The 1,153,433-nt window shown below is 34.9% G+C and overlaps 1 protein-coding gene, 2 long non-coding RNA genes and 1 pseudogene across 8 annotated transcripts; 2 read left to right on the forward strand and 2 right to left on the reverse strand.

The window, feature by feature from the left end:
* Positions 1 to 70,114: 70,114 nt before the first annotated feature.
* Positions 70,115 to 856,908, reverse strand: MDGA2 (MAM domain containing glycosylphosphatidylinositol anchor 2). 3 transcript variants are annotated; one of them, XR_013386160.1, is made up of 18 exons: positions 856,615 to 856,908; positions 521,424 to 521,563; positions 441,023 to 441,197; positions 374,423 to 374,619; positions 343,156 to 343,288; positions 321,918 to 322,187; positions 281,261 to 281,590; positions 254,168 to 254,461; positions 189,808 to 190,077; positions 163,375 to 163,523; positions 123,785 to 123,962; positions 119,135 to 119,155; positions 108,753 to 108,908; positions 108,110 to 108,268; positions 92,319 to 92,449; positions 80,297 to 80,402; positions 76,910 to 77,438; positions 70,115 to 76,634 (listed from the first exon to the last, which is right to left on the reverse strand). XR_013386160.1 is itself a non-coding variant. In XM_077909189.1 (17 exons), the coding sequence occupies exons 1-17, from the start codon at positions 856,892 to 856,894 to the stop codon at positions 77,350 to 77,352; spliced, it is 3,078 nt and encodes a 1,025-aa protein (XP_077765315.1). In that variant the 5' UTR covers positions 856,895 to 856,908; the 3' UTR covers positions 70,115 to 77,349. The 3 variants fall into 3 exon arrangements, 1 of the variants encoding a protein (XP_077765315.1); XR_013386159.1 differs by having other exon boundaries at positions 70,115 to 76,665; XM_077909189.1 differs by having other exon boundaries at positions 70,115 to 77,438.
* On the forward strand, positions 521,100 to 550,392 carry LOC144320530 (uncharacterized). Of its 4 annotated transcripts, none has more exons than XR_013386163.1 (5): positions 521,100 to 521,215; positions 521,379 to 521,454; positions 522,585 to 522,749; positions 547,297 to 547,354; positions 549,645 to 550,392. It is a non-coding gene; the product is annotated as an uncharacterized LOC144320530 (long non-coding RNA). The 4 variants fall into 4 exon arrangements; XR_013386161.1 differs by lacking the exon at positions 549,645 to 550,392 and adding an exon at positions 547,762 to 548,045; XR_013386162.1 differs by lacking the exon at positions 549,645 to 550,392 and adding an exon at positions 547,762 to 548,045 and having other exon boundaries at positions 522,647 to 522,749.
* Positions 856,909 to 878,321: 21,413 nt separating the features above from the next.
* LOC144320532 (uncharacterized) lies at positions 878,322 to 909,889 on the forward strand. Its single transcript, XR_013386165.1, has 7 exons — positions 878,322 to 878,466; positions 882,741 to 882,900; positions 885,129 to 885,301; positions 889,560 to 889,661; positions 891,994 to 892,196; positions 904,912 to 904,974; positions 909,731 to 909,889. It is a non-coding gene; the product is annotated as an uncharacterized LOC144320532 (long non-coding RNA).
* A 13,675-nt stretch (positions 909,890 to 923,564) lies between these two features.
* On the reverse strand, positions 923,565 to 925,462 carry LOC144320533 (pyruvate kinase PKM pseudogene; annotated as a pseudogene).
* Positions 925,463 to 1,153,433: the final 227,971 nt, after the last annotated feature.

The raw sequence follows: 1,153,433 nt of genomic DNA on the forward strand, positions 1-1,153,433 counted from the left end.
TGAAGATGAGATTAAAATAGGAAATATCAAAGTTTGCCTTTGATTTATGATTAATACTTTTGTAAATAGTATGGAGAATAATTTATCCAAATTCTATAGAAATCTAGGGAAAATAACTTGATGCCAAAATTTTTAATCTTTCTATTACTGTGCGGCCAGTCACATAACATGATAGATTCCTCAAATAGGATGTGTGCAATGAAGCAAGCCAATGTTCTGCTTCCTAGAATAGCTGCTACTATTATTTGTAGTTCTCTCTTTCTCTCTCTCTCTCTCTCTTACACACACACACACTCACACAGAGGATATAGCTTACTAAGTGTGATATAACACTTTAGGGGCATAGAAGAAAAAAAGGATACTTTGCTGTTCTTTATTTTTTAAAACCATGTATCATGCATTCAATTTAAAACCTAATAGAATACTTCTTTCTTCATTTGATGTAATCAAACCCCTATATTTGAAAGATTTTTTTTAAGATTTTATTGATTTATTCATGAGAAACACAGAGTGAGAGAGAGAGAGAGAGAGAGAGGCAGAGACACAGGCTGAGGGAGAAGCAGGCTCCATGCAGGGAGCCTGACGTGGGACTCCATCCCCGGTCTCCAGGATCACGCCCTGGGCTGAAGGCAGCGCTAAACCGCTGAGCCACCCGGGCTGCCCAATCTGAAAGATTTAAATGCTGTTAATGCATTGTTAGTATCTGAGATATTTTATAAACATAAATTTATATATATTCTGGAGTGGTACAAGAGAATAGCAAATGAGAACTAATAAATTCCTAAGTTTAAGATCTCAAGAATTATATGAGGTGTTTAAGTTAGCTCATATTAACAAGAGAAATAGAAATAGGAACAAAACATTTAGAAAAATAAATTTATTTAAATTAGACATAAAATGACTTGTTATATAATTAATAATTTTTCAATGGCTTCTATGGCACAAAAAACATTGGTTTCTCGTGAAATAAATAGTAAGGTACGTTGAAAAAGCTATAATCTCATTAAAAGAAAACCACTGAATATTAAATACCAACTACATGCCAGTGTCCTTGAGGACAAACATTAAACACTTAGAAAACATAGATTATTTATGGTTATAAATAGCATCTGTAATGCCACTTCTTCATTTCATCTCTTAAACCATACCATCTCTTTTTAAATTTTTTTTAAGATTTTATTTATTTATTCATAAGAGACACAGAGAGAGAAAGAGATCAAGAGGCAGAGACACAGGCAGAGGGAGAAGCAGGCTCCATACAGGGAGCCTGACGTGGGACTCGACCCCAGGTCTCCAGAATCAGGCCCTGGACTGAAGGCGGCACTAAACCACTGAGCCACCCAGGCTGCCTACCATACCACCTCTTAATTGATGATCCTATTTTCATGATTTAGTGTACTCATCTATTTTATGATTTGTTTTTCATGGCAATGTTCTGAGAAAAAATTCTAAAATATTAGAAAGTTGATACAGTCCTTTCTATGAAAATGTCTTTCTATCCTCCTAGAGTGGAAGAAGGACAAAGTGAAAGATTAGTAGTAGGTCAGTGTTAATGTCAAGGAGGGAAGCAACCAGTGCACTGCCAGCATGTTGATGCTCTGATTCACAAATCTTCCAAAATGGAATTTACTTTTTCCTCTGTTACAGGAAAACACCTATCTGTTGAATCAATCAATTAATGAATATAACTCTTAGTACTTAGTGCCTAGGATGCTCCAAGGACTCAGCAAGTATTAGCTCTTCACTGATTAGTTATAAAAGTACAGTCATCTCAGATGTCTGTATTAACCTGCTAGGTTTTTTATTTGTTTTAAGCCAAAGTTTATAAACTTAGCCTCACTAAATGTTGCCATTCCATATCCGTGGTTTCATCTATAAAGTGTTTTTAAAATTAGTAAATTTTTTATGGGATGTCTATAGTTTTACTTTTTCTTAAAAATTAGAAGACTCATGGGATATATGTTCTCATAACTACATGTGGATTTAGTTTTGCTACAGTCCTCACTCCCTATTGACCTATTTTCATTCAACTTACCAGTACAATCCTAAAGGCATTTTAGGTTGTGGTTCTTAAAGCTTTATAAAGGTAAACTATTTACTCAGGTGATTTTGCCTGAGATAGCCTAACACCAATCTTTTGTACAAGAAAATATTCAAATTATAATTATTTTTAAATATGCATTCTGAATCCCAGTCTTATTCCCAATAAATGGACAGCAAAACAATTGTAATTTTACTAGTGAATGACTGCTTAGTCATTCTTTCAATTTCTTTCAAATCTATAGAATTTTGTAGTTAAAAACCATTTTCCTGTACATCTTTCTCTAAATGAACAGATGATAATGTGTCTGGATCATTTTTTAATATTCTGTGATGTTTGGCATGGTGCCTTGCACAGAGTAAATATGCAGTAAATATTTGTTACGTAATATGTGAAAGAAATGACCCATTCCCTGGTTTGCAATAGCAGAATATTTTAGGGTTAGATAACAGGCTTTATTTATTTCCTGAAGCACTTACCACGTTTTTAAGTTTCTTTCGCATCATTACCAGTAGAACAAAGTAACATTTCCAAATGGTTGAAAAAAAGATTGTACAGATATGATTTGCTGATAAGTACATCCATTTTTCTAGTTTTTAAACAGTAAATTTTCATTGTAAAACACGTTAAAGAAAAAATGTAATTCTAAAAGTTGCTTTGAAGAGTTATATAGAAATCTGATACCTGGGGTTAATTGGCTAGTTAAAGCACATTTTCAAGTGTGCCAGCTTTCAATGTCTTGAAAAGCCAATTACATCTAACATAAATGTATCAACTCTAGGCTGATAGAAGGGGATCACTTTTGGGAAGGATTAAAAGCTGTTGGAGGGGATCCCTGGGTGGCGCAGCGGTTTGGCACCTGCCTTTGGAGGGTGCGATCCTGGAGGCCGGGGATCGAATCCCATGTCGGGCTCCCGGTGCATGGAGCCTGCTTCTCCCTCTGCCTGTGTCTCTGCCTCTCTCTCTCTCTCTCTGTGTGTGACTATCATAAATTAAAAAAAAATAAAATAAAAGTTGTTTGAACGAGTACTTCAAGAAAACAAGGAAAGAGTCATTTGAATAGAAGTCCCAGAACTAATCTCTATCCTTAACTTTCCTACTTACAAATGGGTTGTAATGTAAATATCTTTGCCTTTTAAGTTCTTTATTTTACTACAAATATCCCAAATGGTTGAAACTAAATTTCATGAAAAACAGAAGACCATGCAAGTACTGTTGCTTACTTTGTCAAAGATTAAGTATTTGGAAATTTAGTCAGTTTTGTTCTTAATCTTAGCTGTATGATAGAATCACCTGGGGAGACTAACAAAAAAGAAAAAAAAATGGAATGTCTGATTCCCATTCATGGAGATGCAGATCTGAGATGTATGGTGGGCATGGGAATTTTCTCTGTTTCAGATTATTTGAGTGTGCAGTCAATTAAAAAAAAAAAACAAACACTGTTCTAGGCCATGATTTTCAAAATTCCATTAATATCCTGGTATTTCTTTTCTCACTTGCAGGTGAAAACAAAAGATGCTTTCTTTGCTGCAGATTCCATGGAATAGAAGATACGTAGTTTTACAGCAAGAACGACCCAGGTAAAGATTGTCTTAAACCTAATGTTAGCAACGTCTGATTCTATTTATACTTTCTTGATTGCCTCATTTCTTTTAACCACTTGAGAGACAGAGGAAAAGAGAGGCAGAGGTCTTTAATCCTGCCACTTCTAAATACCCCTGGTTCTATATCTTGAGTCTAGCTACAGCCTTTGGTCTCATATGTTATCATTTTTCCCCATACAAAACAAGCACATCAGCAAAAAAGCAAACATTCTTTCTTTCTTGCTCTAAACATTGCATTGCTGAACTTCAACAGCTTGTGTCACAATTGTCCCTATGTCTAACCATGAATATGCCTTTTACAAGCTTCTGTTGAATTTGTTGAAGAAGAAAATTTTTATTCTACCCTTGAAGTCTCCTCTAGCTGGTCTAAGAATTAAATCAACATGAGTCAGACTAACAGGAGAAAAAAAGCAAAGTTGAACTTGTTCAACCAAAGTTTACATGCACATGGGAGTCCAATAATTAAATTGAAACCCAAAGAAATGACCAATTTTCCATAGTCTTTTTTAGGCAGAGATAATGAATCTGTGAGGAACTGGCAGGACAAAGAAAACCTATGTTTGGTAGCTTCAATTAATAAGGGATTCTAAACAGAATTTGGGCTGGAGTGGTAAATAAGTGAAAAGTTACAAGGTTTGTTTATACAGCCTTCTCAGTTTTACATTTCCCATCTCTGATAATAAGGCTATTTCTTTATCTCCTGGTACCAGAAGACTTCCTTTCACAGGTAAGATTTTATAACCTGCTTCCAAGGGGACAGAGGAGGATCTCAGTGTCCTTCTTGCACAGACTGTATCTTAATAACTTTAATTTAAAATAATCAACATACCAAAGTGGCACCTTCTGGGTGAGCACTGCCCTTGGTCCCTATTAATTGAAAACACTTTAAGTACTGCAAGACTCTCTTTCTCAATGAGAACTAGGAGTCCCTGAATGATTACATACAATACAAATTCTCAAACAAATCCAGTACATTTCATCCTCATGACTGGTGCCCCTCAGGAGAGCCCCGATAGCATGATTAACACCCCCATGACCAATTTTCAGATTTTAACAATATTTCACACAAGTTGAACTATCCCTTTGTGTCAAGATGACAGCACCCTATTTTAATTTTGAAACTCACTTTCATCCGGAAGAATGGAGTCCAATAAGGTTATTCAGGCTGAAGTGAGGCTCACTCTAGAGCAGTGATTTTCTAAGGGAGATCCCCAACCGATACATCAGGATCATCAGAGAACTTGCTAGAGGCTCTAATTCTCAGACCTAAACACACCACACACTCATTGAATCAGAATCTCTGGGAGTGTGGCCCAGCAATCTCTATATGTTAACAAGCCCTCTAGATGATCCTGGTACTATTTTAGGAGTACTATTCTTAGGGGAAGATGGTTTCCTGGCACTTAGAATAAATTAAATCCAACCCATGTCAGAGTAAGGGAAAAGATTCAGGTGAATATTCATTTGTGCCCTTGATATTTTCAAGCAGTTGTGAAGTCTAAAAAGGAAACATTTACCCAAGGCAAGGGAAATCAAGTTAATAAAACAGTGTTTACAGGGTTAAGTCGCACTTTGCTATAGTTCGAGGAAGTATTTAATGGTGTTGCACAGAAAGTAACATGGCATTCATGTTTTTGTACCATAGAAGGATTCTTAAGAGGTTAAGACCAACATGGAATTTAATCTTTCTGTCAAGAGGAAGATATAATGCAACTCTATCAGAACTCACAAGAAGCTGGCCAAGGGCACAAACATGTCCAAGAGAGACAGAGAACAGAATAGCACAGTGTTAACTTAGTAGATAACATTTCCAGGAAATAAATCACTGAGAGAAGGCATTTTCAGAGTGCCCAGGTGGAAAGAGATACTATGAATTCCATGAAACTAAAAACATAGAAAACTCAAGCTCAAGAAATGTAGTCAACAAAGACCTTTTTTATGTCCATCCCCCTGCCCATCCCCCACCCCCAATCTCTAGTGGTTCCTTCCTTTGTGTATAGTTATGGAAACAGTCTAAAATTTGAGTTTGACAAAGGACTGTATATTTCTTGCTGAAAGGATGGAATTAAATATTGTAAGATAATTAGTCACACCTATCCACTAGTTGTGTCTGTCCATTGAGAGAAAGGGACAGAACCATTGTGCAATGGTGAGTATAAGCCTCCATGTGTGGCAATTATGTCAGTGTAGTTATTAAAAGTCTCATATAGAAGAAGGCTGGTCTTTTCAACAGAGTAGATGTGAAGAGCAACTGCTTCTAGCAGCAGAAGTTCAGGAGGAATTTCAGCCCTCACCCTGCCTCCTATCATGTCAGAATCAGACATGTGTCATACATCTGGGATGGTTGGACATCTAATTAGTGCTGCAACTCTGCAACACTTACAATCAACGTGTGAGTGTACTCTTCATTTTTGATGCCCTATTCCAGTAGGAGATGAGGTACTTCTTTAAAGCTACTTTCAAAGTTTTCTGATTTTCCATTTGTATTTTATGTTGGATATTTACAGCCTTAAATGTCTCCTTCTTAGGGCTTCTTCTCTAGGGCTATCAGAGGAAGCTATAATATTTATACTCATTTTTGTCACCATAGTGACTGACTGTCATAGCTACTTTATCTCCCAATATTTTGCCCACCATGTATATGCTATCTCAGGCCCCACTGGCGATAATTTGAGTCATAATGGTCTCAATATGTGGCATGGTATACAAATATGCCATTATCTCTCAGATAGGAAGCTACTGATGTGCTTTTCAGAGAAGGATCCCAGAATCTCCTTCTGAGAGGTTGTCCTGGGGCCATTCTTGCTCCCTACCACTGCATCAGTCAGAGCCCTGGCAGAAGTTCTGTGGACTTGATGCAATATTCATAAATTTAATAAACTCACTCACCTACCAATCTTTTGCAAAAGATTGTGCCAAACCCAAGTAGAAGCTAGGAGACAGACAGCTGGTTGATGCAGTCCATTGATGATTCTGAGTCACAAAGTGGAGGGTAAATCTGAAGAAGAAAGTGGATATCCAGCACACCTACTATCTAAGCTCTAAACATAGTATTTGATTTCAATTTTCTTCCTTGATAATAAAATCATAACAATGTTCATTATAAAACATCTAATACAGATGCTGACATCCGCTTGTTCTTTCTCATCCAAGTACAGAAAGCAACATAGCAGTCCTGATACTGCTATCTTTAGAGAGAGCAGCTTGTCAAATTGGTCCTTGGCGTTGGTCTAGAAACTTAGCTAGCAAAAACTTTCTCACAGCCAAAAATTTTGCTAAATGATGAGAATGGCTCATTGTGCCTAACCTAAGCAATGCAATTTATGCAGAGCTATGCTGTTTTCTTTTCTTTTCTTTTCTCTTTCTTTTCTTTTTTTCTTTTCTTCTTTCCTTCCTCCCTCCCTCCCTCCCTCCCTCCCTCCCTCCCTCCCTCCCTCCCTTCCTTCCTTCCTTCCTTCCTTCCTTCCTTCCTTCCTTCCTTCCTTCCTTCTTTTCTTTCTTTCTTTCTTTCTTTCTTTCTTCTTTCTTTCTTTCTTTCTTTCTTCTTTCTTTCTTTCTTTCTTTCTTTCTTTCTTTCTTTCTTTCTTTTCTTTTTTCTTTCTTTCTTTCTTCTTTCTTTTTCTTTTTTAGAGGGGTGGGGGAGGTACTGAAGAAGAGGAAGAAAGAAAATCTTAAATAGACTCCATGCCTAGTCCTCGGCCTGATGTGGGGCTTCATCTGACAACCCTGAGATCATGACCTGAGCTGAAATCAAGAGTCTAATACTTAACCAGGGGAACCACCCAGGCACCCCTGAGTATTTGCCTTCTTTCTGGGAGACTGGAGTTTCAGTGTTTATGATCAATCATGTGACCAACTCCCAATACAATTCCTGGAATACTAGACCCAAGAGAGCCTCCTTTGTAGACAACACTATATATATGTTATCACAACTAATTGATGGAGGAATTAAGCTCACCCTGTGGGACTCCTCTGGGAGAGGACTCTTGTATGCTTGTGCTTCATTTCCTCTGGACTTTACCCCATGCATCTTTTCCCTTTGCTGATTTAGCTGGGAATCCTGTCCCTATACTAAACCACAGTCATGAATAGTGTATATATACTATTCACACACATACTATCCTGTAAGTATATATATAGTATCCTGTAAGTCCTCCAAGTGAAATACTGAACTTGAGGGTGGTCTTAGGGACCCCCAACACAATACTAAATGCTAATTTTAGAAAAGCATCAATAGAAATTGTACTCATTCATTCATTCATTCATTCATTTAAAACTTTTGAGTGACTTCTGTAGGATAGGCATTCTGTGTATTTAGAAAATGTCTTTAAAAGTTAAGCAATTTTCTAAATGTATAGTTCAGCTATTTTAACAAAGTTAAATGTCATTTTCAAATAGACATAAAACTTCTTTGCTTTATATTACCACTATTCTTTTTCCTTTAGAGATTTTTGTTTATTTATTCATGAGAGACACACAGAGAAAGGCAGAGACATAGGCAGAGGTGGAAGTAGGCTCCCTGGGGGAAGCCTAACGTGGAACTCTATCCTAGGAACTGGGATCACTACCTGAGACAAGGGCAGACGCTCAACCACTGAGCCATCTAAGTGTCCCTCTACTGACACTATTTTATACTGCTATCCCAAACAATCAAACAATGTAAAAAATAATAAAGTGTCTGAATAAAATGCCATGGTCTATCAATAGCATTACTTCTCTGGAGGATACAGAGCATGAGATCAGAGCAACATTTTTCTTGTACTGAAATTTCTCTAAGTGCTGAAACAAATATTAGGAAACAAATATTGCACATGCACATAGTGCACATGCTTTCTGATCAAATAATGGTAATCTTTGTGATTCTAAATCTAAACCTATTTTGGTTTATGATTAACAAATTTGAGAGATAACTTTATCTAGCTTATGTGTAAGATCTATGAATGTATGCTTATTAAAAATTGAACTCAGATAACCTTACTTCTTGTTCATGATTACCAAATGTCCTACTTAATTTTTTCTCCCTTTAACTCATTTGAAATATTTTATATATTGACTGAACAACCTGAAGTATCAACTTTAGATTTTGAGATTTTGGTTTAATTTCAGCCACATCTATCTAACATAATAGAAATCTGAGGAATCCCAATGCTTTTTAATCAACATTTCATGCATATTTTAAAAGTCTATAATTGGGAGTTTTCCACCTCTTATGACAACAATATGAACAAAAGACATTTTTAGAGTAAGACAGCAAAAATACAACAATGAACTAAATTAAGTGTAATCTCTTAAGACTAAAAGGTGTCTTACAATTATTTTTCTATACTATGAATCTGAAAACTAAATAGTTTTATTCATAGAAAAGAAACAGATGTTAGATACATAAAAATATATCTATTTAAAAGGTATAGCATTTTGGGAATGGGTATATTTCTTTATAACTGACCACAAATGTCAGTGGTATTTTGTATTAAAACAGATCAGTTGTTGACCTTCAAGAAGAAGTGATTTTTATGAAAGACAAAGCCTATGTAGTCATAGTAAAATATGGTGACTATTGGCCATTTTATTTATAGATAGTGATTCTAGGGACAGAAAGAGAAAATTGGCTTAAAGATCTTTACATCACAATAAAAGGAACCAAGTTCAATGGTGATACCTATATGAGAGAGTTATATATATTTTTTCCCAACAAGATTACTGGTCTTTCATCTTTTATCCCTTTTATCTTTAGAAATAATAATACATTTTGGCGGAGAAAAAAACAACAACATTTGTGGAAGAAATTACTTTTCACTGTAGAGTAAGAACAGTGATAATTTACAATGAAAACATTGGGGAAAGAAGAGAAAGAGATGTTAAGGTCATGGTAGTTTATTCACATTTAGTTTACCATTTTTCAATAATATCATTTCTCCTGAGATAACATTTAAAGCAAAATAGTGGAAACTTCCTTTTAAAAAATTATATTTAATTACTGTCAGTTAAGAAAAAACGATCTGTAATGTAGGAGTAGTAGAAAGAATTCATGCAGAGGAAATCAAAAGATATTTCACTATCCATATGGGGAATATAACCCAATGGATTAGGTCTAGCTGTGACCACAGATGTTTTCTAGCTGGAAGCATATGGTTAGTTTTAACTTAGAACATACATAAAACAGCTTCCCTTTCAAAAACCTCAGCAGTGATCTCATTTTTACTTTCAGAGTAGTTTTTAGAAGTAACGTGAATCTAAAATGTATAGCAGCACATATATATAAAACTAAATGAAAAATTGCTGCCTCTTTATCTAGAAGAGGAAAGATATGCATTGTACTGTAGCTATCTTTTGATAAGAATACCTACAACTTAATTTGATGACTTGATTCATGTACTAAAATATCAAAACAAATCAACTCAATCATCCAAGGAAAACTGTTGGTAAACTTTCTATATACTTTTTTGAGATACATTTGTTGAAATTAGAATGAATATTTTCTAGGAAAATAAATATAAAACTAGCTACCTTGGTTTAGAAATGGCTATCTGGTTGATTATTGAATAAAAATTTGAGTGTCTGTAACTAAACTAGGCCAAAATTTTTTATCAGAGTCTATCTTATTTTCTTGTGAATCACTTTGCTTTTATAATAAATACAATCAAATTTTAGATTTATCACAGCTTTTTCTTGGATTACTTCTTTCTTAATATAGAATTCAATGAGTCACTTGCTTAGGTAGAAAGAAAATCAATACTCTAAATAAACTCATTTTTTTCCACAGAAATTCCCAAGAGAAATTATTCTATGATCCGATAAATTTCTTATTGAAGAAATACATTCTATTACCTAGTCCAAATATGCACTTAGTCATTTTACCCCATATACCTAATTACATTGCAACTCTGTCTTAACAGTGTAAATCATTTTCTTTCCTCTTTGTAGAGCAGAATTTTAAGTGTTCCTGCATTGCAATTTTTATGTATTCTTCCCATTAAGATAAAAAAAATATTAAGGTAAAGATTTCCTCTACAACCAAAAATTATAAAAATCAACACATAAAGATATCCGTGATTTGCAGCTTTATCACAATCTAAGAGATAATCTTTAAATCAATTATTTTTTAAAAAGATTTTATTTATTTATTTGAAAGAGAGAGTGTATTCTAGAGAGCATGAGCAGGGAAAGGGAGAAATAGACTTCCTGCTGAGTAGGGAGCCTGATGCAGCTGAATCTCAGGACCCTGAGATCATAACCTGAGCCAAAGGCAGCCGCTTAACCAACTGAGCCACCCAGGCACCCCTAAATCAAATCTTAATGAGAATGTTTTGTCATCTCTATTGAGTCTGCGAGCTTCTGAAAACATTGTCACTGAGAGAACTGTCAGCTACATGAATCAGGTAACTGTTATTTTGACAAAGCAAAGGACCACTAACCTGCATAAACAAAAATCTAGTTAGTTAGAAGTGATAATACTTCTCCAGCAAGATTCAGAGTAGAAAACTCCTTGTCCAGCTTACAAGGTCATTATCATTTTCCTCTTGACACATTTAACCAGAGAGTTTACCAGACTTCCATATGATGAGCTATTGTTACAACTTTGGTTATGGTTTTTCACAATGCACATGCTTAGCAAACATCTGGTTGTAATTTTGTTTCCCTTGTAGAGATCCTTAAAAGTAAAGGAATAATCTGGCAAGGCTATGTTAAGTTTTTGTCCACTTGGCTTTTATACTTAGCAGCAAAATCGAATATATTTTAAGAATAAAAAATCAGTCTATCAGATTTAATTTAGCAAGTCAATTGGCACAAAGCCCATTTACTTCCAAATGTATTAGTAAAATCAATACACTGTAAACTGAACATGTAAAGACTAGATGTGCAAGTATCACAGGAAAGTACTAAAACCTTGCTAGGTCATATCTGAAATAGCAGATGGCTTCCTATTTTATGACTTTCGATGCATTCATTTTTTCAACAGATATAGAACCTGTGTTGGGAAGCCAGATGACTCAGCAGTTTAGCACTTGCCTTTGGCCCAGGGTGTGATCCTGGAGTCCCAGGAATGAGTCCCACATCAGGCTCCCTGAGTGGAGCCTGCTTCTCCCTCTGCCTGTGTCTCTGCCTCTCTCTCTCTCTCTCTCTCTCTCTCACACACACACACACAACACATTTTCTTCATCCATTCATCTGTTGATGGATGCCTCAGTTGTTTCCATATCTTGGCTATTGTGAATAATGCTACAATGAATTTGGGGGTGCAGATATCTTTTCAATATCATGGTTTCATTTCCTTTTGATATACCCAGAAGTGGAATTGCTGGATCATATGGTAGTTTCCTTTCTTTTTTTCTTTTTTTTGGTATTGAGTTGTAGGAGTACTTTATGTGTTTTGAATATTAATCCCTTATCTGATACACAGTTTGCAAAAATTTTCTCCCATTCTATAAATTGTCTTTCCATTGTGTTGTTTTTGTCTGTCCAGAAACTTTTTAGTTTGATGTAGCTCCACTTGTCTAGTTTGCTTTTATTGTTTGCACTTTGGGTTTATATTTAAAAATCATTGTCAAGGCCAATGTCAAGGAATTTCTTCTGTAAGCTTTGTTGTAGGAGTGCTATTGTATTGGGTCTTATGTTTAAATTTCTAATCCATTTTAAGTAATTTGTGTGAGTGGTACAAGATAGGGGTCCAATTTCACTTTTTTAAAAGTAATTATCCAGTTTTCCCACATTTGTTGGAAAGATCATCCTTTCCCTATTGAGTGTTCTTAGCTCCCTCAAAAAAAAAAAAAAAAAAAAGAAAAGAAAAGAAGTCATAACAGGTATTAACAAAAAACAGTTACAGTAAGAATTTTTTTAACTGATTTATGCTCTCAGGCAGTGAGAAGAGTTTGGAAGATAAGAATCAGAAAATACTTTCTAGAAAAATTTCTATTTCTCCTGAATCATAAAAGATGTAGGAGAAATTGCTATGTAAAATGGCACAGGTAGCAATGTTATAATTTTTGTCTGAAGCCAAAACAGGTGGCCAGGAAAAGCTATTAGATGATTCTCCAGAGAGAGTGGACCGTGAGTCTCACCCTTAACATCCGTGTTCTCCCCTCAATAAAGGAGTGGGTGATTATTTTGACATCTCTGAAATCATAGAATATCTTAAAATCAATAATACTTCATATATTTTTTTGGCAGCATGTTGTCTTCCTTATCAGAGATATATATTACTAAAGAATCTTATAATCAGTGGCTCTTCAAGTCCAATGAAATATGGTTAATGAAGGATTTGTGGAAGGAAAACTAGGAAAATCTGCCTCCACATCCTACTCCCTAACCCCCCTACTCCCAGATATTCACAGGGATATCTTATTTCTCTTTTTATCTCTATTGAGAGAGGGACTTTAAAGAGACCATTGAAATGACTGCTATGTTTTCTTTGAGCATAGCAGATTCATAGAAGTAGGGTCTGATTCCAACTTAACAGGAGATAAACAAGCCTGATAGCTGCATTGAAAACAAACTGAGTGTGGTACACATCTCAGAGTATTCCCTATTGATTCAAGTCTTGATCCACATGCTAGCACAAGGTCATCATCTCAAGTCCCATCCAAGAGGCTGCCTGAGGGTCATGATGGAATCAGGGAATGACTAGTACTCCAGAGTAGAGGACAGGAAAGATAAAAATGGAAAAAGAAGTTAGATAGGCAGGTTAAGCCCAAACTGTGAAAATCCTTGAATTTTACAGTTAAAAATCAGGTATTGATTCTCTAGTCTTTAGGGAACCAGCCTAGTGAGAAAAAAATAATATGACCTGATCTCTGTTTTTGAAAAGTTAATTTGCAACAGCATGAAGGGATAAGAGTAGTGTGAATCTGAAAGCAGCAAATAAAGCAGTGATTATTTAAAAACCATTTCAGTATTTAAGGCAGGAAATGATGAGAATGTGGAATACAGCTAGTGGTAAGAGAAGGTTCTTAGCAACATATTAGAAGTGAATCAGATAGAATTTGGAGTTAACCCGGTATATACTTGGGGATCCTCAACATATACAATGAGGTTAAATTAACATAAATTGATATGATAGGGAAAAGCATGTAGTTCTAGAAAAGAATGTAGGATAGGCTATGAGAATCGAGAACAGAAATAGAGTAGAACTGAAATAGAATGGAGAATGTTGATTATGTTTAAGAAGAAAAAGAATCAAAAGCAACGTAAAATAGAGAAATATTAATTGGGGCAAAAAGTAAAAAAAAAAAAAAAAAAAAAACAGAAGAGAGAAGTATCATATCAGTCCTTCTATTTAGATCCATAATTTTATTGCCAGACCAGTTTTTTATAATGTAGTTGTCAATAATAATACTTAAAATCACTATAACTTTTTGATAACTAGAATCGTGCTCAGTGAACACACACATACATATTTACTACAACTATGTTTTTAATCAATTCTATATAGACAGCCAATTGCATTGACTTTGTATTTAGCATGATGTTTCTAACAGCCTGGGATATGTTGTTTTATCTAGTCAGTCTATTTAATAAGCAGTTCAGTCCTTAAAGATTTGCACAGCTAAGAATCAGAAGCAGGTATCTTTTGTAAGAGGAGATAGTATTTTTCCTCTGGACAGAGCAATTACCTGTGGTTGCCTATCACTTTTCTCCCATTCCCCTTATTTTAGACGTATATTTTATTGACTGCATCCACAGCAGTAGAAAAATAACTCCAGTTATTCCATTTCTTTGAGGACAATACTGCATATGGTCAAGGATAATAAGAATCTTATCTTGAGATACACCATACATGAAGGCATGTAGGCTTGCAAGCATGTGCACATGTGCACACACACCCATGCACACAGAATATTTTCTACTGATACTGAGTAATACCACTTACCACCAATATTAACAGCCATTTTCCTGGCTAAATGAAGGACTGAATGAGTTCAGAATCTTAGACTATCTTGTATGCTTTTGTAGGTTGTGTACTTTACAATTTTAGAAGCTAGCATTCACTTCATAGCCCATGTGAACAGTATTTTCTAGAATTTGGAAGTGCATATCCTGTGGAGCATAAGGATTCACCTGTTAATGTATCCAGGGAGAAACAACTACAGAGAGTGAAAGAAAGCCATGATAATCTCGTTTCAATTGGATCCAGCTGTGCTGGAAAGTAGTTCCAACTTTGGACTGCCCGATGGTTTATATGTTCACATTCCTGTGTCTCATTAGCTTAAGCTAATTTGGACTTGTGCTATTGAAATTGAGAGTCCTGAATCTTTGCTGCATCAGAAAATAATTTATTAAGACAATATATTCACCAAATATTTATTGAATGCTTCTTGTGTGTAAGACTCTGTTCTTGGTAGTGGTTATAGAGCAATGAGCAAAATTCAAAAGCCCTGACCTCATTGAGATCATTTTAGTGGGTGTATTTTTCCTAGAACATCAAGAAAAAGAAGTTGGCAAACAAGTTGCAGGGGTAGTTTCATAATTGAGGCTAAAAAGTGGGAATTCAAACATTGTCTAGATTGATATTAAACAAATGGTGGAAGTGTGCTACTGGGCCAAACTATTTTGGATGTCAGGAGGTAACATAGAATGATGACAATCAAATTCTTTGGGAAAATCAGGAAATGAACTGTTTTAGACAAGGTTAACCTGTGAGCTTTTTCACTTAAGGTGATATCCCCTTTAAATGGAATGATTTTACAAAACTCAATGACATATATTTTTTGAACTGTTGTGATATCAACAACTTCCATTTTCCAATTTAAATTGATATAATTTTGCAACCATGCATATTCTTATCTTGGTTTGCATATCATGTGTGCCTATCAGCTGTAGGATTTGTATTTTTTTTTAAAGGATGTTTCAATGATATCTGAATGCCCAGATGTTTAAATTTGAATTAGATAATAAATACTTTAATGAAAAAATGTTTTCTGAGACATGCAATTCATTTAATATTTGCTGCATTTTTTCATGTAGATATCACTTTGCTGGAAATATAAAATTGCTTAAGAATGTAGTAGCTCATCAATTATGTATCTTATACAAATTTTTCACTGTCTTATGAGAAGCATAATAGAATTTAACTAATAGTAAAAACATACAGTGTCTTATCAAAAAATCTGCTAGCTTTCCCTCTAATTTTCATGTATTAATATGCTGATAATTTACCATTTCATATCTTTTTTATGCTACAGTTAATTTTATTAAGCAGTAAAAATACTTTTTTTGGTCAAGAAAAAAAATCTATCATGTATTTTGTGAATTTCTAAGTATCATGACCACTTTGTTGTAAGGAAAATTTTAAACATCTTATACAACTATGTTATATATATGGTGATAAGATTATTTCTGAGTTTCATTCTCTAAGGAACATAGTCAAGTAAATGGATTTTCTATTAATGAAAGAGATCTGCCTAGAATCATGTAATTAGTGAGCTGTAAATTTATATAAGATACATTTAAGCCATCTTCTTTTACTGATGAAGTTACTGACTTAGCTTGAAATAAACTGGAGTTTTGATAATCTGAACTAAAGTTCAAATCCAATTCAAGTTTTGTAACCTTTATGTGACTACAAGTGACAAAGTCTTGTTCTAGATGAAACCCCTATGCTATGACATTGAAGCTTAGCAGGATAAGTGAGGGAATTCTAGCAAATGTGATTAGTTATTATAGAGTTTTTGACAGTCTTATACAATATCATAATGTTTTTGGTTAGAAATGTTATTCCATGCCACTGAACTATATGAAATATTAGCCTATGTTAATCATCTTGTGGTCAAGTTTCACTAAGTAATTCTACAAACACTTTTCTAATCCTGGAGAAGCCTCATCTGTCAGACTTCATTCATTCATTCATTCATTCATTCATTCATTCACATATCAGGAAACTAGTTTACCAGGTAAGTAGAAATGACTAAGACATGCATTCTGATCTCATTGCATAGGAAAAAGAATAGATGTAAATAAATAACTAAAAAATAGTGATAATGCATAGGGTATCTTTAAGAAAATTAAATTGGCACACCTCAAAAGAAGACAGTCATGTACAAGGCTAACTGCCAAGGTTCATATGCTTTATTTTCACTATGTCCAGTGTAGAGCAGGGTGCCATAACAGCAACATTTCCTCATCTACACTGGTGGAAATAACAGCACTGTTTTCCCTAAAGATACCACCTTTGGGAAATGAAAGGCCTTTTCTTCTTTTAGAATAAGGGCAAGTTTCTGATTTACTGGTTCCTCAGTACTAAGACCTTGCCATCTTGGATGATAGGTTTTCAACATATAAATTTTGGAGGGATGCAAACATTGAGACCATAGCATTTTGCCGCTGGCCCCAAAATCTATGCCCTTCTCACATGCCATCAGCTCAAAAGTCTAAGACAAAAGTCTCATCTAAATATCATCTAAATTAGATATAGATGAGACTCTAGCTGTAAACCTGTGAAATAAAACATATCATATATGTCCAAAGCAAGTGGTAGATAGGCATAGAATAGATATTTCCATTTCAAAAAGGGAGAGATAGAAAAGAAAAAAGGAACAACAGGCCCAAGGTAAATCCAAAACCAAGCAGAGCAAATAACAATAAATCCCACTCCTCTTCAGCTGCTAGCCCTACCTTCTGGACCCACAGGGGCTATAGTCATACCTCTGGACACACTGGAACAAGAGTCAAGTTCCCAAAGCTCCAGAGACCCCATCTGCATAACTTTGCTGGGAGCAGCCCATGCTACAAATCTCCCTAGCTGGATTGCACTTTGATGCCTACAGATGGTTCTAGGTTGTGGGGACACAACCTCACTCCATAGTCCCTGACCGTGGCTCTGCTCATATTACCCTAGTGAAGAATCTGCCGCTGGCACTCCTGAAGCAGCCCTCTGCCTGGGTTGCATGCCCAACACTCAAGGCTGCTCCACCCTTCAAAATCTAGGTGGAAAAACAAAAATCTAGGTAGAGCTAGCCACGCTACTGGTCTTTGCTGGATGTAGCAAAAGCTGCATCATGGCTCACTGACGTGATCAAGGAGCATGGTACCACCTGCAAATTGGCCAGGCAGCAGTGACCCCTCCTTTGACATCTTTCTGCCCTACTCTTGGCCTGTGATGGAAAAGGCAGTTCTGAGGATCTCCTAAATCTCTGTGGGGTCATCCCATTATCTTCATGAATAGTTCCTAGATTCTTTTGAAATGGATAGTTTGAAAGTTTTCCAAATTTTAGAGTTTTGCTTCTTAAAAAAATATTATTGAAGTTTAGTTGATAACAATGTTATATTAGTTTCAGGTGTGCAACATAGTGATTCAACCCTGCTTCATTTTTTATTAGTAATTCTCTTTTTAAATCTTTTCTCTCTTGGGGCGCCTGGGTGGCTTAGTGGATGAGTGTCTCCCTTTGACTCAGGTGGTGATTCCAGGGTCTTGGGACTGAGTTCCGAATAGGGCTCCCTGCAGGGAGCCTGGTTGTCCCTCTGCCTATTTTTCTGCCTCTCTCTCTGTGTCTCTTATGAATAAATAGATTAAATCTTTAAAAAAATAAATCTTTTCTCTCTTCTCACATCTTACTGTGACTAGTCAGGAGGACATGGGTTGCTACTTTAACATTTTGTTTACATATTTTCTCAGACAAATATCCAATTTCATTGCTCACAAGTACTTCCACAAAACATTTGGACATGAACACAATTCAGCCAAGCTCTTTGCCACTTTCTATTAAAAATTGTCTTTCCTCCAGTTTCCAATAACATGTTCCTCCTTTATGTCTGAGACTTCATGCAAATGGCCTTTGCTGTCCACATTTCTATCAACATTCTGTACACGACCACTTAGGTATCCTCTGGGAAGACTGAGGCTTTCTCTTCAGCTCTCCTCTTCTCCTAAGCTCTCGTTAGAATTGCTTTTAGTGGTTCATTCACAGCAATGTAGTGTTTTTATAGCACGTACTTCCAAACTCTCCCAACGTCTACCCCTTCCTCACTTCCAAAATTACTTCCACATTTTAGGAATTTGTTATTACAGTACCCCTACTTCTCAGTACCAATTTTCTGTCTTAGTTAATTTGACTCTTATAACAAAATACCTCACATTGGCTCTGAAATTTATTTCTTACAGTCTAGAGACTGGAAGTCCAAAATCCAGGTGCCAGCATGGTGAGGTATGGACCCTCTTTCCCATTGCAGATTTCTGGTTGTATCCTCATATGGTAGAAGGGATAAACTAGCTCTCTTTTATGAGGCATTAAGCCTACTCTGGATAGGTGCTTTGCCCCCATGACCTAAAATCTGCCCATTGACCCTATCTTCCAATGTGATCATTTCTAATTAGTCATTATATTTTCAATGTATTAATTGGGGAGGGAGGCATAAGCATTCAGACATAGCAGGCCTTGTAGTACCTTGCCCCTGAAGAGAATGATTTATGTTTTAAATCAATCAAATTGTCACAAATAGAAAAGGAGATGACAATATAACCTGGAAAATTCTAATATTAAAAAATGAGTGACCTGACATCATTTACCCATTCAATAAATTAGTATTCATCCACTAAGTACCACTTAGAAGGAAGAAAACAGTGAGCAAAAGTAGAAATGATACCCTCCCTCACAAGTCTTAGAACTTGTTTTATAAATGAACTAACGGTGGACACTGTGTATTGGCCTCTAACTTATTTCCTCACTGCAGGCTGAGACCCATTAACCCAAAAGCCCACTGGCTCCAAACTCTAACTTTTGCACATTAGAGGAAAACTGCTTCTCTACCCACAGAACACTTCTGACACCATATGTGTGTGATTTTCAATCAGTTTTCCAACTCTCCAGACACAAACTGGGTATCCTACAATTTAATTTAATTCTGACAATAATTACCTGGAGTTAGCATAGACCTCACAGGTTAAGGGCTCAGCCCCATAAGACTGCCCCCATTTCAGACATAAGTCACAAGGCCCAGGTTGTTGTCTGTACTTCTAACCAACCAGTTGTAAACTGAGAGTTTTCATAACCCTCTCCTAAGATTTGACAATTGCTATAATAGCTCCCAGAAGTCAGGGAAGCACTACTTATGTTTACTAGTTTATTATAAAGATTATTAGAAAAGATACAAATAAACAGCCAGAAAAGAGGTACATGGGGCAAGATTTGGCAGGGTTTCAAGCTCAGTAGCTTCTGAATGGAGTTAGGATGTGTCACCCTCTAGGCACATGGATATCTTCATCAATCCAGAAGTTCTTCAAACTCCATAGTTTAGGAAACTTTATGGAGGCTTCATCACATAGGCATTATCAAGTATTAGCTCACTTTGCAATTTCTCACCCTTTCCTGGAGTTTAATGGTTGAGGCTGAAAGTTCTAAGCTTTTAATCATGATTTGGTCTTGCTGGTAACCAGCCCCCATCCTGAAGCTACCCAGGTGTCCATGTAGAGTTTCTTCATTAGAACAAAAGATACTCCTATCACCCAGGAAATGCCAAGGGATTTAGGCACTCAATGTAAGATGCTCCTACCATCTCTCATCACTCAGAAGATTACAAGGGTTTTTGGAACTTAGTGTAAGAAACTGGGGTCAAAGACTCAATGGTAGTAGAACAAAAGGTGCTTCTAATATCCATACCACTCAGGCAATTATGGGTTTTTTTAAGAACTGTGTCAGAAACCAGATCCAGAGAACAAATCTGTATTTATTATCTCACAACATCCAATTATTTTTTTTTAAATAGCCTGAACTAAGCAGGTACTTTCTTAACTATTTAGACCCTCTGGATTTTATATATTCCACAAAACATCAACTAACATCTGCTGACCAATGATGAATTAGAAGAGCCCTGTGGTTATAAGGCCCTTTTGGAGGTACTGCCCTTCTGAGCAATCTGACTGAGACCCCTCCACCCCCATTCTGCTGAGTAACATCACTTAGGGGTGCAGATCTTCTCTCCTATTCTCCTCTCTCCCAGGAGTTTCCTTGCACTCCTCCCCTTCTGAGTAAAGACCCCTGTACCCTAGCTTCTGGACAGACTCTTGTGAGGGACTTTCCCTTTGACCTCCCCCACATACAAACTTGTCAAAGCATCATCACCCAGTAAAGCTTCTATGTGCTACTGCCATCTCATGGTCATCTTTTTCCTTGATGAGCCTTTCAAATCTCTATAATCCCTTACTTACACAACGTAATGGGAGAGAATCAGATAAAAGTTTTGCCTACTCTTCACCAAAAGAATTAATGGCATAAATTTATTCTGTTTTAAGATTCTCACCTTCTCAGAACCTGCCAGAAAAAGAAATAAAGTGAAATTACTGATTTGATGGTTTTTATTACATGTATCTCTGTACTTACTTCCTGCTTCAATATTTGTATCTACTTCTTAAATTGAAAATTATAAATCCCTCCAAAACAGGGGTGTAGCTCTTCCTCTCCTTTCTGTAGCTTTCCTTTATTGAATAATTATGTATTAAAGCTATTAAATGAGGCAATGAAAAGAAGGCACCTATGACCATTTGGGCTAGGGGAGGTTGTGAGAAGAGCCACGGTGATTCTAGCACAGTGTCACAGAGTAAATGGGGTAAGAAGAATGTGGTGGGCCTGGCCTGTTATATCAGAGCCCAGGAAATGTAAGAGGACACCTCAGCAGAGAGATGACATATTGTGGGTTATCAGAGCTGAGCAGGGTTAGCAGAGGATCCCAGCTGAGATGCCTACAAGGAAATATCAGAGCCCAAACAGGGTGAGGAAGATGCTCTCACACAGTAGTGATGTCCTAGAGTCTAAGTAGAGTGAGAAGAGCATCTGTGAGGTGGAAGGTGGGAAGTGTAAAGGCAGACATGAGAAATTGGTTTCATGGGGGGATTTGTCAGATATGTAAATATGTTAAAGAAGATGGGAGCCTGATTTCTCACTGTCAGAAAAAGGAGTTATAAATATTGAAAAGGGATGGGGAGAATGAACCCTGTGTCGCTGGATAAGAATAGGTGGTATTATATTTGTATTAATTTGCTATGGCTGCCATTTTAAAAATATCTCAGACTGGGAGACTTAAAAAACAAAAACTAATTTTCTCGCAGTTCTGGAAACTAAGTCCAAGATCAAGGTGTCAACGATTTGTTAACACTAGACTTTCCACTCCGTGACTTGAACATAGAAAGATTTCTCTGTGTCTTCACAGGATCTTTCCTTTGTGCACACACATCTCTGGTGTCTCTCAGTGTGTCCACATTTCCTGTTTTTATAAGTAGTCAGATTGGATGAAGACTCACCCTAATAGCCTCATTTTACCTTAATTATCTTTAAATATGATTAAATTCTGAGGTACTGAGGGTTAGGTCTTCATATGCATTTGGGGAGGAGAGAATTCAGCCCATAACAATATTGAATAATTCTGATGCATGTATGTGTACAGACATGAAAGTAGGTATGAACATACATATACATATGAGTCCTAATTCTGTTCACTGAAAGGGTTTGATATGGTGAAAGTGCTTGGATTTTTTCCTTCTTGAGGGAAGTAGTTTGCTTTTTTTGTTATGCTGTTTAGTGAGTAGAGAAAGTTTCCCGATGTGATAAAACAAGGCTGTGTTTGCCTGAGAGCTTTTCTGGGAAAATAGAACAACTGAATAGAACTCACATGATGAGATGTATTTTGAAATTTTTCTATGATTTATTCAAATACAAGGACGATTAAATAAATGCATCATATTGATTTGATAAAAATTGTTTTGCTACCATGTATATGGATGCCACTCAAGATTTATAAACAAAATACTTGATTTTGTGACGTGATGTGAATATTCTCTAAGTTAGTGCTATATGTGCAAGTGCAAAATACTTTAGAATACAGACTTAAATGCTTATGAAGACCAGTGAATACAGACAATGAGTGAAGCAAAAGGCTATAAGACAAGGAATAGTATCTTGCATTGCAGCAAGATAGAAAGTATGTGTATTGCCCAATGCATATAATTTTAAATCCTAGAAAAAACTATTCTACCAAAATACTGATGTATTTCAGAATCAGGCCATGCTCTCTGATAAGTTAATGTCAAAGATTTTCTACTTGTTTTCATTATACATGGACTCTTAAACAATGAGGAGTTAGGGACGCTGATTAGTCAAAAATCCATATACAACTTTGGAAACCCCCAAACTTAACCACTGATAGCCTCTGCTGACTGGAAGGAAGCCTTACCATAACATCAACAGTTGTTAAACACATGTCTTATATGTTATATGTATTAAATATGGTAGTCTTACAAAAACGTAAGGTAGAGAAAAGAAAATGTTATTCAGAAAATCATAAGGAAGAGAAAATTACTGCATGTATTTAAAAAGACGATATAAGTAGAACTGTACAGTTCAAGCCCATGTTGTTCAAGTCAACTGTAATGATTTAGTAAGTATGTACTAAATATTAAAGTTATGCTATACTAGACAACAAAGAAAGATCAAGATATAAGTTAAAGGCATGTTCTTAAAAACATGGAAGTTTTTTTCAAACTTTATGTTTATATCACCCATAAGTCCATTTTTTCCCTTTACATAATGATAATTACACATTTAAATGCATTTTAAATATTCTCAACATCTATAAATTACCTTGTATTTCTGCCGAACATATGTGTTAGTTTTATAAATGCTTCAAAATAAAAAAGTGCCATATTTGCATGTAAGAGAAGCTTCTTTTCTTTTTTAAATCATCCATTGGGATTACAAACATTTTATCACTACAGGCTAGCATCCTATATGGGATGTACTAAATGATTCCAATTTAGCATAGATCAAATTATATTTTCATTCCTTTAGGAAATAAACCACTTTCATTTAAATTTTTTTCTCTTTTCAAAGATATCAGCCACAATGATCAAAAAACACTGCTAGTATTTATATCCTGTGGGATTTTATTACTATATATCTAACCAATATAGAAAAGACTAATTTTTTTTTTTTTAGGAAAGATTTATATCCAGAGTCAACTACTTTAAGAGGTGCAATACAATTATAACTACTTTTGTCTTACAACGTCTCTTTTGAATATGTGTCCTATCTCTTGGGAAATTTTTTTTTCAAATGTAAGTATTCACATAAAAAGAATTATTGATTCATTCAGTGTCCAATCTACTATCGCATAACTGCATTTTGTGAAAACTATTGTGTTAAATTTTTAAGCTGTTCCTGCCAATCTAAAAGTAACAAAATGTACCACGAAACAATGACCAATATGGAATCGGTGGTAGGAATTTAAACCTTGGTTTATTCATGGTCCTTCTGGAAAGTTGATCATTTAATTGCCATATGGGGATGAAGAAGTTCAATAATTATCAAAATAATTATCAACAATAGCAGTTTACTCAGGAGAATATAGAAACATTAGGCTGATATAATGCATGTGACTTTCCTCTTTAAATGGAGTTAGTCCAAAAATAAATAAATAAAATAAATAGGAGTTCTTATTTTGTGCAAAAAAAATCAGATCTGACACATATTAGTAATTAAGCTGTTAGAAACCCTTAGCTTTCCTGTTTTTTTGTAAGCATGTGTAGACATTTGCAATGAGTGAGATACTTTTTAAAAAAATATTTTATTTATTTATTTGATAAAGAGAGAAAGAAAGCACAAACAAGGAGAATGGCAGAGAGAGAGAGAAGCAGGCTCTCCACTGAGCAGGGTGCCCGATATGGAGTGTCACGCAATCCCAGGGTCCTGAGATCATGACCTGAGCCAAAGACAGTTACTTAACTGACTGAGACACCCAAGGGCCCCATGAATGAGATACTTTATCATTCTAATCTCCTGGTTTTACTTGACCTTCTTTCATTTTTTAATGTTATTATTTCTCTTTCATGATTTCTTTCACATTTCTTACTCATTTAGTGAGATTCTAAAAAAGATGATTGAAATAGGTGGTGTGGTGTGGTGTGTGTGTGTGTGTGTGTGTGTGTGTGTGTGTAACAGAGAGAGGGTGAGAAAGAGAGAGAGAGCCTGCATGCATGCATGGTGGGCGGATAACAGGAGCATTCAGGGTGGCTTGCAAATATTTCATTGGAACATTACAATGTTTCACTATGCATAGTTTTTTTTTTTTCTCTCCAGGATTCTTAAGTTTTTCCAGAGATGAATCCTGTAATGTGTTATCTAAAGAGTTACATATTTAACTACTTTGTTGCTGGGAACTGAGCCAAAGACAGGACTGGAGGGAAGAGATCACTGCTATTCTTAGGGTAAAATACCTCAACATCTCATGCTCCGAAGTCTCAGCCTCAATTTTTCCTGAAGTGGGAGTTTGATGGTTTCTATCTGCACAGAATTACAGAGAAACTGGAAATCTAATTGTTCCTTATAATGTCTTAAACCATCTTCCCCAGTTTTCAGCTCTGCTCTCTCCCCGATCTACTTTAGCTCCTTATGCTTGGATTTCTGAGTCAGTTTCTAGAGAGTGAAGCAGTTGGCCATTCAGGGGCTTCTCTTCTGTACTTGCTTGCCCCTCACTGTTCTTTGCTCTGTTGTGTCAATCATTCTATCTCCCCTCTGCTTTCCATCTTCTCTCTCTATGTATAGAGACATGAGAGGCACAGAGAGAGAGAGAGGCAGAGACCCAGGTAGAGGGAGAAGCAGGCTCCATGCAGGGAGCCTGATTTGGGACTCGATTCTGTCCCTGGGCCAAAGGCAGCACTAAACCGCTCAGCCCCCAAGGGCCGCCCTAAAATGCAGCTTCCTATTGACAATCTCCTGAAGAGAAATTCCATTTAACCAATAATTTCAATAAATGTACATTAAATATGCATTTACTTCTGAATGGCTTTTTTTGCTTTTTGTTTGTCAATGGGGTGTGTGACATAGCAGAGTCAAAATTCTTGGGTGAGTTTATCAAATTCCATTAATTAATTTACATTAAAATATTATAGAAAATGTTAAATGTATAACAAAGAAAAAAATATCATATTAAGCCCTATGAACAAATCACCTAACTTCAGTAATTGTCAACTTATGCCAATCTTACTTGCACATCCTGATCTATTTCCTCATACTTCATACAACTCCACCTGTAAATATCTCAATATGTAATTCCTAGTTCTTAAAATTAATATGATTTCATTATGTTTTTCATGGCTACCAAAATAAATAATTTCAACAAATATCCTGTTAGTGTTCGAATTTCCAAATATCTCACATATGTCATTTTACTGAAAGTTTGTTCATTTGAATCATGGTCCATGTAAAGTACATAGAGTTAAGTCTTTCTTTAATCTGTCATTACCCCCTCTACTTTCTTTCTTGAAGATTATTTGATGAAAAAACTTGTTTTTTTGTTCGGCATATTTTTCAACATGTCTGGATTCTGTTGATTGAATCCCATGGTGTTATTTAATAGATTTTCCTGTCTCTACATTTTCTATAAATTGGAACATTGGCAAGATTACTTCATAGGCAGTGATGTGTTCTTCCATCGAGTAGCACATGATGTCAGGTTGAATATAATTTATATTTTTTTAATAATTAAGGTTAAAAATCAATTAATCATTTTTGAAAGATTTCTTATGGAAGTGGGGAATGATTATTTTCCATGTGTTTAATTGTCTAAAAACACCAACTCTGCCTTTTCAGAGGAATTGTCATCCTTTTCAGCATAGCAGCATGAAAAAAACAGTATGTTGCACTTGCATAAACTAATTTCAATTTGTGAGTTCAAGAAAAATATCTTTTCAAGTGTATAGAAATTATATTTTCATTTCAGAATACTCAATGTACTATGAATGAACCTATGCAATTTTGCAGAGATGCACAAGTGGATTAGACTTTTATTCACACTAGATTTTTAATACCAATTTTCACTAGCAGAACTCCAAAGGACTGAAAATATATGTAAAAATTTGAATTTCTCTTCAAGTTTTATTTATAACTATCTTTGAAGTCCAAAATCAGGAAATACAGAAAGAGTTAAATGCACTATTGTTATAGAGTTTCAAAAATACTAGACAAATGGTAGAATGTTTTTAATAATATATATTTCTTTTAAAATTACCCATGAGCTTGCTAAGTGTCTTAATGTATGCAGTGGAGCATTTGGATTTGCAGGTAGTATGTACTACCATTTGGCTTGAAAAGGGGAATTCATAACAAATTGCTTCCTCAGAATGCTACTGTGAACACTCTTAAATAAAAAACAGATTTCTACTAAGAATTCCATAATAGAGTTTCACATAAAACAAAAGTTTTCATTGAAACAAAAAAAGCAATACTTGTTCTACAAATGTGGTACCTTAAAATGTATGGAAATGTTTTGGAGTTTTATATACTTACACTATTTTAATAGCATATTACCCACAAATATGTATTTATTTCATTTTCTCTATGAATCTTGAAAATCTAAAAGGTATTACATTGCTCTCTAGAGGCAAAGTTAAAAGAAAAACTTAATAAATGTTGTCTCTTAGAGACATACCTCACTCCCACATATACCAAGGAAATAAAAAAAGACCTGGACAGGTAGCTTAATAAGCCAAATCACTACTTGATAAACATACCATATAATATACTTCAAGTGTTGCTAGAAGATTATTCTTAGTGAGTCCCTCCCTGGTATTCCTAATTTATAACTACAACCCTACCACCATTCCATCTCCCATTGAGATTCCACATTCTTCTTTCTCTGTTCTTTTGTTTTGTTTTGTTTCTCAGGAGTATTTATCATTTTATGAGCTGCTAAATTATTTATTTCTTTAACATCTTCAATCTCCATCTTCTCTCACTAAAGTGTAAGCTCTTTTGGACAGGAATTTTTTATTTACTTTCTTTTTAATTGATATATACACTGAAAACAAAACAATGCCAGGTTCTTAGTGACATTCAATAAATATAAATGAATGAATTACTTCAATAAACAGAAGTTAGAACAATTCATGGTAAGTCATTTTATTTTACTTTCTGCTCCTTGATAATGCATGAATAAAGTGTTAAAAATAATTGTTTCATGCTTATAACTTACTAAGTAATGATAATCATGTGTGTGTGTGTGTGTGTGTGTGTGTGTGTGTGTATATAAAAATGGGCCCAGCATCAAACATTTTTTTTAAGATTTGCATTCATTCTTGAGAGACAGAGACAAAGAGGCAAAGCCCATAGGCAAAGTGAGAAGCAGACTCCCTGCAGGGAGCCCAATATGATACTCTATCCCAGGACTCCAGGAGTGGGCCCTGAGGTGAAGGCAGAAGCTCAACCGCTGAGCCACCCAGGTATCCCAAACACTTTCTTTACAAAAGAAGACATTAGCTCTCTGGTAGAACTTTAAGAAATGTACATTAAGTAAAACTAAATTTCAAATATTTGATTTACAAAGATTAAAAGGACTCATAACATCCAGTATTGAAAGAGGTTTTGTAAAATGGCCACTTTAATAGTCTATTAACTAATGCTTATTGACATATTTTGGGAGGAAAAAACAAAAATATTAATGAAAATTTTCAATATGAATATCCAGCTACCCAGCAACTTTACACGCAAAATTTTATGCTAAAAAAGCAACAGAACATGAGTACAGAGACATATGTTCAAACATGTATAGTAAGCATGATTTCTAACAGGGGGGCTTATTTGTTAAAATGTTTTTTTGTTTTTAAGATTTTATTTATTTATTCGAGAAACAGATAGAGAGGCAGAGACACAGGCAGAGGGAGAAGCAGGCTCTATGCTGGAAGCTTTACATGAGACTCGATCCCGGGTCCCCAAGATCACGTGCTGAAGGCGGCACTAAACCCTTGAGCCACCCGGGCTGTCCTAAAATGTTATTTTTAAAATACATTATATTAGAGTGAAATACTTTAAAATGTTCAAAAGTCAAACATAAATTTATTTTATGTTTAAAATAAATTAGAGTGAAATACTTTAAAATGTTCATTCATTATTTATTATTAGGGGGGAGCAGATTACACATATATACACTATTCTTAGTATAAAAGGCACTGAGAATCACTGCTTTGTACAATCCAGAAGCACAATTTACATACAATATAATGTGAAAGGCATCCTGGGGCACTTCAGTGGTCCAGGCTCCCTGGGTTCTTTATTTCCTATCCTTTGTCTCCACATCTGAGTTGCATAAACTTAAATTATTTTTACTTCATGGGGTTGATGTGGAGATCAAATGAGCTAATTCAAGCAAATGGACACCAAATCTTGTATTTGACATTCATCTGTATAAGAGTTAAGTATTATTTTTATTGCAAGTCCCATGTAAATTGTAAGCCCCACGTAAAGTCTGTTTTACTCTCTACTGTATCCCTGCATATAATTGGTTTATAAGAATATTTTTTGGATGATTTTTAATTAAAAAGTTAATCTCAGTATTAATGTTAATATATATTTAGAGAAGAAATTCTGAAAGACATATGTCAAAATGTTAACAGTGGTTATCACTATATATGTAATTTAACTTTTTCTCCATACTCACACTTTATGAAGTTTTTTTTTTTATTTCAACATATATAAAATGTACAATAAAACTGTGAGATAACACAAAATAACCTTAGCACACACATACCCTTTAGCCCAAGCAATTCCATTCATAGATGTTTACCCAAACAAATGGGAACAAATGTTCTAAAAAAATCTGAAAAAACAATGTTTATAGCAATCTTATTCCCAAAAGGCAAAAACTGGAAGAGGCCCAGCTGTGCATCAATAAGAGAATGAAAAAACACATTGTGGCACAGCATCTATACAATGAAATCCTACTCAGTGATAAAAAGGAATGAACTACTGCTACCTGCAACAACATAGATAGATCTTTTTATCTATTTATCAATCAACTAGTTATCTAGCTATCATCATTTATCTATCAGCTGTGCCAAACAAGTTACACATACATTTATCTTGGTATAATATTCTTTGTGTCAAGATTTATAGCAAAAGACAGTGGTGAAAAAAATGAAAACAATGATTTTTTTATGGAAAGCAGGGTAGGGTTTTACTAAGCAAGGTTTTAAGAGGGAATTTTCTAGAGTTATGGTGAAGTTCTATGTCTCGATGGGTTTCTATATTACCGCAGTGTATGAATTTTTTAATGCATGCATACAACAAAAGTACACCTAAGATTTATACTTTTCATGTTATGTAAATGTGATCTCACAAGAAAAATCTGTAAGCAAATATTGAATACAAGTTGATATTCATGCTTAAATATTTAGCAGAAAGTACACTAATGAATAAAAGGATGAATAGATACACGGTAGATTTTTGAAAAAACAAATACAGTAAAATATTAGTGATAGAACCTTGGTAGGATAAATGGATATTCTTAAATCATTTCAATCTCATATGTTTGAAAAATGTCACCATAATATAATGTTGAATATATATGTAGAGTAAATTCATAAGAAAGAGAAATGTAGATCCCATTTTTTTTTTTTTCAATGTGGGGCTGAACTCACATCTGGCTATCAAGACCTAAGTTGAGATCAGTAGGTTCCAGGTACTTGTGTGGCTAAGTTGGTTAAGTGACCCACTCTTGGTTTTGGCTCAGGTTGTAATCACAGGGTTTTGAGATCAAGACCTGCTTTGGGCTCTGAGCTCAGCACAGAGTCTGCTTTAGATTCTCTTTCTGTCTTCCTGCCCCTCCCACTTGTGATCTCTTTCTCTCTATCCCAAATAAATAAATCTTTGATAAATATATATAAGGAGGAGTTAAAGCACTCTTAAAAATTTAACATATATAAAATTTATATACAGAAAAAGAATTTTTCTTTGCCTCAAATAAGATTCTATTTGTCTAAATGATTTGGCGCTTATTTCCCTCAGGGATATAAATATATTTTTATGATTTATTCATAATCAAGTACTTAGAGTTTGAGGGTTATCTCATTTCTAAATTAATATATGTTTCTTTTTAAATACAGAGTGACTGAATTTATGGTCCTTTAGGACATTGAAGAACTGGCTAGTCAGCTTTGGAGAAGATTGCAATGTTGTTTCAAGGGCAGCTGACATTTAATAGCAAATATGAATTTGGCCTTCATTAACATAACTTATTTCTGAGGTTATTAATTAGTGAATGGTTCTTTGGATAATAATGTAACCTGACATTGTCATCTTTACAACTGCAAAGAGTAAATTAAATGATGTTTAGTTTTCTATATTAATTAGAATAAAGGAGTATCAGTTTTTCTCAAGTAGAGTTTTATTAGGACAGGTCTTTTTTTTTAAGTGAATTTCTTCACAGGTAATAGAGGCATGTGATCACAGACTTGGAATATACTTCTGAAGGTGGTGAAATAAGCTAGATCTTATAATCATTTTTAATGGATTAGTTTTGCATTTGGAACTTAATTAAGATGATACTTTTTATTTTGTTGACTCACAAAGAGAATTTGAGTATTTCTCAGCATCAAGTGTTGCTTGCTAGAGGACAGGAGTAATAGAATAACTCACTCTTTCCTCAGAGTTCCCCAGTGTAGGGAAGGACAAAACTCACAAACACAGCGGGGACATTGTATTATATAACAAAGGCAGACTTAGTTGAGACTTGACCCCAACTCCTTGCTTCCTTGATTTCTTTCTTTTACTATAAAGGTTGGATAATTAAACATTTACTACCTTACAGTTAGGCTTGACCATGTAACTACCCGGACAAAAAATGAAAGTCTATGATTTTTGGCATAGTCTATGTAAAAATCTATAAAGGAATGCTTCTGGAGAAGGTATCCTTTCCTCATAGAAAGTAGTGCTTCAGTAATCTTTTGTTGTAAAGGACTGAGCTCTGGTAATCTTTTTGTTCTTTATTGTTAAGAGTCCATTTTTTGGTTTTCCTCTTTTTTTTTCTCCTTTGTTCTTTTATTTTGTTTCTTAAATTCCACATATGAGCGAAATAATATAGTATTTGTCTTTCTCTGACTTATTTCTCTTAGCATTATACCCTCTAGGTCCATTCATATTGCTGCAAATAGCAAGATTTCATTCTTTATTATGGCTAATATTCTGTTATATATATTATATACAAATATTATATATAATGTATATATTATCTTTCTTTTCTTATATATATATATTTAATATATCTTTATTATATATCTTTTTTTATTTTCTTTTCTTTATCCATTCATTTATACATTGAGCTCTTTCCATAATTTGGCTATTGTGAATAAGCTGAAATAAATATAGGGATGCATATACCCTTTCAAATGAGTGTTTTTGTATTCTTTGGGTATATACCCAGTAATGTGAATCCTGGCTCATAGGGTAGTTCTATTTTTAATATTTTTGAGGTACCTCCATACTGTTTTCCACAGTGGCTGCACCAGTTTACATTCCCACCAACAATGCATGAGGATTCTTTTTCCTCCACAACCTTGCCAAGATTTGCTTCTTCTGTTTTTTTATTTCAGCCATTCTGACAGGTGTGAATTGATATCTTATTGTAATTTTGATTTACGTTTCTCTGATGATGAGTGATGTTGAACATCTTTTCATGTGCTTGTTGGCCATCTGTATGTCTTTTCTGGAGAAATGTCTGCTTATGTCTCTACTTACTTATTAATTGGGTTATTTGTTTTGGGAGTATTGAGTTGTAGAAATTCTTTATGTATTTTGGATACTAACCCTTTATTAAATATGTCATTTGCAAATACCTTCTTTTATTCAGTATGTTGTCTTTAAGTTTTGTTAATTGTTTCCTTTGCTGTACAGAAGTTTTTGATTTTGATATGGTCCCAATAATTTATTTTTTATTTTATTTCCCTTGCCCCAGGAGAAATGTCTAGAAAAATGTTGCTATGGCTAATGTCAAAGAAATTACTGCCTGTAATCTCTTCTAGGACTTTTATGGTTTCAGATCTCACATTTAGGTCCTTACTCCATTTTGAATTTATTTTTGGGTATGGTGTAAGAAAGTGGTCAAGTTTCATTATTTTGCATGTAGCTTTCCAGTTTTCCCAACACCATTTGTTGAAGGGACTGTCTTTTTCCCATTGCATATTCTTGCCTCTTTTTGTCAAAGATTAATCGGCCATATTTTTGTGAGCTTGTTTCTGGGCTTTCTCTCTGGTTCTATTAAACTATGTGTCTATTTTTGTGCCACTACCATACTTTTTTTATTACTATGGCTTTGTAGTAAATCTTGAAATCTGAGATTGTAATACTACTAGTTTTGTTCTTCTTTTCCAAGATTGCTTTGGTTCCATACAAATTTTAGGATTATTTGTTCTAGCTCTATAAATAGCTCGATAAATGATTATCAAATGTGAAAAGTAAAATGGTATTTGAAATGAATCTTTAAAAAAATAAATCAGACTTATTTTTTTCCCAAATAGCTCATTATTTATTGATACAATATTACTTATTGCTAGCATGCTTCATGAAACTTTCTCAAGACTTGGAAATTAGCAAAAGACTTTACCAGATATAGTTTCAGTGAAAATCAGGGAATTATGTAATTTTCTCATAGTATACAGCTTTGTACAGCTTTCTATTAACTAGGCTGTTTTACTATTCTGTAGGGTCAAAAGTAAAAATTACAGAAAATTAAATGAAATAATTAGAAATAGACTTTTAGTTGTAGGAATAAAAAGACAAAGAGGAAAAAAATCTAATTGTAGTACAAACAATTCTATCCATAGCAATGAAAAAGAATTGTATGTGATAAAGAATATAAATTTCAAGTCTCATGTGAATAGTGTTACTATGTCCCTCATTACATAATGAGCTAAAAAAAATCTTTGACGAATCTTTATTTTATATTTGAGAGTCATGATCTTATGTTTTAAAAATTATGATTGAGCAAATAAGACAACATTCACCAACAATTCTATTCTTATTTATTTTTAAAGTCATTCACATAAAATAAAACTTAGTTATAGCAACTTCTGTTTTTAACTCCAGAGTTATAGGATAAATATCACATAGAAATCTACTATTGGGACACCTGGGTGGCTCAGTGGTTGAGTGTCTGCCTTTGGCTCAGATCCTGATCCTGGGATCTGGGATCAAGTCCCATGTCCGCTTCTTATGGGGAGCTTGCTTCTCATTCTGCCTTTATCTCTGCCTCTCTCTCTTTCTCTCTCTATCTATCTATCTCTCATGAATAAATAAATAAAATATTTAAAAAAGAAATCTAATATTATATTAACCTACTATTATATTCATAAAATTAATAAATTTCATTCATTATTAAATTATATAAATTATATTAAAACTTGTTTTTAGAATGGCCAGACTCTATAAAGCATATAAAAAGTATATATTCTCTTTTTTAATACTCATTAAATTAGCAAAATTTGCAAATATTATTAAAACGTTCTTAGAATGGCTAGAGTTCTGTAAAGCATACATAAAGGAATGATTCTCTCTCTCTTTTTTAATACTTTTCACATTCAGAAAATATACTTGTCTATAAATCAAATTTTATGCAGCTCCAATTCCTTTATTTATTTGTTCCATTGATTATTTTAATTGTTTCACAGCAATATTCAACATGTCCTTTTTTAAAACTCATGACTGATATTTCCTATATTTGCTTATGAACAAACAAATTTTTTTTCTCTCAATATTCATGCATTCCCTGTGGGAGTTCTCATTAAGGGCTGAAATTTTTCTTCATTTTTTTCTTTGTTTTAAAATATATTGTAGGTATTTCCATAAATTGATTTTTTTCACTTTGCTAATGTTAACTTGCAATTATCTTCCTATTCATTGGAAATTGGATGTAGTAAACATTGAGTACCAGTGCTGAATGATCTATATGTATTATTCTATGGCACTGTTAAAAGAACTTTACAAAACTGGTATAATTATACTCATATTTCAAGTGATGAAACTAAGGATTATGTTTTACATAAATTTCATACTCTGGTCTTTTGGTTAGCCAATGGAAGACCTTAATTTAAAACCCTGATTCTTTAAGGTCATAGCTTGTCTTCCTCAACCATGCAACCATTCATTCATGCAATTCATGTTATCATTCAACTAATAACTGCCAGAGTGTCTAATTTGTTCCAGAACTGATGATGCCTTCTATCAGCTTACTTAAAGGAAATGTAGTTCCGCCCCAAGAACAGATCTTCAGGGTAAGTGGTATGACTCTTATGACTCTTCAAGTGTTTTCAGTATACATTGTACAATTAGAACAGGTGTCTTTGAGAAAGGGGCCTCCACAATTTGTTTATCTGTTTGTCATTTTATTTTTTTTAACACTTTCATAGGTCTTTAAGTGAGAGATAAAAAGAGGCAATCACAAGCAGTAGTAATCAGCTAAAAGCTTTGGGAAGCCCTAGCTTGTATTCATTGATGCAAATATAATATTTGGACATCAAAGAAAATTTTGAAGTCAGTGTTTTCTCATCCAGATATTAATTTCAGAAATTTTTGCTTTTCCTTCTCATTTTTAGACCCTTGGGTTTCAGATAAATACATTCTATCATTCTATATAAATGCATATGTATTTAAAACAAGGATAAACTACATTATTTTGGTTCTTTAAATGAGAGAAAGTAATATACAAACATTTCCAAAAATAATTTAGAAGAAAAGTGTCCATTAACATTATTAGTGACTTATTTTGATTGAAAGATTAGCAAGTCACCTTCAATCATCTTGAAAACTGTTTAAAGAAACTTGACTTAATTTAACTTAAATTTGAAAATGTATTTGCAGGTATTACCATCCTTATAATAAGTGTTAAGAAATTCAAAACTCTATTCCCATTGACTGGATATTTTTCCTATTCTCAAAAGTGCATTCTGTATATCAAACAACATGAAAAAATAACATGTTGTTCTCAGACCACTCTTATGGTTGCTGCTTTCCTAGCAAACTGCTTCCCATTTCCTTTTATGATGTATCAACTCGTTTTGATTTTCTACTTTGATCTGTCTCAGAGATTTTTCATGCAAAAACTCTATGCTCTGCTCTCAAAATCATACAATCAATCAATTAATTAATTAATTAATTAATGCCTGGGCTTTTTGACTCTTACTCTTCCAATCAACAGTCCAGGCTGCTTTTCACTTTTCCCAACATCTCCTTTTCTTCTTTGCCTTGTATCCACACAACAAGCTAATTTCCATTGCTTTACTAGGTGAAATTCTCCATCCCAACACCTCAGGGTTTTCATTCATCCCAGGAAGTCTGAAAGTACCACTCAGGTTCCTAGCTTCACTCTGCCATTCTAAGCCACATTCATCCTTTGTTGTTGTGACCCTGCTTATGTTTTTTTTCCCATAAAATCTGCCTCCTATACTTTGTCTATCCCATTTTTATAGACTCAGGTCTATCTTTTGCATAAAATCGTGGCTAAAAATATAAGTGCTAACTATCCTCTGGATTCCCAAACTCCTTATAATTAATAATAAGGGATAAGTATTTACATAATTATTTATCCTTCTATATTCTTTATGCTGAAATTTCAAAATTTCGGTTGTTCTAACTACACTCTTTGCTCCTACGTCAGTCTTCCATGATGACAGGAGAGTCACATAATGATGGCTCATATAAGACAAATTAAGAGAAAGGTATTGAACCATCCTGTTGAACTCCATCTTGGTCTGGCTTACTATTCTGACTTGATTTTGCTACAAAGTATGTATGGAGAATTCACTCCTTAAGAGTTGGGCAGGTCAGTAATCAGCCAACATAACACTCCTGTGAAGTCACCAATCCTAATTGTCAGTCACAAACTTGACTAAACAGAACAGCCACTTTTTCTTGTAAAATATTTTGAGCTTTCCCTTAATAAGATGTAATTTTGCCTCTGTTTGGAGTTGTGGCTTTTATTGAGATGTTTTCTCTTATGTGAATTGATAAGGTGTTATTTTCAAAATGATATAAATATTACTCTAATACAAAAATAAAAATAATGCATGTCAAAAATTTTGTCTCCTTAGTTATTGAGAAAACCAGTATGGCTTCAAATAAAAATTTAACATATATATAGTCTATTGGACATAATATTTCCATTATTATATACAAGAAGCATTTGCATTGCCATCAGTTTTCTATAATCTAAGTTGTTTTATCCTTTAGAACATAAACAGCCTAGTTAAAAAAAATGAAAGATGCACAATCATATTCAATTAGATATTCCTCAGAAAGATATGCAATCCAACACCTAACACTCCATTGTTAGGATACCAAGTTATTGTCTTTATCCATTTTTGATAGAGTACATTGAGAGTATTCAGTCTTATTAATTGTTTCTGAACAATTCTTTGATAGTTATTAAGCACCTGTTAAGTTTCAACAGGCACTGAAGTTTAAAGATTAAAAGAAAGAGAGAGGGAAAGTAAGAGAGGAGGCAGTTCTGTCCATAAGCAGCTCACAATTAGATATAGTAGAATGACATGTAAAATGAGTGGCAAAGAAATATGATAAGTAAAAATAAAGATGTGAGTAAGTATAAGGAATGCTATTTAACTTTGCATTGTAGGATGTTAGGGAATTTTTTTTATAGAGAGATTGGGTAAGAGAGTAACCATGAGTTGAAGGAAAGGGCAGAGGGAGAAGGGGAGAGAGAATCTTAAGCAGGCTCCATGCTCAGTGCAGAGCCTAACATGGGGCTTGATCTCATGACCCTGAAATCATGACCTGAGCCAAAACTAAGAGTTCCACAAATAACTAACTGAGCCACCCAGGCACCCAAGTGTTAGGGAAATCTTAAAATGTTTTTGGATATAACAATATATTATTTTACAATATATTCATTTAGGTTAAAAAAAAGTGAGTCCAAAGAAAATTATTAAGTATAATGTGACAATAGTAGGGAAGGCAATATTCAGAAAAATCTCAAGGTTATGATGGTCTCAAGTACGGGACAGCTAACTTCTTTCCCATTAAAAATTCTAGACACCATCGTGAAACAGATACTCGCACAACAGCTTCCAGAGAGAAGCACCCTCTGCTGCCGCAGTCAGCTATGTAGGCTACTGAGCATGCCACAAGGAGTCCATTTAGTCCCTTGCAGGCAAGATCAGGGCCAATCTGAGTTGCTTCTGACTAAGATCTAACTGTTCCTTAGGTTACAGTGTTTCACAATTTTATAAGGGATGGCTGTCTCTTGGTTCCCACAACCTCATGACTGCATCTCTGAGGAGCAGTTGAACACATATTTCTGTGGTGCCTGTCACTGCCGGTGTTTTTATCATTTTATTGTTGCACAAATTAACTCTGAAGACTAATGGAGTCATAGCTCACACATAGTGTTCCTCTTCTTATAAACATGGTATGATACAGGACACAGGCCTGAATTACTATCTTCATATGTGGAAAACCACATTTAAAAATTTTACTTCCAGGAGAAATCATCAGTAAAATCTAACCTTAGACATAGAAGGGAACCAGTACTCAAGAACTGTAATCTATGCTAAGGGCCTTAGCCCAGGAAGAAGGTGCATGTTACATTGCAGCTTTTATTTTTATTTTTTTTTTCTAATGGATCAATGACACTGTCATATATATTTTTTAAGTGAAAAAAAAAACTGCAAAAAGCAAAGAGAAATATGAAAGTCTGTCTTTCAATATACAAGCAATTCATTCTATAGGTTTTATAGATCCCTCACACTTAGAATGTTCTTCCTCAACTCTTCCTCCTTCTAGGGTATAAATCCTGTTACACGTCCATTTGAGGTCTCTGGTTTCTGCAACTATTGATGTACTATCTACCAACTTTCCTCCAGCACTTTTGTGAGACTCTTAAAACCTTAGCACCATTTCTTCCTCTGCTTCTGTGTTGTGTTTGCCATCCCTCCTCTTTCAATATTATGCTCTCAGAATTATTATCCTTTAATCTGTGTTTGCTACTTTTTGGGAAAAAGAACTAAAAGTCATTCTGGGCCCCAGTGTGACATAGGATTTTTTAAAAATATCTCAAGAAAAGCAATCTTAAGTGTTTTATGTTTTTCAGGGCCCAGCATTTCTCTGGCTTGCCTTCTTCAAGTCAGAAGAAAACAAAATGGAGAATGGCTCTCAGTTTGTGTTCTTTTGCTCTGTACAAAATTTACTTAAGCCTTTAATATTGTCTTTTTCTTCTACAACAATATTAGTTTACAGTATCATGATTGCTGTCATTTTTTAAGTCTCCTGCATTGTCCTTATATAAAATAAATTTATTAATAAAATAGCACATTAGAAATAAAGAGGGTGATGGGAAAGAATGAGGTTTGTTTGCAAGTGCAATGATTCAACCTGAACTATCTTTGATGAAAAAATGTCAGGGAGATAGTTTATTGGTACACATGAGAAAATTAAAGGAAAAGCACTGGTGATCAGACTTTCAGATTAAAATATATTCATGGCTCTCTCTCCAAATCTCATTTCTATATCCATCTGTATTCTGGCTTTATTCTCTTCAACTGTATTTCATCAGAAAACTACATGCATTTACTTTGCAACTCTAATATCACGTACTCACAGCTTTGTGATCAATGATAAAAGGCCTCTTTTCTCCCAGATACCATTGAACAAAACCCATGGAAATAAGTTTCTTTTTCTGGCTTTAGTTACATGCTTGTATTTTGAACCACTTTGTCTACTCAAATGATCATATGAGTATATTCCTTTATTCTATTAATGTGGTGCATAGGATTAATTGATTTTTGAACTAAATGATTTTTTTAATCCATTGCTACATAACAAACCACCTTAATTTTAGGGCTGCTGTAATAAAAAAGAAATCCTTCATTTTTATTTCTAAGGTTCTAAAGGATGATGGCACAGGTGGGTGTTTTTTGCTCTCAGCCTTTCATTAGGTTGTAGGCAGATGGTGACCAGGGCTGGATTCTCCTCAGTCTTCCTCATTCACATGCAAGACCATTGATGTTGGCTATGAGGTGCAACGTTAGCAGAGGCTACCTACTGGAACATCTATTGGAAATTTCTCCATGGATCTGGGCTTTCCCTACGCCAGTGATGGAATTCCAAGAATGATAGTCCTGTAACAGAGCTGGGTAGAAACTGCATTGACCTTTAAAATCGGGCCCAAGAAGCCATGCAACATCAATTATACTGCATTCTATTCATTAAAAACAATTGGTGAAGTCAATTTTTATTCAAGAGAAGAGTTACTAAATTTGTTGCAGGACAGTCAAAAATTAGTAGATATTTTTAAAAACTATCATAGTAATGATTATCCTTTGAGAAGCATCATGGCTTTTGAGGAAACTATAGGTGAACACTTAAAGAAAGTAAGGAAAAAAGGAGGCGGGCAAGATGGCGAGAGAGTAGGGTCCCCAGGTCACCTGTCCTCATCAACTTACCTAGATAACTTTCAAATCATCCTGAAAACCTAAGAATTCAGCCTGAGATTTAAAGAGAGAACAGCTGGAATGCTACAGTGAGAAGAGTTGTGCTTCTATCAAGGTAGGAAGATAAATAAATAAAAAAGCATCCAAGGGGGAGGTACCCCCAGGAGTAGCTGGGCTAAGGCTGGGCAGCGAGAGCCCCCAGAACAGGAAAGCCCAGTCCCGGAGAAGCAGGAGCTTTAGCCAACTTCCCGGAGGGAAAGGCAAACGCAGGAAGCTCGGGCAGGATCCCAGGAGGGGCAGTGATACCCTCAGGCTCCCGGGGGCACTAAGAGAGGAGGCGCATCCCCGGGGAGACCCCACCACACACCTGGGCCCAGCTCCCTAAAGGGCTGCAGCGCGTGTCCAGTGGGGCCCGGGAGCAGCTCAGGTGGAGACTCCAGTGGCGGCTGTGTGTGGAGGGGGCTGTGGGGCTCCGGGAGCGCGATTCCATCGGTGGAGCCCAGGGTACCGGGGGACACAGCCAGGATCCGCACTCCCCCTGGGACAGGCGGAGGCCGGAAGAACACAGGACAGAAAGGAGGCTCCCCTAGCGGGGTGCCCCTGAGCTGTGCAGATTAGCGTCCTCTGCCCCCTAGTATCCAGGCCCCTGCAGTCTGGGAGACTGCGGTAGTTACTGCAGGAGCTGACGCCAGGGCTGGAGAGCTGGCCGCTGCCACTGTTGTTGTTCCTCCTGGTGTCACCTTGTGCCTGGGACTGAACAGGGCTGCCAGGGAGCAGGGGCCTCACAGGATAAATGGTTCCGAGCTGTGCACCTGGCAGGGTGTGGGGCAGCTCCCCCAGGTGAACACACCTGAGAATCAACACAGCAGGCTCCTCCCCCAGAAGAACAGCTGGAAGGACAGGGGAAGAGTAAGTTCTTGACTAAGCAGCGCTGGAAAGTTCCAGGGGAAGTCTAGAGACTTTGTACATAGAATCTGAGGATACTGCTCCTTTTTTGTTTCTTTTTTGTTCCTCTCCCCTTTTTTTCTCTTTTTCCTTCTTTTTTTCCAGTACAACTTGTTTTTAGCCACTCTGCACTGAGCAAAATGACTAGAAGGAAGAACTCACCACAAAAGAAAGAATCAGAAACAGTACTCTCTCCCACAGAGTTACAGAATTTGGATTATAATTCAACAACAGAAAGCCAATTCAGAAGCACAATTATAAAGCTACTAGTGGCTCTAGAAAAAAAGCATAAAGGACTCAAGAGACTTCATGATTGCAGAATTTAGATCTAATCAGGCCGAAATTAATAATCAATTAAATGAGATGCAATCCAAACTAGAGGTCCTAACAATGAGGGCTAACGAGGTAGAAGAACGAGTGAGTGACACAGAAGACTATTTGATGGCAAGGAAGGAAGCTGAGGAAAAAAGAGAAAAACAATTAAAAGATCATGAGGAAAGGTTAAGGGAAATAAATGACAGCCTCAGAAGGAGAAATCTACATTTAATTGGGGTTCCAGAGGGTGCTGAGAGGGACAGAGAACCAGAAAGTGTATTTGAACAAAACATAGCTGAAACTTCCCTAACTTGGGAAGGGAAACTGGCATTCAGGAGATAGAGAGGTCCTCCCCTAAAATCAATAAAAACCATTCAGCATCCCAACATCTAATAGTGAAACTTGCAAATTCCCAAGATAAAGAGAAGATCCTTAAAGCAGCAAGAGACCAGAGTACCCTAACCTTATGGGGAGAAGTATTAGGTTAACAGCAGACCTCTCCAGAGACCTGGCAGGCCAGGAAGGGCAGGCAGGATATATTCAGAGTCCTAAGTGAGCAGAACATGCAGCCAAGAATACTCTATCCAGCAAGGCTCTCATTCAGAATAGAAGGAGAGTTAAAGAGCTTCCAAGATAGGCAGAAACTGAAAGAATATGTGATCTCCAAACCAGCTCTGCAAGAAATATTAAGGGGGGACTCTGTAAAAGAAAGAGGAGGTCCAAAAAACAATCCAGAAAACAGGGACTAAATAGGTATTATGATGACACTAAATTCATATCTTTCAATAGTAACTCTGAACCTGAAAGGGCTTAATGATGCCATCAAAAGTCGCAGGGTTTCAGACTGGATAAAAAAAGCAAGACCCATCTATTTGCTCTCTACAAGAGATCATTTTAGACCTAAGGATACCTACAGCCTGAAAATAAAAGGTTGGAGAACCATTTGCCATTCAAATGGTCCTCAAAAGAGAGCAGGGGTTGCCGTCCTCATATCAGATAAGTTAAAATTTATCCCAAAGACTGCAGTAAGAGATGAAGAGGGACGTTATATCATACTTAAAGGATTTATACAACAAGAGGAACTAACAATCATGAATATTTATGCCCCCAATTGCGGAGCTGCCAAGTATATCAATTAATAATCAAAGTTAAGACATACTTAGATAATAATACACTTATACATGGAGATTTGAACACGGCGCTTTCTACAATCAACAGGTATTCTAAGCACAATATCTCCAAAGAAAAAGGAGCTTTAAATGATACACCAGATGGATTTCACAGATATTTACAGAGCTTTACATCCAAACACAACTGAATATACGTTCTTCTCAAGTGCACATGGAACTTTCTCCAGAATAGACCACATACTGGGTCACAAATCAGGTCTTAACCGATACCAAAAGATTGGGATTGTCCTCTGCATATTTTCAGACCATAATGCTTTGAAACTAGAACTAAACCACAAGAAGAAGTTTGGAAGGATTTCAAACACATGGAGGTTAAAGACCATCCTGCTAAAAGATGAAAATGTCAACCAGGAAATTAGAGAAGAATTAAAAAGATTCATGGAAACTAATGAGAATGAAGATACAACCGTTGAAAATCTTTGGGATACAGCAAAAGCAGTTCTGAGGAGGAAATACATCACAATACAAGCATCCATCCAAAAACTGGAAAGAACTCAAATACAAAAGCTAACCTTGCACCTAAAGGAGCTGGAGAAAAAACAGCAAATGAAACCTTCACCCAGCAGAAGAAGACAGTTAATAAATTTTTGAGCAGAATTCAATAAAATAGAGACCAGAAAAACTATGGAACAGCTCAACATAACCAGGAGTTGGTTCTTTGAAAGACTTAATAAGATAGATAAACCATTAGCCAGCCTTATTAAAAAAAAAGAGAGAAAAGACTCAAACTCATAAAATCATGAATGAGAAAGGAGAGATCACCACTAATACCAAGGAAATACAAAGGATTTTAAAAACTTATTATGAAAAAAAAAAAAAAAAAAAAAAAAAAACTTATTATGAGCAGCTATATGCCAATAAATTAAGCAATCTAGAAGAAATGGACGCATTTCTAGAAAACCACAAACTACCAAAACTGGAACAAGAAGAAATAGAAAACCTTAACAGGCCAATAACCAGGGAGCAAATTGAAGCAGTCATCAGAAACCTCCCAAGACATGAAAGTCCAGGGCCAGATGGCTTCCCAGGGGAATTCTATCAAACGTTTAAAGAAGAAACCATACCTATTCTACTAAAGCAGTTCCCAAAGATAGAAATGGATGGAATATTTCCAAACTCATTCTATGAGGCCAGCTTCACCTTAATTCCAAAACCAGATAAAGACCCACCAAAAAGGAGAATTATAGACCAATACAGATGCAAATATTCTCAACAAGATACTAGCCAATAGGATCCAACAGTCCATTAAGATTATTCCCCATGACCAACTGGGATTATTCCCCATGACCAAGTGGGATGCAAGGCTGGTTCAACACTCATAAAACAATTAATGTGATAGATCATATCAACAAGAGAAAAACCAAGAAACCATATGATCCTCTCAATAGATGCAGAGAAAGCATTTGACAAAATACAGCATCCATTCCTGATCAAAACTCTTCAGAGTGTAGGGATAGAGGGAACATTCCTCAGCATCTTAAAAGCCATCTATGAAAAACCCACAGCAAATATCATTCTGAATGGGGAAACACTGGGAGCCTTTCCCCTAAGATCAGAAACATGACAGGGATGTCCACTCTCACCACTGCTATTTAACATAGTATTAAAAGTCCTAGCCTCAGCAATCAGACAACAAAAAGACATTAAAGGCATTCAAATTGGCAAAGAAGTCAAACACTCCCTCTTCACAGACGACATGATACTGTACATAGAAAACCCAAAAGACTCCACCCCACGATTGCTAGAACTCATACAGCAATTCAACAGTGTGGCAGGATACAAAATCAATGCCCAGAAGTCAGTGGCATTTCTATACACTAACAATGAGACCGAAGAAAGAGGAATTAAGGAGTCAATCCCATTTCCAATTGCACCCAAAAGCATAGGATACCTAGGTTAAACCTAACCAAAGAGGTAAAGGATCTATACCCTAAAAACTACAGAACACTTCTGAAAGAAATTGAGGAAGACACGAAGAGATGGAAAAATATTCCATGCTCATGGATTAGAAGAATTAATATTGTGAAAATGTCAATGTTACCCAGGGCAATTTACACATTTAATGCAATTCCCATCAAAATACCATGGACTTTCTCCAGAGAGTTGGAACAAATCATCTTAAGATTTATGTGGAATCAGAAAAGACCCCGAATAGCCAGGAGAATATTAAAAAAGAAAACCATAGCTGGGGCATCGCAATGCCAGATTTCAGGTTGTACTACAAAGCTGTGGTCATCAAGACAGTGTGGTACTGGCACAAAAACAGACACATAGATCAATGGAACAGAATAGAGAATCCAGAAGTGGACCCTCAACTTTATGGTCAACTAATATTCAACAAAGCAGGAAAGACTATCCACTGGAAAAAAGACAGTTGCTTCAATAAATGGTGCTGGGAAAAGTAGACAGCCACATGCAGAAGAATGAAACTAGACCATTCTCTTACACCATATACAAAGATAAACTCAAAATGGATGAAAGATCTAAATGTGAGACAAGGTTCCATCAAAATCCTAGAGGAGAACACAGGCAACACCCTTTTTGAATAGCAACTTCTTGCAAGATACATTCATGAAGGCAAAAGAAACAAAAGCAACAATGAATTATTGGGACGTCATCAAGATAAAAAACTTCTGCACAGCAAAAGCAACAGTCAAAAAACTAGAAGACAAACTACAGAATGGCAGAAGATGTTTGCAAATGACCTATCAGATAAAGGACTAGTATCCAAGATCTATAAAGAACTTATTAAACTCAACAGCAAAGAAACAAACAATCCAATCCTGAAATGGGCATAAGACATGAACAGAAATCTCACAGAGGAAGACACAGACATGGCCAACAACACATGAGAAAATACTCTGCATCACTGGGCATCAAGGAAATACAAATCAAAACCACAGTGAGATACCACCTCACACCAGTGAGAATGGGGAAAATTAACAAGACAGGACACAACAAATGTTGGAGAGGATGTGGAGAAAGGGGAACCCTCCTGCACTTGGTGGAAATGTGAACTGGTGCAGCCACTCTGGAAAACTGTGTGGAGGTTCCTCAGAGAGTTAAAAATAGATCTGCCCTACAACCCAGCAATTGCACTGCTGAGGATTTACGCCAAAGATACAGATGCAGTGAAACGCTGGGACATCTGCACCCCAATGTTTATAGCAGCAATGGCCACAATAGCCAAACTGTGGAAGGAGCCTTGGTGTCCACTGAAAGATGAATGGATAAAGAAACTGTGGTCTATGTATACAATGGAATATTACTCAGCCATTAGAAATGACAAATACCCACCATTTACTTCGACGTGGATGGAACTGGAGGGTATTATGCTGAGTGAAATAAGTCAATCAGAGAAGGAAAAACATTATATGGTTTCACTTATTTGGGGAATATAAATATTAGTGAAAAGGAATAAAGGGAAAGGAGAGAAAATGGGTGAAAATATCAGTGAGGGTGACAGAACATGAGAGTCTCCTAACTCTGGGAAATGAACAAGGGGTAGTGAAAGGGAGTTGGGCGGGGGGTTGGGGTGACTGGGTGATGGGCACTGAGGGGGGCATTTGGAGGGTTGAGCACTGGGTGTTATGCTATATGTTGGCAAATTGAACTCCAATAAAAAAAAAGAAAGTGAGAAAAATCTTACTGAAAATCGAAGGGAAGTGGATACTTGTAATGGTGAAAGTATAACAAAATATACTTAATGAGATGAATGATCTAGCTAAGGAAGCTGTTGACCTACATGATGAAAATTCAGCCTTGGTGTATCTTGCTGTTTACAGTAAAATATGAAAGAAACAAACAATGGAGGCATTGTTATACTTGAATGATCAGTAGTTTTATAGCATTGAGAATTCTCAGGCTTTCCAGAAGACAAACAATGGTAAAATTAAGCAAAGGCTTCCAAGATCAAATGCAAGGAGGGCACTGCAAGGAAATCATTGTCTAAATATGAAACCAAGGATATAAATACAAAATGCTTGTTTATAGGGCATCAGAAATATTAATGGTGGTACCTCACAGAAAAGGCCAACTGAAGAATTTAATAGATCATCTCATGAATCTTCTGAAACAAATTGGAGGATTTTAAAGAAGCTATGGGCATCAAGGAACTTTTGACATTCATTCATATGGATTTCTGAATCAGTATGGATCAGTAATGTTTTTAGTAGTAATCCTGTAATCCTGTAGGACAGTATGCCTGTCCTACAACTGTATGTTGAGTGTGGGTGGACAGCCAGCATGTCTCTTTATATCTTAGGTTACACTTTAGTAGCTAAAGTAACTAAATTGAGAGAGCGCGCGAGAGAGAGAGAGAGAGAGAGAGGTCTGTCCATCTGGATTTGATATAGAAAACAAATTATGGATTTTTTGCTGACTATATTATGAGGTGAGACTTTAGACAAATTTGGAAGGGGAAGAAGTATTTTGCATGCCACAGGATTATAAACAATTTATGATCAGACACCAGCACCATATGTTGAAAAGATTTGTCTTTTCTTCATTAAATTACCTTGTCATTTTTGTCAAAAATTAATTTACCTTATATGTGTGGGTGCATATCTGAATACTCTTTTCTGTTAACACTGATCTATGTACCCATGTTTTCACCATACTACACTCTTTTAATTAACATTGTCTTAAACTCAAATACTGTGTACAGATGGTCCTCAACTTGTGATGGTTCAACTTAGGGTTTTTTGACTTCACAGTGGTTTGAAAGTGATATGCATTCAGTAGAAGCTGTACCTTGAATTTTGATCTTTTCCTAGGTTAGCAATATGTGTACTATACATACACAGGTATGCCAGGCAGTGGCAGCTATAGCTCTCAATCATCCATGTGATCACAAGGGTAAACAGCCAGTAACACTTCAAACAATTCTATACTTATACAGCCATTCTGGTTTTCACTTTCAGTACAGTATTCAATAAATTATGTGAATTTTTCAACATTTTATTATAAATAGAATTTGTATTAGATGATTTTGCCCAACTGTAGGCTATTGTGAGTGCCTGAGCACATTTAACTTTAGCTAAGCTAAGTTATAATGTTCAATAGGTTAGATATATTATGTGCATTTTAGAGTTACAATATTTTAAATTTATAATTGGTTTATTGGGTTGTAACCCTCTCATAAGTCAAGGAGTTCTGTATTATTCATTTTTGCTCTTCACTTTAAAATTGTGTTGGAATAGTTCTTTTGTATTTCTTATGTAAATTATAGAATAAGCTTGTCAATTTGTACAAAAAAAATTCACTAGGATTCTGGCTGAGATGGATTAAATCTACAGATCAATTTAGGGACTTTTTAAATCCCCAAAATATTGTCTTCCAATCCCTGAACCTATAAATATTTCCATTTATTTAGCCTTTTGTAATTCCTTTACCAGTGTTTTGCACTTTTCAGCATATAGATATCTTCTCTGAGATTTATAGAGTATTTCATATTTTTGGTGCTATTATAAATCTTATTGTTTCTTAAATTTTAATTTCCAATTTTATTGTTATGTAGTAATGTAATTGATATTTGTATATTAATCTTGCATATATTAATCTCATTAAGCTCACTTAACATTGTAACAACTATTTTTGTAGATTTTTTTGGTTTCTCTATGTAGGTAATCATATTATCACAGAATAAAAACCATTTTATATCTTTTATTTCCCAAACTTATGCATTTTATTGCTTTTTCTTGACTTATTGCACAGGCTAGGATTGCCAACACATGTTGAATAGGAGTAGTGAGATAGGACATCCCTTCCTTGTTCACTGCTTTAGAGGAAATAAACTTTCACCATTGTGTATACTATTAGCTGTAGAGTTTTTTTGTAGATGTCCTTTATCAGATTGAGGAATTCCCAGATTATTGATAGTCCCTCAACTAAGATTTTTCTTATGAGCATACCAAAGACACTCTTATTACTCAGGAAATTCCAAGACTTTTAGGAGCTGTGTGCCAGGGACAAAGACCAAACCTATATTTTCTGTTTTACATAAGCATAGATTTTTTTTTTAAAGTGGTTAGAATGGCTTATCATATCTGATAATTGTTAGGAAAGAATTTTTTATTATATGATACTGTCAAAAATGAGGAAAAGTTTGAATAATGTGTGTGTCCTTAAAAATTGAACTCATCAGTTTGGGAAACAATAAAAAAAGAAAAAAAATCTAGTGTTTCTTAAAACAGAGCTGACTCAATTCCTCAAATATCTGTTAGCTATTATATTCCTATATATTGGGAATAGGATAACTTGTAAAGCTATTCTAGAATGGTATTTTTTTATTTTTAACTTTTTTCAAAGTTTTTTTTTTTTTTTTTAAAGCAATCTCTCTGTCTAACATGGAGCTTGAACTTATGACCCCAAGATCAGGCATCACAAGTTCTACCAACTTGCACTAGCCAGCCATCCCCTAAAGTGGTATTTTAAAATACATGACTTTAGCTTGTCTGACTTATATTTACTAGTTTGAGTCTTTTGGAAGAGTAGACACTTCAGCTGTATTTTTGTAACTTCCAGATAAAATTGGGGCAGCCCGGGTGGCTCAGTGGTTTAGCGCCACCTTCAGCCCAGGGCCTGATCCTGGAGACCTGGGATGGAAACCCGCATCAGGCTCCCTGCATGGAGCCTGCTTCTCCCTCTACCTGTGTATCTGCCTCTCTCTCTCTCTCTCTCTCTCTCTCATGAATAAATAACATCTTTTTTAAAAAAAGAAAACTAAAATAACCTTCCAAATAAAATTAATAAAATATTTACTACTAATAACAAAAACTACTATTAGTAATAATTTACATTTACATATTGCTATAAAATATTTCCCTGTGGTAAGTGGCATTGACCCGTATATCTGATTATGATATTTTAAAGCCAATAATCCTGGACTGATAAAAGATTCTTATGCATCATTTTCTCCTTGGAAATCTGGAATGTTGAAATGCATGGAATAATTTAAGATTGATAATTCTAGCTTGGCAGATGTTGAAGGGACAGTATCAGTTCTCTTTGGAGTTGTCTCATTTCTCAGCCACTGTGAAAAAGAAAACAAACAACAAAGCCAAACACAACTTAAGTTCTAATCAGGCATCTGAGAAATTCCTCTTGCTCTCTCTCCTATTTCAGGGGATTGAAATGAAAGTGGGAAAGAAAATGACTTTACAAATGTCATTTGATATTAATTAATATCATAGTGATGTTAATATCTCTTTGGAAGCAAGGCATTGAAATGTTAATAGCTTTTAAGAGTAGGGCATATAGTGGGGCACAGTGTCCATTGCAAGTTTTATATTCTGTGGCACATTCTCTAGTCATCTCTAAAGAAATTGGTTTGATAACTTTACCAAATATAATTGTGATGGTTCAAAGAGTAGAAGATAAATTCTTATAGGATATATTTCAGCAAAACATAATCAAAGTAATGTCCTGATCATGTTTTGTAGCCTAGAAGAAACATCACAGATATTCATAAGGACCTAGAATGTCTAATTTGTCTGAAATGAAAAGGAAAGTGAGCCATAAATATGAGAGAAATGAGTATGTCCCTAGCTGATCATGGGTGTGTGTTCACTCCTCAGAAGAGAGATGGAAACCCTTCCAAAATTGGTAGGATATCAAGATTGATGACCACACACTAAAAGGATATAAAGAGTTTGATTACTAACATGATGACCAGACATGTCTGAAAATGGCTTGAGATCGCAAGGAAAAGTGTCGAGTCTCGGCTTTTATTGGCGTTAAAGGTGGAACATAAGTTCCTTTATGTAGGGATTATGTGGCTTGAACTACCGACCTATCCATGCCAAAGGAAGGAGAACCACATTTTCTTATTGGTTTGCCAAGATGTATTTATACTCTTTTTTTTAATAACGTATATAATCTTCTAATATACTAGATAATTTACTTTAAATATGATATTTATTCTCAATATTTGCACAACTACATAACTACTCAAGGATGTCTGATGTGTATCTGTTGGGTTCACCAATGTTCATACACTTTTATACTGTGTCTGAACCAGTATATTTATATGTGCCAAGAACAGATTCTGGAATATAGTAGACAATCAATATTTGTTGCATGAATAAAGCAGCCAATTGGTAATGGAAAGAGACAAAGACAGATTCATATAGAAACAGACACAGGGCTGCCCCAGTGGCCCAGCGGTTTAGCGGCAACTTCAGCCCAGGGTGTGATCCTGGAGACCTGGGATCTAGTCCCACGTCAGGCTCCCTGCATGGAGCCTGCTTCTCCCTCTGCCCGTGTCTCTACCTCTTTCTCTGTGTCTCTCATGAATAAATAAATAAAATCTTTTAAAAAAAGGAAAGAAACAGACACAGAACAGTTGAGCCACTGTAAATGCAGAGCACTATCATGCACATCCTTGAAGTCCTGCTGCCCAGGACCTTGGTAAAGACTTGGATCCAAAAAGAATTCTAGTTTCCAGTAACACAAAAGTTCCTGTTAGACATATGTGTGATATTCAGGATCTCTTACACCCATGTATGTCCTTAATCTTACCCTCTATTACCTGTAACATCCTGTGAGTTATTTCCTATGATCACCATTGTCTAGCAAAAATACAAGCATATTTCCTACACTATGAAATGAAGCATTTATAAAATCTACTTTGAAATAATTTTGGACCCCACTTAATATATGATGAACTTATATAACCATAATTAAGGAATATTCATGCAAGAGACTTGATTTTAAATGTACTCATTGACATTCATCAATTAAAACCACATTTCAAAATAGATTTGCATGAACATAGCCAGTTGCAGGATTCTATATCAGTAATTTTTTAAAAAATATTTATTTATTTATTTATTTTTGAGAGGGAGGGAGAGAGAGAGATAACACACACAGGAGTGGGGGAGAGGGATAGAGGGAGAGCAAGAGAGAGTTCTCAGCAGATTCTCCACTGAACACGAAGCCTGATGCTTGGCTTGATCTCATGACCCTGAGATCAGGACAGGACCTGAGCCAAAATCAAGAGCTGGTGGCTCAGCTGACTGAGCGCCCCTAACCCTAACCCTAACCCTAACCCTAACCCTAACCCTAACCCTAACCTGATTATATATATATATATATATATATATATATATATATATATATATCTTTGAAGCCTGAACTGAAATACAAATTAAAACAAACCAAATTAATAAAAAATGTTCTTAAATAGTCAGTATGTAGACTATTTTGTACTCTTGCATTCTGCATGTTTTTACAAAAGTTAACTGTTAGGTTTATAAGGTCAAATGTGTTTTTTGCTTGTTAATTGAATGACCTTGAATATTTAGCTATCTACTTAGGAGAGGTTGTTTTCTTATTCCTTTGCGTAATTTAACATTCCAGTGTTTATCATTTGCAGGTAAGATTTGAAGATAATTCTTTGGATCTTTATTACCCAAAAAGACCCGACTTTGTTAACAGTAATTTGTCACATCAAATTTAATAAATTTAATATTCTAAAAAGAAGCCTTTTAAAATCTTTGACTTCTCAAGAAGAAGCAACTCCTGAATTGCAAATGTTATGGTATATTTTTCTCTTTTTCATTTCTCAGTGGTAATTTTTAACTCCCACAATACTGCTCTTCTTGCATATAGGGATGATCCAAATGGAAATAAAGTGATTGAGTGCTTACCCTTGTGGGGTGCATTAGATCTTTCAGGCCACTTGAGTCCATTTAGTAAATTGCTACTCCAGTGCATTAAGTGGGACTCCAATTGCCTAAAATCGTTAATGCACTTAATAATTTGGCACTTGTAATTGCCAGTGATGGTAGTACATTTGCTTTCAGATTTTCTTAGTAATGATTATAAAGAAAGAATTTGTGCCCAAAGAATTACATGGTCAGCCATTAGAATTATGTAGGCTCTCTTAAATTTATAATAAACCCCTTTGTCATCCAATATTAAATAATGGATGTTTCACAAGATGTTGCCAAAGATTTTGGTTCTTCTCAAAATAAGAAGTTTATTCCCCCTTCAATAAGAGAAACTAGATACATGAGTTGCAGTATTTCATTTCCTTCTCATATTTAGCCAAATTACCTCCTTAAAAACCTCCTGTAGTCTCCTGGAACATTGGCACGGTAAAGTGTTTAACAATTTAGGTTGGCAAGGGGTTAATGGGTCATAATTCAATCCACAATGTCAAAGTAGGTATCAATTTTTCTAACAAAAAAACAATGGTTAGTTTCTTACCTGAATTGAAGGCATAATCACATAATTCTAATTTTCTATGTTGTACTAAATGAATACTGTGTTATCAGAGGCAACCACTGGTGCCAAGTAATTAGTTTTAGTCAATAGACTGGCTTTATGGCTCATTTAAAGCCACCCATTATCTCTCACTACAGTCATGATTCACCTTTGTCAATGTAACAATCTGAGAGGAAGCATCTTTAAGATATGCACTTTCCCAAGCATAAGCAAATGTTAATGTTACACAAGATCCAATTCACCCTCCACATCCCAATTCTAAAAGCTCAGCAGAATTATCATGTGTTTTCAGGCATCCAAATTTCCTGGTATTCACTTCTTAATTAGTCAGTGAGAAGTAAACCACCAGCCTCTGTAATCCTGAGGGGAATGAGGTAAGGGCTGGTTTAATTCGGAGTTTAGAACTGCTTGGAAACTGCTGTTGTCCTTAGAGATATGGTGTTCCTCTATCATGCTGGTGTCATTGAGGGTAGCCTATATGCATCATGAGGCAGCTTTTTTTTTTTAATTTTTATTTATTTATGATAGTCACACACACAGAGAGAGAAAGAGGCAGAGACACAGGCAGAGGGAGAAGCAGGCTCCATGCACCGGGAGCCCGACGTGGGATCCGATCCCAGGTCTCCAGAATCACGCCCTGGGCCAAAGGCAGGCGCCAAACCGCTGCGCCACCCAGGGATCCCCATGAGGCAGCTTTTAAGCCTGATAGTGAAATCACTTCATTTATGCTATGCTTCTGTAAATTTTTTGCTGTGCACTGTAAAGAGTTTCCTCTAAGGTATAAAAAGAAAACGGTTTTCTTTATAATTGTTATCTACTTTGTTCAGTTGCTGTCATTTTTGCTGGGCATCAAGATTACTTTTTGATATTGTGGTCTAATTTCAGATGTTGCTTTTCACCTTGGGTTAAAACTGTTGATTTAGCTGCTGAGAGTCTATCCTATACGTTTTAAAACAAGGGTCTGTAGTAGACTTAAAGCTCTTGCCCTTCCCCCTTTGTAGGTTCATTGAGGCCCCAGTAGCTCATATTATGAGGTGGGTGAATTTGGTCTTTCCTGTGTCTTTACTCCCAGGGGATGATGGGACAAGAAGGAAGAGGGAAAAGAGACTGATTTTGCGTGCCCGTGGCAACTGAGCTGATCTCTTGCATCATAACACAGGCAGCCACATTTGGAAGTGGTGAGGCTGTGGTATTTTTTTTATGATGGTTATCATTGCTCATCTTTTTGTGGTTTACAGAATCAATAAGAAAGGCAAAAACCTCACTGAGAAGGCACTCACTTATAGTCTCCCATTGGTGATTATTTTTGGCTTTGGCCACAACTTTCAACTGGCTCCCATCCAGGGGCTTCACATTGCATTCTTCTATGTGAACACTCTTTGGCCCATTACAGAAGAGTAGAGCTCTAGAAATCTCATCTACTCTTTATATCCCAAATCTGATGCCTTTGAAATAGCAGAGATCTGTCTTCACTACTTTTCAGGAATCTAAACTGGAGAGGCAGTCTCAGGCAGCCTGTCTCTCAGTGTTTGTTATCAAGTCATCTTGGCTGAAATGGCACCCCACAGCCTGGCAGCTGAGTGCTCCTCTGCTTGTCTCCTTTTAAAGCATTGTGGGCAATATCTTTAGGTAGAGTTTGCAAACTGTAATATGTGTAAGTTTAACTTGGGGTGTCTGTTAAATGTAGATTCCTGGGTTCCATTTTCCTAAATTTCTGATTCATTCACTGTGGAGTCTCAAATACATGTCTTATCAAGCACTCCATGTGATTCTGGTGAAATTATCTTTGAATCAGACTTTAAGAAATGCTTAAGGGGGGAAATCAGCAACAAAAAAACATGCTTCTGCCCTCAGGTTTATAATAATGCAGTAGGTTAAAAGGATCTGTACTAAATAATTTCATTTTTTTAATTTAAGAAATATTTCAAATAAAGTCTCCAGTCAATTATATTTTATTTAGTTACTTCAAGTCATATTTGAAGAAAGAGGGTTATAAAAAATAGTAAATCAATGGCTCTCTCATTATTTACTTGGAGAGAACTTATTATTCATCAGCCTATGTAACATAAAATACTATATTTTTGAACAGGAAGAATCAAATAATAATTATGGCTTACTAGACAGGTATTAGAAACACATCACGCATCTTATGGGACCTTCACACAGTCTAACACAATATATAGCACTATTTGTCAAATGATTAAATACATGAGCACTTTTTTCAGCCCAGTCTTTGGCTGGGAGAAGTTGAAACTCTCCAAGGATCCCTCAATTAAAGGATGTTTTATTGTAAGGATGTGAGCTATAATAAGGACAATAAAAAAAAAAAAAAAAGAAAAGAAAACTGATGGGAACACAGAGACTGCCCTGGAGCCAGGTTTTTTGAGCACTAGTTGTGATTCCTGGATAACGCAACAGAATCTGCAAGGTTCTATCATATATATGACTCAGCGTTTCTCCATATGTATTCCTCTCTCTGAGACACGATAAACTACTTTTTTCTATCCCTCTGTTCTCAATGTTTTCCCAATTTTTTTCCTTTTTTTTCACATATTTTTTAAGCAACCTGCTCTACAGTGTTTGTTTGTTTGTTTGTTTTTCCCCTTCAAAACTAAACAACTAATTCTAAACTCAGCCCATTTCAAACTGGTATTAGGCAGAAGGACTCAAGGAACTCTGATTCAGGATTTTGGATCTTGTCACCAAGTTCACATTCTTGCCAATTGGATCTTTATTTGTGTTTTAACTCAATAGAATTTAGTTCAACAACCTATTAATTGTTAAAAAAATATATGCCTGACACTGTCTAAGTTTTGGAGGCCAAATTTGAAAAAGAAGTCCACAATCAAGAGGGGGGTAAGATGTCTAAAGAGATACTTACAAAACAATTTAGGTGAATACACTGTAGTTTGGGAACACTAAAATTTAAAACTAACTCAGCTGAGGAGATATATCATGGAAGAGGGAAACATGAAACTGGGTTTTAAAGAGTGGTTAATTTTGAGTTGCTACACGGGATTTCAATCTCTGCAAGAATATTAACCTTTGGGGCACCTGGGTGGCTCAGTGGTTGAGTGTCTGCCTTTAGCTCAGGTCCTGGGATCGAGTCCTGCATCAGGCCTCCCACAGGGAGTCTGCTTCTCCCTCTGCTTATGTCTCTACTTCTTTCTCTGTGTCTCCCATAAATAAAAACATGAAAAAAATCTTAAAAAAAAAAAGGATATCAACCTTCCCCATAGCCCACCCATGTCAGAGGATGGATAGAATTCTAAGGCTTCATTTTTCCACTGTAGTAAGCAATAGCACGCCCAGCATTTGCCAAGATTCTAATAAATTAAAAGCAATATCGTTAGAACAAGACAAAATAATATAAACTGTGCTCATGAACGATGAGAGAACATGGACAAGTGAACGTGATTTTAGTGGGCAACAGTTAGTGAAGGGCAACTCCTTGAAAAACCAATAGTTAAGACAAATGTTGAAGTAAAAGTATGCATAAGGCCGTTTTGTAAAGAAAGAAACAAATATAGAAAAGAAAATGTCATGAATAAAATTATATAGTCAAAAGAAGGAGTATAACAATCAGTAATGCAAAATGGTGAAAAGAACAATGAATTGGTAGGTTGCTCACTTATAGAGACATAATGAGGCAAAGAAAAATTGGAGTTGAAATTTCTCCAAATTTTTGTATGCTTTATCTGGAAATATAGATTGGATAATGTTTAAAGGTAAAGATATCTGTATTTATGTATGTACACACATATTTAGAAGTCATACAGAGTTAAAATTATGTCCCTTCTTTTTCACATTCATGTGCCTTGGCAGAGACAACATCAAAAAACACTTGTCACTAAGTAAATAATAGAATCTAATTTATATTTGAAGATTTTACTAAATCATCAAGTGATAATTTTTTTTATTTTAATGATTTATTTATTTTGGAGAGAGAGCAAAAGAGAGAGAGAGAGAGAACAAGTGGAGAGGGTGGGGGGAGAAAGAATCTGAAGCAGACTCCACACTGAGCATCAGCCTAATGCAGGACTTAAATCTCACGACTACTCACAACCTGAGCCAGAAACCAAGTCTGACACTTCACCAAGTGTACCACCCAGATACCCCCAACTGATGACTTTTAAATCACAGCTCATTCTTCACGCTTTAATAGAACACTGTTTGCTGTATAATAAAAATTGGCCTCATGAAATAAAGGGACTTAGAGTCAAAACTTTATGCATTTAAGAGGATACAGGTAGAAGCCCTTTGTTACCTATCGAATAAATCTGTGAGACTGTGGAGGGTAGCCTTATCTGACTGTTCTAGGTAGAAGTTTTTTAGATATTACTAGTAAAAAGAGACATATTAAGAGATGTAGGGATCCCTGGGTGGTGCAGCGGTTTAGCGCCTGCCTTTGGCCCAGGGCGCGATCCTGGAGATCTGGGATCGAATCCCACGTCAGGCTCCCGGTGCACGGAGCCTGCTTCTCCCTCTGCCTGTGTCTCTGCCTCTCTCTCTCTCACTGTGTGCCTATCATAAAAAAAAAAAAAAAAAAAAAAAAAAAAAAGAAATGTAAAATCTTCAGGAATTCACCTACCTTCCTAGGATGGACATTGTACATCTAGATCCCTGTTTTTCTAGAACTGTTGTCTATTATCAACTTTTGCGATCCAGAACTCAATAAAGTCAAGGTCAATAATAAAGATCAGGAAAATGCACAGAGAAGGAATTAAGGCAGGCTTGTCAGGTCATCAGTTTGTGGAAGAGAAGGATGGGTAAGTGGAAATAGAGTTGTGTGGTGTCCTATGTCCCTTTACTTCAGTCATACCCTTTGAAGGTCAGAGTACTTGTTGGTAATGATGAGTTGTTGGTAAGGTATTCTTTTGGACATGTCCTATCACAAAATAGTGCCAAAAATGAAATCAAATAGAAGCACACAAAGAAAAGTATATATTACACTAATGTAAAGCCAGTTCTAGGGCTCAGGGTTCATTTCTAATTTATACCAATTAGGAAAATATGTAAGATTAATTTAATAGAGAGTGCTTTTTTTTTTCTATTAAAATGTTACATTCTTGAATCCATTTTCTCAAACAAGAATATAATAAAGGCACAGGCAACTTAAACTGATAAAGTTTCAAATGACCTATTCTCAAAAGATGAGAAAAATTTCAAGTAAAATTACATTTGAAAATAGAGATTTGATTTTACAAAGCCTCTGATGACAATTCTATACCTATGAATATTTTTTTCTACATCCAGAGAAACTCAAGTTTTCAATCATCCAGACTGTAATGGGTCACATAGAACTTTGGAAAAATACTAGATTTGAAGGTAAGAGACTTGATTTTGTGTCTTTGTTCAATTGCTTTCTAGTTATGCTAAATTCGTCTCTTTAATCTTCAGGTCCTTACTATGACACTAACTACCACCACCGTAGTAGTTAACATATCCTGAGTAATTAATATGCAAATACATTGTTTGGAGAGTTTTACATGTTATAATCTATTCATTTGTCACATTAGTCATGGGATAGATACTATTATTATCCCCATTTTACGGATCAGGAAATTAAGGTATATGTAAGTAAATAAATGAGTAAGGCAGCTACTAATAGTAGAGGTGAGATTCATACTCAGGCTATACCTTATTTAATATAATACACTTATTTTAAATTGGACACAGCGATAATATTTAATTCACAGCATTATTATTTTATAATAATAACTAAATTGCATATTAAATAAGGTAAAGGATTTAAAATATTCATTACCTGCAAGATGTTTCTTAAATATTTATCATTTATTAAAAATATCTGTTAAATCATACTGTGTGCAAATCAAAGTCCTCAAAGAAATCTTATTTTAAACATGATTACTATATTCAAAATGAGAAAAATTTACACATCTTCATATTGATTCTAAAAATGATTGCATATTTAAATGTATATTCCATTTCAACCCATATGTAAAATTGTAATGCATGCCCTGCTCATTATACGATGGTTTAAAGTCATTAAGAAACCCGACTTTGAATTGGTATGCAATATGTAGTTGAAGCAACTAGTTGAGCTATATTTGCAAGTAACTAATGCAGATTTACCATGATAAAAACATTCTAAATGTAAGCTAGTCATTTAAACATTAAATGTAATGTTTAAACTACTTATCATAAGTAAGCAGGAAATTTATTTTTGTTTTACTTATTTTCTCCTCTCTAAATGTGTTTAACACATCAGAAGTTTCATATGGCTTAAATGCATCTCTAAATTTTCTGTGGCCAAAAAGTCAGAGCTTAATGGTCCATTTTATACATCTTCTAAAAAAAGGGTGACACACAGCAGAAGGGAAATGTGTACAATAATCATAGATGCATGTGAGATTATATATCTGAAGTACAAATTTCAGTAACAAGACTTTTTTGATTTTAAATTTCTATTTATTAAAAATAAATTCTAGCTTTTAAAAATCCTTTGAGAGCTATTTAATTTCTAATCAGTTTTAGATATGTGAAGTCTTTGGTTTTCATTTTTTTCTGCTCCCTCAACTGTGTTCCCCACAAAAACAAGTGTTCAGGTGATTTTCATCTTTTGGTGGTTTGACAGAGAATGGATTTTTTTTTCTCTTTGTTGTTTTCTTACGGATCATTATCAATTTACTTCTTAAATCATTCTCAAACATATTAAGGGCAAATAATATAGCATTCTAAAATTCCAACTCCTTTACTTCAGCTGTATTTACTTTTTCTGTAACACTTGCACTGTTTAACATATAATATAGTTATTTTATTATTTTATTGTTACTTTGTTGCTGTTTGTGATGATGGGATTATGATTGTTTTCTGCTCCACTACAATATAAGCTCCATAAGACTAGGTATTTATTTTAAAGATTTTATTTATTTATTTGAGAAAGAGAGAGAGATAACATGTGTGGTGGGGAGGGACAAAGGTAGAGAGAGAAAATCTTAAGCAGACTCCCCACTGAGCCCAACATGGGACTTGATCCCGTTAGCCTGAGTCATTACCTGAGCCAAAATCAGGAGTCTGAGGTATAACCACTTAAACCACCCAAGTACCCCAAGAGTAAGTATTTTTGTCTGTCAATATGTGGCTCATAGAAATCACTCATTTTGTTGTTGCATACATGTATCCACCATTCTAACATTTAATTACATGCATTATATTTTAATATTTGATTAAATTGAAATTAAACTACTTTGACTATAATGTCACTATTAAAAGCTATCACTTAACAAAGTTCTTGAAACTAATAGCAATTTTTACCGTTTGCAGAAATATTTGAAACAAAAAAAAGAATGTCCTTCAAATCCAATGATTTAATTTCTAGGTTGTTCTTTCTTTATACTTGCAACTCAATTCTGGAAGGTTGGCTTGCAATAGCTAATCAGATAACTATTACTTTACTTAAGGATAAGGAAAGTTAGACTAGTAATAGCTTCTTTAGAAATGGACATATTTAACCAAAGACTCTTTCAAGATAGCTTCTTTCTCAATTGACTGCACAGCATCGCAGATTTCATTAAACTCCTGGTAAGTATATTCCTTTAAAAAAAAATTAAATGTAAGTTTCAATTCAGAGCTAACTTTACAAAAAGATAGTTTGCTTATGTTACTACATCTTTAGAATTTTTAATGCATTTACTTTATAACTTTTTCTAATAAGTTTGCAAAAGATCAGGACTGAGAGATGAAAGGGCTCTTTGAGCAAATGACCTTCACAAAGTCCCCAGCATCCTACTTCAGAGCTATGGCCTTCCTGCCTTTTGTGATTACTCCATTTTGGCCACTACAGTAGCTTCACAGCATAAAGGGATGCTGGATTAATGGGCTAAATGCTTTGAGCTCTTCTAAGTATTATCTGTGGAGATAGAGTGATATTCTATTTTCCAATGTGATCTGTACAAGTTTTGCAGTGCAATACAAGAGTGTAATCAACATGAAGTAATACTAGGTGGATGAGGTATATTTAAAAGATATTTACTGAGACTTGAATAGAGCTAGTTACTTAAAGCATTCACATCAATCTTTTACTCAAGGTTTAGTACTGTCTTTTTCCCACCCAGATGACTGAGACTAGATTACCTTAAAAATAAAAAAGAGCAAAAGCCCATTTTAATTAATGATATTAACTTGAGAAGAGGCAGTGTTATCCATGTTGCTCACACCACATTCCCAGATCTTAATACTATGCTTGGATCCTAGCAGCATGGGTTACATAAAACTGTTGAGTTAATGCACGATTGAAGGAATGCATCACAAAGTAAAAGAAGCATAAGAATAGTTATAAACTCAACATGAGTAAGCTCTAAAGCTTATACTCTAATTAATAAAGGCAATCTATCTACCTTCCCCTCAACAATAAAGACCCAGCCAACTCGCAAATTAAAAGAAAAAAATACAAAAGTAAAACACTATTTTTTTTTCTGGGAAATTTAACAAATCAATTAAAACTACCTTTAAAAGACTGAAATGTTGCCCTTGTAAGCAAACATTCCTTAGAACCATATTTTCCTTTCTAAAAGAAGGGATTACATTTCATATAGGGTACTGCTCTTATACTCTTGAATTGCAAAAATCAATATTTTTCTAATCTTATTCTTAAAGACAGAAAATAAATTAATTAAGGAATAGCAGTAGCAAAATTAGAAAATCTTTATAAAGACACGAGACATTCTTCTTAGATTATTTATTATAAGTATAAACATTTATCTCCCCTAAACCTTTGACTTATTTAAATTCTACCTTTATGAAATTGATCTCTTCTCAATTTCAGCACAGAATTAACATTCTTGAAATCCCTTTTCTGATACAGCTAGCTGTAAATAGCCATGGTACTTCTCAAGCTCTTTTGTGGGAGGAGAAATAACAAAAATGGATTTTTTTTCCTACTAAGTCATATCATTTCTTCATCAACATCAATGCCCTTGCATGCACTTAAATCTTTTAGTCACACCAGGTGTCAGTGTGAATGTGTCAGAAAAAAAATGTTTTATGTATGTTTTGATATAAGAACATTTCACGTTACCACCATGGCATTTCCAGTTCTTCTGCTGAGACTGCATTTAGTGCTATGGATGAATGAAGATGACTATTGAAGTTTAAACACTATGTCTTCGTTGTCCAATTTCCAATGGAGTTTGGGTCCAAAATTGCAGAATGTCATAGAAGATCTGAATCTGGTTTGTTCTGGTTATTTCTGTACAGTTCAGGCAACTGTACACAAACAACTCGAAAATAATGGAACTGGTTGCAGTTATATGAACCTTATTTTATGCTGATCCGATACAGATAATTTCATCCTAAAGTGAATATGATTAAATTTTGATGAGAATAAAATCCTTTCTCAATTTTGTCTCTCTTGAACTTCTGTATAAGATTAATGTTTCCTTGTCAAGAGATGGATATGGCCTCTGAGAAACAGTCACTAAAATCTTTATCCTAAAATCATGAGTTTGGGAGAGATAATTATGTGCCTAGAATTTTCAATCAGATATGATATATGTATATATGCTGATACACACATGTATACACATATACAGTCAACTGTGTGCATTTATATGTAATTGCAAATAACTAATACATTCAAATTACTGGCATTCTATCTTTTTGTATTAAAGAGTTTTTTCAATCTTCCATCATCTTTTGGAATATTCAGAAGAATGTATTCTATACATATTCTAACTTTAGGTGAAATGGAACTTGGAAATGGAACCATTAAGTTACATTAATATATTAATTCACTTTATGTCTGCAAATAAATAAGACTGGGATTAAAAGGCAATACATTAGGGTGACAAAGGTCAAAAGACCCTGATTTTAATTCTGGGTGTTTTCTCAGTCTATATGTAATCTTAAGTAGGTTAGTTATAAAACCTCTGTGTACCAGTTTCCTGATGTATGTAATGAGCATGTGAATATGTGTTCTATCTAACAAAACATTTGAAAACATCACATTAATTCTTTATTAGGAAATCTGAAGAAAATTAAATCCTATAAACATAAATAATATTATAAAATCTTAATAAAACAAATGATACAGAAGAAACAATAATTTTTTATTCTATACATTATGTTGTACAAATTTCAATGATTTCTTGAATATTTTTCTCTATATATACATTTTTATTAGTTTGGTTTCCTACATATTTAGATTAATTCAACAAATATTAATTGAGCACCTAGTATATGCCAATCTCTGAAATTGGCATTGCAGGGAACATAAAATTAATAAGAAATAATGCCTGCTCTTAAGGAGCTTACAGTCTCTATTAAGGAAACAAGACAAGGGCCCAAAGGTTATAATATAAAGCAAAATATCTGTTCCATAAAAGACGTGTGAAAAGGTTTATGAATTTCAAGAAGGGTAAAAGGTAGCATTTGACATGAATGTTCAAGGATGGGTAGGACTCTTCCTTCTTACTCTCTGTCCCAAGCCCATAAATCACTTCAGTCAAGTGAAATAGTAAGTTAAAACTCAAAGAATTTAGAGAGGGTGAATATGTTCTAGGAAAGTTTTGCTTTCTAGTAAAATTGCAATGTACAGTAACCTGGCAGAGTATATTAGATATATTTAAGGAAAGTTGTGGGTATATGGTTAGGCATTTGTACTTCAATCAGAACACAAAATGTAGACACTAAGAAACCCTGAGCCAGGGGATCAATATATTTGAGGCTCCACATTCTTCTAAGACAGTGGGACTCTTTGGAGGAAGACCAATTTGACAGAGTTGTGATTAATCTGGGAACAGGGGCATAAGGGAAATGACATGAGTCAGGATGCTATTACATTGTGTAGACAGGAGAAAATTCATATTAATTTCTGTGAAGCAGAATGGAATTTTAAAAAAGGTTAAAAATGACAAAAATGAGAAGGCAGGACTGTTTACATTTAAGACACAAGGGAAATGGAGACAAAGATGGTTCAACAGGTTTTGAACATGGTTGAAAATAGTTCACTAGAAAAATGGTAGCATAATGGTGGACAAATTAATAGGATAAAGAATTCAGGAGAAGAATTTGACTTTTAGAGATGAAGAAGTTTATTACTAATTTTGACTATAAAGAGTAGTATTCAGCATAAACCTTGAATCTATATAGAAGATGCAGACCCAGAGAATGAGGTCAATTCAGACATCATCCATGAATGGGTAGTTCTTGTATTAGATGGGACAGAACTAATAAAAATTAACTTAGACCACTGGAAAAAGTTAAAGATAGAAGGATAGATGGCATGTGAGACAATTGATAGTATCCAAAACAGTGAGAAAAAGCTAGCAAATGTGATAACATATACCAATGTTGGTAATTTAAAGAAGTTGGTAATTTCAAAAAAGTGTGATAAGCAGTATTAAAAACAATAAATTGCTTGAAGAGAATGAATCTTTGGGAAAGTCTTTAAAAGTAGTTTCAAAAAAAAAAAAAAAAAAAAAAATAAAAGTAGTTTCAACAGGGTCAGAGTGGGGGAAATGTAGTCATTCATTGCTGCTTAATAAAATAGTTGATACACTACTCTGAATCTTCTTTTAAAAACTGAAGGATGATGAGATGAGCACTTGGTGTTATAATGTTGGCAAACTGAATTTAAATAAAATACAAAAGAAATGTTAAGGAAAATAAGTATGTTTCCTTTGGATTCCCAGAGCTTACAGTGCAGTAAGGGAAGCTCCTAATAACCAAATACACAAATATTTAATTAAACATCTGAGAAGTGTTCTAAAAGACATTAGAGGGAACATATAATAGAAGACACTGATTTGATCTAAATGATGAAGAAAAGTTTCCCAGATGAACACCTGTATAAGATGAGGTGGAGAATGAACCAAGTGACAGGGAAGGAGGGCTTAGAGTATTTGAGACAAGTACCAGCTGACACCAAGGCCCTGGTTATGGAGGCGGCATTGGAAAAACCAAAAAAATCTCTGTCTCTGAAGCAACATGAGCAAGAGTGAGACTGGCAGGAGAGTTGTTCATTCTTCATCTTTGTTTGGTTAAGCGCCAACTACAGAGTATGTAGTATGATAGGTACTGGGGAGTGTCAGTACCCAAGATAAGGCTGGATTGGTGAGAGGAAGCCAGATCATGAAGATTTCTTATGCTACTTTAAGGTATTCAGTCTTTATTTGGCAAGAAAGAGAGTAAACTCATATTTGTATACATTTTTAGAGATAATTATATAAGCTACAAGTGGAGAATGAGAATATAAACTACAGTATTGAATGTGGAAGTCTACAGTGAGAAGCTAGAGCAGTATCCTAGTGAGAGTTCATGGTAACTTTTTTGAGGGTAGTGACATCAGGAATGTTGGCAGGGACATAGTTTCCAGATATACTCAAGAGGCAAAAACCAAGATGTGGGTGATGGATTGGAAATGAAGATAAAGACTCAGGAGGCATCCAGGTTGCCTTCAGGTTTCTGGCTTATATTATGATTGCTGCTGCTTATAGATATGAGGACTACTGGAGAATCAGCATCTATTAATGTACCAATGTAAAACATGTTTTTGAAATTTTTATTCAGCTGCAATAATGAAAACCATCAGTATAGCCACACAACTGTAGTTTTATTTCTGACCACTAACAAGCATTAGTCAGGTGGTTGGCTGAGACTACCCGTGTGTGTCCACGGAGTACATCTCTCTAGGAAGAGCTAATTAGGACGGAGTGTGAATCTTCAGGATTGGCCTCATTAGCACATGCCCAAATCAACAGAGCTAACCAGGCCAGAAAAGATGAAAAGAAATGTGCTCATTGTGACGGAGATTACTCTCATGTCCTATGTACTATTTTCCAGAACAAATAAATACAGTTGAGAGACTACAATTGAGATCGACAAATAATTAGTGTACAGGAAAGAAGAGATAAAAGTGAAAAAAGTCTTTAGGAACATGTACATTACATCATAAAACAGAAATTCTGCACATTTCTCCTGGCACATGAACTCTGCATTGTTCTTCATAAATCAGGAATCATTAATTAATCATTTTCATTAACTTACATACAAAATTTTCATTTTTTTTTCTGATTAATGTTTCCCAACTGAACTTTGAACCAAGTATACCTCACTAAGTAGAGTTTATTTTAACTCTACAATCTTACCTGATTTCCTCTGCCAGTGGGCAACAGTAAGTGGTATCTTGCCCTTGACAATTATCCTCTTTATGATATCCCAGCACATCTTTGAGAACTCACCAGGCAGACATGGTTCTCCTTGTTGTCTTATACATCCGTGTAAAGTGGCTGCACACCTATTTTCTAGGCCATGCAGATGTAGACAGTATCTATTTCTGAACAATAAAATCCCAAAGAAAATCTTCCCATACACGAAGTTTTTTTTTTTTTTTTTCCAGGATTTCTTTTTCTTTCTGGCTATAAAATTTGTATATATTTCATTAAAAAAATTTTAAAAATAAAACAGAAAATGAAACTTTGCTAAACCATATCTATCAGACAGGATAATATTAGCAGTTAGAGGTATACATATTTTTATAAATATATCAGATGACATGTAACATGATGTGTTTTAACCTAATAATATGTTGTAGACATATTTATATGTTGAAGTTCAAGCCCACCCTATTAAAGCTAGAATAGATATGGGAAGAACACAACCATACTTTAATTAGCTATTCCTTTAATGATGGTCATTTATATTGTTTCCGATTTTTTCACCATTATAAACTGCCATAATATCCTTATGCATGATTATTTGCTTGCTTGTCTGATATTCTATGACAATCCCGGTAAGTGGAATTAAAGAAGAATTTGTAAATTAAGGATAGTGATCTTTGGATATGTCTGGGATGCAGAGAGGCAATTTCCTTGTCCTTATATGAAAGTTTTTGTGGAATTCTCATACATCATATAAGTAACTTTAAATGTAACATTCTAAATTTAGATTTAACACCAGAACTAAATTGTTAGCCCCATTTATTTATTTTATAACTTCCATCACTACTATGAGAAAATGTCAGTATTTTGAACTAAAATAAGTGTACCTAACATTATAATAGGACTTATAATTTGTCCAATTTTCCATCTTAAAATAAAGATAACATTGATTATAAAAGAATAATAATTGAGAAACATCTTTAGTACCTTGAGCTACAGAGTTCTTAGACTTGACACTATAAGCATAATCCATATGGATTTATGGAAAAACAATAAAATTCATCAAAACTAAAAACATTTGCTCTGCAAAATACCATGTGAAAAGGATGATAAGACAAAGTACAGACTGAAAGAAGCTACTTGGAATGCTGTAAATCCAGCAAATGACTTAATGTGTAAAATATTAAAAGAGTTCCCAAAACTCAACAGTAAAAGAAAACAAAGGAACCGTTTAGAAAATAGGCAAAAGTTATGGTAGACATTTCACAGATCGTGATATTCAGATGGCAAATGAATAGGTATTCAACTTCATTAGTCATTAGGAAAAGGAAAATTAAAGTCATGAGACATTACACACCCATCTAAATGGTTAAAATAAAAACAGATAGTGACAATACCAAATGTTGGTGAGAATGCGTAGAAATTGGATCATTCATGCATTGCTGGTGGAAGTGAAAAATGGTACACCCACTGTGGAAAACAATTTGGCAGTTTTTTATAATGTTGTACATTTATTTCTGAAATGGAAATTGATGTTCACACAACAATGTATATACATGAATGTTCAGAGCAGCTTTATTTGTAATGGCCCTACACTGGCAAAAGTTCAGAGGTCCTTCAATGGGTGAATGGTTACAAAACTACTACACAATACTATACTCTGCAATAAAAAGTTACAAATTATTGCTTACATGCCACAACTTGGATAAATCTCTAGGGAATTCTGTTGCCAGTAAAAAGCCAATCCCTAAAATTTCTATAGCATATGATACCATAATGTAACATTCTTGAAATGACAATATTGTAGAAAAGAGATCAGATTAGTTGTTGACAGGAAAATGGGATAGGTAGAAAATGGGTTGGAAGAGGGGAGGCAGAAGGGAAATATATAAAGTAAAAGATAACAAACACTAAAGGTGATTGAACTGTGTATCTTGACCATGGTGGTGGGTACTTGAACCTGCAGGTGCGATTAAAATACACAGAGCTAAATACACACAAATATATAACTACAAGAGGTAATTAGTGGGAGAATCCGGGTCAAAATATATACAGGATCTTTCTATGTTATCTCTCACAAATGCAGGTGAATTTAGAATTATCTCAAAATAAAAGTTTATTTTTAAAAAGTGAGCAGCATTTCTGTCTAGAATATAAACACATATGTGATTCTCAATGGTAACTTTCGGAGAATGCCAAACATATGCTTCCTTACTAGCATTTTTCTTTTTTATACCCTAAAATAGCATGATTATTCAAAAAATAATTTACATTTTAAAGTAATGTCAGAGAGCTTATTTCATTTGGGGGCGATTACACTTCTTGTCAGATAAATAAAAGCATTAAAATACTTGAATCATTAAAATATTATGGAACTCTTTCTTCCCTATCTTCAAGTTAAAACAGGACAAGGAAATAAGGGTTAGCTATTAGAAGAGGTTTTAAAGAACTTATTTTAAAAGATTCATTACTTTATTAAACTAGTATGTTAAAAAAAACTAATTTCTGTCTCTGCTAAATACTTAATTTGCATTGCCTCATTTAATCATTATGGCGTTATGAGGTGGGTACTGTTATTACCATTCCATTTTTACAGGTGAGCCAAGACTTATGTATTGCTTGTTTTATGCCAGTAATGTCCTAAATTTTTTACACATATTAGCTCCTTAATTAATAACATAACCTCCTTTTATAGCCAAGGGAACTGAGGGAGATGATGCAATGAAGAACCCTGGTAGTCTGATGCCACACTTTTCAATGGTATCTCCAAGGGCACTAAGGCACAGAGATTTTAAACCATCTATGCAAGGTCACACCGCTCCTAGTGGTAAAATCAGGATTTGAACTTTAGTTCTTTCCAGCACTCCAATCTTTAACAAATTATGGTTATTTTGATCATGTAGATCAGGATTATTTAAGTGGCTTTTTAAAAACCTGTCCCTTCTCTCTTCCCTCAAGATCAACTGAAACAAAACCACTGGTGCCAAGATTCTGGAATCTGTTTTCAGCAACTGTTCTAGGAAATTTTGATTCACATTACAGAGTTCAAATGCATTACACCATGTGAAGATTGCCTGTGAGGTTGTCAAATGAAATATCCTCTATACTCATAAATAAGGCTGTATTTCATCAGTCTAAAGATTATTATTATTATTTTTGCAATTTAACATCTCTGACATAGGATTTTCTGTTAGAACTAATGGTGTCTTACAATCACAATAAAAATATTTTTTTTTCATTCAGTGGTATGTAAAATTATGTTGTTTTAGATTTGATAAAGTATAGAGGTTCACTGATAATGAAATACAAAATACTTTGCCTGTTAAACACTGTTCTAGTCAATCCTGGGTTGCACTGTGAAAGGGTACCATCCACATGCAATGAGAGATAGAGTGATGGAAAGAAGACCAGAACACATCCATTATACATAGGTTCATGTGTACCATGGAGATTTACTAACCATTATGGGCTAGAAGAGATGAACTGAAAATACTTTGAAAATGATAAGTCATTATATAAATAGTGTGTATGTATGTGTGGGCTTGAAGTAAGACTATTACAGAAAGTGGAAATAATTTGGAAATGCTCACGGCCAAACTGGCACATGTACGACAGACACAACAATTCTCAACTCTGGACTAACTTACATACTGTGTATCCACATACCCAGGAAGGAGAAAGTGGACAAAGAGGACAAGTTGTAACTATAGTCCCAGTAGGGTAAAGAAGAGAAAGCGAGAAAAGTGTGTGGTAAAGTGTTGGCATATATATTTATTGTGGTTCTTTTTCAAATTTACTTCATCTAAATATTTTAGTTCCATTTTTTTAGATTATATAACTTTCCAAAATGCATTGTTATGTAATTTTACTTTCCTTTCTGTTAACTTGAAGGTTCTAGTTTGATTAGTCTAATTTTTCAATGCATTCTCCTTATCTGTTCATTTGTCCCCCTCCTGGTGACCTCACTGTTTATATTTCTGTCCTAAAAGATTTATCATTCTGTTCTTTGAGCCTTCACATGTAATTGGCTGACAGTCCGTTCACCCTGTCTATATTTTATGTAGTACATATGAAATCTAGAACTGTCCTCAGGAAAATTGTGAAATGAACAGTTTTTGAAACGCCATACCTCTCCTCTTTACATGCCTTTCCTTGTTTCTTAGCCCCTCCCAGTAGGTCAGTGTTTTCTTAGCCTATTTTGCTAGAATATTTGAAAACTGTAAACTAATAAAATGTTATCTCCAAATTTTAGAGAACTCTAATATGCTTCCTTAATGAGAGTAGTTATAGTTTTAAAAAAAAGATTAAGCAATACTAAGCGTGAAGGAGTAGACTGTTGGGTGAGAAATGGCAGGCCCTAGTAGAGGATGTTGATTCAGAATGGATACACTTCTGGTACTCTCAAATACCCCTGAATTGGAAAGGCTTTTTGAGTACATGCAAAATCCCAGTCTTGTACATGACATTGTCAAAAACTAAATCAATGAGAAAGGAAAGGTGCAAGTTTATTTCATTAAAAAATTATACAGTCACTTACTTAACAATCATTATGTAGTTGCCATGTACTAACACTGTATCACCTTTTATTTGGGGCTCATTGGCCTATTGGATGGTGTTAATTTTGGAAATTAAAACATATAATTCAAAACAGAAACAATTAAAATAACAAAAATTAGTTACCTCTGTTCAACACAATTCCCAAATTTGAAAATTAATTTACCATTACTTGTTCCATATATAAGAATATAGCTGATGCTACATAAAATATTCCCAGAACTAAATAAATGTCTTATCTTTAAAATTTTATCTTATATTTCAATTATCATATAATTCTTATAAATATTTGGTTGTTTAAATATAATTTATTTGAGTTCAGTGGATGATTGGATCTCAAGAAACATATACTGCAACAAACTCTAGAAAGGAGCTATTAAATTTAGCTAGAGCTCATGATCTATCTAATATAAAATTAAGCATAATATTGTATAATTAATATATTTTGGTTGAAAGCAGAGATCCTATGTAGTATTAGTCTCACGTATAGTGATGGCATGTGACACAAAACATGCAGAATTAATTTCATTTTCCTTAGTTTAACCACATAGTAATTTTGTTTGCAAAAACACTGACAACATTTGCCCTTTTATTAAGAAATATATTCACTTTCCGTTAAACTAAGAAGTGCCAGGAATTTGTGTTGCAATTACATTGGTATTTCAGTTGCCTTTACTTCTCATTTTTCTCATACACAGGAGACCTCTTCTGTCTGTGAAATTTCATTGATTTTACCACTGAAAGGTGACACTGTTGCTTAATTCCTAGGTTCATTGAATAAGTTTTATACTAAACTTAGCTCTAAATTGTGGATTAATTCAATCATCATTAATCCAATAATCTCCATAGAACCTAGATAAATTGGAAGTACTTAAACTTGTTAAAAGACACAGTTCTTGTCCTGGAGTAGGTTACAATATCAGTTGGGGAGCAGATATTCAGACAACTAAAGAATCCATTAAAGGAACATAGTACCATAGGAAAACAAAAGATGGGTAAGATCCCTAACTTGCTATTAAACCAAATAGCTTATAAAGAATAAACAGTATTTTAATACACAGTTAGGGGTTGACTTTTAAAGACAATTAATGGGTCTGCTAATGATAATTGTATTCACTTTTCTAAAATTTCATAGATACACTTAGAAATACAATACCAAAGGGTGAGAGGAAATTAAGCTGTGCAAGTTAATTGTTAGGATTCCATTTATACTTTGGTTCACACAAATCATTGTCAAGCACTATTATTCGTTTCCCTCAGAAGAAACACATGAAGCCTACAGAGTGCCCCCAAGGAATATGTGGCTGAAACCATCTTCCTAGAGAACATGAGCGCTGTAACCCTTGGTCAATATTTCACCTATCATGCCGAAGCCCAGAGTTACTAAATTGAACTGTAATTCTTAAATCACAGTTCATTCAGGAAGACTTTTTTAATGCCTACTTGTTTAACACAGTCTCTTACAAATTATTCCTCACAAAGGATGTTAAGAATCAACACATAACTTTAATGGGCTAATTGTGCTTCACTGCAGTGTTGAGTCTATAAAAGCTTTTTAATAGTGAAAGAAATGATGGCATTTTCATCTTAATTTGCAAATATAATTGCCATTCTAAATAGCTTTTTGTTTCTAACTTAAGTGCTTATTGACAGCAGAAATTTCCCCAAAACACTAATAGATTGTTTAACATAATTGCATTTATTGAAAGAAAATCCAAGGGAAAATGACATACAGCTATCTGACACTAGTTAGCAGAAGTAAAATATCAAAATGAAAAGTAAGTTAAATCTAAACTTTGAGATCTAAAATGTAACTAACATTCAATATAAATTCAAGACAACATATATTTGATTAAACTTATACATTTAAATATACTGATGAGATTCAAGAAATAAAAATGATATCCTGGGAATCCAGGACAACAGTGAAGACCCATACGAAAACAAACTGAAACTAACAAGCTAATCCCTATTTCATAGACTTTCTCATCACTTTATTGAAAAATAAGAATATTTTTTAACTCAACTCATGGAAAATTAGAACAGTCAAAATTAAATTCATTCAGTTGTAAATATTCTCTTAAGAAAACTATTTCATTTCTACCCAGAGTTTAGCCTCTATCTGGCTCAAAATTTTGAATACCAATCCCTTAATCTAAATATACTCAATGTGGGTTCAGGGTGGTGAACTCATGACTCATATTTTATTAACTTTTATTCTAAAAATGCCAATTAGGTAGTCCATATAGAAATATGTGGAATAGTTAAATCTCCCTAACTTTTAGTTGTTCCTAAGCAGACACAAACATGTAATGGATTGATTGTGAACTGACAATTGGTCCATTAAAATTTCAAATCTTCGAGCCCTACTTTTTCTATGTAATAATGTATATTTGTAAATATTGTGGATACTCAGCAGAGAGCTTTTTAATATCAGATTTGAAAAAAAGTTCTGTTCATTCATGGTAGCTTTTCTCCTAAGTTAAAGTAAAAAAGTGTCAGAGACAGCTTTTTAAAAATAAGCACTAAGAAAATGAATTAAACTGGTAGACACAAAAGGAATGTTGTATGAAAGGAAATAGCATGGGATTGAACCCTATGATTTTATTGTTTTCACAGAAAATGCAGTAACTCCTCATTGATATCAACTACCCAGTTGCAAGAAGAGTATATACTTTCTGCTTCGTTGAGATGGAGGCAAAGCAATTTGTAAAAAGTAGGCATCAACCAAGATGGAAATGAATTTGAAGTGAATTTTTTTCCAGTTTAAATGCTGTTATGAGGCCCTGATCTTTGAAAGGCACATTAAAAAAAAGTTTCGTTTGTTTTGTGGTTGTTAAATAAATCTCATTCAAAAGAATCCTTTGAAAATCACTCTATCAAAATCATCTTAGTCTGTCATCATCTTTCAAATCACTAATCAAATCAGACAAAATAGGTCATGAAAAATACCAAAGCCAGTTTCATACAGTCTTAGGTATAGAACTGAATTAATTAATTGTTCTTCAAGTTATGCATTTTGACAAGTAAGTTTATTATAAAGTCTTAAAATAAAAATGCATGTTTGGTCAAAAGTTAGTACAGTTGTCATTCATATTTTGTCATATTTTAAAATATAAAAGAGTGGGATTATTTTTACTATTTGTAACATGATGTAACTGACTAGCTGCTTTTTAATTCTGATTATAATTATCACAATTCATTGCCATGCCAAAGTCAATTCTGTGATATATGTGAAAGGAAGTACCATTAATTTAGCCTATTGTATGACATTGTAGTGTACCATGCATCTTTCAAATCTCTTAAAGAAAATTTAATGGCAGGCCAAACTTCTGACTAAATACTATGAATCATACAAAACAAGAAAACATTTCAAACCAGGGATATATAGCATATTGTAATTCATGATGGAACTAAAAATAGGTAGCAGGAAAAAAATGACAACAGGGCTAGGTATGTATATAATGTATGTAAGAGAAGACTCAGATTTTTTTAAAGCACAAAATAGAAGTTATGTTATTTTTGAATAATGCATAGGCAATGAGTATTTAATATAAGTGTCCTACAAATATGATAAAGCATCATTTTCTCTTTTGAGATTGTTGAAAAGGAATGATATTGGGCACGATTTGGCTCTTCTGGAGACTTTAGTGAATTTGGTGAATTTCAACATATCTAAGATGTCATCAGCTTTAATATGCACTTTTATTTTATATATCACTACACAGAAATGCTACCAATTGGAATTAAAATAGGTCCAGTTGCACAGATGTTAAAATGTGGAAGAATAAGCATCTTTGTAACACAGTAAGCTCCTAATTAATCGGATCAATTACTGACACTAGGAGATTACATGGTATAATCTTTCTCCCAGAGAATTAAAAGCTCCATTGCCTGATGCCTTCCTATGAAGAAAAGCAACAACAGCAAAAAGGGCATCAATACACTCAAAATGTTATCAAAAAGGAAAAGGGGAAATATATTGGTGAGTTCAACTCATAATAAATACAAGAAATATTAGGAAAAGAAAGGCAGTTATAAGTCCTTGAAAGTCATCATGATTATAACTAATGTTAAACAGGAGATTACTTAACACAGTTTACATTTCACTTACCCCAACCTTTTAAAATTTCCCTTTTCAAAATTCATTTTCTTTTTTTTTTTTTTTCAAAATTCATTTTCATTAAATTAAAGCAACTAAACATTTGATCTGGAGTGAAAAACATTGAGTCAGATTCTAAGATTGTTGGTTTATATAAGTCATCCAGAACCCACTTGAGACAGCTATTCTAATTTATTATCATATCAATAAATCTGATTGTTTTGCTGTTCCTCTGATTACCCCTTTGTTCTTGGCATTCATCTGCAATTTTTCAAAAATTTAATCAAAATTAATTTTTGAAGTACCAGCCAGTTCTCAGGAACTTCTGAAACTTGTGTATTCCTTACTGCGTGAAAGGTTATAGAAAGACTTTATTGTTTCATGAGTGTCTTGTAGAGGATTAAAACTTTCACTTACAACAATTTCTGTATGCAGGGTTACTAAGGAGAAAAGGATTATTTTCCTGGAAACGACAAATGTCTATCCAAATATTCTAAATATAGATTTTCTTTTTAGTTTTTTGCAAAAGTCTCTCTCAAATCAAATTCAAGATAAGGGAAGAAGGCAGAAATGAACTAAGCCTCTCTTTAGATGAAAACAATTTTATTAATATTACCAGCGACGAGTGTGTAGAAAATCAATTAGGAAGGATGATCCACTAATAAGAGGGTAGAGAAGAAGTTAGGTGCCACACAAAATGGAAGCCAAGGTGAAGGAAAATTAGTAAATAATTAGCTAAGTGCCCCAAATATTGTTTAATCTCTTTGGTTCGATAAAACAGATGGTTGACTGTAATTTTGAAAATTTTCAATATATCTGATTTGTTCAGATAAGTTATAAAGCTTACTAGTTATGTATGTTTAACTTAAAGGACTTGGTTTAACTTGATTTTGTCACTGCCTATCCGATATTCCGACTGGTCCCCTCTTTAACTATGAAAATATGCATTAAATTCCAAGTTCACATTTGTTTCATATTTTACTTTCACAAGTTTGACTTTTGTTGTTGTTACATGTATGAAAAATATGGAAGAATGCATCAGGGGTTCCTATTAAATTCTATCCTGCAGACATTAAAGTTTATGAAGCCCTGAAGATTAATCCCATGGTAACAGAACCAATAAATTGTATAACTAGTCTCATTTTGGTGACAAGTAAACATTGCTCAACAAACACACATACCGCTTTGCATACCTTACCTGGAAAGAGGCTTTATTGAACATAGCTGTAAAATTATCTTTTAAGTTGAATTACTGAATTTGCACAAACATTTCTACAGAATTTTTTCTTTTAAAAATCAAGCTTTGTCATTTTTCCACTACATTTTGTTGTGCTTTTTATATTAATATTCGCAAATGTTATAATTTAATACTTATATCCCAATTACTTGCATAATCAGTTTTTTTAATCCTGGGGTGTTGAAAGAACATATAATAATAATAATAATAATTAATAATAATAATAATAATCTTCTTCTTTAGACAAAAGTCTTTTTAAATGAAGTTAAAAGCTGAGATAATTTAAGGAAAAAGATCTTCAAATTTTCATAGCCAACAGGTTTAAGTGAAATTTACAATGCATTGGAAAACTGGCTGGTTAAAGGTATGATTTGTCCTCAGGTAGCTCAAAATCATTTTTACAGGTTTTTGTTTTTTTGTAAAAGTGTTTTTAATCTTGGTAAAATAATAAAATAATATTTCACAATTTGCACAGAGTCTGACTAAAGGGCAGAGGCATATTACCCTCAGTGTTTAGAATAAAGCCAGATTTTTCAGGCCCAGTTCCGCTGTAGAGTTTGTATGCACTGCAATCACAAACATTTTCTTGCTCCCTCTAAAGCTAGGGCCAATTTCATTTCAAATGGAGGTTAGAGTAAAAAATCACTCTTGTGTTTTACCACCTTCTGCGCTAAGTATTATCTTAACAACCTTTTGCTCTGGTTGACCCATTTAATAACCTGGAAGAAAAAAGTGTTGCTCCCATGTCTGGTCTCAATGGAAGTTATTTTCTAATGGACAATAAGCTGAAAGGCCATGGCTGTCTAGGAGGTCAAAGAACAAATATCTCGTCTGCATGGGCTTACGCAGCAGCTCCGGTCCTTTCTTCAGAAGCGGCTTTTGTTGGGTTGCCTGTAATTTGCACATTTCGGCTCTGTAGTTTGTTTATAAAATAGTTTTACACAAACCACTCTCAGCAGTGCAAGCTTCTGAGTTGAAAATTATTCAGGCTTGTTTCATTGAAGGCACTTGGTTTCCATGGCAATTTATAAAAGATGGTGGTTTGGTTTCTTCATTGGAACAGATGACTTAGTTTGGGTGTTCAAGTGGCCGCAAGCAAACTCCGATAAGCCTGTGTAATATGTAAGCCCAGGTTTACCATCCTGGATAGTAATGCATGCAAAAAGAGACAGCATATAGTTATCTAGCTTAGCCATGGGAGGAAAACAAATAATAACAATAAAGGTGGGATGGGGACAGTTGGGAGGAGCATGAATGTTTTAAATAATTCTGAGTTCGGGTTATTTTCAAGGAAGGGTAACAACCAAAGGTAAAAGGGCCTACATTTATTTAATTCTCTACGTAAAACCTTCTTGAAAGGAAAATAAATGCCAGCTCTTCACGTACCCTGTTTACAGTGAGGTTTTTGTTGGCAGGCCATTAGGTTTCCATGGTAACAAGCAAACTATTCATTTGAAACAAAACCAGCCATGACTTTGTGCTTTGACAAGGATTTCTATAGCTTTTTTTTTTTTTTTTTTTTTTTTTTTTCCAGAGTTCAACCAGATGACCAGATGACGCTGTAATCTTTTTAGCCACAAAAGCACCTGAAGGTCTCTTCTCTACTCAGGTCAAGATTATCTTTTATATGCAGTTTGGAATAAGTTATACTTCCATGATGTCTTTTTATCCCCAGTGCCTTAAAAAATTCGTTTTTATTATTTTATTTTTGAGTCAGTAGTCAGTGGAGGAATCTTTGGTAGTTTGTTTTTTCAATGTCCATTTACAAAGACTCTTTCTTCATGCCAGTGCCTGGTGAATCTTTTATAGCCTCTGCCAGGATAAGGTCACCTTCGAGGACTTAAGATAGAGATGAGGACGATGACTGGAAAAAGCCATAGATGTACTAAAATTCCAACAGCACCATCAACAGAATCTAAAGACAAGGAAAATAATGCCAAGAAACAAACAACAAAAAAAGAGAATAAATATTCCACGTAGCTACCGATACAACTCTGATAAACTAATAAAACAATAGTAGTATATGGGAAACATTTTTGGAAAATACTTTTTTAAATTTGTTTTATTAGTCAATTTCCAAGACATGTGAAAAGGAAAATAACTTAAATGTGTGGCTAGAAATTTGATAAAATAAAATATTTTAAGTTGATATGATATACTGTGAAAACTTATCCAGAAGGTATTTGTGTTTGTGGCTGAGCTCAACCTCAGAGTTCTGCATGCCACATGGAAATATGTACACATAAGGGGAGGTGGGCGGGGGGGATGGGGTGACTGGGTAACGGGCACTGAGGGGGGCACTGGATAGGATGAGCACTGGGTGTTATACTATATGTTGGTAAATCGAACTCCGATAAAAAATATACAAAAAATATTATCTAACATCTAAAAAGTAAAAAACATAAAGCATTTGGCAAGCTCTGCTAAAAAAATAAAGAGGGAAATATGTTCACATAGAAAAGTCTTGGAAATCCTGAGTTCAGTTTTTTTTCCAAGCTTCCAGAAATGATTAAGATTAACGACTTGAGTGAAAAACTACTTTTTATGAAAACTAGGAAGGGATTGTCATGGATAGAAAAATCAGCTACAATGGACCATGGATTATATATGCTTAGAATGATCCAATATCTTTAAATTGAATAAATAATTATCTCTTTAGTATGTTTTTTAGAAGCACTATGTCATCTATTTAACTAAAAAATCCTTTCCACCATTCTGCCTTAAGAGTCCTATCATAATTGGTGTTTCAAGTAGAGCTTTACATCCAGGTGATACCTCCTTAGAATGTATACCTTGCCCTGGAGGGCTAACATGGCCAAGCCCGATAATTCATTCACCTGGCTTAAATCACAAAATGGCTCTTACCTAGGAGAAAGCTGGGTTTTGAAGACAACAGACAACTTCAGCTTTTGATAGTGTGGGCCTTAGTACCGTTTACTGCCTGAGAAGTAAATGGGAACCTGAGCAGTTAAGAAGAGGCTTTTGGCTGCCAAGCCGGTTTGTACTTAGAAATTAACATTAATTTAATATTCCCCAAACGCTAATTGTCAAAATGAGCTTAATAAATGCTAGTTAAACGGATATAGAATACTTTCTCATGCCAAAGAGAAGGGTTTTGTTTAATTAGGGTTGTTTCCTCTGATTTACAGAAGCTAAATAAAAATACTTCCAATGTGTACAGGTATTTCTTATTTAGAACAGCCACACATTTCTCTGACTTTAGAGGAGATGAAATCTGATTTTGAAAGTGTTCTACTCTGTAACAATAAGGTCCTTTGGGGTTTTATCATTATTTCCCTGTTGCTACTCTTAGCAGTTCTGTTTTCTCCACGAGGGAGTATATTCTTTCTTGCATTCCTCATTTGGAAAGTTTAATTCAAAATTTGAATTTAATTTGTAATAGTTTGGTGATTAAATTATCTAAATGTAAGATTTCTGTGTAAGATGGTAACTACCGTCAGTTACTTTAATGTTATTGTGACTGATTCACATTATGAAATCCAAAAGAAATCCCATTCTCCTCCAACAAGGAGAATATATGTTTTTCTGTGCATTTGACAAACCTACTTCATTTTGGTATTGCTACTGTTTTTTTAAAGCAAAATTAGCCAGACACGGGGAGACATTTCTATTAAATTTGTTACCTGAAACGCTAAGTGTAATGACAAAAAGGTGAAAACTGAGCAAAGTGGCTCATTGTTATACACAATCTTAGGTTTTGTCTTTTTACAATGCTTAAAAATGGAGTCAGTTCAGTTCACATGAACAATCAGTAGGTAGTTGCAGAAAATTAACTCTTAACATGTAGACTAATTTCTCACTAAATATACTCAACAAAGATTCTGGTCTACTCTAGACTTAAAATGGATTTTCATGCTCTTTTATACATACTAAATAATTGATGAGTTATTTGTGTAAATTTAGCTTAATTGATACCCCTCTATGTACCACAAAATTAAAGATTCCTGATGGGCCTTTGAAAATATTTCAAGTGGAAGGATCTTTAAAAGACACGATTTTAGTTTTCTCAAGTTCACATGGATAATACGGAGATGAAGACTTTAGGAAACAACTGAACACATAATTCTGATATTTCTTTGCATTATTTATAGTTTTAAATTTATATCTTATCCAAAACATATTTGTGGTGACAAAATAAAATTTGAAGATATCGTTAAACTCAATCCAAAGTAAAAAATGAAACCAATTGCTAAACGAGATTGTGATGCACATAGATGAATTATACCAGAATACCAGAAAAAAATGTGCTTATCTATTACTTATTGCATATAGTTAGGCTCTTCACAATAGTGAATCTGTTAAAATGACTGGCAAAAGACAGACCTAGAAAATATGTTCATAAATGGGGGGAGGGAGGATAAAAACAGCTATGGCTATATAAATGTATGCTGAGTATATAGATCAGCCAAATATTTTTCTTTTAGCTAAATATTTTAATAAAAGTAAATAAGTCCTCTGAAAATAATAATATAAATTAAACACTTTTTAAAAATCTTAATTAAAAATCAAAGTGTGCTTGCCTTACACAGACCAAAACCAAAATTACTTTTATTTTATCTTAGACCAAATATGCCTACCATCAAATTTAATACTTGTTTTAAAGATGTCTTCAAAATTGTAGGGTCTCACATATAAAGAATTTCTAAATTAACAAACTAAAAATAAGTGGGTTTTAAAAATAGACAATTTTAGTTTAATAGTTACTATGTTCCTTCAACATCATATCAAACCAATCTAAGAATAGACACTTACTCTTAGTCGTTAGGTCTTGTTTTGCACATTCTCCTTCTGCAATTGATACATCATCAATGGCAATGTCACCTTCTATGCCAGGACCTCGAATACCTTCAAAAATGAGCTACAAATATGAATGAAACAAACCTAAGTGTAGATCTTTGATTTGTAGATGGATTCTTATTGAGAAATTGAAAAGCCAAACCTAAAATTGACACCAATTCTGACATCATTTATCATCAATGGTCTTCATAATTGTTACTTACAAAAATAAATAAATGTTCTTAACAAAACCAATTAACAGGATTGTTAATTAAAACTAGTTTTAATTCCTTAAAACTAGTTTTCACATCAAAAGCTCCATGTTGATTTTAAAACAAAACTAAACTTAACTGGATAATAAAAAAACTACTACTATTATAACCCCTAGCTCTTTTCATTTTCAGGGTTAGGGAAAAATTTTTATCTGAATAGTACTTCTCTGCAATAGATGCCCTCCAAATTTGTCTACACATACAACATTGGTTTTCTAGAAATATTTTATGGAATGAATCAGTTCTGGATTCTTTTTTTTTTTCTAAATTTTTATTTATTTATGATAGTCACAGAAAGAGAGAGAGAGGCAGAGACATAGGCAGAGGGAGAAGCAGGCTCCATGCACCGGCAGCCCGATGTGGGACTCGATCCTGGGTCTCCAGGATCGTGCCCTGGGCCAAAGGCAGGCGCCAAACCACTGCGCCACCCAGGGATCCCTCAGTTCTGGATTCTTTACAACAGTAGTATGTTTATCAAAGACCAGAATAAGGGATTACCATCTCTGTGAAATTTGTTTACTCTCTTGAAAAAATGTGAATAAGTTTCTCATATTTCCCCTATGTTATGATATACCTCTATGATTTCACTTTTCACATTCTATATTTAAACACCTGAAGATATTTATGGGTTTACTTATGTTGAGTGTTTAATGGCAGACTTTTGCATTTCCAATATCTAGAACAGTGATTGGCACTGAGGTTTAATACATGAAAGTTGAAAGAATAGATTAGTTAAATCAGTCTCCTTTTATTACTCAATTGAATTCTAAATTCAATGACAATATAAGGACAATTAGCAAATTTTTATTATTTCATTTTTACAGAAATAAGACTGCTTTAAAATTTTCTCTATAACGCCACAATTATTCCTTTCTTCTAGCAAAACCTTTTAATCCTTTTATATGAAAAGGCAACCTAGGGATCCCTGGGTGGCGCAGTGGTTTGACGCCTGCCTTTGGCCCAGGGCACGATCCTGGAGACCCGGGATCGAATCCCACGTCGGGCTCCCGGTGCATGGAGCCTGCTTCTCCCTCTGCCTGTGTCTCTGCCTCTCTCTCTCTCTGTGTGTGACTATCATAAATAAATAAAAAAAAAAAAAAAGAAAAAAAAAAAAGAAAAGGCAACCTATGCATTTAGTGATTGTATTCACAAAAATTTCTACATGCCAAAAGGAAATATCTAGTTTGGTCTTTCCAAGGAAAAATTAGCTTAATGAAGAGGTGTTTCAAAATCAAGCTGATGTGTGCATTTCCATACAATTTCTAGCCTTACTGCATTGCAACAAATTAGAGGGAAAGTCTATTTTTATCAATGTCAAAATTTTGGATTCATTTTTTTGTCTTTAAAAGTATCTTAATATGGCTCCTTATAGGCAAGTTTATGAAGATTCTCAGAAAACTTAGGCTACTTTTGAGAAATTGATCTGTTGTTTTCTTTTTTTTTTTTAATTATTTATGATAGTCACAGAGAGAGAGAGAGAGAGGCAGAGACATAGGCAGAGGAAGAAGCAGGCTCCAAGCACCGGGAACCTGATGTGGGATTCGATCCCGGGTCTCCAGGATCACGCCCTGGGCCAAAGGCAGGCGCCAAACCGCTGCGCCACCCAGGGATCTCAGATCTGTTGTTTTCTGATATGCTATCATAATTTTATCAATAGAAATCTCTAAGTGGTACGTAGAAGCATTAGTTATCAACTTTTGTATTGAGTTCCTTTCCCCCACTTGAATATAGTCCATATGAGCAAAAATAATTTTCATGATGTGGTAGGGAAAAAAAGTTTAAGACATTTTTATTACTATTAATTTGTATAGAAAGGGTTTTTTGCTTATCTGTGTTGAGATAAATAAGTTAATAGAGATTGCCAAAAGCCATTTCTTTAAAAACCATCCAAAATGTCATGTATCACTGAAGCCAAAATAAAATGGTGGACTAGAATTAAAATATGATATAGAATCAAGTTACCAGTATATGGATTCTCAGTCCTCAGAGAAAGTTGGCAATGAAACATTACTTTGGCTGCCCGTAAATAAAGATTTGCACTGACTTAGGTAGTGTTCTGAAACTTATCTGGAAAGTTAAAAAATCCTCAGAGGACTGTTTAAATAACAAGGTCCAAAAATGAGAATTAAAAGAAAACAAATCAATGCTATAAAAGTTGAAGAGCACTGAAATCAGAAAAGGGGAAGTCATTTCAATGACTGTGGAATACTGCACGTTATGGATATCATTTAACCATTGCCCTAGTGATATTGTTAGACATTAAAATTATTTTCAACTTTTCTGAATAAGGCTAAGATGAATGCATTTTATATTTTATTTTATATTTTTTAATTTATTATTATTTTTAAGTCGACTCCATGTGTAGCATGGAGTCCAATGTGAGCTCAAACTCATGACCCTGAGATCAAGACCTGCACTGAGATCCAGAGTCAGATGCTTATCTGATAGAGCCACCCAGATGCCCCAAGATGAATGCATTTAAAAACACTAATATACACACTTTCTAAGAGTGCATGGCTCTTTAAGATTATCATAAACTGCCTCTATCAGCATTATTGCCTTTATCCCAACCATGGTTTTTTAAGCCATTAGGTATTTATTCTTGTTGGGATATGTGTTGCTTACCTGGTCAAGAATCAATGTTAGAGTAAATCAGTGGTTATTCCCACCCCCTTCTTAGTTTTAATCATGTGATGCTGAATCTTCTCTCCTGAAGATAACAACATGAATGGAGTTTTATCTTGGAGAAAGTCAGAACTCACAGATTCATGCTGATATGAGTCTTATTCCATAAAATCCAACATGCTCCACTTTGGCCACTTGGCTAATACTTAATTGAATAAAAGTGGAGCATTATTATTGCAATTCTTTCTTTTTTGCAGGTATTATAAAGGATCAAATGGAATAAAGGATAGATTTTTGCCTCCTAGTCAGGTTTTAATCCTGGACTGAAGCAGGAATAGGAATGCATTAGTCTGGAAAATGTGATTTGGTCAAGAGGAAACTTCCTCAGCAACCAAGAGTTTTAATTTTAAAAAATGGTGTGGGTAGGGACAGTTGTAAGCCTCACTTGTAGAGTGCATTAAGGGGTTTGCAAGGCAGCCACAGCAAAGAAGAGGACCGCATTCCCATATGCTTTCAATGGAAAGTGAGGTGTTGGTGAGGAGACTGGATAAGGTAGATGAGAATGTTCTGCACATGATCACACTTGAAATTTAAACAGAAAAAGTTGAAATCATAATCTTTTCATTGGAAAGAACGCTGGTGAAACAGGTTTAAGAATACATGGATTTTCCATCTTGGATATGTAGAGGTGAATAAGTGATAAAATTATCCATCCAAGTAGTTTTTGTCATTTAAAGGACACAATTATTTTCACTTAGCAAGTTCTAGTAACCTGGAGGTAGGTGTCAACATAAAAAAGGTGGGATTATTAAAAACAATGAAAACTAAACGGTTTAAATCACCATATTTTTTTCTGAACTTTTCAAAGCTTCTTGCCCTGGAATGATGCTGCCATTGCTCAAAGCATTTCAAAATTTCTTACACTGACTTTAAATTATTAATCATGCTTCCTTTTCCCATTAACTTCCATTTACCCTCCCTTCCTCCTGCCTCCTTGTGCAAGTGAGACCTAGCCTTGTGCTTAAACACAAGGTCGAAGACAGAGTCCTGAAGCAGAGAGGTTGTGAAGGATGCTGCTATACTTTCTTGGGAGGAAGAGTTAAATGTCAGAGTAGATGGACTGATGCAATTTAATGTGTGTGCTGTCTTCCTGCAATATATTTACTGTAAGTGGGTAGCTGGTGGGACAAGAAAAATACAAATCAAAGAAAGTTGAATTGTCATGTGTCCAAAGGACTGCCTAAATCTAGAACATTCTCTTCTATGCATATTTCATCCCTTGTTGATCCTGAATGAGTTAAGTGTTACAGTAATAAAAGTTGGCTGATTTGTAGACCTATTATTTACATTCATCTGTACAACTATGGATAATACAGTTTGTCACTGAGTAAAGCAACTGAATTACTTTCTGTATAAGCATAGCGGGTGTTTTATATATCATGTGTGGAAATAAATTAGAGATGTTTTGTATATTATGTGTGGAAATAAATCAGAGAATTACAGTAGTTAGTAGGATGATAAAAATAATTTCTGGCAATTAGTCTCTTGACAGTTACATAATTAGTGTTTTTAATATTTATTCGTAATCTTGTGACGATAGGGAATCCAATTCGGTATGTGAGAGAAATACTGTAGTCCTCCTCAGGGTCCTATTTGAACATGAAGAAAAAGATCCTGTGCAGGATGTTTGTTTACTTTTAATTTCCATAGCAGTTTGGCTTTTAAGAAGATACAGATTTTTTTTTTTACCTCCTACTAATTCTCACAAAGAGATATTTATTGCGTTGTTCTTTTTATGTTCTGAATTCCAATTCCAACTATATCTTTGAATTATTATAACAAAATTTTATAGATTCTAATACACCCATAAGTGGCTTCTAGACTAAGTCCTAGAGGAATACTTTTTCCCTTATATTTCTAATTGTTAAGTAGATAATAGAAATAAAATGCATCAAAACTCAATTTAAACATGTACCTTGGCCAAACTTTCAATTGTTTATAAAAATAAATACTTGGTGACAAACATCTCTTTCTCAGTCATAAAAAGGAGAAACCATAACAATTCATTATGATATATCTCAACTTGGAAGCTGTAATCTGTATGCAATGAAAAACCATCTGATTTTTATTCATTTAGAAAAATGCTCTCTAGTTTAATAGATTAAATTTTGTCATATTTTTAAGAAGTACCATCATGATTCTGATTCCTATTACATTAGAGGAATAAAACTATGTTCCTTTCTTCTTCAGTACTTCTGAAATGCATCTAGTTTAATTGCCATGAAGAAGGAATTAATGGCATCTATATACTTGGGGAGAAACTGTTAAAGTTTAGGTTTCCTAAGAGGGGGCTCAATTTATGCAAAACCTGTCACACAATCACACTGATATTATTTAAAATAGTTTGCCTTAACTGAAATGACATGTTTTAAATTTTATATGTTTTCACAGTATGTGCTTGCAATTCGGCAAACTTAATACGCAAGAAATACTGCATGATCAGAAAATTAGCTCTTGATGGGAACATTTAAATAAGAAGTTAATAAAATATATGTGGACTTGTGTTATTACAATGACACCACACAAAATTATTTTAATCCATTGATTGACAATTTCTTACATATATTATAGTGCTTTAAAGCTTATGGATACATATGTCAGTATAGATGTATATAAATGATGCTATTAAAGGCTGTGTTCCAAAATACTGTGTTCTCAGTAAGGAAGGAAGAGCTCCATGCAACACTAATGAGTGAAAGACAGGGAGTCAAAGAATACGATGCACTTCTGATGATGTGACTTCAATGTTAATGATGCCTTCTGCAAATGTTCACAGCATATTTTCTTCAAGACAAGAGATATATTGCTTCTGATTATTGCTGCTAAGGCAAGCACAAAGTCTAAGAATGCAGTTTGAAAACTGACAGAGTACATCACTTGCAAAAATTCCAGGATACAAATAAAGTCCAAAATAGCTATTAACATTGGAAAATGTTTCCAGTGGTACTTTGGGAGCCACTGCCATGTCTATATAATGGCCTGGAATTTGGCTCAGAATGCCAGATATATATCTACATGTTATGTGTTATGTAGTAAGGAGGACAATATATTCCAGATCATTATCATTATTAGCTAGATAAGCATGAAGGCAGCACAATGTAATAAGAGAACTAAAATCTCTTTTCAATCCCTATTTAATGTTAAGGATTTGTGTGATTTAAGATAAACGTCAAAATGTCTCAAAATCATTTTGAAATCTTTAAATGAGGGCATAAAAGTAGAAGATATCCAGAATTCCTTTCACCTATAACAAGAAAACATAAAGACTGTATTTTATGTTTTCAGAAAGTCTCTATATTTTCCCCCTGGAAAGCATTTGGAATATACTATGAAAAGAATTAAAGCATTAAAGAGGATGGTTAAATATTTTTCTTGGTGTAACATAAATTATAAACAACATTCTAAGATAACGCTGTATCAATTTTACTTTTTTGGAGATTTTGCTGTAATCCTCCCAAATCCTGCAAAATATATTTTCATCACAAGCACTGATCATACTAAATTAATTCTTGACAAAGAGCCCCAAAGGGAATTTCAGTAGGATAAAACTTCTATTTACCCTGAAAAGTACTACATAATTTTATTTTCATCTAAGCAAACTAATTGGACACATTCAAACAAAGTGGTTGTTTTTTAAAGGGTTTATAAATCAAAATAATTTAAACGCATGCAACTCCAAACAAATAAAACAACCTAAGTGTCAGTGCCGCAGAGGCTCAAAATCACTTATATTTCATTTAAAATTCCAAGAGGTATGGGATATCCTTTCCACTTGAATTAAAAACATTCTACAATGCCACAAAGCTACATTTGAGTAATATTAAAACTTCTCAGAACTTAATTTATATGTTAATATATTCTGTACAGTTTTGACTGTGCTTTCCTGGTAGGCATCACATACCAAAGCAAGTATTTCTGAAAAGCTTGACAGTTTACAAATGATTTTTGAGTAAAAAATGCTTTGTCTGAAAAAAAGTTCAAAACAATGAAAAACTCAAAACCAAACAGAATAAAAGCAAAATATGGGGTAGACTGATGTAGTTGTGTTTCATGTCTCCTTCAAAAATCAAGACTAATGACACAATAGTCATAACACTTTAGTCAACAGACCTAAGACCTTTAGTCAACAGACCTAGAATTATGTCAGAGAATAAAAGAACGTAGAAATCCAAAATAAGAATATGATTTTATGTATCTTATTTTTGACTGGTAATTTAAATAGCTTTACAATGCTTCATTAAAAACTGCTATTCTTAAAACAAACAAACAAACAAACTACTACTCTTCATTTGCTTCCAGCCAAGACAGATTTAATAGGAACTCAATCTATCTCCTCATCAGAAAAAGACAAATAACTGGATAAAATATATAAAACAATAAACATTAGGTAATGAAGAACAATGATCAATGAGTGATAGGAATCAAACAAAGTGAGCCCTATGACTGCCCTATATAGAACTGATAAATCATGGTGCAAGCAGAAAGATAGAGCTTGGTAGAAAATCTCAGTTGAGTTAGAGCAGAGAGTCTAAGGACTCCAAGGCAGCTAGAGTGTGCAGGGTAAAATACAAGCAAGGACAGAGTTCAGAGATCTGCAGAGAGTCTCCCTCGAGTATTAAGCAAGGTAGTGATCAGAACGTGGATGTGCAGTAACCACCCAACAATTGGGAAAGAACCAGAGGGATGCATTTAAGGTAACAGTACCCAGCTCACCCGGACTTGGAAAACCTCATAATTCATGGGGCATTGGACAGAGTACTCAAAAGACTCTTGCCTTGGTAGTGAGAAATAATTAGCCATATATTAAACACCACTTCAGTCTCTCCTAACAAATCTTAAAAGCAAGACCAAAAATGATCAAACTCTCCAAATAACTTAACTACATTCCAAACAAGCTCAAGAATATTTTTAGAAGTATAAAAATATCCAAGTGTTTTGTAAAACTATAAGAATTTTAGCTATCAAAGTAAAATTCCAATGTCTAACACCCAATCAGATTACCAGAAATGAAAAAAAGCAGAAAAATGATTTGTAATGAGGAGGAAAAAAAACAGTCAAAATCCACCAAGAGCTGACACAGATGTTAGCATTAGTAGACAGTGACATTAAAACACCTACAATGGTCTGGGTTTCATATACTCAAAACATTAACCAAAGATGTGGGAAATATTTTTTCAAAGACTCAAGCTGAACTTGTAGAGGTGAAACATATAATTGTTGAGATAGAAAATACACCGAATATGACTGAAGACAGATTAGACATTGCAGAAGAAATGATTAGTGAATGTGAGGACAAAATGGAAACTATACAAAGGGAAAGGCAAATAAAAGTATATTTAAAAACACTAAAAAAGCATCCATGAGTTGTGTAATACTACATATGTGCACATAAATAAGGAGTCTTATATAAATACATAAGGTGTTGGATTAGAGTCTTAAAGGAGAGGAGGAGGAACAAAAATATTTGAAGAAATATTAGCCAGACAATGCTTAAATTTTATAGAAACTATAAACTCACAGATCTGAGATCAATAAACCACAAACACATTAAAAATGAAGAAAACTACCTAAAAGCATGTCACAGTTAAATTGTTCAAAACCAGTGATAAAGAGAAAATCATTTTTTTTATAAAGAGAAAATCTTAAAAGCAACTAGTCACATTACATATAGGATAAATAAGAGTTTGAGCAGATTTATTCTTAGAAACAATGCAAACAAAAAGGCAGCAGAGCCTCTTTAAAGTCCAAAAGGAAAAACTAGAATATTATACTCAGAGGAAATATCTTTCAAAAAATGAAGATGAAATGGACTTTTTCAGAAGTACAAAAGGTGAAAAGAATTTATGTTTAGCAGACCCACACTACAATAAATGTTAAAAGAAGTCCTTCAGGCAAAATAAAATTGATACTAGATGGAAATATGCATCTACAAAAAGGAACAAAAAGTACCAGAAATGTTAACTACTTTGAGCACCAACTATGCAAACACAGTCCGATTTCTCAGTTGGAATGAGGAGAAGATTATAGAGAAGAGAGTTCTCCAACGTTTGGACTATTGTGAAAAAAGCTTTATTCATTTGAACATTATTGAACATCTGCTTTAAACATTCTTATAGATCTCTTTTTGTGAATTTAATATGTAAATTCTCAAGGCTGCAGAAAATTGGTTGTCATTTGTAGTGAGTTGTAAAAATGTTCTACTCTGAATTTACACTGACCACATCTTTCCTGATAACAAAAGACTAATTCATGTCTTGAAATCCTTTCTCTAAATCAATAATTCTGGTAACAAGATGCAGTGGAGTAAGATGGGTCAAATCACAAAGCAAAACAATTCCTTTCTCTCAGATTGCAATCTCAAACTGGGGCTGACCCTGCCTCTCATTTCTTTCCCTATGAAACTCCCCTCATTGCTTATATTCAGGGGGGCATTTCCTCTGGATTCTCCATGCTGTTACATCCTGAGTGAAGAAACATTCCCTTGCAAGAACAACAACAACAAAAAACAAAATAAAACAAAATTCATACTTTCTCTAATATGAACAATTATAGAATAAAATAACTATTTGCATATATATGACAATTTAATATCTATCTGTAGGTTATTTTATTAAATCTGAGTAGTTAATCTTTTAAAAGATTTTACCTACTTATTAGAGAGAGAAAGAGAGAGAAAAATAGAACATAAGCAGTAGGGAGAGAGGGCAGAGGGAGAAACAAACTCCCCATAGAGTGGGGAACCCGACATGGGGCTCCATCCTAGGACCCTGGGATCATGACCTGAGCTGCAGGCAGAAGCTTAAGTGACTGAGCCACCCAGATACCCCTAGAGTAGTGAATAATCTTAGTTAAGATGCTGGTTTTCCTGATTTCCTAACTACCTCACACAGATCTCTCAAAGGTAGGCACTCTCTGTAATGACTAGCCCACTGGACTCAACTTGCTTCTTATTTGAGTATCACTGTCTTTAAACTCTGTGGGCATCAAACTTTCCCAAATCTCCTTCCTTTTAACTCTAAAACATACTAAAAAATAATACTTAGGATTGAGGTCTTCTCCCACAGTTGATATTACTAGGTAGTGTTCTGCATGGTTCCATCATTTAATCACTGTTCACATATGTCCACCTTCCCTTGGAAATATCAACCACTCCCATATTTCTAGGTACCACAGACAATCCGTTGACTCACAAATGTGTATGTCCCCAAAGCTTCCGATAAACGTGTACAGCAACCTGCACACTTTTAAAAGGCTACTTCATAGGCATTTTTATTAACATGTCTAAAATAGAAGCAACCATATTCATCCCTGAAGCTTGTCTCTTTTCCTTTTTTTTTTGTTATTTAAGGTAATGTGTAGCACAAGCATTACCCAAGACTCCTAAGTTAGAAACTTCTTAGTCATTTATGGCTGCTTCCCAAATTCCCAACATAAAATTGTTCTGCTAGCTTTCACACCTAAGTATATCTAGAAATCATCCCTTTTTTTATACCACTTCCCCAATTTGTCCCTTCAACATCTTTTATGTGAATTTTACAGGTCGTAATTGGTTTGCCAACCTAGTTTTGCCTCTTTGAACCAGCAACATGACTGCTATACCAGGTAATCCCCAGAGTAAAATCTTCTAGTGACCCCCCCATTACCCAAGCTCCATAGATTCCTTAACCTCCAATAACATCAGTCTTATTTATCTTTATGTATCAAAGTCCAGAAAAGTTTTTCTGCTTCCCTGACAAATTGTATGGTATACAATGTCAACGTCTCTCTCTGTTCACTCTGAACTCTGCTGCAATACTAATGTTAGCTTTTTCTCTGCTTTGCAATCCCTCTCCCTGGTTCAGCCTTCAGTTCATACAGTAAGTTTTTCTTGACTTTCTTCCATACTCTTCTTGTTGGTTGGGTGTGCTCACAGAATCTTGTACATACCTCCATTACTGCAATTTTTATAGTATGAGATGTAAGTGTTTACATGTATATTTCTACTAACCTGAGGTAAACAATCATTTTTAGATCTTCAACCTAGCAGTGTTCCTGGCACACAGGAGTAGCTCAAAAAGTATTTATTGAACTGTTCATTATGATAATAAAGAAGTGCTCAATAGTGAAATTGAAAGTGCTCAATTATTAAACCGATGTCTATGGCAATAAAGGAGTATCCTGAAGGAAACATTAATATAACTATTCTCTTACTTATTGTATATATATTAGACATATACGTTTATGTTAGTGAGGCAGTCACATAGGAAGCAAAAATATCTCTTGAAGTACTTTGAAGAAATCACTGATCTGAAACAAACACTCAAGGTGAGTACATAAAATACATGTATTATATATAGTTATTAAAATCACTAAACTAAAAAAAAAAGAAAAAAAAATAAAATCACTAAACTACATTATTTTCTTCACTGAAACTGTTTTGTGAAATACTATCTCAAGCCATAATGGCCATTTCTATAGTCATTGAAATGTCTATCATATATTTTCAGCTAACTTTCTTAATTCAATTAAGCCTTATTTCTCTAAGTAAGCTTCTCTTTCAAAATAAAGAAAAATAGCTTCTTCAAAGTTCTCTGACTTTGATAATCAAAGTGATAAATTACTAAAACTACTAAAACGGCATTATCTCAAAGAGACACATTTTGTTAAAGTATGTAAAATTCCATCAAGTAAAATTCAAACAGATTAATTGAGAATTGACTATCCAGCTTCCATTATTATAAGAACCTGTGTTATTTATCTTCAGGAAACAAAATATACACATGTGATTTTATAGAAATGGATTATACTTTCTCCAGGCAAACCATTTGGATTTTGAAAGACTATTATTCAAACATGTTATTTGCTAGGTATTAATAAAAAGGGGGCATTTTCTCTGTAAAAACAGCTTTTAGAACTAAAGAAAAACTTAATACTGTCGTTTTTGTGATGCTCATATCACAGAATTTCTGAATGTTCATATCCCAAAGTTTACTCAAGGTATGCCTTTAAAATTATGCTCATGTGCAGCAGTCTCTTCACAGAAATGATGGTTCTTTTCTTACCTGAAATGAAGTAATTGGATATATATTAACATGAGCCTCATTCCACCGTTGACCTTTATTCCCACTTGAAGACCACAGTGGATTCTCTATCGTTGTTTGCCCTTTCAAACGCAGATAAACATTTAGAACACCTAAAAATAACAATGACATTTTATTTTGTATATTTATTTTTGTTTCACATTTGTTCCTCCTTGACCTAACACTTGTAAACTGTTAACAATAAAATTCCTCAGAACACTAGTCTTTCCTCCTTTCTTCATTCCTAATCTTGCTTTTATGACATTTGGTAGGCCTCTAAAGACTATTGTGTCCTAATCCCTTGAATCTGTGGTGTTATTTTATATGATAAAAGCAGCTTTGCAAATGTGAGCAAATTAAGGATCTTAAAATGGGTAAATTACTCTAGATTATCTTGGTCGGTCTTAAATGTAATCCCATATATCTTTATAAGATGAAGGCAAGGAGATTTGATACAGGAGAGAAGAAGGTCTTGTGAACGAAAAAGAAGATACTACGTGGCTGGTTTTGAAGATGGAAGAAGAAGCCACAAGCCAAACAGAGGCAGGCTCTATAAGCTAGGGATTATTCTCCCCTAGAGCTTTTAGAGGAACTAGCCCTGTTGACACCTTGATTTTTAGCTCCATGATATTCGTTTTGGATTTCTGTCTTCTGGAACTGTAAGATAGTGCATTTGTCTTGTTTTAAGCCATATAGTTTATGGTAACTTCTTTGTTATGGCTGTAACAGATGTGTATGTACTGAGTGACTTGCACAAAGTCTGACTCTTATTGCCTTGTCTTATATTACCAATTATAATCTCTTTTTCAGTTTACTTTTCATCCAAGTCTCATTTTCTTCTAAAAGAATTATTTGAAGATAAAATAAGAATAAGCTCGCTACATGATTTGATATATTTCTTTCAACAGTTTCATGTTCTGCACATAGTAAAAATAGTAGTGGTGCTGATGATACTAATAAAACACACTATATGTTAAACACTTACTCCAGATAAGGAATTAATCCTCTCCACAATCCTATGAAGTACAACTATAGAGAAAACTTAGAGTGGTTATTTGATCAGTTCCTACAGTAAGTAAATAGCAGAGGCAAAATTTGAACCCACAGATTAGAGTCTGATATATTGATCACTAAGCAATCAGTATTTTGATACACTTAAACAGTTTTATTGAGATATAAGTTACATGCAATAAAATTCTCTCTTTTTAAATGTACAGCTCAATAACTTTTGATTGATATGTATTGTAGTGTAAGCGCCACTCCATCAAGATATGGAATATTTCCATCTTCCCAAAAAGCTCCCTCACTTTCCTTTGCAGTTAATCTTCGTAGCCCTTGTTCCTCTGCCAGGCAACTACTGACAAGACTTTCTTGACTAACTAATGATTTTTGCCTTTTCTAGAATTTCATATTACTGAAATTACGCATGAGGATATTTTTGTGTGCCTCGCTACTTTTCTTCAACGTAACTTCTGTTATATTTATCTATGTTATTGCGTTTGTCTTCTAATTTTAGTTCATTTATTGTTACTATAGTTTTTGATATGTTTGGAATTATGTATATCATCTTATTTGTTCTCCACTTGTCCCTTGTTTTTTTTTTTTTTAGTCCTTTGCAGCTCCTTCCCTTCTTTCTTTTCAGTTGATATTATTTTATTTTTTTAGGTTTCAATTTATTTCTTCTACTGATTTTTAAATCTTCCTTTTAAATTGTGTTTTAGTGTTGTTTCAGAGCTACAAAAGGTACTCATAACTTTCGTAGTCTAATTATTTCAATATTTTATTCTTCATGCTCAAAATTCATCCATTTTACCTCCCTTACTTGTTTTACTATTACATTCCTCCTTTCATTTCAAAGTTCATACTTTATACTCTATATCTTACTTCACACATGTAATAACCTAACAATAGTATAATTAATTTACTTATCCTTTTTCTATTTTTTTTAATATTTTTTTTTCAATTTTTATTTATTTATGATAGTCACAGAGAGAGAGAGAGAGGCAGAGACATAGGCCGAGGGAGAAGCAGGCTCCATGCACCGGGAGCCCGATGTGGGATTCGATCCCGGGTCTCCAGGATCGCGCCCTGGGCCAAAGGCAGGCGCCAAACCGCTGCGCCACCCAGGGATCCCTCCTTTTTCTATTTTTAATAGTAATTGTATCTTTTACCTTTGTTTGAATTGTAAACCTCACCTTACTGTGAATAGTCAGATGTAGTTTATGTAAATCATAAGAACATAGTTTTTAAATTTTCCACTTATTTACCATTTTTTTTTAAAGATTTTATTTACTTATTTGGCAGAGAGAGAGAGAGAGAGAGTGCACGCAAAGCAACCAGGGGGAATAGGAGAAACAAACACCCCAATGTGGGACTCTATCCCAGGACCCTGGGATCATGACTTGAACCAAAGGCAGATGCTCAACTGACTGAGCCACCCAGGAACCCCTTATTTACTATTTCTGACAGTCTTTTTTCTATCTGTAGATCTGAGTTAAAATCTAGCACCACTTCCCTTTGGCCTGAAGGACATCCTTTAGTACTTGTAGTAGTGGTGATCTGCTGGAGATAAAGTTTCTCAGATATGTTTATATAAAAACAACTTCATTTCACTCCAATGTTTTTGTGAGATTTTAAGTTCTGCCACTTTTTTTCCCCAAGTACTTTAAGGTGGTTCTATTTTCTTCTGTATAGCACAGTTTCTAATGTGAAGTCAGCTATCATTTTATCTTTGTTCCCTTGTATGTTTTTCTTTCTCCCTCAGGTTGCTTTTGAGCATTTTCCCTTATTTTACTTTTGCAGTAATTTGATTATAATGAGCCTAAATACAGTTCTCTTCATATTCATCTTTATGTAGAGTTTGCTGAACTTCTTTTGGCTTTTCCTTTATTTCTGCCTCATCCCTTTCCTCTACTTTTCAGACTCCAATTATATATATATATATATATATATATATATAAAGGTTTTCCCTTGTGTCATCCCTTTCCTTTCCTTTTCAGAGGAAAGGAAAATGCATATTATGTCATATACATTCATAATATATGTGGCATAATATAAGGCATATATATATATATATATATTAGGCAATTTAAGATTCTTCTACCAGTCACCGGAGGCTGTGTTCATTATTCTTCAATCTTTCTCCTTCATTTCTCAGGTTGGAAAATTTTGTCTGTCTTCAAGTTGATTAGCTTTTCTTTTCTTTCTGCGGTGTTGTTTAAGCTCCTCCAGTGAATTTTTTATGTCTTATCTACTACTTTCCAGTATAATTCTTATTTAGCTCTTTTGTATAGTTACTCTTTCCCTGCTAGACCTACCTGTCCAATCATTAAGACTATTTCCTGTGAATCTTTTAACATATTCACTCAAATGTCATTGAACATATTTGTTGGACCTTTTTATAGTTTTTATTTGCTAAGTATAATGTTTGGCCCTCTTCAGGTTCATTTCTATGGAGTGGTTTTTACTTTTTAAGTTACTTTGGATTACATTTCTTGTTTATTTGTATATCTAATCATTTTCATTGAATAATGGGCATTGTGAATATCACGTTATAGAGCCTTAGGTTTATAATATTTCTCAGAAGGCAGTTTTGTTTCAGCAGACCATTGAATTACTGACTCATAATGTCAAATTTGCATAGATAGGCTTGGTTTACAGTAACAATACTGATCTGTTGAAAGCCCAAATTGTTGCTCTAAACCCCTTAACTCTATGAGAATCAACCTCCAAATCTGTCTCTACTGTGGATCTTGTTGGGGCTTAGATTTTGTTTTTTTAAGGAAAGGTATAGAGAGGTCAGTTCTCCAGGGAATCATCTTAACTACTAAGGGAGAGCCTGTCTGGTTTTTTCATGTGTCAGAGGCTATTAAGATATCTCCTCACCCTAAAATAGCTTAAACTTCAATATTCCCTACTGCTCTTCTCCCAGGACTCTTTGGCCTTCCCATCTCTGTTCTATTGCCAAGTCCATAAAAGCTTCTAGGTTGCCATACCATAAACCTTGGGTTTTATGAGTCTTATATAAGTACAGAATAGCCTTCAGACAAAGAGTTACATGGAACCCCACATATACTTCTAGAGTCAACTCTGCACACTTCCCTTCTTTTATTCTGATTCACAGATTCTAACTACTTCAGCTGCCCAGAACTCTCATCTCTACCTCCTGAACTCAGTAACACTTTCATGTTATGCTTGAGTTCCAGACTCTATGTTAGGGCCAGGAAATTGTTCTCAGGCAAAGAAATGGCTCCTGTAGAAATGATCTCATTAGTTTCTTTTTTCCCCATAGATCTCAGGCTTGCCCTGCCTATTCCATTTTCTGAAAACCATTACTTAATCTATTTCACCCATTTTAATAGTTGTTTATGGTAACTCTTTATCTGGAGCCAGTGACTTCAAGATACTTTCATTTTGATAAGTTTTACAAATAGTCATTTTCTTCTTAAAATCTATATCTATTTTCCATATAATATATACATTGGTTTATGTGAATATTGCACACAAACACTGCAAAGCAGAAAAGACAATATAAAAATCACCATTAAATTGATCTCTTAGAGGGAGCCTCCTTAATATTTTGGTGTATATTGCTTCAATTGTTTTTTTTTTTAATATATATCTATCTATATGTGTACAATTACATTATAGTTTTTCTTTCAGATTTTTAGATAAATTTTGTTTAATTCTTTATACATAAGCACACATATTCATATTATGCAAAAATCCATCAATATGAATACCTACTTTTTAAACAAGAACCTCTGCATTCCTTACATCATAGTTGTCACAGCTGGATGACTTTGGTTTAGTATTTTAATCTCTCTGCTTCAATTTCCTCATCATGTAAGTAATGATAATAATAACTAGCATAAGCTTTTGTTGAGAATTAAAATGACTTAAAGCATTTAAACTATATTACGTTTCATACAGTCTTCACTATGTTTTACTATTATCTTCAAGATAGTCAAATAATATTTCTCTAGTTCTCTATTGATAGAATAGATTGTATTAGTACGCTTCTTAATGTTGAACTGCGACTATATTACAGGAATAAGTTTTAGTTGGTAGTGGACTGCCACTCTTTTATTATGATTTATTCCTTTTGTTAGTATTATATTTAGGAATAATGCATGCATATGTATACATGATGTTCCACAGCTTTGTTTTTTATTTTATCTTGTCACATGTTCATGTTTGCTCCAGAATCTACTATTTGTTTTTTCCCCTTCAATGTAAAAAAGAATCTCAGGCTTGTCCTCCATAGTACTGATTTTAATTTCCATTGTATGGATTCTGTTCTTTTGTTTCCAATGTCATCTTTTGTTGGCTATTATAATTTATGATGTAACATTCCTTTCTGATCTCATAAAGCTCTCCTTTATTTCTGTCTTTTATTCAGTTCATTTTTAAAAATTCATCCACTGTTATGTCATTCTGATTTTTTATTGTTTAATAAAGTTCATGTTCTTATGAATATACTGAAATCTATAAAGCATATACAGGACAAATTGTACTTTCACTTGAATTGTAAGTCTTTTTCAACAATATGTGTTTCCTTTACTATATGCATATTAGCTTTGTTTTTTTCTGTGGAATCTTCATTGGAGCTTTATTTTCTCAATCTCTCTCATTCTCTCTCTCTTATTTTAATCCTCTTTATTCATTCTTAAACCCCCCCAAAATTTATGGAGCTTATTTTATCTCCACAGGATAGGTGTGGATTTTGTTTGCTTCTCCTGTAAGATCTAAAGCAGCAGAGCCAGTTAATGTGAGATACACTACTACATCAAGATTCAGCAATCTGAGAATAATGGAAAGGCACTTATGTCTTTGTGCTATTTAAGAATTGAATTTGGGGGACTATCCCACTGTGCTCAGTAATCCATTGTGGTAAAAAGTAGCTTTCTGAATCCATCTATTTTCCTTTTTAGATACTCAATGAGGCTCAATTTTTCTTGTTCATTGGTACTGGTATCTTGTACACCAGAAAGGCAACCTTGTGCCAAAAGGAAAAGACACTGCAGAACATATTTCTGTGTGATGTAACTGAATTCTAATTTTTAACATAAATCCACAACAAGGAGGGATTACAAGGAAATCAAGCTGAAATAAAAAAATAAATTGTGTTAAACATTAAATTAAGTTATAATACTTTTTGAATTTCTTAGTTGTCATTGGACTTACAAAGTGGGTATATAACATAAACCTTTAGGAATTATTTGAAGAAACAGTCTATATGTGCATTAGATAGAAAAGGGGCTCCTCATCTCTTCCATGGCCTCTGTCTGCTATAGCCTACAGCTGTATTAGTGATAACTGATTGGGTTAAGCTGTAGTATTCTCTACTGATTTCTTAGCTAATTGAACTGCTTTTACAGAAAGAAAAATATCATTTATCTTTTTTTTAAATTACTTAAATGTAACACCTAACTTCTCTTTCTAATAGAAGGCCTTCAATATCTTGCATAAAAAGAATCAAGGATGTACTCTCTAAGCTATTAGGGCAGTTCAAGTTTTTCCATACTTTAAAAGTTACCAGTAGATGTGAGGTAAATGTAAATGTGAGGTGCTAATGTAAATATATGGAAATGAATGAATTACCATTTTATGTTTAAGTCTTATTTCTCTTGAGTAGTGTGACCAGTTATTTTGATTCAAGTGACAGGAATCAGTCCTATCATTGGATCAATACTTGGAAATTTATGTCAAATGTTAATAAAATAACTTTTTTAGATTTATTTGTTGTAATTAGACAAAAAAAGTAACATGTACTGTAAGTCTTTCAGAATTTACTTAAAGAAATACATACTTTAACAAAATTTACACATTTATATATATACAAAACTTATCATTATTATACCAATAGTGATAAGTTATTGTATCAGGATCAAATATATATTTTCTCAGGGAATATGCTTTCCTTGTGATCATGTTTATATTTTTAATTAATATTTTTACCTATATAATAAAAATTCAAACTTGAATTATTTCAATTTATGTTTACTGAATAAATATTATGTGAAAAATATTTGTTCTAGATCTAAAGAAGCCAGGTCTGAATTATCTCAGATTTGAATTTGGTTTTGAATAGATTATATGAGCTACGGTCAATTGTGGCTAGATTTTATTTTACCTTTTTTTAATCTTTTATTTATTTATTCATGAGAGAGAGACAGACAGAGAGAGAGCAACAGACACAGGCAGAAGAAGAAGCAGGCTCCATGCAGGGAGCCCAACGTGGGACTGGATCCCGGGTCTCCAGGATCACACCCTGGGCTGAAGGTGGCACTAAACCGCTGAGCCATCTGGGCTGCCCCAGATTTTATTTTAAAAGGCAAGCATTACTTATTTAAAAAGACACTAAAAGTATAACTGAGTAATATAAATTCTTTAAAATATATTATAATTTAAGCATCATATTCTAATGCGCATAGTCTTAATTATACTCCATTATCCAAATCAATGAATCCAAACTATTGATTCACTGGTTTATTTTAGACAACAGCAATATTAGTAGATAAATAATTTTAGGACTTTTTTTCAAGCAAGTTTCAGTTTTTTAAGTTTACAAAAGAGAATTCAGTGACAATAGTTATCTAAACTTATGTTCAGGTCATCTAGGTCAATGAAATTAGAACTTGTGAAACAGAATAAAGCAATTCAAGAGAAGTTAGATTCAGCAAAGCTGATTCAGCACATTATTATACTATTATAGTACGAAAATTCCAAAGTGAATATGATGGATTGTGTTAATACCCTTTAAAAGTAATTTTAAGCCCTTAGAGGCACTGTGTTTATGCTTGAGTAGGCACCAGGTATCAAAAGGTAAGAATTTAATCATCCCCAAGGATTTTCAAATGCTACCTAGTTCCAAGATACAAGTTTGAAGTTGCTAAGCAAAATTTAACTGTCTTTTTCTTCTCTTTGGTTCCTTAATTCTCATCTTTTGATCACCACCCTTTCTAGAGTCAGGTGCAAGAGCTCGAGAACTGACCTCACATTAAGGACTATGGTCAGAAAGGCTAAATGACCTAAGTGTTGTATTATTTCATGAACATTGACCAACGTTTTGGAGTTATTTATGGCATTGTGAAATAGAATGATTCTTATTTTGATACTATTTCATAGAAATTACTGTGTAAATATAATTTGCATAAATGCTATCTATAATTATTATTACCTAGTTCTCTTCTCTAAGTCATTATCATAATTTTACTTTTAACTATTTACTAAAAATATGTATTTTATATGTTTTATATAAACAACTGAAATATATGTGCATACATATTTCCTACAGCTACTTGAAATTACTGAGTTCATAGAAATTAATTTGTAATTTGGTTTACTCTAAGGCCTAGGGATCACTTGCATATAAATCACATTTTTACTTTAATCAGTAATATAGACATTAATTCGTGTTTCACATTTAATGGAAGATGAGGATGTGCCACAATCATCTAGCTTCAGGCAAGAGCCATGTATATTGATAGGTAATTGTTAGTATCATTTGTTTTATACACACAGACAAAAGTGGGAAATTATAAAATCATTTTCTACTTGAATATAAATGGCTGCAAGCATCTACTATTATTTTTTTCAATATATAATTGCAATGATATCTTAAATAAAAAAAATGTCAGTTCATTTTCTCCAGTCATCACCATGCCTCTTTGTATCCAGTTGAAACTCTACATTAGTGTCCAATAAATTTTCCTCAAACATAGCCTTCATCAGGCTTTCTATTTCTCTGATATGTATCACATCCCTTATGTAGACCCTGACGCTCTGGCTATACCACTTCCCCTTCTCTATGGTAAGACCATTATTCTCCATTCCAACATGTGGCTTCTTTTCTTACATCCTGTAACCTTTGCCTTCAGCAGAATACTTGTTACGATGGTTTACATTTTTTCTCTTCCATAGAAACTTTATTTTAACTTTGCTTTCAGTGTCCTTTCCCTTGTTCACCCACAGCACAGGCTTGTCATGTATTTTGATGAATATTACTTTCTGATTTTTATTTTATTCAGTAATTTATTATCCTAAATGTGATGACAAACTATTTGAAGGATAAGGACCCTATCCTACACTACACTACACTACAATTATTTCTTATTTTCTATAGAACTCTATATACTACTAGGCACATAGCATGTGCAATTCATTCTGTTGAACAAAAATGAGTAAATTCAAGATTGAAGGGTAAAAATACTCATCACAATAAATCTATACTTTCAGTGAAGTTAGTTTAAAAAGTTTGGTACATTGGGTGAGAAACAAAAGCAAGTCAACCCATTTACTTACTATCAATTCAACTGATGAAATATTATTTTTTATTTATTACACTAAGAATTAGACTTGTATATTTTGAAACACCAGCCATTCTCAGTCATATCATTAATTTTATTTAAACATTTCAGTTTCTACTACACATTGTTTGAGAAATAAATAGGAGGAGAATAAATTTAGGGGTTGTTGGTGGTTCAAAACACAGACTTAAAATATAAGTGCACTAGATATTACATACAGTCTTATTAGACAGTCTGTTGACAAGTGTGTGTAATAACACATTTTAATTACAAGTGGTTATAAATCAGAGTTCCGTTCTATCTAACCCCACTTGAAAAAATATGTCTTAATTCAAGAAAAAAATTTAATCAATGAATGTCTTCCACCTACAGCATTATTCTCACACTGATTGACCTTGGCATTATTAGTATTATATACAAATAGAATTTTACTGAAAACAAGCTCAAACTCTCTTTCCTATCATGTTTAACTCCAAGTGGAAAAAAAATGTGAGCTAATTTCCTATTTGAGGAACATACTTGAGATAAAAGCAAGCATCTTTATTTTTTACTCAAACAGAAGAAATATGGTCTTTAACCAAAATGAGAATAAAAATCAGACTTCTAGGATCATGCAAAAGATTGTCACCATTGTCCTTCCTATCTTGTATAAAACCACTGAAATCTCCATTTTAAAAACTTTGCCAGCACTGAGAGATTTTTTAATCCACTCTCGCTAAAAGGTAAATAAGATATCTTATTAAAAGAAATTTAATTAGAGGTTAATTCCAGATTTGTTAAATTCTATTTCTGTATTCTCTTAGTCAATCACAAAATGAAATATCTGGACCATGATACTGCAGCCCAAAACATGAACTGTAATGTATTATGGCCTGTCAGTATATAAAATTTTTATTTGAACACGTTTTATATCTTTCTAAAAGTACCGAGTGAAGACATTTCCCATTATACTACTAAGGGTACTTTTATAAACATAAATTTCTCTTTGAATTAGTCATTAAGAAATATGTGACACTTTTGCTTTCCTCTGTGCTTTAGTTGCCAGAACACTTAGATTCAAATTCAAGCTAACCGAATGATTTATTTTTTCCCCCAACATATTCTATAAAGTCTTGGTGAAATGATCTGTTTCCAATCTGCACCAATACTTTTAATTCCCTTGCTTTGTTATTTTTCTAGCACACTCATAAGCTTAAATATCTAGTTTATATTATTTCTTAAAAAATCTATTGAGCATTAGTTGTTTCAGAGGGTCAAATAGAAAACAATCATCATTACTGCTCTCGGGGGCTTACAGTCTCTCAGAGGTCAGAGTGACAAATATGATAGAGATGGGCACCAGCTGTCATAGGAACAAAAGGAGTAAGAGTATGGGGGAAAATTTCAGCATCTGTCCTTGAGTTAGCTTTTGAAAGAAGAATGTGAGTTACTTAGGTGATTTAAGAAGGGCAAAAGTATTTATTCTGTCATCTGATTTAAAATAATATTCATTTGCTTAATAAATATTTATATAGTGGGCAAATAAATATTTACATTCGCAGGGCACCATGTAATGGGGAGAGGCCTAATTTCATGTAGTTCAGCAGAGCAAGGATAGACCCTAGAAAAGGGTCCCAGATACAAGACAGCCCATTTGGAGAACTTCCTGACTAGCTGGTATAGACTATGCAGCTGCCCTAAGGAGAAGCCAGAGGGACATATATACTTAAAGTTCTTATGTTACTGGTTTTAGAGCATGATCTTTACCCCAGAAACTATGGGCCCAAGAGACAGCAAGGAAATCAGTTAGCAGGGGAATTCAGTAATTGGCATTGAAACTGAGCATTATATCCTAAAACACATTTTAAGACACTGAAGACTGATATCCTGATCTTCACCTGCTTCAACTTCCTCTGTATCACTGATTGGTCTCTGCTTCCATTTACCATTCTCCTCAAATGGTATACTCTTGGAACATGCAACAGCTGCATTTATTTTATAGAAGAAAATAGATATTGTTAAAAAGGCAACTCCTAGGTCCGCTTGCCATTCTTGCATCTAGGAGTGGCTCAACAGCCACATTCCTACTTAATTCTTTTCTTCTCACCTCAGTGGAAGTGACATTAGTTCCCCTCTTCAAGGCTAATTCTACTAGAACTCTCAATTTCCATTTCTTCAGGAAACTTTCTTCCTTTTGACTTTTGTATCTATAAATTTGCCTTTCTATTATTTTTTTCCTCTTAAAATAGGCACATCTACAACACTACATCTCTACTTTATCACTTCTTCCCCACTCTCAAAATTCATGAAACAATAGATCCCATTAATGGATTCTTTTTCTTTGCTTCCCAGTTGTTCCACAGTGAAATTGGGTTTCTAGAGTCACAACTTTATTGAACCATACTTATCAAGTTCAATGGATGTATTCATAAGTGCATTTTGTAATTTTATCCTTAATTTCCTGGTATAATATGATGATGCTTATAAATCACATTCTTTCTAGAAATAAATGAATTTCATTTTTTACTGAATTTAATAAGCTTTTGTTGTATCAAAAACAAAATGTGGCCTCATGTGAAGTTCAATTCCTCTCACGAACATTAGAAATCCAGCTGATTAATCATGAATCAAAATGCCTACAGGATTGCTGAAATAATCACACTATTGTCAAGAGCTAGATATTGTATCCTGTATATATAAATCAACAGTTAGCTTATTGTAGTTTTCATTTACTTTTTTCTTCAATCAATTTTTTCTTCTTCAATCAATTTTGATGAAACATTAAACTAACAAGAACTTGTACCAATGTGGCAAATAAACGCTAAGGTGCCTCCCAATGATTTCCACCTCCTAGCATTAACATTCTTTTGTAATTTCCTCCCATTAAGTGTGGGTTGGAATTATCAGCTCAGTTGTTAGAATAAGACAGAAGTTAAAAGTCTTGAGCATGTATTTGCTCTCTGTCATGGATTGCTTGCTCTGGAGGAAGCCTGCTGCCCTGCCATGATAGAATCCCAGACAGATGTCCATATGCCGAGGAACTGAGAACTAAGAGGAATTTAACAGCCAGCAAGAAATCAATGTCCTTAGTCTGATACTATGATAGAGTGAGGCCTGCCAAAAACCAAATGAGCGGGCTTAAAAATATATCATCCCTAAGTTGAGTCTTCAAATTTGAGGGCAATCATGCCTGACAGCTTGTCTGCAACCTCATGGGAGACCTCGAGCCACAGACACTCTGCCAAGCCGCACCCATATTCCTGACCCACAGACATTAAGAGGTAAATGTTTTGTTGTTTCAAGCCACAAAATTTTGGGGAATTTTTTTATGCAGTAATCATTAAGTAATATGCCATATTTGACTTTATTTTAAAGAGGAATCTTTTCTAAGTAATGCATAAATGATCACCCATTTTTGTTTTAAAAAATTACAACTCTTTATAATAATATATTGAGCATTAGTCATAGTTTAGACTGCAAAGATTATTTATAGTTACTCAAGAAGGAATAACCACAATTAGGCTTAGAAATCCAGGAAAAATCATTTTTTAATCTGGATTTCTAAGAGAATCCATCAAACTGAGAATGTTATTTGTAAAGCCAGTGGCTATAAATGCCCCCCCCCCGGGTGTTCAGATAAATGAGTGTCTTAGAATAATATTTGCAAAGAGGGAAGGTTTCAGCTATAGGCAATCTCCCTAATGAGGTTCACTCATTTAGTCCTCATTGATTAGTCAATGTCTGAAACAAACATTTTTGCCTAGATTTTATTAAGCAGCATGATTATATCCTGCCAAGTGGGACTCAAGTGACAGGTCTGATACCTGCAAACTTCAAACATATGATGAGACAGAGAAATGGCACAGGCATCAAAGTGGCAAATGTATGGGCACATGGAAGAAATGGAGAATTGCCTTTCTTCCTCAAACAATTCAGAATAACCCTGGCAGAAGTCACCTGGACATTCATTGACAATCAAGAGAAAAAGAATAACAAGTGTGAAGTTAAAAGTATATTAAAACTATCTTGGAGCAACATAAATATGCAGAAGTTTTGAAAGGGGGATAGCCTCATAAAAATAGTAACTGCATATTTTATTCATTAAAGTAGTTCAAAATATTAATCTTGGAATAATTTATTTAAAAATCAATTTTAAATAGGCTTATTTAATAAGCCTATTCCAGGGTATACTGGGAAAAGAGAAAGGAAGTCTGAGAAATATATTTGAAATAAATAAGTAAAACATACATCATTAGCTATGGGCAATATTAGAGTTGAGCTAATCATACCTTTGTAATAAGATCATAATCTCACAATAAATAAGATGGTTTGGTAGTGGTGTGGAAATTTATTTCTTTTCATAGGTCAGGCTGTAGTGAACCTATGACTACTGTCATAACTTCCTAACTGCTTTTCTGGTCTATATTCTGTTTCTCAGTGATTTTACCCACTCTTAAGATTTACTTTCCCAAATCAAAAATCTCACATTGTCTGCACAAAATCTGTAATGTCTCCTCAACCAACAAATTAGATAAACTTTTTTGACACTTCATAAGTCTCCTTGCAGAGTGGAGAAGCAGGCATATTCTGTGTCTAGCTTCTCAGATTGGTATCATGGCTTTGCTATTTATGGGCTATGATGATATGGCAAGTAAAATGAAGTTCTTTGTATCAGTTTGTTTATCTATGAAATAATTGATTTAATGAGCACAATGTTTATCGTGAAAATGAAAAGAAATAATCCATGACATGTTAGGAATAGTACCTGGTCCATAAACATTAGCTATTACTTGAGTGTTGCCATAATTGCTGCTATTTGAGAGTCAAAGTAGCCTAAGATTATGAGTGTCTACCATCTGATGGGGGAATTTTATATATGTTATCTCATTTAACTTGAACTATAAATTTCTGAAACAGGAATTATTATTCCTATTTTACAGATGAGGAAACCATAATGCAGACACTTTAAGTGAATTTTCGAAATTCCTGCAGTGCCTGAGTGCTACAGCCAAGTTCCAGCCCAGGTCTTAACTTCATTCTAAGGGTACTTTTTACTGTACAAGTTTGTCCTTCTAGATTTGTTACCTAGTACTCCACTGTGAAAAGTACTGGTTAATGGTGCTGGCAGTGAGGTTATGCCCCAGCATAGCAAGTTACTTGTAATTCATACAAATGCTCTGAGCTTCAGTTTTCTTACTGTAAAAGATAAACAATAATGCTCTTTTTTATGAACTGATCAAGGGGGTTACTTCGCTTAAAAAATGCAGTAGCTGGAATATATCACGTGCAAAATATTAGTAGTTTATATAATTATATATTTATATGAAAACACTTAATATCTTCCTAATTTCCCACATTTTACTTCCTCATTATCAGTGGCTTAATCTTCCCTGTGCTCAACTCTGTCGAATGAAAATGTATTCATCTTTCATAGAGAAACGTTTTCCTTTATCCTTAAACATTGCCTTATTGTTCAGCTAGATACAGATCCACAGGCCCTGGTCCAAGCTTTGTGGGTTTAGATGCTTCGCCATTTAGAATTTTGTCTTATTTTAGAAAGGTAAAAGAATGTGTATCTCGTATATTATGTGACAGTCTCTGGAAGGATCTGGAACAGAATCTTGTAATTAAGCACAATAATATTTTTGCTACAAATGGTATATATTTTCACATTTGTTTTGATATATAAAGACTATAAATAAGTTTATATTCTAAGGCACATAGATCAGGCTGGCATATATTGCCAAATACGTTCAAAAATTGTGTGTTCAGTTTGTTTGATTTAAGAATTGTGCATAAAGACCCATATGATGACCTGAACCGAAGGCAGATGCTTAACCAACTGAGCCATTTAGGCACCCCTGCTAGGTTCTTTCTAAAGAATATGCAATATTTTATCCAGCATGATTACTTCTCTTAGCCTCCATTCCTGTACAGGGTCTATAAGGGCAGGGAGGGTGTCTTCATCTTTACATGTTCTCCAGGACCAAGGATGTCCTTAAATCTTACGAAGTGTGTTAGGCATACTTTATAAACAAGAAAATATGATACCAGTATTCCAAATGTGTAGAAAGTGCTGAAAGTATTTGCCTTGCAAGTATGACAATACTCATTTTTGTGGTCTTTAACACACATTGAAGTGTTACTCATGCAAATTTCTTTGAAAGCAGCAGCCTGAGTTATATTGGTATTACTTTCAGAAAAAAGATCATAATGAATTTAACCTACTAATGATTTTCCTGAATTAGGATTCTAGAAGGGATAGGTAATGTTCCAAAATTCAAATTCTAATCCAAAATTTGGAAATTAAGATATGACAGGGGAACAGTCTTAGCATCTTATTTTGCTATTTGAAACTAAGTCATTTAAAGGTCAGTGATGATATTCTTTGACTAAAATCGACTTCATGCTCATGTTTGTGAACTTTCTTCTTCTTAATTATGATTTACTCTAGAAGAAACATAGTAATTCTTGCCATCTCACCTATATGTTGTCCATACATGTGATAAAAGAAGCTGAAACAATATGCAGTGTTCGTGGGGCCATAAGGGTTTTTAGGAGCTATGCTGAAAACAGGGCTGAGAAGTCGAGCCTTTTCGCCTTCCAACCTGGGTCGAGATGTCTCAATGTACATATAAAAACCTTTAAAAAGACAATATAAAATGTTTAAAAACATTATTATTAGGTGATATGAAGTTTGAAACCATTAAGAAGTTTTAGAGTTTTTATATGAAGTAAATTATAGATTCATAGGAGAATTTTGATCTCATTGAAATCTTCATATATATAATATAAAGAATAAGTAAATGATTTACATAATTAAGAATGAAATTGCTTAAAATGTATAAAAATTTTAGACAAAATTGGAATTTAACACTTGAATTATTAAAATAATTTGAATCTCTCAACTATATATGCCAATGATTTCTGAGAGAAAATTAATGTCTACAAACTTTGTGAATATCTGAATTATTGACTGCACATTAAAAATTTAATGTTTTATCCATAACCTTCAAATCTATAGCATTCTGTTGCATGTCATATTAATGGCATTAATGGCATTAATTTCTAAAAGTATAAGACTGGAGTATAATTGTTATAAACACAACATTTCATACCCTCATACCTTCTTTAGAGCCACTACGGTCAGCATTAGGTCCTGTGTTTGGAGTATATTTTGTGTTTCTTGTTGCAGTACTTTGCTTTGTCCAGTCAAAATTATCTGTGTCATCTTGGGTAAACAAACAAATGTTACCATCTTCAAATCCACAGTGAAATTCTCCTGTTAATAAATTTTTATTAAAGCAATTAATATTAATTAAATTAATATAAACACTGCAATATTCTTCTAAATATGTTTAAAACTTTATATAGCAATAATAATGTGAGATTGGAATAGTGGCGCCAAAGCCATAATAGTGTACAAGATTATGACTAAACATAAAACTATTTAAATATTAACAAAAAAGAAAAGTAATCTTGATATACAAATCAGTCTCTTGGTTTAATAACTTGAACCCAAACCATTTTCCTCTGAAATATCCAAATAATTGAAATTAAATAATATAATTCACACTTGAATTATGGCTGATGACTTTTCTGAACTTTTTTCAAGTATGGAAATAATCCAAACAAAGCATAACTGTCAATTACAAAATGAGCTTTCTTAATTTCCCTGACAACACTTTATTTTATTTTATTTACTTTTTTTAATTTAATTTAGTTAAATTTTATTTTTTTCTGACAACACTTTAAAGCTATATACCTTGAGGTTATACTTTTTCACACCATGTCCAGAGACGTTTTTATGTATACCCACTTGCAGAATTGGAAGTTTACTTAGGGAAAGATAATGGCAAAATATTTTAAAAAGTAGTTATCTTTAATTTTTTTAAATGTGGGTATGGTTGAAACCTACTAGAAATAAAGTGATGAAAAGCCTTTATTAAGACTGTAGAAGGACTGAGATTTCTTGGATGCCTGCCTCATGCTGAGTTCAGACCAAACCAGAAGTTCAGAGAGAACCTTTTTCAACTGTCCTTGTAATGAGGGTAGGAGTATGTTTCTAGATATCAAAGGGTTTTCTTACTAGGATATACCCTCCTTGAAATATAGGAGTAAATAAGGAAGATAATCATGTCAACTAGGCACAAAACTAAAATTATCTAAATAGAGAAAAATTAAACATAGCTTTAGTATTTCATTTAAAACCATAGCAATTCTATGAAATCACAAAATACTGACTTATGAGGCTCACAGAAAAGAAAACTTTGGCTAAGTTTAGCTAGTAAGTGATAAACTCAGAGTCCAGTTGAGATTTCCTGAAATTCATAGAGAGATAAATATCTAAAGGACAGAGTCTCACTTTTCCCTCTGCAATGAATTAGACTTATCAGACAGTCATCCTTGGGAGTGGAGCCCTTGAAGTTGAGATCATGCCCCTGAATTATTTTGTGTATTAAGAGTATACACTAACAATGAACTATCTGAAAAAAGAATTAAGAAAATCATCCTACTTGCAATAGTATTAAAAACAATATAATACTTTGGAACCAATTTAACTAAAGAGATGAAAGACATGTGGATTGAAAACTATAAAACATTGATAAACGAAATTAAAGAAGACACAAAAACATGGAAAGATTGTGTTCACAGATTAGATTAATATTGTTAAAATGTCCATATTATTTAAGATGATCTATAGATTTAATCCAATACCTATGAAAATACCAATAGCACTTTTTTTTTATAGAAGTAGAAGAAATATTTCTAAAATTCATATGGAACCACAAAAGACCTTGGACTGCCAAAAGAGCTGTGAGTAGGAACAAAGCTGGAGGCATCACATTGAATACTATTAAAGTATATTACGAACATACAGTATGTTATGTTATGTTATCAATAACATAAACAGTCAACACCTTTTGCATGTTATATGTATTATGTTATGTATTATGTATTGTGAGAATTACTTATTCTCACAATAACGTAAACTAGAGAAAAAATGTTAAGAAAATCATAAAAAGAGAGAATGCATCTGCAATATGTACTATATTTATTTTAAAAATCCATCTTATAAGCGGACTTGCACAGTTCAAATTTGTGCAGTTTGAGGGTAAAGTATAATTTACAACTTAAATGGATTAAATACTTAAATGTAAGACCTAAGATTATTAAACTCCAAGAAGAAAAGTAGGAAAAAGCTTCATGATACTGGTCTTGGTAATGATATTTTGGATATGACAGCAAAAAACACAAGCTACAAAAGCAAAAATAAACAAGTGGAACTACATCAAACTAAAAAGCTTCTGCACAGTAAAAGAAAAAAAAACAGAGTGAAAAGGGAATGTTTTTTATAAGGAATTCTTACAACTCAATAGTAAAAATAGAAATAACCCTATTAAAAAATAGGCAAAGGACTTGAATAAAGATTTCTCCCAAAGGACATACATATGGGGCCAACAAGTATATGAATGGTAGCTCAACACTGCTACTCATCGGGGAAATGCAAATCAAAACCACAATGAGATATCACTTCACACCTGTCAGCATGGCAATTAAAAAAATAAGCATTGCCAAGCATGTGGAAAAATTGGAACACTTGTAAACTGCCATTGGAATGTAAAATGGTACAGCTAGTATGGAAAACAGTATAGAGTTCCTCAAAAATTAAAAACAGAACAACCAGGGGCACCTGGATGGTTCAGTCAGTTAAGTATCTGACTCTTGGTCTCAGCTTAAGTCTCGATCTCAGGGTTGTGAGTTCAAGCCCCATGCTGGGCTCCATGCTGGGTATGGAGTCTACTTAAAACAAAAATAAAAATAAAACAAAAGCAAACAAACAACTAATGTGTAATCCAGCAATCTTATTGATATCTATCCAAAAAATTGAGGGACACCTGGGTGGCTCATCAGTTGAGTGTCTGCCTTTGGCTCAGGGCATGATCCTGGGATCCGGGATTGAGTCCTGCACTAGGTTCCCTGCAGAGAGCCTGCTTCTTCCTCTGCCTGTGTCTCTGGCTCTCTCTCTCTGTGTCTCTCATGAATAAATAAATAAGTCTTTAAAAAAATAAAAACATTACCTCACGGAGGTAGTCGTACTCCTATGCTCATTGCAGCATATTTCACAATAGCCAAAATATGGAAGCAACCTAAGTGTCCATCAATGGGTGAATGGGTAAAGAAGATATACATACAATGGAGTATTATTCAGCTTTAATGAAGAAAATCTTGCCAAATATGACAACACTGTTGAACCTGGAGGACATTATTAACTAAGGACATTATATTAAGCCAGTCCTAGAAGAGAAAATCCTTCATGATTACACTTATGAGGTATCTAATATATCCAAATACATAGAAACAGAGTAGAATGGTGATTTTCAGGGGCTGGAGCAAGATGGAAATGGGGAGATATAGGTCAAAAGGTATAAATTTTCAGTTCTGTAAGATGAGTCAGCTCTAGAGATCTGCTGTAGAACATTATGCTGGGATACCCTATCATATACTTAGACATTATTAAGAAGGTAGATCTCATATTAAGAGTCCTGATCACAATTCAAAAAAAAAAAAAAAAGAGAGAGAGAAACGGAAGGAAAGAAGAAGGAAGGAAGGAAGGAAGGAAGGAAGGAAGGAAGGAAGGAAGGAAGGAAGGAAGGGAGGGAAAGTAGGAAGAAAACCATTGACATATACGTATAAAAATGAAACAGAAGGTTTTGCCTTTTAATTTAAGAAATAAACTTTTGTTTTGTTTTGTTTTTTTCAGATTGAAGACTCACTGTACCACTTTATATTTATTTATATTTCATACTATGAATATGAATATTTACAGGGAATATAGGCATTTAGTGAATTCTAAATTAGTAATTTCTGGATGAACAATACTCCATAAAAAATATTTTCCAGCTCATATTTATGCCATAGATATTGTACTAAAGAAGACAGGACTGCTTGATACTGTCAGTTCATATCTGATGTTGGTGACAGCAGTGTAGCTATACACATGGCTATATTTCTTTAAATATCTTTGTAGGCACAATAGGAGATTTCCTTTAGCTGCTACTTTGGAGTCATGATAAAGCAATGCTTGATTTTAAATGTTTTCAGTTGTTTGATTACATATTGTAGACACACAGAAAATGTAAAAGACAAATGTAAAAATTGAGGATTTGTTTATAAATCTGCTGCCAAATCTTAGTTTTTATGTCATTTAAAATTATATATAATGAATTTTTAAAGACCATTTAAATTTCTTTTGTGTAATTTATCCTTATTTGAAAAAAAACTTGCCTACAGAAAACAAACAAGAGTTTTTAAAACCTGAAAATGTAAGTCTCTCATATTAAAATTAAGCAACAATACAGCTTATGAGAACCTACGATATGTTTATAATTTTAGATATATCTAAAATTTTTCATAATTCTGTTATTTTACAGATGGAGCAAATTGTTTACAATAAATGTGAAGAAGACTTAAAACTCCAGTAATTCACATTCGACAAAGATAAGTAATCCTAATAGTTCTTCATTACTTCTGTAGACATTCATCTTTACAGTGAAGAAACCTATTACTGGAAAGATTTTATAAAAAGTAGAAGATAAAAGTGGAAAAAACTCCCATTTTAAACCATAATAATCTTATGATTATCCTGTCATTACATGTAGGGTAATTATGCAAAAGGCTATTCACTAAAAATTTTATTGAAATAAGGGCTATCTTGATAGATAATGAAAATGCATCAGTCTGTAAAAACTTATCAAAAGTCTATGTAATGTTAAATATTAAAAGATCTCATAAAATAAGAAAGTAATACAGTTTAGGATTCTCACAAAGATAAGCAACTGAAGACTGACTTGATCTTGAATTTTTTGCTGATTTTCTAACTGCTCTTGGTAGTTTCAGAAGCTACATGGAAATAAAGAAATATATTTGAAATATTCTGTATTACACAGTCTCCAAAACTGTGCTTTATTTAGCCCAATTCTTCTCAATATAGCAAAGAAAGAATAAAACATGGGTATAAGCAGCCTGATGCCCAAGAGTCCTCTAGCCCAACGACTCCCTCTCGCACTGACCTATCTTATTTCTTTATTTTTTCAAGTTTACCGAAATGTAATTGATAAACAAAAATTATATATATTTAAGATCTATAATTTGATATTTTCATACACATTTTGAAATGATTACCACAATGAAGCAAATTAATATCACTTCACATATCACACAGCTATCTTTCTTTCTTTCTTTCTTTCTTTCTTTTTCTTTCTTTCTTTCTTTCTTTCTTTCTTTCTTTTTTCTTTCTTTCTTTCTTTCTTTCTTTCTTTCTTTCTTTCTTTCTTCTTTCTTTCTTTACACTTTTTTTCTTCTTTCTTTTGGTGGTAAGAATGCTTAAAATATACTCTATTAGCAAATTTCAAGTATACACTGCAGTATTGTTAAGCATAGTCACCATGCTGTACATGAGATCTCCAGAACTTACTCCTCTAACATAACTCAAAGTATATATATATACCTGTCAGCCAACATTTTCCCATTTCTCCCTCCTGGCAGCTGTCATTCTACACTCTGCTTCTGAGTTTGACTATTTTAGATGTCATGCAAATGAGATCATGCAGCATCTGTCCACCTGTGTCTGGCTTATTTCATGTAGCATAATAAACCAAATTCATCCATGTTGTCTCAAATGGCAGGATAAGCATTTTAAAAGCTAACATTCTCCATTTTCTTTATCCATGAATCCACTGATGGATGTTTAGATTATTTCTATATCCTGGCTATTGTGAATAATGCTGTAATGAACTTGACATTACTGGTATTTCAAGATTGAGATTTTAGGGCATTCCGGGTGGCTCAGCGGTTTAGCGCAGCCTTCTGCCCAGGGCCTGATCCTGGAGACGCAGGATCGAGTCCCACGTCAGGCTCCCTGCATGGAGCCTGCTTCTCCCTCTGCCTGTGTCTCTGCCTTTCTCTCTCTCTCTCTCTCTCTCTCTCTCTGTCTCATGAATAAATAAAATCTTTAAGAAAAAAAGATTGAGATTTTATTTCCTTTGGATATTTACCTAGAAGTAAGATCACTGGATTGTTTGGTAATTCTATCTTTAATTTTTGAAGAATCTCCATACTGTTTTCTATAATGGCTGTAGCAATTTACAATCTCGCCAACAATGTGCAATGGTTTATTAAAGAGACTGCCCCTTTCCCGTTGTGTGTTCTTGGTATTCTTATAAAAAATCAGTTGACTATAAATTCATGAATTTATTTGTGAGCTCTCCATTTTGTTCTACTGGTCTAAATGACAGTTTTTATGCCAGTACCATGCTCCTTTGATTACTATAGATTTGTGATATATTTTAAAATCAGGAAGTGTGATGCCTCCAGCTTTATTTTTACATCACATTAGGTATTTGGGACCTTTTATGGTTCTGTATGAATTTTAAGACTATTTTTTCTATTTATGTAAATAACATCATGAATAGGGACACTAGGGATTGCACTGAATCCATAGATTGAGGAAGTATGGGTATTCTAATATTATTAATTCTTCTAACTCATGAACCTGGGGGGTCTGTTTACCTGTCTTCTCTAATTTCCTTCAACAATGTCATAATTTTGGTGTAGAAGTCTTTCACTTCTTTGGTTAAGTTTATTCCTAAGTATTTTATTATCTTTGTTGTTATTTTGAATGGGATTTTTTCTTAATTTCCTTTTCAGATGGGTAATCGTGAATGTACAGAAGTGTCACTGTTTTTTGTATGTTGATTTTGTCACTTCATTTTTCTTAATTTGTTTATTAGTTCTAACTTTGGATTATATCTTAGAGTGGGCTATTATGGCAAACTTTCTTTTCAGTTTTAAGTTTTTTTCTAGAGATAGTGAGATTGTCATGCATAAGCATTATTATTATATTATACATGTTTATATTTTATATATCTTGCATATATACATATACCTTCTTGTACTTATAATCTCTAATACAAAACAGAAGTCCAAAAAACTTTTCCGAAGTTCTGAATTTTAGCAATTTGACAGACTTCAGAACCTAAATCAGATCAAATACAATTTTCAAAAAACTTAAAACTACTTTCTACTTTACAGTAGAAAATTTCAACTCCATTGTTGCGATACTTGAAAGATCTCAGAATTCATTTCAATCTGATTCAATATTTTTCTGTTTTCTTGTCAATTAACATAGTCCAATCACAGACTAACCTTCAGCTTTTGTCCAAGGGTACCCTTCCTGAGGAAATCAGCAATGTACGAGGACAACTAACACTGCTGGTGCTTACTGGAGCCTGTAGAATATGGTTCTATTGACAACAAATCATCTTTTCTTCAGTTTAAAATTTCAATCAAAAGAGTTTTTTTAAAAAAACACAAATAAAAGGCTTTCCTCTTTTAAATTTAAAAAAGTATTTTGAGTCTAATGAGGAATCATACTATGACAAAATTTCATGGATTTACTCTCTATAGATATATTGGAAGTAGATACTTAGGATAAGTAAATTCACTTAAAGACTATATAAGTTGTTAAAATGCAAAAGAGGATTTAAGATTAGTTTGATTGTTGACAATATGTGTCTCATATCACATGTATTGTATTAGAGTATATATTCCAATATAGTCCTTCATTTTTTCTATCAAGATGTTTCAGGTAAACCATAACTTACAATTAAGCCAACATATATTCAAATGACTTTTGAACTTTATTATCAAGACAATAATCTTTTATAGAAGAAGTATTACTAAATGGTATTATAAGAATTCATTACACATAATTATAAATAACATAAGATTTGGCAGAATTTTCTTCATTTTAAGAAATCACTTAGAATCCTATCAGAAGTACTTAATGCTTTTAATATCATTTTTTCACCATTGACTTTTTTTCTGAACTCCTTAATTTTCACTTTCTCTTCAACTTCATTAATATCATTACTGGGAAAGTATGTTTTAATGAAATGTGCAGGATAAATACTAAGTATATTATAACTAATTGAACTATTACAGCAAAAATATAGAAATTAAAAACAAGTTTGCCTGAGGCTGGATACAAAAAGGTTTAACTACAAGGAAGCAATAACAAAAATGTTAGAGATGAAGGAACTTTGTGGTGATTGTTATATAACTGTATGAATTGGTCAACACTTCTTAGAGAAGTGTATGCAAAAAGTGTTAATTTTATGCTTTGAAAATCAATGACAAAATTTAAGACATAAAAGCACTTAAGAAGATTTCAGGCAAATGTAGTCTAACTGAGGGAAAGAAAATTTAAGTTTCCATGGAGAAATCTAAAAGAAAACATGACCTTCTTCTACATGTTGGCCTATTTCCTCTTATAGAATAACGTCTGGCTAATTTATTAAGAGCTTGAATGTATAATGATGAATTTGCTTGATAACACTTTTTTTTTTTAGGTCTTTGGGACCTGGAGGGTTCTTTAAGAGGGTTAAAGAAATCAATTAATAAGGGAGAAATGTATGTGATTGTCAATAATATAAAAATAATTACTCTGATAATAGAAAAATCATTGTATAATGTTTACTAAAAAGTCTTTATTCTAAACAATTCTAATCTTTTATTACCATATTGAGCACTTAGTAAAAAATTTATTTATTTATTTTTATTTTTTTAACTTTTTTTTAAAATTTATTTATGATAGTCACAGAGAGAGAGAGAGAGGCAGAGACACAAGCAGAGGGAGAAGCAGGCTCCATGCACCGGGAGCCTGACGTGGGATTCAATCCCGGGTCTCCAGGATCGCGCCCTGGGCCAAAGGAAGGCGCCAAAACACTGCGCCACATAGGGATCCCCGTAAAAAAATTTAAAAGGTACAGTCAATGGAAAGCTTTAGAATAGATGGTTATAATAGAAATATTTTTAAAAATAGAAAATCCAATTCATTGCTTGATTATCAAAAAAAAAAATAATAATAACCTTGCTGGAGAAGTCAGTAACTATGACCTAAAATATACAGCATTTAAAACAAGCGCTCAAATTCTAATTAATGTTGTTCAGCTTCAGGGTGCATTTCTGGCTTCTGTAATGTTTGAATATCATACTCTAGACACACTGAGCTTTGTTCAGTTATTATGGGAACATGACCTTCCTTTCGATGACAGGTGTGCCCCTCCTCACCTTCTTCACCTAAGGGACCTCTACTCAACTTTCAGGACCCAGTTCAAATAGCATGTCTTCTATAAAACTTCACTTGCCATTAAATTAATAGTACTTTTTACATTATATGGAAGTCATCTGTTAGCAAACAATATCTCTATTATTTCTTTATATATGCATTTTCCCAGTAGGTTGAAACTACTCAAAAATTCTTCTTGAATTGAAATTTTTGTTAACTTTTTTCTGCATCAGGTTTTAATCTTCCTGTGACATTTCTTTTTAAACATTTCTACTGAAATTATAGTCAGAATGTAGGTTCAAAAGACTTATAATCACTATAATAATTAAGTAGCATAGTACCCTGGGTAGAAGCTAGGGAGAATCTGATTTGTGCAATTAATTCATCTTAAAGCTGTTGTGTATTTGTTCTTTTAACAAATGATCATTGAACACCTGCTAACAATAAGCTGCTGTGATAGACCAAAAGACAGTGAGATGTAGGAGACATTAGAAATATGTCCAGCTCTTCAGTATTTTATAACTTATTATAAAATTTGACAAAATAAAAAATAGCTTATCACATATGAGTACAAGCTGTTATAGGAAATCAAATGGAGAAAATACCTAGTGAAGAAAGAAGCACTTGTGCTAAACGTTATAAGTGAAACCTCAAAGGGTTGAGGCTATCCATATTAAAGGGTAACTGGTGAGAATAAAATGGATTGTGCAAGAAAGCAATATGAAAATGTTAAAGATCTATAAAGGTATTCAGTATTATAATTTGGATATGCAAAAATGCACTTAAAAATGTATCTTTGCTAGAAAATAAGGTAGCAACAGGTTATGTAGTTTGGTCTTGGGTTATATAATCAGTGAAAGGCCATTGTAGAAAAGGAAACACAGTGAAATGAGAAAAAAAGACCTGTACATTTTCTTCACTAAAAATGAGGATATAGACTAGTGATCTAGGAAAAATCTTGATTAAACCATTCAAATGCCAACTTTCTAAGTAACTATAGTCTTTTGTAACTGGAATATAGAAGTTTAAAAAGAATATTAAAGAAACACATAATAGTAGCATAAACATATTTATTGCCACAAAAGAAAAACATAATCCCAGAGTTAAATAACAAATGTTAAGTTGGAGGAAATGGCTCCATACTTAGGAAAACTTAAAAAAACCAATGATCAACATTAAATAGTTTGTCTTTGTACCCATACTCATCAAAATGTATAAATTCACAATTCTTATTTAATGCCAGTTTTACTGCTTCTAAGCTATTCCATTTAAAACCACATATGAACAGTTGCTAAATAATCTTAGTACGCCTATTAGTTTTCTATTTTTCTTAACTGTGAAATGCTGTACCATTATTAAAATGAAAATATACTTACTCAAATGAGGATTAACAGGAGCTACAAGAAAAGCAAAAAATAATGTTAGCATGGTTTGAATGTCTCTTATAAATAAAAGTCTAATCAGTGTCTCATAGATCCTTATCAAAACTTAATGATCTTCCCCACTGTGACCATGGAGAAATATGTCTGCAATCCATTCTGTTCTAGAGGATTGAATAGAATCTACTTTGGAGTTCAGCAATAACAGTCTCAAAATACCAAAAGATCAATGCTAAATAGCATGTAGGATTTGTTCATTTTCCAACGAATGGAGTTGCTGATCTTTTATATCTTAACTAGTGCAAAGCCCCCCAGAAATCAAAACTCAAACTGACAGTAGGCCAACCTATAATCTAGATCTTTTAACACTGAAAGCAATCATCCAACAGAGATTACACCTAAGTTTTTTTGCTATTATCTACTTCTGGTGAAAATAACATGGTGTATATGAAAATAAAGCAATCCTTATATCCTAATCCTTATATCATATTATTATATGCACTAGTGCTGCTTTAATTACATTAACACACACGCACACACACATACACACACACAAATCGTTATTAAATAAACAGCAATACATTTTTTTATGCACCAGAGACATATTTATCTAAAAAACAAATCGTATTTACAAGTGACAATTGATTTCTACCTGAAACAGAATGAATACTTCACATTTTACTGAAACAACTACAAAATATATCTAATCTAACGGACAAAATGGTAACTGTGTATATTGATTAGTTATTGCGCACTTTGAGAGAAAATTTCATTCCGGATGAAGTAAAGCATTGCTGTAGTCACCCAAGATTGCAATAGGCGGTTAATCTAACTTGCAGAAGTTTCTCTGGTCTGTTGTTAATTCCTACTGTTTACCATTAACCACTTTAGTTAAACTTGGATATTACAAGTAAAGTATGGTAGATGGTAAAAAATGCATACACATGTACAAAGCATGTTCATAATAATTGTCACATCATTACATTGAAACCAATTTTAACGAAGTGAGTTAGTTTCTCAATCAAATGTTTTTAGTATTTTGTATGAAAGATAGACTATATCTACTATTTTTTTTCCTGATTCTGTTTCCCTATTGTAAATTATGAATAGGTAAATAGAAAGGGACTATATATTATAAGTTCCATTGAAGTGGAGAAAAAATAATAATTCTTTTTCTTGCAAGATATCAATATATTATAATTTGAAAATTAATTAGTAAAAATGAAAATAATTTCATAATCAAAATCATATGAAATTATAAAATTGACTATGTATTACCTCACAAAGAAGTAAGCATCTTTGAATTATGACTTAGTTCTAAAAAAGAATGTCATACCTAACAGTTAATCTCTGTCCATACTAAGTTTTACTTGAGTCTTCTGCTACAATATAACTAGTCATCAAATTCACTATAATTAGATTTAACCTTGTGAAAATTTGCTGTTCTAAATTCTAAATATTGTAGTGATCCCATTTTTCCTTTTTCTTTTTTTTAAGATTTTATTTATTTTTTCATGAGAGACACACACACACACAGAGAGAGGCAGAGACACTGGCAGAGAGAGAAGCAGGCTCCATGCAGGGAGCCTGATGTGGGGACTCGATCCCAGGACCCCAGGATTATACCCTGGGCTGAAGGCAGGCACTAAACCACTGAGCCACGCTGGGATCCCCATTTTTCCTTTTATTAAATGAAGTTTTGTGTGTATTTTTTGTAAACATTTAGATACCATTTACATAAACTTTACCTAAATCTATATTATAAAAAAGAAAATTTAACTAAAATATTTAAGATATGGGACACCTGGGTGGCTCAGTGGTTGAGCACTTACCTTTGGAACAGGGCGTGATCCTGGAGTCCTGGGATTGGGCTCCCTGCATGGAGCCTGCTTCTCTCTCTGCCTATGTCTCTGCCTCTCCCTCTCTCTCTGTCTCTCTGCCTATGTCTCTGCCTCTCCCTCTCTCTCTGTCTCTTATGAATAAATAAATAATAAATCTTTAGAAAAATAAAATAAAATATTTAAGATTTCAGTAAGTATGCCTAAGAATAAAGCTAAAGTTGAAATTATCATAACATCTATTTTCCATAATTATTTTTCATTTTACTCTGTTGCCTCAGAGTTTTCAATAAAACTACTGAGCTTATAAAGATTTTTTCTCTATTTCTCTTTAAGAAAAGTCATATAATTTCTAAACTTAGCAAAGGAACATGGATGCTCTGCCATGATATGGTGAACTAGCCTTAGTTCTTTTCAGAGTTAGTCATTTCATAGTTGTTTAACTCAGAAGGATACTGAAACTTTCTGGGTCCTAATATCTCCTTTTTTAAATGAATGGATATTAGTGCATTGTTTCTAATGCTCCTTCATATTGAATTGTCTACAGCTATATAACTTAGGGACAGGTAGCATAAAACTTAGATAAAAGGAGATAATAATTCATATTTTATAAAACATAAAACCAAAACTTTAGAATAAATATATTGAGATGCTATCTAATTGTGTGCCCAATAGAATCATGGAAGTAATTACAGAATAACAATTGTCATTGCATTAAATTTTATTTATTGCTATTGAATATTAATATTTATATTATTAAAAAAGATATTTTTACAGAACCACTTTCAAGAAAAGATGTGCAGTGATTCTAATGTTTTTAAAAATGTATATTTTTAAAGGACCATATTCAAGAAAAAGTTATTCTGATGCTTTTACATCCATAATTTCCTATTGATATTCTATGCTACATTGTATACTTTCTTGTTAATGAAAATTGAATATATTTAATTGATGAGAAGAGAGTGAAAAAATGATTTCATATGAAAAATGACTGCAATGAGATTTTGATATTTCACTGTATTTTTTATTTTATAGTATTCAGTTTCCCTCTTAAGTAGGAAAATCAGGCTTAATGCTAAACTGGAGAACTCCAACCGCAAAAACTACATTCTATTATTTTTTTAAATTCAAGCCCTAGTAATGCATGATAAAGAGAATAATATTTTACTAAAGTAATTAAATAAATATGAAATATTTTGCCAGTGATCCATTCAACCTGAAAAATATATTGACAATTCTAGAAGTAGTTCCTGAATATCGTGAATTTCAACTAAAAAGTTACATAAATTTCAATCGATAAAATATTAATCTTTTTCACTAACATTCACACAAACACACCCACATACATTTGGATATTTTTTACATTAGCAATCCAAAAGAAAAAATGATGAAAAAAATAAACTAAGGTGTACTTCAACAGGTTGCAGTACATCCATGCAATAGGATATCAAAGAATAAAAAAAAAAACAAAACGCACCATTAAGCCTCAGATGTGGAAAAACCTTAAAGGCATATTGCTAAATTAAGTAAGTTAGTTTGAAAAAGCTATATGTTGAATTATTCCAACTGTACAATATTCTAGAAATAGCAAAACTATAGAAATAAAAAGATCAATGGTTGTCAGGGTTGGAGGAGATAGGAATGGATAAGTGGAGCAGGGGACTTTTAGGGCAATGAAACTATTCTGTATGTTACTGTAGTGGTGAATAAGTAATATTATCAAATTATCACAATTCATATAACTGTACAACACAGTAATAAACACTAATGTAAACTAGTTGTTTTAATAACAATATATCAATATTCCTTATCTTCTAGTAGTTTTGTAGTTTCATGTTTTGTAATTTGGTCTGTGATCAATTTTCAGGTAAATATCATAAAATGCATAACGTTTGTATTCAGATTCAATATTTTACATGAAATTTTGCTAAAGAAAGATGTTAATAATATGGGAAACTGTGTTGAGGGGAAAGGACATATATGGAAGCTCTTCCTACTTGCTGCTCAATTTTTTGTAAATCTAAAACTGTTTCAGAACATCAAGTCTATCTGATATTTCCCACACATTTCTTCTCCCTTCCCTTATATTACCTTTCACTATTATTTATATTCCCCAAATGAATGAGAACATATAATGTTTGTCCTTCTCCGATTGACTTACTTCACTCAGCATAATACCCTCCAGTTCCATCCACGTTGAAGCAAATGGTGGGTATTTGTCGTAGGGGTGGTGGAAGGGGAGGAAGGCGGGGGGTGGGGGTGAATGGGTGACGGGCACTGAGGGGGGCACTTGACGGGATGAGCACTGGATGTTATTCTGTATGTTGGTAAATTGAACACCAATAAAAAATAAATTTATTAAAAAAATAAAATTAAATTAAATTAAATTAAATTAAATAAAAAAAGAAAAAAAAAAGAACATCAAGTCTATCAATTAAAAAACAAGCTTTGATAACATTTGCTAACTTCTTAATCATATAAATTTTAAAGACATCAAGAATTTAAAAAAGAAATGCAGAATTACTGTATCATAATTTATGTCAACTTATTGTTGACATTATGACATAGATTCAATGTTAACTAAAACATCTTACATTTACAGCAAATATTACAATTGACGATGATTAAGTTTCCTGGGTTTATTTTGGGTTTTTTTTTTTTTTTTTTTTTGGTCTTGGCTGATGATCCAGAAGATCATTATGCTAAATTTGAATTTTAGCTTTTATCTAACTTTATTAAATAATTGCAGTGCACATATTTCAGATCATTTAATATCCAAATAAATACTTTAAAATAAAAGACTACTTACCACTGTATTTAATGACGCGAATTGTTGAATCTCCTTCACCAAATTTGGTGAGAGGAGTTAGTCGGACTTCATAGGCTTCTGGTTTAATCAGCTCAGTCAAGTTATATGTAATTAGTTCTCCTTTTTGAATATTTCCATTTATTTTAATCTCTTGTTCCCACCAACGCTGCTGTCCAGCCTGAAATCAAAGGAATTATGTGATAATATTCCCAATATTTTCTTCAGTGATACTTTCTGTTTTCTAACAAAATGGGCAAAAAAGCATTCTGACATTTTATTCAGTAACAAAGTGATATTGTATTATATGAATACATTTTATCAAAGTTCAAGTTTCTAAAATAAGCAAACAAATTTTATAGATGGTTGCAGATAATTATTAAATTATCACAGACTTGTTTGGCTGGCTTAAACAGATTTAATTAATATTTAATATTAATAGAGGACAAAACAATAGTTTCTTTAAAAAAATAGTTTGAACTGCAGTCTCAATTTTCTGTGTGAAGATAGAAGCTTAACTACTTTTTTACTTTTTAAAGATTTTATTTATTTATTCATGAGGGACACAGAGAGAAAAGCAGAGACATAGGCAAAGGGAGAAGCAGGTGATGGAACTTAATCTCAGGAACACGGGATCACAACCTGAGCCAAAAGCAGATGCTCAACCACTGAGCCACCCAGATATTCTTTTTTTTTTAAGTTTTTATTTAAATTCTGGTTTGTTAACATACAGTGTAATATTAGTTACAAATGTACAATATAGCAATTCAACATTTCCATACATTACTCAGTGTTCATCACAGGAAGTGTGCTCCTTTATCCCACTGCCTATTTAACCCATCCTCCCACCCACCTCTTCATGGTAACCATCAGTTTGTTCTCTACACTTAAGAGTCTGTTTCTTGGTTTGCCTCTCTCTTTTACCCCTTTGCTCATTTGTTTTGGCTCTTAAAATCCATATGAATGAGATCATAGGGTATTTGTCTTTCTTTAACTGACTTATTTTGCTTAGCATAATATTCTTTATCTCCATCCATGTCATTATAAATGGCAAGAGTTCATTCTTTTTTATAGCTGAATAATATTCCATTGTATATATACCTTTATATCTTCTTTATAGTCAACTGATCTTTGACAAATGAAAAAAGATAATACAGTGGAACAAAAATAGTATTTCCAGCAAACTGCAATGAAATACTATGCATCCACATGGAAAATGTTGAATCTACATACAAATTTTATACTTCTCATGACACTTAACTGGAAATGATCACAGACCTACATGTAGAACATAAGACTACAAAACTACCAGAAGATAACATAAAAGGAAAGCTAGATGACTGGGGGCTTGGCAATGACTTTTTAGATACAATATCAAAAGTATAACCCATGAAAGAAATAACTGATAAGCTGGACTTCTTTGAATTAAAAATTTCAAGACAATTGAAAGAGAAGCACAGATTGGGAGAATATATTTGCAAAAGGCACATCCAGAATATATAAAGATCTCTCAAAATTCAACAATAAGAGAGCAAAGAACCCAGTTAAAAAATGAACCATGGAACTTGACAGAAAGATGCTCCACTTGTATGTCATCATAAAAATGCATTTAAAACAACAAGATGTCACTGCATATCTATTAAAATAGTTAAAATCCAGAACACTGGCAATACCAAATGTTGAGGTTGTGGAGCAAAAGTTTCTTTCATTCATTGCCAATGCAAATACAAAATGGTATAGCCAATTTGGAGGATAAGCTGTTTTTTTGTTTGTTTGTTTTTATTTACAAAACTAAATACATCACTATCATCTACTCAAGCAACTGTGTCCCTTGGTATTTACTCAAGGGGCCTGACAACTTATGTTGACACAAAAATCTGCCCGTGAATGGATGTCTATAGCAGCTTTATTCATAATGGGCAAAACCTGAAAGCTACCAAGTTGTCCTTTAGTGGATGAATGGACAAGTAAACAGGACAATGGGTCAAATAAACCTGTGCCAAAAAGAAATGAACTATTAAAACACGAAAAGAAATAGAGGAAACTTAAATGCATACACTAAGTGAAAGAAACCAGCCTGAAAAAGCTATATACTCTATGATTCCAACTATATGACATTCCAAAAAAGGTAAAACTTTGGAGATAGTAAAAAGATCATTGGTTGCCAGGAGTTGGGGGGAGGGAGAAATACATAAGCTGAGCACAGAGACTTTTGGAACAGTGAAACTACTCTGTAGGATGATACAATGGTGGATACATGTTATTATAAACCCACAGAATGTACAACACCAAGAGTGAACCCTAATGTAAATTATGGACTTTGGCTGACAATGATGGATCAGTGCAGGTTCATCAATTGTAACAAATGGATCACTTTGTTTAGGAATGTTGTTACTTGTGGAGGCCATGCATGTGCCGGAGCTGGGGGTTTATGGGAAATCATTGTACTTTCTGCTCAGTATTACTATGAACCTACAACTACTCTAAGGAAATGAAGTCTTTAAAAAAATGTATTGAGCCTGGGGATTCCTGAGTGGTTCAGTGGTTTGGTGCCTGCCTTCGGCCCATGGTGTGATCCTGGAGTCCCGTGATGGAGCCCCATATCAGGCTCCCTGCATGGAGCCTGCTTCTCCCTCTGCCTGTGTCTCTGCCTCTGTGTGTGTGTGTGTGTGTGTGTGTGTGTGTGTGTGTCTCGTGAAAAAAATGGATAAAATCTTTAAAAAAATGTATTGAGCCACTTCATAATTTTATTTTATTTGCATACATCTTCAGTTTTCTTTTATTCATAGAAGTAGTGTAAGTATAGGTATAGTTGCTTTATAATATTTTTATATGTGAAGTCTATAGTATCTTTGTTCTTGGCACTTCTCTGTTTTCTTGTTTAATTAACTATGTGTTGATCATGTGACCAAAAATACCATGATTTTTAGTCTGGGGAGGGGTCTTTACCACGTAAGACATAGTTATATTCCTTTAGAAGAGATATACTTTTGGTTTTGATATGCTCCTAAGCACATCAGCAATATGGTTCACTTTTACTTTCACTATAAAACGCTTTGGTGTCACAGATTAAAGTGGAGATGATTCCTTGACCTTCGGTTTTGATTTCACACTAATAAGAACAGGTATTTCATAGATGCAGAAATCCAAATAACTAATTAAAGAAAAGGCTCAGTATCACCATGTATCAAGAAAATGAAAATTAAAATCATAACACCATTTCCCACTATCAGATAAACAAAAACTTATAAAATAACAATATTAAAGTTTTGTGTAGATATAAAACAATGAGAATTTTTATACATGTCAAGAACAGAGAGGGTGAGAGGAGTGGAAGGATGGGTTAAGATTTGACTCCACTTAAGAAGCTAAGAAGTTAGCCTGCAACCGTATTACAGATACAAGCAGAAGACTAGAGACAACTGGGTCAAAGGGAAAGACTCAGGACATACCATATAGCATAGGCTGTACCTTCACATTGTTTCCCTTGTCTCCAGAGTCTCAGGATGAAGGACCCAGGTGGATTTTGCACATGCCTTTGGTTTGTATCACATCTGAGGGACTGAGCTTAGTGTCCCTCTCTCTCTTTTTCCCCTTTTGCTTGTTTGTTTTGTTTCTTAAATTCCATATATGAGAGATATTATATGGTATTTGTCTTTCTCTTACTGACTTACTTCGCCTAGCATAATACTCTCTAGCTTCAAACCAAGAAATAGACTCCTAATATAGAGAACAAACTGATGCCTACCAGCAAACTGATGGCTACCAGTTGGGGGGGGGTGTTAACTAGTTGGATGGGTTTAAGGAGGGCACTTGTGATGAGCATTGGGTGTTGTATCAAAGTGTGGAATCACTATATCATATACCTGAAACTAGTATTACGCTGTATGTTAACTAACTAGAATTTAAATAAAAACTTAAAAAAAAATAAACCTCAGTATTTTATTACTGACAGTAACAAAATCTGCTCAACCATTACCAAAAAGGAAACATTATATTTATTATACTGGACATTAAACAGACCTTCCTCTGCTCCAGAGGGAGATAATATCTCTGTTTTCCAAGGATGCTTGCTATACAAATGACCGTCAAAAGTAGGATGGAATCAAAAGACAGTGCTTCTGCACACATGATATGCAAAAAAAAAAGCAAGACATCCGTGGGAAATTGACTTCTAAAAATATAGTCTTGATGAGTACTGAAGAGCAATTTGGCAATAAAAAAAATATTACAATGAGAATAGATAAACTCTTGCATTTATACACATGGAAACAAATATTCATGGTATGGAAAACACAGAGAATGATCTAAATCTCAGTAAGAGATAAAAATAATAAAATTGTAGACTCTTCATAAAAAGTACTACAAAATATAGTATGAAAAAATGAATCTAAGCTATATGCATCATCGTGGACGAATTTCACAAAAGTAATATTAAACTAAACTTAATTTTGAGACAGGCATATCATAAAAATTAAATTTAAAGTATGCATTTTGAAGAGGGATTCACAGCTATGTATTGAGTATAAAGAAATGCAGAAAATAGTAAATGCTAAGTTCAAAATACTGGTCAGGGGGTCAGGAGAGCACTAAAAGAAGATGCAATAGTGAAAGAAAACAAAGGACTTCACTCTTTTTCATGATTTTTTTGTTTGTTTCTTTAGATTGGTGATAGATATACAAATTATGATGATATAATTTTTTAAAGATTTGTTTATTTATTCATGAGAGACACAGAAAGAGAGAGAGGCAGAGACACAGGCAGAGGGAGAAACAATACCAGGCTCTTCGAAGGAGCCTGATGTGGGACTTAAACCTGGATCCCAGGATCACAACCTAAACCGAAGGCAGCCACCCAGCCCTGAGCCACCCAGGTGTCCCATGATTATATTAATTTTTTGTATGCCTGAAATATTTCTCTTTGTTTTTCAAAGAGAGGACTGTAAAATAAAAGTTAGAGACAGGCAATAGTGAATTGCCTTAGACTCTAAGGCAGTGTGGTCTTGGGTTATTTCCTACATCTACGTCTGTGGCTACTTCTCCTCCTCTTGCTGAGCTGCTTTTTCTTTTCCTGAGTCCTGATTGTTGATGGTCACCAGAGCTTTCTTTATATGCTGTGTTTTTTGATACTCTGTGTCAGTTGTTCTCACATGCAGGAGAATCACAGGACAATCTTGTTAAAAACCACCAAAATTCCAAGTCTTAAGCACCAGTGTTTCTGCTTTAATATGATTGAGAAATATAGTTTCAAAAAACTACCTCTCCCTTTATAAGGCAATTTAGTTATTTTTTAAAGATTTTTTTTAATTTTAAATTTTTAAAAAATATTTTATTTATTTATTTATTTGAGAGAGAAAGCATGAGCAGAGGGAAGGGCAAAGGGAGAGGGAGTAGCAGATTTCCTGTTGAGCAGGGAGCCTGGCAGTGGGGTTTGATCCCAGGACCCTGGGATCTTGACCTGAGCTGAGGGCAGATGCTTAACTGACTAAACCATACAGGCACTCCTATGATTTACTTATTTTGAGAGAGAGAGAGGCAGAGGGAGAGGGAATCTCCTGCAGATTCATAAAAGGGGAGCCCCATTAGGGCTCGACCTCATCACCCTGAGATCATGACCTGAGCTAAAACCAAGAGTCAGATGCTTAACCTACTGAGACACCCAGGTGCCCCTACAGGGCAATGTAAATGCTGATGATAACATTTGGTGAGGCACAGCTCAGACCACCTTATTGAGACTAGTAGATTCTTCTAACACCTCTACATTGATTACTGCCTAACTTGCACCTTTAAGTCAAGTTAAAAAAATAATAAAAACAAAAACCCCACTATATCTATCAGTTCTTACTATGTACCAAGCACTATATTAACTATATTGCACTTCTTATACTTAATCTAGCACAACCCCAGTAAGTAGGAACTAATACTGAGCTTGTTTTACAAATGAGGAAAATGAGGCAGAGAGAATTTAATGTAACTCTTCTAAGGTCATGTAGCCAGAGAGTAGCAACTGCAAATTTGGTTACACCGAAAATAGCTCTTTCATTTATCACTTTTTCCTTGCTTCTCCAGAATTTATTGTTCTTTATTTTTTTTTCACCAGAGCCTTTATTTAGTTACAATATACTTATAGTATTTTTTTGTGTATAGATTACAAGCCAGAAACAATTTCTTAATAATTTTTATACCTGCAATGTCTGGTCATTAGTTTGATAAAGATGTGGTCAGGTTAAATTCTAGCATGCATTGTATATTTAACTGGCCTCCAAAGGGTGCAGTAGGCAATCCAACTTACCTATACCACAACAGTCACTGAATTTACAAAAGACCTAATTGAACAGAAAGTATTTTAGTCATGCATAGTTGATACTAGACACTACAAAGTTCCTATTAGTTCTAGAGGCCAAGTGTTCTAAAAAATAATAGAATGTAATCTTTCACTGCTTTTAGATTTTAAGCTAAAAGCAAAGTACTATCATATCATATCATATAGATAAAAGTAGTTTAAACTCACAAAAATATATACTATACAGAATAATTTAACATTTAACTATTATTTAAAGACAAGCAAGTTTAATCAATGTATCTTTTTTTTTTCAATGTATCCTTTTTTGGATGTTAATATAAGTTCAAAATCACTCACTATTTGTAGTACATCACAAGGGAGGATTGTAGGTATTCTGTTGTTATAATGAGATGCTCTACTCAAGTAATTTTAGTTGGCAAATACAGTGATGTTGTTACTTATTACAAACTCAAGAGTACATTACTTCATATGTGTATTAAAAAAGCAATAACTTTGATTCCAAGTCTTTAATTTTAAAGCTGTAATGAAAGTATATACTTCAGCAGTTGAGGAATAAGCAATTAAATATTTCATATTGTATCTCAGTGAGCTGTGCAAAACATAAAAATGTGAAACTAAAAGCAGTGTTTGCATATACACAAAAGAAAATGCAGAGACTGTCTTTCTTCCAATGGATAGTCTTTCCTCCTTTATCGAATATTAGTTTCCCATAAAGTTCAGGGTCCACTTCTGGGTTCTCTATTCTGTTCCACTGATCTATGTGTCTGTTTTTGTGCCAGTACCACACTGTCTTGATGACCACAGCTTTGTAGTACAACCTGAAATCTGGCATTGTGATGCCCCCAGATATGGTTTTCTTTTTAGAATTCCCCTGGCTATTCGGGGTCTTTTCTGATTCCACACAAATCTTAAAATAATTTGTTCTAACTCTCTGAAGAAAGTCCATGGTATTTTGATAGGGATTGCATTAAACGTGTATATTGCCCTGGGTAACATTGACATTTTCACAATATTAATTCTGCCAATCCATGAGCATGGAATATTTTTCCATCTCTTTGTGTCTTCCTCAATTTCTTTCAGAAGTGTTCTATAGTTTTGAGGGTATAGATCCTTTACCTCTTTGGTTAGGTTTATTCCTAGGTATCTTATGCTTTTGGGTGCAATTGTAAATGGGATTGACTCCTTAATTTCTCTTTCTTCAGTCTCATTGTTAGTGTATAGAAATGCACTGACTTCTGGGCATTGATTTTGTATCCTGCCACGCTACCGAATTGCTGTATGAGTTCTAGCAATCTTGGGGTGGAGACTTTTGGGTTTTCTATGTAGAGTATCATGTCATCGGCGAAGAGGGAGAGTTTGACTTCTTCTTTGCCAATTTGAATGCCTTTAATGTCTTTTTCTTGTCTGATTGCTGAGGCTAGGACTTCCAGTACCATGTTGAATAGCAGTGGTGAGAGTGGACATCCCCTGTCTTGTTTCTGATCTTAGGGGAAAGGCTCCCAGTGCTTCCCCATTGAGAATGATATTTGCTGTGGGCTTTTCATAGATGGCTTTTAAGATGTCGAGGAATGTTCCCTCTATCCCTACACTCTGAAGAGTTTTGATCAGGAATGGATGCTGCATTTTGTCAAATGCTTTCTCTGCATCCAATAAGAGGATCATATGGTTCAATAAATGGTGCTGGGAAAATTGGACATCCACATGCAGAAGAATGAAACTAGACCACTCTCTTTCACCATACACAAAGATAAACTCAAAATGGATGAAAGATCTAAATGTGAGACAAGATTCCATCAAAATCCTAGAGAAGAACACAGGCAACACCCTTTTTGAACTCGGCCATAGTAACTTCTTGCAAGATACATCCATGAAGGCAAAAGAAACAAAAGCAAAAATGAACTATTGGGACTTCATCAAGATAAGAAGCTTTTGCACAGCAAAGGATACAGTCAACAAAACTCAAAGACAACCTACAGAATGGGAGAAGATATTTGCAAATGACATATCAGATAAAGGGCTAGTTTCCAAGATCTATAAAGAACTTATTCAACTCAACACCAAAGAAACAAACAATCCAATCATGAAATGGGCAAAAGACATGAACAGAAATCTCACAGAGGAAGACATAGATATGGCCAACATGCATATGAGAAAATGCTCTGCATCACTTGCCATCAGGGAAATACAAATCAAAACCACAATGAGATACCACCTCACACCAGTGAGAATGGGGAAAATTAACAAGGCAGGAAACAACAAATGTTGGAGAGGATGCGGAGAAAAGGGAACCCTCGTACACTGTTGGTGGGAATGTGAACTGGTGCAGCCACTCTGGAAAACTGTGTGGAGGTTCCTCAAACAGTTAAAAATATACCTGCCCTACGACCCAGCAATTGCACTGTTGGGGATTTACCCCAAAGATAAATGCAATGAAACGCCGGGACACCTGCACCCCGATGTTTCTAGCAGCAATGGCCACGATAGCCAAACTGTGGAAGGAGCCTCGGTGTCCAACGAAAGATGAATGGATAAAGAAGATGTGGTTTATGTATACAATGGAATATTACTCAGCTATTAGAAATGACAAATACCCACCATTTGCTTCAACGTGGATGGAACTGGAGGGTATTATGCTGAGTGAAGTAAGTCAGTCGGAGAAGGACAAACATTATATGTTCTCATTCATTTGGGGAATATAAATAATAGTGAAAGGGAATATAAGGGAAGGGAGAAGAAATGTGTGGGAAATATCAGAAAGGGAGACAGAACGTAAAGACTGCTAACTCTGGGAAACGAGCTAGGGGTGGTAGAAGGGGAGGAGGGCGGGGGGTGGGAGTGAATGGGTGACGGGCACTGGGGGTTATTCTGTATGTTAGTAAATTGAACACCAATAAAAAATAAATTAAAAAAAAAGAAAATGCAACATTAAAAACAAAACAAAACAAAAAAAGCAACATTAGTTGGCTATTTGGAGGTAATACCATAAAATTCTCAGAGAAAGTGGCACCCCAACTGTGAGAGTACCCCATACTCATGTTCATATGAAAGTAATGTGTTAAAAAATTCTTACCACTTCAAGTTTTTAAAAAAAATTTCCACTTAACTTTTACTTTTCCTAGGAGATACATTCCTTTCAAATGAATTAGGGGGTGGCCTTAAAACCTAGAAATACCCTACAATGAAGTATTTTATTAAAAGCTGTGGTTTATGGTTTTTACCACAGAAGATAGCTAAAAGGCTATTATTGAAAAGGTTTCAGGAGGGAAAAAAACACTTTTTTTTTTTTTTAAAGGAATAAAATTAGCTCCTTTAAGTAGAAGTCTGCAATGGACTCTGAAATGTGGTTGGGGGAGGGGAAGCTGCTACCTTTTCCTTTTCTTTTTGTACATAAACCTCTTTCAGCATGATAAAGAACTCCAATGAAAGATACTGTGTAAGTAAGAACCTAAAGGAGAAGAGAGAGTACACTAACTGAATATAAGACATATACCACCTATGGGAATCCCTGGGTAGCTCAGTGGTTAAGTGCCTGCCTTTGGCCCATACATGATCCTGGAGTCCTGAGATGGAGTCCCACATCGAGCTCCCTGCATGGAGCCTGCTTCTGCCTCTGCCTGTATCTCTGCCTCCTCTCTCTCTCTGTGTCTCTCATGAATAAATAAATTAAATACCTTAAAAAAAAGAAAAGAAAGACATATACCATCTATTTTGACGTAACCTATAAGAAAGATACTGATAGGGGTGCCTGGGAGGCTGTTTATTAAGTGTCTGTCATCGGCTCAGGGTGTGATCTCAGCGGGGAGTCTGCTTCTCCCTCTCCCTCTGCCACTCCCCCCTCTTGTGAGCACATGCATGCATGTGCTCTCTCAAATAAATAAATGAAAATCTAAAAAAAAGAGAGAGAGAGATACTGATACACTCATTTTATCAGAAACTTCCATTCGTGTTTACCAGGTACATTGCTGGTAAAAACAGCAGGTGATATTAAAAACCCAGGCATACTATATAGACCCTAAATCATATATTATTATCCTACAGAATCTAAACTAGATACCATTTTGATGGGTTAAAATCCAGATGTCTTATAACCTCAAATAAGGGTGACATGGACTTTTTAAGATGCATTATTACTTTAATAACTAACTCCTTAGGGGATAAAGGGTTAATAAATAACATGGCATTATATTCACCTTATTTCTATTTCCCACTAATAATAGTATATATTTATCTTTTAATTAATACCCTTTCTTCCTTCATTAATACAAAATTGAGTCTTGTTCTTTTCATACTCAGTATGAAATCTTCTGAATTAGAGACATTTCTGCAACAGCCTTTTTTTTTTCAGACTTTGCTCAAGATATCAATGCCTTTGGAAGTGACAGTATATATTTTTTTAGATATACAGCTGTTTAATACTTTTTTATGTGTCATTCCTCTTTGGAAGCTGGTATAATTTTTCTTAATTGAATCATGTTTCGAGAAAGTTACAAAGCTTTTCTTGAAAGCTAGCCTGAAGCTTTTGGCAGATTGATTTGTAACTACTTTTTCAACAAACTGCATCATTATCTACTGACTGAAGATTTTGTGTTGTCCTCTGAGGTATGTGGGCAAAGCCTACTGCTTTTCATTGCATTTCCATTATTACAAAAAGGATAGGTCATTGCCAAGTACATAGTATCTTTTGTCTCTCAGTGTAGATCGTGTAGCAATATTAAAAGCTTTTTAGAAAGCATGTAGAGATCTGTGTTTAAATCAGTATTCAAAGAATGCCAATAACCCAACTGTGGTGACAATCAGATTGACAGAAATCCATACAGAGCAAAGTCTGTATCTGGATAAACAATATTGTCTATCCTAAATAACTTACTAAATAACTTGCTAAATAACTTACTCTAGTGTCTAAATGCTGGCAAGTTCATTTTAATTACCACCATATAATGGATTCTAAATATGGAACATTAGAAAGGTGGAGTTGGGAGATAGAATTGAGGAATTATAGCAGTGCTGTCTTTCAGTATGGATGGCCTTGTATTTCATTGTAATTTTATCTGGTAAAATTCGTTAACAGCCATAATGACGCTAAAATCTTTTGACTTTCAAATATATTCTCATAATTTAACATAGGTAATGCATGTATTCATGTATACTTTAACTTCAAATTTATCTATAAACAAAATAATAAGTGCCACTTAATAGTGATCTCAGTTAATAATTGGTTAATAACTTATTTTAGGAAAGCCTGATTTCAGTAATTATGGTTTACCAATATGATGAATGTTATAGTTTGTAAGACTATGGAGAAACATGGAAAATGTCTAAGATATAATGTAAAGTTAAAGTGGCAGAGTGCAAAATGTAAACAATATGATTGTGGCTGTATAAAATACACAAATCCATTGAAAGGTCGTGCAAAATAAGAACAGCTGTCTTAGGTAGGTAGGAATGATTTAAATTCCTTTGATATTATATTAAATGATGTGGGGACAACTAACTACTATACAATATCTGGGAAATCTGAATCCAAAGGGTGTGGTTCAGAGTAGTGTTACAGCATATAATTGAGGAGTATTAGAAAGTTACATTCACTAGCAATTAGAGAAACTGAAGATTTCATAACTTGTTTTTCCTAGAAATTGAATGTTCTTTATATTTCTAAAATTGAACTTGATAAACCCAGATTTTAAACTCCATCACTTGGAGTATTGGGTACTACGTGGGGAAGTAATTAAGCCCATTCCCTAGTTTCAGTGCTCCTGGCATGGTAGTAGAGGATGCCTATTGCTTAGATTATCCTGTTTCCTATTGATCTTCTCTCAGACTTAGTCAATTAAACTTGGTGTGTCTTGTCCTATGCTGGCATCCTTTGCTTATATCTTTAGAACTGCCTTGGCCTCTGGGTCAGTATTTCTATTCAGGCTACATCTTTGGCAAATCACAGGTTGTTTGGGTCTAAGCACTGTCTGCCCTATTTTCAGAGGTTTGGTAAATTCCAACTGCTTCTTGAGCGCCACTGTGAAGCAAGAGACTAGCCAAACTCCAGCACCTGAAACACTGACTCATTCTAGCATATTGTGTTACTCACAATATGGCAGGACTCACCCTGCCAGGACCCAGAGCTTCCAGGCCGGTCTTGCATACTTCCTGGACTCCACACTGAGAGGTGAGCATAGCCTTTCTACTCACCTGGGTTATAGGTGCCTTTCTCAGGAATGTTTAGGACTTATTTTTGGTCTTCTCTCACCTTATAAAATATTCCTCCTGTGGGGGGATTCTGTGTATTTGCATTGAAATTTCTTCCACTGTTTTTTATTCCTGACATAAAGGCTTTGGAACTCAGTGCTTTTTCTCTCTCAACCGCCTCTGCCTGCCCACTTCCACTACTACAACCTCCATTTGATGTAAAGCTTAGGTTTCCAAGGACATTCATTTTGCTTAGATTTTAAAAAAAACGATTCAAAGCTTATTTGCCATCTTTTTAATTTTGTGCTAGTACGTGTTTGTGGGGTTGTCTTCACATTCATGGACCATAACCTCAGCATCCTCTGTTGTAACTTTAAATAATAATGGAGCAGTTGATTAAAAAAAAAAAGAGAGAGAGAGATTACAACAATTTTAAAAATGCACTTGTTAATATTTCAAATTCCTAACTGTCCTTTTGCAATCAAAGTTTGTAATTTACACAGTAAACTAATATCAAGAAGGAGCATTAGAAAGCTACTGCATTTAGCTTTGAATGTCTTGAAATTTATTCTCTGTAGTTTTCCTAATTTACATTCCTTATCATAAGTTACCTGATTACAAAACAAAGAAAAGAACAAAACAACTCTCAGGTAAAGACAGCACTGAATGCGTCCGCAGCCTCAGTGAATTTTAGTCTTTCATGCAGTTTGCTAAGTTTTCTTTTCTTATCTACCGAATGAGCCACTGCTCTCTGTAGGGATGTGAACTGGAGATTTGGCAGTCTCTGGAAAATATCACCAGTATATAAATGAAAGACCTTGTAAACATAAATCAAGGATGATTTTAAAAAAAATAAGAACTCAACATTAGCACATAGAACAAAGTCTTCAGTGACAACTAAACAAAACATTCTTGCTCAGTGACCACAGAAATGGAAGAAAGAGAAGAAAAATCTAGCCTAAAACGTTCTAAATATATTCAGGGTTTTATGACTTACAGTTAAAAATGTAGTCCCAGAAAAAATAAGACAAATATTAGAATAGAACTTTGAATAAAAGGAGGTCTTTTAGCTCCCTGAAAAAAATTTAGTTTCTGTGACAGCTAAACACTAAGTGAAGGGGTTGAAAACAAATACTAGCATTTTACACAGTCTTAACTATTAGTATGTATCTTTTATGTGACTTAACTTTACATTCCCAATGTAACCTTTTAAAATATATTAGAATTACATGAGGATATTATTAAATGACTAATATTTATTGAGTAACTACTATCTGTTCTAAACATTGTAGTCACTGTTTAATTTAATCCCAAATTATTCGATGAGGTAGCTAAATAACTCTACATTTAACTTTAAATCCATTATTATTATATTTTCACCTATCATACTAACATATTTAGAATTATTGTTTCTAAAAATAAAAACTCAAAAAGTAAAATAAACGAGGAGAAAGAAAGAATAAATATAATATCCAGAAGACATACAGAAGGGACTGAATGTTCAAGGGAGTCTTGTTTTTCTTCTTTTCCCACCCCTTGCATGAACATTTTGCAGCTTTTGTAACATACGTGGCATTTGAAAGGTAAGTGCTAGTAGCTTAGGGAATGCTCAAGGAAACATTTTTATTTTTAAACTTTGCAGAACACATTTATCTTAGGTTGATGAGTAAAGATGTTTTTTCTCTGAACCCAAAACAGAAATAGACCCATAAATACAGAGAACAAACTGGTAGTTGTGAGAAGGAAAAATAGGTGGGCAAAATAGGTGAAGGGGATTGAGAGGCACAGATCTCCAGTTTTGGAATGGATAAATCACAGGGATGAAAAGTATACCACAGGGAATACAGTCAATGGTACTGTAATCGCACTGTATAGTGACAGATGGGAGCGGAGCCACAACTGTGATGCGTATAGCATAATGTATAGAGTTTTCCAAACACTGTGCTGAGCACCTGAAACTAGTGTAATATTATGTGTCAACTAGGCCTTCATAAAAAAGAAAGAAAAAAGGAAAAGAAGGAAAGTATTATTTTATGTTTTATGGAGTTACTTAGTAATAACTTTATTTATGAATTATAATCACGATGGTGTAAACTACATTGAATAACATAGATGTGTGATTTGGTAGAGTTTAAAAGACTTGATGTATAACGGATAAAATATATGAAGGTCAGGTTTAGATAAATATTGATGTGATAATTAAATGATCTTTCTAAAAAAATAAAAATAAATAAATAATCTTTCTTCAGTTTGTAAAAAATAAGTTCTTTTGGTTTAAATAGTAGAATTTATGTATAATTCCAGTAACTGCAATTTCATCAAAACAATTTCACCTAAAGAATACCCTGATTGTTGGACATTTTTGATAATGAGACTTGTTTTTCTTTATAGTAGAATTATAAAAAAATTTTAAGGTAAAGATAGAACAAAATTTGTTTGATAAAAGTTCTTATCTAGACTTAAACAAGCAAATGTGTTATGTGTAGCAGAACTGAATACAGGTGGTTCTGACTCAGAAAAGTTGTCAGTTTGGTCATAGTCACGCTAATATATGACTACCTGGGGGAAAGTGTCCTATTATGAGAAACTTGAATTTTCAAGACACAAACTGTGACTTTGTTAAGAATGAAATATAAACTTCATTTAAGGAACATGACACAATATTCATTTTTAAATATAAAAATGTAGTTTTATTACATTCATATTTCAATACTATAATTAAATTTCTAGGATGAAATCTGACAACTACAACGTTCTTTATGTAGAAATTAAGAAAACAATTGGAAAAAATAAGGTTAAAGATTCTCTTCTGTATTTTTAGCACAAATCACCAAGATAGGCTTCCTCCTGTTCATTGTGACCCCAGCCAGTCGGGTGCCAACATGGTGACTTCTGTATAGTATATCCTTTAATTCAACCACCAGGCACCAAGAAAGCTGAATCCTTCCAAAGTGCATTTGACTAATCTTCCACAGTTTATGGAATTAAAGTTTGAAATGACTGTTGGGAATACTCAAAGTATTTTTGTCTACTAAGAAGAGTAAAAAAATTAATAATAGCTATCAACTTTTTGAGGACTCTTTTTTCAGGTATTGCACTAAATTTTCTACACATTATTTTTAATTTAATTTTTATAAAAATCCAATGAGGTTAGTATCCTTATTTCTTCAGTCAAGGCAACTGAAACTTAAAGAACTGATAAACTTTCCTAGGACACATAGCTGGTGAGTAGCAAGAGATGATACAGAAACCCAATATTGTCCAATTTCAAGGCTACTTTCCTAATCTTAATCACTATTCTCCACTTCCTATTATCATATTAAATGTGTTGTTTTTACAAGTTTTTGTGACTAACATGCACTTTTGTTCACATTCCCTTAGAAAAGGGATAAAGGACTTTTACACTAGGGAGGGCCTAATTATGTTGAACTGAATTACATAGCAACACATGACAGATTTAAGATAATGAAGCTTTCTCTTTAGGAGGAGCGTTAGTCATACAAAAAGCTTTTGATTTTGCGTCTTGACAGTTTAAGAGAATTCACATTCTGCTTTTGAATTTTATTTCAGGACTCCAGTGAATGTATGCTCTGGCTGGGCTGAGTTCTGTGATCATAACTGTTATATAAATCATTAAGTGACAGGGTATTTCATATCGCCTTAGGAAAGAATTTGCATGTATTACTGGCATATCCCCTCCACCATTAATTTATTACTTTCATCTGTTAAAACAAAACATCAACATTGAGAACCACCCAAAAGACCATGTATAACAGTAAAAATAATCATTCTTAAGCAGGTAATGATAAATTATTATAGAAGAAAAACCGGTTTCCTATCAAGTTTGGAAAAACAAAGTTTAATTATTTTCCTGCCATGCTGGATCAGCAGGTGAAAGGACACTGCAGCCTAAAGATTGATTCATTATAGAGTTCAACCTTAATAAACTGGAATTAAGCAGCTTAGTCAGCATCTTTCTTCATAAGTTACTGTTTCCAGAATGTACAAATAGATCAGTATTTAGGGTTTTGATTCTGGCATTTCATTTTGGTATTTCTTTGATACAGGGGGATAATAATCACTTTTTCAATTATTTTTATGAATAACCTGGTATGCTGCTAGACATCTATAAGATATTTTACTTCTGCAATGTTCTGGTTTATTACTAGTAGCTTTTTAATATTTTGATCTTATAAATACTACCTGATTTCCATATCTCATCAACTTCTTCTACTAGCCTTTTAACTGAATTCCTTGATTCCAGTAAATTCTGATTTCTACCTATCCTACATATTGCCAATGAAGTAATTGAATCTTATTTCCTTGCTTAAATGAGCTGAGTGATCACTTTTTTGTAATATTATTTAAAATAATAGCTAACATTATTGAGCACTCAGTATGTACTTGACAAATTATTTGATTTAACTTAGTTGAAATCTATACTGTCTCCAAAATATATTCTAAGTTTTCTTGGACTATTTTAGCTTGATATTGATATGACTTAAGTAGATATCCACTTGGGCAATCAATTTAACATATCTCATAGGGAGAAGCCTCAGGTTAATATGTTTTCATAAACTTTATATTAATGATATATAAATATAAATGTATTAGTTATTATAGCTTTAATTCAATTATTGACAATGATAAAAGTCTTAATCATCAAAATGTTCTCAAATTATAGCCTTAGAAGAAAAAACAGCAAGAAAAGCAAGCAATGCTTATATGATGTATAAATAGAGATTAGCATCTCTTACTGTATTTTGGATTTTAAGTCGATAATATTCTCTTTTCACAGAAAACATTACACAACTTAATTGATACATTTATTTATTCATTCAAACTCACCTAAATAGGTTGCATGAAAAAGCAATAACAATGAGGAACCCAGCTGAGCAGTTTCTTTTTATATAGTATCAGTGTTAAATTGAGAGTGGAAGGATAAGTGGACAACAATATTGAAGTGTTATATAAAACATATTAAAACATGGGATGCTTGGGTGGCTCAGCAGTTGGGTGTCAGCCTTTGGCTCAGGGCATGATCCTGGAGTCCCAGGATCGAGTCCCACATCAGGCTCTCTGCATGGAGCTCGCTTCCCCCTCTGCCTATGTCTCTGCCTCTCTGTGTGTGTGTGTCTCTCATGAATAAATAAAATCTTTTTTTAAAACAAATAAAACATATTAAAACAGTTTAAATATAACTTCAAACTGTGGACATTTTTTTCTGAGTATTAGAAAATTTAGATTTAAAATTTTCTAACATATAAAGTCTTATTTTCTAGTGATTTTATGGCCAATGAGATAGAACACTTTTCTTAGTGAAAAAAATAGAGCAATGTCACTGGAACTGCTACTTTCCTACTCATTTCCAGTCCCCTTGCTCTTTTGCAAGAGAACCCAGATTTTAGGGCTGCTACATTTTTGGGCCTCCCTTCAAACAAGATGTGGTCATATGACCTCATCTTGGCCAAAGATATTGAAGTGGAAATGCTGCTTGGTGCTTCTGGGAAGGTTAGTGAAGACAGCCTCATCAACTAGGAAGGGTTTTTATTCATTTGTTGTCTTTTAAGAATTTTATTTTTTGAAAATCTTTGTCTTTACTTGATTATGGAGTGTGATTCAGCTGTGATGTCTCAAATTGTAGCAGCTACCTTAGATCACTGAATAACCTCAAGCATGAAAGTCATGTCCTCTAAGTAAAAAAAACAAAACATCAAACAAAAAAACCCAAAAACCTATAACCTTAGGTCTTTAATGATACTATGGAGAACACATGGACTGCTGATATCCAAACTGAGTCTTTGTGTGAGAGAAATAAACATATATATCATATAGGTTCCTATTATTTTGCTCTTTTTCAATTGCATACTGCTACACATAATCATAATTACTATTGATACCATAATATCTTTTCCATATTCCTTAAGTATATACTCTTTTTCCATATACCTTAAGTTCAACAACAACAACAACAACAACAAAATAAAACCCCAAATAACCCCACAAAACCCTGACTGTTGAGTTTACTCAATGTAAAATCTGTAAAATAGAATTTTCTGGACATTTCTAATAAATTAGAGTATAGGTTTGTTCGCACTGGTTTCTAACAAAGATTCACTTGGCAAAATTGCAAAGTAAGATATATTAAGGCAAAATAAAAATATGTTTATCTAGCTATTGTACAACAATGCTGTGTAACAACCAGAAACTCTCAATAGCATAAAACAATAAGTACTTATTTCTTGCTTGTACATCTATAGGTTGGGTGGGTTTCAGATCTTGGTCTAACTGGACTTGCCTGCAGTAATGCATTGAATTCAGGTCAGCTCCACATGTCTCTTATTCTTCTTGGACCACCAAGCTACCTAAGACCGGTTTTCTCATTGATGAAGTCAGATGGTTTTGGAGGGTGAGTAGAATTTTGCAAGGTAGTTTAATGTCTGTAATTAGAACTAGCATCTATCATTTCTACACATATTCCACAATGAGAGAGGCAAACCACATAGCCAAGTTCCACATCTGTGATTATAGGATATACTCTTCCCAAAGACCAGAATTGGGGACAAATAAATTTTCAGTGAATATTAATCTAATATACTATAATGCTGTATTAGAACTTTGAATGTATAACATAGTTCAGCAACAAAGTTTTCTTAATAAAAGGAACGTATCAACATATGTAAGGTCTCAGAACTTAAACTAAAGATGTGTCCTACTGCCATATAATCATATCTTTATACTTCTTTTTACATATCACACTTAAAATGAACATTTTTAGAATCCAACATGTACCTCACTCTAAAAAATTGCCATGAACTTTAAGTAGCTATATATATATATCTATGCGTTTTTTATACACAGAACTGATTCCAATTTTAGCAAAGACAATTACTGAAATTGTTCTATAGTTTGTACTTAGTAAATATTGACAGATTATCAGCAGTCTTTTGTTTAAAGAAATGTTATTTATGTGCTCCCCAAAATGTCACAAAATATACTGATCATTGAAGCAATTGATGTCTTATTACACAATAAGTATAGTTAAAGTCTTTTCCAGAAAACTCATATCTCTATATGGGAAATCCCTATTTAGATTATTACTCCTTATCAATGTATTTTATTTGCATTTATTAAACATAAAATCTAATATCACTGCCCAGTACTGAAATATGCCTGTTCTTAAATATTATTTACACTTGATATCATCCTCACATCTACCCCTGTATTCCTATCAATTTCCAGAAAAGTGTCTTAATCATCAGTGTTCTTAAAATATTACTTTTGAAAAAATCAGAGAATATGTTATGCAAATGTGTATATTGAGGACATTTACATTTTGAAGCTACATTTTTAAATAAAAAATGTCAGTTATATTTTATTTTAATGGAAAGTGTTCATTGATAACACTTTATTGATTAATTCTCATTCAAAGCCATCTACTGAAAGCCTATTACTCAAACAAAAGTGATAGAATCTTTGTTCTTCATACAACTTAAAATCAAAACTAGTAACTGGCTTATTGAGTTGTTGTAGGGATTTAAAAAGTTAAATCATGTAAAGCACTCAAAACAATGTTTAAAACCAAGTAAACTTTATATATGTGTTAGCTAATGTAATAATAATTACATCTGCTAGTCCTCCAACTAGTGCTGCTATTATTGAGATGCAAGTGGTATGTATGTGGAAAAGGTACAGTGAGAGAGAGATTAATTTAATTATCACTGAAAAATGTGTAATAATAAACTGGGGATGCATAACATGATTAACATGGGGATCTGGCTTAGTTTGGGGATTGTAATAATCTTTATCCATCTTCTTTAATTGGAAAATTTGCCTGTATAAATTACAGCTAGATCATAATTTTATTTTTATTTTCTGTTTCAAGTTTTTATTTGAATTCCAGTAAGTTAACATACACTGTAATACTAGTTTCAAGTGTAGAATTCAGTAATTCATCACCTCCATACAACACCCAGTGCTCATAAGTGCCTTCCTTAATATCCATCAGCCATTTAACCCATCCCCCACCTACCTCCCCTCTAGCAACTCTCAGTTTGTTCTCTTACAGTTAAGAGTCTCTTTTATGCTTCACCTCTCTCTTTTTTCTCTTATTTTTATCTGTTTTGCTTTTTAATTTGCCATGCTGTGGATGAAGCTACAGAGTAATACGGTAAGCGAAATAGAGAAAGACAAATACCATATGATTTCACTCAAATGTGGATCCTAATTTTAAAGTAAAAAATGAAACCACAAAAGTATTAGAGGTAAACATTTGAGATTTTGTTTATATCTTTGAATGTGCTAGACTATTACACGAAGACTTTTAGTTCAGAAGCCAGAAGATGGAAAAATTCAATTGTATAAAAACTTTAAAAATATGCATAATAAAAATAACATATAAATGAGAATATAAGCCTATGGAAGAATATTTGTAGAGTATATGAAGAATTCTTAATATATTCAGAAGAATTTGGATAATCAAAAGGAAAAATCTTAGCAATTAAAAATGTATAGTTAATTTTGGAAAACAATTTGGAAGAGACAAGAGTTTATTCAGCAAGTCTCTGGTAATTTCTCTGGCAAGAAATTGGACTTGATGATCATGGAAGAATTGGATAAAGGTAAAAGGATTTGAGGGATATTTGAGAGATAAAATTGATAGAAATTGGATGGCCTGGATATGGGAAATGAAATAAAGATAAGAGTCAATAATTATTCCCCATTTCTATCTGGCTTGAGCAATAGGAAGGATGATGAGACTATTCAGTGTCATGGGGACCTGGCTTGAGACAGAATAGTTCATGATTTAGACATGTTATCTTAAAGAGGCAAATAAAACAGCTGAGTGAAGTAAAGTGGGTAGGTCTAGGGAAGTAAAATCCAAACTCCAAGAACATTATTTACTGACATGTTCTTTGGTCCTTGATAAAAAATGTAAAGTAATGGCAACCACATACGGTATGGTGGCTCTTTTAAAGGAAATATATGGAAGTTGAGAAAGAAAGAGATTAGAAACAAATACTGTAGGGTAAGATGGCAAGACTGATTAGGGAATAGGGGTTTTTCAGGAAAATGAAATGTTACATCAAGGTCATCTGAGTAATTCAGACAAAGAATGCCAATCATTTTAATTAGATAGCATCAACAAAAAATTAGAACACAGTATAAATTTTAGGTCAAATAAGCATAGGTATCATTTAATAGTTAATGTGATTCTCCATAGAAAGGAAATTTAACAGGATTTTTGCCTCTCATCAAACCCAACACTCAAGAAACCATGATAGTAAGAGGTTTATTAAAGGGCCTGATTAACAGACCCTAATGGAAGAAGGGTCATGTCACAAAAAGGAGATATCTTAGCACATATTTTATTTTCTCTCCTGCCCCCAACCCCCATCATTGTTATGGATTGATGACTCTTCATGCTTTTTCTGCTGAAAAGCCAAAGATCAATCACACCAGGTACAACAGGTTGGGAATGGATAACAACAGTTGCAGGCAGATAGGTAACCCAAGTATTTTCTTTCCACCCTATTCTTCTTTCTCTAAGAAAATAATGACATATGACAAAGCATTTCCAGAATAAGAGTAAAATAGGTTTCACTGAGAGGCAAGTGAGTGCCTGCATAACTGGTGAATTTTCATTAAACTCCATGGATTGTACCAATGTCAATTTCTTGGTTTTGACAATATACCCTATTTGTGTGAGACTATGGCTTGGCAATGGGATGGAGGAGTGGTTCACGGAAGTTCCCTATGTGTTTCTGTGTCACCTCTGATGATTTTATAATTATTTCAAAATAATGTTTTTTTAATTAAAATTTTAAAAAATTCATATTGAAAAGACTTCGAAACTACTAATGGTACACAGAAGGATGGGAAAAAGACACACACACAAGCACACTTTAACTTGTTATAGTAAAACTTAAAAACATCAAAGAAAATATTGGAAGCTCCTAGCAAGCAGGGATTATTCAACAATAAAAGTTGGTAAATCACATTAACATCATGCTTCTCAATAGCACCACTGCATACAAAAGATAATGAAGCCGTATTTTTAAACTGTAAAGAAAGGGGGGGGGGGGAAGTCCTAAAATTATTGTCCAGCTAAATTATTGTACAATGAATGAGTCCGTACTGTAATCCGAATAATTTAGTACTGTACAACTATGTGCCATTGTTCTAGGCACTGGGGAATTACACAATGAATAAAATATACCCAAATCTCTTATTCCATGTTTTTATACCATTGTTAATGCTATTTCAACAATCTGTAATTGTCTGTAGCTTTCCCAAGCACTTCAGAAAGCTATGTTTACACCTTCCCTTTCCTTTAATGACCCAGGCTCCCAGCTAGAGCTTAAACATGGAGAACTGAGCCTGTGGCCAAAGCTGGAGGCTTCCTGGACCACCTTGGAATGGTAATCCTAACTGAAGAACTATGGCTAAGCCTGGAAGTAAACTTAAAGAGAGATAATAGTGGCTTATGCAATGATCTTCATCATTCATCGCCATGAGCAATGTTGCTTGGCCTTCTGGAGTTTTTAGCAATAATTTCATAAGGCATATAGTTGCTATTATGGTCCAAATCCAGAGTCACTGATGAGCTTCATTCTTCCATTTCCCTTTCTCATGGGATATATAAGCACGACTTATTATTTTCCCTTTCTCCCCTTACCTTACAAGAAAGTTTTATGTAAACCATATGCAAATGTAGTAGTATATTGTCTTCATATAAATAGATATTTCTATTTTAAAATTAGTTTTAGTTCATTTTTTAAAGTGTCATCCAGATCTGGATTTTGAAAAAGTTTTAATATTTGAATTATTACTTTTTACTTCCAATATCTCTTTAAAAAGGGATGAAACTTTACAGATTTATGGAACTCCACCTTCTACCTCTTTCCAGATACACTTCTTTCCTCTCTCAATCTTCACGGAAGAACTGGATGCAGGAAGTACTATTTATCTTTTTCCCAAACACACTTCTACTTTTTTCAAACACATGTTTAAATATATGGAAGTTAAAAAAAACAAAAACAAAAACAAAAAAAATATACACGGAAGTTATACTGGTGTGTGTGTGGGAAGTATCTTCCAAAATATTAGCGTTTTTTGCTATGCTAATAGAATTGTTCTACCACTGAGTTTTGTTTGGTTTGGTTGTTTTCAAAACAACTGCACTGTGTTGATATGGAAAATACAGAAGAGTTAAAACAAGGTTTCTTCTCACTATTTGTCTGTCTTTATTGCTTAATATATGGCTATAATATCCTCAGACTATCAACTAATAATGACTAAGTATCTGCTTTATGTTGAAGGTAATGTTATCTAGCAATTTATAGGAGAGAAAATATGCATTTTCTCAAGATTTACATTACTTTGTACAGTAGTACTTCATTTGCTGCAATCTCTAAGGCACCAAGAATCCACAGATCTATCTAAATATACAGATTAATCAGTGTTTCTATCTAAATATACAGATTAATCAGTGTTTCTCTTCTTGCTGTACAGCCTTACTTCCCTTTTGTAATAATTTCCCCAGAAGAATGAAAATTATGGGTTTTTTTAATGTAAAAGATATACCCTTAATTTTAGTGTTGGGGCAGAGTTAGGCTAGTATAGCTTTTACAGATAAAATTGATAGTTGGTTATATTCCTTAACTTTTTACTACTCCAGAACAATAAATTTTATTTTCATACTTCAAAGTTTTATTTTCCAATCTTTACCAAAATGTCCAGTTTTATGGTTGACCTCAGGAATCTTATTTCTGTTTCCAAACAAATAAAGTATTTCCTTTCTTCACTTCCATTATACAGCCACTATGTGAGATAGCAAATTTCCAACAAACCCTAGTTGAACTTATTGTTAGTCTAATATGTGCCTATTACATTATTTGTACTATATGTCATATTGGAGTGCTCTTCTCACTCTACCATAGAGAGTTCCTGCTTTATCTTGGGTTGTGGCTTTGCTCTTTAACTGAGCAGTACTTGATCATTTATTACAATGGTTCTAGTTTCCAAGCAACAGTTTTTTTAATTTGAAATTATATTAAATATACCTCTGTATATAGCAATTTCTGGACTACTGTTTTTTATTGTGTTCATCTAATTAGAATCATCAAATATAGACCACAATATAAAATAATTTAATATTAACTTATAAGGAATTTTATGTTAATTTAAAGGGAAGAATAAGATTTTAAATAATGTTGAGTCAATTAGAATCACTTTATAAACAAGAATGGTTTCAAAAAAGAAAAAAATTATAAAAACTACACAATCTTCTTTGAAATATTTTATTTTGAAGCATTTTATTTATTTATTTATTTGAGAGAGAGATAGTGAAAGAGAACATAAGTGGAGGTGGAGGGTAGGAACAAAGGGACAGCTAGAAGCAGACTCCCTATGGATGCAAGGCTCCCAGGACCCTGGGATCATGACCTAAAACCAAAGGCAGACGCTTAACTGACTGAGTCACCCAGGTGCCCCGGAATTATTTTATTTAAGATCTCAACATTGCTATTATTTTTGACAATGGCATCATTACAAAAAGTGTTAATTTAAAAACTTCAGTTTAATCTATAAAAGAATAGACATCTAGAGCATCAATGAGGCAGACTAAGTACTATTCTGAGCCTAATCTAATTCTCAGATGAACAACTCAAAATGGAAGTATTCATGAGTTTTCAAACATGCGAAGAATATTTGAGAAAATTCAGATCAGAGCTATTTATTTTCATCAAATCTTTTTGATGTCTCTGATACACATACTAACATGTTTCAGTGTTCACATCAGCATGTTTTCTCTTAAATAAATAGGGTTATATAATTAAAGAATTGTATATATATAGTTCTTTAAAAATTCTTAAACTCACAACATGAAATAACTAGAAACTTTGGACTTGGGTAAGTTTTCTTTCAACATATCCAACTTCAGAGTCTCAGCATTCTTGCTTCTTAAAAATTTCACACTTGAACCTTTGGAAGACAACCTTCTAGTCTTTGAAGGGGTATTACTAGGGTAACCTATGTAGAACCACTGGAAATAACTGTGGATCTTTGCAGCTATGAGGTGGCATATAGAAGTCATGGCTTTTTAATTAAACAAAATTAATGAAACATGCAGGGACAGCTTTATGCAAAACAATCAGACACATTTTTAATCTTTCAGAAGACTCTAAACCTAGGTGATTATCCTTCATCTGATTTCATTCTCATAAGACCATTTCCTATTTCATTAATATGAGATAAGTTGCTTTAACTTAGATGAAAAGTCCAAAATTTCATCTTCACTTTATACAAAAGACTAATAATGACATAAAACATTTCAGATACTCAAAGCAATTCCCAGAGGTGCAACCTCAAGATTGAGAAAGCTGTTTTTGAGCAGGTGGGATGTCTGAAATTCCATGTCAAAGTACTTAGTACTAATATTTGCATAAGCACAAATAAAACCATATTTTATTTTTTCACTTGGCAAATGTACTCATTTTTCCAAATTCCATTTTACACTTCATCTCTATTTTTTTTTCGAGGTTGAAAGCAAACTATCTCATTCATGATTAATGGAATCAGTTTGTGTCATTATGCATATACACATTAAGCCACACACAAAATGAATATAGAAGCAAATGAAAATAAATTGAAATAGAGGAATGTGAAATACTTCTGAAACATTAAGATTTATCAAGTTATTATCTGGTTATACAAAATGGCATTAAAATATAGCAAAACTACAATTCCTTTATTGATAGTTGCTTTTTAAAAAAGATTTTATTTATTGACAGGCACAGAGAGAGAGAGAGAGAGCAAGCACAAGCATGGGGAGCTACAGAGGCAGAGGGAGAAGTAGGCTCCCCACAGGGCAGAGAGCCTGACATGGGGCTCAATACCAGGACTTCGGGATCATGACCTGAACTGAAGGAAGATGCTTCACTGACTGAGCCACCCACATGTCCCTTGATAGTTCTTTTAATACTATAACTGATCAGCCAGGGACAAAAAAACAGAATGAAGCACTCATAAGCATGCAGTTCAATTCATGAGGATGACAAGAAGACAAGCCATGTTTGTTGAATTCTCTGAAAATTAGATAACTAAAACAAAACAGAACAAAGCCCTCTCTTTAGCCAGGAGCCATAGTGAACTAAATTGGTGATTATAGAAATAACTGGAGTAGACATAAATCCTTGACAGTCAACAGTCATATAATGGGCACTGAAAGCATGCATAAATATATAAATTTACAAATTTATAAATATACAAAATTGCTGAAAAATGAAATAACATGTTCATTAATATAATTCATGAAACTTTTCTTATTTTTAAGTAATAGCACAATTTATTTATTAAAGATTTTATTTATTTATTCATGAGAGAAAGAGAGAGAGAGAGAAAGAGGCACAGACACAGGCAGAGGGAGCGGCAGGCTCCATTCAGGGAGCCTGATGTGGGATTCAATCCGGAATCTCCAGGATCAGGCCCTGGGCTGAAGGCTGCACTAAACCACTCAGCCACCCGGGCTGCCCTCATTTTAAAATTTTAAATTCGGTTATTCAACATATAGTACATCATTAGGTTCAGAGGTAGAAGTCAGCAATTCATCAGTTGCATATAACTCCCAGTGCTCATCACATCATGTGCTCTCCTTAATGCCTGTCAACCAGTTACCCCATCCACTCACCCACCTCCCTTTCAACAACCCTCAGTTTCTTGCCCAGAGTTAAGAGTCTCTTATGGTTTCTCACTCTCTGATTTCTTCCTATTCCACTTTCCCTCCTGGCAATTCTATAAAATAGGCATAAGTAATTGATAAGTATCGGGTATTTAGTCTAGGCCACCCTGAACTAGATACACTGCAGAACAGCAGGTGAAAGGAGAAATGTAGTTCAGAAAAGAACATTTTTCTTGCTTTTGAAAAAACCTCATTCATTTAATCTGCAGAACAGTTTGTTCCCACAAAATGACTGCTTAAATTCACTTATCTTAAAATGAGATGAGTTTTCTTTTAAAATAATAACAACTCATACTTCCTGCATACTTTACTATGTGCCTCTAAATTTATATGCCTCTGGATATCTAAAAAATGAAGTAATAATTGGGACCAAAGTTAGTCTTGCATTTTGTGAGAGATAAAGCGAATTAATAAATGCTAAATGAATCTGGATATTGATAGAAAAGTTGGGCCTTGCTATTACCATCTATTTTGTAAAATAGAACCTGTCATGGCCCTTTTTTTGTAAAACAATGACAAAAGATTATTACATTGTGAATACATGTTCTGTTTAGGATCAGAAAGATTTCACTATTCTAGGTTTGATGTGAGTTACAGTATATATCTACTTGCTATTTGTTAACTTTGCAACTCTCTGACAATGAGTTTACTCTTTATAATTCAACTCCACAAAGGGAACAGATTTTCTTTTATTGAGTCACTGTAATATTCTCACGTTCCAGACTAGTATTTATTGAATTCACGCATAAACATTATTGAGCTGGTTACTCAGTGGGAAGATACGTCTTACTTTCTAGATGAGGAGGAAGGTATTTTGCCCATCCTGGCAAAATGTTGTGCCTTTACTTAGATTTACTGACAGATAGCTAATAAAAACTCAAGCCCAACACCTATATTAATTACCAACTGTCTCTCATTGAGCAATCCCAATTACAAACAGTTTCATTCTTTGCTTGTCCTACTTTCCAGCAAATCCACTGTGGGCTCTGTATTGTCTTGTTCCACAAAACCAGTGTCTTATCAGTTCCCTTATTCTAACAATATGAAAATATCTGCTAACCACACTTCTAATTAGCAAAATGCCCAATTCTTTTCTATTGGCCTTTGCATTATTATAATGATCAGATTCACACTAATTTTTTTTTAATTTGGATCTCCACTGTTCTTGTAATATTCTATTTGTCTAATAGGCATTTAAAGATCTGGTGCCCACAAAACTAAATGTAAAAAAAAAATCTGTATAATTTATACATGTTTTTATTTTCCTTTGATATACTTATGAGGTGCTTAAATCTCTTAGCTTAATCATCTTGTGGCTCCTATCTCTTGACCTCATTTATGTCTATATTGAAATGTCAACCCCAAAGAAAAGGAGTTCCCTGGACCACACTATTTCTTATAGCACCAGGATCACTATTTACTCCATTATCTGCATTCCACCACTCTTCCCAAATTTTTTCTACCTAAAATCATAATAGCTGTTTATTTGTATACAGATTTCTTCCTAAATAAAAGGAGTTTCACAAGGTAAGGAATTTTTCCTAAGTATAGTGTTAGGGCTATTTTTGACTTCTCATTAGCCCAGGGTGGAAGGCACATCTTTAGTAAGGTATTGGGTACCAATTTAAAGGGAACAGAAAAAGTTCCAGGTAACATATTACATTGACATAAGGTCTCACAAACAATACCCAATCATCATACTATTCTTGGCAATAAAACAAATTATGAAATAAAGCCACACATACCATCTATCCATTTATTACCAATAAAACCAGAATTATCCTTAACATTACCATTTTTGGTGCTTATCTAAAAATGGCTAGAAATACAGAGCACTGGATGCATCATCCAGAATTTCAGAAACTAAATGCTTAAAAAAAAATAGTCCAATTACAATACAGAGCTGTGTTAAAGGGGCAAACAGCTAAGGCTCTAGTTCTTGATTTCTTAGTCATAAACATGCTGTCCTGGGCAACTCTTCTCAGTTTTGTTTTGTTACCTCTTACCAACTTGAAACTCTAACAAGCTTTTGGGAGCTACTCAGGAACATTCTATCTCAACTTAAAAACTGTGATATTGGAATACAAAATTCAAATACATATATATATTTTTTTCTTTTAGACAGACAGAGAGTGCAGAGTGCACAGGGGAGAGGGTGCCTTTGGGGAGGGGCAGAGGGAGAGAGAGAATCTTAAGCAGGCTCCATATTCAACATGAAGCCTGACTCGGGGCTTGATCTCAGGAGCCTGAAATCATGACCTGAGCCAAAATCAAGAGTCGGATGCTTAACTGACTAAGCCACTCAGTGTACCATAAATTATATGTTTAAATAAGCAAGAAAATTCAGTTATCCTTTCGATAATGCCTCTTAGAACGTCATATATTCCTCAGTTGGCAGTTTGTTTTTGTGCAAGAGACCTATCTTGCATATTGTTAACAGGTTTCTACAGACTGACCAGTCACAATATGTCCTCCAAATACATAGATTTAAACTATATTCCAACTCAGATGTATTTCATGTCCCTGAATATAATTAAGAGTTATGAATGTTGCCACTGAATTTTTGGGTCACTTACCTTACCTCATTTAGTTTTAAGAAAAACTTAAATGGCAAATGAATGCAGAAAGTATTATTGTTTCATTTTAGTTAATGTACTTAATTATTTAAAATTAGATTCCTTCTTTCCCCTAGGTGAACTTCAGCATGATTTGAAATTTGATGTCATGTGGGAAAAGTAAAGACAAGACTTTTGCTACCTTCTCAGATTTTCATGAGATTCTCTGAATTCAGAATGAATTTTAATAATATCAGTTTTTCCTCTATCTCTGCTTTATTTATTGTATAGCATTAGTTGCTTTCTGAAATTATTCTATCCATTTATATATTTTTGTCTTCTCTTTATCAGAATATAAGCTTCATGAGTTCATAGACATTTTATGTCTGCTTCACTCCTTATCCCATGCATATCTAATAGCATGTAACATCTAATTACAAAAGAAAAATCAAAAAATATTAAGGCTTTGATGAATTATACACAGGACCATGTTTCAGATTTTATCGTTCCTTTACACAGATCGTATATATACACAGGGGCATTTATTTCAACATTTATTTATTGATTCCGTCACTCAAAAGACATTTATTGAGCCCCTTTGAATTCTTTACACTTTCACTATTTGAACTAAATGGTACAATTTCCTAATAAAATCTATACTCGTTCTTTTAATATTCTAGAAGTAAACTTTCTGAGGTTAAATTTTTATCAGGACATCAAATGGTGTTACTAATATATTCAATCAAATACTGCTGACTAGAAAGGTAAATCTGGGTAGTAATTCACCTTTCACAAGTATTTTCTTTAACCTTTTTAGGTACATGAGGATAGCACTTGTTTGCCCTTTTGACTTCAGATCAAATCATAGGGTTTGCTTTGGTCAAGGAAAAATGAACAGAAGTGATATGTGCCCCTTTCAAGAGTAAGATTCGGGAGCTGGTACATGCTTCAACATGTTCTCTCCAGAAAACAACTGATACTGTAAAAATCATTTTGTGTTAATGTATAGAAGCTTTAACCTAGTATGCCAGTATCTGTGGAACAATAAGATGCTTTCTAAAGAAAGGATAATAAGAATTATAAAGAAGACAGTATAAAGTAAAATACATATATTTACATATATATGTATATACATATGTATATATTTTAAGTGTAACTATTCTTCTAATTTTTTCCTCATTTTAGGACCTATTATTGCAGCACCTTATACCATAAGCATAAACACACATATGTTCAAAATTAGCTTCCCTAACCAGAAAAGCTGCTTATTAAATATAAGGCAACTTCCTATGAGTTTTTTTGTGTGTGTCATTTTGCTAAGGTATGAGTCTCTGAGAATAAATTTTAGAACATTAAAAAAAAGAGTTGCAGGGATACATGAAAGTTATTTTACATTATAACATGAAACTTCTCTCAAATTTTGTTTTTTAAATTTTGTCATTTTACATTTCCTTGAAAACATTACATTAAGTATGTGCCTGCCATTCATCTCAAGAGCAGTTCATTTTCCTCTTAGTATCAACAATTAAATTTAAGAATAGTTTTTAACATACTGAAATGAGAAACAAATATCCATGTTTTGACAGACGATTTTCAAAAGACAACAAGCATATAAGTAGCGAGTGTCTTTGTCATTTCTGTTTTTTTGCTCCCTTCTTTCCTCCAACCTATATTTAAGCATCTATTCCTCCTGATGTTGCCACATCAATTTCTCTCCAATCACCAGAGCAGCAGCACTGATTTGGGTTGTTAGATATCATTTAAAATAAAGTAACAGCTCTCATTCTGTGCTGTCTCTTCTTAATTTTGTACCACATCAGTGATCATTTGACTCCTGTTTTGGATCTTTCCAAGTCTCCCCATTTCTCTCAAGGGAAGTCTAGCTCCTGTGGAACACTTCATATGGCCCTTTGTATCCTTGCTCCCTCATACATCCAGCTTGTTCTTTTCCTTCTCTCTTGCACTATGGTCCAGATAAACTGCTTTATTTTCAGTTCTCTAAACTTATCATGCTGGCTTTGTATCCAGCACATGTTAACTCCCTCCATATCCCTTGATCTGGGTAACTTCTCTATTCACCCTTCCCTGTAAGTTTGCTATTATTTCCGTCAGCATTCCTCATATCCCAAAGTTATCTTAGGTTTCCCTTCAATGTTTTCCCACAATATCTTACATCCACACCTATCGTCATACCTATCAAACAGTACTGTAACTGCCTGCTTGGCTATCCATTCCCGGACAACAAGAAATAAATCTTTTAAAAAACAGTAGATGAATGAATGATTGTTTTCCACTGAACTTTATAATCCTAGTCATTTAAGACTGAATATATATATAATAGCACAGAATATATTATGTTATATATAACATACATAGTATATTGTTTATGTATATTATACACATATGTCTACTGAATAGTTTCTTTGACTTGGAGCAAATTCTTGGAATCCATAATAACCATGTATTTACAGACTGTAAGATATACAATTTAGACATTTAAGAAGTGTTCTTTTATCCAAAGAAATATATCAATCAGGGCAGCCCATCTCAGCAGTTTAGCAACGCCTTCAGCCCAGGGCCTGATCCTGGAGACCTGAGATCAAGTCCCATGTCTGGCTCCCTGCATGGAGCTTGCTTCTCCCTCTGCCTGTGTCTCTGCCTCTCTCTTTCTTTCTCTCTCTCTCTCTCTGTCTCTCATGAATAAATAAATAAAAAAAAGAAAAATATATCAGTCTTCTCTTCTTAATGAAATAGTGATTCAAATGAACATCCTGGATAGGCTCTCATCAAATTAATTAGATTTGTAATCAGTTGACCTTGTAATAATATTAAACCTAAAAAATATAGATACATTTTTTTCCATTGCCTTCTTAACTTAATTACCTTAAATAAAAAAGCGACCCTGGTTTGACAGTATTTTTTAACTTTAGGCCTTTATAAACTTAAAATTTATGTAAAAGTACAAATATCATGCACATGTTCACACATTTGTTTCTTAGTTTCCATGACCCAGCAGATTTTTCTATCTCATAGTTATTCTTTTTCACTGGAACTTTTATCCTTGCTATCTTCATGCAGTAAATTTGTGTCTCTACATTTTTGCTGCCTTTAGATCTTCTGTCTAATGCTTCTGACCTGTAACTTTACATTATCAAAGGTAAATGTTCACTCAAATTCTAGTTGCATGTTCCTAACCAGGCTCCCTTTGTCTTATGTTCACTATCACTCAAACTTAACAACCCCAATTTAAAAATCTGAGCATTAAAAAATAAATAAATAAATAAATAAATAAATAAATAAATAAATAAATAAAATAAAAAATAAATAAAAATCTGAACATTCTTGCAAACTTTGAGCCAATATCTTACTTTTGTCAATAATTTAACATGCTTTTGCTCTAAAAGTCTTTTTGAGGTTGTTCATTTTCCACTACTTTCAGAGTCAAGAAATAGGAAAATACTAATTAATTTTTCTGAGCAGTATTACTATACAAAATTAAATATGTACAAAGAGCCACAGATTTGAGAAAAACTCTTCAGAAAGTAGTTGAAATTTTCTAAGACAAAAGTACCCTTATTTCACAAAACCTTTCACATCAAAGGCCCATGGCTCATGTGGGTCTCTTGAATTTATTGTATTTATTCCTTCTAGTAAATACACTCTGGAGTTAGTATTTATGGGAATGAATGAAGAGTATATGTGTAGTGTTCTTCATTTGGAAGATGGAGATAACCACTTTTTTATAAACTGGCTTATTTCTTTTCCAGAGCCAAGAAGACCATTAACAAAATGGCTTCTCTACCTTTCTCTCTATCACCTGCTCTCTTCTTCATCTATGTATTTGATGATTTTCAGAACATTCACTGAAGAGATTGGAATAAATGGCAGAGAACAAAGCTCACTGTACTTTAAAAAATTGTTTCTAAAAGATTAAATCAATATTCAAGTTCTGCCCATTTCAACTTTTTCTTAATTCAATTTTCCTTTTTCCCCCTTCATGACTCTAATTTAAAGCTTACTCAACCTTACTTCAAAAGTGCCTAATTTTTTTCTCTGCCTCTATTGTAATATCATTTAATATGCTATATATGATATGATCAGGTTAATATATGGAAGATGTCATTTTATTCATGATTTAATACTATACAATGAATCCAGATTATCTATAATTCTCCACAGATTTCCCTGGGCTGGCACTAAATGCCCTATGTCAAATGGTTCCTCCAAACATCTCTCTCAGTGAAATCCGTCCAACTGGCTTACGTCAATCATGTACATTACTCTAATCTCACTTACTTCAGCATTTGCAGACTGCCAGTACTTCTTTATACAGGTTGCTAAAGCATAAAAAGTCATCCCCCATGACCAACCAAATATACTGTCTCTTCCTTAAATTTTCCTGCTTTAGCTATAAACACTTTCATCTAGGTACTGAGCAATATTAATAACCACAATTGTCACATATATGGTCATTTGTGTATATAATAAATCTATACATTTTAATTACTATGATCTACTATAACATGAAGTCTTTAGTGAAAAAAAAGTAACAAATTATTTAATAAATAACAAAAAAGGGAAGGGAAAATAAACTGGAGGGGAAAATAAACTATGGCTCAGTCACTATAGTCACATGTATGAAGACCAAAATGAAATTTATAATAAATTCATCTAATAATTATACCAAACAGTACATTTGCAATTGGTGATTTCTTGCTTAGTCATCATTAATGATTACTATTTATGAAACAAATGAGTATAAACCTATAAAAACTAACCAACAAGTCTCTACCTTGGTGATTACATCTCTTAACCCCTGTTATCTTGCAGTAGTAACGCTCCTCTACTTGTTTCTCTGGCCTTTTGTATATATTCCTATTGCAGCACTTGCTTTAACAAGGCTCTAAGGGCAATGCTTCCTTTTTGAACTCTTGGTAATCATTGTAGGATTAATTCACTGAAAGTTTTATTGACAATGTGAACAAATGAATATAATCCTAAGAATTTTAATATGTCATGATTCAAAAAGACAGGAACAGTGGCAATTTTATTTTAACAATAAAACATCCTACTTTCCAAAGAGGACAGTCAGAAAGCCACACTCATTGTGCATGTCTGTGGCAGAATGTAAAAAAGAAACTATGTAAAACTCTAAAATTCTTTATTATTAGAAACTATATTTGTGTATATTTCGAATGTTAGCCAAATAATGTTTATGTTGTTTATACTACATTCAGATGAGTTAAAAACAGTTTTGCTTGTTTCAGTTTTGCTTGTTTCTTAATTCCTTAGATACCAAGGAAAGCAGACATTCAAATAACCTTTTTTCTTTCCTGTTAAGCAACAAATGAAGCAAATAATTGGAGACTAGTGGCTGTCTAAGGAGATTAAACAATTGCTTAGCTGAGCCTAGAAAGTATGAATTAAAGATATTAAGATTTTGAGAAAACTTTATTCCCACACATTAATATTTTTGACTCCACATGATATATTTGTTCTCTTTTTAAGTCTCTTAAAACAGTGCTTCCAGAATATGTGTTTTTTTTAATGCATTGCAACATCTATGAAAAGTATGTAAGCCAATACTCAAATCTGAAGAAAATTTTCCTCATCATAGTTCAATATAGACCAAATAGTTTAATTGAAATAATCAACCAATTTTACCAGAATCCTGAAGAAATGCTGGGTTCAGTCCACCAACTCCATCCAGCTGTGTTATAATAATAGAGCAGTGATTTTATCACCTTAATTTAAGAGTAGATAAACAAGGTTTCTAACAGTTTCTGGCTTAAAAACAAAATAGGGCTCCCTAGAATTGAATTCATTGTTAATTTTAAAGAATCAAATTTGTTTTTCAGACTTTGTCTAATACAGAAATGTATTGCATGGGTAAAGCCATGTTCAATATAAAAAGGGGAGGTGCTCTGCACTAGATAACCTACATATTTTGCATATAGAAGAAATTATCTTGATATGTATGCTCAAAATAAAAATATATGAAAGAACATCCCTTTTTTAAACATGTTTCTGACGGTATTCCTAACATTGTTTATTTAAATATCATCCAAATTATAGTGATTATATTCAAAAGCTCTTGATTCAAGACTCTGAGATAGCTGGACGATGAAAAAAGCCATTTGTATGTAATATAAAATCTTCATTACAATGATCATCAGATCAGAATTCAAGAGTGATTTTTTTTTAATGCTGGTATCTAATTGTGTCATAAAACATGTTACCTAAATGTACATGCCTGAGAAAGAAGCAATCTAATTTACTAAGATAATACAGAAGAAATAACCTCATTTTACATTACATTTACAAACAACATTACTGTTGTTTCCTATTATTAAGAGAGGATATTTTTAAAATAACTGTATCATTTTCATAGTATCTGGGATGCTTTTGCCTTACCATCCTAAGCTTCAGTGTATATGGAGATCTTCACAAGAAATGTTGTCTTTTGAGGCTATTTTGCATGTAAAGATTTTTCATGTAATGGTTAAGTGTAAAGAACATGGTAGTGGCGAAAAGACAAGTGGATATACAGGCTCTTTCTGTTCTCTTCTTATTCCTGGCAGAACAGCATGGGGCCATTACTCTTTATTGAGATCTCCCCAAAATGTATATCAAACTTTCTCTCCCATAGCAAGACATAGAATCTGAGTAAAATTATCAATTACAATAGAGCATTATAAAAAAGCACCCTAGGAAAAAATAATGCTTCTTTCTAAATATAGAAGAAAATCCTAAGAATAAAGGAGCCCAGAAAGAGTGCTTGGCAAGGAAAGAGTTAGCTTCAAAAATTGTAAAAGAAGCAGGAATTGTTTTCCAGACCATGGTTATTACACCAGAAGTATGTTTTCCTCTAGTGGATGGTATGAATCTCACAAATTTGAAAAGAATAGTATTAGTAGCAGCCTTACTGATCTGATCAAGAAGGCTTTAAACTAAGACTCAAGGTGGAAAAGAAAATTGTGAATCCACAAAATGGATATTATGGAGGATAATAGGCTTGAAATGAAAATAAGACATAGTGACAAAAATGTCCAGAAGTTATTTTGTGAAAATCTTGGGTTGGAATAATCCCTAGGCCTAGGATATACGGTATACTGAATAAAACGAAAAACAAACAAACAAACAAACAAACAAACAAAAAAAAAAATCACAGTAGATGTGTTATGGTCTTGAAATGCACTTTTTTTTCTTTTAGTGCTTATACAACTCTGGTGGATGAGTGCAAGAACTGCCACATATGTTTATGTAAGGAATGCCCTGCACAAGGGAATCTGACCTGTGGGGCAAGTGCAGAACATATTCCACTCCACATGCAATTGTCCAATAAGTATCATTATCTTCAATTTACAGGGTAGGAGCCTAGGCTTAGGTATGTTCAGAAACGACCTCAAGGTTACCTAGCTAAAAAATGATGAGGCTATATCATCTAGAATTGGAAGCCAAGTATGTCTGGAATTCATAATTTTAGAAAAACACAGGAAAATTTATACACACATATGCACTCATATATAATTTATTCTAAAATAGCAGAGTAAGGGGAAATTATCTAATTTGTTCACAAGGAACAACACAGTGACTGAAAAGTGAGTGTCACTGCATATCAGAGAGTTATATATTAGTTTTATGATCCAGAAATATAAAGATAGGAATTTACAGGAAATGCTAATGTAAGAGAGGAAAATCTAAAAAAAAAAAAAGAAAAGCTGCCTTTGGAAAATAGTGTATCGATCCTAACAAAACATAATACAGAAAGTAGTTTATTAATAATGGGTACAAGATGTGGATGAGAAGGAAGGACTTTGGTTAGCTGGATCCCTCTTAGGAAGAAATCTGATTCACTAAAAATGTATTGGGGGGAGGACTCTAATGGGAACTACTTTTCTACTAAATTTGACTTAGAGAGAAGGTGGAGATTTTGGGACTGAAAGTTTTAAGGAGCAGAGTTGGGTAAATTCTGCAGACAGAAAACAGTCCTTCTATTTACAGGGAGCAATAGGTCATTACCAAGATACTCTAAAAAACATAACTGAAGAAGAAAGTGAGAAACCAAAGATGAAATTCTGACTGTTTCATTGCAAATAAAGCTATAACCAGACAAAAGGAAAAGATACTTAAGAGAAAGAATTTAATTTTACAAACAGCAATTTGGTATTTGGTTCTTAGGTATTTTCAAATATAGGTAATATAAGATGAACATGAATGACTAAATCAAATGGTAAGGACTTAGAAAATGAGTTGATATGTCCAAAGACAAGAATGCTCTAAGAAGCTCCAAATATAAAAGATCTAAAAATGTTAGCTGTGTTAAGGTAAAAGAAAGAAAGAAAGAAAGAAAGAAAGAAAGAAAGAAAGAAAGAAGAAAAAGGAGAAAGAAAGAAAGAAAGAAAGAAAGAAAGAGAAAAAGGAGAAAGAAAGAAAGAAAGAAAAAGAAAGAAAGAAAGAAAGAAAGAAAGAAAGAAAGAAAGAAGGAAGGAAGGAAGGAAAGAAAGAAAGAAAAGAAAAAAGATGAGCCCACCAGCTGAGAGAAAAGAATGCTGTTCTTTCTTGTTTATATTTTCTTTATCAGGGAAGTTATCATCAAATTAGAATGAGTAGAACTATTTTGATATGGATTTGGGATTTACTCAGATTTCCTTAGGAACTGAAATAAAAGAGGGATAATAAGAATGTTTCTCAAAGATCCAGTCCTGTCTGCTTTATCAGCGATCTGTGAATACTTAGCCAGGAAAGTAGTGATTATCAAATGCCAGGATGTATTCACTAGAAAAGGGATTCTTTTGTCTTGTTTTGTTTTTGTTTGCTTTCGTTTTGGTTATTAGACAGATGGACAAGAACATCTAACTGACAAATATCTTAATTTGAATGATGTATCTTACCTAGTCTTTTATTATAACTTACTGAACATGGTAGAAAAACACTAGTGTTAGAATACAACTGAGTGGATTACTGATGGTTGATCGATGTTTCTCCAAGCATATTTTGTCCTTTTTACTGTGGAAATTCAAAATGCTGTCCTGTGATTTCATTAAGGAAGTGGAAAACAACACCTTACAAAACTGTGGATAATACGAAGTTGTGAGGGAAAGCTAATACTTATATGGTAATCAAATAATTTTGAAAATGTTTTCTTATGCAGAAACAGTCACTTAAGATAATACACTCTGTGACAGGAAACAATATAAAGACCTACATTTACATTTCAAAAATACCATTTATGCCAACAAATGATATAGGGTTTAACAATGATTCATTTGAAAAGATCTATCTTCACAAAACCCATGATCTTCAGCTATCTTAAGAAAACATTGTACTTGATTGTTTCTGCTCATTTTAGTAAAATATTTCTATTCTTCAGATAATTAAATTCACTCTTAACACATCCTCTCTCTATACTTTGAAACCCCCCAAGTAAAAATAAGTAAGACTTCCAGCTTCTTAGGAAGCAAGACAAAGAATTATGCAACTTAGGTAATTGTGCACAAATCTTTAATAAGTTTCTTTCATAGCAAGAATACAGCGTAATTTCTATAGCATATCTTGCGATGAAGGATTTCAGAAGACTCAAAGGATTACACTTTAAAATGTCTCCTGTCACAATAGAAAATGCCAACCTTAATTCCAAACATTTGTGGATAGTTGAGAACATTTTTATGTAGAGCACAATTATCTTCCATATGGGAAAATATATCCTGGGATTTATGCAAAATGATTAAAAATTTATATCAACATATCAGAATAACAAGGTCTTCACAGAGAACCACAAAGAGAAAAAAGAGGCACCAATTAAATTTCTCACCTGCCTAATACCCAACCGGTATGCAACAATCCGATCTACTGCATCAGGATTCATTTGTGTCCACTGAAGACTGTAAGAATAAACACGATGTCTGTTCTGCCACACAGGATTGTAGGTATCGTAATAGAATTCTGGAGCATAGGCCTTTCCTAAAAATAGAAAGAGTGCTTAAATTTGAATTATGACATATGATAGTCAAACATGCTTATTCTTTTCGGTCCTTTTACCACATTCTAGAATGTGTCTCATGAGTAATTCTTCTATTTGAAAAGTCATATTATTAAAATCTAACCAATTTTCTGGAGAGTTTTGAGAATAGAAGCAAGATTTCTTGGTTGATTAGATGAACAGTGTGAGAGGAAGAGACGAATCAAGGACAACTCCAAGTGTTTTGGTCTAAAGAACTGAAAGAATGGAGTTTCCATCAAATGAGATGAAAAACTATGGGAGGATCAAATTTGGGGGAGAACTTCAGAAAGTTATTTTATAACAATTTGAATAATCTAAACAGAGACATCAAGTGAGATATACTAGAATAGTCCAGACTAGTCATATACTAGTCTAGAATTCAGGCAAGGCTAGGATTAGAGTTATAATCTTGTTGACCATAAGCATACAGATAGATTTTAAGTTTAAAGCCGTAAGACTGAAGAGATCGCCGAGGAACTGTGAGTAGATAGAGAAGAAAAAAATAATATCAGATGAACTGAATTTGGTTTTTAATAAACTAATTAGTGGAAATAAATACATGGAATTAAATATCTGAATCTTAGTAACATTTGAGAACTTCTCCTGCATCAACACTGAAAAAAATGTTCTATGGATATTCACTCAGTTAAATTGAAAATGAATTAAAAGATCTCCTGCATAGAAGGAGATCTCTAGAAAAGAGCCATCACATTCACTTTATTGCCTCTTTTATCTTTTTATTGTATTTTTACTTATTACTAAGTGATGGCACAAGTTCATGTTCACAACACTAGAGCAAAATCTAGATGAGAGGAAAAGAATATTTTGAACAAAGAAATCAATACCCAAATGTTACAGACAACTTGTATTTGAGACCAAATTTCTCAAAATATTATTGAGGATGTGCATTTAGTAGTAGCCTGGATAAAGAGCTAGGGCTTTTGATTAAAAATAAGCATCCAAGGGTGCCTGGTAACTTAGTCGGTAAAGCCCCTGACTCTTGATTTCAGCTCAGACCAAGATCTCAGGGTCCTCTGAGATGGAGTCTGCTTAGGATTCTCCGTCTCCCTCTGCCTCTGCTGCTGCCCTCACTCGTGTACGCATACATGCTCGTATGCTCTCTCTCAAAATAAATAAATAAAACATTTTTAAAAAAAGCATCTAAAATCTATAAATGAAATAATGAGTTGCCTAAGTGACTAATGTAAACCTAGGGCGTTTTCAGTAGAGCCTACTGTCTACATTGAATTAAAGGAGTTAAAGTCTCAGTGGGTGTTTTCGAGGTGGGGGATGGGGAGGGAGTTGCTTTCATTTTAACCAGGAGGGAAATACAGTTTATAGTTCCAAGCCATCACTTGTTCATAAAAGGTACCGTGCATTCAAATGGAATGAGGAGAGTCACAAACTGTGGCTGTTTAGCATACAAAAGAACAAAAAAATCTATTTGGCAGATGGAGTTTTCTAAGATTTGAAATTTTATTGTAGAGAAGAAAATCAGACAAATTTTAACCGGTCTATGAAATAAGATGAATTTCAGTGCATGACCATTAAAAGGAAATGCATTTTGATGTTGAAAGGTTCTACCAATCCTTTCTGAATATGGAATGATGACCTACCTAGGAGACTATGATTTTCTCTTCATTAGTGGTTTTTGTCTCTACCTACCAGTCATTTAGCAGGGCTGAGATGGGTGACTTTCCACAAGGTGGCCAGTAAAGCACCTCTGCGTCTCAAATCCATAGGGTGCTATGAAACATTTGCCTACTGTTTATTGTACTACTTTAATTGTACTAAGTATACTAATTTATAAATTCCATTTCATGTTTCTATTACCTGTAGTCTAATCCTACTTTTTGTTGACTATCAGGAGAGTAAAACTGGCTGCCTGTCATAAATGCAAATTGCCATAATTCTAGAAGTGATTGTTTATGTAAATAAATACTTTTAAGCTTATTGAAGCAGTTTAACCTCGAAGTTAAAAAAAATCCTCATGACTCGTCAATAAAATGAGTTTATCAAGTCAATTTTCAAGGTCATCTAAACCTTATTTAAATTTTCCAAATAGATCAAATTTCAGTAAAATTCCATCATCTTTACATTTCATTGCAGCCTTTTATTAAGGCTTTCCAGTATATTTTTCCAGTATATTTTAAAAATATTTTATGTGCACTGATATATCTGTATTACTATAAGTAATATAATATAATAATCTCTCATGGAACACCAGTATAGAAAATAATTTAGAGAAGATCTGTTTTAACATCTTATATAGCAGATAAATTTAGGAACAAAATAGAAATAGTGATGATGTATGACAATTCATATTAATGCATAATCAAATGAAACAGGCCTCATTACAAATTTTGACTTTGATTAATAGAGAAAGTTTTATTTTAGTTAAATTTTTTTCATTTCATTTATTTTTTAAGATTTTATTTACTTATTTGACAGAGAGAGCACAAGCAGGAGGAACAGCAGAAGGAATGGCAGAGGGAGGAGAAGCAAGATCCTCAATGAGCAGAGAGCCAGATGTGGGCTTGATCCCAAGGACCCCAGGACCCCAGGATCACAACCTGAGCTGAAGGCAAATACTTAATTGACTGAGCCACTCAGGTGCCCCATTTTTAAATTTTGGTTGAATTGCAACACCTTAGAGTTAAAGGTTAAAAGTTTTTAGATGTTTTGTGAGTAACATCAACTAGTAATAAATAATCACTGATAAGATATAATTTTGAGGCAGTTGGGTGGTTCAGTTGGTTAAGTGTCTGATTCTTCATTTTGGCTCATATCATGATCTCAGCCTCATGAGATCAAGCCCAGAGTCTGGTTCCATACTCAGCATAGAGTCTGCTTGTCCCTTTCTTTCTGCTCTAATAATAAATAAAATCTTTTGAAAAATAAAGACATAATCTTGATCAGTTACAGTTAAATATAGATATTATTGCTTATGTCTCAGAACATATTGTATACTCAATTTCTTTTGGATTAACTACCAAAGAAAAAATATTTTCTAATTTTATTTAAGAAATAATTTTTAAAAGTAAAAAAAAGTACGTTCAGTTTTTTCTCTGATTTCAGAACCAATCACATTTAATATTTATACAACCATTTTGTTAAGAAGCACACTGTAGTAGTAAGGGAAAGCCCTTATAATAATCTTAGGCTTTGACAACCAAACATGACATCTGCTGGCTGAACATGGAAAAAAATCATAATATATTTTTTCTTTTTTACCTTCTGGGCATTTTTTTCCTCCTTCCAACAAGCATGCCAAGAAAATTCTTTCTCTTTTATATTCTAGTTTCATTTTTATGCAACATTGTCCCAGTTTAAATCTTTTTAGACTAAACGACCTAGAACTACATTCATTATCTAAACTAGCAGATAATTTTTAGATACATTATGTATATGGATCTTGGATTTTAAAATAACCTTAAAATATATGTGGATAAATATTTTATTGTTCAAAATTTTAAATAGAATTTATATAAAATACATTTATTCTATTTTGCAAATAGCTTTGAAAAGTGATTAAATTGAGATTTCAAAATATAATTTTATGCATAAGCTAAAAGTTCAAGATATGATAAGCTATGACATGTCACTTTCTTAAGTCTAAGAATATTAAAGTATAATAAAAATCTTTCTTAGATGCTTCTCTAAGCCTGCAAGCAAGGACTTATTCCGTGAGGGTCAAAAAGCACAGAACTGAAAACCAGACACCGAATTAAGAGTTTAAGGAGGAAAGGAGTGTTGTTGGTCATTGTACCCTTGGGAAATGGAAATTTAGTTTCATAGGAGATGTGATTAATGGGCCAATGCAAGATGAGAAGGTGGAAATGAGGCCACAACATATGATCAAATAGCTATCTCAGACATAGGGTCAACTAGAAACAACTTTCCCCTCACCAGCATAGGAAGATGTCAAAAATATTTACATTAACAAGAAAAATCATCCTTGCTCAGTGACACCACTGGAGCACTTGTATAAATATGATATCAAGTTATTTATGAAAGACATGCTCTCAATTTGGACTACAGGAAATTTCTCCTAATTAATCCTCAATGAATATGAATTCAGAATACAACAAAACTAACCCACAAGAAAATGTTCAACTATGAATGACTAAGAAAGCCAATGAACAACTGGATTAGTTGTAGATAACAGAAACATAAAATAGAATATATAAATAAAAATGCCCAAGACCACTGAAGAAATACAATAACAGAATGTTAAACAAATAATATAAGACTTTCCATGAAAGAGTAATTATACTCTCCTGGGATCAAAGATAGGCTTCACAGGACACATATCTGACATCTTTATAGATGTCAATTTCTTAAAGAAGAAATTGTTCAGATAGACAGGGATGGCTCATGGAGGGATAAAGAAGAGTGGAGATAAAGCATGGTCTTTAGCGGAGAACACTGAATGTATTATAGATAATATTTTAGAACCACCACAGGAACTTGTATGACTATAGCGTGCAGTGCCCACCCTTCCTACCAAACTCTGCACTTTTGAAAAAGAGGGATGTCTTATCAGCTCTTGTATAACTGCTAACACACTCCTGTGTTTGAATAAGACAGGAAGGATAGGTCAGTCTAACTTATGAAGAGTCTTGATATAAGATGTTTGCTACTGGGATCCCTGAGTGGTGCAGTAGTTTGGCGCCTGCCTTTGGCCCAGGGCGCGATCCTGGGTCTCCAGGATCGAATCCCATGTCGGGCTCCCGGTGCATGGAGCCTGCTTCTCCCTCTGCCTGTGTCTCTGCTTCTCTCTCTCTCTCCCTCTCTCTCTCTCTCTCTCTGTGACTATCATAATTAAAAAAAATTAAAAAAAAGATGTTTGCTACTTACCATATAGTCCAATTACCCTCCAATTATTTTAACCAGTACTCACTTAAATAGGAGAAAAGATTTTATAGTGTTCTCTATTGATTCTCACATCCCAGAGTGAACTCAGTGAAATCAACAAATTGAATGAGAACTAAATTAATAATCAAAATGGTAATAATCAAGGAATTCATGAAAATACACTTGCAAAGTATCAAAAATAATAAAACAATTTAAAACTTTTCAAATGTATATTTATTATCACAAGAAGAGTAGCCACAGAAATCCATGGGAATCTGATGATGCACTGATTAAAAAAAAAAAAAAAAAAACTTCTAAAAATCACAAGAATCACAGCTCTGTGCCTGTATGCATTTTTAGTAGAGGCTAACAAACACAGTAAAGTCACACTGTATTCAGTCAGACTCATAGGCCAGCTAAGGCAGTAGATTACTCATTGTTACCTAAGAGAGAATGATATATGGCAAAAATCTATGCAGCTCTGTCACTCCTCCACAGGACAGAAGAAAGAACATGCGATCATTGGCATCATAAATATTTTCTCTTCAAATTAATGAATCTTGAGTCATATTAAAAAGAAAAGAAAAGATGGGTTGCCTGGGTGGCTATGTCAGTTAAGTGTCTGACTCTTGATTTTGGCTCAGGTCATGATCGCAGGGTCCTGGGATGGAGCCTGGTGTCAGTTTCTGTGCTAAGTGAGGAGTCTGCTGGAGATTCTCCCTCTCCCTGTCCCTCCGCCCTTCCCTCTCTATCAAATAAATAAATAAATCTTTTAAAAAGAAAAGCAAAGAAATGCTTCTATAGAAATGGGGATTTTTCTAAGTTTTTAATCAGGAATATGTTATAAATCCACTTTATAGTTTACAACAATAACTGATAGGCAAAGAAAAAAGTGGACTGGATGACTGAGAAGCCCTGGGCAGGAAACCAGTAAGAAGATACTGTTAATGGGGGCACCTGAGTGGCTCAGTGGTTGAGCATCTGCCTTCAGCTCAGGTCATGATCCCGGGGTCCTGGGATTGAGTCCACTATCAGCCTCCCTGCATGGAGCCTGCTTTTCCCTTTGCCCATGTCTCTGCCTCTCTCTCTCTCTGTGTCTCTCATGAATAAATAAATAAAATCTTTAAAAGAAGAAGAAGATAATGTTAAAACAAAACGTGACAAAAAAAAAAAACAAACAAACATGGTTTGGGAAACAAAGAAGCTAAAAAATCATTGCAAATAAACATCCAATTAGCGCTTATCCTCTGATTGGACACTGTGGGTAAACTCCTAAATTTTCAGTCATCAGACATTGAATGGACACTAAGTCTCAAACTGAGATGGAAAATACTGTATGCATCTCATCCTGCATGAGGGACAAAGTCCATTACCTCTTGGTATCCTATTCTCCTGAAAGCTAAGTGTTTTGATTCAAAAGTATATAAAAGTATCTTGAAAGTGGAGGCAAAGTAGTATTCAGAGGACCAAAAAGGTTTCATTCTGTTAAGTCAAAGGAAAAATTTTTTTAAAAAGAATCAGTATACTCATCTGTGTTACCTATTTGATATTTAATATTAGGACTTATTAAAAAAGAAGTAACAAAAGAATTACTGCTGAATTGATGGTTTCTGCCTATTCTCATTTGACTAGAAAGGTGGTAAATTAATACGAAGAAAGAATGAGAAATGGAAAATATCTAAGTAATACTGACAAAAGAAACTATTGTACCTAATAAAGAACAGTTTATGTTTGAATTAAACTGAATGTTACAGCAGCAATAACTGAATGTTAAGAGTTTTTTCAACAGTGATAACTTGTCAATATATGTGCTGGAAACAAAAATGTAACAACTAAATTATACAGCTGTAAAGTCAATGACATCTTTCAGTTAATGATTTGTTTAGAGTTTGTAAAAAAAAAAAAAAAAAAGAATGCAAGACATGTAACAATTTATAACCTAACCAGATCATTTAAGTGAAATAAGTGAAATGCCTTTGTACTTGAGACAGAGAAATGTTTATTCATACTTTGTCTTCCTGCTTAGAGACAGTCAATACATTTTCAAAAGATCAGTCATTGTTATGACATTATTTTTTCAGTAATATTTTTTAGACTTGAATTAATGAGTACTTTTATTGAAGAACAGTTGACACACAATGCTACATTAATTTCAGGTGTACAATGCAGTGATTGCACAGGTGTATACATTCTGTTATTCTTACCACAATGCAACCCTATTATAATACTGTAAACTGTATTACCTATGCTGTACCTTTTATCCCCGTGATTTATTCATTCCATAACTGGAAACCTGTATCTGACACTCTCTATCACTTATTTTGCCCCCTCCCACCATATGACAGGATTCTCATGATATGCTTATAGCGTCATACAATTCATATCCTTTATTAAAATATGTTAGAGTAAAATACAGGAGTTATTAAGTAATTAAAATTATGGAGATTCCAATATTCTTTTCTTAATGAACAAAAGTCTAGTGAAGGAAAGTACTTAGACATATGTGCAAACTTTTAACTTAGTTTTTTAATAGTTTGCTTCAATAATATAAGTTCACTTGAATATAATATCCTACCATACAATTCAATTTCCCCTTATAGATAGTTTTTAACTGATTAGATATCTAGAGGAAGTATGTTTATAAAAATATCTACTTGGAAAATTATTTAACTATCATGAGTTCAAATTGTCTAAATAAAATGTGTGTACTTCAATATCTGAAATGTAGAATGAACAAAAGACCCAATTTCACAAATTAATCTAAAATCATCTTCAAGTATCCATACTTTAGCCTTTTCCTTAATCTCTAGGAAAGCAGAGGCCATTAAAATGATGGCCCAAGAAAATGGCTTCTAGGCCTATTTACTAAATGAAAATGATGATCAGAAGCAAAGACGGTAATTTACCAAGAATCCTGTGGTTGCTTATTAAGAAAGAAATCGCTCATACTTGGGATGCTGGGTGGCTCAGCAGTGGAGTGTCTGCTTTTGGCTCAAGGCGTGAACCCGGAGTCCCAGGATGGGGTCCCACATCAGGCTCCCTGCATGGAGGCTGCTTCTCTCTCTGCCTACGTCTCTGCTTCTCTCTCTGTGTCTCTCGTGAATAAATAAATAAAATCTTAAAAAAAACAAAAAACAAAAACAAAAAAAACCCGCTCATACTGAAATAGGTAGGCAACCAGATAGGGTTTTCAGAAGTAACATGGTTTACTAATAACTTCTAGCAAAAAAAAAAAAAAAAATTAAACCACTAAATGCTCAAGCCATACATATCCACATCAGTAGGTAATGTGATATGTTTATATTGTAAGAATTCTCCTCCAATTCAAGGCACTTCTCAGAGGAGTTCATAATTTCATTTGAGCAGGGATATGCAACACAAGGTCAAAATTCTTTATTAACACAATAAAAATTAATAAATACTGTGTAGTCAGCAATTATTACTAATAATAGATCTATTTAGTTACTGCCAAGGACTCTTTCAATTAGGTTTCTCAGTTCTCAATAACAGCAATTATTTTATGAAGTTAGCTGGGTTAGAAAGCTGTCACTGGGGATTCAAGTGGATCTGCATATGCAATTTATTTTATTTATATAATTTGATATAGTCTATATAAAATACCTATCATAGCACTGGGGAAATAGATTTAAATAAATATTAATTTCTTGCTGTATCCCTTCCAGAAAAAAAAGGAAAGGAAAAAAAGTAAAATAAAACTCTCTAGGAAGAGTTCCATATTTGGTTTATTGTTATGGTATATGCACAGGAAATTGAAGAAATTTTAAAACTCAACTGGACAAATTTAAATGAATGCCTATTTATTTTCTGTAAACTTAAATGAAGCAATATTTCAACACAATTAAGTCACCCTCTGACCTAGAAAACAAAATATTTATACAAAGTAGTTATTGGCTTGCATGCCAAAGATATATTTTCTTGGGCAATATAAAATAAATATATGTATATACCAGGTAATATTTCAACTTAAATGAATACCCCTTTAAGTCTAAAACTCTGAAAGTACTTTGGCAGAAATTATGCAAAATATGAATAATATGATTTTTTTCCAAACAGGTTTAGATTATATCTGGTCCAAAATTTTAAAAGATGATTTGGATTTGATGAAAACATTAGCTTTCACATTTGGTATGTAAATCGGAAATTGCCTACGGTTTAGATAAAGTTTGGAAATGAAACTTATAAATCTACTGATATTTTACAAGGAAATACCTAAGTAAATGTTATGTGTATAAAAACCACATGTTCTAAAGAGAAATAATGTGGAGAGGTCCTTTTGAAATAAAAATGGCTGATTATTGGTAGAGAAGAGATGTGTATGAAGAAGAAAAGGCTCTGTGCTTCAGTTACTCCCTTTGTATACCATAGATCTTGCCCACCACCCTGTCAAGTATTTAAGACACATATGAAAATTGTACATCTGGGGCTGATATTTAAAAGTTATTCTACTATAATTTACCATTACAACCATAGACTCATGGAGGAAGAAAAAAGAGACAAAAATTGGATCTCAAATTTATATAAGAATTCAGAGTTTACAAAGTACTTTCACAGATATTAACTTATTTTAATCTTCACAGAGGTTGAGAAGGACAAATATGCAAAGGGATATTACTTGGCTTGAGCTGCAAATCTTGTAAGTTAATCTGAACATCATAACTACTTAACGAATGCACACTACTTTCCTTGCCTAATTTGCAGATCATCACTCAAAAAGATCTGAATGAACATTTTGTGAGAGGGAAGAGGGGGTTACATCATTCACCTAAATGTACAGAGAAAGCTGGTTTTCAAACAGCGGATCTCATTACTACCTTCCTCAGTGTATATTATTTTAAGAATGGTAGGATTAAAAATCCTACCATTATTAGAAAATTATTAGAAATCTCTCTTTTGGGGATCCCTGGGTGGCGCAGCGGTTTAGCGCCTGCCTTTGGCCCAGGGCATGATCCTGGAGACCCGGGATCGAATCCCACGTCAGGCTCCCAGTGCATGGAGCCTGCTTTTCCCTCTGCCTATGTCTCTGCCTCTCTCTCTCTCTCTCTGTGACTATCATAAATAAGTAAATAAAAATTAAAAAAAAAAAAAAGAAATCTCTCTTTTTAGAAACACTGCAGGAAATACTCTCAAGGCAGAGAAAATATCAAATCATTTTGCTTTGTTTTATATTTAAAAAATTTCATTGATACATAGTACATGTCAACTGTCAGCAGGTGAGAGAAGCACAAGGTCAAGGTAGCTATCTGGAATGCTATATTTGGCTATGTCACAATGATGGATGTAGGCTGATTTTGTGCTTCTCTTTTGTTGGTAGGTGAAGGTCTATAGCTAATCCTTCAAGAATTATACCAGTTATTTCATATATTGCAACAATGCCTATGAATGAGCTAGACATTATCTATCTAGCATAGATATGCATGTATGGTGGCATAGGGGGCAGAGATATAATTGAGATTGCAGAAGAAATTACATAGATGTCATTAAATTTCACAACACAAAAGAAGATTTAGAAATAGAAAATGGTTAAATATGCATGGTGTCCAATCTTGGGGATAAACACAAACTTTCTATTTTGTAGTGAGTATATCCTTGTTCTCTGGCCAATTTTATTTCCCTGGCTCATCCTATACATCCTAACCAAAGAAATACTGCTGGAGAATCAAATCAGTGAAGTGTCTAGCAACCATTTATTTACAAAGTCAATTGCTAATTCTTAAATGGTCCAGAAAGGAAGCAGATATACTAACCACATTCCGTATATTCTGTTTATATACCAGCACCCATATTTTTATCTGCCTCCAAACTTTTCTCTTGCTTTTTCTGGAAACCCCTAAAAGACTTCTCACATATAATCCAAAAGCCAATCACTTTAGGCTTTCCTGCCTTCCTTTCTTATTCTAGCTTCCTTCAAAGAAACAGTCAGTTCCCTTAAGGTTGTGTATAGTATCAGGAAGTTTTATTTGAATCAGAATTATATAACTAAACTGGTGTGAAGCAACTACCAATGTACAAAATTTGCAATGGAGTATGTCTAAAAGGGAATAAAATTCCCATTGGCAGTGTAATACTAGAGATTCTATATATTTTTCTTCAGTCTTGTAATTTCAGACACTGAAGGAATTTTTTTTATTCTCTTCATATACCACAAATACATCTAGATAAGTGACTTCTCATGAAGACCCCACTGGCGTCTTCCTATTCATAACTCTATAAACCTGTTTGTAGTGTTCTTCTACCTGGTAACAGAAAACATTTCAATTGTGGCGTCCAAAGCTTTAAAAAAAAAAAAAAAAAAGCTTAATCTAGGGAATAAAACCATTCTCTCTACACTTAAGGAAGAATTGATGCTTGATCTCTCCTAGGCAAAAATAACTTCTTAATGCACTTCTGTTGTTAGGTTTCACTGTTTGTCAGTCACCATGCTAATCAACTTGCACACATTATGTTTTTTAAAATGCACAATCCCCTGCAGGTTGAGAATATTCTTATCATTTTCTTTCTACAAAAGATTAGAATGGAGATTAGAAATCTTAAACAGCTTGCCCTATAGTAAGCAATCATCCAGTAACACAGCTACATTCTGAATCCATGCAATCCAAAGCCCTTTTTTTTGTTGTAACATCCAATATCTCTGGAAATGGTCACTCATGACCAAGTGTGCCTGACTGAAATGGTGAGTGGGACTGAAATTCAGGCCCTATTCCTCTTGCAACTGCTTCTGGCGTGGTATATGAGCCACATCTGTTCAATAAAGGGGACTTTTCCCCCAATTCACACACAAGTACTGTCAGGCTGCTGGGTTTCCTGATAAGATGTCACTTCCACTAATCTAAAAAGTATCCCTGCTTTCCTACTTTGTCCATTGTGAGTACAGAAACTGAAACTACAATTTATCCTTGGTACTCAACCAGATTTGCCATGCTATATTGTTGTCTGTAAGTATTATCAACTCAGGACTTCATAGAATAAGGGATTGATTAAATCTCTAGAATGAGAACTTACATATATTTTATTAAATATTTAACTCAGGAATAATGAATATACAATAAGTTGCAAACAAACATATTCATTCTGTCCTAAAGCTATACATTCCCTAAAAACTTAACAGCTCCAAATATCTTAAAGCCTTGTGTTCTTTTATAGGACCATTGGTTGGGATGTGCGCACAGAGGGGGAACAGATGGATGAACTGACCCAGTGGCTCTCAGGCTGAGACAGCTGAATGTTCAATGGCGTACTTATAGACCACATTAACTTCTTGGCAAGTGCTGTTGCTGCACATGTGGGTGGTCCATTGCTGAATATAAATGTGCTGAATATCATTTAGGCAGGGAGCAAGAGGTGTTCAAGTGAGTTGGAGAGGAGCCCAGAAGGTATGCTGTTTATCTTCTAGGAACATTTATTTTCTTCCAAACATATAACTTGAATTAATAAAATGGATTTAGATGTCAATAAAGGAAACTAGTTATTGAAACTGAATCACTGTGATTCTCTAAGAATAACTAAAAGATCTGTGAATAAGACTCCTAGCATAAGAAAAAGATTAGAGCACAAATAACTGTTTTTATCATATTGCTAAGAAGCACTGGTCTGGATCTGACCGCAAACCGGCTCTCTGCCAGCAGCCAGATTCTGAGGCTTCTAGTAACTGTCATATTGAAGTTCTTTTGGAATAGGTAAAGTTCATTAGAATGATGAAAGAAGGGGATATCTTAAGTTATGCTACTTAACCAATATAAGATTGTAAGACTTTGGTTATATCCTCTGGTCTAAAACCTGAAAAGAATTTATAGAAATAAAACCTCTATTGACTTTTTCAATTTCAGGCTCCGTCACAAAATCTCCCTTGAGAAAAGACGATGGATAAGATTGTGAGCCATCATCTGTGAGCCTCTCTCCTGACCACTTTAAGTCTGGTTTTTGGCATGCCTTTGGAACAAGTTTTGCACTGTTCTCATCCATTAATCATCCCTTCAGGGTGATAAACAGAGGCCAGGTGCTTAAACAGACACTTGGAAGTTTGGGAGTTGGCTTTGGTTCCACTGAACTAAAAACCTCTGATTCTTTTAAAGATTGGTTTTATTACCACCCAATAGCTCCTAAAGAATTAAACTGTACTAAGTGCTAAACAGATCCTTTCTTAAAGGCTATTATTTTCTTAGTGATAAAAATACTAAACATATAACACTCATATATATAGGTGTGCATTTCTACATTTGGGTTTCTTTGTTTGATTCTTCTCTGGTTGTCAATGAATATTATGAGAACTCTTTTCTCTCAGGGGAAACTATTTGTGATTTCAGACTGTTTCTCATCTTCTACAAACTGGATCTAATGCCTGCCCAAAATATCAGGAAGCTGTGAGAAATAGCTTTGGAATCCAATGAGTTACCTTGCTAGGCTATCTCTGTCTTCTCTTCATTCTATTTAGCAGTTAAAGTCTTGCTTATAATATAGTAATCCTCCAAAAACCTCAAAACCTGATTCATAGCTCTCTCATTTAACTCCTATGTATGACCTTCATTATCAACATATTAGGTGGTCTATAGCCTTAATTCAACAGTTAAGAGATATCATTAGGAAAAGATGCCAATGGTTATCATGGGGAGGGGAAAGCTGTGAAGATAACCAGTTTAGTGTCTCTATCTAAAGAAGTAATTTAGAGGTTGGTGGAGGAAAAAGGAACAAAGGATTCTTGAAAAACAATAATTTTTTAGATTATCTTAAATATATTAACATAATATGGATTAGGAAAATTATATACATGTTAACATTAAATAGAACAAGCACCTTCATATTATAAAATACCTCCTATTTGCAACCCTACCTTAGTTGGCAAATATCATTTATTTGATAATATTTAATTGAGGTATAATTTAGATACAATAAAATGCACATATTTTAAGTGCAGATTTTGATGAATTTGAAAAAATATGTACTAATGGGTAATCATCATCCCAATCAAGATAAAGATTTCCATCACTGCAGAAGGTTACTTCCTGCCCCTTTGTAATCAATCAGTTCCATTCAGTCCCAGCCAAATAACAATTTAGTTTCTCTTACTAAAGGTTAGTTTTGCCTATTCAGGGAATTTGTATAGATGGTATAATAAATAATACACTTTTTGTGTCACGTTCTGACACAAGATATATTGGGTGAGTTTTTGAAATCTATCCAACCATATATTGTGTTTACCAGTAATTTTTCCATTTTTCCATTTTTATGATTGAGTATAATTCCATCTCATGAGTGGATTGCAAGTTGTTTATTCATTTGTTTATTGATGGATATTCGAATTGCTTTTAATTGGAGGCTATTACAAATAAATTATTTTTATACAGGCATATGCCTTCATTTCTGTTGGACAGTCATCTAGGAATTTAATAGCCAGATTACTTGGTAAATTTATGTTAAAATTTGAGAGGCAGATGAATTATTTTCCAAAAAGTAATGTCATTTTACATTCCTAGGAGCAGTGTGTGATAATTTCAGTTACTCTACAACCTCGTCAACACTTGGTATTGTCAGTCTTTTTAACTTTAGCCATTATAATGTGAATGTAGTGTTATCTCATTGTGATTTAAATGTCATTTTCCTGGTAACTAATGATAGCATCCAGTTTTTACACAATTATTGGTCAATCATATGCTCTTTTATGTAGTCAAATTTTTTGTCAATTTTTAATTGGACTATTTGTCTTATTGAATTTTAAGAATTACTTATATACTTCAAATACAAACCTTTTGTCATACATTTTATTCTAAACTGTGTCTTTACTTTTTATTTCTTAGTGATGTTTTCTGAGGATCAGAAATTTTTATTTTTTAATTATTTTTTTAAAGATTTTTATTTATTTATTCATGAGAGACACAGAAATAGAGGCAAAGACATAGGCAGAGGGAGAAGCTCCCTGCAGGGAGCCTGATGCAAGACTAGATCCCAGGACCCCGGGATTATGACATAAGCCAAAGGCAGATGCTCAACCACTGAGCCACCCAGGTGCCCCAAGGAACAGAAAGGTTTAATGATCTCTGATGTATTATTCTTTAATGACTTATGTTTTTATTTGTTTACTTTCTATGAAATCTTTGCCTAGTCCAGATTTGTATAGATTTTCTTCTATGTTTTCTTCTAGAAGTTTATAGTTTCAGTTTCCTATATTTACATCTGTAGTCTATCTTAATCTTGTGAACAGTGTAAGGTGTTATTTATGATTTATTTTTTCCATATGGAAATTCAGTTCTAGCACCATTTATTCAGAAAACTATTGTTTCTGCAATGGATTATGCCAGTGACTTTGAAAAACTCAGTTGACTTTACATGTATCATATATATAACCATAGAGGTCTATTTCATCATTCTCTATTTGTCTGATTGATCCTTCCTTGTGTTTATACAAAAACCACACTATCTTTCTTACTGTGGTTTTACAGTAAGCCTTGAAATCAGGTAGTGCGAGGTCTCAACTTTATTCTTTTTCCCCAACAGAGATGTAACATATTGTTGGACCTTATTTTTCCAAATAAAAACTAGAGTAAGATTTTCATTTTCTATTAAAAAAAATAAAATGCTGAGAATTTTGTTGGGTTTGCATTAAATATATAGATCAATTTAGAGAGAATAAGGTCAAAACAATATTGAATCTTCCAATCCATGAATGTAGTATATTTCTAAAAATTTCTAAAAATTTGTGAAGTGTATATATTCTGCATGTTTTATTAAATTTATTTATATTTTGATGTCATCAGAAATGGTGTCTTTGACATTTCAATTTCCAATTTTTATGTCTTATACAGAAATGATTGATTTTACATATTGCATTTTAAACAGAAATATGATTGATTTTGTATCCTATAATATTGGTAAATTATCCTGCTAATTTGAGTAGGATTGTCTATTTTTTTTTAAGATTTTATTTATTTATTCATAGAGATGCAGAGAGAGAGAGAGAGGCAGAGACACAGGCAGAGAGAGAAGCAGGCTCCATGCAGAGAGCCCAACGCGGGACTCGATCCAAGGACTTCAGGATCACGCCCTGGGCTGCAGGTGGCGCTAAACCGCTGCGCCACCGGGGCTGCCCCAGATTGTCTATTTTAAAAAAAAGTATGATCTGGGAATAGAATTATTTTTACTTCTTACTTTCTGTTTTTTATGCATTTTATTTACTTTTCTTGTGTTAATGCAGTGGTAGGGGCCTGCAGGATAATATTTGTGGAGAATAAGAGTGAGTACTTTTTAAAGATTTTATTTATTTATTATTAAAATGTACTTGAATAAAATATCACAGGAAAAGAGCAATATGTGAACAATAAAAATATTGATGGAAGAAAATAAAAAGTAGGATAGTAATCTTTTATCCAATTATACCAATAATTTCATTAAAAGTAAATCAATTTAATGCACCACTAAGTTATCAGAAATCATGGGACTGAATTAAATAAAGGAGTTTTTAAAGACATGGTTAACATATGGTTAACCATACGATACTGCTTACATTAGAAATTAAAGAAAATTAGTATAAAGAAAAAAGCTGACAAATATTCTATAACATATAAACCACAAAAAGTGGCCAAAAACTTTAAATTATGATTTAAGTAATATGTTTGATTTAACTTGCATAAAAATTCACATATGAAATTTAAATGTTTTCTTCTCTTCCTATGACTTTATTCACTCCCTCCCTCATCCATTCATTCAACACATGTTCATTAATAGTGTATGCTGTGCCAAGAACTCCTACAGGTGCTGGGTTAGGAGTTATATTTATACTTTTGCTCCTGTTTTCCCACCTTTTAAAATTTCACATTATACTTGTGTTTGTTATTGCTGCTTTTTGGGAAGGCTTCTAAACCAGATATTCCAGCTAACCTACTCAATCTTTGGCTATTTCTACTCTGTATATTTAAGCTAGTCATTTACATTTACTATTTATTTTAGCAATTACATTTTTTCATATCCACTATTACCAAGTGGTTTTTCTTCACTGCTAGTTACCTTTCTTCTATTTCTTACATCATCCCTTTCTTTGAAAATGTTGTTTTGTGGTATTTAAAATAGTATTGTTTCTTACTACTCCTATCTATTATGAAATTGATTATTTTGTTTTCTTTCTCTCATAATAATTTTGTTTCTGATCATGCACATTTTTCCTGGAAGACCCCTAACTTCCTTGTCTGATAATGTCTTTAAGGGTGAGATAGCCTAGTTGCTTGTTTGTGCTCCTCTAGGGAAAGGAAAAGGGTGCTTTAGGACAGAAAGATTCTGGTTTCAGCATCAGTCCCATAATTCTCCATCTTCCCATCCTGGTCTTCTTCAGGGATTTTCTTCCTCCAGTATCCCCAGTTTCTAATACCTCAATTCCAGGTACTATCTTTGGGGAGTTGTCTGTTGAAGAGGTGGAGGGGAAAGAAGAGAAGAAATGCAGGAGCCAGGCATATTGGCTGACTTCACCACTTTATACTATATACCCTAGCCAGGCTCTAGTTCTCTTTCTCAATTTTTCCTCTAGTGTTGCAAGTCAGAGTCTGCTTTCTTGCCCTCTGGTAATGTCAGGTATTAATCCATCTAGAATAATATACAAAGAAAAAAAAAACTCACCTATAATACAAAGTCCTCTCTCAGATTAGCTCCAAAATGTCACTGTCTTCTACACCAGCTTGATTGTTTCATCATACATCTGTCTCTTGACCAGAGCTCAGGTGTGTATTGATTACTGACAATATTTCTGCCATCAGTCATCTTTCCTCCCCCAGTTTTTTAAGTGGCATTTTCATTATTGTGTTACAGAGACAGAAAGGCTTAGCTTACTTATGGCTAACTTTGAAAATCTGTCCATTTCAAAAATTTGTTTGTACTATTTTGCTTTTAAAACGCTTTTGCATTCAATAGCTTACTTGTAATCTAAAATTATGTTTTATGGGAAGCAGTTCTTTGTTCTACAGATAAAGAGGCCATGACCAGAAAGAATTCAATGGCCTAAACAAAGTTGAATGATAGACATTGTTAACGTCTTTCAGGCAACCAAGACCTATCTTTATATAGTTATCAAGAAGGAAAGACAGCTACATTCACAAAACATTATCCAGAAAGTTCCATGCAGACCATGAAAGTTTGCTTGCTTTGCTCCTTGCTATAATTTGATACTGTGATTTCTGACATGGTGTGGCACTTATGATTGTGACAGGCTATATTAAGTCTGCATGCACCGCCATAACAAAATAGCATAACCTGGAAAGCTTAACTAGTCATTTATTTTCTCACAGTTCTGGAGGATAGAAGTCCAAAATCAGGGCACCAGCATAGCCAGTTTCTGGTGACTGCTCTCTTCCTAACTTGTGGATGGCCATCTTCTTGATATGTTTTCACGTGGCATGAAACAGGAAAAGAGCAATGTCTCTGGAATCTCTTGTCATGAGGGTACTAATACCATTATGAGGACTCCACTCTTGTGGCCTCATCTAAACCTACTCATCTCCCAAGGTCCCCATCTCTAAATACCATCACATTGGGGCAGTGTTTGTGTTGGAGGAGAGAGACTGCAACTTAACACATTTTTGAGGGAAACAGTTCAGTCTATAGCACAAATCATCCCTAGTTTGAGTCTTATATTCTGCGTCTAGTTGCATGTAGATATTTACTTCTTTCTTTTTCTGGTTCCAAAATGTGGTCAACTTTATGTGGGTCCATCTCTTAGCTATGCGTCCCTCCCTCTTCCCAGGGCCAAATTTTATGATTTTGATATTTAACTCTTTCAAATCTATTTTAATTTTACTTAATTCAGTTACTTTCCATCCTTATAAAATTATTTATACCCTTAAAAAAACAAACCTAACTTGAACTTTCTCTCTCTTTGCTCTATTAGACCAGATAGTATGTTATAATGAATAACAGTGGGTAATTCAGAAATTAGTGTATCAGATGAGAATCCTGACTTTCTCAGCTTCTCTACATTTTCAACTATCTCTAATTAATGAAATATAAGGGCATGAAATCTATCTTAAATTGCTCTTTTATGTTGCAATGTTTTATTTTTGGGTCCATAATAGGCTTCTGATGCTCACACTGCTTTGAAACTTTCATTGGAGGAATCACATCATTTTATAATGAGGAAAATGAGTAATGAGAGAATTTAAGGAACCATCAAACTTCTACATCAAATTAACTACAACAAATTTTTAACTGAAAATTTTAAAGATATAATGTGAAATATGGATTACTCATAAAATGTTAACTACAGGGAAAAAATAAAATTTGTCTAAAATATTGTGTACATCAGGGATCCCTGGGTGGCGCAGCGGTTTAGCGCCTGCCTTTGGCCCAGGGCGCGATCCTGGAGACCCGAGATCGAATCCCACGTCAGGCTCCCGGTGCATGGAGCCTGCTTCTCCCTCTGCCTATGTTTCTGCCTCTCTCTCTCTCTCTGTGACTATCATAAATAAATAAAAATTAAAAAAAACTTAAAAAAATAGAAATAAAATATTGTGTACATCAGATAAGATTAAAGTAAATATTTTGGTACATTTTTTTCTAAGTGATAGCATTAATTTCCTTAATCAATATTTACATTTTTATTTCTACTTTTTCAGATTCAGCATGAACTCACCTACATTTTATCTAGTTTAATTATTAAAAAATTCCCTTAGGACTATTAGTAAAAGAGTCACTGAAGTGTGTCAAAAGAGCTTGAATTTACAATCAGAAGACACACATTTTGTTTTTGGCTCCCTGAGCCTTTGTCAGTCAAGTCTGTCAATGGAAGATGATACCACCTCCTCCTCACAATTCGCAGGATTGCTTGAGATAAAAAAGATGTAAGTGGAATCAATTTATACACTATAGAATGCTATATATCAAGAGATGTTAGAATGTATGGTGCATTTTCTGCTCTATATTTAAAAAAATAACTATAATTTATAATCTGGCTGAACCATTGGCATCTACTAGTTTATCTATTATGATAAATAAAGTTCTAATAAATTTAGGAGAACTTTTCCCTGAAAAAATATTTGATTTTATAAGCAGTTTTCTTGTCTTTTAGAATTTTTACAGAAATTTCTTAAAAATATTATTTATTTAAGAGAGAAATAAAGTGTGTGTGTGTGTGTGTGCGTGTGTGCACATGGGTGCACACAGGTGTGGGGGGAAGTGACAGAGGGAGGTAGAGGGAGAGAATCTCAAGCAGAGTAGCACCAGAGGCAGGGCTCCATATCAAGACCCTGAGATCATGATCTGAGCTGAAACCAATAGCCTGACACTTAACCAATAGTCTGACACTTAGCCACTCAGGCACCCCAAGTTATCACAGGAAATTGTACTAGATATTTTCCCATTATTTCATTTGCTCTTACTTCTGATAGTTGTTAATGCTTTGTCTATAATCTTATGTTGCTCATTTTTAGATATTCACAAGAAATTAAGTATCTGGCTGAATAGAAAAAACATATGGATTGCCAAAGAATAAAACTTTTTTTAAGATTTTATTTATTTATTCATGAAAGACACAGAGAGAGAGGAACAGACACAGGCAGAGGGAGAAGCAGGCTCCATGCAGGAAGCCTGACATGGGACTTGCTCTCGGATCCCGGAGAAATGCCCTGAGCCAAAGGTAGACTCCCAACCACTGAGCCACCCAGGCATCCCATAAAACATATTTTCTACCTAATAGTATATAATTCAATTTGACATTAGAAAACAAGAATAAAATATTTTGATATCAAAATATTTTGAGTCAAATCTGACTTGGTTGTTATTTCTTCCTCTTCATTCTTCAAAACCAAACAATGCTAGAGTCTTCCAACAATATTTTCTCCTGTCTTGGGCAATGTTACTGCTCCCAGTCAAACTGGATTTCTTTGCATTCACTGAGTGATAACATGTACTCCAAATTTCATAAAATTGTCTCTTCTTTGCCTTACTTGTTCTCTAGAATCTAATTTTAGTTCTATGTCTAATCTGCTATTGCTGAACAAAGTGAAAATAGTAGTTCTAATATGTAAATCTGAATATTGTACTATATTAAAAGGAAAATTGTGCACAATCTTAGCACAAACATTTCCAAACTAGAGGCAAAAGTAACAATTACAGGAGAGGTTTTGCTTGATAAAACCCTCTTTGCCATGTTTACTGAAAGAGATTAATTTGAAGGATCTCTTTAAATATTGCCATAGATAAAGTAGTTACTAAGCTGTTTTTTAAAAAAGTACTCTTTGTGGGAGAAAGTGCTGATATTTATGGCAGAGAGAGACCCTAAGCAGACTTGCAGTGATTACTATATCTGGTTTTCATATCTTTGTGTGTAATTCTTTCTTACTGAAAGTGGAAAGAAACGGTGATGGGGTGTCACTTCAGTAATTATGTTATAATATAAAATATTCCATCTGAGATGCCCAGAGCTAGAGATTCTTCTTGCTGACTTGATCAAATAAATATCCATGTTTGGGACAGCCCACATGAGAAAGAATTACAGGTGGTCTCCAGAACATGTAGGCATCTTCAAGAACATGAAAGTGGCTTCAGCCAATAATGAGTAAAAACACTTGGGCCCTCTATTATTTAACCAAAGGAAATTAATTATTTCAATGACCTTAATAATTTTGGACATGATTCAATTTCCTATCTGAAGATGAGTTTCCAGATAAGAACATTCCGGCCAACTCTTTGCAGCCTTGTGAGACTCAGAACAGAGGTTTAGCTAAGCCATGCCTGGACTCATGACACACAGAAGTTGTGAGATTATAAATGTGCACTGTTTCGAGATGCTCAGTTTGTAGTAATGGGTTATGCAGCAGTAAGTAACACAGTATCCTCAACTCCATTGCTCATCAATAAAAATATCTTGTGAGGTCTCTGATTAAACCTATTCTTGTCTTTTCAAATTATTCTAAGACTTGAGTGGCCATGCCTCCTGAAAAGTTGACTATCAGTAATGGTATTAAGTTATACAGGGAAAAAAACCCTAGATTTTCCTTGTAGATTTCCATTTAATTGCATTGCAAAATTTTCAATAAGGCAATTTAAAATATATATGAACAAGTGTGATATAATCTCAGAATAAAATCTATACCCCATAGCCTTTATTGCAGACATACCAATAGGAATGTCTCTAATGAGATTCAAACAGAAAAAAATTCTAAAACTACTACTTTTTAAGGAAGTTTACTTAAAAAAAGATAATTCACTGAAATGTAGAAGTAATAGCTGTGACTTCAGTAGCCATTAGGGCTATAAGATGTGCCATGTATTGATGACGACTGAGCAATAAGATGGAAGAAACCTGAATCCCTAAAGATTTTGTGGAAGAGCCATTATGTTAGTTTCTGTGATGATTCTTCAAGACTCAACCTGAGTGTAATAATTTTGTCTTGTTCAAACCACAGTTACTTGCAGTTTTACTGATAATTTTCAGATACTTGAAAAATAATAACATAATTTGTAAATTATGAAATAATATAGTATTACAACCTACACAAATCTAGTTGGCTATGGAGCAAAGGTGAAAATGACCCAAGTAAATGCACAAACAAGGATCACCATAACCCTAGTAGAGGAACACACAAAGAGCTAGTTTTTTTTTTTTTTTTCCAAAGGGCTAGTTTTTAAGAATAAAGTAATATGTGAACAAAGGCAGAGAGTATTGAAAATGTGTAATGATTGAGTGGGAGGTAGCACGATCTAATTTGACTAGAGTTTGGAGTAACTGGTAGTAATGAAGGAGAGATGATTCTATATATTCTAATTGGGATATTAATGAAAGATTTGAAAATCTATAGCAATGAATTTATATATCACCTATAGGCCATGAAGAACATCAACGTGTTCCACTGAGAAGAGTAAGATACATTTACTAGGAAAATAAAGTCCCACAGTATGGAAAATGGACTGAAAGGGAAAGAGGCTGAAAATTCAGATATCAGATAAAAGTTTAGTATAGTATTCTGGATAAGATAATATAAAGCTTTACAGGTAAAATAGGGATAAAATAAAATGATAGATTCAAAACTCCAAACAAAGATAAAACTGACAAGACTTGGAAACTGACATGATGGTGAAAGATTTCTGGGAGACAGTATTTATGGTTCTATTTCTGGTGTCTATACTAGTACTGGGCAAGTAGTAGTTACACAATAAATAATTGCTAAATATTTTCCAGATTGCAAAACTGTCATCAGTAAAGAGACAATACATGTAGGTTGTTTTATTTTCAATTATAATTTGTAGTTATGTAATACAAATTCTTATAGAGTATATACACTGTTAGCTGTTAAAGAAGACACCATTCCTTTAATAAGTTTCATTTTAAAGAATCTCAAATTATCTGTTGATCAAATTCTTAAATGGTTTTTAAGTCTAAATTTTATATAACTATATATATTCTTGTAAAAATTCTGTATAGAAAACCACACACACACAAAGAAAACCACGATTAATGGTTTGGATTCCTACTATTGTTCACAATGCTCACTTAAACCACAAAACTAACCAATCAACCAACAAAAAACTATGCTTATCTTTAGCATAACAATGTTAGTAAATAGAATAAATGAAAATACATGGTATTTTTTGGTATTATAGTTAATATTTTCTATGTGGACAGTGCACTACAAGCTAGATGTTACTGTTCCCAAAATATCTGCACTTACTTTCTTCTTTTCCTTTATAGGAGAATATTCTCACACTCTGATTTCTCAGTAAACACAATCCCACTCAGCTACCTCCATACTCCCACACACATCAAATACACATGATAAAACTGGGAAAAGGAAGTGTGAATTTTTTAGTTTTCCTGGGAGTTAAAGTAAATATAAATGTGAGGGCTGTCATTGCCTTTTAGCTCAACTTTGTATATTTTGATGCATAGTGAGATCAAGTTCACTTTCGGGTGACTGTATAACATTCATGAGTAGTGGAAGAGTGATCTTGAATTTGGTAAAATATTCATAATAATAAAAATTTAAAGTGTTCATAATTTGTCAGGAAGTAAATAGAATTGTCTTCAAATATCTGTTTTGTGTATAAAGAATATATGCATAAAGGATATATGTCTTCTTTATATATCCTATTCCTTAGTTCCCTTCAGTATAGCTTCAAAAGGTTTTGAATTATGGGCAATTCATAAAGATTACTAATTGTGATGTGTTTTAGTAGATGAAATAAATACTTTTTTGAAGTTCCTTCCAGACCTCGGATTCTATGGAATCTGATTTCTTTATACAATTGATCCTTGAACAACAGAGATTTGAACTTTGTGAGTTCACTTTCATGTGGAGGTTTTTTGTTTTTTTTTAACAGCACAGTACTATAAATGTATTTTCTCTTTCTTATGATTCTCTTAAGAATATTTTCTTTTCTCTAGCTTACTTTATTATCAAAATACAGTATATAGAACATCTCTACCTTAAATTATTGTAAAAATAAAGTATACAATACATATAACATACAAAATATGTGTTAATAGACTGTTATCAGTAAGGCTTCTCGTCAACAGTAGGCTATTAGTAAAATTTTGGGGGAGTCAAAAACTATATGCAAATTTGACTAAACCACTATATGAGAGTGGTTACACTTCTGTGCTGTTCAAGGGTCAAATGTATATCTTCCTGGATCATACAATACTTGGAATTCAATTATTTCCTTTTTTCTTCAAAACTATATTAGATTGTATGTGGAAATCTTGAAACAATGAAGCTGGCCTGAAGATAGAAAAAGCACACTGGAAACAAATCAATTCATGGGGATATTTTCTCTCCCTTTGTGGGCCACCCATAACAGATTTATTCCTTTCTGGAGCTATCAAAATCTACTTACTACACCCCATGGATCTTGAATGGGAAAATGTTTTCTTCTGGGAAAAGTGTTTCTTCTGGTCTCAGCTTGTTTTCTAGTTCAGAAAATGGGATTTGGGTCAAGTAATAGAGAACAAATGAAAATATTACAGAGGCAGCATGGTCTGAACTAGCCTAAAGTTAAAAAACAATGTCAACAACAAAAATTAGAAGTGTTTAAGTCCCAAAACTTTGAAGAAAAGGATGCAATTAATCTTATGGAGTGTTTTTGTTTTGGGGGCCTAATTAAAAAAAAAAAAAAAAGATGACCTCTTTCTACCAATAAGTAGGAAACAACTACCTTTGAAAGATTCTTATTGCTTTGGGACAATAATAGGTAATCAAAAAGTGAAAGTACATCATACCATTTAAATTACTCCATAGAATAGTACACTACATTCTTCTTTCCCTTGTAAATATTCTTAGGGATAAAAATTAGCAGAGAGATCTCCATATAAGTAGTATTGTCCTATGACTTCTGGTTTTGTTTGAATAGTTCACTTTAGGAATCAAAGTAGAAATCTTTAAGTACACCTGAATGTTGATAAAATGGATTGCAAAACCAAGAGGTGGTAAGATCCAGCAGAGATGACATCTTCATATGCTTTAGTTAGCTCACTATATTTTATCTAATATCACATTTCAGGTAGCAAAAACAAAATTTTCTTTTAAAATAAGAACTTATGAATAAAAATTTTTATTACCAATGAGCAAGTTTTAATTAAGTCTGAAACATTTTAATCATAATATTTACAATTGCTTTTTAGGTAATTCACAATGTCCAGTTTCTTCTTTTACTAACATGAACACTCCAACTATTAAACTAACTTTACCTAGAATGAAATAATACTGAAAAGGAATAAAAGGAATATGTCCTTTTAATGTATGTCTAACCTTAGCTCAAAAATCACACAAATTTACTTTATTATATAGGGTATAAAATAATTTACATGATTACCCAAAGTTTAATACAAACTTAATATTCTTTTGATACATTGGAAGACAAGAATTGATTGATCAAAATCAATCAGTATTGATTATACTTCTAATTTATTTTATGCTAGGTCTATTGTTTTCCTTTGACTATTTGTAAACCAATGGTAAGCCAAAGACAAAATTGAGTTTAACCACACATATAGTTAGTAAATAAATACAAAGAAGAAAAAACACTCTTTCTGCTATTAAGAAAATCAAAGCAGGTGTTGGTTAACAAGCAATTTTTGTAGACAGAAATACGTATTAATATTAATATTTGCAATTTGATGTTAAAAAGCTAGTTAAGATTTGTCACTTTATTACTTAAACACTCAAAATAACCAACCTCTTCACCAAATCTTCTTGAATTCACATAAACTTCTAATTTTATAGGCACATAAACTGTTTTAACTACTAAATAATTTTGTCTTGAAAATAAATGAGTAGTTCTAACTATAGCAGACAAGCTACTCAAAGTATGTTCCATGGATATGTACACTTTAATTCTTATATTGATTAAGACTAAGATCCCTTGATCAAAAATATACAAACGGTGAAATATTTAGAATCTTACCTGTAACAAGAAAGCTGCATCTCCCAGCTCCCGCCTCATTTATGATGCTACAATTATAAACCCCATAGTTTTCATTGGAAAGACTCTTCACTGGGTACTCTGTGTACTCTTGAGAGTCAAACTGACCCGTCCGTAATAATTTATTGCCCAAGCGCCATTCATAGGTCAGCACCCGTATTGGATAGGCTCTCAGGACCCGGCAGCTCATAGTAACACTTCGGTCTTGTCCTTGCCGGATCTCCAGGAATGCTGGTTCTACAGCAGGAGGATCTGTAGAAGACAGGTTACAACAGATGAAACACACGGTTTGCAATAAGCCAAGAAGTTATTTTTAAGACACATCTAGCAACAGGGAAGGAGTAAGAAGTGGTTGGAGAACAATAGCCGGCATTTCAACTTGGGATGGGAAATGGGAAGCATCATTCACTGACTGTGGGCAGTGAATGAGATTCATTACTTTAAAAAAAGCATTTGCAGGTGAAAGTAGCAGAGTTTATTTTTTCTTTCTAGCTACTTCCCAGAACAAAATATATTGATAATGTTTGGTTTACACTGTCAGCAACCAAATGATGCTCTAGGTGTGAAATGTAGTCACCTAACTAGCATGAGACTTTGAAACAGATAAAGCCATTGGTTCAAGTCAGTGAATTCTAACTATTCCCAGTTTGGCTTCAGAATATCCATTATTTAATAGAATATGTAACCCAAGGATATAATGTATTTCCTAAACTATCTGGTCTGAACTTATTTGACTAATAGTCATAATATTCATGTGTAAACCTTAAGCAAAATTTGCAAATTATACCACATGTGGACATGGTTTCTAAGTCACTGCAAAGACTCACTTATCTGTTTTAATTGTGATTTTTTCCATATAATTAAAACTTGCTATATTAGGTCCTAACCTTTTTGTTTTGACAGAAAGATTTCTAAAAAGTGTTACATACTTCTCATTAGGTAGCATATGCAAAATATAATCCTTTTCATAATGACTCTCAATAGTTAAAATAAATAACAATTACTTCCTGGGCAGCAATGATGGGATTCATTTAATCATATAAACTATGTGACAACTCAGTATTGCCCTTTACAGCACAATCGCATCCTTGAGTAGATGTGTATGACACCCTCTTGAGTTGTGCAGTATAAATGCTGTACAACTCTATTTGGCATCCCTTCCATCAAAATGCTAAAATGTCTTAGGACTGCCACAACAAATGTGCCTTCTGGTAATCTTTACATGTTATTCCATCTACCTTTTATACTCTTGCTGTCCCTTATCATTGTCGATCTGTTGAATTACCCTTCTTGCTTCTTCAACAACTATGTCTCCCACTAACTCTAATTTTATTCAAAAATCTGATTTTTGAGCTCTTTCTATGTAAGTGCTAAGAGTTTTTTAAAAAATGAATGAGAAAAAAATCCTATTTCTAACACAGTAGGCAGATATTTAAATAGTTGCCAATAGTTTTGATTAACAAAATTGCAGGACAAAAAAGATAATTCTAGGTTAGAAATAAAAGAAGTGAATAACACTATGAGTATTGACAAGGCAAGGCATCTTTGTCTTCCAGGATATATAGGAAATAGGTGAAAACCTGAAAAGCAAGTACACTGAGAACAATGGAGTCTGGAGGCCAGAAAGTTGTAGTTGATAAACCAAATTTTCTGGAATTTAATAATTCAGAAGTAGGGAAATTTGGAGTGATTATAGGATCAGAGATATACTCATTGGAATGGAAAGATGAAATGGAGGAGAGATTAATGATACTAGAGTCAAATGCAAATATGTTAAGTGAATACACATTTACTCTCATTATATTTGTATTTGTCTAACAGTGCAACTGCTTATCTTTCTTCTTATAAATTTGTTTTTAAACGACAAAGGTCAAAATGTAATTAATTGTACTTACCAGGGTAATATCCTAAAATACTATTTACTTTTTGTATGAATGATTTTCTGTGGGAATTCTTTGAATGTATCTGACCTATTAGATTATTCAAATAATGGATTTTTTGGGACCATGAATGTGTCATTCATCCAAATCTAGAAGATTCAGTCCACCCATTTATTAACAGCCTACAAAAGCTAGTGTTAGGTTAAATATCTTCAAACACAGGGTGTTTTCAAAATTTCAACAGAGACTGAGTTGGAAAACAACCCTAAATGAAAGTAATCATTACTGCTATTTAATAGAATGCCCAAACTACTTGGATTCTGGGGTGGTTCCTTAATCCCAAAATAAGCGAGAAAATGTGAAACTGAGCACACTCAATGTAATACAGTTACATCTGCCTATGGAAAACTTCTGTGATGTAAGGCTCACTTTAGCAAACTAGGTATTAATGAGCTCAGCATTTCATTCCTTGGAATACCCAGTGAGAAGAATAGACCTTCACAGTTAGGATTAAATGGTGTGGTATAAAGACTTCAAATATGATGAAAGAAAGCTTTAGATGTGAAAAAAGTTAGAGTTCACTATTCTGATAAAATTAGTGTTTCATGGTGCAAGAGTTATTCAGTATGCTGTATTATGAAATATTTAATTAAGAAACTGTAAATAAAAAAAAATGTTATGAGGAAAACCCCACTTAGGAAAGATTCTTTAGAAGAAATAAATAGGTAATTATGTTTTGTTCATTTGAACAAATGATTCTAAAATTATACCATTACATTCTAAAAATATACCATTATACTATACCAACTGTATTCATTTACATTAGCAACTTCTGGTTCAAAAGTTTCCTTGTCAAACCATCTCCCTACATATATACTGAAGAGCAATGGTAATAAAAATAATAATTATATATGTTGATATTGAATATTTCCTAAGTTCTAGGTATTGTGTTATTTAGTCACATGATTTATCTTTTTATAATAGTAACCATTTTAAAGAAGACAATGAAGCACTGGCAAGTTAAGCAAAGTCATGAAGCTATAAAGTAACAGAATAAGGATTCAAAGAAGTCAACTTGACTCCAGAGACGAGGCTCTTAACTATGACCTGTGCTTCATTCTTTTCAATTACAATGCTACCAAATTTTCATGATTTAGTGCTTTCCCACAATATTTCCTTTGAAAACATTGGTTATTACAGTTATCAATTAAAATAGACCTTGGTAAAAGGCACTGAGGTGGGCACTTGATGGGATGAGCCCTGGGTGATATTCTATATGTTGGCAAATTGAACAAAATAAAAAATAAATTTATAAAAATAAATAAATAAATAAATAAATAAATAAATAAATAAATAAAATAGACATTGGTCTATTCACAATATCATTTAGAATGTATAAATTGCATAGGTCAAAAATGGAAATCATGTTTTATGGAAAGTAGAAAAGTGTTGCAATAAAACTGCTAGATTAAAGAAAAAATGTTGTTAATGATGGATTTCAAACCAGATTCAAAATGTAGTGTATGTTACAAAGCACTTCAAGTAAATAAATTTCTGTCTTATACATATATTAATATATATGATGAGGGCATGTAGAAGATTAGCTATCTGGAAGTAAAAGTGTAACCCTTTAAAGTTATTAAGGATTTTCACTGAGATAAAAATATTAAGTAGAAAGTGCTCACAATTAGGTTTTTCGCATTTACTATTCTTGTATCTACTGGTTCCAGATTGTCTGGCAAGTGTTCTAAGTAGGGTTTGGTTCTAAATCTTTAAATCCATATATAAATGTCTAACTTATTGGAAAGAATAATCCATGAAAACACCAAACTATATAGAAATGTGTATTTGTGTTTATTTCTTCATAAGGGGATCAGAGAGGAGTCCATGACTTCTTTTAACCCAGTGTATGAATAAAAATTCACATGCACCTCTTTCACTTGGCCTTTTCTGAGCTACTTCCTTTATAATAAACTGGTAAATTTAAGGAAAGTGTTTTCCTGAGTTCAATAAGGTGTTTAGCAAATTATCAAGTTTGGAAGGGGAGGAGGTCATGGGAACTCTCAAAGCTATACCTGGGTGGTTAGAGGTATGGGTGGCTATTGGGAATTGTATCTGGTGTCTGACATGCAGGTAATCTTGCAGGACTAAGCCCTTTAACTTGTGGGATCTTTACTAACTTCAGGCAGTTAGTGTTGGAATTGAATTGAATTTTGGACTCCTAGAGGTTTCAAAGAATCAGAGAATTGCTGCTGGGAAACACACTACTTATTTGGTGTCAGAAAGAACAAGAGAATTGCTAACCAAGTCTTAAGATAAGTCCAATTTATTCAGCAGAGAAAGATATGAAAAAAGATGGACTTAGAAAAATATATCAAGAAGTTTATAGGGTTTGGCTAAGTGTATATTAAAAAATGGGGACTGAAACAATACTTATAGTATTAATCTACTCTGTATGGCTGTGCAAGGACATTTCATGTGACCTCATTTAATCCTTACAACTATCTTAATTATTTATTTTTAATTATTTTTATAGAGAGTATAAGAGCAGAGGAGGACGGCAGAAGAAGAAGGAGAGAATCTTAAGCAGGCTCCCCAGTGAGCATGGAGCCCCACCCAGGGCTTGATCTCAGGGCCCTAAGATCATGACCTAAGTCAAAATCAAGAGTCTGATACTCATCCAAGTAAGGCACCCAGGCACTCCCTTACAGTAATCTTTTAAAGTTATATTATGATCTCCATTTTACATATAAAGAAACTAAATGGGGGAAGTTACATTCTTGAGCATCCCACACATTATGAGTGACAGACTTTAGATCCAAAACTGCTTGATTTCAAAGTCCATGTTCTTTCCAACACAGCAACTTGAGGAAGCAGTATCAAAAGCAAATTACAAATTAGTCTTTAGTATAATGTTAGTCTACCTCAGAAGTTGGCAATATAGGGAAATGTAGTTTAGAAACAAAATCGTCTATAGCATTTGTAAACAGTTGGCAAGAAAGCAACACCAAAGATTTGGTGATACACTTTACAAAATTAGCGTTCACCTCTATCCACATTTTGAGATTGTTGGTAACAATTATTTCACATTCTTAACAGTTGTCTCATCAAGATAGAATTTTGAAGCTATTGCGTAGAACCATTAAATAGTTGCACTATTGAAAATATTTGTATATTTGTATTATTAATGGCACATAATGGATAATGGATGATGGATAATGGATAGAACCACTGCAATTGCTTCCTCATAACAAAAGTGATAGTATACTCAGCACTCCTGTTTTCTGGAAGCTTTACTTTATAAGATTAATAGATACTATTTATTATTTAGCCATCCTGTTTCTAGGCCTAAAAGAAAGTGAAGAATAAACCAACTCTGGATAATCCAAGGAAGTTTTTAATAATCCAACTGATTTATTTATTTGGATACTTTCATCGATGAAATCAGCCCTAAAATCTACTCTGATTTTCCTTGACAGCCTCTTAGAGCCTACTTGTGTGTCCATATAACTCAATAAGCTGGTTTCAAAGCTAAAATACTTCCATAAAACCTGGAAAATTGCCTCATAACCACAAAGTAAAACGATATCTGAGGTTGAGTTCTTAGGGAAGAAGCAGAAGAACTGCAAGAAACTAAATCCTTTAAACCTCAACCCCCGCAAAAAATACAAAAAAAAAAAAAAAAAAGAAAGAAAAAAACAACCTCAACCCATTTTGTCCTTTGTATTCATTAATGCAAGGAATATTTCAGAAACATAAGCAATAAGGATCATTTCAATAAAACTAGCCTTTTAATTAATTCTAAGTCAACCTAAGCAGAACAACCTTCACAGAAAATGAAATTGCAATATCCACAATTTGTGCTGATGTCTGATTTACAATTCATAGTAAATGAAAAAAAAAAAGAGTGACTAAATTGGACAAGTTTTGAATCTGGACTACAGACTATGATGTGATGCAACTGTCCTTGTGATTTAAAAATTGATATATGTTATAAAAGTTCAGTTTCACAATTAGCTCAGTTTAAAATAAAACAGAACATAAATAGAATCATTTCTTCAACTACCACCTCAGAATAGGTTTTAGGACTGAAAAAACTGAGGAAACCGTCTAATGTTCACTTGTATATAATAAAAGAAGAATCTGCATTCAGAAGCTGCAGTAGCTTACCAATGATCATGATGCCAATTCTCAAAACTTTTGGATAAGAGCTTACATTTTATATTTAGTTTTAAGTTCAGGAAGTGAAGTTCTTTCTTTCCCAAGAGGATTTACAGTTTCTGATGGAATTAAAGGGAAATTGAAAGATCTATACAGCAGTGGTTCTGACATAGAAGATTAAACTTTGAATAATTTAAAATAAAAATCTTTGAATATTCTTGTGGTTCTGGTATGAAAATAAGATACAGGAATAAAAGATGTGGATTTATAGATATGACTTGAAGGCTCCTCTAGCACATGCATTGGGGATGTTTAGAAAAGAAGACATGACATTGGGAGTAGGAAAGTGAAGTAAGTAAAGGCAAAGCAAGAGAGGATGGTACATACAAACAGATTTGATACAAAAATAAAGGAAACAAAGGGCAAGTTAAGACATTCAATACAGTAGAAGTCCTGCATTTTTAAGGAAGGAGAAATGTTGTTTTGATAAAGCCCCAATTAAGTAAATCATTAAAGTGGTTGGTCTAACAAAAATATATTTAAAATGTTGCATTTTCTATCTGGAAGCCCATTATGTCTAGCCATTTCATATGTTGATTGCTCTTGCTAAATCATAGGATTTTACTTCTGAAAACAGATGTATGCTTTGACAAATGAAACATGAATTCATTTATCCTTTATAAATCAGATATATAGATAACATAGATCATTAACACGATAGTGAACAGAGTATATAAAGAAATTTTCAGAAATAAAGAGGGAGACCCGACAAAGAATTATCCTCGAAGATCTTGATATGAAATAATGAAGCCTAATCTAGGCTAAAAGTGTATGATGTGTTGCTATGGTCTTGGTAGAAAGGAACTATAAAAAATGGACTTCAACACTGAAAATGTTAGAGAGTAGAAGTTGCAGAGTTTTCAGTTTTTGCTCTTGGTTTATGATATCATTCAAATAGTGTTTTTATATTTAGTAGATACTTTAGTTATCTTTCTTTCAAGGCTGAAAACATTCTTTATGTACATGTATTTATACATAAAATATTTTCAACAAAAACAATAAACAAATAAGAAAACCAAAATGATTATAATTCCAGTGGGTACAAAACTGTATCATCAAATAGAGTTGTAGTTCCAATATGCAAATAAGATATATTGTTTTAATTTACTTGCCTGCCTTATCATAACAAAGATAAACACTCTCATGAAAAAAATTGTTAAGAACCACTCATAGCCAGAAAGTACTTAAATTAATATAGCATTCTAATCTAATTTGGGCATCAAAAATGGCTTCTTCATTTACTATAATTTGACAAAAACATTTAGTAATCCATAGGCCCCTCTGATATGTGGTTTTTCACAATCCAGTTTCAGTTACCTGCAGTCAACCACCAACCCTGAAGGATCTGATCCTTCTGACATAAAGTCAGACAGAAGGACAATAGCAGTCTAATGGTACATCACAATGCCTGTGTCATTCACCTCACTTCATCTCACATCATCACAAGAAGGGGAGTACAATGTAATATGATACTTTTTGAGAAACAGAAAGAAGAACAGAAAAAGAGAGAGAAATCACATTCACATAGCTTTTATTACAGTATATTGTTATAATTGTTTTATTTTATTATTAGTTAACTTATTTACAATTTACAATTTTTAAATTGTAATTTTTAAATTTAAAATTTTTAAATTTAAAATTTTAAATTTTAAATTGTAATTTTAGAATTTACAATTTTTATGGTAAACTTTATCATAGGTATCTACATATAGGAAAAAAAAGCATCAGAATATAGGGTTTGGCATCATCTATGGTTTCAGGCAACCACTGGGAATCTTGGAAGTATCCCCTGTGGATAAGGAAACACTACTATAGATGCTAATAGTCAAGAAGTACATTAAATATCATTCATGTAGAAATGGGAGATATAGGTAGTGATTTAGACAGCCCTAGTTATAATATTGACATAAATTACAGGGATCTCTAGTGAATGCTTTCAAGATATACTATATACTTCAAAATAGTTAATAATGACCTAAAAAAGACTCCATATTTTTTCACTGCATTTCACATAGTAGTAATGACAAAAGAAGCAAAGCTCTTTTTAATATGCTGCAAATTCTTGTATATCAAAAAACTATACATCTGAAGTTTCAGCTTCTGTGATTATTGTTGGTAACAGAGGGATAAATGCTTTCATTGCTTCTGCCAAGCGATAGTTGCTGCATTTGCAAACATTGGGAAATGTTACAGAAGCCCCATTAAAAAGTGCCAAATCTTTCTTAAAGAATGATTCAAAGATGTAAAACAGTATTTATATCCCTATTCACACACTTTGGAATGTTTTTTGGTAATTATACATTTATATTAAATACTGAGTTTGCAAAATAGGTCCTTTCCCAGAGTTTCTGTAGGTAGATACATTGACTGAGATGTAAACACATTTGTGTTAGTGTTTGACTTTGTAAAATGTCTGTATTTCAGATTGAAAAATTCTGACCATCTCTGAATTTAAAAGCCCTCATTATTTTTCCTTGAAGCCCCCCACATATTCATGTCAATAAATAAATATCTGTTGAGAAAAGGAATTATGTGAAGCACCATGTAAGACTTGGAATCTGAACTGATGATAAAAAATGAAAAATAGAAGGATGTATACTTATTAATACAGCTATATGCAAATCAGTGTGTCAGACACTGTGAGAAATAAAAGTCCCTACCTCATAGAGCTTATAGTCTAGTTGGAGAAGATAAGGTTTAAATATATGAATATTTAAATAGCATAATGGATAAGTTTAATAGAGCTTGAAAAAGGCCAAGTGGTGGGTGTGAAATAAATGGTATAAAGATTTAATGCTTTAAGGAGAGCGTCACTGGGGATGGAATCATTTAAGTTTTCATAAGGTAGCTTTTAAACAATCTTATGAGTAAACAGAGAGGAAGGAGCCACGAAAATTGCACAAAAGTAACACTGTGGAAAGATGCTGGGACTGAAAATACAGGCATTGTACCCTTCTTGAACTTTTACTTAAAATATCTGGGTCTCAGTTCATGCAAAGATTTGGATTGACCACAGAAGTGAATGATTCTGTCAACAAAATTAGAGAGGTGGCAATCCCAAAAGCATGTTGACTACAGTGATGGTCAGGACGGTATGATTTTCAGTGCAGCATAGTGTCAGAGGTTGAGTAGTATTTGATAGGTATTGAACAAGATCCATGCATTCAATCATTCAAAGTATTTGAACATAACTTAAAAATCAAATCTTCTTTGGGCATTGTATTCCAGAGTTATGTCAGACACAAGTCCCACTCTCAGATCCCACTTGCAGTTTTCCTCAGTGAATAAGACATACTCAGTAGTGACTGTAATGCAAGACACAGTGTCATACAGGCGCTAGCATGGAGACAAGGTGCATAACCATGTAATTAATCTCCTAAAGCTTGCATAAGAGGTCCCTAACTTATTAAATTTATATGAATTTTGAAATATGTAATTATTGGCTTACAAATTAGTTTTAATATATTGATGGAATAAAAATTTAGTTTCTTTTAAAACTAATTAAAATATTTTTAAAGTATAACACATATCCATATGCATTCCTGAAGACATTTTAATATTATATTAAATATTAAAATAAGCACAATAATCATTTTGAGTATATAATCATGTATCTAATTTCTTAACTGAATACGTTTTTATTTTCAATTTATTTTTATTTTTTTATAAATTTTTTTTATTGGTGTCAATTTGCCAACATATAGAATAACACCCAGTGCTCATCTCATCAAGTGCCCCCCTCAGTGCCTGTCACCCAGTCACCCCCCACCCCCACCCTCCTCCCCTTCCACCACACCTAGTTCGTTTCCCAGAGTTAGGAGTCTCTCATGTCTGTCTCCCTTTCTGATATTTCCCACTCATTTTTTCTCCTTTCCCCTTTATTCCCTTTCACTATTCTTTATATTCCCCAAATGAATGAGACCATATAATGTTTGTCCTTCTCCGATTGACTTATTTCACTCAGCATAATACCCTCTAGTTCCATCTACGTCGAAGCAAGTGGTGGGTATTTGTCGTTTCTAATGGCTGAGGAATATTCCATTGTATACATAGACCACATCTTCTTTATCCATTCATCTTTCGGTGGACACCGAAGCTCCTTCCACAGTTTGGCTATTGTAGACATTGCTGCTATAAACATCGGGTTGCAGGTGTCCCGGCATTTCATTGCATCTGTATCTTTGGGGTAAATCCCCAGCAGTGCAATTGCTGGGTGGTAGGGCAGATCTATTTTGAACTCTTTGAGGAACCTCCACACAGTTTTCCAGAATGGCTGCACCAGTTCACATTCCCACCAACAGTGCAGGAGGGTTCCCCTTTCTCCACATCCTCTCCAACATTTGTGCTTCCTGCCTTGTTGGTTTTCCCCATTCTCACTGGTGTGAGGTGGTAACTCATTGTGGTTTTGATTTGTATTTCCCTGATGGCAAGGGATGCGGAGCATTTTCTCATGTGCGTGTTGGCCATGTCTATGTCTTCCTCTGTGAGATTTCTCTTCGTGTCTTTTGCCCATTTCATGATTGGATTGTTTGTTTCTTTGGTGTTGAGTTGTATAAGTTCTTTATAGATCTTGGAAACTAGCCCTTTATCTAATATGTCATTTGCAAATATCTTCTCCCATTCTGTAGGTTGTCTTTTAGTTTTGTTGACTGTATCCTTTGCTGTGCAAAAGCTTCTTAACTTGATGAAGTCCCAATAGTTCATTTTTGCTTTTGTTTCTCTTGCCTTCATGGATGTATCTTGCAAGAAGTTACTGTGGCCAAGTTCAAAAAGGGATTGCATTAAACGTGTAAATTGCCCTGGGTAATATTGACATTTTCACAATATTAATTCTTCCAATCCATGAGCATGGGATATTTCTCCATCTCTTTGTGTCTTCCTCAATTTCTTTCAGAAGTGTTCTGTAGTTTTTAGGGTATAGGTCCTTTACCTCTTTGGTTACCAAATCAATGCCCAGAATTCAGTGGCATTTCTATACACTAACAATGAGACTGAAGAAAGAAATAAAGGAGTCAATCCCATTTACAATTGCACCCAAAAGCATAAGATACCTAGGAATTAACTGAATACTTATCTGTCATTAATATTTATTTAATAAATGTATTTCTCCATATGATCTTTTTATTTTGAATTTTTCGTAAAGTTTCCTATAATTTACATCACAGTTGCATTTTATGATCAACAAATTTCAATTAAGGTAATATTCAATTTACTTTTCTCTGTCAATCAGATTACTATTAAGAAAATAGTCTCTTTAAATGTGCTTCCAAAGGAGCACTATCAAAATACTGCTACCAAAAGCAGAGATTTCCTAAAGTGCCAAAGATTTAAAAATTAAATGTCACACATTCGAGTGTTTGTTTCATTTGTTCAGTCTCCCTTTGCTGTGTAGGGATGAATTTCAATATTTTCCTGGTTGCAGGCCTTACTTTCAGTAACGTCACTGTACTGAAAGTTTCAAAAGCCAAAGTTTTTGGCACTCCACACATTGAAAAAATTAGTGGCTGTATGGTACTTTTCACTAACATTATATTTGTTATTCATGCCTTTCAAAACAGAGAAGAGATGATGAGAGTTTTTTTTTTGTGTGTGGGGGGGGGGATGATGAGAGTTTTGATTAATTCTCTTCTTCATCCAGCAAAATGCTGCCCTCAAAGTACCTACTGAAGTGTTCAATAAAATTAGTTTGAATATTAATTTATAATTAATACAGAACTAAGAGTATCACTAATAATAAGTATACACATAAGGAAGGCTATAAATATATTAGTAACAATATAGGTATATTATTGTAATAAGACACATCAAAATATTTTTCATGATTCCACTGAACATTTCAAATCAAATCTCTGACTTCCAACTCTTGGAAGTATTCCTAGCTAGCCTCCACATCCTTAGCCTTCCTTCTTTACTTATTTTCTCAAAAACAAGAAAGTATACCCAGTATTTAATTTCCCTGGTGTGAAACTAAGTATCTGGCATGCATCTCCAATTCCTCAAACATGTATTCCAATTCCTAAGGAAATAAAAATCAGGAATGATAATCTCTTGGGAAGTGTTAACAGTCATATTTCCACTTTTAATTTATTTTTATGAATTTTTATAAATCATTTCACAAGGTTTCCTCAAGATTTCTTGCTTCACCTTTACCTAACAATGATCTTCCAAAAATAACTTTGGCCCAGATTTTGGATTAATTTATAATGAATGGCCTCATTGAAGCTTGTCTATGCACTATGGAATATATCATCTGTTGATTTTGCTCTTTTTTTTTTTTAAGATTTTTTTTTAATTTTTATTTATTTATGATAGTCACAGAGAGAGAGAGAGAGAGGCAGAGACACAGGCAGAGGGAGAAGCAGGCTCCATGCACTGGGAGCCCGATGTGGGATTCGATCCCGGGTCTCCAGGATCGCGCCCTAGGCCGAAGGCAGGCGCCAAACCGCTGCGCCACCTATTTTTTTTACATATATGTTCCCTCCTCTAAGACTGTTGAGTGAAATGGTCCTATTTATCACACAAATATACAAAATGTAATCAAATCACCCATAATATTTTCACATAGAAAATAAATGGCTCCTGCTCACATATCTATAACCAGCAAATCAATGTCATTATATCCAAATCAAGACAATGGTTTCTAGTGGATATTTGTACCCAATGATCCCCATCACATTCTTCAAGAATCTTTACATAGTCCATTGATTCACCAGCTAAAATCTTACACAGCTGATTAATAACATTACAGTTTCTCCATAAGTATTGAACTGGATCTCCTTTGGCAACCATATCAAAATACTGCAATAGATAAATAGTTGTGATTGCCAACTTGCAAAAGAACTAAGAATTATTTTTAGTGTTCCAAGTTTCTGTTGACAAAAGTACAACCTTTATACATAACTGAAGTTTCTATTTTGCTTTTTCATCCCTAATACTCAACTCACTGGCAAAACTTTAGCAGACTTAATAATAGTCCTTCTAAATTACAGTTAATACTAAAATCTCTAAGTAGGTATTTGCTGAGCTTCTCTTCAAATTTTAAGTAGGAATTGTTCTTTAATACCCATTAGCTTATTTTCTTTTCTTTTCTCATTCATTTTCCCCTTTGGGGCCTTCTGAGGATACTTACAAAGGAACGAGGGAAGAAGAATAGTGTAGAAATTGCTGCAAAGAACCAGAAGTCTCTTTCTGTTGCTGAAGCTAATGGGTTAGGTGACTGGGACCAAGCCACAGACTTTCCATTAGATTCATTTTCCTAGTCTTTACTTTGTGAATTTTAAGTATAGAACTTTTCTGTCTTTATTAATGAGTCCTCATGAACATTAAATGAATTAAGACGTGAAAGCAATTAAAAAGAAGTAACAAAAAATATAAAAATAATATGGCAGGACATAATTTATCAACGTTTCTACTGATTATTTGATTTGTTTAAGAAATCCAGTAGTGATCCTTGAATATAAGTCTTTCTCCTAGAAATCTGTTGAAAGAACTGCACTGACCCTCAAGGGGTATACATTTATATGTAATTACACATCTAGCTTTTAAGTTTTTAGATCCCATGGAAGGCTAAATTGATAAATCAATACCTTGCATTTCCTGTGTAAGTTCCTGCTAATGTTTTACTTTGTTTTAATCTTGGTAAGCATGTTACAGGGATTTATAGTATGGTTAGGCCAGATAAATTTTTTTTTAAGATTTTATTTATTTATTCATGAGAAACACACAGAGAGAGGCAGTGACATAGGTAGAGGGAGAAGCAGGCTCCCTGTGGGGCAGTTTTCTTGAGGGCATACTCATCCCCTCTTGGACTTAACATCTACCTGAAATAACATGTGCTGGCAACAAGGATATTATACATTTACAAAAAAACAAACAAACAAATGAAAATCATTGAATAAACAAACACCACCCCCCCCCAAAGAAATAGACCACAGTGAGTAAATACACTCAGTGTTAAGCAAATGGAACATGACATCTCTCCCGACAACGGTGCAAACCTCTACATGAATCGTTCATTCTTGACCTTAATAAAGGAATTGGGCATCAGTAAATCTGCTTTCAATTTTTCTGTGATGGTACCATATACAGATCATAAAAATAACACAGGATGAAGTCAAGGAACACCTCCATGAACCTTACATAATTTCAATAATCAGGTATTCAAGTGAAACAGGAGACAGATGATGTAGGAAACACAGATCTTATCAACTTATCCTACTGCATTAACACTGCTGTTTCCATCTTATCAAGTAACCATTAGCTATCTGCAGTTGGGACCTTTTTTTTTTTCTGGGAAAAAAAATAAAACTTCAGGCTTTCTTGGGTTTCACAGATTGCTCCATCCATGTAATTCATCAAGAGATAATATTGTGAATATTATCTTTGCCTACTAAAAAGCATCACTATATTTTGATAGTTTTGACAGCCTGGGGAAGCTTGCTGGAATATCAGGTTCCAAGTGAGTATTAGCACACTGAAGTGCTCACAGACTATTGTTTTTACCTTATGGTGTTGGCACTTGGCACAGAAACAAAATAACAGATGGCACACAGATATCAATTGTTTTTCATTCAAGAACAGTGTCACATACAGAACTCAATTATGCAAAAATGGATACAGAAGCCCTTTGTACAAGAAGTTTTATCAGCTACCTCTACATCTGTGCCTTTATTATTTGTATCAACAAAACCTCTTTAGGGATTTTTTCTGAGGTTAAGCTACTCCCTTTAATTATAAAGCACTGGGGTGCTTTGCTCAACACTAATGACCACATAAAATGGAAGAACAATATTGAAGGCTGACAGCCTGAGCATCTGCCAACACTGATCCCAGAATATACCCAACCACATTCCCTGAAAATATTGATGTAAGATTTTCTGATTTCATCTACAGGCTGATTAAATTCATGTTTAACTTGCTAGAAACTAGGAAGTCTTAAACAGGGTGTTTAGAAAAGAAAATTAGAGTCAATGGACATCATCCACCCAAAAGACACGAGAACGAGATGTTTAATGTGCTATCTTAGTTCTTTTACAAACATACTGGCAAATTGTCTGTCCCAAATTATCAGCAGTAAACTGGTCCTAAGTGACTGCCTAGGACCAATTTAATTATTGAAGCCAGTAGAACTGAGTAACTTATTTTATACTTCTTAGCATAATCTGTCAAGAATTCTGATTTTCTATCAGAAAATAGTTAGAAGCCTTGGTTCAGAATGCTTTGATTTTCCAGGAGCATTCTGGGAGGAGGATGTTATGACTCTTAAAGGCAATGGATCACATTTACTCAAAGTAGCTTTAGTTTGATTTTAAACCATTAAACTGATTTTCACAATTCTGTCCCTGTTTGTTTATCATTTATCTATCTATCTATCTATCTATCTATCTATCTATCTATCATCTATCGTAATAGTTCATGATAGTTGAAGTAAATTTCTTAAAAGTTGAGATATCTCAACATATTTTAAGAAATTTACTCACAGAAAGCTTATCTGTAGTATCATTCTCAAAGACAGTTCTCTCAAGTAACTGATTAAAGTATTAATAGGCTCAAGGTGAATTTTTGGGAAAAGGCTGGCAAAACAAACAAGGCTAGATTTCTCATTGCTAATTTATAAGTCTATGTGATGAGTCAACCTCGTTATTATTGGAGCAATGTCACAAATTGTTTTTGTGATCTGCTCTGCTAAAATATAACTAAGAATTTGACATAAAAATGTCTAAGTTAAAAAATATCATTATCCACATGCAATTATGATACCCACAAGATTTATTCTTTATCAGGAACCATGGAGCAGTTTAAGATATTCTCTCTTCACCCTTGCACACTGTTGGTGGAAATGTAAATTGGTGCGGTCACTGTGGAAAACAGTATGGAAGTTCCTCAAAAAATTAAAAATAAAAATACCACGCGATTCAGTAGTTCCACTACTGGCTATTTACCTAAATAAAATAAAAGCACTAATTTGAAAAGATATATGCACCCCTATGTTTATTGCAGTATTATTTACAATAGCCAAAATATGGATACAAACTCACATGTCAGTGGATACATGAAGGAATAAAGAAGATGTGGGATATATATACAATGGAATATTATTCAGCCATAGAAAAGAATGAGATTTTGCACTTGCAACAACATGGGTGGAAGTGGAGGGTATTATACTAAGTGAAAGAAACCAGACAAAGAAAGATAAGTACCATATGGTTTCACTTATTTGTGGAATCTAAAAGACAAAACAAATAAACAAATAAAAGCAAAACAGACCCCTAAATACAGAGAACAAACTGGTGGTTGCCAGAGGGAAGTGGGTGGAGAGATAGACAAAATACGTGAAGAGGAACAGGAGGTATAGGCTTCCAGTTATGAAACAATAAACCATGGGAATAAAAGGTACAACATAAGGAATGTAGTCAATGGTATAACTGCATTGTGTATCATAATACACTTGTGGTAAGCATAGCATAACATATATAGATTTGTTGAACCACTATGTCATATACCTGAAACTAATGTAACATTGTATTTCAACTACATGTCAATAGAAAAGCACTGTGAATTAGTAATTATTGGGGAATTACTGAATTCTGTAAATTAAAGGAATAGAAAATCTTTAAAGAGAGAGATTCTCTCTATGCATATGAGCATAAAATCTATTTTCTAAGCCTTCCAGAGTAAAAATGCAGCAACGTGACAATCACCATATCAATAAACTGCGAATGAATTTACCTTGATGATCTGAAAAAAGAAAATCATTTTAAAGAGCAATACTACCATATGTGAAAGATTTTCTTTAATTAGTCTCTTAAATATGCATAAAATTCACAGAAAGATTAGAAAAATGGTACTCATTTCCTTTAGAACTAGCACCCTTGTACCCAGGGGAAACGAGTGCCAATGATATTTACCAAATTCCTACTATGTAATTGACATTTTAACCTGGATTAAATGAAGTTAAACGCAGTAATATAACATCATTAGGGCCTCAAAAGAGGACATCCTCCATACTGATAAATCATTATTTCTTGCAAGGTAAGGGAAGTAAGTATGGCAAAGGGTATCAAGACAGAGTGCTCTTGTGTGTGTGTGTGTGTGTGTGTGTGTGTGTGTGTGTGTGTGTATTTACTATAGAAGTATGCTAGCTATTTATGCCATAGATTACAGAATGTGATGGTGAAAGGAAAGATAAATAATAGTCATAATACCATGTCATATATCATAAAAACAATAATAAAAAGTGGACAGTATCATTGAGGAGAGGAAAAGTAAAGACCAGAGTAGACAGAAACTAGAAACTATTAATTGTGATATTATGTAAGAGTTCCTGCCAGTCATGGAGATGGATTAGAAAAGAAGTCTGAGAGGAAAGTCTCTACTTTAAAAGTAGAAATCAGACTGAATCTTTTCAATAAACTACCTATTGGATTTCTTGAAGAATCTCATAACATTCCAACCATCTGGAAAAAAACTAAGAATATACTTTGTAGCCCTTCAGAGAAAATGCTGTCAGCATAGCATTCTGGTCAAGAAAAAGGTTATTATCAAGAGTTTAAAACCAAGAAGTAAAGAGGTTGTGATGACCACCAAAAACCAATCATATATGTCAAAACAGATTTTGAAAAAAAAAACCCAGATTATTAAAAGTTCAAAATATGATTTCACTAATATGTAGACTCTAAAAAATGAATACATAAATTAACAAAAAGTAGAATCAGACCTATAAATACAGAGAACAAACTGATGGCTGCCAGAAGGGAAGTGTCAGAGAGAGAGGGTGTGTGGGGATGGACAAAATGGGTAAAAGAGGAGTGAGAGATACAAGCTTCCAGTTATGGAATGAATAATTCATGGGAATAAAAAGCACATCAAAGGAATAGAGTTAATAGTATTTGAGCAGGATTGTATGGAGACTGATGGTAGCTACATTTATAGTGAGCATGGCATAATGTATACATTTACTAAATCACTGCACTGTGCACCTGAAACTAATGTAACATTGTGTGTCAACTATACTCAAACATTTTTCAGAAAAGAATTATGACATAAATTGGCATCAAAGGGATATCAAACGCTCAAAGGATGCAAGCTGAGAATCCCAATATTTCAAATCAATAAGCTCATTCATTTAAACACTCCCTGTCTTCTGTCTTTGTCATTCCTTATTCTAAACACTTGTTCTGTCTTTCATCTTCCTTCCTCTGATCATAATCATGAAAGTAGAAGGAAGGAATACAAAAGAAGACAAACTAAAGAGCTCACTCCCAAAAAGGCATTCTGCTCTCTCACCTGGCCACTATACCCTCCCCATTCCTGTCAGATTACACTCCTCTATTTGTCCACCACTTTGAATTTCTTCATACCTATCCCCCTCTCTATTTCCTATTGTTCCGTGTTTTTCTTCTCCTTTATTTTTTTTCTTACAACCCTCACCTTCCAATTTCTCAATGAAATTTGTAATTTCAGCATAAAGACAGTATTAGCATAAAAGGAAAAAGGAATGTGGAAGTGGTTCCAAATAAGCATAAAAGCAGTAAATATAATTCTTGAAAATGCCATAAGCAATATGTTATTTCATTATAAAGTACATAAACTGATTTACTGTATCTCTAATGAACTTTCTCTTCAAAAAAAGACTACATCTCAAATTCTTATGACATATTCTCACTACTGTCATAGTGAAGATGGGTTTTTAAGATGGTACTAGTTAGCAAAACTATGTAGGTATGTGGGAGAGGACTTGTCTTTGCCCTTTTTCTGTAGGGTTGATAAATCTGTCCTCACATTCATGGTGGGTGAGTTGTATTGATTATTTCATAAATTATGAGAAATAGGAATGAGAATCTGGGTCAAATAAAAAGCAGCAGAAAAATTGAGGATTTATATTTACCTTACAGGACAAGAAAAAGGAACTGATGGAAGAAAAAAACCAAGTAAAGTAGCATAATTCTAGCTCCACAGTTCAAACAGCTGCTGTCATAAAGTCTAATTTGAACATAAGCAACTTAATAGAAATGTAGACACCAGGAGAGCAAAGGTTAGATTCTGACATGTTGGCTGATAGAAAGGCTGCTGATGCTGTGTGTGGTGACAGTAATGTTTCAGAAGATCCAGTGTAGGAGTCTGACACAGGAGTAGGCATAGTATGGACAGGAAAAAGCTAACAAGTAGCAGAAGGACTCACAGAAAACTAAATACTAGTGAAGACAATGAACAGGTACTGCCTTCAAATGTACTGGCAAGGATATCACATATAAGCTGGAAAGAGAGATGGATGGAGCAGAACTTGAAGAAATCGCTGAAGATCTAATTGACCTGTCTCTTCTTGGGTAAAACTGAAATTTGTGTTCCATAATAATCTTGCCAATAGAAAGAAGATCCATTTCAGAATAGATCCTTTTAGAAGAATGATTTTTCAACTGTTTCTCCACCACGATACTTGGAGAAAACTCTCATGTACAACACAATCCCATGTAGTATGAGCTTAGGGACAGGAATTATAAAATGCTACATAATATATGCAGTTCTTATACTGCATTTGTTAACTCTATCCTAGAGAAAGCATATCTAAGGCACAGCCTTAAATTTGCTCTAATTTCTTTTCATTTATATTTAAAAAGCAAGCAAAAGGCATAAATTTCAGTGCTTTATACTAATAGGAAATTACTATAATTCTCTGTCCCATTTTTACTTTTCTTTGTATCTGTCCATATAGCTCTCTGAATTCCAATACCATTACAAATTCTCTATGTTACATAGTTTGCCCTAATTCTACTAGCAGCTCATAGTGGCTTGTTATATCTAGACTGGTTAGGAATACTTGTAGGAAAACGATGGGAAATGGAACTTTCCCTGATATATCAAGATAGGATAGCTGCCGTGAACTAAAAGCACACTTGTGAAGAAAATAGAATAGACATGCTTGGGGAAAATATTTCTTACTGGAGAATGAACTAAAGGTAAATAAAAATACAAGGTGGAAAGCTTATATTTTTAATCTTGGTAGTTGACAGTATGTGACTAATCTTTTTTTCAACATGGCTAGAATTATATAATGTTAGTACTAATGGGAGAAACTAAATATAACATCAGCTTAAATAGTCTGTTGGCAGTAGCTATTCAAAACACATCCAGTTAACTCCTGAGTGGCTGTGCCAATGTGAGAGTAAAAAGTGCAGATAATATGAATAATGGGTTGGTTTTTCTTTCAAAGTAGCTTCCATTTAGATTTTTATCAGAGATGGAACTACATACAGACATTATACATGCTCTACATGATTAGCTACCTCAGATCAAACCAGGTAGTAGAGACCACAAACCATGACTCATCAAGTAGGCCATGAATATTTTTTAGAAATCACAGAATTCTGAGTTGGTAGAAACATTAAAGATCAGCAGTTCAACAACATAGCTCACTTAATGCCCCAATTCCTGTTACTGTGTCCTACTATTCAATTTATCCATATTATGAAACTAAAATTACAGCTCTAAATTTCACATATATGATAAACATTTGCTTTGTCATCTCTCATGGAGGGCAGGCTTTTTTTTTTACAAAGGATCAGTCCTTAATATAACACAGTGTAGTTAAAAGCTCTAGGTTCAAGTCCAGACCCTATCACTTGCTAGACATATGACCTTAAAATATGTGAACTTAATTTCTCGGAGGCTTCAATTTTCACACCTGTAAAATGAGGATAATAACTGTGCTTAACTCATAGGTCTGTCTTAACAATTAATGATATAGCATATGTATAGCATTTAATGTATTCCATTGCCCCCCTCTTTGCTAGTTATTGTACAGGTTCTATAGAGCACTAGTCCTGAGAGACTAGTTTATTAGAACATAATAACCCTCACAAGAGTAGGATTTGTTCAAGTTTACTCAATATGGTGGTCCAAGAACTCATTAAATATTTCTTAAGTAAAAATTTTCAAAATAAATTTTGTTTGGAAAATGCCATAGATTCTACTCTCTTGTTAGGAATCTATGATATGCTTTAACGGATAAGAACTGTGGTAAATAAAACTTGTCTATTTTTGTTAATCATTTTCCAAAAATGTTAACCACTCCTTTTTTGAATTTCTGCTAATGTCTAGAGTTGCATGCAATGCACATTGGAAAATGGTGTCTTTGAAAGGTTATATATAAAAAAGTAAGATCAAAGATTTAAAATAATTTCTAGTAAGGATACTAGAATCAGATAGATAATTAAATATAAATTTTATTTGTAAAATGCATCAAATTTTACTTTGTTATATATAGTAATATGCTTAACAATTTAAGTGCTAGAGAACATATAGAAAATCAAGATTCTAGTTATTGATATGTCTCCGTTTATGGCCTCAAATACAAAGAAAGAGGCAGAAAATACAGGAGAAAAAGGTTGTTCATCTTCGTAAAAGATTATGGGATTATGACTACAAGTATCACAGCACATACACTGAATTTGGCTTTTTGCTCAGTAATTTTTTTTCTGGCTACCATCTGGTCCTTCTGTATGAAATAAGTAGTGTTAATATATTTAACTTGTTTTATTGGGGTCATATGGCCAGACATTTTTTATTATAATGAACGTACTTCCTGTTCTGTCCTTTAACATGTTTATTTAAAGGTCCGTGGAAATGTCACATACTTCAATAGAAACTTCAGAATACAGAATAATAATAGGAAAGACATCTTCTTTAGAAAGGTCATCTCTTGAGGATTACTTAAACCCCTAATGAAATGTAAAGAAGATCTTATAGTTTTCAGAAAGAAAATAATCAGTATTCTCATTTTGATACGTAGAAAACAATATTTTTGGTCAATGATTGACTTTCTTAGGCTATTTATCAAATAGAACATCTGACAAATGGCTACACCAGTCATCACTCAATAATTTACCCTAATAGTCCCTAATGCCCCTTTCTTTTCATTTGTATCTAAGATTTGAAGCAGCAAAGTTTAATAATTTAGGGCTTTAATATTTATATTATTTGGCAATTTTATATATACTGTGTGGTACAAACAAAAACAGCAATGATATTTTTTTCATGAAAGAATTTAATGATGTCTGTGAGAGCAATTCCAAACATATAGCTTATAGCAGTATCTGATCAATTTTTCTCCTCAGGCTTGAATGTTTCTAATAACAACAAAAGTGAACTTCCTTTATTCACTGAAACTAAAAGGCAGTCATTTTTCCTTGTGATTGCAAGAATGAAATAGTTAATGTGACTCTGTTTTAGATAAATTCTTAAGTTTTCAGGTATCTTTGTCCATTCAATACACTAACTTTGCCAAATCACCACCAGTCACATCACAGAGTTCAGTACCAGACTCTCTTAGATCCCATCTGAAGGTTGAAATACAAAAACACAAAAACACCTTGTTATACCTTGGCTTTTTGCCATGGACAAAAGAAAAAAAAAAAGAAAAGAAAAAAGTATAATTGCATAATTGATGTAAATAGGATAATTAATTGCTTTCAACTCATGATTCCATGACATGGTGAGAAAAGCTAGTTGTAAATATATTCTGTCTAACAAGTGAAACCAACAGTTGCGATCAGCAGTTGAGGTATACACTATGACAACAAAACTCTCTCAGTGACAATGATTTAAAATTTGCCAGATAGTTCAAATCCCTGGGTGAGCATGAGCAAAGAAATAAATGGAGAATGATATTCCATGGCAAATCTAACTTGGAATTTCATATTTGAAGGTAGCTGAAAGTTATTAAAGTTCCACTGTGAAATTAAATCTTTATTAAAGAATAGATGAAATTTAAATTCTACCAAAATTACTGGAACATTCATGACAATTTTCTATTTAAATTAATTAGCCAAGGTATGTATGTATGCAAGTATTTATTTATTTATTTATTTATTTATTTATTTATTTAAAGATTTTATTTATTTGACAGAGAGAGAGAACACAAGCAAGGGGAGCAGCAGAGGGAGAGGGAGAAGCAGGCACCCCACTGAGCAGGGTTTGATCCCAGGACCCCAGGATCATGACCTAAGCCAAAGGCAGAGGCTTAACCATTTGAGCCACCCAGGTGCCCCGTAGCCAAGGTTTTTAAACAAAGATGAAAAATCTCACAATTATTTTCTTCCAAGGAGAAGATAATTACCTATAGCTCCATATTTGTTACAATGAATTGCTACAGAACAACTTAACTAATATTTTGTATATACCATAGTAACTGGTGGTAATCGCTTATGCCTTAAATTTATTACACATTTACAATAGTGCAGTATAGTAATTTTTATTTGTGGAATGTTTTTCTTTCTTTTTTTTTTAGATTTTTATTTATTTATTCATGAGACACACACACACACACACACACACACACACAGAGATATAGAGAGAGAAGCAGGCAGAGACACAGGCAGAGGGAGAAGCAGGCTCCATGCAGGGATCTTGATGTGGGACTCGATCCTGGGACTCCAGGATCACGCCCTGGGCCAAACACAACACTAAACCGCTGAGCCACCCGGGCTGCCCCTGTAGAATGTTTTTCACTCTTGAGGAGAATATTTGGTCATATCATTCTGATACTGATACATTTCTACACTAGCTAGATAGAGACCCGGGTTCTCCAGGAATTTTAATTTATTTATTTATTTATTTATTTATTTATTTATTTATTTATTTATTTATTTTGGAGTGGGAGAGAGGAAGAGAGGGAGGAGCAGAGGGAGGGGGAGAGAGAGAGAATCTTAAGGAGGCTCCATACCCAGGGTGCAGCACGATGTGGGGCTCAGTCTCACAGCCCTGAGGTCATGACCTGAGCTGAAATCAAGAGTTGGACACTTAACCAACTGGGTAACCCAGGCACCCACAGGTAATCTTATACTTATTTGTACTTCACTAAAAGCTATTTCGCAGTGAGTATAGTCAGAGAAATTAAATTTGAGCTCAGCTCTAGGAAATGAATTGTGAGACCCAGATAGCTTCCAGAATTGTCCTGATGATTCCTGAGCCATGCATGAAGTTTACTGATGACAAGGTAATATTCCTTGGCTAACCTAATCATGTGAATATTTAAAACTGACAAGGAGAGATGAGTGAAATGAAAACATTTTCAACCAAATATCCTGATATTATAATACTTCTTTCTCCAATAACTGAATTATTCAGCCCCAAGTTATATATATATATATTTTTTTATCATACACTAGGAAAGTCCCCTCTGATGAAAAGGATGTTAACTGATTATTAGAAAAAGAAAAACATTTTTTATTTCTCTAGTGGTATGATGATGCAACATATTCTTTCAATAAAATCACATTGTTTATTAAGCATGTTTTTCAACTTTATCCCAGTTATTAATAAATGAATATGAATTATTTAAAAACATCTGAAAACAAATTCACTTTCTCTATCAACATTTATTTGCAGAACTATCCTTCATTACCTAGTTAGGTTCTTAGCTTCAAATACTTCATATTGAATAATCAGTTCCAAATTCTGTGCACTTAAATCACTGTTAATAAATAGTACTTAAAATAAATAAATAATAAATAAATAAATAAATAAATAGTACTTAAAATGAATTTTACACAATTATTACTTTTTTCCTAAGTTGTTCTTACATGTTGGGGTCCATGTTGATTATCTCTAATTAATTCAAGCGTTTTATCTTCCTACTTTAAGAACCTATATAGTAAAAGTGAGGAATTTAGCTGTGTTCTCAGAGAGGGCTGGCCTTCATCCTCAGGCTCTGGAAGGTAAGCCATATCTCACAAAAATGTCTTTGTTCAGAGTGGGAGGAGGCTACAGCAAATAATGCTAGGTTGGTCACACCAGAAAGACCATGTGACCTAGAGTGGGGTCTTTCAGTGACACAGTATTGGTTGACCTGGAGACTGAGTTCAACCATTGGACAATTACTCAATCAACCACTCCTACCTACCCAATGAAGCCTCAGTAAAATCTCTAAACACTGAAGCTTGGATAAGTTTCCCTGGCTGGCAACACTCCGTGTAGCAGCTTGTCACATATCAATGCTGGGAGGGTAAAGCATCCTGGTTCCTTGGGGAAGACAATAGAGGCCTCACATTTGGAGCCCTGTATGTCTCTTTTCCTGACTGATTTTAATCTGTCTTTTTCCCTTTAATAAACTGCAACTTTGAATACAGTTACTTTCATTTCTGAGTCCTAGCAAACTGTCCAACTTAAGGGTAGTTTTGGAGACCCCTGAACCAAACACTGCAATCAGTGTCAAAAGTGAGGACAGTCTGCAGAGATCTGTGTCCCCAAACTTCACAATTTGACTAACTCCCAGGCAGAAGTGCTTAGATGATACATCAACTAAAAGACAAAACCTCATACACACACACACACACACACGCACACACACACACTCAAATACATAACCCAGAAACTCAGTCCAAACATAAAAATGGACCGACAAATATATTTCAGTAACTTACTGCCACAGTGTCATGTGTGCTTCCTCTCATGCTTCTTGATAATATAAATGGATTTTAATAGCTACCTTAAGTGTTAGTGCAAAACAACCTTAGACATAAGAGCACAAACACCCTTAAATATAAAACTTCTAGAACTGAAAGTATTAAGACATTAATTTCATGTCTTGATACAAAAATAACCACATGGCATAGTAGCAAAATGCAATTAAATAAAACTCCCTGTAACCTTTCCATTTTTCTTTTTAAACGGAAAGGGAGATCGATGGGGGATGGGCTAAATGGATGATGGGGATTAGGGAGTGCACCTGGGATGAGCACTGGATGTTGTATGTAAGTGACTAATCACTGCATTCTACTCCTGAAACCAATATTACGCTACATGTTAACTAACTAAAATTTAAATAAAAACTTGAAACAAACAAAAAAAAACTTAAAAATTATTTTTAAAAATGTTATGAAAAAAACAACACAAGAGTATTTCTTTTAATCAGTTCTCTTATTACATCACTTTCAATCCTTGCCTCATTACAGTATTAATTCTTGTGGGTGCATCTACATTTGTCAATACCAATATTAAAAGTATTTGGAATTCCTAATTCCAAATTTAGCCTATGTAGTGCAGAGCAAACCAATATTTCTTAAGTTTCATCAGAGTAGATTGATACTTCTCTGGTCAGAGATGATAGACCATGAAATCATTTTATGAAAAGAATCCAGGACAGCATTAAATGATGAATTATAATTGATAAATTATAATTGAAATTTTATTTTTTAACTTATATTTTTTAGATTTATTTCTTTATTTATTCATGAGAGACACAGAGAGATAGAGAGAGAGAGACAGAGACACAGGCAGAGGGAGAAGCAGGCTCCATGCAGGAAGCCTGACGTGGGACTTGATCCCGGGACTCCAGGATCACGCCCTGGTTGGAAGGCAGCGCTAAACCGCTGAGCCACCTGGGCTGCCCTAATTGAAATTTTAAAGTAAAATTTTAAAAATTCCATTTACTCTGTTTTCATTTATATACTACTAAATCATCATCCACTATATTGACTTATCAAGTCAGTGTCCATTACAACTAGTGAGGGAGATTTTTGGTGCCCAGATCCTAACCTAAAATAATTTGAATTGGCAGATTGGGTAGGATCCTGGGTTTCTACATTTTAACAAGCTCCCTAAATTATTCTGTTGAATGTTAAAGTTTAAGAACTACTGATCAACTAAATTAAAAATTTCTTGAGAACTGGACCTTAGCACACTGCTTTGCAATAAATAAAGTTTATGGAATTTAAATTAGTTGTATTCTAGGAATTAAAAATTGTAAACACTATACTATTTAATTAACAAAGATAGTTTAATTTTTGTAATTTTTGTCAGGTAATATATGGGTCCAAAATATTTCTGTGGCAATTGATGTAACAGCACTTTTGCTGAATTTGTTATGAGACATGAACTCTTGCTAATCATTCTGAATGTTTCAATGTTTCATTTGACAATATTTAAGTCAGTTTTGTTCAGCAGAAACATCTCCAACATAATTTTATGAATATGAAAATTTAGCTCTTCATTTATTTTAAAATAAGGAAGAAATAATTATAAGGGAGCTGTCATAGAACATTTTTAAAAATATTTTATTTATTCATGAGAGACACGGAGAGAGAGAGAGAGAGAGAGAGAATGAGAGAGAGAGGCAGAGACACAGGCAGAGGGAGGAGCAGGATCCATGCGGAGAGCCAGATGCGGCAATCGATCCCGGGACTCCAGGATCACGCCCTGAGCCGATGGCAGTCGCTAAAGCACTGAGCCACCCAGGGGTCCCCTGTCATGGAACATTTTTAATGTAACAATAAACATTTATATTTGATTCATTAACTTAAAACTATCCCTTACATTATTCATATGATAACATAATGCGAATCTGAGTAAGAATTTGGGATTAGAGCAAGTTAAAGAACAAGTTCCTTGAATTCTAACATGTTTCTTATAAAAGTGAAGCATTTAATTCAGCTGAGTGGAAAAAATGGGATGAAAAAAACTGGTCTATGGCTAGCATCTGTTCACTTCTAAACCAGTGGTCAGTGTCTTAACTATTTGTACCATTGGTCAAGGGGGTGGGAAAATAGGTTGTCAAGTCCTTAAGTGGTGTCTTAAGAATGATGAGATAATAGTATTATTTTCATAAATTTCAATAAAAGCTTCTTATTCTCTAAGTTCTGCCATTACTTTCTAATTAACACCAAATTTCTGCTTATAGAAAATTATATTCCATTCTTGAATTATTGCTTTAAATCTCTATGGGCTTACCACTACTCATACTCAAAATGCAGAGGGAATTTAAAATGCTTGTCCTTTGTATCACTTGTGAAACTCCATGATAATGGGAAGGAAGTAGGGTGGATAATTCCTAGGTGTGACAAATATCAGTATCTTAAAAAATTAACCCTGTTGCGAACACTCCAAATTCAAAGGTCTATCAAAGCAAATATTTTGAGCATATATTTTTATTGGAAAAATAATGGTTTTGGTACTTGCAGATTGTGAATAATCTCTATTGACTATTATCATAACAAAAATAAGAGCCAAGAATGAGAAATTTAGACAAAGAGAAACAGATGGCAGAGAAGAAAAAGAGAGTTATTTTAAAAGAGCCCTCAGGAAGAAAAAAAAAGAAGGAAATGAAGTAAAATAACATGAGGCTTAGAAAATCACTTCTCTGTGTATGAAGAGTAAGGAAACAAAGCCACCTGTAAGAAAGGTGGAGCTCATGAAGCTATCTTGGGAGACCTAGGGTTATGTAAACATGTATTGGAGAAAGGTTTAGAAATAGATTGCCCGACAAGTTTAATAAAGCCAAGTAGCTGAGTAACCTTAAATAAAGGTTACATAAACTCTATCCACTCTTTAAAACTGCATGATCAAGCTCTTCTGCATTTCTGAATCCAATAAAAGAAGCAGAAGGTGGAAACCAATAGCAGTGAATTATAAAATGAGAAAGGCTCATAGGAGATCAGATGCTTATATAAAATTCCTTGTAGTATTGTCTGAAAAATAAAATAAATTCAAGCACTCTTTCAAATTCTGAGAAGAATTTGAGATTTACTTTATCAATTGTAAGTAATAAGTGGACACTAATTATCCACTAACACCATTAGCAATTAAATGTGTGTATTTCTATGATTTTATATTTATTATTTTTTTATAATTCTATGATTTTAAACTTGGGAGTTGACTTTATATTATTTTAAGGCTTATAAAATGGTCAAAGGGTTTAACATTTTCATTTATAACCTTGACCTTCCTTTTATTGTTTTTCTCATATAATTTTAAGTTTTTCCTACTATAAATTGTTCTACAATGGGACATTTCAGGAACCTAACCTTCTGAGGAGGAAAGAGTCTACTGTTTACCAAAATATCTATCAATAAACACAGTGGAGTAGAAGTGCCTAATGGATGTAATGATTGAAAAATATTATCTTAGTCATAGATAATTATCACTATTTTTACTCCCTAGCTCAAGTAAAACTCTTGAAATTTTTTTGCCAAATTTTTAAAATGGCAACTTGAAATACAATTTAAGAATAAGTTTAAAAAAAAGAATAAAGAATAAGTTGTAGAATCAGAGGGCCAAAATTCTGTCATTATCACAGTAAGAAAAAAGTGGCAACGCAGTCCCCCATCTTGCCTGATAGTGGTAATAAAGGTAATAACCAATATCTTCAGTATAAACAATTTTTTTGGTCATTGAAATCATAAGCATTAATGGAACACTAGTACTTCTAGGTAGTTACATAACAGGGTGTTTGATCTTTTAAAAACAATCATTATAATCAAGCATTTAGAGAGAGTTTTCAAAATTACAGATTTACCATTAACAGCCCACACGGACGTAAAATTACCTGATTCTAAAGCTGATGCAACATCCCAAAAAAATAGTAATGTTTTCTACAGTATAATTGGCCTGCATAAAATCTTTTTTTCTTGCTATGCCACTTTGTAAACTATTGATAGTTATATTTACAATGAGGTAAACTTATTCTCATAAAAATGTCTTATTGTTATTAAATCTAACATTATTTAAATATTTAGAATATTGACTATGGAAGAAGGCAGAGGACTTTGAAGGAAATAAGGAAAGTCATATCTTCCCCTCTTCTGTCAGCTTGGAAACCACAAAAAATGGCAATCTCCTCACTCTCTGCCACTCAGATTCTTGGTGGACATCAAATTCCTCTTCTGAAATTTGAATTACATGACAAGTTAAATTGATGAAGAGATTGCCTAGGAGGGTACACATATCTAAAAAAAACTAGGACATGCCAGATCATTTATCTGCACACATGATTAGGTCATTGGGCTTCATGAGAATGATACATGCTCATTAAATATAATGAATAGGATTCAATAATGATGAAGTTTAACATGAAATACCTGGATTGAGATCCTAGCATTTTCCTTTCTTAGCTGTACAAATTTTACAAGTTATTTATCCTTTGCAACTTTTAGTTTCCCTGCCTAAAAATAACTGCAGTTAAATGTAAAAGAATAGCAAAATTATTATAGCTAAAATGTTACACTAATATTAATGGTTGCCATTTATATGATACTTACCTGTATGTCAGGGATATTTAAATCTCACAACAATGCTAAGTTAGATATTGTGACATCTATCTGATACACAAAGATGAAGGGTAGAAAGTCTGACTTCAAAGCACATAACTGCTATTAAGGATAATAATATCATTTTTACCTACCTTCCATATAATTGTGAACATGTAATAAAAAGATTGTGTAGGATCTTTGCAAATTAAATTGCTAACTGTGAGATGTTAGCTGATATAGCCTGGAATTTAAATATAAGCTTTTAAAAGGAAGAGCAGTTATTCTAACCCCTAAATTCACGAAGAAATAGTATAGAATTACTACAGAGTTTTAGAATCAGAAACAATACAGAAGTTTTCAAGGTCACCTAGGCCACTGTAATCGATAAGTTCAAAAATAACACACAAAATAGTTAAATGAAATATCTGATATCCAGTAGGTAGTGGCAGATCATGGAAGAGAACTGAATATATTAGATTTCTAATTCCATGTTTTTTAACATCCCAAAGTAAACCATACCCTCAATATCTGACTTTTCATGGATAATCTTCTTTCAAGTATCAACAGGTAGAAAAAAGAATAACAGTTAAATTCTAAATTATCCTTTGACTATTAAACTAAGCATAGTTTGGTTTTAAAACTAAGCACAGTATATATATTATTCCAATGTGATAGCTAAAGAGAATAGGTTAATTTTTCAAGGTATTTTAAGAGAGAACAAAGTGCCATCTTAGCAGCCCAGCGGTTCACAATGTGGACAGAATATTACTCAGGTTTCGAACACTAGCCTAGGGGAAGAGATAGCATGTATTTTGTCTGGAAGCCAATCACTCTATATCAGAGCCAACAAATGGCCTATTCTAACCTACTAAATCAGGAAGAAGTAGGAAAAAATTTGAAGCCAGTTATACAACCACATTAGGAATACAGAGTATAAGCAAAAATTACAAAAGAGTGTGCAAATGTGGAAAAGAAACTCAGCTGAGTGGGAAAAACAAAAACAACAACAACAACAACAACAACAAAGCATACTTTCAGGAACCAAAGAAAAAATTTATATAAGTGATCGATAAAATAGTTTACTAAGAAACTTAATTCTGTAAAATATTTATAGACCATAAGACAGGATGAAAAGGGAAATTAAACCCTATAGAAACAAAATAAGGATGAAAACAAGCGATAATAAAATAATAAAATAAATAAATCAGAAACAAAATACATGTGGCTGAAAAATGAGTAACTCATAAAGTGGAAAGACTTAATGTAACTAGGGTACATGTATGTAGCAAAAAGGAAAACTACAAATCAGAAAGAAACTATAAATGGGGATGTCAAATACTATCCAATATAAAAAAGAAAGCATTCTGGGAGAAGATATTTGCAAATGACATATCCAATAAAAGGTTAGTATCCAAAATATATAAAGAACTCAGACAATTCAACACCAAAAAACAAAAAACTAAATAATCCAATTAAAAATGGGTAGATGACATGAACAGACATTTTTCCAAAGAAGACATACAGACGGCCAATAGTCGCAAGAAAAGGTACTCACCATCACTCTCATCATCAGGGAAATGCAAATCAAAACCACAATGAGATATCGGCACATACATGTCTGAATGGCTAAAATAAAAACCTCAAGAAACAAGTGTTGATGAAGATGTGGAGAAGAGGAACCCCCATGCATTGTTGGTAGGAATCCAAATTGGTGGGGCACTGTGGAAGACTGTATGGAGGTTCCCCAGAATATTAAAAGTACCCTATGATGCAGTAATCACACTACTATGTATTTATAATACAAAAACAGTAATTCAAAAGAATATATGAATCCCTATGTTTATTTCTGCATTATTTACGATAGTGAAATTGTGGAAATCTGGTGAATGAATGAATGGATAAAGAACAGCTGATATATGCCATAACATATATATAATAGAATATTAATCAGCCATAAAAAAGAATGAAATCTTGCCATTTGTAACAACATGATGGATCTAGAAAGTATAATGCTATGTAAAATAAGTCAGAGAAAGACAAATACCATATGATTTCAGTCCTTTGTGGGATTTAAGAAAACAAACAAACTCTTAATTCTAGAGAATAAATTGATCAGTTCCAGAGGGAGGGAGATGAAATAGGTGACGGGAATTAAAGGGTACACTTATCATGGTGAGCACTGAGTGATGTATAGAACTGTTGAACTACTATATTGTACCACCTGAAACTAATATAACACCATATGTTAATTATACTGGAATTTGAAAGAATCAAAAAGATATAGCTCTTGGGCAAAACAAGAAGACTGCATAAATTTCCTGGGGGAGAATGACAGCAACAGCACTGGTTAATAAGTTCTACACATTTTCATTTTAACAGTCAATATATCTACATATGCAATATATATCAAATAGAAATGTCCTTAAATTATAAAAGCAACAGTAACAGATTCTCAAATGTATATAAAGTTGGGATATATAATACCTGTTATCTTCATATTGTGGAGTGGTCTTAATTGATAAAATTCAGTCAGTTGAGGGATGATCAAAATGATGACATTGGAGATGGAGAAGCCAAGTAAAAAGGATTGGTGGTGGGCACTGAATTCATGTGATACAAATATTAGACAAATATGCAATTTTAAAAATAATGATTATAAATCAAAATAAATTACATAAACTTTCACAATATAAAAATTATAATATAACATAAAAAGGAGGGTAATAAAAGGAGATTGAGGATTAAAAAGGCTTAAATTCATGAGTATGGTCCGAACTTTTTATATGTTGTTAAAAATATATGTTTCCAGTCTTTTTATTTTTCTCATAATTAATTGTATGAATTTATTTTTTTTAATGCAGGAATTTCTTTTTTTAAACTTAAATCTTTTAGGATATAAAATCTGTTGTAGTGAAGAAGTCAATCTTAGAAACTAAGCAGTTTAATAACTTTTTAATTTTTATATTGAATAATCTTTAATTTATTTTTTAGTATATTTGGTGTAGCATATTTATCATGATCTTTTTTTTGAGATGAATATATGCATTATTTGTGTTAGCTTACCTTACCAGTTTTATTGAGGTGTAAATGACAAAAAATAAACTTTACACATTTAAAGTGTATAATATGACATGTACTGACATATATTTTGATAAACCTGTGAAACCCTCACCACAATCCACGAATATCAATCACCTATTTGTTTCTTTGTGCTCCTTCTTCCCCACATTATTCCCACAGAAATGGTCTGCTTTCTGTTACTATAGATTAACTTGCATTTTCTAGAGTTCAGTGGAAACAGAATCAAGTATTATGTACTCTTTTTTTTTTTGTCTGGCTATTTCACTAAGAATAATTACGTGAGGTTCATACATGCTGTGTGTCTATAGTTTATTCCTTCTACGGACATAACACAGTGTGTGTGTTCATTCGCCTATTCATGGACATTTGGCTTGTCTCCAGTGTTTGGTTATTATAACCAAAGATGCTGTGAATATTTGTGCATAAGTCTGTGAGTAGTCTTATAGCTTATTTTCTCATTGGTAAATATCTATATCTGGAATGACGGGATCATGATAGGTCAATGTTTAGTGTTTAAAAAGAAATCTATCAAACTGTTTGCCACAGTTGTGCCTCTTTACATTCTCATCAAAGGGTATGTGAGTTCCATCACCTATTCACATTTGTCAGTATTTTGTCATTTTAATATTAGCCATTAATAATAACTGTACACTGATATCCTATTGTGGTTTTATTTTGTATTTCCCTAATGAGCAATAATGTTGAATAAATAGTAATGTAATTATTTGCCATCCATATAATGCTTTGGTGTAGTGTCTTCAAATTTTGACCATATTTTATTATTTTTTTCTCATTATTGAGTTGAGAATTCTTCACATATCCTAGATTTGCAAAGGGTTTCTTCCATTCTGTGGCTTCTCTTTTCATTCTTTTATAAGTGTCTTTTAAAGAACATAAGCTTTCTTCTATATAGTAACAAATTTATCACTTCTTTAATTTTTTTACTATGTATCTAAGAAATCACAAAACTGTAAAACTTGTAGAAGAAAACAAAGAAGAAAATTGCTCTGACCTTGTGTTAGGCAAAGATTTCTTAAATGCAATACCCAATACACAATCCATAAAAGAAATGATAAATTAGCCATCATCATAAAAATTAAATCAAACAAACGTAAAAACTTGTTGAAAGACAAAAACGAAATCTTGCCATTTGCAATGACATGGATGGAGATAGAGTATATTGTGCTAAGCAAAATAAGTCAGAGAAAGACAGATACCATATGATCTCACTCATAAGTGGAATTTAAGAAATGAAACAGATGAACATAGTGGGGAAAAAAGACAGGCAGACCATAAAACATATTCTTAACTATGGAGAACAAAGAGGATTGTTGGAGAGGAAGTGGGTGGGGCAATGGGCAAAATCCGTGATGAGCATTAAGAAGGGCACTTGTTGGCATGAGCATTGGGTGTTGTATGTAAGTGATGAATCACTAAACTCTATACCTGAAAGTATTATAACACTATACACTAACTAGAATTTAAATAAAAAGTTGAAACAAAATTGAAAATAAACAAAAAGAATGAAAGGACTGGTCAGCTATTATAAAACATTTGAAAATGTTATATTTGATAAAAGATGTATATCCAGAATATACAAAGAATTTTCAAAACTCAATAATGAGAAAACTTAATAAAAATTTGGACAAGATATAGATACTTCACCAAGAAGATGTATGGACTGAAAATAATCACATGAAAAGAACTCAACATTATTTCTCATAAATAAAATGCAAATTAATGACATTTTGTGATAATTTTCATGTAACAAGCAAAGGGTGGACTGAAGTTTATTTTGTAGTGTATAGAAGTCCAGTTGTTATGTATAATTTGCTAAAAGGATTATCCTTTGTCCACTAAATTGCCTTTACACATTTGCCAATAAGAAGGTGTCTCATATACACGTGGACTTGTCTATATTCTTTTCCACCAATCTCTTAGTCTATTTTTACATGAATACCCATTTTGTCTTTATGATAAACCCTAAGATCAGGTAGTGTTAGGCACCTAACTTGGTTCTTATTCTTTAAAAAAAAAAAGATTTATTTATTTATTCATGAGAGACACCGACTGAGAGAGAGAGGCAGAGACATAGGCAGAGGGAGAAGCAGGCTCCTAGCAGGAAGCCCGATGCGGGACTCGATCCCAGATTGCAGAATCATGACTTGAGCCGAAGGCAGGCACTCAACTGCTGAGCCATCCAGGTGTCCCTAACTTGGTTCTTTTTCAAATTTTTATTTATTTATTTTTTTTATTTATGATAGACACACAGTGAGAGAGAGAGAGGCAGAGACACAGGCAGAGGGAGAAGCAGGCTCCACGCACCGGGAGCCCGACGTGGGGTTCGATCCCGGGTCTCCAGGATCGCGCCCTGGGCCAAAGGCAGGCGCTAAACCGCTGCGCCACCCAGGGATCCCCGGTTCTTTTTCAAAGTTATTTTGGCTATTGTAGTTACTTTGTATTTCCACATAAATTTTAGAATCAACTTGGTGATTTTTATCAAAAAAAATAGAGAATTTCACATGAGCTTGTTTGAATCTATAGATCAAACAGGGAAAATTAAAACCTTAATAATATTGATTCCCAGATCTATGAATACCATATCTCTATTTATTTAGGTCTTTAATTTCTCTCAACAATATTTTATAGTGAAGATCTTTCACATCTTTTAAAAAATTTTTCCTCCATATAATCATATAGTACCACATTTTTAATTGTTATTGTAAATAAGATTCTTTTCTAATTTCACCTTCTGTTTGTCTATTATATATAGAATTACTATTAATTTTGTATGTTGGTATTTTATTCTACAATCTTGCTAAGCCACTTATTCTAGTATCTTCTGTAGATTCCATCAGATTCTTTACGCAGATGATCACATCATCTGCAATAAAGACAGTTTGATCTCTTCCTTTCCAAAATAGGTGCCATTTACTTATTTTCCTAGCCTTGCTGCCTTGTACTAGCTAGAACTTCCAGTTGACAATGAATAGACCTCTTAAGAAAGATATCCTGGTGTTTTTTTCTGTCTTAGAATCATTTAGTGTTTTCACTATAAGCATGATGCGGTTTTATCAGGGTTTGGAAGTTCCCCTTCGTTGCTGGTTTTCTAAGAGGTTTCTTGTTTGTTTTGAAAAGTTGTTGGATTTCAAAAAATGCTGTTTCTTCATTTATTGAAAGAAGCATATGAGTTTTCCTTAGTTTGTTAAGGTGGTGAGTTATACTAATTGATTTTGAGTGTTAAGGCAGCTATGCATTCTCAGGATAAAACACTTATCGTCATAATGTATTATAATTTTTATATATTACTAGATTCAATTACTAAAATTATGCCTATAATTTTTTGTGTTTATGTTCATGAGAGACATTAGTCTGTAGTGGATTTTTTTTGTGTGTGTGGTTATAGAAGTTTGTTTGTTTGTTTGTATCAGAGTAATGTTGGCACTGTAAAATGAGTTGGGAATTATTCCCTACCCTTAAGTTTTCTGAGAGAACTTATATATAAAATAATTTTGATAAACATTTTTGTACACATATATTTATCTCTTTTTCATCTCTCAGCATATATACATATATGCCAATCTAATGATTTTGATACAAATTGCTGGGTATTAGGAATTAGGGTGATTTGTTTATATTTTTATATATTTATGCATTGGTTATATGTTTTATAAATATAATGTGGTATTTTTAAAAACCATAAAATTATATTCTGTAGTTAAATAAATGGATGCTGTCAGCACTTACACTGATTGCTATAAGACCATGCTATTCAACATGTTTTCTGAGAACTGCTGAATTATCCAAAGTCCTGTAAAGTATTCATCAGTAAATATGACTATTCATCAGTAAATATGACTGTTTCTGGGAAATAACAGTAAATCCAAATTTTGTCACTCATGTTGATGAATATGAAATGAAAGACTAGTAACTCTTCAAAAATAGTATCTTATTAATAATAATTAGATCTTTAAGGGTTGAGCATGCATTGAGAGGACTATTCTGGTCAGTTAATCTCAGTTATATTTCAGCTATCAGGATGCAATTCACTTCAGCCCAAATTATTTTCAGGATATTTGAGTATTAATGTTTACAATAGCTAAATTTGAAATAAACACCCAATCTCCATTTCAGACACATACACACACATACACACACACACACACACACACACACACTCCAAACAGAATGATGGTGTAAAAATGGCTCATTACAATATATAATAAAGATAAAAATGATATAAATGCTTACAAACATAGAATATCATTAATAAGATTAAAAGTGAACATCACTCCAATATGAATCCAAAATGTGAATTTCTGAGTATTCAAATGTTCTACCACATGAGAATTTAAATGATGTAAGTATAGAAAAGGAAAATAAAAATGTTTTAATTACTCCATCGTCAAGGAAACTGATGGTGTCTAATACTTAGCTCTTTCCCAGGAATGGCTTATTTGGAGTATCACCTAATGAGACCTGGGAATGGGAATTTTTATTTTGTTATTTTTTTAAACTAGAAGATAGTTATTTAAAATTTGCTATTTTTTTCCTTTCTTTTAAAAGGAATACATAATCTCATCTTTAAGCAGAGTTCCTACATCTGAAAATAATCACCTGGGTAGCTCATTTTAGCTATGCAGATGTAAAGGAGGAAGTGTGCAATCTTCTAGAAGAATAGTATCATATACTGTCATTTGGAGTGGAGTAGCCTGGAGATGTAGATAAGGTTTTTGGGGGGCAATTAGGGCAATATTCTTTCTTAATGCAATCATCTATTTCCATAGATTTATACTGACACCAAGAGATTTTTAGGGAGCAACATTTTCTTAGAAAGGTCACCATTTTGGATAAGTGATGGACTCAGGTAACCTCCACTAAGGAAACAGATTGAAAGACCAGTGAGAACTTCTTATAGGATCTGTATCATATGGGGGTGATAATTCTGGTCTCAGAGATTTAACTCCTAAATCAAGATATTTACAGAAAGGAAGGACTACTGCACAGAAGAAGTGTCTTATGATGAACAACATATGTCGATCAAGCAGAATTATAAACATCTAACACAAATGCTTTGGAAAAAAGATCCAATAAAAAATTATTGCTGGTCCTACCATTATTCAGGCCAATCTTAATCAAAAGTTGAGATTTTATTATATTGTGTTTTTATTATATTATGATGTATTTGCTACAGGATTTGGTAAGTGAAGGTGGCAAGAATGAATCTGGTGGTTGGAAAGTGCTTGCCATACATCTACACATAAAGATTATTTCAGTCAACATTAAGATTACATGGCTTCTTGTTACATGTGAAAGCAATATGAATCACTTACTGGTGATGCTTAAAATGAACAGCATCTTGCTACTCTCAGAAGTAAAGAATAAAACTACATAGACAGTTCAGAATGTTACATGGATGGTTCAGAATGTTACCATCATGACTGTAGAAAGTCTATTTGTTTCTCCTCTCATTAGACAATGAAAGAAAACAGGGAGAGAAATGGAACAGGATGTAAGAGCACTGATACTTTTCAATGATTTCCACATTCTAGCAATTGCTCAATTATCTTGTTGATTGAGTATAAACTTTTACTGATATAAACATGTACCAGATTGTTTTGTCTATTGTGTAAGCAATGCTGATTTTAACACTGTGAGTTGTTTCCTCTGCTGGAATTATATTATAAAATTTAGGTGAATCAAATTCTAAAAATATTCAATTATATTCATTTCCAATTATAATCTAAGGAAATAAAATAAGCACAGGGTGAATTGTAACATTATGAAAATTATTTTGGAAAGCATCCTATTTCCAAATATGTTTGTTTTATTTGGGACCTTTATTTGTGTCTACAATTCAAATTTCAAGTTATTTAGCATAAGATGGCAAACATTAAACAACTACTGTATAATCATGCCTTGAATATTCCATAATGAATAAATGTATTGAGGTCTCATTCTATACATATGTTATAAAGGCAGGGGACCTATGGTTTAGACATGTGTTTATTAAGGAAGAAAAACAATTCAGGGGTACTCTGGATATATATGAAGGATGTATTCATATACAAAGGACATATTCATATACAAAAACATAGTGTAAATAAAAATTTCAAAGCTAAAGGTGGATCAGAAGATTCCTAACAGGTAGTGTGGGAGAAATTTGCCAATGTTTAATTGTTATTTTTATTGTATTTGACTACTCATGCAAGCAGCTGAAAAATGGTAGCTCTCCTCTATATCTGGCATGTGGGGGTACATTTTTGACATCAAATACACCCTGTGCCACCTTCTAATCATTCTTGTATTCCTAGAACTGATCTGAGCATACCCATTCTATCATATCCTTTGGGCTCTACAGTTAAAAAAGCGTGATACATAGGACACCTGGGTGGCTCAGGAGTTTAGCACCTGCCTTTGGCCCAGGGTGTGATCCTGGGATCCCAGGATCGAGTCCCACATCAGGCTCCTTGCATGGAGCCTGCTACTCTTTCTGTCATGTCTCTGCCTCTCTCTGTGTCTCTCATGAATAAATAAACAAAATCTTTAAAAAATAAAAAAATAAAAAGCATGACGTATTTTACATTTATGCCCGGTACAGATTTACACATTTAAATCTTATACAGAATTTGGCAGCATGAGGTAAAAAATGATACTGGACTAGGAATTCTGGCCCTACTTCCACCACTAATCAGGTGTGTGATTTACTACAATGTCATTATCTATAAAATATCTTCTCTAAGTAAGGATAAAACAAAATAATGTACTTGAAGGAGTTTTTAAAAATTAAAACACTCCATAACTATAACTGTATATCATTCTATCCGATCTCACAGTGCCCTCAATAAAGTGTCTTTATTCTTTTTTGCAATAATATTTATATTGCTTAAAAACATCTAAGATCCTAATTAAGAATTAATTCCAAGGTTTATTTCTCCCTCAGCACATTTTAGCTCTTTAATAATTCAATCTTATTTAGGAAATTAAACTAATATCTACACCTTTCTATTTGCAATCTAATAACATTGAACTAAAGAAAATATTCCCATTACCCAACTCATAAATCAAACTTCCTAGCAAATATCTCTAGGTTAAGTTTATTTAATCAGGCAATACAATTTAATGTAACATTCATTTAATAAATAAATAAAATAGAATGTTATAGAACTCAAATAGTCCTCCAGATGAGTTTATATTACCATAAATAGAGTTGCCATTGCAAATATATAAGAGTATTCTTTTCTCTTGAATAAGCATTGGGGCAATAACACATATTATGCAAATGTTCAAATAAAATGATTAGATGTCCTAATAAAGTTGGTTGTTCTAATATGCTGTGGTTTTTCTTAGGGTCACTATTAGAAAAAACACAAACATAGTTGATTTCAATTTGACCACCCTTTACAAATGTGCCTTTTGGGTGACATTACCTGAATCTTTTCTGCCTCCTTTGGTAGTTCTGGAATCTTTTGACTTGTTAACTGATCTCCCTGGTTTGTTGCTTCTCAATCTTTAACATCTATCAGTAATATACTTTTCTCCAGCTAAGTACATATGGACAGACATTTTAAGTTCTATCAGTAGTACCAAGTTAAAGAAAAAAAAAAGACATATGGTGACTAGGACTTCAGAACTCTTTTGCTATGATCGATGTGATACAAATGAAAAGCATTATTTGTATAGCACTAAATTATTATCTCATTTTTTTCCTGGTAAGCTGCGCATATAATTTTCCCTGTTGGACATACTGAATTTGATCAGGTGTGAGTGGGGATTCTGAATTCAGTCTCCCAGGGAGAGAAAAGCAATAGTAAGAAACAGTTAACTCTTTAGCTAAGCCAAAAGAGAGAGCATACCATGACTCGATCCCCACCTATCTCTCTAGCCACTGAAATGCCTCTTCTGTCTTCAATTTTCACTCTCTCAATACCGAGTCTAACTCCTGTTGCTCATATATCGCAAGCTGTGTCTAGTTTTCTGAGCCTTACTCATGCTGGTTTGCTGCCCTTTACACATGTCCCAACCAATTAAGTCCTGGACATCCTTCAAAAAGCCAGTTTACTCTTCACCTTAAGGAAAGATTTCTGATTCCCTCTTTCTACTAGGCAAGATTGCATCTCTGTTTAAGTTCTCCATTGATGATCAAGTCCCTGTAGAATCCTTCCCCTTCTCAAGCAAGACTAGCATGCAAATGATCCATGACTGTTTGACCACTCAGCTACACTGGAAATTCTTAAGGATAGGAATTAGACTCTAATAACCTTTGTATTCTGAGCACTGAGTCCAATCGCTGACATGGCAGATGCTCAAGATATGCTTTTTGAACAGATCTAAAGAAATAGGTTAATCAAATAAGGTTTGGAAATCTTCTTCAGAAGGAAATTAGATTAGATATGAAAAAATAATATAAATTTATAGCCAATTAAAGCTAAATGTATACACTCTGAATTGGAATACTGAAGCACCTGTTTGGTTAACATAAGGGCAGAATTCACCTTTCTGACATATTCAGTAAACAAATCAATATTTTTTTCTTTAAATCTGCACATTGTGGAACTAATTACCTCAATTCATAACTACATCTTAGTAATCCATTTTTACCATCCACAGTACTTTAAATAAAATAATAAAATTAATGCATTATTATTAATTTATTTACTTATTATTTATTTTATTATTTATATTATTTATCATATATATTAATTATATTATTATATTATATTATTTATAATTATTATTTATTTATTTATTATATTATATAAATAAATAAATAAATTTAATTTAAATTTAAAAAATGTCAATGAATAGGATATATTCCTTATGACATGAATATGATGCAAAATTTAAATTTTTCTAGTCATTGAATATAAAGAATTGTATAGAAATGTCTTCATTTAACTCACTCAATCCTTTGAATGTTTAATTTCCTTTTGTTCACCACCTAAATAGTGTGTTAATTAAGCATGGTGTTTTGAAATGAAAGTGTTTCATTATAATTAAATGAATATAAGTCATGGACATATGAATCAATTTGATCATACTAATTTCTTAGTAACATCCATTTACACTATGAAAGTTGAGTTTTATTTTATTAATTTATAATTTACATTTTGTTTATTTTGAGACAGTATTCGAAGTTGGTGATTGGTAATTGATTTTGGAGGATAAAAGTAATAGATAACTTTTTAGCATCACAAGGAAAAAAGGAATTTGGAGCTAGACTAAGGTAATCAGAAAGAAGATAGAAAAATCCCCAAAAAAGGAAGAAAAACTTACCCTACCGCAGAACTGATGCTCAGGGGAAAAAAAGAAAAAAGAAAAAAGCATTTACTTCCACATAACATGTTAGAACCATGACTTTGAAGTAACATGGCCCTTACTATGGTTCATGAACAGTACATATGTCTGTAAAGTATCTTAAGAATATATATACCATTCATCACATTATTTCTTTGAGGACATATATTCTGAAATTTTAATAGTTGCCTTATAAATGAACTTTTAGAGAGTAACAATAAATCTGTGTTTTCTTTTTATGTTGAGAAGGGAGTAAGAAGTTTTATTTTGTGGTTCTATTGAACTTCCATATCTTATCTGGCCCACAGACTATTCCATCAAAATTTTCAAAGCAGTGTATTGGGAGTTCAAGAGATGAGCTTTTTCCCAGTATCCACTAGCTACATATGTAGTCCATTACTTCTACACCAGCATGTTTTTTTAGAATTTTTTAAATGTCACATTGACAATAATCATTGGTTTGAAAATGCATAATATTTAAAATCAATTGTCTCTGCTATATGCAAGTAGTATTTTAACAGTGCATTTGTTTAAATTTTTTTCTAACTTATTTATTTTAGAGAGAGAGACAGCATGAGTAGGGGAATGTGGGAAAGGAGGGGAGGAGCAGAAGTAGAGAGAGAAACAGACTCCTCAGTGAGCAGGGAGCCCGACGTAGGGCTCCATCCCAGGACCTGAGATCATAACCTGAGCTGAAGGCAGACACTTAACTGACTGAGCCACCCAGGTGCCCCAACAATGTATTTTTAATACTATATAACAGTTATAAAAACTGAGTTCTGGAAAAGAGTAAATAATATCAACATCACATAACTTAATTCTGTTAAAATAATAACATTTACTGGTTTTAACAGTGACAATTTAATCCTGGGGTAAATTGCAATTAATTATAAGTTGCTGCTTTTATCAATGGGATATATTTTGTAGATCATTTAAAAGTAGAAACAATGCAATAACTTATAATTTTTCTTAGTTCTATATTTGCCAATTTTCTAAGTTGACTATATGCTATTTTAACTAACACTTTCTTGAACTATATTATCATTAGTTTTTTAGTCATTTGCATGTTTTTTTTAACATTAAGATACTGATGTTTTCTTCAATCCCCATGTATACATACATGATTGTGTTAAATTAATGGTGTAAGATGGTAAGGTCAGAGAAAAAATATAAAAGCAAAGTAGTGAAAAATAAAAAATTGGCATAGATAGAGAACAGATTTATTACACATCTGAAAATCTTTTCTCTCTAAGCTGAGTATGGCTGTTTGTGGTAAGAGGGAACTACATAAAATGAATTGGCTTGTCATCAAAATGATCAATTATATCAACTTTCATGATGCAAATGATAAATCAGTTCAAACATAGACTTCAGAGCCTGAATTCTCAGGTGGGTATTGTCCATTGATTTATCATATAATTTAATCATTTTATATAATTTTTTCAAATACCAATTTAGTGCCTAACACCGAAATGTCTATAGCAGAAAGTACAAAGATGAATCAATCATGGCTTTACCTTTAACAAGCTTAAATACACCTATAGCTTCTAGGTCAGAAAAGGGACATAATGGACTCAAGCAAACACACAACCAAATATAAAAATGCATGACATACATTGGAGAGTGACTTAAAGACTGAATTAAATAATGCAAAAAGATCACTTACTACAGTGTTTAGCATTAAGTGAGTGTTCGACAGATGTTGGTTTCTATTAATAGTAATGGTGTTTTCATTGTTAACTTGGGTTTAGAGTCAGGAGATCATATTTCAGCGGGGAGGGTTGGTATAGGTATTGTGAAGGAGTTGGCATGTATTTTATCAAGTATTCTATTACGTAAAAGAGCAAAGGAGAGGTATTCGTCAAACAAGGACTAACAAGAGAAATAGGTGGAAGCATGAAAAAAAAAGCCATGAAAATGGAGTTGTCCACAATGAGGAGCATGTGTAGAAAAGTAATATCTGAGAAGCTTGCGGCAAACAACACAGGGCCAAAAACCCAGATTAAAGGGTTTGTAATTAATTTATGAGGTAATGAGAAATATGGGACTCTAAGAGTTTGTAATCCCAGAAACTGAGGGCAAGACTAAAGAAAGAGTAGGCAAGGGGCAAGGGGGGGTCTGAACTTAAGATGTGGGAAGTGAAAAAAAGAATGTAGCATATACTTCAGGGATGAGGAGTCTGAGAAGATACTTATGAAACTAGACAGGGAAAAGAATGAACAACCAAAATGCAGAATTACAGAAATCTTAGAAACCAGGATTTTTTGAAAATTAAGTGATGTGGAGAAGCAAGATGACAAAGGAGAAAAAGGAGTCTCACAGACTAACCACTAACGTGACACCAGTAAAGCATTAAATAGCTCTGCGTGCTGGTTTGTTTGGTCGAGACATAACATTGCTAGTAGGATGTTGACAGAAATCCATTTAAAACTTTAAAAAAATTCATAACTTTAATTATATATTTTAGTAGTACCTAGTCAGCAGGGGGTATAGTGGAAAAAGCCTGAAAATTGTCCTTTGGATCCATCTCTTTCTTTGATACATTTGCCAATTCAGGTAAAAGATTTACTTTCTCTAGTTTGCAATTCCCTAGTAATTAAAAAAAAAAAAAAATGAGGTGTGTGTTCCTCACAAGATTACTCTGAAGAACAACAGAAAGTCTTTTTAAAAACATACAGTCCAAATTATATTATTAAAAATATCACAAATATTTTCTTAAATGATATAAAATCCATCATTATCTATCATCTTTAAATCTGTCAGATTTTCAGGGTTCACAGAGCACACCAGGTGAGTTGATTTCTCTATTATATAAAAGTCGTTCTTCACATTTCACTTTGTAAGTCAACATAGATTTATCATTTTATATAAAATGTTTCTAAATATGAAATTAAAATAAATGCACTAGAGAAGCTGTGATTGTATGCATTTCAGTGACTCACTCTGAATATCTTTTAAAACTTCCACTGGAAAAAGAAAAAGCCTGAAACTCCCATTACTACTCTATTTATGTGGAGTCTGCAATTGGACTTTTGGAGCTCTGCAAAATGTCTTACCACATAAATTCATGGAGACTATTGCTAACATGGGTACCTTTTAAATGAAGATTTATCATCATTATGTTTTTTCTTTTTTTTTTTTAATTTTTATTTATTTATGATAGTCACAGAGAGAGAGAGAGAGAGAGAGAGAGAGAGAGAGAGGCAGAGACACAGGCAGAGGGAGAAGCAGGCTCCATGCACCGGGAGCCCGATGTGGGACTCGATCCTGGGTCTCCAGGATCACGCCCTGGGCCAAACGCAGGCGCCAAACCGCTGCGCCACCCAGGGATCCCTGTTTTTTCTTAATTAGATGTTTCTAATTGAAAATTAAAGGAATCAAGTAATAATCTAAACTTCTGACATCTTTGCTAATACATCTAGGATGGGTTCAAAATTAACAATACAGAATTATTGAAATTTTACATAATTCACACATGTCTCTGAACACTTGCTTTAAATATTGTTATCATTCTCATTTGTAGTAGCTTGTATTATTTTTGTCCACATTCTATCCTTTTTGGGAGGTCTCTTTTTTTTTTAATGTTTTCATCTTGCAAAACACCTGCATTTTATATGTAACCACCTTTCTTATTTATGAGAAGTAGAAGGAGCCACTTATCTATGTCTCTGTTTCTCCTGTTTTCCATTTGTGTTTATCTAGTTGGATTCACTTTTATCAAGGTACTTTATGCTTGAAATTGACTTTTCAAGCTTATCAAAGGAAAACACTTCCTGACTTCATGCTCTCTTGCTGCCCATAGAGACAGTTTTTTATTTAAAGATTTTTTTATTTATTCATGAGAGACACAGAGAGAGAGAGAGAGGCAGAGACACAGGAAGAGGGAGAAGCAGGGAGCCCGATGCAGGACTCCATGCAGGGAGCCCGATGTGGGACTCGATCCCGGGACTCCAGGATCACACCCTGGGCTGAAGGCAGGCGCTAAACTGCTGAGCCACCCAGGGATCCCAAGAGACAGGTTTTATTTTAAATCTAGCTAGGGAAACCTAGTTCCATTAAAAAACTGTACCCAAAGGGTCAAAAAGAAGTAATCTAAGTTCACATAAAGAAAAGGAATACAATTTAGATCTAGTTATATAGAATACAGTTATATGAATATATTTTGCATTGTTTTTGAGAGAGAGAAAAAAATATTCCACTAACCAGTATTTTAAATCAAGTAGAAAAAATATATAATGAGTAGTAAAATATTTTCTAATTCTATATCATGTCCAATTGAATATAAAAGAGATACCAACACAAAAAGAGAGAAGTGAAGAAAACCAGAGAAAGAAACATGACAGGCTCAGGATTTAATCAAATCCTAAAATCAGAGCTTAAACATTTATATATATATATATATATATATATATATATATATATATATATATATTACATATAATATAATATTATATATATGCAATCTTCCACACTCAGAGAAAAAAAGAGACAAGAAAATATTCATATGATTTCTTAAGAAAATGGCTTTAAAATTCCAGTAACCTTGAAAAATAAAACTATTAAAAATATTTTTTGTTCTCATTTATTAGAGAGACAATATCTGTCTACTTGCTCTGGAATGCAGGAAGAATATAAACTCTCAAATTTCAAGGGAAGGATTCTACATAAGTGAATTAATATAACCATTTTCTGTTCGTTTAGATTTGAATTTTGCTCCTAATCACCTTTTAAAACATTGTACAAAATAGGAACTACATGTTGTCAAGCTGTTTGAGAGGACACCCAAGAAAAATGTCACCTTTGCTTTGGTATTACCTTTTTATCACTATGTTGAATTTTAGATTCAATAGTTGTGGCATTTATTCTCTGTTCTTTCCTCAATGTACTCTGTCTGCTTTATCTTTGATATGTATACCTGCAGACACACACACACAGAAATGTGTACACACCAGTATACACAGCAACAACTGTTTATACATCATACAGAGAAGGAAGGTAAAAAATGTAGTCTTGAAGGCTAAATTTATAGATCCTGGGAAACATCATATATTTTTACTGGGATAATTGGCTTTCTTTTCCCTTTAAAAGAAACGCTTTTACTAGTCTTTCTGATTGTGACAGGGAGTCTAAGTAAGAGGTCATTACTATGAAACAAAGTAAATTACTATATATCGTAAGTATGATATATATGAGTTGTGCTTTCTATTAGTAGCTCAAGTCTAGCAAGAGAACATCTTACCCAGATGGGAATTTAGGAAAGATCTAAACCCATCAGAGAGAATTGCTAATGATGGTTATCTGGAGATACTGACAGTTCATTCTCAGTATCTCCATCTCGAATCTGCCTCCTCCCCCAGTTTCTGGAAATCTTCAGTTATCTGTTCTGCCTATCAGCCTTTGATTGATACTGGCTGCTTTGGGGAAATTATGAAGAAGAGACTGTGAGTGCAAAGTGAAATTACGTGTGGGGAAAATTAAAATTTGCTAAGGGAGGGATGACAGTGGAATGGATATTGAGCACTCAGGAAAAATGCAGAGTGAGAGATTCACAAAAGAATCAAGGTCCTCCAGAAATATGAGGAAGAACGGCTAAAAGGTCTCATAGTTAACTGTAGGGCTCAAGCCATTTTATAAAGAAGATTAAGTTGAAACAACCAACTGTGTGTGTAAAATACACCCTCATATCCATATCTGTCAATATTGGTGAACTCGAATGTAAAACTACATACCAAAACCAAACCAAACATCGACTCTCAGGACAAAGCATAATTAGCTACTATCACCCTTTCTTCTGTGCTCATGTAGTATGTGTTTGGTTACTGGTGTTAAAAGTTTTTGTCTGGTTCCACATCATATCTAGCATATAGACTATCTTTCTTTCTTATTTGAATTTCCCCTACGCTATCACAGAAACTGGTAGACTATCAGTAAATATTTATTGACCAAATTATTTAAAGCTTTCCCACTTGAATACTCATTAGAATGAAATAAATAAATAAATGCAGTGCCCTACCAAGCAGCAACAAGAAAAAGCAATTGTTTATGAAAAAATAGTCAATACTATATCTTAACTAGAATTTAAATTAAAAATTGAAACAAAAAGAAAAAAAGAAAAAGAAAGTACCTGCAAATGCATAAGCCCAGAAGGTCTTATTCAGTGTTGTATTTCATGAACAGACCCTTATAAGTGAAAACACTACACCAACTATTCAAGTTTTGTCTATGTCTTTTGTTTAAAAAAGTATGCTAAAAATATACACATGTGGAATGCCTGGGTGGCTCACCTGTTGAGCATCTGACTTCAGCTCAGGGTGTGATCCTGGGGTTTGGGAGCCTGCTTCTCCCTCTGCCTTGTCTGTGCCTCTCTCTCTCTCTCTCTCATTAATAAATAAAATCTTTAAAAAATAAAAATATACACATGCATAGTTTCAGCAATTTTATAGACTTAATGATGCTGCACACACTAAAATATACTGACAGTTGAATATAATGCATTTTCAAAAAAAAAAAAAAAGGAAAGAAAGAAAGAAAAGAAAGGCTCTCCAGAACAACGGACTCCTCAGTGGTTAATGGTGGGAAGAAAGAACAAAGGTCCATAAACTAACATCACAAGATTAGAAGCACAGGAGCTCACAGCAGTGTGAGGAGGTAGGTCAAACAATGGAGATCATTTGGAGTTCTAGCTTAACAACCAAGATGCTAGGGAAGAAACTAGTGTCAAACAAGGGAATGAAGTAAAGAAAGGAAAACAGAAATAAAAGATTATAAATACTGTTTTCATGTTAGATGGCCAAATTTGGGGTCAGGGGAGATAGTTTTATTACCTTGGAAAAGAATGAAGCATTTAGCAATAAATTAAACATAACTATGCCAAGAATCAAAGCAAGACAAATATTTTTAGCTTATAATGCAGGAAAAATAGTCACTATTTTGACCAAACTAGAAAAAAATAAGAAAGTATACAAAAGAATCATGGTGAAACAAAAAATACACTACAAATAGATGTTCTTTGGTAATTTGGCTTTGTTTTTTAAATCAGTTCACTTTTGTTGTTATGTTATTTTAACAATGTGGAAAAGCATTTGGAACAATCCACATTTTTATGGAAAAAATGAAGGAAATTATTATTTGAATGGTGAAAGAAATGTAACACTTTAGAAAACATGTACATATCTAAACTGAATTAATATGGCATTACTATTGCTAAAAGGGAAATAATATGCATTTCTATTTCTATTAATTTTAGTATACACAGATAAATATAGAAACTTGATTCAAATTTTATGGATAGATTGAGCACAACCTTTCAGGCCCCCACTCACCTTGAAACCTGAAATTTCAAGGCACTAACTTGAAATGGAATGTCAACAAAAGAATATACATATACAGATTGCCAAATTTATTTTTTTTTTCGTTTGTGGAAGCCTCTCTATCTAACAATCACAAAAATAAACACATTAGTGCTATTCATTCTATAAATGAATTAATGAGATATGAAAATATTAGAGAAGTTTAGAGTTGCGGGGTAAAGTCAGATAAGATTCTTAAGAAACACTGGTTTATTTAGTCATCAATGTAAAAAGTGTACTCTATAGCATGGGATGGCATGGTGTTCATCTTCAGGACTATGAAGAAGGGAAAAGATCATGAATTTCTCGTGTAGAATTCTAGAGAAAACCAGTCTGCTGAAAACAGGCAAGTGACAAGGTAAGTTCTATCTTCAAAGAAGGAATAATAGACTCAAATTATAACTCCCTAAAAGTGTGTGTGTGTGTGTGTGTGTGTGTGTGTGTGTAGAAAGAGAGGGAGAGGGCAAGAAGGAGGGAGGAAGGAAGAGAGATTTTCTGAAGGTAAGAATGTTAAGGGCAGCCTGGGTGGCTCAGCGGTTTAGCGCCGCCTTTGGCCCAGGGCGTGATCCTGGAGACCTGGGATTGAGTCCCGCATTGGGTTCCCTGCATGGAGCCTGCTTCTCCCTCTGCCTGTGTGTCTGCCTCTCTCATGAATAAATAAATAAAATCTTAAAAAAAAAAAAAGAATGTTCAAAAGCTGCCTCAGAAAATAATCATGTTTTCCCAAGACTTCTGAAGGGAACCAAAATACATACTGTAGGACTGTCACATGATTAATTAAATGCTACTTTTAATATTGTCCAAGGTCAAAAATGGCCATTTCAATTAAATTTTTTTTCAACTCCAGATAAATACTAATGTGTATGCTGAACAAATTGGGTTTTCTTACCCAAATGAGCTGATACAATATATTTAAAAATTGGAGGCAAAACTTTTTAACAGATTGCTCTGAAGAAAAAAAGACTCAAACTTTTTGGAAAAAGCTTCTTGCTAAAGCAAACAGGCAATCTAATTTTTAAATTAGGCATTTTAGATGAAATGGTGTTTGAGAGTAAAGTACTAATTTCCAAGCTATCATATCTTTCCATTGCTTTGTAAAATTTATTTTCTTTACAGACAAGTCGCAAAGGATATCTACATAGAAACAGACATACAAACAAAACTAAAAGAATTTAAGTTGCTTGAACAATATCATGTTTTTTTTCTAAAGAAGGAACCAAATAGCAGTATCCTTAATAAGACAGCAGATCCACAGTCTTTAAAAGTAAGTAACTGCAAAATAACACATATTTATACGTATGATATTTGGACCAGTACATGGATTCAGTATTGTACCCGCTGATCATTGCTATTCTAAAGTGAAGTTAATCATAAACCAAAGGAAAGGATTCAGATAAAATTCACAAGGACACGATGTTTAGTAAACTTAAAAAATTTAATTAACAGCACAAAAATCTTGTCATTACCTATACTAAGAATGCTTTATCAGGGGCACCTGGGTGGCTCAGTGGTTGAGCGTCTGCCTTTGGCTCAGATTGTAATCGATCCTGGGATAGAGTCTTGCATCAGTCTCCCCGCAGGGAGTTGGCCTGTGTCTCTGCCTCTCTCTGTGTGTCTCTCATGAATAAATAAATAACATCATTTTTAAAAAAATAATGTTTTTCCCATGATTTCAAACATACTTTCTCTAGATGCGATAGATATAAAGCAGATATAAATAATGAATAAAAATTAAAAAAAAAGATATAAAGCAGATATAAATAATGTACTACATTTTTTCAAGTTATCTTTTTTATTTTTTACTCATCTTTTACTTAGAACAGACATTTAACATTGGGAACTTATTGCTGGGAGATATCATCATGTATATTTTTAATTCAAATATGCAGTTTCTAGATTCCTGATATGGCTACTAAAATATATGTTCTCTGTACTATATGCATTAATTATAAATCAGACACTTGTTGGTAATAATTTTAAACTTGATGATTACTTAGAGATCATTGTACTAAATTCTTCATTTGCATAAGGAAATTGGTGGTAGAGATATTAGTCACACATTAAAAACAGCTAGCATTAGAACCAGTGTCAGAATCAGAATCTATCCTATAATTTATAGTCTATTTCTCCCCTAGAAGTGTACCTATATTCATAGTTATGGTAAAAACTGTGATGTAGTGTTATATTTTCATTAACAAAACAGCAGCTGAAAAAACATGACCAAAGCGGGAAGTACATAATTCAAGTAATTCATTAGTTTGTTCATTTACTGACCTAGGTCTTTTTGGAAGATACAATTATGACTCACGAAAGGAAGAACTTATATTCTCTTATGGGGCAGAGAGAAAAAAAGAGAAAAAAGAAAATATATCTATATCTATCTATCTAGATACCTATATAAATATCTCCTATATATATAATTTAGGGGTAGAACTCTAAATTGTTAAGTTCAGAAAAATGTCAGTTTAGAACATAAGAATATTAGATATAGTTGGAGTTTTCAGACAGAAATTTTTTTTTTTTTCAGACAGAAATTTTATGAGCAAAATGGCATTTAACTGTTGCCTTAAAAACGGTAGAGTGGGTTCAGGAGAGGTGACTTTAAGCATATTCATGAGGGAAAAAAATGAAATCACAAAAAGCATCAAATTCAAAAGTACATAGGATAATGAACTGTTCACCTTGACTGGAATATGGTATATGATCTCAGAGTACAGTGTAGGGTTCTGTTTGCCAGTCTAGGAGTCTGAACTTTGAATCATGAGTAATGAACAGTTATGTAGAATTTCTAAACAAAGGAGAAATAATGAATACTTACAGTCATGCCTATGCTATAGAGAATAGCTACCTAAGCCAAGTGAATCATATCCCACTGGAGTCAATTCTTGGATGAGAGAGAGACAAATAAAAACACTTTTTTTTTCCAGGTGTACCTGGAAAAAATGAGAACCACTAATAGAAAAATAGACAAAAAGAAATTGAAGCTAATGGTTGAGAAGATGCTAATGTTTAAGTTCCTGGAACCTACTACAGTTTATTGTCCCCAACAGTCAGATAGGAATTTTCTGTCACTGGCAACTGAAAGTGTTCCTGCTCATCGGGGAATGTTCATCTGACATCAGTGTTCTGAGGGGGAAAGGGAAGACCAGCACTGGGAAAAACAGTAGGAATTTCTTGCATGTCATAAAAGGGTCTAGCTTGGAAAATGACAGTGGAACTGGAAAGGCAAGAATGGATTCTGAGAAGGTCTTGAAAACTAAGAGCTAATTTTTAGGAAGTACTATCTATGCGTCATACACTAGGTTAAACACTTTTTGGCATCATTTAATTCAGTCCTGTGTAATATAATTGATGAAAATAAATCATGATCATGGCAGATATAGAAAATGAACACTGAGAGAAATTACAGTTAAAGTAGCAAAGCTGGAATTTAAACCAGGTCACTAATCTCAGAATCCAATATCCTGATTTTCAAATCAACTTGGGAAAAAAGGAAGACAGAATGGTAACTCTCAGAGAGGAGAGAGATCTTTTCAGGTAGGGCAAGGAACGTAGAAGAAAAAAATAAAGAATCACTGTAAGTTTAATTTTAGTCACATTGGAGTTTAGAATAAATCAGGAAAGTAAGCTGAAGTTCACAGAAGCTGGATGAATGCCTCAGATACAAATTCAGGGAAGATCTGTACACAGTCATGGTTTAAGCCCTTATATTGTCATGCAAGGGAGTGTGGAGTAAGAGAACAATAGCACAACAGGAACAAAACCTGATCAGAGAAAGGAAGAATAAGTAGAAATAAAGACATGAGTGGTGGGGTGCCTGGTTGGCTCAGTCAGTTAAGCATCCAATTCTTGATTTCAGCTCAGGTCATGATCTCAGAGTCGTGAGATACAATTGCGTGTGGGGCTCTGTGCTGAGCATGGAGCCTGCTTAAGATTCTCTCTCTCCCTCTCCTTCCACGCTCCTCCCTGCTCTCACACTCTGCCTCTCTAAAATAAACAAAAAAGACATGAGCAGAAGATACAAACAGAGCTAGCACATACACATCAGAAAAGGCAAAGAAGAAAATTCATTACTAAGGATGAGTGTTCACTCAATAAACATGCAATTTCCATGAACGCTCATTCTTATTAATGTATTTTGCATGAAGCCAACATTGAGATAGATGGATGGATGAATGGATGGATGGATAGAAAGGTAGATAAATAGGCAGGCAGCCATGCATCATACACATTTACATCTCTAAATATTTACATACCTTTGTGCCTTAAGGTTTCAATTCATTCCTTACAGTAAAAACTTCACATACTCAGATTACTTAAATCTTTTAACTTAGAAATAAAGTATTATATTTATCAATATATGTTGTACACAAAGCATTTAGCTTGTGCTTAACAGCATTTATCTTCAAATACTAGAACCACTGGAAAAATGTTGACATTGATAGTGAAACTGAGAATAACTGAAGGCCTATCAGATTAATTCTGCCATTTCACACATTTTTTATTTTATTATTTTATTTTTTTTAATTTTTTATTGGTGTTCAATTTACTAACATACGGAATAACCACCCATTCACTCCCACCCCCCACCCTCTCCTCCCCTTCCACCACCCCTAGTTCGTTTCCCAGAGTTAGCAGTCTTTACGTTCTGTCTCCCTTTCTGATATTTCCCACACATTTCTTCTCCCTTCCCTTATATTCCCTTTCACTATTATTTATATTCCCCAAATGAATGAGAACATATAATGTTTGTCCTTCTCCGACTGACTTACTTCACTCAGCATAATACCCTCCAGTTCCATCCACGTTGAAGCAAATGGTGGGTATTTGTCATTTCTAATAGCTGAGTAATATTCCATTGTATAAAAAGATCTTGAGAAAGAGAGACAGAGAGTGCATGTGAGGTGGGGGAGGGGCAGAGGGAGAGAAATCCTCAAGCAGAATCCCCACTGAGCGCAAAGGCCCAAGGGAGCTCAATCCCAGGACCCTCAGATCATGACCTGAGCTGAAATCAAGTCAGCTGCCTAACTGAGTCACCGAGGTGCCCCTATCATTTCATACATTTCATGCAAATAGTTAAAATGCTAAGAAACTGTATCTCATTTTTTCTTAAATATTTTCAATTCCTGATTAATTTTTAGTATCTTCCACACTTGATTAATTTTTTAAAGTTAAATCCCTCTTTAATTGAAAAAAAAATGTTACTCAAGCTACATAACAATCTTTCTCAAGGAAAAACATTTTATTCCTTTCATTGAGAAACAATATTAAAGAACAAAATCCACCATTTCCCAATTTTCAAGAAAGTTTTTTCCTTCTTTTGCTTTGAAAACAGTTTGGAGTTAAGAATAAAGAGTAATTTCACATATAAAATAAGTCTAATAAGTGTAAAATCAAGGGAGAATTTCTTTCAATTTCACAATGCACAGTCAGCTTAAGTCTCAAAGTTTTCTTTTGAAGAACTTTTGCTTTTTCCTACTAGAATCTTTAAGGCTTCAAGGAAATACTCATTTGCCAGAAGAAAGGAATTCATAGAAGATCAAATGATCCGATGGAACAGCATGAAATACAGCTACTCCCTTCCAAACCCAGATAAAAAGCCAAAAAAAACTTACAGAGAAAGAATATAGGCACAGCAGTTCACAGAAGATGAGCGAAAGAATTTTTAAAAAGTAAGGTAAAAAAAAAAAAAGTAAGGTATGTTGGAAACATACTTGCTCAATACATACAACTGTAATTATTATGATCAAATGAAGAAAAGTACTAAAGTAGAAGATTTACTAAGAAAGTTTAACAGGGCAGATGAAGAGTAGATGCATTTGAAAGGATGACAAAATCCTTTTCCCCTGCTGCATGAGAATCTGACCTTCTTCAAAGTTCTGCTCTGCTTCCCTGGTAACTTGACAAGGGAAGAATGTCAACTATGATTTTAGGCAACATTTCTGTATTAAATTGCTTCTGGATTGAGAGGGATAGGAATAGAGGAATAATATCTAATAGGATGCCATAGCTTTGAGCTTAGTGTAGTTAATGTAACTCCAGGGACTGGGAGTTGTGTCTATAACTTTGAGCAAAAGACACTGGTTCCTGTGAGGCAGATGATTCCACCCGAGTTCCCATCCCCAAATTATATTGCTCTTCTCTTCATATTTAGGAACCATTATATGGGTAGTGGGCCTTAACCTGGGGTAATGTTACCCATTAACATCTGGGACATTTGGCAATGTTTAAAGAGATTTCTTTTTTATGTTATGACATGAGAAGAGATGTGCTACTGGCATCTCAAGATTAGAGGCTGGGAATGTCTAAAAATACCTGAAAATTAATATAACCCCCACATACAACAAATTATTACATTTCAGGCAGAATAATTCTATGTTGGGAGTTTATCCTGTGCCTTGGGACATTTAGCAACATCCCTGGCCTCTGTGCACTAGATACCAAGAGCATCCCACCTTCTCCAATCATGACAATCAAACATGCTTTCAGAATGTTCAAGTGTCCTTAGGAGTAGGGAGTGAGAGGACATGCTGGCAAGCTGTCGTTCCAATCTTATCGCTGTAAAGTGAATTTTATGCCATATCTGCCCCTGGTAGTCCCATGAGCTTGAATATAATTGAACCTTAGAAAACCCTCCAGTAAGTTATACAGTAAAGGAGTTTACTACTAGGTAAAAAGTTATTGACACAATAGAATAGAATATAACCCAAAATAACATAATGCATGCAAAGACAAAAAAAAATCTGGGACTGGTATTAAATATCAAACTCTGATGTTGGATCAAACAATTGATAATCACTAAAGACAAAATTGTTAACAATAGACAATCTAAAATTCTATATCAATTCTATTTTTTGCAAGTGGACTAAATACTGGTTTAAATGTGTGTCTTCTGCTGAAGGGATACAAAATCAGGCCTTTTTCTCACAATACTGGCCTATGATTTCTCAGTTCCTGATTGGTTTTATGTAAAATGGATTAAATGCCTTTTTGACATTCTGTTTCTTACATTGTTACCTAACTTTTGAAATTTTTTTTTTCCTTAACCAGAGACACATCTCTTCTGCCCACTTTATATTTTCCTGTGTACTGAGCATTTTATTGGTGATCTATTATTTAAAATAAATTGATAAAGTCACAGGCATGTTCATGGGGTTTATTATTGTAAACTGTGCACAATTTATTTGAATGTATTATTATTAGTAGTAGTACCTTTTTATTTTCATGAGAGAAGAGCATGGTATTTGGAAAATGTCTGAATTCTATATTTGGGAAGAATACACTTATTTTTGGATGAGAGGTAAATCCCATTTTAACTGAAATAAAAAAGTCACAGAATTTTTATTGTGACACATATATACTTATATATGTATTTATGTTCACCTTTCTTAGATAATATACTTCCATACAATGAGAAATGAGGAAAAGATCCTGGGAAAAGAGACAGCATAAACTTTCTTCATTCAAAATGCACTTAATTTAATCACATATCTAAAAGTTTTCAGGGAAAAAAATGTCTTTTCAGTATTATGGAAATGCTGTTATCATCCACCTGAATCTATTTATGCACTACAAGAGTGGACAGGAGGACTTAAATAATAACATCAATAAACACAAGATTTGGCTGGATTAGAGTTGGACTGCTTTTAATCACTCTACTAATGCAGGCTGGTCCCCGTCTCCTTTGTGTAGGCACTGAAAACAAAAATTTTAATGGATAAGTTTTTCTAAATATTAAACTGTGCTTGGCTCTACATTAGGATAGCACCAGAGATGCAACAAGGAAAAATTATAAATTCAGCTTCTTTACATATCTATGTACTTACTGGATAAACCTACTCTTGTTCCAGACAATCTATACTCAGTTGCTCAATAAAGACATCACATCTGCGTTCTACACTGAGAAGCTCTTTAGTGAGAGAGAGACTTTCAGTTTTCTCTGACAATTTCCTTAGATGGTTATCTACCCTGCTATCTTCTCTAGAAGAGTGAGGAAACAGGGAGCAAGCAGATTGCCTGAGATGGCAAAAGCAGTTCAGCCAAAGTAAATTCATTCTAAAAAGGCTTCACCCACTTGGGAAGCTCAATTTTCAATATATTCAAGAGTAATATAAAAATAAAATGTTTAAACATATTTGTTTTCAAGGCAGCTCCATTATAATTCCTCATTAAGTCCACTGGGAAATGACGTAAGATATATTTATATGACATATTGACTTGAAGTAGAAAGTCAAGAATTTTATTTTATACAATTTAAATTGTACACCACCTCCTAATACTATTGTTTCATTCTTCCAAAGAAAAGATCTTAACTTCCTTGGCGGGGGGGGGGGGGGGGGGGGAGAAAGTAGCATAAATATTAATGTTTTTAGAATATTAGCATTACCTTAGGGCTCAGTTGATTAATATTTCTAATAACTGCTGCAAACAACAAAAAAGCATAGCCATTTAATTCAAATAAAACAGCACTGGAAAATAAATGCTAAGTTCTATTCAATAATCATTAATGTTAAAATATGAAAAACAAATGCTTAAAATATTATATTCTTAGTAAACTTAAAAGTTTTCCCCAACCCACATGCTAATGGAGTATATTAAAAATTCTCCCAGTGAGAAGATGGTGTGAATAATTTCTTACCAAGTAGAGTTTCAGCATTAAACTTTTCCCAAGGATATATCGAAACCCTAGAAATGGATCAGAAGTAAAAAATCTACCAATTTGACAAGTGACTTTTGAGGAAGGCAATGATGAAATAATGACCAATACTTTTCAAAGAAGTATATCATCTAATATATATGTTCAAAACAATGTTTTACTTTGAAGTCCTAACCTTTTTTAAAGATATCTATCTATCTATCTATCTATCTATCTATCTATCTATCTATGAGAGGGAAAGCAAGCACACTCCCTGCCAAGCAGGGAGCCCAATCTGGGCTTGATCTCAGGACCCAGAGATCATGACCTGAGCTGACAGTAGGCGCTTAACTGGCTGAGCCACCCAGGCGTCCCCTAACCTGTCTCGAGTAGACTGAACATAAGACTATCAGGGAGGACCCTTCTCAAATACCAAGAGGCTTTCTAAAGTGGTGGGACTTAGGCAGGACTAGAATAGTGAAAAACAGTTGAGGAATTGGTGGGAACAGAAGGGAGGAGTAAGAGCATCCCTAAAGACTCAATGCTGAATTATCTTGTCTAATAATAGGCTGAGAAAGGATATACTGAATAATATGAAATTAGGAAAGGCATCTGGGTAAGTAGGCTACTGAGCAGGAAGCCCTTTTGTTGTTCTACTAATAAATTAAAATTCTTGTCCATTCATTTATAAATTCCTTTGAATAGCCTTTAACATCTTGCTGTGTAAAGATAAATTGCTCCCTTGTTTCTTCTTTTATTAATAGTTACTTTCTCTCTTGTATTAGCTTTAATCTCTAGTCACACTGTTATTTTCAGAGCAATTTTGCTGTTTTAAAAAAATCCAAAAATTAGTTAGAGTCACTCAATACAGTCATTCTATATATCTTAATACTATAGAAAATTACTCCAGTTGTCTACAAATAATAAGCAAGTAGGTTCCAGTACATTCTGATCTGTATTTAAGGTTTCTTTTCTTTTTTTATAAGGTCCATGATCTTCTTGTTAGTGGCCAAGGACAAACCGCCCCAAGATGGGTCACTTTGGCATGAAGATTATTTTGAATTAAAAAGCAATCCAAACCCAGTAGATTCAGGAAAAACTCTTGACCTTCTCTGTCAATTGCCTACAAAGAATTTAGATAGAGAGCCTTCTCCAGGAAGAGAGCTATCACCATGGATAACTACATTATGCTATAAACTAGACTAGGATAGGCAGGGAGGAACCTAGCAAGGCCTGTTTGACCAAAGTCCTATATGTCCCCTTGTTTCTCAGTAATCTAACAAACATTTGTTGAACAAACATTTACTCTTTGTCATCTTTCTGTGAATTGCATCCCTTCTCTTTTGAGTATCACATTCCTAACCCCTTCTTCTCATTCTGAATGACACAGGTACCTCATTTTGCCTGAGTGTCTCTGGAATTTCCATGTCTGTTGGATACCCTGTATAAATGAAATTAAATTTTATTTTCTCCTATTAATCTGTATTGGAGGCACAACAAATGTGCATATATATAATGAAGCTTTAATAATAAAAGTGACATTCAATGCAGTATATATCTTCTCCAACTGATTTTCAAGAAAGTGTATTTCAAAATATATTCATTTTACTAGAAGATATTACCAGTGCTTTTGAGATGAAACCATTTAAAAAAATAGCTTTTATTAAAATAAAATGTTCTAGTTTATGAAATTAAATTCATAGTACATAATAAATAGACTTATATAATACAAATATAAGAAAAACACCAATAAAGCTTGTGTACTTTAAAAGAAAAAAGGAAAACAACAATTTCCTTTAAGAAGACAATAGGCATATCTTAGTTTCATCTTTTAATATACATAAATATGTATTTGAAAATATTCATGCAATGGCATTTTTATTTAAATAATATTCAATATTCAAATGATCAGTACTCTAATGAGTAAATGAAACATTATTTAATTTTTATTATATTATTACTGTTACTTTGTTAGGAAATTGTTCTAGTTTTGTTCAATAAGCTCTGTACATACTATGATTTTTAAATGATACAGACCAATTAACACATATAACTTTTATTTTCAAAGAATCTATTGTAATAGAATAAAAATGCCTCAAATAAAAATGAACTTGAAAGTGAAAATAATTAATATACAGTTCCAAAAACATAGAGATGAAATTAAATAATAGTTGAAAATTTGATGGCCGGTTATTAAAACTACACTGTACTTCGTAGTTTCACCTAGAAATTTTTTAAAAATTTAGATTAATTTTGTCACTATTTTTCAAACTTTTTTTTTTTTTAAGATTTTATTTATTTATTCATGAGAGACACAGAGAGGCAGAGACATATGCAGAGGGAGAAGCAGGCTCCCTAATGGCAGCTTGATGCAGGATTCAATTCCAGAACCCTGGGATTGTGCCCTGAGCTGAAGGCAGATGCTCAACCACTGAGCCATCCAGGCGTCCCTATTTTTCAAACTTTTATAATTATATTTGCAACTACCTATCCTGGCCCATATTATTTGTGATAATTGTCAATTTTCATAGTTAAAAATATTATAATATTTTTTTCTTTCCAGGAATGAGCAATGTGCACAGGAACTTAATAATTTGAATTACTTCATTTTGGATATTAGCTACTCTTAATAGGATATAGAATGATGTAAAATACCTTGAAGCTTCTGTAACTTGTTAAATCATTCTTTATCTACACCTTTTAAGAAGAAGCAAATTAACTGCAGATAGTAAATAATTCAAAAAGTTTTAGTAAAATGACTGCTTTATAATTTTAATTAAACATTAGGTAACAATAAATCTCATTTGGTAATTTAGAACATTAAAATAAATGGAGTATTCCATCACTTATGGAATATGGATATATATATATATATATATATATATATATATATATATATTTAGGCATGTACAATCTCATTAAAGTCCTATATACAATTACTTCTAAGCTCCTTTATTCCTTTTGATCAGCTATTGTTTAATTGGACACAGTAAAACTAAACAAGGAAAAATACGTGCCTTAGAAACACCAAGTTTTTGTTTGTTTCTTATTTACTATGATGATCACCTTTTTCGTTCTTTACATTTCAGATCATAAAATTAAATATAAGTACATGTATGTATTATGTAGTGCATGTGTGTGTAAAGTGGACTGTCCCAGAATTTGCCAATGTAATAAATATTATAAGAAAAGAAATCATAATAAAGTGTAGAGTTCAAGTCCTGAAAAAGGTGTTTCATAAATGTTAGAATACTTTTACATCTTCTTCATACACTCAAACACTTTTAGGTGTCATACTCTATGCAACAAGTCCTCAAATACTCGTGAAATCTAAATAATAAAAACCAGGCATGTAATAAGGAAGGAGTATGCAATATATTTATTCTTACTCCACTTATTACCATTCCATTTGTTACCACTTATATTTACTCAATAGAGCTAATGGATAGCTAAATGCAAAATATGTTATGCTGAGAATACAAAATATATGTAAAGCCAAGCTTGTAGCTGCAGTGATGTAACTATTTGCTGAAGATAATATAAACACATGCACATACATATATGCATACGTGTGTGCACATGTATATGAAATAACTTAGTATTTTATATTGATATGGATATTTCCCACACCTAGCATGACTGAGGTTAAGCACAATTATCATATTATCTTCATGATTTTATTTTTTTTATTTTTATTTATTTTAATTTTTATTTATTTATGATAGTCACAGAGAGAGAGAGAGAGGCAGAGACACAGGCAGAGGGAGAAGCAGGCTCCATGCCCCGGGAGCCCGACGTGGGATTCGATCCTGGGTCTCCAGGATCGCGCCCTGGGCCAAAGGCAGGCGCTAAACCGCTGCGCCACCCAGGGATCCCCTATCTTCATGATTTTAAGAAATCACTATAAAAATTGAAATGTTTATAATTTTTTTAAAAATCAGAATTCCTGCATTATTCATTACGAAGGAATAAGCCTTAGTTAGACATGCAGGTTGGACTTGCTGGCAGGGATTACGTGCCTAGAAAGTCAACATTTGATTCACTCAGGAATAATCTTGAGTTGTTACCATTTATTTGTACCTGGCAAACCCTCAGACACATAATCAAATTCTTCACAAGAACTGGGAATACATGAAAGGGAGCTTCTTCAAAGACATGATGGCATCCTCACCTGAAACTGGCAAGACTGCTGGAATCCAGCTTTAATTCAAAATTCCCTAGAATCAATGGGTTCCATAACTTTGATTTGAATTGGAGCTTCCCTGAAAAGGTGTGAGCAGAGTGAAACTTGTAGCCCTAATAGCTTTAGGAACTTGGAAGCTTTGTGCCTAATCCAGAGGAAGCATTCCAAACTGTATCAGTTTCCTCTAAGGTCACTGGAAAGTATCTTTTTTTGTTTTTTAAGAATTGAAGAGAAGTTTCTCTTTTTTAATTCTTTTCTTTTCTTTCTTTTTTCTGTCTGGAAGCTGTTTTCACACGACCCTCCGACCCATGAGTTTGTCATAAGTACAAAGACCAGTAGGAAAAAGCAATACTAAAGTGCTGAATAAAACTTGCTATCTAAAAGCTGTGTTATTTGGAAACAAACAAAGTCATAATCAATTGCCAAGGTATTTGGCAAATATCAGTTTGCAAATTTATAGCACAGATAGCAAACTAGAATCTGTGTTTCTATAGCATGGGGACAAGGAATGGTTAAGCAGTGCCCAGAACCTTGCTCTTCCCCCCACAATTCACATAACTCATTGCAAATGAACTTAATTATCAGTTCCAAACATAATCCTTTCATATTTCAATTATCCTTTCAGATTTAAAGTCAGTTAATTCAGTCTGCCAACATCCTTAAATCTAATATAAAAAGAGACATTTTTGGACTAAATTCTATTTTCCATTTTCTGAGTTACAGAGCCATAGAAAAGAAACAACATCATTGTTTACTGAAGTGTATAGTTTCATCTAATTCATTCATATTCTTAAAGACTTTGCCACCATGTATTTAACAAATTATATATCAATTAAAACTCCCAGTAGCACTATTGGAGTTTGAGCAGATTGTGTTTAGTTTACTTCTCTCTTTTGGCACTATCAGTACCACCTGCCTTCCAAATTACCAGAGCATCCTCTAATAACCCAGCACCAGGGACATCATTAAACTTTTTCTTACATTTATGAATTTAGATACTTTTAATTCTAAAAGCAAATTCAAAGCACATGATATCTACAATTTTTTGTCAGAACTGTAATTTCAATAAAAAGAGTTAAAATCTATTATATTTAACTCTCACAGTTAAACCGTTTTCTCTTAATAAAATCAAGCAAAAATTCAGTACGGAATATTTGAATTATTTCTGTTTTACTAGATAATTATGTAACCTACTCTTACAACTTCAGATATGCAAACATAGCATTTCAATGATCAAGTCTCTACAATTTAAGTGAAGGGATGCTTGGAAATAGGTGGATAATTTGGGCAAAGGGCATGCACTTGCCTGAAGTGGAAATAAGAACTGTGAAAACAAAATATTAGGGTAATCTGAATTGGCAATTATTTCCAGTCTCCACTTTGGTTCATTGCACATAGCCAGTTTTTAACCATTAAATGTGTTGATTCTTTGGCATTAACCAACCACAGAATACCATCATAATCATCATACACACACACCGACACTATTCTTTTCTATTAGTACCAGCTCAAGCAATAGGCAGATTTAGGAAAAACTATAGCTTAAATTGTCTAGTGATAATATAGAAACATTTTACCCTAACCCAATCACAAAATCTACTTCATTTCACTAGCAGAATAACTGTATCTTTTCTTCCCTTCCCCTAATGGGACACAAAGAAAAAAAATATACTTACACTGCACAATGAGCTGCACCAAGGCTTCTCTTGGTTTCACATTAAATCCATTGTATTGGCTGGTTTGACATCTGTACATTCCTGACATTTCTCTAGATACATTCACAATCCTCAGTGTTCCGTCATAACTCTCCATTTGCATTGACCCATCAGGCATTGCCACTTCTTTATCCGCTCTAGACCAGAGGATGATGGGCTTAGGTTTTCCAGTTACTTGACACTGCAGTTCTATTGTGTCCCCTTCTCTGGTGACCAGAGGTGATTTTTCCTGTGGAACAGTCAGATTGGGTGGAACTTGAAATGGGAAAAAGAAAATTTTTCAAGGTTAGTATAAACTGGTAAAGCATATTCAAACACAGAAAATCATAAGGAAACAATTTCTGCTGGTTGAAGAAGTGTGACAATTCAGATGACAAAAACAATAGAGACCTGGGAGTAAGTGGCACATACTCTCACTTAAAAGAATTCTGAATTGTTTTCCTATAACTCTCACAAATGAGGTCTTCAAACATTAGCAAAATAGATAAAGCATTAAATTGGAACATAAATGGTCAACATAGAACAATCTACTCAATGACTTGTCATTATCAGCCATTAACTGGGTTTTTAATATCTGCATTTCACAGAAGAGTGATCCTGCTTGCTGAAGGTAGGATTCAGCTTTTCAGTCTTGTTTCCTATGCTGTTATCTCTTTCCCACGGATGCTATAGGAAAGGGATAAGAGACATTATCAACTTAGCTGGCACAGTAAATACCAAATAATAGGAAAAGGAAAAAGAAGAAACTCTGACATAAAACCAGAAGTTTTGACTCTGGTACAGAAACTGTTGCCGAATTGCTAAAGTTTACGGTTTGTTTTCTCCCTAACGGAAATGGAATGGAACAAATGACTTACAAGGCCACACTCTGAGAATCCACTCACGATATTCTTCTTCTTGGACTTTTAATATTTTTTTAACATTTGAATTTCATATAATTTCCTTTTAAGACATTTTGACATAATTGCAAATAGTTTGTCATAATTTGCCTCTATTTCTGTAGAATTAATTTTAAGTAAATACTCCAAAAGATATTCAACAATATAAATATTGTAATTTTTTCAAGTAAAGCTAATTTCTGATTTTACTGAACATGTTTATGAGAGGGTCATCTTACTGGAAATTACTTTACTGTGCTGGAATGCATTTATGTTAGGGTTTAGTGAAAAGCATGAGCCAATAAAAGGCAACTACTATCCAAAGTGTTTTGTTACAAACCATATCACTTGTCCCATTGAAGACTTTTATTTGTTATACAAATATATATGAAATCCATTGTATTTGTGCAATAAAATATCTATCAAAAAAGTATGGCTAACTTTGAATGCCAGAATAACAAGAAATATATGAATAATTCTATCCTTCTGAGAAATGCCATATGCTCCTTTTGGAGGTAATACTGTGTATATGGATAAAAAGTACTGTTTTATTCTCCTTATTAGCATTACTATGTTCCAGTGCCCAGGAACAAAACCAAACATAATTAATTTTTAAATTATTTTTCAACTTAATTGAAATGCTATTGCTCTTATTACACATGGAAAAAATAAATTCAAGTCCAAAATGATAGGAGAGTTAATTATCTGGCTCTTTAAGTATCTTCATGTCTATTTTTTCATTTAATTCCTTACTTCTTATTTTTTTAAAACTAGTTAAGTAATGCATACATCTTAGAAATTAGAAAATATGAAACATTAACCACCACCTTCTTGAAGTAGATACATACATTCCAGAATTTGGCATTAATATATTTTTTAAAATGCTAACATTTAGAAAACCTACATGGTAACTATTTTGATTAAATAGCTAACTTCTGTAAATATAAAAAATAAATGATCTAGTTAAGTAATTTGTTCTTTTTGAAATGAACCACGAGGGAATGATGCAATTCTAAGCAGTACCATGTAGAAGAAGCTGTAATATTTACTCACCCTCTATTAGAAAGCACACAGAATGACAGCAATAACCTCTGCATTTAATATTAATTATGCCCCTACTGTGTGCCAGGCATAATTAGAAGTTTTACATTTTCATTCCCTTGAATCCTAAGGATCGAATATTTAATATTAAAATTTAGCAAGTGAGAACATTGAGAATAAGACAGGATAAATACTTTGATTCAAACAAAAGTCAAATTGAAGCTAATTTATACCAGATGGCCAACGTTGAAACGTGACCTCTGTAGCAGTCTCCAGTAAACTATGGTGTCTGGAATGAATAGCTTGAGTTAGCACTGGACACCGCCCTCCTCCTGCTCAGGACTGCTGTGCTCCCAGGGATAAATTGGACCGATTTTTATTCTCAGGTAGAAATGTGAAGGGATAAATTACACATATTTTGCAAATGACCATATCTATCTTATATCTTATATATCTATATTTACCTTAAATATAAAAAAAAATTACCTTAAATATATTTTTCTATATATATTAGAATATTTCATATGTATGTCAAAATTGCTTATAAAATACCCAAGCCAAATATATGTCCAAATTCTGATGAATCTTTGTGAAATAAATTAAAATAAATGATAAAAGACTATTTAATGGAGTGCTCTTGTTTGAGATCTTTTTTCCTCATGTTTTCCAAAAACAAGCCATATGACCTTGACCAAGCTTAATTACTCTATTAATTTCTTCATTTTTGAAACTAAGAATTTGTACTTTATAAGCTCCAAGGCTATTAATGTCCTGACTGTAAAAACAAATAATAGAACATGAAGGACAGAATGGTGCTAAATTAAAGTGTTTATTTTCTGAATAGGGAAACAGGATGAATATTCACCTAAATACATTAGACCATTCTAAAAAAAAAAAAAAAAAAAAAAGATAGTGGACCAGCTATATAAACTTTTTGACTTTTACATGCTACAAAGTTCAAAAACTCCCTTTATAAATTTATGTTATGTTATTTACTAGGAAACATTCTTTCCTACATAATCAAAATTACAGAAATGTAAGCCTCAGTTTTAATCTGGATTAAAATAAAAATAGATTTTTAAAATAAATTAGCCCAATTTTTGCTAAATAGCAAAGTCCAACTGAAAAACAGTTTATTTTCCAACTCTTTTATGAGGCGTTTAAAATCTTGGAATCAGAGTTAATCTTTCTTTGCAATGTTCTTGGTGAAGAAGACCTTATCACTTCTCAAAGTTTTGATAGGCTCCTCCCTCCCTCTCCTCATTACATTTTTCATTCTCCAGAATTCTGCAGTCACCTCTCTTAATTATTACTATAAATTTCCCTGTTAAGAAATCTCATTTTTTTCTCATAGATTTCTCTCTTTTATATGTTGAAAATACAAATTCTAACTTTATCCCAAGGCTTTCAGTCTATGATTGCAGCTTAATTCTATATCCCAAAAGTCTTTCAAATCCCCAAACCTAAGTGCTATTTATTTCTTGACTTAGTTTGGTAGTTAATTTTCAACATACTTCATCTGCTAACTGAAAGCCACTGTTTTCTTTGTTTTATCATTTCCTCTTGCTCACCACTTCCAATCAGCTGCTTTGGTTCCTCCATCAAAAATGTCTCCCATATCTGCTTATTTCTTTTCATGGCTATAGGTAGAGTTCTCAGTAAAATCAATCATTTTCTCTTCTTGTGACACCACAATAAGTGGTCCCTGTCACCAGCCTAATTGTTCCAGCCTTCCTGTTACCCTGTCATTAGATTCATCATCTTAAATACAATTTTTCTCCATGCCACTATGAAAATTACAATACTCGTTGAGAGTGTTCATCACAGTACTGTTTTAACTTGAAAGAACTTAAAACAGCCTGACAGATTCATTAAATAAACCCTGGTGTAGTTACACAATAAAATATGATGCAGCCTTTTGAATGATGATATAATAGACTTTATATTTATTGATAAAGATGCTCATATTGTTAGAAAAGCATCCTCCTGCATAGTATGAAGAGTTATAACCACCATGGTTTAGTGAGTAAAAGATATTACTAAGCACTCTAAACAATAGTGTCAAATTTTTATATTAAAAAAAAGGCATGCCGATGAATGTTACAAAGGAATTTATTAAAGGGAAGAAAACATAGACTTTATATTGTTAGTATCCAGCACTTTATTTTGCATGTGATAGGAATGTAGAAAAACATGTTATGCTGAATGTACAAATTAAGACAAGAAGGTAATTGTGCACTGATTAAGGGAAGAGCAAGATACATATATGGTAAATCTAGAGGAAAAGAAAATCCAGAAGGAACTATACCAAAACACTAACAGTGGTTCTCTCAGAGTGTGGGATTATTGATGAATTTTACTCCTTGTACATTTCCCTTCCTCTTTCACTCTTCTACAATATATGCAAAGTATATTAGCATCTTACAGACTCCCAGAAGCTTAGGGAAACCTAAAATATTAATGCAACCTATTTTCCAAAGCTCTTCTGATAAAAACTCCATTTTTTAACACAAATAACACAAATGTATCACCTGGGTATGGTAATCTGGGCAACATAGTCTGAAAAACGCTCACTCTTAAAACATTAATTCTTGCAGTTTCACTGACTGGTGAACCTCAGTGCTCTTGAATACGCATTTCTGTCCTATGTTCAGCGGATTTGGCCCTTGCTGACTTCTAGGAGCCCCTGCCTACCTCATGTGTTGAGATTCAGTTCAGATACTACCACTTTTGTCATAACTGCCTACACCTACGCTGGGTTGGTTGCTCACTTGTCCAGGCCACATATTACACTGTGTACTCTTTTGACATGTACTTTTGGTTTACTCTCTATTTTCTCCCACATCTTTTTCCCTAACCGGACATCTCCTTGAAAGCAGTCCCTCAGACTGTATGGAAGCATTCTGTGTCCACAGTGCCCTGCTTCCCTGCTTAGCACAAATCAGGAAGTCATGAAATAACTGAAGAAGGAAGGGAGGGAGAGAGGGTGAAAAGAGTAAGAAGGTGAGATAAAAATCTGTGAATATTAATAGAAATAAATATAATAGACATAAATCATAAATATTTTAAAACAAAAGCAATAAATAATGAGATATAGTACTTCTGTAATTAGTAGCCCATATAAGTAGCAGAATCTTCTGCAAAATAGGTTGTTAGTATAGATTTTAGATGCGGTATATCTTGAAATGCATGTGGATGTGTGAGAAACTTGAGAGTCAAACACGGAGTCTTCTAGCTTTTCTTTTGCCTTTCATTTAAAAATCGGAATAGATAAGTTGTAAAAAAGAAAAAAAAGGAAAGAGAAGAAGGAAAGAGCCAGCTTGAGGACATGCCATTTATCATTTGTCATAATGTTTTTAATCCTTTCTCTAATCAAATAAATTATTTTTTCTTGAAATATTGTCTCCAGGGAAAGCATCAAACTAAGTAGAAAAATTTGAAATGTCTGCACCTTGTGAGATCCACATTTATCCACAGTGTACTCAGTAGAAAACATTTCCTCCTGGTAAAAACACAAAGGTACATTTTATGACATAGATTATACATGCCTTTATTTTGATTTCTCTTATCTGAAATGCTACTGTAGAAGATGCTATAATCAGAGAAACCTGAAAACCATATGACACCAAAGTTTCTCATTCCAAACATAAATAGACAAGTAATTTAAACTGGATTTCTGTCAACATTTCCATTGTATCACAGACTGATATAAAACAAATATAGAAAATTCAAATGTTTTCATTTCTTCATTGAGAAGGAAGCTGAGTAAATTTAATCTTTAGTCATTACTCAGAAAATTACTGGCCTATTTTTCTCAAAAGAATTCAGGGGAAAGTTAGCTCATCTGAACTGTATGAGAAAATATGCTGTCTAGAACAAAGGCATCAGAATCTGCTTATTATGGATTTATTGGTTTAAGACACATGACTATTTATAGTGTACTTTAATCGTAGATATTGAAATAAAAGATATATTTCTTTTAACATAAAAAATACAATTAAGTAATAAGTAGAGTTTTCTCCAGAAGGACAACCAGACTCCCATTTTTTAAGAATCCTAAAATAAGCATGGCATTAATTTAATTATACTTGAATTTTATTTTATTTTTTTATTTTTATTTTTTTTAAGATTTTATTTGTTTATTCATGAGAGACACAAAGAGAGAGAGGCAGAGACAGGCAGAGAGAGAAGCAGGTTCCATGCAGGGAGCCTGACATGGGACTCGATTCCGGGACTCCAGGATCACGCCCTGGGCTGAAGGCAGGCACTAAACTGCTGAGCCACCCAGGCTGCCCTATACTTGAATGTTAGGGAGAAACAGTTTATAACCCTAATGTATGTTTTAAATTAAGATGTTTAATCTATATTTGTTTAAACTATATTTAAAACATAATAGACTTTAAAAAATGTGTTTATAAAAGTGACCCCTAGAGGTCAGAATTCAGTAATTCTCAAACTGACCAAATGTATATAAAGAAATGTAAAAGAGTAAGACTTGAGTAAATACTGAATTTGTAGATATGGCTACTTCAAATGAATCAAATCTTCAAAAATAACATGTGAACATTAAAAATTTACTATAGACTGGTCCTGAGTGCAATCTCTTTTTTGCTGACTCATCACAGATTATCTTTTTGTAACCATGAGACAGGCACAAGGATATATCCAAATTTTGAAGTTTTGAAAAAAAAAACAAAAAATAACTTTACATGGATGTAAAGAATGAAATAGTTGGTGATTGCAATAATTATTGATTGTATATCAGTGATGATTTCTCATAATGGATTTATGGATAAGCAAGATGAACCATTAGGTTAGTGAATTTGTCAGCATGCTTATTGTAACTACTCATTTCTCTCCACTCAAAAAAGTATATTTAATATAAATGAGAATAATATCATTACTCATATTTTAAGAATTCCAGGCATTAATATTTGAAAATTCTAATCTAATCTAAACCTCACATCTGATAATAACACACAACTAAGGAGTGGGAATAACTGTCTTAAGACAGGAAATACATAAGAACGCGATGTTCTGTGGCCACTAGAATATTCACATGACTATATAAGGGAAATTTGAGAATTTCCTTCAACTTAAAAATAATTTCAATCCAAGCCACCAAAGTACTTTTTAAACTAATACGCTTGACCCATTTTCTTAATTAATAGGTGTCAATTAAAATATTTAGTAAGGTGTGTTTAAAAGATTTTCAAGGTGACAAAGGAAATCCAGCATGCTAAAGACTTCTCCCTTATGAATGGACTTGCCGATATTTGCTTCCTTTGAGCGACCAAGACTGCTAACACAAAATGTTTGATGAAAGACAGCAACACTTTATAGCACATTTCTCATGAAAGGAATAAAAATCCTCCACAGATACTTCTTAGTTCCTATTTTGTAAAATCATAGAGATAGATAATAGGGTGAATTATGTGATAGGAAGCACATACAATGTTTTTATAGTAGTTTTAAAATATGCAGAACTTCTCTGAACCATAGGTCAATATAATGTGTAATGCAATATAAACATATTGAATGTTGTGCTTCTTTCTGGATTATATTCCCTCTTATAAATTAATTATTAAAATTTAATTAATGTCTCTCCTCCTAAAAAGTTCTTCCCATTTCTGCATTAATCTTTAGTAAAAATCTTGTCATTCCACCATTCAAATATCTTAAATAGTTTTTGTGTTCTAGGCTAGAGGTCTAAATCCCATTGCTTGTTTTCCCCTTATCTGCCAAACTTTATTAGGCTACAATGCTTCTGTGAAAATTCTCTACTCAATTGAGGCAGGTCTTTGGGTTCTCTTAACATGTTTGGCTCATTCCCTTCCTTCCTTCTCTCCAGAAATTACTTTACTTTCATAATACCCATCCAATCATTACCCATTGTTTTAAGGCCCAATTTAATTTATCCAGTTCCCTTAAATCTTTTTGAATTCTGCATCTTGTTTTTTTAAAGATTTTATTTATTTATTCATGAGAGACATAGAGAGAGGCAGAGACATAGGCAGAGGGAGAAGCAGGCTCCTCACAGGTTGCCTGATGTGGGACTTGATCCCCTAACCAGGATCATGCCCTAAACCAAAGGCAGGCAGACGCTCAACCACTGAGTCACTCAGGTGTCCCATATTCTGTATCTTTTATTTATACCCCATGTCTCTGATCACAGCATTATCTAATTTATTCTACAGATACCAAGATAAAATGCTCTCTCCTTTACAAATATAGCTCAAGTGTCCTGAGGTCAGCAACAGTTTAAAGATGTTATTTATTTATGACAGACAAGGGGCGGGGGAGAGGGAGAAGGAGAGAGAGAGAGAGAGGCAGAAGAGACACAGGCAGAGGGAGAAGCAGGCTCCACACAAGGAGCCTGAAGTGGGACTTGATTCCAGGTCTCCAGGGTCACACCCTGGTCCAAAGGTGGCGCTAAACCGCTGGGCCACCTGGGCTGCCCAGCACCAGGTTTTATCTACTTTTTTGGTAGCTGACACATCATGTGATGTTTTAAAGTGCTTGATAAATTCTTGACTGATGAATGGAGCACCAATTCAGAAATGGGAAGAACTTATTAAGAAGACAAAGTAAGGAAACTATTGATGAATAATCACCTCTTGATTATCCAAGACTTAATTATAAAGTATATGAATCTCATTATTCACACGTGAACTCTTTCTATTTTTAATTTAAAAAACCACACACACACACACACAAAAAACAATTGGTTTCTATAAAGTTAGAAATTCTACTAGATTTTAATTTGGTCACAGTAATGATACAAGGAGTAAAATATCAGAAGCATTTGGTAGTACTGAGTAATTTGTCCATGCTATGGCTTTCCTTTATTAGCAGTAAAGAAGAGGCTATTTGGCTCTACAACAGAATGTCCATGGGGACCCATATTCTGAGACTTGTATTACTTATAGTCTTGTGGGTAAATCATATATGAAACAGACACTTATTTTTAAACATTCCCTTACACCAGATGGTAAGCCTACTGTTTTTGTCCATGATATGAATACGTATAAATACTTACCCTATCACACACTGTAAATAAAATAAAACTCCTTTTTTTGGGGGGGGCACTGACATGCAAATTTTTTTTTTTACTGACTCACCTATAAGTTAGCAGATGCAAATAAAACAGAATTGACAATATATTGCAAATCTAGCGATAGAACAGGAAATAAAAACACATATTAAAAACAGACATGAGATTGAAATGCCAGGGCATTTGCATTTAGAAATTCTAAGGGGAAATGTACATGCATACAGTCACACATATACATTACTTATTTTTGAAAGACTTGTAGAAAATCTTGTTACAATGGCAATGTTAGTTATTTGAAACATATGGGGAGAGGCAGGATCTTGGAGGTTAGCAACTCTGGAGGGTTTAATATTGGAAGATGGAGGACATGCAGTGCCATTCAATCAGGAAAACAACTTTGGCAGGCAACAGTGTGGCTGTTCCAACTTCCCTCTCCCAGCAGGTGTTGCTATGGCACAAGAATAGTCTCTGAGGGATTCAATAGAACACGAAGTGTAAGATGAAAGAACAAAATAGAAAATCATTCTCTAAGTGGCATTCATATTTTCCCTGCTACACAAGCTACAAGGCCAGTTGCAAAGAAACACAGGTTCCATTCTTGCAGCCTCATAAATACACAAGTGAATGGGGACTTAAGTTAAGATTGCTTATGTAGCATTTGGTTAAATGTACTTTTTCAAATATCTTGCATTGTTAGGATCTTCATGTAATATGCTTTTCTAACATGAGCTTATAATAAAATATCTTCTAGAATCATTAAGGTAAGTCTGTATCAAGAGAATTTTGGGGGCTCCTGGGTGGCTCAGTCAGATAAGTGTCTACCTCAGGCTCAGGTCAGAATCCCAGGATCCTGGGAAAAAAGCCCCAAGTTGGGCTCCCTTCTCAGACGTGAGGAGCCTGTTTCTCCCACTTCCCTCAACCACTCCTCCTGCTTATTCTCTTTCAAATAAATAAATAAAATCTGATAGAGAGAGAGGGAGAGAGAAAGAGAATTTTCTACTCCCCTCTTTGGAAGAAGATATGAAAGCATATCTCTTTTTTTTTTTTTTAACTTCCCTTCCCTGATTTACAGTATGTGTTTCTCAAGCACTGAAATATAGAAATGACTGGTCACTGATTAAGTACTGGTCACTGATTAAGACAAAAAGTCTCTTACATAGAAAACTTGAAAAAAATAATTAAAAAAAAAAAAAAACAGAAGTAAGATAGTTCTGCTTGCTAGTCATTCAAATAATGCTAAAATTTTAGCAAGTTAGGAATCTGGACCAGACTGAGAATGTTGGAAGAGATATGGACTGCAAAAGAAGCACTTATTTTTAATGTAATAAGAAGGGAGGTATTCCCTTTTTTTTTTAAAGATTTTATTTATGTATTCATGAGAGACACAGAGAGAGAGAGAGAGGCAGAGACATAGGCAAAGGGAGAAGCAGGCTCCACGCAGGGAGCCCAACGCAGAACTCGATCCATGGACTCCAGGATCACGCCCTGGGCTGAAGGCAGGCGCTAAACCGCTGAGCCATCCAGGGATCCCCAAAGGGAGGTATTCTATAAGATTTAAAATATCAAATAAAGTGCTAAAATATGACTAAGTTATTTGATAAAGAGATAATCTATAACCATTTCCGGGAAATAGGGAATTACTTCTTTAATTTAACTTTCTATTATTCAAATTCCATTTCATTTTTTCGTAGGTATTTTTTTAAATAATGCAGAGTAAAGCTAGAAAATGACAGTTATTTGGGTATAAGCAATCAATTAAGAATTATAACTTTAAAAGTTGAATACTACATTCTAAACATCTATTATAGAAACTAAAAATAACAAGCAGGAGAGAAAGATCACCAATTTCCTGCAATACTTATATTCAGTAACGTATTTGTGTCCTTGCTTCCTTGCTCTTAAAATCATTTATCCAAATACATTTCTATGTGTGTGTAAATGCACTATCCCTTAAATCAGTAGCAAACATCCTGGGAATAACAAAAGGAGGACTGCATATATGAAAACTTACATGTTGTTTTAGAGCTAACACCGATTCATTTTAACACATCTTTTAGAGCCATTTCAATAGATAAATATCCTTAAGACTAAGGGCAGAAGAGATAAATTAGGCCATTCACTACTTTCAAAAAATTCACTATGGATTATGGAAATGGATAAATAGGGAGGATTATTTGTAGCAGTAATTGCACATAATTATTTTTAAGTCAGAAGGCCCTTTTTAATAGACGTAGAGAATCTAGAAGAGTTGTAAGTGTAAGAGATTAGAAATTTTACTTGGGCTCAACCGAGCCCATCTCCCAGCTGTGCAATTTTATGTCACCTTAATCTGCTTCCTTAATCTGCATACAAGGCTGATGAAAAGGAGAATTTAATGATAATTTAAAGATACAACAGTATAATGCACATTAGAATATCCTCTGCACTTGGAACTGTGTAATATACTTATAGAGAGCAAAGTTCATGTCTAGCAGCCTAAATTTAGATCCCAGCTCTACCATCTAGTAGGTGCATAACCTTGGGAAAGTTCTGTAACCTAGGTTTCTCAGTTTACTCTAAATAAAGTGAGCATAATAGTAGTAGCTTCACATTTCATAGGACTAAACAATAAAGTATACATAAAATATTAAGCACAAGGTCTAGCACTGAGTAAACAATACATTTCTTATAATTGCCTTTCATTGGTGTAATATCAATGTATTTTATTGTTATACATATATTTCTACTGAAGGCAAAGGTCTTGCTTTATTCATACCCATGATGTCTCAAGTATTGAAAGTGGGTATACCCAGGGTTAAAGAAATATTATAAAACTATATATGTATATATACATAATATACATGTATTTATATATATATATAAATTACAAATGTATAAATAAATCACATTGCCATTGTCAGTTGTTTTGTAGACATACATGCATTTTTTTTTCTGGAAAAGATCAAGACCATCAGATATATATTCATTTCAGACAAAAACATTTTTGAAGATGATAACATGTTGGAAAGGACAAGAATGAACTTCTAAAAATTTGAATACAAGTATCCCCCACTGCCATCTAAGGAAAGAAGGTCGCCAATTTCTATCATTAGACATAATAATTTGATATGTGTGTTTGGATATTATCCTAAAATGGCACATAATACAGATATCCCAGCTCTCGTTCTGCTTCCATCAAGTAAAGAGGTTTAGACATTCCTAAATACATCTATTCCTCCATTTTGAGGATGACAAAATGTCAGTGCTATCCATTATCACAAAGGTCAGGGTGTTGCCGTGAAAACCAGGGAACGGTAAGTAAAAAGGAGCTGTCTCATCATGTTAATTATGTGATTGCTTTCCTGTGGATGAAAGAATATGATAAGCTATAAATTATATATCAAATGCATTTTATGAAAGCATAGCAAAAGAGAGATGCTTTAAAGCAATCCACAATTTATTTTACTTTCTAGAGCAACTGTTGCTCACAGTGGTAAACTCTTCAATGCAGAATGGCTGGAAAAATCAATTTGCTTCTATAATAAAAAGGCCATTTGTCTACTTGTAGAATCCACGTGACATTGTTAGGCCCTTTATAAATGATCACTCTGGACAATGCCTGTGGTTTACGAATTCCCTAATTATGCCACTGATTGTGTATCACTGAATATGCCTTATCCTGTGGAAATAGACACTACTGCCATTTTAATAAACATTTTGACATAAAATGAGGCTGGCTGTTTCACGCTTTGTCAAGAGCAAAATGAAACAACCAGTGAACACAATGTTCCATCAACAGATCAAGGCCACATGTTCTTTAGGGCAAATGAGGTTTAATTAACAGATCTGTTAGTAGGAAATGAACTGGTCAATTAAAAAATAGGAGGAGGGTTTTCTTTTATAACACATGAACACTTTATTAACAAATACTCTACCAATGCATGATTGCATTTTATTATCCCTTCTGTCAGTCTGTAGAAGTATAGAAGGATACAATAAAAACATGAGCCTAATTTTAAAACCACATAAAAACTCATATAATGCCATTGATTGGAATGATATATAACTCATTCTGGGCTAATACATGAGTGTGAATAGAGTTTATTGGAATTTTATTAATATGGTTTTATGTTGCATTTTATTCCTAAGCAAGGGTATTTCTGCTTAAATGTCAACTAAGTATTTTTTTGTTTACAAATATTATTTAGACAGACTTGGTGAAAGTGGACTACTTATATTTCATGTATAGTGGACTGTAATTCATACTATGTGCCTTTTAGATGCAGACATTTGAGCTACCTGTGTTCTCATTCATTTGGGGAATATAAATAATAGTGAAAGGGAATATAAGGAAAGGGGGAAGAAATGTGTGGGAAATATCAGAAAGGGAGACAGAACGTAAAGACTGCTAACTCTGGGAAACGAACTAGGGGTGGTGGAAGGGGAGGAGGGCGGGGGGTGGGAGTGAATGGGTGACGGGCACTGGGGGTTATTCTGTATGTTAGTAAATTGAACACCAATAAAAAATAAATTAAAAAAAAATTACCAGTACATTTCATACTGTGCGTAGAACCTTTCTTTAAAGTGCAATGATATGAGCTTCACATTTCACATCTTTTCAATCTAGTTGCCACTGATCGAACATCTCTAGAATCTGGGAAATTCTGATTTATTTGCCTGTTGCATACGTGAGGGCAGTCCAGAAGTGTTCTACAATGTTCCTGCAAACAACTGTCACGCCTCCATTTCTAAAGATTTCAGTCCTGGTCCTAAGCTGCTTCATAGGCTGACTTTCACCCAAAAGGTTTTCTTGGGCCTCAAATGAAAGCAGACATGATATGATTTGAGAATTCTGAGATGAGTTCACTTATCAAAAATACATTTCTCACAGTTTACCTTGGGAGCCTGAAATCTCATTACAAGTGTACATTCCACTGAGAGGTTGTGTGTTTTCTATAAAGGACCAGAGTTCTGCAGCCAGAAATGACCTATGTTCAAGAAGTTACTGTTCTACTCAGAAACTCTGAGGCCTACTATAGTTACTTTTGCTTTCTAAAGCTCAAATTTCTAATCTGTAAAATGGGTATAATCACAGTAGTATCTACTTCAAATAGTGTTTTGAAGATTCAGTGAAGTATTAATTTTAAAGTGTTTAGCTGAGGGGTGCCTGGGTGGCTCAGTTGGTTAAGTGTCTGACTTCATCTTAGGTCATGAACTCAGGGTCCTGGTGTTGAGCCCCACGTCAAGCCCGGGAGGGAGCTCCCCTGCTCAGCTCAGTGGGAACTCTGCTTGTCTCTCACCCTTTGCCCCTGTTCATGCTATCTCTCCCTCTTTTTCTCTCTCTCTCAAATAAATAAATAAAAATCTTAAAAAAATAAATGCTTAGCCTAGCAACTGGAATATAATAAACATTCCAAACATCTTAGATTATTGTTATGTTATGCAGTCTATAATTTACTTTGAATCTTCAGCATATGGTAATGCTTTGTTTCTTAAATTTTGTGTAGTTATATAACATGTGTTCACTTTCTAGGCTACATGCTTATATTTCATGCATTTGTCTGTGCTTTTGTTATGCTGCAATTTTTTAAGTGCTTTACTATAGACAATGTGATCTATGTTTGTGTGCTTTAAGCTTTAATGTATATTCAGGGGTTACTGTTAATATTTAAAGTATGCCACTTTGATACCAGATGCGGTTAAGTAGTATTTTAAAGACCCAAACCCAGGGCTCCTGGGTGGCTCATTCAGTTAAGCGTCTGCCTTTGGCTCAGGTCTTTATCCCAGGATCCTGAGACTGATCCCCTGTCAGGCACCCTGCTTCTCTCTCTCTCTCCCTGTTCCTCCCCCATCTCATGCTCTCTCTCTCTCTCAAATAAATAAAATCTTAAAATAAATAAATAAACAAAAAATAAAGACCCAAACCCTGGGTGGGTCCACTCTTCTCAGGCAGATAGGATAAGTGTAACTATGTTGAGCTGCACAAGAGGATTTTTAACCTAGCATAACATTGAAAGTGGTCTTCTTTGGTGAAATGAATACTGTTCAAACTATGTGCCTCAGTTAGAATAGGGTAGGGCCGGCTCTGCTTTTGTGACTGGAATATAAGACTGGTAAATGGAATGTAACATCCTAATACTCTTTGGAGTGGTGTTCTCAGAGTAGGGGAGGATGTCATGTTTCGTCATCATCAGAGGGCATGGCCACATGATCCAAGTAGAGTGTTACCTGAATCCCTTCCGGAATATTTTAAGATCTGCCTTTAGTGATCTTTCATGCAAATCCCTTGTCACAGAGTGTGACTGAATTCAGAATCACTGATATAGTAGCAGGAAATATTCACTTATGATATATAACATTTTACAGCATACTGCAAGCTCCTATCGTGGATTTTGAATCTGAGATTTTAAGCTTAAATCAGAATACGGCTTGAGGAAGTAAGTAAGTAGCTAAGCTTTGGGGCCCATTTCCCTCTCTATAAAACAAAAGGTATCAGGTTATTGAGAAGTGTTCTCAGTATTTAAAAATTATGCCAATAAATGAGACATTCAGAAATCTTTTTGAAATGTTTTATAACATAGGTATTTGGGGACCTGCCCCAATAATCTTTTATTTAAAAAATAGGTGTTCATAATTTATAAACATCCCAAAATTTACATCACCAAAATTCCAGTTGTGATGATTTTCTAAATTTATAATCTCTTTCCTAACCTCACTGATATGCCACAATGAAGGATGAAAAATTAAGACTATGAAAATTAATGAAGTCTTTTACTAATAAAATGTATTCATTCGTAAGCATATTCTTTGGGGAAAGTTCTTTGCACTAATGGGAATTATAATCTCTATTTTGGAGCTCTTGAAAAAAATAGCTTTGATTTAAGACATTCTAAACTGTAAAATGAAACCCATATACTGCAAATAAATTAAATCACTAAAGTGGTTGTTCTGATGCTAGAAGATCTAGGATTCGAAAGTTTCTATTACCACAAGAGCAAAATGGTGACCAAACTATTTAGTCTATGGACCTAGTCTCTGTGGCTACTTCTATTCATTTCTCTGTTCCTACATTGATAATGGCAAATTGGTAATGTCATCTACAAACATAAAATTCTGAAGTGTAATCATAATTACATAAATAGTACATTATAGTGTTACTTCCCACAACTTTCTTCTCCTATAGGCAAAAGATCAAGAGTGAGTTTTGGTGTTATAGCTTTCAATAATATAACCTAATTTATATTCCATTCTTAAGTAAAAATTTGATGGAGACATTTATTGTCCATCAGTTAATGAATATATTCCTTTTTTTTTTTAAATCTTTTTTTAAATTTATTTATGATAGTCACATAGAGAGAGAGAGAGAGAGAGAGGCAGAGACACAGGCAGAGGGAGAAGCAGGCTCCATGCACCGGGAGCCTGACGTGGGATTTGATCCCGGATCTCCAGGATCGTGCCCTGGGCCAAAGGCAGGCGCCAAACTGCTGCGCCACCCAGGGATCCCCTGAATATATTGTCATAACTCTTAACTCTAGTAGATTATTGGTAAGTATTACAGTTTTAAATGAAAATTGTGAAACTAACGGTGTTCAGATCTCATTAGATTAGAGAAATATTTAGTTATTTAAAATTCAGAAAGTTCCTATGTCCTCATTGCTTGCATTTTAAAAGGATGATGAAGAGTATAGGAAGTATAAATTGGGTATTCTTTTGTATTTCTCATTGACCCATTCTTATTATAATGTAATCCAGGAATTTCAAAAAGTGTTTAGCTCTACCAAATAAAAAAAATATTCAACACAAGGAATAGTAATTATACAATAGCTAATTAATTACTGTTAAACTATAACCTGTAAGGTAGACATTTTGTTTTGGTATTTAGGGGAAAGAAAGTCATTTTTAAGATGAATAATTGGAGGAAAACTATGAATCCAATGTTATTTCCATAATTACTGACATTCAATTCTATGTGAGAAAATTCTAATTACAAACATGATTAATGTTTATTGGACTATTATAAAAATAAAGAATTAATTCAATGCAGCAAATCTTTGCATTTATGCCCTCCCAAAAAGATAAGTAGCAGAAACATTGATACAATTCTTGCTTCTGAAAGCAACTTCTAACTTACTGATAAGGCCAACTAAAATCATTTCAAATGTTCCCCATAACTCCTTTAAATGATATCATTGCAAAGAGAATTAGTATAAATGTTACTTTCTGTAAATCTCTATCTCCCACCCCCGCCTCCATTGTACTCTCCTTTTCTCCCTCTCTCAATTCACAATTCACTTGAAGGAAAATAAGAGCTGCCTCCATTATCAAAATCCATGTATCATTATTAAAGCATCTGGGACAAATATATTCTTTTACATGCCTCTTCATACTGATGAAGAGTTATTAAAGGTCCTAAAGATGCTATAAATATGTAAGGTTTCCCCTGGATATTCCCCAGTTCCACACAAACTAGGCACTCTTTTCCCCTGATTTCCACTGATTACTTTTTTTTTTTTTTCATTTACTCATGGTTTTTGCTTTTTCCCACCATTTTATCTTTGCTTCATATTCTCTTCTTGGATTAGCTCATCCAGTTCTAATTAACACAACTGCTTGCGAAATCCATGTTTTACTCATGACCTTTCTCCTGGTCATCAGACTTGATTTTTAAATTGGTCACCAGAAATACAAGGATGTCTTACCAACCCCTTGGCTATAAATAGTCCCAAATCGATTTGTCCTTTCAAACCTCTCCTACAACCTAAAATCTCTCACACAGAAGGTGGCATTACCATATTCTAAACAACTGGGATATAACATTTTGGAATCACAGAGGCACAGTATACTTTGGACGGGATGAAGAACTTACATAAGCAAGTAGTTTTCAACTATGTGTGTTTAATACCATTTGTAATATGTGTATGAATCTGGGTCAGAATATTTGTCCAAATATAATCTTACATAGAAGTCCTAATAGAGAGAGATGCTTAGATGTGAATGAATTTGGGAAAAAAGCGGGGGAGGGGGATAAATTCTCAGCTGGTTAGCTACCATCCCTCTGCAGTACAGTAGCCCTTGGAAATATTTCCCTCAAATTCTTAATTGTCATCGAAATGCCCTTTAAAAATCAGTTACCCAGTTGATCCCTTTACTCTATAGATGAAGAATTTTGAGGTCCAGACTCAAGGTTAATAAAGTTATTAAGTGGGAATAAGTGGTAATTACAAGTCTGACCCTAAGTCTGTGGCTCTGTACTACATACACTGCCTGATGACAGTCAGGCTCTCTCTTAAACTCATCTGAAAGCACTGGCCACTGACTAAATCACCTCTTGACAGGAGAGATCATGAGTGCTACTCAGGGCTTCATCTGATTCCTATCAATCTCTTCAGTTGAATAGGAGTCCTTCTGCCACCTCTCCAATTTCTACTTTTTTTTTTTTTTTAATGTTCCTTCTTTTCCATTCTATTTCCTCAAACTCTTCCTTAAAAATATTCCAAAGCTGTAGTGGAGAGAGAAAGAATCTAAGATGCCAAGAAGTCTACTGACTTCTCAGATGATGTTCATGAGTGAGGCTCCTGCTTTTTCTATTAGCTAAACCTTCTGTTATCTTTTCTTCTCTGATGACACCTCCACATAAAGGATTGCCTATCCCCACTGCCTTATCACTTCCTCACAAAAATTTTCTGTGCTCTCTCTCACATTATCTCTAAATGAAACTGTTTTATTTCTCCACCATTCTTCCTCTGTATCATTTTGGAACTCTTAACATTAATCCAGTGAGTAGGCCTCCAAACACCAATCTGATCATACCACCCCCATGATAAAACTCTTTCATCATTCTCGATTGAATGTATGAGGTCTAATTATATTCATTTCTTCTAAGATCTAGTGACAAATTATAATCCTTATTATTTTTAAAGGTTTTATTCATTTATTCATGAAAGACACAGAGAAAGGCAGAGACACAGGCAGAGGGAGAAGCAGGCTCCATGCAGGGAGCCCGATGTGGGACTCGATCCCGGGTCTCCAGGATCCGCCCTGAGCCGAAGGCAGAAGCTCAACCGCTGAGCCATCTAGGCCTCCCTCCTTATTCTTTTTTTTAAGATTTTATTTATTTGACAGGGAGAGAGAGCACAATCAGGGGGAGTGGAAGGGAGAGGGATAAGCAGGTTCCCAAATGAGCAGGGAGCCCAATGCAGGGCTCAATCCCAGGACCCTGGACGATGGGATCATGACCTGACCTGTGGGCAGACGCTTAAAGGGAGCCACCCAGGCACCCCACAAATAATCCTTATTCTTAATCTAGCTCAGATGCCATCTGCTCTATGAAATTCTTGCTGACCAGATTCATTAATTTCCTACATGTTTCTATATTTGTCTGATTGTCCATAAAGCAATACTAGACTTCATTTGCTATTAATGTTTTTCAAGTGTATTCTCACTAGGATATCAAATCAACTATGAATTAGATTCTGTGCATTTTTATTTCTTCCTATATCTCCTTACCTGTACTGGTTGTTGAATAAAACTTTTTTGGATTGAATATGCACTATGTTTCATTAATTAATCCTAGAATTACAGGTGACAGCTATACTTAATTTCTTTTGCTGTATTAGAATACTTGCTTTATTCCTGCCTGCACTGTCAGCTGACCTTGCCTCTCAAATTTAAATTTCCAAGCCTCAATCTTCCTCCACTTAGGGCAGTTTCTTTAGGGCTGAGAAACTGAAATAAAGGTCAGATATACCAGATGGGAAGGAAAAAATACTGATGAAGTGAGCCATAAATACTGTGTACACTTCTTGTAGTGGCTTTCCTATCTCCATTAAGAAAATTTCAGAAGTTCAGAAGGTTTTGTAAAGGCCTTTGCCTTAATTTTGTATAATTTCACAATTTCTCTCATAGGTCATTCAGCACATTTTATATGGTACTTGGTAAACATTCTGAAGGTATCTTTACTTTAAAAACATTCAAGCATGGGTATTTGACTATTTGAATGATTGTTATCAAAGGCAACACAGAACTGGACATAAGTTCCAGAGCCACAATATCCATTAATTCTACTTGAAAGTAAACGACAATAGGAAGAAGAATGCAAATAGACAACTGATATTTTCTCAAACTTATTTAAGGGCAAGTATAACCATCTGTATAATATGTTGCTATTTCTGTTATCTTTCTTTTATTATTTTAAATAATCCAAATAAAAGCCATAATAGCTATAGAAACATAGATTCCAGACAAGTTACCTAGCCACTCCCAACACTTCTAGGTTGTTGTATTTACATGTTTCCTTTGTAGAACATGTGCATCAGCCACTGAACAATGTAAGATTCACATAAATGAATAGAAGAAATAGTTCCAAACTATTAAATAATTTTTATAATAAAACATTTAATTTAAGGAGTAAAACCTTTTCTTTATTTATATTTATTTATTTTTTTATGATAGGCACACAGTGAGAGGCAGAGCCACAGGCAGAGGGAGAAGCAGGCTCCATGCACCGGGAGCCCGACATGGGATTCGATCCCAGGTCTCCAGGATCACGCCCTGGGCCAAAGGCAGGCGCCAAACCGCTGCGCCACCCAGGGATCCCTAAAACTTATTTTCAAGTAGGTAATGTTAAGCATAAAATATTCTTGTTGGCAAAATTTACTGTATCTAAATATGAATTTATATAGCCATGCCCACCAGACAAGCTACCATTAATACCATCCTTTACTAAAAGCACAAATTAATAGAATTAGATATCTCTATGAGTATAGATGAATGTAGCCCAATATTTCCCAAAGAACGTTCTGTGTACATAGTGATTAAAAACAGTATGTTGCAGTTCAGTGTCTCTCTGTAAAGTTCACTAAGTGCAACAGCAACTGAAGGATCTAAGTACCACAGTAAAGATATATGCTAGCCAAATTTAGTTCCAGTCCCAATACTGCAAGTGAAGAGGAAAGTCTATGAGAAGAAAGTGGGAAAGGCTGTAGAAGAGATAATTTACTGCTTCTTAGAGCAACAGTTCCCCTACTGACACACTGCTTACAATGTAGTGCTTCTTTCTGGCCTATATCAAGGACGATATAATACCCCTTCCAATGGGCACAGGAGTCAACTGCGAGAGGAAGTTTCAGTACTGAGAGAACCAGTCCTGCTGGAGGCCAGTGTGAAAAGTAGCCTATCAGCCATTCAGAAAAATACAAACTGACCTCATAATCAGGAGACTCTGAAATTCAGAGTGTAACTCATTTTTTTAAAGGTGTGTTTTGTTTTTTTTTCATTGTCTCCTCAGCTATCCAAAGAACATTTTTTAAATCCAGAAACAGATAAAAGATAGGTGGGAGAGGTCACGAGCAGAATAGAATGGCAGCAGAAAAATCTTATATATTAGGAATGAGATTTGAGCAATTTCAGGTAATCTCAGGAGACCCTGAGGTATAATTCTAGAGCTTGGACCACACTAGCAGATAATGATTAGCTTAACAAGGAACCCAACAAAATATACAGATGAATGAGGAATATTGAGACTGAGATTCTGTCTCAGTTAGTTATTTGTGGGTTTAACTTAGTTTCCTAATAAGTCCACAGAGTTCAGTTTTGTTATTATTCTAATTCTTAACAGAATTCTTAAATCTAGGTTAGATATTAGCACACAATGGCTGGTGGACAAAATACAGCCCACCACTGGATTTTGTAAAGTTTTATTGGAATACCATCAAGCTCATTCATTTTATTGTCTGTGGCAGCTTTCCCACTGTACCAGTGGAGTAGAATAGGAGCAAGAGAAACCACATAGCCCACAAAGCTAAAACTATTTACTATTTGGCCCTTCACAGAAAAAGATTTCTGGCCTCTGTTCTTCACCATTAATTTAGAAGTTATGGATTAAACTTCATAATTTTGGAGTCAAGGAAGAAAATGAATTTTTCTGGGTCCAGTAACTTAGGAAGCAATTACATAACTCTTGAATGCATGGAAGCTTCCTCTGATCAAAGCACTGTCAGATCTTACATGTGCTGGTCTTTCTTACGGCTTCCTGTTACATAAAAGGATCTATCATTCACTATAGTCATCCTACAGAATTTCAGTTTTAATCAGCAGAATTTTATGAGTTGCTATTCTTCCTTAACTGGAAAAGGGCAAAAAAGCAATCAGTGAACCAGACTTAATCATTTTTCTTTTGCCTTCCAGCTCATTAACTATTCTTTTTTTTTTATTTTTTTTTATTTTTATTTTTCATTAACTATTCTTATTAGTTGTGTATCATGTCCCTACGAGAACTTTCATTTCACCGATGTAAATACTTGTAAAGACATTTGCTAACCATCATAATTATAGTAACCAGTCAGGTACACAGCAGCAAAGCTAAGATTTCAAACTGATTTTCTCAATTGGTCACCTCTCAGCACCTATGTTTATGTTGCTGCCTCTTCTGGTTTAATCCCCTAAATCTAGTTCAATTTTCTGCTATACAAAATACTTCTGTATTCTAACAAGGAAGGAACAAAAATCATCAAATCTGTATTGAATCTTCTGCTCTATTTGCCCACCAGATGTCTCATTTCAGAAATTCCACAGAGCACCAGTCTCACTGTTTATATTTTCTACCATGATGCAGATGCTTCTGAGTTTCCTATAAACCTACAAGTTTGTCAGGTCATGCAGAGGAGTACGTGCAAGCCAAGGACTCTGCCACAGAGCAACACTGGAGGAAGCAATGGAATATTTTTCGGCAAACCTTCTGAAAATTAAATACCTATGATAACAATTATAGTTGTTCAAATGAGTAACAATCAAGTGAGAATATTTTAAGGGTTGATTTTAACAGATGCTGAAATATTAGGCATATTGTGCCTACTTTCTAAATAATCTGATAATTAGGTAATTTGAAAACTTAGTAAGGTCCTTAAGAGCAAACTCGTTCGTCCGTCACCACATGACATGGAGCCAGAAACAAAGCTATGATGCCGTAGAAGAATCTGCCAGAAATATGGATTTTGAATAGACAGAACAACAAATGCTTATAATAATCTGAATGTTTATAGAGTGAGAAAAAAGCTTCTAATGTTGAATTGTGACAATAAGATATAATCTATCCTCATGTACCATAGCTTTTATTATTCAATTAAATGCATGAGGTGAACTCCAAAATACATGTAGCCTTTCTCTTCATTTTTTCTAAAATCAAATCATTATCTTTTAAAAATATTAATAATTCTGTAAACTAGGACTTACCTTCCTGAGATATTTTCTATCTCTCTTTTTTTAAGATTTTATTTATTTATTCATGAGACACAGAGAGAGAGAGAGAGAGAGAGAGAGAGGCAGAGACACAGGCAGAGGGAAAAGCAGGCTCCATGCAGGGAGCTGCATGTGGGACTCGATCTTGGGTCTCCAGGATCACGCCCTGGGCCGAAGGCAGCACTAAACTGCTGAGGCACCCAGGCTGCCCGATATTTTATAGTTCTATTTTAAACGTCCTCAAAAGCATATTTAGAGATGTGGTTTTAAAAAAAAATGGTCTAAAAAAATGTCATTAAAAAAAAAACGGTTTCCTGGGATGCCTGGGTGACTCAGTGGTTGAGCGTCTGTCTTTGGCTCAGGGCGTGATCCCGGGATTCTGGGCTGGAGTCCCAAGTCAGGCTCCCTGCATGGAGCCTGCTTCTCCCTCTGCCTGTGTCTCTGCCTCTCTCTCTCTCTCTCTCTCTCTCTCTCTCTCTCTCTGTCTCTTATGAATAAATAAATAAGTAAATAAACAAATAAATAATAAAATTTTTTAAAAAGGTTTCCTAACTGTATTAGGCAGAAGTGCCTTATAGGACCTCATCCTCATCTTAATACATTTCATATATGCCTTTTAAACACAGTGGAAATTAGAATTCAGTGTTAAGAATTTGTATGACAAACAAAAGATTTAGGGCTTTTTTTTTTTAAGTTTAAATTGTCACACTGAATAGCTTACATTTAATATAATAGAAAATGTCTAACACACAAGAAAATCACTGACTACTTGAACAATCCTAAATTCCCCAAACTACTACTAATATTACTAGCAAAATCCAGAATCTAAGAGGTCCCCACATATTGACTTATATCTTAACAGTAGTCTCCTTCTCTTTGACGTTACTCACCCAATCTAAGGGAATTTCCTCTGAATCCTGTGTGGTTCATAGAATTAATATAGTCTAAGATTTTAAACATGCTATAGCTTGTTCATTCTCACTGCTCAAACTCTACCCCCAGGAATATCTATATATTTCATGTTAAATCACTGCTTTAGTGTAGTCTTTTACTATGTGAGGATAAAAATAATTCTTTAGATACCAATTGAATCGCACAATCTCAGATCTATAAATCTTTATACTGTAATCTGGTATTCCATTCTATTGTAATCAAAATAGAACATCAAAGCTGGTTTTGGCATAAAGATAGATTATGCTTTGGTTAGGGATGCCTGGGTGGCTCAGTGGTTTAATGCCTGCCTTCAGCCCAGGGCATGATCCTGGAGTCCCTGGATCGAGTCCCACGTCGGGCTCCCTGCATGGAGCCTGCTTTTTCCTCTGCCTGCGTCTCTACCCCTCTCTCTCTCTCTCTCTGTGTGTCTCTCATGAATAAATTAAATATTTTTTTAAAAAAAGAATATGCTTCAGTTAAACATCATCTTCTGCAGGCCTTTTTATCAAAATACAATCCCCAGCCCCATGACCATGCCCCACCTGTGCAGCCTCACTTCAAAGGGCCCTGTGCATAAATTAATGCCTTGAATGTTGGGATCATGGAATTCTTTGCAAGTTCTGAACAAGGGATCTGCTTTATATTTTCACCAGACACCACAAATCATGGAGCCATCCTGCCCCTAAGAGTGATAATAGCTTAAATCACAGTATAAATCGGTGTACTGAATAACTTTTCTTTAAGTCAGTAGGGAATTACAAGAGTGGGAAGAAACAGTTCAAATGTCTATCTTTCAGAGGAAATGGGAGGAAAGAAAACCTAGAAGCTACGTGAACAAATTAGCTCATTTCTTTATTTAACAATTTTTTTGAGTACCTGCAAAGCACTCTGTATTGTTTCAGATGCTGGGGTTGCAACAATGAGCAATACTGACAAAGACCCAGCCTTCAGGGAGCTTCCACTCCCAGGAGGAGATGGAATAACCAAGTCGGCCTGTGACGGTGGGCGACAGTGAACGGGAATGCTTTGAAAGAGGACTTCATATATCTCCTTTATCTCTACCTACTTTTGGTAACCAGACGAAATAATAACTGCTTAAGAAATTTTACTCATTATAAGTAAACTTTTATTACTAAGAAGCATTTCTCGAATATTTTTTGCTTTTCTGATCATCGTTTGGCATTTTTCTTTTAGGATTTTTAGAAAGTTCTTGAATCAATGCTAGTTATCTTCTCTGCCATTTACAGTACATAGTTTGAAATAGGTAAGTAGTATAATTAAAAATAAATGTTAGAACTAATTTTGTAGATATTATATAATGCTCCTTTCTTCTGCCCATTCCACACTCCCTCTTTCATTTGTGTAATGTTGTATGAATAGTGCTACTATTAGACAAGTCTGTCTAGAAAGCAGCATGGATTCTTTGGATCTGGGTTTGTGTTACTGGTTCTGAAACAATAACAACAAGCAAACAAAAACATGCAAACAAAAAAAAAGCAATGCTCACAATTCTGGAAAATCGTCACTCATAAATAAGACAGATAATGTTCTCACTCTTATAGGAAATATCACTGTTGGATGTCACCTAGCACATTATTGTAGGCAACCAATGGGTATTTGTTGACTGAATGAAAAATTCAACTAATGATGACCACGCATATCAACAGCTCTCCATTAGATGTCCTAAAATGAATCTATCTCCTAGTGCTAGAACCAATTTGGAAATAAAGGTTAGATGATAGTTATTATTAAAATAGTTATTTTTTCCTAGAAAGGGATGTCTGTCCAAACACAAGTAACTTTCATCACTCTAATCTCCTTATACATTAGCCGTAGCTGATAAAAAATGTAACATCTCTTGGAAATAATGCAGAATGGTGAAGAGTAAGCACATTTTGTCAGCCTGAAGAATGGACCTATATCCCTGATGGAGTAAAATCAATCTAGTGTGCATTGCAATTTAGAATCATGAGACAACACAAAAATCAAAGGTCAATCTGTTACCGTACGAGAGTCAAAATGCCACCTGACAGGAAAGGAAAAGCAGTTTAAGTGTTCTCAAAACAGTATGTCTGCCAGCTACATTTGTGCTCTCAACACATAGTATTCACCCTAGAATTATATAAAAATCCTAAATTGAAATTCAGTCCGGTAACAAGCTGGCATCACAAATAAAGCTACTTTGGTGTTGTCCGGATGCATACTGATTGTAGTTCATGGGTCACAGGATTTTAAAATATCCTAAGAGGTAAGCCAGTGTGTCATCCCATACCATATCCTAGAACTTACCTCATCGACAGATGTATATTTCATTGAGGGAAAATAGATAACATTTTTCACTTCTAACTTTAAAAGAAGGAATTTCACTCCAACATACTTTTTCATTTAACCATTCTCACTCTGAAGAGATTCTATCATCACATTCTTCAAAAAAAATCACATGATTACAAATTTAACACCTTTATTGCTGGAAAATACATTTCTTATAAATCTTATACTTGAATACTTTTAAATTATCTCTCAGTATTTTCTTCTTAGAACTAAACATTTTATTTGTTTAACATTTCCAAAATTTGCCTTAGCTTTTTAGGCATTTGCTGCTTGACTTTATGAATTAATATAATTTTAGAGTCTACAGAGGGTTCCTAGCAATTTAAAAAATCTGTCATTTAATCCGGGAGCCTATACCTATCATAGTCAAAGTATCAATTTTATTTGCACTATTTCTGTAAAACCTCAGGTAAATCTAAATCCAAATAGAAATAACAGTGTCTTTTAATATGATATTTATCGGGCATTCAGAACGTTAGGATTTGGTTGTATGAAACTTTAAGAATAATAATGACCTTAGCTTGGCTGAAGACTTTTGTTTGCTAAACGTAAAGAAATTATTCTCAATGCAAACATCTTTTGCATCACAAACATGCTTCTTACCTGTGCTGCTGGATATATTAACATCAATACTGATATCAGATATTCCTCCTCCCTTCAGAGATGCTACACATGTGTATGTCCCAAAATCCGTGAATTTTAAATCAATGATGTCCAAGTTTGTCGTTCCCGGAGAGACATCAGGATCAGTCTGTGTAATAACCATTCTCTCAGAACTTCTTAATGGACGACCATTTTTAAACCAACTAAATGTTAACTCCTCAGAAGGAACAGCTTCTACTTGGCAAGATATTTTCACCTCACGCCCAATCTGGATGTTGTCATCTTTGTGATAAGGATCTGGTGTGATCCAAAATCGTCCTTTTTTTAATGCTAAAACATAAAAATTCCATAAATAGTTAGTGTTACTTCCATAATATTAAGGATTCACTCACTTTAGGTAATCATCTCTGAGCTGAAATAAAGTAAAACAAAATAAAATAAAATGTATATATGTTTCTTTATTATTTCCAAGTGCTGTGCTAACATGTTAGTAAACCTCTTTTAAATAATCTGGAAGTATCTGAAGACCTAAGTCAGTTAGAGACACTAAACATGATTTTTATGAATTGGATAATATTTTCCAGTGATAGAAAGGATGCTTTAAGTCTATAAGTGATATTTAAATCGGTTGCCATTGAATTTTGAAAAAATGATGTAACTTATTTATATAACATCATTAGGTATTAGAGTTAAAAATAATGTGGATCATTAAGCCCAATTCAATATCTATGCCATCCCTTAATTATGGAACAATTTCCCAGACAACTCAAATATTGCACAAATGTTAGATTAAAGAAAATTCTTCTAAGATTGTATCTACCTGCTGATCAAAATTTGTTAAGAATTGAGTCGGTTCACATTCGTAATGCATTTTTATATACTGAAATAATCTGAATTGAAAAAGAAAACTGTTTTCAAAACATTTGCTGTGACTGTTCTATTTCACCATACATAGATGTTTCCAGTTGAAACTGTTTGCTGGCTCTCTCCTGCAGATGGCCAGAAGAAACTCTCAGCAGATGGTTTGGAAAACATGCTGTGTTTGTATCCTAACAGTAGAGCTTTCTGGGTGCAAGGTCAGGATTGTTCTCACAACCTGTCGCAGTAGTGAAGACTACCAGAGGCTTCTGGGGGAGCAGCTACTGTCTTCTAAGGGCTCCACCTCTGAACTTTGAATGATACTGTGGGATTCAATAAAGAATAGGGTTTGCTCCTTTTTCTGGCAGTGATTCTTATACACACATTCTTCTCTTTACTAACATCCTACCCATTTCCCTCTCTCTTAATATTACTTTGTAACTCTGTATGACAATATGTAGAATATGCACTGCAACATAATTAGCAGAATAAAATATTGTCCATCCGCTTTTTACCATTAAACCATATATAAGCGACAGCAGCAAAATGATGTGAATTTAGAAGACCCACAAATATTGGAGGCCTTCTAACTGCATTCTGGGTAACCTTCCCTGAGTTTTCCCTAGCTCATTCATAAAGGTCAGGAAATACCATGGAGATCTGCAGAACTGTGTAAGAATGCATTAGAGATTAATACAGTTTTAATCTTAAAAATTTTGCTTTTAATTTTTTACTCGTCAGCTGCAAGTATTTTCGTTTGCTTTTTTTGTTTGCATCTTAGTGAGAAGAGATAAATGAATATCAAAAATGATGTTTATATCTTTTTATTTCTTCAAGAAAAAATTTATAGGGCTCCTATTCACCACTAGGTACTAGGTGTGGCTCTTATTACATGAGAAGAACAAAGCAGACATAACCCTTACCTTCATGTATTGGTACAGCAAATTGTGTACTTATAGATTATAGTCCAATTTATCCATCTGACATTTATGATACTCATGTCTAGGGTAACCACACTCTGTTTCTATAGAAAAATTTATGCCTAAATAAAAATTTTAAACAGACAATTCTTAATTTTAGTTTCTTTTTTTTTTTAATTTTTATTTATTTTGATAGTCACCGAGAGAGAGAGAGGCGCAGAGACACAGGCAGAGGGAGAAGCAGGCTCCATGCACCGGGACCCCGATGTAGGATTCGATCCCGGGTCTCCAGGATCGCGCCCTGGGCCAAAGGCAGGCGCCAAGCCGCTGTGCCAGGGATCCCAGTTTCTTTTTTTTTTAATTTTGTCTATTCATGAGAGACACAGAGAGAGAGAGAGAGAGAGACAGACAGACAGACAGGCAGAGGGAGAAGCAGGCTCCATGCAGGGAGCCTGATGTGAGACTTGATCCTGGGTCTCCGAGATTAGGCCCTGGGCTGAAGGCGACGCTAAACCACTGAGCCACCTGGGCTGCCCCTAGTTTTTAAGTATATAATTATTAATAGCTTCATATGGAGGTATATTTAGAATAAATTTCATTCCAGAATTATGTTGGTGGCCTTATACAAACACAACAAAAAATTCTGTTTCAGTGACATTTATTTACTAAGCAGTTACTGTTGTCTAGTTCTGATCCCTGCATAGTCACATATTAAACTGATATTGCCATTGAGAGAACTACAAACTGATTAGATTAGTTAGATAGAAAGAACAAAATAATCCAAAAGCCATGGATTTTAAAAATAAAAACATAAAATCACAATTTATGTTCTGTGTTACAAACTGTTTTATTCATGGAAAATAACATTTAAAATCCAATGTAAAAAATGTTAAAGATCATAAATCTAATAGTCAATAAATAAAATTCAATATGATATACAACTATATTTTTTGATAAAAAACAATATAATCAAGTGAACTTTTAAAATGAACTCATTGCTACAAATATTTGTTTTTCTCAGTATCAGACCCTCTACAACTTGGCCAGTATCATTCGCATTAGTCTTGCAAATGACAGATTCTAAAAGGAAAAGACGGATAAGTCAGTCTAGCAAGTGGGCTAAAAATTAAGGAACATCAGAAGAAATAGCATGGATCAGTTGGCTGGAAAGCCAACTCAGTTTGTTTTGTTACAGCATAACAGAATACCTACTTTTGCATACAGAACAGAAACGTTCTAAGGAAAAAGAAATACTGTGTGTCTGTAAGCATGCACACACACAAATGTGCACGCGTGCCCGTAACGTGTGCTCATCTCTGGTAACAATGGACAGTTAAGTTTATTTGATTTTCTAACTCTGGCTGCTTAGAAAACTAAAAGCATGTCTCTGTCAACTAAGCACAGGTACATTAAGATCTTGAAAACTAATTCTAGTTTTTCATTTCTATGTAGTCCAATACAGGCAATCTAATTTTTATGGGTCAAGTGCATCATTTATAAAAATACGAGGTGATAGTATTAGGCTCCCTCTGAGACCCATTGTGAGAAATAGCTTATTAGCAATAGAGTAGAGCTTTGAAAATATAAAGTGTTTAATATAGTTAATCGACTGGGAAGCAGGTTCCTTCGTTTATAATTAAACACTCTCTTTTCCAGTGAACAATTTACAGTAGTTCAGGCAATGTTAATTTAAAGTCATTTCCGGCTAACCAGTTAAGATTTCAAATGCTTAAAATCAATCTGTGATTAGTACCAGAATATAACAAGGATCCAATAGATATAACAAGACTCTATAGAACTAAAGAAATTCTACTGAAAAAGAAAGGAGAAATCCCTTTCCCCAAATGCAATTTCTTAGTCTGACTATTGAAAATCCCCTAACACCAGCCTGAGAGAACATTAGATTTAGCTTAATGTATCATAAATTGTGATGGATGAACCTCAAAAAGTACTTGTTCCGTCTGGCAGTTCATGTAAAGAACTGGGATCAAGCTGGGCCTCTATTTTGGATAATCAGTTTAGAAACATTGCCATATAACCCATAGCCAGGGTTTTTTAATATTCTAAGAACTGAATACAAACTTGGCTGATGTTCACTTTTGACAAGTTACTCATGAGGATAGATACTCTAATTGCACTCACAGGTAGGTGCTCTGTGAATAGAATGAAACCAGAATATTAAGGCAAGGCCACTGCAGAGATCTGGGTGGTTCTTGCTGCTGACCTCTCCCTAGAGGTGAAAGTGAACTTTTACCTACAAATGTCTACAGTTCTGAAGAAGACTTCCATTATTTAAAATTAGATTACTTCTTGAGTTTATGTTTGAGTAAGAGACTACTGGCTTTGGAGAAGTCTATGCCTTGTGGCTCCCAGGAATATAAGTGCAATGCAGATGAAGACAAAGAGGAGGCTATGAGATTGTATCTTGCCTGTAACTATAGACTTAAAATTATGAAATACACTGATTGATTGTCAAATGTTCCACAAGTATACAGCACACAGAAGTTCCATAACAAAATACAATTTGTAGACAGAACAAAGTGACATTAAGTTAAATGGCATTAAAAATGTTTTAAATTTTAATGAGGAAGCATCTTTTTGCAGATATGAAATATCAAGTGTCAGCTTTTTAACCTTTGCTAAGAATCTCTTTTAGAAGGATGATGAGACAGAGTGACCACTGCCCACTCTTCTAAGTGGTTAAATTAGCTAAAACTCTCCAAGTATATCAATTCTTATAATATCAGTAAGATTCTGGACAACAAAAAAAAGTGGCAAAATCTTGCTGAGAGAGAGGGATCTAGAGATCATTTATAGTAGACAAATAAAAAATTGATTTTCTATTTATTAAAGACAATAAGAATATTTAAGTGTAAAAACGAGTATTTGCCAGTCCCACATAATGTCAATTGAATAAACAGTTGGAAATAAATTACATCAGCAAAGCAACTTAAGAAATAGTAAATGATAGTATATACAATTTGCCCAAATATAATTAGATGCCAGTCTTTCTCTTCAAGGAGACTGTGAACACCTAGGGAATGAGGCCATGCCTCATTCTTTATTGTCCCAAATTTTGAAGCTGCTTCCTTGGTAGAGTTGGTATTCAAGAGCTTTTGTCAAATTTAATTAAAGTTGACATTTCAAAGCATTAACTTTACAAATTCCAATCATTTCCATTCAGTCCATTATGTCCATGTTAACTCTTTTTTGTTTGGTAGTCCCGTGTTCTGAGATGCATAGGGGCATGAGGAATAGGATAGAGAAAGAAGAAGAGATTTTATGTCCTCTAAGGTTCAGGGATTTTGTTGTGCAGCAGAAAAATACTTGAATAAACAGTATTAATATAGAAATATATGTAAGGAAGAGGATTCTGTACAGAAAGACTCAGGAGACCTCATTCCATCATGTCCCCTGACTAGCTAGTTATGTATCCTAATCATATAATGTGTCAGGGAAGTCTATTAAATGTAATAGCTGTTACTCATTCCTCCTTTGTAAGGAATTTCATGCAAAAGGGCCTGTTTACATGCTTTACAGCTCAGTTGATGATCATTTCTAAGGAGAGATGAAAGAATGATAAAAACTGACATCTAAGCACAGTTTTATTAATCTGAAAAAGTATTTGCCGAAACTTATTTCAGAAAAACATCAGAAGGGATCATGCTAAAAGAAAGCAGAACAAATAAAATTTGGGGACTGACTATATGAATAAAAGTGTGTTTTCCTGCAGAACTTTTCAGAGCTTTAAACATGTTAACACGCACACTGCAATACCCCTAGAGGGGCTCATAATACATATTTTTAAAAACTTTTATTTGTGTAGTATCTTTCAGAACCATTATCTCACAGAATAAAGTAAGAGAATCTATCAATTGATGAGAATCACTGAGAAGACTCTAAAATTAGATTCCATTCTTGATGTTTCAGGAATTTCCATTAAAAGCATCACAAAATAATTGACAAGACTAGACTCTTTGTGAAAATAAAACTTATAACTGCAAAACTAAAGGGAAGGAAATATCTTTGAACTCAGATGTATTTAATGGAACACTGAAGTTAAAAACCATATTTCAGAGCCATATCATAAACCTATCTGCACCAACAGCATTGTGTCATCCCTTTCCTTTCCCAGTCAACTAGTGTTTTAAAAAAAAAAAAGTAATATATCAGTTTGTTCCTATTTTGGAAATGCGCATTTTAGAATATGAAAATAGCATTAAAAAGGAATTAAGTGTATTAGCTTCTATACAATTTGCAATTATTGGTATAAATTAGTATGACTTGATCTAGCTCAGTTGCCTGAGGTAATAACAATATTTACTTATTATTTACACCTTACAGTGGTATAAAAAAGCACTTAAATGTTATTAGAAGTAAAGCTTCTAGAGGGTGGATAGAAGTGGGGAGACCTTTATTTTTGTATATATTTTTAAGTATTCGTATACTCATTTCCCTTTATTTAACAACTCCAATTGCCAATCTGTAGTCTGAATGAAAGTTCATAATGCAAGAACAACAACAAAATCATTACACCCATTTTCTGAAAGTACTTTAAAATAGCACCCCTGATCATTTGAATACCAAATTCAATGGTGGAAGGAAGTTGGGGTTCTATTTAATTATGAAGTATCAAGGCTCTATTTTATGAATTTACTCGAAACTAATTATTATAGCTAATCATTATAAGTGTTTATACAAAGTATGGTTGAATTTTAATTGTCTTTTAAATGTCCTTGCTCAATACAATTACTGCAGGTAAGTATTTTGGGTAGGAATTAAATAAGAAAGGATCTTTTAGACAGGTACAAATTCTGCTTTTTGGTATAAACCCTTCCTTGAGAAAAGGGGAAAGAAGGAGACTAAAATAATAATATCATCATCGTTATGATTTTGTCATTCTTATCATTTAATCCCTAAATTATTAATAAACTATCAAAATGTCTATGTAATGTCCTAAATAAACACAAATACTTTTAAAATATAGCTATTACTATATAAATGGTATTTGACATGGCACGATGTTTTCACACCCGTTATCTGAATAGGAGAATATTAAGCAGCACAACTTACCTCCCTATGATGTCACAAATTAGCAGGTAGTTCGAGTTCGCCTTTCCTATCAATTTAATAATACCTGTTTGCTATGAGAAATAAGAATGTGTCCAGGGTGAATTATATTTTTTGTTAGTTTTTTAAAGACTCAGGACTAGAAACAGCTATAACATGAACTGCAGCTTTGAAAGGCCTGTGCTAAATATAGTTCCTTTGAAGTCCTTTTGAAAATAGTACATCTTTAATATTTATGGACTCGATCACGTAGCAGTGAAAACTGTATGAAAATAATGAGACTAACTGAAACTAAAAATCTTTCTTTACTTTTCTGGTTTTCCTTATTTCCTGTCTCAAAGCTGTGGCCTTTTTCCTTTCTAAACTCATTCCGCCCATCTGTCAACCCCTCTCACTACCCCGATGCCTGGTATTCTTTTGGTTATCCACTTGCTCTTGAAATTTCAATAGTTTCCTTTCAGTATGCTATTTACTCTTTGAGTAGAAAGTTATTTAGGTTACCTCTAAATTTAGAACACTTCTCTTAACCCCAATAGTCTTTCAAACTATTTGTGACATATTTCTTAAAAAACAAACAAACATGAAACATCAGTTACTCCCACTGTTTCAACTTGCACTCATTCAGCTGGCCAGTTCACACTGGCTTTCACTGATGCTATTACTGCATTGAAGACGCGAAGGTTAGCAATAACTTTAATCAATTAACATGATGACTTTTTCCAGTTCTCTTCCATTTTTATAGAACACTTACATTGTGTACTTCATATAACTTTACATTATTGATTCTTTCTTCCCTCTCAAAAATTTCTTTTATATTGGTTTCTATGACTGGTAAAATATGAGATAATATTTATGAAAATAAATCAGGTGGCTTTGCTCCTCTGCACCACATTTTTCATGACATATTCTCTAGTTCTTTAGTTCATTTGGATTTTATTATTAATATATAGTTGTAAAGTCAGTTTTTGTTGAGAACGAAAGAATTTTTATATCATGGTTTGCCATAATTGTAGACCACAGATGCTTTCCTTAATTGTCTACCTTCCATTTTGCTGCCCATGTTTGGTGACATGAGATTATTGTTTGTTTTGTTTCTTGATACACAAAATATTGCAACCAGATGCATGCACATTTCAATTTAAATTAAAACAATGGTTAAGCCATTTACATATATTCTTTAATTTTAATGTTAAAGAGCAAGAAAAAGAACCTAGATATATCAAATGACCAAATGAAAAAAGTATCTGTTTTCTCTAGGAATTAATATAAATTATCTAAACTATCTTCTCCTGCCCTGTGAGAATTTGAAGAGTCAATACCATTGATGAGACCAACTAAGCATTCCTCTCAGCATGACCAACTATTATACAGGTTTCTTCCAAACTCTAGGCCCCTGACTTCCCTTTTCTTAGAGCATTTACTTTTAGAAAACTTGCAGTAGTGAATTCTTTATCTGCCCCTTTGAGACATAAATCTTCTACAAGCCAGAATGTCTTGTGACATTTGTCCTTCTCAAAGATCTGGGAGCCATCTCTTTAAACAGTTATCACTGAATAAGATAGTGCAGCTATCTCCCAGTCTCTATAGGAGGGTGGGAGCCTAACTTTGAAAACTGAAAGGATCACTTAGATGCACAAATGTTTTAATCCCTTTGACCATCCTCCTTTCTAATACCTTCCAGTACTTTTCCAGTAGTTTACTCCAATATTTAAGAATCCTTCCACCTTTTGTTTCAGTGGAGTTGAGTTTAATTTATCTCCTCTATTCTAGTAGTCTTGACCCCCTGTTCCAATAGTCTTGAATACAGTCTTCCTTATTGTTTTATAACATGTCTGAAGCAATTTTTCTTTCAGACCAATAGATGTAGTTGCAAGCATTACTGAAACAGATGAAAGTAGGATTAATTTAGAAGTCACTGTTGCAAAGTTTCAAACACCAAGAAAATAATGCTATGGTTATAACACACACACAAACACACATGGTATGTTCTTCAAAGATGAAATGTCATGTGAGTACAAGTGCATTTGAGGATTACAGAAGTTAATTTAATTCCTTTATAGAGGTATGCTTTCTCCAAAGTGGTAAACCCTGTTTAATCTACAATACCCTGTAGTTCTAGAGTTTCTGATACTAGACTATAGAACAAGTATCTGAATTTACAGGTTAACTAGCAGATGACAAGAATGCTAAATGAGGTGTGAATGAGGCACTAAATTAAGTCAAATATATGTTATAAAGAGAAATGTGTAACATCCACTTTTTAAAAAGTACTTCTTACTTGCTTTAGAATTTTTTAAAGCACATTTTAGAAATACATATTATAGTTTATTCTCTTTTTAATGAGAAAATTGTGGCATATAAGCAAGAGGCACACTATCATGTTGAGGGTGGTGCAGAAAAGTTTTTACAGCCTATACAGTTGGTAGTTGGTCTATAAATTGACTCTGCTCTTTACAGGAATAAAAGGAAGGAGGAAAATACTAATTTCATATTGCACAATTTCTGTGAGTTAAAAAAAAATACTCCAACCTCTTAAATAAACAAAAAAAGAAAAAAAAAAGATTACTGATTCAAGATATGAATGGAATTTACCTTCCAAACTTGTATAAACAAGACTCACAATAAGCAGAATTTTAAATCATATTCTTTGGTGATCATAACAATGTAATTCACAGGACCAGTTGTCAGTCTGTCCCCCAAGGTGACTTAATTACAGAAATTTTATATATAGGAACCTAAGGAGTACAGTCCAGATGTACAGGGTTCAGGTTAAAGTCAAAGAAAAGTCCAGAGATTTGTCTTGGTAACTGTTCAGCAGGAGTGAATACAAGCTTAATATATTCTATGAGAATGATCCAGGGAGATTGTGGTTGGGGTGGTAGTACACGTTCAGGTTTATATGAAAATATATACTTCAAGTGTTAAATGATATAGAAGTAAGATTCACATAACCTTAGGAAGGAGAAAAGCTGAATGATGGGCCAGATTCTGTGAAGAGGTAGATAACAGAATACCTGAAGAGAAGGACAAGATAGGGAGGGCTACATGCACTGACATCCAGTTAAAATCCTTTAAGGAATGAAACATGCTAAGCACTTTAAGAAAAAAAATGGTTTCGCAATATATCCCCATGTTAAATCAACTGTTGCCTTGCTTACAAAGTTGTTGGATATAAACCAGTTCAGTGTTAGAATATATTTACCAGAAACAATGACTTTTGTGTTGAAAGAGATGATCTGAACTCTCAAAGGAAATTTTGAGATGATAAAGTCAGTAATCCATTAAAATTATTATTACTATTGAAAATTGAAAATATGACATCTGTAGTTTAGAACAGTAATTTTCCAAATATGGACCCTAGTCCAGCAATGATAGCATAACTTGAGAACCTATTGGAAATGCAAGTTCTTGGGTACTATCTCACAGTGACTTTACAATCCCTGGGGTAGGGCCCCACCTCACACTGAATCTACAGTAACTGCGGTAAGGCCCCACTTCACACTAAATCTACACTTCCTGGGGTAGAACTCTACTTCACATGGAAACTACAGTAACTGAGGTAGGTCTCCACTTCACACTGGATCTACACTTCCAGGGGTGGGGGCCCACCTCACACTGAATCTATGGTAACTGAGGTAAAACTCCACTTCACACTAAATCTACACTTCTTGGGGTGAGGCTCCATTTCACACTAAATCTGCACTTACTGAGATAGGACACAGCCATCTGCATTTTAACAAGTACATTGTGTGATTCTGATGTACATTCAAGTTTAAGAGCTACTGTCTTAGACAACAGTTATCTTTCCACCCTCCAGAAATGCAAAGGCAGAAGAGAAAAGGGCGGGTCATCAGCTCATTCAGAAAGACTGAGTTATTAAAGGACATGCTTAACAGTGGCCACAGTGGATTTTTTTCAATTTTTTCTTTCTTTCTTTTTTTTTTTTTTAACTTTACAAGACCCTCAAGAGAGTGTTTATTCTGATTATAACACCTGAAATATTATTAAGATACAGTTCCTGTAAGGTTTTTTTTTTTTAATTTTCATTCATAAGAGACACACAGAGAGAGGCAGATATAGGCAGAGGGAGAAGCAGGCACCCTGAAGGGAGCCTGATGCAGGATTTAAACCCAGGACCCCAGGATCACCACCCACGCCAAAGGCAATGCTCAACCACTGAGCCACTCAGGCATCCCTCCTGTAAGTATTTTATTCTATTTTTTTTATTTTTTTTAATTTATGATAGTCACAGAGAGAGGGAGAGGCAGAGACACAGGCAGAAGGAGAAACAGGCTCCATGCACCGGGACCCCGATGTGGGACTCAATCCCGGGTCTCCAGGATCGTGCCCTGGGCCAAAGGCAGGCGCCAAACCGCTGTGCCACCCAGGGATTCCCCTCCTGTAAGTATTGATAACAAAATTATCTAAATTGACCTCACACAACTTTACATGTAACTACTTCCTTTCAACATAGGTAAAGCCTGAGGAAAGTGTCACAAAACCAGTGATCTACAGATGTCTTCACAAACTAATAAAGATATTAAGAATGACCAATATTCAGTACCTTAAGGTCATCATTCTTTATCTAAGAAATTCTAACTCTCAAAGTGTTGTGAATCTAAACCTCATTTAAAGAAAATCTAAAAGAATTAATATGTTCATAATTTAGGATTGGGAAATTCATAGCCCATCAACTTTCAGCTGAGTGTCAATGACCTCTTGGAGAGTCAATAAAGAGTACAGAGTAAGTAAGTATTCCAGGGTCAGATTGTCTGGGTTCTAATATTAATTTATCACTTATTAAAGGTGATCTTCTGCAATTAACTCAGTCTCCCTAGTCTGGAAAAAAATAGAGACAATAAAATTGAACCATGAAGCTCTGAGTATGGTGATGCTAACCCAGAAACAGCAAACAGTAGATACAAGCTGCTTTCTATTCGATGTTTCCTGATTCACAATCTATCTATTGCAAAGCTTGCGGCCAAAGGTACAAAGACAAAGAGACTAGTGGTGGAGAAAAGCACAGAAGTAAATTTTATTTACAGTGCCATAAAGACAAGGATTTAGAGTACTAGCTCTTACACAGGGGAATACTTGAAAACAAACAAACAAAACAACTAGTTACCATGGAGAAAGCAGGGAGGGCCTGAGAATTAGGGAAAAAGAGAAGAAAGGTTGAAGATGCTGAAAAGTCATTTCAGAGAGTGGAGTCCATCATAAGTATGTGGAACAGAGATTTTTACTGTACCAACAATTGTTTCTAATCAGCTTTCATTAATTCTAGCAAATCACTTTGATTCCACAAAATGTATTTCTTTGTGATTTCAGCCATTCGTTTCCATTCCCCTCCTGTCTCTCAGGCTACAAGTCTGGTCCTTCTTTCAAGCTGAACATCTTAAATTGTGCTCTTGATCACAGCCCCAGCTCTGTACGGATTATCACACACCTTCTGTTTGCTCCTCTGTTTTTCTCTTAAATTCTCTCTCATAACAAGATCCTTCCCATGTATCTATAAACATGATCATAATCTCCTCATTAATTAAATCAAAGCAACAACAACTAAATAATACAGAAAGCCTTCCCTCAACTTTATACCCTGCAGTCACTTCTTGTTTACTTTCTTTCCCATTCTCATTGTCAAAACATTAACATATAAATCATTCACCCTTAACCTCTTTCAAATTAGTCTTGATTTCCACCAGTACCAGAATTTTAACAATTGCCAGTGAAGGTATGTTCCCAGAAGCTGCAGTTCAGCTCACCCTCCTGCAGCATTTGCTATGTATAACTTGTCCTGATCTTTTGTTTCTAACTCCCAGACCGACTCTATTCCTACTTCCTCTGTCCTGAATCTGGGCTCCTCATTTCTCTTCTCGTCTACACTATCACTTCACAACTGTTCTTACATCCATTGTTTCTGAGTTAGCACAGATGCCATCTTAGGAAAACCTCCTGGCCCAACCGCTCTGAGTTATGGTTATTTCTTATCACCTGCTGGATTTCTATGTGATGCAGCACTTCAGAGCTTTTGTGCCTTTAAAACTAATTGCTTTAAGGAATATCTGAAAACCATTCCCCCTTCCCCAATTAATGACACCTTCTTCTATAGAAATTATGTTTTCTCCTTTGTCTTTTGCTGCCTGCAGGCTCCCACAATTTGCCATCGCTCTTGCATTCATCTAGTATGGGCATTTTTGCTATGCTATGCGTACAAGTCTAACCCAGTCACCGAAGCCCAGGTCCAATGTTATTACTTTGATAATACTTTCCCCGATTCATACAATTATACACAACAGTTGTCACTCTTCTATATATGTCAGAAAATCCTCTTCCACAAAGTTGTTTTCATAATAATTTGTATTCTCTGTACAAGCTTCCAGAACACAGACATATGTGATATCGCTGTCTTCCTAAGCATTCTACCTTCCAAGTCTTAGACTTAGGTTGGTGATAGGAAGAAACAAATCGGATAGACAAAGATGTAAAATTTTTCATCCATTGGAGACATATCTGGGACTACTTCCAAGTAGCTATCATATTAATTGATATTACCTAATATTAACCTGAACAAATATAGTTAATTTTGTCAATTATTTTTTATTTTAAGAAGCTGTTTGATAAATGAATTGAAAAAGCAACTAATTTATTGTTATTTATACATACAAATTTAAAATCGGTAACCCCAGTGACAACAATGTCATTTGTGTTTTACATCTCTGGATTACTCTTCTTATATTAAACTACATTGAATTATTATGACCCTTTGAAAATCATCAAAAATGGAAAAATCATTATCAAATATCGATATAAATACAAGACATAATTAGCAAATAAAATTAGGTGAGGAAACTAACTTTTAATCAATAAAGTATTTTTTCAGAAAATGGATTAATCCTTCTCATACAAGTAGGTGCCAATTAGTGATGGCACCTGATACATATATGCCTTTTGTGATCTAATCCTCAAAATCTTGTTGCCAAATATTTTCTTAACTGAATTATAACAAATTGATCCGTCATTCTGAAAAACAATAAGGGAAAGAAAGAAAACTATTGATTCTCTGTATTGGTAATTCTCCAGACATTTTGGAAAAATTAAACAAAAATCTAAAAATGTGGAATAATCTAAAATAGAACACATGCCACATTTTTCACTGGTGTCTATAATTCCTTGTCATTTGAAATTAAAATGATACATTTTTTTCTTACATTTCCCACACATATGTGCCAATGTATGACTCTGAAATCTCAGAGCAGATGAAGATGTATAAATGGGGCTGCTGGAAATAGGGTGCCGTGTTTTATCAAAGTAGGACAAATTTCAACCTATGCATGTATGTGTGTATATGTATATATGCATATGTGCTAACCAATGAGCACTATGTTAAAACATCTTTAACTACTGATTCCCCTTTTATCCTCTTATCTGTAAATATGATCTAATAAGAGAAATACATATTTAAGAGCATACTGGATGGACCAGGCACCTTTATTTGGAGGTCCACATGAAACAAATCAATGAGAATTTTATGAGACTATGATTCCAAAGACTGTCTCAAAATTAATTCTCCTGAATCCATTCCTTAGACCTGGATGATCATATAGGACATTAGCTTCATATGTTTTATTTCATTCAAATAGAGTATTAATTGAAATTTAGCTGATCTGGAAAACATTTCCTTATCAGGACATCCTGTGCAATTCTATTCACTTTTCTTTTTAAACAGATAAACACCTTTCCTTGCAGCAAAGTTAAAATTCACTCAATTGGAAACTCAGAGAAGACATTTTGGATTTATTAAAAAAATTTTTTTAGAACTTAAAATACATCATTTTAAGGCCACAACTTTAAAAGATTAAGCTATTTAAAAGTGTTTACTCTAAAATGTAGTACATATATTCCTGCTTTTTAATTTTTTTAGAATTGACATGCAATGTTACATTAGTTTCAGGTGCACAACACAGTGATTCAATATCTCTCTATATACGTTATGCTATAATGATCACAAACATCATCATACAATGCTATTACAGTATCAGTGACTACATTTACATCTTTGCCTTTTAAAGAAAATTAGAACATAGTTTTGCATTTTCTTGAAAATCTGAGAACCTATCACCACCAATTTACTTTACTGAACTGCATAGGTAGACATGAGGTATCTTCTGCTTATGACAAGATGACTTTTTTCTTCAATGAATGGCTATAGAGAAGCATGTACTCTCAATTTGTATCAGCTTCTTTTTGGTTTTGTTACTTTCTTTGTTGAGAAATGTCAGCTCTTATTCTCACTAGTCCTAGACTTAGTGAAATAAATTTACTCCTTTCCTAATTTGCTACTCTGCCCCTTTAATCAAAGATGTACATGGGCTTTATCATATACAGTTGTATTCTCCCTTTTTCATAGTTATATTTTGTTATTTTTTCATTTTTTTGTTGTTTCTCATTTTTTAGTCATTTTGGGGGGGCTTTGTATGGTTGCAATATATGTGTGGTCAAAGGCAGCTGCTCATTTATTTATATCTTGCCATATTCTAAGAAGGATTTCAGAGGCTTGCAACATTTATCTTTAATATTTTGCATCTTTCAGTAAAAACAATAAGAACCCAAGAAGCAATGATAAAGTCAAGTTAGGAAAATAAGACAAAGCCAAAAGTGAAGCTGATAGGAAAAATAAATACAATAAACTTCTAATATTTATTTGATAGAAGCAAGCCAGAGATTATATACTAAACATTGTAGCAGCCAAAAACAATGAGGAAAACTTGGCAAGTTGTAAAATTGATAGTCTCTGTCGAGTAAAAACAAAACAGCTGTACAAGGAAAGTATAACTATTCCTCAGAATGATCATCACATGAAGGGTATAGGTTAATGAACAATATCTTTGAACATTTTCTTGAAACAATCAGGGAACAATTTTGGAAGGCTATTTATCAAAAAATTGCTCTATACAGGCTTAAAACACCAGGCCAAGGGGAATTCAGCAAAGGGGATTTAATATGTGAGGGATGAGGCAACATAGGATATGTCAATATAGGGACAGATTTGAGTGCAGTGAGGCCAGTGGTTCCTAACTGAAAGTAAACATTACAGTCCCAGTGTCGAAGTACATCCACCTGTGATTCCAAATAAGTTACCTTAGGGTACAGTTTGGGGATGTGCATTTTCAGGCTACAGCAAAGAGTCTGATTCATGAGAATTAGATGGATGGGGACTACTGACCTAATGAAATAGTTGAAAAACACTCCTACATGAACTTCTTCATATATTTGATATTCTGAATTAAATACTCATACTCCATTCTGAAAGTATGGAGCAGCAATAACTTTGAGATCACAATCCCTGACAAGTAACCACAAGGCAACTAGTCTATACTGACAGCTAACTACAGAGTCCTATACTTCAATAGTCAGCCAAACCAAGAGAACCTCCCACAGAAACTGTATAGTGTAAAGCTCACTTATAAGTAGAAGCTTACCCTAAATTAGCTTTGAATACTGAAGACACAAACTCCTTAGAATGGCAACATATAAGAGGAAAACATCCATATCAAATATTTAAAATATAAATCTAATTTAAATGTTAGTACAGCACAACCCACAACTTATACACCATTAATTCTTTCTCAGATTTGAGGGGAAATTATTAAAATAAAAGTTATATTATCTCATAATTTTTCTGGAGAAATAAAATTAATAAAACAATCTTTCAAAAGTAAAGTTTTGAAAAAAATATGTTAATTACTCAGCATGACAATTAAATGACTTCTGCATTCCTATTTCTTAATATATCTACCATTATTATACCTTAACCTTAACCATCCTTCTCAATCGGTTTAGGTAACACCTTAGAATCATTTATTTAGGTGTTCTAATGGTAGTTCCACAAGTAGTCACTAATATTTGATCAGCATTTGACATCCATGAATAGACCTTCCTGACAGTTACTTAATCTTCACTTGACATCTAAGTCCTTAAATGAAGGATCCTCCATAATGTGTAGATTGTTTGGCTGATTGCCTTTTTTTTTTTTTTTTTTTTGCCACTTAAAGAAGGCACAAATTAGTAAAATAAATGATGGAAAAATCACATTGATAAGGTATCATTAAAAAAAAAAGGTGTCCTTAATAGGTTGAGAGATGAACAGCTACTAATTCTCTAAGAAACTAAGCTTCTGTTTGCTAAATTGAGAAGAATCCAAGCATTGATGAAATTTCATTACTTCGACCTTTTAGACAGCAGAATGTATCAACATGGAATTCTGTTTTTATTAAGTATAGCTTCATGCCAAATATTACTTGAGATAGGAGCTGGCACAAAATAATATTGGAATGCAGGCAAATCATATATGAAAATATAGATAATTTCTTATACCATTATTTTAATAATAAAGTTTCATGACAAAGACAGTCAAGCTATCTATCCCTTTGCACTCGGTTTTATTATAGGAAACATTTACTTGATCTAACTGTCCATAAAAATGCTGATAGTAAGTAGTTTTAGGTGTGTTGACAAAAAAAAAATGAATGCTGTCAAATGCTGTCAAATACTGTATAATTTGGGTCAGTTGTTTTTCTCATAATTTCTATTTACAGTCCACCTGGAATTAAATAAAACAGAATAAAGGAACTATAGAAAGGTGAAGGTTAACATTCTGTCTAATTCAATTAAACAGATACTTTCTGAGTATCATTTACATAATTTAGTCATTAGAGGGACCTGGTCTGTCATTATACAGGGGAAGAAAACATGATTCTAAAACAAAACTGAATATGCTACAGACCATGAGTAGTAAAAATAGCTTGATTTATATTGCACTTATGTTTAATTCAATGATTTCGGCTGAAGAGATGTCTGTTCTATTTATACCACCACTAGTTTATCTGGGGACAAGGGACCAGATTATTTTTCTTCTACAGAAACTCTGGAAGAGTTTTACTACAATGAGAAAACCACTTGCAACTATCAATTTAAAAATATTTTTTCTATAAATGAAATCTGGTGGGAGACACAGCTTATTTTCATATTATTATTTATTTTCCCCGAGCCATACTGAATGTATTATTGCAATTTGACTTGATTTTTTTTAATTTTTATTTATTTATGATAGTCACAGAGAGAGAGAGAGAGAGAGAGGCAGAGACACAGGCAGAGGGAGAAGCAGGCTCCATGCACAGGGAGCCCGACGTGGGATTCGATCCCGGGTCTCCAGGATCGCGCCCTGGGCCAAAGACAGGCGCTAAACCGCTGCGCCACCCAGGGATCCCTGACTTGATTTTTTTTTTAAAGAAATAGGATGCAAACACATTACTTAAAAGGTAGAGATATTTTTCCATTTGGAATTGTGGTCACCAAGCACATCTTGTCATTATATTGCAAGAATTCAATAACCAGTACTTTGGTTAAATTCAATTATTTTAGAAAAACAGGTAGAATCAACAAGCACTGCCATGTTATAATGAAAAATTAAAGGTTAGTTCTGAGTGATACTGTGATTATTATTAATGAACACTAATTAGGAACATGGTTATTTAAAATGCTATAATCTCTGTGGGTCAGCAATGCCTGATGCTCCTATCTTTTCCCATGTTCTTATCCATTCTCCAAAATCTGTTATCATTATCCTCAAACTTCTACCTGAACCCATCTCCCAGTTTCAGCAGAAGGTATGCCCTCTTTCTTCAGTGAGAAAAAGAAATGGCATTAGGTACAAATGCCCGAGATGCATTCCAAACCGAGACAAAACTTATCTACGATTACACCTCTTCTTACCCTTTACCTTCTGTCTCAGGATGATCCCTTCTATGTGCTACCCTGATTGTGCCTGGGCCTGGATCTCTCTGGCTCTGGTTCTCCTTTTGTCCATCCGTTTCTCTCTTCAATTTTCAACACCCCCTTGCAATTGATTACCTTAGTCAAGATTTCACAAATGTTCAGTCATTCATACTGTCATCTTAAAAAGAATCTTCCACTCATTCTTATTTCTCTTACTCACTGTCAACTTCTTCAAATAGTCCATCTGCACCACATTTATTTCTCAAGACCCAGGTACTCCCATAATCTGCTGACATCTGGCTTCTGCTCCACCTCTTGTGGGTCACAGTACACCAGTGGCATCATTGTCCAGTTTCAATTCTTGTTAACCATCTGGTATATTGCACTTAGGCTGTTGACCATGCCATCATTTGTGAAGTCTATTTGTTGTTGTTATTGTTGTTGCTGTTAATGTTGTTGTTTTGCTTTTGAAACAATATTTGTCTCTGGTTCACCTTTTACCTCACAACTCTCTCAATTTTTACAAATTGTTGTATCCCTCAAATGCATATATTTCCAAAGGTACATTTCTGGGTTGTGTATACTATATTGCTTTAATCTATAGATGATGAAACAGAAAGAACAACTTACTGAAAGATGTCTGTAAGCATTAAAACAATAAAATAATAATTTCAAGTCAAGTAATATTTTAAATATTATTTTGTCAAAATGGTTATAAAAGAATGTTATCCAAGCATTAATGCAATCTTTAAGTTTAATATCATTTGTGCACTTGGATTTTTCCTGCAGAGTCAGGAAATCAGATAGAGAGTTTGGACACAAAGTACTTTCAGGGAAAAAAAAAAAACACACAGGAAAACAAAACACTAAAGTCTATTAAGCACAGGACTATTGTTGTGAGTTTATTTTTGGAAATTAGGTGTTCCTTAAATAAAATGGTTGAATTACACATAATGCTATACCATAATAACCGGTAACTATGAACAGTTCCTAAATAATCACTGGAAAAAACACGTATCTGTTAACATATTATTTTTGGTGCACAGTGCCTGCAATTAAGACATATCCAATTAGAGAAGAAAGAATTGTGAATTTATTGCTCAATTTAAGTTTTTCATTATTTGTTGATGGAGCCATTAGTCAATTATTGTTCCTGTACCGCTGATCATTATATTGTAAAATTGTGCTACTATTTACCATGCACATACATCAGGTTGCAAATCTTAGTGTATTCTACTTTTTTTTTTTTTTAGTGTATTCTATTACATGTTTTGCTCCTTAAAAATAGAGGTAACAAATGCTTCCTTTAAGAGTAGGAAATTAGAGTATCAACTTTATGGTGGAAAAGTCTAAGCTACTTGGTTATTTTCTATTTTCCTTGCCCATGATGTTTGAGTTTTCTGTGTTCTATCATCCTTATTCATCCAATACTCAAATACAAAGTTAGTCTATATTACTATAAATACACTGTTCAAAAAAGTGTATTAAATCAGGTTTCTGTTTCTTACTTTACTGGGGTCACTGGCAGATGACCATCTCTCCCACAGGGAAAAATTAGAAAAGTCAGTAAGATTTCTTAAAAGTCCTTTTTGAAAGCATCAGTATCAGCTCCGGAAACCTGAACTTTGAGGGGTCAAAATCCCAAAGAAGAGAAAAACAATGAAGGTGAGCTAACATACAATAACCAGTTTTCTTTCAAGTCATTTTTCTGTAGCAGGAGCCTGAATGAAGATCCAGGCAAAAAGCTGGATAGTCTAGAGTACTCCGTTGGAAGCTCTGAAAAATCCATGCCCTAGGTGTCAGCAAATAGGGGACAGAGCATTACCAACCCACCTTGAATCTATTCAGCATCTGACTGAATTGAGGTAATAAAACTAAAAACAACAATAATTTTAAAAAAGGAAGAAATATTTCTGAATAAATATAATATAATCTCAAGGCAATTTTTAATATCAAATAATTGGCAACTAATAAGAAAATAAAGCTTGTCAAGAGACAGGACATAAGCAAAATAACAACATATCACAGGTGACCAAGAGACTGGAGTTCTTAGATAAATATACTAAAATAGTTATGATTCAAATGCTCAACAGAATAATATAAAAACACTGGCGAAAGCTAAATAAAAAGATGGAAAGTTTCAACAGATAAATGGAATCTATAAAACTAAGTAAAAGGTAAATATTACAAAGGAAAAATGCAATAAATGAAATTAAGAACATTAAATATGTTTAATAGTAGATTTGAAACAAGAGAATACGGGATTAGAGAACTAAAAGATAGGACAATAAATTTTGAAACACGGAGGGAAAAAAAGGAAAGATAGGAGAAAGTATAAAAGATACATGAAACTCAGTGAGAGGTCTAACATTCAGTATAAATGAAATCAATGAAGGAGAGAGAAGAGGAAAGAAAAAAAAGACACCCTATAAATTCAGAAAGTTCAGAGAAATTCAAGCAGGATAAGCAGAAAAAAAACACATCTAAGCACATAGTAGGAAAACTCCTAAAATATCTAAAGATAAAACAAACAAACAAAACTTTTAGAAAACCAGTAAGGGGACACCTGGGTGAGCATCTGCCTTTGACTCAGGGCGTGATCCTGGAATTCCGGAATCGAGTCCCGCATCGGGCTCCCTGCATGGAGCCTGCTTCTACCTCAGCCTATGTCTCTGCCTCTCTCTCCTCTGTGTCTCTCATGAATAAATAAATAAACATCTTTAAAAGAAGAAAAGCAGTTAGGAAGACAAAACAAAACAAAACTACACAAAGAGATATAGTAAAAAAAACTACAGATTTCATTAAATTAAAATGGAAACTTTAAAAACTGAGTTAAAGTTAAAGGAAAGAACAGGGAAAAGTACATCTACTCCCTATTCCAGGACGTAGAAGTTTCTCATGTTCAAGTAACCCACAGGCAGGCAGGGAAAAAAATAAATTAATAAAAAAGAAAAATATCAGAACAAACAGAAAACAGAAGATAAGTGGTCAACTTTAACATTTCTATAATTGCTCTCAACAGAAATGGTATGAGTACATCCATTAAAACACAGACTGGCACAGTGAATTAAATAAAAGTGACTCAACTATCTTTTATCTATGAGAAGCTCACTTAAATATAATGATATAGGTAGATTAAAAGTAAAAAAAAAAATTACCATGTAAACTTTAATCAAAGGTAAACGGGAGGGAGGGGAATCCCGCATTGGGCTTCCTGCAGGGAGCCTGCTTCTCCCTCTGCCTGTGTCTCTGCCTCTCTCTGTGCCTCTCATGAATAGGTAATAAAATCTTACAAAAAATAAAAAATAAAAGGTAAACAAGAGAAGCTATACCAATATCAGATAAAGTTAACTTCACTTCACAGCAAAGAAAATTGCCAAATTCAGAGAGAGACATTATATTTTGCCAATGGATCCAACCACCAAGAAGACATAGCATTTCTAAATGTGTATACAGCAAAACAAACAAACAAACAAACAAAACCCTAAAACAAAACAAAACAGAAAAGGAGCAGCCAAATTTGTGAAGTGAAAACTGGTAACACTGAAAGAACAGACAAACACATAAGTTAAACTATGAAACTTCTTCCTTAAAATTGGTAGAACTACTAGAAAGCAAATCATTAAGGATATTGAAGAACTTAAGAGGATCTAATTGACATTTGCAGAACATTATACCAAAAAGCATAATAGACATTTTTCTTAAATGCCTGTGAAACATATTACGGAAGACAAAGTAGGAAGTAGGAACATATTAAGGAAGACAAAGTAGGCTTTGTCTACTTAATATGTTAAGTAGACTACTTTGTCTACTTTGTCTTCCTCAATATATTTAAAAGAATTGAAGCCATCCAGAGTGAATTCACAAACCACATAGAATCAAACTGGAAATCAATAAAAGAAAGATAATAGGAAAATTTCCAACTTCTTAGAAACCAAGCAACATACTTCTAATATGGATCAAGGAATAAGTACCAAGGGAAATGGAAGAAAAACATTGAGCTCAATGAAAATAAAAATAAAACATTTCAAAATGTGTGGGACACAGCTAGCAGTGCTGAGAGGTAAATTTATTCCATTGAAATGCATACAATAGAAAATATTAAACTTCGAGTAAATTATGTAAGCTCCAAATTCAGGAGCTCCAAAAAAAAAAAAAAAGCAAAAATAATAAAATAATATAACACTGAGTCATAAGATAAAAATAAAATTGCTTAAGAATATGAACTCTGATCATAATGAAATTAATTTAGAATCAATAATAAAAACATAACTTCAAAATCACAGGTGTTTGGAACTTGTGCAATGTAATTCTAAGTAACCACTGGATCAAAGAAACAAAATCACATGGGAAATTGGAAAGAATTTCAATCTGAATGATAACAAAAATATTACATATCAAAACTCTCGAGATACAGTTAATACTATCTTTAAAGGAAGATTTTATAGCCTAAAAATTTATATCAGAAAAGGAGAAAAGGATAAATCAATAATCCAATCAATAGTATAAGAAGTTGGAAACTAGCATTTTAAATCCAAAGATACAAAAGGAAAGAAATAATCAAGGGCAGAAATTATTGTAACAGAAAACATCTGCACAACAGAGAAAACTAAAAAATAAAGAAATTCAAAAAATTAAAAATTGATTTTTTAAAATAACTAATGACATCGACTAACCTTAAGCAAAACTAATCAAGGAAAATCAAACAAAGAAGAAATAAATTACCAACTTCATGGTTTCATTACAGATTACAACAGCAGTATGCTGGAACTACCTCATACCCATGCATGACAACAAACTGTGTGCATGCATTCCCAACGACAGAACTTGAAATTGGCCATGGTTTGATTGTACACATCACGGAAAATTTTAAGTCTTATATATGAAACTGTTTCTTGCCCCCCTGCCCAGAAAACTGGCTTAGTAGCACACCACTGAACTAAAATTAAACTTAAAAAGATAGAAAAATAGTGTCATTAATTATTGCAATTTTATACCAATAAACTTGAAAATTAAAAAGGAAAACTACTCAGTTTCTTAGGGGAAAAGGCTTAAAAATAATATTTTAATAATATTTTATTTATCAAAGAAATTAAAACTGTACTTTAAAATCTCTGTACAGGGGATCCCTGGGTGGCACAGCGGTTTGGCGCCTGCCTTTGGCTCAGGGCGCAATCCTGGAGACCCGGGATCAAATCCCACATCGGGCTCCCGGTGCATGGAGCCTGCTTCTCTCTCTGCCTGTGTCTCTGCCTCTCTCTCTCTCTCTGTGTGACTATCGTAAATAAATAAATAAAACATTTAAAAAAAAAAATCTCTGTACAGAAGTAATCTATAAGCCCTGAAGGCTTCTCCTGAGAATTGTTTTCTAAACAATTAAGGAGCAATTAACACTGATTTTACATAAACTTAAGATAACAAAAAGGAAAAGAAATGTTTGCTGTCTTTTTTTTTTTACTTTTTGGTACTGAAGTGTAATTTACACTTTTCATATGCTTATTGTCCATTCATATATTAATATCTGTTCAAATCTACTTTTTAATATTAGTTTGTTTTATTACTGAATTGCAGGAGTTATTTATACAATTAGGTTTTAAGTTAACTACACACTATATGATGAGAATAATTTCTCTCAATTTCTGGCTTATTTCCTTAAGGTGTCTTTTGATAAACAAAAGTTTTTAATATTTTATAAAACTCAACTTTTTATTGTAAGTTTTGTTTTTACAGACTTATTATAAATATTTCATTAGAGAATAATGACAGTTTCACTTCATTTACAATTCACAAGGTTTTATTTATTTTTTCTTGTCTTATTTCACTAGTGGAAACTGCAGAAGGTATAATGTTGAATAGATGTGAGAATAGACATCATTCTCTAGTTACCAGTATTACGAAGGGAAGTATTTTACTATTATCTTAGCTGTAGGTTTTCGTGGTTTTTGTAGTTGTGTTTGACTAGGTTGAGTGTCTCCTATTTCTAAAATTGATGCTAAATTTTACCAGAAGTTTTTCTGTATTAATTGAAATATTATTTTTCATTTTAATTTGTTAATGCAGTAATTGCATTAATTGCTATTTGAATGTTAAATCAATATACATCTCTTGGATACAATCCACTTGATAATTCTGTATTATCTTGTTAATGTATTGGTGGAATTGATTTGATAATACTTTGGTAGGATTTTTATGTTTATGATTATGAAGGCTACTAGCATTTAATTTTCATTTCTTGTAATATATTACTGCCTTCTTTTACTACCAGGTTATGGCAGCTTGTAATAGGAGTTGGAAAGTGTTTTCTCCTTTTTGACCTTATGAATTTTGTTTGTGTGTATAGGATTGGAATTATTTATTCCTATATCTTTAATAGATTTCACTAGTGAAGTCAGCTGGCCATGTTTTCTCTTTCAGAAAATTAGAAATGGTGAATATTTCAAACATGAATAATGAATATGAATTTTTAAAAATTCCTTATGTCATTCCTGATGTTAGTAACTTGTATTTTATCTATTGTTTTCTTGATCAGTCCTTTTAAGAGCTTATCAACTTTGTTAATGTTAACCAAAAACATATTTTTGGCTTTTTTTATTTTGTTGTCTTTTTTATATTTCATTGACATACGCCATTTTCAAGTTATTTTCTTTCTGCTCCTTTGAGTTTCATTTCTATGTGTCATGTATTCTTTGTTTCCCCTATTCCTCTTTTCTTGTGTTTATCAGCATGAATCAATTATTTGATAGCATTTAGCACTCATTAAAAATTCTTAGCTAATTATGAGTAGAAGAATATAATTAAAATGCCAGCAGTAAACATTGTGCTTAATGGTGTACTACTTAAAACTCGCTCCTGGGGATTGGGAAAAAAAGAAGGATACATGATATTCCACTTCTATTAAAAATGTAATTTGGACATCTTTGGTGATAAACCAAGTCAAGAAACAGATATAAAATATGTAAAGATTAAAGGAAGAAACATATCTTTCATTATTTGAAGCCAACATGATTCTGTACACAGAAAATGCTAAAGAATCTAAGACAAATCATTATAATCAATAAGTAAATTTAGTAAGGTTGAATGATAAAAGGTCAATATACAAAATCATTTCCATTTCTATATACCAGCATAAAATAAAAAGGCAGTGAAATTTTTTTAATTATACTATTTACATTACCAACAACAAGAACAGCAAAACTATCAAATACTAAAAATGAATCTAATAGAGGTAAGACCGTTCCTCTGAAAAATCATGAACTTTTTGAAAGAAATTAAAGATGACAAGTAAATGAAGGGATTGATAATGTTGATAGATCATAATATTTGCATATTCAATTCAATCCAAATAAAAGTTTCAGAGGCTTTTTGGGGGTAGTGGTGAAATAAAAATTAACAAACTGCTCAGAAAATGTATGTGGAAACACAACTGGCCAAGAATAGCCAAAGCAATCTTTAAAAAAAAGCGGGGGGTGGGGGGAGCCAGAATAGTTGCTCTACCAGAATTTAAAGTTCAATATAATGCTATAGTAATTAAGATACAGCAGTATTAGTATAAGTATTAACAAAAACTAACAGAAACAAAATGGGTCCAGAAACAGAGCCACACATATTTGATACTTTTATGTATGACAAAGGTGATATTGCAGTGTAATGAGAAGGAACGGTCAATTCTATAGTTGGTGATGAGTTAACTAGATATTGAAATTGAAAAAAAATACTTTATGCCTTCCACAAACTACATATAAAATCAATTCGAAATGAATTAAAGATTAAATGTTGTAGGTAACACAGTCAAACTTTTAGCAGAAAACATATATTTTTATTACCCGGGGTTAGAAAAGATTTCTTAAGTAGGATACAAAAGGCACTAACCTTAAAAATGTTTGATAGTTTAGACTCATCAAAATGAAGACTTTTATGCATTATAGGACATTAAGTTTGTGAGAAGGCAAGCCATAAAGTAGGAAGAAATGTTTTTTGATAAATATATTCAATAAATGGTATTTCAAAATACACCAAGAACTCTACAAATAAAGAATTACAACCCAAAAGGTGTGTGGGGTGTGTGTGTGTGCGGGCAAAGATGGGCCAGATACTTGAAAAAGTGATTGTTGAAAAGATAATCAAATGGTCTGACCATTTGAAGAGTTGCTCAACTCATCCAGATAAGACAAATGTAATTTAAAATTACAGGGATCCCTGGGTGGCGCAGCGGTTTGGCGCCTGCCTTTGGCCCAGGGCGCGATCCTGGAGACCCGGAATCGAATCCCACATCGGGCTCCCGGTGCATGGAGCCTGCTTCTCCCTCTGCCTGTGTCTCTGCCTCTCTCTCTCTCTGTGACTATCATAAATAAATAAAAATTAAAAAAAAAATTTAAAATTACAGTACGATTCCATAGTACCAATAGCATGGTTAAAACAAAAAATACAGACAATATCAAGTGTTGACAAAGACGTGGAACAAAAAGAATGCTTGTAGAAGTGTAAATTGGAAAATTTGGTATTAGATATCAACATTTTCTTACCCTATAACTCACGCTTAGGTATATGTCCAATAGAAATGCATTCGTATGTTCACCAAAAGATTGGTACAAAAATATTCCAAGCATAACTATTCACATAAAGGTGTCAAACTGGAAATAAGAGTTCATAAAGAATCAAATAAACAAATTTTGTTATATGCATACAGGGAAACATTATAATGAAAATACAAAGGCTCTTGCTACACACAGCAGCATAGAAATCTTACAAATATAATATTGGGACAGAAATCTAGACGCAAATTGCATTGTATAGTTTCTTTTATATACAGTTTAAAAGAGCAAAACTAATCAAAGAAGTTCAAAGTCAGAATAGAAGTCACATGTCAGTGAGCCTAAGGAAGAAGGGCGGGAGGAAAGCTTGAGGAAAGTTAATTCTTCATGAGGAATGCTTAACTCTTTGCTTCTCAATTTGGGTGCTGGTGACACACATGCTCACAGTGAAAAGTTCATTAAGCTATATACTTATAACTTCCACAATTTGTTATATTTTAATAAGTTAAAATGAAGTAATATCTCACACTGCATTTTTAAGATAGTCCTTTAATATGCTTAGATTATATCATCAGCAAGCAGGGGGGCATTATATGATGATCAGGTATTAAAACTAATAATGAACTAATGGAGACACTGAGTCTAGACTTCTAATACTGTGAGAGGAAGAAATTACTGAACCAGAATCTTGCTATCCAAATGAATATCATCATTTATGTCTCTGAGCACTTACACTAAATCAACTTCTAAATCAATAGGCCAAATGCAATTTGTTACATGCCTCTTTTTCGAGTTTTTCTCTACTTCTGTTAAGAGAAACTGATAGCCAATGAAAGGAAAGGAAATATGCTACATTAGAAACAATCCTTCAAAACAAGTTTCTGTAAAGAAAGTTTGCATTTAACCTGTACAATAAGAAGTAGCCGTAATGTGACATTTTACATCTTCTTTAGGTCAAATACACACACACACACACACACACACACACACACACACACACGCACATGCACCAGAATAATTAGGAGAAAATTTAGGAAGGAAATTGAGAAAGGCAACATAAATATCCATTATCTCATTTTCCATTATGCTAGTTTCAGGTCTTGGAAAGCCTGACAGCATATCTTCTAGTGCTCCAGGAAATATAAGGATTTTATAGGAATTGAGAGGATCATAAATGCAATATTATGTCCATTTGACTGTGTTCATTGACTCCATGGCACTCAGTGGATGACATGGGGGAGGGAGAATCTTTTAGAAGCCCAAAAAAGAGCTCTTACTATTATAGTAAAAATTAGGTTTCAAAAATTAGAAAGCACCTCAACAAACTTTAATAAATGAGGTGAGAAATGTTATCAAATGGAGTACAGCACTTCAGAAGAAAGAGTCTTAGGACGTGAATTAGGTGAACCACTGAGACAGAGAAAGAGATCATTATAATGCAGAAGATAGGAACTGGTGATGAACATGGACCACAGGGAAGAGGCTAAGTTCCCAGTAAGCACTCCCTACACAGGCCAGACGACAGCCTTTTCCCAAGACAACTCTACAGAGTTATGAGTGTCCGGTAAAGAAGTACTGACATCTGAAACTCTAAGATATATGTCAAAAAATGATACAATCTGACATTAATATGGTATCAAAATGTACATTGATTTTTTTAGAATTGTTTTTATTTTGTTGTGTGTGCACGTGTATGCACTTTTTACATTGGCTTTAAAAGAAACTTTTATTTAGGCAGTGTTTATAAACACCAGTACTATTTTGTTTTGTTTTGTTTTTAAAGAGGGAGAGGAGAGAAAGAGAGAGAAAGAGAGAGAAAATAGGGAAGAGAGAGAAGGGGACAGAGAATCCTAAGCAGGCTCCATGCCCAGCTTGGAGCTCCACATGGAGCTCAATCTCACAACCCTGAGATTATGGCCCAAGACAAAATCAAGAGTCAGACACCTAACTGACTGTGCCATCCAGGCACCCTGAAAGGAACACTACTGACATTTTGGACAAGATAATTATTTTTTTTCATGAAGGCTGTCCAGTGCATTGTAGGGTGTTCAGCAGCATTCCTGGCTTCTACCTTTTAGATATCCATACAACACCACCACCTCCAGTGATGACAATCAAGAATGTCTCAATAAACTATCAAATATCCCCTAAAAGGAAAAACTGCTTCCAGTTGAGAACAACTAACCTAAGCAGATAAATAAAATGCCACCTCTCTCCTTCTTCTTCTTCTACTTTTTTTTTTTTTTTTTTTTTTTGCAATGGGTTTACATCATCCATTATATCATGGCTGAAACTCGAATGTGAATTGTATTATCTCTGTGAATGTTAAGTAAGTAAAAGGTATGTGGGCATAAGTTATAGAAAGCATGGAAAGACTAATCCTAATGTTTATATGATGTAAGCGTTCTATAATTAATAAATAAAATATTTTAAAAATATATGTTATTTATTTATTCATGAGAGACATAGAGAGAGAGAGAGAGAGGCAGAGACACAGGCAGAGGGAGAAGTAGGATCCATGCAGGGAGCCCGACATGGGACTTGATCCCGGGACTCCAGGATCATACCCTGGGCTGAAGGCGGCGCTAACCCACTGAGCCACCTGGGATGCCCATAAATAAAACATTTGTAAAGTATTTTCCCAACTTTGAGATTTTGAAAATTAATTAAATAGTTTGGAACACATGTATTGACTTGTCATGGATAAATTTTCACTTACTAGTCATTAACACTTGAATCTTAACAGATGAATTCTGGTTAAGATGAGTTTGAATTACTGGGTTGATGATTTACATGCATACAAAATTTTCAGATAAGTATATTTGAGGCAAAAAGGAAAAAAACAAGAAAAGATTCTTTAAAAGCTAAAATTAAGATATCATCTTATGGAGTCTAGAGAAGAATAATTTAAGAATTAAGTTTGATTGATTCTACTTAGAAATTTCCTGAAGCATTTAAAGAGAACACTCATTTGGAAGTATATTAGACAGAACTCAAAGAGAAACAGAAAAACAGAGCAAGCAAAATTTGACAGGTTGACTAATTCAATTAAAAATTGTATATAAAATCTCACACAAGTCAAGACTGCAGAATATTAACTTTTTTTTTTTTTAGATTTTATTTATTCATGAGAGACATAGAGACAGAGGCAGAGACAGAGGCAGAGGGAGAAGCAGGCTCCATGCAGGGAGCCCAATGTGGGACTCGATCCCAGAACCACGGGATCATGCCCTGAGCTGAAGGCAGATGCTCCACCATTGAGCCACCTAGGTGTCCCCAGAATATTAACTTCTAAGCATCATTTAAAAATAAAATAAAATGTATAAATTAATTCCTGAAAATATTCTATTAGAAAAGATGGAAGTTAAACATAGATTTTTCTTTGAAAGGCTATCAACAATTTCTAATATTTCATGAATAAGAAAATAAGTTAATTCAAAAAGCTAGTTAATGTCACCATTCTACATAGCATAGGAAAGAGACACTTGGTTTCTAAATATGAAAAGATTCGCACTTTTCAAAGACCAGTTCATATGTCACCTTCCTCTACGGAATTTTCTTGTTTCTCCCTAATCAGAATTAATTGTTTCCTCATTTGAGGTTCCAACAGCTCATGCCTATGCTTCTATTATGGTTATGGTCTTCCTATGACCTATGAAGGGAATAGTTGCCTGATATTTTTTTCCATGCAAGTGTAAGACTGTGCGCTCAGGGACTGCACTCATTCCTCTTCTTGTGCCTCATAGCAACTGATGCAGGTACAGCATGGAACAGAAATTTTCTAAATATCTGTTGAAAGCATCATTCAAATTTATCTTCCTGGTTTAATATCCTGAGGTATGTAACTAAAAATATAGAAAATAGAATTTTGTTTTAAAGTTTAATGTTCTTTAATATTTGTGTTGATGTGTAAATCTGCAGACCATGTGTTTGTAGTTGTGCATCTCCATGGGGAAGTTTGTAAACAGAAAAAAAGAATGATGAAGTCCAGAAATGGGCCTAGGTTAAGGTACATTTTGACAATATAGAATCATAGGTGGTTAGAATAAAAGTATCTTAGAGTTTATTTACTACAATTCTTAGTTGTAAAGTAAGCAGAAGCCTATTTACATACTCATGATCTGATAGCTAACTGAAGGGATGCCAGAACCATATCACAGATCTCTTTCCTGGTACCTTACTGCCTACAGACCATTTAACCCACACTAACCCAGTGTGGTGAGTCAATAGGCTTGGGAAATAAGTACCTGCCATAACAACAAAGACAAAACAAAAATGAACCATTGGGGCTTCATCAGGATAAAAAGCTTTTGTGGAGTAAAGGAAATAATCAACAAAACTAAAAGGCAACCTATACCCAAAACCAAAAAAATCCAGTCAAGAAATCGGCAGAAGCCATGATCAGACATTTCTTCAAAGAAGACATACAGATGGACAACGGACATATGAAAAAATGGTCAACATCATTCAGCATCAGGTAAATACAAATCAAAACCACCATGAGATATAACCTCACACCAGTCAGAATAGCTAAAATTAACAACTCAGGAAACAACAGATATTGGTGAGGATGCAGAGAAAGGAGAAACCTCTTACATTGTTGGTGGGAATGTAAACTGGCAGCCACTCTGGAAAACAGTATGGAAGTTCCTCAAAAAGTTAAAAATAGAACTACCATATGACCTAGCAACTGCACTTCTAAGGTATTTATCCAAAGGATACAAGATAGTGATTAGGAGTGGTACCACCTCAATGTTTATAGCAGCAGTGTCCACAACAGCCAAACTATAGAAAAATCCCAGATGTCCATCAACAGATGAATGGATAAAGATAATGTGGAATATTATTCTGCCATCAAAAAGAATGAAGTCTTGCCATTTGTAATGATATGGATAGACATAGAGGGTATTATACTAAGCAAAGTAAGTCAGAGAAGGATAAATACCATATGATTTCTCTCATATGTGGAATTTAAGAAACAAAAGAGATGAATATAGGGGAAGGGAAGGAGAAATAAAAATAAGATGAAAATAAAGAGGAAGGCAAACCGTAAGAGACTCTTAACTTTTAGAAATAAACAGAGCTGCTGGAGGGGTAGGTGGGTGGGGTGAAAGGGTAATTGGGTGATGGGCATTAAGGAGGGCACTGGATGCAATGAGCACGGGGTGTTATATGCAACTGATGAATCATTAAACTCTACCCCTGAAACTAATAATACGGTATATATTAACTAAATTAAATTTCAATAAAAAATTAAATAGTTAAAAAAATAATAGGACAAAAACATCTGAATTAGATGTTTTCAAATTAATATCATTGTTTTGGATCCATTTTACAACTCTAGGGTATACAAAACAAAACCAAAAACTGAAGAAAAAAAAAACAAAATACATAAAACACCTTCAAAGAAACTGATTAAAATATTTTTAAAATAATGTTATTTGAATAAGACTCTTATTTTCTGGATATTAGCAAGTATTTCCTTTCAAAGCACTACTACAAACTGGCACATCTCTTTTTGACTAAACACGAGAGACCATCTACCAAGGAGGATGATGTAAGCTTTAATAAAATAAACATGTATAACTAAGCTGTTACCCATCATGTTACCATGATGTAAACATGCTTGGGTGACTGAATCAAAGTCTGACTTTAGCTTAGATCATGACCCCAGGGTCTTGGGATCTAGCCCCGAGGAAGGCTCTGTACTCAGCAGGGAGTCAGCTTGTCCCACTGCCCCTCCCCTACTCTTGCGTTCTCTCTTTTTCACTCTCTCTGTCTCTGCCCCTTCTCTCTCTCAAAGAAATAAAATCTTTAAAAATAACAAGAAGAATAGGCAATATCTATACAAACTTCTCTTACTTGAAATTATATTTTATAATTCCTCATATATTATTTCAATGAAGAAAGATAAGTTAGATATATCCTATTTATGAAAAGAAACTGAGCTATCTATATTTAGATGAGAACTACTGAATTTGATAACTTTCATATTTTGTATAGCCCAGATTAATTTCTTAAAAAATAATAATGAAACCATTTCAGAGCTATAAAACATAATATAATAAAATTCTCTCTGGTGTTTGGGGGAGATGTAATTACTACAGAATATTAAATTGGGAAAACAGAAATAAAGCATTTAATCTACATGAATAATTGGGACACCTGCACACAGCAGACAGCTTTGCTCTTGGAAAATGTTAAAGATTGGTTTTCTACAACTTCAGCTATTATCATTGTAGTTTTTATTAATGACAGATCATCAAAGAAAATGTGATAAATGGAAATTTAATTTGATTAATCTAAATGCTTGGGAAGTGCAATGACCTTGTTATTGGAAATTCACAAATAATTTACTTTTAGAAACACTGAAAGCTAAATTTAATCAGTTATTTATGGAAAATTGTCAATTCTGACTGACTTTCTAATCAATAGCTTGAAATAGATGCCTTCTGGCAAAAACAATGAACATACTTTTTAAAGTATAGGTTACTTATTTGTTTCCTTGTTTATATTCCATGCTTTATTTGTGCAATTGTTTTGTGTCTTTGTCTTCTGTGATTCAACTGGTCTCTTCTAAGTAATAGAAATTCTTAAAATTCCTGTACATTAATTTGTAAGAGCTGGTAAGTCATGCTAAGTCCTTCACAATGCAATATTATTTAGAAAATCATAATCTATAAACTCTCACTTGGTTAGAACTTGAAGTATGCCTACCATTACCACAGAAAAAAGTGCTGAGTAACAAAAACAGAACTTCTTCCAATCACAAATGGGTATATATTTAAGAAATAATCCCTAGTAAGTCTCTAAGCAAGGCAAGAATAAAGGAAATAATAAAGGACATTAGTCAGTTCAATTTGGGGGATGAGGAGTAGATTATACATTTTTTAAAAAATTGGCTAAATTTTGTAAGGCACTATGGTACCTTGGTTAAGATAGTGGCCCTGGAATCATACTGTGTGGATTTTGAATCTCAGCTTTGCTGCTGAAATTAGGCTTGTCTGGGGGAAGTTACTTAACTGCTCCCTCTTCACTTATAATTTTTTCAAAAAAAAAATGGGAATAATGATATTTTTTACCTCATAAATATTTTGGAATGATTAAAAAGTTAATGTACACAGTCTCTCTGGTAGCCTGGTACATAGTTAAGTGTTCAATAAATAATAACTATTACTATTACTATTATCTAAGTGGAACTGATACACTCAACTGTTCACATTTTTATTCTCCCAGAATTTTAGAATTATATTTTTTTGTATTAAGCCTAAAGATCATTTTGAAATGTTAGGTGTGCTAATATTTGAGGTATCTCCACTAAGTGAGTTCTGAACAAACATATTTAATATCACAATTCAGATTATTAGTGAGAACTTAGTTATTTCACATGGATACATTAGAGTTAGGCAAATCAACACTTTTCAGAACAGAGGGTTATGATGTTCCTGGAGGTTACAGAATATTTCTGTGCAGTTAGGGAACTGTAAATGTATGCCTCACTGAATACATATTGACTTCCTCCATAAAGGTTAAATCTATTTCAATATTGACAACTTTTTCTCTCTCTCCTTATTAGAAATCTGAGATCATAGCCAACAAAAATAGGCTGGAATATTTCTAAAAATAAAAAAAAAAAAAACTGTTTACAATGTCACTTAGCAGAGGCCAGGGGTTTAAGAGAGGGGCTGATGAAATTAAGGAGAAAATGGGAACAAAATAAGAAGCATGAGTGAGCTTGAGGAAGCATGGGAACATGAGGGGAAGAATATGATTTGTGGAGTACACCACATATCATGCTGCCTTTTACAAAACAAGCCTGTAGATTATTTGACATTCCTCCTTTTTATCCCCTTCTGGAAACAGGCCAGGCTTTATCACTGCCTTGAATAGAATGCAGATATGACAATGCATGACTTGAGAGCCCAGGTTAAAAAAAAAAATCCATACAGCTCTTTGCCCTGTGATCCAGTAGAAGTCTAGCTACTGTAAGTATGACATATGGAGAAACTGTAAAGGGTCTACTGAGAGTGAATGACAGAGATTAACCTAAAGAATTCAGCTGTTCAAACTTTTTAGTTTAGCAACAGATATCTAAATGAGAAGCCTTGAAGTTGATTCCAGCCCAAGCTGCTGAGTGCAATCATTTGAGACCATTAATTTTTTAGCTGAGCCTCTCAACCCCCAGATTTGTGAGCAAAACAAATGACAGCACTATTTTAAGCTACTCTTTGGGCGTGGCTTATTACACAGCAATAAATAATAACAACAATGATGCCTTTCAAACATCACACAGATGTTTCATATGATTTAATATGTATATAAAGTTTCCTAATTTACCTTAATGTCATTTAGTACATAATTAGAATTTCAAAGGGAGATAGAGTCTGTAAGAAATGTTTAAGCCAGTAAACTTATAAAAGAGATCCATTTACTCAACATATATTTATTGAGCATCTACTATACGTTGGGTAGTTTTCTAAGTTCTAGGGATACATCACTGAATAGGACAATGGATAAATTTTTTTGTCCCCACTGTCCCCATAAAAGAGAGAGACTATAAATAAGGAAATACATATAAAATAACTCTAGGTAGTTATGTGATAAGAAGGAACAACAAATCATGTAAGGGAACTAGGGGTGGGTTATTTCAGAAAGGGTAGCCCAAGTCACTTTCCAGAAGGTGGTATTTGAAAATTAACATTCTAGGCCAAAGAACAGCAAATATTTAAGTCCTATGTGGGAAAAGAAAAAGAATGTGTCTGAAGTATAGTAGGTAAAGAAGAGAGGTATATGAAATGATGATGAGGAATCTGAATTCCATTTTAGGTGAGATGAAATCCACTGGAGTTTTTGTCAGGAGGATGACATAATTCCAATCACTCTGGCTTTTGCATGAGGACAGAAACATCATCAATCTAGGTATCTGAATGACTGCATGGAGCAGGCTCTTCACCTCTATACACACCAATCATATATACATCACCATCACTAGCCTTATCAACTAGGAAACGCCTGGACTTTTTCATGAGAAAAATCTCAAGTGTTCTTGTTTAAAGTGATTACAGCTATAGGTCTGTTTGTTAACAGCCTAGTCTACCTTATCTAAGTGGATAAAGGAGGGGCTTCTAAAAGTGGAGCCAGAGCAGAAAGTTGGATGAAAAGACTATTTTAATCAACCACAGGAGATATATTGATAGTTTATTTAAAGGTGGTAACAGTGAACGTGGCGAGACATGACCAGATGCAGGTATAGTTTGAAGACAGAACCAATGTGGACAATGGTGGCAGAAGGAGAATCTCAATCTTACTGAGGAGCTTTTCATAAGACCAGTCAGAGCTCTGAAATATTCTCTCGGAAAAGGTACCTGATCTATCTGAGGTAGCCAAAACCCATGTGGCAATAGGAAAGAGGTGGCTAAACTGGAATTTGTGGGCTCTCACAGAGTTTACTGGTAAGCTAAACAGATGTGCGTCACAGGGAAGGAGAAGTGGTACAGGCCTATCTTGGACTCTGTTTAGTTGGATGCTTGGAGGAAAGAGAAGCCTTCAGCAGAAAAGAGGAAAGGATACTTCACAAGAGCTTGTGCTCAGAGAACGTGGTATTTTTAAGGGACTCCTGGGAAATCCCATCACTAGAGCTCAGTCCTTGATCCACATAGATCTTCTAGACAGAGTAATCTCCCAAGAGTACATTATTGTGCCATATAAAAAAGAAAGATGTTTTATATAGAGAAGACTTCTCTACCCCACCCGAAGCCAGGGACTTCAGAACCTGGCAATCAGGTCAGGGCTGGAATGCATTGTCAAGGAGGTGGAGGACAGACAGACAAAGGGGAAGAAGCCAACCATACCACCTTCTCTTGCTTTCCCATTGCAGGTCCCCAGCCCCATGTGGACCCAAGCCAGGCAGGAGAGAAATTTTTGCATTAAGTTTGGAGTTTTTCTACTATTTTGGATCATGCATCCGAAAACATTGAACTAAATTTGTGTTTGTGATTTGAATGCATTGTAAGATTCTCTATTTCTAATAATGAGCATAAGCATCATGGGGTATGCCTGACTTTTCTTCTGGAAACAGGGGATGATCACACCACTGAATAAAATTTAAAAAGACCACAGGAAACTAAAATACAATAATATCTTGGTCAGGTTATGAACCATGTTTTTTCAGCACAGCGGTTCAATTCATAACAAATGAGAAATGTGAAAATGACATACTGAACAGGAGTTTGGAGAGCACCAAGTCCAAGCCACCCTGCTTCTCTCCTGACTTGGGAGAAATATGGCTCAATCACTACAATTTCTTAAGGAATCATAAGAAAAGACATAGCAGCTATATTTATAAATATCTAACACAATATTAAAACATATGAGATGCTTTGAGCCTGCATTCTACTTGAAGTATTGTCTACATTATTTAAAGTATTTCCTATTAAAAAATATCAAAAGACAAATTCAGAAATGTTTCTAGAGTTTTATTCCTGTCTGCACCCTATGCTTGTATTTTTTTTGTCCATGAATATTCTCCAATGGTAATGGGAATTCTGTGCACAAAATATCCCTGTGCTAGCCCAGAAAACCTGGTCTATAAATCCTGATTTAATTACAGAATAAAATAAATAGAGAACTCTAGTTTTACTGTATCCATGACACAGTTAATCTGGGACACTGTAGAGGTCTACAAATTCAGAAGACTTGAAAATGATTTCTTTGATACAATAAAAAGAAAACCATTTTCTTTAGCTGAATTTCTTGGTCTTTGTGGCAGATATCAGATGTCTCACATTACTGTAGCCATTTCTCTCCCCACATGCAATCTAGGACTCACTAACCAAGGCTATTTCTATATTCAGCAGGATTTTATACAAACTTGATTTTATGAATGATGTGGATGCCACTGCAGAGAGGTCTCGCTGGTAATATTATATGGTGATGCAAATGTGTACTTCAGATAAATTAAAGGCCTAAAAATAAATTATAAATTGGGGAAATACATTTTTAGGCTCTATTTATTTTAGACCATTCCTGTCAAAGTTGGAAACTGTCCTTTGTAAGAAGTTGGATGAAACCCGCTAGATGGAACAGGGAAGAGCAGATCACTTCCTGAGTATGTATGGGCTGTGGATGGTCAGTCCCTTCTGGAGGGTGCCTGAGCAACACAGACATTTTATGCTAGAGATTCTGCCAATTTTGTAGGAATTCAATGTAGTTGCAGATGATCCTCTGTTCTAATGGCATTATTTTTCTCTAGTGAGTTCCTATCCTTGATAAAATAATGGAATGAAAGGTCCTCCATTGCAGCCACGAGTCTTAAAAATAGTCTTGCAATGCTTTAATCAATCTCACAATTTTTGTTGCAAGATTTGGTAGCACTATTTCATGGCTACTTGGGAAAGTATGTGTTTAAAGGTGAACAGATAAAAATCAGAAATAATAAACATGGTGATTTGTACAGTTTTGTTTTTTCTTTCCTTTTTTTTTTTCTTGAAAATTGTGGTGGCTGAGGAACAGAATCTGATTAGTCACTGAGACAAGGCTTAGAGCAGTTGCATTTTACCAATACTGATATCTAAGTTAGAAAAGTTAATATACGTCCATTCAGGGACCATGTCTTTTTATTTATTACCATATATTATTCCTTTGTGTTCTTATCTTCCTTACAGAATTGTAAAACCCTTTGAAGGTAGGGATTTGAGGGTAGGAACACTGCTCTTTGTAGTTACCTTCATGTATCCCTTACAAATTTGCTAATTCATTAGAATATAAGTAGTTGTCCAGTAGAAAATTTTAAAATTAAACAACCGAGATAGAGATCACATTTCATTGGTTTCAAAATCCTTATTACGCTCACATAAAATCAGAATGTACCTCACATTCAATATCCTTTTACGGTTGCTATCAACAGGGCACAGCAGTGGTGGTCTGCCTTGGGAGAAAATCAGAGACGATATTTCTCTGTAATTCTGAATTGTAAATGTTCTTAATGAGAAAAAAAGATGCTGTGTAGAAAATCATAGTCATCTAAGACTGAGATTAAAGCAGTTGGATTGGTTCTAAGTGTGGAGTTTGAAAAATAAGCAATTTATTTTTCTTTATTTTCCTTTTTATGTCTACTAATGGGTGATATATGGCTTAAAAGAAAACCTACGCATAAACAGATCTGAAAGACTTCTTTCAATAAGATTCTATCTCATAAGAAAACACTACGGTAGTTTAATTGGCATTATGTTTTACTTTGTAGTGATACATAAAATAATGGTATATCTTGCAACTACTAAATATTGTATGGCCTACAGTTTTGCAGCAGATAGTATTTTTCCAAGTGTCTTGATTTATATCTAACACCTTGCAATATTTTGATTAGAGCATATTTTTGGTTAAGTAGCATATTTCTAAGAGTTTGGATACGAACAGGCTTCAAAACCAGCATAATTCGTGTTCACAAAATCACAAATGATAATCTCAATACACTCAATTATGTTTTGTTTCCATTATAATCCTTCATCACAAAAAAACTTCCATTTGCCTATGAGAAGTGTCCTCTTGGGCAGAATGGATATCTATTTTAATTTAGAGCCATTGGTGTCCATCCCCCACTCCCAACCCAGGACCATGCCAGGTGAAGTGAGACATAAAGAAATACAAACTCCTTGAACCATAACTTTACATCCTCCAAACTGGAGGGATAACATTTCTTCCACGTAGTACCAGCCCACCAGCTGGCAGCATCCACACTAGTACTTCAGTGCCACTATTGATTTAGTGACCCATATTTTATGCCAATACCTCAGATATACTTTGTCTTTCGTGATCTCTGACTTTTTCATGTCTTTCCCTAATCTCAGTCAGTTAAAAATCTACCCAGCCTCTAGAACCTTATGAAAATGATATTAGATATTCCTTAATAACTTCAGCCAGTAGTTACTGTAATTTTTTTCATGTCTATAGTTTCATGTCTATAGTTTTTGCTTACCTCCTGAACACTGTATTATAGGGCTGTTAATTGAGATATTTTATTTCGCAGTATAATCCTTGAGTACAAGGTAATGTTTTATAGATCTCTATATAATCCCACAATTTAGAGCTCTGCTTGTAATAGAGACTCAATAAATGTTTATTAAACATTAAATTGATACATTTGCTAAATTCCTGAACTAATACACAATCTGTATAATAATGTTTAATGCCCTATGCCACATTTGCATTTTAATGATTTCTTTTACTAAGAACATATAAAAAGTATTCAATGGAATAGTTTCATAGTATCATTAAGAATGTGTTATGAAAACTATCCAATGCAAATATGAAGTATGGTTATTAAGATTCAGAAATTTTAGTTTCCATTTATAATTAGACATCATTCATCAATTATAAAGAATTTTCTATGTATGTTACACATGCATGCAATATTTGAGGAAATGTTTTTATATCAAACATTATTTGCTTTGCAATAACCTGGTTTATCCAGAAATTTTTTTGGTAACATTCTCTAGGCCAACTTACCTCTCACAATGATGTTGGTGGACTTTTTTGCAGGGTTTCCTACATTGTTATTGGCAATGCAGCTGTAAGTACCAGCATCTTCTGAGGTGATGGCAGGTATGGTCAACGTTCCTCCATTCAAAACAGTCTTTTCAGGCAGAGTCCCAAAGGACCTGACCCAAGTGAGAGTGGGTGCAGGCTCTCCTCCTGTTGTAACACACACTAATGTTATGGCCTCTCCAGGATTTACAACTATAGGGTCATCCACCAAGAGTTTAATTGACGGAGATGCTAAAAGACATAAACCAACAAACAAAAAAATGCACTGTTTAGATCTGTTACAACTGGAATTCAACAGCATGCTTTATATTTATTCAAACAATTAAAGGACATATTCTTTTCCTTTGCCAAAATCACATTGTATTAATCAAATTTAAACCAGACATAATGGTTACATATTTTAATTACATGGCATAAACTTGTAGAAGTGTACTAAGTACCTTACACAGAGAGAGAGGAATTAAAATTTGTGTATTCTGAGATTACTGTTCCAAAATTAGAATGATAAAAAGGATTAAAGTTTTTAAACAAAAATCCCTTTCCCTTTTAATGCTGACAATCACCATTTGTTTTTGTCCTTCCAGGTATAAGTATTGCAGCTGTTTAGTCCTTGTATTTTCATGGTGAAGATTGTTAATTATTTAATTTTTGGATCATTCTGAGGTGAAATGATACATTTTTGCACCTGAACACAATAGAGTAAGAGATTAAGGCACAGATCATTCCAGTCTTTTACCAAGCAGTGGGCCTGATTTTTGATCTTTTTTTTTTTTTTTTAAAGATTTTATTTATTTATTCATGATAGTCACACAGAGAGAGACAGAGAGGCAGAGACACAGGCAGAGGGAGAAGCAGGCTCCATGCACCGGGAGCCCGATGTGGGATTCGATCCCGGGTCTCCAGGATCACGCCCCGGGCCAAAGGCAGGCGCCAAACCGCTGCGCCACCCAGGGATCCCTAATTTTTGATCTTGAAAGGAATAATGATATCATCTAATTCTAATGCAGTCCCCATACTTCATCTCTAACCTCTCCATTCATAAAAGGTCTAGACAGTTTCATAAGCACTGCTTTAAAACAAAGAAATGAGAGCTCAAACATAGTCACCAAACTATGCCTCCTACCACTCGAATGTTTAGTTTATAATAATCTCCCCATTGAAAATAAGTCATTTGCAGTCTTTCAGGTTAAAAAAATAAAAAGATAAAATATCCATTAAAAAAATGCTGTGTTAGACTTTTCATTAAACACTCAAAGTAGAAACAGCACAAAAATATGTATGTTCACATACAGCACTTCTTTTCTGCTTACACTGAGTGCTGGCCAACAACAATGCATCTCTAAATAAAAATGGGGTGGGGGGTGCAGTATGCTAGTGTTTGATCTCACATATTCAGAGATATTTTATGCCAAAGTCAAAACTGTGTTGAAATCAATCCATATTACACGTAAAGTGTTCAATTGTACTATGTGATTTTTTTAAGCTATTAACTTCAATTTAAGACTTGGGGAGTGTTTTTCTCAGAATAAAAGGTAAACTCTTGTGTAGCCTAATATTTGTTTTCCTTATTAAAACAAAACAAACAGAGGAGAGCAAGAAAACAATTCCATATTATTATGGAATTGGCACAGTTTGGGATAGGCAGTTTGCCTGGATGACATTTTTAAACATCATTTTTGCATGTTGATTTTTCTAACATCATTTTAAGCAATATGGAAGTTTTCAAAGTGTCTTAATAGCCCTTGTGAGTTGTTGACGTTAAATTATAAAGATTCATGACTAAAATTAGAAAATGTACATAGCAATCGTTAAGTAGAAAGAAAATTTTCTCAAGAGTTACTTAAGGTTGTTAAGCTGACAAGAGATATTACTATTTAAATATTTTGATATTACTATTTAAATATTATATCAATTAATTATTGATATATTGCCAAAAAAGTAAAAGAAATCCCTATAGCCCAATTTGAAGTAAATAGTATAATTTACAAAGGTAATTAGTTAAAATATAATTCTGGAGATTCCAACTTTTATATCATATTAACAAAGCTCATTTGTTTTATACCATATTTTAGTAAAATTAAATGTCCCAAAGCTTAGGAGCCATTAATAGCATATGTTTAGACTATGGAAACATACAATGGTGACATTAACTCAAGAACTACTTGCCTCTGACAAAGACTTGTACAAAGATGAGCTGTTTTTCTATTAGACAGATAATATTTAAAGAAACCCCCCCAATCCTAAAGTTCAAAAAATAATACATATATAACAAGACCATTGTTCTACTTGTAATGCATTATACAGAACCATATTCACAATCTTATTTTTAAAAACCCTCTTTTCCAAATCTGAATTGAAAAAAGAATATTGTCCAACTTAGTTTTGTTGAAGATGGCATTCATTTTTCTAATATTATCCCTGACATTAAAAATACCCCAGAGGCACCCAGATGACTTAGTTAAAGTGCTTGACTCAATTTTGGTTCAGCTTATGATCTCAAGGTCATGAGATGAGCCCTACATGGGCTCTGCATTGGACATGGAGACTGCTTGAGATTCTCTCTCACCCTCTTCTCCTCCCTCACTTGTTCTCATTTTTCTAAATTCAACATTCTCATAGGCCTTTTCAAAGCTCTATTATATCCATTTCATCATCTACCTTGTAAATGAATGCTATTTTTTTCAGTTTTTTCAGTGTTCTTAAACCATCCAGCCATCCTGAGTTTGCATTATAAGCGTCCTCTTTAGCGCCTAAATAGGTATATAGGAAAGATATATCTCATTACATTAAACCATGTAGGTAGCTGAGTATTCAGTAAATGCCTAGAGCATGTGTTGGCCAGATTACTCCCTCACTTTATCAGCATAAAACATGTAAGACCCCAGATGTCATCAGTTTCCTTCTTACTATGAGAAAAGTGCAGTGTCCTAAAACATACTGCAGGATCTAGACATCCATACATTCTTCACAGCAACATGTGAGAGAGAGATTACTATTTTAAGTTCATTGTTAAGTGATAAAGAAACTAAATATGAAGGTTGAAAAAGGGACAAAAGAAACACTGAAAAGAGTATAATTTTTATTTGGGATCTGCATCAAATCAAAGCAAAAGTAGAAAAAAAAATGAAATACATAAAAATAAAGGAAATCTTCCAAATAAAGTGAAATTTCATAGGTTATTTGAAACATGCTTTATAGTTATTACCAAAATGTGCCTCAAATTATAAAAGCAATTCCAACTAAGTTAGCTTTTAACATAGCACATACATAGATACACATACCACTAGCTATAAACATTCTGTATGTATGCAGGGCTTATAAATAACTGTGGTGCCAATCAGATTTTCAGAAAGACAATCTTGCCATTCCTTAATTATGGAAAGCATGGGTCACCATAGCAGTTGTTCCAGAGATTTGACTCTCTCCTCTTTAACATTAGTATGCCAACATTGTAGCATGACTGACGTACTCTGTAGTAGGAATATGATTGGTCAATCAATCGATAGATAGATAAATTATTGGTCCTGGGAGGAATATGATGAAGTAGGACAACAAAGAGAGAGAGAGAGAGAGGGAAAGGGAAAGGAAGTAAGAGAGAGGAAAGGCCAGTCTTCTGTCTCTATTTTCCAAAATCCTAAATGTTTAATAGAACTTCAATAACAGCAATAAGGAAAATATATTTTAGGAGATATCTCTGAGAAAGGGAATTCTTCCCATGTTCCCTTCAGCTCCCCCTGTCCTGGCAAACAAAAAGAAGAGTTTTCTTGGGCTGAGCAACAGACACTTCCATGGGTTCCAGACAGAGAGGACTGGCCTGTTCACTCTCACACCAAATCCCAAGTAGTTGGATATTCAGAGCAGAGAATAGCTATGTGTCCCTTCCTGGTTTCAGGTCCCTAAGTGTGACTGGCTAGACAGATGAGGATGTAGGAATCTCACAGGAAAGTCTCCGTGACTCAAGGGAACTAGTCTTTAGCCCTACAAAGGAATGGAAGAAGCAGAGAGATCTCAGCTAGGATGGTAGTTTTCTTAGTTTGAATCTTTCCCAAAATAGTTTCTGATATACATAGTTAATCTGAGTGCAGAGGCCAGGAATCATATTGAAGGAAGTAAGAATGGGGACTAGGGATGGGGAAAAAAGCCAGTAAAGAAGTACTAATGAGCAGGCCATCACTGTGAGAAGCCTGACCTCTTGCCACTTGGATCTCTCTGACAGACTCCGTAGAACACACCTCAGAGCTCTCCTGGTGAAGAGCAAGAAGGCTGGGTGGGGTGTTTGTCTACCAACTCCCATACCTCATTACTTAATGAGGATTATTCTGTGGTTCTGAGCTTTCCAACCTCATTATTGGCTGAACACATTACTGAGTCTAGAGAAAGTCCTTAGACAGAAGAATACTGAATGTGGAGCCTGTCAAAAGAAATAGTAGTAACCTCCACAACTTGCTAAGATGAGAAGGCAGGGCTTACACACTGTCTGCTAGACTATCCTTCCATGTATCAGCAATCAACAGCTGGTTATATGAAGGTAATGTGAAAAGAAGGCAGGGAGGATGAAGAAAGGAAGGAAGAAAGAAAGACTAAGAAATGAATGAGTGGTGACTTGAGGCATTTTTATCCATTAGGGTATAGGCACAAAAAGAATAAATACAGTATGAATTGAAGGAAGGGGATTAAAAATGCATATGATTAACTTCCTGTTTCTGTGCTATGATCCTACATTATTTATTTATTTATTTATTTATTTATTTATTTATTTATTTATTATTTATTTATGATAGTCACAGAGAGAGAGAGAGAGAGGCAGAGACATAGGCAGAGGGAGATGCAGGCTCCATGCACCGGGAGCCCGACGTGGGATTCGATCCCAGGTCTCCAGGATCGCGCCCTGGGCCAAAGGCAGGAGCCAAACCACTGCGCCACCCAGGGATCCCCTGATCCTACATTATTTAAACTAAAAAAAAAAAAAAAATACAGATGACAGACAAACCAAGTCCAGCTTCTTTCTATGTGGTGAGATACAGCTTAAGCTGTGCTTACAGATTCGAGGAACAGAAAAAAGTTTCTCTTAGAAGAACTACTCACTTCACTGAAATGCAGGAATCACTGTCTTTTCATTGGGATCCATTGTCAACACACATTTCATTGAAATACAGGTTGAACATTTCACATAGTAAAAATAAAAGAATATTTTAGAAGTTGATTTGAAGACTGAAAATAATCTATTCATTTAATTGGGTTACCCTTCAAATATTATCATTGTTGACATATTGATTTGTTCTCATGAAGTCCAGGAATGATATCATTTTGAGAAATTCTGTTTAAAACAATGCTCTAGGATGTGGCAATATTCAGAACAGTATTCATAAATAGTCTTAATTCAAGAGAGAGGCTTTGCTACAGATATTGAAACCAACATGCATTTCTCATTATGTTAATATTCACAGAGTGAATATATCTGGAAATCATTGAGAAGGCAGAGCAAGTATATTCCTTCATGGAAATTTACAGAAAAGTCTCCTAGAAGAGACTTAGCTCATAATAACAGGGTTACAAAACAGGTTGGCATAATATGTTTTGTTGTTGTTGCTGTTGTTAGGAAGGAATGTTTTTAGGTGTGTTGCTTATTTTCCCTAGTATAACAGATTTCAACACATTTGTCCATTCAATAAGTATTTACTGACCACCTAATATGTATTTAGTCCCTGTAACAGGCACTTGAGATTTATTGGTGGAAAAAACAGGCAAAGAATCCCTGCACTCAGAAGCTCACATCCTAACAGGAAGAGAACCAGCCCCTTCCCCATTACTCCTATTGTCTTAGGTAACTTCATATATTTACATCACCTGCCTGTTCTCTGAAGTTATGTGCATTTATGATCCCTGTTCAAGATACTTATGCCACATGAGCAAAATGAGGAAGGAAATTTTCCAAAATATATTCTTCAATAAAATGAAACTTTACAAAACAGAACAAGTGTTATGTACATTTGAATCTAATCACTGAACAAGATAATGGAAAAATTAGAAATGGAACTTGTGTTCTAAGGTAAGCAAAAGACAATAAAGTCAAAAGCTTTATTTCAGTCAATAAGTTATGTCAATAGTTAGGATTCTAATACTTAATGGCCTAAAATGTCTTCATAAACCTTCGGAATCGTGATGAAAAACAACTTTAAAAACCACACATATCTCCACCCTTTGGTCAAAAATCCCTAACTATTCTTGCCAAAATGTGAAATGTTGGCAAAATTTGGTCTCATTCAAGTTTATAAGAATTGAAGCATTCATCTCCCACAGCCAAATCCCAGAAGGTTATCATTCATGAAGAGAAATCTAAGCTAAAAAACACTTCCAACTAAGGAATTTGTTGTCCATGGAATTTTCCTGTTCATATAGAAGATAGAAGATGGTTAATAATAGTGCTAGTGTGAAAAGATGTGCTCTTCACAAGATCAGTAGAGAATGAATTTACTATTATCAGCTTCCTGGAATTCTCTTCCAGTGCTAATCCACCTGGGAAACCAGTGGTCAAGTACTTTATCATGGTCAAATATCAATATCAATTCCACTGCATTCCTCTTTTTTTTTTTTTGTCTAAGCCAATAGAGTTACTTCCTCCTTTATAAGACCTTAGCTGTTTATAGCATCCACCCCTGAAGCTCCACTCCAACAATTAGAGAATTTACCTCAACTCTTTCACTGTGAGATATTTAGGAATAGGATATCAGGGTGAAAAGGGTGATGTTTTTTGTGTTTGTACCAACAACACCCAGAAAATAATTTCACAAAGATTAATTGCTCAATAATATTTCATTAAATAAAAGAATTTTCAATTTAAAGATTAGAGAATGTAGAGAAAGGGGAACCTTCTTGCATGGTTAGTGGGAATGCAAACTGGTACAGCCACTCTGGAAACCAGTGTGGAGGTTCCTCAAGAAATTAAAAATAGAGCTACCCTATGATCCAGCAATTGCACTACTGGGTATTTTCCCCAAAGATACTGATGTAGTGAAATCCTGGGACACCTGCACCCCAATGTTTATAACAGCAATGTCCACAATAGTCAAACTGTGGAAGGAGCCATGATGTCCTTCGACAGATGAATGGATAAAGAAGATGTGGGCTATATAAACAATGAAATATTACTGGGCTATCAGAAAGAACAAATCACCACCTTTTGCTTTGACGTGGATGGAAATGGAGGGTATTATGCTGAGTGAAATAGTTAATCAGAGAAGGACAATCATGATATGGTTTCATTTATATGTGGAATATAAGAAATAGTGAAAGCAATCATAAGGGAAAGGAGAGAAACTGAGTGGGAAAAACTGAGAGGGAAACAAACCATGAGAGACTCCAAACTTTGGGAAACAAAGGGTTGCAGAAGTGGAGGTGGATGGGGGGATGGGGTAGCTGAGTGATGGGGACTAAGGAGGGCACTTGATGGGATGAGCACTGGGTATTACACTATATGTTGGCAAATTGAATTTAAATTAAAAAATAATTTAAAAAATTTAGAGATTAGAGAACAAGATGCTCAACATCACTAATTGCCAGGGAAATGCAAATCAGAACCACAATAAAATATTGTGTCACACCTGTCAGGAGAGCTAAAATAAAAAAAAAGACAAGAAATTACAAGTATTTTCGAGGATCTGAAGGAAAAGGAACTCTCACATTGCTGTTGGTGGGATTACAAATTGGCAGAGCTCTTATGGAAAACAGTATGGATGTCCCTCAAAAAACTAAAAATAGAAACACCATACGACCCCCAAGTTCCACTATTGGCTATTTGCCCAAAGAAAGTGAAAACACTAATCTGAAAATATATAGGCACCCCTATGTTAATTGTACCACTATTTATAATAGTCAAAATATGGAAGCAACCTAAGTGTACATCATTAGACAAATGGATAAGGAAGATGTGATATTAATGGAATATTACACAGTTATAAAAAGGATGAGATCGTACCATTTGAGACAACACAGGCGCACCTAGAGTGTAGTATGCTAAGTACGATAAGGCTGACTGAAAACCATATGGTTTCATTCATATATGGAATCTAAAAACAAAACAAAACAAATAAGCAAATAAGCAAACAAAAAGCAGAATCAGACTCAAAATATACAGAACAAAATGACAGTTGCCAGAGGGGAAGCAGGTGGAAGAATGGGCAATATAGGTGAAGGGAAGTGGAAGTTATGTGCTTCCAGTTATGGAATGAATAAGTCACAAGAATGAAAGTCACAGAACAAGGAATGTAGTCAGTGATATTATAATAGTGATGTATGATAACAGATGGTAGCTAGATTTGTGGTAATGTATAAATTTGTCAAATCGTTATGTTGTACATCTGAAACTAATGTAACATTGTGTGTCAATTGTACTCAAATAAAAAAAACAATAAAAATAAAGATTAGAGGGATCCCTGGGTGGCGCAGCGGTTTAACTCCTGCCTCTGGCCCAGGGCGCGATCCTGGAGATCCGGGATCGAATCCCACGTCAGGCTCCCGGTGCATGGAGCCTGCTTCTCCCTCTGCCTATGTCTCTGCCTCTCTCTCTCTCTCTCTGTGACTATCATAAATAAATAAAAATTTAAAAAAATCTAAAAAAAATAAAAAAATAAAAAAATAAAGATTAGAGAACAGAAATTTCACTGAAGCCCTAACTATTTATTATAAACTTAACCCAAAAAGATAATAATATGAAAGAATGTGACATTATGATTCAGGATTTCATGAGTCATTCCTTGAAAAATACTACTTATAAAGACTTGCCAGTTCTTTCATTGTTCAATCTATCTAAATTTAACCATGCTTTACATTACTAACAAGGTGATGACAAGGAATTTCTCTATCAAAATTAAGTATGCTACTTATATGAAATGAATATAGTATATTATCCATACTTTTTTATACTTAAGTCTTTGCTCAGTTATGACATGTACATTATTATTAATAAACTATGTGATTAAGCTAAATTATATCCCTAAAACTAAAATAAAGGGAGAATGGCCTTTTTCATAAGAAGATAGTCTGTAGATAATTCAATATGGGCTTAAAAAATCAGGACTTAAGGCTTTTCTGTAAGAGTGATATAGTGTAGCAGCAGAACAGATAAAGACATCACCTCTAAGACCATCTGGTGTGGATCTTGCAGCTATAATACTGAAGCCTCACCAGAGCAGCAAAGCAAACAAAACAATAATTCTGTTCTGGCTACCACAGCTGCTGAAATGAGGGCAGCTGGTATTTCTAAAACCAGGAATATAACACAGAGGGATCCATGAAAAAAAGCACTCTCTTATTGGTTATTCTCTTACTGATCTGATAGAGATTAATTTTTTTCTTTTTATTACCCAGCTTGAGAGACACTGTATTATAGTGCTCTATTTTGAATCATTTTATGATTCTATAACTTTATTTTTTAGCTTTTTTGACTAAGATTGGCTCATAGCTAATCTTAAAGAATAATGCTCAATAGATTTAACCCTACTAGGCCTCTGTTTGCCTCTCTAAACATCCTGGGAATTCTAATAAATAATTCTTAATAGACTGCCTAGATTGATTAAAAAATCTTGATTATGAAAAAATCTGGACATGCAGTCTCTTAATCTTATGACACATCTTACTCACTTTATTCAAACAACTAAATTAGATCCAAGATACAGCAAAGATTAGATGGAGACGATTATAACTTTTAATATGTGCCAGACCCTCTTCAAAACCCTTTACCTATATAGACTCACTTAATTGTATGAGATGGGTACTATTATTATCCATTCTAATTATTACCAATCTAAGAAATAGTTTAGATAACTTGCCCAAGGTCATATAGGTAGTGAATGGGGGAGGTAGTATTCTAATTTAGGCAGTCTGACTTGAGATGAACATAAATCATTGTTCATAAACTCACGAGTGAAGTAAAGGAGGTTGATAATTTCTAAGTTCTAACTGAATTCTTGATGATATTTATGCCAGAGGAAGACTTAGTGCTGCCTCTTTAACAAAAAGAAGAGGTAATATTAGTATCATCCATTATTACATTATAAAAACATGGGCAGGGCAAAAACAAATGTGGTTTGCTAGTTGGACTTCTAGAAATGTCTACAATTCAGAAAATAAGGCAAAAAGGACTTGTGAACCACCTAAGTCACAATTAAAAAGCCTGAATCAAAAAAAAACAAAACAAAAAAAAAACAAAAACAAACAAACAAACAAACAAAAAAAGCCTGAATCCTAAGAGTCTTTGGAAAAGGCTCTTAGGCCATTGCTCAGGGTGTGTTTACTCCTAACTTATACATTACTATTATGGAATCAGCTAATTTAAATTCTCAGATTTTAAGAGGATAGGGGGAGGAACTTAAACACAGAAAGGCTTCATGAGACAGAAAAATGAAGAAAGACAGTGATAGTTGACAATCTGCCAGTAAGAAAAGAGAAAGAGAAATAAGTGAATTATTACATGGCATAGTAAGTGTGGTCACAAAGATAAGCCAAGCCTCCATATATTTCAACAATTCTCCCCAAAATGCTTGAATAGGAAGGTATAATTTTAAAAAGCAAGAAAAGAAGTAATACATCCATATATTTAGATGTTAGTAATAAGATGCAGAGAGAGAGAGAGAGAGAAATATTTCTGCCGATGCTTCTAAAGTTTGCTATGAAATACTATTTTGTGAAAGACAAAAGTGGTCATATTTTGCTGAATACAGTAGTAGACCAAAGGACAATAAAAAATAAAATAAGAAAATCATACATATATCTGTACTTAACACACTTGAATATTATAACAGTTATTTAGGTTGGATTTTAGAAGTGGTTTTACAGAATAGGATATCATATCTTGATTGCCTGAATTGGGTCACAACCCAGATCAGTAGTGTCATGAGTTCCTCAGCCCTTAGCAAGTATCTGTTTCCAACCTAGCAGTTGAGATTTCTGCTCTAGCCTCCAATGGACATGTGAGCATTTGGAAATGCTGAATTAGGCATCTAATTATAGTAGGTAAGAATGCCTTAATATTAAATTAAGATCTTTCCTGGGGAGATACTTGGGGGGCTCAGCGGTTTGGTGCCTGCCTCCGGCCCAGGGCGTATCCTAGAGACCCAGGATCGAGTCCCACGTCGAGCTCCCTTCACGGAGCCTGCTTCTCTCTCTTTGCCTCTCTCTCTGCCTGTGTCTCTGCCTCTCTCTCTGTATCTCTCATGAATAAATAAATACAATCTTAAAAAAAAAATCTTTCCTGGGAAACCCTAGAATTTTTCAGATTTTTTTTTACAAAGGGCTAATGTGTTTTTAGGAGACCCTTTCAAGTGCAGATGTATTAAGTATTTTTCTTACTATTAGGTTTATATTGATATTCCTTCCCCATAGTTAATTAAATTAAAAAAAAAGAAAAAGGAAGGCTTAAAGAATCAGAGCATAATTTGTTAAAAATAAATGTGAAGTAGAAAAATTGAATTTCAAGTTTTGTGTGTGATCAGGAGCCATTTTACTGGACTGGATTACAAAGCCATGCAACTCTGGTTTACCCTGAAGAAAATGACAATTTTAAACTATAGACCTTGTAGGAGGTGTCACTATGGTATCATGTTGACATACTGTAAACAGTACCTGCTGCTTAACATTGTCATTACAGATCTAATTTCAACGAGAGTCAATTCAAGTCTAACCATTAAACAAGCTACACTTCTTATCTTGGGATTTCAGACACTTGGAGAATATTTAAATATATTGCTGCCATGTTCTAGGACAATGCTGCTACATGATAAGGGAGGTATTTATTTTTTGAATAAGATAATAATGTAATGTAGCATGTGTAAAGAACTAAATAAGCTGCACAAAATGGAATGTTGCTTAAGGAAAGATTAAAAGCCAATAAAACCTTTTTAATACTATTTTAATATGAGAGATAAAACATTGACTGAATCGCCTCTGAATTCAATTCCTCTCTACACATAAGAAATGTACATACAAAATGTCCTGACAGTATTTTATTTCTCAAAGCTATTGGAAACATAGCTTTTACATTTTAGCTCTGATATTTTCACTATAAATTTCAGTAAATCCACATTTTCCCATTTGACATGATTAATTATGAACTGCTGAAATGTCTTTGCAGAAGATACAAATGCCATTTGTTTTCAATGTTGAATGATTTTTTTGTTTTTCTTCAAATTCCTAATATTGATATGTATTGATTTGCCTATTTAAATCTTTAGTAACTTGAAAATTAAATCCGGCAAAAAAAAAAAAAGAAAATTAAATCCATATTACATTGACTGTGGATCAGTATATCTATAATAATATTTTCTATGCCTATATTCATATTCAACATTTTGCCTAAACACACAAAACAATGTTTAACATGAAGACACTATATAGCCAGTGAATTTTCAGATTCCTTGAAAAGTAGTATCATATTTTTCTACAAACCATAGTGTCATAATATATGGATGTCACACCATATTGCTTTTTACTTATGGTTCCAAAATGAAAAAGATACACATATTACAATTTTTATCAGATTGAACTAAACTTAAAGTTGAAAGACAATATGCAATGAGGCAAGCCTTGAGTTATTAAGTACTCCTGATCAACATCATCAGGTGAATTGGAAAGATATAAGAAGAGGAGTTTATCTTCTTGTCCCCCTTTTTGCTCCCTTTAAGTAAGAGTCTTAGTCGATTTAATCCCAGAGAAATTTAACAAGAACATATTACACTGCTCATTTTCCTAGTAGTTTGTTCAATTTCCTGTTGTGCTTAATTTTTTTCTCTTCACTTTGGAAATATATTTTAAAATTTGCATTTAATATGTGACAATCATTTTGAAGGAATTTCTTACCTCCTGTTACCTGTTACGTCAAACTATCTGAAATTGCCTATATCTCACCATGTTAGAACTAACGCAAACTAGGGTTGCTGGATTTTGCTAGAGACAAAATACTACTTTGTAGTGTTTTCCTTGGCTGACCTAAAACCCTGCCTCTTGCTTGGCTGAGCACTTTGCTGGATTGCCAAACCAAAGTGAAAACTTTGGTGTAAAAAGATGTGACAGTTGTATGAAAACTATTCTTCTGTTTTTTTGATAACATCCAGTCTTGTCAAATCAGGATATTGGGTGCCATTAATAAAACAAGAGGCCAAAGCTATCATCAATAAATTCCTATTACATAATGTGTCTATCAGAAATCAATGCTGCTGACTTGCCTGTACATTTAATCACACACTGGATCATGTGTGATTAAAAGATGCAGCCAATAAAATGCTCAAGTAGTAACAATACAGCAACAAAAAGCACAGTGACTAAGAGGAGCTGACAGAAAGAAATGCTGTTCAAAAGATAAACTAAAGCATATTAGTAAACAATTGGACATACCTATTTTCTATGGGAATACAACAGTAGCAAATAAATCAACAGAAGTATGTCACTATCAGAAAAAAAAGTAGTTCTTAAAACAGACTTTCAGAAAATGGAAATTGAGGGAACAGCTGAGATCTTTGTGATGCTTTGGAAATAACTGCCACAATAGCAAACCAAAAGTACATGTTATGTCTGGACTTAAAATCAAAAGATTGATGTTAATGCATTTCTGATGCTCAGCTTGTCTGTTATTTCCCATTTTCCAATCTCCTCTCAGCTTCCAGTCCCTCTTAACAATACACTAGATACCTTACTACTGTATAAATTACTACAGGCTCTCTCTCTCTCTCTCTCTCTCTCTCTTTCTTTCAAATTTAACTAAAAGTCTTTATGAACCAATGTGAACTTTTTAAATTATGGCTACTTGTGGCTCCCATGACTCCATGATAGTAAAAGTGACCATAAGGCTACAATTTAGCCACACCACAGAGCCTTAAATCCTATGAGTAATATGGTTAATCTTACTTAAACTTACCAAAATGTATAACAAGGTAAAAACAAAATTGATAATTTTAAATGCTTTAGAGCTTGAGGGAGGACAATAGCCAGGGATGCATCTTCTCTTGATGAACATTAAAGCCTCCCTGCCAGTGAATCCTTTAAATTGTGTACAGGAAATATTAGAAGCACAATATTTGCTAAGATTCCTTCAAATAGGTGCACTAGGTTCAGAGATTATTAGCTTCGCTTTTTCCTGAATAGTAATGGAGGGCTCCATAAATAAAAGCATAACAGCATAATGATAACATAACAGCACAATTCTTAAATTGTGTAAACCTGAACCTTTCTTGCATGGGCCTTCAGATTTAAGAGTATCTGTTTGTAAAGAGGCTGCATTCTACTTCTTTGCAGCCATCTCATTTCATCTAAGTTTTCATTGTTGTTGATGTTATCTTGCTAAATAAAAATGAAACATTTTGGAGTGAATTTTCGTCTTCTCATCAACTGAAACCCATCTCAGAGCACATTAACAACATGACTGAGCAGAAAAGCAAGTTCAAACAGTTGAAAGAATTGGTCATAGCACTTCAGATTGATGAGAGCCAGGGTCCACACCCAGATCTTCTCACTGAAGTTTTTTTACATAGATTTGCTCAAAGCTCTATATGCACTAGCATTAACAACTGTAATGAAGACTAGTATCCTATATGGAGGCAGGCTGTACGTTGAATTAGATCACTGGTTTGCCTGGGATTATAGTTTTCTAGGATGGGACTTTCACGGAGTCTAGGCAAACAGGGATGGTTGGTTACCTTAAAGGACACCACTTGATATAATCAATTATAGTATTAAGTTAATAAATAATGGAATTAGGTACACACACTAATGGAAATTATTGTATCTTCATCATGAGAGTCAATAATCTATAAATTCAATTTTTTGGTATATGATCATGGAGATATTCTGTATCAGAAGTTATGTGTAGTAAAATCAAAAACCATGAAAAAGTCTAAAATGCATTTATACCAATTTAATTAGTACCTATAATATTGCAATTTGGGCAGTTTCAATGGAACAAGAGAGTTTTGAAAAGTACTACCCATGGTCTACAAATCCATAATCTAGAAACAGTTTGAAATTAAAAATTAATTATTTTCAGGTATATAAAAATCCTATTATTCATTTTAGCATATCTTCACTCAACTTGCTGAAGGAAATATTATAAAACACATGGTTTGAACTTTTGTATTCTTATGAGTAATTTTCAAATTGTTCAGTTTAATTATAATATAATAGCATATGAAAAATAGCAACTCCTTAAAGTTACAAAAATCTTACCAATGAATTATTCTAGATGTTTGCTAAAACACAAACTATTTGATATGCTCCAAAGTATTTGTGTTAAGTTGGAAGATAGCATGCTAATAACTTACATACATTTTAATGAATATACAGCATTTCCTTTCCATTGATTAAAAGTGTTTTTTATTCTTGTTCTGTTTTTAGATATCTACTGTGTCTGGGTTATGATGCCTTCTGGGAGAGTTGATAGTTCATGAGGAATATTTTATACAAGAACTCATGGTCCAAGTATAACTTTGGATATAACTAACCAGAAAAATGCATTGTTAGGACAACAAAATACACAGGTGGAGGGAGATCGCAACAACATGCAAACTTCTTGTTACTATGGTAATAGGATTTTGGAAAATCTGGGTCACCTTGTTGCTGTGGAAACAGTCTCAGGAAGACCAAAGTTGAAACCCCATAATGACCACTGCTTCTATCCCCAGATACACTGCTTAGTCATCATCTGTATTTTCACATTTCTGAAGATACATTAATGAGAATAAGACATATATCAGTTTGATTACCTTAGGAAATAATGAGCACTCAGATTAAGAATCTGCTGCATATCAACACAATTGCAAAGTTTTCCAATTTTCCTTATATACCATTATTAATTTCACAAAATAACATTTTTATTTCTGTTAAACATTTTTGCCAATAATAGTTTAGATAGAAATATACCAGAATATGTATTCATTTCTATAGATTTTTCTGAGAAATATAATTTGCCTACTGCTAAAAGTAATTTATAAAAAGTTATGAATTTATTTCAAGATTAGTCATCAATGGTTGAAGCTGTATTTTGTCTTAACAAAAAATCTAAGATTGTTGTCACCATCTCACCATGATTACTGATAGTACCATTTTATTCCTTCTTTCTATTATCTAGGTTAACAACCCAATTATAGCTACTATATATTATACTTATTATGTGCCAGATACTTTTTATAAAAAGTTTTTCATTTTATAGCATTGATAGCCTACAAAACCGAATAAGGTGAAACTTTATTTTATCCTCATTTAGGAAGGGGAAAAATAAATTTAGATAAGCTAAATAACATCTCCAAGTTCAGAAAATCAGAATTTGAATCTAAGGCTTCTGAATTTCAAAATTCATGCAAAAGAGTTAGAGGAAACATTCTCTAATGACAGCTTATCAACAATACGTGTGTTCTGTTGGTGTTTCTAATAGTACTAATACTGTTTTTTTAGAAAATCTGAATTATCGGGGTGCCTGGGTGGCTCTGTGGTTGAGCATCTGCCTTTGGCTAGGTCGTGATCCCGGGGTCCAGGATCAAGTCCTGCATCAGGCTTCCCCCAGGGAGCCCGCTTCTCCCTCTGCCTATGTCTCTTCCTCTCTCTGTGTCTCATGAATAAATAAATAAAATCTTAAAAAAAAGATAATTAGATAATTTTTACAAATGCTATGTGTGAACATCCTGAATCAAAGGACCTATGTAATTAAGTAAAATTAGCCCCACCTGTCCCATTTCTTTATAGAACGAATGCATTATAATGTCTCAAGCAGATATAAAAGATGTTTTTTATCCTAATATAAGTAAACTACTTAATTCTTATTTGCCTTTGAAACCATGAGACATCAACATATAAGTGCTTGAAATATATTAAAATAAATTTGTTTTATCATAATTTCTATACGCTCTGATGTTAGAAATATAATCTGAGAAATTTTAATATATAATATTCACTTACCATAATTGTGATAATTTAAAATATATACTTATATTTATCAATATTCTAAATTTATAAATTTACAAATTTATTCTAAATTTACAAATAAAACAAAGTCCTGTTTTAATGAAGAAAAATGCAGCCACATTGAGAATTTATCAATCAAGAGCTAATATTCTTTTGCTTCCAAATGGGAGGAGAAAAATAACCAAACAAACTTTGGACCCTGCTACAAATTTATGATGATAAAGAAATAAATCTAACGCCTCTGGTTTTATAACACTGTTTGAATTATCATAATAAGTTCTAAGACAGCTAGATTAGCTATGATAAATCATGACATTTCTGTGACACAGAATTTTTCATAGTATACCAAGTAATCAACAGGAGGCAACAAAGGATTGGATACTCCATGGTAGACATACAATTTTAAACTCTACTATAATGTCAATCATAGTAGGAAAGTTAAGAAAACATGTTGGTAAACCTACAGATGATATTGCCTTTTAAAATGACATCTAAACATGGGCTTCTCTGAGCAGTTATAAAAAAATGGACTTTAAAAAAAAAAAGATTGTATTTATTTATTTGAGAGGGAGAGACAGAGCACAAGCAGAGGGGAGGGCAGAGGGAGAGGAAAAAGCAGACTCCCCACTGAGTAGGAAGCCCAACACGGTGCTTGATCTCAGGACCCCAGGATCATGACCTGATCAGAAGGCAGATGCTTAAGTGACTGAACCACACAAGACCTACCAAAATAGACCTTAAAAAAAAAAAAAGTTCCTATTCACAAAGTAGAATGGATTCGTGAAGAACACCCTAACAATGCAGACAAACCTGTTTCCAAAGTAATCATTTACAGTGGTTTAAAGGTGGTTTAAAGTGTATATGTATTGCAGGTCATTCACAGAAAGTCTAATTCAGCAGGTACAGGGAACGGCCCAGAAAACTATATTCCATGATGCTATTGTTCTGCTGCAAAACTCTTAAAATACTTTATCTACAGCAGACACTATTCCCATCTTCATATGCTATGTCATTTGGGCATTGTGTAAATCAAGTCAATACACTGATGACAATTAAAATTTCCTTTACTATAGAGATGTTAAAAGAAAATTTTATTTTTACCAAAAATACATTTAAGTCAATTATTTCATCTCCATTACAAAAATTATTTCCAAAGTTACCTTCAACATACTAATTAACAAAAAGTAATCAAACATACCACAATATTTATTATAGAATGTTCTCCCTCTCAATATCTTCAACATTTTACTTGACATTTTGCAAACCAAGATTTAAAAATAAGACCTTATGTTATTTAAAGAGTCACAAGAGTGAGACCATAAAAAGTATCTGTGTCTCACACTGATTATGGCAATGGTGACTCCTGATACTCTCCCAGTGTTAGAAAGCAATGGACTAGCCGGTATGCACTTGTCTGTTTACAGACGTGTTTGCATGAAGATTGTGAAAGCTTAATTTATTCCTGCTGTAATTTAAGAGTTACCCCAATGATTTTTACCTATTTGAAATGCACCAACTCTTCCAACTTTGAGCACAACCAGATGGGAAAAATGCTGAAGCAAACCTGGTTTGAATATGTAAAGCACCAGGCACATGACATGTTTGATTATAGTTATTGAAGAGTCACAAAAGGGACCAGCTTATATTTTTAAATCCAATTACTTACCATAACCCAAATGTTCATTTCCAGTGAATGTTAATCTAAAACTTTTGTGAGATAATTTATAAGAAAAATAATAGGTTATTTTGTTAGTTCAGTCTAGATATACAACACTTTAGCCTAAAAATAAAGAATGGAACAGAAAGCTGAAGAGTTAAAACATCTATATTACAGAGTTACTGCACTCTCTCCAGAGAACAGGGAGTGAGTCTTTGTTTTCTGAGCTGACAATTGTTAAAAAATCACCTCAGAAATAAAGTCACCCAGCTGCTTTATAAGAGCTCAGGAATTGGAAAGTCTATCACCTCTTGGTAATCTTCTTTCAGCTTTAGGAAAAGAAGTGCTTATTTATTCCTAATAAAACTCTAGCTGAGATTTAGGTTCATTTTCTCTGGCTCCACAAAAGTCTTGAATAGCTAGTCAGTCTCCTATTTAAAATAACTCTTCAATCATTGGGATAAATTTTGTCCCCACTCATTAGTAGCTGTGGGACTTTGACAATTAATAAAAATATACATTCCTGTAGCAGAAAAAATGTTAAGTATGATTTTATTGTACCTCCCAGTCCTTAAAGAAATGTTGTTTCTAGTTGATTTAGTTCATTCTCAAAACAATCTAAAGAGGATACCTTAATCAATATAGGCCAGTGTGTTACAGGTCGAATGATAAAGACATGATAAAAGAGACAAACAAAACACAAAAAAAATCTACCTGATTACAGCCCAGTAGTTATAAAGATAAACTGAGATAGTAAATGTGAAATACTTTTGAAAGTAATAAAACACAGCTCAAGGGCAAAGTTGTAACATATGTAATAATATACCTATTCTCTTTGTTCTTATTCTACTGGAATACCTTTACCCATCCCATAGGACCTACTTCCATTTTATTTCTAATTTTTCTCTCTGGATCATGTGTATTTTAAAAATACATTACAGAAACTGAGAAAAACAAAATTATAATAATATAATTATTATAATATAATAATTCACCAAGTATTTCATGCCAAGAACAACAGCATAATTACACCCATTTCTTCTATGTTAACCTCTGATATTTATTTCTCAATATCCTATTTCTTCTTTTTTTAAGTGAAATGAGACTATTAACCTTGCATGTGTTAGGTCCACTTAGATTTTATATTTGTATCTTTTTCCTGTAACGTAGTTTCCCTCTTTTTTTTTTTTTTTTAAGATTTTACTTATTTATTCATGAGAGACACAAAGAAGAGGCAGAGGCATAGGCAGAGGGAAAAGCAGGCTCCCAGGGGGGAGCCTGATGTGGGATTCAGTCCCAGGACCCCGTGATCCGCGGACATTCAACCACTGAGCCACCCAGGTGCCCTCTCCTGCAAGCCTTTCTCATCCTTCTTAATAAAGTTTATTTTAATCTCCCACATTCTTCTTTTACCTTCCACTAATGACTTTTACCCGTTCTCTTACTAAAGCTTTTCTCTAGTATAAGGCAATTTACATCTTAGCAAGTATCATTGCAGACCCATAATAGGAACTCAATATGTCTCTGACGAATACATGAATGAATACATTTTAAAAATTATCTTTCAAAATTTTAACAACTCAATGGAACTTATGTTGAGGAATCAACATTTGAGCACATGTTTTCTTCATCTTCCAATAAAGTCCCGTCTTCCAATAAAGTTCCTTCTATTGGAAAATTGACAAATTATGTTCCATGTGCTTTATGTATCTTAACTCATTAACTCTTCCCTACAACGTTATAATTTTGTGAGGAAACCAAGACAAATAAGTATGAAGCGATTTGCTCCAGAAGATCCATGAGCTAATAAGCAGCAGAATCAAAACGTATACCTAGGCACACCAAACCCACACTTTGCGAGATTTTTGTTAACAAGAAAATTATTTTTAAAACTATTTTAATAACATTATTTGAAAGTAAAAATTTACATTAACTGCCACTGAAAGTTTCTCAAAACCAGCTCAAATTTTAATTTATTATGGTGATTCTTTGCACACACTCGTGCAAAAGACAATCCATTCCCACGCTCTCTCTCTGCTCTTTCATTTAGCAATTCCTCCTTAATATGCTTGCAGTTATTCTGAGGTCTTTATTACTAAACACAGACTAACTTAAGTCACAATCATGCTAATGTTTTGACATTTTCTACAAAAATACTTTCCTAAAAACACCTACCTGAAATTACCAATTAACTTTCTTGACTTGAAACAGGGTAAGAGAGAGATTCTTTTATTTAGCTTTGGAATCACAAAACACTTTTAGCAATTTAGACCATAAATTTTTATATGGAGAATTTAATATTTCTCAGAAGTTCTTTAAAAAGGATATGGCCATGACTATGACATTTATGAATACACAATTTTAAGGAACTATAATTTTGTATGTTACATAAACAAACACTACATGGGAACATACTGCAATTAAACTTTACAGTGTGCATTTACCAATAGCATTTTAGATATCACAGTCTTCTCGGGGGTGGGGAGCAGAGGTATATGTTCCCACATATACCACAGAAATCATTTGGTCTATATGAAGCTTAACCTTTTTAAACATTAGTTGTGTATAACAGACATAAAACATTGAGAGATCGCTCCATACCTGTTTTATTGGAAAGTCTAAATGACACCATCTTATCAGGAATATTACATACATTCCTCACTGAAGCAATGCAGCTATAATTAGCATAGTCCTGAGGTCGAAGATTCTTTAGTTTTAAGATCTTGGTTTCACCCTGAAAATGTAGAAAAGGTCATTAGAAAAAGTCAATGGTAACCAAAATGAATGAATGGCATTAAATTTGTATTAAATCATGTATTTTTCAAAATGTGGCAGACTGTCTTATCTTTTTAAGGAAAATGCCCTAAAAAAAAAAAAAAACAAAAAAAAAAAAACCAAAAAACACGCATTTAAAAATAATACTGTAATGTGCCCAGAGATAGAAACTAACAGAGTACAATGAAAATTCATAATGTTTTCTTTGCAAACCAGCTTCCTAGGGGGAGAAATCTATTTCTGGTGGTAGTTATGCAAATTATTGTGCAAAGATCAGAACAGTGTACTTAATAATGGAGTTTATTCAACAAATGCTGCAATCTATGCAGACTTCCACATGAAATGATTTCAAAGGAATGGATTCTGAAGAAGAGCCAATAAATGAAACACTGTTGGTAGAACAAAGTTATCAAAGTCAATCTAATGACAGGCAATTAACTTTATATACATAAATATTTTTGGGAGGAGGGGCAAGATGGTGGAAGAGTAGGGTCCCCAAGTCACCTGTCCCCACCAAATTACCTAGATAACCTTCAAATAAATCATCCTGAAAATCTACGAATTCAGCCTGAGAATTAAAGAGAGAACACCTAGAATGCAACAGTGAGAAGAGTTCGTGCTTCTATCCAGGTAGGAAGATGGGGAAAAAGAAGTAAAGAAACAAAAGGCCTCCAAGGGGGAGGGGCCCGCGAGGAGCCGGGCTCAGGCCGGGGCGAGTGTCCCCAGGACAGGAGAGCCCCGTCCCGGAGACGCAGGAGCTGCACCGACCTTCCCGGGCGGAAAGGGGCTCGCGGGGAGGTGGAGCAGGACCCAGGAGGGCGGGGATGCCCTCGGGCTCCCGGGGACACTAACAGGGACCTGCGCCCCGGGAGAGTGCGCCGAGCTCCCTAAGGGCTGCAGCGCGGGCGGCGGGACCGGAGCAGCTCGGGGGGCTCGGGGCTGGCTCCGCGGAGGGGGCTGCGGGGCGGGAGCGCGAATCCAGCAGCGCAGGCTCCGGAGCACAGGGCGCCGGGACACAGCCCAGGATCCGGCCTCCCCCGGGACAGGCAGAGGCCGGGAGGGCCCAGGACAGCGAGGACGCTCCTGCCCCGAGCTGAGCGGATCAGCGGCCCCGCCCCGGAGCCTCCAGGCCCTGCAGACGGAGTTCCTGCCGGAGCTGAATCCAGGTTTCCAGAGCTGCCCCGCCACTGGGGCTGTTCCTCCTGCGGCCTCACGGGGTAAACAACCCCCATTGAGCCCTGCACCAGGCAGGGGCAGAGCAGCTCCCCCAACTGCTAACACCTGAAAATCAGCACAACAGGCCCCTCCCCCAGAAGACCAGCTAGATGGACAACTTCCAGGAGAAGCCAAGGGACTTAAAGTACACAGAATCAGAAGATACTCCCCCGTATTTGTTTTTGTTTGTTTTCTGTTTTGTTTTGTTTTGTTTTGTTCTGCTTTTTGATTTGTTTCCTTCCCCCACCCTTTTTTCCTTTCTTTTTCTTTCTCTTTTTCTTCTTTTTTTCTTTTTTTCTTCCTTATTTCTTTTTCTCTTTTCTTTCCTTCTTTCTCTCCTCTCTTTTTCTCCTTTTCCCAATACATCTTGGTTTTGGCCACTCTGCACTGAGCAAAATGACTAGAAGGAAAACCTCACCTCAAAAGAAAGAATCAGAAACAGTCCTCTCTCCCACAGAGTTACAAAATCTGGATTACAATTCAATGTCAGAAAGCCAGTTCAGAAGCACTATTATACAGCTACTGGTGGCTCTAGAAAAAAGCATAAAGGACTCAAGAGGCTTCATGACTGCAGAATTTAGATCCAATCAGGCAGAAATTAAAAATCAATTGGATGAGATGCAATCCAAACTAGAAGTCCTAATGACGAGGGTGAACGAGGTGGAAAAACGAGTGAGTGACATAGAAGACAAGTTGATGGCAAAGAGGGAAACTGAGGAAAAAAGAGACAGACGATTAAAAGACCATGAAGACAGATTAAGGGAAATAAACGACAGCCTGAGAAAGAAAAACCTACGTTTGATTGGGGTTCCTGAGGGTGCCGAAAGGGCCAGAGGGCCAGAATATGTATTTGAACAAATCCTAGCTGAAAACTTTCCTAATCTGGGAAGGGAAACAGGCATTCAGATCCAGAAAATAGGGAGATTCCCCCCCGCTAAAATCAATAAAATCTGTCAAACACCTCGACATTTAATAGTGAAGCTTGCAAATTCCAAAGATAAAGAGAAGATCCTTAAAGCCACAAGAGACAAGAAATCCCTCACTTTTATGGGGAGGAGTATTAGGGTAATAGCAGACCTCTCCACAGAGACCTGGCAGGCCAGAAAGGGCTGGCAGGATATATTCAGGGTCCTAAATGAGAAGAACATGCAACCAAGAATACTTTATCCAGCAAGGCTCTCATTCAAAATGGAAGGAGAGATAAAGAGCTTCCAAGACAGGCAGGAACTGAAAGAATATGTGACCTCCAAACCAGCTCTGCAAGAAATTTTAAGGGGGACTCTTAAAATTCCCCTTTAAGAAGAACTTCAGTGGAACAATCCACAAAAACAAGGACTGAATAGATATCATGGTGACACTAAACTCATATCTGTCAATAGTAACTCTGAATGTGAACGGGCTTAATGACCCCATCAAAAGAAGCAGGGTTTCAGATTGGATAAAAAAGCAGGACCCATCTATTTGCTGTCTACAAGAGACTCATTTTAGATAGAGGGACACCTACAGCCTGAAAATAAAAGGTTGGAGAACCATTTACCATTCGAATGGTCCTCAAAAGAAAGCAGGGGTAGCCATCCTTATATCAGATAAACTAAAATTTACCCCGAAGACTGTAGTGAGAGATGAAGAGGGACAGTATATCATAATTAAAAGATCTATACAACAAGAGGACTTAACAATCCTCAATATATATGCCCCGAATGTGGGAGCTGCCAAATATATCAATTAATAACCAAAGTGAAGAAATACTTAGATAATAATACACTTATACTTGGTGACTTCAATCTAGCTCTTTCTACCCTCGATAGGTCTTCTAAGCACAACATCTCCAAAGAAATGAGAGCTTTAAATGATACACTGGACCAGATGGATTTCACAGATATCTACAGAACTTTACATCCAAACTCAACTGAATACACATTCTTCTCAAGTGCACATGGAACTTTCTCCAGAATAGACCACATACTGGGTCACGAATCGGGTCTGAACCAATACCAAAAGACTGGGATCATCCCCTGCATATTCTCAGACCATAATGCCTTGAAATTAGAACTAAATCACAACAAGAAGTCTGGAAGGATCTCAAACACGTGGAGATTAAGGACCATCCTGCTAAAAGATGAAAGGGTCAACCAGGAAATTAAGGAAGAATTAAAAAGAATCATGGAAACTAATGAGAATGAAAATACAACTGTTCAAAATCTTTGGGATGCAGCAAAAGCAGTCCTAAGGGGGAAATACATCGCAATACAAGTATCCATTCAAAAACTGGAAAGAACTCAAATACAAAAGCTAACCTTACACATAAAGGAGCTAGAGAAAAAAAACAGCAAATAGATCCTACACCCAGGAGAAGAAGAGAGTTAATAAAGATTCGAGCAGAACTCAACGAAATCGAGAACAGAAGAACTGTGGACAGATCAACAGAACCAGGAGTTGGTTCTTTGAAAGAATTAATAAGATAGATAAACCATTAGCCAGCCTTTAAAAAGAAGAGAAAGGAGACTCAAATTAATAAAATCATGAATGAGAAAGGAGAGATCACTACCAACACCAAGGAAATACAAACGATTTTAAAAACATATTATGAACAGCTATACGCCAATAAATTAGGCAATCTAGAAGAAATGGACGCATTTCTGGAAAGCCACAAACTACCAAAACTGGAACAGGAAGAAATAGAAAACCTGAACAGGCCAATAACCAGGGAGGAAATTGAAGCAGTCATTAAAAAACCTCCCAAGACACGAAAGTCCAGGGCCAGATGGCTTCCCAGGGGAATTCTATCAAACGTTTAAAGAAGAAACCATACCTATTCTACTAAAGCTGTTTGGAAAGATAGAAAGAGATGGAGTACTTCCAAATTTGCTCTATGAGGCCAGCATCACCTTAATTCCAAAACCAGACAAAGACCCCACCAAAAAGGAGAATTACAGACCAATATCCCTGATGAACATGGATGCAAAAATTCTCAACAAGATACTGGCCAATAGGATCCAACAATACATTAAGAAAATTATTCACCATGACCAAGTAGGATTTATCCCCAGGACACAAGGCTGGTTCAACACTCATAAAACGATCAATGTGATTCATCGTATCAGCAAGAGAAAAACCAAGAACCATATGATCCTCTCATTAGATGCAGAGAAAGCATTTGACAAAATACAGCATCCATTCCTGATCAAAACTCTTCAGAGTGTAGGGATAGAGGGAACATTCCTCAACATCTTAAAAGCCATCTATGAAAAGCCCACAGCAAATATCATTCTCAATGGGGAAGCACTGGGAGCCTTTCCCCTAAGATCAGGAACAAGACAGGGATGTCCACTCTCACCACTGCTATTCAACATGGTACTGGAAGTCCTAGCCTCAGCAATCAGACAACAAAAAGACATTAAAGGCATTCAAATTGGCAAAGAAGAAGTCAAACTCTCCCTCTTCGCCGATGACATGATACCCTACCTAGAAAACCCAAAAGTCTCCACCCCAAGATTGCTAGAACTCATACAGCATTTGGTAGCGTGGCAGGATACAAAGATCAGTGCCCAGAAATCAGTGGCATTTCTATACACTAACAATGAGACTGAAGAAAGAGAAATTAAGGAGTCAATCCCATTTACAATCGCACCCAAAAGCATAAGATACCTAGGAATAAACCTAACCAAAGAGGTAAAGGATCTATACCCTAAAAATTATAGAACACTTCTGAAAGAAATTGAGGAAGACACAAAGAGATGGAAAAATATTCCATGCTCATGGATTGGCAGAATTAATATTGTGAAAATGTCAATGCTACCCAGGGCAATTTACATGTTTAATGCAATCCCTATCAAAATACCATGGACTTTCTTCAGAGAGTTAGAACAAATTATTTTAAGATTTGTGTGGAATCAGAAAAGACCCCGAATAGCCAGGGGAATTTTAAAAAAGAAAACCATATCTGGGGGCATCACAATGCCAGATTTCAGGTTGTACTACCAAGCTGTGGTCATGAAGACAGTGTGGTACTGGCACAGAAACAGACACATAGATCAATGGAACAGAATAGAGAACCCAGAAGTGGACCCTCAACTTTATGGTCAACTAATATGCAATAAAGGAGGAAAGACTATCCATTGGAAGAAAGACAGTCTCTTCAATAAATGGTGCTGGGAAAATTGGACATCCACATGCAGAAGAATGAAACTAGACCACTCTCTTTCACCACACACAAAGATAAACTCAAAATAGATGAAAGATCTAAATGTGAGACAAGATTCCATCAAAATCCTAGAGAACACAGGCAACACCCTTTTGAACTCGGCCACAGTAACTTCTTGCAAGATACATCCACAAAGTCAAAAGAAACAAAAGCAAAATGAACTATTGGGACTTCATCAAAATAAGAAGCTTTTGCACAGCAAAGGATACAGTCAACAAAACTAAAAGACAACCTACAGAATGGGAGAAGATATTTGCAAATGACATATCAGATAAAGGGCTAGCTTCCAAGATCTATAAAGAACTTATTCAACTCAACACCAAAGAAACAAACAATCCAATCATGAAATGGGCAAAAGACATGAAGAGAAATCTCACAGAGGAAGACATAGACATGGCCAACATGCACATGAGAAAATGCTCCGCATCACTTGCCATCAGGGAAATACAAATCAAAACCACAGTGAGATACCAGCTCACACCAGTGAGAATGGGGAAAATTAACAAGGCAGGAAACAACAAATGTTGGAGAGGATGTGGAGAAAGGGGAACTCTCTTACACTGTTGGTGGGAATGTGAACTGGTGCAGCCACTCTGGAAAACTGTGTGGAGGTTCCTCAAAGAGTTAAAAATAGACCTGCCCTACGACCCAGCAATTGCACTGCTGGGGATTTACCCCAAAGATACAGATGCAATGAAACGCCGGGACACCTGCACCCCGATGTTTATAGCAGCAATGGCCACGATAGCCAAACTGTGGAAGGAGCCTCGGTGTCCAACGAAAGTTGAATGGATAAAGAAGATGTGGTTTATGTATACAATGGAATATTACTCAGCCATTAGAAACGACAAATACCCACCATTTGCTTCAACGTGGATGGAACTGGAGGGTATTATGCTGAGTGAAGTAAGTCAATCGGAGAAGGACAAACATTATATGTTCTCACTCATTTGGGGAATATAAATAATAGTGAAAGGGAATATAAGGGAAGGGAGAAGAAATGTGTGGGAAATATCAGAAAGGGAGACAGATCATGAAGACTCCTAACTCTGGGAAACGAACTAGTGGTGGTGGAAGGGGAGGAGGGTGGGGGGTGGGGGTGAATGGGTGACGGGCACTTGGTGGGGCACTTGACGGGATGAGCACTGGGTGTTATTCTGTATGTTGGTAAATTGAACACCAATAAAAAATAAATTTATTAAAAAAATAAATAAATATTTTGTGGATACATATCAATGACAGATGACAGATGTAAAACGGCCTTAAAGAAGCATTCATGAATGTTTCTAAATCATTATCGTTCTTGCTGTTTTAGTTTTCAGAAGTTAAAGGTCTAGATCTTCCAGGTAAATCTGCAAAACTGTAGATAGACTCAAATCAGGCAGGTAGCCAGTAATATCTTACAAACTCTAGATGAGCCAGGAAAGACCACATAAAACACTGAAATTGTTCAAACAGTAACAGAACAAACAACCACAATCAAAGGAAAAAAAAAAAAACTACTGCCCAATTTAAAATAGATCTTTAGAGATTTCATCACTTTCTAAGGTCATTAATACATGTTTTCAAAATAGTTCTCTTCATAAGTAACTTAATTATGAAAATTGTAAACAGTATCCCAGTGAAATCATACTGGTATAGCAATTTGCAAAATGTTTTTTTTTTCCAGATAACTTCTATATGTACTATGTGTAACATTACTCAAATCCTAAAAATTGCAATTCTTCATACACTCTTTAGAAGGATCAGTATACTTAGTAACAAAGGCTTTGCCTGATCATTTGCTAAAAAGCTTGCTCACACATAGGCCTGCACATTTCATTTTCCAAATGTGTCAAATGAATCTCTCCTTCATTCAGTATGCAAGTGCACTGTGGCCATAATTCCATTTGTTCTCTGTCAAAATCTGGTCTTAAGTCAGTTACTTTCCCCAGTGGGCTAAGAAACTATCTTTTAATTTTTCTTTAGGAAAGACATATTATTTCTATATAAACAAATGCAGATACATCCCACACAAATATACATAGTCACTGTGTGTGTTTCTAGAACTTTTACTTATTTATTTAAAGCTTTTTTATTTTTTATTTTTTTAAAGACTTTATTTATTTATTCATGAGAGACACACACAGAAAGAGGCACAGACACAGGCAGAGGGAGAAGCAGGCTCCATGCAAGGAGCCCGATGTGGGACTCGATCCTGGGTCTCCAGGATCACACCCTGGGATTCAGGCGGCGCTAAACCGCTGCGCCACCGGGACTGCCCTATTTAAAGATTTTTTAAATTTTATTTATTCATGAGAGACACAGAGAGGCAGAGACATAGGCAGAGGGAGAAACAGGCTTCCCGTAGGGAGTCTGATGCAGGACTTGATCCTTGGACCCTGGGATCATGCCCCGGCCAAAGGCCGACTTTCAACTACAGTGGCACCCAGGAACTCCCTTAGAACTTAAATTTAAAATATGTTCTTGGTGTATTACAGAGTTCTCATTTATATTAACTAAATACAATGGCTAAAAAAGTGCGTGTTTGGTTAGAAAGCATGGTTGAAAGAAAATGTCATACTAAGAACCAGTTGATTCAGATAATTTTTGAATGAGATTATTGCTATATCTTACTCCTTCTACCTCTGTGACTGTCACCACTTAGATTTCTTCAATTTTCTTTCTCTTCTCAACATTTAACTGTGGGTATTCACTGGAACTCTTGTTTGTTCCACAGCTAATTCTGAGTGGTAAATTTCCTGAGGTGATCTTCTCCTTGCTACTATAAGCCCTATCTTCCTGCCCCACCTCAGGTCTCTATCTCTATTCTAGAATTCTTCCTTAAGTTTCAGTTACACAGACCAAATTTTCACCTCAATATGTACATTTTGATGTCTCACAGACACCCAAAACATCTTAAAATGAACTTCAGATCTATTCCTCTAAATTTACTCTTCCTTCTTTAATAATGAGACTATTAGACTTTCAATTACTTCTTATTCATATATTCAGTATCTCCCTCTCAGATTCATTTGACTTTGAAACATGTTCATTCTTTTTTTTTTTTGAAACATGTTCATTCTTGACCATTCTTTTTATTTTTAAATGTAATGCTCTAGACCCTACATTCTGCTAATAAATTCTTGATGATGCTTATTATAATTTAAGAACACAAACAAGCGGGGTACCTGGGTGTCTCAGTCGGTTAGTTAAGCATCTGACTCTTGGTTTCAGCTCAGGTCATGATCTCAGGGTCACAATCTCAGGGTCTTGAGATCAAGATCCAGATAGGGCTCCACTGGGCATGGAGCTTGTTTAAGATTTTCTCTCTCTCTCCCTCTTTTCTTCCCTCTCCATCCTTCTCTAAAATAAATACAATCTTAAAACACACACACACACACACACACACACACAAACACACAGAAGCATAATGATCTGCAACCAGAAATTCTTTTAATATACAAATCTGATCATGCCATTTCTCTGCTTAAATCACATGCATGACTTAACTATAGTTCTTAAAATGAACACAACAGCTATTAACGTGACAGTCAGCTGTATATTATCTGCATTCTCCTTTCCTCACCAGTCTCCTCTCATTCTCTTAGTGCCTTACATCTAGCTTCCTTCTACCACAGAACCTTTGCACATGCTTGGCTCTTCATCTCTCTAGCCTTATCAATTTCATCTCATTCTTAGATCCCAATACTCCTCACTTCTACAGGTAACTTTGCCTCACTTTCTAGAAGAGGGGAAATTCTTTTCATGAGATGTGCTTTTACCTCTTCATAATACATTCTCGTTTTTCCATTTATTTCAGTAATGGATTTATTTTCTGCCAGACTCATCCTCTTGCCAGTAAGTACCTGGGGGCAGGATGTCTGTCCTGCTCTCAGTGTTATGTTCCAAGCATCTAGCACAGGACTTAGCATAGGAGAGATGGTTTGTAAATGAATACTTTTTTAATTAAAAGTGCTATAACTACCTATATTTTGCCATTCAAGACTTTGCTTTGCACATATTTATTTCTCCAGGATTTATTATCTGCTTTGTGCCCAATACGAATTCAATAGATGTTAATATATGTATAGTCAATATTCTAAAAGCAATCATACAGTGATAATGATTCTCAAATATATACAGAGGAGAAACAGTGTCATTTAGATGTATATTTAGTGATAAAGTCTCTTTATTCACATAGAGTTAATTAATTCTGCCAGTACTTGTTTCTGTTTCCACTGATAAATTATTTTAATCCATGTTTTAAAAATAGTATTTCAACACTACACTGTAATTGTACCTACCAATGTCATTACTGATGTTCCTTTGTTACAATTCAATACATCTTTCTTTTGTATGCTTCTATACTTCCGTGTTTATTTCTAACACTTTAGATTGCCTTTGCTACTCTGACAGCCCCATGTGTAGGTAATTATTTCATAATTTAGTCACTTCTTGGTTGTTTTCCATTTCATTTTTTATCCATTGTATGAATTTTAGTCTTCAATCTTCTACTAATATACTCCCAGTGGAATCTGATCCATTATTATAGTTTTTATTAGCGTCAATGTATAGGTTCCTGATAAATCTCTAAACAAACAACAGAAAAAATACACTTGAAAAAATCATCAATAATATTATAATTAATAAAATATAACTTCTCCAATTTTTTCCTGTACTTTTAATTGCAATGTTTGTTAGTAATTATGATCTTGCACTTGTATTTTCCTTCACTCTGGATCTCTTAAGATAATCTCTCCTGGTTTTCTAATTCTTTTTGAACATTCCTTTTTACATATTTATTAATGTCATGTATTGACTTCTATTTTTCCTGCATTACCCTTCCCCCCCTTCAAAAAGAAATCACTTCATACTTTGCCTAACAAGTTAGGCTTGCCTCTTCTATTTCAAGATTGTATTTTTTTTTTTTTCTCTTGTATGCCCCTGGCCTCTTTGTGCATGTCCTCTCCTCTATCACACCTCTGACTTCTAGCCTCAGCTCATGTTCTTGATAACCTATTGATAAGAGATTTTCATCAGTTAGGCATACAAAGTCCTATTAAACTCAGTGAATTCACTATTATACTCCATTATACTGGCTGCACTACCTATTTTCTGTTCTGATGTTGTTATTTTTAATGCCAGCTGCCATCATTCTCCCATAATCCAGACTCAGAAGTCCTGTCACTATTCATTTTTTTTAGGTTTCTCATTACCCCACATTCGATGATGTCGAGAGCTTTAGATTATTCTTTAATTTTCTTTTCATGAAATGACCTTTCCTTTCCGAACCTATGCATAAAATTTGCTTTAGACCCTTATGTATCATTGATTTAACAAACAGTGCTTGAGTGTTCATTTTGGATAAGGTAATATACTGTCTACTCTGGAGAACTGCAGCTCTCTTTCATTCTAATCATTCCATAGCTGCCACCAGACATGCGTTCATCATACCATGTCCATGCTAGAAAACTCTAACCAGCTCTTATCTGAAATACCATTGCAAAAATGCTAGTATGTCATTTGAGACCCTATGTAGTCTAAGCAAAATTAGTTTTTCCTTATTCCTCAAACTCCTTATTCCCATCAAATTAGTTTCATCACTATTTTGAGCTATCTTTTTATAATATCCAACTCTGTCATCTTTTAAGAAAACACTCCTGGGGCACCTGGGTGGGTCAGTTGGTGATGTGTCTTATTCTTGATTTTGGCTCAAGTCCTGATCTCTGGGTTCTGAGATCAAGCCCTGCATTGGGCTGCTTGAGAGGATTCTCTTTCTCCCTCTCCCTAAGCCTCTCCCCATTAAAATAAATAATCTTTGAGAGAGAGAGAGAGAGAGAGAGAACACACCCTACCCCCTAATATGCATCTTTTTCATTCCTGTCTTAACTGAAGTGCGGTTCAAAAAAAAAAAATTGTAGACATTCTATAGTCTTTTCTGACCTTCTCAATTAGAAGTAAATTTTCATTTTCTTTGGAACTTTTATTATATTTGTATGCTAAGACATCTATTTGTAAATCGCTATTTAGTGTTTGTTTATGAGTTACCATTTAATTATTACCTTATGTTCTTTAACTGAATCTTAAGGCCCCTAAGATAGTCACCCTGTTTCTCAAACAATACATAGTAAGAAACTTTTCATATCCATTGCTTAATAAATATCTGTTGTTTGACAGAATGCATTTAAAGTTTAGTCTTTTCCAACCATCATATCCTTCAAGAAGAAATGTCATAATATATAATCATAATGACTTCTAAAATAAAAGGCAAAAATATAAAATCTATAAAAATTAGACTTCATTCTTTTTCTCTAAGCACTTGGTCCTTTGGTTAGATTGCTATATTTCTTGTATCACCCTCATTACTTTCTCACTTCTCTATTCCCTTTTTTAAAATACTTTATTTATTTATTCATGAGAGACACAAAAAGAGAGAGAAGCAGAGACATAGGCAGAAGAAGAAGCAGGCTCCCTGTGGGGAACCTGATGTGGGACTTGATTCCTGGTCCCGGGGTCATGCCTTGACCCAAAGACAGATGCTCAACTGCTGAGCCACCCAGGTGTCCCTCTCTACCGTTTCTATAAAACTTGTCATATTAATAATCAATTAGATACCGATTCTGTCTCTAATTTTTCTACATTGAAGTATTTTCACTTGGACTATTAGAATAGATACACGGCCAACTCTTCTGCTTCTCCCTGTTCTTGGTAAAAAATAAAAATTATATGAAAAAAAGTCAATTCCTTTAAATGTTATGCTGGTGACAGTACTTCCTGTCTGTCAAATATTAAGCAATAGCCAGTTTCTTGACTTAAAATTAACTACAACCATAGAGGGAATGATGTGCTTGGAAATTCTGTTTCTTGATATAATGCCGCGAAGAGACAATGATCTTTGATAAACTCATCCTAAGTTGAAAATATCATAGGTTGACTCTACCTCTGCAACTAATAATAAGTTATATGTTAATTAACTGAATTTAAATAAAATATCATAAGTTGAAAATGCATTTAATATACTTAATACACCAAATGTCATAACTTAGCCTAATCTACTTTAAACATGCCCAGAACTCTTACATCAGCCTACACTTGGGCAAACTCATCTAACATAAAGCCTATTTTATAATGAAGTGTTGAATATCTTGAGTAATTTATTGAATATGATACTTAACATGAAAAGCAGCATGGCTATATGGGAATCAGTTGTTTACTCTCGTGATCACGTGGCTGACTGGGCACTGTGGCTCACTGATGCTGCCCAGGATCACAAAGAGAGTATCTAACTGCATATTGTTAGTTCTGAAAAGATCAAACTTCAAAATCTGAAGTACGGTTTCTATTGAAGAGTATCACTTTCACATCATTGTAAAGTTGAAAAAGCATAAATTGAACCATCATAAATCGGGGACGAATTGTATATGTTTTCTGTATACACACACACACACACACACACACATATACACACACATATATATAACATATATGTATACAGCTTTTATTTTGCTTTTTTTCTGCATTATATATTTGTATTGATCTGCCTTTTCCAGGAAGATAACTTCCCTTTGAGTTCCACCTCTATCATTTGTGCGGTACATGTTGTCAATTCAGTAGACTTCTGACTAGAAAAAAATAGAGCCAACTCATTGTCTTGCACATAAGTTTTCAGTAAACAGTTTTTAACCATATTGACTCAAATAGTAATAAATTCTTAACATTAGGGGAATAAAAAATCTTAACATTAGGAGAGGCTGAAACATAGATTTATAAAGCTGAGTTAGGGGCCACCCACAGGATTAAAGTCAGTTATGAATTAGAAATGTAAATGGGGAGTAAGCCACAAGGGAAGGAAATACATAAAAGATATATTTTAGGTATTAAAATACATATAAAACAATCAGATATATGTGAACCAACAGCAAAGATACTTTGGTCATTAAAATATAGAGGTCATTACTGTAGTGGACATATTCTTTACTTTTTTAAAGATTTTATTTATTTATTCATGAGAGACACACAGAGAGAGGCAGAGACATAGGCAGAGGGAGAAGGAGGCTCCCTGTGGGGAAGCCTGATGTGGGACTCAATCCCAGGACCCCGGGATCATGACCTGAGCCAAAGGCAGATGCTCAACCACTGAACTACCCAGGTGCCCCAGTACTGGATGTATTCTTGAAATGTTTTGTATACCTATGGTTCTGTAGTTAGGTATGTGCCTGGTGTTTACATTATCTGAAAGTAACGATACAAATAGGAAGTAATATTTTTAAGGCTTAAAAAGAGAATTCATGTTACCCCTTGAGATGATTTCCACAAGTATGGCCCAATAAATATAATGGTTTGCACACAGCATATTTTAGTTAATTCTTATGCAGAACAAGAACAGCAAAATGGGCACATGAGAAAAAAAGACAAAAGAGAAAGAATAACTTTTACTGTGCACTCTAGATCCATGATATCCGAAGGATTTAGATATCATAGGATTGGAGAATTACTCTGGGTGAGCTAAGTTACTTAATTTATATCTAGTAGTCAGAAAACAGAGTACCAAGATATGTAAACCTAGGCAGCATGTCAGAGTGAAAAGAGCTAATACTGACAAAGCCTATTGAAGGAATACAGAAAATAACATGCAGAGTTATGGGAGAATTTGAACCTTACCTACTTAATTAATTCACTACATTCAGGAAATGATGAAGGCATTAAGGATGACCCTGTTCCCCTCAAGAAACAGCTCCCAAAATCCATAATATTTAAAAAATGTATAGCATAATGCATAATAAAACATAAAATATCAATATATGTGTGCATATATATGCTATAAAATAGCATGTATATATATTTGAATGTATACATTTATAATTATTTAGACGACTACTTTTAACTGGTTTAATCACATAACATTAATTTTATTCTTTTGCTCATATACATTTAATATTCTGTGATGATAGAAGGTTTTTTGCATGTGAATTTCCATGATTTGTAAAAAGGAATTTTCAGTTGATTATTGTCTAATTATATAATTAGTCTAATTAGCCTAATTATAACTAATTATGTAATTGATGTAAATATGTTCAGTCTTGTAATTAGATGGTGTAATTACAATACACAAGATGATGTCATGAATATCTTTATGAAAGTTCTAGAAAAATAGCAAAAATGTGTGTAGTTTGTAATATTTAAGTAAATATTTCTTTAATATTGACCAAATTATTTGCAACACCTATATTTAAGCTTTTAAATCTACTTTTTATAAATAAAATAAAAAAGAGAAGGCATTTTATGTATTAGTCTGTGGCCCTTACCAATGTTGACATTGTATAGTGAAATAATACCCACAGTCTCAAGCACGAGTTCTAATTTCCTTATAAAAGAACTTAGAACTTTTCAGATATTTATTTTCAGCTATCAGTAAAAAATTAAAACCTTTTAGTTCACAATAATTTTTCTATCTCTAGCAGCTAATTTATTATGAACTTATAAACTGACACTGTATGTTAGCTTACATCTTCAATATTGAGTGGAAGTATAAATGCATAATTATTCCTCTTAAACTTATTGCATTATATTCTTTTTAAAACGATTTTATTTATTTGAGAGAGAGAGAGAGAGAACAGGGGTGGGGAGTAGAGGAAAAAGCAGACTTCCTGCTAGGCAAGCAGCCAGATCTGGAACTCCATCCCAGGAACCTGGGATCACAACCTGAGCAGAAGGCAGACACTTAACTGATTGAGGTGCCCAGGTGCCCCTTATTACATTAGATTCTTATAAATTCTCTCAGACTTAGGAACTCAGGCCAATTTCACCTCAGAAACATGAGCTATATAAAAAAGTATAAATAAGATTTTCTCACTCAACAGAATGATCAAATAAATATTTGATTCAAATGGATGTAATTAACTTAATATGAATGGGAAAATTCTATTTAATAAAAACAAGACATTATTATTGAAGAGCAAAACATAGTATCCTTAAAAAATTAACTTTCTAATGTTAAAAAATAAGCACACTATGATCTGTAATGTGAATCATTCTATAACATAGTCCCAGTATACTGCCCCAGCTTTACAGTCCACTGTTTCCCATCTATACCAATTGTTGTTCCAGCCAACCAGAGACACACAGCCTATCTTAAGAGATATTGTCTTCCTTCTGCATTATTTTATGTACTATTGTTTTCCACCTTGAGTGGTCTCTCAGTGGCATTATTCTGTGCCTCTATGTTGACAATGATTTTTACTTTGTATCATAATGATTATTTACTTTAAGTCCTCCCCATACAGATCAACAAAGTTAGCAGAGGAGGAGCCATGCCTAGTAACTTCTATATCTCTGGCAGAGAGTTTTCCATATCTTACACATAATGGATCTAAGTTATTTTAACTGGATCTTCTTTACACTTTGAAGCCACAGGCCACAGGATCTATGGAAATAATTTAAAATATTACTAAAGTACTACAATACAAATGGTGCTAATATGGAAAGTTTTTCCAACATAAAGTACACATGGTAGTTGATAGGGAACAACCAACCAAGAAATCAATTAAAGCTAAGAATTTTATAATTTACATAAATACATATAAAAACAGGCAGAATAAGCAAAAGAAAATTAAATACTATTCCTATCTCATTACAAATACCAAATTCTTTATTTGGGAACTATTTCAAGGATACAACACAAAATTAATTTTAAATCTAGAGCAAATTTGATATGTAGACTAAACAATTAATGCCTTTAATTCAGTAACATAATTCTGGATAGTTACTTAGAAACGTGTGACTTTATCTTCCAATGTAGAGAAAAACAACTACATATGGTAACACTGTAAATTAGAACCTACATAGAAATTACATTTTATCATTGTGAAAATAAAGACCACAAGCTAAGTTCATTTTGCTGCTTTCTACTGCCAACCATAATTCACAGTCCTTCCAAATTTCCAAGGTGGCAAGAAGCTAAAAAGAGGTTGTTGTTTGCCATCAAGAAGATTCATGGGGGGGGGGGGGGAGGCCCTGCATCATGTTCATCTGTATTATAAAAATTCTAGCCCTGAAATTATCAATCTATTAATTCTAAATTTGTCATTCAACAGAACTTTTAGAGAAACTCTGCCCATTCTTTAGCTGTCTATATTTGAAGTCATGTAGTAATATTATCATAAGTACTAACTGCATCCCTTCTGGAGAAATTGTGTATTTAAACAGAACTCCAAAATGGCAGCCCAGAGGGCCAAATACAGATCTCTGGCAACAACGGGCACTGTATTGGTTTCTAAGATGTGGGCATGCACAGCAAGCTTCATCAATTCTTATTTTCATATTACAAGATTTACACATATGTTACCAGATTAGTCTCAGTGAACATTTGAATTTGTTTCCTGCACAAAAGTAAACCGATTATGCCCATTAAAAAAGAAACCCTGGGTCTTCCAGGTGGCTACCTACACATGGCTGCCTGGCCCATGAGATGTAATTTCTTTATAAGAAACTCTTCAGAATTTCTCAAGTAAATGGCCAGCTTGCTATACACTTACGATAAACATACATATGCACAAAGAGACTCAAAAATTGTATCTCACAAGTTGATGACTAAATAAAATTAACTGAAAAATTTTAAATATGCTCTCAGATTGTTCATAAAGCAATATTACACATGATAAAGCACTAAAATAAAAATGAGGAGGATCAAGTTTTTCTTTGCTTTATTATAATACATCGCCAATATCCATCATCCTCGGTTCAAAAGCAATCTCCTTAAACTCATCTACAGATTCAAAACAACTTTATTCAAAATCTTATTAGACTTTTGGTAGGAATTGACAAAATTATCCTAAAATTTAAGTGGAAATATAAGGCTAAAACATCAAAATCAGTTTTGAAAAAAATGGACATAGTTGGGAGATTTATTCTTTCTGATTTCAAGATTTACTATAAAGCCACAATAATTAAGACACTGTGGTATTGGCATAAAGACAGACATATAAATCAATGGAACAAAATAAATAGTTCATAAATAGACCCTAATATACAGGGTCAATTGATTTTCAATTTAAATGTCAAAGAAATTCAGTGATGAATGATCTTTTTAATAAATGGTGGTAGAACACATGTATATCTATCTGCATAAAATGAACTTCAAGCATTCCCTCACACTATAAAGAAAAATTAACTCAAAATGGAAAGAAAAGTTGGTAAATATAAGTGAATAATGACTGTTCCAAAGAACAAAATAATATGTTGTTGATTTTAAATTATAATTAAAATACTAGACAAAAATAAGATAAAATACAAAAAGAGTAAATATTCTTTTCTTTTAAGATTTTATTTATTTATTCATGAGAGAGACACAGAGAGAGAGAGAGGCAGAGACATAGGCAGAGGGAGAAGCAGGCTCCATGCAGGGAGCCTGACGTGGGACTTGATCCCAGGACTCCAGGATCACGCTCTGGGCCAAAGACAGGCATTAAACCGCTGCGCCACCCAGGGATCCACAAAAGAGTAAATATTCTTAAAATATTCTAAGTTTCTATCATCATTAAGTAAGTGATGAAGTAATAATCAAAGATGCAAGGTGTAATTCTTAAGGGAACCAATAAAAGATACTAAGATAATTTAAAACCCTTAAATAGAGGAATAAATGGAATAATTAAAAATATTTGATAAATCCAAAAGAAGGCAAGAAAAGAGATAAGTAAAATAAAATAGGTGGGTCATGTGGACAAAAAAGAATTAAATATACTAAAAACTAAGGTTTGTCCCATTGGATTAAAACAACGAAACCTATATACTGATTGCAAGTGACATATTATAAAGATGTAAATTTGAAACTAAAACTCTCTCTGTCTCAGATAAATAAATAAAAATTTTAAAGAAAAATAAAAAAGGAGAGGAGGCACTTGGGTGGCTGAGACTTGGGCTCTCAGGTCATGATCCCAGGGTCCTGGGATTGAGCCCCCTTTTGGGCTCTCTTCTGAATGGGGAGTCTGCTTCTCTATCTCCTGCTCTTCCTCTCCACTTGTGCACGCTCTTTCTCTCTCTCTCTCTCTCTCTCTCTCTCTCTCTCTATTAAATAAATAAAAATCTTTTTAAAAAAAAAGAGGTGAATATTTACCATTTTCCCTCAACCCTCCAAATAAACCAAATACTAACCAAAAGAGAAACAAACCAAGAAACAGACCCTTAACCATAGAGAACAAACTGATGGTTACCAGAGGGGAGGTGGGTGGAGGATGAGTTAACTAGGCAATGAGGATTAAAGAGTGCACTTGTGATGAGTACCAGGTATTTTATGGAAGTGTTGAATCACTCTATTGTACACCTGAAACAAATATTACTGTATGTTAACTAACTGGGATTTAAATAAAAACTGCAAAAAAATTGTGCAGTTAAATAAATGACAGACAAAACAGGCTTTAATGCAAGAAGCAATTTTAGAAGTAAAAATGGACGTTCTTTTTTTTTTTTTAATTTCTTTATGATAGTCACAGAGAGAGAGAGAGAGAGAGAGAGAGAGAGAGAGGCAGAGACATAGGCAGAGGGAGAAGCAGGCTCCATGCACCAGGAGCCCGACGTGGGATTCCATCCCGGGTCTCCAGGATCACGCCCTGGGCCAAAGGCAGGCGCCAAACCGCTGCGCCACCCAGGGTTCCCAAAATGGACGTTCTTAATGATAATCTACCAGGAAGACATAATATCCAGAAGATAATATATTTAGATAATTATCAGGAAGTTATAATAATTATATATCTGTAAGTACTAATAATATACCTCAGAATATATAAAGCAAGAATTGATAAAAATAAAGACAAGACAAATCTACAGCCATATTAGTAGATATTAACTTCTTTAAATAGTTTTTAAAACAGCAGACACAAAAATCAGAAAATACAAAGGAAATCTGAACAACACAATTAACAAATGTAGCCTATTTGAAATAAAACAAATATGAAGTGCATATTCTTGTGGTGCACATTGATCACTTATGAAAATAGATCACAGGCTTACCATAATGAAAGTCTCAACGAATTTCTGGAGGTTAAAATTGTTCAGAGTATGCTTTCTGACATAGTGAAATTAGACTAGAAATCAATTAAAAGCTGTAACTAGAAAATCATTACAGTTTGGAAACTATATACATCAACATGCATCCACTTAGAACACCATTCTCTTTCCCATTTCACTAAGCCTTCTTTAGGGGATAAAGAAGGATGGACTTATAGAGTGACTCAAGAGTTACAAATAACCTGGACTTTAAAAATTTTTGTGTAACGTATTTTTTATACTATTTTTTTGTACCATAGCCAGAAATCCAGATGTCTCCATGGAAGTACTGGCTCAATTTTAACACATTTTTATTGAGAATCTTCCACGTGTCAGGCACTGTTTGAGCTCTAGAAAAGACACAGTCTCTATAATTAGTGAGTTTATGCCCAAACACACAAATGAGATAATCTGATGGATTCAGTGCTATGGGAAAAATAAAATAAAACTGAGTTTTGGAAAAGTGTAACTGTGGAAGGGAAGGGATATTACTTGAGAGATCTGTCAGGGAAGTGTTTCTGAGGTGGTAAGTCTTCAGTGTTAAGAAGTCCCTGCCATATTACCTAAGTAAATATGAGGGAGAATTAATAACATGAAGATCCTAGGCATAGACAAGGTTGGCTTCTAGGGATCATGCGACCAGAAGAGTGAGTGAAGTATAGATTAAATAAGTGAGAGTGAAGCAGAACAAAGTCAAACATGATCTAGGTCAAAATACATTATTTGCATTGATTCTAAGTATTTGAAAGCCACTGGGAGAATTAAAGCAAAAAAAAAAAAAGATTATATTTACATTTTTGTTTATTTTTTGAGAGAGAGAGAGCACCTGCATGTGTGTGCTTGCATGAGGTGTTGGGTGGGGGATGGCAAACAGACAGGAAGAGAGGAGTGAGAAAGAATCCCAAGCAGGCTCCATGCCCAGTGCAGAGCCCAGTGCGAGACTCCATCTAATGACCCTGAGATCATGACCTGAGCAGAAACCAGGAGTCAGAAGCTTAAACAACTGAGCCACCAAGGTGTCCAAGATTTACATTTTTAAATAATAAATCACCTGTTTGGGGTTATAAAGCATGGCAGCCAGTTATTCCAATATTCCACAATTCCATAGAGAGATAATGAAAGTTTTATGATATAGTTGGACTTGTGTATATCAGGCATATGTGCAGTATACACCTGTGATATGAGGTACAACCACTGATAATATTTAATCTATGAAAAAGCTTCTCTATGGCTGTAAGAACTAAATTTTCCATGTGCTGCTACTTGAAATTTCGTATCAGTTTGGCCTACATAACACATTTGATATTAACAAATCGAGTACATACATAACATAGAATTATTGAAGCATTCCTTGCTGCAACATGAATTTTTAGGACAGATACAAATACATAATAGCTATTTCAGAAGGAGAGATAAGCAACACTGTCAAGTAACCAAAAGCAGGAAAGACATCTTTAAAAAGGAGCTAAATTGCATGTTATTGGCCATTATCAACTACAGCAGGTGAATCCAGAAGACAGAATTTGCAAGAAAAGTCTGTTTCTTAAATATTTTTTAAGAGAACTGATTCAGATGGTCTAAGCTGCAGAGTCAGGAGGACATCCACCAGAGAAAGCCTGCATTATATAGCACAGTAAAAGCTGATATTCATATACAAGGAAGTATCAGTAAGGAAATGCTCAAATTAAAAAAGTGTTGTTACCTCATAAAAGAAGAGGTAAAGAGAAAGAGGGAAAAGAAAACAAAGTTACTTTTATAAGGCAGAATCAATAGCTATTAGTTTGAAAGTTCTCATAAGATGGTTTTTTGGAACAGCTAACATAAAAACGAAATAGATTCAAAGGAATAAATGAAAAGTTTCACAGTGCTGGCTTAATAAACAAATTCCTAATAATCTTCTTTTGTATATTTTTTATTGGAGTTCTATATGCCAACATATAGTATAATACCCAGTGCTCATCCCGTCAAGTGCCCCCCCTCAGTGCCTGTCACCCAGTAACCCCATCCCCCTGCCCACCTCCCCTTCCTCTACCACCTTGTCCATTTCCCAGGGTTAGGAGTCTCTCATGTTCTGTCACCCTCACTAATATTTCCCACTCATTTTCTCTCCTTTACCCTTTATTCCCTTTCACTATTTTTTATATTCCCCAAATGAATGAGACCATATGTTTGTCCTTCTCCGATTGACTCACTTCACTGAGCATAATACCCTCCAGTTCCATCCACGTCGAAGCAAATGGTGGTTATTCATCGTTTCTATATGCCTGAGTAATATTCCAGTGTATACATAAACCACATCTTCTTTATCCATTCATCTTTCGATGGACACCGAGGCTCCTTCCACAGCTTGGCTATTGTAGACATTGCTGCTATAAACATCGGGGTGCAGGTGTCCCGGCGTTTCATTGCATCTGTATCTTTGGGGTAAATCCCCAGCAGTGCAATTGCTGGGTTGTAGGGTAGCTCTATTTTTAACTCTTTGAGGAACCTCCACACAGTTTTCCAGAGTGGCTGCACCAGTTCATATTCCAACTAACAGTGCAAGAGAGTTCCCCTTTCTCCACATCCTCTCCAACATTTGTTGTTTCCCATCTTGTTAATTTTCACCATTCTCACTGGTGTGAGGTGGTATCTCATTGTGGTTTTGATTTGTCTTTCCCTGATGTTAAGTGATGCGGAACATTTTCTCATGTGCTTGTTGGCCATGTCTATGTCTTCTTTGATGAAATTTTTGTTCATGTCTTTTGCCCATTCCATGATTGCATTGTTTGTTTCTTTCCTGTTGAGTTTAATAATTTCTTTATAGAACTTGGATACTAGCCCTTTATCTGATAGGTCATTTGCAAATATCTTCTCCCATTCTGTAGGTTGTGTTTTAGTTTGTTGACTGTTTCTTTTGCTGTGAAGAAGCTTTTTATCTTGATTAAGTCCCAATAATTCATTTTTGCTTTTGTTTCCCTGGCCTTTATAGATGTATCTTGCAAGAAGTTGCTGTGGTCAAGTTCAAAAGGGTGTTGCCTGTGTTCTCCTCTAGGATTTTGATGGATTCCCCTCATATTTAGATCTTTCATCCATTTTGAGTTTATTTTTGTGTCTAGTATAAGAGAATGGTCTAGTTTCATTCTTCAGCATGTAAATGTCCAATTTTCCCAGCACCATTTATTGAAGAGACTGTCCATTTCCCCGTGGATAATCTTTCCTGCTTTGTCAAATATTACTTGACCATAGAATTGAGGGCCCATTTATGGATTCTCTATTCTGTTCCATTGATCTATGTGTCTGGTTTTGTGCCAGTACCACACTGTCTTGATGATCACAGCTTTGTAGTACAATTTGAAATCCGGCATTGTGATGCCCCAGCTCTGGTTTTCTTTTTCAATATTCCCCTGGCTATTCAGGGTCTTTTCTGATTCCACACAAATCTTAAGATAATTTGTTCCAGCTCTCTGAAGAAAGTCCATGGTATTTTGATAGGGATTGCATTAAATGTGTAAATTGGGGGGGCCCCGGTGGTGCAGCGGTTTAGCGCTGCCTGCAGCCCAGGGCGTGATCCTGGAGACCCTGGATTGAGTCCGACGTCGGGCTCTCTGCATGGAGCCTGCTTCTCCCTCTGCCTGTGTCTCTGCCTTTCTCTGTGTGTGTGTCTCTATGAATAAATAAATAAAATCTTAAAAAAAAAAAAATAAATGTAAAAAATGTGTAAATTGCCCTGGGTAGCATTGACATTTTCACAATATTAATTCGTCCAGTCCAAGAGAATGGAATATTTTTCCATTTCTTTGTGTCTTCCTCAATTTCTTTCAGAAGTTTTCTGTAGTTTTTAGGGTATATATCCTTTACTTCTTTGGTTAGGTTTATTCCTAGGTATCTTATGCTTTTGGGTGCAATTGTAAATGGGATTGACTCCTTAACTTCTCTTTCTTCAGTCTCATTGTTAGTGTATAGAAATGCCACTGATTTCTGGGCATTGATTATGTATCCTGCCACACTGGAATTGCTCTATGAGTTCTAGCAGTCTTGGAGTGAATTCTTTGGCTTATGTATATATAGTATCATGTCATCTGCAAAGAGGGAGAGTTTGACTTCTTCTTTGCAAGTTTGAATGCCCTTTTCTCTCTCTCTCTCTCTCTCTCTCTCTCTTTTTTTTTTTTTTGTTTTACCTGATTGCTGAGGCTAGGACTTCTATACTATGTTGGATAGCAGTGGTGAGAGTGGACATTAGGGGAAAGGCTCCCAGTGTTTCCCCATTGAGAATGATATTCCTGTGGGCTTTTCATTGATGGCTTTTAAGATGCTGAGGAATGTTCCCTCTATCCCTACACTCTGAAGATGTTTGATCAGGAATGGATGCTATATCTTGTCAAATGCTTTCTCTCCATCTATTGAGAGGATCCTATGGTTCTTGTTTTTTCTTTTGTTGATATGATCTATACGTTGATGGCTTTACAACTGTTGAACCAGCCTTGCATCCCGGGGATGAATCCCACTTGGTCATGGTGAATAATCTTCTTAATGTAATGTTAGATCCCATTGGCTAGTATCTTGCTGAGAATTTTTGCATCAGTGTTCATCAAGGATGTTGGTCTACAATTCTCCTTTTTGGTGGGGTCTTTGTCTGGTTTTGGAATTAAGGTGATGCTGGCCTCATAGAACAAGTTTAGAAGTATTCCATCCCTTTCTATCTTTCCAAACAGCTTTAGTAGAATAGGTATGGTTTCTTCTTTAAATGTTTGATAGAATTCTCCTGGGAAGCCATCTAGCCCTGGACTTTTCTGTCTTGGGAGGTTTTTGATGGCTGCTTCCATTTCCTCCCTGGTTACTGGTCTGTTCAGGTTTTCTATTTCTTCCTGTTCCAGTTTTGGTAATTTGTGGTTTTCCAGAAATGCATCCATTTCTTAGATATTGATATATCAATAAATTAGATAGCCTAATTTATTGGTGTATAGCTGCTCATAATATGTTTTTAAAATATTTTGTATTTCCTTGGTATTGGTGGTGTTCTCTACTTTTTCATTCATGATTTTATTAATTAGAGTCTTTTCTCTTTTGTTTTGAAAAAGGCTGGCTAATGGTTTATCTATCTTATTAATTCTTTCAAAGAACCAACCCCTGGTTTTGTTGATCTGTTCCACAGTTCTTCTGGTCTCTATTTCATTGAGTTCTGCCCAAATATTTATTATCTCTCTTCTTCTGCTTGGTGTAGGTTTTACTTGCTGTTCTTTCTCCAGCTCATTTAGGTGCAAGGTTAGCTTCTGTATTTGACTTTTTTTCCAATTTTTTGATGGATGCTTGTATTGCAAAATATTTCCTTCTTAGGACTGCTTTTGCTGTATCCCAAAGATTTTGAATGGTTCTATCTTCATTTTCATTAGTTTCCATGAGTCTTTTTAATTCTTCTCTAATTTCCTGGTTGACCCTTTCATTTTTAGCAGGATCCTCCTTAACCTCCATGTGTTTGAGTATCTTCCAAATTTCTTCTTGTGATTGAGTTCAAGTTTCAAAACATTATGGTCTGAAAATATGCAGGGGGACATCTCAATCTTTTGGTATTGGTTGAGACCTGAATGTGGTTTATTCTGGAGAAAGTTCCATGTGCACTTGAGAATAATGTGTATTCAGTTGCGTTTGGATGTAAAGCTCTGTAAATATCTATGAAATCCATCTGGTCCAGTGTATCATTTAAAGCTCTTGTTTCTTTGGAGATGTTGTGCTCAGAAGATCTGTCATTTCCAGAAAGCGCCGTGTTGAAGTCTCCCAGTATCAGTGCATTATTATCTAAGTATGTCTTTACTTTGGTTATTAATTGATTGATATACTTGGCAGCTCCCACATTCGGGGCATAAATATTCATGATTGTTAGGTCCTCTTGTTGGGTAGTTCCTTTAAGTATGATATAGCGTCCCTCTTCATCTCTTACTACATCTTTGGGATAAACTTTAATTCATCTGATATGAGGATGGCTACCCCTGCTTTCTTTTGAGGACCATTTGAATGGTAAATGGTTCTCCAGCCCTTTATTTTCAGGTTTCTGGTGTCCTTAGGTCTAAAATGAGTCTCTTGTTGACAGCAAATAGATGGGTATTGCTCTTTTATCCAGTCTGAAACTCTGTGTCTTTTGATGGGATCATTAAGCCCATTCACGTTCAGAGTAACTATCCAAAGATAAGAATTTAGTGTCATCATAATACCTCTTCAGTCCCTGTTTTTGTGGATTACTACTTTGGGCTTCTTCTTTTTTTTTTTTTTACAGAGTTCCCCTTAATATTTCTTGCAGAGCTGGTTTGGTGGTCACATATTCTTTCAGTTTCTGCCTATCTTGGAAGCTCTTTATCTCTCCTTCTATTCTGAATGAGATCCTTGCTAGACAAAGTATTCTTGGCTGCAGGTTCTTCTCATTTAGGACCCTGAATATATCCTGCCAGCCCTTTCTGGCCTGCCAGGGCTCTGTGGAGAGGTCTGCTGTTAATCTAATATTTCTCCCCATATAAGTTAGGCATCTCTTGTCTCTTGCTGCTTTAAGGATCTTCTCTTTATCTTCGGAATTTGCAAGTTTCACTATAAATGTTGAGGTTTTGAACTTTTTTTTTTTTTTTTTTAGGGGAGGGAACCTCTCTATCTCTTGGATATGAATGCCTGTTTCCCTCCCCAAATTATGGAAGTTCTCAGCTATGATTTGTTCAAATATGCTTTCTGGCCCTCTGGCCCTCTTGGCACCCTCTGGAACCCCAATTATAAGCAGATTTTTCCCTTCTGAGGCTGTCATTTATTTCCCTTAACCTTTCCTCATGGTCTTTTAATTGTTTTTCTCTTTTTTTCCTCAGCTTCCTTCCTTGCCATCAAGTTGTCTTCTATGTCACTCACTCTTTCTTCTATCTAATTAACCCTCGCCGTTAGGACCTCCAGTTTGGATTGCATCTCATTTAATTGATTTTTAATTTCGGCCTGATTAGATCTAAATTCTTCAGGCATAAAATCTCTTGAATACTTTATGCTTTTTTCCAGAGCCACGAGTAGCTTTATAATTGTGCTTCTGAATTGGTTTTCAGATGTCGAATTGTAATCCAAATTCTGTAACTCTATGGCAGAGAGTACTGTTTCTGATTCTTTCTTTTGTGGTGAGTTCTTCTTTCTAGTCATTTTTCTCAGTGCAGAGTGGCTGTATGAGTGGGCAGTGTCAAGAATATAAACCACGATCTAGGTAAATTTCACCCTAGATGATTGTGCCAAGGTCAGAGACCAGAAGTTGAAAACAAAGATCAGAACGAAATAAAACAAAAGGACCACTGAAGTGAAAAACAAATTTTAAAACAAAGTAGTATAAAATAAAAGACTAAGGATCCTAAAGAAGAAGAGAAAAAAAAAAAAGAAAAAAAAAAAGGAGAAAAAGGGGAGGGGGTGACTGGAAGATGGTAGAGGTGAAGAAGTTGTAGTGAAGGGAGAATGTAGTCTACCTGAGGTGTCCTAGAGGCTGATCGTCTTGTTTCTCAGTATATTAAGTTCTGTATATTAGAAGATACATAGTCCCAAATTTATATAAAGCAGAAATACTTGTAGAGGGCCCCAACGTTGACCACCAAAACATAAATGAGATAAAAGAGGGGGACAAAATGGGAATTAGGGATCTCACAGAATGAACCAGCACAGTATACCAGTTGGTTCTGGGTGCATGCTGGTCATGTTTTAGAAGGTATTAACTTCCATCATTGTAGAACAAAATGAGGCAGAGGAAACAAAAAACACAAAACAAAAAAAGATATCTTGTATATCTCTCAAAATTAAGTTGAGTACGTTGAAGAATCTAGAAGTGGGAAATACATCTAGGACCTGTATTGTAGAAATATGAAAGACAAAAAGGAAGAATCTTAAAAATGAAGAGGTGCTAAAATATTGTAGTTAAGGTGGGAAAAGAGAAAAAAAAAAAAGGAAAGTACAGTCTGATATAAAAACGAGTTGTACAGAAGAAAAAAAAAGGAGGGGTACCCTCTGGTTCTGTATACTGTAAATCCCTCAACTTCCCCTGGAGCTTTCCAGTACTGCTCTGTCAAGAACTTGCTCTCCCCCTGTCCTTCCAGCTGGTCTTCTGGGGGAGGGGCCTGCTGTGCTGACTCTCAGGTGTGTGCACCTGGGGGAGATGCCCCACCCCCTGCCAGGTGCACGGCTCAGTGGGAGCTGTTTATCATGTGAGACCCCTGTTCCCTGAGGCCCCGCCCCTCCCAGGCACAGGGTGACACCAGGAGGAACAACCCCACTGGCGGTGGCCAGCTCTCCAGCCCTGGAGTCAGCTCCCGCAGTAACTACCGCGGCTCCCAGTCCGCACAGATCTGGATGCTCCCAGGGCAGCGGGGGTCCTGATCTGCACAGTCGAAGTGCCGGGGGCAGGAGCGTCCCCACTGTCCTGTGCCCTCCCCACCTCCGCCTGTCCCGGGGGGAGCACAGGATCCTGGGCTGTGTCCCCCGGCGCCCTGGGCTCTGGGGCCTTCACCGCTGGAATCGCACTCCCCGGGCGGGCTCCCGAAGGCAGCAGGCGCAGCCCCCTCGCCCAGAGCCCCCGCCTGACCCACCGGCTTCTCCCCGAGGCCCCGCCGGGCGGCTCCAGCCCTTTATTGAGCTCCGCCCGTGGTGTGCGGTGCGCTCTCCTCTGGGGTCACCTCCTCTGTTAGTGACCCCGGGAACCTGGGGCTCCACTGTCCCTCCTGGGTCCTGCCCGAGTTCCCTGCTGAGCGCCCTTCCCTCCAGGAAGAATCTGGCGCGGATTTTTAAAGTTCCCGCTTCTCCGGGGCTGGGCTCTGCTGTCCCCGAGGTTCTCACCGTCCCCCTTAGCCCGGTTCCTCGCAGGTCCCCCACCCACTTGAGTCTTTTTTATTTGTTTCCGCCTTCCTACCTTGTTAGAAGCGCAAACCCTTCTCTCTGTAGCATTCTAGCTGTTCTCTCATTACATCTCAGGTCCAATTCGTAGGTTTTCAGGATGATTTGAAAGTAATCCAGGTAAGTTGGTGGGGCCGAGTCACTTGGGGACCCTATTCCTCTGCCATCTTGCCCCGCCCCACCTAATATTTTTGAAAGTATAATTCCCTCCCCCCAAAATTTGGACAGGGCACATTAGGCATACATATGCCTAAGAGATCAGACCCACCTACAGGTAATAAACGGCTATACAGTGTTACCTCAGTATCTGTAAAACTACCACGTTTCACAAGATTCTAAAGGAAAAATTGTTTTCTAAGTTTTAACAACATACACATTTTAGGCAACCTACAGAATTAGAAAAAAATTGCAAATGACACATCTGATAAAGAGTTAGTACCCAGAATACATAAAGAACTTATAAAACTCAACACCCCAAAACCAAGTAATCCAATTAAACATAAACAGATATTTCTCCAAAGAAGACAAACAGATGGCCAACGGACATGTGAAAAGATACTCATTATCATATGTCATCAGGGAAATGCAAATCAAAACCATATCTCTCATCCATCAGAATGGCTAAATTCAAAAACACAAGAAACAACAGGTGTTGGAGATTATGCACTGTTGGTGAAAATGTAAACTGGTGCATCTATGGTAGAAAACAGTAGGGAGGTTCCTCAGAAAATCAAAAATAGAACTAATTTATGACCCAGCAATCACACTACTGGGTATTCCCCCAAATATAAAAACACTAATTCAAATGGATATGTATGCCCCCCCCTCTTTGTTTATAGCAGCATTATTTACAAGAGCCAAGATACAGAAGCAGCTCAAGTGTCCATCAACTGACGAGTGGATGAAGAAGACAATGGAATATTATTTAGTTATAAAAAGCATGAAATCTTCCCATTTGCAAGGACATGGGTGGAGCTACAGAGTATGCTAAGTGAAATAAGGCAGTCAGAATAAAACAAATACTATGATTTCATTCATATGTGGAACTTAAGAAATTAAACAAGCAATAGGTAAAAAACAGAAAAACCAAGAAACAGACTCTTAATTACAGAGAACAAACAGATGGTTACCAAAGGGGGGTATTGGGGAAGTGGGTTAAAAAGTGATGGGCATTAAGAAATGCACTTGTGATAAGCACCAGGTGATGTATGGAAGTATCAAATTACTATACTGTACACCTGAAACTAATATTACATCGTATGTTAACTGAAATTAAAATAAGAACTTTTTAAAAAACAACATACATATTCTAAAAAAACACTGACAATAGAAAAACAAATGGTAGGTGATAATTTATCTGATTTCAAAACCTTAACGCACCCAAGCAACTAAATACTGGTAACAAATATTTTGTTAATTTTCTAAGAAAATAAATGATATTACTAAAAACTGAAGGATGTATTATTATAGTACATAGAATGTATGGGGAAAACCTGATCCTCTTTGTTGACAGAAGGCTATTGATACTGCAATGTCCTGAGTCAGGAGAGGGTCAGATCGAAACAGGCTGTGTCATGGTAGTCTCAGTAGTAACACATGTGTAACAATGATTTTCAGATATTTATATCTTGGCAAGTCCCAGCTAATCTATAACTACAAATAGCAATATAATAATATATATGATGTGTTCAGATGTTTTTATATAATCATGCATTCTTTTACAGTTAATATCTAAACATTGGCAATTATATTAATCATAGAGGTCTGGACTCAGACATTACAAGTAAACGGCTCATTATATAAGGAAATATATTTAATGGTGAAAAATTAGATGCTGAGAAATTTACAAATTCAGGATGACCTTCTATTATTACAGAGTTGAGAAGTGAAACATATTTATCCTTAATATTTCAAAGTAGAATATTCATAATATATAAAATTTAGTTGTATATTGTCCTAGTTACAATCACATAGAATCTCAAAGCTACAGATAATGTGGTCAAATACTTGTTTATCTTATTGCCTATATCTTTTTAAAATTATTATTCATGGTCACAGATATTTTGAGTATTTTCCATAGACATTTTTATTAAAAATATTTTACTTTGTCTGTTAGGTTTGTATTTCTTTCTAGTCACCAGAAAAGCTTTATAATATAACGGCATTCAAATATTCTTACAAATTTCAGTGTCTTCTTTGAGAATTACTGATTCTCTACTTGATACATATTATAAAAGAATATTTCATATCACATTCACTCCATGTAAAATTAACTCAATTTTTTAATTAAATAAGTTAATGACTCATTAGATATTTTAGTTTTTACATGAGTAGGATCTATTTTTAAACTAAGTTAAAACCCAAAATGCACAAAAGAAATGGAAGACACTTTTTCCTAAAATCAAAATTAAATGAATTTCAAGTAGATTTCTTCATTCTTTTAAAATATATTTGCCACTGCAAATAAGAAAATGAAAATCACTCCCTTTAAGAAATATTTTCCACAAAAAACAAAGCAGTCAGCAAATGTAAAATTATGTACTTTAGTGAAACCTAGATGAACCTATTTATAAAGAAATACAAATTAGGACACATTAATTTTTTTCAAATGTTAACATTTTAAATTTAATTACCATATAAAAAATAACAAATTGCCTTTTATTGTTTGAATTATCTTTCAGTCAAAGGTCAGATTTGGAAAGACTCTTCAAGTAGACGTAACATTGCATGCTCTCTGAATTAGGAATATATTTTAGCAGAATGGGGTGTAAATACCTTAATTCCTACCTGGGTAAAGAAGGGTTCGTAAATCTCAACTCCTTTATCAGATCCTTGGAGTAATACCTCCTGGCCACGTCTCCAGCTATACCGAACAGGTGGATTGGAATTGGCAACACACCGGAGGAACACTGTTCTTTCATAGTAAAATTGTTCTTTAGCTTCACCTATACTTTGATGAACAGTTACTACTGGGTCATCCAAATCTAAAAAAAATAAATAAAAAAATAAAAACAACCAAATGACACTATTATGAGTTACACGGCTTTTATAGGTATTAAACATATAAAATCTGACCAAAGGTGCATTTTCATAAGGGATTTTATTGCTTATCATTAGACTCACTTTTTTAAAATTTAGTTTATTGAACTCATTTAGAGAAAGTTCCGATGATAGGCAGAGAAGACAATAGCTACTTTCTAAGAGCTCTGCCTGCTGAGATAGTGCAAATGACTGCATATTTCCAACAGAGCTCCATGAGAGAGATCGGAATCCAAGACCTTTAAATTCAAGAGATTAGCCGAAACAATGAAACACAGTGACAGGGAAATAAATACCAAACAGCTCAACAGACTCTTTCCCTTAATACACTTCTTTTCCAAACAATTATAACTAATATATTCAAAGCAATCAAGAATTATGTTTAAAAATTATTATTCTTATATTAAGAAAATATGATCTTACACTGGGTTAAGTTTTTCCTTCATCTCAGATTTTATTTCCCAGATTATATTTGCTAATTTGAAATGTGCTAATAAAAGGTTGTGTTAAAAGCATTAATGTTCCTACTACAGGTGATGGGCACTAAATTTTTGCCATCTTACATGTATTCTAAAGAAGGGATATATACCACAATATTTAGTAAACTTTTCTGGGGGTAAAAAAAACAAACAATACAATCTTGGGCTTTGTATGAACTTGGGTTCATAGAGTCTTTCTCTCTACTACCTTATCCTACTATTGTAGTGTGAAAACAAAGACAGTTAAGTAAAGGAGTGGATGATGAATGTTGCGGAGTCCCAGTAAAACTATTTACAAATGCAAATGCCTCAGCCAGATTTGGCTCATGGGCCATAGTCTGCCAAAGATTGCCAACTCCTGATTTACCATATTCCAGTTTCTTTCATTAAAAGAAGAAGAGATTAAAAAATGAACTTGCTTTAAAACAACTGTGTTGTATATTTGTAAGTTGCTAAGAGAATTGATCTTAAAAGTTGTCATCTCAGGAAAAAAGCAAAACAAAACATCTGTACCTATGCATGGTGATAGATGTTAACTGAACTTATTGTGGTGATCATTTTGCAATATGTACAAATATACAATCATATATACATGAAACTAATATAATATTATATGTTAATTATACCTCAACAAAAAAATGGGGAAAAATAAATCAATAACAACAATAACAAGCTCTTGGTTCCATGTGCAACTATTAACCTAGTATGTACTTACTAAATATGAGGCAAACATTTGCTGTATTTAAATATTAATTTCATCCAGCTTTGCCCCTTTTGGCTTTCTAACTGAAAGATTACTTAGTGCTCTTGGTAATTCAAAGATTACTTTGTGCTCTTAGACTTCCTCATCAATAAATGAGAATAATAATGGTACCATACTATTAGGGCTGTTAGAGAATTAAATGAGCTAGTCCTTAAAGCCTTAAGCACATAGTAAATGCTCGATAAAAGTTAGCTATTATTATTACTCATCATTATTGGAGTTTCATTTAGACTTCCATTTATTTTACGTTGTTTCCTTATCTTTATCCACCAATTCATAATGCACTCAACTCTCATTTTAAATAGATAAAAGTGATATTTTGTCATTTGTTCAGGCTAGTGATTTTTTACATGACAATACTTTCATGTGAACACTGAAGAGAAGCTACAATATTATATAAATATAAGAATAGTGGTGTGTGAGCACATGCTACCCTGAATATTTAAAAGGCACTGTTCTTTAGAAAAGATTCTTCGTGATGCATTAAAATAATAAAAGCCAACAAAAGTAGTGAAGTAATAGCTGCCCTAAGGAATCAAAGAACAGAATCCCAAATTTTCCCAGTTTTAAAAAAGTTTTTTCCAAATGTGAATTGCTTGACAGTCCTACTTAAATTTCTAGTTTTGCAACATTCTGAGTTTTTTCCCCCCAACATTAGAATCTTTTCACAGCTACCTCAAAGGCCTCTAATTATAGTAGTATAAATTTACGGACCGACTGCTGCTTTTTTGGTAAAGTTTAAGGAAATTTCAGTTTCAATTCATTCTATTAGCTGTGCAGGGATGTATGTTATGTGGTTTTAATAATCAGTGAACTTAGGGATACCAGCATCATTATCATGAAATGTTTAAAGGCCTTTTAAATCTACAAAACATTCACTTATTTGGTGATTAGTCCTTCACATACAAATCAAATCCTAAAGAAGATTGATTTGGTGAATTCAGTCTTAGAGACTTGAAAAAAAAAAAAAGGTATTGTGAGTTGATTGTAAACTATTTTTTTTCTTACTCAAAACATAGTTTCTTTTAGTCATAGTCTCATTTTCAGAAGACATGAGCTGTATTATGTTGTAAAAACAAAATTCTGAAGCCAGCAAGTTTAGGAAGAAAACAGAATTGGATGGTAATCAATGTAACAATGATGATTCTCCTTGGATTCCAAATAGCTATTATTGTACTTTACAACATCCATTTATTGGCATATACCCAGTTCTTTCTTTGTTAGGTGGTGGTGTCAATGGACTCAGTCAGGAATAGACCAAACGCGAACAAACATTTAAACATGCTCTTCTCTGATCTCTGTAAGTTTTGGATCACTGGCCTTCTGAGAATCTAATCCTGTGACAATGGCTTACTGAATATTGTATTGGCAGAACTATCTGTTGGATTCACCCATGTTTAGGAATTTCTATTTCACAAAACTCCTAAATGATATTTTTTAGACTAAAAAACAAACACGACAAAAACAAGATATCTTCTAGAAAAGTCAAATAATGGCATGCCTAAAAATACATTTTCTGTGTGTGTGGGTTTGTACACATATACATTTATATGTAGTTTTATATACATACATATACATCACTTAAAACAGTATATACATTTAATATAAACTCTACACAGTATTACTGAATATGTGTATTTGTTTAGGTCAGGTTTCTTGGAAAAGAGTTTCTAAGATATAGGTACCCGTGTATTGGGAAGTACCTTCTTGATCAACACTCAGAGTGAACGACTTAAGATTGTCAAGGAGGAGAGCTGAGCTACAGCACAGTTGCAACAAAAATCTCTGTACCTCTAGAGAAGTGATGGAGCTGTAGTATCTCCTCAGAGCTGTCCTGCCCTAAGGCAAGGGAACTAAGACTTAGACCCCATCCCCTCTCCATCAACCAGCCCTTGACTGTGTGCTATTCCCACCTAGGGTGCATGACCTCAGGAGGGATAGCTCTGTTTGGTTTAGGGCAATTTCTAAAGAAGGATTTAGCTGATAGCCATCAGCTGCTTAAACTCTCAGCAGCTGGAGGAATGAGTCCTTCAGTACTGAGGAAGGGGTCTGGCTGGTACACTATAGCATCTGCTTAGATACATGTTCTAGATATGATAATTCACTCTATCTGGGAAAAGCTATTTCAAGATGCTGGTTAGTCCCGGGAAAACTGTCACAAGCAACTGTGGTGAGATGGTATTCCTCATCTCTTTCTACTATTACCATTCTAAATTGTTCCCATCCTGGTCTAGTAAATTATTTGGCATAAGTAGGTTACTTACTGTCACAAGCAACTGTGGTGAGATGATATTCCTCATCTCTTTCTACTATTACCATTCTAAATTGTTCCCATCCTGGTCTAGTAAATTCTTTGGCATAAGTAGGTTACTCCTCAGGTCACTACATTCTTCTCAAGTCATTACTGATGCACCTATCTGTTTACCACCAAAATTTCTCAAGAGAATACCAAGAAATCATTCAGTGGGTTATCTGGGTATCAACATATTATATACTCTCTCACTGTGTAACAGCAGTCCTACCTCCAGCTGGTCATATGGACCAGTTAACTCCCTCCAGAAAGGTGATTCCTCTTATCTGTTTTTCCTAACACAGAAAACCTAAAGTAAATGAGTAGCAGCAATGGCTTGAAGATTGATGGGGCTCTTGATGTATCGCTTAATAGAAGCTTTTCCTCTTCTGAGAACTAGGACTTCTAAACTGGTGGAGCTCAGAGTTTCAGGAAGAGAAACAGAGATTCCTCAAGTGCATCATTGAATGTGATAGTACTAAGTGGGTCACTCTTTGATTTTAAGCCTAGGTATTCCATATTTTTTAAAAAAGCACATTATATAACAATAGTCATTGATTTAGAATGCACACTTTATCTTGGAGAATAGGACCCCTTGCTTACCAGCCATTATCTCTCTGAGACTCAGTTGCCTCCTCCAAAGGCCATTCTATCAATCTAGTAAATTGGAATTTTTAGGTGATAGAGAATATATGACCAGAGAATTCCATGGCAATGTTTCCAATGCTCTATCTTCACTTATGCAAGATGTGCTTTTCATCCCATGAGTAGTTAGATGGGATCCTGTGTTAAGAATAAAACATTCTAAAGGCCCTTGGATAGGGCTGTTGCTGACATCAGCATAAACATCCATACCCAGAATATATGTCAAATCCAGTCCAAATGATGTAGTCACATCAAGGGTAAACGAGGTCTAACTAATATAACCAACTTGCTACCAAGGGATAGGTTGGAAATTTGAAGGATAGCACTTTTACTGTGTCAAGTGTTGGTCTCTGTTGCATCCTGGTTAGATATTCAATAATGGCAGTAGATAGATCAACTTTCATGGACGAGGACCCATGGTTCAAGCTTATGCATAACCTCCATCCCTACCATTATGGCAATTCTATTCATGAGCCTGTTGTGCTATTTATGAGAAGCCAGTAACAGAAGTTGGTTGTTATCAACTGTTTGTGCAATTCTGCTTCATCCTTTTGTGCTTCTGTGGTGGATACTTTTTGGTCTTCAATAATATGCACTCCCATAGATCCATCAGCATACCCGAACACATCTCTTTCCATTCAAAGCAGGTGATGAGGGACACTACCTAAACCAAAGTTCTGCCCACTGGAAAGATGTCCCTTTGTTCTCTCAGGAACAACCCAGAGAGAGGCAGTACTGAAGCAGCAGTCCAGTTTTTGGCTTGCATACATATACTGAGTGACCCATCATAAAAAAGTCTAGCGTTTTTTCTTCACCATCAACTTCTAAGTAACCCACTCTGTGGGCAGATAAGACCTGAGAAGAAGGAACTGGCAAAACACTGATAGATACCATGAGGATCTGGGCACCTTCTTGTACAACTTACTTGGGTCCTTGGATCCTGGCCATACCTTATCCTGAATTTCCCACTGCCATATTCTATCATCTGACCTATTTTATGGCTGGATGTTGGTAGATGTGACAAAGCCCAATGTGTGATTGGTGGTTCAGACCACATGGTCATTTGATATTCCATATTCAGATACTTCATCTCTACCAATGCCCAGTAGTACACTAGGAGCTATTTTATGAAAGGGGAATTATTCTTGACTTTAGAAAGCATGGTCTTACCAATAATCCTATAAATTTAGTTTATAATTCTATCAGTATTGCTGTAAACCATACATTTTTTCCAGCACTGATAGGTTATATGACTCAGGCCCCAGGGTCACTTACATCACAGCATAGGCAAACTAGAGAACCCTTTCCTACTGTGAAACATAGTTGAAGTTGATAGTTGAAGCCTTCTGAATTACCTGATAAATGGATTGAAATGGTATTTCCAAGTGTGGAGTGTGCTGTGGAACCCAAAAAGACTTAGCAGGCACTGTGTTTCCTTCGGAAGGTAGGAATTGTGAGATGCAATAATTGGTGCTTTACTTTGGAGAGGATAACCTGGCAAGGCACATACAACAGAATCTGTACAATTTTACTAATACTGTGGGCCCCTGAATCTTCATAGGCTTATTCCAATTCTCTGGATTATGCAATGTCTTATCAAGATATTCAGTGTACTTGCCAATTCTTGTTTATCTGGACTGATAAACATGATCTCTTTGGTATAGTGGACCAATAACAAGTTCAACAGAATGTTATGAAAGAGTGTGAGAGTTAATTTAGCTTTAGGGCAAATATATGATACTGTCCATCTCAAGTGAATGCAAATTATTTGTAATCTTCTTTCCTAACAGAAATGAAAAGAAACACATTAACAGTTATTAATGGACACACAGTATGTACCTAGGCCATGTTATCCTACTCTAGCAAAAATAGAGATCTGGTAGAAGCTGCAATGAGGGCACTACTTGGATGAGTTTGTCATAGTCCATTGTCTTCCTCTAGGTTCCCTCTGGTTTCATCAGGAGACAACATTATCAATAAATGAAATATGATATGGACTACCACCAGCACATCTTTTAAGGTGTTAAGGGTGGCATTAATCTCTATTTCCCTTGGGATATAATATTATGTTCAATAAATCTCAGCTCAAAGTGGGGAAGTGTCAGAGGCTTCAATTTGGCCTTCTCACTAGGATAGCTCTACCTCAAAATATCAAGAAATCAATATGGAGGTTCTGACAACTAGCAAATATGTCCATTCCAATTACACAACTGGAGACAAGATAAATGACAACAGGGTGGATCTATGGATCGGTAGACCCAATGTGAGCCTACCATAGGCCACAATTCCATTTATTACCTGGCACCTATATGTCCAACTCTAATAATATAAGGGCTTGAAAATTCTGTAGAATATCAGGTATTAAGGTCAACTTAGATGCTGTGTATCATAGTCCTCAAAATGTTTCACAAGTTTGCTTTTCCTAGAAAATGGTTATTCAAGTAAGGAGATATAGATTCTTTAAACAAAGAATTTGGAGAATCATTACCATATACACTTGGAATGGTGTTGCTGGGTTCCTTCTAGTGACTCAATCTCCCCTTCAGTCAAAGAGTTCAAAGTATGAAAATTACCTTAGGTGCAGCAATTGGGCAAAGAATAGCATAATTCAAAAAAAATATGTGACCATATTCAGCCTCCTGATCATCCATCTGATTTCTTTAATAGTGTAGACAGGATAATTCCCTTGTTGACTGTCCACTTATTTTTCCCTGTAGGATGCTATGTTTTATTGTTCATCTTTAGAGCTCTCTGTTTGTCTATAGCGCTGGGTGCATTTTCACTAGCTACTCATTAAGATAACTCTGCCCAACCTTGCTTGTGACAACTAAGCACTGACATCTAGATTCTATTATGTTGAGATCTTGACATTCTCATTCCTATCAGGGATCTCAATTTTGTATTAGCATCATATACCATCAACATTTGCCTACAGAGAACAAGTTACCTCTGAGCTTCTCAATGCTGTTCAATCTCAGTCACCAGCACATTCTTAATGCTTTAGGGATGTCTTCAAAGACTTTACAAAGAAGATAGTGAATGGGTATATTCACTTTAGCATATTTAGATACCTGAGTTTTTTGATACATTTTTTTACCATATGCACAGCAGCTCTGACATTTATACTTCCTTTATTGGGAAAGCTTGCTTTCCTCAAGCTTCCAACAGCTATCTAGCAGCAGCAACTCTCTCCTATCCTTGTCAAGTTGTCAAATTTTATAACATGGGAGAATACTATCATATAAATAAACTCTTATTCTCTATCCCCATTTGATCTTCTCCATCCTCAATCTTATTCAATCTTATTCTCCAACCCACTTGATCCAGAAGCCTCAGGATCCAATTCCATATATACTCTCCCAACACCTGCCAGTAAATATTGCCACTCATCTGAAGTATAGACCCTTTCCTACCTTACAGCATTTCTGTGGCCATGTGATGACATCTATTGACTCTATATATTGAACTGGAGCCCAGGAATGGAGGTGGAGGTATATCTTCAGAGGGGTATTACCATAAAAGGAAGAAGTTTCTGAATCATCTTTAAGCAAGGTGGTCATGATAGCCCTTAATTTGAAGGAAAAGACCACTTCTGCAGGCCCAGAAGGTTTATGGAGTATTGAATTTCAAGCTATCTTAAGTGATAAACTCAAATGTACTCCAAATCAGAGTTCTACTTGTTCTCAACCAGGTTTAAGATACTGGCTTAGCTGATTTGTTGGGGGTAAGGATTCAAATTTCTATAAAGCTCTGCTATGCTTTTAAATACATCCTAAGCCTCACTTACTATCAGCTTTTATGATCTCTGACTAAAGATGAGAGTCTCTTTATATTCGATGAAAGAGATCTTATTCTCACATATCACCTTCAATTCATTATTATTCACATTCAGTCTTTCATTCTTTTTCTCCACTGCATGAATAGAACAGCAGAAACAGATTTGATCATCATTATAATAATTACTTTCCCTTGAATTCTTCAAAAGCCAAAGATACTGAATTCATAGTGCATTATCTCCCACTAGTACCTATCCTTGTTCATCATCAGTGAAGGTTTTAACAATTTCACCATTACAGTATTAAAGAGCTATCAGTGGTTCACCTACTACTAGAAATGGAGTCCTCACTATCAGCCAGTTGGGGGCTGATGGGTAGATTACCCATCTACTTGTAACATTCTATCTTAGAGTCGACATCTGAGACCATTTAGAATGATTCCTTGAAAATATGATTCTTTGGTGAAGACATGCATTCAGGAAACTTACTGAGGAGTGCCCTCAGGACCAATTCTTGTGTTGGTTTACAAAATTGCAAAAAAAAAAAAAAAAAGGTAGGAAATATTAGGCAGTGGGAGGAGTTAAACTGTGATGCATCACTACAAAGTCTCCAGATGATCCAGAAGGAGCTCTAGAATTGGGATGAACTTTCATAGTTATCCTATATGTTCTATAAAGGATTGTTCTATAAAGGACACTGATAAATCACTGTTAGGGCTTCTCTGGTGAGAAGACTTGATCTTTGGTAGCTCTTTCCAAGTGAGGATAATTTTATGAGAGGTAGTCACTTGAAAGTTAACATCTTTCAGCACACCCAGCATTTAGACAGAATACTAACTACATACAGTTTTATCCAAGGATCTTGAGTTATCATTTCTAATTTTCTTCAGTCTTTATATATAGTTCAAATAATATAAGATCTTTATTTAATATTCAGTTTTCATACTAAATGGCTTTGATAATATTATAAAACCACACTCTACTATTTTCTATTATTGCTGATATTTTATCTGGAATTATTTCTTCTCTTTAAAACAAATTTCTTTTAATTTAATAAGCTGAGTATGTGAAATTCAAACACCTAGAGATGATATCTATTGATAAATGCAAAATATTATTAGAAGTAAAGAGAATATTATTTTTATTATTTAAGAGAGGCCAAAACTCTTCACATTCATGAAATAATAAAAATCACTGATATATAATTTAATATATGAGTATCTGCTTTGAATATATTTTAATAACATAGCATGGCTTTATATAAAATATAACTATGTGGATATAAAGTATCCACACAGTAAATGTAAAGAAGATTGATCTGTAGCTATTATGATCAATGTCAATTTTCAGCAAGGCTACGCATACATACAATAAAGTTAATCTAAGGAAAATTCGTTTCTTCCCATTAATAGAACAACTACTCCTGTCTAACTGAAATAATCTTCTAGAAACTTTCTCTTTGGCTGATTAAACATGTCAGGAACTGCCAAATTAAAGTCATATACATATTTATGATGATATAAACTACATTTTTAACCCTAGAAAAATTTATGAATTGAACGGGGTGACTGATTACTACAGGACTGGGAGAAAGGTGGGAGTTAAGGAAGGACTTGGCTTGGGCAGATGGGTAGACAGTCATTAACAGGAATATGAAATGTAAAGTAAACCTTTTTCCGGCCAGAGGAGACAGGGGAGATTATGAAAGATGAAGATGTTTTTGTTTAAATCATGCTAAATGTTTAAATCATGCTGAAGCACATATTGCTCTCCTTGTTACAATGTACATAGACTGGGCAGAATAAGAAGTCTGGGCTACAGATATGGATTTGTGAGTCATCAGTATGCTGTGTGAGGGATGAGACCATTCAAGGCATGTGCAGAACAAAGAGAGGGATGATCCAAGGAGAGAGCCCTGGGCAACACCAAGTGGAGGAAAAAAGAAGGGGAAACCATTGGAAAAAAAAAATGAATAAAAACTCATGAAAAGGTAGAGACAAAACAAATCAAAAGGAAACAAAATAAATTCAAAAGTAATTCCACTGCCATGAAGGAGTTGGAAACCAGAATAAATGTTGAAAAGAGATCAAGGTAAGAATAGAACTGATAAATCACTTTAAGCTTGGCAAGAAATAGGTCACTGGTGGCCTTCACCATAGTTCTGTCAGAGGAATAGTAGAACCAATAGTCATTTTCCTGTGCCTTAAAGCAGTGAAAGCCAGTGAAAATATGGAGAGATTCATAGATATAATCCTTACAAGAAACTTGGTTCTGACAAGAAAGAATTAGAAGAGTAGCTAGAGGATAGCATGTGATCATAGGAATCCTGCTGTTTGCTTTGCTTTGTTTTCCTTTAAGCTGACAGACATATATTTAAGTCCAAATAAGGAAGAACCAAGAATTTATATGAAAAAAATAAGATAATAAGTATCTTTACGAAAATGGTCAATATGTGAACTATTTTAATGGTATAATTACATGGATTATTTTTAATTTTTTATTTTTTTTAAAGATTTATTTATCTATTCATTCAGAGAGAGCGAAGAGAGAGGCAGAGACACAGGCAGAGGGAGAAGCAGGCTCCATGCAGGAAGCCCGATGTGGGACTCAATCCTGGGTTTCCAGGATCACACCCCGGGCTGCAGGCGGCACTAAACCACTGTGTCACCAGGGCTGACCTTACATGGATTATTTTTAAAAGATCTTATGCCTTTATTTGAGAGAGAGTGTGTGTGTACATGCGAAAGGAGGAGGGGTGCAGAGGAAGAAGCAGAACTCCCTACTGAGCAGGGAGCCTGATGTAGGGCTCGATCCCAGGACCCGGGGATCATGAGCTGAGCGAAGGCAGACACTTAACCGAAAGAGCACCCAGGAACCCCTAATTACATGGATTTTTCACCTTATCGGTAGTATATTCTTGGTTTTAGGAGGTGTTCACCCAAGCTTCCAATGTTTTAGATTACAAAACTTGGAATTATTTTTGACCTCTATTTTTTTAATAAAGACATAGATTTTCTACCTGAAAAAATCCAAAGTTAGTGCTTATATATTCAATAGTCCTGTTTGAGATAAGGTTCACTAAATCATGGGAGCATTTGTTTAGTCTACTCTCCACTTAAACTAGGGTATTCTAGTGACCTCAAAGAGTTAACTCATCTCCCAGCATGCACAGGCACAATTAATCTATGTGCTTATGGTAAATCACTTATTAACAGCAACCAAAATCATGGGGCGTAGTTACAAGTTAAAGAATCAATTAATCTCAAAAATAATCACAGCAGAGGCATGCTTTCCACAGGGCTTTATTCCACCATTTGGTCCAATTTTTCTTTCTTTAATCTTTGAATTAAACCAAATGAATCTGAAAACCCAGATGGCAAAGACATACTAAATACCGTACTGGATGTCATCTTCCCCTCTGGGAAGTTCTAGAAATCTTAAAAAAAAAATCTGAATATGTTTTCTCAAGGAATATAATCACTTAATACTCTTAGAGGAATGAAAGTTCATCATGTATACTGTTTCTCACTTTTTGGATATGAATTTATGTCACTATTATAATTATAGGATGAATGTGCAGGATAATAAATAGTGTTAATTAACCTGAATAAAATTAAGTCGCCTTAAAGTTATACAAAAAAGAAACTTATTAAATAATTATTAGACATATCAGTAATCAAGCAGAAGGTACTTCGCTATAAACAAAGCATCAATGTCCATGATTTGCAGCCCTTTCTGCAGGTATTAATATAAAAGCAACATTTTCTTAGATAAATCAATGAGATATTTTGTGCATGTATTCACAAGAAGAGTTTCATATCTTTTCCTACATAATGTTTCATACACAATGACTAATTTTATCTGATAACTCATAAAAGAAAACAAACAAAAATGAGTAATTGACACCAAATTCTCAAAAATGGGACATTTATAGAGGGAAGCTATCTATAATATTTTGTCTCATTCTTATCTGAAATTTTGTTCTTATGGATCTACTTACACAAATTACACTGAATCTTCTGTAATATTTAAATTTTATTAAGTTTTTAAATTTAATTCCAGAATAGTTAACATATGGTGCTGTATTAGTTTCAGGTGTACAATATGGGGTTTCAACAGTTTAAGACATTGCTTAATGCTCATCATGATGAAGTGTACTCTTTAATCCTCATCACCTATTTCATCCATCTCCCCTCCCACCTTCCCTACATAACCACCAGTTTGTTCCCTATAGGTAAAAATCTGTTTCTTAGTTTGTTTCTCTCTTTTTTCCCTTTATTTGCTTTGTTTCTTAAATTCCACACATGAGTGAAATTTTACGGTTTCTGTCTTTCTTTGATTGACTTATTTCGCTTAGTCTTATATTCTCTAGCTCCAATCATGCTGTTCCAAACAGCACAATTTCATTCTTTTTTATGGCTAATATTCCATCGTGTGTGTGTGTGTGTGTGTGTGTGTGTGTGTGTAACCTCTTCTTTACCCATTCGTCTACTGATGGACACATGGGTTGCTTTCATAATTTGGCTATTGTAAGTAATGCTATAATAAACATAGGAGTGCATGTATCCCTTTGAATTAGTATTTTTGTATTTTTTGGGTAATCATCCAGTAGTGTGATTACTGTATCACAAGATAGTTCTATTTTTAAATTTTTGAGGCACCTCCATACTCTTTTCCTCAGTGACTGTAACAGTTTGCATTACCACCAACACTGCACAAGGGTTCCTTTTTCTACACATCCTTGACAACACTTCTTATATCTTGTGTTTTTTATTTTAGCCATTCTAATGGGTGTGAGGTGATATCTCATTTTAGTTTTAATTTAATATTTCTGTGATGATGAGTGGTGTTGAGCAGGGGACAGATCGGACAGTACAGACTTCCCTAACATGCCAGCACAGCCAGCATTTCCTTAATTATACTGATTACTCTGGGGAGAATGGCCTGAGACCCAGCTGGGGAGCCAGGCAGATCTCAAACCACCAAAGTCCCTACCAAATGCAGCCCACCCCATTTCAGCCCACTTCCTGTAGGAGAATGTGAAGCCTCAGAGCTCCAGTCACCAGATGGATTCACCCTCTTTCAAATAAATAAAGTATAATTGTGTTTAAAAAAAAAAGAAGGAACTGCAGATCAGTATCTTCTTCTGTATTTCTTCTTTGGAGAAATGTCTGTTCAGGTCTTCTCATTTTTAATTGAATTATTTATTTTTTGGAGGTGTTGAGTTGTATCACTTCTTTATATATTTTAGATACCAGCCCTTTATCACATAGGTCATTTGCAAATATCTTCTCCCATTCAATAGGTTGTTTTTTACTTTTGTTGATTGTTTCCTTCACTGTGTGGAAGATTTTTATTTTGTTATAATCTCAATAGTTTATTTTTGCTTTTATTTCCCTTGCCTCAGGAGATATATGTAGAAAAAATGTTACTATGGCCAATTCCAGAAAAAATACTACCTGTGTTCTCTTCCAGAATTTAATGGTTCAAGTCTCACATTTAGATCTTTAATCCTTTTTAAGTTTATTTTTGTGTGTGGTGTAAGAAAGTGGTTCAATTTCATTCTTTTGCATGTAGCTGTCCAGTTTTCCCAACACCATTTGTTGAACACTCTTTCTCCAATTGCATATTCTTGGCTCCTTTGTCAAAGATTAATTGACCATTTGTGGGTTTGTTTTTGGGCTTTCTATCCTGTTCCACTGATCTATGTATTTTTCTGCCAGTACCAAACTTTTTTTATTACTACAGCTTTGTAGCAAACTTGAAATCTGGAATTTTTACACCCCCAACTTTCTCTTTCTTTTTTTTTTTAAGATTGTTTTGGCTATTTGGAATCTTTTGTGGTTCCACACAAATATTAGGATTATTTGTTCTGGTTCTGTGAAAAATTACATTGGTATTTCAATAGGGATTGCATTAAATCTGTAGATTGCTTTGGGTAGTATAGATATTTTAGCAATATTGGTTCTTCCAATCTATGAGCATAGGATATCCTTCCATTTGTGTCACCTTCAATTTCTTTCATCAGTGTTTTACAGTTTTCAGAGTATAGGTCTTTCAGTTCCTTGGTTATGTTTTTTTCTAGATATTTTAGTTTTGGTGCAATTGTGTTTCTGCTTTCTTAATGTCTCTTTCTGTTGCTTCATTATTAGTGTATAAAAATACAGTGGATTTCTGTACACTGATTTTTGTATCCTGTGACCTTAACTGAATTCATTTATCAGTTCTGGTGGTTTTGTGTGTGTGTGTGTGTCTGTGTGTGTGTGTGTGTGTGTGTGTGTGTGTGGTCCTCAGGTTTTTCTATATATAGTGTCATTCACCTCCAAATAGTGAATGTTTTACTTCCTCCTTACCAATTTGGATTCCATTTATTTCTTTTTCTTGTCTAATTTCTATGGCTACGACTTCCAGTACTATATTGAATTAAACTAGTATGAGTGGACTACCTTCTCTTGTTCCTGATCTCAGGGAGAAAGCACTCAGCTTTTCATCATAGAGTATAACATTAGCTGTAGGCTTTTCAAATATAGCCTTTAATTCGTTTTTTCAGATTTCATGTATTTATTCATGAGAGAAACTGAGAGAGAAAGAGAGAGGCAGAGACACAGGCAGAGGGAGAAGCAGGCTCCATGCAGGGTGCCTGACATTGGACTCAATCCTGGGACTCCAGGATCAAACCCTGGGCTGAAGGCAGGTGCTAAACCACTGAGCCACCCAGAGATCCCAAATATGGCCTGTATAAGGTGAATGTCTGTTCCCTCTAAACTTACTTTGTTGAAGGTTTTTATCATTAATGTACATTGTACTTCGTCAAATGTTTTTTTCTGTATCTATTGATATGACCATATAGTTCTTACCTTTTCTCTTTTTATTGTGATGTATCACCTTGATTAATTTGCAAATATTGAACTATGCTTGCATCCCAGGAATGAATCTCACTTGATTGTGATGAAGGATTTTTTAAGGTTTTGTTGGATTTAGTGTGCTATTTTATTGAAGATTTTTTGCATTTATACTCAACAGAGATACTGATCTATAGTTCTCTCTTTTTGTAATGTTTTTATCTGGATTTGGTATCAGGGTAATGCATGCTAAATAGAATAATTTTGGAAGTTCTCCTTCCTCTTCTATTTTTTGTAATAATTTAAGAAAAATAGGTACTAATTCTTATTCAAATGTTTGATAGAGTTCACCTGTGAAGCCATCTGGTCCTGGACTTTTGATTGTTGGGAGTTTTTGATTACTGATTCAATTTCATTACTGGTAATTAGTTTGTTCAAATTTTCAATTTCTCCCTGATTCAATTTTGTGATGTTATATGTTTCTAGGAATTTATCCATTTCTTTTAAGTAGTCCAATTTGTTGTCATATAACTTTCCACAATATTCTTTTATAATCCTTTGTATTTTTATGGTGTCAGTTTTATTTCTCCTCTTTTATTTTTTTTTTTTTAGATTTTATTTATTTATTTATTTATTTGACAGAGTGAGCACAAGCAGGGGGAGTGGCAAGCAGAGGGAGAGAGAGAGAAGCAGACTCCTTGCTGAGCAGAGAACCTGATGTGGAGTTCAATCCCAGGACCTGGGATCATGACCTGAGCCAAAGGCAGATGCTTAACCAAGTGAGCCTCTCAGGTGCTCCTCTCTCATTTCTGATTTTATTTCAGTCCTCTCTCTCTCTCTCTCTCTTTTTTTTTTTTTGGATGGCTAAAGGTTTATCAATTTTGTTGATAGTTTTAAGGAACAAGCTCCTAGTTTTATTAACCTGTTGTACTGTGGGGTTTTTTATATTTTTTAAGTTTCTGTATCTTTTATTTCTGCTCTAATCATTATTTCCTTCCTTCTACTAGTTTTGGGTTTTACTTGTTTTCTAGCTCCATTAGGGGTAAGGTTGGGTTGTTTATTTGAGATTTTTCTTGCTTCTTTAGGTAGGCTTGTATTACTATAAACTTCCCTTTTAGAACAGATTTTATGCATTGCATCCCAAAGATTTTGGACTGTTGTGTTTTCATTTTCATTTGTCTCCGTGTATTTTTAAAATTTTCTCTCTGATTTCTTGGTTGACACATTCACTGTTTAGTAGGTATGTTATTTAACTTGCATGTATTTGTGTTCCTTTCAGGTTTTGTGGTTGATTTCTAGCACACTATGTAGTCAGAAAAGATGCATGGGATGATTTCAATCTTTTTGAATTTGTTGAGACTTGTTTTGTGGCCTAATATGTGATCCATTCTGGAGAATGTTCTCTGTGTACCTCAAAAGAATGTGTGTTCTGCTGTTTTAGGATGGAATGTTCTAAATATATCTGTTAAATCCATCTGCTCCAATTTGTCATTCAAAGCCCCTGTTTCCTTGCTGATTTTCTGTTTGGATGTTCTACCTATTGATATAAGTGGGCTGTTAATGTATCCTACAATTATTATACTATGGATCCCTTCCTTTACTTTTCTTATTAACTACTTTAAGTGTTTAGTTGCTCCCATGTTGAATGTATAAATATGACTGTTACATCTTGTTCAATTTTCCCCTTCGTGATTATATAGTACCTTCTTTGTCTCTTGTTACAGTTTCTCTTTTAAAGTCTACTTTGTCCTGTATAATTATTACTATCTTGGCTTTCTTTACACATCCACTTGCATGACAAGTGCTTTTCCAATTCTTCATTTTCAATCTACATGCATCTTTAGGTCTGAAGTGAGTCTCTTGTAGGCAGTATATATAGAGAGAATAGGTCTTTTTTTTTTTTAATCCGTTTCGTGACCCTATGTCTTTTGATTCGAGTGTTTAGTTCATTTACATTTAAAGTAATTATTAATATGTATATATTATTGCCATTTTGTTACTTGTTTTATGGTTTTGATTTCTCTATTCCTTTCTTCTCTTGCTCCCTTCTCTCACAGTTATTTGGCTTTCTTTACTATATATTTGGATTCCTTTCTTATTATTTTCTTCATATATATTATTGGTTTTTTTTTTGGTTTTTTTTTTTTTTTTTTATTATTGGTTTTTGATTTGGGATTACCACTTGCTTTCTATGTAATATCTGTATACAACAGTCTATATGGAAGTTGATGGCCACTTGAGTTTGAACCCATTTGTTACTCCTCTCTTCCATTAATTTTAGATATATCCTGTTATACTTTATATCTTTTTATTTTGTGAATCGTTTCACTGATTTTTACAGATATACTTAGTTTTACTGCTTTTCTGCTTCCTACTTTCCCTACTCTTGCTTATGGTCTTTCCACTCAGAGTCCTATTTAACATTTCTTGCAGGGCTGGTTTAGTGGTTATGAATTCCTTTTGCTTTTATTTGGGAAACTATCTATTCATCTGTTCTTCTATTCTGAATGATAGCCTTGCTGGATAGAGTATTTTTGGTTATAGATCATTTCCTTTCAGCACTTTGAATGTATCATGTCATTTCCTTCTGCCCTGAAAAGTTTCTGCTGAAAAAAGTAACTGATAGCATTATGAAGTTTCCCTTGTATGTAAATGCTTTTATTTTCTTGTTGCTTTTAAAATTCTCTAATCAGAAATAGTAAACGGGATTATAAGGGAAAGGAGGGGAACTGAGTGGGAAAAATTAAAGAGGGACCATGAGAGACCCTAACTATGGGAAACAAGGATTGCTGAAGGGGAGGTGGGTCAGGAGTTGAGGTAACTGGGTGATGGGCACTGAGGTGGGCACTTGATGGGATGAGCGCTGGGTGTTATATGTTGGCAAATTGAACTTCAATAAAAACAAATGAAAAAAATTGTCTAATCACTACTTTTTTGACATCTTAATTATTATGTGCCTTAGTGTAGACCTAGTTGGATTATTTTTATTAGAGCCCCTGAATCTGGATTTGTTTCGTTCCCCAAACTGGGCAAGTTTAAGTTATTATTTTTAAATATAAATTTTCCACCTCCTCATCTTTCCAAATGTTCTAGAACTTTTTTCCTAGTCCATATTATACAGATACATATATAGATAGATAGATAGATATAGATATATGGATATAAAGTATAAGTATTTTATATTTTAAAATATTTTATAATTCATCTGCAAAATCAGTTTTTCTTTAAGTTTACATCAATAATTTTATTTTAATTTCTTAGAACATTTGCTAGAAATTGAAGACATTCTGATAAAAATAGTGCAAATAAGCATAGATATTTAGATTCTAATTTTAACTGAAATTATTTTAGTTTTATCTTTTTGTCATTTAGGCAAAATTCAAATTAAATATTCTTGATTTGAGTAATTTCTACTTCTTCTAGAATCTTTTTTTTTTTAATTAGGAAGGGCTGTAAAAAGGTATTAAGTGCTTTTTAAACATCTATTGGTAATATGTTTATATATTTTCAGGTAATAAGACACCTTGCATTCTTTTAATAGACTTTTTTTGGTAATATTTATTACACCTTTATTCTACTGGTTAATTTATTTGTTAAATTTTATCTAAAATTTTTGCATTCACTGCCATAAAATTCATCTATAATTCTCTCTTTATTTTGTTAATTGTCCTTATATCTAGATTGGATATCTAATTTAATTTAATGATTATAAGAAAATACCTCTACTTAATGAATATGGTTTTGTATTCTAAGTATGATTTTCAATAAGTTATACCACCTATGCTAACAAAATCATTAGTGCTAATATAAATCTAATGTCTATGGAAAACAAAATTCTAATATATAGCATTATATAATTCTTTCTCCATTATATAGCTTTACAAGATTTGAGTCTAAAAATGTATACTTCAATAATATATTAAATTTTAAATTATAATTAGTGAATTGTGTGGAAAATTTCATAAATATATTTTCCATATGACAATATGTTTTACATAAACAACAAAATAAATAGGCCAGATAGCACTCTTGTCCTCAAAGACAGATATTTATAAGCAATATTAATGAAGAAGTACCTCAATTCACTAAGCTTACATAAAGGGGACAGGCGTATCCAACTCAAAATTGTACACTCTTTTGGTAAAAAACATTTGGAAGTAATAATGAATTTTGATGAAATACTATGAACTCCCTTAAATGCATTTTCCTCCTTAACAGCTATCTATCAAACAACAGAAAAAATAAGGAAAAGTACAAGAAAGGAAGTAAAAATACATCCATAAATAAATCCAATTTTAGTTAATTAGGATATATTTCCTTCCAGTCCAAAAACCATATTGCATATAACATATCTTAAGCATTTCCTTATGATATATTTTTCATAAATATTCACTCTATTTTTCCCTCATTCATTCATTCAACTGCAATTTAATCAGCATCTAATATGGTTCCAGGCACTACTCTAGGCAATGAGTTTTTAAAAGAAGGGAAGGAAGGAGGGACGTAGCGAAGGAAGAAAGAAAGGTAGAAAAAGAAAGACCAACATTCACTTACCCTTGGGAAACTTACATTCTAGTGAAATATAAATAAACACTGTCCTAATATCGTTTGACTTTATTCTTTGTAATGAAAATACAGGCTTTACAAATGACAAATATGCAAATCCTGACAGGAAGTCTGAGCTGGGACTAACTAGGAAAGAAGAGGGCACAATTTTGAGGGTCAAAGACCTCAGAAATTGGGTTTCTTATGTTATGGTTCTCAGATTTGAGATATTTAAGTTTTTGAAAAAACAAATTGCTAGGTTTCATCAAGTATGGGAGATAATATTCAAACTTATCTTTCGGGTATTTCCCATCTCCCATTAAAAAAAAAAAGATGGAATCCTAGATAATTTCTCTCCCAACCTCTTTGAAGCCAGTCTATAATCACATGACACAGGTCATCCAATTAGATGCATCCACCATAAGCCTTGAATTGGGAATTATTCATGTAAAGAAGTATGAACCATGAAGGATCCATTCCAGTGGCAGGTGGTAGAGGTAGCAGCAACAATATTGAGCTTCCTGGGCAGCAGGGGTAACTGTGCTAGTGACAGCAGCCCATGTTGCATTAGCAACAGTAGGACATGTTATGAATCTCAATGTATTTTTTTTGATTTTTTTTTTTTTTGAAACTCAATGTATTGTAGCCACAGAGATGGCATCCCTGGTTCGTGGTGGGATTGGTGTTGGGCTCCATGTTGTTTAGCCTCATTTGTCCCTGATTGCTTTTTTTTAAAGATTTATTTATTTATTCATTAGAGAGAGAGAGATGCAGAGACACAGGCAGAGATAGAAGCAGGCTCCTCACAGGGAGCTTGATGATGTGGGTCTCAATCCCCAGACCCAGGTTCACACCCTGAGCCAAAGGCAGATGCTCAACCATTGAGCCACCTGATGTCCCCCTGATTGCTTTTTAAATTCATTCTGGAGCCTGAAAACAAACTTACAAAATTTAATTTTATTCATTAATCTAGTTAAAGTTAGCCAGAGTTGAACTCTTCTGCTTCTATGCAATGGTTTGTTGAAATAGCAGTGTGTAAGAGGAGGTAGCTATAAATCCACTTTGCTCTTTTTTCCACTGGCCCTTAAAGCCTACTTGATAGGCTATTGCTTTTACTGCTATTGGATGAAATTTGGGGCATATTTCACAGCTTTTCCGGTTTCCTATATTAATTTCCAAGAACAGTTCCAATTCTGTAATTAAAATGTCCAGTTCAATAATTAAAAAAACAAACTTATGAATGCTCTAATTTAGATCTCCATCCCCTCCAATAATGTACTCATCATTCAAGCTTGATATCTGGAAAGCTTGGGGGGGGATAATAGATAGTGGAAGGCTTACTTAACCCCCTTTATCCTTCTGCCTACTTTATTCTTTGATTCTTCCCTTCTACTCTCATAGCCATGGGGGCTCGTCTTTTCAGCATTATAGGCATGATGATGACTAAAGGAGAATTGTTCAGGGAAAATGGGGCCCTTTCTTCTGTAGATGGAAAAAGTCTGCAGATCTTAGGGTAGAACTATTAAACACTCCCTCATCCAGCTGGAGGAAAGAAAGAAGCATAACCTTCTCATCCACCTGTAGGAACACTGAAGCCCTAGCAAAAAAAAAAAAAAAAAAAAAAATTAAAAAAAAATTCCCTGTCTTCCATCCCTAGGTTCCAATCTCAACTGCTTATAAAACTGAGATGGGGAGTGGACTCCACCTGTCAGCATAGATGGTCTAGCAATTTGCTTTGCCAGAAGCACCTGGCAAATTTTAAGTTGATATCAGCCTTTAGGTCTCTGCCAAAACTGATAAAGAAATATTGCAAAGTAGCATTCTGTTACTCTTGCAACTATGAGGCCTTACACAAAGCTTTTTGGCCTTCTAATAAACTTTTTTTTTTCCTAAAGTGAGGCCCTTATTTACTGATAGGCACAATAAAAACACACATTTTTATCCTACTTGATTTCATATCTAAAAATAGTGTCGGTGGCTAAATATTAAGACAGTTCCATTTTTGTAGGTCAGTAAACACCTTCTGCTTTCAGTTTTGATTTCTTCAGCTGTATAAGCAACCTTGTTTACTATTTTAATCTTTAATCTATCCTTAGAAACTTTTTAGAAAGATGTAATCTCAATTATAGCTAACACATATATAGTACACTTACCTCATCATTCCAACAGCATGTATTTCTAGATATCTAATTATTCATTTCTTCATCTTTTCATAGGATACAACAATGTGCATTTTCCTTCTTTTTAAACACTAGTTATTTCATCCTAAGTACAAGCATCAGCATCTTCTATATTGCACTTTAAAAAAAATAGCTCTAGTAGCACACTGTGTAACAATGGGTCGTTAGAATAAAAGAAAGATATCTCAAAATGAGAAATAACTGAGGGTAACCTGTACCTGTTCTAGATGAAAAATTTTGAAGGAACAAGTCATTTTTTTAAAAGCAAAATCAAAATTATGAACCAACTTGAGAAAAACCTCACCTGAGGTAAAGAATGTTTTAAACACAAGTCCAGGGCTGACTTGATGATACAAATAAATAAATAAATAACCAGCTTTGTACCTCCCACTGATACCAAATGCTCCTCACTCTAATTATTAATTGAAAAACTAATCAACAGGTGTTTCACACAGGCAGACAAAATGATTTGTGTCTAGAATATATCAGGCAATCAAGCAAGTATCCGACACACTGGATTCTGCTTATAGCTGTCATCCCCTAACAGTCTGGACTGAGCTTTCCAAAAATTGGGAGAAATGAGCAGTAGTCTCAAATGTAGACCCTGACCAGTCACTGCTGGCATGCTCCACTTATAAGAATCCACCCACTATTATTTCTGACATTGAAAACTATTTAAAAAGTAACTGGACGAAACTAATTCTAATTGAAGTTGAATAAGAATCAATTTAACTTGCAGGTTACGAAGAGAACTGGGTAATCACCCAGATCTCTGCTCTGGTCTTTACTAATATTACAATATAAGGCAATCTATTTAAGCTTTATCTGCACCAAGTCTTCACTTTATATGTGCTCTGCTTGTGGAAGCACCTTTCAGCCAGCTGATTGTGAATAGCACGAAGGATTTTTTGGCTGGAAGAGGGGGAAGAGCACTGGAGTTGACCAGGAGGAGAAAATATGTAGCAGTGAGCATTCTTCTCACAAGAGAGAAAATAGTAGAAACCCAGGGGAGCAGGAATAGCAGAACTGAGGGATTTACAAGCTACAGGAGGAGCTGTGATTAAGTCACACATCTCTGGGACATCAGATTAGATGTGCTAAAACATTTTCTAACCACACATGTAAGCATCTAAGGGAGTTACGGAAATATTTAGGAAGATACTTCCTAGAAAGAGATTTAAGTTCCCTGCTTAACAAATGAGTGGTATATATATGGACAAAGTGGGAGCTTATTCTACATGTAATTGTTTTATTTATATTCAAAATCTAATAAAACCTTAAAATCTTGGTAGACCAGTTTTGGAACAATGGGTGTGACTGATGCCTTTGTAATGTCCCATAGGAACAATTTAATTGCATTTCCAACATGGTCATATATATTTTTATTGCATATTTCAATTAGACAAAATGTACAACTCCAGTGCATTTAACCATGTATGTTGTTTATAAATAAGTGTCCCTACTATTTCTCTATTCTCAACTGACCATCCTCAATATATTAGACATCTGTAAGACCAATGCATCTGTAACTTGCCTGGACACTATGGGATTAGCTCTGTCTCTCTTTGATTGGCAATTGTCTTCCTTGGACATTTCAGTTTGCTTTTCCTTTTATGAGATTTCTAAGAAAAAAAATTTTTAAACAGCCTAATAGCAACCCCTTGCCAATTAACAAGAGCGATACAGTGATATTCATCCAAACAATGGAGATTTCAGCAGGAATATCATAAATATCAGAAATGTAACCAGACTGAGAGTGACTTCACAATGTTCTTGTCCTGCTTCATGCCAATCCCCTTCTTTTATCTGCAGTATAGTCTGTAGATCCACCATTCAAATTTCCCAAAACATACAAGAAAAGGAAGTCAGGTATGTTCTCTTGTTGGAAATGGTAAAAGAATCTAAGTTTGGTGATCATGAGGACTCAGGTAATTGATTTTGGTAAACTTTATTGTTTCAGTGTAACCAGAGGCTGTCAATCAAATGATTGATGGTCACTTACTTATGAATTAGTGAGAATAGGGTACAATCTCTCCATATTAGTTTATAAATAATTCCTAGCAAGGAAATAATATCAAAGTCAGCTATTAGCAAGAATTCAGACCACTGGAAAGAATCTGAAAATTAAAATTTTCACTTTCAATAATGAGTAATATCATCTGATATTGCTTAAATTTGGTATTATTTTACCAAAAAATAGAGGGTTTTCTTCTTTATTTGTTTAAGGAAATGATCACATTTCTTTTTTTCTTTTTTAAGAATATTTCACAATATTGCTTTGGACTAGAAATCAGGGCCATGATTCTGCTTACAAAGGCAAGACGGACAAAGGAAAGGGTCTGAGAATGAAGCTATCAGGCTTATGTATGCATCCATGTGTGTGCGGGATATTCTAGGTATGTGAAGGAAGTCTTATAGTCTATACATTATTTATGTTAGAGAAAAATCCCATCATAAAAGCTTAACATCCTGATCATAATTAAGTTTCTGTTTGATTTGCAATAAATTCTCTACTCCATATGATTTTTCATCCTTTCCTTATCACAATTGGGTAAACTGCTGCCAAGTCAATACACAACCCTTTAGATTCCTTTAAGTTGAGTATGCTACTTTAACTGGTATAAATTATGCTTTTCTCTTGCTTGACCTCTTTTCCCAAAACTACATGTATTCTCATTTAGTGGTTGATAGAAAATATTAATTAAAATTACCACTAAAAAGAAATTTTAAAATAACATTATATTATATAGTTCAGAATATATTGCAACTAAGTAACGTACTGAATTCTAGAAAAGAATAAAGTTCAATAAATGTATGTGCTAAATTTTATAGTCTAATATTAAGCTATCAACCAAGTTCAATTTTAAGGAACTGCCTCAAACTCAAATTAATTCACCTCAAATTATATTTATACATTAAATTTAAGAAGCTGGAATTTCACAGCGAAGTAATAAAATGCTAATAAAGCTAATGGAAGAAATTCTGCCTTCAAGACACTAATTCAATGAAAGTTACATGTACCTAAGAACAGTTTCCCTTTGACTGAGAACTGATTCACCTAAAGTATTTCAGTGTGTTAAATCTCAGCAACATTAAGACTTAACTGATGTTTATGGATATAAGTAAAATAAGATGATACTTAACACTACTCTTTTACTGTCCTTTAGGTTATAAAATTAATTGGTCTGATTTTTGGTTTATTCAAAGGGATACAAAAGGAGATTAATTAATTTTATATATTTATTTAGTCCATCAATCCTGGGTAATAAAATTCTCCTTCCAAATGGGTGTAATGGGGTGACAGAAAACAACTTAAAAGCTAGTCTGCTAAATAAATAAGTAAAAGCTAGTTTGCTATATTTACATATTTCAAAATAGCCATGCAGATTATATTGAAACTCAGCTTACAGGTTCAACACTATGACCAAGAATAACACACAGCAACTTATATTTAACAACTAGTTTCCTTTCAAAAAACTTTCTTCCACTCTTTGCTCCTAAAACACCCACAGATATTTATATAGTTATAATCAAAGTGCATCTATAATTTTTAAAATTTATTTGGTTGCTTTCATTTTCCTATAAATGTTAATAAAAAGATTCATGTTCATTGGTAACCAATAGCTTTGCTAAGGATTTTCAAAGATTACCAAATTGAAATAAACTATTACTTAAATAAATGAACAAAAGTTTATTACTAATTTGGAAAGAAGTAAACATAATACTATTTTAAGAACTAATATGCCTTATATTTACTAATAAAACAAAATGAGTCTTTCTACTTGACAGGATGAAATGACAAGAATTATAACACATAAGATTTTCTATATTGAATCCAAACATTTTTATAGCTTTGCACCTCAACTTGAGTTGATTCTTTCTTGATTAAGGGACTTTTAAATGATGATATTCTATGAAATACTAATAATTACAAATCAAATATATTGATAAAGTCATTTAGAAATTAAAAGAAATAAATTATGTATATTATAGAACGACCTTCCCCCCTTCTCCACATTCACAATGTTCCTGTCAGGCCAAGGCAATGCAGTGTATTATTAAATAAATATCAAATAGTAGATAAATATCATAACACTTCAATTATCTTGAGTTAATTTGTCTATACTGTCAACCACTAGAATAAACTTTAGTGTATATACATAAAGACAAAGGACATTTGACCAAACAGAAAGAAACACATACCCTTTACTCATAGGGTGAACACCTTTACTTCCTCCTCCAACATAACTCCAAGCTTCTATATTCAATCATAATTGCTTCTTGGTTTAACTGCTAAATCTTCAGTTAACCAAAAGTAAATTGGAAGAGGAAAAATGATGCAATGACAGTAAGAAATGGTATTTAAAAAACTGACAGTGAAGAAAGAAATCATAAACCATATTAAATAAAACTAAATTATTTGTTATCATTTATTAGAACCTACAATGGACTAGGCACTGTATAGACACTTGACTTTTCATCCAATTTTTATAAGATTACATCAAGGGAGGCATAATCATTGCCAGTTTACAGGTGGGAAACTACTCACTTTTAATTTCTTAGAGATGTTGAGTGACTTGACAAAGATTGCAGAACAATGATTCAAGAACAAGTCTACTGAGCTTGAAAGCTCTTTCTGCAAGAATGAAAACCTGGAGCCCAATGGATATTTTGTCTGGAGGGGAAAAACCCTGCATACTTTGTACTTCAATAGGGTTTCAATGCATTTTTAAGAATTTGTAAAATTCAATTGGATACAGATATCACATTGTTTAAGATGGGAAGTTGATAAAACATTCTATAAATTTTTATAAAAAAGTCTAACAAGTCTATATAAGATGCATATTTCTATAGATTAATTTCAAAATAATTTTTTGTTCCATTGATTTTTATCCTAACAAAAAGTGAATAAAAGGATCTGATTTTTAAACTGTCGTGACCCTATAAGTGTTTTTGCTTTGAGATTCTGCATGTATATTTAAATTAAAATATCAAAAGATGTGATGTTTGACATATTATATACTGGCTTAATATATGCAGCTTAATTTAAATCTCCATATAAAAGTCTAAAGTTATATACTTCTCGTAAGCCCTCATAAGCTCACAACCCCTGCATAGTTAATTAAAACAATTTCTTAAGACATCATAACTTATTAGAGAATTTATCATTTTTATAAAAAATATGGTTTTCATAATCTTAAAAGTCATATAATCTCTTAAGAGATTTTAAAAAGTACCAGAGGTTTAAATATGAATGTTCAATAAAAGAACTCCAACAGTACAAAAATATTTTTTCTTTACTTCAATAATACTATGGTCCAAAGCATAATGACTATGTTATAAATCCTTTTAATTTGATACACTAGAAAAAATAATTAAAAATAATACATTATGTCAAATAACATCACATTGCTTTCATTGAGATTATTGAGGAAATCCTTGGAAAGGATTTTTCAACTGGAAAAAAGTAGTTATCATATGTTCTTGGCCTCAGACAAAGGTCAGTTTACATGGAAAGTATTACTATTTCTCCAAAATTTTCTTTCAGTGTTTATTATTGACAAATAATAAGACCAAAGTAGGTGATTTTCTATTGTTCAAAGGGATATAATTTCTTCACTGACAATACTTATTACAGATAGGTGCTGTAATTATTTCTGAATCTAATTTCCTTCAGAAATTTTATGTCAACTTAGGATATATGAATATATTTTTAAGATCCGCTTTACTAATTTTCTGTTTGGGAATTGTTTAGGAAGAATAGTTAATAGAAATGGTTAGCAGATTAAATACAAAAGTACATACTAAAATTTTATAACCAATTCTGCTCCATGGCTAATACTGCTACAAACAAGATTCCCCTTGGAATGTATCTTGGAGATCCATTGCTTAAGAAGTATGTTGAAGGGAGTGGATATTATAGACTCTGTAACCTAAAAACAGCCCAATGAATAGCTCCATTTTGACTCCCAGAGGCTTTAAAAAAGATATGAAATAGTATTGAAATTAATTACAAAACCTCTATGTTATTTTGAAGTAACCAAGAGGAGAGTGTCATTTTCTGCTTTAGCATTGGAAATGCACATTTGGCAATCCATCAAATTTCCAGGGCTTCTTTAATTTTTTTTTTTTTACATTTTTATTTATTTATGATAGTCACAGAGAGAGAGAGAGAGGAGAGAGAGAGAGAGAGAGGCAGAGACACAGGCAGAGGGAGAAGCAGGCTCCATGTACCGGGAGCCTGACGTGGGATTCGATCCCGGATCTCCAGGATCGCGCCCTGGGCCAAAGGCAGGCGCCAAACCGCTGCGCCACCCAGGGATCCCCCAGGGCTTCTTTAAAGCTATTATTTCCCTTCATAAATAAAGACTATTCCAAAATATCTCTACTCAGTCGGAGCTACCAGACTGACACCAAACTTTTTTTTTTCACTATTCCTAGTGAATATTAAGCCTGGGACTATGCCAGTAAAATTTTGACTATATTGTCTTCTATTTCTAACTTTGGGATCTTGGAGAATATCTTCTCCCTCTTCTCAAAGAAATTTTATAAAATGCATTATTCGGTTAATTCATTTACTCTACAAAAATGTTTCATGTCTACCATTTGTGTGCCAGATACTGAGCTAGGTACAGAAATACAAAACTAGAACATCTCTATCTTGGAAGAACTCACAATTCAGTGAGACAGAAACTATAGAAAAATAAACACTTTCATGTGGTGAGTCCTCTGGGAACTATCAGGAGCAGTCATATTATAGATCTATAATCACACAACCTATTTAAATTTATGCAGGGACCCCAGGGACCCAGGCAGAAAGAGCAACAAATCCTGCCTGAAGAGGAAACACAGAGAAGGAGCTTGAACTGAGGCTGGAAAAGTGAATAGTAGCTGTTTCTGGTAAACAGTAACCACCTGGAAGTATAAGGGAACAAGGTACATGAGGAAATTACAAACAGTTCAAAGTTGTTACAGTTAACACATAGGAGTACTGGTCTTACAAAGAAGATCCACCAAAGCCTTTGGGAAATGATGAATACATATCTAAATATTATAATGTTAACTTGCTTTTTAAGCAATTTTAATTGGGTCTCTACTGAGCCTGGCCTTTTGCTAGACCATGGAGAAGCAATTATGACCAAGTGCAATGACTGTTCTCATGAGGAAGACAAATATTAAACAAATAATTATAAGTAATTAATAATTACAGGTGCACAATGATATAAGAGGGCAGCCAAATCAACAGGAGGCATAAAGTTTAATATCTAATTTAAAACATCAAGGGCCACCCGGGTGGCTCAGTGGTTGAGCATCTGCCTTTGGCTTGGGTTGTGATTCTGGGGTCCCAGGATTGAGTCCCACATCGGGCTCCCTGCATGGAGCCTGCTTCTCCCTCTGCCTGTATCTCTGCCTCTCTCTCTCTCTGTCTCATGAATAAATAAATAAAATGTTTAAAAATAATTTAAAACATCAATATTTTCATTTATAGTTCATTTCATAGATTGCCATCACTTGAAATTTTTACTATTTTTCCTCTATTTACATCTGCACTGTAGCTTAAAAATATCTGAGGCCAGCTATTCTCTTTTGTTTTCATATTGCTTTGTCTTTTTAAAATTTGCTTATTAAAAATAATAAATAAATAAAATTTGCTTATTATTCCATATAAATTATTGTCTACTTGTGAAAAGTGGACATCTCCATACTACTCAAGACACCTAGACTATGTTCATAATACACATCTATATTAATTCAAGTCCTATTAGACCATTAAAGGTTTGGGGAGTTTTCTTTATAAAATTACATGTGTTTTTCATTTTATATTCTAACAGAGTACTATGGATATATAGCATCTTTAATTTAAAAAATAAAGTAGGTTCTAGGGGAACACAAAGGCAGGTGAAGAATTTTAAACAAACAGTTATGAAAAAAAAAAAGGTTTAATTGTCCAAAAGATACTTTAGTCATCTCTGTTTATGGTATGATTATCTTATCCTATTTTTCATTTCTTAAACTTATTTCACTTGGCTTTTTACTTAATCGTAACTATATTAAGATCATCCTGAACTTGTGATTTTATTTTTTATTTTTATTTTATTTATTTATTTTTTAAATTTATTTATTCATGAGAGACAGAGAGAGAGAGAAGCAGAGACACAGGCGGATGGAGAAGCAGGCTCCATGCAGGTAGTCCAATGTGCGACTCGATCCCAGGACCCTAGGATCACGCCCTAGGGCAAAGGCATGCGCCAAACCACTGAGCAACCCAGGCATCCCAAGACTTGTGGTTTTACAGATGGTAGCTTACTACTTCTTATTTCAATTCATAGATAAAAACCCATTTTAGTTGAGACTCAATTTAAGTTTTGTTTTTTCAATTATTTAATTTTCTTTCTTATTTAATATGTGAATATTACTTCCCTTTGTCTTCTCTTTTCTCTTTCTTTTCTCCATTTTCTATTTTCATACTTTGCTTTTCAAATCATTATATCCATTTTCATCATATATCATGATTAGGTGTGGTGAAATATAAATTAGAAAAACTAAGTTCCAGATTCATTTTTTACTATTAAAAATTATGACAGTATAAAAAGCATCTAGCCTGTCTGAATTTTAATTTAGCATATTTATATTAAAAGTTGCAACTAACTGATTTCTTAATCTCATTATATAAACCTCTCATTGTCTACATTCCTACATTTATTTTGGGGGGAACTAATCAATGTCACTTTTTCATTCAACATTCTTTCAAAACAGTAATTTAACACCTTAATCTATGCCAGGAATTTTACCAAGTATATGTCATGAGGGAGAGGCACTTCTCATAATATCTTGATTCTTCTGTTTATCTGTGACATCGAAATAGTTATCTCTTTAAATAGAGCTCAAAGGACAGATTATTTTCTTATGATTATTTTTTTGTTGATTGAAGCAGTTTTCATCATACAGCTTATTCAAATATTCAAAATTTTATTTTGATACTGTAACTATTATGAACTGAATTGTGTTCCCCAAAAATTCATATATTGAAGCACTAATCTCCAATGTGACTATATTTGGATAGAGGGCCTTTAAGGAAGTTATTAAGGTTAAATGAAGTCATAAGAGTAGGACCCTAATCCAATAGGATTGGTGTCTTTTTAAGTAGAGGAAAGACCCTGTGAGGACACAGTGAGAAGATAGGCATCTGCAGGCCAGGAAGAAAGGCTTCACCAGAAACAATTCATGCCAGCACCTTGAATCTTAGAATTCTAGCCTCTAGAACTCTGAGATAATAAATTTCTATTGTTCAAGTCATATATCCTGTGGTATTCCATTGCAACACCCCAGGTAGACTAAGAGAGTAACCAAAGATGTACACTTTAATGTAAAATTAAGAGAATGGTTTTAATCACAGAAGGTGTTTCCAAGTAGTAGAAAATGACACCAACACACTAGAAGAACTATTACTCATCCAGGTTATATATTCCTCTTACCTAATGAAACTCAAAGAAAAGTCTACACTTCTCAAACAAGTCAGAATAGCTTTTTTTGGAGATTTTTATGAGCTCTTTTTATCTCATCTGGTATTTAAATGTGGGTAGATGTTCCTCAAGTATGTTCTCATTTTTTAAAAAAATATTGTATTTATTTATTTGACACAGAAAAAGTGAGAGAGCATAAGCAAGGGGAGCAACAGAGGGAGAGGGAGAAACAGGGTCTATGCAGGGCTTGATCCCAGGACTCAGGATCATGACCTGAGCCAAAGGCAGACACTTTACTGACTGGACTGAGCCACCCAGTTGCCCCTTGTTCTCACTCTACAGTATCTCCATTCAATTTAATTCATACCATGACTTTAATTTTGATCTAAGATGATAATTTCTAATTCTTTATCTTCAGCTGATGTATATCCAGAACTCAAATCCAGTTCAGCAAAACACTTGCTAGACATATAGCTTTTGCTGTTTTCTGAGCATCTGTACCTACACATGTGCAAAACTGGACTCATTATCTTCCCCCTTCACATGAGCTAATTCTTCTGTGTTTATCATTCCTGGGAATAGAATCATTATAGATCTGATTTATCACATTAGAGTTATCTTCATCATTTAATTGCTGAATTTAATAGATTTCTAAGCCAACATATGCCTACACCCTAAGCATATCTCAGATTTTATCAATCTCTATAGCACCTACCATATTTAGGCAAACATCATCTCTAACTTATAAGCATTTCTCCCTCCAGCTAGACTCCTCACATCCCTGCATCCATTCTTTGTACAGCAGGGGAGAGCTTTCTATATTCCAGGTTGAACACTTATTTCAATAGCTTCCTTTTGCCCCAAAATACTGTTTGAATGTTCTGATGAGGTTTAGAAAATGGGTCCCATTTTCTGGTAATTTGCCCCAGATTACCTCTTTCTTTTATCCTAATTCTTACTACTCTATCTTTTGAAGCATGATAAACTCTGTTTAAATAATTCTAGTGCCTTAAAATAATAAAAATTCTAGTGTCTTAAATGGGCAGCAGTAATAGCTACAGCAAACCTGATGATGATGATGATGATGATGATGATGATGATGATAATTACTGATAGCATATTTATTGATTACTTACTCTGGGCTAGTAACGCATGAAAGGCATACATACACAAGCATGTCAAATCTCCAAAACATAATTTTGATATAGAAAATATTATCACTGGAATTTACCAGACTTACCATTTACTTAACTTAAATTACCTCTCCAAAATAGTTCAGCACTAGAATTCAAATCTAACTCTACTGGACACTGATGTATGAGGCTATACTGATTCGCATGCATCCTCTGCCTCTATAGCTTATACGTTTCCCTTTACCCACAAATCTTCATCCCCTTTTAGCATCACTATCTATCCTTTGGTTTTCTAAGGTCTCAGACATCAATTCCATGAATGAATCTTCCAAGATAATGAACCTACACCAAGAAATAATAACTTAGTCCCCTATTTGATTTAGGGCAAAGACACTATATTTATTATACATTCATTATACATATCCTATAGAAATAAATTTGTAATTACATGCATATATATACATATGTATATATACAGGTATGTGTATATATATAGACATGCATATATATTTACAAATGTGAAACAGAAACATTAATTAATAGGTTTTAGAATTGCTTATTGTTGAAATTCCACCCTGTTATAACATTGTTTATTTTGTTAATTTAAATTCTTCTGCTTCAATATTCCTTAATTAAAATATATTAGTGGTCAATATTTCCTTGAAAGCTAGTCAAGAAGTCTTTATTCATGCATAATTGCTTTGCAGATAATAGTAGGGAAAAACAATCAAACAGCTGCAAATTAGACCTCTATTGGGATATTTCAGAACATTTTTTGTCCATGTAGTTAATTAGAAATCAGCCCATATAATGGTATAAATTTGGGTTACTTTATTAAATAGTCATGTGGTGCAGATGTAGCTTTTTATTCATTCCCTCTCTCTTCTCTTTCCCTCTGACTCAGTTTCTGCCTCTCCTTCTGCTGCTCTCTCCTTTTTCTCCTTCCTCCCTTCCTCCTTCACAAGTTGCTGCAATATTTTCTAATATATAAGACTAGAAAAATTTGCATTTCAGAGGAAGGTTAGTTAATATCAATATGAGCTTTGCAGAGTAAAGATCATTCTATGACAGTATCCTCCTACTTCTTTAAAAATACCATTAATTAGACCATACTCGAGGTAAGAGACATGTTTTATGAAAACTAGAGCATGATGTTCTCTGTTTAATTCTCAGTACTAACAACACTATGTAGAATTTTAAAATTATATCAATGGACCTGTAGCACATAGAAGATTGAACTGCAGAGTTCAAGATATCTAAAACCCATGCATTATTAAAAGAAGAGATACTGATTAATGTTTAATGTAGGAGGTTAAATATGTATGCCAAAAGTTAGGTTTAGCCATTAAAATATAAAAATAGAATTGCGATTTTAAAGTACATTAAAAGAACATGTAAAACTAGAGCGATCAAATATAAGGTATTAAAAATAATACAAAGCAAAGAAACTCAATAAAACAGAAATCAATGAATAATAGCTTAGAAATATGTCAAATATAAGTTTATCACACTAATATAACTTGACAATAAAAGACAAGAATATGCCTTTCAAAATATCTAATGATGAGCTCTTTACAGAAGACATACATAAACATGTTAGCATAATGTTACAAAGTAGTTGCGTAAAAAAAGGTGAATGAGAAAAGATGAATATTAGCCAGATTATGGCAGCACTATTATTAGTAAAATAAGGCAAAAAACATCAACAAATTGTGTCACTATAACACAGAATACTTTTTCAGGAAAACAATGAAGATTACATTCCAGTTAGTGTTCTTAAGCACATTACATTCATTGCCATAACCACTCCACAAAACACTCTAAGATTACTAATATTCCCATTTTGCAGATAATGAAGCTGAGAGAAAGGTAAATTCTCTCCTTCTCTCTCAATATTTACCCAAAAGCACTGAAATTAGAATTGCAAAAAGATACTGGCACTTCAAAGTTTGGTGCAGCATTATTCACAATAGCCAAGATATGGATATAACTTAAAGTCCATCAACAGATTAGTAAAGAAAATATGGTATATACATATACATATAATTGAATATCAATCAGCCTTAAAAAAAAGGATAATCTTACCATATAGGACAATATGGATGAGCACAGAGGACATATGCTAAGTGAACCAAGCCAGTCACAGAAGGACAAATAAATACTACATAATTTCATTTACATGGGGCATCTAAGATAATCAAATCATACCATCAGAGAGTAAAATGACAGGTGCCAGGGACTGAGGGTAAGAGGAAATCGCAGTTGCTAATTAAAGGGCATAAAGTCTCAGGGCACCTGCGTGGCTCAGTCACTACAGCGTCTGACTCTTGATTTTAGTCTAGGTCTTGACCTCAAAGTTGTGAGTTCAAGCCCCACATTAAAAAAAGGTGGGGGACATAAAGTCTCCATTAGAGATATGCTATACAATATTGTCCTTATGTTAATAATACTGTATTGTACACTTAAAAATTAAGAGTCTCAATCTCATGTTAAGTGCTCTTAATAAAATAAAATTAAAATAAAGCTTGAAATTCTCCTTGAAGCACTATGTATGAGCTTGTCCACATAGTTCAGCATTACGTAGTCATGATTTTCACCTGGTTTAATTGATCACAGCACTTGACTAAGATTCCATGCACATATCTTGGTTGGTTCATAATCTGAAGAAAAGTACATCTTGTGCAACCAAGGAACTACATTGGGGGGAAACACTTGAATGTTTTCCATCTTTATGGTAGGTTGTGAATGCTTTATCAATTATTGTGTCATGTTTTCTACAATTATTAAAACATTATGTGAATACACATTGTAGAAATTTGCATGTCCCCTTAATTATGCAGCCCTAAACAATCGCTACAAAATTTCACTATTTTATAAAATATAGATACCTATTAAAGCCCTAAAAATAAAAATCATGATTTTTAAAAAAGATTTATTTTTTTATTCATGAGAGACACAGACTGAGAGAGAGAGAGAGAGAGAGAGACAGAGACATAGGCAGAGGGAGAAGCAGGCTCCCCACAGGTTGCCTGATGCAGGATTCGATCCTGGATCCCGGGATCACCACCTGAGCCAAAGGCAGGTGACCAACTGCTGAGCCACCCAGGCGTCCCAAAAATCATGATTTTAAAGCCTTCAGAAAACATACAGAGTGTTATTTTATGAGGTCAGGGTAAAGAAAAATATTTTTAAATGAGTATAAAATTCACAAACTCTGATAAGAAGATTGGTCAGGTTAACTTTATGAAAAATATTTTAAATCTATAAATCCAAAGATAAAGACTAAAGGTCACAGATTGAGAAACAATACTTGTAATATATATAAAATGAGTAAGGTCAAAAGAATATTAGATGCTTCTTGAACAACAACAAACAGCCTAAAAAGATAATTGGGAAATTGGATGGAAGGCAGATTTACATGAAAAGGAGGCTTGAGTGTTAATAAATATGAAAAATACCTGTGTCCTGACTAGTAATTAAAATATCAAATGAAAATCATAAGATGCTATTTTAGGTTCTTTGATTCTTTTGACTGACAAAAAGAAGAAAATTGGTAAAAAAAATAATAATCTTTATAATTGGCGAAAATAACAACTGTTGGTAAAGACTTGGGAAACAAAAACTCTAATACACTTCTAATTAGAGTATAATTTGACACGACCGCTTTGAAAAGCACTTTGGCAATACTGAGTAAAGCTGAAGAAAGACGTCAAGAGTTAAACCACATCATTCTACTTCTAAATGAATACATCGAGAAAAATATTACAGATATACACACAGGCATATACATATATTTTCCATCATTTCCTGGTAGAAAATTAGAAAAAATATTTTAACATTATTATTCATTCACTAGAGTATTATACTGCCATTCAATGAATGGGGCTAAATCCTCATGTATTTTTTTAAAGATTTTATTTGTTTATTTATTTATTTATTTATTTATTTATTTATTTGACACAGAGAGAGAGGCAGAGACATAGGCAGAGGAAGGAGCAAGCTCCCTGCAGGGAGCCCGATGTGGACTAGATCCCGGGTCCCGGGATCATGCCATGAGCCGAAGGCAGATGCTCAACCACTGAGCCGTCCCTAAATCTTCATGTATTAACTTGCACAGACCCAAAAAGTTTATGTGGAATGAAAAAATAAAGTTGCAAAAGGATACATATAGTTTCATAATATTTCTGAAACTATTAAAATACAAAAATACTATATATCATTTTTGCACACAAAAATATATGACAAATACATCAAAACACAGATAACAAAAACAAAAATTTTGTCTCATTGAAAATCTGTCAAATGTCATTTGACCAATGCAGTAAATTTTAACAAAAATGTTTAATTATAATTTTTCATTAGAAATTTAATTTTAATATTCTAGATATTGTAGATACATAAGTATTGACATCCAAGAGAAGTAGTGAATGGATTATTATAGAAATATAACTATTTGCTTTAAAAGCAATATATAAACTGCTTTCAAATAATTAGAAAATCACACATTCTTGACTTCTAACTAATAATAAAAATTAACATAGGCAGTTATAGGCATAGCCTATAACTTACTATAGGCTAGTTACTTTTCTACAAGCTTTATAAATTCTAACACACTTAACACTGAAGAAATAATATGAGGCATATGAGGATTATAAGTGAGGGAACAGGTCTGGAGCATTTAGGAAATTTCTCCAGGTTACATAACTGCTAAGTGACTACTGCTAAGTGACTGAGCTGATTTTTAAATCCAGACAGTCTAGTTTATGTTATTAACCATATATTCTACTGAATCTCAATGTGCCCTAAACACAAGTTGACTTTTAATTGTCATTGGGACCTCTGGTCGCTCAAATAACTCAGAATTTATAATTTGACAAATGGAAATCAATCCTCTCAAAAAGAAATGTATCTGCTGGAGAGCCTGGATTTTCTCAGATTATTACGTATTGTTGATTATCATTATTACTGCCTTCTTTGGTTAATTTGTTCTCTTGTTTTGCTATGAGTTTATAATCATTTGTTTTATTTCACTCTGGATGTGGCTCTGTTTCTCTGATGAGGCTGGGCCAATATCCCCACTTATTTCTGCTGCCAATAACGAAGAGTTAGAAAGATCCTATTTACGCATGTTATTATTTTCAATGTAAATAGTTAGCCACAGCTGCTGCAATTTTCCCAATTGTAAGACAGAAAAATGAGGCAGGGAGAGGAGGGCACAAATACATCTATTAACTCTCTAGTCATTCAAAATAAAATACAAAAAAAGACCAAGTAAGAATAATTTGCTTCCAGGGCACCAAACTTCAAATTGAATGGACCTACATAAATCCCATCAATACCTAACAAATATAATAAGCATAATCATAAGACAGGCTTGTAATTAGTAATTTTTTAAAGTTTATACTCGTATGGGATTTTTTAGAAATGTCTGTTTAATTACCCCACATAGCCAGTTGGTAAAGAACAATAAGGTACTAGATAACATAATTTTTTTAGTCAACTAATAAAAAATGCCTTTATGCTCATTTTAAACAAGTAACTTAGAATAACACTGCATGACTTAAACATTAGTTGAGTGCAAATATGTATGATTAAAAATTTGTATCTTAAAAAAATTTGTATCTTCAAGTCAAGACTTGTGAAATGAATCCATGTTAATTTATGACTTCCGTTCATCCATTTTCACTGTGTATAATATTTAATTTTATGACTATACTATGAATTATATGTCCTTTCTACTGTTAATGGATACATAGGTGCTTCCTTTTTTTTCTTGTTTTGCTGTTACAAATAATGCTCTTTCCAACAACTTTTAACATATATTCTTGGGAGCATATGAATATATAGAATAGAAGTACTATTCTTATGAGGTTTTAAAACAAGTGAAATAATAATATACAATTTAAAATGCACATATATATAGTAAAAATATAAATAAGTATATTGAAAATTAAAATACCAAAGTCAAGACAGCAATTGTCCATAGGAAAGAAAGGGTTCAAATGGGATTTTTACTACCCTGGCCTTGTTAGTAAGGCAGGATACATGTAAGTGTGCGTTTGTTCTCCTATATCTCTGCATTTTGTATATTCCCAAAATATTCCAACAAATTAACAAAAAGTTGAAAAGTTAAGTTAGGTGAAAATTTAAGGTAAGAATAATCTGAAGGACAAAAATGTCTTCCCACTTGAGATTTCATAAAAATGATTTAGTAAACTGTCATTTCTCATTAAAGCCGTTGATTACATGTCACAATCTGTGGTAAATAGCTTCTAAAATGACCCCCCATGATTCCCTCCTTCTGGTATGCATGTCCTCCTGTAAGCTTCTCCCTTTGGGTGTAGGCTAGATCTAACAATTCACTTCTGACAAACAGAATATAGCATAAGTAATAGGACTTCACCTCAAAGATTACGTTACAAGGATTCTATGGCTTTCTACTCGGGTGCTCACTCTTATTCTTTTGCTTGCTTGCTCTAAGAGAAGCTGGTTATAATATTGTGAGCTGTCATGTGGCAAGGAACTTTTGTCTCTAGGGACCAGGCAGGGAGGATGTGAAGCTTGCCAGGAATCATAAGTAAGCTTTGAAGAGAATCTTCCCTCAAGAATACCTTGAGATGACTGCAGTCCTGGCTATTTGGTGACAGCCAGAGGCTCTGAACTCAATGACCTAGTTGAGCTATGATGGGATCCCTGAGAAACATAAACTATGAAATAGTAAATGTTATTTTAAGCTAGTAGGTTTGGGGTAATATATTATTCAGCAATAAATAACACATTATACTTAGGAAAAGAACATAAACTGGACTATGAAATTTTTTTAAAAAAATTCTATCAGTAAAAGAGAATAAAAATGAAATATTTTTAATATCATAAAAAAGATGGGGATCCCTGGGTGGCGCAGCGGTTTAGCGCCTGCCTTTGGCCCAGGGCGCGATCCTGAAGACCCGGGATCGAATACCACATTGGGCTCCCGGTGCATGGAGCCTGCTTCTCCCTCTGCCTGTGTCTCTGCCTCTCTCTCTCTCTCTCTCTCTCTCTCTCTGACTATCATAAATAAATAAATAAATTAAAAAAATTAAAAAAGATGATTAGCCGAGATAATTTCGAGCATTACAGAGCAAGGAGATCCACAAGTCCTCAAATCCTTGCCCCAGAAGGCAACAAACATTCCAAAACTCCTGTGTCAATTTTGATCGAGGCTATACCACAAACTGAGAAATATTTATTCACAATAATTACTCAACTTTTAGATAAGAAGAGCATGAATCTGTGATGTTTATGCTTGTGGCTACTCCCATACCCCCAACCAGGTTCTATCTTCATGGACGTCGAAGCAAGTCTTAGAAACACATTATACAGCTGTTGCTAGAGACAGCTCGCTTGACTGACGTGTTTTCAGAGAAAATTAAGCACGCAGGAGGGCCAGCAGCTCTGCTATTCTAAGTTTGCACTCCTGATCTGACTCTGTCCTTCTGTGGCATACATTCCCTGTCTCTCTGTCTCTCTCTGTTTCTGTTTCTGTCTGTATCTCTCCTTCCCCACCCCCTCTCACAACATACACACCCACAAATACACATTAAAATTTATCAGCAATTGATTATCAGTTGCTACTACTCTAACCAGAGTTAAAACCATCAGATAGATTGTTCCTTTGTAAAAAATAAAAAAAAATATTTTTAAATATTTTGTAAAATATTTTGTGAAAAATAAAATAATTTTTATTGTAAAATTATATTTGTAAAAAATATTCCCCCAAGAATGATTGACAAGAAAGCATTGGGTGATGATACTGCCCCAAGAGTCATGGAATAGATTTGCCTCAACTACATCTCGTATGGCTGTCCAGAATCATAAGAATAGGCAAAAATATGATTTCTGGTAACCACAGCTGCTGACATTGAGTTGGCTGCTGTCATTTCTACTCTTCCTCATAAAACATGTAGTCTGAATCCATCCGCTTTTCTTCCTCTCAATCATCTCTTTAACAAAAATGCCATCACTGATTTTTTAGCTTTAATCATGACTGTAAAATGCCTGTACCATTGGGCAAACAAGCATCATTTAATTTTAAACCCAGATTTATTTCCTAAATCATGAAAACAGCTACTACATTTCAATTTATATCTAAACCCTTAATGTGAGAGGCAGAGCTCAGATACATGGTTCTTGAAGAGTAACAGACTTAAGCTTTCAATCACCATGTCAGGTAGGAGATGGACTTAGCAGTCTGGGATCATTTCTAGTGGTCTTTCCCACTGATATGGTGATAATTAACACTGAAAACCCACCTCAGTGTAGCAAGAAAAAAAAATAATGAGGCTGTGTTCTAACACCTTAGTAAAATATCACTCTTTCAATTACTTCTCCAGGATTTCACTTGTCTGCCAACTCTCATTGTTTCTCTCATTTATCTGTTGCTCTTGCTGTAGGGTAGTGGCAACATCTTACAGTAGTGCTTGGATTTCTGGCTTCCTTATTTACCAGGGCTCTGATAAATTCAAATCAGTTTGACCTATCACAACATCTAAAATGAGGCTAGAGCTGATCCTGTGCAAATTGAAATGCACAGCATCTTCTTTTTGTTTCCATGTAATGTCTGGAAATGACCACTTTGCTGATCTAGGAGTCAGAACCTAATGACCCTTTGCAATGCTGCTGTGGCAAAATAGCATGAATGTGTAATGAGTCTCACAGACAGCAATATACACAGCCTCCCAGGACAGCAAGCCAGGTCCAAATCAATTACATGGGTGGGAAGGCCTGCCTGTCCCTCTGGGCTGAAATATTAGGCAGTTAAGACATGTTGTACTGTATTAACACATCTGTTTTCAAGGCGTGTGTTCTTTGGAATTCTTCTCAGACTCTCCCGTGGAAAAACATAAATATCAGCAAATTCAATAATTTGCTTCACAGATCAACTTGAATGTAAGGTCAAAGTTCTCAGAAATGACACAGTCCTTAAAATATTATCTTTGGTTATATAAAAAAATGAACACATCTCTATGAGATTGCCATATCTGTATGACAACGTGTAACCTTTAGTCTTATAATGTCCAGATGATCATGATGGCATACAAATTATTAAGTATTTTTCTTTCCTTTCTGCCCTTAACAAAAAGAATTTTACCAGTATTCTGTGCCTTTTAAAAATACTTATCTTGATGGGGACACCTGGGTGACTCAGTGGTTGAGGTTCTGCCTTTGGCTCCGGGCATGATCTTGGAGTTCTGGGACTGAGTTCCACATTGGACTCCCCACAGGGAGCCTGCTTCTCCCTCTGTCTGTGTCTCTGCCTCTCTCTATCTCTCATGAATAAATAAATAAAATCTTAAAAAAAAAACTTATCTTGGGATCATCCCATTTTGAGAAAGAGTACTAGAGAGTTCTCATTGGACTAAGTTAACTGGCCCCTTAAAGCCTTCTCTAGGAAGCAGTTTCATGATAAGTTGTTGGGTATGATGAAATAAAAATAAAACCAAGCTCATAATAAAACCAAGAAACCACACACACACACACACACACACACACACACACACACACTCTGGTTTTGAACTGAAGATTCAGATAAAGGGACAACACATAGATAAAGATGTTTTTAAGTTACACTAGGATTGCAATTAGGTAAATAGATGGATCTCTGTTTCTGTCTCTCTCTGCAACAACTGTACAAAGTTATAACCATTATTCATTTTTTAGCAATAAAAAATCCAAGTTTAAAGACACTTTCTATAGCCATTTAGCTAAAAAACCCTGAGGCACACCAAAAAAAAAAAAAAAAAAAAACACTGAGGCAGGACCAATGAATGTATTGCTTGTGTTTTCTATTACAACCTATCACTTTTTTACTTATTTTATGTATTCTGGAATGACTGGGATATGAATGTGATAAAACACACAAGCTCTCATTTTTTTATCTTTTTCATTTTTTTAAACTTTTTCTCTCCTGTGCATTAAAGTGCAATTCCTACATTTCAGCACAGACTTCAGTATATTGGTTAAACAAAGATAGTATGCATTCTATTTAAAACCAGTAGGGTGAAAATTTTCATTCTTTCAACTTCAAGATGCACTCTTTTCATCCACACATTACTTATAATTTGAGTTTCAATTATTGTATTTAATTCTTCAAATTTCCATCAATGTTGGCACTAGTTTTTACATTTATTGAACTACTATGAAAAGCATCCTCTTTCAACAAAATTATGGCCTAATAATCCAAAGATAATAATATTACCATTTAACTAGGGAATAGAGGAAATATGTCCCCCTAGGAACATATTTAAAATTTTTACATTAATTTAAAATTCCAGTCTTTGAAAATACCTATTAATGAAATGTGGAAGACATTAAGGCCTAGAATCTATACTACATCTCACAGCAGGATGTGTTTGATAAACTGGTTTTATTGTGCCATGTGAAAATGATTAACAGGAACTTATATCTACAAAGTTTAACTATCCTCATATTAGGTTCAGATATTAACCTCCTATTAATATTCAGATGAGGAAATAATTGCTGATTTAAAAAATATTTAAGAATGAGAAGTTCTAACAGTTCATTGATTTTTGTTATATAACTCAGATAGGTATTTAAATGCTATTGCAACAAGAATTCAAAGCTTGCTTTAGTCTGTAACTGACAACTGGGTGTCAAGAAGAGAGCTAAGGAAGTTTTAAGTAAATTGTATATTTTCTTCATTCTGTGGATGACACCTTAAATGCATGAGACCTACAGAAAATAACTATAACAGTCATCTAAAAATTATGCCCACCAAAGGAAAATAATAAATTAAAAACTGCACTTAAAGCCTGCACAAACAGAAAAATCGGCAAATTATGATTTTTTGAGCATTCTAATATTAAGACTAATATTAATTTAATGATCATTTCTTCTTATATATTCTATTTTGGGACATTCCAGACATTCAAACTTTAGAACTACAGCTAGTTTATATATAGTTTTATATTTACAGTTATATAATGATATATGTGACACAAGTTAAATATTATGCTTATTATAAGGAATAATTTTAAAATAAGATCTTTACATAATTATTTTGTAAGCTATTTAATTTCTAACAATATTATATTCATAAAAAGAAAATATGTTTTCCGCTTTTCATTAGTCCTTTTCAGAGAAGGATTACCAAACAAATTTTCCCTTGAAATAAAAAATTTATGTAAAACACTTAATCCTGTCATGTGAAAACATTCACTACTCATTAAGTATATTACAAGAAATGTAATACATAGTTGGAGTAGTAATAGTATAATAGTAGTATAAGCAAAAACAGCAATAATAGTAGCAGTAGTAGTAGTTGTTGTTGTTGCTTTAATCTACTCAACCCAGAGAGGGATAATCCTATTTTAATACTATGGCATCGTATTAATTGATTGATCACTTACTATATGTTAACACATCAGGTCAAGTTTGGTTTGCATTTTGTTATTTAATCCTCTCAAGAAACTTGAGATACAGAAATCATTATTTCCATTTATTATATAAGAAAACTGATGTTCAGTGGTTTTCAATACTTTAATTAAGATGAAATAGCTTCTAAGTGTTGGAGCCAGAATTTCAAAATATACTATCTGTTGCCCAAGCTTATATTTTTGCAACTACTTTGCACTGTACAATAACTTTAGGTAGTATATCACAGGAGATATAGTATAGACACAGACTTTGTGGCATAACATTAAACAGCTAAATATAATAGCATTTATAAGACCTTCACATTTAAACAATTAAAAATTATGTTCATTCCTTAAAAGTATCCTTTCAACTTTGGATTCCTGTGTCATAATACACAACTTGAGCATTTCTATAATACATATTTATAAGGATTCACTACTGCTACTGACCGAATGTTTATGCTTCATCTCCCAATTATTATGTTGAAATATAAACCCTCAGCATGAGGGTATTAGGAGATGGAGCCTTTGGAAGGTAATTAGGTCTTGAGGATGGAGCCCTCATGAGTGGTATTGGTGCCTTTATCAGAAAAGACACCAAAACTTGCTCTCACTCTCCAATCTTTGCCATGTGACAATACAAAGAGATGGATTTTTACGTAGTGCTATTCTCTCAATCTAACAAAGCATTATGAAAAAGTTAAAGTAAGCATCTCTGGCAGAAATATAATAGTTATGTAAAATATTCATTTTCTACAAATGTTTTTATTTCACTAATTTGTTGCTTTAAAACTGTATTTTCACCAGAAATGACCAGCTGCAATAGCATGCTAGTGCTAGAGTGGACCTTAGAATATTAGAATATTTCTCTCAACTCTTCATATTTCATGGTGACTACTAATTTATTCATACAAGTAATGACATAGTTGGATGAGGCCTAGCTTCCTGATTACCAATAAGGTACTCTTTGATATCATGCATATCGAAGATCATATATTATGCCAAATACATAATAGGAAACAAAAACAAAAACAAATACATAATAGGCATGTAAGTGTCTGTTAAATAATTTAAGTAGAGGCTATATAAGGACAGTTTCTTCCCTCACTGTATTCTCAGATTGCTGCTAATGTTTCTAAGAATAGAGATAAATTTGTTACTCACAAGCATGAGAAGACCAAAATGTATAACAAATTGTCACTGCAAAATCTGGATTGTTAATTATAACAGATTCTTCAATAAATTTAAAATACAAAACCATACCATGGATCTTAGTAGTATAAAAATGCATATGGTATTTATAATATTAAAACTAGCATGTGGACCCAGTAAGGTTAGGGGTAAAGGAGAGAGAAAATTAGGAAATTAAAAAATAAACAAAGAGAACAGATACTATGAAAAGTAGAGTAATAAATAAAACAGAATAGATGTTCAATACATATATAATATATAACATGATATATATTATTAATATGTTGATTTATAATAAAAATATAAAATGGTTATTAAAATATTTCCTTTATGTTACATATATGTGCATATATATACATATTTCTATATACAATGTGCATACAATACATATGGGCAAGGGATGAAAAGGAAGAAGAAAGAATATGAATGGTAGAGAGTGCCTTAACACAAAAATGTCATCAAATGTCACTACATAGGTTTTTTTAAATTTATTTTCTCTAAAGTAAAAAATATCAATTACAAAAACTAATACAGCAAAACATAATTAGAAAACCCTGTTGAATATATAAAAGCACACCAAGTACAATGGAAAAGGATATTATATTTTTAGAACTTATACAGAACAGATTTGGTTTAGTGAAAGTACTAAAGTAATAATTGATTAATTCATGTACCAGATTGGTTTTTCATTACTCATATGTGCAGTCTCTCCTCTCTTCCTATTCTTACTACATCATCTGCTAATCTGTCCACTCCATCAACTTCTCGAGGAACTTTTTTTGCACCTAGTTTACAACCTCACTTTCCACCGTGATTCCTGCCATCTCAGTCAGTGCTTTCAATATCCACATCAATACTGTATCCATCTTTACTAGCTCGATATTCCCCAATTACCCATTACTTAAAGGATGATAACTTGCACTCCAGCTCAGCCACCCTCTCAGATCATTACCTAGATCGTGAAATCCCACAAAGGCATTCTGTCTCTGTCACTGTAAATGTGCAGATGTTTCCTTTCTACATGGGCTTCCTATTTTCTATGCCCATTAACTGTGCATCTGCAGGTTAAACTAACTGAGCCTTCCGTGCTGTTTCCAAGCCTCTTTTCCAAATAAATGAAATTTCCCAATCCTCATATCTGTTCCGGATATGCAAAATCTTCTTCATATGTCTAACCCAAACTCTACCCACATTCTCACCAAAGGTGACCTTATATTTTAGTAGACCGAAATGGTCAACAGATATGCACTGCTTTGCTTCCCAGCCACTGTGAGGCTACTTTATCTGTATCTTTTCCTATCTCCTTCTTGCTTGCCTGGCTATTACAAAGCAGAAAGTCTTTCCCCAAATTATCTGTCTGAGCTTTTGATTTTATTCCCTCATAATCTCAATCTCATCAAATACCTCTGCTGTCTTGCATCATTTGTCTTCTTTGTACTCAGTTTCAGTATCTGTGAGATGGAACAGGTGCACATTTAATTAATTTAACACACATGAAGTGCTTGACATAGTGTATGGTACATGCAGAGTACTAGGAAATGTTGTATTTTATTATTGTTAGTTAAGTAGTGATACTATTGATAGTGATACAATTACTTTTATATGCCTGATACAGTCTTTTGTACTTACACATAAATAAAATCAGAATGATACGTCCACTGCCTCTTCTTTTCCTTCCCACATTTTTCTTCTAGACATCCTCTGTTGAGTTTTTAATATGTCAATCACCATTCTAAACCTTTATAGTTGTAAGAATTAAATAACAAAATCCTTACAATGGCTTAACACTTTGCCAAGTGAATAGCAGACACTTGATTAAGGTTAGGAAATATAGTTATGATCACTAGATAATGACAACACCTATATAAATTAGATATCTGTTAGATATCATCATTAGCCCTTTAGAAAGGAGCTAAGCAAAAATAAATAAATAAACAAACAAACAAACAAATAAATAAATAATAAATAAATAATAGAAAGGAGCTAAGCAATTTTCCCAAGGCCATAAAGCTAGTAATGGTAGAGATGGACACTTGTGATTAAATTAACTCGTTGACTCTATTTCACTTATTCCCTACCCTTGGCAGCAGTATGCTACCTTCCTGATTTTTTAAAATCATTTCATTTCAGGCTTCCATTGATCTAAAATTTACAATACTGACAATGATGACCATCCTTCTTGAAACTACTCCATATTGTCCCATATCCCTAGCATACTGACTGTCAGTAGCAGTCTGGAGATGACCTTCCAGAACTTTGACTTTTGTCAGCCATTGAAGCAGTAGCAACTTTACCTGCTCCAACTAATTTTATCCTTACACAACTGTATAATTCCAGTATTATTATCATCTCCATTTTTTAAATGAGCAAAGTTAGTTGCATGAGGTTCAGAGAGTAAAAATCTGTGGATCATTTGGTTACAGAAATTATAGAATTGACAAGTTATGAATCCAAGACTGGAACTCAGTAGCTTGGCTGTGTGTATTCATAAGTATGACACCTTATTGACCTTCATGTCCAGATTAGTGGCACCTAATTGATATCCAATACACGGTGGTTGAACAAACGCTTGTGCCAAAATCACTATAACAATAAGTAACCAGGGGCACCTGGGTGGCTCAGTGGTTGAGCATCTGCCTTGGCTCCGGTCGTGATCCCAGGGTCCTGAGATCAAGCCCCACATTGGGCTCCCCCCGGGGAGCCTGCTTCTCCCTCTATTTCTCTTTTGATCTCTCTGTGTTTCTCATGAATAAATTTTAAAAAATAAAATAAATAAATAAATAAATAAATAAATAAATAAATAGTTAAGGAGGGGCACCTGGGTGGCTCATCAGTTCAGTGTCTGACATCGGCTCAAGTCATGACCCCAGTGTCCTGGAATTGAGCCCTATGTTGGGTTCCCCACTCAGCAGGGAGTCTGCTTGTTCCTCTCTGCCCCTCCATGTCTCTCATTCTCTCTCTCTCTCTCTCTCTCAAATAAGTAAATAAAAAGTTAAAAAAAAAGTTAAGAGAAATCTTTGAAATACCAGAAAACAACTTTTCTATCCAGTTCTGGAGGGTTAAATACTTGAAAAGAGTTCTCAGTTGCCATATGTGATTTGAAGCTAAAGTTTTGCCTTTATAGTCTTAACATATACTTATACCTATATCCAGATACTTCTATGTAACTATAATGAGGTAGAGACATTTTATTGATCTAATATCTGAAAACAATTCGCCCAAGAAGATTACTCTTTTTAAAAATACATTAAGGTAAGGTGAAACCAGAAGGGCCAAAGGGAGATCCTAGTAGGCTTCAAATGAGGGCAATGTTATTTTTCATGACAGAGGACTTGACGGCACATGAGAGAGAGAGAGAGAGAGAGACTCTTGTACTGCTCCAGAAAGGAAAAAGGAGAGAGGAATGTAGAGAAGGTACCAGGAAGATACAGACATCTGGATGCACTGAGGGGCCACAAGAAACCAAGATCAGTAATTCCACTCCGTCCAGGTAAGGCCTTTTGTATTGCTGGATACAAATCGGCCTCCGTCACATCACATCTGGACAAGTTTTAATAAACTCTACTATGTTCCTGGAGTGTTTGTGATTGCAGAGTTTTGTGTGAAATCAAGGGACCACACTTCCTAATTAGGCAAAACAGGATTTCACGGTGAAAGAGACAAAGGAGAAGCCCAAGAGGCAGAGGGCTTTATAAACCAAAGCGATTCTCAGAAATCCTGAGGGAGAGCTTTGGACTTTGAGAGAGTATGAAAATGGCATGATGTTGAAGCATATGCCTCGTTCTGAATCAGGCATGATATCCTGGACTTGGACCAAGGATCTGTAATTGTTTAAGTGTCCACAAGAGATTAGATATATAACCACAGATAAGAACCACACTGGCTTTAGAGCTGGGAGAAAGAAGTTTCTGCAACACTTCCTGAGTACACACTGTGGTTGCAAAGGAACAGACAAATAGATTTGAGGCTTTTAAACAAGGTTACAGAGAGGGTGAATCCTGAGAGGTGCCAGCAGGAAAGATTAGAGTTGGCACAGTATAATATGTAGAAAAGTATGGGGATATTAAAAAAAAGAATTAGAAAGAAGTATATACATAGTGAACATTTTCAAAGGATTATACAATCTTTAATGAAAAGCTTACTAATTAATAACTTTTGTGCATATTGAGTGTGGTCAATTCCACCTCACTTTTTCCTATCAATTCTAGTCAGAACTACCAATTATAGTGATTCATTCCTGTTTTAGCACAACACTTCATGCTTACCTTGCAAGGAAAAAGTGTATAGAAGACAAAGCTAAATGGTCATGAGTGAGGAGTGAGAAAATTCAAGATCAACAATTAATTAAAATTGACCTTCATTAGAAAGTTATGCAGAGGATGTGTAGTGTGTGTTTACGTGGCCTTCAAATAAAACAACACACAAATTCATCAGGAAAGGACATTATGAAACAGAAACAGCAAACAAGGCTACCTCTTTTCACACACCTACTCACGTACTTACTGGCACACTGTATAATAATGTTACTTCATTTTAGGTAGGTTTTGCATTTTCTTCCAAACTGCACTGACGACTATATTTGTGTTCTTTCAAATATACTCTCTCATTCTTCTTTCTAATCCCTATTAGTTGCAACACCCTCTCCACACTTAGTAGTGTTCTTTAAGTTGAAGAACAAGCTTATTAACAATAGTTCAAGCAGCTCAGGTCCACAGTGTTTTGCTGAGTTCGTGAAAAATAACACATTATCAAGGAAAACTTCTGTTTCTTTACTACCAACATTATTTGATTCCAAGACAATTTCATGGTGATACCATGGGCACACAGGTAGCAGATTCATTTCTAATCCCTACTATGTCACCAATATACTATAAAGACTTAAGCTATTTATTTATTATTTAAAAGATTTCATTTATTTATTTGACAGTCAGAGAGAGGGAGAGGGAGAAAGAACAAGCAAGGGGGAGAGGCAGACAGAGGGAAGAGAAGCAGGCTCCCTGCTGAGCAAGAAGCCCAATGCAGAGCTCAACCCCAAGACCCTGGGATCATTATCTGAGCCCAAGACAGATGATTAACTGACTGAGCCACCCAGGTGCCCCTTAAATAAACTATTTAAAAGAGGAGTGACCCACATCACAAGGGGGAAAAAAGGAAGTTTCTGTCCTTGGCATTCTGGGACACTGCCTAAATATTCAGAGAACATTTGCCCTATAACCCTTAACAAAACCAGTCTCTCCTGCCAACAAACTAGAATCATGCTCCCCTAAGAATTTCGTACAAAATTCCCTACCCACACCGAGCCAGTCCCACTCTCCCATTCAAAAATATTCTCCCTCTCTCACCTTGGCCCGAGTCTACTCTTTCTTTATAGCTTCAAGCCGTTCCTCCAATCATGCCAATCTTTACAGACTATTTCCTCCCCTGAACTTCTATAATACACGTTTTTATTTATGATTTTACATCTATTTTTACTTCCAAAAGAGGCTAAAACTTATTAGTGGGCAGGTAATATGCTTTATGTTTCTAAATATCCTCAAGCCAAATAGGTTTTCAGAAAATGTTTACTGATAGATCATATAATTTTTCAGACTATTTATTAGAAAAGGAAAGTAAATATTTGTGTATCAGAGATTTTATTTTTTCTTTTCCATGCCCCAGCACACACTCAAAATCTCCACTCTGTTTTTTTGTTTAATTTAAATAATCCTTTCAATAAAAAAGAAATTCAGAATCAAAGAATCTAAAATTTTTTATGGTAATTAAGGATGCTCTAGTTCAATCTATTCATTTAGAAAGAAAAAAGAAAAAAAAAAAACTGAGAACCAGAAACATTGTCTTTCTATTGAAGTCATAATTTAACAAGTCTCAGGGTTAGCATAAGAAGAAAAAGAACCATGATTCCTCAATCTCAGCTCAGCATTTCAGCTACTACAGCAAGTATCTTAAGTCTGCTGCTCTGGATCACACTCTCTCTGATGATATGAACTGTGTTGCTTTTGTTTTAACACTCTGTTCTTAACACTGAGTCACACAGACACTGCCACACGTAAGTCATTTGAGAATTGTTTGTTGAATGAATACTAAATGGTTCAATATATACAACAACATATGAAGTAGAATTTCACTCCCACAGAGGGCACTATTTAAAATGATTGTTTTCCAGATGTCAGCTTCTCATTGAAAACATTGCTCCATACTTACAGAGAGAGAAAAAAAAAAAAAAAAAAAAGGAAAGAAGTAGTAAGATTCTAACTCCGGGTTTTCCAACTATAGCATTCTGCACTCTCAGTGATTTTCCGTTAAGAACACCAGTCATTTATCTTTTTTCCCAGTAGAAATATGGACACCTGCCATCATTTCTTCATCTGAGTCTTTGCTTTGAGGAAATTTATAGGGTATTTCTAAGAATGCAGAGGTCATAAAAGAGAGGCAGTAAGTGTAAGGAAGGATGAATTCAGATATACATTCTGAAGGAATCAAGATCAAGGAGTTTGATTCTATCTTTGGGTGCCATTAAGTAATTAATCTATCCCTCTACAAACACCTGTTTCTTATACCCTACCTTAGGTTTGTCACAGAGCTCGTCATTTGGACAGGACTATATTAAGTAATGACATAAGGTGATCTCTGCTTTCCAGGGGTCTACAAGACCTTTGGAAAAATAAAATTTAGAGGTGCAAATCATTATGTAATACCTGTCAACATACACAGTAACTTTTAATATAGGTGTACAGCACCTTATATACAATTCTACAATTTCTTCTACATGATTCTGAAGTATATAAAGCTTTCAATAAGGAAAGTGTTTCCATAAGCCATTTGAAAGCAAAGTCTGGACATGACCTGAGTTCTTTTGATGACAAACGCTGCCTTCAAATGATTTGAGGATATTTATAAAGTTCATTTATTCCATCTCATGATTGACATGACTCAGGATATAGAGAGAACTACAGAATATTAATATTTTTCATCATGAAGTGCCCCAGGTCTCACTGTAATGTTACAAAAACTATTGTATGTTCACAATAAACTTTCTAAAATCTGAAAAGCTCCGAGTCTTAAAATGGCCTCAAGGCTTCACAAAATATATTGTAGACATGTAAAATAAAGAGGCAAGCAATCACACTACATTTTTGAGGCATAAAAATAAAAAAAAAAAAAGATACAATCCCCAGGAGAGGAGATATAGCAAGAGCTCAAGCAGTCAGCAAGGAAACTTGAAGGAGAGGCAAGATACCTGGGGCAACTGGACACAACAGAAATGAGGATGTGGTAGGAGACAGGACAGGGCAGTGTGGAGGTGGAAGGAAGACCAGGCTCTTAAGGCAGCAGGAAGAGGGCCAGGCCAACTAGAGTAGCTGAGAGGGGCAAGAGGAAGGCAGGGAGGGGGAGGGGAGGACAAGGAAAACATTGGTTTGAGAGGTGAGGGATTAAATTTCAACAAAATAGGAAAAAAAAAAAAAAAAACAAGCACAGGAAATTGTGTTTTAATTAGTAAAAAGTAAACCATGAATGTGGAACTTTTAGTGCTAAGCACTGAGATGAGCTCTGAATTTAAGAGATTGACCTGGCAATGATATGCGGAATAAATTTCAGGAGAGTGCTATTACTGTAGGAGAAGTCTGCTGGGAGACTTTTTGCTGAAGCCAGGTGTGAGGTGACAGGGCCTAGAATAACAGTGGAAGGTGGGCTTAGAAAATGGCATCTGTTACTCTCTCTAATTTAGCTCATTCTGAAAATTAAAAAGGATTTCTAAAAGCCTCACTTTACATGTTCACTCCACATTCTGAATATAACTCTTAGGGATGGACACCTGAAAATGTCTGAAAATGAACAAACCTTTCATTTACTTTATTCACAGCCATCTGGATGTCTTCAATGCATGTCATAGTTATCTCGTGACACATGGATTTTTATATTCCAAGCCTGAGAACAGACTCAAGTGGCCACGAACAAAAATAAATAAATAAATAAATAAAGACAAAAACAACAAAAAACTGCACTGTTTTCTATCAGAGTTTAGATGTTTTCACTTCACTTTCAACCCAAGAACTTGAAAGTACGCTACTTTTCAGATACTTCAATATTTGGTATTCGGTCATACAAATACAGTTCAGATGCTAAAGAATGTTAATTACATTTTTCTCTTTGTATTAAAACAACAGAGCTAAGATTTTGAAAATATAAAGTACTAGGACAAGGCCAGATGTCTTCTCTAATATCCTCTGCCAGACTGACAAGAACCATTTTCTTCAGTTTTCAAGTGGAAAAAAAAATAATAAAATAAACTCTCATTGAAAGTTGGAGGTAGAAATCATTTTAGTTTTGAAGAGCCTCTTATCTTGTACAAATCTAATGGCTTTCTTTACTCTCTTAGAGTCTTTCCACACTGTCCTTATAAAGCTAGTCAAGAATTAATATGTCAAGTTTTTTCATCTGACTCATGGTATAGACAGAACTGCAGAAGCAAAGTTCACTAGGTTTTCTTGGGCCTGTTATAAACTTAAATTAGGGCAGTCCTGGTGGCTCAGCGGTTTAGCACCGCCTTCAGCCCAGGGCATGATCCTGGAGACTCCGGATTGAGTCCAACATCGGGCTCCCTGCATGGAGCCTGCTTCTCCCTCTGCTTCTCTCTCTCTCTCTCTGTATCTCTCATGAATAAATAAATAAAATCCTTTAAAAAATTAAATTAGATAGTATAATACATTATGAATACATTCAGAGGAAGTATTAGTCATATAACCGCCTCAAGTGCTAAATATATGTGAGGAATAATTTACTATTCAAACTTTTACTTTATCCTCTCAGTGAGACTCAGAATTTGCTAGATTTAAAAACATATGAAATAAATTTAATTAAATGTCTTCTTACACATTTTTCAGATACAAATCATTTTATTAACTCACTGTATTTGTATAAATTATATCAGTTCTCCTTTTTTTTTTTCTAATGAAATATGTACGTAATACAGAGTTGACAGTAGCAGACTTGGCCCTCAAGGAAAAAACTGGATTCAGGCACTTCCGGAACTAACTAGAAATCACAACACTGAATGCCAACTCCAATTCTCTAGCTGAGTCAGCAGGAATATCTGCCTGCCATTAAACTTTGACTAAAGAATCTTACATAGCCCTTACTATCTTACATAGTCTGTTTCTTTTTTTCTTTTTAAGATTTTATTTATTTATTCATGATAGACATAGAGAGAGAGAGAGGCAGAGGGAGAAGCAGGCTCCATGCCAGGAGCCCGATGCGGGACTTGATCCTGGGTCTCCAGGATCGTGCCCTGGGCGAAAGGCATGCACTAAACCACTGAGCCACCCAGGGATCCCTAATGGTCTATTTCTTTAAGAGCCTTTTACTTGGTTTAATCAATGGATTTACCACTTTACTATGACAGATAAAAATTATAAGTGATTTTTTAGGTATGAGGGAGATTCTTTACTGAATTTAGATGCACATTTTTTTTTGCCTGAATAGTCATGATCTTTTGTGAAACTGCTACTTTTCAGTCGAATAAGTTTATTCGAGAATTGATAGTTTTTATAAAACTAACAAACTAGAAATTAAATGTACATTAGTATAGCAGTGATATGTTTTCTTGAGTTCTTGAATATACTTAGTAGTATTTTCTGATTAATGTCATAGCATCACTTTTCTTTTAGTATTTTTAATATGCATACTAATTTTACTCACCAGTTTATTTCTTAACTAAGTTCGTTTTTATGTCTATTTTTAAAAATCTCCAACTAATTACAAACTCTTTTAGGGCAAAGGCCTTGTATTTTTGTTTTATTTCTCAGCATAGTTTCTACCAGAATGTTTTGCAATAGTGAGTTCTCAATTAACATTGCAAACTGACAGACTCTAATTGGAAATGGTCTTCTGGGACCTCCAATCCAGAAGGCGAACAGAACATTTGGGATTTTCAGAATCAGGTTAAATAAGCACAACAACCTAAAGGCAGTTAGGAACAGTGCGGAGCAACTGAGAGAAGCTGCTGGGAGCTATTCTGATTGTGTACCTATGGAATGAGGGAAGAATTCCAGGAGGTCCTCCATGAATATCACTACTATGTTCCATCAGTAGTGAATAGATAATTATCAGCTTGATAAAGATAAGACTACACTGATTTAAAAGCAACTCTTCCAATATATTCTCTGAACAAGAATCAGTGACTGGGTATGAAATAGGTAATGTTTATGGGGAACTAAGAAAAGCTAAGTCTTCTATAGACCCAAGGACATGCTGCAGAATCTGTTCCATTAAGTTTGACAAGAGTACATGAAACTCACTAATAATAGAGAATAAAAAATTTAATTTTCCTGAGGAATTCTGGGACATGAAACAGCCTGAGTCTTCCTATTCAAGGAGCAAGGGAGCTGAGGTATTTACGTACCAATTATATATATATATATATATACACACACACACACACACATACACACATATACACAAACATATATTATACATAATAAACATATTATATGTAATATAAACATATACTTATATATAAACATATACTTATATATTATATAATAAACATAAACATATTATATAATATGAACATTATAATTATAAACATAATTATAAACATAATTGATATGTGCATATATGCATATATATATGCTTCTGGGAAGAAGAAATTAGGTGGATTTAAAGGAATATATATCTTTATCTGCCTGTTCATACGTAAGATTACAGGAAATCAAGCCTTCTCAGCATGATATTGACATGGTTCTTGCCTTGGGATGAGTTTCTACATGCTCAATGAAGGATATTTTTTACTAAATTCTTTTATTAGTAACTCTAACACTATTTGGGATGAGATTGGTCATGTGCTCCATGAGCAAGTAACTCTGATAAGCAAGTATTCTTCACCTGCAGTGTATAAAATATTGTGAAATTCTGTCTTGAAATTTATTAATAGGGTAATTATAATGACAGTAACTCGTTTTAATAAGCATTGTAGTTACCACAACAAACACTATTAAGACCTTCCAACCCAAAGGATGATGTTTTGTGAGGAGGGGTGGTGAGTGAGAAAATCATCCTTAATGAGACTGATTGATTTTTAAAGATTTTATTTATTCATGAGAGACGAGAGAGAGAGAGAGAGAGAGAAAGAGAGAGAGAGAGAGGCAGAGACAAAGGCAGGGGGAGAAGCAGGCTCCATGCTCGGAGCCTGATGTGGGACATGACCCCAGCACTCCAGGATCACACCCTGGACCGAAGGCAGGCGCTAAATCACTGAGCCACTCAGGGATCCCAATGAGATTGATTTAAGGCATTAGTTTTCTTGCCTTGGTACCAAAATTACCATTTTACCATTTTTCATTCTAGATCTCTTTCTAAACTTTGTTATCCACAAGTCATGCTGATGGGTTAATAAAAATAAACTGAAACAATTCATCATCAATTTTTAACTATGTAGTTTATAATTCTTTCTAACACAGGTAAATTGTATTTGGGGAATAAATTGGTTACATGTCATCCTAATTTCCTACTAATTTCTCAGATAAAAATGTAATAAATAAATCTAACAGACAAGGGTAAAAAAAAAAAAGTCACTGCTTGGTCTGAACATAATGAAATGCAGCAATCTACCTAAGTGAAATTAAAGTGGGGAAATGTTTCAGGAATAAGAATGCTTACAAAATGTTTAATGGATATTGAAAAAGATTTGTCTCATGTGTGAACAGTGTCTGCACACATGAAAACTTATTAAGCTAATGCCTGTGAATCTAATTTCTTTTTGAATTAAAAATCATCTTTAATCAAACCCTAACCTTTAAAGTTGTATGACCTCTATTACCCTATGAGCAATATAGTCATGGCTAAGAATAAGTGGAAGAATTAGGGGAACACATTCTCAGAAAATTGTTTTAAAGCCCTCAAGAATCTCAAAGTAACAAATATATTTCAGTATAAACTCTTCAAAATTCTATGAGCCTGCTTTATATACATACTTATATTAATATATATATAAATTTATATATTTACATTTATATATAAATATATACCAAATAATTTATATAATTTTAGAGAAGCATAATTTATATATATAAATTGGGTATATATGTTAATTGTGTATATATACATATTATTACATATGTTATATATAATATATAGTGTACATATATTTATATAAATATAAATTATTATGTTCCTCCAAAAATGGGTCATGGAGCTCCTAATAGTGGTCATTGCTTTTTAGAGAGGGCAAATGAAGCAGTGTTGGTATTAGGAGAATGCTAAATCCCATTAGTAATTCTGAAATTCTAAAATTATAATTTCTTTAGGTCTCAGCATACATGGCAGAGAATCATTCATTTGGCTTAAAACACTGGCAGTAAGATTTCAACACAATCTGGCAGCCCATCTCTCAATTAGGCCCTCGTTCCTCCTCTAATCCCCCCATTTTAGTCAGTATTCCCCTCAAAATACAGTTCACTTCATCTCTCTTCTGTGTCTTTAATCAAAATGCTCACTCACTGTGGAATACCTCTGGACTTCCCCTCTACTTGTTTAAACTCTGTGTCAAGACTCCTAAGAATTTGGTATTGGGATCCCTGGGTGGCTCAGTGGTTTAGCACCTGCCTTCAGCCCAGGGCTTGATCCTGGAGTTCCGGGATCGAGTCCCACATTGGGCTCCCTGCATGGAGCCTGCTTCTCTCTCTGCCTGTGTCTCTGCCTCTCTCTCTCTCTCTCTCTCTCTCTCTCTCTGTGTGTCTCTCTCATGAATGAATAAATAAAACCTTAAAAGAAAAGAATTTGGTTATTTTCCCAATTTTGCTGGCTAACGTGTTAGCCTGTCATAGTTTCATGGACGCTCTACAAAGACATTAGATATCCGGGTCAGAGACAAAGGACTTTATGACTCATGTCTCCAATGGATATATGAGCTTCTTGTTTTCATAGATTCTTCTCCCTCAATTTCCAGGGGAGTGATCTGGGGCAGTCCAGATGAATGCTGCACATACAGTTTGTGACACAGCTAAGGGATCCTGAGCTTAGGACTTCCAATTTTAAAAGTTCCTGCCAGCAAACTTGCCCAATCTTTGCTCCTGAGGAAGACATTGCCTTTATTATCCTGGTCAGGAAACAAATTGCCCTCTGCCCTGGAGACAGACATCATCTCTAATATCAGAGGCTGTTTGCTACACAGACATCTGTGAAAAGAGAGTTCAGAACAAAAACTGCCAAAAGACATGTAGAAATATCATGACGAATCTTCTCTGAAATCTCATCCTTCAAACTACAATGTAAACCCCACTTCTTTTTATGGTTAAGAGTCCATAGGACCCTCTCACTCCCAGAACTACATTTTCTGTGCCATATGACACATCATCCATGTTATGTAGTATAATTTATGTTATTTATCTTCTTGCTTAACATTTGTATTCTACTTAAATGAATTATATATTTCATGTTGTCTCTTTAAGCAGTTTAAACTCAATGAAGATACAAATTATGTGATAATTCTTTGTAGCCTCACAAATTTAAATGAATTATATTTTGAACAGCCACTTAAACATTTGCTGAATGAAGAGTCAAAACTTACTGTTAAAGTTTCATCCTAAACAACATGCAAATAAATGGTAGAGTGGATTAACCCCAGTTTTAACATCAAGTTCTGGGGTAAAATTCGTTAGAATGTGCTATCAATGTCCCTTGTTATTGCCTATCTAAGATACCATTTCAGCCAATTCTATTTGGTGTCAAAAATCAAGGAGTATCAATTCTTCTGAAGAATTAAAGAAAAGTGTGAATATAAATCTCATCTTAAGTTTTAGAAGATAATAACCTTCTGATACAATTTGGAATGAAATCAGTTTTGACTTGTAAAGACTTAATAACAAGGGCCTCCAAGGCAAAATCTTCAAAATCTTCAAATCTACAACAAATTATACATGCACACCATTTATAAATCCAAATAATTATAAAAAACACAACTTCAAGTATTTCTAATACCCAGAGGCAAGCTTTTCTAATTCATCACTTAACCAGTCTTAGTTTTGCCTTCATATTTCTAAATGTTTATTTATAGACTGCATTTTTTTCATTTTCCTATTGTCTTGTTGATTATTTCCTGTTCAAGAGAAGCCTTTACAAACTATACTAACCCCTTTATGCTAATCTTCTCCCATCTTCCTTATATTATTCTTTTGTTTAAGTCAAGTGCTGTTGTTATAGATCACTATGCAAGTATTCTTCACAGTTGAACCTTGTAATATATTTTAATTACATTTCATTTTACACAACTTTCTTTTTGCTTTCTATTATTAACACCCGTATTTTGTTTCCTTAGTTGTGTATTTATCTATCATCACCCCATTATTAAGCTTTCCCTGAAAAGCATAAAATTCTTCTCTAAAACCAGGCAACCCACCAATTGTGTCTGGTTTATGAAAACATCTTTCATGGAGCCTCTTCCAGCTTCAGTCTGTCTTGGTTGTCCTTGAGACCCAATACACAGCTATCATCGTGGTGTCTTGCTTCATTATCATCCTGGGATTCCCCTCTATATTCTCCTATACACAATCTCCTTTTTAAAGTTATTATTACTATTATATCTCTTCCTCTTTTTTGATATAATTTCTAGTTTTGGTGCAACATGTATAAAAGCAGTGGCCTGAGAAAGGGAACAAGGCAGGAAAAAAAAATGAAAATTTTATAAGGTCTAAAAATGTCTCCTAAAAAAGATCTTTGATATTTGAACAACAACAAAAAAAAACAATGTCTGGCCATGTGAAAAATTCTAGGTTGGAAATAATTTTTCTTCCAAATTTCAAAAGCTTTTACTCAGTTGTTTATTAGCTTTCTCATTTCTTTGAGAAGACTTGTGCCATATTAATTCCTAATTTATTACATGTGATCATTCTGGGGAAAAAAAAAAACTCTTTGGAAACTTTTAAGATCTTAACTTTCCTCCTAGTGTTCTGAATTGCATATTGATATTTTGGTGTGGATCTTGTTTATTGCATTGTACTAGACACTTAGTATTTGAAAACATCTGTTCAACTATGATGGGAAATTTTCTTATTTTTTAAAAAAATAATTTCTTCACCTCCATTTTCTCTGTTTGGAATTTTTATTCAAATATTAGATCAGCTAGACTAATTCTTTAATTTTCTTATCTTCTCTTTCTTGTTCTCTTTGATTATTAAATTTTGTTTTACTCTAAGATTTCAATGTTATCTTTCATAACTTCTATTGATTTTTGTTATCATTTTTAATATTCCAAGAGTTCCTCGATGTTTTCTGAAAATTCCTTCTTTCTTGCTACATGTGTGCAATGTTGTTTTTTTTTTTTTTTCTGAGAGAACTAATTAAAATAATCAATAATTGTGTTTTATTTTGTATTTTGGCCCCCTGACTTATCCTTGTTTTCTGAATTTTTTTCCTATTTCCTTTTTTTAAGATTTTATTTATTTATTCATAAGAGACACAAAGAGAGAAGCAGAGACATAGGCAGAGAGAGAAACAGGCTCCCTGTGGGGAGCCCTATGCAGGGCTCAATCTCAGGATCCCTGGATCATACCTGAGCCAAAGGCATATGCTCAATCACCAAGCCACCCAGGTGCCCCTTTCCTATTTCTTTTTATTTCTTTTTTTACTAGAAGCTTGTCTCAAATTTTGAGGTATATGGTATATTCCCGTTTAGGAATTAGTTATGAAAGAGCTTACTACTAGTAGTTTTGTTGATCAATAATAGTAGGCTTTATTTTAAGTGTATTAGCTGGACTGCTGTCATCAAGTCCCATATTTCTCAGGATCCACAGCCTTTCCTCTGGAGTTCATCAGTTTTCCTAGACAAAAATTCTCCAATATTATGCCTGGAAGGCATTCCCAGAAATAAACTGGAGAAGGGACCATGTTGACTATGTAAACTTTCACTTAATAACCATGATTTAACTACAGTATGTTGCCTCTTGTTTTTGATGACTCCTGGTTTCTTAGTTCAAAGTCTCTCCAGTTCAACATCTCATATTAAAAAAAAAAAAAAATTCTAGTCTTTTGTAGGAATTGACTGGCAAGCTGGCAGGGAAAAGGAGGTGGTTAAGGCACACAATTGTGAAAAACGTGGAAGGACATCTGGGTATGTAACTCTTCTCACACAGACTTTTAGTTAATTCTCCTGTTTTTACACTAAATACATTCCTACTTCAGAATTAAGTGGTGTCTCCAATTACTGAGCTTTTTAAGGATTCCACAGCATGAGAATGCCAATGTTCTTTAAACTGATGGCTTTAAGCTTTCTTTAGTATGCTAAGCAATGGCCATTTCCTGATCTGATTCTCTTCCTTCAAAATGGTTTTTCCTTCATCTCCTCTCCCATTGTCTCTATCCTGGGTTTGTTGTTGTAGTTTTATTCCTTTACTCCAGTTTTAGCGTGGGTCTTGGGAGAAGACAAGAAGAACGCAGTGACGGTGATGGGCACTGAGGGGGCACTTGATGGGATGAGCACTGGGTGTTATTCTGTATGTCGGCAAATTGAACACCAATAAAAAATAAATTTATTTTTAAAAAAAGCAGTGGCTTAAGTGGAACTAATTCTACGTATTTCTGTCAAGCATACAACTATTAGTTTTAGACTCTCAGAAGCCATATCCCAGCAAACTAAGACTTGCAATCAATTAGCTTTTGATCAGAAATAATGTATAAATGATAGGTCAGATTTTAGAAAAAAAAGTAAAATATTATGTGGTCATGAAATCTGCCTCGGTATAAAATATACTTTTATTAAGAATTATAGCCCTTAGAACCCTTGGAATGTTTTTATAACTCTTAAAAAAACAAATGATAAGTCACAGAAGTTAAAGAACATCATTATATTTTCTCAAAATAGTAACAGTGGAAACAGTATTCTTGATTGAAATAGTAAAAATAAATAAAACTACATTTTGTAGTTGCTTTATAAAACTTATATGGTCCAATTTTTCTACTACATGAAATTTAAGAAAATTTTGTGGGAAAAATTGCTAATTCAGATTAATAAATCTTCCCAAATTGATCAAAATGTTAATACAGTGTCACAAATATTTCAAAATATCTAATAAAAACCACCTCATTTTATATCAGTCATCATTTTGGCAGGTGCTTCTTGTGAAACTAAATCTCCTCATGAAAATAATGATGGGCTATCACTAAATTTTATCTTAGGTAGGATTTAGCTCTAAGGTCTAGAAATTTATGATTAGATAATGAGAGATCTACATTTTCACTGAAATGAAAACTTCCATAAAAATGGTGACTTTAAAAGTAATACTTTTGGGTGCACATTTTAGAGACAATCTATTACAGGGGATTCAAGGTTTAATTCCGATATTATTTATTAAGATTTTTGCTAAATTCAAGATATCATCAGCCTCAGTTTCTTGTTACAAATATAATCTTCATCTGCTGATTTTTCTGTATTTTGTATTCTCTGCCCATCTTATGTTCCAAGATCTACTGATATTGATAACAGGTTCCACTCAGGGAACTAGTTACGAAAAGAAATAGAAATCTACAGTTTAGGTGATGATTCAAATACCATGGCTCCAAACAGAAAAATTGGTGCTGTTATTTTAGCGTTTTCTAAAATAGTTAAAGTACCTGAAATAAAGTTGTTCACTTGTTTATGGTTTATAAAAATGAGTATCTATTCAATCAAGTAGTCCAACAGCAAATCAAAATCCAAGCACAGATGAATCTTAAGACAATAATGATTTTAGACAATGGAATTGCTAAATTTAAATGCAGCACTTATATGCTAGTTGTGTTTTTATTGACAATGACAGAACAAGTTTTAAGTTCTAAAGATTCCTGTAGAGAACACATACTTGAGCCTAAAAACTGTAATCTCCAATAAAAGTTATATATGGAACCATGGATTTCTCAAGTAGGACTACCTGTTTCTACTATGAAGTATTCTTATTAGTCAAACATTTAACAATTTACTATCTGGAGGAATTTATTTCTCCAAACCTTTAGTAATAGGCATAACCACTTGAAACACATGTCTAGATCCCAATAAGAAAGTTCTTTCCTGAAAGCAAGGCATTATATGGAAAATTTAGATTAGAGCAATGTCACATTTATTCATAGGGCCCATAATTTGATACATGTTATTTTCTCAAATAATATAATTTTAGAAAGCTTTCTAATAAATCTTGGGCACAAAGAAAAGTACTGGAAATAGTACTTCACTATAACATGTATCCCAGTGACATTTCACTTAAACAACATAAAATAAGATGTTTGTCAAGTCCTGGTTGTAAGGGACTTGACTGGTTGTAAGGGAAAAATCCCTGAAAAAAAAAAAATCCCTGTAAGTCCTGGTTGTAAGGGAAAAATCCCAAAGGAAGTCAAAGAAGAAGGAAACAAGTTAGTGCCTTGAGTCCTGGCTGCTTGGAGGAGAACCCAAGTCTTAAAAGATTAACAAGGCTTCGGAGTGCTGGAGGGAGCAGTGCTATCATCTCTACCAAAGTGTGCGATGTAAACTAAAATATTGGGGTACAACAGAGGATGGAGAGCAGGAGATATGAACAGATAGAAATGCAGGAGTATAATGCAGAATAGTACAGAAATGACTCTGTAGTAAGAGGAGGAGAAAAAAATGTATTGTTTAAAGTCCTTAAAAATGTCCTTTCCCCCTTTGTATTTGATTTTTAACCCAGCAATATAATTGTTTAATTATATATATAATATATATATTTATATAATATTTATATATAATAATTATAATATTATATATATTATTAACATACCTCTTGTGGCAGCAGTGAAAGTCACAATCTTTTGTACAAAACCTTTGGGAAATGTTTTTCAGAATATTGCAGATTTTCAAAAGATAATACAGTACATATACCATGTATTACATAATATACCCAGCAGGCTTTGTGGCAATACTGTGTAATCAGATACATTATTTCCTAAGCAAAACATATGATTATTCATACAAAGTAGGGTAAATAAAGAACATGAAGTATTTTCTATTTTTCTATTTGAGTAATTTAAAATCAGATGTTGCCACCAAACTAGTTCACATCAGGTTTTGCTGAAAACATTTATCCATAAAGCCCAACAAAGCAAGTAGCAAATATGCTCATTCAATTTTCAGAACTTTTTAGATTTTAGAATTGTGTTTAAGGTATTGGAGTTGTGTGTTTTAAAACTTCATGACCAAAGGGCACCTGTGTGGCTCAGTTGGTTAAGCATCTGCCTTAGGGTCAGGTCATGATCCTGGGGTCATGGGATCAAGCCCTGTGTCAGGCTTCCTGCTTAGCAGGGGAATCTGCTTCTCCCTCTCTCTCTGCCCTTGCCCCAGCTCTTGCTCCTGTGTGCTCATGCTCTCTCTCTCACTCACTCTTGCTCACTCTCTCTCAAATAAATAAGTTTTTTTAAATTTAATGATCAAAACTATAATAACAAAAAAGCAGTTACAGGGCAGCCTGGGTGGCTCAGCAGTTTAGTGCCTGCCTTAGACCCAGGGTGTGATCCTGGAGACCCAGGATCGAGTCCCACATCGGGCTCCCTGCAGGGAGACTGCTTCTATCTCTGCCTGTGTCTCTGCCTCTCTCTCTCTCTGTGTCTCTCATGAATAAATAAATAAAATCTTAAAAAAAAAAGCAGTTACATATTCTAGAAAGTTTTATTATAGAAATATGTAATTTATTTAAATTAAATTCAGTTTAATTAAAAATTAGATATGAACAGCCATACTGTTTTCCAGAGTGGCTGTTCACATATAATTTTAATGAAATCTTGCCATTTGTAATGATATGGGTAGAATTAAAGAGTGTTATGTTGGCAAAATCAGTCAGAGAAATGCAAATACCATATAATGTAACTCATATGTGAATTTAAGAAACAAAACAAATGAACAAAGGGAAAAATGGGGGTCAAACCAAGAAACAGATTCTTAACTATAGAGAACAAACTGATGGTCATCTGAGGGGAGGAAGGTGGAGGATTAAACACACAATGGGTTTTAACGAGGGTACTTGTTATGATGAGCACTGAGTGATATATGAAAATGTTGAATCACTATATTGTATACCTGAAACTAATAATACACTCTAGGTTAACTAACTGTAATTTAAATAAAAACTTTAAAATAGGGGTGCTTGGGTGGCTCAGTCCATTAAATATCTGTCTTCTGTTCAGGTCATGATCCTAGAGTCCTGAGATCGAGTCTGGCATTGGGCTCCCTGCTCAGTGGGGAGTCTGCTTCTTCCTCTATCTCTGCCCTCCACCCCTCGTTTGTGCTTTCTCTATCTCTCTCACAAATAAATAAATAAAGAAACCCCCTTTAAAGTAATACATATGAACAAAACTAGTAAAAATACTGTTGTTGCTGTTGTTGTTTTTAAGTATACATAACTGGGAATATTTGATCAGGAGAAGGGTCAGAGGCTATACTGTAGTGAGGTGATGCATGGGTAAGGCCAACCTGTATGCCCTGAGTATAGCACATAGGCTGACGGTGCCTGAGTCATGCCAAGGGACGCCTGAGGCACTAGAAAAGGTTAGATAGAATGGGACCGGACTTCTCTCTTATCCTTTCCAGGAAGGGAACAAGCATCTGAGTGCAAGGTAAATCAGAAATGCGGCCTTTCCAGCCACTTCCCATTCACCTGAACTACTAAATGAGATCCAACAAATGGTGCAATCAATAGATCATGTACAATTCCAGTCACCTTCCTAACCATGCAATACTTGTCCCACATTGAAAAACAAAAGAAAGGGACCCAATGCAAGATAGGTAGAAAAACAGGAACTCCTCATTTGTTACTTATGTCTGAATTACTTAGAGCAGAGAAAAAATCTTTTTATTCTAACAGTAGAGAACTAAAAAAAAAAAAAAAAAAAAAAAAAAAAAGGGAAGTTCTCATAAAAAGACAGTATGATGATGGATTAAACCTGTGCAAAAGAACAAATTGAATATAGGCCCTTGATTTGTTTTGGTGGGGAAGAAGTAAGGAGACCAAGAAAATTTTAAGTATATTTGCTAACAGCAAAGAGTGGAAAAATGAGAGTAAGAACCAAAATAAATCAACAAACACTTTCTAGGTGGCACAGCATTGCCCAAGGTACTGATTACTTTCAACAGAGGTAGATCAAAAACAGACTCTACCTGGAGATTTGGGTCATTCACAAGCCAATTCAAATAATACCTCTTACATTTTATGCCTTTACAAAAACAAGAACAGCTGAATTCACATAGGGGTAAAGTTAACAGAGCAAGTTACAGTATGTATAGCCTAATATTTTCTTTATGCAGTTATAAAAATGCACTTATATACCTCTATATAAAGAAAGAAAGTATATATGTTCAAACCCTAATGATCATTGGTGGGATTAGCAATAATATTTATTGTCTTCTTGTGACTCCGGTTCTATGATGAAAATGTATTACTGTCTCATAAAAATTATGAAAATTCTTATCAGAGATTCTTTCTTCAGTAAATATACTATATAAGCTAGAGTTGTCTTATATACTTTTTATCCTCAACTAAACAGAATGCTACGTTTTGGAACAAATCATAGTTTTTCTCAATAGACAAAAAAATAGATCTCAAGTTGTAGGACAGAAAGCCATAGAAGACTTAATTGTAGTTTTCTGGGAAAGTTACTTACAGTATACATCCACTCTGATTGACTTTATCGCTGGGGACCCCAAGCCATTCTCTGCTTTACAGTAATACCGGCCTCCTTGGTGTCGCTGAATATTTGTAATCCTCAAAGTCTCATTGAAGACACTTGAGTCTTGGAATCTGTCAGAGGCACTTCCTGCTGTTTTGGTCCACCTGATCTGAGCAAGCATCAACAAAGATTGTTACTTTAGGTTGGTTTTCTCAAAGAAAAATCAAATAGGCATTACTCATTTAAAGAGTTCGCTTTTGGAGATGCTATATGTCATTCCTGGCAAATACTGGAAAAAATTTAAATTTATATGCACAATGGAATTATAAAAATTTGAATGTGATGTCATTAGTGTATTGTGTATGTAATTCTAATTCAATTACATAGAATTCATGAATAGTTTTATGGGGGCAATATAAATATAAAGGGAATTAGAATTAAGTATATGTAATATGTTGAAAATATGGATTAGTTTCTCTTTTTGTTGAGAATTTAAATCTTTCTTTCATATTTTTCAAACCCTCCTAAGGTACTTTATATTTATTTAGAGCAGACAGGGTCCTAATGTCTTGTCAGATATATTTTGTTATTTTTCTTTAAATTTCCTATTTGATTTGGATAATTTAAGAATGCTAACCCTATAACAGCTTATTGAGATTATGTGTAATTATATATACTTGGATGTTAAAAGTGGGTTTCTTTATGGCTTTGCTTTAATAAGTCCACAAATGATTTGTCTGTTTTGATAATTAGAATTCACTTTATATCAATAATTATTTTCAAAAAATGTGCAAACTTTTCCAAAGAGAGCATTTCTATTAAACTGCCAAAACACTTGGAATATCTAAAACATTTCATTATAAACAATAACATTCTCTTAAACACAGCTGTGTACAATAGACTTAGTTTTGGCTAGCAATAAAGACTGGCATTCAACTCCAATTTTGTGTATCTTAGTATATGAAACCTGAACAAAAGGCACATAATGGTACTCAAAATGATACAAAATAGGAAATAAAAAGGATTTGGTTTTACTTTTCTCCTTGTCCCTGCTGTACAGAATGTTTATTTTTGTTTGTTTTTATATTTGGATGGAGAAATGGTTAATAGAAATCCTTGGTCAAACATATAAGAGATACATGGAAAAATGAACTAAAGGCTGACTCTTAAAAACTGAAATCCTATAATACTGCCATCTATGCTATAATGTTAATTAAAATTTATAATCTAATGACATTAAAAGTATCTTTCAAAAGTTCTCCAATCATTAAAATATCAGTATGAATATAAGCATGCCTGTCCTTAATTGTGAATGAAATGAAAATGTTACTTAGAACTAATTCACAAAAATAAATATCAAATATTTATTCAACGTCTTTCATGTGCATGGAATACACACAAGACTAAATGGCAAGACTCCTGACTTCAGGCAATTTATAAGCTGGTTATTAATATGCTCATAAACAGACAACGTTTAACAGGGCATTGGTTTTTTTGTTCTTGTATAGGCAGATAGTAATTCTACAATAATCATTTCTAGAATATAATCTGAGATCAGTAAAACACAATTCCTATTAAGATATCAAGTTTTCTTTGACTATCATAATATAATACTAAAATTGATTTTAAATAATATACATATCAGATAATAAAAAGGAGTTCAAAATAAAAACAATTTTGGAAATGGCCTAGTCCCTTTAGATATTAAAAATGTTACTAAGATACAATGATTAAGTTTAGTTATACTAGTACAGTACTAGAAATCATTCAGGAATTATGGATAGAGAAAGCAAGTGTGTGTGTGTGTGTGTGTGTGTGTGTGTGTGTGTGACAGAAACAGAGAGACAGAGAGGAAGGCAGAGAGAAAAACAGGGAGAGAAAAAACTGTGATGCAAACCAGCAGTTATTAACCTTGTTGGCCTTAAAATGCCTTTCTACTCTTAAAAATTATGAGCAACCCTAAATAACTTTTGTTTATTTAGACTGATAATTTCCATTCATAATTATTTTATTAAAAATTAAAACTGAGGCAATGTTAGACTATGTATTATTAACTCATTTAAAATTAAATTAATAAATTGATGACATCTGACAAGGAGAATTTTAGTCAGAAAACTATTTTCCAAAACAAAAAAATAATTGAGTAAAAAGAATGGCATTGTTTTATAGTTTTGCAAATCTAATATCCAGTTTAATGAAAAAGAGCTAACTAGATTAGATAATCATATCAGCTTCCACATGCAATCTGTTGCAACAAGTTGCTTTGTTTCAAATATAAAGAAAATCTGGCCTCACACTGATATTTTGAAAGGGAGGAGTACATAACTGTGCATAATCTTCTTTGATACTACACTAAAACTCCCCAATGGTAGTTTCTTAATGTTTGTTTGCAAAGTAAATTCTCAAACTATATCAGTGAGCTTTTTGTATTCTGTTACATTAAAATTCACTGGTTTATCTTGCACTTTGATTGGATCTTTTACTCATACATGATTTTGTAACATTATGCATCAGTCATTTGAAAATAAGAATTTACTGAGTTATGCAGATCTTCCAAATATTGACACATTTCATTATGTAATATCAGAAAAGGAGCATATTTTATGAATTTCACTGCCAATCGCTTCAGAAGAGAGAGTCGTTACGTGTTGGGAAGGCATCATGCTTATATGGGCAGATTTTCCAAAATTCGAATTTTTCTCTTAAAACTGAATTATATACTTAGTAAGAAATATAGCTAAGGTGTTTTCTTTGGAACGACAGGTTCACTTCACTGATTTTTAAGAAAATATTTGTTAAATACCCAAGTCTGAATAACCATAGTTTGCATAACAGTCATCCTTTTATGTTCTATGAAAAAGAGTGGCAAGTTCAGTACAAAACTCAATTATACAAGTCCTTTACCTTAAGACAGACTCTGCACTTCGGGAAGTAGCAGAAATGCTTTACAGGACTTCTTCATCTTGTCATACAAAATATTAAAAACACAGCATTTAAGTTTGAAGTTGTTAAAATGTGATCATTTTTACTGATTCATTGAAGATATTCTGAGTGATACTGCTTTTGTTTGTTTTTTCACTGTGAGGGTATGTTAGTGAAAAAAGTAGGGAAGGATACAGACTGCAAGTACAATTCCGGGCTGTAGCTTTGTTTTGTGCGAAGGTGCGGCCTGCTTTATCCAACATTGCTTTGCACCATCACTGCCAATGCAACAGTGAAAAAAATAACATTTTCTTCCTAAGCTTCCTGTAAAGATCACAAGGTCCCCTTAGAGATCTAGCAGCATCACTCCAAGAAACATTGATTGTTAAGAATAGAAAAACAGCCATATCTCTATCTGTATCTCTAGCCATTTATTGCTTAATAAATGGTGTCAGGGCCACTGACTGTATATCCATTAAAATAAAAAAAAAAAAAATAGCTGACTCTCCAACCCACCCTTCACACTGAAATAAATTCTAGATGCAATTGTCACAAATACTGATAATATCTTTGTATTGTTGAGGTTTCATAGTCAGGAGGACTGGAAGGATAAATTGGAAGGAGCTTCCTTTTTGAAAGAAAACTTTGTCAAAAAAATGGTAACACATTCCGATCTAGCAACTATCTGTTAAAATTTACCTTACTATCATTTCCATAAGAATGCGGAAAATTGTATGTATAATGGTATAACACTGGGAACAATATAAATATCAAATGATAGGGGAGTAGTTGTAAATTAATTGATTCTAAAATTAAATTGAATGTAGTCATCAAAAGAACTAAAATACAAAATATATTATTAAATAAAAAACGGAACAAAAGAAAATATTCTCATCTGTATAAAAAGAGTATGTGTGCATGCGCACACACACACATATACTAATATGTTTGTTAGAATTATACACAGAAACACAAAATTTAACAATGAAACACAAAATTTAACAAGATTAACTATGTGTGTGGCTGGAACAAAGAAGATAGTGAAATGTTTTCTTTTTTAAAATTCTTATTTAGAATTCTTACTTACAATTTATTTTACCATGAACAAATACTGTGTTTATTATAAGTTTTTTTAAAAAAGAAATATAATTCTGTAGTGAAATGTAGGAAATAAGAGAAGCTAAAAAAGAATAGAGAAAAAAGGAAATAATCACTTATGAAAAAGTTTTTTCTTTTTCTTTATTTAAAAAAAAAAACTAAATACTAAAAGGAAATACTACTGAGCCCCAGAAAGACACATCTACTCATTGAGAAGGCTTACCAAGTTATATATCTCAATGATGAGAAAAGAAACCTCCAGATATACTATCATTAAAGCTGTAACTTCAAAGTCTACAAAGAAAATTGTATAGACTTCCATGTAGAAGGAACAAACTGTTATAATTTGTCAGAGCCTGCTCACGTCCTAAAGCTGACTCTCTCCTTCTTCCACAGTAATGGAACCCCAAATTATTAATCAGGCACATGCCTGCCCAGGACAAAGACAACATTCCTCTGCTATCTATTCAACTATATTCTTGCCAGAGTGTTTCTAGCAGAAATGTCCTCATGGGGAAGCAGCAATCTACATGTTGCTCATTTCTGCACATTCCACTGGCTCATATCTTGGACTATAAGTTGATTTGGAATGAAAGTCCAGCAGCAAAGCAATAAAACAGAAGAAATCTGAATCTCTGACATCATGGAGTTGCACCTACCTGCCCTGAACTATTTATAGCCCTGGCCTTCTACATGGGAGAGAAATAAAATTCATACTTGTTTACATCATACTTTTGAGGGAGATTTTCTGGAACTTACAGCCAAATTTAAATTTAACTGATAAGCCTAGGGTGGTACAGAAGGTCAGCTTGTCCTCTGGAATCTCACTTCCAATGTTGACAGCTTGAAAACAGTGGAATAGCACCAGAATTTACTCGAAAAGCTGGTGGGAAGGTTTCTATCTCCATATCAAACAATTAATATCTCATTCATCTAGTGTGAAAGAAAATATTCAGTGATATAAAAACATGTAGTAACCTCAGGGTTCTAATAATCCCACTTGACAAAAATACTTGAAACAATACTCTAATCACCCATCAAATAAACTGGATCTGAGGGTTTGGTTTTAGAGAAGACACAGAAAAGCATCTGGTGGTGAGCAGTCCATACATGTCCAGTTAATGGGTAAGTATAGTTTTTCTAGGTAATAAATAATTTAAGTATTAAATAAAGTTTGTTAAACCTAAAAAACATAGAATAAGGGGACTTGTAATATCTCAGCAAAGTCTTAGAGTTTGAGGAGAGTGTAGGACACAAAGGGGACATGAAACTTAATGACTTAGGGATATATATATATATATATATATATATATATATATATATATATATAAAACGTGTGTGTGTATACATATATACACGCAGATAGTGACCATAAAAGATTGGTAATCAAACTGTGGAAACCAAGAAGGCATGGACAAAGTAGTAACAAGAATATGTAAACTAAAATCAATTAACCGGTCAATCAGAAGTGACAATATACACAATAAGGTTAAGTTAATAAGAACAAATTAACACTTTAAAACACTAACTGGAAAGAATGTCATTACTTTGTGTAACATTAAAAGTCATAACTAACAGTGAAAATATACTGTCACGGGACACCTGGGTAGCTCAGTGGGTTAAGTGTCTGCCTTTCGCTCAAGTCATGATTTCAGGGTCCTGGGATAAAGTGCTATGTCAGGTTTCCCACTCAGTGAGGAGTCTGCTTCTCCTTCTCCCTCTGCTCCTCCCCCCTTACAAGTGCTCTCTCTCTCTCAAATGAATAAAGTCTTTAAAATATATACTATCATTAATTGGTATGCAGTAAAGCACAGAGAAGCTAAAGACATAACAAACAAAATTAGAAACAGAAGAATTTGAGAAACATGAAGTTGCACTGGGAAATTACAATACATCTCTCTGAAAACTAGGCAGTTCTAGGTAAAACATTTTTTTTTTCCTTAACTTGAAAAATAACTAAGACAAGGAGGAACTGAAAAATATAATCAACATGTATGATATGACTAATAAAATATAACAAAATCTTTCATTCATAGAACAATTTTTTTTCTTATGTCCATTAAACATTTACAAAAATTGATCATGTAGTTAGACCAGAAAAAAATCTTAATTAAAAAAGCAGAGACAGTACAGGTGATGTTTTCTAGTCTCAATTAAATACAGTTATAAATAAGTTATCAAAAGATGACTACTACAGGGAAATCTGGTCATTGTTAAAGAGAAAATTAAAAGGAGAATTGCTAGCAATCTAAAAGTCAACGAACAGAAATCATCTCACACTAAAATCTGTGAATGCAGTGAAAGGAGTAACATAGAAGAAAATATAAACTGAAAGTACCTCTATATTAAGAATGAATGAATGAATAAATAAATAATAAATAAAACAAGTACTCATCTAATTTATTTTAATTTAATGTAAGTTGCTGGGCTCTATTCTAACTTACTGCTTGTTAAGCCATACAAGTAGAACTAATTCATCTTCATTTTTAATTTCTTCTCCCAGAGATTCTTGAGAGCTAGCCTGGCACAGATTTACAGAGAGTCATTGGGGAGACAATAAAATAGGAAGTACCACTGGAAGATTTCTGGATAATTCAACTCTGCATCCCCAGGAATTAGTTCGGTAGAAAGTCTATGTAGATTAGTACTAGTGCTCCAAGTACTACTACTAATACAGATATGTTGAATGAAAATATGGGTCTTTAGTTTGAACTTGAGAGATTGGTAGATATAATGGTGGGGATTAGGTTCAGCCATAAGACAGAAAAACTAACAGTGATTTATACATGATGAAAGTTAAATTCTGTCATGTAAAAGATATCTGGAGTGAGGCAAGCCAGTGCTGACTTATGGCCCTATCAGGGCCTCAGATTCTTTAGAACCTCTCTACCATCTGTTGCTTGGGCTCAAGACCCCAAATAGTAGCCAGACATTTAATTTTCATTTTCCATTCCCAGCAGAAGGAAGATGGAAGAACAAAATGTGCCTGCTAGTTGTCCTTTACAAAAGTTTCTAGAATGTTGCCTCATGACAGTTCTGCTAATATCATTATAGTTGTATCCTATCCCTAGCTACAAGGAAGGTTGGGAAATGTATACTTTACCTTATATAGCACTCTACCCTCTCAACTCTCTGCTATAATCTGATGGTTCGAAAATTGTGGAAAAGAGGAAGGAGAATATTTGTGACTACTGCTGCTCCCACAGTGGGGATAAAACATGTCCAATGTTCATATCAGCTGCATTATTAAATATGATTGTGTTTAAATCCTGTAATGATGACATTAATGTTTAAATCCTGTAACAACATTAAATAATCATTTCCTTAAAATAACATGAACAGAAAAAAGAAAGATACTACAATTTAGGAAATATGTTTATTGTAACTCTCTAATCTGAACAAACAACATGGAGATCCTCTTAGGTTGCAGAACATAACCCTTAACTTAGGGTTTTCCAACTCCCAAAAAAGAATTTTCTACTTTGTTTTTTGGTAGACTATTTCTGGAACATCATTGCTTTTATGTAGCCTTAAATAAAACCAGTGTGAACTGAGATAACTCAAGAAAATGTTAAGAACCTGAAGCATAGATTGAAGATAGACCGGGATAAACCTAAAAAAGTATATTACATAGATGCTATGAACCCAATAAGGATTTAGACTTTAATAATGCTCAGATTTGTAGGTTTCTCCTCTCTTTAATTAAGGTCTAGTGAATGAGGATTTGTGAAATGAAGTTACTTTCTAACAGTAGTCAAGTAGTTAGGGCATATATATACTCAGGTCAACTTGTAGAGACAAATCTGAGCTTCGTCCCAGCCTTATTTGTACTCTGAAAGATGACCCCTCATCAATAAAAGGAAGCCAAAGAAAAAATAAGATAAAGATCATCTGATCTGCCTTAAATATTGGTGGCTTGCCATCAAAGGTTTTGGGAGTAAACAAAGCTGGTTACAGGGCATCAGCCTGAAAGAGCATAAAGGGATATCTATGGTAGGTATGAGCAGACAGTATTCATTACATTTGAAAAATATGCATTATCTTGCATTAATATCAGGGAAAATTACAGAGGAAATGTGTTCTCTTTGAATTACTAAATACAATAAATAGAATTCTGAGTGGCACAGACTCCAGATCATATAGGTTCAATTTTTAATAAGTCACATCCATCTACCATAAATTATAGCAAAATGTCATACTTGTTCTAAATTCAATTATATAAAAAGAACCACAATTGTCTGACAAAGCAACAAAATTTAACCTGAAAACTTCTATACTCTGCATAAAACATCATATTATTCTCATATGCTCAGAATATTGGAGATCACTACTACTACCAGCATTACTACTACAGTAACAACATAATAGACATCTTTTTTTTTCATAATAGACATCTTTAAGAAATTTCTATGTGTTAGAGTTACTGATAACTATTCACAGTGAGATAAGAAAGAATTTCTCAGTGTAAGTAGTGCAAATATGCTTAGAGAAGCAATAAGGAAACATGAGTCTGAGCATCAGTGAGGGATCTTCTCACCCACCAGTGAATAGGAGGGTGGGGAAAGGATCATCATGGTAAACTCACTGGAAAAGGAAGGAAAGTCGTGGGATGAGGACTTAGATATTTCTGAACACTGATATGCTATAAAGAAGAGAAGATATATATATATATATTTAATAATAAATTTATTTTTATTGGTGTTCAATTTGCCAACATACAGCATAACACCCAGTGCTCATCCCATCAAGTTCTACCCATCACCCAGTAACCCCCGCCTCCACCCCCACCCCCTCGCCCACGTCCCCTTCTACCACCCCTTGTTCGTTTCCCAGAGTTAGGGGTCTCTCATGTTCTGTCTCCCTTTCTGGTATTTCCCACTCATTTTTTCTCCTTTCCCCTTTATTCCCTGTCACTATTTTTTATATTCCCCAAATGAATGAGACCATATAATGTTTGTCCTTCTCCGATTGACTCATTTCACTCAACATAATACCCTCCAGTTCCATCCACGTTGAAGCAAATGGTGGGTATTTGTCGTTTCTAATGGCTGAGGAATATTCCATTGTATACATAGACCACATCTTCTTTATCCATTCATCTTTCGATGGACACCAAGGCTCCTTCCACAGTTTGGCTATTGTGGTCATTGCTGCTAGAAACATCGGGGTGCAGGTGTCCCAGCGTTTCATTGCATCTGTATCTTTGGGGTAAATCCCCAGCAGTGCAATTGCTGAAGATCTATTTTCTGATACTCTTTTTGGCTGTGGCTTTTCTTTGGACTTAAACTTTCAACAACTTACTCCTATGTGACTAAACTATGAGAGAAAGTGAACAAATGTAGTGCTTACCTTTGACAATGCCAGGGTTCCTAATGTATACAGCACACTACAATAGGGCCTATAAGCATTATTTCAAACCAAAGTTGATAGAGAGGGTAGTACATCTTGGTGCAAAAAAATACATGCTCATAAGTAAAAAATGCTGGGGGTTAATGTAGGTTGCTTAATGGAAGGGTTTTTATTTTGTAGCATAACCAATATATTAACCATGGACTCCAAACAACCAGCAATAAAACTTTACTTCTTTAAAATTTACAGGAGCACCTAGCTGACTCAGTTGGTAGACACATGGCCCTTGATCTTGGGGTGGTGAGTTCAAGCCCTATGTTGGTTATAGAGAGTACTTAAGCAATAATCAATTTTTTTTTTTTTTAGATTTTATTTATTCATGAGAGACACAGAGAGAGAGGCAAAGACATAAGCAGAGTTTGGAAAAGCAAGGAGCCTGATGTGGGACTCCATCCAGGACCCAGGAATCATGCCCTGAGCCAAAAGCAGATGCTCAACCACTAAGCCACCCAGGAGCCCCATTTTTTTTTTTTTAGTTACAAAATGCTTTTATATTTGATCATATTATTTTAATCCCATGGCAGGCTTTAAAGGATAGGAAAATCTTTTCTCCCCATTTCACAGCTCCAGCTCTTCTGGGACCATATGACTCTGTGCCTTTGTTCACTGGGCTCCTTTTGACCTGAAAGTTCTTTTCCTTGCTATTATTAATCTTATTAACTCCCTTTGATCATCTAGATATCATTTTATTAGAAAGCCTTCCCTCCCCCAGAAATCTCTATTTTATCTGTCTGTGGCCATAGCACCTTGCAATTCCCTCTATGAGAATATATTCATCACGTGCTATAGAAATTATTTATATGTTGTCACAGATAACTGGTTCTGCCTGATTCTCTGAGCCCCTTTATCCTCCTCATATGTGCCTACTTAGGATTCTCTGTTTTTAATGCAAGAAGGTCCTTGGGCTACGGAGCCACTTTGCTCTCAGAGGCAGCTTCAGAGTTTACCTTCATCCTGTGGCTCTAAGCAATGAAACAGTGGAGTGGACATGAAAGCTCAGCACACCCGCCTCTGATTAGGATGGATTCAGAAGCATCTTTTGCCCTCCAGAGTTCCGCTGCAGCATCCAGCTGAGCCTAATCGCCCAAAGTCGCACTCCTGCCCTCCTTCTTCCTTTTCTCCTCCCACTTTCTTGCCCTATTAGCAGTTTCTCCTAAGAGCATTTCCTTAATAAATCACTGGCATGTGAATGCTTATCTCAAGCTCTACTGCCAAAGAACCAGACCTAGGACACAATTCTTTTACCTTTAACAAACTGTAAACCATTGTTCTCTTTTTTTGATATTTTATTTATTTATTCATGAGAGACACAGAGAGACAGAGGCAGAGACACAGGCAGAGGGAGAAGCAGACTCCATGCAGGGAGCCCGACATGGGACTCAATCCCGGGTCTCCAGGATCACGCCCTGGGCCGAAGGCAGGCGCTAAACCACTGAGACACCTGGGCTGCCCTAAACCATTGTTCTTGATCTTGAGGTCTTCTGCCCAAAGCACAGAGTCTGGGGCATAATAGTCATTAACAAAATCACTGTTGCTTGAATAAATTCCTAGCACTATGATTCTGCTGACAAGGCAAACATAAATTAGACAAAAATCCCACTCCACAAGGCACTTACAATATAGTAAGTTTCGGTTAACTGAGATGTGCTTTTAATACATACTTCAAATGTAAGCTGAGTTTACTCATCCACTTTCATTTTGAAATAATACACCAAAGTATTTTTATTTAATCTATATTTTTAATGAATTTCTATCATTTTGTCTAAATATTTTGCCCATTACTTTTTATAAGCCTAGGATTTTATTTTGTACATGGGTGGTTGAAGTTAGAGGAAGATATCAAATGATACCTTTTTAGTGTCAAATTAGCATTTGAACTATTATTGAACAGCAATTAGCAATATTACGCAGGACAAAAATCAAGTAGGATAGATGGGGAAAAAAAGAATTTGTAAAGATATATTTATTCAAGGGAACCAGCAATATTGAAGAAAAATAATACAAAAATAAAATAAAAATAGATGACATGAGTTATGAAATCGTGTATCTTAACACTACACCCAAGTTTTAGAATAGACACAGACTACTAAGTGAACCAACAGTAGTACAATACAGCTGGTATAATATTAAACACTCTGCTAAATATATTAAAAAATGATTGAAATGTAAAATTTTGACTTCATTTTTTACCATCATCTAAATGTTTAAAGATTACATTTCATACATGCTGTAGAAAAATAGGAAAAAAAGTATATGATATTCTCCAAGTGTTTCACAAGGTAGATGGTAAGAAATTTGTTTAGCTGCTTCCACCCTGGCCACTCCTTCTTAGGCTTTTTTTTAGCAGTTCCTACTCATGTTCCTGACCTCTGAACGGTTGCGTACCTTAAAACATGGCCTTTTCTATTTATACTCACTTCCAGGCCATCTCCTCCAGTACTTTAAAGACCACTTACATGATGCTAACTCCTAAGCTGGTGTTAGTAGTTCAGGCCAGTCTCCTACCACCATCATCTGTCCACCATCTCCACCACAATATATCAAAAATGAGCTCTTGTTCTCCCCACCAGCCCCTTGCAACAAAACCAGCTCGCCCAGTCTTTCCCACTTCTGTTAATAGCAACTTCCTCCTTCCAGTCATTCAGACCCCAAATTTGCAGTTATGTTGATGAAAAAAGAAGTGAATAAAAGTACAAAATCATATTAATTTTAGTTAAAAAAATCATACCAGACCTTTGATAGACTTTAAAATTTGGTTTATACCTGGAGAAATTGTAAAATAACCATTTACTAAATGTTCACATTTTGTCTGGGTCCCCAAGACCACACTTAGCTTTGATAATTCACAGGAATCTTACAAGACCCATTACATAGTCAGGACTATGATCTATTGATAGATAGTAAAAGGATACAAAGCAAAATTAACAAAAGGAAAGATAGATGGGGAGAAGTTTAGAGAGAAACAGGCACAAGCTACAAGTCCCCTCTCCGGGGAGTCACACAGGAGGCACTTAATTCCCCCAGGATTAAATTATGACAACACATGTAAACTGTCTACCACAGAAGTGCATTCGAGTCTCAGTTTTATAGAAGGCTGGTCACATAAGCACCCTCTGCCTAGCATGTACCAAAATGTAGAGCCTCAGAAGCAAAGCCAGTGTTAGGCATTCATCCTACTGTTTGGATACCAATTTAGGCACAGTAAGCCACTCTAATCAGAGAATGGTGAGACCCTTCCTGAAATCCTAGCTCTTAGATGGCAACCAAGGGCCAACCTTGCAAGTCAGCCTTTCTGAGGATAGTATTCTCAGGCCTGCTAGGTTAAGCTTTTCTGTATACATATAAACCTTGTGCCAGAAATGTTGTGTGGGACTTCTGAAGAAGCGCCTTATGGGAGAATGGCATGGGTTCATTTATTTTTCCCCTTTTCTTCCGTGTTACCTTAGATTCCAATGTGATAGCTGGAGCTCCAGGATCCATCTCAGATTGTGGGCCACCTCCAAGGTAGAAGTCATGTGCAAAGGATGGGTCCCTATGGCACCATGATGCCATTATACCATTTCAGTATTCTCAATGTCTAAATTTATTTTCTAGGCAGAATTGATGCTTATCTTATTTAAGCTATTATTTCTGCATTCAGCAATTAGCAGCCAAACGCATTTTGCCATGAAAAAATTAAGCAAAACATAGGAAATCCATCTGTACATCTGTAGACTCTATAGATAAAAGATCTATTTTTCAAATATGAAATAATGAAAGTAATACTCTTGAAGAAACTAGAAGTACTCAAAGAAATAAATTGCATGCATTGGAAATGCCATATTTAAAGCATCTAAAAAATTTGAGTGCCAATTCATGAGAATAGACTATTGGTTAAAAAATAAAATCATTAAACTGGGCTTTTACAACTTAATCATCCATACATCATTTTTATGAAGGGGGAGATGCTGTAATCTAGCATTACGTAGCAAAGAAAGTACAGTATATCCCAAAAGCATTTGTTTTTTGTTTTTTTTTAATCGGAGTGAATAAATAGAGGAGGGTAGTTAAGTTTCTCTATGTTTCTTCCAGGACTTTTAAAAGAGCTCCCTAATTTAAATTTAGCACATTTATACTTAATAATCAATATTTATTTGACCACAAATTTTACTAACTAAGGATTATTTTAAATTGTTGCCATTGAACAGCTTCCCATCTTCTTCCTTATGGGTTTCTTATGGGATTTTGTTTTTTTTCTTACCATCATTCTCAGTCTTGTTGAAAGTGAAGCAGTAATTTCCTTAATGATTTTTATAATAAAATATAATCTAAATTAACAGTATTGCAGACACTGCAGAGTATTAGAAATGTAATAAAAAATAAATTGCTCTGTTCCACTCACTCCAGTATAGTGCTCTACTGAAGCCATCACTAAATTTATTCATAAGATAACCAAATGAACTTTGCCATTTAAGGCATTAAGAAAACACCCACACACTTATAGAAAAATGAGAATGTGTTTTGGCATATAGACTTGACATGGATATTTGTAATTATAGTATTCTAGATTCCCCTAACAGATAAATTCAGCCAGATGTGCCAAATAAATAATTCAGTGTGATTCCATTTCATGTTTTCTAATAATTCATCTAAAATACCCCCCAAAAGTTACATTTAATTGGCCCAAAAAATGTTTTAGAGTGAATTAACTGTCTTTCTGAATTATTTTAGGCACCTGGAACTTACTGATAAGAGAAATGGACAATTCCTAAGGGTACATTTTCAATTTTATGGAAAAATCTTATCTCACACTTTTTCCTTAAAATATTTGAGCTATTTTTGGAAAACACAAGAACAATAATGCATTTTATGGACACCTTGCAACATTCACAGATGCAATGGACCTTTACTCATAGCTGCAAATTTGGAACTTAAACTCATTCGACAGCCAGGCAGTTGAAAGCTATCAACAAGAAGGCATGCAGAACTAAACTGAGACATCAAAAATAATATCTATGAAAATGGACTATTTTAAATGTTCATGCAAGTGCCCCTTTTCAGGACCCATAAAAACTTAATCTTGTATACATGTGAAACATCTCAGCCTACTAGATTAGTTCTGGGGTTAACTATTGTTAAGTATTTATATTTAACTTGTTTCAGTTTTGAATAAACATTAGAAAGGGAAGAAATGGAAAGTAGTATTGCCTCAGATTCTGTAAGTAGGCACATCTGGGTTATTGTCTTTATAACAACCCTATAGGTAAATACAGTGATCTTCAATTTGCAGATAACTAAACTGAGGTTCAAAAGGGTTAACTAATTTTCCTAAAACCATGCAATTAGTAAATAGTAGTTCCAGGATTTTAGCAAGCATCTGTATGACTCTTTATTTCTACTAAAAATAGCCAATATATGTTAAGGAGTTACTCTCCCAAATGCTTTCTGAAGGTATCTCATTTAATCCTTATAACTGTCATATCAATTAGGTACTATATCTCCATTTTACAGCTGAGAAAACTGATGCTGAAGACAGTAAAATGATTTGCCCAGGATCCCATAGCTAATATATGGGAGGAACTAGGACAAAGGTCTCCCTGTTTCTAAAGTCAGAATCTGCTTTTAGTCTCACTCTGATGTGTTGACAGAAAACAACTCTGGTGGCTTTAATTCAAGCCAGATTGAGAACCTTCCTCCAAGAGCAAGTGAAACCAGACAGTTATTCTAACTCGTAGCAAAGAAAGTACACATTTGACTACCCATCCATTGTAACAGTTTCTGCACGTATTTATATTTCTACTAGAATATGTTTCCTAATTGAAATGGAAATGAAGAATAAAGCAGAAAATCATATTACTACCTAGGATTTTTAGGACTTAATGTTCCTGGGACAGGAAAAGAAATAAGAAAAGGAACTTGAATCTGTATGCTGGGAGGAGAAGGGAAAGATTAGGAATTTTAAAGTTAGAAACAGACAGGCCTGTCCTAAAATAGAGTGGTGTCCACAATAGGCAATTGATAAGATATAATCTTCAACATTTTAATAACTTCAAGATAGGTCTTCAATAGCAAGTTAGAAATTTTGACTTTTGTCCAAATGTAGTAGAAATCAAATGGGTTATGGGAATAGATGGATGGGAAACTACCCCATATAACTGTCCCATATGACCACCAGGACACAGTTCATTGGTCACTTATTATCTCCTCCAACTTTTGAGTAGGATGTCTTCTTAAATTCAAAAGTTAGAAAGCTAGATATATTAACTAGATTCTCTTGCACTAAGGTTGTGGACAGAATTGAGTTTTATCAATAATAATTCTGAAAACCAAATTAAATGGGAAGAGAGGTATTTTGTGAGAATCAATTTTTACAGGTGTGAATCACAGTAGACATGGTTATGAAACAGTGAACAGTTCTGGAATAGATGTCTCAATCCCTTGATCATAACTAAGGTATGTCTCTCTTGAAGTCAAGGGCTGGGAGAGCTATACAGTGATTCCCATGCAGGAAGCAGTGCTGTTGGTGGGCAGACCCTATGATGTTAATTGTAGGAATCATTCCTACAGGTCTAGCCTTATGGCCTTCACCGGCAACCCTTATAATTAGTTTTGTAAGGAACTTATCTAGATTAATTCATTTATGCTTAAACTAGCTAGAACAGATTCTGTTATCTATAACTGAACCTTGGTTGATACACCTCCTTTCTCCTCATTATCACTTGTCCTCAATCAGGTTTACCTTCAAACAAGGCCACACAGAGTTAATAGTATAAGGTCAGCACTATGTCTTCTCAGGGGCCTCAATTCTCCAGGATGAATGCTCAACTCCTTAGAATTACCTGGCTTAGCATCTGCTAGAGACTTCAACATCTCACAAATATAATAAGCACCATAAAATCTAAGGACCCAGTGGAATTACTATATTGACACAAACTCTTGGCTGCCTAAATATTATCAATTTGCAAGTTTAAGTGATGTTTTCCAATTTTCTAGTTTTAATGAGTGAGAAAGAAATGAAGGAGAAGAGGTTGGCACTGGTAAGTGAAAGAAAAAATGGTACCTGCAACAGAGTGTAAGCAGTCAGAAGTCATATTCTGCTAAATAGAAACAGTACCTGGGGCTACAGGAAATATACAGAAGCTACTCTGCATGATTCATAAAGACTTAAGTGTGTCTTCAATGGAAGTTAAGCACTACTCTAAGAGAGTTTCATAATCAGTATTTAAAATATTACTGTATTTACGTTTCAATAAATTATTTTATGAAGTTTAAAAATAAATGTTTGCTATTTGATACTAAATCATGTTATAAGTTCATCTACCCATATGAAGTTAACACCAATATCTACACAAAAAAACCCTCATGAATACTTAGTTTAATCCTGACATAAGTTAAGATATACTTCACAATATTTGGAATCAACTACACATGAAAAACTAAACTATATTTCAGGTAAAATAGAAATAAAATACGACAAAGTTAAACTATCACCAGGTAGGTCAAAAACACAATGCCTACAATAAAGATTTGTTCATCCCTCCCCGCAAACAAACTTACTTTTCAAGCCAGCAAATGCAAGGAAATATATTTAATTCATATCAATGTATTGTCCTTACTTTTAAATAAATAAAGACAGACTTTGCACTTTTAGGCCTTGCTTGCCATTCTGTTAAGTCTATGTCAGAGTTTGAATACTCTCCATGTGATATGTGATACGAGTGTCTGGGCGTGTAGGATGTGAAGGGAGGCATTACAGAAAGCCCGGCAGGTGGAGAAAACACATGAAAGACTGCTGAACATGGAAACAAGAAGCTGCTCTAGAAAATGTGATACAAAGTACAGGAAAACTATACTTTTTTACGTTTGTTAAAGAATGATACAACATTCCCTAACAAAAGACAGAATATTAACCTAACAGCATACATGACTTAATTCAGACTCACACCGAGAAATTTCTGAGAATATTTCACTTCTACCCTCAGGGCGGGGGGAGAATTTGAATCTTTCTGAAATCATGAAGTAGGGCCCTTACCAAAGAATGCCACCTGTAGCCCATACTTTGAATTCAGGTCCTTTAGGAAAACAGGTGACACAAATGAAACTAGTTCAGCCTATTGCTTCCTGAGCTATTAAGGGTAACCCTTAAAATGTTTGGGTTTTTTTTCCTATCTTGCTAATTCAAATTAAAACCAGTACACACAATGTAAAATATCGTATTTAAACACCTTTTTCTTTTTACTGATTCCTTTTTATACATTTATTTTTTTATTCATTTTATACATTTAGATAACAAAACTAAAGTCACATGGTAAGTGACAGATACAATAACCAGCCTCTTCATAGTTAATGAATATTGCTGCAGTAATACATGTGTATAAACATATACTCATTATAAATGTTTATTTATATTTCATGCTATATATAAATATATGTAGGCATGCATATATGCATACATATAAAACTATAATCATACATCCTCTAGTATAATCCTGAAAACATACAAAACAATATGAGACCAATTATAGACACTAGTTCTCAATATCAATTAAGATTTGAACACATCTGATACTTCAGTTTTATCAGTGGTTTTCATATATTCTATTAAGTAAAGAAAATTTTAAATACCTAAGATCTCATTATTCAGATATACAAAGGCATCCACCAATGTTACTTCTATGCCTGGTGCCATGATGCCAATAGGAATAGAATGTTGCTATTCTGGCAATAGCACATGTGGAGGACACAAAACCAAAAGGAGATAAATGTATGTTGAATTTATCTGGTATTTGGTAACAATATGACACACATTCCAAGATGCTACTATGACACCTCAAGAAAACGATTTTTGCCTCTTCTAATAAATTTATACATTTGCAATTTCAGTTATGATGCATCTTGTTACAAGTCTCACTGCAAAATGAATACAGTTCACATCAAACTTCTAATAAATAGAAAGATTCCACTGAAAGGTATTTTCAATGACTGTATTTTTACTTTCCCTTAATACTCTTTTGATGGACGTATTTATTTGATTTTATCACTTTAGTCAATTAATGTATATTTACACAGCTTAATTGTCTTTAATTAAGAAATCGGGGTTCATATATGTAATCATTTGAACATGTAATTATAATATCTAATTATATAATTATAGAGTATATTGAAATGATCAAATCTTCATCTTATTGATTTTAAGAGTGCATGTTATTTATTAAACACCTGAAAGAGAAAAGATTCAAAAATCACTTACAATAAGGTCTTTCAAACTGCTTACATTCAAATACCTGACTTCAGTACTGATGTCTTCCCAAATGCCCCCCTAGGTGCTGGGTAAGGACTGATGATGCAATGACTGCAGGCATCTTATAGCACCCTTCAGTGATGGTGAAATGAGTGAATGGCCTCCTCAATGACTTCAGGGAGAGGATGAAAGGATATGGTGACTTTTTCCACATTAGTGGAATCTACTTGTTTAAAAATAGTTAAAACACGTTAACATGTAATATCGAAAGAAAAGAAGGAAGGAAGGGAAGGTGGGAGGCAGGGAGAAAGGAAGAAAGTGAGGAAGGAAAAAATAATATTTCAAGAAACTTTTTCCTGAGCCAGGCCATAAAATATAAAGGAGAGCCTCCATGAAAATGCACTCTTTAATTTTGCTTGCAAAATAAGCCAAGCTATTAGAAGAACTTACATGGCACCAATTTAATATTTTTCTCTGACCCAGTTCTCAGAAATTTGATATCAAGTCACCTATTAATATAACTTACAAGTGCAAACACCCTAACTATGCAGTACTTACAATATTCAGGTTCCTGTAAAAATAGCTATTGCCTCCCCTAGAGTAAGGCAAGCTTTCCCTTTCCCACAACCTAAATCTAATTTAGACATGCTTATTATTAATTCAGAATGTCAGAAAATCTGGTGCATAAAAAGGAGAGCTTTGCAAAGAAAGAAGTCACTTACTCCTTGGGTCTGATTGAATAAAGTAAGGTCCTGATATCTAAAACACCTTAATTTCCTAATAAAAAAATTTAAAGTCACATTAAGCAAATTTAAGAAACCTAATTTCTGACATAATCAACTGAGTTGCAATACACACTAAATACATTTCACACGCAGGTCTCCCACGCTTTACCTTTCATGCAAGCTGTTCTTTACATTTCCAAAAGCACCTGAGACAACATAGTAGAAATGATTCTGAATGAAGAGTAGGTCTTCTACACCTGATTTTATAGGTAAAAATTATGTTCCTCCTCAGTTATTAAAACTTGAGGTGAAATGGGGGATGCCTAGGTGACAGAGCTGGTTATGAGTCAACTGTTGGTTTTATTTCAGATCGTGATCTCAGGGGCCTGAGATCAAGCCCTGTATTAGGCAACAAGTTCACTGGGGAGTCTGCTTGTCTTTCTCCCTCTCCTTCTGCCCGCCCCCCCTGCTTGTGTTCTCTTGTGAGTTTGTGCATGAGTGTGTGCATGCACACTCTCTAAAATAAATAAATAAAATCTTTAAAAAAAACCAACTTGGGGTGAAATGGAAACAAAAGCCAAAATAATCTTTCTGGAACGAGTCACAGATTATTACTTTATAGCACAGAAGTATTAGAAAAGTAAAATTTGTTATGCAAGTATCTCTGTTGATAATGGATGTAGACGACCTTCAAGTTAATTGCCAAAAAATTAGTAAATCAAGTGGCACCTGGGTGGCTCAGTCAGTTAAGCACCTGCCTTTGGTTCAGGTCATGATTCCAGGGATTGAGCCCCTGTCACGCTCCCTACTCAGTGGGGAGTCTGCTTCTCCCTCTTCCTCGGCTGCTTTCTCTCTCTCTCTCTCTCAAATAAATAAAATCTTTAAAAAATAGTAAACCAAAACTCCTTATCTATATGTATGGTACTTATCATTCAGACTAAAATTCTTGAATTCTTGATGACTCTCCTCTCACTCTCATATCCAATCAATCCTCAAAACCTCTCAAAATATATTTGATCGACTACTCTCTTTCACGACCTCCAACATGAACTCCATTGCCAATGTCACCATCATTTCTCTCTGACCAGAGCACCCAGCTTCCACTCTCAATGCCTCTAATCTATCCCCCTCCGCTGCTGTCAAATTGATCCTGTTAAAACATAAGTCACAAGGTATTAGCTTCTGCTTAAACCTTTCTTTGGCTTCCCAAATTGGGTGCAAGTAGGATGGCACCCAATTCTTTTTCATCAGGCCTTGTATCCTTTTTCATCTCCAATGGCCCCACAGTCATTGCCCTGCAGCCACACTGAACTCCCTCCTCAAACACATCAATATTCCTCTTGTTTCAGGGCCTTTGCCTTTGTTATCCTCTTTCTACTTTACTCAAGTTTTTGTTTAAATACCCTTTTATCCCTATAGCCTTCCCTAACCATCCTATATAATAAAATAGTGGTTTGTTATTCACAGTCATCTTCTCTAGCTTAATTTTCTTCAGGATATTAATCAGTAGCAGAGATCAGAATATATATGTATATCTGTTTATTGCCCATTTCCCTCTAGAAAGTATAATCTTCATGAGGGCTAGGCTCTGGTAGGTTTTGTTCATTGCTATATCCCCAGACCAAAATAGTGCCTCACACTTAGTAGATGCTTAATGCTCAACTCCTTCCATATGGCATCCAGCTGCCTTTTTTTTTTTACAACTCCCTGGGTAAGCATTAGAAAGTATAAATGACCCCATTAATGCTTTGTATAATTCTGAGAGAAATGTGCACTCTATTTAAAACTCAACTTTGTAAAGGCTCGCAAGAAAAAGGGGTTACCCATTCAGCAATAATAAAAGCATCAACATTATTAATTAAAATGTTTGTGGTTTAAGTTACCCTATAGACCTCTCCAAATAAATGTAGAAACACCGTATTCCCAGGAGGGCATTTTATTCACAGAAGTTTTATGAAAAGACTTTAAAACTCAGCAGTTTTAGGAAGAAAATAAAGTGAAAGTTTAGGAACAAAAAAGAAATGTATTCTAGTAACTTCTCCACAACTAATGATGTAAAAACAAATAAAACTTGGCAAAACTAAAACAACAACAACAATATTTTTAGCCAAATATGACCAATCCTAGAGACCCTAAATAATACAGAATAATTTAGAAGAATAGTTCTAAATTAATAAAAAGATGAAGAGATAGAAAGCCCAAAATAAGTAAGAAAATCTATAATTTTTATGTAAATTAATTTGACCAGCTCTGCAATTATCTGTTTATTCTTTACCAAACATTCCATCATGAGCATTTATGAATACAGTTGGGCTATTTTTAGATTGCTACCAAAGATCTGCCACAAGTTTGTTGCAACTACTGCCACCACTCAAAGGTTTACTGAAGACCTAATGAGAGGTTCAGACCAGCTCGGGGAAACAAGAATCCTCTGTGATCCTGAGGACCATAAACAATAAGAAAGCCCAAATTTATGAGAGAATGGCTCTGATAAGTGCTCAATTAAGTTATGGACAAGTTATGCCATACAGCATTAGTTTCAAGGACTAGTAATGCTGAGTTAAGGGAAAATATCAATATTTTAGTGCTAAATATTTCAGTATAGGCTTCTACTTTAACATGTCTAATGTAAATCACTTTCATTTTATAAAATGATCTATAAACTGTCATATAGATGAGAAAATCAGCCTTCTCAAAAAGATGTGTTTGCTTAGAAAAAGCCAGGCAATATGCTTTGATCAACTTGCTGGGAAACATAAAAGGCTTATTTCGTATTAAGCAGGTACCAGGCATACAAATTTAATTAAGGACAATTTTTCTTAATTTTTAACATTTCAAGGGAACACATACCAAAAACAGCTGTAAGTCAAATGGCTATTTTATTACTACCTTTGCAATAAATTGAAAATGTGTCTTCCTTATGGAAAAAAGGCTTCAATTCTTGACAAATCAGATCATTCTAAATTAAATTATCTACTTAAAAAGACACTATTTTAACAAACATTTTATTAGTTTTTTTTTCCCTTGCACATTCACAATTGCTACTACATCCTCACTTTTTGAAACGATGGACTTAATACAAAAATTTTATACTACCGTTTTTTGGGTATACATTTATTTTTTCTGAAGTACAATAGTGATCTTTTTCCCTAAGTATTTCAGTTCTTGAAACATTTTGGGCACATTCAGTTGTTTTAATCTTGTCATTAAATATCAGATAAAACACAAAGTGATCTCACCAAAAATAATGGGAGCATGGGCACTATTCTTAATAAGAAAAATTTTTCAGGAGAATAATGTGCTATGTTCTGTTTCTCAATTCAGGTCATAAGAATCTGTTCAGTTAGTGAATACTCAATAAAATAAGCATCACAACAATGAGTAGGTAATTAGAAGGATTTAATAAGCATAGTGCATTGGCAGTGTCAAGGAACGAACCATCAAATGTGCCTGTCTCTGTGGATATCCCATGTGGAAGAAGGTACAAATTGAAAATGAGAAGGAGCACAGTGTGGCAGTGGGAAAAAAAAAAAAAAGAAATATTTGAAAAGAAATGAAAATTATGACAAAAATGAATGAACTATTATTGCTATGGAGGTAGTACATGTTTCAGAAGATACACAACTGAGATGTTTTAGATAAAAGCACGCTATCCAGAAAGGACAGTTTAGAGCAGAAGCAGCCAGCTAAATTGCTGTTGCTCTCTCCTGATCCACCAGTTAGTGAGCACTTAGCCAACCTCTTGAAAGCAAATGCCGCTAAGGAGGCTGGTGTCAGTTGATTATTCATACTTTATTGCCAATTGCTTTAATCAGATGCTTTCTTCAGAACATTCACTGAATCAGCTGATTTCAGGTAATTTTATACCTATAGAGAGTGTGAAAAGGTGTGTGTGTGTGGTATTGTGATAATCATTGAGGGTTTTCAAATTCTATTCACCTAATGCTTATCACTGGATGCCCAATCCAGGAGATGGGCATTCAGAGTCATTGGATGTCACAGGATTAAGCATTTAAAATGCTACTTTAATACTTCCTTAAAAACGGGTGTGACTCAACTATTGGGACCTTTACTATGTATTGGGGGTTGGGTAGTGTGTTGATGATAACAAAAACAAGTGTGTTTGGCTTACAACAAGCAAAATAATAAAGCCACTGCTCGTCTTCAGCCTCTCATCTCTTTTTTTGATACACACCAAACATCTTCATACTATCTCAGGCTGTCTTCTTGGGTACACTCCCATCTAGCTTCAGAAAAATCTTATCTTCTCCATTAAAATGTCAATTCTTCTGAAGTCAATAGAAACAAAAAGGATTTTTTTCAAATATTGATTTTTGTTAATGATGGAAAAGGTCTTAGTTGCTTGTCTTTAACAAAGGGTGTTTCTTTTTATTGAAGATCAGTCCTTGATCAGTCCTTGAACTAAAAGACTAGGTATCCTGTGAATTATTTTTGGCTCAAAGTATGTTTTTAAATATTTTATTTATTTATTCATGAGAGACACACAGAGAGAGGCAGAGACATAGGCAGAGGGAGAAGCAGGCTCCCTGTGGGCAGCATGATGCGGGACTTGATTCCAAGACCCCAGGATCACAACCTGAGCCAGGGACAGTTGTTCATCCACCGAGTCACTCAGGTGCCCGTGGCCAAAAGTATTTGTATGAAATCCTACAGGGAGGGAATATGAAGATTTCTTCAAACCTTCCATCCTCCAACCTTCTTTTCTCTAATTGTCCTGTTTTCCAGAATATTTCATTGTATCATAATACCTTAGAGCATACATTCTAAGATTTTTCCATTGGGGTCACAATACACAGTATTCAAATTAACAAAGTTATGTGTGCCCACATTTTTTAAACAGGGGAACAAGCAAAACAAAATAAAACATTGCTAATATTATGATTGAAATCCCTTGTCCACCATGAAATTGCTTTGTGATCCTGGGAAAATTACTCTTTTTTCCATTCTCCAGAATTTCACATTCCACATCAGTAAAATGGAGACAATTATATTTGACTCATAGGACTACTGTGAAGAAAAAAAGATGAGATAGAGAATGGAAAATGAAAATAAGACATACTTTTATTCACTTTAGTATCTTTACTGTTTCCCTGGCACTTAACTAAAACTCACACTTTCTTCTAATAATTACTACTGCTAACATTTCATTCAAACTGCAATCCCTTGCCACACATACTTGCCATTGTTTTTCAGTAATTATGTAATTATTGAATAGCTTGATAAAATATTGCCTTACATAGCGGATATTAAACTCTTATGTAGCCAAACATTCCAACCATTCCAAGTGGTGACTGGAGACCACATCACAGTGGTATCAGAACATGTATGTGATTGTTTAGCTATACTTTTTCTGGGTTTCATTTTACTGGTCTGTAAAAAATTAGATGACCACATCAGCTCTTTACAATTCTATGGTTCTATACACTAATTCTATATAACCTTTAAAATTCAAAAATGTAAGGTCCATAAAGAATCCATTTCCATCCTGATGACTTTCCCTTAATGGCATTTACCACAGTCTGATAATCACTTCTTTATTTGTCTCTCCCTTGTGATTCTGCCTTTATAGGAAGAAACCTAACTTTCTCCTTGATTATATTTTATCCTTAGCAGCCAACAAACTGTCTGACACATAGTAGGTTCTTAAAAATTACCTGTAGAATTATAAAGAAATAGTTTAATGAATGAACAAACACCTAACATATTAGAGAAGATGAATACAAGTCTACTAATTTCAATGCTGTTATTTCTTCTACTTGCCATAATGCAATCTATTTTCAGTAGAAGTCATGTATTTCCTGGAATAAAATAAATAAGACTATATATATAATATTATACTCCTGTAATTTATATATCAATCTTTTATACTAGACTTGCTTAGCTCCTTGAAAGCCTGTTTTTGGCCTCTGGTATCTAACATGATTTTTGGCCACATATAATAATGAATGTTCAGTAAAAAAATCTTATTTACATCTGTACAAATATTATAATAATCCTTTAAGATCATTTTCCTTCTATCCTTCAGATTTGATTCCTGTATCTATGTCAATACTGATTTTTCAAAGCTGCTATAAAATAGAGTCAAGTCTTTATGGCAAAAAGTGTTGTTTAGTTTACAGCACACAGACCAACTGGCATTCTTCAGTGACATGACATCTTGATTAAAGGTGTAGACTATGCTATCTTGTGAAAAAGCAATTGAAAATGTGGGCTCAAAAAAAATTAAAAAAAAAAATGAAAATGTGGGCTCTCTGTATATTTTGATATACACTTCCCAAACAGTCTTTGGTTCCCTTGGTGTCTTAAAAATAATACTATGAAATAATAAAAACAGACTAAGCACAAATAGTCTCTTCATCATCAAGATGAGGAATAGGGAGCAGAGAACAATGACTGCTGGATATGAATTACTATTTTGTAACTAAGTTTTATAGAGATTTACCATTGGTAGTCTCAGATTTAAACATATGTTGACAGGTAAACTAGTACCACATTTATGCCAGGGTTTCTCCCATGCATTATAGAAATATATTTAAGTTTCTCTCCCTCACTTCCTAAAGAAATTAGTTCTGGGACCAACAGTGGTGTAAGTGATGATAGAGAATTCTTATAATCTTTTCTTGTGGTATTTTCCTCAAATTCCTGAATAGGACAACAGAAAATGAAGGCCCTTTTTTATAAGTGAAAAAAATTTTTGAAGGGCCCCTTCATATTTTGTTCCTACAATCTAATTATGAGGAATCTGTATTATAAAGTTGAAGAAAGCCAACCACTTCTCTCCTATAATTTTATTTTTCAAAATTATATATACAATTTAACATCAAATGATTTTTACATTATTTGTTTGTAAAATTGGAATGTCATCCAAAGTCCTATAAACTCATTTCCTGCATTCCAGAGGGAATAACTTCAAACTCTTTCAGTATATTTTTATGATATTTGCCTCCATAAATCTATACAACATATTCATATTGTTTCCTCTAGGTTTTTCTGTTTGGAGCATTCTGTGTTGGCTTTCCATTATGGACAATGGGGACTTTGCTATCCTGTCCGGTCTCACCCACCCCACCACAAAGATACACAGATGTACACATAATGCACTTCTTTATCCCCCTATGTTCCCAAATGTAGTTATATCATAGTTTTAATCACTACTCAGAATTTGTAGTATTGCGACTGGGTGATGCTATTCACTGCTGAGCCATATAGTATACTATGAAATATCTTCTTTCTTGCACCGCTTCTGGTCTTCCTTGAAATAAATAATTGTGATTCTATTTGTTTGATCCCTTTTTTGAAATACAGTTATCATTAATTCACTCTCAACTCTCATCAGAGCACTTATGTGTCTCAGTATATATAAATACATTAAGTATTTCATTCATTTCTTCTTGTGAAATAAATCCTTGCCAAAAGAGTCTATGTCTCTTGTCTGCATGGGTTGCTTTCTGAATCTGCTTAGCAGCTGTAATCTTAGATATTTCTTTACCATTATCAGTTTCAACTTGCTTCTCTCCTGTGTTCTTTCTTTATGTTCTGGGAAGGTCTCTTGCCCTTTCTTTATAATCACTTTTTCTCCATCTTCATTTTTTACTTTTTTTCCTGAGACTCATGTTATTCAAATGATATGGACCTCTTAGAAAAATTTTCCATTTTTTTTGTCTCTTAATTTCCATTTCATTATCTGCTCTTTCTGAGAGATTTCTTTAATTTCCAAACCTCCTACTGAGACTTCCCTCACAACTATTTGATCTTTAATTGCCAAGAACTCATTTATGTTTGATAACTACTTTTAAATTTTTTTTTTTTTTAAATTTTTATTTATTTATGATAGTCACAGAGAGAGAGAGAGAGGCAGAGACATAGGCAGAGGGAGAAGCAGGCTCCATGCACCGGGAGCCTGATGTGGGATTCGATCCTGGGTCTCCAGGATCGCGCCCTGGGCCAAAGGCAGGCGCCAAACCGCTGCGCCACCCAGGGATCCCGATAACTACTTTTAATAGCAAACTATTCTTATTTTTATGGATGCTATAATATGTTTTATCACTCAAGATTACTAATAAAAAAGTTTTGAAGATATCTTCACTCTCTAGCATGTTTTTTTCCCACATGGGTTTCTGGGTTTTGGCGGGGGAGGGTTTGTGGGTTTTTGGCTTCCACTTTTCATCTCAGATGACTTCCATAAATATGTAGTGATCCATTATGCTTGTTCATATTAAGAGAAGAACACCAAAAAACTGCCTGGAAATTTCATGCCCATGAATGGGACTTAATAACTACGGTCTTCATTATATGATGATTTCCTGGGCCACTTGCTTGGGGATCTCTGATGTCAGTAAGTATATTTCAGATTCTCTCCCCACCCACCTCAGACTCCCAGTGAAACTACCTTCCAGTTTCATACCTGAAGGATGCATGTTTCCAGCATCCTGGTGTGAAGTGGCAGGAGGATAGGGCAGGGCACCAGGTATTTCAACTTCATCACCTCAGTGGTCACTTACTCTCCCTATTTTAATTTAGTGCCCCCTCTCATTTATCTAGAAAGAGATCTTCTCTTTTACCTTTTCCAGAATATAAGACCTTCATCTTCTTTCAGAGCATGAGAGGAGTGATCATTCAAATACACAGAATCAAGGAGAGAGAATCAGGGTCCAATGGCTTTTCCAACAGATTTTTATCCCCTTCTCCCAGTTTCATAGCCTTGCTATCTCCGACTTTCACAAGTACCGGGTGCTGTGAGTTGAGTTCCTGTAAGCTTTTGATGGTGTGGAGGGACATTGTAATGTAAATCACATTTCCCTACTGTTTGAACATTGCTGGCTCAGAGTTCAGCTCTAGCTTCCTCTTTCTGCTGACAAGCTGTTGTTTATATTCCAATGGTTTGTTTGCTGAAATCTCCTTCTTCATTCTGATTGTCATTTTTATAACCTTCTAACAAAACAGTCTTAATGCACGTGTTCAATCCATTATTTTTAACCGGGTTTTAAAAGATTATATTGCACCACATTAACTTTTGCCACTGCTCTGTGTGCAATATATCAGGTGATTACACAGGCTTAGGCTTGATCCACTACAAAGAACTCAGGGTATTATTAATAACAACAGACATTTTCTCTTCTTCGGGAGGGGCTGAGGAGTCACTAAACAATGAAAGAACCGAATGCTGACTATGGCACATTGAAGAGAATTTGCAAACTGCGTATTGCAATACAAAATCTGAAAAACTGTAGTTCCTTCAAGAAGTACAATCAATCCATGATACAGAGAGAGAAAGGTAAAATAAATTATCTCAAAGTTCCTTCCAAACTCTAAACTACTATGAAAGTAGAGAAAATTTTATATGTTCTGACATGGAAAAATGTCAAAGATATATTTTAAATGAAAAAAAAAAAGCTGTAAAACTGTAGGTACAGAGGGGTTATATTTTTTTGTAAATATATAGGATTTTAAGTTTATCCTTACTTCCAATATAAAATATCATACTTCTGTGAAACATTAAAATAGCTCATCACCCACTCAACAGTTCCAGCAAATATTACCATGTTCTGCCCTTCTATGCAACCATTTTCCTAAAGAAAATAATAATGGCAATCATTTATAAAGCTATAATTCCCTGAAAGGGTGTTTTTTAAACATCTTTATAATATTAACTCGTTTAATATTCAGAACACGATGGAGTAGTTGTCTTTGTAACCTCTATTTTGCAGGTGATGAAACTGAGGAAAGGGAGATCAAGTATGTTGTTCAAGGTCACAGGAGTGGAGGTGAGCTTTAGCCGAAGGTACTTGGGCTCAGAGTCCAGAGCCCTCCAAGCTCACCCACTACACCACACTGCTATACACTTGCCACTCTATAGCCCATTCAGAACATGAACAAACAAATGCCAAAAAGAACATCAGTTTATAAAGTTATGTGACAAATCCCTAATGTCCTTTGAAGTTATATAGTTTCATAGTAACAAAATGAGTCTTATATTTGGCAACCAGTTGGTGTCAGGAAAATAATAGTGTCTCCGTTTTGTTTATGTTTGCTTTTAGTGGCTGGAAAACAAAATAGTTTGCTTCAAAGCAACACAATATCAAACTTATCAAATAAAAAAATCTTGTTTTTATGTCTCTAATAGCTAAATAATTTCAACTACCACTGTTAGACTAACTACAATTAACACTGCTACAAGAATTTAGAAAAATTAGTATATTTGATGTTAAAACCATTGTCTGAAACTCAAGTTAAATCTATGTTTCAATTAATCTTTTCTACCAAAATCTTGTGGTCACTCTACTTTCTCCAGAGTTTGTTAAGACAAGAAAGGGATTAACATAGGCTTTTTTTTTTTTTTTTTTTTTAAAGAAACAGCTCCAGATATTCTTGTAAAAAGTAGGACAGGAACCAGCTCAAGGGCTGAGGAATAAGACATTCACTTATTTGAAGAAAAAAAAAAAAACTTTCAAAAACTGATCTTTATATTTCCCTTTGTGTAGCAGATCCTGTTCCTGGAGAATCGCTAACTAGACAAGGTATTGCAAGACACTCACCTATAACCTGGCACTTCTCTGGCAGGGAAACAGACTTTGACACTGTGAGAGCTGTAAGAGAATACTCACAGTCTACTATGGTCATATCTAAAGGACCTAAGAAATGTTTTTAAACTCCTCAGGAAGATGTGTCAGAGACACAGGGCTATGTAGGGAAATTCTGGGGTGGAAGGGCAGTGTCTCTATCACTGTTAACACTGTACCTGTATCTGCAGCATCACAACATTTTATATTATATTAGCAAGTCAATGGATTCCTACCTAGGGTATAGCAAAGAATGCAAAGCTTGCATGAACCTTTCCATGAAAACACCCTATTGCTGACAGGACAAGTCTCTTGACTTTTAGGGGGCAGAGTACTCAACATCTGTGGCAGATAACATGGAACAGGCCATGCATGATTCAGGCAGCAGGACTTCTATTAGTGAATTCTGGATGGCACTGTATTTATTTATTTATTTATTTATTTATTTATTTATTTATTTATTTATCTATCTATCTATCTATCTATCTACTTACCTACTTCTGTCTGGAACCACTACTGTCATCAAGACCCTATCATTCTTAGGCTCCCTATCCTTGATGTCTCAACTTTAATATTATTTTCCACGAGTGCCCTTCCCAAACTTTGGTCTTCCCTATTCTCTTCTGTAGCATAGCACAAACTCTTCAGTATTATTAATTGATATCAAGATCTGTAGAAGTGCTACTATTTTACCCTACTTGCAAACTGACAAGCTAAACTAGCCTGCTACATTTTGAAAAATGCTGGCAGAAGACAAAGGCTCCTGGATAAGAGACAAAAGGCATTATTACCCTTGGGTAAGAGACAAAGAAATTAATTGCCCAATATTGCTATTACAGCATTAGCAGTCATCAGTGTGCCCATATTTGCTTCAGTTCCCTGAGTATTTATTCCCACAGGACAATGGCACAAGGAGGTCCAGGTTTTTGTTTGTTTTTCACCTAATGAAATGCTTTTTATTTTCTATGTTGAGACAAATGCTATCAGTTATCCAACGGGCACAGTGAGGCTACCTATGGGTTTATCCATCAGTTTATCTAGTGCTTTGGGGCCTGGTAGGAGTCCCATGGAGAGGAGAGTTGGTCGAATGGCCAGTGGTTGAGAGGATGCCTTTCTGAGCACTTGAGGACTGGACACATATAAATGTTCTCATGAAGAAACATCACATTTTCCCCAGGTTTCACCCATATGGTGAACAACCGGCCATGAGAATTTGGGGAGAAATTCCCTGATCCACATCATTTTCCTGTCCCAAAGAACCCAGATTTTTAATACTAGATAGTAAGCATATCTGTCTATTATTTCAGACAAACACTATTTCTCATTTTCAAGGTTATTTGCTATATAAAAACCTTTGAAAAGATAGTCTGGAACAAAAGGTGTCAATGTCTCTGCTTTTTTTTTAAGACTTATTTCTTTATTTGAGAGAGAGAGTGCATGCACAAGTGGGGTGAGGGGGCAGAGTGAGAGAAAGAGAGAATCCGTAAGCAGACTCTGCTGAACACAGAGCCTAATGCGGGACTGGATCCTAAGCCCCTGAGATCATGATCTGAGCTGAAATCAAGAGTTGGACACAATCGACTGAGCCACCCAGACACTCTGCCTCTGCTTTTAATACATGCAGGAACATGAGACACTTATGTCCTTACATTCCTTTATTGACTCAACACTCCATAAGCGTCCTAGTCATGTCCAACTTATTTGCTACTATACCCTCAACATTTAGAACAATGTCTCCACAGAATACCTGTTTAATATATACTTTTTGACAGAATGGAATAAATGTATTACTGAAAACAAATCCTTAAAATGGCTTTAAAAAGTTTTCTTGGGGCACTTGGGTGGCTCAGTCACTTAAGTGTCTGACTCTTGATTTTGGCTCAGGTCATGATCTCAGAGTCATGAGATGGAGCCCTGCATAGGGCTATGCACTTAGCATGGAGTCTGCATGAGATTCTCTCTCCCCCTGATTCTGCCCCTCCCCCCTCCTCACATGCTTTCTCTCTCTCTCTCTTTTTCTCTCTCAAAATAAATAAAATCTTTAAAAAACAAAGCTTTCTCATGTATCTTTGGATAAATACATTGGATGGTGATAAGGAGCAGTGAATTCAATTTTATTGCCTGTCAAAGGTCCAGTGTATACCTATTTAACATTGCAAACTAAATATGTTCCTATATGGTTTAACATATATCCTTTAACATCCAACAGAAGCCAAGATTGTTTGACATTCTTTTAGGAAAATTATGGAGTATAGCAAGTCTATGTCTCAAGAAAGGGGAAAACACCTCTACCAGAAAGCGAACAGAGAAATCTATGGACAGGGCTAAGATTCACTTTCTAAATTTGCTTTACTGCCCTAATGAATGAGTGATTAAAACCCCAAAGTTCTATTCCACTGATAAGATTATAATTGTATTTTTAAAGACTTTATATACTTACCCAATGGAGAGAGGGAGGGAGAGAGAGAGAGAGAGAGAGAGAAGAGCACACATAAGCAGGGGGTAGTGGCAGAGAGAGAGAGGGAGAAGCTGACTCTCTGCTGAGCAAGGAGCCTGATGCAGGACTCGATTCCAGGACCCTGGGATCCTGACCAGAGCTGAAGGCAGATGCTCAACTGATTAAGCCAGTTGCCCCAATATTATAAATTATTTTGAGGGTCATTGGTAAGATATTCATGCATGACCATCAGAATCAAAAAGGATTTGTATCATTGACATGAGTTCTCTGATTGGCTGTAGTTGGATATAATTCTGTTTTCTGATTGGGCTCTGGATCCAAAAGAATGCACAGAAAGTCAATTAGTTCCTTCATGTTATTATTCTCAAATATTTTGATCATTTTTATTATGAGGGGCACCTGGCTGACTCAGTAGGTAGAGCATGTGAATCCTGAGTTCAAGCCCCATGTTGCAGGGGGAGGGGAGGATAAAGTTAAATGAGTTTTTCAAGATCACAATAAACTAGTAATGGTTAGGTTGAAAACTAAGATCTTCTAAAAATTCATTCACCCTGTGTTCCATTCTTCACACACCAAGAAAGAAAAATAACACTGTTAAATACTTACCAAGATACGTTTATTACGCTCTTCCCATAACTCCTACCTGTAATGGAGCTTTAAAGTGCTTATAGCACCTTTTGTTTTCATACATATTTGCTTTTCTGTTCCTAGAATTCTTAATGCCAGTCCCTGTCTCAGGGCCTTTCTGCTTACTAGCTCATCTATCTAGAAAGTCTCCCTTCAATCTCTTGCCTCATATACCTCACCAAGATCCTCACATGGCTCAGCAATTTCTCATCACTTAGATCTCAGCAAGGTATCACCATCTCTGAAAGCCTTCTTTGGCCCTCCCATCTGGAGTAGTACCCCTGTCCATTCCCCAATCCCTCTCTACTTCATTCCCCTACTTTTTTTACTCTGTTCTACTTAGCACCATTCCAAGTTATGACTTACTGTATTTGTTCATTATCCACTGTCTCCTCAACTAAAATGTAAGCTTTTGTCTGTGCCCTCAATAATACCAATTATATGAATAAAAGGAACACAGTATTTTGTCTAGTATGACTCACTAGCCCTGAAGCATATATGCCATACCTTGGGCACTGTTATTCTGAAAATGAGTGAACTATCATATAAATTTCGCACTGTTATCACATGGTGACTATAAGTAAATGTCACTTGTTCATTGTTTTCACACAAAACACCCCAAGAGGCTTAGGTTACCAGTGAACCATTAAGACTTTCATATTTGCATAGAAGTCTATGGCTAGGTTTGAAGGTGTTTGGAAATAAAGGGATATCATTCAAGACAAAAGAATATTTCCATATAAAAACAAAACACAACCTCAGGCCAACAAATATAATGAATATAAAGAAAAGTCTACCTAGGACATCTCCATTTGTTAGTACAGGGCCCACTTACCCTCTTTCTCAAATAAATACATAAATCCTCAAAAAAATCTGGGTTGATGGTTGATATGGCAAATGGCTGATGATTTTATTCTTTACTGCCATTCACTTATCATCAAGATAATGCTAGGCATGTATTATGAGTCATTCATTTCTAAGCTATGGAAATGCAAGGGGAAATAGGACTTGAATTCTACCTTCAAGAAGCTTAGATTTTTGTGAGAAATACAATAGGTAAAGAGGTTATTATTATGCATCAGAACAATTGCTAATAGGGGATCCCTGGGTGGCTCAGTGGTTTAGCGCCTGCCTTTGGCCCAGGGCGTGATCCTGGAGTCCCGGGATCAAGTTCCGCGTTGGGCTCCCAGCATGGAGTCTGCTTCTCCCTCTGCCTGTGTCTCTGCCTCTCTGTCTCTCTCTCCCTCCATGTCTATTATGAATAAATAAAATCTTTAAAAAAAAAAAAAAGAACAATTGCTAATAAAGAAGAAGGAGTTTTCAAAGGGATTAGAACAGGACAAGGTAAGAGTGAAATCAAAATAGTAGAAAAACTAACAATTTTTTGGTGACTAATTTTTTAAACCATTTTTAATTGTACAGCTTAATGATATTTTTTAATGAAGATTTTAGATTTTTATTCATTTTTTCATGAGAGATAGAGAGAGCCACCCAGGTGTTACCAATTCAATGCTATTAAGCATAATCACATTGTGTTGCAACAGATCTCCAGAACCTTTCTACCTTGCAAAACTGAATCTCCATATCTGTTAAACAACTCTCCATTCATCCCTACTCTTGGCCCCTGACAACCACTGTTCCTTTTTGTGTTTCTGAGATTTTGATTACTCATATAAGTGGAATCATACAGTATTAACCTTTTTTGTGACTGGCTTATTTCACTAAGCATAATGCCTTGAAGTTTCATTCATATTGCAGCATGTGGCAAGTGTTCCTTCCTTTTATAAGGCTGAATAATATCCCCCTGTATATACCACACATTTTGTTTATCCATTCATCTGTTGCTGGACACTTGGGTTCTTCAACTTCTAAGCTATTGTGAGCAATGCTGCTATGAACATAGATGTGCGAATACTACTTTGAGATTCTGCTTTCATTATTATGGGTATATACTCAGAAGTGGGATTGTTTGATCAGATAGCAATTATACTTTTATAATTTTAATTTTTAGAGCAATCTCCATTCTGTTTTCCATAGAGGCTGCATCATTTTACATTCCTATCAACAGTGCACAAAGGTTCCAATTTCTCCACATCCACACTAATGCCTGTTATTTTCTGTATTTTAAGTAGCAGTCATCCAAATAAGTGTGAGGTTTATTCTTTTGTTTTTGTTTTTCTTAGTTTCACATTTTTATTGAAATTCCAGTTAGTTAACACATAGTGTAATATTAGTTACAGGTATGGAATTTAGTAATTCATCACTTGCATACAGTGCTCATCCCAACAAGTGCCCTCCTTAATACCCATCACCCATTTAGTGCATCCTCCACCCACCTCTCCTGCAGCACCCCTCAGTTTGTTCTCTATAGTTAAGAGCCTGTTTTATGATTTGCATGTCTTTTTTCTTCCCCTTTCTCTCTTGTTTCTTAAATACCACATAGAAGTGAAACCATATGGTATTCCTCTTTCTCTGACTGACTTGTTTCACTTAGCATACTACTCTCTAGCTCTACTCAGTCATTGCCAATAGTGAGATTTCATTATTTTTAATATCTGAGTTATATCCCATTATATATATACATATATACATATATATACACATATATATATACATATATATATTTATACATATATATGTATATAAAACATATATACATACCACTTCTTCTCTATACATTCATCAGTCAATGGACATTTGGGCTCTTTCCATAATTTGGCTATTGTTGATAATGCTGCTATAAACATCAGGGTGCATGTATTCCTTCAAATCAGTATTTTTGTATCCTTTGGATAAATACCTAGTCATGCAATTGCCAGATTAGAGGGTAGTTAAATTTTTTACATTTTGAGGAACTTCCATACTGTTTTCTAGTCTGCACTCCCAACCATAGTGTAAAAGGGTTCCCCTTTCTCCCCATCCTTGCCAACATCTGTTGTTTCCTGAGTTGTTATTTTAACCATTTTGGCAGGTGTGAGGTGATACCTCATTGTGGTTTTGACTTGACTTTCTCTGATGATTAGAGGTATAAGGCATTTTTTCATATATTTGTTGGTCAATGGTATGTCATCTTTGAAAAATGGCAATTCAGTAATTTAAGAAAACAAACATTTATTTAGTAGGCACTGTTTTCTCAGTACTGTTCTGGTGGATCCTCATATATTTAATTATCTCAACATTATATAAAATTGAATTTGCCACTGCAGTTGGTGAGGGAGGAAATTAGGTGAACTGAGAGATTTATAGAGGTTGAGTAACTTGATTCTGGTCTTCAGCTAGTAAATGGTGGAGAAAAAGTTTAATTCAAATATTGTGATCCTTGAAAATTAGTAAATAATTGAAGTTTCCAAATTATTAAAACATCAAAAGATTTCAAAATGTTTAAATACCTAAGGTGTTAAAGATGCTATAGATAGCCAAAGAAGAATATTCCAAATATTAGCCAAAATACCGCACTGTGAAGGAAAACTGGATGTCAGAGGAAGAGCCTGGCAATGGGTTTGATTGGAACACAGAGTCATAAGGGATGAAGGAAGAGTTGTCACCCACAGGTGTGGGTCCAACAGGTGCTGTTAAGCAAGGATTGACATGAGATCTGTGTGTTTATTTAGTGTATATATGTGTCTAGGTCCAGGTTGTTAGCACTTAGCTTTAACCACCTGGCCTATACCTCCATCATCTACAGGAACTTTTTAAAATGTATTTGCAATACCATCTCCAAAAGGAATTTTTCCAGAATCTACCCTCTTTATCCTCTTTTTAATGATCACTTTTTTGCTGACTTCTCCAATTTTCACAAGACAAGATGTCATTGAAACTGGATTTTTCTTTTCCTTGTTACTTAAAAATGGCAATTTGGTTTCATAGTTGTATGGCTCACATTTTGGCATCTGCTAGTTATACCTTCTCCTATTCACATTTCTTGGTTTCATTCAATGCATTTCTAACATAAATCAAGTTCCCAGGGCACTATTCCTATGTCTGAGCATCATATTCATGTTAATCCTGCTTGTCTAGTACATGAGATTAGAGAATAGGTGTTAACTGGAAGCAAGTACTTACTATATTGTACACGTAGCCCAGATGCCAGCTGAGGTCATTCTGCCCACTAAGAGTTTTACATAAAATTAAATTGACCCTTACCCTGTCTCCTCACTCCTCCATCTATGTTTAGTGGGAATTTTGATGCTCATTGTCAGATTTCCATGAATTCAAGGCTTGGTTTATTTTAGCTTTTTGTTTTTGTTTTTTAATTCAAATTTCTAGGTTTTTCTGAACCCCTGATCTCATTTATATCTCACTCCCATGGCCTTTTTTTTTTTCTACATGCCCCACACCAACCCTTTACCTTGATGTTAAAATGATTCATCTAGAACATGTGTAGGAGACTGAATTTTGGAATAACTGGGAGAAGAGGCACTGGTTACATTGTAGGATTACCAAGCAAAGAGCTGAAAATAAAATATTAAATACTCCTAGCTCCAAAAATCTTTCAGCTACTTTTCCTCCATTCCAATCAGGAGTTTATCAGTAGCTGTCACTAACCCACACTGCCCTCCTCTCCTTGATGCTCAGTGACCCTTCTCTCTCTATTTGCTCTCTCCTTTTGCCTCATCACCTGACTCCTCTCCTCCCTTTCTCTGGCTTCCCTTACTAGTAAATTTTAGTGCATTTCTCTAGTAGAACAATTTACCTATTTGCTTCTTCCTTCCAACCAAACAAGGCGTGCAAGAACCCATATTATATACTGATGAAAGATAATATTGCTACACAAAGATCATTTCTCTAGAAGAGAAATCTGACAATCCTTAGGGGAAGAAGTGATTCTACTTAATTGTGATTTTAAATAGAGTATTTTTTCATATTTGGTTGACTTCAAAGTCATTGGCTGTTTAACGTGGGAGAAAATGACACAAAATATTATTAAATGTAATAAATTTTAAAAATTTGGTTACATATTGACAGAGATGTGAAAAAAGGAAAGAGAAAGAGTGGGGGAACAAATGGAAAAAATAAAGGAGACAGGAGTAGGATAGAGAGGTAAAGACAGGGAGAGAAAAAGACATATATAAAGATAGTGTTAGGATAAGAAAGCTCAGGTTTAAAATAAATTTAGTGATAATTGACATTGTGGCTTGCAGCATATACACTCCTCTGCTCAAAACACTCGAAATAACTTCCTAGCTGAGAATAAAGAGCAGTGTCCTTTCAACAGCCAATACGACCCTGTGCTTCTGCCCTTCTTGTCTCTCAGATCTTGTCTCTTACACTCTGGTAGCTCATACCAGTCCAGCCGCTCTGACCTTTTCCTCATTAACAGTTGGTGTGATCTCATCTCAGGGATAGTGTCCTTGCTATGTCCTCTTCTGAAAATGTTTTGGTACACCCTGATACCTCCCTTCAAGTATTTGCTCAAAAATCTGCTTTTCACTGAGGCTTTCCCTAAACATTTTATTGCAACTTGAAATATACCTCTTCCAGCTCTCCACAACTCCTACTCTTATACTTTCCTTAGGTATTTGTGCATTATCTGTGTCCCCTTATCAGAATATTCTTAATAACAGGGATTCATGTCATTTTATTCACTTCTGGTTTTTCCAGTGCCTAGAACTGTACCTGATACATTGGGTTGCTTAATAAAATATTTGTAATGGTTGAACCCTACGTCTATTACCTGTTATATAAACTGCATAATCAGGGCACCTGGGTGGCTCAGTCGATTAAGTGTCTGCCTTTGGCTTAGGTCATGATCCCAGGATCCTAGGATGGAGCCCCAAATTGGGCTCTCTGCTCAGCAGGGGTCCTGCTTTTCCCTTTTCCTCTGTTTGCTACTCTGCCTATGTGTTCTATCTCTCTCTGTCAAAAAAATAAATAAAACCTTAAAAAAAATAAACTGCATAATCAATCCATTATGGTCCTTCAGGAGCTCTACAAAGAAACAGTTACTTAGCCTGAAAAGAGTGGAAGGACATGGAAAACCTAAGAACCAGAACAATAACCTGGAGTCTCAGATCAATGCTTCCCAAATCTTGAGCAGAATTGTGGCCTTCAAACATTTTTTGCCCACATGTCTCTTAAAAGACTTGAAAATCCAGGTATCTCTCACATATTTTCAGGTTAACTTCTAACATTATATCATAAGCTTAGTTGCAAAGACGCACTCTAACTATTGAGATTTGAAAATAAAATGATCATACTATTTAATTAAAGGGATCCATGGATTGTGATGATATTAAAACCATTGAATTGTTGCATTTTAAAAGGGTGAACTTTATGAAATATGAAATATACATTAATTTCAAATTTTTTAACATAAAAAAAGACAAAGTAAGCAAGTATGCATTGGGCCTGCCTCCAAACTAAATTCTGCCAACATAAAGCTAGTTCTGACTTTGAGATTAAATAAATTCACCCATAACTAAAAGAGAACATTTATGTTTTCACTATTTTCCCTTTTTTAGCAACCACTTTTAACAATAACATCTTTGATATTTTACATTTAGGAAGACTTATTCTTCCAGATGAGATGAAAAAGGCTTTGTAACAACTTTTTGCTCAATAAAAGGCTGTGACTTATTGGGAAAAATAAAAGGGATTCATGAATATATAACCATTTGATGCTCAATATCATCTATTAAAATACAAAAAGAAAACATGGTCTTCATAATAGACATTTTACACCATTTCATTTTCTCCTTGAATCATGTTTCAATCCACTTTTCTCAAGATAATTTTATCTTGAAGTAATATGTTTAAGTGCTTGAAAGTCATTCACTGATTAATGTTTCATATTACCTGTGGGAGAAATGGAATATATTTTTTGAGGTTGAGATTAAAGTTCTTTGAATTATCACTAAAATGATACTAGTACATAATTGATCTAACAATATAAATATTTTACTTTTTTGAAAAGTATTTATTGGAACTACAACTCTTAATTTGATGAACAGGGCTACTTTTTTTTTTCTCCAAATTAATCCACGTATACTAAATGATCACCACTTATGGCTAGAATTAAACTAAATGTTCAACACCATTCTTATTTGTAGTTTTCATTCTCCTAATTCACATGGGAGAAATGTGCTCATATAAATAAGAATATAAGAATTTTAACTCTTTGAAATTCTAGCTTTGGAAAGAATATCATACAGTGCCATGCTACACCATCAAAAATTATTTCTGGTAGCCTGCCTACTGACAACTTTATTAAGATCACCTCCAATTTTGTTGAAAGCAAAAAAAAAAACTGGAAACTATCTTAGCTGCAAAAGAATCATAACCAAACAGAAGGCACACACCTTTTCAACTCCAGAACTAATTTCCATTTTTTTTTCACCCTGAGGTAATGCACCCATAATAAGATTAAGGCTGTTAACTCTGTTGATGTAGGTGTTGTTTTGCTGTTTGTTTTGTATAAAAAGGTAAGAGTGATTATCAAGGGTGGTAAGGGGGGAAAACTTAAATCCCACCAATCCTCTCTGAAGTATAGCAATTTTAGGGAAGTTGAGAATATTAACACTGATTCCCTTAAAACTATCCCTCTACTCACAGACCCTTGTTTGAAGATTGCTCCAATAAAAGAGAGAGAGAGAGAGAGAGAGAGGAAAGAAAACGAAATCTCAGAAATCAAAGCCCTAAAATGTTTATGAGGTAGACATGTCTCAGAAATTCTTTTGTTCTTCTCCTCTCAAGAGATTCATAATATTCATTGATCTCTGGTGAGGAAACCTGTTTGCCTTTTTTAACTCAGGTTTTCTAAATTATTTTTGAACACAGAACCTTTTCCCCCTGTAACATGATTTGACAACCCACAGATATAATATTCCATTGATACATGTTTAACAGTATGCTAGACGTTGCTAATGAAAGACATGGGTCTGTGTGTGTGTGTAAAATAGGAACCTTGAGAAAAAAAAAAAAAAAAAAAACCTGACATTTTAGAAAATAAGATCTTGCTGCCACTGAAAAGTGAGTTCAGGCAACTAAGAAATCTGAGAGAGTAGATGGGGACCCAGGAGCAGAACAGGATATTGCATATTCAGAACAGAAAAAGGGTTAGTTCAAGAAATATGGGGGAAGGGAGAAGATTCAATGTCACCACCAAATTATTATATAAGAGACTGACAAGACTGTCCAACATCTAGGATGCTTCATACATATTCAACAGATAAGCTGCTGCTGATAACAGAGTGTTCTTTCTTCTGGAAGCTGGGGGTGGGAACCTAGACAGAAAATAACTCTGCATCTCCAGAGATTAAGGGAGAAAATTCATTCAGCCTCAAACTGGTGCTAGGTGGGGAAAAAATGCTAATTTCAGGGGGGAAAAAAAGGATAGCACAGCCCAAAATATAATGCTATGTGTGAACTACCTGGAAAGAAAGATTACACAATCAGGATGAGAGTAATGATTTATTTAAATTAATGCAACATAAATTAATATCTAGTCAGCTTTCTCTCAGAAACTGCCTAGAACTATAACAAAATTTTGTGTGCTCAATGCAGTGCACATATTTTTGGGAAAAGAGTGACACAAGAGAAGTGAAACAGGACAGTCAGGCTTTAAGCCAGAGGTGAAATCTTTACTAAGCCCCTAGATAGGAGGAACAGAAACCACCCAAGACAAGCATAGGTTGCATCTAGCAGCCATCTAAACACCGAACATCTCAGTGTTCAGACTGTGATTTTATTTTATTTTTTTAAAGACTTATTTTTATTTATTTTAGAGAGACAGAGTATGATGGGATAATAGGGGGAGGGAAGAGCAGAGGGAAAGGGAGTCTTAAGCAGACACATACTAAGTGTAGAGACCAACATGGGGCTTGATCTCATGACTCTGAGACCATGACCTGAGCTGAAACCAAGAGTCAGATGCTTAACCAGCTGCACCTTCCAGGCGCCCCTTCTTAGAGTGTCATTTTAAAAATCGCTTAAGAACATTATAGAAATCATCACACTGGTAAATAAAAGAAAAAAACAGCATGGAAAATACCCACAGTGAATAGCAACAATTTAGAAAAGTAACACTTTTGTCTATATAACCCCTGTAATATTTAGATGAGCATCCTTCTTAGGGTTCTATGAACATATATCTGATAGAACTGGACTGAGTCTAAACAAATCATAAACTGGGCTGAAAACAGATGTCACTGAATCATTTCCTAATTCAAACCTAAATTTTCAAAGCCCCCTTTGTACAAAGTCCTCTCGTCAGTCCAATGAGTTCCTAAAGAATGCAAATCCCAGTAATGGTTTAAATGTGAAATCCAAGAGACAGACTTATATTTAGCTTTAATATCAGTTACTATGACAACCAATGGGCTATTTAACATTATTAGCATTCTAGCCCACTGAGTTAATAATACGGACAAGAATGGCATAAAAGTTAAGCAAAGCAAATTACTTCAATGTCATGTCACATAGCAATGACAGTGAAAGTCACGTGGGCTTAAGAGGGTTTGGAGAAACATAGTTAAAAGGACAAATCAATCAGTAGATCTAGAAACCTATGGCATATTATTGACGTCTTCTGCCTACCATATTCTTCATGTTCATTAAAATTCTAAGTTCAGGGCAGCCCCCGTGGCTCAGCGGTTTAGCGCCACCTTCAGCCTGGGGTGTGATCCTGGAGACCCGGGATCAAGTCCCATGTCGGGTTCCCTGCATGGCGCCTTCTTCTCCCTCTGCCTCTCTCTCTCTCTCTCTTTCTCTGCCATGAATAAATAAATAAAATCTTAAAAAAAAAATTTAAGTTCAGAATTTAAACAAAACAAAGTAAAATAGTCAAAATGGAATGGAAAAAATTGATACTTAGCTAAAATATTTTAGAACTCTATGGTCTTCACCTTATTAACTATTCCTTGTTTTAATCTTAACGCACATGGTCAAGGGTGGAATACAGAGTTAGCTCTCGGATATCCAGAGGATTTTAACAAAGAAAAAGGTGATGCAACAAAGAAGAAAGGATCAAGTTTCATGAACTGCTATTTGGAAAATTCATCTGCTAAAAGTGGCAAAGAATGATATAAGATGTTAAAAACAGATGGCCTAAGTCACAGTGCTACATCACATAAGTATGGAAACAAGAACTAAAATAGCCCAAGTAATATTTTTATTAACAAGATGCCAAGTACAGCAGCAAAAATACCTTTAGGAAGAATCTCACTTCAGAAAAAGGTTTTCCCCCTTACACTTGATGCTATTTTCTAAATTACTCTTGGTCTGTTGCATATGTTCAAGCATCTGGGTACTTGCCATGCTCAGATGAAAGAAACTAACCTCTCTCCTTGAATGAGAGCTCCTTATCTTATGAGCCTACCTGTGTGATGGAGATAAACAAGAGGAAACTAAACACACAACCTAGAAGAAAGTGCTACAGAGAATTCTCTGTAGAATTCTCTTACAGAGAATTTTTTTGTACATTAAACAAGTTGACTGGAGAATTCTCTGGTCTTTGAATTAGTTATGAAGAAAGAAACATTCATTATCTCTTGTGACAGTAAATGTTGCTGGGGTGACCTTAAGATTATTAAAGGTGATGCCAGGAAATCATTTCAAGAACATGGACACACATGGGAATGGGTGTGAGCAGTGAGCTATGATCACCCACAGATATTTCTATTACAAGACCAGCACACAACAAGCAGATCGAAGCATGGTAAATGCAAAGACATGTGAAAAAAATCTCCCAAATCAGAAAGAACAGTCTGAGATTTATAGAATGATTCCCTTGTATGGCCCTATCAATAAATAGTATTCACTAACATGTATGGATTTATTTTTTTTTTAATTTTTATTTATTTATGATAGTCACACAGACAGAGGCAGAGACCAGGCAGAGGGAGAAGCAGGCTCCATGCACTGGGAGCCCGACATGGGATTCGATCCCGGGTCTCCAGGATCGCGCCCTGGGCCAAAGGCAGGCGCCAAACCGCTGCGCCACCCAGGGATCTGGATTTATTATTCATGTATACATTATGCCTAGGGACTACCTTGGAATAGTGGCATGGTATAGTGGTTAAGAGCATGGAATGTAGAGCCAGACAACCTGGATTTGAATCTGAGCATCTCTATTCTGGACAAAACAGGTGACTAACCTGAGCTTCATCTGCATGTTTTCTCACAAAGCTATTCTAAATACTGAATGAGCTAATGGATTTAAAGTCCTTAGAACAGTGACCAATACATACTGTTCACCGTAAACCATTTATATTACCATTATATATTATGTACATAATGAAGATAAGCACAAATGAAAATTCTAATATTTGAATTTGCTTGCACAACTCCACCTTTGACAACAATCTGAGGGACAGTTTAACCTGGGAACAAAGGATAGTCAAAAGATGAAGATGCCCATCCCTGTTCAAGCAATGACCAGGAAAGATAAGACAAAAAGGTGCTAATATTTGTCCTGACAGTACCTGGTATCTTGGACTTCACTCACACATGTGACTAGAATAGATTTCTGAAATCTAATGTCACTCTGCTTATAAACTTCAAATTATTGTGATCTTTGTGGGCATGAATCAGTCTCCCAAATTCACTGAAAAGTTTGAGTTTTAGGGCCTAGCAGGCTGTGGGGCAAACCCCTGGTGGGGGCAAATTTGCCAGGGTAATCCCTCCTAGTGGTACTTGCCAGCTCACCAACCAGGCTGCCTCTTCCTGGTGACATCCTAGCTACTAAGATACCTTAAGTTGCCTTAAATTCCTGTAAGTGGAATTGTAGAGAACTGACACTCTGTAGTTTCAAACTTTAGAATTTAAGGAATCTAGATTTATTTAGGTATGTAGATTCAAATTACAAAGTTTATTTTTCCTTTTTCAGTTTTATAATCTTATTGTGGTAAGAGCTAAAGAAAAATAGGCAGCCATGGTTAAATAATGATATTGAACAATATTTTTCAAGGCCCTGAAAATCCTTTCTTGTGAGAGGTCATCCTTTGTATTAGAAAGATCTCTTAAAAAAATTTTAAAAAAAGATATCTTTTAAAAACACATACAGTAAAATGACTGATGATGCTCTATATTTAGGACTATTACTACGATGTCATCACATGGAAAGGAGCTAGAAAGCTCCAACAAGGTCACTGGTACTGTATCAGACCCTCTTAGGCCAACTTCCAGACCTCACATCATTGCAGCGATCACAACACAGCAAAAGCATTCACATTTGCCTTACAGTTGTCTGAACATCCACTCACAGCCTATGTTGTAAGCTATCCGTACATTACAATCAACAAAGATTCACCTTATCCTAAGTTTTATAATTTGTCATTGGTCACGATGTCTCTTTTTCTCTTTTACAAAGAAAAATAACAATATGACCCTGAGTTCAAAAACCCTAAGAAACACTAACTTGTAACTAAGTCAGCCTGCCTCTGTGGCATTCATTATGTAAACTCTCAAAGTCATGTTCCGTTTTGTAACAGATTTATCTAAAAGCGGTGATACTCGAAGTACTTTTTATTTCACAGAATTTACCATTATTACCATTCCTTGAACCCGTGAAAAAAATCAAGAAGCAAACTCTTTAAGTCAAGATATCCTTGGAGAATAATTTAATAAATAATTTAATAACCATGACTACTTTCAAGGAGCAGAGCAGTCCTATTTCTGAGTACCTCCCCTATATTTGTACTTCTGAGCCTCATCTCTATGGTGCTCACTAAAAAACTCATGTCTTGCTGAAAATGACTTCACAAAGAAATCTTCACTTCTCTGCTTTCAAATCACTGCAAATTGTCATGTCTTTATAGAAATCACCATCAAAAGGTGGTGAACGAAAACCAATAAAGTAACTGTTATTAAAATTCATAATTCTTTCTTCCAAGTAGGTTAATAATGGGTTAACTGTAGTTTTTACATTTTTTGAAGTGTTTGAACACAATAAAATTTTCGTCCTCTGGCACTGCTGAAAGAGGGTACCTTTTTTTTTTTTAATTTTTATTTATTTATGATAGTCACAGAGAGAGAGAGAGGCAGAGACACAGGCAGAGGGAGAAGCAGGCTCCATGCACCGGGAGCCCGACGTGGGATTCGATCCCGGGTCTCCAGGATCGCGCCCTGGGCCAAAGGCAGGCGCCAAACCGCTGCGCCACCCAGGGATCCCAAGAGGGTACCTTTTGAAAAATGTTTGATGTCCAATATATTCTCCATCTTACCTACAGCACAAGACTTACCTAAGTGTTCTGCATTCTAAGTTTTATCTTCTAAGGAAGCTCCAAAGAATTTTTCAACTTTTTCTTCATGATTAGTGCCTTTCCATTTCTTGCCTCAAGGAAAAGGCAAATTATTATCTTTCAGGTTATATTTGCAAGTGGTTATCTTTGTTCAGTTGTGTGCTAGTAAATGTTTAACAACCAGTTCTCCAAACAAAAACAAACACAATAAAACATAAAGCCTTCACTAATAACATCTGCCAATTCCGGTGGTATAGATACTTCCAACAGAGCTGATTTCAAATTACCAATATAATGATATTGAATGCAGAGTTAGGAAGAGATATCTCTACCATATAGGTACAACAGAAATAATGTCAAAAATGTTGATAAGATGTAATAAAATAATTTAATAAGTGATTAATTTTGAAGATGTATTACCTTTCGTTTTCATATAATTTATTTAATTGTAAGATCATATTTAATTCTCAATAATGTATGTGTTTAATAATCATCTTTCACAAGCCATTAAGAGCTGGCTCCAGTACACCACTTCTTCTATTATGACAGTTAATCAAGATTTAAGCTTATACTCTCTTCATGATAGTAAAATCCATATTTTAAACATTCATCTAAATATACTATACACTTTTTTTATTGGTTGCTATATTTCTACTCATGATAGTTAGAATATGTTGCTATATTCTTTCAAGTTCATGGAGGAAAAGACTAAATGCAGGACATGAACTTGATATTACTGTGGAAGTCAATGTTTGATTTTGTTTTGAGAAATTACATTCTCTTTGGCTGATTTATGATATGATAAGTTGTTAAAAAAATAAAACTGGCTGGGAAAATCTCTGAAAAGTCCCAGAAAAATCACAATGCCACTGTGAGGATCAATGATGATCAGAATAATCTTTTCTCACTTCAGAAGCCTTCGATGTCAATACAAACTAAACTAATGAGCTCAAGTTCCTATTAGCACAGAAGTTCAGTACTTTCTAATCAGGCATTTTCCAAGGCTTTAAAAAGAAAGCCACAAATCATAATACCTTCCTCATAAAGTATACAGAAATCATAATCTTCACACTCCAAAATTCTTTACTATAATTATTGCAACTAATGCTATTAGTAGCAAACACTGTTGCTAAGCACTGGTTTGGCTATTATATATAGCACCTCATTTAATCCTCATAACCACATGGAGGAGGTACTTCTGCTACTCTGATTTTTTTTAAAAGATTTTATTTATTTATTTATTTATTTATTTATTTATTTATTATTTATTATTTATTTGAGAGAGAACACAGGAGAGGGGCAGAGGGAGAGAGAATCTCAAGCAGACTCCACACTGAGTACTGAGCCCGATTCAGGGCCAATCTTTACCACCCTGAGATCAAGACCTGAGCCACAATCAAGAATCTGATGATCAACTCACTGAGCCACCCAGGCACTCCCTATCATCCTCATTGTAAAGGTGAGCAAACAGGTGAGGTTTACATAGATTAAATAATTAGACTAAATAATGCTGGGAATAAAGCTGAAACCCAAGCCCAGGCTTACCTAACTCCCAAGCACTTCTTTAATTCCACTATGTTTCTTAATTCTACCCTGTGATCTTTATCTCATTTGTACTCCACCCCGTGTTCAAACTAGAAACCCTAAACTTTTTAATGTTGTGTAGTCTTTTGTCTCTTACACTTAATCACTAAAACCAATATGTTATACTTCCAGATAGGTCTCAAATTTATTTGTCCCTACTGTTCCTATCCTGTTCCAGGCCACCCTCCTCTCTGGCCTAGCAAACTACCATAATCTTCTGCTTGGTTTCCATTCCTTCCATCTTGCCACAATCCCCTGCATCTTCTTGCTCAATCATTCTCAGCATGAAGTTAGAATAATCTTTCTAAAATTAAAGTCTGATTATGTCAATATATTCATTAAAGTATTTCAGGGAGGGCTGGAGCAAAGACCAAAGTCCTTAAAAGGATTTCTCCAAGCTCTTCAGGATATGCTCTTCAGGCTCTGATATTGCAACTTCCTCTTCTATAGTGACCACCTTCTAGTTCTCGGAAGATGCCAAGCTCTTACCAACTGGCTTTTAAACAAGAATATTCTTCACCTGAGGGGCTAATCTTCTGTTCCTACCCTTCCCCGACACTTTCATTTTGATATGGTTAATTATTGAAATTTGAACTTAAAATTTCTGGTGCCAAGCACTACATATGGCAGGAATTCAGTGGACCCTTGCACAAACATTTTCTTCAGCTAGATTATATCATATATTTGTTCTTATAGGAGAGAAGCTATCAGCCATTTGAAATGATCCATTATGATGATCTAATTAACCATATTCATTAGTATCACTCTGCAAGTAAACACAAGGATAGTTTAACTTCCCAGGGGCCATTATCAAAAAAAAAAAAAAAAAAAAAAGAATGGACCAGGCAGTTTTTACAGAATGAATGCACAAATAACATTTCTAAGTTAGAAGACTTTGTACTTTCATTGAGATAATTTTGGGGACCAGAATATAAGAAGCAGTAGTAATAACTCTTTCTAAGCAACAAGTAGCAATTTTCTATACGAATCAAAGCAGTTTTTAATAAAAGTCAGATGATTTCAAGATACAGATTATAAATATTTTATTGATGACTGTTTCATTAGAATATCAGTTAAATATGCAAGGGACTTGAGAATTCTGAATGTTCTGGCTGTTGCTCAGAGCAGACTCTTCAGATTTCAACATAAAATCCCCATGTGTATGACTCTTTGTGAGTACACAAATGAAAAAAAAAAAATTCACTAGGATTATGCAAGTGATATAGTCTTATCTGTGTAGGTACTTTTGAGGGGCTGTTTACACCTACAAGCCTAGATTCTTTCAACACACAACAAAAAGAAAGACGGGATAAGGTCTGGAAAAACACCAATATTTTTTTGTCTTGCAACCTATTACATCAGCCAGCATTTCCCTGTAGTTGTGATTATTACATTATGACTTGATTACTAACTATTATTGCCACAGTTGGAAAAGTAAAAGCCCGGCATGGGGCCATCTCCATTAAAGGAATATGAAATTCCATAACAAGCTCTAAGGCTGCATGGCTGCTGTGTGGTTGAACTCAGAAGTACATAAGTATCTACTTAAGATGCTGTTTGAAGGAGAACCCTAACTTACATCATTATTTCATTTAGTTTGAACTGTACCATGGATTTTTCCATTAAGCAATATTAAACACTTAAACACTATATTGAGGTTATTCGTGCTGTAAAAAAAAGGCTGTGTAATTTTTTTTTATTCTCATTCCAGAAGATGAGAATTTTCTATCACATGTATATGCAATCCAGATTTTGCCTTATAGAACAGACTAACTGGTTACATAAACTAGAGAACACTAGTTATGTTAAAGAGGCAGAACTGAGAAGGGAAGCATTAATATTCATGTTTGGTAATATGGGCACATGCCATTTAGGAAACCAGAGAGAAAAAAAGCTTTAGATGCTGTAATGTAACAGGCCCAGGAAGTACAAAATTAAAAAAAAAAAAAGTCAAATATATTCAAAGCATATAGATTAATGTTAATAGGGAAAGGGAATTATGATACTATTTTACATCTATTCTTCTTTTATGTGTCACTCAAATGACAAGATAGCCTTGGATGAGAAGTGAGATCTGATGAAGTTTTTTGACAGTGTTTTTAAGACAAAATCTAGTGATGGAAAAACACCAAGCTACTTAAATATTAAATATTTTATAGAGGGTAATCATCATAGCAAGAACACTACAAATCATATATATATATATATTTGATATATATATTTCAAATTAGTAAACTAGTATATATTTGATTATGCATGAGACAGACTGCGTATGTGAGAGTGTGTGTTAATATACACTCAAAATAATAGAGATATCTAGGGAAGATATGTTACTTGATTTGATTTTCAAAACCAGAGATTTGGAGATTTGTTTAATCAAGTGACTTCCACTACAATAATTGTGTGAAGAAAATCTATATTTAGCAGGATTAATGCTTTCTTGAGGTGAAGATGAGGTTACTTCTCCTTTTCTGTCATACTTGCCCATTTTCTTTCCCATGTGGGATTCCTCTCCTTAGAAGTGAAGTCATATTTCTGATAGGAGTCAGTCTAAATCTGGATATCCTCACTATCAGAGAGGATATCAAAATTCAAAATGGTTCCAAATATCAATATCTACACAATTAACCTTCTCCTTCTCCCAAAGGCTTGGCTCAACCCCCCTTTCAATCCTCACTGTACTGATATTAGCAAGAGCTTCATCTCTGAACAGGATGAGAAATGAGTACGAGTAGAACCTGGAAAAACACAGAGCCTGCAATTTGCGAAGATGCTAGAAGAACCACCTTGTATAGAGGCATCAGGTAGTACAGGAAATGATAAAGTCAGAATTCCCTCCCCAGCCCTGTGGCTGGTTCCACAATCTCCTGATTGTGGATAAATCACAGAAGCTGAAGAGACCGTTATTTTCTCACTTTAGAAACAGCAACACCAATAATATTAGAAGATAATTATTTAAAACTTATTAAAATTTCTCTTTCTTTTTGCCACCATCGCTGAAGTGCCAGTAGCCAAAGTGAAGTTCAATCCCTTGGTGATTTTCTGATGGGAACAAAAACTATAAAAGGCATTTCAATGCACCTTTCCACATTTGCAGTAATATGTTGTCTTCCTCCCTTTACAAAAAGCTGAGACAGAAGAAACATTGATCCATGACTATCCAAAAGATTGATAGAACTACACACAGTGTGAGGACACTACAAAGGTCAGCAAATTGGTATAAAGTAGTCCAGGATTATAGGAATGAGTACAGTGAGAGAAGGCAAATGGTGCAACTGACCATGTGGGCATTCACTCCAGCAAAGTGGTATCACTAGACTAAAACTGGACAGAGATCACAAAAAGATCTTTGAACATAAAGCCAAATCCCATCAAGAAGGAGAGGAAAAGGGCAAATATAAGGAAGAAACAATTGAGATGTAGGGATAAAGTAATCTATATACAACTTTAAATAAAAAGTGTAAAAATGAAAGAAATATTGGAATTATATATAATTTAATTATTAATAAAATTGTGCTCATAAATGATTCCCCCTGCAAGCAAATATTTGTTCCTTATTTTTCCCCAGATGTCTGAAATAATTTTCTTGCTCCATTAAGAGTGATGGACTCCCATAAAAACTGTTTAATCTAGGACCTAATTCTTAGATGAGTCACAGTATACTGAAAATCACTACTTGTTAATCTCTGTTGATATTTTACTATTTTGTGCTCTCCTAGTTTTTATAATCTAGACATTCATGAGTAACAATGCTTTGTCCTTCTCTTATAAATCATGCACACAATTTTGTATTTTTCTCTTTACAAATTAATACACACCAAAACCAAAACTTTAAGGAGTCAAACAAAAATGCCTAGTGCTTTTGTTTTCTTTAGTAAGTATAAAGTAAAAGAAATGTTCAAGTGAAATTTAGGGAAGTAAGGGAGGACAAAGGGAATGGAAGCAGCTAAGCAACCATTGAATGATTACTATTCAATGAACCCCAATTACAAGCCATACACTGTACTAAGTGCTTTCCATGGACTATAATATAGTTCCTACACTCCCCCAAGTGGAAGGCAACATGATTATAAATTGCTTAGAGAAGAAAACTGAAATGAAAGCTAAGTCTTGTTGAAGATTCCATTGTGGGTGAATGGGAGACCTACACAGATAGCCATGTATGTGATCCAGAAGAGAAAAGAGAGAGAGACAGAGAGATTGAGATGGAGATGAAGATAAGAAGAGGATTGACTGTTCACTTCCTTCCCCCACTTCCAAATTCATATTCAACTTATAAGCAATTCCCACGCCAGCTGTTATTCTGCTTCTTTCTCTGTTCTCCAATTAGTGCTTTCAGTGAAGGAAAATAAAAAGAATGAAAATTTTAATAGAAATAACCTTGAATTTTCTTTTTTTTCAAGTGAACCATTTGCAAAAATTGGCACTTTAAATATCACTAGTAGTAACTAATTACATTTAACCCATTTCGTAGCTGTTTCCATCACCTCAGTGTGTTCCATAGAGTTAACCAATACTGCCTTTCTATTAAAAGTCTATATAGGGCAGCCTGGGTGGCTCAGTGTTTTAGCGCCGCCTTCAGCCCAGGGTGTGATCCTGGAGACCTCGGATCGAGTCTCACGTCGGGCTCCCTGCATGGAGCCTGCTTCTCCCTCTGCCTGTGTCTCTGCCTCTCTCTGTGTGTGTCTCTCATGAATAAATAAATAAAATCTTAAAAAAAAAGTCTATATTAAACAATATGCATATGAGGTAGGTTCCAGTGTTTGCTAATCAGTTAGCAAAATGCCATTAATTTAGCTTAGTTCAAGGTAATTGGTTACTATAAAAAATATAATTCCCCAGGTGCAGGGAGATGCGTAGACCTACTTTCCACCTAACTAAGGCAGTGATTTTGACTCTCAGGAGCCATAAGCAATCTTTGGAGGTGCCCTAGGGAACAACTGTAGCTAGAGGTTGGGTCTCTTGACCCTCTTTTTCAATCTCTAATTAGCAGAGTGACTCTGTTCCTACATGATTTATATACTAGAATTTGAGTAAGATTTTGGCTAAGAAACCGTTCAGTTAAAAAAATCTTGAAAATCACTGAGGTAAGGGACTTTCATTTTCTCCAAACATAATTTTGAATATAAAACCAATTAATAGTTGTTACTTAACACTGTCTTCAAAGCTCCCATCAAATTATATTCTGGTGTTAAATGAAACCAGGATGACAATGAACTCTTTAGTAAAACCATATAATAATATTTAAGTAGCAAGGTTTTAGTGGTTTGATCTGCCTCTTTCACTGAAGTACACTGACACAAGGCAAAGTCAGAGCAAAATAAGTGTTTGAAAAAGCTTAATAGTCCTTTAACAAGATAAAATAATCATAAGTTTTTTTTAATTTATAAGGTATGTATTATGAGAAGAAAGTAAAATGAGTCTGATCTGATTTGTCCTTCATAAAATAATATTAATGGCCCAGTACATGCTGTGCTTTTTGTATGCAAATATTGATTATATACTCTTGTAATTTGTCTTTATCATCACCAATTTCAAGGCAAAAAGCTCCCCCATTTAAAAAAAAAAAGAAAGAAACAAAGAAAGAAAAAGGAGTACTGTACATAGCGTTTTCTAACATTTAGGAAGGGATTTTTCCTGTCTACAAGCATTTTAAACTTGGTGTTAATACTACAAAATAGCCTCAAAAGGCTGTACAAATGTAAGGAATAATATAAACTCTGTTGTTTGTTTCCTATACATGAGAAACTACTCTAGACTCTGAAAATATACCAATAGTAGAAGGAGGAGAAGGAGGAAGAAGAGAAGGAGCCAGGCACCCCTCAGAAAACTTTTTTCTAGGGGATACTTTAAGGTTCAGGTTTTTTTTTTTTTTTTTTTAAGAGCTCTATGAGATATTATTGCAGCATAATTCACATACTATACAATCCACTCATTTAAAAGTTACCATTCAATGTTTAGTATATTCCCATGGCTGTGTAACCATCACCAAAATCAAATTTTAGAACTTTTCTGTCCCTCTAAAAGAAACCCAACAGCCACTAACAGTCACTTATCATCTCTTCCTATATACTACCAGGTTCCACTCCCACCCCACCAGCCCTGACCCCCTACTAATATTTCTGTTTCCAGGGATTTGCTATTACATATAAATGGAAGTCTACACTATGTGTCTTCTGTTACTGAGTTTTTTACTTAGCATAGTGTTTCTAAGGTTCATCCCATTGTAGCATGTGGTATTTTATTACTATTTTATTGTTGAATAACTTCCCATCATATGGATATACTCTAGTTTATTCAACCATTCAACTATTAATGAAATTTGGGTTGTTTCCATTTGGGGGATGGAAATAAGTAATACTTTAAGAACATCTGTGTCAGGGCACCTAGACTAGATGTCACAGTCAGTTTAGTGGCAGATTCCTGATTTCAGCGTGGGTCAAAATTTCAGGGTCCTGGGATCCCACATGTGGCTTGATTCCAGGAATGCAAGATCATGACCTGAGCCAGAGCCTGAAACTGAATCAGATGCCTAACTGACTGAGCTACCCAGGTGCCCCTAGAAGAATTACTTATAGATTCGGTATGCAAAAGCCTTTCCAGATAGATAATTTGTACAAATATTCTCCAGCTCTGTGGGTTGTCATTTCACTTTCTTGATCTTATTTACAACACACAAGTTTCTAATTTTCCTACAGTCACATTTATGTTTTTTGTTGTTGTTATTGTTACTTGTGTTTTGATGTCCTAAGAAAATATCTGAGATTAGGCCTTGCATAATGAGTAAGAAAGAATCAGATTAAGAATAGTAGAAGCACATTCCAGGGAGAGGTAATAGAACAAGCAATACACTGAAATCCTTTTCTGTTTGTTTAGAATAAAGGAGAGTCCCACAGAGCCATACCGAGCAACTTTGGCACACCATATACCAGCTTTAGGATGTACAATGTGGTTCCCAGAAGGATATTATTGACATTATCCTATTGCTACCTGCAGGTTCCACTCATTCAAGGAGTGAATGTCTTTTCCACAAGACATGTGGAAAGAAGGTCGACATAATGTAAACATTTAAAAAAATATTTCTATTTCTTCAAATAATTAAAAGATTTGTGTTCTCTAATTTGGAGGCCCAGAGGCGAAGCCCAGTTTACATATCTTTAGTTTTAATTGTGGATTCTGCACTATATCTAGGAGACTGACAAGTATACCTTAAGAGCTTTTAAAAAATATCATCATTATATGAAAAAGATGGTAGGTAAGAAAAAGACATCTGTTCTACCTCTGAACCCAATATTTATTTGGCCTCCTCTTACAGCTTTGATCACACTCCTCCTGATCTTAACCTTTGATTAGAGTCCAAGCTCCTTGATATTTCCTAGCATGTCTATTTTCCATTCATTTATCTAACAAATAAATATTTATAAGATCTAAATCACTGTGTGTAGGGCACAAAGTCAGATTGAATGCCACAAGAGCCAGGGAAATGGAGTCATAGCTTACACTGCAGAGCTCCCCTCAGGGTCTCGGCAAAGCGACCCTTTAAAGGGCCTTTGCCTGGTATCACAGGCTGGAGTTGTTTCCTCCCCCACCCACCCTGCTTCACCATTCCAGTCTTCCTTCAGAGCATTTCCTTAACAAATCACTTACACACCAAACCTCACCTCGGGAATTGCTTTTAGGGAATTTAAATGATAGAGGAAAAACATAGAAACACGATCCACCCATGAAGATACACAACAAACAAGACAGATTTACATTTTTCAAGGAAGCTAGACTTAGAGAACTCTTTGCACAATGAGGCCATCTATCCCCTTGCTTTAACTAGCACTACACTAGCAGATGCTCCATAAGTCTGTGTGGGGTGAAGAATCATGTACAATTATAAAACATGTATACCCGATGACTACACCCTATGCCTCTGATTGAGCAATACTGACCAAGAGGGATTTCAGAGAAGAAATCTATTTAACTGCAGAAGGCAGGATTAATACTAATTAGTGGAAATTAAATGTATCAATTATGGTAAAGCATACAGATCACTCGGACTTAATCTGTCAGAACTATGAAATGTTTCTCCCCCAGAAATTAGAGGAGCAAGAAACAGTGGGAAGTGGACTAAGATGAATTCAAAACTCGAGAAGTCTAAATTGTTCATGCACCATTCCTGAATGTTTTGGCACCAGGAATTAGATAGCCTTGAGCATGCTGACAATCTTATCACCCCGTTTTCCTGGAAAGGCTGATTACTCTAAACCTCAACCTAAGTAAAGAATTTTTCGGGCAGCCCGGGTGGCTCAGTGGTCTAGCGCCGCCTTCAGTCCAGGGCCTGATCCTGGAGACCCAGGATGGAGTCCCATGTCGGGCTCCCTGCAGGGAGGCTGCTTCTCTCTCTGCCTGTGTCTCTGCCTCTCTCTCTGTGTGTGTCTATCATGAATAAATAAATAAAAATAAAAAAAAATTATCTGTATTTGTGCTGCTGTGTGATAAAGTGAGAAGTCACTCCGGTCTGGCCCAGGGATGAAGCGAAGAGAAAGAAAAAGAGGAAGGAGGTTACAGGCAGCTGCTAACAAAGGGGGAAAGCAGAGTTTGAGAAGGAAAACTCAAAGCTATCAAAGTGGGTAAAGGCTAGAGAAGGGAAAGAAAATCAACTAAGGTTTAAAATCTACATAGCTAGAAGAATGAATGTGGAAAACCAGAGAAGTAGCTGAATGACTTATATATGCAAAATAATAGTAGTAATAATGAAAATATGACTCTTGGAAGATATTTTGTTTGAGAAGGCCAGATCTGGGGCAGCCCCAGTGGCGCAGCGGTTTGGCGCCTGCAGCCTGGGGTGTGATCCTGGGGATTCAGGATCGAGTCCCATGTCGGGCTCCCTGCATGAAGCCTGCTTCTCTCTCTGCCTCTCAGCCTCTGTCTCTGTCTCTGTCTCTATCTCTCTCTGAATAAAATAAATAAATCTTAAAAAAAAAAAAAAAAAAAAAAAAAGACTAGATCTGCTACCCCAGGCCTGGCAGCGGTGTTAGGAAACACTGCCCCCTAGAGGTCCTATATAAGAGACCAGTTTCCTTCACAAATAGTAGTAGCCTAAAAAAAAAAAAAAGTAGTAGTAGCCTATAGTAGCCTAGGGACAGACTCAGACTTGCCAAGCATCCTGGGATCCTCAATGAAATCTCAAAGGGGACCCCAAACATTGGTTCAATCTTCTGAAGACCTGCACTAGGTAGTGAGCTTACTGAAGGAGGTCATATTAGAATAATATATTTTTTTTCTTTTTCTAATCCCCGGCAACCCCTTTGGAAATACTACCTGTTTTTAATTTATTATATAGTTAATATATGCATACAGACACAATTCAAAAGAAACAAGAAATATATACAGTTAAAAATAAATACTCTTCCTTGCATCCTCTGCCTCACAGCTCTCCTGCTTAAGATAATACACACTGTTTTAGTTTTTCTGTTTTTTGGGGGCTATTTCATGAATTTTTCAAACAAATGCCAGCACTGTTTTTCTACATGTCTGACCTCCTCCTCCCACCAAGCCATTTAACAATGTATCTTGCAACAGTTTGAAATCAAAATATATATGAAGACCTCATTCTTTTTAATAAGTGCATAGTATTCCATTATATATGTGGGGTTTTGTTGTTGTTGTTGTTACAGATTTGTTCATCTAGTTCTTTTCTATTGCATACTTAAGTTGTTTCCATGTTTTTGCTACTACAAAAGTGTTGTAATGTATATCCTTGATAGATATATGTATGTAATATGTAATATTACAAACACATGTGAGTGTGTCTGTAAGATGAATATATAGAAATGAAGTAACTGACAAAATCTAGGTGCATTATTTTTATTTACACTTCCAAACTGACCACAAATTTAACAATTTATGCTCCTACCAGCAATATAGACTTATTCCCACACATATTGCAGTTATTGCATTATCATGTAGATTTTTATCTTTGTCAGATATTGCATTATCATGTAGATTTTTATCTTTGTCAATCTAATGGATTTTTTTCAAGTCTCTATTTTCAATTTTCATCAACCTTATTATATAAATGTCAGACTAAACTAATTTTGTCTATTTAAGGGACATTTGTCTTTCTTTTTCTGTCTATTCACATTTTTTTGACTATGTTTCTCTTCAGCTGTAGTACTTTTTCTTATATATGCTGTGCTTTTACTTTCTTTTTTTGAAACATTATTTTGGATATAAATTGTAAATATTGTAATATTTTCCTGTTTGACATTTGCCTTTAATTTAATTTAGGATTTTCCCTCAAACTTACTTTGTATTATTATTACCATCATCATCTTCATATTTAGTGTACTCAAACTAAACAGTCTTTATTTATGGCTTCAGGGTTTAATGTTATCAGTGTTTAATCTATTCTGAGATTTTTTAAAAAACCTCCTGGTTTCCTCTCGTTTTTTTTTTTTCTTTTTTTTTATGTTTAGCTCTTAGATAGCTTCAGAATACACATACAGACACAGACACACCTCCTTTTTAAAAATTCAGATGAAATGGTTTATCTTGGACTCTAGATATGGCTTTACCAAAAAGGTCTTCTTGCTATTTAGTTATTAGTAATAAAAAGGACTGACTAGAGAATAATTATTTCTAAATCCAAAGTCCTAATTACTTTTCGAAAGATATTTTCAGACATCCACCTGTCTAGTTACTAAAAAGCAAGTCAAATCTTGCATATAATTTATTAAATATTTTATAATTCATTGTATGATAAATGTAACAGGAAGTTACTATGTTTAGGTTAAAACTGTTATGAGTGTTTTAGTGGGATTAAAAATAATATTTTCTAAACAGGATATCAAAAAAGCTACCTGCACTTCCATGTTTATTGCAGCATTATTTACCAAAGCCAAGATATGGAAACAACCTAAGTGTTTATCAAGAGAAGAGTAAATACACTAGATATGGTATCTATCTCTCTCTCCCTTTCTTTCTCCCTATCTACCAATGTTATTCACCCATGGTGAATTAAGAAGGAAATCCTGCCATTTGCTACATCATAGATGAACCCTGAGGGCATTAAGCTATGTGAGACAGAATAGATAGAGAAAGACAGCAAAACAAAAACTGTATGGTATCACTAACAAGAGGAATCTAAAAAAGAAAGCAAATTCATGGGAACAGGACAGTGGTTACCAGAGAGGTAGTAGAGGAAGTAGAGGAATTGGGAAGATGTTAGTAAAGGGTGCAAGCTTGCAACTAGAAGATAAATACGTTCTGCAGATCTAATACACAGCACAGTGATTGTAGTCACTGTATTGATACTATATCATACACTTTAAAGTTGCTAAGAAACTAGATTTTAAAGTATTTTTACCACAAAAAAAAAAAAAGATGGACTTTCATTTTATCATGTGATGTGATAGAGGTGTTGGCTAACATTGTGAATGAAATCATATTGCAATATATACGTATGTCAAATCAATACGCTGTGCGTCTTAAATGTACACAATGTTATATGTCAATTATATCACAATTTTAAAAAATGTTCTAGATATTTGGCATTTTCTGCTTTAAAATGTCTTCCAGGCTAAAACTCTGACTGCCAAGCTCCGAGTTATAGGACTCTGCACGGTCAGTCTCTGGTCACCTGTGTACTAGAGGCAATACAATATTACTTTTGATGCTTATTATCGTATCTCAGAAAATTTTAAACCTTCACAAAAGTGAAGAAAATGGTCTAACGAATCTGTATATATCCATCACACAGCTTCAACAAACAATAGTTTGCCATTCAGTTTCTCCTATCCTTCTCATTTAAAGAAACAATCAAGGGCACCTGGGTGGCTCAGTGGTTGAGCACCTTCCTTTGGCTCGGGTGTGATCCTGGGGCCCTGGGATCGAGTCCCACATCAGACTCCCTTCAGGGAGCCTGCTTCTCCTTCTGCCTATGTCTCTGCCTCTCTCTGTGTGTCTCTCATGAATAAATAAATACAATCTTTAAAAAAAGAAAAAATCACTAATTTTTTCTTGAAGTGAGCAAATTTCAGATGTATCATATTCTTTAGAAATATGTCATATTACCTCTATCAAACAGCACATTAAAAATATAACCATAATACCATTTATTACACCTTGTAATATTAACAAAAAATCCTTAATAGAATATAAAATAATTAGGTTGTATTAAATATTCCTTGAATTCCTCAAAACGTCATATTAAATATATGTATTTTTCAGTCAGAGTCTGAAAAAGTCTATATATTGCATAAGAATGATATGACCCTTAGTTATCTTAATCAGTAACATTTCTCCCTCTCCCCCCACCCCATATTGTCTACTAGGTGATCTGTCCTGTACACTTTCCTATATTCTGTATCTAGGTGACTGCATCCTGATGTCATTTAGCATTGTTCACTCTAACCCTATATTTTCTAGAAATTGCTAGTTAGTTCTAGAAGCTTCCTTATATAGGTTCATTCGTAATTTATTTGAAAACAGCAAGAATAATTCACAGATGGCACTGTGTACTTCCTAGTCCTTCTCATCAAGAGGCATATAATATTTGTTGTCCTATTTTTAGTTAGGTTAAGACTGATCAGAGAGTGCAGGTGTTGTTATACTGAGTCATCCACTTTAAATTTCCTCAACATATTTCACCTAATGATGTTACCCATTGTAAATGATCCCTGCCTATACAATTATTTTTTGAGGCAGTTGCAAATGGTAATATTTGAACTCTATCATTTTTCAGCATGTATTAGCTGAAATTCATCTCTGAAGAAGACATTTTTGTCAACAAGTATTTGCTTACTTTGAAATGCAGTTTGTAGAGAAAATCAAGAAAAATGCTCAACTATTTTCAATTTTGAGAAAAACATGTGTATGCCTTAGCAAATTCAGAATGTACCATTAAGTTTTTGTTGGTTTAGTTGTTTCATTTTGTTGTTGCTTGTTTCAGCATGTCAGTATCGTTATATATCAAAGATTTTTTTTTCTTTTGGCATTAATACAATCATTCTAAGATTCATATTATTTCTTATTTTACCAGTGGAAGCCCTTTCCAATAGGCTTTTGTGTTCTTTGGAAATGATCTGCAGTCATCTTTGATTGTTTCCTTGTTTTATGGTTGGAATAAAAACCTAAGGTTCACCTTATATATTTTCTCCCCTAGGAAAGGAATCAACCACTTTTCCAAGGAGACTTGGTCCCATTTACTGGAAAATTGTATTTAGAGATTGAAATCCAGGTGCCATGAGCATTCTTCACTACATTACTTTTAGAACTTTTCATTAGACTGAGTGAGGAAATGCATATATTTTAGAAAAGAAAAATAATGAGTTCATACTGACATTGCCAATTAAAATTAAAACCATAGTTTCCATTTAAATTGCCTAGGTACATATTTACATATCTCTTCTATATGTTCTTCAGCCTATTGTATTAGTTTCCTATTGCTGCTGTAACAAAATAGCATAAACTTGGAGGCTAAAATACACACAAATTTATTATCTTACATTTCTGGAGGGAAAAAATAAATTACAAATCTGATTTTTTTTTTGAAGTTTCCAGAGGAGAATCTGGTTTTTCTTGTTTTGTTTGTTTGCTTGTTGCTATTTCCAGCTTCCAGCAATTGCCTACATCATTTAGATAATGGCTACCTTCCTCCATCTTCACAGCCAGCAGCATACATTTTCTCTTTTTTCTGACCTCCTCTTTTAAGGATTCTTATGATTACATGGGGCTCATCCAGATAATCCAGAGTATTTTCCCATCTCAAGACCCTTAACTTAATCATATCTGCATACCACCTCACACAGTCATAATGGCTAAAATAAAAAGCAAGTGCTTGCAAGGTTGTGAAGAAAAAGGAACCATCATGCCCTGTTGGTAAAAATGCAAGCTGCTGCAGCCACTATGAAAAACAGAATGGCAGTTTCTTAAAAAAATTTAAAATAGAATTAACATATGATCCAGTAATTCCACTCCTGGGTATTTACCCAAAGAAAATAAAAACACTAATTTAAAAAGATACATGCACACCTATGTTTATTGCAGCATTATTTACAAAAGTCAAAACATGGAGGCAACACAAGGGTCCTTCCACAGATGAATAGATAAAGAGGAGGTAGTGTGTGTGTCTGTGTGTATACAAATATACACACTAGAATATTACTTAGCCATAAAAAAAAAACAATGAGATCTTGCCATTTGTAACTACATGGATAGATCTAGAGGGTAGAATACTAAGTGAAATAAGTCAGTCAGAGAAAGATAAATACCATATGATTCCATACATATATGGAATTTAAGAAACAAAACAAATGAACAAAGATAAAAGAGACAAACCAAAATTAACGGACTCCTGACCACAGAGAACAAACTAGTAGTTACCAGAGGGGAGGTAGGTGGCAGGATGGGTGAAAATAGATGGAGGGGATTAAAAGTATACTTATCATGATGAGAACTGAGTAATATATAGAATATTTTACTCATTATATTGCATACCTAAAATTAATATAACACTATGTGTTATCATTGAACTAAATAAATAAAATTTAAAAATAAAATAAAATAAGATACATTCAAAGGTATCTAGCTTAATCTCTACTCTTTCAACCGTGTTCCCTTCTATTTCTTAAAGGTAACAATCTTCATTAGTTTTTTTTTTTTTTTGTATTATTTTTTTCTAAAAACATAAAAAAACTTGGGTAGACAAATTAATACAGATAAATGATAGACCAATGATAGATTGATAGATAGATCTCAGTAAGAGATCACTCTACTGTAATATATGGAGATCTTCCTCATTTCTTTCATAGATGCTTAGAGTTCCACTAAATAGTTGGACCATATTTTATCCAGTAGTGTAAAATTTGAGGTAAAGATTCAAATGTATTTTCTTTTAGAAAGATAGCATTTTATGCCCAAACTACTTATTAAATGATAGAACTTTCCTCTAATCATTTGAAATGCTGCTTTTATTTTCCATTACTATGTAAAATTCTTTACCAGTATTTTATAATCTGCTTATCAGTCTGTCTATTCATGCAACAGACCAACATGTTATTTAATCATTATTTATATGGTTTTAAAAAGTGGTAGGTTAAATCCTCCCAAGTTAGTTTTCTTTTTAAGAAATGTTTAGCCATTTTAGCTTTCTTCTTTATTTCCACATATATTTTAGAATAAACCTGCCTAATTTTAAAAAACATGTTAATTTTTTTATTGAGATCATAATAAATATATAAGAGAATACGTTTTTGAGGCAACATCATTGGGGGCTACAAGAAAAAATAATCTCCGTGATTCAGCTGCAAAAGCAGGCATAGGTGTCAAAGACAGCAGTAGTTTCCAGTAGCAATATGCGCTCTGTGTAGTATTAGTAATAATAGCAGTAATGACATTAGCATCTACATTAGTGCCTAACATTTGCCAGGAATTATGCTAAAATTTCCTACGCACATTATGTAATTTAATCCTCATATAAACCTTTTAAGAGGCAAAGTAAAAACTAGAACCTAAATCTATCTTTCCCTACAGCCTGTAATGAACCACTGCACTCTGCTATGTGCAAGGGAGTAAGTCTGAAACAATCTATGAAGTGTCATCCTGCATTAACTGTGCGCTGCAAGAGAAGTGCCTCCAAAGGACCAATGAGTGTGCTCAGTAGGAGGACCTCTGTGAAGGGCTGATCTCTAGCAGCAGAAGGACCATCCCTGACTGCAGGGGAATGGCACGCATGTGGAAATGAACCGATGCAAGCTGTGACCACCCTGTGACTCTTACAAGGTAAGTAAATATCTAGGGTCTGTATACACCTGTAGTCTAAGGGGTATTCTGATAATACATATGAGCATCTCTGGAGATATTCTGGGATACATCACTATAAAAGTCCATTAAATGAATGACCCTCAAACTTTAAAATGCATCAGATTCACTCAAAGACTTATTAAAATATACATTGCTGTGCCCCACCACTAGAGTTTCTGATTCAGTAAATCTGGGTTGGGGCCCAAGAATTTGTGTTTCTAACAAGTTCCCAAATGATACTGATACCATTGTCTCAGGCACCATAACTTAGGTTGAGTACCAATAAAATCTGATCAAAGTAATGATCAAGTAAGATCACTTTCAGGCTACCAAGCTGAAAAGTGTGCAATTCCTAAAAGGGGAGAGAATGGGTACAGATGTTTCCAAAAACACAGACAGGTAGAGTGGAGGTGTATGAAGTCAGTGGTTTGACAACCACCTAGTAATCCAGCCTCTAACCCCAACAATCCAGGGGGCCTGGGCTTAGTCACTCTTCTCCAGCCTCAACCTGCACATGTGTGCATTACAGAAGAAAGGATAAGCGATATTCGAAGTTTCACCAGAGTTTTAGGGTTATAATAAAATATAATAAGGTGCACCCATTCTAAAGAAATTAGAAATATAGAAACTAAGACTCCCTGGAGAATGCAGTTATAATTAATTAAGCACAGCAATTCAGAATAGAGATATGCAAAGTCAGCATAATGAAGGCAAATTGTTAACACATCTCTGGGAATTGACTATAATGTGATTGAATGTATTAATATTAATATACCTAAAGAAAGAATGTGCCAATCAAAACAGGAATTGGTCAGCCTTGGGAACGGAAAAATAAGCTTTCAGGAGAATAAATTGGCAAGTGATAACTATTCGGGAACTGTCCAAAAAGGGAAATCGTAACTATTGGACTCAAGCCTTATGGTTTTCTACTCCATAATAGATTAGATGGCCTTCAGCTACCTCAGTTGAATGTCCTTGCTCACCAACATGATTTTTTTTATTTTTTAAAGATTTTATTTATTCATAGAGACAGAGAGAGGCAGAGACACAGGCAGAGGGAGAAGCACGTTCCATGCAGAGAGCCCCACGTGGGACTCAATCCCAGGTCTCCAGGATCACACCCCAGGCTGCAGGCGGCGCTAAACCGCTGCGCCACAGGGGCTGCCCACCAACATGATTTTTATTTGGCTTCTTCATTGGCTTGCCTATCAGGGAAGTGAACCTGTTAGACAAGAGCAATATCCAATCAATTTGCCATTATAGGCTTAAAAAGGGGCACTTTGATCATAATCTAGCCTTATTTATAGCTTACCTACACTGATTTATAAGTGGAACAATCTGCTAGGATCTCCAATTACACTTCCCATTACAAATGTCTAACCTGATTTTTGCATTGTTTGTACATGTAGAGTCTTTATGAGCCTAAAAAATGCAAAGTCATCCATAATCTGCTTTCATTATACTAACAAAATCAGGTGTATGAACCTGCAAAATGAGTTTTAAAACCTGAATGGCCTTACTTACCAAGGCAAAAGTGTCCCTTTGTGAATGGCTACCTAGAAAGCAACCCAGAGTTCCCCAGGTGGTATTCTCTGCACTGCTATAAGGGCTGGTTGTGGCCAGTTTGCCCACAAATCCATGTTTTAAACATTTAAACCTTCCTCTGCTCTACTATGTATCATTGGGAAAGACTAAACACTTGCAGACTATGTTCCCCAGAATCTCACTGGTTTTAACCAATGAATTAGGAGTAGCATGGAACCCGAAGACAGAAAAATGAAAGCCAAGTATATGTCTCCCACTTCTCAGCCTCTGCTATCCTGATGTAACTCATTTCCTACATTAAATTTATTCGGTTCTAAACTCAGAGTTTTAAATAATCAGAATGGTTTCTGTTTTCCTTGTGCAACCCATGTGACCATGGACACACACATAGAGATTCATTATAAAATCATATAAACCAGTAGAAATTCTGGTTTGTACCTTTTTGGTAAATTATACTAGACAGTCACATTAAGTAGTCAAGAGCCAAGTATGTGGCTCATGGTGGCAATCAAAGAATAGTCAGAGAGAATCAAAATCTCAAGTAGGGGGATCCCTGGGTGGCTCAGCAGTTTGGCACCTGCCTTTGGCTCAGGGCGCAATCCTGGAGTCCCGGGATCGAGTCCCGCATCAGGCTCCTGGTGTGGAGCCTGCTTCTCCCTCCTCCTGTGTCTCTGCCTCTCTCTCTCTCTCTCTCTATATATATATATATATATACATATATATATATATATATATATCTTTTAAAAAAATCTCAAGTAGACGAAAGACTGTAAGGGCAGACTTAGATTATGTGTATGTCTAATAACAAACTAAATGAAGTTTTTAGTTTAATCTGTAAGCATATTATATCACTAGAGAGCTAGTCTAAAATGTTTGGCAATATTCAGACTGATAAACATGGTATTAGAGGATATGATCACAATATTGGGACATTTACCACTTTGATTAATTAACATATTGGCCAAGGAAGTTAACTGGCCTCCAGGCAGGGGATTCAAAGATATGTGAGAAAAAAAAATCTCTAGATCACCCATCTTACTTCATGCATCCAGATTCCCTGCACTTATGAAGTATGTAACTCTATCCTTGGACTTTCTGTTTAGACCCCAATGAACAACAGAGGCTATATTCCTCAAAAGCTACTAGGAGTGCCTGAGTGTCTTAGTAGGTTAATCATCCAACTCTCTATTTCAGCTCAGGTCATGATTCCAGGATTATGAGATGGAGCCCCACAATGGGCTCCATGCTGGGCATAGAGCCTGCTTGCTTATTCTCTCCCCCTCCCTCTGCTTGCCCTCTAAAAGAAAAGCTTCTAGCAAAATTAACTCTGACTAGTTGGGAAAATGAAGTTGAACCTGTCTTAGCATACACTTTTTCAAACTCTGTTCTACTTTCTATTGATACTGATTTTTCCCTTTTTCTACTGAAAACTAGGATCTATCATCTTTATATTATTTAAATATAGGGTTACAACTCTGTAGTTTGGTTTTCAGCAACAAATTCCAAGCAATGAATTGAATTTCTGTCTTATACTTTGTGAGTTTGCTCCAGTCATGTGAGATCCCATTGTTGCACTGTAACATCTGTAATTAAATATGTATACCATTGTCAAAAGTGGCATGGAGTGTTTAACCTTAGAATCTTCTCCTACTGAAGGACTTTAATAGTTTCATATTATTGAGTCCCATTTTCCAAGTGTCTTTAAATTCTTGCTGGCTAGTAAAATAAGAACACATGTTAAGTCTTCAAGACCACCAAGAGAATGTTTAATGCATTCCTGCAGGTATTGAGGTATATGGTTTCCAACGGTGCCTACACAAATGAATCTGAAGGTTTCCTTAAATGCCTAATACTAAGAGGTAAATGGCATAGGTACAGGCAAAAAAAACCTTAGTATTTTTTAAATGAGAACAGAATTAATTGAAATATTGAATTAGCCCAAAGTGATAATGCCTGCCACATTCACTCATTTGATAACTAGTTGAGATCCTCTATGTGTAAAGCTTTTATGTTTAATGTCCCATACATTTTATTCTCCACAACAGGACATTTTTAGGGATTGAACGAGAATAACACTAGTAAGTGTATCAGCACAGTAGCCATAAAATAGCACCATCTCAGGCAAATCATAACATAGGTTCGCTATAAGATGATAGAAAATGAGAATGCAAGACTCCGTCCTTCATTTCTAGGAGTTGACTAAGTAATATAGGAAATAGAAAAACAATACACTTATTCTATTTTATTATATTTATAATCCTTTTCATTTTTCAAGATATTTTAAAAGTCTTCCCTTGTGTGATTTTATTTGATACAGTAAGAAGCTTACTGTATCATTACTATCGTCATCATTCTATACATGATGAAAATAAGTGAAAGAGGGGTTAAATAAATTACTCTCATTCGTAGGGCTAGAAAGTGGAGAAAGTGGCATTCAAAACCATGCAGTTTGCGTTTGGAGCCTAAAATCTCATTCACTTCCCGAAGCAGCATCCTATGATGCATTCATTATGGTAAGAAATGGCTGGGTATTCTGGGGCCACATAGAAATGGCATTTAAGCAAGTTTCTTAGACCAAGTGAGGCTTTCAGGAAGAGGTGACAAATAAGTCATTTATTCAATTAGTCAATAGCAAGGGGTGCAGACAAGTGGAAGGCACAACACATATAAAATCTGTAGGCAAAACACTGCAGCTTTCTTCAAGATCAATGGTATGCAGCAATCATTATATAGATAATGTGCCCTTTAAAGGCAGCCCCAAACATGCCCAGTGAAGGTATGAACTATTTAAGTTAAAAGAACATATGTCATGAGTTGAATCGTGTGCCCCAAAAAGATATGCTGAAGTCTTAACAACCAGTAACTCGAATGTAACGCTATTTGTAATAGGGTTGTTGCAGAGGTAATTAGTTCAGATGAGGTCATACTAGAGTGTTGGGTCTGTAACTCAATATGACTAGTTTCTTTATTCAAAGACAGACACACACGATGACAGTGGCATGGACTGGAATGACACAGGTGAAAGACAAGAGCACCAAGGATTGATGGCCACCACCCAAAGCTAGAAGAGGCAAGGAAGGATTCTATGCAGAATCTCAGAGGGAGGTATGGCCTGGCTGACACTTTGATTTTAGAATTCTAACCTTCAAAACTGTGAGAGAATAAATTTCTGTTGTTTTAAGCCATCCAGTTTGTGGTACTTTGTTATGGCAGCCTTAGAAACCTAAAGATATACAATCATGCAATTCAGGCACTTGTACCATTTTGGAATTAGGGACTGTTTAGGCTCATATTACGCATTTAGCTGATGTAGAATTTATAGATCTCATAAAATGTGTTTACATGCATTTTATATAATAACAACATGCAGAGATCCTGTGCTATTTCAGAAAACTCCTTCCAAAATGATTGGCCATAATCTATCTTCTTGATGGCACTGTGAAAAGTTATTTAAAATGGTCAGTTCTAATTATACATGGTGTCAATGCAAATGATCACTTAGATTTGACACTATGCTGCAGACCTGGATGACTAAAAGTTAATCTTAAAAAATACAGACACTCAACAGAAAAAGTACTAATTAACTAAGGATTTTGCTCTGCTCAAGCTTATCCAACATCATTTAATGATTTCTGCCAAAGGCAAGTAAGAAAACAAGAAGGTGCCAGGTTGTATGGGATAATGTTTCCTTGTGTACCATGAGGAGCAGAAAAAGGTAGAAATCAATGTTTGCTGATGGGAAAAGATAAAACTGTCAGGAAAATAAATGTTATTTTTAGGTTTTTGTTAAGACTTTGGCACCAAGAGAAAATAAAAATAAAAGATTAATAATTCCTAAAAAAAGAATTGATTGAGTCATTCCTAATAACTGTTTTCTCATTTTTCAGTCCTGGAAATACACATATTTTACAAGCACTTTCCTTGTGTAGTTTCAGTTAACTTTTTCAGATCACAGAAAGGTTTTTATTCTTTATTGATTTTTTGGAAGCATCTCTGAGCATTTCAGGAAAAACACTGATGAGCCTAATTCAGAATAAATATGTCATGTTTACAACCAGCAGTGATATAGATTATTAATTACCAGTGACAGGTTATTCTTTAGCATAGAAGTAGATAGGGGGTGTTTTCTATTATTTTATTGAAATTATTAAACTTAAATTTGAAACCTGTACATTTTATTTATTTTTTTTTAATTTCTTATTTATTTATGATAGTCACAGAGAGAGAGAGAGAGGCAGAGACATAGGCAGAGGGAGAAGCAGGCTCCATGCACCAGGAGCCTGATGTGGGATTCGATCCCAGGTCTCCAGGATCGCGCCCTGGGCCAAAGGCAGGCGCCAAACCACTGTGCCACCCAGGGATCCCTGAAACCTGTACATTTTAAAGTCAATTTAAGGAATGCTCCATTAGATTGGAGTTTGAAAATTTAAGTAAATCCAATTCTCTTAATTGGTATCATTAATGTCCTAGCCATAAGTGCAGAGAATAAATTTCACTCAATAGGATCACACATAGACAGCTACTATATTTGTTTACATGCTACCTTTTTTTTTTTTTTATGATAGTCACACAGAGAGAGAGAGAGAGAGAGAGAGAGAGGCAGAGACACAGGCAGAGGGAGAAGCAGGCTCCATGCACCGGGAGCCCGACGTGGGATTCGATCCCGGGTCTCCAGGATCGCGCCCTGGGCCAAAGGCAGGCGCCAAACCGCTGCGCCACCCAAGGATCCCACATGCTACCTTTTGAAAATAGTAGGGGTCAGATATAACTATAAATGATTATTTACAACATGTTGAACATGCCCAAATGACTCATACTTTGTAGATTTATCTTTATCTGTACATATATGTCAACACATATATGTAGTGAGTATGTGTGTGTAGATATACATACATATGTATATAATTAATATAGACCCAAAAATAGATAAATTAGTTATTGCACCATGAAAAAATTTCACTTCAGATTATATAAGGTTTGTGAATTTAGATTTGTTGAGAGTTCAATAACTACTAGGAAAAAAGATTGTAAAATCTGAGGGGAAAAAAATACTACTGTGAGATATCTACCATTTGGAGACCACCCCAGCTAAATAAGACTATCTGAAAACATTCCAATAGGAGTGTTATTCTAATAATAAACATATAAAATCCAATTCATCAATGTCCATGTAATTATTCAGAACTTCTACAGTAAAAGAACTGCAACTGTTTACCTTAAAATGATACATTTCAACTATGAACAACCGAACCAACAGATTCTCAATTATATGTTAATAGGTAGTATTGAGTTCCTTCTATCTCCTGGAAGTGCCCTGATAATTTAAAAATACTTATTTTATGTCAATGACATAAATATAACAATAAAATAACAATTATGACTTTATCACTACTACTTATATTTTCATTAAATATGTAGATTTCAAAAGAAGATATCCAATTTCAAACTTCTATATGATTTATACACCTAAAATTTTGACTCTGTTTTGAGATCCATTTTCTGATCTCTCTGAAGATCAAATTTTGACCATGAGAGGTAAAGCTGTCATAACCAAACAAGTCCTCAGTCTGCATTTATAGTCAATCACCATCACATGAAATTCCTTATGCAGGGACTTGCAAATTTTCACTGCTTAGATTTAATTCAAGTAAAAGATACATTTTTTTAAAGATTAGGAGAATAAATTATGAAGATATAGTCTATACCCATGCTAATTATATTAATTAAAGTCTTAAGAAATAAAAGTAAAATTTGACTGAACATCCTACCTTTGCTAATGACTTGTGGCTTTCTTTTGCAAGTCTTCAGGGAAAGTGCAATAATTCTGAATCACAATTAAGCAAATAAAGTTAGCAGCAAAGAAGAATCTAGGGTTAGATAGTAAATGCATTTCTCATTAGGTTTGAGTCCAGGAAATGTGTATTGTCTGTAGAATTGCCCCGGGGAGAAAGAAAGTCTGAGATAAGCGATTACAAAGAGTTTATTTTTGCAATTAATTCTGGGTAAACAAAGTAAACAGAATTCTGGAATTGTGAATAGTGGCACAGAGGAGGAAGAAAAAACATACAACAAACTGCTGTGTTAGTCTTTGCTGAGAGTGACTGGGGCTCCATTCTACCATGACCCTCTGAGGAGCCATGTAGAATGTGTCACAGAACTGCCTGACCAAGGAGGAACATATCAATTGAATCCTACTCCCTATTGACTGAAGAGCTGCTTTTCAAAGAGGACTAATACTCTGCTGTAGAAAGTTTAGTCTTGTTCCGGAATTTAAAGTTGTGAGCTGTGACCTCTTCTTACGACTTAAAGAATCCACAAAGCATACTCATCCAAAACAAAATCTGCTAGAATGTAGGATTGTCTGAACAGCAAGGCAGTTTACACCACAACCTGGACTTGCTGCAGAGCCCTATCTTGCTCTGAAACTGGTAACTTTTGGAAATATTGTTCCAAGTCACTGTTTTGGATAACTTTAAAAGTAATATATGGAGACTCTAAAATCCAAACAAGCCCACCATATGCTGTGCCTCTTTCTTAGTGGTACGGCTGTGAGAAGCAATAACTTTTTTATAACTTTAGATGGAATGATCCTAGCATGCGTCATTGGACTACAAAAATCTTAACCAATTTGACAGATCAGTAAAATCTGGGATGCTTTATTTCTCACCCTCTGGCATGTTTCAATCTTACTAAGGCATCCAAAGTACTTGTTACTTCCTTTTTAGGTCAAAATGACATGACGTGGTCAATATAATGTTCTGTAGATTACCAAGACAGTCAGGTTCCCTGTGCACTATAACGTCACATAGAGTGAGAGAGTTAATCTTGACCCAGGGCAGAGATATGAATTGCTGTCCATCCCACATAAAAGCAAACTTTACAATCTTCTTGTTGAGAAATGAAAAGCATCTATTTGTCAGATGACTAGCTGCATACCAGCTCATTTGCTCCAATGAAGACACGACATCTGGCATAGCAGCAGTGTTTTGATTCTTTACCATAGTCCATCATCATCTGCCATAATCTGCCTGGCTCTTTAGGTACCTTGTAAGTGAAAGAAATCAGAATATGATAGAGACTACTGCTCCTTCCTTGTCAAAGCTTGGATGGCAGTACCTATGCTCTGAAGTTTCTTCTGAGATGCAGAATATTTTGGTTTGGGAGGGGCAATTTTATAGGATTCCACTGGGTCCTTCCTACCATAATGACTCTGACTTACTCCACAGATCAGGTAATCAATGTGGGGATCCTGCCAGATGTTAAATATGTTCCTCCCAATTATGCATTTGGGAGTCTTGAGAAATAACCATAAACGCACTTCTCTGGGCCAGGACTCCATTTATCATCTGGCTTCTGAAGCCTCTACTCTATGTGGGTATTACAAATCCACTGATTTCAGTGCCAGCTCAATCTCTGTACTTTGAAAAGCCCTCAGGAAGTCTTGATATTTCTCTTTCTCCAATGTAAATTACTATGACAAATGGCCACAAATCCCTTTAAGGAAGTATTTAGATACTATTTTTGGTGTAAGCTTGTAGTAATATGTGTAGATCTTTCCTCAAAGAAACCTGGCTTCTCTTTCAAACAATGAGTGTTGGCTCTGTGAGTTAACTTAGATTTGGAAACTGAATGAGTGATTGTGATTTTTTTTTTTATTACACTGGAAAATATCAACCTCCTCATCTCCTTTTTGTCTGTTTATGAGTCAAGTACCACTCTAGTCAGCTACCCCTATTTTACCCCTAAAGCCACCATAATCTATCATTCATCACAAAGCCCTGTAGATAAAGGCATCTGGTTGCTACTCCAACCTTGCTGCTCATTACACTTTTTATATCTACATTGAGTCTGTTGGTGAAGTGTACCACCCAACCTCTGCCACTCTAGAATCCTATTATTCTGCTAATTTTTGAGATCCTACTTGTATGGCAGCATCCCCTACTGCAACCTTGGTCTCCCATGGACTGTCACCCCTGAGCTTCTCAAAGATGCCAGTGCTCATCTGACCAGGGCATTTCTCATAGTAACAGGAGCATTCCTTGGGAACTCTAAAACAAATCTCATATAATAAATCTATGCTAACATTCTCCTCGAGCTTTCATTAAGTATATTAACTAACACTTTTTTAGTAACCATCTAGAACGTATGATAAATGTTTCTTATATGTATAAAGACTGTCCATGGAATTAAACAAAAGATGAATTCTGAAATAACTGTAAACAGACTCAGATGTCTTAAGGAGCAAAAATGACTATTTGTAATGTAATCCTCATGTAATGACTATTTTCATTAAATTTTTTCATTAAATTTTTTAAAAAATTATTGGTTACTGCTAATATACTGGGAATAAAAGGTATCAGCAGTTTTAGAAAGTATTGAACCAAAAAAGATTTCCCACATTCTGTATAAAAATCAGTGTCAACAAAACTATTTGAAGGTATGACTTCAACGATCAAAAAGACTATAAGTGCTTCCTCCTAAATGAGCTATGGTGAGTACATTTAGTCATGTAACCATGAACTTGATGAAGATGTAGATCGCCAGGAGAAAATAAGAGGTGTGTGTATATGTGTAGGACAGACTGTGAAGGTGGGTGGTTATTAATAATGGAATTTGTGATTATTTTTGAATACGATAAATCCTTAAGCCTTTCCTATAACCTATCCAAAGATTCACTGAAAAAATATTAGTTGTTTTAATTGGAGAGTCTCTTACATGATGTAGCAGATAGATCCAGTCTAGATAGATTTATTATAGATGAAAATAGTAAATTGTATTGAATTCCATAAACCATGAGAAGGAATAAGTGTAATATTTGATGATTTCTGATTAGGTAACAAGTTCCAATTCTGCCCATTTCACTGGACATAAATAAAAAAAATCTAATACATCAATTTTTCATGTGCATCCATTACTATTATTGTAAGAAATTTAACAGACTGAATTAGAAAAAATATACAGAAACATGAAACATCATGTACAAAATATTTGCAAAGTATACCACACAGATGGTAGTAATGGTTTTGAATGAAAGAACCTGTTACCAAGGTTTGCTAAGATTGTCATTATGGTAAGTTTATCACTTTAAAATATGCATACAAAATTAACAAGGATAAAAACACCAAAGCTCAGCAGAGTCTTGATAGTCAAGAATTATATATATATATATATATATATATATATATATATATATATATGTATGTATGTATAAAACAATCAAATGACTGAATATTACCCCTTTTTGAAATTGAGAAATGGTCTTATCCTTATTACTTTTAATCTAAAAAATTAACAATCCCTAAAGATGAACTGTAACAAACTAGTAGACAATTTTAATGCTTCTTAGGTTAACATTTTGGATATACATAATTACTTTTTAAAGAATCATTTTCAAAAATATTTTAGTGATGAAAAATAATATTCAAATGAAATCTTACCCAGAAAGCCAACATACAAGACATATAAATGCAGAGCTATTTTGGTTAGATGCATATTTTCTTCTCTGTTTTGTTTTGTTTTTAAAAAGAGAAAGAAAGCCTCCCAACTATGCATACCCATGTTTGTTATTAAAACAAATTCAAAGACCTTCATATTATACTGATTATAATAAAACTATCTTCCTTTTTGAGAAGTCTGAAATAGTGTCCTACTGAAAAGTTCTTTGTAAAATTTTCCATACTTTCTACCACATGGTTTCATAGCAAGATAAATGAAATGTAATTAAAATTTCAACATTTATTTGGGTGGGGGGTTATGAAAAGCTCATTTTCAACATCAAGGAGAAGAGAAAAACATTTGAGGCCAAGCAAGGAAATACTGAAAACAACAACAAAGGAGTAACTTGTTTTCCTATATAGCAAAATATAAAATAAAGTTATAGAAATTAAAATAGCATGGTATGGTATAAGAAGGAATAACTAGAATGAAAGAACAACACAATTTTGTAAATGATAAAAATAGAGTTTTTAAGAACTTTTAAAAATGTTTTAATATTTAACATTAAACATTATATAATGTTAAAATGTTTTTAAAAGTTCTCATCACAAGAAAAAAAAATTATAACCACATTTGGGGACCAATGTTAACTAGACTTAACTGTGGTCATTTCTCAATGTTTACAAATACCAAATCATTACATCGTATACCTGATACTAGTATAATGTCATAGGTCAATTATACCTCGATTTTTTAAAAAAGTGAATAAAAACAGCACCTTAAAGCTGTAAAATGGAATGCTGACTACCCTGTCAGGATCAGAACAGAGGGAAGAAGAAGGAGAGAGAACACTAGACTAATATTCATATTATGGACAATATGTTTCCTAATGATTAAATTATCAAGTATATAGCAACTATATAAACTGTTATTGGAAAAAAGCATAAAATGTAAGATACATGGATATGAAAGAGATCTACTAAAGTAGGTACAAAATTTAGAAATTAAAGTTGAAAAATCATAATGATTCATCTTTTAAAAACAAAATCTCTGGTTAAAGTAATATAAACAATATTAAAAGACCAATATATCCTCATAGATAAAATTTGGAACATATTTTGCAGATACTGAATTTATCCTTATAGTACCTAGAAAGTCCCCACAGTTCCTCAAGAAGTCAAGCAGCCAACCGGGAGAAGCAGGCTCCATGCAGGCTCCATGCAGGGAGCCTGACCTAGGACTCAATTCGGGGTCTCCAGAATCATACCCTGGGCTGAAGGCGGTGCCTAAACTCCTGAGCCACCTGGAATGCCCTAAATTTCATTTTATTTTTTAATTTAATTTTATTTTTTTAGTATTTTTATTTATTTCTTCATGAGAGACACGGAGAGAGGGAGAGAAGCAGAGACACAGGCAGAGGGAGAAGCAGGCTCCATGCAAGGAGTCCGATATGGATTAGATCCTGGGACTCCAGGATCAGGCCCTGGGCCTAAGGCAGGCACTAAATGGCTGAGCCACCTAGGGATCCTGGCTAAATTTCATTTTAAAGAAGAAAACTATCCTATAATGATGCTGTCATATGTATAATAAAGATGTGCATAAACACATTCATATTCCAGAAGTGTTCACTGAATTATTATTTGTAATAGTAAATATCTGTAAGTAATTCAATTTTGAACAAAAGAGCAGCAATTACATATACCTATTGCACACGTACAGAGTACAATTTAGCCCTTGTGAGGATAATGCTACTATCTAAGTCAGTGGCTCTCAAATTTTAGTGTACATTAGAATCACCTGAAGGGCTTGTGACAACAGATTGCTGGCCCAAACACATGAGTTCCTGATGTGATGGGCATAAGGACTTTTATTTCCAACAAGTTGTCTCCAAGGATCACACATTGAGAACCAGTAGGCTGGATCCATACTTGGTGATTTGGACAAATAGCAAAGTGAAATATTCTAGTCACAGAATAATAAATAATACTCTTCATTATCTAATTTAAAAAATTAAAATAAAATATAATCATATATAATCATATTTATAGAAATGCACTGAACAAGGACTACAAGACATTACATCAAACTATTTAATATTAACCTCTGGGAGGTGGGTGGGAGAGTAATGGGGAACATTCAGGTTAAATATCTCATTGCTTAAATCATTTACAAGAGAATTATATTCACAATTCATTCGGTGTTGAAGTGGTAATATTGAGGAAGAAGAGAAGGAAAGAAAGTAGAGGGAGAAAGGGAGGGGGGAAAAGAAACAAAGGATGAGAAAGAGAATGGGTAACTGAATCCTGAAATTATGGGCATGGAGAGGTACTATTAGGTTGGTAGGTATAATAACAAATCTTGGGATCCCTGGGTGGCACAGCGGTTTGGCGCCTGCCTTTGGCCCAGGGCGCGATCCTGTAGACCTGGGATCGAGTCCCACGTCGGGGTCCCGGTGCATGGAGCCTGCTTCTCCCTCTGCCTGTGTCTCTGCCCCTCTCTCTCTGTGTGACTATCATAAATAAATAAAAATTTTAAAAAAAAAAAGTTTAAAAAAAAATAACAAATCTTTACCTCCTTTCTTTCTTATCTCTCCATCTATCTTTATAATAAACCCTCATTAAATGAAGTAGTCTGAACATAGTTGCAGTCTTTGCAAGCTAAAACAAAAGATAATTTTAACAGAGATGTAAAGGCTCTAAAGAGTATTAAAAATCAGTATTTTATTTCAATACAAAAATACTGAAATTTATTTAAATGCATCTAATTTAAAGTAGAATGCTAAGAACCATTTTTTTCAATCTACTTATTTTATTTTCATACTTGCACATTCTATTCTAAACCTTAGAGTCTAGGTATAAGTTACTTAGAAATAATAAAATGCCAACATATGTTTTATTATGTGTCAATACAATGCTCATTACATGCTAAGTACATATGTATATGTACGTATATACAAAATACATGCCCCTATATATTTACAATATACATTTAACCCTCAAAAGGAGTCTATGATCTAGGCATGATGATTACCTTTTATATAGATAAGAAAACTGAGGCAGAGAGAGCAGAGAGGTTGGGGACCTTTCCCAGAGTCACACTAGTAGGCCCAGTGCTTCCAGGTTTATATCCAGGCAGTCTGGTTCCAGTGCCACACTATGAACTACTGCATCGTAACTTCTAATTTCCCTTGGAGACAATAATATCTTCAGGCCATTACACATAGCCAGATGATGTATTTCTGAAGAAAAATGTTTTAAATCTAGAAAAAAAAATGCTGCCTTTGAATCCTTCTAGAAGTGGAGACCTTTAATTATTGTTGCCACAGGAATAGGCAACAAACTGAGAAATCTCCTGAAGAGTGCAGTGAGGAGCTTCTCTCTCCCACTGCATCCCCAACTATGATCAAATCCAGGTTAGACAAGGCAGCAAGAAAGGCATTCCAGCTTCATGATATCAGCCAAGAAAACCCATCCTCAGGACCAGCTGCCACCTGCATGCCCTTTAGTGTTTGGCCAGGATGCCAGGCCCAGCTGTTCTGTCAGATTTCTTTATACAGTTTGTTGACAAAGAAGAGGCCCAGTTAATTTCTCAAACAGGCAATATAAACTGAAACTGATTCACCTGTAAATACCTGAATTACTTCTAGGAATGAAGAAATAACAATACTGAAATAAATTTTACTTAGCATCAGAACACACTGAAATGGTTCCAGCAATGGAATTGCTTAGAAAAAAATAAATAGGGCAATAATCTACTCCTTTGTATTATTTTAATTAATTAATTAATTAATTAATTAAATTGATTTATATTTATTTATGAGAGACACACAGAGAGGCAGAGACACAGACAGAGGGAGAAGCAGGCTCCATGCAGGAAGCCCAATGTGGGACTCGATCCTGGGATCAGGATTACGCCCTGAGCTGAAGGTGGACGTTCAATCGCTGAGCCACCCAGGCATCCCTATTCCTTTGTTTTAGAATTATTTTGAGTTGGCCAGACATCAGAGATTACATTCCAGATAATGAATCATCACAGAGAAAATGTATGGAGAAAATAAGAAATTCCTAATATTAAGGGAACATAAGGATGGAGATGAGGGAGAGCAGGGGCAACCTTAAAATAGATAAAAAGTGGTATTTTAAAGTAAAATTTGTAGTTTAGAAGACGCTGAATTTGGCACATTCAGTGCAGGAATAACAGAAGCATTAATGGGTTTTCTCTTGACATAAACTGCCTCTCATATGGCAGTCTGTGGCTTCATTTAGGTTTGTTTGGACAATCCTTTTTTGATCTTGGAATTTTTGCACTATGTATATGAATTGAAAAATTATAATAAAATCTTAACAACACTAAATTTTTTCTTTGAGATAATATTCTTGAGTTAATGCTATCACTTTTTTTTAATTTAAGTAAAATCATTTTCACTGGACTCCATTGTTTCCTGTATAAATGTTAAAATAAAAATGCTTTACATATCAACTCATCTATATCAAATTTTAATAACTATTGTTTCTGTCCTTATATGTTTAGCTTTACAATCATTTTTTCTACATAATCTAATCATAATAGGTCAAATTTTATAGAACTCAATTTTGTTAAAATAATTTTATTCTTTAAGCAATTTTTAGTTAAAAGCAAATGGTATAATTTGCAATCTCAGCCACTGTGAATTTTAATTTTTAATATTATTATATATTACTTTTTACCAACAGTGTAAAGTTTTATTAGATATATTTTACCCTTTTAGTTGTAGTCATAGTCTTATCTATCAATCTATTGCTTCATTCTGTGAAGTCCAGATGTTTGTTTTTATTTGTTGCTCTGTCAAAATGGTAAGGTCAAACATCTTTGAGTATCAGAGTTAAGGGTGGTAAGAGCAAAACACAAGATTAAAATAATGAGTTCATAAAATCTCTATATTGCTCTTTATTTTCTTCTATGTAGTGGTGTTAGCTGGATTTTTTTTCTTCCTGCAACACTAATATTTAAAATATGTAATTTCTCTACCAATTGAGACCTCTTTTCCATCGTAGTGTTTGTGTTGATTATCTGTGTATATTTTGAACTACTCAGGTTAAATATATAACAATAAGAATTGCCAATTAATGACTAAGATATCCTGAATATTCTGTACTACATCGGAATTAAATTTTTACATAATGAATACACAGACTATATTACCTTCTGCCTAACCCTTTCTTTCACTCCTACAAACTTTTACTTTGCTTATTATTTATCATTTTAGTGCTCTTTGAAAGTCTCAATTTCTGTTCCTGCTACTAACGTAGCTTATGAAAGCTGTAGTAGATGACTCTGAAAGCCTGAATGCATACACTTGCAAACATTTATTTTTCAAAGTTTTCTGTGAATATAATGACTAGGAGTAAGGAAAGTACATGTGACCTCATGCACCACATTCTTCAGAACAAATGCTTCCTTGGCTGCAATTATGTCATCATGAAATCATGCTCCACATTCTAAAATAAACTCATTGCCATATGAATTGTTATCTTACTGAGATATTTTTGTAGTTGTCTTTTAACAGCTTCCTTAGAAGTGTCTCCCAAATTTCTCACAATACCAAAACAAAAATTTCTTTCTTCATCTTATCCAAGTGAGTAGATCAAGCATGAATGTTCAGATATCACCACCCTTATCCTGCATTGCACACACACAATTACTTGAATTTCTCTCTCTCTCTCTCTCTCTCTCACACACACACACACACACACACACGATTAGCTAAATCTTCTAAAATATACATTTCTGATTTCAAGAAAGGTCAAAAAGAGTTTCCCTTAATGACACGGTTCGGGACTCACCTGTGGACGTGGATGTCCTGTGACCAGACAGGTCAGTTCTAGGGTTTCTCCTTCCCGTATGGTATAGACCCTTTCCGAGTAGCGCTCCTCCTCAATGTTACAGGCCAATCCTGAATGCACGATACGAACCGTTGGGGGAGCTGTCGAGTCAGGAAGAAGAGAGACAAGATACATTAAAAAAATAAGTCAATCGTCCTTCCATGAATCACCCTGGTTGTAAGAGCAATTCTTATTAGACTTTACCACAGTCAGATCCATCAGTCTTAACACTTTGAGCAACCCCCCGGGATTAAAGATATTGCTGTACAGAAAGCTTCAAATTTATCTAACAGTCACCAGTGCAATCTGAAAATGGCAAAGGGGAAGAGGATGGTGGGAGAAAACTGGTAACTTAGGAAATCATCATCATTATAAGACTACACGATAAAATCTGACTGCTAAAATGTGACAGGTCTTTTTATTTCTGAAACCCAAAATTTAATATAGTAAAGGATGCTGTCCAAAATCTAGGTAGTGCAAACTCAAAAGATTATTAGAAAGGAAAAAGGAATTTGAATGAAAGATATTGGCAGTTTTCCATTCATTTAATAAGTCTCATGATGCAAATAGGGAGCTAACAAATGAGAAGATTTGGTTATAGTAGGAATTGAAGCCAACTTAGTTTTCAATATTTATAGGCTCCTGTGTTGCTATGAGCAAAAGATGATCATTGAATTAAGCCACTGAAGAAGGCAATAAATCATTAATGCCCAAGTATAAAATTGTGATTGGAGAGATTTAGTTTTCATGAAGTTGTCTAAATTCCTAAGTATAATTCTCCTTTTTTAATACCACAAAGGCCAATAAAACTTGACGAGCATTCAGTGATTTACATGTCATTGGAAATCCACTATATGAAAACTCTTTTGGTCAGGAGTAACAATTAGATAATAGGATATGCTTCCTGTCACCCAAGGGATGACTGTCAGTTATTAGCTTCAAAGTGGATATCATCCCATTTGTGAATTCAGCAATTTTGTTTGTAAAAAATACATTTGGGAGTGGAGAATAAAGGATTATTTTAATTAAAGGCTAGTGGAAAGGTTAGATCTACAAGTAAAGGACAATAATCTCTAGAATTTCCTATAGCAATCTTAACCTAAACATCATTTTTGTCAGCAGAGGCCATGGTTGCTTAAAAATTAATGAGAACACACTTGGAATTTTTTGTTTAACATTAAAAGGATCATGAATGTTGCAGAATTTGGATAAACTTGGTGATTCTATGGAGGAAATAAAATGAATATAAAGTCCAGGCTATGGGAAAACTGGAAAAATCTGCATCCTGTAAGTAATACAAAAGAAAGTTTCCAATATCTAATGCTTTGTTTTATGCAGCCAAATGTATAGAACACTCATAGCACTTAACAACTGAAAAGAACAGATTTTATTATCCTTCTCAATTTCAAGCAGAAATGAAGTGCAGAAAATCCTATTTATAGATAATAAAACAACTGGGTATTTCAAGATTTTCTTGGATATCCAAGCAGAGTTCTGTTCTTCAACTTTCAAATTCAGGATCCCATTCTCCAATGCTCCATAGCAAATGATGGAAAAATTTCCAGAAGAAGAATAAGAGGAGGATTTAGTAGTTTTTACATTCAGTACGCACATAAAGCTCCCCCGAAACTTGCTTAAAATACAGATTTCAGTGGCATGGCCAGAAATATATATATACAGAAAAACCCAGGGATCTGCATTTTTGCCAAACACCAAAATGATAACAATACCAGTGCTTAGACCAGAATACTAGGAATAATTTTCTAAATCTTGTAAGTATTTGTTGACTAAAGAAAATACTCCAAGGGGTAAAATATACTTTTCCTTTTAATATTTTCAAGTAACTAAACTTCATGTTATGCATTATTTTACTGGTTTGAAAAATTAAATGATGCTCAAACAAATCAAATGTTTTGTTTGGTCTATAAAACTTACTTATCAAATAAATTTTTACCATGTCTTTGGACTCTGTCTAGACACTAATAATTTGTTTAGTTTTATGACTTTAGAAATCCTTATCTGCAATGTTTTTCTGAGCATTCTGATATATTTCACACAATGTTTCCTATAAATCATTGCCTACAGTAATCAAATTTAAACTTCAATTTAGATAAGTAATACTAGAGAGCTACTTATTTTTAAACATCTATCATACAAACTGTATACATATTATAGAGGTTAACAAACTGATGACAATCAAAACATCTGCAAAATATAAATAGATAATACAGATTCATTACTTTGAAATATGCCAAATTTAGCTTCATAAGTGATAGCACATGTTTACTAATGCTTCTAATTATAGAGTATCATGACACACATTTTTTCCAGATAAATTTACATGTTATCTTTGCTTTAATTTCAAATCAATGAATAGTATTGTTATTTTTAAGATACATCTTTCCAAAGTATCATTATGCAAATAAGTAGCTTTATTTAAACCATTTAAATTATACAGGAAGCACATTGTGTTCATTTAGAAGGGTTAATTTTCAGCTATTTTCTTCTATATTTTAACACATTCTTGGAAAGAGAATCGCCTATATATTGTAATCATTAAGAACCTACCATCTCTCTTATGGGAGGATGGAATATTCTGCCAAATTTTAGGAGTAGAAGATACATTTTTCCTAGTATGCATTTAAGTATGTGCTGAGTACTTTTCGCTGCTCAATGATAAGGTGAATATTTTGGAAACTTCCAAAGACTCCTTTGGTGTGCAGAAAGCTCAACTGAAAAGGTCTTAGCTCATCCAGGTCAACGCTCTTATTTCCAAATTGAGAACATCAAGTGACCTGCTCACAGGCCTGTAGCTAGTTGTGGCCTAAATGAGAGCAGAACCAGTGGTCCTTTGTTCTTTTGCACTACTTCTTGCTATTAAAACAATGTCTGACATAGTTAGATTAGGATTCTAAATAACTCCTAAACTAGACATTCAATAGACTAGGAGAATAAAAAAAAAAAAAAAAAAAGACTGAGAAACTGTTTATGATGTCATTGGAGCACCATAAGTAGATGAGCAATATAAATATCATAATTGCTGCAAACAACCAATGTAACATTGTTTCAATTCACCATCCTGCCTCCAGTCCCAGACAAACCCACAAAATCTCACAACTGCCAAAATATTTTCTAATTCCTATTTTCATCATGTCCTCTTCCTGCCTAAGGATTCCTGATGTCTCTCTATGACACTTCCCAGAGGTCTAATGCTTCTAGGTGCTCTGTAAAGGTCCTCAAACTGACTATAGAACCCAAATCCTACTTTTCTGTAACATCAGCCCAACATCAGTGGGAAAGTAAAAAGCAATGAGATTTCAAGCCTTTGATCTCATATACAGACTTCCAAACATATATTTTTTGAGCAATTACTATACATAAGACATGAGAGCCTTTACTCACAATATTCTCCCATCTAGAATTCCCAGACTGATATTTAGATCAATGCTCCTGACACTTTCTTGGATTATTTAGCAATGATTCTCTTTTCTTGTCTTCCGGAGATAGGTACTGTCCAGTTATTCTCCTTTTTCTTAACGCTCTAACTGTATATTAAGCACATCATTGCCAGGATGAGCACCCCTTTAGGCATCTGCTTCATATCACATGATTCAGAGCACAGACTAGGTTTATATTTAATAATTTAATTTAATAATTAATTTGTAATCTATATTTTAGTAAATATCACTATAATGACACCAACATCCTATTTTAGGAAACATATCAACTATTACATACTGAATTTACTTACTCTAAATATAAATGCAATTTCCAGTACTATAACCGAAGCAAGTAATCTTTTATCCTCTGCTTTGTTGAAAAAAGCCTCAATTCATCATCCTGCAATTGGACTAAGGGTTATGATCCCCTTTGCCCTATAGATTCAGCAATGAATTAAAATGTTAAAATATTGCATGAGACTCATATTCATCCACATTTGTTTGAAGTAAACCAAATCCCATTACATAAAATCTTTCTTAACACTAATCACATCAACTCCCTTAATTCGAGTGAATTGGCTTTGGGTTCAAAAGGTCAGCCTAAAAGGGCAAAAGAGAGATATTCTTTTACCTTGTTAGTGTATACTTTCGAAAGTTAAACCAAATTCTCTCTGTATTCTGTCAGAGAAAGAACACAAATAAATAAATTATTCTCCAATGGCAACAACCAGGAGCACTTGTAGGCTTTCATTCTCATACACAGACTTTCAAGCATATATTTACTGAACAACTATAGATAAGGCCTGAGGCTATGTTGTGGGGCTATAAAAATTAATGCTTTGAGCTGTACCTTTTAGCAGCTTACAGCCTATTGGGTCTATACAATTTCTAAGGAAGGAAAAAAGGAGGAAGGAAGGAAGGAAGGAAGGAAGGAAGGAAGGAAGGAAGGAAGGAAGGAAGATTGAAGTTGAATGGGGTATGTACTTAACAGAACGAAGTGAAGAGTAGTGTAAGAGGACAAAACAGAAGATGCCTAAATCTGCCTGGAGGGTTCTAACTTGTTTCACGGAGTCAATGACATGTAACATAGGACTGGAAAGATACATGTGGTTGGAAACAAAGGGGAAGGGCATTCCAGAGAGAGGAAGCAGTGTGTTCAAAGGCACGGCACGTCTGTAAGAGACTGCCTGCAGTGTTTAGGAAATAACTACATTAAAATGTGGTCCATGTAGTTTATAACTTACTCTGAATTTTGACACTGGCGCCACTCTCTCAAGTTGCCATTATGTCTCCAGACATAGCAGAGATGCTGCATAGCTCTGGGAATGGAAATGAGGGCAGAGACCTACTTTAGAGGTTTTGTAAGACAGGAATTGAAGGTTAACAGAAGTGGGGTGAAGGAAGAGGAGTTAAGATGACACTGAAGTTTATACCTCAGTTAACTAGGTGAAAGATGATTTTTTAAAAAGATTTATTCATTTTTTGAGAGAGAGAGAGAGATCAGGGGAGAGGAGCAGGAGAGGGAATCACAGGCAGACTCCACACTGAGCACAGAGTCCAACGCAGGGCTCGATCTCACAACCCTGAGACCATGACCTGAGCCGAAACCAAGAGTCAGATGCCTATCTGACTGCACTACCTAGATGCCCGAAAAGATCATGTTTTTAAGAGAAAAATGTTCTCTTGAGCACCTGGCTGACTCGTTGGTAGAATATGCAACTCTTGATCTCAGGGTCATGTGTTTGAGCCCCATGTTGAGCTCAGACCCCACTTAAAAAGAAAGAAAAAGAAAGAAAGAAAATGCTCTCTTGATCACTACGGACTCCACATTATTCTCAAGTGGGTGATTTTGAGATGAGGAATTCTGAGTCCAAATCAGGGTGAGCTTTTTTGAAAGATAACACTTTTTCAGGCAGCAGGCACTGTTCCTGAAGGATACACTGTTAATAGCCAGTAAATAGGTTTGGTATTAGGAGTTTCCTCTCATCTAAGAACCCCAAGTAAGAGCTTTGTACTTTGATAAATCCCTCAAATCCTTGATGCAACAACTCTCTGGGAATTCAAGTTGCCAATATAATCTTGACACTCTTCAACACCAGGTCAAGACAGCTTATTTTTGACATAGGTCACAGATCTCCTGGGATAGGCAGTGTAGAGAGAGGGATGCTCACTGTCAGAAGACATCAGTGAACCACTCTGCACAAGCATCCTTCACACTTTCTGTCAAGAGACAGAAACCCAGAGACACAGAGACAGAGAGACACAGGGGATGTCTCACACCTTACTGCTTTCATGCGGCAAGAAATAATACAGTTGACACTGTTACTAACACCATTCTCTCAGCAAGTATTCGGTTATGCTTTTAAAGTGAACATAACAATAACCAAATTTCTTTCCATTCTTCTATTGATTTAAGTGATTACCTGCTTTCATAAAACACTTCTCAGTTTTCTGCAATATCTTACATTTAGCTAATGAACATTGCCAATAATTGGACTCTTCTGCTTATTTCACAATCTCCAATATAGTACATTTGAATACTAATTCTAAAAATAAAAACATGATGTTTTCCTTTCTTATTTTGTCTTTCCTACCCGAGTTACTAGTTTAAGGTACTGGATAAGTCTTCTCCTCCCACCTTTTTTCACAAAGATCTCCCAATTCAACTTTTAAATTAAATATTGTGTCTATAGGCATAGTCCATAATTATTCTTCTTCTTGTTTATAACCCTTTGTTTAATATCCTTCTCCTTAGGCTCATTATATTACATATTCTGATATCACAAACACAGATAGGGAAGAAGAAAGTAGGAAGAGCTGAGAGAGGAGGTGAAGATGCTGATGATAAGCTGATTATTAGCCGAAAAATCAGTTCTGGACACAAAAATTTAGAGTTTCTAAATAATAGTGGGTGGTTGACAAGAGAATACTAGAAATCTCTAAAACAGAGAATGTAGAATGAGAAATTAAGAGGATAATGATAGAAACATGAGTAGCATGAATTCTTAATAAAGGCGATAGAAAAAGACTTATGTTTCTAAAGTCACAGAAATAGAAGGAAAACAAAGAAAAAGCAGGGCTTTAACAGTTACATAAAGAGAAGCTGAAGCATGGTGAACTGTCCAAAATTGTCACAACAAAGTTGTAAATTAGGAAGATCACAGGCAAAAGGTCATTGCCTATGACAGCTAGGATGGCGTCTGTGAATTTTGAGTGAGATATGGTGGTAGAGTAGTGGAGCAAAAGACAAATGAGATAATAAGGTTTGATTGAGAAGGAGAAAAGTCTTAGTAGGTCATCAAGTGTGGGGAAAAAAGCAAAACTGCTATTGAGTTTTACCTATGTGTAAAATAGAATGGCAAATATAAAATGGAATACTTTAACAATATTATACCACCATCTCAGTATCACAAAGACAATTTACAGTGTAAGAATAAAACCATAATGTTTGTATTTCCCACAGGCCCAATTTTTGCAATATTATTTTCTACTGTCGTTCATCGTTATTTTAAAATTAACTTCCCTAAAATTCCATCTTTTTTTTTCTTTTCCTTCCTTTTTTTTCCTGTTTCCTCTTGTACAGGTTTAGCTTTGCCAACTTTTGTACCACATATGCAGAAATCTCTTGCAAAACTATCGAATCCCTTCTATAAAAATACAATCAAGGTTAATTGCCCCAGCATATAAATATGCTTACATGAACCCATATTTTAAATATAGAGATAAAACAACAGCATTTTTTTTCCTCCCACTGCAGCCTCCTCTTGTCTTTCCTTTACAGTTTAGTGATCAGAAATAACGGTACACTCTGTAAGCCATCCTTCTGCACCTGCTTTGCAATCCTCAGACCACAGCAGCTTGGATTCTGTCTTTTGCTTGTATTTATAAAAGAATAAGGCAGGAAAAGAGGAGATGGTAAAGTGCTATTTTTTTGTCATTATTTTGATCTTTTGTGTCTCCTTCAATCTTAATTTATCTGCCTTTGCTTCCATGAAATTGTAAAGATCTTAGGAAATTATACTCTTACTCTACATTTCAAAACAATATAAACTTATTACATCCCACTAATATACTTACCACACTTATGAATATAAACACACATCCAAACATGCACATAAACAGAATGTTCAATTTGTATGTATATTCTAATAGTCCTCAAAAAATAGTTAAAATCCTTCTGTCATTGTCATTTAAGTAACCCCAAATAGGGCAATATTTTGATACAAAAACAACATACAGATTATTTTTACTCAGCTTTTAGCTCAAGAAAATAAATAATTTACCTTTTAGCTCATTTGAGTTGTCTGATTCATCAGTTACTTTTAATTAGCTTCTATTTCAGCATCAATGTGAACTTATTTCCCTACCTCTTTCCCCTCAACCCTGATATTTGGTTAACACAATAGTCCCATATTATTAGAGAGAAATAATTTTTCACATTTAATTTGATGACCTATAAAATAAAAGTACTAAGATCCTATTGATTATGCTGGATTTACTCAAAAGAAAATCATATCTAGGCACGCCTGAGTGGCTCAGCTGGTTAAGCAGCTGACTTTGGCTCGGGTCATGGTCTCAGGATCCTGGACTCAGCCCCATGTCAGGCTCCATGATCAGTGGAGAGTCTGCTGAAGATTCACCCTTTCTCTGTCTCTCTCCCTTTGCACCTCCCCCACTCATGCATACATGCTCTCTCTTTCTCTCTGAAATAAATAAATAAAATCTTTTTAAAAGATATCACATCTATCTCATATGATTTTGGTAACAGACTCTTAATATTTTGAAAAGTTTTGAATATTTGCATCATTTCTTCAGTGCATGTTGAGTAGCATTGTTATAAATTAATTGAACTTCCCTGAGAGACACTCCAAAGCCCAAGGTAAGAAAATTAAACCTTGAAGCCTTTAGTTTTAGAAAGGAGCTATTAATGTTTTCTAAATAACAGGTGTTGATATTTTTAGGTTAATGTTAGCCAGGAATTTAAAGCAGTTTGAATTAAAAATTTAAACTTATCTGTTTATATGCAATAGATACTATTTAAGATGGAAGAAAGTTTGTCATCAAAAGAAAATAACCTTCAATAACAATGTAATTATGTATATGAAATAGCTCTGAAAAACACAGATGCAAAAGTCCTCAACAAAATATTAGCAAAACAAATCCAACAATGTATTAAAAAAATGTTCACCACAATTAAGTGGGATTTATTCCAGGGATGCAAAAGTGGTACAATATTCACAAATCAGTCAGTGTGATCTATCACATAAAAAAGAAAATGGTTAAAAAACCATATGCTTATCTCAATATATACAGAAAAAAAATTGCCAAAGTACAACATCCATTCATAATAAAGACCATCTACAAAGTAGGTTGAAAAGGAACATACCTCAACATAACAAAGGCCATCTATAAAAAACATAGCTAACATCAGACTCAACGGTGAAAAACAGAGCTTTTCTTCTAAGATCAGCAACAAGACAAGGATGTTCACTCTCACCACTTTTATTCAACACAGTACTAGAAGTCCTGGCCACAGCACTTGAACAAGGAAGAAAGGCATCTAAATTAGTAAGGAAGAGTAAAATCCTCACTATTTGCAGATGACATGATATTCTATACAGAAAACCCTGAAGACCACCAAAAAACTACAAAACCTGATAAATGAATTCAGTAAAGTTGAAGAATATAAAGCTAATATATAGAAATCTGTTGCATTTCTATCCATGAATAATGAAGTAGCAGAAAGAGAAATTAAGAAAACAATCCCATTTACAAATGCAGCAAAAATAATAAAATAACCAGGAATAAACCTAGCCAAGGAGGTGAAAAACCTGTACTCTGAAAACATTAAACCACTAATGACATAAACTGAAGATGACACTAACAAATGGAAAGATATTCCATATTCATAGATTAGAGAAGCCAGTATTGTTAAAATATCTATACTACCCTACAGATTTAATGCAATCCCTAATTAAAATGCCAACAGATTTTTCACAGAACTAAAACAAATACTACTAAAATTTGTATTGAACCACAAAAGACTCTGAATAGCCAAAGTAATCTGTGAAAGAAGAATAAAGTTAGGGGAGCCTGGGTGGGTCTGTTGGTTAAGTTTTCAACTCTTGACTTTAGTTCAGGTCATGATCACCTGGCTGTGGGATCAAGTGCTATGTCAGGTTCTGTGCTCAGTGGGAATCTGCTTGAGATTCACTCTCCCTCTCCCTCCGTCCCTCAACTCCCAACCTCTACAAATAAATAAATAAATCTTTTTAAAAAAAGAAGAAGAAAGTTGAAAGTATCACAATCCCAGATTTCAAGATATACTATAAGACTACTCTAAATAGTACCTCAGCACAAAAACAGTCACATAGATAAATGGAACAGAATAAAGAATACATAAATGAACCGTAGTCTATATGGTCAGTTAATCTATTACAAAGTGTTCAAGAATATATAATGAAGAAAAGACAGTCTCTTCAACAAATGATACTGGGAAAACTGGACAGCTATGTGTAAAGGAATGAAACTGGACCACTATTCTACACCATACATAAAAATACATTCAAAATGGACTAAAGACCTAAATGTGAGACTTGAAACTATAAAAACCCTAGAAGAAAACAAAGGCAATGATTTCTTTAACATTAGCCATAAAAACACTTTTCTAGATATGTCTTCTCAGGTAAGGGAAAGAAAAGCAAAATTAAACTACTAGAGCTACACCAAAATAAGATGCTTTTGCAAAGTGAAGGAAAACAATAAAACTAGATAACTTGCTGAATGGAAGAAGATATTTGAAAATGATATTATACCTGATAAGGGATTATAAAATATAAAGAACTTACCAAAATATATAAAGAACTTATACAACTTGACATCAAAAAACATAAGCATAAATAGGGCACTGGGTGGCTCAGTCAGTTAAGCATCTGGCTCTTGATTTTGGCTCAGCTCCTCACCTCAGGGTTATAGAGTCAAGCCCTCCATCAGGCTCTGTGCTAGGCATGGAGCCTGCATATGATTTTCTCTCCCACTTTCCCTCTTCTTTTCCTCCCTTCTCTCTTTCAAAATAAAAAAAGCACAAATAATCTGATTAAAAATGGGTAGAAGATCTAAACAGATATTCTTCCAAGGAAAACATAGAGATGCCCAACAGACGCACGAAATGATGCTCAATATCACTCATCATCAGGGGAATGCAAATCAAAGTCATAATGAGATATCACCGTCCACCTGTCAGAATGACTAAAATCAAAAATTCAAGAAATAATATGTGTTGGTGAGGATGTGGAGAAAAAGCAATCCTTGTTCTCTGTTGATGGGAATGCATATCGGTGCATCCACTGTGGAAGAGAATAATAAGGTTCTTCAAAAATTTAAAATAACACTACCATATGATCCACTGATGTCACTACTGGATGCTTAACCCAAAGAGAATGGAAACACCACTTTGAAAAGATATATGCACCCTTATGTTGACTGCAGCATTTACAACAACAAAGCTATGGAAGCAGCCCAAGTGTTCATCCCTAGATAAATGGAAATGGGTAAAGAGGTGGTATACACACACATACACACACACATATACACACATAGGAATATTACTTGGCCATAAAAAGGAGTGAGATCTTGCTGTTTGCAATAATACAGATAGACCTACAGAGTGAAATGCTAACTGAAATAAGTCAGCCACAGAAAAACAAATACCATAAGATTTCACTCATATGTGGAATTTAAGAAATAAATGAGGGCAGCCCCGGTGGCTCAGTAGTTTAGCACCGCCTTCAGTCCAGGGTGTGATCCTGGAGACCAGGGATCAAGTCTCACGTCGGGCTCTTTGCATGGGGCCTGCTTCTCCCTCTGCCTGTGTCTCTGCCTCTCTCTCTGTCTCTGTGTCTCTCATGAATAAATAAATAAAATCTTTTTAAAAAATAATTAAAAAAAAGAAACAATGAACAAAGAGAAAAAAGAGACAAAAAAACCAGACTTTTAAATGCAGAGGACAAACTGCTGGGGGCCAGAGTGGGGTGTGTAGAAAAACAGTGAAACACATGAAGAAGAGCAAAAAAAGAACAGAAAAGAAAATCACCTTCAATAATAATAATAATATAATTATGTACAAGAAACTTTGAAGTTAAATACAAAAAGCAGTAATGCAGAAAAAAAAGAAAGCAGTAATGCAAAGTGCAATTTAAAATGTAATGCTAAAACAACAGTAAAGCAATAATGTTTTTGTATAAAAGAACGATCTTGTAATGTCATTCTCCAATCAAGGTCTTAACTTTATAGAAAACTGAACACATAACAGCAAAATATTAATCTAAATATCTTCCACAAAATGACATTTTTGTGTCCTATTTTTCTTAAGGGAAATAGTATAAAAATTTGAAGTTTTATTACATGAAGCTTTCTACATTTGCAACTTTGAAGTTCATCAGATATACTTTTCATTATTTTCACCTGGAAGTATAATCTACTAATATCTACAGCTAAAACCTTAAATACTCTTGTATGTTTTATAGATGGAAAAAATACACATTTCACTGAATCTAAGGTTGTTAACATTTTTTTTTCTCAAAATAGAACATCTGATGACCTCTTGTATGTGTGTATGCCCGAGAGGAACCAGTCTGAGTCAGCCACCAGTAATCTACACCCTCCTGTATCTACATGGACATTCTCACATCAACCCTTCACCATATTCTTCCTGGTATTTCTCAGGGGCAGCTGATCTGCACAGTGGGAATATTTGAAAGCCCATCAAACATTTCATTAATCTCATAATTTGCTCACAGGGATTTGTATGAACTAAGCTGGGTACCTCAACTTGAAGATAAATATTATGGGGAATTGCATCCCCAGCCCCAGGGTATGAATGAGATACTCTATACACAACTTTTCTATTGGATCCTATGGTACTTCCCAAATGGTTTCTGACTAAAAGTTGAATCATGTCTCCAAATAGTATATTTTAGAAAAATAAAAAATAACTACTCCAGAAACTTCTAGGGCTAAGCCTTAGACTATCAACAACAAAAACAAAAATCTGAAATAAACACACTCTTGCTTTGATGGCACTGTTCTTTATGGGCATTGAGTCAGTGTGGGGGCACAGTGAAGGAGACAGAAACTACTGTAACACTGCAAGAGAGAGCAGCATTTAATCTTTAAAACCTTTGATTAGGTCTTTTCCCTCTAAATCAAACTTGTGAAATGGCTTCCTCCTAATAATGTCAGAAGCCATGTATCATGCAGTCAGTGAACCCTCCAAGGTTCTTTGAACCACATCTTCCTTGCCTCTTATGAATTATCACTGCATCTTATGAGATCAGGAGTCCTGAAACTACAGGTATTATTACATCATTTTTTACCCCTTCAGGCTGAAATGTATACCTAAATACACTTGTCATTATCTGAAATTAAGAGTTTTTCAGCTTTCTTGGAAAGAACTTAACAAAGCTACATGCAGCAAATACTAACTAAAATGAAATTCATCTCATCATTGTGCTGTTACCTTAATCACAAATTGGGTATTTAGAGACGGCCATTATTTCTTCCAGTCTAGCTCATCAAGGAAACAAATGAGATTTACTACAGAATATGCCAAAAATGAAAACTTCAATTTGCTTCTTCCAGAGTGGCAATGGCAGGCAGAGAATCTTTAGGATTTGGCCTGCCAATTTCCCCAATGTTTCTCTCCACTGAGAAATCACTGCCACTGCTTGTGACTAACCCCAAGAAGGACAACGTCCCCAGCCTGTCAGAAAAATGCCTTTCAGAACCCAGAATGCAGAAATCAGTGTGACAGTGACCCACACCCAAAGTCCCCTTCTAAACAGAGCAGAAGAGTGATTATCACTAAGCAAGAATGAGTCAGACTCCACTCTCCCGGACTGAGAATTTAGCAAACACCAGAACATGGGTAACACATGTGATTTTGACAATCTCTAGTTCTCTAACTCAAAAATGTATATATTTTTTTATTTCCATTTAACAAAATGAGACACTTTACAGTGAGGCTTAGTAAATTTCAAAGTCTATTTTTAATTTTACTCTAAAAAACAAATTTTGTTTTGTTTCATTTTGCCATGCTGCAACTTCATTTTTAAAAGGCCAGATATTCCTTTATATCTTTGGAATTTAGGAAGAAAGAAGGGAATACAGAAATAAAATTATCAGTCATGTATATACTGATAGGAAAAACATATTTTTATTAAATTACTTGGTACCAGGACACCTGGGTGGCTCAGTGGTTGAGCGTCTGCCTTTGGCTCAGTGCATGATCCCGGAACCCGGGATCCCGGATTGAGCCCACATTGGGCTCTCTTTGAGGAGCCTGCTTCTCCATCTGCCTATGTCTCTGCTTCTCTTTCTCTGTCTCTCATGAATAAATAAATAAATCTTAAAAAAAAAATTACTTGGTACCATAAGAGCCAAAGTAAAAACATCTGTCTAAATCATGCAATGTGAAACATAAGCAATTCTTAGTAAATATCATTCACCTTATATTTTTCTTTAAATCTTAAGCTTTGGCAATCTCAAAAACATACATTCTTTGCTTCTACTTCACAATTGCACTAATTTTCTTAATCTCAATGAATAAAGGTGGCGCTTATTTATCTGTTTTTTTTTTTTTTTCCTCATGAACTTAGGGCCATTTAAAAAAATTGATTTAGAGTCTTCTGATTTTTCTTAAATTATGTTTCTGGATTTAAATATCCCACTGTCTTCCCTGCCCTGCCAAGTTCGTTTGATAGATAAAATTCCAATGAATGACGAAGCTAATTGTGATTCAGATCACTAGCTGTGTCCACCTTTCCAGGTGCCCTATAATGAATCATCACTCATGTATTATCTTACACCTCAACTTTTACTGGCCCACTCTCCTTAGGGATTTACCTTACCAAGGCAAATATTATAATTTTACATTATCAATATAATTTAAATAAATCACTAAAACTGTCAAAGATTTAAGCAAAGAAAACTGGAATTTATTCTTTCAACAGCAATTTTCTGCCACAAGTAATTTCTCCCACACTTGTTTAACGTTATTGGTAAATAAAAACAATGAATGTGTATGTATCCCCTTAATTAAAAAGTCTCCACGGGTGCCTGGGTTACTCAGTAGGTAAAGAGGCTGCCTCTGGCTCAGGTCATGATCTCAGGGTCCTGGGATCAAGACCCATACTAGGCCTCTCCCTCTCCCTCTGCCCCTGCCCCCTGCTTATGCTTGTTCTCTATCTCTCTAATAATTAATTAATAAATAAAATCTTTATTAAGAAAAGTATCTAGGGATGCCTAGGTGGCTCAGCGGGTGAGCGTCTGCCTTTGGCTCAGGGTGTGATCCTGGAGTCCCGGGATCAAATCCAGCATTGTGCTTCCTGCATGGAGCCCACTTCTCCCTCTGCCTATGTCTCTCTCTCTCTCTCTCTCTCTGTCTGTCTTTCATGAATAAATAAATAAAATCTAAAAAAAAAATGTTCCTAGAGATAAAAAAGTTTAATCTTTCTAATGTTGCTAATTTAAAGTACTGGGTTTGGGGGCACTTGGGTGGCTCAGTCAGTTGAATGTCTGACTCTTGATTTCAGCTCAGGTCATGATCTTCAGGGTCATGAGATCAAACCCCAAGTCAGGCTCCATGTTGGTCATGGAGTCTGCTTAAGATTCTCTGTCTTCTCTCTCTGTTCTTCCCCTCTACTCCTGCATGCATGTGTGCATTCTCTCTCTCTCTCTCTCTTCCCCCAACCTCAAAAAAATAAATAAATAAATAGGAGACACTGGATGACTCAGTAAATTAAGTGTTAGGACTCTTGATTTCAGCTCAGGTAATGATCTCAGGGTCGTAAGATCGAGCACCACATTGGGATTGGCATTGCACTTGGATTCTGCTTCAGATTCTCTCTCTCTCTCTCTCTCCCATTCTGCCCCACCCCCCCCGCCTAAGTGTAGGCCTGCATGCTCTTTCTCACTCTCTTTCTAAATAAATTGATAAATACATCTTTAAAAATAAATAAATAAAGTACTGGGTTTGAAGTTGGGTTTCCTGCGTTGGAAATACTAGCATAAAATCTTGGGTAGTCTTGCCTTCCTTGTGTATAAAATGGGAACAATAAAACTTTTTACTTCACACTGCTGTAGCAATCATATTCGATAATGTGTATCTGAAGATTACATTGGCACCTGGCTCATAGCACTAAGCATTCAAAGTTTTAGTTGTTGGCAGCCTGAAATTTCCATGTATGCAACAAACGTTGAAGGAATATTACTGCTAATTAGTAAAATCATTACATTTTCTTCCCAGTAATTTACCTAAAACAAAATGAAAAAAATCTGTAAAAATGATACTAACTTTAGACAAACTGTCCACATAATGAAATGATCAAATTTGTCAACAAATCTAAACGTCTCTTTTTGAGGCCCATTGATAAAGTAAATAAATGAAAATTATAGCTGAAAATTTCAACTGAAACTGGTGCTTTTCAAGAATAAATTGACTTAGTATCATAAACCATTTTTAAATAAATAAAAATGAAAAAAAACTTAGTGAATAACAAGTAGGTATATTTACAGAGAAGTATTTCAGATAGGCTTTTATCTAATTAATCACCTAATCAGCATTCTTAGAAATATATTTTAATACTCAAAGTGCAAAGCATGCATTTGCTTTGCTACGATAATCTTAAAAAAAACCCACAAACATTTGCAAAAATTTCAAAGACATACCAAACAATTATAAAATGACATTTTCAATACTGAGGTTTCAAGAACTAAAATGAATAATGGAGGAATGACACAAGCCAAAAATGTTATTATGCAGATGAAGCCTCTATTTTAATTAAGGGCTTAGAACAAGAGATCTGAGGGTCTAAATCCAGAGCTATTTTGACATATATCAAATGTTCCTTAATTTCCAATTAAAGGCCTTTTGACAGGTTCTCATGTCGATATGTTCCTATTAGCTACCAGTACCTTTAAGTGGTGTTTTGTCACTGACCTACATTAGTATATCAAATATGACAGCAAATTAATGGCTTCACACAATAATAATTCAGATTACAATCTCTAGTCAAACATTTAGAAGAGCACCTCAATAGCATTGAAACATGAATACCTCTGCTTCAACTCTATTTGATGAGACATTAGAGAAAAATTGAATATAATAAATATTTTTAGAGATGCTCAGAATCTTTTTTTTTCTTTTTACTTAGGGTTTAGTACAGAGGCTAAACTTTCTCTTTAAGTAAATGAAAAATAATTTTGAGAGATCTAAGTACAAAGTCTTTGATATGATATATGTATACATATGCCCACGAGAACCTCAAATAAAAATTCAGGTTGGCGTGACGTTTGTCCCTATTTTTTTCTTCTTCATATAAGATGACAGGTTAAGATATGTGACCTTTTAACATTCTTGAAATGGAGACTGCTAAACAGCATGCTGAGGAGGTAAGGGCTTTTATACTTTCTGAAAGAGTTTGTCTAAAGCTTCCAATTATATTTTCTCAAGAAAAGCTTCCTATAGTGCTTGTCAGCACCGAGGAAGTCTTCCCCTGGAACAATCTTATTTTCCATAAGCCATTTACAGGCGGAGGGGTCTCAATTTGGTTATCTAGGAAAAAGTGTCAAACACTGTAAGGCCTGTTCTACTCTAGACTCTTCTCATCTATTCTTATTCTAGAGTACACAAGCATTAACCTATGATTTGGCCAAGGTATCATCTATATGATGGCTCACAAATTCAAACTGCCAACATAGACTGTGGTCTTGCCCTCCAGGTCCCTAAATCTTACTGTCTACTTGACAGTTTCTCTTGAATATCTTAATATATTCTAATACATCCAAAATATATAATATATACCTATAATTTAGGTATTACCTAAATTAATTTACCTATATTATATAATATAGCCATAACTCAACACCTCTCACTACTCAAAAAAGATGTCTTCTTTCAGCTTTCTCTGTGTCATTGGATGGCAATACCATCAGAAAAATTTCCTGTACTAGATACCTAGACCTCACCCTTGACACCATTACCAAGAGCTGTTGACTTTTCCTCTTAATTGACTCTTTTGCTCCAGTTTCAGCACAAGCATACCATCCCAAGCCACTATCATCTGTCATGCAGGCGACTACAAAATCATTCTGATGACCCCTTTCCAATTGCATCTCCAGACAACACACTAGTGGTATTTTGAAATGACTGTATCAATTCCTTAAGAATCCTCAGAAAAACAAAACAAAACAAAATCCTCAGTGGTTCCCTAATGCTTTTAAAATAAAATGGCTATGACTAGGATTGTGGAAACCCTGATAATTCTTTCCCTGCTTCCACATGGCATTCAAACTCTCCTCATCTCCCTTCCAGTCCCTGAACTTGCCGGATTTCATCCTGGCCCAAAGCCTCTGCCCATATTGTTCTCTCTGGTTCCAAAGTCCTTTCCTCTGACCTTATGCTAGTTATTGTTTACAACTCCTTCCAGTGTTTTCACCCCAGGAACATGTTCCCTGGCTCCTCTGAATAAATCAAATCCTTTACTCATGGGCCCTCAGAACAACATGGGCCTCTTCTTCATAGCACTCATCATAGATACAATTCTACATACACTTCCATAATGTAATTATGTGGTTATTATTAATTATGTGAGTCTCCTCCAGTTAGAAGTAAACTCCATAATAGCAGGAACTGTGACTTATTTTACTCAGCATTATATCCCAAATGCTTACCACTGTGTCTAGCACATGATACATTTCTTTAAATGTTTACTGAATAAATGTATGATGCAGTGAAAAACAACAGCATAGAAAGACATAGAGTACAAAAGAGGGAGGAAAGGGAGGAAGGAATGAAGGTCATTGCAAAAAAGCTACACATAATTCCTGACTATATACATACTCTAGAAGTATAATTTTACAGATTACTCAGATGATTATTTTCAAAAGTTCTATCTTTTCCTCACTGATTGTCATTCTGACAAATGGGACTAATTTAGGTTCATATCTTTCCTGATAAAATAATTTACATCATAATTTTCCTTAGCCTGAAGGCACAGCCTTTTGCTATCTTCCCCATAGTCTCTTTATTATGTGGCTATTTCTACATATGAAATATCTTAGAATGTGCTGCTTAAAATGCATATTGTGATTTATAATATAATATCTTTACTAAGTGTTACATTACAATATCCTTCTTACTGGCTGGTGGATCTTCAGTCATCTGTTATTCTGGACTAGAACAACAGACTATCTGCCTTATGAAGGCAAAGCACAAATACTGACATTTATAAATAATATCCTTGAGCTTGACAAAATTCAAATCAACCATCTCTTCCCAATCAGTCTTTGAAATGGTACATTTCCGACTTGCACACAAACTGTAAAATATCTATTATAATCTACAAAATTCTATCGGCTTTCAAATAATGAAATGGTTTCTACCTAGAGTTAGATATTTATTAGCCTGTTAAGTTTATGTCAGTCCTTCTAGTACATCAATATCTTATAAACTAAAAAAATTGAAAGTATACCCCATTTTCAATCAGCACATGCTACTGAACTCCAATTTTCAGAAAGAAGGTGTCAGGGATATTTCATCTCTTCAGGTTCATCTCTACATTTTCTGTAGACCTGCTAAAAATTAGCAGAGGTTTATTTTTCAATGATGGATACATTCACTGATGTCTTAAACTACTAATTTTGATGTGGGGGGGGGGCGGTGGGGATAAGGTAACATTATAGCCTACTACCTTGAATTATGTTGGGTTATGACAGCAGTAAAAGAATCATACTTCAAATGCTTTCAAAGTTGTTGTATTATAACAAAAAAGATGTTATTTATTATAGACTGAATGCGTAACCCCTCCAAAATATGTTGGATTCCTGACCCCCGATACTTCAGAATGTGACCTTATTTAGAGGTAGAAATTAACAGAGGTAATCAAGTTGAAATGAAGTCATTAGAATGAGCCCTGATTCATGGAACTGATGTCCTTATCAAAAGGCGAAATTTGGACACAGACATACACACCAGAAGAACACCATGTGAATAGGAAGACAGAGATTGAGGTGATTGATGCATCCAGACATGCCAAGAAACACCAAAGATCGCCGGCAAACCACCAGAAATTAGGGAAGAAGTATTAAACAGATTCTTCTTCACAGCCCTCAGAAGGAACCAATCCTGCCAATACCTTTATCTCAAACTTCTAGCCTTCAGACCTGTGATACAATAAATTTCTTATTACTCACGCCACCCAGTTTGTGGTACTTTCTTATGGCAGCCCTAGGAAACTAATACATTACTGAACAATTAATGGGAGAGGTGAGATGTTCACAACTTGGCATTTTCCCTGATAATGTGATGATACAGTCACCAAAATGGATAGGGGATAGCAACACATCCATTCATCTTTCCTTCCTCCCTGTCCCCTTCTTTTTTCTTCTTTCTTCCACTCTCCCTTCCCTCCTGTGCTATTTTTTTTCTCTCTGCTCTCCTTCCTTCTTTCCTTCCTTCTTTTAGATAGCATGATGAATATCACAGTCTCAATCTCCAAGAATGCTATTAAAAAAGAAACGTGAGTTTTCTGAGTAGAGAAGTCCATTATTTTATCCTTAAATGCAGTAAGAATAAAGGAGAAATAGTTAAAATCTAAAAATTTTATCAAAAACATAAATTCTCCTCTATTTTTCCTGGAGGGGAATAGCCTGGATTTAAGAGATTTAAGACTAACTTGAGTATCTGTATTTATACTAAAGTTAGGAGAAAGCCATCTATCTCTGCCATTTACTCGTAAAACACTTAACCCATATAAAACTAACCCAAAACTTATAAGAGTTAAAGGCCAAAGGGGACATAAGCACAGATTTCATTGTCAGAGGAGTTCTAAGAACACTCTATGGAATACTATGGAAATGATTACACCTTTCCAGGAAAAACAGAAAACACATATGTGTCTCAAAATGACATATTTGAAGGTGAAAGAAAGCAGATAGAGTAGATTGTGGTTCTGAGTGATTAGCTGGCTCTTCTTTCTTAGCTTGAGAGTGGAAACACACACACCTACACAAACACACACACCTACACAAACACACACAAACCCCAAGGTGAATTTTCAATTAGTTCTAGGTAATCCTATACATTGGCTGTTGAGGTTCTCTCTTGTGTGGTGGCAGGACTAACCAAGGTCATGGCAATTAGGACATAGTTTATTGGTATTTTTACTTGTCTTTCAATTCATTGCTTTTTGACATAGCTTGTATTCAATAGAGCATTAAGATCACATGTAATAATTACCACAAATTTTATTTATCAAATGAAATGTCTTGACCAAAAGATGCATTCCACTGCTAGTTGTCATACCCTGGTTGCCTTAAAGACTGTCAACTGAAACCCGACATCAGGCTGCTGGCCTTGCCAGTGTTCAATGCCAGTTGTCCTCAAACTGGGAATGAGGTTATCTTCTCCTTTTGAGTGGATCCTCCTGTACTACAGAAAGATCTCGCAAGAACTATTAAAGCTAACTAACAGTTATCCAGTACTCTGTGGTACTAAACTTACTATGATTTTATCTGAGCCAGAGAAAAAGGAAAAATTGCCATACTATGTAACAAGTAACAGTTTGGCTATACAAGTTAAAGATGCTTATAAAAAAGGACACAAGATCTTTATAAGGATGTAGTCACACTACATTACCAAAATAAGCTTCTACAATATTTTAGTCTGGAAAATTGATATCTCCTTTGTTCATCTTCTCTGCCATTAATAGCTATTGATCACTATTTTCAGAAAGAGAATAGCAATTGTTTAATAATTTGTTTTGTAATGATTTAACAAGGCCCCTTTCAGTTCTGGAAATTATGATTTTATAACTGCCTGATGCATTTTACTTAGACAGAAATAGCTAGGTTGTTTGTTATTAAAATGCTAAAAATGACTTTTTTCCAAAATACTGAACTTCACATGTAATAGTAAAGTGAGTAAGGAAAGAAATAGAGAGATTCCAAGATATTCTATATAAAGAAAAGTATTTCTATTCACAGTGTTCTATTTGGATTGATTCCCTGTCATCAGAGACACAGACTGATCAGACAGGGGCCCATATGTCACAAAGCATGTGTTTTTAAAAACTTAGGCAGCAGAAATTGCCATAAATGGCAGACTAACCAGTTGTAAGGGGAGGAGCCAAGGGGCCCTACATATAAAATAATACTTTTTCTTCCTTAATCTTCCTTTACTGACATGTTTTGAAGTGTCAAAATTAGGTCAGCATCTGATAGCAGTTTTGGGAAATAGGTTTGCAATGTAATTTGTTATTGCTCCATCATCATCATCATCATCATCATTATCATTATTTTAGTATTAGTGATCTCTAGAAAGAAAATAACAGACTGAAAAATAAAACTTACTGCTAAAATTTAATGAACTCAAGCAACCTGATAAGGAGATACAGATCCTGGAGAAACAACTCAATCTGATTTTATCCTTCAGGAACAGGCTGGAATAGAGGAGGCAGGGCTTTTTTTTTTTTTTTTTTTTTTTTTTTTTAATTTTTTTTTGGAGGCAGGGCTTTTAATGCAACACTACCCAAAAAAACATGGCTTGCATATAAAAAAAAGTAATTTCAATGCCATATCCATATCTCAGATTTTATGCATCATCTGTGGGTATTCAGATTTTCCATTTGGATTGACAGAGTACAATAATTCTAGATTTTATGAAGTGTAGACTAGCATTATTTTTTAAATTTTGTTTATTTAACTAAAATCTGATATTTTTTCAGCACCGTGAGCCATGATACAAATACATGAGATATTTTACCAGCATTGGATTATATTAGCATAACCGCTCCCCACACCACTCCTCGTCACCATGCTTTCTAGCACAACTCTCACTTGCTCTCACAAACACATACATCTCTCTCCCTTGGGAACTGCTTAGTATTAATAGGAAGTTTGTGGTTGCCTCAAATAATAAATGAGAGAAAGCCTTAAGACTGTCAGAGAAGCATAGGGGCAAATTCTGGAGTAGTATAAGATTCTTCTCCTCATTCAAAGATTAACTCCAGCCACTGTTTTGGAATGAATTTTGTTAAGTCGTGTATATAGTATACAGCATATACTTCCATATAACACTTTTGAGTGACTTTATGCAAAGATTCAAAATAAAGGGCTCAATCATAGTTATTCTGAAGTGACCTTTGCCTAGACTTGATTAATAGATGTGATAAAATAAACAGTTCATTCCCTAAATAGGAGAAAAAGAAAAAAGACAAAGAAAAAAACGTTGCCTATAACTTTAAAAGAATTGCTAAACATTTTCAACTGAAATGGCATCCTCAGTTAGAATTAGCTTAAAATGCAGTCTTGAAAGTGGAGGTTGGCATAAGTGAGGTGGGAATAGGAACAGAGGGAATGTAAAATTAACTAGAAAGGAATGTAGTAAGAATAAGAGCATGAAATAGCATGAAAGAAATAGGTATTAGAAAAACTCAATGCCGAATAATTCCATTCAATTCAATGTAGGAAATACTTAATTGAGCAGATACTTTATCCAAAATGTATTAAGATCTATAAGACAAAATTGTATAAAACATTTTCTCTTGTAGCTCAAAATATAATTAGAAAAGACAAATATGAGGTAACTGGGTGATGGACATTAGGAAGGCATGTGATGTAATGAGCACTGGGTGTTAAATGCAACTGATGAATCATGAAATTCTACCCCTGAAATTACTAATACATCATATATTAACTAACTTGAATTTAAATAAAATCTTTTAAAAAAGAAAAAATAAATTTAAAAAGAAAGAAGAGTAAATGCATTATTGTTGTCCATGGACCAGCTGTATCAGAATCACTGGGAATGCATGTTAAAAATGACATTATATTAATCACTCAGAAAATATTTTTTTTAACTTTTATTTATTTATGATAGGCACACAGTGAGAGAGAGAGAGGCAGAGACACAGGCAGAGGGAGAAGCAGGCTCCATGCACCGGGAGCCTGACGTGGGATTTGATCCTGGATATCCAGGACCGCGCCCTGGGCCAAAGGCAGGCACCAAACCACTGCGCCACCCAGGGATCCCTCACTCAGAAAATATTACAGTTACCTTTTATCTAGAGAAAGTCAGAATATTTTCTTTCTTCAGTGCAAATTAGTACAGACCCTGGAATTTTCTGTGGACTTTCTGGCCAAGAAGTGTTGAACCAAATCATTGTTTTACCAAAATTATTACAAGAAATTTTTTCATGACTTTTTCCTTTCTGGTTTGCTTGACAAATATGATGATTATGCAAAGGAAATTCATTCACATTTATTTTTTCACCAGGAACCTCTGTCTGCCTCATTTAGATTCAGATATAAGTTGTTTAAGTTGTGTAAGTTCTGTAAGTTGTTTAAATTGTCATCTTTTAGAAGTTGTTTGAAATTCTTAAAATGTGAAGGGTTTTGTCTTGATTTCTGCTCACTAGTTATCTTACCTTGGTTAGAAAAGAAATGATGCAAAGTGCTATCAATGTTCAGCATCATATGAAGAAGTGAAGGAGAGGAGAGTGAGAAGGGAGGGAGGGGAAATTACACAGCCTTCAGAATAATTAAATAAAAAAGATGCAGGCTCCATATATGACAAAGCAAACTTGGGGGAGACAGAGCAAGGAAAAATAGGCTCATGTATCTTAAGAAAAAACAGAAGAGTACTATTACAAGACTAAATAACAGGGCATGACAACAGTGTCCCAGCAAAATTTTGGAAGTACAGGCGAGCCTAAGCAGCAGAGGGAATAGGAAAGAATAAGAAGTAGAATGTGCTAAGAATGAGATCGGGAAATCACATGGAAGATATGGGCATGACAGGTCACAGATTCTGATTTGGGGGTTGGACACTCAGGATCTGACTTGATTTCTCAAATTACCCTTAACTAAGAAACTGAAATGGAGAATTCAGCAATGCTTAGTCATGAATCTGTCACTGGGATGATTGTACCATTCACTCATCCCAGAAAGCAGACATCTCAATCATGAGAATCATGGCTTCATGCCATGAGAAGAAGCTGTGGGGCTGGGTGACAGGCAGGGTCAATCCTTTTTCTCTTTGACCATTTATCATCCTAAGATAAGCATCTGCATTAAAACCTGCAGACTTTTTTTTTTTTTTTTTTTTAAACCTGCAGACTTAAAGAGTCTATCTTCTGGATCGGGTGACCCAAGAAGCTGTATTAATGACTGACATTCACAATAAAATCTGAGAATCTGTTTCCTAATACAAAAACACTTTGGAAAGTACTGTAATAGATCTTCACTTAGCATAGCAAAGGGAAAAGGGAGGAAGAAACACAATGAAAACAGGAGGAATTCTGAAGGTGATCTCTCTGAGAAACTGGGACTGTGCTGACCTTTTCAAGACAAGTAGAACTTCATTGGGCACGTGCAGGAAAGGAGGATAGATATCAGGTGTAGGGTATAGCTACCACAAAATAAATCAAAACTCTGAAGGATATGTAAATATCCAATAATGGAACAGAATGAGAAAATCAAACAATATGACAGGTAGGCCAAACTAGTGAGGGCTATGAATTCTGGATTCAGGATCTAAGACCATATACTCTGGACAAACAAGGAACCACAGAAGGTTTCTGAGGATACATACGACTAAATCAGATTAAGTTATAAGGAGGCCAATTTAGGTGAGACGAACTGCAAGAGAATGCCCTTGACCACTGTGGGGGATTCTGTTGGGGATAAAAGGCTCAGTTAAGACACAGGTCAAGGGATTCCTGGGTGGTTCAGTCAGCTAATCCTCTGCCTTCGGCTCAGGTTAAGATCCCAAGGTCCTGGGATTGAGCCCTTCATAGGACGCCCTGCTCTGTGGGGAGCCTGCTTCTCTCTCTGCTCCTCTCTCTTCCCCTGCTTGTGCTCTCTCTTTCTCTCCCTGTGACAAATAAATAAAATCTTTTTTTTTTTAAAGACACAGGCAGTGTGGAAGATCCCTCAAATGCATTTGGAATTCTAGACTAAGGAATGTGGGTTTTATTTAGCTATATGTTAAGCATGGGGATGACAGCAACAGACAGTAATGCAAGATGGAAGCAATGTGAATCTGAAAATAAATTTATGTGGAATTAACAGAAAAACTTAAAGATCTCAAATTTCTGCTAAATCATCTATTCAGCAGAATGATGAATGATGTCGAAAATCACATACTCCACTGAATTGTATTATCCAGACACATTCTCTCCACCCATATTTGGCATCCATAAAGATACTACTAGTAATATTTAAAGTGGATGTTATATGCTTGCCATGTGCTAGGAACTGTTCTATGTACATTATACATATCAATTTAATCCTCACACTACTTCTCTGATAGAGGTACTATTCTCCTCAATTTGCAGATAGAGAAGAAATAGAGATTCAGAAAAGTAAAAGAACCTGCCCAGGGTCACAGAGCTGGTAAGAAGTAACCACTGTACTATTCTTTGCCTTAAATACCTTCTAAAGTATTCCTTTCCACTACATTTTCCTACCACTGACCTAGTCAAAGTTACTCTCATCTCTTACCTAAACTACACAACAGTCTCTGAATAGCTGTTCAGCCTTTAGTTTTTATCCCTTCTCAAGCCACTCTCCATTATGCGGTTACATCAGCTGTTCTGAAATGCAAGCCGCAGCATTACTCTGCCCTTAGGCGAATACAATAGTATACACATACACACACCGTTGTAGCATTCTGATAAACTCTTAATCACAGAGAGAAATTCAAGCAAATCGGTTATAGCTTGTCTTGGCTTTAAAAATAGAGATATTAAGTGTTAACGATCCCTGGAGTAGAATAATGTATTATTCGTTTCTTTCTACAGAGAAATCATTAATTTTGTTTCACCGAGGACATTTTTATCAGTCAAGGTCCTGTCAGGAATCGTATGCCGCTCTCAAAAAAGCATGATTAAAGAGGTATTAATGAAGAGACTGTTTACCAAGGAAAGGCCAAAGATAAGGAAAAAGCAAGGAAGTAAAAGAGTGGGACTAGTGAAAGTGGGAAGCCAATCCCTAACCGGGGTCTGAAGATACAAGGATATCTACACCTGGCTAGACCAGTGGCCAGACAGGGCACCAGAACAAGGGCCATTGTTAAGGCAGAGGAATGGAGCTACTAACAAACTGTGGCTTCCTCAGAGAGTAAGCTAGGTGAATAAATTCTTAGTCTCCTACAAACCAATCTCATCCCCTTTGGTCTCACTAGTCTAATGGAATTAGAAGCTGGAAGATAAGGGGGCCCACTGGAGTCAGCCCACACAGGTCAGCTTCTCAAGGAACAGAGGAAGGGAGACAACAGTGGAGAGTGTGAATGGAGTCACTAATGGAGGAATATCCAGCCATTTGTTTTTGATATATACCAGTCTTGTTCTTGACATTAAATTATGTAAATTAAAAAAATAAATAATGTAAACTAAGGCCTATGTGAATATAAGAAACAAGCATAGCATCTGACACTCATCAATAGAAAGGCCTGTTGGGCTTCCATTTCCCATTTGCCTTACTGCTAGACTCGTCTTGCCTCTCACCTACACAAAAATCAAGGATTTTTGGCAGGTAGAGACATGTATAAATGCTTACTGCCAACAAATCGTAATGCAAATCGTAATGCAGAGCAAAACCAGATTAGTGTACTCCTCTTCCAGAAATACCACTTTCTTTACCCCTAGTGGCTCTTAGAATTGCTACCGAGATAATTTATTCACACTGTATAATATAAACTACTACACAAGACGTAAATATAATTACACACATATATGTACATATATGTGTGTGCATGAATGTTTTCATGTTTTTAAATATACCCAGCTCTCTATTATATATTTCACATAAAATTACTCACCGTTCATATAACTCTGGATAATGTATATCATCTATAGTTAGCACAGAAGAATCCTGATGCTTGAAGAAAGGTAGCAAATAAAAAAAAAAAAAAAGTTCACAAGTTCAGGAAAAGGTGGAAGCTAGAGTTCAAATCACAGGAACCTAATGCTAAGTTGCATTCTTAGTCACAACATTTTCCCACCTATAACTGCTGAATCACATAGAGAAATGTACTATCATACCTTTCTTTCTGAGACAACAAACAAAAATGCTGCTTACCCTATGATAACAAAAACAAATTCAGTCTTCTCTTAAATCTCTTTCATGATTAAAGGATTGAAGTGATTATTTAAACATCACCTTACATGTTTTTATTTTTTTGATCTGAGTACTCCACCATAGCAAAAAGAAATAAACAAAATCACCATCTGGAAGACAATGTGCATTTAGACAGAAATTCCTGAGGAAATAAAAGGGAAAGATTTTCTCCACCCTGTGTTGGTCACTCACTGTGAAACCCAGTATTTCCATCAACCCGGGGAAAATTTAATGATCAGCTGATGCAGTAGAAAAAAGTGTGAAGAGAGGATAATCACGTATGAGGGGATCTATTGTTTTTCTTCTAGAGTCTACAATCTAAATATATGCTAATATCATGCTTCATTTTAAAGATGGTAAGTAATACAACTCAATTTTTACAATGTGCACATTTTATGTGCTCCTGGAAGAGCCGCTGTTCACACTACATTCTCACTGCCTATCCTCCTGGAACAAAGTGGCAACTGTGAATTCATTGGTCTATCTGAAAGAACCCTGTCCTCAATGTGTATGTATGCAGCTGGTTTTGATATTTTTAAATTTGTCCTTGTTTTTATTCTTCCAGGTATCAGATGTGATTGATAGCAAGCAATCATCAAAGAAGAAGCCTGGCACAAAATATGTTACTGGAGTCATTTCCCATTATAAATATATGACAAAAACTACAAGTATACAACTCCAGTGTTTTTGAAATAGAAGTTAAGGATTTGTTTAGGACCTGCTGCCCCATTAACCAACTCAGATTGTGAAGAATAGAAGTGTTTTGGAGCATGCTGTGTCCTCCAAAAAAAGAAGATAAGAATTATGGCAACATGGGTAACTCACGTTTTGGATAAAGTAAACAGAGGAGGTGTTACACACTTCTTTATTTTTGGTTTTGATCTTAATTGCTTGCTTGATAAATACCACATATGTGATAGTCCATTAAACTAATCAATACTTTTAAAATGGTGTATATTATTTAAACTAGAGGAAAAATTCACAAGCCTAAGGGAAGAGATCAGGTATCATCTGGAAGAGACTAGGCGTTAAAAACAATAAGGAGAGAGAGATGGATTCTGCTGAGAACCAGAATGGATGGAATGCAGGAAACAGATTTTTTTTTTTTTTAAGAAGAGAGAAAGATATATACATATTCTTTGGGAAACTTCCCATTTTAATATTGGCAACTGATGCAAAAATGTTTGAGACACTTTATACACAAGTAAGTATTCAGTACTCTAAGCCACACACATGTGCAGGTGGGCAATAGTCCACAGACCCCCAGCTGTGCCTTCAATTATAAATAAAAGACATCATTCTTATGTCTGCAACTGTCTTCTCTGTCATTTGGTTGTTTCTTGATTTTTTTTTTAAGATTTTATTTATTTATTCATGAGAGACAGAGAGAGAGAGAGGCAGAGACACAGGCAGAGGGAGAAGCAGGCTCCGTGAAAGGGAGCCTGACATGGGACTCGATCCCAGGTCTCCAGGATCACACCTTGAGCTGCAGGCGGCGCTAAACCACTGCGCCACCAGGGCTGCCCTGTTTCTTGATTCTTAAGGTAACTTTCTCCATTTCAGATTTCTAGGTTTCAGATTATCTTCCAGTAACAAACCTCCACAATCTGTTGTGGGTTGGTTGGTTGATTTTCACTTTGAGTTAACAAATTATGTAACTGGATCAAACCTTTCTTCACATGATTTACAGTCTAAGGTAAGCAAAATTTTGCTGTTGTTATTGGATTCAAGGTGACTCAGTTATCATTATTTCTCGCACTCTTTATTCCATGTAAGACCTTCCTAAAGTCAAACTGTGCAGCATCGCTAGACTAGCACTTGCATCCCATGGGGGTTTTATTTTCTTAAATATGGCTTATTTTGGAAGGAAGGAAGGAAGGAAGGAAGGAAGGAAGGAAGGAAGGAAGGAAGAAAGGAAGGAAGGAAGGAAGGAAGGAGAGAGGGGAGGGAGGAAAAGAGGAAGAGAAAAAAGAAGAGAATAAGAACATAGGTGAGGGTGCCAATCTGCTTAGAAGAAGGCTCCAGTGAACCTTCTATACATAGTTCTTGGCATAGAAAAATAGGTGCTTCTGTACAAGCTGCTCAAGGTTGATGGTCTTCAAAACATCCCGATAATGAACATAGTGCTTGTCTATAAGATTCATGGGTGGTTTCTTTTCTTCCAGATACAAAAGTAGAGGTGTTTATAGTCACTCAATAGGTTCTTCTTTTTTTTTTTTGTGACCTCTAAGAAATTTCAAAAACTATACAAGTCATGAATACTGGATTGTACATTCTTAAATTATCACAGTAAAAATGCTGGGTGCTAACAATTATGAACTAATTGCTGCTAGTGACAATGTACAACCTGTTGTCAAGGGAGAGTCAGAAACAGATATCAAATCAAGAATCACAGAAGTCTAGCAATCATCGCATAATGAGAAAACTGAAGCAAAGAAAATTAAGTGATTTGCCCAAAGTCACTCCTTTGGACTTGACAGTATAGGCTTTAAAAGTTCAAAATGCTAAATAGGAGGTGAAAGAATTTCTCTATATTTACAATGAGAAGAAAAAAACAAATACTTTTAATGCACAAATCAAATGTTTCAATACTATTCAAACTGCTATTTTTCTATTTTATTTTCTTGAAATAGCTGCCAGGAAACCACTTGGACCAGAAATACTAAGGCAGAGCAATTTGAAAGGAAGAATAGTAAAATGAATATATCCACATCTATATGTATATTTCATTAATAGTGATTTTAAATGGGTTCAATTTCGCTCATTTTTACAAGTTACAGGTTACCTAATCAAAATTTTAATTTACATCAGGTACCTTATACGTCAATTTGATTTATTTTTACAAACCTAGATTTAAATTTATATACACTTTGGGAATCACTATTATTCCTCTATTGTTTGTGATACATTAGTCTACAACGCAATTTCTACTCGAAGCATTAACTGCCATAGTTTCAGGTATGTGACTATGCTTTAAATAACTGGAATATACAATGAAATACAGAGAAAGAAGGATATATCTTTCAAACAGTATTTACGTGACATGCCTCATAATTCAACACAACGTCAAAGGGAATAATCCACACACATTTGGTAAATTTTAAATTGGAAAAGCAGAACTCTGATAGTGAAATGCAGTTATGCTTTTGAAAAGGGTGTTTTTTTTTTTTTTTTTTTTTATTATTGGTGTTCAATTTACTAACATACAGAATAGCACCCAGTGCCCGTCACCCATTCACTCCCACCCCCCGCCCTCCTCCCCTTCTACCACCCCTAGTTCGTTTCCCAGAGTTAGCAGTCTTTACGTTCTGTCTCCCTTTCTGGTATTTCCCACACATTTCTTCTCCCTTCCCTTGTTTTCCCTTTCACTATTATTTATATTCCCCAAATGAATGAGAACATATAATGTTTGTCCTTCTCCGACTGACTTACTTCACTCAGCATAATACCCTCCAGTTCCATCCACGTTGAAGCAAATGGTGGGTATTTGTCATTTCTAATAGCTGAGTAATATTCCATTGTATACATAAACCACATCTTCTTTATCCATTCATCTTTCGTTGGACACCGAGGCTCCTTCCACAGTTTGGCTATCGTGGCCATTGCTGCTAGAAACATCGGGGTGCAGGTGTCCCGGCGTTTCATTGCATTTGTATCTTTGGGGTAAATCCCCAACAGTGCAATTGCTGGGTCGTAGGGCAGGTATATTTTTAACTGTTTGAGGAACCTCCACACAGTTTTCCAGAGTGGCTGCACCAGTTCACATTCCCACCAACAGTGTAGGAGGGTTCCCTTTTCTCCGCATCCTCTCCAACATTTGTTGTTTCCTGCCTTGTTAATTTTCCCCATTCTCACTGGTGTGAGGTGGTATCTCATTGTAGTTTTGATTTGTATTTCCCTGATGGCAAGTGATGCAGAGCATTTTCTCATATGCATGTTGGCCATGTCTATGTCTTCCTCTGTGAGATTTCTGTTCATGTCTTTTGCCCATTTCATGATTGGATTGTTTGTTTCTTTGGTGTTGAGTTTAATAAGTTCTTTATAGATCTTGGAAACTAGCCCTTTATCTGATATGTCATTTGCAAATATCTTCTCCCATTCTGTAGGTTGTCTTTGAGTTTTGTTGACTGTATCCTTTGCTGTGCAAAAGCTTCTTATCTTGATGAAGTCCCAATAGTTCATTTTTGCTTTTGTTTCTTTTGCCTTTGTGGATGTATCTTGCAAGAAGTTACTATGGCCGAGTTCAAAAAGGGTGTTGCCTGTGTTCTTCTCTAGGATTTTGATGGAATCTTGTCTCACATTTAGATCTTTCATCCATTTTGAGTTTATCTTTGTGTATGGTGAAAGAGAGTGGTCTAGTTTCATTCTTCTGCATGTGGATGTCCAATTTTCCCAGCACCATTTATTGAAGAGACTGTCTTTCTTCCAATGGATAGAGATGGAGTACTTCCAAATTCGTTCTATGAAGCCAGCATCACCTTAATTCCAAAGCCAGACAAAGACCCCGCCAAAAAGGAGAATTACAGACCAATATCCCTGATGAACATGGATGCAAAAATTCTCAACAAGATACTGGCCAATAGGATCCAACAGTACATTAAGAAAATTATTCACCATGACCAAGTAGGATTTATCCCTGGGACACAAGGCTGGTTCAACACCCGTAAAACAATCAATGTGATTCATCATATCAGCAAGAGAAAAACCAAGAACCATATGATCCTCTCATTGGATGCAGAGAAAGCATTTGACAAAATACAGCATCCATTCCTGATCAAAACTCTTCAAAGTGTAGGGATAGAGGGAACATTCCTCGACATCTTAAAAGCCATCTATGAAAAGCCCACAGCAAATATCATTCTCAATGGGGAAGCACTGGGAGCCTTTCCCCTAAGATCAGGAACAAGACAGGGATGTCCACTCTCACCACTGCTATTCAACATAGTACTGGAAGTCCTAGCCTCAGCAATCAGACAACAAAAAGACATTAAAGGCATTCAAATTGGCAAAGAAGAAGTCAAACTCTCTCTCTTCGCCGATGACATGATACTCTACATAGAAAACCCAAAAGTCTCCACCCCAAGATTGCTAGAACTCATACAGCAATTCGGTAGCGTGGCAGGATACAAAATCAATGCCCAGAAGTCAGTGGCATTTCTATACACTAACAATGAGACAGAAGAAAGAGAAATTAAGGAGTCAATCCCATTTACAATTGCACCCAAAAGCATAAGATACCTAGGAATAAACCTCACCAAAGATGTAAAGGATCTATACCCTCAAAACTATAGAACACTTCTGAAAGAAATTGAGGAAGACACAAAGAGATGGAAAAATATTCCATGCTCATGGATTGGCAGAATTAATATTGTGAAAATGTCAATGTTACCCAGGGCAATATACACGTTTAATGCAATCCCTATCAAAATACCATGGACTTTCTTCAGAGAGTTAGAACAAATTATTTTAAGATTTGTGTGGAATCAGAAAAGACCCCGAATAGCCAGGGGAATTTTAAAAAAGAAAACCATATCTGGGGGCATCACAATGCCAGATTTCAGGTTGTACTACAAAGCTGTGGTCATCAAGACAGTGTGGTACTGGCACAAAAACAGACACATAGATCAGTGGAACAGAATAGAGAATCCAGAAGTGGACCCTGAACTTTATGGGCAACTAATATTCGATAAAGGAGGAAAGACTATCCATTGGAAAAGGGTGTTTAAATGTGCCATGTGTGTTTCTCCATCTACGACAAGATATAATCAGAATAACTTGTATTCCCAGGTCAAGTTCAGTCTTGACATTAGGCAGAGAACCAAATCATAATGATTCATACTTCACTGCAGCTACAAGAAAAAAATCAAAGATATGATACTTAGATCCAAAAACCTATGTAAATGATTTCTCAAATAATTCTGTAGAATGTATTTCCTTTGTGACACTTAAAATATATAGGAGTGAAATGTGGAAACAACTCAAATAGTTCTACTGGACATTTTCCAGATTTCTCTCCTATCTAAATTCCTATCTTTCAAAAAGAAAAGAAAGACAGAAAGGCAGGTTTTATGAAAGAATTATATATTTATGGACTATGTAACCTCTCTGCATATATTTGTGAGTTTTAGACCTATATTTGGCCATTATTACTGAACTTTAGACTGGGCTAATTTTAGAGGATTTTTTTAAACAACTTTATCAAGATATAATTGATATACAAAGAAATGTACATATTTAATGTGTACAAATTGATGAATCTGGAAAAATGCAAATATCCATGATGTCATCACTACAATTCAGAGAATAGACATATCCAACACCTCCAGAGTTTCCTTATGTCCCTTTGTTTTTTTGGTGCGCATATGGTAAGACCACTTAACATTTGATGTCTTCTTTTTTTTTAATTTTTTATTTATTTATGATAGTCACACAGAGAGAGAGGCAGAGACACAGGCAGAGGGATAAGCAGGCTCCGTGCAACGGGAGCCTGACGTGGGATTCGATCCCGGGTCTCCAGGATCCTGGGCCAAAGGCAGGCGCCAAACTGCTGCGCCACCCAGGGATCCCCATTTGATGTCTTCTTATACCATATTATGAAGTGTATAATACTGTATTGTTAACTATAGTCAACAGAACTAGAACTTATCCATATAGCAGAACTGACACTTTATACACACAGAACAATGACCCTCCATTTCCCTTCTGCCACCATATGATCCAGCAGTCCCACTTCTGGATATATATCCCAAAGAACTGAAATCAGATCTCAAAGAGAAATCTGCATTCCCATGTTCACTGCAGCAATATTCACAACAGCCAAGATATGGAAACAACCAAAGTGTCTATCAACAAATGAATGAATAAACAAAATGTGGTATATACACATTATGAAATACTATTTAGCCTTTAAAAAATGGATATACCAGTAGGACATTATACTGAGTGAAATAAGCCAATCACAGAAGGACAAATACAGTGTGATTTCACTTACACGGGATATCTAAAACAGTCGAATTCACAAAAGCAGAAAATACAATGGTGGTTGACAGGGAGGAGAGAAGGTGAGGAAGGGCAGAAAGGGGCCTCAAAAATGTGCCAACCTTGTTTTTATTGATGTTTAAAAATCCAATTCTTGGGGCACCTGGGTGGCTCAGTGGTTGAGAGTCTACCTTCGGCTCAGGTCATAATCTGCGGCCCTTGATTGGGTACCACATCAGGCTCCCCTGCAGGGAGTCTGCTTCTCCCTCTGCCTATGTCTCTGTCTCTCTCTCTCTGTCTCTCATGAATAAATAAATGAAATCTTTTAAAACTCCAATTCTTCTTAATGCAGGATAAGTTTACTAATCAAAGTTTTCTTTTTATAATGAAAGTTTTGTGAATTGCTGTACCAGTCCATGAAAAATTTCATTAAAGATCAATGACAAAAAGTTATGTTATTTTAAAGATGAACATACATAGCTGCATTACTTATATAAATTCTTTTAAAAATTAAAAAGCAACTGTTTCCAACATTAAAAGAAATCATATTTTATGAAAAAACACTCTTCTTATAAGATGACATAATTCTTCAATCAAATACTCAGATTAGAAAGAAAATGTAATTTTCTGTATTTAGCCCTGAGCAGCTTGGTGTGAAGCATGGAAGAAAAATCAACAGAAAAATTACTCTATATGTCATTATGTCAAGAAATGAAAAGGCGCTAAAATAAAATTTATACTGTAGAAATTAAAATTTAATCTACTCATATACTGTTTATTTTATAAACAGAGATATCTAAAAAAAGTTATTCCACAAAAATGTTCCTCTTGATAAACACACACACACCTTGTAAACTCTCTTATGTTCTCATCTCATACCTCAAGCAAACATATTTCCTCACTTTTCTCAAATCACTTGACATTATTCTGGGTTATTTTAATACTTTTCTGGGAGTCTCCTTAACACTGCTTGATTTTTGCTAACAAATTAGTCTATTAGGATAATAAGAGGGAGATGTTTATTAGAGTATTTGATAATAGGATTAATAAAGACCATTAATAAGTGCTTTATTTTGTATATACTTAGTAACTGGATCAATGACACCACTAATGATTAATTTTCCACTAATGATTAATTCTGTCCATTAGTGAACTTTAATTTCCAACTCTCATTTAGTATAAAGAGATATTTTGGCATAAAGAAGTCAAACAATTTAACTAAGGAGACACAGATAATGGAATAAGAGGAAATAAAATCCAGTTGTTCTCATGACTAGTCATAAAATCTTCTACGTCTTCTGCACATAATTAAGTTTGCCTATGCCCATTTAGGTCATCCCATAAATCCTAGATTTAAGTCAAAACTCCTCCAATAACTCTCTGTTGATTCTCTACAAGCTGGTTATATTCACTAAGCCTCAGTTTTCTCATTTGGAAGGCTGAAGCATAGACAACTCTGAAGTCTTCCATAAACTCTCACATTCAGTTAATCGGTGATTAGATGGTATTCAGTAATTGGCCAAGTAACCACATAGGCCTTACTCCAGTCAATCTTGGCAGCTGCATGTAAGCACACATTATCAAAATTCAGACATGTGACCCTGTCAAGAAAAAGAACAGCATATGTCTTACAATGTAGAAGAGAGGGAAGTTTGGTCCTCACCAAGTCATATGCAAAGAAAAAGGTGTAAAGTACTTTAAAGGAATCCAAGACTGAATACAAAGCCAGTTCAACACTAATGTAAAATTTCTTTCGAAAAACATTGTGAGGTTGCCTAGCTGGCTCAGTTGGTAGAACATGTGACTCTTGATCTTGGGCTTATAAGGCTTATAAATTCAAACCCCCCATTGAGTTTAGAGATTTAAAAGAAAAAAAAACTTAAAAAAAGAAAAACATTGTCAGTCTTAAATTTGAAGTCAAAATTAAATTAAAAACCAATTTAAGAAGTTAAAGTTCTAAAATCAATAAAAGACTTATCAGACTCAACACACAAAAAACAAATAATCCAGTTAAGAAATGAGAAGACACAAACAGACATTTTCCCAAAGAAGGCATACATATTGCCAACAAATACATCACTATAATTAGGGAAATACAAACCAAAACTACAATGAGATACACCCTCATACCTATCAGAATGTCTAGGTAACAAAGATGTGGAGAAAGGGGAACCCTCTTATACTGTTGGTGGGAATGACAACTGGTGCAGCCACCCTGGAAAACAGTATGGAGTTTCCTCAAAAAGTTAAAAATAGAATTACCCTACAACTCAGCAATTGTGCTATTGGCATTTGCCCCAAAGACATAAAAATACAAGGATGTCTGGGTGGCTCAGCGGTTGAGAGTCTGCCTTTGACTCAGGGAGTGATCGAGGTCCAGGGATTAAGTCCTGCATTGGGCTACCTGCAAGGAGCCTGCTTCTCCCTCTGCCTATGTCTCTGCCTCTCTGTCTATCTCATGAATAAATAAATATATTTTTAAAAGATTTTATTTATTTATTCATGAGAGACACACAGAGAAAGAGAGAGAGAGAGAGGCAGAGACACAGACAGAGGGAGAAGCAGTCTCCATGCAGGGAGCCTGATGTGGGACTCGATCCTGGGTCTCTAGGATCACACTCTGGGCAGAAGGCGGCACTAAACCACTGAGCCACCAGGGCTGCCCAAAATAATAAAATTTTAAAAAATACATAAATATTGATTCGAAGGGATACATGCACCCCAATGTTTATAGCAGCATTACCAACAATAGCCAAATGAAAAGAGCCTAAATGTCCATCAATTGATGACCAGATAATGAAGAGGTGATGTGCATGTGTATACACATATAAACGCACACATGCACACTGATGCATACAATGAAACATTACTCAGCCATCAGAAAGAATGAAATCTTGCCATTTGCAACCACATGGATGAAGCTAGAGTGTAAGTGAAATAAGTCAGTCAAAGATTTCACTCATATGTGGAATTTAGATGCCAAACAGATGAACACAGGAGAAAGGAGGAAAAAAAGGAGAAGGAGGCAGGGGCGCCTGGGTGGCTCAGTTGGTTAAGTGCTCTACTCTTGATTTTGGCTCAGGTCATGATCTCAGAGTCTTGAGATCAAGCTCTGTGCAGGGCTCATGCTCAGCTTGGAGCCTGCTTAAGATTCTCTTTCACCCTCTTCCTCTGCCTCTACTCAATACCCCCCACCTCAAACAAAGAGAGAATGGCAAACCAGGAAACAGACTCTAAATAATAAAGAACAAACTCAGGGTTGATGGAGGGTAGGTGAGTGGGGAATGGGCTAAATGAGTGACGGTATTAAGAAGGGAAGGGCACTTGCTATGTGGAGCACTGAGTGTTATATATAAGTGATGAATCACTAAATTCTACTCCTGAAACCAGTATTACACTGTATGTTAACTAACTAGAATTTAAATAAAAACTTGATAGCAACAAACAAAAAAAAGAAGATAAAGTGTCACAAAGTATCATAATAGTAAAGGATTCATTTTTTTCCAAGAATTTTAAATTTAGTTACATTCTAATATATAACCATAGCAGATAATTCAAACAGAATAAGATTTGTGCTTTATCTCCAAGGTATAGCAAATATCAAAATCCTTTATTTTGAAAAAAAAAATCCTTTATTTTGGCTATGATGTCTTGATCACTAGAATCCAATGATCTAACAATTTTTATTTCAACAATATGAATTTTTGATTTAGTGATATAACACAGAATTAGCTTTTAGAGTTACTGAATTTAATTATAGTTTTTCTATCAATGATAAATCAAATGACAAAAATAACCTTTCTCCTTCATTTCTCCCAATCTCCATCCTCAACCTTGATGTTCACACATACACAAATTCAATAATTCACTATTATATAACCTAAAAAAGTGATTTCACAGATATAATCATTCCAAATCTATTTAAGAAGCAAAATGTGTTAATGTTTATATTCAGTTCTGTTGGGGCACCTGGTGGCTCAGTGGTTGAGCCTTTAACTGGATAGCCTTTGTCTCAGATCCTGATCCCTGAGTCCTGGGATCGAGTCCTACATCAGGCTCCCTGCAGGAAGCCTGCTTCTCCCTCTGCCTATGTCTCTGCCTCCCTCTCTATGTCTCTCATGAATAAATAAATAAAATCTTCAAAAAATATATTCAATTCTGTTTTGATCTGACAAATGAATGAGAAGAGTATCCTAAGCCCACATTTTAAAATATTCATTATATTAGTTGTAATAGTTTGTATGTGAAAGGATTTCTCAGTTCCAGGTTAACAAATAATTAAAATTTCTGGATTCCTGTGTAGGTTAAGTTATGGTTAAGATATTCCCTCTAGCAATATGCTGGTGTTCAGAATTTGAGGGAATCACAGCTCTCAACTGGGATGATAATAACAACCTAAAAATAAGTCCATAATGGAGTTATGACTCATCACACTCAAAAGGTGATACCTAGAACTGTTTGAAATCTTCAGGTGACATATAAAAACAAAGCAAAAATCTTCCTGTTTTTTTGAGGGAAAGCTCTATAGTACAGACTCACTGGAGAAAAGGGGAAAAATATAAAAATCATGTAGATTTGAGATATAGCAAGCAGAGATTTTCAAACTCTGGGTCAAACGAATTTGGCTCATCCATGATAAAACACAAATTATGCATTCTAAAAATCCTTTTAGTAGGAAATCTGCATCTAAAGTGGATTGAATCTGTTTTGTTTAATGTCATTTTTAAAATGCAAGGAGTAAGGTAGCATGGTTGTAAGTTCAAATTTTATTTACTACTTAAATAATCACAGGAAAGTCACTGAAAAAAAAAAAAAAAGAAAGTCACTGAACATCCCTACGTATCACGTTTCTGCTTTAGTGGGGAAATAGTGATACCTTATAGAATAGTTAATAGGATTAATGAGATAATCCCTTCGAACTGCATACCATGAATAGTGGCTATATTTTCAGGTTTACTTAAATACATTACTCAATATTTTTCATTATCTCAATGTTTAAAAACAAATGAAAATTATGTTTATTTGAATTGTTTATATTTTGCTAATTCTGTAAACATTGTACTAGTGTCTTCCATGGCATATTTTGAGGGTCAGAAAAATTCAGGCTGTGGCATGATTGATCATTCAAGTAGAATCAAAGGCAAGGGATTGTGAGTGCTCAGAAAGCTAGTCTGATGTGGTGAAAGGATTCCTACAGGGAGAGTCAAGAACTGATCTGACAGCAGTGAGTGAGCAATATCCATTAAATAAGCACTTAAAATCTTTAACACTTGGTTTTCCGACATAGAAGACTGTTAGGAATGTTGGGCTCCATAATTGCCAAAATTGATCACATTTAGCTTTAAAATTGGATGTTTTTAAAGGAAGTATCAAATTATTATTGTCATATATTATTATATTTACTATAAACCAAATAGCATGCCCTTTATGTATCTTGCCTCATTTAATGTCATTAATTCAAAGCTATTACTGAACATCCATCATGTGTGAACTCCTTACTCTTTATAATAGTGAGGGGCAGCAGTGAAAAAGCAGACAATATCCTTGCCCTCATAACTCCTACACTGTAGTTGCAGAGACAGACATCTTAAACAAACTAACAAATAAATAAAATATCTGCTATAGGATTTGGTGATGATCCATACTGTGAAAGGCAAAAAAAAAAAGAAAAGCATATCAGGAGGTTCCGGGATTACAATTTTAAATAGAGTGATCATGGAAGACTCTCCTGAAGAGAAGATATTTGAACTTAGTCTTAATGTAGATGAAAGAGTACACCACATGGGTATGTAGGGGAAGAGCGTACAGGCTGCAGAAACAGCAATGCAAAAACCCTGAGGTGGAGAGTGTTTATAGAATGAGGCCAGCTGAGAGGAGAGTAATATCAAATGAAGCCAACAGTTATGGGAGATCAGGTCACTTAGGACTCTCTGCTAACCACATTGACTCTGCACACGATGGGAAACCATCAGTCATTAAATAATTTTAAACAGTGGGATGATGTAATACACACACGTAACACACATTATATATGCATCATTACATATGATTCACACACGCAAGATCACTTTGGCTGCTCTGTTGAAAATAGACTGGAGGGGGACAAAACTTGAGGCAGGAAGACCAATTAGGATGCTGTCAGTTTTATCCAGACAAGACATGATAGTGGATGTATAGGTTGAATATAGAGTATAAGCAAGAGGAGTAGACAGCTATTTGTGGGGCTCAGTGAAAAATGAAAATGTAAGGTCTTTGTTGAAAAAAAAATTGAAGCATTTTAATACAGTGATATCAGAACACTAAACCAAGCACAGAGACTTTCTGAGCATGGAGCCTGGTGTGACTGCACAGGTTAACAGTCTCAGAGAATTCAAGGATAACGCCAAGGTTTCTACCTGAACAATGAAGTTTTGGAGTTTCCATTAATACCGATAAGAAAAAGTGTAGGAGAGGAAGGTTCAGGGTAAGGGGAAAGGTCGGTAAGTATGCATCAGCATTGATGTGATGTCTTTTGGAGTTCACAGAGAGATGCCAAGGAAGTAGCTAGATCTATGGTTCAGGGGTTCCAAGAGAAGTCTAGGCTGAAGAAATGTGTTTAGATGTTTGTTATTCATGTATCAATTCTCTTTAGACCTGGAGTGCATGCAGACAGAGGAGGGAAGAGGTCAGAGGATTGCATCCTGGGTAAATGAGGGGGCATCACTAAAGTAGGCATATATTGGAAGAAGGACAGAAGGGAGAGAGGGAGGAAAGGAAGCAAAAGTAAAGAAGAAATAAAGGAAAAAATAATAATAAAGAGCAGTACTGAAGAAACACAGACTCATGGGTTCTGGAGGTCAAGTGAACAAGAACCAGAGAGAAGCCAATGATTGACTTGATGATATTAAGTGATTCTCATAAATTAATAAAATGATGACTAAAAATTTACCTTTACATTTAACATGGAAGTCATAACTGACCTCAACAGAATAATGTTAGTGGAGAGGGATAAAGCCTGGCCGTGGTGATTTTGAGAAAGAAAGGAATGAGAGAAATTAACATCAGCAACTACAGAGCTGCTCAAGAATTTAGCTGAGTAGAGAAACAGAAAATGGAGAGTGGGAACAAGGAGAATATGGTAGAAAAGGTATCACTGAGAAGAAGAAATAATTGCATGCTCATAAAAATCCTTTGACGTTGGCATTATTTTTCCTATCTGACAAAGTTTAAGTAACATGGTCCAAATTACAAAACCAGTAAGTTGAAACAGTATCTAACCACAAATTATTTTATTTAAATTAAATTGCCACTTTGAAGGGCACGTGGGTTGGCTCAGTCAGTTAAGCGTCCATCCTTTGGTTTCTGCTCTGGTCATGATCTCAGGGTTGTGAGATTGAGCCCCACATGGGGCACTGCTTTCATCATGGAGACTGCTTGAGATTTTCTCTCTCCCGCTGCCCCTCCCCCCTGCCAAAATAAATAATTACAATCTTTAAAAAATAAAAATAAAAAAGCAAAGTGCTACATTGAATCACCACCTTAGATAAATTATTTAGAGTCTTAGCATGTGAGGATTTGAGGAGAGAGTTTTAATGTTAATGCAATAGCTTAAAAATGGTAGATGCTTGGGGTGCCTGGGTGGCTCTGCCTTCAGCTTCAGTGATGATCCCAGGGTCCTGATCCAGCCCCACATCCAACTCCCTGCTTCTTCCTCTCCCTCTGCTCCCCCTGCTTGTGTTCTCTTGCTCACTCTGTCAAATAAAAATCTTTAAAACGGTAGGTACTTAAGAACTCAGTTTAAATGTCACACCTTAAAGAAGAGTAGGCCCTCTCAAAACTCCACCACATCATAGACTACACTTCTGTAGCAGTACTGGAGAAAATGTACAGCTATTTCACTTCTTTATTTTTTGCTTATTTACTTAGTTTCCCAAATATAAATGAATTCAGGAATCTTTTCAGACCTGCTCATATTTTTTTTCACAGTACCTAGCACGATGCTTATGCTAGTATATACTCAGTAAACATTCACTGAATGAATAACTAATAACTTTTCTTTATTCACTCCAGACACAGTCATGCCAATATAGAGAAAAGGAATACATACCTATCTTATCTTTAGCAGAAAAAATAATTACAAATTTTTATTAGTTCTCTTCTAAAATCTGATTTCATTTATATTTCAAACAATAATACTAGTTGTGAATGTGACATTACATTAAATTATAGTGATAATGTTTTTATACAAACTGTTATTATTCACTCAGCTTCTCAAAAAAATAACCAGTGAAATAAAGTAAAAGTACAAAAAAAATGAAAAATGTTTGAAATGTCAATAGAATATGTTAAATTAAGACATGCAGACATTAAAATTAGTTCATTTTTCTAGAACTTCAGTAATGATAACACTTTAAACAATATTACATATACAGCCACAATAAGAATTATTCACAGGAATTTACTTATGAAGCATCTGCCCAAAGAATTATATTAGCTCCAAACAATAAACAATTAATTTTGCTGTTCATCGTTCTCTTGCCCACATTCTCCACCTATAGTATTTACAACATAGAGAGTCTTCAGTTAGAACATGGTTTGGGTTCCACTGACAAACCAAAAAACAAAGGCTCACATCATGAGAAAAAGAAGAAAAGTAGGTACCAGCTTGCCTTATTGGCCATGTTTCCTTCTGACCAATGTGGACATAAATCTGCTTATAAATTGAAGTTCCCATCTATCTGACTAAGTTGACAAGAATAGCAACCTCTCATGCCAATTAAATTAAGTAAAAAAGAGATAGAAAAATATGTAAAGAAAATAATGGGAAAGAGGAGTGATACTTTTAAATTTCTCAACATATGAGCCCTAGCAACTGATAATACAATACTGTTTACTGGGGAAGGAGCTGCAAAAATAAAATTGAGAAAAATCATAAAGAACTTTGATGAGGTAGGAAAAAATAATAAAAAGGAAAGGGGGGCAAGAAACTGCACATGTTGGCGAGGATGTGGAAAAAAGAAATCCTCATGTGCTGTTGGTGGGAATGCAAAATGGTGCAGCCACTGTTTTCCATAGTATGGAGGATCCTCAAAAATTAAAAAGAGAACTACCCTATGATCCAGTAATTGCATTACTGGGTATTTACTCAAAGAATATGAAAACAATAATTCAAAAGGATATATGCATCTCTATGTTTATATCAGCATTATTTACAATTGCAAAGATATGGAGGCAGCCCAAATGCCTGACTCATGAATGGATAAGAAAATGTGGAGTATACAATGGAATATTATTTGGCCATAAAAAAGAATGAAATCCTGCCATTTGCAACACCATAGATGGAGCTAGAGAGTATAATGTTGAGCGAAATCAGTCAATCAGAGAAAGATAAATACCATATGATTTCAGTAAAACTTTTTCCCCCATGTTCACAAAACAAATGAACAAGGGGAACAAAAAAGAGACAAACCAAAAAAAAAAAAAAAAAGACTCTTAACTATACAGAACAAACTGATGGTTACCAGTGGGGAGAAAGATGGAGAGGATGGGTGAAGTAGTGATGGGCATTAAGGAGGACACTTGTGATGAGCACCGGGTGATGTATAGAAATACTGAATCACCATCTTGTATACCTGAAACTAATATAACACTGCATCTTAACTATACTGGATTTAAAATTTAAAAATAAAAAATAAAACAGCTGGGAAATAGTAAAAAAAAAAAAAAAAGAAACAAAAGGAGAAAATAAATTGTTCATACGGTAGCCATTGCCTAGGTACCATCAATAATTTTCCCCCAATGTCATAATCTATGATATCGAACACTGTAGATTTAGGATTACACAGTATTCAATAGCACATGATCAGATTTCACATATTATTGTATGATTATACTTTGGGAGATATCAAGAAATATGTCACTATATTCCCCATTATTTGAAATAAGCTGATCTATAAACATTCATTTTTAAAATGTCTCAGACCCCATGATACAATTTTTTAAATTATATACACACCCAGAACTCTATACTGTAGTTTCTATTACATAGTCTGATTTTTCCTTTGGGAGTTGCTTAAATAATTTTATGGTGTAACAGAACAATTTTGTTCTTAAAGTATCTTAAAATAATCTGTATATTTACTTTATTCTTCCAAATAATCTAGGAGAGACAAGCCAAGTTTTCAGTAACTGTTATACCCTAATGGTGTATTTGTTCCTTTTAATTAGCATGTCATCAAACTAGATCATGAGGACCAGAGTAAATTAGATTTTATTGTATTTCACTTGGTCTGCTTTAAACAGGCAGTTTAAGTATATGGAAATAATTTTATTGTTTAGATAGAATATATCAAATACAGTTTCTGAAGAACTCTCTTACGAGCTTGATGGCATCAGAGGAAGGAACATGTTGCTAAAAAGACAAAAGGTATATCTGAATAGAGTCACTAGTAATATATATGTAAGTGAACTACAACATCTTCGTGTGTGTGTGTGTGTGTGTGTGTTCCAGATATTCAATTCTGAGCATAAAAGAATGATCACACTCTCAATGATTTATGCAAATTTATAGTGCAATTAAATAAGAATAAAATTTGTTAAGTGCTTCAGAGCTTGTAAAGCTTTCAAGCACTGCAAGGGAGATGGATTTGACATATTTATTAGATTCTGGTTTTAAGAAAATAGCAAAAATCTTGGTTACATCCTAAACAGCTTATGCACATCTACAGACTCTGATAGTAGTGGTGTTAGCTATCATTCAGAAATCCACTGACTCATGCTCAAAGCTGAAAATGAAAAGCTGTCCTCTTTGCGTTAGCAGATTGGTTTTGCTCTACAGTAGTATGATGTTACTAAAGCTCCAGTTCTTTGTTTTCTGAGAGTCATAAATATTAGTCTCTGTCTTTAAAAGGGCACATCATTAACCCAGTTGTATGCTGGAATTAACAACATAAGGCAGTGGTCACATAACACCTAAACAAAGAACCATGTCTAGGAAAATGTTCAAACCAGTTGGTGAACAGGAGTGGCCATTTTGGTCAATCTGTTGAGTCAAGAGTCCCTGTGGAGGTGCAGTTGTAGGTTCATGCATACCTCAAAATTCTACCTACAACAGGACAGTTTCTTTGTGCAGAAACAAAAGATATCTATTGACTCAAATAAGGGCATTTCATAGAAGCATTGCAATTTGAAAGACATAGGCTTTTCGATCTATGGTATACTATGATTGATATCCTTAACTCTGAAACATTTCCAAATATATGAAGCCCAAAAGTAAGCATTTTATTCCTGAAACTTGGTGTTAGGCAATATTAGGAGAAGCACTGTTGTTCATATATGTACAGTCCTTTATGACTGGCTCACAAAATTCTAAATTAATTAACACAGCCATTACCTTCACGAGGAGGTGCATATTCTGAAAATTTCTATAAGTCTATTAGGTATTTTAGGGGAAAAAAATCGTGATCATGTCTAGTTTATTCTGGTTGAAACTAATCACTGGTAATAAACATATCTTTGGGGGCACCTGGGTGGCTTAGTGATTGAGTGTCTGCCTTAGGCTCAAGTTGTGATCTCTAGATCCTGGGATCAAGTCCCTCCTCAGGCTCCCCACAGGGAGCCTGCTTCTCCCTCTGCTTATGTCTCTGCCTCTCTCTCTCTGTCTCTCATGAGTAAGTAAATAAAATCTCAAAAAAAAAAAAAAAAACACCATATCTTTTATAGGGACAGTCCATTTAAAATAGGCTATAATGTCTTCTTTTGTTATCATCCAGTTCATGGGTATGTATAGCATCTTTAGGGGTTGTAACAGAATGAGAGAACTGGCATGAGTAGTAAGAAAATGAATCACTATTTGGGGGATAGTTTTTATTTTAGTATTTTTATTAGATATCAAATAAGTTAATATTATTAAAGGAGATTTCATGTTTCTCATAAAGAGGGGACATAAGTTAATAAAAGTTTGGAAATAGTATACATTAAAACTTTTATAACTGAGAAAACAAGATTATGAGACTAATTTACATTTACACAACCAGATGTACATGTACATATATAATAATAAGTTTGTATACACATAGATGTTTTCCCTACTGATGCCTACTATGTAAAACAAATACCATGATTTATATAGTAATAATGGAATTCATCAAACATATGCCTTCCAAAAATGGGCAGTTAATGAATTGCTTTTGATTTTAGAATTTTATTAGGAGAAAATAAAGATATTATTGCAGTGACACTGGCTGGCCACTTGTGGAGGTTTTTCAGAGACAATCTGGACAGGATACTCATAGCTTAGGGTTCTCAGTTTCATAGATATCATGATTTTGTCACATAACCAGAGATCAAGCAAGGTATACTTAATTGGAAGGATTTTGGGTAACCAAACTCTAAAGACACTCATCATGAACCAAGGTATAAATATATTTCCTACTTATTAATGTATTATGAGAAATATGAGTGTCAAACGAACTAAATACTCATTATATATACTTGATCAGAATGGTCTTTCCCGTTGAGTAAACCAATATGGGGTATAAAAAATATCCAGAGTACTGACTTTAATCATGATTTCAGGACCCAAGGTAATTAGATAACATCAGTAGTTAGTACTATCTAGTTATGCCATTTTGTAGAATTCATTTTAATCACAGGGATATAACCTTCCAGGAGGGTTTCTAATAGTAATGGCATTTTCATTTTTTAGCACTAGAATCCAACCAATAATTCATCTCAAAATTGCCTTACAAAATCTTACTGATCTCCTAGAGTTTGTGAACTTAACCTTTATAAGAGAGAAAGTCAAGAGGATAAGCTAATTGTTTGCTGCCATTCTTTGATGCTATAGCATAGCAGATGTTAATTACAGCCTTCTTTTCTGATAAATCTGGACTTAGTCTTAGACTCTCTCACAGTAGCAAGGAATCTCTATCATTTGATTATAAATGTCATTTTGAAATTTAATTGTCATCTCAGAGTTAGAGTTCAGTTTCAGATGCATTATGTATTCAAACACCCAAGATTCAATGGCATGGAATCCTCCGAGTTTGTGGTATGTTGTTTCTGTGATTACAGACCCATCATTCACAGAATATTGATTCCTCTTATACACATAGTTGTTCTCACCCTCTATATTTAATACTCTGTAACTTCATTTTCAATGAATGTCTTATCTTCAAATTTGGGGGGCAGCTGACTGTTGCTTTCTATGTACTTAGTACCATCTGCTATCACATAATCTTGCACTTCCTCCCACGTTGATCTTATTCTAAATTTTCCTTTTAAGGAACATCGCGATTTAATGATCTGCAAAGGAACAGTTGAATTCTGCATAATAGGTTGGACTGGGGAACTATCTTTTAGGAAATACAAGTGAAGTTTCACTTGTATAGTATCTACCATAAAAAAAATCCAAAGTTTCTGAGCTTTTTGATACAATAGTATATGGCCAAATAAGCCTTTTCCTTAAATGTCATGGAGTCATTAATGCTATTTTTTTCAACACTGGTAATCATGAAATGGAAAATAAATCATATTAAAAGTATAAGAGATATCTGTTCCTTGATATGTAATTTTTTACTTTGGAGTAAATCATAAGTCAAGTTTTTGTTTTTTTTGTTTTGTTGTTTTGTCATTTTTTGTTTTGGGGTGGGTTTTTTTTTTTTGTATCACAAAAATGCAACAAATATACTCAATTCTCTGGGAAAGTCTGAAAAAGGGAAGATACCTCAGTGCAAATAAGGTTAGTTTTGATAATGCATATTTCATTACCTTAGGATATACCTGACAAATCAGCCTTACCTTAAGAGTTTTAAAATTTTATCTCAGCAAGCTTTGATGTTTCCCTGGGGAAAAGTGTTAACTTGTTTCTTCTCTTTCCCCAGAAGTAAGGGACTTTTCTTGTGTAGTTATTCTTTGGGCAGCACTGTGTAGAAGATGGAGAGCTGAAGTGGACAGAACAGCATGGAGGCCCTGCAGGAGAGGCTGGGACTAGGATCAGGACCTGGTTTAGTTAGAGATTCATAAGAACACTCTGAGTTCCCACCTAGAGATTTTACTTATTTAAATTTGCTAACAGTTCATGAAAATGTATGCCTAGCTCAGATGAAACATTTTAATTTAATTTAATTTTTTATTTACACATGACAGACACAGAGAGACAGACAGATACATAGGCAGAGGGAGAAGCAGACTGCCCGTGAGGAGCCCCATGTTGCAACCAATCCAGGATGCCAGGATCATGCCAGGATCACACCCTGAGCCGAAGGCAGATGCTCAACCACTGAGCCACCCAGGTGCCCCATCAGACAAAATATTTTATATGTGTATTTCTGTGTGGAATGAATAATAATTAATAGCTTTCTACAGATGAGGAAAATGAGGCTCATAGCTGGTGGGTAGGGGAGCTCAATACAAACCTTTGTATTTCAAGTTCAAATTCTTACATTCTCTGGTGCCTCTTACTGAATAACCCAGAATTAGAAACAGGTACTCCTTTCAGATTACTGTTTTGTTTTCATCTGAAGATGAAGCTGGTGATGGTTTTCCTCTCAAGAGAGCATTACCTATTTTACTAGGAAAAAGTCTATCAAAGGACAGAACATGTGGAGTCTTGTGACAGTATTGACATGGAGAAAGGGAGCAATGTTTTTCAGGAGGGCCTGCAGTTTGGAGAATGGTCACTTGATTGAGGCTATCCTCCTTCGAGGAGCTAAAAGTTCCTAAACCTAAGCATGAAGTAGTTTATGAGCAGAGCAAAAGGGCAGCCTAAGAGACTGTGAAAAGGGGTTTGGATTCAGGTGGCCAGAAAGGAGCCACTCACAACAGTACTAGTAAGGTCATTTCCATATTGTACTTCTATTATCCATTAAAAATTCCTGAAAGATTTAAAGGCTATTTTCTGCTGTTGTGGGGGGGGGATTTTTTTTCATACTTGATATAGATTAGTAAAAGCCACATCCTTTCCTCTGAAGTCAGAGTAGCTGGAGCAAGAAAAGCTCAGTTTGGCAGAACACTCCCTCAGGGGAGCCTGCCACAGAGTGGGAAAAGCAGGCAGCTTGGCTAGCAGGTGAAGGACAGATCTGAAGGGATCCTTAACTGAACTGAAAGGTCACATCTCAGGGAACAGGTGCTCAAGATATTGTGGATGGATTAATGAAATAACTGAGGTTACTCTGACAAGGACTATTTCTGATAATCCTTCTGGTAACATCTTAGGATACTAAAAGGAGACATGGTCTAATTCTTAAGGGACAGACTAATGAATCCTGGGCACTGCATTACATCAGGAAGGCAATGTCACCTAAATTATGAGTAGCCGTATATTATTAGCCAAAGAGACGTGAATTTGTGATGAAATGAATTTGCGTCCACATTTCAAAGGAAGGCATAACCTTGAGCAAAAAATCCCAACTCTAAAACCCAAATAATACATCCATTCTATCAACATCAGTGGATTTCACTTATCAGTCTCATCTAGAAACCACCATTCCTATTCTTTTCTCCTTTGTGTCATTTTGCTCCTAATGTTTTCACGACGATTTCTTTTTAGTTTTATCTGGAATTGATATGGCATTATTAACTGCCACAGAATGAAAATAGTTTCTATAACAAAGAAGGCAGACCCTAAGGAACAAAAATGCCATTTTCACTCCTTATCTAACTATAATGACACAACAGCAAAGTTGTTTCTCTTCCTAAAAAAAAAAAGTTTTGCATTTAGGTTATGATAATTTCATATTGTTTTGCTAATTGATTTGTTAAAGCTTTCTCTAGTGCTTTGTGTCTTTATTTTTGTTTTACCCCCTGTGTATTGAAGTATTGCAGAATTATATGACTTGTATGCATTTTAAAATGCATTAAAATGGTTATAATAATATGCAATAATTTAGAATAAAATAGCCACATGCATTTAAAAATTCAACAAACTTCTTCAGTATTCAACTCAACAGTGGAATCCACTACTTTACAACCTGACTCTTGGAGAAATCAGAAGAGTGTGTACCTCTGCACTTGTTGAATTAACTAAACTGTCATTGCTAGCCTCCCTGAGTGCCAACAGCTGATTATTATTTACCACACAATCATGCTCAACCACAATTGTTTCCCTCATGTTCTTCCCAATCTCCTTCTGCCTTCTTTATCCTTGGCATTTATCAAAAACATTTCTTCAGAGGAGTAAGAAAATTCTTTATTTCATAAAGAGGAAAGCATTTTTAGTTTTGGCATGAGCATAAGCCAAGTATTTTTCACAATGCCATATTGTCAGGACAAATGTTTTGCCTCTCACCCTACTGTTAAAGATTAGCGAGGATGGGGCCTATGACATTATTTTGTGTAAAGAACCTCCCCTCAATAATACAAGAACAATCAGTCTTGATGCAATGTTTTGCCTAGCAAAACCACAGCCAATTATGAAATAGTTTATTCTTCCTTTAAACAGTAGTTGGTATCCTAGAAAGATGACTGAAGAGTGAGCCACTCTCTTTCTCTTTTAATTCTGTTATCAAAGCCCTAGTCAATATGAGGGAACATTTTTCAAGGTATATGATGTCTAATATCAACAAACTATATACAGTCTGGTATAAAACAGAAAAATACAAATATTTTTGTACCACTTTTTAAAAAACAAATTATCTCCTTGGCTCCTTGAGAGCAGATAATTTCTATGAAACTTCTTAATTTTTCTGCAGCATATAAGATTATTATTCTGTACAGAAGGAGTTCAGTATCTACTAACCTATATAAACGTATGCATTATTTCAGTTTGTCTCTTATTTTTATATGTAACTTCACATCTAGTGGGATACTTCTATTAATAAAGCATTTTATTTAATGTCTTAAGGGGTTTATGTAAGTTAGATGGTAGTTAAGACAATGAACTAATGGTCATGAGTTAAATACGAAAAATACTTTCCCCCAAACCAGCAAAATAGCATAATTTGAAATATTTATTATATTACCATGGAATTGCAATTTAATGTAAGACTATGGAAAAGGTGTGTCAGTGTGATATATGCAGTATCAATGAATTGGTAACCGTTATTTCATAACAACTTATAAAAAAACTCACAGGAGAAATAGAGAAATGAAAGTAGAAATGTCTTAACATATTTGATCCTAAAATTCAACCTAATGTTTTATAAACAAAAATGAAAATTAAATGTCTACATTTCTTTCCTTTGGGAATTTACAACCTTTTCTAAAAGAGTTCAAAACCAATGAAAAAAGGAAGCAAGTTCTATTTAATACTTATTTTTAGCGAGGACTTGGCAAAACCAGATGCCAGGAGTAGTTCTACTGTTCTGAATACTAAATATTCAACAGATGGCTCTCCTTCAATTTCATCCAATCTGGAAATGCCCCAACAGGAAACAAAGATGGTCTTCAGACTGTCCCTTTTCTATTAAAATATACTTCCCACACGTGCTATGAATAGGAAGGTGAGAATTACAACCTCAGTCTATAAAACAATAAGTTTAAGGACTGAATCAATAGTCATTATGCAAATAAAAATCTCCCCAAACAACAGCTTACATTATCCCTTTGCAAGTGAAGTATCACAAGGATAAAAGATTTTTAAAAATCTCAAAGATGTTTTTGAATTCCCACTTCTAGTAATTTCTGGATGACAACTCTCAACTATATAGTACCTTTACAACTTACAAATGTAAATCCACCCCACCCATCCACCACCATCTCCCAACAAATAGAGTTACTTGGTTAAACTGTAAAACCATAGAGATCTGGCAATTTCCACAGCATGAGAATTCTTCCACTGTAAGACTACAGATGAATTACAATGAGGCTCAAAGAATAGTCATAAATTAGCTAACCCAAATACTAGATGTTTTATATTCTGCAGAAGTGAAGTGTGTGTTGTCTGTTTTCTTCTCAATATAAACAAACACATTTGCATATAGTTAACTTAGTAAGTTGAAAGTCATTCTATTCGAATAGTTAAGCTGACATCTATTAGAGAACAACTGGCAAGTAACATGGGAAACATTCAATAAATGGTAACTATTACTCTTATTTTAATGTTACCAGTAATCAGTTGGCCCCACTAGTTTTGTGCATCATATAAATCTGTCTAAAGGAACAATGTATTCAACTTTTGTACTTTCAGAATTTCAGCCAGTGTGATACAGCAAAACAACACTAAACCAGAAGTCTGGAGTTCTAATTCTTCTTCTTTTATTAAATCCCTTTCTTTTCGACCTTAGGCAAGACAGTGAACATTTTAAAAGTCTAAGTCCTCGTGTAAAACAGCAGTCTTTCCTATTCAGAAAGCTGTTTTTAAGAATGCATGTTATAAGGTATATAAAACACTTTACATATGACACATGAATCCTCCAACTGGATTATGACACATAGCTTATTTTTATGAATTCATTCAAAAAATATTTATTAAGCACTTATTGTGCCTGGCACGGTTCTAAGTGCTGGGAATTTAATGGTGAATGAAAATGACATACTTTCCACCCTCACAAGGCTTATAATCCATAAAGAATCAATTCAAATAAGATAAACACCAAAAATAGGCAATTATAAAGCAGTATTGCTATGTCTTTGAGCAGTTTTCCATGTCTTTGAGCCCAAGGAAGGCTGAGAAGAAATTAATGTCTGAGAATGGAATGATGAGCCTGGTGGAGGGAGAAGTGGGTTGGGGGAGTGCACCACAAGCAGAGAGAACATTCAATATAAAAGGCCCAGAGTGAGCATAAGACTATACACTTGAGGAACTGAGATGTCTGCACAGTGGGTTCTGAAGTGTAGAGAGAAGAAATGGGGAGTTATCAGAAATAAGCAGGCAGCCACCGAAACAGAGCACAGTGGCCATAATAAAAAGTTTGGCCTTTGTTTTAAGAGCAATGAATTTTAAGGTTATAAGTGACAGAGTCAGATTTTCAAGTTTAAGAGTCATTCTGAGAGCAAGTGTAGGTAATAAGTTAAGCCAGTAAGAGTGAAGGTCAGGACACTATTTAAGAGTATGGCAACAGGGGTCCCTGACTGGTTCAGTCAGTAAAGCATGTGACTCTTGATTGTGATGTTGCAAGTTTGAGTCCCATGTTGGGTGTTGAGATTATTTAAAAATAAAAGTAAAAAAAAAGAAAGAAAAGAAACTATGGGAATAACTCCAGTAAGAAATGAGGGTGGTAGGTATTAGAGAAAAAAAGCAGAAAAAGTAGCAGTGTGAATTCATAAAAGGGACAAATATTAACAGATGTTTAAATGATGGTAGTATTAAAGAACCTACATTATTATTTATTATGAGTAGGAAAGGACATAAGGGATGGGAAGAATCAGTTATGAGTCAAATGGACAAACGATCCCAGGGTGTCTGGCTTAGACTATTAGGTGGATGGTGTTGTCATTCACTCACTGAGACAGAGAACAGAAGAGGAAATACAGGCTTGGTGAAGATTATATGTTCAAATTTCAATATCTTGCATTTAAGATGCATATAGCCCCTCAACCTGAAGCACAGGCTAGAGATTTGGACTGAAGATAGAGACTGAAAATCATCAGCATACAGTGGAAGTTAGTCATGGGAATTTAACGAATGGTTCATTGACAGTATATGAAGCAAAAGAAAAAAGTGTTAAAGACATCATTATGAATAGCATCAACATGTATAGAATGGGCAAAGGAAAGAGTCCACAAAATGAGAAGAAATAGTCTGATACATAGGCATATAATGAGGAAAGTGTGATGTTATGGAATCCAAGATAAAAGAAAATGTTCAACAGTATCCAATGCTAGGAAGAGATCAAGTAAAATAAGAATTAAGAAAGGACCCCCCCCCCAAAAAAAAAGAAAAAAAAAGAAAGGTCCCTAGGAAAAAGGCAAGAGTGGAGATTTAGGTGAAGACATGAACTGATGAGGGTTGAGTAGGGACTCAGAGGTAAGAAAATAAAGTTAGAACGTAAACATACTTTGAATAAGCCTGGCTGTGACGGGAGAGAAAAACTGTGCTCTTATTGTTGTAGGAATATTTGGGATTAAAGGAAATCATTTTATTGCTGTGTGTGTGTTTGTGGGGGTTTAAGACAGGACTATCCCTCAGCATGTTTAAGTGATAATTAGGGAAATAGGAGAATGAAAGGTCCAAGATAATTTCTTGAGAGAGTTCCCTGGAGAAAGAGAGAAAGGATAAAATCCATAGTACAGCTGATGGATTTGATTTAGAAAGTAATAGAACACTTCCTCAACTCTAACAGAACGGGAGGGAGGTGGGGGGAGGGAAAAAGAGCACAGAAACACAAATCTTTGTAGATATGGTGGCATGAACTTAATGATAGAGTAAGAAACTAGTTTGCAAGCAGAGAAAAGTTGAAGAAGTTTGAAAAAGCTCCCAAGAAGAAAGAGAGAAAATCACTGAGAAATACAAAAGAATTCCTATGTACTGAGAATTTGGTTGAGATTGAACAAGTGGAGAAACTCATACAGAAATCAGATTTTTTGTATACTAGACTCCCACTGGTTATATACAGAACTAATGGTGTAAAAGTGAAGAAACTAAGTTCTTGAATTGATCTAAGGTTCAGGTATCGACAAGCAGCTGTGACAGTAGAATCCTTAACATGTTTAGATGTTTTTAATAGGAAATGGAGCTGAAAGTATTCCAAGAGCCTACCTGAAGTGACAGACCAAGACATCTAAAGAGGACAGGGAGAGAAGGAATACCAGGAGAGGGCCATAAGAGCACAGTAAGGTATACTGGAGCTGGGTTGACAAAGACATGAGTTCAAAGCCTCCTTGTCACTTTCCAATTGTTGGACCTGCAAGAGTGGACTAACACTTCTGTAAATTCTCTGGTGTGAAAAATGGGACGGATAATTCTTATCTAATAAGGTGGTTATGAGATTAAGTAAGATAACATGTAATTTATGGGAAAATGCCCCTACAGTTTTGCAACACAGGGATTAGGTAAGAGTTATGTGCTTGACATACAACAAACATTCAACAAAGATTACCATCATTACTGCTGCTGACAAAGTCAATACCATCATAAATGTCCCAATGAAAAGGAAGTTTTTAATAGAAACCATGTAATAAGTATCTCCAAATGCCAACTAGTTAAGTGAACATAAGCTTCCCTCCTTAGAAAAACATATGTAACCATTCAGTGAAATTATGCTATCTCCTCAAAATAATAGACTTTTCTTGTTTGGCTTCAACATTATTTTAGAAGAATGTCATGACTTGATTGTTGGTTTATTTTTATTTTTTAAGAAGATTTTATTTATTTATTCATGAGAGATACAGAGAGAGAGAGAGAGGCAGAGACACAGGCAGAGTGAGAAGCAAGCTCCATGCAGGGAGTCCGACATGGGACTTGATTCTGGGACTCTAGGATCACGCCCTGGGCCGAAGGCAGGCACTAAACCACTGAGCCACCCAGGGATCCCCGGTTTCTTTTTTAATTATTTTTTTAATAACATGAATTGCAGAATAAAATATACTGACTTTAGTCAGTTGAAAGTGGTGAGAGCATGATGATAAAATTGCAATGTCTGCATTCTGAGAGAAAGGAAAAAGCACTAATAGCCACATTCTCATCAATGGCCATGACAGGGGGGAGGGAGGGAGGGTAGAATTTCAGCATGAGCATGGTCTTACAGACTGAACTATAATTTAACAATGACAAAAGCAATCCCATTTGGGGGACGAGGACAATTGGCATTTTTCACTGCTTTTGTGAAAAATGCAGGTATAGAAGGCAAAGCCAACTAGTCAGGGCTACAGTGCCTGGGTTGGAGACCAGATGCTGCAAAGGCTGGAGGATAGCTGTCTTTTGAAAACAGTGGTATCAGAGAAGACTATTAGATTTTTCTTAGAACATAAGTGAAGTTCTCTCAACAACCATCTTCTACTAGGTGCAAAGGGATGCCTTCCAGACCTAGGAAATCTTAAGGTAAAGAAGTCTTCTTTTACTTTCAGTGATTCTAGAGAGTAACCAAACATGTTTATCTTTCATCACATCAACAATAGCCAGTTCAGGATTTGTGGTACCAAAGGTTTACAAAATAAAAGAGATCCCTCTTTATGAAAATATATAAAAATATATGTGTCAAATATGGTACATGGTATTTTAAAAAGACTCAAGCAAGTGAGCAGATTTGTATTAAACGATATTAGCATCAAAGTAAGACTCTCTGTCACCCTATCTGCTAATTATGATGATCAAATGATCTATATGAAAGCATTTGGCAAGAGAAATGCCTATACAAAGGCATGATTTTAACTCAGGAAAATGTACACATCTGACCTTTGACATGTTATCTACCTAAACAAAAGTAATTTTTTGAAAGATTTTATTTATTTATTTATGAGAGACACAGAGAGGCAGAGACATAGGCAGAAGGAGAAGCAGGCTCCTCACAGGGTGCCTGATGCAGGACTCGATCCCCAGATTGGGATCACACCCTGAGCCAAAGGCAAACACTCAACCACTGAACCACCCAGGTGTCCCCAAAAGTCATTTTTAACAAACATTTTAATAGCCCACTTCTGAGGAAGAGCTCCTGCAAAAAACTGCAAGTAACCCATGTGGCATAATTCGAGATCAGAGAATGCCACCATCTCCAGACATTTCCCATTAAAGGCTCAGTCATAATCAGATGTCATCTCACTGCTGATGTGATAGAATCACTGCTTCACAACACTCCCTAGGAAGTAATTTCAGCAAATTATAAACCTAAATCTATTCATGGCAATAGATCTAACTTATTGTCTACAGGAAATACAAAGGATAGAGGACATGCTAAATTTCACACACATGAAATACACAAAATGTAGAACAGGGGTAATCTAGAAGGTAACTTCCCCAAGTCCTCCCACAAATACATTTTTTTTTTTTTAGAGAGAGAGAGAGAAGGGGCATTTACAGATCACAAGAGACTTAAGTGAAATATCAACTGCATGAAACATGTGGGCTTTGTTTGCATCCTGATTCTTACAAATCAACTGCAATCCAGGAGATAATCCAAGAGATTTGATCATTAATTTTGGTGACTAATGGAATGGGGGGGATGTCTTATCACCTAAAGATAAATTATGCACTGTTAGAAATGAAAAATGAGTAATAAAATCAGTTCTTTGTGTTTTTCTCTGAGCTATAAAAGAACAATTGACCTCTCCATGCCTGTTTTTCCCCCATCTCACGTGGTGCAGTATTTCCAGAAGGCTGATCTTTCAGTTCAGGCATCAACCTGGCTCTCCCTTCTCCTCTGCCTTTTAGCTCTGCTCAGCCAGTGGGAGGTACTGGCAGGATATGAGAGGGCAGGAGAAGAGGCAAACCCAAGAACTTATTCTCCTGGCTTCCTCTGTACTGGCTGTGGTTTCTCTACCAAAGGCCAGAACTCCTGTTAGGCAGTACTCCCCTTCAGCTATGGCACTCACACGCTGGCAAGAACCACTTCTTTCTCCTGTCCTATCAGGGCCAGCTATCTTTCACCCTCTTTATTTTGACTCTTTTTATTAATTTTTTAAAATTACCCTGTTTGCTCCATCTGTTTCTTGCTGAGATTCTTATCAATACACACTCCTGTTCTTTAGATGTAGTAAATAATCAACAAAAGAGGTAACAGTTGCTTTATTATTGGATAATTGAGTTATGAGGTATGATCTTAGAAGTCTAGACTGTCAGAACATTGTGATAGCCCTGAAAGATGGGACAGACACTAAAGAATAAACTCTGCTGGGACCCTATATTGCATAAGGGTGGCTTTATCCATTTAGATTTAGGGAACTCATTAGGGCACATCTGAAAGTATGCAAAATATGCTGACCTTTTAACTAGACCTTATTAAACGTTAATCGTTTTCTGGCAGAAAGCCTATCCTTGCTATTTTGGTGAATAAAAAGTAGAATTTAATGTGAAATTCTATTCAACAGATGTGGCTAGAGCAAACGATTCATTAAGATTTATTTATAAAAGATGCCAATTTGTAGGTCTCTTAAGTATCCCTCTTCCAAAAGATTTTGCTATTTCTGATCATCCCAATCCCAGGGGAAGATCTTAGAAGTGAGTTATTTGATTTCTTGTTTCCATAAAACTCTACTGTCCAGTTATAGATATTTGATCTCCGATTACAAATTCAGTATGTTTCAAGCTCTGAGACTAGTCCTTTATTACCGAGGAAAATTTTAAAAACCTAGATCAGCCAAATGACTGAGCCAGATGACTCAGCCTTAGGTTAGCCTCATCTTATTTCTAGAAGGGTGATTTCTATCTCATTCATGTGACCAACTGCCAATTAGTCTCATTATTTCCTATCCTTTTTCTCTTCAGATTTTATATTTATTTTTTAACTTGCCACAGAAATGTTGGACTAGATATGACAAAAGACTCCATCTCCCAATCTCCTTTAGAACTATCTGTTGTTGCATAACTAAGTTTTGTCCAATGGAATATAAGTAACAGTTACAAATATAGCCTCCAAGAAAGTCTTTACGGGGTGGAAGCAAGCCCTTCTTCATGATTTCCTCCACCCTGATGACTAAAAAACAGGTAACAATGATCAGCGTTCCCACAGCTACCGTGGATAACAAATGGCTTTGAGAATAGATGAAATAATTCTTGGTCTCTGACATCATGAAGAACTATGTTAATCCTCAACAGACTTCTAGCTTCTTCACCACAGAGATAGTTCAACCTTATTGAGGTCATTTGCTATTTTTTTTTTTTTTTTGCCATGGTTGTTTAAGCAATTACTATGGTTTCCTTGTTGTTTTGACATCATGTTAGATATATCAATGTCTCAAAGATAGCACCTGTCCTGATTTAAGCTTCTTTTTATATATTGGGACCTAGACCTTAATATCCTAAAGTCAGCATAGAGATGACTGTGTGTCCATATGAACCTCTGAATATGTGCTTGACTTTATTCTATTTCTGCTCTGATACCATTCTGGAAATCTTTTTTGTTAACTTTATCACTTCTCTAAGAATCTGCCCTTTTTTTTTTTTTTTTTTATGATAGGCACACAATTAGAGAGAGAGAGGCAGAGACACAGGCAGAGGGAAAAGCAGGCTCCATGCACCGGGAGTCCGACGTGGGATTCAATCCCGGGTCTCCAGGATCGCGCCCTGGGCCAAAGGCAGGAGCTAAACCGCTGCGCCACCCAGGGATCCTGAATCTGCCTTCTTTTAAACAGTCACTTGTCACTGCCCCTCTGACCCATGATTTGCAACCCTGTTTATATGGCAATCCACTCAAGGGCACTAGTGCATTTTCTGGTTCAGTAAAAAAGTGAAGATTTCTATCTACTGGCCCTCCTTTTCTAACAAGAGTAATAGTAAAGTCAAAGAAGACAGGGCATTTTCTTTTCTTTTCTTTCTTTCTTTTTTTTTTTCTTTTTTAAGATTTATCTACTCATTCATGAGAGACACAGACTGAGAGAGAGAGAGGCAGAGACATAGGCAGAGGGAGAAGCAGGCTCCTCGAGCCCGATGTAGGACTGGATCCGAGATCCCAGGATCACGACCTGAGTCCAAGGTAGGCACCCAACCGCTGAGCAAATCAGGTGTCCCAACAGGGCATTTTCTAGACTAAGTAGAGCTCTCTAGTTAGGCTGAAGGATAGGCAGAGATTTGGAAATAGAGGGTGAGAAGATTAAGACTCTAAGGAGTCAGAACATTGATTGAACATTTGAACTATGCAAAATTACATATTTAAACATCATGTCATGTATCAAATTCCAAATATATAAAATAGAGCATGTTTTCAAAATGCATTGGTCATTTTTGTAATATATATTATATAGACATTCCTCATACCTACATACATAAAGCCTTCATTCAGAAAACTTTCCAAAGAATTTCTGAATTCCCTAATCCTACCAAGAGAATATGTCTTTAAGGTAAAGACACATAACCCTATAATTTTAATGAATTTCCATTTCAGTAGCTCTCAAGTTCCTAAGTGGTTTCATTTGGTTGCTGGGTCTGGGGAGCAGGAAGAAATTTCAATCAGAGGTTTCAATAGAAGATAAGGGAATTCTCAGAGTGTAGTGGGAAAATGAGAATCAGAGAAAGAAGAGTGATGCCCTATGCATGTAGATTTCTATTATATGATCAGGTATTCTTGAATTTCATAGTCTGTATCAAGCTGATAGGTGCCAAAAAAAAAAGTCTATCATTATGACTGGATTTTTGTTCTTTCTCCTTAGTGAACTGTAAACTTCTCAAGGGTAAGGATTCAATATCTTTAAGATTATAACCTTACTTGGTTAAGGCTCAAAAACAGTTTTAAATGAAATACAAATGGCTGAATATCATCTGCTTAGATACATAGACATCTTTAAATTGATGAATTTCTTGTATAATCATCACCCCCCATCTTGTATCTGAAAAGCTCTTCATTGCTTATGTCATTTCATCATAGGTTTCATATTAAGAATAAGTTGAGCTTTCCTTTAATTGTGATGGATTGCCAACTGACTTACAAAGAAAATAACTTCATAGCTGATTTTAGGGAAATCAGATGTTTCCAAAACACTTGAAGCTACAAATGACAACAGTAACTAGTAAGCCTCATCATGTCCACACAAAGCCTCTTATTACAGGACTTATCAATATTATATGCCCTTAAAATGAATACATAATTCCACAGGACCTATAATTCAAAGTATGATATTTTAGGAAAGAAATTTGTTTGCTATCCTGAGTCTTGGTTTATTCCTTTTTTTTAAAGTTTATTTATTGATTTAAGTAATCTCCACACCCAACATGGTCTGAAACTCAGGACCCAGAGATCAAGAGTCACATGTTCTTCCATGAGCATGTGAGTCAGCCAGGTGCTCCTGTCTTGGTTTATTATGGGAGGTGGAGATAAGAAGTTAAGTGGATTAGTTGAGATGGGATGCCTGGGTGGCTCAGTGGTTGAGCTTCTGCCTTTGGCTCAGGGCATGATCCCCAGGTCCCTGGGTCAAGTCCTATATCAGGCTTCCCCATGGGGAGCCTGCTTCTCCGTCTGGCTGTGTCTCTGCCTCTCTCTCTGTGTCTCTCATAAAAAAATAAATAAAATCTTTAAAAAAAAAAAAAGGATAGTCGGGATAACATTTATAAAATGCCCAGCATAATGCCCGACACAGTGATTTCAAAAAATAAATGTCATATTTTTTATATATATCCGTAACTTAGCTTACCTATCCCACAGGATTATTGTGAGGAATAGGTGAGATTATGTATATAAAAGCTCTTTGTAGATTATAAATTACTAAACAGATATTAATGAGAGTTTTTAGTAAAGTAACTATATTATTCCCTACATTTTAATATCACCCATTTTGTCATTAAATTTTAATACTGAGTGGTGAATATTTCAAAGCCCTTTTCGAGAAATCCTTTATTTTACAATGCCTCGTGTTTTAGCAAATAATCATATAAACCACGTATTATGGGCTGTATTCTTTCCCTCCCAAATTCATATGTTAAAAGTCCTAGCCCCGAGTACCTTAGAATGTAATCATATTTGGAGATAAGGTCTTTAAAGAAGTGATTAAGTTAAAATGAAGCCATTGTTATGGATCCTCATCCAAACTGCTGGTAGTCTTGTAAGAGAGGAAAGTAAGGCACACAGAGAGATATCAAGGACTAATCTGGGGAAAGAGACAACCATGTGAAGAGAAGCAAGAAGGTGCCCAACTACAAGCCAAGAAGAGAGAGGCCTCAGAAGAAACTAACTCTGCCAGCACCTTCATGTTGGGTCTTCCTGCCTCCAGAACTATAAGGAAATAGATTTTTGTCAACTTCCTCACGTGTGGTATTTTGTTATAGCAGCCTTAGCAAACTAATATACCATGTCCAAAAGAAGTGAAAGTTGTAAATTCATTTAAAACTCTTAATGTTCTTTCTGATTTCAGGTTAGGAAAAAAAAAAAAAAAGGCGTGTTGACTTTATTCAAAAATAACTAATTCTGTCCCACATACCTGTGATTCATCATATTCAGATTTAAAGCATGACTGTTCTCCAATGCCTTCTAAATGAGCTTCAGAACATGTTTCCTCACTCTTAAAATTAAGAGATTAGACCAGTTGAGTCTCTTAGACTGTTTACACAAGCTGCCATTCTTGAATCCTTTGATTTTGAACCAGATAAGTAAAAGTTTGGCTGAATCACTAATCTATACACCTGGTCTCATTTACGGGAAGATTTTCTTTTTCTTTTAAAGATTTATTTATTACTTCAGAGAGAGAGAGAATGAGCAGGGGAAAGGAAAGAGGGTGAGAGAGTGGAAGCAAACTCCCCACTGAGCAGGGAGCCTGACCAGGGACTCGATCTCAGAACCCCGATCCAAGGACCCCGAGTTCACAGCCTGAGTGGAAACCAAGAGTAGGTCGCTTAACTTGACTGAGCCACTGAGGCGTCCTCTCTGGGAAGATTTTCACCAGAATACAGAAAAATTAGACAAAAATAAGAATATTGCAAGGTTTTTTTAAAAATCTAGTAATACAGTTTGAAATACTTTTGTTTATTCCAAGATATTATAATTCTATTTACTTAATTTTTTTTTTTTGATAAAATGTGTCCTTTCTTTGAAAGGACATAAGTAGGGTTTGTTTTTGTTTTTAACATCGTACTTAGCTAAATAAATAGTATGAAACCTCAGGACAGACAGAATATATATCTGCATATATATCACTTTACCATTAAATTCAATAGTCCTTAGACCTAAACCAGAAGCCTGGTTTGGCCTTCTGTCCCAAGCGGCCTTGGATTTAATGCATGCTCATTCAAAGACATTTGCATCACTAAATTGAATCCCATAAAGAGAGTACTAACATCTCCTTGAATTTTGAAGTATCCTTAGTTTATTTTTCCTGTCCTTCAAGCAAGACTCCTTTCCACATATGTGTTAGAGTGAAATTATAAATAGACTTTTAAAATAATAAAAATCAAATACTTTTGAAGATGTTCAATGTGTACATACACAATGACATAGTAATTTATTACTTTTTCAATCAAATTATTGATTATATGGTGTTTATTATCTTTACTGTACCTGGGTTAGTCATACTAAGTATATTATAAGAAATGATAATTTGAGTATTGATAGTTTTAATATGCTTAATAAAATCTAGTTATTGACTGCATTAGGTGCATTTACTTTTCACTTTTGTTTTTTGACCTGCCTACACAGATTTTCCCTCCCTTGTATTTTTCTTCTGAAAAGATTTATCTGACTCTATAATGTTATAAAATTGTTGGGTAAAAAGTTAAAAGTCATCAGCTGCTAAGTATTCCCCAAAATTCATCATATTTAGTAAAACTATTTTTCATATTTTTTATCTATCAATATGACATTTTGTTTGTTATTAAAATATTCAAGGTGCAAGCTTTCTCAAAAGTTTTTTTCAAGTTTTGAAAATATGTATTATTTTATTTTACTTATTCTGAATTACTTCAAAATAAGTGCATCAAAGACTATAGCACTAATGGATTGAATACCATTAACAAACAGTATTCTCACATTCTGGAAGAGCACTTAGGACTAAAACTGTCTGATAGTTTTTATTTTGAATTAAATATATGCATCTGATGTGAAAGCAATTAATAAAGCTTTTGAAAACAGTTAAAAATTTGATCAGAGTAGCACAACTTCATATGATCACAAAAAAAGCCTCCTTTTCTCTCCTTTAGGAAAAACTCTGTGGGAGCTAAAGATATTACAGTCTTTGTTTATCATCTTGGTGATGAGATAAGCTATGCAAGAATGTCTTCTTCCACTTGTATGTACCTTATTTTCATATATTTTTATATACACTCTCAGGTTTTCACTTTTATTTTTTTTTAATTTTTATTTAATTTTGATAGTCACAGAGAGAGAGAGAGAGGCAGAGAGAGAAGCAGGCTCCATGCACCGGGAGCCCGACGTGGGATTCGATCCCGGGTCTCCAGGATCGCGCCCTGGGCCAAAGGCAGGCGCTAAACCGCTGCGCCACCCAGGGATCCCCGGTTTTCACTTTTATTAAGAATGCTTTAGTATCTGGGTTTTATCGAATTTGTATGCTCACCAAATATTGACTCCAGATCTGAGTTTCAAAGTTCCTGCTTATTAAATTATAACAGAAACTCACACAGCATGGTAAATGAAATGGTAAATACTTAAATTACTTTATAAACAGGCACTAGTTGTCTGATTGCTGAGGCTAGGACTTCCAGTACTATGTTGAACAGCAGTGGTGAGAGTGGACATCCCTGTCTTGTTCCTGATCTTAGGGGAAAGGCTCCCAGTGCTTCCCCATTGAGAATGATATTTGCTGTGGGCTTTTCATAGATGGCTTTTAAGATGTCAAGGAATGTTCCCTCTATCCCTACACTCTGAAGAGTTTTGATCAGGAATGGATGCTGTACTTTGTCAAATGCTTTCTCTGCATCTAATGAGAGGATCATATGGTTCTTGGTTTTTCTCTTGCTGATATGATGAATCACATTGATTGTTTTACGGGTGTTGAACCAGCCTTGTGTCCCAGGGATAAATCCTACTTGGTCATGGTGAATAATTTTTTTAATGTACTGTTGGATCCTATTGGCCAGTATCTTGTTGAGAATTTTTGCATCCATGTTCATCAGGGATATTGGTCTGTAATTCTCCTTTTTGGTGGGGTCTTTGTCTGGTTTTGGAATTAAGGTGATGCTGGCCTCATAGAACGAATTTGGAAGTACTCCATCTCTTTCTATCTTTCCAAACAGCTTTAGGAGAATAGGTATGATTTCTTCTTTAAATGTTTGATAGAATTCCCCTGGGAAGCCATCTGGCCCTGGACTCTTGTATCTTGGGAGGTTTTTGATGACTGCTTCAATTTCCTCCCTGGTTATTGGCCTGTTCAGGTTTTCTATTTCTTCCTGTTCCAGTTTTGGTAGTTTGTGGCTTTCCAGGAATGCGTCCATTTCTTCTAGATTGCCTAATTTATTGGCGTATAGCTGTTCATAATATGTTTTTAAAATCGTTTGTATTTCCTTGGTGTTGGTAGTGATCTCTCCTTTCTCATTCAAATTGGCAAAGAAGAAGTCAAACTCTCCCTCTTCGCCGATGACATGATACTCTACATAGAAAACCCAAAAGTCTCCACCCCAAGATTGCTAGAACTCATACAGCAATTCGGTAGCGTGGCAGGATACAAAATCAATGCCCAGAAGTCAGTGGCATTTCTATACACTAACAATGAGACTGAAGAAAGAGAAATTAAGGAGTTAATCCCATTTACAATTGCACCCAAAAGCATAAGATACCTAGGAATAAACCTAACCAAAAATGTAAAGGATCTATACCCTCAAAACTATAGAACACTTCTGAAAGAAATTGAGGAAGACACAAAGAGATGGAAAAATATTCCATGCTCATGGATTGGCAGAATTAATATTGTGAAAATGTCAATGTTACCCAGGGCAATATACACGTTTAATGCAATCCCTATCAAAATACCATGGACTTTCTTCAGAGAGTTAGAACAAATTATTTTAAGATTTGTGTGGAATCAGAAAAGACCCCGAATAGCCAGGGGAATTTTAAAAAAGAAAACCATATCTGGGGGCATCACAATGCCAGATTTCAGGTTGTACTACAAAGCTGTGGTCATCAAGACAGTGTGGTACTGGCACAAAAACAGACACATAGATCAGTGGAACAGAATAGAGAATCCAGAAGTGGACCCTGAACTTTATGGGCAACTAATATTCGATAAAGGAGGAAAGACTATCCATTGGAAGAAAGACAGTCTCTTCAATAAATGGTGCTGGGAAAATTGGACATCCACATGCAGAAGAATGAAACTAGACCACTCTCTTTCACCATACACAAAGATAAACTCAAAATGGATGAAAGATCTAAATGTGAGACAAGATTCCATCAAAATCCTAGAGAAGAACACAGGCAACACCCTTTTTGAACTCGGCCATAGTAACTTCTTGCAAGATACATCCACGAAGGCAAAAGAAACAAAAGCAAAAATGAACTATTGGGACTTCATCAAGATAAGAAGCTTTTGCACAGCAAAGGATACAGTCAACAAAACTAAAAGACAACCTACAGAATGGGAGAAGATATTTGCAAATGACATAGCAGATAAAGGGCTAGTTTCCAAGATCTATAAAGAACTTATTCAACTCAACAGCAAAGAAACAAACAATCCAATCATGAAATGGGCAAAAGACATGAACAGAAATCTCACAGAGGAAGACATAGACATGGGCAACATGCACATGAGAAAATGTTCTGCATCACTTGCCATCAGGGAAATACAAATCAAAACCACAATGAGATACCACTTCACACCAGTGAGAATGGGGAAAATTAGCAAGGCAGGAAACAACAAATGTTGGAGAGGATGTGGAGAAAAGGGAACCCTCATACACTGTTGGTGGGAATGTGAACTGGTGCAGCCACTCTGGAAAACTGTGTGGAGGTTCCTCAAACAGTTAAAAATATACCTGCCCTACGACCCAGCAATTGCACTGCTGGGGATTTACCCCAAAGATACAGATGCAGTGAAACGCCGGGACACCTGCACCCCGATGTTTATAGCAGCAATGGCCACGATAGCCAAACTGTGGAAGGAGCCTCGGTATCCAACGAAAGACGAATGGATAAAGAAGATGTGGTTTATGTATACAATGGAATATTACTCAGCCATTAGAAACAACAAATACCCACCATTTGCTTCAACGTGGATGGAACTGGAGGGTGTTATGCTGAGTGAAGTAAGCCAGTCGGAGAAGGACAAACATTATATGTTCTCATTCATTTGGGGAATATAAATAATAGTGAAAGGGAATATAAGGGAAGGGGGAAGAATTGTGTGGGAAATATCAGAAAGGGAGACAGAACGTAAAGACTGCTAACTCTGGGAAACGAACTAGGGTTGTTGGAAGGGGAGGAGGGCAGGGGGTGGGAGTGAATGGGTGACGGGCACTGGGGGTTATTCTGTATGTTAGTAAATTGAACACCAATAAAAAATAAAAAAAAATAAAAAAATAAACAGGCACTAGAAGAAGAAAGAGACAAAGGAAAACAGGAGGAGCAGAAGGAGAAGGAAGAAGGGAAAAAAAGAAAGGAAGGAAGGAAGGACCTAAACCTAGGACCTAAATATTCACATATTTCAAAACAGTAGCTGCCTGAACAAAAATGAGCTTCTTGAAAATTCTGAATTAAAGAAAAAAAGAAAAAAGAAAAATCACCTATATCAAGTTACCTGATTACAGATGAAGTTCAAATAGAATCTGGACATACCAAGTGTTTGACTTTGCAATCTTTATTTCACATAATTACTGTGGTGATCTCTCTGAGTTTTATCAATTCTATTTCAACAATATGGATGCATCATCTCTAAAGAGTAGGTATATATAATTCTATATATGTATACTAAACCCACTATTCTGCTATTCCTGAATTGTATTAGAATAGTACAATTTTCTGATTGAGTGACAACCACATGAGGTCCTCCCTTAAAGCAAATGTGACTGATGCTAATCTAAGTTGCACAAATCCTCAGTGAGGGTACTAGCCCTCCAGAGAAATGTCCTCCTTGATTTCTAAGTTGGATCTTAGGAGTTTACTTTTTTATATAAACAGTGTGAGAAGAGTTGCCTAGTAAAGTCAAAATGGAATTATTAGTAGTTTATAGGTAAAATGGGATTTCATGGTCTCACCTAAAAACTGAATTAGCATGTATAACACAGCTTTCATGACATAATATGCATGGATTCTAAGAAACAACTAAGAAAATCTGAACAAAATCTAACTGTAAACACAATAAAGTTCCTTTGGGGGAATCTGCAGTTTGTTTTCTACACTATTCAGTGGGATCTCAACTAAACAGGTGCTCAAGTATATTATCATAGAAATCAAATAAAATTCAATTCCTTCACCTCCATCCATTCCTCAATAGTATATTATTTCTGAAAGACAAGATGGAGCTCTTTCTTTTTTTTTTTTTTTTCCTTCTGGATTAGAAGAAAGACATGCCTTTGTGAGCACAGCTGGAAAATGTGCCTCTTGGTGTCCCAGCCCTGCCTTTCCCGTCTGCTCAGGTTTACCCATGGAAGCTGTAGCTGGCAGTATGCATAGCTGTTGAGGGAGAGATAACTTTGCCCAGAATAAAATGAGTGAATCTCTTCACTCCATGAAACGCATAGAGCTGACTGTGCTAGAATGGGCAGCACCACCAGAGCCATGCTGCTGACCACATGACCCCTTGCTCCTGCTAAGCTGCTTGGTGCCATGACCAGCCCTGGTGGCAGAAACTTGGGAAAGGTCAAGAAAGCTCAGCATTTCTACTCAAATAGTAATTTCTTCAGTTTTAGTCTCTTATTTCCCCCACGTTAAGCAACAGAAGGCAGTCATTCTAGATAGCAAGTAGTCACTTACTCTGTCTCTAAGTAGAAATATCACCAGACCATGGTAGAAAGGAGACCCAGAAGGAAGAGCATTAAACATGGTCTTAACCTTCTCTTTCTTGCATAGCATATTGCTTCACTGGCCCATTGTAAAGAAGTTTCCCTACTCCTTCTGTTTACAAATATTTATAGCTATAGTATGCCACCACAGCCTAATTTGATGCCAAGCCAAAATATATTCATTCTTTTAATCTTTCCTTATAAATCAATACTTCCAACTCTTTCATCATTTTTGTGGCTGTTCTCGGAAGCTCTTTTAATTTATCTAAATCTTTTTTAGAGCTGAGGTGCCAAAAACTCAATCACAAAGGCAATCTCAATAACCATGCATGCAGGAAAAAGAAAAGGGGAGGGAAAAAAAAAACAAAAAACAGCTCCAAACCATTCTTAAAAGTCATACTTCCAGTAGCTGCAATCATTGCAACACAACCTCTTCTTCCCGCAGCACAAGGGGCATTCAAGTGTCCCTTCACATAGCAGAGAACTTTCCACATTGAAGGCTTTAGGGCTCTATGAGGGAGGCAAGGAAAACGACTAGGGAGTGCTGGATTGGAGAGTCCCATGTATCAATCCCTCCTGGGTAAGAATATCTTTTCAGCAGAGAGGGTGTTGTTAAATGACAATGCCCCCAGGGACTCTGGGTATGATTTATTAGTCCACAAAATATCCAAGAAAAAAGGGATCTGTTCCAGAGTTTCCCTAGAGAGAGTGGTTCTTTCTCATCTCAGGATTGGCCAGGATGAAACTGTTTTCCATGGTCTCTCTTAGTAAAGTCTAAAATAACAGTCAAATAGATATTCCTTCCTAATTCTCTTCATCCTTCACCTGGTTACTTATATATCAGAAAGTTATATGGTAGTAAGTGGTCTATTTATTAGCCAATAAAATGGTCCATATAACATGTTCATCTGTTACAAATATTGCGTAATATACATTTTTTATTTTTTATAAATTTTCCTTTTTAAAATTTTTATATATTTATTTGAGAGAAAACGAGCCCAGCTGGGGAAAGAGTCAGAGAGAGAGACTATCCAAGCAGACTTGTGCTGAGTGTGGAGCTTGACACTGGGCTGGATCCCACAACCCATGAGATCAGAACAACCAGAGTCAAAACCAAGAGTCAGACACATAATCGACTGAGCTACCCAGGTATCCCATATGTAATATATTTTTAAAGTATATATAATTACTTAAATTTTACCTTCCAGCTAATTTATCTTTAATCAATACAGATTGAGGTCTTTTGTTGTTATTATTATTATTATTATTATTATTATTATTATTTGTCTTTGCAAAGTGAACATATTATTTCATCAGAGCTTTAAAAAATGTTATATATACCTCCATCCACATAACAATACTTTTGTCTAAGCAGATTTGAACTCCTTAAAAATTATATGTGATAGAGTATTCTACCAAATTTAGGTATATTGCAATAATTTTCAGTTTCACTTTGGCCCACTAGTTTTGCTTCTAAGGGGAAAAAAGAAAAAAAAAAGGAAGAAAACAAACTGTGTGTAAAAATAAGAACTGATGAACAGAAACCTCAATCTATACGGAAACCTCAATCTATCAGAACTGTGATAAAAGATGAGTTCCAGAATCTAATCATCTGTCATCAAATGAAGGACTGAGAGATGTAAATAAGAACTCAGTTGGAGTTGATGAGCTAACATCACCAAGGAATACAAACATAACTGAGCTATCTTCATTGTTCTTAACTTTACAGGAACAGATGAAACACAGTGGGATTAATTCATCCATTAACTATTTGAGTAATTTCACATAAACTTAAATTTCGTGTCTTTGCAATAACAGCCCATCCATCTTTGCTTCAGCATATAATAAAGCCTAGAGTTTTCAAAATCATTTATATCTTTCCTACAGATGTATGTCTCTTAAAATGTCTTCAAGCCAGTAATATTTTATTCAGTATTACTCCATTTGCAACCCACCTCTTCTGAATCATAAATCATGTGCTTTTGACTCCCATTTAATTTAGGTACACAGATGTCAATTGCTGAAGCAATTTTTATCTCACTTTTTTGACTAGGAGTAGATACTACTCAATATAAAGTCCTAAAATACTTTCCGTCTTAAACAACATTCAGAAAGGGCAGAAAAGTGTTTTAAGTTTCTCATTCTGGAAAAATAGACTAGCTTTTGAATTAAATTTAAGAGACAAAACAAAAGCAAAACAAACTCTTCATGAAATCCACCATTTTCCAGTAAATAATAGAAGACAGATACCAAAATGCTTGTAAAGGACTAATGTGTAGCAAACTTTTCACTAGCCAGGAAAACATTTAACTTAAAGTTATAATTAGTTTCTACTTTTCATACAGAATTAATTTGATTCTAGTACTACCAAAAAAATACTATTTCTAAGGTAAGCAAATGTAGATTTTCTAGTTGTGGGTAACACATTCGCAAAGTAAAACTACAGAATGATAGGTCATAAACTAACTACCAGACCTCTGTGAGGGAACCACTCTAAAAATTGTTATTCTTTTTCTTCTGCGGTTTGTTAACACCAAAACAAATCTAATTTAACAAGAGCAACAATTACATGCATGTGCATCTTGACCTCCTAATCCCCTTCTGAAATTCAGTTTCCTTGCTTGGCCAGTCTTCCTTTTGGCATTTCTCCAAATCTGACTTCAGGTTAAATGACTCTAAGTAAGACCGTCAATTACGAAGGTGATATTCTTATTATTAGGGAAAATAAAAATATATCTTTGCGAAGGTAAGATATTCTTGAAATGTAAGATTTATTATTTTCCCCTTGAGGATCAAAGTAAATTACCCTATGTTACCCACACTCTTTAAAAAAGGAAGTTACGCCACATTAATCTGAAACTGGAAAAAAAAATCTGAAACTGAGATGAATAAATGATGCTTCAGACCTAGCGAATGCTGACTTTACCAAAATGCATTCACAAATCAAATACTTCTTCCATCTAGATTAGATCACTGATCTCTATTTGGGTAAATATTTTGTAGGTCTATTTCTTATTTATGTCTGTATAAATGTGTGTAAAATTTTGTGTACAAACACTAGGGAAACTTATATACTAGTTACCATATTCCGTATTAAATAATCTCCTCAAATAAATTTAAATAATGTGCTACTCAACAAAATAGTTTGAATAGTGTATTATTCAAACTAATTCTAGTCATTGAAATATTCACCATTGCTAAATTCATAGAATTCTGTCTGCAATTTTGCAAACTACTAGTCTCAAATATCCTACCTACTCCAACTTCTCAGCATAGTAGCTAATCATTTCTTCTTTTCTTCTTTTGCTCTGGCAATACCCACTGTGTAAGACACCCCTTATGTAAACACTAATGAAAATCATATACTTGCTTTAAGTTTCCAGTTAAACTTAAACCTCAAACCTCAAATGGCACATACTTTTCTGTATTTCCATTTTACTAAGTTGATTTTATACTACCTAAACACTTATAAAATCTTGTCTCCTGTTTTTCTGGTTAATACCTTCCTGAGGGTATGCTTTTTATCTCCAACCTTATAACAAATTCATCAAGAGTTAGGGATATAACCTTTATCTAGTAGACAGCAAAACTGAAATTTAAAAATATGTCTTGGCTTGGGAAAAAAAATACCTCTTGACTTGAAATAGTCCTTAAAAGACACCAAAATAAAATAGGCGAAAAAGGAGTCACATAAAATAAAAATGATTTTTACAATTTAAAATAAACTTGGGAAGTCGGAGATACCTTTATTCTTCTCTCAAACAAAATTGTAAGCCAGAAGTCAGTGATATGACACTGGATTTTTCCTACAGGAAGTTTAGTTTAATTAAACTTAGTTTATTGTATTATTAGAGTACAATTATGACCTTTTAAAATTATGCATAAGACATTTTCAAATACTGACCTTTCTAATTCAATGAATTACTAAAATATAGTATAAAATTATAAAATCTAAAGTTAGTACATAAAGTCTCAAACACACACCCAAGTTCCTTATTTGGAAATATCAATCTCTGGGATCCCTGGGTGGCGCAGCGGTTTGGCGCCTGCCTTTGGCCCAGGGCGCGATCCTGGAGACCCGGGATCGAATCCCACATCGGGCTCCCGGTGCATGGAGCCTGCTTCTCCCTCTGCCTGTGTCTCTGCCTCTCTCTCTCTCTGTAACTATCATAAATAAAAAAAAAAAAAAAAAAATTTAAAAAAAAAAAAAAAAAAAAAAAAAGGAAATATCAATCTCTCTTAGTCATCTAAATTAATGTACTGACTCTCTCCAACCATGAATTGTATTCAAGGCAGAATTTAATATATTCTCATAAAATATTAACATTATAGTAATTAATCATTTTGGCCCCAGGCACATTTTTATATTCTAAATAGAACCAAGAGAAGCACAGAACCAGATAAATAGCTTGAGGATAATAATGCAAAAAGTAGTTGCCTAGATAGTAATATTCCTGCAATTTCCTCATCCCCAAAATGTGCTAATTGAGAGGCTGCATTTGAATTTTAAATTTTCCATAGCCTTAATGGTTTTCCAACCATTAAGAATACATTATAACAACAATGTATTCTCATTTTCATTGAAAGAGTAACAGAAAATAATATAAACCAAGGTAATTTCTAGGTCTATAACTTGATATTTTATTTTATATCACAGAATCATATTTCTCCTTTTTTGGATAAAATGTCTGTTTTTTTTCATTTTATGTCTGATAACATTTTAAGTACTCTGGTTTTTGAATTTAACATTTATAATATATGATGCAAATTTACATTATTCATTTTGAATATAATTTACATAAAAATATATAATTTCATTTTACAAAATATTCTAAGATTTTATAAAGCATTCAATACTTAGAAAAGAATTGTGAAGAAAATGGTGGTGATTACATTATCTCTAATTAGTGAATACCTTAGAAACATTATGCCCTTTGTTTTTTTTTTTTTTTAGTTTGTTTCTTTTTTTTTTTTAATTTATTTATTTATGATAGTCACACACAGAGAGAGAGAGGCAGAGACACAGGCAGAGGGAGAAGCAGGCTCCATGCACTGGAAGCCCGATGTGGGATTCGATCCCAGGTCTCCAGGATCGCGCCCTGGGCCAAAGGCAGGCGCCAAACCGCTGCTCCACCCAGGGATCCCCATGCCCTTTGTTAAACATAATGTTAGCTGAAATGCATTTAAGAAAAAAAAAGCATGAAAATATTTCTATTATTAATGGGTAGAAGATCAAACTACAATGACTGAAAGAAAAAAATAGGTATATATTTGAGTACATTAAGATTTATATGTTAAAAGACAACCAAAACAAAGTAAAAAAATGATAAAATATTTGCAACACAAATGATAAGCAAATGTTAATATCCTTAATATATAAACAGCTCCAATAAGTTTTAAGAAGAAAGCAAACAAACTTGATAGGAAAGAGCAAAGGAAAAGAATTAGCAATTCACAAAAGAAGTCTTTTAAATTGCTAATCAACATATGAAAGATGAAAAACATGAAAAATGTTCCCTCTTATTTGTAGTCAGAGAAATAAATGTAAATTAAGTCAACAGTGAAATACATATAAAATTGGCAAACTTAAGAAAATTTACTAAATCCAGTGTTGGTAGAGACACTGTGGAACAGTTACTCTCGTGAACTCTTGGTTGGGAGTATGAATTACTTAATTATTTCATGAAAATCAATTTAGCAACATATATTACAATTAAGGATAATATTGATTCAGTAACCCTGCTCTAAGGAATCTAGCCTATAGAAATTAATATATTCTTATAAAGAGCATATATACAAGGATGAGTATTGTGTAGCTTTGTTTATAGTTGTGAGAAACAGGGAGTCTAGCCTATAGAAATATATACATTACTTATAAAGAACATATGTACAAGAATAATTGTTGTAGCTTTGCTTACAGTTGCAAAAAATTAAGAGGTGAAATAACTACTTTTGATTATCAAATGTTTATATTAATTTTGTTATACCAACTTTATGGAATATTGTGTCATTATTAAGAATGAATTATGACATTTTTTTTTTTTTGGCTTGGAGGAATACACATGGTATGTTTTTAAACGAGAAAAACAATTTACATTGCAGAGTAATTCAAACACCATCTTTATCCCATTCTAAAAAGTCATATAATAACCCTTCATATGTGTGCATGTATTAATTTGTATTTTTATAAGTTTATTTGTTTTATATGTTTGTAAGCATGTGAGACCAGCATGGGATAGACATACAATAGGCAATTACCTTTGCTTATTTGGAGGGTCTGATGAAAAGGAAGAGTGAGGGAGATTATTGTTTTTCTTTATATGTATCAACACTAATTCAATGTAATGACTTTGGAAAATATTTTGACACCTTTAAAATTAAGACTGTAAAAGATAAAGTATATAAATCCCAGGATATCAGTTCAAAAATATCTATGATCCTAGCTATATATCCAAGAGAAATGAAAGTATACATCCATATGAAAATTTGTAAACATTCATAACATCATTATCTGTAACAGCCAGAAGGTAGACCATATTTCCATCAATTTGACGAATAAACTATGGCATATCCATATAATGGAGTATCATTTAATAATAATAAGCAATAACGTTTTGATACGCGCTTCAATATGGATGAACCATGAGAACATTATGCTAAGTGAAATAAGCCCATCACAAAAGTTCACATAGTATATTATCCCATTTATGTGAACTGTCCAGAAAAGACATGTCTATAGGTACAGGAAGGTAGATTAGTGTTTGGCTAGGACTGAGGAGGATGGCAAGAGGAGGATGGTGAGAGTCTGCTAAAAGGTTGAGGGTATCTTTTGATGATGATAAAAATGTTCTAAAATTAGATTGTGGTGATGGTTGCACAATTTTGTGAATATATAAAAAACATTCAAAGGTACGCATTAGTAGGTGGATTCTATGATATTCAAAAGATAGCTAAAGAAAGCTGAAAAAATAACAACCTTTTATGAATATGTAAAATGTCTCGTAACAAATTAAGTTTTAAATGTTCATGCTCATTAAACCACATACTCTATAACTGACATTAAACAAGAATAAAGTACTCCATATAAGTAAAATTTCTTGTTGATTGAACACTTCCACTTGAAATATAAATATTTTCTCTTCAATTTTAGATTATTTTAGTTATGAAAATTTTGAAACTTTGTTATAAACCTACTTGACTTCTTAAACAATGTCTAATAAAGATATATCATTTATATATTAATATAAATAAAAGATATATCATTTATCTATTAATATAAAGATTACAAAAAAAAGTTCCCCTAAGATTTCCCACTAATTTTCTTTGATAGTAGAGCTGATTAAATATACATCTAAATAAGGGTAAAAGAATAAATCTCATTTAAGAGAAAGCCCAAGTTTCCACAAATAATGTACCTGACCTTAAATGCATAATATATTATGTGATTAGTTTTGATTATTCAGATGTCATTTTCCTCAAATTGTGGTTCTTCTCTGCTTTGTGTAAGTAAGGTTGTCAAACGATAAGAAAAATGGAATATAGTATCCCAACTTTCAATCTGGGCAAGGCTCCTGATATTGTCTGGTATTGAAATTGCTAAAATACTCGTATCTATTTTTACTTCTTGAGGGATTAAAATTATTGTCAGGATATCTACTTTCAGACTGCAGCTTTCAAAACATGGTTTGTTCAGCAATGAATTCAGCCACTAACATTTTCAAACTAAACATCAAAATGGTTTCAAAATCTGTGACAGATCAATTTAGGGGTGTTATACGTGAGCAAGAAAAAGTCGCAGGTGCTGGAAAAAACACACACTGGATTTGCTTCTATGGTTTCCTGCACATTGCTTCCTCAAGCTGGTGTAAGTTATTATTTAGAATTTGATGTATGTGACCCTTTCTGTTCCAATTTTGTACTTGCAGTTGTATGTCTTCCAAAATGTATACACATACCTATTCATTTATTAGAAGTCAGACGTATTAAATATAAAACCTATTACTTGTCCCAGTGTGCCCCTTCCCAGGCACAGTCATCTTCAATTCAATTTTCTTTTAACCTGACCTTATCCCCATAACTAATCATTTATCAACATTTCCACAAAAAAAAATTTTTTTAGTGTGTTCTAGTGGTAAGAGCTTGAATTTTGAAGTCCAATAGAGTTTCTCTTGAATTCTAGCTCAGCTAGAATCCAAGCATTTACTTGATCACTTACTTAACATTCCCAAATGTATTTCCTCATTATAAAAATGGAGAAGATACTACAGCAGTCTTTCCTTACCCAAAGTATGACTTTCTTGTTTCAGTTACCTGCGGTCAACCGTGGTCCCGAAGCAGATGATCTTCCTTCTGACATATTGTTAGGTACACCGAAACCAAACGCTACATCACAGCGTGTCCATCATTCACCTCACTTCATCTCACCACGTAAGCACTTCATCATCTCATGTCATCACAAGTGGAAGGGTGAGTTGCCTTTTTTTTAAGATTTTATTTATTTATTCATGAGAGACACACAGAGAGGGGCAGAGACATGGGCAGAGGGAGAAGCAGGCTCCCTGGTGTGGAATTCGATCCCAGGACCCTGGGATCACGACCTGAGCTAAAGGCAGATGCTCAACCGCTGAGCCGCCCAGGTGACCCAAGTGAGTTGCTTTATAGTAAGATTTTGAGAGAGAGACCACATTCACATCAATCTTATTACAATATATTTTTACAACTCTTCTATTTTATTATGTTATTGTTGTTAATTTCTTACCATGCTTAATTTATAAATTAAACTGTATCGCAGGTACGCATGTATAGGAATAACTACAGTAGACATAGGGTTCAGTACTACCATTGGTCTCAGGTATCTGCTAGGGATCTTAGAACTACTCTGTAGTTCTGCAAAGGGGTTAAATTACTCACCATTAATAAAAAAAAGTCTAATACAGTGTCTCTTCCCCCAGAAAATCACTCAAATGTAGTTAATTCTCTTTTTCTTAAGTCCTTAGCCTGTGATTTCCATCTTACTCAAATCTTATACTTGACTTAATCTTTAGTCTATACCACATACTACTGTGAGTTTTATCTTTCTAAAAATATACTTCATGTCTTCACTGCTCAAAAATCTTCAATGCCAGGTTATAAGATTATCTTGCCAAATAAACTGGAAATGCTTTAGCTTGACCTTTAAGATCCTTCTTAATTTGGCTTCATCTTCCTTTCATTTCAGTAAAACTGATATATATTTGAGATAATCTGTTCTCCCCTAAATCTGCCATTTTCCTAATGTCAGTCTTTTAAAAAAAGGAATATTAACTTTTAATTTGTTTACCACTAATTCTGTGATTACATATGTTTTACAATTTTATTTTCCCTTAAACAATATAATGACATTTTACTTGTAACAATCATCACAATTATCCAGATTGCAAGTTTTACCTACTTTGTAAAACTCGTCCTAATTATCCTAACCAGAAGCCGTATGTTCTATTTCTAACTTCTAAAATGGTAGTTTTTAGAGTTCATAAGTTAATTTTGTATTATTAAGTGTTCAGAAGTTATTTTCTTTCTATAGTTTCTCTTCATTTTTGTGTCTTCTTGTGCTTTTTTCTCAATATTTTATTTATTTATTCATGAGAGAGACAGAGACAGAGAGAGAGAGAGAGAGAGAGAGAGGCAGAGACAGAAACACAGGCAGAAGGAGAAGCAGGCTCCATGCAGGGAGCCCGATGTGGGACTTGATCCCGGGACTCCAGGATCATGCCCTGAGCTGAAGGGCATCATCCCTGTGTTTTTCATACGCACACAGACACAAAGCACAACACACATAGAAAAAGTACTTTGTGCTCAGTGGCCTTTTGGAAAACCTGATTTTCTCTTCCTTTGTCTTTTTCCTTTCAGTTCAAAGCCAGATGAAGTGGTAATGCATGTTTCTGACCAGCAAAAAAAAATAAAATTCCATTGCATTCACTTTATAAGACAGAGAAGATTCTGTTAAATATCTTTAAAATGATGAAAAGGCATTTTGCACATTTCACTTGAACAGCAAATACAATTTATTCCAATGCCTCAATCTCAAAGCATGTTCATCAATTTTATTTCATGTTACTTGCATTTTAATTAGTTTTAGGGTTTTCATCATTTTTTAAAAGATTTTATTTATTTATTCATAATAGAGAGAGAGAGAGGCAGAGACATAGGCAGAGGGGAGAAGCAGGCTCCCTTCCATCTTCCCCATCTTCCTTTCATGGGGGTTGGGGGGAAGAGCCCCATGTGGAACTTGATCTCAGAACCCCAGGATCACTCCCTGAGCCAAAGGCAGACTCTCAACCACAGTACTGAGCCACCCAGGTGTCCCTCATATTTTGTTTCGATTATCAATGTGCATAATACCAAGAGTTAAACTGAAAAAAAAAAAAAAAAGGCAGTACATTTCCTTGTTGCCATGTTGTGTATACCACGCCATTCCAGCAAAGCATGTAATTACTTCCAAAGCAAGAGTACTAAGCAGTCACTCTGTGTAGGGAACTGGACTTAGGTACTGTAGGATTCAAGAAAAATAAAAGTGCACAGTCTTGAATAGCTTTCAAATTCAACTGGGGCAAAAAAAAATAAGCAAGCAAACGTGGACTTTCCTAAAGATTAATTTTAAGCAATTGAAAAACCCAACATTTTAATATCTAGAGTAACAATGAAAATTCAGTCTCTCCCTGGTCAAATTAGGCTCCTCTGCATTCTCTTTTCCACTAGGGCCTGACTTTTTAGCTTCCATATTTGGCTCTGCATTGTTCAATTTTAGCAAGAATCCTGCTGAGTCAGTTCAACCAGAATCCCCCATCTATAATATGTGAACAAGTTCCTCATTCCGTACCATCTTCCAGGTGATGTCTGGTCTTCCTGGCCTGCTTTTTAGCAAGAATTCTATTAGGTTATTTAGCCAGAATCCACCCTACCTTTTACCCCTAATGTTTCCTCTTAGTGATTTTTCCATCCACTGATCCCTGCCTTGCTTTTCTGGCGTAATTCCCACTTACTCTTATTGTATTTGGAGTTGAGCCCAATCTCTGTCCTCTAACACAAAACTGCATGTACTGGGCCTCTTGGATAAAGTCTGTCTTAAATTGTCTTTAATAAGCATCATGAATAATTTTTCATTAAGAGCATTGGTGAAATATGACATAAAGAACTGGATAAAGAAAAGGTTAGTTTCTTTGGATCTTAAAGAGGGAAATTTTAGAGTAGTGAGCCCTGCAATTAATGAGATAAATTAACATGACAAAAAAGCTGTGATTTTCTGTGGAAGGAAGAGATGGCTATTTAGAGGGAGAAGGTATATAAAAAGTAGAGAGGAGGAATATGAAAACTGAAATTTAGGGCATAACACATTTAATTGGTGAAAGCAGAAAGTTCAGAAGATCAAAGATGATAAAGTTGAAGATGAACATACTAGGTTAATTAGTGGTACATATTAAATGTTTGTCTAATAAGGTCTATGAATTAACTCACCACTGCATGCAATTTGTGATTACTTAAGGAAACAATAAAATTCTATTTGAAACGTGGTTGACAACACATCCTCCTGAACACAGATTGCTAAGAATTTCTTATGCACAAGTAACTCTATCATTGGGTGGATGATCAGCTGATTGTGATCATGCCTCAGATAAAACGCTGTGATCTATGGACTGCCCAGTGGTTAAAGGCAGCGTAACAGCAAGTACTCTTGTATAGTATTCCATAGACTAACAGACATAATACGGTGTGCTTTATTGGTTAGTTACTAGTCTATCAGTCTCTCAGATATCTACATATAAGAAACATACCCAGAGGCTTATAAATAACAGCAAAATGGAAACTGATAATCCTATAGTCATAGCAGCAAAGTTCAGGAAGCAGTGAAGAAAGTAGAGACCTCAGACTTGGTATCTCTGACAGAGGCATTGGGACTGAGTCAAGAGGATGGAATATTACGAGAGTTGCTGCCAAGCTATGAGAAGAGCTCTAATATCCAAACAACTCCGAAGTTGTGTTAGGTTGTACCAAAGCTAAGTAAATTCCCTTCACTTTTCTAATTCATTTAATGCAAACTCATAATGATCTTAAACTCCATAATCTTAAAACCTAGAAAGAGTTGAATGTAGACATTCTTTCTTATTTTTCTTCAAATTAACTTTCTAAGATCATTTCTCATAGAACTGTTAGATTGTGTTACTTTTCCTCTCCTCCCCTGCTCCTTCTATTTTCTCTCTGGTATTGTAGTGATGACACTTGGAACTACTAATCAGATTTACCATTATTTGCATCCCCTCCTCTACAACCTAGAATATCTCATATTTTTATGTTCTGCAGTATGGCTGAGAGAGCGAGTTTACCACCTACTGCCATCAAAATCACTGCTCTTGATTGCTGGGGTGGGTGCCACAGTACTTCCACACAGCTCCCAGTGGCTCCATCCCACCTGTTAAACCCACTTAGAGACTCCCCAGTGCAGGAGAAAATATTGCAAAACAAATTGAAAGTCACTGAACAAATGGGGGTGTTAAAGCCCAGTGGGGTGGACCAGATGAACAGAACACTGCAGAGCTAATCAGGAAACTATGTAACCTGGGAACACAAAGATAGCTGAGCCTGTAACAATGGAGGAGCCGTACAATGAACACTTCTGATGCCTTTGGCTATTTCAAATCTGTCTTGCCAGGGTTTCCTAAAAGGGAGCAAATACTGTTCTTGATGTGAAAAGACATGATTTAAGGTCCTAGCTATATTATTAGCTGTTTGTACAACCTCGGGCAAAGTAACTGAGCAATCTGCAGAGTCCAAGGAGGTGATAATACTGACCCATCTCACATATATAATGCACGTGTAATCTGTGGGAACCAATTAGAAGTATAAAATTACACTTTTAAATTCTAAGAGTTTTTATAAATATTATTAGTAAGCTGCTTGTTAAACCTAAGGATTTTAACTATATAAATACCTACACTGTCACTGATAGTTTCTGGATCCAAACAAAATGGTCATATACACTGAGATTAGGAGTTGTTATTCATTCCCTTAGACAGTATAAGGTGTTTTTTAGTAAAAGTTGAAAAAGAATTTCTAAATAAGTGAGAAGGGTAATTGATTTTGAGTAACATTAAACAGCATACATTTTGCAAATGAAAGCACTTATCAGATGAAAATTCAAACACATTCAGAAATATTTTCAAGAGAGGTGCCTGGCAGGCTTAATTGGTGGAGTGTTGACTCACGGTCATGTCAGCTGAATACTTTAACTCCTGTTGGAAGGGGTTGTGGGTTGGAGCCCCACCTTGGGTGTAGAGATTGCTTAAAAATAAAATGTTTTAGCGGCAGCCCGGGTAGCTCAGCGGTTTAGCACCGCTTTCAGCCTAGGGCATGACCCTGGAGACCTGGGGTCGAGTCCCAGATCAGACTCCCTGCATGGAGCCTGCTTTTCCCTCACCTCTGTGTGTGTGTGTGTGTGTGTGTGTGTGTGTGTGTGTGTCTCTCTCTCATGAATAAACAAATAAAATCTTAAAAAAAAATAAAATGTTTTAAAAAATTTTAAAGAATTTTTTTTCTTTTTTTTTTTTTTTATGATAGTCAAACAGAGAGAGAGAGAGAGAGGCAGAGACATAGGCAGAGGGAGAAGCAGGCTCCATGCCCCGGGAGCCCGATGTGGGATTCGATCCTGGGTCTCCAGGATGGCGCCAAACCGCTGCACCATCCAGGGATCCCTAAAGAAATATTTTTAAGAATGAACCTTAGGTCATCATTTCAAAGATAGGGCTATAATATGGTAACTTAAGACACAGACAATGATAATTAAATAGCTATTTTTTTTCTTTCCAGTGTTTTAGATAGTTCAAAAGAAAGGCAAGTGGCCATCAATGACTCTTCCTTCATGCTCCCCTCACTTGCCCATTAGCAATACTCTCCCCTTCCCTCTCTAAAAACTAGGAGCAGAGAAATCATACACTTGCTTTCTTTTGAAGAAAGAAGGAATGGAGAGATGAAGAGCTTTGTGTGACCACAGTGAACAAACAAATTATCCCTACGATGTTCTAAAGAAAGTCAGTGATGATTACAATGGTAGCAGCTGCCTCATCTGTATAATGTCAATAAATCCCAGGGCTGTATCCATTCATTCATATGCATGACCCAGGGAAAATAATAAATGCAGATTATCATTCAGAACAGTATGATGAAATAAGGGTACCCATATTATATCCATCAGTTACTTTTTTAATTTAAAAAATATAGATTTCATTTATAATCTTTTCAATAATTCTGATTTCATAGGAACTGATTATAGTTGATTCTATCAAAGGAAAAAACGCAACCATTGATTGATAACATGCAGTTAACGAAGAGATAATCATCACCATTAGTTTCACAATAAAATGGCCACCATTCCTCACAGATGTGAACGTAGTAATCATTTCAGAAAAAATAGCAACAAAAGTAACAATTACAAGGGGAAAGAGTCCTTAGGAAATGACAATATAAAATGTGAACCTTGCTGAAAGGTACTGATTAGCTGCAGAAGCAGAATGAAAAAGTAAAGAGAAAAGAAACAAATGAACAGTCAAGTACCAACGCTACCAATACCTGTTGAGGTTATCCACAATGGCCTCTAGATGATTCAGAGATTATACATGAATCATGGAATGGCTCAGTGTAAACAAGTGGTGCTAAGGATGAACTCACAAGGAAGTCTGCCTGGCTTCAAATCCTGCTCCCCACTCACTAACCATGTGATCTTGGAAAGTGTCTTACTTTCCTCATCTGCAAAATAAGGACATTAAAACCTACTTCACTGGGTTTTAAATGAGGATTAAATGTCAGAAAGTATATTTGATGCATGAAAAGCACACTCAATAAATGACATCTCTTAATACATAATGAATTCAAAACAACAACCAAACATGTATGAGCAGACTATATGTCTCTGTAAGTTCCGTTCTTCAAAGTCATCTTCCAAGGGCAAACTTTGCCATTTTTGATACTATTTTTAGAGTTCCTTTTTTAGGAATTCATTACTGTACAACCTCAGGAAATATTAAGGATTTCTCTAATAGGTATTTTGAAATTTTGTAGGCCAAATTGATTCTGTAGTTGGCTTCCTTTCTTCAATTCATGAACAGATACTTTGAGACCAAGACAAACAAGTAAAGTGGTTGCTTTGGCCCCACCACCGCTTTCCATACCTCATGCCACCATTTGGGGGAATGGTTAGAGGCTGGAGGTGGGAACTAAGAATGTTTTGATTTTATTGCCTCATTTCTAATCAATATACCAGAGCAGTTCACTGTTTCTCCCTGTCTCTCATCACTGTCTACCAGTTGTGTCTTATGTTGACCCAAACTTTCTTTGTATTACTCTCTTTTACTCTCTTGATATAATTTCAGCCAGATAAAATGTTAAAAAGAAAAATATTAAAAGTTGCTCTAAATTGAGTTTAGTAAACTCATCTTGGTGTTCGATTGTTTTAAAAACTTTTGCAACAGAAAACATGTCTTTGTTCAAAAGTCATCATGTGGGCATAATTTTGATTAACATATTTGTACTTCAAATATCTTTGTGTCAGGGCAAACACACCCTGTACTCTTATGTCACACACCCCAGGCCCTCTGTAGAATGTATATGACATCTCTGAAAGTCACTGATATTACTATCTTTCTGGATTGAGGGTATATTTATATATAAGCAGATTCCTTGTCTCTTTCTAAACCAGTTTGCATTCAGTGTTGGCTCAAGCACATTACTGTCTCTACTATGAGGGAAAATGATAAACAACATGTGGATCAAACACACCTTTTGATCAATAAACCATAATTTTTAACATTTGCCACATCCACTCTGCTTGTGTCCCCTATTCTCAATATCTGGTTATTGACAGACCACAAACTAGAGTAAGTAATAGCATATTTTCCTTTCTCATCCTGAGAACTCATCATTAGATGCTTTGAGAGTCTGTTGCTGTCATTTGTTTTTTGTTACCTTTCTTCCATTAAGTATTCCCAGAATGCTAGTTGAAATTGTACTGGATATGGAGATACACGTAATAAGTAGTGGTACAAATGATTCCTTAGTGAGAATTTCTTCTCTAAATCTAGTTTGAAATTAAATACTACACACAATTTTCCATGCTAAGAGTAGTAAATTAAATTGAATCCTCAGGTAATTCCTTAGTAGCACTAAATCAACTGTTTGAAACTTTGTTCCAACTCCTCCTAAAAATGTATAGGTTAGTAATTTGACTTTGAAGTTTTATCAGTAATGGAGAAATGGAGGTCATACAAACCAGTAGAGAAATAAGTAGCACAAAGAAGGTCGGAACCACCTTCTTTGTACTACTAACAATTTATTAGAGAAATCTAGGATATTTGACAATGAACACTATGGAAGGTAGAGCTAGGTTGACACATTTTTCAAATATTTGTTTCATCTACTTAAAAAAAAAAAAGTCTATTACTCCCTATTTCTTTCCTTACATTGACAAGTATCTGAAACCATTGATTTTTACTTGCTGCCTTCATTCTTCACATCCATTCATCATTTTAACCCGTTGAAACCTGGTTTCTGAACAAATCAGTCTCCTGATTCTACTCTCCCAAAGGTCACTAACAGCCTCCTTACTGCCAAATGCAATAGCCTTTACTCCAATCTCATTTTCTTCATCTTTCTGCTGCATTATACATATATTCTCCTCTTCCTTGAATTACATTTTTGTGTGTGTGTGATGTTTCAAATCCTGATTCTCCATTGACATTTTGACAAATCCCTTTTTTGTTGTAAGATTTGTGTCCTCTTTTCCCTGTTAACTATGAACATTCCTCAAGGCTAATCCTAGATCTTTTATTCCTCTTGCTCTGCATGCCCCTACTCATAATGTATATTTTATTTCTCTTCATGATTTCAACCCTTGTCTTTATGCTGATTCTCAACTCTATTGAATTATCAGGCTCTACCAACCAACAGGAAATATCTTGCTTTTCATCCCTTTACTTTTCATTCTACAGCCAAGAAAACCATGAGCCAATGATTCATTCAGGCCATGAAGACCGTCTCTTGCTGTTAACAGAGGACACTTAAAAGGCTGCTCAATCCTGACCTGGATTATCTCCCTTATGGACAAAACTTCTCATATGGGTTACTGATCTTAGTAACTTTAAGTCCATTATTTTCACACACTGACTAGCCTGATTTATTGAGTTCAAATCTATCTTTTAAGTCTTTTGAATCTGCTTGGAACCTTGACTTAGACCCTGTTTTGTTTTATACTCAAGAAAGCCCAATTCCCTCCCAGAGCCTGGTCTCTAGTTTTAGACTCAAACAATCCAGTATCTTCTGCTCTTAAATGGGGCAAAGGGGCAGTGTTAAGAGGCCCTCGGGAGAGGCAATAGTGGAGAAGACTTGTACCACCTTGTTCCTTAATGGACTTTGTTATTTGTCTCTCAGCTTGGAACATCGTCAGATTCCACAGACTTTCAATAAGATATTCTTCTGTGAAAGATTCGTACATTTCATAGAAAGGCATACTGGGTTTTACAATGCTATGTTCCCTCACACATCCCAATCAATGTTCCTCCTGCTTGTTTGCACTCCCACAACTTCTATCTCTACCAGAATGCTCTGTCTCCTGCCTACCTCACTTTCCTTACTACTCACAGCCCACTGACAAGTCCTTGAAACTGGCAGAGTGACATTCCTCTAAGGCTCAAACTGTCTCCTCCATCTTGATACTTTGCTATGGGCAAAAGGTAATCTTACTTAGCCCAACCCCCAGGATCTTGTAAATCTACTTTAACATATACAATTCCTTTGAAAACTTCCTTTATCTCTACCTCCCAAGATATATGTTGGCAAACATCCCCAAGCATATGGCCCACTGATATACATCTGAAGGGTGTCATGACTGAGTTTTTACTAAACAGTAATAACTGACTTTCCTACCAACAGCTAGCCCCCTCAGGATCCTTGAAACATTGTTTCCAAACAACCTGGGAGGCTTACACTATCCCTAACCCACTTCCAGCCTGGAAGTATATAATAGGCCACTCCTCATGACCCCAGAACAGGTCTTTCTGCCCACGTGTCCTGTATTTGTGCTTTAAATAAAACCACCATTTTGCACCAAAGACATCTCAAGAATTCTTTCTTGGCAGTTGGTTTTGAACTGTAAAGTCTTTCCTACATCAGTATCCACCCAATCTTGTTGCCCCTTCGACCTTGCTGGGTCAAGTCACACCCAGTTTGTCTCAGGATACTAAATCAGAAGTGTGCGATGCCAGTCAGCATTTGCATAGGCACTTAAACTGAGGATACAAAAACTCAGGATGAGAGGAGAGTTGTAATCTACCACATGTGCAGAAAGTCAACAAAACTGATTCCAGGAAAAAGAGAAAGTGGAAGAGTATTCATAGAAAAGTCCAGGTGGCCCCAGAGTAAAAGAGGACAGAGCAGAGTTGTACTGGTTCTTAGCTCCTGATGCCTAATCATCACTTCAGGTCACACAAAGACCTACTCTGCCTAAACCTGCTGAGTCAACTTGTTAGTTATAACCATGCACCCCAAAATAGGCACTGACTATCATTCAAACTAAAGGTCATAGGTACCATTTGTATGAAGTTTCCTGGATTTCGCTTATTGATTCCTCAGTCTTGGAAATTCCATTGCAAAAGAGGCTTTGAGTCACAAAAGTCTGTATTAATGATACAGGGCTATGCATAGTCTACATCTAGTAGTCACATTTCACCCATTAGATTATAAGCTTTTGCCACCAACATGAAGTCTTTACTTTTCTCTATTTCTCAATATACACATCATGGTACTAGCAAATAGTTGTTATTTCATAATAGCTTTTAATATTCACGGTTAACATTTGATTGATGAAATGGAAACATAGATGTTATAGGAATTTTGCATAAAAAACCATGTGTGTTTTTCTGACCCCTAAAAGAGAGGAGGTATTATACAAATAATTTTTTAAAGTCTCCAAACTAACGTATAGTGACTAGAAAAGTGATAATACACTGCTTAGGTTTCTTAGTTTGATCTTACTAATTTTTGTTATTTCTAAAGGCATACAGAAATAATTATTTCAACCAAATAGTCTTTTTGATATCATTAATGCTGTAATGGGGGCTTGAAAAAACTGCTGTCTACGACTGTGTTTAGACAATGGAATAAATGAAAAATAAAATGCTGTGTGAACAATTACAAAGTTCTTGACGATTTCCCTTTTGGGGGAAAAAATAAAGCCTTCAGACAGCAAAGCAGCCTTACTCACCCCCCCTGCAGATGTAGAAATAAGGCAGATCTCTGCCCTACTTTGCAATCCCTGGGCCTCAGGGTAAGGAAAAGGGGGGTGGAGAGAATTTCCCAGGGAGTTGTGAATAAAGATTGTTGCCACTGCCAAGTACTTCAAAATGCCTAAGGGTAGAGGATTCCCACATAATGCCCTCAAATACAAATAACATCTTAAGAATTAATCCAAATGACTTTAAAAAGATTTTTAAAAAGTCAAAAAAAAAAAAAAAGAGCCATTTAATTTAGTGGTAAATTTTTTGGCTCTTACAGAGAAACAATGCAGTCTGGTTCTTTTAGTAAGCTCATGCAATACTCACGGAAGCAAAGGATGGACCTCTTTTGAACTGGAAATAGGACTCTCTCTGAGTCTCTTTATTGTCCCTCCCAATTTTTAAAATTTCTGTATATCAGCCAAAAGTAGCTGACCAACTATATACCTTCTCCTGCCCTTAAGGGCAAATATAAATTAAGGGCTTAATTCTCCCAATTGAATATAAGGAAGACACTGCTTCCCACTCTTTATTCTTAGAGTATTTTCTTTAGAAAACTTGTATTTTAAGTTCTTATTCAAAGTTCTTTGAAATGTATGCAACTCTTTTTTAAATCTAGATAAGCCTCTTGCCAGCTCTACAACCCAGTAATGTCTTTCTCAAGGACCTGGGAATCAACTCTTTGAAATGTAATCATCAAGGAAATAGCATCCCTATCCCCTAGTCTCTGGCCAGATAGAAGCCTAACCTTGGCATGTGCCTAGCACCAAAACTCCTGAAGTCATAATGAAATATTTATTTTTCCTTTGTATAGAGCCAAGTCATTTAACATATGGTCACCTCAATTACCAAGTGAATTTAGGATGAACTGTGTGAGCCAAGTGGGGTTGTCAAGTCTTCTTACTTAAGGACCAGTTATTGTTTATCTTGACAGCACGTATGCAAGAGCCATCTAAAAGTATGTGACTTCTTTCTGTCTTTGCAATCTCTTAGCAGATTGCCTGTGATGTACATCACATTCTGGTTTCATGCTTATTTGATACTAAAACTGTTTTCTTTCCCTTCCACTTTTGTGATGTTAAAGTAATTAACAAGAGGTTATTAGACTGAGGTGGCTCTCATGCCTTGATAGCAACCAAAACCCAAGCCAGTGTCAATGCCCTGGAATCTGAGGCAATGACATTTAAGAACAGCAAGTCACAGTCAACAAGGCTTTCTCAACTAAAGCAACCCCTTTAAGCAAGCCACAGCCAATCAAATAATTCCCGTGTTTTGCTTCCCTATCTGCTCTATGAAACCCCCCCCACCCTGCCCCCGGGGACACCTGGGTGGCTCAGTGATTGAGTGTCTTGCCTTCATTATAATACAGATTCATGGAACTGGGCCTTTGAACACTGACCAGCTTTCAACAAAAAGCTTTGTTCTTTCAATAAACATCATTGAGTGGAAAATACAATGATAATATAGACCCTGCCTTCAAGAAGCAGGTGGATTTTCAGGACAAAAAGTCCAGAGAGGCCTTTTGAGCTGTATATGCCCTTCAATTCCACTTGGCACACAAGAAGTGCCAGAGTGAAGATCTGTGAGCATCTCATGAGAGCAGAGAAAGAGGAGCCATGCATGGTGGCCTGGCTTAGCTTATATTTCCACTTAAATATAAGCCTACTATGCAGAAGCAGGTATATTTTTTTTAACAAAAAACATTTTAAAAAAATCTGATGAATGAGACTTCTGAATTAAAAAAAAAAAAAAGAACACAAGTCTGTTCCTGTGCAAATGAAATTAGAGAAATGAAGTCTCAGGAGCATGGGAATAATGTGAGTTTGGGGGTCTCACTATTCATATCTTCATCAGCCAAGAAAATTCTGGAGAGAAACACCAGATGAGCCCAGTGTTACCTAAAAAGCATTTGTGGCAAATGGGAAGTTGGTCTTCCAAAGTCTTAGAAACTTAAGTGTTGGTTAGATAAGCCTTAAATTGCTACTAGCTAAACAGACTAGACAATAATAAAGAATTACAACAAGTTATGCAAATAGCTAACTGTGTCAAAAAACTTTGTTTTCTAAATTGACAGGCTTGAGGAAAAAAGTAACTTTAGAGTTGCTTTAACTGCAAAATACAAAGCATTCATTCCTTTTACCCCTTAAGAATCTGTGTACATGTTGCAGCAATGCAATCTACTTCTAAATAATACCGCTGTAACCTTCAGACCAGAATCTTTAAAATACTAAAATAAATATTTAAAAATTAAACACCACAAATAATAGCTATTTCCTTTAAATTCTGGGTGTATGGAAGGAGGAAAAATGTGGATTTATCCACAAAAGCAAACTTTCCATGAAGCTTAAGCTTAAGATGCCTCATTTGTACAGGCCCTTATGCAATTTCTACAGGAGCTTTTTCCTCTGAACTTCAAAATTGTGCAAGCTTCAAGGACCAATAAAATCTGAATGTGATACTTGTGATGAATTAACATTCTACCTATATGATCCTCTGCTACTTGTCTATCTTTCAAAAGTGAATTTCCTGTGATTTATGCTTGAACAGGAAGTGAACAAATGTATCCGCACCCTGACTCATTCTATTGCCTTCCCACAGACTGAGAGTGTTCTCAGGAAAAGAGCCATTCAGTGCTAAAAACTAGGCCAGTTGGTCACTACACCTTTGGGCTGGGCAGAAGTTTAGGAAGAAGAAAGAGGAAAACTAAATCTGTTTAGCCATGCTCTCCAAAAACAAACTGTTGTTAACCTGCCTTTCTCTGGCCTTCTATCCACCACCCTCCACCATGAGAATGAAAATGTAAGCTCCCAACTTCTTCCATTGCAAAGATAATTAACATCATAAGAAAAAGCAAACTTTATTTGTAATAAACATGTTATGTATTTGTTAGCATCTGACACTCTTTTTCTAATAGCTTTTACATCTGTTCATTAATTTGAGCTTATGAACAATCTATCAAGGTAGGAACAATACATCGTACTTGTTTTTAATATTAAGGCAACTAAATTATCGAGGCTTTGAATGACCAACTGAAGGATGATGCTTCATTAGTGCCTGGACCAGAACCAAAGCTTCTTGAACACAACAAATTAGCAACAAGTCATCTGATACATCCTGGAAAATGTCCTAAACTCCAAATATTTACCAGTTAAAAATCATTGTAAAGTTAATCTCAACTGTGCTAGCCATTTAACCAAACCAGAAAACATTTCACATCGAATGGTTATCTCATTACAACTCAAAGCATATATTAACCCCAACCAGAGAAGCTCTATACTGCCATTTGAATGGATACATGTGACACTGAATGCAAAAAATACATATTATTTCCCTTCATACATTCTGATACTCATTCATGTTTTTCTTAAGATTTTATTTATTGATTTATGAGAGACACACAGAGAGAAAGAGGCAGAGACACAGGCAGAGGGAGAAGCAGGCTCCATGCAGGGAGGCTGATGTGGGACTCGGCCCCAGGACTCCAGGATCACGCCCTGGATGGAAGGCAGGCACTAAACTGCTGAGCCACTCAGGGATCCCTTATACTCATGTTTTTCTATTTGTGTTCAGTGGTTCTCTTTAAAATTATTATTATTATTATTATTATTATTATTATTTAAAAATTTTATTTATTTATTCATAGAGACCGAGAGAGAGAGAGGCAGAGACACAGGCAGAGGGAGAAGCAGGCACCATACAGGGAGCCTGATGTGGGACTTGATGGGGTTTTCCAGGATCACGCCCTGGGCTGCAGGCGGCGCTAAACCGCTGCGCCACCGGGGCTGCCCTCTCTTTAAAATTGTAACAGTTTGGGGCCCCTGGATGGCTCAGTGGTTGAGCATCTGCCTTTGGCTTAGGTCGTGATCCGGGGGTCCTGGGATGAAGGCCCACATAGGATTTCTCCCTCTGCCTGTGTCTCTGCCTTTCTCTGTGTCTCTCATGAATAAATAAATAAAATCTTAAAAAATTATAACAGTTTTATTTGAGAATTTGATAACCACATAACTATTAAAATGTGTGGACTTACTCAAACGATTAAAATATAAAGTGGCCAATTAGAACAAAAATACATTATGACCATAAATTATGCTGAAAGCCACAAGTAATCAGAAGTTTAAAATGAAACATTACTGACTACAAATGTAAAGTTATGTATAAATGTCTTGAAAAAATTTCTGATATATCTAGATATTAATATATTGCAACGTAAATGTCAGACTTAATGAATAAGGCCCCTAATCAAATTAGCTTGGTGCAGAATAAAAAGAATATTTTTAATTATTTATAACAGTTTTGTGTGGAAGGAGCCTCGATGTCCATCGAAAGATGAATGGATAAAGAAGATGTGGTCTATGTATACAATGGAATGTTACTCAGCAATTAGAAACGACAAATACCCACCATTTGCTTCGACGTGGATGGAACTGGAGGGTATTATGTTGAGTGAACTAAGTCAATCGGAGAAGGACAAACATTATATGGTCTCATTCATTTGGAGAACATAAAAAATAGTGAAAGGAAATAAAGGGGAAAGGAAGAAAATGAGTGGGAAATATCAGAGACGGTGACAGAACATGAGAGACTCCTAACTCTGGGAACTGAACAAGGGGTAGTGGAAAGGGAGGTGGGCGGGGGGATGGGGTGACTGGGTGATGGGCACTGAGAGGGGCACTTGACGGGATAAGTACTGGGTGTTAAAACTATATGTTGGCAAATCGAACTCAAATAAAAAAATATACAAAAAAAAATTTCTAACAGTTTTGAAAATAAATTCCCAAAGTGGAGTTGTCTCAAAGTAGAGATGTACATGTATTTCTCTGAAGTGTTCTGCATAGAACCAGTAAACACTGAGTCACATGACAATATATATTTACATAGAACATTTTGTCTGTAATACACTTAAATTTCTTATTTTAAGATACTTAACAAATACAATATTAAATGTGTTGGTGAGCAATAATTGTTAATTTTTTTAGTCTAAAATAAATAGTGAAAAAAAATAAATAAAAATTAAAATAAAATAAAATAAATAGTGAGTTATTAGAAAATGGTATTATTCCATATGAATATAATTCTTAGAAACTACAGAGAAAACTGTAGGACAACTTAAAAATATACAGAATGACAGCACATTAAACATGACCACATCATGGACAATATATATATTAATAATTCACTTATTAAAAATTATCAGGTGAGCAATACCCACTGCGTAGATTTTCTTTGAGACTTAAAAATTAGCTTACATACAATCATAACTTTTAAACCATGTTGATGTATAAAAACAGCATAGTCACCCATTTTAAGTTAAATTCATTATAATAATCAGAATGTTTAATTGTATATTACTTACAAAATAAATAAAAGACTTGTTCTCCTAACTGGGAGGTAAGCAGCAATTTCTGACACCACTTGCCATATTTATTTTTGTGTATAATGAGAAAGGAAGGAAGAAACTAAATGCAAAGTTTAAATATCTTCCAACTAATGTGGTAACTTACATGTTTCATAAGTGTTAGGTTGGATAAAATCGAGGTGAGATAGTAAACTGTATGTTAATATTTGTAAGAGGAGTGCACAAATCAATTTCCAGTACCAAACACAGCCTATAACTTGAAGTGAGTATGCAAACTTTTCTTAAGTATATTTTCAAAGTTAAGAAAAAAATTTAATGTTATATCTTGTCATTTATTTAGGCCTCTTTAAACACTTAAAAAATTTTCTGGTAATCGAAGTTAAGGTACTTTAAAGGTTTTTTTTATTAATATTTTATATATTTCAGAAGGCTTTTATTATTGTAATCCAATTTGTACTCACAAGACTTTTATATGTATTCTGTAATGGAACTAAGACCTAACGTTGAATTACAACACTATCTAGAAGATTTTCAAAAGCCAAAATAAAACAGAGAGTAGGCAAATCAAGAGTTTCTTCTCTCTACAGATCAATAGATAAATATCTCAATAGATATTTATATAAATATGTATTCATTTTGTATATGCAAATGTAGATAAATATTTTCATAGAAATGCAGACAGCACACACACACTTGTTTTTAAAATCAATGTTGTATAATTTTGTTCCAAATGCAACAATGTAGCATTGGGAGCTGGTTGAAGAGACCCAGCTTAAGAAGGTGTAATACAAAGAATGTAGTTCCTATTATCAGTTATGGGCATCTTTCTCAATTATTTAGATGCTACAACAATTAGTAGTATCCAGTAGCTAACACTATCTACTGAGCACTGCTCTAAGCACTTTTACATCTTCTCATTTTATCTTAAGCACCCTTTTGAGAACAGTATCACTAATATCTCAGTTTTACAAAAGAAGACCTGAGGCACTATTAATTTAAGCAACATTACTGAGGTCCTTGGTAAGGAATCAAACCCGTAAGTGATTTGGCATCAGAGTCCATGCTCTCTACCATTATGCTATATTGTCCCTCAATTAACTGTCTACACCCAAATTTTTCATGATACAGACCTAGAGTTTAAACATACTGTATCCAGGGCAGCCTGGGTGGCTCAGCAGTTTAGCGCCACCCTCAGCCCAGGGCCTGATCCTGGAGACCCAGGATCCAGTCCCACGTCGGGATCCCTGCGTGGAGCCTGCTTCTCCCTCCGCCTTTGTCTCTGCCTCTTTCTCTCTCTCTGTGTCTCTCATGAATAAATAAAAACTTAAAAAAACATACTGTATCCAGTTTTTTTATAACTAAGAAACTACTGAAGTACAGAAATTGAAGTTATTCTGAGAGGTGCAGTTTCATCTGTATTTATTCTCCCCACAGTCTTAGAAGAGGCAGAATGAAACCCAGCAGACGTGCATATTACTCCAACTAAATGTATTAACCTTCTTCAGCCTCATTTTACCATTTTATACTATATGGGGAAAATGTGTTCTTAGAAGGGTTGTTATGGAGATTAGAGAAACTATATATACATTTTCTGGCACAGAACTAAATACTTTATAAATGATAGCTATTATTAAACCATCATTATTTTTACCATTTATAGATGAGAAAATCAAGGACCAGAGAGCTTAAAGGATTTCCCTAAGAGCACACAGCTCTTACGTAGGAGTTGTGGGTTTGGAACTCAGGTTCTCTGATGCTATATTCCATGCTATTTGTAGGGCACCACATGGCTTCAAAAATTCCTTCAGTGCAAATTATAAACTTCATCTTTTTCATTCTCTCCCTTATTTATTTAATTTCCTATCACTTTTTCTTGATTTTGAATATTTATGTAATATATACAGTTTATAAAGTTACAATTTAGTACTTAAGTTATTTGCAGCTTTGTATAGTGTTGCTTCTGCAATAAAACTGCAAATTTCCTAAGGGAAAAATAACTGATATCTCTACACAACGGTACCTGTATACTCAACAAGTAACTTTACCATATTTTATTATAGAACAATGTTTACTCTTTCCACCAACAGTGTGGGTCTACTTGAATTGATCTGACTGGACCTCTGCGTCTCCAGACATTCCTTCCCCTCCAGCCAAGAAGGAATACCTGGTTACACCAGGAATCTTGTTATTGAAAATAGTTTCAGATGTCATGGGCAACACAGAAGGGAAATGTTCAGTCAGACACGCAAAAGAAAAAGGTCAAAAGAAAGACAAAAGAGGGAAAGAAGCATCCATTTTAAAGAGTAGCATAAAGAAGGACCATGACGAGAAAGCAAGGAGTAGGAGACAGGAACAGAAGGAAGAACAGGTGTTACTTGGAATTGCATCGTACACAACCATGTGAGGATTAGAAGATAAAAGAATGACAGAGATTACACAATGGGAAACAGGTAAAGAAACCTGGGATTGGGAATGTCTATCTGCCTTGCAGGAAGAGGGAGAATGGGGAATAATAAATAATCCAGCATTTGCCTTTTTGTTCTCAAAATAAGTAACCGCTTCTCTGTTATCTTAGAAGTAGATCTATTTCCATCTGTTTAGAGACCTTAGAAAACTCTTAATATGATTGACTCTGATTCTAAAACATTTGAACACCACAGCTGGATACCACTGCAGCGTCCAGCTCTAGGGGAAATGCCTTTCTCTCCCCAAGGGCACACAGAGCATATTAATTAGGTGCTGGAGGAGACTGACCAAGCATGTTACAGGGAGAGGTGCCCAGTAAAGCCTAGATGTTCAAGAAATGTTTCTTTACTTCCAGGAGGAGCTTATATAGACTTCAGGAAACAAATTATGTCCTATTTAGAAGGGAAACAATGCTGTGTAACAATATATGGCAAGTATCAAATTAGGGATGTAAAAATAGTAAGCGTTAGGATTCAGAGGAAAGGAAAATCACCATGGGTCAGCTGACATGGTCAAAGAAGGCATCCATAAGGAGGTGGGTCTGGTCATCATTCAAGTCTCTTAGTGTGGTACCGGGAATATATAATTAAGCTGTGACACCTAAAAGCCTGACCCATGGCACAAGAATAGCATGTATCTCCAATTTACTTCCTTTTTTTCCTGACCATGTTCTGCCAGTTTGAATGCATAATGCTCTGGTAAAAATAATCTTGTTGACAGAACAATCATATACAGGGGAAAAAAGTCAAAGTCTAGAGCATTTAAAAATGCATATTTATCACAAAAAAAATCTATTGAAATACTCATATTCTTATACTGCCTTTTCCCCCCCTGCTTCTTGCACAATTTAATGTTAAAAATCTTACTTTCCAGCAGTATATATTCTCCTAGCTTCAGGCTTCCAAAGTTACCATTTAATCTGAATTCTCCCCCAAACTCATCCAACACTATACTCAATGTTTAACTTTCTGCTTTTCATGACTATCTGTTTAAAATTACTTTCTGCAACTCCTCTCTCATCACTTGCAGAATAGACTTTTAGATTTCCGTGTGTACCCCCTGTATTTCTACATTTGTATTTGGCTCCAACTGGAAATCTACCAATGATATTTGTTTAGCCAGTAATACAATACACCTTATATGTTTATATTGGTGAAAACAACAATGGACAGAACATTGGGGAAAAACAAAACAAAACAAAACAAAAAATCAGTTTTAAAGTGGGATAGCAAGGCAAATATTTTTCTATGTTCCCAGTAACTGCTCTGAGTGCTCTCCTTGCCTAATAAATAGCAGAATCTGAATCAAAACATGCCAAATAAATAGAATAACAAAACAATTGCTCATTTTTGTTTCATCTTTTAGGTATCATTAATTCTCATATCCATTTATTCCAACAGGACTATTGGAATAAAAAGAGAGAATGGAATTCCAGCCTTTGAAGCAGTGAAAGCCTATTATTGAAGAAGGCAGGAATATGTATAATTAAAATAGACATGGAAAGCTTAGGGTATATTAAGAGCCATAAGATAAATGGGAGTTATGGAGAGAGAGAGAGAGAGAGAGAGAGAGAGCAAACCAGGTCTTGTTTGCTTGCCAAAGAAAGGCAATAAGGCAGCCTATCATCTACAACCAGCATGATTAATCTTAGTGTTAGGTACTCACTAACTAAAATGCTTGGATTTTTACCAATAAATTCCTATAGTTTGGTTATGTTTACATGTCAACATTAAATGAATAAATGGAATCAAACTATGAGTTTGGGTCATGATCATGTTAGGTATCAGGCTACATGGCAGCAAATGACCATAACCCACAGATCATATCCCACAGTTGCTGAGTGGCCTCTCTATGTACTCAACTAGATCAATTCACTCAGAAACCTGAGGTCCATCTTCCTAAGCCACATCTCCAGCACAGTCATCTGAGAGATCTTATTCTGGAAACCCATGACAGCCAATGTTAGGCCTGGCTGGGCCACTGATTGCATATTCTCTTTGATTTAATTAAGTAATAAATTATGATGTCTGCTGTGGGGTAAAATTCTTTTACTGTGAAGCAGACTTAATGCAATGAATCTCCAAGAAATGACAGGTGAGAGACAGTGAACAAACACTATTCGAATTCCTCAGAACAAGTGACAGTCTGACTTTAGGATATGGCATAAATGTATGAAAAATCAATGGCCATCACGTTCCAGTTTTTGGTCAAAAGTGATCACAACATGTATTTTATCAATGTCTATCTTACAGGGGCCAGGAGAAGTACTTAAGCCTTTCCCATGGTTTGCTTCTCATTCAGCAAATTAAACTTTGTTTCTACACCCAGATTCACAGATCTGCACTGGGTAGCATCAGCATATCTTAAAAAGCGACTAAAGACAAGAGTTCAAGGTCTCAAGGGGCCTCCAGTATACTTCCAAAGTCAGGAGAAAGTTAAATCACAAACTGAGTGGTATTGTTACTACTATGTTTCCACAAACCCACAAAATTTATAATTCTGCAAACCCGAAAATAAATGACCGGTTTATGCTAGGACATAAGTCCTACAGACAAAAGGAAAAGAAGAAGGGGAAAAAAAAAAAAAAAAGCTTGCTATACTAACACACCCTTTTTATATGCTACAAGCAGAGGGTGTAAAATTGTCCTCAGGTGCCACATTTCCATCTCACCAAGGAGTACATTATCCCTCCAATGCAATTCCATAAATGATACAGAATCTCTCTTTTTGACTACAAAGCATGTTTATTCCATAATACTTCTGGAACAACATGGGAAAAGGAAATGGCAGAGGAGACTGTAAAAAATAAAAGAACAAACAAAATTAGAAGGAAGAGTATGTATTGTTTTCCCTTAAAAATGGTATTTTGCGGGCAGCCCGGGTGGCTCAGCGGTGTAGCGCCGCCTGCAGCCCAGGGCCTGATCCTGGAGACCCGGGATTGGGTCCCACGTCAGGCTCTCTGCATGGAGCCTGCTTCTCCCTCTGCCTGTGTCTCTGCCCCTCTCTCTCTCTCTCTCTGTGTCTCTATGAATAAATAAATAAAAAAATCTTTTAAAAATGGTATTTTGCATTCCTATAGCATTATATAATTTATAAAATATTATATAAACACATTTCATTTGGCCTTAAAAACTAAATGCAATAGGGAAATTACAAATGAGGAGACTAAAACACAAGGAATATTAAAAATGTGTCCATTAAGAATGAGAGCTAATTTCAAAACTCATTCTCTTCTGTTCTATAAAAAAAGAGTTCCTAATCCTATGGGTTAATATTATTCACCTTTCTATCTTTTTTAGGTACTCGGCACCATCTAATTCTCTTCCAATATGTACTTTTTCCCTCTTGACGCTTTATTCTCCTCGATGCAAAATCATCCTCGAGCATTTTCTAAAGCTTGCTAAAAAAAGAACACCTCTCCTCTCAACTCTCTCTCCCTAGCTATCATGCCATGTGCTCCCTTCTTGCCTTCAGAACTTTTTGGGATTCACCTCCAGTCACCATCCCCCGACGCTGGAACATGTTCATCTGCAACTCCATTTCACCCTTCCCGATTCTATCAAAGCACTCTTGGTAAATCCAAAGCTTCCCTAACTGCTAATTCAACTTTGCATTTTCATTTCTTATCCGCATTGATTGCTCTGCTTCATTTAATGCGGTCCTCCTTTAACTCTTTTTCATTTGCCATCCCAGAATCTGCAAACCACTCTCTTCACCTTTCCCCCCCATGGACACTCCTTATCAATCTCTTCTGCAAACTCCCATATCTCTGCTTTCTAGATGAATGTTAGTTAAATCACATTCAAGTCCGGGTTGCTCTCCCTTTCTCCACTGCAATCAACTGATCACCAGGGACTATCCATTCTACTGGTAATCACTTCAAATTGCAATTTGCCCTATTTCCACTACCATTGCCATAGCTCAGTTGATCACCCTCTATCACTGGGACCACTATATGATTTGCTAACCATTCTTCCTGCTTTTTCTCAACCATCTCTAACACCACCAACCATCAATGCCACTCATTTATCCTCTGTGCAGATCCAAATAAAATGACTAGTTTCCGACTTTATGTGGCAATCAAGATATGAACTCTTCAAAATAGCAAGCAAATTTTCTAAGGTCTTATTCCTCTCTCTCTCTCTCTCTTTTTAGTTTCCTCCATCATTAGTCTAACTCACCTAAACGTCTTTCTCCCCTGGGGCGTCATGTTCCTCCCTCATGTCTTCAAGACGAGAAACGTCCTCTCCATTACTTGTGTTCAGAGACCTGTGCTTAACTGCCATATCCTTATCAAAGCTTTCAATTCCTAAACTGAATTTTGAATTTGGGTCCTTCACCATTTTTAAGCTATTATGGAATTGTTGGTTTATTTAACTTCCCCATAAATTTTGACAAAAGCAATTACAATATATATCTTTTAAGGATTTTAAGCAAACTTGTTATATTATCCCAAAATGAATCTTACATAATCTGTTTGTGTCATAAAGTCTTTAACCAAGACAGCAATAATGGGGGAAAAAACCCACAAAAACAAAATCTTCAGCTTGGTTTCTGTACATAGTAAAAATAATTCCTAAGTTTTGGAATCTGAGCAATGACTGATCTTTATAGCAATCATTAATTAAACAGCACTAAGCAATTACCTCAAAGAACTTTTTATTTTATATATTTATTCTCTGATGTATACATGTATTGTGTTTATGTAAAAATGATTAATAACAAGTGTGCTTCGATGCAGCTTTGTCAAGGGTACAAAGTAATTAATTAAACTACGTTTTAAATCAAGGAACTGTAACACATCCTTCATCTTACAGTTCTTTACTGAATTCCTAAATAAAATTTAAGTCCTATCCTCATCCTGTGTTCTCCACTTGGCTGTCTCCTGATGAATATGAACTCTGATGCATTACTGCTAGAGTGTAATATTCTATCATATCTATAAATTCCACAAAGTCTTGGACTATGAAAAAAATGGTTACATGCTGTTTTTTAAAAAATATTTGAGAATTAATCATTTATTTCCCTTTCCTGACATGTCTTTTATGCTTTGCATGTTTTTCAAAGATAAGGCAAGGAGTAATGTTAAGCAATATTGCTATCCTCACCAGTGGAAGAAAATGGAACTATCAATCCCCAAACAAAGCTACACACTTGAATTTGAAGGTGCAATAGTTTGTCCAATTTCAGAGTCTCTTTCAAGCACCTTTCCTGAATTATGAACTGCAAAATCACTTTGACAGTTACAGATTCTAATTTTAGAATCTTTGCCTTTGTCACATCATTTTGCATAATCTTCCAAGCACTTAGAGCAGGAAGACAATGAGAGGGAGATTTAAAATGCTAGAATTATGCGAGGATAAACGACACATAGAGTAATCACATAAATTCAGTCAAAAGATTTATCATTATAAAGAAGCTTCCTAAAAACTTAACCTATGAACATGCATGACTTAACTTTAACAGCACCTATACAGTCCATATTTGAATAAAAGAAAAATAATTAAGAACTTCAAACTTGGGCACAGCTTTTCAACAGTTTTCAGTACAAACTGTCTCCTATAACGTATAAATTTCCAAACTTGGGTTATGTGGTCCACAGGAACTGAAATTCATTAATCTCTTCATGAGGAAATGCTCTACAAGTAGTTTCATGCAAGACATGGCCAAGATCAAGAAAGAAATTAATTGTAATTGTAAGAATTAACAAAAACATGAAAAAGTTATATTCTCACACTGCAGGAGGAGTGCAAATTAGTATTTCATTTTGGAGAAATTTGGAAATAATTTTCAATAAACCTAATAAATTTTACCCAGTTAAGAAATCTGTCCTAGCAAAACTATAATCAGAAACTCATATATAAGTTAAATAATTCATTACTGCATCCTTTAAGATAGCAAAATTATGAAAACAATATAAATTTTTGAAACTATGATAAGTGTTGATTATATATGGTGCAAATGACTGACAGTACGGTATCCATTTAATTAATTGTGGCACAAATCTAGAATGCCTTCTTAGATTATTACTAGAATGGCAGTAACATGGAAGCAAAAACAAAAAGTCTGAGGAACAGAAGTTACCTGAGAAAGGCTGAAACAAAGAGAAAACATGACATTTCTAGCCTCTGCATCCTGTTACATTTCTTTTTCCTCTTCTTCCATGCATTCCTTAAGCAGAAGATACAGAAATAGCTACAAAATATTTTACTTAATAATTTTGTTGTTTCCTCTGTGTTTATTCTTTGCACTTAGCTGATGAAACATATGTAGTTAAATGAATAAATCTTCCATCCTATGTTGAAGATAATATGTATTCTCTGTCGATATTTTAAATAACATCCGTCCCCGTGAATATTAAGGTAATACATTCTCAATGAAGAGAATGACAAAGTTTCATAATGGTAAAAAGAACATAAATAGCATTCACAATCTTTCTCTCTGGAGACAGTCACACAGTTTGACATTTTGATGTTGTTTGTTACATATGATATACAAATAAGAAGAACATACACTATACTATATATACACTTTTAATTCTATATTTTTTAAAGATTCACTTATTTATTCATGATAGACAGAGAGAGAGAGAGAGAGAGAGAGAGACACAGGCAGAGGGAGAAGCAGGCTCCACGCCGGAGCCCAACGTGGGACTCGATCCTGGGACTCCAGGATCATGCCCAGGGCCAAAGGCAGGAGCCAAACCGCTGAGCCACCCAGGGATCCCTAATTCTATATTTTTAATTTAACATTATATTCTGAACATTTTCTCAAGTCACTTAAAACTATTGCATTATTTGTAATATGCCATTCATTCACTTAACAGAACATGATGTAGGCTGATTCTAATTTCTTGGAACACTGCAATGAATAGATCTGCATACTAATTTTGGTTCAAGTTTCTGTTCCATTAGGTATGTTTCCTCCATTGTGCATTATAGGCTAAACTTAGGAGTCATTCAAAGGTTCAGGGTATATTCTTTTTATTTCCTTGTAAAATCTAGCAAATTATACTCCTACTTGTTATATATTCATTGCACTATTACCAAAATTTTGTAGAATCATTTACAAGTTGTTTACTACTTTTGATACTTGAACTCTTTTGTTTTTTTAATCATTCAATTCATAATGCAGTTAATCATTTATTTTTATTAGGTATCTTTTAATTCTATGATTGTTTATTCATATGTTGCCTTTCCAACTATAATTTTTGTAAATTCTTTATAGATTACAGTGATATCTTCAAATGTTACCAAAAATAGTTCTTAACCTTAAAAACAAGATTTCTAGAGGTGTTTTGGCTTTTATTAGATTTTCTTATATTAATTTTTCTTAGACAAAAGTATGAGAATGCATTTCTGTAATCAGATTCTACCAATCAGATTTCTGTAATCAGATTACCATTTCTGTAATCAAATTCTACATATTTTCAAAGTAAGGTTAAATGTTCTATATGCTAATTAAAACTTTCTTTTCACCATTAAGCAACTGCATAATAATTTAGTATTATAGCAAAAATGATAGTTATTATTCTCCATGCATGCATGCAATAGTATTTAGTAAGCAGCTAATAAGTGAAAGACCTCCTTCCAGATGCTTCAAGTACATCAATAAACAAAACAGATGGAGATTCTTGTCTGCTTGAGTTTTCGCTTCATTCTAGTAGGGATAGTCAACAACCAACATGGTTAGTAGGCAATAACAGTTTCCCAGAGAGGTCCATAACCTAGTCCCCAGAACCTGTGAATGTGTTACTTTATATGGCAAAATGGACATTGCAGATATAATTAAGGTCTTGGACCTTAAAACAGAATTTATCTTGATTTACCTGGCAGATCCAGATAAGCCCTAAAAAAAAAAAAAAGAACTTTCTGGTTGGGAGTGGAAGAGAGATGAGGCAGAGGGAAAGTCAGAGATAATCTACACCTTAGAAGTATTTGATAAGCAATTACTGGCTCTGAGAGGTAGGGGACCACTTGTGAGAACTGGAGAAAGAACTCTAGAAGCTAAGGGTAGCCCCAAGTAGGTAGCTAGCAAGGTCAATGAGACCTCAGTTCCATCAAACACATGGTACTGGATTCTGCCAAGACCCTGAATGAGCTTGGAAGTCTATTCTGCCCAGAGCCATCTGAAAAAAGCCCAGGTGATGAACAATTTGATTTCAGTCTCATGCATTCCAGAGCAGAGAAACGAACATGCCAATCTAGACCTCTGACCTACAAAATGGCAAGATAATAAATTGGTATTCTTAGAAGCCATCACTACACCTGTGGTAATTTTCCTGACAGCGATGGAAAACTAATACAAAATAAGTAAATTAGATAATATATTAGAAGGCATTAAATACTCTAGGAAGAATTAAAATTAATGCAAGGTCATAGTGATCAGGACTGCTTGTGTGGGCAGATGGAGCATTAAATAGGTGGCCAGGTTGGGCCTCACAAAAGGTGAAATTTGAGAAAAGGAGGTAAGGATGTTGGCCAAGTGGACATATGAGAAAAGTCTTTCCAGGCAGAGGAACCTGCTAAAAGAAAGACTTTAATACAGACCTGGTATCTCTCAAAAACAGTAAGGGGTCTTGTGTGGCTGAAGTAGGGTGGGTTAGGGCTAGACAGTGTAGGTGGAGAGGAGGCCAGAGAAGTAGGAGAACCAGTATCATGTGCCATCTCAGCTTTGGGAAACTTTCAGCTTTTACTCTGAGTGAAATAGGAAGCTAATAAAAGATTTTGAGTGGATGAGTGATATGATCTAACTTAAATGTTTCTAGAACAATCAAGCTTCTATACAGAGGATAGGCAGAAGCCAGGAGATTTGTTCAGAGGTTACTTCACTAATCCACACAAAGGATAACAATGGCTGAAACTAAAGTAGTAAAAATGGAGATGAGAACGGATCCCACTCAGGAAATAATTTTTTAAATTTACATAAAACATTTAAGAGATTCTTTTTCCTGGAAGCCTCCATGACACCTCTACACAGTTTTACTTAATTATCCTAACACATCACACCATTATCATAGCACATATCACACTGATCTAAAATTACCTGTTTATTCTTTCTTTCTTAACTTCATACTGGACCCTTAAAAAGCCTAATGTGTATTTTCAGGTGAGCCTAATAAAAAGCTGCATGCATCCATCTCTATTTTTAATCTGTACTGTAGGTACAGCCCAGGTCTCTGAGAAGAGTGATCTTTTATGACGCACCAGAAGTCCTCCAGGCCTCTTCTCTCATAAGTTATATCATTGCAAACAACTTAGATGGAGCCTAGATATCAAAACCAGGTTCATATTATTTTGATTTGTTTTTAGGGGGAAGAAAACCTCAAGATTAGTATAATCATCAGTAAAGAGTCCAAATGGGATACTGCTTCCTTGATTTCAATTCACTATTTTCTCCTCCTTGGATTGGAGCATTCTGAAGAAAAAGCCCAGGAGGGAAAAACAAACAAACAAAAAAAGTAGGCAGTAGCACAATGTTTACCTAGCCCTGAGGAGTCAAGGACAAAAAATGTTTGAAGTCTCTGAAATACATGTAACAACAGATAACTGCTCAATCATAAGCAACATAGTCTATGGGTTTCATTTTGTTTTACAAACTTTTTTTTTTCCCTGCCAATAATCTAACAATAACAAAAGTCAACTAATTTATGTTCTCTTCAAACAGGAAGCTTGTCAGGATGTGAATAAGCACTATTTTGCATTCTACTCACTGGTTAGAAGACATACTTATAAATTAATGTCTGGCACTAACAGCTATAACCATGTAGTACCCAGAGAAGCATTAATCCAGAGTTGGTCTTTTTTATAGCTTACTTAATAGGAAGATGAAATATGAAAAGAAAGAAAGAAATAGGAAGAGAAGGTAGGGAGAAAGAAAAGAAAAAAAAAGGAAAAAAGAAAGAAAAGAAGAGAAAAGAAAAGAAAAGAAGAAAAGGAAAAGAAAAGAAAAGAAAGAAAAGAAAGAAAAGAGAAGAAAAAAAAGAAAAGAAGAAAAGGAAAGAAAAGAAAAGAAAAGAAAAGAAAAGAAAGAAAAGAAAAGAAAAAAAGAAAAGAAAAGAAAAGAGAAAAAAGAAAAGAAAAAAAGAAGAAAAGAGGAAGAAGGAAAGAAAGACAAGAAAATTATCACTACTTTGAAAATTTTATGAACAAGAATGTTAAAAGCCATTTAAAGAGATGAAGAAAACATCCATATCCTTTTCTTTCATCTTTATTGTACTAATTTGATACTGGAATTTACTAGTTTTCCTTTTGTTTTTACATGGGTGAAGAGACAGAAAAAGTTTGCATTTCAGAGAGCAAGAACTTTCAAAAGCATATTACTCTAAAATATTTGCAAAGTGTCTCCATTCCTGATTTTTCTATGTAGTAAACATTGCTTTTACTAGAAAGCATACATAAAATTGGTCTAATATTGAATTTACGGGATCCCTGGGTGGCGCAGCGGTTTGGCGCCTGCCTTTGGCCCAGGGCGCGATCCTGGAGATCTGGGATCGAATCCCACGTCGGGCTCCTGGTGCATGGAGCCTGCTTCTCCCTCTGCCTGTGTCTCTGCCTCTCTCTCTCTCACTGTGTGCCTATCATAAATAAATAAAAATTAAAAAAAAAAATCTTTAATATTGAATTTACTTATTTTTCATTGAACTAATAAGTATTTATACAATGACTACTATTCATCAAGCTATGCCAGTAATTAAACGAAATATGTTTAAGATATAGGCCTTGCCTTTGATGAACTCAAGTTTTCTAATTTGAGAGTAGTCTGTAAATAAGCTTTCAACTCTGGGTGAAATATAAGTCCTATGGGGCTTGAAAGTTCACCATAATGTATTTGGCAGATCATTGACTAACTTGGTTTAGGGCTCCTTCATATGTGGGGTATAAGTTTTTTCCCCGTAGACAGAGATGCATCAGTTTATGAGGGAGAAAGAGCAAATCTCTTCCAGAAATTGGAGTAATCAAAAAAATGGACATTCCTCCCTACCAATTTGGATGCCTTTTATTTCTTTTCGCTGTCTGATTGCTGAAGCTAAGACTTTCAGTACTATATTAAATAGTAATGGTGAGAGTGGATATCCCTATCTTGTTCCTGACCCTAGGGTAAGAGCTCTCAGTTTTTCACCATTAAGAATGATATTAGCTGTGGGTCTTTCATATATGGCCTTTATGATGTTAAGGTATGTTCCCACTAACCCTACTTTGTTAAGGGTATTTATAAAAAATGAATACTATATTTTGTAAAATGCTCTTTCTGCATCTATTGAGAAGATTGTATGGTTTTTATCCTTTCTTTTATTAATGTGGTGTATCACAGTGATTGATTTGCAAATACTGAACCACCCCTGCAGCCCAGATAAATGCCATTTGATCTTGGTAAATAATTCTTTTAATATACCATTGGATTCAATTTGCTAGTATCTTGTTGAGAATTTTTGCACCCACACTCATCAGGGATATTGGCCTGTAATTCTCCTTTTTAATGGGGTCTTTGTCTGGTTTTGGAAACAAGAGAATGCTGGTTTTAGAAATCGAGTCTGGAAGCTTTTCCTTTCATTTCCATTTTTTGGAACAGTTAGAGAAGAATAGGTACTAACTCTTCTTTAAATATCTGATAGAACTTCCCTGGGAAGCCATCTGGCCCTGGACTTTAGTTTGTTGAGAGAGTTTAATTACTGATTCAATTTCTTTCCTGGTTATGAGTCTGTTCAAGTTTTCTATTTCTTCCTGTTTCAGCTTTGGTAGTTTGTATATTTCTAGGAATTTGTCTGTTTTTTTCCAGATTGCCTAGTTTGTTGGCATACAATTTGTCATATTCTTTTATGATTGTTTGTATTTCTGTGATGTTGGTTGTGATCCATCCTGTTTCATTTCTGATTTTATTTATTTGAGTCCTTTCACTTTTCTTTTTGATAAGTCTAAGGAGTTATCAATTTCATTAATTCTTTCAAAGAAACAGCTCTTAGTATTGCTGATCTATTCTACTGGGTTTTCTTTTTGTGTGTGTGTGTCTATATCATTTATTTGTTCTCTAATCTTTATTATTTACTTTCTTCTGCTGGCTTTAGGCTTTATTTGCTGTTCCTTTTCTAGATTCTTTAAGTATACTGTTAGGTTGTGTTTTGAGTTTTTTTTTTTTTCCTGAGACATAGCTGATAAAGGGTTAGTATCCAAAATTAATAAAGAACTTACCAAACTCAAACCTCAAAAACAAATAATTCTGTTAAGAAATGGCCAGAAGACATAAATAGATGTTTCTCCAAAGAAGACATCCAGATGGCTAATAGACACATGAAAAGATGCTCAGCAACACTCATCATCAGGGAAATAAATCAAAATCATAATGAGATACCACCTCACACCTGTCAGAATGGCTAAAATTAACAACACAAGAAACAACAGGTGTTGGCATGATGTGGAGAAAGAGGACCCTCTTGCACTATTGGTGGGACTACAAACTGGTACAGACACTTTGGAAAATAGTATGTAGGTTGCTCAAAAAGTTAAAAATAGATCTACCTTATGACCCAGCATTTGCACTACTAGGTTATTACCCAAAGGACACAAAAATAGAGATTGGAAGTGGTACATACACCCCAATGTTTATAGCAGCATTATACGCAGCCAAACTATGGAAAGAGCCCAAATTAGTCTTGATTGATGAATGGATAAAGAAGATGTGATGTGTGCATGCATGTTTATGTACACATATGTGTATACGCATATATGTGTGTGTATATATATAGCGATTAGACAGAAATGGTCAAAAATTACTCCTAAGCCTTGAAAGTACACTACAGAATATAAAGCTATTTGGAAAAAGAAAGCAAAAGTATGTGTAAAAGGCACATGTGGATTGGATTGGAAGATTCCAGAATGCCCTGGAACTCTCAATAAAATAATTATGGAGAGAATTAAGGCCATTTACTTCTAAGTTTGGGTAGGAAGACTGTGGCCACATGTTGTGTGCCCTAAAAAGATTAAGTATAAGTTTATCCAAACTTTTGATTGCTAACATTTAAATTTCATTACTTTTGTGGGACCATAAGAGTTGGTCTTAGGAAATAAGAAACAACATCTGAAAAAATAAAATTCATGGAAGACTGGAAAACAGGAAAATAAAGCATGTGAAAATGAAAAATATTAACTGGTGGGAGGCTCATGAAGGAGCAGGTAAGAAAAATGTCAACAGTAATCAATGTGGAAAGCAGGAAGATCACAGCCATCTGCTCTATTGTTCTTTTATGTTTGTACATTCTGCTTATCAATGTATATTCTAGGATGGATCCTCAGACATAGGCTCTTATCTTTGAACCAGAGCCTTGATCATGCCAGGGCATTTGATAAAATCCTAAAGGTCTGACATGTTGCCTACAGAATATGGCTATGTGCCAGGCACTGTTGCACATACTAAATCACACTAAGAAGTAGGTACTCTTATTAGCAATACCCTTATTAGCAGTATTACCATTTTACAGATTGGGAAACTGAAATTCAAAGCTAAATTAAGAAGCTTCCCTAAAGTCCTACAGCTAGTAACCCAATACAATATAGTTCCCATTAGTTTGCTAATATTTTCTGAAGGAAGGAGGAAAATGCAACCATCAAAGCATTCACAATAATCTTCAGTTTGTCTGATATAATATGTCTGTCAATCTTCATGGGAAAGGAGTAGGATGAATAATGTGAGGCAGGGAAAGCCTGAGACAGGAAGCTCTTCAATTATTTAGAAGATAAACAAAATAGAAATGGAAATATTTGAAGGTGCAAAAATACTTTCGAAATGTTGTAGATTGCTGATAATGTATAAATTATGCAGTAAAATAAATTATTTTGACAGTAGATTTGCTTAAAGAAGGACAGGCTGGAATGAAAGTGGTGCTCGAGGCTGTCATCAATATCAGATTCCTAAACTTCCTTGGGAAAGAGGCCCCAAGGTTTCCAGTTGCTGTTGATCTGCACACAGAAACCAAACCACATGTTGCTCACACAATCTCAAGGTGAGATTTGGGAAAAAAAGCTTTTTGAGCTAAACAGTTTTGCATTCATCCTTAATCATAAGTCATAGATTTTCATCCATGTGTTCTTTAAAAGTTGAAATATTGAAATTTAAGGAAACTGATCTCCCAGAGATTCATTAATGTGCTTTTGAAAACTATCAACATTTCATCAGAATTTCATTTGATCTTCTTCAGAACTGTTTTTGTGTTAGTCCAGAAAATTGTATTGTGTCAAAACCATTTTACTCCATGTGAGTAATACCATTCCATCACACTGATTATACATTTGAACTGTATTTCAGGGTTTTTAGGTGCTATTAAACCTGGCCTGCCAATACTAAACATCTATCAAACAACAAAAGTTTTCACAAGACTGTAAAATATTTGACTGGAAGTAAACATGAGACCTCAAGGAAAGCACATTCTTAAAACTCTTGGTACACAGGCTAGATAGAACCTGTACCTGCCAAATGTCTGAGGTTGTGAACATGTTCTTTATCAAAGCTAAGCTCAGAAAATTATTCTGAAGCCCCTATAGTGTTTTATGCATTGTATTAGGTGTTTGAGAATATATGGAAAAGATGTCATCTCTGCTTCTAAGGGGAGAGTAGTGGTAACAACAGAAGCTACATGGAAAGAGGGAATGAAAAAATCATTAAAGCCATTGCCTATATTCTCAACAATTCTATGCGATAAAGATTATAAAATGCCTTCAAAATAATTGGATCAATTCAAACACTTACCAGGAAACCACAAACACATGATAACACAGACTGGTCAGCCTGATTGATGGGCCTATTTATTACAAGCAATAGTCAATAAAAAATAAACACTAAAAAAAAATGAAAATTGAAAAAGCAAAGCATCATACCAATTCATTGGGCTTGAACTAAAAACAAAATTACCTGCTCAAAGAAACCTATGCTGCAAAAGGACTTTATGAAAACAAGGGAATAGAGACGGAGCAAGTGTGTCGGTTGTGGCAACAGCAAGTTTACCAGTGTTTTAGAATTTGGTGAACAAAAAAATAAAAAATAAAATAATAATAATAATAATAATTTGGTGAACAGAGAGAAGTTCAGCTCTGGTTGTGTTATCAGCATCACTAACAATACAGAGGGCCTATATCCCAGACTCTTTAAAGTTCCAAGGAGAGAAGAAGAAATGATGCAGACTCTCTAGGACTTGAAAGTATTCAGGAGATGGCATTTATCAAATGATAAGTAGCATTTCTTAAAGGCCAAAAGGTGAAAATGATAAGCTGTATTACAGGAATTAAGGTGAAATCCCAGTGAAACAAGGTAGTGTGGATTTGGGCTGTGAAATGAAGTTATGTTCCTAGGGTAATAATCAGCTGCTTATTCTGAATCAAATTTCTTCATCTCCATAAGCTTTATGAACATGGTAATCAAGACCTCTGACAAACAACAAATAACATCTTGTTATTACTCAAGATCCATCCCTTAAGATGGATCCTTGGCCATATAACTTAACCTTTCTAACACTAGTTATCTTCAACATAGTATGAGAATAATAAGACTTATACTCCATAGGTTAATTTTTATAATTAAATTATATAATTCATAAAAATAATACCTATATATATATCAATGTGTTTAATAAATGTTAGCTACTAATATCAAGGATAATGTTCTTTGCCAAATTACAAATCTGTGCCTAGAAATAAATTTCTTGATATATATACAGAAACACAAGAAAATGGAAGTAACTATAGCCAGATTAAATAATTACTAATACATTAATTCAAGTAAAAACTGAAAAAAATAGCATTGCAAAATGCTAATGCACATTGTACTTGTAGATATAAACCCTGCCAAGCTTTGGGTTTTCAAAAGTACTTTCTCAGATTCATATTTCATTGTGTGCATCACTACTATGTTGAACATTTGACCATTATAAAGATTTATGAAGTTCCATCCTGATTGAAATTCATACCATGTAACAAGGAACCAACAAAAATTTAGATACAACAAAACAGATATTGAAAAAGAGATAAAAGCAAGTCAAAAGAATAATCATTAAGATTAATGCAATCATTATTTTTACTAAGGCTGTAAGGATTCAAATTCAATTCTATGATGAATAAAAAAAGGAACTCATTTTTGTTCAAAGAATCCTTGGTTAAAATGTAAATGTTTGTATAAAGTTACATATAATATAGAGTATTTTTATTAGTGTGACTTATTTAGTTCACGCATTCCCTTTAAAACTAATTAACTAATGTCATAAAGTCTGGCATGATGAAACCTATTTTGGAAAATCTTGGGTTGATAAAACCCAGTGGATCCAAGTGCAGAGAAATCTACACACCAATAATCTTTTTAGGGTGTATATGATCTTAGTTTGTAGCATATAAAGAAGAAATATGGATTAATCAGCAGAGTTGTCTTCCGAGTGACAAACTCAGTAATTTTTATTTGCCTCATAGTCACAGACAGTAAACACCTTCACATATTCTACAATTTAGTCAATTTTACTCATAATATCTAGTTTAAAATGTGTTGTGTATATATATATTGTATAAAATTTAGAAAAAAATAAAAAAATTTAGATAATTATGTATATAAATATAATCTTACTAAATACTGTAAATTAAAATATTTCCCTCTTCAGGACTTATTTTCAACTTTTCTTCTAAACCTATGAGACTCTTCTTTCATTGCAGATATGCCAATCCTGCTAACCCTTTAAGAATTATTGTATAAATCTTAACAGAACACACTCAAGACATTGTGCAAAATGAACTTCATTCATAAACTGAAACATCCCAAAAGTACCATGCACAAATGAAGTAAGCTGTCACCATCCTGGTTGAATTTGAGGAAAAATAGGAGAATTTCCAGGTTGAAGGTTTCATTTAATCAAACTATCTTCATGGACAGTTTATCGGACTATCTGAAATTTCACCAGTAGAGATTTATCCCTTGTAATTAAATAGCCCAACTTCTGGTAAAGTAAAACAAACATAATTTTAATAAGAAAAACATATTCCGACGTATTTTATTAACATCTTACTGCAATTAACATTCCTACTTCACATTATATTTAGCTGGTATTAGAGGAACAGAAACTAGGTCTGAGAAAACAGGAAGAGTATTAGGTCAGAAATGTTGTCCAATAAAAATCATGTTACTATACTTTAAGCACCCTATGAATTCTGGTGACAAAAAGTAGTGTAATATTTCTTTTCTGCCAAATAGAGAGATTGTAGATTTAAAAAGGATTAAAGAGATATTAAAGGGAAATTAAAATTAAAGAGAGATTCGGGCACATAACTAAGTAATTCCAATTTATTTTTAGGAAGCACAGCTTTAAGCAAGTCATTCACTTTACATAGGTATATCAGTTATCCATCTGCCAGTGTTGGAATTGGTATTTATGTTAATACCCCTATGCTATGAAAGACTACTGGGATTGCCAAAGATATATCTGTAAGGGAAAGAGGATTCCAAGCTGAAGTATTAAATGCAAAGGCACAGGACCATAAATAAATACCACTGTCCTATGTTATCATTATTGCTCACTTGAGAGACAAATTTAGCAAAATGGGGTCCTCTCTCTTGGTCCTATCAAGGATTTAGATGTTGAAATACCAACACAATGCAAAGAAAGATGTTTAAGCTTTCAGTAATCATAAGAAAAATGTATGAGATATCTCTTTAAAGTATCTTTTCTAAATAACATACCTGAGCACAGAAGAATGGATTTGATTAACTGAATTTAATACTCATATTCTCATATCCACTACTCCTGGCCTTTCCTTACACATCCTTTACACAGGATCACTGCTCATGTACATATGCTTAGTATGATTCTAGCATCAAGTGAATTTGTTTAATTAATTTTTTTTAAATCTTGGAAAGAAAATATACCATATGCACAGGAAAGATCAAGATCAAGTCTATTATTCAGCAAAATGTACCATATATTCAAATTTAAATTTGAATTTAAATTTAAATTTTAGATTGATAAATGTAGAGTTGATTTAATAATTCAATAAGGCATAAGAAATTTTTTTTCCATCAGGACCATTTCTTTGGGATGCATACTTACTAAAGCCTGAAATCTCTGTAAGGGAACACATAGAACATTCAAATGTGAAGAAGGATAATCCAAAAATTATACAAAGGTAATAAGAAAAAAAGCCTTCTAGTGTGAATAAAAGCTAGTATAAGGAATGATTCAAGTATTAAAAGGATGACAAGCTCTGATTATAAGGAAGATAACAGGACAGACTATGTAAGTGTGGGGTTGGACAGAAGGAAGGGCAACAAAACAGGTACTAGATATGTAATCAGAGAATCCAAAGGTTGCCCATTTTTATCTGTACAGCACTCACATACAACATGTATGGTAACAATATATATTTATAACCATTTTTTAAAGACTACTTACAGAATGATTATTTTAATCATTAAAGAAAGTCAATAAAGAATTCAAGTTTGACAAATAACAACTCATCCATTCACATAAATCATTTCAAAAAATAAATCTTGTCCATGTAAAAAAATAAAGATGGATGATAAAAAGTTCAAATATAAAAAGAAACAGACTAGGTCTAAGACAGCTCCCACTATTCTATGTTATGTAAGCATGACAATATTGCAATTTCAAAAAAATTCTGTATTTTGGAATAAAATCACATAACGAATTAGTATGAAAAGTGCCTTAGGTCTTTCAATGAACCTTAGGATAATAGAAAAGAGAAAAAAGGGAGATGACATGGGATGAGTGAGGCTGGGAGGGGTACGGATGGGAAGGAAATGGAAGAGGAGTCATCTGATTATGTAATGGCACTTTCTTCTTGGTGTCATAAAACACAAGACACTAGCATTTACAGCAGATTAAAAGGTAAACTTTATGGCCATAAGAATTCAAAGACTATGAACATTTAAGAATCCTTTTTCATTGTAACTCATTTTTCATGAAGTCACAGGGATGATAGGCTTTGAGAGGTGAAAAGGGCCCTTACTTTTAATATCAGGCACTAATTTTATAAGGACTCCTATTTTTCCTTAGGTGTAAAAGCAATGTCTATAAACAAACAAACAAATGAAAGATTATAAAGTCACAAGAGCACAAACTATTTCTTCCACCGGAAAGAAGAAATATATATGGAGCATCTTCTCTGAAGACCATTTTGAATACTTCCATGGCAAACACCAGATTATTCCAAAACATCCTTAATTTTGTCAAATATTTCAGAATGTGTGTTTTGTTATGTGTTTGCTTTGGTGTTAAATTGTCTGCAAATTGTGGTGACTTTGCAATTCATCTTTCTGAGTTAAAAGAAATCACGTACCAGACAATTTTGGAGGTGTGATGACTGTAATAAAGCGTTTTACAACTTTTACATTATCCTTTGAAGTTGTAGTGTCACTAAACAAAATATTCATCTCTTTGTAAAACTTAGAAGTTTCCCTCCATGTGCTATGGCACAGATATTCACCTTCTCTCTTCTGTTTACTACATTTCCAGACATGCATTTTTCTGATTTTTATCTCTAAACTCACATTTTCTGCTCTCTATTACAATAAGCGTTCTAGGCACTTTGTAATAGCAATGAATTTCATGATTTGAGTTTACTCATAAGCAAAGTTCCTGTTGACTAAAAAAATATATATACGAGTGATGTTGATGGTCCAATTAATTTTCTTACTAGTGAAACCCAGGTCTTCTATTGGTTTCGATTAGCAAGGCAAATGTGGCAGACCTTTCTGGTCTCCCGGCCACCTCCACTTCCCTTCTTCAGATTTCAGGTTATCAAAGGTAAAATGAGTTAGACGAACATATCTCACCAAAAATGACAACACTGCCAGGATATTTCTGAAGTGCATCTTAAGAACTTTGAAAAGTATGGCTCAAGCAAAAAAGTAGCTCAAATTATTTCAAGGCATGTTTACATTGAGCAGAGGTTTGTTTCCCTCATTCAAATATTAGGCCTGAAGTTTTCTAACTTTTTATGTTATAACTTCTATGATACACTTTTTGTATCTCTCTCAGTCTCTACTTTCATATTCCGAGGTCTCCATTCAGCAGGTTACACCACACATAAAGTTTAAAAGCATTTAGCTAAAAATTTTGCATAAAAAATAAGTCCGATCCTTTCAAATGCCACCACCATGAAAGCCACAATTCCTGCCTCTTTTCTGTGTCAGGCCATTTATAAGGATTGAATTACAATGTGCAGGAGGAAAGAGTCTAGGAGATAGAAAGAACATCAGCCTATCCAACACAAGTGGCTATATCTCCATTTCCCACATATCTTTGTGGTGTGCTCAATGAACATCCCTGCCATCCTTAGGAGACACTATCATTATCTGGGAAAAATACTGTTTAGGCAGTAAATATAAAAATCCAGATTGGCACACTTAGGATATATACTGCCTTCTCTGTGACCTAAGTGGATAGTCTAAAATTAGCAAATGAAACATTTAATAAATGCATAAACCATATACTGAAATTCCAACTGAAAAGTCAATTGGAAATCTATGAACTCAAAAGAGAGTTTCATAAAGCTACAAATAATCTCCATCCTATAAAATGTAGTGTTGTACTATTGAGGCAAATTAAAGGATAACAGTGATAGTCCCAGTAGCATAAGACATCTACAGCTGGCAAATTACTGGAAGGTGTTTTAAGTAACATTTTCAAGGCAGTCTGTATCTGAATACTATTGTTACAATTGAACTTTGGTCAAAACTGAAGAGAGAAAAAATGGAGCCATCTGGCAGGAAAAAACGGATATTTCTATTCAATAAATGATAGGTTGTTCTTTGGGAAGGGAGGAGCAAGGGAGAGAGAGAGAAAATCTTTTTTTTTTTAAGATTTTTAATTTATTTATTCATGAGAGACACACACAGAGAGAGAGAGAGAGAGACAGAGAGAGAGAGAGGCAGAAACACAGGCAGAGGGAAAAGCAGGCTCCATGCAGGGAGCCCGACGTGGGACTCAATCCCGGGACTCCAGGATCACACCCTGGGCCAAAAGCAGGCGCCAAACCGCTGAGCCACCCATGGATTCCCGAGAAAGAGAGAGAATCTTAAGCAGACTCCACATCCAGCATGGAGCCCCATACTGGGCTCAATCTCAGGACCCTGAGATTATGACCTGAGCTGAAATCAAGAGTCAGATGCTTAACAGACTGAGCCACCCAGGTGCCCCACTGATAGGTTGTTCTTAAATGATCCTAAAATAGAGGAACTTAACAGCAGTCTCACAGCCAAGGAGCTCCTTTTTTGCTAGCATAGGGACTTCTGTATATCATGATTCCTCTTCAGGTACCAAAGGTCTATTATTTATCTTTTAATAGATACGTTTATTTTACTTTGCCTTTATTTAGCAGTGGTACAAAATTACCTTGAAAATAATAATCATGGGTACAGATGCTAATTTTTGATATGTCCACCATGGCTCTCAGACACATGCAAAACTTCAACAATGTCTGAGAACTGTTTTATTGACCATATCTCAGGCTATGCTCTGTAAAACTTCAACACATTCCTGAATTAGCACATGCATTTGTTTTCTGCACAACAGATGAGATACTTAAATAGCAGAGAATGCTCTGTCTGCTTTGAATAACAAAATGATGATTTCATTTTTCTCAGTGTGCTTACAATTCAAGTCTACAGCTTTATGTCATTTTCATGGAATAACAATGTAAATGGTAGCACTGGCCCCATGACACTTCAATTCCCTGATGTCTTGAATCCAGAATTTCTAATTGCCCTTAGTGAATAGCTTTCCAAATGTCTTTTCAGTCCTGAGTTAGGTTTTGTAAAGCTTTAGGGAATATCTCCATTAAGATATCAGGCTATTTACTTCAAAACCGGCAATAGTCATGTTGATTATTTTATAACTTATAAATATTTTTCAAAGTGATTTTAAATTATTGTAGTCCTCTTGTCTTCTGAATTTTCTTATGCATTTAGTTGGGGGAAAGAAAACTCTCTAAAAAATTCAATCAGGTTGAAGGCCGCTTGCTTTCTCAATTGGTGTCTAATGTTGCCAGAGGACAGTCTTGACTAAGATACCACGTGGTATAAAGAGGTGAATCTATTTTTAGAAAGGCATCTCTGATGATTTTAAGCTTTCTATGTCTAATATTGTCAAAGTGCTTTTTAATGAAAAACTGTTTGTTGTCACTGTGACCACTTTTTAATTACTCGAATTAATATCTCTCCTCAAACACTTTTGCTCTACAAGTTCCTTGCTCTGTTCTTTCCTGTCCTTTCCCTTTTGAAAAAAGTAATTATATCTGTAATCGCTGGCTTAGTACATTTCTTCCTCACATAACCAGGAGGACAGTTCCCTGAGAGAATAGAAAATGGGTCCTTCCTCTTCATCTCTGTATTCCAGTACCTGGCCCCACTCCAGACACATGGTAGGTACTCAAAACATATGAAAGAAATGAATGAATAAAATTATGTTAATAATTGCCTTCTGATCTGCAAACAACCCCCACAATAATCATTAATTTTCAAAATCTTATCTGCATTTACCTAAGTCATCTGACAAAATAAAATAAGTTATTAAACTAAAGCTTCCAAAATGTCTTCCTCCAAAAACCCATTATTTAGAATATGATTTATTTAACTGGTACATATATTAGTGATACTGAGACGGAGAGGGCAATTTTCAAAGTACTCATATTATTTTTTTCTCTTCACATTTCTTATTTGAGACAGCATTCATTTTTTTTTCAGAGAGACACAGAGTATCAAGTAGTTCATAAGGCCTTTGTTCATAAAGTGAAAATGGAAATATTGGTAAACTGAGATCCTATCAATTTTTGTCATGTATTTTCAGCCAGATACACTGTGGAGAAATCCCTTCCTCCTATAATGGAGAAAGAGGAGGAGCCAGAAAGTGCACATTGAAATCACTTGGATATACAGATTGTTATTCCAAGAGCTTATAAATATAATTTGGCAGAAATACATGAGACAACATAATATGAGACATTTCAACTGCTGGGCAAAATTTAAGAACTGTGACCTTACTTAAGGGGTGAGATTTCCTCAATCATCACAAATGGAAGTTAATTCAAGTATATGTTCAACTTTAAATATTAAATACACTTTTATTTTGTGTCATAGACTTTTAATAATTTTCTTTTATCACAAAATCATGAGGTATAAATGTCCATATGAAACTCCATTATTCCACAAAATCTTTTTTAAAAAGTCAGAGACAGAAATGTGCACAAACACCCATAGACTGGCTAAACTATTTAGAGTATTTAGACATAATGGACATTCTCTTTCAAGAGCTGGCTCTTTATGTTAATCTTCATTGGATAAAAAATGTTGATATAAATAATGTACTAGCTATGTTTTTATCTCCCTCTTTGTTCCCTGAAGTAGTAATGGATCAGGAGGTTAGCAACAGTATTTGAAATAGATGAGTTTAGTCAAGTATGTTGTAGAAAGCTGCATTAGGCAAATATTTTTAAAAGATTTTTATTTATGTATTTATTTGAGAGAGAGAGTCAGAGATAGCAAGCGAGTAGGAGAGGGAGAAGCATGCTCCCTGTTGAGCAGGAAGCCAGACATGGGACTTGATCGCATGATCTGAAGAACATGACCTGAGCTGAAGGCAGATGCTTAACTGACTGAGCCACCCAGGCACCCCTAGGATCACATTTCTTTAAGAGATAATTAGTTCTAAAGCCAGGACTTGAACTTAACTCTAATATTATGCTTTTTCCATTATAACAACAATAAAAACATAATATTTAATGAAATCTAATGTGCTAGACACTAAGATCAACATTTTATGTATCACCACATAAAATTCTCATAATACACATATGATATGGGTACCATAACTCTATATTTATGTTGACTGATAAGATAATATATATATAAATGTCTTTTACGCATATTATTACTAAAGTTAGAAAATTTTGCATGGTAACTTTATTCCTCCTCCTCCTTAAACCAGGTAATTAAAACTTACATTGCTTAACTTCTGCTCAATTTTGCTGTGAAACTAAAATTGCTGTAAAAAAAATAAAATCTACAAAAAACAGCAACTTACACTGTGAATCAGTACTCAAGATTAAATGAGTTGCCACTGCATATGGTGGTATTTTTAGCCTCTGTTTGTTTAATGACTATCTATTTGCACTAGAGATCATGTGTATCTGTGTGTGTGTGTACACAGACAGTTTCAAATCAAAACAGATAATAATATTAAAACAATAATAGCAACAGCAAAAGCCTGATGAGTTTCTACTCTATGAATAATTATAAGCCCTTCACATATGTGCACTGATGCAGTGTTCAAATCAACCCTATGAGACAGATAACACTTCACACTTGATGAAAGTGAAACAGAATGAAATAATGTGTCTGAGGCTGAACAGTTAGAACGGTGATACCAAGATTTGAATTTGGATAATCTCACACTTGGTCATCTTGTGCACTGCCACTATTTGAATGGATGGGACACCATCATTTGAATGAGACTTTAAACTTAAAGAGTATCATTCAACACTTATACAGTATCTTACATGTTTAAACAGAAATGAGTTTTGAGTAGCTCTATTATGTGGTCTAGAGCAGGATTTTGAATCATGATTCCCTTAAATAATGATACTACTTTCACTTTCATCCCCAGAGAGAATAAATCTCCTTTATTTAGATATCTAAAAATTCTAACATGGTCAGCCCTGGTGGCTCAGTAGTTTAGCACCGCCTAGGGCTTGATCCTAGAGACCTGGGATCAAGACTCACGTCAGGCTCCCTGCATGGAGCCTGCTTCTCCCTCTGCCTGTATCTCTGTCTCTCTCTCTCTCTATGTCTCTCATGAATAAATAAATAAAATCTTAAAACAAAAATAATAAAATAAAATAAAAATTCTAACATCAATAAAAATGTTGCTTCCTATTCTAATCAACTAAATATGCACTTTCTTCAGCCTAGTATTAAGGAACACAGATCACGGCAGAGATCATATGCAAGATAAGACAAATCTGGTCACAGAATGCTACTTGGCTAATGACAAGGATGGAAACTTGATATTGTCTTCACCATCTCAATAAATGGTACCACCATCTCTCATTTGCTCAAACAAAATAAATAAATAAATAAATAAATAAATAAATAAATAAATTGATTCCTTTCTTCGTTTATGAATGCTGATTCAATTAGTCATCATGTTTTAATGGCTCTACTTCCAAATATATTCTGAATCACTTTATATCTCTGAATTATCACCCAAACTACTGCCACAATCTCCTAACTGCTTCTCCCTGAATAACAGTCTTTTACAAATGTATCACAGATCATGTCACTGTTCTGCTTAAAACTATATTAAATCTTTTTAGAGTCAAATACAAACCATATTTAGTAGAGTCAACAAAGGGCACAGAATCTATACCCTGCCTACCTCCTCTTACTTCTACTCCATTCTCCCACATATGGGAGAATTCTAGATATAATGTCCTTATTGCTTTCCCACCTCAGAGATGTTGTCCTTGCTTTTCCCTCCAGAATGCTCTTTCTTGTTATTAATGTTCAGGTCACCAATCAATCTTCAGGCCTCAGACTACATTATCCTGTGATATACCCACCCTTCATTTCCCACTTAGCTACTCAGTCTATCACATTATCTTCTTTTCTTTTTAGGATTCATTGCTATGTGAAATTATTTGCTAATGCTCCATCTTTCCCACTGGATATCAATATTGTTTCTCTTGTTCACTGATTTATCCTCAGTATGAAGAATGGTGCCTGGGAAATTGAGGAAAGAAATAAAAATTCTCACAATGAATGAATACACCATTTTGTGAGTAATAAATGAGACTGCATTAATAATTTTGCCTGGAAAAGCAAGTCTGCACAAATTAATTTAGAAAGATCGTACCTAAAGTGAATTTTGAGCATTTGATAACCCATAATGCACAGACACAGATGATGATGCATGCTTTATAACAAGAGTAAGCTCATTCCAGAACAGAATACTCTAAAATGTGAATGTCCTAGAAAAGAATGCTACACATGAATAAAGGAGAAATCCAGAAGATGCAAAATCATTCCTTGACATACAATTGCAAAAAATGTTTACAATTTCCTTAGTGAGAAAGAATTAGAAATGAACATTAAAGACCTCTATATTATCTCTTTATATTATCTCACCATTATCTGAGACTAATAGATAATATATAGAGAGATTTGTGTGTATATGTAGGTATATATGTAAAAAATATATGCATTATATATACATCCATCCTTGTATTTTATATTTATATGATTTCCTCAATGATATTATACAATAACATATGGATGGTCCTATTCCAATTTGTGATTTGAGTTATGCCTAAAAAGCCTTTATTATTTTGGGTTTAAGATTTTATTTATTTATTCATGAGAGACACAGAGAGAGAAGCAGAGACATAGGCAGAGGGAGGAGCAGACTCCCGCATCGAGTCCCACGTCGGGCTCCCTGCCTGGAGCCTGCTTCTCCCTCTGCCTGTGTCTCTGCCTCTCTCTCTCTCTCTCTGTATCCCTCATGAATAAATAAAATCTTAAAAAAAAAAAAACAAGACATTCAGAAGTGATGGTGATTTCTGGTTTTATAAATTTGATTCTGAAAATTAATCTTTATACAGGCTAAACAGAATTTCCTAATTTGGGGGTGAGAATGCATGATAACTCATCACGAAAATTTCTGTACTTGTCTAATGTAAGGAGAAAATACCTCATTGAAAACTAAAAACAATCCGTAACAACAATTTCTGTGAAACACAAACTTTAGAACTGCACATTAAACTTTTCAACTATGAGAATGACTAGATAATACTGATATAGTATTCTCCTGATCAATTATCCTAACTCATAAGTAATAACAAACAACAAAGTGTCGGGGGTGGGGGGCTCTTTAAATTTTTCTCTTCAGTTTCCAATTAAGGATTCAGTTTGAAGTGGCACACAAAATAGAATGATATGTTTTCAATGCAACACATCCCTTAAAAAGCTTCTCTGTGAACTGATCATCAAATTAAAATACCAATTAAAAAAAAAAAAAGGAAAGAAAAATCTGGCAAGATCAATAAATCTACTTTAGTGAAATCAAGGAATAATTTATCTTTCTTAGGCATTTAGCACCAGTTTATTTCTTTCTTAGGTGCAGCTAATCCATAGATCTAGAGTAACTGCATGATAAATTTTAATCCTGTCATGTTCCAACGATAGATCTCTCAATAATGAGAAGAACATCTCTCACACAATCTGCGCTGAATCAAATGTTTAGTAGAACTGTGTGAAGCTCCCCCTAACTCACCGCTCATTGGCACTATCTAAGGAAAAGAATTGCTAGACAATTGAAACAAATTCACCACTTGAGGAAGTATCTGGCATCACATTAAGTCCCAGGAAAGAGAAAAATGGTTCTGCTTTTCTGACTCTGTTTCTTCCCCTAGTTTAGAGACAATTACTCAGTTGCAATTAAGTCTTGCTTAAAATGAGAACATTGGGGGGGGGGGGGGAGGAAAGACTTCAGAGAATGAGGAGATTGTGTGTTTGGAATTTATGTTTGGACAGATAGTAACAAAGTGTCATGGAGAAGCAGGTCCAAAGACTTCTTTTTCCTTATTACACCTATCAAATTGGTGAGAGCTAGGAGTATTTAGAATAGCGTTCCAAATATTTTCTGCAAACCCTAACCCTGGGAAATCACAGTAATCCCCCCCTCTCCCTTTACCTACCACCCCTCAGCGCTCTCTTGCTATTCTGTAACCAAAAATGCCATTTTCTTTAAACCTTTCTCTGTTTTCCCCTCAATATCAGTCTCTTTTGGGAGAAATAATAGGTACTATTTTCTTTTTTGCCTTCAGAGAACACATCTGAGACATTCTGTAAAAGTACAAAAAAAGTAATAGCTTTTCATAACATTTTACTATATTGACAAATGGTGGCATGATGGCAGTTTATGGGGAGGTTGTTTGTTAAGAGCAGATTTATTTAAATACTGCCAATCTAAAAACAATCAAATTCAGTAACATTCTTATTTAAGTTATCACACAGTTTTAAGAGCTGACATTCACCAGCCATGGTCTACTATTATTACTTTGGTGTGTTTACTTCCAGACATTTTATTCTAAGTTACAAAAGTAACAGGATAATTTGCAATAGGTAGAGAATTCCAGAGCTTGCTATTCTTACCCAAACAGCATGTAATGAATGTCCTTCTTCTCTGTAAATATGGATCTTTATCATAAGTTAAAGGCTACATGTATCAAATACTATAAATTAGTTAATCTTCTATTGGACATTTAGATTGTTCATAGAATTTATATGCAGAAAGAGAGAGAGAGAGAGAGAGAGAGAGAGAGAGACTTTTTCAAAGATATATTTTTCCAAAGTATTAACCTATTGCCTTTATAGAAACTAATTTTAGGTTCTGTATTTTAGCTCTAGAAACTTCCATTTTTAAGCAATTTCACAGTTCAAAGGGTCACTATAATTGTATTAGAAGGACTTCAAATCTAGATGATCCTGTGATGCCAAAAAGTAACAAAGTGGTCAAAGAAAAAAAGTGCTAAAAAGGTAAAGTGTGGGCATATCAAAAGGGCACAGAAACCAACCTGAAACACATCCCACTGATCAAATTTGAAACAACTTGATGAAGAAAATTAATAATGATGGTTTTAGATTATAACCCAAAGAATAAAATAAATACCCATGATTCTCTACTTATGTCAATAAAAAGCTGAATACATAAATGAAGAGAAATGACAATTATTTCTTAAATAAAATTTCAATTAGTAAAATGTAGAAGAAATGGGAGAATTTAAAAATTATCATTATATCACCATTGTAATTAAGTGCCATAGGCCTGATCTTTTGATGGAAGTTAAATTAGTGAGCAAGAATTTAGTGGGCAGGACATCTAAAAAGTACTCTGCGCACTAAGCAGAATCCATCAAAGATATCCACATCCTAATAGCAAGACTTGTGAATATGTTATTCTCCATGACAAAGAGGAATTAAGGCTGCAGATGAAATTGAAGTTGCTAATTAGCTAACCTTAAAACTAAAGAGGTTATACTGAGTTATCTGGGTGTGCCCCAACGGAATCACAAGAGTCCTTGAAAATGGAAGAGGTCAGAGTGTTGCAGTGTGAAAAGGTCTTCATTGGGTGCCTGGGTGGCTCAGTTGGTTATGCATCTGCTTTGGCTCAGGTCATGATCCCAGGTCCTGAGATAGGGCTCCCTGCTCAGGAGAGTCTGCTTCTCCCTCCCCCCTCTTGTGCTCTCTCTTGCTCATTCTCTCTCCCTTTCAAATAAATAAACAAAATCTTAAAAAAAAAAAAAAAGGTCTTGATCCACTTTTACCACTTTTGAGGATGGAAGCTATGGGGTCATAAACAAGGAAACATGGATGGTTTATAGAAGCTAAAAAAGGCAAGAAAGCAGATTCTCTTCTAGGGCCTGTACACAGTCCTATTGATACCTTGATTTTATTCAAGTGAGACCTATGTATAATACTAAAAAACTGTAAGACAATCAATGTATCTTGTTTTAAGTTGTTTGTGGTACTCTATTATGGCAGTGACTTAAAAACAAGATATACTTAGTAATTACAAAAAGGAAAAAAAAAGTGTATAGTGGAGAATCCTGGCAAATTAGCTAATTGATCCAGATTAACATTGTCATTAAGGCACACCACCACCGTACACCCCCAGATATGAGGTCATGAAAAGGACATATTATCACTCTGGTATTCTTCTAATAATGCATAGCCTTACATCTAACCACGAAAAAACATCAGCCACACCAAAATTGATACTTATAAAATAAATAGCAATATTCTGAAAGTATGAAGGCTATGAAAGACAAGGAATCATCAAAGACTGGAGGAGACAAAGATGTGATGGCTAAATTCAATGTGGGATACTGGATTGTATTCTAGCACACAAAAAGGGCATTATTTTCTTTTAAAGGTGAAATCTTTGTAAGTTCTATAATTTTGTTAGCTAGTACTGGTATCATGTAACGCTTATATTCTTATTTTTGATAAATATTCTGTGGCTATGGGCAATGTTAGCATAAGGGCAAGCGGCATGGGTGGAGGGCATATGGGAACACTACACTATTTCTCAACTCTTCTAGAAGTCTAACATGTCAAAATTTATATATACATGCACATACATATCCATACACATATACATATACAGTGGCTCAGAATATAATGTCAAAATTGCACTAAAATGAACATTTTTTCTTAAATCCTCTGAAGAAAGTGGGCTTTTTAAAGTAACAGTTTAGTGAAAAATATCTTCACATCCTTCTACCTCCCTATACAGTTTTACTTCCTGTTCCTGGAAGTTTCTCACCTCTGTGGTATTTCTGTGTGTGTATTTGATATTGCCTTTACTGCTAGACATTTTATTGACATGATATTGACCAGTTCTCAACAGTTCCCATTAGAAACTCTTCTGAGGATTTTATAATGAAATTTACTATTATTTTGTCCTTTTAGGTGACTTTTTCTACATTTACTTCCTACTAATATTAAGTGAAGGTTTATTTGCTTATTTTCATTGTGTAGATGTGCACACATTTATTTGAAACCAGTTTTCTCAGGTAGTACTAAAAGATCTATCCCCAAATCTGAAGTTTGTGATGTGAAGGTCAGTGTTGGTGCAGCCTCTCCCAATAAGACATTAACATTGAACCATATTTTTCAAGGACAAGGATTTTGCAAATTTACAGAAATACACAAGGGATTAAGAGACTTATCAGATAAGCTAAATTTAAATCGTCTGATAACTTTAAATGAGAATTTCTGTTTGAGGATCTACCTTGGGAGCTGCTATAATTCCCATCACACTTGGGCTACTTCTTTGCTGCATTCCCTAACTCTCTATGTTCTTATACCCCACCTCTTTCTTCACACTCCAGGTTGGCTTCTCCTGCAACTTACCTACACATAATGCCTTTTCATCATCAGTTTTCTTTAAAGTTATAAAAATTAAAGCTATGAGATTACTGGTTGTTGTTTGCTCTGGATTATTGATAGCTGGGAAATGGATGGACAAGTGGAGGATGTGAGCTTTCAGGTTAGTCTATGAAATCATGAAATTAATTAACTTATGAAAACAGAAACAAGAAGAAACCAGTTACCCAAACCACATAGATATGAAATGCTCTTGTATAAGAGCCTGTAGGTCGACACTGCATTGACTATACACTATTGTAGAGTCTATGTAGCATCTAGAATTTCACCAGTTGCTTATGTAATAATCATAATCACCATGATCACAATTTTAAGGCTTAGGAGTGATGTACTTCCAGTTTCTAATGTATATAATTATATTGTTTCAGTGATGATAAAGTCCTGATGCACATGAGAAGTTAGGTAGTAGAAAGAGTACTTAAGTCAAGAGCCTTTGGTTCAAGTGTCCACCTACTTACTCAGTGATCTCTGGAAAACTGGATAATATTTCTAGAGTTCAATTATATTCTCTCCTAAAATTAAATAAAGGTTAAATTGGTGAAAGGAGATAAACTGAGTATTCTTGGAACACATGTGTATATGCATGTATGTACGTATGTGTGTACACATATACACACATAACATTTGGCTTTAACAATCTCAGTCACTGAAAAAATTCAGTAGAAAATAATATATTGAGTTCTACCATATGACTCTTTTAAAAACTACTTAGGAAAATAAAGCATCTTCATATACAAAGAATATATCCTTAACTTTGCATTTCCATGTAATCTCCATATTGAAGTTGAACAGTACAGAGAGAAGAGAAAGACAGAAAAGCATATATACATGTATTGGAGTAAGGAGGGAAAAAGGGGGAGAAAGACAGAGGAAGACGAGTAGATGGAGAAGGAGAGAAGAGGAAAAAGAGAGAGGGAGAGAGAGGAGTTTAAATCAAGGCTCTGACAATTAGTACCTGTGTTATCTTGGGCAAATGACTTATAAATTCTGAGCTTCGCTTTCCTCACCTGTCAAATGAATTGCTCTGAATATTAAAATGAGATAAACAATCCATGTAAAGCTACTATCTGGTACATGGGTACTAGTATTAATACATATTAGTTTCTGAGTCATTACGAATAGCTAATTGAGTATACTTAAGTTAGTGTGGAGAAAGGAGAAAAAAAATATATGAGTCATTTGGAAGAAAAAAGTACAGAAAAGGGGATCCATATATCTTAATACCAGAAAAGAAAGTGCCTAATCATAAAAATATACTCCCCATTCATAAAAGAGAGGATAGCCACTTACTTATGAGTGATAAGAAAAAGACAAGGTAATCATCTGGTGTTAATTACAGGTAAAACCTATCTATCTATCTATCTATCTATCTATCTATCTATCTATCATCTATTTATGTATGGCACATACACAGATAAGTATTTGAAGAGCAACATCTGAGTATGGGATATATAAACTTTTTATACTTACTCTAGGTCCCAATCAATACATCAACACCCAGTAAGAAAAGGAAAGCAATTTTTGATTAAAACCAATCCTGCAATATAAAATTGTACTTTATGACAGCAATGCACTCAGTTACTATACTTAGCTCTAGCAGGAGTGTCACACACGAGGAAGAGTGTTTGCACATTCCTAAAAATACCAGATTCCCTTAATTTTTAGCCAAGATTTCCTTTGTGTATTGCCAGACATTTCTTGAATGCATTTCTGAAATGCAAGTATTGGCTGCTGCTTATTTCTCCCCAGAGCTTCCATCATTTCTTAAATGGGGAACTGGGCAGATTTTCACCTCACTAGACCCACACATTAGTGAAAGTTTGGGCTATGACATGTAGACCAGCATGTCTTAGCACACCTGGTCATCAGCCTTCTTGAGTATCAAATTATTTTCACTCACAAAACTCTTTAGTCCGTTTAACCACCTGACTTAGCATTTTCTGTGACCTATGAAGTAAAGCTGCCATTGCCTTAATAATGTTTAATTTGCTCTGTAAAACTTTCTAGGGTCACCATAAGTTGCCATTTGTATTCATGGTAACAACTGGCAGATATCAAAGGCATATTTAGGCATCTTGAATCTCTCTTCCACTGGGGAGCACATGACTTTATGTCCCCGCCACCTATGCAGTGATAAAGGACCACATTCCCTCATGACCAGGTTACTGAAAAAACTTCCCTGAGGCTTTATGCTTTGGACTCACCCCTCTTAAATTCATTCCTTATGAACTTAGCAGAACATGGCCCATTAAACAGTTTTTGTATCATTCAGCATCTTCTAGAAAATCTACACTGCTCCCACCTGACTTATCAAAAGCCATTTTCTAGACTTTTTCTCTTTCTCTCTCCCTAAGCTGGTCTCTTTCTGTCTGACAGCTTATCCTTGTCAGGAAAGGACTCCTCAAGCTTGACTCTGCATTCTGAGCACCCATTACTTCAAAAATTAAGAACATAGCTTATGGTGTTCTTTAAACTGGGTTATCTCACAGAAAAGACGTCCATGAATACATCTCTAATATCCAGAGCCTTCTCTTTTCTCTACTTAAAAGTTTGCTCTTCTCATATAGATAAATGAAAGATAAGAGATAAGGTTTGAAAAAATGGCTGGAGGTTTCAGTCCTGGATGAACACTTCAGGCATTCGAGAGGAATGGGGGTTAGAAATAGGTCTAATGTGGACTATATACACTTCATGCTTATGTATGAACTGTAGCCTATTTCTAGTAGTCCGGAAAAACAGAGCAGATGGCAGTTTGTTTTTTTGTATAGCATATACAATATTACTTACACTGTATATTGCTATATATAATTCTTACTGTAATTCTTACTATACATTGTATATTAAGAATTACTATACAATTTAACTATATAAATATAAAACTGGGGATCCCTGGGTGGCGCAACGGTTTGGCGCCTGCCTTTGGCCCAGGGCGTGATCCTGGAGACCCGGGATCGAATCCCATGTCGGGCTCCTGGTGCATGGAGCTTGCATCTCCCTCTGCCTGTGTCTCTGCCTCTCTCTCTCTCTCTCTCTGTGTGACTATCATAAATAAATAAAAAATAAATAAATAAATAAATTGTATTTTAAAAAAAATATAAAACTGTATACATAGATACCTAATTCTACATATACATTTATATATAATATCTATAAAGAAGGAACCCCCAAGTGGAGTTCATATGTAGAGTTGCAAGGAGAAAGTCAGGAAAGTGGATACACTATCTGCTACAGTATACTATACTTTATGGGTCAACCCTCCACATTTCTTTGTAATACCTCAGGTTTCCAGGGAAACAATACAAAGTATCCCACAGACAGATCATCTCTTAAAGAAAGCATTGGCTCTGATCTGAATTCTCCATCCAAGCTCATTGATCTACACCTGCCAGGAGAACAGGGCTTACTCTGGGTTTTTCATGCTCCTCTGTGTGTTCATCAGAGTCACACACACATCCATAGTTTGTACATAGAATGGATTCACCAAATTTCAAATGGAGTACAGGGTAAAGTGGAGGCAACAAATGACAGGAAGGCACTGAGTGAAACAAATCAGCCTTTAAATGTGATCAGGGAACTGAGACCATTCTTGTAATTTAAGAATATGATCAGAATTTCTTTTGCAGCTGATCTTTTAAATTAAACAAACAAGCACAGCTGGAAAAACACATGCAAATTTTGATATTTTGGTCCAGCAATATGCAAGCATATCCACAGTAGGAGTAATTTACTGAAGAAGCCTCATTAATGAGCTCTAGCACTGGTTTATTCTGAGCAGTCATGCTATACTCTAATAAAGGCAACATTTTCCTGCGTACTACATAAGGTCATATCTTACGTACAGTGTCTCTCCCCATAAAATACCAGTCTTTTTAGTCAAGAATCGTTTCCCATTATAGATGGCTTATCAAATACACATGGGGCCATGTGTCAGCACCCCATCCTGAAGTACCTCAACTGAACTGTTACATTACAGGCCACATTTGGACATGACTCAGACATACCAATGGATGGATGCATACAGCCTATCCATTTACCAACTGCACTCTGTTATTAGCTGTTTGTGTATTGATTTAATTTCCTGCCACATTTGCAAACCTAAAGCCTAAAAAATAATCTAAAGGGAAATATTTTAGCTCATCTCCAAGATGAGAAAAACAGTTTTTGCAGTGACACAGAGAAGAAGAGCCAAGAGCATACCAGGAGCAAATGTCCTGCTCCAGAAAGAAGAGTTGGCACCTTTGTCCGTGAAGTTTCAGATGTACTCCACAACCCTGAAAGAAATACCACTGGATAGAACCCAGTAGAGGCACCCTGTGTTTTGACCTTTACAGCCCAGCACAATACATTTTTACAAAGGATTTCAAATATTTCTAATCAGGCTCTAAACAGTTTCCACCACTGAGATATTTAAGCCAGTATAGCTACTTCACTTCTCTAGCTCCATGATGCCATTTTCAAGAGACAGGAGTTGAGAATATGCTGTGTCTCTATCTCTGCAGCTGCGATTCACAAGCTGGAAGAAGGAAATGTCAGCAATGCAAAAAGCAAAAGAAGAACCAGACCAATTGGTACTGCTAGTGCCTGATTCATTAGCATGGGCCAGGGGTTATTTTCCAGTGTAGAGAAAAGCTGGCACAAATGCTTGGCAATGTGCTCCAAGCTCTATCAGGGAAACGAATTGATCGTTTAGATAAGCTAAAAAAAAAAAAAAAAGTCTTTCGCTGCCTCACTGTCTCTTATGTGTGGTGCTACTGTACTGCTTTAGGAACAAGCATAGTGTGTCTATTTTTAGGGCAAATGTGCCTACTCTATCTTCGCCAACTAAATCTTTCTACATGACTAATTTGCAAGTTGAATTATCTTGGTAAATAGGCTGACTCACTAGCAAATAATCTGCAGAATTTAACTATGCATTAGGTTTCTGTAGTGAATTAGGTCCTTTTGTCTTGCTCAGGATGCTGAAATGAACTGCAGTAGTGCTCTGGTTAATTAAAAAAAAAAAAAAAAAAAAAAAAGGAGAAAAGTTATTCCAAAGGCAAGAAGAGTCTTTCTTTAGAAGACTTTGGTATGATGGAGATAAATATAGCAGGCTATATTGAGAGACACAGCATTGAGTTAAGTCAAATAAGGAAATGAACCACAGTTCAGATGGAAATGTGCATAATTGGTGTACATATATATGTTGTGTGTGTCCTATACACATCTATACAATAATTTATACTTACATAATCTTTTAAAACAAATGTGCACAGCAATTGCCCAGCAGTTGCTCAAGAAACACTTGTGAAATGGATGAACTGAAATGCTAGGTTAACATTCCCACATAGTCAATAGGTCCTCCCTCTCTGCTACCCCTGCCCCCTCTATCCCTGCAATGATTCAGCAGTGGGAAGACACATTTTACTTCAGAAATACAGAAGAAAATGTTCCTTTTGTTCATGTGGTTTAAAAGAATACTAAATAATTTGTAACTATGGGGGTAATTATTGACCTTTTTTAAATGAGTGACAATTTTAAAGAGATATTTTATGCAAATATTTTTAAACATGGCAGGATTCACATTCGATACCCCTGGGTACCTAATAGGAAGCCAGGACAGTGGCATACCAAGAGAATGTATGGGGGATGGGGAGAAGGAAATTGGAAATGGTTTATCAGCTAAAGTATTGGGAACTGCTGGTGCATGGTGATAATAAAAAGCTGACTGACTGTTGGCCAGTTTTATTTTATTTTATTTTTGTTTGTAAATTCCTGACTGACAGTGTACATCTTTCTTGCCTGCACCGCCCCATTAGAGTGCACTGCTCCCATCAGCTCTCCCCTGGGGCCAGGATTCTCTGCACAAACCTAAAGCAGGGACAGGCTGGGTATTTTAGGCAATGCCACTGCTCTACCTACACTGCTACGGATTCTTTTACCATCCTGTACATCAGCTCCAATGTGCTTTCACTCCCAACAGCAAGCACCTGTGGATCTTGATAGAAGAGATGGCCTCAAGCTATGGACTTGGCTTTGCCTGCACACAGGAAGAGATAAACCCTTGGGGGCAGATCTCAGTGAGAACATATATATACCATGCCCTGAAAGGACAGCTCTGAAATGTAATCTCCACTCTCCAGAGCCCCCTGAGGGACCTGAGTCCAAGGTACTTTCCATGGTACTTTTTTTTTTTTTTCAGCCCACAGACATTTATTAAGCTTTGAGCACCAAAGCAGACATTCACCAGTTTAGGATGACTTTGTCATGGACTAGCCGGCCATGAGGCTCAGTAGCATCTGGAGGCAGGAGAGCCAAGTAGACAGGGGTCTAGGCTCCCTCCTCCACAGTCCTGGGGCCGTTTGATCTCACATCTTTCCTTATTGACCTTCCTATCTCTCTGCCATTTCTTACTCCCTTTTTCATGAAACCTTGTCTTAGGGTCTGCGTCTGGGGAGAATTAAGGCAAACTTAGATACACATGAGTGTTACACCAAGACCTAGCAGAACTAAGAATCACTGGACAATTTTATCCTCTTCTGTTCTAGAGGAAAGTGAAAAAGAATAGACTATCCTAGTGTATATCTTGGTAGCTCCCAATTCATAAAAGAAAAGCTAATATAAACCCCATGATTTTACTCAGCATGATTCTACCTTTGCTGTGGGCTTCTAGAGACTCCCTGGGAAGAGAAGTGTCAAAGAAAAAAAAAAAAAAAAGAAAGAAGGAAAGGAAGAAAGAAAACAGACCTTCCTCTCATTCTGAGGGTGCCCTTTGCCTCCATAGCTATGCATAGATGAGGGAAAGATATGATTGTTTTCCCTGGAATCCAAAGCACTATTTTATAGAAATTCATCACTTCTTCTATCTCAGCCCCTTATCTCTTCCAAAGGTAGAATTAAATCCAAGGTCACAGCCAATAACAGAATATGTATGGCAAGCCCTGATTCCATTTGGGGACTGCACATTCACATTCTAAAGCATTGCCTACCTTCAGTATTACAGTATAATAGGAAAGACAGATTTGTGCACAGTGACTATAAAGCAAGGAAGAAAATACACACCTCACAGAGAAACACAAATAAATGCTTATGGGAACTGAAAGGTGAGATGGATGAACTCACAACTGGGTAGTCAGGCAAAGCAACATGGCCAAGATGGCTCTCCAAGTCCTTTCATGTAAGAGATTTGGTCAAGATGAGTCAAGGAGGGCATCCAAGGTGAGAATAATATGACATGATGTGATGCATGGAAACTGGGCAGCAGGTGGGGGAAGGCAAATATTGAGAGCAGAGACAGAATGGGTGATGTGGGTAGCATCAGCTTAAAATGTTTAAGCAAGACTGGAGTCAGGGCAGCAGCTGTAGTAAGTTTTCAGGAATGCATTGAAGACTTCCCTGGCTGAATTTCACTGTGACTGGAATTCCACTGACCTTAGGTTATTACAAATGCAAAGAAGGGTAATTTTAGCATAGCTCTGATTTTTATCTTAGAGTGAATGATTTCTGAAATATTTTGAGTCACAGCTGGATTTGATAGAGGGAAGGATTTGATGAAGTCACTCCTTCCTTAGGCCATTGTGAGGCAGTAAACAGAGTCAGGGGAACCTAAAACACACTTTACACACTTAAAACTTTGAAAGTTTCATCCAGGCATTTGCAATAGCCATAAACTGTATTGAATAACAAAGCAAAATGTACACATAAAGTACTCTTCCTTGTGATGAAGAAGAGAAGAATAGTAAACACTAGCAATTCACATTAACCATTTTTTTTTTCATACGGAAAAACTCGTGGATCCAACAAAATAATTATCAGTTATAAATTACAGCAATTTTAAACAATTAGAATGTGATGAGAAATTATAACTATAACTAATACCACAGTCATTTGGTAGCTAATTCCAAACGTGAGGAAAGTAAAGTTGCATAAAACACAGAAAATCATTTGATAATGTAAATCTCTTAAATAGTCAAATAAGCAACTGAAGCAAGACATTTTTTGGCTACATTGAAGAATATATTAGAAAACTTAACGGATAATTTAGTTTTAAACACCTCAATCAGCATCAAATACTATGTCAACAAACATATATTAAACACCTATAGTACAGACACTAGGGTTCAACTGTTGATGTAGAAAGACTCCCTTTTCTCATAGAATTTACAGTTTTGCAAAAATCAGGTTAATAATGGGTACAACATATGACAATTAGCAGAGTAGCAAAATAAATAATCGGTGGATAAACCATATATATATGCATACAGGTTATTATGCTAATAGGCAGAATGGCCTTAACGGAAATATAAACCAGTATCTGAAATTTAAATGAAACCTACCAAGGAGACACAATACCACAAGTGCAAAGCTGAGAATAACAAAGCAACTGCCACAGTCTATCCCAGTATACACTCACAATGTCAGATACACACATTCTGTGCAGCAGAATAAATATTTTTCTATTTGATTTCAGAAAATAGATAAACCAGTCAAATATATTGATTCCAGTTTTCACTTAGAAAAAAAAAAAAACTCCAGATAGTAAAGATAAACAGGAGCATGTGCAGAAATTGTTGAGAATCAAACACAAGATTCATCATATGATTTATCATAGATTGGCATCAATTTGTAATAATCATACTGGTAATAAAGGTAATGGATAACATAATTTGAGTTCCAATTATATGACAAGCATTCTGCTCAGGAATACTTAAACATTCATTCCTTTATTCATTGAAATGATATTTATTGAATGTCTATTCAATGCCAGGCCCTGTCACAGATGCTGCAAATATAATGATGCATAAACAGCAAAAAGTTCCTGTCCTTTTGGAGCTTACTTTCTAGTGGTAGAGAGAGAGGGAGAAATACTTAAAAGAGGAAGCATGTAATTTCATTCCAATGACAAGTGCACTGAAAGTAAAATCGAGTAGGATAAGAGAATAATGAGTCAATCGGAGGCAAAGAGAGACCATTCTGAAGATATAAAGAGAGACCTAAATGAAAGAGGAAGGAAGGCTGAAGGCTCAGCATTTCTGAGAGGGAAGAGGAGGGGGGAAAGCCAGGAGTAAGGGACACATTGACCTGGCCAAAGGCCAATTTGAAGGTCTGTGCTCAGGGGTGCTGTGAGCAAGAAGAGTGAGTAGCCTATGAGTCGGTAGAGAAGGCAGGAGCTGAGCATTAACGTATTTATCCTCACAATGATTCTGTACAAAAGGTGTTATTATATCACATATTTCCACTGGGACAAAAGCTTAAAGACATGAAATAAGTGGCACAGGGGATGGCGTGAAGAATATGTGCCCTAACCCCCACAGTCACCACCTCCTTGTTGGTACCATGCCTGTGTATAAAGCATTAGGAGATTTTTAGCTTCAAAATAGACTGGGAAATGATAGCAGTGTTAACAGGCTCATAAAATGAAAAGGATCCCATTTCTCTGTCTCTCTCTTTCAGACTCTCTGTCTCTGTTTCTATTTCTCTAAACACTTCAGTATTGAAATTTCATTATATGGAATATGAAATTTCACTATTTCATGGTTTGGAAATTCTATAGAAACTACCAGCGTTATACAACAATGTTTTGATGAAGAATAAATCCAGAGTCAAAACTGTGATACCAGTAAATTATTTCCAGCAAGGGAAAACACCTTTCACCTGCAACTGACTAGGGATGCCCCAGATGAGGGGGTTTCCTGCACAGGTTGGAATTCAGATATCTACGTAGTAAGAGAGAAGGTCCAAGTCCTCTGTTTTGGAAACCTGGGGACACTCTTCAATACCAGGCTTTCCCTGGCAGTCTTTCTTTTCCACCCTACATAGGTTCTAGAGTTACCCTTTCTGTTTCATTCCTATTACATATTCACTAGATCACAACCTCAGTGATGGCAGGTTTTTTCCACCCATAGCACAGGTTCTGTGACATTAGAGACACCAAAGAAGTATCTACTAAAGGACAGATCATCCTACTTTAAAAAAAAGGATTTATTTATTTATTTTAGAGAGAGAGCAAAGACAGAGGGAAAGGAGAGTGAGAATCTCAAGCATACTCCATGCTGAGCACAGAGCATAATGCAGGGCTCGATCTCATGACCCTGAGCCTAAATCAAGATTGGATGCTTAACTGACTGAGCTACCGAGTTGCCTTAAGAGATCAATCTACGTTTGATGGTAGCTTCCCTTCCTGGAATCTCCTTGCTGAAGATGAAAACTTCTTGGTTTATTGCCTGTAAAGCATGTATGTGAGTTTTCCAAAGAGTCTCCTTGTATTGGAGCTTTGGTTATTTACCAGACTTGTCAGACAAAAGGAAGAGCATACTTGGTGACAGCAGGTTTTAAATACACTAGGAACTTAGCCTCATAGTTTTACCTTGTAACAGTATGCAATCATACACTACAGGAAGGGTCACTAAGACTGGATTTATCACCTAAGCCTCACCTTTCTCAAATTTAAAGTACTAGTTACACATTGAAATAATTATATATCACAGTTTCATTGAGTATTGTCATAATACTTAGTTTGGCTACCAGAAGATGAATATTTCAAAGAATAAAACAGTCTTCACTGTATCTGCTCTACAATGAGTTATTTGCTTTATATGGTAGGCATGGAGAAAGAAGGGAGGAAAGTCAGTAAGTGCTGCATCTGGGGTTCAGATGGACAAAATTGAGGGGAAGAAGCATAGCTCTGTTCATCTCTTCATTCTACTGTTACTGGTTTTCCCTTTCTGAAGATAAGTGAATTTCGGGGTTGGGGCATTTGGTACTCACAGTCAAGCTCCATAATGACAATGAAAGAATATATGCTCTTGGCCACCTCACCATCACTTGACTATAGCTACCTTTGCTGTATGCATGTCATTCAGGTAATAAGAGTCTATGTGCTCTGAAAGTAAATTTTTTCCTCTCATAACCCCCCCCCCAATTTGAAAGAATAAAAGGTGTAATGATTAGGATTGCAAATCACACCTAGTGTAGTCTAATTCTATTTACATTTAACAAGAACACTTTTTCTTTTTAATTATTTGAGTTCATTTTCACCAACTTCATTTTTTTATTATTAGATGGCAAGGAAAAACTTCATGGAAAAGTATTATTAAAAAACAGAACTTTAATTTCTCAGTTTGCATTCTTACCCATTCTTTCTCAACCTTTGAGATCATGAAACATAACAAGACAAAATTAAAAAAAAAAATTCCAGAGGGAGATGGCAATAAGAAATAAAGAAAATAAGAAAATGAAGAAGTTATTGGGGGGATAAGAGAGAAGGATAGGAAAAGAGCAAAATTGCTGCACACCAGCTTCAGTGGAAGCCATGTGGTTCCTTTGTAAATGGTCTGGGACAACGATAAGCACAAATAGGAAAAGCAAAGCAATGAGTCAGAAATGAAATTCCATTTCTTGATACCACAATAGTAGAGGGCATGATGGCTGACAAATAAGAAAGAAAGGAGCAAAAATAGAAAAGAAAGGAACACAATGAAGCAAAATATAATTTATTTTCATAACCCTCGTAAGGACACAGAAAGCAATGTGGGTCAATACTTTGTTCATGTGACAAATGCATAGCTTTGTGGTTTTAGTCTGAAAAATCACTTAGTTATTTTTTTTCAAGAAACTCTCACAAGGTTACCTTCTCCATGCCCCAGAGTTTATTTCCATGTGCCAAAAGAAGGAGAAGTAATTATTTACAACTTTCAAAAAAATTTTGTTAATAGTATAATATATAAAAATCATTGGCCACAATTTTATATTTACTGCCTTAAAAAAAAAAAAAAAAAGAAAGAAAGAACTCGTACCAGAGTCAACCCAGTGTGGAGCTTTTAAGGGAAATTGTTTGCCAACATGGAAACTTTATATGAAGATGTGTATGAACACCTGGTTTGCTGTAACAAAGCAAAAATTTCTCATGATTATGGTTGAGCAGACTATACAGGAAATCTGAGTGGAAAATCACGCAGTCAGTGGCTACTGGAAAAATAATAATGTGTTTATGATCCATAATTTATACAAATTCCATACAACTCACAATATGGATAGAAAGCTGCTGCTTTCTATCTAAGCAGCTATACTGTGAACTTTCCCTCCATTTTGGGTGTGGCTCAAGTAAAAGAAGTGGAAATAGAAACATTTTGATTGGAGTTTCTCCTAAATGATAATTCCCTGTAAAAAGGAAAGCAGAGAGTGTGGTCAGGGAAAAAAAAGGAAAGAGAACATTCTCACTTCATGAAGACCTGAAAGACTGTAGTAAAATAAAATATATATAACCTACAAAAAGATGTTTCTCCCCACTTGTCAATGATATCATCCACGCTCTTCTTTTGCATCTCCTTATCTTTGACCTAGTATTAAGTTAAATTAAAGAGCCTGAACCAGGATACATGAGTATACAAAATAGAGAAGTAAAAACAAAGGGGGGAGCATCAGATTGAAGGAGAGCTGCTTTCCAAAGTCAAATTTCAGTACGTGATGTTAATATCCATCACATTTATTTCATCCCCCTCTATTGTAGACATAAGTATGGCAGACCAGAATTCTATTTACATACCATGACTGAACCTCATGCATCTTTATAGTGACTTTAATCATTATTCAGAATGGGGTGAACTCCATGGAACATAATCTGAAAACCATTTACTTTTCTCTTAAACCTGATCCACGGACTCATGCTTCCCTAACCCCCAGATGAAATATTTTCCTTTTACTTCCAGATAATAAAATATTTCCATGCTGCTCTTACATGCTAAATATCACCATTTTAGTAATAACAATGTCCAGTCCAGGGAACTCCTAATTTCTCCTCAACAGAATTTAAGGCTTTCCCTTGAAATCTCCACCATCTCAGTTTGGTACTGCTTAGCCTTTTTCATTGAGGACAAAGGAAAAGTCAGAATCTTCTCTCATGCCTACTCTACTACCTCCCTCTACTCCCTGAATCTATTTGGGAGTCACACTGAGGGAAGGAAAAGGCTAAAGGAGGGGCCTTCTCTGCCTCACAACCACCAGGCGATGGGGCTCCCTTCCAAGGTACTTTCTCAGTACTAATACCAAGTCTTATTGGATGCTTAAGTGGGTCACATGGAAATCCCCCACTGTGACTGGAGATGCGGCAATGTACTTGACCAGCTGGCCATTTCTGATATCAATCCTTATCATTCTACTAGGCTATACAGGAGTTCACTCCACAGAAACTGTACTTACGGCCTGCACTCCTAGAAAAATCCCTTTTAAATTCACCTTGGAGTGATCCCCTCCTCTGTATTCCACCATAGTTCATAGAATATGAGGAGTTTTGCTCCCACCATTAGTAGAAGTGATTTCATTCTTATGCTATAAGTAATCTCTTTGGGAGGCAGTCAAGCCAGCACCCAGAGTCAGAACCTACTGCCTACAAATTGCTCAGTCAGAAACAGAATATCAGGGCTTTGGGCTCCTCTAAATTCCAGGTGACCCATGGCAAGATCTATGAAAGATACCTTAAAAACCCTCTCATTTCATTGGGAGTGAGAAGGTAACATTGCCCCAATTCTTTCCAAAGAGATCTTAACTCTATTTGGCTCTTCATCTTCTTATATACCTCAGAAGAAGATGAGCAGTGAAGACTTACAAAACTGGTATTTTGCCACTGCCTTTGCCTGTCCTGAAATAGCAGTCCAGTCCAGTTCTTAATAACGTGGAGGTACTTGAAACTTATTTTGTTCTTTATATTCTGAACCTCACTCCTATTTATATCCAAAAAGTCTATTACACCAAAGAAAGAGTATTTCATATTTTAAACTCATATTATAAATTACATGGCCTTTTTTTTTTTTTTATGATAGTCACAGAGAGAGAGAGAGAGAGGCGCAGAGACACAGGCAGAGGGAGAAGCAGGCTCCATGCATCGGGAGCCTGATGTGGGATTCGATCCCGGGTCTCCAGGATCACGCCCTGGGCCAAAGGCAGGCGCCAAACCGCTGCGCCACCCAGGGATCCCAAATTACATGGTCTTAAGCAGGAATACATGAGACCTTTGCTACAGAAATACAGTTAAATTCTTTCCTATTACAAATAAGTTTATGACAAGCTCTTAACTAATTTTTGTGCCAAGCAAATTCTTTTCATTTGGTAGGGACAAATGAGAAGGGACCCATCATGGGTGTGTTGTTTCAAAGGAACACAACTTTTTGATTAGAAATGGAAGTGAACTTAGAAATAATTAGTTTACCTCCTCTAATAATTTAGATTTACCTAAAAAAGTGAAAACTCGAAAGATCAATAACATTATTTTGTCATTAACAATCACAGAGCCAAAGAATAATAAGGGTGGAAAAAAGTTGTGTTTTTTTTTGTTTTGTTTTTTTTTTAAGTTTCAAAATTTCTAATTATACATAACAGCAGAGCAGAAGCAAAGCTCCTGGCTGATACTGACACCAACTCCTTTCATCTTTGTGAAAAGATCTCGATCAGAACTTCCTATAAATGTGTTTTTTTTTCTTTTTTTAGATTCAAGTATAAGTGACATACAGTATGATATTAATTTTAGATGTACAATATAGTGATTCAACAATTTTAAGCATTTGTCAGAGCTTATCACCATAAGTGTAATCTTAATTCCCTTCACCCTATTTCAGCTATCCCCCAACCCCCTCCCTCTGGGAACCACCAAGTTGTTCTCTGTTAAATGTGTTTTTTCTTATGCAAATTAATAATAATAATAATAGTGGTTTAAAACAATTACTATCTAAAAATGTCAAGAACTATTTACTCCGTCTAAACAGGACTTCATAAATTCAAATCACTTCATACTGCTTTTGCAGTCCTCATGGACAGAAAGACAACCAACATGCTCTTAATTCATATCTTCCTGTTAAGATCTGAAAATAAATTGCTCTTCATTTTATTGAGGTTTACTCTCACCTTACTTAAATATGAGCTTCTTAATATTTGGTAGTAAATATTAGATTCTCAATGTATTTAAACATAGCTTTGTGGTTCTGGCACTTTTCTCATTTTACTTTCTCTGAGCAAAGTCCTTTGAAAGACACACTAACTGCCTCCAAGCTAAGCAAGTAGAGAAGGGGTTTATCTCACAGATCAGACTTAAGGGAACATCATGTATTTCCAGCCTAAAGTAAGCTGCAGAGGGGAGTTGCTGGGTCAGAAATTGGGAAATAACTTCCCAGCAGTTACATTTACATGGACATCATTTGTCACCATTAAAGCCATTGAAGAGACCCTCCAGAATAAATGTAAGGGTAAAATTAAAAAATGCCAATGTCAAATAATGCGATCTTTTATTGCCTGTCATTTAGGATTTTTCTTATCTCATCTACCAGTACTTAGTAAGACATTTTTGAGAACAGACTCCAGTGTGATGCATTAGAATATTCAGAGCAGTTACATATAGCTTTTATGACAATGGAAGAAATGTCGCATTAGTGAATATGAATAAAGACTGCTTATTTTCGAGCTGAAGGGAAGCGCAATTGTTGCACAAAATTGTGAGTAGTATAATTTTTTTCAAGTGATTGCTATTGGAATTTATAATAAAGGTTAATGGAATAGAGAACCTAAGGACTTGCTTTTCAAATAACCTTAAGAATTCAAATTCAAAATTCATAGTTAGCTGAGGCACTACTGAATTAACATTTTTATAGTGCAGGTGCTCTTAACTTCTTTTACTCCCTAATTCATCACAGGAATATGAGAGAGACATACATTGGCCAGTAACCATAGCTTACCACAGAAGGATCTAAAATGATAGCCACTTTAGGAAAGTACCTCAGGAGATTATTCACCATATCACTCCACCAAATCCCAAATTCCCTTCCATAAATATGACAATAATGCTTATTATCTGCAGATTCTAAAGACCTGCTAGAACAGCACACTTTGAAACCTTAAGCTGAAACTCTCCTACCTAGGAAGGGAGCTCCTCTGATTAGGACCAAGCCCACCAAGAATTCTTTAAGAACACCCAAAGTGGACCACAGTGATAAAGGGAGAAAGTACAGTGGTTTTGTGGGAGTAATAAAGGAACATATAATTCGCAACTGCGGCATATATTATTTTTCTGTGTTTTGGTTGGGTTTGGTTTGGTTTCTCTTCTTTTTTTCTGATCACTCTGCTAATTTCCACTATAGGTACCTGATGTTACCACATAGACTGAGAAAATGTCCACCTGCATTTCCCTGCATTTGAAAGTCACAGAAATAGCAAGGTTTGGTTCTGGGGAAAGGCAATATGGAACCTCTCAATGAAACCTCCTTCTAATCTTGACCTAAAGGAACCTGTGATGCTAACATATACGTCAACCAGGCTACCAGGAGGGGAAAATGGATGCAGAAAATAGGCCAAAAACCTAGAATAAAAAAGAGTTTAGTCACAGATTTCTCCATGCATCTATTCTTTGTTAACTAATAAAAGTGACAGTTGATACATTAGGCAGTTCACTGCTCAGTGTAATGAGATTTTGATCCTGGCCAATAGATTTTATTTATCCTTTCATATGTAAATGACGGCTGAATAACATAATAAAATGTTTGCCATTTTCACACTGACACAAAACCAAACAAACAGAGACATAGAGCAATAGTAGAAGATCTTGGAAAGACTGGCCAAGGTTCAGAGGAAAATAATGAAGACAGAGGATAAGATGTATTAGGATGAAGGAACACAGATAATTTATTTGGAAATATCTGAAGAAGGCCAAAGTGGAGAAGTTTTAAACATGGTATACATTTGGGGCCAAAGACTTCAAAAAGGCCTTTTAATCACTAAGATAACTTTCTAGTAAAATCCTTTTTTAAAAATTTCTTTTTATTGGAGTTCAATTTGCCAACATATAGCATAACCAGTGCTCACCTCATCAAGTGCCCCCCTCAGTGCCCGTCACCCAGTCACCTAGTAAAATCCTTTAAAGATGGAAAAAAACAGAGGTGCCTGGGTGGCTCAGTCACTTAAACATTTGATCCTTGATTTTTGGCTCAGGTCATGAACTCGGGGTCTTGAGATTGAGCCCCACATCAGGCTCTGCACTCAACAAGGAGTCTGCTTGGGATTCTCTCTCTCCCTCTTCCTCTGCCCCTCCACCACCCCCTCAAATAATCTTCTTAAAAATGGGGAAAAAAAGTCTTGAGTGATAATAAGTACGCAACCATGTATGGTATTTACCATAGGTAGGTTAAAAGTTTCTCAGTGTTTCCCTCAACCACACACATATAAATGGATATTTGCAAAATGCTCACAAACTTCCCCAGACTTTGATGAAGGAAACCAACATACAGATTAAGCAGCCTATAAACTATGTAGACTCTCCACCATGTTACATGAATAAAGAAAGAACATGAACAAATATGAGTGAAAGTAACCATGAATCTATCCACTCATTTTATAACATAAGTAAATTCTGTGAAAACTTCAGTACTTTACTATTTTTTTACTTACAACATTGATTTCAACTTATGTCCTGACTGGTAGATAGATATACACCAGTAGGTTCTGCTCACTGAGAACTTCTGAGACAGGTGACCACTTTACTGAATTCCATATAAAGGACTCAAGTATCAGACTTATATTAGATTGGCTTTAGGATCCTTCCTAAAACATATTTGATCATACTGCAACAGTGATGACAGGGGTCTTACAAAGATTTGTGTTTTCTTTCCAAAAACCATAATAACTGTTGCTACAAAATACCAACTCAGTCAAGGGCATACTTCCCAGCCCCACTGTGTCTACATGGGATCATAGAACTAATTCTCTTTATTTTTTTTTAATTTTATTTATTTATTTATGATAGTCAGAGAGATAGAGAGGCAGAGACATAGGCAGAGGGAGAAGCAGGTTCCATGCACCGGCAGCCCGACGTGGGATTCGATCCCGGGTCTCCAGGATCGCGCCCTGGGCCAAAGGCAGGCGCTAAACCGCTGCGCCACCCAGGGATCCCGAACTAATTCTCTTTAATGGAACCTTAACAGAAGTGATATATGTCAATTCTAAAATGAAAGGCTAAGAAATTGGAATGCCTTCCCTCCCCATGCTCCTATTTCCTGTCCTCTGGCAGAAAGGCAAAAACTCCAACACTATGAGGATGGTAGGGACATAAAACTGAAGGCATTGTGGAAGGCCACCAACTTTACAAGCATTTTATAGTAACTGTTACATTAATGAGAAATACATTTCTGTTATGTCACTCACATTTTGGGGTTTATTTGTTAGAACAGTCCACCTTGAGTAATAGAAATCAAGAAAATTTTCCTTTCTTTAGTAAAGTTTAAAGTATTTCACACAGGCTTGCTCTAATAATATTGCAATGTACTGGGTACTCTATTACTGTGCACCATAATGCCAATGCAAGAAATGTCAAGAGTAATTTTAAGTAAAAACTATCTATCCTCTTCAAGTATGGTCAACTATTGACCAGGCTAGGGTTTAGCTTTTGGTCATTATAGCTTTCTTATATATTAATTTTCCTTGTCTTTGCCTTCTTAGTTTTAAAGTAAAAATTTTCCTGACAAAGGAATGCTGTAGAGTTTCAATATATTTTGGGGGGCTGTGTTTTTAACAAATTCAAGATCTGAACTGCAGAATTCTGGAAAATAATAAAAATGTGTCGTTGTAAATTATTAAATTTGGGGTAACTTGTTACTCAGTGAAAGATAAGAAACAAGTTTTACAGCATCTTCCTCATGTATTAAGTACAAAGTATTTAATTTAAATCTTGAATATTCTGGAAGTTGTTTATTTTTTGTGTTTTTTTTTAAATTGTCTACTTGTATTTCTCACTATACTTACTACTCTCTTCCCTCCCTATTGGAAATTCATCTCTTACCTTCATCTATCGGCCAGATTGAAAAATGCAAGGTTTGAAATCCCATACAATTTCAAGCCAAAAGGGTAACAATCTTTGGAATATTAGTCAACTAAATTTTAGAAGAGACCTCCTGATAAGAGTTGTTTAAATCATGGAGTTATAGTATGTTTGAAACACTTCTGTAACCACTAAATAAATGTGCAACCCCTAGCCAATTTATAAAACAGCCTGAAGAGCTGGAAAGAGCTGGAAACATCTGATAAGATCTTACTATGCGCAGGAGCTGACACCCCACAGGTGCAGTGAGCTCCCTAAACAGGTGTTATTAGCTGATGGTAGAAGAAAGACTATCTCTACTTCTGCCAGCCTTTTAATCCCATGGAAAAGTCAAGCCACATAGATGAACATTTAAGAAGACGAGGTAACAGATGCTAAATGTCATGCTGAAATTATAGTATAGAGTATTTGAAAATCTTTGATTTGTCATATTATAGGCTACACACTCCCTCTGTTACTAGAATTGTGAAATAGGCCCCAATAGGGAGGTTTAGCTTAATAAATGTAGCTGCTTTGTTCTTCAGATTGCTGATCCATATGATTGATTGAAGCTTCTATTTCATTCGGGGAGGTGGGAGAGAGTCGTAGGCAGCAGACTCTGTAATTTTTGATGTCTGACAGAGCAAATGAAATTCATGTGACAGACTTTATTTTCCCTTCCAAACTGCATCAACATTTATTTATGATGAAGGGGAAGTTGGGTGAAAAAAAGCAATATTGCTTATCATAAATCATGAAGTTTTACATTCTGCTTTTGAGAAAGAATGAGTAGTCTGTAGTATATTTATAACCTCAGCATTTCTTTAACACTTAAAGTATATAAAACGTAGTACCAAAACTATCCAAAAGCTAACTCTATAATACTTAATGTCCTTAAGGGATCAATGAAAATTATTATTCACTCTCCCATTTTTTTAAACTGTGTATATGGTTTTCATTCCCAGTAAGAGTAAGATTTTACATATATGCCTGATCCTCTGAGCTATATAGTCATTTCTCATTTCAATAGTGGGGTCTAGATAAAAAGATTCCAAATATGGAGCTGGCTAGTGGGCACCTATTATGACAGCTGGAATTAGGGGACCTGAAAGGGTGTTGAATGACTGCCTTAAGTAATGAATGAGAAAAAATATGGTATCTTTCAGGATCTCTTCAGATCTGGAATTCACTCTTCTGAGTAAGATAATTTTGCACTTCACCAAGAAAAGATACAATGTGAAGAATCAGGAGACATTAACACCTGGAAATGCAGAACTTTGGGAGGTAGCACTAACAAATGAACACTAAGAATGACAGTGGAGAAGTGAACTAAATTATATGATTGAAGATGCATGGGTACATTTTGTTCAATTTTCTTCAACAGTCTAAAAAGATGAGGAAACAGTATTATGTAACACCTTTTAAAACTATGAACATTAGACTACGTAAAGCATGGGCAATATGTAAGAACAAAAATGACAGAGCAAGATGTAACATTTCTGTAGTATAAAATAATGAAATGACTATGAAGGTATTTATAGATACATATTCTCTAGATTTTAAGAATTCATAGAAATAGAAGTGTATTAAAGAGGTACACATTACACTAAAAAGTGGGAAGAAATAATATAAATATAAACAATATAAAATGATATACTGAATAATTCTGATGCACAAAGTTAGGATCTTGAGTACATGCCACAGAAACACAGGATTTTTTGTTTTGTATTTTACTCTTATGGTTAAATATTAGAATATGAGTCAGAATGGGCTCTGGTAAATAAAATATGAAGTTGCTTGAATGGATTTTTATCAAATATTGTAACTGAAAGGAGATGAGTAGGGAAGAAGAAGCCTTCAAGCTCAAATGTTTTTTACAAGGTTTTAGAGGGTATGACATTTTAGAATATTAAGAGCTCATGGAAAAGTTTTCAAGAACATATTTTAACGCTTCTACTAAAATAGACAATTGAGTCAGCGTTAGCAAGAAAGTTGTATACATTTTTAAAGAGTTAGAGAGATGTGAAACCATAGGGTGAGGGATGAATCAGAAGACAAATGGCAAGTTAGAATGTCCCTATGTGAGAGATAAATAAATGCAAATGATTAAATGGAGTAACCTCTTTTAGGAAAGAAATATGATGTCTGAAAATTTTCAAGGACATTCTTTCGTTAATGTTTTATACAGGAGCAGTAGAAATATGATGACTCTCAGCTTATGGATGTGTTCTTTTTAAAAACAGCACTAGGCCTTACTGAGCAAGTTTACTTAAGAAAAGCTTAAAACATACTAAAAAATGTCATGCCACGCGTAGACTCTGGATAAAAATATGTCAGCACTACAGATGTCCTGGATTAGCCAGTATAATGAGATATTTAGAACCAAATAGGATATCTTGCAACAACTGGCTGAATCTAATTGCTGGAGGGATGAATGAGGAATATTCTGATAAAGCATACATGAATTAACAAAGGGGTATATAGTCAAAAGGAACTGGATTGCTTGGTAAAGTTAGATAAATTGTACTAACTGTAAATGTTTTAAAATGTTTAACCATTTCAGACTGAAAAAATTTAGCATTCTTTGTTGGTATGTGGTTTTCCAGAAGAGAAAGTATTAATCATATTTTAGTAATCAGCATGCATTTCAGAAGACAAGCTTTCTGCAACTATCTGATAAATGCAGTGAAGAGTACATGAACCGATGCAAACTCACTACCTTCCATAGCTTAATTAATACATGAAATGAATTAATACATGAAAATGAAAAATTCCAATTCAAGCTGCCATGGGATAAGTGGTTTGGGAATGCTATAAACAGTAACTTAGGGGACAAATTGGACAGGGAGAAGATAATAGTTTCTCTGAAGAAGACTGAAAAGCTTCTTACGGTATTCCTCTGTATTACTTCCTTGATTTTCTGCTCTGTTAACTGTGCTGTTCCTTGCCCCATAATTGTAGTTAGTTATGCTGTTTTAATTTAATTCTGCTGCTACCTTAAACATTTAGCTTTTTTCTTTAAAAAAAAAAAATTAGCTTGAGGAGATCCTGAGTGGCTCAGGGGTTTAGCATCTGCCTCCGGCCCAGGGCACGATCCTGGAGTCCTAGGATTGAGCCCCCCATCAGGCTCCCTGCATGGAGCCTTATTCTCCCACTGCCTGTGTCTCTGCCTCTCTCTGTGTGTGTCTCTCATGAATAAATAAAAGAAAATCTTAAAAAAAATTAGCTTCAGTCAAGCTATGTTTTTTAAATATAATTTTTATATATTTTTATATATATATTTAAATATATCTTTTATTATAGCTACACCTATTCTTAGGTCACATGGTCATCTTTATTGTTTTATTTTGCTTTTCATTTGAATTCTGTTGGTTTTTTTTTTCAAATGGCACAGGCAGATATTTTCTAAAATCACCCACTGTTACTATAGTGATTTACTATATTATTATTTTCAAAGTGTATTCTTTTTCCAAGTGGTTAAGAAGATATTAACCATTTTATGCAGTTAATATTTACCATTTTCTCTTTTCCATAAGACCACACCACTCAACTTTTGTTATCCTGCTCTGATATCCTGGGTTAATGATATTCGGAAAGTCTTCTAACAGAATCCATCTTTTCACATCCACTGTCCTCTGGGACTGCAAGAATATTCCACTTTTTGGCAGGGTTGATATGCAGAGCTTCCAGTTCAATTTCCAGTAATGGCCAGGAATTCAACTAGTATGGTTTTGTGGAATGAAGGTATATTTTCTTCTGCTTTCCGATGTTTTTTTAACTAGGAGGAGATATATTTATGTCCTAGTGAATTTAAGGCAGACTATATTCTTTGACCAGAAGAATGTCTAAATCATCATGGCCCAGCCTATTTCTACTGTTCTGTAGTTCATAATTTGCTGGAAAAATACCTCCAGAAGGCAAAGTGATGTCATCAATCCCCCTCTATTATTCTCTGTAATATCTCTGAATTGTTCAGTTATTGATTGTGAGTAAAGGGGAAACTTCTCTGACTTGCCAATGAGGAATTACTTTTTTTTAAAGATTTATTTATTTATTCATGAGAGAGAGAGGAAGAGAGGCAGAGACACAAGCAGAGGGAGAAGCAGGCCCCCTGCAGGGAGCCCAATGGGGGACTTGATTCCCAAGTCTCTAGGATCATGCCCTGGGCCAAAGGCAGGAGCTAAACCGCTGAGCCACCAGGGATCCCCATGAAGAATTACTTACAGGAGGCTGGTGGCACTAGGCTGGACTAGTTAATGATATTATTTATTTATCATTTTTATTATTTATATTATTTATTTATTTCATATGTTTAAAGATGTTATTTATTTATTTATTGGAGAAAGAGAGAACACAAAAGTGGAGGGCAGAGGGAGAGGGAGAAGCAGACCTCTCACTGAGCAGGGATTCCCCCCAACGCTGGGCTCAATCTCAGGACCCAAAGATCATGTCCCAAGCTGAAGGCAGATGCTTAACAAACTGAGCCACCAGGCACCTCTAGGTGTAATATCTTATAAAAGGTGAAGAACTCCTCCTCGATTATGGCACTGTACATTATCAAACAGTGCAATGATTAGTTTCATTTGTTTTCTAGAATTATGACATAGATCTATCTCTCAATCACCTTTCTTTCTTTTTCTTTCCTTTCCTTTCTTTCCTGTTTTCTTTCCTTTTCTAGTGTATGTGTATGTGTTTCTCAGTAGGAGAAACTTGTAGAAAGGGTATATCTTAAACTGAAATGATACATTGAAAAGAAAATGCCAAGAAATCTAAATGTATTTTATTTCATAATTTTCTAAGTCTCAAACTCTATTGATCTTACCAAAAATTTTATGAAAGTTAATTAATACAAAGATGAACTAATGTAAGTCTTATGGTAGCTACTCTTGCCAAGTTTTGTTAAAGATGCAAAGAAAAAGAATTATTTTCAGAGTAGGGGGAAGAAATAGGAAAAGGAAAAGAATGTGCTAATAATTTGCAAACCCAGATAATTTATTATTGTGTCATCCAAAGTAGATTTTTCAATATAGTAGACGCTGTGTACATTAATTTGAATCTCTTATTTTGAACTTCAAAATTACAAAATGAAATATTTTTACCTGATCTGATTCTAATCTTTTATGAAAAAAAGGTAATGCCATTTTCTTCATTCTCATCCACAGTCATTATTAAAATTGACTCCTAAGAGATTTAATATTCTATTTTAGCTATCCCTAATACAGAACATGTTCTGAGGGCATCTCATTCCTGTTTTGGGTCTGATTCTGCAAATGATCCTGAATCATATGCAATTAATACTTTCACTGTTCTGCCTGCAAATATGAATATGTAAGGAAAGAAAAAGCAATTGGAGCTTAGAAATTATTTCAAAATAGTTTGAAAATAAAACAGGAATGAAGTAAAATGTGCTAAAATTGAAAGCATATACCAAAAAAAAGCACTGTATTGCAGTGTTTAATAATTAATCATGTGAGAAGATGAACTATTAGATAATGGCATGCCATGATGCACTGAGCACAGAGCCCAGGGAGCTACTGGTTTGACACGGGGATCATCAAATGGTCTAGAACAAAGGATAATGTGAGTATTCTTGATCCATATCTACTCATCTAGGAACACCTCCCAAGCCAACTACAGCGGTCCACAAATCACATCCGTAGAAATTCAGGCAGCCCCAGAATTGTCTAAACATTAATTATAAACATGTAAATAAGAAGAGTGTGTATAATGTTATTCATTTCACATACCTTCACATTCTACCAAAGATATGCCTCCAATCTGATTTTTTAAAAAGGGGGGAGGGGAAATATTTCCAAATCTGAAGGAATAAACCTTGGTCATGCAAGCGTAAAACTGCTTATCAGTTACACCTCGGTTTGAAGAGCTCTCCCTGCACAGTTGGCTCTGCTACCCCAATTTCTAGCTAAGGTTGGTGAGGGGAGGAGTCTAAACATGAAGTCCAATCAGAAAAACCCCAGAGTTTCTTAATTATTTCCTTTAGAGTCAAAATTAAGTACTTTTATTGTTCCTTGCACCTTAAGTTAAAAAATATCTACAGTGTGAGATGGAAGCAGAAAGCCAGCAGGGTCTAGGCAGCTGTGCCAGGAAGAACATTTGGTCAAACTTCTTATTCAAAATAGAAATAAGAAAGAGAATTGTAATCTTAGAACAGGGGGAATTCAGACCTGGAAATAACAACGGAGAGCATGTCTTAGTTTTATAAACAGAATAGCACAGTAAAAAAAATAGAAGCAATTTAAATTTTCTGTGGTACAGTTATTTCTCAGGAAAGTGGCTTCCCACTGTGAGCATTCCCTCCTTCACAGACTCTGTGCTCGGAGGCTCAAACATATTCAAGCCCCACAAATACCTGTAATGATTGTAGACTACAGACTGAACCACGATAAGGCATCAAAAAAGAAAAAAGAAAAAAAAGACCAAAGATGGATACTTAATATAAAAGAGATCTGAATACCACATGATCCTGGTTTTCTTATTGTCATGTGAAGTGAACGATACTACTGAAGTTCAAAGCCATTCACTTTTCCTGAAACCCAATTTCAAGTTATTTCAAAGTGTTCTTCTTTGAAAGGACGGAAACAACAAGAACAAAAGAAATTCACAGGTGAGTAATGTGTTTTCAGTAACAGTCCCTAAATTCAAACCTATGGGATCCCTATGTGTTTTATGGAGGACAGTAAATTGTTCTAATTAAAAATATCTCATAAGTGGGTGCCTGGGTGGCTTAGTGGTTGAGTGTCTGCCTTTGGCTCATTTCATGATCCTGGGGTCCTGGGATGGAGTCCCGCATTGGTCTCTCCACGGAGGGCCTGCTTCTCCCTCTGCCTGGATCTCTGCCTCTCTCTCTGTGTCTCTCATGAGTAAATAAATAAAATCTTAAAAAAAGAAAAAAAATATTAAAAGTGATGAGACAATTCACCAGCTAATAGCACTCTTAGGTCTTTGCCATAAAAAGAAGTTTAATAAATTCTAATCACTTTGCCACCTTTAAATCCAACTCACTAGAGATGTTCCTAATAAAACCAGTGATTATGGTAGATGACGTCTACAAGGATTTGTAGGTAGGAATGAAGGGGAGCAGACAAGGAGAATAACTGCTTCATACAGAGATTTTCTAAACCTCCTGGATGATAAGAATTGCCTGAAGTAATTTTTAAAAATATAAGACTCTACCAGAATAGAAATGATGGTTAAAAATACAAATTCTTGTTAAAATTGCAACTTCCATCTGAGAGAGACACTGACTCAGAATCCTCCAGGAAGGGACAAAAAGCTGAATGCTCAGGGCCCCAAGAAAGTATCATCAACATGGAAGTTTTGGAAATATTTACTTGATACCAATAATGTAATGTTTTAAATGGAAATAATCAACTAATGTAAATTATAATTTGGCCTAGAAGATTTCCATACTAAATGATTATTTTGGCTTCTCCCCTTCCCACCTCCCACACTAAAATGAGTAAACATATTAGCAATATATCACCAGATGCTCAGAGCACATAGAGTAAGACTTCAAAACTGGACTTTACTAGTAAAATCAAAGCATTTATTCATAGCTGTGGTTTGACAGAAAAAAATCCTAGGTAAGTTAATGATAGATTTAGAAAATAAATTTCTAATATACATATGTGTGTGTTTGTGTGTGTATTGAAAAAGTAAATTAAACTCTACGACATGAAAAAGATCATGAATAATTCAGTAAACTTATAATTCCTTAAAAACTAAGCATAGAATTGATGAAAATAAACATTATGTCATAGACAATAGTTTTCAACAATTGAATCTTAAACTGAATTTCTATTAAAATTATTTTAATATTTTCTGTCCCATTTTAGTGATATTTTGAGTATGATTTATGTATAATTCCTGAAAGAAATCATGTGAATGCTTGCTTCAAGCAAGTGGTGCAATGGTGGATACTGTGTGGATAGGTTTTAGCTTTGTTTTTTCTCCTTTTTTTTTTAAGATTTTATTTATCCATGAGAGAGAGAGAGAGAAAGAGAGAGAGAGAAGCAGAGGGAGAAGCAGGCTCCATGCAGTGAGCCCGATGTGGGACTCAATCCATGCACTCTAGGATCATGCCTGGGCCAAAGGCAGGTGCTAAACTGCTGAGCCACCCGGGAATCCCATAGCTTTTTTTTTTTTTCAGGGTGTTCATAATTTAGGTGGAGAAAGAGGAGGCACAGATATCCAGACACTAAAATAACAGTAACAGTCAATGATAACACAAGACTCCAAATAATTATATACGAACAAATTATAGTGAATATTATATATTATGTTTAAATATATAAACACTGCGTATCATCCAAATGAGGCATCTAATGAAAAATAAAATGAACGGAGTTTCACATATGTGAGCCTTACTGATCAGCTAAATCTTCACATAGGAAAGGTGAATTTTGAAAATTGTGAAAATTCATATACACAAACAGATGAATAAGGAATGTTTTGGAATTAAGAATTCTTTCTTATAAAAAGATTTACTTATTTGAGAGAGAGAGAGAGAGAGAGAGAGATTGGTGAGGGGCAGAGGGAGAGGGAGAGAATCCTCAGGCAGACACCTCACTGAGCCCAGAGTCAGATGTGGGGCTCCATCCCAGGTCCCTGAGATCATGACCTGAGCTGAAATCAAGAGTCAGACATTTAATGGACTGCAACACCCAGTGCCCCTGGAATTAAGAGTTCTTAATGTCAAGCAAACTTCTAGGGAGAGGAATATATACATACAGCATTGTTAAAATGATAGCTCTATTTTTTGGATCACCAGTTAAATGCCATGCATTGTGCCAAGTAATTTTCATCTCATTTAATCCTCATATTACTGTTTTGACTCCTTTCGTGCAATAGCATGGAAGCTCTAGTGTTCTTCCAATTATTCCTTATTTAATGATATACTTTTAGTCTATAATGGGTATGACTTCGAGTATAATACTGTACCTAATAGCTCAATTTAATAACGAAATGCTTGAAGAGAGGACTGCACTAGGACGGATCACCCAAACTACCTAATATAAGAATTTTATAACAATACTTACAAATTCTCCCTAGAACACTTACTGCAAGATAAACTGGGTAGTTTAGTTTAAAACTCATTTCTAACTTACTATGCATATGCACCCACCACAGCTTCTGTTGCTTTGCTGTTGACAGCAAACAGGAGCCACAGTTCATTGGACCACCAATGGACCAAAGGTGGACATGACATCCAAGAGGAAACAACCCAGAGGTTAGGAAAAATCAATCCAATTCTCTCTCTTGCTACTTTAATTGATACTCACAGACTTAGGATACTCAGACTGGGATTTACATAGTCACTTGGGACTGTGTGAAAACAGAGAGTGAAGGATGGAGAGAGATGAGACAGGCAGATGACAGAGAGAGAAAGAGAATGAGTGCTGCTATTATCCTTAAGAGGTAGAAGGAGGAGTCGGCTTCTCTGATTTTCCAATTTCAGTTTCAGTCATTCTGTTAAGAAGTCTGCGCTGTACTTACAGGAAGTGGATGTCCATGAGATAACTTGCTGTCATCTTTCAACTTATGCTAGAAAGACTGGATTCCGTTCCTTGAATAACAGAGATACTTCTAGAGAAAAGTCATTTCAAAACAAAGTCCTCAAGGGATGCCTGGGTGGCTCAGCAGTTAAAGTGTCTGCCTTTGGCTCAGGGTATGATCCTGGAGTCCCACATCAGGCTCCCTGCATGAAGCCTGCTTCTCTCTCTCTCTCTCTCTCTCTCTGTGGGTCTCTCATGAATAAATAAATAAAATCTTAAAAACACGAAGTCCTCAAAATCTTCCTCTGAAATATGTTAGTCTGTACATATACACATGTACATGAGATGTATATATTTGATATATTAATAATATATTACTAATGTATATTAATAACATAATACCATATAACATGATACATATACACACATATGCATTCCTTCATTCTATAGGTTTCCTCAATTTCACTCTTTAAAGCTTTAGTCCTGACTGTGCACAATGTAAGTAGTAGAGAGAATTGCAGAGGAGGAGGAAGGGCAATTGAATCACTTCTAGAAGGAACAAAGCCAAATGTTTGGGACATGCCAACAACTCAGAGGGTGTGAACTGAAGCAATTAATACTAAAGACAGATAGTGAAGGTGCCACTAAGGAAGTAATTCTATTCTTTAAAATGGCACCATGATCATAAATTCCTACTTTCTCAACAAAAAGCCACGAAGATTTATGATAAACACTTGCCAAAACAGTAAAAAGGAGAAGCCAAAATAAGGCTGGAAGAGAGGGGGAAAAAATGAAGCCTCTTAGTATGTGAGAAAGATTTCCTTTACCCTCCTCAAAGACTAAGCATTAGTATTTGTCAGTGGCTGTTGGTAGCTGAGTGATCAGAATAATGACAAAGTACATGTGTTACAGGAATGCAAACATATCACAATCAAGTGTCAATAGGAAATCTGGGAGTGGAGAGACACCAATTTTGTAGCATGACATGCAATAAAGGTTCTGGATAAGAACTCCAGGGAAGGAGACTGTCTTCTTTCATCCTCCTCCTCCACCAATGTGCCCTACAATGGCATGAATGAGGGCATCACTTAAAGGTTTGGATGGCTTGGCATGGTTTTAAATATTCAAAAGTAGCCCAAGAGTCAGCATAATGCAGTAAGTAAATGGAGAGTCTCTTAGAGCCATACTGCTGGTATGAAACCACACTCTCCTACTTACCAGCTGTTTGACCTTGGGCAAGGTATTTGGCCCTCCTTGCCTCAGTTTTCTTATCTGCAGAATGAGGAATAAATGAGGTTGTTCTAACGATCAAGTGAGTGTGTGTGTGTCTATTTAGAACAGAGCCTAATACATCTTAAACATTATTTACATATATATATATATATCACTAAGTATTATTTAGTATTTCAACCTTAATTCATCTTATACATAATGTACATAAAATAAATTTCAGCTCCATACTTAATAGATGACTAAAGTGAAAATTCTAACACACTATCTCTCACATAATGAAATGTTTATGTAAAGATGGAGCAGAAAATGGGAAACACTCGATAAGCAGCTAAGAAAACTGGACCTGATCCCACCATAAGGGTATCCATGAGGGGTAGTAGCTTACAGTGGTGGCATAGTGAAAGGAATGTTGCTTTTACACTGCTATCAGTTAGGTACAGGAAAGCAAATAGCTGAGGAGTGACAGCCATCAAGAGAATGTTGCAAAAACTCTAAATCCTAGCACTTCTAGGCGGGTAGAAGTGACAAAAGCAGTCCTAGGATGCAGTCATAGGATGGCCTCAAATTAACGTCATGAGACCCGATCCAATTTTTAAAGCCCTTACCTATTTGTGATCTTCAAATGATGTCTGAAAGAAAAAGACACAAAAGATAAGCAGACCTGTTTTTTATGTGTTCTTTATGGAAATTACAAACTGAATACAATTACGGTAGCTTCAAAGCAGATGGGCACTCATATTGGTTTTGTTGCCCTTACATCTTCTCTCTAACCTGAAAAGCTTGACACTGATTATTTGTCCCTATATGCTAGAAAACTCTTAATCACAGCTGAGTGGAATAAGTAGTTTTTCTTCCTGAAACCTCTTCAAGGAAAGACTTAGGTGGATACCAACTGATTGTGATGAGGGTTGGCAGCGGAGGCCAAAATTAATCCAATTCTAAATGATACTTGATCAGATAAAACAAAGGTAGACCGGAGTCCTTAGCCATGCCCAGCAGAGGCTCTCCTGACCTCAAAAATCGAATTTCTTGGGGTAACTGTTTCCCTTAACAAAGGAGTTTAAATATCATAATCCAGCTTAAACCAATGGGGAAATTTTTAAAAGTATATTTTAGTTAAATTTGGCACCTCTTTTGGATATAAATGCCAGGTGCATTCCTTTTCAAATGACTTCAGCTCATTGCAAAGTGTCTGAGCATATAGGGCATCTTGCGAATTTACTATGCAAATAATAATCACTTAAAATTGCCTTTGAAATGTCAAATCTGTTTCACACCGAGGACTGGAAATTTGAAAAAAGAACTTTTTCAGGTTTTACACCCATAGGAGATCTCTAGAAATAAATATGATTCTATTCTATTTGATTGCTATATATGTAAAATACCCCAGAGAAATATGAAAATCACATACAATGACCTACATGAAAGCATGATATAAATACTCAAAAACTGCTATCTCAACAGGCTTATTTAGCATTATTTTGAATTAGATTTGGGAAGAAGTTAGCATCTTCTTGTTATATTCGAAGGGCAACCTAAAAATTAATGTCTATAAAGGTAGTTAAAGTCTTTCCTCCTACTCTCCTCCCCTCTCCTCTGTATGAAATTAAAATATCCAGTGAACAAAAGCCAGGCTCACTGTTAAGGTCTGGTTCCATCATTGTGTCAGCTGGTGGATTTTATGAGACTTCTCATGGGACTGGTTTCTTCATTTTTGGGGGGACATCCACTAAAGGATTAGCCAGTATGTATGTCAAGATTAAGAATGAAAAATTCTCCCAGGAGTAGACATATCTAGTGGCCATATTGGCATCAATGAAAGCATAGAAATGAAGCTGATTTTATACTTAGCTAAAGAGAAAGCATTTTTTCTCAAAAGTTTGTAATAGAAATTTTCATGGAGTGAATTCCTGTGTTATGAATTAACCAGCAACAGTGGATTTGTTTGCAGTATGTCTCATCTCAAAGTTGGTGAGGGAAGAGTGAGGGAAGATTACTGTCCTTCCTACTTGGGGTGGTGTTAGAGAGGTAGCTCTAGATCACTCTTACCACCGTTTTAATATCCCCAAATACTATGGGTGAATAGTGCGAGAAACAAGTAAGTTGGGTTCTTTTCCGGGATTTTTTTTATTTTATTTTTTTATTTTATTTTTTTAGATTTTTTAATGTATTTATTCATGAGAGACACAGAGAGAGAGAGAGAGGGAAAGAGAGAGGCAGAGACACAGGCAGAGGGAGAAGCAGGCTCCATGCAGGGAGCCCGATGTGGGACTCGATCCCAGGACTCTATAGAATCACACCCTGGGCCGAAGGCAGGTGCTAACCCGCTGAGCCACCCAGGGATCCCCCCTTTTCGGGGATTTTGTTTGTTTGTTTTATATTGCCAGGTAAAAGCCGGACAGCTCTCAGAATAGAATACAAGAGAAGGAAAGAGATGTTCTTTTTCTTTTTTCTTTCTTTTTTTTTTTTTTAAAGATTTTTTTATTTGAGAGAAAGAGTGCAAGCACACAAGCAGGGGGAGGGGCAAAGGGAGATGAAGAGAGATAATCCCAAACAGGCTCCATCTTAGCCCAGAGTTAGATGCAAGACTTGATCTCATGACCCTAAGAGACCATGCATGACCTAAGCCAAAACCAAGAGTCAGCTGCTTAGCCAACTGAACCAGCCAGGCCCCCCAAAGAGAGAGATATTCTTGAGCATTCTTTTATATCATGTGACTAATAACATTAATTAAAGACCTTTTGTTTGCATGTTTGCTTGTTTGGATTTTCGTTCTGTCTTTTAGAAAGTTGTAAAACTGTCTTGACATTTAAAGATGTATCACCTTATTTTTACTCTAGATTAAACTAGTTAAAACATGTTTTAAAATCACGTAAGGCAAAATGAGGAGGAAAAATTATCGTGTGAACAAGTCTAAGAAATATAATTTAGCAAAATGCTGATTTATTAAAAAAACAGTTATATCATGGCAGCTCTTCTCCGTTTTTAGAATGATCTCCTCTGGCAAAATGTTTTCTACTTCTCATTTAGAAACACCTAATCTTAGTTAAATTGATTTATTCAAATCAAAATAAAATAACTAGTATTAAATAATTTTGTTCAGTTAATGTTCATGCAATTCCAAATTTTAAAACTGCCTTAATATTTTTAGTGGCATATTTATTCTTTGGGAACTAACCTCGTAATAAACTTTGTGAATGTAGAAAACTTTAAAGGCTCGGTAAGTACAATAATTTTTTGTTCCATGAGTTCTAATTTTCTATCAGAAAATCATTTACTTAATTGGAAGATGAGAGCTTAGAAAACATTTATATCTTTCTTCAAATAACTTATAGCTTGTCACAGGCCAAACTTCTACAAGTGAAATGTTTATGTTTATATTTTCTTCAAGGTTATTCATTTTATTCAAGGTAATGTAGGAAGCTATACTGAGGAACAGGAAATAAATAAAAAACAATATAATTCCTTTTTTCCCCTTAAAATTGTAAAAGTAACATATCAAAACAAATAATAATCCAGAAAATGGGGGGATAATCCTATTATACCAATACAATGGCTTTATTATTGCTTATTCAGTTTTTAGCTATGCCTATATTTTAGCTGCAAATATCTAGCTACAGTAATAGTATATATACAATATTAGAGTTTTTTTTCACTTAATATTTATTTCATTTGCTTTTCCATGTTCTAATGCCATTAATAATAGCTACATACTACTCTATGAAATAACTAGCCTGTAAGTGTTTAACTAAAACATGAGATTGCTTAAAAGCATAATGATAATTTAATGCAACGTTTACGCAATTATAGTTCCTTGATTATTTGTAGCCATAAACCATATGTTATCATTAACATTTTTGTGGCTGTCAGAGATGCTCAGATTTTTATTCTTTTTCCTGGTATGTATATGTATATATATATATATATATATATATATATATATATATATATACATATACATACACACAATTATATATATTATTATAATATATATTATTATAATAATATATAATATATTATATAATATAATAATATATAATAATAATATATATTATATATATATAATGCCTTCTTAATTTTAGGGACAGTGGACGGTAAAATAATTTGTAAGACAAAATTCTTCAAAACACATATGTAATTGATTCCACAAAAGCAAGGAAGTATACCATTAGTTATACAGCCGTTAACAGGTAGGATATGTTCAGTTAATGTCAGTGGTAGTGAAGGATGGGATGGTTAAAGGGGATTTAGTATTTTAACCAGGGATGGCCTAGAAATAGCAGAAGCAAAGGGCAAGGTAAGGTTTGGGTAAACTGATCCTCATGCAGGATAAGTATATGGAGAAGGAATAAAGATGTTCAGGCCAACAAGCTGGGGGAAGACTTCTTTCACCAGCCAGGCAACCTTCAAAGCCCTAAGCCTTCATTTCTTCAACTGTGGAATGAAAATAAATTTAGAATACCTACTTCATTGAATGGTCATGAGACTGAACAAGTTTATTCATCAAGGGTGCTTCCTGGAGTCTCTAGAGCATTTTAAACAAACAAACAAAAATGTTCATTGTTGTTGTTGGTAGTATTCTTCAGTCAGTTTAAGAGCCACGTCTAGGGTTTTATGACTGAGCATGAGAAACCAGGAGGTTCATTTCAGGAAATGTGAGGAGAAGCAAATTCACATGAGAGGAAAACCCACTCATAATACAGGACATCTGAACGTAAGGCACACCTTGAGATCAGCAGAATAAATGGGAGGATATGATAGAGCAGTTACCAATAGGGAGGATGAGTGATCAGAGCAAGAAACCCATAACAGCAGGCAAAGGCCACCAGTTCTGTCAGCTGGTAGCTCTGCTGGCCACTCCTAATTCTGTTCATCTGAGTTAAGACATCAGAATTTTTCTTCAAGTCATGGAGTGGGATAGTTCTTACAATAAACCATGGATGTAACAACTGTCTAGTTTTGTAGACTTTTAAGTTGGATATATAATAGCCTTACCAGTGCCCAATAAAATACGCGTATATTCTAGAACAATTTTATTTATTATTTATTTATTTATTTATTTATTTATTTGATAGTCACAGAGAGAGAGAGAGAGAGGCAGAGACACAGGCAGAGGGAGAAGCAGGCTCCATGCACCGGGAGCCCGACATGGGATTTGATCCCGGGTCTCCAGGATCGCTCCCTGGGCCCAAAGGCAGGCGCTAAACCGCTGCGCCACCCAGGGATCCCTCTAGAACAATTTTTTGAGAGAACAAGTCTTTTCAAATTTTAAATAAAACTCTTAGAAACCAAAGGCAGAAATTTCAAAGAAAGCCTCAGCAAACTTGCCTACATTACTTTTGATTTCCTTCACACCTGAAAAGAGCATCATGAAGACAATTTAAAAGGCATAAGGACAAACTGGGAGAGGGGACTGGAATATAATGTGTCAAGGGGTTAATATTATTACATGTAAAAAGACTTACAAAGCAAATTCTGAAATGAATGCTCCAATATAATACTCCAATAGAAAAAATGGGCAAACTGCAGAGAAAAGGGAACCCCCTTACATTGTTGGTGGGAATGCAAACTCGTGCAGCCACTCCGGGAAACAGTATGGTGATTCCTCAAAAAGTAAAAAATAGAACTACCCCATGATTCAGCAATCGCACTACTAGGTATTTACCCAAAGGATACAAAAATACTGTTTCAAAGGGAAATATGCACTCTGATGTTATGGAACGTTCTGAAATTATGGAAAGTACCCAAATGTTCATCAACAATGAATGGATAAAGAAGAGGTGGTACACTCACACACACACACACACACACACACACACACACACAGATAGTACTCAGCCATCAAAAAGAATGAAATCTTGCCATTTGCAACAATGTCAATGGAGCTAGAGAGTATTAAACTAAGCAAAATATGTCAGCGAGAGACAAATACTGTATGATTTTTCTCATATGTGGAGTTTAAGAAACAAAACAGATACGCATAAGGGGGAAAAAAGAGAGAGGCAAACCATAAAAGAGACTCTTAACTAGAGAGAACTGAGGGTTGCTGGGGGGAGGTGAGTGAGGGATTCCTAAATGGGTGATGAGCATTAAGGAGGACATTTGTTGTGATGTGCACTGGGTATTATATGTAAGTGATGAATAACTAAATCCTACAAGTGCAACTAATATTATACTGTATGTTAACTGACTGGAATTTAAATAAAAAACTGGAAGAAAAAAGATGAAGGAAAAAATGAAAAATGGATAAGCTTAAAGGACAAAATTCATTTAAAAAAATCTGAGTAACAAAAAATCATTGACAAAAATGTTCAACCTGAGTAATAGTCAAAGGTCCATGAACATAAAAATTGCATATTATCAAAAATGCATAAATATGGAATGTATAAAAACTCTAGTGTTGGACATGAGGAAAGAGGCAGTCATACTTAGCACAATTTGACAAAATGTAACAAAGCTCTTAAAAGTAACCATGCAACTTTATCTAAAGTATCCTAAACAGTAAAATAAGGATGTTATTAAAGGTTTAAATACAAAGGCAATATACTTAGAACTTTATTAGAAGAGCTTACTAAATAATATCTTTATTATATTTATTAAAATATAAATGCTTACTAATATGGGATTAATAATATAGCAAAGAAAAAATGACAGCAAATACATTCATTGAATTTGAATTTATAAATTCTTATTGACATATAAAAATAGATATTTTCAAGTGAAGAAAGGAAATTAGAAAATACACCTAGTGGCATTTGTTTTTTATGCATAAATTATATATAAATGTGTGCGCAGGAAAGATTTCCCTAATTAATATTTTGTTCTATAGTCTTAATAATATATGTGGACATGTGTACATAAATTTATCATAGACAAAATATTATTGAAGGCGTAATAGCATGATCTTTGGACACAGTCAAATCAGGCACTGAGAGCGAGTCTTACCATTGACAATCTTCTTAATCTACTTAAAGCTCAGTTTAAAAAAATATACTAATAGCATCCATATTATAGAGTCATATATATATTAAATGAGGTAATACATGTAAAGTGCTTGAGGTAATGACTGGCATACAGTTGACTATTCAATAAATATTTGTTCAGTTTTTAGGCACTTGATTTATAAGAGCTTTAAGTTTCGGATGTTAGGAAATATGTTAATAATTTTAAAATCCCTGGATCCTGAAGTAGTAAGTATCAAATACAGTGTAATTAATTGTTAAATGGAAAAAATTGTTAAGTGGAAGAAAAAAAATGAACACATGATATGGAAAGCATGCTCCTGGCACATATAATGTCTTAGCCAAAATCCATAACCTGATTCTTTTGACTCTGCAGATTCTTACCCAAACTTTCATTAATGACTCTCTGAATTTTTTACTCCACAAGGGTTTTGTCTTCACTTGATTTAAGTAACTACTGGATCTCAACTTTGATTTCCACCATGGAGTTTGTACACTGAAGCACATGTGATATTTGACTAACATCCCTCCATCGTAGCAACTTTTGTCATTCTGCGCTAATCTTCTAAGATAGAAGAATGACATTCATTCATGTATAAGCAAAGAGAGAGAATTCCTAATAGACTCTATGTGTTAGAAGGATCTTGCCTAGCTATAGTAAAGAAAAAAATATCCATGGTATTCCATACATATGAAACATACATATAGGGCTAAGAACCCTGACAGACCATCCCGCACAACCTGTTTCTTTTACAGAAAAGAAAAAAAAAAAATTTGGCCCCTAAATTTAAAGCATCCTATCTGTGGTTAAACAGCTAATTAGTAAGAGATCTGAGTTCAGGCCCTTTTATTCCCAGGCCATTGCACTTCCCCCAATATCTTGCTTTTTCTTTCTTTTTTTTTTTTTTTCTGCTTTTAAGCAACTTAAAAATAACTCACACTCTTTGCTTTTGTTTTAAAAATGGACAAGACTTCTGGTATTCTAGTTCACAATGCCTAAGGTAGAACCCTATATATTTTTTCTGAAGAAAATAAAACTTAGTTCTGCTTTAAAAAGTTGCAGTTTACTTGGTAGAAATTTTGCTTTGCATATACTAAATAAACCAAAATTCATTGCTGAACTTTCTTGTGGGAAGCGTATCTTTCAAAACACAGATATAGGGCAGCCCAGGTGGCTCAGCAGTTTGGCGCTGCGTGCAGCCCAGGGTGTGATCCTGGAGACCCAGGATCGAGTCCCACATCAGGCTCCCTGCAGGGAGCTTGTTTCTCCCTCTGTCTGTGTCTGTGCCTCTCTGTGTGTGTGTTCATGAATAAATAAATAAAATCTTAAAAAAAAGAACAAAACACAGATACAGTGCATATATTCTACATGGATACATTGATGGCTAAAGTAAAGACAGTTATGCAATATCAAAAAGTGTATTAAGTGATACTTTAGCTGAAATCCCATTGTATTTACAAATATTATTTTATATGTCTTCATATCCAAGAGTAGTACCTCTCTAGCAATAATCAACTCAAAGGACACTTTTCTTTTCTTTTTTTTTTAAAGACTTTATTTATTTATTCATGAGAGACGCAGAGAGAGGCAGAGACACAGGCAGAGGGAGAAGCAGGCTCCACGCAGGGAGCCTGACATGGGACTCGATCCTGGGTCTCCAGGATCACACCCTGGGCTGAAGGTGGCATTAAACCGCTGAGCCACCCAGGCTGCCCAAAGGACACTTTTCTGATAGAGAATACATTAAGAAAAATCTCTCATAAATTAGGAACTCAGTGGAGAATATTTCACCAGGGGATGACAGATCATGCTAAATAGATGAGGAAAAGAAACGGCTTTGAAGTGTTGGAGATCTTTTGACATCTCGAAGCCTTTGAAATGGCAACTAATTTCTAAAGAGCCTCACCTTTGGCTCTTTCTAGGTAAGTCAGATTTGGCAGTCGTTCCCTGTACCCTGCTCCATCTGAAAGAAATATCCACACTGCTCACTTTAAAACAATTGTTTTTGGGTTGTTTTTTTTTTTTTTTGAGAATAATAACAGTAGGAACTATATACATGATCTGTATAGTAGCATACCTATAAATATGATTTTAACCAACTAAACTGAATTTCAAAGTGCTCTGCACATCTTTTTTTTAGATCTTGATATGAACTAAGAAATAGCTTAAAGTTAATAACATCTCCTTTGAGATATAGAATGGAATGACGATAAGTTAAACAATAATTTGTAATGCTAAATGTAAAAGTTTCAAATGAAACTCTAATCAACTCAAAAGCTAGGTCTAGCTTTTTCTAGGTAAGAAAACACTTTGACAACACTTTTAATGCTATCACCTGTAAACCCAAAGTGCAAGCTATCCAATCTAATGAAGGACCTCTGCCTCCTCTTGGCATCTAATTTTAATTACAGGCATATTTCCTAGAAGCAATTCTTGTCCAAAACATACAACATAAAATTTTTACTGATATAAACACTATCTTTGGTGAAATTTCTTTCTAAATAACCACTGTAAACATTCACTACCTCACAAGTAAGGAAACAATTTCACATAGCTTAAGAAAAAATTATTCCAGATAGTAATTGTTTGTAACATATCCTATATTCTTTCCCCCAGTGATGGTATCACGCCTCCAGCTAACCACACAAAAACCTCAGAGTTATTCCTACACCTGCCAGTTTATACCTGCAGTATTTCTGCAGTATTTCCAAATTCCTGCACTATTTCTCAAATCACATCACACCTGCTCCACTTCTATGGCCCTTTTCACTGTTCAGATTCACAATTCATCTTCCAAAGGTTATGCAGTAACATTCTTTCTGTTCTCTCTCCATCCAGGCTCATCCCTTTTAAATTGTGTATGTTCAATTAGGCATAAAAAATTGTAAAAAATGCAGACCCATTACAGAATAAAAGGCTCAAATATTTTCATTATTTGGAAATTATACCATATGTAGTGCATTTCCCTCCTTAACATTTATTTAAAAACTTCTAATGGACAACTCTTCAAAAATTAGCCAAACTTCAACACATATAAAAATCAATTCATAAACATGTACATAAAGTCAAACATTCCCAGAAAAAAGAACCTAACATATTAATGTTTATAGTTGAGTTAGGAACTGTATGAGTTCAGGTAAAATAGCCTCTAGTAGCCTTTACCCTAAGTATTGGATGACTATTTTAATATAACAAATAATTAATGATCTTGACACACATCTTTTAAGCCTAAGTAGCCATAGTTCTAAGTAATATCTATAGTGTATCTACAATAAATGATTTTTGCCAACAGCATTAACATTTAGTCCCCAGTTCTGTTATCAGTTAGTAAAAATGATAAGAATTAACATTTTAAAGCAACAAGTACTAATAATCCAATTTTTAAAAAGATTTTATTTACTTGAGAAAGAGAGAGAGAAGGAGAGCACAAGCATTGGAAAGGAAGAAGCAGGCTGCCCATCTAGCAGGAAGCCTAATGTGGGGCTCAATCCCAGGACCCTGGGATCGTGATCTGAGCTGAAGGCAGATGTTTAACTGGCTGAGCCACCCAGATGCCCCCTAGTAATCCATGTTTTAAATCAAAAACAGTTTGGATTGTCTACTATGATATTCATATTAAGAGAATGGAAAAAATACTGTTTTCTCATTTTTTTAAAAAAATTGATGAAGATGCTGTTTGTTGTTTAACTATCATTCACAAAACAGGAAGAGATAGATAAACTTAGTCCACCAAAAGTAGTCCCCAAACATTCATTTTGCCTTCTGAAATTTAGTTTTAAGAAAAACTAGGAAAGACTCTTTTTTTTCCCCTAATAGGAATCTTTAAGAAGAATGAGATATTGTAAATTCTACTGTAGTAATTAGGGCAACGTGTTATTGTAAAAATTCTCAAACTATAGGATGATTATATGATTCACTTTTACTCTGATAGGCAGAAGCACCCCAGAGAATTGTTCCAATAGCAATAATTATCTCACTATTATATTGGTAATTTCACATTGTATGAGGGCAGTAATGGATAAAGAAGGGGAAAAAAAAACCAAGATATTCTAAGTCTTTATATAAGAACACCTTAACATTTGAGAACTAGTAATATCCCTAAAAGGTACATAAGTAATGACACTGCCATTGCAAATGTGAGTTAAGTAGATCCAATTCCTTGCCTAAGTTAATGTGATGCTAAGAAAAGATACCAGCCTTATTCCTCCTACTCTTTTACTCCCTTTGCCACATAAAAAGTGGTAAGCGTAGGAGGAAATCTGACTTGGCAAGGAACCAGTACTATTTCCAGGGTGCAGAAAACAGTTTCAACTTAGAAATTTTAAAAACAACATCTAACTGAGCAGACTATCAGGGTTCTGTTTGACAGTGTTTACATGATACACTAGTTTACAGGAAATGAAATTTGCAAATGATATGGCTGACCATAGTGTAAAAGAAGGTTTAGAGATGCAAGGTATTTGTCCAAAATATTAATAGCCAAGAGGAATGAGTTCAAACAGATACTAATATCCTTAATTGTGAGTATGTGTCCTTTGTGCCTTAACACCGTGCAAAATAGTTCTGCTTTAAAAATAACCAGTCTACCTACAGACAAAAGTAACCAAATTATCCTCAATTTATATAATCACTTACCACACCAAATGGCTTAAGTCCTTTTTATTATTTCATAAAATAAATTCTGCTTATTTTGTCCATTCTAAGGAGAAAGCCTTCAATAACAGAGAAAGACCTATGGCTCAAAAATAATTTACATTTGACTCCGAAGTTTTGTAATGAAAATGTTGCATCACACTTATTTTTTTTTCATTGATGAAAAATAAAACATCACAGAAAATGTAGAACTTTTACTAATCTATGTGCAATAGATTATTTCTAAGAAATAAAAAAAGAAAATATCCAACATGTACTGTATATGAAGGAATAATAATAAACTGTCAGAAGTAAGCAGTTAAAAACTAAGAATGATAATATTGTTACCCCACACTTTCATAATGTTATAGATATGCATGAACTGTAGTACAGAAGTAGGCCTTATTATGGCATCATTTTAGTAAAATATTATAATTAATTAACAGATTCTGTAGGGTGAACCTAGATTTTACAGCTAGAATTTATCATGGGTTTGTAATAGTGAAATGTAGATCCACAGCTGGTTCTTAAAGGCATTATTTTTCCTATGTGAGAACCAAAAAGGAGCCTTTGGCTCTGGAAACTTTGACTCCCAAGTTTGGAAAAAAATTACATGGTCTCAGGAATGACAGACATTTAGAAAAAAAAGGAATAGACAAAAGTTTCCGTAAGATTTAAAAACAAACAGCTATATAAAGGATTACAGTTCTACAATAGAACCATATACAAAAGCAGTATTTTGCATGACACAGGAAGGATACCAACCAGTTTTTTACCAACAGTTTTCATTTCCATATTGGTAGTGGTTATACATATTGGAACACTGGACTGGATATTAGTTCCATGATAAAAATAAAACTATGACATAGTACATATTACATATACCTCTTTCAATGGCCCTCAGCTTCCTCATTTAGCACAGAGAGCATAGGACTAGAGTTCATCCCAATCCTGAAAAGTCCAGATATCTCTCATTTTTAAATATAAAGTAACACTAATTTGTTTCACAAAACTTAATTTGAAACTAAGTTTTACATTGTGAAACAAAAGAAAGATATCAAAGATACAAGATATAATATCATTCTTTTCATTTTCCTTTCATTCATTCATTTAATCATTCATTCAATAGTATTGACTTCCTGCTACTATCTTTCTGACTTTTGTGTTGATAGCCTATAAGAAGCATGATGGGATCAGGGAGACCTAATAAGAGGCTATATATAGTGCAACCCTATGCTTGCAGTAGGACGTTCTAACAGAGGTGGTGAGAAAGTGGTCAGCTTCTTGAGATATTCTGAAGATACATACAACCAATAAGATTTGCTGAGGGACCGAATGTGGGGTAACAAAAGAAAGAAAGAAATAGAGGATATTACCACAATGTCCCTTTCTACAATCCCAACCCTTCCTCTTCTACAGACATTTATTTTTCAGGTTTACAAATTGATGACAGTATTTTTTTGCAATACTGAATTGACTGACATTCATGGCATACTTTCAAGTTTTAAAAAGTAAAAAAAAAATAGCATTTTAAAAAGGTTTTCACTTACATTTTTTAGATCATGGCAATCATAAGGATGAGAACATCATTTTTAGAGTCAAGAGTGCTCACCATTACATGATGGAACCCCAGAGAACAATCATTTTCAGGTTCTCTACTGACCCCATCTTTCCCTCTCCAAATTCTAAAACACATCTCAAAATTTTTTTTAACTCTCTTGTATTACTGATATTCCATATTGCATTTACTTTCTTCAATGACCATGTACTCTGTATGTTCCATGTTGTTCTTCCTCTTCCCTTTACACCAACTGTTCTGCCTCTGTCAAACCCTCAATCAGAAACGCTGATGAACAAGAGCCTCCCTCCAACCGACACACACAATCATCATAATCATGACCACCACAGCTGCTTTGTTCATTTCTTTTAACTCTTCCTACCCCATAATTCTCACATCCAAAGCCAACTTTCAATTCTGAGAGGCTTCAATTTTAAGGATTATTCTAATTATCTGAGATACCACATTTCAAACATTTGCAACACGAAGCTGCTCTAGATCTCTTCTCACAGAGCACTGAGGTCTACCATGTATGTACCAAGAAGTACAGATGGCGACAGACAAAGCTGAAAGCTCGTGAGTACATCACGGAAGTCAAAATAACAGTGGCTTTCCATCTGCTAACATATTCATATTTACCTCATTTTCCTACAAGTACTCCTCCTTACTTTCCACTCACACTGGCAGATCTCAGCAGGCAGTGCGTGGTTGGCATCTATTTTCATCATGTAGTAGTTCTTGAGTCTCCACTTTCTAAACAGTGTGATATTATAAAGACAAGTGCCAAGGACATATCCTAGCCCCCAAGAAGGATTCAAGTATTCCCACTCCTCAGCAACTTTTTTGTTTAACTGCTCAGAATTGATGACAAGTATACATGTTTGTTGTGTCAAAACCCTTGAGTACAATTTCCCTCTATTCAGCAGCTGTTGCACCTATATTTCATTAGTTTTAAAATTAAATGTTGTCTAACTGTTTTAATAATTCAGTTTAATCTTTAAACTATAAGTTCAAGGGTAAATGAGTGGGAGAAACCTCAAAATGAAAAGTATATGTCTACATACATTTATCATTTTATAATATTTTGGAGTTAGCCATTGTTTTTAACAAAATTCTGGCATTATCATACCAAGCCACCATAAATATGATACAAAAATTATGGGTCAGATATTTATATACTTCCAAAATATTTACTACCAAAGATACATGTAGATGTGAAACAATGCATGTTGGTTTTCAGTTTTCATACATTTATAGAGGTATATTGTATATGGCTGCAAAATAAAGTACAGCATTCAAGTCCATTCAGTAGAGCAGCTTTTGATGGAAACTGGTTAATAAAAAGGAATGATTTGGGGGATCCCTGGGTGGCTCAGTGGTTTAGCTCCTGCCTTTGGCCCAGGGTGTGATCCTGGAGTCCCCGGATCAAGTCCCATGTCAGGCTCCCGGCATGGAGCCTGCTTCTCCCTCTGCCTGTGTCTCTGCCTCTCTCTCTCTCTCTCTCTCTCTCTATCATGAATAAATAAGTAAAATATTTTTGAAAAAGGAATGATTCATAAACTAATGCTTAATAAGAAAAGGGAAGATATGTTAAAAATCTGTGGATAGGCCTATTTTTTTTAATTTATTTTTTATTGGTGTTCAATTTACTAACATACAGAATAACCCCCAGTGCCCGTCACCCATTCACTCCCATCCCCCGCCCTCCTATTTTTTTAAGGAGTGTTTAAAAACAAAGTTTTTTTCAAATTGTCAATGGATGTAATACTATCTAATAATTTTGCTTTCCTGTTTGTTGTTAAATTCATGGCTATTTCTGCAGTCCAAGTCAGCTCTTTAAAACTAACATGAGGGCACCTGGGTGGCTCAGTGGGCTGAGCATCTGCCTTTGGCTCAGGTAGTGATCCCAGAGTCCTGGGATCCAGTCCCACGTTGGGCTCCCCGCAGGGAGCCTGCTTCTCCCTCTGCCTGTGTCTCTGCCTTTCTCTCTGTGTCTCTCATGAATAAATAAAATATTTAAAAATAAATAAAATAAAACTAACATAAAAATACCAAATTAACACTACGGGTTGTTGTTGCTGTTGTTGTTGTTTTCCTTTTTCACTCTCATGTGTAAATGTATTTAAGAATGTTGATGCATTCATCATCAATTCACAACATTAGAAACACAAAAATCTCTGTGTTTACAATATGTTATGAAAAATAACTGCTCAGTTTGAATGATTGCTAATTTCATCTCAATCATGTCTTCCTAAGGCAAACCTTGAGAAAACAAACAGTATCACAGAGTCTGTTCAAAACAAGGATCATAAGTACCTTATGCAATACTGCTTTACTTAAATCTCCCAAATAGATGTTCAGGCATTGCAACATTACCGTGGATGATCATGAGAGATACAGTACATCACATTCAATCAGACACAAGGCTATAACCATTTAGGTCTGACTTTCAAGAGATCATCATTTTCTCCATAAAAAGGAATATGGGTAACACATTATCAAAATTTAAAACTTGGGTGGTTTACTAAATATTTCTCAGCCTTAGTTTCCTCATGTGGGAAACAAAAATTATACAATATAACCAACACAGTTGTATGGCTTGAATGAAGTAAGTTAAGTAGAATGTGTGGCACAGAAAAGACTCAATGGTAAATGAAAACTTTTATTATCACTCTTACTTAAATATTCGCAGGTGGTTAATATTCACAGATTTGTAGCACTTTGTTTTTTTTGCTTTTGTTTTTGTTTTATTTGTAGCACTTTGGCTCCATTATTATGTCAGCTAAATGTCCTTGGGGATCCCTGGGTGGCTTAGTGGTTTGGTACTGCCCTTTGGCCCAGGGCACGATCCTGGAGTCCCGGGGTTGAGTCCCACGTCGGGCTCCTGGCATGGAGCCTGTTTTTCCCTCTGCCTGTGTCTCTGCCTCTCTCTCTCTCTCTCTCTCTCTCTCTCTCTGTGTCTATCATAAATAAATAAATAAATAAATAAATAAATAAATAAATAAATCTTTTAAAAAATAAATAAATAAAAAATAAATGTCCTCTTCAAAGAGTGGAATAATGGAAAAGAACATCACACAATTATTTGATCCTAATAGTCCTTAATGTTACTTTTCAAATGCATTGTTGGCTTATTTCTAAATTTAGAAGCAGTACCAGAAATAGAAAATGTTTAACCCTTCACATTTGCTGATTCATGAATCTGGATTCATAACTAACCATTCTTCCTAGCTTTACTAAAAATTCTTCTTTTACTTAGTATTGGCAATAATTCAAAAATGTCCATTATAAAAGTCTAATTTGCACTGCTCTTTAGAGAATGAATGAGATTTAAAATTACCTCTTACTTTCATATATCATGCAATGATTTTCTTATCCATGGGGTACTGATTTCTATAGCAGGAAAATAAAATTATTGGTAGGTTAGGAACATCTGTTTGAATACCAACTATCCATATCACCTTGTAGGAATTATTTAATGCTATAGAGTCCTAGGAGCTCTCTGGGCTATCTTCATGCTCCAGGCCACTCATTCTTTACCTTAGTTAGACCCTTGTGTATTCTAAGTATAAGTGCTTATTTTAGTGAATCCAGTAGGTCACTCTATGAGCTGTCTTGTCAGTCAGATGCCATGAGTTGACATGTGAAATTTCAAGCCAAGACAGAATATGCTTTGGCCAGAGAAGAAATAGAACCCCCTGAATTTCAAAACTACAGTAAGTAAAATCTGTTTGCAAAGCCATCTTTTCCAAAGCATGAGACATAAACTGGCTAGCTCTTTCTCCCAATGAAGCATCTGGTCTGTGCATTTTGTTTATAGATTAAATTCAAAGAAATGATTATGCTCTTGACATCCTGCCTCCTATGGTTTTACTGCTTTACAGGTGTGCTTTGCAACAAGTCTGAAAACTTCTTATGATTAATGTACCATGAAAAGGCATGCTACTCCTTTTATGAAGTTAAAAACAATTGACATAAATGGATTTTTAATGCATACATATTAATGAATTTAAAACTACATGAAAAAGAACGAGAAAAATAAACATACGGGAGGAATGGGATAATGGAGGACCACATAACTAGAAGTAGGTCATGGTCAAGGTCCTAGTTTTCATTTGAAGTATAGTTAGTGAGCACTTATAAAAAAGATTTAGAAGTAAATAAGAAAGTTAATAAACAATAAATAAGTAAATACAAGCTATGCATTGAAAATACTGAAAATATGTAATGAACCAAGGATGATAATTAATCCACTTCTGCATGACACAGGTTTACTAGAAAAAATAAAAAAATATGCCATGAAAAACAGATATCATAAAGAAATGATTAAAGTATTTCTTCTTAGCTGTTAAGAGGTGTCCCTCACATAGGGGACAAGACAAAGTTATGATCTCATAATTGACCAAACAATATAATTAGGAAATATGGTTCTTCTTGTGCATTTTCTGAGTAGTTTGTGTTAAGCTTACCAGTCCTGGTATTTATTCTAATGTGGGTTTAGTTAAAACTATATCTAGAGATATGGACAGCTGAAGTTCCTTGTTATGCTAAAACAATTTCGAGATTGATGGGATTTAACAACAAATATCGAGAGAGAAACAAGCACTTCTGTAACTCTAGAGAAATCTAGGATGATGACTTTAACAAAAGCTAGTATTTATAAAACCAAAACAAAACATCTTAAATGTTTTATTCTCTAGATTCATTAAATTAGGTCACATAATGAATGCACAATCATCTTCTCTTGGTATATCTTTAAGGATTCACCCATTTACAAAGTGAACAAGCCTTTCACTTTTTGCTTCATCCTTGAGCATCTTACCCAAAAAAATGACAGCTAAGTAAATTAGTTGACAAGAACAGACAAGACATTTTGTGAATGCTACTTTTTGGTTATCATTTTTACTCTCTGCCCAGAGAGGTCACAGTGGTTGGTGAAATGCCTAAACCATCGGAAGAAGAGAGGCAATGAGACGATAATCCAAACAGTACTTTACATATGTAATATTTGCATAATATAATTTTAAAATTTTCTAGTTTTTTATGCTGTTTATCTACTAAAAAGTCTGTAAGCATTCAGGACAGTTATTTCCATCTTATAAACAGGAAGCTGGGGGATCCCTGTGTGGTGCAGCGGTTTAGCACCTGCCTTTGGCCCAGGGCGCGATCCCGGAGACCCGGGATCGAATCCCACATTGGGCTCCCGGTGCATGGAGCCTGCTTCTCCCTCTGCCTGTGTCTCTGCCCACCCCCTCTCTCTCTATCATAAATAAATAAAAATTTTAAAAAAATAAAATAAAATAAACAGAAAGCTAAGGCTGGCAAAGTCACACAAGCACTCAATGAAAGAGCTGGGTAGCACTTGGTTCTCTGCACATTTTAGCAAGTTTCAGTAAGTTTTTAGTTTTCATCGGGATGGGTTTTACATTGCTCAAGCTAATCGTCGGTGTTCTTTACAACTTAATGGGTTACTATCTGAAAACTACACAACTTTGAAGATCAGAAATTACTCAGCAGTTTTCACATTCTTATACACTTCTGCAGAAAGTTGTTTCCTACAGGGATTTTAACAAAGAATGACTATGTGTACCTACTTTTAATTTGGAAAATGAAAATGAGACTCTGATAGCTGCTTTAATGAGAAATAGTATTCTCAACAGCAGGATAAGATCTATTCCCCTGACAAATACCTAGTGAGCCGCTTTTTGCCCATAAACTGTGTATAAATTCTAACTTGGTGTTAGCTAATATGAAATATTTTGAATTTCAGCTTTCTGTACTTGTTACTGTTATTTATACAAAATTACTTCCCTATTTGCAGAAAAGTTGAACTCTAAGTAACTACCATAACAATAGTATACGTTATACATAGAGAGAAATTATTTTCCGTGATTTGCAAACATTTTATTTAAAGAAAATACTATCAGGAAACCTAAAGAAATCAAAAAGCTGTGAGAAAGAATCTTATTTTGAATACATTTCAAGAAAATAAGCCGCTGTTCAATAACTGGTGACTGACAGCATCATATAATATCTCTTTGAGGACTAAATGAAGATTCATTTTAAAACCAAATCAGGGATCCCTGGGTGGCACAGCGGTTTGGCGCCTGCCTTTGGCCCAGGGCGCGATCCTGGAGACCCTGGATCGAATCCCACGTCGGGTTCCCGGTGCATGGAGCCTGCTTCTCCCTCTGCCTGTGGCTCTGCCTCTCTCTCTCTCTCTCTCTCTGTGACTATCATAAATAAATAAAAATTTAAAAAAAAAAAAAATAAAACCAAATCAGATAGAATAGTCTATCTCTTCTATGCAGATCACATTATTAACTCAACAATTGCCAAATCTCATTTTCACAATGTTATGTGTACTTGTGGGAACAAGAAAGAGGTGCTGAAAAGCTATAATAGGAACAAGAGGGGAATTATTGCACTGTAGAGTTAGAATTTAAGTAAAAGGAAATATAGAATAAGAATTTACAAAAGAAATACCTCAAAAATCTAAAAATATGACTTAGGTGGCAATGAAGAAAGTCAGATTAGATGTAATAAGCAAAATATCACCTTGTCACTTTTGAGAGAATTCTCTGCTATTGATAGAATGTTTCCCTTTCCTATACTAATCAGATAGTTAGTTAGGTCTAGTGCAGGTGCCACTTCCTGAGATAAAATGAAATATCCAATAAGAGAGAAAAACATTTCACAGGGTCTGTGACAAGATTCACGTTGAAAATCCTCTTTGTTTAGAGACTAATAATTACATGTTTTTTATTTGTCTGTTAAAAAAACTGGGACAACTGGCCCTTTGTATTTTGACAGTAGGATAATTTACAGATAGATGAATAGCTATATAAACAAATCAGATCACTTTCTTTTTTCTTAAGATCTTATTTATTTATTTGAGAGAGGAGGAGAAGAGCAGAGGAAGAGGGAGAAATAGACTTCCTGATGAGCAGGGACACCCCCGTCATGTCGCCCCCGCCCCACCACCACCACCACAGGGCTTAATCACAGGACACCGGAATCATAACCTGAGCCAAAGCAGACACTTAACCGATTGGGCCATTCGGGTGTCCCTCATATCACTTTCTAAATAAAGGCTGATTTTTAGGAAATAATTATAGCAGAATACTGATGAAAAGTTTTTCTCTCACCCTAGAATTATGACTGAAAATGAAATTTAGCTAAAAATGAAAGTCATTAATTAGTTTACATTCTAAAGATTACACAAGAACTCAAACAGTCAGGACCAAATGTCATACTGAGTTTACTGAGGAGGGCACAGTTGGACCAACAACCACTAAATGCCAATGCACCAACTTTTCCCCAGAGTTTCTTAGAATGTCTTGTGACGAATGCAGGTTTCACAAAGAGAAAGATTTTCTTTTCACTCTGGGAAAAAAGGAAGAGAGGAGCTTTCCGCTACAAAAAGGTGAGAAAGGACACCAATATATCAATAGTGAAAATTAAGCGCTTACGCAGAGGAGAGACTAACACTTCATCTTCCAGAATCTCTACTTAAGCAAGAAACTTGCTTCTTAGCCTAAATAAGGCAGACCTCATGATGACAAACATGGAGATCAATTCAAAATGAAGGCTTAAGAAGATGTAGTTTGGTTTGTTTTTTTTTTTTTTAAGATTTTATCTATTCATTCATGAAAGACACAGAGAGAGAGGCAGAGACATAGGCAGAGGGAGAAACAGGCTCCCTGCAGGGAATCCCATGCAGGACTCGATCCCAGGACCCCAGGACCCCAGGACCACGACCTGAGTCAAAGGCAGATGCTCAACCACTGAGCTACCCAGGCACCCTATGTAGTTGTTTTTATGTTGTTGTTTTGTTTTTTAAGATGAACTGTGACCCAGATGTATAGCAATGATTAAGAAACAATGATCTGTTTTCTCCCCAGGAATACTACCAAGGTGATAAATCTGTTGTCAATAAATAGTAACTTTGAACAATTATTATTTTATGTGTATACTATAGTTGCTATGTAATACATCTGATTTAAAGAAATCTTAAAGCTATTATTAATTTTCAAAGTTTACAGTAGTCTCACTTCAGAAAATCTAACAAAATGTTACCACAGTAGACCACAGAATGATGATAGGATTTTTGCATTCCTGGTAATATCCATTCTTCATTGGATAAATAAATAGATAAATAAATAAATAAATAAATAAATAAATAAATAAATAAATAAATAGTTCTACTTATGGCAATGACATTGTTTAGAAGCTACATTAGATCAGCAAGTGGATTTGTCCACAGAGTCTCTATCAATCTGTGACCATTCAAGAACATTTAAACACTTTGACCTAGATAATACAAAAACATAAATTCCTCTTTCCTTCTAATGTTTCTTCATGCTAAGAACACCCAAATGAGTTTTTGTAATTGCACATTTGTCTCCAACTTTCATTTAATTTTTATTATTTCAGTATTAATATATTAATAATGTTGATTTTATTATAAAGAACCAAAGATGCCAATCAAATGTGCTATCTCTGGTCTCAAAGCTAACATGTAGAGCTGAACAGAAGGTGGAAATAGTTTATTTCTTCACCTATTTTAAAAATTGTATTAATCCTCTATCTCTGAAATATTATGGTTTATAAGATATTTCTAGTTGGCCATTCAGATGATCAAATTATATTTCTCATATCTATTTGGTATTCATCCACAGTTATTGGCTCATAGATCCCAAATACTCTTGGAATTTCTGACTGATGAGAGCAATAAGAGCAGAGCATCTTTCGTTAGGATATTTGGCCTCTTGTCCTTAGTTTCTAAAATTCCTCCAGAGCCATAGAGATGAAATGACTAACTTCTTATTCATAACAAGACTCTTTCTACCACAACTGGGTTTATGTTAATGAAGTAACTTTAGGAAAGCACCAAAGGATGGGGGCTGGTTTCCTGAAGAACCTACCATGAATAGAGAATTGGAATCTTCAGTCCCACTATCTGATTTCTGGGAAAAGGAGGGGCTATGGTTGAATCAATGAGTTAATCAATCATGCCTTTGTAATGAAGCTCCAGAAAGGCGTAAGAGGATGGAGTCTGGAGAGCTTCCCAGGTGGTAAAAATGTAGGGATTTAAGGGAGAATGGCTTTCTGGGAGAGATTATTGAAGCTCCTTGCACTTCCCTCCTATTTGCCATATGCATGTCTTCCATCTAGCTGTTCCTAAGTTACATTTTTTTTAAAATAATAAACCAATTACTTAGTAGATATAATATTTCTCTGGGTTCCATGAGCTACTTTAGCAAATTAACCAAACCCAAGGCAGGGGTCATGGGAATCTCTGATTTATAGCCAGTCAGTCAAAGTATAAGTAACAACCAGGACTTCTGACTGGCATCTGAAACCCAAAGAGAAACTCATGAGAACCTCCAGTCTATAGCCAGTCGATCATACAGAAGCACAAGTAACAATCTGGGGTTGCAATTATCATTTAATGCAGGGGGAAGTCTTGTAGGACCCCTTAACCTGTGGGATCTATCATTATCTCCAGTTAGAGAGTGTCAGAATGGAGTTAAACTGTAGGACAACCAGCTGATGTTGAAGAATTGGCTTGCTTTTGTATGGAAAACTTTACCCACTTTCACATGTTGGAATAGGGTACCTCCTTAATCACATTTAAATACAACATTCAAGCTCAGTTCTCCATACAATATAAGCATTAATCTGACAAAAGATCATGCTCTCAACAAGCTTATAATAAGAGTGGTCACAATATATATATATACAAATCTGTAATTCAGGAACAGAGAATGGAAAAGGGACAAAAGAGATTCAGAGAAAATGGTACTTCAATGGAAGCCAAGATCATTTATGGCTTGTTGGCTTTGTTCATTCATTTAAATAAAGGTTAGCCTTTAAGTGATTTGTCATCACTGTATATAAGTTAAAATGTGGTCATTTTTTAATAAGCATTGAATACAACTCCTTCTGTAAGTAGATTATCAAAAACATATAAGAAACTTTAAAAAATGTTCTCAACCCCATGTAAAACCCTATTGAATTATATCAGTAATAACAGAATATTATTTCCATGATACGAGATTTATGTAACACATAGTCTTTTAGTTTATAATTCAAGGTGAGTTAGCACTATCTTAAATGAATCAAACTGAAAACACTTGCATAATACTTATTTTACATGAATCTAGAGAAATTGTGTTTCACTTTCTAATTTTCTCAAAACTGCAGACATTTGTCATTTAATTGCTTTTTACACTCTTAAAACAAATTTTGGAAACACTGTACCTCTTACAATAACATTTTATCACCAGAATCATGATAATACAGTGATAGCTCTCATGAATGTGGCTTCCTAACTTAATTCATTAATTCTACATTTTAAACTATCAATGAAACATTTAATAGAATTACTTCAATACTTTCAGGTAAGACTTCTAAAGAAAGCCAAATACAGAGTACTTACAATTTATCCAATTATTTCTCCACCTCAGACGTTCAATACACATGTACAATACTTTTATATTAAAATGTATCTGGAACACTGATATATTAAACTCATCTACAATAGATTTTAAGAATCTGTTTAAAATTATAATTCAAAAAGTAACTCTCGAATTTTTAAAATTCTACCTTGGAATATTTTCCTATCCCATAGATTAATTAATAACACTTACATTACTGGTTATTTTTGTCATTACCAATACATGAGACATATCCAATAGAACTTGTGATTTAAACATTTTAAATATAAACTGCAAGGCTTCAGAAAGAAAGCCATTCAAGAGAAAAGTATAGGTATGGATCACTGTGAAACATATAATTGAGTTTTACATAAATCCATGTAAGGGATGTTATATAAACTTAGTTTCCCCAAAATTCATTCCATAATGATCATAGTTGGGTAATTATCCTACTATTTTGAAATTACAGCTGATGGCCAATGTTACATTATTTCAGAGGATCATGAACAAAATTTAGGAAAGACAGTTGATAATACTGCTATGGTAAATTAGGTACCAGGTTGTTTTGATTTTATCTATAAGTCCTCCACATATAATTACCTAGTAAGCCATAGCAACCACATTTGGAATCAAACAACCCTATTTTCAAATCATGTATTCCCTATTTATCATCTTCATTTTTTTGAACAATTTTACTTACTCTTCATGGCTTCAGTTTTCTATCCCCAAAATGGAATAGAGCTACTATCCTTATTATCATGGAATGGCATTTGTGATGATTAAACATTATTTTATGTCTCAAGTAGTTGTGTAACTACTCAAGTTATTTTACAGTACACGTGATAAGGATGGTGATCATTCAATAGGACAGAGAAATTATCATTACTTTAGATCCATATTTCCAGGTTGTTTATCAAAAGAGGAAACAAATTTGCATTCTCAGTAACAGTGTATACAAATGTCCATTTCATTGTTCTTTCAGAATCAGTAAGTTACATATTTTATTTATTTGTGAGAAATAAAGTGTGCATACGCTTGCACAGCAGGAAGGGACAAGGGAGGGGGAGAGAGAAGCAGACTAATCACTGAGTACAGAGCCCGAGGAGGGGCTCCATACAGGCTCCCCGTGGGGCTCAATCTAATGACCCTGAGATCATGACCAGAGCTGAAATAAAGAATCCCATGCTCAACCGACTGAGCTACCCAGGGGGCCCTGAGTTATATATTTTTTAAAACATTTGTTAATTTGGTGGTTGAAAACTTACTTAAAATTTTAATTGTAACCTCTTTGAAAAATTAGTCAGATGTCTAATTTTTCAAAGGTTTTATTCAATATTTGTATTTTGGGGTAAATTGTTATTTCATATACTTGGTACATTTACTAATTGGTATATATCTTTAGTATTTATATACTAAATATATTAATAATTGGCATCATTTTTCTTTCCTGAGTCAAACATTTTTGATCCAATGAATGAATGTGTGCCTGTAAGGAATTTTTAGGATCACAAGCAGAGGGAACAAATGGTATCCTTATTACCTACTTATTTTTTACAAAATTCTAACTTTTAGTTTTGAAAAGGTAAAGAGAAAATTTATGCAAGGCATTTTAAAAGGAAGACATTTGATTTGCATTCTAATTAGAAATTAAATACACTGACATATCCTCTTTTAATTAAGCATAATAATCTCAGTAACATGAAAAGCTTGAAATTTGCTTCAATTATCTTTCCACAGGTCATTTTTGTTTCATAAATTTAGCAACCCTAAAAACTGTTCATTGAGAATGAGATTTGTCTCTTCTTGAAATTTTAAATATCAAGTATCTAAATGCATAAATTCAATTAAAAAACAAGTCACTCATTACCACTCATTGGCTTTGTGAGGGATTCTGGATAATTCACTGACTTTACTTGTGCTTCAATTTAATAGAGGGCTTAAAATTTGATTTTATATTCTATGAATAGGATATGCTCCATTTAAAACAACAGGGTATTAAAATTCAAATTTAAAAATAAAGATATTAGGGGACATGGGTGGTTCAGTTGGTAGCATCTGCCTTCAGTTCAGGTCATGATCCCAGGGTCTTGGGATCAAGCCCCATATGGTGCTCTGTGCTCAGCGGGGAGTCTGCTTCTCTCTCTCCCTCTGCCTGCTGCTCTACTTGTGCATGCTCGCTCTCTCTGTCAAATAAATAAATAGGGATCCCTGGGTGGCGCAGCGGTTTGGCGCCTGCCTTTGGCCCAGGGCGCGATCCTGGAGACCTGGGATCGAATCCCACATCGGGCTCCCGGTGCATGGAGCCTGCTTCTCCCTCTGCCTGTGTCTCTGCCTCTCTCTCTCTCTCTCTCTGTGACTATCATAAATAAATTAAAAAAAAATTAAAAAAAAATAAATAAATAAATAAAATCTTTTTTAAAAAGTAAAAATATTAGTGTAAAATTACTAGTGTGACTATTTTTCTTTTATGATTACGTTATCAGAATAATCTCTTTAAATCAATTATATATTGTCTAAGAACTATCTATTACCACTAATTTCTGATGTTTGCAAATCTGGGGAAGCTATAAAAATACAGGGTCAGAGGCTCTTAAAACTGAGGATAAATTACAAATGCTAACAAATAGGTCTGATGGGTGTAGATCAACAGAAAAATACAAGGTAATTCACAGTAATGCATTTTGTATATTATTTTTTTGGTAAAAATTCTCTTAAGTAAGAATCAGTTATAATATTCTCTTTGGAGTGTGCTTTCCAAAAGTTACTTAATTATCCAATAAGCTCCATTAGGAGAAAACAACAAATGACAGAAGGAGTACAGATGAAACAGGACATGGACCAGGATAACTGATACAGTAATTGTAAATCTCTGACTTATATATCAACATCTGGATACCAGCATCACCTACATGTACCTACTTTTGTTGCATTTCCATGGAGTATTTAGAGACAATTACCCCCTCTTATCAATTCTATGTATTGCTAACCTGTTAATTTAGCTAATACTCCTACTATAAAATCCTGAGCAAAGAGCAAACAAAAGCTTTTTATAGTGACACTGTTACTAGAAAAATATAGATATAGAAGATCTTCATTTAGTCACATTTGTACTATTAGGAAGGAATTCTTATTCTTATAATCTAGTGTTAGTAAAAACATGAGCTAAAAAAATAAAATATAAAATAAAAATAAAAATAAAAACATGAGCTAACAATGCCTTTCCCACCATAGTAGATACAAGTGAAACAGTGTTTCATAAAGGGAACAGAGGAAAACTTCCCATCAGGAGTTCCCTAATAAAGTATCTGTTTAAAATACATTCTTAAATCAGAAAAAAATAATAGCATTATTTAAATTATTATTAAATGCAATGGAACTACTATTTCCATGGTAGCAAATGAAATATGAAATAAGAGTGCCCAATGTTTAGCAAAATAAAAATACTAAGAAATACACATGTCAAGACTTGCACTGGAAGATGAGAAAATGTTATAAAGGGAAGGATTCCAGTACAGTGGTTTTGGCATACAAATATCCTATGTATCATCACATATTTTGGTCTGAAATTGAAAGAAAGAAAGAAAGAAAGAGAGAGAGAGAGAGAGAGAGAGAGAGAGAGAAAGAAAGAAAGAAAGAAAGAAAGAAAGAAAGAAAGAAAGAAAGAGTTTTCTTATTCATTGTCATGACATCACCATTCACAGTTTATGAAACCACAGTTTATGAAACCACAGTTTCTGAATCATGTAGCAGGAAAGGAGTCACCCAGGATTTTAATACTTAGCAATTTAGCACTTTTTCTCTTGGGTAAGATTTCTTTTCATTGTATCATGTGCTAATATGTTCATATTTCTTCAGGATAACTAATCTTAGTCCATTTTTAAAACCAAAGGTGTATGTTCATTATTTAGGCATATTTCTTCCTAATCATTCCAGCTGGAGCTGGTCCATAATATAATGGAATAAAGTTGCATAAAAGTGCCTGGCTCTCTTCCCACTGGTTGATCTTGCTAGATTGAGATATCTTAGACCCATAATAGCAAATCCTAGAATATTGGAGCTATCAAGGGGAGCTTTGTCCTTTATATGTAGATCTTGTATATCTATCTTTTACTGTTGAAAAATTATTGACAAATTATCTTATTTTTCTGGTCCAATATACAAAGATAGTTTTGCCTTCTCCTATTTATGCAGTTATAACCAGTCAGACGAATGCCCTTCTATCTATACCTACAGAATACATAAACTATTCCTCTCTATTCTTCTAGACCAAGAAAATGTTTTACAAATTGTGAGCAAATAATTAATCAATTTTAATGTGCTTTACTAAAATCTTAACTGTGCAGTTGTGCCACAGCTCCCTACCACTGTAGCCTATATCCCTATAGCTCCCAGCAACAAAGATGAGCACAGATTGGCTATTCCAAAGATAATGAGAGGGACAATGGAAGCAGAACCCACACTTATCTTTTGATGAGTTTTTGTATTTACTTAATCGGGACAGCCAAGAACTGCCTTCTGAAAAAAGATAGTTCATAGGCACCACATATCCAGGCTTCAGAATTTACAAATAGATTTTTTTCAATCAGATCTAATTTAGTCTATGAAAACTGTGCATTATCTGGTTTTGTGTTTTGGCATTTATCTTTGCCCAGATAACCACAGGGAAATACTCACCTATATTTAAAGCAAAGATGACAGAAAATGTGAAATTTAGTGGTAGGCAGTGTTGGAAAATACACCAATACTATAAGTGTTTAAAGTTTTGTTGTTTTTGTTGTTTATCTGTGAGTCTAGTCTACTGAAAAATCATTTGCAGATAATCATAAAGCATGACAAAATACACGTGAAAATATGTAAAATTACACATTAAGTCTGAGGTTCATACCATTTTAAATTTAGGGTAAAAACCATGTGGCACAAATTTCCCCAAATCCTCCCAGGGTCATGAGATGGAGCCTTGCGTTGGGCTCCACACTCAGTGGGGTGTCTGCTTGGGATTCTCTCCCTTTCCTTCTGCTCTCCCCATTCTCTCTCTCCCTCTTCCTCTCACCTCCTCTCCCTCTCTCTCTCAGATAAACATAAATATTTTTAAAAATCTGGCAAACATGTGCTGAGAGAAGAACTGAAATAAGAAAACTTCTTAATTATTGAAGTTGAGTTATGGGTACATAAGATTAGTTATACTATATTGTTTTATTTGGTGTGATTTAAAAGATCCATAACAAAGATTTTAAAAAGCAAAGGATAAAACATCAAAATACAGCTGAAATTAAGTCTTCCTTCCTGAACTCCATTTGGATTCATGTGTATAGGATAAAAGCATAAAACCAAAGAATTTAGCCAGAAAAGTGTCATTTGTTAGTTCTATAACAACAATTTTTATCAAATCCATTTGTTTTATAATATTGGTAAGCTGACTCTAGTAACTCACATTCTGAAAAAGTTCTTACAAATACTATGAAAAAATTTAGATATTTTATCAATCCATTACAAAACACTAAATATGAAAGACACTTTTCTAATTAAATTTTATTTCATAAAGAACATTCTGGAGTGCTTCAGAGGAACTAGAAACATTTTAAAAATATACAGACTCAAGTTCAACTTACAAAGGAATACTGAGCTCCCTGACAATTCTCCACTGTGGTAACAGACTACATTAAAAAGAGGTAGACCATTCCCTCTTTTTTCATATATATATATATATACATATATATATATATATATATATGAAATATAATGCTGTTTTAAAATTTTATTGACAATATAGCAGTGAGTTGAATGTTCAGAATAAGTTTCAAGACAACCAAAGGGTCAAAGAGAAAAAAAATGCCTTAGATAACATTTTTTTAAGGCACGTTTAGGTAGCTTAGCCAAAACAGTCTTATATAAGGAATGTAATTAACAAAATTAATTGATTCATCCCTTTCCCACTACTCTACCTTCTACTATCTCAAGCCCATTCTGGGGTTTTAGTGCTTTTTTTTCATCCCTCTCTGGTGTCAATACCGATACATGTTCTCTGGAATATGTCTGAGTCATACTGATATTTAATGTCCTGTTCACCACCTTCTTTTGCACTACTTACCTGTGACTCTCTTTTAAAATAGAGTTAGCCTATGTCCCATTTGTGAATACTTAGTTTTAAGTTTTGTGTCCAAATAAAGGTTCTCATCCTTTATACTGCCTGGCACTAAGAAGAAATGCATAAATTGTATAACCCTAAATTGTTCTTAATAACATAGTATACACAGCAACTTTATGATGTGCTTTAATGTTTATTCTATAATAAAACCAATATATCTGAGGGAGGCCAAGGACTTCTGTTAACTCATTCAAAAAAAAATTCTACATCAACTCTTCCAAGATTTTGGTGTTTTAACTGGTTTAGTGATTTCATTTTTTCACTATTGCATTCTGAAAGTTGTCTTTTTAGTAGATAGTCCCAAAATTATTCTTTGGACACAGAAATCATTTTTGAGTACTAGATTATGAACTAAGAAACTGCTACACTCACTGATTCTGATAACATTCACAACATTAAGGTGGAAAAAAAAAATATATATATATGTATCCTCTAATGCCAATCTTCTCTATCCTCCCTCATACTATATCACATTATAATCTAAGAAGGAGAATTCAAAGATGGCATCTGTCTTATTTATGCTAGATCACTACACTTAAAAAAATGCCTGTTGCATCATCAACTCGATAATTGTTGAACGAATAAATTAATGAACCTGCAAGTGAATAATATAGGTTATTATAATCCATTCTAGTAAAAAAATGCTAGGGATTTTTATGCCATTATTTGCAAAATGCAGACTAATCCTGCCCTTATTTCAGTTAAACTCCAAATTTCATCCTATATATAGTACAATCTTTTGTGACACTTATTCAGAATTAATGTTGGTATATAATTGGAATTGGAACCCAGAGTTATTTATTTGTAGAATAATTCCCAATCTCTAGAAAGGTCTTCCTTTACTCGGTATATTTCTATTATGTGTCTTGTTTACTATTTTTTTCCTTCTGTTGAACCCATGTTTAAAAAAAAAAAAGTCACCTTATTCACGTATTCCCTGAACGAATATTGAGCAGAAATGATATACATGGCATACTCTTCTCAGTGGAGTAGTAGAAAATTATTACTAGGACAAAGGTTATATTATCTTTGAACAAACATCTTGTAGGAAAGGGAAAATATGCACATAAATAACTAATACAACGTAAAAGGTTTTAGTAGTGAGAAAGTACAGATAAAGAACCAGGGGAGTTCAAAAGATTACTATTGTCTGCAATGATCAGCATATTCTTGGTGGGGAAAGTAGCATTCAGTTTGAGGTGCTTAGGAAATAAGAGTTTGGATGTCAGAGACTACATTCAAGTAGACTGATCACAATGACCAAAGACATAGAACTGGAATAAGATAAACATTAAAAGAAACATGGAAAATAGAACTGATGAAGGACAGAGCACACAGTCAACTGTCCCCTGAAAAATATATGTTTACCTTGGCCACCCATCTAGAAACTATATTTCTTGACCTGCAGCTGGATGTGGCCATGTGACCAACTTATTTTCATAGCACACAAATACAATCATCATGTGCAAATCCCTTTTCATTACTTTAAATGAAATTCTTGCCCTAAATTTTGTTTTTCTCACTCTCTCTTTCTCACCGGCTAGAAGTTTCTGGCATCTGAATAGGCTTCAAGAACATATGTGAGAAAAATGTTCTAAAATAATGGAGCCATGAGAAGAATGGAACCAAGATCCCTGGAGCCAAGTTAGACCTCTGATATCCAGACTTGATGTGCCAGGCTAAGTTTAGATCTTCTTTCTGTTTTGTAGTTTTTAATAGGTAGATGAAAAAGAAATAACAAAGTAGTTAATTATTTTTTGTACCCTTACAATGTGTCATCACTGTGTTCTTCCTAGCACTCCATTATAATTTGATAAACCATTTGTTGGCAGTTGTGTATTTAATGAAGTGAAGTGAGGATAGACTACAAGATCAATTAAGTTAATGTCACAGATGAGAGTGTATAAGAAGGAAGAGAGTAGGAAACTAGGGGATTCAGAATTGTGGTTGTAACACATGGTCAATCTAGCTGGGATTTTAACCTAGGAGATAAGAAAGATTCAGCTGCTTTCAGATTAGGTAACAGAATAGGGAAAAGGACTTAAAAGAGTGAATTATTAATATAGTTCATGAAAAATTTCAATAGTGAGTTTAAAAATTAGAAGAGGAACTAGAACAAAGTAGGACTGAAAAGTCAGTTTAGAAACCCTTTGCATGGAAATAAGTTGAGAAAATAAGCTTAGTATAAAACCAAACATAAACAGCATATAAGCCAGGCCAGATCTGAATAGGGAAGAGGACAAGATTTCACTTATCCATGTCTGATCCTAAATAAAAAGGAGCTGATAAACCTCTCACTTTAAGTTCCTTTCAAGTAGCTGTAACATGTTAGCTATAGATTATCAGACAGTAGAGGAAAGGTGCTGAATAGTGATTTCAACTTTTCCCTAGTGATAAAGGTAATGCATTATTCTCTCAGTGTTCTTTATACCTAAAGGATTATTTCCAGATAATACTCACATAGGCCTTATCTTCATTGTCAGAACTGCCTAAATAATTCATACAAATTTTTTGTGGCTGCCAAGATTACATCGGTGACTGACAAAATTAAATTTTTGGCTTAAAGTTTATTGCCTAGGTTGCTCTTTACTCCATTGCAACACAGAATATGTTGCAATCACTGAAGCAGTGATTGAAATAGTGATTGTAAATCTAATGTTGTCCAACTCCTCCTCATGCTTGAATCCCTCTACACCTCTCTTGATAAGTCTTGCCTCTGTCTAAATATCACCAGTTACTTCCTGACATCAGAGAAAGAGAATCCTAGTTTCAAATGGCTCTATTTGTTAGGAAGTTTTCCTGATAGAGTAAGTGGTAATCATTTCAATCCTCTATAGAAGGTTCCCAGTAAAAAAATAATTCTCTTTCAACATGACTACAATTCAGATATTGAAAGAGAGTTTGATCAGTGGACAGTTAGGAATCATTATTTTACCAAACCATTATGCTAAAACCAGCTCAATATTTCGCAACCCTTAAAACTTACTAGGGGCTCTTCCTGTATAACAACAAATAACATCATCACAAGGAAAATACTCATTTTAAATTATCAGGTCTTTAAAACATATGCTGATGCTAGACTGTATGTGTAAAGTTAAATTTTTAGCTAAGGAAAATACATTTATTCTTATTCAATTTTACCTTGATGACTCATTCTAATGATTTCATACTATTCACAAAGTAGGTGGACCCCAATCTTGTACCCAGATTATTCATTACTGCTTTATCTGCCTATCTTACCATTATGCTAACAATCTTCCTTTCAAAATGATAAACAAGAATTTTTTGAACAACAAAATTGAAATTTAAACCCAGGATAGCACCGAAGACCTACATTCATTCATAAGAGCTCATGTATAGCAATTCAAACTACTTATGAAATCAACCTAATGCACTGTCATCCAGATATTATTTTTCCATATTAGCAAATTAATCCAAAAGCCATTTTGTTATATAATGTGCTTAAATAGAAATGTACCACAGAGAAGAGAATGCTAGAAGAGGCTTTCTGAGACACGGTGGGACTGACTGTGGATATATCTATATCTAATAACACCCCTAGAATACTTTTTCTGTAACAAAGGAGAATAAGGTAAAGATACCAGTGTGGGGATTATAAACAATTGTGACCCATGAGAGTGGATCAGTTCATTCAAGGGAAGCAGTGTTGTGCACAGAAGAGAGAGGCTGGGGTAGTCCCTGTATTTCAAAAGTGGGAAGGCAATGAAATATGGAAGAGAGGCAGATAGTGAAAAAAGACAGAAGAGGCAAAGTTCTCCTTGTTTAGCTTGTTGCTTCAAATAAGATTTGAAAGGGGATCCCTGTGTGGCTCAGCAGTTAAGTGCCTGCCTTCCGCCCACGCGTGATCTTGGAGTCCCAGACCAAGTTCCGCATTGGGCTCCCCACAGAGAGCCCGCTTCTCCCCCTGCCTCTGTCTCTGCCTCTCTCTGTGTGTCTCTCATTAATAAATTAAATAGATCTTTTAAAAATAAATGCATAAATAAGATTCAAAAAAAGCCCTTTTTGTCAGCAGTTTTAAGAACCTCATCTTATTTTGCTCTTTAGCCTTTCTGATGGATGTTAGCTTGAGAGTTCTGTGCAATTTTATTTATTTTCTACCTCACTGTCTCTTTTAAAAATCTGACATAATCAGCACCTCCTCAAACAATCTTGTTTCCTTTAGTTACTCCTCCTTCCTCTTTTCTCTTTGGAACTGAGGACTGATGTCATCCAAGTGATGTAAGGACAAATGGGAAGCCCTCCAATGTCTTCCCATTGTTATTGCAATAAAATCCAAACTCCTTGTGGTTGTCCGTAAGTCCTTACATTATCTGGCTCCTGCCTTTCTGATCTCATCACATTTTACCTTCCATCAAATATGCCTTTCTTCTGTCCCTGGCATACTTCACCGTATTCCTGCCTGAGGGATGTTGCACTTGTTGTTTATTCAGTCTGGAATGTGAATGCTTTCTTCCTATAGTTTGGATCTCAGCTCAAATGTTATTTTCTTGGCACAAATAATACTAGCCAAAGTTGATTTCCCCCTACAAGTTGTCACTCTCTATTCCAGTAACCCATCTTAAAATCTTTATGGCAGATATAATCATCATCTACAGTTTCCTGAGTTTTATTCATTTCATTTGTGTCTAGCAATCCACCTACACACATTAACTCCATGAAGTCAAGGACTGTGTTTTATTCATTAGGATATTTCCAGACTTTGGAGTAGTACTGAACAAGTAGAAAGCCCTCCATAAACAAATCATGTAAAAATGGCTTAAAATAAGTGAAGCCAACTTATAACTACGGCCCAATGGAAACCTCATTACTGGAGAAAAGGAAACTGAATTTTGAAAGACTATACCAACCATAAAGTGAGTATCAAATATATCTATATAAAAATCTAACAATTTACAATACAGGAATCATCTATTACATATTTAAATCTTTTAAAAAATATTCGATGTACAAGCAGTTAATATTAGAAGACTTTGGTTTTGTTTTCATTTGCCCTTTCTTGACTGTTTCAACTCTAGTGTAACTAATCATGACATTTATTTTCCTGAAAATAAAAATGTTTCCACCAATTTTTTACTTGTAACTATTGGATATTGCATAGGGAGAGAGGAGGCAATGGTAGGAAAGACACACATACTCCACATAAACATACAGACTTATTTCCAAATGAGAAATATCAATGTAACTGAGAAAGCAACCAGTTCAAGCAGCAAGTCTATATCTTCATTGTACTGAGTATGCAGGAAAAACATGAAGATCAGGAAAAAGGATGATGATAAAGTTTACAGCTAAACAAGTTATGGGTGCACAAAATCAGATTTATTCCTCGGTAAAACAGAAGGTTTTTTCTTCTATTTCCTTGGGTTTGTTTTTTTTTTTTATGATGAACACCTGCAATACCCCATACTGTTCTAGCCATCTTGAATACATGAGGACAACACACAAATAATAAACCTTGGGCTTAGTAAAGTCCTGGCCAAAGACAGAGCTGGTATGCATTGCTGTTTCATCGGACACCATGGGACCTACTAAAAACTGCCCAGTGAACACAGCATATTACTTGGTTTAATATTTCCTTTTTAAGTTTAGGTAACATACTCAGACACATAAAAATATTAAAGTGCAAAATCTGACTTTGACCTCCCAACAATGATTCAAATTTGAATCAAGTGTCAGACTGGAAAAAAAAAAAGGCAGATTTGTATATTACTTCTTGTAGATTTTTCCTCCTGATTTTCTACATTAGAAACATCACTAAAAATTTTGGTATGCATAGTAATTCACTGGATATAAACATTTACTATGACCTCAATCTGGCTATAGTTCAAAATTGTTCATAAAGATTCTAAGGGATTCCAAAATTAGAGGACTACAAAATCATAAATCAAATTATCCACTTTACTTACTGAAACGGTATCAACCTTTCAAGTGCCAAAGATCTGAATGACTTATGAAGAGATGCCTTGTTCTATCGACATCATAAATCTATCATAGTCTATGCCAAGGTCCATAGTTAACAGTACTTCAACTGTGAAATGCTAATTTAAATCCACAGTTCAATGATTTTCTTAAGAGATGACAGCATAATGTTGAAATTATTAATGTCAGTCTCTTATACAGCAGATTTCCTGTACAGCCACTCAAAATCCATGGCTTTCTCTCACTGTGAGGATGTCTGCCATCTTTGAGTTGGATGAAAGAATGGGGAGAAAATATGGTCCATGTTATTATAATGACTTAACGTATCTTCTTTTCTAAAGCTCACCACAATTCAGAGCTGACTATTGAAACTCTGCTTCGTTTCTATACATGGCATGAAAAATTTGACTAAATGTCATCACAAAGAAAATTTTAATAATACTATGTATTCCAAGACCTAATTATTATATAATTTATGTCATGTACACCTTGGTTAGAACCCTATTATGTTGTCCTGATATATCCATTCATACAATGTTTGTAGTATATACATTTCTTTGAAACAAATCTAATACACTGCAAGAATTGTACAAAAATAGTTTTCTTAGATAGCTGTGTTACTAAAGTAAAACCTGCGATGGGAGAACGTGCTAGCTAATTGAAAGTAGGAAATTCAACAAATTATGTAAGAGAACTAGTGTCTCAAATTCTTCAAATGTTTTTTGAGAATTTTCTCTATGCACAATATAGCAGTGAACGAAACAGCAATAGTATAGTTTATGTACTAATGGAGCTTCCAAGGAAGGAAACATTCTAAAACAATTATTATAATATCCTCATGAAATAATTTAATATTTTTGTTCTGTGGCTCCTGATATAAAAAATGTTGAATTATGAAGCTCTTTCCCACTTAGTATCTTTAGTGATCCTTTTTCTACCCACAAAGAGAAATAGAGTGGCAATTTTGGGGTCTAAAAAATCAATGGGTAAGTGAGCATTTCATCAGTAATGGAGAGCAGAATCAATTATGATGTAAACATTTCCTAGCATGTAAGCTCTAATACATATTGTCCCTAAGGCTAATAACCATACATAAGTGATAGCCACGGAATGTTTTAAATTCAAAGAACTGAAAAGCACATTAAGTTAGCATTCCCTGTGTCCTCAGTTAGGAATTAATTGACCTCTCTTTCTAATGCTATAAAAATAATATTTATATGGTTTGTCCAAATTAAAACAGAAACTTGTAAATCAATTCAGCATACCTGTATTATGTAATTTCCTCTTTATCTCGATGCTATTAGGATATACGGAGATAATGTGTAATATCTGAAATACAGCAAATGCTCAACAAACCTTGGTGGTTTAGAATGTAGTGACACTGGTATGGGGAAGTGCACCTCAGAAACAAAGCAACCAAGAGCACACTTAAGGAGTTCCGATATTAGCCAGGGCACCTTAACATATGTTTACTAAGTTTTTGTTTTGTTTTGATTTTCACAAAAGGTGGAAGGGTATTTGTTATCATTACTAGCTGCAGGGTAAGAAAAAAAACTCCACCTGACCTATTTTCCCACTTTTAACAACGTGCCTTCTTCAAAGTCTAAAGGAGAGATGGGTAATGTCCCCAAGTTCCTGAGGAAGGTGGTATGTACAAGCCAGCCTTCACTTGTGAGCTTCTGGTGGGTTTAGAAAGCAAGCAAATTCAGATGCAAAGCCCTCCCAAGCTAAAATTAACTTCTGGAATTCTGTTTTTCTTCTGAGTTTTCCAGAAGGAAGAATCTATATGGATGACTCTGATCTCTGTTTTACAAATGAGAACACTGAAAACTCGAAATGTTCCTCCCCCCGCTCCAAATTATAAACCTATTAACACCAGGAACTGGGTCTGAATACCTTGTAATTCTATCATCAGTATCTTCTGTTCTATCCCATGTCTTGCAGCACATTTTATATGGTTGGTACTTAACCTCTACTTGCATAAGGTAAATTCTCCCTTAGGACTGAATGGCCACCTAAGAATAACAGTCCCAGTGAAGAGCTGTCTCCCTCTCCTTATTTCACCTCTCCTCTCCATTTACGTCTCTGCAACTCTCAGATAAACCTTTTATCAGCAGAAACTTGTGATTATCAGGACTCCAAACAATGTTAAAAATTCTTCCCACGTTCTTCCTTTTTTTTCACTTCTCTAGTTGTTCTGGTGTCCCAAGAAACCAGTAGCTCATTCCATCTCTTGTGATGAAATGCTCTAGATAACCTAAATATAATTATCTCTGAAATATCGACTAACTATACTTTATGTCTTCATATATGCAAAGTTTGACCCATGTAAATATTCTCACTTTTTATTTACTTATAGATGCTTCTTGCGTAAAGAGGTTAGTTGAAGAACAGGGAGTACAAAAAGTGGTTCTGCCAGTTGAAAGTAACGATGATGAGCTGAAGCAGAAAGAAATTCAGGATTTCAGGTGGCTCAAAGACTTGCATACAAGACTAGAGAATTAGGCCTGGATAAGAGGGCTCCGTAGTTGATTTTACAGAAAGGTGATGTCACAGGAATGGATATTTAGGACCCTGCCACTACCATCAATACAGTTACTTACAGCAGTGCTGCCGGATTCTCAATTAAGTCACCATATCGGGGATAACCTGTGAACAACCTGCATACAATCAAGATACAAAATTCACAGTGGATGGGCCAAAGCTGCTTCACCTAATGGTACTCCAGCAAATAGAAAACAGGGAAATTAAATACCTGCTGTCTTTGCACAGAGGTCAGTGGGGCATGCTTCCTGACTTTTTTGGAATCCACACAGACACAGCAAAAATAAAATAGATAGTAACGAGGTGCCAAATATCAACAAATACTTTAGATATGAGAGTCTCCTTTATTGAGGGGAGGGTTAATTTCAAGTCTTAGAATAGCAAGCATGCTTTAGCACTATGAAGAAATAAATAAGCCATCACAGGCAAATCTGGAAATATGAATCATCAAGTACCACCTATTTTTTTTAGGAGAAAAGCACATTACATTTGAAGGACAGTGTATGCAGCTGAATAACAGGACAGACTGCACAGGTGTAAATACTGTTTCTGCCACTTACTAGCTTTGTGACCCTGGGCATAATCACTAAGTTTTCTGAACCTCAGTTTTCTCATCTGAAAATAGTACAGAATCAATAATGGCATACTCATTACAAGTTCTGAACCTCTAAATATATCTTGTTATCAAAGCCAATTACTAAGGCAAAGACTGCATGAATTCCACTGCTAGGAACTTAAATAGAATTATCTGAAACATAGTTAGAAACCCCTCATTGCTAGAGTCAATGGAAAAGAAGCATAGTTCAATCATCAACCCCAATTTGAAAGACTCAGTATATTTTCCTACACACTGACTGAATTTATCCATAGTTTACTGGAAATGAGATTTATCCTGTAGAGGATGCTTATGACTGTGGAAGGCTTCCATTTACATACTCACGAAGTCTTAATAATACCTGTACTGGAACCCTATCTTCCCTCTGCATTACACTTTACCAAGTAAAACCATTAGTGCATCAGTGATTGGTTTTCACAAGCAGCGATATAAAACAGTCTTTTATACATAGACCTGTAGCACACACATGTCGGTCGCCTCCTCAGTATCTAAGCCCCATTTCTCTCAGCAGACTTGGCAAATTCCCTTGCCCTTGCCCCTAGCCTTTTGAGTCACAGGTTCAGGAGGGCACACTGCTTCACCCAGATAGTAAATTCTATACTCTGAGTTGCAAACTTTGGTTTGGGAATGACTATAAGCCAATGATCCATAAAGGAAGCATCTGCCGGGGCTCTCAGGAGAGCAATATTCCTCCTTTTTTTTTTTAGGGGAAACTTCTCTTCTCTGGACTTCACTATGAAGTTATGAAATCTGACTTCTGTGTATCACCATGTGGGAAGCTAACCTGGGTATTATGCCTACAGACAGGGTGTACACAGCTAAAGAATCACAGAGAAACAAAGCCAAAGTCAGGATGACATTGAGAACATTCAAATCAAACTGTGTCAAAGTCCGTAAAATCACTTATTTTGTAGGTACTTAAGTCAAATTATTTTTATTGTTTATGTTATCAAGAAATAATTCTATTTTTTTTAATTTTTATTTATTTATGATAGTCACAGAGAGAGAGAGAGAGAGAGAGAGAGAGGCAGAGACACAGGCAGAGGGAGAAGCAGGCTCCATGCACCGGGAGCCCGATGTGGGATTCGATCCTGGGTCTCCAGGATCGCGCCCTGGGCCAAAGGCAGGCGCCAAACCGCTGCGCCACCCAGGGATCCCCAAGAAATAATTCTTGATCAAAGAAATAATCTTTCCCCAGCAACCAACTGATGGTACTCCAGAATTCTAGAATATTCTACCTACAAAAATCATATTAAATTTGTGGTTGTGGAGGATGGGCTGGTGGTGGTAAGGTCAACAATCTGCATAGATACTAAGGTAAAAAAGATTTGGTTAATTCCCTTTGAACAAAAAGAAAATAATAGCAACAATTTTTTAAACATATCTACATGACAATCTCTGGAGAAAAGGCATGCTGAAATTATATATATATATATATATATATATATATATATATATACACACATATATATACATAGATACACGTTTATATAGGTATAAAAATAGGTACAAACTGTTTCATGACAATAATTGTTTAGTACAAAACAAAACACTATTTAGACTTTCTATTTTGATCTACACATCACACACCAGAACAGATGTGAAAGTGTGCATAATTTGCAAGTGCATTTGCCAAGAAAACATAATTGATATCTTACAACTGCCTATATGCTTTTTCTATCTGATATTCTACAACATTAGATATCCCTATAGAAAAGGTTTCTTTACAAAAATAAGCAGAACATGTTAAAAACAGTTAAAGGAATTTGACAAATAGTTACTTAAAACTACCAAGCCACCTACAGCAGCAATCTGCTTTCTATAAGGTCTGGTGATAGGGGAAGCTGTCAAACACATGTTCAGGAGACACACAGGCCATGTGCTAAGCCATCATCATTTTTACTGTTTTCACTTGCTGTTGCCTGTTCTGGTGGTCACATGTTATTTTTTTAATTGAAAAACACGCTATTAGACCCAAATGTTTTAGTGCTATTTTGCTTCATATTTAGCAAGTACTGGTGAGTATCTTTATGAAATATTCCTTTTTATTTTATGTAGAATGTTCAAAACCATAGAACATCATTACTCTAGTAGTTTTAAAATTCCTTCAAATTAAAAATATTTTATTCAATTTTATTTTTAGCTTTGTATTTCATGTATAACTACATTCTACTTTAAGGAGCTGATCTAGATTTTTTTATTCAGTCTTCTCCACAGGTTTTCATAGAATAGGAGATGGACATGCCTTGGGCCACCTGTTTGTTTTGTTTTCTCACGTAATTCTTCTCAAGTGCAACTTTATGTTTATGGTTTAAAAATACTCCTTGTTTTGGGACGCCTGGGTGGCTCAGCGGTTTGGCACCTGCCTTCAGCCCAGGGTAAGATACTGGAGACCCGGGATCAAGTCCCACATAGGGCTCCCTGCATGGAGCCTGCTTCTCTCTCTCTCTCTCTGCCTCTTTCTGTATCTCTCATGAATAAAAAAATAAAATCTTAAAAAAAAATACTCCTCGTTTTGAACAAATAAATTCCAACTCCATTTTAAGAGAAAGAATTTGATTTTACATCTATGCCTAATTGAAAAACTTCTTTTCTTTGAAAAATGGGTGGTTAAAAGTACAGAAATAGCAAAGATTAAGTTCTCCCAAGATTTCACTTGACGTTTTTTATTTTCTCTTTTGTCAGAAGAGCAGGGGAGGTATTCTATCCCTCATTAATCTTTCTGATTACCTTCCAAGTCCCTTTGCCTGGACCTTCTCAAGGCAGCTTGTTAGCTGGAAACAAATCATGAATTTATACCATTTATAGGCATTTTTACTTTTGGGTCTCTAATCAGCTATATAGTTGGTGAGATAATGACTTCTGACTCAGTAAGAACTATTTTTTACTTCTTTTCTGGAATTAAACTAATTCAAAACTCCAACTATTTCCCCCCTATCTCTCTAAAATTTATTTCACTTGACCGAGTTGGAAGGCCATCATTCTGGTTGATAACACACCCTCTCTCTCCATGAAGCCAGATACTAAAACAATTGAGCTCACTCTGTGAGAAGAAGAGCACTATACCAGAACTAATAGTTTTTAAAAATTCATTTCTGATTTGGCAAAGGCTGTTTATGTCTGTGCACTTGGCTTGATAGATAGGGTGACTCTAGATCTATGAAGGGTCTATAGCTAAGCCATGCTCCTTGTGAGGTACCACTCCACTGAATCACCCTATTTCACTTATTCTCAGCACTAAGAATTCTTTAAGGATTTGCATGCACTGAGGACTATTCTGTCTTTAATGATGTTTAGACTCAATGAGTTTGCCCTTCCAGAAACCTGCTAAACACAGTGCACTCAAGGATACCTGAAAATAAATAAATACATAAATACATAAATAAGTCTAAAATCTGAAAAAAATGAAAATAATTGTCCAAAACCTTAGTGGCTATTAGCACACTAAGCTACTCATGGGATTAATTTCCCGTAAAAGGCTGATGTCAATGATAAGTAAAACTGCCTGTTCTGAACCCATGTGAACTTTCTAATGTAAAAATCTATAAGATGGACATTAAAGTGCAAGTAGTTTGCAAGCCCTGAGAAATTGTATTAATCATTTTTTTTCTATGACAGATCACAAGTAAGTGTAGTCAGAAAATAGATACAGAACACAGAACAGGAGAAAGTTGACATTTTATTAACAACTCCATTAAAATAAATGAGCTCACAGCCAAGCAAAAATCAAGAATCAATAAGTGTTTTAAATTAAGCACTTGACACATTAGAAATGAATGTACACTTCAGAACACTGAAGGAATCCGTGACCATTCCTTCAAATATGATTCCAAACTATTGGATCCATTATATGAAAGGTACAAATAAATTTCCCCCAAATTAAAGATGAGTCCAAGTTAAAGTATTAACCATTCCTAAAGTATAGAAATCATGTCATCCAGAAAGAAGGAAAAATAATCTGTAAGAAAATTTAATACAGAATGAACTGTAATTCACATCAGAAATTTGTTTTCTAATGTTTATTGATAAGCATTGATACTTTGTCAGTGACTTAAATTCAAGGATAGCAAAACCTGCCATAGATATAATAATTAACAAAAATAACTTCCACTCTGCAGGCACATACATACACAAAAACCAAAATTGATTTCCCACTTCCTTCAAATCTATTCTCAATCTTCTCATGAAAAGACTTGCTTCCTCCTTCCAGAGAATCTTAATGATTGGCACAATGACTGTTATTCCTAATATTCAATTATTGAATGAGACCACAGAAACTGGATTTGGAGAATTATTTCTTGGATGCTCGCACACGTTTTCTTTTCTACCTACTCACTCTACTTTGCAAAGTTCCCTGGCTCATCATTCATGCATTAAGGGCACTTATTAGAAGAACATCTACACAGCTACAGTGCTAAGTTCTTTACATATACTGTATTAAATCATGATCTTGCCACTATCCTCTCTCTTGCAAAAAAGTGAAAGAAAAATCATGCACATACATGCAAACTATACAGAACTATAATTGGTCTTTATAGGTGAGAAAAATGAGGTGTAGAGATTTTGATAATTTGACTAAAGCAACAAAGACAGTAATGAGAGGAGCTCAAGATTAAAATGGGATTTTAGGAACTCCAAAATGCTACAACCATTCTTCAGAATACCTCCAAACTTAAGAAAAGCAAGGAGTGTCTGGCTGGCTCGGTCGGAGGACTATGTGGCTCTTGATCTTGAGTTTGGGCGTTAGAATTCCACACTGGGTGGAGATTACTTAAGAATAAAATCTTTCAAGAAATTGATAAACCTGTCCTTCCACTTCTTAATATTGTAGACCCTGAATAAATCTTCAGTGGGAACACACTCTCTCTTTTCATTCCCTTCTTATTTTAAATATTCTAAACTAAAATAAACACATGAACTAATATAAGGTCATGGTCAGAAGCTTTTGCATTGCCATTTCTTTCTATAGACAAGTAAATTATTTTCTTTTGCAGTATAAATGTTTATCTTTAAGATGCTAAATAGATTAATAAAAAAGCTTGATGTTGTCTTCCCATATTTGAATGCCCCAAATATGTTAATATGTGTATTTACATATACATATGTATACATATATATGTGTACAAACAGTTAAATGCTATATTTAATTGTAACTAGAAGTGCTATATTCAGGGGCACCTGCGTGGCTCAGCAGATGAGCTTCTGCCTTTGGCCCCAGTCATGATCCCAGGGTCCTGGGATCGAGTTCTGCATCAGGCTTCTCCCTCTGCCTATGTCTCTGCCTCTCTCTCTCTCTGTGTGTGTGTCTTTTGTGAATAAATAAATAAAATCTTTTAAAAAAAAGAAATGCTATATTCACAGTTGGATATGTTCACTAAAGAAATTGTCTCCTCTTTCTGCTTTAATTTTAAATGTGCAATTTTGAGCAATGTCACTGATGTTTGATAAAGGAGAATATTTAGAATCATAAAGTTTAAACAGTCCAGAAGAAGTGAATGAGGTAACAAATAAGTAGTGAGATGACAATTCTAAATTTCATATTTTATCAATTACAAGGACTAAGATCTACAACAATACCATAGGTATTTCCTGCAAGTGGAATGAAATCGATACTTATTGTTAACTATTATGTTCAGAAATTTATCCCTGGCTTACAGTATTTCCAAAACCCATTATTCTTATACAGTACTTCCATAACTAGGTTGTATTCATTAAGATGCCAGAATTTCAATTTCCCAAAGAGATTGACACTTTCGGGCAATCTTCACAATTTCAGAGGCAATTCAATCTATTTTGATTTAAAATTGATTAGCATCTTTGGAAATAATGCGTAGGGAATTGCTGAGCTAATCAAGGTAAATGGAGCCATGCATTAAACATTCAAGAATGTTATTCAATCATAAAATAACCCACATTTTCAAGCTCCAAATCAACAAATTAAAGCTGCCCTTTGAAAAGCTTAATTTCATTGGCTCATCAGTATTGTTGTGTACATTATATAGTTATCAAACACTAACAACAGGCTCCTGAAATAGGAAACAGCCTGTCCTCCCTATCTGGGCATGCCAATTAAGCAAAGGCCAAGGAGGACAAAAAAAAAATGATGAAAATATAATCAAGTCTATTTATCTTGCTCATTGAGTTTTGAAATGACAAAGCACTCCAAAATTACACAATTTTATTAAAGTAAAACCTACATTCATCAGAATCAACAAAATCATTTTGGACATACAATAGGGGGTTAACACAAACAATGAGGGAATATAATTTAATTGATACTGACCCTAAATTATCAGCTATTATTTTAACTTTTTAAATATTTGAAGTATTAGAAAAGGCCCTTAGGTTAGTACAGTTTTAGCATAATCTCCTATTTGCAGTGGAAAATGGAGATGATAGAGACTAAAATGGGAACACACAAAGGTTACATCTGTAACTAGGCCACAGAATTGTCAGATGCTCTGGACCAAGGTTCCCCTGAACTTAGAGAGATGACTACGGGAAAGTCTCATTTAGAAGGAAGGGAAGGCAAGAGCCCCCTTTGCTCTGATCTCCAGACACCCTGTCAGTGGAGCTGTGTCCCACAGGAATTCCTAGTTTGTATGTCTCCTGCACACGGGCATATGGCTGGACCATGCATAGGCTCATTAAGCCTTCAGCACATGATTCCAACAAAAGGACATCTCCATTTTTATTTTGCTATCTATCATATCAAAGGCTGCCTTTGCCTTAGTTTGTGACTGAAACAAAATATCCCTATTTCTTTCTTCAGCAGTTTACAAGTTGAAAGGTGTATCAAATGGGAACACAATGTCACAGTTGAAACATTTATTTTCCCCAGAAAACAATCTTCAGGCAGTGGAACGGACAATATTTTTCAGTAATGCTTGAGGGCAAATCAAGGACAGATAAAAAAGCCCTAAAGCATGTGATATTTCCAACCTATTTTCCCCTTCTAGTTAAAAAGGTGCTTTTAAAACATAAAATATGTTTTCTACTATGAAGATAGTTTTAAAGACAGAATTTGGTATGAAATGTTTTTGAAGATATGTGTCATTCTCTTTTTAGACTACAGTGTAAGCCGACCACTCAGCCTGGGTTATTAAAATGATAGGATCAAAGACCCTCAATCCCATTAGACTTAGGAGAAAATATTTGGGGTTGAAAACATTGCAGTGTCTTTTGATTTAACAGCACAGAAAATGCATTTAAAAATTACTATTAATAACATCTTTCTTCTACCATTACCTAAGGACATAGTTGATCACTTCATGACAGAGAACTGGAACCATTGCATTAACAACTGACACAGAAACTAGGGACTGTTGAAAATACACAAGATGGTTCAACAACACTGAGGCTTCAAGCATGCCTTCTAGAGCATTGAAGCAATAGTATGCTAAAATCATCTGGTTGTCCTGAAAAGGGTTATATTTATAGCAGTTGTGTTCAATTTGACAAACAGTATGTAATCTCCTCTGTAAAAAGGAATAAAATACCCATTTAGTGGAGATGAATTATTCTTTTACACTATTCAGCTCCATTTTGATAATATATGTCCTGTCTTCCCTTGTACTAAGTTATATTATAGTGACCTGAATAAGTTATAAACTCTCCAGAATTGGCTTTTCTCAATGTGCCACGATCAAGATGATGGCAGGGACTGGGTCTTATGTCTCTTGGTAGCTCCTCTGTCTGTGATAGGGCCTTACATGACGTGGATAGTCAATAACATCTGCCGAGTTAATGATTAAATGAACAGCTTCTTAAATCAGTTGCAGTCATGAAAATACAACCATCATTCACCAGAATGCACGTTACAGAATTATTTAACCTTGGAGCTACCAAGAGTCTTACAGGAGAGCACATTAAACTCACACTCAGTTTAAGAATACCTTCTTCCCCTCTGAAGCTGGGTCATCTAAATCTCGGTTTAACAATCTCAATGATTGAGAGTTCACTGTTCCATTTTCATTCAGGTCTATTTATTACTCTCATCTGTTAAGTCAAAAACTGCTTCATCTCTTTTTTTTTTTTTTTCAAAAACAGAATTTATTTATTAGAGACAGAAAGAGGGGGGAGAGAGAGACAGAAAGAAAGAGCATGAGTGTAGGAGAGGGGAGGGACATAGGGAAAGGGAGAAGCGGACTCCCCACTGAGGGATAATCCCAGGAGCCTGAGATCACGACCTGAGCCCAAGGCAGACACTTAGTCACCCTGGAACTTCACAAACTGCTTCATTTCAACTTGCATCGTAGCTCTGTCCCCTGGATAACACAGAACAAGTAAATTGCCTTTTCAGCCTGACAACACTTCAAATTTTTTAAGACTCCCAAAATCGTCTTTCTTACTCCTTTCTGGTTTTAACATTCCTATCTCTCTCGCCTTTTTATTATTTTCTCTCCTCCAGGTCCAGTCTCTACGTCTTTTATGATTTCTGGACAGTTGCCATATTCACTTGGCACTGGATACACTCCAGTTTTTCAATCACTTATAAATGTGGAGCTCAAAAATGAACAAAATTAAAATGTAGTTTCACTGCTTTTAAGAAGTTCTCTTCTTGGGACACCTAGGTAGCTCAGAGGTTGGGTGCCTGCCTTCAGTTCAGGTCATGATCCTGCAGTCCTGGGATTGAGTCCCGCATCGGGCTCCCTGCGAGGAGCCTGCTTCTCCCTCTGCCTATGGCTCTGCCTCTCTCTCTCAGTCTGTGTCTCTCATGTATAAATAAATAAGTCGTTAAAAAAAAAAAGGAAAGTCTCCTCTTCATTTGCAGTTTTAAAACAATGCATCTAGGTGTGGTTTTTCATTGTATCTACCCCTTGGAGTTTGAGGAGTTTTGGATCTGTGTCTTAATCTGTGTCTTCATAGCTTACTTCATGAAACATGCAGAACATGACCTTCCTCAAGGAACTCATTGGCTGCCTCATTGCCTTAATGTTTATGTTTTACTAAAGACTAAAAGTAACCTTACCTTAACAGCAGCTAGCCCCTCAGGGTCCTGAAAACCTTGCTTCCAAATTCTCTAGAGACTTCCACTGTCCCTAACTCCCCCCCCCCCCCCACTAATTAAAAAGTATATAATCAGTCACTCCTCACAACCCCAGGGGAGCTCTTTCTACCCATGGGTCCTGCCCTATGCTATAATGAAATCACCTCTTTCCACCAAAAATGTCTCAAGAATTCTTTCTTGGCCATTAACTCACAAACCCCAAAACTTCCAAATATCATCACATATCACATATGTTTTTATATTCTTCCTCATTTCCCCTCTAGGATCTTATCTAGATATTTCTCGTCATTTATCTTTCACTTCATTAATCCCGTCTTCTGACATTTCAAATTTGCTATTAATCCATCCACCGAATCCTTAATTCTTATGCACTACATCTTTCAGATTCTAGGACTCTGGGAAATTTCACATTTTTTCCCTTTATTTTCTTGAACCTATTGATCATAGTTATTTAGAGGTTCCTATATGATAACTCCAATATCTAAATCATCTTTTGGGACTCTGTCTATAGAAATTTGTTTTCACTTTCGGTGATCTGGACTTGTTTTTGCACGTGCCAGCTAACTTTAAATATATATAAAATATTGTAAATGCTCAAGGATGGCACAATTTCCGGAGAGTATTATTTTATTCTGAAAGGACAGAAGAATCCTGGCATGTCCATCTAAGTGTGGGTTTGGGGTTTTGTTGAGGTTGACCTTTTTTCCAGTTTGTCTTCATTTCTTAGGTCATAGTACTTCTAAGATCAAGACTGCAAGCCTGTGGAATTTACAAAGGCTGCTCCACTTTCTTGGGTCCTAACCTCACTGTTTTCTCCCTAAGACCACCAGGCTGTCAATATCCCTATGAAGCTCTCTGGTCTCCTGGGAACAGATTTATCCTTGATTTCTAGGAGCTTCACCCTACAAATATATAGCTTAAAAACTGAAAATGCATTTAGTGGAAACCACAAACATCATTTCAGTTCAGTTTTCAGAGATCGCTTTCTTGTATCAAGTCCTATTTTTCTGGTAGCCCTGAAAGCTAGATTCTCCCTCTAGACCAGCAGATCTGTTACAATTCTTTGGCTGGGGCTTGCTCCTTGGTCTCTCTTCTCTTTACTGAAAATTTACAGGTTCTATGAGAGAGAAAAGTAGGACGATTGTTGGGATCATCATGATGGTCTCCCTTCTCTAGAATATTGGCCCAAGTTCTATCTGCTTTGGGTTTTTACTCATGTCTTCAAGATTTTAATGTTATTTTAATTGTGCAGCATGCAATGAGGTTATCATAGTTTGAAAATGTCTAATGAACATTTACTAATTCCTAAGCATTGCAATGAACAATCTACAAAGATGATTACAATATGGACCCCACCCACTCTTCATTTTGTTTAACAGAGAGAGAGCAAGGTTAAGTGTGTGAGGCGACTGTTGGTGAGTCCAGAAAAGCATTTATTCTTGAGCAGATTCTCTTTTTTTGTTTGTTTCTAATTAGAAATAATTTTAGTTTTTCTTTCTGATAAAATGGTGATTCATATTCATTGTGAAAGTATCAGAAAAATGAATAAAACTAGGAAAAAGAAACTAGAAATCACCTCTTAATTCCCACTAGGAGATAGGCACTGTTTTATCCTCTACGCACCAAGACTCTTACAGCTAGATGCATGGAAAGAACAAAAGGAAGGACAGAAGGAAAAGAGAAAGAAAGGGTAGGAGGTATGGAAGGAAGAAAAGAGCAGCCAAAAGCACAGAGGATGTGCTGAACATACTCACAGTGGAGAGGATTATCTTTGAAGCACAAGTGCATGAGAAACTCAGGGAAGAATCTTGGGAAACCCTGGGGAGTGGTGAGGGTGAAGTAGATAGAGAAGACTATGAAGGTGCTTGGTGAACAAGAGGACAGTAATTTCAGGAAAGAGGACATGAGCAGAAGACTCCAGCATAGTAACAACTGCTGACAAATACCCTCTGTATTTGACCCTCAAAATGCCAATGTTAGGCTTAAATGGAAATACTTTGAGCAGGGCAGTGGTGGCAAAGCTAGATTGGAGAAAAGTAAGAAGAAATGAGACAGGAGAAGTAAAAGACATCAACCATTGACGATTCCCCTTCATAATTTGGACCTGAGAAAAAGGAAAGAGATCAAAGCAGTGGGTAAAAGCCCAAACACTTCTTTACTTCTTACTCTGGAAAGAGAGACGTGGGCATGTTTAAAGATTGAAAACAAGGAACAATCAGAAGGCATAAACTGAAAATGAATGAGAGAGAACACAAAGCTCACCAAATAAGATCCTTTCTTTGGATGTTATAATAGAGAACATGATTCTCTCTTTTTGTTTTGTTTTATTTTGGTATACACATTTCAGAGCAGGTGCATATCAAACTTATCACTAAATAAAACCACATCTTTTTCAGAAGAACTGCTACTAAATCAGGCCTTTCCCCATCTGTCTGTGCCTAAGTAGGTTCACATTCTTTCTCTTGTAACTAGACACAGCATTGCTAAATACCATCTTGCCCGACTAGTACTTTCATTCAAGAAATATTTCATCAGTGCTTCCTAGAAGCAGAGCGTGATGCTTAGCATGCAGAATCTAGTAATGGACAAAATGGACACATTCCTGCCCTTCTAGCACTTATAGAATGGCATATGTTCCCATTAGACCACCATATTGAGGAATGTCCAAAATATGGAAGCTCTTGAGTCACTGACTGTGGAAACCAGTAGCAACTTTCCATCTTCCAATTATAGAAAGAAGTTATGGTCTCTTCTGTCATTGCCTGAGAGTAGGTTTCCAGCAGATGTTTAGGTAATAAGACTAGAAAAATAAAATCATAGTTATTATTCAGTGACACAAATGTCTAAAACGTTACAATTACAGATTTTTTAAATGATTTTTGTAATAGAAATGTTCAATTAGGTTAATATCTATTTTCTCTCAAATGCATTAGTTTTTAGACTGAACTGGCCAAATCAAATAATGCTCTTATAATTTTACCTAGCTTAAAATAAAATGCTCTTTTTGCATCTAATGGGAAAGCTTATGAAGAAGGATTACCAATAGCTTTTATTTTGTAAAACAACCTCTCTACTACACAGAGAAAATAATCTATCTAAACATCCATTCTTGGGGACAAACTATGTGTGTTCCGTGAAAAAGTTTTAGAAAGGATTCTGAGCAAGGGGCCGTTAGCATTACCTCCTTTAAAATCAGTGATAACAAACTACATCAGAAACACAGCTATTACTGTACAGCCATAGAGTCCCTCGTGGATAATCATTCCAGAAAAACTACAAATCGGACAAAAATATGAACTCCATACTTTCTTAGAAAATCTTTAAGTTTTCTTTTTTTAAAAAAGATTTTATTTATTTATTCATGAGAGACACAGGGAGAGAGGCAGAGACATAGGAAGAGGGAGAAGTAGGCTCCCAGCAGGAAACCCAATGTGAGACTATATCCCAGGACCCCAGTCATGACCTGAGCCAAAGGCAGGCGCTCAATCACTGAGTCACCCAGGTGCCTCCTTTCTTAGAAAATCTACCATGAATATTTATTATTTACATTTTTAAAAGATATTTAATTAATAAAAAGTATTTTTCTAAAGGTAAAATGGAAAATGTTATTCCTCTTTTTCATTATTTCCATACTTTTAGTGACCTTCAATAAAGAGCTCTGTTTCAGCATTCTGAACTCCTTACCTGAATTTCTGAATTCTTCTCTTTCATGAAAAATATTGAGAATGGTCAAGGAGAGCTACATTTAGAAGGGCAATCTTTTTTTGGCAGGTAGGAGTCATTTCTTATATTTAACTAAATATTGTCATACAAGATGCAGGTGGAGACTTTTCTATTTTGAAAATCTTGTCATGAAAAACAATTGTACAGGGGTATCTGGGTGGCTCAGTCAGTTAAGCATCCCTGCTCAGAGGGGAGACTGCTTCTCCCTCTGCCCCTCCCCTTGCTCCTGCTTGTGTGCTCTCTCTCTCAAATAAATAAATAAAAATCTTAAAAAAAAACAATTGTACAGTTGCACAGAAGTTGCAGGGTATGTATGGCTATAACAGACAATCCCAAGCAGCTCCCATACATGTTATGTGAATCATATTTTCCTTAGCTTGAATTTTTGCTGCTTAGAAATTTGGAGCAGCAGTCAGAATAATAGTTAAAATAAAACAGAGTAATTTTCTTATAGCATTCACCTTAAAGGTTTCCTTATCCAAGTTATGTTAATTAAGCCCATGTAATCCATATTCTATCAAGTTTCCAGACTAAAATTAATTTTGCAAAGGAGGTTAAAAAATGCCCATGAAATTTACACTGAATTCCAGGGTAGAAGATGCCACTCTCAGAGTCTGATACCTCTCTTTTAGCAAAACTTCAAACATGATCACTTTCAAAATGATACAAGATGTATAATCACAAAATGTGTACCTGTTACACTGTCCTTCAAAGGCAGTATGAACAAAGACTCCTATTAGAAGACAAAGGGAAGTATCTGAACTATTTTTTGCTGCCTTTGGATAAAAACAATACTATGAGATGTGTGACCTAACCTATCTGAGCTTCAGTCCCTTGCTTATAAAAAGTGGATTATAATACACCTTCTAAAACAGTTATGAGGATTAAATGAATTAATGTATAGGAAGCGTTTACAACAGTGCTGAGGACACAGTATGCCTGGTGTTGTTATTCTAAGGCATTAAACTAAGCAGTATTGCTTCATCTTACTGGGACACTGGGGAGCTTATACATAAGACACGTTGGTAAAGATTTGTCAAATGTTGATGGCAACACTGAACTTATTTACCCTTTGAAATTAAGGAAATAATGGTTTCCTATCTGTGGTACTTATCTCCATCTAGATAAAAACCATTTAGGTTTGAAGTTAAATACCCCAGGTGGTTCAGGAAATTGTGTGCATAAATATTCAGAAGAATGACATATCAAGGGAGATAGATCCTGAAAGTGATTTTTTGAAGACAAGGCCAGCACATATAGTTCTATGATCAAAATAAGTGTTGTAGAAAATTGACCACTTTATGGGTTATTCAATACAAATCACCCTTTCTGGAGTCTGTAGGACATGGAGGTTGGGGAAGAGAGCTGGTGATTTCAAGGCTGTGAAGCCTTTCACATAATTTGAGGCTAACAGAGCACAATGAGTGAGGAGGAGCTATAGAAGCCTATACTGTACCTCACCCAGCAGCCTCTGACTCTGACACACTTAGGATTGATTACAAGTCCCTCTGCACTGATTTGTAGGCAAAGAAGATCATCCAGTTTTTATCCAAGTCAATTACTAATACAGCTATAGTTTTAAAGAAATGCATTAGGTCTATTCCTTTTAACTGGCATTATAATGTTCAGTTTTACCAGGAAATGAAAACTTCCTTCCTTGAATTTTATAACTTTGACAGTTCCTGACTTTGTCTTCTTTCCCTCCTTCTTTTTATTGCCTTCATGGTCTTCTCACCCTCCAGTTTTGCCTTAGCAGTGAAGTCCCCTCTCGAAGTCTACTGCATTTTACTGTTTCTTTTCTATGAGTTCATCTCTAATGAATTTAAGCATCATCCTAATTGTTACCCACAAATCCTTATCTCTAGCCCTGCCATCATCCCTACTCCAGTCCTATATTTCCAGGGACTGGCAGAGCAAATGTTCTTTAGTTTGTTTCTACTACATCATACTCATCTCCATGCACCGTCCCATTAGAATTAATTTGTATTTTCCAGGGGTGCTCTCTTCTTTAACTTTCCTGATATTAAGCTCTTATCTACTATTTATACCTCTGAATATATTTTCTTTCTGAGAGTTAAGATTTTTTCTCTTGCCAGTAACAGTAGAACCAATCCAAACTCATTTTACTAAGTGAATTCACTGGCTCAAGCAAATTATTTGATTTGGTTTGAGGTTTCATCCAGTGCCTCAAGCAGTGTTATCAAGGATCTGATTCCACTGCACTTCCCTGTTCTATCTTTCACAGAATGAATTACATCAGAGCCTTCATACTGTGGCTACTAAAGCAACAGCACACCCTTCCTCATGGTAGCAATGTGGCTGCATTAGCTGTAAGTCCCCAATTCCCACATCACACTCCCCACAGCAGAATTTTGCATCCTTTTTTGACAGCCTCCACACAAATCCTAGGATTATTTCTCTCTTGGTCTGATTTAGGTCACATGTATACCCCCTAATCAATCACTGAGATCAGAGATGGGTCTACTAAGTCAGAAGCAGCTTCAAGTTTCCCCACAACACAAGGCTTAGAATGGAAACAGATGGAGCCCTCAAAGGAAAATCTGGATACTGTGTTGAAAGAAATGGAAACAGGCACTGGGAAAAAAGACAACACATGTCTGAGACGTACCAATCAGATTAAAAACTCTGAACATAGGTCATGTATAAATCCTAACCTTCCTTCCTATAAACTTCTCCTGCATTCCCACAATATTCAATACTGCAGAGCATCCATTACTTGATTCTTAATACATATGCCGGGATTTACTGGATCGAACAATATCCAACCTATAGATATGTTTGGAGCAAATGGTTTATGTAAATCCATCTAGGACTAGGTTAGATGCTTGGGGGAACAAGAGAATTGAAGAGTGTATGTCTGTCCATCCATCTTTTCCACCTCCAGAAACACAGGAAGGATGCTCAAAACACAATTGGACACCTAGAATATAATTTGAAAACAGTATATACTATCATGCCTGTGTTCTAATTTGGAATTTTGAGAATTATGACCTCATTACATTGTCTATGCCCTGATACCTACTGTATCACTTCCATATATTTTACATACATACATGTATCCTTAGTACATGTGTCCTTAGTAGACAGTACACATATTTAGAAGAATAAATCATGTATTATTGGTTATTTTGTTAGCTCTAGAGTTCAGCAGAAGACACGGTGCATAATCAGTCCCAAATACCTATTTGTTAAATAATAATTATTATTCTATTCTTTAAATTAGTAAAGACAAAAAGCAAAGAGTACCATTTGACATTGTATTAATCAAGTAAATATAGCTGAAATGGTCAAAAATCTTGATCCCTGGGAGATATTCTTTGTATTTCACAAGAGGTCCTAGTTTAAGCCGCCTAATCTTATACTGTAATAATCAAATGGGTGTGGATATGCCTAGAGAGCTTCATGGAACTGAGAAAATAGGGAAAAAATATCTTATGAATGGAGATGTGAGGTTCAGAAGAGTTTCAAGGGCAGTGAGATAGTGCTGAAGAGTTTGGAGTGCTTTAAACTGTGGAAAACATTCTGTTTCTGTAATTGATCTATAGTCCACTCTTCATGAATTCACACATAAATCCCAAAGTGCAGGTGCAGGCGACTGGGAGGCTGGTGGCTTCAATAAAAAAGCAAGTAACAATGAAAAGGGGTGACTTTGGGTTCAACAGCTTTGGCAAGAACAAACACAGCAGTTTCCTAGGCACAGTCTGTCTTGGTTAGAACACTGGCTCTCTGAACCAGGTTTGTGGACTTTTAGAGAATGTATTGGGCACCAAAAGCAGGAAAGGCAGAAAATGTCAGACAACAACATTTAATAGATTAGAGGACTGCACTGAAGCACATCATGTAGAATCTCCCCAGGAACTCCCAAACTATATGGAGAAAAACTGAAGTGCCTGGATGTCTCAAGGATAAGTTTGGAGAGAGCTCAAAAAACACAATATTGCTGTTCTTATGGTAGCCCTTTGTGAATGCCACTCAGGTAAGAACTAGGGAAACACAGCTTGGAGTCTCCAAATTAGAAACTGAGTTGTGAAAAGTCATGTGCCAGATAACCATATGAATATGACAACATGTTTTTTTCAGTGTTGTTTCTTTAGAATCTATTTGTCATCATCAGAATTGCCAGGTATTGTCTATTGATTCAGGCTATATTTTAGGCTATGTCTAGCAAAATGAAAAAAAAATTAAAAAGTAGTCATATAAATTCCATTTATATCACTTACACAATTTCTTTCATATAATAGGATATGCTAAAACTAGACCTTCTTATTCCTGAAGACTTGACAACTAGTGTACCTTGTATGTGTGTTCTTTTTTCTCTTCTCTCTATATATTATAATGGTTTCACGTCTTTGAAAATCTTTCTGGCTGGGGAAAGAATGACCCTTCCTGGGCTAGCTATTTCTTAGAAACAGCAAAGGCTGAGCCAGGAGCATGCCTTCCATATGCAAGGTAATTCAGAGCCATATCTCCTATACCTGACCACTGAATCCCAGGAGACAGTATTCCTGTTCCTTAATCATCTCAGGGCCAGGAACCAGACAACATAGGACAGAGGGAAGGATCAGGGTCTATAATTTAATCTACCACAAAAACATAGTCAAATGAATGAAAATTACCAAGTAAAAGGTATACAAATGTTGCTCTACACTAAATGTGTTTCCCCTACTTGCACAAATTCATATGTTGAACTCTAATTCCCAATGTACAATAATTAGAGGTGGGGCCTTTGTAAAGTGATTAGGTCATTAGGGGGTGGGTTTCATAAATAGTTTTAGTGTCTGATAAAACACACCCAAAGAGTTCCCATGCCCCTTTTGCCATCTGAGGACACAGCCAAAGACAAGTATCCATAAACCAGAAAGTGGGCCCTTGCCAGACACCAAAATCTGCAGGCACCTTGATCCTGTTCCAGAAATGTGAAAAATAAATTTCTGTTGTTTAAAATTCACCCAGGGTGCCCTGGATGGCTCAGTGGGTTAACTGTCTGCCTTCAGCTCAGGTCATGATCACAGGGTCCTGGAACTAAGCCCACATTGGGCTCCCTGCTCAACGGGAAATCTACTTCTCCCTCTTCCTCTGCCCCTCCCCCTGCTTGTGCTCTCTCACTGGCTCACTCTCTTTCTCTCTCAAATAAGTAAATAAAATCTTTAAAAAAAATAAAAATAAAATAAAATTCACCCAATCTTCCGTATTTTGCCACAGTAGCCCCAAATGAACTAAAACATAGGTTTCTCCTCCAGCAGGTAGTCCAATATTTATAAAGCACAGCTATAACCTTGGGTGTTATATGCACAAATCTAATGTAAACATTAACCACACAAAGTAATAATTGTCTTACATATGTCTATTTTAAAGTATAAGGTTTCTGGGAGTTCTACATTTCTAGATCACGTGAGAGTTTCCAAGTGTTCTATTACTCAGAGTGAGATTTTACAAATACTCCATTGATTAATCACACTAGTCAATAATACCAGTTGAAACAGTGGAATAGAATAAATAGCAGAATACAACCATATCATTGTGAGATATAATTGAAAGTTGATTACAAAGTGAAAATCCTCCAGTAGACAAACCACGACTACTACTAACTTCTTTATAAGAAGTAAAAGGCTTTTCTTTAAGCACCAACAATACTGACAGCTCAGTATGCTATTCCCTATATCTTGGCCATCATGGTATTTCGATAGTCTAATTTCTCTAAATATATGCTCTTGCCCCAAAGTTATTCATTGAGCAAAGTAAATAAACACCTTCTTGCTCTTGCTATTTATTCATAAGTTTAATATGGCACTAAAATCTAAGCATGTAATTAAAGCTTATAGACCACTTCATGAAAGAATGGCAGACTTAACTGGTTAAATCCACAGAGAAAAAAGACTAAAGAGAAGTGACTGAAATAATTTAAGGACTGCAGAATCTAGAAATGGAAGTTTCTTCAAACATGTAACCATAAAAAACTGCACCAATTGTTGACATAGAAGAGGGATGCCACTATGCAATTCAAGAATTAATCTGAAGAAGAAACCTGGGCCCTGTTATCCATTGATACCTTCTCTCTATAAAAAAATAAAAATAAAAATAAGCAAAACTTGTAACACTACTGAAATATGTCACATAACTGTTTAAATTCATCAGAGACAGATAGCTGATTTGACTAAACCAACCTTTGTTTACAATGGAACAGATCCATTGATCCTGTGCCAAAGAACTGCAATTTAAACTTCCCCCTATTTTGGCTACCACATTAATTCTAGGGTTCGCTGAGTCTTAAAAGAACAGGATTAAGATTTCAACACACTCCTTCAGATTAAAACAACTCAATGAGTTCATACTAATAAATATTTAGGAACCACACTTCCCAGGATAACATAATGAATAATAACCATGTATAGCACAGGTGGGCAGTTTTATATTCTAATGTATTATTTATATGATAGGAAAAAATATTGTTAAATGAAAAGCACTGTTACCAGCACTGATGTTTAAAACAATACAGATTCAGATAAATAGGTCCTCTGTGTTTTTCTAATTGCAATTTAAATTACAATGTTAGACTGTTTTATGTACTAATTATTTAAAAGAGACAGTAGTTAAATAAAGATATGATATTCTGAGTCTGTGCTAGAATACTTTAACCATAAGCAAATGTATGCCTTGGATACACATGGCTTATTGATGAAACAAAATTATTAGAAGCTTCTCCTGCACTCATGTTTCATTCAAGTTTGACTGATTGATTGGCATGGTATTTCAAATTTGTGAATCAATCTTTTTCTCCAATTAGCAGAATCTGGACCATAAATTGTCAATGTGTGTTGAGTAGCATCTAAGAAATTGACTTCTTTTTTTTTTTAAGATTTTATTTATTTATTCATGAGAGACACACACAGAGAGAGGCAGAGACACTGGCAAAGGGAGAAATGGGCTCCATGCAGGGGGCCCGATGCGGATCCCAGGACTCCAGGATCCTACCCTGAGCTGATAGCAGACGCTTGACCGCTGAGCCACCCAGGCATCCCAGAAGTTGACTTCTTATTCAACTACCAGGTGGTTCAGTAAATTATTGTTCTAGAACAGTGAGTGGTACATCAAAAGGTCCAAGTCTTGTAAGTGGTCTCACAAATTACCTTTCTCACTGAAGTTTAGTGTTACACCATGTAAAGATGACAATGCAGTATCTCTAGACTAGGGTCATTAATGGAAGGGTTGCTTGCACTTAAAATATCTCTAAGTCTTAGCAACAGGCATACACGACCTTTCTATTACATTTCTACTCTGTCACCTCCATCATTACTTATCATATTATGATGAGATTATTTCTCTCTCTCTCTCTCTCTCTCTCTTCCCCCCCCCCCCATAGAACTCTATGTTACTTGAAAGGTAAAAATTCCCTATCTACCCTGTGTGATTATCATAGTAATTACCCTGTACTTATCCAGTGCCAGAACTTACTTGACACTCAATAAATACATAGTCGATTTTTAACCATAACAAGGGTTAGGGATACTGGCACCCCCATGCAGTCAAAAATCCATGTATAATTTGACTCCCCAAAAGTTTATTAATAACCTACTGTTGACCTTACTAATACTATTAGTCTATTAATACATAATTGGTATATTATATGTATTACATACCATACTCTTACAATAGAGAAAATATTATTAAGAAAACATAAAGAACAGAAACATATTTTTAGTATACACTATAAAAAAGCCATGTATAAGTGGATCCACACAGTTCAAGGGTCAACTGTATATTGAATAAATGGATCACTGTACATTTCAAAGCAAGTGACACAGTTGCTCTGCATATAAAAAATTGTTCAATAAATGTGCACGGTCTTGAATTAAACCACCTCTATCTATCCCTTATTAAGTGCACAACATTTTACTAGTCAAGAGTCCTTTGCATTTATGTCAGTTGCCTCTCTTACTCTACCTGTCATGCTAGTCTCACTCTTCACTTCTCTGATAACTATAACTCAAACAACACTTTGGCTGAGTTTTTCAACTTTATGCACCCTTGAGAATACTAAAATAAATAAATAAATAAATAAATAAATAAATAAATAAATAAAAATGTGTCTGTAAGTTTCAGAATTATTTTTTTGCTCTTACCATCTGTATTATTCAGGATCTAATCAGGAGTCAGAAATAACATGATTTGAATAGGCAAAGTGTAAAAGAATTACTTGTAGAGCAAAGAAAAATTAAATAATTTTTAAATTATCAAATAAAAATTATTAAATATAAATTAACTATAAAGGTGTCACAAGAATGCTAAAGAAAACTCTCAAGCTGAGGGAGTGTACCCAAGGAAGGCACAATTTGTATAGGTGAGGAGAACTCCTCATGTCTGGAATTCATATCTCAGTGGAAAAGGTTCGGTTGCAACCATACCTTTCTGTACTTATGGTAGCAACCTGTTAGATAGTGAAATCTGCTGAGTTGTCCAGACCGGAGCTGGTCTACAGTTGACAGGGAAGCAGGATACATCTCTTGAGGTGTATGCAGTTGGGCATACAGATGGAGTCAGAGCACTAGAAGCCTGCTTACCAGCAGATCAGCAGGAGACCACTATATATGGTATCCCACAGGGAGAGCCACAGCAAAGTGGTACATCAGACCACATGCTCTGGGTTTGTAGCTGAAGCAGAGTAACACTGCACATTCCTAAACCGGCATTCTTGTAATAGAAGAAAACAGATTCATACTAGAACCAGAAAGGAAACACTCTTCCTTCTGCAACTTTGCTCTAGTGCCCTCTACTGACAAAGCTTAATTTTGAGATCACTGTGAAAGAAAAAAAAAAATACTTATAGGGTCTAACTCCACTATCGCAGAGCAGGTGATTAAGGGTGGACTTGAAAGCAGAGGTAATGAATCAAAAACTGGAACATCACTAACAAAACAGGAATTCCAGACACCAGAGGTTTTGTCCTCAACAAAAACCTCTTATTAGCACCAGATCATTCTGATTCTTTTATCTTTTATCTTTTGGACCTACTGGCATTCCAACAAATCTATAGCAATGGTGTATCTAGGTAGTTGAAAGGGCACAAGTTATTTTTACTTGTATTTGAGAGAACTGGGGGTACTCAGATAAGGCAAATCCTGTCCAGCTTCATGGTGTAGCTTAGAGCAGGTTTGGCATAAACTCACTTCCTTTAGGGCCTACTATTTATGGTCATCTAGTTCATATTCAGAGTGAAAGGTGGGACACTAACAATCATCTATACAACATTCCTGATCAGATTCAAATCCTTGTTAGTCTCCCACTGGTTCACTGCATGCCCCCCACAATGGCCTCTTAAAGTTTCCTTTAACACACTAAGAAATCCATTCAGGACCACCACACTTGGTTTTTCCCTTTGCCTGAAACACTCACCTCTCAAAGAGCCACAGGAATTGTTCACTCACTTTCTTCAGGTTCTGAGCAATGTCCTCTTCTCATTAGACTCCTAAATTACCCTACTTAAAATAGCAACCCATTGATACCAACTGTCCCCTTTTCTGCTTTATTTTTTCTCCTTGGCGTATATCACCAACACACCACATATTTTAGTTGACTATTTTGGGAATTGCTTGCCACCCCCATTAGAATATAACCTCCAATAAGGAACTTTTCTGGTGTCTTCACTACACTGTATTTCAGGTACCAGATTAGTATCTAACAAATGCTTGGTAATCAATAAATACATGTGGAATGACTTTTATTCTATAATCTAAGCACAGATTATTGTTCACTCCTTACTTTACAGGTTAAAAAAAATCCAAATGTGTACATATGCCAAACAGGTACTATAGATGAACTGGCTGAGGTGAGTAGTTGGGTAAAGTGAGGATAGCACATCCTGTCCAAAGGGAGCAGCTATCCATCATATCTATTGGAAATTGTAGCCACACAAGAATTAGAACCAAGTCTTGCCATTTTCAGACTTTTCTAAAGAGGCAGGAAATAATAAGAACTTTTAGGCATAATCTTTTGGCTTATAAATGTAGTAGGTGCTAATTCATTTTAAGAACAGGAGCACCTGGATGACTCAGTTGATTAAGCATCTGCCTTCAGTTCAGGTCATGATTCTAGAATCCTGGGATCCAGTCTGGCACCTGGCTCCCTTCTTAGTGGGGAGTCTGCTTCTCCCTCTTCCTCTGCCCCTCCCCTGCTTGTGCTGGCTCTCTCCCTCTCACTCTCTCTCTCTCTCTCTCATAAAAATGAAAATAAAATCTTTTTAAAAACACATTTAAGAACAAAAGAAACCAAAAATAAAACTTAAACACTTCAAAGATAAGCAAAATATACCTGGAGGCAAAATGCAGTCACAAGAGTCAGGAGACCACATAGGTCTCTCTCTCACTGATATATTAGGGAAATTCCATGTTTGATTTCAAAATTCATTCTTTCTGTACTTACGCTCAAATTCTTAATGTTTCAACCCTCTCTCATATCAAATAAGTTTTTCCCCTATAAAGACAGCATTGTTTCTCCCTCTGACTTCTTTATATCCTTGATTCTTTCAGTATTATTTTACCAGTAGCCTACACTTAGTAAATTTTCAGAGGGAACATGGATTTGGGATTAAAAAAATTGAATTACAGCTCTACCTCTTGATTGTTATGAGAACCTGGATAAATTTCTCTATGTCCAACCTTTAATATTCTCACAGTATTTGAATTCCCCTGGAAACTTTGCCATTTTGTTCTCAAGCTTTTCCATCACTTCCCAATATAATCCTTTAGTTTTTCCCCCAGGCCACTGTCTGCTCTTCCCCTGAGGAACCTAAGTCCATTTCTCCTTAATAAGAGAATCACAGAAGGCTTGTCCTCTTATACAAGTCAACTATCTGGCACTATAACTCCATTCCACCAACTAACACTGAGAATTATCAAACTCTTCTCTCAATTCATTATCATCTACTTTCCTCAACACTTAACACAAGACAACTAGACAGACCGGAAAGAGAGAGAAGGGGGGGAGAAGAAATCAGTAATTATTTTCTTACAAAGTAGCTCCTTTTAAAAGCAAAAGAATGGATTCCATGGTGTTAAAGCACTACTTGTGTTCCATGGTTCTGTGAATACATGGTCATAATAACTAATTGAGAGGAAATAGTATTTTATAGAGCCAAAATATTTATTTTCAACAAAGTAGTTGTTTCTCCTTTAGAGTCAATGAAAAGGGTATTCTACTCACAATATCTTTTGTTTATTATGCATTTAACAGACATTTAAAAACTTGTGTTTATTTCTGAAAAGATGTGCAAGTAGCAAATTCTCCATGGGTTTTGTAAAAACCTCTGGGAAGCAAATTTGATTAGACTGCTAGCACACAAGGGAAGTCAGAGGTTGATTACAACAGGTCTATTTGATGTTCTTTCAGCTTTCCTTTCACCTTGGAGATATTTCATGTTATTGCTGCTAAATTCAGAATCAACACTTATTACAGCCTTTGACTAGTATAGCTACAGTCAAGAGTGACATGATTTAAAATCATGCCTAGGCGGAAAACATAAGGACATCATTTAGGGTTTGTTTAACAACAGTAAGTTTGTGTTGATAAAAAAAGGTTTAAGAAAAATTGTTCTCTATCTGTAGTCAATTAGATTAAAATATTTTTGAGACAGAATTTTTAAAGTGTTGCTATTAAAAATGTTCTTATATTGTATATTATTAACTTCTGGATATTGACAACTGGTAATGCAAAGATGTGACATTTTTAGTGTTGAATTAGAAAACAAATTTATAAGAGTGCCTGGGTGGCTCAGGTAGTTAAGTGTCTGCCTTTAGCTCAGGTCATGATCCCAAGGGCCTGGGATCAAGCCCCATATCAAGCTCCCTGCTCAGTGAGAAACCTGCTTCTCCCTCTTCCTCTCCCTCTTCCACTCCCTTACTTGTGCCTGTGCTCTCGCTCTCACTATCAAACAAGTAAATAAATAAAACCTTTAAAAATAGATTTATAAAAGCACTTTTTCAGGTTATAAAAGTAATGCATCACACTTAAAAAAAATTATGGGAAGGGGGTACCTAGGTGGCTCAGTGGTTGAGCATCTGCCTTTGGCTCAGGTCATGATCCCAGGGTCCTGGGATGAAGTCCCACATCAGGCTCACCACAGGAAGCCTGCCCCTCTGCCTATGTCTCTGCTTCTTTCTCTCTCTGTCTCTAATGAATAAAAAAATAAAATCTTTTGGGATGCCTGGGTGGCGCAGCAGTTGAGCGTCTGCCTTTTTAGCTCATGGCATGATCCCAGTTTGGGGATCGAATCTCACATCAGGCTCCTTGTGAAGAGCCTGCTTCTCCCTCTGCCTATGTCTCTGCCTCTCTCTCTGTCTGCCCCTCATTAATAAATAAATAAAATGTTTTAAAAATAAATATATACATAAAATCTTTTAAAAAAGAAAGTATGAGAAGTAGAAAAACATTAAAAAGATGCTGAAAATAATATGATTAATAATTTCAATTACAAAAGTGTAAGAAAATCCTCTCAGATACAAAGCTGTGTCATGAGTTACTATAATTAACACTTTACTGCCCTAAAATGGTCAAGCAGAGAGTAAGCATTAACTCTGAAACAGGAGAAAGTTGGTAAAGGTGATAATGCTCTGATTTAAGGAAGTTAAGGACATAAACATGGTCCAAAACAGTGAATGGAATATAACTTCTGAGCAGGTGACACCATTAATTTTCCAATTTTCTCCTGTGGTTAATAAGTTAATGACCTTTATTCTGGCACTTCAGAATTTATTCAGATAATTCAAAAGTATCTTGAGTTCTCTCATCCAGCCTGTTAGAGTTAATAGTCTTAAATCATCTAATCTAGCTACCAGACTCATAAAAATCTATAATTCACCAGAGAGATGTGTTTGAAAGATGCTATGTAAGATATTAAGCACTAAAATATCATTCAGCAAAGTGAATACTGCAGAATAGTCCAGTGAGATTTTCTAAGAAAAAAAAAAAAGGTGAGAAGTCAGGGACAGTTTATTAACCCTGCAAGAGTCTCAAAGTATATTAACATAAAAAGGCTCTGAGAAAATGTGATAAACCACTTACTTAATCCAGTATATTTTCCATTATATTTACCATGAACCATTTAGCCAAACGCTTTCACTACTCTTCAGGAATATCTTCAAGGTCTGAAATTGGTTCATATAAAGTTCTAATAGTAAATATATTCAAACAAATTAATGTCCAAAGATTTAAAATATAAAGATTATAGAAAATATGTCCTAGACTAAATGCCAGGGTTAATACCACCAGTGAGAAAATAACAGTAATCAAAAATGTAATTATGTACTGGCTTAACCAGTTATAAAACTAAGTGTTTAGGCACCTCTGATTTTTACAAAAGCATTAACAGGTTAGAATGGCCTTTATTTATTAACCTGCTTTCTAGATGTAAAATGCATGATTTGTGTACTTCAAACATGTAGTCATGGGCTCACACTATAATAAAATACATGCTTCCTGAATTGCACAGATTTTTTTTTTTACATAGCCAAAAAAAAATAACATGAAATAATCACAGCCACCTCAAATCCACTTCTGAATGAGTGGGTACACTGGATGTATCAATCATAAGTCTGCCAAACCTAGTATCTCCCCCCAACTAAGTTGCCTCCTACTGTATCTAGTGCTGAGCTTTTGGTTTCTTTGTGTTAGCTTTGTTGTTAATTTGTTAATTTGTTTGTTTCACAGAGGCATGGTCACTATCTGTCCAGAGGTGTGCGCTAAATCCCAAATCCCCAGACTAATATCTTCTAAGTATTGGGCTTTAGGGACTCTTCCTTCCTACCAGAGGAAAGAAGCTAATTAGCAAAACTAATCAGTCCTGTTCTTCCAGCCAATCTGTACTGGAGAATACAAAGATTATCTAATGGAATCAAACCTGTCTAGAAAAATAAATGTAAGAGTCATATCCCAGGACCAATATGAAAGAAGTGATTCCTATAATTACTTTAGATCAGCAGAGATCTGTAGGTTCAGGCTGGGTTTACTTTTAAAGGTAGACCAATGTTTTTCTAAATTTGGATTAATTCTTCAAAAAAAAAATGGTATGAAGAGCGGTGGGTATAAAACAATGATCTATATAAGAAGCTTTTGCACAGCACAGGATACAGTCAACAAAACTCAAAGACAACCTACAGACTGGGAGAAGATATTTGCAAATGACGTATCAGATAAAGGGCTAGTTTCCAAGATCTATAAAGAACTTATTAAACTCAACAGCCAAGAAACAAACAATCCAATCATGAAATGGGCAAAAGACATGAACAGAAATCTCACAGAGGAAGACATAGACATGGTCAACAAGCATATGAGAAAATGCTCTGCATCACTTGCCATCAGGGAAATACATATCAAAACCACAATGAGATACCACCTCACACCAGTGGGAATGGGGAAAATTAACAAGGCAGGAAACCACAAATGTTGGAGAGGATGAGGAGAAAAGGGAACCCTCTTACACTGTTGGTGGGAATGTGAACTGGTGCAGCCACTCTGGAAAACTGTGTGGAGGTTCCTCAAAGAGTTCAAAATAGACCTGCCCTACGACCCAGCAATTGCACTGTTGGGGATTTACCCCAAAGATTCAGGTGCAATGAAACGTCGGGACACCTGCTCCCTGATGTTTATAGCAGCAATGGCCACGATAGCCAAACTGTGGAAGGAGCCTCGGTGTCCATCGAAAGATGAATGGATAAAGAAGATGTGGTCTATGTATACAATGGAATGTTACTCAGCCATTAGAAACGACAAATACCCACCATTTGCTTTGACGTGGATGGAACTGGAGGGTATTATGCTGAGTGAAGTAAGTCAATCGGAGAAGGACAAACATTATATGGTTTCATACATTTGCGGAATATAAAAACAGTGAAAGGGAATAAAGGGGAAAGGAGAAAAAATAAGTGGGAAATATCAGAAAGGGAGACAGAACATGGAAGACTCCTAACTCTGGGAAACTAACTAGGGGTGGTGGAAGGGGAGGTGGAAGGGAGGTGGAGGTGACTGGGTGACGGGCACTGAGGGGGGCACTTGACAGGATAAGCACTGTATGTTGGCAAATTGAACACCAATAAAACATAAATTTATTAGAAAAAATAATAATAATGATCTATATGATCTTTGCCAACCAAAATTGATTTTTTCCAGAGAAGAAACATTTCTGTTATTCAACTATGAAACGTTAAGTTCAATATTTAAGTGAAAAAATTTGGCCTTGTGTTGGTATTGTGAAAATCTGTCAAATTCTGTAAAAAATGAGTCTCATATCCATGAATTAATTCTAAGCCACTGTTGGCTGTGTTTAATAATATTTGCGCAAATAAAAGAACAAAAAAGAAGTCTGATACCACTAAAAGCTGATGGCTAAGCTCTAAATGTATTTAAGTGTCCATATTTAATGGCTGGGAAGCAGTTTAAACTGCACACTATAAAATCCATCAACACACAGTTTTATTGAAAGAGGAAATCTCCATTTTGTGGTCAGCTAAACTCAATATTTGGTCTGAAAGCATCTCATGTTTTTATAGATTAGAAAAGATTAGAGAGGGGGCAGAGATCCTGTGTTAGGTAACACTTTATTTTTCAAAAAGGAATAGGTTCATGATTTGGTATACCCTGTAAACAAGAATGAAAGCCATAGATTAAAGTTCTGTACACACCAAAAGCCAATGAAAACTATGCAGGGTACTAGTTATGATATATTATTTACACAGGTGACTTTCTGCCAACAAGGCTTTCTTCCTTAAAATACATTTCAAATCTGCGGTGTCAATAAATGACATTTAACAACTCTGTCATGGTCAAAGTGGAAAAAAAAACCCTGCTTGGATCCTTACAATGCATCTTTAAAACTAAGAATAAGAAAAAACAGCAGCAGTCTCAGGTACAACAGTATGCTACAAACAGAAATAAAGGCGACAGTTCTGGGGGAGACTTGAAAGCCAGCCATGTCCATCATTGACGTGAATGATTTAAGAATGCTGTGAGCTGACTGAGATATTTTCCTAGGATTAACGTAGCACAGTTTATGAAAAGGCTGTGTTTCAAGTGTTCTCTTAAGTATACAATGCTGTGCTAGGCACTTGGAGGGAATTTTAGATGTCTAAAACACAATCCCTGCCTTTTAAATGACCAGTATGATGATGAAATGAAGAAAAATGCATGGAGTCTAAAAGAACAAAAAAGTATTAATCAAATGGAATATGAGCACTACTCTGAAATAAATACAAACAAAACTGTATAATTCTTGAGAAGAAAAGGAGTTACAGATGGTGGAGGGAAATAGTTTAAGGAGAAAGTTCCTTTCGATGGGAACTTGGAAAACACGGTTCATTCAAAATGACATAGTTTAATTAACTATGGGGGGATAATTTAGCAAAGGCAAAAAACGGAAACTAATAAAGCACAGTCTTGAGAGCAGCATGTAACCATGTATGCTGGGAAGAGTCCTGGCAGAGAGCACTGAACAGTATCAGGTGGCCATAATGGGGAAGGCATAGAACACACAATTATTCATCAACCAATAATAGGGACTGATTTTATGGGCTATTTTCTTCAGACTATATGATCCCAAGAACATATAAAAGTTTGTGGATACACACATACACACACACTCAAGGTTGTGTCCGTGTGTGTGGGTTTAGATACATACACATATATACACACAGAGCTCTTCACTTAGAATCTACTTAAAAGTCATAGCATTGTTGAAGTAGACTCCAATATTCACTGAACATTGAATATGAAGACAGCCATCACATTTCTATGGGAAAACAAATTCAAAGCCCTATTTGGACCATCAAGCATTTATTCCATACAAGTGAAGAACTTTTTCTCTGTTTCCAACTCTACCTAAAGTACATCAGAAATGGAAACTATCCAAAGTAAGGCATATAGAAAATGCCTCTGGTTTTCACCAGGGACCCAGTCATCCCAGAGGAGGGATGGACAGCTCTAGGATTGGGACTAAGTGTCTGAGGCTTCTATTACTTTGAAACCTCAAAAGTGTTTTTTGATCCCTGTGGTTCCTGGGTTATCCTCTTTCATTTCTTTAGCAGACTCCCAAACAGTCAAAGACTTTAATTTGCTCACTTTAAGAACTAGTGCTTAGAACAGTACCTAATTCATTTTAGACAAAAAAGTAAACTGAATGAATTAATATTGAAGGTCTCACTTTTATATTAAACAAAATTATTTATCCTTCATTACTCACAGAGGAACTGCACAGACTGCTTTCACAAATTCTTCCCAAGGCATATTCTCCTGAAGCATGTACTTAGGTCCTTAGGTTTTTCATGAGAGTGTCTCATAAACATCACTAAAAGGGCTTCTGTAATAAAAGAGCTCCAGTTTAATCCCAACCTAACTTTTTTCTTTTTTTATTAATAAGATAGTGGAAGTCAAATAATGCAAAAATTCTTGTCATGGGCTTCTGTATATTCAAGAATGAATGAAGACTCAGCTACTTTTCAGAGGAAAAACTGGGCTCGGTGTATTCTAGTCATTTCAGGACCGAACAGGGGCAGGGCTATGCAAGCAGGCAATAAAAAGCATGGACAGAACTGCAGTCAACAATTGCTGCCTACATAATTACAGACTGTGGAACCCCTGAACACTTGCCCCTTGTCATTGCATCCCACTACCTCCACTTGTTATCACTGTGTTGGTGCTCCAAAGAATCAACACGTGAATGAGGAAACTCAACTAATTTCATCTCCTCAAATTCCTCATCTTCCTCTTTTCCCAGGTGTTCTTACGAGTTTCCATGCAGGATTTGGCCTACAGAGAGAATGAAGAAGGGAGAGTAGGAATTGGGAATCAGAATGCCAAGTAAGGTGACAGCAGGAGATAAATTGGCTGTGGCTGAGGGAGAAATGGTATTTTCATAACTACTTGACATTCCCAGGTATAACCAAGAGAAAGAAGGAAGGCTGGCTACTGCTTTAGTAAATTATTTCAAAGTTTAAAGTTTAAAAAAGTTAAACATAGAGGTTCTGGAATAAGAAGTCTTCAATAGAAAATCTAGCCCTATTTCCACCTGGTAGGATTGTGAGCAAGTTACTTAAATTCTAAAAGCATCAGTTGAGTATTTGTAAATGGACATATCCTTCACTTTAAACATGCTGTTATTGAGCAGCTGGGGTGGCTCAGTGGTTTAGTGCCGCCTTCAGCCCAGGGCATGATCCTAGAGACCCAGGATTGAATCCCACATCGGGCTCCCTGCATGGAGCCTGCTTCTCCCTCTGTTTCTCTCTCTCTGCTTTTCTCTCTCTCTCTCTCTCTCATGAATAAATAAATTAAATCTTTTTTTAAAAAAACATGCTGTTATTAAACATGATTAATCTAAAATACGTAGCACTGAAGGAGAATGCACTAACACCATGTATTACATATTGTTGCTATTATTGTCCATTAACATAAATATATAATCATACTGTGGCGGTTTAGCGCTCACCTTTGGCCCAGGGCATCATCCTGGAGACTCCAGATCGAGTCCCACATCGGGCGCCCTGTATGGAGCCTGCTTCTCCCTCTGCCTATGTCTCTGCCTCTCTCTCTCTACGTGTCTCAAATAAATAAATAAATAAATAAATAAAACCTTTAAAAAAAGGGATAACACATTAATTATGTGGTTATTAAATGAAGATTCATGTCTGACAATGAAAGTTTAGCTTATATATTATATTTTATGTATGGCAGACTTTTTTATAATAAATTTATTTTTTATTGGTGTTCAATTTACCAACATACAGAATAACACCCAGTGCTCATCCTGTCAAGTGCCCCCCTCAGTGCCCGTCACCCATTCACCCCCACCCCCTTCCCTCCTCACCTTCCACCACCCCTAGTTCGTTTCCCAGAGTTAGGAGTCTTTATGTTCTGTCTCCCTTTCTGATATTTCCTACCCATTTCTTTTCCCTTCTATGGCAGATTCTTAATAAAATACATTTATGTAACACTTAACAATGATGAAAAGAAAACCAGTTAAATAAATAGATGGACCAGTAATCTGTGTTCAATTGTTGGTTATAAACCACGTCCCTAGTTCCAAGGTCAGAAATTTGTGTCATAGAGTAAATGTGATGAGAGCAAAAGCACTTGGGTTAAAACCAATAAACAAACAAAATGAAACCGCAATTCGCTTACTTTATGGTACATGTATGAGTGCTATCAATAGTTTTCAAGATCTAAAAGAATGGTTATTCATGTTAGAAAACTGTTTAATGTCCCGTCTTAATATACAGAATAAAAACTGTTAATAGTAGGGGCACCTGGGTGGCTCAGTAGGCTAAGCAGCTGCCTTCAGCTCAGGTCATGATCTCAGGGTTCAGGGGTCAAGCCCTGTGTCAGTGCTTCTCACCCTCCCTCTGCCTCTCTCCCCCACTCATATTCTCTCTCTCTCTCTCAAATAAATAAAATATTTTAAAAAACTATTAATAGTATATTTTCTAAAGCTAAATTCATATTTGTAATCTTACCAGTAATATAAGAATTTATATCTGATTAACAGTAATCATAACATTTAACTGCTCAATAAATTTAAATTTTAAAAATACACACATACACACATTGTCCTTAAAATGAGATAATAATATAGTGCCAATGTTATGCCCTCATTTCCTTGATAACAATGTTTTGAGTTTCAAAGGAGCATGGTCATTTTTAAACAAGCTTTGAACAAAATTATTTTATAATTTAAAATTATGTCAAATTTAATTCTTTAGAGAAGTTAAATATAAAGATACTTCTATAATCAGTGGTGTCCTTTAAAATCAACTATTGCTACAGTCATGCTAATAATGAGATTGATTTTCATGTGCAGAATGAAAAATGAATCTATTACATTTGAGTCCCACTTTCACACAGTATTTCTAAAAAAGGTCTGAACTTGCTCATCTGTTGGAGTAATTTAAACATTAAATGTGCATGTGTTATACTGGGCAAGAAATAAAATGAAATCATGTGACTAACTCAACAATTTTAATGCCATAAAATTTAGATAATACTTTTCCTATAAGAATAAAAAGAATACATAATCACACTTTTAACATATTTTTAATGCATTTACTTTGGGGATGTTGGTAAAGTTGAGAGGAATGAGGATTGAGAAAAATATTTAGCTTTAATGAAAGCAAAGAAAAAAATGGCAATGCATAATAATGATTATGAAGGAAGGCACCGGAACCTGGTTGTCTGGATTCAAATCTCACCTCAGCCACTTACTAGCGGCAAGCTTTTCACTACTTCTTTACCTCTCTGGTCTTCCATGTTTCATTTGATAATGGGGTTGCTATCATGATTTTCTGAGCTAACAAGGAAAGAAAAATGCTTAGAATGTTGTCTGGTGAGTATAAACTAACTCTTATTGCTTTTATTGTAAACTTACATAATCTCTCCAGATTTGGGGAGAACAATTTTTGTTAACTATTCATTATCATTAAACATAGATAACAGGGCAGCCTGGGTGGCTCAGTGGTTTAGCGCCGCCTCCGGCCCAGGATGTGAGCCTGCTTCTCCCTCTCCCTGTGTCTCTGCCTCTCTCTGTCTCTGTGTCTCTCATGAATAAATAAATAAAATATTTAAAAAATAAAAATAAAAATAAATAAACATAGATAACAGAAACTATACTACAACTGAAAAACTTCACAAGCAAACCAAAAATACTGGTTGAGATGCATTATTTATAAATTTACCATGACACTCCAGAAATATTTAATGAACTCATTATGTCAAAAATGTATTAATTTAAAAAGTGGTTGCCAATCATTTCTTTAAAAATTAGATCTGATTTACATATTGATACACTTGTCCACATTTTCTCCATTCTAAAAAGGTAGGTACTGCAATATCACTGCAATATCTGAAGCTTCTCATTTATGACTTCTATATTCCCTTTTCTTTTGAGTTAGAGTGTGCACAAGTGGGAAGGACAGAGGGAGAGAATCTTTAAGTAGACTCTCTCCTAAGCATGGAATTCAATGCTACATGGGGCTTGACATGGGACTCCATCTCAGGACCTTAAGGTCATGTCCTGAGCCAAAACCAACTATACCACCCAGGCACCCCATATAACTTCTATATTGTCTTTTTAAAAATGATTTAAAGGGGTTTTTAACCAACTTATTTGTTTTTGAAATAACATACAAACTTTCCATTTTAAATATATTGATAGAAAGATAGCTAGACACACAATCAAGGCATCTATTCTGCAGAATGTAACCACAGGACTGCATTGCCACATTGCATGGATATATTTCCAGTTTAAACAAATTATCTTGGTTCCTTAGGTATTCTTTGTAGCTTTATGAGAGGTAAATGTAGGCTTCCATTAGTCCTTTTGATATATTGAAAATACAGCTAGCCACAAACCTCTAAATATTTTCTTGGATTTCAAGAAATTTTAGGTTTGTAGATACCAGGGACTAAACATACAAAGGTCACACACTCTAATAAGATAATAAATACTTAATATATTTTTTTTGCCTAGAATTTACAAAAAATAACAGCATTGGGATAGGAGTTTTAAAGTGAACAATGAAATTGTTGAAGTAGATGAATGAAATTCACATATTCCTTTTTTCAACATTTTATAACTGTTAACCATTCAACAAAGGCTGAAGAACCAGCATATCTGAAAGATGAGAAAACCATGAAGACTTTAACCAGGCATGGCCACCTCTCATGACTCAGAGGGTCAAGGTTGAAAATACTCAGTTCTAAAATATTCTAATCACAGCATCAGCATAGACCTAGCTCACCTATCTGGCTTGGGTTACATGTCATGCAAACTTTAGGGAAAAAAAGCATAAATTATATAATTAGATAAGTTACTTTGATAACATCAGCAATCAATCATAATTAGAAGCAGTGTATCTGTATTAAAGAAAGTTGGGATTTTTTCACATGAAATAAAATGATCAAAATATGCGCTCTCACTTACATTTTCCATTGCTTAGTTTCTTCTCTTCTGTCTGCAAACTTTTCAGCCTCCATAGAACTTATCAAAGATTCCTTTTCTCCATTAAACTTTACCATCCTCTTTCTCCTTTGTTTACAGAGAAAATTCTTAAAAGGGTGATAGTATATTTTATTCTGGTTCAATCTCAACCTCTCTGCAATTTTCCTTTTCTCTTCACCATCCTTTTAGCCAAATGTCTTATGATGACATTTTCAACCGAAAGCTTTTAAGATACAATTTACATACAATAAGATTCACCCTTTTATATTGTACAACTGAGTTCTTAGTAATTTTACAGAATTGTGTAAATATCATAAAAATCTAATTTTAGAATATTTCATGACCCCCCAAAACCAATCCCATACCCATTCAGTCACTCCCTATTCTCTCCTTCCCAAAGCTTCTGACAATCACTGATAGAACTTCTTTCTCTCTGGATTTGTGTATTTAGGACATTTCACATAGATGGAATCATAAAACGTGGTTTTCTGTGACTAGCTTCATTCCCTCAGCATATTATTTGCAAGATTCATTTATGTTATGGCAAGTATCATTACTCCGTTCGCTTTTCTGCTGAATAATATTCCATTGTATTGGTATACTATATATTATTTACCAGTTTATAAGTTAATAGCTATTTGGGTTGTTCTCAATTTTTGGCTGTTATGAATACCAGAGCTATGCCTACTTGTGTACACATTTTTATGGGGACATACATTTTAACTCTCCTGAGATATATTCCTAGGAGTGGAATTTGTAGGTCATGTGGTCAATAACTGATTAATATTTTGAGGATGAGGAATTTCCAAATTCTTTTCCATGGTGGCTGCAACATTTTACATTCCCACTCACAATTTATGAGGATCTGAGTTTCTCCACATTCTCAGTAATATTGTTTATTTTCTATGTTTTTGTTTTGTTTCGTTTTTAATTTATAAGCCATTCTAGCAGTTGTGAAGTGGTATCTCATGATTTTCATTTCAATTTCCCGGAGAACTTAATTATTCAGCATCTTTTCATGTATATTAATCATTTATATATTTTCTTGGACAAATACCTATTCAAATCCCTTGCCCACTGAAAATTGGATAATTTCTCTTTTTATTTTTGAATTGTAAGGAATGTATTTTTTCTACATAAATTTCCTTGTAAGCTATATGATTTGCAAATATCTTCTCCCATTCTATGTTTTTTTTTTCTTTTTGATGTTGTGCTTACAACATACACACACACAAATTTTTTTTTAAAGATTTATTTATTTATTCATTCAGAGAGAGCAAGAGAGAGGCAGAGACACAAGCAGAGGGAGAAGCAGGCCCCATGCAGGAAGCCCGATGCGAGACTCGATCCCGGGTGTCCAGGATCACACCCCAGGCCACAGGCGGCACCAAACCGCTGCGCCACCAGGGCTGCCCCCCACACACAAATTTAATTACGTCAAATGTACCTACTAATAAGTTGCTTTGTTTTTAGTGTTGTTTATAAGAAACTAATGTCTAACTCAAAGTTGAGAAAATCTACTTCTTTCTTTTAAGGAGTTAATGGTTTTAGCTTTTAAATCTATGATCAATTCTGAAATCATATTTGTATATGGTGTCAAGTAAGGGTCCTACTTTATTCTTTAGCATGTATTCAGATGTCCCAGAATCATTTTTTATAAAGATTATTCTCCCCCACCCCACAAAAAAATTGTCTTGACATCTTTGCTGAAAAGCAATTGACCATAAAGGTAGAAGTTAATATCTGAACTCTCGGGATCCCTGGGTGGTGCAGCGGTCTGGCGCCTGCCTTTGGCCCAGGGCGCAATCCTGGAGACCTGGGATCGAATCCCACATCAGGCTTCCGGTGCATGGAGCCTGCTTCTCCCTCGGCCTATGTCTCTGCCTCTCTCTCTCTCTCTCTCTCTCTCTGTGACTATCATAAATAAATAAAAATTTAAAAAAATATATCAACTCTCAATACTGTTCCATTGATCTACATATATTCCATTGATCTAGTACTCTACAATCTTAAGTTCATTTACTAGCTCTAAATTTTTGAGAATTCCCTACACATTTCCAAAAATGAGATCAAGTTCTCTGCAGAGATAGTTTTACTTCCTCCTTTCCAATATGAATGTATTTTATTTCCTTTTCTTGCTTAACTGCCCTGCCTAGGACCTGTAGTCCTATTCAATAGTGTTGAATAGAAGTGATGAGAACACACATTCTTGCTTATGTTTATAAAGGAAAAGTGTTCAATCTTTGATGATTAAGTATAATGTTAGTTCCTTTTCTGTTTGTTTGTTTGTTTGTTTTGTAGATCTTCTCTATCAGGTTGAAGAAATTCATGTCTATTCCTAGACTGTTGAATTTACCTATTGAAATGATCATGTAATTTTTGTTGTTTACTAATATTGATTGATTTTCAGAAGCAGAATCAACCTTGAACTCCTATGATAATTCCCACTTAGTCATGCTATCTGATCTTTTATAAATGTTTCTAGATTTGGTTTGCTAGCATTTTGTTGGTTTTTTCATCCACATTCATAAACGATTTTTGCCTTTAGTTCTCTTGTGGTATCTATCTGGTTTTAGTAACCAATAATACTGTTTTCATAGAATCAGTTTCTAAGTATTTCCTACTCTTTTTGGAAGGATAAGAAATTTGTGAAGGAATATAATTAATTATCAATTAAAAGTCTAGTAGATACATAGTGAAGCTATATGTACCCAGGCTTTTCTTTGTGGGAATTTTAAAAATTCTTCCCACAGGTAAAAATCTATTTGTTATATAACTATTCAGGTTTTTCTGTTTCTTCTAAAGTCAGTTTCAGTGGTTTCTGTCTTTCTAGAGATTTGTCAATTTCATATAGGTTACGTAATTTGTTGGCATATGGTTGTTTACAAAATTAGTAGGCATTATAATGGTCCTCTAAAGGTGTTCATGTCCTAATCCTTGAAATCTGTGAATATTTTACCTTTCATGGCAAAGTGGATTAGGTAGCAGATGGAATTAAGGTTGCTAATCAGCTGACCTTAAAATTAGGGAAGGTATCCTGGATTATCTGGGTGATGCCACATTACATAAATGTGAGAGGAAGGCAGAAGAAGTCAGACTGCTATGATATGAGAATTCCATCTGCTGTTTCTGGCTTTCAAGATGATGGAAGAGGGCCACAAGCAAGGAAATGTAGGTACCCTGTAGAAGCTGGACAGAGCAAGGAAACTAGTTCTCCCTAAAACTTCCAGAAAGAAATGCAGCCTGGTAGATACCTTGACTTTAACCAAGTGACACTCCTTATAGACTTCTGAACTACAGAACTGTAAGATAATAAATTTCTGTTGTTTCCTGGCCACTAAATTTGTGGTAATTTGAATCAGCAACCAAATATGCCCAATGCAAAGCATTCCTTAGAATCTTTTTAATTTCTACAATGTTGATAGTGATATCTCTTTTTTTCATTTCCTGGTTTAGTAATTTGAGTTTCCTCTTTTTTTTCCCCTTTATGTTGTTGTTGTTGTTGTTGTTGTTATTGTTGTTCCATTGGTCAGTCTAGTTAAAGGTTTGCCAATTTTGTTGATCTTTCAAAGAAACCACTTTTGGTTTTGTTGAAGTTCTCTAGTGTTTTCCCATTCTCTGTTTCACTTAGTTCCATTTTAATCTTTTTCTAATAAATTTATTTTTTATTGGTGTTCAATTTGCCAACATACAGAATAACACCCAGTGCTCATCCTGTCAAGTGCCCACCTCAGTGCCCGCCACACAGTCACCCCCACCCCCTGCCCACCTCCCCTTCCACCACCCCTAATTCGTTTCCCAGAGTTAGGAGTCTTTCATGTTCTGTCTCCCTTTCTGATATTTCCCACTCATTTTTTCTCCTTTCCCCTTTATTCCCTTTCACTATTTTTTATATTCCCCAAATGAATGAGACCATATAATGTTTGTCCTTCTCCGATTGACTTATTTCACTCAGCATAATACCCTCCAGTTCCATCCATGTTGAAGCAAATGGTGGGTATTTGTCGTTTCTAATGGCCATTTTAATCTTTCTTTCTCTTTCCTTCTGCTTGCTCTCCATTTAGTCTGCTCTTCTTTACCTGCTTCCTTAAGATGAAAGGTTGTTGACTTGGCAATATTTTCTTTCTCTAATATAGGTATTCACAACTAAAAATCTATAGTTTCTGTATAAGTACTACTGTAGGAGCATCCAGTATATTTTGGTATGTTCTATCTTCATTTCATTCATCTCATGGTATTTTCTATTTTCCTTTGTGCTACATTTTTCAATTTTTATTTTTGGTTGGAATCTTTAACCCATTTACATTCAATGTCATGATCAATAAGATTGAAGTTACATCTGTCATCATGCTATTTCTTTTTACACATCTTATATTTTTGTCTTCCTCTATTCTTACATTACTCTCTTCTTTGGTGGTAAATGGACATTAGCAAGTGGACTATTATAATTCCCTTGGTGTTTTTTATATTTTTGAATAATTCTCTCAGTGGTTGTCTTAGGGTTTACAATTAGTGTCTTAACTTAAAACCATCTAGTCAGGATTAATACCAGCTGAATTTTACAGTATGCAAAAACTCTTCTCCAAGATAGCTGATTCCTTCCTGGCTTTGTGCTATTATTGTCATACAAATTACAACTTAATATAGTATAAACCCATCAGCACAGTTTTAAAACTATTGCCTTATTCATTTGTCTTCTAAGTCAAACAGAAGAGTAACAAAAAAAATATAATCATACTGTCTTTTATATGTATGTAGTTAACCTTATTCTGTGCTCATTATTTTTTCATATGGATTTGGATTACTGTCTAGTGTTCTTTCATTTCAGCCTAAAGGACTTTATTCTGTTTTTCTTGTAGGATGTCTACTCTTGATAAAGTCTCTCAATTTGCTTCTCTGTAAATTTCTTAATTCCACCTTAGTTTTTTAAAGATTTAGAATTCTTGGTTGATATTTTTCTTTTAGCACTTTGAATATGTCCTTCTCTTTTGGCCTCCATTGTTCCTAATTAAAGCACCTGAAAGTCTTATTAAGAATCCTCTGTGTGTGTTATGTTTTCTCCTGGAGTGTTTAGGATTCTTTGTCTTTGGCTTTTAACAGTTTAATTACAATGTGTATTGGTATTAATTTCTTTGAGTTTATCCTACTTGGAGTTGGTGTGTAGACTGATGTTTTGTTTTGCTTTTACTCAAATTTGGCAAGTTCTGGGCCATCATTTTGTCAAATATTCTTACATCCCGTTCTCCTGTCCTTATAGCATTTCCACTATGTGTATCTTGGAATATTTGATAGTGTTTCACAGGTTTCTGAGGCTCTGTTCATGTTTCTTTCTTCTTCTATTCCTCAGAATGAATAATCTCAATTTACCTATCTCTTGAGTTTACACATTATTTCTCCTGCAAACTTAAATCTGCTGTTGAGCCAATCACCACCACCTCCCCACCCCACCCAATGAATTCTTCAATTTAGTTGATTATACTTTCAACACTAGAATTTCTAATTGGTTATTTTTTAAGTTTAATCTCTTTGCTGGATATTCTCTATTCAGTGAAACATCATTCTCATACTTTAGTTTTTTAGGCATGATTTCCTTTAGTTTGATAAATGTATTGATAATAGTTGGTTTAAAGTTTCTTTCTAGTGAGCCCATCATCTGAACTTCTTCAGGGACAGTTTCTTTTTTTTCTTTTCTTTTTTTTTTGGTAGTAATCTTTTGCCCAACATGGAGCTTGAACTCATGACCCCCAAGATCATGAGTTGCATGCTCTACTGACTAAGCCAATCAGGTGCCCCAGGGACTGTTTCTTTCAACTTTTTTTTTTTTAACTTGTATATGGGTCATGCTTTCCCACTATATGTCATATTGCTATTGAAACTATACTATACTATTTAAGAAATCAGATCCCTCATTCCCACAGTTTATTGTTGCTATTTGTTTAATGAATCTCCTAAACTAATTCTGGAAGTCTGTATTCCTTGTCATATGTAGCCATTGAAGTTTCAACTTAATAGAGATTTCTTTAAATGCCTTGAACCAATAAAGTTTCTAAACCTTTGAAGATAGGCTTTGTATGTACATTGGAGGAATGCCTTTAAAACTGCAGCAGTTTGGATGGCTCAGTCAGTTAAGTGTCTGCCTTCAACTCAGGTCATGATCCCAGGGTTTTGGGATCAAGTCACACTTCGGACTCCTTGCGGAGTCTGCTTTTCCCTCTTCCTCTCTGTCTGCTCCTCTCCCTGATCTGGCCCTCCCTCTGCTTGAACTCACACTCTCTTTCTCTCTGAAACAAATAAATAAATTTTTTTTAAAAAATTTACAGCAATTTTAAACTCTTTCTTAGACTTCACTTCTTTATGAAAAGCCTAAAGATCAGCCAGAGGTAAGAAATTAAGGTCTCCTGAATTACTTCCTCAGCACACATGCAGCCTTACATATAGTTGTGAGCTTCTAGTTGCCCAGAAGTATGTAAGAGAGTTTCATATTCCCTATGGACTTCTTCCTCAGATTATCTCTATAGATTTTGGTCAGCCTCTTGGTTTACCCAACTAGTATCATCATCTCAATTGTTAACAAGTGCAGTTGAATTTTTTTTTTTCAACGGACTCCTTGGTGATAGGGTTTTCCTCACCAAGGAACTTCTGAATCAGGTCAAATAAAGACAGGTCCTATTGGAGTACCTGGGTGGTTCAATCAGTTAAGCACTGGACTTTTGGTTTTGGCTCAGTTCATGATTTCATGGGTCCTGAGACCCAGCCCCAAGTCAAGCCCCACATTGGGCTATGGGCTCAGCAGGCTTTAAAATTCTCTCCCTCTGTCCCTCCTGGAACTCTTGCACACACTCTATCTCTCTCTCTAAAATAAATAAATGATTCTTAAAAAAAATAAAAAAAAAAAGACAGGCCGTATAATGGACTTTTTCAAGGAATCTACCAGACAGGTCAGATAGTGGCAATTCAGTGCTGATACAACTTTAAAAAAAGCAAAAACAAAAACAAAAGCAAAAACCACATTACTTTTTAGAGCAGCTTTGAGTTCACAGTAAAATTGAGAGGAAGGTACAGAAATATCACTTATACTCCCTTGCTCCCACACATGCATTCCCTCCCCTATTATCAATATCCCCCACAAAAGTGGTATATTTGTTGCAACTGATGGTCCAACAATAACACACATAATCATGAAAAATTCACAGTTTACCTTAAGATTCATTCTTGGTGTTATACATTCTAAGAGTATGGACAAATGTATAATGACATGTAACCAATATTATAGTGTCATGAAGAATATTTTCACTGCCCTAAAAATCTTCTGAGCTCCATCTATTCATCCTTCTTTCCCCTCTCCTCCCCAACCCCTGGCAACCACTGATACTTTCACTGTCACCATAGTTTTGCCTTTTCCAGAACTTCATATATTTCAAATCATACAGTATGTAGCCTTTTCAAATTGGCTTCTTAAAATCTAGTAATATTCTTTTAAGGTTCTTCATGTCTTTTTATGGCTTGATAGCTCATTTATTTTAGTACTGAATAACATTCTGTTGTCTGGATGTACCAATGTTTATTTATCTGTTCATCTACTGAAGGACATGTTAGTGCTTCCAAATTTTGGCAGTTATGAATGAAGCTGCTATAAACACTGATGTGAAGGTTTGTGTGTAGACATAAGTTTTCATCTCCTTTGGGTAAATACCAAGAAGCATTACTGCTGATCATATGGTAAGAGTATATTTAATTTTGTAAGAAACAACCAAAATGTTTTCCAAACTAGCCGTACCGTTTTGCATTCCCACCAGCAATGTATGAGAGTTTCCACTGAACCAGATCCTCACCAGTATTTGGTGTTGTCATGTTCCAGTTTTTGGCCATCCTAATAGATGTATAGTAGTATATCGTTGTTTTAAGGGATGGAAACATTTGAGGGGCTCCAAAATGGTCTTCCCCCTCCAGTGGCTAATAGGCTGCTAGTTCTCATAGCTACTGCATTTGGGAAGCTGATGGTTTTCATAACTCTTGTGGAGCTACAGAGAGGTGGATGTATACAGAAAAAGTAAAAAAAAAAAAAATAGCCACAAAACTCTATTCATAGAGAGATTCAATGATCTTTCTTGAATAAATACTCCTCAGTTTATTGCAACTTTTTGATTTGTAAATTCTGAAAAAGTTCAGGCTGACAGTTTTTGCCAGTATTTATTCTGTGTGTCTCTCTGTGTATCTCTTACTCTCTGTTTCCCTTAATAGAATAGCAGAGGATTTTGTTTTGTTTTGTTTTTGGTGGTGGTGGTGGTGGGGGGGGTAGAGTAGTCCTTATTTGCCATTCCAAAAGTGCTTCTTTCATGATGACACTTTAATATCTATAGTCAATGGCTTTCTTTAGTCTTCAGTATACTTGGCTATCAGACTTTTTCTTTGGGTCTTACTTCTTTATACATAAAACATTAGTGATTCCACTTACTCCCTGACTTTGGCTGGTACAGATTGAACTACATCCCTTCAGAGTCATATATTGAAGCCCTAACTCCCATTGCAACTGTTATTAGGAGACAGGGCCCCTAAGGATGTAACCAAGGTTAAATGAAGACATAACAGCGGAATTCTAATCTAATAGGACTAGTGTCCTAATATGAAGGAACACCATGGAGAGCTCTCTCCATACACACACGCGCACACACACACACACACACACACAAATGTATGCGTGTGTGTGTGTGCAAAAAAAAAGCCATATTAGCACAACAGGGAGGAAGCAATCATTTACAAGCTAGGAAGAGAACTCACCAGAAATTGGCCATGTTAGCACCCTGAGGTCAGACTTCCAGCCTCCAGAACTATGAGAAAACAAGCCACCTAGTCTGTGGTAGTTTTTTCTGGGAGCCCAACCTGATGAATATAACTATCTTCCAAATCTATTTCTCCGCTCCTAAACTCACTTGTAAATTACCAGCATATATTTTTAACTTCTTGCTGGGTATCACTTCTTCCATGTCCTTCTGGTCTCATAATCTCAGCATGTTCCAACGAGAACGGATAACTGTAAATCAGCACTCTTCTTGCCTTTCCTAATTTTACTAATGATTCTCACTCTAAGCTAACCAGACTCCTACTGTAGCAGAGGTGATTTTATAAAAATGTTTTCCAGAGACCACTGGACCACTTCTAAAAAAGGGGATTAAAGGCTACATAGCACTTTTTTTTTCTTGTGACTTCTTAGTAAAAAAAATGAGCACACTCTCCCCCATGTTGGAGGCTATGGCTATAAGATACAGTATGATGTGTTTGGCAAGACAGCTCAATATGTTAATAATTCCACCACTGTCTTCAGAATCAATATCATCAAGCATACAAAGGCAAAAACTGTGATCACCACCACTAATAATGCATATGAGGACTTAATATTAAATGTGTATCTATTCACCTCCAAACAACCTACCAGTAAAACTGACAGTTTGGTGAAGAATAAAAATCACAACAAACCTTAGTTGCTATGTAAGTCAATACATGCTTCATTTATTGATTCTCTTTTCCACTTTTTAACTTTTTTCTGAAAACACATAATAAATATGACCAAATTCCTACCTTACTATAGTCTTCATAAGACTGTTCCTTTGTAAATAGACCCTGTTCTGCATTTATCAAGAAACATTCTCTCATTAAATTTAAAAAAGCTCATACATTGGCTCAAGGTACACATTGAAAGAGTAGTAGAGTCTCCCTGAGGGGTTCTTTCCCTTTACAAGCTAACTCTGGGCCACCCAAGTGGTACCTATGAAGTATCAAGGAGGAAAGCCAACCCAGTCCTTTTAAGGTACAGTCTCACTCATTTTTTGCTATTTTTTTAATGAGAGACATTCATTTTCTATTAAACTATGTATTATTAAAATATATATTTAGTTAAATTTCCAATAAAGATACAAATCAAAACCAGTTTCTAAAGAAACTAAAACAGTATGACATCTTCTAAATAATAATTATTCAATATAATGCAGAGGAGACTGTGTTTGACTCAAAAAATATTTCAAAATACATATACCTCTAAATCCTGTCTCCAGATACGTGGCTGGTTTTCATTTTACTTTTTATCACAAACCAGCCTTTAATCTACTGAGTGATTTCTGATTACCAGCTCAGAAATCGCTAAGCCTGCTCTTTGCCTGAGGATACACATTTTTGCTTTCTATGTTTTTCTGTTCTATTAAAACATTTCTACTGAATTCAGCTACAGTTCAGGCTGAATACTATGATGTTCTCACTTCTTCACACTCCAACTAAGTAGATACATATTGCTCCTCTGAGTAGCCATGAAATCCCTTGACAGCATTTTATTTAAATTAAAGGTATCCCTGACACTGTTTTGTAAGAATTCCAACTATTCTCCCAATCTGATTCTTACTAAACTCCAATGAGGAGGTTTCTGCATTATCAGATGTTTTCTATATTTACAATCTAGCATCTCTCAAGAATTAAGACACAAAATAGAAAATAATAGAAATAGATTCAACATCCAGTCTTCCCAAGATCTTAATATTACAACATGTTCACATCTCTTCCTTGACATAGTGGAAAACAAAACTTCAAAAGGAATTGTAAGCATATTTTTAAAAATTTCTATGTTTTATGGAATGTTTATGAGGTAAAAAATCATCTGTCCTTTCCCAATATAATCTATCTTTATATTACTGGAGCAGTAGGAGGAAATTATTATATGTGTAGGAGGAAAGGGAGAAGCAGCAGCAAAAATAACATCCACAACAGCAATTACAAAAGGACTCAAGTTATTGTTTTCCAATAAGAAAGTATATTTCATTTATTAAAAGATTTACAGTCATTTGGAGTTTATTTTTACATTTGTTTAAAAATAATATTTCAAGATTTCAACTCTCCTTATTTTCTTCTCCCCCCACCCGCCCCAGCCATTCCATTTTAGTCTCCTTTGCTTTCGTCTCATTTCAGTGACCCTATAGATTATAGTGCTTCCATAACCAGCCCTGACCTTCTTTACTACTGGATAAGCACTCACTCTACCAGAGATCTTATCTTGATTCTAAGCTTTAAATATCATCAATGGTGGGAGGGGAAGGGAGAAGGGAAGGGAAGGAGGAAGAGAGGGAAGAGGAAGGAAGAGGAAAGGGGGAAGGGAGGGGAGGGGACGGGAGGGGAAGGGAAGGGAGGGGAAGGGGAGGGGAGGGGAGGGGAGGGGAGGGAAGGGAAGGGAAGGGAAGGGAAGGGAAGGGAAGGGAAGGGAAGGGAAGGGAAGGGAAGGGAAGGGAAGGGAAGGGAAGGGAAGGGAAGGGAAGGGAAGGGAAGGGAAGGGAGAAGAAAATAAAAAAAGAATAGGGAAGAAAGAGCTCTCCCCTAGTTTCACTGGCCTCTGTAAATTACAACTACGTCCTCTCTGTTGTTCTGACCTATATCCAATCCTTCATCAAATCCTATATGTTATACCAAAACACATTCAGAATCTGATTACATCTGTTAATTCCCACAACTTCCACAGTGGTGCAAGCCCTAAAATCACCACCCCATTCCCCACCATATTATTGCAATAGTCACTTAACTGGTTTTTCTCTTTCTAGCCTTTAAAGAATAAAAAAAAGAAAGGGAGAGAAAGGCAGATCATGTCACTCCTTTGCTCAAAGTCCACCAATGGCTTATTATACTCAGAGTAACTGTCAAATTCTTTACAGTTTCTTATGAAACACTAGATAATCTTACCACTCTCAACCTAGTCTTCTTCACTCTGCATTTGGCTCCTTTCCATACATCAAACACAGTAAGCAAGCTCTTGCCTCAGGATCTTTGCACTTTCCTTTATGAATTTCTTCTCCCTCAGCTATATGCTGGCTGACTGGCTCCTTCAAACAATTCAGATCTTTGTTGAAATATTACCCTCTCAGTGAGACCTTCCCTTATCACATTATTTTAAAGTGCAGTCCTGACCTCTTTCCTGGCACTCTCTGTGCCACTTTATTGCTTTGTCAGTATATTTATCATCTAATGTGCCTTTTTTGTTGTGTGTTCTAAATTATCAGTACCTAACTTTCTCCATTAGAATGTGAAGTTTTTGGTGGCAAAGGATTCTATTTTGTTATTTATATTATTGCTTCTCAGAAAAAAAAAAAGGGGGGGGGGGTTGACAGAAAGGAGATGCCCAATAAACTATGGTGATGAGGCATGGAGACATCTGGAAGTCAACAAGTATATTATGGTCAGCCACTTTTAACCACTGCTAGATATTCAACAATTTGTATCATTATGTGACTGAAATAGATAATTATATAAGTTATATTGAAATATATACAACTTTTATTATTTAATTTTTAAATAGCTCTTTTTTTAGGGGACACCTGGGTGGCTCAGTCCATTGAGTGTGGGATCTCAGTTTCACTTGAGTCATGATCTCAGGGTTGCGGGGTTGAGCCCCAAGTTGGGCTCTACACTCAGTGGGGAGTCTGCTTGGGATTCTCTCCTTCTCCCTCTGTCCCTCTTCCTGCTCAGATGAACTCACCCATGAGAGCTTTCTCTCTCAAAATAAATAAAATCTTCAAAAAATTATAAATAGCTCCTTTTTTTCAAACTATGTGATCATTAGAAAGTTTTTAGAGGGGCACCTGGGTGGCTCAATGGTTGAGCATCTTCCTTTGGCTCGGGGCGTGGTCCCAGGCTCCTGGGATGGAGTCTTGCATCAGGCTCCCTGCATTGAACCTGATTCTCCCTCTGCCTATGTCTCTGCCTCTCTCTCTGTCTCTCATGAATAAATAAATAAATTCTTTTAAAAAAAAGTTTTAGAAAATAGCAAAAGGTAAAAAGATAATGTCACTCTTAATATTATTGATAATTTGAAATATTTGTTATTTCTCTTACACATGCATATATGTATATACATACACACACATACACATATAAGTGGATATACTTATATACTTACATCAATACTGTAAGATATAATTCATACATAATAAGAAAAATACAATGAATTTTAAAGACCTTATCAGGTCTTTAACTATTTGTCAAAAACATTTTAATAGGGGTGTCTGGGTGGCTCAGTTGCATATGTGGCCAACTCTTGATTTTGGCTCAGGTCATATCAGGGTCTGGGGATGAAGCCACAGGACAGGCTCCAAGTTTAAAGGAGAATCTGTTTAAAAATTCTCTCTCTGTCCCTCTGCCCCTCTGCTCACGTTCTCTCTGAAATAAATTAATAAATCTTTTTTCTAAAAAAGAATTTTAATACTGCCACTGAAGTCCATTGAATGACATAATTTATTTAGGCAATCTCACATTGTTGAAATTTAGGTTATCTGAAAGACCATTTCTGAAAGTTCACTATCTGAAAGACCAGTTCAAGTCCAATTACCTTCCACATAATTTTGCTAACTGTACCATTCCAAATTGGTCTGTATTCACTTAGAATCATTCATCAAAGACTTCCCAGAACTATAATTTACCTATTCATAACATATGAAGTTACAGGCTTTTTTATACTTTATTACATCTCTAGAACTTTCCAATGTTTTCTACATATTAAGTACTCAATACATATTTACTAGTAATAAGCATAACATAAAACACCCTAAGCTTTCCTAATATCAAAGTCACAGATAAAATGAAGTCAAGCATTCTGTTGATTTTCAGGTAGAGTTATGGCAGTTCTATACACTTTAGTTTGGGTCTTGCTATTTTAACCCTGACTCTTATTTTTTTTTTCCTTTTTTTTTTTTCTATTATCATTTAAGAAATCCATTTACTTTCAGTAAGGGTTCAGTTGCTGAAATCACTGTCCATTATGGAAGAGCATTTGATTCCCTGGATGCCTGTGTCCTGTGTTTCAGTGTGGGAGTTCCATTACGAGTGTTATTGATTTGAGCTGAGTTCCTTTCTCTGAGCCAGACTCTACATTTGCCATCTGACTGTCTGATGAGTATGTCGCACACCTAGCAGTTTGTTTGTATTTTATTTCACAGGGAAACAGAGATATGGATGGAAATTTTGCTGCTAGGAAAAAAATAACTTATTTTTGAAATATATGTTTGTTTTTGGCTATATTTGCACATAAGAATGGAAAAATAAGCTCAGAAGAATGGAATAAAAATCTGGAAAATCATCTTGTCTTTACAGACCACCCCATCAACATTAGAATAAACTATCCCAGATGGATGAAGATGTGCATATACTGGTACACTGGGTGGCTGAGAAGTTAATAATGATTCTTTGGAAAATTTTCCAAGGAGTAGGTTATATTTATTACCAGTACTCTCAATACATTTGTGTTTCCCTAAGTGGATTCATTATAAAGAATTTTATAAATGGTAGGTGTTTTAATAATAAGCTCATCCAATCTTCTAATTTTAAAAATAAAGAAATTCATTTTTCATTTTACCTGAGTCAGTGACTGAACTTGGACTCTTTGTATCCCAAACCACTATTCTCAGGACACTTTTGTTATATTCAAATACAGAATATTAGAATTTTATACTTGGGAGTAGCCTTGAGCAATCACCTCTAGTTCCTTTTTTAATTGATGTGAAAATTGAGGCCAAAAGTTATTTCCACACGCTGCCATAGCACTATTTCACCTCTCTTTTCCTTATTCTCATATTTCTCTTTCCTAATTTCCCCCAGTAGAATTACAGAATAAAGCCAAATCTACACAAATAAATAAGTTCAACCTAGCCAAAAGCAATTTTCTGAGTGCTCAGTTATGTCCTATATCTCTTATGGGAAGAAGATTATTGCAGCAGGACTGTTGGCCTTGTCCAAGTACAGGCTGGCCACAAGAGATAGGCTTAGTATTTTGTGTGTTCTCACAGGAGGGGGGAAAGGGATCACTAATGCTTTCTCTGGCTTAAACTGGCAAACTTAAGGCAAATGTTTTTAGCCAAGGTCATACACTAGCCAGCACTAGCACTAGAATTAGAATCCAGAAACCCTGACATTCCATTACTTTTCATTCATCAATACTGTGACATTCTCAGTCACTAGACTCTCATACTCATGAAAACTGGGGGTGTGGGGCTGTGGAGAATTTGTGAGTTGTATTTAAGAGAGACTGTTCAAATCAGGTATGAAATGGAGCTAAGAATATATACTCCTAACTCTAGGAAGGACAGCATTTTTACTCTGACCAATATGTGTGCTGGGACACTTGACTACATCTTCAGGAGGAAGACTCAAAAATAGGAGTGTATAGAAGTGTAAGTAATAATCCATTGCAGTGATGTTTTAAGTTTTTTAAATGATTATTTCTATACTGCAAGGCACTTTTTTTTTCTCATAAAGAAGAGAGCAAGAGGGAGCCAATGAAAATGAGAGTTACGATATCTTCTCCACCAACCACAATGAAATAACTTAGTTGGCCAAAACTTAGCTAGGTTACCTTTTAAATTGCTCCTTCTGACTTCAATGTCTCCTATATCATAATCTAGTTAATTTTTCCACAGACACAATTCTATCATTTACCCTCCTTTCCATGTCTCCCCATTTCTTAACCCCAGAAGTCCTCCATTTTCCCGCCCATCACTGAGAGCAGGCACTGGCTCAGCAAACAGGCTGCAACCTAATAAAATTGCTGCTTAACTTCAAAGATCTCCTTTGCTTTGCATCCTGACATTTTGGAATTCAAAGCCTCTCTTTGGCTCAGGTTCTCACAATTCCTCTTGCTGAATGATTTCCATCCAAATACCTGTTATCTGACTCCCAGTTCTACTTTCACCAGGGCTGCATTCAAGTGGGTAGGCTCACTTGCGTTTCCCAGTATTGGTCATTAGGTTGTGCCCTATCTTTGGCTCCAAACTTGGTTCTGTCATTGCAAGTACCACAAAGCACAGTGTATGGGACCATGCTGCCCATTAAATCAAACAAAATTCCATTCACTGACATTTAAGACTCTACAATCTGACCTATGACTTGTTTCCTCCCTACTTCTCTCCAGACAACTGCCTCAGTGATTCCAAACTCTGCCCAAGCTTTCCCACCTTGTAGCTTCCCTTGTACAATTCCCTGAGTTGAGAAAACCCTTGTCAGAATTTCATCTCCACTGTTAGAATCCCATACATTTTTCAAGGCTAGATTGCAAAAGGCCACTTTTCCAGAGTACACCCAGAAGGAAACTCTCATTTACCAAAACCTTCCCACCTTGAGCAAAACATCATTGAACTACACTATCTATGTCTGAATCCCTGCTTGTCCACTAGAATACCAGCTGGAACACACTGGTCAAGTTATTTGTTTTAGCCTCTATCTTCCAATCTGCAGAGTAGAGATAGTAACAATCTCAACTTCATAGAGTTTTGGGAATGATAATCTGAGTTTAAAATAAAAATGTCTGGCATATAACATTTGTCTAATAAATACTTGCTATTGTTAACATTAAATCTCTAAGATACTTTTACTATAAGAAAAATAAAACACGTTAATGAGTATACAATACTTTTCTCCTTTTCTAAGCTTTTCTAGGACATTTAATACCTTTATGTGGTATTTTATAGTTGGGAAAATTTCCAAATTTTAAAAAAGTTTTATCCACATAATAGCTGTGATCTGCAAGTTATTCCATTTCACCAATAAGTAAAACTAAGATTCCAAGAGATCAAGTGCCTGATGCAAAGAAACACATACCTCATTAATACTACACACCCTGACTCCTGTCTCAACAAACTCTGCCCCATGGCACAGCTTCCTTGAGAGGGAAAGACCATGTTTTCCAAATTTTTCTATTCCCCAGAGCACATAGCTCATTGTTTTGTCCAAAGCAAGTACGTAATACACATTTCATGAATTACTTATTATTCAGTGATAAAATAGGAACAAAAAGCTTTGTGATTGAGGTAAGATTTACAAATAGAAATGGAAGTGAAATGGAGGTAAAATTAAAAAAAATGAGGATGGACACATTTTAGTATGTAATCCACTATAAACCTAGTAAATTTGGTTTTAGGGTCTCTAATCTGGGGTCCTAGGTCTATAAAACTTCCTGATAGTCCAGGCTCACAAATCAAATGTGAGAAAAGATGCTGGTACAATAGGCCTTTAAGAACTAGAGAATGAGAGATTATATTTCCAGCTCCTGGGCAAGCTGGGGTGGGGGACCAGAGGAGGGTAGAAAGACATAATACTAGGAAGCTTGAGTCTTCTTTCAAAATTTCAAATCAGAGACAATTCTTCACAAATGTTATATTGTGTCCAACTAAATCTGTTAAATGATTCATCCATTCAACAAAATTTTACTACATACCTATCATGTGCCATTCTGTATCAGACACTATGGCTATAACAGTGAACAAAAGATCTGTTTGTTAGGAAGCAGTATGCTTTACCCTAGGGTCCACCCATTGGTGTGTGTGTGTGTGTGTGTGTGTGTGTGTGTGTGTGTGGTTGGGGAGTGATCTTTAACCCATTTTGAGGGCAGCCCCAGTGGTGCAGCGGTTTATTGCCACCTGCAGCCCGGGGTGTGATCCTGGAGTCCTGGGATGGGACTCCACATTGGGCTCCCTGCATGGGGCCTGCTTCTCCCTCTGCCTGTGTCTCTGCCTCTCTCTCTCACTCTGTGTCTCTCATAAATAAATAAAAAATAAAATCTTAAAAAAAAATAACCCATTTTGATTTGGCTTCACTTTGATAGCTTATACATGCAAAACCCACCTCTCCACATATCAAAAGAATTACAAACACATCTGTAAGCTAAGTACATTGATTTCTGGATTGTCCACAATTTTCATTAATTTTTTTTCACTTATATGATTAAGATACCAATCAGAATGGTCTAATTGCTAAAAAAAAAAAAAGAGGAATTGTCATGAATTTTTAAAAAAGGAATCCTATGGCATAGCTAACAGTGAACAAGAAGACAAGTGGAGAGCAGGGCCAGGAAGAATAGATGAATAAATGAGACCATGATTCCAGAACCCCCAGAAAACAAGATTAATAACTGGGCAAAGATTCTGACTATTCTCCTCTATGCCTGGGATAAAAGTATAATGCTTTCCAAAAATAACATTATTCTTGAAATAACTTCCAATCCTGGTTTAAAGAGATCTGCAGTAGAGGTGGAGAGGGGTTGGAAAATAAGTCCACTCTGATATCCTCAAATTTTAGGTCTAGTCTGGTATAATGCCAGTTTTGATTTTAACCCAGCATCTAGAGGAAGTTATATTTTCAATAGAAAAGTAATGTTTACTGAAAATGACTGACTCACCATGCAGTTTTCTGGGGGAGTGCATTATTTGTACCTAAACAAAATGAAGAACAACTGTCAAGATTCCAAAAATAATGAGTAAACATCTCTGGGTTTCAGGAATAAATGATGTGAACAAAAGAAAAGAGGCCCTTATGTAGTGAATTTTATAATTAGCCTCTGTCTTCAGGGACAACATATATATGCACATCTTTGTCCATTTCGATGAGTTTTCTGCCTCTGTTACAATAAGTGTTGCATGCCAGTCAATGGTAATATGCTTGCATTTTTATAAGTGCATATAAATTTACTCTTTCCCTTAGGGCAGACTGGGAATATACATTACATAATGACAGTTATAATAGAACTTTTCATGGAAACTGATTAGAGAATTTCCTGCTTGGAGATATTATCCTTTTTAAGAGAGTAAAATAGGCAGCTATAATTTGTAAATCTTACTTCATGTTCTTAAAAGTTCTACACATGTATGTGTATATATACAGTTTTGAAAAAAAAAGCTTTGCACAAAATATTTCAAGTTTTTAAGCATTTTTAAATGTTAATGACCAAGATTATAGATAAAAGGTTAAAATAAAGCCCTATTTTAAAATATTTAAAAGGGTAATTCAGACATCCATCACATACAAGCATTTGCAATGTATCCTTATGTTAGATTCTGTCCCGAATCAGTGTCTGCAGTAGAATGAGATGGTAAGCTTTACCTATAACTACTAAAATGAGGTACACATCAACTTAGAGAAACAAACATATATTATATATTATCACAGAGACAGCAAATGGTGAAACTCTAGCAACTCTTCAACATCTGCTTGCCCAAGCATCAGTACTCCTTGTCAAGAAGTGACATTTCAGCCACTTTCTGAGCACATCCCAACCACTACGGGGAGCACCTTTACAGTCAATACTCATGGGTAAGGTGACATTAAGAGTCTTGCTTTATGCTATCCAGTGCTTACAGCATTAGCACTGGTGGGAGAACTGAGTGTCACACATTCCCTTTAGGCAGCTGCTACCATCTTCACTTGATTGACCCAAAGAATGCCTAGGCTTCTAATTCTAGCTGGGACAGGAGGTCTGATCCTAGAGCAGCCCACTTAACTTGACACTGTACCTTTGTTTCTGTTTTTGTTTTCTGTGTATGGGTATATACATGTATATATATATGTGTGTGTGTGTGTGTATTTAGATGTTATTTATATATATATATATATTTAGATGTTAAATATGATATGTAATATAAACATATTTAATTATATAAATATAATATATTTAGTACTTATTTACACACACATATATATATAAACAAATGAAATCCCTTTTGTCGGTGAGGTATATTTTATTTGCTGCACTCCCACATCTGACTGGAATTCTGCTCTAAATTGTCAGATTCACTAAAACTTCCTGTCCCTCTGCTTGTTGGCAAGCACCAAATACCTGGATACTATGGGCTTTCCTGGTTACTCCCATACAGAGCCAACCCTCAATTTTCCTGGGCTCATTCCCATGTTTCCAAAAAGGATCCTGGTTCCCTTGCTTTCTTCACTAGTGAGTACTGCTGGGGCCCTAACAGTATGGATTATGTTCCCGCCTGCCTGAGTTATGACACAAGGAAGGTCATTACAGTCAAAAGTTTTAAAAATCACATGTGGATTTTATGGACCTCATGCCATCTATATAGACTAAAGTCATCAACCAACTGCTGTTCTAGGGAATTTTACTCCGGTACTACAAGTCAGAGTACGAAGGCTGTTCAACTTCCTTTATTCCTGTCCACTTAAAGTATTCACCATCAGTCATTTCTGGTTATTTTAAAATAAAATATAAAACTGAATGAATCACTCCAATGTAACAAATGCAATTATTTGTGAATCCTTTTCTTGTGACAACCACTTCTACGTAATGAATATGACACTACAAGATATAGACTAACAATTTTTAGCAAAAAAAAAAAAAAAAAAAAAGGAAAACTCTAAAATGTGTCTTTGGAGAAGGTACATAGATGAGTAACACCACTGGAAGTCTATTTATATGGTCATTTATTCCAATTTCCATATCATAAAAACTGCCCCCAAAACTATTCAACTTATTTTCTTTGGGAAGAATAAAGATGAAGAACATTTAGATAACTGCTGTTAAGAAATAATTGTAGACTGGTAAAATTGTCTTTCTGTCAATGGGTATGGTATGTAAAAAGAAAAGCCTGGCATATTTGAAATTGTTACTTTTTTAAACGCAGAATTATCATATGATCAATTTTAGATGGCACTTGCTTTATTGGTTATAAGACGTACACCTTTCAGGATAGCACTGATGCTCATGAACTAAGCCAGTATTTGGAGATTATTACTTCTTTTTGCTACCTAAGTTTCTCCTCTCACATTTATCTAAAACATGAAAGTACTGCCATTCCTGACATAAACTTGGCTGATTCTTGAAATAAACAATAAAACCTAATCCTGTATTCCTTGTGTTGTTAATGCCTACATTTGCCTTTCAAAATAACTTTCACAATCACAGATCCTATAGAAAAACTGGGTAGATATCAGAGTAACACTGATACCAGATTTTTAAAAATGCATATATGTAGTGTTCAGAGCCAAATCTAATAATTGTTTTCCTCTTTGTAATCTAATTTTGTTCAGATATCCTTTCCATCACTGCCTCCTGGAAATGGATCTTGATTACTCTGAGCTATCCAATGTGCTGCATTAACATGGCAACTGTTTTTTAATCTGGCCCAGTCACATAAAAGAGAGGATTTACATTTCATAGTTGGGGAATAGGTTCTCTATCTCTCACAAAAAAAAAAAAAAAAAAAGAACAAAAAATGCTTCAAACTCAGCATACTCGTGTAAAATCAGGATTATATCCTCTCTTCTATGGAGTTCTGTTAGAAGATTAAATGACATATCACACTTTATGAGACAAAATGTATTTTTCCACATTTCTATTTCAAACTTTCAAAAGAAAACACATCTTTTCTTAAAAATGTACAGCATACGTCAACACACACACATTAGCATAGCACATTCTTATGCATACACATATACATTTTCATGTGTCAAATCTAAAAAGTAATGGAGCAAAAATACAGTATCTGGTTTTTGGCCTCCACCATTTACTTTGATTATTCCCTCTGCATCTCACACCTTTCACTTCACTTTCTACTTTAGAAAGTTTCAAACAGAATCCTAGGCTAGCCAAGCCTGTCCCTTGCTCCCCTGAATTCTTACACTGTGTCTGATATTTATAATTCATTACTTTGTTAGTTCCTTCTCTACTAAATACAAAGCATGTGTATGGACAGTCACCATGAGCAATAATTCTGACCTCTATATGTCACTCATTACTTTATAAAAATCACTTATATAGTTTTAACATCCCTATATAAACTTTAAGCTATATAAATCATGAGCCATACTTTATGCAGTAAAAGCCTCAAAATTTCTAGCCATATATTTTGCTTGAATTAGAAATATGTGTGATAATTTTATTAATTATAATGATCATCTGAATATGATTCCAGCTTTAGTTGGACAAATTTTTAAAATTCTGACCTGATTAAAACATTAGACTCATTCACTAAGTTGTTCACCTGATGAACTAGTAGTATTCCCCCAATGAATACTTTGCTTTTTGCTGAGGTGACAACATACTTCAAGTAGAAATTCCTCCAACCTGTAACAGGCACTATATCATTTTTTTTTAATCCTCTTCATTGGGGGATCTCAACACCTCCGTGCTCAGGACATGTTTCTGGGAAGATGAAGAGCTGAAGTTGGGGATACAAACTACTGAAACAGAAAAGTTTTCTTTTTTCCTCAGTGAAAATTAACCTGTCAATATAAAAATGGGACTGGACATTCTAGTCTCAGCAGCACTACTCAATAGTGTAAATCAACCACACCAACAGGTTCTTTTAAATTTTATATAAAAAATAAATTTAGGGGATCTCTGGGTGGCGCAGCGGTTTGGCGCCTGCCTTTGGCCCAGGGCGCGATCCTGGAGACCCGGGATCGAATCCCACATCGGGCTCCCGGTGCATGGAGCCTGCTTCTCCCTCTGCCTGTGTCTCTGCGCCTCTCTCTCTCTCTGTGACTATCATAAATAAATAAAAAATTAAAAAAAATAAAAAATAAAAAATAAATTTAGTAAAAAAAAAGTTTACTCAACTTTCATTAGCATTTTGATACAAACGCTCTTTATCTCCTGATTATTTTCATATTGTCTCCAGTACAAAGCTATAATTAAAAGCAGAAATAGTGCTAAGAATCAAGAATTTAATTCATTTACCATAATCTTGTTTCCTTGAATATGTTGGTCCCTTGAAATGATGACCCATTGATTGTAGAGGGCACCAATCCCCTCTACAACTGGTTATTTCTCTCATTTAACACATAATTCTATAACTGAATATATTCATCAAGGAATATGCTACTTTATTTTATACCTCTGGAAACATTAATAGACATCAATTCCATCAAATTATCAATGCAAGTATAAAATACTATGAGACTTAATTAAGATAACAACACTGAAGAAATGAGCGTTATTCTTTTGGGGGAGTGTTTTCCAAGCAGTTAAGCATGAACTGTTGGGTAGAGAATCGAGCATAATGGACATAGACTATTTCTAGCCCTGGAAAAGTAATGTGTTATTAATCACATTAAAATCCTTGGATAATGCAGGAGACATGTTATTATACCTCTCATTGCTAGAGCCCCCAAGGACTGCCATCTCACTAGACACCACATTTTTTCACAAACCCGATGTGCGGCTTATGGGCATCTTCATTTATTAGAATCTGGTAGGAAGCAAATCTTTCTCATGCTCAGTTTCCTTATCTGTGAAATGGGAGGAAAGTAATAATTACTTAATGTGCTCGGGTGTTCTGTGGTTTAACTAATTAGAGGCTGTAAAGCCTGATAAAGCACTAAGTGGCATTAAATATCTATATAGCATGCATTTACTGGCCAACTTGTGTGCCAGCTGCTTAAACACAGCTGCTCCTAATAAGCGGTAGGAAATCAGCTAAACGCATGTGAAGAGCTGATTGGAGGAAATGACATGGAAGGAGTGTTTACAACTCGTGAATTTGTTAACATTGTTTTAAAAATTAAGAAGTGTTTTCATTGTACGATGTTGCTATCTTTAAAACTCCGGAAAGGTGAAACTTTACCACCTTGTGGAGGGTAAAGCTTTAACACTGACAGGAAAAAAATACTTGGAATTCCATGGGTTCTACCAAAAGTGCTTTTGAACCCAAACTGACATGATTTGTGGTTTTTCACTGTTTCTTTTTTCTTTGTTCTGCTGATAAAATTCAGATGATGTATACTGGTACAAGCAAAGACACTGGGTAAATTATTAGGGAGGAGAAGATGGATTCTGTGCACTGTGGCTTTTTAGCAAACTAGAGTTAGATCAAGAGGAGAATGGATTAAACCCAAGCATGTATTAGGAACTCAGGATGCTAAAGACTGGCATCTGTGGCCTTACCATATCATGAGCCTAAGTTGTGATACTTCCCTATTCCTTCGTATTCCCAGGTTCCTTCCTAAGATAAGATCCCCATGCCCAAATCCTGTGCATAAGCCAGCTTCAGAAGTACCTCTCTGCTCCCCTGGGTTATTGTCCTTAGTTAGGCAACAGGACTTTTCACCTGTTTTCCCCTGATCCCTCAGCCTACTTCATCTATCCCTATAGCCCAATTTTGTATTTACGACTCCAATTTGATGGCCTGATTACAACTTACAATGATTCTTTTTAAAATTAAACAATTTACTTTGATTTTTTTTCATCATGAACTGTAACCCAATTCTAGTTAATCTAGGCATGACAGCATAATTGTACTGTCTACACTCTTCTCTTAAAATAACCAATATTCTTTGCCTTCATTTCTAGTACTACTACTAAGAGAAACAACTGCTAACATTTACTGAATGCTTACTGTGGATCGACACAGTTTACATATATGTGCTAAATATGGGATCTGGACATTAATCCTCTAAGTAGTTGCTACTGGCATCTCCTTTTACACGTGAGGAAACTGACACACTGGAGAGTACACAGCCTGCCTAAAGTCATGCAGTTGGCACATGGAGCTGAATTTGAACCCAGCAAGTCTAGCCACAGTGTGTGTGCTCTTCACCACTCCATTCCAGCTGCTACGTGGCACAGCTATCCACCACTCCTTCTTTACTTGTACTGCAGCAGGGACTGAGGCTATGCCATGGCACTGTAGGACAGAAGTACGTGAGTGTATGAGTGTGTGTGTGTGTGCAGGGCTAACAGTCTTCTCTTGTAGAACACCCCTAGCTATTTCTGTCAGTAAGAGTGGCTTCTGACTTTTCCATTCCAAGTTATTTTTCTGAGTAAGTGGATTAAGATAATTTCTAATTACCATGTCCAACATACAAAAGGCAATCAATATATTAACTTTGTAGGGACACCACTGTAGTATATGAAAGGATACAGAAACATTTTGTTAAGTAACTAAAAAAACAGTAAAAATTGTCATAGTGAAGAATCATACACTTTTGAATACTGCTATGCTTTATCTTTTTATCATAATGGATGTCTTTCAAATAAAGTAGCGAAAAATACGAACATAGTCTCAATATCGAAATATTTAAAGAGGTAATAGCTCAACATGAATCCCATCAAAAAGAAAAAGCATTATTTCCAGCAAACATCTAAAATCATTTGGTCTCTGCTAAAAACTAATCAGACTCACAGAGAAGTGGACCAGACCACTTGGAACCACTAATCAACTGGCTGAACATGGTGACTGTTAATATAAACTTTCAAGTATTTCCAGGAAAAAAATTACTTCTGTCATGCCAGCATCATAGGTTATCATCAGAAATAAACCTTCAAGGATGAGAAGTGATGTTTAAGAAAAAGATGTATAAGTCATCTGTTTTTCAGTACCTTACATTTTATTAGAAATCAAAATTAGCTCCTGTAAGTATGTATATTTGACATACATCCATTATGCCCCTCACAGAATCAGCTTTCCTGAAAGACATTTTAATATTGTGACCCTAACAATTTTTTGAGTGGCATATAAAATATATATGAAATTTAATATTGAATATTACATAAAATATAATTCAGGGCTCTATTATATAAATTCATATCCAAGAATATTAAAAACCCACATGTTACATTTTGGAATTCAGTCCTAAAGAAATCTGTGTTTTCTCTGAAGAACTGGTATATAAATTTCTGTTCAGTATCATAAACTACATAATTATACCACGTTTGCTTTTTCCTAAACCCAAACTCCTGCTTTCTGGAAGCTAAGAACAAAATCTGAGTGTCAATCACAGAGAGTATCCGTATGCTTCTAATTTGGCATCTTTATATTTTACAGATTCTCATTTTTTTTAACACCAGCTTCAGAGCTTTAATGAACAGGATGCCCTTAACATAAATAAATGCAAAAATAAGTTTACCCTAAAAATAATCTATCTTTCTAGAATACAGATCAATATTTTAAGAACTGCTGTTATAATGTACTCTTAATATGAATAACTGATACGAGCTTAAGAACTAAAAATAGAAGGATCCTTCTTTTTTGCAACTTTGGCTCTTCATCTATTTATACTTATCACAAAATCAAATTATACTTGATGGTACAAATACCATTTCAATCAGTATAAAAACCCAAGAGCCATAGTTCCAGTGTGTTAAGTCCCAAAGTAAACCTGGAAATACGGAAAGACTACAAACAAAAAGGAGCCAATGACAACCAAATATGAGAAGAGAGCCTTGCATAAATATACTGGATGGATATTGTGGGAAGAAAATAAAATATTAGTACTGACAATAATAGCAATAGCACCAATAGCTTACTGTGGGCCAAATATTCAATTAACTGATAACCTCTTATCAGCCAACTCCAAAGAATGCAAGATTATGGTTGCTAACTCCAGTCTCTCCATCAGTATGTTTCATCTTTCCTCTTTCTCAGCATTATAGTCTTGAGAAAAAAATGCTCATATCACAGAGATTCTCCCCAAACCAGAAGCTCTATGTAGGCAAATGGAGATTGGGAAACGGTATTAAATCCAATAGGAAAGGAAGATTTAAAAAAAAAAAAAAAAAAGGAAAGGAAGATAAGATGTAGTAAGGTCAGGAAAAACTAACTTGGAAGTATTTCCCAATTTTTATTTATTCCAAATCACCACATTCATAGTTTTTCCTTTCTTTATAAGTGAAATTCCATAAATGCACTCCCGACCCCACTGCAAGGTCAGTGCTTTGTAAACTTGTGACTGGATTCTCTGGAGTGCAGACTGTAAAAATGCTAACACAAACCCATGACCTGCTATACGTTTTCCAAATAAAAATAGAATGGGGAAAAAAGTCCCAAAACATTTGTCGTAGTAACCTAGTTATAGCCTATTTTCATTCCCACTTATTTGAACTTTATCACAGAACAACATATGTCCATAGAGCTGCTACATCCAGCTTAACAGCTTTAAGTAATAACAAGATGGTTCACTGTAAAGATATCACAGTGGCCTGTGTGTGTTTGTGAGTGTGTATATGTGTATGTTTAATAAGATCAAACAGTCTAGTATTCTATAGGACATAAACCTGGGAATTAAAACCCGCAGTGGCCAATTCTACAACCTCGGGCTAGTCAAATTCATTGCACATTTCCTAGGTTTTTGTCATTATTTTAAAAAATGACAGCTAACTTAACGTTTAATGGTATAAGTGTCCTCAATCTTAGAGAACAGCCAAAATTTTAGAGAATGGTGACCAATATTTTTGTTTCTCTACTTTTTCACAGCATGGAGCAGTGCATAGTATGTACACGGTGTGGAACATAGAGACTGGTATTAGGAATTTGGCTCAGAAGCTTAACAACAGTGTGATATTTAACATATAACATTTTGAACCAAAACTTTATCTATTAAAAATATAGATGAAAATATGTATTTTACAAATTTTAGTGAAGATTACTGGAAGAAGAGACAGAATTTTCATATTCATGGCTGGCTCACTTCAAGTACTCAAGACATCTCAGTTTTCTTCAGTCATTTTCCCTTGTCTCAAGATGTATTGTTCTCATCACACTAGGTTTATAGTCTCAGAAGCATTAACATTTATTCAATCTGAAAAATATTTGTGTGTGTTTTAATCATGTGTCATATACGAACCAGGAAACCATCTCTACCCTCAAAAACCATATAACCTAATTAGGAAGCAGAAAAAACAGGCCAGAATACATTATTGTGCATCAAATGAAATTCTTTAGGTTCTCAAATTTAGAAAAAGATGCTGGCCTTCTTTGAAAGTCCATCCACATTACTGCCTAACCAGATTATTTCTTTTTTTTTTTTTTTTCCTAGCCAGAGTATTCTTGAAGAAAGTTTGCAAAATAACTCATGCTACTGTGCTATCTCTGGAAAGAAGGAAGTTAATGAGGAGATAGAAGTGAAGAGTAGAATCACCTACTTAACCATAAATAATGTCCCAAAAATATGGTGAAGTTCTACTTTGTAGAAATTTTCAAAATCTGAGTTCAGCTCCCCAAACACGCAATGATAGTAAGACATAATTAAGAGCAGAATTAAGCTTAGGTAATTTTGATAATTTGCTTTCTTTTTCATAATTGGAACAGCATGGTTAATATTTGCCTTTTTAGTCCATCTATAATAATTTTGTATCCATTAACATACTGTAGGATTTTTAGCATCATAAATATTTTTTAAAATTTCCATGATCTTCATAATTATTATTGTTGGAGACTACATGATGTACCATCCTGTGGTAAACCATAATTTATTAAAGCATTTTCTATGTCATATATTTAACTTGTTTCCATTTTGTGGCACAGTGAATTTCTTCTTGCTTGGTTTGAAATATTTTCTCAGGTCAAATTTCTGAGGGTACTATATTAGGTCCAAGTATATGAATACCCTTTTTTTTAGAGGGAAAGGGCAGAGGAAGAGGGAGAAAAAGAATCTTAAGAGGTTCCATGACCAGTTCAGAACCCAATTCAGGGCTCAATCTTACAACCCTGAGATCGTGACCTGAGCTGAAATAAAGTATCAGACCCTGAAAAGACTGAGCTACCCAGGCACTACTGTATGAATATTTTACCCTCACCATGCCAGGAAAATTAGTCATCACCATTTACCATCTGCATCCAATTTTTTAATATATATTTTTAAGTTTTATGAATAATTTACAGAAGCATAAATAGTGAAAAATTTATTATAACTTATAACAAGAATTTAAACATATCAACCTCTTAAGTGAATTTTGGGATATAAATATTATAAAAAATAAACTTTTATCGAAATGGGATGGATCATGTTTTTGTTGTATTGTATGATTAAGTCCTTCCAGTTGAATAGCTAATGAAGCGAGAATGCCATATTTGTGTCCTTAAAAATGAATTATTCATACACCTATTCTTGATTTGGAGAAACTTTACATAAAATATCATAATCTGAAGATTCATGCCCTGAGATTTCACGTACATAAAAAATTTCAGCAACATCATTAAAACCTATAGTACACTCTTTTTTCATTCACCTTCTGACTCACTTAATTGTGAAATATCTTCCCTTTTAATTTTATTTTTAAGTCTTTTTTTGGAGTTATTGAGAATACAAGATGAATGGTGAAATAATTCCTGGGATGATGAAATAGCAAAATGTTTCAAGATATGGAAAAAAATAATATCACTAAATCCCCATAGTATATCTTAAAGGGTTCAATGGATTCATATGATAATTACAAGATAGGATGAGTGTTATTTTAATTAAAAAATGTAAATGTTCTCTTTTTCCTTTGGAAGACCTCTCAGAAACAGTAAAAATAATGATATATCAATCCTTATAAAGAGTTAGAACTCCTCTTAAAAGGCACTAAAATCTAAAATTGGATCCAATGGACCCTAATGGTATACAGAGGATAGATAGTTCTTCCTATATGTTCATTTTCTAGTTAAAACAGTTTTTTTTTTTTAAGGAAGAGACAGAAGTTAGACAGTTAGACACTTATCACTATACATAAGGCAATATGCTTTTATTTCATTTATAAGGTAAAGTCCAAGAGGGAGAAATTACAATTCTCATATAACAGATGGGGAAGCAGATCCAAAGAAATTGCTATTCTTTGTTAAATTCACATCAAAATTAAATGATAGAGCAATTATATGAACACATTTCTACTGTATTTGTATTTATGTTTATTTTACCCTATTTTATATTTATATTTATTTTATTTTGCTCTTATTTTATTTATATTTTTTATTTTATTTTATATTTCTTTTATTCTCCAAAATTCAAGTTTTGGAGAGTTCATTTGCACAAAATGTAACCATATAAATAGGATTCCACTCAACACACTATTATAAAGCATATCAAGAAATAATATTAAATTGTGGAAAAGGAATATAAAGAGAAAATATTCACCTACCAGTAATCTCTGAAAAGAGTAGAATATATGGGTTTTCTACATATTTGAAAGCACAAAGAAGAAAAATGCCAATGTGCTCCTGGGAAGCCATTCTTTTTTTCTTTGAAACGATATAGATTTATATTTTCCTGAAGTTTTAAGTCAGAACAAGGCCCTGGATTTCTTGCACCATGGGTTTGCAATTATGAGAAATAATGCTTCTGCTACATAATACGCTGCCTGTTACCTCTTAGCCAACTTATCAACAATGGTCAAAGAGGCACATCAACAGCTGCCTGGCTTAGCAGAATTCTCTAATTCATATTGTTTTAGAAAAGAAAAATGATTGCTAATAAATTTAAAGCCATGATGACTCATTAACTGGGTAAAGCAAGATTTCGATCATCTGAAATTAGGAAGCACTTAAAACTTATCACCTTGCTTCATATTTCTTCAGCAATTTGCTTTTCATAAGACTTTGACCCTTAATTCAGCTTTCAAGCTAATAAAAGCCCTACCCGTGTTTCTCCATGGACATATAAAAAAGAAAACTCTGTCTCTAAGCTATCCTATGCTACTTTCTTCATTGGGACCTACTTCCTGACTTGACAAAAGTAGTATTTTTTAAGAAAGCGTACTCAACAAAATCTGGAGGAGGAGGAGGATGTGGAAGCAGCATTTCCATACCACTTCCACCTGCTACTTTTGCTCAATCTTTAAATTTCCCATTTTCCAGCCCCTGGTTGAGGACCACTATTTTGATTACTGAAGGAGATGAGAATTGGGGATTGTGAGCAATCAAATTTTTATGAGAATATGTGCAAATAGTCTTTTAAAAAGAATGAGAAGGTTTATGGGACCCACAAAACAGAGAAATGTGGAGAGAACAAAGAAGGTTCTGCCATATGAAAATACATAGAAGACATGACCCCATTCACAGTTCTCACTCTGTGGGGGAAGTATACTTTCTTGCCTCATTGATGTTGGGCTTGGTCACATGACTTGTGTTGATCACTGGAATCTGAACAGAAGTGACAGTCTGTCTATTTAAACCACAGGCTGCAGTTAGTATAAAATTCTTCTGCTCTTTTGCACCTCCGCAGGAAGAGTATGCCCCAGCAGCTACCAGTTCCCAAATAAAAACATGTGGAGGGACTTGACCATAAGGAGAAAATAAATATTCTTGTTTTTATAAGTCTTTGAAATTTTGAAGTTGTGAGTCAGGGCCCATTACTATATAAAATTGACTAATAAACATTGTATTTCAAGAATTATTCTCCATATTCATTTCTCTCATTCTGCCTTGAGCTACATTCATTCCAGTAAGCAAAACAACAGCAGTTAAGCATGCAAGCTCTGAAATAAGATGGACCCTCAGTAAGCTAACTTCTGCACACCTATGTATTCAATTGTAAAACTGGCATAATAACAGTATGTATTTCATTGTTATTATTATTATTGTGAAGACTAAGTCGGATAATAGAGTCTCCAGTATAATGCTTGGTATACAGTAGGCATCCAAAAAATGTTAGGTACAGTATTATTATTTTTTTAATTACTTGTGTCTTAATTATTGACACACTAGTGTGGCACAAGCTGCATAAGGGCCTAGGTAGGAAATGGGAAGTGAAAGCAGGAGGAAGGAAGGGCTGGGCATCTTTCCAATGGCCAATCTTCCATGGCCATACAATGAGAATGGACACTTCATTCAAGATTTTCCATAAACAATGCAACAAAAAAGGAATCATACTAAATTTGCACTTTTATTTTTTTTTATTTTTATTTGACAGAGAGAGAGAAAGAGAGGGCACAAGTAGGCAGAGTGGCAGGCAGAAGGAGAGGGAGAAGCAGGCGCCCCACTGAGGAGGGAGCCTGATGCAAGGCTCTGTCCCAGGACTCTGGGATCATGACCTGAGCCAAAGGCAGACGCTTAACCGACTGAGCCACCCAGGCACCCAAATTTGCACTTTTAAAATGTGATGTTGGGAATAAATGACTTTCACATATGATTAAATATGAATTCTCTCCCACTGAGTTTTAATCCTTTTGATAGAAATGTTTCTAATTATATGCTAAACTCCTTTCCTTTGAATATGGATTTCAAGTTTTTAACCATTTTTCATGACTCTCTGTCTTAGTTTATTTTTAGCAATTACAATAATTTATATCTTAATATAAATTTGAGACATCAATGCTGATTATAGAACTGATGGTACAACTTACATTCCTATATACACTCTATATAACACCTTTTCCTTTGTTTACCTTAAATGAAAGTTGAGTGCAGCATGTATAGTTGCTAGACTTCTGCTACCATACGACTATCTTTCAACCCAAACTAAATAGTAAATCAAAGGATCAATCAGTATTCTTTGAAGTTCTTTTATATTATTAATAAAATTATATTTTATCAGTACCCTTTAATACTATAGCATCATTCAAAATATTTCTCTTAATTTAGAATTAGTCACCACTTCAGTTGCTTGGACTTATTCAACTCAGTTTCCCATAAACTTCTAACTATGGCAACTGAGCATCTTGTGCATCTCCTTGTACTAGCCACAGCACTCTCTTTGGTGGATAAATAACATCATCTTATGAAAACTTAAGATATTTATTCTAAAGACAACAGATCCAAAGCTGTGATTTTTATTCTATTTCATTAACTCAACAGACCTTCACCAAGAACCCACAATGCACTGTTTTGGGAAATGGAGAGAGAGGTAAAGCAAGACAGACAAGGTCTCCAGTCTCACAGAGCTTGAGGGGAAACAGATAATGTGCAAGTAAATAAATGAATAAATGTAGTGTGATGTAGAAACTTAAGACAGAATGCTGTGAGAGCAACTAGATTAGATTAGAAGGCCGAGGAAAACATCTCTCTCAGGAGGTGAGATGTACACTGAGCTCTGAATGACAAGCAGCAGCTATCCAGTGGAAACAGACAGTTTTACAACTCCTGGCTTAAATGTGAACTAGAGCTTCTGATTCATCTTGACAATTCTTTTTTAAAACTATATAATTGATTTCTAATTTATTTTTGGAGACTTTAGTGTACCAGCCTTTAGAGTGTTGAATAATCAAGATTTTATTGAAACATATTTGTATATTTGTATTTCAAATACATATGTTGAATCCTCTCTACCTTGAAAAACTGATGAAAATTTTAGGTCCCAAGAACAAAATTACCTGCCTTTAACTCTCAGAAGGATGGAGAAAATGGGAGATTTTAAATATATGTTTATTAATGGCTACCTATTACTTATTTAAATCCCTGTATTTGGATCTTGGATTAAAATAGTATAAAACGGCATCTGTTTTCAAGCCAAGATATGATCCCCAGATAACATGTGATTATTTTCTAAGACAAATTCTTTATTAGACAACTTTAGAAATTGAGATGATTACCTTGTGTGTAAACAGTATTTTCTCTGAAGAGCTTAGTCATCCATTCAGACTTATTTTTAATTACTTTAAACCCAAATAATCCTCAACACATCTTAGTAATGTAGAGGGAAAACAATCTTATCCCAACTATTCTAATGAGTAAACTGAGGCACTGGGCAATTGAATTACTTATTCTTGATTAGCCTAGTCTGTATTTTCATAGTTTCAAAGTATCTGGATAGAAAGTAACCACCTTAGCTAGTTACCTTCCTGATAACAACAGGCTGGATATTTAAGAAATTTATAGGTGTTTATTTAAAGAGTGAAACACTCCATTTTTTATAAAACTTTTCATTTTTTTAATGCAGCAGTTCAAAAACTTTGTTCATCTCTCTTTCAGTGGACAAGCGTCTATTATCCAGAGACACTGTTAAGCATTGTTGACACAAACGTGAACTAAATGTAGTCTCTTCTGGCAATCACTGTTTATATTTTTTTTTAATGTAATGTTATACAGTGTAAAACATGATCACACCTGTGAATAACCATCTAAATGTTTGCTGCAGATTAACCTTTAACCTGACACAGGATGGTTGTTCAGTCAGTACTTGCTTACTGATAATATTTTGCTATGTAGATATAATCTTAGTATTGGAACCACAAATATGATATAGCTTTACTCACAAGTATATGGAGGAAAACTTTGTTCTACTGCAGTACAGATAACCAAATTCCACATTTCAGAAATAAAAGCCCACAGTTAAATTCCTCACATCTGCATTCATCCCCTCTTTTCCTTCCCTCTCCCACAATGTTGATTCAGAAACTTTGAGTCTCTTGTCTGGATTATCACAAAGTCTTCTAAATGACTTCTTCATCAAGCATCTTGCTTAAGTCAAAATCACCTTCCATTGTTAAGTCTATCTCCGTATGCCATCTTTGTGAATACAAATTTTTAATCCTTCCTTCTTTTCTACTGAGTAGAGTTCAAACTTCTTAGAATTACACAGACATTCCTCCATGAATTAATCATTGTCTACATCCCATCAATGCCCCACAACTCAGCCAAGCTGACACCTTACAGTTCCCATAATGTGAATTCTGTTTCATGGCTTCATGCTTTTGTCACTTACTCTTTCTCTCCTTGGAATGTCTTCCTCTTCACCCTGAATACCACAGATTTATTTACATCAAGACTCCATTCGATAAAGCTTTTTTCTGAATTCTATTTCCCTTCTCAATTAAAAACATATTTCCTCCCGAATGCTCCTTATAAACATTAATATGGATTTAAATCACAATGCTCAGACTCTAACATACATTTAAATATATATGCACACAAGTATATCCCTTCCTGGTTGAATAAATGTGTTGGAGTTAGGATCTTTCTTCTACATGGGTAATCTGGCATTCAATGACAATATGTTGAAGAATAAATGACTATTTGAAAGACAGCATACAGGTACTATAGAGAACTAAAATATGTATGAATTGTGATGGCTGCCATTTCTCCAACTCTCCAGATGTAGGTTTGCCAACATTCTCTGTGAGGCATTAGCACCACTCATCCCAGAACAATGCTGTGAAATGCAAGTGAAAGAACTTGCACTCTATGTTTAATAGCCTACTTCCACCACTAACAACTCTCTAAGCTTGAGCAAACTACTGATCTCTAAACCTGTCTTTTTATCAACAGAATAGAGAATATAAAGTACATATCTCACAAAGCTGCTTAAGGATTAAATGAGAATATATACACAGTACTAAGAAGACAGTTTGGCACACAGTAGGTGCTTAGGAAAGATAGCTACTTGATAGTTAGGACTCTCAGTAGCAATTCATAGACTGATGTAAACAAAAGCCAAAAAGAATTGATTGACTGGTTCCTATTACCAGGAAGTACAGAGTGCCTAATAAGTTGCCATAATTTATTAATTCTCTTTCTTTTTCAGAATCAGTTTCCCTCTCCCTACCCCTCGCCATCTTTTTCTCTTCATTATATCCCTTTGTACATTGTTCCAATTCTTTTCCATTGTATATGTCTTTCTTATCCCATAGTTCCAGGGTTACATCAATTTTAGCAAACCACTTAGCAAAACAAAAGGAAAGAAATATGTACTGCCTTAAACAAATAAAGTGTTGTGAATATTCATTTACAGATTTTTGTATAAAAATAGGTTTTAAATTCTCGGGTATATAACAACAGAACTGGTAGATCATAGGTAATTCCATGTTTAACGTTTTGAGGAACAAATAACCATTTTCCAAAATACCTGACTCATTTTTACATTTCCACCAACAATGTATTAGGGTTTCGATTTCTTACATCTTCACCAACATTTGTTATTGCCCATCTTTTTTATTATAGTCATTATAGTGGTTATGAAGTGGTATCTCGTTGTGGTTTTCCTTTACATTTCTTTAATGATTAATGATGTTGAGAATTTTTTCATGTGCTTACTGACTATTTTATATCTTCTTTGGAGAAATGTGTATTTAGAGCCTCTGTTCATTTTGTAATTGAGTTATTTGTCTTTTATGATTAAATGTAAGAGTCCTTCATATTTTCTGGATACAATTCATTAGATATATGATTTGCAAATATTTTCTCCCATTTTGGAAGCTGTCTTTCACTTATTTGATGTCCTTTGAAGCACAAAAAATTACTTTCAATTAAGTCCATTTTATCTATGTATTAAGTTTCTACTGCTGCTATAACAAATTACCACAAACTTAATGGTTTAAACCAACATAAAATTATTGAGTTACAATTGTAGACATCAAAAGTACAAAATGAGCCTCAATGGGTAAAAAATCAAGGTGTTGGCAGGGTTACATTACTTCTAGAGGCTCCTGAGAGAATCTGTTTCTTTGCTTCTTCCAACCTCTAGAGATTGCACACATTTATTGGCTCATAGTCCCACATCACTTGAAATTCCCCTGCTGTCTTCACAATACCTCCTCTGACTCTCTTGCATCCTTTTTTTCCTTCATAAGGACCCTTGTGTTTACATTGGGTCCACCCAGATAATCCAAGATAATTTCCCCATGCTGAGATCCTTAAATTAATCATATCTCTAAGGTCTCTTTTATCATGTGAGTTGAGGTAACCACAGGTTTTGGGATGTGAATACCGAAATCTTTGTGGAGATGTCTTACCACATTTTTTTTTTTCTTTTGTCACTTGTGCTCTTGGTATCATTTGTAAGAAACCATTACCTAACCCAAGATCTCAAAGATTTAGGCCTATATTTTCCTCTAAGAGTTTTACAGTTTTAGCTCTTATATTTAAGTCTATAATTCATGTGGAATTAATTTTTGTATATGGTCTGAAGGAAAGGTTCAACATCATTCTTTTGCATATACATATCCAGTTGTTCCAGAACCATTTGTTCAAAAGATTATTCTTTCCCCCAAAAAATTGTCCTAGCACCTTTGTCAAAAATCAATTTGCCAAAACTATAAGGTTTTATTGCCAGACTCTACTCCCTTGGTCTATACTAATATATTATAGCACATTGTATTGATTTCTGTAGCTTTATAGTGAGTTCTGATACCAAGTAGATTGAGTCATCCAATTTTGTTCTCCCTTTTCAAGACTGTTTTGGCTATTCTGGTTCCTTTAAACTTCCATATGGGTTTATGAATCAGCTTGTCAATTTCTGCAAAAAGGCAGTGTAGGTTTTGAGATGGATTGTGTTCAATCAGTAGATCAATTTGCAGACTATCATATTAACAATAGCAAATCTTTTAATCCATGAACATCAAACATTTTCTCATCTATTTCACTTGTCTTTTATTCACTATTTTTTTAAGGGATTCACCAACATTTATTTAATTACCTGTCACTGGACACTATTGTTTCACTAATATTTACACATCGCCTAAAACAACAACTTTGTACTTTTGTCTCTTAGGATAAAGTGTAGAAATGGACTTGCAAGGTCTAAGAGATTAAGAGCATCTGTGAGGCTTTACAGTGTCTTTAGGTCTTTAGGGTATATCTGTTATATTTTGCTCCCAAACAAATTCCTCTGTGTAGCCAATCCCCAGTCTACAGCTTTCAGCACAGGTGAAGATAGCCAGGACACCCCAATCGACACTCTTGCCCAGTCTGTCGGCCTTCAGGTAGTTGAGCAGCTGAGGCATGACCTGGAATTCAAATATGTTTCACAACTTTCAGTGGTTAAGTGTTCATTTCTTTTGTTAGATTTATTACTAAATACTTCATTCTTTTTTATGATGTCATAAATGAAGTTACTTTCTTAATTTCATGTTCAGATTGTTCATTGCCAGTTTACAGAAATGCAATTAATTTTTGTATGTTGACTTTGTGTTTTGTGACCTTGCTGAATACAATTATTAGTTTTAATAGTTTTTATACATCTATTTCTTAGGGTTTTCTTTTTTTAAGATTTTATGTATTCATTCATGAAAAACACAGAAAAAGAGAGGCAGAGACATAGGCAGAGGAAAAGCAGGCTCTGCCCAGGGAGCCCATTGTGGGACTCAATCCCAGGACCTCAGAATCCGGTCCTGAGCCAAAGGCAGACGCTCAACCACTGAGCAACCCAGGCGTCTCTCTTAGGGTTTTCTACAAACAAACTCATGTCATTTGCAAATAAAGATGGTTTCACTTCTTCAGTTCCAATCTGGATGCTTTTTATTTCTTTTTCTTGACTAACTGCTCCAGCTAGACCCTAATTTTGAATAGAACAGTAGATATCTGTTACAGCAGATATCATCCTTTATTTTAATAGTATGTTAAGTTAACCACCCTTCCTATCACAATATAAACTCAGCAGTGGCCTAGTTCATGGTATGGTTAATAGCTGATGTTCAATACAAATAAATGAAAAGCAGAATGCAATAATTGTCAAAAGAAAATGCAAATAACTAAAGTTTCAGGAGAGCAGTTATCACTTATTAGTAAGAATAAAAGAATATGAATGGATCTTAAAAGATGAGTAGGATTTTGACAAGGTAATGTACATTCTAGGCAGAGGCAAAAGTGTAAGCAAAGATATTTAGGGAGAAAGGTATAGGGCATGACTATGAACAACACTAGGTATATCTGAATTTTTTATAGAACAGAGAAAAAGAAGGTCTGTCTTCAATATTTCAAATTTGGTTATTAAAATACCAAGAAGAGGGCAGCCCCAGTGGCGCAGTGGTTTAGCCCCGCCTGCAGCCCAGGGTGTGATCCTAGAGACCTGGGATCGAGTCCCACATCGGGCTCCTTGCAGGGAGCCTGCTTTTCCCTCTGCCTGTGTCTCTGCCTCTGTGTGTGTGTGTGTGTGTCTCTCATGAATAAATAAATAAAATCTAAAAAATAAAATAAAAATAAAATAAAATAAAAATAAAATAAAATAAAATAAAATAAAATAAAATAAAATAAAATACCAAGAAAATAGTACAGATTACTTAAACCAAGTAATTTTCATATGCAGTATCTGGGACAATACTGCACTGAGCAATATTTATAATATGCTCACTGACCAGCCACAGTTAGGACGAGGAAATTTTTCCAGTGACTTCACAAAGAAATATTTTTGAAATATGATGATTAACCAACAAATAATGATGAACTATTGAAGAAAATTTAACCCAATTACAAACTAATTTTGGAATAGGACAGGACATTTCATCTTTATACTTAGAATGATTAGTACTCTCATATGTCATAAGAAATTACTCTTTTCTACGGAAATCTTATAAAATTTTAGTGCCGGTTTTAGAAAAGAAAATTTCTTTCTTTGCTCATCCTTATGGCAAAGGAAAACTGATAATCTCTGATGTGAAAATTCCCAGGTTTTACTGCTGGGATTGGGCATCTGCCATTGATGCTCTCACACTTATTTGCTAAAGTTTGAGATTAATTTCAATAATTTTAAACACTCGGTCTCACGTAAAGGCAGCAATTTATTTAAGACCCTGCACTAAATTCTACTCCTGAATACTGAAGCCAGTATTATACTATATGTTAACTAAAATTTAAATTAAAAATTTTAAAATAAAAAAGACTCTGTTTCTTTTTTTTTTTAAGATTTTATTTATTTATTCATGACAGTCACACAAAGAGAGAGAGAGGCAGAGACACAGGCAGAGGGAGAAGCAGGCTCCATGCAGGGAGCCCGACGCGGGATTCGATCCCGGGTCTCCAGGATCACGCCCTGGGCCAAAGGCAGGCGCCAAACCACTGCACCACCCAGGGATCCCCAAAGACTCTGTTTCATTTGCTTCATTATTTGTGTTTAGTAACTCCAGATACTTTCTAGAGGAGAGACTTTTATCAGTAACATGCACATCCTAAATGGCATTTAAAATATAATTAAACTAGGGAGGCCCTGGGTGGCTCAGCGGTTTAGCACTGCCTTCAGCCCAAGGCCTGATCCTGGAGACCTGGGATCGAGTCCCACATCAGGCTCCATGCATGGAGCCTGCTTCTCCTTCTGCCTCTCTCTCTCTCTCTCATGAATAAATAAATAAAACCTTTAATATATATAATATATAATTAAATAATAATTATATATAAATTATATATAAATATACATTTTATATATATAAAATTATTATATATATAAAATCTTTAATATATAATATATATATATATAATTAAACTAAAAACAGTAGTCAAATTATAGAAGTGCCAGGAGGTTTTTTTAAACTGAAACTTACAAATTTTTCAAAATAAATTAATCACTGTACTTTTCTCTCTTAGTAAGAAATGCCGATTTAGTGTGGGTTGGAAACAATAGTCATTGGACAAAGTATAATTAACTCCTAAATTAAGGCTTGCTTCCTTTCAAGGAGTTCATGGTTTTGTCTAGGATAAACATTAAATTAAGTGGTCATATTTTTTAAAGAGCCAGCTTGTTGGGACATGGTAAGGACACAGATACGGATATTCTTCTCTATTTTACCTTATTCTCTACAATAACTCACTATTTCTGATGACTGATCTTATTCTGATTTTTTTTTTTCTTAAAGTGTTGGAAAGTAAAATGCCTTGAGAGGGACACACAGGTGGCTCAGCTGGTTAAGTGTCTGACTCTTGATTTTAGCTCAGGTCTTGATCTCAAGTCGTGGGTTCAAGCTCCTTGTTGAGCTCCATCATGCTGGGTGTGGAGCTCATTTTTTTTTTTTAAAGTCTTGAGAACTCGTAAATAAATTCAATTTTGCAATAGGAGTATAGATTGTTTCAGAGATTCCTGGGAAGGACCCATAAAGTTATTTCAATTGAAATGTATATGTTAATATAAACATTAAGTTTCAGGCTGAATAAAAAAGTAGGTCTCTGTCATTTTTTTCAAATAAGGTTTTTAGGTTTAGCGTTCCTCAGAGTTTAGAGGGGGCATTGCTGCCTCCTACATGGTCTTCATATTCTCAGAAGTCATATACAATTCTGCTCATTATTGAAACAAGGACTTGGTCTTGGTTCTTTTTTTTTAATTTATTTTTTATTGGTGTTCAATTTACTAACATACAGAATAACCCCCAGTGCCCGTCACCCATTCACTCCCACCCCCCGCCCTCCTCCCCTTCCACCACCCCTAGTTCGTTTCCCAGAGTTAGCAGTCTTTACGTTCTGTCTCCCTTTCTGATATTTCCCACACATTTCTTCTCCCTTCCTTTCTATTCCCTTTCACTATTATTTATATTCCCCAAATGAATGAGAACATATAATGTTTGTCCTTCTCTGACTGACTTACTTCACTCAGCATAATACCCTCCAGTTCCATCCACGTTGAAGCAAATGGTGGGTATTTGTCGTTTCTCTAATGGCTGAGTAATATTCCATTGTATACATAGACCACAGCTTCTTTATCCATTCATCTTTTGATGGACACCGAGGCTCCTTCCACAGTTTGGCTATCGTGGCCATTGCTGCTATAAACATCGGGGTGCAGGTGTCCCGGCGTTTCATTGCATTTGTATCTTTGGGGTAAATCCCCAACAGTGCAATTGCTGGGTCGTAGGGCAGGTCTATTTTTAACTCTTTGAGGAACCTCCACACAGTTTTCCAGAGTGGCTGCACCAGTTCACATTCCCACCAACAGTGTATGAGGGTTCCCTTTTCTCTGCATCCTCTCCAACATTTGTTGTTTCCTGCCTTGTTAATTTGCCCCATTCTCACGGGTGTGAGGTGGTATCTCATTGTGGTTTTGATTTGTATTTCCCTGATGGCAAGTGATGCGGAGCATTTTCTCATGTGCGTGTTGGCCATGTCTATGTTTTCCTCTGTGAGATTTCTGTTCATGTCTTTTGCCCATTTCATGATTGGATTGTTTGTTTCTTTGGTGTTGAGTTTAATAAGTTCTTTATAGATCTTGGAAACTAGCCCTTTATCTGATATGTCATTTGCAAATATCTTCTCCCATTCTGTAGGTTGTCTTTGAGTTTTGTTGACTGTATCCTTTGCTGTGCAAAAGCTTCTTATCTTCATGAAGTCCCAATAGTTCATTTTTGCTTTTGTTTCTTTTGCCTTCGTGGATGTATCTTGCAAGAAGTTACTGTGGCCGAGTTCAAAAAGGGTGTTGCCTGTGTTCTTCTCTAGGATTTTGATGGAATCTTGTCTCACATTTAGATCTTTCATCCATTTTGAGTTTATCTTTGTGTATGGTGAAAGAGAGTGGTCTAGTTTCATTCTTCTGCATGTGGATGTCCAATTTTCCCAGCACCATTTATTGAAGAGACTGTCTTTCTTCCAATGGATAGTCTTTCCTCCTTTATCGAATATTAGTTGACCATAAAGTTCAGGGTCCACTTCTGGGTTCTCTATTCTGTTCCACTGATCTATGTGTCTGTTTTTGTGCCAGTACCACACTGTCTTGATGACCACAGCTTTGTAGTACAACCTGAAATCTGGCATTGTGATGCCCCCAGATATGGTTTTCTTTTTTAAAATTCCTCTGGCTATTCGGGGTCTTTTCTGATTCCACACAAATCTTAAAATAATTTGTTCTAACTCTCTGAAGAAAGTCCATGGTATTTTGATAGGGATTGCATTAAACGTGTATATTGCCCTGGGTAACATTGACATTTTCACAATATTAATTCTGCCAATCCATGAGCATGGAATATTTTTCCATCTCTTTGTGTCTTCCTCAATTTCTTTCAGAAGTGTTCTATAGTTTTGAGGGTATAGATCCTTTACATCTTTGGTTAGGTTTATTCCTAGGTATCTTATGGTCTTGGTTCTTAACTGTATAGGCACAGTAAAGACAGAGCTACTCCCCACTAGGCCCAGTGCTTGCCATGAAATTCCATGCACTCCTTCATTTCTTCAAACAATGTTTATTGCGTACCTACTATGTACCTAGCACTGTGCTAAATGCTGCAAATAAAGTGGAAGAAGGCAGCATCTCCATTCTCAATTTACTTCCAGTACAATGGATAAAACAGATTATATGGTATACATCATATATTACCTGTCTTGCCAATTTCTTCCATATCCTTCCAACATTTTAGCTTTTATTGCTATTTTTCCCCCTCATCTAAGAATGCCTCCTTATTTGTCACAATTAAAACATTATCAATTTTAAGGTCTAGGTAAATCCCTAAATTTCTTTCACAAATCCCATCCCAATGTATACATGCTTTTCTAGAGCAAGGCCTGTAACTGAAGTGCCTAACAAAAAATTATGCATACTGTAGAGCACTGATTATTTTGGACACAACCCAACATGATAATTGGGAATTTCAAGATGATTAGACATTTCCCTTGTTGATCCCAGCACAAAGGGAAATACCAAAACTGATCAACTCTAAGAAATAAAGAGAAGCAAACCACAGAAACTCATCCTACCATGTTTCCAGTTGAATTCAAGTGAAGAATTTACTTAGACATGACAGCATAATGGAGGGAGAGGCATTAATTATACTCTTGGAAGAAGCCACCCTCCGCCATGCATTTTAACACCTGGAATGAGTCACCAGGGCCGTACCCATGCTACATAGAACCATGCAGGCATATAGTAATCTCTGTCCTTTAATTTTCAATTTTCCTGCACAGTTTGGTAGTTTTTAAAGCCTTAGCTAAAAATTTGAATTTGTATAAGGTACAATGCCTTTTCTACAGGAAAAAAACTTACTTTATTTTTTTTTAAACTTACTTTAATAGGACTCCCTTGCTGAATGATATAAGCCAAATATAAGAGTATATTCTATAGGATTCCATTTAAATAAAATTCTAGAACGACAAAAAATCCAATCTCGTCTATAATTCCAAAAAGTAGATCAGGTATTGCCTGAAACTATGGTGGGGAGGACTGGCTACAAAGTAAAACCAGATAATTTGGGGAGTAATAGAAGTATACTTCTATATCTTGATTGTTGAAGTGGTTACACAGGTATATATAAGATTTATTTAAGATTTATTTATTTATTTATTTATTTATTTATTCATTTATTTATTTGAGAGACAAAGACAGCATGAGGGGGAGGAGCAGAGGGAGAGAGCAAGAGAGAATCTGAAGTAGACTCTCCATACTGTGCATGGGGCTCTATCTCACAACCCTGAGATCATGACCTAAGCCAAAACAGAGTCAGGTGCTTAACTGATGGAGCCACCTAGGTACCTCACAAGAGGGCTGGATTTAATTGTGCATTAATTATAGTTCAACAAAATTTGTTTTAAAGTTGAAAAAAAAAAACAAAAAAAAACAAGGCCTTCAGTTCTGTCCTTGTAATTCTATACTCAAGGAACAGGACTTGATGAGAAATTCACGCAAATGATTCACTCTAAGAACCAAAACCTAAAAACATGTGGATTTTTTCTTCATCATCTTCAGAAAGCATTTCTGACTCATTTTGGAAAGTCATTTTCTATGATGTTTTTCCTTATGTATGGTTTTCAATGTTTCATATACTCAGGCCCGTGGTGAATTATTATAGCAGGGAAGTCTGCTTTTGCCCACCATTCAGCTCCACCTCCAGCATAACTTTCTACACCGTCTCCTCCCAGGAAATCCATTTCTTCTGTCTTGTCTGTAGGGCTCCAACTGGAATGAAGGAATAGCAAGTGCCTAGAAATTGCATTTTATACCCTTTCTTCTTCTCTTTATACCCCTACCAAAATTATTACTATTTCATTAGCAGCTAATGCTTCCTCAACACATATTTATCAGGCATTCTGCTACTTGGATTCATTTATTTAATCTTCAAAATGTTCCTCCAAAGTCAGTATTTTTGTTATGCCTATTATAAAGATGAAGAAACTAGTTACGTAGTGATTAAGCAACTTCCCAAATTTCTAAAATTTAGTAAGTTAGGGAATCTTGATTCAACTTCAAATCAAGAGCCTGTATCCATAACCAAAGTGTTCTGATGCCTAAGCCCATTCTATAAGAGCTCTACTCTGCATTAAGTGGTAGCTATACCAAATAAAGCCTTCACGCTAATGTGTCAGTGTCTCATTGTGTTACTACACTAAAGCTACACTTAAAATCCCACAAGGTCTTCGAAAGAAAATGTAAATGTTTTCTGAGAGACAGGTGTACTCAAGTAGTCAGGAGACCTTATCACTATGAAACTGAGGTCATAAACTTTCCCTATAAGGTTAAATTTTCTAGGTAGTCAGTTAAAAAAAAAAAAAACTAAAGGAACCATCAAAATAAACAAATTACTAAGGATATTCCTTATAGATTTATCAAAGTTATCTGTTTCCATTATCAAGAAATGATATCTATGTAGTTATCTGCCCATTTTTTAAACAAAATGAATATTTTAATTGTATATTTTTCCTTCAGTAAAATTCAAATCAATAGGGAAAAATATCCTTGATGAAACTTTCCCACATTCTTTTTCTCTTCTAAAAATTCACCAACACGCTTTTCCGACATGAACTACAAATAATTAATGTTGGTAAAATATTCCAATTATTATATGACTAGCCTTCACCTTGTATTTTTGTATCTCAGATATTGAAACATGGAAAAATAATTTTATAATGTCTCCCTTTCAAAGAGATATTTTATAAACATAAATGTGACAGGTTAATAGTTATTTGATTCAAAATGAATGACCCTTGCTTAACACCTTTCTCACTAACCATCATTACTACAAAAACTTTAAAATGCTTTCACATATCTTTGGTTGGATTCAAGAGCTGCTACAAATGGCTTTCTTTAACAAAATATAGTAGGGGCACCTGAGTGGCTCAGTTGATTAAGCTTCTACCTTTGGCTCATGTACTGATCCCTGGGTTCTGGGATCAAGCCCCACATCAGGTTCCAATATAGTAGATTAGAGTCAACAAGAAAATGAAATATATGGAAGATTTCTTAAAAAAAAAATTACAGAGTCTAGACTTGCCAGATAGAACTGTCCAAGCCCAGGGAAAGGACAGATATTGATTGATTAAGACATCAAGAGTGTGTATAAAGCTTATCAAGTAATGTATCTATATAACATAAACACAAAGTATGCTTTATTATACATGCTACAAAAAAAGGCTTTCATAAGCACATAAAAAGGCACTCAATATCATTAGTCATTAGGGAAATATAAATCAAAGCTGCAATGAAATACTGCCTCACACCTACTAAGAAGGCCATTTATATATATATATATATATATATATATATATATGTAAAATGTTGGCAAGTATGCTAAAAAACTGCAAATCTCATATATTGATGGTGGAAATGTAAAATGGTACAGACCCTGTGGAAAACAGTTTGGTAGTTTCTCAAAATATTGAACACAGAAATACTATATGTCCCAAAAATGTAATTCCTAGGTATATACAAAATAACTGAAAGCAGGAATTCAAATATTTGTATATTGATGTTCATTGCAGCATTATTCACTATAGGTAAAATATAGAAATAACCCAAGTGTCAGTCCACGGATGAATGGTTAAACAAATGTGACACACACACACGCACACACACACACACAATGAGGCATTTTTCTGCCACGAAAAGGAATGAAATTTTGATACATTCTTAGCATGAATAGGTCTAACCATGCTTAATTAGTGAAATAAGCCAAACATAAAAAGGGAAAATATTGTATGATTTCACTTAAATAAAGAACCTAAATAGACAAATTCATAGAGATAGAAAGTGAAGAGGTTTCCAGAGGCTAGGAAAAGGAAGGGGAGTTAATGTTTAATGGGTACAGAGTTTATGTTGGAGACAATAAAGTTTTTAGTATACATAGTGGTGATGGTTATATAACACTGAGAATATATTTAATGCCACTGAATTTGTATACTTATAACTGGTTAAAATGATAAATAGTATGTTATGTAATTTTACCACAATAATAATTTTAAAAAAGAAAGACACAATCAGCTCCAGACTCTTCTCTACCCAAATGTGGTTCAGAGCCTTTCTCCACAGACACAATAAACTCAGAATGAGCTGTCGTTGGAGAGAAGAGTTATTTTTAATAGCTGGACAGAATGCAGGTTAGTAGAAGGAATCTCCGTTCAAAGCACAGAACTGAGGTGCTACACCAGTAGTGTGTCAGCCTCTGCTTCCTACCCGTCTGTTTCATCTGCTAAACTAGATAATATGATCATTTTGTGAAGACATCATGTCTGTCCTCTGCTAGTATGCTTCACAACATCATTATGCACAAGAAGGATATTCCATAATTGAGTCAATGATTCTAACTTAAAAGGAATCTGTCAAGTCATTCCATCTGAAACACAACCAGACAGAAAATCTGCTAGCAGGAAAGAATGAAGTCAGTTGGAAACTAAGACAAGTGCTGGTTTCTTCCATTTTATTCAAATGGCAGCAAATCAAATTAAGATAATTACTGATGTATACTTAGGCACAAAAAGAAAAGGCAATACACGGAACTCAAAGCACTTACACACAGCTGAGATTGAGTACTTTACTGCATTCAATATTTCTTCCAAGAAGTAGTAAAGTGACATGTGCTTGGAATAAAGAGTCATGAGTTTGGTTTTTTTTTTTTTTTCCATTTAAGTCCATCAGTGAGTTTACTACACACCCAAAAAAAATGGCTTTAAATAAAAAAATGATTTTGTTTGCCTTGATTTCCCCATCTGGAAAATATAATACCTCCTTTATGCACTTCACACCCTGTGCTTTAAAATTCTATCAATTTATAATTGGAATGGATTTTAAGAGATAAGCTTGCTCCTACCCCCTTTCACATATAAATCAAGCCAGGAGAGGATTAATTACATACTCAAAATCACCCAGCTAGATAAGGATAGAGCTAGGTTAGGCATCAAGTCACTGAGGAATTATTCTGTGTCATTTTAAACTCACCTCATTGTGTTTTGAAATAAAGAATAAATCTGTTTGAAATATAAAATACATTCAAGGGAACCCTGGGTGGCACAGCGGTTTGGCGCCTGCCTTTGGCCCAGGGCGCGATCCTGGAGACCCGGGATCGAATCCCACGTCGGGCTCCCGGTGCATGGAGCCTGCTTCTCCCTCTGCCTGTGTCTCTGCCTCTCTCTGTCTCTCTCTCTGTGTGACTATCATAAATAAAAAAAAAATTAAAATACATTCAAATAAAAGTTAAAATTTAATATAAATTTAGGTGGATAACCTATTGTATGTTCTGAATATCCTGAGTAAGTAATATTACTACCACAGAGAGAAAATAATAATTGACTTAACTTTTAGTTTATACAACAGGGAATAAAGAGCTACAATTCAAATTTACAAGGAAATGAGATATATTCGATTTGTGGTCATATTGGCTACATGGCTTGGTGGGTTCTCTCTTCTTTAACATTGTATACAGTTGCCCCAGAAAGATAGTTTAATACTTTACATAGCTCTTATGAATTCATGATATATCTGCTTTTGTATATAATAGGAATTATTATCCACACCTTCTCATAGGGCTGTCAGTCAGTAGACTCATTAAAGTCTCAGACTTTTGGGACAAAAGAAATGCATCAAAACCCATCAGTGGGGATACACAGCTTCTATGATTGTCCTCTTTGCAAACCACACTATGTATGTCTGTACATCACCTCAAAGAAAAGAGCAGGAAAGACTGCACCAAATTGGTATAAATCCATTATGGCTGCTAAAAAAAAAAAAAAAAAAAATACCTTTAAATTAAGGGTCTTTCTGATAGCTATCTTCAAACACTGAAAAATGTCATGTTAGCCAGTAAGTCTTCCATGATTTAATGGGCAACCTTAACAAGAAATTTTAATTTAGGGATAGCAAATTTACATGCTGTTATTACTAGCATCTTCTTAAAACATACAGAGATACATTCCACTGAATACCTACAATTTATAAGACTGTATACCTATAGAAAGTAATAGGATAAGCCTGCCTTCATAAGATTTTCAAAGAGAGTCCAGGCTGACATATACATGATTTCAACTCAAACAGGCATATTAAGCATTTAATTTAACACGTATTTTTGAGCACCAAAATGCTATATATTGATGATGTCTTTTTACTCTGCAGAGTAAATACTAGTTGACGCCATCAGCTAGATCTGAGGAGTCAGACAGAAGGCATTAAAAAAACACTGAAGGTGTCTCATAGCTGCAGAGAGTAATCAGGTGGCATTGTTTTGAACAGCTTTGGTTTGGTTACAGAGTAAGATCAAGAACTTGAGGAGAAGAATATGTGTCTACTGTACTAGAAATCAACACTTGTGACTTTCCCAACATTCTCTGCATCCTGGGTAGAAGAAAAAATAAATGTATTGATCCAGGGCAGTTGTTATCCAAGAAAATTATAAAAGGTTAGGGAGCAAGAGTTTAAGATATGGCCCTTAAATTATAAAGGGTCCTTACATATAAACCTATTTTCTATTACTAAGCTACTTGTCTAGAATAAAATAGCTATATTCATTTCCTTGTCCATTATTTAACATTAAAATTAAATGGCTTTATGAAAAAATCTTTCTTTAAAAAAGAAAGTACTCAATCAGAATTACATGCATAGCTGAGATGAAACTCAAATTTTGTTCTTAAAGTGTGGATAAAAGTAAAAGATTTTTTTGTTCCAGTTTCAGCGGCATCTAAGGCAAGGTCAAAGGTCATGATCCAGAAACATCAATGAATAGTGCTTGGATGTGTTAGCCCAGTGTATACGTAGTTCTGGGAATAAAAGCAAGCCTGTGTATGTCTGAGCCCTCTTTAATAAAACTTGAACTTGAAATCTCTTCAATTCATGCATGTACAAAAATTATATTTTCTCCTGTGGCTTTGGAGTTTTAGTTTGGGATTATTCTCCTGGACTCAGCAACTACTGTTTTAGGTCTGAATTTCCTATAATGATAAGAAATTCACTCATTTAGAAAGAACAAGAATGCCATAATTATGTTAATATATGTAATCTAAAAAAGCTCCTCTAAGACTGTAGAGACCTATGACTATTTTATTTTTATTTTTTATGACTATTTTAAATCTAAATAGAAAATATTTTTTAAATAAGTGGCACACGTTTTGCTTCTCTCTTGTATCAGCAATTTAATGTTTTTTTTTTTAATGAAATGATCATGTTATACAACCAGCCAACAAACTGATAGGCCCAATCACAAAGGTGTCTTGTGAATACCAGCTATTTCAAATCCAAAAGAATAGTGGAGACCAAGAAGCCCAATACAGAGTGAATGCAGTGGAAGCATGAAATATTGCATGGTTTTAGATCAGATAGTGCCAAGAGGGGTGAGCACTCATCTTGATCAGATGAACCACTCATTAAAACGATAGAATAATTCCACTTTATTTTTTGCGGGTGTTTCAGAGCTCGGGAGCACTATAAAATACAAACAATTACAATTCCTCCAGTAGGAATTGTAGCTGGAGGAAAAGGTGACCACCTATATTTCCTCTCTTACTAGGTTGAAATTTGTATACGTTTAGTTTCCTATCATATCTCTATGGAAAACTATTTCCAGCAAAGAAGACTTTAAACAGGAATTTATTTTTGTCCCTGTGGGACAAAAGTGACAAAGTTCTCATATCGGACTTTTGCTTTGAGATCTCCAATGGTTGAAAAACTTACCAACAGTTTGTCTGTAGTATGCAAAACTGATGAAAAACAGACCTTGAAGGAAAAACAACAACAACCCAACAACCATACTTCCCTTGCGCAGGACTCAGGGACTGTGAAATATATTGTGCTACATAGAAGTGGCCCCAGAGTGCAGAAAGTGAGGTTGAATGCTGCCTAAGACTTTTGAACTTGGTTCTCTGGAGTCCAAGTGAAGTACTTGGTAAGTCTGAAAGCTTAAAGAAAAAGAAATGAGAAAGAAAAAAGATAAGTAATATGTTAAATAGAATCCAAATACGACTTCCATCCAGTGATTGTCCACGCAAAGCCATAGGAGCCTGTTTATCTTCACAGATTCAGCTGGTCAATTTAAGGGTTAGGATTAATGGGTCTATTATATAATCTACCCTAATGAGAATGAGGACCACTGCTCTCTAAGCAACAATACAGTCTGTCTGCCAAGATACAAACAGAGACATGCAATATTTTTTACTCTTTCCATCTTCAATGATTTAAATAAAAGGATCCTAATTTTTCCTCTGCCTCACTACTAATTGATTTTGCTTTTATAGTCCTTTCTCAGACATTAATGAAACTATCAGATTCCATTTGAATGCTTTATCAAACTAATACATCAGTTTGCACCAGTTCCATGTAGTGATGCATTAGCCCAAAGCATGAGAGTCCATCCTCAAATTATGTACAGTAGACATAAAATCATCACTGCTCAAAGAAAAGCTACTTCAAAAAAGGGTACTATTTGATGTCACACTGAAAAGTGTTCCTGTGCCAGGTTGCTCCTCTGAACAAGAGATCTGTATTCTATAATATGCTGCCTAGCAAATGCTTTGATTTTGTCCAAGGACTGAGCTAAAATTAGATGTGGGTTCATTTCTAGATCCCCTACTCATCTCTCAGTAACTCTCTCCCTTTGTTGCTCTCTCTGCCCACTACCCCCTTTCTCATTTCCTTTTTCTGCTCCAGGTCCAGTCTCCAAACCCTTGGAAGACTTTGTACATGTAATTGAGCCAAATCAGGATGAAACATGGAAGAAATATTTGCAACTTTCACTTTAGTATTTTAAATGTCACCCTTCTCACTTCTTTCCCACCCCCTTCTTCCCTCTTCTCCCTACCCCATACTACTCACCATGTTCCTTCTTTCTTCTTTAATCATGATCTCATTCAAGCTCTCTCAGATTAAAAAGTTAGCTGAGTCTTCCATTAAGAAGGGGAGTCTATTTTCCCAACCCCTGAATCTGGGCCATCTCTGTGACTTCCATGGAAATGATATCCTGCAATTTACAAGAAGGTCTCGTCCTCATCCTCCCACAATCCTGAGATTATTATGCCTTGAAAAGGTTGGTCGGGCTTACTTGAGGCTGAAAGGCCACACAGAGAGAGGACCACCATCACAGTTGACCAGCCTGCTTGATGCGTGTGCATAACAGAATGCAGGCAAGAACAGCAGAACCACCACACCATCCACAAAGTCACGAGTAGTAATAAATTGTTTTCAGGCCACTGCACTGGGGAGTGGTTTGTTACAGAGGTACATACAACTACTACACTCTGATTTCTGTCTTTTCTTTCATTCTTGCTCTCTTTTTATTCCTCTGTGATTTAAAATGCCCTGTGCTACCAATGTTATTGACATGTGTCTAGTCACAAGAGTGTCCTTGCATTTATTTCTTTGTTTTTGGTAAATAAATTTTTTTAAAGATTTATTTATTTATTTATTTATGATAGACATAGAGAGAGAGAGTGAGAGGCAGAGACACAGGAGGAGGGAGAAGCAGGCTCCATGCCGGGAGCCCGATGTGGGACTCGATCCCGGGACTCCAGGATCGCGCCCTGGGCCAAAGGCAGGCGCTAAACCGCTGAGCCACCCAGGGATCCCCTAAATAATTTTTTTAATGAGTAGCACAGCATTAATCATAAACCCATCAATACATTTAACTTCACTGAGATAGAATGAAGGCAATCACTACTTTTCCACTTAACAGATAAGATGCAAAAATAGTTATGTGGCAAAACATGTGTGCTTGAGTTTATGTACACATATACACACATGCACTTTTGCTTATAGCTGTAAGAAATTTATGTAAAACATAGGAAGTTCTATCTATAGGAGGGGCATATGGATATACAGGTTTGTATGAGTCACCTGATAGAAAAGGTATTAGAAACTGTTGTATCCTTCTTATTTCTTATTCTTATTTTTCATTACAGATAGAACATTATTTACAAGAATGGGGAAAACCATATCAAATCAATCCACCAAATATTCAAGGAAACAAAATTAGAATAATATGCAATGTCCCCACAGCCTAGGTAAGTTTTATAATGACTACAATGAAAGAAATGAATTTCAGAATACCCAAAAATAACTTTAACATGAATTCTGAGGGAATCTGTGAAATTCCTTCTCACAAACTGAAGACTAAGCATCCCCTGTACAAAGAAAAACAGATTTTCCAGTAGGTTCCCACAGTCTCCATTGCTATGTGATTTATATGGTACATATGTATTCCATAATGTCACACCTTAAGGAAGCTAGCTCCTTCCCCTTCTCTCCTGCTGTCCTTCAACTCTGCCCTTCTTTTTCAAGGTCATGGTCTTTCTCTGATATGCTCAGCCCACTTGCACCACTGTCTCCTGAAGACCCTCTAAACCTCCTTCATGCTGCTGTCTCAAGGAAGCCAGTTCCAACTGCTCTAGCTAATGGTGCCCCCACTCCCAGTTAGTGTTGTACATATTAATCTGGTTATAAAATTTTACAAAAGCACAAATGACTAACTGAAATCATGTTGTATTTTTGTTATTTTATCTCTTTATTTTCAACTAAATGATACAGTTAATGAAATTAGAGACTTGCTCCCTACTATGTCCTTAATGCTGAGAATACATGCATTTATTGAATGAATGGGTAAATGAACTACATAAGAAGTACAGAGTCGGCTGCATAACCAGGCTAAAATCAATTCCATGTAGTTCCTACCACATAACACCATTTGGAATCACTTCCCTTTTCTATCTAACCACTATTCAGAAAAGAAAGCAAAATTTTGACATGGCCACAAAACTATTTTTAAATGTTATCTACTGAAAAAGACATAATTGAATCCAAAAACTAAATATACACCTTGTATATTTGAAATGTATTTTAGTAATCACTGTGTCAAGGCATGAGACCCCTGCCCCTCTCCATTTGCAGAAGTAATTGAGACCTAATTGCACACAGCAACACCAGAATCATGGCCTTTAGCTCACACCTTACATCTAAGGCTAAATACTAAAGGTATTATTTGCCTTGTGTCAGCAGATCCACCCACATCACTGTGAATAGACAACACCTTTCCCTATAGCACACAATACACTTACAAAGATGTATGATCTGATTTGTTTCCCACTGGGAAGAAACGGTTTGTAGGACAAAAAGAGTTGCTGTGAATGAGTCAGAAAGCACACATTTTGTGCAAATTTAAACTGCCTTGCTCCATGAACCACTGAGAATTAGTTTTTGTTTTTTAAATAATTCACCAGTTTTGCCTACTGCTTAAACTCCAGCATTTTATTAGCAGTTTAATGAATAAGAAGAATGTCATGTGTTGGGAGAGGTTATAACACAAGGAAGCTTGAGTAAAGAAAACAAAACACATGCACTAATATAAACAAATCATCCTAAATTTTAATTGGCACAGGAATAATAGAACAATTTAATTTCAAGTTGTTTGGCCAAAAACCTGCAAAAGAAGATTCCAAAGTGAAGCAAGCATGCTAAGAAATTCATTCAAAATAGGGCTGGGAGGATACTAGGGAAGACCCATGAACATCGGTTTCAATTTTTATAATGTCCTGGACTTTTGACTTTTGCAAGTTGCACCTATGACCACCTTTTGGAACACACTTTTGGAACACACCTTTGTACTCTGGGTGAAATAAGGATAATGTAACACCTATTAGCTAAATAGTCAATCATGTAGTCAGCACCAATCATAATTCCTGCAAAGCAAGTTATGTAACTTTGCGGGGTTTTTTGCCTCTATAAGCCTATACTCTTCACTTGCCATTTGAGCACATTTTCAATTTTTGTCCACTCTGTATCTCCCAGATTGCAATCTCTAAAACACTTTTGGTTGTTTTACAGCTTCTCCTTCTTGGTCAACAAACCCAACATAGCAGGCAAAAACTGCTAGCTCTCAGCAATCTTGGAAAGCAAGCAGTGTCTCACCCGTGTAAAATAGTACCTTTACAGTGAGGAGAGATACACCATAGCCTATTACTTCCCAAGAGTAGAAGCATGTGCTTCACAAGACACTGGTAGCATAGAACAGACAATATAAAACATTATTTGGGTATCTTCACAGCGTTTAGAGGGAAAAACTCTGGCTATCTTACTTGGAAATATTTCCCAAGTCTCAAAATGAATATTTAATCGAAGATATAATGGTTCCTCTAATTTGTAAACCAATATTATTTTTGCACTGCACTCACCACATTCTATTATATATTTTTTAATTAATTTTTAAATATTTTACTTATTTAGTTGAGATAGAAGGAGCATGAGTGTGGGCGAAGGGAGAGGGAGTAGCAGGCTCCCCACTGAGCAGGGAACCCAACTTGGGCTTGATCCCAGGACCTGAGCCAAAGGCAGATCCTTAATTGACTGAGCCACACAGGTACCCCTCTATTTTATATTTTAAATATATGTTTATGTACCTGTTTTATGTGTTTTATTAGTTGCCAGTCTCTGGAATGCAATGTAACATCTACTAGGTGCAGGATAAAGTCTTATTGCATAGACTTCACATAAGTAATTTAAAAGGTTACACACCTTTGAAGAAAGATCAGAGGTGTAAAGAATAATTTATATAAGAAATACTTTAAAATAGAAACGTTCATCAAATATAAGTCATAACAACAACAAAAAAAATCAGGCTCTATAACTCTTCTAAGCTGTTCAAACTTCAAGATCCCAAGGTTATAACTGCTGACAGGTGAATTTTACATTTTATTAACACCAAAGAGTGAATTGTCTTTAAGCTTCCTAGGCTGCGTTTACTATTCAATTATTTTCACTACCGGCTGTGCAAAACTATTTGAGTGTGCTTCTATTTGTGAAGTGTTAAATCTTCTCCAAGCAATTTCCCACTCTTTATGCCTTTTAAGCACTATTTGTATTTTTTTCTGCGAAAATTAATAAAGGGAAACCTCACTATCGTGGAGTCCCAAGGCCAGAAGGGCCTTACCACCCAATGCCAATTACAAAAGAACTGTCAGCTACAGAAAACAACAAAAGAATGATCAACTGGAGAGGATCATCAATTACATGTCACAACAGGAGAGGATGTATATTGCATCTCCTACAAGAAATCAATGACCTCAGCAACTCTACATCATTACCCCAAAAGCTTGATTTCCTCCAATGGACTTTCCTTCAAAGTAAAACCCTCTCAGCTTTCTCCTCCTCCTCCGTAAAATAAGGTTGCTCTCCTTTGTTGGACTTGCCTAGGGTTTTACCATAGCTTTCTTGTCTAGAATTATGAGTCCCTATTCCCAAATAAACCCATTTCTGCAGGTAACATAATTGAGAGTTTTATTTTTAAGGTTAACATTTCCAAACAAGGTGTTAAAATAACATTTCTGACTCAGAAAATATGTTATACACAGAAAATAAAGTGTAGTTTTAACATACTCGATTTCCACAGGAAAAAAAAAATTCAAAGATTCACATCTAGTTTAAAGCATGGGGCTGGTTCACAACTTGTTAGGCAAATGTATTCTTATAAATCTGCCTGACCATACTTAAAAGTAGACCAAATTTGACTATAGGATTTCCCCTTCCAGGGCCTTGCTAACATTTCTTTCTGAGCATCCTTTGAAAACCTGATACCATGTTTTCTTTCCCTTATTACCTAGTTTTGAAACCAAGTCACAAGAATTTCAGACAGCCATTCACAGTGAGTTTTAAGCACCATCCACATGCCAGCTAGTGATTACTGTTACAGTTTTTTTCATTTTTTTTTCACACCAAATCTGAATAACTACTGCTCCTTATTTCCCTAGAGAAAATTAAAGGCTTTATACAATAAATAATTTGCCTATGGCCATTCAGCCAGCCTATCTGACCCTAATGGCCTTGTTTTCATTAGATAGCAAACTGCCTAAAGGGTCTCCTAATCAATGAGTTTTGCATTTTAGTCACTTAGGACAGTCTTAAACTAAAGAAATAAAGCAGGCTGTGTGGTAGAATTTCAAACATTCACCAGAAGATGAGGATACTTATTTTGGAAGAGATGTTCTCAATTCACATTTTGCTGGCAACTTTAATTTATTACACATGTATGCATGCCCACACATAAAACATCCACACACCAAAAAGCAAATCCTGAACTTGCTACAGTATTATTTATCATGAAAGAGGGATTCATTTCATACTGTTAGGGTCAATATCATCCAACCATTCTAGAATATGGACTTATAGTTGACCCTTGAACAACATGAGTTTGAACTCTGCAGTCCACTTATACATAACTTTTTTTTCTATAAATACAGCACTGTAAATGTATCTTTTCTTCCCTATGACTTTCTTAACATTTTTTCTCTAGCTCCCTTTATTGTAAGAATAGTACATAATACATATAACATATAAAATACACATTTGTGTTATCAGTAAGGCTTCTGGTCAACAATAGACTGACTATTAGTAGTTAAGGTTTGAGAAAGTCAAAAGTTATAAACCAATTTCCCACTGCACAAGGGGATTGGTGCACCTAATCCCCACATTGCTCATAAGTCAACTGTATGTTTCCTGCACATACATTTATTCATACATAGCTTTCCTAATTTCCTTTGTGAATAATACATATCTGCCATGTCAATATTCTTCACACAAGTTAACAATATTATTTTCTTTATTAGTAAAAGATCTCAATCTCATATGTTTAACTTCTCATATCACACTAAAAATAAACCTTCATGCATTTATTAGGATTATTTTACTTGTACTTTTATATGAAATATTTTAAATTCCTTTCATCAGATATGAACACATTTAAAGCATCTTTGCTATATTTGAAGTTGTGTTAAATGTAGCTTCTATAAGTTTATTGGAGCAACTGAGAACATAATTTGTACCAGTCTAGAGGAAATATATCTATATCTATAGATATATATACATATCCATATATATATATATGTTATTCAGAAGTATACAAACTTGTTAATATAGTAAAAAGTATACAAACAAAACTGATGAAAGTTGACCCATGAAAAATTCTTTTTTTCCCCATAATAAAATTTTGGATAAGTATGGCCAGAAATCAGTTATTCACTTTTTAAATCAATGTTTTCCTCAGATGCATTCCACTCAATTTTACAGAGCAGAAAGCATACTTAAGGCCAATACTGGCTTTGTTATGCATATTCCTGTTATTTATGTTCATACTCATTGTGCCAGTCAACCGATCAATTATGGATTAATTCTAATATAATATCCTCTCATGACTCCATATTAATTAGATCACCATTAAGTGATAATCCTCAGAAATACCAAAGGTGAAAAAATGTCAAGCTTCCTGATTTAGAACCTTCTAGTAGAGCGAGTATCTAAAACACAACCTAGTCAGAGCAAATGGAGAAGGAGATGGTACATAAGGGTAGCAGTTTTTTTTTTTTTTAATGTATCTCAAATATCAATCCATTCAGAACATCTGGAAGATGTTAACATTCATGTGTTTAAAAGGCTTAGTCGTGACAAAGTTCTTCTGTGTCTCTCTTCCATAAAACTGCCATTGCAGTACTCAATTCAAGTGTGGTTCGGATTTTTAAAAGATTGTCTCTATAAGGTGGCTCAACATCTTGTACACAATAGGTTCCCCATGACTTTAATATTATTATTATTATCATCATCATCATTTGGTAGTTACAAAGTGGAATCTCCAATTGGTAGGCTGATTAAAAACTTACTAAAAACTCATTTAGAAAAAAAATTTATATACATTAGAAAAATACCCTATAGCAAGGTTGATCCATCTTCCTGGTGTGTTACTTCTTGTTTTATTTTTTAGGTTCTCTTTTATGTACTTATGGCCATCAAAAAGACAAGTGCACTTATTTTATTTGTCTTGACTTCCTCAGGAATAGACCCTGAATTAATATAAAATGATACTATTAAGAATATAAAAGAATAGTATTTGACTTAGAGGTGCTTTTAATTCCTACCAAAATAATGATTTTAACCATTCTATAATAATGCTTAGTTATTTAAAATAAGTGTAGGATTTGAAATTCATGAACATTTTAACAATAATTCCAGTTACCTAGATCAATGGCTATGTTAAGTACTGAGGGGCTGCCCAGGTAAACCTAACATATTTGACCAGCCCAAGCCAACAAGACAGGATGTTTCATGGCAGAGTAGCCTGGTGTAGTAGGAATTGTGGGGTGTGCAGATCTACTCTAAGCAAAATTGTAACTGGGTCTTCTCAATATCTAGGCCAGTTCTCAATGGGGGCAGTACAGGGGCTGAAGTGGAGTGAGGTTAGTTGATAAGAGGAGAGAAGGAAGAGAACAAATACACTTTGAAAAAGCAACTCCAGTGATTTTAATGGACAATCTCCAACCTTCAACTTCATTCCTTCCTAGCACAGGTGAGAACTACTGGATTTCAAAGGAGTCTAATAAATATCTTCTTTCCCACCTGACTTATGAACTGAGAAGTAAGACCAAACTTCATCTTTACTATTGATAAATTTGAAACTGAAAAATGTAGCTGAGATCTGCCAGCAAATGGGCTTCCTGAGGCTGACCCCAGAACTGAACAGGCTAACCATCTCCACACTGACATCAGTGGAACAGTCTGGGCCTCCACCCTCTGAGCTGGGTTTTGACGTTAGAGTGGAGGACCTGAGAACATAAAAGAATAAACCTTGTTTCTCCTTCAAATCTCACCAAGAAGAGAAATCACCCCATCTCTTCTGGGAGGAGTGAGAGAGAAGGAGCAGCGATCAGGACACTAAAATCTCAGCCTAAGACCAATAAGCATTATGCATTTAAATGTTATCACTAAAACACATTTGATTCTGACTTTTGAAGCAGACAATAAAATATGATGGGGCATTACTGTCACATTTGACGGAAGAATCAAAGTGAGTATCTGTGCATTTTCTGCTCCTCCTTTGATGTACTGCTAAAATTCCCAGATTGCTTTGTTCCTGGCAGTAAACTCTGCATTAGCTATTTAAAAGGTTTGTTTTAATAATATCTGCTTATGCATTGGTTACTTTATAAAATTTCTGAGACAGGCGATTTATTACTTACCTAGACATTGGACTAACAGGACCAAAAAAAATTCTAAATTTATAATGCCATTAAACTCATTCCTTCTTCCCCACTTGCCAGTGTAGTTTTGAGGTTCATACCACTTTAACTCAGAAACCTTTTTTGCTTGAGGCATGTTTGAGTTTCCAAATACTCTTCTCTATGTTTCTCCTGCTAATTACTGAGTCTGCTTTAAGCACAATATAATGGGCCACACAGTGGCTTCTGTTACTTTGAAGGTTGTTACACAAATGAGTAAATGAAACCCCACTGGTTTTCTAAAATTTGTACCTAAGTAACCAGAACCTACAAACACAGCAATTTTAAGAAAATGGACTGCAAGTTTCCTCATTTGTACACACATTTGTCCTAAAGCCTTATAAATATGACCTTATCTATCACTTTAAAGCTACACTATCCATTAGGTAGTCACTAATTACAAATGACTTCTTAAATTTAAAGTAATTAAAACTCAACAAAATTTAGGGGTACCTCAGTCGCTTAAGTGTTTGCCTTTAGCTCAGGACATAATCCCAGGGGTACTGTGATTGAGCCCTGCATCAGGACCCCACTCAGCAGGAAGTTCACTTCTCCCTTTCCCTCAGCGCTTCCCTTCACTTGAGTGCTCTCTCTCTCTCTCTCTTTTCTCTCTCCTTTTCTCTCTTGCTTTCTCTCAAGTAATTTTTTTTAATTTTGATAAGTAAATAAATAAGTAAAATTAAATAAAGTCTAAAAGTCACTTCCTCAGTTGCATTGGCCTGATTTAAAGTGCTCAAAAGCCAAGTGTGGTTAGCAACTATCCTATTGGACAGTAAATACATAGAAAACACTCATCATCAAAATATGTTCTAATCAACAGCACTGATTTTAACCTAATTGTTGGAATAACCTAATTGTTAAATGACAGACTTGAAGGAGTTCAACTCTTATGCCTCCAAATGATCTAACATTCTTATATATAGGGAAGAGTGGATATAAACCGACAAGCTAGGTGAATACTAAAGCATTTCTAATTTTCTAATTTAAATTTTATTAGTTTATTTCAAAGGAAGAAATGGCAAACTTGAATGCTTCTATCAATAGTTATCACAAGTACTATAGATTTTACTATATATATATATATGTATATTTATACGAAGAGAGTGGAGGTGCAAAGAGAGAGGTTCTTTGTTGTCTCTGTCCTTAGACAATTTATGGGTGACTTGTAAAAATATAAATGTTACTGGATTGCTTGGTGCAAACTAACTTATAGTTATTGCCTGTTTCTTAGATCAGATGCATATTGCTCGGATGCCTGGGTGGCTCAGCAGTTGATCATCTGCCTTTCGCTTAGAGAGTGATCCCGTGCTCCCAGGATCGAGTCCCACATCAGACTCCCTATATGGAGCCTGCCTCTGTCTCTGCCGTTCTGTGTTTCTCATGAATAAATAAACACAATATTTTTTAAAAAGATGCATAATGCTTACATATTTGCATACAACATGTGTGTGCACACCAAATACTATATAGACACAGGAATGGAGCTCGGAACAGCCTGAAGAACAACAATTCAACTGGAGGGAGTAGCAGGTCATTTCATATCCATTGTACACAAATGAATGGATTAATGCAAAATTTATATCAAAACAATGCCGCCATTGGGGAAGAGCTTAAAGAACATTAAATGTAAACAGTTTCTAATATAAGTTGATATGTATGTGTTTGGATATCAATCAAGATGCTTCCACCAATCAATCCCTTCCCTAAAAGTGATGTACCCTTTCTCAATACTCTAAACCTTTATACCTTTCTTAACACAACATGTACTAAATCATACATTTGCAATCTGTTGTAAGTAGGCAGCCTATCTTGCTCATCTTTGCAATCTTTCTGAATGCCTGGAACATATTCTAACTACTTTGGGTTTCTTCTTTTCATTGCTTTGGTATACAAACAGGGCTGGTCCAGGACTTTTAATCAGCCTTAAAATCAGAGTCCGAAACTCAGAGCATAAACAAAGTTAGAGTTTCAAAACAAAAAACAAAATTGGCCATGATAGGGCAAAATAAAGCAGCTTTGAATTTAGACAGGCTTAAGCTGAAATTCCAGTACCAGAACCTAGCAGGTTTTGAAGCTTTACAAACTTTCTATTGACGGCATTCATAGAGAAGGACCACATCTGTAAAGCAAGTGAACGTAATAAAAAAACTCTTTTGTGGTAGTCAAGTGAGATCCATCCAGGGGCTCTGGCTTCCCCAGGCTTCTCTATTGATGTTCAAAGGCTCAAAGAATTAAGGTCTTAGTACAAAGCCAAAAATGGAAATATCTGAGTTAGATACTTTTGATACATTAATAATTTTAATTATATATAGCAATACTTTGGGAATGCACTGAGATGGCTGAAAAAATATATGTAAAACGCCCACCATTGTGTCAGACTCTAAGTAGACACTCATAAATAATACCTAATAATTTTAGTGCCTAATAATAACAATATTCAAAATATAAGTCACACTAATAAAAACTGTATTATTCATGGAATAGTGATCAGGTGCATTGTCATCACTATGAAGTAGGCTGCTAACAGAACAGGGTGATTGATTTTTTGAATGAGTAAGCAAAGAGCTTGAAGTACATTAAAGCTAATACTAGTAATTTTAGGTAAATCAAAGGCTTCTCTAAAACTACGTATCAAGTGAAAGGCGGAAGTAGTCATGAATCAGGGATGTGTATTCAGTAGGAATGTGTATAAGGAGGTAGATAAAGAACACAGTGAAACACTGCTCAAGCTTTATGTTGGAAGAGATAGAATCTCAGAATGACTGGAAAGGTTTTTAAGAAACCACACAGCACAACTCACAGCTGAGTAGGTACTTCCTTGTACTCAGGTTGAGCATAAGGAACTACATTGCCCTTTTTGAGCCTGGTACTGACGTTTAAAAAGACTGTCAATTTTATGTTTTTTTTTCCTATGACAAATTCAGCCATCTGATTGGACACTCTTCCTCACACAGTCAATATCTGAAGAGGTTTTCAACACTGATACTCAATGTGATTGCAATTTCACTTATTACTTTGTTAGCCACAGATGCTCCACTCTCCACAGTGGAACATGATTGATACACAGATTGATCTGTTGCTGTCTTCATCACAGCATACAGCCATCTACTTCATTCTGCTTCCTTCAACCTTACTTTATATCTTGGCCATGAATGAGGCCCTGACAAAAGGTTCTCAGGAAGCTCTGGGATGGATGTATATACAATCCTTGTCTTAATGCTGATGATTGAGACCCAGAGTTAAATAACAGACAATGGAACGAAGTAAGCTCTGACAGTACTATATCATGACAATCAAGGCACCAAATAAATGCCAACTTTTAAAAATAAATGAATTATCAAGAAGCTAATATCAATGTTTTAACAAACTATTAATCATTGTTTCTGATTGGAGAGATAAATATTAATTGCTCTCAGTTTCTGAATTAGAACAACAGTAGTTAACATACTGTGGCCTATTCAAGGCCATATGGAACAATATGATATATAGTGTACTATATAATGATGTTAACGCATATAAAGGCAAATGCAAATTAAATTATTCCATAAAGTTAAAGCCTCTGAATTTTAAAAGTAACACATTTAGTTCCCCTTTTTCCCAGTGTATCATACTAAATCAATGCAGTATATACTTCTTTCTCAAAAGAAATGGAGAAAGGATTACTGATTCTATATGAATAATAATTTTTTAAATTTCTTAAATTTGACTTCTAAGTTTGTAAATCATAAAGATCTGCTTCTATGTACATACATTTCACTTAATTATAGGTATATGTTCCATGCTTATGACTGCTTTTCCTCCTTCAAATAATGATAAGAGAGCAGATGAACCTAAATGCTTTATGCCTAATGTGTTGTAAACTTTGTCTCAGAATTTTTGTATATACTTATTTAAAATTTTGTATATGCTTATCTTAAAATGTAAGATTAGCAAATATACACTTAGCTCTTAAGTGTCAAAACTTGTAAAGAATATAAGAATTAAATCACAACCTTATGGCTTGCATTCAGGATAAAGCTTTGAGGGGAGAATGAAATAATTAAAGGCAGTAGCTTTCAAGTCTTTTGGAATAGCAAACATGAATTTCCCCAGCAGTTCATGGTTGGATATTTGTGTTCACTCTGTCTGGGTCAGGCTAGTTGAGGTGCTTCATCATTCTAATCAAGGCAATGAAAAGTATGTGCAGCAAAACTGTCCACACTATTTGTCACCTAAAATTTAAGTACAACTATAATCACTGAACATCCCCAATATTGAGAATTAGGTTCAGTCACTTATTTCTAGCATACTTTAATGTAACAAATATTTGAAGATTAAAAGGAGCAAATCATTTGAAAATCTGGCCACCCTCCTACTTGCTAAATTCAATAATCTTGATGTCTGAATCCATACGTTTGTCATTACTTACTATTCTCATTAACTCCAACTCTCCTTTCCCACAATTCAGACCTAAACATTCATTATTTGAACTTTAATTTCCCGTTTTCACTATTCTTAATCCCTTCACAGATTCCCTATAATCCCCCACAGATATGTGTAAAATCTAGTCCTTAGCAATTATTCTTCTCCATTCTTCCAGCTTACTCTTCTCAGTACTCAGATACCCAGAGGATCCTGCCAAACCCCTATTAATTACAAATTCTTTCTTCTTTTCCTGAAATTTTCTCGACCTTGTCCCTCTAGCAAACAGTATTTATTTTCATGTACAACACATCGAAACATAGGTATCAAGACTTGGCCATGTGACTTGCCTTAGCCACTGACCTCTGAGCACAAGGAAGGTATGTCCCAAATAGGGGCTCCTCCTCCTAATTAGTCTCCAAAGGGAAGAGAACACAGGGCAGAGTCACAGCCAAACCACACTCACCATGTACTGTGAAAAATAAGCTTGTGTCGTTGTAAGCTCCTGAAATTTTGGGATTATCTGTTAGTACAGAATAATTTAGAGGAAACTCGTACCTTACTGCATAGGTTTATAGTGATAACTAAATGTGATAATGTAAATGGTAATAAGCACTATGCTGGTGACACAAGAAATATTCAATATATGTGAGCTATCGTCAAGTTGGCAACGTTCCAGAGGTATCTGTTTCATTTTTCCACATTCTTCAAAGAGAACTGTGTTGTGTAAAGAGTAATTCCAGATATGCTTAGAAGAGTGACAGGTACTTAATAAATACGTATTAAATAAAGTCAAAGTAGAAAGTAAAAAAAAGGTAACCCGAAGAGAGCCACAGTAGGAAGAATAACAACATTTAGAGGCAGGAGGGAAGAAAGACTGCGGACATCACTTTTTTATTCAATAAATATTTGTTGAACACTTAACTACGAGTCAAATACAGTGATATGCATTAAGGAGACAACTGTGAATGAGGCAAGGGTGCCTTCACTAAGATGCAAAAATAATAAAAAGTAATCAGCAATTATATGTGTCCTTCCATGTGGAAAAGCAGTGACTCAGAAACCTACAGAGGGATCAAGGACGTTTTCTTCAGGTTGTGGCCTCAAGAATAAATAGGAGATAGAGAGATGAAAGAGAGAAAATGTGGATATGGAAACAATGTTTCAAGCAGAACAGAGTTGATGGTTATTATTTCCCAGAGAAAACCATCTGTTGTCACTAAAAGGGGTGGAGGAAATAAAGCTGATCTTCTAGAAATTATACATAAGGTCTGATGTTGCCATTACAGGTGATGAGTGAGAAAGCGACTGGTGACTGAGAAGTTTTCTAGGCACTGTTGCTGGTTTATTGGAAAGCATAGCATTAGAGCAGCACTGATCTACAGAGTGGTATGATTTTTGAAAGTGGCACTCAAACTGGTTTTAGTCACAGGGAAGCAGGCAGGTGGCTTGTGCCAGACTAGCTTCTGATGCCAGATGGTTGCACTGAAGCCAACAAGGAATTGGAATTGTTGAGACTGGCAAATGTGGCTGCTGCTATGGACCATGACGTTTAAGCCAGGAAACTAAGAAAGGCATTTCTACTCCTAGATATGGCAAAAGTAGAGGTTTCAAGGAACCAGAGGTCTCAGTGAAGCTTAAGCATGGATTTTCTGTTTTAATTCAGGTTCCATACACTGTCTAACAGAATTGCTATCTACCAGTATCATCAGGATATGTTAAACACTTCTCTCTGTAAACCATCAAACACAGGCACGACTTAGATGATCTAAGAGACTATTATTACTTTACTTGCATAGCATTTCTCTTTATTTCAAGTGCTTTAACATTCATTGAAAATACCTCATTCGACTGTCATTACAGTGTTGTGAGAAATGGAAGAGCAATATTAAATCTCCATTTTGTAACCTGTAAAAACTGAGCTTTAGGCAAATTTTAAAACTTGCCTAAGTTCCCAAGATGAGTTTGTGATAGATTATGAGTCAAGCTTATTACTCTTGATACATGCCCCCCAAAGCAGAAATCTTTGGAGAAAACTCAAGTGCAGAAGACTAACCATTTGACAAAAACCTAGTATTGGGCAGCCCCAATGGCCCAGCGGTTTGGCGCCGCCTTTGGCCGGGGATGTGATCCTAGAGACCCAGGATGGGGTCCTGCATCGGGCTCCCTGCGTGGAGTCTGCTTCTCCCTCTGCCTGTGTGTGTGTGTGTGTCTCTCTCTCTCTGTCTCTCGTGAATAAATAAATAAAATCTTTGAAAAAAAAAAAAAACTAGTATAAACTGAAATTGCCCATCACCTCAAACACATCCCAAACCACAGGCCAATGGCTGGCTTCTGGTCACTCCAGGGATAAATGTGTTCATACACACTGTATCTTCAGGAAGTTATTAATCTATGTCAGTTTTAACATCCTCTTTGAGGCACTAATTTTGCCTTAATGTCTACCCTTCTGAGACAAATAGTGTTTTAATTTCATCATTGTAAACTTTTAAAAATGTGTCTACAACCTGTAAAGTTCAAGATCTTTGTTCCTTTTGCTTGAGAGATCTTTTTATTCTCCCTTAAGAAAAAAAAATCTATACATCTTATCAAATTATAAGGATATAAATAGAACTAAGGGGTTGGTTTCAGGACCTGAAAACAAATGAATATTCTTATATCCAATCAGTTGAAAAATGCTCCAGGCTATGAAATAGATGGTAAACAATTTTCCTACATGCTTCTAATTTTAAATTAAAATTGAGGTCACACTGAACTGGTGGAAGTCAAAACCCAATCTAGTTCCTTTGATCTCAAACTGGGAAATAAACACTTCTGCTTATCTTCTTTACACCTAATAAATGCTTTTCAGATAAAACAAAGACTGTACCACATAGAAATAAGTAGATAACATGGCAGGCACCATATGAAACTGCTTTCAAATGCAGGGTAAGTTGGTTTTGTACAAACTGACTTTACCTTCATCCACATAGACATTTCTATTAGAATCATAATTAAATGGAATCCTCATTTAGGCCCCTTTGGACCATTACCTTGGCATGTGAAACATACATACATCCTGCATACTGAACTCCATTTCAAGGTCTACTTCACAGCAAACCCATTTGTGACAAGAAAAAACATAAGCATTCTATATGGATAAAAATGGTAGATAAAGAACATGTAGCATATCAGTGTTGTGGAGATGTATATATTATTACTAAAGAATGTTTAAAGCTCTTAGCAGGATACCATAAAGTTCTTTCAATAGCATGATATCAATAGCAATTTGGATTAATTTGAGCTGAATGGATGTTTACAGATATATTAACATTACTGTCAAGATTTCTTTAAGATTTCTTTAATATTAAGGCACTGAGGTCTGTATTTGCCTGAAGAGAACAAATACATTTTTGAAGATGGTTTCATGTCAAGAGAGGAAATAACAGAGAATAAATATGCCATATTTGTACCATACCACAGTGATTTGTTTACCTTTCCAGAAAATAAAAGGTCACCCTTATAAAGGCATAAATGTGGTGGGATAAAGATGTAACTAGTTTCATAATAAGAAGAGATTCCTTACACAAAAGAAAAAACATATAAGTGTTTATTATTATAAAAGAATTATCCAGCTGACTTTGGCAGTTGTTTTTCTGCAAGCTAGCTAAGCTAAAATTTAACTCTTATTACTTTCTGTTTTGTACCTTAATTATGCATATTCTGTAGTTAAGCAATTAAAATTAGGCACATATTCTTCTAAAGGAATATACACTCTTCTTCTGCGACTCATTAGAAAATGTCTACCTGGGAAGAACAGGTTTCCCTTGAGGCAATTGGGCTGCTCAAACTTTATTGTGCACACAAATCACCCAAAGGATCTCATTAAAATGCAGATTCAAATTCAGGGGGTTTGTGGTGAGACCTGAGAGCTTGCATTTCTAACAAACACCCTGATTCTGCTGGTCTCTGGACCATAATTGGAGAAGCCAGGGTATACAAAAATGCAAAAACATGCGACTAAGGATCACAGAATGTGAAGACAGTATTTCTGCTCAGTGGGGAAAAAAGGATACATAACATTTTTTGAAGGAAAAAATTACACATATACACAACAAGCATATATCAAAAAAAAGTCACTTAGCGACTTAACTGTAATTTATAAAACAGGGACACCTGGATGGCTCAAGGGTTGAGCGTCTGCCTTTGGCTCAGGTCCTTATCCCAGGATCCTGGATTGAGTCCTACATGGGGCTCCTTGTGGGGAACCTGCTTCTCCCTCTGCCTATGTCTCTGTCTCTCTCTTTCTGTGTCTCTCATGAATAAATAAATAAAATCTTTTTAAAAAATGCATACACCAGAAACCCAGTCAGCCTTAATGAATAGTGGGGACTAAATGAAAACCACTTCTCTAATGTAAACCACAAAAATTTACGTCTTAAAAGTATGAATTACATGGGACAATTAAGAACTTCAGGAGCTTATTTTCATAGTGCAGAAACTCTTTTCAAGATGAAATGTGGATATATATGTATGGTGTGTATGTGTGTATCAAATTTTGTATGCCAAATGTTATGGGATACAATGACAGTACAAGTTGATTACTCACAAACTACTCTTGTTTTGTAAAAATCTCATTTTTTTTTTCTGTGCTTAAGGAGTTATCTATACAATACAGAGACTTTCTAAGAAGAAATCTATACTTTAAAGAGCCTAATATTAAAAACATAGCCAAACATCAAAACAAGTCATACATACATGTGCGCTGTGTAAGTCTGAAAATGGATTATTATAATAGTACTAAAGAGAGGAGGAACATCCAGAATTTGTTCCCTTCATTCAATATAGCTGTCTTAATGTCCTGAATACCTGAAACAGCCAGATACTAGAAATAAAACACATTTCTAAGATTCTTTTCTACTTGGATACAAAGAACAGAACCTATATTTATGAGAATTTACCATGTTCTAAAGATTTTGCTAGCTGTTTTAATCTGTTTGCCCACCTATAGGACCATTCAACATTTGAAACGGAAACATTAAGTAACTGCTGTTGGTCACAGAGCAAGACAGTTCTGTTGTCCTTTGTAAATAAATGTAAAAGCAGATCCTTTTCCTAGGATTCTTACCCAAATCACCTTTAATAATGCATCCTGTAGGTTAGAGACAAGATCTCTGAGCTTTTGTAATTTGAGGGATAGTGCCAACTATATTAACTGGGTGAGAATTTCAAATGAGAAACTCTGTATTTTGTTTATCCTTTTCTAAGATGAAATACAGAGTAATGTATACCTAACCAGTAAATGGATCCTTTAGAAAGAAAATAAGGTACATGTCTTCTTGGAAAATGTTTGTATAGTCTGACCCGGTCCTCCTCCCTCAGGAAATTCACATTAAGAAATATTCTGAGGGATCCCTGGGTGGCGCAGCGGTTTGGCACCTGCCTTTGGCCCAGGGCACGATCCTGGAGACCTAGGATCGAATCCCACGTCGGGCTCCCGGTGCATGGAGCCTGCTTCTCCCTCTGCCTATGTCTCTGCCTCTCTCTCTCTCTGTGTGTGTAACTACCATAATCATAAATAAAAATTTTAAAAAAATAAGAAATATTCTGAAACAATAAAAAGCCAAATGCATCAAGAAGTTTACTTTGGTATTTATCAAAAATGGGGAAAAAAACTAGAAACTATACTTAAAATGAGGAAACAGTTTTGTATCATGACAGAAAATATGCAGCCCTTAAAATTAAAATTATGTCTACATCATAAGCATTATGTTGCTATGTATTCTCAAATAGAAAGCATATTTTTTTTAGAAAGCATATTTTAAATATACTGATCTCAATTATGTGGAAATGATATATTTTGAGGAACAGATGAGAATATGGATAGCAATAATTTATTAGAGTTGTATAACTGTGAACAGCCATTTGTAATAAATTCTATAAAATATGCATATTTGTTATAATATCTGTCCATTTTTAAAGTTCCCCAAATGTAAAAATCAGCCCTATAGGATTATTTTGAAAAAAAAAAAAAAAGTAGTTTGTAAGCCTAGTTTCCAGCAAAAAAAAAAAAAAAAAAAAGGTTATTTTAGCTTTAGAAATCATATTTTGTAAAATAAAACGATCACTGCTATATTTCATGTCCAAACCATAGACTTCGGGACACCTGGGTGGTTCATTGGTTGAGTGTCTGCCTTCAGCTCAGGGCCTGATCCAGAGATCCGGGATGGAGTCCCAGTACAGGGCTCCCTGCAGGGGGCCTGCTTCTCCCTCTGCCTGTGTCTCTGCCTCTCTGTCTCTGCGTCTCTCATGAATAAATAAATAAATCTTTAAATAAATAAATAAATAAATAAATAAATAAATAAATAAACCATAGACTGATTCATCTAAGAAGGCTAATTTCAATATCAGTTCATATAATTTTGTGAGTTATTCAGCCACAGTTTATACAGCATGTAAACTATTTTTGTTTTTTGATTTTGTGAAAATGAACAATATGTAGGATCCTAGGTAAAAGACACACTGTTCACAGAATCTTCTATAAAAATCATTATTATGTACTTGTCCTTTAACTGAATTGTTTTCAAAAGAAGTCATTAATGTGAAAAGAAAATGAATTTAAGAACAGGCTCTGAGGCGCTCCTGATGGCTCAGTTAAGTGGCTGACTTCAGCTTAGATCTTAATCTTAGGGTCCTGGGATCTAGCTCCTGCTTTGGGTTTTGTGCTCAGTGGGGAGTCAGCTTCTCCCTCTTCTTCTCCCTCTGCCCATCCCCTCCCCCATCAGTTCCCCCTACTCATACACTCTCTCAAATAAACAGAATCTTAAAAAAAAAAAGAACAGGTTCTGAAACTTTATCACAGCTCACTTATTAAACTGTGTGAGGTTTAGGCAAGTTACTTAACATCTCTGTGTTTCAAATTACTTGTTCAGATTATTATTGTGCATAATAATAATGCCTACTCATTATTAAACTAGAGTTTAATAACTATAGTTTAAAACTATAGTTTTTAGGGATCCCTGGGTGGCGCAGCGGTTTAGCGTCTGCCTTTGGCCCAGGGCGCGATCCTGGAGATCCAGGATCGAATTCCACGTCAGGCTCCCGGTGCATGGAGCCTGCTTCTCTCTCTCTCTCTCTCTCTTTCTCTCTCTCTGTGTGACTATCATAAATAAATAAAAAATTAAAAAAAATAAAAATAAAAAATAAAACTATAGTTTTTAGATGGAAAGCACTTAGAACAGTAACAGGCTATCGTAAGTAACATAAATTTTCTTTATTTTAAAAAAAATAAAATAAAGTATTCTACAAAGTACACAGCAAAAAATAAATTTTATGCTGTTGTACAAAGAGAAACCCCTAGAACCCTACTTATCTTAAAGTTGACCTAAGCAGGTCACTTAGAATCCGGTTCCTCATTAATAAAACGGGATAAATACCACATCATAAGTTTCAGATAGGATTAAATACGACATATAACAGAAGTCAATGCAATGTAATCAATCTACTCTTTCTTAAATTTTATGTGGCCTAGCATAGGTTCTAATGAAGAACAGATGGCTTGCAAATAATAATTTTTAAAAGGAGGTTTACATGTGCAAAAGCATAGTTTATCAAGGGGACATGGATATAATTTACTTTTTCAAAAACTTTAACCAGTCAAATTGTCTTGTCATTATCCCTTACATATTTAACGTACTCTGATGCCAGAGTGTGAACACTTTCCTTTAAGAATATAAAAAAATATCAATAGGTGGACAGAGAGGGCTGTCATCATTATCTGATTTAAATCTATCTTTACAGAAGACAATTAGCCCTCAAAATTCAATGGTCTTTGAAATCACTAGTGTTAATTTTTGGAATCTGGCAACTCAAACTTTCAGGAAAAATAAGCGCCTTAAATGTTGTTGTTGTTTTTTTTTTTTTTTTGGTCAGGAAAAATATCCATGTCTTGTTGCTACCTTCCAGAGGGTAGAAGTTTCATCCGAAGCAGTGAATAAGACATCCAAGAAAATTGTGGAAAGGTATCACTTTAGAAAAGGTAAAAAACGGACACAGCTTATGCAATACACAATCTAAAGGAATGGAGGTCAGAGGTTAAACTCTATTGACAAAAAAAACATAGGTGCTAGTAAATCTTCATTTGAAAAGCTGCTTACTTTAAAACTCTCCATGAGCAACTAAGAGAAAGCATGATACATAGAAATATTTTTCAAAAAGCTGCTGAGGGAATAAGGTTCGCCAGTGAAGAACAATAATTTCTTACAACATGGATATCTTATTACTACATCTGATCTTTTCATGGTAATACAGTATTTTCAAGTACTTTGTTTCCCCTAGACTCAAAAACTCCGAAAACAAAGATATCCTCCTAAAGGTATAACTTGAACTTCAACAAAAAGATAACACAGAATATTAATCCTACTATTAAAAGCAACAACTTCTAAGTAAAAGTGAAAAGAAAATATATGAAACCACAACATAGCCCAATCTGCCTTCACTGAATACAAATTAGGGAGGGAGCTTTTGCTCCCTCTAGAGACCTCTAAATTTGAATCAATCATCAGAGCAAAATCTACTAAAATTATTGTAAAGCTAGAGACATCTACACAATTTGAAGATATTATTTCCCACAAATCAGCCTTAATAAATGAACGTGTACACCTGTAAACCCAACAACTTCAAACAACTGAAGACGTTCCCAAGTACCTGCAATGTGCTAAGAATCATGATTGTATTCATTTCGGTCTACATGGCAACAGTATAAAATCTAGTATTATATTCACATTTTATAGGTATGGGAACAGAAACAGTATGGGAACAGAGTCTCATAAAATACATGCATACACACAGATAAGAACACAGAGTTGAATGACTTACCCAAGATCACCAAGCTGGCTAAATGTACAAAGAAAATTCAAATCCAAATAAAACAGCCCAGAACTTCTAACTCTATGCAATATGCAGTGCTGATTTTGTCTATGTAATTAAGATGCTCATAGTTAAAAATTCAGTATAAACAATCTTAATTTAGAGATAAACTATCTAACTTTGGGCACCAAGTTATTTAAAATAACTGATCAGCATAAATGTCAATAAAGAAAATGAATGTGAGAGACATATCTAAATACCTTGAGAGAAAATGGCATCTTCTATTGTTTAGTCCCCGCTGGAATAACATAGTCAAAATGGTCATTTAAAATAACTAGTATAAATAATAATTTTAAATACTTTTCTAAGAATAATATCCTTGTAAAGACTTTACGGAAAGAACTTTTAAAAGTCAAAAAATGCCCTAAAAAGGACACACCACTCCTACCTCCAAGAAATCAAAATACTGTTATTTTAAATGTGCAGCTCTGCATAAAAATGCCTTCATGTAGTGATTATATGAAATATAAACTAGTATAAAGTCACCACAGAAAGTGTTATTCAAATTTTGACTGCAAGATGGTTTTAGATAGGGCAAATGTCAGATTCCAGACGTGATATATATAATCCTAAATGCTAGCTGATCTCATTTCATTGTTCTTCTTGAATGAACTATCATGCTAATTGCATAGTTCTGTTCCACACTGCCTTTGGCAAAGCAAACAGCAACACGTTCAGATTAAATGTCTATGCGGTTACCCAAGGAGATGAAATGACACAACTCTGATTCTTTTGCTTACTGTCTCCTTTGTCATCATCATTCTCAATCAAATCCTGCCAGGCTTTGAACATGTGATTACGGTCTTCAAAGCTACAACAGAGTCAAAGAAGCTGGCCTAATGATGCTTAACACAAAGAATTTAGATGAAGCCCCTGACTTCCAGAGGCAGAAATACTCAGTAGTGAAGAAATTAGTGCCAATAACTCAATGCACATCCACAAAATATGTCTGTGCATACAGATGTGTGTGCAGACATAATTTTTAGATATCAATGTAAAATCCATTGTGCAGCTGAAATCATTCGAAATAAATTTAATTTGAGCAATAGGAGAGAGGGGCAGAGAGGATTCATAGGAAGATGACAGTTTAGAAATCCAATTCTGCTATGAGAGAATTCAACAAGGAACAGTACCTAGAGTGATTCTTAGCACCTTAAACAGAACTTTCTCTTCTGGCTTCCTTGATGGTGAAAATGAATCTAATGCAAACATTCATCAAATACCTACCATGTGTGAGGCTCTCTAATGCCTGCAATCCCCAATCCTCCATATAGGAGTAGGAATCACAGATCTCCCAGACTATTTCAGATTTATTCAGCTTAATTTTACATAACTCAAAGCCAGACTTCTCCCTTGATTTTCAGAGCCATAGCTCCTACTGATTGGGTCTTCTGACTTTACCTTGAATGTTCTTGAACATGTAAGACACAACATGTTCAAAAATAAGTTATATATTGACCCAACTCTTTTTTTCCTTCATCCTTAGGTTTAACCTCAAATGGACCCTTGTTCTACATCCCACATCTTGAGAAATGAAATCACACACACCAAGCCCTGAAGAATCACCTTTCTTCTCTAATTATGCATACCCAGTTTTCAACTTCTAATAGGCTCTTTCTTCTGATTGCTTTTTCAGTGAGTCCTCCCTCATTTAACATTGACACAAATATGTCAATTCACGGCCTTAATTACTTATTACCAGGTTTATGCAATGACTAAGCGTCCTCCCTGACTCTAGTTATACCCTAATCATCTTCCACTTGGCTGTTCTTTATGTTGTTGTGGTTGCTACTATTTTTTAAGGTAAAATTATGTCATATTATTTGCTAAAAAATCTGTGAAGTTTCCTACATCCTCCTAAAATGCTTCTAGTTTGATTTTAGCATACAACATAAAGCCCCACATCCTAAGGGCCCCACCTCTTCTTTAGCCATCTTCCATGTCTCTTTCCTGCTCTCTCAATCACCAACATCCATCCACTCCCCAGTAGTTTTCCCATTTACAGTCTCCCAAAGGCCAACTTACTACACATGCTGTTCCTCTGTCTGAAATACATTCTCCCCACTCAATAATACTGATGCTTTTAGAAACACTCGCTCAAACATCATTTCTTCTAAAAAGTCTTCCTGTCTAGGGGCACATGGATCTGTTAGTTGGTTAAGTGTTCAATTCTTGGTTTCAGCTCAGGTCATGATCTCAGGCCAGCAGAGAGTCTGCTGGAGATTCTCTCTCACTCCCTCTCTCCTCCTTCTCTCTCTGCCCCTCCCCCACTTGGATGTGCATGCTTGCTTGTTCATTCTCTCTCAAATAATCTTAAAAAAAAAGAAAAAGCCTTCCTGTCTTGTGCTATCATCAATCCCATTGTGCATTTCTTTTATTGTACATATGACATAAAATCACAGCATATGTGCAACAGAAGCAGGAGTACTATCTCCCTGGTTTCAACTACATATACAAAGTTTAGTATGACTTGCACCCCTAAAATATATACCAAACATTTCTTGAGTAAACAAATTTGCAATTATTTTTTGTACTTTTCTATCTCTCTTCAAGTAGCTCTTCAAGGCGAGATACTCATTTCATTATTCCCAGTGAATGAAACAAGCAGGCATTCAATTCTTTTTAATTCATTCAACTAAGAAATCGCAAAAGTAGATGAATGCACCTATACAAATGTGTACATCTAATGCAAATTAGGTATGTCTCATCTTGATATACTTGAAGTCAAGCCAAGAAGTTCATAGTATAATCAAAGATATGGATCACTACCTTGATTCCTTTATTACCATGCCTGGTGCAAAAAATAAAATAGGTCCCAGAATCCCTGGGTAGCTCAGCGGTTCAGTGCCTGCCTTTGGCCCAAGGCATGATCCTGGGGTTCTGGGATCGAGTCCCACATCAGGCTCCCTGCATGGAGCCTACTTCTCCCTCTGCCTGTGTCTCTGCCTCTCTCTCTCTCTCTCTCTCATGAATAAATAAATAAAATATTTTTTTAAAAGAATAAAATAGGTCCCTTTGTCAAGTATAGGTAAGTCTGATTCCAGAGATGACAGATTGCTTCCTCACTTACATTATCAATTTTTCCCACCCTGAGAGTATAATCTCTGAGTCAGTGAATGCTTCTAAGGTTCTAAGGATGCCTCACTATTGCTACTTACTTGATCCCAAAGGCAAATGTGACTCAAGTAGGTAAATTAATGAAAAAACTATAACAAGGGATCAAGTATTAGAGAAAAAGGGGACTGTGAGAGAAACTCAAGAGGAGGAAAGTGATACCAAAACGAAGTAGCATTTGAATAGCAAGCTGAAGGATGACTAAGAGTTCAAAAGTCCAGATCACATTCAGTAAGAGATCAATGGAAAGACCGATGGGCAGCTGGCTGTCCTCTAACTAGTTACTTGTCATCATAAGAATTTAATCCTCTTACAAATCAATTTAGGTTGGTATTATGATAACCCTACAAACCTGACAGGAAACAGAAAGTTTTACAGTAATTCTTCATCCCCATGCAACAACTTTAGTGAAGCTTCTCAGGTACCTTACATAGAACACCACTGTAAAATTGTTTACTGTTTACAAATTCATTTACCAGCCCCTTAGTTTCTTCAACTTTTTTGAAAGAGAAAAGGAGAGGCAAAGATAGGGGAAAAAGGAGAAGAAAAGAGAGAAAGGAATCAGTACCATTAAACAGTAGAACCCAAGGAAGGAGTAAAGAGTGGGTGAAGAGTGCCATAGTATTTAATTATCTCATTCCAGTTGAGACAGTAAAGTAGGAAAAAGTGTGACCTGGGGTAAAATCAGAAGGGGAAAGACTCCTCTCCTAAAAGGACTCATCATTCTCAAGATTTGGACTACTTTATTTATAAAGAGAGGATGGACTCTGGAGGCAGACTGCCTCGACTCAAATCCTGGATCTTCCCAGACAACCCTGGGCAGTATTTTAATTTCTCCCAGTTGCCAGTAAAATGGGGATTATTATTGTACTTATCTCATTGGATGTTATGAGAATTAAATAAATCAATATTCTCAAGGCAACTGGAACAGCCCTGGTACTTAATGAGCACTATACAACTATGTGTGTTAAGTAAACATATATGCATTTTAAGATAACAAAATGAGCTCAAAACATGACTTTCAACAGATAAAAAACAGGCAAGAACCTACATCCAGCAGCAATTCTGCAGGAGGGCTTAGAGATTTAGTTCCCATTCATTATCCATCAGATAAATCAAAAATCAAGATCTTTTCAACCTCACACACATTGCTAGGCAAACACAACATATCCTTCCTTCCAGTGTTCCTGCACCTTTACCACATAGAATTCATGGAGCCTTCACTGCTCCTCACAGTTCCTGAATAACTGCATGGTACCATAAACATTGTAAATTCCATGCTCTCACCTCTGCTAACTAAATAAAGTTAACTTTGTAAATCTAATAATGAGAAGATTTCTATATGGAGGGAACTACTTGCATATTCATTAGAATTACTGTTTAGTAGGACACCTGGTTGGCTCAGCTGTTGAGCGTCTGCCTTACGCTCAGGTTGTGATCCCAGGGTCCCAGGACCCAGTCCCACAACGGGCTCCCTGCATGGAGCCTGCTTCTCCCTCTGCCTGTGTCTCTGCCTCTCTCTCTGTGTCTCTCATGAATAAATAAATAAAATATTTTTTAAAAATCTCTTACAGAATTACTGTTTAACAATATTTTTTAAAAATATAATAATGACTTACTTTCTTATGAGTTCAGAGTCTTGAGACACATTGGGTTCAAATGCTAGCTACATTATTTACTAGTTATGAAACTCGGACTTAACCTGTCTTTGCCTCACTTCCTCATATATAAAATGAGGATAACAACGTATGTACGTACATATGTATGGATGTATGTATATAAAGCACTTGGAATATTACCTGGCAAATAGCAAGTGCTAAGTGAGCTTTTGTTATTAGCATGATTGTTATTCTTCATAAAGCACAATGACTATATTCCTTCCTTTTGTTGGTCAGAAATCATATTCTACTTGTGAAAAATCCAGCCAAATACATTATGGATTCTGTGCATGTTCATTTATTTTAAATTCTGTTCACGAAGCAAAAGGGGAAAAAAAAGGAAAATATTTTAAAGTACTACATTATACCATTTTAATAAATGTCTATCGAGTTGAAAAGATATTTAATGAGCAGACTATTTTAGCATCTCTGGTACTTCTTGTCAATCATTATAAAAAAGATGCAGAAATCACCAGCATTCACCATTTTTCTACATGCATATGCAAATCACTGATTTCTCTAAGCCTGTCAGGTTTACTGTAGAGAGGCTAATGATGTAAATATGAAATGGCAATTTCTTCCCAATAATTCCTCAATACTCATCGCTCAGAAGCAGTTTAATATGCAAGGGAATAGCATCCTAGTTACTGGAATAAAACCTTGCATCTTTTTATCACCAGCCATTCAAAATATGGGATGTAAGCTGGTACCATAAGCATACTTGATGGAAACTCTTAATCTCTCCTTAAAAGCTCTGCTGTACACATAAAAATATCAAGAAGTCATAATTTGACTGGCAGTTTCCTTATACAGAACACCAAAAATGTTTTTACATTTTTGTTTTACTATAAAAGAAAATTCTATGCAAAATATAAATGGAATGGTTGATCCTCCATTCTTCTTTATTTAAACAGAAAAAAAAAATGTGAGGGAAACTGATTAAATGGGTCTTTTTTTTTAATGCAGTAATCACTAAAAGCTCATTACCAAGCACTCTCCTTGTTGGGTATAATTTACATAGTGAAAAGGAGGAAATGAGCCATTAAAAGGTCATTCAGTAGATCAGAGTATAGAGCAGGTGAGTTTTCTCACGGCTAATTTTAAATTACTTTATTAGAGCATCTATACACATGCAATAAGAATTACAAAGATATGTTTTTATATGAAAACAATTATTTAGTCTATATTTTAGTAACTGGCTGTGGTAGACAGAATGAAGTCCTCCAAAGATGTCTACATTCTAACACCTGAAACCTATGAATACGTTAGTTTATGTAGCAAAAGAGACTTTGCAGATGTGATTAATTCAAATATCTTGAGATGCAAAGATTATCCTGGATTATCTTCCAATGGAAGGATCCTACAGTCACAAGGATTCCTCTAAGAATTAGGCAGAAGTGTCAGAGCTGGAATTGTTCGTGAATCTGAATTTTTTTTAAGATTTTATTTATTTATTCATGAGAGACATACAGAGAGAGGCAGAGACATAGGCAGAGAGAGAAGCAGGCTCCCTGCGGGGAGCCCGATGTGGGACTGGATCCCAGAACCCTCGGATCACAACCTGAGCCAAAGGCTGACACTCAACAGCTGAGCCATGAATCTGAAATTTGAAGCTTGAATCTACTAGTTTCTTACGTCTACATTCTCTAATGTGTATATAGCTGATGAATTATGTTTGAATTTCATGTTTCCATTGGCCTAAGTTTAACTCAACTATTTAGGAATATGCTACTGCACTACAATTTTGCAAGGATATCTAAATCAGAGATTTCTAATAAAACGCATTGCCCTCTCACGGGAAATTTGGCTGCTGATAGAAAATGTTGTTTGGATTAATCTCTAGCTCTAGTATTACATATGGTATTACAATATCTCAAAAGAATATATAAATGTCACATCCATTTGGCAAAACGCATGCCACTCATAAACCAGGAAGATTTAAAAGTCTATTTTTAATTGTTTAAGTGTCTTTTGAGTCTGCATATGTAATTTAAAGCCTCACCTGATGAAATTTGTCTCAAAGGTTTCTTATTAATTTCAGTGCATTATATTAGATGATCAATAGTAACATGTGGCCTTTTTCATGGAATTCTTTGTTTTATTGCACTGCATGCATCTTTGTAATGTCATCTTTGGGATGGCTTTTCCCTATAATAGTATGTAATAACACTGGATACAAGCTAATAAGGTTAAAAAAATCACAATTTATTTCAATTCCACTTTACCATTTGACTTAGGGACTGGATATCATAAGATATCTCATTTTGTATGAGTAAAACTGAACTTGAGTAACAAACTTTAATCTTTTATAAACTCTGCAGACCAAATGATCACCTTTTGTGGACAAAGGTAGCCATATACCCATTTTGACACTTAATTATACCATCCTATGTGTAGAAAAATATTGGTGTGATATGGTGGCTTGCCTCTTTTCTATTAATATAAAATAACATAGAAATTTAATATCTACATGTTGTGAATACATATTTTAAAGCAGTTTTAAAAATTCTGGAACATTAAACTTGGAATATAATGAAACAGAGAATCAGCTGTATGCATTGCAGCAACCTTGTCATCCTTTTATTTTTTCTTCAACTCTTTCAAGTAATCACATGATTAATATAGACACATTTTTAAAAGCCTAGAAAACAATATGCTATGACTACCATGTCAGATTGTGTCCTCAAATACCCACTCACATAACACAATTTCCAACTATGTTTTATGTGAATCCTCTGATTCTCTGCCTATGTCATGATGTGCTATTTCACACCGTTAAAGAGATATGAATACAGATTGTAGAGTTAGACATTTCAGCTTCTAATCTGGGCTTTGGCACTTATTAGCTGCACAACTTTTCACAAACTATACAATCTGTCTGAGACTCAGCTTCTTCCTCTGAATTCTGGGATACTATTAAAGAAGTATTCTGAGAAGTTACAAAATAAAGTTTCTACCACATAGTTCATTTGCAATAATTGGTACTATTATGGGCATGATTATAAACTTCTTTGCCTCTTCTATATGAGTATGTGTTCTTAGAGGACAAATATCATTCTTATTAGTCTTAGAACGTTTTCCTGAATGTCTAGAAAGCAACATACTATGTCTAGTAATGATTTACTCAGTGAACAACTGTAACCAAAAATAGAGAACAATTAAGTGCTAAACCATAAGGCACTGAAAAACAAATGCAAGAAAAGCTCAAAGGATGGGATCTAAGTGGGATAGTGTAGTCAGAGAACGATCAATGGTAGATGGGACCAGGATTGGAAAGTGGAAGCTTTTCCAGACAGAATAAGACTGGATAAATAAAATTCAGAGTGATCTCCACAGAACACATTTAGGAAAGTGTATTTCAACCCAAATGAAGTTTCCATAAATTAGGCTTCCTAATGTTCTGTTTTTTTAATGTGTGCTCAATATTCCTTTAATAAACCATCTTAGGCAAATTTTCTTTAGAATGCAAACAGACATGGAGGAAAGATACTGTATTTTACCTAAAAATATACCAATAACAGTTGTCATTTCTAGAGCCACTATGTTAACAGAGATGATTTATCTAGGTCTTCCAACCTCATGTTTTATATCTAGATCACTTAATTCCTTAGACATATTAATACATTAGAAAATTTCTAAAGTTAATTCTACAAAATGTTTGTATATTCATTGGATGACTTAATCATTATTACTATAGTCCTAGTTATTCAGAGTAACTTTAAATTTTCACTAAAAGACCTATGTGGTAATTTGTTCTTAAGGAATAAGGGAGAAAATCATTGACCTAGGAAAAACTTTCCTACTGTTTGTTATCCTCCTGTTTGTTTGATGACCATGTCTATGACAAATTTAGAATTCATTCATATCTATCCATTCATTCTCTAGCCCCAATAAAATAACTGTTGTGTCAGGCAAACTACAAAGTGCTCTATGTAGCATAAATGGTGAATAAGTCAGAGCAGTCTCCATCCTTCTGGGTCACCCAATTTAGTGGGGAAGATACGTATCAAACAAATTATTTCACAAATAAATACAGGAAAATGAACCATGAAAAGCACTCAGAGATAAAATATACAAAGCTATGAGAGGCTTAACAGTGGACTTAAATTTAGTCAAGTAGATGGTCATGGAAGGCTGCTCTCTTTTTACACTGAGAATTGAAAAATCAGAATGAATTAAGCAGAGAGGACTGGGAGGGGGGAAGAAAATGTGATTAATTCTATATGTAAACTTGACTGGGTGGCCAATTATTTGGTAAAACACTGTTGGGTGTTTCTGTGATATTAACATTTAAGTTCATAAAATGAGTAAAGCAGAGAGTTCTCTCTAATATTGGTGGGCCATATCCAATCAGTTGAAAGTTTCACATAAAAATTAAAAAAGGGCTAACTTTCCCCCAAACAAGAGGGAAATCCTTCTGTCCGACTGTCCTTGAGGACATCAGTTTCATTTTTTTTTTTTCCTGCCGTCAGATACAAACTGAAATACTGGTTGTTTCTGGGTCTCAAGGCTACTGGCCTTTGGACTTGAAGTATACCATCTGCTCTCTTAGTCTCCAGCTTACCAACTGCAGATCTTAGGATCTGTCAGTCTCCATAATCAAATGAACCAACTTTTTATAATAATCTCTTAAAATATAGATAAAGATACAGATATATAGATACAGATACAGATATTGATGCAGACATTCTCTTGGGACTGCTTCTCTGAAGAACCCTGACTAATACAGGAGAGAAAATGTAAGAGCAAGAGATAAGCATGTACAATGACTGTAAAGCAGGAAAGAGTTAATTATTTTACAGGATGAAATAAAAACAATTCTGTCTCCAGCACAGTTCATAGAGAAAGAAAGCAATTCAAGATGAGGCTAGAGGTAGGCACATCTTAAATGTGTAAGGATGAGAGTAGAGTTTCAAATTTATCTTCAGAAGAATGAAAAACTGTAGAATGGTTTTTAAAGTAGAGAAATGATATAATCTGACTTATGTTTTCAAAAATCATACAGGCTTTATGTATGGATGTGATGTCCGTATGGAGGTGTATGGAATAGGCAGGAGGTTGTCCAGAGGTTGGGAGACATCAGTTAAGAAACCACTGCATCTACAGAGACAAAATATAAAAATGGCATGGATCAGGGTGGTGACAGTGATAGAGTTGGGACCTGTTTTGCAGGCCTGATCCACAACAAAGGTGACTGACTAGTTATAGGGCATAAAGGAGAAGCCAGGTCAAAAGCATGACTTCCAGGTAGATAATACGAACAACTGTATAGACACAGGTGACCTTTAATGAGAAGAGGAAGGCTGAAGAAAAAGATTTAGGCAAAGATCAAGAGTCCAACTTTTGACATATTAATTTTGATGCCTTTAAGCAACCTAAGTGGAAATGTGAATAAGGCAATTACCTATATTGGTCTGGAGCCCAGAACAAAGATCTGATATGGAGTGCAAGTCTGAAAGTCATCAGACAGAGATGGTATTTAAAATGCCTAAGGCAACAGGGTACAGAGTGAGGAGGAAAAAGAGGACAAGGACAGAACTCTGAGAATCAGCAATATCTTGCAATTAAGAAGAGGAAGAACTAGCTAAAGATACAGAGAAGCATTATCTACGAAAGAATTTCTTGTTAGTAGTATTATTTCCCTTTCCTATAAAGTACTATTAGGACATCTCAAATTCCTTTGGAATAAGGAAAGTTATTTACAGAAAACTTAAATATGGCTGATATTCTTCTCATCTATTATTCCTGAGATCAAAAGTTCTATTAGACATAATAAATTATTCACAGAGAAACCTGAACTTTCATTATATATACATAACAACCAATAAAAGTATCAGATGACACATAAATGTTCTTAAATTATATATAAAGAAGACTACCTCCAATGGTGGGAAATTCACTGAGTGATTTTCCTTTATCTTCACATATTAATTTCTTCAACATTTATAATATTTACATGTTCTTAAACAGAATTAAACTCTGATTTGTAAGTGTAAAGCTTGTAAAGATGGCATTAAAATCGTTTCAAATTCATATGATTATTTCTTGAGGGAAAACAAGTCCTGTCAAATACTAGCAAGCCAGAAAAATGGAGGTTGGGTAAGAAAACAATATCTTGGAATTTTTAAATAACTTTTAAAAATGCAAATATCTTTCTCATAATACACACACACATACATAATACACACACATAATACACACACACACATACACGCCTCCAGAAATTGTTAATTGATAGTGGAAAGAAAATATATCACTTTTAACTTTTTCAATAAAGTTAAAATTAATAAGGACTATGACTCAAACTCAGAAATAAGGATCTTAAAAATCCCTAAGGAGTTGGCACATGTGGCCAACATATCACTACACCATAGAGAGAGTAGCTGAAAGTCTGAGCCAGATTTAGGCTGAGAAGAAACAGGTATTATCTGACAGACTATCTTCTCTCCATTTTCATCTCCCTAACTTCTAACAACCAATTCATGGAGCTACAGGTGGTAATGAGTGCTATACTGGCAGATTCTTATTATTCAGTAAAAATCTTAAATGGACAAAAAGAAATTCTTACCATAAGAACTGAAGTTGCCACAATTAAGGTTCTTTAGAGTAAAAAAAAAATCATTTTCTATAGAGCACAAAAAATATAAACAAGATAATAGTTAACTTCCCAAAAAAATAAATTTGTTTACAAAGGTGAACACTGTGGAAGCAATAGCCTTTTGCTGAGATTTGCTGAGATCTACAATGGAGATTGCCTGAGTTCCACGAAATTTTATCTATGTCTTACCTAGCTGAACTGAAATGATATACCAGAGGAAGGTGTATAATGTCTTAGGTACTTGAGAGGTTAGGGTAAGTAGTTAATTATCAGGGAGTTCAGAATTAGATGATTATTTCTCAAGACTACCAATGCATTTGAGAAAGACACTGGGAAGCTGACTTTATTTTTTTTTTTTTTTTACTGTGTTTGGCAGAAAACTGTCTCTCCCCAAAGACGTCCACTTGATAATTCCCAGAAACTATGACTATATCAGGTTGCATGACAAAAGGAAATTAAGGTTGCAGGTGTAATTAAGGTTGCTAATTAGCTGACCTTAAAACAGAATATCCTGGATTATCAGGGTTGGACCAATGTAATCAAAGGGTGATGTGACTATGGAAGAAAGGAACAGAGAGGTGCAACAGTACTAGCTTTAGAAATGAAAAAAAAAAAAAATGAGCCATGAGCCAAGATATAAGGGCAGCCTCTAGAAGGTGGGAAGGACAAGGAAGTAGAATCTCCCCTAAAGCCTCCAGAAGGTGGGAAGGACAAGGAAGTAGAATCTCCCCTAAAGCCTCTAGAAGGTGGGAAGGACAAGGAAGTAGAATCTCCCCTAAAGCCTCTAGAATCAATCAAAGCCTCTAGAATCAATGATAGTGACCCGTTGATTTTAGGCCAGTGAGACCCATATCAGACTTCTGACCTACAGATCTATAAGAAAAATTGTATTGCTTTGAAGTACTAAGTTCCTGGTTATTACAACAGCAATAGAAAACTAATACAATCATCAGTTTAATGATTGTCAGTAAATGAAAACAATCTCATTTCCTACAGAGAGTAAAAAAAATCCTGAGGATCATGTCCAGAACTTAATTATAAGGTTAGGAGTTCTGGATACAATTGAATTCATCTGAAAAGCCTGCTACACCAAAATAAAGGGCTTAACTGGGAAAATATGGAGCCCTGGAAATTCGGGAAATGAACATTGGGTTTGATACACCCAACAATCTTATTATCAGGCTCCCCTAGACTCTATGTGCCTACAGAAGTGGTACACTCCCTCCTCTCCAAGGCTAGTGCTTCCTGGTACCTCTTCAAAGACAATTCAGATGACAATTCTCTGCAAAAGAACACAAGCTCTACTCAGGATTTGCCACCATGTCCTCTCCTGCCTAACAGGCCAAAACCTAGGAGTCACTCACACCTAGCTGGGGACATGCTAAGCCTGCAAAGGAATAAACAAGCAATGCCCAACAAGAGCTCCAGGATCTAGGGAACACTTCCCTTGAAGTCAGTAGAGTAACTTTGGGACTGAGTGTGAAGATGCTGGCAACAGAGAATGGAACATAAAGTTGGAAAACTGAGAGTTCATTGATTGAGACTTCTGCCTAGCGATACAACTCTTTTCTCCCTTAGCATCTACTCCTAAATCCCCTACTGGTGTCCAATCCAATAACCAGGGTTCAAACACTGCACAGCCCAGCCATGGAGGCATGTTAATGCTGCCAAGGGGGGGAAAAAAAGACATATGCTCTGAAGGAAATGAATGTAGCCCATAATGTAGCAGGAGTTGGGAGCATATGTACAAAAATGGATCCTGAGGATGCTGGATTAAGATGGGAAAGCATAAAAAGGTGGATAAAGGAGAGTTTTTTTATATGGGAGAATCCTCTCAGGATAAAGGATTTATTAACATCCTTGTGAGGACCCCAGGAAACGGTGCATTGATACTGGTAGGAAAGTCTTGCAAATTTGGCTTGCAAGTGACACTGTCACCGAAATCCAGAAAGTGGTGAAACAGAAATCCAGGCAATGGTATAATGGGATCATAAGACAGAGTGTGTTTTAGTCCTAATAAGGGGGATGGCTTTATGCAATTGTAGTCACTTTCTTTTACTGACCCCCTGTATTAGCAAGAGTTACCATAACAAAATACCACAGACTGGGTGACCTATAAAGTTATTTTCTCAGAGTTCTGGAGGCTGGAAATCCAAGATTAGGGTGTTGGAAGGGTTGGCTTCTCCAGAGGCCTCTGTTCTTAGCCTGCACATGGCCACTTCTTGCTGTATCCTCATCTCTGTGTGAACACTTTCCTGGTGTCTTTCCTCTTCCTATAAGGGCACCAGCCCAAGTTGGATGAGAGTCCCACCCTTACGACCTCATTTAACTTTATTTCCTTAATGGCTTTATGTCCAGATACAGTCACATTGAGGGTTAGGGCTTCCACATAAGAAATGAGGGGACATGATTTGGTCCACAACAACCCCCTTGGAAATCAAAAGTATGATTGGTCAGATGTAGAAATATAGTGTAAGGCTATGAAACATTTTAAAACTTTACCAAGACTTCTGGCTATTTGAGGAGGGCAAAGGGGGTATGATTATTGTTTTATTACTTTAATACTTTAAAGTATTAGTTTATTACTTTTATATTTATTATTGTTTTATTTCTATAAATGGGACAAACCAACCAATTTGTTATTATCATAGAGTGACTAAGAAAGACTATTTTTAAAAGATCAAGAGAAAGTGGTGAAGTTTGAGTACATATTCTACTTAAAGCCAGACAACTCACCAGCTGACTAGTAAGAGACTAGTGAGGGGGGTCTCCACTTTGCTGAGGTGATGACCACCAGTAAGTATCATACAGAACTGGATACTCTTGGGACACCTGGGTGGCTCAGTGGTTGAGCGTCTGCCTTTGCCTTAGGGAGTGATCCCAGGGTCCCAGGATCAAGTTCCACACGGAGCTTCCTGCATGGGGCCTGCTTCTCCCTCTGCCTATGTCTCTGCCCCTCTCTCTCTCTCTCTGTCTCCCTCATGAATAAATAAATAAAATCTTTTTTTAAAAAAAGGAACTGGATATCCTCATGGCAGCAGGATCAACAGGGTCTCTAAATAACATGGGTCAGTTTGAAGCACTTAAGCATCAGAAGCAATATTGGCACCATTAGTCATAAGAGCAGCAGACTGGCAGCCAGGGTGAGAGGGTTCTCTAAAATGCCTATTATCCCCACCCTATATCAAGATAGCAAATCACAAATATATTATTTATTGGGAGGAATAGAAGATAGTATTACCACTCTTAAAACCCTAAAAGGAAGCATTATGTCCTAATTTCAATTACTAGTCTGGTCAATACAACCACCAGATTGTTCCTGGAAGATGAGAGTGGACCACCAAAAATTCAACCAAGCATAAGCCCCAATTGTAAGTGCTTGGCTAGTTGTGGTATTGTTCCTAAAGCAGACTGATACCACTTTATGGTACTTGGCAACTTGATCTAGCAAATGCATTTTTGTTCATCTCTATCAAACAGATAACCAGAACCAGTATAGGGCAAACAGCAGTGAACTATCATGCTGACTCAAACTATAAGTTTTTCATCCTCTGCCATAATATATTCTGGAAGTATTTGAACTTACTGAACATGGTGTAAAATATTACAGTAATCCATTTTTTCAATAAAATCCTATTTAGGGGGCCAGATAAGCAAAAAGTGGCAAGTATCTTACAGGTTTTCGTAAGACACATGCAACCTGAGGATAGAAAACAAACACCTTATCAGTGAAAGTTTTATGGATCTAAGCCTCAGTAATGCAAGGACAGCTCTTCCAAAGAACAAATTATTGCATCTCACATTGCTCATCAATAAGAAGGAAGCAAAATATCTAACAGGACTCTTTTGATTCAGGAGGGACATATCCCATGCCAGAAATACTACTCTCACCCACTTACCATATGCCACAGAAGGATGCTAACCACAATTGGGTGAGGAATACGGTCTAGGCAAATCAAAGACTTTACAGGAGATATACGTTGCACTGAAGACATCCTGAAGCTTGGGCCATAAGACCCCATAAACTCCATGATATTAGAAGTATTTTTGATGGGAGAAGTTACCATGTAGAGTTCATGGCAAGACCCAGAAAGAGAATCACAACATAGACACCTAAGGTTTTTGAGCAAGCCTATGCCGTTTGCAATAGAGAATTATAAATCATTTGAAAATTACTTTATGATGTACCCCTAGGCCTTATTTAGGCAGAATGCCTGAACATAGGCTTTTAAGAGACCTTAGAATCAAAAATGTCTATTATAAGCTATTTTGTCAGTTAAATCATACAAGATCAAGCCTATAACAGTTTCTCTAATCCCTCTAATGTTCCAATGAGAACATGCCACTATTCCCATCAAGTAGTAGGATCTACAGTCCCCTCCTTTCGATCTCGGTGGACCTTTGTCTCTGCCTTAAACAGTGAATACCATGGAACTGATGCATGTGACATCTCAAATAAAATCAAAAGACCACTTCTAACTTCCTGGGATACATGCTCTTAAAATTCAGCCATCATTCTTGTGATGAAACTCAAACTATGAGAGAGCTTATATGGAGAGGTCAATTATACACATTCCAATTTGCCAACCCAGCTGGGAGGCCCAGCTGCCAGCCAGAACCAACTACCTCGCACATGAATGAAGTCTCCAAATGGTTCCAGTCTCCAGATGGAGACTTTCTCTGCTTTCAAGTCTTCCCAGGTAAGAGCCCAAGAACTATGGGGAGAAGATAAACCATTCTGACTGTCCTTTGTATGAATTCCTGGCCCACACAATCCATGAATATACCGAAATAGCTGTTTTATACCACTAAGTTAGGATGGCTTTTTACAGAGCAATTGTAATTAGGGTAAAGCAATAAACAGCCTAATAGACAGAATGACTTGACCAGCTGAAATTAGTCAGCTTGCCATCAGTCACCACAGTGTTGGTTCAATAGGTGCAAGAAGGAAGCAGCCATAGAGAAAAGTATGGGCAACAGGCACATACCGTGCAACATAAGCTCCTAGCTATAACTACTGCTAAGTATCCAACTAAGCAGTAAGACAGACTCTAATATACACCATTCCTCAAGGAAAATCACCAGCCATTTGGTGGTAACTGACTACATTGGATGCCATTAATATATTAAGGAGCAGAGTCATCCTGATTAGAATTGACACATATTCTGGGTATGGGTTTATCTCTACTGCCTCAAGGGTCTCTACAAGCACCTCAATCCAAGATCTTTCTGGATACGTGATCAACCCAAACAGGAGCCCTAATAAAACTGCACTGAACAAAGGGATCCACTGAAGAGGATAAAAATGTGCAGCAATGAATATATGATCATAAAAGCCACTGGCTATATTACATCATGTGCCACTCAAAAGCTGTTGGCCTGAAAGAATAATATAACAGCCTTATGAAGGAGCAGCTGATATAGCAGCTTGAAGACAATGCCCTGGGTGGACTGGGCACCATTCGCCCAGTATATGGTACAACCCTAAATTAATGAGCATTATGTGGAGCTGCATCCCTAGTAAGTAGAATACACAAATCCAAGAGCCTCATTTAACTTCATTCCTAGTAACCTACATGGGGTACCTGTGCTTTCCATACCCATAATTCTAAATTCCCCCCTGTTTCCCAAAGAGGGAACATTTCCCCCAGGGACAACAGCAAGAGCTCTGAACTCCTGTGACTACTGCCACCTAGCCACTATGGGCTAAAGACAAATATGCCAAGAAAAGAGACACCTTTCACACAGAGATAATTAACCCCGACTATTAAGAAAAGGCAAAACTGCTGTAACACAACGGGGCAGGGGGGATGATAGCTGGTACACAGGAACACGCCTAAATATTTGTTTATGCTCCCCTACTGATTCTGAAAGCAAAATGACTAATGCATTATCTGTAGAAGTAGCCCAAGATGGGCATCGTGACCAGGATCCCAGGTCCTTCCTGGTCACTTCAGAGTTGCTAGCTGTGGGTAGAGGGAGTTCTAGAAGAGGTGGTAGAAAAAGGGGTGATGAACATCAGGAGTGGTTCTGAGATCTGGCACAGCAGCAACGGCTGAAATTCATTCCACTAACTTCTTTCTTCTGTTTCCTTAAGAAAAAAAAACTTGCTTCTAGAGGACCAGTTTCCCAACGCAATGAACTCCCATAAGCAACCAAATACAAACACCATAAAGAATGACATCTAGAAAATGTGATGCATCATTCAGCATCCCTTCTACATGCATGAAAAGATTCATTCTCCCAGCTTCTGAGAGTGTTACCTGCTGATTGCTTACAGTTGAGTTCCTCCCAGGATTTGCCTTCAGCCAAAAGGAGCACCTCACCCAGAGGCAGCATACATCCAACAACTGGTAGAAAAGTGGGTACAAAGGGCCTTTCCTCTATCTGGGACATCTGTGAAGGTCAATCTCAGCTTCAGAGTCCCATTAGCTCAATTTAGGACTATGTTGCAACTGAATCACAGTTCAACTTCTCCTACTCAATCTAGGCTCCCTCCCTATCTCACAGGGGTTATTCCAAGAACACTCGAAATATCTGCACGTAAGTCTTCCTCTCAGTGTTCATTTCCTAGGGAAACCAGTCTCTAATATGTAAACACCTCATTTTGCCTTGATCCATCCTACTAGTTCCCATGACCTTGGCCCAACTGTCCCTTGTAATGACAGTAAATCTATTCCAGTGCATTCTGCCTATATCTAGGCCAACACTGTGACCAGTCTAAAATACTTGCTTCTCCACATGCAAGTTGAAACATAATCCCCTAGAGCAGCATCCAGTAGTATGTTGGAAGTTTGCATTAATGGCTTTCATTTATTTGCTTTATCAATAACTTCCCATATGTAGAAATGCTGAATCTTTCATTACTAATGAGAAAACCTCTGCAATGTCATCAAAATTGTTGGGAAGAGGACAGCTACGTACAGTGAATGAGAGCAGTCAATAGTTAAGCCACCAGAAAATATTGTTAAAGCAATCTTAGAATAATCTTTGAAAATATCTAGACTTTAACTTTTGTCACAACAAAGATATTTAAATGACATTTTCTGAATCAGAAGATATTTCAGCCTTTATTTTATTTAATAATCTCTATTCCTGTTTCTTTAGACATTCAACTGAATGGTTATTAATTGCTAATATTATATAATATTGAAATAAATGATAAACTGTAACATACAGATGCACTTAAATGTTCGATATATAATTTTATATCTTAATCATTAAGACACTATCCACCTTCATCCACAATAAAGTATGTATCTAAGGGATCACAAAATACAAAAATCTTAAGTGGAGAAAGACAAAAAATAGGATGTACTATCTTCTGTAAATACTCCCAAATATAGTGTTAAATGTTTGAGTTAGTAAAATATAAAATCTATGATTAAACTCTTTCAAAATTTGATTTGACTCATCTTTGACTCTATGCCTTTACAAAGGTTTGCAGTTTAATTTGAGATTCTTAGATTACAAAACACATGGGGTGTCTGGCTAGGTCAGTTGGTAGAGCATGTGACTCTGGATCTTGGAGCTGAGTTCAAACCCTATATTGTCGATAGAGTTTACTTTAAAAAAATTTAAAGAAAGACTACATATGATGGCCCGCTCTAGTTGACAATATTATCACAATTCTCCGTGTGCAAAAAGTCGTATCTCAAGAGTTTCAAGTATTTGGCTCAGGTATGAAGAAGTCACTGTTTAGAGAAAAATTCACTAAATTAATGTTTCTGCATGTTTTTTAAGAGGTTTGACTTGAAAATACAACAACAAGTCATACTACAGAATGAGTTAATGAATTAATGAAATATGAATGTATAATGAACTTCAGAGCATTGCTCTTTGCAGCCAGAATGAATTAAGAGTTAAAGTTCTAAAGGCTCAATTGCCTCTGAAAATTTAGGGGGTGGTTATCAGTTAAAGAAAACATCAGCTGCTTAGAAATGCATGGCACTACAGCCGAATATAATACCTTTCCTGTTCTCTCTTGAAATGGTTTCCTATCGAAGCAGTTTCTGTATCAATCACACAATAGCCAGAATGGTACAGGGTTATACTATATGACACAATCACTGCATTCAAAAAGCGTAGGAAAAAAATGGCTTTTATGGAAGCAAATGCTGTAGCTAAAAGCCTAAAACAAATCGCTAAACTGCACTAATTTGTAAGCTTTGAGGTTTGAGGAACTCACTGGCAGCTAAGAGAAGGACAGAGCTTGCAATCAACTGTCCTCTTGAGCACAACAAGATTTTTAAGAAAAGGAACCCGCTGATATAGTCTCCTCAATTAACTCTGCGCGAAAAATGCCCAAGCAATACCCGGAGGGAACTCAAGGCAAAATCAGGCCAAATATGACATTTAACTATCAATCTTACCAAGGCCAGTGATTGTTAATCAGCCTGGGGGAAAATAAAGTAGTACACTTGACAGTGGTTATTTTTTATAAGCACATGCCTACTATTTTACATGGAAGAAAAGAACTACTTCTGCAGAATATCTAGCAGAACCATGTCTTCATTTTTACAGGTCACTAATTATGAATAAACTTAAAATATCCTACCAGTCCAAAAATAAATTATACCAGAGAGAGCCCTCAGTATGGGCATTTCGATTCTAAAGAGAAAGGGGAAAAAAAAAACCCAACTTATAAATCCTATCTTTTCTAAGAAAACTGAATGATATAAAATGCTGACATTAGCTACCTATGTTTTTCTCAGGCAAAAGGCTGGAATTTACCACCCAATTTGCATTCCAAATACACTGAGGTAAGTTTCATGTATGGCACAACATGACCTGACCTGCATGTTTTCATCACAGTAAGTTATAAACACACAGATACGTGATGTACTTTAATAATACGCATATGTATGCAAATACTTATTTTTACATATACTTCATATCTGATTCCTAATTTAGCCACCAGTAACTATACCAATGGTTAATTTCTCATTTATCTCAAGGATTAGAGCATAGCACAATATATATAAAACTCTTAGTACAAGGTGTAGCAATAGTAGGCACCTAATAAATAGCAATAATTTTATGAAACAATTACTATATCTTTTTTATTATTTCTCAATAACAGATGGAAAAAGAAGGCAGATAATCCAAGTTACTTAAATTTAGTTTATGCATGAATTTTAGCATCCTCATTTGAATATAGATATGTCCGATGCTCTAAAAGCTCACTAGAAAAGAGGAAAAGACCTACTATAAAAATTTGGCTAACAAACAAGTGGGATGGTCTTCTTAGTATACCAGTGACACTGAGCTTCAAGTGTATTCATCACTGTACCACAAGTAAAATAAGCTGCACATGCAATGTAGCTAAGAAACATTTCTCTTCTAACCATTGCAAAAAATAGGAGTGAAGAGAAGTGTATAACTTCTTATATAACTTGTATAAAGTTCCTAGAGGTAGTCTTGTAAACTGGTGAACAACAAGAACATAAAAGTATCACAAAAGAATATTTATTTATTTTAAAGATTTTATTTGAGAAAAAGCCCATGAAAAAGAGAGATCACAAGCAGGAGGGAAGGGCGGGGGGAAAAGCAGACTCTCCACTGAGCAGGGAGCCTGACGCAGGGCTCTAACCCAGGACCTTGGGATCATGACATGAGCTGAAGGCAGATGCTCAACCGACTGAACCACCAGGCACCCTGGTTAGGTAAGAGACTGCATGCCCTGTTATCAATACTGAATCAGAGTCACCTTTGGAGGGAAGCAGGAAAGCCATCCAATTACCCCAGCTGAATCAAAAGTGTAACTACTAATCCAGGACATCCAGTCTGTGTATATACAAACACACTCACACATATACACATATTTAAATATAGTTAATATATGTGAATATATTTTTAGATCACATACATATATACTCTACAAATAAATATATATTTGTAGTGTTTATATAACTATTTATATCTAGACAGACATTGATTGATAGATAAAACTCTTTTTAACCTTTCTCTGAAACTGGTGGTTAAGCATAAAGGTTTCAAAGTACTTCTTTGCATAGGTAAACTTAAAGAATTGAGGCATTAATAAGCCAGTTTTTAATGATGACAGAAAACTAAAAACTTAAATGCTTTTAGAAATGTTAACCAAGATCACATATAATTAGAATAGAGTTCAACAGTAAAATTATGAAATCACAGTGAGCAGAAAGAAGGCCACTTTCAATCCCAGCTGCTGCAAGAGGAGGGATGCTTGTAGAGAAGCACAGGAAATAATCAGAGAATAAGTCGCCTCTGAGTAAAAAGGCTGCAGCCCATTGGGAGATATTCTTGTCTTAAATAAAGAATGGAAAGTTTCTAAACCCGAATTTTCACAGTGATGATGTCATCATGTAGCTTACAATATTGTAGGAAATGGTCATAATGGAAGAGAGCTGCATCTCCTTATGCAATTATACATAGATCAATCTATGTATGACAAAGTGAGAACAAAATTAGCCAAAGACACTTTGATTAATTGTGAAATAAAACTGAAAACTTTAAAATTAATATAGCAGCTCTGTACAGGGAAAGGGTACAGGTGGAATGGTCCAGTATGAACGATGAACCAAATGATAAATAGAAGTGACTAAAAGAACAAGGGGAGAATCACAGCACAGTGTAGAATAACCATGAAAAACAAGGAGCAAGTTCAGAACCAGGATAAAAATATTAATTATACTGCATGTTGACAATAACTTCACTAATTCTGAGATACTGAGGAAAGACTGACAACTCCAAAACTATGCAGAACTACACATCAGTTAAATCTGTGCACATTACTGAACCTACTGCATGTAAACACTTATGGTGCCTTCCTTCACAAAGTTAGTATTGTTCATTCCACATAAGAGGGAAAATTATTCTAAACTAATAATTTTGTTGTTTATTTAAAGTCGTGAGAAAATATGATCTTTTGGTTTCGTTACAGAAATATCTGACCGATTTTCCCAAGAAATACCTAATATCCTTATACTCAAATGACTAGCCTAATTAATTTTTCCCATGTAATTAGTTATATGAATAGGGATTACTGATGTGAATTATCTTTCACCCTCAAAAAACAATGTTTTCCAAGTATAATTAAAATGCATTATGTAGAAAAATGTTTTTATATATATATATGAATGTTTTCATATATATATATTTATATATGTCATAGTTTAATGTTGAAAAGATCCCGAGCTTTTCAGTTGATTCTGAAGACTTTTTAATGATTGAGTAGGTGAGAAACAGCAATTTTGGTCACTTTGGGATCAAAATTAGATGCCACACAATAATTGTATGATAGCCTCAGTTAATAATTTATTCTCATTTTCCCTACACTATCAAATATTTATATTTTTACAAATAATTCCTACTTTTTTCCACTTGGATAGTTTTCATTTATCAACTGCTAATTTTCAATTAGACTCAAAATGACAGGACATTAGAAATATGCTTGCTCCTTGACATAAAAAAAAGATTTATATATACATTTGAACACATATTATGTAAATAAACTCATAAAGTTTAGGTCAAACTAATATTCAGTGGAGCTCTTACATGAGAAGGGATAGCAGTTTCCCACTGCCACCCTCACTAGTAGGAAGGAGAAGAAGAAATTCCAGGGTTATGCAGACTTGGGAAGAAGGTTAGCCTGAAGAGCAATACCCCTACATGGCATATGAGATGCAATATCAAGTAGCATTTACATGCACAGCTTAATATTAGATACACTGTTTTAAAATATACCACTTAATTTTCTACTAGATTGATGCACTGGAATATTTTTTTTCCAGAAAAAATTACTTGCTCTCTTATTTTCTAGCCCCTTACACTGTTCTAAGAACCAAATGGCCACCCTGTTATGAGGTCCAATTGCTAGAGCACCTGAGTATACTTTCTTAAGAAGAAGATAGGGAACAGGGAACCTGGGTAGCTCAGGAGTTGAGTGTCTGCCTTTGGCTCAGGGCATGATCAGAGCGCCTGGGATCTAGCTCACATCAGGCTCCCCACAGGGAATCTGCTTCTCCCTCTGCCTATGTCTCTGCCTCTCTCTGTGTGTTTCTCATGAATAAATAAATAAAATATTTTTAAAAAAGAAGATGAGGATCACTTTCCATGCACTCTCCCTCTATCCCAGGTATAAAAAAGCCACCATACATTTTTATTCTTGCTTTCTTTTATGTAACAGCTCAGCTTCCCTTCCCTAGGAACTAAGGGATAGAGAGATTAAGACTTTTGTCCATGGTCATCCAGTAAAGCAATAGCTGAACAAGAAGTGAGCCCAAGTTCCCTTACAGTTTTCAACCACATTATGCTGCTCTGCAAAATGATGAAAAAAAACAAGAGTGAAAGCACACACCTCTCTTTTCCTAAGGGCAATGCATTCATCAACCAGGCTATACATTTATAAAAATCAACATGATATTTCAAGTCATTTTTTAAGGATTTATTTATTTATTCATGAGAGACAGGCAGAGACATAGAGGGAGGAAAACAGGCTCCCCACAGGGAGCGCAATGTGGGACTCAATCCTGGATCCTGGGATCATGCCCTGAGCCAAAGGCAGATGCTCCACTGCTGAGCCACCCAGGGGTCCCTATTTCAAGTCATTTTGGATGCATAGTCCTCTGCTTCTAAGTAGTAGACACTCTAAAAAGGCTTTGAAAGTCTTTTGACTTTAAGTCCAAGAGGAAGGGCTGTGTAGGTTCAAAGCTTTCCATGGTTGCCTAGAATTGGGGAGGACTTAGTATTCCCCAGGAACTTTAAACACAACTGTCTTATCTTTTAATGAGTAGTCAGTTGGCTTCAAACTAAACAAACCCAAAATCTTGGTGGACCTAAATAACTGAGCAAGTTCTAGAGTATCACACAATGAAATTTATTTCCAGGACTTACAGACTTTTGACAGATAACATCTTTCTAGTTGGGTTGTACTTCGGAGAAATAGCTCAGGCTTTCTTAGATATGCATTCTAGAGTTATTTTTTCTTCTACACCACTATTCCTACACCTGGGATCCATGTTGTAGCAGTGTCCTTTCTTTCTTCTTTACCTATATCATGCCAATCCACTTTCAAGGCTCGACTTATGATGTATTGGCTTTTCCAGGTTTCCTCCAAATTTTAATTGCTCTCTCTTTTTTAGGCACAAACTTATAAAATTCTCACAGTCTTACTTCATTTTTTTTTTCCTATTTAGCTTTGTCTCATTTAACTTGTAAACTCTGAGTTCACAGCCCTCATACTACACAGCTGAACATGTGTCATCCACAGCAGTTATACTTTAATTTGTTGACTGAATTACCAGAACTTACCCTACATCTGCCCAGAATCTGTGCAGAATTCCCACTGGCCATAGTTTCTGAGAAGTTGCACATCTTCTTCAGATTTTTCTATTCTTCTTGGGATATTCACAGGGGCCTCCTACTCTTCAGGAGGAAATCTACCTGAGACAAGACTCAGTACACAGTTCTACTAAGAACAACCGATAGAATGCCCTGATCCTTCATCTGTGCCTATCTCTCCTTATATACCCTAGTCATACAATTAATTAGCAGGCAGGATAATCTGGTCCACAGGGACCACAGGCTCTATTTAAGAGTTCCTCATCTTTTCCTTTCAGATTTGAAAAATCTCCCAGAAGATGTCCTTCAGTCAAACAGCAAGCATTTTACTTCTTCTGTTTGACACACATGAACAAAGTTCTGATTACTGTAGAAAAAAAAAAAATGATTTGCAGGGACGCCTGGGTGGTTCAGTGGTTTAGCAACTGCCTTCAGCCTAGCGCATGATCCTGGAGTCCCAGGATCGAGTCCCACATCGGGCTCCCAGTGCATGGAGCCTGCTTCTCCCTCTGCCTGTGTCTCTGCCTCTCTCTCTGGGTCTCTCATGAATAAATTAATAAAATCTTGAAAAAAATGATTTGTTTAAAGGGCAGATACATTTTTCTAACAGAATTTTCAAGCTGACATCCTATTTTCTACTTACCTCTTTGAGATCTCAGCTGCCTATTGTGCTGTCCTTTAGGACTCTGGGAGGCCTGGCTATGAACCAACTTTTCCTCTTTCAGACAGATGTGTTTCCCTTTCCACAGAATCACTCAATTATTTTTATTCCTCCCATTCTCATCCAAAACAAGACAAAAAATATTCTACTTGTAGATATGGTAACATGTATACATGCTTGACCCCATCTGTCAACCACACAGTAATCTTTAGTATAGTTTTGAGTGGGAACAGTAAGAAACTGATATATCAGTTACATCATAATTATATCATAATTTTCAGTACCCTTGCTCCTTACCTACCAATATGTCTTTAATTAACATATTTATAGTAAATGTATAATAAACCAAAAATATGTTCCTAATATTTGAAATCCTTTTATGTGATTATAAACTTGTAGGGAATACATGATTTAGATTTCGAAATGCAAGTCATCTTCTTACTGAATTCAATCAATGGTATCAACAGAAAAGGAAATAAAGTGTTTTAAAACAAAGATTAGAGAAGGCATAGTATCTTTGAATAGTAGTAAGAAACCTTTATAAGAAGATCTTACCTGGGATCAGTTGCAAGGTGGTATAGTTAGGAAAGAAATGGAATTATACTAGTATAAAATGGAAGATAAGTGCAAGCACCAATAAGGGAGCATGAGGGACTCTATTAATAAGTTGGAGAAAAAAATATCCATCCAATGGATGTGCCTGGATTCTGGAAAAAGGTTGTGAAATTTCTTTCTGTAAAGAAATCTCAACAACTATATAGGACCACCATTTGACCGCCATATTGTACCTTAAATTAGTGGGAAGATTTAACAACATCTTAAAGTCTCTTCTCATTTACTACTTTATGATTATATAGGCCTAAAAGTTTATTAATTGGATTTGAAGATAAAAATAGGATACAGTTTTCTATGAATGCAATCATTTCTTCAGTCTGCTATAAGCAGTATATTTACATATTTACGCTGACAGTTACTGAAACAAAGAAATGAAATTTCATTTTGTGCGACTATTCAGTTAACGGCAATTACAATGAAGCTGAAAATGTTCACCCTATTCATATGTGAATTGCACTCAATATAATACTTTGTTTGTCTTTCCAAAATAACCAAAAAGGAGAGTAAGACACACTCCAATTTAACTCAGAGCTGATAGCACATACTCTTAGTTTACCGCAGCTGCCAAAGAGCAGCAGTTCCAGGACCAGGCGGGTATATCTGGCTCTTTGCCTTTGCCTTTTTGGGTTGCAAGCCTTAGCTGCAAAACTAATTCTCAAGACTCTTTCGAAAGCACCAGGACCAGGCCAGATGATGTGAATGACGAATCACCTCTACAAGTGGAAGGCAACCCAGGCCCACAGTTTCTAACACTCTCTTAAAAAGACATAAACTCCTAAGGTTCATGCTGGTAACTCTCATCTCTGTGAGTCCTACCACAACCACAGTAAAACAGTACAGTTTAAAATAATACAGAGCATTTTTTTTTCTCGAAAAGTTTGCTTGTATCCTGCTTTTCAAAAAAGACTGAAGGTGGTTCACTTTATAAAACAAAAACAAAAGTAATTCTACAGTATCAATATGAAGAGTCAGAACTAGAGACAATAAAATTAGGCCAGGAAATCAAGATTATCAAAAGTGCCTTCAATTCAATTTTGTGACATCTATTCACCAGAACTTCATCTCTAAACTTTTACTTCTGATTCTGAATTACCTGAATCCTGGTATCCTTTCCAACTTATTTTCTAGAAAATTATTCCTTAGGCTTGATGTACAACCTGCTCCATCTAAAATACTTAATAGCCTACTTAAGGACTTTACCAGGGACTTACAAGACATGAGCAAGTAATATCATATATAAAATCATCTGCCCATTTTCCATGCAAATTCTCAGTAACATGGCCAACAGAGACAACTTTGGACAAAAATAATCCTTATGAAAAAGACATCCCACTTTTCCTTGTGATGGTGGCCAAGGTGGTGACAGTATGAGTCTGTGTACGTGCAGGTGCATGTAGGAACAGTGGGGTGAGGAGTGGAAAGACAGAAAGAGCTGACTATATGTGGTACAGCTTCAATTCAATTTTTTCAATAACATTTATTAAAGTCATATCCCCCTCTCCTCCCATAGGCTGAAACTCTAAATCAGTCAAAAGCAGCATATGATAACAGGTCTCTCCAAATTCAAACTGGGCAAAAATCACAATTCAGTGCACTTGGGATAACCTTGCCATGAGGACAGCAACATCCTGGGATTGGATGTAATGGTCAACAGACATTCCAGAGCACCCTTATCCTTCTGGGTTGATCTGTCCGTTCAGATTCAACCTACAGACAGTCTGCAATACCTTCCAGATCCTTCCTATCTATCTGGCTTATTCCCTGATTCTCAATTCCACCAAGTCTTCTCTATATAGCTACTGCCTGGGATGTCATTCCTAAATTACATGATATTAATTAATATTACCGGAATTGACTGAATATAACTTGCTAGTTTGTCATAGACATATGTTTGATAAACTCACTCTATTTATTGCTTCCAGCACATCCTGGGAGCTATTTATAGAGAGGGTGCATTAACCATTTCAGGATACCTAGTCATTGGTTGATTTGGCTTCCATTAAAAATCATTCAGACTTAGACTTTAATTTTTTTTTTCATTTATAGATATGTCTTGTGCTAATGCAGTTATAATCTTTTATGAGCCTCCTTGGAAATTAAGGGCATGATGGGTCAGAAGTAAAAATACAGTATGTGGCAATGGAGCATTTTTTTTCTTTTTTTAGCAAAATAACTCAGAAGTTTATGGGAGATACAATTCTCAATATGATGCCATTATCAACAGGACCTCTAGAAAATACAGTTAGGGAGTGCCTGGGTGGCTCAGTAGGTCAGGCATCCAACTGTTGATTTTGGCTCAGGTCAGGATCTCAGGGTCATGAGATCGAGCCTCACAACCTATTGCATGTTCAGTATGAAGTTGGCATGAAATTCTCTCTCCCTCTGTCTCTCTGCTCCTCTCCCAACTCTGCTAAAGAAATAAATAAAATATTTAAAAAAAAAAAAGCAAACATAGTTAAATAGCCCAATTTATGACTATAGAATAACTTACAAAGAAAATTTTCAAAACTAGGAAAATGTTTTGGATCACTTGATTCTAGGTATTACAGTTAACTATACACATAGATGAGGTTTATTATGACCCTTGAGGCTATGTTTAATCACTTATCCTAAACCTAATACAATGGAGGTCCAACAAAATAATGCCAAAAATGTATATCTTTTGTTGTTCATTTAATGACTTTGGTTTTCAAAGTTAAAACATGACACTAAAATTCCAAGAGTATTTTCAGGAAAAAAAATGTTGAATACAAGTAACTTTCTAAAATTCAAGAAAGTCAAAACTATAACTGAAGAAAATGGATTTTAAAACCTATACAAATACAGATATCTCCAAATGACTATAACCCATCAAATCGGTTAACAGTTGTTTTAGGAAGTCCACATGAAGTTTTTGGATGCTTCTCTATTATAAAGAATTCTTTTTTTTTTTTTTTTGCAATCTTCCTTTCAGAGTGTTTTCAAACAATTTATATCACTGTAATGCCATCTCTGATATGGAGTTTTTAATAATATATAGGAAAAAAGTCAGTTTTTGAATGTCTTTTTTAAATGACCTTAGAATTATTGGTGGCATTATCCAAATGCCACACATGTGCAAATCTTAGCTATTGTGCAGTTAGTTTGCTAAGAAAATATTCCAAGATAAATGACAGTAAATTCCTAGGTCTATAGCACAAGCTTTTACACATAAGTACTGCACATAGTAGTACCAAGCTGACCGAGCACAAGAGAAAGAAGATTCACAGTAGCTCAAGACACTATAACCCATGTACTAAAACAAATATTCTCAGTTCCTAAATGCAAAAACAAACACACACAAAAACTGAATTACTAAATCACGACGTTAATTTGAAGATACAATGAAATAATTTTGCTTTGCTTATGTATAATTTTTATTTCTCCTTTAACTTGGCTACTAGAAGACAATATTAAGAAATAATACTTTATGTGTAACATGAATGAGTTTACATCTGTAAATACAGACAAAGGGATAAGGGATACAGATTTTTATGGTAGCAAGTTCCTATGTAGGTCTTTAAAGTCTCTGTTTTTAATTGCCCTGCTTTAATTATAATTGCTCAAGTAAAATGTCCAAAACACATCTATAACCTTACACTAATCTTATGTCTACATCCTTTTCATAATTCATCAATATTTTATACCTAAATTAAAAAACTGTTCTCTTCACTATAAACACTTTCCCAAACAAAATTCAAACTACTTTAGACTAAGAAAGCTCATGATTTACAAAGTCAAAGCAATGAAATTTGAAGTCCATATTGGTGATTCTCAGACTTCAGCAAGAATCACAGTCATCGCCTAAGGTAATGAACACAGACTTCCGGGTCTCACATTCAGAATTTCTAATTTAGAAAGTCTGGGAGGGGCTTAAGAATTTGCATTTCTAACAAGCCATGCTGATGCTGAAGGGTAGGGGTTCATACTGTGAGAATCTAACTTGTGCTAAGACATATTTAAAAAGTAATACATAAATATGTTCTTTCACCCACCTCCTAGCTGTGACATTTGTAACGACTAGGGATGTTGATTATTTTTCACACAAAGCCCATTCTATTCCAAGCCAGGTGCCTAATATCACATCAATATCAAAAGAAAACAGGGAAAAAAGACCATCACTTTCATCACATCCCCCTTTGTTAAGCAACAGGGTCATTATTTCAATGCAACTGTTTCCTATCTCCACTCCTAGGTCTTACCTTTTCCACTGCCCAACAGGAAACTTGCCAGGACAATAATCTGAATGACAAAAAGTGACAGGAAAATGGTACCATGCTTTTCTAATCCAGACAGTTCTAGCACGTCCTGCCCACCCCCATCTTTCTAACTTCTCATTCTCTCTCTCTCTCTCTCTCTGTCTCTCTCTCACACACACACACACACAAATACATACACACAGTTTGTAGGGGTTTTAATCCTTTTAGCTGGGATGGCCTGAACAAATGGAAGAGAAAGAAAAGACTTAGACATGGGATAAAAGGAATCCAGACTGCCTCATGCTTAAGGAATAGCTCCTGGAGAAGGCTCTATAGCCAGCATTCCTCCTTCCCTAGACTCTCAGCCACTCTCAGATGCTCAGGGACACCGGAGTCCAGCAGAAGTCAAAAGAGCACTAAATGAATTCCTTCCTTCCTCAATGCCCCACCTCCCCCTGTCAGCCATGCAGTAAGATCTGCTGGAGTCTCAACACTCTTTTCTACATCACACCACCACCACCACTACCACCATCAAGCAAGTTCTCTTTCATCTGGCAAAGAGGGGGTGGGTAGAGACAGGAAATTGAGATGTGTGTAAGTGGGAGAAAGTGAAATTTTCCTGGCCCATGCCAAAAAGGGAACTAGGAAGACAGGAAAGAGGAGTGGCAGATGGACCGCTGCTGGAGGGGCCAGAACGCCAATGCTCCAGACCCCCTCCCTACCACCCCCTCCGACTGGCTCAGCCCAGGAAGAACACAGTGGAGACAGGGAAGGTTTGGTCAGATCTTCCACATCTTTTTCCCAGAACCTACCCAGGACACACTCCACACTCCCACAGAGTTTGAGTATTCAAGGTCCCCTTGCACCCACAACCCTCTCTGCAGTAAGTTCTAGGGTCTGCAGGGAAAGCTCTGACATTTCCACAAATGCTCAGGCCCTTTGCCCCGGGGGGGAGCCATTGACCTAGCACTACTGCAGGGCTGGGGTCCAAACCCAGCAGCCATAGATACTAAAGGCAGTAGGTTGTACTTCCAGCACACATAGACCCTAGGGGAACTGTGGGAGATTCTCGGCCCGCTGTACCCTCAAGAGCCGTTCTCCTAACCTCGCTACCATACCTTTGAGATCACAAAAGTTATGTTCCCTTTGTGGCACTGGCTGCTTGTCCCACCCAGGAAAAGGCGCACATTTCAACCAGAGCCTGTGTGTGTGTGTGTGTGTGTGTGTGTATCTTTCAGTCCTGAAAGCCAAGGGTGCCAACTGCTGACAGGCAGAGGAACCTGGATCTGCTCTTGAGGACTTAAAAATCTCCCAATTAACAAGCTCGCCCTTCTCTCGGTCCTGACCTGCCCAGATCTGGGTTTTTCCAGAGAACTGAGGCTGTGTTCCTGTTGCAGCGAGCTGGTGTCCTGCCCCGGAGCCGAGACGCGCGGACTTGGCCATCCGTTCATTCATGCATTTGCTCATCCATTCACACAAACGTGTCCCTTAATTGTGTCTGGCACCGAGAATCTAGCCCGCTGTCTTCCCCTCCCCGAGTCAGTATTCATGGCAACGCTGATGCAGAACGCAACTCAACTGTCACCCCACTTCCTGGGCCGGAAAATCAAGTCATATAGGCATTCGTCAAAAAAAAAAAATAATAATAATAATAAATAATAATAATAATAATAGAAAGAAAGAAAAAAGAAAAAGAAAAGGATAAGGTGGAGAGGACGAGCAGGCGGGAGACGGAGAGGGACGGGGAGCTCACTGGGGTCACATTCGAGGCTTCCCTTCAGGGGAAACCGCGGCACCGACTCGGCGGCGACGCGAGGAGCCAAATCATTATTAAATCAAAGACTGCTGAGCTCCGGCCCCCGGCGGGGATAGATCCGGTGCCAGCCGCTCGTTCGCAGGAGCGCAACGTGGCCGGCTCGCCCCAAGTCCCGGCCCGAGCCGAGGCGCTGGGGGAGCGGCTCGCAGCCCAATCCGCAGCGCGCTCGCCGCCTCCCCGCCGCTCCGCACCCCGCCAAGGGTGCAGATCTGACCGCACGCCGGGAGGGGCCGCGGCGCGGCGCGGCGCGAGTCGTGCGTTTTCGCTCGCCAGCCTGATCGCCTAAGAAGCACAAGGTCACGATAGCGTCGCGATTCCACTCACCGTAGACTCCTTGGCCGGAGATCCCCTCCAGGAGGACTGTCAGCAGCCACACGAGACCGTACACTAAATCCATCTTCACGTGAACATGAACATATCCAGCCCGGGGGGCACGCAGCGGGACCTTCCGGAGGCCGGCGGCCGGCCGAGCGCGCCCCACTCGCGCCCGGGCCGAGCCGAGGTGCCGGGGCAGCGCTCGCCGAGGCGGAAGGCGCCGTCCGTCCGTCCTTCCCCGGCGGCGGCCGTGAGCGGAGCGCGGGAGCCCCGCACGCCCCGCACTCATGCACACACGCGCACACGCACACACACACACACACAATGCCCTGACACACACTCACACGCACGCCGCACTCACACCGGGCGCCGGGGGATGGCAGACGCCGGGGAGGCGCGGGGGGGCGTGATGGGGAGCGGCCGCGAGCCCAAGTGTTCTGGAGGGCAGCGGGCTCGAGTCTCCGCAGCGGCGGCGGCGGGCGCGGGCCGGGGGCCGGGGGCCGGGGCGCGGGCGCTGCGAGCCTGACGCGGGCAGCCGCGGAGCAGGAAGTGGCCTCGGACTCCGGGCACCGAGCAGGGGCTTCCTCGCCTCGGTTCGCCTTTACAAAGTAACTCGCGAAGGTCCCCGGAGCAGCGTCAAGCGGCGGCAGCGGCCCGCCCGCCCGCAGCCCGGAGCCCCCAGCCCCGCTGTCTTGCCTTCCCCCATTCCATCAGTTGCCATTGCAACGCCAATCCCGTTACACGATACAGGCTCGCATCGCCGAGCGGGGAGCGGAGGAAGAGGAGGAGGAGGAGGAAGAGGAGGAGTGGGGCTTGGGGACGGGGGTGGGGAGGACGGGAAGGGAGGAGGAGAGGGAGCGACGAGGAGCGGAGTGCGCGTCTGGAGCTCTCCCCGGCACCCGCCGCCGCCGCCGCCGCCGTTCTCCAAAATAGCCTCTAGCGCCCCGCCGGCCGAGGGGGGCTCCGGGCGGCCGCACCGACTCCGGGAGCCGAGAGCAGAGTCCAGGCACCGCCGCTCGCAAGAGAGGGAGAACGCCAAGCGGAGACCGGATCCGCACACGCGTCCACGCGTGCCCACCCGCACCGCGCGCGTCCTCTTCGCTTCCGCGCCGCCCCCGCCAGGTGGAGGGGTGGGGGGGGCGGGGGCGGTCGGGACGGGCGCGAGTTTGCAGGAGGGAGCCGCCGACGGGGTTCCCCGCCTGGGCTAACGTAGCGGTGGCATCCGGAGGTGGACGCGGGAGCGGCCGCGGGAGGAGGACGCCGGGCCGCGTGGCCGCCGCTCGGGCCCCAGCTGCGGCAGCGGTGCCGGGCCGGGCGGCCGAGCGCCCGGGTGGCGACGCCGGCCGGAATCCCTGGGTGTGCGCGGGGGTGCGCGCCGCGGAGGAGGAGGAGGAGGAGGAGGAGGAGGAGGGCGACGCGGAGAGCGGGCGGCCGGGCGGCCGGGCTGCCGGAGAGGGAGGCTGTGTGTGGTCACGTTGTGCGCTACGTGCCGAGAGCGCGAGCTGCCAGCCGCAGCTGGGCGACGTCAAAGCCGGGTGCGCGGCTCAGCCGCCTGCCTCCGCGCCTCGTCGGCCGCCTCCGCTCCGCCCGCGCCCCGCCTGCTCGCGGCGGCCGAGGGGCTCAGCTGTACGGACGGCGCCGAGAGGCCCCGCGAGGCCGGCGGCACCCGGCCTCCAGCCTCCCCCGCGGGGGCCCTCCCCGGCGCTGGCAGCGGCGCGGCGCGGCGCGGCGGACCCGCTCCGGTGATGAGCCTGTGCGCTCGCGCGCCGAAGGCCGTCGGCCACCCCAGGCCCGGGTAATGACAGCGCCACGCTCCCCGCGCCCAGGGTCTCCCGGGACCCGTGCTGCTCGACTAGCGCGCGGAACAGGCCACGGCACCTGCGAGGGGCTGGCTTGCTTTCCCGTTTCCGTCCCTTTAAATGGAAATGTGGGCATCGTGGCAATGAGGTGTCTCTCCTCCCTAGGGAGAAACACTGGGAGTTCAGAGCTTAGTTTATTTAATATGCAGTGGCTCCTCCTAAAGTTAGCCGCTCTGGAAATCTTTTCTCTTTTGTGAAAGACCGTCTCTCATTGGGGCAAAGCTGGCTGGCTCTGCTCTTGAGCGTTAAGAAATTCACAGTTACGAAAGGATTCAAAGATTCGAGGCATCTTTGATTTATCCTGGAGCAAGAGTAGAAATAGTTAACCAAATGTTGATAGGGAAAAACTGGGAATATGGTAGTGGTTTGTGATTTGTTCCTATGACCACAATTATTAGTGCTTCCTGCGTGCAATTCACTTTCTTGAATATGTTTTTTTCACCATTCAAGCAGCATACGGATAGGGGAGTCATTAAAATAGCTTAAAATGTGCGTTTATACATGTGAAACAAAAGCAATTGCTATGGAAAACCTGGAGCATAGTATTCATTTATCTGCTCCCATAACAAATTAGCATAACACACTGCAGTTTCCTCTCCCCTCCCCTGCTACTTCTGCTGTGGGGAGGGAACTCCAAGCACCAGAAAAATGAATAGTCCCCATTGTCTCCACCGAGGTCCTTTAACTCACTTAAGTGAAATATGTATATTATCTTTATAGGCTGCGATCTAGTGCTTACCCTCTGGATTTCCAAGATAGGAGGAATCAAGGTTGTTGAGAGGGTCTCGATGAATGCCTCACATGGTGTTGAGGACCCCTTTATGAAATGCCACTTTCGTGGATGGAATTAATTATCATTTTAGAAGTAAAACTCAACATATAGCATTTCTGAAGAGAAAAGAGGAGGAGTTCTCCCTAGTCATTTGTGTAGGAAGGGTGAGGGATAGGAATTGTCTTAAGTTTCTGAAGATCTGTCTTTTAAAAGTAAATCATTCCTGCATAGTACAACACAGCAGCTTTAAGGGACAGTAAGCCGCAACTCTCAGATGGCAGCTCACAATGCGTATTGTCGGTGAGGCACATCCAGATTTTAGCTGCTCGTGTTGTGCAAATAGTACTTCACCTGCATTTTGGCACCGTCCCTTTTGGGGGGAAGGGGACTCGTATTTATGGAATCATAGGCTCTTTGAGTGTTTGCAGGATTCTAGATTGAAATGTCTTGTTATCCCAGAATGTCAGGGTATCGCATTTACAAAGGAATCCAGACTAAGTGACTATCCCTAATGGGGATTATTTTCCTTAACCTCCCATATTAGGATCTAAGCTTCAGGAACCCAGGGCCTTTATTTTCCACGTAGTGCACATCTCTGCCTTGGGGAGGACCATAAATCCATGGAACCCTCAGGAGCTCCTGCATGAACTACTTGGAGCTTAGAGAGAGCTTAGAGAACCCGGACATTGTAGAATTTATTTCAGTTGAGCTAACAACCAGGTGTATCTGTGCTGGGCCGGGCCTAATTCTGGATATTGGACATGCAAAGGTATATAAGATGGAATTCCTTCCTTTAAGAAACTCGTAGTGGACAGGGTGGGTTGGTCAACACATGCACTTCTGCTGACACTATGAGTATTATATAAATAAACAGTCGCAGGGCATAGGGTGGCAGATTTTACATGCAGCCATTAATTGTGTAACAAGACATGAGAATAAAAATGTCACTGGATTTAATATGTTTTCGTTGTTGTTTCTATGAAAATATTGGATAGATAACTTATGGAAACAAATGGCCATTTCAACCAATCAAGGTTCTTGTTTCTTGTTTTTTTTTTCCTTCTTCTTCTTAAAATTCAACATTTTCTTTTTTACCTGCCCTGACCAACCAGGCATGATGTATACGGCCACACCTATAGCACTAGCTGTTAAAGGCCTCCAGGTGGTGAGCCTGAGCTGAGGCTTAAGGATTGGCAGGGAGATGGTTTATCAAGAAGGAGAGGAGCTCTAGAAAACACATCCAAATGCTGCAATGAAATCAAACCCAAGATGCTCTGTAGCCCAATTAGAGTAGTTTCCTATAGGAGCAGTATAAATAACTTTATGGAACACTAGCTTCTTGGATTTAGCATGTGCATATGGATGTTGCATAGAGCCCAAAGGAACCCCACATTGCATTATTGCCAGGCACCACTCAGGAGTATTCTAACAGGAGCAGCGATGAACATTTTATCATTTGTGATTACAGGGCCATGAAAATTTAGGGGCTCTCCTCTGACAACCCTAATTATCTTAATAACCTGTTTTATTGACTATGGTTTCTCTTTAATGTCTATCTCCCATCTTCCAGTATGAGTGTGACATTCCAACCTAGGTAATGAGAGGGAGGCAATGTCATGGAGGGAGTCAGGGCTTGGTACAAGATACACCCAAGGTAGTGGGACAGAAAGAGGAAAACTAGTAACTCTGGAGATACAGCTGGATAGGGCAAAGGCAGACTATCAATGGCAAATCTGCCCTTTCTTTCTAACCTAGCTTGTTCCCACAAAGTAAATACGAGGTCTTGTGTACTTTTATGGTTCCTCCCTGTTTTCCCCCCCTCTGGGTCCTTTAAATCATACATACACTATACCCTGTCCATTTTATAAAACCAAACAAGAATATAGAAGTCATCAGGTATACAGGTAATCCCTCAGAAATTGTACATCCTAACCTGTTGCCCCACACTTCCTTGTGCTTGCTTTATTCTTCTTGGCCACAGATTCCTGGTTTATATCACAGCTTGCTGGGACTATAACCCACCCTGAATCATACCTCAGGTGTCTGTGTATATGGACCCCTGGCTTAATCCTTTTATCTTGAGTCTAAATCTACTTCTGATATTTCCAAAATCAGCTAAGGCAAACTCCATTTTTCTGTGGCTCACACATGAATCTGGGACCCCAAACTTTGACTTCCTCAACTTCTGCCCAATGGACCAGTTCTCTTTAAAGCTAACCCAGGGATCCCTGGGTGGCGCAGCGGTTTGGCGCCTGCCTTTGGCCCAGGGCGCGATCCTGGAGACCCGGGATCGAATCCCACATCGGGCTCCCGGTGCATGGAGCCTGCTTCTCCCTCTGCCTGTGTCTCTGCCTCTCTCTCTGTGTGACTATCATAAATAAATAAAAAAATTAAAAAAATAAATAAAGCTAACCCAGATTATAACAGGGTCTGATTAAACCCTAAAATGGAACCATTTTTGTAGGGTATAGAATTTTCTATCCTAATAAGTTTTCTCTAGCCAAATACCTGTCCACCTAGTTTCATTTCCTCCTACTTAGTAATAGCTTCGCAACACATAAGCTTAGAAAAAAAAAAAACCTAAGCAGCGTCACCTAGAATTGACTGTTTCAGATGTCAGTGAGACATGATTTACTATCAGAGAGACAAAGCATAGCATTGCCGATGTAGTCAACTCTAGGAGGCAGGCCAGAGACACTTGTTCATAAACAGCAGAATTCAGAGGGTGGTGTTAAGTATGAGACAAGGATTTCATTTTGGGAAACAGGATTGTCCCTCAACAGGGCTTTAGTGAGAACAAAAAGTGGAATGAGAAAGGCAACTGCTAAATTAGAAATAAAGACGCACATCAAATCCCCATTGTATGGACTGAGAGAAGTCAAGGAGAGATATATGGCTTGAGGAAGTAGCAAAATACCCAAAGGATAATCACTAGAGGTAGCAAATCCAGGGTCTAAGTAAAAACGGAGGTACCCAGGAAAGGCTGATTTGAGAGGATGCCAAGGTAATTTGTTACCAGATGATGGGGCTAAGGTCTCAGATACATTGTGGCTGCAAGTGAGGAGTACCTGACAAACTCAGGAAAGTAGAGGCAGAGGCAGAAAACATGAGGCAAGGGTCTTTAGAGTCTTGCTATTCTATCTTCAGCTTAAAAGCAGCAAATCTCTGAGAGTTGGTAAAGAAAATTCTCTCTCATATAGCCTCTTTCTTTAAGACATACAGGCTAGTCTGTAGTTCTAGACCTCCAGGATTTTGTGAACTGCTCATGTTTTCTATAGTTTGTATCTTGAACTCATAATTATTTTTTAAAAAGCCTACCCTCCTATACCATAGCCTTGACAATTTTAGTAGCCCTGCCCTAGATCTATTCTTATTCTGGCACGTCTCCCTTGATTCTGACACTATTTCAGGAACAGAAAAGATGTAGATTTGTTCCAGAGTAGAAGATGTTCAGTTCAGGGCAGTGTCACATAGTAGGTAAATGTCTGAGATTTGACATCAGACTAGACTGCCTTGGGCTTGTATCTCTGACGTCAGTTTGACCTTGACATTTTCCTTATTTCATAAAACAAAATGAGCAAGAGCTTATTGAGAGTTTTAATTAAAGTAATACACATAGGATACATAGCACCTGGCACATAGTGCTCAAATAATACAGTATTTCTCTTAATATTTTTGTTGATAATATGTGTTGGTTGTTAGAGAGCATCACTAGTATATGGGGCCAGTAACTTGAATCTCTGCCATTTTGAGGTTAGCTAACAGCTCAGAACCTTCAGTTTCATAAGTATGATTAAGTGTTTTTCTCTAAAAAGCATCATGTCACTTGCTTGCATTCAAAGTTCCTCTGTCCCATTTCTGTCCAGTCACATTGAATTCTGAAGTCTTTCTACAATTTATCTGTAGTGGTTTGGCATTTCGGTACTTAGGAATAGCTTGATATCTTCGGAAAACTTGAAAATTTGCGAGTACAATTCTACTTCAAGATTATTTTTGAAAGTACCACATGGATGTCTCTTTGGAAAACTCCACAGTTTAAATATTAACACAGAGAACTTTCTTCTTATCATTTTTCTTGGTTTACAATCTTTTAAAAACATATTTGGTATGAAGTAATGCTTACACTTCTAGGTTCCCAGTAGACTAGAATAAAGATCAACATCAAAGTTGGATTAGCAATTTTGTGGTGAAATATAAAAAGCCTCACTGTTTCTGACAAGGAAGTGATTTGATTAAGCTATAGATAGGATAAAAAGGACTAAAAGGGAGTTGAACTAAAACTATCCCCATGATTCTATATTTGGAGCAATTTATAGATGTACAGGTAATAGGAAATAAAGGAAAGGAAATTTGGGTCATTATCAGGTAGTAGGTTCAAAATTTGGATTCACAACACCAATACAATCAATACAATATAATATGCCATAACATCACATAAATTTTAAACCTTGTAATTAAACACGACCTGTTAACAAGCTGCCCATATCAGCTAGTATTTGGAAAAACCCAAGGAAGCACAGTCTTTTCCTGGTTTAAAATTTAGCACGTTTTGGGGCACCTGGGTGGCTCAATCAGTTGGCTGTCTGACTCTTAATTTCAGCTTAGGTCATGATTTCAGGGTCATGGGATCATGCCAGGTTCTGCACTGAGCATGAAGCCTGCTTGGGATTCTCTTGCTCCCTCTCCCTCTGCACTCCCCCTTCCCCTACTAACACATACACACTCTCTCTTAAAAAAAAATAATAATAATACCTTTTATCTAAGTACCTGGTTTTTCAGGGTTTCTCTAACATACATGTCTCTTTGTCCTCACCCCATGAATGGTTGGTTCATGTTTTGTCCTTATATTGGAGAGAGGTATCTTCTTTTATCTTCCATTGGTAGTATTCCATTTGATCTTTGGGTGTCTGCCACTTGCCCTACTGCATCCAATGCTCATTTCTTCACTGAATGGCATTCAGTGATAAGAACATAGCGCCTGCCTCATTCTGACCTCAGACTTCTCCCAGCCTTCTTGTCATTGAAAAACTTTCTCGTTCTTTTCTGAGGCCATAAAGAAAGTCTGAATCTCCTCTACACCATTCACACTGGGAAACCATCCCGTATTATTCTTCATTCTCTCTTTACCTGAATATACCATGTTGATCTTTATATTCCCTTGTAGATTCCCTGATATGCACTCTGAGGCATTTTCATCCAATAGTAGTTAAGGCAAGATTAAAAAAAATAAGCTTTTTATATCATGGAATCCCTAAAGTATATGAAGGTTATTTTTCCCTTTCAGTTATGAGAGAGGACAGGGAAGTTTCCTCAGGAACATACATATCCCTATCTTCCAACTCTGCCAACTTTTTCCTTCCTCTCTGTAGGACCCTTTCTGTTCTCCCTGGGCATAAGCCTCCCACCAGGCCAGAGGGAAGTTGACTATCCTTCCAAAGGAAAAAATGAAAGTCATTTGAATCTTGCATTCTCCTTTACTCTTTGCTTTATAGAAAAACTGCTGTGGTCTGAATTCTCCAAGCTAGAGCTTAATAATTTAAAGCCTAGGTCTTCCCAAAAAAATCTTTTTTCTTTCAAATGCCTGACACTTCTTTTTCCCTGGCTTCTGCCCTTTCCCTGAAGGTATGCTCAGCTTCGATAAGTGTAGAACCTTAGAGTAGAAAGAATTACAGGAAATCAGAAACAAGTTGAATATAAGATAATACTTCAAAATATGACTTACAGCTTAGTATAGCCCAACCCTCTATAAATAGGTCAGCAAGGAGGTACGACCAGGTCCTGCCTGTTACAGGGGGCTCAAGGAAGCAAAGCGTTATTAGCCAAGTTCAAAGTTCGAGAGCAGATCCAAAGAAGTGGAGGGTTAGGGGTTTCCAGGGGGAATTCATGAAAGGTGCCTTGAAGGAAGGGAAGAAAAAAAAAAAAAAAAAAAAAACCCTGTCGGCAGAAAAGTGGTAACTAGGAGATTGAACAAGCAAGTATCCCAGCCTGCAACCAAAGTGGCAAAGAAAATAAGACCAGCCAAACATGTGGCTAAGTAGTCGGAGGGCTAACCAGGAAGAATACAATAAGATAGAGGAAGGAATAATAATAATATTGGTGAGAGCTAAATGGAATAGTTCTTAGTAAAACGTGGGTGATTATGCCCTTTCTCAGGAAACCAGAGAGAACTAGGAAAACTAGATTTGAAGTCTTCCTTTTCCAAGTTCAATCTGATGCAACTACTCCCAGATATTTGTGGGAAGCCTGGGATCTCCTGGAAAAGAATAGAAGCAGGGGTAGCTCTGTCCTCTGTTCTCCATGTATCTAATAACATTATCGCTCTACTTAGCAAAAGCCCGGGATAGAGGAAACCTTTCATATTCCCTTTCACACTCTTTTCCTTACTCTCCCATAACCAGAAGAGAAGAATTTCCCTCTTTTTCCCATCTAACCCTCCTTAAGTGAAACTCACAGCAGCAGCTTTCAAACTTCCTTTTCTTGCCATTTATTTACCTCAACCCACAATAATAAATATATTTTATAACCTGACTCAGTACACACACACACATGCAGACCACCTTTTTTCCTCATAGTACAATTCCCCTTTGCAGCAACACATTTTGATATATTCTATTCTATTTAATTCCTTTCTTTTCTGTATTATTTTATTTTTAAAAAGTATGATCCAATCATACTAAATTTATTCTATAACTCTTTAATGTGCAACGCGGCATATTTAGTGCAAATTGCCTGTCTTTTTGACATGCTGAAATGTTGCTTAAAAATGTTGTTAAAGATGGTAATAAAAAGTTTCTCTTTCTAATGAAAAATTCTGAAAAGAGCATATATCCTATCTCTCATGTCCTGAAACAAAAAATTTATTGGTTAGCCTTTGGAAAAGGGATCATTGTTAAAGATACATATTTTGAATGATATACTTCTTTACCTGTTTTGTATTCTTTCTTTTTCATTTCTTTCATTGGTAATAAGCAATCATCCTTAGCAGGAATTTTTTAAGATTTTATTTAGGGATGCCTATGTGGCTCAGTGGTTGAGTGTCTGCCTTTGGCTCAGGGTGTCTGGGGATTGAATCTTGCATCAGGCTCCCTGTGAGGAGCCCGTTTCTCCCTCTGTCCATGCCTCTGCTTATCTCTCATGAATAAATAAATAAAACCATTTTAAATAAACAATAAATAAAATCTTTATTTATTTATTTGAGAGAGAGAGAGAGAGAGAGAGTGAGCAGGAGACTGAATGAGGGGAGGGGCAGAGGGAGAAGGAGAAAGAATTTCATGTGGACTCTGCGCTGAGTTCAGAGCCTGACTTGAGGCTCAATCCCAGGACCCTAAGATCATGACCTGAGCTGAAATCAAGAGTCAGACACTTAACCTTCTAAGCAACGCAGATGCCCCTTTAGCAACATTTTTAATGACTGAACAATAATCCCAAAGTGTAAATGCAATGGAATCATCTAACCAAGCTCCCTTGGTTGAGCATTTGGTTTGTTTCAAAAGCTTACATTCTAATAGGGTGAGACAGATAATAACCAATAATCAGACAAACAAACCAACCACATGAAAATTGCAGATTGCAAGAAGTACTTTTTGAAAAGGTGATGTAATAGAGTATGAAAAGATTGGGGATTATATTAGATATATCATCAGAAAATGGATTTTGAGAGTGACCTGATACAAGTAGAGATCTACAGACACAGGGAAAAACAAGGATTCGAGGAGTCTAATGCATTGAAGGAATAGGAAGATAGCTTTCTGAGAAGTAGTTAGAGACCAACTATGGAGAACTCATGAAGAAGGTTTTATTCTCCATGCAGGGGAAAGTCTCTAGACAACTCAGAGAAACAAAGAGAAGATGAAGAGAAAGAGATTGAGAAAGAGAGAAGAGAAAGAGAATTATCCCAAGACAGAAAAAAGCCTGTAGTCAACAAGTATACTGGATATGGTTATGGATGAATGAATCAGTTTGGGTACTGGCCATATAAAACTTATTGTCAACTTCAGAGTTTATGATTTTAGTTTCTTTTGTTTGTTTGTTTCAAGTTTTTGTTTAAATTCTAGTTACTGGGGATCCCTAGGTGGCTCAGCAGTTTAGCGCCTGCCATTGGCTCAGGGTGTCTGGAGTCACGGATCAAGTCCAGCATCAGGCTCCCTGCATGGAGCCTGCTTCTCCCTCTACATGTGTCTCTGCCTCTCTCTCTCTCTCTCTCTCTCTCTGTTTCTCATGGATAAATAAATAAATAAATAAAATCTTTTAAAAAATAAATACATTCTAGTTACTTAACTATAGTGTTATATTAATTTCAGTAGTAGAATTTTGATAGTTTTCTTCAATTTTCTTGAGTTTATTAGTTAGTGAAACAATCTGCCAATAGTGATAATTTTTATTGATTTTTCTTCAGTAGTCATGAGTCCTCATTCATTTTTTGTGTGATTTCATTAACAGGAACTTATGTCATAAAACTGAAAAAAAAATAGTGATTATATATTTCAGATTTTAATTGGAATGCTTCCAGTGTTTCATAGTTCAGAATGCTATTGACTTGGTTTCAAATGGATATACAATTCCTAGTTTAATGAAAAGGTTTGTGCTATTGTTTCTAGCTCTAGGTTTGATTTTTCCAGGCTGTCTCCCAACTAACCCACCCAATGTACATGACTAATGAATTTAAGCAAATGCCTTTTTGGTATAAGTTATAATTATTTTTTTAATCATTTTAAACTTAGGTTTCTTGTAATGATCTATTTGTTAGGGTTCTCCTGAGAAGCAGAACACACACACACACACACACACACACACACACACATATAAAATATCTAAGCCATTTAAACTTAATACATTCAGTCTTTGAAATCACAATAAAGGTAGAAACCTCTCATTATTAAGTTCATAGATGAGGAAACTGAGGCACAGAGGGCTTATTATATTGAAATATCTTTGTGTATCAGGAAGGAACCCAACTTGTAATACTGTATTAAGACTTTAATAAGGTACTAGAGTTACTAATAATTTTATTTAGAATTGTCTCATATTTATATTCTCATTTCAAACTTGTTTGAAATTTCCTTTTTAGGTTCACTGGGAATTTATAATTTTTATGAGCTTCAGAATATCATAGAAATTATTACACAAAGATTCAAAAAGCTCACCTGCTAGTCCTCTGCACCTGCGTATTTTTGAAGGGAACTCCCTGTTAGTCTGTTCAATTTGTGGCATCATAGTAAGTCATGTCTTTTTTAATTTTTACTAAAATATAATTTTATGAGTAGCACAGTTTTATTTTTTTTTTTTAAATTTTTATTTATTTATGATAGTCACAGAGAGAGAGAAAGAGAGGCAGAGACATAGGCAGAGGGAGAAGCAGGCTCCATGCACCAGGAGCCTGATGTGGGATTCGATCCCGGGTCTCCAGGATCGCGCCCTGGGCCAAAGGCAGGCGCCAAACCGCTGCGCCACCCAGGGATCCCAGTAGCACAGTTTTAAAGTTTAATAAATAGCTCTTCTAAATCTATGCTTATATGACTTTTTTATTCTTAAAACTTATACTTTTCTTTGTGTGTATGTGTATCCTTGTATATGTTTTGTGAGTTCTCGAGTTTTCACCTTTTTTTTTTTTTTTGGTCCCTTCAGTCTAGTAGTTTTCAGATTTGTCAATCATATCATTGTATGCTTTATAATTAAGTAAGTCTTGTGTTAGTTTTCATCTGTTCTTATTCCTATGTCTCAAATTAGTTAGGATGGCTTTGGCATATCAGTTTTAGCTTCTTAGACTGAATAATTGGTTTATCTATGTTTATTCTTACCTATTTACTGATGAGAGTATTTAGATTTATACCTTTTGTCCTGAGTATAGAATTTGCTGTTTCATTCTGTTTTTGACATACCATGTTGTCTCTTTCGTTAGTTTCAATGTAGATTGCAATAATTATAGTCTTGAAATATTGGTTGACTAAAGAGCTGCCAAGGAAAAATTTTTAAATATTTGCCTGAGATTAATTATCTGCATAATATCTGTTAATTATCTGCATAAATATCTGTTAATTATTGCATAATAAGACAATGTGAACTATACAATTTCTACTTTTTTTATGTTTGTTGAAATTTTCCTTGTGGCCATTTAGAAGATCTTTCCTAAGTAAATATTTTATGGACTCTGAAAATAACTGTGTAATCTTAAATGTAAGACACAAAGTTTTTACATTTAAATATATAGAACCAAACTTCTCAATTAGATTATTTACATGTTTTATATTTTAATAATATTTTGATGCCTGTTGCACCAATGTATTTTGTCATTCATTACTGTAGAGGAGAGGTCTGTGGTGAACTTGATTTTTTATTAGCTATAGACATTTGATTTCCCTCCTTAGGTGGTTTCAGTGTTTTTACTTTATGTTCGTGATTCATATGTTTTATCAGAATGTATCTGGATGAGGATTTTTTTCCCAGAAATTATACCTTGTATGTAGTAAGTCCTTTCTCACCTCTGAACTATTTTCTCTTATTTATGTCTTCTCTGTTTAGACTGGTTATATTGTTTGGGGAGCAACTTCTCTTGGCTTTATCTTTATTCTCTTTTTTCTCTCCATATACATTCATTTTGATATATGTATATTACATGAGTATTCACTTTCTTTCATCAAATCTGTCATTTTTCTCTGTGTCCTGGGAAGACTTCCCATGCTTCTGGTCCACATCACTGCTTTGATTTTCCACAGCAGTGGATATCCAGACCAGGGTCAAATGGAAATTTTACCTTTATCACTAATTTATAATTGTCCTTAAAGCCCTCTGATAACTCATTTGTAGCTTTCTTTTCTTCATCCTATGTTCTCATGTCTTCACCTGACAGTGGTGAGACTCTAAGCCTTTTCATATAAGTAATTGTAATTTTCTTTTAGATCTTGCAATAAATTGTCAGAGATGTCCTCATCTTTGCACTATTCCCTTTCTCTTTTGCTGCAGTAATTTTTTATTAGCCCAATGATGATTATTTTTCTTAAATGAGTTTAGATCCATCAGGATGTAATTTTCTTCACAGAAGATAGGGATTGTCTTAGGTCCTTCTCCCTTTCTACTTGAGTAATGGTGGAATTCTCATCTGAGAGTGATAGCAAAGGACATACTACTGGAGTAGGTCATGCAATTCCCCACTACTTTAAGGATTTTTCTCCTGCCTGCGTAATCTGCTTCTGTGATTCTAAACCAAAAAAAAAATAGGTAAAGATTATAAGTCCCAACAGGATTTTTTAATATTTGTCCTCTCTTCAGTGCTTGCTTGCAGTAGCTATACTTTCCAAATGCATATATTGTGGTGCTTTGTCTCCAAATAGCTCCTGAAATGTGCCATTTAGTTAGGGAACAGATAAAGCATCTTTCTTAGTTCTTTTTTTCTTTCTTTCAGTCAGTCTCTTAACTTACATGAAGAATTAAATCCACAGTAAGTTTCTTACTTTCTTTCATTTTCCCCCCTCAACTATTTCTATTTATATTTTAAGTATGCCAGTTTCTCCCAGATTCTAGCCTGAGGTTAAGTGTCTGCTTTACTTACTTATTAATTTTTGTCTTTTTCTGCATGTTTTCCCATAGGAAGGAAGCTGTATTAGTGCCTATTAGCCAAATGTTATTTAAATGGGGATTATCACATTTAATTTTCTAAACTTATTTCACTTAAAGTTATTTTCTGTACTTCCATTTTGTAGGCAACCTAGAATGAGTTGGTATCATTCTTCATAATGTTACTTGGTAGTCATAAAGAGTTTTCCTTGGTTTTTACTCCTCAGGTGATTTTGAATTCTGTTAATTAAACTATTCTTATTGCTTACAAGAGACCTATAAAGAGAATGATGGAATCACAAGTGAAATCCTTTAGAATACAAATCTGACTCTTGAGCAACAGAAATGAAATGGAGGTGGAGTCAGTCCATGTCATCAGCTTTGAAAGCGGGAGAATTCTTATTTCAAATTCTTGAAGAAAATACTCAGAACCATAAAGACATGCAAAATCCCTGTACTTAATATGCTCTAAATTTTTATTTTATTTTTTATCAGCTTTGTATTAAAGAAAAGGAATCAAAACCACAAAGCATGAATTAAAAGTTATTGGATGGGGAGTGATATTCATTCATTAAACCTATATATAGGAAAGTGTAATATTTGTGTAAGGCTCTGGCCTTAGGCTCTTGGTCCACTCTGGAGGTCACCTGCTGTTATAAAGAAGAATTCATTGAAGGAATGAATGGCTTCCCACTTCAAACACCTCAGGCTGAAGACTTTCTATTGCTTTAGAAGCACATTAGTTCTGCCAAGGAGCAGGTCAGAGATGTGGGGGAGTTAATGACCATAGAAGCAGCCTCCCAACAATAAAGGATGTTTGGTGGTAGAGAAATACCTCGGCTTCTTCACTCTTTGGTGGGAAAATTCTCTCAGTGAATAGTTAGTGAGTCTGAGTTCTAATTGTCCACAGCAGGGCCCATTCATGAATGCATTTCTTATTGACTTTCTTTCCTTTCTAATCTCAGTTTCCTAAAAGTGCTTCCTAGTACTGCTTTTAGGGGAACCCCACCCAAAAAAGGGAGGAAAGTCCAAGAAGCATATGTGATAGCAAATAAATACTAGGGGGAGGCATCAATCAAAGCATAAAGTGTTTTACCAAATGTTTATTCCAAGTCATTGTTTTTAAAAATGTTTTATTTTTCTCTTTCCAAGTCATTGTTTTACACAATTACAGTAGTATTAATCTTCCATGTAAAAGCTTCTCACCAGGAAGTCAACAACAGTTGCTGAATCAGCTACCTGCCTTTTGTCATTTAAAAGTTTTTATTTTGGGACACCTAGTGCCTCAGTCAGTTAGGTGTCCAACTCTTAACCTCAGCTCAGGGCTTGATCTCAGGGTCAGGAGTTCCAGAACTGCATTGGACCCTCTGCTGAGCATGGAGCCTATTTAAAATTTATAAATAAATAAATAAATAAATAAATAAACAAACAATCTTTTTATTTTGAAAATTATACTACTTTAAAATTCTAAATGTAGAGTAGAAATACATATTCCATCATCCAATTCTTTTTTAGTCTTTATCTTATTTTAATAACAATTAAATATATTTAAGATGTACAACATGATGATTTCATATACATGTATACAATGAAATGATTACTGCGCTCAAACTAATAAAATATCATCTCCTCATAGTTATCATTATTTTTGGTAATGAGAGCACCTATAACTACTCCCTAAGCATATTTACAGTATTCAGTGGAGTTTTATTAAACTATAATCATCATACCTTACATTAGATCTCTAGACTTACTCACCTTACATAATAACTGAAACCTTGTATCCTTTAACAAACATCTCTTCATTTCTCCTCCACTCCTAGCCCCTACTAACCACTGTTCTTCCTATTCTCTGCTTTCACAGATTCAACTTTTATAGATTCCACATTTAAGTGAAGCAAATATAAATTCCACATATCCAGTTCTTTTTTTTCTTTCAGTGTCTGGCTTTTTCCACTTCACATAGTGTCCTCCAAATTCATCCATGTTGTTTCAAAAGGTAGCAGCATCTCCTTTTTGTTAAGCCTGAATAATATTTTTATCCATTCATCTGTTGATAAACATTTAAATTTTTTTTTTTTTTATTTATTTATGATAGTCACAGAGAGAGAGAGAGAGGCAGAGACACAGGCAGAGGGAGAAGCAGGCTCCATGCACCGGGAGCCTGACGTGGGATTCGATCCCGGGTCTCCAGGATCGCGCCCCGGGCCAAAGGCAGGCACCAAACCGCTGCGCCACCCAGGGATCCCTGATAAACATTTAGGTTGTGATATTTGTTGGGTATTGGGAATAATGCTGCAACTGTCACCCAATTTCAATAAATACCAATATTTACCAGGCTTGATTTACATATCTTATCCTATTTGTTTTTTAAAATGTTCATGGAGTTGCAGTATACATACAGAAAACTGCACGTATTGTAAGCATATAGCAGAATGAATTTTCTCAAATTGAACACACTTGTGGAACCAGTGCCCAGATAAAATAAATAGAACTAGCACTCCCCAATTCCCCCTCCCAACTTACACATTCCTTTTCAGTTACTACTCAGACTAACAAAGATACACACTCCTCTGCCTTGCATGAGTCTTTTAAACAAGTAACACACATCCTGTCATTTTAACTTCATATCATTCCTGCTTTATTGTATATTATTAAATCTAATCTAAAGATGTACCTGCTTCCCACCCCACCAAATTTTACATATAAACATAATAAAATTTTTCCAAAAATGTCTTCGGAGTATGCGTTCCTCAATTAGAAATGAACTAAAACCTGGATTTAGTGAATTGAAGAGAGATATATAAGTGAGTAAAAAAATATGTTTTCACTCTATGAGTTTGAACTAAGTGGGGAAGTTGTGTCTTATATTCAAAGGTCATACAATAAATTCAGAGACTTTTTAAGAGTCCCTACCTCTTCCCACCTTGAACTGGATTATTTTGCTATTTTCATTAATAATTTCTAATATTGAAGTATTACATTCTAGCTTTAACCTAGGTTTGCAAGTAATTGTTTAATTTGGATTTAAGTCATAATCTATGTTGACAGTTTTATTTTAGGATGACTAGAGGCATTTCAGAATGATAATTTCCTTTTTATTAGGATACATCTGTTGATTAAAAAACTAGTTTTAAATTTATGAAGAGCTCAAAGTAATTAATTTTAACAGTAACATAATGCACTACATTTCTGTAGCAGTCATTCTCTTCAAGAAAGTATTTCCATATTCACCCGGTACTCTCTTATGGAAAAATGTCAAAAAGAAACAAGTATTACAGCATCTGACTCAGTGTACTATCTTTTCTGATAAAATATAGACTTCTTTCTTGTTAATACAGATATGAAAAACTGATAGGAAACTTTATCAAGCTACTTATTGGCATTTCAGAATAATGCCCAACTTTTATGTTCCTTTTACATCTTGAATTAGTAATTTTTTAAAAGAAAAATTAAATTATAAATAAGAAATTGATAAAAACACCGAATCTCCTTCCACAGTTTGGCTATCGTGGCCATTGGAATATTACTCAGCTATTAGAAATGACAAATACCCACCATTTGCTTCAACGTGGACGGAACTGGAGGGTATTATGCTGAGTGAAGTAAGTCAGTCGGAGAAGGACAAACATTATATGTTCTCATTCATTTGTGGAATATAAATAATAGTGAAAGGGAATATAAGGGAAGGGAGAAGAAATGTGTGGGAAATATCAGAAAGGGAGACAGAACGTAAAGACTGCTAACTCTGGGAAACGAACTAGGGGTGGTGGAAGGGGAGGAGGGCGGGGGGTGGGAGTGAATGGGTGACGGCACTGGGGGTTATTCTGTATGTTAGTAAATTGAACACCAATAAAAAATAAATTAAAAAAAATAAAAATTAAAAAAATTAAAAAAAAACAAAAAGAAATTGATAAAAACATATCTGACTAATCATTACCCTTTTGGAAATTCTAGGCCCATAATAAAATTTTCATATTTTTCTTCCTTTAATTATATGGAACAAATGTATTTCCTCATTATTAAATTAATACCATTATCATTTTTAGTTAATAAAATATTCAAGTAAACACAAAATATTGATTTCTTACGCATTGTTAAAAATTAATAAGTACAAAGTACACAAGATTTATTAATTATTGAAAATAATTTATAGTAACTATTATTTTCATCTTAACGTTCAAACTATCTAAGGACTTCATTCTCAGAAACAGACTTTCAGCATACAGGATTGAAAATTCTTTCATTTACCTTGTTTATTCTGCAGATAACATATACTTGCCATTTATTGTTTTAAGCTTATCAAATATCTAAAATATACACATGTCTCTACCAAATTTACTTACTCACAGACATCCAATCTGTCCATCTAAATCAACCAAAGAAGAAAATATTTAAGAATATACATCTCCAGGGATGTTATACACAAAAAAGAGTGATATGGTAAAAGTCCCTAGCATTAATCTTCTGGCTCTCAAATAATGATTTTAACACTGGATTATATATAAATGAAAAATAAAATTAATGTTTAAATGTTTTTGCTCTTTCTAAGAATCATTTTGTATGTCTACTTTGAGCCTGTTAAGTGATATTGCTGGAAAAATATAAGATAATTTTTTTTTTTTTAAAGTGATATTGCTGGGGTAGAAATTTGTTCCTGGCAATGGCAGTCTAGGTAATTTCAATCAGTACTTCCACTGAGAGTGGAAGTGAAGTTGAAATGTGACTTTCTGCATATTGATATCTTTATCTATATCTATCTGTCTGTCTATGTAGACAACAGAGAACTAGCAGTACAGTGAGAATTCAAGGCCAAGAGCTGAGAAAAGATGGTAACCCAGTGTAGCCAAGTCCAACATTAGTATCCACTTTCCCTGAAGAATAACATATTCCTAAACAAGTGGCTGAGAAACTGAAAAGCTAAGCAAAAATTTCAACAAACTCAAGGACCAAGAAGGGGCAGAATTTGGGCCATCAAAAAATAGAGACTGATAAAATACCAGGTTTGAATTGGAACCCCAAAAGACTGCAGGTTAGGAGTAAGGATGAAATCGAAATAGAACAGCCCTCACTAAATCACAGCTTTGACTCAACTCCAACACATATTGGATTAGGTGATCTAGAATTGCTAATGCACAGGCTGCAATGCCAGAGACAACTATAAATCCTCTGGAGAAAGGCACTATCATCTTAGGTCTCAAATAAGTCCTATAAAGATATGAAGAATAAGACAAAGAGATAATTATGGGCCTAGTTGTGTCCCTGCAGATTCATATTTTGAAGTCCTAATCTCTAGTACCTTGGAATATAACAGTTTATAGATAGGTTCTGGTCTGTAAAGAGGTAATTAAAGTAAAATGCAGTTATTTGGATAGGCCCTAATCCAATATAATTTATCCTTATGAGAAAGAGAGATTAGGATGTAAACACATACAAAGGAAAGAGCATGTGAAGATGCCAGAGGAAGATGGTCATCCACCAGCCAGGAAGAGAGGCTTAGAAAGAAACAAACCTGCCAACGTCTTAATCTTGGACTTCTAGACTGCATGACTATAAGGTGATATATTTCTGTTCTGTAAACCATCCAGTCTATGACATTTTCTTGTGATAGCCCTCACACACCCTTACAATGATCAAAGTCAATATAAGACAGAAATATCTACAGTATATCTAGAGTCTAGATAGTAGAGTTTCAGCCATTACTTAAAAAAAAAAGATTAAACTTAATATATTCAAAGAACTAAAATAAAAAAATTATTATGCTGAGCCAATTGAAAAATTCAGAAACTGATACTAAGAACTTAGAGATGAATGTAATAACATATTTGATATAGACATGGAAAATCGAACTGGATGTAAGTTCAGAAAAAAAATCTAGAATGAAGCATGAAAATGTAAGAAAGATGGAAAATACAGAAAAAAATCATATGAAACAAGTGAATAAGAAGAAAAAAGATCTATACAAATATAACTGGATCCAAGGGGAAAGAAAAATATTAAATATTTGAGTATATAATAGCTGAGAACTTAACAAACTGATGGTAATATAAAGCCTCAGATTAAAAAGAAGTAAAGAAAGTGTACCTACACATAACAAGGTAAATGTGCTAAAAAAAAAAATCAACGAAAAGACAGACAAATGATAAAAGCATCCAGAAAAAAAAAGTACCCACAAAACAGTCACAATAAGATTGAAGCTAGATATCTGAAACAGAAAAAACAAAATTGAAGCCATACCATGAGGAAATAAGATCTTCAAAGTATCAAAAGAAGTTAACCATTCTATACACAGAGAAAATACTCTTCAAAAATGGAGAAATGAAGAGATCCTGATAATAAAAAAATATTTACTCTTACAATAACACAAAATGCAAGATAAAACTGCACTAACTTTTCATATTTTACTTATAATAAATAAATAAATAAATAAATAAATAAATAAATAAATAAATGCCAAACATTGATTGAAGTTTGAAAATGTTTTGTAAGCAAGGCTTGTGGAATAGGTACTAACATGTACTACAAAATCACATAAAAAATATGGATGGAAATTAAATAATTTGGCAAAACTACTTATGTAATTTTCCTATCAACAAATTCTTCTAGAAATCCATCTGAAATACCTACTGACAAAATATATAAAAAGATGTATGTAAAAGAAAATCTATTGCAGTAACATTTGTAATAGTAGAATAGAAAAAAACTTAATATCCATTAACAGGGACTGGTTGAATAAACTATTGTATTTGTCTGATATTTAGCTGAGGAGATTTTCAAGCTAAGTGTTGAAAATGTAGCCTCATTTATTTTAGGCTTCTAGTAAAATTTGAGGGAACACATAAGTTGAGAAAATGGTTAAACAAATAAAACCCAGAAGTGATAATTTGGAAAATTATGGGTCCTCCAAGATAACAAAGGAAATGCTGTCAGGGAATACTCTAGAGTAAATACTAAGGATGTGACCCTAAAGCCCTCCTTTAAAACATCAAAGACATCAAAAGATCTCAATGACTGTGTATATAGATCACACAACATGACTCTGAATGATAAGGGGTTCGACACTATGGCTTCCAGGAAACTTGAAGGCAATGTCCCTCAGCTATATTGGAAGAAGCAAAAATTGCGAAGGGATGCATATTTAAGAAACTGTTACCTAATCCAAGGTTGTAAGGATTTCACCTATGTTTCCTTCTAAGATTTTTTTATTTTGATCTCTTACATTTAAATCTTTATGTTGAGTTACTTTTTGTGGTGTTAGATAGGGATCCATATTAATTCTTTTCCATGTAGATATTCATTGTTTCTTCCTCATTTCCTAAAGAGTGGTGTTAGCATCCTTCTTGAAAATCAATTAACCAAATAAGTAAAGGTTTATTTCTATACTCTCAATTCTATTCTATTACCTATATATCTGTCTTTGTACCAGAATCACCATCTTTTTGTTATTTTAGCTTTGTGAATTTTGAAATTATTTATTTATTTATTTATTTATTTATTTATTTATTTATTTATTGTCACAGAGAGAGAGATAGAGGCAGAGACACAGGCAGAGGGAGAAGCAGGCTCCATGCACCGGGAGCCCGATGTGGGATTCGATCCCGGGTCTCCAGGATCTCGCCCTGGGCCAAAGGCAGGCGCCAAACCGCTGCGCCACCCAGGGATCCCATGAATTTTGAAATTGTAAGTGTGACTCTTTGTTCTTTTTTTCAAGTATGTTTTAACTGCTTAGTGTCTCTTTAAGATTCACATGTTTTTTTAGGATCAGTCTGTGCACTTCTTCAAAAAAAGCAATTGGGATTTTGGTAAGTGTTGCATTGAATCTGGAGATCAATTTGGGGGAATACTGTCAACTTACAATGTTATATTTCAGTACAGGAATGTGGGATATCTTTCCACCTGTTTATTTTTTTTCTTTATTTATTTTTTTAATTTTTTTAAATTTTTATTTATTTATGATAGTCACAGAGAGAGAGAGAGAGGCAGAGACATAGGCAGAAGGAGAAGCAGGCTCCATGCACCGGGAGCCCGATGTGGGATTCGATCCCGGGTCTCCAGGATCGCGCCCTATGCCAAAGGCAGGCACCAAACCGCTGCGCCACCCAGGGATCCCTATTTTTTCTTTAATTTCTTCCAATAATGCTTTATAGTTTTTGGTGTATGTCTTGCACTTCCTTGGTCAATTCTTTTCTCGGCATTTTATTCTTTTGATGCTATTGTAAATGGAACTGTTTTCTTAATTTCATTTTCAGATTGTTCAATTAAATTGTGTAGATAAAAAAAAAATAAAAATAAATAAAAAATAAATTGTGTAGATATACAGCTGACTTCTATATTTTGATCCTATGTCCTGCCAGTTGTCTGAACTCGTTTGTTAGCTCTAAATTGTGTGTGTGCGTGTGTGTGTGTGTGAATTCTTAAGAATTTTCAATGTATAAGATCATGTTTAATGCAAACCAGGATTTTTCCCTCCCTTTACATCTAGATGTCTTTTATTTCATTTACTTCCCTGATTTCTCTAGCTAGAACTTTTAGTACAATATGACTGGAAGTGGCAATAGCAGACATCCTTGTCCTCATCTTGGGAGGGAAGATTTCAATTTTTCACTGTTAAGTGTGATGTTAGTATATGTTCTTGGGTGCCTTTTGTCCAATGAAAGAAGCATCCTACTACTCCTAGTTTGTTGAATGTTTTTTTTTTTTTTTATCATGATAAGATGTCACATTTTGTAAAATACTTTTCCTGCATATATTTAGATGATCATGTGGATTTGTCCTTCATTCTATTAGCATGGTTTTTTACAATGGTTTATTTTCATATATCCTAGTATTCCTAGGATAAATGCTGTTTGATTGTGATGTATACTCCTTTTAATATATTGCTGTATTTGGTTTGCTTGTATTTTATTGATGATTTTTGGATTATCATCATGAGAGGTATTTGTCTGTGGTTTTTTTCTTGTCTTCATCTGGCTTTGGTATCAGAGTGATATGGCCTGATAGAATGATTAGAAAGCATTCTCTGTTTTGTTTTTAAAAAAAATTTTGAAGAGTTTGAGAAATTTTAGTGTAAAGTCTTTAATCTTTATTATTTCCCTCCTTCTTCATGTTTTGAGTTTAGTTTGCCTTTCATTTTTCTAGTTTCTCAAAGTAGAACATTAGGTTATTAGTTAGAGATCTTCTTTTTCAATGCATGTATTTAACCTCTAAATTTTCCTATGGGTACTGGCTTTAAAGAATTACATATGTTTTTGTTTGTTGTGTTTTGTTTTCTTTCATATAAAAGTATTTTCTAATTTTCCTTTTGATTTTTTTTTGACTCATTGGTTTTTAGGAGTATGTTGTTTAATTTCCACAAATTTGTGATTTTTAAAAAACTCCTTTATCACTAATGTTTATTGTAATCCTCAGTTCAATTACTAAAGAAGATAACTAAATATAGTAAAAAGAATGACAAGGAAATTGAAATGGTATACCAGAGGGCATTTAGCCAAAAGAAAGCAAAATAAAAATTGAAAAAATAAAAATATATAAATCTTATTGAAAACAAATAGCAAAATGACAGAAATAAGATTTTGTTTATCAGTAATTAGCTTAAATGTCTAGCAAACCCTCCAAATTAAAAGCAGATATGGGTTTTATAAAAAACTATCCAACTGTAGGCTGTCCACAAGTGACTCACTTTAGATACAAAGACACAAAATAGGCTGAAAGCTAAAGGATTGAAAAAGATATTTCATTTGTGTGTGTTACACAAAAAAACCCTAAAATTTCATAAAATATCATGTTGGCAGGGGAGAGAGATCAAATGATATCCACACAGAAGCTTACTTTCTGTACTTGATAATTACTGCAATGAGAGTCTTTGGGTTATTACTTACCTGGGATATATCTATTCTTACTTTCTAAATCTATTATGAGAGATCTATTCACACAATTTACATTCAATTAACCTTGCCACCTGTGCCAGTCATTTATTTTTTACTTCTCAGTTTCACATTCACCTTTCTTTGCTTTGCTTTGTGATCCTGGAGCTGGACCTTCTGGACATTTCTACTTTGCCAGTTGGCTTGATGTTAGACTTTTCCAATAGAGGGCACTGGAAGGCCATTGCAGATCAGAGCAGGAGGAAGGAACTTCTTTTCCTTTACTAGTGTGCTACATTCAACATGGCAGCCACTGAGTTGGTATGCAAGATCCTGGGATGCTTCACCACAGCACCAGCTCTCATGGATTAGAAGTCCATGCCTTCTGGGAAGTTTTTCCATCCTATAGCAGCAACTTTCATTGCTTTTCTGAAACCCCCGCTCTGTAGAAAATTTCTCCTCCATCCTAAATACCACTGTGGTTCACCAGTCAAATCAGAAGCTAATGGTAGTTAGGGGAAATCTCAACTCTTAGCCCAAGTTTAACTCACCATAGACACATAGATGGTTAGCATATGAATCCTAAAGGAATTTTTCCGGTTCATGAATATATAATTAGAATTATTAAAAAAATTATTTACAACTTTGCAACTGGCAGAATCTCTACATTAGCTTTGTGACCCATGGGTATATAGGCCATGATGAGAGTAAATCCTTGTGCCTTTCCCTTTCTACTCAGATATTAAACCAGAAACAGTACTACATCATTGAAAGAATTGCAAAGATCTGTACTGTCATCAAAGATTGTAAAGATGTAAAATGGTTATACTTATCACATTCCTACTTAATTTGACTATTTGGCCTGTGCAAAAGTTGGATAGATCTTGGAGAATGAATTTGGTGGCTCTGTTTGTAGCCAATAATACAGCTATAGCATTTTGACTGGCCGAAATTAACACAGCTTTTGGGACTTGGTTTGCAAATATAGACCTGGCCAATCCATTCTTTTGTCATACAAAAAGTTATAAGGACCACTAGAAAGTTTCTTTTTTTTTTTTTTAGGACATTCTCAGGGTCATACTTTATAGTATGTATACTTTATACTTTATAGTGATGTCTACTCCTTTGCTTTTCGCCATAACATAGTCTGCAAAGATCTTAATCATGTTGGCATTCTATAAAATATCACATTGTTTCTATAAATTGATATTATTCTGGTTGGCTTGGATGAGCTGGAAGTAGTATATAATTTAGATGCCTTAATAAGACAAATATGAGTCAAAGCATCATAGACAAATGCCACAAAATTTCAGGAGCTTATCACCTCAGTGAAGTTTTTGGAAGACCAATGGCCTGGAACACAAGATTTATCCTTTAAGGTGAAACACAGTTTACTTTATTTCATACAACCTACCGCAGACACACACACACAAAAGAGGCATTATGTTTGAATTAAAAAAAAACATATATTTGTGTGTTGTGCTTTAACCGATATACAAATTACCTGAAAATTTGCTCTTTCAGGCCCAAAGAAGGCTCTGAAACAAGTCCAGGTTTCAATGCAATCTGCTTTTCCCCTTGGGCCTTATAATCCTGGAGATCCAAAGATACTCAAATTATTTGTGGCAACTAAGAATGCTGTATGGAGAATCTGGCAAGAATTCAGAGCATAATTGCAATATAAGCCTTAAGTATTTTGGACATAACTCATGCATTTAGCAGATAACTATTCTTATGAGAAACAACTTCTGACTTGCTACTTGGCTTTGGTAGAGATTTAATACTAACCGTGGGATAGCAGGTGACCATGGAGTCTGGGTTTTCAGTCATGAACTGTTGTTTTCTCATCTATAAAACTAAAGGCTGGGCATGAACAAAAACAATATATTATCAAGTGGAAATAGTATAGAAGAGACTGGGCTTAAGTGGATCCCGAAGATACAAAAGAGTTATATGAGTAGGTGATTCAGACTTACTTGAAACAACTCCTACTGCAATCTACTCTTTCAATCACTTTTTTGTCCCAATGAGGAGTTCTTTATGATTCTTAGACTGAGAGGGGAAAAAAAATCTCTTTATACTGTTTTGTAGATGATTCTGGACAATATGCTCATGTCACCTGGAAATGAACACTTAAGATTTACTGTCACCACAACAATGGCCCTGGAAGACTGTAGTGAAGTGTAACATCCCACTAGACAGAATTCTAAACAATATATTTTACTTTGCATAGACTGAGAGATAAGCAGAGGTATGTATTATATCATTGATACAATAGTTGTCAATGGTTGTTCATGGGTTGGCTGGATGAATACAAACTTGGAAGAAAAAAGAAGGAATGATTGGTAAGAAGGAGCTTTTGGGTCAAGAAGTATGTGTGGAACTCTCTGAAAGGGCATAGACTGTGAAGATATTTTATTTTACTTGTGGATGCCTATACAGGCAGACTCTTTGGAGGACACTCAAAATAATAAGGTAGACAAATGACTCACTCTATGAATGTCAGTAAACTCTTCCCCAGCTAACCCAGTGCTTACTCAATGGGCCCATGAACAAAGAAATCATGACAGTAGGGATGAAATATAAACTTTAACAACATGGGCTTCCTTTTACCAAGGTTAATATTGATAGTGCTACTTCTGAGTGCCCAATCTGCCCATTATACAGGATAACATTGAGTTTTCTATATGGCACCATTCACATAGGGAATCTACCACTTGGAAGTAGATTGATTACATTGAACCCTAACCATGAGAAAGCAGGAAAGATTTAACTTTACTGGTATAGAAATATATTCTGAATATGAATTTTCCTTCAACACCCATGATGCTTCTAGTACTACCATCTGCAGACTCACAGAGTACCTTAATCACTGTCATGAGATTTTACACAGCATTGATTCTGATCAAGAAACTAATTTCTCAGCATGAGCTACAATTGTCTTGTGGAATTAATTGTTCTTATTACTTACCCTCTCACCTAGACACAGTTGACCTAATACAAAGATGAAATGGCTTACTGAGGAGTCATTTATGGTGGCAGTTGTAAGATACCAGTTTAAAGTGACATAGTTTCATAGGATGTAGAATATACTTTGAGTTAAACACAATATTATATGGTTGTGTCTCCCCCATAGCCAGAGTACATGGCTCCAACAATCAAAGGTAGGAAGGGGCTCTAACTATTTTACCTAGTAATCCAGTCACAGAATGTTTGCTTCCTATCCTGAAAACCTTGAAATCTTCTGGACTAGAGATCTTAGCTCCCAGAGAGAGAATATTTTCACCACGGAACACAATAATTCTTCCATTCACTTTGAGGAGAAGACCACACATTTTAAGGTTTCTGATATCACTGAGTGGAGTGATTGGATCGATCCTAATTATTAAAGAGAAATTAGTTGGCTGCCACACAACAGGGGAGTCTCTGAGGGGACTTTCAATGCTTCTATGACCACGGGTAAATAAATGCTAATGGAAAATGACAGCACTGACTACAAGCAACAAAAAGTCAAAACCATTAAGTACTCAGATCCTTCGGAAATGACAATTTGATGTACCTTACTAGGTAAAGCACCAAAACTCCCTGAGGTTGGAAAGGAAATTTAAAATATAGTTTTGGGAGAATGAATTCATAGGTATTTTGTCATGGTCAATTATAGAAATAATATATATTTTGAAGACTTAAAGAGTTAACCTTCAATGAACTTTATAGAATGATAGAGAAGGTGAAAGTATATAGATAGGTAGATAAATAAATATGTAGATAGACAGATACTTAGGTATCTATCTTTATAAATCCTAAGGTAAGTCCAACAGACCTATAAATGAATTTGAGAATTAATTAATATAACCAAGTCAAGACTCATAGAGAAGTCTCCAAAAATTAGGAAGAGGACTCAGATACTAAGCAGCTTCCCAGATACTGAAATGCCTGCTATGCATATATGTTTATTTTGGAAATCTTTTTACAGAAATATTGAACAAATTCTATTCAAATCTCTAAGGTATGGGCTCATTAGTCAAATAACAAAGTATGAAAAAATCGTTAGCCACACTTGTTATTAACATGAGTGTATATTAATTACTGCATAATATGGTTCCAGGATATCTGTTCTGATTACCAAAGAGAGTAATTAGATAATCAGTCGATTGAATAATATAATCCTGAATGATTTGAGGTAATGCATTTTGATACATTTTGGCTTTAGTGATACAGAATCAATATAATATTTTTGTAGTCAGCATAAAATGGTGACTTGTACACCTCTTACTTTTGACATATGTGACTATTTACCTGGTGTTGCCAGTATGGAATGTATTAGTACTGGAAATAATCAGAAAAGATAATACGGCATCAGAAAAAATATCACAATAGTAATAAGAGGTTCTGTTACTCATTTATTGCAATGAGAATGTTTCCTATGAAGCATGCTTTCTAACTTACATTCTACTTTTTTCAACTTAATTTAAAATTTAGGAATTAAGGAAAAAAAAAGTCCTTGGAGGAAACAGATACTTCGTGAAACCTGAAGAAAATAATGACTTGCTGGAGGAAGGTTAAAAAGCACTAACTGAAATACACCCACTGTGCACAGATTTAGTGGGGCCTGGAGGGGGGAAAAGTCGTCTCTACTGACCACAAGACAACAGGTTCATACATATATATATGTCTACAAATAACAACTGCTACTATATGATGAGTACAGAAACAGGGTTTCCAATAGATAAGACACTAAAATAGCAATTAGTTATTAGAGACTCAGGTAAAAATCAGGAATCAAATATTCTTTGAATAGTAATAGGGAATTTATAATATTCATATAACCTCCATCCACTCCCCACCATATTATTTCATTCATTAATCATTTATTGAGCATGTCCTATTTGACAGTGAAAAAAAAATGAGGGAGCAAAATACTACTTTTCTCACATATATTATAGTTAAGCAGAGAAGAAAACAAATTGAATAAACAACCATAGAAATAAAAATCAGACACAAAAAAGTAACCAAGGATAATTCAAGGATTACTCAAAGGTTACTGTGAAGTTCTAACAGCCTGCTTGTTTATTTTGGTGCTGGTTATAAGATGTGATCATTTGGTGAAAATTCACTGACCTAAATACTTATGACTGGTGTACTTTTCAACAAATACTTCAAGATAAATGATAAGTAATAATGATAATAAAAATAATAATATTTTGGCTTTTGAAGGGAAAGGATACATACTTAGCTTTCCAGAAAATTCTACTAATTTAATAATTAATTTACTGAATGTCTAAATAAACAAAGGTTTTTCATTATTGTTTTTGAGTTTATAGGACTTGCCAAAGGTTAGCTTCTTTTTAACATCTTACTGCTGATCACTAGTTCATAATAGCTGTTGAGGTCTTTTCATCTAAGGACACTTGAAAATAAATAAAACCGTTGAGATTTGTAAAAAAAAAATCTTCACCACAGTTTAGCAATGGCTCTGCTGGTACAATAGAGTACCGGTTAGAGAATATACTAATAATATTTTGAGAACAATGTGTAGCTATTAAAGGAAACATCTTGGATATACTCTGGTTTTGTATTAATACATAAAATTGGGTTAAACTGTGATTAAGCATGTGTATTAGTTAGGCTTCTTGGTTGCAGGCTAAGAAAACTTATCTTTAGTAACTCAAGCAGAAAATAATTTGGAAGATTATTGGGTTGTTCAGCAAAACTGAAAAAGAAGGTAGGAAGTTCAGAAATTAGGTCAATTCTAGTGGAAACTGGTAGCATAGGTCATGCTTAAGGTCTTGTCATGGAAATCATTGGTTAGGACATTACTACTGCCATATACCATTAAACTCTTCATACTGGCCCTTGAATTGAATTGTCACCAAAATGACTTCCACTTGAGACTTTATCTTTACCATCTTGAGATTTTAGTTTACAATTTCTTTCTTTTTTCTTTTCTTTTCTTTTCTTTTCTTTTCTTTTCTTTTCTTTTCTTTTCTTTTCTTTCTTTTCTTTTCTTTTTTTCTTTCTTTCTTTCTTTCTTTCTTTCTTTCTTTTCTTCCTTCTTTCTTTCTTTCTTTCTTTCTTTCTTTCTTTCTTTCTTTCTTTCTTTCTTTCTTTCTTTCTTTCTTTCTTTTCTTTCTTCACAATTTCAAGATTCAAACTCCCAAGTGGAAACATTTGATTGATCATAGTCCCTGCTTCTCATGAACACTAACATAAAATAGAAAAACTGTCTAGCTGTTGCTTAATTTTAAAAAATCAACAAACTCACATTACAGGTAAAAAGAAAAACAACTGCTTAGATGTATTTATTATTATTATTATTTTTTTAGTAGACTCTACCCCCAATGTGGGTCTTGAACTCACAACCCCTAGATCAAGAGTTGCAGATTCTAAGGAGCCAGCCAGGTGCCCCTCAGGTTTATTTTCAATACACGAGAACTGTGTTCTCCGAGACTCTAGTTAAATAAAAGATACTAGTGGGCAGCAATTAAAATGATTGTCATAAGCAGTTATGTAAAATAGAATGATGGCAAATAGGACTTTCTCTAAAACTTGGTGGATTGAATTTTGGGGTTAGTTTTCCTTACAATTTTGTTTATCCACCACATATATTTCTCTTAAATAAAATCTGAGCGAATTAGAAGCTAGAAAAGGAAAGAGTCATATATACTACTTCCCTTCCCTTTGAATCTAAGCTGGCCTTTGACTTGTTTGAGGAATCAAATGAGATGGAAGTGACATAGTGTCAGTTCTGGGCCTAGCTTTTAAAAATACCAGCTGCTTCAATTTCCATAATCTTATTTAAAAGAGAGAGAGAGAGAGAGAGAGGCAGAGACACAGGCAGAGGGAGAAGCAGGCTCCCTGCAGGGAACCTGAAGAGGAACTCGATCCTGGGTCTCCAGGATCATGCCCTGGGCTGAAGACAGCGCTAAACGGCTGAGCCACCAGGGCTGCCCCAATTTCCATAATCTTACACCATATGAGAAGTCTGTTATCACTATACTGTTAGAAAGCCTAAGCTAGACATTTGAATAGTCCAAACAGGGAAAGAAAAATGAGTGGTCAACTGCAAACCATACAATCCTTTCCAGTTGAGGCACGAGACTTGAGAATGAAGAAACCATCTTTTGTGATCCAGCTCCATGAGATACCATATGGAACAGACTTACTGCACAGCTGAGCTTAGGTCAGATTGAAGAATCATGAGAAATAATAAATTGAGCTTTTTAAAATGAACTAAGTTTTGGGTTTGTTTATTCAGTATTAGATAACTGGGATAGAATGGTACCTAAAAGTAGGATACTGTCATGACAAAACCCTGAAACATATAGAATTAGTTTTGGCCTGAAAGGCAGCAAAGAAACTGGAGATTTGAAGGGAAGACATAACTGGAATGCAGGGAAACCTATGTTAGGTATTATTGAAACACCTGCTGAGACTGTCATCTCTGGTGATATGGAAAATAAAAATTGAGGCTGGTGAAGTTGTGGATCTGGACGCATATATTTCCAGGCAGAGTTTTGCAACTAAACCTGGCCACATTTAACTGCCTATGATAGCATATTACAGAAGAAAAATGACATAAAGAAGGTATACTTCCGTAGTCAAGGAGACTATGCAAGAATTTTCTGAGTTAAATCACCATCTTCTCCAGACAGCAAAAGATTTTCAAATCAAAAATGAGTTTAGAACAAAGACCCAATCCAAGATGCTGCTAGTAGTAAATCATGGAGTCAGGCAGCATCAGTTCCAAACTGAGAGTTAAGATCTCAGAAAAGTTTAAGGCAGTGCCTAGAATTAAAACCTCTTATCTAGAGAAAGGTATTTCTAACCATCTTAAGGTCACAGATCTTCAGCACCATATCTCACAAAATGAAGTATAAAAGATCTTGCCTCAAAAAAAGATCTGAGTATAATTTTGATCTAGTGAAATAAAACCCACTAAGACTTATAGAATATCCACAGTGTTTTCAAGAGAATTTTATTGGTCAAATTGCCAACAAATGTGGACTTAAAGAGATAGAGGCAGAAAAAAAGGAAAAAAATCTTTGGGCTTGAAAACTTCTATGGGCGGGAAACAGATTGAGAAAGTTATTTAGTTGAAAGCACAAACCATTTCATATGGAAAAAGAAAAAAAAATATCTCAGAGGGTAGGACCAACAACATGCAGGAAGAACTAAAGAGCCACGCAAAACCTTGCAGAGAGCATACAGAGACCCCAGCCAAGGAAATACCTTGTATACTGACTCTGGAACAGAGAAAACTTGGGAAATATTCCCTGCAGGATTTCAGAATTGCTATGGTCTAGTGAGACTGATATGAGTCATCTCCTTTCCCCTTCTTAAATGGGAGTTATCATAACTATTCAACATATGGCATCTTATGTTCACTTATACAGCAGATGGGACTTAGAAGATGTGATTAAAGATCATAAAGTGTGAATACTATCCTGGATTAATCAGGTCAGCCAAACTCTAAAAGGGATGCAAATAGGTCAGAGCCAGAGTAAAGAGAATGTGACAATGGAAGCAGGGGTTTTGAGGGAGATTTGAGAGAGAAGGGAGTGGAAGGAGAGAAAGATTTGAATTAATCACATTGCTGGCTTAAAGATGGAGGGAAAGGCCACTAGCCAGTCAATGCAGGTAGCTCTCAAAGCTGGAAAAAGCTTTGATTCAAAGCTGTAGATTCTTTCCTACAGCCTCCAGAAGGAAGGCAGGCCACCCAACACCTTGATTTTATGAAACTGATGAAACTGTTTTTGGACTTCTGATCTCCAGAATGGTAAGATAATATATTTATGTTGTTTTAAACGGCTAAGTTTCTGGTAATTTGTTACAGAAGACATTGGAAACTAATACACTGTTTTACTACTGTATATTGGGTAGGGACGAAAGCTAATTTATCTTACTTCACAGGTCTCTGATCCTGAAGAATTGCATTTCTGTGTCTCTGCATTTAACATGGATAATGAGACGCTGGGTTGAGCATATCTGAGCCTGATGCCACAATGGACTGAGGTTTGGGAGGACTTAGAATGTCTTCTGTATATACATACAAAGAATGCATTATGCATGTGGAGGATTATGAATTGTGTGGTCAGATGGACTACAGTAGATGTTCCCTGAAGACGGTTACCATTGATTCCTTCCCTCTCTGCATGTACATACTGCTCCTCACATCAGGAGATGGAGTTTGTTACCCTTCTCCTTGAATCTGGCCTGGTTTGACTAGTAGAATTCATGAAAAAGGAAGCTATCAGTTTCACATCTAGCCTTGAAGAGGACTGACAGCTTCCGCTTCCTCTTTTTTGGAAGTCAGCCCTAATGTGAAAAATCTTGCACGGAGACCATTGTTAAGTGAAGAAGTTAGGCATATTAGAGGCTCTATGATGAAAGAGAGAAGCCTTGTCAATTCCTAGCTGTTGTGCCCATCCTAAGTGGTAAAGCCATCTTGGATAAAAGTCAGACCATATGACTATGGACCAAAACAAACAAACAAACAAACAGACAAACAAAATAATAATAATAATAATAAAACAGATATACCCAGCCTTAGTTGCAGAATCATGAGAAATAATATATACATTGCTAGTATTTTAAGCTGTTAAGTTTCTTTAAAAAGATTTTATTTATTTATTCATGAGAGACACAGAGAGAAACAGAGAAATAGGCAGAGGAAGAAGCAGCCTCCCTAGTGAAAACCAATGCAATACTCAATCCGGGGACTCTGGTATCATGACTTGAGCCAAAAGCAGGTGCTTAACCCCTGAGCCAGCCAGGTACCTCAAGCTGTTAAGTTTTGTGTTGGCTTGCCATGCTGCAATATACAATTGAGAGCTAATGTTAGCAGTGAAAAAATTAATTCAGGGCTTTGTTTTCTGCATTTTTAACATTAATGAATCTAAAATTATCATTTTATATTATTTAAACAGGAAAAGTTTAAATAAAATGTGATTTGGTTAAAGGAAACCTTCTATGTTAGCAAAGATCCCATAGTATACCTGCTTCAATAAGACTGATCAGGTGTATTTGCCATATTTTTATTATTACTTAGAATATTTTTGATCTTCAACTGTTTTTTTTTTCATTTTGTTTGCCCAAGATATTATGCTATGATTTTGCCACTTAACACCATAAAGTATCACTATATAATGAATAGCACATTAAGAATTTAAACTCTTGAAGATAGAATCAGTAATGCAAAAAGATTTTTCCCTCTCTAGACCCAATAATCCTGACTAATATTCAGGTAGGGTTCACTTGGTCCAAATATCTAGACAGAAATTTAGATCAGTTGATGGATAGATAGATTAAAAAATAGATGGTAGATAGATAAATAGGCAGAAAACCAACTAGATGGAAAAGTAAACATATAATACCTTATTACCTTGGGGCTTTGTTGTGCAAAGACAAAAGGACATGTTGATTCTTATCAAATCTGAAGACTAAAATAAACACTTTTTTACCAATACCCATTCACCATGAACTGTGAATGCTATAATGTGATTATCAGTCATCAAGTCCTTTTTAATTTATTCTTAAGTAATATGGCCAAGGAAATAGTTCCTGTTTTGTCTGTATAAGTTATTTGTTGCTGTGTAACAAATTCCTCAAAAGTTAGCAGCTTAATGTATTTATTATCCCATACAGCTGCTGAAGTTCCAGTATTCTAAAGCAATTTAGCTGAGAGATTCTGGTTCAGGGTCTCATATGAGGTTATAGTCAAGCTGTCGACTAGATAGGCATTCATCTCAAGACTTGACTAGGGTTGAAGAATCAGCTTTCAATCTCATTCACATGGTTATTGGCAGGCCTCAATTCACTCAAACTGCCAGCTAGTATTGCCATAATTAACATAAAGGAAATTATGTTTGAATATGTAATAGGAAAATATAATCATAATATAAAGGAAAATCTCTCCTGATAAAGAGTTGTCAAACTCAGAGAGTTATAAAAGAATATATCCTAAACGTCTAAAACCTCAGTTGCAGACAGGTGAACACATAACATTTTATTTTGTATTACAGCACATTACCTATCTTCAGGGATATTACAGTATACCATGGATGTAGTTTGGGAAGGGTTTGAGGGGAAAAAGAAAGTCTACCATTTTTGAAAGTGGTAAATTATGAAAATTCTCATGGGTGTCTAATGTATATTAAATGTTTGCATTAAAATAGCTATTTAGCTTTTGGGTGATATACACTTCAAATCTGTGATGCGTTTCCACTTTTATGTATTTGCGTGTGCCCAGTTCTGCTTGAGAATCTGTGATAGTTTTAAACCTCTTAGGGGAAAAAGAATGTCTTTTTGGCTTCTGAATGTTTTCTCTTCTTCCTATTGCCCTTAGAAGAAATTTCAATGATGGTGCAGAGGCCATGGTGTCGAGTCATTCTGTGATGATAGCTTGAAAACTTCGGAAAGTGTTTCAGAGATAATAAGCGCCACGGAGAATATCAGCAGTATCATTACACACGTTTCATAGGCAACCAAGCCTTCGAATTCTGAACAGTTTGCACTGAGAATATATTGTGTGACAATTTTTGCAGAAAGGTAGAGTGGATTCTTATATTATTGATGATGAGACAGTATATACAAAACTAAATTTCTTGCTAGCAAAACTATCTAAAATATTGGCAAGAGGCATTCTTTGCTTTTTATTTTTTGGCATGGTATTGACCTAAAAAAGGAAAATGACAATTGTTTTATGGGCAATATACTCATAATTAGAGCTGCATGGAAAATTTTCACATCATCTATGAAATTATTTTTGCTGAAATTTTTCATTTTTTGCCCAGGGCCTTTCTGTTAATTTAATCATATATAAAAATAGTTTTTGTGTAAGAACAATTTTCCATATTCTCTTTTCTAAAATTATAATCTACTTTTCCCCAGGAAGGAATATAGAAAGCTTGTATGTGAATTAGAGAGAAAAATCAATCAATATACAGAGTTATCACCATTAATTCGCATTTGATTAGTCAATATTTTTGAACAGAGAAGCAAACTTGGGTCATTCAGGGAAGTTTTTAGCTCTCTTTAAGAGAAAACTCAATTAAACCTGGCCTAAAAAATAAGGACAATTAATTTAGGAATTAAATTAATACCTATTGTTTCAGAGTTTTTGAATTCAACACCTCTGAGAAGCTCTTGGCTTTACCTATCATAGTGACAATTGACAAGCTCATTCATGCCTCTCCGAGCATCTTGTCTTTCCAAATAGTGACCAAGGATGGCAAGAAGAAAGGGTGTGGGTTCTCTTTGACTAGCTATCTCTTTATTAGTGCAAAGGTTCTATTCAAGGTGAATAGCAAAGGCAGTTCCTCTAGGAGGATTGTCCCATAGCCCATTCCAATTCAGTGAAAGAGCTTTAGATTAGTTACCTTCTTAAGTATGTGTCCAAAGTGAACTCTTCTGTCTGAGAGATATGTTTTCTTTGTAAAATATGACACAAGAGAAAACATTTGACTTTTTTTAAAATTTCCAATAGAGAGATAATTTAGATATATTTTAAACTTGGACATTTTAAATAATCTGATTAATATACTTTGTGGTTGGCTTATTATGCTTCAATCTGAATATTGGTTCAGTAACTATGCTGAGCCAAAGTTCGGGGTCTGTAATTATAAAGACTTAATTTGCAGATAAGTGTATGACATTGGGAAAATCGCTTTCCTTCATTTATAACATGTGGATGATGGTAGTAACTACCTCATAGGGGTGTGTATGTGTGTGTGTGTGTGTGTGTGTGTGTGTAGAGAGAGAGAGAGAAATGGTATTAAATTAGAACATGTAAAAACCTCAAGAATGTTGTGTCACAGAGTAAATCTTCAATACATATAAATCACATACAAAGATTGTTGTTGCTGCTGCTGCTGAAGACAATGATTCAATCTGTTATATCTCTGGCTCTGTACCTGTGCTACAGAGCTACATATGTGTCAAATGAACCACATGTCCATAATCATGTTAGCATGGCGTAATGGATAGAAGTTAAATGGAATGCTAAACATTCCATTCTTTTTCACTGTCATTCATTGAATATTCATAGTTTTCTAGCCACTATGCAAACTCCTCCCTTAACTTCTTTCCTTAATTTCCAATCATTGTTTATTTTATGGAAAAGGAAATGGTTTCAGAAAGATTAAACAGCTCTCCAAATCACAGCCAGGTATGGTAGGTCAGGGATTCAGGCACAGGTCTGCTGTCTCCCCTGTGGCTGCTTTTAAGCACTGCAGGATTTTGCTTCTCTTTCCCAATGCTTTCAGGATTTTTTTTTTTTTTTTTTTTTTTACTAAACCCATGCACATAATTAAGTTCTGAGCTATAAATGTTGCCTTGGGTTTAGATGCCCTAGAGTTTTGTTTTCACTTTCCACTTTTGTCTAGTATTCTTCATTCTTCACAATTTCTCCCAGGATTACTTTCTTAATATACTTGTAAAGGGTTCTTATGAAAACTGCTAAAAACCATTAACTGGTTTCTTTGCATGCACATTGGCATTTGGACTAAATTTTCATTATATTTACTGAATTTTTTCTCTGTTGAAATAGTTAATATTTCTTGTAGAATATGCCTGCATATTGACCAAACAGTAATGAAATTATATTAATTAGGAAGTTAGTATCTGCTTCTCATATTATAATCGTAACATTTGAGTGGATGGTATAAATGTTGATAGTTCATGTTATGGGCTTAATTGTGTCCTAAAACTCATATGTTGCAGTGCTAACTGTTGATATCTCAGAATGTGACTGTAATTGGAGATAGGGCCTGGAAAGGAGTGATTAAGTTAAAATAAAGCTAGTAGGGTAGGCCCTAATCCAATCTGACTAGTGATATAAGAAGAAGAAATTTTGATACCCAAAGGAACATCAGTGATGTGTGCACAGAGAACAGACCACGTGAGCACACAGCAAGAAGGCTACCATCTACTAGCCAAGAAGAGAGAGCTCCAGGAGAAACTAAACCTGCCAACATCTTGATCTGGGACTTCTAGCTTCTAGAACTGTGAGAAAATACATTTCTGTTGCTTAGTCTGTAATATTTTATTATGGTGCACCTGGCTAACTGACAGAGTTTATTCATTTATTTATTTCAAAAATATTTACTGCGAATGTCCACTCTACTCCAGATATGTTCCTAGCTCCAGAAAATGGGATGTTGCAAAGCAGAGCATCCTAAAATATATGTGAAATGTTATTACCATGGAGGAAAGAACAGTATAAGCCAGAAAGCTTGTTTTTCTCATTGATGTTGTTGGAGAAGATAATCAAAAGCAATGAAACGCCGGGACACCTGCACCCCGATGTTTATAGCAGCAATGGCCACGATAGCCAAACTGTGGAAGGAGCCTCGGTGTCCAACGAAAGATGAATGGATAAAGAAGATGTGGTTTATGTATACAATGGAATATTACTCAGCTATTAGAAATGACAAATACCCACCATTTGCTTCAACGTGGATGGAACTGGAGGGTATTATGCTGAGTGAAGTAAGTCAATCGGAGAAGGACAAACATTATATGTTCTCATTCATTTGGGGAATATAAATAATAGTGAAAGGGAATATAAGGGAAGGGAGAAGAAATGTGTGGGAAATATCAGAAAGGGAGACAGAACGTAAAGACTGCTAACTCTGGGAAACGAACTAGGGGTGGTAGAAGGGGAGGAGGGCGGGGGGTGGGAGTGAATGGGTGACGGGCACTGGGGGTTATTCTGTATGTTAGTAAATTGAACACCAATAAAAAATAAATTTAAAAAAATCATGATGATGACATTGTACCATGAAAATAATTTCCAGGTGAATTTTTGAGAAAGGTAAGTATTTTCTTTTCTAAGAGATTAAAAAATTGTATATGCAACAACACAAGCCTTGTTAAGTTGATAACACTCATTTGTAAATATTTCTTTGTACATTGTAGCAGCGAAGTTCTTTTGCACTGGGATAGTTGAATGTTAAGAATGGCTTATAGAAATGAGTAATGACTTGCTCTCACCTATCTTCCTGACACCTAGACTATGTTTACTTCTGATTTACATGGAAGTTGAAATGCCTCATAGAAAAGTGGTATGTGTAGACTTATAAAGTGAATAGGTTGAGACATAAGAATGGAGGTCGGAGGCAAGACTGTGAGTTTTCAGAGAGAATTCTATCTTGGAATGTGTGAGGTACTGCACAATGAGGCAGCTTTAACAACATGGTCTGAGGCAGTCTTCACCTAGACTTTCTGGAAGCTGGTATATGCCATGGGTATAAGCTGCTGTGTGAAATTCTGAAAGAACCATGTTCTTCAAGTCTGTATTTGAGGCTTTCCTGTACAATAAAAATAAGGGAGACACAATAAAAATAAGGGAGACATTTCACAATAAAAATAAGGAGGACATTTCACTGTCTTTTTTCAGGCAACAGAGATTATGCCATTGTCTGGGGGCAAATCAGTAACAACCTGATCATTAGCCTGAATGGTGCTCTGAATAGTTACCTAAGTGAGAAACAGGAGACAGAGAAATGGGCTCTGCAGAGTATGAAGAACAACTCAGTGGAGCTAGCCTTGGTCTTGATGATTTTATGATTCATTGGGTCTATAATCCAATGCTCTATAGCTTCTAGAATGGGAGGGTCTCCTGGAAAGGGGCTGAAGTTGGCTGAACCAATGACAAGACTGATTTACTTTGCATTCAAAGGAGAATGAGATCTTGGTATCAAAGTTGATGACACTGAAGCATATCCTCCAAAAATAGAGTGAGCTGATCAAATGACTACTGAGAATCATTATTGGAAATCTTCATAAGCTGTTGGGCTTGAGGCCAAAACATAATTCTCATGTTGACTATTTTGTTTTGCTATAATTTAGAGCTTCTCGGGGTGCCTGGGTGGCTCAGTCAGTTAACGGTCAGACTCTTGGTCTTGATTAAGGTTATGATCTCAGGGTTGTGAGACTGAGACCCCTCATCAGGCTGGCTCGTGGTGGGTGCGGAGCCTGTTTAAGTTTGTCTCTTTCTCTCCCTCTGTCCATTCCCCTAACTCACATTCATTGTGTCTCTTTCTCTCTAAAAAAAATATTTAGAGTTTCTCAAAAATTGTTTAGCACCTGATTTTGTGGGAATCCATGCATCACAGCTAATCGTTGTCATACCTAATATTTTATAATTTAGGGCAAAAACTTCAATTTTTATAATTAAATTACAATTTTCAAAATTTGACTTCTTTTAAGGATTAGTTTTTAAAAAACCCTCTAAAAGTAAAGACTATTCTATTCTTAGTTCCTTTACTGAATTTCTAAATGGCTTAATTTTGCTCAATCATCTTCCTCAGTCTTGTAAACAGGAAACAGAAACAAGCAAGAAGCAATAGTGAATGTGGTAAGATGACATTTTTTTTATAGTTCAGGTTCACTAACATGAAATGTATATAATCAATCAGCATTATACAAATATAAAATACATTATATAAATATAAAAAGCATTATTTGACTCACCACAATTCATAAACATTATTAATCTTGATTTTTTTAAAGGGTTACCTAATTTGCTTTGAAGCAGACTGTTTCTATTGTTGTTTGTTTTTTTTTTTGTATATACTTTAATTGGAGTTTGATTTGCCAACATATAATATAACACCCAGTGCTCATCCTATCAAGTGCCTCCCTCAGTGTCTGTCACCCAGTCACCCCATCCCCTCACCCGCCTCCCCTTCCACTACCCCTTGTTCATTTCCCAGAGTTAGGAGTCTCTCATGTTCTGTCACCCTCTCTGATATTTCCCACTCATTTTCTCTACTTTCCTCCCTAATCCCCTTCACTATTCCTTATATTCCCCATATGAATGAAACCATATAATGTTTGTCCTAATCTGATGAACTTACTTCACTCAGCTTAATACCCTCCAGTTGTATACATGTGGAAGCAAATGGTGAGTATTCATCATTTCTAATGGCTAAGTAATATTCCATTGTACATATAGACCACATCTTCTTTAGCCATTCATCTGTCAATGGGCACTGAGGCTGCTTCCACAGTTTGCCTATTGTGGCCATTGCTGCTATAAACATTGAGGTGCAGGTGTCCTGCTGATTCACTGCATCTGTATCTTTGGTGTAAATCTCCAGTAGTGAAATTGCTGGGTCATAGGGTAGCTGTATTTTTAACTCTTTGAGGAACCTCCACACAGTTTTCCAGAGTGGCTGCACCAGTTCACATTACCACCAACAGTGCAAGAGGGTTCCCCTTTCTCCACATCCTCTCCAACATTTGTTGTTTCTTGTCTTGTTAATTTTCACCATCCTCACTGGTGTGAGGTGGTATCTCATGGTAGTTTTGATTTGTATTTCCCTGATGGCAAGTGATGCGGAGAATTTTCTCATGTGCTTGTTGGCCATGTCCATGCCTTCCTCTGTGAGATTTCTGTTCATGTCTTTTGCCCATTTTATGATTGGATTGTTTGTTTCTTGGGTATTGAGTTTAATCAGTTTTTTATAGATCTTGGATACCAGCCCTTTATCTGATACATCATTTGCAAATATCTTCTCCCATTCTGTAGATTGTCTTTTAGTTTTGTTGACTGTTTCGTTTGCTGTGCAGAAGCTTTTTATCTTGATGAAGTCCAAATAGTTCATGTTTGCTTTTGTTTCCCTTGCCTTTATAGATATATCTTGCAAGAAGCTGCTGTGGCCAAGTTCAAAAAGGGTGTTGCCTGTGTTCTCCTCTAGGATTTTGATGGATTCTTGTCTCACATTTAGATCTTTCATCCATTTTGAGTTTATCTTTGTGTATGGTGTAAAAGAATGGTCTAGTTTCATTCTTTGCATGTGGCTGTCCAATTTTCCCAGCGCCATTTATTGAAGATATTGTCCTTTTTCCAGTGAGTAGTCTTTCCTGCTTTGTTGAATATTAGTTGTCCATAGAGTTGAGAGACATTTCTGGATTCCCTATTCTGTTCCATTGATCTATGTGTCTGTTTTTGTGCCAGTACCACAATGTCTTGATGATCACAGCTTTGTAGTAAAACTTGAAATCTGACATTGTGATGTCCCTGGCTCTGGTTTTCTTTTTCAATATTCCCCTGGCTATTTGAGGTCTTTTCTAATTCTATACAAATCTTAAGATTATTTGTTCCAACTTTCTAAAGAGAATCCCTGGTATTTTGATAAGGATTGCATTGAATGTGTAAATTGCCCTGGGTAGCATTGACATTTTCACAATATTAAATCTTCCAATCCATTAGCATGGAATATTTTCCATCTCTTTGTGTCTTCCTCAATTTCCTTCAGAAGTGTTCTAGTTTTTAGGGTATAGATCCTTTACCTCTTTGGTTAGGTTTATTCCTAGGTATCTTATGCTTTGAGGTGCAATTGTAAATGGGATTGACTCCTTAATTTCTCTTCCTTCAGTCTCAGTATTTAGAAATGCTAGTGATTCCTGGGCATTGATTTTGTATCCTACCACACTGCCAAATTGTTGTATGACTTCTAGCAATCTTGGGGTGGAGTCCTTAGGGTTTTCTATGTACAGTATCATGTCATCTGCAAAGAGGGAGAGTTTGACTACTTTGTTGCCAATTTGAATGTCTTTTATTTCTTTTGGTTGTCTTATTGCTGAGGCTAGGACTTCTAGTACTATGTAGAACAACAGTGGTGAGAGTGGACATCCCTGTCATGTTCCTCATCTTAGGGGAAAGGCTCCCAGTGTTTCCCCATTGAGAATGATATTTACTGGGGCTTTTCAGATGCTGAGGAATGTTCCCTCTATCCCTACACTCTGAAGAGTTTTGATCAGGAATGGATGCTCTATCTTGTCAAATGCTTTCTCTGCATCTATTGAGAGGATCATATGGTTCTTGTTTTTTCTCTTGTTGATATGATCTATCACATTGATTGCTTTACGAGTGTTGAAACAACCAACCTTGCATCCCAGGGGGAAATCCCACTTGGTCATGTTGAATGATCTTCTTAATGTACTTTTGGATCCTACTGGCTAGTATCTTGTTGAGAATTTTTGCATCAGTGTTCATGAGGGATATTGGTCTATAATTCTGCTTTTTGGTGAGGTCTTTGGTTTTGGAATTATGGTAATGCTGGCCTCATAGAATGAGTTTGGAAGTATTCCATCCCTTTCTATCCTTCGGAACAGCTTTAGTAGAATAGGTATTGTTTCTTCTTTAAACATTTGATAGAATTCCCCTGGGAAGCCATCAGGCCTTGGACTTTTGTGTCTTGGGAGGTTTTTGATGACTGCTTCAATTCTCTCCCTGGTTATTTGTCTGTTCAAGTTTTCTATTTCTTCCTGTTCAAGTTTTGGTAGTTTGTGGTTTTCTAAAAATGCGTCCATTTCTTCTAGATTGCCTAATTTATTGGTGTATAGCTGCTCATAATATGTTTTTAAAATCGTTTATATTTCCTTGGTATTGGTGGTGATCTCTCCTTTTTCATTTGTGATTTTATTGCATCTTTTCTCTTTTGTTTTTAATAAGGCTGGCTAGTGATTTATCTATCTTATTAATTCTTTCAAAGAACCAACTCCTGGTTTTGTTGATCTGTTCTACAGTTCTTCTGCTTTCTATTTCATTGAGTTCTGCTCAAATCTTTATTAACTCTCTTCTGCTTGGTGTAGATTTTATTTGTTGTTCTTTCTCCAGCTCCTTTAGGTGCAAGATTAACTTGTGTGTTTGAGTTTTTTCCAATATTTTGAGGGATGCTTGTATTGTGATGTATTTCCCTGTAGGACTGCTTTTGCTGTATCCCAAAGATTTTGAATGGTTCTTTTTTCATTTTCATTAGTTTCAATGAATCCTTTTAATTCTTCTCTAATTACCTGGCTGACACATTCATCTTTTAGCAGGATGGTCTTTAACCTCCAGGTGTTTGAATTTCTTCCAAATTTCTTCTTGTGATTGAGTTCTAGTTCCAAAACACTATGGTCTGAAAATATGCAGGGGACAATCTCAATCTTTTGGTATCAGCTGAGACCTAATTTGTGACCCAGTATGTGGTCTATCTGGAGAAAGTTCCATGTGCACTTGAGAAGAATGTGTATTCAGTTGAGTTTGGATGTAAAGTTCTGTAAATATCTGTGAAATCCATCTCGTCCAGTGTATCATTTAAAGCCCTTATTTCTTTGGAGATGTTGTGCTTAGAAGATCTGTCATTTACAGAAAGTGCCGTGTTGAAGTCTCCCACTATTAGTGTTTTATTATCTAAGTATGTCTTTACTTTAGTTATTAATTGATTGATACACTTGGCAGCACCCACATTAAAGGCATAAATATTCATGATTGTTAGTCTTCTTGTTGGATAGACCCTTTAAGTATGCTATAGCGTCCCTCTTGATCTCTTACTACAGTCTTTGGGATAAAATTTAATTTATCGGATATGAGGATTGCTAGCCCAGCTTTTTTTGAGGACCATTTGAATGGTAAATGGTTCTCTCATCTTTGATTTTCAGGCTAGAGGTGTCCTAGGTCTAAAATGAGTCTCTTGTAGACAACAAACAGATGGCTCTTGCTTTTTTATCCAGTCTGAAACCCTGCATCTTTTGATGGGATAATTTAGCCCATTCATGCTCAGAATAACTATTGAAAGATGTGAATTTAGTGTCATCATAATACCTATTCAGTCCCTGTTTTTGTGGATTATTTCTTTGGGCTTCCTCTTTCTTTTACAGGGTCCCCCTTAATATTTTTTGCAGAGCTGGTTTGGTGGTCACATATTCTTTCAGTTTCTGCCTATCTTGGAAGCTCTTTATCTCTCCTCCTATTCTGAATGAGAGCCTTGCTGGATATAGTATTCTTGGCTGCATGTTCTTCTCATTTAGTACCCTGAGTATATCCTTCCAGCCCTTTCTGGCCTGCCAGGGCTCTGTGGAGAGGTCTGCTGTTAATCTAATATTTCTCCCCATATAAGTTAGGGATCTCTTGTCTCTTGCTGCTTTAAGGATTTTCTCTTTATCTTTGGAATTTGCAAGTTTCAGTATTAAATTTTGAGGTGTTTATTGGTTTTTATTGATTTTGGGGAAGGATCCTGTCTATCTCTTGGATCTGAATGTCTGTTTCCCTCCCCAAATTTGTGAAGTTCTCAGCTATAATTTGTTCAAATATGCTTTCTGGTCCTCTGTCCCTCTCGGTGCTCTCCGGAACCCCAATTATACATAGTTTTTTTTTTCCTTTTGAGGCTATCATTTATTTCCCTTAACCTTTCCTCATGGTCTTTTCATTTTTTTTTTTCTCTTTTTTTTTCCTCAGCCTCCTTCCTTGCCATCAGCTTGTCTTCTATGTCACTCACTCTTTCTTCTACCTCATTAACCCTCATCGTTAGGACCTCCAGTTTGGATTGCATCTCATTTAATGGATTTTCAATTTTGGCCTGATTAGATCTAAATTCTGCAGTCATGAAGTCTCTTGAATCCTTTATGCTTTTTTCCAGAGCCACCAGTCGCTTTATAAGTGTGCTTCTGAATTGGCTTTCTGACATCAGATTGTAATCCAGATTCTGTAACTCTGTGGCAGAGAATACTATTTCTGGTTATTTATTTTGTGGTGGGTTCTTCCTTTTAGTCATTTTGTCCAGTGCAGAGTGGCTGTATGAGCAGGCTGAGTCAAGAATATCAACCACAAACTATGTAAATTTCACCCTAGATGATTCTGCTGAAGTCAGAGACAAGAAACTGAAAACGAAGATCAGAACAAAATAAAACAGACCACTAAAGTGAAAAAGAAATTTTAAAACAAAGTAGTAAAATATAAAAGGCCAAGAATCCCAAAGAAGAGAAAACAAAAAAGAAGAGAAAAAAGTAAAAGTAAAGAGGAATAAAGAGAAAAAAAGAAAAAAAAGGAGAAGAATAAAGGGGAGTACTGGGAGATGGTGGTCATGACGAAGTTGTAGTGAAGGGAGAATGTAATCTACCTGAGGAGTTCTAGAGGGTGATCCTCTTGGTTCTGAGTATATTAAGTTCTGTATGTTAGAAGATGCTCAGTCCCAAATTTATATAAACCAGAAATACTTGTAGAAAGCCCCAACATTGACCACCAAAACATAAATGAGATTAAAGAAAGGATAGAATGGGAATGAGGAATCTCACAGAATGAACCAGCATGATATACCACTTGGTTCTGGGTGCATGCTGGTCATGTTTTAGAAAGTATTAACTTCTGCCATTGTAGAACACAGTGAGGTAGAGAAAACAACACAAAACAAAGCAAAACAAAAAAAAAAAACATATCTTGATCTCCAAAAATTAAGTATGTTGAAGGGAATCTGGAAGTGGAAAATATATCTAGGACCTGTAATTGTAGAAATATGAAAGTCAAAAAGGAAGAATCTTAAAAATGAAGAGGTGGTAAACTATTGTAGTTAAGGTGGGAAAAGAGAAAAAAATTGGGAATTTAGAGTCTGATATAAAAACGAGTTGTACTGGAAAAAGGAAGAAAAAAAGAAAAAAAATAGAAGGGGGTACCCTCTGGTTCTATATACTGTAAATCCCTCAACTTCCAATGGAGCTTTCCAGTGCTGCTTGATCAAGAACTTGCTATTCCCTTGTTCTTCCAGCTGATCTTCTGGGAGAGGGGTTGCTGTGCTAATTCTCAGGTGTGTCTGTCTTATTAGAAGTGAAAAAACCCTTCTCTCTATAGCATTCTAGCTGTTCTCTCTTTAAATCTCAAGTCGAATATGTAGGTGTTCAGGATGGTTTGAAAGTTATCTAGGTAAGCTGGTGGAACCAGGTGAGTTGAGGACCCCTACTCCTCCACCATCTTGCCCCGCCTCCACAAGGCAGACTGTTTCTTAATGCAACGTTTTGGTCTCTTTATGTATAATGCATGTTTTTCATTTATTAATCGTTTGTATGTTCTAAATTTAAAAGTTGAAAAGAGTTTGTTTTTACAGTGCCATTTACTTTTCTAATATTAAGGGTTCAAATCATCCTGTGTTTATGAGCCTCCTGTGCCTGCCAGTATTAATTCAACTACAACATGTTATCAGTCTATTACAGAAAGGTTAAACAGGTCAGTTACCTTTCACCTCTCCTGCCAATTCACATAAACATAAAAATCACCTTTTTAATTTTTTAATCTATCCCATTTATCTAAATCAAGTCAAATCAAGTGAACTTTAAACCATTTTCCCAATCGCTCTGTGTTTTATTAAACCTTGAATAGCTGCTAGCAGCCATTTTTATACTCACTCAAAACATATGTAGTAATAAATAGAATGAACTTCATGATGTTAAAATTTTTAAAAGAACATTTTAAGGTTGCTCATTTAGGAGTACTGCACTGATAGTGGACAACGGATGAGTAAAATGATGGGATCACATTTAAATGTGCAAAATAAAATGACTACACTTATCAGTTGTTAGATGTTAGTGGATAGGATAGACATAAGCGTTCACATTTCTGATAACTTAAAGAACTATGATTACATGATTGCATCTTATTATTTGGGAAAACTTACATAAAGTCAATATATGTAGTATTGTCATTAAGATTATATAATAAATTTGGTTCTGTTATGGCTTAAATTGTGGTTATTCATTGATTATGTAAATTTTATAATATTCTCAGAACTTAACTAGGGATGTAAGATAATCCTTTCATTCTATGTTTGGTGGTAATTTAACCTTTAAGAAGGACACCTAGGTGACTCATCTGTTGAGTGTCTGCCTTCAGCTCATTGTGTGATCCTGGGTCCGGGGATCGAGTCCTACATCAGGCTCCCTGCAAGGAGCCTTCTTCTCCCTCTGACTTTGTCTCTGCCTCTCTCTCTCTCTCTCTCATGAATAAATGAATGAAATCTTTAAAAAAAATTCTTAAAATTCATAGGCAGATAGCCTATTGTCTACTAAAAGCTTGGAGCAGTGGATTTTCAAATTTTTATTTCCTTAATAAAATGTCAGATTCCTTCAGTTGAATCTATCAAAATTCTGATTCATGGAACCTGAGGTGGGCCACAAATAATGGTGTATGTATGTTGGGGTGTGGGTAGTGTGATGGAGGGAGAGGAAAGAAGAATACATATTAAACAATACATCAACAATGGTATTAAATGCTCCCTTTGGTTTAAAAAGAAAGCACCTGTGTATTTCACCAGTATTCCATCTAAACACTCCACCATCTAAACCCAGCATTTGTTAAAGTAGTAGAACTGTATCAGTTGTTTCTTGAGAACTTTGCCAGCAAAGATATGTTTGATTGTACTCTGCTGGCTGGGAACTGAAAGGTGAAGTAATCCCTAGAATGTGGCTATCCCTCTTATCCACAGTTTTGCTTTCTGCCTTTTAGGTTACTCTGGAGCAACTAAGGGTCCAGAGGCAAATGATCCTTCTCCTGACATATTTTCAGAAGGTAAATAACAGCCTAACCCTATATCACTATGACTATATACCATTTACTTCATTCCAACCCATTGTGTAGGCATTTTATCATCTCACATCGTAATAATAAGAAGGATGAGTACAGTAGAATATTTGAAGACAGAGAGACCACATTCACATTACTCTCCTTATGGTATATTGTTACAATCTTTCTATTTTATTAGGTGGGGGAACTCTCCAAGAAAGGAAACACTGTGGTGGTTTGATTCTGCCTCTCTTCCAGGGAAAAGAGTGGAGTTTAGACTTCACAGGGGAGACCCTTGTCCAGTTGTTGCCCTCTGCCCCATTAGATTGCACTCCTAAGAGTTGTAATACTCAGTCAATCACAACATTTTATTGTGGCATAGAAATGAATTCAGGATACAGGCTTTAGAAACAGTATGAAACTCTTCCCCCCACCTAAACCGTATTATTAATTGATTTTCTTAATGTCTTTTATTTATTTTCTTTTTTTATAATTTTTATTTATTTATGATGGTCACACAGAGAGAGAGAGAGAGGCAGAGACACAGGCAGAGGGAGAAGCAGGCTCCATGCACCGGGAGCCCGACGTGGGATTCGATCCCGGGTCTCCAGGATCGCGCCCTGGGCCAAAGGCAGGCGCCAAACCGCTGCGCCACCCAGGGATCCCTCTTAATGTCTTTTAAATGTAATAATCAATGATATAACAAAAAGTGGGAATAATATCCAATAAAAACCACTTTCTTGCTTAATTATTTTTGGCAAATTTTATTTTTCTTAAAAATAGATAGAAGGTTATTATTCTTTAAATGGAATTAAAAGCTGTATTTTACTATAAAAAGCCAGAAAGTAAATGCAACAACAAAATAGATCATGAGCCCTAATTCAGGTTACTGTTCGTATAGATTTCTGGACAGACAATAAAATATGGAGTGTCTGTAAAGAAGGGTGATATGGCTGACTTACTGCTTCAGTAACTCATTTTCTTGTCTCCATGGAAAACTGCCTTATGATATTTTGTCCCTGACAAAAGACGTTTAGACATTTTGGTCCAATCTTCTCTGTGTTTGCACTGTGTTAGAACTGTAGGATACACTTTCAGGTTGTGTTCCTTAGGAGGTGCTTAGCCATCCTGTAAAGATTTCTGTCAATGAACTTGATCTTGACAAGTGAAATCAATGATGTATAAATAATAGCAGTAAATAAAACTAAATTGCCTTTCAGAATTAGAATATTCTAATAAGGTCATAGAACATCAAAAGTGCATAGTCATAATGTTTTCTTGCCCTGATGTCTTCTTTTTAGCTTATGGAAAGCAGATTCTAATTTTATGGATCATATAAGCACAAATTAAAAAATGAGCGAATATCCTTTGTTAATGGAAGATTTGTAACAATTAAAAGCTATTAAAATTGTTATCTTTAAGATATTCTCGATTTTATCTTACTTTAGTTTGGTAGGTCAAATTTTACTGTTTTGTTGTTGTTAGTCACTTGCTATATCACTTTTTCTTACTGTTTACTTAAAAGTATCTTTCCTGATTACTTGTTGTTTTTGAATCACACTTAAGGACTTCTGAATTTTTATGAGACAATGAGATTTATAAATACATAGTTCTATGCAGCTTATTTAGGCACCAGCTCTTACAAGATGCTCATATGAAAAACTTAGGATCTGCAATGCAAAAAGAACTTCTTTAAATAAGGAAGGCTTTGAGAGACACATTTATTTTTCTTTCTTCTGATGAATCTGGGAGATACTAAGCAAAGAGAAATGAAGAGAAACCAATCCTGGTTTAAGACCAAACCAAAGTCTATGTACAAGAATTATGCTTTCAAACCTAAGCTCTACTGCTAACTTGTTATGAAATTCTGGTCATATACCACACTTACATGGTATATACATGTATCCTAAAAAAGAGATTAAAAGTTATATATAGTCTTATAACTTTCTCTTCTGCTTATCTAGATATTAAAAATTGATAGTTTCAGGGAACCTGTCACTATTTTTTGTTACAGTGGATGCTGAAATGTACATTATATTAAGTAAACTATACAACCAGAATGCCATCTCTATCGGACATAACAAAACAGTAGATCATTTCATCTGGGACCATTAAGTCAGTCTTCAAAATTTATCTGAATACTGCTCTAAATTAGAGGTATGAGAGAAAGCAACAAGGCCAAGTTTCAGATAGAGATTTTCATTAAATAGGTAATAAGTAAATGCAAAAAGAAGTAATTACAAAATGAGATACAGGTACTATGGGGATTCTTTAGGTTGTCATGCTGGAGAATAACATAAGGGGGATTTTATTACTTAAATATGTTTTTGCAGGAGTGATATATAAGCTGAGGTGAATGATAAGATTGACTCAGTCATGGCAGAACCACGTGGGCAAAGAGCATGAAGTGTTGGAGGATCTGCAGGAAGGCCTGAGCAACTTAAGAATAGTGAACAGCTAAAGGATGCTAAAAATGTGAGAAACTGGTGAACAATGCAGAGCATTAAGAGTCATGATAAGGTGCTTGTATACCATACTCTATAAACAGTTTGATTCCCCAGAAGATGCCATGTTTTCCATTGTCACACTTCTTTACAAACGTGTTGTTCCTTCCTAGCAAACCCCTACCCCTAATGATATTTCTCCCTCCACAGAACCCTCCTCTTTTTTTTCCCTTTAAAGTAATTTTACGCTCCTACTTTTATATCCTGGTCACACTCCTTTTTTCATTTTGCCTCAGTTGTGACGTTTATCATACTAACTTGCAAATCACATACTTGTCTGAATCCATAAGCTATGTTATTTTTGGGCAGGGGTATTTCATTTTAACCTTTCTATCTCCAGCACCTAGAACAATGGATAGCACATAGCAAATGCCTGGCAAATATTTGTAGAACAAATGTGTTCATTTCCTAGTGTCAGCTCTGCCTCAATGCATTTCATTCAATGTTAAGCTTGTTCAGCTCTTGAAATGTCAATCATCCCCAAAGCCAGGCGGCAGTGTTAGACATGGTGATTGCTCTCCTAAGTGCCTTCACTTCCAGCTGGGATCCTGGACCTGGCACTGCAGCCAAGCTACAAATGACCTAATTAGTCCTTTGGTTATTTCCAAAAATTTTGAGAATAATCATGAACTGGGATAGCCAAAAAACTGGGACATGCGGAGTCTGATGAAAGCTGAAATGTTTAGGGTGCCAGATGCAAGTCTTTTAGACAGCATCAATAGTTTCCAAAACAAAGTAGTTTGCATTTTAATTGTTTTCTGGAACTTTTATCAACAAAATATGTTCATTGACTAATCAGATCTTTGTACCAGATTAGAAATTAGCAGTGTGTTGGCCACAGAAATAAGATACAGAATCTTTCTTTCTGGCCCTGCTCTAAAAGAATTTCTGACAGAATTCAGCCAGATGCTGTGTATCTCTTTCCAGAGTGCAATTTTGGGGCTAACTAACAGTGAGCTGCCCTTGGATCCCATGCTTCTAATCAATGTCAGAGAGTGGATGCTAAAAAGGCAGCCTTCCCAGAGGAATCAGTACTTAATGGAATTTTGACAGGCTTTTAATGCTCTTTTCTAAAGGACCATCTCTTCCTTCAGAGTCACAGTTTGTTGGTGAGTTTGATGGCTGATGTCACAAACAAATGTACTAATACCCTACTGGTATCGTATTTACTCAGGGGAAAAGCCAGGAACAAGACATTCTTTGAACAAGACAACATTCATGGAGTGGCTGATGAATTTAAAGTTTAGCACCACATATTTAAGATAATGAGTGACTGTTTCTTAGAAACTATACTCAAATCTTTCCAACACTCCTACAGGTGACTAAGACATAATATTGTATAAGAATATCTTCTGGGGGCTCACGTGTAATTTTAAAGCCCTGAAGAAGCTATTGAAACTCAAAGTATTCATTTACTTGGGCAAAACACAGAAATCTGTGTACAAAAATATAATTGAATAAAATTTATTATATATCAACTTTTATAGATTCTGTAATATGCAATTCTGTCAATGAAGAATAAATGCTGCCTAGTTTTTAGGACAATAACACCAAGATACAGCTCAAGAATCCAAAAGGACAAAATGATTACTGAGCAATACTAGCACTAAAATGGTTAAAGAACATGTGTGCTAACTTTTAAAAAGTATTTGACAATAGAAGAAAGCCAGATCTTCTTTTGATTACTTGTATAAAAGAGGAAAGCTAACAGTTATAATCACTGATGAAAATTTTTCATTTTTTAAACATTGGGTAACTAAACCTCTGTGTGGGGCCTATATGTATAGATGCTCACATGGTCCTTATAGAATTGGCTAATACAAGATGAAAAGGATGAAAAGAGAGCCTAGAAAATTAAATGCAAATATCTGGGGTAATCCTACTTTATAGTTATGCATTTTTAACTTCTGCAGTCCTTAAATTAGTTCTTTTCTGTTACAGTTTAAACACTCCAGTAGAGCCCTAATGATTCATTCCACTTAAGTGAAAGCGCCATTCTGTAAAACTATTCTCTAATATAGGTAAATAGTTCTCTACTATATCTGTAAATTCTCTGTATACATTAACTGATCATTTAAATATTGTGCATTGATCTTCAGGATTAGAATTTACTATACCCATCTCAAGGTCTAGAATCACTTTAGCCAGAAGATGAACACATGTTTTGGATGAACACCCCCATTTTCTTCTTTACTACACTACATGACTATCTATACAAACATTTCCCCTTTTATTATGTTCTTTTATTCCTTTTCTAGGAGAAGATTAAGGCCGTGGAGGGCTTGAAGCTCATATATTTTTAGGGGCCCCACAGAAGAAAAAGAATACAGCATTACAAAAAAATATGTGAGTGTATATTTATTTCAAAATTTTAAAAATCATAACAAATTACAAATTTTAAAAAGTTAAAAATACTACCAGGATCTCATAAACTAGAAAAATTCCAGTATTTTATTTAACCCTCTGAGACCATTAGCTGCCATGTCTCCTTAGTCTCCATTAATCTGGAACCATTCCTCTGTCTTTGTCTTCTACGACCTTAGCATTTTTAAAGATTCTAGGTCAGTTGTTTTTTGAACCCTCAACCTGGTTTGACTGATAATTTATTTTAAATATTAAAAATAAATGATCATTTTCTTATTGGTGACATTCCAACTGTCTCCTAGTTTATAAATGTTTTTGTTTGATTCTACCCCCTTAGTACTACAATATTCTTAGTGACTACAATATTTGAGACATGACTGAGAAGCACAAGCAGAGTATTGAGCACGAACTTGGTGCAAAGATGTTACTTAGTGAGTAGTACTTCTCTCTACTCCTATCTTCCTTCTCGCTGTTGCTAAATTTCTTTCACAGTTACAATTTTGCCCAATTTGGCTACTTCCTGCATCACTCCAGGGAAATTGTTGTTGCTAAAGTCAGCTCTGCTGCTCTCTGGAAGTCTAGGTTCAAACTGAAAGACTTCACTGTGTTCTCAGGCCTTTGATCCTTTGAAAGATACATGCTGTCAGTATCCTACAACATTACCCATTTTGGCATTTCTCCCATGATGTTTTCTGTAAGTGTCCAAGATTCTTGCCTTGATTCATTACCTTTACCTCATTTTCTTGCAACATGCTCTGTTGTGATGAACTGAAGGATCCTGTCCCTAATCATTAGTTTAAACCCCAATCCCCAATGTTATTGCATTAGGAAGTGAGGATTTGAAAGGTAGTTAGAGTTAGATGAGATCCTGTAGGTGGAGCCCCTATCAGATTAGTGTCCTTACAAGAAGAGAGACACCAGAGCTTCCTCCCTGTGCCATATGAGGATACATGAGAAGGCAGCCTTCTACAAGCCAGGAAGATGGTCCTTACCAAGAACTGAATTTGTTAGCACCTTGATTTTGGACTTTCCAGTCTTTAGAACTGTGAAAAATGAATGTCTGTCATTTAAGTCACTCAGTCTACAGTATTTTGTTAGAGCAGTCTGAGCTAAGACATGTTTTAAATATTTTCAATTATTATTCCATTTTCCTTTCTTTAACCCTGTGCTGTATCTGTCACCATTTAATCCAATAAAAAGAAATTGAAATTGTATTCTTCTCTTTACTTTTTTGTTTTGTTTTGTTTTCTGTACTTTTTCTGATGGTGTGCATCATTCTGACCAACAGTCTGGCAATCTCTTTTTGTTATCTCCGTATATGTCCGACATTGATGTTTCTCTTCTTGATGATCTGATATCAACATTTCTTTTACTTTCTCCAGTGACCTAAACTCCTGTCAAATAGTTATTCTCTTGGCTGCAATGCTTGTCAGGTTCCCAATGTGGAGACATTCTTCTCAACTTACTTCATATATTTCAGCCCATGTGAATTTGTCCACATCTGCTTTTTTTTTTTTTTTTTAAGAATTTACTCATTTATTCATGAGAGACACAGAGAAAGAAGCAGAGACATAGGCAGAGGGAGAAGCAGCCTCCCTGTGGGGAGCCTGACATGGGACTTCATCCCAGGGCCGCAGGATCATGACTTGAGCCAAAGGCAGACAATCACTGAGCCACCCAGTCATCTCTGCATCTGCTTTTAATGCATACTGAGAACTACTTTCTTAAAAGATTTGTTTATTTGAGAGAGAGATAGAGATTCAGAGGGAGATAGAGAGAGAGATAGAAAGAGAGAGAAGCATAAGCAGAGGAAGGGCAGAGGGAGAGAATGTCAAGTAGACTTCTCACTGAGCTGGGAGCCCAATGTGGGGCTCAATCTCATGACTCTGAGATCAGGATCTGAACCAAGATCAAAAGTTGGATGCTTAACCACCTGAGCCACCCAGGTGTCCCATGCATACTGAGAAATTTTGGTTGAGAGTACACTTTATGAAAGAATAAAAAGTACCCTTATGAAAGGATACTGTCCCTCCAGGGACAGTAATTACTTGGGTAAGATATACCAAAGATTTGTTCAATTAGATTTGCTGCTCATCTGCTTCTCCACTCTTAACATACATGTGTATATATTTAACTTTTTCTGGAATAAGCTATTTATGTATCAAAGGCCTAGTTACTTATATACTCTCTTGTTCCAAAAATATATAAAGGAAATCTAAAATTTATAATAATACAGAGACTATACAACATAAGATACACACATAATATATACAACATAATTTAGAAATCTATGAGACAGGAAAAATATGAAAACACAAAAGTAGGAACATAAAATGAAATCTAAAATGAAGCTAATATAAAAAAATAGAGCATGCCACCTCATAATCTAAATGTAATGTTCTTGATGATTACAGTTCTTCCTGTTTATGGTAACTTAAATGGTCTTTAAATTTCTCTTTGGAGGAATATTCTTTTAATGTATTCCATTTATTCATGCTGTAAGTGTCACACATGTGGCAAATGAAGGCTGGCTACTTTCAGTTTTAAAATCATTCACATAAGTATTACCCTGCTGACCATGTGAGTGAAGGAGAACAAACTCATTGAGAGGAAATTCCTGAGATTCATGTCCCATTTCCCTGGCATAGGGTGCTTAATGAACATATGTAGTGAGATGATACACTATAATACTTGCAAATACCTTTTCCTTTTCTGTGCAAAGATACTTAAATCATATGTAGGAGAATAAAATTGTTATGGCAAGAATGTGAAGAGAAAGATCCAGTCAATACTTTGTTTTAAAATTCTAAAGTAAGCTCCAGAAGCCACATCAATATAATCATTCTGAAAGTCGAAACTCTTCATTAAAAAAAAAAAAAAAAGCAGGTATATAGGGATGCTTGGGTGGCTCAGTCAGTTAAGTGTCTAACTCTTGGTTTCAGTTCAGGTCATGATTCCAGAGTCCTGAAATTAAGCCCCAAGCTGAGCTGAGCTAAGCTGGTTAAGATTCTACCTCTCCCTCTCCCTTTGCCCCTCCTTCCTCCCTACCGGCACAAATGCATGCTTCTCCGCCCGCCCCCCCCACCCCCCCCACCGCTAAAACAAAACAAAACTACAAGTATTTGAATATAGGGGAAAAATGCTGTTGAAAATAAAAAAGTCAAATTATCTGATAGATTTGAAATTAGCATAGAATAAGATGAATATCGCATTGACCCCAGGAAGAGTAGGTAAGTATCATCTAGACTGAGAAGTGGCAAGAATGACTATATGGTCAGTGAGTCTAGCAATAAAGGGATTGAATCTTTTTTTTTTTAAGATTTTATTTATTTATTCATGAGAGACAGAGAGAGAGAGAGAGAGAGGCAGAGACAGAGGCAGAGGGAGAAGCTCCATGCAGGGAGACCAATGCGGGACTTGGATCCTGGGACTCCAAGATCATGCCCTGGGCTGAAGGTGGCGCTGAACCGCTGAGCCCTCTGGGCTACCCCAAAGGATTGGATCTGATTGACCATGTAGGCAGACAAAGTCAGCAATGAGAAGTATCTCTACATTCGTTTGGTACTATTGGGAAGTTAAGAAAAGTTGAGATATCTGTAAGACATCTGCAGATGGCCCAATGCCATGGAAGCTAGTTCTATATTTCACTTGTTTTGAGAAGCCATGATAGCTGTGCTGGTTATGCCTAGTGACAGTCATCATCAACAGTTGCCTGAATATTGCTTATGGATTGTTCATCAGAGGTAGTACCTGCCTGACTTTTAAGAATTGCTGCAAACCATTTGAATCACCCTCTATGCATATCTAATTTTGAATGGTTCAAGAAATACATAAATCCACAAAACAGAAAACTATGTATTTGGTGCACAGAGAGGAATAAAGGAAAGCCACCAGGTTCTATTGGAATGGATTGTGCTGAATGCTTTACTATGTGTACGGCCCTGTTTCAAAGACAAAGAGAGGATCTATTTCATATTACTACACTATTCTAGAAGCTATGAGGATTAATACAAAGCAGTTTCTATGATATCTATCTATAACTTACATAAAGACTTGTTTTCGGCAATGGTGGGTATTTACTGCTCATATAAACACCAGAGGACATCTCTGCCCTTGTAGAACTTACAGTCTCATCGGGAAGGCACACGTTAAACCAATGGTCAGATTGATTAATGTATAATTCACATTTGCACAAATGTTTGAGAGGAAAGTTGTGTTTTCTTCTGAAAGTATGTATTAAAGTATTTAGCTTAGGGATCCCTGGGTGGCGCAGCGGTTTGGCGCCTGCCTTTGGCCCAGGGCGCGATCCTGGACACCCGGGATCGAATCCCACATCGGGCTCCCGGTGCATGGAGCCTGCTTCTCCCTCTGCCTGTGTCTCTGCCTCTCTCTCTCTCTCTCTCTCTCTCTGTGTGTGACTATCATAAATAAATAAAAATTTATAAAAAAATAAAAATAAAAAATAAATAAAGTATTTAGCTTAGAATGGAAAGCTCAAGGAATATATATTATTTTATATGCCATGATCTTATAGAGGAGTTAGAGTGAATTGGGAATAGAAGCCTGGTGGTCTTGGGGGAGGGGAGAATGTTCCCAACAGAAGAGGGAATCTGAGAAATGGTCTTGCAGTAGAGAGCAAAGTGTTGAATCTAAGGCTCTGAAAGAACACCAGACCGTCTGGAACAAGCAGATGATTAGCAAGTGTTGGTAAGTCTTGAAAACTCGTCAGGAGCTGACAATGCAAGGCCATGTCATGCCAGGTTAAGGATTTTGGTCTTTATCCAAAAAATTATGTGATGCTACTGTTGGGTTTTAAATATCAGGAATATGGTTATACTTGAATTTTGAAAATATAATTCTATATTTTGCAATTTGTGAAAAAAAAATTGGTGGGAGGGGCCAAGATGGATGAGGGCAGATGAATCAGGAGGCTGGAAAAAGATTCATGGTGAGAGATACTTTAGCTTAAACTAAGGGGATACATTTAGCTTAGACTAAGGAGATAGAGAAAGGTACTGAGGGAGTTTGCAATGGATAACAATGATAGAGGGGCCAAAAGTGGGTTGTAGGTTTATAGCATAAACCACAGGAAATATAGCGACATCAGCAACTTAAGGAAGGAACATTGGAAGATGTCTATCTTCAAGGTATGGGAAGGATCTTAATTATTCTACATATCATCTTACAATATTTTTTAGTATCTGAAATATAGATATTTCGCTTTATGGGTCTGGAGCCCACAATGCTCCAGAGGAAAGACAGGAGAGGCCTGCAGTAAAGGTATGCATTTTAAAGTCATAGGACAGATGGAAAATGAGGCAGGGCTATGGATGCATTTCCCTACGGAAAGAGTAAAGAGGAAACACCAGGGACTTAGGAACTATAAAATTAAGCAAAAAACTTGTCTGTTTGGAAAAGGATATCAGATATCCATGAAATGCCACCATTCATTGATGCTTTATCTCTTACAAGTTTCAACAAATTATTTCCAATGCACCGTAAACTAATATTTCTTTTACATTATTATGCAAACACTTCATTTTTAATATTTGTTATCTATTGTATACTAGTCTTCCCCTAATTTTAATTTAATTATGTGAAGTAAGGAAATATATTTCTATTTATGTATCGTTAATCTCCATGGAATGGTGCTTAAAACTAAATCTTTCAGATGTGAACTTTTAATTTCTCCCTTTAGCACCTATACCATTTTATCCTTCTCTCATGCCAACATTCTGTAGTGATACTTCCTGTTTCTAGTGATGCAACAAAGAAACTATTCTTGCCAGAGCCCATCAAAGGTGCTGCCATCACTGATCTTGCCGCCCTCCTGCTGCCTGTCTATAACTGAGGCTTATTGTTGGCTATTTTGGACACAGTTCCTTAGAGCAAATGTTACCAGCATTACCACTTCTTGCAGAGAAGCTGCTTGAACCCATTTTTTGTTGTATTCTTTGCTTTCTCAATATCAGAGTAAGAAAGGTTTTACTTGTTTGTTTGTTTGTTTGTTTTAATAGAGAAGGAGCGTGCATGTGTGCATGAGAGAGAGGGTGAGGGTGAGGAGGTGGGGGAGGGGCAGAGGGACAAAGACAGAAAGAGAATCTCTAGCAGGCTACATGCCCATCCCAGCATACAGCTGGTTGTGGGGCTTGATCCCAGGACCTTAAGATCACGACCTGAACCAAAATCAAGAATCAGACCCTTAACCTATTGAGCCACCTAGGTGCCCCTGCCTGTGTTTTTATTGAAGACTTTTTGCCCTAAAACTCAAGCAAGAACATCACAGTACTGGCCAGCTACTTACCTTGTAGGATGTTGTACAAATTGAATTCATGTTCCCATAGAATGACTCCTTTTCAGGAAAGTTTCTCAGACTCTTATATAAATGGGTTCTAGGAAAGCTTTCTTTAAAAGTGTTCTAAAAATGGCTGAATCTGGGGATTATTCAGGTTATGATCCAGCTAAGTCAGCAGTTAACTCACTTACTTGAGATAAAATTTCTTTCTCTTTACTTTTCTACAACTATCCAGTGTTTAAAAATTCAGCAGATTGTGGTTTCTCCTGTAAATTGACCATTATGAGTAAATGCTAACTTATATATCCTTCAAACTAAAGGCAACCATTTTTCCCCATAGAGGTTATATTATAGAATTTATAATTTTTATTATATCTAATTCTATTCCCTCTCTCCCCCAGCCCCAGTATTATGAGGTGAATGTGTGACCTTGCGTACCTTATTAACTTTCCAATGGAAAACTTAATACATGCAGAGGGTAAGCAACTCCAATGTGGTCTCTCAAGATCAGAATTTGCATGTAAACAAGTCTCCTATCACTGGAGATCGCCCAGTGTTATCCATATTAGCGTGTCCAGTGACTGAATGCTAACTACAAACACAGAGGTGCTACAGTACAGAACAGAGGTTATTTACTGTGCTTTGAAGAGTGTGGAAATTCTGAAAGATACCATAGGGGCTGCAATAGAACCAGATAAAGAGCCTGGGGATCTGAATTCCTCCTAGCTTCAATAAGAACCGTGATGCTCTGTACTGTTTTGCATGGAGTTCCATATAAGATCCTTTCCCCTCTTTCTCTCTTCCTCCCTTTCACGTTGTCTTCTTCCCTTATTGATAGGCCTCTTCCACTCTCCCTCTCTTTAGTTCCTTCTGTCCTCTCTTTCTTACCTCCCTCTTTATCCTCTTTCTTCTTCTTTTATTCATTCCTTCTCTTCCTGAGTTTGGAGAAAAAACTGTAGGACAATAGAATATTAAATGTCAATCACTCCTATTCTCATCATCTAGAATAATCAATCTTTAACATATTTTCAATTTGCTTTTGAAAGGAACACGTCATATGGCTGTTAGAGACTCCTTTGCTCTCATGAACGTGACCCACCTCAACACACTCCTCCCCCCAGAAAAGAAACCGTTGTTTATGAGCTGGCTGGGATAAACTTTCAGTGTTCTTTTAGTTGTTGCAAAAGAAAAATATGCGTAGTCTGTTAAAAAATATTTAACAGGCCAAAAGTCATCCAGTGGAAATGAGTCCTCCTTCCATTCTTTTCCCTTAATAACCTCTGTATCTTTTCAGAAGTATTCTATGCATTTACATATACCCGTGTGTTCATATATCCAGTTGAATACAGTTGCCATACAGAAATTCTTAAGCACTCTGCTTTCTCACTTATTGTGTCTCAGGGATATTTCTTTATCATCATATATAGATGATAAATTACTAGTTTATGCTAGTTTACACATTGCACATACACACACACATAGATACATACATGTAAGAGCTGTGTTTTCCTCTTCAAAATTATATATGACCGAAGTCTTAAAATAAGATTTCATTTGGGAAAAAAGTGTTTATTTTATTTTATTTTTTAATAAAATAATTTTTTATTGGTGTTCAATTTACCAACATACAGAATAACACCCAGTGCTCATCCCGTCAAGTGTCCCCCTCAATGCCCGTCACCCACTCACCCCCACCCCCTGCCCTCCTCCCCTTCCACCACCCCTAGTTCATTTCCCAGAGTTAGGAGTCTTTATGTTCTGTCTCCCTTTCTGATATTTCCCACACATTTCTTCTCCCTTCCCTTATATTCCCTTTCACTATTATTTATATTCCCCAAATGAATGAGAACATACACTGTTTGTCCATCTCCGATTGACTTACATCACTCAGCATAATACCCTCCAGTTCCATCGACGTTGAAGCAAATGGTGGGTATTTGTCATTTCTAATGGCTGAGTAATATTCCATTGTATATATAGACCACATCTTCTTTATCCATTCAGCTTTCGATGGACACCGAGGCTCCTTCCACAGTTTGGCTATTGTGGACATTGCTGCTATAAACATTGGGGTGCAGGTGTCCCGGTGTTTCATTGCATCTGAATCTTTGGGGTAAATCCCCAACAGTGCAATTGCTGGGTCGTAGGGCAGGTCTATTTTTAACTCTTTGAGGAACCTCCACACAGTTTTCCAGAGTGGCTGCACCAGTTCACATTCCCACCAACAGTGTAAGAGGGTTCCCTTTTCTCCGCATCCTCTCCAACATTTGTGGTTTCCTGCCTTGTTAATTTCCCCCATTCTCACTGGTGTGAGGTGGTATCTCATTGTGGTTTTGATTTGTATTTCCCTGATGGCAAGTGATGCAGAGCATTTTCTCATGTGCATGTTGGCCATGTCTATGTCTTCCTCTGTGAGATTTCTCTTCATGCCTTTTGCCAATTTCATGATTGGATTGTTTGTTTCTTTGCTGTTGAGTTTAAGAAGTTCTTTATAGATCTTGGAAACTAGCCCTTTATCTGATACGTCATTTGCAAATATCTTCTCCCATTCTGTAGGTTGTCTTTGAGTTTTGTTGACTGTATCTTTTGCTGTGCAAAAGCTTCTTATCTTCATGAAGTCCCAATAGTTCATTTTTGCTTTTGTTTCTTTTGCCTTCGTGGATGTATCTTGCAAGAAGTTACTGTGGCCAAGTTCAAAAAGGGTATTGCCTGTGTTCTCCTCTAGGATTTTGATGGAATCTTGTCTCACATTTAGATCTTTCATCCATTTTGAGTTTATCTTTGTGTATGGTCAAGAGAGTGGTCTAGTTTCATTCTTCTGCATGTGGATGTCCAATTTTCCCAGCACCATTTATTGAAGAGACTGTCTTTCTTCCAATGGAGAGTCTCTCCTCCTTTATCGAATATTAGTTGGCCATAAAGTTCAGGGTCCACTTCTGGGTTCTCTATTCTGTTCCATTGATCTATGTGAAAAGTGTTTATTTTAAAACACACTAGAAAACAACTGGTGCAATAAGAAATATCAATAAATTAGAAACAGCAGACCTAGGACACAGGCCAGACATTGCCATGTTTTAGCAGTATGATGCTGGGCAAATTACTTAATCTATCAGAGTTTCTTTTTTTTTTTAATATATGAAAAGCTTTTTGTTTATTTGTTTTTTTTTGTGTGTGTTATTAACACATAAAAAATGCACAGATCTTAAGTATATATTTTATTAAGTTTTGACAAGTGTTAGGATCATGCAACTACCATATTGATCAATATTAGAATAATTTCATTACTCCAGAACTTTCCTGATGACACTTTTTTTGTGAATCCCATCCACCTGCTACCTCTATCTCTCTATCACATAGACTAGTTTGCTTTTTTTTTTTTTTTTAATATTCACTTATTTGAGAGAAAAAGAGAAAGAGCATGAGCAGGGGGAGAGGCAGAGGGAGAGGGAGAGTGAATCTCAAGAAGAATCAACATTGAGCTAGGTGACCTAATCTGAGATCAAGAGTTAAATGCTCAACTAACTGAGCCACCCAGGCACACTAGTTTGCTTTTTTTAAAAGAAAATTATATAAATGAAATCATACAATATTTACATAGTTTATGCAAATAATCTTTTGCTCCAGGTGCTTGAAATTCATGTATGCTGTGTGATTAGTAGTTTGTTTCTTTTCTTTGTGTTTCATTGTATAAATATATCATAATTTGTTAATTCATTTTCCTGCAATGATGAACATTTTCAGTTTGGGTATATTATGAAGCAAATTGCCACAAGCATTCTTTCACAAGCCTTTTTATTTTGGAAGGCAGTTGCACTCATTTCTCTTGGATATATATCTAGAAACAGAATTGCAGGATCACAGGTGAGATGTAGGAAATATCTAAGGAATTGCCAAACACTTTGTAAAAGTGGTTAAACCATCATACTTTCTCATCAAAAACATGAGGATTTAAGGTGCTTACGTTCCCAGAAATATTCAGTATTTTCAAACTTAAAAAGTTAGCTAATGTAGTATTTGTAAGATACTCTGTAATGTTTTTTTTAATTTACATTTTCTTGACTATTGATGATGCTGTCTCTATTCATGTGCTTGTTAGTCATTTGTTCACCTTTTATTGTGAAGTTTCTGTCAAAAGCTTTTGCCCACTTTTTAAATTATTTTTTTATTTTTATAAATTTATTTTTTATTGGTGTTCAATTTGCCAACATATAGAATAACATCCAGTGCTCATCCCGTCAAGTGCCCACCTCAGTGCTCGTCACCCAGTCACCCCCACCCCCCGCCCACCTCCCCTTCCACCACCCTTAGTTCGTTTCCCAGAGTTAGGAGTCTTTCATGTTCTGTCTCCCCTTCTGATATTTCCCACTCATTTTTTCTCCTTTCCCCTTTATTCCCTTTCACTACTTTTTATATTCCCCAAATGAATGAGACCATATAATGTTTGTCCTTCTCCAATTGACTTATTTCACTCAGCAAAATACCCTCCAGTTCCATCCACGTTGAAGCAAATGGTGGGTATTTGTCGTTTCTAATGGCTGAGGAATATTCCATTGTATATATAGACCACAGCTTCTTTATCCATTCATCTTTCAATGGACACCGAGGCTCCTTCCACAGTTTGGCTATTGTGGACATTGCTTCTATAAACATCGGGGTGCAAGTGTTCCGGTGTTTCACTGCATCTGTATCTTTGGGGTAAATCCCCAGCAGTGCAATTGCTGGGTTGTAGGGCAGATCTATTTTAACTCTTTGAGGAACCTCCACACAGTTTTCCAGAGTGGCTGCACCAGCTCACATTCCCATCAACAGTGCAGGAGGGTTCCCTTTTCTCCACAGCCTCTCCAACATTTGTGGTTTCCTGCTTTGTTAATTTTCCCCATTCTCAATGGTGTGAGGTGGTTTTGCCCACTTTTAAATGGGGGTTGTTTTTATTTGGGGGATATAAGTTATAGTGGTTATGTTATAGATCTAAATCCTTTGACATTTCTGTGTGTTGTATTTTCCTCTTAGTTTGCGGCTCTATTATTTATTTTCTTAGTGGTATCTCTTGATGAACACAAAATTTCATGATGAATACATCCAATTTACTTTTTCTTTTGGTGGTGACCTAAGGAATCATTACCTACCATAGTTGTGAAGACATTGTTCACTATTTTTTTTCTTAGAAGATTTATTGTTTTGACTTTCATGGTAGTCAATAGTCCATTTCAAATTAATATTTAGGTATGGTATGGTGTGAAATAGGAATTGATAATTGTTTTCTATAATGCTATCTATCTATTCAAGAATTTTGTGTCTGTGGAAAAGACTTTCCTTTACCTATGGACTTCATGTGGTGACTTTGTGAAAAATCAGTTGAACATATACCTGTGGATTCCTTTCTGTACTCTTTCTTTCTGATTGATCTATTTATCCTTTCAGCATTACCACATTATCTTGATTACTGTTAACTTAAACTTTGAAATCAGGTAGGGTAGCTCCTCCATCTTTCTTTAAACTGGATTTTTGGGATCCCTGGGTGGCGCAGCGGTTTAGCGCCTGCCTTTGTCCCAGGGCGTGATCCTGGAGACCCGGGATCGAATCCCACGTCGGGCTCCCGGTGCATGGAGCCTGCTTCTCCCTCTGCCTATGTCTCTGCCTCTCTCTCTCACTGTGTGCCTATCATAAATAAAAAAAATTTAAACTGGATTTTTAAAATACTCAGTTATTTCATGGATTGAATGAAATAAGCTAAATAATTTAATCTCTCACAAGGAAATATACAAATGTCAGATGTCAGAGTGAAGTGAATGGTGCTATAGAATAGTGAAGACCACATATTTATGTCTGTCTTTTTTAATGAACAAAGTCAGATTATCCAAGATAATCTGAGTTTGCATTCTTTATCTTCTGCTTGACAACTGAGAATGCTACTTTGAGGATGTTTCATCTATGTGTCTTTGTCTCAGCATATGTTTGGGATAATAACTGTATCCATCTCACAGGGGAGTTTAAAAGATTAAATTAGTTTAATGATGTAAACATTTAGAAAAATACCTGGCACATTATAAATGTTAAATAAATATTTTTTATTGCATTAGTTATCCGTTGAACATAACAACTTGCCTCAAAATTTACTACCTTGAAATTCATTTACTACCTTAAATTTCTATGGGTCAAGATTCTCAACAGAGCTTCTATTGGTTCTCTGCTTCTCTCACAAATCTGCAATCAAAATGTCAGCTGTGGGTGGAGGGGTCCTTACATATAGGCTTGACTAGGAAAGGAGCTACTTTCAATGTTACTTAGGTGGTTGTTGGCAAGAATCAGCTCTTTAAAGGTTGATGGACTGAAAGTTTCTGTTTATTGCTGCTTGTTGGCCTGGGACTACCCCCATGGACCTTTTGAGCATAGCATCTTGCTTCATCAAACTGCACAAGCCAAGAAGGCAATAGAGAGAGAACATATGCTAGCAAGATAGAAGTCGCAATCTCTTATAACTTAATCGAAGGGGTGATATCCCATTGTTTTTGCAATATTCCATTGGTTGGAATCAAGTCACTGGGTCCAGCCTACTCAAGGAGAGAAATTATAGAAGGACTTGAATAAGGAGGCAGGAATCCTTGGGAGCCATCTTAAAAGGTTGCTTACCACACTTATCTATACTAAGAACTTAAGAACTATTTAAACTTGTTATTTTCACTATTCTATACAATAATCTTAATGCATAAAAGAGAAACTAGGGACGCCTGGGTGGCTCAGCAGTTGAGCGTCTGCCTTTGGCTCAGGGCTTGATCCCGGAGTTCCTGGATCGAGTCCCACATCGGGCTTCTGCATGGAGCCTGTTTCTCCCTCTGCCTATGTCTCTGCCTCTCTGTCTCTCATGAATAAATAAATAAAATCTTTTAAGAAAAGAGAGAAACTAAATAATTTTATGTAATGTCCTTAAACAAATATTACCATATATGTTTAAAGGTTCAATATACATGGTGGAGAGATATATACATGTGTTAAATTCATATTTAGGAATTGAAGCCCAAATATAGAGACTATGACTGCTATGCTATTCTATTTTTTTTTCCCAATTTGGGTTTAGTTGATGGTTTTAGTTTTGTATTGTAGCTCTCAGTTAGTATTTAATCAATGACTTTCTATAGTGCATGGTTAACTATTTTCTCATATTTTCATTAAGAAATCATGAAATTTATTTTCTTTTATTTATTTATTTATTTTTGCTTCAACTGTTGTTTATTGACACACAGGTAGGCTCTATAGCAACAGGCCTGGAGGCAGCTGCAGGAGTGGGGGAAATGGAGGGTGGTGTGCTTGCCTGCAGCAACAGCTGAGCATAGGAACAGAAGGGCAGGTGGGAGTGGGGGACACAGGGGGATGGAGAAGCAAGTAAGGGCCTGAGCCAGTGTAACTGGAACCACTGCCCTGGGCTGTGATTCTTGCCGGTTGTCTCTAGACCCGGCCAGGGCTGGGAGTTCTCTGCTTATCCATTTTCTACAGGAACCGAATGGAGTACACAGAGGAGGAGAAGCAGGAGCTGTTGCCCTCCGTGTTAAAGCTCTGGGGCTTCCAGTCTTGCACCCTTCCCTCGTTGGTTGCTGGGGTGAGGTCACCTGATGTGCAGCCCAGCTCTGGGCCACCTGCACCGAACAGGGTCCTAAAAAAGTCATGTTTTACAGAGGCATTCATCTTCCCTGGCATCCCAGCCCACCAGTGCCACGTGACAACCCCCGAGTGAGCACTACAAGCATTGCTGACCTAATGGATGGGTTGGGAGAAGGGGGTGGGGCAGGGGCTGGAGGAAGGACTGTCGGCCGCCAGGGCACAGGCATCACACGCATGGTATTGGTGAAGCCGGAGCCAGGGTGCCACCCGGTCAGCACAATGACCACATCTCCCTTCTTGAAGAAGCCTTGGGCCTTGCCAACATTCACGGCCAAGCTCACCCGGAGGTCCCGTCCTCAGCCCAGGCCTCCTGCACTGGGTCCTTACACACCACAGGGAGATGCCGCGGTACAGGTGGGCCTGGCGAGCAGTCTGGGGGTTCCAGGTCCAGCAATGATGGGGGCGCGGGGGCGGTGTCTAGCCACCTGGTGAGCAGACCTGCCACACTCGGGGAGCACGATTACGGCCCTGCTGCATCACTTGCAGGAGGCCTCCAGGGCGCCAGGGCGGAGGCTTCTGCGGGGTCACTGGTGATGGGCGCCAGGCAGCGGAGTCTCTCAAATAATTGCCAAGTGGTAGATGGCGGCCTCTGCCTCACGGGCAATCAGGTGCTGCCTGCGAACCGCCTCCAGGGGTAATCCCCGTCGGCGGTCTCTCCAGACGGCATGACGCAGTCAGTCCATCCAGCACTGCACTGGCCACATCACTGCCCTCAGCCCGGTGGGACGGGCTCTCCTGATCTTGCTCTCCAGCATCTGTGCGCACAGATGACCGGCTTGCCCGCTCGGTTGCACCGCCCAATCATCATCTTCTGGGCAAGGAAGACCTTCTCTGCAGGGATCTCAATGCCTAGATCGCCTCGAGCCACCACGATGCCATCGCTGGCTTCCAGGATCTCATCAAACCTCCGAACTCCCTCATGATTCTCAATTTTGCTGATTATCTTGATGTTCTTCCCTCTCTCTCCCAGGACCTTCCTGACCTCATGGACATCAGCCGCCTTGCGGATGAAAGACGCGAACACCCTGCGTACGTCCTGCTGCACCCCGAATTTCAGATCCTGGATGTCCTCCTCCGACACAGCAGGCAGGTCCACAGCAGCCACGGGGAGGTTCACACCCTTCTTGCTCCCCAGGGAGCCGCCCTTCTCCACCTCCGTCACCAGGAAGTCAGCACCTTTCTGCTTCACCTGCAGAGAAATAAGCCCATCGTCCAAGTAGACCTTGCTGCCCACTTCCACCACCTTGCAGATGTTCTTGTAGTCCAGCCACAGGATGTCCTCGCCACATTTTTCCATGTAGGCATTGTCCAGGGTGATCTTGAGAGTGGCTCCTTTCTTCAGCTCTACCTCTGCAGTCCCGCTGCCTTTGATGAGGTCGGTTCAGATCTCAGGGCCTTTGGTGTCCAGGGCCACAGCCACTGGCCGGTAGAGGATGGGGTCAGAAGCGAAGCTCTCTGTGGCTGCGCGCACCTTCTTGATGGGCTCTGCATGGTACTCGTGCTCCCCATGAGAGAAGCTCAGGCGAGCCACATTCATTCCAAACTTAATCATCTCCTTCAACGTCTCCACCGATCGGGAAGCTGGTCCAATGGTCCAGATGATGCCAGTGTCCCGGGCCGTGATGGGTGGGGAGTCCATGTCCAGGAGGCACACGTGTTTGTACTTTAGAATCTTTAAAACTCTCAGATAAATGCCACCCTATGACACAGATTTATTACAGTTTTGTTCTCAACTTGTCATCTAGCACTTCTGTTGTTGATAACTTAGATAGGTTTCATTTCTCTTATCTACAAAAAATAAACAAAGCCAAGGATTTTATTTATTTATTTATTTATTTATTTATTTATTTATTTATTTATTTATTTATTTTTTTACTGCGATGAGCAAGTTTTATTGAACTTTTCTCCTAGGAGGATTTTTTCCAATACATGGGAAAATAGACATGTGGCAATCTAACTATTATCTCAAAAATTGTAAGCAGAAGAGTTATTTCTTATACTGGAATAAATGCTTCCCATGGACAGAATGCATTGTAGCCCAACATTATGTGTTTCAACAAGCATGCAAGTAAGTTCATCAAGTGGGGAGTATGTTCTGGCCCAGATCTGTGGGCCAGATAATTTTACAGATAAAGGATTTGTGATTCATGATAAGACTGAAACAAACAAATTTTGATTGCAAAATAGCTTCACTGAGTTTGTAATTTGGCATAATCCCAGAATATGGGAATGTGACATTAAATATACATAAAGCATAGCTGTATTTGTTCATTGCAGTAGGGACAGTGATGGCATTTCTTGATAGTAACAGCCAGAATTAATAAGGATATAATCATATCTATTTGATAAGTCATTCATTCAACATTAAGATACTTTTTAAAGTAGAGCAAGGATACATCATTACACAAAGAGGAAAAAAAATATCCCTGACTTTATGACAAATATATTGTAATTGGAAGAGAGACCCAATGAATAAATAGGTAAAAAGGAAAACAAAAGTGTAAGTTAGAAGCTGACTGGCAATATTTAAAAAAAAAAATAGAGCATTGATCGTGGTATACGGACTCTTGAGGATGAAGGATATAGTTACAACTTTATATCAGGTAATCAAAGAAGCATTATTGTGGTGATGAAAAGCCCTTAATAAAGTCAGAGAGCGAGCCTGTGGATAGCTTTTAGCCACAAGGAATAGCCAGTTCAAAGGCCCTGAGCTGGCAGCTTGCCGAGTGGGTTCGAGGAGTAATATAGAACAGAAAAAGCTAAATAGGAAATAGAGTTGAAATCAGAGCCAAAGAGATAGATGGTGGTTAGAATGTGTACAGCTGTGAAAATTAGTGTAAGGACTTTGACAAGAATGTATTCACATGGCCACTAACCCTCCTGGGAGAGAGACTGGTAAATGTAGTCTTCCTTTGAAAACTGAGGTAGGGATCCCTGGGTGGTGCGGTGGTTTAGCTCCTGCCTTTGGCCCAGGGCGCGATCCTGGAGACCTGGGATCTAATCCCACATTGGGCTCCCGGTGCATGGAGCCTGCTTCTCCCTCTGCCTATGTCTCTGCCTCTCTCTCTGTGTGACTATCATAAATAAATAAAAATTAAAAAAAAAAAAAGAAAACTGAGGTAGAGTTTGTTGCTGCCACCAGTGAAAAAGTACATTTTGGGATGGGATCAGGGTGTGAGTATGTGGGGGGGAAGGAGTTGCGGAAAATTATCTGGCATGGCTAGACCATAGGATAAAGTAATCTAAGTTTATTCTTTAACCATATGTACTTCTGCTGTCATTGTCTGAAAAATATATTTTCTCTACACCTGCATTTTAGTGTCTTAGATTCCTGGAAAATTTATTCATCATTAATTTTCTATGCTTTATAGTGAACCAGTACATCAACTGTATAAACATTTACTTAACCATTTTCCTTTCAATAAACATTTTGGTTGTTTTCAGGTTTTGCTAAGACAAACCAGACCTCCATGAACATCTGTATGATGTCTCTTTATGTATATGTGCAAGAGTTTCTCAAGACTTTATTTCTAGAAGTTGAATATTGGTGTCAGGGGATATGTGGATCTTTGATTTCTACCAAATAATGTCAAATCATTTTCCAAAGTTATTTTGTCAAATTACATTTTAGCAACATTCATTCTGCATCCTTACAAACACTTAATATTGTCAGACTTTTAAATACTTTCTGTCTGGTGGGTATTAGATTGTATTACATTGTGGCTCTAAGAGGCATTTTACAAGGACTAATTAGGTTGAGTGTCTTCACATGTGTTTATTAGAACAGATGTATTTTCTCTTTCATGAAATGCTTTTTTAAATTTTCTATTGAATCAATTATTTGTATTTAATATGTAAAAATTCTCTGTAGTTTCTGGGTACCAATATTTGTCAGCTGTTGTTAAAATATTTGTTTTTTCAACTTGCATTTTGTCTGGTAGTGACTTTTGATTAACAGGCATCATTTTTTCTCTACCTCATGTTTCGTTTTAAAAGTTTTAATTTTGCTATGTATTTGGTCTTCATGGAAATGATTTTGTATAGTATGTGAGATAGGAATCTCAATTAGTTTTTAAAGTAATGTTAGCTAATCTTGCTAGCATATTTTTAATAGTCTGTAATTTTCCTATTGGTTGGGAGTGATAGTTCTATAATATATCAATTTGGCATATATCTGTAAATTTGGAGTTGCAGTTAGTTGCGGTCTGTTACACATATAACTTGGTCTGAATTAATATCTGTATACCTATGTCTATCTATATCTATGTATATCTCATGTCAACATATAGCAGAACAATTTCACAATTCTATTCCAGGTGTGACTTGGACCTAGATCTTCCATATGAATTTTAGAGTTGTTATAACAAACAAATAAAAAACCCGGACAAAATAGCTGGTATAGTGATGAGCCTAATCTTGCCATAATTTGAAATTCATTTAGATAGTCCTTAATGTCTTATAATAAAGTTTTATAATTTTAGTTTTAGTCCAATTATTTTAAATGTTTTAGCATCTTCCATAGCTATGCTATTTTTATTAGTATTATAAATACTATTTTAGTGCTTAATTTCTGATGATTTATATGAAAATTTTATTTATTTTCATATGGTGACTTTAATCTAGCCATACGTCCTCATCTTTTTTTATCAACTCCACCTGTCATTTTCTGTTGGTTCTAGGCCCACAGTCACCTTTCTATACTTACCCTACTGCTGGAGCTAGATGCTTGAAAAATGCATTTCCCAGAATGCTGTGAGAACCAGGCTATGATTAGGTGCTGCGAAAGGCAAGGCTGTCAGGAAAGGAGAGAGAAGGAGGCTGGGGTAAAGTAGAAGCCACAGGCTTCCACAGGCAACTGCAAACTTTCATAATGGCAACAGCCATAGGAACAATGAATGACTTTAATAAGAAACTGTGGATTCTAGCAAAGGTGGTGGTGGTAACTAGAAGCAGATTCTGGTTCTGTGGTGACTAGATAGTATCTTGGGGCAGAGGCACTTGGGCTCAGAAGAATGTAGACTTTGGCAGGGCTGGTAGCAAAGGGCTGGAGTCTCCTACAGGAGTGCCCACCACTGGGGTAGATCATCATATCTCTTTCTGGTGTAGTACTTGCTTCCTATAGTTCCTGATTTCCTTCCCTGTCCTGCCTGGTCTCTTCTTGATTCTGTGTAAACTCCCATTGCTTCTATACTCCACCCAACAATTTAGTAACTTAATTGCTGGCATTGAATCCCTCTCTCTCATCTTTGCTCTCCTGACAATACCTTGAATTGGATATTAATTATAAATATCTGTAGATTTTTGGTTTCTTATTGAAAGTATCATAATGTGCCCATTTTGGAATATTTGTTTCTTCTTTTCAAATTCTTGCATACTATTTTTTTTATTTTCTCCTCTTACTCTGCCAGAACCTTCTGTAAAAGATGGGATTCAGTTGTTGTTCACAGTGGAAGTTCATAGTCTGGATTTATAATATCTGGAATAAATTATTTAAATATATTTTTGTGTAAGTTTAGGGTAAATATTCATTATTATACTTTGAAAGTTTCTTTTTTCCCTTATGTTAAGGGATTTGTATTTTACAGTTTTCTCTCTGCATTTATCAAAATGATTAGATTTTTCCCTTTGGTTTCTTAATGTGGTGAATTACATTAACAAACTCTTTGTGTTAAAGCAACCCTGAAATTCTGGATTAACCTCAAATTCTTCATCACGCTTTCTATTGTTTGCTGATTTTCCTTTTGGATTTTTATATCTATATTCAAGAATGAGATTGATCTGAAAATTTTCTCTCTCATGGTGTCCCAATCTGTGTTATTAGTATTATATTAATACCATAAATGAGTTGTGACATATATCTCCTTTTCTTTTTTGTGGAAAACCTCATCCTCTATTTTTTTTAACAATTTTTTTTTAATTTACTCACGAGAGACACAGAGAGAGGGAGAGGCAGAGACACCAGCAGAGGGAGAAGCAGGCTCCATGCAGTCCGATGTGGGACTCAATCCCGGGACTCTAGGATTACACCCTGGGCCAAAGGCAGACACGCAACCACTGAGCCACTCAGGCACCACTCATCATCTATTTTTTTTTTAAATATTTAGTAGAACTCACAAATAAAACCATGTAAGTTTGGTGCGTTATTGTGGGAAGACTTTAACTTGCTAACTTATTTTGTTAATAGTTATAGGCTATACAAATTATCTATGTGTTTTTGAAGTGGTTTGTTAACTGAACTTTTTCTAGTAGTTTGTTAATCACATATAACTTTTAAAATATCTGGCATAGTGTTTTTCAGCTTTCCTGGATTCTTTGCTATACGTGTACCTCACTAGAAGCTGTTAATGGCTGTTACCTGCTACATGCGTTCATTCTTATTTTGTCTAAAGTCGCTTTGATAACGACAGCTAGTCCAGGTATGTTGTCTATTACGTCTTGAAAAATTTAAAAAGCCTAAGACACTATAAACAATATTCAAATACTGAGAGTTCTCAATCTGCCAAGGACACACGGTATTTTTTTTTTTTTTGCATACACATGGACAACTCCTTTCTCTCTTTCTCTCACGTACATTTTCACCACAATATTGAAGTACCAATCCGTAAGCCTGTGTTTCAGAGTCCCTCCTGGCCAAAGTGATCTCAGATGCAGCATTCAGTTTCTCTCTCCTAAAGGTTCCTGCAGAAGTGAGGACTAGCTGGGAATAGTCTTCAAAACAGACCCAGTTTTCCTCCAGTCTCTACTCTTTCTTCCCAGGCTTAGATATTACATTCTTTCAACCAGTGGATCTACAAATCAACTTTTAGAGATTTCACCAACCAGTTATGAGATGAGATGTGTCTAGACATATTGATTAATGACTAGCACAGTATATTTTTATTACAAACCTGTTTTGGGTTGGGCACTGTTCTAGTTTTGGGGGATGCAGGAGAAGACAAGCCTTCCTTACATGTCTTAAATGTTATTCCTTAATGTATTATGGAAGTACCTTCTATTTTATTTTTTAATTTTTATTTATTTATGATAGTCACTCACAGAGAGAGAGAGAGAGAGAGAGGCAGAGACACAGGCAGAGGGAGAAGCAGGCTCCATGCACCGGGAGCCCGACGTGGGATTCGATCCCGGGTCTCCAGGATCGCGCCCTGGGCCAAAGGCAGGCGCCAAACCGCTGCGCCACCCAGGGATCCCTACCTTCTATTTTAAATCAGTCAAGAGTTTTATGAGGAATAGATGATAAATTTAATCAAACTTAATTTTAATATTTAAAAAATTATTATTCTACTTTCACTATAGATATGATCAATAACACTAGTACATTTGTTTAACTTCAATAATGGATTCTAATTGTTAATATCTTAGTGTTTTAAGTCATTATTGAGATAAATTTGTGGGATCCCTGGGTGGCGCAGCAGTTTAGCGCCTGTCTTTGGCCCAGGGCGCGATCCTGGAGACAAGGGATCGAATCCCACGTCGGGCTCCCGGTACGTGGAGCCTGCTTCTCCCTCTGCCTGTGTCTCTGCCTCTCTCTCTCTCTCTGTCTCTGTCTCTCTCTCTCTCTGTGACTATCATAAATAAATAAAAATTTTAAAAAAACATTTTTTGAGATAAATTTGTTAGTATTTAATTTTAATTATTAAGGGCTTTAGTTTTCTAACCATGACTTAAATGTTGTTTAGAGAATATTTAAAACTTCCCATGTAGGGATGCCTGGGTGGCTCAGCAGTTAACCGTCTGCCTTTGGCTCAGGGTGTGATCCTGGAGTCCTGGGATCAAGTGCCACATTGGGCTCCCTGCATGGAGCCTGCTTCACCTTCTGCTTATGTGTCTGCCTCTCTCTCTCTCTCTGTCTCTCATGAATAAATAAATAAAATCTTAAGAAAAAAAAAAAGAAATGGAATTGTTGTAAAAAAAAAAAACTTCTTATGTAGCAGAATCTTGTTATTAATTTTCACATATAATTTCTGTTTTTGTTGTTGTAGTTACAGATTTTTATGGGAACACATTTTCTATATTTGAAATTTTGTCAAGGCATTGCAAGTTCTTGAAAAAATCTAGTATCTTTTTATTACAATATTTGACAAATATATATCTTTCTCCTAATTAATGGATTCTGATGTTTGGTAATTGTACTGATCATTTATTAGTATAGCCTATCACAGATTGAGGGATATATTAAAGGCTACTTATTGCTATCCTTTCAATACATGCATATATTTTTGTCAATTTTTGTATTTTACATAGGATATGTTGTTAGGTACTTAAGGTTCTCTTAAATTTACTATTTATCACTTATAGTTACCCTATTTGCCTCACAGCATGCTTTTGCCTTGAACTTTACTCTGGGATACATAGGGGAATATGATCAGGAAAACAATGATCTGGAATTAAAAAGCATAGGTTAGAAAAGAGATTAGAATTGTACATCACATGCAAAAGATGTTAAATGAAGTATTGGGAGTAAATGGAAATGTTTGGGGCAAGAGTATAAAGGGGCAAAGGTACCAAGGGACATAATTTTAGAACCACCAGTATTTACAATACTGAAAGAAGGACTTTGCAAAGAATACTAAGATCAAGTAGGTTGAAAAGAAGAACCATGAATGAGGCTTGGCAATAAAGTAGATCCAAGAGAGACTCTATCAAGAAAGTGGAGTTGTCAACAGCATCAAAATATTTATTGTGTACAAGGAAGGTGACATACACTTCCTGCCCATTTATTCAAACATACACACTAGAATGTAAGATTGAGGACAGGAATGTTTTCAATTGTTTCATTCATGAGGTTTCTCCAGATCCCAAAAACATAGCAGTTAGTGGTAAGATTTGTTGAATGAATTTACAATATTTTTTTTTAAAGATTTTATTTATTTATTAATGAGAGGCACAGAGAGAGAGAGAGAGAGAGGCAGAGACACAGGCAGAGGGAGAAGCAGGCTCCATGCACCGGGAGCCCGACGTGGGACTCGATCCCGAGTGCCCAGGATCAAGCCCTGGGCCGAAGGCAGCACTAAACCGCGGAGCCACCCGGGCTGCCCAAAATATAATCTTCTTGATTATTAAAATAAAACAATTAATATAACAATAAATGATTTCAAGACAAGCAAACTCTGCTATTCAAATGTTTTTCTATGTCCCATTATATTATATTGTAACTCAGAGGGTTAAAGAACACAGACGACAAAATAGAGCAGCTTAAACACTTTGGTTATAAAATAGTTTGCTTGGAACTACTGCATAAAAATATCAAATATTCATGTCATAACATTTTTTTCCTTAATCTACCCTATTTTCATGGAGATATACACATTTAGTAATAACACTCAATTTATCTGCCCTAATGTTAATAGCCCATCAGAATAAAATGGCCAGTTCTTATAAAATGGAATACATAATGAAATGCCACATGAATAATTACTATGTTGAAACTTTGTCTGTTTTGTGGATTATTAAAAAATAAAATCTTTTCAGTTATAGTTAAAAATAGATTATTAAAAACTAATTCTACAGAAGTCCATTAAAATAGTAAATTCCATTTCAGAAATTATTTAAATAAAGGAAGATAAACAGTTATTGAAGTCACATAATTTTTAAATGGCATAAACTCTTTTTCTAATTTCATAATAATATAAGAAAAAATAAATTACTGACAATATAAATTAATGCATATTAATCCGTATTAATTCAACCATAAAAATTGTCTCTATGGTGTTTACTATTTCTAAATTGTAATTAAAGAAATTAATATATTTTAGTGAAATAATAATGATTTTTAAAAATAGACTTTCCAGAAGCTTATATCATTAAAAACTGTTTATCAAGGTATCAGGCACTTTGAGAGACTATTCATGTCTTCAAAAAATGCTGCTCCTGCATTTAAAGATTTTTGGAAAAGGAAACAAGAATAAATTAAATATATGTATTTATACATAAATACATTTAAAAATAATGTTGATCTAACTATTTTAAATGTTTTCTTTATATTCAGATAAACTACATTCAGAACCTGTGACATATTCTTTTTAAAAACAGACTCAAAGATGACAAAATTTTATCATTCTGAATTTTAGAAATAATAGTTTCTACATACTAAGCTTGATTGACATTTTGATCTTTTGAAATGAATTATGCATAAAGATCATCATTAATGCAGAGGAAATAAACTCCATTGGCTTCACTTGTGATTTTAAAGCATATATCCTTTTGGGCATCAGACATCTTCAATTTTTCTTCTTGGATTTTGACATACATTTTTGCATAAGCCCAGACACCTATATTTCCATCCTGACAACTATTTTCTTTAAAAATGCTTTGCTTTACTTCCACTAGAAGAAGAAAATGAATGTTTATCATTCAAAAGGTGAAGCATGATGTTCTGTAGAAATATTCTACATGTTTATGATGTTTTCAGAACTAGTCTATTTATCTAAATTCAAATGATTGACCATTGGTCTCACAGCCTATTTTCTTACTCAGGAATAGAGATGCAATATTTCTAGTATTTTCCTAAGTACTAGAGTTAACTTGAAGGTTTTTTTGTATACCTATTGACCATCCTCTATAAATTTTAATTCTGTAGCAATGGTAAAAAACTTTTATTATTGAAATTATTTTATAGACATCTTTTTAACAAGGCAATTATCTCACATGAAGCTTTTATTATAGATATACATAACGATTAATATAATAATAAATGATTGAGCTCGAATGTTGTGTTAGAATACAAAATATGCATTTGTATCATCCTCCAGTGATCATGTCTCAGATTCTATATATGTCAAAAGTTCAGCATCCTTGCTTTTTACTCACATAATAAATGTTCTAACTCTGTGTTAGTCTAAGATGTGAATATTTAACAAATGGTTAGTAGATTTTACTTGGGCTGACCTTTTGCATTTGTCATTATCAATAATCATAGTACAAGTAGATGAAGGCACAACAAATTTAATACATGAACATTTTTTAATCAACTTATGGACATGTCTTTTTTTGTTCTTTATGCATAAGATGAAGAAATAAAAGCTGAATGCTCATGGATGCTTTGGGTGGCTGAAATAACCATGTGCAATGACATTCAGAACCATTCATTGTCACCCCGGACAGAGGTTGTCACTGTGAGCTTTGCATTTACATCTGTCTTTACACTTTTAATCAATAATTAGAGTTAAGAGTTTATCATATTTATTATCCTAGTTACAGATTTAAAAAAATAAAGTAGATTTGGGTCAAAAGAATAAAATAACCTGCCTATTCTGGATGAGACAGGTGAATCTTAGCCACACAGTGTATAAAAAAATCTTAGGACTTTTAGTTGACAGAAACTCAAAATTACTCAATAATGGTATATGCTTACTAAAAAGAATACACATTTACATTGTATTTTGAGAATAAGAAAGGATATAGTCTTATTATACTTTGTCCCAGAATGTCCTAGGTGTTAGAGTGACAACAATAAGATAAATAAAACAAAATAAAAGAATGTTGATAGTCTTTAGGGTCATTTACAAATGTGTATGAAGTATGTTCCTTAATACTGAGAAATTTTACCATTGAAAATTACACTTGGGAGAAAACTAACTTTTGTTTACAAACATTTGAGAATGCTCACTGGAGGGACATGTAGACTTGTCCTGTTTGTCCCCAAATTATTGAGCCACCATCATGAAGAGGACGAGCCTGAGAGGCATATTTTTTTTTTTACCACATGAAAAAGCGTAATACTGGTTGCTATTCAAATAAGGAAAGGACTAGCTTAAAAAGTAGTGAGTGTTATACTGCTGTGAAAATATATTAATAGGGATCCCTGGGTGGCGCAGCGGTTTGGCGCCTGCCTTTGGCCCAGGGCGCGATCCTGGAGACCCGGGATCGAATCCCACGTCGGGCTCCCGGTGCATGGAGCCTGCTTCTCCCTCTGCCTGTGTCTCTGCCTCTCTCTCTCTCTGTGACTATCATAAATAAATAAAAATTAAAAAAAAAGAAAATATATTAATAGTTAATAATTTCAAGCTTAGAGAATATTACGGAACTAAGGAGGCAAATTATTAGGACAAGGGACCTCCATCCCTAACTCAATAAAAACAATTCCACATTTATATATTTTATGTATCCAGCCTTTGTAAGATTAAAAGAGAAAAAAAAATCTATGGTTTAAAATTTTACAGCTACCGAATTACATAATCATCTGGCAGTAATGCTGTAAAGAAAATTTAAGTACTTAAAGGAGTATTTGAATTAGGTGGTCCTTAAACACCTTCAAACACTCAATAACAATTATAATGAAGTTATAATGTTGCCTACAAATAATGTATCTGAGAAGTTTACAAACTCTTTCATCCTCACCACAACCCTGAAAGAAAGCATTATTTTTGCACATGAGAGTGTGGAAGATCAGAAAAGCTTAGATTGAGCAAAGAACTATATAGCATGTGGAAAAAACTTGGTTTGTAATCTTGGTTACACTTTTACCATTCCACAATATTATATAATCATCAAATTAGAGTTTTCTTAGAAATCATATCCTAAACTATTTTCGCTCTAATATTTTAAGGCTCACATATAGCATTATCATTTAGTAATTGGCTATTCCATATTTTAATTTCCTCAAGTTCGCCCACTTGTTCTTGAACTATCTCATTCCATTTAAAGTATCTCTAGCCATTAAAAAATGCTTTTTATGTGATCAGAAATCTGCCTTTCCATATGACCCAATACAAAACATGTTTTTTTTTTCATATTCATCTACTATAGTCTCTTTCTTAAAAGTGTTTGTATTTAAATTGGGGAAGTACAATGTAGAGACAAAACATTACAATATAGAAAGGGTTTCTGCAATGGGATAATACTTCCAAAAAAAATCTTCTTTTCCATGATAAATTATATTTAAAACAAAAGGGCTAACATAAACATTTGCTATTATTATTAACATAAACATTGTCTATTTTGGTAAACATCTCTGTAAGATAAAAGACTATAATGACAAGCATGATTGTAGTTAAACCGAATTTAGGCTCAGTCAGGAACTAAGAAAAAGATTTAGAAGTCTCTGAAAACTAATCCAGACAGAATTTTTATCACCTCCAGGGCAGCTAATTAGCAAAGGTTATATGAATATTACACAGAAGTCTAGAACTTTTCTCTAGGAGAAAAGCTGTTAGAGTTAGTCAAATTATTCAGTATGCAAGAAGCATGTCCCTAAAATGGACAGAGAAAAGCATAGCAGACCTGACAACAGAAAGCCATATGTTAAAGCAAAAGAGATTTGCAGCAGGCATTGGGGTACTCATTCATGGAAATTGTACTTTCAAGATAGTGTATAGTTCTGGTGTCAAAGCAAGATCTCACTCTATGGGTACATTAGAAACAAAGCAGACAGGTCAGGTAAGAGATAACTACAGTGGATTGCATTTCATCTCAATATATTGGTTGATTACTTAAACCTGGGTACGAAGTTAGGAAGTAGTTGTAGAGTGACTGAGTTAAGGGAATGAATTAGAAACTTGTCTATATATATTCTATCTATCTATCCATCCATCATCTATGTATCTATATCAAACTCATTTATCTACATTATTAAACTAAAGGGGTGCTTTAATTGTCCTCCTATTTTATAATAGTTAGTTGCTATCATTCAGGAAATATTTTTTTTTTTTTAGATAGAAACCTATCTCCATCCTGTGGTCTAAAATGACATTAATCCAGTTATCCAAACTGTTTACATTTATGAGTTGCAAAAAGGTGTAGAAAAAGGTGTACTACAATCCGAAATGTAATAATAATCACTGAGTTATACTTCACATCCAAATGTACCCAACATTTTTTATACTATCATTGGGGCATCAGTAAACCCAGAGATATGCTTTCCATTTTGCTATAGAATATCACTGAAGACAATAAGAGTTGAATACAAGTAAAGTAAAATTTTGGGTCAAATTATAGTATTTATTTACTCAAAAGAACATAATGAATCTTTAGCAAACACAACTATGATTGCCAAAGCTGAGATACAGTACACATATAGGACTTCAAAAGATTGAAATGAGAACTGCTGTTTCATCACTGGTATTATGTGATGCTGTTATAGGCAATAAAGAGAAGCTAAATGTGGTTCTCCTCATTTCTTTTTCAGTTCTTCTAGTCTCTAATTTTATGAGTTCCTAACAAACTATAGAGTCTTCTGGGGAAATACCGCTTCATTTTAATGGAAATATGGAAATGAAAAGAAAGCAAAACTATAAACAATTTTATACATCACACACACAGACACAGAGAGAAGACAGAGAAAGAGAGGGAAAGAGAAGTATAAATATTTCATAATTTACTATTATCTGGCAATAAAGTTTAGAATGCTGTTTTTGTCCTATGATTTCAGGTCCAGATTCACAAAGAAAATGTTTCTCAACTTTTAATATATTATTTGCTTCACAACAATGATAAGACAGCTTTATATTGCATTTTTATATATTAGTGAAAAGTGAAGAATGGTATGTGTTTAACCTTCTGTCCCATAAAAACACTAAGTAACAATAACTGGAAGGAACCTGCTGGGAGTGTTGGAGAGCTCACATGAAGTTTATAATGGAAGCCATGGAAAACACTAGAAAGCTGTCGTTGTTCACCAATATATTCGACAATGACTGCTTAAAAGCAAGTAAGTTTTTTCTCCTTAAATCACATTTCCATGTCATCCCTGATATATCATTTTAGCTACCCTCTGTGGTTGTGCTTATTTTATAATGATTGAATCATATTTGCTTTCATTTTACAGAAGTATGACAGCACCGGGAAAAAATACCGAGAATTCTAACAGAGTACCAATAATGCAACAAGAAGAAAAAAATTAGTATTTCAACTCCATTTTGTCATGACTCTCATATTTTGGAAATAGTTTCCTGCTACTTGCAAGCAGTTATGCTGCAGGGAGGAATCAACTCTTTTCCTAAACTATATTTAGTTATTAGCCTTTCTTCTTATTTTGGGAGGGTGATGCATGATGTTGGCATTAACTCTCTTTTTGAACTTAAATTTTCCAGAGAGAAAAAAAAAACATATAATCTACTTTCCCATCCTCTGTGATTAATTTCTGGAATATGATATGTGAGTGAACCTGAGTGATATTGTGCCTACCAAGCTGTGGCGGACATCTGCTTCAAAAAAGCTGGTGACATTGCAACCAGCTCTCTGTAGGTGTCACTTGTTTGCAATGGTGCAGAGGGAAAGTATGGAGAAGATGAAAAGAAAACGATTAATGCAGTTTGTGTTTCAGATTCCATGCCAATTTAGTAATGTGTATTAATGATGCATTTTGGCAATAAAGCTATGTAATAATCATTAAACAGAACTGCCATTCCCCATTAACAGCAGACTATGTTATAACACATTGGCTAATTCCTCATTAAATTCAACATAAATTAAATAACAGATTTTATGTGTATAGCCAAGAAGAAAGACCCTTTAATTTTATTTTCCTAAGAAAATAAACATTCTTGGGGAAAAATTGGCCAAAATTTCAGGTTATGATTAGATAACAAAACAGAAAGTTTCTTATTTTTCCTGATGTTTGAAATTACCATACAAAGATAGTTAAAGAAAATAAAGATTAAAAAAAAAAAGAAAATAAAGATCGTTTCACTGTGGTGTCTTTTAGGAAAATGCTTGTTAACTGTAAGCCCCAAATTTGCAACCAACAAATGTATTTGCTCTAAAAATCATTAAAGATGCTCCAAGAGACTGAAATTTAGAGATTGGGGAGTAGAGGGAGACAGGCAGTGGAGAAGGACACTGATTCTATTGCTTGCTCCTCCCCATCATTTTGAGGGCATAGTTTAGACATGTTTTCTATAGGTGGAGTTTGGTGGTTTTGGTCTTGCCATGCAAAGTATGGAGGTGCTCCTCTTCTGTCTTTGCATCTGTGAAGTTTAAAAGACTTCTGGACTACAAATGGACACTCTTCTGCATCCCAGTAGAGGTTCAAATATACTAAATTATATTTGATAAGTAGAATCATAATGACCTGTGAAGGAAAACTCAAAGAGGCCTATAAGAAGAAAATTACTCTAAAGAAGACATAACATTTTTAGCTATACTTAGTACTAAGATCACGTTATTTGAAAATAGTTTGGCTCTGGACAGAGTTTATATATGTATAGAAAAATCATTAAAAACTTTGCAATTTTGAAATTTTGGGTAGTTTTAGCATTATTCTTTATATTTATGTATTTCACATTCTTCCTTATATTTTTCAATATTATTTGGATTTCCATATGGCTTTTTAAAGATTTATTCTTCATTTATTTGAGAGGAATAGAGGCAAAAGGAGAAGGAGAGAAAGAATCTTCAGTAGAATCTCTGCTGAGCACAGAGCGCTACACAGGGCTTAATCTCACAACACGAGTTTGTTTGATTTATTCATCACACACACACACACACACACACACACACAGAGAGAGAGAGAGAGAGAGACAGAGAGAGAGAGAGAGAGAGGCAGAGGGAGACGCAGGCTCCATGCAGAGAGCCCAACATGGGACTCGATCCCGTTCGTGTCTCCAGGATCACGCCCTGGGCGGAAGGCGGCGCTAAACCACTGAGCCACCCAGGGTTGCCTACAACCCGAGTTTATAACCTGAGCTGAAACCAAGAGTTGAACACTTAACAGATTGAGCCACCTAGAAGCCCCTCCATGTGGCTATTTGTTAATGAGAAAAACATGTTGGGAAAAATAGAGATGAAATGATTACATGGAATATAAAGAAAAACGAAAGAATAAATTTAATGGCATGAAATATATTGAATATTTGCTACATGAAAAGTTTAGTTAGAATGGATCAATCACATTATAGAGCCTTCTTAACATTTAAAGGGAATAATTGCAGTGATTATCAAATAATTAAGCAGATGAAGGGATTTTTTTCCCTACTAACCAATCAGCTCAGTTTGTTTGAATGAAATAAAATATTATTTCTAAAGTGTCTAAGTGAGATTGAAACATGATATCATTGATTATGTGAACCTATAATTACTGCCAGATTTGTAATTTTGAATATTCCTAGCTCAAAACAATCTTATGATGCTAACATGAACTAAGGAAATGTGACAATACTTTGTAAATTACTAATGGAATTGAACTAGTCTGCAATTTTGTAAATAACATAGTTTAGATAACCAAACTGTGAGGAGTTTCTTTTTTTCCCCTTAGCCCTTTATTAGGAAAGGAGAAAATCTTACTGACCATTTTCAAATTCTGTGTTCTTCTAAATCTTCTAAAATCCATTTCTGTCAGCCTTTCCACATTTCCCTGCTTGCTTTCTCCCAAATTTTCTCATAGCAACCCAATATAGATGGACGTTCCTAATTTCTATAGTTATTAATTAATACTGTTGAGGCATTAACAGTGCTAATATATTGGCCTTTTCTCTACTGTCGCCCTTCCAAACTTATTAGGCACATATTTAAGTGAGATTTCCTGGTTTATAGTGCTCTAATCCACATTTACTAGAGCTTCCATTAGGGAATCATATTTCAATACAAATGTATTAGATCAGTATGTTATATAACTTAAACTTACATAATGTATGCCAAATATATCTCAGTTTTTAAGGAGTTCAAATTTTACTAGAAAACCCTAAAGACTCCAGCAAAGAACAACTAGAATCAGTGTACAAAAATCCTATGTTGCATTCCAATGCAACAGATTTCACTAATAATTTCACCAATAATGAAGCAGTAGAAAGTGAAATTAAGAGAGCAATGTCATTTATAATTGCACAAAAAAAAAACAATAAGATATCTAGGCATAAACTTAATTAAAGAGCTGAAGGATATGAGGTGTAGAACTCTAAAAACTGTAAAACATTGATGAAAGAAATTGAAGACAACACAAAGAAATGGAAAGATATTCCATACTTGTGGATTACAAGAACAAATATTAATAAAATGTCTATCCTACCCTCAGCAATCTACACATTTAATGCAATCTCTATCAAAATACCAACAGCATTTTTCATAGAATTAGAACAAACAATCCTAAAATTTGTATGGAACTACAAAAGACCCCGAATAGCCAAAGCAATCTTGAAAAAGAAAAACAAAACTGGAGGGAACTGCAATTCTAGATTTCAAGTTATATTACAAAGCTTTAGTAAACAAACCAGTCTGGTATTGGCATAAAAATAGACATATAGAACAATGCTACAAATAGAAAACCCAGAAATAAACCCACTATTATATGGCCAATAAATCTTTAACATGGAAAGATTATATGATGGCAGAAAGACAGTCTCCTTATCAAATGGTGTTGGGAAATCTAAATAGCTACATGCAAAAGAGTGAAACTGGGGCAACCAGGGCAGCTCAGTGGTTTAGCGCAGCCTTCAGCCCAGGGTGTGATCCTGGAGACCCAGGATCGAGTCCCATGTCAGGCTCCCTTCATGGAGCCTGCTTCTCCCTCTGCCAGTGTCTCTGCCTCTCTCTCTCTCTGTCTCTCTCAGGAATAAATAAAATCTTAAAAAAAAAAAAGTGAAACCGAACTTTATTATACCATACACAAAAATAAGCTCAAAATGGATGAAAAGCCTAAATTTGGGACTTGAAACCATAAAAATCCTAGAAGAGAGCACAGAGAATAATTTTTCTGATATTGGCCACAGCAACGTTTTTCTAGATATGTCTCCCAAGGCAAGGAAAATAAAAGCAAAAATAAACTATTGGGACTACATCAAAATAAAAAGCCTTTGCACAGTGAAGGAAACAGTCAAAAAAAAAAACAAAAACAAAAGGCAACCTACTAACTGGGAGAAGATACTTGCAAATGATAGATCCAATAAGGGGTTAGTATCAAATATATATGAGGAGCTTAAACAAATCAACACCATAAAAAAAAAATAAACCAATCAAAGCGTGAGAAGAAAACACGAATAAACATTACTTCAAAGAAGACATACAGATGGCCAACAGACATATGAAAAGATGCTCAACATCACTCATTGTCAGGGAAATGCAAATCAAAACAACAATGAAATATCACCTATCACCTGTCAGAATGGCTAAAATCAACAACATGAGAAACAATAGGTGTTGGCAAGAATGTGGAGTAAAAGAAACCCTTGTGCACTTTTGGTGGGAATGCAAACTGGTGCAGCCATTGTGGAAAACAGTATGGAGGATCCTCAAAAAGTTAAAAAATAGAACTACCCTATGATTCAGTAATCATACTACAGGGCATTTGCCCCCAAAATACAAAAACATGAATTCAAGGGGATATATGCACCCTTATGGTTATTACAGCATTCTTTACAATAGACAAATTATGGAAGCAGCCCAAGTGTCCATTGAAATATGAATAAAGAAGAGGATACACACACACACAGGAATATTATTCAGCCATAAAAAAGAATGAAATCTTGCCATTTGCAACAACATGGATGGAGCTAGAGAGTATCATGCTAAGCAAAATAAGTAAGTCAGAAAGAGACAAATACCATATGATTTCATTTATATGTGGAATTTAAGAAGCAAACCAACAAAGAAAAAAAGATAAACCCCCAAAATAGTCTTTTAACCATAGAGAACAAACTGATGGTTACCAGAGAGGAGGTAGGTAGGGGAATAGGTGAAATAGTAGATGGGGATTAAAGAGACAATATTATGATGAGCACTGAATAGTATTGTTGAATCACTATATTGTACACCTGAAACTAATATAACACTGTATGTTAACTGTACTGGAATTAAAATTAAAAACTTAATTAAAAATAAATTTTAACTATAAATACATGCAGTTGATATATATCAATTATACCTCAAAATTGAAGGGAAAAATCAGCCTTTTAATTCTAAAAATGCATATGTTGTGCTCACATATAAATCCAGTTAGATCATATAATAATGACTGAAATTGACCTGAATTTTTTGCTCTGGGGGAATATTTTTTATGTTTTCATATAATTTAATATGATTTAAGTCTCAACACTATAGAGAGAAATAAAGCAGCAAATTAGTTACTCTATCTAAAAATGACCATGATTGCTTTCTTTTAAACAATCTTTTTAGTGATTGGACCCTTTTTTGACACTAATAATTCTGACTTTTTCCTCTAAGCCACAGTTCCCTTGTTCATTCAAGAATACATTATACTAGGACATTTTAAGTCTGTATAAAACCTCTGATTTTAGAATACCTACCTGATTTAGTCTATATCCTTGAGGGACAATAGGTTACCTGTTTTAATTCATTGATTCTCACTACTAATCTGAGGATTAGGACCAACAGGAAATTAGAGGTATCACCTGGAAAGTTTTGTTAAAATTATCAGTTCTTGATCCACTTCCTTGTAAATTCTAATTCCTATCAGAGGTGGGGAATCCTTCATTTTTAAAAAGGTTTCCTGGGCTGATACTTAATGCATGGGCAGTCTTGGGAACCACTGGTCATTTTTGAGCTTTAGGACTTCTTTAGAAGCAATAAGTAAGAACTAGAAAAATATTGAAAGGTGGATTTGCATCAATTTATAGGATCAAGGATATGCATTTCTTCAAAGGAGAGCCTCAACTGTGATTAACAATTTAGATAAGATAACCTCTCAGACCTAGTAAAGAGATCTAAGCTTCCTTAGCTACAGAAGGAAGAGGGGAAGATAGACACTTGGCTAAGAACCTTGAGCAAATATAAAATGAAGTGGAGAAAAGTAAGTGCTTTTTTCAACTTATATCCTGATAGAAGGAAATAAAATATAATTATAGAGTATGATTATGTAGACTATAACTATATAACTAAATACTGTAACTATATAAAATATGACTACAGAATATATTTGTAGAAATTTAGAGCAATGAGATAATTTTTTCCCTGTGCCATGACTTTCTAAAAATAGATAGTATATGTAAAACATATTTATGTATTATTTTGGTATGAATTATTTAGATGATCACTGCAATGTTCTACTTCATTTAGTTTGACATTGTGTATGGTTTCAATCTTAGGCTAAACATTAGAGAAGTAACTTTGCAGCCAAAACAGCTTTTGTCCATTCCCTCTCAACTTCCCCGCTAACCAAAATTTTATTTCATGGGTAATATGAGGATTTTTATTTATAGAATGCCTTCCCCATCACTGAAGAGTGATTAGAATTTATTGACAGAGTAGTATCTCTTTCCCCAGACAATTTCAATACTACAATCAATCAAGAAGACGGGTTTTTCCATTCTACTAATGTGTTGGACTAGATGTATTGAATATCTTCCTATTGCAAAACACTTAAAATACTGGATAAAAATATTGGAAAACAAATCTTGTACCTGTATAGCTGAACTTTCAGTAAAGAACATCTCTATGGTTCAGATTGATGATGGGATGAGATATTAGAGTGGTAAATTTATAGGCCAATGTTGCAGCTTTACTGTCAGGGAACAAAGGAACTTTATTTAGTAGCTTGGTTCTCAGTGTCCACATCACAATAGATGAAGTAGGGATGATGGTAGTGGAAATGCAGCTAAGTCTGCCATGTAAAACTGGGATCCATAAAGTACTAAATCTTCAATGAGATAATGGAATTGAAAAACAATCTTCCGACTGGCACAATAAGATAATCCAAAAACTTTTAAAGTTATGATTGGTCTCTGGTGGAGAGTAAAAAAAATATCCCCCTTAGAATTTGAAATCATCTATATAGCAGATGCTCTATGTCTTATGCTTTGGGCCTGTCTTCAATTTCAGCTTCAACTGTGTTATTCAGTTTCCATGCATTTAGCAGATTTCCCACCTCAAATTACTGCTCCCTACCCCCAGCTTTTCTCTAAAGTTCATAGCACATGTTTGGCCATCCTTAATCAATAGATGGAGAGCCAGGAAAAACATTTCTCAACTCCTTCCTTTCCAAGGGAAGATTCTGAGGAATATCCCACATTGTTTCTTAGAAGACCACCCCTCCAGGAAGATCGAAGACTTGCCTCCATGGACCACTGTCACTCACTAGCATGCCCATTACTGGTATTACATCCTTCCTTGCCTTATTGTCCTTACTCCTTCAATCTGACTGCCTAGATATTTGCCTCCCAAATATGACATTGATATACAAGTTATTGTATTAAGTAATGCTTTCAGAGAAATAAAAATTAAAACAATGGATTTTCACCTCATGTAAATTTGGGGTTCAAATATATGCAACTCATGTGAATTCTCAAGCTAAGTGTCAATGTCAAATTCTATCAGATCAGTGAATCCCTTCATTCACCCGACAGAAAAAGATGCAAAACATTCTAGTGGTAAACACTCTCAAACCAAGCCATCTAAGGTCATTTCAGATAAAGCCCCTCAAAATACAAAATTATAAAGCATGAAAAGATATGATTTATTCAAAGCAGTATAGAGACCTAAGGATTTTATTATTTAATTGTTGCTTATTATTTATTATAATTATTATTTAATTGTTGCATATTATTTCACAATTTCTATAGGTTACAAACACAGTGAAGAGGAGACACTTGGTCTCTGCTTCTAAATCATTTGTGGTATCAGCTGGAAGCCTTGGGCGCTCAACACCAGGAACCACCTGAAGACTTGCTTAGTCTGGTCCACTACAACAAAATATCATAGACCGAATAGTGCATAAACAACAGAAATTTCTTTTTCACAGTTCTGGAGGCTGGAAGTCAGTGGTCCCAGTAGATTCAGTGTTGGGTGAGGGCCCACTTATATTGCACTTTCTCCCTCTGTTCATATTAGGTAGAAAGGACAAAGGAACTCTGTGAGGCCTTGTTTATAAAAGCACTAATCCCTTCGTGAGTGTTCCACAGGCATTACCCAATCACCTCCCAAGGCACCACCTTAGAATTTCATCACTTTGGGCTTTAAGTTTTTGACATATGAATTTTGGGAGGACACAAACACTCACACACCATAGCAACTTAACTGGGGCTAGAGGAGAGGCTTCCAAGATGGTTCACTTACAAAGCTAGGAAACTGATGTTCTTGTTGGCAAGAGACTTGAGCTCTTCTCCATATGGTCTTCTCTATAGTGCTGCTTGAGTGTCCTCAGGATGTGGTAGCTAGCTGTAACCCAGAAGGATCAGTTTAAGAGATGAAACCAAGAGGAAATTTATAATGTATTTAATGACCTAAGCTAGTAAATCACACACTCTGACTTTGGTCAGTCCTATTAAATGTGCAAGGGGACTTCACAAGGGTGTGAATACTCAGAGGCAATGACTATTGGGGAAACCCAGAAACTGTGGTAGTTTTGTATTATGCCAAATTATATTCAATTTTTCCCCAGAATTCCTCTCTCAGCATAGTTCTGCATTGGTGAGGGCCATGAGAGATATTTTGTTTGAGATTTGGAAGGATGAAATGAAGCAGGAGCTATATTCCCTTTATTCTCAGAAATCAATGAGGCACTACTGCCATTGGAGCAGGTTGTTTTTTATGTGCTGTCTTACCTTGTTGAAGTGGAATAAGCTGGGCTCACAGTAATAACACACCTACCAGATACCCCCTTGAAACTTCTCTACCTTCAGAATGACATGTGTTTTAACTGGCATCAGTGCCTCCTGCAATTTACCCCAAATTTGAGGCTGGAGACTTAGAAGCAGTAAAAGACTAACCTGGCTCCAGTCTGTTCTGATGGATTCTGGCTTATTCCTGCAGGTAGTAGGTTGTCCCTGCTGTCTCATTTCATACCCATCTTTTCTTCCTCACTGTATGTCCCAATGACTTCAGGCTTAGCACAAGACACAGGAATGACAGCTTCACAAAGATTGTTTAACCAACTCCCACGAATATGTAAAGGCAAATACTTATAATAAATCCCTTATTATACCCAAATCTTGTGGTTTTGCTTTTCAGATCAAACTCTGACTGACACAGAGACTATAAAATAAGTGTCTTTAAATTGAATGAAGCAGGAAAGAAGAAATCAATTACTATAAGAGATAAGATGGCATAAAAGAGGCCAAATAGAAGTTATAAAAATGAAAGATATATTAAATAAACATGAATCTTCCAATACATGGGTGTAATAGTAAGATATACACTTTGAACAGGGTATAGGAAACTATAATAAACAGTAATTCAAATAAGATTGATATTTATTTCTCTCTCATAAATGCAAGAAATTCAGGGCTCCTGTGACTGATAAGGCATTTCTACATTATCAAACAAACCAGTTTGTGTGTGTGTGTGTGTGTGTGTGTAACATTCCCATTAAGCTTTTACATCTGTGTCCAGCAAAGTTGCTTCACATCCTGCCATTGCATCTGCACCCCACTGTACCTGAGTGGTAGAGAAAAACAGAAGGATTGTTGTTTTGCACATCATTTTTACTTATTTCCCATTGTTATGGCCATAAAGTAGTTGCAATTGAGGCTGGGAAATGTCTCAAGGCAGGTGTTCAATTATGTAGAAATTGCATTACTACAAAGGGGAATGTGACTATTGTGTCTCTGACACAATGGTTAAAAACCACATAAGACACTTCACAAGAGATCATTAGCAAAAAAGAGCCAAGAAGTTTTACAAAGACTAAATCAAGTTTGAGAGAGAAAAGACACAAAAAAAGTAACAGATTAAAATAGAACAGATGCAACAAGTGAAAGAAAGATTATGATCTTTTCAAAATTGTTAAGTTGCGTGAATCTTAAGCTTTGAGAAGCATAGATAAAATAAATAAAATCACACACATATATATTGTAGAAAACCCAGAACACTCGAGACATAAAGGAGATATTTAGAATCAACATAAATCACCCATGAGGACAACTGTTAGATTTTTCATAAAATTTACATTTCAGTGTATTGCTGTGCTTAGACAGAAACAAGTGGATCTCTAAAATTAGATAACCTAATCAACGTACAAAATAGATAATCTAATAAACATACAGAAAATGACCTTAATCCTGGGAAAGAATCAATAGTGAACTGCCTTCAAGACATAAAAGGGGAAGAAGGAGCCAGCCCGACACAAAAGTTGATATCAACATTGTGTTCTAGAGACTAAACCTGAAGAAGCTGTCTAGGAACCTGGCATTATGTTAGTAAGCTGGGACCAGGTCTCCAGAATAAATCATTTCCAACAATTCCTGGAGAAAAAGTTGATCCTAGAATATCCAGAGATTGAAATTAAATAAATCAAGCCAAAGTGAGTGCAACAGCAGAAACAACAAACACCTCTTTAGATTCCTAAGGGTTTCAGATATTGGAATGATCACAAATAGAACACAAAAAGACCATGTATAAGCTGTTGAAACAAACAAAGGGTGAAATCACAAAAATCAGTGAACTATAAAATGTTATAGAGAATGAGAAGATACAGAATTCTGCTCTGGTTGTGATGCATAACAATTTTCCTAAAATTATAAATATGGAAACATGGAAAAAGTATGAGTCAAGTCCTTTCAGAAACAAGACAATAGGCAACATAGAATTGTAGTCCAAGGGAAAAGGAAACAAACAAGGTGAGCCCTATGACCTGCTTGGAAGCATTTTCCAAACAGTGGTGCAGAAGGATAATCCCTAGCATGATCACACTGAGTTACAGAATAAGGAAATGCTGAGATATCTGCAATGAGGAGTGTGTAAGGCAGATAACCAAAGAGAAAAAGAATATCTGAAGGAGGAGCTCCAGGATCACACACAGGGGTCCCCTTGAGTATGTTGCTAAATACTACATTGCACTTCCATGGAAGAAACTGGGAGCTTTCAGGTGAACAATCCTAGAGCTCGAATGGTGTAGAAGTTCTGATTGACAAAGATAAAATGTATTGATCCCAGGACCCTACAAGAATGCTAATGAACTTAAGCTATGGCCTCTTCTCAGGCAATTTTTTTCAAGGAGCCAGGTGAGAATTCCCATACTAATAAGGCTAATTGATCTGAATGTCAGGAAAAAGTAGAGCTCCTGTATAAGAGAAGAGTAAATGTAATAATACATCAGCCATGGCCTGAGAAGATACAGCGACCTGGACTACCCTCATGGATAACGTTCCGAGTCATCCCAAGCTAGGCCATCTGGACCAAAGGAGGTGCTATTTAAGACTGAAGGGAATGCAAATGGAGAGTTGAGTGCCTGTCAGTTCTGGCTGCTATAAAAAAAAAAAAAAAAAAAAAAAAAAAAAAAAAAAAAAAAGGCCTAGACTGGCTAGCTTAAACAACAGATATTTATTTCTCACAATTCTAGAAGCCAGAAGTTCAAGGTCAATGTGCTGGCAGATTTGGTTCCTGGTGAGGGTCCTCTTCCTAGTTTGCAGACAGAGGTCTTCTTGCTATGTTCTCATATGATGGTGGAAGAAAGAGAATATGAGTGAAAGAGAAAAAGAGAGAGAGAAAGAATGTCAGTGAGTTCTGGCATTCCCCCTATTATAAGGACACTAACCCCATCACAGGGTCCTACCCTCATTACCTCATCTAAAACTAATTATCTCCCAAAGGCCCCACCACCAAATGCCATCACATGGTGTTAGGGCTTCAACATGAATTTTGGGAGACACAAATGCTCAGTCCATAACAAGGTAGGTAATGTTGAATATCAACTGTAGCCTCTGACTCTGCTGTGAAGTTGATGGCTGTGGTGCCTTTCTCTTATGAATCTGCAACAGAAAAGAACATAACCTGGGGGGCCTGGGTGGCTCAGTTGGTTAAGGGTCTGACTGCATTCTTGATGTTAGTGCAGGTCAAGATCTCAGGGTCTTGAGGTCAAGCCCCCATATGCCTCCCACTCAGCAAGGGGTTTCCTGGATATTCTTTCCCTCTCCCTCCTCTCTCCCCTTCCTATGCATGTACTTCCATGATCTCTCTCTCTCTCTCTCTCAAATAAGTAAATATTAAAAAAAAAAACCCAAAAAAACAAAAACAAAAGCACACCAGAACCACGGAGAAGCTACTGCTTCCAACATACATACATGTGGAGGTAGATTAGAGAAGAATAAATTCTAAACGTAGACATTCTAAAGTCTAAAGTGGACATTGTACTTCATCACCTGTCTACCAAAAGATTCTTACTCTGTGAGCTGTTGGAGCCCTGCTGCCTGGTAAAGCTGCCTTGCTGGAAGTCTTTACTCCTTCCCAAAAGCATACCATATCCAACATTTGTGGAAAGCAGGATATAAATCCTGGCCCAGTTTTATCAACTCAGAACTCTAAAAGCCATCCACAGAACTCTCTGTGGGATTGACTGAAGTCTTTGTTGTGGAAGAAGCAGCATGCAACTTCTTTGTTTTTAAATCATCCTTTCCCTTCTGCAGCTGGTAATTCTATAAACACTACCCAGTCAACCTGTAGTGCTTTCACCTGTATATAGTCTGCTTTCCAGGGACCATGATCCCCAACTTCGAAACTTGACAACAAACACAACAAAACTTGACACAACACAACATTCTTGTTGAGAATCAACAAGGGAACAAGTCCTTTCTTTGAAATGATTAATCAAAATGATAGACCTCTAACAAGACTGACCAACAAATACAGAAACACGAATTTAAAGTATCAGGAATTGACTAGGGGACATCACTATAGAGCCTGAAAATGTTAAAGGTATAATAAGAGGGTATTATGAACAGTTGTATCCTAATAAAATTTTTAATTTGATAAGGACATACTTCTTGAAGAGCATAATTTACCAAAACAGATGTTAAAAGAAATAGAAGCATAATGAACTTCACTAAAAAAATTGAAAACAGAAAAAATGATACATAGACAGACATAACTTTAAGTAATAGAATCAGAATGTTAAAAAATATGTTCATAAAGAAAATAAGAGACTCAATGGTTTTATAGTAAATTCTACCAAAATTTTAAGGAATCAATCATTTAAATTGCATACAAAATTCTAGAGGACAGAAAATGAAAGAATGCTTTCTGTAGGGAGGGAAAACTTCTCCCTTCTTCCCTTTATTTATTTATTTATTTATTTATTTATTTTTAAAGTCTCAAAGGGGTTGGCATGAATGAAAGCCTTCTTCCCTTTAGACACCCACCACAGGGCAAGCAAATGAGGCTTATATGGCACCCTGAGCTAAGGGGAAGGGAGTGGAGGTCTGGGACTTTAAAAGGGAGGGGAACAACTCACAGGACGATGGGGGCAACAAACAATGGAGAGAAGTCTTTTTGATGTTAAAAAAAATAATTTATCTTTGGTAATAGCCCTCTTCCTGGTAAAGGCCCTCTATCTAAATTCTTTTAAGCAATTAAAGGAGAAGTAAAAGGCTCTTCTTGACTCCCTTGTGATTTGATTGTCTTCAGCTGGAAATAATCTGCATGCCAAAGTGGAACATTCTGGGGCAGCCTGCCCTAAACCCCATCATTACCAACTCCTTTGAGTACAGTGTAACATTGATATAAATATCAGCTGAGAGTATGAGAAAATAAAATAACAAGCTGATTAGAAGGATAAATCCTAAATAAAATACAGGGAAATTTAATCAGCATGATTCAAAACAGTGACAGGGTTGTTTAATATTACAAGACCAATTATTGTAATTTATATTATAAAATAAATTAAAGAGAAATATCACTTAGTAGCCAAATAAAAAGCAAAACGATAAAATTTGGCACTTATGTCTGATGAAAACTGTTAGCTAAATAAGAGTAGACTTCCATAACCTGACAAACAGTAACAATATCCTACAGTAATAATGATTTCTAATGGTGAGTGGTATTAGAAACATTTCTTTAGAGATTCCTGGATGACTCAGCAGTTGAGAGTCTCCCTTAGGCCCAGAGTGTGATCCTGGAGTCCAAGAATCGAGTCCGCATTAGGCTCCTTGCAGGGAGCCTGCCTCTCTCTCTCTGCCTATGTCTCTGCCTCTCTCTGTGTCTCTCATGAATAAATAAATAAAATCTTTAAAAGAAAAATAGAAACATTTTATTAATACTGTGAATATGACAAAGATGCAGTAAGTCAGCCTCAAATCAATATGGTAATAGGAGTCCTAATCACTACAGAAATACAATAAACAAGAATAAAAAAAACAAAAGTATTGATGGGAAAAAAAAACATGAATCATGTTATAAAGATATAGATATATCTTTGTTGTATAATAGTCACAAATTATGTAATTGTTTTGTCCTAATCTCTTACCCTTACCTCTATTAGTCTGGAAACTTGTATGTGAGCAGCAGGGCCGTGATTAGGGTGAGTCAGGTGGAGCACTCAACTTGACCTAAAATGTAAGAGTGAACCAAAAAATTGGCAGAGAAATAATATTTTAATGCAACATTTTATTAATAAAAGTTAATGAAAAAAACTATGGTGAATACATTATAAAGACAGGCTATCGTTTGCTTCAACACCCTGTGTTATGCAAGAGGAAAAGTTGTTTCTAATGAGCCCTAATTCCAACCAGAGCTTCAGATCTCTCACATCACATGAATTGGGCTAATAAGGGTTGACAATATCATAAGACCACATTGGGCAATGTAGGGCTTTGTATCTAATTATAATTTTTATTGTAGAGCCTTTTTTTACTGGTTTAACAAGTGGAATTTGTTAATATTTTGGATGAGTGCATATCAGGGAGCACATCTTGCTTTTTGCCTGTCAAGCACAGGCATGGCTCAGCATGACACTGATGATGAGTTATATTCTCCTTGTCCCTGGTATTTCCCAGTCCTGGACTACATCCACAATCTTTTCTTTATACCACAATGACCTAAATTTATGAGATTTGATTCCCTCCCAGCACTGTCCCTCTGCAGTAGCCAGTGGGGTCTCCTTCCCCTGACCTTCAAAGTACAGAAGGGCAGACCTGGGGAATTATGAACTAGGCTGAGATGTTTTATAGTATTTCAGATTCCTATCATGTTCCTTTATATCACTTTACTTCCTAATTATGCTCCTTTCCCACTCACTGATGCACATTTTTTTCATAGTACTTTACTCTCTTATCAACTTTAAACATTGAAGAAATTTGTGGAATAAACTCATTCACTCTGAAGTATAAACAGTCTATGTCAGCTGAGTGGGCTTTATGTACTCTGTACAGAAAGAGTTTCTGTTTTACAAATGTTAAAGTTTTGCTAGTAAAAATAAAACCATAAATATTAAATCTGAAGTATAAGCCAGCTGGTTGGTGAACATATAAAGCCTTTAATAAATTCCTGTAACCCTTTAAAATTTTGTAACAGCTACCTTTTCTTGAACTCTGCACAAAGTCAATTTGGGAATATAACAAACTATAAACACATAATGACTTTTCCTAAAAAGCTGCAGAGGAGGAAAGCATTCTTCTCCCTTCTACCCAATTAGATCTCTTGTGAGGGTTCTGTAATGGAACCAACCAAAGACAGATTAGCAAGGGAAAGACAAACACAAGTTTATTAGCATGTGCATCATGCATACACCTGAGAATAGCCAGAGTTGAGTAACTCTAAGGGATGGCTAGAACTTGGGCTTGGTAGCATTTTAACAAAAGAATAACATATTTTTAGAGAACTGAGAAAAGAAAGGGAAAGGACTTTGAATTTCTGGGGAGTCAAATTGTGGGAAGGCAAATGTATAAAAAAAGAAAACTAATGGTAGATTAGGGCTCCATCAATTTGTGACGGAGATTCCCCTGGTGCAAACTTCAGGTGGATAAGAGTAGAGAGTTGTCTCTAACAGGGATGTGGGACTGGCTCAGTCAGTAGACCATGCAACTCTTGATCTTGTGAGTTCAAGCCCCACTTTGGGCTTAGAGATTACTAGAATGAAAGGAAAGAAAGAAAGAAAGAGAAAGAAAGAAAGAAAGAAAGAAAGAAAGAAAGAAAGAAAGAAAGAAAGGAAGGAAGGAAGGAAGGAAGGAAGGAAGGAAGGAAGGAAGGAAGGAAGGAAGGAGAAAGAAAGAAAGAAAGAAAGAAAGAAAGAAAGAAAGAAAGAAAGAAAAAAAGAAAGAAAGAAAGAAAGAAAAGATTGTTCCAGTAACTGGTTTCCTTAGAAATTACATAGAGTTATCTCTGATAATTAACTTCTGTCTTTCCTGATGGAGAGGGAAAGGGGAGCACCTTTGCAAGCTTATGGCCTGCTTTGGGTCATATAGTGGGAGGGCAGAGAGCTTTTCTTATATGTGCTTCTCAATTGTCTTGTGCTCAAAATAATCCTTATGCCAGTGTGGCATATTTTAGGGTGGCATAGTCTGCTATCCGACAAAGCCAAGAGTTTTACTTATAAAAATAATGTATCTGGAAGTGGACATTCAGAAGACCACTTCTAAGAAAATTACATTTTTGAAGTTTTAATTAAATCCGAAATAGGCAATGTGTGCCAATACTACAAAAGAACTTCAAAAATCTCTTCATATGTCAAATGTTTACCAATTTAAACACAAAATTTATTCTCTCACGATGGATATGTTATACTCCCTGAAAACTGAATGATTGTCATTAAAAACTAGAAAGAACATAGAATGCTAGGTATTATATACAAATTTTATGAACAGCATAATAAAAAAGACTTTAGTGAACAAAATGAACATTTTCCTGTTACTAAATCCCAATAATTAGAATGACTGGATTGATAATTTGGTTAAATCAGTTTCTTGGTGACCTGGGGAAGGGAATTTGGACAGAGATAATAGCTAGCATTTTTTAAGTACTCCCCATGTCTCAGGTATGATTGTAGGCTGTTAACATGGGTTATCTCATTTACTCCTCATGAAAATCTTGTTTAATCTCTTTTTGCATATTTTTCATATGAGGAAACTGCGAGATAACATAAAGATTATGGAACTTGCCCAAGTTCACAGAGCTAGCGCATGGAGGGAAGCCAGTGAGATATGAACACTTGTCTAGGGAAAAGCTTGACATACCAGTCCTAACATACTAAAACATTCTTTACTCACTATCACCAGCTCATAGTTAACAATTACTCTTTCTCATTTTGTTAATTTTTCATGACCCAGAAAGCATAATTTTTACATCACAAATAGCAATCTGTATCCCTTTAAAAAGTATTCAATATATTTCTGTGTCACAGACATCAGTAAAATGAGTACCTAAAATAATTACAGAGACCCACTGTTCAGTCCCAAGGCATTCTATATTCTCTCCCTGATCCAGCTGGGATGTTTTATCAGGCTACTTATGTGTGAAGGAAAAAAAAAACACCTGCTCCTCTCTTCATCAAACAGAGCAAATAATAGGCAAAAAGCAAAGACAAAAATCAAAACAGTTCATTAAAGCAACAATAACTGAACAAATAATAATACGCAATTTAAAACCAAAATTATTTTTCAATTCTTCCTTTTACTTTTACAAAAAAATGTTCACCCAAACATCACATTTTGTCACACGGGGCAAATGTGTAAAATGCAATGCAGTAAATAATGTGAGAGTTGTCCTTCATAATGAAATGAAACAAGCCTCAAAGACACAATATTCATAAAACACTTGGAATCTATAACCCACTGAAATTCAGGCTACCAGCCAAGCACCACAACATCAGGCAACTTAAGGTGTATGATTTGAAACTGATAATGCATAATTTCTAAAGAGCTCTAGGTAGGTAAACAGTGATGATGCAATGAGTTATTTGTGCCGAGTATTTATTTCTTTGCTGTCTGATTGCTCCAGCTCCCCAGAGGTTAAGAGTCTATCACCTGCTGTTCCTCAGCTGCAAAGATCAGAGTCTATAACACAGATGGAGCGCCTATATTCTCAGGGCTGCTGCTTCACAGAGATAAGGCTGCATTGGAGAAGTGCTCAGATTTGCCTCCCTCTGAAAGAGCCTGAATGACGATCAATAATAAACAGTTACTTCTCAACTGTTACCTTAGACAACATTGCCTTGCATACACAGGTGAAATTTGATAAAAGGGAGTTATTTAAAATCACTTAAGATGCCTATAGCTTCATTATTTCTGGTCTTTGTGTCATTGCTCTTTTTTTCCACTTCCTTCTTTCCCTCTCTCCCCAGTCTCCTGCCGAAATGCAATGATTTAAGAGCCCAGTGGAAATATTGGATCACATTTCTTCACTAGCTGATTGCCTTGAAGGTTTTTGGTGAGCTATTCCTTAGCAACCCTTGTCATTCTGCTGTCATTCATGGCCTTATATCTCTAAGTATGAGAACATTGCAAAAATCTACTATGCCCATTCAGAAACATGTATTATGCCTGGTTATGACCTTGCGATTAAAATGACAACTTCCAGAAGTCCAAGAAAGATAGCCGCAACCCCTAGCATAATAGGAAGTTATACAGTTCTTAATTTTATCAAAAGACAAAGATCACTTTCCCTGAAAGCTCTCAAAATGGCAAATGCAAATTTCTTATCCCTCTTCTTGCCACTGGAGAGTGGGAGAGTCAGATTGTGCCACTAACTAGTACTCCATATAATTTACCAGTTCGATCAAATGTCATTATTAATAGCGTGTGTGTGTGTGTGTGTGTGTGTGTGTGTGAAGCCCATGGAATGCACTTATAATCAGAGATCAATTATTACTGAATATTACCAATGTATTTTCAGTTCTTCCTCTCCTAATGGTTCTTTGAATACCACGTTCAGTGGCTAATTTTTTCCCCTCAGCCTCGGTACTGGGGATTCTTGGGTAATAAGTTGATAGATGACATTCATCTATAGGTTTCCTCACTTTTGTAGTTTGTTAGGAATACTGAATTATACCTTACTATATGGAAACAATACTCAGACATACACTGTCATAGGATTTTTAAACATTGCCTGGTTAAATATGCGTTGCCTGAGTCAATATCACATATTTAAAAATTCACATACTTTAATAAATGTTTCTCCCATTATTTCTTTAACTTCCCTTACAGTAGTAAAACCCTATCTTTTATTGAAAGTAAATGTTTCTCCCATTATTTCCTTAACTTCCCTTACAGTAGTAAAGCCCTATCTTTTATTGTTGACACAGCATTTTGATTTCCCTGATAAGCCCAAAGTAAATTTCTTCTTAGTAAAAACCCATCATTGCAGAAACAATTAAACAGGATCCACCAAAGACTATGCTACATGTTCACCATCTGTCACACAAGTCAGGTAATTCAAAGGGAACTTAGTTCAGTTTTGTTGTTTTTAGTTGAGCTTATATTGATTTGTCTAGACTTTTTAGCCACTCTGCCAAATGTAAATTACAGCTCATATTGCTACTTAAATATTATTACTAATTTATTAGAATTATTTTTAAACACTTGTATATTCATATATGCATGTATGTAAATTTTAAATTTTAACTTAATTATAAGGTGTTAAGTACATTGTAATTCTTAGGAGGAAATTATTTTCCAGATGAATGCATTTCTAATTTTATATGAAATCCAATTAGAAAATAGCACTACAGGGTTCTTTTAGTAGACCACATCATCTGTTAAAAACCTAAATATTAGGCTACAACCTTGTTTCTGTGATTTTGTACAATTCTCCCAAGCCCAACCTTACTGGAGGGTCAAGCTTTCCTCTGTGAAGCAATGTTTTTTTTTAGCCCAGGCATCTTTAGCCTTTCCCCCGGATGTTCATTGTTTTATACCTTGGGATGATGGATGTCACCAGGCTCCTCCAGTCAATAATGTCTCTCTAGCTTGTTGTCTTCCCAGTGGATGCCCCAGTCAGTAAATACCAGCAGCACAGGTTATAGCAGTTGCTAGCAGTATCTTCTGTGATCTAGTGTTTCCTCTTTCCTCTAGTAACTGGTACCTTTGGAACAAGACTCTAAGAAAATCTTTTTACACCCTATGATCTCTTGGTACCTGGACAGCTCAATATTATTATTATTACTTTTTTTTGGACAGGAAGAGAGACATGGGAGAGGATCAGAGAGAGAGAGAGAGAGAGAGAGAACCTTAAGCATGTGACACACCTAGCGTGGAACCCAACATAGGGCTCAATCTCATAATCCTAAAGTCCTGACCTGAGCTGAAATCAAGAGTTGGACGCCTAACCAACTGAGGCACCCAGGCACCTCAAATTATTACTTTCTTAACAACATGCTAAGGATGTATGTTAGGCATGAATTTACATGCATTAAATATCCTATAGTACAATGTCATCAAAGGGAACACTTGTGAGGGGGAATCTGTAAGATATTTTTTTGTGAAACTAGGAAGCACAGTCCACAAGACTGTTCTTACACCTAAAACTAATCACAAGTTTGGGGTTTCCCAAGACCACTCTTAGGTTTACTATACTACTAGAAGGACCCATAGAACTTACTCAAAGGTATACACACAGTATGGTTTATTCCAGGGAAAAAATATAGGTTACAATCAGTTAAGGGAAGAGATAGGGCAGAGTCAGAGAGGGTTCTAAACATGAAGCATTCATTTTCTTTAGGATATATTGCTCTCCTGGCATCAACATGCAATAGTACAACCAGAATATTGCCAAACAGGTAAGCTCATATGAGAGGTGGTATCCAGAGTTTCTACTGAAGCAAAATTTTAGTCTCAAGCTTTTTGGAAGCAGAGTGAATACCATATGGCCCAAAGGCCTCATCACAATTCACTTTGTTAGATGTCTAGTGCCAAAGATCTCCAAGTAAATAAAGATGCTTTTATCAGGGAGGACATTCTAAGGTTCTGTAGATCACCTTCTACTGCCCAATAGCTGAAGGTAGAGGCCAAACCTCTCTTAGGTTAAAGTTAAACTCTTTATTACACACATTTCAAATGTAATCTGGCAAGATAGTTTTGAGAATTTACTTAACTGTAAAAATGTATTATTTGACAATCTTCAGGACATCAAACAGAAGTGATGACTTTTAGGCAAACCACAAGAGCCTCTTAGATACAGAGAACAAATCGAAGGTTAATGGAGGGAGGAGGTGGGGGAGGAGCTAAAGAGGCAATGGGTATTTTTTAAATTATTTTTATTTATTTATTCATGAGAGAGGCAGAGAAATAGGCAGAGGGGGAGGTAGGCTCCCATTAGGGAGCCCGATACAGGACCTCATCCCAGGACCCCAGGATCACGCCCTGAGCTGAAGGCAAATGTTCAACCACTGACCCACCCAGGCATACCTGGCAATGGGTATTAAGGAGGTCACTTGTCGTGATGAGCACTGAATGTTGTGTTACATGTAAGTGATTAATCACTAAATTCTACTCCTGAAACCACTATTGCACTCTATGTTAATTAACCAGAATTTCAATAAAAACTTGATACAAAAAAATAACTACTTTTCATGATTTAATTAATACACCCCAAACCCAAAGGTCTTACTGTCTGCTTCTGTCATAAATATACCTTTTAAGAGTGAAGTATATGAAGCATACAAAACATGCTTATTGCGAGAGGACATTTGACCTCTGATACAATGTAATGAATCTGATATTTGGTAGAATGGGGTGGTCTGTATGATGACAAATTTCCTTTAATAACGTCACCTGGGATCCCTGGGTGGCGCAGCGGTTTGGCGCCTGCCTTTGGCCCGGGGCACGATCCTGGAGACCCGGGATCGAATCCCACGTCGGGCTCCCGGTGCATGGAGCCTGCTTCTCCCTCTGCCTGTGTCTCTGCCTCTCTCTCTCTCTGTGACTATCATAAATAAATAAAAGTTAAAAAAAAAAATTTTTAATAACGTCACCTCTTCTGACCACTGGCTACTAGTAAGGAATTCATCATACTTAAGGGAGAATTCTGTGAGCACAGAAAAAGCATAAATAAATTACTGAATGCTACCAACATCTTCGATCCTCTCTGGCCCTAGGTGTTTAAACATAAGCAATTTTTATAAGCTATTCTCAATACTCTTCCTTATAATGAAAGCACTATCAAACTGTAAAATCAATGTAAATGAATCTGCAATGCTGTACAACAAATTTCTCAAGGTAAAAGTTCTTAAAGTAAACGTGTGTGTGTGTGTGTGTGTGGTTGTGTGTGGTATGTGTGTGTGAGAGAGAGATTTCTGATTTGTAGTTTCAGATTATTTAATAAGGAAATTAAAATCTGTTTTATTAAACCATATCAAAAGCCCTATCTCCAATCACAAGTAACTTTTATCTTATTCTTACTTATAAAATATTTAATTTTTTACCTCTAATTTGCAAAAATTAAATTATATTCTGGCTATCAGATCTATTAGCTTTAGCAATAGATGTGGTTTCTTTCACTAAATACATAAGAAATTTTGATCCTGATTATAACAAACTTAATGGGTTTATTTCTTATTTTTTATTCTTAATTCTTAGTCATTCTAAAAGCCAAAAATATATGTACTCATATCAGAGGACTATGATATATTTTATCATGTTCTTTGCTTCATAAATGACTCATTTTGGCTACATATATTACATAGCCTTATTTTAAGTTAAATGATATTTGTTGTATATATACGATAGTATGTTGATATATTATCTAATTTTTATTATTTTATTATTTATTTTTAATTTTTTTATTGGAGTTCAATTTGCCAACATTTAGCATAACACCCAGTGCTCGTCCCACAAAGTGTCCTCCTCAGTGCCCATCACCCAGTCACCCCAACCCCCCGCCCACCTCCCTTTCCACTATCGTTGTTTCCCAGAGTTAGGTGTCTCATATTTTGTCACCCTCACTGATATTTTCACTCATTTTCTCTCCTTTCCTTTTATTCCTTTTCACTAATTTTTATATTCCCCAAATGAATGAGACCATATAATGTTTGTCCTTTTCGATTGACTTATTTCACTCAGCATAATATCCTCCAGTTCCATCTACGTTGAAGCAAATGGTGGGTATTGGTCATTTCTAATGGCTGAGTAATAGTCCGTTGTAAGTAATAGCTTCTTTATCCATTCATCTTTCGATGGACATCGAGGCTCCTTCCACAGTTTGGCTATTGTGGACATTGCTGCTAGAAACATTGGGGTGCAGGTGTTCCCGTATTTCACTGCATCTGTATCTTTGGGTAAATCCCCAGCTGTGCAATTGCTGGGTCATAGGGCAGGTCTATTTTTAACTCTTTGAGGAACCTCCACACAGTTTTCCAGAGTGGCTGCACCAGTTCACATTCCCACCAACAGTGCAGGAGGGTTCCCCTTTCTCCACATCCTCTCCAACATTTGTTGTGTCCTGTCTTGTTAACTTTCACCATTCTCACTGGTGTGAGGTGGTATCTCATTGTGGTTTTGATTTGTATTTCCCTGATGGCAAGTGATGCGGAGCATTTTCTCACGTGCTTGTTGGTCATCTCTATGTCTTCCTCTGTGAGATTTCTGTTCATGTTTCTTGCCCATTTCATGATTGGATTGTTTGTTTCTTTGGTGTTGAGTTTAAGAAGTTCTTTATAGATCTTGGAAACTAGCCCTTTATCTGATAGGTCATTTGCAAATAAATTCTCTCATTCTGTAGGTTGTCTTTGAGTTTTGTTGACTGTTTCGTTTGCTGTGCAGAAGCTTTTTACCTTGATGAAGTCCCAATAGTTCATTTTTGCTTTTGTTTCTCTTGCCCTAATGGATGTATTTTGCAAGAAGTTGCTGTGGCCAAGTTCAAAAAGGGTGTTGTCTGTGTTCTCCTCTAGGATTTTGATGGAATCTTGTCTCACATTTAGATCTTTCATCCATTTTGAGTTTATCTTTGTGTATGGTGAAAGAGAGTGGTCTAGTTTCATTCTTCTGCATGTGGATGTCCAATGTTCCCAGCACCATTTATTAAAGAGACTGTCTTTTTTCAAGTGGCTAGTCTTTCAGATATTAGTTGACCATGGAGTTGAAGGCCCATTTCTGGATTCTCTATTCTGTTCCATTGATCTATGTGTCTGTTTTTGTGCCAATACCACACTGTCTTGATGATCACAGCTTTGTAGTACAACCTGAAATCTGGCATTGTGATGCCCCCAGCTCTGGTTTTCTTTTTTAATATTCCCCTGGCTATTCGGGGTCTTTTCTGATTCCACACAAATCTTAAGATGATTTGTTCCAGCTCTCTGAAGAAAGTCCATGGTATTTTGATAGGGATTGCATGTTTGTTGTATATATATGATAGTATGTTGATATATTATCTAATTTTTATAATTTTTAATGAATGAATAAACTAATTTTTATCATATATGTAACATTTCAATCTTGAGTGCGCAGCATTTGCCAACTTATCTTTCAAGATGTGTGCCACTATTAGTTTCTTAGTATTGTTAATAATATATCTTGAAACATATAACATATTTATGCAAATTGATAAGTGAAATCAGACTTTATGTGACAAAGACTTGGATATTTGGCTTAGAAATGAGAATTGGCTTTGCTAATTCTGTTGTATTATGGATATTTTTAATAGATTAAATGAACTTAATCTGCAGCTCCAATATATCTTGACAAAAATATCTTTCAAGTTCAAGAATATTTTAAAATGCTAGGTTTATAAAATTGTAATATAGTTAAAATATCTTCAGTGTTCCAATTCTGTATCATTCAAGATGTCAACAGATGACACAGAATTTAGTTTTTTGAGGAGAGTTCATTTACAAAGGGACTAATTAAAGAGGGAAAAGCGGGGTTATAAAGGAAACAATGGAGTAAAATGGGAACTAGAGCCAGGGAGCAGGGAAGCTGTTGCCATCGCTTAGCCCAGGGGACAAAAGAAGAGAGAGCTTATTGGAACCTGGAAAGAGAGTTAATCTTGTAGACAAGGCCTTTTGGAAGTTAGCACTGACTTTTGGTCAGGGACATAGTCCGGGGCAGCCTTGAAGGGGAAAAATCCTGGAGAATAAACACCCTAACTTCACTCACTTTTCTCTTTTAGATAATTTGTGAAGGCTTCCTATTAGCCAAAGCAGAAAGAAATTAAGAGGTGTGAAAGTCCACTGACTACTTGGTACAACTGAACAGAGAGCAGAGCAAAGAGGAGAGAATAAATTTTGAAGGTACACAGAAGTTACCTAATGGAAGGCCTTTCTTAATATATCAAGTTCAACAAGATGCATCTAAGGGAAAGAATAACAGGTACAATGAATTGCTTTGCAAAATCGGGATAAAGCATTTTTGGGTATCCTTCCTGTATTAGTGAGGGTTCTTCAGAGAAACCAATAGGTTATCTGTTTATTTTTAAATATATAGAAAGAGTTTTATCATGAGGAGTTGGCTCACATGACTGTGGAGTCTCAGAAGTCTCAGATTCTATTGTTGGCAAGATGGCCCAGAATAGCTGGTGGGTAGTTCCAGGCTAAAGTCTGAGAACCTTGGGCAGTCCGGGTGGCTTAGCGGTTTATTGCCACCCTTCGGTCTAGGGCATGATCCTGGAGACCCGGGATCAAGTCCCATGTCGGGCTCCCTGCATGGAGCCTGCTTCTCCTTCTGCCTCTCTCTCTGCCCGCCCCCCACCCGCCCCCCATGTGTGTCTTTCATGAATAAATAAAATATTAAAAAAAAAAAAAGTCTGAGAACCAGGGGAGCCAGTTGTTTAAGTGTCAGGCCAATATTGAGGACTGAGACCTAGGAACACTCAGTATGAGGGCAGGAGAAGTTGGATGTCCCTGCTGGAGCAGAGAGCAAATTTATGCTTTCTCTGACCTTTTGGTTCTATTCACGTCCTCAGTAGATTGGATGATGACCACTTGCATTGGTGAGAGTAATCTTCTTTACTCAGTCTGATGCAAATCACTTTATTGGGTAATCAGCTGAAATCAGTTACTAGGTCTATTTTTCTTTTTCTTTTTCTTTTCCTTTTCTTTTTCTTTTTCTTTTTCTTTTCTTTTTCTTTTTCTTTTTCTTTTTCTTTTTTTTCTTTTCTTTCTTTTTTCTTTTTTCTTTTCTTTTCTTCTTTCTTTCTTTCTTTCTTTCTTTCTTTCTTTCTTTCTTTCTTTCTCTCTCTCTCTCTCTCTCTTTCTCTCTTTCTTTTATTTTCTTTCTTTTCTTTCTTTCCTGTCTTAAGTTTACCAGCAAGGAGGAATCATATAGCTTGCAAGAATAATATCAATTGCTTCTTTCTAGTAATGCATCCCTACTTTTCTCTTTTTGTGAGATTCTACTGGCAGGAACTTCTGTTATAAAACTAAGAAATGTTGGTGATACCATGTTTCAGATTCTAACTGGAATGCTCCTAGTGTTTCATAGTTCAAAATGCCATTGAGTGTTGGTTTCAAATGGATATACAATTCCTAACTTAATAAAAGTTTTGTGTTACTGTTTCTGTTGGCCGGTGTTGTTTTCCTGATCGTTCTCCCACTTAACTCACCCAATGTGCATGACTAATTTAACCAAGTGCATAAACCATAAGCATTTTATGATGATTTTTTAAAAAGAATTTATTTATCAGAGAGGAGACTTGTGGGGTCAGGGGGCAGAAGGAGAGGGAGAGAGAATCTTAAGCAGACCCCACGCTGAGCACGGAGCCCAATATAGGGCTCAGTCTCATGATCCTGAGATTACCACCTGAGCCAAACCAAGAGTTGGATGTTCAACCAACTGAGCTACCCAGGCACTCCTCATTTTATGATGATTTTAAACCTAGGGTTTTATTGTATTGATGTATTAGGGTTCTCCAGAGAAGCATTGTCAATAATTTATACATAGACATATGTAAAAAGAGTTTAATCATAGACATTAGCACCCATGATTATGGAGGCTGAGAAGTCCCCCATTCTGCTGTCTGCAGGCTGGTGAACCAGGAATGCCTGTGGTGTAATCCAGAGGCTAAAGGCCTAAGAACCAGGGGAGCTGATAGTGTAAGTCCCAATCCAATTCTTATGGCCCCAGAACCTAAAGAGTTTCTTTAAAAAAAAAAAAAAAAAAGATTTTATTTATTTATGAGAGACACAGAGACATAGGCAGAGGGAGAAGCAGGCTCCTTGCAGGGAGCCCTACAAAGGACTCGATCCCAGGACCCAGGAATCACGACCTGAGCCAAAGGCAGATGTCCAACCACTGAGCCACCCAGGTGCCCCCAACCTGAGGAGTTTTATCTGAGGGCAGGAGATGTTATGTTTCAGCTCAAGCAAAGGGAATAAACTTGGCTCTTCCTCTGCCTTTTTGCTCTATTCATGAAGGTCCTCAGTGAATTGGGTGATGCCCACCTGCAATGTTGAGGGCAATCTTTACCAATTCAAATGCTAATCTCTTCTAAAAACACCTCAAAGACACCCAGAAATAATGTTTTATCAGCTATCTGGGCATCCCTTAACTCAGTCAAGCTGATACCTAAAATTAAGCATCATACCTCCCTCAGCTCAAGATAAGAATGATACTAATAGTTGGGTTAGAAGCACTTGGGTGACTCAGTAGTTGAATGTCTGCCTTTGGTGTAGGTCGTGTGTGACCCCGGGATCCTGGGATGAGTCCCGCCTCAGAGTCTCCATGAGGAGCCTGCTTCTCTCTCTGTCTGTGTCCCTGCCTCTCTGTGTCTCTCATGAATAAGTAAATAAAATATTTTTAAAAATATCTGGGTTAAAAATGTAATTAAGGTTGTTTCATGTCCTTTGCTTTCCACAAATCAGAAGCATTACCTAATCCATTTGCCAATTGACTTATAATTAAAACAATTTTGATCATAGAGTATTATTTTATTTTGGCATGTAATTCTGAAGAGTTCAGAGAATTGGGTGACATTATTACAAACTTTTTCATTTTTATCAATATACATATAAAAGTTTCTTTAGTACTTCAAGTAATAAAATGAAAAATATCAGTAGGATTAATTGTAAACACTCATATTCTAGCAATAATTCATACATATCCATGGATAAGTTCAGTAATTAAAAATCACTTTATTAATCTCATATGCATTCTAAAATATTTAATTTCATGTTAAAATTACTTTTAAATCTGTAATAGGGACGCCTGAGTGGCTCAGCGGTTGAGCGTCTGCCTTCAATTAAGGGCGTGATCCCGGGGTTCCAGGATCGAGTCCTGCATCGGCTCCCTGCATGGAGCCTGCTTCTCATGCTGCCTGTGTCTCTGACTCTCTCTTTCTGTATCTCTCATGAATAAATAAATAAAATCTTAAAATAATAAATCTGTAATATTTTTACTAAGATCAATTATTTACTACAAATAATTGTAATGCAACTTAATCCAGAAGAAATACAGTTTAGCAAAGATTTCTGTAATAAAATGTAAAATTTTAGTGCATATACATATTTTGTGATAGAATTAAGAAGGGGTGAAATAAAAAATCTTTAATCATAAAATGATATTAGCTTGCAATTTAGTTGTGGAAATAAAATGGAAATATGAGTTCAGGATGAAAAAAGAAAAATGATTTCTAAATGTTAAAGAAGAGCTTACTGATTCTTTTCTTTCTTTCTCTTTCTTTCTTTCTTTCTTTCTTTCTTTCTTTCTTTCTTTCTTCTTTCTTTCTCTTTCTTTCTTTCTTTCTTTCTTTCTTTCTTTCTTTCTTTCTTTCTTTCTTTCTTTCTTTCTTTCTTTCCTATTCTTCTGCTATGGGAAACCATTATACTGACTTCTAACACCAAATATTTGTTTCATCAGATAATTTGATATGTATTTTAAAGGGCTGATGAAAATTTCAAATTATCATGCTCTAGGAAAGAAAAAAGTTGGGATATCTCCTGTAAGGATTTATCTTGAGCTTTCTTAGAGAGTGTTAAGGGTCTGGAAATTTATATTCTTTTGTTGTCTTCCCTTTGCTGTCTCTGATCATCTATGCTTAGAAAAAACTTCCATCAGAATATTTGGCATAACTTTTTCTAAAAATTTGCCTGTGTTTTGTTTGTTTCTTAACTGTTTATTACTTTACTATATTTTTGGTTATGATATGAAGAACAGATATAAATGATTTTATTCCCCAAATTTGTGATTGTCTGTTCCAACACTATTTTATGAACAAATATCATTAACTTCAATGCTTCATCAAATCCTAGATTTCCTTATGAATTTGTTTCTGTGCTTTCTGTTTTGTCCCACTGTCTGGTATTGTGACTGAACCTTTTATTTACAGTATCTTCATAGAATTTAACAGGTAGGGCAAATGGCCCATTGTGAGTTTTCTTTAAAATGTATATATTTTATACATTTATAAAGTTCTTTAAAATGTATATATTTTATACATTTATAAAGTTTATACATTTATACAAGTTCCAGAGTAACTTTAGAATCATTTTTTCAACTTAAAAAATTATCTTGAGATTGCCATTGGTGTTATGTTAAACTTACTATTTACTGAGTTGGCTTGGCTCAGTGGAACTATCACCCACTATTGAAAATAAGTCCTATGGCTTCTCAATATGGAGCCAGCTACTGTGAACAGCAGCTATATCTCAAATTATTACAATATATGAATATTGGACTTGTGGTCTTCAGTGTTTTGTGCATGCAAGGATGGTAGTGGAGAGGGGTGGTGGTGATAATAGAAATCATGGCTTATTTTGCATAACTATGATGTTTTAATGCATTTTTTTGAAATTGGCAGTCTTGCAAAGTTTTTTGTTGCTTCTCAGATCAGCTATTTATTGAGGGCTCCCCAGGATCTGCAAATTAAATTTTAGGAACTCTGTAAAGCTTATATTTTAGGGTGATAAGCTTTCCTATTGGGTGATAAGACTTAATTGTACTTTAATTACATAGATTTGAAGATAAGTGAAATCTTTTCCACGCTGATTCTTTTTTTTTTCTAGAAATGTGATATCTCTCTATTCAAGGTCATGTTGTATGTTTTAAAGTAAAGATTTATTATTTCTTCATAGAAGTGTTGTATCTTAACGTTGAATTTGTTTTACTCTTATTTATTTGTATTGTGAGTAAAATACTTCTACATTACCTTTATAAAAAAATGATTATTTCTCATAATTTTAGAGATCCATGGTATAGAGCAAAGATACAATATAGAGTATGGTGTATTTTTGTCTTGCATCTTTCTGAGTTCTCTTGTAAATTTGACTACTTTATGCTAATCAAACTCTTCTGTTGTTTCAGTGTTTAGAATTTTATTTCAAGTTTGAGAATGGTGTATAAAATAAAGCTGGAGACCTAGAGATATTCAGTTTAAATCTACGATTTATAACCAGGCACTGGCTGACAGTTCAGGTTCTTAAGGTGGAACTTGATTTGATACCAGATAGCTGAATGTTCTCGGCTGCTTCTTGGGCTCCCAAGGATCTCTGGAAGCATGAGTATGTGGTACACAAGTTTATACCTTTAGAAATTGTAAGAATGAAAAAAAAAAAAGGAAATTGTAAGAATGACACCCAGAAAAACAAGCATTATCCCAAATATGATACTATATCCTATAATGTACCTCTATTTTCTATTGTTAATGGTAATAACAATTATCATTTTTATTAACTTTCCATTATCTAGATAACTAAATTCTCTTATTTTTATACTATATTTATTAGAACAATAATGTGAATAATAATTGATAATTTGAGGCTTTATTTGTTCACCCTTAAGGTTTTTCCTATTGATTCATAATACTCTTAAACGTATTTTTCTCTTCTTAGTTTGTCAAAGGATTGTTTTTTTTTTTCAAAGAATTGTTTTTAAAAGATCAAGAATGCATATTGATGGTTTTAAATTCTCTTGTAGCAAGAGACATCTTCAATATTTTTATCTTTTGACCTAATAATATATTAAATTAGGCTAATAGATGTTTAGTTCTAAAACGTTCTTGGATTTTATCCCCTAAGTAACTAATTTTCACTTTCATCTTTGTGTATCTTTAAAAAATTTGATTCAATACATTGTTTTTATTACTTCCAAAATGAAATGTTTAGTTTATTTTTCATTCTTTCTTAATTTCCAATAACATTTAAGATTTTTACTTTCCTTCTGAAAAATGTAGTAATTTTATATGCTGTATTCCCAGTTTTGTTCAATTCTAATAGTTTACAATACAGTTTGATTTCCTATTTAATCCAAGCAAATTTGAAGAACTTTAAAAAATTGATTTTCTTTCTTTATGTTTTTCCTTTCCATTTTCTAATACCATTTTCCAAAACTGAAAATGTGTGCTGAATATTTTTATTCTTGGCTTTATTATGTCATTGAATTTTTAACAGTATCTGAGAACAATCACCTTAACTGGTATTGAGTTTTACTTTAATTTTTAACAGCACACACAAAACACCAGGTTATAATGGTGAATGCTATGGTTTACTTAGCCAATGCCATTCTCCAGTCTTGTTTACTAACAAAACTCTAACTTTGTTCTGACTCCAGAGTCTAAAGGGATTATTACTGCTTTTGCTCAAAAAAGCCCCTCTCATTCTCCTAGACAGACCCTTGCTCTGCCAGAAGTCCTTGAATGTACAGGTGAACATGTGACCTCGTTCTGTCCAAATGAGTTGCAATTGGCTGTGTGCAATTGGCACTGGGAAAGGATAATAGATACAACCTCACCCTTTAGAGAATAGAGGGATAAGTATGTGCAGATAGCTCTTGCCTCTCCAGACTCCTGCCATTGAGTAAAGTCTTGTTCATATGTGGTTGCTGGAATAATCGTTTAACATTTCAGGGAAAAACATGAAAAAATGCAGGAATATTGTAGTCAAAACAGCTATTCCAACCTTTTCTTTATAACAGACTTTCTGACTTTTAGCTGTGCTCATGACTGCTTGGAATAAAGGCTGTATCTACCAACTTTTCTTGATGCTGGTCACTGTTGCACCATTAAACTCTGACTAAAGATTGGCAACTTTTGATTGTTTTCTTTCTCCCTTTTTTCTCCTATTGTTGTCTGGAATGCAGATTATATGGCCAGCCAAAACAATCCTCTATAAGGTGAACTGGGAAGGAAAGCCATATAAAAAATGGTACAAGACAGGAAGAGCTTAGATTTCCAATTCCATAAGAGCTTTCCTGGCCAAGGACCATGTACCTGAGTTTTTATGTATTTAAGATGTACTGTATTTTTACCCCCCATTTTATTTTGGGTTTTCTGTCCTTAAATCCAAACTAATCTTAGCTTATACTGATGCTGACTCAGATTTCTGATCCTTTTGTCACATCGTGGAAAGAGTAACTGCTTAACTGGAATTTTTTACTAAGTGAAATAAGTATGGTTTTGCATCTTGGTTATTTTTTCTATTATTTGCAGGGAAATAATTTACCATGGTTAGAAATAAAAAATCTTCACAGATCTGTCCGTAGACTTTGATAATTAGTATTATTTGTATTAACAAACTGTCTCTGTGAGAAAAAGAACTGTGACAAAAACTTAGTAGGTTTGATTCTCCTGTGATACATTTTGAACCATACTTCAAAACAAACTTATTGACTTATTTTGCCTATTTTTACAGGCAAATCTTTTAAGGAGAATAAGCCTGCTTACAAGATAGTATTTAAACTTCCATATTTTATAGCATGTTGGTGAACATGACCAAAGAAATCATGACCATAGATTGACCTATGAGCTAGACCTGGGCACTCAGAGGCTTCTCACCTGCTCTTCTGTCCTTGGAATGTGGGTTCCACTTGCCTTTCCTGATCCCAGAGCCTGCTCCAAGGAACTTGAGATGGTGATGTGGTGTTGGAAACACCTGTGCCATACACATGACTGAGCCCAGTTAGGGCCTCTTTATAAGCTTTTAAGATTTGGAGGACAGGTACGGAAATCTAATCATCTTATTGTAGCCCAGGACAAGCCTTGTGTGTAAGTCTCTTTTGCTGTTATTGAAACTGCCACCTACTAACATGGAGTGGCTTGCTTCTTTCTTTAGGCTCTCTTTGCCCTCAGCATGTGGGGGCTATTTTCAGATTACACCAGGAAAGCTCCAGAGAGAGTTATAAACCTAGATATATTATGCATTTTTCTGGCATCATGGGAAAGCTTCCTTTTAATTTGGTCCTTGACTTTACATATGTATGTGTGTATTTATCTATGTGCTTGAATTCTGATATTCAAAATTCTATTTCTAGTCACTTATGCTTTTTGTTCTATGATATGGGCCAGATAAAAAGCTCTTAATTTTTTCCCAAACATCTACATTTTAATGGCATCAATAAAATCTGTGATCCAAATGTAGAGCATTCTTTTGAGCCTTTGTATATCACAAAGATTATGGCTTGTGAACCGAGTTGATAAAATCAATATGCATAAAGTTAACTTTTAATTAATTTCATAAAGAATGTTCAGGAGGCAATAAGTGGCAGGAGGAAGACAAGTATTCAGAAAAGTAAAAGGTCATTTTCTTTTCCAGCTGATTTGTATTTCAGGGTCATTCTGTCTTTAAATTGCTAGCTTTACTGCTACTACTCTGACATCTTGAAGCTTGAATATGAACATAGTCAACTCTTTAATTGCCTTGAGTGTTGCTGGAGGATATTCAAGCTATTTGCTCATTTCTAGCTGTGTTTTAACCAAACGTTATTTTATCAAAAGTCCCTAGACCCAACGAGGAGGCCTCTTTATGCCACCTTTGGACTGATGCTTCTGGTCATAACCCTCAGTGATTTGGTGACACTTGAAGTCCTGCACAAGCTGTTTCACTCTCAGATGACCAGTGTATAGAGCTGCCAGGATATTGTACGGCTTTCTCTGTGGTCGAAACTTGATTTATGCTACCTGAGAGAATAGTACTGTACGACATGGCTCTACTCATTCTGATGTATGCCTTCTGTGGTTTCATAGGAACTTCCTACTTTTGAAGTTAGGTCTTCTCTACTTTTCTTTCTGATACTATCACCTCCAAATTTCTTTCTCTCAGGACATGAAATTAAAAGTCAATACCCACCTGATTTCGAAACTAAGCCCTATTTGTGTTTAACTTAAGCCAGGACACTGACCTCTGAGCCACAAGTTCCATAAAATGCACTTTAGGTAAGTACATTTTACTTCCCTTTTACTCCTATTTTATTTGTAATTAGTCTTTTTTTTTTAGATTTTATTTATATATTCATGAGAGACACAGGAGAGGGGCAGAGACACAGGCAGAGAGAGAAGCAGGCTCCACACAGGGAGCCCGATGTGGGACCCAATCCTGGGACCCCAGGATCATGCCCTGGGCCAAAGGCAGATGCTCAACTGCTGAGCCACCTAGGCAGTCCCTGTAATTAGTCTTTTTGTATTGAAGGTCTCATTCATCGGGGTTTTTAAGGACAAATGTAATTGGGGCACCTGAGTGGCTCAGTGGTGGAAGGTCTGCCTTTCACTCAGGGTGTGATCCTGGGGTCCTGGGATCGAGTCCTGCCTCGCACTCCCAGCAGGGAGCCTGCTTCTCCCTCTGCCTATGTCTCTGCCTTTCTCTGTGTATCTCTCATGAATAAATAAATAAAATCTTAAAAAAACAAATGTGATTTTCAGTCAACATTTGTTGTATATTTATACTCATATTTAATCAAGTATTTGTCTTTGCTTTGTTTCTGAATTAACTTGTTAATTTGTAACTCAGAACTTTCCTGATTTGATTGAACAGTTAGATATCTTTACAACTAGTAACAATGTTGAAATACAGCAGTATCAATTTGTTATTATATTGGGGTGATTTCATGCATTTTGGAATTCATTTAATATGTATTTTGATGATCAAACCATTTATTAATTTTTTAGCAACTTTAAGTGTTCAAGCTTATATTCAAGGTGACTGTATCTCAAAATGCAGACAATATTTTATATTCAGGTTATGTCAAGCATATTGTTTTGCTTCCCTTAAGCTTTATACATCACTTTATATGAGGTCTAAGAAATGAGCCCTTTATTATTTCAATAAATTGCACTGGTTTTCTATTATCCTAGGATTAGACTTAGAAATAAATCTTTGTATTCAACAAGACTTTTACCGTCTCCACAATTACCTTAATCTCACCTGAACCTTTGTACTTACACTTCAGAATTCATAATCTTCTCTTAGTTCCATAACAATATTTTTCTAGTTTTTTCTAGTTTTACATATAGGGGAATATCCCTCATAAGGATTCTCTCAGCATTTAGCTATGTATGCTACTCAGCTAGTGTATATTGGATTTATGATTTGAGGCTTCATAAACCTAGGATCTAGAAATTGTATATTTCTCTGAGAAATCCCAATGGTGGACATCTTAATAATGCTATTGGAGAAATTAAAAGTAATAAACTTCTAGGAGTAAGATATTTTAATTACAAATATTTTAATATTTAAAAAATCTCTTTTTTAAATCATTGTTCAAGATATTATTCAAGAAACTAGTCCATTCAAAATAACAAATGAGGGGGGCACCTGGGTCTCTCAGTGGTTAAGCATTGGCCTTTAGCTCAGGTCATGATTTTGGGGTCCTGGGGTCAAGCCTTCTACTGAGCTTCCTGCTTTCACAGCTTCCTGCTCAGTGGGGAGTCAGCTTCTCCCTCTCCCTCTGCTCCTCCCTCTGTTTGTGCTCTCACTCTCTCTCTCAAATAAATAAATACAATCTTAAAAACAAACAAACAAATAAACAAATGAGGATTTCTGCTTCCAGATAGGATACATAGAATTGCAAGAGAATTTCCCTCCACCTTGGTAATAAGAATCTTAAAATCATAGTTTCTAAAGCACATCAGAGATATGAATTATAACCCATTAAGTGGTTAACCTTTCCTAGAAGAGAAGTGATCCATGGCTGTTTTCATGTCTTGTGAAACAAAAGGAGGAGGAAGAAGCCATCATAGCTGTGACTAAAGGGAAAACAGTTATACTTATAATAAGTTAAAGACTGATAATGGGCTGGTATGACAGTTTAGAATCCCAGGGAGGCAGAGACAAAGAAAATCTGCAACTACCTGCCAACTCTTTTGCACAAGCTTCACAGAGCCCTCATGGGAAACACTGTGAATAACACAGGAGCTCTGAAACAGATTTCACAGGAAATTCAGGTGTATAGAGGCTGCTGAAGTCAGAGGGGGAGGATGATCAAACTGTGAGAAACCCTTAGGTATTTCAGGTATTCCTTGTGCAGTGATAAGAAGGTCCTGCTAACATGTGAAGGCAGGGGAAGAGCCTCCAGCCCCTCCATGCCTTATACTGAGTCAGGAGCCATATCTGTCTCTGCCTGGGGGAGAGCTGGAGTAACTTTTAAGGTGCGGGTGCACAGAGATTTCTACAGTTTAAGGACCATGCAGAAGAATGGAGGGGATCTCTATAGACCATCTATGTCTTACAGTGAGCACGAGGCAAAAGTCAAGTGTGGCTGGGTATGGGAAAGAGCGAGGAAATGAAACTCTCTAGAGTACATAAGCATTGCATGATCATGGGGCCTGCTGAAGTCTCAGGACAGGAAAGTAGAGAAATAGGGCAGATACTTTGATCCCAACTCCATTAAAGGAAAGGTTCTGAACTTACCCTCAAATGATTTGAGACTCGGTGAACTAAATCTAACTAAAGCAACAAGACGAAGTTTAATAACAGATAAGATTGACTCAGGAGGATGGAAGTGCTCTTCTCTAGACGTAAATATTATGTCTATATTTTTTTCAAAAATTGGCATTTAAGATACATTTTTTAGACATGGGGTGCCTGGGTGGCTTAATCAGTTAAGTGTCTGACTCTTGATCTCAGCTCTGGTCTTGATCTCAGGGTCCTGATTTCAAATCCCGCATTTGGCTCCATGCTGAGTATGGAGCCTACTAAGGGGAAAAACAAAGCAAAACAAAATCTCTCCCCCTTTAGGCAGCTCTTTCTGTCCACAGGTCCTGTCCTGGTGCTATAATAAAAACACCTTTAAAAATATAAATATTTATTAGACAAATGAAGAAAAAAGAATATGAGACTCACAACCAACAAAGAAGCAGTCAAGAGCTGTTGGGATTATCAATCAGCAATTTACAAGTAACTTAATAAAAATGTTAAAGGGTCTTATGGAAAAGGCCAGCTATACTAAATTAACTATGATAAATATATGAAAGGATTTAGAGCAAAATGCAGATGACAATCATGAAAAAACTGGTTATATCATCAGAGGGAAAGATACTAAAAAATAGAGTCAAAATAGAAATGAAAAATATGGTAACAGAAACAATTCATCTGATGAGCTTATCAGCAGACTGAGCACAGCAGAGAAAACAATCAGTGAATCAGAGTCCTTAAATATAGGTCAGTAGAAAGTATCCAAATTGAAATCCCAAAAGTAAAATGAGTTAATAAGAGAGAAGAAAGCTTGCAAGTTTTATAGGAATATAAAATGGTTAAACACCTCTATTTGGAGCCCAACCAGGAGAAAGGAATGTAGTGAAAAAACAATTTAAAGCGATAATAGCAAACATTTTTGCAAGATTGACATGGCCTCACTTCAAAAGTTAAGCATAATATATATGATAGATACGATGAAACTATACATGGACATATGATAGTCAAACTTCTGAAAACCAAAGGAAAAGAAAAAAAAGTAAAAATACCTATAGAGAAAAATAAATTACAATGAAACAACATTAAGAGCATTTCTGATTTCTTACCAGACATGATTAAAGGCAGATGTTGGATGGCATCCTTTCAGTGTCAGAAGAGTAAATATTATGCACAAAAATTTCTACTTTCAAATATAATATCCTTTTGAAATAAAGGTAAAATAAATAATTGTTCAGATGAGCAAAAGCTCATGGAGTTTATCACCTACAAATCTGCACTATAAGAAATGCTAAAAGAAGTTCTTCAACCTACAGAAAATGAAGCAATAAAGAACACCAGAAAAAGAAAATATATAAGTAAATATAAAAAACATATATTTAAAAATATTTCTAAATATCTACACATATGCCCATGTCTTTGTGTTAATGCCTGTATCTATCTCTTTAAATATCTGTAAGATACCACTTTCTAAAGTAAAAAAGATTGTGAGATGTATAGCATATGTAGAATTAAATGCATAATGAAAGCACACAGAACAGGAGGGTGGTGATTTGAAGGATACATTTGTAAGATTCTTGCTTTGTTTGTAAAGTAGTAGATTATATTTGAAGGTGGACTTGATAAATTAAAAATGTATTAAGAGAAACTACAAAATAAATAACACAAAAAGACATGACTAAAAAGTCAACAGAGGAGGTAAATTGGAATACTAAAAATATCAATTCGCTCCAGAGATGGCAGGAAAAGAGGAACAGAATAAGAAAGAGCAGACAGGCAAATAGAAAACAAATACCATTTGGTAGACTTAAATACAAACATATCAATTATTACATTAGAAGTAAATGTCATTTGGTTCCTCCAGGAAATTTACTCAAGACAGAGTTAGAGGCTCAAAATATTTACTCATGGCAATACCTGTGAATAATAAAAGGGAGAGTCATTAGGAGTAAGTAAGAAAGGTCTTCATGTTGCCAATATATGTTTAATACCAGTAAAACTAGAAATAAAAGGAAGTGGAATTAAGTAAAAAGTGCTTCAGATTGTGAAGTATCATTTACTTCGCATCATAACAAGGGCACATGCAACATGACTTACTTTTTCTTTTTAAAGATTTTATTTATTTATTCATAAGAGACACACAGAGAAAGGCAGAGACATAGGCAGAGGGAGAAGCAGGCTCCCTATGGGAAGCACGAAGTGGAACTTGATCCCAGCATCCTGGGATCATGACCTGAGCCAAAGGCAGACGCTCAACCACTGAGCCACCCAGGTGCCTGTAACGTGACTTATTCTTGATGGTATTGACCTTCATTAAGGTAGTGTTTGGCAAGTTTTTCCACTATAAAAGTACTCTCTCTTCTTCCATACTTTGCTTTATTAAAAGCAAGTTACTGTTTGGTACAACCCACATTCAAGAGGTGTGGGGAAGTTAAGCTGCACCTCCTTGAGGGAGGAATATCAACATAAATTATTTGGAGTTCTTAGTTTGAATAGATTTGTGTCTTATCCTCCATTCATTCATTAAATTACTTATTTATATCAATATGGACTCATGGATATTTATTTTATACTTTGTATTACCATCCCCAATCTAATTAAAGTACTATGCCATTATTTTGTTGCTCAAATTATTCCAGCTTTGGCCACTGGGAGCCTTTTAATGTTGGCAGCTGTGTCCCTTTTGTAGGTACCAGTCCTTTTGGTTTTCTGATCATTTCTTCACTTTCTAGCACTATGAGATGCTCCAGGTTCATTTTGTATATTTCCTGCCCCATCCCTAGATTGGGCCATTTCTCTGAGGAATCCTGATACCTTTTATTGGAGAATGTTTTAATTTTTTTAAAAATTTTTTTATGATAGTCACACAGAGAGAGAGAGAGAGAGAGGCAGAGACATAGGCAGAGGGAGAAGCAGGCTCCATGCACCGGGAGCCCGACGTGGGATTCGATCCCGGTCTCAGGATCGCACCCTGGGCCAAAGGCAGGCGCCAAACCGCTGCGCCACCCAGGGATCCCATGGAGAATGTTTTAGAAAGCAAGACCTGGGAATCAGGCTCAATCTTCTGGGGCATTGTTGCTTCTAGGCCCTCTCACCTGACAGGACCAGAAAAAATATGTATGTACACTGACTCATGTATACACAAATATATACAATTATTACTCTGTATTTCTGTATCTATATTAAGCTAAGCATATTAGTCTCTCACTAAATCCATTACCACAAGGTTCATTCTAGTCACACTTCCCTCTGCTTATGTGTAACTTGCCTGTCCAATAGATGGCATCCACCATCTATTTCCTTATTTGTTCAAACCTACTATACAGATACAGCTTTTTCAGAATAGTTAACCCAAGTCCCTGAGAGAAACAACTGGAGTACAGCATTTACATACAGCTTCTTTTATCTTAAGTCCTATAGTTTCCAATCGAACACCATTTTCCAAAGTTACTTAGATTGGCTCCTTTTCTGCCTATCCATTTTAGTGAGCATATGCATAAATTCGTAGTACAGTTAGAATTTTTTGTCAAGGTATTTGTTGTGTTAGATATAGTCTTCTGGCTAATTTTTTAAAATTTGCATATATTAAAGTTTACTTTTGTGCTGTAATGGTCTATGAGTTTTGACAAATGGATACCATTGTGTACTTTGAAATGAAAAAGAAATACAATTTGCAAAAGTACAAATAATGAGGCACTCAGATGTAAATCTAACAAAATATGTTAACATAAGTTATAAAGAGCAGAAATAAACACAATATGTTCTCTCTGACCACATGGGAATTAAAATAGAAGTCTGTAACTGAAAGATATTTTGAAAAACTACAACTTGTTGGGAATTAGATAAAACCCTCTAAATGACCCATGTGTTATATAAAAGAAAAATCACAAGGAAATTTAGAAAATATTTAGATATGAATAGTGGTAAAAACATAAATATCAAAATTTGTGGAATGCAGCAAAAAATTCATTACAGGGTAATTTAAAGCTTTAAATAATTATGTTTAAAAATTAAAAACATGTAAAATTTATGAACTGTGTTTATGAGCTGGCATTTTATGAGCTGGCAAAAAATAAAGATAAGAGTAGATATCAATGAAACTAAAATTGAATAAACAGAATATTCAAGTGAAGAGCTGATTCTAAAAAATTAATAAAATTTGGAATCCTCTAAATAGCAAGAAGCCATAAATTACCAAGATAAGGAATGAAACTATGGATTCCAAAACAGATACTACATATACTAATGGGATAATAAAAAATGTAATAAACAATTTTGCGTGAATAAATTAAACAATTTGAATGATGTGGAATAATTCATGAAAGACATAATTGCCAAAATAAAATATTGAAAATCTCAAAGGCATTAAATATATTAAAGACATAAAAATTTTAATTATGAAAGTTCTCCACTAAGATAACTCTAGGCCATTAGGCTTAATTAGTAAATTTCAAAGATTTAAGGAAACATTAATGGTAACATTATATAAATAATTTTAGAAAATAGAGGAGGAAAAGTATTTTGAATTTATCAGGCAAGTATATCTTTGCTTTCAAAAACCAGAAAAGGATGTTCAACAGAGAAAAATTACTGACAAATATCCCTCCTGAATACAGAGCAACCTTTTTTTTTTGAGAATCAAACATTATTTTAAAAAATTAGCAAATTGAATGCAATAAGATACATTATACATGAGAAGATATTTTACTAGGAAATGTGGTTCAGCCCAAGAATGTAAGATTCATCTAACGAAAAAAGTATTCAAACATATTTTAATGTAACCATCACATTAATTAAAAAAAGAAAAAGTATCATATAGTTACTTCAGCTGATTAAAAAATGTGGCAAAATTCAATATCTTCTCTTGGGTAAATGTCTCACCAAACTATAAATATGGGGAAATATCCTTAAATGAAATGATTAAAAAATTCTGTGGCTAATATCATACTTGATGAGAAATAGTAAATGCTTTCCTCCTGCAATTGGAAACATAACAAATAATTTTTCTGTCAATTTAAAATTCAACACTGTAAGGAGATACTGGCTAGTATAAGGCAAGAAAAAGAAACGAGACATAGAGATTAAAAAGAAAGGATAAATTGACTTTCTTGCATGACCTATTGCTATATATATAGGAAATCCTGAAAAATCTAACAATAAAAAAAATACTTAGAAGAATTAAAAGTGAATTTACCAGTGCTTAAGGGCATAGTGTGAATACATAAAAGTTAATTATCTTTTAATGTAATCAGTTAATTAGAAAAAAATGAAATCTGCAAAATACCCAATAGAAGTAGTAAGTGAATTCAAGCAGCAATTCAAGTCACTAAGTCAATATCCATAAATCAACTGAATTTCTACTATTAGTAATAATCTATTAAAAACACATTTTACAAATAGCATTTATAGTAACATTCAAACATAAAATATTTCATTGTACATTTAGTGAAAGATATGCAAACTTATTCCCTGAAAACTCATTGTTTAGAGCATGAAGTAAGCATTTTAGAGATGAAAGAGAAATGAACGACCTAATAAAATGGAAAGATATACCATGTACATGGATGAAAGGATTTATATTTTAATATTTTGATTTCCACAGATTGCTATACAGATTTAATATCATTACAATCAATATCTAATAAGGGCATTTTAGGGATGGAAGACAAATGAAAAAAGACCTAATAAAATGGAAAGGTATACCATGTACATGGATGAAAGGGTTTATATCTTAACGCTTCAATTTTCCCCAGATTGCTATATAGATTTAATATCATTACAATCAATATCTTAGCAAGCACAGTTGAAGATATTGACTTGCTGTTTCTAAAATTTATATAGAAAAGAGGCAAAATAATTTTGACATGAAGAATGAAGATTTAAGGACTTACTTTAATTGATTTCAGGATTAACTATAGCACTATACTAATCATGATCGTGTGATACTGGTGAAAGAATAAATGAATAAAATAGAAGAAAATTAAAAAAAATACCTTCATAAAAGCCCTTCAAATAAAACAGTAGCCAAAGCAAGTCAGTGTAGAAACAAAAACTCTTTTCAACAAATTGTGCCTGAACAACTGTGTATCCATACATATTTTTAGAAAAGAACCTTGACTTCTGTCTTATTGCACATTCACAAGTTAATAGAATTTGAATAACAAATCTAACACAAGAGCTAAAAGTAAAAGCCTGTTGAGGAATAAAAAGAAGAATATCTTTATAACATTATTTGTGGAAGCTCAAAAGTATCACTGGATATTTTGCTGCCTTAAATCAATTATCTCATTGTTTTATAAAATAGAATCAGAAGCAGGATAACAGGCCCTTCTAGGGCAATAGATCTCAAAAGATATAAATTGTTCAAAGCTATGCCTAAGATACAATTATAGGAAATGTTTATAAATAAACATGGAGTAATTTAGTGAAGGAAAATATGAATACTGATTTGAAAATATATAAGTATGCTATATAAATTATGCACTAAAATATAATTTTAAAGGTTAATAGTGACTTGTTTAATTAAAATCGAATCTCGGAAGATATGTATAAAATTTTGGTAAATTAACGGTACTCATTTCTTATAGTTACATGAATAGAGTCCTAGTGAAGCAAAGGATAATAAATTATAGTTTTATTACCAAATTAACAAAATTGGAAATAAAGAAATATTGAAATTAGTTCAAATGGAGAGAATTATCATTGGAAAAATTAGGCAATATGATTTAAACAATTTTATCTGGATATACATGATAAAATAACAATGTTTCCAAACTGTTGATAAATTTTTAAACAACATCTTTTTTTTTAATTTTTATTTATTTATGATAGTCACAGAGAGAGAGAGAGAGAGACAGAGAGACAGAGACATAGGCAGAGGGAGAAGCAGGCTCCATGCACCGGGAGCCTGATGTGGGATTCGATCCCGGGTCTCCAGGATCGCGCCCTGGGCCAAAGGCAGGCGCGAAACCGCTGCGCCACCCAGGGATCCCTGTTGATAAATTTTTAAATGTTAAATAAGTTAAGTCAAATCCAAAAATCAAATAATCAAAAATTAAATCACGAAATATTTAAAAATCTGTGAAAAGTCTTTGTTTAGGTATACTATGAATGGCAAAAGTCATGAAATACTGTTGTGATATCAAAAAGCTTATAGTCTGAAAAGGTGAAAGACATATCAAAAGAAAGTTTTTATAAGTGGCTCATGACCAGTACTCCATGATTTGTGTGCATAAATGCTACTGGAGGTAAGATAGATATTTTTGAACCACGGTGTCTCAGAGATTATTAGTTAGAAATAAACAGAATAATAAGGATACGAATTCACAGACTTCTTATTTCTTTCTTCTCCCTAAGCTTACAAACAAAGTTTACCATAACGGCATTCTTAATTTGTTACCAATCCCAGCTAGGCCTCAGGCTGCCAAATTGTGGCCCTGAAACAAATCCAGGGAGCAGCATATGTGTCCAGATATTTACTCTAAACTATGGCAATAAACTGAGTTCTTAAAATCCATTCCAACAAAGTAATCCAGGAAGCCAGCAAGCCAAAATTTGTCTCATTACACAAAGATATTTTTCTTAGAGATTTTAATGGAAATACAGGTTTTGTTTATTATAGACATAGTTGATGTGTTCTTATTGTAGATTGATTTTACTCCCTTCAATTTGCAATAGGCTCATGGAAAATGTGCTAGAAAAGAACACAGAACTGATGATAATGTTCACTCTTTCATTGACTACTTGTATAAATTTCTGAAAGTCACTTAACCTTGGTGAAAGTTTATTTTTCTTAAAAACAAAGTATTTCTGGGTGTTTTAACTGAAATTTAAATAAGATAAATACATTAAAACAAGCATATGTTCATAATGCCTGGTTTATCTCAAAAATGTTTGCAAATTAATCGAGGCAACTTTGAGGTAACCTCTAGTTTGTGCTATCACCTTGTTTATTGTATCTGTAATACAAGCAAAATTTATGTTTTGTGCTAGGCAGTTTCTATTCACCTTATAAATATATATGCAATGCTGTTTTACTGAAATAATCCTTAATATATTTTTATATCAATAATATCTTTTTGTAAAAGCTATTGATATCAGTAATACAGTTGCCATTTAAAAATAAAACTATAATGCTCCTGTATTTAGCATCAAGTTATTAGAGATGGATAATATTTCAATTTATTCTAATATTTACTGTATCTAGGTAAAAATTTGATTTTATGGAGATAATGTCTTTAATCAAAAACAGTATTTCTATTTGTGATAACCTTAGACCAACGTTGGGAGCTGATATTTCCTGGAAAGAAATGCATTTCTATAAATCATATGAAGAATGTATGTAGGTTGGAGAATCAACATTATGGTGATGTTAACTATATTATTAGCAGCATTACCTTCAAATATACAGAATTAAAAATATATATATATATATCTTTCATTCCATATAAAATCTCACACAAAAATTTTGAACCAAACTTCACACAAAATAGAAAACAATAAAATGGGTAATGGATTTCATTTTGCTGTGCAGGCCAGTGCTATCCATGCATGTAAAATCAGAGTTGAATTTTCCTGGTTTGAAACACCCCATCACCGATTTTCATACATTACACTAAGCCACCATAAGTCAAAACCTGCATTTGCAAGTCCAATGACTCCATGATCCTGCCAGCAGTGAACAATGCTGATTAAGGAGCCATATGTCATTTAGTGATTATTTCATGACACAATGATCGTTTCAAAGTTGTTAATGCAACAAAAGCAGGATTTTAGAAGAAGAATACACTTTTGAATGCTGTGATATTCTTCAGACGAATACCCATTTAATGCCCCCCTTCACCTCCCGAATCCCATGGGATAAGTCAGTATGTAAATAAGTCATTAGCCAAAGGGAAAAGGAAATAAAAAATCCCCATACTCAGCACTAATAAGATTTCAGATGAGCTCCTGGTAATAAGCATATGAAACTGATAGATATGTTTTCTACTTCCTCCAGGGAGTTTCCATCTGACCTACTTGCTACATTGTTGACTATGTTTCCTACATACAAATCTTAAAAAAAAAAAAAATGTTAAGGGAGATTTGGAAAGCTTTGTGATTCCTAAATGAATTAAAAGAGAAGTGGAATAACTCAAGTTGAAGAGAATTCAAAATAAGATTGTTTTTATGAGATTGGGAAAAAAAACAAAAAGTAAAACTTTTTTTTTTTTTTGGTGATCATGTAAACATGATAATTTAACTTCCCAACAGCATATCATGTATATTCATTTTTTCCCCCAGGAATCCAAAGTATACAGAAAAACTAGAAGATAGAAAACATATACCAGAAACAGAAAAATATATATCTCCAGAGCTATCCTGCCGCGAAGGCCACTTGTAATCAAGGTCCTTCTTGAAATGACAATCAGCAGGTAAGAGATGAGCTAGAGAAACAAGAAGGGTAGATTCCTCAGGCCAGACAATACAGAAGTGATTGCTTTCCCGGAATGTTTCAGAGCTGTATTTCACTACAAACATGTAACACAGCCCAGGGCGGTGCCAAATTCTGTTGACAAAATCATTTGACATTAAACTCCTCCAAAACATAGCAGATTTTCAAGAGACTACACACTGCCATCTAGAACCTGCACACATTTTATAGTAAAAAAAAAAAAAAAAAAGAAAGAAAAGGAAAAAAAATGTGACTGTGTGTTTTTGCCTTTCAGTGATCCCATTTGAAATATGAGTTGTGTTTTGTGGAAGTGAAATAACACTCTAGAATAATGTGAGACTTTAAATAGCTTTGTAGGTGAGAGGTGCTAGTTTGTCACATATAGAGAATGTGACATGGATGGATCATTGAAAATTGTCATAAATGGGACAGTAGAGAAAAGACACAGGTGACCCAGACACTTTCAGTTTGTTGTAAAGCAGGTCTCAGAAGAGGAGTGGAGCTCACAGCTCAATGGCAGGCAGTGAGAGAAGTTTGTTGGACAAAACAGGAAAATGATTCAAGATTACAGATCTGCTAATTAGAATTTTTTTCACTTACCTCATTTCTCAAAAAGGACTCCTGCTTGGTTCAACCCTCCCCCCACCTCCCCACTTGAAGTCCAGAGGGTTATTGTTTTGTTTGACTGAGATCTTGAGGTTATGCTGAATAATGAAAGCCAGAGGATATCATGTCCATTTATTCAGTTAATGTGTTAAAATTGCAAGTAAAATATTCATTGACTTGTTTATAAAGCTACCCTTTTTGAATCCTACCATGGGCCAGAAACTGTGTTAAACTCATAGCCAAAATCATAGCTAAGTTTTGTGAAATCTTTGACCACATTAAATATTTAATTACCAACATGTAATAATCTTATTATACAAGTCTGAAATCTGTAAAAGTATTAATTAGAATGACATAAAAATTAATATTCTCTCAGACTTCTAAGGAGAAGAGAAAAGGCAGAATAAAACTAATTCTTTACAACACATATGAGTTATAGAACAAAATCTGTGGAAGAATCAAGGTATGTTGATAATACTTCCTATTTATTGAGCACTTAGTAAGCACATGATGACTGCTTGTTCTTATTACACACTAGATCCTGTGCCAAGCACTTTCCTATTTTACTTTACTCAACCTAAATAACAGCTGCATGGGAACAGATTTGTTATCCCTATTTTCCAGGTAAGCAGAGTGAGATTGCAGATATTTTATAATAGGTTCATGTTCACACGGCCAAGGCTCATACATGGTGAGATAAATAGTTAAATCCATATTTCCTTGACTCCAAAACTTACCCTTCTAACTACTCAGGTATATTTTTCTTCAATATCCTAATGTTATCTTCAGACTTAGAAGTATGTACCTCTGAGGTTGTTGTTCCCTGAGGGCCTATTAAGTTGTGAGAATCTTAAACTAAGACTTAATTTAAACCCTAAATTTACGACTAATCCTAACTTTAACTCTTTGGAAATAGCAATGATCTCAGTAAGGTCCTGCTCTTTCATTTGAGAGGAAAGGACAGGGTCTTCTGGTTGGAGAGCTTCAGGAAGTAGTACATATCCACATATGCTTCAAACTCTCATTTCAGGAGTCTGAGTCATAATAGGAAATAACCCCACAATTTCAGTGTGTGGAAGCTACATTGAATTTTCTCTGAGGATACATGTTCCTAATGGATAATCAGGGGGCTGTGCTCCACAGCCACTCAGAAACCATCCACAGCACATGGTCTCCTTGGTTACTCATTTATTTTTATTGGCATCAATTTTGGAGATTCACACAATTTTTTTTTACTCTGATACTATAGACAATTTTAATATATATGTTTAAGGCAATATTGTGCTATAATATTTTACAAACATTATTTAGAATCATATATAAAATAAATCATTTAAATCTAAATAAATTGTATTTTAAATTTAATTAATTTAATAGGGTATGATGTTATCTCATTGGTTTAATGTGCATGTATTTGTTTATTTGTGATATTGAACATTTAGATCTTTGCTATTTTAGTGATATTTAATCTTTTTCTTTTTTTTTTTTTTAATGAAGTTAAACATTTTGAATGTATTGCATAGGTTTGGTTGTCCAAGCACATTTCATTCCAGAAGTCATTGAAATGAAGCGTACCTTAACAGGCAGATGTATGTTTTCTCTGTTCCACAGAAATCAAAGAAAACTGCAGAGAACGTGAATATAAGTAAGAAGTGGAAATGGTTTAGTAAAAGGTGTATTTGTGGAGGATCTGTTCTGGAATGTTTGTTTTCCTACTGTCCTCTTATTATGAACAGCCCTTTGTTTGCAGCATAAAATGTTTTAAAATTGCTTTCAGTTCTTGCTTTTAATTATGTGAAAACAAGTATCCCAATGTATGTGTTTGCTAACATAAAGTGAATTGACATTTCAGGTCTTTTTTTTTCTTTTTCTTTTTTACTCTTGTACAGTATGTGTGTGTATATATATATATATATAGTTATTTTCTTGATTCTTGCTTTTAGTTACCTTACATTATATTTTAATTATAAATGTGAGTTTAATTTTAGGAGTTCTATACCTACTTTCTGCTATATATCTTAAATGAGACTTTTTGTTCCTATAAAGAATTTGATATTATACCTAACTTATAAAGTCAGTAATATGATTTTCTTTTTCTTCTTTTCTCCTTTTTAACCACACTAGTTGCTTTGTGTTATGGACAAAATAGGCTGTATTAATTCCCTTCCTTATTAGTTTCTCCTTTTATCCTTAAAAATCACAGGAATTACCTTTCCCCCTCCAATTTCTACTTGTCACATCTCTTCTTTCATCAGTCAATGTCATATAAACCAAAATATATACACAGAAGCCAATTTATAAGTATTTTTAAGGTGGAAAATGATAGAAGCTGTTTTGTAATTTTACTTGTATTTGTTCTAATTAATTTTTTTTTCTAATTAATTTTTTTAATAAAAATCAAACACATATGGACTATGCACTGAATAAAGGAGCTTTATAGATATAAAGAATTTAAAAAAGCAATTATCTAGCCTCATGATGCTTGCATGCACAAAGAGAATCTTAAGCGTATCAATACTAGGCTGAGGAAAAGAGGCTGAGGAAAAAGAGGACATTTTTCCCCCCCGCAATGGATTTGAGAGACTGGTAAATTGTTAACTTTTTGGAAGAGAGGAAAATGAGAAACCAGAAAGCATGATAATGAAGATAATCAGTTATCTTGAAGACAACCTTTTTAATTTTTTTAAGACTTTATTCTTTCTTAAGTAGTCTCTCCACCCAGCATGGGGCTGTATCTCACAACCTCAAGATCAAGAGTCACATGCTCCAGTGACAGAGCTAGCCAGTCAGCCCTTGAAGACAATCTTAAACTCCGACCAAACATAGATATTTACTCCAGGATGCCCAGGCCAGGAATAGTTTATCTTTTTATTTCCCTCAGAAATGGATCTAAGTCTACTTTTTAATTTTTATTTATTTTTTTAAATCTTTTTAATTGAAGTTCAATTTGCCAACATTTAGCATAACACCCAGTGCTCATCCCATCGTGTCCCCCTCAGTGCCCATCACCCAGTCACCCCAACTCCCCCCCGCCCACTTCTCTTTCTACTACCCCTTGTTCGTTTCCCAGAGTTAGGTGTCTCTCATGTTTTGTCACCCTCACTGATATTTTCACTTATTTTCTCTCCTTTCCCTTTATTTCTTTTCACTAATTTTTATATTCCCCAAATGAGTGAGACCATATAATGTTGGTCCTTTTCGATTGACTTATTTCACTCAGCATAATACCCTCCAGTTCCATTCACTTCGAAGCAAATTGTGGATATTTGTCGTTCTATTGTATACATAGACCACATCTTCTTTATCCATTCATCTTTTTATAGACACCGAGGTTCCTTCCACAGTTTGGCTATTACGGACATTGCTGCTATAAACATTGGGGTGCAGGTGTTCCGGCATTTCACTGCATCTGTATCTTTGGGTAAATCCCCAGCAGTGCAATTGCTGGGTCATAGGGCAGATCTATTTTTAACTCTTTGAGGAACCTCCACACAGTTTTCCAGAGTGGCTGCACCAGTTCACATTCCCACCAACAGTGCAGGAGGGTTCCCCTTTCTCCACATCCTCTCCAACATTTGTTGTTTCCTGTCTTGTTAACTTTCACCATTTTCACTGGTGTGAGATGGTATCTCATTGTGGTTTTGATTTGTGTTTCCCTGATGGCCAGTGATGCAGAGCATTTTCTCACGTGCTTGTTGGTCATGTCTATGTCTTCCTCTGTGAAATTTCTGTTCATGTTTCTTGCCCATTTCATGATTGGATTGTTTGTTTCATGGCTGTTGAGTTTAATAAGTTCTTTACAGATCTTGGATACTAGCCCTTTATCTGATAGGTCATTTGCAAATATCTTCTCCCATTCTGTAGGTTGTCTTTTAGTTTTGTTGACTGGTTCTTTTTTAAAGGATAAGAATTTTGCCTAGGAATAGAATGTGGAGTATTTTAGGTATTAAGGAACTGACAGCAGAATCAGAATCAGAGGGAGGACTTGCTTATTATTCTGTAACATTGGAAAATTACTCTGTGGTGAGAAATTTAAGGGAAGATGATTGGGAAAGAGGCTGTGGGAAGGAATATTGACTGGACCAATTAGCAGAATAAAACTGCAAGAGAAATTGGATAAATCTTCACAGAGGCAAGTACTTAAAAACCCAAATTTATACAGGGACTAATGAATAGCCTGGTTAGGCTGAAACTTTCCCTATAAAGGTAAGAAGAAATGTGGCTACAAGAAAGGGATAAAAGCCTGAGTGAGCGCAGGAAGTTGAGAAATAGCCTTCCAAATTATCCCATCATATATGTGCTTGTCAATGAGACTAATGCAAATAGAATAGATGATTTATGGGTATTCCAAAGTAATTGTGGCTGTAGATGGGATCTCAGGAGAATAAAATACTGAAAAGCAGGAGTCTAAAAAGATGTAAAGAGATTTACTGTTGAAGAGGTGTGATGAGCCTTCACAAATGGAATTTCCCCACAGTTCTAATGATGAAATCATCAAGATCTTTAAAATTCTTCCATTGTAGTACAACTTTTAAATTTACCTGTTAAAGGAAAATCAATATTTACATGTAAATAGAAAACACAGTAACCTTAGCTCTATCTTCAAAATCCATATTGTTAATCCATAGACTATACTAAACATATTTTAGGGCGCATATGCATGTATCATTTATCCCATAACCTCAGTGCTCATTATATTGAAGAGGACATAATTAAGAATAGCAGGATACTTCACCAGGGGACACTTTAAATAGAAGGACAATGAGTAAAGGGGGTAAAACATGGAAATCATCATCGTCACCATGATCATCATCACCGAATATACTAAAATACTACTTCCCAAATCATTTTGATATTCTGGGAAAAAGAATTCTGGTATTTTTACAAGTATAAGGGGATCTTTTAAAAGGAAAAGTTTAGAGTGCTTTATAAGGATTCAAGATGATAGACAAGGTGGTAGAGTAAAAAGGCTGAACTAAACTTGATTTTCACTATGCCTTCATCACAGTAATTTAATTCCCAGAGACTTATTTCTTCATTAAAAAAAAAAGCAACCTGAGACTATTGTAAGAATTAAATAAGTATTTTAAATTTTTGTCAATATGAGGTACACATTAAATGTTAGTTTTCCTTTCTCTGTTTGAAGCAAAGATGTAAATATTGCCTGCAGAAGCAAGTCTATGATTCTTTTTTATATATGTGTCATAGGAGAAAGGCATGTTGATTTTTCTCATGTTAAAACACACAGTGATCATTGCAACATTTGCTAAAAATTATTGTCTTTGTCTAAAAGATGTATAAAGATGAACCTATACATTATGTATAACAGTATAAAAAGATAAATCTGGCACTACAGATTTCATGTAAGATATCTAAGAAAAACAATTCATTTTCATGAACTTGTTAAAAGTTCCCCCAATATCATCTTTCAGTGACAAACCCCTACGTTTCTTTCAAAGGCTAAATTTTTAATGACTCCTGCTTTTATGAAACAGATTGAGATTTACCAAATATTATTCATTAAATATAAAAGGACACTAAATAGCGGATAAAAGACATGGTTTGCAATAGTTTGCATACGGGTAGCAGATTTCAGTTTTCTTTCTTAGTGCTCTCTTGGCAGAAGTACACCCCTTGTGGTCATTTTGGAAATTTATTGGAGGCATTTCCTCAATTATTAAATTATTAGGAGGTACCGATGTGTTAGTAGGTAGAGACCAAGATCGCTATACTGTAAAGCTTGGAGAAGTCCTGCATAATTAAAAATAATTCAGTTTGAGGACAAATTTTGAATGTCTCACATTGCCTAAAATCTAACTCCATTGAATATACAAAATATTTTCCATGGTTTTATATATACCATTTTTTTTCTGGAACTCATTTATAAATTATAAATTAAAGGGACATTATCCACTGTCCTGTTCAAATTTTGCCAGAAGTCACTCTCCATTTTGGGAAATTAGGTTACAAGATAATATTGCTTGTAATATTTTGAGTCACCAACGTGAAATACTTGTGTCAATTTATATTTAGAATTATTATTCTTATAGAAATTCCTTATATAAAGATAAATGTACTATTTAAAATTCTTATTTTAAAATGCCAATATAAATATATTCAATAAATATATATATTGAATAATATCAATGGTATTCAGTTGATCATTTAACATTGGGTTTTATAGTTTATCAGGTAACAATTTCTCATATTACTAATCTAACAACACATTTTTTAAATTTTTAGTTATTTATTTTTAAAATATCTTAATTATTTATTTGAGAGAGAGAGCATGAGCAGGAGAAAAGGGCAGAAGGAGAAGCCCACCCTCCACTGAGCAGGGAGCCTGATTCTCACCTTGATCCCAGGACTCTGGGATCATGACCTGTGCAGATCTCAGACACTTAACTGACTGAGTCACCCAGGTACCCCAATAATCTTAATATTAACAACACATTTTAAAAGGAAGCCTTTAAACTAGTGAAATTTAATACAAATTTCATGAACATGTTGATTAAATTAGCAAGGATATATCATACTGATGAACTTTATAGGAAAAGTTCGAAAACTGGATTACTATAACCAGACTGTTTTAAATATATCCTAATCAGAAAATAAAGATCTCATTAATTCTTACAGAATAGCACAATGTATTACAAGATATGTAAAATTTAAAAAATTAAAGAAAATTAATCTTTACAGCTGTTTAAGAGTTTATTTTTGTTTATAGAAAGAAGTTCAAATGAGAAAAATGTTTGTGTTTTACTGAGCAATGACATTTTATCAAGAAGGCTTGATGAGACTGTGAAAATGTTGAAAATCAGCTGTGTAATGAACAGCAGTCAAGTAAATTTTCATACAATATGTAAAAGTATCCTATGTGAAAATGAATCATTATAGCTCATATATATGTAGGGCTTGTAAAAAGTCAAAACATGAAGAGAATGTAGCTTTCAAAATTACTGAGAATGGACACACAGTGATTGTCAACTAACAATGTCCTTAAAAATATCTCATGCGAAAACATCAGCTTTCTGAATATCACTGCTTCAATAGCAGCTACGATGAGTCTAAAATGGGAGTTTAAAGTTGACATTAACGGCTGTAGGTGCTTTAGTAATTCATTTTTTTTTTTTTTACTGACATCAGGGATGCTAAAGAAATACTCCAAAGTCAGTAAATGTATTCAGTGTTAGTAATAAAATTAAGAATAAATTGAAATTGGTAATATAGAGAGTTTGTACTAGAAACTAAACTGACTTTTCAGTGTACAGTCTTAATTTTTTATTATTTAAAATAATCAAAGAATTTTTGATTATTCAACAAAAAATAAGCATCATAATTCAAATATCTTTAATTGATACGACTTATCTTACAGATATAAATTTGCAAAGTTAAATGGGATCTTTTGTAGGATGCTAGAAATTAAGATCAATCTCAGAGAGAACAGAATAATCATAGGAGTTTTCTTTTTTTTTTATCATAGGAGTTTTCAACAAACATGTATTATTTAAGATTTTTTTGCATCAAACATTTTTACACCTTTTATCTTTGCGGAAGTTAGATGAATGTAAATAAGTTGCTTTCATTTGAATGGCTACTAAAAGAGGATGATTTTTTTTTTTTTAAGAATTTGGTTTAATTTACAAAACTGGATAGAGTAATTAATCCATTTGAAGCAGATGAAGAACATGTTAGCCAAAATTTTTCAGAAAATTTTAATTGAACTGAAATCCAATGTTGGGGCCAAGGCACACTTTAATCAATCTAATTATGAAGATTTTGGATGCTGCTAAAATTTATACACACTCTTTGGAAGCAAATTACTCAAGATTTTCAGTAACATATTGGGTCAAAATGGCTGTCAGGCTGTAGTGTAATTCTGGCAAAAGTGTTATCACCAATATGTATATAGAACAAAGGAAATATGAGATTCCTTTTAACACACCTTGAACAACTTCAATAATATATATAAAATTCAGGGTTCTCACTGAATTTCATTAATAATTGTTTTAAAATTATATATATGTAATTTACTTTTTGTAACGCGGAAATAAATTTAGGTTGTAGAAAATAATTATTGAAATGATGTGTCTTGGTTATAGAAATTATATTTTGAAGTAAATTAGAAAGATTTCTAATTGTTCATTGTACTACCCTCAAGGGTTTACCATTCCATTTGTATAGCAACACTGTGCCACAGAAACATAATGCAAGTCATAAATGTGAACAATATATATATTTACAAAATTTTAGTAGCTATATTATAATAAGTAAAAAGAACCTGGGGAATCTAATTTTAATTATATATTATGTTTAATGTACTACATCTCTTAATTATTGTTTCAACCTATAATCAATGTAAACATTATGGAAATACTTTCACTGATTTATTTTTTAATATAAGCCTAATTTAAATTAATAATGTTTCACCTTGATACAAAATTCAGTTCTTCAGACACTGGACCATATTTCAAGGGCTCCATAGTCACTCAAGACTATTGGTCACCAAATTGGACATCACTGGTCTATAGTTTTAGTTTATTACTATTATCCATTTTCTTACCAACAATGAAAAGCTATTTTTTAAAGATTTTACTTATTCATTGGAGAGAGAGTGAGAGAGAGAGAGAGAGAGAGAGAGAGAGATAAAGAGAGAGGCAAAGACAGGCCGAGGGAGAAGCAGGCTTTCTGCAGGGAACCGGATGTGGGACTCAATCCCAGAACCCCGAGATCATGCCCTGGGCTGAAGGCACTCAACCACTTAGCCACCCAGGCATCCCAACAATGAACAACTATTAGTCAGCCTAACATAGTTCTTATTTTACTATCCACACACATCCCTGATCTTCTATTTCCCTGAACTTACTATATTAAAATCTTTCTTTAAAGTCCAAACTTGCTGTAAAGAGGCATAGGAATGTAAGTACTTCATTAGGTGCTTATATTGCAGCCAATTATTTTACTATACATCATGTTTTCTTTCCTTCACAGTTAGGAAATTCGGGAGAATCAATATAATGTATGATTTTGCATCAATAATGTGAGACTTTTAATTATTCTAATGAGCAGTTTTAGGTTATGTTTTCTGGTAATGTCTTTGGGCAATAAAGGAACTTAAGAAAATACTTGTTATATGGTTTGGAACCACTGATCTGTGTGAATACAATAATGGTGGTTTTCTTCTGTATGAGGCAGGAAGAACAAGGCATGTTTTACTGTGTTTTAATGAGAGAATCACTGATTGATTTCCAGATTTGTTAAACTACTACATCAGTGCCAATCTGAACATAGCAAAAACCTTACAGCTATTACACTGACATTCTTTATTTGATTCTTCTCTCTCTCTCTCCTCTTGACATCATTTCTGTCCATTTCACATTTTTTTTTTCTGAGCACATCAGAATGTCTTCTAATTAAGTGGTCTAAAACATGAAGTGAGAAAGACTTCAAATACTGAGAAAAGCATAAAAAGAGGATTAATTATAGTATGAGAATGAAAAGATGAGAAAAACTACATTCAAGTACTTACTATGTTTAAGTTACTATGTTAAGGATTTAACATATTAGTTGACATATCTCAAAACACTCTTTGAAGAAACTATAATTGTTTCTCCCCTTTTATGATTGAAGAAGTTGGTATTTGTCTTAGGTCAGATCAGTAGTAAATAGCTAAGTTGAGAATCACACTCAGATCTTTAGTTTCTCAAATCTTTGATCCTAAGCATTGATACACTACCTCACAAAGAAATAGAAAATGGGCTTTTAACAGACAGATGATGCTCTACACTAACACATCTGTGTAGGATGGAAGGGAAGATTATTACAGTCACATGCTGTGTAGTTTCTACTCTGGCCCTTTATTTTTAATCTAATAAACCATTGCTGGCAGAACTCAAATGAACAACATAGATGCTTTTATGTAACAATGCCCTATGACCAAAAGATTATGTGTTGTTTCACTATCTATCTGGTTGTAGAATATTAGGTTTGTGTTAGTCATACAGCTGTTGCTAAATAGAGACTCCCCAGAACTGTCCAAGTTAATATTGGCTCCAATCATTCTACTGCCTTGTGGAGTACTAGAGCATGACAAGGCTGTAGTTACATTTCAAAGGCAAAGAACCTCACTATTTTCAGATACACACTCCAATTACATTGGTCCTCCAAAACTTGTCGTTCTTACATCCCTTTACTTTCACTTTGCTCTTAGCACATGAAGCCATTTGCCTGTTAGGCTTTATGACTTGCTCACAGATTTCTAAGTTAAATATATTTTCTCTTTAGATCACGTGGGTCAGTTTCATGGACAGAAGTAAAGATGATAGCAGTATTAATTTCCTTAAAATGTTTGCCTTACAGAGGAGAACACTCATGTTTTTGAAGGAACTAATAGTTCTAGGTTATTTTTTGTTGTTTTTATTTTAAAGATAGGCATTATATTCTTACTTTGAAGAATTTTTCTAAGAACTTCTTTGATAGAAATTTTAGAGTATATTTTATCCATCATCACCTTGATACATCTGGAGTACTGAAGTTTAGGAAGTGGCTGAAATAGATTTTAAAATGGTGAAAATAATATTAACAATTTAAAAAACTTCACATGTTTTCAATTATATCTATTAAACATATTAAGAGCATATTTTATCCAAGTAGCAAACAGATAAATTTTGTTTACTAACATTTTTATTTTAAGGGTTGGTGTGATTTAATTTAATTTAATTAATTTATTTATTTTTAATTATTTTTTATTGGAGTTTAATTTACCAACGTATACCATATCACCCAGTGATCATCCCGTCAAGTGTCCCCCTCAGTGCCCGTCACCCAGTCATCCCAACCCCGCGCCCACCTCTGCTTCCAATACCCCTTGATCGTTTCCCAGACATAGGAATCTCTCAAGTTCTGTCACCCTCTGTCACCCACTCATTTTCTCTCCTTTCCTCTTTATTCCCTTTTACTATTTTTTATATTCCTCAAATGAATGAGACCATGTAATGTTTGTCCTTCTCCGATTGACTTATTTCACTCAGCATAATACCCTCCAGTTCCATCCACGTTGAAGCAAATGGTGGGTATTTGTCGTTTCTAATGACTGAGTAATATTCCATTGTATACATAGACCACAGCTTCTTTATCCATTCATCTTTTAATGGACACCAAGGCTCCTTTCACAGTTTGGCTATTGTGGACATTGCTGCTATAAACATTGGGGTGCAGGTGTCCTGCTGATTCACTGCATCTGTATCTTTGGGTAAATCCCCAGCAGTGCAATTGCTGGGTCATAGGGCAGATCTATTTTTAACTCTTTGAGGAACCTCCACACAGTTTTCCAGAGCGGCTGCACCAGTTCACATTCCCACCAACAGTGCAAGAGGGTTCCCCTTTCTCCACATCCTCTCCAACATTTGTGGTTTCCTGTCTTGTTAATTTTCCCCATTCTCACTGGTGTGAGGTGGTATCTCATTGTGGTTTTGATTTGTATTTCACTGATGGCCAGTGATGCGGAGCATTTTCTCACGTGCTTGTTGGTCATGTCTATGTCTTCCTCTGTGAAATTTCTGTTCATGTTTCTTGCCCATTTCATGATTGGATTGTTTGTTTCATGGCTGTTGAGTTTAATAAGTTCTTTATAGATCTTGGATACTAGCCCTTTATCTGATAGGTCATTTGCAAATATCTTCTCCCATTCTGTAGGTTGTCTCTTAGTTTTGTTGACTGGTTCTTTTGCTGTGAAGAAGCTTTTTACCTTGATGAAGTCCCAATAACTCATTTTTGCTTTTGTTTCCCTTGCCTTCATAGATGTATCTTGCAAGAAGTTGCTGTGACCAAGTTCAAAAAGGGTGTTACCTGTGTTCTTCTCTAGGATTTTTATGGATTCTTGTCTCACATTTGGATCTTTCATCCATTTTGAGTTTATCTTTGTGTATGGTGTAAGAGGATGGTCTAGTTTCATTCTTCTGCATGTGGATGTCCAATGTTCCCAGCACCATTTATTGAAGAGACTGTCCTTTTTCAAGTGGATAGTCTTTCCTGCTTTGTAGAATATTAGTTGACCATAGAATTGAGGGCCCATTTCTGGATTCTCTATTCTGTTCCATTGATCTATGTCTGTTTCTGTGCAGTACCACACTGTCCTGATGATCACAGCTTTGTAGTACAACCTGAAGTCTGGCATTGTGATGCCCCCAGCTATGGTTTTCTTTTTTTTTAAATTCCCCTGGCTATTCGGGGTCTTTTCTGATTCCACACAAATCTTAAAATAATTTGTTCCAACTCTCTGAAGAAAGTTCATGGCATTTTGATAGGGATTGCATTGAATGTGTAAATTGCCCTGGGTAGCATTGACATTTTCACAATATTAATTCTTCCAGTTCCTGAGCATGGAATATTTTTTCATCTCTTTGTGTCTTCTTCAATTTCTTTCAGAAGTGTTCTATAATTTTTAGGGTATAGATCCTTTACCTCTTTGGTTAGGTTTATTCCTAGGTATCTTATGCTTTTGGGTGCAATTGTAAATGGGATTGACTCCTTCATTTCTCTTTCTTCAGTCTCAGTGTTTAGAAATGCTAGTGATTTCTGGGCATTGATTTTGTATCCTGCCACACTGCCAAATTGCTGTATGAGTTCTAGCAATCTTGGGGTGGAGTCTTTTGGGTTTTCTATGTACAGTGTCACGTCATCTGCTTGGAGGGAGAGTTTGACTCCTTCGTTGCCAATTTGAATGCCTTTTATTTCTTTTGGTTGTCTGATTGCTGAGCCTAAGACTTCTAGTACTAGGCTGAACAGCAGTGGTGAGAGTGGACATCCCTGTCATGTTCCTGATCTTAGGGGAAAGGCTCCCAGTGTTTCCCCATTGAGAATGATATTTGCTGTGGACTTTTCATAGATGGCTTTATTTTTCACAGATGGCGTTTAAGATGCTGAGGAATGTTCCCTCTATCCCTACACTCTGAATAGTTTTGATCAGGAATGGATGCTATAGTTTTTCAAATGCTTTCTCTGCATCTATTGAGAGGATCATATGGTTCTTGTTTTTTCTCTTGTTCATATGATCTATCACATTGATTGCTTTACAAGTTTTGAACCAGCCTTGCATCCCAGGAGGAAATTCCTTTTGGTCATGGTGAATAATCTTCTGAATGTACTGTTGGATCCTATTGGCTAGTCTCTTGGTGGGAATTTTTGCATCAGTGTTCATCAGGGATATTGGTCTATAATTCTCCTTTTTGGTGGGGTCTTCATCTGGTTTTGGAATTAAGGTGATGCTGGCCTCATAGAATGAGTTTGGATGTATTCCATCTCTTTCTATCTTTCAGAACAACTTTAGTAGAATAGGTATTGTTTTTTTCTTTAAATGTTTGATAGAATTCCCCTGGGAAGCCATCTGGTCCTGGACTTTTGTGTCTTGGGAGGTTTTTGATGACTGCTTCAATTTCCTCCCTGGTTATTGGCCTGTTCAGGTTTTCTATTTCTTCCTGTTCCAATTCTGGTAGTTTGTGGTTTTCTAGAAAACCATTTCTTCTAGATTGCCTAATTTATCGGTGTATAGCTGCTCATAATATGTTTTTAACATTGTTTGTATTTCCTTGTTATTGGTGATGATCTCTCCTTTTTCATTCATGATTTTATTAATTTGAGTCTTTTTTGTATTTTAATAAGGCTGGGTAATGGTTTATCTATCTTATTAATTCTTTCAAAGAACCAACTCCTGGTTTTGTTGATCTATTCCACAGTTCTTCTGGTCACTATTTCATTGAGCTCTGCTCGAATCTTTATTAACTCTCTTCTTCTGCTGTGTGTAGGTTTTATTTGCTCTTCTTTCTTCAGTTCCTTTAGGTGCAAGGTTATCTTTTGTATTTGAGGTTTTTTCCAGTTTTTTGAGGGATGCTTGTATTGCAGTGTATTTCCTTCTGGGATTGCTTTTACTGTATCCCAAAGATTTTGAATGGTTCTATCTTCATTTTCATTAGTTTCCATGAATCTTTTTAATTCTTCTCTAATTTCCTGGTTGACACTTTCATCTCTTAGCAGAATGGTCTTTAACCTCCACGTGTTTGAATTTGTTCCAAATTTCTTCTTGTGATTTAGTTCTGGTTTCAAAGCATAATGGTCTGAAAATATTCAGGTGACAATCCCAATCTTTTGCTATCATTTAAGACCTGATTTGTGACCCAGTATGTGGTCTATCTGGAGAAAGTTCCATGTGCACTTGAGAAGAATGTGTATTCAGTTGAGTTTGGATGTAAAGTTCTGTAAATATCTGTGAAATCCATCTGGTCCAGTGTATCATTTAAAGCTCTTGTTTCTTTGGAGATGTTGTGCTTAGAAGATCTGTCATTTACAGAAAGCGCCATGTTGAAGTCTCCCAGTATAAGTGTATTATTATCTAAGTATGTTTTAACTTTGATTATTAATTGATTGATATATTTGACAGCTCCCACATTAGGGGCATAAATATTCATAATTGTTAGGTCCTCTTGTTGGATAGATCTTTTAAGTATGGTATACTGTCCCTCTTCATCTCTTACTACAGTCATTGAAATAAACTTTAATTTATCTGATATGAGGATGGCTACCCCTGCTTTCTTTTGAGGACCATTTGAATGGTAAATGGTTCTCCAACCTTTCATTTTCAGGCTGTAGGTGTCCTTAGGTCTAAAATGAGTCTCTTGTTGACAAAATAGATGGGTCTTGCTTTTTTATCCAGTCTGAAACCCTGTGTCCTTTGATGGGATCATTAAGCCCATTCAGAGTTACTATTGAAAGATATGAATTTAGTGTCATCAAAATACCCATTCAGTCCCTGTTTTGTGGATTGTTTCTTTGGACTTCCCCTTTCTTTTACAGAGTCCCCCTTAATATTTTTTGCAGAGCTGGTTTGGTGGTCACATATTCTTTCAGTTTCTGCCTATCTTGGAAGCTCTTTATCTCTCCTTCTATTCTGAATGAGAGCCTTGCTGGATAATGTATTCTTGATTGCATGCTCTTCTCATTTAGGACCCTGAATATATCCTGCCAGCCCTTTCTGGCCTGCCAGGTCTCTGTGGAGAGGTCTGCTGTTAACCTAATACTTCTCCCCATAAAGGTTCGGGATCTCTTGTCTCTTGCTGCTTTAAGGATCTTCTCTTAGAAGATCAGATCAGAACAAAATAAAGATCAGAACAAAATAAAACAGGCCACTAAAGTGAAAAACAAAATTTAAAACAAAGTAGTAAAATATAAAAGGCCAAGAATCCCAAAGAAGAAGAGAAAACAAAAAAAGAAGAGAAAAAGTAAAAGTAAAGAGGAATAAAGAGTTAAAAAGAAAAAAAAAAGGAGAAGATTAAAGGGAGGAGGGCTGAGAGATGTTGGTCATGAAGAAGTTGAAGTAGAGGGAGAACGTAGTCTACCTGAGGAGTTCTGGAGGGTGATCCTCTTGTTTCTGAGTATATTAAGTTCTGTATGTTAGCAGATGCTCAGTCCCAAATTTATATAAACCAGAAATACTTGTAGAAAGCCCCAACATTGACCACCAAAACATAAATGAGATAAAAGAAGGGGTAGAATGGGAATGAGGAATCTCACAGAATGAACCAGCATGGTATACCACTTGGTTCTGGGTGCATGCTGGTCATGTTTTAGAAATTAACTTCCGCCATTGTAGAACACAGTGAGGCATAGAAAACAACACAACACAAAACAAAACAACAACAACAAAAGTATCTTATATATCTCCAAAAATTAAGTTGAATATGTTGAAGGGAATCTAGAAGTGGAAAATATATCTAGGAACTGTAATTGTAGAAATATGAAAGTCAAAAAGGAAGAATCTTAAAAATGAAGAGGTGGTAAACTATTGTAGTTAAGGTGGGAAAAGAGAAAAAAAATGGGAATTTAGAGTCTGATATAAAAATGAGTTGTACTGGAAAAGGGAAGAAAAAAAGAAAAAATTTAGAAGGGGGTACCCTCTGGTTCCATATTTTGTAAATCCCTTAACTTCTCCTGGAGCTTTCCAGTGCTGCTTGGTCAAGGACTTGCTCTTCCCCTGTCCTTTTAGCTGGTCTTCTGCGGGAGGGGCCTGCTGTGCTGATTCTCAGGTGTGTGCACCTGGGGGAGCTGCCCCGCCCCTGTCAGGTGCAAGGCTCAGTGGGAGTTGTTTATCCCATGAGGCATCTCTTCCTGGTGGTCCAGATCCGTCCTAGGCACAGGGTGACACCTAGAAGAACAACAAAAGTGGCAGTGGCCAGCTCTCCAGCCCTAGAGTCAGCTCCTGCAGTAACAACCGCAGCTCCCAGTCCACACTGGCCTGGATGCTCCCAGGTGCGGTGGGGGGTGCTGACCTGCTCAGCTCGGGGCCACCTGGCAGCAGGAGCATCCTTGCTGTCCTGTGCCCTCCCCACCTTCGCCTGTCCCAAGGGGAGCACAAAATCCTGGACTGTGTTTCATGGTGTCCTGGGATCTGGGGCCTGCGCTGCTGGAATCGCACTCCTGGGGCCATGCACCCCCCTTTGCGTGGAGCTGCCACCTGAGCTGTTCTGGGGCTGCGCCAGGAGTAGGCTCCTGCCCTTTACTGCTCTTGGCCTGTGGTGTGTGGTGCGCTCTCCTCTGGGGCTCGCTTCCTCTGTTAGTGACCCTGGGAACTTGGGGACTCCACTGTGCCTCCTGGGATCCTGCCCGAGCCCTGTGAGTGCCTTATCATCCGGGAAGATTTTTAAAGTTTCTGCATTCCGGGACTGGGCTTTCCTCTTCTGGAGGCTCTGGCGGCCTGGCCTTAGCCCGGCTCCTCGTGGGGGCCCCTCCGCCACTTGATTCTTTTTTATTTATTTATTTTTCCATCTTCCTACCTTGTTAGAAGCACAAACTCTTCTCTCTGTAGCATTCCAGCTGTTCTTTCTTTAAATATCAGGCCAAATTCATAGGTTTTCAGGATGATTTGAAAGGTATCTAGGTAAGTTGGTGGGAATAGGTGACTTGGGGACCCTACTCTTCCACCATCTTGCCCCGCCCCCGCCTGTTCACTAACATTTTTAGCAAAAATATTTAACCTCAGTCTTCCTGTCTGTGAAAAAGGAATCATTATTAAAAGAGGAATTTCTCAGCATTGTAATAAAATATCAAAAGAAAAAATATATGAAATTTAACGTATACATGAAATTTGCATATATTTTATCTCATAAATAAATGAATGATTGGCATTCATTCGATGGCATTTGATGATTGGCATAATTAATATAAGTTCTATGTAAAGACAGTTTTTGATAAAATTCACCCCACAAACAACAAATCCCCCCTATACATTTATTACTATTAGTTCAGATTTTTTTTCTGTGAAGACATTTTCACCTGATCTTCTAACTAACAAAAAAGAGATACTCTGCAGAAGCAAGAAATATTTGTGCAAGGTTAGAAAATGTATTGTCAGTTTTTTTTTTTTTTTTTTTTTTTTTTAGAGAGGTCATGGCCCTGCTGCTTACTCAGCCAGGGACAGGACGGTCTGTCTGGGAGCCACGCAAGTCCCCCTGAGGGCAGCAGTGCCCTAGGCATCCATCACAAACACTCACCGTGGGGTGGTCTTACTCTCATTTTTACTTATGAAAAGTTATTATTTTCTACTTATTTCTTTCACAGTGGTTTTAACATACCTCCTTACCCAAATATATTATGTTGATTTTATAAACTAAGATGAGTCATCACAATGTATTTTGGCAAGGAATAAAATTATTTAATTGAAATACTGATGTGTATCAGTCAGCTATTACTGCAATAATGCTTTATAACACATCACTCCATGGTTTAAAGATAAAAAAAAAGAAAAGAAAAAAAATATTTTCATACTCATGAGTCATTGAGTGACAACACATGGCTGGTTTAGGCTGTGTTCCAGAAGCTAGGCTTCAGGATTCCAACTCAGACTACAGACTGGGTTCAGGTCTGTTCCCCATGATGCTCAATGTTCTGGCTCCAGCAATTACTCAGTGCATGTGGATATCTCTATGTATTCTGTTCTGTGATCCAGCTTGAAAGAAAATGGCTTGCTAAAGTCATTTTACTTCATGATTCATCACCCGAGTTAAGGAAGGCAAGCCAAACTCCACAATCATATTTCAAGTCTCTACTTCTATACCTTCCACTAACATCCCATTTGCCAAAGGAATTCCGTGTCCAAATCCAATGTCAATATAAAGGCAAATATACTTTACCCATAAGGAAGCTATATCATGGCCATAGTTGCATGATTATAACATAGAAATGTAAAGAATTGAAAACACTCTGTTATCTAAGATAAATACCATCTAAAGTAACATAAGAGATTTGTTGAATGAGATGTACATAGTAGGGTCCAAGCAAAAGATGATGTTTTCCCCTCCAAGTTTTGTGATTTCCATATGCAGAAACTTTTCTTGGCTTTGGGTGAAATATTAGATATATCCCATGCTTCTTTTGGTCAACATGACATCTAAAATAGTAACCTTACCGTTTATATAATTCAAATCTTTCTCCCTCCTTAGTAGGGAAACCCTATCTAGAAATAGAAGTCTGGAATATAAGGAGGAGTTGATGTTTGACATCTCTTTCTTGCCCACATTCTCTTACTTGCTAGGTGCTTTTTTTTTTTTTTTTTTGGTGGAGTTGAAGGCTTTCAGGATTGATGGAAGTCATGGAGAAGTAGGGGGCAGAAAACATCTCAAAATAACTAATACGGTAGTGATATGACATCAGATTCTTTTGTGAGACAAATGCAGATTTTCCTGTTTTTTTTTTTTTATTGTGAAGATTTTAGTTAGTTTTTTTTTTGAGAGTTCTTTCCTTGTGGTTTTCTATATTTCTTTGGTTCCAGCTGGCAACAGCCCCCTGTTTGATAGATATTTTAGGTTGGTTGCTTCAACAACCATTCCCCTGCTTTCTCATATGCAAAAACAAAACAAAACAAAACAAACAAACAAAAGGGCTAAAATGACTGTAGCTCAGCTGTCTCATTTCTTGTGCTCTGGATATGATTCAGGTTCTAGAAATCCAAAGTGTCATGCAAAAAATGAATAGAATAATAGGTGTAATGGCATTCACTTTAATAATGTGTCTTCTAACAGAGGCTATTGAATAGGATTTTCTGATATAAAATGGCTATGTGTTCCTCAAACCTTTTGTGTTATGCTATGTTATTGAAGTAAGGGTAACATACACAGAAACAGGAGAAAATCCCACACTAGAGCCTTCCAAGAATACCTAGCAAACTGAGCCCAAGAGGAAGAAGATGGGGTGAATAGTATGTTCAGGGAGAGAGTGCCACCTATTGGTGTTTGCTGTACTGGACTTGTTAAGTGTACTTGGCCTTCAGGTGTTTGGTATGAAAGATTAATAAACTGGGAAAAATTCTTGTAAACCAATGCAATTTTTATACTATACTTTTTGTATTACCTAATTTAACTCTAATATATAAGCAGATTCATGCAATGGAAACACAGAGTATAGCAGAGGGTACATTGTGGCAGCTTCCATTTTGACAGGCAGCCACCTGATCCTGGCTAAAGGAGTGGTTGGAGGTCTAATTCTTTGAGATGGCTTTTGGCTCACTCCTACCAGCTCAAACTTGGTTCTTATAATCCCTTCCAAAATTTTTCTAAGCCACTTAATACCCTGCAATAAATCTCTTTTTATATAAATAACTTAGAATGGATTCTTCTTTCTTGTACTAAATACAGACTGAGAGAGTAAATATTACCTGGAGATGTTGGAGGTCAGATTCTTAAGAAAATAGAAGGCTGAGATAGCTGAACTGATCTGGTAGAGTTTTAAAATAGTAAATATCCTTCTAGATTCCAGAATTTAAAATCAGAGAGTAATGCAATGGTAGTTTATGGCACATAACTGTGAATGACTTACTTATGTCATGGGCCGGAATCATCTAGAATGAAGTGCTTGTTAAGTAATATAAATACTGTGTGTTGGATGGGCTGGATATTTTTAGCTCCTTTAGAGGACTTAGAAAAAAAAGGATAAGCTTAAAGCTTTAAAATCTCTGCTCACTGAATTATCAGAAGATGAGCGATCTTCTATCCTCCTGATAGAATCTTATCCTTGAAGACTTATGGTAATATAAAAAACCAGAAACAGAGTCTAATCCTCTGGGTTGCTGAGTTCCAAAGTAAGTTGAATTCATAGCTTCCTTTAAGGTCTTATTTAAAATTGGGGTGTTTGTGGAAAATGAGTAGGACTGTAAGAATTGAAATGGGAACTTTGGTAGATTCAGATATTTCTTAGTACTTGCAGTCAGAAGTCCAGTGAGTGTTTCTTGCCAGCAGAGGCAACCACTCCCCCTCTTGTGAAGCCGTTTCTGCCTCATCTGGAATTGTCACTTGAGGCAGTTGACACACAGTGATATTACACCGTTTGTTCTTTAGTGTATCTGTTTTGTTATTCAGTGTAATCTTTTTGAGAATCATCAAAAAATAAGAAAGAAAGCTAAAAAAACCCCACTAAAATCTTCACAATAAAAACAGCAGGAAAATCTTCATTGGCTTGTATTAGTAATTTGTCCCCTTTATTGCTGAAGAATGTTCTAGTAAATGAATATACTATAATTTGCTCATCCATTGTCCTGTTGACAATTGTTTGGGCTCTTTTCAGATTACAGAAATATGAATAAAGCTGTTGTGAAACTCCTTTAGATGTGTTCTGGCTCATGCTTTCTTTTCTCTTGTGTAAATATCGAGGAGTGAACCTGCTTGGTCAAATAATAGATGTTTAACCGCCACAGTTTTACAGAGCAGTTGTATGGTTTATACTTGAGTCTGGTTGCTCCAAATCCTTGCCAACAGTTGGTGCTGTCAATCTTTTTAATTTTAGCCATTTTACTAGATGTTTACAAAGAGATCTTTGAGGTTTTAATTGATTTCTAATGAGGTCGAGCATATTTCATATTCTTATTGGCCATTTTTATACATTCTTTTTTGAATTGTCCATTCGAGATTTTGTCCCATGTGTTTTAATTGAATTTGTCTTTTTATTAGTGAATTGCAAGAATTGTTTATATAGTCTGGATTTTACTTTAATGATTCATGATTTTTGTGGCCTGTAAGAAAATGGTTACAGTTTAAAAAGTGAAGGTCCCAAAAATTCCTCCTTTGCTTATTTACAGAAGCTTTATATTAAGGATTACTTATACTATTAGGTTTTTTTAAAATGAGGGTTTATTATTAAAATTTCTACTCTTGCCTTCCATTGATTCCTCTCTCCTTGCATGTCTTCCTCTATTCCTTTACTATTAAGCTTTTTTAAAGATTTATTTATTTGTTTTAGTGAGAGAGAGAGAGTGGCGAGAAGGGCAGAAGGACCCTGAGGAGCAGGGACCCGTCCCCTCCCCCCCAACATGGAGCTCAATTCCAGTATCCATTAGATCGTGACCTGAGCCTGAATCAAGAGTTGGAGGCCTAAACGAATGAGCCACCTAGGTGCCCCTACTATAAGCTTTTTAAATCCATCACTCTCCCCTCATTGTGTAAAAGTTAATAGATATAATTTTCTTTTGCAGGTATGCAGAATTTATAAATTCCTCTTTTTTGTGCTTCATCTGGTGTCTAATTAATCAAGATCATTTAAAAGCATGCTCTCTATCACTTTCTTGACATTATAAAATTTTCTTTCCTCTCTATATACCTGGCATGAATTTATTTTCTGATTGCTCATTCTCTATCCCAACATCCAAAACCATAATTTTGGTACTATTTTGAGTTTGATTATGTGTTCTTTTAAATGTTTTTTGTTTACTGCACATAGATAGTAGTCAGTTCAGTAATTTAATTACTCACCCTTACCACTTATGCATTAGCATCCTCCTGGATTTATTTCTACCCTTTATGACTATTTTTCCCATGTAGAATTTCAAGTAGGTTCTTTTATATTGAAAACTTTGAAACTTTGTGTATTAGAAAACATTTTTATTTTGTGTGTTTCTTTAAATGAGCATCTGCTATTATAAAATTATGGCATTAATTTATTTGTCTCCAGTAATTTAAGAATAATGTAATACTGTTTTCTCTCCTACTGTGTCAATAATTTGCTATGGCAATCTGATGCTTGCTTTAAGGCACATCTACTTTCTTTAGAAACCCAGAGAATTGTCATGTTATTTTAGATATTTTTGAATTTCGTTATAATTTCTCTTGATTTGTGTTTGTGTATGAGAGTCTTTTTAAAGTTTTAGTCTTTCTTTATTTCTTAGAAATTATCAGGTTTTATTATTTAAAAATTTTCTCTTATGTTTTTTTCTTATACTTCTACCATTTATATCCTTAACTTTTCCCTTTTTACATTATTTATCTTTATCCACTTCTGGTATTTTCTAGAATTTCTTGACCTGATCTTTTAACTTCGTAACTATTATTCTGCTATTAAATTCATATTTGATATTTTCACTTCAGCTATTATGTGTTTTATATATAACACTTTGTCCATTTGGATAAAGATCTGACCTTGCTTCATGTTACTATAACTTTTTTGATCTCTTTGAGGATATTCATTTTGCTTATTTTAACTTTTTATTCTTACCGGTTCATTGATTTTCTTCACCTTTTATTTTTGCTCAGCTTATGGTCTTCTGTAGAGGTTTTATTCTTCAGAGGTCTCATTAGTTTTCCTGGTTAGACTATATTTCTTTGAGGAAAAGAGCAAAGATGAATTAAAGTTTGATCTGTGGTTGGTACATTTCTGCATAAGTTTGGAGTTGAAGATGGTGAATGAAGAAGGCATATTAGAGTTAACATCTATAATCAGTTGACATTAGAAATTAGAGAGTTTCCTTGATAATATGGAAAAATTTCACTCAATCAGTTGAAAGCCTTAAGAGGAAAAATTGAGGTTTCCTTGAGAAGGAGACATTTTCCCTCAATACTGTAGTATCAGCTGCTTCTTGAGTTTTCAGCTGCTGGCATGGCCCGAAAAGAGAGTCTGGAAGAGAAAGGCATACTTCCATTTTCCACGATCCACGTGACACTCTCTCTAATCGGAATTTCCTCATTTGAAACTTCTCTGAAAATTCTTTCCTCTAAGGCTTTTATCATAGGGTTTTTAATCTTTCAGATTGTTGAGCCTGGAGGGGGCTGTGGAGGGCTGATCAAAGGCAACTGAATCTGCCTGCACCATTTTATCCATTTTCTAGCTCAACAAAGCTGATTGCAATCTTAATATTAGGCTATCGTATCAAGACAGAGTTCTCAGAGAAGCAGAATGAATAGGATATCTCTCTATAACTCTCTCTGCCTCTATTGAGTCAGTGCCCTCTTTGCCACTGGAAACATAGTCATTAGTATCTTTAAATATAATCAGAATGAGAACCAATTGTAAATTCACAGAACCAATTAAGAAAAACTCATCTTTAAGATTCTGTTCTTCTAGAAACATCACTCTTGGTACCATATTTTGTATCAGTCAGGGTTTTCCAAAGATACAGAATCAATAGGAGTTACACACACAGGCACAAGAGACCACAAACACTGAAACAAACACAGAGGGAGAGGGCAGATTGGCTCACATCATTGTAGGTTGTGTGGGAGGGCTGGCCAGTCCGAGTGTAGGGCCATGCTGGCAGGCTGGAAACTGAGGCATGAGCTGATACGACAGTATTGAGGCAGAATCTCTTGTCAAGGAAACCTTGAGTTTTTCCTCTTAAGATTTTTACCTGATTGGGTGAAACTTTCACATTATCGAGGATAATGTCCTCTACTAATGTTGACTGATTATAGATGTTAACCACATCTACAAAATGCCTGCATAGCAACACCTAGATTAGCGTTTAATTAAATAATTGGGTACTGTTAGCCTAGCCAAGTTGACACATAAAATTAGCCATCACAACCACCTGCTCATTTTTAAAGAAGGCAGTGACTTCTCTAGCAAATATAGGGAAAGGAAAACTGAAGGATCCACCCAAGTATTCTTTATCTGGGATAACTAGCCAACTTTTCTGTGCTGCCCATTTTTACACACCCTGAGAAACATTTTATTCTTTGACCTATCAATGTCTTCTCATTTACATTGTATATTTAGGACTGACACAGGGCAAGGAGCTAAAAGCTTACATCAGTTTTCTGTAATCTTTGAAAATAGAAGACTCAAAAGGGAGTTAGATTCAAAAGGTATGTTGTGATTCCTCTCAGCTTTTCTAGAGTATACAGCCATGTGACCTATCTTCTTGTGATGTTGCTATTCTCGAGGAGACTTTACTTTTGGTAGATAATAGATGGTGAACTATTAGAAGGGTCTCTTGTTACCATACTTTGTCATAAAATGTCTTCATTTGCAGTGATCGTGCTCTGGTACAGATGTAAGTAGACACAGAGAACTTTTTATATTTTGGGTAAACTTCCAAAGTTAAAAATTCAGGATCACCGATATGCTGATTGGTGTTGCAAATCCTAGAAGAGCTTTCAAAATAATACCACAACATCACCGAAATGACTCATATTGGCAGTGAAATAAATATATATGAACTCTTGTTATCTATATTTTTTTCATGAGGTTCATCTCCAAATCTATTTAGTGGTCCTGTGAGGTGTTCTGCATGTTTCTAAAATGATTTTAGGACACATGCATAAAATGGTGTTCCTTGGCATACCTAGAGAGAGAACTCTAAAGTATCAGCTCTCAAACATTAATGTTTATGTGTGATGGTTGCCTCCACTCTAGGCAATTCTGAAGGAGATGGTCTCTATTAAAAAACACTTTGGATGTATTTTTGGATGTATTAATAATAATGTATTATTAACAGGCTTCTTTGGTGATCTATCAGATGGAAGCCCGGCCTGGAGTCAGAAGGAATCTTCCTGGTAAAATCAATCTACTAAATCAAAATTCAAACCCTAGCATGGTTGTTAGATTTCTAGAAACCTTGAAATCTACATGGTTTAGTAAATGATATGAATCACTGCTTCTCAAATCCTTCTTCCACAATCTTTTATATCTAAGAAACCTTTTCTAATTCTTATCATTCTATCCTTAACTCAGCACCCCACAACAAAGAATTATTCAGTCCAAAATGTCAATAGTGTCAGTATCGAGAAACTCTGATTTATTTTTTTATTTAAAGATTTACTTATTTATTCATGAGAGACCCAGATTGAGAGGAGAGGCAGAGACATAGGCAGAGGGAGAAGCAGACTCCTCGCAGGGAGCCCGATGCGGGACTTGATCCCGGATCCGGGGATCACGCCCGGAGCCAAAGGCAGGCGCCCAACCGCTGAGCCACCCAGGCGTCCCCGGGAAATTCTGATTTAAAGTGGTATTTATGAAAGGACATAACTTCACTTCTTTTCTTTTTTTATACTCATGAACTTACATTTTTATTTATAGTTCAGTTGCTTATATAACTGTGTAGTAAGTCACCTCAGCTAACTTGATACCCATGCCAATTCAAAACATTTTATTTAAAAAGAATATTTATTAGCAACTGGAAATTATAGAAAGTCTATTACAATTTTCTCCAAACACGTGAAGTGCTGTCATATAAAACAAAAGTTGGCAGACAATGCCCCATGGACCCAATCTGGCCCACTCTTGTTTTTGTTGGACTTGCAAGTTAAGAATGTTTTTTACATTAAAAAAATTATTTAAATTCAATTAGTCAACATATAGTATAACTCTACTTATTTTCAAACTAAAGGTGAGATCTAAATTATAATACATTACAAAATTATCCTTTAATACATATATGATATTTTAACTATCATAATTAAATTTGATTTTTTTTAGATTGAAATACTATGTTTTTCTGCAAGAAAATTTTTTTTGGTATAAGCAGTAAATTTGAAACAAAGATTCTATCAATTATCTGTGTAAGTGGGGACCAGTAATGGTAGAAATATGTTATGACATGTCTACGGTCACCAATAGAAAAATGCAGCTTATATTATGAAATCTAACATTCCCAAATATCAACAAATGAAAATTTGGGCAAAATAAAATGTAATTTCTTTCTCTTTAATTGTTTTAAGCATTAGTGGCTAAGCACTAGTGGCTTACGTTTTTCTACAAAACAAAGTAGTGTCACTAAATTTTGAGTCCAGGATATAACTGTATAATTCTTTCTTTAAATGATTATGGTTTTTTTTCTTCCCTTTTTAAAGAAGAAACAAAGAAAACTTGTACCTTCCTCACCCTTTGGTCTGTCATAAAAAAAAAAATTTTGCAGGAAGTATAATTAGGAAACTATGAGGAAGATGACTACTATTATTCAGATATGATGACCATTAATATTTTGGTGTGTGTCTTTATTGCTTTCCTTGTTATATAAATATATACTCTTTATATCCATATCTCTCTGCATATTGAGCTATCTACAGTATCTAGATATACATTACAGTTGAACTCTCTATATAATATAATATAATATAATGTATAACATTAGGATACTCTTACTCGTCATATTTTGGGAATTTTCCTATAACTTACATCTACTTCAATGACATGATTTTAGTAACTATATCTTGAGGTGGATTCCTTTTTTTAGATATTAGACATTTTACCAGATATTTCATTTCCACTTGTTTCATAGTGATATAATTATAATTCTGTATTGGGGCACTTGGGTGCCTAAATCCATTAAGTATCTGACTTCAGCTCATGTCATAATTTCAGATTTACATTCATTGCTATAACTCTTCTTGGTCTACTGTCATTTTGTTTTATATATTTGACTTTTTGATTTTCTTGCATTTCCTCTCTGACTGTAAGTATTAACTTTCTTTTCTACTTTATCCTCACATAATTTGTAAGATACTCTAATAGTGGCAACATTATGATATTTTTAAACATCATTATTTAACTTTTTCTATTTTTTTCACTTAAGAAGTAAAATCATATTACTTTTTCCTTCCTAGCTTATTTCTAGAAAGTGATATCACATAAATCTTATACATTAGACAAATTCATACAAGGAGATTTTGAAAATACTGAATTAATAGATAGATTTTCCCAGAATACTTATATTAGAATGTGGGAAATAAACTCTTTCACCTGAAAATGCCATACTGAAGAGTTCTCCTTTATGTAATAATGTGATCCCCTTAAATATTCAAAGAATTTTAGTGAGGTATATTATGTATGTTTATAAAATTTATTTATATACAGCCCAGTGTCCTAAAATATGTCATCGGAGAATTCGAAATATAAAATACGAAGTTTTTTTGTATACTAGTCTTGAGGAATCATTTTATTTTTAGGTTTTTAATTTAGCTATGGATGTTTGTATGATGTACTTAAGATTATGAAGAAAATTGTAGGTTCTACTGTAAGGTAAAATAAGCTTTTTTAGGAAATATTGTATTCTTTTTTCTTATGTCTATGTTATTTACATACAATTTCTATTTTCCATTTCCACTCTCAAATTCTTATAAATTTGAGTATGGTGAATGAAAATCAATGTAAAAATTATTGCTCTTTCATTTCTATCATTTTAGCAAACATATCCATTTTGGTGGGTAGAAATCTTTGCTTTGATTTTTCATTTCAAATGAGGGACTACTTTTTGACTTGAGTGGTCTTTTGACATATGTTATTTTCATCTGTCTTAATATATGCAATTAAGTTTGATAATGGTGATAACAGTAACATAACTATTTTTAAGAAATAGGGTAATCTTTAGAGTGTTTGAATTGTAAACTGTATTTGAACAATAACTCAACTGGGAATAGTCAAACTTTTATTTATTAATAAGAAGTTAATGGGGCACCTGGGTGGCTTAGTCAGTTAGGCACGTCTGCCTTTGGCTCATGTCATGATCCCTGGATCCTGGGATCTAGCTCCACATTGAGCTACTTGATCCATGGGGGTCTGCTTATTCCTCTCCCTCTCCCTGTGGCTCCTCCTTCTTATGCCTGCTCTTTCTTTCTCTCTGTCAAATAAATAAATAAAATCTTAAAAAAAAAAAAAAGAAGTTAAGGGACTAGAAGAATGGGCAAAATAGGTAAAGGGGATTAAAAGATACAAACTTCCTATTGTGAAATAAATAAATTATGGAGACAAAAAGTACAGTATAAGGAATATAGTCAATATTATAATAATATTATATGGCAACAGATGGTGACTACACTTGTGGTGAGCACTGAGTAATGTATAGAATCATTGAATCACTATGCTGTGCACATGAAACTAACATAACGTTGTATGTAAAAATTAATCCATGGTTTAAAAATAAATAAAAAAATAAAGTAACAACTGGATAGAAAAATAAGTTAAATATTTACAAAATTATGGAAAATATTCTCATTATCTATTTCCATAATAAAGGGAATTTAAATACTCTTGGTATTATAAACAACTAATTAAAATAGTTATTTAAAAGAGAAACCATAGTATGCATTAATCATAAATTTAATTTATAGGTTATATTCTTTTCTATTATTGTTGTTAAAACTATGTTTTTTCACATTTATTTACAAACTGATCATAAGCCAACTGTCTCTAATGAATAAACAGCTGCATACATCATATTACTATGAATATAAAGAAATTAGAACATATTTTCAATAAACATTAAAATGGTGGGTGATTTTAAAAATTTCCATAGGAAAATAAACAATAGTACTACAGCTTGGTGTTTTTTTTTTTTTTTTCTTAAAGTAGGTCTTTAAACTCTCGAAGCTTACTCTCCTCCTAAGAAATAAAAATTTGTCTGAATGCAAAGAATGCACTTGTTCATTAACCATACTAAAGACTATTTTTATCTGCTCTCTGTATTTTAAGGGTTGTGGGTTTGCTCTGAGTGTCTTAAGACTTGCCTAGAGCAAGACATTCACCTCCCTATTTGCTGGTATCATGAGAATCCCAATTCCTTAAGTGCTGGAAGATAATGGATGTCCAGAAAAATGACTTTAGATAAGTGTTGAGAGCAGGCTTAGGGTACTGAAGCCAACCACTGAGGCTCATGCACGGCATGGGCTCAGGGTCATAATGGTTGTTAAGAGGTAAGAACTGCTGTTTCCGTCTGCCTATGTCTCTTCCTCTCTCTGTGTCTCTCATGAATAAATAAATAAAATCTTAGAAAAAGACCAAAAAAGAATGTGAACGCTGGTCCTACAGAAATACAATGGGTCTGAGTGACAACATCCAAGCAAGCCACTGTGCTCTAGTGCCTGAGAGTGAGTGAGTATTCATAAATGCACAGGCCCTCCTATAGCATCATCTTTGCTTCACTTCAGGGAGCTCTTTAGTTCTTGAGTAAAGTCCATATGGTTATTCTTTGTAATACCTGCCCCTTTGCTTAAAATCATTTTATTCCCAGAACTTTGCTCTCTACTTATTACTCAGTTTTTCTTCACTTTTGCCTTAGTAAATACAAACTAATTACACATCAGGGTTCTTGAGTGAAAAATAGAAAGTCATCTAGTCAAATAATAAACTTCTTAATTGAGAGAAGTTTTGCTAGTTTATTCCATGTAGTCTTTATGGGCTCTTTGAACAGGACATACTAATGTTTCTTACACATTCCCCTTACTTTACATTCACAAAGACATTATAAGAACTCAAGAGCTTATTGCAGTGGCTTTCTTACCAATATCTCTGCCACTATTTTCTCCTACCCTCAATTTATTCCACATACTAATGATGTTACACATTTTCCAAAGCTGAAACAGTCAGTTTTTCAACAAGGAAACTTAAGCCCCTTGGCTAGCATTCAAGAATCTAGAAGGTTTGTCAGTTATACCGCTGTTCTGGACTACTCTCCACTCTTCCACTTAGTATTCCATGAACCTCAGAAGAAGGTGAGTTTGGTTGGTCAGGCTGAATGTGTCCTTAATTTCCCTGACACTGTCCTTGTGCTTTAAGCTCTCTCTCTATAGAAGAACTATAGTTCTTCTCTCGTCATCCCCATGCTCTCTCCTTTTGAGATCTTTTTAAACTTTTAAAGACTGCTCAAATGAGGGGCACCTGGATGGCTCAGTCAGTCAAGAATCTGACTCTTGATTTTGGGTCTGATTCACATCATGATTTCAGGGTCTTGGGATGGAGCCCTGTGTCAGGCTCTGTGCCTAGCAGGGAGGCTTCTGGAGATTGGCTCTCTCTCCTCTGCTTATGCTGTCTATCTCTCAAATAAATAAACAAATAAATAAATAAAATCTTTATTATTTTTTAAAGATTTTATTTATCCATGAGAGATATACAGAGAGAGAGGCAGAGACATAGGCAGAGGGAGAAAGCAAGCTGCATGCAGGGAGCCTGAGGTGGGACTCAGTCCTGGGACTCCGAGATCATCCCCTGAGCTGAAGGCAGACACTCAACCACTGAACTACTCAGGCATCCCAACAAATAAAATCTTTAAGAACAAAGCAAAGCAAAACAAAACAACAAGAAAAACCCCACAGCTCAAATGATCAATTCTTTTAAACTTCCAGGATAATTTTCAGTCACTATTCAGGTGTCTCGTTTTGGGGCTTCCCACAGGGTATTTCATTCTTCCTTTATTGAAATATTTTATTATTATATCTAATCTCCCCTACTGGGTGTTAAGCTTTGTGGAGCAGATCCCTAATCTTTTTTTTAAATTTTTTATTTATTTATTTATTTATTTATTTATTTATTTATTTATTTATGATAGTCACACACACAGAGAGAGAGAGAGAGAGAGGCAGAGACACAGGCAGAGGGAGAAGCAGGCTCCATGCACCGGGAGCCCGACGTGGGATTCGATCCCGGGTCTCCAGGATCGCGCCCTGGGCCAAGGGCAGGCGCTAAACCGCTGCGCCACCCAGGGATCCCCCCTAATCTTATTTTTAGTTCTTACCACCATAACTAGCAAAATACCTGGCACATAGTAGGCCTTTAATAGACATTTATTTTGGAGGGAGGGTGGATGGTGGAAGAGTAGGGGTCCTCAACTCATCTGGTCCCACAAACTTACCTCGATAACTTTCAAAACATCCTGAACACCTACGAATTCAACCTGAGATTTAAAGAGAGAACAGTTGGAATGCTACAGAGGGAAAATTTTTTGCTCCTTTTTTTTTTTTTTTTGAGATTTTATTTATTAATTCATGAGAGACACACAGAGACAGAGGCAGAGACATAGGGAGAGAGAGAAGAAGGCTCCACACAGGGAGCCGGGTGTGGGCCTTGATCCTGAGACTCCAGGATCACACCCTGGGCCAAAGGTAGACACTCAATTGCTGAGTCATCCAAGCATCCTAAGTTTTTGCTTTTAACAAGGTAGGAAGGCAGTAAAAAACAAACAAACAAAAAAGAATAAAATGGGGGGACGGAAACCCTGACTAGCAGGGCTAAAGCTGAGCCATGAAAGCCTCTGCGGCACAAAAGCCCAGCCCTGGAGAAGTGGGAACTTTAAAAATCCAGGCCAGAGTTTTCCATGATGGAAAAGTGCTTAGCAGGAAAATCGGACAGAATCGCAGGAGGGGCAGTGAAGCCTCAAGATTCCTGGAGTCACTATAAGAGAAGGGGCCCCCAAAGGAAAGATCACCGCAAACTGCGGTCCGATATTGGTAAAGGGCTGGAGTGCCGCAGCCCTCTAGGGCATTTGGGAGAAGCCAGTCAGTTAGGTGGGTGGGCTCTGGAGCCGCCTTTACAATAGAGACCAGCAATGGACAGAGGTGGCGCTACTCTGTTCCCTTCAGGAGAGGCGGTCCCTGGGAGTGCGAGTCCAGCTGCGCAAGGCCCTGGATACCAGGGTACCCACGTCGGCAAGGCTGGCAATCCTCCATTCCCCCTGGGACAGGCAGAAACAGGGAGGGCACAGGAAAGTGAGAACTCTCTTGCACTGAGCGCCCTGCAAGCTGTGCAGATTAGTGCACCTGTGCCTGGTCCCAGGAGTATCTAGGCCAATGAGGACTGGGAGACTCTGGTTAGGTACTTGCGGGGAGCTGGACTCCAGAGCTGGATTTGGCCCCCGCCATTTTTTTCCTCTTTGTTTCACCTTGTACCTGGGAGAGGCGGGGCCCCAAGGAACAGAGGCCTCAGAGGATAAATAGCTCATACTGAGCCCCGCACCTGGCAAGGGTGGAGCATTTCTGCCCAGGCACAGACACCTAAAAATCAGCACAGCAGGCCCCCTCCCCCAGAAGAACTGCTGGGAGAACAAGGGAAGAGCAAGTTTACTGAACAAGTAGCTTTGGAAAGCTCCAGAACTGAGGGAAAATAGTATATAGAAGTACAGGGTCTTCCTCTTTTTCCTCTTTGACCTCCGTTATGACTCATTTTTATATCAGACTAAAAATATCCAATATTTTTTTCTCTTTTCTCACCTTACTTACAATATTTTACCAACTCTTCATTTTTAAGTTTTTTTTTCCTTTTTGACTTTAATATTTCTACAATTATATGTCTTAGATATATTTTTCACTTCTGTATTCCCTTCAAAGTATTCAATTTAATTTTGGTAGATAATACAAGATGTGGGTATTTGTTTTTGCTTTTTGTTTTTTCTCTTCGCTTTGTTTTACAATGGTGGAAGTTAGTACCTTCTAACCCACGACCAAAATATACCCAGAACCAAGTAGAACACTATGTTGCTTCATTCTGTGAGATTATATTCTCTCTTCCTTCCCATTCTGCCCCCCATCATTTATCTTTTTTTATGTTTTTGTGGTCAATGTTGGGGATTTATATAAGTATTGCTGGTTTATATAAATTTGGGATTGAGCATCTTCTAACACACAGAAGAAAATACACTCAGAACTAAGAGGATCACCTTCTAGGACCCCTCATGTAGACTACACTCTCTCCACTACGACTTCCTCACCACCACCATCCCCCCCCCCCTCATTTTTTTTCTTTACTTTTTTCTTCTTCTTTGTTTTTGGTTTTTGGCTTTTTACTTTTACTACTTTGTTTTAAAATTTGTTTTTCACTTTAGTGGTCCTTTGCTTTATTTTGTTCTGTTCTTTTTCTTTTTTTTAGGATTTTATTTATTTATTCATGAGAGAGAGAGAGAGAGAGAGAAGCAGAGACACAGGCAGAGGGAGAAGCAGGCTCCACACAGAGAGCCCAATGTGGGACTCGATCCTGGGTCTCCAGGATCACACCTCGGGCGGAAGGTGGTGCTAAACTGCTGAGCCACCCGGGCTGCCCTTATTTTTCTTTCTTTCTTTCTTTCTTTCTTTCTTTCTTTCTTTCTTTCTTTCTTTCTTCTTTCTTCTTTCTTTCTTTTTTTTTTCCTGGTCTCTGACCTCTTTGGAATCATTTAGCATGTATTTTACTATGTCATGGTTGATATTTTTGACTCAGCCCGCTCATACAGCCACTCTGCACTGGACAAAGTGACTAGAAGGAATAATTCATCACAAAAGAAAGAACCAGAAACAATACTCTCTGCCACAGAGCTACGGAATTTAGATTTAAATATGTCAGAAATTCAATTCAGAAGTACAATTACATAGCTACTGGTGGCTCTGAAAAAAAGTATAAATGATTCTAGAGACTTCATTACTGAGGATTTGAGATCTAATCAGGCTTAAATTAAAAATAGATGAAATGAGATGCAATCCAAACTGGATGATCTAACTGCTAGGGTTAATGAGGTGGAAGAGTGAGTGACATAGAAGACAAGTTGATGGTAAGAAAGAAAGCTGAGGAAAAAAGAGAAAAGTGATTAAGAGCCCACAAAAAAAAAAAGACTTAGGGAAATAAATGATATCTTGAGAAGGAAGAATATATGTCTAATTGGGATTCCAGGAGAGGCTGAGAGAGACCACAAAGTATATTTGAACAAATTATAGCTGAGAACTTCCCAAATCTGGGGAGGGAAACAGGCATTCAGATCCAAGAGATAGACAGGATCCCTCCCCAAAACCAATAAAAACCATTCAACACCTCGACATTTAATAGTGAAACTTGCAAGTTTCAAAGATAAAGAGAAAATACTTAAAGCTGCAAGAGACAAGAGATCCCTAACTTATATGGGGAGAAAGATTAATAGCAGACCTCTCCACAGAGACCTGGAGGCCAGAAAGGGCTGGCAGGATATATTCAGGGTACTAAATGAGAAGAACATGCAGCCAAGAATACTTTATCCAGCAAGACTCTCATTCAGAATAGAAGGAGAGATAAAGAGCTTCCAAGAATTAGTGACACTAAATTCACTGAGGAGGGCACTTCATGGGATGAGCACTGGGTGTTACACTATGTGTTGGCAAATCATACTTAAATAAAAACAAATGTAAAAAAGACATTTATTTTTGTTAAATATTAATAATTATATAAATCTTTGTGTGTTAAACCTTAAATTAAAGGTAAAGAAAATTATATTTTAAGTAAAGAATTATTTCATAAAAGCAAGTATGCCTTCATGTCTAAAATTCTGAAGTTGATTCTACTGGAGAAAAACACAAAAAGCACCAATTACTAAGACAAATATAGTACAAATCAACCTAGGAAATAAAAGAATTATACTTTTGAATTAATAACATGCTGAATATGTACCATAAACATATGCTATTATTTGATAACTATATCTTACTTAAACTAAATGCAATAAAAATTAAATGATATTCCTTACTTCAAAACAGTAAGATATTAGAATTGAGTTTTGGAATTATGTCTAAGATCATGCTATGGTGTTTAATATTTTGAAATGGCAAGAAGTTCTCTGCACTTGGAAATTTCTTTCTAATACTTTTCTCTAAGATGCTTGAATTAACTCAGTAACTCTTTTTTTCCTGTACTAATACCATTTAATGTTATATGATTTTTTTTTTTTGTTCATGTTCAAGGTCCATTACTAAAACATGAGCTTACAATACTTAATCTTGCTTCTATTCTTTGGTGCACTGTGGATGTATGAATACATTCATATCACCTGATTTTTTAGAAGGCACAATAATTTAGAATTTGGTCAATAAATTTTATATCAGCGCACATATTAACTCCAAGGGTGCATGAAAACAAAAAAAATATTTTATTTATTTTTTTGTGGAGATAAATGAAGATAGGAATAGAGTAATACTAAAGACACTCAGAGTGAAAATAGACTTCAAAATGACTGGCTTAGAAGGCAGTGGTATCATCAAGATAGTGGGAGACCTAGTTCTTTCCTGAATTGACTCCTCTTTAGGTGGAGGACAAGGAACATGGACACCACTGAGAGAATCCTAGAACCCAGGGGTAAGGCTGAAACACCCTCCTGCTACAAAGACCAGGACAGACTATCTTAGATCAGGGAGTGTCTGATCATGATCTTGGAGTCCTAGGATTTGGCCCCATGTTGCCCCATATCTTGCTTTCCACTCAACAGGGTGTCTGCTTGTTCTTCTCTCTTTGCCCCTCTCCCTGCTTGTGCTATCTCTCTCAAATAAATAAAAATAAAAAAAAAAAAGGTAAGAGGAGTGGCTACACATGATGACATTTCTCTACCCCAGGCTGAGGTCTTCTCTGAGCATACAGGTATTCCAGTGGGAAAAGAGAGCCAAGGGTAAACATCCAGCTTCCCCAGTGTTGTGGGTTACTTCTTGGGAGCTCTGAATCCATTCTCATTCCACAGAAATTCCAGAGGACTCTCTGGGGCTTGACCATGGGGAATCTGATTGTGACTGGGAAAGGGGGAGGGGGTTGCTATAACCAGCACTCTGATCTTGATGAAATTACTGGCTCTATAGAGGATATAGATGAGACAAAATAGGCAGTGTTAAGAGAACTGACTTTGAAGTCTGATTCACAAGTTAAATTCTGGTTTGCCCACTTACTAGAGGTATGTTCTTTGGCAAGTGATTTAGTATCTTTGTATCTCTAAATGAGTTTCCCTGTTGGTAAAATATAATAATAGAAGCTACCTCATTGGGTTATAGTATTAAAATATTTATTTAATGTTAAACATTGAGAACTTACCTGTTCTATAGAAATGACAGTTGTAATTATGTCAGAAGTACTTCAAATACCCAGGAATATTGATAATACGTAACACTTTTTGTAGAACTTACTCTGTGCCAGGCACTTGACATATATTACCTCATTTAATCCATTCAATTACTTTCTAGTTGCCAACAGGAACATGATTCGAAACATAATGTAAGGATAGTTGAATCTACCTTATTAAGGAATATGGATTTTATAGGGCTAGCATAGCAAGGTATTTTTACCAGCTTTAGACCTGAAGGAGCAAATGGAGTTACTTGGACCTAGTACATGTAACTATATAAAGAGTGCTGCCAACCAGAAACTGTGGTTTTTGATAGGGGACTGTAGCCAATCTATAGTTACATGGAAAGAAGAGAGGAGGAGAAATGTCCCCACATCACACTCCACCATCTCCATCTCTGGTCTAAGGTAGAAGGCAAGCGAATTCAATGATTTGGTTCATATGAGTAGGCCTTTCTAAGCACAGAGTAGGCTAGGGATATGTGAGAGGGGAATCTGGTGGGAAAACATAAGATACATAGCACAAAACTTTATGGAATAGGAATTATTGTTAGATTCAGGTACAGAAGAAGAAAAAAGACTCCACAAAGAAGGTTGTATAATTTCTACCACCAACTTGCTAAGCAAAGGATGGGATCAAAGGAACCCAGACAATCTAGCTCCCAAGGCGATGGTCTTAAACAATATGCTCTACTACACAATAAGGAGTCTAGTAGAGTTAACACTTAGCAGAAGCAGAAATCAAATGACTCATCTTTTTTTAAAAATAAATTTATTTTTTATTGGTGTTCAATTTACCAACATACAGAATAACACCCAGTGCTCATCCCGTCAAGTGCCCCCCTCAGTGGCCGTCACCCATTCACCCCCACCCTTCGCCCTCCTCCCCTTTCACCACCCCTGGTTTGTTTCCCAGAGTTAGGAGTCTTTATGTTCTGTCTCCCTTTCTGATATTTCCCACACATTTCTTCTCCCTTCCCTTATATTCCCTTTCACAATTATTTATATTCCACAAATGAATGAGAACATATAATGTTTGTCCTTCTCCGATTGACTTACTTCACTCAGCATAATACCCTCCAGTTCCATCCACGTTGAAGCAAATGGTGGGTATTTGTCGTTTCTAATGGCTGAGTAATATCCCATTGTATACATAAACCACATCTTCTTTATCCATTCATCTTTCGATGGACACCGAGGCTCCTTCCACAGTTTGGCTATTGTGGCCATTGCTGCTATAAACATCGGGGTGCAGGTGTCCCGGCGTTTCATTGCATCTGTATCTTTGGGGTAAATCCCCAACAGTGCAATTGCTGGGTCGTAGGGCAGGTCTATTTTTAACTCTTTGAGGAACCTCCACACAGTTTTCCAGAGTGGCTGCACCAGTTCACATTCCCACCAACAGTGTAAGAGGGTCCCCTTTTCTCCGCATCCTCTCCAACATTTGTGGTACCACCTCACACCAGTGAGAATGGGGAAAATTAACAAGGCAGGAAACCACAAATGACTCATCTTTCAGAGAAAAGTTATCTTAGAAAATAGGGGGAGTCATGAGAATTATATTGCGCTATAATTTATTTTAACTAATAAAGGGTAATTGATTGAGGAAGTAGGTGTATTCAAAACAGGAAAAGTGGAGCTTTTGGAGTTCATAAAAGTCATTAATGGAATATACAGTAAAGTTGGGTATTTTATATTTGAGTGAGACAATTAAAAGTGCCAAAAAGAAAAACATCGTATTTATATTTTATATGTGGTACGAGAAGAAGACAGAAGGGAAATTTCTGTGGCTTAGGGACATCCACATATTACATTGTTTGAGAATAAGTTTTCATTTTCCTTTCAACTTTTCTGTTAAGAACTGATAGTCTGATGTTAATCATGATAACAGGGAGAGTAGTCCCAAGACATTTGAGGAGATTGCTCAAGAGCATTGAGTCAGATCAAAGGAGTTTAGGTCATTAACTAGCTCTAGATAAATTAACTTTGTAAGGATGTTCCTAGTCTTAACCTTTTCCCAACTCCATGCTAGACACTTTTGTTGAATATTTTGGTGTCTCAAATTCAACCTGTAAAAATAGTTCATTCTCCATACCCATTCTTGGTTCTACTTTTCCTTTTTTTTTTCTTAATCTTAGTCTCTTCATTCACTTGATTTTCCTTGTATGTTTCTGAAGCTTCATAATCAACTGTCTTTTCCATTTGATGAGGAAACCTATAGCTAACCATTTTTTCAGATGCTCCTTTTTTTTGTATATATTTTTTTTTATTGGAGTTCAATTCACCAACATATAATATAACACCCAGTGCTCATCCCCTTCCACCACCCCTTGTTCGTTTCCCAGAGTTAGGAGTCTCTCATGTTCTGTCACCCTCTCTGATATTTCCCACTCTTTTTCTCTCCTTTCCCCTTTATTCCCTTTCACTATTTTTTATATTCCCCAAATGAATGAGACCATATAATGTTTGTCCTTCTCTGATTGACTTATTTCACTCAGCATAATACCCTCCAGGTCCATCCACGTCGAAGCAAATGGTGGGTATTTGTCATTTCTAATGGCTGAGTAATATTCCATTGATCCATAGACCACATCTTTATCCATTCATCTTTCGATGGACAATGAGGCTCCTTCCACAGTTTGGCTATTGTAGACATGCTGCTATAAACATTAGGGTGCAGGTGTCCTGCCATTTCACTGCATCTTTTCAGATGCTCCTTAGCAAGAATCCTACCATTTCTTAAACCTCAGATTCTTTGCAATCCCACTCACGTAGTTCTAGTTCGGTCTTTAAATAGATTAATGGAAGAACTGTTATATTGATTCTGTACAGGGAAATACAAGGCTGAGTAATATGCTGCTTATGCTATGAATGATCTCATGATTTAGTCTGTCTCCTTCCTATACTAGTGTATCATCTCTTTTCTGGCCCCTTTTTACCCATCTTCACACCAGTGTAATTTATCCTGAGGATTACCAACAGTGACAGTACAAAAATATAGATCTGATCATGTCACAACCCAATAATTTTCACATGTGCCCTTCCTGAATTACCAAAATTCCATTATGGATGGATAAATAGTATTGAGGTTGTTCTAAAACTTCTTCCTTTCTCAACTGGAAGTGCTGTGGAATGGGCAGTGAGTAAAGAAAAACAAAATACCTTCTCTTATAGGAAAAATCTCTGGGCTGTTTGATTATCTGATACTGATGACTCAAAAGAAAAGCAAAGCTCTAAGAAACTCTTCATAAGGTTAACATTTGGTTTATGAATTTAGAAAAACGTCTTTTTCTAATTATTTTAAGTCACTATGATTCTAAAAGTTTTACAGTAGAAAGTAAAATATAACCTTTGAAAATTAATTATGCAACTATTTAATAGGATTTTTTGTGCTCACTTGTCTTTTAAGAATACTGAATAAAACAGAGAGAAAATAAAATAGCAAATTGCTGTATTATAGGCTAAACTATAAAAGGAATAAAGACTTAAGTAGTTTATTGCCTAGCATTCCTAAAAATCTATTTTAAATTCTGTAATATAATTATCATTCCACAAATTTAAATACTCTAATGATAATGATATTAGATTCAGTCACTTCCATCATTTTTATTTAAACTTTCCTAATTTTAAGAAACACGAGGGAAGATGAAATCTCTAGTGATGAACAACACAGTACTGATTTGAAGGAATATTCTATTCTCTCAAGTATTTCTCCTCCAAGCAGTGCCCAGATAGGGCATCTCTAATTATTTCAATTTACTAGACTTAATAATTTTACTCACAACAGAATGCAACATTTAAAATGTCATTTCATAGATAAGGAAATTGAGGTGCATAAAATTGAAATAATTTGCCCAGGGTCACATTGTTATTAAGAGCTGGAGCTGGAATTTAAGCCCCAGTTTTTTGGGTCATATTGCACATTCCTAGGGCTTTCCATTTTGCACCATTCTTCCAATCAATATTTTTAGTAGACTATTTATCACCGCAAATATTCCAAATTCAATTACAGCAGTACTCAGAGGTGAGTTAAATTTTGGCCTCCAAGTGCTGTTCACTGGGACTGTAGTAATGGTCCCTCAAGAACTGTGTTGATTTATCTGTAGTCTTTCCTCTTGTCTTGTTTCAGAAGGCTTAAATGCTGCTTCCACAAATGTCTCGCTGTCCTACTATCACCACAGTTTCTAAGGTTTTCTTACACCTGCAACATAGTCCTCCAGATTAATTTTTTCCTGATTTCCACTTCTTCTGCACTTTGTCTTACAGGTTGCTTTCTTGTTCTTCTATACAACCTACAATTCACTTTCATTCCTTGCTTTTCTATCCACAGTCATCTGCTCCCACTATAACTTTGCTTCTTGTACTGGTATTTTACTTTCTGTTTCCATTCATCTTGTAAAGGATCCTTTCTTTTCCTTTAAAAACCTCAATATTTAGAAGGAAACATTTTATTTCTGAGTAAGCCCTGTGAGGAAAACAAATTCTCTCAAAATCTGTGCAACCGTCCTCATGTGGCTTTTTTCCTCCTCAAATTTAAACCACCTTCTGTTCCAAGAACCTTTACATAAGTAGTTGAAAGGTTGTTAGACAGAAATGCCAATGTGGTGAATTGTCTTTTTAATTCTCTGCTATCCACCTGCATTTACATCTGTTCACCTTTCTTACATAAGACTTTGTGACTATTCCTGATAGAAATTATTTGCCCTAACTTAGTAATGAAGTTTGAAAAATAATACAAAGCTTCAATTTTTTTCAATAACTAAAACCCATGTAAGGCCTTACTAGTGATAACCAGGAATGATTTGTAAAGAGCCAGATTTCTTAATCTGAGTGCTTCAATGATTTGAATTGCTAGCTCTTTCATTTCTTTCCCCGTTGCCTCTGCATAGACACACGTAAAAAAGTATTATTTGATTAAAATTCCCTAAGTGTTAAAAAAAATCCCCTTATAAATTACACTTGGAAAAGCCTGACCCATTTGCTTTTCTATTTTGAAAATATATACCAGATAAAATAAGGGTCATTAAAAAACTGTAGGAATTCTGAACACTTTTCACAAAGTCCAACTTTCTGGATAAGTAAGTCCTACTAAATAAGCACTTAAAGCAAAAAGTGAAATGTAGTTAGATAATACCGTGGCTGATTTGGAATTAGAGTCATATGACTCTTCCAGTTTGTTTGTTTGTTTGTTTTGTTTTGCAAGAACCAGGTGAATAGGCACATATTATTTGGAGTTTGCATGTTATCAGCTTTATATCAGTTTTGGAAGGTAGATACAGGTGCCCTGGAAAAATTCTGAATTGTAAATAATTGAAAGGTGGGTTCTTTAGAGTATAGAAGATTTTTAACTGATTTCCACCAAGATCACAAGACTTACAGTGTTAGGATAAGAATTAGAGTGTCTGGGGGATTTTTTTTTTCTAGAGTGTCTGGTGGATTTTTATTGCTGTTTATAGTAAGTCTTCTGCATAGCCAATCCTATTATCTACACTACATACAACAGATATCAGTGGAGTGGCAAGGTCATCCACCCTGAGTGCCAAAGTCCCCGGAATCCTCCCGCCGTACAGATGATACAAGGTCATCCAGCAGGAGTGGACGGGGCAAAAGGTGTGTTTAACTTAACCAAGGGGAAGCTAGCAGGTAAAACAGGTTATCTAAGCTAGTGATCAGGTTTATATGACAGGAAGGTGTGGTCAGGCACTCAGGGCTACAAATATGAAGTATGAAATTAGGCAAACCAAGTGATGCAGAAATCAAATGCCCACGGGAAACATGGGTGAACCAACATTCCCCATTTAGTCAAGAGCTCATGTCATAGTCTGAGAACTCAGCAACTCACAACCAGGCATGGAGTGTATTATTATTGCATAGTAAAAATAGCTGACATTCAGATATCTATATATATCACTTCATATACAATGAAATGTTCTCAAAGACACCACACATTGTGATAATTTTATCATCCATTATTTAAAACCACCCAAGGAAGATGTTATTCTTACATTGAGGAGAGAAGCAAGAAGTCAGAACAAGAATGGAGCTTGACACTTGACTGTGTGTTCTGAGGCAAAAGCTTACGTGTCTCGTGCTCATCACCAGAATTAAGTGAATGCCTGAACTCACACAGGAAGCTCAGGAACATTTGTGGAACAAAAAAAAACACAACTCCAACCCTGTAATTTGTTTCCATTCCCAAGCAGGATAGATGTGCTCTTCTTATATTTGGATACTATAGGTCTGATGAGGCAGAAAATTATATGGGGATCCTGGGAATGGCCATGTTGTGATAAGAACTTTTGTTCAAAAACTAGGACACTTGTCTCCATGTGACTGGATTTAAAAGGAAAAATGATGCTTTTGACCAGTAACTACTAAACACTGGTGCTGGGACTAGTCTTAATTGTATGTGTGTGTGTGTGTGTGTGCGTGTGTGTGCGTGTATGCACATACATATATACCTACGTATCTATGAATATGTACTTAATATTTTGCATGAAATGTGAAAAAGAAATATACTCAATATTCAGTAAATTTATTAAATATAAAGAATTATTCTTTATTTTTAGATAATGAATTGCCTGTATTTTAATAAAATAAATCACTCTTTTATAAAATAGTAGTAAAAAATTAAGTAGTGAAAATAGCTGTGGTTTTTTTTTTTTTTTTTTTTTTTTTTTTTTAAATAGCAGAGCCTATGTTCCAGGCACTGTTCTTAGCTTTTTTATAAACACTAGCGTGGAGGTGAATATCTTAAAAAATGGCCACATATGATTTGTTGATTCTCTCTTTAAGATGTGGAGTTTACTTTCTTTCCTTGAAATCTCTGTGATTTGCTATGACCAATAGAAAGTGGCAGAAGTAATATTTTTGTTACTTCCCAGCCTCAGCCACAAGGTGCTTTTATAGATTCTACTCTCTCTCACTTGAAATGCTGCTTACCTCAATGTAAGGGCCTCCAGTGGTCCTCCAAAGGGGCACAGGGAGAGGACCAAAGTACCCTAGATAACCACCAGAGATGTGAGTCTGACCGTCTTGAAGTACCTAGCTTTGCAACTTCTTGATGATGACATGATGAACTATATGAATGATCCCAGGAGAGAGGGCAAAAGGAATATTTTGCTGAATCCTGAGCAAACTGAACGGTTACTCTTTCAAGCCCCTTAGTCTGGGGTGGTTTGTTATGCAACAGGGGCTATATAATATACATCATTATTTGCCACTGCAGCAGTTCTCCCTTGTCCGTGGATTTGCTTTCTGTGGTTTCAACAGCGATCTGGAAGCAGGTGATCCTCCTCTGGTGTATCATCAGAGGTCAGTGGGAACCTAACTCTGTCATGACACCTAAGTCATTTACCTCCCTTCACCGTACTTCTCATCACCTGAGCATTTTATTACCTCACATCATCACAGGAAGAGTGGATATAGTACAATAAGATATTTAAAAATATATTTTATTTGTTTGAGAGTGAGAGAGAGAACCGGAGCACAAGTGGGGGAAATGGCAGAGGGAGAAGGAGAAGCAGGCTTCCCACTGAGCAAAGAGTCTGATGTGGGGCTCTATTGCAGTGAGCCATCCAGGTGCCCCTACAATAAGATATTTTGAGAGAGAGAGACCACATTCACATAACTTTTATTATATATATTGTTACAATTGTTCTGGTTTATTATTAGTTATTATTGCCAATCTCTTACTGAACCTAATTTGTAAGTTAAACCTTATCATAGGCATAAATGTTTGAAAAAAAACATATATAGAATTTGGTAATATCTGCAGTTACAGACATCCACTAGTGGTCTTGAAACATACCCCCTGTGGATAAGGGGAGACCACCATCATATAACTTTCTAGTATGCTATTACTATCTCTATTTTACAAATGAGGAAACAGAGGCTCAGAGACATTAACAGCTTGCCAAAGTCATACCTCTAGCAAATGGCATTTCTTAGATTCACATTTAGGCAAAATTTTAGAATCTAGGGTTTTAGGAAGATATTTAAATATCCATACCTGTTAAAAAATGTTGACAAGGCTATATTAATCCTTTACTTGAAAGATTACCATTCAAGGAAATTAAAAAAAAAAAAAACCTTAGAAACTACACTCAGAATATTTGCCGTACAATAAGACACAAGATAATTGTGTTTAATAAAATCTCTCTATATGTCCATTGCTCTATGTCTTGTCTGTAATTCCTGAAAGCTATGACCAAGAGAAACTCTAGCATGTATGCAGATTATGTGGTAAGTGATTTCAGGGAACAGAAGATAAGGAAACAACAAAACAAAACAAGACAAAACAGGGGAATGAGAAAATCATCCAAGGATGCAATACTAAGTTGGCATTTGCTACTGGCCACATGAGCTCTATCCAGGTGGACATCTTGAGGAGTCTCATGAAATTAGTGCACAACTCCCTGCAGCTAGAAGAAAAGGAGAATAATTTATTCTCATTAAGTAGAGTGGTTTCATGAATGTTAGTTCCTCGGGGTTCTAGGTAACCTATGCATCCGAGAGGAGAACAGAAGAAATACAGGGCAATAGCATGAGGTAAAGTTCTTTCCATTTTATCTTCACAAAGCTGGTCAGAGTCTTCGAAGAAATGGTAAGCAGGAATAGGCTGGAGGAAGGATGGGACCAGGATGATTTGAAGGGGCCATCAGATGCATCATATATATATATATATATATATATATATATATATATATATATATATATAAAGACATTTCTTTAGAAGGCACAGTAAGAATACTGCTTTGTGTAAATTCTCAGTAAGGTTAAATAACCTTAGGTTGAATGCTCTGAGACCAAAATTAGAAAGATCGGCACAGGGAAGACCATAAGCACTTTCCTTTATGAGATCTGACTTCTAGAGTTGCTTCCTGCCCAATGTCAAGAGCAAACTATAAAGACATTAAACTCCATGTGGTATTTGCCCTTGTCTGAACTTTCACTATTTTGCACCCCTGTCCCCACTTTCCTTTTTGCTTCTGAAAGCCAAGCATTAGTAATATATCCATGCAAGAGGAATGCTAAAATTCTCTTAATGAGCTACCCTTGCATTCAGTTATATAAGGTCAAAAAGGAAAGTGCACTTCATATTTGAGCCAAGCCAACTACTCATAGCAATGTCAGTGTAAGAGAACCAATTTGAACTTAACATTAATTAGCTTTTTAGTGGGCTGTAAAACTTGCTCAATGTATGAAATACTTCATAATTATGGGACATTGTGGTCATATTCTGAAGAACTGAGGCAGAAAGACCCCGAATAAAGCAAATTGCATTTAGGTCTGAATTATAAGAAAGTTTAATGCATTTCATATCTTTGAGAATGTTTTGAAATTATTTTAATATTGTGAGTTTTACAAAGTTTTAAGAAATGCTAAGTAACTATGTTATGCATGCAATGACAAAGGTGAAAATTAATATTTACAATGCATAAAAAGTTACACGAAATAAGATTTTTTAATCACCTGGCACTAAGTTTTTCAAAGAAATCAATCTGCTCACTATAGCTATAGTATGGTACTCTGAACACAAATCAAGTGCATGCTGTTACATCTATAACCAGGTGTAATAATCTATGTTCCCTTATTTGGAAGGGGCTCACACTTTACTCTCATGACAAACTTAGCCTTGCCTTAATAAAGACACTTAAATATCCATATACCTATGTGAAGTGTTACTTCCAGACCAATGTCAATTTCCTTCCTTTTAAAAACATTTTGTGTTGTTGCTTTCCTTTTTTTTTTTTTACTACTTATTTCAAATTCATTTCAAAGTTACAGAAAAGAATTAAAGAACAGCAAAAAATATCATTTACCTTTAATTCGGATAAAATTCAAATCCTACACATTTTCCCAAAGATATACTTAAGTCATTGAATTATGCATCTTGCTTACAATTATCCCCTTAATATATGCTTCATTGTAAATTATAGCTTTTTATCCATCTAGAAACAAAAGTTACATCAGAAGAGATCATGAAGTTAATACCTCAAAGTGAACAAACAGTTCATAGAGATACAGCATAGATGCCAAATAAAAGGTGAAAAGATATTTATTTTTATGCACACTTAAAATGTCTGTTAACATTTACTGGATTGACAAAAATTTTAAAATTTGGTAATATTCAATAATGTGAGGACTTAAACATATGCTCTCATATAATATTGGTGAGTATACAATGAAATATTAGAATTGAAAGCCAATTTGGAAGTAGCTATGGCCAGTTGCTATTAGATTTGTGAGAATTTTTTGCTTTGCAGTTTTTTCCTCCTAGTTTTCATTCTGATTACTCTGTCTTCTCTAATAAAGATATCTTTACTTCAGTGTAATCAAAATCACCAGACTTTTTCTTATGTTTTATTTTGACTTATTGGTGAACTATAAACAATATTTCACAATTATAAAAATACATTTAAAATTAGAAAAATAAAAACATGTGCATTGTTATTCAATGCACAAGAGGCTAATTTAATTGAGGAGACAGTAGAGGCCGTTAGTGGAATTTAAGGTATTTGAAAATAGATACACAACTATTGCCTAAACCATTATTGAAAATTTAAAGAACTTTTACAAAATACTCTTGAAATTAAATATTTTTAATTCTATTGAAGACTGTAACATAGATGTTCAAATGTCATTCACAAGTCTATTTTACTAATATTAATTTATATTCTCCAACTAATATGAAGAAAAGGGTGGACCCCAATATTTCCTTTGTTTTCTAAGAAATTGTACATGGTGTTATGTGAGTGAATGTAGTTTATAGAGAGGGATTCCCCCCGCCCCCACATCTCATTACTGAATGACATTGATGTGGAGTTATGTAACAAAATAACCCTCAGTTTGCAAATTAACATTGGTGGCTTCATTGACTGTTTATGAGGTAGGTACTAAAAGACTCTACCTGGGAACCTTTCAAATACCATAATTTACTAAATAATTCTTTAGTTATTAAACGTAGTTTGTAAGCAGCATCTATCTTAAGTTTGTGGAGGAAAAAAGTAGTGAACTGGACATAGAAAATGAAAGACAAATGTTAAGAATCCACATGTGATATTTACTTAAAATCTAAATAGTATACCCATATAACAAAATTTTCATTGGATTATTGGCATTTGGACTTGAGGTACAAATTGATGCCAGATGTTTTAGAGTCAAAAACTATATCACCATTCTTGAATCCTTTTACTATTATTAGCGCATCTCTAAGTAGTAGAATCAGGTGTTACATTTTATATCCTTATTACTAGCAACCCAGCACCATAGTCTCAAGAAAAAATAGTTACCATGGCCTCAATGTTATCTTCGGCTTCTGAATAAGACCCTTTCTCCTATGACCTTTACTTACTTGTAAGTACAAAAAGACTCTTTTACGTACATACACGTATATAATAAATAAATGTCTTTTATGAAAATATATAGTAATTTCTTTTGAGAGAAAAGAATACATATTCAATTTACAAATAAAGAGAACATGTTTAAAAATATAAATCAATGGACATTAAGGAGGGTACATGATTTGATGAGCACTGAGTCCTATGTGTAACTGATGAATTATTGAACTCTACATTTGAAACTAATGAAACTATATGTTGGCTGTTTGAATTTAAATTAAAAAAATAAATCAGTAAAAGTTAAGTCCATTTAGTTTCATAAATAGAAAACGAGCAGTGGATACTGCAAACAAATGTTAGTATTATAAAATTTCAAAATTAGAAGACTCCAAAGTTTATGGATCCATATGTTTTTATATAATATCCTCAGTAGATTGTCACACAGTATCTGTGAACTCACTAATGAAGGTATGCCACCTTTCCAAATATTTTTGGATAGCCTAATTATTAGAAATGTTCTCCCTAAAAACATAAATCTGATACCACTAAAAAAAGCTAGTTTTCGGAATAGTTGTGGAAACCACAGAGTTTGGCAAATGCTACATCACAGCCTCTCCTCACCCTATCTCAGAGAGGAATTATTAAACTTTTATCAACATACTACTTTGTTTTACATCCATGCATGTTAAATGTTTATTAATAGTACACTTCTTTTTATTGCTGAGTAATATTCCAGTGGGTGAATATGCTATCTTTGTTTATTTTAGAGGTTTTCAAATAAGGAAGTTTCCCCCCTCAGGGTATATGTGGCAATGTCTGAAGATATTTTTGATTATCACTAACGGTGAGGTTACTAATGATACCTAATAGATAAAGGCCAAGGATACTTTTAAACATCTTACAGTACACAAGATAGTTTCTACAACATAAAACTATTTGATCTACAATGTCAATATTGCTACTCTTGAGAAATTTTAGTCTTCTTTGGTGGATATTAGGCTTGTTTCCTGTTTATGTCAATTATAAAGAAATAGTTTGAATATTTTAAAAAAAGATTTTATTTATTCATGAGAGACACAGAGAAGGAGAGAGAGAGAGACAGAGAGAGACAGAGAGAGAGAGAGAGAAAGAGAGAGAGGCAGAAACATAGGCAGAGGGAGAAGCAGGCTCCATGCAGGAAGCCGGATGTGGGTGGGACTCGATCCCGGGACTCCAGGATCGCCCTGAGCCGGAGGCAGACCCTCAACTGCTAAATCACCCAGGCGTTCCTGAACATTTTTTAGATCTCTTTTGGGAGACATATGTATTCATATTTCTTGGATAATTAGGTGTGGGAATGCTAGATTATAGGGTCTGTGTATGTTTAATTTCGGTAGATACTGGCAAAGTTCGGTATCTGGAACTGGTTGTTTCAGTTTACACTCCCACCAGCAATGTACAGAAATGCAGTTTTTCACCTTCTTCACCAACACATGAACTTTTCATATGTTTTTGAGGGAAACTTTGTGTGATAACTTTGAGTGATAACACATATTTAATTGTATAATTTAATGCTATTTGAGGAATTTTACAGTATAGAGTATTTCGATCATGCCAGGACGTTTCCTTTTGACTCTACAATTTAATCTCAACTTCTATGAGCAATCACACAGATTCTATTAAAACACATGAATTTTGCCAATTCTCAAAATTTGTATAATGTAATCATGCTGTGTGTACTTTCTTGTAGCAAGCTTCTATGCTCAACATAATATTAACCTAATGTTGAGGTTCACACATGGTGCATGATTCACCAGATCATTTTTTTTCTAAATATTTCATTCTCTGAACATATCAGGATTTGTTTATCCATTCTCTTGTTGATTGACATTTGTTTTTTGGCAATAAATAATAAAACGAATGGAATATTTTTTATGCAGTTATTTTACTTATATATGTTTTGTTTTTGGGGAAGGCTGGGTAAGCCCAACAAGTAGAATTGCTGGGTCATAAGCTAAATACATGTTTAGCTTGATTCAAAAACCATCAATTTTCTAAAATGATTTTACAATTTTACATTGCTTCAGCAATGTATGAATGCTCCAGTTGCTCCACAATTTTGCCAATATGGGTGTTGACGTTCAATTTTAACTTTTCTAGTAGGTGTGAAGTGCTATGTCATTGTATTTTTAATGTCTTTTCACTGATGACTGAAGATGTAGAACTCTTTTTCATATACTTATTTCCCATTTAAATATCTCTTTGTGAAATATCTTTTCAATTATTTTGCCCAAATCTAATTGGAGTTTTTTAAAAAATATTTTATTTATTTATTCATGAGAGACACACACACACAGAGAAGCAGAGACAGGCATAGGGAGAAACAGGCTCCATGCAGGAAGCCTGACGTGGGACTCGATCCGGGGTCTCCAGGATGACGTCCTGGGCTGAAGGCAGGCGCTAAACCGCGGAGCCACCCACGGATCCCCCAGCCACCCAGATATCCCCCCTAATTGGAGTTTTTAAGTGATTTGCTGAAGTTCTTTACATGTTAGATGAAAGTATTTTGTCATTTATAGGCATCGTAAATATTTCTCTCAGTCTGTGAGATTTTTTTTTGTCATTTCCTTAATACTTTTGATAAGCAATTTATGACCTTGCATTTATGCAGATGTTCCACAACATTTGTTGAACAGAGTTTCTTTCCCACTGCATTGCTCTGGAATCTGTCTTACTTTACATAAGTAGGTCCATTTAGGGGCTCTATATTCTGTTCATTTGATCTATTCATCTATCTTTACATCAATATCATACACTGTTTTGAATACTCTAGCTTTAATTAAATTTTAAAATGATATAGTGTAAGTCTATCAACATTTTTATTTTGTAAGATTATTTTGGTTATTCTAGGTCCTTCTCACAGCCATAGACATTTTTTTTTATCAACTCTACCAACTCTTTTTTATCAGTTTGTCTATAGATATACTTGTCGATATTTTAATTGAGATTATATCAAAACTATAGAAAATTTTGCAGATAATCTACATATTAATGACTGAATCTTCCAACTTATGGACAAAGTATAACTTCCCATTCATTTAAATATTCTTTAATTTCCCTTAACAATATTGTTTGTATTTTCATTTGGAGGCTCACATGCCTTTTGTTATAGATTCCTTGGGGTATATAGTCAATCATGTGATCTGTGAAGAAGACACTTTAACTATTTCTTTCCCATTCTGCACACTTTTTGTTTCCTCTGTTGTTTCTGCTAGCATCTTCAGTACAAAGCAGGATAGAAACAGTGTGAACAGAAATCCATGTCTTGTTTGTGAGAAAGTTTTTGATTATGAATCCAAGGTTTTTGATTAATATGAGCTATTCAGAGTTTTGGACTTTTCTGGAACAGTCATAGTTAATTTGTGCCTTCCAAGAAATTTGTCCAAGTCATCAAAGATTTGGAATTTATCCAGCATAAAGTTGTTTATAATATTAACAAATTATTACTTGATACCTAAAGAAACTATAGGAAAGTATCCACTTCCAAAGTTGATATTAATTAAAGTCTTTTCTCTCTTTTTATTTTTATTCAAGGTAAGTTTTAATTTTTTACCATTTCATTTTACCTATGTTTAGGAAGTTGAGTCTTTTCCAACATGCACAAATGTTAATATTCAAATTCAATAAACATCAATAATTTCAGATTCTGCTATAACATTTTCTTAAGAAGTATAAACTTAACTGTGACTCCAGAATATAAGAAGTAGAGTAAATGTGGGCTGTCAGGTCCTGTTTTACAGAAAGGACAGTTCATGTTGGTCTTAGAACTGGTCTTCCATCCTGAACAAAACTGATGCCACCTAACTTTTTTTTTTAAATTCAAACATTATATGTTGAGAAGTATATACAATGGAAAGTAACAGAATGATTGCATTTTTAGGGAAAGCAGTGTGGGAAAATAGGAGTTAAGCTGGTTAGAAGAGAAATGATTTAATGAAATGGCATGTTGTCCCAAAGAGTTCACTATACAAGGATCACGCTGAGAAAATTGCAGGCTCCCAACTTAGCTTGTGACTGTTCCTATGAATCAAGGCCTACTCCCTGAACTGTGTAACTAACAAAGTTGGTGCTATTACTGGCTTCTAACATTCTAAAGAAAACAGTCTTTCCAAAAAAAAGAGAGAGAGAGAGAGAGAGAGAGAGAGAGAGAGAGAGCGCAAAACTACATAGAAAAATTGAGTGTAGGTTAAACTGATTTTTTTATTTCATTCATTCTGTATACTTTAAAATAACAAGCTTATTAGCTGTTAAGAAAACAGTAGTTTTTTTTTTTCTTTTTCTCGTTCATGTATGTAGTAGTTTACCCATAGATGTATATTTTGTCATCATTTCTTTTTTGGACTTTTCACATTTTTAATGTATTACCAACTCTAATTTGGCTAAGCTCTTGATCAAAGGGGAAGTAAAAGGAGATTAACCCTTAACAAGGCTGACCATTGGGCTGTTTAATAAATTAGATATCTTTAAAATTTATCTTTAGTTCTTCAATCCTCAAAACTACCTCCAACTTGTTAATATAAAACCACAACTATTATATTACACTCACAAATTCTCTGGAACAAGATTTCAGACAGGGCATGAATATGGGCTTGTGCCTGTTCTCTGATGACTTGAGGCCTCTGAGGCTTTCTGCTTCAGTAACAGGAGTGATTTTAACTGCTGGGGCAAATCATCTGGGGGCTTCACTCAAATGTCTGGCTCCTAGGCCAGGGTAAGTAAAAGTCTAAGCTAGTTGGGGCTGTCTACTGGAGATCCCACATGGGGCCTCTTCATGAGGCAGGCTTCTCATGAGCATGAAACCACATTCCATGGGACCCAGGCAGAAGCCGTAAGCCTCTTCCTGACCCAGTCCCAAGAATCTTATAGCATCACTTCTGTTGCATGATATTGGTTACAAGCAAGTCACTAGGGTGGGCCCATATTCAAGTGGAGAGGGATGAATCTCTACCTACCTCCTGAAGGTAGAGTTGGAAAAGACCCTGTCAAAGAGCATGTGCAATACGAAGTTCTGTTGTAACCGCATTTGGAAAGTGACTAAATAAAATATCATGATTTTAATTGTTACAGATGAATGAAGAGTTACTGAGCAAAGGACTTGGGTCTGTCTCCAGTGCTTCTCTCATTCCAAAGTCCGTGTGCTTTTACTTTATTAGATACTTAATCTGTGTTATGTGCACAGATTGATTTCCATATGATTTTCAGTGTTATTACCTAGGTCACACGTTTTGTGAAATAGATTGATATTTCTTCATTTGGCATTGTTTTTTTTTATTTTTTTTAAAGATTTATTTATTTATGATAGACATAGAGACAGAGAGAGGCAGAGACACAGGAGGAGGGAGAAGCAGGCCCATGCCCAGAGCCTGACGTGGGACTCGATCCCGGGACTCCAGGATCACGCCCTGGGCCAAAGGCAGACGCTAAACCGCTGAGCCACCCAGGGATCCCTTGGCATTGTTTTATTGTGTTGTGTATACTTAGATTCAAAAATTTAAAAAGTTGCCTTATCAATAAAAATAAAACTCGAGTGTTAGAAGTTCAGCTTAATGAACAAGTCCCTTATTTTTAAAAAGTGCTAGCCTTTGGGATCCTTAATGATAGCTGGGTACAAGGAATATTAGATCTGCATTGAAAAAACAGTTATGGTAAGGTAAGAAAGATTTCTACTATATTCCTGTATCATCTTTCATCCCCTGTGCCCCAATTTCAATAGAAGCTTAACAATTCATATAATGTACATCTAATAATTTATATGATGTTGATGCTTTCACATTACATTGTAACATATAACACTGGAGGTTTGTAGGCCAGCTCTTTGATCCTTTGTCTCCCCTTACTCCTTTATAGCACCACCTTTATAGCAGATTTTCACTAGTCTATTCCATCTCCCTACTAATTGATTGCTTTGAGGGTAATAAAGAATATCATTAGTCCACTGAATGTGATATTTCTTCTCCCATGTTGCACTGAGTAGGCAGAGAAGTAAGTGCCTGGATCTGATGAAAGGTACCCAAGAGTTTCAAATTGGTTCAATATTTCCGGTCCTTTATAGCATATCAAGCATTGACTTCAGTCACTAGATATATTCAGTGCCAAGCCCAGAATATGCACAAATACATTTAAGTCTACTTGGAACAATAGGTAAAGGGCCAATGTTACCTACTTGCTAGTTATGTGCTTGACGTTTACCTGTGGGAATGGGTTCTATGGTAAACCACAGATTCTGTCTTCATTGTTAAAAAAACAAGGCAGGTTTTATTAAACTTTGAGCTTCAGGGGAGCCAACAATATATATCACTTTTACTTTTTTACATAATTGTGTATTTAATGGTTTTTTTTTCCGTAGGCAGCATATAGATGGGCCTTACTTTTTAATCTCATCTAGACATATCTGCTTTTTAAATGTGATAGATGGATCACTTTTCCTTTAAAGTAATTATACAAGTCAATGTATAATCTTACTATTTGTTTTGTATTCGTCTTATACATTCTTTGCTTCCTTTTTTTACTGGATCAATTGAATATGACTCCATCTGCCTACCTTTTTTGTTGGCTTATAAGCAATAGCTCTTGTTATTTTTGTGATTGCTTTAAGGTATACCGTATGTATCTTTAACTTATTGCAATTAACCTTTAAAATATATTATTCTACTTTATATATATATTATAAAATCTTATAACAGTATACTTCTCTTCCTTCTCTTCCAGCTTTTTGCTCGTTATCATGCAATTTAGTTCTTTATATGTTAATTTCCCATGATGCATTGTTAAATCATTTTTTGTTAAATACTCATCTTAACGTTAAAAAATAATAAAAACCCTTCTATCTCTAGCTACATAGTTACCATTTTCAGCATTCTTCATTCCTGTATGTTGATCTGTATTTTCATGTGGTATAACTTTATTTCTGCATAAAGAACTTCCTTTAATATTTCTTATAGTGCAGATCTGCTAGAGATTAATTCTTTTATCTTTGGAATATCCAAAAATGTCCCTTAGTTCAGCTTTGTTTTTGAAAGATATTTGCACTGGATATAGAATTCTCGGTTTATGCAAATTGTTTCAGTATTTTAAAAATGCTACTTCAAATTCTTTTCAATTTTAGTGTTTCCCACAAGAAATCTGCCACTACTCTTAACTTTGTTTTTATGTATGTCCTTTATGTTTTTTTCCTGCCATAAGATTTTCTCAAAATCACTAGTTTTGACTAATTTGATTAGGACGTGCCTTGGTATAGTTTTCTTTCTATTTGTTGTGCTTGGGGATTCTTGGATTTTTAAAAATATTTAAACATAATATTCTTCATAATAAAAGATTGTTCATGTATTTTCCTCTCTGACATCCCTCTCCCCATACTTTCTCCCTTAGGAACTCCAATTACATAATTTTTAGGCCACTTAAATTTGTCCCAGAACTAACAAATGCTATTAAACACAAGACAGCATTTTTTTCTGTCTTTTGGATTACTATGTCTTCAAGTTAATTCTTTTCTCCTGAAATTTCTAATCTATTAATCCCACTTAGTATTTTTTTATAACAGACATTGAAATTTTCATCTTTATAAGCTTGGCTTTTAAAAATATCTTCCATGGGAGTGCCTGGGGGGCTCAGCTGGTTGTCTGACTCTTGATTTTGGTTCAGGTATTGATCTCAAGGTTGTGAAATCAAGCCCCATATGGGGCTCCTCACTCAGTGGGAGTCTGCTCTCAGTTCCTCCCCTTGCTCATGCTCTCTCTCTCTAAAATAAATAAATGAATCTTTTAAAAAATTTTCATGTCTATGCTAAATTTCTGAAAATATGGAATATAGTTATAACTGTTTTATGTCCTTTGTTAATTTTTAACATGTATGTCAAATCTGAGTCAGTTAATTTCAGTTGATTCATTTGTTTTGTGGTTGTGGTGTGTGCATGTAAATTCAGAATATAAGTATAGAATATATACAACCACGAGGTAAATTTAATATACCGAAAGACATAATATTGTCCATGTTGAAGAGAGGATGAGGTTACTTTGGTTACTTATAGCAGATAGAGACATTGTTGGGGATAGGGTCATTCCTCTTTTAAAGGTTTAACAATCTACAATACTTATCTATCTTTCTACATTCTCAACTTATTTAATAACCTAGTGCATGTGCATATATGTATACATGTGTTTATATATCAGCACCTAGAATAGTGTCCAGTATTAACAATTAACAATTTGTCTCAATTAACAATTTGTTCAGTAAATGAATAGATCTATGAATAGATGAATGAATGAAATGGGGCAGCCTTGGTATATTCATTCAGTGCAGAAAGATTCAGGGGAAACAAATATTGTTTCTTGGATGCTGGTTGAGGAAACTAAGTTAAACAATCAGATTATAGAGTACACTTTTAAAAATGTGTATTAACTTTTAAAAAGAATTGATTAAAAATATTATACCATTTAATAAAGGAACTCTATTAATAGGAATCCTTATGAACTGGTGTTTTAGGGGACTCCATTGTCTTTATAATTCATGAGAAATTATGTTTTATGTGAATTGAACCTCATCTTGAATAAATGGACCTTGAAAATGTATTCCATTCAACACATTCTGAAGATCAATCATACATGAAATTGGAGCTCTGGCAATATCCATGAAAATATAATCATATATGATTCATGATCAACAAAATCTGATTATTATATATATACTTTGAGACTAGAAGTATTTATATCATCATTCAGAATTCTTATATTAATAAATTATTATTACCTCATGAGTAATTTCTCAGAAAATATTTTTAAAATTCCTATTTTCTAAAGAGTAACTCAATATCTACTAGGATATATATTAGTAATATCATCTTTTATAATACTTCTATTTTCTTATGTAAGACTTCATGTAAATTGAGATTTTTTTCCTCAGTGACATTTACCATTTGGATCAAGATAATTTTATTCAGATTTTTAAACTATAAAATTTATGAAAAATTCATTCTAAAATACATTAGATCCTCAAATATATTAACTATCATGAGATATATGTATATTTATATATGATTATAAAAATTAAAAATAATAAGGAATAATTTTATATTATTCATTTAATTGTCACCCATTCTGAAATAGAACAAGAGATTATCCATCCATATTAGATCATGTGGACTTCCAATTAAGTTCATCTAAAAAGAGGAAAAAAGCTAAAAATAAATATTTGGAGACTAAATTATTCAAATTCATTGTCAGGATGCTTTATTCTCAATGTTTTCTTTCTTTTATTTGCTCTGTAGACTGTCGTCATTGTCAGGTTCATGTCCAATACTGGAGTGCCTAGGGCCAGAGTGCATATGGAGGCCCACATACTATATTCATAAATATTTGAAAGTTATAATTTAAGGCAACAATTTACAATATAAAATATTATATATATATATATATATATATATATTATCCTTCAACTTTGATAGACATCTTCATAAAAACCTGGAAGTTCTGACTTGAATTTATACTGCTTGAAACTTTTCAGGGTTGTATGCCAAAGAGTTAATGCTAAGGAAGAACTGCTACAAATTCCTATGGCCTTCTACTGTGCTCCTGCTACTTTTATACTCCCAGGGCTTTACTCTCCACCTCCAATTACTCTACCCTCACCAACAGGTGCCTCCTAGGTACTTTGAGATTAAGAGATATGCACAGCTTTGCAGTAGTCAGAGTGCACTGGCAACAGTCCTTGAGACAGGAAATTCTAGGTTTCTGTAAATCCATAGAGAGGATTTAAAAGGGGGCCAGAAAAAAAATAAAAATAAATAAAAATAAAAGGGGGCCAGGATTTCAGATGGGAATATCATATCCTTGACACTTAAGATTCTTTATACTATAGAGAAGGACATGGTAAGAGTCATGGGTGAAGGAAAGCTAGATCCAGGCTTTCTAAAGCACTGGCCCCAGGGCAGTGGGTGCCTGTCTTCCCTGGCCTAAATGAGGCCCCGACTAATAAACCTTAATATTGTAGACTTAACAATATTGTCAAAAAACCTTAAATCTAGTAATTATGTTTGTTTCACTTCCAAACTATGACTACAGTTAAGAGGAAAAAAATTAGCTTTCGTCCTGAATAATTAAAGTCATTAACTAAATATGTGCATTTACATAGAGAATACATCTAATTTCAAAGCTTTGTCAAATATAATAAGCAAGTGTTCAGGAAAGAAAACATACAAAATGACATGAGTTGTAATAGAACATTTTTAGTTTGCCAAGTATGTGGTACTTAACTTTCAATGAAAGTTGTAATATACTTTTCAAACAACCTAAGTTTGCAAAGCTACATAATCCAGAAATTGATGACATGTTCCTAAAAATGGTAACATATTTCTAAACCACTGTTTATTAACTATGCACATTTACTTATATATGAGAATAACTATATTTTTATATAATCTCATTGTATAAATACAGTTATTATTTAATTTTACATTTAGAAAATATTTTATTTATTTATTCATGAGAGGCACAGAGAGAGGCAGAGACATAGGCAGAGAGAAAAGCAGGCTCCCTGTGAGGAGCCCGATGAAGGACTGGATCCCAGGAGCCAAAGGCAGGTGGTAAACCACTGAGCCACCCAGGGATCTCCTAATTTTACATTGATAAAGAATTATTTTGGGGTGCCTGGCTGGCTAGTAGAGCATGCAACTCTTGATCTCAGAGTTTTGAGTTCGAGCCCTACATTGGATGTAGAGATTACTTACAAAAATTCTTTTAAAGAAAAAGAATAAAATAATTATATTCTTTTCCATGCTTCTAGTTTCAAAAGATATCAGAGAAGTTCTCTCAAAAATGTCCTTTTCTTATGTACTTTACTTCTTTATTTGGATTCACTTAAGTATTAGCTTAGGATTTTCTAGTACAGCTACTTGAAAAATGAGGAAAATAAATTTTGTTCATAAAGCACCCTTAGAATAATGATTTATTCCAATGATATATGAAACCTATTATCATGTTGAACACATTAAATTCAGTTGAAAAATAAGTATAGCACAAAAATGATTCATATGTCCTGTGTGTAAATCACAATATGGAATTAATTACAAATGGGATTTATCAAAGAAGATTTTTAAATCCATTAGAAAAATGCTTTGGCATATCATAGCTAGCAGAGTAAAATCTTCCTTGGGAGCAGGTCTGTATCTACAGAATACTTCCAGAACCAGTGTGTGCCTGTGTGTGTGTATGTGTGTGTGTTTAACCACCATTCTACTAACACTTGGCATAGGCCAGTCATTTGCCTCTGAATGTGAATTAGAGATACATTTGCCTCTGAATGTGTATCTCTAACCCATACATCTCCATACCCACTTTCCCAAGAAACAAAGTTGATTTTCTCACCATATAAATTTCTCTGGAGGTGCCTTAGGGTTTGTGAGGTAAGTGCTGGAGGTCTGGAGATACAGATGGAGAAAAATTCCCAGACCTGCATTCTCCTAGTCTGTTTCACAGAGAGATAATCTATTTTTTTCTCTGTTAAATATTTTGAGATATTCCTGATTTCACTTGAAAAATGTGTTCTATGTCTTAAAGGTATTTGGCAACACCTGGATGAACATCATTAACTTGGATTTCAGCAATTGTATAATTTTGAATCAATATTGTCATAAGATTACATGCATTGTTATTCAAATACAGGTAGATCAAATATAACCAGTGTTTCTTCTCTTTGGTAATTTAAAGTAGAAACATCTACCTGAAGAAAACAAATAGAAATTCATACAAATCTTATCTCTAAAAGAGGATAATAAAGACCTACTTTTGTTTTTGATAAAACATATCTTTGAGAAGACAGATGGCTAAGGAGATATGAGGAAATGTATAAATTAAACAAAATTGTTTGGTTGATGAACCTAATGAATATTGATTGAATGCTACTGGAAATTTTCAGAGGGAACTGAAAATGCATTAATCATAAATACATCTCCTTCTCTAAACCTAGATAAGAGACCTCTCCAACGTTTAGAGGTCAAATTCCATTTGGTATTACAGGTTGGTTATCATCTAACTATTGGGTATATATTCAGATAATACTTTCTTGAATGATGTATAGGAAATGATATTATTTCTGGAAATAATAGTAGCATGATATTCTTTTTAAACAATAAGAAATACTATTCCAAATAGAGAATAATTATTACAGAAGTAAATATTATATACATTTTAATTATATTATATTTTTTTAAGATGTAATGTAAGATATGTGCTAAAAATGTGGAAATATACAACTCACTACCATTTCCTTCTATGATTATCATTTTTAAAATTTCATAACTGCATTAATGAGAAATCAGAAAGTTTTTTACAGTGATAGAAAACAAGAATTTTATCATAAAGTTCACATATAGAAACAGGCCTATCACTACTTAATTATGGAATAATCTACATTTTTAATAAGATTTAAGTTTTTTCCTTTTTATTTTGAGTGCATAAGTGTTATGGTGAAGCTTATTTAACATAAAATGTTCAGGGGTACCTGGGTGGCTCAGTTGGTTAAGCATTGGACTCCTGATTTTGGATCAGGTCATGATTTCAGGGTCATGATATCAGGGTTGCAATCTCAGAATCCTGAGATTGAGCCCTGCATTGGTCTCTGTGCTCAGCAGGGAGTCTGCTTGAGATTCTCTCTCTTTTCTCTCCCTCGGGCCCTCCTCTCAGTGCTCTCTCTCTCTCAAGTAAATAGATAAACCTTAAAAAAAAAACAACTGTTCATTTTATTATGTACCTAGTTCTATCAATGGATAAATTTAATCATATAATAGATTCATTAAACAGCTTAAAAATAAGAATATATTGTCCTTTATAATGTGCAAGATTATTGTTCAATAATTTAAAAATATATTTTGCTTTGAAACATAGGTTTTTTAAAGTTCTCGGGGCAACAAAACAACCACTGTATGCCCAAGAATAAAAAAGAAGAAAAACAAACAAAAAATCCTTCTTTCTATCCAGTACCTCAGCTCTTATCTAGAAAGTATATTATACTAAAATGTGTAAAACTTATTTTATTACATAAATTGTTTTGATTAAATATCAAATCATTGTGAAAATATAAACAATTTAATAAATGATAGTTTGGCAATTGACTTTCATATATATAAAATTATATATATTTCATGCAAATAAAGAGATTTCAAACCAACACCAATTTAATATATAAAGAACCTCAAAAATGTTTAGGTTATATTAGAGATGAAAATTTTTATGAACTGCTAAGCATAAGAAAAGCACGGTAGAAATATTTCTAGTAAATAATGTTCAACGAGTAAAATTAAAAATCAATAGGCATGTATTGGTAGTATATTGTATATGCATAGGGTCTCTCTTCCAATTTGAGTGCCATATATCAAACTTTTGTCTCAGCATCTTGTTTGTTCTAGTACATCTCAAACTTAATCAAGGATTCTCCTGTGCCCCCAACCCCTTCTGATTCGGCTTCACCTTTAGTTTTTTGTTCTGGAGGCCATTTCGTTTAGCTTCTCTTGTGGAAAACATGGCTACTATATCTCCCAAGGCTTATCACTTAAAATTTTAGGCACCATTAACTATGTGTCAAATTCAAAAATCCCAGTGAAACTTTCTGATTAATTCAGCTTGAGACTAGGAAGTCCCTCAAATACCTTTTATTGTTTCTCTCCTCAAAAAACCTTAATGAGCAGATTCATTTCAGTAGAGATATTCTAAGAGAATAGCTCTCTGGGATAAAATGATTAAAAGTAACATATAGGTACCGCATCGTTGTCTTAAAATCCCCCTGTGTACACTAGCTTTCAGGTTTTCTTCAGCTGGTAAGGACTGATTAAAGTCTCCCTATCAAAAGTTTGAAGTGAGGTTTGGAGAAATAGTATAGACTATATTCTGGTAAAAAGAAAGGACTAGGAATTATAGTATTTTGAGTATTACTTGTGGCTTCTGTACTTATTTTCTGGTGAATCTAACTAAAACATTTTCTTTGTGTTCTGATTTGTAAAATGTATATTATAAAAATAATACTTATTTTCTAGGATTGCTAAGGGTTTCTTTTTTTTTCTTAGATTATTTATTTATTCATTCATTCATTCATTCATTCATTCACGAGGGACACAGAGAGTGAAGCAGATACCTAGGCAGAGGTAGAAGCAGGCTTACTGTGGGGAGCCTGCTGTGGGACTCTATCCCACGACCTCAGGATCATGACTTGAGCCAAAGGCAGATGCGCAACTACTGAGCCACTCAAGGGCCCTACTAAGACTTTCTTTTAATTGAAAGAATATAGATGGGTGCCAAAATATTCATGGCTTTAATACCATGGTGTGGATACACTAGTTGCAATAATATATATGTCAAATAACTGCCTACATGGGACTTAGGTTTTATTTGGGTAAAACAATAGCACAAGAAGTAGAATACATAGATCCTCAGATGGTGGTAAGTCCTGTGGTATAAATAAGATAAGGAAGAAAGATAGGGAATGCTGGGTATGGTTGGTGTTAAAAATGGGGTGGTGAGAAAAAAATGGGGTGGTGAGGAAACTTGCCCAAAAAGAAGATATCCTAGGACAGATTTGAAAGAGATGAAAGGGGAGAGACAGGTAGTTGTGCATATACCTGTGGGAGGAGCATTCCAGGTAGAGGAAGTAGCATTTGCAAAGGCTCTGAATCAAGCACAGTTTTGGAGTTTTGAGAAAAAAAAAGCAGGGAAACATTAAGGCTAGGGAACATTGTGAATGGAGCAGAGATGGCAAAAGAGAGATACCTCATGAGAGAGGGCAAGATAGATAATGGAATAATAAGTATATTTAAGAGAATGCTGTATACCACTGAAAAAAAAGTGACTTCTCCTTTTTTTTTTTTAAAGATTTTATTTATTTGTTCATGAGACGCAGAGAGAGAGAGAGAGAGATAGAGAGAGAGAGAGAGGCAGAGACACAGGCAGAGGGAGAAGCAGGCTCCATGCAGGGAGTTTGACGTGGGACTCAATCCCATGTCTCCAGGATCAGGCCCTGGGCTGAAGGCAGTGCTAAACTGCTGAGCCAACTGGGCTGCCCTACTTCTGCTCCTAATGCAATGGAAACTTACTGAAAAGTTTTAAGCAGGGTCAAGGTCTGATGTAGGTTTGGAAAAGAATGTCTCTAGCTTTTGCTTAGAAAATAGACTGGAGGAAAGGGAGAGACAGATACCACTTAAAATGCTACTGGGATACATAAAAGATGAATTGGAATGGTAAAAGTGGAAGTCACATCATCCAATTTTGGCAATAGTATGAAGGTAGAATCTGTTGAAAGTTTGGATTATTGATGTAAAAGAAAAATTACAAGAGTAAAAGTTGATTTGAAGATATTTAATTGGCAAGATGGAGTTTCCATTTGCTAAGATACAGACAACTATGAAGAAGCCATCATTTGGAGGGAAGACCATGATTTCAGTTCTGTACAAATTAAGTTTGAGATGTATATTAGACTTAAGATGTTGAGACAAAAGTTTGTTATATGGGCACTCATATTGGAGGAATGGTCCTATGCATATACACTATATGACCAATACATGCCTACTGATTTTTTAATACCTACTCGTCTAACATTATGTTCTGCATTCCTTCCTTCATTCCCTATTTTCCTTCTGGACAATTGCTTCCTTCCCGCATAATTCACGTAAGTGGGTTTTTGTCTGTTACTTTTTAGTACTAGTTTTCTGGCAAACAAACAAACAAACAAACAAACAAAAAAACTTTCTCCTTTGTTTAGTTTGTCATAAATGTATTAATTCACCTATAATTTTAAGGATTAGTCCATTGATCATGCCCTTTTTAGATTGACAGTTATTTTCTTTCTGCATTATAAAGTGTCATTCCAGTATCTTTTATTTTTTTAATTTTTATTTATTTATGATAGTCACACAGAGAGAGAGAGAGGCAGAGACACAGGCAGAGGGAGAAGCAGGCTCCATGCACCGGGAGCCCGACGTGGGATTCGATCCCGAGTCTCCAGGATCGCGCCCTGGGCCAAAGGCAGGCGCCAAACCGCTGCGCCACCCAGGGATCCCTCCAGTATCTTTTGGCTGTCATAATTTCTGTTAAGAAATTTCTATGATATATTTTCTATTTCTATCTTGTTTCTTTGAAGATAATACAGGCATACTTCATTCTTTGTGCTTACCTCATTGCACTTCACAGGTATTGTATTTTTTTTATAAATTGAAAGTTTATATCAATCCCGTGTTGATGAGCAAGTCTGTAAGAGTCACTTTTCGAGAAGCATCTGGATGGTTTAGTTGGTTATGCATCTGACTCTTGGTTTCAGCTTAGGATTGTGGGATTGATCCCCTGTTGGGGTCTATACTCAGTGGGGAGTCTGCTGGGTATTCTCTCCCTGTCCCTCTGCCCCTCCCCCCACTCACTCTCTCTCTTTCCTTCTCTCTCTCAAATAAAAAGGTCTTTTAAAAATTAACTTTTTCAACAGCAATTGCTCACAGCATGTCTCTGTAACATTTTGGTAATTCTCACAATTTTTTTTAACTTTTTCATTATTATATTTTTATGGTGATCTATGATCCATTGTAATTGTTTAGGGCACCACAAACTGCACCCATATAAGATGGTAAAATTAATCAATCAATATATGTGTTCTGAAAGCTCTGCTGACCAGCCCTTTCCCCATCTCTCTCCTCTTCTTGGGCCTTTTTATTGCCTGAGTAACAACAAAATTGAAATGAAGCCAATTAGTAACCGTACAGCAGCCTCTAAGTGCTCCAGTGAGAGGAAGAGTTGTAAGTCTCTCACTTTTAATCAAAAGCTAGAAATGATTATGCTTAGTGGAAGACGGCATGTCAAAAGCACAAAATAGGCCAATAGCTAACCCTCTTGTGTGAAACAGCCAAGTTGTGAATGCAAGGGGAACATTCTTGAGGGAAATTAAAAATTCCAGGGAATAAACAAATGATAAGAAAGTGAAAAAGCCTTGTTGCTGCAATAAAGTTGTAGTGGTCTTAATAGATCAAGCCAGCCACAACATTCCCTTAAGCCAAAGCTTAATCCAGAGCAAGGCTCCAACTCTCTTGAATTCTACGAAGGCTAAGAGAAATGAAAAACCTGAAGAAGAAAAATGTGAAGCTAGCAGAGATTGGTTCATGACATTTAAGAAGCTGTCTTTATAACAAGGTAAAGCAGCACAAGCTGATATAGAAGCTGTAGCAAATTATTTAAAAGATCTAGCTAAGATAATTAAGGAAGGTGGCTACAGTAAACACAATTCAGTCTAATTTTGCTGAATATTTTAAGCCCACTGTTGAGACTACTGCTCAGAATAAAAGATTCCTTTCAAAATATTAGTGTTCATTGACAATGCACCTAGTAAACCAAAGAGCTCTGTTGAATATGTACAATGAAATTAATGTTGTTTTAATATCTAGAAACACAGCATCCATTTTGCAAAACCATCATTTTGTTTTCAAGTCTTATTATTTATGAAATATATATATCTAAGTCTAAAGCTGCTAAGTGTAATGATTCCTCTGTTGGATCTGGCAAAGTAAATTAAAAATATTCTGGAAATGATTCACCATTCTAGATGCTATTATTCATTGGAGGAGGTCCAAATATGACCATTAAAAGAATTTGGAAGAAGTTGACCCCAGCCCTCATGGATAACTGTGAGGAGTTCAAGACTTCAGAGAAGGAAGGAACTACAGAAGAGGCAGAAACAGTGGGAGAACTAGAATTAAAAGTAGAGCCTGAACATGGGTCTGAATTACTGCAATCTCAAGATAAGAGTTGGACAGATGAGGAGTTGCTTCAAAAGGATGAACAAAGACAGTGGTTTCTTGTGATGGAATCTACTCCTGGTGAAGATGTCATGAATATTATGTAAATGACAGCAGAGGATTTAGAATACGACATAAACTTAGTTGATAAAGCAGCAGGAGACTTTGAGAGGATTGACTCCAATTTAGGAAAAAGTTTTACTGTGAATAAAATGTTATCAAACAGTATCCCCTGCTACAGAGAGATCATTTATGAAAGGAAGAGCCAATGGATGTGGCAAACATTATTGTCTTATTTTAAGAAATTGCAACAATCACCACAGCCTTTGACAGCTACCATTCTTGACCAGTCAGCAGCCATGAACATGGAAGCAAGATCCTATAACTTTTATGTTAATCCCATACTTTTTTTCTTTTTTACTGCTGTTTCAATATTTTCTGTTGTTCTGACTTCATTTTTAAATGTGCTACAGTTGACCGTTGAACAACCAGATGGGTTATGGGCTTTGACCTCTATGCTGTCAAAAATTCCCATGTAAATTTTGACATCTCAAGTACTTAACTATTAGCCCACTGTTGACCAGAAGCCATGCTGACAACATAAATAGTTGATTAATACATATTTTGTATGTTATAGTATTATATTCTATATTCTTATAATAAATTCAACTCAAGAAAAAGACATGTTATCAAGAAAAGAAACAGAAAACACATTTGTAGAGTACATTTACAGTACAAATACACTGCAGTACAGAACTGTATTCATTGAAAAAAATCCACATGTAAGAAGACTGATGCAGTTCAAACTTATGTTGTCCAAGGGTCAATTGTATTTTGCTGTATTTAATTTGCTGTTAATTCTATCTGCTGAGTTCCTAATTCAAAACATTTCTTTAGTTCTAACACATTTACTTGACTATAGTCTATTAATTGCAATTTTTTGGTGAAATTGGCTATTTAGAGACTAATTTGTATATCTCAAGGCAGTATTTTAATGTCAAGAATGAGAGATAAAAACAAGCATATGGATCTTGGCCGGGACCAGAGGCACACAAAAGTCTCAAGACCTCTTCTCACTATTGCTGTGGTGGTTTAGAGGTCCAGGAAGAGTTTGTCTCATTTAGAGTAGAAGTTCTTGATTTCTCTATAGATTTTTGAAGAGAGACAAGTGATATAATGAAAGCAAAACACTTAGCACTTAGCATTGTGTTGAATACATGATTCAAAACTTGATGAATGTTACTAGTGTTCCTATTAGTGATCTTTGCTGATACAAGATCCATGCTTTCACTTCCATGTTCTCTTTATCACTATAGCTTCTATATTTTGTGTCTTGAGCATGTGATTAGATTATCTAACTGTGATCTCTGCTTTCAGCCAAGATAGAGTAACAGGGAGCAGGTTTACTTACCTGCCTGGATTACTCTGCTTGCTCTACTGCAGCAAAATATCACAATCTGTGTGGTTTAAGCAACAGAGACTTATTTTTTCACAATTCTAGAGGCCAGAAGTCTGAGATCAAGTTGCTACCAGATTTGGTTTCTGGTGAGAGCTCTCTTTCTGACTTGTAGAGAGCCGTCTTTTCACTGTGTCCTTACATGGCCTTTCCTCTCTGCACCTGTGAAAGGAGAGAGAAAGAGAGAGAGAGAGAGACAGAGACAGAGACAGAGACAAAGATAGAGGAGAAAGAAAGAGAGAGAGTGCTTTGGTGTTTCTTCTTTTGAAAAAATTTAAAAAGATTGTATTTATTTGAGAGAGAGAGAAAAACAAAGAGAGAGAGTGCAAACCAGGAGAATAGAGGGAGAGGGACAAGCAGACTCCCTGCTGAGTGTGGAGTCAGACACAGGAATCTAATGGTCCTGAGATCATGACCTACGCTGAAACCAAGAGTCAGACACTTAACTGACTGAGCCCCTCAGGAACCCCTGGTGTTTCTTCTTATGAGGACATGAATCCTGTCAGAGTAGGGCTCCCTTCTTAGGACTTTATTTAACCTTAAAAATTTCCTATGAGGTCGAGGTCCTGAAATAGCCACACTGTGGTTTAGGACTTCAATATATGAATTTTAGGGGCACATTCAGTCTATAGAACTGTCTAAAACAATGTAAAAAACAATAAAAATATATTAAACAATGGTTCTCAGGACACTGAACATAGGCAGCAAGACCATGATCTCTTAAAAGATGGAAAACAAATGAGGTGAACTTTTTAGGATTAACCCTTTAGCCATTTCAATTGCTCTGGTTTACTGCTTAGAGAGAGCAGATGTTGGCACAGCAAAAGTAAATAAATGGGGCCTGCTAGTGTCCTTGGGCATAAGGGATAAAACTGGGAGTTTGAAAAAGCCAAGATGGCTGGAGTTTGCAGCCTAGAGTACCAAAAAGGACAATTGCCCAGAGACAGAAATACAGAGATGCCAGTACCCCATGAGTATTCTATTGAGCACTGATGGAGGCATGCATGTGAGGGAACTACCTAAAGTTGGGAAGTAATTGCCAAAAACAGTTAAAGGAAATAATCTCCACAGTTGACACATGACCAGAAATAGTGCCTTTGTCTATAAGTCAGAGTGGGAAACTTTATAATTCGTGGGACATACTCTAGAGTATGTAGTAGTAGGAAAAAATGAGACTTCAAATATATGCTGCTATGGTCTCATCCAAAAAAAGTTGAAAAACAAAGCCCCAAAAGATTGTATTATTTCCAAGTAAGAAATTTAACTATATTCCAGAATAAATTTCAAAAATTTTAAAGGAATACAAAAATATCCAGCACCTAACAAAGCCAAATTTATCATGCAATGAAAATTTACAGGCATGAAAAAAATAAGGGAAAAAAGTTATAATCCTCACTTGAGAAATACCTGCCCAAACTGATAACAATGATAACATTAGTAGAAAAGATCTTTAAAACAGTATGACTATATTTTATATGTTCTGGAAGGCTGAGAGTAATTCAATATGCTAAATAGAGAAATGGAAGATTGAATTGAATTTCTAAAGATAAAAACTGGGAAGTGTGGGTAGCTCAATTGGTTAAGCATCTGACTGGCTCAGGGTCCTGGGTTGGAGCCCTGCGTGGGAGCTCTGCTGGGGCTCTATGCTCAGCAAGGGGTCTACTTTTCCATTTCCTTCTCCTTCTGCCCCTCTACTCCTGCTCCCTTTCTCTCATGAGAAGAGAGAGACATACAGAGAGAGGCAGAGACATAGGTAGAGGGAGAAGCAGGCTCCCCATGAGAAGTCTGATGTCGGACATGGGATCATGGGATCATGACCTGAGCCAAAGGCAAATTCTCAACTTCTGAGCCACTTGGCATCCCTAAGTAAATAAAATCTTAAAAAACAATAAAAACTACAATGAGTGGGATGAAATATATACTGATTGCAATTAATGAGAAATTAGAAATCGTAGAAGAAAACGCTATAAAAGGAAACAGCAATAGACCTATCTAAAATGAGACATTCAGAGCAAGAAGACTTAACAAAAGAGAACATCAGTGAGCTGTGGGCAAATGGAAAGCAGTCTTCCAAGGTGAAGCTCTGTGAGATAGTGCTTCAAGGGTAGCAAGTGGTTTGGACTAATAAAAAAAAATCACAAAAAGTTTGTAGCGTATAAGTTTAGCATGTTTGTTAATGATGCAATTAAGTTAGAAGCAATAATAACAAGCTGACATTCATGCCGTTTTCTGTTGGTTTCTGTGCTGCCCTATGTTTGTTGTTCCTACTTCTGGTGTCCCGATGACTTCCAATTTCTCATACCCACTGCATTTCAAGTTCCACAAATCACCATTTCATTTGGTGATTTTCATGTATTTTTCATAATATTGGAAAGCTATTAGCACAATGTTTGTCATATGCTTAAATATTTGATGAATTCTAGTTTATATTTTTAGTGCAGTCCTCCTGAAAATAGTCAAGTTGTTAGATATATTGTATTCCAATACAATAATTTACAATGAATGATTTGAACTAGTGTTTTATTAATGCAAGGATAAACAAATATTTGGCACACTTTGCGAGTTAAACCAGGTGGAGTCATAACCAATGAAACTACTTCAGTTGAATAATGGCATTTGAATTCCACCTGTAGTGGGACATTGGATGAGATTGTAACCTATTATTTGTGGTATACAGATAGACAAAAGAAGCTTTGAAAGCTGTATTTTCTTTTGTCTCTAGAGGTAGGTATTTCAATTTATATCTGGAGCAGGGTGTCCCTTCATTTTAGGCAAATTACCTGAATAGCCTCTAGCTTTAATCACTTGTTAGGGTTACAGATAATCAGAAGATAACATGTATACCAGAGTAAGGTGTAGATATGCTGGAGCTGCATGTCTCAGGGAGTGTGTGTTATTTCTATATGAAGTAGAGTGGGAAGGTAGGAGAAAGACATTTTTGTGTGTGGTTGAATGGAGAATCTTTATTTCTGTAGTGAGTGTGTGGTTTTTGTTTCTGATTTTTATTCATGAATGGTTTTTGTTGTTGATTTTTAACTTTGAGAGTTCCTTGCAGAAGCTGAGAAGCTGAGAGAAGAGGCAGAAAGACTCACTTTTGGGAGAAATTTCTTGCGATTTTGGGCCCAAATATTGTGGTTTGAGACGGATACAAATAGTTTTAGTTCTGAGTTGAGAAGGTAGCCATTTTTTTCCAACTCTACTCAGAACCTGGCACTCTCTCCTATCACAGAGAGTGGGAAGTTTCAGGGTTTCAGGAGAAACATCTCTGGCAAGGACATTACTTATTTCTGGATTCAGAATTCAGAATGTTCATCTTCATACCATGGCCCTGCCAATTATTTCTTTTCTTTTTAAAAAAATTTTATTTATTTATTCATGAGAGACACACAGAGAGAGTCAGAGACATAGGCAAAGGGAGAAGCAGGCTCCCCGTGGGGAGCCTGATGCTGGACTTGATACCAGGACCCCAGTATTACACTCTGAAGCAAAAGGCAGATGCTCATGGGTCCTCTGCCAATTATTTCTTAAGAAACTCTGTTGGAAGTTGGAATGAGGCTATTTTTTAGAGTGATTTAAGGGTCAACAGGCCATGGGAAGGAAGGAGGAACTGGATCAGTAGTAAAGGAAGACCCTGAGTTGCAACTCCTGGGGGACTGCGGCACTGTAAAAACAAGTGACACCTTCCTTTGTAGGCTCCCAGTAAAACTGAGAGAGTCTTCTGTTTTGCTGAGAAGTTTGAGATGCCACGATTATGAGAGGGGACTAAGGTGTTATAATATGGGAACATGACTTTATATTAATTCACAGGTTCATGAGGCCTGAACATTTGGGTGACTCATGATGTGTATCTCACAGGAGGAGAAGAACTCTGATCAACCAGCACTTTCACAGTCTTGATAATAGATAGCCTCTATTAAATAGGTGTTAAGTCTTGGGAGTACAAACACAAACAATTACTGCTCAGTTATTTGCTTTTTTGCTAAAGGCATTTATGTTTTGATGAGACCTGGTTAATATCAATATTAATAAAATAACTGGCTAAAGAGCAAAATAACATTAAAAATCTATCTGATAGTGAATGTCATCCTAAATAGAGCCCACTGGTGTGTTGCAGTCATAAATTTTCAAAAAGAGGAGAAAATGGCAAAAATGGCTGCCATTTGGATTGCAGCCTTAAAATGCCATCTCTCTATTGTACATCAGAAAAGAATATTACCCTGTGTGTTAACTAACTGGAATTTAAATAACAAAATTAAAAAAAAAATACCTAAAAATGTTACACCACTTTTAGGTACTAACTCCTAAACACTTGTTAAAACATTATACCATTTTAGATCTTAAGGAAAGAAAAATCAGTGAAAACAAAATAACAATGAGTTTGAAAAACGAGGACTATCCTAGCTGTAGATTAATTAACCAGTTAATATGAATGAAAATGAGTTTTATTTTTATTTTTTTAAAGATTTTATTTATTTATTCATGAGAGATGCAGAGAGAATGGCAGAGACACAGGCAGAGGGAGAAGCAGGCTCCATGCAGGGAGCCCAATGTGGGACTTTATCCCAGGTCTCCAGGATCATGCCCTGGGCTGAAGGCAAGTGCTAAACCACTGAGCAACCCTGGTATCCCCTGAACATGAGTTTTAAATTTGAGTTTTTTTAACTCAATCTGGTAAGCAAAATCTCATTGAGCTGAATTCCAGTAGTAATAAGAAAATGGAGCTTTCCTATAATTCCACATTTCTCACTGATACAAATGTTTTACTGGGCATTTTAGGAAATTTTATTTGACAGAGAGAGAGCACAAGCAGGGGGAGCAACAGGCAGAGGGAGAGGGAGAGGCAGGTTCCGTGCTGAGCAGTGAGCCTTAAGTGGTACTCAATCCCAGGACCCAGTTCATGACCTGAGCTGAAGGCAGACACTTAACCAACTGAGTCACCCAGGGGCCCCTTAGGCATTTTCAAAATGTTACATTCTGTCAAGGTAGAGGATACAGGTTGCAATGCCAGTTTCCTTTTATACCTGGAGTTAGCTAATGTTCCAGTTCACCACTGTGCCTCTGGCAGAAACTCCCATTTTGCATTTGACATGTCACTTAACGTGGGTCCCAATCTAACAGGCTTTTCTAAAAAGAGTTTTAAAAACATAAGATAGTAAACATATTTCCTGGACAGAATTTGACCTCTTACTATTTGGAGTTAGTCCCTATTACTTTCCAAGTGGCTCATTTAAAGGAGTCAATTTGTACTTCACATTGTCTTTCAGATAAATATATAAAGACTAGAAACACATTTAAGAATCTTGATTTTTTTGTGATGCTTTTAAAAAATAAACATAAGATAAACTATGACTGACAGAGAGCTGTAATAGGCCCTGATAATCTAAAAATATAAAAGATTTAACTTGACTTGGTTTAGCCAGAATTTCCTGAAAAGTAGCTTATACAATTGTTTGCTGCCATTCAGTTTAAATTGGGAAAATATCTCCATATTAATTGTGGCCCATAGTATTTATTAGGCATAGATAAAGGGGTATAGTATAGTTTTCTTTATATTGCAAATTAGTAATAATTGATAAAATATATAAAATATATCTTAAGAAGTGCAGCATGTGTATGTCTTATCCTTGAAACAAATGTGTCACCTGAATATATTCAAAACATGAATTAAAATATCTAGAAGATAATGCTCTTAAATATGTAGATCTAGTTCATCAACATTACTTACAAATCTGTAGAAAGTCAATTTCATTAAGAAAGTAAATAAACCCTTGTTTTTTCCTCTCATAGAAGTAATCTGAAAATGAAATCATTGAAAAATAAATTCAGTTTCCAAAGTGTTTTTTTTTTTTCCCTTAAAATGTTATGTCCATATTAAGGACCGGTTTGGAATGGGAGCACCAAGTTTTCAGAGTGTTAAAGTAAATGAGGATGTAACTATTAAACAGCAATCAATGAAGAAGGAGTTCTGAATTTTCAGTCTTCACTTCTGAGTTATTTTTCAACTCTTCAGACAGTGATTCAAAAGAGTGCTAGGTAATCGGGTGTATTTATATGCTTAGATGTAAATGCATTCCCAATATTGTTTTTTTAAAGTGCTTTATTTGCTTATCCTTTTCTTTTTATTTCCATCTAAGAATATTTTTCTGAGATGCTCAGAGCACTTTATCATTATATCAATCTCTCAGTGTATCTGCAGAATCCCCAGGGATACCATTCCCAGGTGGCAAGCAGACATTCTAAGAACTTGAGCTGAATTTAAATCTGATATACTAGACTGAAAAAGCTTTGACAGAAGGGCAAAAATACAATATTATCCTTGTTTCATATCTTTTTGTTCAAGGAAGTTAATATATATATATATATATTAATCATTGTCAGTTAAAAAGACAATAATAATGTGCCTTATATGTATTCTAAGGTATTTGGCACAGTCTGAATAATTAGCAAAAATGAGTTTGGTGTAGATTACCTGAAAAATTTAAAAAGAATATTTTAGTCTAAAGAATAAGGCTCTAAATGTGATTCTTTTAGGTGATACTATCTCTCGTGACATTTTTCCCTCAGTAATAGCTCATGGGTATTATAGTTTTGAAACCCAAAACCATGATGTATGTGTTCTTTTCAGATGTATACAAATGATGATGAACCACTGATTTTAAAATTAAGGAATGGGAGGAGGCAGTTCAAGATGGCAGCATAGGAAGATTCTGAACTCACCTCTTAGCGTGGACCTACCAAATTTATGGTTAGGAGCTGAACAGCTCCTTCCCCACAAATGGTGAAAGGGCCAAGTGAAGATGAATAGTAGAGGCAGAGACATGGTCTTCTCCAAAACTCCACTCCTGGCATGGAAACCCACAATTGCGAAGAATCCCATAAGACCAGAGCTTCTCCCTGAGGAGCAAGGAGTTGAAGTGCTCCACAATGGACACCTCAGCTCTTGGGATCTGCAACAGAGAGATGAGCCTTCAAAACATTTGCCTTTGAAAACCGCTGGGGCTCATATCCAGAAGGCCTGAAGAGCTATAAGGAACTGAGAAACTTCTGTTAGAGAGCTTGTAGACAGATTCATTTGCCCTGAGGACCAGTGCTAAAGCAGCAGTTTGAAATGCATCTAGGCTATGTGTGAAGAAGATTCATTTGTTGATCTTTAAGCATCTGCCCGAGAGGCAGGGACCTGTTGGGAATCTCTCCGTGGATGAGAGCACTGGCATGTGCCATTTTTATGCTCTTCCTCTATCTTGATATGACTTTCTCTATATTGATAGCTTTGTGCTTGCCCGCTGTCCTGCAAAAGCCTTTGAGCATGCCATGACGCTATGTTCTCTCACTGCCATACTAAAGCTAGCAGCTGTGTGCAGTCCACACAGGGGTTACTTCTTGATCACCGGTCATGGGTGGCCAGGGGAACCTGTGTTCTTGGGTTCCATGGGAATGTAACAATTGGAAAGACAGTTCCTGGCAGGCTACCATCCCCAGATCACTTCACAGACAGCAGACTGAAATGCACCACCAGTCTTTCTGTGAAAAAGTCCTACTTACTTGTCCTGGAGCTTTAGCCTGAGGGACAGACTTCAGGTTTGCCACATATCTAGATGCTATTGATGTGCTCACAGGGATCATATTGTAGGGAATGGCAAATCAATTAAGAAACTTCAGACTTAAATGACACATTAAAACAGATGGATTTAGGGTAGCCCCGGTGGCGCAGCGGTTTAGCGCCGCCTGCAGCCCAGGGCGTGATCCTGGAGACCCTGAATCGAGTCCCACGTCAGGCTCTCTGCATGGAGCCTGCTTCTCCCTCTGTCTGTGTCTCTGCCTCTCTCTGTCTCTATGAGTAAGTAAATAAAATCTTTAAAAAATTAAAAAAAAATCAAAACAGATGGACTTAGTAGATACATATAAAACGTCCCATCCCAAAACAGCAGACTTTTGTGGACTTTTTTAGTCCACAAAAAAGTTTCAATAAACTTAGGAAAACTGAAATCATATTGGGTATCTTTTCCAACTACAATGTTATGTGGCTAGAAATCAAATTCAAGAAGGGAATTGGCAAAATCACAAATATGTGGAGATTAAATAACATAATAACTAAACAATCAATGGGTCAATGAAAAAAATCAAAGGTGAAATCAAAAAATATCTTGAAAATTAAATGCCTCAGAAAATTAAAAATAGAAGTATCATATGATCCAGTAATTCCACAACTGAATATTTACCCAAAGAATATTAAAACACTAATTTAAGAAGATATATGCACCCTTATATTAATTGCATCACTGTTTATAGTAGAAAGAAATGGAAGCAAATCAAGTGTCTACCTATAGATGAATGGATAGAGAAGATGTGGTATATATATACAATGACTTTCATATTCTTAAATTCCTATTATGGTACATGTGGATTTAGATCTTTGGCAGTGCTATTCTTTTTGCATTTCCCCCCCAGTATCTTACTGTAATTATATTGTTTGTGTTAAATCTATATTGAATGTTTATGTTAATATAATTCAAACATTATTTATAGCTAAACATTTTTGTGTGCTGTGGTATAATTCTTTAATACTATTGGTTTAGCTAATAATCACCTTATTTCATAATTCATTTAATTTTCTTTGTATTCACTGTTAACTTTTTTTTTTTTTTTTTTTTTTTTAATTTTTATTTATTTATGATAGTCACAGAGAGAGAGAGAGGCGCAGAGACACAGGCAGAGGGAGAAGCAGGCTCCATGCACCGGGAGCCCGACGTGGGATTCGATCCCGGGTCTCCAGGATCACGCCCCGGGCCAAAGACAGGCGCCAAACCGCTGCGCCACCCAGGGATCCCCACTGTTAACTTTTTTATAACTTTCAGTACCTTCTTAAAATATTTTTTTCTTCATGTTGTATTCCAATTATGTGATTGATGGGATGTATTAGATTCCTGAAGCTGCCATAACAGCTTATCACAAACTGAGTGACTTAAAACATACATTTCTTGTCTATGATTATGGTGTCTAGAATTCCAAAATCAGGGTGTCAGCAGGGCCAATGCCCCCTCTGAAACCTGTAGGAGAGAATCTTCCTTGCCCCTTCCTAGTTTTAGGCGGTTTGCTGGCAATCTTTATTTATCGCTTGCCTCTGCAGCACTTCAGTCTCTACTTCCTTCCATGGCTTTCTATTCCCACCCTCTTGCAACCTTCCTTCCCCACCTCCTGTTGTGTGTATCCCAGTGTCTCTCTTCCTCTTATAATGGCATCTGCTATATTGGATTAAGAGCCCACTGTACTTATGTATGACCTCATTTTAACTAAATACAACTAAGACACTTCTCTTTCCAAATAAAGTCACATTCTGAGGTGTTGGAGGTTAGAATTTTAACATGTTTGAAGAGGGAGGTGTCACAGCTCAACCCCTATAACAATAGGTCTTCTTCTTTCTTTTTCCTTTGGTGATATTCCCTTTTGAAGTCTCGATTTTTTTCTGCCTGAATTACTTTCTTTCAGTTTTATAGTACATTTATTATCCTGGAATTTTTTTTCTAATGCTATCCCAGGAAATTCTGACTTTCTCCTGAGTTACATTCTAGGGATCTTACGGATGCTTCCAGTGGCTTCATCAGGTCTGTCTCATAATTCTCATTTACTGTAATTGAATAGCAGCAACAGTAACATAGCTTAGTAACACAACTGGAACAGATGAAGAGAAAACTAATCAACAGTAATGTCAATAGGAAAAACTCTTACTGAGTCAACAATGAAAGAGTAAAATAGAAAGCATGGAAGAAAAGTTAAGGATGGGAGAGATGGCTTCCAAACTGATAACATCTAGTAAAAAGAACTTTGAGAAAGACAGAATAGGAAATGAAGATAAGGTTAAACCTCAAGGACACAATGGAGGAAAAGTGCCTAAAACTGAATAAGACACATACTTGAATTATAAGAACCTTAAGTATTAAGTAGTATTAAAATATTAATACATTCTTGACTGAGATATCAGAACACCAAGGAGTAATGAGAACATCTAAAATGCTTGTATAATATATATGATATATAGGCATATACATATGACAGTGTATATTTCCTATTTGAGAATAAGAATCCTCCAAAGAAGAAAAACATAGAAGAATTCTCCTATAAGGAGAATTAAAAAAAAATCAAACTAAAAGAATTTAATATAAGTCAGAAATGGATAGAAACTAACAAAATGGGGCAGCCCAGTGGCTCAACAGTTTAGCACTGCCTTTGGCCCAGTGCACAATCCTGGAGACCTGGGATCGAGTCCTGTATTGGGCTCTCTGCATGGAGCCTGCTTCTCCCTCTGCCTGTGTCTCTGCCTCTCTCTCTCTCTCTGTGTCTTTCATGAATAAATAAATAAAATCTTAAAAAAACCCTAAAAAATGATAAATAATTAATATGTGGGAGAAATGAGTAACACATTAAGAACATTGATGTGACAGTAGACATAGAATTCTATAAGGACATTGATGTGACAGTAGACATAGAATTCTATGCCCCAAAGTAGAGAATGTACATCCTTTTTCAAAAGCACATGTGATGGTTTTAAAAAGTGGCTATTAGACCACAAAGTTAACATCAATAAATACCAAGCAAACTTGAGTGATATAGGTCATATAATTTTAAAATTCAAGTTTTGATATTTTAGATCTATTGTTCTATTAGGATAACAAAAATGAGATTTCTGGTCTAAATTTTATACATATTTTATTTGTCTTTAAATATTGTATATATTGTTCTCAAAAACAATATTCTGATCATATTTCTGTAATTATGAATTAATGTACTAATTTTACTGTTAATTAAAAAATTGATTCTATCACTTTTTGTTTACTATGCAATAGTATTGTTCCATTATTGTTTTAATTCACATATTATATGGCTAGTACAATTCACCATTTTGTAAGTTTATGTTTTTGTCTTTTAAAGTATTTTTATATTATTTTGCATAGATATTATTTAATAATACTATCACATTTACTTGGCAAATGTAAAATGTTAATATATCTTTATTTTCTTCATATATATTATTTTTTTGCTGTAAAATTTATGTTTTAGCTTTATAATTTATTTTATTCTTCCTAAACCTATAACTTACTCCTTCCTATTTAATTACAATTTACCCAGTTGCCTTTAATTTTTTTCTGTGGCTTAATGCATAAAAGCTATTATAAAATATCCAAAATAAAAAAAATCCAATATATAAGTGTCTAAGTTGATATTTAAAAAAATGTTAGTTAATACAAAGGTATTAATGGAAATATCTATCAATTTAAAGTGGATTATTCCTTTAAAAATTCTCTTACGCTAATGTCTATATCTTATTCATGTGTTTTGTTCAATTAATCTCTCTTTTTTGTTAATATATTAATTATTTTATTGTGGCTTTATGGCATTTTTAGTTTTATGAGTAAAGAATGTGGTTTGACAAATTCTTGAATTGCACTGCTTGGATTTGTTGAGTTTTTAATATTCATCTTTATTAATTTTATCCTAAATGTGCACATAGGGTGTTCTGGATAGGAGACATATATATTAGTTATTATAATTACATGTATAATAATAATTGTGTTGCTTTCCCTAGTTCTGGTCCTTACTTCTAGGGTGACATGATGAAAGCCAGATGGAATAATCCCCTACATGAGTGAAAGTTACCCCATAGGTAAAAGATGGAGAAACATGGATTTTCTCTTTTTTTGCATGTAATGTACAGGGATGAGAGGCAACAGCCTCCTCCTCCCCTTTCATCTTTGGAGATAGGGTGGGAAGGATCCTAGGTTTCCACTTTAACCTTCTGGAATGTAAATTCATCCTTCCAAGGTCATGATAAGTTCCAGTGTCTCTGACTTTTATGACCTAGAGATATTTCCAAGGTTCTGGACCTCATTCTTCTTTGAAATGTAAATATCTAAGGAAATAGAGCCCCCATGTTTGTGGCCCCTTAAGAGATTAGTTTAAGAGTCAAGCCTAGCCTATAACCACTTGGACTTTTTGGGGAGAGAACAAAAAATTTACTACATTTTAAAAAATATTTATCTAATTTAAAGAGAGTGTGTGTGTGTGCAAGTACGAGTGAGCAGAGGGAATGACAGAGGGAAAGAGAGAGAGAATCTCAAGCAGATTCCTTGCTGAGCATGGAGCCTGACTCAGGACTCCATCTCACAACCCAGAGATCATGACCTGAGTTGAAATCAAGACAGCCAACCAACTGAGCCACCAAGGTACTCCATTTTACTATGTTTTTGATCAGCATAATTAACTAAACAAGTGGTTACAGATCATTATAATCCTCAGAGTATGTTAAAAACAAAATACTTAAAGAAAAAAAAATACTTCCAGAGGAAGTGTAGACACATGTTTCTATTCATATACATCTCAGTATCTCAGTAGGCTAGGGCTTTTTACAGAAGCACTGAGAAACTTGGGGAAGATTTGCTTCTACATGGGTTTGTAGCCTAGCTTTATCTTTCGTGTGAACATTGGATAAATTTTCTCTAAGCCTCAGTTATTTCTTATTATAAAAAAGAGAATGATTATAGCAGTATCTATCTGATAGAGATTAAATATTGATTGTGATACAGTTTATTATCTAAGCTGGGACATTTTGACAGTGTCTGGGGGTACTATTATTCTTATGCTGGAGCAACAGCATAAACCAGGAGTGTGCCTGGCACACTAGACGTAAGGCCATACTAATTGAAATAAGATATCTCATTACAGTGTCTGGTACCCAGTAATTACTCAAGAATTTTTAACTTTTATGGTTTACTTGCCTGCTTTATAAAAAAAATATATTAGCATTTTGTTACCTTGGTGGTTTATTTTAAGTCATTTTGTCTTGTTCAAGTAAAAAATTTTAAGTTTTTTATTGGAATTTAACACCAATTTAGAGTCCTAATTTTAAAATACCTATGATATATTGTGGAAATAACTGAACCCCTTGTGTATATAGCAACACATTCTATTACTATATGAATGCAAGGATGCTTGCATTTATTGAGTACTGGAAATTAGTGTTATGCAAACTATGCCCGGATTTTTCAAAAATAATTTTTAAAAACTTGTTTCCAAATTTGAGTTATGAGTTGCAGAACTGACACTAAACTGTGTATTCATCTATTCTCTAAGCAGTTATCAGAATGTCTTTCAGTTGCACTTGCTCTATGGGTAATCACAAGTCAATGCTAATACATAATGAAGTTGGGCTTAACTTGGGGTTAACCTCTGGTTCTCATTCTTTTTTATACATGTAGTTGAGAAGTTATGGATATTCCCCCTTCCAATTGGGCATAGGCATATTTTTAGAAATAAATTTATGGGTTTTATGGGTTGTAATTATTATTGCACTCTTTCAACTATTTGTGAAATTCCACTTTGGTCAATAGGAAATGAAATTGTAATATTCTAATTAGGTAAATAAAAAGAACATTTTAAAAATTACTTTCTAAATTCATAATTTAAATAGCTTTCTCTGTGGGACATAGCCACACATTATTCTCTCTCTCTTTTTTTTTTTAGTTTTGCATAATTTCTTTGTTTGCTTCATAGCATTTGACTTTTATGTAAGTATTTTTGTTGATTTTATATGGCCTACTTAGACTGTTCCTTTGATCATTTTTATTGGTAATTGCTTAAATAATCTGTTCCATTGATCTGTCAATTCTTGCACCCGGCTCATAGCTTCTTTATCGTTGCAGATTAATAGCATTTTTATAGAATTGAGAGATTTATGCGTGTTAGTGATTTAGGGAAGTAGACTGAGAATTACACATATCTCACTCCCTTCAGGCCTATATATTAAAACATACAAATTTTTGAGAGTAGTAAGGGTATCTAGCTTGTTTCTTTGGTGGTATATTTGCTTTTGTCCAGAACAGCGTTCACACACCCACCCACACACACGATGCTCAATAAATATTTGTTGAGTGAATGACCAAATCTTCTAAACAGAAATTCATATAGAAATGGAAATACTTCGAGGAGCCTGGGTGGCTCAGCGGTTGAGCGTCTTTGGCTCAGGGCGTGATCCCGAGATCGGGACTGAGTCCCACATCCGGCTCCCTGCATGGAGCCTGCTTCTCCCTTTGCCTATGTCTCTGCCTCTCTCTCTGTGTCTCTCATGAATAAATAAATAAGTCTTTAAAAAAAATGGAAATACTTCATTTTGAGATAATGCAGCTTAATATTTTCACAATTTTTGTCATGTAAAAATTTCAATTACAATTTCTTTATCTTAATCTACCCCTAAAACTACTATTGGAAGATAACATTTGTATAATAGCCTACATAGTCTTTATTAAAAAAAATTTGAAATATCTCTTCTAAAAAAGCTTTAAACCAAAAACTTTATTTGTTCATTCCTTTGTGCTTGAAATATTTTCTTTTCTCAGTTTCTGGAACATCCTTCATTCTAATTTTCCTTCCAGCTCACTGACTGCTTCTTAATCTCTTTTACCCCCATAGCCTCTGAATGGAGCATATCAAGTCTTGCTCATGGGTGCTCTTCTCTACTTTAACTCTCCTTTTCTAGGTACTATCATCCATTCCCAAGTGTTTGAGTGCTAGTTATATGCTAAGTACTTCAACTTAATATCTTTAGCCTTGATGTCTCCCTCAAGCTGCAGACTTGATGCACACTTGCCTACTTGAATTCTGATCTCTCATCTCGCAAATATTTTAAACTTAGTATACCCAAATTGAAATTCTTGAGATTTCTTTCTCTCATCTCCATACCTAGCCATTCCCCAAGATTCCATAATTCAATTAATGGAACCATCTCCTATCTAGTTACTAGTGTGAAAAACAAATGAGTTTTCCCAGAGACATTTAAAAATTCTTACCATTTTTTTCAGTCCCTATGGACACCATCCGATTTCAAACAACCATCATCTCTCACCAAGAATTTTTGGTCTCCTTGCCTCTATTCTTCTCTCTACCTCCCATTGTCATTATTCTTCACTCATTTGTCTGAGTATATGAATACAATTATGACATACTTTTGCTTAAACTAATTCCATTCTTTATTATTCAGAATAAATTCTGAACTCCTTGCTGTGCCCTACACTGCTTACATGATTTGAAGTTCCTGTACTTTTCCAACCTCATCTCCTTTCACTCTCCCATTCGCTTTGATTTTTTTTTTGTTCTGAGAAATGCATTAAGCTCTTTAATATGTTACATCATTTGTCTCAATGACAGGTTTATTCTCATTCTTCAAATTTCTGTTTAAAATTTGCTTCTGTGGAGAAGCCTCAAGCAACCATATATCCCCATCATTCTCTCTTTATGGCCCAATATTTACTTCTTTCCATCTGGTAATCACAACCTATATCTATGTTACATATATATTTTTAGTATCTAAGGACTCACAAAACATCTCAAATATTTTTCTATTTTTAAAGTTTATTTTCACGATTTATTAATGTGCACTAAATAGAGTTCAAACATTAAACATGTAAAATTAAGTGCAGTGTTTGACATAAAAAACATTTGATTTTTAAGACATTTCTATGTAATTAAATAAGATCTACTAGAATAACATATCATTTTAATCTATGTTGGCTTCCTAACATATACTTTGTATTGTATGTATATTTTCACTTTTGAAAATGAAAAAGAAATTTTTCCTTATAGTTTTGTGTGATTTTTCGGTGTAGTCTTTATCATTAGGAATATTTTATAAAATGAAAGACATATTTAGGTGAGCTTTTATCTCTTATTTAAGAGCACTTAGACTATATTTTAATTGCCTATTTCCTTTTTATTTATTTTCAACCAGGACTATAAATTATGATAGAAGAGGTTATATTGGTTTTTACAAGTGCTAAATCCTTTATGTATATTGCATGGTACTTACTAGATGATCAATATTTATTAAATGAAAGAACAAGTGGTATGGTTTTTATCTACAGCAATTATTGGGACAAATATGAAATCCATGATGCCTATTGTTGCATATATATCTTTAATAACATCCCTTGTTAAACTGCTGTTAAGCTTTAAATCTTTGAACAATCTTCACTCACAAAATCTTGTTTTGCTGATAACTGAAGCAATGACAAACAAACAAAATATAGTGCTTGACTCAGCAGTCTCTTGCATTTGCCTCATTAAAATTTATAATAAAATGTTTGGTTGGATTTATCTAAGATCATTACTTTATTTTGTGAACTGTGGATATGTGTTGGAGACATGGAAATGATTGATTTCACAATATGAAATCTAATTTTCCTCTGAAAAACCTTATAATCTGGGTTACAGGCCACATGAGAAAACATACACCTGGAATGCTCATTCTGCTCATGACATCTAATGCAAAAAATCCTAGTTATTTGTTTATATTTTTTCATTTCTGGTTCAAAAGAACCCCTGTGAAGAACTGGTAATTGGGAAGTGTTGGCAGTCATATTATCACCAGTGGAAAGTAAATACTGTCATTAATCTAGTAAAGAATTCTCAAATACCTAGTAAAGTCTGGAATCAGATATTCACATGGAAATGCTATGATTGTATATATTAAAAGATCTAAGGCAATGGTAAAGGAAAAGTGGTAATCAGAAGCAAATTCGTATAGTCACACCTCAAATGTATTTAGGTTAGTTTACAAGTATTTTGCATTCTGCTCAGTACTTCTGTATTTTCCATTGTGTCTTGGTTAGATATACAATAACTTTACCTCTAGTTATACAATAACTTTTTATATCCTGAGGAAAAGTAATTAAAAAGAAACAAAACCTATGCATAAAACTGACTAACATCTTAATTGGGCAACAATGTGTTAAAAGGTAGAAACAATTTCTGAAGATGCTTGGATAATAGTCTTTTATCAAAAAGTAGAGGGAAACTAAGATGTAAAATCCATTATTTTTATATGAGATAATAAAAAGTTAAAACATCCTGCTTTTAAAAGGAATACTATTATTTTTATGTGTTAATATGCTCCAAATACAGTTTCCCAGAGATACTTCCATATCAAATTATTTTCATAAATTTGGAATATTTGTCCCATTATTGTTAATGCTTTTAGATGCTCAGCGAACAAAGTTGGAAATGTGTTAAAATATATAAATAACAAAATATAATAATTCATAAGGTCTATCACTACAGAACTACTTAACATTTTGACGAATATTATTATTTAAAATTTTTTAAATTTGCTTTCAGTTCTTATATGTAAAGAGCTTGAAAGTCATCATTTCCATTCTTACAAGAAAAAGCTGGACAAATGAAAAGCAATATGTATTTTTTTGAGCCAGAAGAGAGCTTGGTTTTCAGATAAAACTGCCACTCCAGAATTTGGAAAGACAGGCACATCTAGGAAATCAGCCCAAAACTGTTTATATGGAATAAAACCTCCGGTGCCATAAACTTATATTAGCACTAAATGGTAATTTTAATTAATGACTTGCTGGAGACTGCATGTAGATGAGAATGAGAGTGAGAAAATCCTGTGGACTTTAGTTATTGGTGGACCCAAGGCTGTTGTAGACTTTCTCTCAAAGAACCTCACCAGATCCTCATAAGGAAGATTCGAGAATACCCCCTCATGGAGGGAAAGAGAAATCACTATAAAATACCCTCAAACCTTGTCCTTAACAAAAGACTAGTGTCCAGCAGAAAAGACTTTGCTAGAACCTTAGCTCACTGGAGGAAGAGGAAGGAAATTCCTCCCACTTCAGCCTCCTGTAGCCTTTTTATCTCATTTAATAAGTGGCAGGGGGAAGATAGTTAAGAGATATCAGGTATTCAAAGAAATAGATTAAGGATGATACAGTCAGGGAAGAGTATGGACATAGAGAAGAAGGCTACATCACTGGAGAAACATTTATGAATGTCAACAAATGGGCTCTAATTGAAAGACTAAACAATATACAGGAAAAATGGGTAATGTGAGCAGAGAGATAGAGATTCTAAGAAATGATTAAAATGAAACGTTATAAATTAAAAACATTACAAGAGAGATGAAAAAATGCCTTCAACAGGCTCATAAGTAGACTTAACATGGTTAAAAAAAGAATTTGTGAACTTCACCAATAGAAACTTTTTAACTGGAATGTAAGAGAAAAAAAGAATGAAGGAAAGGAACACCCAAGAATTGTAGGCTTATTTCAAAGTATGTAATAGACATATAATCAGAATATCAGAAAGAAAAAAGAATGGAGCAGAAGAAATATTCAAGTAATAATGGTGAAGAGGTCTCAAAGAAGGACATAAAACCACAGGAAGACCATAGAAGACCAAGCAGTATAAATACCCAAGACCCCACACTCAGACTCATATTTAAACAGAAAAATCTTGTCAGAGGCCAGAAAGGAAAGTGAAGGGGAATATAACCAATAAAAGAACAAGAAAAAGACTCATAGCTTCTTATGAGAACACAAGGAAGAAGAACATGGAGTAACATATTTAACATTTTTTAAGAAGCAGTTTAGAATTCTAGAGCTAGAATAATTATCTTCTAATAAAACAAATATATATATTTCTCAGATAAAAAGAAGAAATTTATGGCCAGCAGACCTTCTCTTAAAGGAATGTTAGAAGAACTTTTTAGGCAGGAAGAAAATGACAAAGATCAGAAATCTGGATCTATAATGAGAATAAATACATTGGAGAAGGCCTACATAAAGGCAAAATAAAACCTTGAATTTTCTTTATCTTGATCTATAAGGTAACTGTTTAATATAATGACAGCAACAATTTATTGGGTGATTATAGCATATAAATAGGTGAAATAAATGTAAACATTATTACAAGTGATGAGTGACAGAAACATGAAAGATCTTATTAGGCACCTATACAACACCTCTAGTGATATAGTGTTAGTTGAACGTGGACTTAGATTAAAATGTGTGTTATAAACTGTACGGAAGCCACTGTTTTTTTACAAAAGGAAGTATGATATGATCAAATAGGAGAAAAATAGAATTATTTAAATACTCTTAAAACTAGAGACAGCAGAAAAAGAGGGAGAAAGAAACACACACAAAAAAACCCCCAAATGGAACAAATAGAAAGCAATAACAAATATGATATACATTAATTAAAAATATATGTAACCCATTATTTTACATGAGAATAGTATAAATAAATGAATTGAAAGAGATGATCAGAATAGACAAAAAAGACCCAACTGTAAGTTGTCTATATGATCCCTAATTTAATAATAGAACAAAGATAAGTTAAAAGCAAAGGGATGAAGAAAGATATAATATGATAACACTAATCAATGAAAGCTGGATTAGCTATATTAATTTGAAACAAAGTAGATTTATCATAGAATATTATCAAGGATAATCATAAAGGGGTCAATTCTCAAAAAATGAAATAACAACCCTTAATGTGAATGAATATAATAACTATGCATCAACATATATGAAGCAAAATTGATAGAAGTGAAAGGAGAAGTGGGCAAATTATGGTTGGAGATTCCAACATTCTTGTCAGTAATTGATAGATCAAGCCAGAAGAAAATTACTAAGCACATGGATGGCATTAGCAGCACTGTCAATTAATATGATCTAAGAGACATTTATAGAATACTCCATCAAATAAGAGCATAGTATGCTTTATCCTTAAGCTCACTTGGAAGATTCACCATAATAGACTGGGCTATAACACGAGTATACATTTAAAATAATGAAAGTTGTGAGGTGCCTGGGTAGCTCAGTCAGTTATGCATCCAACTCTTGATTTCAGCTCGGATCATGAAGTTGAGACTTGTGTTAGGCTCCATGCTTAGCATGGAGTCAGCTTGAAATTCTCTCTATATGCCCCTCCCCCTCACTCAAGCTCTTCCTCTCTCTCTCTAAAATAAATAAAATCTTAAAAAAATAATAAAATTTGTACAAAATATGTCCTCAGACCACAGTGGAATTAAACAAAAAATCGATAACAATAAAATAGCTGGAAAATTCTCAGATATGTGGAAATTAATAACATACTTCTAAATAGCTTATGGATCAAAGAAGGGGTCTTAAAGGAAATTAAAACAAATTGGAACTGTATCAATATGAAAATACAACTTATTAAAGTTTCTGGGATACAAGAAAGCCATATTTAGAGGGAAATTCATAGCATTAAATGAATATATTAGAAAGAGAAAGATATAAAATAAATAACCTAACCTTTAGTCTTAGGAAAATAGAAAAAGAAGAGAAATTAAAATGTAAATTAAGCAGAAGTAGGAAATAAAATACAAATTTGAGAAAAATTAATGAAATTTACAACAAAGACATAAGAGCATCAACAAAACCAATACCAATAGCTGGTATTTAAAAAGATCAATAAAAAATAAAAAGATCAATAAACTTGGTAGACCTATAGTTAGAAATTAGGATAATGCAAGTTGAACCAACGATGAGATAGACCTAACCAACTATGAGAAAGGGTAAAATCCCCCAAATGGACAAATTCATTCTTGATGATAAGATGAAAAAGAAATGATACACAAATTGCCAATAACATAAATGAAAGAGAAGTTCATCACTAGTGATCCCATGGACATTAAAAGAATAATAAAGGAATAGAATGGATACCTCTAAGCCCACAAATTTGATAACTTAGATTTTTTTTTTAAATTTTTTATTTATTTATGATAGTCACAGAGAGAGAGAGAGAGAGAGGCAGAGACACAGGCAGAGGGAGAAGCGGGCTCCATGCACCGGGAGCCCGATGTGGGATTCGATCCTAGGTCTCCAGGATCGCGCCCTAGGCCAAAGGCAGGCGCCAAACCGCTGCGCCACCTAGGGATCCCTGATAACTTAGATTTAATAGAACAATTCCTTGAGGGTATCCCCAGTGGCTCAGCCATTTAGCACCACCTTTGGCCTAGGGTGTGATCCTAAAGATGTGGGATCGAGTCCCACGTTGGGCTTCCTGTGTAGAGCCTGCTTCTCCCGTTGCCTGTGTCTCTGCCTCTCTGTGTGTCTCTCATGAATAAATAACTGAAATCTTAAAAAAAAAAAAAAACAATTCCTTGAAAGAAACAAAGAATCCAAACTAACACAGAATATATAACATAAATTGCCTTATTATTACTGAATAAATTGAATTAGTAATTAATAACCTTACAAACAAAGAAAGCTCTAGGTCCAGATGCTTTCACTTATGTATATTTCCAAACATTCAAAGAAAAAAAATACCAATTCTTCACAATCTCTTTCAGAAAATAGAACCTAGGGGACCATGTCCTAATCCATTCTATGAGGTCAGTGTTATAATATCAAAAACAAATAAAGACATCACAAGAAAGGAAAACTATAAACCACTATCTCTCATGACTGTAGATGCAACAAACCTCAGCAAAATATTACCAAATTCAATCCAACAATGATTTAAAAAATTATACAGCATAGATAATTGGTGTATAATTAAGGGATTAATTCACATATGCAAGCCTGGAATTTTTTTTCCCCTGTATACCAACACTGGTGATTACACTTTGAAATTACATTTAAAAAAGCAATACCACTTATCATAGTAACCCCAAAAAACAAAAGGGAAATACTATGGTGTAAATCTACAAAATATGTGCATGACTTGAATACCTAAATATGGAAAATTACAAAATACTGATGAAAGAAATAAAAAAATTCAAATAAATAATTCTGATGGTTTTGAAGGTTAAATGTCATTAATATTATTAACATTTTCCCTAATTTCACCTATAGATTCAATATAATTCTTTTTTTTAATTTTTTAAGGTATTTATTTATTTATTTATTTATGATAGTCACAGAGAGAGAGAGAGAGGCAGAGACACAGGCAGAGGGAGAAGCAGGCTCCATGCACCGGGAGCCCGACGTGGGATTCGATCCCGGGTCTCCAGGATCGCGCCCTGGGCCAAAGGCAGGCGCCAAACCGCTGCGCCACCCAGGGATCCCCGATTCAATATAATTCTAATTAAAATCCCAGAAAATTATTTTGTAGACAATAACAAACATTTTAAAGTCCTTATGGAAAGCAAAAGACTTAAAATAGTCTACACAGTAGTGAAAAAAAAACAAGCCGAAGGAGTCACAGCATCTGATTTCAAGACTTCTTTTGAAGTTATAGTATTTAAGACAATGTGGTACAGGCAAAATAATTAATGCATAGATCAATGCACTAGAATAGAGAGCTCAGAAATAGACCTACACACACACACACACACACACACACACGAGATAGACCTGCATAAGTATATTCAACTGATCTTTAAGAAGTATAAGTCAATTCAAGGAAATTGAAATTTCTTTCAAAATTAGAGAAAAGAAAGTCTTTTCAACAAATAGCATTGGGGACAAATGAATATCCATTTGGAAAAATTGAACCTAGACACAGATCTTACATCTTTCATAAAATTTAAATCAAAATAGATTATAGACCTAAGTATAAAATGCAAACTATGGAACTTCTAGAAGGAGGACTTGGGTTTGATGATGAGGTTTTAAATACCAAAAATATGGTGCATGAAAACATAAGCTGAGAAGTCAGACTTTTTAAAAAAGGTCTATGTTTTGAAAGGCACTGTGAAGAGAATGAAAAGACTTGGAGAAAATACTTGCAAAACACTTAACTGATAAAGGACATGTACCCCAGATGTATTGAAAAAAATCTCTTAAAATTCAACAATAAGAAAAGAATCCAATTTTAAAAGTGTACAAAAGTCTGAATAGAGACCTCACCAAGGAAGCTCAACATCACTTGAAATTAGGGTAATGTAAGTTGAACCAACGATGAGATAGAACTAACCAACTATCTCAGAAAGGGTAGAATCTCCAAATGGACAAATTCATTCTTGATAATGATATAGAGCAGCAGAAATTCATTCATTACTGGTAGGATTGCAAAATGGTACAGCCGCTTTGGAAGACTCCTTGGCATTTTCTTATGAGGCTAAATTAAACATAGTTTTATCATACAATCCATCCATCGTGCACCCAGGAGTTTACCCAACTGATTAGAAAATGTATGTTCAACACAGAAACCTACATGTTAATATTTGTAGAATCTTTGTTAATAGTGGCCGAAAATTGGAAGCAAACAATATGTCCTTCAATAGATGAGCGAATAAACAACTTTTGATGCATCTGTACTGTAATACATAATATATTATTATGTGTATAGCATAATAATGCAATATTATTTAGTGATAAAAGAAATGAACTGTATTAAGCCATGTAAAGACATGGATATACTTCAATGCATATTTGTAGGTAAGAGGCCTGTCTGAAAGCGTTAACTACTCTGTAATTCCATTCTTGTGATAGTCTGTTAAAGACAAAATTATAGAGACATAAAAGGAATAAATGATTGCAGGGGTTCAGAGTGTGTGTGTGTGTGTGTGTGTGTGTGTGTGTGATGAGCATGGATGGAGGTGGAGGGTAAAGGTGGTTGAATATTTGAAGCAAAGGGCAGCAAAACCCAGTAATGAAGGAAAATGGCAGAAATATTAGATTAAATTTCTTAGCATTTTGGTAATCTCTACTATTAGTGATTAAATTTCTTAGCATTTTGGTAATCTCTACTATTAGAGATTAAATTTCTTAGCATTTTGGTAATCTCTACTCTTTAGAATTGGAAATTAATTTGATGTAAGAAGCAGATAAAATTAATACAGTGTAAAATCTGAGTTTATTTTCTACACACATATATCCAACGGTCTACTAAATATCTATTTCTGGATGCCTCAAGAACACCCCCAAAGCAACATTTTCAAAATTAGTCTTGTAGCCTTTCTCTTAATTTTATTCTCCTTTAATGTTGCCTATTTCAAGAAATATTTCTACAACCCATACAGTTATTGAAGCCATAAATACAGTCGTCTGTTTTAACACCCTCTGACACCATACATTTCCAAAGTTGGATCAATTTTGCCTCATAAAGATATCTTGAATTGGGGATCCCTGGGTGGCTCAGCAGTTTAGCGCCTGCCTTCGTCCCAGGGCGTGATCCTGGAGTCCTGGGATCAAGTCCCACATCCGGCTCCCTGCATGGAGCCTGTTTCTCCCCCTGCCCGTGTCTCTGCTTCTCTCTCTCTCTGTGTCTTTCATGAATAAATAAATAAATAAAATTTTTAAAAAGATATCTTGAATTGATTCTTTCTCTCTATTTGTATCAACACTTTTCTATTATTTCCTGTATGATCTGCTTAAATTACCTTTTAAAAAGCCAATCTGCATTTTATCCGTTTTAATCTCTACACTGTGGACAAAGTGATCTTTGTAAATTTGAGACTGTTTACATTACCTCTCTGCATTAAAAATGCTCAATGATTTTCTGTTACTCTTAGTATAAAATATTAGGGCCTGTACATGCTATGTGAGTGTGTAATTGTTTTATTCACATCCCTTTTCGTTCAGAGCGGTACATAGTTTGGACAATAAATTATATGCTTACCCTAATTATAAGACTTTTTATTGTCTGGCCTCTTTCTATGTCTTAAGTCCCATCCTGAAATTGGCTCCTTCTTCTCATAGCTCCCGTTTTTATTCATTCCTTGGTACCGGCCACACTCTCCTCCCACAATGCATTTGCCTGTATTGTTTGCTATGTCTAAGACTCCATTACCCTGGCCTCTCCATCTCTCCCTTTATTATTATTATTATTTTTTTGCCTAAACAATTTCTCCTTGTCCTTCAGACCACAACCTGACTACCAAGAGTGCCCTGGACTTCCAAAATGTTTAAATCCTCCTACTATATTATTTCATAGGAATATGTATGCATGTTTCCTTTGTAGTACTTATTACCATAACAACTTTACATTTTTGATTATTTTTTTAATATCTGCTTCTCGTATTAGAAACTTACTAGTGTGTAAATACCATGACAGTGCCTAAATAAAATTTGTTAAGCTTAACCTTTGATGTAATAGCTGAGCAAAAATGAATTGTTCCCATCATCATGCACAACTTAGGTCCATGGTTTGTCATACTAATCACTTCCATGCACAATCATTGGAATCCCTTGCCTTTTTCTTCCTGTTTTGTATGTATACAGCAAAAACACAACCTTAGAGAAAACCAAATATCAGTTACCAGTGGAGCTGTAGTGGCACCAGATATTATTAATCTCTTATTCCCTTATCTTTTTAGAAAACTATCTCATATCATATCCTTTTTCTCTTTGAGCCTTCAATGCATCCTCCCCCAGTGTTACCCTCAGTAAATCATTTTTCTTTCTGTTCCACTGAAAAGAGAACTTGCAACGCCCGATCCACAACTATATTAAACATATTACACATCTGTTTAGTCTCATGCTCTTATACACTGCCTTTCCTCCTATTAATATAGAAGCTTTTGTGTTTCTATTTAATGCAATATTCTACTGGTTCACCGCTTCTAGCCCCATCTCACCATCTGAAGGCAATTTTTCTCTCTAATTTCCATATTATCAATTTGTCTTCTCTACAAAAGCATTTTTATTAGCAATGAAACATGGTTCCATATTTAATGAGAAAATCCCATTCTTAATACTTCACATATCCCTTCAGTTATTGATTTATTATCTACCACTTTACAACAAAAACTCCTCCAAAGTGTTGCTTGTACTTTCTCACAAACTATTTAAATCAGGCTTTTAAATTCACCATTCTACAAAAAATATGCTTCTCAAGATCATTGATGATTTCCATGTTGTTAAGTATGATGGTGATCCTTTAAAAAAAATTATTTATTGGAGAGAAGGAGGGGAGGGGAGCCAGGCAGCGAGAGGGATAAGGGGACTTCTTGCTGAGTGCTGAGCCCAGTGTGGGGCTCACTCTCCTGATCCTGAGAACCAGATCTGAGCTTAAATCAAGAGTCAGACATCCAGCTCTTCAACCTACTGAGCCACCTACTGCCCCTCTCATGGTGATTCTAATCTTTACTTGATCTATCAGGAGGAATTAAGAGTTGGTTACTCTTTCCTATTTGAAATACGATCTTCACTTGTATTATGAGTTGGTTACTCTTTCCTTTTTGAAATACGATCTTCACTTGTATCACATTTTCCACGTTTTCCTCTTACCTTCTTGGCTGTGTCTTCTCAGTCTCCTTTGCTGGTTTTCCTTATTCCCTAACCTCCTAATATTTGAGTGACCCAGACCTCAATCCTCCTACCTCTTACATCTCTATACTAATTCCCTCAGCAATTTCATTTGGTTTTATGGCCTCTGACACCATCTGTACTCTGATGACTCTTCAATTTATATCTCCATATAGGCACTTTCATCTGAATTTTAGATTCTCATATCCAAAAACACACATAACAACTCTACTGGAGATTTAATAGTTGTCTCAAAATTAACACGTTCAAAATAAAACTCTTTACTTTTCCCCCAAATCTGTCCCTCCCACAATCTTTCTATTCCTAGTTATTGTCAAATGCATCTTTCCAATTTGTTCAAGCCAGCAACTTCTTTGATTTTTCTTCATTTTGTACTTAACTTCTACTCCAGTTGCAAACCCTGTTGACCGAACTTTCAAGATTTATGTAGACTTTGTTTTGTTTTTTCAGACTTTGAATACTTTACTTCATTTCTACTTCTGCAAGAGATACAAGCACTGTCATTCCTCAATAGAAATTTTGTGATAGCTTTTTAACTGGTTTTGTTGTTTTCACTCTTATCTTTCTATAGACTCTTCTCTACATAGGATCTAGAGTGATTCTTTAAAAAAAAACATGTAATATTAAAAATATTCTGTTTAAAATACTCATAACTTCTCCTCTCACTCAAAAGAAAAACCAATGGCCCCATAATGCCCTATAGAGCCCTACATAATCGATCCTCCCTGTTTCCCTTTGATAATGGCTTTATTTACTCTCTCCTTTGTTCAAACTGCTCTAAACTCACTAGTCTTCATGATATTCCTGAACACACCCAAGTGCCCACAACCTATGTTTGATTGACCAAGATATTTCTTTCTAATAACATCACTTATCCCCTTCATTTACCATTTAAGAATAAGCACTCCTTGCCCTTTCATTCCTGTTATGTTTTTCTGAAAACAAATATTACAATGTGCATGCTATTTGTTTGACTTATGCATTATGTATCACCTGTTTCCTTCTATCATAAAATTAAGGATTTTCCACCTCTATTTTGTTTTCTTTTTCTTTTTAAAAAGATTTTATTTATTTATTCATTAGGGACACAGAGAGAGAGGCAAATTGAGAAGCAGGCTCATTGTGGGGAGCCCAATGCGGACTCTATCCAGGACCCTGAGATCACCCCCTGAGCCAAATGCACTGAGCCATCCTGGTGCCCCACTATTTTGTTTTCTTGATCTATTCCTCAAATTTAGAAAAGTGATGGGCACAAAATGGAACTCAGCATTCATGCCAAATGAGTGAATGAATAATTAATCAATTGAATTTATATAGGAGCTTAGATCCACTATTGATATAGTAGGCTTTATTGATCTCAACCCATTTCTTGTACTACTATAAATTTTCGAAACATCAAGCATGTGTTTAACTCAGAAAATTGGAGAGGCAGGTGACTTAATTCCTGGAGGCATAGGAATAGTCTTGTGCCATTTAAAAAGTGTAGAATTTGTCTCTGGGGGAACTAGTGAGACCTAAGATAAATTTGGAAACAAAGACAGAAGGGAGATAGTGTTAGGTGGTGCTGCATAGTAGGTCACAAAGGATAAGTGTTTAAACTCATTATATAAATGACAAATTGCTTATTTTGCATTGTAGACACAGAATGGAATGTTATTCTGTGGCATTATTGGAGATACTCAGCCAGATTTCAGTGTGTGATTTAGAACCTGCCATTTTCTGAAAATGATGTGGGAGTTGAGGAACGGGCTGACACACATAAAGTTATATACCAGGATCCAGGGAAATGAGGGGGTGGTTGGTTTGACAAGTACCAGATTTGATGTGCTTAAAACTCAGGCCTGATACTGTGGACAGAATTCTGGGCAGGGGTTTTTTAAGTCCTTTAAATTCATATTTCATATCTAATAGCTTTTTGCAAATATACAAGTCTGAAAGAGTAGGATTGCTAAGGGTAATCCAGAGAGGTTTAATTTGGGAGATGTATAATGCCTACTAGAAATAGTTTGCAGTGGAATTTTGGCTTTATAAATAAAGCATTCTACTATGAATGGAATGTAAGCTATATGCAGAACATACCATTCAATATGTAGTTGTATGCCACTAGAGTATTTAGATGGTGGTTTAAAAGTTTTATTATAGGTACACAATTATTTTAGATATTTCTTTGGGGTAAATACCCAGTAGATACAGATGCAGTGAAATGGCAGGACACCTACACCCCAATGTTTATAGCAGCAATGTCCACAATAGCCAAACTGTGGAAGGAGCCTCAATGTCCATTGACAGATGAATGGATAAAGAAGATGTGAGATATATATATATATATATATATATATATATATATATATATATATATGATGGAGTATTACTCAGCCATTAGAAACGATGAATACCCACCATTTGCTTCAATGTGGATAGAACTGGAGGGTACTATGCTGAGTGAAGTAAGTCAATAGGAGAAAGACAATCATAATGTTTCACTCATGCAGGGAATATAAGAAATAGTGAAAGGGATTATAGGGGAAAGGAGGCAAAATGAGTGGGAAAAGTTAGAGAGGGAGACAAAACATGAGAGACTCCTAACTCTGGGAAAGGAACAAGGGGAAGTGGAACGGAAGGTGGGCAGGGGGATGAGGTGACTGGGTGATGGGCACTGAGGGGGGCAATTGACGGGATGAGCACTGGGTATTATACTATATGTTGGCAAATTGAACTTCAATAACAAATATAAATTGAAAAAAATAACAAAAATATATTTCTTAAGAATCAGTTCTATAAGCCATATGTTTTCCCCATAGTGAAAGCAAAAAACCCCCATCAAATTGGAGTACCATAAATATGTTAACTATAATCACATCTTAGAGTCTAAGTTAATACTTAGGCTTACATTTTGGAAAAAGTATCCTTCTGTTCTATACAGAGGAGTTAGAGTAGTAGAAATATCAGTAAATTCAGGGTCACATAGGAATTAGGAGGTCATCCCAATAGTCCAGGTGAAAGATTAGAGGTGCTTATATGGAGATGGAGTTTTGGGTACAATTAGATACTTTTAAGAGATATTAAATAGTAGAACTGATTAGACTTTGTACTGGCTGCCTTAGGCATGGTGAAGAGAGTTGAGGTGTTGTGAATGGCAGTCTTCTGATTTTAGATATTGAATCAATGGTGTTGCCATTACTAAGAAAGGAAACTGCTGAGGTCAGCTTTGTGTGTGTGTGTGAGATTATAAATCCAGCTTTGAACCTAAATTTGAGACATTCCATTAGAACTAGCAAACATATAGCTAGATATAAAAATATGAAATTCTAAAGTGTTGTCTAGACTGAAGATAAAAATTTGAAAGCCATCCTGTTTATAGATACAATTGGAGGCAGGGAGTCAATGTGATATCTTATAAAAATGATTAGAAAATTGGGCAGCCTAGGTGGCTCAAGGGCTCAGCGGTTCAGTGTCGCCTTTGGCCCAGGGTGTGATCCTGGAGACCGACATCAGGCTCCCTGCATGGAGCCTGCTTCTCCCTCTGCCTGTGTCTCTGCCTCTCTCTCTCTCCCTCTGTGTCTCTCATGAATAAATAAATAAAATCTTAAAACAAAATGATGAGAAAATTACCAGAAAATAATGTAAGGTCCAATATCTAGGGCTGGGACAAACATATTTTTTTCTGTGAAGGGTTATGTAAATAATAAATATTTTAGGCTTTGAAGTCTATGTGGTCTCTGCCACAATTATGTATCTTGCCATTATTGTGCCTAATTAGCCATAGACAGTATATATATGAAGGAACCTGGCTTCGTTCTGATAAAACTTTATTTACAGGGGTGGAGTTAAGTGTCTGCCTTCAGTTCAGGTCATGATCCCAGGGTCCTGGAATCTAGCCCCATGTCAATAAGCCTGTTTCTTCTTCTCCTTCCTGCACATGGTTTCTCTTGCTATCTCTGTTGCTATCTCTTTCTCTCTCTCAAATAAGTAAGATCTAAAAGAAAACTTTATTTACAACATCAGAAAGCAAGTTGGATTTGATTCATGAGCCATAGTTTGCTGACCCATGAGCTAGGATCCTGAACTTAAATACTGTATCACATAAATGAAAATGAGTTGGTAAGGCAGAAATAGAAGTGAGAGGAGGCAGAAAAAATTAATTAAGGGTTGTGTCAGAAAAGTAGATGGAAAAGAGAATCCTAAAAAAAGAAAAACCTTATGAGTTAAAAAAAATCCAGTTTGATTTAGCCACATTGGTAATCACTGATCACTTTGCTAAAATATATTTTAAAGGTATAATGGGGTAGAAAAAAATTACAGTGTTGAAGAAAAGAGGTAAATGGACACTAAATACAGATAGCCCTTTATGAAAATTAGATGTGGAGGATAGAGATAAAATATGCCTAGAAAGGGAAGAGTTTTCTGAAAGTGAATATAAAATGGATATAGAATAGATAACCAGACATCTCATGTATATTATATATACATTCACATGTCTGGACCCCCACAGTTCAGGCTCCCTACTCCATTCTGTGCTCACTAGTTTAAGCTAGAGGCTTTGGCATTTAGTGGTGTCACATCAGCAGACATCGAGGTTCAACAAAACTCTGGTTTCTAAGCTCTCCCCGTTTTCAGGAAGGTAAGGTCATTTAAGGTAAGGTCATTTTCGGAATACACTTCTTTAGAACATGTGTATATGGGGAAGCATTGCTTTCAGTGACTATATACATTACCAGTGGCAGTGCCGCATAACAAAACAATAGAAGTAAATGAAATTTACCAAATCTAAAAATATTATGTTAATTTGTTAATAAACTACTTGTAAACTGGCACCCTGTTTGTGATCTAGAAATCTAATTAAACATAGTTTGTAATGTTTGAGAATCTTGAGGTCTCCCTGTAATTTCTGGAGAATTGCCTAGACTTAACATGCCTATATAGTCCTCTGTCACCACTCTGCTCTCTACGGGTGTGTGGGAAATAAGCGGATGCTTTATTATTTTCCATAAAAGATTACTTGCATCACTAATTTTTCTGACTGTAATAATATCCTGGGAATAATGGTCTTCCACTGCTTCTTCTTACTCAGCCTTAATATATATAAAAATATATATTTTTTTATCTATAGACTCCCTGATTCTCTGGGGATAACAATCCCATTTTTCCAACAGTCTCAAGATAAAAGTGCTTTTTGAGAACTTTTCCCACAAATGTGGATTATCTCTAAAAGAGAAGGTTTGCAAATTACTAAGTATAGCAATTTTTGTATCTCATGGGTGTACTCTCATCTCTAGAAGGGACTAGGCACAGGTTTTATGATAAGGGCCTTTCTCACAGCCATTTTGACTTTAAGAGGCAGTCCAAAATTCTACTTAAATTTATCTCTTCTAGTTAAAAATGTACATTTAATAAAGACTTAAGTACAAACCTGAAAACCAGAGTTTTCTTCTCCCTTACACAATATAATTTAAAGAATTAATGCAGAATTTTAACATTTCTGTGATATTTCCAAGTTTTAGATTCAGATAAGCATTATCTTTCACATTATGTGCATTGCACTTTATTATTGCTTAGTAATAAAGGGTACTAAAAATATACTAACTTGTTTAGTTAATAAACTGTAACTTTATTCTAGCATTAGAGACTGATGACTATTTAAAGTTCTATTTTATTCTAATATACTAAATCCATATTCTAGACAAATTCATACTCCTGAGCCCAAACTCTGAAAGTTTCTTTGTTCATATGTGATATAAAGCCATTTTACTTCCTATTGACAATGTGTTCAAAACTTTAGCTGTATAATAAATATTTTAGAATTTCATTTTTTATAGAATGATGTTCTATTTGTTTCCAGTCTTTATACAGAATGGTTGCAAGTTGCATCTGCCATGCAAGTAAGGACTAACAAAAAATACATTTCAATTCCAGAATCAGAATTAGGAAAGTGAGATAGCTTTATGCTATTAGTAAAAGCAATGGAAACAGAAAAAAAAAAAAAGTTGTAGTACCTTTTTTATTTTCTCAACTGCATTTGAGAAAAAAAAATCAAGAACTTAAGAATCCTTTGACTAGCAATATTTTGGAAAATATCAGACTTCTAATGATTGATGATAAAAGAATAACAGACTGCTTTAATGGTATTTTTTCCCCTTAATGCTGAGTCAACAAGCTATCAAAATCATAAATATCTTCCAGTCAGGTTTACTGTATGTTTAGAGATTGCATATTCTATCAGTATTTCCAGGATAGGGATGACACTAAGTGAAGGTGAGGCATAGGAGGTACCCAAGAACCTGGGAAAGCATATTAATAACAACCAGTGTTTGACCAAAGTCAAAGTGAAAAGGAGTTTTAGAGCACATTAACCACCCCTAGGGAGCTCTCAAAAGTCCTGATACACTTCTCTCAAATCAATCAAATCAGAATCTCTGGGAGGGGGACCCAAGAATGGATATACTCTTAAAGTTCGCAGATAATTCTGACATGCGACTCAGGTTATGAATCACAAATTTAGAGACTGAGACAGAAATGTTGTTATAGGGCATCAGTGACAAGGGAATTTTATTGTGCCTACTTGCTCATTTGAGAAGTTTTTATGTATTTTATTTTGTAGATAGATCCAATCTTTAAAGACCCAATATGTGCAGATAAGATCAATGAAGTGTATTAGAATTTTTGATTGTAGCAAGAAAGAGCTGATAAAGCATCATGACTAGCCAAATTAAAAATTGGGCCAGAGGAGATAGTTTTGAGAATAAAGAGTTAGCCAATATATAAAAGTTAGAAGCCATTATTTCTACTTGTACCTAGGTATTTATAGTCCTTTAAATTTTGCTCTAATTGTGAATATCAAATACATAAATCTAAAATAATAATGTTTTTGTTTAGCTATTATATTAAAAATTAAATAATGGAAAAACATGCAAAAAACTTCTTTGCCAAATTAATATCATCAAGGCTGGTTCTTGAAATCAAAATATTGTAGCTAAGATCTTGAGTCAAATTTACCTATTCCAGAGTTTTTTAGTGTGGTATTTATAGTACACATGAATTAGAATAACACTGTCTATTAAAGACGAACATCCTTGACCACTACCTCAGATATATAAAATTGTAATCTCTGGGTGATAGGCTTTGTAATGTAAATTTTATTCACAAACTTCTCAGGAGATTTTGTTAAACACTAAATTTTAAAATAATTATTTTACTTCTTTCTAATGTGAAACTCAGATTTATAAATAGCTATATGCCATAGTATGCCAGGAGAGGGCAGCAGAAAGCTGGAATTTATGGGAAAGAAGTGAAGCCTTGAGGGATCTGGAAAGTCACCTAGGATTTGGGAAAACATACATCTAGGTAATTGGACAAGAGTTTGTAACTCCAACTAAGAAGCAAATCTGTTGGTCTATTACTGTTCGGTACTTAAAAAGAGCTTGTGGAGGCTGGAGGAGTTAATTTATAACCATACGTCAAAATGGAGAGCAAGTCAACTGGAAAGCATTCATTCCCCAGAAACAGATATTTTGACCACCCCTAAGCCCAAAATAAAGAAGAGAGACACCAAATAAAGAATAGAACAATAACACCTACAGTGTTTTGTAACATCTCTTTATAGAATATATTTATGAAGTCCGTCATTACTGAAATATTTTCCCCCTAATAACAATTGAGTAGAAACTGTTGGTGTTCTAGTTGATTTTGATTAGAAGAAAATAAATTCTTAGCCTACTCACCAAGCCTTCTACCAGTGATTAAATGTTTCAGATGTTTGCTCAAAGGATTATGACTAGCCAACTTTGCTTTAGCATGTTGTCTGTTATAATTTATGCTTTCATATTTATTCACATACTTGATATTAGGTATCCTGTAGACACATTAGATACATATTACTTGTTATTCCATTTCATATACTTAATGCCTAAAACTAGTGAAAATTAGTTTATCCTAGTATATTGCCAAATATAGAAACACAAGAGTAAATAGCTATGTGGATTTAGAGAACAGAATCATCTATAAATAGATATCTTTGAATTATAAATACAACAAAGAAAAACAGCATTTCAGTCTATGACCAGTATTTGTTATACAGTGACAACATATGGCCAAAAGATAACACCTACTTTTGGAAATGGTTTAAGAAGAGAATGTTGTTTTTGATGAAAAGATAGAATGATAGAAAGATAGACTCCTTCTATAGAGTAAGTGACACTGACCACTTAGTTGGAAATATTTAAAATTGTTAGAAATATTGTGCAGTGAGGGTACTTAGAAAAAAAAACCCAAACTAGTTATAATGTTTATCAGAAATCGTTAATAGCCAATTGATGGTTAAGTTGGAGGAATAGTTATGTATGAGCTCAGAAAAATTATATACAAAAGTAAGTACTGAATGGGCATGGTATATAATGCAAGTATAAGACAATCTAGGGATACATACAAAAGACTCTTCCATGAAAGTGAAACAGTGAAATATTTCTACTAAAATGAAAAGAAAAAAAGAGGGAGTAGGGTAAAAGGGATACCTCAAAAGAAAAAAGGAAAAAGGAACTTATTTTTAATTGAGAATAATGAATAATTTAGAAGAATGTAAGGTGATATAAGTAAACTGTATCAAGTGAATTGTCAAAATACCTGCCAAAAACATTCTCATATGCATAATTGCATTATGCATACATAGAACCAAGAACACAGGGTAAAGAGAGAAGGATTGATGGGTTAGTGCTCACTAACTTTTCAATGCATTTTTATTACACCAAAAGTTTAGGGAACCAAACAAAAAAACAGAGTTAAACAAGATTAGCCATATTCTGTTCTTCAAAAAATTGTTAAAAATAGTTATTCTTAAATGTAACAGTAATATTACACCAAAAGATGATATCCATAATTTTATGGGCTTTTTTGTCTTAAGCACGAAGCTTATAACAATCAGATTCATTAATATAACTTCATAATTGAGAAGTTGATATATGTGTGAGATATTTGAAAGGGGAAAGAGATGATATTATAAAGTACTAAAGGAACAAAAGGAAGTAAGTAAAAAATAAATAGAATATGTAACAATCTTAATTTATCCATCAATCTATCAATTAGTTTATCCATCCATCCATCCATCCATCTATCCATCCATAATCCAACATAGAATATATCCACTACAAATGGGGCACTGGGCAAGGTAAAAATCAGGTGTGGCTCTTTGGAGATTTTTATATAAGGAAGGCAATGGGATGTGAGTGATGGATCGTAAGCTACAAGACAGAGAAAACCACCTACAAAATACTTATTTGAATTTTCTTTTTTTTTTTTTTTTTTTTTTTTTTAAATTTCACCAGTTTATTTTTATTTTTTTTTTAATTTTTTTATTTATGATAGTCACAGAGAGAGGGAGAGAAAGAGAGACAGGCAGAGGGAGAAGCAGGCTCCATGCACCGGGAGCCCGATGTGGGATTCGATCCCGGGTCTCCAGGATCGCGCCCTGGGCCAAAGGCAGGCGCCAAACCGCTGCGCCACCCAGGGATCCCTTATTTGAATTTTCTACTATAAAATATCCATCTCAGTTCACTTTGGAAGCCATATTACTCAAACAATAAAATAACAATAAAAAAAGCACCAAAAATATTTTTAGTATTTTCAGATGAGCATTCTGACAAAGTGAAGATTTATAAAGGAATGAACAAGTAGAGTAAAATAATTTCACAAGGCATTTGCTCAGTTGCTTTTTAAATTTTATTAGTTTATTTTAAAACTAAAGCAGACACAAAATAATTCCAAATATAGTAAGAAACCTCAAGCGAAGATAGGAAAATTTACTTACAACTGCTACCATTTGAGGCACTCCATAAATTATTTTGGATTTCTAATGAACATTTGTTTGAGCTACTTTTTTGTTTATGTAATTCTAGTGCATTTATAAGGGGTAGTTATATCAGGCTAGGCAAAAGCAAAATCTTTTTTTTTTCTATATTCACATAGTCAGCAGGGCTGTGTATGGACGCTGAGCAGACAAGGGCATGCTGGATTGTTGCCTATTTGGTACAACTACCATGGGCAAGGTTGGAAATATTTCATTAGCATCCTCTTAGAGTTTACCAATAAAAGTAACTTTCTCATGATTTGGAAACCAGAAGTAAAGCAGAAACCATTATTCTGAAGAGATCATGGTTGTCATACATAGAGACTTTGACAGATGCAATATCATCATCTAGGCATGGTGACCTCACAGTCTGCTCCATGAGTTACATATCACATGAATGGGGGTTACGTGGAAGTCTACTAGCTCTGACTTCATGAAGTTAATTTAGTGCTGAATATATTTTTTCACAACCTGTAGTAGCTTTTTTGAAAAATTTTAAGACTTTATTTTTAGAGCAGCTTTAAGTTCACAGCAATATTGAATAGAAAGTATAGTTTTTTAAAATATACCTTCTGCCCCAATGCATGCCTAGCCTCCCCCATTGTCAATATTCCCACCAGAGTAGTAATTTGTTACAATTGATGAACCTAAATTAACACATCCTTATCCTCTGGAGTCTATAGTTTACATTAGGATTCACTCTTGGTGTTGTATATTCTGTGAGTTTGGACAGATGTATAATGGCATATATTCATCATTATAGATAGTATCAGAGTATTTTCACTGCACTTAAAATTTCTGTACTTCACCTATTTGTCTCTGTCACCCACCCTACCTCTGACAACCACTGATCATTTTACCACTTTCATAATTTTGCGTTTTCCAGAATGTTGTATACTTGGAATGATATATTATGTAAACTTTTCAAATTTTTTTTCATGTAGAGTAATAATATACATTTAAAAATCTTCTGTCTTTTCATGGCCTGATAGCTCATTTCTTTTTTTTTTTTTTTTTTTTTTTTTTTTAATTTTTATTTATTTATGATAGTCACAGAGAGAGAGAGAGAGAGGCAGAGACACAGGCAGAGGGAGAAGCAGGCTCCATGCACCGGGAACCCGATGTGGGATTCGATCCCGGGTCTCCGGGATCGCGCCCTGGGCCAAAGGCAGGCGCCAAACCGCTGCGCCACCCAGGGATCCCAGCTCATTTCTCTTTAGTGTGGAATACTATTTCATTGTCTGTATGTACTACAGTTTATTTATCCATTCACCTGATGGAGGACATCTTCATTGCTTCCAAGTTTTGGTAATTATAAACAAAGTCAGTATAAATATCCATGTACCAATTTTTGTGTGAGTATGTTTCAAACTCCTTTGGGTAACTAACAATGATTATGATTGCTGGCTCGTATGATAAGAATATGTTTATTTTGTAAAACCATACTAAACTGTCTTTCAAAGTGGGTGAACCAGTTTGCATTCCCACAGCAATGAAAGAAATTTGCTGTTGCTCTCCATTCTCTTGGCAGGATTGGTTGTCAGTGTTGTGGATTTTGGCAATCCTAATAGATGTGTAGTGGTATCTCATTGTTTTAAATTACATTTCCCTGATGACATATGATGTAGTGTATCTTTTCATATGCTTATTTGCCATCTGTATATCTTCTTTGGTGAGGTGTCTATTAAGATCTTTGGCCCATTTTTTAATCTGGTTGTTTGATTTCTTATTATTGAATACTAAGAGTTCTCTGTATAATTTGGATGACAGTTCTTTATCAGATATATCTTTTACAAGTATTTTCTCTCTGATGCTTGTCTTCTCTTTCACTTGACAGAGTATTTTGCAGAGCATAAAATTTTATTTTATTTTATATTTTAGGAAATTTTAATTTCAGTGAAGTCCAGCTTATCAGTTCTTTCTTTTGTGGGTCATGCTTTGGTGTTATATCTAAAAGTCATTGCCAAACCCAAAAGCATTTAGATTTTCTCCTATGTTATTTTCTAGGAATTTCATAGTTTTACATTCTACATGTATGTCTGTGATCCATTTTGGGCTAATTTTTAGGAAGGACATAAGGCTTTGGTTTAATTTCATTTTTTTGCACGTGAACATCCAATTGTTCTAGCTCTATCTTTGTTGTATGGTCTTTGCTTTTTTTGTTAATGACCAGCTGCCTATATTAATGTAGATCTGTTCTGAGCTCTTTATTTATTGATTCTTTCACCAATACCACAGTTTCTTCACCACAGCTTCTTACTGTAGCTTTATATTAAGTCTTGAAATCAGGTGGTGTCAGTTATCTTTGTTCTCCTTCAATATTGTGTTACCGTTCAGGATCTTTTGTCTGTTCATGTAAACTATTTACAGAGAGAAGCAGTAATAGTGAGTTTATCCTAGCAAATCTTATCATAATAGTTCTTATTTCATAGGTCATGGAGCCAGTAAGGGGATTCTTCTAGTTATGAATACGTATATTGCTTTCTAGAAGTGAGGAAATAACCACAGGTGCATTTAGAAACTCATTGACCCTATCATGAGATGGACTTAAACCAAAACTTCATTAATAAACTGAGTCCACTGGCTCTTACTGGAGTGGCAAACCAGAATGTCATTTTGGGTTCCAAAGGATTAATGTCAGTTCCCAAGTCCAGTAATTTCTGAAAAGTCCAGGAGATTTCCTTTTCCTAATGTATAGTCACCCTCCTCTGACTCTGTCTTGTGGCGATCCAAGTCCTCGGTTTGGAAAAATAAAGCCAAACAAATGTCCCTATAAAAGTTTTTTGTCATTTATAATTTAAGTAAAATGGTAGCACACTGCACATCTATTTTCACCCTAGGGATGTCAACCATTGAATACTGCTCTTACCCTTCTGCTCATAATGTGCACAATTGTCTTTTCTGATTTGTCTTCACTTATGGTCCAAACATGGCAGGACTTCCATCTAATTTTACCAGGACCTCTTCACATGGAAGGTTGTAGATTCTAATCCTCCTCCTAACTTGATGAGACTACTAAACTCTCTGCTTTCCTTTCCAGAGACTAGTTTTTAATCTTCACACTCCACGTACCTCTACTTTTCAGCAAATTTTGAGGGGAAAACAGGCTTGTGATTGCTCAACACTTATCCTTTCCTTCTCATTAAACTCAATTCTCTTTCCTCTCTTTGTCATTTCTCAAGACTTTTTCCACCTTCTGCGTGACCATACCCTATTCCATCTCTGCGTCCCAACAGTTCTACCCAGGCAAAGTCCAGATTTTCAGTTACCTGGTGGCCAGAGCCAGAAAATCCCTCAAGGAAAAAGGCTACAGAATCTCAGTTTATCTTTCATAAATCTTCTCTGTGGAGAATTTTGTCTCCTCTACTCCAGGTTGATTCATTAGCTCTCCAGTGCCTGTCAAGATATGCATTAGAATATTTTTCCATTATAGTTGCTCTCAAAAGGAGCATTGATATGCCACGAACTAATCCATCATACCTGGAAGCAAATGTTACACTTACTATTTGAAAACAAATAAAATAGTCATTATTGGTTGATTAAGTCTTAACTGGAGTGTTCTTTAAAGAGAGAGAAATTGAGAGAGCATGTGTGGAAGGGTGAGGGGTGAGGGAGAGGGAGAGAGAGAATTTTAAGCAATCTCCACATCCAATGCAAGCTTGATTTAGGGCTCAATCTCAGGACCCTGAGATTATGACCTGGGTCAAAATTAAGAGTTGGATGCTAAATCAATGAGCTACCCAGGCACCCCATGAAGTGTTTTGAGCTTAGCAACTCCTATGCCCAAATTTCTTTACCTACGGCTTTATAAAAAAGTAATTTTACACATAAAAATAAGATGATCTTGATTTATTTTCTAGTTAGATACTTTCTTAACAGTCTCTAATCTAGCAATCACTAATACCCTCTTAACAGATACAGATTCAGATCTCTAGTTTCAGATGTTTTAGAAGGCTTTACTTTTGCTTTTCTATCACTTTTTTTCCTGGCTTCTTATTTTTAGATAGAATTGCTTAATTTTTCATTTCTCTTATGGTCCCCTGTGTCTATCTTCCACATTTTAAAAATCATTTTCATTTCTCTGTTCCTTTACTTTGAATTTTGAAAAAAAATTTTTTCAACTTTTCCCCCATGCCAGTAACATACTTTACTAAAGAGTGAATTCTGCAGTTGGGATTTAATTTTCTTAAAACATTTTTCAATTTGAAATACTTATTTGCCATGTATATGCATATATAAACCTCAGCTCACTTTTTGCTATGATTTTGATTATCTTTCTTGAACCTCATGTTGTTTCCATGTTGAGAATTTCAAAGAGGTTTTGTAAAGTTCCTTTTCTCCTTCACTGTTTTTTTTTTTTTTTTTTTTTCTGTTGAGATCTTCTTTTGAGACATTAGGAGGCCATTCCATTTTCCATGCACTGTGGTAAGTTTTCAACAATGAAATCTTCATTTTTTTGTCCTTCTACTTAATTATTCTCTGTTGAAAATAGATTTATTCAGACCACGGGTTTGCCAATAGGTGATTTGCCCTGCTTATTTTCCATTTTTAGTTTAGATAAAAATCCTTTTCACAGATAGAATTAGAGTGTGAAGTAGTATTTCAATATTCTCTCCAATGTCCCATACCTAGCAGAGACTCAGTTCATATAGCTTACAAGAGTTGAAGTGGGCTATTCCTTAACCTTCATTCTAGATCCTATGATACTAAACTGGATGGGCATGCAAAAATGACAGTTGTTAGAATGCATGCTGCCAAGGCTCTTCCTGTTTTTGTCCTATATTGAATGCTTAATTTACGTGAACTGAAAATGCCTCATATAATAAGCTAGTAATAGTAATTCCCCTTTTCTCCAGCTGACCTCTATATCAGTCATCCCCTACCACCACACACATACTTAGCTTTCAGTTGTTTTTCAAAAATATTAGTCTAAAAATGTCTGTAGAAGGAATCATATTGATACCTCAAAAGTCATTCTTATACAAAATGCACATTTTTAGGTTTTCTGTCTAGCTTTTTGGTTGTTACATAAATGATTCTCTGAACAATGGTGCAAACAGCAGAGAGAGGAAGAAAAATATCTTCCATTTCTTTTATCTGGCAGATTGCATTTTAGATTGAAGAGCATATCAGCAATTAGATTGTAATTTTTCATTCTATTCCATTGTTCTTGCTGTTATGATTTCTTATAGCTATGATTCTCAGTATATTTTTAAATTTCTTCTATGTCTTTAAAATAATTTTATTTGGAATTTGATACAGGAAATGCTAGATATGATTTTAAATGAGAAGATATTGCCACAATTTTAAGTTATAAAAATTGTGCACACATTTTTATTCTTAATATTTTACTCTTAAATCTTTTTAAAAATATTTTATTTATTTTTCATGGTAGACATATATATATAGAGAGAGGCAGAGACGCAAGCAGAGAGAGAAGCAGGCTCCATGCAGGGAGCCCAACGCGGGACTCAATCCCAGGACTCCAGGATCACGCCCTGGGCCAAAAGGCAGGCACTAAACCGCTGAGTCACCCAGGGATCTCCTTAATATTTTACTCCTAAGAAGACTATTTCAGAATTTTATATAGCCATAATAACCATTTGAGAAAGTAAATGTCTTATTTTTCTCAGCTCTACACTCATTAGAGGGGAAAGAAAAACACTGCTCCTCTATGTTACTCATTTATTTACTTATTAATTACATGTCTTCCCTTACTAGAATAAACTCATTTAATAAACACTTTTTTGGTTCAACATTATATTTACAACGTCTAAAGTAGTGCTTGATACTTGTCAACCCACAAAAAGAAATTTGTTGAGTGAATTATAATCTTTCTTTCTGCATTCAAGTTCATAAATCTGAGACCATTGGCTGGAGAGTTGTCATTTAAGGATAAAGCAATAAATTCCATTAGTATAGTTGGGCATCAAGGAGACTTCTTTTATATGTCTAAATTCACTGAGAGAGATTAAATTGATTTTCTCCTAGGGAGAATGAGAATAGCCAATTGATTTGAGATTTAGGAGGTTCCTTGAATTCCAATACTGTTTGTGAGAGAGGTCATAGTGATATGGGTGCGGTGAGTTGTAGGTTCCACCTTTATTTAATGCAGGTTCTCATTCCTCTTGGAAGCTTTACTCAAGGTCCTGAGAATCATGTTTTATAAAGATGTGCATATGTGTGAGCTTGCAGAGACACTGGGAAAATGTGATCGGGTGATGGTTTTTTCAACATCAATAAATTCCACCTACAAAACAAAAAACAAAAAAATAAAACAAAAAAACCAAAGTGGCACCAATGGAGATAACCACCTCTTGAGAACATGTGAGCATAGGGAAGGAACAACAACAGTTTCACTCACCAAGGATTAAGGATTAAAGCCTCTTTTGTTCCTGGTTGATGTGAGTTTTGTGGTTCTTCTGTTGTCAAAATAAGAAGAAAACACTTTGATTTCTTTAGCAGTTCTCCAGATGTTAGACAATTAGGGCTTTGTGCTTTTTAATTATTCACAATGAACTGAGCATCTTTGTGCATTAAATTTTGCAGAGGTAAATATATTTTTTTTCTTAAGCTAGTTATTCAGATATTGAATTACTGGATAAAAGGAACAAATAGTTTTAAGGCTCTTCATTTACAGTTCCAAATGACTTCCTCCAAAACTGTTCACTTTTCACTACCATAAACTCTCTAACAAATATTTAAACATGATATTTATATTTAGTCATTGAAAGTTTAAAAAATTCATTTATGAATATCATTTTTATTTGCTTAAACGTAAAGTTGATAGCTTTTAAACTAATTTCTTTCATCTTTTGTGTCATTTTTCTTTATGTGATTTGTGCATGTATGTTGGAAAATTAGCACTTCTTAATGATTTGTGGGTGAATTTTATTTGTGGACTATTTTATCCCTTTGCTTTTAATAGTTCTTATAAATATCACCCTTTAAAAAATATTATTGGTAAGCCTTTGAATGCATATTTATTGCTCCCTATTTTGCTCGCTTGTTTAGAGTATTAGTTACCTTTAATTTTTTGTTAATTGTATGGAAAGTGTTGGACATTTTCCTGTTAAATTTGATCCTAGCTTTTAATGAGAGAAAAATACATCAACACGTTATGCAAATATTTTGAAAATTTGATGCTTATAATAAGCTTGTTTTGGCTGTTGACTGCTGTATTCAAGTAAAGAATAGCCATTTTAACTTATTAAAGGAAAAAACTCTACTCATCTTTATTTCACATTAAGGAGGATGATTATAAAATATCTGGGAGTTTTTAGATAATATATGACTTAAAAACTGTGTGACCACATTTAGCTTTAAATACTGCAAGATATATCTTCTAAATTAGAATATACTAACTCAAAGAAGTAGCAGATAAAGTTTATATACTTGTATTTTGAGATGATTTCTATGTAAAATTTCCTTGTGTATGAAATGGAAAATAAAATGATGCAATGGACGTATTATATACATCTGTGCATATGTGTATAAAATTAAATATATAACATGAGATACATGATTAAAAGGATCATAAGAAAGGCAGCATTTCTAGATTTTTATAGCTGATTTAATAATGTTTTTCTATTTTGCCATGTTATAATAAATTTCTAAAGCTTACTAAATATAAGAATTTCTTTTTTTTTTTTTAAGAATTTCTAATATATGATTTATTTGACTCTCCATATCTCCATTAAAAAAGTGGATGAGCATTTTTTTTGGTTGTTTTAACTCTATGGACAGGATGCTGTGTTAAATAGTAGTTTGATTCTATAATAAGTGAACATAATAATGATTTGTTTCTGTCTTGCCTGCTCAAACGAGTGTTTATGGCATAAATTAGTCGACATGTAGTTCTGTATCATTATTCCATACTATCTTTATGTAGCATATACTTCAAAAAATCACTCTGAAACAAAAGCCAAGCCATGAGATACCAGATGGAAACTGGATTTTTAAAATATATTTTGCTATTTCCTTATAGAAATTTGGTTAGTGGTTTTATTTCTTTTTTTTTTTAGTGGTTTTATTTCAAAAAACTATAAAAATGCTCAGACATTTAATTTTTGTTTTTTAGAGAGAGAGAGAAAGAGAGAGAGAGAAAGATTAGGGGAGAAGGATAGAGAGAGAGAGAACATCTTAAGCTTGCCTCATGCCCAATGTGAAGCCCAATTCCAGGCTTAATCTCATGACCCTGAGATTCTGACCTAAATTGAAATGAAGAGTCAGATGCTTAACCAACTGAGCCACTCAGGTGCCCCTACATTTAATTTTTTTTTAAATGAAGTATAGTTGATACACCATGACACATAAGTTTTAGGTGTACAACATGGTGATTCAAGTTCTTGATACATTGTGTTACTCTTTAGCTATTTTCCCTATACTATACATTTTATCCTCATGACTTATTCATTCCATAACTGGAAGCCTATATCTCCCACTCCCCTTCACCCGTTTTGCCCAGCCCCTACCCTTCCTCCTTCTGATAGCCATCGGTTTGTTCTCTCTCCTTATGGGTCACACATCTAAATTTTGAAAGGACAGAGGCATAAACACCTAACAACTTTAAGTGGTTTTTTTTTTTTTTTTCAAATTGTAACACAAATTCCTAATTAAATGACTCCTACTGAACACTGGAATGAAACGCATATCTTAGAGATACTGTGGGTTCAGTCCCATATCAGTGCAACAAAGTGAATATCAATAAAATAAGTCAAATAAATATTTTGGTTTCCCACTATACTTAAAAGTTTTATTGATATTATAATACAATCTATTAAGTGTGAAATAGCATTAAGTCTAAACAATAATGCACATTCCTTAATTTGAAAATACTCAATTACTAGGGCACCTGAATGGTTCAGTTGATTGAAAGTCTGACTCTTGGTTTGGCTCAGGTCATGATCTCAGGGTCATGAGACAGAGCCCAGTGTGCTCAGCAGGGAGTCTGCTTAAGATTCTCTCCCTCTGCCCCTCCTCCACTCACATGCTCTCTCTAAAAATAAATGAATAAATTTTTTAAAAACTTCTTATTGCTAAAATTTGCTATAATTTAAGCTTTCAACAAGTTTCAATCTTTTGGCTCAATGCTGATATCTGCTCACTAATTAGGGTGGCAGTTGCTAAAGGTTAGGGCAACTGTAGCTTTTTTATTTTTTAATTTTATTTATTTTATTTATTTTTAATATTTTATTTATTTATTCATGAGAGACACAGAGAGAAAGGCAGAGACATAGGCAGGGAAAGAAGCAGGCTCCCTGCAAGGAGCCTGATGTGGGACTCAATCCCGGACCCTGGGATCAGGTACTGAGCCAAAGGCAGATGCTCAACCACTGAGCCACCCATGCATCCCATGTAGCTTTTTTTTTTAGAGAGAGAAAGAGCTTGAGGTTGGGAGGACCAGAGGAAGAGGGAGAGAGAGAATCTTAAGCAGCCTCCATGCTCAGTGCAGAACCCAATTCAGGGCTTGATCTCATGACCTGAGACCATGACCTGAGCTGAAATTGAGTCAGACACTTAACTAACTGAGCCATCCAAGGACGCCTGGGTATGGCATCTTTGAAAAAAACAAGGGAAAAATGACATTTGCCACATCCACTGACTCTTCATAGATGGTTTCTCTGTAGTATGGAAGGCTGCTTGATAGCATTTTACCTTCAGTAGAGCTTCTTTCAAATTGGAGTTAACCTTGTCAAACCCTGCCACTGCTTCATTAACCAGTTTATGGAATATTCTGCTTCCTTTTATGTTATTTCCATATCTTCACAGCATCTTCACTAGAAGTAGGTTACAACTCAAGAAACCACTTTATTTGCTCATCCATAAGAATCAACTCCTCATCCATTCAAGTTTTACCATGAGATTGTAGCAATTCAACTATATCTTCAGGCTCCACTTCTAATTCTATTTCTCTTGCTATTTCTACCACATCTACAGTTACTTCTTTTACTGAAGGCTGAAATCAACTTCTTCCAAATTCTTTTAATGTTGATATTTTGACCTCTATTAAATACAAATATGCTTAATGGCATTGGTGAATCCTTTCCAGAAAACTTTCAACTTACTTTGCTTAGATTCCTCAGAGGAATTGCTATGGAAGCTACAAAATGTATTTCTTAATAAGGCTTAAAAGTCAAAATGACTTCTTGACCCATGGACTGCAGAATGTGTTAGCAGGCATGAAAACAACATTAATCTCATTGTACATCTCCAGCAGAGCTTTGAGTGACAGGGTGCATTGTCAATTAGCAGTAATATTTTGAAAGGAATCTTTTTTTTCAGAGCATTAGGTCTCAACACTGGGCTTAAAATATTCAATAAACCATGTTGTGAACAGATGTGCTGTCATCCAGGCTTTGTTATTCCATTTATAGAGCATAGACAGAGTAGATTTGGTATAATTTTTAAGGATTTTAGAATGATTTATGGAATGATCAATGAGCATTGGCTTCAACTTAAAGTCACCAGCTGCATTAACCTCTAGCAAGAGAATCAGCCTGTCCTTTGAAGATTTGGAGTCAAGTATTGACTTCTCTTTTCAGCTATGATAGTCCTACATAGGATCTTCTTCTAGGAGAAGACTGTCTACTTTGAAACTCTGTTGTTTAATGCAGCCACATTCATTAATTTTCTTAGCTGGATCTTCTAGAAAATTTGTTGTAGCTTCTAATCAGCACTTGCCGTGTCACTTTGCAGTTTTATATTTTTGAGATTGCTTCCTTCTTTAGACCTCATGAACCAACTTCTGCTAGCTTCAAAGTTTTCTTCTATACCTTCCTCACTTCTCTCAGTGCCTAGCTGTGGATTAGTCTTTGGATTAAGGGAATGTCGTGGCTGGTTTGATCTGTCCAGACCACTAAATCTTTCTCCATATCAGCAACAGTGCTCTTTCACTTATCATTCATGTATTCACTGGAGTAGCACTTTAATTTTCTTCAAGAACCTTTCCTTTGGATTCATAATTTGCTAAGTGTTTGGCTCAAGAGGCCTTGTTTTCAGCCTATTTTGGCTTTGAATATACCTTCCTTATTGAGTTTAATCATGTCTAGTTTTTTTATTTAAAATGAGAGATGTGTGACTCTTCCTTTCACTTGACCATTGTAGGATTATTAATTGGCCTCAGTTCAACACTGTTATTTCTCAGGCATAGAGAGGCCCAAGAAGAGGAAGAGAGATGGGGGAATAGCCAGTCAATGAAGCTGTCAGAACACACACACTTATGGATTAAGTTTATTGTCTTATATGGATGAAATTTGTGGCACCCCAAAATAATTTTAATAGTAACAACAAAGATTACTAATCAGCACAACAAATATAAAAATGATGAAAAAGTTTGAAATATTCCACAAATTATCAAAATGTGACAAAAGAACAATAAGACAACAAATGCTGTTGGAGTGTGGTACTGATAGACTTGTTCAATGGAAGGTTGTGGCAAACCTTCAATTAAACCAATGTGCAATAAAACAAGGTATGCCTGTATATAAAATTAATTTTCTCCTACAATTTTTTGTTGGTTGTCCTATTTAGTAGTGTTGCAGACCATTGAAAAAAATCTCATATTTATTATTTTAAATGTTTTTTGATCCTCCAATCCTCTCACTACCAAAACTTATAATATGTTGCAATATGATGATCTCTATTATTTTAGAAATTTGGCTAATTTGGAAATTAAGTGTGTCTTTACTTGATCTTCTTTGTAATGTCATATGCTTGAGTTAGCCAATTTATCACATAAACTGTGAGCTAAAATCATTCCATTTGCATATTTAAAATCATAGAATATATAATCTGAGATTGGAACCTTGTTTATGAGTCTTAGCAAGAGGTAAATGCTATGGATCACATTCATCCATGGCCTTGCTGACCGAGTTTATAGAAGCGAAGTCATGCCTCAAAGAATTGATCATATTTTGACCATATTTCATCATTCCATTTCAGAAAGGGAAATGCCGTACCTCTTCCCTAACTTGGTTTCATGAATCAACTCTAAAAAAACAAATCACTTTATTCTCATTGCAGCCATAGTTATAACAACAGTTGAAAGAAATAATGTAATTTTAACAGCTTCTTCTCTAACCTAATCTATTCATGAGAGATACTCCTCTTATAGGCATCAAAATATTTGGGATATGGAAAGCAGATGATTAAAATGATCTGAAAGTATCTCTTAGCCATCTGGGAATATGCAGATTGGTAGAGCCTCCACTGACATAATAATGAAAGAAACTCCTTAAAGATACTTTGATTTGACAGAGAGGGCAGGGGTAGTTCTGGATGCATTAGGGAAGGAAGAGTGGGGAGAATGGCAGAATGTACAGCGACAGGGACCAGGAACCAAGCAAGAACACAGGATTAAGAAAGACACAAAGAGAAAAGTCAAAACTTAAAAGATCTAAAATTTTAAAAAGTTAAAAATTAAAAGAAAATTTAAAAGTGGCACAGAAAATACAGGAAGCTGCTCTTGGTACAAAGAACCTATAATTTTTAATCATCACATTGAGCTTATACTGTAGGTTCACTACATTTATTCCCTAGAATCAGTAACTAGACTAAGAGAAGTCACCTTATTTTTTTTAATTTAAAATTTTTTTAAAGATTATATTTATTTATTTGAGAGAGAGTGCACAAGCAGGGGGAGGGGGAGTGGCAGAGGAAGAGAGAGAAGCAGGCTTCCCTGCAGAGCAGGAGCCCTATGTGGGGCTCCATCCCAGGACCCCGAGATCATGACCTGAGCCGAGGTCAGAGGTTTAACCAGCTGAGCCACCCAATTAGAAGTCAACTTAAAACAATAAAGATAATGATTCTAGTCCTGCTATTTCATTTTCCCCTATTGGTCACCAGAATTGAAAAAAGCCAAGGGTAACTCTAATTGACAAATAAGACATCTGGTACACAACATACTGTAAGAACCACATTGTGAAGTTTTGAGTCAGGATTAACAGCTAGGGGTTTTTAAAAATATCATTTGTGGTGAAAATCCAATCAGGAAAATATTTAAAAGTGATTAGTTTGATTGAGATTTGGAGTTCAAGACAACTAGATTGAAATCATGTTTTCCAGAATTATTAGCTGTATGACCTTAGTTAAATTACTTATTCTCTGAAACTTGGCTTCTTCATAGAATGAGCATAATATATACATTATAGGTTTATAAGGGTTAAATAAGATAAGGCTTCCAAACTATTTGGCACGGTTATTGTCATATAATGGACACAGTATATTTTAGTTATTATTGTCATAATTATTATTATTATGTTGATATCTAGTTATACATGACAGCTTCCAGATCCTGAACATAAAGGGACTGTACTTTCAAAGTCAAGCAAAGAGAAATACACAGAAACCCAATATATCAATTATCCTATGTCAGGAGATGTGGCTGTAGGTAAAAGTAAACAGTAGTGGAGATTGAAGTTTGAGACTAAGTAAACAGACAAAACCATGGTCTTTAATAAGATATGACATCAGGTATTCTCAGCTTGACTTAGGTATTTTGAGGATAGAGAGGGGATGGTAAAGTCAAATCTATACGAAAACTTTTTTGAATGCAGTATAACAGGGGTGTGAAAAAAACGAAAGACAGCTTTGTAATGAAGGTAAACTAGGATCAGAAATATTCTAATGCAGTTACCCAAGTGTCATCTAGGACTTCTTAAGTGCCTCTTGACTGGGGATATGATTGACTAAAGCCTTGAGGCTTGTGATAGGCAATCACTAACTGTTGACAGTTTTTCAAATTGCGGAATGTTATCAGAGGGAGCTATGCAGATCAACATATTGTGGATCAGAATTTTGGAAGAGTTTTATAATAGGTTTACTTATCTCTCCTGAAAATGCTGGTGTTGGATTTAGCCTACTCCAAAAAGTGATGGTGTCTTTTGAAGTGGCTTACCTACCACCTTACTGACAGGTTTTGTTTGGTTGGTTGTTTTTGTTTTGTTTTGTTTTGTTTTAATTTTTGTTAGTACAGGCAAGATATAGTACAGACAGGTTTATCTTTCAGTCTTCCTATGAACTTTTGAAGAAGTGTTGAGAGACAATAATACCTAATATGTGATACAATTTTAGATTTAGTTTTGAAATTCTAAAAGTAAGAAATTGCACAACTGAGGCAAGGGATAAATTGCTGTTTTAAATAAGCTTAAATGTTGGGGCTATAGATTTAGCAGAGGGAATCTCAGACAACTCATGAGGATTGGTGATATCAGTGCCACATATATAAATAAGAGTAGAAGTGAGATTATAGAAGAAGTGACAAATAGAGTTCCAAGACCATGATTGTAAGAACATTTGGGGTATATTAACTTTTGTCAAGTTCTCTTGCTTTTGTGTGTGTGTGTGTGTGTGTTTGTGTGTGTTACTATTCCTGTTTGTTTCCTTCTTGTAGGAACCAGCAGAATTATTAAAATGCAAAGGATTCATATGTTCGCATTCAGTTTTACCAAAGAAAAGAGGAGGTTAGAAAGCATGTGTACCATTTTGTATCCAGTCTTTAAAAAAAAACATCTATTAGGAACGAAATGGGCAATGCTAGTTACGTAGTGGATAAGCAGCCAAAATCATCTGCACACACAATAGAGAAAAGAGAATAATGAGAAGAAATGATTTTATTTCAAGAAGATTTCTAATAGCTCATCCTTTAATCTTTCCTTTTTCCAAACAAGAACAGAAGATAAATTGAAAATTTATGATATAGAAGAATAAGAATGTGACTGCCTGGCAAGACAATATCCTGGGTCAACATGAAATGCTTAATGGTAGCTCACATAAAATAGAAATATATTGGGCCACAGTTTCAGAGTTAAGCAAGAGACACTGCACAAAAGTCCGACCTGTTAGCCTTTGTAAGGAAACGTCGCAGTAGCTACAAAGTGAACAAAGGGGGAAAAAAAGATATATCCTTACATGCACAAAAAGGGAGAGATTTTTATATGAGTGCTTCATGCACAAATAAATAGAGTGTTAGCCTAGGATGGTGTGGGGAGAAGATTAGTATATAAGATCTTACAGCAGGGAACTAGTAATATAAGATATGACTGAACAGTAATATAAGATATAACTGAATCTACTCAAAATGGGGCTAGAATTAGAAGTTTTCATAAATCAAGAACCTTCAAAAGCTATTGAACTTATGAAAAGAAGTTGAAAATCTTTGCCCACTTGTTCAGGTATATTGTAGAGTAGACTGTTTTCTTCCTTGAACTTTGGGTGGAAAGAAAAATAAAAATCACTTGTAAACAAACAAACAAACAAACAACAAACAAAAAAAAAACAAGCTCCTGTCATCTGCTGGTGTACTGTCCCTATTTATATTGTTTATGTGCTATGGGAATATTAAACTGAGAAATTAAAAGCAACTTGTCTAAGACCTTGTAGTCTGCTGGGACCGTGGAAAAATCGATAGCAAAGTTTTTCAAGAGAGAGATTTTCAGTTAAGAGCACATGAGTTTTCTTAAAAAAAAAAAAAATGTGTATGTATTTATCCCATACTGAAGAGAAGCTCAAAAAGAGAATTATAATATAAAAAGAAATAAATAAGAAAAATGTCACCATCAGAAGAGACAAAATAATTAGAAATACACATAACAAAATTACCCTAAAGACACTTTAGAGCGCCCATTAAAAAAGATGTATTTGGAATCCAATTTCAGTTTCACATATTCAAAGTATTCTGTTTTAAAATCATTTTTCTTGGAAAAGAAGGATTAAACTTATGATGATATCTAATATGCTTCTAAGAATTTAAAAATGAAGGATATTTTAGATATGGGTAGTCTATGTGATGCCCACATAGAGGTAAAAGAACCTGACTGGTAAACAGCTGGCCCACCAGGACAAGTCCTGTAGATGCAAAGTGTTTGTGGAGATTTTTGAAGAGCTTGAATCTAATTTCTACAAATCTAAAAATTTACTGTTGCTAGGAAGTAAAATCCTAAATGCCCTATGTCCAAACCTTTACTGAGAAGATATTTACTTCAATATGATCACATTAACTGACATCAAGAATCAGTATAATAATATGGGCTTGATTAAAGCAAAATTGAAAGTAAATTTGACAGTTGGCTGCTGCAGTTTTAGCAATACAGAAAAGAAATGAAGGATGTCCTAAATGTTGTAGGCAGTCGGAGAACTATTATTGAATTAGGCAACAGAAGTTGCCTAAACTCTGCTGTTGTGTCATGGAACAGAAAGAAATCTGCCATTTTTATTTTTAATAATAGCGATACCTACTTATAAATAATAGTTCATAAACAATTTATAAATAATTTATAATAGTAATTTATCTGTTTTAAAAAGAACAGGATTTTGGGAAAAAGAAATTACATGGAAAAAGGACAAAATTTCTGGAGAAAAATCACCATTATAATGAATGTGTAGAATGCTAGACATTGTTTAAGAGAAAATTAGTTATTTAAAACATCTGAATCAGATAAAGGGATGAAATATTGTCAAGAAAGATTAAGACAAATGGAAGACACATGGGTAGGGCAACATATGTCTGATTGGAAGGACTTGACTGTATTTTCTCTAAGAAATTAAACACAGAGAAAGGGGAGAAAGGGGACAAAACTCAGAATAAAAGCTTTATGTATTTAAGTTAAAACAAGATACGTGGAATAAATATTTTTTTATTTATAGTATTTATAAATTTATAAACTAGTATTTATAAATTACCACAAATATTTCTAGAGGAACAAAGGAAGTTTATAGATCTACAATAATTAAATTGTATCATTGGTAGATACAATGATAGTAAAACAGTAAATTAGTAGAAATGAACCCTCCAAAATGCTTACAGATAAAAAATATCAAAATCCCAGGGGATATAAAACCTCTTCCATATATATATTATTCCAGAGAGTAGAAGAAAACACGAAAGCCCAGGATGGACCATTTCACTCATATGAGGGAAACTATAGTCCTCTGAGTGTCATATTTGAGATCTTTCAGGCCAGATATGTTTTAGGATTTAGCATTTGCTTTATTTTTAAGTTTTTTTTAAATTTATTTTTAAGTTTTTTTTTTAATTTTTATTTATTTATGATAGTCACACAGAGAGAGAGAGAGAGAGAGGCAGAGACACAGGCAGAGGGAGAAGCAGGCTTCCTGTGGGGAGCTGGATGCGTGATTCCATCCCAGGACCCTGGGATCACCCCCGGAGCAGGAGCCGAAAGCAGATGCTCAACCGGTGAGCCACCCAGGCATCCCTAGAACACGTATTTTTAAGAAATATTTTCAGTACATTTTTATTTATATAGATTCAAACCACATTCTATCTGTACATACTAACGCAGTATGCATTTATTATAATTATTTAAAAATATTGGAGATGAAGCATTATTATTGCCATTGTCATCAAACTGGAGTTGGACATCTTGTAATAACGAGACAGGATTCTTAGAGATAAAACGGCACTACAATAGTGATTTTAAAAGCATTGTTTTCTGGCCCAATCACATGGTTTTCCAAGTAATCCCTCTCTAGTTGAATAAATAGTCATGAATCTCTTACTAAAAAATTCAGGTTGTTCAAAAAGAGCAACAGAATACACATTTTCACTATATCCCCGAAAATGATCTTATCACCTGCATTTACAATACCATCATTATCATCTTCACTAGGACCTTATGCTTATGTATATTTAACTATAGTAGAATAATTTCCCCATCATACAGAGAAAACACAATAGATATATCAAAGAATGTTTGTTATTTTTTCAGTCAACTTCTGACTTATTTATACTTTTGTTTGACAAACCTTTGAAATCAGTAACATGGTTTAATATTCATTTTCATTAATGAGTTTCCATTTTAAGTTTCCATTTCGACATCATTATAGGATAAAGTTTTCACTGAGCATGTGTTCATATCGGTTTATTATCATTAGCATTTATTTACTATAAATTTATTATATATGAGCATCTTTATACTAAATTATTTCAGGAAATAATGATTCCTCATGTTTCTTAATTACAGGGAATATGCAAGGTAAAAGTAGTATTTATAATACTATTCCATAAGGATTTTTGGCATTGCTGTTGTCTGATATTTTACTTATACATATATTATAAACTTCAGTAGGTGTTAATATTTTAAGTCAATATTTAAATATTTAAATCAAAATTTAAGTCAATTATTTTTTAAAGACTTAATTGAAAATAAGGCAACCCTACAAATTTCTCACATAGTTACCCTTTTTTGTGCTTTTATTTCATTGTGGAGATCTTATATTTCAATCTGCTCTCATCTCATTCTGCCTGAAAGACTAGCATTTTTTTGTAATGCTGGTTGTAGGTGATGAACTCTTTCAACTTTCATATGTCTGAAAAAGTCTATTTTGCCTCAAATTTTTGAAAGATATTTTCTCTGGACATGGAATCTCAAATTGAATTTCTTTGCAACGCTTAAAGATGAGGCTCTATATCTTCTGAGTTACGTTGTTTCCAATGAGAAATCTGCTGTCATCCATATCTTTATTCCTTTGTAAATAATGTGTCTGTCCTTTGCTGTTTGATGGCTTTTCTTGCTGCAAATGGCTTGAGCAATTAGACTGTGATTCATATGTCTCATGATTAATTTTTGTTTAGCTTGAGTTTATACTTTTCATCAAACTTGGGTACCTTTCAACCTTAATTTTTGCTAGTTGTTCCTGATTTTAAAACTACTAATCTTTTATTAAGTAATGTCTAATTGTAATTAATCTCATCCAGTATATTCTTTATTACAAACATTGTATTTTCAAGCCTAAAGTTTGATTTGAATCTTTGGTATATGTCTTTACCCAACTTTTTGAGCATTGGAATTTAGTTCTAATAACTACTTAAATGTCCTTGTTTTATCAATTTAATATTTGTGTTCACTTCTCATCAATGTCATCAACTGATTTCCTTCTCACTTTGGGATATATTGTCCTGCTCTTTTGTGTTCAAATCTTTGATTGGTCTAGACAGTGTGAATTCTACATTGTTTGCTGCATACTTTTGTATTCCTATAAGCATTCTAGGGCTTTATTCTGGGACACAATTTAGTATTTGGAAACAGTATGATATTTTTATTTAGTTATTTATAAACAGCTACAATATCCTTAAAATTTGTTAGGCAGTAAAGAACATTTAGGCTAAGGTTAAACATTCACTGCCACTGAAATAATACCATTCTCAATACTTGACCCAACACTAAAATCTTAGATTTTCTACACTGGCTAGGGGTAATAGATATTATTCTTGTCTCTTTTGATCTCTGAGTTCTATTTCTACTGGTCCTTTTGGATAATTCTGTCCTTGGCCTCAGGTAATTTCTTCATATTCACATACTGATCAATGAGGTGTAATCAAGAGATACTCTCTGCAGAGATTAGATTCTGTGTGTAGTTCTCTCCTCTCTAGTGCTCTGTTTTATCATTCCAGCTACCTTGGTCTATGAGGAATCTAACATCCATCTCCTCAATTTAAGGAGAGAGCTGGGCTCCACCCTGGTTCCCCTTCTCTGTGCCAGGATCTGTAAAATTTTCAAGTCAGGACCTGGGGCATTTTTAGGTCTAATCCATTTGTTCCTTGTCTCAGTGATCACGGACGTTTGTTGCATGCTGTCCAATGCCTTAAAAACCATGCTGTAATATACTTAGTTTTTTTTTAAATTTTTGTTTCAGATGTGTGTCTGAAATTTCTACTTCAATAAAAGAACATATTTTATTAAATAAAAGATAATTGAGTTTAATGGGATGCTGCATTAAGAATAAAATATTGAGATTGTAAATTGATTTTTAGCAATTAGGTGCTCAGAATTAACCAAACAGCTGCAGCAAATCTGTTATATAGACAATGAAATATGCAATATTAAAATGTTTGTAAGTTACTAATATGACTGCATTTAAATTGTCAGCTCTAGAAGCTACTAAAATTATCCCATCAACCCTACTGTAATCAAAATTACTCATTTTTACACTTAGATTATGTCACTATTTTCACATTACTGTAGCTCCATTTTTCAAACTAAGCCAGAAATCTCAAAGAATTTACTCAGGCACTGAGAAATGGAATTGCTCAAGAACTGGAATAACACAATAGTTTCTTTTCTATTATGGAGATCAATTTAAATTCAGAGAGGGAGAGAGGGAGACAGAAGGAGCGAGAGAGAGTCCTAGAAAAAAATTGACCTTTATATTTTCTTCATTTTTAGATATTTAAGATTTTATATGTTAACTTTGAGTTTAAGTTTTAAAAATACCATTTTAATATCAATATACAAAGTACCTAGGAATTAATTTAAAGAAAATGTATAATAAAAAATCAATAGAGATAAACAAGAGCAAAATAAGTGGGAAGATACAGCATGTTTATATATTGGAATTTTTAATCTTCAAAATGGAATTTTCAATCTTTAAAAATTCCAAGTCTCCATAATTTAATTCTAGATTTATTAGAGCACTATCCACAATCTCAACATGTTTTTGTGGAATTGACTAGCTGATTCTAAAATTCATATGAAATGCAATGGAGAAAAAAGGCCAAGTCAGTCATAAGGAAGAACAAAGATTACTCACATTATCAGATATAAACACTAAAGATATATCTGCAGTAATGAAGCCAACATAGTTTTTTTTTTTTTTTTTTTTTTTTTTTTAAATTTTATTTATTTATGATAGTCACATAGAGAGAGAGAGAGAGAGAGGCAGAGACACAGGCAGAGGGAGAAGCAGGCTCCATGCACCAGGAGCCTGATGTGGGATTCGATCCCGGGTCTCCAGGATCGCGCCCTGGGCCAAAGGCAGGCGCCAAACCGCTGCGCCACCCAGGGATCCCCATAGTTTTTTTTTAAGACAAAGAGACTGATAGCTTATAATAGCTCAGAAATAGATCCACACATATACAGACAATTGAAATATGATGAGGTGCTATAGTACACCATAGGGCCAACATAGCATTTTAATTAAAAATTAAAAAAAAAGCTCCAAGTGGATATCCATCCAGAAAAAAAAGTGAAATTGAACCCCTACCTCGTGCAAAGTAAGTCTTATCTAGTCAGATCAAATACATGAGTCTGATATCCAAAATTGTACATCTTTCTAACGAGTACTATAGGAAGTCATTTCCAATATTTTAAGGTAAAAAAGATGTGAAGGAAGAAGAGAAAACCACTAAAAACAAATTAAAATAATAATAAAACATAATAAAAATGTGAAATGCCAAAAGAACTTTAAAAAGACAAGATTTCAAATGGAAAAAGATACTTGTTAAATACATAATAGACAATGAACTAGTCCCCAGAATAAGTAAGAAGTGTTTACAGGGATCCCTGGGTGGCGCAGCGGTTTGGCGCCTGCCTTTGGCCCAGGGCACGATCCTGGAGACCCGGGATTGAATCCCACGTCGGGCTCCCGGTGCATGGGGCCTGCTTCTCCCTCTGCCTGTGTCTCTGCCTCCCTCTCTCTCTCTCTCTGTGACTATCATAAATAAATAAATAAAAAAAATTTAAAAAAAAGAAGTGTTTACATTAAAAAAAAAAAAAGGTAAACAGCATTATAATAAGTACTTCACTGTTTCACCAGTAAAGTGAATAAATACAATATGGTATATTCATTCATTCAATGCAAAGTAAGCAGAAAAAATTAATAAGCAATGTAGGATAAAGAGTAGTTGAATTTCATAAACGTAACAATTCTTGAAGAAAAAAGACACAAAGAATTCATATGATTATATTCATCTAAAAGTACAAGTAGGGAAGAATAACTGCAGAAGATAAAAGAATGTGCATAATCTGAAGCTCTCCTTGATTTGCTAATTACTATATCAATTTTTCTTCACCTTAATAGCTAGGACAGACAGGAATCCAAGTTTACGGGAGGTTTGAGAAACCAGGCTATAGAAACTCTAGAAAACATTCAGTCTGATTAGCCTGTTAGAAGCAAAATATTGATTAAATAAGCAAAGTCAGATTTAATAAAAATAATTTGTGCTATTCATCGACTATTAGTAAAAATATATAGGCGAGGCATTTATTTTGAAATTTCAATTAGAGAGAAACAAATAACTGTTTACTTAAATCTATGGGGAATAATTCTACTTACTGAAATAAAGATATTAATAATTCCTTGACTTAATCCAAATAATTAGAATATAAATATAATTTTTATTATAACCAAACTTCATTTTTTAAAAAAATTCAAAATATAAATTCCAACAAACTTCTGGTATCATTATCTGGTATGTGTTGTGCTTACTTTAGCAAATTATGTTCCACGCACATTTACAAAGGTAGCACGGTTGCAATCTTTTTTAATTTTTGTCTTTGCTTTATTATTCTTTTCTCTATATATAATTTTTTCACACTGTTATACTATTTTCTATCCTTGGAATAAAGCCAACAATGAATAACCTGTCGGGATCAACTCCAAGTTGTATAATATATGGGCTATTAACAAAGAGAGCACAGCTGGTTTGCGTGCATCTTTAGTTTTATTTCATGGAAACGATATATAATTATGGGGAAATAGGAGAGAAATACATGATTTTAATATTAATTATTGGCAATTGGGTTAGATGAAGATAGTAGGATACACAGATTTAAAAATATTAGGTATCTATTTTATTTTTTTTATTTTTATTTTTTTAGGTATCTATTTTAAAGAATGTTATAAAAAAGATTTATTTTCTTACTCCTATGTCATTTTTAAACATACAGTAGAAAGCTAAAAGGTAAGATCTTGTCAGATACCTTTTCAGAATTCAAGGTCTCTTTTTTCCTTTAATTATCTTGTAAAGCCTAAAGCCAAGGTTTTCTTCCCCTGATACAAGTTTTTGTTTCTTATTCATATGTATACTTAGGAGATAATGTTATTTTTTTTCCTTTCTTTCCTTCCCCTTCCCTCCCACCAAATTATCTCTTCAAATAACATATTATGTTATAGTTATGTAAAGTTGGAATGCAGTTTCAGTTAACTTAAATATGAACAGAAATTCTTTACTAGATCTTAATTATTTTAAAACGAATATAAAACATATTTTAAAATATATCTTAGTGCAATATGCTAAGTTATAACTTTGGTTCAGTGGCTGTCTTATTGTGGCTAAGTGTTTCTTTATGAAAATATATGGAACTATTACAATATTCTGTCAGTGGGCTGGGAAAACTCTCATATGTCTGTGTCTTTAGGCAATTATTCTTTCAAAAGATGTTTAAATGAATGATGGTTGTGAAAATTAAGACTTGTATATATTTAGAATTTTTTTGTATAGCATTTGGCCTATACAAGTTTGGATTTTTGTTGTAATTATTTTGACCATTTAAAAAATTTACTTTTAAAAACAAATGACAAATACCCACCATTTGCTTCAACGTGGATGGAACTGGAGGGTATTATGCTGAGTGAAGTAAGTCAGTCGGAGAAGGACAAACATTATATGTTCTCATTCATTTGGGGAATATAAATAATAGTGAAAGGGAAAATAAGGGAAGGGAGAAGAAACGTGTGGGAAATATCAGAAAGGGAGACAGAACGTAAAGACTGCTAACTCTGGGAAACGAACTAGGGGTGGTGGAAGGGGAGGAGGGCGGGGGGTGGGAGTGAATGGGTGACGGGCACTGGGGGTTATTCTGTATGTTAGTAAATTGAACACCAATAAAAAAATAAATTAAAAAAAAATAAAAACAAATAAAAACAAATGAAGAACTCTAACATTTGCATTTTTTCCAACATTTGCATTTTTAACTTTCATGAAGTCACTTTAACTTCAGTGGTTTTTCTTATACATATACACCGAAGAGCTTTGAAATCTTTATCTCAGGCATTACTAACAGTAGGATGGAAAATTCCTAGATTCTGCTTGACCGTGCCTTCATTGAGGTAGATGATAGGAATTAAAGAAAAATACACCAAAAGAATTACTCTAATTCACAGAATTGTGTGTATTTGTGTATTCTCATATATCTCATTTTCCATCATGGCTGACTTCTGCATTAGACCAAATTATGCAGAACTGTATTCAAGTTAGTCAAGAAATTAGAACTTTCTGGTTGTAAGAAAGGCCCCTATAAAGCAGAATGTAACAGTTCATCTCAAATAGCAAGTCTCTGCTAAGAATCCTCAGTTTCTATGTCTAAGGCTATTGACAAGTCTGAAGAATCTGCTGATTAGTTGCTATAAAATTTCCCTGAAAAAGGAAAAACAAATTTAACATATACAATTCAAACATCTTTCTGGTATTCTCTCATGAATTTCTTTACGGTTCTAAGAAGAAAAATATTCCTCATTTCCTTGGTGACAAGGCTCAAAAAAATCAAAACTAATTCTGCTACAAATGGCCCAAATTTTAGTTGGAATTGTTTCTTAATACCCTTTACAGGTTTGAATATTCACGACTTCTCTTACAGAGAAACTGCGTATTTCCATCTGCCCTGAGCTCCAAGAGCTCCGACTGCAACTCTCAGTTCCTGACAAATATAACAAAGAGGTTGCTCTGAGCTGCTCATATGTTCATATTCAATATGTGATTTTTTTTACATTAGCCATCAAAATGGCTTTTTTTTTTTCTAAGAGGAGTGTCAGTACAAGCTACTAAAATGGATAAAACTGTCTCTAGCACAATGTGATTATGATGCTATTATGGAAAATATGTTACATACATGAACAAATGAGAACTAGAGGACTAAATTTAAAATATTATTTAAAAAGATAAAAATATACAGATGGTTGCAACATTTGTTATTTTTTATAGGATCTCTTTTCATATGTTGGTGACTGCCATTTGAAGCAAGGTAGGGAGAGCAAAAGGTGGGCTAGTCCCTGTCACACCTTCCTTGGAATTAGATAAATGAAGTACAGAGGAATCTGTTCTTTGATGTCTTTTGTTAACAATGCTGATAACATTGGTCTTTAATTTATTAAAATAATAGCCTTTTTAATATTACTTGCAGTTAGCATTTTACATCTATCACATTTGGACATTTCAATTTGCATAGATTTGAGTGATTGTTTAATTTTGAGAAATCAAGCTATCGCTTTTAACTTTCAACTCACAAATCACTTTTATGGCTAAATGTTGAAAAGGACAAATGTAATAAATGCTTGAAGAAGACAGAAGTATCTTCTGTTCTTGTAAGTTGCTATTTGACAAAATCTCAGTAATGGAGGCAGGTGTTTTAAGAATAAAGAAATCACTGTTTCAGTAATTTCAAAAATGCATACATATATAATAAAGAATTTTAGAGCTCATATTTAAAAAGAAAAGTTTCTATGTGTTTCAGATTGGTAGCTGAAATTAGGTGAATTAATAATATTCTAAAGGCATAAAAAGATGTATAATAATGTTAGCTACGATTTATTGAACATTTACTAGACAGCAAGGTCTGTGCTAGGCACTTGATATGAATTGCTCCTAATACTAAAAGGAAACATGTAAGATGATGGATTTAGCTTTATTTATTTGATGGGAATTTAAACTTGGAATTTTTTTTCTATTTTTAATTTTTTTTAATTTATTTTTTATTGGTGTTCAATTTACTAACATACAGAATAACCCCCAGTGCCCGTCACCCATTCACTCCACCCCCCGCCCTCCTCCCCTTCTACCACCCCTAGTTCGTTTCCCAGAGTTAGCAGTCTTTACGTTCTGTCTCCCTTTGGAATTTAAGTAATTTACCCAAGGGACACAGCAAAGCTGAATTTAAACTCAAGTTATCATTCTTAAAAGCCCATGTTCTACCATTGCATAAGCTCAGATGACCTTAAAAGTGAACTACAGGGATCCCTGGATGGCGCAGCGGTTTGGCGCCTGCCTTTGGCCCAGGGTGCGATCCTGGAGACCGGGGATCGAATCCCACATCGGGCTCCCGGTGCATGGAGCCTGCTTCTCCCTCTGCCTGTGTCTCTGCCTCTCTCTCTCTCTCTGTGACTATCATAAATAAATAAATAAATACCTTAAAAAAATTAAAAAAAAAGTGAACTACAAAACAAATTTAATTACAGACTTATCACTCTTTTATCTTCCTTTATCCCATATTTTCCTCATCTACAACAATTTAGGAAAACGAGTGCCAAGACTAAGATGAATCAAGTCTTTTCTAGCATGAGTATTTGAGTTTTAATCAGAAACTGGGGCAGAGTTCTCTGGGCAACATTTCAGTATGTTGTATATCCAGAAAGTTTCCAAACCCCCTTGGTTATACTGATTTGTGACTTCTATTCTTGGTGAAATCTCTTTCAAAGGAAATTAGAGGTGCAAGTTTACAGGGGTGGGGAATAGAAGGTGATGGTGGTGGTAGTGATGAGTCTCCCAGAGGGATCTACCTGGACTACCAAGGCTTGATTGTATATGGGAATCTAAGTATTATGTATTTGTTGCTATTTTAATTCAACCAAAAACCAAGACAAGAAACATTGCTCCTTTATCTAACTCATCAGATTACTTGTTCATTTCAGGAAACAAATCATAATTTTAAGGGATGCAGGATGCTAAGAAAAGCAGCAAAAAAAAAAAAATAATAAGGGATGTACTTTAATTTGCTTATTTTTCAGAACAGAAGTGAGCAGCTGTCTTTTCCCTCAGTAAGTTTTGAGTGCATTCCTATTTCAAAACAAAGGTGCATCTTAGCAACTCCTATAGCCTTATTCTTCAAATTTGCTAGTGTGTTTTTCCTTTTATCTCTTGATGAATAAAACATGATAAATAAAACATGAAAAGGTGAGTAGACGTTGTGCATAGTGATGAGAATTTGTAAATATAGAAGCTCCTTTTTAAATTTCCCATCAAGTTATTTAATTCATTTGTATTTAATTTCTGGTGAAATTTTAGAGATGTAAAATGCTATGACTATGTCTTCTACGTATGGAATTTAACACATGAGAATATCTTCTGATTAAGCCTGTACAAATTACAATCTCATTTTATTATCCCAGAGTGATGTGATTAGAGTATAAACCAGTGTGGAGATGCTCACCAACCAACCAGACACCCTTGCTGAACAAATCGCAAATGGAACCCAGTTGACATAAACACCTATGTCTTGTTTTAGTTCTATGAATAAGACATTAGGGAAGCAGTCTAAGGCTGTATTAGTCAGGAACATGACTCCTTTAATTCAAACATGTCTGTTCACTTGGTTTTCAGCTGACACTTTGGCTGCTGACAACCTTCCTGTCATCCCTCCGTCACTCATTTTTTTTCACAGCCCAGTCAGTTGAAAAGATTAGTGTGGATCCCTCAGAAGTCCCCAGTTGTGCTTCTCAATAAAACTTTAGAACTAAAAGCTCATGGAATCCGTGAGGAGAAATAAGGAAACTCAAGGCTGTAGCACTGCACAAGTGAGAAAAAAAAAAAAAAAAACTTTCAAGAAATAATCCTGTGGTTTCGAAGAATTCTCATCTCCTCACTCCTCTGGGGTGTTGCTGAGGCCCTTTATCGGGTTACTTTCATTATTTATTGAAGAGCACGGTAGGGGGCAATACATTTATTGTGTTATTCAATGGATAATGAATTAATGAACAGAGGAGCAAAGAGAGTTGAGCTTTAGAAAGAAAGAAAAAGATATGTGTGTGCAGCAAAGAGGCTAGGAGAAAAATAGAAGAAATTTCTATCGAATGTAAAAAGGGGTGCTCTTGTCCCAATATTTTGCTTCCTTCTTTTACAAAACTGAAATCATAAGAAGAGAAAACAAAACAAAATTTAATAATCCTAATATCAAAGAGGCCAGATATGTAAGGGTGAATCGTCACTTTTGGTTTGAACACTGGTCTAAGAAACATGTCAAAAAAAAAAAAAAAAAAAAAACGACAACAATCTACACAATAGCGTAAGTTAAAAAAAGAAAAGAAATGGCTCAGAAACATGTCTAGTCATTAATGTGAAAGCCAATATTGATGCTCCACAATAAGCAGAGAACATCAACCCGGAGACCTAAAGGCGTTCAAAAACTCCCAACTTTTCATTTGTTCAGCTCTAGACTCTTTAAGAGGTTTGACTATTCTCATGTGAACATGTTTCCTCTGGCTCCCTAGATCTCTTTTCTTCTAGGAGCTATGACATCCATGAAAGCTGGATACTTTCACAAAACTTTCTTTTGGTTTCCTTGGACACAAACAGAGCTACAAAGCTGTTAATAAATAATTGTATTTTTTTGATATTTCCACTGTGGGCTAATAGATAAAACTTGTTTCCTTGGGGTCCACAATAAATCCATCCAACACCTGGGTGGCTCAGTGGGTTAAATGTCTGCTCTGGACTCAGGTCATGGTCTCAGGGTCCTGGGATCAAGTTCTGCAAAGGATCTCTGCTCAGCGGGGAGCTTGCTTCTCCCTCTCCCTCTGCCCTTCCCCTCTGCTCATGATGTCTCTCTCAAAATAAATAAATAAAATCTCTAAAAAAAACCCAATATGAATTCATCTCTATTGAAAAGTGCCGTGCCTTATTTCTTTTTTTTTTCGTGCCGTATTTCTAATGTATTGTCACTGCTATAATTAATACAAGTCTCTTTAGAAATCATTTAATAAATATTAACAAATATTTCCTAAATAGAATTCCATTTCAAATATTTCTTATTGTGAAGACAAATATAAGAATAGTACTCTCTGATGCTACATTTTTCTTACTCAGAATAGGAAGAGTTGTTTCTCTTCACCAACTAATTTGAGATGGTTTTAGAAATGCAGGAGCAGGTGGATTCAATGGTTGCCTTATGTATGTGCACAAACCTGAGTAGGGACTTTCTGTGAATTTATATATATATATATAAATAATATAAATAATTAAATAATTTATATATATACACACACACACATACACACACAAGAAGAACATATGAAAATGAAAGCAGGAGCCAGATAAAGGGGTGGAATTAGCCTCAAGATCATTGTCAAATGAGTAAGAAACATGAATAAAGCAAAATTGTTAAAAATGTTGTGAAAGTTTGCAATAGAAATTAGGTGTGCTAAGAATGGACTAAGAATCTGGAGGGCCAGTCAAGACCATGAGGAAGAAAGGGCATCAAGACAGTGTCTGCAATGATAATGGCATTGTTCTTACACAGAAATTTATAAGTATTGAAAATTAAAGGAAGTTGACTTACATGAAACTTTTTATGAAACTTAAGTACATATAAATAGCTAATCACCAACGCCATCCTCATGTACATACAGTATGTTTGATATGGATTATCAATGTTTCCTTTATAGCCAAGCCCTCCCTCTGCTGTTATTTAATATCTTTATTATACTCTTGTGGAAAGAGTCCATGTTTTAGGAGGAAGAGAGATCAGGCTCTACCTATTGGCCATGCCATGTATTCTTTTGACCTGGGGTAACAGTCTGAGTCTATTGGTAAATGTAAAACATATAGGTAAAAAGTTTGAATGTCACTAGGATTTTGTTAGCCAGGAGCTATAGAAATATGCTTACAATACATGACAGAAAATGAACAAACAATAAATGTTAGCTGATATTATATATTTTATGATACGGTAAAAATTCTTTCTCATTATTTTATACAATCACATGATTTTAAGTTTGTGATAGTTTTTCCTAGCACTCAAAGTTTATAAACTATTATACTTTTCCTTACTCTTCATTTAATAATTATTTTAAAATATTTTAGTTTTAATATTTTAGTTTTAATTCTTGATAACTTATTCTGTTTTCTTTACTTTTTCATCTATTTTTGTGACATTAACATTTCATTTCTCTTTTCCTTTAAAAATGCTCATTAACTATTTTGGATGAAAATTTAATTCTTCCTTTGGGTGCTGTTGTATTTTTTTTTATATATTTTTATATATTATTTTATTTATTAGAGACACATAGCGAGAGCGAGCGAGAGAGAGAGAGAGAGAGAGAGAAAGAGAGGCAGAGACACAGGCAGAGGGAGAAACAGGCTCCAAGCAGGGAGCCCGACGCGGGACTCAATCCGGGGTTTCCAGGATCACGTCCTGGACTGAAGGCGGCGCTATACCGCTGAGCCACGGGGGCTGTCCTGTATTTTTTTTTTTTTTTAATTCTTTACTTTCGGTTTTTAATTTTTATCCATTGATTTTGCTTTTGTGTTTTATTTTACAGCATTTATCTTTCACTATAAGCACTTTTGAACTTAATAGTGTTTTATTAAAATTTACACAAATCTTGTCAGCAGAGCTTTAGGGATGGTTAATTTTATTTTTTATTCATTTATTTTTTAAAATATTTACTTATTTATGTATTCATGAGAGATACAGAGGGAGAGAAAGAGGCAGAGGCAGAGGGAGAAGCAGGCTCCATGCAGGGAGCCCGATATAGGACTCAATCCTGGTACTCCAGGATCACGCCCTGAGCTGAAGGCAGACACTTGACCACTGAGCCACCCAGGGGTCCTGGGATAGTTAATTTTAAAGGCCTACTTGCCCCCATCCCATCTAAGCCCTGTAGCTCTATGTGTAGGACTCTGCAATAAACCTCTATGCAAACCAGTAAACAACAAAAAAATAAGGTACTATGTCCCGGTTTGCATAGAATATTTGCTAGTTATTTCACAGATTATTTGCTATTTTATTCTGAAGATTCATGATACACTCAGCATAGATAACTTACTTGAATGTCTGCAGTGTTTTGACATCATCTACCCTTCAATGTCTCTGTGCCTTGAAATCCATTTAATATAAAAAGGCCATGGATATTGGGCATGCTATATAAGCAGTGTATTCCCTCCTTATAAAGCATATTTAGAATCTGAGGAGAAAAAAAGTGGAGCTGCTATGCTTTTCCAGATGATTCTCACAATTACTGAACTCCATTGGAATTCCATTACTAATGGAAAAGTGGTCTCCACTCCATCTTTTGACCACTGGTCCATAACCATGAGAGGGCTCTCAAAATGTGGCTGATAGCAGAACCCAGCCTTTGCTACTTGCCCTGCAAGGAAATAGCTTAACATCTGTCCTATTCTTTTATAATCATACCAATAATACCTTCCTTCTAGGTCTTAATTGTGAAATTTCTCATAGCTTGGCTGTAGCTGAGGGTCTGGATCTTTAGACATTTTCTATATAATTCTTCTTACCATTTTTACTGTGATCTCTGGAACCCTGAAAGTTCTGATAAATTGTCTTACATATGCATGACTTTAATTTAGTTCCCTTTTATGCTGAATGTTAAGTTCTGCCTTAGTATTTATGAAATATCTTTTATGATACAGTATAACTTTCAGTTTATATAATTCACTCCACTTAAAAAAATTCTCTCAAATTCCCAAAAGGTTTCCTTTTTGTCTCTTTCTAAGTATTTAGTTTCAGAGTTTGGAAGCACTTGATATGATTTCAGACATTTCTCTCTCTCTCTTTTAAAACATATACAATCAGAATAAAAATAGAAAATATAAGCAATTTAAAAGTTTAAGAATCTTTGAAATGAGGCTACAAAAATAGCAAATATAGATAAGAAAAATAACCAAATGCATACACCCATCAAACACTACATGTAGAGATTGAGAATGATTGGTGTATATCATTTCAGATTAGTTTCCATGTAACGCAAAACATTACTTTAATGATATTAGTTCATTAAGGTAACAGTTTCATATATTAAATGGAAAGCTAAGGTCCTTATATTGGAGTCTTTTATCTTTGCCTTTGTCCTGAGTTTTCTGCTGGTCATGTTGCATTATTTGCTTTTAATATTTAAGTGCTTAAATTCTAATTTCTGAGTGTTCAAAGTCTCTTGAAGAAGTGTCTATTTTCTCTAAAAAATATATTCCATTATGTCTACCCTGTATACAATTAATATTTCAGTTTATACCTCCTGTTGTACAAATTTTTACAATGAGGAAGATAAGAGATGATTCTATGCATTATAATTTACTTCAAGCTTTATATAATATGGAAGCCTTGGCTAATGTGTCTGTAGATATTTGTGGATTTTTGAAAGGAAACTGGCCATATTTTATACTTTTTGATGCTCTCAAAACACTCTGGTATAAAAGTCACTAATGTCACAGTTGGTCTCTTTTTCTAAAGGAAACTGAATCTACTTCCAACATTCAAAAATGGGAAGACTTGACAGAAGTAGTAATTTCTGGGTTTTTCTACAAAATTTAGAGTTTTTACAATGCTAGCAACATTTTGTCATGAACAGTGACTGCCACATTAATGAGGGTATGAGTTCCTCAGCTCATGACAAGCCTCCACTACTCTCTATTATAGACCTAAAACAACTGGCTTTGTCTTTTATAATTGATAACAACTTGGCCTCTGTATGTATTTAAAGTGGTAATCCCAGATTTGTTGCTCTTTCCTATTTTTCACCATAAACATCCTTCCTGTGAGGCAATCATATTAATTCCCTAAGGCTTAACATATTTTGTCACTCCTGATTAAATAGGCTGCTTAACTGTAACATATTCAATACATCAGGGTTACAAATGCATTTATAACAAATCTGATTTTCTTTGTAAAGATGCAGGAATGTCCTTTATTTCCTAATTAGAAGCGACTGATAAAATATGATTGTGAGTATCATGGCATAGATATCTGAAATATATTAGTTTATTTGTTGCATTAAATTGTGCTCTTCTTCTTCTGTGTTTTAGAATAGTAAGATAATAGTGAATGCCTAGCTTTGGTCTATGTTCATAATGTTCCATCAAATGCAAAAAGTAAGGACAAACCTTAGTGATCCGTGTATACATTGCTTAACCTTGAAGCTGCTTTGTGATAAACAGCAGGGGCAAATGAGAAATGGCAGCTTTCCACTTGCATGAGGATCATCCTGGCCATCAGGGCCCAACAATGCCTAAAATAAAGCCAAACAGAGAAAAGGGTTGAACTGATTCCAGAAAGTCTGGGGGAATTAATAATTCAGGAAAAGCTAGAATAAGAAAAATATAATATGTAGGAAAGAAAATTTTTGTAAAATATTGTAAGAAGCAAAATGCTAGGTAAAGTATTAAATATAGAAGTAGTAGTGATCTGAGGCAGTGAAAAGTGGGGTTAAATTCTGGCACTTTTGGAGGACGCCTGGGTGGCTCAGCGGTTGAACATCTATCTGCTTTCGGCACAGGGTGTGATCCCTGGGTTCGGGATCAAGTCCCACATTGGGCTCCTTGCAGGGAGCCTGCTTATCTCTCTGTCTCTGCCTCTCTCTGTGTGTGTCTCTTATGAATAAATAAATAAATAAAATCTTAAATAAATAAAATCTTAAAAAAAATCGTGGCACTTTTGATATTTAGCTGTTTAATGGGTGGCTATTGGTTTAGGGAAACTGTTAACCTCTCTGACTGATTCCTCATCTTTATAGTTCTATATGCTTAGAGAAAAACATGTGAGATATACATGTATTTGTTTGCATGTGTGTTGACATATTTACACATACATACACATATAGTCATACAACAAATAGCATCAGGAGTTGTTTATAGCTGCAGCTGAAGCTACAATTTCTATTATCCCCCTACTAATCCTCTAGTTGTATACTGTGGTCTCGTACCTGTCAGTTTCTATCATACTACACAAAGATTGTGAAGGGGACTGTCTCTTCCATGTTCTATTAGGAGACTACCTTCCACACTCTAGAATTTATGATCCATTATGACCTGTTATATTTAATTACAACTACTTGAAGAGTCTGTACTCAATAAACAAATAAACAAAGATTCTGTCTTCTAATTCCTGCCGAGATTTTAGGAATGAGGCCCCAGACTTATTAGATTTATATTCCCTCACTTACCACTTGACCATATGAACTAATTTCTTTCAATATGTCAATGTCAAAAAAAAATAATTTCAGTCATTTGCAACTCAAGCAAGGCATTTGCTGAAAAAGCAATGCTATGTTTGACAAAAAAAAAGAAACAAAATCTCTATTTCAATAGACTTCAAAGAGTCTCAAAAATCTCTCTCCATAGCTTTCCTAACATCGAGGGTTCTATATCCTGGCTCTTGAGTTCAAGAAAAAAAATTAAATTTAGGAGCTGGTGTTTGCTTAGTGAATTACAATGCAGATCTGTAACCCTTGACCAGGGGCTTTCTATCCTTTCCTTTTTTGAATTAGTCTCTGAAATTTATCTCTCAAAATGGCCCTTGTCATTTATTCATTGGTCATTTCTAGGAATAATCAAGAAGGAAATGATGTATTGGCTGTATTCCAGACCTGAGAAAAATTATTTAGTTGTTCTTTTCATCCTATAGATGATGTTAAAAGTAGGAAAGAGAACAGTTAGAACTTGGAATAAAAGAATATTTGTAAAAAAAAAAAGAGTATTTGTCATATATAAGCAGTATATATTTACCTTGCTTTTTAGAAATCATCTCTGCAAGAACATGATTGTGGGGACAAAAAACTATCATCTCTATAGTTACAAGTAGCAACTTAGTAGCAAGTGGACAGATATTCAAGAAAAATCCTAATGCTAAAGATTTATGTTTATATGGTAAATTTATGATAAACAACTAAATACCTTTGTGATTTATTATAGCTAAATGTTATTTCTGTCGAAGTTAATATAACTTCTATTGAAAATGATAGTTTTGTACATATATATGTACACACATATATATGTATATATTTTCTTACTTCTTCAGTAGTGACAGGCAAGCTTTGCACAGACGAACCTTTCTATCAATGTCATCATGAAAAATCTCAAACAAAAAATAGTTTTTAAAACACCAGGGAATTTCTAAGGCAATCAAATCTCATAAGACTGTAATCCTTTAGAGAAGGAAAAGTAAATGCTTCTCTTGAGAGATAGTAGCTAAATACAGCCCCTGCCCCCTACCTTTAGATATCTGTTGATTTGAAAACTGTGAAGAGAGGCTGAGCAGAATTGGAGGCTAAACAGCAGAATACACCTGCTGGTAATTTTACAGGACCTAGATAAAAGAGCATGGAACTCTTAAAATCTACCGAGGAGTAGGATCCGTGTGGCTAATGCCCCAGAGTTTTATCAGGGAACTCCAGCAAAGGTGAAGGCCTATATCCTAGAAACAAGAGGAACAGAAAATAAGCCTCTAAAGGACTGAAATAGAGCTAATTTCCCATTCTTTGAATAAAATTAAGGTCTGTCTGTTTTTGTGTTTTTGTTTTGTGAGCAAAAGTAAAATAAAATCTTTGGAGGAATATAATATCAAATAGAGGCACAAATTGTCTCTATGGCTTTTCATTCAATGTACATGACAATCAATCAGAATGCTAAGAGACAAAATGTCATGACATAAGCCATAATAGAATGACTGAGAATAATAGTTCAAGAAATTAGATAACACTCGGAACAATTTCCATTGGAAAATATGAAAAATGTATGTAGTGAAAATTCTAGAATTGAAACATACCATGAATGAAACTAAGAATTGAAACTTTATTTTTTTTTAAGATTTTATTTATTTATTCATAGAGATGCAGAGAGAGAGAGAGAGAGAGAGAGAGAGAGAGAGGCAGAGACACAGGCAGAGGGAGAAGCAGGCTCCATGCAGAGAGCCCCACGTGGGACTCGATCCCGGGACTCCAGAATCATGCCCTGGGCTGCAGGCGGCACTAAACCGCTGCGCCACCGGGGCTGCCCTGCTGTGCCACCGGGGCTGCCCGAATTGAAACTTTATTTTGTATAGTGTAGAAAAATCTAAAGAAAAAGAAAATAACTAGAACTTAAAACAGAAGAAAATCCTAACCGTAATATTTAGAGAAGAGAGTGAAAAGTACAGATAGAATGAAGAAATATATAAAATACAGTGAAAATTTCTGACATATATATGTTGGAAATCCAGAGAAGGGAAGAGAATGAATTTGACAGAAGCAATATTTGGAGAGATAATTGATGAAAAAATTTCAAAATTATGTTAAGCCATAGCTTCAGTATAAATGCAAAAAAAGCTACATCAAACATATCTCTTGTGAAAACCAAAAGCAGTATTAAACATTAAAGTCAGACAGAAAAATACATGTTCACAAAGCACTCGGAAACTGACTTTGGCCTTCTCAACAGACCAGAAGGCAGAAGAAATGAAATGGCCATCATCAAAGGTAGAAAACAAAATCACAGATTTAGAATTCCATATCCAGCAAAATTATCCTACAAATTAGTGTTAAATCAGGAAATTTTGATATCAAAATGAGATAATCAGCAACATAAAGGTAATAAGAGAATATTATACACTTCCATCATCAAAAGGAAAATAATTCCAGATGGAGCAAGAATATGAGAAAGGCATGAAAAGGGGAAATGTGATAAGGAGTAATTTATGACAAGCTACAGGGTATGATAATGTATTCATATGTATAAATGGAGAGAGAATTACTACATGGTAAAATTGCATAATATTTGGGAGACCATGTATGAATTAAATTTTAAAGTCCTTATATTGACTGAGATTAGTAAAGCAAAATTTACACTATGCTTTAAGAAATCAATAATATATATTATAACAGATGTGGAACTGATTGTGTATTTATTTCTATATATATATTCAAGTTTAGTACAAATACAGAAGAATATAAAAATCAGAAACATACAGTTTAATATCAAAGGTGAACACAACTATGTTACCAACTTCTAGATAATTTCATATATATATGTAATTATATATATGTGTGTGTATATTTCTTTCTTTCTTTCTTTCTTTCTTTCTTTCTTTCTTTCTTTCTTTCTTTCTTTCTTTCTTTCTTTCTTTCTTCTCCACAGCCAATATGGAGCTTGGAGTAACAATCTTGAGATCAAGAGATGCACACTTTATTGACTGAGCCAGCCAGGCACCCCAAGTATGTGTGTATATTTAAAATACACACTATGTTTTTCTCTAAAATGATGTTTTCCATTTACTGTGTTTAGACTAGGCATCTTATATAAAAATACAATAGGGTATCTCTCAAAAAAATTCATGTATGTTCTCCCATGTTTTATGCAATTTTACCATGCAGTAATTCTCTCTTCATTTCATGCCTAAAACTAATGATTATACCTGCAGTGTCATAGTTATTTTTATTTTACCTTTTCATCTCATCTTTCATATTTGTGCTTCTATCTGGGATTATTTTCCTTCTAATGGAAGAACTGTTTAGTACTATATATTTAGTAATAAATTTATATATGTATATATATTTAGTTATATAAATATATACAAGTTTATAGGAATATATTATATATTACATAATATATACAACTATAATAAATATATACTTAGTTTATATTTATTTTTTACATATTTGAGCATATTTATGTATATGTGTTCAAAAGAAACACTAAAACTGACTTTTGCCTTCTCAATAGACAACAAAAGACAAAAAGAAATGAATATACACATTATATGCATGCATCGATCAATGTTCTCCAAAAGCATGGAGAAGATATTCAAGTTATTCATCATGGTGAAACACAATAGCCCCATACTTTAAACAGTTCAAATATCTTTTAATAATAGAATTAAAAAAATTGTGGTAGATATAGATATATAAGTAGGATATTATACGTAAGTTAAAATCAGTAAATATAGCTACATACATGGATTAGCCTCACCAACATAGTGCTGAGTACATGAAGTTTGTTTTCATTTTTTTTGTAAAGAAAATATATTATTATTCCATTTAAATAAAGTGCAAAATCAGGTCAAAACTAATGTATAATTTTACAGCTTAGAGTGTTTTCTATGGAGAACAGACTAGGGCTAATAACTGAAGTGATCCTGATATATAAGGTAGTAATGCAGTAGTGTATCTTTTCTGATCATTTAAGCCACATGCTTATGAATTTTATACTTTATGTGTGTTAAAGTTCAATAAAAGTTAAAGAGTATACCTGCTGTGTTACTGGCATCTTACATAAAAAGTAGAATAGAATATCTCAATAGAAATTCATGGCATGGGCAGTACAGATAAAATCAGCAACAGGGTGGTACATTTGACAGACTTCTAAATTGAAAAAAATAGTGTTTTGTTTCATAATCTTTGCTCTATCACTAATTAACAGGAAGACTTGGCACATCACAGATTCATGAATTAGCAAATTCTATGGGGTGGAGGTTGAAGGGAAGTGGAAGGGAAAGTAAAGTTCTGATTTATGAGGCCAGGCACCAGATAATGGCACTGGATCATGTCAGACTTCATGAGAAATGTTAAGAAACGTGTAATTTATCCAAAAAGTCATAAGAAGAAATAACGATATATTTTATTTGGGTATAACAATGAAAATATTTTGAATTTGATATTATCAGTAACATAATTTAAAAGTTTTCACACCAGGCTGTCAACGGTAGTTTAGATTTTATGTGAAGACAAAACTGGGTATGCTATGGCAGAAAGCCAAGTAAGAGACCAAGTCAGGAGTAGTTGAAAGAATGTAGGAGATGGTAGAGATTTGAGGAATAGTATGAGATTTAAACTACTGGATTTAATGGTTAAATGTAGGAAGAAAAGCAATGGGGAAAATGAGATCAGATTCATAGATTTTTTATTTTTTGTGAGCTGAATGATTTTGTGATTCACTGAGTTGGAAAATACAAGAGGAGGAAAAGCAATGACTCAGAAACAGAGCATTTCCCTTAGTTACTTAACAAACTAGTAATTCTAGTTTGAGATCTTATATTTTTTTTCCTGAAATGTTGTTCTGATACTTCTTACACTGGTCCAATAGAGCCAATCAATTTAGATCTGTAAGAGACTTGTGATGTATTAATACTTTATAGAAATCTCCATGAGTGGAGGAGAGAACCTCTTAGGAGAATTGAGTGATTTAAACTAAATACACTAATTTCACAGCTGATGACTTGCATAATCTAACCAGGTTCTGTATGACAGCCTCTTGTTTAACATTTCAAGGGGATCCTATAAGTAAAATAAATTTTCTAGAGGCAAGCCGTCAATCTTTTAGTTTTGCTTGGCTCTAATCTTTTGAGGGAATCTGATAACCAGAAACACAGGATTGAAAATGATGCATGAAATAAAATGTTCAAAATATATTGAAAAGTGAAAGAGATGATGAGATTGGATGTGCTTTCTAGTTACCAATTTGTCTCCCTTTCTAAAGAATTTCACTGTGTTAGAGGTCTTTCAATGTTTTTTTTTTCCACTGTACCTATACTGTCCATCCTAATACACACAATTAAAAGCAACTTTGATGGTTTCAATTCTATGGAAAAAAAAAGCTCCATCTTAAATAATTTTTAATTTTCTTTATGCCTCTTGCTCTACATGTTCCATGAATACCTGGATATGTGGGGACTCTAATGTAGTAAATGGCTGTAAAGGAAGTGTGAGGCTAATTGAGGGAGGCAATGCATCATGATGAAAAGACTATGGAATTCAGCATTAGACACATCTAGATTCAGATCTACACTCCGGATCTTTGTGGCTGTGTGATGATGATCAGTTATCAACTTTAGTGTCCTCATGTGTAAAATGAAACTAACATTAAATAACCTAGAATTAGTGGGTTGTTGAAATTAAATATATACCCTAAATTTAATGACATTAAAATGAAAATAATTTAATAGAACATTATTAAATGATTAGCCTAACACAGATACTAAGTCAATATTTTGAAAATTGTATTGTTTATCAAAATGTTAATACCATTAACATTAATGATTATCAATACCATGAACATTAATACCATGGTATTAAGTTTTGAACTTATTCACACTTTTTAAAATATAGCATAACTTTATTAGTTTAGAATCTTACTTTAATGACATAGTTGGAATAATTATAGACTAAAAAAGTTAAAGGGAAATTGTTAAAGTAAATATCAATAATTTAGAACAAAAGTCATTCTAAATCTGAAATGGCCAACAATTAAAATTATTTTTAACTTTCATTTTAAGAATAATTTTCTAGATTGAATACAGAAGTGAATTTTGATGTCTTTTGTTTCAAAGTATTGAATAAGAAGTAGAAAATTTCTTAAAAATTAGAAAGTTATAATCATTTCTTTTGCTCTCTTTCAAATATGCTATCTATACTATACACTTTCTATAGAAAACTGATTTGAATTTGTATGTATTTATTATGTGTGTTCAGGTCTGCATGTATGGGAAATAATTATCTTTTTACCACAAAATATGTATGAATTCCCATTTCCACTTGAAAAATACGAAAATTGAAAACATACTAGTAATATACCTTAAGTTTGGAGTGTTTCATACTGCTATCAAACATTATTTTTGTAAGTTATTATTTTGATGCCATCATCATCTATTTTTTAACATTGCTGCCCAATAAATAGATATTAAGAAAACATAATAGGAGAAAATAATTAGTTAAAAAGAAATACAATCACAAGAAAATCTGGAAAGTGGATGTAAATAAATCACCAGGATATGATGGAATTTCCCCAAGAGTTTTAAAAGAACTGAAGGGTGAAATTGTGAAATTGTTAGCCAAAATGAATTACCTGTTGGAGCAAAAACTACAGTGTCAGAGCACAAAAAGTCTGCCAATGTGACTGACATCTAGAAGACACTCTGCAAATACAGTTGTTGAGATTTGATTCTTTGGTGTCCATGCTGGTGGAATGTATAAAAAAAGAGGGATCATAGATCTTTTTACATTTTAAAAAACAACTTGAATTCTGTAAGCAATAGTACACTGTACTAAATTTTATTATATTGTATTTACTTTTATTTATTTTTTTAAGATTTATTTATCTTAGAGGGGGAGAGAGAGACAGAGAGACAGAGAGCCTGAGCATCAGTGGGGGAGGAGCAGAGAGAGAGGAAGAGGGGAGAAGCAGACTCCTCCTTAGCATAGATTCCCAGAGTCACAGAGCTGGATCTCATACCCTGAGATCATGACCTGAGCTGAAATCAAGAGTCAGAGGCTCAACAAACTAAGGCCGCCAGGTGCCCCTATTCTATTTACTTTTAAAGATCAAGTAGCTTTATTCAAGATCATACACATAGTTAATAAAATAGGTAACATCAGGATCAAGGACAGAGGTCTTCTGAATGAACTCCAGGCCTTTCCCATTAACACAGGCTTTTCTTGAATTTAATGTGCCTTTTCCCAGACCCATCTTAAAAAAAAAAAAAAAAAAAAAAAAAGGAAAAGAAAAATTTTTGTTTAGTTTTGATGATACTTCTTTGATTATTTTCAATTTTAATATTTTTATTTGAATAGAGTTGACATACAACATCTGTGGTAAGCATAACATAATGTATAGAATTGGTGAATCACTGTGTTATATACCTGAAATGAAAATTTTATTGTAACTTAATTATCTATTTTGCCAAAGATAATGAAATACTTCTATGTAGGGGAGGTTTTTTCTATGATGTTCATTCCTCAGAGACAGGAATTAAAAGAGTTCATATATCTAGATGTCAGAATATCAGTTGTGATGCTTCACTGTAAACCATGTTTTCAATTTTCATCATGAGTTTGCAGCAATTCAGTTACATCTTCAGACTCTCCTTCTAGTCCTCTTGCTATTTCCACCACATATGCAGTTACACCCTTCACTGAGGTTTTGAACCCTTCAAAGTCACCCATGAGGCTTGGAAAAACTTTTTCTAAACTCTTGTTAATGTTGATATTTTGATCTTTTCTCATGAATCATGAATGTTCTTAATGGCATATGGAATGATAACTCTAGAAGGTTTTCAATTTACTTTGCCCAGATCCATCAGAGGAATCACTATCTATAGTAGCTACAGATGTACAAAATGTATTTCTTAAATAATAAGGTTTGAAAGTCAAAATGACTCATTGATTCATGGGCTGCAGAATGAGTTTTGTGTTAGCAGCCATGAAAACAAAATTGCTCTTATTGTATATTTCTGTCAAAGCTCTTAGGTGACCAGGTATATTGCCAAAGAAAAGGGTTATTAACTGGCCTAATTTCAAAATCGTTTCTCATGGAATAGAGAGACCGGAGGAGAAGGAGATGGAGAAAGGACTGGTCAGTGGAGCAATCCAAACATACCCATTTATCAATTAATATGCTAACTTATATGGGTACAATTCATGGTAACCTAAAACAATTATAGTAACAACATCAAAGACCACTGATGGCAGATCTCCCTAACAAATATAATAATAATGAAAAATTTTGAGGCATTTTGAGAATTACCAAAATATGCCACAGAGGCAAAAAGTAGGCAAATTCTGTTGGAAAAATGGTGCCAATAGACTTGCTTGATACAGGGTTGCCACGAGCCTTCAATTAGTAACAAATGCATTATCTATGAAATCCAATAGGATTAGGATAAGGTATCCCTTATTGTGAAAAGGAAAGTCAATCTCAAGGTTTGCCATTATTTTGAATATTTAAACAATATTGTGGGGACGCTTGGGTTGCTCAGTGGTTGAGCACCTGCCTTTGGTTTAGTGTTAGTTTGGTTTAGTGTGTTAGTTACTAGAGATAGAAAATAAATAAACTGCCCTAGTTCTCAAGGGCCATATAGACATTAAATGGGGACAGATGTGCAGGTATGTATTACTTCTTTCCCATTATTCATGGTTTTACTAATGACCAGGGTCTGCAGTTGCTAAAATGTGAATGAAAGCCCCAAATGACCTTTTACCTAGTGTTACCTGGACGGGAAGAGTACTCTGAGTCACTAGCAATCTGGATCCCCTGAAGGGATGGACTTGCGCTGGATTTTGTGTGAGGGTCATCCAATTCTTGATCTTATACTTTGATTTATCTTTAATCTTGGGAGAAAACATAAGCAAAGAGGGGAGAAGTGAATTTTGCTGATATAAATGATAAGAAATGTATGTAAGAGCTGTCCTCTCTTCTGAACAAATTTTTCTTACAGAGTCAAGTAAGGAAACATATTTCAGGGAAATGGGAGAATGCAATACAGAATGAATTTTGGATAAATCTGAGATAGGTAGATGTAGTGAAATATAGCCAGAATGTAAGAAAAAGAAGAAAGAAAGAAGAAAGAAGAAAGAAAAAAAGAAAGAAGAAAGAAAGAAAGAAAGAAGAAAGAAGAAAGAAAGAAAGAAAGAAAGAAAGAAAGAAAGAAAGAAAGAAAGAAAGGAAGGAAGGAAGGAAGGAAGGAAGGAAGGAAGGAAGGAAGGAAGGAAAGAAAGAAAGAAAGAAAGAAAGAAAGAAAGAAAGAAAGAAAGAAAGAAAGAAAGAAAGAAAGAAAGAAAGAAAGAAAGAAAGAAAGAAAGAAGAGGCTTTGCTGGGAGATAAGATGAAAAATGATTAGGAAAGAAAATGAAGAGTGAAGCAGATTCGTTTCTCTGATATTTTTTGAGAGAAGCTAAATTTCTGCAAGTTGTTTTGTTTTCAAAACATCTGCCTAATTTTTTTCTCCTGTGATTCTTACAATCATTTTGGTAGTTAGCAATGCTTCTGGGTTTGTGTATATGGAACTGATTATTTGTCACAGTAGGAATGGGTTCATTTAAATTTCTTCCTGGTGGTGGAGAAAAAATATGCCGCTTTATGACAGTACAAAGAGGGGTCAAAGAGATCCAGATATTAGAGAGAATCATTTCCAAACACATAGTGCTTGCTATTTCTTAAATAGCAGGATGACATTTATTTTAATGCTATTTAAATGCATCTAGATTCTATTACACAGTTCTGCATGCATGTATTCATGAGAAAGTCTACATTTTGTGCATAATGCATGGAATTTTGAGCTAATCATGTTCCATTTTTACATAGTTATTAAATAGAGAAATATGTTTTCATTAATCAGCTGGCATTTAATTAATGTAAAATATCCATTTGATTAAATCTTCATTAGATGTCTATTCAAAACAGTGACATTTCATGTGTTATTGGACAACCTTACTGCCCACACAGATGGTTTGCAATAAAAACATTAGCCAAATATTTTACCATGACTGGTTGAACAAACTAAAGCACATCCATCTTAATAAAATACATTATAGAGCAGGCCTCTGCAATACAGCCAACAATGAAATTATTACCACACCAGATTGGTGTTCACTCTAACATATGCTGCCAATTGAACATATTTCGCAATTGTGTGTGTAAACAAGCAGATGCAGATGTGTAATGTTCTGACTTTGATCTTGAGCACATTTTACATAGTATTAATACCAAACACCAAAGCAGATGGGTTATGGAGTTAAGAATTTGAGCATACCTGATGACCACTTGGGAATCTAACAGCAGTAGAAGTAGGCTACTAAAATAAATTTTTAATCATATGGACATTCACCAATAGAGGGATTATATCTTTACTTTCTTATGAATAATTAGACATTTGGACAAAATATATCCAAAAAAGAACACAATAATTCTTATTAATAGTTACAGTAAACATTATTTATTAGAATACATAGGTATTATTATAAGAGTTTTATCTAGATTATGTAAATACTTCAGACAAGCTGAAGGAATGTTAATGTTACACACATTTTACTGATAGAGAAAAATAATTGTAAATATATTAATTAATCTCCCCCAATGTTCAACTAAAGTTAGTTAAAGTCTGGCTTTAAAACTCATAAATTTAAGCAATTTATTGTATTTTCTTTTCAAATACATTCATTCAAAGCCATAGCATCAGTATTATTAACTGAACTTTAGTGCCACAGGTAACTATTTTATGGAATAAAATGTAGGATCATCAAGTAAAGGGATAATTCTTATTGATTTCTGTAATCCAGAGACTTAACATAGTACTTAAAATAAGAGTGGACATTCAATACGCTTAAGTGGTTAAATAAATGATCTACTGATTGCGGAATAGCTGATATTTATGTTGATATATATGATGATGTATGTTTCCTGAGAAACGCTAATGCTTTTTTTCTGTTTAATTTTTTTAATTAAGACTTTTTAAGAACAGTTTAAGGTTAATACCAAAATTGAAGGGAAGGTCCAGATATTTCCCATTTACCCTCTGACCCCACACATGTATAGCCTTTCCCATTATCACTATGCCCACCAAAACACATTTGTGACATTGATGAACCTGCAGTGACATATTATCACCTAAAGTCCATAGTTCACATTTTGATTCACTCTTGGTATTATAAACATTGACTTTTTAAAACATATTCGTTGATCATATCCTCATACAGATGTGTTGATTAGCTGGGTTGAAATGTATGAGTAGACTTCTCAGAATCATACATACAAAAATGTATGCATGCATTCAAATATTCACATACATATATACATACAAGTATTTATACATATAGATGAAAATATATTTGCTTAGAGGCATTTTATACAGTGTTTCAATGGTCCAAAAGCTAAATTATACTGTCTACTTTTTGCAAAGTACTCCTGTTTCTTTGGTGAAAGGAAAGAGTCCTGCTTTAGAATATAATTTGAGCCTGAGTGCACTTTGGTGAATGAGTGAAGGCAGTAATTGCTGACTTATCACCTTCTTTGTGACAGCACTCTCTTTCATCCATTAGCTGGCATGACAGTATTTGTTTTTCATTTTTCCTCTAATGATGCAGCCTGATTTACCTTATTTTACATACTAAGGGTGAGTTAGTTAACATTCATGTAATCATGTCATTGTTTTGGTAATGAAAAATTACACGGTACAGTGAGAGATCATATATGAGCACTCCATGCATTATTTTGAAATACTCAAAATTATCACAAGCCTTAAAATTGATTTCCATTTTATTTCCACATTTTTTTTAATTTTATTTATTTATGGTAGTCACAGAGAGAGAGAGAGAGGCGCAGAGACAGGCAGAGGGAGAAGCAGGCTCCATGCACCGGGAGCCCGACGTGGGATTCAATCCCGGGTCTCCAGGATCGCGCCCTGGGCCAAAGGCAGGCGCCAAACCGCTGCGCCACCCAGGGATCCCTATTTCCACATTTTTTTTAGTTAGTAAAACTATCAGGCACAGTCAAAGCAATGGCCAGGTAGTCCACAAAAATACCTTATTCGCTGTGGTATTTCTCTAAAATATGATTTGAAAAAGTTATAATTGTCTTCTTTGTTTATCATTCAGTGAGTTGTTAAGTAAACAGTTCCTTTATAAGGAGAAGCATTTATTTAGTATTAGTCTTTCTGTTTCCATTTTCCTACAACCATCTCTCCTAATTCATTTTCTACATCACTTCTAGGCTGACTTGGTTTCTTAAATGTCTCATTAAGGAACTCTCTATCTTTCAAAATGCTCATTATTTCATTGCTATCAGAATTAAATTATTTATCAAGGAAGGAAATTTTCATCAAAGTTGGATTTTACTTCCCACCACTCTTCTTTCTGGCCATTTATTACCTTCGTTCACTCCAACTGCAATGTTCTTCCCTATCAAAGATTGGTGTCTGAGACAAAAAGACCAGTTGGATGGGCTTCACAGTCATATGTGACTTGGAGGTTCACAAGGGATAAAGTCAGATATGGAGCAGCATCCCAAAATAAAATCAACAGTGTATTTCTGAAAGAAAGACATATGGTTAATTTAAGACATCTGTGTTCAGAATCAGAAGACAGTTAAATACAGAGGTTGGAAGGAGGGCAAACAGCAGAATAAGCAGTGAGTTCAGTGCTTTGGAAATATAAGAACATAGGGACAAGGTGAAGGTATGAATCCTATTGAGCAATTTGAGTCATTCATCCAAAAGAGATATATCATAGCATAGCTTTTTATATGGTGTCCATGCACTGGATTTCAGTATAGACAAGTCAGTACAACTATTTAAACATTGAGTTGAAGTGAGCCACTTAAGGCAGTAGCACATTTAAAAATCCTTTAAGAATGCAATGTGAAGGATGCCTCGGTGGCTCAGTGGGTTGAGCATCTGCCTTTGGCTTAGGTCATGATCCCAGGGTGCTGAGATTGAGCCTAGCATTGAGCTGTCTGCTCAGTGGGGAGCTTGTTTCTCACTCTCCTCCTTGCTCATGCTCTGTGTTTCTATCTCTGTTTTTCTCTCTATGTCTGTCAAATAAATAAGTAATTTTTTTAAAGATTTTATTTATTTATTCATGGGAGACACACACAGAGAGAGGCAGAGACATAGGCAGAGAGCTAAGCAGGATCCATGCAGGAGCCCGATGTGGAACCCGATTCCAGGACTCCAGGATCACGCCTGGGCCAAAGGCAGGTGCTCAACTGCTGAGCCACCGAGGCATCCCAGATAAGTAAAATCTTAAAAAAAAAAAAAAAAATAAATAATGTGAGCCCTCCATGATGATGATATCTGTGGTAACATGAGGCAAGAATCACCTATATGGAGCACTCTAGGTTTTTTCCTTGTGTTTTATCTTTTTTATCTTGATTGTCAAGACAAGATTGTCAAAGCAAGGAATTGTAAAATCTGGATTCTGAAGAGAATAGTGAAATGCAAAAGGAATGTACTTGAGGGTAACTGTGAACTCTGATATTGGAAATGATAGTATAAGATACTTGGAATAAACCAAAGTGGCATGGTGTAATACTAGAATAGGCTCCATAGCAAATGATTATTTCAAAAAAAAGTTCTGGTAGCAGGTTTGGCCCCCTAGAAAGAAACACTCAGAGTTTTATAAACCCAGAGTTGCTGGCAGTCAGAAAGCTTTAACATCATTTAACATTTTAGGAAAAAGTCAATGACTGTTGGTATCATAATTTCCATAGAGATGATTTATAATTAATGAGGGGACTTTCACAGGCAGACTTGATCATTGAGAGAGGGTGACATAATTATCTTGTTGGAAGAAGACATATCACTTACAGATCTTGTTCAAAATCTTAATATCATCTATATGGATTTTGATTTGAAAGAAGCAAAATTGGAACCAATTTTTAGAGAGACTTGAAGAGAACTATTGAGAAAAATGTCCAAGAATACATAACTACAAAATTTATTTTGATATTTTAAATAGTATATTCTTATTTAAAAAATATCTTAGTTCATGTTTAGAAACTTTAAATAGACATATTAGTCTTACATTCAATAATTTGTAAATTACTATAATTTCTAACAAAATCTATAATTCCTTTGAATTTTTTCTTTTAGAAAATGACAATCTGTGAATAGAGACAGCTTTGTTACTTCTGTTCCGACCTTTAATCTTTCCATTTAGTTTTCCTAAATTATTACTTTGCTATATGTTCAATGGAAACTAAGTCAGATATTGACTTTTTTCTGATTTTAAAGGAAAATTTCCAATATTTTTCATTAAGGGTAATAATTGTTGTAGGTTTTACTTGGTAGCTACTCTTTAGCAAATTAAGAATGTCATCTTCCAATACTATATTTTAAATTTTTCATTTGTTTGCTGATTTCCAAGAATGAATTGTAAAATTTATCAAATGCTTTTTCTAAATCTATCAAAATAAATTTTTCCATTTGAAGTTGTCATATAATTAGTTACAAACCTTCTTAATGGTTTTATTGTTTTTGAAAGTTATCATAGACTGAGTGGGTTAATATTTGTTAGAAGTTTTCCATTTATCTTCATTAGTGAGATTAATTTATAATTTTGATTACTTTTGTAATCAAGATTATTATAACCTAGAAACAGTTGAGATGGAATTCCTGTTTTTTTTTTTCATATTGGAAATAGTTTGTAGAAGTCTAGAATTATCTCTCCATTGACATATTGCCAGAATTCACTTTCAAACCCACCTGAGTTTATGTTCTAAACTGTTTCTCAAATTCATTAATGTGTCTATAATTATTTATGATTACTAACTTTTTGTATTTTAAAAGTTATACTTTTCTAGAAATTTATTCTGATATTTAGAAATGTACTGGCACAAAGATTTTTGTACTATTGTCCCAACTTGGTTTATTTGTGTCTTCAATCATTTAACAATAACACCAGATATTGGACTAGTCTTTAAGAAAACAACCTATATGTATATATAATCTTTATTGTAACATTATATTTTGTCTGTTACGTTCTGTTCCATTATTTATTTTTTCTACTCAAAGTCATATTTAACATTTATTTAAGCACATAATGGTTCAATTGTTTCTTTATTTCTTTATATACTCATCTATTTTATTCTTAGGATTTTTCTTTTATAATCTAAAGATCATTTCTTCTCAAAATAACTCTTACTCATAATTTGTACTTCTAATGTAGAATATTTTAATTTTTACTCAACTAAAAAAATTTAACCTATTAGTTATTTAATAATTATAGCTTAAGTTTCCGAAACTGTGATTAATATTTTCTGCCTTTCAAACATTGATATTAAATTTGATGTCATCGTAGTCACAGAACATTGTGTGACTCATATTTTAAAAATTTTGTTGAGATTTTTCTTGATTCATTTTGCTTTGTTTTTGTTGTGTGTGTTTTTTTTTTTTTTGGTTCAAGTTTTTATTTAAATTCCAGTTAGTTAAAATATAGTGTAATATTAGTTTCAGGAGTAGATTTAGTGATTCCCCACTAACATACAACACCCAGTACTTATCATAAGTGCCCTGCTTAATATGCATTCACTTGTGTGGCCCATTCCCCTTGTCCATCTATCCCATGTGCTTTTGGATGAGTCTCTATTATAATTTCTGAATGCAAGGCTTTATAAATGCTCATTAAATGAAATTGCTTAGACCATTTATTTCATGAATTCAATTTTATAGTTTTATATTGACCTAATGAGTCATGTTTTAAACCATTTTTGTATGATATTATTCATAATAAATTCATAGAAATAAAAGAGAAAATGCACACATACGATTCAATGTTATATATTTTTGGGAAATACATGCATTTCAAAGACTTCAACAATTAGTGTGATTGTAAATGAGAAGAGTAGAAATAAGCAGTGAAAAACATTTAACTAAAAAAATAAATAAATAAATGAAGTGAGAATGGTACCTCATCCAAACTGGTAAATTACCATAAACTGAGAGATAAAACTGTCTCTCAGAAGTATGTGGCTTAAGAGATAAGAAGGGAGAGAGAGAGAGGATTATTCTCAGAGAGAATGGTTAAAGCCAGTGACCCTTTAGCAAAGTTAAATTCTTGAAAAAATTCTGAGAATTTGTTTAAAAATTTGAAAAGGAAATTTAAATGCCAAACCAAACACAAAAAATAATGGAAGAAAATATTTTATTTTGAAATTAGAAAAGCACTTGGCCAAAAATAAAAAGAAACTAGGAAATTCCTTTGTTAATTTGGAAAGTAAAGCACACACCACTCCTCTCTACCCAAAGGAAAGATAGCATAGAAAATTCCATTAGGGCACCTGGGTGACTCAGTGGTTGAACACTTGCCTTTGGTCCAGGTCATGATCCCAAGGTCCTGGGATCCAGTCCCACATTGGGCTCCCTGCATGGATCCTGCTTCTCCCTCTGCCTGTGTCTCTGCCTCTCTTTCTCTCTGTGTCTCTCATGAGTAAATAAATAAAATCTTAAAAAAAAAATCACCAGGGCAGAGATAATCACAGTTGGTATATATAGTTACAGATTATTCCTGTATGTGTGTGTAGATCATATCTCTCCATGTTAATGAATATTAATGACCAAAATAATTTTTATTAGGTAAAAGTATCCCACTGGTGATTTATTTAATCTGGACATTTCTGTTGTTTGTTATTCATCACATGATAACTGTTACCATCCTACATTATTTTGGGGGGATTCATGTTCAGAAATGATATTACCAGAGTGAAGAAAATGAATACTGTTAAAGATTTTTAAAATGATTTGCTAAATTTGGACTAAATCACACTTCCAAAAGCAGTTTAAGAAAACTCTATTTCTCTGTGCTCTTATCAACACTGAGTTTTCGTTCTTGAATTTGAAACTCTAAGAATTACATGTAAATAGATGGATAAATAAATAGATTTATTTTGTATCATTACACAACTACCTATTTGAATGGAAGTTTTGTTAATGAGTAAAATATCTTTATATTGCAATTTAATAAATTATTAGTCAATGATAACAGAAAACTGTCATCACTCTGAAGTATGTTTTAAATATATATATTTTTTAATTTATGATAGTCACAGAGAGAGAGAGGGGCAGAGACATAGGCAGAGGGAGAAGCAGGCTCCATGCACCAGGATCCCGATGTGGGATTCGATCCCGGGTCTCCAGGATCGCTCCCTGGGCCAAAGGCAGGCGCTAAACCGCTGCGCCACCCAGGGATCCCTGAAGCATGTTTTATATATTTATATTTGATTCACAAGTATGCTTTGTTCTGTCATAAATCTATGAAATAGTGTTTTGATTTGTCTTGGTAAATAGTTTTTATAATAACTTTATGAATATAAGAATTATCGTTTTCCTTGTATGAATAGAGTCTACTGAATGATGGTTAAAATATATATTTTGTAAAGATAACAAAAAATTAACATTTAGATATTGAATTTGACATTGTTATTAATCATATTGTTTGATATTACATTCATTTGCTATTCATAAAAAATATCCTATTTAATATGAAAATTTATAATTTTATATTTCATATTTCTAATTTCAACACTTTAATTTTCTAAGGATAAAGATTAAGCGGCTTGTTTGAACTTCAGTCTTGCTCTTGCTCTAGTTAATCTTGGCACAACAGTTTTATCTTCATGATATTACTAAGTAATTTTATCAGGCTTGATATTCTCTACTCCTGGGGGCAAGCATCTCTTCTGAACTACCCCAGATAAATGAAGTCAATTGATATAACTCCCATTATATTTCAGCACAGCACTTGTTTTTTGCTTGTTTATCTTTTATAGGAATTATCACTACTGTATCCAATGCTTTATCTTTTAACTATGAATAACTCACTAAACTCTCTGAGGCCAAAAAGCACATCTACTTTGTTCACTCCAGAATTTAGTACGAATAACATACTCTTGTTTAGACTTAGGAACTATTAGAATCGTGCTTACCTTTATTTAAAATCATTTCAAACTTATGCAAAAATGAGACAGGAGGCCAAGCTTTCTTTAAAAAACAGTACTGGAAATTATTCTGTTGTTTTGGTGACTTAAATGAGACAAAGAATCTGGTGTTTTCATAGGGAAAAACAAACAAATACATTCTTGAAAGTTTTTTTAATTACATTTAATGTCATCAGCTACATAGTGATTGCCCAGGGAGGAATTAGCCAATGAGTCCTGACTGAACATTTTTGGAAGTAATTATTTTAAATTCCGGGAGTAGAATAAAGGATGAGAAGGCAAATTTCTTTTCATATCTACCAATGTTGGCACTACTGAAAGCAGTTGGAGAAAGTGTAGTACACTTAAAAACACTAGAATATACTACTCATATTAAGAGGTATAAATGTGGCAATAAAATGGATCTTTAAGATCTCTGCTTTCATGCTTTTATCTTTATAGCTCTTTTGCCCTTGCAATATTTTCTTTTTAATGCTTATGTTGGAGTTATTGCTTAAATATTTTCTGCTTTGAAAATAATACGTATAATACACCCTGAAAAAATGTAGATACTACCAAGGGTATTCATTAATTTAGATATTATCTTACATATCATCAGTATCATGAATACCTACTGATTGTCTTAGTCAATGATATAATTTGATTGATATTTTTCTTAGTAAACCTTAGTTATACATATTTTCTTTAGTAATTACAAAACACAGATGAACTGTAATACTTCCTTTAGGATTATCATTTTGTATAATTTATTTCATATTAATATATACGTAATTTAAAATTTTAAATATATGAAAGTCTATAACAGATATGAGGTAGTTTTGTTAAAGCAGTCTTTTTTTTCTTTTTCCTTTCTCTCTTTTCTCTTTCTATTTTCCTTTCACCCACATCAAGTAATCCATGTTAATCATCTAGTGTGTATCCTAATGCATTTTCCTAATCACTCATGTAATCCTATTAAGCTTTTATAAATGCAGTGGATTTGGGGGTCAGAGCTTGAAAAAAAAATGAGTTAATTGTATAAGTTGTTCTACATTTTATTTCTCTCACCCAAAATATATTGAGCCTTGTAAAACTCATTTTTTTTCATGCACTCTCACGGTCTTCCAAAAAATTACTTTATTAATGTTGCTGTTATTTTTGTATATCATGTGAGAGATGGACTCAACTTTTCCCCAAGATAAATAGACAATTTCAATTATACCAACACTACTTACTGAATCAGGTCTGGTTGATGACTTGAAAATGAAGGAAATCCATGGGCAGGCTGCTCTTCCTCCGTGGAGGCATCAGGAGAGATGTACATTAGTATATATATATATATATATATATATATACTAATATACATACTAGTATATATATATTATGGATTATGTCTGTGTGTGTGTGTGTATATATATATATGCATACTTTGAAATAATACTACTTTAGCTATATAATCCCTAAAAAGGTAAAAACACATATCCCAACTTTAAGTAAAATGCTCTTATTTTTTAATACTTCTAAAAATACTAGTTGATAAGTTAACACAATATTCAATATGAATAAGTCTGGTCTCATGGGCCACCAAGAACCCATGGAAGGCTGGGAAAATCCTTGAAGATTGAGAAGCAGTAGGACTTCCTCCTGATGTGTGTTAACTTTAGCCACAAAAGGTGATGGTTTTGTAGTCCAAACTCTTTCCCAAACCCCCAGCATTCTAATATTTACGTCAGACCCAATAGTTTCTTTCCTCTGGAAAGGAATACAGAATAATGAGGGAGGGGAGTGAGAAAAACTCAAGTTTGTCATTGTCTTAAGGATTCTCATCCAAGATTTCACTAATTAGGAAGAAAAAATATGAGACATGAAAAACTACATGCTATAATCAACTAGTATTTTTAGAAGTATTAAAAAATAAGAGCATTTTACTTAAAGTTGGGATATGTGTTTTTACCTTTTTAGGGATTATATAGCTAAAGTAGTATTATTTCAAAGTATGCATATATATATATATACACACACACACAGACATAATCCATAATATATATATACTAGTATGTATATTAGTATATATATATATATATATACTAATGTACATCTTATTTTGTACTACTAGTAGTATATGTGCACTAGTATATATAGTGTATATTGTATATATGTATTCTAGGACATAGAATTTATGTATATAATATATATGTATACGTGGGCAGCCCGGGTGGCTCAGTGGTTTAGCGCCGCCTTCAGCCCAGGGCCTGATCCTGGGGTCCTGGGATCGAATCCCACGTCCGGCTCCCTGCATGGAGCCTGCTTCTCCCTCTGCCTATGTCTCTGCCTCTCTCTATCTCTCTGTGTCTCTCATGAATAAATAAAATCTTAAAAAAATAAAATACTTGAATTAAAAAATATATATATGTATACTAGTATATACTAGTAGAATACATATTAATATATAATAATTATTATATATAATTAATTAATAAATGTATATAATAAATATATATTTATTACTAGTGCACATCTTATTTTGGTTGTCATAGTTACCATGCCTCTTATAGACATCAGTTCTAGTGTACTAAAGGAATGTAACAAAAACAAACCTGTGTTTGAAATTATTGCACCATAAACACAGTTGTATGTTCTTTAGATATAGACCTTTTTTTATTGATTCTTTCAGATGCTTTCTACTGTATGTTATCAGAGACATTTTTACTAGGCATCTGCATCAAAATTCATGTGCAACTAGCCTGCCTACTCGAGCATTGTATTCTTTACTTTATATTCAAGACAGCTGAATGATTCTACTTAGTTTGAGTGGCACTCTGCCACACATATATTACAGAGCAAGGAGAAGTCGAAAGAATCACTGAAGCTAACCATACATTACATGCATGGTGCACACCAGATGTCTCTTCTTACATTGTTATGGTTTCATAAGCTATGCTGACATTGTCATTAAGTTCAGAAATTTGATTCTGCTTACTTTGCCATCCTTAAAATAGATGACTCTGAAGGTTGTTGCTTTAACAAATAGAATTTTCAGACAAAGAGTTCTTTCACCAACATATAAATAATTATGTTATTCCATTTATTCATACGAAGTAATGAAACAGTCAATTCAGAACTAAGAAATCCTACCAACCAAGAGCATGAAGAAATTCTAAAAATTCTATCACTGAGTTTCTCCTCTATAGTATTCTAATATAGAATAATCACTTACCTATCTCTCTTTTATTCACTTTTGGAGGCATTTGTTTTTTATGGTGTGTACTAACATATATGACTGAGTCTGTAAAGTGTCACAGGCTGGATAAGACTGAAACATTCTCCTCATTAAAATTTATGTAGCTTAGTTCGATAGCTGAATTTGGCTTTGTGGTATAAAGCCAAAAATGCTCATCTTCCTTTAATGAGGCCATTGATGGCTTTCTGACATGCGGACCTAATCTCTAAGAATGCCCATGTAATGTCATAGGGAAATGGAAGTGCTCTTCTGCTTAGAGCATTGCTTTTTCATTAGGCAATGAGTGCTGCACATATTTAAACTAGTGGCATTTGACAGTAATCAAAAATTTACTTTAAAAGAAAACTTTGCTGTTTTTAGAAATAAGGTTGTATAGAAGGGATGTGTGTTGGGATAATTAAAGGATTCATTTTTTTTTCATTTATTTAGATGTTTCTGATTAAATTTAGTTTTGGATCAAATTGCTTAATAGTTTCTATATTTATTCCTAATGCTCTGATAACTTTTTTCAAGTAAATTGTGAATTAAAACATACAAACATTATTTAAATGTGTTTCACTCTAATTGAGTTACTGCTAGTATTGCTTATTTAACTTTGCTCTCCTGTTTACATTTTTAGAGATAAGCATCCCAGAGAGTGGTTCTTTATTAACTGCCACTAACACTTCTCTTTTTCCCTTCAATATATATTTCTTTGCTTTGGGAGCCATTTGAATGATGATTCTTCTTGATTACCAGATTAATGATTGAGTCCCATAGAGAGCAGATAAGTTTTTTTCTATTAATATGCTTTGGTAAATTGCCATTCCTAATTTTTATAGAGAATGATTTCATATGCTCTAATACTGGTCTCAATCACTTCTATTTTTTAAAGATTACCATGAGGCTCACTCACAGGACCTTGAGATCATAACCTGAGCCAAAATCAAGAGTCAGACACTTAACCAACTGAGCCACCCAGGTGCCCTTCAATCACTTCTATTCCTTTTCTATATTATCTTGCTTCAGTTTACTTTTCCTGCTCTTTCCTAATCTTTAGAGGTCACAAATATTTAAAAATGTTTAAAGTAGGTTGACTAATGCATTTACCAGTTATTTTAACTTGGAGTATCTTTTGAAAATGCTAAAGAGGAAAACCTCTTATTCTTTACCGCAATTTATTATTGTAGTATTTCAACTGCACTCACTACTATCAAATAATAGTATTATATGTAAAAAAGATAGCTTTAACCCTTATGATCAGAATTTCAAATCCTCTATAGATGGTCAAATTGATATGATATTCATATGATGAGGTGTAAATATTTAAGATTTTTTTCTATTACCCAATATTTAATATTTTCCCATATAAATAGCCTGTAAGATGAAATAGTGTAGTCATTTTATTTTTTGCCTCTGACTTCTGTTTTATTTTATTTTGAGTAAGCAGTTCTTTTTTGCCCAAAGTCCATGGTGACTTAATAATCACTCTTCAGTAATAAAAAGTTGCACTTAATTTTGAATCACAAAACAAATACTCAATTCAGTAATTAAAATGTCTACTCATATGTATTAATCAAAAGTTTCTCTTTGGGACACCTGGGTGCTCAGTCAGGTAAATGTCCAACTCTTGGTTTGGCTTAGGTTGTGATCTCAGGCTGGTGAGATCCAGACCCCCATAAACTCTGTGCTCAGTGGGGAGTCAGCTTGAAGATCCTCTCCCTCTACTCCTTCTCCAATGCTTGCATGTGTGCTCCCTCACCCCTCCCCTGGATCTATAAAACAAATAGATAAATCTTTATAAAAAAACAAAAAACAAAAAACAAAAAAACAAAACAAAACCCAAAAATTGCTTTTTTTTAATTTTTTTATTTTTTATTTTTTTTCAAAAATTCCTTCTTAATTTAAAATGGAGGCCTCTCTCATCCCTTCGTATAGAATGTTGTAGGTCAGAAGACTGTAGCTGAAAGCAGAACCTGGTTGAATTTTGCTTATCTAGTGTTTAGATTATGTTACTTGAAGAAGGAAGATGGGGAGGAGGATGTATGGAAGCAGAATAGCTCTTTCCTGATGAATGTCAAGGTGAGCTGACATTAGTACCCTCTGAACTTAGCAAATGCTTAAAAATGACATTTTAGGTACTACCTGTTGTCTTCTGATTGCCCAAAACTCATTTTTCATCCTCTCTAAACCAGTTTTTAGGTGAAAATGGGAGGTCGTCTAAAGATTAACCACCTTTTTTTCTATTACCTTCTTTTCAAATATATATGTAGGGATCTAATATTCCTCTTTGTAACCTGACATATTTTATGTTAATGCCTCAGCAGGAACTGGAGCAGAAAGCATCCACTTTTGACATCCTGTTCCATAAATATTTAACTACACCTCTAACATGTTAGTGTTGTTGCATTTGTTTTATCTCTCCCCTTGAGGGTAGACTCGGAAAGTGTCACCACCTTAGATGACAACAAATACTTTAAAACTCATGAGATATATTGGAAGGTAATTTTTCAGAAAGTTGACCAATTTATAACGCACTAACCATGCTTGAAATGCACCTACCAGTAAATCCTAGCCTCCAACATTTCATTATTATTCTTTTGATGATTCCATGAGTAAAAAAAAATGGATTGTCTGGGTGCTATCTTTAATTTACATGAGTTTAATTATTAGCAAGATTGATCCTCTGTGCTTATGTTTACCAGATGTCTGTTTTCTCAGATTTTATCTACCCAGGTCACTTGTCCATTTGCTGAGATGAAAATTTTGTTGATGCTTTAAATACATACATGCAAAATAATGTATAGTACAGTAAAACTAACAGGCATAATGTCTAATATAATTAGTAACTAATCTAGCCATCACTTAAGAACTAAAGCATGGTCTACATATTTGGAGCCCATCTGGTGTGAACCTTCTGCTATAACAAGACAATTTTTATTAACAATATTTTCACAAGTATTCGAAGTTGTTGCTTTTATTAAGCATTTATATATATATATATATTTAATTGTTAAGTTGAAAAAATTCAACAAACATTGACCACATTGTGTGCAAATGTATTGGAAATATAATATATATTAACAATAATTCATATCTTTAATTTCAATCTTACCATCCAGAGCATCTTTGCACTTACTTAAATGTTGTAATATCTTTCTGTAGTTTTTCTTTGTTCATTCAGGTCCTTGATTTTTACTTAAGTTTTCATATATAGAATGTATCATTTATTTTTATAATAACTAAGTTTCATTATAATTTTTAACTGTTTTGTTCTGTAGTATTAGAAAACAATTGATCTTTCCAACTATATTTAATGATTGGCCAACTATTTGAAATTTATTTCATTTTTCAGTGATATGACTTTGCCTCATATTTTCCAATATCTATTAATTTTATATTATGTCTTGTCATATTATATGTATGCTTTCTTGTGATAATATAATCATGCCCACAATTTGAAAGAAATATTTTGTATCTGTAAATATTGTTGATAGTTATTAGGTGTATTATTTTCAAAAAGAATCTTTCTTTTATTATTCAGTATTTTATTATTCTGGTTTTTATTAGAAATAGATGTTTATTTTTTTAATGAATATATTTTCCACCTTTCTGCCAGTCATTTATCTATCATTCATAGTCATTTATCTATCATTCATCTAAAATGGTGCTGCTATATAAACATTGTAACTTACTTTCTGGATAGTTTAACTTCCTAAGGAATTATAAAAAAAATTAACAAGTCTTATTTTGTTTCCAGATTTTGGCTCACACCAAGGTGGACCCAGAATAGAGAACCACTCATCCATTTTCTGGAAGATAATCTGACAGACATTGCTGCAGAAGGTCAAGAACTTTTTTTTTTTTTTTTAATTTTCAAGCATGTTATTTTCTGTTTTATAGCACATATGAATCTATAATTCTATTTTTTTCCAGTATCATTGGCTTTGGAATTACTAAGAATTCTCTGAGATTATGGAAAAGGACTACTGTTTATCTGAATTTTCAAATGGACTTTTTCTAGTGGGACTTGAGTACTCTCACAGAATAATTTTTTTAACAGATTTTTATTTATTCATTCATTAGAGAGAGAGAGAGAGAGGCGGAGACAAAGGCAGAGGGAGAAGAGGCTCCATGCAGGGAGCCCGACGTGGGACTCGATCTGGGGACTCCAGGATCGTGCCCTGGGCTGCAGGCAGGCGCTAAACTGCTATGCTTTGACTATGATTTTCTTTTGGAGTTAATTTTCCCATTATCAAATCATATTTTTATAATAGGAACAGTGTGGGTATTTCATTTTACTTTTTTTATGGATTCTTACTATTTCTCAAAAAGTAAATTTATAGGAAAACTAATTATTGTGATCAATATATTATATTTAAGAGGGACAAAAATAATCATACGATATGATGCCAGAAATGAATCAATGATTTTTACCTATTAAGATGTTTCTGACTATGAATAAAAGAAAACCCAAAATTGCTTAGACAATAATATGATACAGTGTTTCATATAAAACATAGAACGGATTTCTTGATTGATTGATCTAGTGACTCCCCAATAGTATTAAGGGCTCAGATTCTATCAATATCTCTGTCCATGGTTCCTATTGTAAATTTCCTCAGCTTATTTCTCTATCTGGTTATTAAAAAAGTGTCACTTGCTATGGATTACAGGTTGCCTAGGTCACATCTGATAGAAGGGAACTGGAGAATTCCTCATTCCCATCAATTTCCTTTAGTCTAATTATCGCCAGCCTAGCTCACATGGCTTACCAAACTGATAACCAGCACTGTGGGAAAACTTTGCACTGATTCTGTGTCCTGGTCCAGCACTGGACTCCTGTATTAACAGTGAATTTGGGATTACTAGTGATGACTTTCACTTACCAGGACCCACATCAAAACCCACTGCTGCTAGAAAACAGGGAGAAACACGGAGTATGTTGGGAGGTTGCTTGTTGTGTGCCTCCCTAAACTTTATCCTTCATTGTTTTATATTGCAAGCATCTTTGTGTGTGTGCCTATATTCTCTTCTAGTAGAAACAATGCTTCTTAAAGCTCGGAACCATTTTTTAACGGTTAGTCCTTTTAGGACTTACCATGTTTTATAACTATTTCATAAACATTTGCTAAGTGAAGAGAATAATTTACTATTACCCATTTTATTATTTTTTTAAATATTTGGAAAATAGACCAAACATTGGTCCTGGGTTTTTTTTTTTGGTCATAATTATTATTTCATAAGTTTTTGCTTTGTACCTGCTTATTCATGGATTACATCATTCCATATGATTTTTCTAAATGTGGTTCTATTGATAAGTGCCCTAATTATATTCATTCTGTGGTAATAATAGGCATATATAGTATCTTTCATTCTATATGAAGTCCTGGTATGCTCTGTTTCTTTCAAATGCCTTACTACTACTGGAAATATACTATTTCTATATATTTCTAAAATTGGTGTTTATGAGATTCTATACTGCTCACATAAAATCCTTAAAACAGAGTTTATGTTTTCTTTGAAATTTAGTCATTTTCCCATGTTGAAGATAAAATATATGATTTAAAAAATTCCCCCCCAAAAAAGAAATAAATATTAAAAAATAAAAAAATTTCCATGTGATGCAAGGCACCTGGGTGGCTCAGTTGGTTAATAATTCAACTCTTGATTTCAGCTCGGGTCATGGTCTCAGGATTGTGAGATCGAGCCCCATGTCAGGCTCTGTGCTGAGTGTGGAACCTGGTTAAGATCTCTCCCTCCTCCTAAAAAAAAAATATTCTCTCCCTCTCTCTCTCCCTCTGTCCATTCCCCCTGCTCTCTTGCTCTCTAACTAAATAAATAATAAAATTTACATATGATATTAAACTGATATGTAATAACAGAGGCACTTCACTAACATATTTGTGAAGAAATATCCATTCTGTTTTGTATCCACTGTGGAAAGTGGTGATCTACTTGTCTAAGGCTAGGGTTTATAGGATTCCATTAGAAATGGATTATACTTATGGATATACTGGTACATGTATATCCTGTGAGATAGAGCATGGCAAAATTAATTAGGCATATACATTGTTATAGAATTTGTAAGTCATCATGTTTAATTTTATTATTATAAAATAAATTAACATCACCTCATAAATTTCTTCAGTTTAATTCTTATTACTAATTTCACTTATAACAGAAATATGTGAACTGTAAGAAATTTCTTATCAGATATGTCTATTTGTTCAATACTTAGTAAGTAAGCATCAGCAGAAAATGCCCTATATACCAGGTACCATGTCAAGTACTGGAGATAAAAGATGAATTGAACAGTCTCTATATTAAAGGAGCTCGAAGTCTACTAATGCATATTAAAACAATGAGATAATTTCATACACTAGAATCATTAGAGAGCTCTAATGTGGAAAACCTTACTAAAACACAGAGAAATCTTTGTACAATTCTTGAGGCAGTTAAGAAAACTTTCCAGATGATAAAACCTAAGGTGAAACTTAAATATGTCTGTTTTTTCTTTATAATTTTTATTGATATCTTAAACTAAATAGCATTTGAAACCACATAGCTAGTCTGCAAGAAAACCAGTATAAAGTTATAAAGTATACTGGTGAAATCTTGTCACAATTAGACGATAGAGCAGGAAATGGGTTAAGAGATTTTCTTTTTTGCAAGAACGCAGAAGCAAAAATTATCTCTTCATTCTCAAGTTTGTTTGATATTTAGATAACAAGTCAGTCAGACAAATTAACAAATATATATAAAGTGTTGGAATCAACCAGAGCCAGGAATGGCATGAAAGTTCACAAATGTAAGATGAAGAAAACAACAAAGTATTATTCGTTTGCTTTTTAAAAAAAATGTATTTATTTATTCATGAGAGACACACAGAGAGAAGCAGAGACATAGAGGGAGAAGCAGGCCGATGCGGAACTCAATCGCTGGACCTGGGATCACACCCTGAGCCAAAGGCAGATGCTCAACCACTGAGCCACCCAGGCATCCCAGCATAAAGTATTGTAAAATGGCCCTTAGCGTGGAACAAAATTTCCTTTGAGGAACAAAGTACCCCTAAAATGAAGACAGAGCTGAAGAGGAAGAGGCCAATCAATATAAGTAACTCAAAATCCAATTGGTTCAAGAAATAAAAAAATCTAAATTGCTACAGAAATCATTCATATATTATAAATACTGCATGCCAACTTTGTTTCCTTCATCTCATTAACTATTGAGTACTTGATCTGGAATAGTTTTTTCTATCTCTTGAGGTCAGTACCCCTGTGCTACATTACTATTCATCTAAATGTTATTTTGCTTCTGTTTTCCTCAATCTGTTCAACTTAATTTTTCAATTTTTAAAAAAGGTTTATTTATTTATTTTGGAGAAAGAGAGCACTTGTGAGAGTGGGGGGAGGGCAGGGGAGAGAACTTCAAGCAGACAACCTGCCAGGGCAGACAGAGTCTGAGGTGGAACTCGAAGTGGAGCTCAATCCTACGAGGGGGAAGAAATCATGACCTGAGCCAAAATCAAGTCAGCCATTTAACCAACTGAGCCACTCAGGCACCTCAAATCTGCTCAACTTTAAAGGCAGCAGTTTTGTTGACATCCTGTAAAACAGTTCATACAGTGATATCACAGCTCTCAATATGGGTTTCTACATTTAAGTACGGATTTTTATTGCTGTTATCTTTGATAACCATTGTCTTTTATAATTTTGGGAGTATTTTAAGTTACATTTTCTAATTTTACCCCTAAAACCCAATCAGAAATTACTAAAACAGTTTCAAATAAATGCAGTGATTCATTCACTACATTATACTGCTTCCTTTTTTTTTTTTTTTTTTTTTAATTTATTTGGTAGAGAGAGATAGCACAAGCCGGGGAGTGGCAGGCAGAGGGAAAAGGAGAAGCAGGCTCCCTGATGAGCAGGGAACCTGATGCAGGGCTTGATCCCAGGACTCTAGGATCATAACCTGAGCCCAAGAAAGAGCTTAACAAACTCAGCCACCCTATGCCCCTATACTGCCTCTTATATACACCATACAAGCAACTTTTCACTTCTGGAACTTTAATTATATTATTATTTATAATCATGTTCTCAACTAACTACATTATGTTTATTAACTTTTTTCAGGCATGCAGTTCATAGAACTCCACAATACAACTTTTTGGGGGCTGAGTCTGGAAAGATCTAAGAAAATAGGATGGGTGGAATCAAGCTGAACTAAATACTGGTAGGAAAGAAGCAGTAAATGACAACAGTGACAGTTATATTCTTATTTTAAAGTAACAGATTCATTTTTGTTTCCTGATAATTAATTAAAATTAATTAATTTGAAAGTTCTGGTGATAATTCCAAAAGAGCACTTCTCAAATGTTTTAAATTTTGGCAACTTCATTTGAATACAGGATTTCTACTCATTTTGATTAATTATATAATGGACAGCTCTCAACTTGGTGGATACATTTTGATATTATTATTAAAAGAGAAACTCTAATTTAATATTTAAAATTCTTATTTATTACAAAGAAAAAACAGTGTCAGACAAATGATTGAGTTACATTATTAAAAATGTCCACATATAAAAATTTCCACATATTTTAAATACCTCTGATTGAGATGGAAACTGATTTTTTAAATGGCAATTTATAATTTTGGATTATTTAGCCATTAGAAACAAATATGAGATGCTTTGACAATAAAATAAGTAACTTTACACAGGATCAGATAAACAGACCTTTAGAGGAACTAAAGATTTTAAAGGATTTTAACGGCTGGTAAACTCTGATCCTTTACTGTTATAAAATTCCAAGAAGTAAAAACATGTTCTATTCTGTGCCAGTCATTACAATTGTCAATAAATTAAACTCTATTGCCTGCATTATCATAGGAGAAATTCACAAAATAAAAAAAGAAATAAGAAATCCAAAAAAAAAGAAATCCATAAAACTGTTTATTTCTCCTTTTTTGACATCTTTATTTTATTTTTCAAATTTTTATTTAAATTCTAGATAGTTAACATATAGTGTAATATTGGTTTCAGGAGTAGAATTTAGTGAATCATCACATGTGTATAATACCCAGTGCTCAAAAAAAGTGCCCTCCTTACTATCCATTCATGAAACTATTTTTAAGTAACTACCCATTATCTCACCTGTTTTTTCAAATATCCTCAAGGAGAATAGTTAATGTATTAAGGTTTAGTTGCTTTATTTATAATATGGGACAAATTATAGCACCTATACCACGCAGTTTTGTGAAGATTAAATGGGATAATCCTCTATATCCCAAAGAGCTTAGTATATTTCCTGGTAAATAACTAGGCATTACTATCATTATTCGAAAATATTTACCATATGTGTTTGTTTACCTGTGAGTGTGTGTATTTATAAACACAGAAATGCGACTGCTTTGTTTTGACATCTATATTTACAGACATATTTAAATGGAAAAAACTTAAATTTGGTGTATGCTGGGTGTAAAACTCTTCAGCTTGATTATACCAAAGACTCAGTTAGTGCCATACATATATACTCAGGATATATTGAAAGAATCATGGGCTAAGGTCTTGGAAGGAGCAGCCATGTTTACAAAGCTAATCGAGTCAGTGCATACAACAGGATGTTTTGCAATGAACAACGATAAGGTAAATTTCGATTTTTAAATGAAAAACAGTTATTGATAACAGTGGTTTTAGAACACTTAGGTGATAGCAATCTCAAAATAATTAGATTTGAAATCAAAAGATGGAGATGAAAAATGTTATTAGTAAGATAAAAATGCGGATGGTAGAAAGTGCAAAGTTTTGTATTCAAGAAACTATAAAGGTTAATTGGGAGCAAGAACTGAAGAAAAACTATTAATGAGAATTTGGGAATATTCAGAACATTGCTGGAAAACACAAAATTTGAGTCAAATGCCTAAATCTACTAAAATTCACATTCCCTATAATAAACTTTGTGAATATTTTACAAGCATTTATAGTATGCATGTTTTATGGAAAAAGTTAAGAATTTAATAGTTGAAAATTTAAAGCACAAAAAGGCATTTTGAATGAATGTTTGTTGAGAATTGACTAAAGATATTTATCTTTTGTAAGATTATATTACATTCGCAATGCATATTTATCTAAGGCTATATAAAGAATTGAAACTCCTTGCTTTTTCTATTATAGAAATGTTTGTAAACTTTGGGTTCTCATACATCCATATGAGATGAGAAAGCACTGTTAAGCCTTAACCCTTCTGGAGCAATGTATCTAGTATTAGTTTTCTAGCTCTCCAGACAAAATGAAACCAAGAGTAAGAGCCAAAATATGCCTTTTACTTATTTTTCTTAGATTCTTAAATTCAATCTTGCTTGAAAAACCAAAAATTGTTTTACTGAAATAGCATATACTCTGATAAAAAAGAGATCTACCTAAAATGTGACTCTATTTCTCTATGCATTTTATTATTTATCAAATCAGTCACAAGTAAAATATTATTTATTCCCTGTAATTTAATAAGTTTTGTGGCTTTCAATAGAAAATGTCAAAGATGAACCAGCTGTTATATTCCTCTATCGGCCTTATTTTTCTTTAATGGTAAATAAGTGATAGGAATTGTTTTCTACAATATAAAGTTCATTTTGTTGTTCTAATATGCTACCAACAGGATATATAACTATAAAAATAAAGCAACTTATTTGATGGTTGAATGCTAATTTTCTGAAACAATATACATCCATGTTTAGGTTAAAATTTTAACTTAAATGAATTATAACTGGCTTAATAATCATCCTAAATTTACAGGTAAAATTTAATTTTTCTTGTATCCTGATGATGTTTTCATTCATTTGAATAACTCATTGATTAAAGAGGAATTGAACTCAGTTGTACTACTGGACTTCTATTAAAAATCCCAAGCCCTATCTTTGGCACTTGTTAGTCATGTGACTTAGAAAGCCATTTTCTATATCACTACTAAAATTTACAATGTACTGACACCCTGACATAAATTTGTGGCTCAGTTTCAAAATTAAAATAGATTATTTTTCTTTAATTTTCCTTTTAAACATTTTTAATTGTGATATTTTTGCATCAAAGTAAAAATATGAATACATGAAGATCCACAAATTTCATTCTTAGATAATATTGTACAGGAAGATAAGTACAAGAGTGTTCATATCAGTGTTACTTGTAATTTTGCTGCATTGGATACTAACCATATGCAGAGTTCTTCAATTCTATTTTTTTTAATTTATTTTTTATTGGTGTTCAATTTACTAACATACAGAATAACACCCAGTGCCCGTCACCCATTCACTCCCACCCCCCACCCTCTTCCCCTTCTACCACCCCTAGTTCGTTTCCCAGAGTTAGCAGTCTTTACGTTCT

The sequence above is a fragment of the Canis aureus genome, chromosome 9 (genome assembly GCF_053574225.1).
Source record: "Canis aureus isolate CA01 chromosome 9, VMU_Caureus_v.1.0, whole genome shotgun sequence".
Lineage (NCBI taxonomy): Eukaryota > Metazoa > Chordata > Mammalia > Carnivora > Canidae > Canis > Canis aureus.

Coding starts and splice junctions, on each gene's coding strand:
- MDGA2 (XM_077909189.1), bottom strand. CDS start 856,894: ATGAGTGCGGGGCGTGCGGGGCTCCCGCGCTCCGCTCACGGCCGCCGC. Junction 521,564..856,614: donor CTCCGGCCAAGGAGTCTACG/GTGAGTGGAATC, acceptor CTGACTCGACAG/CTCCCCCAACGGTTCGTATC. Junction 92,450..108,109: donor CATGTATGGACAACATATAG/GTGAGATGGCAA, acceptor TGTTATTTTTAG/GTGTTCTAAATGTTTATCTG.